General features: G+C 40.3%; 18 protein-coding genes across 57 annotated transcripts; 8 read left to right on the forward strand and 10 right to left on the reverse strand.

Moving 5' to 3' along the window:
• Positions 1-3,702: 3,702 nt before the first annotated feature.
• Positions 3,703-221,930, forward strand: DLC1 (DLC1 Rho GTPase activating protein). 3 transcript variants are annotated; one of them, XM_049794109.1, is made up of 17 exons: positions 3,703-4,758; positions 48,074-48,223; positions 50,839-50,979; positions 88,620-88,653; positions 195,491-195,562; positions 198,467-198,548; positions 205,773-205,836; positions 208,728-210,154; positions 211,328-211,504; positions 213,436-213,595; positions 213,835-214,033; positions 216,378-216,591; positions 216,998-217,112; positions 217,961-218,182; positions 218,890-219,107; positions 219,285-219,458; positions 219,981-221,930. In XM_049794109.1, the coding sequence occupies exons 1-17, from the start codon at positions 3,703-3,705 to the stop codon at positions 220,099-220,101; spliced, it is 4,626 nt and encodes a 1,541-aa protein (XP_049650066.1). In that variant the 3' UTR covers positions 220,102-221,930. The 3 variants fall into 3 exon arrangements, with proteins under 3 accessions (XP_049650066.1, XP_049650075.1, XP_049650084.1); XM_049794118.1 differs by lacking the exons at positions 3,703-4,758; positions 48,074-48,223; positions 50,839-50,979; positions 88,620-88,653 and adding an exon at positions 120,258-120,494; XM_049794127.1 differs by lacking the exons at positions 3,703-4,758; positions 48,074-48,223; positions 50,839-50,979; positions 88,620-88,653 and adding an exon at positions 182,512-182,572.
• A 22,271-nt stretch (positions 221,931-244,201) lies between these two features.
• TRMT9B (tRNA methyltransferase 9B (putative)) lies at positions 244,202-375,098 on the reverse strand. Of its 3 annotated transcripts, none has more exons than XM_049794200.1 (5): positions 374,879-375,098; positions 369,048-369,098; positions 255,551-255,705; positions 252,384-252,557; positions 244,202-249,514 (listed from the first exon to the last, which is right to left on the reverse strand). In XM_049794200.1, exons 3-5 carry the CDS (start codon positions 255,702-255,704, stop codon positions 248,478-248,480), a joined length of 1,365 nt encoding a protein of 454 aa, XP_049650157.1. In that variant the 5' UTR covers position 255,705; positions 369,048-369,098; positions 374,879-375,098; the 3' UTR covers positions 244,202-248,477. The 3 variants fall into 3 exon arrangements, with proteins under 3 accessions (XP_049650157.1, XP_049650149.1, XP_049650153.1); XM_049794192.1 differs by lacking the exons at positions 369,048-369,098; positions 374,879-375,098 and adding exons at positions 259,099-259,764; positions 270,953-271,122; XM_049794196.1 differs by lacking the exons at positions 369,048-369,098; positions 374,879-375,098 and adding an exon at positions 270,953-271,121.
• A 430-nt stretch (positions 375,099-375,528) lies between these two features.
• Positions 375,529-392,991, forward strand: LONRF1 (LON peptidase N-terminal domain and ring finger 1). 3 transcript variants are annotated; one of them, XR_007504981.1, is made up of 13 exons: positions 375,529-376,300; positions 381,551-381,669; positions 383,391-383,513; positions 384,112-384,258; positions 384,720-384,954; positions 385,040-385,130; positions 385,997-386,111; positions 386,706-386,827; positions 388,014-388,172; positions 388,291-388,453; positions 388,849-389,001; positions 389,196-389,359; positions 390,513-390,600. XR_007504981.1 is itself a non-coding variant. In XM_049794177.1 (12 exons), exons 1-12 carry the CDS (start codon positions 375,676-375,678, stop codon positions 390,669-390,671), a joined length of 2,211 nt encoding a protein of 736 aa, XP_049650134.1. In that variant the 5' UTR covers positions 375,531-375,675; the 3' UTR covers positions 390,672-392,988. The 3 variants fall into 3 exon arrangements, 2 of the variants coding, with proteins under 2 accessions (XP_049650138.1, XP_049650134.1); XM_049794177.1 differs by lacking the exon at positions 389,196-389,359 and having other exon boundaries at positions 375,531-376,300; positions 390,513-392,988; XM_049794181.1 differs by lacking the exons at positions 388,014-388,172; positions 389,196-389,359 and having other exon boundaries at positions 390,513-392,991.
• Positions 392,992-399,263: 6,272 nt separating this feature from the next.
• On the reverse strand, positions 399,264-408,987 carry LOC126035563 (multifunctional protein ADE2). The gene is made up of 9 exons (XM_049794205.1): positions 408,859-408,987; positions 407,794-407,991; positions 405,062-405,240; positions 404,174-404,353; positions 403,970-404,083; positions 402,591-402,674; positions 402,304-402,484; positions 401,178-401,336; positions 399,264-400,481 (listed from the first exon to the last, which is right to left on the reverse strand). Exons 1-9 carry the CDS (start codon positions 408,875-408,877, stop codon positions 400,315-400,317), a joined length of 1,281 nt encoding a protein of 426 aa, XP_049650162.1. The 5' UTR covers positions 408,878-408,987; the 3' UTR covers positions 399,264-400,314.
• Positions 408,988-409,474: 487 nt separating this feature from the next.
• PPAT (phosphoribosyl pyrophosphate amidotransferase) lies at positions 409,475-462,921 on the forward strand. Its single transcript, XM_049794207.1, has 11 exons — positions 409,475-409,618; positions 445,203-445,269; positions 448,769-448,975; positions 451,201-451,313; positions 451,433-451,578; positions 452,834-452,906; positions 454,763-454,914; positions 456,170-456,297; positions 456,608-456,829; positions 458,795-458,915; positions 461,492-462,921. Exons 1-11 carry the CDS (start codon positions 409,491-409,493, stop codon positions 461,665-461,667), a joined length of 1,533 nt encoding a protein of 510 aa, XP_049650164.1. The 5' UTR covers positions 409,475-409,490; the 3' UTR covers positions 461,668-462,921.
• LOC126035542 (uncharacterized) lies at positions 416,429-443,106 on the reverse strand. 3 transcript variants are annotated; one of them, XM_049794189.1, is made up of 11 exons: positions 442,390-443,106; positions 437,407-437,493; positions 432,538-432,975; positions 430,834-430,923; positions 430,022-430,093; positions 425,720-425,806; positions 422,592-422,663; positions 421,470-421,871; positions 419,951-420,010; positions 418,668-418,858; positions 416,429-416,663 (listed from the first exon to the last, which is right to left on the reverse strand). In XM_049794189.1, exons 1-11 carry the CDS (start codon positions 442,775-442,777, stop codon positions 416,580-416,582), a joined length of 1,971 nt encoding a protein of 656 aa, XP_049650146.1. In that variant the 5' UTR covers positions 442,778-443,106; the 3' UTR covers positions 416,429-416,579. The 3 variants fall into 3 exon arrangements, with proteins under 3 accessions (XP_049650146.1, XP_049650141.1, XP_049650144.1); XM_049794184.1 differs by lacking the exon at positions 416,429-416,663 and having other exon boundaries at positions 417,574-418,858; positions 432,538-433,017; XM_049794187.1 differs by lacking the exons at positions 416,429-416,663; positions 437,407-437,493 and having other exon boundaries at positions 417,574-418,858; positions 432,538-433,017.
• Positions 462,922-464,846: 1,925 nt separating the features above from the next.
• On the forward strand, positions 464,847-485,830 carry AASDH (aminoadipate-semialdehyde dehydrogenase). 3 transcript variants are annotated; one of them, XM_049794174.1, is made up of 15 exons: positions 464,847-464,918; positions 465,676-465,929; positions 467,982-468,102; positions 468,815-469,155; positions 469,909-470,101; positions 472,439-472,680; positions 475,534-475,640; positions 476,093-476,265; positions 476,806-476,998; positions 477,513-477,631; positions 478,971-479,808; positions 480,914-481,077; positions 481,677-481,802; positions 483,117-483,248; positions 484,289-485,829. In XM_049794174.1, the coding sequence occupies exons 2-15, from the start codon at positions 465,700-465,702 to the stop codon at positions 484,685-484,687; spliced, it is 3,378 nt and encodes a 1,125-aa protein (XP_049650131.1). In that variant the 5' UTR covers positions 464,847-464,918; positions 465,676-465,699; the 3' UTR covers positions 484,688-485,829. The 3 variants fall into 3 exon arrangements, with proteins under 3 accessions (XP_049650131.1, XP_049650126.1, XP_049650133.1); XM_049794169.1 differs by lacking the exon at positions 464,847-464,918 and adding an exon at positions 464,928-465,321 and having other exon boundaries at positions 484,289-485,830; XM_049794176.1 differs by lacking the exons at positions 464,847-464,918; positions 465,676-465,929; positions 467,982-468,102; ... (1 more) ...; positions 469,909-470,101; positions 475,534-475,640 and having other exon boundaries at positions 472,504-472,680.
• Positions 485,831-485,939: 109 nt separating this feature from the next.
• Positions 485,940-626,170, reverse strand: CRACD (capping protein inhibiting regulator of actin dynamics). 5 transcript variants are annotated; one of them, XM_049794157.1, is made up of 11 exons: positions 626,021-626,170; positions 562,896-563,040; positions 530,993-531,161; positions 513,758-513,893; positions 503,503-503,667; positions 500,957-501,025; positions 499,471-499,653; positions 494,612-497,795; positions 492,952-493,142; positions 491,705-491,870; positions 485,940-488,777 (listed from the first exon to the last, which is right to left on the reverse strand). In XM_049794157.1, exons 4-11 carry the CDS (start codon positions 513,875-513,877, stop codon positions 488,617-488,619), a joined length of 4,239 nt encoding a protein of 1,412 aa, XP_049650114.1. In that variant the 5' UTR covers positions 513,878-513,893; positions 530,993-531,161; positions 562,896-563,040; positions 626,021-626,170; the 3' UTR covers positions 485,940-488,616. The 5 variants fall into 5 exon arrangements, with proteins under 5 accessions (XP_049650114.1, XP_049650105.1, XP_049650120.1 ...); XM_049794148.1 differs by lacking the exon at positions 626,021-626,170 and adding an exon at positions 625,474-625,565; XM_049794163.1 differs by lacking the exon at positions 626,021-626,170 and adding an exon at positions 625,474-625,530 and having other exon boundaries at positions 562,896-563,036.
• A 5,002-nt stretch (positions 626,171-631,172) lies between these two features.
• On the reverse strand, positions 631,173-672,646 carry CEP135 (centrosomal protein 135). Of its 2 annotated transcripts, XM_049793509.1 has the most exons (27): positions 672,267-672,646; positions 667,002-667,166; positions 665,615-665,805; positions 664,941-665,108; positions 663,380-663,521; positions 660,418-660,502; positions 659,302-659,430; positions 657,359-657,574; positions 656,716-656,781; positions 655,571-655,721; positions 654,365-654,558; positions 653,738-653,881; positions 653,025-653,168; positions 651,614-651,691; positions 651,303-651,454; positions 648,533-648,648; positions 648,308-648,462; positions 647,770-647,825; positions 646,571-646,739; positions 643,260-643,370; positions 641,241-641,426; positions 640,095-640,304; positions 638,905-639,107; positions 634,682-634,786; positions 634,149-634,295; positions 633,508-633,549; positions 631,173-631,934 (listed from the first exon to the last, which is right to left on the reverse strand). In XM_049793509.1, the coding sequence occupies exons 2-27, from the start codon at positions 667,112-667,114 to the stop codon at positions 631,913-631,915; spliced, it is 3,495 nt and encodes a 1,164-aa protein (XP_049649466.1). In that variant the 5' UTR covers positions 667,115-667,166; positions 672,267-672,646; the 3' UTR covers positions 631,173-631,912. The 2 variants fall into 2 exon arrangements, with proteins under 2 accessions (XP_049649466.1, XP_049649476.1); XM_049793519.1 differs by lacking the exon at positions 633,508-633,549.
• A 1,919-nt stretch (positions 672,647-674,565) lies between these two features.
• On the reverse strand, positions 674,566-707,434 carry EXOC1 (exocyst complex component 1). Of its 9 annotated transcripts, XM_049832982.1 has the most exons (22): positions 707,046-707,434; positions 704,294-704,526; positions 702,819-702,952; positions 701,843-701,973; positions 699,624-699,783; positions 698,735-698,755; positions 697,777-697,964; positions 696,593-696,820; positions 696,219-696,351; positions 695,918-696,027; positions 695,294-695,347; positions 690,933-691,082; positions 689,350-689,455; positions 686,381-686,425; positions 685,063-685,226; positions 683,203-683,313; positions 682,657-682,733; positions 681,880-682,108; positions 680,836-681,019; positions 678,352-678,551; positions 676,002-676,196; positions 674,566-675,227 (listed from the first exon to the last, which is right to left on the reverse strand). In XM_049832982.1, the coding sequence occupies exons 3-22, from the start codon at positions 702,940-702,942 to the stop codon at positions 675,075-675,077; spliced, it is 2,763 nt and encodes a 920-aa protein (XP_049688939.1). In that variant the 5' UTR covers positions 702,943-702,952; positions 704,294-704,526; positions 707,046-707,434; the 3' UTR covers positions 674,566-675,074. The 9 variants fall into 9 exon arrangements, with proteins under 9 accessions (XP_049688939.1, XP_049688933.1, XP_049688948.1 ...); XM_049832976.1 differs by lacking the exon at positions 704,294-704,526; XM_049832991.1 differs by lacking the exons at positions 698,735-698,755; positions 704,294-704,526.
• A 3,580-nt stretch (positions 707,435-711,014) lies between these two features.
• EXOC1L (exocyst complex component 1 like) lies at positions 711,015-719,483 on the reverse strand. The gene is made up of 3 exons (XM_049793697.1): positions 719,299-719,483; positions 715,513-715,643; positions 711,015-713,696 (listed from the first exon to the last, which is right to left on the reverse strand). Exons 1-3 carry the CDS (start codon positions 719,417-719,419, stop codon positions 713,433-713,435), a joined length of 516 nt encoding a protein of 171 aa, XP_049649654.1. The 5' UTR covers positions 719,420-719,483; the 3' UTR covers positions 711,015-713,432.
• A 71,828-nt stretch (positions 719,484-791,311) lies between these two features.
• Positions 791,312-810,090, forward strand: NMU (neuromedin U). 3 transcript variants are annotated; one of them, XM_049831889.1, is made up of 10 exons: positions 791,312-791,507; positions 794,858-794,916; positions 798,716-798,763; positions 798,865-798,924; positions 799,452-799,481; positions 799,588-799,638; positions 801,678-801,752; positions 807,424-807,477; positions 808,760-808,796; positions 809,374-810,090. In XM_049831889.1, exons 1-9 carry the CDS (start codon positions 791,369-791,371, stop codon positions 808,793-808,795), a joined length of 552 nt encoding a protein of 183 aa, XP_049687846.1. In that variant the 5' UTR covers positions 791,312-791,368; the 3' UTR covers position 808,796; positions 809,374-810,090. The 3 variants fall into 3 exon arrangements, with proteins under 3 accessions (XP_049687846.1, XP_049687853.1, XP_049687862.1); XM_049831896.1 differs by having other exon boundaries at positions 808,760-810,090; XM_049831905.1 differs by lacking the exon at positions 801,678-801,752.
• A 480-nt stretch (positions 810,091-810,570) lies between these two features.
• Positions 810,571-820,437, forward strand: PDCL2 (phosducin like 2). The gene is given in 9 exon segments (XM_049796542.1): positions 810,571-810,579; positions 810,937-811,018; positions 811,021-811,114; positions 814,444-814,492; positions 814,632-814,752; positions 815,202-815,292; positions 817,881-818,024; positions 819,660-819,868; positions 820,222-820,437. Coding segments are annotated over 9 exon segments (963 nt in total). The 3' UTR covers positions 820,386-820,437.
• A 4,687-nt stretch (positions 820,438-825,124) lies between these two features.
• On the forward strand, positions 825,125-892,260 carry CLOCK (clock circadian regulator). 11 transcript variants are annotated; one of them, XM_049831495.1, is made up of 26 exons: positions 825,125-825,287; positions 836,382-836,480; positions 839,959-840,046; positions 845,379-845,438; positions 855,124-855,238; positions 856,166-856,295; positions 857,690-857,780; positions 859,518-859,577; positions 859,995-860,143; positions 864,226-864,317; positions 865,789-865,878; positions 867,375-867,495; positions 868,670-868,783; positions 871,353-871,471; positions 875,304-875,386; positions 875,610-875,716; positions 876,360-876,507; positions 876,726-876,801; positions 877,708-877,849; positions 878,264-878,364; positions 879,271-879,360; positions 880,837-880,995; positions 882,545-882,751; positions 883,994-884,214; positions 884,493-884,769; positions 886,988-892,260. In XM_049831495.1, the coding sequence occupies exons 7-26, from the start codon at positions 857,734-857,736 to the stop codon at positions 887,165-887,167; spliced, it is 2,583 nt and encodes an 860-aa protein (XP_049687452.1). In that variant the 5' UTR covers positions 825,125-825,287; positions 836,382-836,480; positions 839,959-840,046; positions 845,379-845,438; positions 855,124-855,238; positions 856,166-856,295; positions 857,690-857,733; the 3' UTR covers positions 887,168-892,260. The 11 variants fall into 11 exon arrangements, with proteins under 11 accessions (XP_049687452.1, XP_049687438.1, XP_049687511.1 ...); XM_049831481.1 differs by lacking the exon at positions 856,166-856,295; XM_049831554.1 differs by lacking the exon at positions 856,166-856,295 and having other exon boundaries at positions 880,849-880,995.
• A 95-nt stretch (positions 892,261-892,355) lies between these two features.
• Positions 892,356-909,061, reverse strand: TMEM165 (transmembrane protein 165). Of its 3 annotated transcripts, XR_007509898.1 has the most exons (8): positions 908,817-909,061; positions 907,168-907,393; positions 904,392-904,567; positions 903,346-903,528; positions 900,380-900,485; positions 896,257-896,322; positions 894,646-894,913; positions 892,356-894,438 (listed from the first exon to the last, which is right to left on the reverse strand). XR_007509898.1 is itself a non-coding variant. In XM_049831812.1 (6 exons), the coding sequence occupies exons 1-6, from the start codon at positions 909,003-909,005 to the stop codon at positions 898,824-898,826; spliced, it is 957 nt and encodes a 318-aa protein (XP_049687769.1). In that variant the 5' UTR covers positions 909,006-909,060; the 3' UTR covers positions 898,154-898,823. The 3 variants fall into 3 exon arrangements, 1 of the variants encoding a protein (XP_049687769.1); XR_007509895.1 differs by lacking the exon at positions 896,257-896,322; XM_049831812.1 differs by lacking the exons at positions 892,356-894,438; positions 894,646-894,913; positions 896,257-896,322 and adding an exon at positions 898,154-898,900 and having other exon boundaries at positions 908,817-909,060.
• An 819-nt stretch (positions 909,062-909,880) lies between these two features.
• SRD5A3 (steroid 5 alpha-reductase 3) lies at positions 909,881-917,144 on the reverse strand. 3 transcript variants are annotated; one of them, XM_049831831.1, is made up of 5 exons: positions 916,923-917,144; positions 913,890-914,041; positions 913,275-913,469; positions 911,830-911,952; positions 909,881-911,296 (listed from the first exon to the last, which is right to left on the reverse strand). In XM_049831831.1, the coding sequence occupies exons 1-5, from the start codon at positions 917,111-917,113 to the stop codon at positions 911,037-911,039; spliced, it is 921 nt and encodes a 306-aa protein (XP_049687788.1). In that variant the 5' UTR covers positions 917,114-917,144; the 3' UTR covers positions 909,881-911,036. The 3 variants fall into 3 exon arrangements, with proteins under 3 accessions (XP_049687788.1, XP_049687808.1, XP_049687797.1); XM_049831851.1 differs by lacking the exon at positions 916,923-917,144 and adding an exon at positions 916,083-916,902; XM_049831840.1 differs by lacking the exon at positions 911,830-911,952.
• A 61,586-nt stretch (positions 917,145-978,730) lies between these two features.
• Positions 978,731-1,011,382, forward strand: KDR (kinase insert domain receptor). Its single transcript, XM_049831421.1, has 30 exons — positions 978,731-978,914; positions 980,222-980,312; positions 980,818-981,014; positions 982,198-982,322; positions 982,648-982,816; positions 984,094-984,233; positions 984,428-984,596; positions 986,119-986,230; positions 986,325-986,488; positions 987,288-987,444; positions 988,540-988,660; positions 989,252-989,360; positions 990,102-990,446; positions 991,369-991,515; positions 991,669-991,800; positions 993,486-993,592; positions 993,990-994,125; positions 994,397-994,501; positions 995,728-995,841; positions 997,088-997,176; positions 998,901-999,057; positions 1,000,545-1,000,645; positions 1,001,986-1,002,108; positions 1,002,260-1,002,371; positions 1,002,779-1,002,878; positions 1,002,995-1,003,100; positions 1,004,996-1,005,147; positions 1,008,597-1,008,693; positions 1,008,802-1,008,890; positions 1,009,763-1,011,382. Exons 1-30 carry the CDS (start codon positions 978,863-978,865, stop codon positions 1,009,980-1,009,982), a joined length of 4,038 nt encoding a protein of 1,345 aa, XP_049687378.1. The 5' UTR covers positions 978,731-978,862; the 3' UTR covers positions 1,009,983-1,011,382.
• Positions 1,011,383-1,080,249: 68,867 nt separating this feature from the next.
• Positions 1,080,250-1,139,350, reverse strand: KIT (KIT proto-oncogene, receptor tyrosine kinase). Its single transcript, XM_049831467.1, has 21 exons — positions 1,139,220-1,139,350; positions 1,120,689-1,120,928; positions 1,116,222-1,116,500; positions 1,112,618-1,112,754; positions 1,109,757-1,109,916; positions 1,106,709-1,106,898; positions 1,105,880-1,105,995; positions 1,100,330-1,100,444; positions 1,098,907-1,099,100; positions 1,097,715-1,097,821; positions 1,097,496-1,097,622; positions 1,097,135-1,097,239; positions 1,096,937-1,097,047; positions 1,095,124-1,095,274; positions 1,092,624-1,092,712; positions 1,092,148-1,092,275; positions 1,088,781-1,088,903; positions 1,084,556-1,084,667; positions 1,084,359-1,084,458; positions 1,083,601-1,083,706; positions 1,080,250-1,082,471 (listed from the first exon to the last, which is right to left on the reverse strand). The coding sequence occupies exons 1-21, from the start codon at positions 1,139,284-1,139,286 to the stop codon at positions 1,082,346-1,082,348; spliced, it is 2,883 nt and encodes a 960-aa protein (XP_049687424.1). The 5' UTR covers positions 1,139,287-1,139,350; the 3' UTR covers positions 1,080,250-1,082,345.
• Positions 1,139,351-1,153,433: the final 14,083 nt, after the last annotated feature.

The following is a 1,153,433-nucleotide window of genomic DNA, read 5'->3' on the forward strand; positions in this document are numbered from 1 at the left end:
ACATCACCTCACTCTGCACTTTATCAGTTGCAAATTAACTATCTGTTCCTTGAGACTTGATACAAAACTTCCACAAATAAACAAGCATAAAAGCTTGCCCTATTTTTCATTTCCATTCTATTTTACAGTTTCTCTCCTTATCCCTTTCTTCCACTCTGGGAAAGGAGGCAGGGGGTAAGCTATTACAAAATCCATCTAAAATGGCATCTTGTTTTGTAAACACTGTGAAGCATCACAGAGGGTGCTTGAAGAGAATTCTGCTGCAGCATGATCACCCACTGCTGACTTCCATTTCCTTTGGTCAAGAATTGCCTACTGGGTCAATATTGCCTATGTGCCTTAACTCACACCCAGGATCACGAAATTTTGTCCAGGAGAAGTCTTCCTCATTTGCATTTTATTTCAAACGTTTATTCCTCAGAAAGTTAATATTACTAAGCAGTACTAAATTTAGTGCTATTGAAAAGTAAAAGCAAAATATGAATCTGAATTATGGGAGTAGCTGAGTGGACTTTATCGTACTGACAGATGCTGTGATCAGAAAAAAAGGTCTTTTCACTCTACAAAACATTTCAACAGACTGCGAGGAGTTCGTCTGCCTGTCTTAGAAATCTGGAAAAATCAGATATAAAGGTTTCTAGTTGTGGGGTGGTAATGATGGAAAGGGAGATACTTCTTCCCTTGGTGAAGAGTACCAGTGGACTTGGGCAGGGCATTTCTCAGAGGACAAAAGATGCTGCACGTCAAGAAAAAAGTGAGCAGCCACAGCAGAAAAGCAGTGATCCAGGTAGGAATGCTTTCTTCTGCAAAGTGGTAGTGCATTTTGTTCTCTGGCAGAGAAAGGAGTAAAGTTACGAATCTCAGAGGTTTGGAGTGGTGAATCCTTCAAAGCACAGCTTATGCACCTCCATGTGAGTGCAAAGGAAATAATTTATCCTGAATACAGTGGTAGAAGAGAGAAAAAAAGTTCCTTGTCAGCCCATAACTGTCAAGCAATTATAGCAGGAAAAGAATTTCTAAGCTGAATTGTGGCGGATAATGCAGACTTTGAGGAGTGGAGGGGGAGTGGAAGAAAAGGAAGCTTCCACCAAACTGTGGGCTCCTCCACGTGCCAGGGGAATGAGGGGATTTCAGGGATTGGTAGCTGAAGCTGCCTGGAGAGGGGGTGTATGTAAGGTAAATTTTTCATACTCAGTGCTAACATAAGCTCATATTTTAGAGAACAATGAAAGTGCCCTTGTCATCTATTTATTTGTCTTGCATTTCAAGCAAAGTATTTGATATTCTCCTGTTTAATCATTTTTTCTGCAGTCTGTGAGGCAGCCAAAACTAGTGATAGCACAAGTAAAACAGAAGGGTTCCTAAAGTAAAATTTATTTGTTTTTCATCCCCCATGAAATATAACTCTCCACATCCAAAAAATGAAAAACAGTAAGGGATCTGTTCTCCCCTTTCTGCACACGTGTAACTCCATTCAGCAGCAGCAAGATTAACACACACCCGTTAACTCATTGAATGCCTACCTTCTGCACGTTAAGAGCAGCCTAAATCTTAGGTAGATGGATGCATGTATGTCATTAGGAAGTTGCATTTTTAAGCTTTTTACACTTAATGTCACTGGTGTCTTTCCTTGATTTTTTTTCAGAAATTCCCCTATATGGCTGTAGCAACTGTGTTTAATTTTCTGTAAAGTAGATGGAGCTACTGTTGTAGTAGGGGAAGAAGGAGGGAAGTTGAACCCAGGTGCAACTCCAAGCAGTGCTAATGGAGGGCAGTAGAAATCATCGAGCCCGTTTTCGTAAACCTGCCCCTTTTCAGAGGTCAAAACAAAACACAGTCGTGTTGTAAAACTAATTTAAATGCTTCTGAAGAGCTTTAGGTTCCATCAGGGAAAGGTGCAGCAGAAGTTAAAACCATTATCATTATTGATTTGCACCCGGTGGTGATTTTGGACCACACACACTTAGAAATAGTAGAATATAAATACGAAATGAAGTCAGAATAAGAATGCAAATGCACTGCAAATTTATACAATAATTTGACTTTAAATTTTAATATTTAGGCCTTCTCTCATATTTGACCAGGAAAGAAAAGTGAATCTTAAAGTTGTATTAGCTTCTTACTACAAAATTTTGCCTCTGAAAGCAGATAATTGTTTTTGGCCTGGCTCTGTGTGTTATTTTCCGTTTTCCTCAGCCTCCCACACACTAATGACTTGTGCATGGAATTCTCTTACCCTATGAATATATTTTCTTTTTAAGCACAGTCTCCACAGAGGTGGAAAATGTGAATGTGAAATGATGCTTGCCATCCTCAAAGAAGGTTAAAGATCTAGGAGCGTGTACAACTCTATCCTAAAAGTCAGTTTGTCAAGATATAATTTACAGAGGTTCAGTTGCACAGGCATAATAATTCTGCATTTCTTTCAAGATGAATACTTTTATACCTTGAGGCATGTGATTTGTCAAGGCAGCTTTGTGGCCTGGTGGGCAATCAGAATTTGCCTTAGTGGACTGAAATGACCCAGAACAAACTCAGTACTTAATCTTCTTTATTGCTGAAATCAATAAGCAGATCCATGCTAAGTGCTGACAGCTCTTATGTAGGGAGTGACAAGTAGAAGCGTCTGCTCCTTGAACTTCTAATGTTTTATGGGCCAGAAGTTTTCTTTTGTTATTTGATGAAGAACTTGTTAATTTTGTTTTATAACTCATAACTTAATATGAGGTATTTTTGTTGTGCCAATTTGTACGTGCAATGTCACAAGATTAACGTATCTCAAATGCCATCTTCCAGAAGGCCCAATACAGCAGTCAGTGAAAAATACTCACCTAGATAATCGAGTGGGGACAGTGGGCTCTGGCAGAGTCCGACAGTCCAGGTGAGCGGCAGAGTTACGGCTGACCGCTCTGGCTCACAAGCTGTTCTTCTGGAGAGCCCCATCCTAATTAAGGGTTTCCTCCTTTACTTACACTAGTAGATCCCAAGAATATTCACCAAGGACTTGTAATTACAACTTGTGCTGAAGAGAGTGAAACAATAGCAATAAAAATGGGAGCCTCCAAACGGGCCAAAGCTACTCATAAGATAAGTGGTTTACAACTTTGGTAAATTCAGAATAACCCTCAAGTTCTGCTCTACCTCTTTGGGAAACAGCCAGAATTCTGCACTCCACGGGTATGTCTGGATGGGGAAGAAATACAAAATAACTTTGTGTGCAAAACAACCGTAAGACATAATGCCATTTATACCCATGGAAATTAATATCTTATGACAGACATAGTGAAAAGAGACTTATTGTCAAATTTTGGCTCTGGAGCTACTTGCCTGTCCATGCGCCCGTTTATACCATTTTTGTTTACTTGATGTTGGAGAGTAATCAGAAAAAAAGTTACACTGAATTATGAGTGCTGTCAAGTTTTGTATGAAAAGTATTAAAACTTTAACCAAAACAGTCTTCTAAATTCCTGTCCTTCTGGTCCCGCAGTCTTATCTTGCTTTTACACTTTTGTTTAAACTGTTCCTTCCCTTTCTGGTTTTTTTTATTTGGAGTTGATTCAATAACCCAGTCTTTTTTTTATTTCTTGCAGATGTTAAAATGATGAAACCCTCTCTCCCTCTGGAGCAGAGCACAGCAGCCATGACATCTCCTCTGGTCCTCCGTGGAAGGTACGTTGCAGACTGCTGCTGAACTGTTATGACATGTCTCTAGCAATCAGAAAGAAAAGCTGGGAAGAGCATGTGACCCAGTGGATGGGATTGGCTTTGGAGTCTGTGGAGTATAATACAGCATGTCGTCACGGACTCGTAGCTGATAACTTGCAGACAAGTATGGAAAAAGATGAGGTTTTGAGCGTGGACCGGAAAGAAAAATGCGCTTCGTTTCCAGAGTGCTGTTATAGCGGAGAGCTGATTGGCTTCCCTGCGAAGCAGCTGGGAAACATTTCAAAGGACGTGGATGAAAACGACAACCATGAGGATGAGGAGCATTTTCTGGAGGCCAGCACAGAAACTCTAGTCCATGTGTCTGATGACAGTGATGACTATTCAGCACTCAACCTGGATAGTGTTAATTACTGCATCACTGCTGTAGGGGGGGAACCAAAAGGTGACGAAAAGAGTTTAAATGGAGCAGGCTCCTTAACACAGATGGTACCAATAACAGAGGGTAACAAGGCAGCTGAAGCATCTGGAGTAATTGGAGATACAAGTAAGGAACCTGGCTGTGACACAGTTCCTAAAGAGGAGATGGAAGAAGACAACGTTTGTGGCAGCATTGGCCAAAGCCTGGAGCTTTGTAGTTATGAAGGCTTAAATGAAGTAGTAGATGCAGAGAAAGAAAACCATTCTAATTCTCCAAATGTGAAAGAAATTATTATGCCTGGGAAGCAGCTGCTTCATACTGCTGTAATTGCACAACAGCGCCGGAAATCTGATGCTTTTAAAGACGGGCTTGGAAAGTCTGAGTGTAATGTGGTAGAGAGTGGGATTTCTTCTGAATCATGCACCAGCAGTGATAGACAGCTATGCTCAGCAGTGGAATCCAGCGACTGCCTTATGCAATCTTCTCCCTGTTCTCACATCCCGGCAGTGGAAAATGGTCTGGATGAAAGTGGTTTCACAGAACCTCAAGTGGCCCCTGAAAACAAATGCCTTTCAAATGTCAGTTCAACAGAAGACATTCCGTGTTTACATGTAGGGAATCATTTGACCACACAAGAATATTCAGACAGTCAAGTGAAACTGCGCAAAAGAAAGGTAGGATGCTCATAAACTGCAGAGATTTTTTTCTAATGTTTTCCCCCAATTTCTTATGAAAGTGGTTCCGTGACTAATTGATTGGAGGATAAAAAGTGTTTTTCAGCTTTGTTTCATTAATTTGTCAGATTTTTTTCTTCAAACGGTTTCAAAAAAAATGTGTCCAGATAGCAACTGAGTTTCAGGAGCTCTTTTTAAGGTCTGAAAATGGCTGAGCAGTGAATTTGGAAGTTATCTCATATTTACTTTATATATATATTATTTTATATATGTTGTTCAAGGCTAAATGAATAAGTATCTTCTATGGGTTTCATTTCATTTTTGTTTTTCTGTTGCTATCAGGTATCATTATCTGTTTCTCTTAGGAAACAGATTGTGTCCAGGGGTTTGGAAGCCTTACTGAAAAAAAGAGAACAGGCAAAAAGTGCAACAAAACTTTAAAAGGGAAAAAAACGAGTGGAAACATTTTTCAGTAGTTCTTTGGTTTTCAGCTCAGCCCCATGAGCCTATGTTCTTGCAAAAAGAAGTATCGCTGAGTTTGGAACTATGTTTTGTAATTTCAAAGCAACCAGAGAAATTTCACTGTCTACACAGAGTGAGGAAGAGTATCATCACAAAATTTTAATGGACAGATTCCATGGCAATGAAACTCCCAGCGGCTTTAATGGAAGGAGATGTGCTGACTGTGGCACTGCAGAATTCAACTTAAAGTTTGGCTTTCCCAGCTAGGCTGCTTATTCTTGCTAGTAACCAATTTGTAATTGTTTATTTCTCCTGCCTTTTTTCACTTGACATCATCCACCTTCTTTTGTCTGCTTTTTTTATAAATCTGGTTTCTATTAATTGTGTGCAGCTTTTTTCTATCAGCTGTAGTGCCTCAGTAGCTATTCCATTAAAGCTCAAATTCATGTATTTAAAGTACTGTATGCCAACACAGCACCCTGAGCTGCTGGCTACTGCTTCCTTGTATAGACCCTTTGGTAATATTAATACTCAATTGATATGGGTAGAAGCTGTAAGTAACATTTGCGAAAGGTTTCAGAAGCCCTCAAAGCCAGTCTTCCTTCGGTAGTTCATGCAGTCACAGTTAATGTGGTAACTGTTCAACTGATCTTGCAGTAAGCATGGCTCTGAGTTACAATTAAGAAGTAGAAACCTGACTAGCAGTACTGGAAATGCTAAACTTACCCATCTGTAGAAAACAGATCAAGTCTAAAAAAAAATAGTAAAAAAAAAAAAAAAAAGCTGAATTAACATCATATTTGAGAACTAATTAGCTACTATAACCATATTCTCATCTCCTCTATTTTAGCATCTCATTTCCTTTTTTCTAAGCATAGTTGCTAATTTTGGTGCATATTTTTTCATATTGTTAGCAAGATGTACCATGTTATATTTTTTTAATAGCTTCGATCCTGCTAGTTTCCACGTATCTCGTTGTATCTTGTTTTGAGGTCACATACTCGTCTTTTAAATGTACATTCACGAGACTTATATTTGAGAATATATTTGTGATTTGTGTTTGTGCCATTAAATATTTAGAGAGACATAATATAAAAATTCCAGTGAGCCTAATGGTGAGAAAAACTAAGAAAGGACGTGAACACAGAAAGGAGCAAAACAAGGAGTTGCTTCAAAGAAGGTTGAGAGTTGCATGTCTGCAGCAACTGTGAAGGTCTGAGCATTGTAAAAGGGGATGGAGTCTGTAAATCTGAAGGAGTGGCCTTGTACCACTTTGCTTAAGGAAGTCTTTACCAAAAACTGTAAAAAATTTGGCAAAAGCAAAAAGATATGATCTGTTGTTGCTTGTGGTATTATTTATCTCTAAGTTCGCAGGATACTTCTACAAATAGTGTTCCTGCGTGCAGGATTTTATCACATATCTAATCATGCACTATTTTACAAAAGCCCGTCTGTGTTGGTAATAATCTGTAATGAAAAATGTGCCTATGTTTACAAACTTGCCCTGAAAGCCACTTCTGTAATTTTAACAAAACATTAGAAAAACAACAGACTTGAAACTGAATCCATCCATAAAAGCCAAGTATTTGCTTTGCAGTGACAAGAAGACTTAAGGGATTGGGAATGGTATATAAAACCTTTTCTCTCAAGGTCAGCAGTTCAAACAGTGCAGTTAAGGCCTAAAACACACCACTGTCTGATTAATGCTCAGTGTCAATTATAGTTGCACATAAATATGTGCTCATAAAGGTCGGAATATGGGAAAAAGGCACACAGAGATGAATTGCTAAAGGTGTTTGGGCACCCAAACCTTGAGGTGGCACCTTGGGGGATCACAGAAAGGTGCTGAACTTCAGATACTTCCATGACATCTAAGATCTTAGTACCCTTGAGTAGACATCACTCTGCTCTTGCTGGTACTAAATTCTTCTGAAAACCTGTTCCTCGTTAACATATTTTAAAGTGCTTTTAATTGTGGCAATAGAGCATGACCTCCCCTCTTATCTTTAGATCTACTGTCTTCAAACTGAAGCTGAGGTGAGACTGTGGATCTGTTGTGCTTGCTCTGCAGATGAATGCAGGTTTGAGGGCTTAAGGGCTTAAAGTTTAGCATCTTGGACCAGCACTAGCTCCGTGTCGGCAAATTGCTTTAGTCATGATGGATGTGCTGACACTGAAGATGCTTTTTGCAAACAGGTCCAGCTGTTACAGCATTCTTTGTTCCCTTGAGTCACTCGGGTTCAGATGGTTGATACACAGCAGCCTCTTTTCCTTTGCTTTCCAAGGAAGACTTCCTAAGGTTCGGAAATCGGAAGTGCCTGAATTTAATTGTGAGAAGCTAATGATGTTAGGTCTAATTGAAAGATCCCCCAGTAATCAAGCTTTCCTGGTTTTGTGTTGACTGAAAATCAATTCAGTTTATCCTCAACATGAAATTGATGGTTATTAATGGTTCAGAGTAGCAGAAGCATACATGGATTAACTATATGTGGCTACGCCAACTAGACCCTCCTGTATGCTTTCCTGGATTAAATAAATTTTGGATTTTAAAATAGTCACTTCACTTGAGAACTGTACATTCTGAATTTCCAAAGATTGGAATAATCTTTGGCACTCGTGAGCAAGCTGTAATGCTTGGGACATCCCAACAGCTCGCATGTATGTTCACAGGTGTAATGCAATAGAGCTTCTGGAGAACAGTATCACACAAAAACAGAAGAGTATCGATTATTAAGAGAATACCAACAAAAGGAGAATATTTAATTATTAGACACTGATTTTAAAATGGGAAAAAACAGCCATTATCTTGTAAAGGATCTTGCCAATTTTTGCATGTGCCCTGTTTTATGCATCCTCCAAGCTGCTCATCTCATCAAGCTTAGGGATAGCCAGAAAAATCCTTTCTGAGGGATATTACATAAGTGCACAAATGCACTGGAATTCTAACACATTAATTTAAATTCTTTTTCAACATGAAAAAAATACGTTGTTCAACATCAGCATAAAAAGGTGGGTTGAGGCATATAGTTTCACAATAACTTCTCACCACTCGCTTCCCAAACACAATCACGGCTGTGGTGTCACAATATATATTAATCAGTATTTTATAAATGCAATTTTTAAAACAAGGCTAAGACAGCTCTTTTACATGATGAATCAATAAAGGAGTAGAAAATTATCATTGTGGAGTCTAACTCCCAATAGTTTGAGTAAAAATCCAGGAAATTTAAAACAAAAATGAAAGGGCAATGAACTCCCCTTACAAAAGAAATTTTCATTGTTCTCACTCCGACCTTAGATTTTATGGCTAGAGATTGTTCCCTATAAACGGGAAGAAAACAGTAGAGAACCAACTGCGATTGTTCATTTCTCTCTCCTGTAGGATAATGTTATATCACCTATTATTTTTAACAAAATGCAAAGTGACTCATGACTGTGGGGAAAAAAAAAAGAAATGGCAAAACCACCATATACAACAGCAAGTAGCATTGGGCTCAATTCATGGGGGATTGTGATATCCCTGCAGTTAAGGAAAGCAGGAGACGGAGTATTGAAAAGCATTCTGCGTGCAAAAAGATAGAATTACTATTAACATGCTTTTTAATAAGGCTCTGGGAGTTGTAGTTAATATTTAAAAACAAAATTCAATCCTCAAACTAGCTTAGCAAGATAGTACCAGAAGATTGAGGGGAAAGAAAATCTGTGAAAAGATACAGATTTTTCACTGAATATACACAAACATATAAGAAGTATATTCTCATTTGATCCAGGAAACATTCCTCATATATTTGGGCTGCTTTGATACAATGTAGTTTAATATCTGAACGTCAGAAGAAAACGAATTGAATTAACATACACAAATGAACAATTACATGTCAAAATTGTTAGTTACCTGTTCAGTTGTTTTCTTAGTTTGGATAAGGTATATAAATTTGCATGCCTTTACACTTGCAGTTAAACATGGTTTACTGAAAACCTGTCATTCACTGGAGTAATGAAATAGTTTTCCATCTTTTATGTTTTATATTCCAGATTGTAACGATATAAGAAAACAAAAATTTGCTACTCTGAAAGCAGCCTTTTTCTCAGGCATCTTAAAGCAGTGTTCCTTTGCAATGCTTAACATTGTTGTTGTTTTCATTAACCTGTGGAAGAAACAGGTCCTAGAACTGCTCAGTCACTGGAGAGAGGCTATTGTCACAGTAATTTTCTGAGAAGTCCATAGAAAGAGCTTGGAGTAAATCTTCCAAAATTTAACTCTCTTGGACTCAGCAATCAAGTTCAAAATAGTTCAGACAAACCTTAGACCAGCATTTGAAGTTCCAGTTGCTTATCTAAATTAAGTATTAATTCTGAAACTGTTGGGCTTCTTTTCTAATGTGAAACTTCTGGTTTGCTATGGAGAATTTTGATTAAAATTATTAATAAATTCTATAAGATTAGAGTTTATAAAGTACTGGCAAATTCACTGCACACAGTGCAATGAAATAAGATACAGATACACAATGATTGGTTTCGGGAAACGCAACTGATGCATTGTGCCTGGTGACTTGAAGTTTGTTAGGTCACCTGTATTCCTTCCAAGAAAAGGTGTAGCTTAGAATACTGCTTCAGGAAGGGTCAATTGGGGTATCAAGCTAATTGGAGTATGTGTGATGAATTTGCATCAGTTTGCCTTCACAGGTAATCTGAGACTGCATTTCAGTCTCATTAAAACATTTTGCTTATGTGTCACTGAAAAAGGAATGAAGTAAACATTTTGGTGTACAAATTCCTCTTCTCTCTTTTATGAGACTTTTGTTTTTAATATTTACTACTTGCAATTCATCCTGGTGGCCTGCTTAGAAGCTTTCCAGTTTCAAACAGTTGATGTTATCTCAAAGTCATTCCTACAAGACTAAAGAGTATAATAGTCAGGGCTATTTCCTAATGCTCGCTATTATTGCTACTATTTTAATCCAGATTTCTAGATTAGATGCTGTGTGGCTTGCAAAGGATACTTAAGAACACAGCTAATGTCAGCATGACAGCAGCAGACAGCGTCAGTGAGATGCAAATTGATTTAAGAAAAAGATTAACAGAACGATGGCAGTAAGTGTAAAAAGAAACTTAGGTAGAAGGTTGTTACCTGGGGTGACACAGGTCTTTGTAGGCAGGGCCTTTCCTCCCCACAAAAGCTGTGAGGTTTTTAAAGCATGGTTTTGCATTTTCTGTACTGTTGCAATAAAGTTTGTTTCATTATTTCATCAATTATAATTATACTAATGTGAGAAGAAAAAAAAAATTGCTTTGTTGAATTCCGGCCTTTCCATCCGTATTTGCTACCTGAGTATTATGCTTGCCCATGAGATGTGAAGGCTGACTCACTTCCATTACAATCTGCAATAAATTCTCTTTCACAAGACTAAAACTATGCTTTTTATGGCAAGTTAGAAAGTTAGGTTCTTCCAGGAGCTTCTGCTCATATCACCCTGTAAATTGACTCCACAGGAAGCGTATGGAGCCTTGCCTGCTGGCTTAGTCCTCCCACTAAGGTACCTGGGAGAAGTAGTGGGAAAGCTTCCAAAAAAATCATAAGAGCTACCTATTTTACTGAAATGGTTTCCTCACAAATTTTTCCCTGCCATCTCTACTATTCACTTTGCATAACCCTTTTCAACTGAGCACTCAATTGTCAGCCTTAGATTCTTATTTAAAAAGTAATGTGAGCTTGTTGTGAACAATAGTATGCAACTTTTTAGATCTTTTTATTAGTTTATTGTTGTTAAAATACCAGTGACCAGACCTGTTGTAAGTATGTCTTTCTGAAGTTTTAATCTCCCTTTACCTCAATTCTGTCTTTGTTGAATGGGGATAATTTCATGATTAATTCTTTTTTCATAGCAATTTTTAATTTAGCTTTTAAGACTCTTACAGGGTGTTTTCGTTTGTTTTTTATTTATAGAAGCTGGTTTAGTAGGGATCCAGTCTAAACTATTACTGCATAAGTAGTAATATGTAGGAATACGTAGGCTTGTTAGTGATGCACACTTGTTAGGACTGCATTGTAACAACTCAGGTCAGCATGGGAAAGACAAGCATAGAAGATAAAAGTACGAATAAAAACAACAGGAATGTACAGGAAATCTTAATTAAAAATGGAATTGTGCATTTTGCTGTATCCTGCGTTTGTCATAGGGAATTGAATTTACCTTTTTCTGAGATTCAGTCTGCAAATGTGTGTCAGCCAGAAGCAGACTACATCTCTAAAAGTTGGTGGTTTTCAAAGTCAATTTAAAATTTTCATTGTTTTTCAAAATGGTTTTCAAAGTCAATTGAAAAGTTTCATTGCACTTTTGCAAAATATGATGTATAAATGCATTCATTTCCCACAGTTTGTTTCCCCATTGAGTATTTTTTTAAAGATAATAGTCTTGTGAATATTCTAGTGGAGCAATCAAAAAAAACAGGAAAAAATCTGCATTCTCAGATTATAATGATAATCAGAAATTCTGAAAATGTGGACAACAATGAATGTTGTTTGGATGGTTGTAGGAGACCAAGGCTTCACTTCTTAAATCCAGACATTAAAAAAGCATTAATGGATGTCAGTGGAACTACTGCGTTCTTAGAGTATGTTTAAGTGCCTTGCTCAACTTCAGTGTTATAACAATTTGTAACTTTAGAGACTACAGAAGCTAGTTACTGTAGAAGCACTATCACAGCAAAATTACTTTCAAATCATATGGTTCTTTAACTATATTTTCTGTACAATTCAGACCTGCTCTTATTCCAGAACAGCTTTTTTTTTTTCATATACAGAAATTAATAATATAATCTTGGCATCTAGGGAATGGTTTTTCTCAGTTTTGTGAAGGACAATGACAAATGCAAATATTGGATATCTGATAATCTCTTTTTAAAGATGATCATTCAAGCAACAGAAATCTATTTTATCATGTATGGAATTTGGATTTGCTTTTGTTCCATTTCTACATTTCTTGTAATTTTCAGACCCTACAGGTTTTTCAAAGTATTTTCAGACTTTCTAAAGGTTTTAGGAAAGACCACGGATCTGTTTTTCCAAACTCATAACGTGAATATGAACACCATCAAAAATTGATGAGGGATCTTAAGCCACAACAGCTTTTTGAAAGGTTAGTTGCTACCCACATCTCAGAGCTACAGTCTGTAGTATTAGTACAGTGGGCAACTATTACTGAGATCCACGGTTGCTTCACCACAAAGAATTTGCTGCATTTGCACATTGCTATTAAATGGTCATAATTTTGAAGGCATTGGGAAGAATCTGGCAAGAGCTGCAAGTAAAGCAAAACAAATAGTATAATTTCTTTAAAAAAATAACCTGAAACTTTCTTGGCTGTCATGAATATTTGTTTCTCTTTTCTGCATTGAAAACTTGCTTCCTAAACTTACCATTTAATAATGAAGATGTGGTTCAAAGATATAAATGGACTAAAACATTTGGATCTAAGTTTTTTAAATTATGCACATTATTTATGGCAATTAGTAGAAAGTTGGGGTCATAAAGCACTCCTATTATTGTGGTTACATGACCATGAATTTTCTCTATGCTTTCAAAAATATGTATCATAAATATTATCTCCATCTGGGAAGCTAAAGAATGCTTTCCCACAGACTTCCTTTGTGTTTGGACTGAAGTATGATGTATTTCAAACAATCTGAAAAGTATTTAAAACAAGCTTAGAACAGGATGGGATGATTGCCAGGCCATTACAGTATAACCTTTATGCAAATTTTACTTTGACACATTTTTGTGACAGTGTTCAGCAATAAATTTTAAAGGCTGCCAGCGTTGTCTAGACTGCAACAAGAGACTGTTGCACATCATGCTATGCATTAGTTGGAGCTGAGCTACCTAAAATGGTCATGAAAGTATTTGTATTTATACATGGTTCATAGTCACGCACTATCGCTTCACCAAGTGATATTACATGCTTCCAGGAACCAACGTGGAGAGCTCTAGTTTCATACAGTTTATACTCTGAAATTTCTCATTTTGTCCAGGTTTGCAATAATTGGCTGGAAGAAAACTTTTAAAACATTTTGTTTGTTTGTTCTTAAAATGAATCTTTAAAAAGTTCTGACTGGTAAGGGCCAACTATTTGCTCCTTGTAGTTTATAAAGTCTTGGTTGTAGGTCATGTTAAATGAACCAATGACCACTTCCTAATGTGACACCAGATTTGTAATTAACACCACATTTTTGAGGGAAGCTGTCTTGGAAGCAATGAATGGGCATAGTAAGCAAAAACCAAATTTAACAGTTTAGGAAATGGGAAGTGGAATTAAAACACTTGGGCAAAACCTTCTGGATTACATGACATCACTATCCACAATACACTTTTCCATTGGTTAAAGAGAAATTTTCAAAAAGAACTTTGCTTCCTACAACTGTTCATCGGGTACTTTCACGAGCATGAAGTTCACTTTGAATTAACAATCAAGTGAAAATGGAGAGATCCGAGAGGCACACAGAGCTACAGCTTCCATCAAAAAAACAGTAAACACAGCAGTAACCTGGAAAGTCAGCTATTAGAGCACCCCTGCCTATGTTAAAGAGGCTTTGAAGCCATAGCTATGGCAGAGCAGCTTTTTCAGCACAAACCTCTGCTGCAGCCATGAACTGTGTGAAAAGCAAAAGCTTTTCTGTTAGCGGTGCTGTGTCTGAGAAGGATGCATAGAAGAGCAGCCCACCCTGGCCAGCTCTGGGGGCTGAGGCTTTACGGCAGTGAGGTCTTTGCCACTGCTATCAAGGAGTATTTGGCCGTAGTAGTATGGTGGTGGGTAAGTCCACACATATCTGACCAATTCCCACGCAGTAGTTAAAGGCAAACAAGCAATGATGACCCTCCCATGGGCTGAACTGCAGCAGGGTGGGAGCCATCTGCAAAGTGTTTTCCATGGAGGTTTTTTTGTTTGTGGTGTTTTGGTTTGGGGTGTTTTTTTCTTGCTTCCCGTCATGGTAGTACATACAATTGAAACACCTGAAAATGTGTCGCTCATGCTTGTGTCCTTTTATTGCTCTCTTAATGGCAACATAGGAGGTTTGTAAAGACAAGGGGGTCTATGCCGCAGATAGGGTGTATTGAATATGGCTTTACAAAATGAAACAATACTGTTCCTGCTGCCAAAAACTATTCCAAGCTCCAGAGGATATGGCCTAAAATGGTTACGAATTCAAATTTAGAGGGATATTCCTCCTCCTATGAAAAAAATCCAGGCAGGAATACAGCTTCTCTCTATATGTATGCATGAGTGTCTGTGTGCACTGGGGTAAATGTATGGTAAATGTAAACCAGATCCTTGCTGCTCTTCATAATTGTCACAGCTGACGTCTAATGCTTTTACAACAGCAGAACATAAGGAACTTGGCTTATGCACGCTGCGTTAATGAAAAATTGGCTCACTGTAACATGAGGATGCCCTTCAATAATGTGCCATAGTACACCAATAACTTTCATATCCTAAGTTTCACATTGTTTTTGCAGTGTCACCGTACATAAGAGATAGAATAGCAAATGCAATATGTAAAATATTTATGTTAAGTGGAAGTTTATTTATCCTTTCCTGTAAGATGCCCCCTTCCCAAACATTTTTGCACACACCAGATTCAATTAAACAAAGGTTTCTATTTGGATATTCTGAGTGTCTTATTCATTTGGACAGTTTTGCTTTAACATAAAATGTATCATCTAATATACCCATTCAAAAAAAAAAAATAATTAAGGAGCTGATTCTGTTCTTGTACTGCATGTTTTAATCTCTTGGGTGGTATCTACAACCTTCTTAAAAAAGATGGTTTGCATGCACTAATAATCATTGCTATGTGATTCATGGCTGTTTGATATGAAGGCATGAAATACATGAAAAAATTCAGCGGTGCTGAAGCTTGTGGCTTGTGCTGCATGTAATTTTAGCTTCAAAATATATTAAAAGCTGACATCTTTACTGCATTGAAAATGAAAAAGCATGGCCACAAGCAAAAATTTGGGAATGTAAACTAAACTACTTTCCTACATCCAGATTCTCTGAAACACTACACTTTTCTTCTGGTAAATGCCAAACTGTATTTATCTCACACAAAGTTAGTAGTGAATGTATGTGTACATCACACCCACTACATCTGCTGAATTTATTCCGGCATGGTAAACTCACCTGTTTACAAATAATTTCTACTGCTTGAGAGATGATGACAAGATGATGTGGCAGATGAGCACTGTCCTGGTTAGGGCTTTACACTTACATAGGAAGTAAAATAGCCAGAGAGTGAACAAGACAAGAAATAGGACAAAAAAGACAGGGATAGAGAGAGACCATCTTATAGGTGGGATAAGACTGGAAAATAAGTAGCTGAAAATTAATTCATTTTCCATGTAAAGCGATCATTCAGCTCTTAATTGCAAAAAGCTTTCTCAACTCACAAAAACAACTTCCAGTTGATCAGTTTGTCTGTTTCCAGGCCTTCCTCAATACAGCTAGTAACAGAGTCAAAGATAATTTGAGGAGAAGTTCTTCCATGCCTGTACCTTGATTAGTATTCTGTGGGTAAAGATTCTGCAGGACTTGTAATTCAGCACATTTCACAAACATCTTATTAAGCTTTTAGAAGTCATATTGTAATTCTTACTGTAGGTTGTTTTGCAATGTAAGTTTTAAATGAATTGTGTTTTTGCAGACTGAAGCCTATGAATAGTTATGACTGTGGGGAAATCAGCTTTAATCAGATTCAGAAGAAATACATATGTTCCTGAATTTTGCTCTCTTGGGAATAGTAACAGAAGCCTTAGATTAGAATGTCAGTTAATTTTTTTCTAGGTCATCTACATTCTCTGACAGGCAAAAAAAATCCTTCTTCATCCTACCCATACTCTCCTACTCAGCGTGTTAAGATCACTAATTCTTCCCACTCACTCCTGCCTTTTCAGAAATGCTTTGATATTTTTTTTTTCCTTATTTCATGTACTAAGCTAAGTGTGGCAGTACTAAACTTTTTAGCCTTTTGGAGTTTATGCTTATATAAGAGAAAGCTCACTCAGTGACATGAGACTACTGTGTATTTTTCTCTTTGCAAGCATCGTCATTTCACAGGGTTTGATTTTGGGCTCAAGGCAGCAACCAAGCAGAGCCATGCAGTCACATGAACTAGAAAGGGAATATGAAGTTGTTGGAGAAAAGGGTGAGCAACTTCCATGACTCTGACCCCACTTCAGTATGAGGGGGAGAGACATCCCAAACACCCTCAAGAACTAGTTTTGCAGTAGTGATCATAGTTTGCAGTCCCCTTGCTCAGCATTCATGTCTAAAATATCTACTCAAATCCATTTATGAGACTGACAAAAACCTAACTGTTCGGTGTCTTTTTCAGAGCTTCCTTAGCAGATATAGTCTGTACTGACTTGGTCCCTGATTCTGGGCTCCCTCTCTCAGTCCTTTCCATTACATTTGGTTCATGGAGGACAAGCTCTCTTGTGTCAACAGCATTGCCTCATGAAGCATAATAATGACAGTTTAAATGTCAGCACTGTTAGTCACTGCTGATTGTCTTAGGGTTTAAATAGAAATTTCTTATTTTCTAGCCACTGTGTTCCAAGGCAGTGTTTACCAGCAGCGAACTATAATTGTGGAGCTTTGATCTTCGCTTTGAAATGTCTTTTAAAGTGTAAAGAAAACTCGTCTATGCTGAGAACGACATTAGAGGCTATTTCTGGAGTTAAACCAGGATTCTGAAGGTGAAAGGACACTTTTCCAGCTCTCCCAACAAGTCCCTGGGAAAGTTAAAAATAAGTCTTGCTGAAAAAAAAATTTGGCACTTGTTATTTGAGAAAATTTCTTTATTCCAGGAACTGTCTCATGTAGCAGAAATTTATTTACCATCTGTGTAGACTTGAAAAATTTTCCATCTTACCAGATACACAACTGAAATAGCAACAGTTTTTCCGTCCCTATGCTTTCCACCAACCTCTGTTTTAAGAGAGTGCTGTTGTAAAAACTTATGAAACTTTTGCGTTCTCCAAAGGGGGGGTAGCTCGATTATAGCCCATTTGTCAAACTGAAGTTCTGGGTTTGACCTCTAATGATGTCACCTTACCATTGCTAAAGGATGTCACTTGGGGAAGGGAAAGGAGGAGGAGTTCACAGGCCTACTAGCTGAAAATATATGCTTGTTTTAATTACTGTTACAGTACTGACTTTAATCAAAAAATAGTCACTTGAAAAATTAATTTGTTTTTCTTTGAGTACAGATGGATTGCAGGGGGAAGAAAAAAGATTAAAGAAAACCAACAAACAACCCCACTGAATTTTGAAGCAGCTGGTCCTTTAAAATACAAAGCAATCTGTCTGTAACTCTGAATATCACTTCTGAGTATTTGTATGAATACACAGGGCAGAAACCAACACAAGCAGTTCCTGGGAGACAGAAAAAGAGAAAGCAGTTCAGGAACAAATGTCAGGGTACACAAACTTTACTTTTGTTTGCAGTTCTTGGGGGCGGGGGGGGGGGGGTTGTCTTTAATACATTCTGTGGATGCATCTTACTTTTGCTTTTATCCACACCAAGGATGCTCAAGAACCATGGGGGCTGATTCTTATTTGATGCTTAGATGTCTTTTTGATCACATCTACCAAAATAATATTTGTGCTAGTAACAAGCTTGGAGTAAAAGGCAGGTGTCAAAAGTTTTCTCTTTGAAATCCAGCAGTCTGATTTACTCAAAGAATAAAAAAACCCTATCTGCCACTCTTATTATAATTGCATTTTTTTTCTGCCTTATCTATTTTTACCTGCCTCAGTGTTCATTATGTTTGGCTGAAGGGGCTTATCCTATACAGGCCTATCACAGATGCTTATGCTTTTGTAATTCTGAGTCTTTGAACTAGTAAAATTATGTAGGATGTGACATTGTTTTAACTACAAGTACTACTGAACCCTTTAATCTGGCAATTTTGATCTCTATTTTAAACTACATTCTGTCTATTTTGAGACTTGTATAACTTTTCTACTTGACTGCATATGGTAAGGTAAGCTATTTTATGTCTGAGAAAAATCATATAATTGTGAAGATGAACAGGTGTAAATTTTAAGTCATTCTATATTCTTTCTTGTTGCTGCTGAATCATCTACAATCCCAAAATGGGGATATCAGAATTTGTATTCCCAGCGCACAACTGCATATTATTCAACAACCAAAATTTTAAAATGTGAGTTGCAGTTCCCAGAGAAGCAGAAGTTTTTAGTTAGGTTTGTGCTACTGGGTTAAAGCACATATGTGCTGTAGTGTTTTAGTTTGGGCCAGGAGCATGCTTTTGAAGTGAGTTTGCTGATTGTGATATGAAGCATAATAAGTGACATTGTGAGTGATATGAACTAGCAAGATTCATTGTGGATTGCCTGATTTGATAGCTGCATGGCTGATTTGATAGATGCTAATGCAGTCCTTCACAAAGAAAAACTGTATTTTAGGATTGTAAATAACCCAGGGAGCATTTTTCACAGGTTGGGAAGACTGAGAATATCTTAGAAGGCAGCAGATTCATATCTGCATGGTGCAAGAGGTATGAATTGAAAGACTAGTTACCAGAAGTAGTCACAGTATTGTACACTCCCATCACTTGCAACATGAAGATGTCTGACCTGTCCTCTACCCTGACCAACCTGGTTGTAAGATACATAATTGTTTTGACTGGATAATATTAACTACCAACAAATCTTCTGAAGACAGATTTTTAAAAGGGATCAGTACATGACAATTTCCTTTTAGGTGAATTTGATAAATGTTCCCTGGTAGAAGAATACGGGTTTCTAACAAGGTTAAAATTTAGCCCCTAAACAGACGAGGCAGTCTCTTGAGATTTTTACAGTTTTTGTTTCAGCTGTCTGAAATATATCGGATCCAATGTAAAACTAGTGAAGAATATTTTTCTCCCTGTACTTGTGCTTTCTAGTTCTCTCACTAATTCCCAGTAGTCTTGTGGTAATGCGTTCATTCTGTTGGCCAGCTGTTCAGCTCTCCATGAATGCTCTTCCTGATGTGCATTTCCCAGCGTTTTACAAGTCAGTGTCCTATTCCAATGTAAGACTTTTTTGAAAACAAAACTAGATACCACTGGGGATCGAGACAGGGAACGTAATGCAAGCATAATCAAACTCAGTCTGAATAAGTGATGAGTGAGGAAATAACAAATATTACATAGTATAAGCACTAAACTGCTCTTAACATGTGTTTGAAATAGAAATAGAGAGAAGCTATGCCTTGTATGCTAGGGATTTTTTGTTTCTTACACAATTAGCTTTCTTTTGCTTTTCTTAATTACTGCCTGTAGTAGAAGGGAACTCTAGATCTCTTCTGTAGGCCCTTGATAGTAGGACCCTATAGTAAAGCAAATAATATCCCCCACCATTGCCATTATTATTAGCTTCAGCCTTTGGTAAGGACAGAATTGGAAGCCTCAAAGGTAAGGTTTTTCTGTACAGGGGGAATAGAAAGTGTATGAGTAGACTAAAACAGAAATAGCTGATTTGTTCCCTCTTGGAACACATTTTTCACCAAAAATAACTTGTGGGATTATTAGATACCAAGTGTTAAGGGAGGTGAAAATAGGGATGGTTTTACCCCTAGTATCAGTCCAGATTTTTCAAGACAAAAGAGAAATTCAGCAGCTAGAAATCATTGTGCTCTCCTGTTCATGCCAAGGCAGTTGCGGGGCAGGGCGGGGGCGGGGGCTAATAAAAAATGCAAAGGAAATGTTTGTCTGCTGTTTATTTTAAGATTCTTTCTTTGTTTGTGGTAAAGCCTAACATTTGATTCAGTGGTATACAGTGCTTGGATTCAATTTGAAATGTAATTCTGTACAGACAGGGGAAAAAGTCTGTTATGCATAGGATTGTGTAATAGTTAGTATAGTTTATTGGATTTCGGCCATCTACCTAATTTGGATACTCTCTCTTATTTAACATTGACTGAGATTTACACCCAGGCCACAATTCCAGCAGGTGCAGCAAATGTGGATTGTGACTTAACCCAGAAATGCATGAGGAGGCTCTGTGTCAAGAGGAATCTATGGCATCTACTTGATTACATTGTTGGTAATTCCCTGCCTGAGTGGTTCCCATTACTCCATGACAAATAGTGAGATTTGTCTTCTCTACCATGACCAAAGAATAAAATCTTCTACCTTTCTCTACGAGTCCCCATGTTGTATGCATATGTATTATGTGGCAGTGGTTTTGATCATTTTTGGCAGTGTGTGGAACAGTTGCTTTGTCATTATATCACTTCTCAAGTTCTGTAGGGAAATAAGATAAGCATTCATTTGTTCTAGTTCAGTCTGTCCTGTAGAAATTATCTCCATCTGTGTATTATTTGTGTTTTAAAAGGCAGTATGAGAATTTCTAGAAACAATCATTGTAGAAGCTTTTAGTTAAAAACAGTATAGAATATTTATTCTATAATCTCCAGTAAATACTCTACCTTTTTGAGTTGTTGTTTAGAGAATCTACCCAAAACTTAGCAGATTGGGAGAGGAGTTACTGACAATAACATCAGTGCAAGCATGAATAAATCAAAACACACAGAAGTCATCTTATTTATTCTCAAAGGCAGAGCTGGTGTTAAGAATTGGGAGTTCCTTGAATTCTAATACTTCATTAAATCTTGAGGGTATAGCATGCAGGCAAAATAAGCATTTTATTATTATGCATATTTTCAATAGCCAGTAGAATCACGTTAAATATGTAACTTATAAAAAGAATATCCCAGTTGAAATAATATAATGCACAGATACTAAGAAAAAGACAGACAGAAGAAAAAGAGTTTGGCTGTGTTCTGGAAATTTTTGCGAGCTTAAGCCTATTGACTGACCTTTGGTAGCCAGAAATTTTGAGCTATCAATGAAATCTGTTAATAAATAACCATTTAATTATGCTTTTTGGTTAAAGGTTTCCTATGGAATAAAATAGGAGTAGATCAGTTCAGACTGGGACATATGAACTTTTAGGAGTGCTCAGATTACTTCTACTTCTGCCTGATGTTTAAAGAGAGTTGTCTTGGCAGTCGCTGGAGCTTTCCACATTTCCTTGGTTTCACTGAGTGTCAGAAAAGATACTTTCTAACTAGCGATGGAGATAGTTCTGTTGGGTTGTGCCTAATGTCAAATGAACCACCTCACCTGGGACAGGATATGGCCAGTTGCATGAGGAGGCAATAGCAGCAAAAAAAGGCAAGGAGGATATAGACAGAAGAATGACAAATCTGGAACAGTGCCCACTTATCACTTACTGCTGTGCCTTCACTATCCATATCCACATAAGTCACACTCTGTCACTTGGTGGATTCGTTGAACATGACAATTGCTCTATAATCCTTTTATAAATGGTAAAAAGGCTTTGTGACTCTGAGAAAATATACCGATAGAAGGACAGAGAAAAAATTATAAAGAAGAAACAGGTCTCCATTGTTAACATTTTACTTAAATGAACTGCTTCATGTGAGCCAGAGCTCCTACAATTAGGCAGTCTTTGTTAAATTACACTGCAGAGGAATTTACTAACCGGAAAGATAACGCTTGTTCCTTGAAAGAAAAACTCAAAAGATTTGATAATTAGCTCTCAGAGGAGTCCATTGGTTATTTTACAGCTGTGGAAAAAACAGTAGAGACCTTATTTATTGACCTAGCTATCTGATAAATCAGGAAGAGATCAGTGTCATGGAATCTTTTTGAACAGACCACCTCCTGACACTGGGAAAGATCCAGATGAGGTCAAAACCCTCAGCTTCCTGTCTTAGAGAGGAAAAGGAGAAAAAAATCTGATAAACATAAAGCCACACAGAGCTGCTTTGGAAATCTCTAGAGATGAAGGGAGCAGTGGGAGAACATTAAAAAAAAATATCTTTTTGTTAAATGTAGCAAGACAGTACATGCATTCAATAAATATCAAGAAAACTGATTTACATTTTTTCCAGTTTGATTACGCTGTCAGAACTGAGCCTGAAACATAAGAACCAGTAATGAAACATCCCCTAACAGACACAATCATAGCAAACACAGTCATTACCCCACTAATCAGAGTGTTAAATACATTTCCAAATGTTACCACATTACAGGGATGGATCAGAGAAGTAGGGTTAAAAAATGGAGGGGAACTTAGCCCAGTGGCCAGCACTGTTGCTTAGGTCCTGCTTTAGCTTTGGGAAAAATGCTTATCCTGCCTGTCATTTTCACATCCTTAAAATGGAGTTGTTATAATTTTCCCTTGTCACGTGTAACGTGAGGTTAACTGTATTACAGATGCACTGAAATGTTGTATTAATAGGATCTATGCAATTGCCTGAGATGCATAGGTGGTAGTTCTTTCAGAGCTGCAATATTGCTCCTGCTTGTTACACTCCCCTCCATTCCGTATTAAAACTCAGAGTTTGTTCCCAGTGAGGACATGTCTCCCATTTTTGCAACATCCATGCTTTAAAATCAGATTTAGATTAAACAGCCCCACATGAAATAACTTGTAGGTGTGCCCTTGCTCATTTGCATGGTGCTTTCTGTCTCTGAGGTCTCCATACAGTAGTTTGAGGAAACTATGTGACACTTTTCTCAATGCCCTTTTCTGTCACTCTTCACTGTAAGCAAGTGTTCCTTTCAGCTTTCTGTTTGTCTCTCTCCTGTTCAGGAGTAGCATAAAAGCTCAGCCTTTTCCGAGGGTATATAAGTATCAATATGACTATTGAACTTAATGGCATATTTACAGATATTTGTCTTCCCAAGCATAAACATGTGCTGAGTAACTGAGCCCTGGACAAGAGAAAAATAAACTCTCAGAATGAAAAGGCTTCTCCTAGGCATGGTTGCCCTGGATGATACACATAGCAGAAGGATGCAAATCAGTTTGGTGAAATCCTAATTTTGTTGCTAGCAAACTCTCAGTTACTTCAAAGGGCCTCAGATTTTAACTGTGGTCTTCTAGTTACCTGGGCCTGATAATAAGCTCTATTGTCTCATTTTTTAAATGAAGAGGAGCCAAATGGTATTTTGCTCACGTTAATAAACACATTGACTTAGTGAAACAGATGTATTGGCATTTAGGTGTCACGTTGATATGAGTCAGAGGAAGCAGGATTTAACTCAAATAACGATGGAACTGCAGTTTATAAATATTTTATTGAAAATTCTAGAACGATTATGCATTTATCTTTCACACATAGAAGGACATGTTTGATAATAGTAACATTTATTTTAATATTAGGTTTCTATACTGTAAGAAATACTTTTAGATTCCAAATGTCCTATTCTTCAAATTGAGCAATCACCAGTCCAGCACCACTCGCTGTAAGGTGCCTTGAATGCACTTGAAGTCTGATGTGTTCTTGGTGCTGTTCTTCCCTGGGGAGGCCAGCTGGTGGTGACTATAAATTCACTACAGCTTGCCTTGGCGCTGGCTATAGACTGAGTCAGGTTCTTTCCCCAGGCGTGTATTTCTGTGTATTTCTGCTATGCATTTCTGAGACTGTAGTTTCACTCTTTTGGCTTCACGTGTGAATCGGTAGCCAGAGTGTTCATGCAGTGTTTCTTTCTTCCCCCGAGCTGATTTTGTCATGGTGTGTCTTGTGTTAAACCAATAAAAGTTGGCATACACCACAGATAAAAATCAAGCCCGATAACCTGATATTATATACACTTATATATATAATAGTGTAGGGTTGGTAATTCTTCAATTCTACTGGGATAATGCAGTCATATCTCATGAGATAATGCTTGGTTACATTAGGGAAAAAAAAAAATACTGGAGTACACTTAAATGCTCTCAAGCTAGTTATCTCAAGTTCTCTAATAGAAACATTTTGATTGTATGAGGACATAGGCTAATCTGTGCCAGCTGCTCTGTAGTTAACTATTCCAAAAGTCTCATTCTCCCTTCTCAAACAATTTTTTTTCTCTGCAGACATATTTCATGCAAAAGCTATGTCGACCTTTAAAGATGTTTTACGTTTTTGTCACAAGATGTGGTGACAGTGTTTATTTCTTTTAATATCAGAAAACTCTACATCTACAAGTGTTTTTTTAAAGTGTAGCTAAACATCTTTTTATTTCTATCTTTATGAAGGGTATATAACCGTACAGTTGTATGGTTATTATAGGAATATAGGGAAAGTTTTAAGACAGACTAATGTTACTGTATCATCATACAGAAGAGGAACTATTATTTTTAAAGAAGTTAGTAAAGTTTCAATCAAGAATGTATGCATTCCTTTAATGCCTCACCATATTTACTCATTAACTGGAGATGATGGCTATTCTTTATCTTATGGATGCACCTAGAAATAATAGGTATAGAAACAGTATTGCCCTACTGTCTTATACAACTTTCAAAGATAAAACCAATAGACATTCTTTTCCCAAAGATTATATACTCCAAAATGTATGGTGCTATTTTTGCTTAGTTTGTTTATTCAACATGCATTTGCAGGGGTAAATAAGCTAGGCTTTAGGAATTTTGTAGTTGCATTTCCAACTAACAGGTCATACTGCTCAAACTGTATTTGCATGAAAGCAAGGCAAGACTTTTAAATATGGGGTATGGGTTATACATACATATGTGTTTGAAAAAAAGATCTGTTCAAGAAATATCTCATTACCAAAAGTCACTGTGTTGCACTGGGAAAGTCTTCTAAGATTCACATTTCTCAAGTGTGAATCATAGTAAAGCCAGTCAGATTCTAATCCTGAAAAGCAAAGGATCAAGTCTAAAATGAAGAGGGGCATTTCAGCTTGTTATCAACAAAACCTTATTTTATGACAATGGAAAATTAGGTAGAAGAAATATACAAATGCTTCCATTTAGGGCAGATTTTGAAATAAGTGTTTCTATTCCACTCTGTGGTGGTTTTATACCTTTTGCTTGAGGACATGCTATTGTTACTGCAGCGTGGCTTCATGATTCATTAAACTTCTTTTCTGTATATGTAAGCAGACATACCAAAGGCTGCCTATTGCATGGTTGCAAAGGGGAATGAGTCACCTGGAAAAGCAGCCAGCCCAGCTGAAACAGAAGTGTGCAAACTTCATTTTTATTTTGCTTTAACCAAAAGCTTAATAATTAAAATGGCATGTGCTTGTACATCTTAAAAGACTGAAAAACTTAGAATGATGACATTTCCATACAAACATAAGTGCAAAATGTTATCCACGATTTGAGATTTATGAATTTATATGAGCATAACACTTTGCTTAAAGGATTTAACATTTAAAATGTACTTTACTGCAATCCAGCTAAGCTGGAATATGCAGATAGGTGGATGGGAAACAATAATGCATACTGCCTGCTTCCTACCCAATGGTAATTATTCATTATTCATTGGTAATTCAGTCTACTAACATTCACTGAATCTTAACATTTTCCTTTTTTTTCAGTTCTACAAATAGTTGTTATATATATATGATCCTGACATTGTCCCCATTGTTAATAGCTAGATTCCACCAGTCTGAATTTCATTCACTAAATCATATTCAGAGACTAGTCTCATTGATTTCAGTAACAGCAATTGTGAAGAAATGGCAAGTAAATTATTTTATTCTGTTAAGTTGAAGGGTGGAGCTACTGAAAATGCAGTTCAAACAGAACCTGAGGATTTGTGAAAATCAGGTCAAGTTAATTTCTGGGCTTTCAAATCTAACTTCACAGTTACAGGAAAAAAATTGATCATTCTTATGTTCTCCAATTTCTTAAACTTTAATCTTATAAGGTCAATTCGGGTGTCATACTCTTGACTTAAAAAATTAAGGGTCCAGGAGGCACAATCCCTAATATTATTGGGAAACCCAAGAATTACAGTAGTTTCACCAATTTCACTTAGCACCACTCTCTAAATGCGTTGAATTTCTATAGCACCAACATTGTTATTTAATGGTAACACCACATAGGCCCACTAGTGTGCTCTAACTGATTCAAAAATATAACATTATGAATTCTTGGAGCTTATATTCGGATTTCAAAGACCTGGCAGGGGCCTTCCCATGATGCTTATTAACAGTAGAGAAAATATTTTTACATCTGTTAATTGCATCAGTTCTAGCATCTACTATAAACTGTCCCATCTTTTTGTAGTCCTAGATTACAGTATCTTTTGCATTATTTGAAACTTAAGTGATTTTGCAGCAGTCTATGAGTCTCTCACTAAATATCCCAGTCACTGGCCTAACTGTACCACACTCCTTCCTATTGCTTTACTTACTGATATTCCACTCAGTCTTTACTCAGCTGAGGCTTAAATCAGACACTAGCTTTCAGATCATGAGAGCGACGACTCATTCAGTAGGTCTATCTTGTGCAGTGGACCTGGTAAGAATTTTCCCCCTGTGCCCACAATGTCCGCGTTTATACCCCTGAAAAGTCCAGTTGACTCATCTGCGCACAGTGCTGACCAGCCTGTCCTGCTCACAGTCTCCATGTTTCCCTGAGTCCTGCAATTGCCTTCACAGACTGACAGCTCTTCTCAGAACATCCCAAATGTTTCTTTCTCCTTGGCTCTTGAGACTGCAAGGCCACCTTTGATCTTTGGCTCAGTGTTATTAGACAATTATTGTCGTTGCCTAAATTATGATCTGAATGTGACTTATTCATCTCATTGTCTTAGTTTGCCTCTACTGTTTCGTTATAACTTCTTTACACCCCCTCCGCATCCTTGAATTAATCTGCAATTGAACAGGAAGACACTGTTTATTAGCCTGAGACATTAATCAGATACTTTCTCCAGGTTGTCCTACCAGCCTTCACCCAATAGTATTGAGCATGGATTACACATTATCCTACTTGCAGAACTTGATAAGCTAACCTCTGAGGACTGTTCAAGCGAAATTCAAGTGTTTCCTATTATCCAGAGACTATATTACTCCTTGTCCTCTCTGACCTGGAAATCTTGGGATGTTTGGGTTAGTTTTGTTTCCTTCTTTCACAGAAACTCTGCCTCAAAGTAGGGTGATGACATTGAAAAAGATGGCTTTATCTAGTTTAGGTAATCATTTCTGGTTATTTCACAAACTGTGTTCCATCTGCAGCCACAGATGTGTCATAGCAGAAATTGACTTCGTTCTTGCTGTGGCTTAGTGGTTATAACCAGGTGCCTGATACAACTTTGTTACTGAAGTTTTTGCAGCTTTAATAGTCATTGTTGTTTCTTTGAGTCTGATTATGCTTTTTTTGCATCAAAGCTGCAAAGCCAGGCTTAACGTGCCCCACAGCTGCTCTCTGATTCCCTTGCTTTGTCAATATATGCTCATTGATCATCGCATCTGATTTTGCTACTTATTTTTTTCTCTTAGCTCAAACATTAATAAACTGCAAACGTCAGACTCATATTTTCTATGACACAATACAGACTAACACACCATATAACTCAATGAGTCAGGGAGGGAAAGTCAAAAAAGACATAGAAACAAGATTTTCCTCCAGTACTCTTGAAAACTGTGCTCTCGAAATTTTGAGAGATAATTATGTGCTTCATGAGAAAAGTTTATTTTGTAGAAACTCGCTTTAATATTTAAAGCTGAGGAACTGAAAGGAAAGTTTATTATGCATTTCTCAGTCCTTACATCTGTGATCTCTTCCTTAGAAAGGAGAACACTGTAATGGAATTCACTTGAGGGTAGGAAGGTTGAATAGAGAGCCATGATTTGTGATCATTGCCTCTTAATCCTAGAGCTTCTTGAAATCTACATTACTCTTAGCCCAGTTGGCCCTTCAGCAAGATCATGTAGATCATTAATTATCCATTTAGTCATCCAAGGCCAATAGAATTAACAGAAGTAGTTTATGTCAGGTAGGCCCATTTCTATAGTGGTTGGTTAAGGTTTTTCCACTGGCCTTGAAGCAGGATGAATTAAGCAATGTGTAAGCTATCATTTCTGAAAATGCTTGAATAATTTATGTAATTTATTTATTTCTCTTGAACCTGAACTGTTGATATGGCTTTGATGCCATTAAGAAATGGCAATCACACCATGCTGGGTTTCCCAAACAGATACAATTAAATCCGGATGAATAAATTTAATACCTTTTCAAAATGGTAATGTTCAATATTTTTACAATATCCCTCACTATTTGCTGTTCATATCTGAACTTTTTTTACAGTTCACTGATCGCATGAATCTTCAGGCTACTTGTGAAGGATAACAGCAAACCCAAAATACTGATTTTCTTTTTTTTTTTTTTTTTCTCTTCTGTCCTGAATGCTACATTCTCCAAGGCCCTTTGCATCCTATCTTCCTGGCCTGCATGAGTTTTATTCCATCTGCTTTTTTACATGCAGCTTGTTCATTGTTAGTAACATCCTGCTTCAGTGTTTATAGTTGCCTGTTTGTCCAGCTAAAATCCACCAGAAGTACAGGGCTAAGATCATAGCAAGGTGCTGACTGACAATACTGTTGTTTTGTTCATGCTGGAGCAACTTCAAGTTTCTTATTCCTTCCTTTCATATCTTTCCCTTTTCTTACTCATAATGAGTTTTCTTTTCCTGTGTTTTTTCAATTCTCATTCTATGGCCAGAGTTTATTTTTACATTTTAATTCAAAATTAGTCTTTTCAAAATAAAATCTTACTACAAATTTAGTACATTTCCAAATGTTATATATATTTTCTTTTTTTCCTTTTTTTTTTTTTTCAGCATGTTCTGAGATTTTTTAAATATTTCTGGCCGTAATTACTGGAATTCTCTAGTTGCTGAAATATTGACTTCCAGCAAGAAATACAAATTCAGGTGGGGGAAAAAAATTGAAAATAATTAAAACCGTATTAAAATTAAATCATTAAAATATTTTCAAATTGTTTTGCAAGAATGAAATTTTATTCACCCCAATATACTGTTTTGGGGAAGAGTTTGGAATGGCATACAAGTTTGTTGAACATTAGTTAAAATATCTGATTTAATCCTGCCCTTGACCTTTTTGTCTTTTTTATTCTACCTCCACTTTGAGATAGCTCTTGAACTCAAACCTCCTATTTGGTAAAGCCACACTTGGAAGTAACATCAACTTTTGTATCCATTTTTCCCTCTTTTATACATATATAAATTATATTTATACATATATGTATCTCCTGCATCACTGTGGTCATATTTATCCAACGTAGATATGTTGAGTATAAGTCAAAACTAGGACTTGTAACCAACCCCACCTCCCATTCAAATTGCCAAGCTCCTAATTGCAGGCTACAGGGTTCTTTGTGGACAGATCCACTGACACAGACTGTCTGACTGAATTCAATTTGAGCAGCATGTTGTTTCTGAGAGACAGGCACTCCTCCCCTTCTGTTCCTGGGAGGTAGCAGCTGTGAAGGGAAGCTGTCAGTCATCAGCTCCCCGAAATGGAGGGGAGATGTGCAGGCACATAGACATGCTGCAGGCTGAGCTGGGAAGCAGGAGCTCACCTCCCAGCTGGAACCAGAGCAGAGCACAGCGCTTCTCCTTCCTCCTGATCCTGACCATCAGAGCTGAGCGCTAATGCCGTTACCTGCTGCAGCCTAGCTGAAACTCTCAGAAACAAAAAGAAAAAGGAAAATGCTGTGGCCACAGTCCAGTCTCAACTGGACTCAAGTCCAGCTAGCACATTACTAGTTACCTTCTCTCTGGTGGTAAGGTGCTCAGGTTTCAGCTCGGGCTGTCATTTACTGCTTATTTACTCCTTATTACCATCTTGACTGACAGTGTAAACATAGCCTGTGTTCTTTATCTAAATGTGTTAAGAATTCAGGTATGATACACAATAATCTGTCACATCAATATTTCTAATGTGTTTTGTTTCCTCTAATATTTTTTTCCTGACCTTGATATATTCATATGGGGTGTTTTCAGACTTTATAGTAAGAAAGACTTAGGGTTTTTTGAGCAGCTTATTGCTTCAGTGTCTGAGACTTTTACAATTCTTTCATTGTAAAAGAAAATCTGGAAGTAGAAAAATAAGCAGTCAGGAAGAATAAAATCTAAACCTGGTTTTCCATCTAATACCTGCGCGTTCAATTTGGAATAATATATTTTTGCTGTTGCTGATAGAGGCAGTGAAAATCCTCAGATACTCCTGGTATAGGTCACACAATATTCATCATGTCTGAGTTATGAAATTATGTGAAAGAAAATAATATAGTGATATCTCCAGGGAATGGTACTGGTGCTGAATGTTCTCTTACTTGCAATAAATTATGGGTGCTTTGAAAAAGAATATAGAGTACTATTCAGTTTTGAAGCTATTTCCTAGTAGAGGATTAGTTATCATATAATGCAGTATAATTCGTTTGCTGGTGGGCATGGCTCCAGGGTATGACTGGCAAGCATACCCTGTATGTGTAAGGCTGTATACAAAAGCACCACTACCTATCCAACAGCAGTACAAACACTAAGTGGAATACAGTAAAGAGGTAAATTACCAAGCACAATGCATAGCTGCATTCAGTAATATTTCTACCCAATCTGACTTTAAGTATTATCTCCAAAAATTACTGGTAGTTTCCAACCAGCAATGGAAAAATTAAGGACAGCCTTAGTAATTGGTTGGAAGGGACCTGAGGAGGTGTCTATCGAAGCAGGGTGTCGTGGTTTAACCCCAGCCAGCAACTAAGCACCGCCCAGCCCCTGCTCACTCCCACCCAGTGGGAGAATCAGAAGACTAAGAGTGAGAAAACTTGTGGGCTGAGATGAAGACAGTTTAACTGGTAAAGCAAAAACCATGCACACAAGCAAAGCAAAACAAGGAATTTGTTCACTACTTCCCGTCAGCAGGCAGGTGTTCAGCCATCTCCAGGAAAGCAGGGCTCCGTCATGCACAACGGCTACATGGGAAGACAAGTGCCATCACTCTGAATGTCCCCCTCTTCCATCTTCTTCCCTGTCGTGGTCTAAGCCCAGCCAGTAACAAAGCACCACACAGCCGCTCACTCACTCCCCCCCCCGGCCATGGTGGGATGAGGAGAAAATATGAAGGCAGGCTTGTGGGTTGAGATAAGGACTGAGAGAGATCACTCACCACTTATGGTCATGGGCAAAAGACAGGCTCAACTTGGAGAAGAGACAAAATCAGTTTCATTTACTACCAATCAAATCAAAACAGGGATACTGGGAAGTAAGCCCAAACCTCAGAACACCTTCCCCCCACCCCTCCCTCCTTCCCGGCTCAGCTCCACTCATTCCCGGTTCTCTCTCCCTCCTCCCCCCGGGGAACAGGGGGTGGGGGTTGGGGTCAGCTCCCCACACCTTGTCCCTGCCGCTCCTTCCTCCTCAGGGGCAGGAAGACTCCTCACTCGTCTCCTGCTCCACCGTGGGGTCCCTCCCACGGGAGACAGTCCTTCATCAACTTCTCCAACGTGGGTCCTTTCTGCGGGCTGCAGTTCCTCACAAACTTGTCCAGCGTGGGTCCTTCCCACGGCTGATCTTCAGTCACACACTGCTCCAGCGTGGGCTTTCCCATGGAGTCACGGCCATCTCCAGGGGAATCCACCTGCTCCGGCATGGACTCCTTCCCGGGCTGCAGGTGGGCATCTGCTCCCCCGCTCCCCTCCATAGGCTGGGGGGGGACGACAGCCTGCCGTCTCACCACGGGCTGCAGGGACATCCCCCCTCCTTCCTCACTGACCTCGGTGTCTGCAGAGGGGTTTGTCTCACATTCCACTCCCCCCACTCACTGCCGGTTCCCCTTCTTAAATCTGTTATCCCAGAGGCACTACCACCATCGCTGATGGGCTCGGCCTGGGCCAGAGGCGGGTCCAGCTTGGAGCGGGGGAACCTTCTAGCAGCTTCTCACAGGAGCCACCCTGGCAGTTCCTCCCCCGCTACAAAAAAAAAAACTAAAACGTGCCACACAAACCCATAACATTCCCCCCCTCAGCTTTGTATGCTGAGCATGACGTCATATGGTCTGGAACATCCCTTTGGTCAGTTGGGGTCAGCTGTCCCAGCTGTGTCCCCTCCCAACTTCTTGTGCCCCCCAACCTCCTCACTGGTGGGGTGGTGGGAGAAGCCCAAAAGGCCTTGTCTCTGTGTAAGCGCTGCTCAGCAGGAATGACAACATCTTGGCATTATCAACACTGTTTCCAGCACAAATCCAAAACATAGCCCCACACTAGCAACTATGAAAAGAATTAACTCTATCCCAGCCAAAGCCAGCACACAGGGCCAGATCTGAGGTCAGACCAGGTTCCTCAGGGCTTTACCTAGTTGGGTGTTGAAAACCTCCAAGGATGGACCCTGTAGAACTTCCCTGGGTGACCTGCTCCACTGTTGGACTGTCATGGGGGAAAAAAATTTTCCTGATCCTTTCTTGTTTCAACTTATTTGCCTCTCTTCTTACCCCTGTGCACCTTCGAGAAAGTGCTGGCTCCATCGTCATCTGTTCTGGGGGCTGAGGCCTTATAGCATGAGGTGTGGGCTCCTGCCCACCTGCACCCATGGAGGGCAGGGAGCATTGGTGCGGGAAAGGGTTGTGGAGTGATTGCTGCCTGACAGTCCCACAACCTGCAAGAAAAGATTAGCTGTACATGAACTGTTCCTGACAATCATTCATCTCACCTGCTTGTTGTTACCTTGCTAACTGATGGTTGCTTACTGCCTGCGGATCTCAGTCAGCTGCCAGCGGTTTTCACCTTGCACGTGCTGGGAGGTGAAGTGGCTTCAACTGACTTTTATTTGCTGTCACAACAGAAAAATTTCATAGAATCATAGAATGGTTTGGGTTGGAAGGGACCTTAAAGATCACCTAGTTCCAAACCCCCTGCCATGGACAGGGACACCTTCCAGTAGACCAGGTCGCCCAAAGCCCCATCCAACCTGGCCTTGAACACTTCCAGGGATGGGACATCCACAAATTCTCTGGGTAACCTGTTCCACTGCCTCACCACCCTCGCAGTGAAGAATTTCTTCTTTACATCTAATCTAAATCTACCCTCTTCCAGTTTAAAGCCATTAGTCCTTGTCCTATTACTACATGCCCTTGTAAAAAGTCCCTCTCTGGATTTCTCGTAGGCCCCCTTTAGCTACTTGAACATAGTGCTTTTCCATTCCTAGAGATACACTTTTTGTATCAGTTCCACCTGATGATGAGGGTTTTGCAATTTGCTCTTCAGGAGGAGAGTTCAGGAGAGACTTGAATAAATGTGAGAATGACTGGAGATGGAGGAAACGAATCCCTGTCATCGGAGTGTGGAGAAGGAATGAGCTTGAACAAGAGACTGGGGGGAACATAATACCATCTCCAAGGACAAGAAAAGTCTGCCATGCAGACTAAAAATTGGCAAAAATAACAATTAATGAGTTCAAGCTAGAGAAAGATTGTGATACCACATTAGAATTCGGGGTTTAGTGCTAAAGAAAGTAGCACTGGAATAAAACCTTCTTTGCTTGGGGCAGTTTTGAGGGTTTGTAAGAGAAGCTGGAGAACCATCCATCAAGTATGACAGCCCTGTCATTGAGAGGGAGACAGATTTTGAGACTTCTTCCAGTTGTATTTTTTATAATTCTATAACTTTCTATTGTTAGCTCATTAGTAGTGCATATAAGTGTGTGATATTTGATATTGTGTAATATTTAAAGCAGTTAGTGTTGATGGTTTCAGATGAAAATAGTCACTAGGCTTGAGAAGCTGAACTTACTGTTGAAAAAGCAGTGAATGCTTAAAAACAAGTATACAAATTGTATTCATTTAAATGTTTATGGAAAATTACTAACAGCTATGTGGTGCAACTTTGGGCCTGCTAAGGATTTAGGATAGAAATGCTAAAGGAAAATGAGTATGTAAAGTGAATGACAGAAAAATCTAAGCAGCAAACTTTTGGGGGGAGAATAAATTCAAGGACTCAAAAAGGTAGTTGCAGAAAAATGAGGCTTTCACAGTAACTTTGTCTTTTGGTTGTGTGTTACATGGGTTATGTCCTTTGATGTGAATGGATAGTCAACCCTAAAGGCTAATTTACAGGCCACTGTGTGTCTGAGCAAGCCCTCAATGCTGTGCACTGTACACAGATCAATCCCATTAAGTAACATTTAATAGCTAGAATAATTCCAGTGCACATAAACATATTTCAAAGGCATACATGAAATAGCTGAATATATTATAAAGAAAAGCAGAATTCCTTGTCTGAACCACAGACTTTTACAAAATTCCAGTCAACCACTTACCACATGGTCAGACACTTAGCTTTGATGAATTTCAGACAACAATATACAGAAGACAGCTGGTATTAAGGGGAGTCTGAGGTAAACAAGCGGGTTTTGGTAGTTTTTACCCAATTGGGGCCATTATCAGCTCTGCAGAAGTCATCTTGTAATTGGTACAGAATTTTAGAGATGACTTGACTGCAGCATCTTGGCTATTTAATCCAGGAAATATCTTAGTTATAAAATATGATGTGTGCCATATAAAGGGTGATCCAGCTTCCTTTGATTCTGTAATTTCTCAAAACCTCTGATTGCCATTTATTACTGCTTGCTAAGAATTCAAAATGAAAGAGAGAGCGTCCTCTATGAAGACTTTTCAAACCATCTAGAATCTTTCTTCATGTGGCTGAAAAAGAATAACTGTTCCCTTGATCAATATTTCCACTCCCTACATATTTGACCCCAATCCCAGATTGGGGGGCTTAATTTGCCTGTGATTAGGGTTCCATATAGTTAAACTAAGAAGTCTGATATTAACATCTAATTTTGTAACCCTTTCGTTGAAACACTTTTGCTGAGACAAGTTCTGAAAATTCAAGGGTGTTAGATGTTAACCCAATCCTGAACTCTAAGTTTGGTTCAGTCTTATTCACACATACAAATTTTATCCTCATTCAAGATCAAGATTTTTGCCACCATCTCCTCAGTCACCAATAACAATTCTCATAAATATCAATGTGCTGTGGATTGTGATACAAAACTACCCTTAGTTTAAATTTTACTCTGCAGAAGTAATTTAATAAGAAAGTAATTGTCACTGGGACAATCCAATTTTCACATGGGAAAGAATGAGCTCTTTTCCAAGAAAACAAGGTATTTAAACTCCTTGCACTGAATATAAAAAAATTAGCAATGGATTTTCTCATGCTATCATGTTCTCCTACAAAACTGTAAAAAAAAAAATAAAAAATCCCTGGCATTTCATTAGCTGCATAGATTGGCAATGCTAAAGAAGGATACATGGGTCAATTAAGGGGCAGGGGACAGCAGCTGACTGCTCTTTTTTTGACAGTATGCCTCTCTTTCAGACCCTCACCAACTAAGTTGCATACATCCAGGCTCTTGCAAAAAAAAAAAAAAAAAAAAAAAAAAAAAAAAAAAAAGAAAAATCGGTACAGGTTTTTGTCCTGCCTTTGTTAGGCTTTCCTTGGCCAGCACTGACTTTTGCATGGCTGCATAGAGAAGTAGACTAGGGAACTGACCCTGCTCAGCACTACCCCTTTCCCAGGGACCATGTTCAGCTGGATCCCCACTGGCTCACTACTGGAAACTAGTGCTGCCACTAGTGCTGGCACAAGGGGAGGTGGGGGGTGACCTGGGAGAGTAGGTGAGGGAATAGCAATTTGTAGTAGAACTGTGAATTTGGGGAAAATTAAAGTAACCATGAAACCATGACCTGTGTCAGATCATGATTTAGATATCTCTTTTTTAGAACTAAGTTTTGAGTACAACTAAAACCAAAACAAAATACAAAGTTACTAAACAATTGAGTTCTGATCACACTTGAATCTTGAAATACTAAACTGTTATTAATATCATATATACCAAAAGTATATTTTAAATCATTGACTACTGTAAGGTTTAGTAGTGGATTTACTATACAGTAGTGAACATCCATTAGAGTTTGTCTTGGTATTAAAAGGAATCTTTGCAATAAAGAAATGAGCAGTCTACACAATCCATGGAGAAGTATAGCCAAAAAGCTCAGCTCATTGCTAGAGGCAAAATCAAGTGCATTTATATAGCTAACAATCAGTGTTCAGATAGTAAACGCAGAGAAGCTATGCAGAATACTTGGATTTACAGTAAAGCACCAGTCTTGCAGCAGTGTGGTGGGCAAAACTGGGAGGCAAGCAAGTAGATCTCTGAGCTTTGGGACTTTCAAATAATGTCTGACCACAACTTTTTCTGAACATTGTCCTGAATTGTAGGAAGAGACACCGGTCTTGGTCTTAGAGAGGCATGTGCTATAAAAGTTATCACTGTTACAATGATTTGGGGCGGGGGTTACATTGATTAAGCCCTGCAGTAAAAAGGTTATTCAGTTTTACAAATGTTTTTCTCTATATACTGACAGCTAAATCAATTGTGTCGTGCAAGTCACACGCAAACATAAGTAGCGTTCTGAGAATCTGTTCCAGTGTTTTTGTTTCAGAGAACATTCTGCCTCTGAAAGAAGTAGTGCTATTTTGATGTTCACTGTTTCTAAACAAATTCAGTCTTTTTAGAGAAGAGTTTAAATTCTCAGCTTCCCTCCATTTGTCACAAAACATCTGTACAAGAAAAACATGACACTGCTATAACTTCTGGAAGTTTGCAATGGCCTTCATCATCCATTGCTACATCTGCCACAACAGTAAGCCTAAGAAAATCTTTAAACAATTCTCTCAGGTCACTTGCATGACTTTAAAAATCTTCAGTTAGTGCATTTTTTTCTGATTAAATGAACCAGAAGTAACACGAAAATATTTAAAAGAGATTTCCAAATAGCTTTGCATGGAAGGGTTGTCTATGCAGGGACAGAATACTATCAGTGCAGGAAAGTTTTGTATATTGCCAAACTTCTGCGAAGTTTGCTCTTCTACATTTGCAGAAAATAACTCTGCTTTTGCATTTTTGTTGTTTTCTGTATCACAAAAGTGTCCTATTTGGATTAACACTAGTATTTGCCACTCTGCTAGCCATTGCCTTACCTTTTTAATACCAGTTTCACCCTAGTGGTACTTATTTATTCCTTTATTTTTCTACAAGACTTATTATCTGATCTGCAGTGCTGCACTTTAGTGCTGCTGAAAAGCACAACAAAGAAAAAAAAAAAAAACAAACACAAGCCCAAATTATGTCTTCCATTTTGCGCATCTTGACAATAGGACTGTAACCAGGTCTTGTCATATCACACATAGAGCACCTCACATCACATCACATCGCCTCACCTCTTTCAATCTGTGTTCTCAATTTAACTCTTAATTTAATAGGTTAGCATTTTAACCACCTCAGATAGTCATTTCTATTTCTCAACTGGAAGAAGTTGGAGAGTGGTTTATGGGTTTTGATTCTCATGTGATGCTGTGATACTTTCCTCACTGCACAAATGATGTAGGTCCATTCTGCAGCAGAGGAGATTAACTGGTGACTCACTTAAAGTAGGTTTTATGCATCTGGTTTCACACTTTTTGTGCCTTGATCCTGGGTGTCTCTTCAGACATGAGGTTGCTTGGACTCCCTGAGATTCAGTATGGTTGTTATATACCTGTCTATATCATATAGCTTTCCACACAAGAACTTGAGCTCTTCTCTCCACACTGAAGCCCCACCTCATTCTTCCCACCGTCAGCTCTGAAGTTCCACATTTTCTTTGTTGCCTTTTTGCAGAGGTGTCCATAATCTGGTCACACTCCAGGGGACAGAGAAAGAAAATACTCTTTGCTCAATGTACCCTACCTCAGATTTCCTCAATTCTCTCTCTCTTCTAATGGCCTCCTCCAGACATGAGAGGGGTTGGAAACTGTTTGTGTTTGGCAGAAAAGCCTAGTGAATCTCTCATGTAAACTGCTAACTTGAGCAAGATTACTAAAAACAGAATGATAAATGCAGATTCTTCTGTCTCTATTTAGATATCTAAATAAATGACCAGTTTCTCAGAAGCTGTAAGAACTGGGCTGATTTCAGTGAGTTGCAGGCTATTAAAAAATGTTCCTACATTTTGTCATTCAATATATAAAACTTCTCAGGCAACTCTTGGTAATGAGCCAACCCAATCTATTTTTTTAATTAGTGTCTCCAGATAAACTTGTAATATTTACTTCTGCATTTAGAAAATGCCACATTTAAACCTATCATCAATGTACAAAGCCTCTTCGCTGCACAAATCAGAGTGCATTTGTGCATGTGTATGTGTTTATGTGACTTGTAAATACATAGAAATATAAATAACCCCACAGGACTCAAAAGAGTAATATAAAACTAAAGTAAAAGGAAGAAGCAGTTAAATATTTATATATTTTACCAAAAAACCACAGATGAATGAAAACTTGAATGTCTTCAAGTGAAGACTTCATGGCAAGATTTACAAGGTTAGGTAACCGGCTAAACCTGCTCCCCTCGTATGAGGATTTGTTATAATTTTTGTATAACAGCACATTTCTTCCATAATGCCTCTTAGCTTTGCACATAGATTTTGCTTTCAAAGAAAAGCACATATAGGAAATATTCTGCAACCTGTTAACTGGACTTGAAACGTTCAGTGGAGGCTCTCCCCTCAATGCACACAAATAATAGCCAAATTGATTAAGGTATTATTAGCAATAGGATTGTGTTGTGGTTTTTTTAATAGGCTGGCTTTTCATTTATTGACATCAGAGTCATATTAATGAACAGATAGCTTATCTAAAAAGATTGAGTTGACAGTGCAACCTGTATTCTTAAAATGCTTCATTCACTAGGGTGGCATGATAACCATTTAAGACAAGCACCTCTATTTCTCACCTGGGAGAAGTTAGTGCGTACAGTGGCTTGTGGGTTTTAATTCTCATGTCTGTCTTAGGCCTGATTCAAAGACCATTGCAATCAGGGGAAGAGTCCTATTAATTTCAGAAGGCTGCTCAGTACTACTATTGCAGTATCTTCAGGTATTGTGGGGTAGAATGTCACTAACTGACTTCATAAAGGTAGTAGCCATTACGTGGTTTCTGTGTTTTCATTGGTAAACTGGAGCACAAACTAGGTTTTATATTCATTCCTCTTCCCCCATCCTCTTTGCAGCATCTTCAGTGTGGTGTAAGACTGAAAGTATTGGGTTTACTTACCATTTGTAAACAATTCCTTATTTCCAAGTTTGAAATCCATTAGATGATCTCTTCAGAGAAAAGCTTTTTTTTCCATGAGGACAGTCAAGGATGAGAGCAGGCTGCGCAGAGAGGGTGTGCATTCTCTGTCCTTGAGTGTTTCTATAAACCGACTGAATCCAGCCCTGAACAGCTTGGTTTGATCGCACAGCTGGCCCGACTTGAGGAGAAGTATGGTCTAGAGACCTCTGAAGTCCTATCCAACCAAGTAACCTATGATAAGCCTTATTTTGTTCTGTCCATGTACCTATTCTATGTCTCTTTCAAACCTTAAGACTGACAAAGGGTGAGGAAATTGAGGCAAGGAGATCACAGGTGGAGAGAATGCTTTAAGCAGTGTCCTAAATGCCACAGTGGTTCTCACTGTAATATCGTTTGTGTCCTCTTTAAAAAGTGTATTGCAAGAAGTGTTAAAAACTATCACAGAATGGTTGAGGTTGGAAGACACTTCTTGAGATTATCTGCTCCAAGCAGAGTCCGAGCAGGTTGTCCAGGACCATGTCCAGTCAGATTTTTAATATCTCCGTGATGGAGACTCCATCTCTGGGCAACCTATCCCTTTGCTCAGCCACCCTCACAGTAAAGTGGTTTTTTTCCTTGGGTCTAAATGGAATTTCTTGTATCTTGGTTTGTTCCCATTGCCTCTTGTACTGTCTCTGGGCACCACTAAGAAGTGCCTGGCTCTATCTTCTTACTCATCAGATAGATCCCTCCTGAGCCTTCTCTTCTCTAGGCTTTCTCAGCCTCTCCTCATATGAAAGATGCTCCAAAATCTTAATCATCTTCACTGGACTTGCTCCAGTATGTCCATGTCTCTCTTGTAGTGGCAAGGCCAGGACTGAATCCAGATGGGTCTCACCAGGGCTGAAGAGAGGGGAAGGATCCCCCCCCTTGTACTTCTGGCAATGTTCTTCCTAGTGCAGTCCACATACTGTCAGTCTTTTTTTTGCCATGAGGTTGCATTGCTGGCTCATAATTATCCTCACCTGTGTGTTTCCAGGAGTGTCTCATGTCTTAAGGTAGAACAAATCACAAGTAAGTTATGAAGTATACTAATGGGCCAAATATGTGAAATCTTTTGTGTCTGTCATATATTCAGTTATATTTCCCTAAATCTGAATTTTCTTTTAAGAATGGGGTGTCCTAAGTGTCTGTGCTGCATCAGGCATCCAGACACCTATAACTCTCATTCTCAGGTACTTCCAAATTGGATGAATGTGAACAGCTGGAGTCGAAAAAACTTGTCACAGTTCAAATATTGATTTCCAAGTGGTCAGTTTTATTGCCCAGAGAAATTAATTTCTAATATTATGGAAAGTTAAGTCCTCAGAAAGTCTTTGCATTATTAACTGTGTTATACAGATAATAAAATTGTGATACAACATTTTTAAATGTTATAAAATACAAAGGATAATAATAGATAAATTCAAAGAGACTCAATGATTTGTGATCAATTTATGTTTTCTCACATGCTGTTCCTCTTAAATGATAGAATTTGGATTTTGGACTTTCCACAGTCTCACAGAAATTATTCTTAATTCATTTGATTTCAGTAGATATGAGGACCCCTGTGAGTGATCATTGGCATCAATTCTTCTCTCTTGATCTACTTTAAATATTTGGTTTGATAAATCAAAAATCCTGAAAATTAAGCTTAAACAAAATCATAAAGACCAGAATGGATCTCCTGAAGGGCAAACCCTCCCTCTGATGTAGTGGCAAAACTAAAACAAAGCAAAACAAAACAGCCCCCTTTCCATCAATCTCTAAAATAGGCATATAAAATATAAGTACATAAATAGATCCACTTATTTTCAAAACGCATGCCAACAGACACGTATCCAAGTTGAATTTCATAATGTCACTGGTGCTGATTTCATTTCTGATTATTAATATAGAGTCACTGTTTTACCTTGTTTGACTATTTGATTTATAGCATAATAGGAAAGCAATGAGAAGTTCACTGAAGTATTTTCTTGTTGATTTTGCACAGAATTACTAGATCTGAGGTAGTTTTCCAATAATATAAAAAATGCAGCATCAGTCATCTATCACTCACATTCTATTTGATCACAATTCTATTTAATCACAGTATTTTTCCAGTCAGATAATTAGTGCTCAGATTACTGTCATAACATTCTCCACAAAGCAGAAGTTTTTACCCTCATAGCAAACAGAAATGGGGTCCAGTAAAGGTAAAAACTTGTTTTTTGCTTACTTTGTAAGTCATAGCCATAGAAGTGTAGTCATAAAAGGTGACTTTTAGAATAAGTATAATGCTAATTTACAAACTATGAAGAAGAAGGAGATTGGAAAGTAATTGAATATTCCTCATTCTGGAAAAAGCATGATTAATGATTTTATGTTTAACTACTTTTTTTTCCACCCAGTGGAGACAGATTATGTTCATGTTGTGCTCTGTGCCTCTATGGGATTTGATTTTGGCAAATTTTCATAGTCATAATCCTGACATGATCCTAAATCAGGAATGATTATTGGGAGTTGGGTGTCATCAGACCGGCTGCTGTAAACAAGTGTGACTCCGAAGACAGAGAGCTGGATTTCACTCAACATCTGTAGTTTATGAAATTGTATTGTAAGTGTAAGAGAATTATCTTCTATGTTGGACAAGAGATACCATTTAGAGTTGTTAATTTTACTTTTGGTTTTGTTTCTGTTGGCTATCTGAATTAGTGCCACCAATCATTAATTGCATTAATATTGCAGGAGAATTGGTATAATATTAATGCAGCAATGACAATCTGAGAAGCCTACGTTTCCCATTAGTATCTACCTATGGTAATAAGACATCCTGATCAGCTTAGTTTCTTACTACAGAATTGTTGTGTCTCAAGAGTAACTACTTCATGAGTAACTACTGCCTGGCATCCCTACTGAGTTAACACAGCCATGTAATAATGATTCCTCAGATTATTTTGCCTCAACATTTTTGAGTGATTTTCCATTTTATCAACAGTGAATTGCTAAATTTCATTATTAAAATAACACCTCTGGTAGATAGTTTACTTGGCTGATGTGAAATATGGAAAACTACAATCAAAACTACCTGATCTAAAATAGAGCACAGCCTAGAGGTTGAGTATGTGTTCAGGCTAAAACAGCTATAGAAAGGAAGTTACTAAAGAGGAATGCTTCTGTTTAGATTAAATTAGCTTTGAACGTGAAAGATGGCAAGTTTCTGCAGTGGAAATCAGGTTAAATTCAGGAGACTGTATCTGTGAATAACACATGAGTTTGAAAAGTCTTGTGAAAAGTTAGGGAAATGGAGAAGCTTCACCTCACTTCTAGTCCTGAAATCTTCCAGTTCCTGGAACTTGCCAGCTTGGGCATATTTGGATTTTATGCGCTCTGTCATTTTCCAATGCATTTTCCTCTTTTTCCCAGAGTGCAGCACTGTATCTGCAAGCACCATGCTCCACAGAAGGAGCCGTATTTTTTGTCTGGAAGTATAAAAAGCATGTGTTTTGTTAAGAGAATATGTTATTCAGAGGTTGACTTTCTGATGTAATTGTACTTATTGCATTTCTCTTAAGGATACTGTAGTGAAAATCACAATTACAACATTATATAGCAATCAAGTGCCCCTGAAGACTTCGTTTTTGCAAACGTAACTTGTTTGTGGGTTTAACAGGAATTAAAAAGCATACATAAACCAGTACTAAGGAATACTTTATATTTGGAAAAATTGAGTCAGCTGTCTAAAGTTCTTGTAAGAAAAATTAGAAGAAGAGCTATTTTCCCAAAAACCTGCATGAGTGTGTAGGGATAGCTGCGTCCATGAGCACATCTCCTCACTTGTGCGTGTGTTCACCAGTGTGTGCTTATGTTATTTGTTCCATTTTCAGTCTATTCTAAATATTAGTTCAAATTATGATTTATAATAGCGATCTTACTGTGATTTTTGCTGTTATCTAGGCCTTGTGTCTTATGTCAAAAAAGGAATGGAGTGCTTAACTTTTTCATTTTGTTTTTATGTTCTATGCCTGCAATCCCTCTAATATAATGAAGAATAGGACTCTAATATGGTACTGTAAAGTGTAAAATTCAGAGAAAGATAAAATTCTTAGGTATTTTTCAAAGCTTGTGAACTGTACACTGCAATGTAGAAGGATGAAAATTACGCATCTGATTTATACATCTGCTAGTAAAAATCAACAGATTCATTCCAAAATAGCATATTTTGCATGATTCTTTGTTTGTTTTCAGTTCAGATTAAAACCTTCACAGTATAAAATCAGTGATTTAATAACTTTCTATTTTTCAAAAAGGATACTTTTTAGCAAGGAAAGACACGAATGAGTAATTTAATGCCATCTGCAACGCATAGCATTAATACAAGATTTTAAGCCAGTCCAGCTGGCTGCAGATCAAGAATACCAGACAAAACTCAGCCAACTCTTTCTGTAAAAGATCCCTTTCTTTTGTGGGTAATCGAGCTCGCCTTGTCAGTTGTGCAATGGGCTTGCCTCTAAAAACCAAGGTCTCCTTTTCAAAGAAATCATGAGCATCTTGACCCAGGAGTGCCAGGGAGGAGGGACACTGGTGGTGCCCCAATGGCCCTAACAGGGGGCTGCTCGGAGCGGGACATCCTCTCCCCTCCTTAACCACAGGGGAGCCCACTGGCACTAGTGGGGGTCTGCTCTGGTCTGGAAACCATCAGATGCATTGAAAGGGAGCACTTACAGGGAGGGAAAGTGGGAGTGATTCAATCCCCCTGAGGGTATGAAGAGAGAGCACAAAGTTAGTTTTGTGTACTAACTACTCTGCACAAAATTTTTGCTGTGAAAATTAAAATAGGTTTTACTCTTAACAGTACATACTTCTTTTCAGAAGGTATCCTTTGCTTCAGCTCTAGTCAGCTGAAAGAGGTATGTGGGAAAAGGGGCTACCATAGAAAGAAAAGTGTGTGAGTGATGTAAAACGGTGGCTACAGGAGAAGGGGAAAAATACACTTAGAGAAATACAGGGTTGAACAGAAGTGAAGGGAAGTTTGTTTTGCTCAATTGTTTTGCCATGCCCTGGTAAGACAAAATAGGTGTATTAAAACCAAACTTAACTAGTGTTGTACTCCTTAACTGATTTCTTTTGTTTAAGTTAAGATTATTATAATATACTGATAAGATGGATATAAAAGTGTTGCAACCTTAAAAAAAGGGGGGGGGGGGGGTGTCTACTTTTTAGAAATACTCTGATTAATGCTGCCTTTGTACAATGTTTGTTGTTTATCCATCAAACGTTCAAAATAAAAAATATAACATTACACGCAAAGAACATTATATTCAGAAATTGCCAGGTGTTCTCCATGCAGAATGCTATAGGGACATTATGTTAATGAAAAACCTCAGTTTGTAAGTGCAAGCACAAAGCAGCTTTGTAGTAAAAAAACAAACACTTGAAGACATAAGAGTACACAGGAAAAAAATAGTGTTATTCTTTTCAATAACAATATAAGCTCAAAAATTATGAAAGTGTCTAAAAAAGTGGCTGAATCTCATCTGCAGCCATGTTCTCAAAAGTGTTTTCATTTTATTAACATTATTTGCTGATGATAGCTACAAAGCTTGTGAACTGTTTTCCTTGCAAAAACGTTTGGATTTCTTTTAATATGACCTTAACTTTGGGGGTTTAATACTTAATTTAAGAGTAATTCAAGCATCCTTCATTCTGGAAACAGCTACAATGCTTTCTGTTCTAAACATATGAATATATTAAATTTTAACTAGCTCCTTTATCACACCAGTGAGGATACAAATGAAAAGAAATATTGCTTTTTCCAGTTCATGACCTAAAGTATTTCCTTTTTGTGTGGAGACATGTTAAAAATAAAATCTCCAGACAAATAACATCTCAAGTTTGACCTAGTGTATATGTTTGTGATACATTCCTGAATTGCCCAATGCAAATGCCTGAAGGCAGAAATTAAGGTTGTAAGGGCAGTCTTTGACCAGGTACCTTCTAATGTCTGAGTTTTGACTTCATAATGGTAAAGGTAGGATTTCTGTATAATTTTATAAATGTAATTTATATTTTTGCATTATAATTTGGAAGGTAACTAGCTATCAGTGGGGGAAAATGTGAAAGATTGGATGCAAAGGAAATACTGTGTTTTCCAAAGAAAACAAATGAATTGCTAGTATCTTGCTGGCTTTAGATCATATCACACTTCAGTAATAAAATCTCAGTATATACACACAAGGGAGATACAAAAAAGACAAATCAGCTATAAAGCCCTTGGAAATTTATTAGATAATATCAAGGCTAAAACTATCTAAACATAAATTAAACTTATAATAATATTTATTTAGTGTGTTGTATTGAATTTCCAATTCAAGATTAGCCTTTTTAATTTGTTTGTGTTAAATTTCTGGTATAATCCTTAGGTTTTCATGTATACAATTTAATAGTGCCCTGGCCAAACAGAAGGTGATTATTGTGTTATTCAGTAAATTGTAAAAATAGAAACTGTAGTTAAAATGTTAAAACTTCTCATGACAAGTTTGATGTCAACAGCAGTCAGAGCCACAAACCATTGCTAGGACTTCTGAACAGAATAGCTAAATTCCATACAAATAATATTATTGCCTTCTGAAAGCAGTGTTTGCTTGCAAACCCAGCCCCTTGTGTCAAGCCTGAATATCACTTTGAGCAATATTTTGCCACCTCTTCATTTCAGCAGATTCTTCTCCAGCATTCTCAATCTGCTACATGCAGAGCAAGCTTATACTTTTTTGGCAGGCTAAGTCAAACAATTTGCTTGGGGAAAATTCCAGATTTTTTTGCCTTCATATAAAATGCCTGTTACCTCTCTAGTCTGGGAAAAAAAAAAAAAAAAAAAAAAAAAAAAAAAAAACAAACAAAAAAAAAAAAAACAAACCCAACACCACCACTCATTTTGTTGTGCAGTGGCAATTAACTTTTGGGTTTTCAGTCAACTGTAAATTTTAGGTTGATTAGCTTTTCCAGTGGTATATTTTCAAGCAAAACTAATAGAAATAAATACGCAGTTAGACGACTGGGTAGGAGGCTAGTTTTGGTAGCCGCACTGGCCCTCTCTGCACGGGTAAACTGGCTACAATCTCACCCACCGTGGCAAACGTTAACCCCATGCCACAAGGGAGGTCATGTCTCCTTTGTTAGCAGATCCTTATTTGCTCAGTGGGGCCTTCTGCACCCATGCAGATTAGATGAAATAGCTGTTCTGACATCTGCAAGCTTCAGACATCAATTTAACATCAGTTAAAATGAAGATGCATGGAGTTTCAATGAATCATTTGGGACATCATGTTTTCAGTCTGAAAGAAAGTGAAACTTAACCCATTTCACTGATTGCTACTTTGTTTTGAGGTAACACTCTCTCAGGGTCATTCTAAACTCAGTTCAGGTTCATCAGGAGGTCCTGCAAATTCATCAGCTTTTTCAGCAACCCAATCCAAAATATCATGTTGTGATAAAAAATGGAATACACAATTTTCCCGCATTTGGCCTTTGCTATGAATATTGTTCATAGCTCTGCTATGGACTGACAGATTCGTATTTCTGCTTTTCTGACATTTAGTTAACTAACCTTCGTCACCTCTGTCTTCATATAAAGACCATGTAGCCCATGTTTTGTATGAGTGTTTTATCTATACAGTTCCTTTAATTCTAGCAGGAGTCATTTCATTCATGTTTTGCAACATCTTTGAAGCAGTCTGCAAAAAAACCCGGCAATAAATCCTAACTAGAGAAGTTGCTGCATAGCCTGAAAAACAGTTCAATGATTATCAAAAAGGTTGATTTGGGTATTTATATTACCTACTTCTTGGACACAATGAAGTAATTATAACATCTTTGTTTCCCTTTTTGGGGAAGGATTTATAAAAATATTATTTTAAGTGAGTTAATGGAACTTCCTATTTTCTAACTTCCTATTGTGAAAATCCATACAGGAGCCAGTGGAGGTTTTCATATTCCTGAATTTTGAGGCAGGCTACTTGGCTAACATTTGTGTTAACTCTCTATATAAAGGGGAAAGAGGGAGGAACTTCCCGAGACCATTATTTAGTCCATCTAACTGAAGACCTTGCTTCAAGTTGCTCTTTTGAGGAACTTCTCTGCCTCCATTTGCTACAAATGGAGAACAGGGAAATAAGCTCCATAAATTAGGTGTTTAAGGCTGTGATGTGAATATCTCTCATTCTTCTCTCTTTCCAGTCAGAGGATCTACAATGCTGTGTTTACTATAATGTTAACATATCTCATGTATATTAAGAATTTCAAACCAAGACAGAAATGTCTGCCAAGAATTGACAAAACGTAGTTACGCTGATGAGTTCCACAAGGAAAAGTAGTTGTGGCTATCCTCAGCTGGAAAATGGGTTCTGTGAACTTTCTCTCTCCCATTCCAATCATACAGTACCCTTCATAATTTGTATTTGCACAATCAAATTAATTAACCTGGGGTGAATATTTGGAGGAGTTTTTAGACTTAGTAGCCCTTTAAGGAGTATGTGTATCAAGAAAATGGTAATGATGCATTTGGACCAAACAATTGTGCTTTTTTTTTAAATTTAATTGCTATAATGGATGTGTATTAAACAGTAATATAAAATGTTTTCCCAGCAGTAAGTCAATGCTCAGTGAATTGATTACACAAAACAGTATTTTTCCCAAAAAAGAGACTTTTCTGCTTATTATTCAATGTACTTGCATGCCAAATTAGGAAACAGAACTTTCTTAATTTAAGCTTAGTCTTTCCAAGTAATGCCATTTCAGATTTAGCAACTGTATGTTCTGTTCCTTAGGAAATAACAGAAGATCGGGATCGATCACGACTGGATTCAATGGTGCTGTTAATTATGAAACTGGACCAGCTTGACCAGGATATTGAAAATGCTCTCAGTGCAGGCTCTTCCCCATCCAGCACCCCAACATACAAACGGAGACATATACCTGTAAGCCAGTTTGCTTAATCTTTCTTTTTAATCTAAGTAGAATCTGGTTTTACTTCACCTTTTTTTTCTTTCAGTCCTCACATTTATCAGGTCCTTGGTTTCTGAACTAAAGCTCTTTTCATAAAGAATTTGTCTTGTATTGTTGTTTGTATGTATGTTTTGAAGGAGTGATATTGTCTTCCATTATTTCCTTTTGGCATCATTTCATAAATGAGAGCTTCAGAGCTCCCAGATAAAAGAAAGGGAGATCAACAAGATTTAGAAAATGTCTGCCACTCTAATTATCACTTACTATAAATGCAGAGTCAGCACAGAGTCAGGATCACACCAGTCTCACAGCATATGTGTATGTGTCATTTGACATTAAATAGAACTGAAAGTAAGTCTGAGCTACAGGTCTTGGTTTTCTGCTAATGGGAGGGTCCATGAAACATTTGGCAGAAACACACTTAGGAAATCCTCTGTCATTCAAAATAAGATTCTGGGCAGAACTGTGCACTCTATTTATTTAAATTTCTTTAATTATTTTATTAATTTAAATGCAAGAATTCCTTGCTGAGAGTAGTCCAAAGGGAGACTGGACAGCTTGCAAACATGATTGATGCGTTCTTTTTTTCCGAAAAATGTTTACACATGTAACTATGAAGAACATGAAGTGGCTGACCCAAGGTGTTCTCATGCAGGCTTCCTACTAATTTCACCCACATGTGCTGCAGCTGGTTTTCAATTTAAGAAACCTGAGAAATACTGCCCCAAGATCTCTAGACTAACATTAAGGTCATTTGGTTTTGTTAGTGGTATTTTCTTTTAAATAATGAGGGGGTTTTCCTATTAAAGCCAGACTTCATTATTGCTATATAGTCAAGTGAGTGGTCTGTAGGTGAGAAAAGCTGTATTTAAATTTCGGTGGGTTTGGTCAGCTGAAGATTATATAACATATCATTTTTAAAGGACATAACATAATTACCCTTTTAATAGTTAAACATTTCCCCCCTGGATATCAATGTTCTCGCGGTATCTCCTTGAGCACTGGTGCCACAGGGAAGCTGAAATACAATGTTAACATCTGTTCTTTATATCTCACCAAACCGTGCCAGCATTTTACCTAATTTCTTACAGCAATAAAGGGAGTTGAGGCAGTCTGTATAAGTAAGTCTGCATGACAATCAGAAGTGGTACCTGTTTCCACGCTGCAAAGCAGCCGTCTAGAAAGATAGACAGCTGGCATCAAAGATGGTACATATGCTATTTACATACACTAATTTTCTAGGAATTTTTGAGCCTTTAAGTATTATGAATCAGAGAATCAAAAGATTTGGTTTTCAGGACATTTATGCATTGTGTTCAGTCTTGTATTGATTTTATAGTAACAAAGCATTTGAATGTAATGCAAAACCATGGGTAATAGGGTGTGGAGCATGGTTCTGCGCTGTGGCAGCATGGCTCTGTGAAGCAGACCCTTCTAAGAGCAGCTGTACCCAAGCTGACTTCTACAAAGCATTTGCACGGCTCTGCTGCATTTCCCAATGCTTCACATTGCAGAGGACTCACTGGCAGGAAATATCTGAGTCGACTGCATGGTCCTACCTACAGTGCAGCTTTATATCTAATTTCTAACCCTTTTCAGAGAACAGCACGCTTGTGTGGTTGGTGTAGAGGCACCTAATTGGCAGCTTCAGTTTGGAGACGAGAGGCTTAGCAGGAATTGATGAATCAAAGGGTTGCTGTTTCTTTCCAGTTCAGGAGCAGAACCAGAGATGTCTCTGCCCCGTATTTCACCTACTCTAGAAACTTGGTATTAGGAAACTGAGGCTTTGCCTGTACAGAGCTGACTGGGGTTAATAGTTCAGGCTTTTTTCTGCGTACTGTGTAGCTGTATTCACACAGGCTGCACCTTGGCTAGTAATCCTGACAGTATGTGGCTGGTTCTACACATAGCCAGCTCTTTGCCAGACATGTGTCACAATTTATCTGCAAGCACTATAATCCCTGCCCTTGCTCTATGCAGTAAATCAAGCATGCACTATATTTTTACTTCCTCAACAATAAAACATACTATATTTCTTCTTTTTATTCTCAAAAAAGGAATGTAATCAGTGTCATTAAAAGTAAGGGCATTTTAACCAGAAATAGCATTTGGCTGATAAGTGTCTGCTGATTCCAAAAAGCTAGGGAGCTGTACCTCTGAATTGTATAAACTGCTGGATAGTGATGTCATTTCTGCTGTGTAATGGCTTACAGATGTTCACTGAACTTGTGATGCTGCCAGAGACAGAAGGTGGGAGCACACAGGAAATACTGAACATCAGAGAAAAATGTCAGACTTCTGCAGCCCGAAACTGATTTTTCTTACCTTGCATTCTAACATTTAGGGGAATTACGGCTTTGATGTTAGTGGTGATTTATAATTTCAGAACAGCAGCTAATGCAAACCACTACATTGAAAAGGGCAGCAAGTGAATATGTAAGTAATGGAAAAGAATAAGGGGAATTACTCTTACACAGAGAATTAAGCATGTATATTTGAGCCTGTTTAATACTACCATTATTTAGAAGAACTAGATTTTTATTTCGTATTCACATTTACGAAGGAGACTTGCAACATTTTTTTACAGGATGTTGAATCTGGTTCTGAAAGTGGAGTGGATGTTGCTTCAGTAAGTCACTCACAAACAAACTTGTCTCCTAACATCCATGCTACTGACCCAGCATCTCCCTGTTCAGTAGCCAGCTCTGGAGCTAAACCAAAGGCTGGGGTGAGTACAAAGATTATATTTTCTTAACTTCATTCATGATATCAGATCAGAAGTGAAATAAAGATATTTTATACTATTCATTACATGGATTGTACAAACAGTATGTGTGTGACACTGGAAAAAAGGACTAATAGCACAGGTTGTCTCAAGGTGCCATTTGAGTGGCAAACAATCCTAGAAGTTTCACATTTAGAAACACTATTATCAGCTGATGATTATAATAAGCTTAGTTTTTATGTGAGAAAATAAATTAAAGGAGTTATTCCATATCACGTAGGAAGATAAGGGTTCCTGAAGTGGTGTCACTTGGAACATTTCCTAAATCTCATGGAGGGTGCAACCAGTGAAAAAGATAGTTGAATCATGTAGCCTGATTTATGATGCCCAAGCCCAGTCACCTAGTCCTCTTGAGAGGCTAAACTGTTGTCTACTGCAAGCAGAGGTATTACCCTACTGAAGGGAGAATGTCATTCTAAGGTCGAATTTGGCAAGTGGTTTCACACGCTGAGGATGGCAGGGAAGCCACTGAGCAGACAGACCCTTTTCTGCAGGTGCCAGTGCATGCTCGGTGGTGAGGCAGGACAGGTCTGAGAGTTCAGATATGGCAAGGAGCCTCCTTCTGTATCCATTCGTAGATGCGTATAGCTATCAGGAGCCTGGTCCTTCCTTTTGCCATTGTCCATCTACTGAAGAATCCTTCTTCATAATGCTTCAGCCATCAGCATGCCCAGAAAAGCTTGGATGTCCTAGAAACTCCTGTCATACTTTCTGTTCCCTCTTGCACTTGCTATTTCCACTCCCTCAAGAAGCACAGAAATCTAGACTCTTGTAAACTTTGCCTAGGCTGAAAAGTCTTAGCATAACTCCCGCTCCATCTGTTCACAAATTTAATTGCTGCTGGTAACCAGAACAGCAGAAAATGTGGGATAAAATATTAAAATATAAAGTGTGGATGGCATAAATATATATGTTTACAAAAAGTAAAATAGATGCCAACTGTCATTTACTGCACTGCAATAATAGTAAGTTAACTAATGCCTTCGATTGAGGCAGTAACAAAAGTTCTAATAAACATTTACATTTAAGATTGTTCACTTGTACAAAAATAAATTCACTTGTAATTCATCATCAGTGCATAGCTATAGCAAATAGAGAGCTCTGCACTCTGTCATTGTGTAAAATGCAGCACAAATTCTCATATAAGTGCATATGTTATGCTAGAAGGTGATATCTCATTTTGCAAGATCCTGAGAAGAGCACAGACACTCTCTAAGGTATTAAACAACCCTCTTAAATTTAGGTTTCTCTGCTAATATTTGGGGAGCTCTTAACACCTGGCTTTGTAGAAGTGTGGGTCACTTCCTTTGGAGTTAGATATTATGTGTTAATTCACCTTTAATAACTATTTATTTGACTTTTGCTGTGATGGATATATCACGCTGAACATACCTGTGAATATTGCTTTATTATATAATTTTTATTGTATATGATTTTGCAGAGACCTTTTTCTTTTTACTTTGTAGAGTAACTGTGAATATCCAAAAAATCTCTGCTGATGTGTGGGTTATAGGGATACAACACAGAGTCCTGTTTTAAAAAATTTTTTTATAAGTGAAGACAAATTTTCTCCAAACTCAACTCTCTTTCCTAAAGTTTTGCAGGCTGCAACTCACCACAGTCTATAGTAGGATTTGCAGATGGGCTTTTTTTTGTAACTATGTTCAGACAAAGACCATATTTTCATTTTTATCATAGTAGGTTTGATAAGTACAAAAATGTGGATCATTTTTCGTTGAGTGTAGATCTCCTTCAATTTGGGAAAAACAAAATCCTCTCAGATATTTTTTTTATTCCTATTGGCGTTGGGCTTTCAGATTGTTTTGACTGTATACCTTTCTGATCCACAAACCGAGTGCTAACGTGTGCTGTGGTTTTAACTGTTCAAAACTTCAGCTGCCTCCCTACCTTCAGTCAAACTTCATTTGAAAGCATTGGTTTTCCTGGAACACACCAGGAGAAAATAATCCTTCATTCTTACCTTCCTGTATCTCTATCCCTGTTGTTCATCTGATCTGCATGGCTGAATCGTCTGCTGCTAGGTGCTTGAATGCAATCCCATATTAGTAGAAAAGAAGTTCCCATATTCTTCTTGTCGTGTTTAGCTCTGGGCTCTACTCAGGATGAATTTTCAAAAATGGTATATTGAATGGCATGCCCAGAACAGACATCAGGGATGCCTCTGTACAGATGATTTCCATGTAGAGATCTCCTGTGAAAATACACCAAGTGTGGTGTTTGATCCGTAAGGGAGACTGTTCTCATAGTTTCTTTTTTTTTTTTTGTCAGACTAGCTGGTGTAGCAGTAAATTTATTCCGTACTGGAAACTCAGCAAGCTACATTTTAATGGTAATGGACTGTTTCAAAGATTTTACTTCCTTTTCGGTGTTTGCAACTGCAGATCTTCAATGATTGCAGATGCTTAGTCTCCAAGGACAACTTATTTTGTTGTGTTTATTGATAATATGTAAACAGGAGTACAACTGCAATTAGTTACATTATGGAATGATATGTGGTATTTTTAAACAAACTGTAGCAAACTGTTGACTGCATCAAAATCAGACTGTACAATTAAAACACAGCATCATGTGCAGACTGGGGGGGTAGCAATAATAAGGCAGGGAGATATGAGTTCAAATCTAGTCCCTGATAAAGAACTTGTAAAAGACATTAACTACACAAGTTCTTATCTTACAGATAGGAAATTTGTATATGGACAAACTATGTCCATTCATGTTAATTCAGCTTTATATGGATTTAAAACAAAAAATTTCTAACAATGTCACAATACCGGAATACCCATAAGCAGAATTTGGTTTGATAATCCTAGGGGAAATGATTCATTCATTTGTTTATGGAAAAGCAGGACATTTTAAATTTTCATGGGTAGATTTTATGAAATGTTAAACAAGGTTTCCAGTAGCAGAGGTATTCAGAATTGTATTTAAAATTCAGTATCAATTATAATTTTCTTTGCAAATTAATAGTAGATATTCTTTTAAAAAAAATTGGAGGGGGCTGTATTTACATACACAAGTTATTTAACATTTCATAAAAATTCACTTATGGGTAGTCAAATCAATTCTTGTCAGTATGAATGCCTGTGTACAGTACACATATATATATAATCATACACATGCGTGCACGCACACACAGAGTACTCCTTACCGAATACAGGCATGACAAGGAAGACCAGGATTCTCCCCACAGCACTATAGAAAGGTATTTCTATAGAAAGGTTTTTCAATTATCTTGCAGGGTGCAGCATGAAAACCTTTGATACGCAGATGTAAATGGTATTTTGGGCTTATGAGAAGTGCACAGTTGAATAATGTCCAGCCTAAATTTAGGGTGCCACCATTATATTTCACGGTCAGGGTAAAATAGCATAATATGATCAATAGAGTGTTTGGTCCACAGTCTAACAACTAATTCAAAATGTACATGTTTGGCAAGATGCACAAATGGATAATCCTTGTGAAATAAGGATTCATGTGATTGAACAAGTACATTTCCCACATTATTTAGGATTGGACAGTAAGAAATGTTTTTGGCATCTTTATGTTAATAATGTTTACAGAATAAAGAATGTTCATGCTTCTATAATTAGCACAACTCTACGTTCTGGGTTTTTATTCACCAGTCTCCAAAATAGACAATGATTTTTTAATATTAACACTTGAGGATATACACTTGGCAAGCATTAATCACATGAGAGTTGAAATCAGCTTAAAAGACATGAAATCAAAAGGCTTTTGCCCCAATGGTCATGAGAAACATTGGAAAATGGGAGTGTCTGGTCTGGATTTGGAGAGCAAGGAATGTAAATATCCTACATGTTATTACCTTCTCCAAACTAATGCCACACATCTGGACACTTATAACATTGTTCAACAATAAAGACCAGAAATTATTTATTTCTAAATTTGCCTTCATTTTTATAAAAACAATATGTGGCTACATAAATAAAAATGGATTTTAATAACAAAAGGTAAGTTACAATAGCCTTCTCCAGTGCCCAGTTAGCTAGCTAGTTAAGGGAAGCTTGAATCAATTATCATTGTCTTTTTTTTTTTCCCCCCTAAATATAAAAAAAATGGCTAAAGGACAATAGCAGCTAAGGCCTAAAGGTTGTGGCCAAATTTTTGTCCTTTAACATCTGCTCTGCAAAGCCTATCTATTTTCTGTTCAGGTGAAAAAAACCAGCCACGATTATTTTCTACTGCTTTTCTTGGCAGTCCTATCCTTTTTGCTTTAACAGTGTCCAACTTAGCCCTAATCACACTGTGCAAAGGTAATCAGAAATCTATTACCACCAGAATAGCTGGTATCTAGGAGAAGATTGTTTTTCAGGTTAGCTATAATGACTTATTTAAAATGTATTCATTTCTCAAAGTGATTTTAGGCACCAGTTATGCCTGCAAGTACAAAATGACCTAGTCTGGCTGCACACTGGAATGGGATTCAGGTACAGCTCCTGATTTCAGTGAAGCCCTGGATGAGCTCAGGAGTCCACTTTCACAAATCTTGTTACTGCATTGGGACAAAAGGCTGTATTATTTAGATGACACTTTTCAAACTGTTCATTTGTATCTATTAAAATAATTTAGCCTTCTACATATGCTTTTTATTCTTATTATATTTTAAATATTCAGCTATTTAGAGAAAGCCAAATCATTTTGTGAAGAATAATTTATAGTTTGTAGATTAAGAAATAGAGTTCAAGTTTCTTGCTACTTTACTACACTGTTTTTAAACTTATGAAAGAAGCTAAAATTTATGGTAAGTACAAGTAAACCTTGATTTCAGAATTAAATACTCGTAAAGAAGAATTATCAGCAACTGTTTGAAATGTTTACATTTCCCACTGCATTATGTTTTATAGTAAATTCAGTGGATTATGAGGTGTTCAAACACACACAGAATATGTCAATGAATTTGTGCAGACAAATTTTTCACAGTGGGTCATGCCACCTGAAAGGTAATAGATTTGGTTGCTGAATCATACCTGTATTTTATATTTACTTGTTTATTTATTAAAGTCCTCATATCACTTTTCTAAATTTTGCTGATATTATGGTGTTTCTTGAATTCTTACTTTACTCATTCAGGCAAAACTGGAAGTTATTCTGTTAAGCATTAGGGAAAAATTCTCTTATTATGCAACATTAATAAAATATTGTTTCTTTAAAACTTGAGAATTTTTACTAACAGATGAGAAAAGACTTCTCAGGATCTGATGATGTTGATTAAGTTAGTATTGCCTTTCATACCTGTGTTTTAAAAAAAAAAAAAGTGGTTTAGAAGACAGGGTGAGACTATTAATTATGAAAGTAAATTTTAACACAATCACATTTTCATTGGAATTCTAACAGCCTGTTATTTCACCCTACAAAAAAGGGTTTTTTTCAACACATAAATTACCATGAAGTTACATTTGCCAATCATGCAGTATATAACAACAGAATTATGCTGTGTTTCTTACATGAACCTCTCAAAATTTTTCTTTGACTCTGGCTTGCTCCCCAAACGAATCTGTACTCTGAGTATAACTGCCTATGTTAACCCCAAATGTATTTTATTTTTTCTTGAATGAAAGAAGCAGAAAATTGTAAATGGCAGCGGTGCTTCTTGTTCTATAAAGTCTTTTAAGCACCATAAATCTTACAGGTGAGCACTTTTTTTGCAACAAGAGTAAGCTACTCCTAGAATGTGAACCAAAACCATTGAATCCAATTATGACATCTTTGACAGTGCTGCTGTGGTCAGAGACAGTTTCTCTTTTTCCATCCCTCAATATTGATTCCTGAGTGACCAAAGTGTATAGAAATTAACAGTGCAGTAAAAGGTTTGCCATTTTATATAGCTGCAGTGTGACCCAGGAAATACATGTATTAGGCTGCCCACTTTTGTGTCCAAGTTTGATCCCAACACAGTATTGGGAATCTAAATAAATACCCAGCTTGTGAAGTGCTAAGCATGGAGACTTCTGAGTCTTTCCAATATGTCAAGTTGTACATTTACATTTTTGTCTTTTCTTTCAACTCATTTATAGCAGCTATGCTTATATACAGGTTTTTTTCTCATGTTTTCCTCCTTTCTGTAGAGTTGCTGACACTGTCTTCAACACTGTATCAGTCCGGTTATATACAATAACCAGTTTTTATAATCAGAAGCAAAAGTTTATGACTTCTTCAGCAGTAACATTGCTAATTGTACTATTTCTAATGTTAAGTACATTTTTTCACTGCATGCTGCCATCTGCTGCCTCGCTCTTGTAAATGAAGGGCACTGGGCAAGGACATCAGGCACTTACACCACATCAGGCAGTCATGCCAATTAGAACATTTCTAATTGAACATACATATTTTTTGTCTTAAAAAAAAAAAAAAAAAAAAAAAAACAAAACACACAACCAACGGAAAAAGCTTTTCTTCCTGTACAGATGTATTCTAAATATTTCTAAGATAGACTAAAGGTTGACATTTTATTGTGGGAATGAAGTTTTAATGGAAATAATAGTGGATGGGGATACTTTCAGAAATGTTAAAAAATTTCCACTTAGTCCTAAAAAGAATTGATTTTACAATAGCAGAGGAAAAATTCAGCTCTTAATGGATTTAAGATGTTTGGAAAATTTTTAGATTAATCCCTTGAACTGTAAGTTTCACATTAGGAATTCCTCATTTTATATTCACATATGCAATAATTTATTTGTACATTAAGTGCTGGTATTCATAAAAATTATATCCCATTTTCAGCCAGCTACATAATTACTGATACAACATAACATCACAACTGCATGTGTACCACCATAGGAGACACATGGGTTCGAGACAATTAAGTCTGTTATACTGGAGTGCTATGGTTCCTCTTGGCATGTTGCTTATTGCATCAAGTGGACCCAACTGGGAGAAAAAAATACTGAACATTGCACAGTCTCTCTGGAAGATAGTTTCTGTTTTGCAAAATCCAGAGTGGGTTTCATTTTTCTCATTTTATTCAAGCCTCTTGTGTTTGAGAATAGGAAACTACTTCTTCTCTGTAAGAAAAATTCACAATAAGCTAATAATCATACCTGAAGTTGCCAATATTCAAGTAGTTCAGTAGAAACGTGTGAGCAATGGTGTATTTATATTTAAAGGTATTGTGCTTAAATGTGTTACAGTCTAATGTCTTATGGTTACGTCTGCCTATAATCTAACGGGCTAAGAGGTCAAAATTCTTCAAGATCATCTCAGACCTGTGAACACATCTTGCGTCTTTTCTGCATGAGCAAAAAAAGCTGAGAGAATTATCATTTCTGGCCACTTACAGGAATGTTACTGTGGTAGGGAATCTAAAAATTGCAGTCCAGACTCTCTGACATCCTGTTTGCATTTGGGCCTGGGCAAGGCAGTTCCCAAACCCCTCAGAAGGGAGGAGCAACCCATGCTTTGCACTACTATTTCTTCACTGCAGGTCAGACTTACTGATACTTGGAATCAAATCTGTTATCTCTTGCACACCAGCATTGCATTTATAAGTACTGCCATATCTACGTTTGAGGAATGGAGACTTAAATCTATGACAGGTGGAATTTTATTCTGTTGCTCTGAGGACCAATATCCTTCTATGTAGCTTAAATTTAAATACTCAAGGCTTAATAGCAGGAAATCATCTATGTTGTTAAATGATCACAAGCAAATGCAGAGAAACAGAGCGTTCCAGGTTCTCTAAGAACAAATCATATGAATGTCAATCATATGAATCATATGAAGTCATACAATTTAAAATTTCAGCTTCAGTTTAGTATGTTTCTTTAAACCTTGTTCTACAATCAGTTAAATGCATTTTCTCACAGGAGTAAATCTGTTTAAATCAACAAGACTGTGCATGTCAGAAGTGTCACATGCATGAGTAGGTGGATATGTTTGTTGCAGAATTAAGGCCTTGTGTCACAGCTAAAAGGTATAATGATCAGAATTAATTACCACAAGGACACAGGATACTCTTCCCAATGCATGTGCCTGGTATCTTAAAAAAGTACATATAGAAAAATTACAAGTGACTTTTCCCAAGCATCAGGAAGCTTCCCTCATGCCTACTATGACTATGTTGAAAAAGTTGACTCATGCTCCGTTGCTTAGTAAGTAGTGGTTTTGAGAAACTCACCACATGGCAGCCTGAGTTTGCATTCAGGCTCATCATATAAATGAGAGTCATACACCCTCCAGTTACAAACAAAAGTGTGATACCTAGAAGGATTGCTAGTGCCCCATCTTACAAAAGTCAAGACAGTCAGTTCTATGTGTCAGTTATTTAACTGCTACAATGTACCAGTAAGATAATATTGTGACTTAAGTCCTACCAAGTACCGTGGTCTAAAAAATGTGTCAGGCTTCTGCATAAAAATGGTGATAGGCTGAATTTCAGTGAAGAAGGTGTCTGGAATACAGGAATATCATAAGAGCTGGAATGTGAAATACAAGAGTTCAGGCTGATACTCTAAATTACTGTGAAACTGGTAGAAAAAAAAGAGATATTTTCTATTTAGCTTATGAATAGAGAAGTTCTGGGAAAAAAAGTAATAAATAATTATTCAGAACATTTCTTTGGATTTCAGTACTTTTTCAAAACTAATGATTATGATAGCCAAAGAACCCCACTTCACCAACTGATGATTCTCCCCCTGATTTACTGCTATGCATCCCAGGATTTTCTAGGGAACAGCTAAGGCTTGTTCTAGGAACAAGCTAGATATTAGCAAAAACTTTTAGGAAAAATTGTGAAGTTTAAGTATTACTTTTAGGTAAATTTACCACTATTTTTAATACAAAATGTACATTTTGATGCAAAATTAAACAAATAGTATGGCTTAAGTATTGCAAAAAGCATTTGTTACCATAGGTTCTTATTCTGAATAATATAGTTCTATCCTTGCTATTTGAAAACTGGTATTAATGAAGATTCATGTGACAGTTTACTGACTTGGGTTTTGGGGGAATGACTCTATAATATCTAACAAAAAGATTGCTGTGCATAAATAAATCAGTTTTAATTAGTTATTAGTCTATTTTTCAGTTTATATTTAGGAATGACACATTATGACTTTGATAACCAGATGCTTTGACCAGAAAAAAAAGTGTAAGTGAACATTTATAAGTCACCTGTTGACTAGCATGTTGCTCCCAAAGCATTGTTTATATTGTAAAAGGAAAGAAATATGCAGACATCAATTTGCAAGTGAAAAAAAGTTGGTTTATCTACTATCCACGGATAAAATAACCTGTTTAGTTATTTGCACCCCTTTCAATCAAATAGAGGCCTCTCATGTTGACACACTTAGTGCCAGGTGCCTTGTCTTCCTTCCTCCAGGGGTTTGTGGATATGCATATGCTGTCTCATTTGCTAACACCTTCCAGGTGAAAATTATAAATAAATTGCTACTTCTGAAAGCTATTTGTAACCACTAGGTTAAAGGGTTAGTTTAAATATTACAGTGATGGAAACAGTGGGTGAACGTTGACATTCCCTTAGTTTAAGATAAAGAGCCTAAAGAACTTTCAGAACATAGCAAACAGTAAATTTTAGATGGGCTTGCATCAACGCTAAGTTGAATATTCTGTTTTATCGGCCGTAGGCTTATTTTGCACATTAGCAGTGTTGAGGACAGGGATTCAGCCTGTAAGAATTCAGCATGTAATAAGACATAAACCTGTGAAGGAAGCAAGCAAAATCACACTTTATGTAAACTTCAGTGTATTTACACTTAAAAAAAAAAAAAATAAAAATTAAAGCTTATCTAAAAATGCTGTTCTTCATAAGTAAATCTTTCTCCCATATGAAATCAGGAGGAGAAGGCTCAGTTTCTCCAGCCATTCAGAAATGGTGGGTTTGATAGAATGACAGAATATCAATGTCTTTTTTAACTTAAGTCTGATAAGAAGCTGGTTGAGTCTGAATTTTTGAGAGTTTGCTGGGTTTTGCTTTCCATGCCAATATATTCTGAATGTCAGACAATATGTGAAATGTTCCCTTTTTTTGCCTGATGAGTTTAGTGCAAGTCTCTCTTCTGTGCTCTTCCATATTGACTGAGTTGAATCCTTACCAAGTTACCCCTTTTTTTTCTTGAAGTTACTTAAATATGTTTAACTGTATGTCAGTATGACATTTTAACTTTTTCAGCACCTGCCAAGAAAATCTTACATGACATTTACATGATTGTGTTTTTTCTAAAAAAAACTTTGTGAATTTTCTCTGTCAGCATGTAATCCATATAGTGCATCTCTGCATTGAAGAACTTGAATCCCATAATCCAGCTCATTAGTTTTGGTATGAGCCAACACTTGCAAAAGAGATCACTGAAGGAGATGGTCATTGGTATAGGTGAGGTAGGTAGGCAGTAGTCACTACTTAAAAACGAAGGACGAATTTTTTTGAAGGTTAAATCTGTGGAACTTAATGATATTTTGGAAGGTAAAAGTAAATTGGTCTCTAAAAGTGCTTAGACATTTTGGGGGGCAAAAGTTTATAACTCATCAAATCAGAGGATAGAAGCTTCTGCTCATTATCATTACAGTCTTACTGTCAGTCATATGATGAAATCCTAATGCAGGATTTGGATTTGACTCAAAAGCCACAGCTCGCCAACCTCTTCTGTTGGGTCTGTTGTTTGCAGTACATGCATGCCCTATAGCTGCCATTGGGATTGCCATATTTTTATACACATCCTCTAATCTACTGCAGGTCTTGGGGAGAGGAAAATAGTCTAGATTGATCCGATACAACCATAGGCATGCTCTGAACCACAGACAGCTGGACATAGAGCCCTTATGTGCGCTATTCTCTTACATGGAAGCTATTTCTTTTGCACAGAGCTTTATCTCAATGTAACTCGTCCTACTTACACATGCCTTCTCTGTTTCATGCCTGATAGAGCATTTCAGAGCAACTAATAAATGCCAAACATTACTGGGAAATTCTGTTGAAAAGAAGGAATCTGAAATCTCCTGTTAAAATTCTAGTGAGATATATTGCATCAGTTATTAGACCTGTATATCTCACCATTTTTAGAATTTCGTCTCCTTGAAAGGAAATAATTGGAAGACATGGTGGGGGATAAATTTCACCACATGCAGAAGACTAGCATAAGGATTTTTAATGATCTAAGTCCTTAAAATAGTGTTGAAGAACATTTTGCTGTGTTGAAATGAGCGGAATATATTCTGCCTAAAAGCCTTTAATAAACACCATGGAAATAGAAATATTCATAGATTTGTGACTGTTTCCATCCTGTTCAGGAATAACAAGATATCTCAAAATCTCCAGAACAAAGGAAAGAGGGTTCCAGAGAAGGTCAGGAGGTCCCCTTGCTGGACAGTATGAAGGAGTGGAAAGGGAGAGGGCTGCTTGGAGACTGGCTGCAGAAAGCTAGATTGCAGATTTTCTGGGAAGTGGGGCTAAGGGGCTTTAAAGCTGTGAAAAAACTTGAACTTTTTGCCAGTAGACCAATAGGTGACAAAAGGCTGCAACTTTATTCAGCCCAACAATGTTGCACAAGACTTTCAGCTAGGATGAACTGTTGTTGGATGCTGAATTGTTGGCTAACTTGTCATTTGCCAAGGGCAACTTCAGTTTTTGTTTTGGATAGCTCTATGAAGAAATCCTTTGTTTCTCTATCAGACTCTGTCAGTGCTTATTACATCTTGCTAGGAATTAGATCACTGGGAGAGCAAGAGTCAAACTAAATAGCACAGATTGAAAATAATTTTGTGCCTGAGAGCCATAAGACCCTTACCTTATCCCTCAGCAATTCAAGAGAAGGGAAAGCTCAGAGTGATTTGAAGATGGAGAAAACACTGTCATTGCAAGAGTTCATTTCTAAGGTAATGCTGGTTTAGAGGTGCAGTTCTGTCCCAGGCAGTACTGTTTTCTTTCTCCTCCTTTGTATGACATTCATACAAGGAGGGGATTCAACTCAGCCAGCTGTCCCATGCTAGTACTGTCATGCAGAGCAAGTGAGATGCACTATGATTGCAAGTATAACAATCACATTTGAGCTGCTTAAAAACTACCAAGAAACCTACTGCAATGAGCATCCACTGTGCTAATATCCAAAGTGATAATAACTATTAGTGACCATTTAAACTGATATTAAAAATATTGCCCTGACAAGATTGGAATTGTTCTATTTATTATAAAGTAGTGTTGCTGTAAAACTGTTTGCAACTCATCTCCTAATATTCATATCCAAAAGTTTGGTGCTTGATAGGACTTTGGCCCATGTTGAGATGTTATGAAATTTGAATGCCTTTTGGCAGAATTGTATATATAAAAATAGGAAAGAACAGAATGATTTTAAAATGATGCTTTACTTTAGCTTAGCTATGCTCCCAAGTCCTTAAAGTGGTCTTTTTTTCTGTTTCTTCTTCTTTTTTCTTTTTTCCTGTTTTTTGTCATCTTTTTTGTTTCTTCTTTCGTTTTTCTCTTTCTTCTTTTTATTTTTTTTTAATTTTCTCCTTTTTTTCTTCTGTTTTGTTTGACTTTTCAACCTTCCTGTATTTTTATTCTGGATTTGCATCTTGCATTGAAGTCAGGACAGTTATTAACACTAAACTGTACTTCCCCTGCTCTAAAGTACACTTTGTCCTCCCCATGGTCCATGGCTGTCTTTCACCAGATCAGTCCCAGCAAGATCACTGGCATGGTTGTGCAGCCACAGCTTTGCCTACTCATATAAGCATTTGAATTACTTCCCTCCTTATATGCAGCTGGATAACATGTCTACCTGTGACTTGAATAAGGTAGAAGAAATACCAACATTTATAGCAAACATAAGTATTAGAAGTTTTCCAGGCCATGGCCTGAAGACCAGTGCCTTTGGGGGACAAGTACATCACTAATAATTTTTTATGCTGTCAGTCTTGTGAGTACTGATTTCAGCCCCCATGAATCCATGCCTCCACTTTTGCAGCTGTGGTGTGCTATCAGCTAGGTGATTTTTCTGCGATTTGTGATGTCTGAAATAATGTACATTTAGCTGAAGAGGGAATATGCAAAACCTCAAGAAAGAAAAGCTGTATTAAAGGGGAAAGAAACAATGTAATATGTAGATATGGCTTTTGGTGAGAATTTCCTGTGTTTTATCTAAGAAAAAATTTCAGGCTTGAATCCAAGACAACTAGGGGAGCGCAGAACAGGGGGACGAAGACACAGAATTTGAGTTAGAAAAGCAGCGACAACAGTTTAATCTCTCTACCAGTAGATGGAGAGCACAGGAAAGTAGAGGCATGCACATGAAGAAGGAAGAAAAGAAGTTTGCATCAGCTTCTTGAAGGGGGTGAGAGATGAAAGAAGAAAAAAGCAAGAAGGGGCAGGAGAGGGGAACAGGCTGCAAAGTAGGAAGAAATTGGAAAAAAATGAATTCTAAAGGGTAAAGAGAAAATGACAAGACTTAAAATATCAGCTTGGTGAAATCATCTTGTTGGTAGTGAATAAATTTCTAGATTGTCTTCTTTCATGCCTTGTACATGGTAGCCTTTACTCCTGGAACATGGTTTGAAAACGTGGCATGAATAGTTTGCATTACTGGAATGGAAGAAATCCATGTCTGCCTTTTCAAGCACTTTTCCAGACACAGACATGCTGTGAGTGACATCATGGAAAACCATTTCTTCTTGTCCTTTACATACGTCTCTCTCGTAAGGAATTCTCTTGCTCCTGCACTCTCTTTCTCCCTGTCTCACCCTCTCTGTCTCTCACTTTCTGCTATGTCTCACTTTGTGCTTTCTTTCTCTTCTTTCTTCCTTTTCTTTTCTTGCCTTTTTGGGTTTTTTTTTTTTTTTTTTTTTTTTTTTTGGTCTTCAAAGCCAGGGTGGGAGCAAGGGATCTGGTTAGCTCTCTGTTTAATAGTTGAAAGAGCTTGGTTTGGGGTTTTTTAATGCACAAAATTCCTCTCAGTGAGACATGCCACACATTCTGATCTCTCCCCTTCAGGCAGTTACACACTATTAAATATGGGGTTGGAAATGACACGCGTCTGGAAATACAGAAATGAAACAGCCTTCCACTTTCTGTGCTGCACTATACAATGAAGGTGTTGTAAATTGTTAATTTATTGGCATGGGCTTCTAGTTTGTTGGGATTTCTATAAATAGAAACTGTACATTCCAGTGTGTTGCCACTTTTCATTTTCTTCAGATTAACTACCATACTTTTAACCTTTCTGTGTTCTAAAATAGAGATTAGCAAAGTTTTTAGTTTGTCTGTTTTTATTCCCTAAAACATAGCTTGTGCTCTGAAATTTTGTTCTATTTACCTTCTCTTACTAAACCATCTTTATTGTATTTTTGTACTACCCCTATTTTAAAAGAAAAGTAAAATCCAAACAACCTACAATGGTACTTGAGGTATTCCCTGTATTCTACAACCCAATAAACAGTGAAATATGTTTATTTTATATTAAATAACACTGCACACATTACATAGAGATTAATAGTTAATGTATTGCCATGCAGAATACAGAAAGACAAACAGGGTACTGCTCGAGGTGGAAAGTGGGGAGATCCTTTGATCTTCCAAAGTCATTCTGAAGTTTGGGTTTCCCACTCTGAGGAGACAACATTGTCTGTACGTGAATGGCACCAGACTGGGGAGTTTATTCTTCCGTAGTAGTTTGTTAGGTGAACGAAAGCCCTACATGAGAGGCAGCCACTGAGGAGTTATAGGCCATTGAGACTGCAGAATGCAATGTGAAAACAAAGTAGGGTTTCGTTTCAGAGAAGGGAGAGGAATAGATGATGGAATTAATCTCTCAATAGTCCATGATCCTGCAGAATGTTAGCACTCTCTTTACAAAGCTGTAACTCTCAGTCCAGTATATTTTATATTGCATTAGTATAGCCTTAAGAGTGTTCAACACAGCTTATGAGTATTGATGAGTAAATGTGAGATAAGATAAATGTGGAATTAAATATACTGTTTCTTTAAAATGTGATGAGTGTCAAAGTACCTGAAATGATTGGCCAAGATACATCTCCTTGAAGGCCTGAAGGAACTTTAAGATAAAAATATTTAAAATTCAGCATTTGCTGTAATTGGCAGGTTTATCTAGAAAAAATGAAATTAAATATAGACCTTTCAGCTGAACAGGAACAATGAGTTTATTTCCACAATAAACTCACATGGTTGTATGTTGAATGAACAAAAAGTTCAGCAATTCATTGGAGAATTAGTAGTGTGATAGGCATAAGGCAGATAGCAAAAACGTGACAGAGAGTAACACAGCCAATCTTACATCCAGCTTCCAAACCGTTAAAACTGAATTATGTTGGCTCATTGTGGAGCTTTGCTACACAGTCACATGCAATTTTTCTAATTCTTCTGTTGCAGCTTTGCCAATACAAAAGCAATTCAAGAAAGATCCAGTTTTGCTGTTGCCAACGCTGAGTGATGTTTCGACATGCTTAGGGATTTCAGAGTGTTTTGAGAACTCTGTATTCTTAGGAGAGGAAAAAAATCTTTAATGGGTTTCTCACATTGTTTAGAACATCCTGTGGATAATCTCTTGGAAATACAGAAATTTTAAGAGAGGAAAATCAGAGCACTTAGTTTCTATATTAAGAAAAGAGAGAGATTTAAGATTTATTTTTAAAAATTCAGAGAATCTGGGTACCTAGAAGCCATTCTGCACTTCAGGAGGATGTGTAATTTTCCAAAATTGTTTTCTTAATTGAGCCACTAATTAATAATTTCTGTAAAATACTAGGACAGATTTTTAAAAAACTATTTAGATGTTTAAAGACAGAAGAAGACAGCTGCTGAGCTGAACAAATACAAAGGACCTACCTGCCACCAAAGTCTGTGAGTTACATCTTATGTGACCTCCAGGATTAAGATGATTTCCAGGAAGGGAAACTCTGTTGCTGTATCTACTTGTGCCACCTCTGTAGCTGAACAGTTTTCACTAAGTTTTATGCTTCTGAGTGACATCTGAAAATGTCTTAGTAATGTCTTGCATATGTATTCAGTAATCTGACTGTAGACACTGAAAACCTTAACCTGAGTTCTCTTCCAAAGCAGCTTGCTAGAATGAGAAATGCTCTAGGAATTACCCCAGCTAAGGAAGCAGGAAGGCAGAAGAACAAAACTCTTCCTTGTTTTATTACTTGGTCCTAATTACTCAGGAGAAGGGTACGGAAAGAAGGAAGGGAGGATGGATGCTAAAATACACACTATATGTAGGAACTACCTTCTTGCAGGTAAAGATCAGGGGAGAAGCACTAGGAGTATTTAGTTGAACCTGATTAAGTTTACATCTCAAAATATGCTGAAAGATGTCACAAGTCTCATTAAATATTTGAATATAGGTAGCTTTTCTCATTTGAAGTGAATTGCCTCTTTCCAAGAGATGTAGACAAGCTGCATATTTTATTTTATGACTTTTGCACTCTTTTATATTTATGTATCTACCTATGATTACCTATCACTGAAGATCTTTATTTCATTAAGTATTCCATATATGGCACTGAGGCCACCTCAGTGGCAGAAAAAACATGGCCGAGAAAAGAGTAGTCTAGGGAGTTATATGTTCTCCTCCTTGTCCTTGTCCAAGTTCTGCTTTGAAAGCAAAATTCATAGCAAAATTTTCAGAAGTCTAATTGACTTTATATTAGAAGTCCTCTTTTGTAGGAAACTTGGATATTTGGCAGTCAATGAGGTTAAACTTATAAGTACTTTTGAAAGTGGGTGCTCCTTTTCTTCTTTTTCTTTTCATGTTCGCAAGATATTTGCACTTCACTGAAGTAGTTCTTCCCTTCATCCATCTGAAAATGACACAAAGTACTAGACTCAAAACAGAGTTTTCTCAACTACGGGCTGAAGTTTGCGCACACATAGAATGCAGGTAGTTTTTCCAAACAAAGTGCTACCACAGAGAATCTCTGATAATGTTTCCCTGCCCTACATGATGCTTATACAAATATTTTTTTTTTTTTTTTTTTTTTTTTTTTTGGTGGGTCCTTTGACACACCTATCGGAAAATGTTTAGCTGATAGATGAGATTATTTGCCAAAGGAATTTTGAAGACCGAGAACATTTGAAGAGGGAGACCTTGAGTCACTGAGACAGAACTGATCTGTCTTGTAACTTTATTCAGAATTTCACAATCCTTGCTAAACTGCAAGATAAGGGCCAAAGGCAACAAACCAGCAGGAGCCAACTCAGAATGTGCCAAAGTTCATAGAACGGTTGCTTCAGGCTGAAGTTTGTTGACCCTTAATCACTCGGGGTCATCGGTGGTTCTGCTGCAGGGCCCTGCAGAACGTGAGTCCGATCAGATCTCCCGCTGCTGCTGTCCAGGCTACCGGTAGGGCAGAGTGAAAGCTGGGATACGTGAATTCCAAGGCAGCATTTCATGAGTGTCTGCCTGTCAGCGTGCTCTTTTGGACTACCATCCTTGTGTAACGCATGTGTTTTCTAATTCTAAACTTCCTTAATCTCTTGCAAATGGTGTAGTGGAGTTAATCACAGCACAGGCAAAAGATTCCTTCCAGTTAGCATACCTTTTACACTTTCAGTACTGTGTTTTGTCATTGACTGATATTAGTGTAAGCACGTACTAACACAGTTTAAGTTTTAAATCATTTTTTGTTAAGTCACAGTGATAACATTGTTGAGAAATGCCCTTTTCCTGTTAAGTCTCCTTTGACTATTCGTACTACCTTTAATAACCACGTTGCAATGAGTATGGTGGACTGCTGTAAAGTAATAGTGTGAAAGATTGTAGGGAATTAAATGGCATTTCAGACACTAATCTTGCAACAAATTCAGCGTGTAAGCATGCACTGACAAAAACATGCTTCAGTCTTGCAGTCTGTGATGTACGTAGTAGCTACTAAGGAATACCAACTAATTTAACAATAATGCCATTCATGATATAATAAAACCTTTAATGCATATTTTTATGGGCTCTAACATACATTTGGGCAGCTCACAAATTTTTACAAAAATAATCTTTGTGACAATGATAGAACTTTAGAAAATATCTAATTCCAACAAGTTAGAGGCATTTGAGTATAGTCCATCCAGCACATAACATACATAAAAATGTTTTGAAAATTCTTCCACTGTCTTCAAAAGCTCTGGAATTGTCAGTGTTTCTCATAATCCTCTTGTATATGAAAGATGCAAAAGAGAGAGGAGGCATAAGGGCATATCGGTCTCTGGAGCAGTGTGTGCCGCAGGGGCTGAGTGTTTGGGAATCTTCAGAACTGGATGATCCTCTTTGAGAGGAAACAGTTCATGTTTCACTACAAATGAAAAGATGAAACAGTTAGTGAAGAAAATACTCTGGTCATTGCTATGACTTTTAGCAATATTGAAAAAGGAAATGAACATACCTTTGGAAAGAATCTGTAAGCACTACTGTACTTTTTAAGGAGAAAATCTTCTAGATCAAAAATATTCTAAATTCTGTATATATTTAGGATTATGAGATCCTAGATGCTTCAGAAAAATACTCATAGGGTAACATTCACAATTGCAGGTAAAGCTGGAATACGGGAGATTGAATTCCTTCAGGCTTTTCCTCATAAGGACCCTCCTCACGTACATCAGCAAAGCTATCTCATTGGCTGTTCCAAGTGCTTTCTGTAGTGTACTCTTTTGCTGGGGTATCTGAAAAAGTTCGATATCAGTCAAGATCCCAGTGTTCCCAGGCTACTTAAAACATTATTTATATGACACAAATGATCATTTTCCTTGTACTCCTACATCAGTCTGCATGAGGATCCTTGCTTTATACTGGCTGCGCTCCTTCTGGTGTATGGGTAATTCTGCCCTGTTTGTACAGGATCTTGCACAATGAGGTTGTGGTCCAAGTCTGTGGCTTTTGAGTGCTTCAGCAATACAAATAATGTTGTCACCACTTAAAAATAGGTTTGTGAAGTGTAAGCATGTCTGATCTTGATGAGAATGAAAGCAAAAATACAAGCAGGCTACCAATATCACCATTATTTTTTAAATTGCTGCAAATATGCTGTTTAATTTCAGTAACAGTCCTATTTCAATAAGTTTTCAGTCTAAAACCAAGGTAAGACAGTTCACGTTAGAAGACAGACAAAAAAATAACAGAATTATTAGTGAGTAAAAGATTTTTTAAAACATTTTCTTATTATCTTCTCTTCAAATAACAGTGGGCTAGGGACAGCATTTGATGCTTATAAGTCTTTGGGAAAATAATGGTTCAAAGGAATCTGAATGATTGACTGTAGTTGGTAAACTGGGATTGAAAATTCATTCTATACCTATAGAGAAAGACATGAATAAGCCAGTGGACAAGGCATCTATGAGCGTGTTTGTCATCCAGGAAAGAAGGCATACAGGAGAAAGAAACAAATCAGTGGGGTAAAAATCTGTCAGAGTAAAGATCAGAAGCAGGGAATGAAGGAATAGCAATGAATATACTAAATTGGACTGTGTTAGGTAAAATATGGAGATGATGACTGATAATTTCCATCTGAAATTGGGGGGTGTTGACTATCTCGACAAATGAAGATGAAAAGTTTCAGACAATAAATAAAAAATAATTTGTATTTTGAAATATGGAAATTGTAGGAACACACACAATACATAAGTGTGATAGGAAGGTGTAAATGAAGAATTAAGTAGGATGTTTAAATACAAGACTATTTTTATTGATACAAAATAGACTGAAGAATTTGGGAAAAAAAAAAAAAAAAAAACCTGCACGTATTTTTGTCTGGTTTGATTTTTTTCTTTTTAAAGATTCTCTCTCTCCTAGCTATTAAAGAGTGGCTTTTTATCATTACTCTGTGTGAATAAATTATATTTTTATCTTCTTCAAAAACCACACATCATTGTCATCTACTAGCAGATAATCTTCAAGATTTACTGGAAAAAAACTGGCATGTTATTGCATTCCCTGCTGTCTTGTGGTCTGACAGTATTATTAGCCAATTCTACCCAAAAAACACAGTCAGTATCACCTTCCAAAATGAGAAAGGGACTCAGTTCTTCCAACCAGTAAATCACCATCCTGTGTGAATCCACGTGGAATATGCAACTTGTTCCATAAAACTCATGGGAAATTCTTTCCTATTTCCTGTTGAGTTCTGTGTGGTTATCTGACATTCCCACAGAAGCCATATGAGCTATTAAATCTCTCCTTATTGTTTTCACTGAAGTTCTAGTAGCTTAGCTCCTCAAACTAGTAATTACGCTGTTACTATGTATTTGTCTCACGGGCTGTGTATGTGCATGTAGGAAGTTCCCACTGTCGCATGCATCGGTGCAGGTCAGCTATAAGGTTCAGCAGTGGGAGCTCTGGTGTTTAGCAAGCATTTCTATTTCCACAACTGTATCGAACTAATCTGCTCTGACTGTCAGATTCGGGATACCCTGGAACTGACTCTCACTCAGCTGAGCAAGTGTTTTCCGAAATAGTGCAGTTGTCCTTCCGTTAAAAGGCAGTACATGAGGAAAATTATACCAGTTCTGCCTGTGACTCTTCCAAGTCTTGGCCCAATCAGCTGTTCATTACAACTGTACCGATCCCACTGTGTTAAAGAGCTGTGTTCTTCACCTACAGGATGAATTCATCTAAATGAGAGAGACTAGCAGAGTATTTCATTCTAGTATTCCCATTCTGCCGCCTATTTCATTTTGGACTAAAGTAATTTTAAAAGATTTTGGTAATTTCATTTACAGGTAATAGGTAAGTTGTTCACCACAAAGTCTGTATAACACATACAAAACAATTCCATGTAATAAGGTCTTAAATTACTTCAAGAAAATTATTTTCAAGCATTGCCGTACTGAGTCAAATAAGAAATAAGTTGGTTATCATAAGCTGCTTCGTGTTAGAAGGCATTTTAAACAGAGGTTGAAGATTCTTTTTAACATAGCTCCTCTAACTAAACACTACAGGATACATCAAAGTCTTACCCTTTTCTAATCTACTCTTGTTACTGGGGGAGGAGTGGATGATAACTGTTTTCTGACTCCTTTCTATAGCAGGCAGCAGGACATGGGCTTTGTCTTATCATTGGATTTGTGAGTTAGGTGACAGAAGGTTTTCTGAGCATGAGGCAGCTCAACAGTTCACCTCCTTCCCCCATGACATACAACGTGACACAGGCATGACATGACCCTTATTTGAAGGGGTACATTCAGTTGATTTCCAGATACCAAGTCTCTCAAACTTTATTTCAGTAGCAGTTTGTAAAACTGACTGGGTGAATAAAGCATCTAGTGAAGGTGAGGTGAGTTTGAATTGACCAAAGAAACATCAATTGCCTTAGCATTTGCAGTCAGAAAAGATCAGGGTAAAAGATAGTCTTTAGTGATCTAGGACCCAGTTCAGTGCTTGCCAAAGTTAAGGAAGGCTTCCCATTGATTTCTCTTAAGTTTAATTCCCAAAATTCCTGTGGTAGAGCTGTAATAGTGTTCAGGGTTTTACATGGGATCATGCTCAGTGATTACTCCTGGAAAAGTTCATTTATCCACAGGTAATTCAAATTAAATAAGTACTCACACATGGAATTGGGGTTAATTTTATCGCTTCAGGAGAAATGAATACTTTTATAGCATATCATATCTTCCGTTCCTGGTAAGCACTTAGGAATCAGCCCAAAGGATAAAGAGTGGTTTGATAACTGTATTTAGGAATGTAGAAAAGATATCTAAGAGTGGACAGCTTTTAAGTCTTGCCAACAAAGGCGTAAGAAGATTCATTTGCTACAGAACGCAGTTAAAGTTCAACCTTGCAATAACATTCACTTTCAATAGCAAAAGAGTTAATTGTTATATGGCTTACTAGAAAAGGTCACAGAAGGGAATCATTTTAAGTCTTTAAAATACATCAGGTTAATACCTAGGTAACAAGGGGATCCATCCTTCCTGCTTGTCTTTGGAAAGGTGTGACATGGTTGCAGAGGTCTCTCTTGTTCCAATAGTTCCCATGCACGATCATTTCTTTCCTAGATTATCGGAAGATTAAGATTTTTCCTGAATCAGTGTGCCTGCAACTTTCTTGCTTTAGTTTTTCAGCAAAATAAGAACTAAAATAGAACCTCACTCTTGATTTCATCACCTCTAGGCAACAGAACAGAATGATTATCCCTGTCTGGTATACATTTCTCTGAAGGATTCATCACAGATGGAGATAGTATACAGAGCAGAGAGGACCGGTGATGTTATGGAGACTCTCTTCTCTCCTGTTTAGCATATACTCAATACTAAAGCAATCTTTAAGAGGACTCTCCAGACAAGACTGGCAGAAATACTGATTTTTTTTTTTCCCTTCAACATAATGTCCTAATTTTTTTTTTTTTTTCAATCTGGTTTATTTAAATTAATCTACTAAATTAATTTACTGCCAAACACTTATGACCTACAGCCTGAATCTATCCTGAACATTTTATTCTCCTGAAGATTACTTATTTGAACTGAATGATAGAGAATTGCCTATAAGACACAGAGATCAGACTAGCTGTTCTGTTCTACTTTGTTACATGGAATTTCTGTGATATTGGATCCAGGCTCATAAAAGCTGAAAATACTCAGGTGGAAATTTTGATCTGTTTTATAAAAAAAAAAAAAAAAAAGAACAAGACCAAAAAAAGAAAACCTTCGAGAAAAGATAACTACATTATTGAAATTCTTGAACTTCTATAATACTCAAGTATGATAAACAACTTGCAAAAGAAATAGGAATAACAGCGAGTAACAATTTTCAGTACTTTGTAATTAGTGATGGTCTTAACAGAATTTAACTGCTATCAGAACACTGAGATTTTCAATAGCAGCCAGAAATCTGTAGCTGCCGCAGCTTTTGTATAGCATCATATGAGAGAACAGAGTTCTTGAAGATAGAAGCTATCTGTAAGTGCACTTCATAGTAATGAAGTACTAAAGCAATCTCTTGTGACATATTTTCCTTAGCCTAACCTTCCTAATAACTTATTTGTGGAATTTTTAGCATAAGAGGGAAAAAAAAAATCAGGAAACTTGCTGCAGCATATTTGTTCGTATGCCAAGCTTGTTCCTACATATACACAAACAAGTCCTAATTTTCTCTAGAACTAGATAAATAGATGCTTCTAGTGCCAGTATTTCAGGACTGCACTGGGTTAGTGTGAGTCAGTTAGGAATATTCAGGTTTCATAAGACACATACCAATCAGGAGAGCGAGTGCTGAAATATATGGTATTTTGTGTAGAGTTTATTAAGCCGAGAGTTTGGATTATTTAGCCCTGTACAAATGTAGCTTTGAAAGTATGGGCACTTGTAAATACTGTCATATTCTCACAAACATAGACTGAGTTTGCTCAGACCGCTTGGAAACCCATGAAAATTTCTTATTACTACTTATGGCAACACTATCTCCTGCTGCTGCTATTATTTGTTTTCTTGACGTCTGTGGAAAGTACTTCAAGACAATCTGTCATATATCTGCAGCATCTGTAAAGGTATGCTTTAAGCCAACATCTTTTTCCTGCTTGGATTTCAAGTTTGAATTTATGCCTTTCTTTGATGCCTTCTCAAGGCAATCTTACAATTTGTAGTTCTATAAACCAAGCTCAGGACACATAGCAGGAGCTATTTCAGCTTCCATAAGTTCCCTGTGTGTCAGCATCCCAATCCTTTGTTATTTTGGGGGCTCCCTGAAATCTCACTGATTCTAGTTTTCACAGAAATTCATCTTTTCCTCAGACTGCGTGCAGAGCTGCTTTTCTGTGTTCAGCAATGTTTGGCATTATCTTCTCAATCATTTTGTCGTGCATCTAAAAGATGCATCCAGATGCCATTAGGAGCTCAGAACAAATGAGTTCTCTTCTCATTCTAAAAACTCTAAGAGATAAGCTGGTTTTGAACTAGATACCCTAGCTGAAGATGCCAGTTTTAATGGTTTGACAGTTTTGAATGATGTCAGTCCAGCCAGCTTGCAAACCATCTTACTGTCTGCTCTTCCAGCTCATACTTTCTTAGCTTCTAAATGAGACTGCTTTGGGAGACAGTGTATAAAGTCTTACTAAAGTTAAGGTATATTAGAGTCACTGCTCTCTTCTTGTCCACGTAGCCAGTGATGAAGGCTGGTTGAGGGTGGTTTGCTCTTCGTAAATTGATGTTGATTGCTCCTGATTGCTCTCCTGTCACTCATGGCTTTGGAAATGGATTCTAAGGTGTGCTCCATGATCTTTCCCTGGACTGAAGTGAGCTGACAAGCTTAGAGATCACTGCATCTTTGCCTCTTCTGAAGATGGGTGTAAGTTTTTCTCCAGCCATCAGGAACACCCCACAGATGTCATGATTTTTCACCTATGTCAGTGGCCCTGCAATCACATCAGCCATCTCTTTCAGCATGCTTGGGTAGACTTCATTTAGCCTCACAAGTTAGAATACATCCAGCTTCTCTAAAGAGTCCCTAGCCTGTTGGGTCCTCATTTCTAGGTGTTCCTCTCTTTCTAAACCATGCTAAGCCCAGATGTCAGGGTGTAGGATTTGCCTGTGAAAAGTGAATCAGAACGGTCTAGATTTTGACTAGACTAGAAATACAAAATAAGGGGAAAATGAGCATTAAAAAGGCAGACTGAAAAATATTGATCCTGTTTATCTGTATGTTGGCTTATTTCTTTCTCTCACTCTGGTACTACTAAAGGTTTTTTTCTTTCAGCAGCTGCAAGGTGATGAGTACCCTCCACTGCTAGCAACACGTTTATTCTTAAATCAAAACACAGGCAAATATAAAATAGAACTTTCATCCTATACTTTTGTCTTGAGAGACATAGCAAGGTTTTGCAACTTGCTTCACACACAGAATATTCCTTCCTTGTCAAGTTCAGTGTGCAAACATTGAGTTTGGAAGGTCTCAAGTACATGGGTGGTCAAGGGTACTGCATTCTTCTATTCTTTCCAATGAAAAACAGGCGCTGGTAGAAGGATTGGTCCAGTGTTGTTGTTTTGTTTGTTGGTTGGGTGTTTTATTTTCACTAAGCCATATATCTTCTTACTTTGATGCCAAGACACAAGAAAGAAATTGTTTTTTTAAGAAAGCCATCCACCCTTCCTGTGGCAACAATGTATTTTAAATTTACATACAAAACTAAGGACTAATGTGGGTGGAATTAAAATTTTATATTTATCCTACTTGTGTAATTCTTTTCACAAAATCTTTTTCATATGAAATACAGCTATTTTGTCAGAAATCTGCTCTGCCAGTCTGCAGACTATCTCCTTTCAAAAAAACACCTACTCTTTTCATATGGTGAAATGGGATTTGTGGCTTTCTACAGTTCTTTGCACTATCATTAATGGTCAGGAATATTTTTAAATGCTTGTGAAATATTGGTTCTAGGAGAGTTGAGTGTGAACATAAGATATCAGTCAAAAGTGTTTCTGCAGAAAATGTTTCATACTTGTAATAGTCCCTCTTAACTAAAATATGGAATAATTCAAACTCTCCTCAGGGGACTGGTATTGGTATGAAAGCCAAGAGTGTACTTGGACTCTTGTGTGCTGTTTCCCTCTGGAAAGTTTTGAAAGCTTAGAAACTGTGAACTACATTTTTGTAATATGCCACACAAAGTTTGGGAAAGTTGGAACAATTCAGAAAGAAACTGTACTATTAGGGCATGATCCTAGGGAAATACAGAAAATGACCAGCACTTCACAGAATTGGACCCACTTACTACTCCAAGGATCTGCAGTGCATCTGTCTGCAAGCCTGAGTGAGATTTTCATGGGAATAGCGTGGGAACACAGACATTGATGAGATACTTCTTTGCTTAGTGCCTGCAGAAACCAAAAATAAAATTCAGAACAAAATAAATAAATAAAGTGATCCTGAAAGAAGACCAATTTTAGAACTTCTGGAAAAGGAAGGAACTTAAAAGGTCTGTCTTCATAGCAGATGTAGCAATTAGTAAAAAAATTTTATATAAAGCCTGGCTTTTAATAGTAGATTTTATTATCTTTTATGCATATCCATATATGCACACACAGAACTGTGCCTTTTAAAAAGGAAATGGACACAGCATAGACAGGAAGATTGTAAGTCAGGCAGCATCAACTTGAGCCTTCGCTTACTGGAGTAATTGGCAAAGTGCCTACTGACTTTAGCAGAATTGTGCTCTGTATCAGTAAGAAATTTTTTTTTCCATTAACTAGAAATATATCATCTATAGAAAATAATAATGTTTGGAACTTATGTTAGATAAATGAATGGCAATATTGAATATCTCCGACTTTTAAGTGTCCCATAAAAGGAGTATATTCAAAAAAGGTTTTTCAGACAGAGCATATCCTTCACCAGCTATGCTTAGCCATTGTTTGAATAGAAAATTATTATACCTGTTAATTAAGATTAAAAATACAGTGTCATTTTTATGATGTAAGGAGCTGTGTCTACTTTAACATCCACTGATTCTAACAATCAAAATCTTAGAAACAAGTGGGCTAAAATACAGAACTTCTTACTGGAAAATATTTTGATATCAGAATGCAAGCTACAGAAATACATAGCATGCTAGATGATTTACAGTTAAAAAACTTAGCAATTTGAAGAAAAAAGTGTGTATATGTTCAAAAGTCAAGATTGATCGATTTGTTATGTGTTGATCTTGTAACATACTACACTTTTATACATAATGCATAGAAAACTTTATCACAGAACAATCAGAAATCATTGTAGAATTTCTTTTGTAGGTGCTTGAAAGCCTCCAAACATACCATTTAATGGTAAAGCAAGATTATTTACATTTTAGAGATGACAAAAATTAGGTGTTTGTAATATTTGTAACTAGCACAAAGATTGTCCAACTAGTATTCTTGTTCTAATACCAGACCATGACTATCCCCAGTGGTCTTATTCTAAGAAAAGTAATAGCTAGCCTGTCATCTTAACCATGCAGCAAGCTCATCCTAACTTTAACCTGCAGCATATATGGCTGAGCCTTAAGGTGGTAAATGGAACGCAGAATCCCCCGCAGTCAATTGCAAAACACCCCTCCTTCCTCCCAGGGTTTTGAAATATGTCAGCAGCATGAGCAAAACTTCACCGATGTAAGAGTACTTCTATTGGTTTCTGGATATTTATGACATCAAAGATCCTAGCTTGACAGATACTACCTGGGAATAAAATGGGATTACTGCACAGAGATGGAAGATGTGTAGCGTGTGTGTTGTCTGTGCCGGTGTCTGTCCGTGTGAGTACGTACTATGAAATGTTAGCTCAGGCATTACTGAGTTATGCAAGGTGTTGAAGACCCTAAAGAAATGTAATAGGAAATAGTCATATCACAGAGCTGGAGTAGTGCTCTTGCTGGTAATACTTCCAGCTGAGGAAAGTATATGGCAGATGAAATGTGTATTTCTCTGGTTTATTAACTGTACCAGAGGAACCAAGATTTTGGTTATATGAACAAAGGAAATTTGATACTCAGTTTGACTAGAGTTTAGATATTGAAGTAGAAATGGTTATAGTTGGGGTTTTTTTCTCAAACAAAAAAGGGGCATTTAGTTACAAGCATGTTAGCATAAAAAACCTGTGCAGATTAATGTTTTGTTTTCCGGAGAGGTTTTTCGAGGGCTTGGGGTATTTTTTAGAACTTTCATTGTTGTATTTGGATTAAAAAAACTACTTTGTGTCATTTCCTTAGGCCCTTTTAGGAGTCAAACTCCTGTTTTGTTTCCCAGTGATAAAGAAACTCATCTTTACTTGTTACATATTTTCATTTCTTTTTTCTGTCTTCTGGAAAAAAAGGGAGTTGTTTTCATATAAGCAATACCTTCCCAACTTTTTTTTTTTTAAATCAATTATCTTGAAAGAAACAGAAGTTCTTGAATGAACTAAAAAGCAGGTTTTCTTACTTTTTCACCCCAAAGATATATTTTTGTTTTACTGCCTCTATCTGTCACCCACAACCTTGACAAGTGCTTAAGGGCTAGCACACTACATATGCAGAGAGCGCTCAGAAGAACTCATTTCATTTCAGCTCTCTTTCTCTTGGATGACCTAGAGAAATACTGACTTAGTAAGGTCACAGTAATGGTGTTTGGTGATTTTTAAGCTCACACTTGCTACACATGTATGTTGGAGCAGGAACAAACAGATTCCAAGAATATGGTCAATTAAGCAAATGACATTCAGGTAGCATATTTTAGTGTTTATTCCCTTCCTTTCTACCTCCTCCTGCTACCCAAGACAAAGCCACTGTCTTTTTGCGTGCTTCTACTCCTTGCCATTTGTCTTCTCCTCATAAAAGCAAATAGGGTGGTTTATGTTAATCTGTATTGCTCTGTGTTTTAGCAAACCAAGAAGAAACATGATAATTATCACATCTAGCAGACTTGGTGATAACTTACTGAAATGTATTAATTTGGCACTTACTCTCTTATGCTCACCCCTGCTACCTTCCAAAGTTAGATGCACTCTTTTCCACAAAAAAACCACCCCACTGGCTCTCCCAAACTTGTCACTGTTTCTGTCTGGCATGCTATCCCCCTCCTCTCTCCATCATCTCATGATTAGCACCACTATTATGTGACTCTTCAGCTTCCTGAGTAAAGAACTACAATGTTCTGCAAAAAGTAAAGGTTTCAGCATCATAGAAGAGATGTAGCTTTTGTGGTAATTTATTCTTTTATGCCTGGAATAAAGCCCAAGATCAAGAGCCTCCCTGAGGATCTGCTTTTGATCCTTTCCCACCTGTTCTAACAAATGTAATATCACAGTGACTGAATTCACATGAGACTGTGAGCATAAAGATTTGTGCCAAAACATACATACCATGTTTTAAAAACTAGTTTCTTGGGTTTTGCTTTTTTATTTAGCAAGAGAACTCTAAACACTTGTAGCAGCCTGCTGCAGCTAACAATGGGAAGAGTAGCCAGCTGGGGTTAGCTGCAGAGACTCAAAAGAGCAAACTCACACAGGATGGGAGTGTTAGTAGGTGTCAATAGTTGCTGCCATCTCCCAGTAGGTGTCAATAAGTTGATACAATGCTCTACACCTGATAATCTTTTTCAGAACGTAAACACAGTGAGGTCTTCCTTGACCAGCATAAATACCAGTCCTTCATATATAATATTCAAGAAACTCAAATATTCTTTTATTGCTGCTAACCTGAGTGACATCTGAATCCAGGAGACTAACATTAGTAGAATTCAAAAGTGTAGATGGCAATCAACCATTAGATTCGGACTGACCTCACAGAAAGATTATTACAATCAGATTGCTCATTTACGTATCCTGTCATTTGTATTGCTAACCTTTTCTCAGTTAGCTCATAAACACACAGCTTCTGCATTATGACCAACTCTGGCGCTTCCAACAATGAGATGACCTTCCTGATTTTCATGTCTGCACCCTTCAAAATTGGTAAGAGTGGCTTGCTTTTCTTGGGATGAAGGGTAAAGGGCTCCTTTGTTTTCTTTGAGGTAGCTAAGGAAAGACAGGAATGGTATGATTTTGTTGGTTTTAATTTCCCCTTTTATGCTGTGAGTAGGTGTTCAAAGGTATCTGGTAACTTAGAGTCATCATGTAAAAAAAACTTACTTTCTATTATCACATAATTGAAATAATTTTTTATTTACATGAAATATGGACTTATTCTAAGGTTGTAAGTATTATATATAAGGAGATGATAAAAGACTGAAATCACCTGGGATTCCTGTCAGCCATGTAGAAGTATTCCCCAGATGTAAGGGTTTTAAGGCAAAATTACGTTTGTAGACATTACATGATGTTGAAACAAATGGGAAACATGAGACTTTAATTATCTTTTACTGCTGCCTTATAGAGCTGGGTGCCCTCTGGTTCCCAAGTAGTTCAGCTTTGCCAGTGTTTCAGGGTTTATTGATGTGTTTGTTATTGTAAAAGGTTTTATAAGATAAACATTAGCTAAACAAATGACTTCTGAGCTTGGGAAAAAGCTCTCTATGTGTAAATGAACCCTAATAGAACCTCTGGTGATTGATGAAAAGCATGACCACCTTTGAGGCTGCTCCAGTTCTAAAGGTAGTGTGTCACATCTCAGCTTTGGTGTTAACATTCAAGTTATGTATCTCTTCCCTGAAGAAAACATATGTTTGGGGAAACTGGAGGAAGCATAGGTTTTGTTATTACCAAAATCTATACAAACATTCCTTAACATTGAACTAAAATTTGACCCCCCTTACAAGTACTGTATGACCACCCTAGTAATTCAAAAGCAGCTCAAGTGGAAATAGAGTTCCTTATCTGGTGAGCTCCTAGGAAGTATCAAAAATAAGTTTATTTTATGCATTTGTTTTTATTCCAAGTTAAGCCCTGATATGCAAATAAACCAAGGTCTAACAATTGTTAATTTAAAAAAAAAAAATTGTGTTTCACAAAATGCACAATGGTAACTCTCAGGATATTCAGGAACTTGCAGCTGCTGCTCTGAAGACTTCAGCATCCCTAAAGAGAAGGGACTTAATTCTATATTATGGCGAAATTCTACTTAATGGTCTGGACAAGCTGCAGACAGGCCGTTGTCTTCTCTATCGTATAAACCAGCTGTATGCGGTCCTGACAGATTTCAGAGCATTGGGAGCTTACCCTGATCTATGGAAAGTCTATAATAACACCAAATAGAGCACAAGGCAATTATCCTGCATCTTTGTTTTGCATTTCCAACCCAGCAAGAGTCACACTCTGCCAGCTGAATGACGAAGACGCAGGAAGTTACTAGACCACCCCAAGTGCAGGCTCTTGGCAAGTGCCTCATGGAAGGAGAACTGCCAGCCATCCAGCACTAACTAGAAGGGGTCTCTGTGCATGACCTCAGTGGCATAAAGAGGCTCAAGCAAACAGAAATATCTAGTCAGAAAACAAAGTAGTTGGGGAGAGGCATACAACTGGCTGGAGGAGAACATATGCAGGCAAGCATACAGCTTTGTACTTCCACTAGAACTAAATTCATAGTGTTGTCATAAACTTAGCAGACACCTCTGAATGTGACATTAATTTCTTTTTAAAATTGAGCTAATTGATGCAGCTTTATTGTTGTGGGGATTTTAATTGCCTTCTGCTCTACTTTTAGTAATTGCAATCTTTAGTAAAATGAAAGACGTCAAAGAAGAAAGACCTTGCTAAATTCCCCTTCTAAAGCTGGTCTGTTGTGAAAGTTGATGGGTTTGATTTTTCTCTTTCCTTATCCAGATGGAAAGAAAAAAAAAAAAAAAAAAAAAAATCAAAATGGTCAAAATTGTGGAGAACTGAAAACTTACTTTAAAACCTGACAAGTTTAATAAATTGATGTCTTGTAAATAATTCTGACTTATAAACTAATAATTCTTAGTTTTTCTTCTACGTTATTGCTATGATTTCAGATCAATGCTAATACCAAAAGATTACTTTACTTTAAATTTTATAGTATTTCCAAAAGGGTTTTCTACATGTTTACTCTCTTAATCTGATTCATTAACAGGAAAGGCTTTGGTTTCAAAGAACAAAAATTACTGGTAGGGATACTTATTCGATATTTTGTTGTAATGGGGATATAACTGAGGAAATTTCTCATTGTGGACTGCAATATTTCCCTAATTTCAAACCATCTGAATGATTGTGGATTTTTTTCTTCTGTAAAATAACCCAGTTAATTTTAACTACTACTTATCCAAATTAAGAAAACTGGAGCATACCTTCTAAATAAAATAAAATGTCTATTTAAAGACTCCCGATGATACAGAACATGCACTGTTTGATGAGAAATTACATAATGCTTAAAATTTGTTTTCTGTCTGAGCGTTGTGGACCTCAGTTTTCAGGTACAAGATTGCTCTTATTTACTGGAATAGAGAGTTCTCTGTCATTCGATTCATTAGTCCTTCCTTGGTAATTGTATATTGTGTTGATATTACCTCCTTTCTTTCTTTCTTGTCAGAAGTTCAGTAGATAGCTCTTCTTCAGAGGATTTTAGATTTTTGTGTGTGTTGATGGTTTGAGTAGAAAGAAGACAACAGAGATATATTTTGATCTACATAGTGGTTTCTGGTCTTAAAATCAATTACCCTAATTAAAAACTAAATATGACATTCATTTTTATGTTTGCAAGCTTTGGAGGTTGGTCTCTTCTGCTCCTAATACGAAATAAAGCTTCCAATTGTTTAGAATAGAAAGATGGATTTGGTCCTGAGGCGAATCATTTCAGTGAAAAACACAATTCTTACTAACCCTGTTTTGCATCCAAAAAGCATCCACGAAGGTGAGAATTTAGGCCATGATTTTAATTGCAGGAATAAAAGGTGATTGCCATAAAAGCACTTCCAAAAATAAAGTAGGGGATTTATAACAGCCTGAGCTCAGCAATTGAGTCACTTGGTCACAATTATGGAGGCTGGATTTTCCCTTTCCAGTCAAATCTCAGTATGCTAACATTTACCCAGGAGTTTTCCCTTCACCCTGGACAGTAGAAGATATTATCTCCACCGGCAAAATTGTAGAGAAATGCTTGCAAATCAAGATGTATCAGATCATTAGCAAGGAAATTTCCCAGCATGTCTATTCAAATGCATATCTGAAAAAGACCAAATAGCTGACAGCCTTCTATGATGGAAGAGTTTTGTAGAATATCTATCATGGTTGGACGGCAGTATTGAAAATGTGATTCACATAATGCCAAATGTACTTTATCTTCTGTAATCAAAAAAAAAAAAAAAAAAGGCAGAACCATTATTCTGGGGAAAAAAATATGCATTTATTAACTTTAAAATAAAGATGCTATAGCTTGTTTGCAAAACTGAAATATAGACTCACTCCAACTGGTTTATGAGATACTACAACAATAAATGGATGTCATTAGATCCTTATTTCAGAAATTGTATGTTACATGCTCCTCTACAGTAACTTGCCAGTTACTGTAGTTACAGACCTTTGCCATCTAGTGTGGCCCTTTGCAGACAAGTCAGTCATAATAGAGCCGTTTGTGTTATGTGAGTGCAAGGAAACAAAAAGATAGCTAGTTTAATTTTGTTCATAAAGTTTTTGTCTGCAGGTTTGGAATCAGTATTAAAAAAAAATAAAAAATATAGCTTCGCACTACAGTTAAGGGAGAGCCAATGTTCAGGTCAGACTGGATGTGCTTCAGCTTTGTACAATGGCAGTCTTGCAGCTCAGCGTACCCTCATCGCTGCTCCCAAATGCACTCTGTCTTCTTTGCAACTTTAAAGAAAAAGGTCCAATATAGCATTTTACATGCACTTTACAGTCATATTTGCAGGTATAATATATTTACAGGGAATCGGTTGCAATACAGTAAGGATGCATACAAAAGTTTTCAATATGACATTTCAAGTAAGATTTTTATAAGTTAAAAATCACATTCTCTCATTTAGAAGTAAATCCTGAGTATACTTCAGCAATGGTCCGATAGGGATTTCCCCTCTTCCCCCTCCCCCTTCCCCCCCCCTTCCCCCCTTATTATTTCTTGGTGTTGCTAAAAGCACATATCAATAAAAATATAGAGAGGAGCCTGACTTTGGGGAGTGTTTGTGAAATCTGTGAAGAGGGTGTAAGGAGGGCGTGTGCCTGCTTTTTTAAAAAACACATGTGACCCGATCATGTGGAAATTGTTAGTCCAGTTCTTCAGTTCTGTGAGGAGAGTGAGAAATAATGTGAAGTTACAGTGAACCCATCTGGCCAAGCAGGAAAATCCGGTTTAATTGCTCCATTGCCAGAAATGTTAAATCACTTCCTGGGAATGCAATTCATTTGGAACATATGGAACTTGTTGGAAGAAGGTCTCCAGTGAATTCAAAACCGTACTGGAGATGAGAGCATTTCTCATAAGTAACAATCATGTTTTCCCACTAGGCAGCATGTAAGCAGTATGGGTAGCTGCATTAATGAAAAACTAAACCAATAGTAGGACCGTCAGAGATCTTGTTGAACAAGATTTGCTGGTGGTTTACTTTATTGTAAATTTTCAAGAAATACTATGTTCATGTAGGATTTTTTTTTCTCAGCTTTTAAGCAGCAATAGAACATTCTGACAGAATTTTTAGCTCATTTTACATCTTGATTCCTCTGCTTAGGAAACGGACATATTTCAAAGTATTGTCCAAGATGTCTTTGTACTTTGTGGTTAAAGAGGGTAGTTTTGAGGAGTGTTTTTTTGTTTGGCTTGGGGTTTTTTTAATCAGGGACTTTACTATATATTTTAATAAAATAGTAAGATTTTTCACTTTTCTATAAACTAAGCAAATCTAAACCTTTGACTAAAAACATGTATGAGTTCTCTTTAAAATGTAAAGAATTAATGAGTAAGACTTACTTGCTTATATACATTATTTTAAGGAAAACCTCTTTCATAATTGCTATAATGGATTCAGAATTTATAAGTATGCTCCAGTACCCTGTTCTGAGTCAAGCATTCATGTTATTTATTGTTTTTACAGTGAGAAGAATATTGATATTCTTTGGAAATATATGCTTCTTATTCTGTTCTAAAGAAATTCTTTTATTTGAATTAACCCAATGCTACTATAAGGGGGGATTTAGAGATAATTTCTTTTTTCATTTTTTACTTGGATTCACATGAATTTAAGAAAATATTTGGTTCTTGGAAAATGCTATACTTTTTTCTTGTGTGTTTAAACAATAAGACCAAATTAGGGAAAATTAGTTGTTCTAATTTTAGAAACACATGAAGGAAATGGAATGATGTTTTGCTGAAAAAAAAGTGGGCTAAGTCTGATACCAAGAAAAGTGAGGCAATAAACAGAAATCTCTATATTTACATAATGCACTATGGGGGACCTGGAGTAGTGAAAAATGATGGCAACAGGTAGTCACCACCATGTGAGTTCCTTCTAATTATTCTAGGAAAACTTTGTGACGCTATCATTTTGAATGTATTTCTTTATCTCAGTGCTCTAGTTTTGGGGTGGGGTTTTTTTTTCCCATGCACCTGACTTGATTTTAAAATTCTTACTTTTGGTAGTTTGTGTAATCCACATTGGTCTCTCTAAGCATCAGTCTTAATGAATTGCTGCAAGATTTCTACAGGAATGTAGGGAGTACTTTTATCTCCAAACCTCATTCTACCTTTAAATTTTCTGGAACTTATAGTGCTTCTTCATCCTACTTGAGAAGTACTAATTTTGTGATTTGCACATCTGCCCTGAGGCATTATGGTTCTATGTATTTCCAGCTACAGTTTTTTTACCTGGGGCTAAACCCACTAAACAACTCTAACAACCTTTAAGACTACCATCTAACAAATTTACTAAAGTTTATGTTTGGTTGTAAATCTACATATTTTAGTGATCATCAGTTAGAAATATTGTATATTTCCAGGAAATAACTTGAAGGGACAAATAGCAAGATTAACAATGTTTTAAAATTTGATATGCTAATATGACAAAAAATCTGCACGCTGATGTGAATGATGACAGGAGCTGATTCAGAAGCTTTCATTCAGGCCAAAGGCACTACCAGTGACTCGCACTGCAGTTATTGACACCATGATTAAAGTCCATTTAAATCTGTCATAAAGCCACGAGAAAAATTATCTTCCCTGCTTGTCACTCTGTCATATCCCCATTGAGTCCTGTAGCTGCTTCCCTCCTTGTTCACTGAATCACTGCTGTTCATCTTGGCCTTGCATTTTAGACCTTACAAAGGCTGCCCCCATCAAAACGTCTCTTTTCCATGGCACAGCTTATGGTTTCAATGCTGACACTGTTTGTTGCCACAACTCCAGCCATCTCAATCTTGTCTTCTAAGCTTTTCTTAAAGGAAGCCATCATACCTTCTTTGGGGTTTTTATGGCTAACAAAACTCAACATTAAAATGTGATAATAACCTGTCCCCATCTTTCCTTCTTTTGTCCTGACCCTTCCTTTCAATTTACACTAATGTTCCCTCATTCCTTTTTCTTCTGTTTGGTTTTCTTTTCCTGTTTGTTTCTCATCTTCTCCTCTTTACAATGTTCTCTCTTTACAAAGTTCCATCTCTCACAAATTATAATAGTGAATCTGGCGGGGGGGGCGGGGGGGATGGTCATATATTCTTATTTTTCTTAGCCAGTGTAACCACTTAGGTCTGGGAAAGAGAAGAAAATTATATACTGGCTTTCAAAATTCCATCAATTATTTTTTTTTTTAAAATCTATGTATGGTACACTTTTTCTTTCTGTGCAACTGATACTTGATTCATTCTGTGATTTTATTGTTTCTTTGGCATGTTAACTTTCTTCAGACTATAGAAGTTAATGCCTTTGTTGCATTACTGGAGCAAAATGGTGCTTCTTCTGAACAAATATGTGTCTGTAAAAAGCATGGGAAATGCTTTTCAAGCAAGAGGCTGCTGTTGTTTTAATGTTAGTCTGATGGTACAACATTTTTGAATGTTGAACTCAAGCAACAGATATTTAACTAGTCAGAGTACAGGTGAAACTGAAAGAATCACAAAAGTATTCTTATGGCTATTACCACTCTGTAAGGTATTTATTAATATATATTGTCTAAGATATGTTCTATTTGAAATTTTATACAAAATATCATCCAGGAAATGCTATAAAATACTATTTTATATAGCAGGACAAATCAAATCCTGAAGCAAAATTTTTAAAGCCTATTTCAGGAACTCTATAGAAATTCTGGAACTGGTTGTTTTGTGATTTCTGTCCATCATTCTCCTCTTTCTGTGGAATCTGCAGCAGGAAAATGTGCTGAATAAAGGCTAGACTGACAAGTGAAAGGGATGTAAAATTGATACCTTAACTCACACGGCAACTCTGCCTACATTACATACACAATCTGATTTCTCATCCAGCCTTCCTTACCTTTATTGTATCTGCACATTCTTTAGTTCTGCTTATATGTATGCCATATAAATTCCATTTTACTATTCATCCAATCTAGAACCTACTTATTTTAGGAAAAATACACTCAGAAATTTCATTTGCATTATTCTGAAAGAAAAGTATAATATGAAAGATTTTTACATCCATTGTAACAAACAAACAAAAACAACGCAAACACAATTTTCCAACTACAAAAACAATTACAGCCAACATGAAAACAATTCTATTACTTGTCTCTGAAAAAATGTATGAAAAGTGAGAAATTGGTATGTTATAGAACAACATACTTGTGAGCCCGAGTCCTAACTATATGGAGTCAATGGCAGAACCCTACTTGAGTTCTGTAGAAGAAAGATTTGGCATTTTAGTCTCATCTTCAGCCACACAGTTTTTGTCTTCACTCCTTCAGAATTATTTAGCAATTTCCCAGCGGAATTTTGTGGGAGGTTATTCTAGGATGATTGTTTCAAAATGCAATCATTGGAATATCTTATTAACTCCATCTCCTCCCTTCTTTCCTAGTCCTCTTTTTTTTAAAAAAAAAAAAAAACCAAACAGTAATTAGTTTCATAATAGATTATAAGATACTCAAACAGGAACTTGTTGTTTCTCTCCAGAGTGCTTAACACACTGATGCCTCAGTTCTTTCTAGACCTTCTGGACACTCATAAAATCTATGTTAAGATTTTATAATGTTTCCCTAATAGTCTTTTTTTTTAATAGTGGTATCATTTATTTTTTTCTTTCAGGCTATGCCTGTTATTTCAGAGAAGGAGAAGGCTGGTGAGTAAATATCTACTTGTTTTCTTATTTCTTGTATTTGTTTTGTGGAATACAGTGTTACCTAAGTAAGTGATAAAAGACAGGCTTCAGCTATGGGGTTTTGAATGCGCAGGATTACAAACCATACAAATGTCTGTGTAAAGGTTATTCTTTGTTACCTGGAAAGGATATTTTCTCTTTCTGAAAAGCAGTCCAGCTTTCTGTGTGATACTAATAAAGATGTTTGAAACTATCCTACAAAGTAATGGGTTGAATTGCAGCTGCCCCCTGTATGTCAGTCTTCTTCTAGATACTAACTTGTTACTTGGTGTTAAAATCTATTTTGATTTATTTGATGTCTCGATCAACAAATGCCAATGGGTTTGTCCAAGTCAGTGGAATTTCATGACTTGGTGTGAACTTTACTCTCTGTCTAAGTATGGCAGGAAATTTCAGTTATCTGGAGTATTTCACTGGAGATAATAATTTATATTTTGCCTAAGTACTTTCAGAATATTGAAAGGTTATATACGTTCTCTGAAGACTATATACACTTTGGTGTCGGTATGTGAAATCTATTAGTGATTGTCTGCTAGACACTGTCAAATGGGTTTATTGTGACAAATACTAGGGAACGTTCCACTCTTAGCATTATAGATCTCTAGAATCTCTGTTGTTTTCTTCATCATTTATTGTACTTGAGAATTTGCTACTGTACTTCAAATATAGTTTGAAAAATACTTCAAAATATTCAAATGTCACCTAGCATTGTGATTTATGTCTGATTTTTGTTGGTGACATTTTCTTGCATTACCTTGGTTCTGATTACTTCTTTCCTTTTGCCTATGAAGGGAAAGAAATAGGTTAAAAAAAAGTTTTTGAGACACAAACCCCAGTGCTAATCAGTATTGTAAAAGCTATGGAGCTGTCTTGTCCATATGTTGTCATATGCTGTCAGGTTGTTGCTATTTTAGCTGTTGACATTCATAAATAATTCCCAAACTGTGACTCTCATTTAATAAGCATTTTCTTATAGATTTTGCAGGTGGTATTATTTGGTATTTCTTTTTCTGAGGCAGTTTGTATTTGGACACATCCTTTAAATTATGTCAAAACATGTAAACTGATTATAACTGGCCCTACTATTTGCAGCTGATCTCAAATACTTTGTCAAGCAGCTATGCAACATTATAGGGTTTTGTACATCTTTAGCAATTATGTACCATACAAGATTAAAAGCTCTCTGAAAGTCATTAAAAATCTTTAGGGCATAGCGATGTAATGACCCTAGTTTTATGCTAGAGGAATAGTGCTGCAACAAGTGTTTGCCATAGCTAATGGCTTGTAAAATCAGAAATAAAACCCAAAGCTCTAACCTTACTTCTTCAGTGTCAAAACTACTTATCATGTCAGTGTTGATGATGGTATGAAATACATTTATTTTTGACATAAATTTTATAATCCATACATATGCATATGAACCTCTCTCTCTTTTCCTTTTTCCTGCCCAGACGTCATTGTTTTGGTAGGGTTTTTTTTGTGGACAGCATTATATTTAATATTAAAAATATTAGGTAGAACTTCATGCCATGTAGAGTCAGTTTGCTGACATTATCACGTACATGAGCACAAGCTACACTGTGAATGGAAATGTGGTTGCCTTTTAATCAGTTTTGGCTTTTGTTTAACTCTGGAGCTCATGAGGTTATGTTTTTTTGGAAATATTAAGCATGCATTTGGGAGATGATTATTTAGATCAGGCCTATTGACTGAAGTCACTTGCTTCTAGGGGTAGTTAGTGCCATTTCTTTCAAATTCGATTGGATCTTGATTCAGACATCCAGGTCTCATGTTTTGCAATTTGACTAGCCTTTGTTTGATCATTGCTGCTTACACTTCACCAGATAAATGACATTGCATAAGACTCATGAATGACAAAGCCATAAGCAAGGTGTGAAAGCCCTCAAAAAAAACCTATAGCATATTTACATGTCTGCTGTAAGAGAACAAAACAAATACTAATGTTGATATTTATTAGGAAATACCAACAATCCAACTCTTCCTAGTTTATGTTCTTACAGACTAAAATATGTTACAAAATACAAAAAGGACTTTTTAATTTTACTACTGACAATGTTAATAACACAGTAGGTAAAAAGAATGGATAGCATTGTATTAAAATTAGATTTTAAAGGAACTCAAAATGTCTAGTCAAGCATCTTTTCTCATTTTGAGAATCTGAATAATTTCTTGTAGTTCCCTCTTTCCTACTTAATATTATTTCATTTCATCTGGGACTGGAGTGAGAAATACAAGAAAGTAAAAAGGCTGTTTCTGGTTCAGAAATTCTACATACATAAATAAAAACCTGTTTTTACAAGACTTTCTATTCTGTAGATTCCAGATACTTTGATACTTTCAAATGCTTTTCCTATAGGCAATGATACATTTAGATCCTTAAATGGACCAAGCTGCTTAAGCAGCTTAGAAGTTCACACATTACTGATTATGTTTATAGCAGTTGTTACTCCTTGAAATGAAATATTTTTCTCAATTTTATATATTTTCCAACATGCAGTAAATTTTGACTACATCAAATACAAACTTTCAGATGGACTACTTAAAAAAAAAAAATTTAAAAAAAATCCCACTATTTTTAGGCTTAGAGCAAAGCCAAACATAATCTGAAAACATTGCTGCTTTTGTCAACTAATAACTCAGGAGTTGCATAACCAGTTAATTTCTTTTTTTTTTTTTTTCTTTTTTCCAGTGGAAAGTGCAGTAAAGCCTACAATTGCAGAGTCCCTTTGGCAAAAATCTATAAATGATCAGTGTATTGAGCAGAACATCAGTCATGCCCAACTGTGTACACTATTGCTTAAAGTTGTGTGAATTGCGGCTTTGCAGATGATGTACTGTGGCATCAGCTATTTCTGAGAAATGCATTTTTAAGAAGTCTCAATATTGTTGACATTTCTGGCAATGGTGGAACAAAAAAAATTTCAAATGGGCTTTTTTAAGGTAGAAGATCAAGCAATATGCACAGTCAGGGAAAATGATGGCTCAAGCCAAGAGGTGACTCAGGGCTGGGAAAATTGGCACCAAAATCAGGAATGCAGGCCAGCAACCAGCTTCAAAAGACTGTTTTTTTCACATGCATCCATCTTTCTTTTCAGTAATTTATGTAGTCCCATGCCTTTACTTACCTTGCTGACTGTTGTGACTTTTATTCTCAAATTCTGTCCGTGAGCTATGAAGAAATTTGAAGGATGGAGTGTTCATCTCGCCTCTCAATAATGAAGGTGTCTGTCTCAGACTTACTTTTGTTGGCTTCATTTATAGTCTAAAAAATAATCAGCATATGAACCTCTGGTTCACCCATTGGCATTTGGTTTACTGATGTGAATCACACACGAGACTTCATGAATGGTATTGGTTGACTCTCCACTAACTGTAGGGTCAGGATGGCTTCTAACAGAGACACCAATATTCAGTACAATAAATCCACAGTGAGGTTCCCAATTCAGGGCTAACATCGGTTTCTGGAGCAGTGTTCCCAAAACAAAGGTGAAATGTAATCGTATTCAAGTATTGCCTAAATCTCTTTGTGGGCCTACTTCATGATTTCCCAATTTATCCTCAAATATTTGTAGGTAATATTGAACTCTGTTTGTGACTTAGAAACATTGCTACGACAGAGCCAGTGGGAGAGGCAGAGTGAATATGCACATCTGGTCAGGGACTAGCACAGCTTATTTCTTTTGAGGTGATGAAACTATGTGCTATCACATAAACAGGGCTGAAGGTTTAGTCTAGCCCTAAATAAATATTAAATAAATATTAACACCATTGGTCCATAATTTCCAGCATTATAATAAATAAATTTTTCCTGTGCATAAAACTGCCCTGTGGTATTTTGGTTGAACATACATTTGGAAAAGTTGCTGCTCTAAAAATAAAATAAGCAGTTTTTAAGCCATTGAGTACTACATTCAGTTTTTAAGTACAAACTTGGATCAATTACAAAGCACAGAACACATGACTTGAAATAAAAAAGCAAGTGGCACTACTCATCTGTAGCAGTAAAAATTCCCTAGCAGAAGAGCAAGTGAACATGCTTTTGAGACCTTTCATGATTCTACCAAAATATTCCCTCTTGCTTTAAAGATATGCTATGGAAAAAGTTCACAACCTCTTTGGATAAATATCAGTACTCTCTTTTTAAAGAGGTCTACTTCCGCACAAATAAAAGTGTCAGTCTTTGACATGGAGTAGAACAGATTTGATAGCCCATTTCTCATCTGTGTTTTGGCGATCAGCAAGCAAACAAGAGGATAAAGTATTAAGCACAGTCAAAGACAGCAGCCTTATTGGCTCTCTGGCCAATGTAAAGCGTTTGAAAGCTCCCCAGTGTTAGTATTACAGCATGGGCCTAGCAGTGAACAAAGTCTCATTTTTTCTGCATCTCCTCTAGATTTCTGGTAAAGATACAATTTAATAAAGTACAGGCTCAATGTCCTTTGGTGTTAATTACCCTGGCTGCCTTTGATTCACAAGGAAGACAAATACACAGACGATTAAAGGGACCTTGACGGCAGGGTATTTCCTCTCAGACTCTAACTGTTGGTGTCAGGCAGCAGAGGACACTTGGTGCTCGGCCCCATGGTGAGATGAGCTGCAGAACAGGAGGTGATGGAGTGATGACAAGGGGGGTTGGGCCCGTCTGTGAGAACTCGCAGCAGGAGGACCTTGAAAATCCAGTAGTGACAGGTTCACTGTCATTAAACAAGGCACATAAAAGACCAAATGCTTGGTGCACTAGGTAGAGCTCTTTTAATTTCATTTAATTTAACCACAGCTCCAATCAAAAAGGAAAAAAGAAAATCTTCACTAGGCTTTACCAACATGTTCTAGATCCAGAGAAATCAATTTTTTCTATGAGCGGTATCCACTGGATGCTCTGTTTTCATGGAGTCTTTAAAGGTTCATCCATACATGACTTATTTTGAACCTAGAGCAAACATTAAAAAGTTTAATCTGACTGGCTACAGGATATCAGTTTCCACATAAACTGGAGAGAAATACAAGTTAATTGGCACAGTTACTAGTTTTCTGGCTGCTTTACAATATCTCTAGACAGCATTCTAGAATAAACTGGGCAAAATGAATTATTAATTGTTCCTTTTTGTAAGTATTGCATCTGGATTTAGTAGAACAGTCTTATTAGAGTTTTTGTGAGACTGTAGTATAAAGAACCAGTTCCTAGCTAGGTAATCTTTCTTTTACTGTTGATGTTGCAACAGTTATAAAATTTGTTTTAGCTGAGTGTTTGCTTTCTAAATAAAAATGTCAGGTGAGCACTCGTACTTCAGTCTGTCATACTAATAAACAGTTACAGAAACTCTGGCAGAATATGCACGGATGTCTGCCAAGCACTAACAGATGCTAATAGATATATTTTTATTCCACTGTCATTTATTTCATTACTAGAAACACTGTTTGTGATGCCAATAGATACCGAAAGCTGACATTTCACGCTAAGATTCCCGATGATGTTTAGTCATTGGGTTCTCTTTATTTTTTCTAAATGCAGTAAAATAGCTGATGTCATGATTTTTGGTATTCGATTTTTAGTGGCTTATTAACCACACACTACCGTAGTTGTTCTTCTGAATAAATTACTTCAATTTTAAAAGTCACACTATTCACTGTATGCATGTGGATATAAACACATAAACTTTAAAATGCACGTAGCACTGTGCAAAGCCAAAGTCTCATTAATCTTAAGGTGCCATGGCCATTTTCTTTAGGTTTTGGATGAAACAATAGGTCCTGGGACTGCAGCTTTTCTCTGAAAGTCCACTTAAAACCTTGCTAAATGCACTGGAAGCAGGACGGCCCCTAAAACTCTTCATGATTGCCTGTTGTATGTTACTTTCATGAGTCTTAAAAAGTGAAGGGTAGGGCCAGGTAGCATGAGTGTTCTCTGAGGGGAAGCCAGCAGTCAAGAAGGCTGTACACCATTGAAGAAGGACACAAACGTTAGGTCCCGTGCCTGAACAGGAAAACAGGTGTTTTCTGGAAGGCTAGAACACATTCCATTAAATCACTGCATAATAATGATAATAAAGTACATCTGAAGTATCTGAGAACTAACAGAACCTCTTGTGCATCGAATTCTTAAATATTTAGCCAGCTTGTTTTCTTATTCCACCTGCATTAGTATGGGCCATCAGTATGGACTTCCTTTTACACTTCTTTGGAAGAGTTTCTTAAATCAAAATATGCTGCTGTTATCTTCAAAGGCATTTGATTTTTTTTCATTTTTTTAATACAGTCTTATCTATTTTGAACTTTAAAATACTTCGAAAAGCTTAACTGAATTATTTTAGGCCAATAGCAAGGATAGGCCATTATTTTTACAATGCATTGGTCTATGTCATGCACTTTAATGCTTTTGTAGCTATGATATTTTTCTAGATTCTTTCATGTTTGTGTTAATTGTGGAAACAACTTTTAAATTTTTCCTCAACAAACATTCAAAAGTCGGTATTCACTTTAGAGAAAACAAGCAGTGCCTCGGTGCCTTATATTCCTGTGATGAGCAATTGAATTTTGATTTGTTTGCTGTCTAATTTCTGTTATAGAATTACCTTATTCTAATCAAGATATTTCCCTGATAGGAATAAAGATGTATATAGTGCCAGCAGCTGGCCATCATGCTAAACCTTTCAGCTGTCTCTTAACCGTCCAATCTAATGTGTTTCTAAGGTAATATATACTTTCTTTGTTAAGGCAAGTTATTTTATCCCAGGAACTATGTGATTAGAAAAAAACCAAGCATTAGCATTGAAGTCTTTTAAACATATTTTGACACTAATATTATAAGTTTCATCACAGATTGATAAGTTCTAAGAATGTCTCTCATAACAGACTTCTTCACCTATTAGTGAAACACAGTTAAACAAAGGATAACTCAAGATAACTCTCTTGAAAGGGACCTTTGGAGATCGTTCTTCCAACCTCCTGCTCAAGCAGGACCAGCCCTGAGGTCAGACAAGGTTGCTCAGGGCTTCATCCAGTCTGGTCTTGAAAACCTCCAAGGACAGAGCCTGTGCAACCTCTGTAGGCGACTTGCTCCACTGCTGTACAGTCTCCATGGAGGAGACAGTTTTACTTATATCCAGTCTGACCCTTTCTGGTTTCAGTTTATGCCTGTTGTCTCTTGTCATCCTCACATGCACAATGTGAAGAGCCCGGCTCCATCTTCTTGTTGCCCCCCCATGAGGTCCTGGGGAGCTGCTGGTAGGACCCCAAAAGCCATCTCTTCAGGCTGAACAAGTCCCGCAGCCTCAGCTTACAGGCCAAGTGTTCCAGACCCTGACCTGCGTGGTGGCCCTCCCCTGGACTTGTTCCCTTTTATCGATGTCTGTCTTGCATTGGGAGAATCCTGAAACTAGACTCGGTATTGCAGATGTGGTCTAACAAGCACTGAATAGAGGGGGATAATCCCTTCCCTCCTTCTGCAGGCCATGCTTTTATTGATGCATCCCAGGATGCTGCCAGCTCTCTTTGCTGCCAGGGCACGCTGCTGGCTCATGTGCAGCTCGCTGTCTGCCAAGACCCCAGGGCCTTTTCCATAGAGCTGCTCTCCAGCCAGTTTTTTATCATTTATTTATCCACCCTTCCAGACTGTAAAATCCGAACTTGCAAACAAAAATATTGTGGGAAACAATGTTTCATGATTGAGCTCTTTATTGTCAAAGCAGAATATGCAGCAGAAGGCTGATGAATTTGTTACTTTCAGTAAATTCAGTTTAGTATTACATTATAACTAATTATAATGTGCTCAAATTTTAGAACACCACCATACAGACTATAAACTGGTAGTCAGTATATTCTGGCTAGTGTCATATATTTAATCTTAATCAAGTTGCTTTTCAGTATAAAGCTAGTTATCAGTTACACAGTGGTTCAGTAGCATTTATATTACCCAGCCCAAATTGTGGTCTCTTATTGTGTTGGACACCAGAAACATTCTAAAAGAAGTAGTCTCTGACCCAAAATAGCTTTTGAATCAAAGAAAACACGAACAAGTTGTTCTTCCTTTCCTTTTTAGGCTATAACAAGAATAACAGAGAACAGTGATAACCAATTAATCAAGTTATTTCTAGCCTAATTTTGTTCACACTGAGTTCATGGTAAAGACTTGTGTTGGTTCAGATGAAATACAAACAAGTTCACTTGGTCCTAATTGATACTGACATGTAATCATTAGGCCGTGGTTTCCAAAGTAGTGATGTGGCTGTTGATTTGGAAATCAGGTGATGAGCTTTCTTTTTCAGTGTCCAGAAATAGAGTCAGCTTCTGAAAAGCTGAGGTGCCCAGAGCCAAACTTTAAAAATAACTTTTGGCTACATTTTCACAGTTATTTAGGTACCTGAAGATGAAAAACAATCTCTCTGTTGTGATACCAGCTTATTGTACACCAATTCCCAGTAAAGGTTATGTTTGGGCAGTAAAATCTGCACATGGCCCAGAATTATGAAGGTACCTAGTCATTTCTGAAAAATTTAATATGCTCTTCTTTACTTCTTTGGGTTCCTAGACAACATTCAAAACATGTGTAAGTTTATATTATGCTTCTGTGTTCATATTTGAAAATAGGACTCATACTGCTAAGTTGTTTCAGAGTTGCTGAAGATAAACTTAAGAGCTGAACAATTTTAAATCATCCTTAATACGAAGAGCTTAGAGCACTTAAGAAAGTGTGGCGAGATAACATTTCTCTTTTTGCATCTGTTAAAACAGAAGGGTAAGAAATGGGTTCAGTCCCAGATTACCTGGGACATGGGCTTTACTCCACAAAGCCAGCACAGGGTTTTGCTGTTTATATATTTTAGGTACTTACACTCACACTTTAAACTCCTGTCTTTTTAGAATAAAAAGCTCCTTTTCACAAATCCTTAGGGAAAAGAGAGAGGTCTTTGATGTTTGATGAGAAGTCATGCTTATTTACATTCCTCTAAGGACATGCTGAAAATGCAGGTGAGAGACACCCAAAAACAAAGTTTGGATTAGGCACACCTGGAGGCAAAGTGTCTTCCTGATGTAGAACCATCCCTGGCAGCACAGTGATAGGGCTGTATGTAACTGCAGTGTCACAGGTTGCTCACACTGGGGTTTTTTTCCTTGTTAGAGTTGTTGACTTGCACTCTGAACACCTTCTGGTATAGCAAGTGATGCTTGAGAGAATTGGTGTATCTGCTTGTCCTATGTCCAGCCTGAGCAACTAGATCTTTTACTGTCTATAAACTCAAAGATACTAACCATATCTGACAGAAGGTGTTTTTCATTATCTTGAAGATTTTGAAATACCTTGTGGTATCTAGTCATCAGGTTTAGCCCTTGTCTCAGATCTCCTCTGCAAATACTCTTGTAAAATTACATTGCTTTTGCACCTATCAGGAAATGGCAATCAAATCAAACCCTGATTGTCTAGCATATGGTAGATGCCATTGGTCTTTAAAACGCACCAGTGTATGATTCTTATACACAAAGTCAGTCAGTTGCCTCATGCAATTATTTTATTGCCATCTTCAACCTACCTTTGTGTTGATTTTGGCTATTAGTGAATCTCCCCTTTGTGACATTTTAGGAAAGAATCAGATAACTGTGCGAAATTGTTGCTTAATTCATAAGTATTACAAATAATGAAAGAACTGAAAACCAAGTTTATTGAATTTGTTATCTATCAATTGACTTACATAGAGCACTGTTTACAGAACAAAGCCCATGCCTATACTAGAAAGATTTTGCTCTTGTAGTTACCATGGGAGGCTCTCAAAGCAGGGATGAAACTCCAGAATGTTCAGAGAGTGCCAAGGACTTATTTTCATGGTATAGCTTTTGCTAACACTTTGAGTGGAACAGCATTTTTTGTGTCAGCACAAGTGTGCCTTCAGCAGAGCTCTATTTCACATTCATAACTGATATACCCTCTCCTGCAAAATTTTAGTGTATTATCAGGTTAATCAATTTTATCAGGTATCATTTCATCATTATCAGAGCATTTGTGGCAGGAGAATGTTTGGAAAGTTGGAAGAGACTTATGGGATAATCTCTAGTTTTCCTAAAATTTCTTTCACCCTTTTAGAGGAGGATCTCAGACTTGTACTTTTTATACAGATCACCCTTATGACTTCAGTGTGGCTCTGTTTCGAAGCATGGATCCAGAGTAGTATTTGTAGGAAAAATGCCTTTTAGCAGCCATTCAATTAGCTATTGCAGGATCAGACAATAACAATGGGTCAAGTGGAAGACAGTGTTTCTGGCACACAAGTTAGAGTAGGATTCACTGCTAGCTTGGAAGCAGTACTGGCTTCTTCAGTCAGGGATTTTAATACCTGCCATTCCTTCCAACAGGAAAAGTTTTTGCACCTCATCTCTTTTTTTGGCTCCTAGTACAATAGTTGTCTATAGTTGATTACTCTGTGTTGATAATCATTTGACATTTATGTGCCATTGCTTGTCTGTTCCTGTAAAAGAATGACAGGACATCAAATAAAGGTGGCAGATTCAAAACAAACGGGGTGGGGGGGCACTTCTCCGTGCAGTCTAGAACTGAACTATGGGGCTCCTTGCCTCAGTATAGGGCAGATGACAAAATTTTACACAGGTTTAGAAAAAGTCTAGACAAACTAACAACAGAGAAATTGATTAGCATAACGATTTCCTGAATGAAATAAATGACGGTCTTACTACTGTTTTTCATCAGATTTACCCAAATCATAACCCTCTATGTACCAATTCAAAACTTGCCGAGGACATTGAAGTAGTTTTGCAATATTTCCAGTGGATAAGTCACTATCCAAATATTGAAGTAGTTTTTAATGTGTCAGAAATGGTATTTTGTAGTAAAAATGTATTGAATATTCAGCCCTAATATGCACACTGAATATATTTTTATTACATGAGTGTTTCTTACAATTTGTAAGAGGCATGTATTTCCTCCAGGAAAGAGTACCAACTACCCATCATCAAATTAATACTGTATAAATTATACAGCAACAGCAAAAGTCCTCCAAGTATTAGGAAACTTTCTAGCAGTAGCTAGAGGGATCTTAGAACTTGTGGAAATCAATCAATAATCAGAATACAGTAAATCAAGGCAATTCTTCAGCTGAATATAGAGCAAAGAAAAAAAAGTACGAGCATATCTCATAAGAATACAGAAACACAAAGATAACCGAAGACCATACTAGAAACTGTGGAGATATATAGAGATATGTTACAGTTGTAACCAAAACTGGGCATTATTTTGTTTTTAATGAGGAACTGGACACTGAAAAACTAACCAAGAAAGGTTCCAATCTAAGAAGTTGCTACATATATTAACTTTTGCAGTACATTTCAAAGGCATTTCCGGAGAGGCAATGTATGCCACGTTAGACAAACTAAGAGGAATAAGAAACAGGCATCTTTTCATAAAGCAAACCTAGATAAAAATCTTCAGCAAAGTAAATTGCATTTAGTTATATTAAAAGACTGAGAGATAAGAAATGAGCCATACTTTTTTTTTTTTTCCACCTAGAATAATCATTACAGCTTAAGTAAGTTAAGCTAACTCTACTGATCCATAGAAAGAATTCCACATCTGGAAAATCTTTGCTACATCTGTGTTGGGGTTTCATGCTTTTTGGTGCTTTGTTCACTGGTTCCCATGACTCTAACTTAAACCTTTCTCTTATTTTCTTAAGTGCATTCCAGTTCAACTAAAGATGTAGTGATCATTTCATTTCCTGAGACCTGTTATTTAAGCTTCCTTACCTGTTTTCCTTAAACCAAGCAAAATAAACCCTTAAAAATAAAGCAGTGTAAAAAAAAAAAAAAAAAAAAAAAAAAAGACAAAGTGTCTTTGTAATATTCAGCAGTATGGACAGTCATTTTAATGGAATGAAGTGAGATGGAGAATTGTAATTGTCAAAGATAACAGGCAAGTAAATGTGTTGTTATTATAGACTTCCAGCTGTGTTTAGCAAGTAGCAGCAAGCACAACGCTACTAGGTGAGACAAACTCCAGCACCAAAACTCCCTGTCTGCCAGGTACCATGCAGTTGCAGCACTGCTTAAAATCTGAATTGTATTGGCCAAACTAATACAGAGCAGACAACGAGAAGAGAATTGGCTCCTATATTCCCTCATAGTTGTTTCCCATATAGTGCTATACAATTTCTTGCAAGTGCTCTTTCCCTCTCTATTTAGAAATCCAGAAGATAGATTATGAAATGCAATGATGCCAAAAACAAAGTACCACAACCAAAGTACTTCCCCAAACTCAGAATTTCCTCTCTCAAAAGAGCTCTGGGCTGAGCCACATAGGTTTGTTTCATTTGTACTGTCAGAGGAAGGTATAGGCTAAATAACAAACGTGGAGTGCACACATCCAGTAGTCAGTCACCAAGGATAAAAGGGCACCAGTATGAAGAACTCGATCACACAGCATCATCTGAACAAGTAAACTAAACAGGAGAGGTGCTCAAGTACTGGCATAAAGTTATCCCACTTGTTTATTTATTATCATGCTTCCTGCTGTAGTTTTGGCCCATGCCATCTGGCACTTTTCTAGACAAGACCCATGAACACCTTGGGAGATAGCATGGACCAGGGACTGCTTGAAACCAGCAGTGGTAGGGGATTCACCCTTACTCTTCTTGCATGGTCTTGATCAAAAAGATCAGTCAGACGAATTCATTCTGACATCTTTTGTCTACCACTGACTTCTCCAGGTTTAGTCCTTGCTTAAAGGATTCAAATATGAATTTATGAGCAAATGACTTTCTCATTGGAAAGACCTTTAGTCTCTTGCTTCCCAGATAAGGTTTGGGAAGGGCAATACCTCTTGTAACGCATAGAAAATATGTTCCAGTGAGATTCTAGCACAAGGATTTAAACCATTGCTTTCACGTAACTATTCTCTCCACGTTCACTCCTTCTGACAAACTATCTTCGAGATTTTATATTTGAAGTTTTACTGAAAAGGAGATTCTGGAAATTAATTCTTTTGGTTACAGATAAATAGACCTGATGATTCTGCACTTTTGCCTTTTAGTTGTTTAGGTATCATGCAACCATAATTAGTTCAGGAGAGTAAAAAGGAAAAAAAAAAAAAAGAGTGAGCCAGAAAAGTAGCTGTCCTGCTGCTCTGTTACGCATACCTGGAAAGTGGAACGCAAATGACTTTCAGCTGCCTTTATGCTTCCTTAACTTGCAGGCAATCCCTCGGTAACTGTAGAGAAGAAGTGCGGCAGACAGTGCCCTGGCAAGCAACAGTGGCCGTCCCAGTTTACCTTCCCTCTACAGCAGCCCTTTGTACCAGAGGTTGCTCCTCCAGTGCTCCCCCTCCTCTGGGACAAGCCTATGGAATGGGCAGAGTTATGCCGAGGCGCACTTAGCACTTGCTGCTCACGTATCAGTACCAAACATGTTTTGGATAGCATGCTGAGTTATTAGTAGGGGGAAGTGGAAGTCACTGTAGCCATAATTGTAGCCTGAGCACCAAATTATTATCTGCACGAGTGCTCACTCTATCAGCAACCTAACTACAAATTGATGAAATCAGAGAAAACTTCACATCTGTGTGGCAGAGAAGAAAGAAGCCCGGGGGCAGGGCTCCACATTAATTTGGGAAAAAAACCCAGCCCTGTTTAACATCCCAGCCCTACCGGCACAGAGCAGGCATTGCCTTACCAATGTCCTCACACAGCAGGAGTCAGGATTTGCTTTTATTCCTAAAGGACCTTTGAACAGCAGATCTCACTGATAAGAACCAGCAGCTTTCATGGATTTCAGTCAAGTGAGCTCAAAGGCATAATACTTTCCTGAGCCTGCAGCAATTAGATACTTAGACATTCATAAAACAGTCCTTAAAGAAACAAGAAGTGTTCTGTGTTCTGAGCAACTCTGGTTTATGCTGTAAATAGCACAAATTTGGGGGTCCGCTTTTATCACAGAATTAGGATATCCTCTTTCTTCACAGCCTGTAGTATGACATGTTCTTGTCGTTGTGCTAAACAACCTGTTTTGTTAAATATTTGTGTCTACTACTGAATCTTTTTAATTATTGAAGCAAACAGCAGTTGTAAATCATAGTAGGAATTTAGGTGCACTGTAGTTTAATTCATGAAGGGTTAATGGCCTTCGTATTTCTTCAATCGAAAGATGAAGTTCGTTGAGCAAGAAAAAGCTAATTCATATTCCCAGACACACAAAAAAAAAATCCCTACAATAAAGTGGAGAACATGTGTCAAATGACCCTACATATCTGTAACTGAGGGATAAAATGCATGTCAGAGGAGCAGTTATCACCAAACCAAAATTTACAAGCTGCCAAAATTTAAATTAAGGGTTATTCTTAATGAGCGTCCAAATAGATTAAGGTAAGAAAACCAAAGGGGCATAATTCTGCTCTCCAGTGATGTTAGAAAATAGATGTACCATTATGATTAAACTATCATCATACCTGTAATATCTGATTATAGTTAACTGATTTTGAAGGTGCAATACATTTTTTTTTTTTTTTTTTTTTTTTTTTTGTCTTTTCTTCATTGCCTGCTCTGGATCTCTTGAGAGAAAAACAGTGCTTAACTTTCAGACCAAAGTCAGTAAAGGGCTTCACACTAACCCTGAGAGGATACACACTACTCTGTAGCTTAGACTGCAGTGCTTCATGTTGAGAGCAGTATAAAGTCATGAAGCAATGTGCCAAACCTTATTGGTCACCAATTCATTTTTAATGAGACTCAGTTAAGTTTCCTATGCACACTTCTAATTTATACTGGAAATTTTGGAGCTTTCTGGATTTAATACCCATATGAGTTTCATTAAAAATAGGGACTCCATTCCCAATTCCAATAGCATTTATGAGGACTGAGCTGCATTCCACCATGCCTTTCAACTCTTTGCTTCACTTCAAGCCCTTCCGCCTTCACTGCCCTACCTACATCTCCTGCGTGTGTTGAGGGGGCTTTCCCAAGGAAGACCTGTATAGCTTCAAACCTCCAGGACCAGAGCTGACCCCAACTACCTTGCCAGACCCCTGGCCGTGAACTCACGTCTTCATTCTAACAGGCACCTTAATTCTTCTAAAGCACCTAAAGTTTTCAAGTAAGCCAACCTGTTTTGCATAGTATGTGGGGGAGTTTTAATAATGTACTTTTTTGCTTAATTACACAGTAAATAATAGAAAAATAACAAATCCAGCATTCTTTTTCCTGCACCAGTTTCCTCACGTTTCCGGTATATACTTCTGGCTTAAGTCTGGTCTTCTCGGATAGCTTAGGATCTTACTGTAGGCCATGTTGTGTCACTTGAATGAGGGAGTCTTTCCAGCCCATTTTCCAGAGCATTTTCCTATTCACTAGCGCAAACAACAAAAAGCAATGACTTAGTCCATGACAAACTGTCGAACTAAGTTCATCTCTACCATCTACTGCTAAAGCTTTCTTGACTCCTATTCAACAACTAATTTCCTTCATTGTTCCTCTGATAAGTTTCCATTCCTTCAAGCCTTTTCCTCATGAATAGGATGGAAATCTAGTTCTCCTAGTGCTGTTTGTCACAAACTATCTACACCACAAGAGCTTACCAAAAAGCAAAGTTAGAGTCTGAACCAGAGGCTGGAATGAAACTTCCTTGTTCAGTAGTGCCTACGAGGACTCACAAGCCATGTGCACATTCCTCTTAGCATATACAGCAGACAATACAGTATACTGTTTCTTGTAAAGCGTATGTCTTGGTATGATTGCCTCTCATTTTCCTTTCTTGTATGCTTTTAAGGCATTGTTTCGGTGTTCTTTTAAATTGTTCATTCAACATGTAACCAGGTGAGCATGATTAATTATCTCATATTTCATAAAGAAGAGCTACCCAACTGCAAAACAAAGCAGACCTTCAATGGGAATTGAATACTTTCACCACGTTTTTACTGTGTCTATACTTCATTTTTCATCTCTTGGCATGACAGCAGTCAGCTGTAGTATGCTCAGCCAGCTGTATGAAATCTACCTACCTGAAATGTTGAGAGAGGGATATGAATCCCTAGAAGTTGTAGTAATTGTTTAGCTGTGGATCTCGATGTGGATTTGTGTTCAAATGCATGCTGTCAATTTTTAAACAGGATTTATAGGCTGGCTTATGGTTCAGGCAATAATTCCTGGTTTTCATTATGCATGAATCTGCTGCTCTTGCAAAATATATACCCTTCTTCATGTATTCTGTGGGCCAGCTTGTGATTCACCTTTGCACAGATAGATTGAAAGTTGTAATTGCCTGAAAGAGAGCTTTGTGTTGAAGGTGAGTCACAGTGTTGCTGCCTCAACTGTATTTCACTGCCTTCTAAGTTCAGGAATTCAAGCATTTTCTGTAAACGGGATCACAGAAATGATTCACATTAAGTCTATCTATTTTTTAACCTATGTTGTTTTAGTGAGCTGGCTTTCAGCAAGCCACGCAAACAGTTGCCCCAGTACTGAATGAGAGAACAGTTTGGTGCAATGAGGGACACAGGCAAAAAGACTATGAAGAAAGAAATGAGCTATTCCCTGTGGCAGCCTTCTGCTGCTAGTGTCTTAGGAAATAAATGCCTTAAAGAGGCTACACAAGATGTAGACAGACATGGAGAATTTGGCATAGAAAACGTACTTAAATACTAAGAAGATGCAATTCTAACTGACCTAGAATTAGGACTTAACGCAGCCATACAGCCATTAAGAAGCTACTACAACAGTCTGGTATTTAACAGCAACTATGGAGTCCCTTCAGAGATTTGAGACTGTTACAGACTGTCTGCAGACTAAACATCCCCCATTCTACCCTTGTGTTTGTTCTGCTGGCATGGTCATGAGGTACATATGTGAGCTGCATAGCCATCCTCATCTGGACTCCCCTGGTACAACACACGTGACTTGCCTCAGTCCTACTGCCTTTGGGGACTCTCCCACCTGTACAGTGTCTATTGCATTAGTCCCTTAATCTGTTCCTGCTGAACTGAATTTCTGTGGATCCTTTAGTATTTCCAAAATTATGTCACACTTTCACAATGCAAACCACGTCTTTACGTAGCTTGTTGATATATTGCCATGCTCTAGTCCTTCCTCTTCTTGCTAAGGGCTACCGTTCCTAACAGAGGTCCCCACCATTAACATCTTTTATTTCCTGCCAGGAGTATAAAGATCATGTAACCTCTGTGCGGAGAGCGCTCTGCTGGGAACTGTAAAAGCAGTGTGTGTTTACAGTAACACTAGACACCATTTCAGAACAAGTCAGCATTTTTTGCCCAACAGGAATCCAGCACGTTGGTTCTCAGGCAAGGAGAAGCAGAATGGACCTAAGGTCAGCATGTGCTTGCTGCTAATGCACAGTTCAGTTCTTTGTTTCAAGCTTCAGCCTCACACTTATCTAGCCTGTTTTGAGCTTCCTTGCTTGGTAGATGTTAGGAGTCAGCAGCTGGTCTCCCATTATTTTTCTGAGAGCTCCTTTCATGATAAACTAAACATAGTAATTGCAAAAGTTTGCGTGACCTTCTCTGTGTTCCACACATTCATTCTTGTCTTTGCACACCGTGCACAACAATGTGAAAGTCACAAGGAGAAAAAGTCCCTTCTTCCATAAAATGGTGCAGAAACATCTGAATATGAAATTTTGCAACAAGCATGAAGTTAGATGTGACAAGTGAGCAGGGCATTTGTGGAAGAACTTTAAGAAATTACAATATTCAAAAAAATGGATATAACCTAGACTTCCTTGGTAAAATAGGAATTCTTTCATTTGGGATATATTTACATTTATTTTGTATTGCCTCGTAGTGAGAAAAAAATATAACTACTGAGGATCAAAATATACAGGGGCTTTTGGTGAGATATATGTTTAATACTTCATAGGTAGGTATGAGAACTATATGCAGACCATGTTTTGGTTGGTGATCAGTAGTACTTTGTAGCAAGGGCATGTGCATAGATGTGTAAGTTGCGTATAAAGGTTTTAATCTGAAATCAGAGTGCAAACACTTTTTCTGCAGTCTTCTCACCTCCAAGGCATGGTAAGCTTTAAAAAGGGCATGATTCCCCTAGATGAAGACTAATAAAAGATCTTTAATCTTGCAAACCCAAAATCCAGGATCTGACTAATGTATCTTTGATCTAAATTAATTTTCAATATCTGCCAAAGACATATCTGAGAGCTTTTTTGAAAGCTTATTTTAAATGCTACATCATTCTTAATCCTACCTGCCAAAATGTATTGCTTAGTACTTTGATTGTCCAGATGCTGAAATCTTACAGTTCTTATGTAGGGGAGGAGGTTTTCAACATCAAATAACTAGGTTATTCAGGTTGAAATCAGGTTAATGAGTAACTGAATCTAATCCTATTAATTACAACTCAGAGCTGTCATGACTTTGTAGGGACAGAGCCTTTCAAAGCTTGTTTAATATTGAAGGACTTGCATTAAAACCTGTTTTTTAATTGTCCCTTTGTTTTTTCTTATGGATTTTCATGTACAGTATACATTTAAGTTTTGACCTTTTGAAATATATTTCTGTTTTATTTCTGACTCTCATGAGCAGTTAGCCAAGCTCAAATTTGTTATCAGTACACTGACAGCTGCTCATTCCACTGTCAACTTCAAATTTCAAACAAGCAGTATAGAATCAGTCTTTTAAGAAGAGCACCCCAAGAAAAGGAGAGTATACTTGCTTATCGTAAAAGAGTACACCGTTTTCTCCTGTAATTTATGGTGGAAGTTTTCATTGAACATAAAGAAGTATTGTATTTTGGCCCATATATGAAACCTTTTCTAGCACTTGACTAAAGGGTAGTATGTTTGGATTGAAAAAAACCTAACCAACATCCTTGTAAAAATGCCATCCTTTCATATAGTTTTCTAAAGAATTTTAATGTTTCTCTTTAACTTGTTTCCTTATGCATAAAGCGCTAAAGAGCGTCACTGACATGAAAAAAAAATCTCCTGGTTTTCCTTCAAATGTCACCTAAAGACTCATTCTATAGTAGTGTCTTTAGAAAGCTGCCAATATGGGCAAACAGGGCTGAGATGATTTAGCCCATGAAAAAGCATCCAATGGTGTCTGCTGTTTCAGTTAACCTTTCAGTTATAAGGCTGAAGTTTTAATAGGACAAATATTATGTCTGAATAGCAGGTCCTTCTTCACAGGGAAGGGGTAGCAGGTTATCAAGGGGTTGTGAAACTTTCTGAGCAAAGCAAATCTACTTTCAGGGTCAATTCTTTCTAAAGAGGGTATGAACTATGATACTGATATATGCTTCCTCTAGTATTACATTGTTCTCATTTGTCCTATTAAATCTTGCTATTTCAATTTTGATCTTGCTAACTCCTATGTTTAAATAGATGCTATATTGAGGACTTGAGCCATAGTTGATATATGCGTCTTTCTGTTTTACATTTGCACAGGTTTTTTTCCTTGATTTTGTACTCACATATTTTATTTTGTCTTTACATAAGCTCCACAGATTAATTAGTCCTAGTTTGGAGGAAAAACTCACACAAACACAACACTCTCTTCAATGTCAGGTCAGTGTTTTGAAACCTCATACCACCTTAAACACTTCCACTCTCTTCTTGGTGTGCTCACGCTTTAAATACTTGTAGCCTGTTATCATTACTCTCCTCTTGCATTATTAGCTGTCATATGGCTAAGCAGAACATGTTTTAATCTTTCCTCGTAAATCAAACTCTCCAGCCCCTTAATCATTTATGTTGCTGTTATCTGAATTCCTTCAAAACTTGTTGACATCTTCATGGTACTGGAGAGGCTAAAACTACATGCTGCATTTAAGAAGGGATTCGTTTGTGCCAAATAGAGTATATCTGGTTGTTCTTTATGGAAATACTGAGAATGTAAATAATAGTTGTTTTCTGTTATATAAAGGTAAGCAAAATAGTTAATATTATGATTTAAACATCAGGAATAGTAAAGAAGAAATGCCATACATTTTACCACACTTCTCAGTCAACCATTTGAGATATATATCTTTTCACCATTACGGCAATACTTGATTTTTAATAAAAATACCTTTAAAATATTACTTTAACCTATCAATCTCCAATGTGAGCTTTGTCTTCTTGTTTGTTTGCTTCCTCAACTTCTTTGGGGAGTGTTTTATTCCCTTCTTCTAATTGCCATATTTTTCCTAGGAATTTCTACATCATCTACTCATAAATGTGAAATAATTTCTCCATTATTTCACCAGCTCTTTAATTGTTTCCCTCACCCCTTCTTTTATGAAGTACTTAAAGAAACGCTTGTACTTACTCACTTCTAGTGTACATATAGATTTGTAAGTAGTTTTTCCATCTATGTGTTGCTGCTGCTATTCTAGATATTCACGTTTTTTTCAAGGCCTAATTTTGATTATTCCAGAGCCACTAACATCCTGCATTGAACCTGAGAGCAAGTGTCATATTTCCTATTTTCTTTAAGAACGGTATAAATTCAGTAGTGTAATGATGTCTCTGAAAACTTTAAGTTCACAGGAAATAAATAGAATTTTAGGTTCTCCTTGTAACACACCTCGTCATCTAGATATTGTTTTAACAACAAATGAGCACAGTATTTTCAGACTGAAGAAGACCAGAGCAGATAATCTTAATTTCAGACCCAGTTCATATGGGAATACCACTGTTTATCTCTTACTTTTCAAAATACTTACTTGACTTGAGAGTAAAACAATGTTAGGTCAGATACAGAGCTACAGCAAAACACAGGTCAGGGTGTCAGCCCTACAAACACAACACAAGGTTAGTTAGCTAAACACGTAATAACGAAATGCCCTCCTAAAATAATTGAGGGGAACTTGCCAGCCAATAGACTCAGGACCTAAAAGTTAGGCTAAGTACTGCCGTATCCTATCAGCCTCCTGGTCCCAAAACCACCTAGTCCAAGCTTGCTATTATTCTTCCCCAGCCAGCCCTCAATACCAGTGTAGTAACCTTGTCTCTAAGTGAAGCTTTTCCACGCACTGTAGCAATGCTCCAAAGGGCAGATAGGCCATGTCTGAAATCAGATGCCAGCAGGAACAGCAGAATGCATGCAGCAGCAATTTTGGCTGATTAGCTGTGAAGTAAATTAAGTAAAGATATGAAGAAATCCAATTCCTAGAAGAGCAAACCGGAGTGTCTCATTAAAACCTCATTTAATAGTGTTGCTAACTTCATGCAGTAAACATGAAACGTTAGCATCTAATAATAACTTTAGCTGGAGTTTTAAATTTCCTTTGTGTTTAAGGTATGCTGTGTGCATTCATTATTCACAAAGGCTTTTCTATGGATAACAGAATGTATCTTTCAGCTGATATGATGACTGCTTTAATCTTCAGGATAATTATATTTGACACTCCCCATAAAGCTTTAACTTGCGTCTGTGATGCATTAAGCTTACAAAAGGTGAAGTGAAACATTAGATTCTTTATCTCTTAAAGATTAGGCATTAGACCTTGTAATCAGGAGTTACTTTGAGACTTCAGTCAAAATAACGAACCCCAGAAGAAAGACATCCTACAAAATAGCATGCAGCGCTTAATGGAGTATCACGGTTTTTCTTTTTTATTAAAAAAAAAAAAAAGTAATATAATTGTAGCCGATACCCTGAAAAAAATTCTGCTCAGTGCAAAGACGACAATTGTTTAAAATTATGTTTATTCCATTCCAACGTTTATTCCATTTCATCAGAGCAGGACATAAGGAAAGTTCTCACTAGATATGTAATAGCTGAATTTTAATTGCCAAATGGAGGCATGCAATTAAAACTACAGTAGGTAGCAGATATACTTGCTCTCTCCTCCCCTTGCTTCTCTCCCTCTGTTCCTGCCTGTGGTTCACAAAGCTGTGTATACCAATCTCCCTCCCAACCCCAGCACAACTTTCTTGTTCTGTATTACACTTGAGGAGGGGCTGAGCATCTTCCAGCCTTTTGTGAGATGAAGCAATGGAGTCGGTAAAATCCCAGGTGAGACGGGTTCTCTCGTTCATGCAACCTGTCGCAGGGCTGACAGCAGCCCGGAGCTGTGATTGCAAAGCCTTCCCAGGCTGTACATATCCCAGGTGAGAAAATACCTTCTGAGCTGCAGGTCTCTAACATCTACCACTGCAGAACTGCTGTGAAATAGTTTCTCAGAGGCTTGCCAATGGCTACAACAAATGGACTTTCAGAAAGATGAAAAAAAGGAATATGTCTACAAAACAGAAAATTCCTGTACCAAATCATTATCAAGTATTTAAGGAAAACTTGCTAGAATTTTTCAACGTCAGAAAAATATCACATCCTTTCATTTGTTTTCCCCAAAGGACTGGATTTAAAATGAACACATAAATAAGGCACCTCAAAAAAGTTATGTCACAGACAGCCCCAGGACAAATGGTTAAAGCGTGGCAGATAGAGAAACTGAAACCCAGAGCCTGAGGAAGTTAGGCAGTGTTAAAAATAAATCCCCAATCTAACTATGCAAATAAACATTTGTACAAAAATGCAGCAAGGAAAAGTTACCATTCACAAACTGTCCAGCAGTGCTTTAATTAGTGAAATCTTGAAAGCTACTGAGGATCTGTTCTAACACCTATCCAAAAGTTTAGATTCAGTTTGGCTCCTACTTCCTATGTCATACCTTCCTACAAAAATTACAGTTTTTCTGCTGTTTTCTCTGCCACTGAGGCCACAAACCAGCAATTCGGGGCGGGGGGGGGGGGGGGGGTTACATCCTGCTTGTCTTCACCATGACAAACAAACCTGTAGAGATTGTGTTTCACAGTGCTGCAATGGCAGCAGCAGGGATGAGAAGGGAGGAGGACAGCTCAGCCTCTTTACATCACTTAATAAAACACACATTATATAGGGCAGTACTAATGAAGACAACTTACATGAGCTCACTAAATCTTCTCAGGAATGAGCTTTTTCCATCTTACCCTGCAATCACTGAGACTTTTTCTTTGGTTTAAAATTTCTTGCTGCTCTTTGATCTCTCTCTTCAGAACGATCTTGGTCCGTGCTCTGAATTATCTCCCTGCTCACCCTCTGCCTTAGATGAGTCCGGCTCACATAACACTCCCCACACTCTCATTCTGCTCACTGCTCTGTACAGAGACGCCAGCCACCACTAGATTATTTTAAACTCATTGAAACATGCTTTACAAGAAAATTGGTTTTATTCACAATCAACGTTCACGTTGGTCATTGCAGACAAGCTCAAAGACTTTGCTTTAACAACTTATTAATATTGTACTATTTAGTCCAAGGGATGTCTAAAGAGGAAGTCCTCTAATCCAAGGAACTCACCGTCTTACTATGACCGGGTAAACATGAACAGGAGAGAGGGAAAGACAGATTGGGAGAGAGAAAAAACAGAAGACAAGGAAGGAAAATTGACAATTATGAAGGGAGATTATAGAGACAGAATTTGAATAGGGAGTAACAATAGGGAGTTGTTCGTTTGGGAAGTGTTGGGCTGTTTGGGTCCTTTTCTGTTGGTGGGATCTGCAATTTGCTATTATTGCAATTTCGCATACATCCACATCTGCTTTTCCACTGGAAGGAAAGAAGTACCTTAGGCCATGTATCTCATTCTATGAAATTTTATTCATCCTGCCCTCATCCCACTGATGGGACCACTCAAGCTGTAACGTATTACTCAACTGACATATCTCAGTATGGACCATTTGCATGTCAGGTCACTGTGAATGAAGGAAGAAGAAACAATGCTGTTTAATACTATTTTGCTATGCTAAAGCATAACAGATGGCTAATGCCGAAAAGGAATCTCAGTTCACAGCCTATTGCCATCAACTATTCTGTATGAATGAGATATAACTGAGAAAGTTCTACAGCTCAAGTTAGGTATTTGGGAGTGTCTGGACACCCCTATAGATTAATAGTTCCATAAACTTCTCTAAGCAGGTGCCTCACATATGGCTAAACAGAATGAAGCTTTAACACTTCCTTTCTCATTTGAATTTTAAACTATGGCACCACTGTTCACTAATGTCCCATTTTTTTCTTATTAACACGCAGTATTTCAGAAAACAGTTGGCAGCAGGGGCAAGGCTGGATTTTCTAATAATGTAAGGATAGTTTATAACCAGTTACATTAAAAAACAGGTTAATATGGAACAATGTGCAACTGAAACTGGAAGTATATCTCCTTTCAAGTTATTTAGTTACTTCTTACTATTTTGTATTTACAGCTGTGATTAGAAATGTTTTCTGCTTTCCTGTTTTGGTTTATTTGTTATTTTTGGAGCACACAGTGATCGTGAGACAGCAGTTCAGAAACAGCCATATAAGCTTACACTTTGAAGTGCACAGAACTCCACTTAAGCTATGGGGCTATTTTCAAAGCAGGGCCATAATCACACCATGAAGTTTGATAAATATTGTGTTTATTTGGGATCATGTTTAATCTGAAACTCATAAATGTATAATAGAAGGCCACTCTACTCAGTTTACATAAACCCATCAGCATGTATTTATCAGACAATGAAAGGCAATTAAGGTAGATATTTTGACAAGGTCTTCTCAGTGTTTCACCAGAAGAAGTCTTCAATGTTTAGACATTGAAAAGTCCACAAAAGCAACAACAGTGGTGGTCTGCATTGGACTGCTGCTAGGGAAGGTGTATTTTGTGCATTTTCTTTCCAACTACTGAAACACACTTGTTCAAAAATACAGGTCTGGGCCACAGCATAAGGGTGTAAAGCCTGAACAGCTTACAAAAGCAGTGTGCACAGAGGCAATGACTGTCACCGCAAGAGAGGAAGATTATTCTTGGGGCTTCCCCACACCTCTGCTACCATGGGGAAGCAGAGAGGGCAGCAACAGCAGGCAGTGCATTCTTCCCATCCATGGAGAAAGCTCAGGAAAATTTCTCTGTCTGTTACACGGTCTACTATCTCTTCTCTAGACTGCATCCATTTAGCTCCTAGGCTGTTCAGAGGTTAACTACAGTGTGTTGACATGTGTCACAGGGCACTTTTCTGACAGCAAAATATGGTGGGACACATAGTAACATAGGGTTGAGTTGTGCACTCCCGTCGTCAGCACCTCTGCAGCAAACACCACCCAAACTTTTGTTCCTATCTTACGTGCAGCTCCTGCTGAGATCAGGATGCAGAGGAGCTCCAGTCTGTTTGACCAGTGCAGCAATACTCCCACTGGCACAAAATATTCACAAGCCCTTACCCACCCCAGCAAGGAAGAGTGAAAGGAGAAACACAGAGAAGAGCAACCAGCCATAGGAACCAGAGGTCAGATGATGGAGAAGGACGTAGTCGGGACAGGGATGAGGAGGAAACTATACAAAGCATGACGCAGCAGTCTTTAGAAGGTAGCAGAGAAAAACAGCAGCAAGGAATAACTTGTAAGAGAGTTTGGAAAGGGCTAAAAGAAATGGAGAGGCTGAAGAGGAGAGGGCATCATACACAGATCAGCAGACCAATCCAGTCTATGGGCTGGGAAGACTCCCAACCTGTTCTACACTTTTTTCTATCAATGACTAATCTTCATTTTTACTTTATTTTATCTGTATCATGCAGTGACACTTGACACAAGAAAGAATCCTAATGTTCTCCCTCAGTACCATGTAAGTGGGAGGCCAAAACATGGGATGAGAGAATAGTCTTCCTCATTATAATCCCTACCCTGCCTGCCTTCCAAGTCTGGAGGTCTGGGCTTTGTAGTGTGCCGATTTTCACTCCTAGTGCAAGAAATGAGAAAAATAATGTCATTCTGAGATTTTTATTCTTGATTTGGAACAAAAAAAGTAAAACTTGTCATGGAAGGATTTTTTCATTAAAGTGTCTCTTTGGAAATACCACAGTGTTACATACCCATCCCCTTTCCTTGCATGATGGGAAGGAGGAAATGATGATGACAGACTGTGGCTGCTGATGTAAGGTCAAGTCCTTCCACCTGCAGCCTGCTCCCCGGGCTGCTCCCTAAGGAGGCATGGGGAAAGCTGAGCACTGGAAAATGGTCCATAGGACAGAAAAATTGCCCAGCTGTTTGCACCCTTGCAAAAGGACAACCTATGCACTAAATGAAACTTCTGAATGTTTTTTACCTTATCTGATTGAAGAACAGAGACTTTTTTTTTTAAAACCAAACCAAATCAAATTGAATAAAGATGTGACTCTGTCGCATCAAGCATTTTGTTGAGATTTGTCAAGCTTCTATTGAAACTTTTCTGTTTCAACAAGTACATTTTATTTTCCTGTCTTTCCATAGGAATTTCTCTAAATCTTTGCAGTCTGCTCTGATTGGTGGCTGCTTCTTGTCTAAAGATCTGATATGTATCAGATTTCTCAGATACTGCAGATGTTGCAGTACCAGATTTTCTTTTGGAAAGCAACACATGTCAAAGTCAAAATTCAAAGGGCTCCTTTCCCAGTCTGGTCTCCTAGATAGCATTTGGAGACATCTGCTGAGAGATGAAACAATGACACGTGCTATGTGCCCAGCAGGCATTTTTAATTAGACCTAAAATTTTGATTTCAAATCATTCTTTTGTTCTGTGATACTTCTGGAGAGCTATGGCATTACCTTTCAGTTTCTGTAACAAGGGGAAAGATGGTTGCATGCATCAGATCGGGCAAGCTGCACAGACCACCCAGCGAAGATGATCTGAATTTGCCATGCCATTTGTCACAGCCCATACGGAAGTCACAGCAAAGCTCAAACTGGCAGCACATTTAAAAAATGATGTGTCTCTGACTGGCTATGCATATTTTGGATGCATACATCCTTCCAGACTCAAGGGGCCAGAGTCACATAGATGAACCAGAGATAAACATAAGAATTTGCACATTTGTAAACACTCAGAAGGGAAGTTGATGCATTTTGAGCAAGCCTGAAGAGAGTGAGGCTTGCATAACTGTTTACTTCCTAGGAGCTGGATGTTGCCAGAACTAAAAATGAGATCATCATTCCCATCCATCCTAGTACCTGATACATTCTGTCTGCTCTTTGCCTTAAAGAGGAAAAATGATCTTTAATGTTATCTTTGCAGACCAAAGTATGGACAGAACCACTAAAGGACAGAAAACAGATATGTTTGGCAAGCTTAGATCCTTCAGCTTGAACTGCTGAGGAGTGGTAAGGTTACAAGAAATTAGCCTCTGCCTTCTGCCCTCAGCTGGTTTAAGAACAATGTGTTTAAGAACGATGAGCAGCACTTCACAAGTAAGTAGATCCATCCTTGAGAGGAAGGTTGGAGAGGCACAGCTTTGCTTATATTAACAAGACATTTCTAAAAATACTTCTGAAGAGAAAAGTGGGAGAAGTCAGTGGCTGCAGCCCAGAGGCAGGCTAGGCCTGGGTAACAGGAAAGACGCTGTCCTGGGAGCAGGGGTGGTGGGGCCAGCCTTGGCTGGTGGCAGCGCTGGGAAGGCAGGGCTCAGCCCGGCTCCAAGCTGGCCGGCCGGGCGGGCAGGTAGGGATCTGGCCCCTATAAATATTTGCCTCTGGAATTCCACAAAGACTCCTCCCTGGGCGTGCGTGCTGCCCTGCACGTGTGCACAGCCGCCTCTTATCCTGAGGGTGTACTGTCACCTTTCTCCCCAAACGCTGGCTGCTGCATTCGCCTCTTGTCAGCAACAGACCCCTCTCCTTCAGATCCCCGTCATATTATTTTTAGTCCAGCACACATCTTTGTTGACCCATCCAGTTTACCTTTTGAGCGTAAGAATTTCTTTAAGTTTTTTTCATCTCAGCCATCGAGCAGAAAATACTGAATAAAGTAAAATAATTCTGGAAGATAGCTGGAGTATTGACTGCACTATGACTGTGATCACCACGAGTATTATTCAAATACAAAACCTGTGCCTACTCACGGTCTTCCTTAAGTTTCCAGACAAGAGATAGAGCTGCATCATAAAATTTACCAAGATGCTGGCTGGGGGGCTAGGACATAGCTTATTTTTGCATGCATTTTGCTGTAGTACCTGTATACAGCTAATTGAATCGTAGACGTAACATATGGAAGGGTGCCTAGGCCATTTCCCAGCTAAAGGAAGACATTTGTTTTCAGGAGATTTTCCAGTACATTTTCAAATAGAGCAGCACAACATTTTGCCATTTTCTTTGAAAACATTTTCTTTGCCAGTCCATAAATCTCACCATTAAAACGTTTTTCCTTTAATGTCATTCCCAGTGCCCCAGTTTAACTGTTTGGTTTAACACCTTTCGCCATAAATTAATCTAATACATTCACGTTGACCGACACCAGAGATTCACCCAGCTGAGGTCTGTACATGTGTACTTGGCACCGGTGGCATCCTCTCACAGTTCAGGCTGTGAGCATGAGTTTACCAGAAAAACGGAGAAAGCTTTTCCGTACAAATAATCCGGAGGTAACTGCAGGCATGTGGTTCGGGTAGATAAGGTGTCTGCTTGCAAACAGCTACACCTGCCAAGGGAGAGGGAATATGTCTGAGCTGAAAGGGAAAATATCTCTACGTGAGCAGGTAGCATTTGGGCAGTAACATTTCTCCAAACACAGAGCCGTGCCTGGGAAGGCGGGAGGAGCTTGCCTGACACGCGGTGTGGGGCTCTCAACATGAGTATCAGATAATGGCACAGCAGCCGTGGCAGCTCGGCAGCTTTGCCCTGAACGCACGGGTGTTTCCCAGCACAGAACTAAGGCGGCTGCCACCGTGGCCCTGCTGTCACCAGCTGCCAGTATCCCAGCACACTGGGTTTTGTCATGCCTTTTCAGCATCTTTTGGGTATCGAGAGGTCCAGACCAAAACTGAGTGCATTGTTCCACAAGGGGTGTTACTTAAATAACGCAAGAATAGAAGACTGAAGCACAGCTGTGCTCTGACACCTCCTTTAAACATGATTTAAAAATAATTTTATACTTTCATGTTGCATGGCAAACTCTTATCTCACTTTATGACCGTAGTGAATGTCATGCATCTCAAATTTCCTTCTCTGATTGTATATATTTGCTTTTAACTGTCCTCCCCATCAGATATCTCAGTCTATGCTTTTCCCATCCATATTTCTAGCCTACCTATACCTAATTGTTTTCCTGTCCATGGTCCGTTAAGAATTTTCTGACGTTTAATTAAATTCTTTACACAGTCTTACTTAGATTATCCGTTTATGTGTTGTAACATCAGACAAGCAGACTCCCTTAGCCATCTTCCTCTGCTTTGTAACAGTTTATCTTTACTCCTTATTTGCCCTTTGTTGGGTCATTCTGACATTTTCCAGCCCATTCCATTGAACGGGTTGCACTGACTCTTTTAAATATTTTGAGCTGTAACAAGCCTACATGTGTAACAGAACTCACAATAACTCTCAAAGAATTAAACTCTGATTAGCAATACATATATTGCCCTTTTTATTTTTAAATTTTAAAAAGTTGGTTTAGCTGCTAAAATGAACAATGGTGGGTGTGTTTTTATCAACATTTTAGCCTGGACAAGGCATATGTTTTTGAAAAGGATCTCCCAACACCGCCCTTTAGTTCATATCTCCAAGCAGTCTTAGAGCATGTGAACTGGATGGCTTTCCGATGAAACTAGGCCAGAAGATGCACCCTGGTAGCGCGCCAGTGACCTCCAGCCCCTGGTGTGGATTCGTTCAGTTCATGAGACCCAGGTAGACCTAGTTCAAAGTAAACCCACCTCGAGATGTATCAGAACCTTGGTACCATTTATTTTGCTGTATAAATCCACTCTTTCTGGGCCATGTTGTTGGTGACATAGAGATAGCCACTGGTAAGTAAAAATCTGCTAAGACTGCCTTCTTCTTTGTTGCCTTCTGTTCTCCTCTGACAGTGGTACTCAGCTGAAATACGGAGGTATACACATTCAGCTCCAGATTTAGATACTGCTTACTGCATCCTCATTTAAAAATGAACCAGTGCTCTTCTGAGCTGATGACTAATAGAAACAATGGCAGATGTCACCTGAACAGGGTGTACATGTTTCAAAGTAGGTAGACAGATAGATTACACTCTGGTCATCATGTCAGCATTTGCCTATGTAAGCATTGTCACTTGCTCTACAAGGAAGTTTTGCCAGAATAGTAATAATAATAATAAAAAAAAAAAAAAAAAAAAAAAAGAAAGTACTTCAAGAGTGTGTAATTATATTGAATTTCTCTAGAGAGTTGGCTGCTTCTTTCTCCATCCGGCCTCAAAAAGTAGGAGGAATGTAACGAGGAAAGCAACTGCAAACTGTAGAGATCCCTTGCTGCTGCTTGTTTGTTCAAAGATGTACACAGGACATTAGTGTTTGCAGATGCTCTATAAAGATAAAAGACAAAGGCCTAGATGGGAGGACATTATGATCTGCATTAAATAGATGGTGAGCCAATTCTTCCCTCAGTTACACTACTGCAAATCAGTAAATTTCTTTTAATTGTTGGAATGAGATCATGATTTGTCTTAAAGGAAATGAGGACTAGTGAAAACGAAGGGAACCAAGAAGGCACTAGGAAAAAAGTTACAACAAATAAGAAAGTGTAAAATAAGTTACCTAGTATAGAATGAAAAGAAAAACTGTTTTGTTCTTAGGAAGGAATTCAGAAGGAGTGCAAATCCACAGGCTGAAACTTGCAATTCTGTAATTTGATATGTGTGCCAACTTTGTGAGAAGTTAATCAATCGATTTTAATGATAACATAATACCTCTCAAGAACATAATGGTATCTGACTTTAACAGCTGTCGTTGCTGTAAAAATTAAGGACTCCACCTTGAATTAGCATGAAGACAACTTTTTTCAACAGTTCTTGTGGTCCCTGATAACAAAGGAGATTAAGATTTTAGGCTGGGATCTCTCACCTCCTTACACATAATATTAGGAAGAGAAAGAGAGTCTCAGCTACCCTTTACTTCTCCCTCTCTCCCTCAGGGAAGCCACAGGACACAGTAATCAATTAAAAAGGTCAAAATAAGCAAGGTCAAATGGCTTCATTTACTGTGACTATTAATCTCAGTTACATTGCATAAACTTTTTACTTATGGGAGCTTATCTTTCTACTCAGCAAAGATGTGGAGGCCTAGTTCCCTCTCCTATTTTTGGATTTCCCCTTTTCCTCTCATTTTTGTATTTCCATCCCTTCATTACTGCACTGGCATGAAGTACTACATACAGGGAACTCGGAATCAGGCCCTATTCTGTGCCACAGAGATTGTGATATGCAAGAAAAATATGGTAACGAAATAAAATATGCGAACTGCAGATACTTAAAATTACTTTATCTCTTTTCTATTTCTTACCTTTTTCATGTCAAAACATGAAAGATTACCTGAAATATCAGTTAAGCAGGGAAATATTATCCTAATAAATGAGCATGCAAGTATGTGTCTGGTAAGTTATTTGATTAAACAGGAAGCTAGAATCCTATAGATATCCACAAATAAAGCCCCAAATCTAAATGACTGTATCGTTAGCTCATTTGTAAACTGTTCCAGATGTAAGATTTTGGCAGCTTTCCAGTAGGCTGGCTGCAGTCTGAGCTTTCTGCATCCGCAGTGAGAACTGCAATGCCTGACTCTTCAAGGAAAAGCTCCACAAGGCTGATGACAAATTATATAAAGTAACAACCTGCCTGCCTGGCGAAGAGAAATTCAGACAGATCCCCAGGCAAAGAATGCCCTTTTTCCTGGGGCCAAGCTACAGCATTTGACTCTGGATGTGTGATCGATCTGCATTATGCATCACCCAGTGAAAGCCCCTCTGAGAAGATCATTTAGTGATCATATCAGGGACTCCACTGCCAGAGCCTTGGATGTTATCTGGAAAAACACGAGAGACAGACGACTGGCAGGTGAGAACAACATTACATAAGCATATTTTAAGATTCATAAGGGACCATAATCAATAATGATAATTAGTGGTATCATTTGCATAATGTCGCCTCTAAGTATTTCTCCAGCCTTTTGTTTCTGTGTCATGTTCCTTCAGTGCTACGCCTATGGTGGGACTGTATGTGCTCCTCTAACTAGATGAGATAAACATCAGTTAAAATAAAAGGAGCAGTGAGTTTTGGTCTGATGTTATGGTGCAAAGTCCTCAGACTGAAGTGTGCTGAAGCATTTTATTTTGCTGTTAGGTCAGACCCTGTGCTTTACTGCTGTGATGTGCTTCAGTGACTTGCGTTACGGAGTGTTTTGCAGCCAAGGAGTGTGTCAGTTGGAATATCTGGGCTGTGCACTGAGCGATTACTGGTATTTCCTCTGGCAAGGATTTCAGTGCTGTGAGCTCCAAGTGAGTGTCAGGTATGCCAGAGCTAGGCTTCTGAGATATAAATTAGCAGCCAACTATATGGTTACAGTTCACATTTTTATTTTGACTTGCAAATACGCGAAAACTTGAGGCAAACCATAATAGAGGGCTGGAGGAGAAGATAATTTCACTCACTTTATTTTCTTCTTCTGTTACTGTCCGTCTGTTAGATTGAATGCTTCTCATTCTCCCTACTAGGGTTGTTACTTTTATTATTGCAGCATTTAGAGGTTTCAGAAAAGGCAGCAGAAATGCACAATGGGTGTGACGTGCCAGAGGGATCACTTTGGTTTGTTTGTGTACTTACAGCGGGGATGGTTTATGGGGAAGGGGGGGGGGGGGGGGGGGGAGAGGAGAAATGTGAATAACGATAAGATCGAGGATGAGATGACCGAGAGGTAGACCGTATGGCTCACTAATATAAACTGAACTTTTACATCATTCTCCTGCAGTTATGTTTTAGAGAAATAAGAGCATCTAAGTGCGTAACAGACATTTGTGATGGCGTGCCAATTCCAAAACTGATTACATCAGGTAATCAGGCAGTGAGTGACCACGGCCTATAAAGAAAGACGGGGGGAAAAACCTGCTTTAAATTAGAGCAACTCATAAAAACCTTGTTCTGTCCACTGTGTTAGAGGCTGGATACATTCTGTGCCTGTTCCATAGATGGCAAAGGACAGTGAGTTTCCTGGGCAGAGGACCTCAGCTTTACCACTGGTTTACAGTAAAGCCTCATGGTCACAGGGACATTACATTTACTTTAGCACTCGGTAGTTAGTCACAAACATGGCAGTGTTGTGAAAGTGCTGGACATTAAGCTCTCTTCCATGGCAAACTGAACCGGGTAGACAGTCCATTTCATCTCTCAAAGGTATGTTAGAAAACTGGACTTCTTTGGTAGCTTAAAGACTGGAGGACATGGAGCAGCAGTCACAACGCAAGTCCTGATGTTTGGGACATTGCTGAAACTCCACTGGAAGGAGCTCCAAAGGGAAAGAAATTCTGAGTAAAAAGGCATGGACGTTACACAAATCTATAAAAGGGAAGCTGGTGGGGCCAAGTCAGCCTTTGTTTAATCTGCATGTTGCCTGGTCAGCTGGACGCTTGTTTACCCTGGCATTCGTTTCCATTCCACCTGCTAGAGATGTTTATGTGAGTGCTTTGAAGTAAGCTGTTTAATTTATAGTTAAGTTCAGAATGGCATTTGCATCAACAGACTCCCAAGTACCTCTGGCCTGTGTCCACATAAGACAACTACTAGCAACTGCCTTCTATAAAATTGTTTTCCTCTCATCAGTTCATATCGGAAAGCATATAATGACATGTAATTTGTACCTTGTGTATGTGACCTACATATGAAAATATGCAGGTTTTATCAGGATACAAAAAGGCCTTGATAAACGTATATATTTAACCTTGCATATGATTGTCAAATACTTGGGGGATAGACAACTGCTAATTATATTTCTTGAGACTCTGTCACATTCCTAGAAATGAGGAGTGAACGTGAACCCTTTAGCTGCTCTGATAAGGGTCGGCATGTTTTTATTCCACTTGGCAGGTGGTTATGAGCCGCCACAGTTTTTATCAATACAGGGCTTAGACGTTAGAGGACCCTTAAAAGTAGTGACAGTTCCATTTTCCAGGCTGTGCTGGTGATGTAGGCTTGTCAGTCTGCTAGTTTATTTGGGCTGCTGTCAGTCAGAAAGTCAGAAAATCATCAGGCTAAACCCACAATAAGCAGTGCAGTGTGTAACTGGAATAGACATCTGGGTGTATTCCTGAAAACACTTCATGAATAGCAGGCCTTCAGGAAGAGAAAGAAAACAGCAACAAGTTGTGTTGCTGTTCTGTTTGTTCTCCGGAATATCAGCAGTTTAAACTGCTGACTACCTAAAAATGGTAAAGAAGGGTCATGACACTGAAATAAGAAATCCACTTAGATCAGCAATTTGTGTTATCAGGACACACCTTTAAAACAGCACACGATATTTGCAAAAGAAAGAAAAAAATGTGAAATATGCATTCTTCGTGGCATATTCAAGAAAAAGTAATCAAAAAAATATTTTGCCTTTAAAAAAACCTGCTAGCCTGCACACAGAAATAGCAAATCATGCAGTACAAGCTGATATAATCATTGAACAGGCAGTACTATCTACCTCCTAGGCAGGGAAAATATTGTGGAAAATGTCTTTTCCATTAGATCACGTAGTCTTAATGACACAAAAGAAAGGTAGCATTAGTCTTAGACAAGAAGTATCAAAGAATTTAATATGCTACTAAAATTGCATGAAACTAAAAGACTGTAGCTAAAGATGCTTTGATTTTGAGTGGGTGCAATAAAGGGATGCAAATGAATATGGACTGTCCTCTCAGATCACCTCTGTGTGCCATCCTACCCTGGCCACGACAGAGTACTGCAGAACAGCATCCTCACATTGCTTTTGAACCCTAACACCAGGGCCGAGTTACTTCATGTGCTGTCTCATCACATGGCAGAGCAGCCTGTGGTTCAGCCAGCTGGGGCCAAGCACACTTGTATAAATATAGTATATTATTATACCATGTTATGGTATATTATTACTATTGTATAAATATGGTATATATTTATAAAATACCTGTCCTGAGGAGCAGTGAATTTCAGCTTGGCATAGTCACGTGATGGTCAGACTACTTTTGACGGCAGCACAGCTCATGGTTTTCCACTCAGTGTCTTTTCTCCTCTCTCTTAGTTTATGCAGACAAAGAAAATCTAGACACATGTTTGTAGTCATGGTGATCTTAAAATGTGGAAAATGAATCACTAAATAAATCACTAAACACAATGGAAGCATTTTCAATTGCTGGGACATTAAAAATGCCCAGTAGAGATGGGATACATTTTAGGGCAATGGAATGAACAGCAAAGAATAAGGGGACAGAATGAGACCCAAGTTGCCAAATTCCCTAAATTGGCAATGTGAAATTTGTAACTTTTCCTGTTACTACATTCACAAGAAACAGAAGCATTTCCTTGGGAATTCCCGGTTTATTACCCTTACTGATGTCAGGCCACATCCTCAGCTGGGAAGGGAACCATATTCTGGCTTCTTCAGTGGACAGACCTCTCAACACAGACCAGGATTTTATGCACAAGAAGGGTAGCAGCGCACAGTGAGCTTCCCCAGAGCATGCAAGCATCATTCTCAGCTCTGAAATGTACATATCCTCAAAATATTGTAGGCAGATTTCTCCTAGTGCCTCCAGTGCTGGCTGAATTATCTGCATGATAGACTGTAGATGACACAACGTAGCATTTGTCTGCATTGTACTAAGACCCATTATGTGCACCATATGACATGACTAAAAGATACTGGCTTTTTAGTTTTCACCAGCATTTTTAGAAAACATGGTCGGACACTGAGTACAACTGACTATTCATATGCCTCTCTTTTAAAATATTTTTTTTTTATGATGAAAAAACTGAATTTTCTACTGAAATATCTGGCATTATAGACCAAAAAAAGAATGTGTAGGTAGTCTGGGTTTGGTGAATTACTGCTGGTTTTGCCGCAGTGGCTTAGTCATTGAAAGTCCGGGGGAAAACATTACTTATTTGGTATTTTAAAAATAAACCTTCAACTTTTCTATTTGAAATTATATTATTTATTTACCTACTTATCATTTATCATTTTTAATTATGTCATATTTTTCTTAATTAAAGTTCACTAAAACTTCACAATATTTCATTTACCCTAGAATTAAATTCATTTTGTACCTTTTGGCCTGCTAAAAATAAAGTGGGCTTTTGCCACCCTTGTTTTTCTTGGTTTTGTTTTCTGTTAACTGTCAAAGAAATGAAAAATGACTCATTTGCAAAGATCTGTTACAGACCACTTCTCATTATGCCTACTTTGCTAGTGTTTGAATCATCTAGAAAGATTATATATGTCCTTGTAAGTTATTGCTAAAGATGTAGCCACAGAAAGAACTCTGGAACTGCAGAAAAAATAATTCCAATCAAACAATTCTTTTCCATTTAGATTCCTTTCAGAAGACTATCAGTCAGCTTTTATCTACTTTTCTTGTTTTTAATAAAGGCTGGGTCAATTTTGATTCTACTTATGAAGAGTTTCTTTGCAGACCCCTTTGAGTAGACCTTTTTTTTTTTAATTTATGATGATTCGCTAGAATTATATCATTATTTAAGTTTTTCTTACTACTGGCCATATTGATCTTTGCATGACTTGTCTAGGATCACTGGGATCATCTGCGACACACTATCTGCTTTTGCACATGGCTAATGTATTCTCCATTATCAGCATCCCTATATTTCCATTGGGTTCATAATTACTGTTTTCTCTTATACTTTCTCCTTAACTCTGATGCCTTAAAACATGCCTTTTTTTGAACTGCAAAATCTATGAGTATAGGACTTACTCATTCTTAACAATCCCCAGCAATTGCTTATACTTCCAGGCATATATATAGCTATCTATAGGAAGAAAAGGAAGTAAAGAAAGGAATTTTCATCCTTGGGAAATTTTTAAAGCCCCAGGTTAAAGTGTTTTGCATTACCTTTTACCTGTCCCTAAAATTTATACTCGTGCAGATGAGATATTACTGCTTTAAGTGTTTGCTTTGTGCTGAGCTTGGAGAAAGATTTACAGTGTGTGTAGGTGAAATAAGGTTTTAGAAAATGGATATGTTGCAGAACCTGAGATCAACTGATATATAGCTTCAGATATATCAGCGTTTGGCTATATCAGCATTTTTAGGAAATTACTGACCCCCAATCTGGAGACAATCTCCTATAGGTTTGGTGCTTTACTCAGGCTATTATAAAAATATTAAAAATAGCTACTTGCCATGAGGTAGAGAATGATCAGGCATTGATTTGATACATACTTGTAAATAGACTGTAATTTAAGGAAAAGAAACAGGAAAACAGTAAACAACAATTGCCTGGCAACAAAAGAAGCTATTTGTATAATAAAGCAGGTACAGCACAGCCAGTGCAAACATTAATAATTTATTTTGGTTGAATAGTTAAATATCTTTTTTATGTTAAAGTTTTCTCCCTTTGAGAGTGCTCAAGAGCTTTTTGTTATCCATGTAATTACTAAACAAGCCTGTGGTGTAAGCAATTTTTGGAGAAAATATCAGTTTCATTCATGTGATTTATAATTTTTTGCATCTTTCAGACATCAAATACAATGAGAAATAATACATTTCATTCACATCATATGCTTGTCTATTTTTTTTAAAATATTGCCACCCTAAATTTTGAATGAGATATATAGAGTATTATATGCCTTTTTTAGCACTGGTGTTTTTATCATGGAATGACTGGAATTCATTTAAGGCAAAATCCTTCAATCAAAATCCTCATTCAAAATGGCATTTGGAATTAAATGCATCGTTAGGTTCTTATTCCATGTTCTTTTTCTAATTTCTCACTTTCCATATGACAATGTAGAGAAGTGCCAGAAAGATCGTAGCTGCCTGTAGCATGATTCTGGTGTTGTTTATTTTCAGCTGCTGGAATGTCTTGTTTCCAACACCCTCGTGCTTCTGATTTGAAGTCTGATACCAATAGAGGTTGGAGCACTCACAGGGAAAAGAAAGTGTGCATACCCTGTCACCCTGAGCATTTGTAATGGATATTCTCATACAGTAGAGCTAAATTACACTGTTGGGGACTGTACAATTGGGAAGCTTTATTTATGACTTTCACATTTTCCTTCATTAGTGAAATTTAAAACATTTATTTCATGGAGCTCCACCATCATTTCTGTAATCAGGCTACAACAATGGCACAACTTTGTCCAAGTTTACAATAAGAGTCCACAGTACACTCAGCATATTATAAAAGTGGTTGCTACAAAATCCTCATGCATTCAAGTTATAACAGCTGGAGGGGATTATGGAAATACACCCTTTTTTTTCAGCATTCTGTTTTTCCACAGTCATCGTAGCCAATTCTAGGACTGCAGCAATCAGCCAGCAACCCCATGTCCTGTCCTGTGCCTGGGATTTTGGGGATGGGCATAAAAGAGATTCAGTCCCAGGACACTTCAGAAATTAGGAATTTTTAGAAATAACTTTGCTGCTTTCTTGGGGACTCCAAAATAATTCTTTAGAAGCATGGGCCAAGGAAGGATGGAGCACACCCAGAGCAGTCTGCAAAACATATCTGAGAAGAACTGAGCAGTTGTGTCACTCCACAAATGGAGAATGAGGACCCAAACATGAAAAACATCACCATTCCAACAGGCAGTTTGGACATGAGAGGAAGGAAAAGAACAATACACCTGGCAACCACCTGTTAGGAAACCAGCCTCATCATTTATACTTTTCAGCATGCAAGGCTTGTATGTGGTACACCTTGTCAGACGGGGATTAAAAATGAGTGAGAAAGATGAAAATTATGGTCTGCTCTCTCCAGGCCCAGCTTCATAATTCATCATTGTGGATGTTGTTAAACTCCAGTCTTAAACGCTGGATACCACAAGATAAGCAGCATTGTGTCTCTGCTAGAAGTCTCCCCTTCTGACAGACAACCAGGAGGCCTCATCTTCTCCTTCTCTTTGAACATTTGTATGTACTTCCCAAAAGCGGGGGGTCCCAATTCCCAGACCTGGCTCCCCAGACTGCATATTCTTTCGGCACCAAGCAGACATTTCGCACATCTGAAAGACCATTATATATTTGAAACATTCCTAAAAACTGCTGAAGGTGCTGAACTGCTTTGCGTCTGATTGTTTAGAAGGAGCCTTGCTCACAAAATATTTCAACTGCTACAGTTCTGCTAACATCTGGACATCTTCCTTACGTCAGAGGTGGATGATGAGATCCAGATGCTACGACTTACTGATGTTTTCATTAACTTCTTAGCAGTTTTGTCTTTGTTTTGTTTACCAACTGCAACTTCTTAACTCCAGCTCACATGAGTCTTACTGGGGAGAGAGGGGAGAAGAGCTGGAAAAGAGGGGGGCAGCCAGAGAAATGAAATTAGTGTTTGGCCTAAATCCAAAACAACTGATTTCTCTTATTACAATGTGCTGTTCCAGGATATGCAGCCTGTGGGAAGGTCAGCCCCAGATGATAGGAAACATTTCGATGAGCTGCTATTTTCAGTAAAAATGAGCTATATGATTTGCTAATTATGGTATAATTTAAGAGTAAACATGCTAAGTTACGAAGACAACAGGAAATAAGGATGTAAGATAATATTAATGGCAGCCTCCTGAACTTTGCATTTAAAATCATGCCTAAACCTAATTGCCATATAGAGAATATTTATTACTCTTAGGGAATGCCACTATTGCAGCAGGCACAGGAGGGAGCCCAGTTATGTTGTAGGCTACACGTTAGGAACTAGCTGAATACTTTTTTTAAGGAAGATGTTGGCAATAAACAGAGTATGAAAAAAAAACCACAACAGATCCAAGCAGCCATATAGTATCTCTGTGGCAATAATTCGCTAATTTTATGTGATAGAATTCTGCTTACAAGAATTTCAACCATTTCCAAAGGCTAGTTCCTTCAGCTTTTTCCCACTGAAAGTAGAATTAGTGCTGGCAGAACAGCTTCCCTTGCAATGCACATCCCATTAAGAGGCTGAAATGGGTTTTCAAAAGCTGACTAAACTTGCATTTTACATTTTACGTAGCTATGCAGTTAAATTTGGGGAGGGGGGTGAAAGAGAGAGAAACGTCAGAGCACATTGATTGATTGATACTATTTTTCACTTAATGTTGCAGCATCCTTAGCACTATGTAAGAAACTGAGATCAAGAAAGTCCTGTTTTGAAGAGATTATAACCTGTAAAAAGATCACTGTCAGTGCTCAGTGGGAGGAGATAAATTCAGAAGCCATATGAATATATTTATTACATACCCCCAAAAAACGCAGCAGTTGGTCAGACCAGCACAGGCAGGGTATTTATCAGTCCACTGAGCTTCCTCCTGCAGCGCCATGTTTACCAGCTTGCAGGGGCGCAAGGCGGGCTGGGGCTCTGTGGAGGAATAGGGGAGAGAAAAAATGGGCCAAATTCTCCCAGCTCAGGAAGTACCTCACTGCACTAGACGTTGCTCATTGGTAGCAGTATTTCCAGCACTAGAGTTTGCTCGTTGGTATCAGTATTTCCAGACTGTGAGAAGGTCAATTAGCAGTATAGTTTATTTTTGGAGTTATGGATGTGTTTGTTTGAGGGTGCTCAATGTGCACATATCCGTGTTAATCTTATACAGAGGCAGCTAATAAAAATAATAGGAGAGGAATGTTTAGGCAGATTCTACTTCCAAGGGGTAAGTCAAACATACAAAAAAAAATGAACAAAATAAGAAATGGATAGCAGTGAGCCAGTCAGTTACTTGGACAGCAGAAAAAAGTATGAGTGTAGTATAAGTGGGTAGTATGATCTGAGAAGGAATTTTCAATGTAATACATTGAAAAGTTGTGACCAGATGTGCATAGAGGTTGCAAGGTATGATTGTGTGACTTCATCCTACTTCTTCACTCCTCATCTCTCATATGATTTGACTTTAGTTGCATCTTTAATTTCTCATGTCCTCTTATGTGATAATAGAATAGAGCCCATCCATGACTGTAGCTTTTGGATTACACTTTAATATACATTAGAGTCATTTGCGTTTTGCGGTTTCTTGCGAATAGGGGTAAGAGTTTTGCACATTTCCCTGAGGGAACTTGCCCAATAGCCAATTGCTGAAAAGGCATAGGGACAAAGGAAAATCTGCATTCTGCTTTTCTCTTGTGCTTTTGCTTTTTTCAGGTCTCTGTTGTGTACCAATACAACTTCATTTGCAGAGATGTAAGACAGAACTGACACAAGACTGTTCAGCTTTAGATTAATTGTCTCTTTCTCTCTGTTGATGCTCCAAAAGGCTTTTAGCCTCTATCAGTATTCTGCGAAGCTCACGTTCAAATTTTGCAGCATCCTTTCAGAGTTTCTGCCACGTTACTCTCGCCACTTGGTGATGAAGCTCTATTTTGGCAGCTGTCCTACAGTAGTAAAGAATCTGCCACCCGACCTGAAGTAACAACTGGCCTGCCCGGGTGAGCCACAGACAAGAAGGGTTTGGCACGTGCCTTTGCCTGTCACTGCCAGTCACGGCAGAAAATCTCAAGGCATTAAACTGGCTCTGGTCTGTAAGACTGAGGAAAATGGAAATTTGTGTTGTCTGGTGTATACTTTATATAACGTTAAATGTCTTGAGATGTCCTTGTTTGCTTTTACTTGATTTATTAATCTGATATTCTTCAAGGCAGCTGAATTGTTGAAATAGATAAAAGAAATTTTCACTTTGAAAGGCTAGACAGTAAGCAGTTTTCTTCCAGCCATGATTTTTGTATAACATGTCTTCTTATCTGCACTTGTGCTTTGCAATGTCATTTGCACATCTTTGGAGTCAGTATTCAGAGTTGAGGGGACAGAGACACAGCTGTGAAGTGTTCCCAGAAGGCTGGTGCAAAAGACTTCTGGCCTCAATATTTTGTTTTCTCTCCATATCTGTCGTTTGCCAAACATCTATCTTTATTTTGCCCTCAGACAGGTACATAGCTTCCTGGTGTGTTGTGTTTGCCTTGATACGCTAGCTCTCACCATGCCTACTTCTGTTCATCCTGAACACTTTACTTTAAAGGTGGCATATTAAAGCTTCAAGCATGGGAGATTCATCTGCCATGATGTTTCTGCTGATCAGTAGTTCAGCAAATATTTCTGGGTTTTGTTGAATCCTACACAGAAATGAACTCCAGGGAGCACTGCCATACACAACCATGTACCAAAGTCATGAGAAAGCAGAAAGTTTTTCAATGCAAATGAAAACAACTTTCCTGAGCAGCCTGGTAAAGAGAGGTTTGTTTTACTCTCAATTAGGCTGTTGAGTAGTAATCAGTAATTTGAGGGAGGGGAAAAAAAAAATTTTTTTTTTTTTTTTTTTTTGGAGTGATCTTGCTGGAAGAAAGAGAGTTCAGATTAAAACAAAAGTTTGGTAGGTTTCAAAAGGCAAAGAAACCTTGGATAGAAACTTTGAGGACAATTGCATGTCAAGCAGAACACTGATTTTGTCTCCCACTGCTTTTAACTGATGATGAAGTGACAGAGATTCATGTAATGGATCTGAAGAAGAAAAACTCTAATCTTGCTCCTAACATGAGAAGGTGGTGCCTAAAAATCTCTCATTGTGCAGAACCAGGAGAAACTGGATTGTGATCAGACATTTATGTTGATGAATTTGTTTGGTTTTCTGCTGTATTTGCTGAATGGACATATTCACAATTCCATCTCTTTAATACAAAAGTGCTGACCATATTCTTCTCCACACCACATATTTTAGAAACCTAAGAACCTAATGAGACCTACACTGTTGATAAAATCCTGACATTCAATCTCGTAGCCAGAATTAGAGTTTTTTTCACAGTTGTATCAATGAAGAAAAGGAAGATAATGTTTCCATGTGATTTTTTCAGTCCAGTATATATTAGTACCTACAGTGCATACATACATAGATATATGTATGACTCGCTACGTTGATTGGCCTTTTGGATTTCTGTAATAGGGTGAAGTGAATGAGATAAGAAGCATTCTCAAGCAAAAATAACCCTGTAGTCAGAATTTTTAAGGTTCTCTACTAATGATTCTTCCTTACCTCTAGATCTAATTTTGGGGTCAGTCCAGAGTCCCCTGAGAGCTCTTTGTTGGTGGATTGTGAGTTCATCTTTTTGCTTCTCAGATCATATGGAATAGCCACGGTTCCTTTTCTAAGGCCAAAAAGACTATTATGATCAACAGCTCTAACCTTCTACATTATGAAGGCCATAAAATCTCATACAGTAACTTGCACATTATTTCAGAAAACTATGTATTTTATCTTAATTTAAAGAGTTCAGATAGCTATTTTCTGAATTTTCATGCTCTAGTAATAGCTTCTATAATTTAATTTTGAATCTTTTGTTCATTGGAAGATAAAATTATCTGGTCTGTTAGGACCCTCAAGAAAGCACTCAGATACTTCAAGCAGGAGGGAAAATGACTGCACAAATATTTATCACTGGCATCAGCACAAGTATTATAGAAACACAGACTCCTTGGCTTATTTCCCAGCCATGGCAGCTTTTAAGAGAACTTGAAGCCACTTTTCAATTTGCATCTCTTCTTTGAAAGTACTTGATAAAATCTGTTCCATTTCATATGGGCATATGTTGTCATCTGTAGGCTTTAAGGGTTTGGCCTGCAACCTGTCACAGTAAAATATTACATATGTTTGCTTTGTATCATTTCAAAAGAAACCTCCTTCTGTACCTGTTAGAAATGTAGAAGTGCAGTGAAGTATATGCACAGTTATGTTCCATGGGTTTTTAACCTTACTGAAGCTGACCAGTGTATATCTATTGTATAATCCTCCAGAGATTTTTTTCTCCAACTGGACACATATGCAGAACAGTTGAAAGAATGGACACTCAGTGAAAATTAAAAAAAATGAGAGATTAGATTAGAAATGAAACATCCCAGTTTGTTGATTGAATAGTAGATATTGCTAACTTGAACTTAGCTTGGGAAGTTTGTAAGTATCTTGTGATAGGCTACGGGAGGTGAAGCAATAAAGTTAGATGATCTCAAATGGAAATACTTTTTCATTGCAGAGAATTTAAACAGCTTATGTCTTACTAGGAGCAAGAAATTTTGCTGATGTGAAAGCAACAATAACTTCACTAAGAATGTAGTCCAACAGAAGAATATGAACAATTATGAAGATAGGTATTTTGATGAGATTTCAAAGATCAATAAAAAGATAGTCCACATTTCTCAATCTTTCCAACTACTATGAGAAGTAGAAATAATTCAGCAAGCCTACATAGAAAAGCTTGTAACTTGTACCCTTGCACTTAACTGCCATTGAAGCATTTATGGGTGACCATAAAACCTAATTCTTTCCCCAGTATCCCACTATCTGAAGTCCTATATTGTTCTATCCTCCCATCAGAATTATGTGTTTAAGAACAGAAATAACAACAATCTCCTCTCTTTAATTTTTTTCTCAGACTGCAAAAAGCAAAAATGATTGCCAAGCAACTTGTTTTATTTCTTTCACAAGTCCATATTCTTCTTCCACACTTTAATTAGTAGTATTTATAATACTTCTTTTGCTCATAAGACATCTTATATTGTAATGTCACTGGGGTTAGCATCCTCAGACAGCCCATTTGAAAGTTGAAACCAGGAGTTTCTCATCCCTGAGCCCACCACTGCTTTTAATAAGATCTACTGAAGCTGTTAGGAATTAAAGGTCATTACAGCTTTGTGTATATTTGGACTATTTGGCAAAATTAGCTTGCCATGGTGGCCTGATGGGTAATGATGAGCACATCTGGTTCCATTTCTTTGGAGCTACCACAGCAAGATGTAATTTCAAACATGAGGTTTCAGTATCCACCACCTGGGGAAATCTCCACAGGGATTTAACTCTTCTCTGCCCCCTTTATTTAAGATCATTCTCTCCAGCTCTTCCTTTGTCTTCAGCGCATCATACCATTTCATTCCCATTATTTCAGTTTTCTGCCAAGGCCCAGTTCACAATATTAGGGACAAAATTGTTCGACACAAGGATAGACAACAACCATGTGTTCACGCAATGCCTGGAACAGGTGTTGAGCACTCCCTAACTAATACATCTCTCCATAGAGTCACAGTGCTGTAGATGAAGTTTTGCTTGAGAACAGAGTTCATAGCAATGAGCAAAACTGACTTTTTATTCTGAATGGGAGAAATCTTTTATACTCTATAATGTGTTGCAAGAAAGAGATCAGAATTAGACCAGCAGGAACATTTATCTTAAAAAAATAAGAGTAGTTAAACTAATTAGCTAAATAAAAATGTTAGAAACTATGATTTTTATGTATTTTATTGCTACAAGACTGTATTTTAAAGCCAGTACAGTTAAAATGTCAACTCCAGTACCACAATAGGCATAGCAAAAAAAACCCCAACAGATTACTACAAGCATATTTTTATGAAATAGTTTCTTAGTGCTTAAAAATACATGTAATTACTTCTAGTATGAAAACAGTGTCAAATTTAAAATATTACTAAATCTACTGTTCTGTACATCTTATGCTTCTCTTATTTTGTTGTTATTTGCCCACCTGCCTGTTTTACCATTGACACTTACTAGAAAGCATGAGAAATAAAATAAAATATTATTCAGAAATATAGGAGGAAAATATAAAAAACAGGAATAGTTTCATGGGACCAAAACTAATTTATACCAGTTCTCAAAAACCAGACTCCATTTTATACCCAGCAAGTGGGGGCTTTTTACCTTTTGTTTCAATTCCTTCTAAATCACCATGAGAGCTGGGGAATGGAAACACTTTCTCCTGTACATTAAGCAACAGAACTAAAGTCGCCGCATGGATTTGTTCTGTCTCTTCTTCCTATTTGTGTGAATACTGGCATATAAGTAAATTAAAGGCAAGATCAAGACAGGCACTTGGGTGCACTTGCTCTTGAAGCAGAAAGTGAGAAGGGTCATCATCAGTCTTACAGGAAATCCCATAAACTGGATTTGCAAATTTCAGGTCGTTAATTGCCATCATCCATCTCTTATCGTACATAAAAAGCCATCTGACTCCTCCTGGGGTGTGGCAAAAACATGGTGCTCTTAGCAGAAAGGTGCCCCAACACAGCTTTTTGAAGAAAGCCAGAACAAAAGAAGACTGATAACTCTTAGGAAAAGAGGAAATGGAAATAAAAATAAAATTCCTGTACTGAGACGGAATCTCATCTGCCTGACTGAGGCATACTCTCCCATTTGCTTAAAACTTTTCAACAAATTTCTCATAAAGCATTTGCAACCTTTCTGAAAAACTACAACCTCAGAGGAATTTGTTTCTGTCATCCTGAAAACACTCCTTCTAACCAATACAAATAAAGCAGTATACCGGAACTAACTTATAACCAGAAAAGATTCACACTTCCCGCCCCCCCCTGCCACTTCAATGTTAAATTTATTTACTAGATTAATCTTTTCTACCTAAAGCCTGAAACTTTTTATAGAAATACTTATTTTATGGATACAGGATAATTAATGCTTGGAACTGGTGAATGGGGTAAGCAGGAAATAAGCTTAAAACAGCCTTGTCATTAGCAAGACACCAATTTCAATCATATTTGAATTTTCTTCAGCATTATGGAATTATTCGTGTAATTCACAGCTTAACTGAGATTGGGAACACCAAGTGTTCCAATATGTCATATCGGATATTGCAGAGAAGTCCTAGTCCAAAATATTTTTTCCTTTTCTCACAGACTCAGTCTGGAGCATGCTATACACTATACTGTGGCTGAACTGGATTTCTCATCAAAGAGAACATCATTAATTTTAATGGAGCTGCACCAAATATTCATTAGCAAAGTGATAATAACACTAGAAAAGGCCCACAATACACAAGTAAGTTTTACTTGTCTCTTGTTCAGAATTGACACAGAAAGTCCGTTCATGTTTGAAGCCCCATGTGTACTCCTGCTGCCGTTCCAGTACTCTACATGTGTACACAGAAATAACAATTCCAACTTTGAAATGCAGCTGTCCAAGGAAAGGCAAAGAAGAAAAATCTGCACATCCAGCAGTTTTGACCTTCAAAAGCTAACATAAGACTGCCCTTTCCAGAAGAGCGTTACTTGCAAACGCCATGCTGTTCACGTAGGACAGCAGGATCTCCTTTCTTAATGCTTTCCCTGCAACATGCATATGCAGTAACGTCATCCCATAAAAATTCCCCTGGCTCAATCAGCTCCCAGTGGAGGTGTGTAGGGTATGAGTACAGCCTCTGCTCCAGAGAGCTCACTGTCTCAGATGAGGGTAGAAGAAATTTTCTTAATGCTTATTTATAACTCCATCCTTTAGTTCCTGGCAGTTACACAAATTAATTCCAAAACGTTTTTGATGTAATGTACGTATTCGAGTGCACGATAGTAGAAGGCTTCAAACGTTATTCTCACTCACACTTGAGCCCTTTTAACAGTGCCTTGGTAATACTCTGCTCCTTTGAAGCGCCTTTAAATTCAATGTGATGGTACAAATAGCAATGAGACTCCATGCAGCTTTAGAAACCATCCTTCTCTTTCCCCAACGTGAGGATGAGCGCTGTACCATAGCAGTGGCATGGCTGGAGGCATGCTGCGAACCACAGCATTTTGGGCAGAGCTGCTTCTTTTAAGAAGAGGATATAACTGCTGAACCCCTGCAGCCAGTCACAGCTGTGCTCAGCTGGCAGCGAGTATGCTTCAGCTTTACCTTACTCTCCCTGTGGGGCCAGGCAAATGAAACTCTGATCTCTTGGCCTACAAGCAGGCAAGTGCGAAGGTGGAGTTTCTGGTTTTTCCCCACGACCTCAGCGTGAGCAGATGGTTTACCACTAAATTTCTCAGATGCAAGTGAGTACACCCACACTCCACTGGGTGTGAGAAATTAAAGGCGGGAAATAGTTTTGCATTAAAAAAAAAAAAAAGAGAGCAGGGCTCAAAATCAAGTTTTATGGTCAAAATGTAATTCCATTATGTGGCAACACAATAAACTTCCAGGAGAATCAGGATCTGCTTTCTGAGTTATATAACCCCTTTGCCAGTTGTAGCTTAATTTGAACTGGAGGCATGTTTTAAATGTTACTGTAGTGTTAAACAAATTGTAGTAAATTGAAATGTCACTATAGGTAAAAAAAAGAAAAGAATAAACTGTGCTGAGACATGCCTATTAAGCAGAGATGTTTGTAAATTAAGGGTAAAAAGAGAACTTGAAGAGAGAAGCTCAAAATGGCATGCTCAAGAACACAAGACACTTAAAAATGATGCAGCATTGACATTCCCTGGAGGAGAACAAAAGGACCTCACTATTTAACATTACTTTCCGTAAAATCTTGTGAAACAGCAATGAAACCAAGAATCTAAATAATCCAGTTATTTCAGCAACAGCTAGTAAAGTAGGCAAACAATAGTGTGGATGCATCTTATTTTACCTGTCTTTGCCATGACTGTTCACAGATTCTTAGCAGCTGCTACAGTAAATAGCACTCCTGGGAGAATGACCTTTAAAGCTCTGCAAGGCTCTTTAAAATTCTGAACTTTAAAATTAGCAGGTTTTAGGCACTCTCCCTTCAAAAAAGCATTTTGTATGTACGTCAGGACTGCCATGAATGTGAGACGCTGTGTGTGGTCAGTATAGGTCTCATTAAATCGTGTAACTAGGTGAGCTAACTACATGCAATATACTATACTGATAGGTGTAATAGGAGTAAATAGGACCCCCTAGACTTGTGCAAGTAAGTCAACATTAGTTTCTTCAGCCATCTGTTCTGATTTGTTTAAGTATTTCTCAGTGTGCCAGAAATTACATTTGCTTTGGTAGACTTTAGTTTTCTGTAAAAATTATTCTGAAGAATTCTGACTCATTCTGAAGAATGATTTCTTTCTTCTCTCACCTGAGTTCATTCCTTACAGATAAGCAAATATCAGCTCATCTAACAGTGCATTACCTCTGTCCTTCTCACCATTCACACTCTTTAAATATCATCAAGCAACTGTTTACAAAGATATCCCACTTATGGCCATAAGTGACATGAGTGCTTTATAGCTCTGTATTTACAAGATATCAAAGTGGTTTCTTAGAGAGTAGTGCAATTTCCCTCCTGCTCTGGGCACATGAAATCAGTGAACCTAACAAACTAGAAAAGCCCCATTAATGGAAGCAACTGTCCTTTGTGAGCGAGCAGCAGAAGCCAGCAGATCAAAGGTGCCCCACTTCCTTCAGCAGTGTCTGCACATCTGTTTTCGTTATATCAAATGTGTGGTTAAGCTTGCTGGTTGACAACAAAGCTTTTTGCTATCACTGTTTTTCTAATATATGCTGACTTCAGTTTTCAACCCATCTTTTTCTAAAAATATTTAAGCATTTTAACATGGAGTTATTGGTCTGATTGATATAAGCTGTGCCCAAGTTTAACCAGGGCGTTGAGAGATGGGATGCTCTCATCTGGCTATACTAGATGCAAATAAAAAGATTAAGACAGCACTGTGCTGGAGTTAGCTTTCCTTCAAAATAACACCAAAAGCTGGCATTTTTTGCAACTATATCCAGCTGCAAACAAGCCCAGGACTGGATCTGCCACTCTAACATTAGGTGTGCTCTCACTTTTGAAAAAGAGACAGAAATCCTATAACCTTTGTGTAGTACAAGAAAACCTAAATAAAATCCTCATTTCATAAGATCTTATTTAGCTGGGACCAAATCTGAAGAGCTAAGTATTACTTGGTAAAAATCTCACTGATTTCCATTTTGGGGAATCTGAGAGAACCAATTTATATAACAAAATGTTTTCAAAACAATGTTCTTTAACAGTAATCTCTACTTTTTATCAAATAGGAAAAACTTTACACTATCAAATTAAAACATTGCCTACCGAACAGCATTCTTACTCTTTTCTGTATATTTTTCCACAAAAGAATTTGCCGTAGGTCATTCTTATGGGTTATTACCCATATTTCATAAGCACAGATTGTCACGTGGTAGTAGACTGGTAAATAGAAAGTGTACTAGAAGCTACTTTGTGGACAAAAGTGTTAGTGCAGAAATTGGACATATACATGTGGCTGAGCAGCCCATCAAAACTGTAAGACGCTAATCTGATTGTGATGAACAGTGACAAAAAAAATGAGAGAAAGGCTGATCCAGTAATGTACTTAGCAAAATGTTGTCTGAGAGGACAATAACAGGAGTCCTTTAAATTGTTCCCTCTCTTTCCATCTGGCATGCAGAACTGAGGAAATTGATCAAATAAAATGAAAAATGCCACATATTTTTGCATAGTACTTCATGTGTGTGGAATAAAGGCAGTGCTCAGTGCCTGTTGGTGGTATGACCCAATATCCATTTGTGTCCAGTTGACTCCTTCCTCCTACTTTGGCAGATAAGGTGGAACAGTACTTATAGGATGATGAAATACTGCAAATCCCTGAGTGAAGTCCACTCCAGGACTTCATGATCAAGCTTTGCAGTGTATTTATTTCTGAGTGATGGCAGTACGTGCAAAAAAAGACTCCTATTTATTTGTGAGAATGGAGGAGAAATCTGAACAGTTTGAGAAAAATAAATCTCTCATGTAACACATGTCAAGAAACCCTTCTCTCTACTCAGGAAGGAAAACAGATAATTTTAATTCCAGTGTTTCTATTTGTAACCTAACATATTTCTTCAGCTAAAGAGGACAAGCAGTGACTTTAAATAGGTCTCCTTGTTTCCTCTTGTCCATATCACTCCCTGAAGTGCTCTCCACCCTATCCTTGTTTGAGTGATATCCTTATTCATTCTTATTTATGAAGGTTAGGTCATCCAATTCACTTACAAAGTCAACAAGACAAGTTAACCGGGGCTTTAGACCAGTAGCAAATGTTACACATCGTATGCTCTAAGTACGAAGTAGAAATAGCATAAACATTTCTAAAAATGTTCAAGGAAAATGGATGCATGGAAAATGTTTATTTGTTTGTTTATTTAGCTTTCCTTTGTTCACATGTTCACTTGTTATTTGTTTAAAAGAGAAAACTATACAGTTGTTTGATTAATTCTAACTTTAGATAGCAGAGAGAATGTGTATATATAAAGCTGAATTTTCCTCCCAAAGATGGAAATGAAAGCCAAAGACCATCCTAATGGAAAACTGTAGCTCTTGCAGGAGTTATTCTTCATAATAGGAACCAAGTATTGAAGGTAACAAGCATGTAAACTTAAATTATGCAAGTAGTGATTCTAACTGCATGTCATTTTACATGCTTGTCTCTTAATGACTCCAGAAGGGTCTGGGCTGTGTGAATTTGAATACAGAAGTTAGGTCAGTGTCTTACAAGCACAAAGCTTATCCTACAAATAAATTTCAGCATACCCTACACGTACAAGGCTGCTCACAAACAGTGCATTTAAATTTGTCAGCAGCATTAAGCCAGAACCTGAAACTATAAGATGCAGTAAACTAGTCATCTATGTCTTGAAAGCACACATTTAACAATCTGTATCACCCAATAAAATGAGTCATTTCTTTTCAGCTATATTGTGAGTATTACTTTAAATCCATAATATTTCTGTAATCGGCTTTTTCTTTTCAGAACTGATCATTCTTATTTAAACCTAAATGATGGTGCTAATGGATATTTTGTCCTTAGAGCAGACTGACAAAAAGGAAGATGTTATTTTCATGAGGCTTTTAATGTCATTTGTTTTCACCCAATTTAGGCCACTAATCCCCATGATAGATTAGCAGTCTGTCTTGGATAGCAACGTAATCATACATGAGAAAGAAAAAACGTGAAGTCTGGCTGACCTTTGGCAACTCGTAACACCTCTGTTAGATGCAGTCTGTAATCTCTAAATATTACCTTACGTCTCTTGCTGTTCCAAATAAAAAGAGGTCTCCGTGTTCATGGTAGAGTAAGACTTCACGAAGGCCAATGCCATTGAGCTGGCTTTGGTAAAGTTCCTAGACCCACACTGCTGAGCCACATGTGCAAAAAGAGGTTTGCAGCTGTTTGGGGTAGCTTTGGGGTATTGCTATAAGGTAGCTTGCATTCCGGCAGTGGTACTTAGGCCACAGCTTGGACACTTGTCTTGGAGATTTCCTTTTTTTCCTATGATCTTAAAAGAATTGAAAAACAAGAACAGAATCTGAGGGGGATCCCAAGTCATGTACTTATAAATTTGGTAATTCTGTCAAAGTGTTGAGAAGGCATCATGAAATAGTGTCAATTTTCTAGTGTATTACCTGTGGTCCTCTCTCCTCTTGATCTGGTGAACCTCTGAGTATCTATCACTTAAGATCAACTCCTACAGGCTCTTGTGGAGGACATAAGCCAAGTGGTGGTTATGGAAAAGAAGGATTCAATTATATTTCATTTAATACACTTTCAGATATTAAAGGCACTTACTCTCCACTCTGCCACACTGATGCCCAGAATCTTAATACTTTTATTGAATGGATGTGAACAGCCAGGATTTTTAAAGTGTCTCTTTAACCACAGTTACTTTTCTCAGTTAGAGAAAATTATTGCCAATATCTATGAGAGAGTGAATATATATAACTGACAAATCATTTGTTGGTGCGCACCTTTGTATTTATTTGTAAAATAGGCATGACCAAATAATGACTTTCTGAAACATAACTGTTTCTTGAAGGTCTTTGACAGAAGTATTCACCAAGTTTGTTTGTCTCATATCTTGAGAAAAAGTGTTTCGGGTTTTTTTTCTACCAAAACACGAGTGATCAGCCACTGTGTTGGCATTCCTGACAGAGTATTTGGTAGTGGGATGTGGCTGCTCCACTCTCCCAATCCTCTCTCAGCCTTCTCTGTGAAATATTATTCCAAGATAGTTTAGTTCAGGATTTAATTTTGTCTATCGGTGTGATTTAGCTACCATCCATTCTTAGCAAGGGAATCTCCATATGCCATCTTCTACTTCCGCACATGTGCCAGCCTAGATACTGCCTGACAACACTGATGTATGATGCCAAAATTTTCTGCCCCTTCTCTAATGAAACATTTCATTTGAAACCCTGTTGCACTGAAGGAAGTAGGAATTTTGCCAGTACTTCATCCTATCTGCTTTCCGAGACTACCCAAGAAAATGTGCTATGTCACGTGACGTTCCCAGCACAGTGTTGGGTAGGGTATATCCTGCAGAAAGACATCTCTTGTAAACAAGATTTAGCAATCTTGGAGGGAATTTCCTGCTGTTGGTCAGACTGTTTTGAACACCATTGACCTTGCTGCAGATTTCTATTCTAAGAGCAGCTATTCATCTGTGTCCCATCCAGTTGCTTTGATGACAGTAACTGCTGGGGAGGTGGATAAGGAAATCTAGAGACACTCGTTCCAGTTGTGAGGCCTGCTGATAACCAGCCCAGACTATGCTCTGGCTAGTCTATACCGATTTAAACACTGTTTGGAAGGAAATAGCTTCACTGAGGAAGGAAGCAAGGGAATGCGGAAAACAAACCAAAAAAATTCCAAGTATAGCATTAACCTAGACCACGTCATGTTGCCATCTCACTACCAATATTGCACAGGAAAACGCAGGGCGAGCAAGCCTCAGATTGCACCAAAAATATATTTCTAAAATACACTGGCATTCGAGGCATTCTCAGACACTCTTCAGATTGCCAGTCCCTATTAAGAAGATGAATCTGCACCATTTGTTCCTACTTTGCAAAGAATGTCACATTCCTCAACAAGAAAAAATATTTCATACAATTGGGATTGTAATGACTGATTCATGGACAGTTTCTTCTGAACACAAGGAGGAGATCTAAGCACAAAAGCCAAACCGTAGGGAGCAAAACAGACTGATTTATTCAGTTAGCCTCATGTCTTCTAACTCAAAAACTCTTCTAGCTTTTTAATCTCTCCTCTATAAAAATATATTTATGTAAGAATTATGTTTTAGTGGACTTAATTTCTGGAGAGTAATTTTTTCTTTGGTCTCTTTGGATGGTCTGACTTCACAATCCCCAAGATGTTTGTAACATAAAGTAGTTTTCATGTGTCAAATAATTCATAGCTCTCACAGGTTGAAGCCTCTCCAAAAAAAGTACCTAATCAGATCATGGAAATTTAAGGTAACACAGAGGCAATCAGAAATTGCATCTTGATCATAATGTATGAAGGGCATCTTCTTAGTAGGACTGATTTCTCCAGACAGTCTCAACATTTCACAGAAAATCTTTCCATTTTCTGTCTGTTTTACTATGTAATAAAGAACAGACTATGACTATATAATAAAGAACAGATGTAGTCTGAAATAGTCTGAAATTATTAGAAATGTTAAAAGATTTGCAAAGTCTGCATAATGAGGATCAAATGTTTAGTAAACATTCGTCATTTGATACTGAAACTATCAAGTGTATTACATCATTTTCAATACTTTAGATTCTTTTGTAAAGAATAAAACCAGATTTTTATATAATGACTTACTGAACACTTTCAAACAGCTCTAAAAGAACAGAATGGATGCTCAAGGTATCAGGTTATGTAGGTGTTTGGAACTGGAGTTCTGAGTCATATAAGCTAAACTTTAATTTAGTACCTTTTCTTTTATTATGTTTAACGAATCACTGAATGTAAATGTTTTAATACTTCCTCAGTGGAGGTTCTTGATTTCAACAAAAGTGTATTTCTTCTTATGTCTTCAACTGGTTGTGGTTTTTTAGTGATAAAACTTGCAATATCTTCAGAAGCCCTTCACCAACAGTTAACGCAATGACATCCCAGCTTTAATTTCATATCATGTAAGGTCTAGTTCAAAGGCTTACTAAAATAATTGAGCATCTTTCCACTGACCCACAATCTTAAGCTAGTGGCAAAGCTATGTCCTAAGTCTGCACACCTATGTATGCAACTTTGGCTGAAACTGAACAAGAATTTCTCACAGAACTGTGTATAGTCCCAACTGATGCTTATATCTGAAATGAAAAGTAAATTATACAAGCGAAACAGCTTAGACATATCTTGAAACTGATAGGGTACGGCATGCAAAAGGTAGAGAGAAGAGAAATTACATTTTATATTCTTCCTGAAAAGTTGTATGTTAAAGATAAGTACAAAAGGATAAGTATAAAATATTATCTGAAAGATAATTCAAAAGCAAGTATGTTGAATTTATAATCTGGACTTCTTATTCTTCTCTCACATATAAGAATATTAGAGAAAATATAAAACATAAATTCAAGATCTAAATGAGAACATGATTCAGAGGACAGTGAGGGTGAAGCTGTGATAAAGGACAGCACCAAAGCAAACTTAGCCTATTCCATTGTCCTCTTAATATTTCAGCTAAGAGTCAAACATTCAGGCTGTATAATGTTCTTCAGTTTTGATTAGAAGAGTAAGAACCAAGTTTAAACCTGTATCATGGATTTCCCAGTTGTTAAACAAACAAATTCAAGAAAAGACAAGTCTGAAGAACTCCTTTTGGATGCAATACAGATTTTCATCTTCAGTCTGCAGAATACCTGGTGACTAATGTGACCAAGGTTTCTACAGCCATGGACCACCTGTTTTAAGAAGAGTGCATAACTTCTGTCTAAACAAGTTAGTGGAAGCTAGACCTGATATAAAAATTATTGGGCAAGATTTTGTTCTGCATTTTATAAAAGCTCTGACTCCATAGTCTGGTGGGTCCCCTTATAATCCCTGACTAGTAATTCTTTTTTTTTTTTTTCTCTCACAGACAACTGCATTGTCCTATTGTAGATACGCAAGGTGGTTAGTGTATGATTTTCCTGAAATTAGTGTCTAGAAAATCTGATTATTTTCCAGCATTTTTCAGACATTTCTCTGAACACAAGCTGAGCCTGATCATAGCATATACTGGTCATGTGTTTAGCTGTCATTTTATTGCTTTCCATAGCTTAGGTTAAGGTTAATTTAATCCAAAAGAAGCGACAGTACTGTACCAAGTACAGTACTTGGATGTAACTGCATGAAGCGGGTCCCCTTCCTGACACACTCATATTTTGACCACATCTGACCCTTGCTGCATCGTCAAAGCATTTGCGAAACAGGGAATTTTCTACTTCACAAACACTGATACTAAAAATAAATGGCTTTCCAGACATATATGTTTTAAGGGACCTTCTTTATGTCCCCCAAAGTCAGGCTGCTGAACATTTAACCTGTTTTGAAATATCTTCTACTGTTAGTATGCTGCATGAGCGGGACAGAAAAAAAAACAAAAGACAGCCTGCACTTTTTTCTGTGGCATTTTCACTCCGATATAAAGCTCTCTGTTGGGCTTACATAGCAATCAGATATCACCTTTGCTTGTGTTTCTGCATTTCATCACTCAGATTCCCTCTGGTCTTGCTGACACTCCCCGGCACACCTTCCTTGCAGTCACTTGCATGTCAGTCAGCAGCTGCCTTCTCACACGTCCCAGCCCCACTGACCAGCTTGTGAAGTACTAGCAGATAGTGCTGTCTTTTTTTTTCTTTTTTTTTTTTTTTTTTTAAGGCTTTCTGCATTTTAGAAAGAAATTTAATAATACAATCAATAAAAGGTTAATCAGACATTCATACATGCATGCAATGTTCATATTGAATTGCACATAGATTAATGCCCTGTTTAAAGAATGCAAGAGGAGAAAAAGGTGAAAAATATGAAAGCTCAAAAAATTCTTTGTGATAGTACTGAGAGACATTGTTTCTGATTTTGGAGGTACCTAAAAATTACTAAGGCATAACTGTACATCTGTACTTTGACTGAGTTTAATTATTTTAATACAAACAGAAGGAATAGGAGGTCACAAGTTTCAGTCTAATATTTCTTTAGTCCTGGTAACACGTCTGAGTTACCAAATGCCTGTTCTCAGCCCTAGCTACTCTTCCCACTTTCATTTTCAAGAACTTTTCATATCAAAACTATAGCTGTCTTGCTTAAATATTTTCCTCAGTGCTGCATAATTTCTGGTCTCAAGAAAAGAACTCTTTTCTTAATATCTCCTTTTATATTCTACCATCATGCTATTATTGTCAGTTGAATTGTATCTCATAATTCTAGGAAGAATGAGAATATTTCACCCCAAAATTTACTAAAACATTCCATCAGGTTGTCAAATGTGTGCTTAAATGTAATCCAGCAGAATCAGTCTCTCACAGGGCATTTTACCCTACCTATTTATTATTTCTGCTCCTTTTGTTTTGTTTAACATAACCAGATTCTGACTTTTCCTTTAATACATTTCCTTTAATAAATACCAACTGTTTCAGCCCACTAGTCAGAATGACCAGTCTTGCCTAATGTTTCCTCAGTCTTCTCTTTCTAAAAGCTGGTCAGGGTATCTGTATACCTTCCTGCAGATTAGAAATCGTTATTTCCACTGAACAAACTGTTATGATGAGGCCAGAACTGGCAGCTGAACATGGCACACCGGTGAACATATGTTTTTGCAAAGAAAAGTCACCACCTGGCTGAAATGCAGCCAAGATCCATCCTGGCCCCATCTGCAGGTAAGAGTAGATTCCAGTGGAAGCAGCTGGTATGAAATCAGAATACTTAGTCTTGCAAGATGTTGACCTAAAACGAAGAGGCATATGTTTATGTATTACATAACACTGGCTTTCACCTTACCAGCAGACATTTATTTTATTAGAACTACAATAGTTGCTATAAATGCCATAATGGTGGGCATCCTTATAACATCTAAGATGTTTTATTCTGTGCTGTATTTGAGTATGGCTCTTTTGACAAACATAGTAGATTACAAGATTACAGGTTTTCGAGAGAACAATGATGCAGTTTAATGATGACTTCTATGGGAAGGTGTAAAAGAAACTAGGGAGTCAGAAACATACACAAATGAATTACAAATATTACTCAAGAATGTTTAAGGAAGCAAAAAGGGAGCAGAATGACATCATCTCTTGAATTGCTTCCTAATATATCCTAATGCCCAATTGCAGAAGATATGGGGACAGTTTTTGCAATAGAAAGAGAAGAGATGTTAGCTGTTCTAAGCTTGGGGAAGGACAGGACAGGAAGGAGGATCTTACACCTCTGTGGCCATCAAGGAAACTTTAATGATGGAATGAGGAAAGATATATTTCTGAAACAGCCTAAAATCCAGTCACGGAAGGATACGGAGACCACCTTGCCAGCTAACATATATGCTGAAGTGGTTAAAGAAGATTCGAAATCATAAATATAGTCCAGGGTGTTTTTACTGTCAGTGTTGCAAATTCACATGGTTTCTTGGCTAGTGTTAGCCAGAGGAGCAAGAAAGTGAAGAAATGGTCTACAACTTATGCTAGACTTGACATGCCGTGCTTCTTTAGAGCCGATTGACTTGGAAGATTAGTTAGTAACAGTGGTAAAACAAGCGCTGCATCCTTCCCATCCCACCTTTGTGCTGCTCTAAGTGTTTGTGTTGTCAGGTGCCGAGCTGGAGCAGGAAACTGAGTCAGCTGAAAAATCAGTGAGGGTTTTTGGAGGTGGGGTTGATTTTTGTTTGTTTGTTTGCTGTCAGGTTAGTTTTCAACCATGGTGATTCCCGATCCAAGCCATAGTGTGGCCTTGTGAACCTTTGTGGCAGAACAAAGGCAGGAATGGGGGTGCATAGGTGGGGATGGAAAGCAGAGGAAGAAGGCAACATTTTGGTCCCAGCTCTCATTTATATCAGCTTTAAATGACCATGAAACCACATCCACCTTTACACAGGTAAAAAAAAGTCCAGGATGTGAGCACTGCTGAGATGTTACAACATATGGTCAGAAGTGCAGATGAAGTATCCCCTCCCATCCCTGACCTCACCACTACCAAGAGACCTGCAGCAGCATTTGTACAATGAAGAATCAGGATCTCCTGTACCCCACGTCATCCTCTTCATTCCTCATGTTGTCCATATATAAGCATTACTTAGCACATCCATTACACAGGATAAAATCTGTGCCACAAGGCGATCCGCAGTTACCCTGTCTTGCAGTTAAAACATTCAAAGTAGATGTTGGTAGTTCTGTTGCAAAGATTGTCACAACGGATTTTGTGATATAATGCAATATATGTGACCTGCTGTAAGGCAGCTATGAGCCCTGTCATATGAGCCTAGGATTTTTTTTATAAGATCTACAGTTTAAAATGTTCTTAATCAAATAAACGAATCAAATAATTCCTTTCCCTTTGAGACTCCTCATAAGCCATTTTTAAGATAATTTGCCAGGCAAAAAACATGATGTAAGCAGATACAAAACAAGATACTCATCATTGAGATCCCCACCCCCCAAAAGTGGCCATTAATCCGTTGTGTGCTACACACAAGCATGCTGTGCTTACATTAGAGAAAATAATGCCAAAGTTCTTCCAACGTGCACCAAATAGTACAAGGCTCTTCAATTTTAATAAACACGCACACACAAGCACACTTGATATGCCAAGACAGGAGGCCTGGAGTATTTGAGACACGGTGGCAGCACCACGCAACAATAGTCCAGTTTGTATGGCTGGCAGTACTGGCATGCTACTGGCCAAAACTTCAAAAGTGTCCGAAAGACCAAAGGAATGGCTGCAAACAGAGAGCAACTTTAAATGCCCATAGAGTACTTTGAAGTGATTATTAACAATGCATCCCATAGCCCGAGGCATGCACAAAGTATGTCTGCACACCACACTGCTGAATGGAACAGGATTTGTTTATCAGCCCCTCCACCAAGACCACAGAGGCTCCCTCTGAAACAATTTATTCTTCTCTGCTCCTGCAGCTGTATGTGCCACAGGCATTTTCTGTGGGACGGATTCAGCTAATAAACGATCGGTTCACTGGAAGCGGTAGTAAGTCCTATTTGGAGAAAGCTGTGAGCTATCTTCCATGCCAGGGAAAAAAAGGCCCAAAGACAACCTCCTGTGTTCGTGTTCCCCTCTTGACAACACTGGTTTGAGTTTTGGTGGCCAAGTGCAACTTCTGTATAACTGCTGACTCCCTGGATGTTGTAGGTGGGCACAGAAGCACTGGGAGAGATCATCTGTACCATCACGGAGGGAACAGGAAGGGGCTTCCCCCGATTACTGTTAAGACTGGTGCAAACCATTTCCCTTCTACAGGCTTCTGTTTTCCTGCTAAACTTTGACCGGTTTACTGCTGTCATGGAAGTCCAAATCATGCCTCCATCATTTGTCTGTATGGTCGGTCTGTCTTTTCCTGGGACCCGGACAAAAGGCTTTCTGGGACATGAATGACTGCTTTGTTTCCCTGCTCTGAAGAGATCTTAGGCAAATGTAGCCAAGCTCCAACTTTGGGGGTGTGGGGGGGTGTGGGGGGGGGTGGAATTCTGGCCAGGTTTGTAGCCTTCAAAACCGTAGCTGAATACTTTGAAGTTCGGATAGAATTTGTCCCCAGATCTGTTCTCTGTGAAGAAATGACTTCAGCTGTGTGGCTAGGAAGTGATAGTCAGGCCTGAAATAAGAAAATGACTATAAAGAGAATGACTTAGGGTCTCACTCAAAGTGAATATATCCCACTTTAAAGCTCAGTGAAGAAAAGAATGAATCTAAAAACCAGGATTTATTCCAGAGGCTGAAGTATAAAAGACTCATTAATGACAATCTCTGGGTTTGTATGCCTTTTGAACATGTATTCATAACCCTGTTGCCCTATGGACAGATACTGTATCAAGATATTTTTGGCTAAAACAGAGTTGCACTGCAGATTTCAAGAGAAAGGGGACCGGTAGCATTTAGTTTGCAGCGTCCCTTTATTCTTTAAGACTTACTTAGTTGGATAGAAATAGAACCAAGACTTTTATTAGCAAACTCTAACTTCAGCTGTTGCCTATCTATTTCCATGTATTTCAAAGAGAAGTGAATAACAAATGTTTAAGATCTTTTTTTTTAATAGGAGAAGTTTAATTAAACAAATATCCTGTTTTAATCTGTGCTGCTACACTGAGTTCTGAACTACCTGAAAAGATTAGCTGAAATAAAATGTCAGCATTTGTTTTTGCACACTGGTTACTAGCTAATATTTAGGAGTATAAATTGATTTCAGATGGGAATGTCAGCTGCATGCTCTGGCTAGAAATGCAGCTCTGACTCAGAGTGGTAGAAAAGATATGGTAATCAAAATTTTCTCAAATTAATTTCTTCCAAGTAGGGGAGTGACACTGAGGTGGAATTTATCCTGTATCCATTGCAGTATTTTGTTCTACCCCCAAATAACTGCTAAGTCTTCCTAAACAGTGGCATACACCTTTGTGAAGCTTGTCTCCCCACACTGCTCTTCTCATGCCTGGCCTAAAATCATCCCACACCACGTTTTTCAGGGTTTCCCACAACCTTGCAAACTAGTAGGATTTTTAACCATCAAAGGAAAGCAGCAGGAGGATGTATTTTGTAAGAAACAACATAACAATTTGGGGAGAAATGTCTGGTGTCTGCTAAACCAGAAAGACTTTCTTCACTTTGAATCAGGAAACTGTTTCTGCTGTAGACATTTCTAACCATGCTAGTAAAAGCTTCATTTTACACATCAATCACAAGAATGAACGAAAAGAGAGGGCAGCAGTGGCATTACTCCCGAGTGCTTTCAGCCCAGCAGTTATGTTATTAATCCAAGGTAATCAAGACACACGTACAGCTTCTTGCACTGTACCACGGGGATATAGCTGCTCAGGACAGCATTGCTCACATCTCTGCACTGCTCCTCAGCTGCACTTTGTTGAACTCCCAACCCACTGAGTAGAGCACAGATGGGTGACAATATTTTGGAGCCAACAAACTCTTACATGTTTTGTGCAAGTTTCATCTTCACATGAGTCATGCGGTCTCCAGTGGGAATACCCAAGCTCACTGGTGTTGACCCTGAAAGCTACGGGTCCTAGCCCCTTCAGGTGATAGAGAGTGAACACGCGAGTAAACAGACACAATCAGGCCATCTTCATTTTAGTGCTGGAGATGGGTGCAGACGAGGACTGCTGGGTTGCATTCCCATTATTCATCTTAGTACAAAATTGATTAAATATCTCTCCTAAGATGTGGAGGACTAAAGCACAGCTAGCTATTCTTTTTCTCAAATCAGTAAGATCAGAGGGGCTATGACTTGCGTTTACAGGGAATCTGCAGCAGCTACAGCCACTGATTTTATTTGGCTATTTGGGACGATATGTAAAGAGCATGTACTTCCTCTGGCCTCTGACTGATTATTTGCCTTTTTTTTTTTTTTTTCTCCAGTGCCCGGAACAGTGTGCTATAGTATGGTTGTCATCATGGCATGCTAATGTTTAGTACCATTCACTAACCTGTAAAATTCCATGTGGGACTGACATGACTTTCCTATTTTATGTTGAGACTGATTATTTTTCCTTTGAAAATGCATATCAGACAGGTAGCAACCTCTAGGTTTGATTTGTAGCTTGAAAACAGGCAAACCTAATATCTAGCTCTAAGCAGAGATTGATCATCTACTCACTTGTTTATTCACCTTCTCCCAATCTGTTTAACGCAAGTCTCATCCCAAACTTAGCTCCTTAAAAAGCCTCTGTTCTTTTGAGTGGCACTACTTTTATTCTTGGCTTAAGAGTGGCTCTAACTCTACTAAATGATATTAATAAGCATAGGGTTTATCCATATGAACACAGTGTGTGGATCCCTTCAAAGGACTTCCAAGTCTCCTTCATTCTCCAGACAAACCCTCAAGGGCCAAGTCACCAAAAGCTGGTTTTGTCTTTCCTTCCCCACCCTTTGCCTTTTTTGCCAGTTCTAAGCAACCATAAAATATCTGCTACACACTTCTGTGATGCAGGGATAATAATAATCAGCCCTGGGCCAAGTCACGTACAGAAGCAATAGAAGAGTATTTTAACTGAGCAGGAATGTTATTTATCTCTAAACTACTTGCATTTAACTGCGCTTTAAAAAAACCCTCTTCTTTTGACCAAAACAAACCTCCAAACACAGATGTTCACTAAGTATCCAAACATGAATAAAAGATATTCAGAGAAATCTGGGGGAAAACACTCAGAACCTAAATCCCAAAATCCTTACACAGATTTTATTCAGTCAGAACTCTCTCTTAATTAATCAAGGCTAAGCAATGAGTAAAGCTTTCAGAATTTAACCATCTCCTTACATAACTGCATTTTTTTTTTTTAATTAGGCTTTGTAATCTTATACTTTCATACAGCATTGCACCAGCAAACTCACAAACTATAAATGATCTCCTAAAAGCAGTGAAATTGAAGCCAAGCGCTTTTGACTAACTTGAAATTTGCTGCTGCAAGGGATAAATGTGCCAGATCCTAGTATGTGGGTCACTAGTTTTGCCAGACCATCCAGTGTACGAACAGGCTTGTATCTCTTATCCTGAGGAGGGCAGAGAATAAATATTTTTACTGTTTTCAGCTTGGGCAAATGTACGATAATAAAAAACTGGAATAGGGAATTAATTATATTTAAATCATAGCTGTGAATTTGCTCTTTCTTAATATCCATGCTGTCAAATCCCATCCTAACAGTTTGGCATGTACATTACAACATCTACCTACTGCTAGAACAGGCACTAACTGGCTGAAGGGTATGGATCGGTAAATTGAATTACTGCCAAAGTCCATCAAAATAGGGCAAAAGACTATTTGGAGGGCATTTTGAACAAACATGCATAGCCACTGCCCCTGCTTTTCCTCTCCTGTCAACAAATACAGAAATTCAAATACCAAAGCTCTCAATAAGTTTCACAACTGATAAGAAAAAACAAAATAAATATGTTTTTAACTACTGTTCTTTCTGTGCACCACAGCCCCCCAAAAATTTCCTTAGATCACAAATCAAAGATATAATTTCTTACTCATGTGATACAGGAGCTTATCACATAACTATATGCTCTGGAAAGTGTATTCTGTGAATCTGAATCAAATAATGACTAGGCTAAAATTCTATATAGCCCAATTACAATAGATAATTTTGCTTTTTATTTCCTGTTCTCTTTAACTAATTAATTCTGAAGTTGAGCATTAAGAGTGCACCATATTAAACTCTTCCTACAGTCAGACCTTAAGAAAGCAAGAAAGGAAAAGTTGCAGAAGAATCTGTTTACTGTGATCAAAGAACAATATATGCTGTGCAAAAAAATGGATGAAATTCTATTTAGTTAAGCATATTCATGTAGCTGGTTTTCATTCTTATGCTTTGTTTGCGTGAACTTGTCCTTTATTGCCTATCATGCACAGGACAGCTGTTCAGATTAAAAGTTTTTAGGCTGTTTTATTCAGATATGCGGGGGGGGGGGGGGGGGGGGGGTTAACTGCAATGTTTCTGTGCTTTGGCTTTCCAATATGCAACATGTGATCTTTGTTAAAACCCTGCTGTGGAATGCTGACTTACACACAGGATTATTTTCCCTGCCAGGAGTTCATATAGATTTATATGAAGTTTCGAAAAATGCAGACTCAACTTTTATTTTCCATTCAGAAAGAAACACAGCTGTCATGTTGGTGACAAATAGCCTTTAATTTTAAACTTTTGGATGAGAGGAATAGGCATCTTTCCTAACCACACCGTGTCGGGATAGAACTACGTCCTATGAGCTGAGAACCACATACAGGATCTGTAGGTAACTAAACACAACATTTTACCAGCTGCTTCAGAAAAGAGCTATTCCTAAATTCAGCTTTCCTAAAAACAGACCATGGAGTTTGCTTCCTTCTACAGTGGGGATTAACTGCTGTTCTGAACCTATCTGGCATTTCCATCTATGACCACACAGCAAAAAGAAAGATACCCTTTCCCAGAAGGCTGGAGGTACAGTAAGGAAGAAAATAGAAGATTTACGCAAAGATTGGAAGTAAGACATAACTGTCTTAGTCGGAAGCCAGTAGCAATCAAATGCTTTCTTCACAAAGAAACTCCAGGCTGAGATACTGTCAGTAGGAACATTTCACTGGATAAATGTTCAAGGGAAGGAATCGCTTTCTCAGACCATGGATTTATTGCAGAACCAGTCAAGGAGCCTTGCAGAAAATGGTCTCTATAGCAGCGTATACCCTGCCTGAACTAACTGACACTGTTTCTGTAGTAATCCCCTCAAATCTTGCCCTTGCTGTAGGGTTTGCACCTGTAGAGTGCCAAATTTCCTTCTTTGTTTCTTCTTTTAAAGCCCTACCCATTTAATTTGCTGAGACAACGCAGTGGCGAGACAGCCACAATATGGCACCGGGGCATGGAAGTGAACACCATGTGTGGCCCATTTGTGGGGCGCTGGGCTCCCTGACATCTGCCGCCTGCATTCCTAGGTTATACGGCCAGATTATCTCCTGAGGTCCATGAGCAAGCTGTGCCTTGCAGAAAGAAGGGAGTGCTGCTGCCGCTGCTGCCGCTGCTGCCGCTGCCGCTGCTGCCGCTGCCGCTGCTGCTGCTGCTGCTGCCGCTGCTGCTGCTGCTGCTGGGCTTCCTCTAGCTGGGAGGCTGGATGAGAGATTTCTACCCTTCCCACCACAGGGAAACACTGTCTTTGTAGCTTGTGTCGTTTTCCTTTTTGCAGTGTAAACCCCACTTTGATGTGGTTTTAGGGTAACCGCGCCAGCAGTATCCCTGGCTGGGTGGCTCTCGGGGGCCCACAGCAAGAGGAGGCAGCTGGGCATCTGCCCCGGGACTCTGCACGGAAGAAGCCCTTGCTGGGCTCCTCTGCCCCCAGCAAATCTCTCGGTATTGCTGTAAGGAAAATTTGTCTGTTTGCCCACCTAAGCTGTCCACCCTCACCTGTACTTCAGCCTCTCTTGCCAGTGAAGGAAATCAAAGAGATTTCCTGGCTCAGAAAGTCAGTCATCATAAAATAAATGCGTTTTCTTTCACAATGCTGGCACTTTGCCAGTTCACAGCAGCTGAGACCTGTGCCTACTCCTCACGACAGATAGAAATGTTTACACTGTCTATTCCCAGGCCGAGGTTTTAAAATATAAAATGAGTCTGAATATGTTAAAAATCAGGCCTGCAAGAGGAGTCGTAGGGAGTTTTTCCCATGCTGGCTGGAAGAGATCGCTCTGTAAAAGTTGTAAATAATACTTTAGCTAGGTGGTGTTATAGATTTTTCCTGCCCGACAGATACTTGTAATGCTATTAATGAAAATGAAACTTAATTCCATTGCCACGACACCCACATTAGGGGGACCAACCGAGCACAAGACTCGGTGAAGTGAAAATGGTTTTCTTCGGTCTCTGTAGAAATGGCCTTTGCCCCTACCCCAATTTCATGTTCCAAATCAAAGCTAAAAAACCTGACTTTCCATAATATAATGCAAATCATCATAGTAGTTTGCCTACTTCAGAATAAAAGTACACTAGGCAAATTATCTACCAGAAGACAATTAAACTATCCCATTCTTCCATGAGACTAATGAATGAGTTAATAATCTGAATGACTGGATTTGGTAAACAAAGCGTTATCTATCTAATAGCACTTTTAAAGGTTTCCAATTGTCTAAAATGCCACTTGCCAGAAATTTTATTTCACTTGTAAAGTATTCTATCCGTAATGGAATAGTAGCTTCAAATCATCGTACCCTTCATGTAATAAATTTTTTTACTAGTTCTAAGAACTAAGTAGAATATCGGTAATGAGAGGAAAATATTGCTCTGAACTTACTGCATCTCTGGCTGTATATTTCTAGGTAAAAAGTCAAAGGAAAAGAGTTTGAGCTTTACCCTATCTAAACTTATCTGCAAAATATACTCAGATGTAGTTTGAAAGACAGAGACAAATAGTGTGTTTAACCTTAGAAGGTGCTTGGGTTTTCCCTAATCTCGACCTGCCACATAGCTGAAAGTGGAAGCCTTTGAAATGTTTTTACAAAAATATTTGCTTTTTATTAAAATTAGGAATGGAGAAGATTAACAAGGCTTTTCCTCTCCCTTTCTTTTTAACCTTGCAAACAGTTTAGTCATGAACCTCTCCAGGTCGGCATGTTCTGTTGTGTTTATCTGATAGTGACAGAACAAACTTCAAATATCTCAAGGGCTCAGTTTAATCTGTTGAGCATAGAACAGCCTTTTTTCTAAAGATGTCTAATTAATAGACCACTCATTCAGCAATGAGCTCTGCATCATGTTAGTTTCTGTGGGAATTTTTTCATGACAATCATGCATTAAAAAAACAGAGGGGAAGCGCACAAAATGAGTCAAGGCTGCAGAATTTAGATGTCTTGGAATCATGTGCTGTTTAAAGTCTGAATCTTTGATACACTGTCCATCTGCTTCTCTTGCTGATTTCTTGACTAGCCCTGTGAGCTTCTGACATTGAATATTGGGGTACAGATACTGGGAAAAGAAGTCAGCAGCCAATCCGGCAGTCTTAACCATATAAAACTCTCCTCAGTCCCAGCCTTGCCGTTCTGATACCCAGTGTAGATTTGCTACCAAGTCCAGTAAGGACTGGAAGAGTGAAGCCCTCAGGAGTGAAGAGGGCAGTTACCTTGGTAAAGAGTAAACTGGAGTTAGTATGCAGGCATTGTGCAACTGGATGAGGGAGTAAGGGTTTCAGCATTGGGCCACAAGTCAGTAAGGACTGTAAGACTGCTTCTTTACATGAGAAATATATACAGCTTACTGATTCTTTGTTGTGAGCATTCTTCTAGCAAAAGCTCAGCTCCTATGTAGTATACTCAACTGTTAGTGAAATCTAAAAGACCCAAAACTAAAAAGGAAAACGCAGACTGAGAAAGGGAGGAAAACATTCCTTTTTTCTTTAAAAGAAGCAAAACCTTTTGAAAGCAAAATAAAACAGAAATTTGGCATCAGTCTCTATTCATCTTTGTATGCAATAAAGACACCGCTAATTAATGACACATTGAACGTTTTTGGCTATTTCAGTTCTTTTTCACAGCCCCACTGACATTTCCATAAGCCTCTTGGCAGCAGAGTCAACTTTTCTGTGCTCCGGTTTGCCCCAATTTAAGAGTACATTTTCCTGTTTCTAATAATCTGTAATCTTCTATAACCCTCACTCATTATAGCAATCTCCCAGCTAGCATGAGCTGCTGATGACAGTGCACAATGCATGACATCTCCATGCTACTCCTAGATGCAAAATCATGTTGCATCTTAGCCAAAACAGCAGGTATTAAAATGACTGACTGAAAAACAATTGAGGAAAGGGAGGGTTTGATACCTGAGTAGATGATTGAATTTTGAAGGTGTGGAGGAGACGCTGAAATTTCTAAACAAACCCACTCAGTTTATTTTATTTAACATTTTTTTCTTTTTGAGTTAACTCCTGTTCATACATGATGATACAATTCACTGTGAAACAAGAAAACAATTGTATGTGAGGCTTGCTTTCTCACAGGAAAACTTGATTTTCTCTTCAGTGATGAACACGCAGGTGGCTTGTGAAATGATTCACTTGGAAGTGCTGTTAAGTTGGCCCACATTTCTCCTAGGACCTTGACCTGAGGACTCTCTGCTCCAGCAGTTTGAGAGGAATGCATTTTCTAATGCTGTTTTGCTAGTGTTCGTTTTGTTGATGCGGCTGTTGAATTATGGAAGACAACTTGCACTGCAACTCAGCCGTGGAAATGCTTGTCTTAAACATGTTAACTCATTCCCACAGTCTTGACAAAAGCCCAAACCAGATGCTAATCTGTATTAAATAAAGAAAAAACAGGTGGTTGGGATTTATGTTCAATTTATTTATTAGTTTATTATGTGGCTTAAAAGTCTGAGATGAAATTTTTAAAGGTTTTGTCTCAATTACATGGATTTTAATACTAAATACATTCCTTTCAACCAATAATAGCAATCATGAAATGTTTTCAAGCTTTTTCTCCATGCTACTTATACAAAATATACTCAAAAGAAACTAGTTAGTCTGGCCAAATACAGAAATGAGTATGAATTCTCCAGTATGTCATAGCAGCAACAGCAGCATTAAGATTTAATCAACCTGTCATTTGGACAGCAGGCTGTGGTTGCCAATGGAAATATTAAGAGTATACTTTTTCAACACAATTTTGTGAAGAAATGTGGCTTATGAAAAAACACTGGCCCTTCATCTGCCCATCTGTATCCATTCCTCCAACTGTAACCAAATTTGATTTGGGGGCAGATATTTCTAAGATACTAGAGGAGGCTCTTGAGCCTTGCGAAGAACAGTTTTTAGATGGAGGAGACTCCGATAGTACCCACAAATGAAAACACTGTTGCGTGAGCAGACCAGTAACCTGTCCTGTTGGCTTAGTGTCTGGCCAGTCAGCACACAGAAGGCTCAGAAGGTACCAGAACAGGTGCTGTCTTTTGCCTAGATGGTTTTGAGGAGATCTGGGAGAGAACTGAGGTAAACGGAAGAGGAGAGGAAGCAGCAGATGTCATGGGGATGTGGCAGCAGGCATGAAATACATAGTTCTCTGAAAATGCCTATTGCCATTTACTAACAATTAAGGTAGTCCAATTGCATTTGTTAAAGCAAGGACAAGTCTTCCTTGTGCCGATGTGGAGGTACCTCAGCATTGGTGTCAAGTTTGGCCAGACAGGATTGATTAAACAAGAAAAGAAAATAGCCCTTTGAAAATTAAGTTGGTGAAGCTGGTCCTGCTTTACATGCAATCCCTTCCTTCTCTCTTTCTGTATTGTAGTGTACATGCGTACAATTTCTTCACAGGTCTCTCCTTAGAGGGTTAGAAGGGCTAAAGCGGGAATTTGGCTAAATAAGCATTCTGAGCTGAATAAGGAATCCTGGACCTCTTCCTTGGCCAGTTTGGGTGCAGCATTGATGATTTTCCACTCTGAGGTTCACGTGATAACTTTGAGTTGTCTGTTTGTTTATACAACATACATTCATTCAGAGATATCCTTAGATTTAGGGTCAGCACTTGCATGAAAGGCTTCTTGGCAGTATGTGAACTACTCTGCAAGGACTAATATGGGTTTCCTGCATAGTAATGAACCAATGATGGGGCAAGGTCTTGGAGAATCGTTACCGTTAGGAAAACAAGGTTTTAAGCAAGACACAATGACAAAATCTTGACGTAATCGTTCGAAGGGTTACAACTTTGTTTTAACTGGTAGGATATTAAGCTCACAGCTTACATTCATTTTGTATATTTATTATTTTCTGTATTTAAGAAGACAATGTTTGACTCATACTCTCAGACATACCTCCTCTCTCTATGTTACCCTCCTACTCCTTGTTGTGGTCCCCAATGAAAATGATAGCCCATTTTGGCAGGTTATTTACAAACATTAAGAAATGGTTCCTCTTCCAAAGAGTTAACAGTGTGCAAGACAATGGGAAAGAGGAATAATGTGACAATGTTACTCTTTCAGAGTCATGCATTATTCCAAGGGTGAGATGGAAATAAAAGCCAAGCCTCCTGGTGCTCTGTACACTGCTCTCGCTCTCTCTCCACGCCGCCCCCCCCCCGGCAATTTTCCAATTTCTACTTTTTTTCAGTCTCCTATCTAGATTTTTCTCCCTTCCTCACTTTCCCTTTCCCTTATGCTGTGTCCACCAAGTAAGGAAGCAAAATATCTTTGGCCTCTCTCTGAACAGCACTTCTCTTCAAAGACTTTTCAACTCTCCTTGGGTGCTGAATTACTACCTAGATCATAATGCCTGAGCTCGCCAGATTAAAACTTGCCAAAGACAGCCTGCATGAGTTACAGCTACTATAGCGACTAAAATTTCAACATATCCGGAGACAGCCATTTATGCTGACGTGTTATATATTTGAATACTATTCTAGCTAGAATCATCCCTAGAGTCCCAGGATTCGATATTCCAGTATATTGAACTCAAGCCTAACTAATAAGACATTTCAGGTCTTTCACAGTACAATTTTCTGCTTTTTGTATGCTAACACATCAGATGGATAGTAGTCCTAGAGAATTAGCTGTCTTTACCACTTTGGTTGAAATGTTTCTTAGGAAATAACATGGCCAATACTGCATCTGAGGAAACTCTGTCGAAGCTGTGGTTTGTTCGTCTAGAAATCTAAAGCAAAGTTGGACTTTTATTTGTAAAGGAGCAGCATTGTATTATTTTGGATAAGTAGGGGATTTCTTTCTGCACTTGTGATATCAATGTGCTCTGTTTTTTAATTAATTCTGTTTTGCAACGTTAGATAATAGGTAACATTCACGAAGAGCTCCAAACTCTCTGTTGGCTTTGAAACATGGAGAGCTCCATCAGCATATTGGTCTAGTTCCCAGTGTGACCAATTAAGTGGGAGGATACAACAGTGGGAAGATACAGAGGTTACTTGAGCAGTTTCCTTCAGGCATTGGGCAGAGTTTATTTGGCAACCCCTCTTAGTGCACGAGGAGAAAGTTGGAAAAACTTGGCAACCGTGTGCCAATAAACAAAGAAAAGTTTAGTGGCTGCTTCTGGTCATGGTTGGCTGTGGAGGAACAGGGAACTCAGCATTTTCAAACCACTCTGCAAATGAAACTATCTGCTGGTAATAGCTAGATCTGAGCTGTGGAATGGGCTGTGCTGGTTTGCACATACATAACACTGCCCATTCCTACACACCCCAAGAAAAATGTTCTCAGTGGGGTTTACATTACCTGTATGCTAACTTTGCTGGTGTTACTGCACCATACTCTGCACTAGTATCCTTCTGTAGAGATTGGAAGCCATTTTATTTTAAGGTCAGAAAACCGACATGATTTGGTGGACATTTCAATTCTTCTTTGCTGTGGAGTTAAAATAAATTCCTCAGTTAAAATTATCTTTCTGCTTTGTGTATATTAAGAAATTATGCAAAAAAAAGCATGGGCCTAGCCCTGCAAGCCACATGAGTTACTTCCTTAACTTTATTGAATTACTTACAGGAATACATGTTTGCAGAATGCGGTCCTACTATTGATGAGAAAATGCTGCTAATTAAAAAAAAAAAATTAAAAGACTGTTTCTTGCCAAAAAAACTAAAGAGTTTATTTGTATTTTTAAAGTAACATTTATTATAGTTTTCATAAGGAAGATTAAAGTTACAGCTAAAGCAAGCAGTGGTTTTACTTTCTTATTGCACATCTTTTGGGAAAAGAAAAACTTTAGGTCATGAAACATTCCAATAGTGTCTTGTATTAAAAGCGTTAAAACCCGAATTAAAGAACATAATTCAGATGGAGTTCTGGCAACTGTGCCAAAGATGACATCGTTGGCTGCTGACTGCATCCAGATTTTTAGAGCAGGTGTGTTGACTCATTCTCTGAGAAGCATGAGGAGAAACTCTGGCCTCGCTCCAACCCCATAACACGGGGCTAACCCAGCTCCATCGCCACTTTGGGACTAACCACCCCTGTCAGACAGAGCAATCTGCATGGAAATGCAAAGTACTGCTTTAACATGATATTCCGGAGAGATTAGCAATGCTCTGTCCGAAGGCTAGGGGATGATTCTCAGCCGTACATTCCCATCCCGAGTTTAGTCGCTCCACTGCTAACGCAGCTTGTGTGTTGGGAGGTTTATTGTGATTGCAAAAGCAGCAGTCCCTCGGATGGCCATTTTTCCTGAGAAAGTGGCTGGATGCTTGGCCTGCAGCTCCTAACTGGTTTTGGAAAACACATGTCTTTTCCAACACATTTTGAACGTTGTTGCAATTTTTATTGGAAGCTTTAGTCAATGCTTGCTTTAGTATTTAACACGGCCTCATTTAGGCAGTGTATCGTAAACATCATGGTATCCGTCATCTTGCCGTAGCTTCCTGGTTACCTTTTTTTCCCCCAAATGATGTGTACTGTAGGACATTTATAGGAGTATATTCTAAAAGAACTCGCCGTATCAAGGATGAGAGATTAAGGATTTTACTTTACAATTTATTTCTGTTTAATAAATATATAACTTTTTAGAAATCTGAGAAGCGGATTGGTACACATGAGAGTGAGTTCAGAGAATATGTCTGCCTCCTGCCCCCTTCTGCCTTTCTTTCAATCTCTCACAGAAAGTTTAGAAGAACCCATAGGCCTTGCAGAGATACCTCAAAGTGAACAGTGAGCAAGGAAAAGAAGATGCCTTTACAGATAGCTCTTTTCCTACAGCTCCCACATGATTAAATGCAATGGCTATTAGTGTTGCTGCCTTAATTATTTTAGGAAGTAACAGCTGCATCTGACAGGAGTGCTCACGTTTGGGATATCCAGTGTGACCTCAATTAAAACCTCAAGAGTTCAATGAGCATGTCCAGTTGCCCAGAGAAGTACAATAGAAACCAGAGAGCCACTTTCTGGATTAGTTGAAGTTCATGGAATATCTTTCTGCCCATTTGCAAAACACAGTCAGGAAGTAATGAAACCCCATGTCACAATGTTGTTTACTTTTCTCTATAGGTGACAAATGCATTTATTTGTGTAGTCTGTTGGCAAGTGGCAGAATAAAACTGGGAACTTAATCGGCAGATCTCTTATGTTCACTGATAGCAGTAGCTGCCATTTTTGTTGCTAGTATCAAAATGCTCGAGGGAGGCCGGGTCAGCTCGATGGTTTCAGTGCAAATATGGAACACCTCTGTGAAGTCAGGTGAATGATGGCAGCCTGAAAACTAAATTTGCTTTAAATAGGAGAAGCTGTTCTAGCAGCCTCATGATAGGGACTGATTAGGATTGGGTTTTCTGGGAAGGCTTAGGCAGCCATACCACACCTGTCAGGTGAGAAAACAGGACTTCCTGCAGAGCTTGCAAGCACTCACCTTTCACAGACCCTTAATATTGATTAGAAAAAATAAAAGTATCTGGAAATATGTCACGGTAACCTCCAGTCATTCATTTTGAGAGGTTTGAATTTCATAGTGGAAACTGTCTTTTGAAATATATTTTTAACTGCTGAATACCTGTGATTATTTTATTCAAGGCGTCTATTCATTTAAGCAATGCTTTCCTGCAACATTTTGTATTATTTGTGAAGCTAGATAAATGAAAAAAAGATGTATTTATTTAACAAGCTGATTCTACTTCAGGTTCACCTTAAATGCTGGTTCTGAGTCTCCTCTCCTTTGCTCTCTTTTGCTTCCACAACTCATTTTCTAAACTCGACGGGGATATTTGAAATGGGAAATCAAGATGTGAAGGAAGATGCTTGGTGTGGTTACTGCATGGCAACCCACATTCCCACTCACAGCTAATTACAGGCAATGCTGACATCTGAGACCTGGGAACAAACTGGGATGTTAAATCTGCTTATTTGTACAGTAAAATCTTTTCCACAAAGTATTATTTTACTTCACAGAGCCAAGGGCAGTCTGCAACATCAATGTTAGTAGAAATTTAATGTTGTGTTAATAAGGGATAGTAAAAGACAATGTAGGTTTATTAACTTAGCATAGAGATAGACCATGGACCAAAACATTAATCATAAGCATTCCTCTATTGACCTCCCGAAGGGCCAGACTCCTCCAGCTAGGCTTATTAATCACCATGGGAATAATAATATCCCATTTCAACAGTGAGAACCAAACACTTGTCTTGGTTTTAGTTGATGGATGGCCTAACTATTTTTATTTTTTATTTCTTTAAGAGAAATAACATCCCTCTCCTTTTTCAAAATCAGACAGCATGGTAACAGGCAGAGTCTGAGAATCTCTGCTGGATGGGATCATCGGTGATGTACTGAGTACTCCCTCTCATAAATACCAAGTTTTCTTTCTCTGGGCAGTTTCTTTTCATGACGCTATTTCCAACATATGGAAAGCTCATTGCTTAATATAATATGGCCAATACTTCCCTCTCCTGTATGTTGTATCCAAAAGTGACCTAAACATGGTGAAATAATAACCCCACATTTAATAATATTGTAAGACTATCAGCCAGCTGCAGCAGATTTTCCAGAGGGTATATTGACAACTTGCATATGTGTTTGCAAATATACTGTTTTCAGCTTCTCTAAATTATATGCGTTCATGGCTAAAGCTCGTCAGAGAAAATACTCATGGCCTACTTATTTTTGCCAATGTATAAAAGGAGTGACTTCTTGGCTTTTCTGGAATAATTTGGATGTAAAACTAGGAGAATCAGGCTCTGCTTCCTCTAGAGCACTTACTGATATATCAGCAAGGAATGGGCTGGCACAAGTCTCCAGTAAGTCATTTTCAGTTCACTTTTTCCAGCACCTGTCTGTTTCATAAGATAAGAGAACAGAGCTGTGGAAAAAGGATACGTGCTGAAGCATTTCCCACCTCAGGTTTTCATTAAAACAGTTTCCTTGTTTGCTTTTATGGGATCTTTATTCCAGAGAAATAATTTGTTTGTTTGTTTGTCTGTCCCTGCTAAACATTTCTGTTTGCTCTTACAAAAACAGTAAAATGGAGCATACGCTACAGAATACTATTAAGGTCAAGCTTTTCTATTAGCAAGTGTATTCGGTTCTTTCCTTCTGAGGTGAGTAAAACAATATGAGCTAGATCCTCTCCCAAGCCAGTGGGACATAACAGGTACTCTAACTAAATCCCCTACTTCTGGACTTTGTTTGGATAAATTACAATTATTAGTAAGCCCACGTGCATTTTGCCGTAGCCCTCAGAAGTCCACATCACTGTGATTCAGCGACAAAAATGGCTACAGGAGATTTCTTCTCTTTCCCTGGCCTGTTACCATGCAGTTTCTAAGTTGTGGCCATCTTTTGGCCCGTGACAAGGGTTTGATGACCTTTCCCTGCACTTACAAAAATCTCCCTTTTAATGTTAATTGCATTTGGGCCTTGAGTGGAATAGACAATTCAGGCGCTGAACCCAGCATGTTGCCCTGAACAGCAGAATAATAACTGCATGTATTTTATTCACTCTGCCGTTCCCCACCCATTTATGTATATGCCCTGTGCTGCTACATCCAGTCGGAGAACAGACATACTTGCATCGATTTTCTTGCAGGAGCTGCCACACAAACCCGGCTGTGCACCAGTCCCAACAGAGTCCTTAATTTTGTTCTCTCCTTAACACAGGAGGCAACATTTTTAAAAGTATTTCGCTAGGTGCCGTGAAATGACTTCATGGAAGTTGTACGGCTTCAAATACAACCCTGAGCACATACACAGTAAGGGAGAAAGGCATTCCTCCTACAATCCAAGTTTCGGGAGGGTGGAGAGTGAAGGCTGGAGGTACAAATCCAAGGTCCAGGATCAGTAAATCAGTCTGCTGTGCAATCACTCTGCCTCCTTTCTACGCAAGTCTTCTGGCTGAAGTAGTACCCAGAGCTCTCAGCCAGTTGCGTGGGTCACAGGACCCCGTGCAATGTTACAGGCTCCTGCAAGGGCTCTAGGGGAATTGCAGGCTGTCAACAAAATCTGCTTGGAAAACAAAGCAGAGTATGATTAAGCCGCTTTCCCTCTGACAAAGGAGAAGGCCAGAAATAGAGAAGCTTTTTCCAGCAATTGGGCTGCAAGAAGACTCGACAGAGACAGCAAACATGGCTGGAAGGCAGCGCCTGGAGGGGAGGGCACTTGGCTTTGGAGCAAATTAAAAGCCAGGACCTGAAGTCCATGGTAGATCACGGAGGCGAAGGAGGCAGAGCTTGTTGTTCTCCACTTAATTTGAAGGCAAAGGGTGAAAGGCTTAGCAAAAAAAGCTCTGGTTTGTCTGAACTTCCTCTACGGTTTGTTCCGTTGGTGTTTACAGGACACATAGCAATGACACAGAAAACACACAACCCTTGTAACTGTAACCTCCCCACTGGCCTTTTCTTCTGGGTGTCTCCTAGGTGTGCTCAGTGCAGGTGTCTGACCCAAGAAAGTGTTGTGCACGCAATGTGCGTGACTGCTGTCCGGGACGACCCTCCTACAGAGTCTCTACGGGCAATGCAAGTGCCATTGACAGAAAGCCCTTTCCTCTGCTCGTGCTACAGGAAACGCTTTCAGCGTGCTTCCTTGTCTCCTTTAAACTGTCATCTAAAATGCCCTCTGTTGTTTCCGTCATTTCTTTACCCTTTCTTGCACCCTACAGAGTTTCTGCAGTATTGGCTCTGATTGCTGTATTTCTGTTCTGGTACTGCATTAAACGGCTAGTTTCATTTGTTACCCCACAGTGCTTGATGCTTTTGAGCACAAGTTCAGGTCTGAGAAAAATTAATTATTGGCATTTTCACTAAAATACATGCGATTTCTTCACTCGTTTATTCACATGAGATTGGTCCTATCAAATACTGTAACATGAAAGGAAGTAAAAGTGGTTCTGCTTGGAAATCTTACAGAAAAGTCAAGTCATACGCTGTCTCCTTGAACAAAATAACAGCTGCAAAAAGCAAATGACACAGGCTTTAAAATGTTACCATTGCAAAATCATGAGGAAATTGTAATTTAATTATGTGTAATTATCTTCCATTAGAAGAAAAAAATCTGCTACACAGCATTTCAAATGTAATTGCCTCAGTAAGGCAATCTTTTTCTGAGTGTCAAAACACCAATTACACATTGATACACCTGTGCTGAAGAACGGATTTATCTATGCTTAATCATTCAATAAAACGTACTATACTGTGTGTGCAAAGGAGATAAAATCAGTCAAAACACATGAAATTGTTTTACTGTCCCACTCTTGCAAAATGGAACGGTTCCCATTTTCCTAATATTTGATACCACTGAAGTTGTTACTAAAAAAACTACTTCTGCAGCCTGTGCTCTTCACAGTTGACGTGGGTGATTAGTATATAATAGGAAGTCTTCTCACACTTTAAAGACTTCTTCAGCCAGGCCTCAAATGAAGTCTTTTCTGTTCAGTTGCCTTCCTGAGAAATATTATGATCAAGGTAAATTTGAACTCTGTATGTCTCAGACAATCCTTTTTATATTTCCAAACAAGTCCTTCACACCGGAGTACGCATATAGGTACCATTACCCCCACTAGATAACCAGTCTGGTTTTGTAGTCTGAGAAAACTGAGCTCTAGGAATCTGAGCTCTGGATATTTAGTTTAATCTAAATGGACCTACAAACCATTTGGAGATTTACCCATCACTGAATGCCAGAAAATATGAAAGTGATCTATCTTAGAGTACTTTGTGTTCCTGACAGGGAGTTCTGGGGACTCACTGTCTTATTGCATAATGTTTGACACTAGTAACAAAACATCTGTTAGCGGAGAATGCAAGCTGCAGATAACTGTTTTATTAAAATGACTGAGAAATACATATCCTTGAATACTTAAAATTACTTCGGTAAAACGGCACAGAATTGTATAGCTACACTGGCAAGATTATGTCTTGCATCAAGGATTTCAAATAACATAACCACAAAGGTTATTCCTAGCCAACTGGACTATGAACGTTAGTGATAAGGGAAAAGTAACCTACATGGGATGTATACCTGAATACATACCATACACCAAATACAAGCCCATACCTCAAACGCAATCTGTATTTTCTCCTCCTTCTCTAAAACACAGAACTTAATTTCTTTCATGGCATCCTAGATAGAAACATTATATTTAATGACACCCTCAAGACACCGACTTACGTTAGGAGCAATGTGCAGCCACCCAGGTGAGCTCTTCTCTCTGAGATAAAGCAGATGCTCCCTTTTCTAGGCCCCGGTAGCCCTGGAAGTGTGGTAGAAGTAGTCAGATGCACGCAGAGGACAGAAACTTCCAGCAATTTTGGGTCTTGTGCTGGGACTAGTTGAGCTTTTTCCTCTTGCTACAATGGTGCAAAAGTGGGGCATAAGCCAGCTGGGTCCTGGGGGGTTATGGGATGCTGTGAGTGGTGCCTACGGGTAAAGCCCAGGAAAGGGGAAAAGACTTGCAGGGTTTGTTCACAATTTTCTCAGCCAGTTCAGAATGTAGCTGTGGAAAATGCCCATAGCCTTTCATGTGCTTCAGTCTCTCTAAGTATAAAATGAGAGCTTGTGCATTAAAATTACTTTGAGACTAAATGCATTGTTAGCAGCATGCTTTGCGAACTTCAGCTGAAAGTATCACAGTAACGCAAACAAGTGTTTTTCTTCATACAGTATTGCAGGTTCCGTAGTCCAGTAATAGCACGGACAGACATGGCCTTTTTCCTGTAAGTTCCTAATGTACAGTCAAACACAGAACTGCTTCATTTTATGAACTCAAACTATAACTATAAACCAAAAAAAGCTATTTGGTTTTTGGTTTTCTTTTCCCTAGGAAATACTTAGGTAGGCTATAGCAGTTCGGCTGTTAATGATCTCTAAGAAATTACTGGCAGTAATTAAAAATGAATGTTTTCCTGGATCATATAATCAGTAATCGGAAACTGCTAGGAAAAACAGTGGTGATGTGAAATCAATCACCATAATGTGTTTTGACAAGTCTCCTCATTAAGAAAATAATTACCCAAACCACTAAATATGTAGGAAAAATATATCTTGCAAGTCTGGCAAATGATGAGCATGTTCCTTCTAATTTTCATCAATTTTTTCTATGAAATGGAAGAATCTTCTGAAACATATCTGTAATTGCAGCTAACCCTCCAAAGGGAGGTATCCAAGACTGTTATTTCTAGTGCCAAAACAAAACAGAGAGTTGGCAGTCGAAGCGCACCCGCCCATAAAGTACATTTTGGTCAAAAGTAGGCAATTCTATTTTGACTCCAAGGCTCACATCCCATCCTTAGCTCATCACAGATGGGTGCCTCATCACTCACAGCTGTCTGAAACACCCAGATATCTCAGGCACCACAGGGAGTGAGGAGATTGCATTGTTTTCTGATCCGTATGAACTTTTTTTTTTTTTATATCTATTTTCCACCTTCACAAAACACTGACCTGGTTTCCAGCATTATTCAGGATTACCCCTTTTTAAATCTCTAGTGGAAGATAATCTCTAACTTTCACTATGGAATCAGTCTCCAAGCAAGGGAAGGAGGTCCACGTGGTTTAACATTCCTTTGTGCCACTCCTTCACCTCTTCCTTCTTCCTCTTCTCATGGGTTTTTATCTGCAGAAGGGATTCCTCACATTATTCTTCACTTCTTGGCATCAAAAAAAAATCAAAGTGGTTATAATAGACTTGGTTAATCCTGTCCTTGAATTGCCCAAGCAATCAGGAATGAATAAAATAGAGGTCAGTGTTAGCAACTTGGAGCTGCTCCTCTTCCAACTGCAGATGCAATCAGTCATCCATATCCACCCTTAGCGTGTTTCAGAAGATCTTTCACATGCACAGATGTGATGTATCACCAGGTCTGCCTCTTCTTGTTTTCTTCTGGCAACACTCAGTCATAGGAGCGCACAGCAGCCCTATCACATGAAGTCTCCCTCTGATCTCCCATTCTGAGCAACTTCATATGCTAGTAAGGAAGAGCTGAAAAACCTGCAAACCCACAAGCAAAATAAAAGAAAGTAACAAATCGGAAAGCAATAAAAACTGGTAACAAACAAACAAACAAACCAACCAAAAACCTGGGATCAGACCTTGATCAGGGAAAAAAAATGCCAACAACCGTGCCAAGGTTCTGCCTAAAAGAACAGAAAGACTCCCATCCACCAGCTTGCCACTAAACAGAGCTCCATCCTGGAAGAGTTTAGAAACTGAAAATTATTGCACTGCTGAAAAAAAAGGCTATTTCTAAGGAGATGAGATGTTCATGCCCAAGTGTGAAATAAACACCTTCCACCCAAGGCAAGGATTGATCATGGGTGGAGCAAATGCAAGACCTCAGGAAATGCATAGCATGGCCCTCTGATATGGATAGCCTCCGGCAGTCCCATGGGTATCCTGCTTGTTGCTGCTATGAGGGTCATGGTAGTACACACACATTTTTTACACTTTTTCCTGCCGTTTTGGTAGGGGAAAAGAAGAAAGTTGTAATCACAACTTGTCACTTGCCTGACTTGCATTTTAGACACTTTTCACATTGGCTATATTTAAAAGTGCTAACGGGGGACAGTTTTGCGTAAGTTAGACGGAGAAGGCCTACGACATTGTCATTTCCATTCTCCCAGCAGTGAAGGATCATCTCTCTTGCTCATTTCCTAGCGACTTAGCAGGTATCTTGTCCAAAAAGTGTTCCTTCCACTTTCTTTGTGAGTTTATTCCACACTTCAGTGACTACCATTGTCAGGAAGTCAAAGTGAACTCAAATTGAACCTACCGAAACCTTTTTCGTAGGGCTCAAAATAGTTCACTTGTTTAGGTTTTCTTTAATTTCCATGCATCTCTGACTTGCTGATATCTTCCAGAAGCAGAAGTTCCAAATTTACTTCTGAGAAGACTTTTCCTAGCCCACCAAAAGAAGAAGATACAGGAAATGATATGAGAAATGTCCATGTAGCTGTCACCATGATTTCCAGGCTGGAAAATAAGAAGAAACTCTCAGGAAATGGAGTTGTGTCTCTGAAGAGATTCTTCTCAGTCTCACGCATGAAAATGATACTCTAAGTAGTTTTGTATGCGAGTTTTGCAGTTCAATGTTACAAAGGGGTACTTTGACATTTTTACGGTCTGTTTTAATTAACTGAAGCAAAATCTGCTCTTCTGAGTGATTAATTTATCCTATCAACCTTTCTATTTTTGTAAGATTAAATCAGGAAGTTCGCATTAAGCTTCCTTTCCTGGAATTCCAGTTGAACATTATTACCCTTTGTTTAGACTGTATCACTTATTCAGCTGATAAGAGTAGACTATATTTCACTGGAGATACAAAGATTCAGCAATTTAGATCTTTTAAGGAGCATTCTGTATTTTCCAGTAAATGAGTATACCTCTACATGCTTCAGGAAGCTACTAAAAATTATTACATTTTTAAAATCTGCAGACATGAAACTGTATACTATTACAATGATATGTCTCAGCAAAGCATACATAATTTTTATTTTTGTCCTTGACAGTAGGAGGCATGTTATAGCTTTGCATCATGTAGTTCTCATTGCAATCCCACAGCTTGATCATGATCTTCAGGACACTAAAAAAGAACCTGGGTGAAAGGCTAGATGCTGATTCTAAGAGAATAAAAATTTGGAATAAAAATTTGTTCTTGAGCTAACACCTGAATTTCTTGTTACATTTGCACCAGAAGCAGGTAACGCTCCAGTTATGCTTCTGACATAGCCCAGCTGAATCCCAAATTCTTATTTCCCAGGATTTCCTTTGGTGACTGGATCCAATTTGTCTTTCAGCATTAATTAGAGCAGCAACTCTGCTTCTCTCTGCAGCCAAAGGTATCTGACATCATATTTACCTATACTCATAACTGAGGGCACTAATCTATAGCCTTATGCAGGGGACAGATTTTGCAAACCATCTAAAGTATATGGGAGCACAATGTGATAAGTATTCCTAAATTGCCCCCCCCCAAAAGAAGATGATAGATATATAATTCTCTATATATTTATACAACAGAGACGGACAGAAAATAGATCTTTATATCTTTTAACGTATTTTTATGTTCCCACATATTTGTAAAATATGAAGTGAAATTAAATCTGCAGAAAAAATACTTTTCATCTTCCCCAAATCTATCAATATCTAGTTCACCTGGGTATTAGGCAAAATCTCCACAAACAAAAGTAAATCATAAAAAGTTAATTAAGGTGGTTGTTTGCAATGGACAAATAACTCATATTCATATTAACTTACAGGGGGCTAAACCTAAAAGGGTTCATAAAATAACTTAGTGTCTAACCCTAATTATTGCAAACAAAGATCAAAAGAGGAGCTTATCAAAAGTGGAGACAGTTTATTTCCATCTTGGAACAAAGGACAAAAGACACAGTGTCTTGTCCTTTCCTTTGAGGTTTCTCTGTCTGCCTCTTTCCACTCCCTTTCCTGATAGGCTGCAATGTCTTGATGGCTGATCTGTTGACTAAAACACAATAATCAATTCTGTGGAACATGTCAGCTACTTATTTTTATAACAGGAACAATGGAAATAGCATCACATTGTTAATAGAGGTAAAAGTGATTAAAAATACCCTCTTGAGTTTTCCTTTCTAGCTCCCATTGTCACAATGCACTGGAATTGATCCAGAACAAACTATGACTGTAGAGACACACATTTTTACAGGAATCAGAGAACTTTGATTCATCTTTAGCCTATGAAGGAATGCTTCTCTTTTAAAACTGCTCTTATATGAACCAAGAATAACTAATTAGTCTTTTAATGCATACATTAATTTTTTCAGATTACTATTTCAAATCTAAAGCAAAATAGAGGTATTCATTTCTAAATCAGTCTTAGAGAGTATATTTGTTTCTTTACAGTATATGCATATGCAGTCTATGTCGAACTACTGCAAAGAAATCTAAGACCCTTTATTTGCTAACACTGCAAGTTGCAGAGCCACGTTCACAAGTTTGTGGCATTGCATAGAGTTTGCATAGTAGTATGTTCTGAAAATGGTACTGAGTGAGTAAGTAAGTATAGAATGAAAAGGACATCACACTCACAGGTAACATCTTTAACAGATATAATAAACTCATGCATAGAGAAAGCTGCATAATATTTGCCTGGCTTAAAAAAGTAGCGTAAAGTTCTCTAGAATTTTAAACAGGCACAGAAAATTTTATTCCTGTCCAACGGAGAAACATTATTGAGCACACCAATGCAAATATCCCCTAGTGTGTTTTTATTTCCTTATTAAAAAAAAAAATAAATCCCTGTGTTGATTTTGAGGTTATCATATCCAGTATAAGCTTCTTGATACAAAGATGGCTAAGACAAAGATCATTCAAATAGGTGAAACCTATTTCAGTGTTACAAAGATCAGATAAACAGTGCTTCGTGCACTCCTTTGAGACAAGCCACTCATTCAGTGCCAAGAATTATTAGAAATTCATTTTCTTAGCTGACACATGGACTTTTCATGCAGAGAGACCATTATGAAAAGCCTTGCTGTTCTGAGAATCTGTACTTTGATTTCTGGCATAATCAGCCAGATCAGAAATAGTAGGTACAAGTGGCCAGAGGATAAAGCATCAGCTTTTCATTCTTGAGAAGCTATTCTTAATGGAATGAGTATAAGAGTTTCAAATGAAGTGTGGTTGAGATCACAAAAATGGTTTGTGAAAGAGCCTGAAAATCCATCACCTAAAAACTAAGGCCATGATCCTGCAAGCGTTTATGCACTCAAATTTCAACATACCCTTCAAACCAAATAGAGTTGCATACATGAATTTGTAGGAACAAGGTTTAAATTCCTTTTTACCCTGAAATAAACAAAGCCCTTTCTAATCTAGCAAGGACATCATGCAAGATGACAAATATTATTTCCAAGACAAGCAGACCAACCCATTGTAACTATCTGATCTTTCCATTATGCTCTGCACTATGTTATAGAGTAGCTATAAAATGGTAGGTAGCTCTCAGATTTTTTTTTACATTATACTTTGTGTGCTCTGATGATTTGTGCCCTAACATAACTAATTGCTATATAAAGCAATTCTAGCAGAAATTCAGCAGGATACTTGTAGACCATTCTCTCTCTTGTCTCATTTACTATGTTTGTTCATATCCAAGGGTTCTGGGCACTGGGTATCACCTGGCTCCATGAAAGCATTAAATTAATTGCTAGATTTGCATGAGCTGTACAATTGCAGATAGGGTTTGCTCGGTCACAGTTCACTCAGACTAGCAGTGATCTTGTCTCTGTCTTCCTATATTTTTCTTTTGAGTTCTAGATTCCTAGTTCCTCCTAGAAACTAGATATATTATTCTTTTGATGTGTATGCTTTTCCCTTTTCCCTTGTTGGGGAACACTGTTCAATAGCTCTGGATCTAATATTCCACCTGCTCTTCACTTGCATTGACCAAAGGAAGAGGAGATGAGGAAAAGAACTAAGGAGGGCACTTCTACCCCTCGCAGTCGCTACTGGTAGTGGCTAGCTACGAAGAGCGAAAAGAAGAGGAAGAGAGAAATAGAAGGAAAGGAAATGGAAGAAAAGAGGTGAAGAAACTGGCAGCATGTGAAAGAAATACCCAGCATAGGTGCTACAGATGTGAAGATGAGAAACTCTAATTCCAGGCACAGAGCTCTTTACGTGGCTTAGGGGGGAAAAGGAGTTATCAGAAGGTAATACAGGAAGCTGTTCTGCCCTTTAGAAACAGATGGAGCACCCAAGAATCCTAGGTTGGCTAAAAGCTTGCCTTGGTGGGCAATAGCTGACTATCTCAGAAGCAAAGCTAAGGTTGAATTGTCCCTGTTCTCATTCTGTACGCTAGCCAGGAAGTTTCCCACATGGCCCAAATCTCATGATGAAGTCAGCTAACTTTCTGAAATGCAACAGAAATAGCAAAGGAGATAAGCTACCGATCTCTTCAGATACCTGTCTAACACAGAGGTGAACGCCAGTTTGGGGGTTTAATTCAGTTTTTACATATTGGCAATCACATAAAATTCTTGTCTTTGATATAAAACCAGAAAGTTTCTAAAATGTATGTTTGAAACTTATTACTTTCAAGACAGTCTATGATTTTGGGGTATCTGGCTCATAATTTTTTGACATGTGGGATTCTTGCACTCTAGGCCAAGTGGGATGTGGCTTTTACTTCCAAATATTTTCCAAAGAATTAATTCACTTAATCAGCTGAGAAATGCCGTATTCTGACCTGTTAGAATCAATGTTTTCAGGATGTTTTTTTGTTAGTGCTTTTTCTTAGGGCTGTCACTAATTTACATTAAGGAGCTGAGAGGCAAGCATGTGGTTTCTTAGAGCTTAGGTAATTAAGTTTGTAAGGTCAATATGACATGCATGACGGATTCTAAAGAGCTACTGGTAAATCAGATGGAAAGTTCTGCATATACACCTTTCAAGTCATTGTTTATACTTCCTGACTAAAAATCAGATGCCAAGAGCACTGTTAATCTTGAGGTTTAATAGACCTTCTGTATCTGGAAAAAATAAAGATTCCTCAGCAAAGAAAATTGAGACTATTTCTGTACCCTAATGCTGCTCATGAGAAATGTAATTCTACTGAGTGATGTAAAGGCTCTTGTTTCAAAGGAGAGAAAGTTCTGGTTTGAGCATGAAAGGTGCAGGACGTCCTATCAGTTTTAATCACTTGCCCTATTGATCCTAGCACAGGTATGTCCCTGGCTGCCTTGAACAATCTAAAGTTTTGATCAAACAAAAAAACAGGTTAGCTGAATCAGACTTTTTTCTCTTCCGTTACTTTTCTCAAAACAGATCCTTCACATTTTAGAAGTACAAGACCAGAAATGATCCATACCCTTCTTGGCACCACATCCTCTAAATAATGTTGTTCATACATTTAACTGGGGTCCATGAAGAAATAACTAGGTTCCATATCTATTTAAGGCTTATTGTTTTGTACCACACATCACATATGTTAATGAATCTTCAGGAAAACCATCAGAAAAAAAGACCCAAACAATCCAATGGCAAAAAGATTTTAAAAACATCAGAGCTATATCTCTTCCATGTACGCAATTTGTCAGATCCCCGCAGGACACATCACATTACCAGGGCAGCTGGACACTTGGTGGTGACAGAGGAAGAAAGAGGTTCTTCAGGATCCATTTGATGCTATACTAAAGGTGTTGTACAAAAACACTCATCATTTGCTATAGAATGTCTGTTATCTGGAAGCTAAAGCTGCATTACACAGGTTACATGGATAGCTCCTTAGCTCTTGCATATTACTGTGCAACTACAGGCCTCAAAAATGACCATCTACAACAGTAGAGAATCTGCTTCATTGCATTTTTTATTTAAATAATAGAAAGCGAGTGAAGGGTTTGTTCTGTTGCTTTAGTGACAGAACAGTTGTAAATAATATAACAGCCAGGTAAACTCAGTTTGTCAGGTGTACTGGACAAAGAGATTTAGGTAAAAGCATTCTCCGATCACTGCTACCTATCTTTGCATTTTGAAGTCTGATGAAGAAAAAGGCATTTCAGAATATGAAAAGACCCTGATTATTTTATTTTTTTTTTGCTTTAGTAGAAATAATGCTCTTTCATATATTCCCAGTAATAAGGAATAGTAAAAGCATCTTTTTTTTTTTTTTCTTTTTACATTCAGAATTTAGATATTTAAAACCTGCTCTGGGCTGAGGTTAGATATAAGAGATTTGCTCTCTCAAGAACAAACTAATTTAGCATTTCTCTTTGTAAAATGATATAAAGACAAAAGTAGAAGCTCAGAAACAAGCAGAGTAAAAAAGGTAGCCTTTCATAATGTGACAGTGTTGAAATATGAAAGCAAACTAACCACTTTCCATGTTTCTTTTTCTTGTGGTCGTGTAACAGAATATGTGTCTTTGTTTTTAAAACATGCAAGCTCCTATTAACCTGTCAGTCACTTCTATGTATTGTATCATGTTCACAAATAATATCATATAGTACCCTCTGTAATGTGCTGGCATAAAAAGAGAAATGTAGCATGGAGGAGGAGGAAGCATTTTTCAGCTAAACTGGCCATCCATTTAGAATTCATAATCCTAAATTTTAGAGTGACGAATGAACACTCCAACAATTCTGTTACTCCTCCTAATCCCCGTCAGGTCTCGAATCTGTTGACGAAGGCCAAACAGCCACTTCTTTCTGCCTGACCCTCTCCCCTTGCTATTGCTGGCTCTCATTCAAGTCAGGATCACATTTATCTGGGTAATATACACCTAATAAATCTTCTCCAACTCAGTTTGTTCTTGCTGGCAAGACAGCTAGCTTCCCCCTCCACTTCTCTCGTCTTTCCTCAGACATCATTATGGGTGTTGACACTCCAGCAAGTTACTTAAGGTGCCCTTAAGTAACTGTCTGCATGTACGCATCTCCCAGTAAAGCACAAGGTAATTGCGGCTGCGAGCTGTTTTTCAGTTACAATAAGCAAAAGCATGGGCATGGACAATGAAAGAAGCAAACTGGCAATCTGCAAGAGAATTTTTATTAGACTCAGTATCAGCATAATAATCTCATACAGCACTTCCCACAGTACATCTCAAGGGCTTTGCAGAAGAGGCAGGTATCATTCTTCCTATTTTATCTAGGGAAAAATGAAGTATGAGAAAGGGAATGGATAGACCAAGGCTGCCCAGTAAGCTAAAACTGGACAAGACTGCAGATAGGTATTTTGAGTCTCAGTCTAGTGCGCTGTCAAGAACAGGACCAAGCAGGATTATGAATCTATCCTGACTTATACCAGGCCTGACTTTGTTCACTGGGCTTATTAACATGTGGGTTCCTTCTTCCCTGTCTCCATAGCTTCACATTACATTAACGATAGCTACTCTCCACGCTATAGTATCAAGCTAGTACCTCCCCTGATGAATGCTGAGGTGAAATTAGCCATCACAGTGTATGTATTCCAGTTGCCATAGTTATCGTGCTTTATTGAGTCATGGGTTTAAAATGATTTCCTGAGTCCTGGAGATTCCCCAAGGCTAAAACAGCAGCAGTCTTTCACATAATGGGTCAACTGGTCCAGGTGGATGCATGTACCTATTTCCTCCAGAGGAAATAAGTTTAATGAATATAGTGTTCATTTAACTAAAAAGACTTGGACCACACAAGATGGAAGATGGAAGTAAGAAAAAATTGGTTCTTGAAAGGAAATTTTTCATTGTTCATAATTTTTTTACTTACTATAATAAAAAAAAAAAAAAAAGAAAAAACAACCACCTTTCCTTCCCTTCTACTCCTTTTAACCCCAGCCAGGCACTGCATGGCTGACATGGTCTGTCCCAGGGTATCATGCTGAAAAGCCTAGCATCTCATATGTATTAAAACAACACAGCTGCTTCATAAACCAATTTTTAACCACTATTTTGACATGTTTAAGGCACCAGTCTTTCAGTTTTCATCTACTTTAGCGGGCAACTTGCATCTTACATCTTGTTTTAATGAAGGTTACTGTTGTCTTTCTGTGAAAGCTGACCTTTTTTCTTCATCAGACTGGAGGTCATGCGTGAACACAGAATGAGGTTTAAAAAACCCCGCATCTTACCATCGGAATGCCCTGGAAACTGGTGGTTTTAAAGGTGGAAGGTAAAATCTATTTGCTTAAACATGAAGAGGGATGAGCTGGTTGATTTAGTATTGATATAGCTGCTGTCACAAGAATAGAGAGTGAAAACAAGAGCGTTGGTCCGAAAAAACCCTCTTCTTTCCCAAGCAACACAAAGCTGACATATATATCCTGCCTCCATTCTACGCCATCATCGGGTTGCTCATCTTTTGATCATTCTGTAATATATATTTTGAGTAAAAGCATCCTTTGTACTGTCTTCCTCTCCCACTTCATTGCACACCGTGACTTGTAAGCACAGAGGAAAAGAAGCAGGGGTGCGAATGACACACAAAGAGAAGAGGGGGGCCAGGGATGACTCCTGGTGCCATGGGGCTCTGCTGCCACACAGCCATCAAGGCAGTCACCACAGCTAGACCTAGGGAAGGTGCCTTGGCAGAGCCAAACCTTTGTTACGGCTTCCTCTAATGGAGTGCGTTAAGAGTCGGTCCCTTGTGACCCGTATATCCATTAGGTCTCGCCGACACAACCACTTCCACCAGATACATGCGGAGGTTTTAGTCCTGATAACTTCAGGTTCAGATTCCTTATGGTGAAGCAGCGATCGATTATGCATGCTGTCTTTATCAGTAAAAGGACAGTTATTCTGAATTTTTTAAGTATAAGGAAGCAGGACTTCTTCTATGTGCCACAAGCTATATATTTACTCTGGATCATCTCTGAGCCTTCATCACAGGTTAGAAATTCTAACTACCCTCCTATACCACTTCTTCTTAATAAGGTTTAGTTTACCCAAATCTGCTTTCCCTACTTTCTTGAAAGTTAAATTCAGTTGGTTGTTTTTCAGAACGTGGATCACTTTTTTTAATGTAAAAATATAGCTTTCAATTGAACGGAAGGCAGACCCATTAACAGCAGAAAATTCTGCAGCCTTCAAAAAGTAAATCACCACCAGTGACAGCATCTTAAACACAATATGGAAAAGATGCTCTACACCTCCACCTATTTCCATAGACCAATGGTATGCCATGTAGGCTAAGGAGGTTACCTTGGAACCCTCTGTGTTTAAAATGGAATGAAAATACTTATTTTCTCTCCTCCTCCTATTTCAGTTTATTTGTATTTGTATTTGACCAAATTATATCTTTGTCAAACTATACAATCAATTTTTATTTCTCATCCTTTTGTGCATCCATATAATAGAGCCTTTCTTAAGTACAGTGTGGACCTGGTAATTTCATTTTCAGCCTGAACTGTTGAACTTATGGTGTTTGAGGACATTCAAAAGCAGACAAAAACATAGAGCTCATTGATCCCTTCTTTTAAAATAGTCACTTATAATGCACCACGAAGAATAAGGCAAGGTTAATTTTCTTTATTGTTTACTGTTAAAAACCAAACAAACAAACCAGAAAAAAAAAAATAAATGTTGCCTGGGATCAAATACAAGCAAGAGACTCCTATACATGATGAGCTGGTAATATTTTTAACTGTTTACTTCAAAAGGAATATTTCTAGAGCAGAGAGCCCATCAATTACAAGCAGTGGAGTGGCACCTATGTTAATGCAATATAATGATTTTACTATGAATTTCATTGAAAAGCACTTTGAAAAGATGCTTTCTTTCATTTTGTGATTCTCTAGTAGGTGAAACAATAGCTTTCCTTCTCTGAAAGCAAGGCGCTCTTAATACCGCTTATCTGTGAGAAGTGATAGTGCAAACACTCTTTGTCAAGAGGCCTGAACAATTACAGACTCCTTTGAATAATGACTTTTCAGTAAAGTCAAGTGCTAGAAAATGCAAAACTTAATTATTTCACTGACAATGGTTGGAACAGGAAGGTCCTTTGGACCGTGGAAATACTGCACACAAATACCCCAGTCCACAAGGAATCCAAGCCTAGAGCCAGAGGCCTGGAAACTCGGGCTGAAACTGCTCTATAATCTATCATGCTGTTGCTAAGAGGATATTAATACTAGCGTTTAGAATTGCAATGATGTGTCTGACAATCCTGTGTTTGTACCAGCAGGTCAGTTGACTAATTACGAATTGGGACTTCTCTGTGTACTGCACTATTTAGAAGAAGAGGGATGACAAGGGTACAGTTAACCATTAAGGCATTCGGGCCTGGGAGGGAAAACAGAGGACAATCAAGTCCTTATTATTAGATGCCGTCCTGCGAATCACTCCCTTATGCAGTTACAACAGAAGGAGAATTCACCTTTTAAAGTGAATAATTGTGCCTGTCGGGCAATCCTTTACAATGACTTTACCATCCAGCAAGAGCTCATTGATTGCATTAAGGATAACAGTACTCCACTGAAACAATCCTTTTAGGCAGGCTACTTCGAAAATCCTGTGTCTCTGTCAGGCAGCTGCCTGCTCTTTGAATAGCCAGAGAGATAAAGAAATAAAAATATTAAAGGCCAAAGCTCTACCGATTTCACAATGCTCTTTAAAGCCAGATGAGTGATTAGGGGGGTTGTAGCCTGCTGAACACCCATGCCTCAGGTGGAATGCTCCTCTGAGCACGTTTTACAGCAAATGAGAGACTGGTGCCTTGCTTTTCAGCTCCAAAAATACGCCTGCTTAAGCAGCCCTATAGAATTCCAAGTTAAAATGCAAGCCAGAGAGACTGCATGTCTTCAAGGGTTGATAACAAAACTAGAATCAAAGCCTTTCTCTTTCAGATTACCAGCAAGAATCTAATCCAGGTCAGTGATAATCCTCCAACATCTATTTAGCGATGATCCCAACAGACAGACTGCTCCATCACAAAAGTCACTGGTTCTGGCATTGCTGAGGGAATACACAAAGACTGAACGAGGATGAAGATTCCTCCCTTACGGTGGGAGCTGATTAGCTTTGCAAACAGAACAGGAGAGCTGAACTAAAGCACAAACATAGTGGTTTATCATCAGCATCATCATTCATTTGCTGTTTGACAAAGTGGTGGAGGTGAGAATGACAACCCTTGGATTAACTACCGAGAGAGCTTCCCATCTTCTGTGTCTGGGCCACATTTGTTAGGTATTCACCGATCTCGTCACTCGCCCCTTTCAGAATCCTCAAACAAAACTCTCTGACTTCAAATTCTTGTTTTGCATCTATCACACAACCGTCTTGCTTTGGATTTTACTTCACTGCCACACACATCTTCTCCTCTCATGCTCAGCTTTTTGCAGTTCCCTTTCACACTGCTGAGTCCTCCAAACCCTTCCCCCCCCCCTTTTTTTTTTTACAGAGTAAAACTCCATTCTCTCCTTCTTCAAAAGCTTCCTGTGGGTCCTATACAAAAGCTTCCTATACAGAGATGCAGGCTTGGTCCAGGAAGCAGCCTAGGCAGTCCGTGTTTACAAGAATAAACCCTGCCATTTACCGAGGGTATTAACTTGACCCACGGTGGTCTTCTGGTTCCAGCGTTATTGTTGTGATGGAAACGCCCTAGTAGCAGCATGCTTTCCTACATGTACTGGATAAATATTTTTTCTTTTCTTTTTTTCCCCCTTCGTTTTGAGGATGCTTCTTGGAGAAACAATTTCTCTCTTTTTCAGACTCTGAAAATCACACACAATGCGCAACCAGCATTTTCCATCTCAACATGACTATTCTGTCATTTCCGAGTCTACCAACTGCATAAAACTATAGACAATACAGACAGAAAGCCAATTAGGCTGGGATTACCTTGTCTGTTCAACAGCTGGGGCATAGTGTGTGTCTGTCTTCCTTGTATTAGAGACGAGAATTCACATTTTACGGGCCTGGCCTACCTTGTAAACATATGTCCTGTTGCCTTACAAGAAGCATTTAAAAATGCAGGTAGATGAGGCTGTGCCAAAAAGAGCTGGAGCGAGTTTAGATATGAGGAGGTAATTGATTAAGTGGGTAACATATGTAAAGTCAAGCTTGAAGATATAGTGCAGTTCCATCCTCTTCTGGGCTATTAAAGTAAATTAATGACCTGGAGCTGTGTAGGGGTTTCCAGAAACAACACTATAATAGCCAACTGGCCACAGTTTGCAGCCTAAAGAAGGGGGAGATGTTTATCCTTCAGCAAATTGCCTGCTCAGGCACCACACTATATATACTGTATATCTGACAGATCACAGTGCAGAAACGACAAAGGAATCTTACAATAACACCAGTGGTATAACATACGATGTTGGCTTGGAGGAAAATGAACCAATCATAATCTTTGATGGGACCCAGATATTTTCAAAGTTTCACAGTACTCTTTTGCATGCTGATAGTCTGGCGGCTGCTCAAAAGTAGCTATTTTAAAGTGCCATTTTAAAGCCCTGAATGTGAGCGTCGACCAAGAAACAAGCATTCGAACAATCTCTGCAAAACATACAGGGGAATAAAGGGTGTAGGGAGTGACTCCCAGGTCCAGAGCTATGAAGCCAGGCTTTGCTTCGCTATCTGCAAGCCATGCCTATGGCCGTGCTGTGGTCCCCACAGGGAAAACACTTGTTGGTTTCCATCCAGGTCCAGACGGAGATTTTGATGGTGTGCTGGCATTAACGTTTCGCAGCCCTCTTCGACACGCTGCCCGGGGAGGGAGGCACCAGCATCCCTCGGCCACCCTGCACGGCTTGTTTCGGGCTGAAGGCTCAGCATCCCCCGTCCCTAGGGCTGCTCAGGCCTTCCCAACCCTCGCCAATTTGTAACACCAAGGAGCCACGCTGCCTTCTCTATGCGCGCTCTTCTGCACGTTTCCTAGTAAAAGTATTTAGAGCTTTGCCGGCCGCTTTTTATAAACCTCCCTATTGCCTAAAAGGCCACGGCGATAGCTGACAGCCATTGCAAATCACAAAGGAGCAAAGGGGACAGACACCATTAGATCGTCTTTGACCGCGTTACCTTTGGGTTGCCAAATTCCCCTTGAGCCCGCAGGCGTGCAAGGGGGCGGGGGTGCGTGGGGGTGTGTGTGCGTGTGTGAGAATCGCTTTCAGCTTGTCTTTATGGGTCATGACCAGGTAAGCGCTTCCGCGGGGGCTGCGCCTGCCTGCGCGCAAGTGACCTTCCCTGCGCGGCGCGGGGGCGCGGAGCGGGGCGCGGAGCGGAGCGGAGCGGGCTGGGCGGCGGGGCGGGCCCTGGGGGCGGGGGCGCATGAAGGGGCCGGGCGGCCGCGCCGCTCCTCCGCGCCGGGTGTCAGTTGCGAGCCGCCGCCGGGCAGGCAGGCAGGCAGGCAGGCAGGCAGCCCCGCGGAGGCACGGCGGCGGACCATGATCCTCACACGTAAGCTCGGGGCTCGCCCGCCCTGCCCCGCGTTGGCGGGGAGGTGCTTCGGGGGCAGCGCGGTGGGGTTTGGGGGGGACGGGGGGACGGAGGTCCCTCTCCTGTCACATCCCGCAGCGCCCTGAAAAGGCAGCGCTGGCAGGACCGCGGGAGGGCTTCCCGCGGGGGCGGCGGCGGCTGCGCTGCCCCGTCCCGTCCGGTCCCGTCCCGTCCCGTCCCGTCCCGCGGTGCGGTGCGTCCCCAGCCGCGGGTCTGGGCCCCGCCGGCCCGTCCGTGTTTGCGGGGTTGATAAGCGCCCGTCGGGGCGGGAGCAGCCCCAGGTGAGGCGGGAGGGCCGCGGGAGCCCGGAATGACTTTTGTGGCTGGACAGCGGCGGGGTCCGTTGCGGCGCTGGTCGGGAGGGGCGGGCCGAAAGGGTTAACGTCCCTGGGGCCGAAGGCGCGGAGCGGCGCGCAGGATGCGGCCTTGCTCTGTGGACGGCACACGGTGGCCCATCTCTTCTCGCTCTTTTTTGGTGGGTTTTCCTTTTTTTCTTTTTTTTTTTTTTTCTTCTTCCCTTTCCTTTTTTTTTTTTTTTTTCTTTTTTTTTTTTGGGGGGGGGGGGGGGAAGTCCTTGCGAGACGGGAACCGTCGAGTTTCTTTTGAAGTTCTTCGTAATTAGCCCGGTGGCCTCCAGGAGCCGGGTGGCTCCCCCCGTGCGGCGGTGGCCAGCCCTGATGTCACCCCCGGAGGCTTTGATCCCCGCGGAGGAGCAGCACCTCCTGCCAGTCGCCGTCACCCCCCCGCCGCCCCCTTCTCGAGGCAGACAGAAAAGCGGTGCTGTTTGTTGCCCAGCCGGGCAGTTTCACCTTCCGCATCGCCCTCCCCTTTTCTGCAAACAACCCCCAGTCACTTACTTCCACCGTAACTGTGAAGTTGTTGAGCGATGTGTTGCCATCAGCCTAATGAGCTCTAGTGCCAGTCAAGGGCACTTACTGTTGGTACAACGGTCTTTTTTTTTTTTTCTTTTTTTTTTTTCTTAAATTCCCTTGTTCTCTTTGGGAAAATTAGAGTATTGAAGAAAAGGCTACATTTGAACAATGTATTTAACTAGGTCAGAAGGTTCTGCCTGATGTATCATAGTACTTAACACATGTGAATTGAAAGACCGAGGAATGTAATTTTATCTTAGTCATCAATTGTAGATGCTTTTATTTTTTTACAGGAGTTAAGTGTGATCTGTTTGAATTGCCCTGCCCTGATCAAGAAATTCCCAGCAGCAAGTCAGTAACAATGCTCTGAGTCAGGTTATGTTTTAAGGCTGTTTGTAGTGAACTTAAGGAAGATAATAGGCAAGCAGATTTCATACGAGCCTCTGAGTATGAATCTATCAACAGCTCAGCGCCAGACTGATTCAGCATCCATCTGGCAGCCAGGCTATTGCCGGTTGACGGCACACGGAGTTGGTATTAGGCACGTCTGTCGATTGCCCAGCTGTAGCCTGCTATCTTGTCTTCCAGGTATCCTTACTGGTGTCCTGTAGGCAACCTGATCTGCGTCTCCAGCAGAAGCAACACAAAAGGGAAAGGCTGAAGTAGTCAGGAAGTGGGATGGATCTCCCTCTAGCAAATGGTTTTGGATTACTACTTCAGTTTGCCTGTGGGATCCTGATCAGGGCTAAGATTCTTTCACTATGGAATATGGTAAAGGCAAAAGAAGATGTAGATATTGTTTTGAGAAGGTTCCTTTCATCTACAAGTTCATAGAAATCAAAGGAGCTGGAGCTACCATTTGTAATCTCTAGGACTTCCTGATCTCTTTATCTTCTTTTAAAATAACTTGGGTTTGTTAATTGATTTTTTTTTTTTTTTTTTTAATCAAAAGGAAGTGCAGATACATTGTTTTAAACACCATGGAGCTATTGTTAAATTTCACTTCTAAGAGCTAGTTAAAAGCAAGAATACGTCTTGTCACGTTTTTATTTGGGGTTTAAGTCTCAGTTGTACGGATTCAGTCTAGGATTTTTAATTCTTGAGTCAGGGTCTTCCCAGCCGGTTCTGCAGCTGCCCTTGCTGGGCCAGAGAGAAAGACTGATGCTAGTCCTGGAAACTCGCAAGTACCCTGTGTATTTTGCCTCTGGTGGGAGCAGGGAAAAGGTACTGCAGTTGTCCTTATGCACTAATCTCGAATGTTTATATTAGGATTCCTAGAAGAAGGAGATGAGAGGTGACTTGGTTTTACTTCTCTGGTTCTTCTAATTCATTACATTCTAGGCAATGGTTTGTTTGAGGCATGTGAATTTATGAGTTCTGCAAATATTTAGAGTTGCAGTTTGCACAATAGAGCTTTTTCTGGTCAGAATACCACAGTATGTTATGTTTGGGCTTCTTGAGAGATTCAGACTTCTCTTCCAGTTCCCCTCTGATTGGAGTTGTGCTGTTGGCTTCAGCCTAAACACAACTGCACCCTTGCCTGGTTAAAAGCAGATGGAGGAAGAGAACTCATGTGCTTAACAGGATGGTCCTGTACTGTAAACAAGCGCTTTTCATGCTTAACTATCCTTCCTAGCAACAGGAAGAAGGAAATGAGGCTATGCAAAAGGACCCTGACACATTTCAGACAATGCCAGACCCACCCTAGCATTCATACAGTATGGCCAGAAGACTTGGGGAAATAAAAATAACTTCAGATGTTTCCCCTTCCTTCTTGTGCATATTATAGAAATACAGCAATCAAATGATCTGAAGTTCACAGAAAACTTGCTGGTTTGATTGCCACTAAGTAAAGAGATGATGCCCCTATATAATTTATATATCTTCATTGGGTGTCATATTGTTTGCTTACAGCCTGATCCTCGATGTTTCAGGGCGAATGAATTACAAAACATTGTATCCTCTCCAATGATGTAGTGAGTGTAGCTATCCAGTAATTTGGGTAATTTCAGCAATTCCAGGCATATTTCTTGCTTGTACCTATGCTATTCTGGCTGGTGCAGGGTATCAAGATTGTCTTGTGTATTTTTTGATTTCCAAAGGTTTTTTCCAAGTTTTTTTCTTTTTTCTTCTTTATTTTTTCTTCTATTTCCCCCCCCCCCCCCCCCCCCCCCACTTCTGTTTTAAGAAAGAAACAAAGTCCAGCAGTGATGAGCAAGTCTCATGAAAGGGTCAGAGGACTGGGCTGTGATTGGAGCTTTCTGGTTCTTTTCACTGGACACTTACTCTGCCATACTTGCTGACACTGAGTGCTACCCTATCCCACACAGCGTACCTTTGAAATCAGTAGGTCTGTTAGTACAGTGTACCATTGACCACAACTGGTAGAAGTAAAATAGTCAGGAATGACCTAACCAGCTAGCTTTAATTCACTGAGTTTCATTACCTGAAAGTTGCAGGTAGTGCTGCATACCTTTCTGAAGTACTTTGGTGTCTTTAGAAGAGCATGGTAAGCATTGTTATTTGTTAGGATTAATATTCTTTCAAATATTGTCTAGTATTTATTTCCCTTGGGAAATAAATGTGTGCTAGATAAGACTGGGTCAGGAAAAAATATTACCTGGTCTCCCTTCTAATGAAGACACAGTGTGATGGCTCTCTTATTGCTGGTGGGGACATTTTAATGGTGGAGAATTCCTTAGACTTGGTTTTAAACATATTTATTTTATATTTGCCTAAATCTCTCTATTCAAATGCTCATCTCAGTCTGTGCAAAGAACGCTTCCAGAGGAAAGGCATGAAAGACATTTGCTGAAGCCAGCAGTAGACACAGTTTGACCTTCCCAGACCTATTCTTGTCATTTACTGAAGATTCAGGATTAAGAAAAACATGCACACACACACACACACACACACACACACCCCGCATTCTTGCATTTTGGGGATGTTCCTTCTGTGACCCTGTGGACCCACAGAACTGGATGCTTTGCTGGCCACCTTTCCCTCTGTTCTCCATATGCGTCTCTGAGACCAGATTTCCTGTGCGTTATAAGATACAAGAAACTTTCTAGTGTAAAGCTTTATGATGTGTTTTAACTTCCCATCTTCTTTCCATACGTAGTCTCTCTCGTTTCCTTTGCAGTGCTGCACCAGCATTGCAGTGCTACCTTGGCTTTGCTGTGTCTAGACCATTCACTCAAGGTGTGACTGTTAGATCAAGTACTGAGAAAAGCATTTTCAAGCATGCGGTGCACAGACAGAATATTTTAACTATCTGTAATATCTGGAAATCAGAACTTCATAGTAATATTTCCTTTGGGAAAACCCAGGTTTGTGTCTTTAATTCCAACTTAGAGAAAGAGGCATTTGGCTGGGATGCTACCAGCTTTATGCTGGGCTGTTTCACTGCCACTGGTATTTTGTATCTAGTGTTGTATCATCCATACAGGGTGCAGTCTGGGGACTGCGTCATCAGTGAGGTAAGCACTAAATGGTTATGATGCAAAAGTAATCTTTCTTGCACGCAGTTCTTCCTACGTGTGTGTGGATGGTTTTGAGGTTGAGGCGTAACAAGCTAGAAAAAGTAACTGACTGCATAAAATCTACTTTCTTTGTATGAACCACTGAGACAGCTCAGATCAGCTCTTATACCATTGTTATTTCCTAGATCTGAACAGGTAACCCAGACTTTGGGCATTTTTAGAGGAAGTACAGGACCTACTCACTTTTGCCTCCCTCTGGAGCAAAATGAGCCTTCGATTTGAGCTTTGCATACAGCGTGCAAGTTTACTAGCTTGCAGACAGGATGCAATGGGAGAATATTAATGCTGGATTTGGGACTAGCAATGGTTAACGTTTGCCCTTCAGCATGTTCTCAAAGGTCATTCTAACCAAGTAATTTCTGAGGGAAGAGAAGGTTAAAGTCATCTTCTGTTTCCCAGTCTTTGGAGGAGGATCCATTTCTCACTCTGGAATCTGTCAACATGACCTCCTTCAGAGGATTTGACTAACTGCTTTCTCTGCCCCAAATAATCCTCCTCCAAGACCACCCTGTGTTAATCAGGCCAGATAAATAACCCACGTGCCCAATTATTTCTTGAGGTTTTTTTTAAGTCACTTGACATCTTGTTCCTCTTCATCTATGAACCTTCTTAAAAATGAATGGGAGAAGAGCATATTTAATCTTTAAAAAGAATCGTTCTTTGGCAGGAGAAGTGCCACATGAGGCTTTAGTTTTCTGTTTAAACAAAGTTAGTTTTTAACTTTTAATTAATTCTTAATTCAAAATGCAAAAAAAACTATTTAGGACTAAATTATGATCCTGATTTACAGTGTAAACCAGGAGTTGTGGTGGTTCTTTTGTGTCCTAGAACATGCTTTCCCAAAGTCTTCAACAAATTAGGAAGTAATGCACCTAACTTTGAGCAGTTAGAAGCGTATTTAATAGCGTGAAAATAAGCAGTAATTGCAATCTGTTACAGAGTGTACAGGGAAGGTGCTCAGCAGAGACATGGGGAATATAATTTATTCCAGTAGCCCTGTATTAAATCCTGAAATGGTGCTGATTTGATGCTTTTCAGAGCATAACAGTTGCTCCAGGTCCTCTTGACAGAGGGGAGGACCTCTCGCTAGCCAGGGCATGCCCTGGGGGTGGTGGTTGTGCCCCCCCTCTGCCCTCCTGCCATCAGGCACTGTCTTTCCTTGGGCTCTGATGAAAACCTGGGCTGCTCGCCATGCTTGGGATGGGGCTTGCAGCACAACTGGACTTAGAGAAAGCAGAAGTCCCATTTACAATATTTTTGGAGTAAAAATAACGTGGAGAACTGTTAAACTGACCCCCTTTATTCCTGAAAAAGAGTGCTGTTGGGTTTGAGAGACCTATGGATCCATGTTGGGAAGGGCTTAATTCCGCTGAAATTGATGGAGGCTCCCATTGATTTTGGCCACTGTTGTCTCAATCCCTAAACATTTTAAAAATTTTCAACAAGTGCGGTTTCTCTTGTTAAGTTTTGAGCTGAAAGACTTTTGAAGTGATTTCAATATGCTGAAGACTACGAAAAGGAGATTCAAGTTAATTAGGTTTTGGTTCACAAAAGTGGAATTTTGTTTCCTGTGCTAGCCAAGAGGATTGGCAGGCAATTAAAACTACTATATTGTGTAACCTGTTACAGTTGGTAGGGAGGGAAGTTGCATACAGCCAACATACACCTATGTGGATATTTTGGAAACCAGTCACTTTTTTTTTTTTTTTTTTAATATAATTTATTTAGCTTTCATCATTAAGGGAATAAACAAACTTAAAACCCCATCAGTGGAAGTAAGCCATTTGCTCTTTCCAAAAGTTCTGCTGACAAAAAAAACGGTGTTCAAGCTTCCTGATTTTTTTCAGAGAAAATATCAATATATGATCTTAAACATCTGTTTCCTTACTTCTTCTTCATCTGTTCCCACACAAATTCCAAACATACTCTGTTTCTTCTCCCAGTGTCCTGTGGTTTATACATAACATCAGCAGCATAGTTACTGTCTTGCTGCAAGGCTTCGTAACTTGAAAGAGCCAGTCCCATGTTTAACCCAAAGCCAGCAGGAACATAAGAGTGTTTCTTCAGTCATCATCATATAGTTGAGAAATATTTGAGTACCATTCCCCACCATCACCTCTTTCTAGGGTTTTTACGATTAGAAAGCAGTATATGTATTTGGTGTCATATATGATTTCTTTGAAGAACTTGCATTTTTTTCCCCCAAGAAAGTCTTTGGAGAGAAGTATTTTCTTAAAAATTATGTGTACATCCATATCAGCAGCGTTAAGTGGAGATCACAGCATATATCATTTGACTGTGGAAGGTAAATTGAAGCACAGTGAAATACAGGAGCACATCAAAAAAAGGCAGCTACTATTGCAAAATATAAGTTGCGCTTTAAAGGTGAAGGGAGAAAAGGGACCCTCTCAGGAAGGTTGTTAGCTTTCACTTCAAAACCTGCCAGCTCGTTATCAGTTCAAAAGTTATATTTCTTATTCTCTTGGACTCGCTGGTTCTTCCAGAAATAAATCCTTCATGGGCTGAATGTGTCAGGCTAATATTTTAGGACAGTTCTATAAGATTAGATAGTTCTCTTAGAATAAGAAGAGATTCAAAATGTGTTAGAAATTTGGCAAGAGCTTTTAATGGGATTGTCAGAATTCTCTAGCTTTTAGTGGTTGAGTGTTTATTGACAAACTTACCAAGTTTCAGTGTTTGAGGGCATTATCCTTATAAAATGATGTTCTTCATTAATTACATTTTTGCTTTCTTTAGTCCTTGCTACGTGCTGCTTTCTTGAAAGGTGTGGAGCACTGAGGTAATGATACTCCCTAAGGACTATTTAACTATATAGGTTTGAGAAAAAACAGATTTATGAAAAGGAATTTAATTATTTTCAAGCTACAGTCACGTATCTTGAAAGGGAAAACCATCTGAGGCCATGGACACATAGCAGGCTAACTCTTACAAAGTCATACTGTCCCAGCTTTAAAGGGCTGCAGGCATATGACGTTACACAGAACTGATTTATCATTTTCAGTGCCTGGCCTGCTCATTCATAGACAGCTGCAGTGCAGTTTTTTCCCCAGTTTATCTCAGATTTCACATGCGTGTTCATGTATCTGTGGACTGAGTGGTTGGATAGTGTGATCAAGTCTAGTGTTGGGACCACAATTCACATGTCAGGGATGTAATTCAAGCACTTGGAAAAATGATTGCTTGTATTTGGCCAGTGGAATTCTATTTAGAGAAGAATATTTCTCATATATAGCACAGCTGGTCTTAAAAAATATTATCCTGAATGATTTCAGGCTTCTTAATAGCTCAGGACAGTGTTTTGGAGTTCAACACAAACTTTGCAAAGCACAAGAAATTTCAGAGGGACACAGTATGTCAGGACAGGTAATTTCTGATACAGACAGAAAAAGAGGATGCACTTCTGAGCTTGCAAGCCCCTTGGCAGCCATTAAACTGGAGCGTCAGTCTTGCATGGGAAATAATCCTCTTTGTGCTCTGTCTGTGCCTTAGAAAACGTGCAAGTAGTTTATAGAGTTTTATGCATTAGACTAAGGGGCAAGCAGGTTCATCTCTAGCGTTGATGGTGAGAAATCACATTCTCTGCATTGCATGGGAGAGGCTTTCCTGCAAGCTAATTCAGGAAGATCATTTTGTATTCAATTTTGACTATTTTTCTTCTTTTTCTGAAAAAGTCAAATAGTGAATTTCAACTGGAATGACCTGGTCAAAATTAAGACCAAAACCAAACCAAGTTTTGGTATGGTATTGGAGTGAACCTTGAGCAACGAAGCCCATTTTTTGCTGAAATTTTATTTTAGTAGCATTGCTTTGACCAGTCTCGCCACAGATTTTTACAATCTGATCTCTTAACAGAGCCAAAAGGTGAAATGAGTTGAACTGATGTATGGAGGTGCTAATATGGCTATAAAGGTGTCTGCGTTGAGGCAAGAGGAAACCATCTGCTTGGAAGAACTGTTCATATGATGTTTAGCACTTAGGTGAAAATGGAGTCAATGCACGACTGTAGAAAGATATATCTGCTTTGCACCTTGTCCTGAAGACCCTGAAAGAGCTGGTGCTTAACTTGCCTGTTATTTCATGGAAGCAAAGAGAAAGGAAGAATAAAAGCAAGTTATCTTGCTGCTTCTAGCTAGACTGCTATGATTATTTTTTTCTGAAAGGACCTTATTGCAGCATCACACTGTGTGGGTTTTATTTTCTATAGGAAGGAAGGTATCATCCAACAAAAGACTATAGACATGTTAGAGTTCTGCCTTCTGCAATTGTGGTATTAAACAAGGTGTGAGTTGAGGTGTTTTTGCTATAAAGTTTTAAAATTGCAGGGCCATGAACCAAGATTAACTAAAGTTAAACAAAAAGGAAGCTAGACGTTTCCATTTTCACTTACCAGTTTGGGGAAGAATTGGGTCCTCCTAACCCCCCAGGAAGTGGGTAAATAAGGACTAATGGTTCCCAACCATACACAAAAGGAACTCCTACCCTTGATTTGAGCATGGAGGCCTGCTTTGTGAAACAGACTAACAAATAAAGCTGTTTCCAATAAAAATTTCCTGTTTCCTCTTTAACACATTTGCCTGCTGTTTGCTTACACGACACCAAGAATAAAGACTTCATTGTACTCCTTTTTGGTGGGTTGGGGTTTTTTGAGGGGGTTGGGGTGGATATTTTTTTGTTTTGGTTTACTTTCTAAGAGATTTTCTTGTGTATCAGGACATTTAGAAATAATAGCGCGATTTCTTTCTTGCCAGCAGTTCTTTCGTACAAGAACCTCCTGCTGCTGGGGGAGGGCACAGGACGCACATCTGAAAAGCTGCACATACATTTCTTGCTTGGAATGTATACTGAATTGTAGTTTATTGTAAAGGTTTTAACTGGCAAGGATGTTTGATTCAGAAAGGAAATGGCACCGCAGGGATGGAGCCCGGGGGTGGAGGGAGTGAGACCAGTCTCTTGCCCACAGCAACTCATACCAGCTCAGCTGCCAGGTCTTCATCAGAATTTCCCGCTGTGAGCGGGAAATTGCTTTGCATATCATGGCAGATTAATTGGGGCTGAAGTGGGGCTTCCCTAAGATGGGTTGGAAAGCAGCACAGAGTTCCTCGGCGAGCTCCCTCTCCTTCCTCCCTGTGGCTCTCAGCTGGTCCCAACCAAGCGGGTGCTGTGCTTGGCAGTGAGTTCGTAGCTCAGGTGATGATCTGTACCCTAGGTCCCCTGGGACACTGAACGAAGGCTTCTCGGTGCACTGTCCCTTCTAAAACTTTTTAGAAGTAGTGGGAAAATCTGATTTTGGAAGCTGTGGTGTTCTCTCTTTATCCCTCATTATCCTGGTTGCCATTGATCCAGATGACAAGGACTTGCACATATTCCAGTGTCCACCTGGATATGAAACTGTGGCAGCTGGCAAACCAACAGTCCCAGAGCTGATGCTGCTGAGCTGGATGAAAAGCTGGTATTTGGAAAGTGCGGGAATGAGCTTTCTCCTCTAGCGTAGTTTAAATGATTTGGCCAGAACCTCAGGTCTGTCTAATGTATTTTATTCTCAAAGGCAGATTCCGGTTAAGTTGTGGCAATGAACTTTTTACCTGTACAAGCTTTCAGCTGTTTAAGTTTGTATCTCTTATGTGAGGAAGCTTGTTCTGTGTTCTCAGCTTTCTGTGAAGCCTATTCAGCACACCCTGGGCTGGATTCTCCCTCCGGCTATATTTTGATCTGCCTGAATTTCACATACATACACAGTTTTGTTCGTACTCTGGCTCCTCAGTAAACCAGCAGGGTTGAGATGGGGGAAGCTGGGTTGGAAATGACCTTTCCATTCATCTGGTCACAGCGCATCGGTACAGTCTAGGAGCAATCCTGGGTTTGGCCAACTGGACTTGAACAAAAGGAGCTGCTTTTTTAGGTCCTGCCTCTGCTTTGTCGCCCATACCCCCGCCACGTCCCTCTCTGACGCACACTTTGAGTGGAGGGAGGTGACACGGAGAGAGCCCTGGCCACCGGGGACTCGCTGGCCCCTTCTTCAAGACAGCTCTGCAAGCCCGTCGCCCTTCCAAGGACTTGTAACAGGAGCCAGAGGCTAGAGCCGTGGCTTTCCCAAAATGTTTGAGACGGAAATGGGGCAAATATTGTTTTTAAACCCTCGGTGCTGTTCCTGTACCCAGCCCTAGGCATTTGCCTAGCCTAATTGATGAACAGGTGCACTGGTGTTTTATTATTCTCTGCAATTCTTGTGGCCAACCAGGAATAACTCAGGTGTTCATTGACTAGGTAGACTTCTTGGGGGATTCTCAAAGGTATTATTTTGAAAGCAAATATGCTCTGAAAATCCCAAAGGCACCTGACACCTGGGTGCCCATAAAATATGACTTCCGCATAACTTGCATATATATTTGCAGAAAAGATACACAAAGCTTCTATAGAGAACCTTTTCAAAAGCCTGATAAATGCATATTCATAATTTTCTAGCTCTAGAAATATTTTACAGGTCATACACCTGAGGTGCTCAGTAAAGGACCTGTGAACAAATATTAAAACACATTTGAGAGCCACTGTAGTAGTAAGGAATCTGACACTTTTTTCAATTGCACTACAAGCATCTACCTGCATTTTTTGGTAAATACTGGTTATCAAGGAATCTTTTTTTTTTTTTTTCAGTTTTAAATCAAGTAAAATTCTCATTCAATCCAGACACTTCTGCAGGATGTGACCTATAAGAGAGTGCATTTTATTTTAAGTACACTTATAAATTAATTTCAGGGGTTTTAACTTTAATTTAATTTTCATTGCTTCTGAGATAGTAATATCCTGTTGTTTGTTCTTACTTTAGCAGTACAAGTTTTAAATATATTTTAGATTCTTTGTTTTCCTTCTTTATTAACTTTCCCATGTATTTCCTTAGGATACTGAATTTAAAATACTACTTTAAGCAAAATTTTACAATCGCTTGTGATTGGAATTGAAGAATGCTTTTTCTTAATGAGTAGCTAAGTGAATATGTCTGTACGTGCTTGTTCTCATGTGGTCCCATAACCCAAAGGTGAAGCAAACACAAGTTACACAAATGCCTGCTTGTCCTGACTTCAGTGAGAGTGGATTTTTAGCTGTTTATTTATCTGGAATGTTGTGCTTTGGCTCACCTTAACCCTTTGGTTTGGGTATGTATCTTAGCAAAGTAGTCTGGCAAAGTACAAATATTTTAACCCTGTTGGAGCAATTTGGAAAATTAGAGGGGGATTGCTGTCATTTTGGAGATGCTAAAAGGTGCTTGCCATTTCATCCGATTTTAATTGTGTACCTATATTGCACTGGGAATATTTCATAACTTGCCAAAATCTTGAGATATTTTACTTATGTTATGTTTGGCTCTTCATGCCCTATATGCAGTAACTTGTATTCTGAGCAATTCTGAGCAAAACCCTTTGTGCAACGTTACTGCAGCAGGTAGCTATAGTATCCTCTCCAAGTAGGTGGCAAGATTGTTTACTGAGTTGTACATAATGAAGCTTTTCTTTTCTGGTCCATCAAGAACAGTGAATATAATCAAAGCCAGATGAACTTAAGAGTTTCTGATTGCTCACTGTCTGTTTGAGCAGTTCTAAGCAGGGAGCTAAATTCCCAGTAGCACTTTCTTGAATTTTTAGAACAGAATTAACCCAATCTGTTGCCTGAACACTCGGAGAATACCCTAAATACCTTTTATATTTTCCTAGTTTGAGATAAGATAACATATTCTTCTGCTTGTATTAGGTAACAAATGAATTTATGTATAATTTATTCATAGATTAATATAACCCATGTTCAGAGTGTTTCTTTTGGTGTCATGTATATGTATGTGAATAATTTCATTTTGCGGCATGCTGGTTTGGGCAGTGTGAGGGAAAGTTAGCTGAATTTCCTGTAATATACCAAGTAACTCATAAATGCCTTGAAGACCTCCAGTGAAACTAGGTTCTTTTTGGGTAGTAAATAACACACTTGAGTGAGCTGCAATACAGTGTGTTGGTTGTTCTTGGGCTTGGGTCTGTCAGTACTATCTACAAGATGTTGAAGTGCCCAGTATCACGAGCTCCTTTGTGCCAAGAGTATCGTAAGATTGTTGAACAAATGCTGCTCATGTTGGTTGTGGTGCTGGTTTCTCTAGTGTTAACAAAACCTGTATGGAATAATCCATAACACCTGCGGTTTTCATCTGTGCCTGTTTCTCTAACTGTTAAAATGATGAGCTGTTGATAAATCATGGGTAAACACTAGTGACTTTCCAGAATCTAAGATATGTTGGATCATGAGAAGAAAAGCAAACTGGGAGAAGCAAACCAGAAGTGTCTCAGTTCAAAGTTGCTGAATACCTTCATGCTTATTTTGTAACGGGAATAGTAGAAGTGGTGGAGAGGAACTTCTTGCTTTGCAGATCACTAATCGGAGGGTGTCTTGTTTCTGTCCTCTTCCAGAAATCGAGGCTAAGGAAGCTTGTGACTGGCTGCGGGCTGCCGGGTTCCCGCAGTACGCGCAGCTTTATGAAGGTAGGCACCTGAGCTTGCAAGTCCATCATCCCCTGCCTATTTTTGGACAGTAAGGTGTAATATTCACCAATAAATGAGGTTCAGGGGCACAACTGAAGTGCCAGTACATAAAATGACTTTCAGGCACTGGGCTGCTCTCTGCTACCCACCGCACACATAGGGGTACCCAACCCAATGAGACTCTGAAGCACTCATGGAGTTTTAAATTTGTTCCAGGTTTCTGTTTTAGTCTGAATCTTCCAAATGTCCTCACAGCACAAATGTTATGTTAGCACCATCGTACATTCCCTGTAGTTAAAACACAAATGAACTATATTTTCATGACTGTAGTCATCCACTGCTACAAGCCCAGCCTTAGAGAAACACAAAAGCTGTGTCCAGCTCCGCCGGCCAGCTCTCCTAATGGAGCAGAGGTAGGAAATTCTGTGTGTGCGTGGATATTATCTCTGCACCTCATGATTCCCAAGTCCTGTCAGAACAGTCTGGGTTGGTGTTACACGCAGGCTTACTATGAAGGGAAAAAAGAACATAAAAGCCATTGTTGCACAGGTGTGCGAGGTGTTCCTCGAAGAGACTCCTGCCTCCTGCGCTCACTCGTCCTTCTGTGGGATGGATTCACTTTGCCAGTCTGCTTTTACAAAGGTTTTGTTCGGTTAAAACTGTTGTCTTCATTGCCTCTCTGACCTACTAGGACCTTCCAGTTTTGGCATATAGTTCTTACACTCTGATGCACCGTAACCTACAGAAGTTTGTTTTAAAGTGTGACATCCTTTTTATATATGTATATTATTGTTCAGAATTTCACCACCACCACCACTTAAAATTACTTGCATTGTAGTGAAATTATTATGCACTCTTATCTGCCTCTTCTTTTTTATAAAACAAACTCCAGCTGCTGCTTGTAAGAATGAGCATAGAAAGTCCATTATTTACAGTGAATAACTGTTGGAAATTACAGCAAATGCTGAGCTGACCTTCTTGAAAAATGATCTCGTTGAGCTTTGATTTGCAGCTGCATTGGCAATATGAGATGATAATAGCACTTTCAAAGGCAGCACTTGGCAAAACTTTTCTTTGCCTGTTCAGAAATTAAATTTCCTTTTATTATTTCTCTTCCTTTTTTTTTTTTTTTTTTTTTGTGCTAATGGAGGTGCCAGGATTTTCTTGGGATGCAGAGCTGGGACTGTACTTCCAGTCTTTGTTAAAACTGGGGACGAGACTCTCGACTGAATTTGTGGGCTTGTGGCTTTCATGTTATGCTGATCTGTAAATCCCCTCATAAATTACTTGCCTTCAGAAAACATGTCCCACCTGTAGTTATCATTGCCCTACCTAGAGACTCTAAATTTATATAAAGTTTCTAACATAAGACCATGTCCTGCCTAACATCAAAAGGACCGCAGAGGTGAGAGCAAGAGGTGAGAACAAGGCCAGCCATACCCATTGAAAAGACAGCTGTCCTTATATGAAAACAATATACCATTGTCCTTTGCAAGCCCCCCTGGCAGCAGCAACAACAAAAACAGCAGCAGGGTAAATTAAGCATAAAAAAAAAAATTGGACTCATGCAGTCTATCAACTTCTTCCAAGTCATCTCTCTCACTTAAGTTCTCCCATATGTTTTCTTGTGGGCATTCGAAGGTACTAACTTTCTCAGTAGAAAAACTTAGATCCGCACTGGTGAAAAATACCGGTTGAATGTACTCACCCTCTTTACTTGCACCTTGGATTTAAAATACTGAAGGGGAGACCTATGAATCAATTGGGTATATTACAAGAGTTCTGAGAAGTCACCTGTATGGCCCCACGCAGTACACATTTAAAATGGAGGTTAATCGGTGAGCCTTTGTCAGTTGCTTTGCTAAAACTGCAGTTTTCTGTAGAAAAGACAGAATTTCTTATGTTTTGCAGAATACATAATAATTAGTTTATTCCTGAGGCAAAATAAGACAAATGGTTTATTTGAGAGGTTAACTTTTGGTATAGAAAACCCAGAATATTAACTACCTTTCCACAAATTAACACCAGTCCTACTCTTTTCATCATTTCAGATCATTCTTTCCTAGTCTCTGGAAAGTAAAATACTTTATAGACAATCACTTGGACCACGGAATGTATGCAACTGCAGCAGTATATTTGTAGTTTGCCCCTGTACTGCTGTGAACACCCGGTGGCTTTGGTGGGAGTTTTGGCTGTGCAAGGAATGCCGGATCAGGACCCGTATGACAGTCAGGAATCTGTGGAGGACAGTAAATAATATATGTATGGTTGCTGCTTCAGAGCTGTAGTAAATTTTCAGCTCTTTGCCAACATTGTTTCCTCCCCCTCGCTCTCCCAGTTGTTTACCTAAATAATGAATGTCCTAAGGAAAGGAGGCAGTATGGGCTCTGCGGAGCTTGGCTTGCTTTCATTTCAGTCCATATCTCATTAATGTTGTAACAGTGTCAAACTTTTAAGCAGCTTGATTAACAGCCAAGGAGATTTGGGGTTTCATTCTTTTCCAGCGATTTGGGGTTTACCGACCTTTTTTCTTTAATGTGAGATATTAGTACTTCAATGGAAATTGTATATTTATTTTAAACAAAGCTAGCCTGAGTCAGTTTATGCTTCTGATGTCGGGTAGGGAGCTCGCATTTGCCTCTCTCCCTCTCCTGTTGTTTCATCTCTGCTTTGCTCATTTTTCCTTCGTTTTGCATATGAACTTTCAGTTATCAAAGCTGCACGTCAAAAACTTGTACATGAAAAGGAAGCTTCTCTGGCATTTGAGGTGATAGCGTGTGTTTACCTGAGACGTGCCAATCACTGGCATCTTGGAGAGCTCAGCTGGAGGCAGCTGGTTGTTCTGAAGTAACTCACCACTGGGAATAAGAGTTATTTTGATTCCATCTGTCTCTCTTCCTGCAGATCTCCTTTTTCCAATTGACATCGCTCTAGTCAAGCGAGAGCATGACTTTCTGGACAGAGACGCTATTGAGGCCTTATGCAGGTAGGTCAAAAAAAATCACACTGCATTTTGAAACAAAACCCTTCCTGTGTAATAGAAAGTATAACCTGGGAAAAGCATAACCTCAACTGAATTATGTACCATTAAATAACCATTTGCTTGAGATCTTTTTATTGTCCACTATCAGTATGCAGTTTTCCTTAGCTTGATATATTGGTCTGAGTAATGGTTGGAGATCTTATTTAAAACAAAGTTGGGAGGAAAGTGGCCCAAGTCTTTGTGACAGGTATTTCATAGGCATATTTTTTTATTACTCTTAATTTGCTTTCATTACTAATTCCCAAATTAGTTACTCATGTGAAAGCAGAACTGTGCTGGCTAAAGCCATCTGCATGTACAACTGTAGCATCAGTTCCCACACAGGAATTGTTTTTTGGGAGCAGTATTAGCAAAGCGATACTCTTCTTTCTTATGTTGGTTAGCAGCTATGTATACAAACAAAACAAAAAGCTGTGTATACAGACTCTCATGCTGACCTCAGTGCATCACCCTGTGTGCACCATGATCACCAAAGTGAATGCAGGTATGGCTGAAATGGATAATGTGAGTGAATCTAAGAGTTTATCACCGCTGCAAAGATTGGCCTGCCCTCAGCCACATGCTCCCATTACTTGTCTTTGTTGTTTATGGGCTCCTTCTGCAAACCAGTTCAACTCACCCTGCAAAAAGAGTCTGGATAGTCCCTTTGCTGGGTTAGTAAATTAAATCAGCCTGTGGAAAGGCATCATGAAGTTCAGAGTAGGTGCAAAGGATGGGGCAGGACCCCACAGCCAGCTGCGGGGGCAGGAGAAGGGATGCATAGGGTAAAAGAGAGAGCAAGACTTGCCGGTGTGTGGCAGCATGTTTTCACAGAACTACAGCCTCAGCGTTACCGATTTTATCATAAAAGCAATTGCAGTGGCCCCATCTGACACTTACCCCTCCACCAGTTACCTCCTCTAGTGTGAGTCCACAATCTTAAATGGCAAAAAAAATGCCTTAACTTTTCATATCTCCTACTACTAAGAAATAAGTGCAGTTTTCTGCCGCTGTCCTTCAATATGGCAGCTTTCCAAATTGTCTGCAAAATGAATGCTTTTGGATACTGCATGCATGGTCTGCAACTCTAAATGTCAGTAATTCTAATGAATTACAAAACCCTTTTAAGAAAGGCTTTGAGTTTATAGTGTTCTCATGCCATCACTGCTGTACTTGGAAGGGAAAGAGCGGGACGGGAATTTAAAGTTCTTCAGAAATATTTACAAGATTTTCAAACTAAGAAAACAGATTTGTTATCCAGTTATTAGGAGGGGAAAATCTCATTAATGTTATATTCACACTCAAGATGTGCCCTGCACAAGTGTAGAGCACCTATTCCATTGATATTAAAATGTAATACATTGGTCTGCTTATTTGTGTGCTCTGGAACTTGTGAAGTCATTGAACAGAAAGTACAGCAATGTGAATAAATGCTGGTTCCCAGAAGCGTGGTCTTCCCTTGCCAGGAAAACAAAATAGAGTCAAGCCAGCATATTTTGGACCTAGTGCTTGCCTGCAAGAATACTTTTAAACTTGGGATTATTTATTTATATGGGGAAAAAAAGGTAGCAGATTGTTTCTGACTGGTGAAAATAAGAATTTGCTGCCCATATCTCTCTGAGATTTGCTGCTAGTGTGATCGATAAAAACAGTTAGCACTTTCTAAACATAGAGGACAGTAAAAAGATCTGTATCCTAAGAATGGAAGCCAGCCTATATTGTAAGCCTTCTAATAAAGGTGAGCAAACCAAAATGGTATGGATATATAGATATTTTGTGAAACTAGGAAGTCTTTAATAAGTCTGCTGATTGTAAAATAACCTCTTCACTTGCATCTTCAAATTGTTTTCTGTGTAATATGCGTAAGAATCCACCGGTCTTATTGTAGCTTGAGACAAGATTTTAAAGGCTGAACTATATCATTCTGAAGCCTGTGGCTTAGATGTCAGAGTTATCTTTTATGAAGATAACTTTAAAACTGAAGCTAAAGTTCCTCTAGAAGCATTCAGATCCCACCTCAAAATAAAACTGAAGGAAATCAGTTAATCATCTCAGATGCCTGAGTTTGTCCCTTTACCATTTGTGTTAGACAAAAGCAGTACATTGTCACAACATTTCCAGCTTTAGAATTTTTTTTTCACTTCTCCTTGTTTAATTTTGTAAACCTCATTAAAAAACATGGAGAAGGCCCATCATTTGGAATGCTGCATTTCTGCCTGAAGCCTGGGTTTGTTTTGACTCATGCCATGGTCAGTGTGTAAACAGTAAAGGGGTTTACTCAGTAAAAGACTTAGAGCTGTTTCACAGCCATAAGTCTATCACTATTTCTTGACTGAAAATCAGAATAGTTTTGGAGTTATTTGCATTTTCAGCACAGAGCTAAATGAACACTGTATGCAGTGGATAGTAACAAAATAGTAAGTCATCTGTGCTGAGAATCTGCTTTTCTGTATTAACAACCACTGTTCTGCCAGCAGGTCTAACTAATTTGTTCTAACTACTGCATATGAAGAAATTGTTTTAAAAAAGACTGTCAAAATCACAGTGACAAGGAGTTTTTTTAAGTTTGAAGCACTTTAAATGATAGTTGACATCTGAACAGTTTTGTAAATTATTGTTTAATAATCTTATTAATGTAAGCAGGAAAACTAATGTAACTTTAAAAACAGCTTATTAGTAAATGTTTTGCCAAATTCCTTTCTAAATGGAAAAGGTATCAATAGCCACCCCATTAAGGTTTTTCTGGAAAAATTTTAAGTGCAAAGTGGGTTGAGACTTGAATTACAGAGATAGCATATGGCACTTGGTAACAGTAGAAGATAGGTGGTTAAGAAACGTCATTTAGTGATCTTATCGTGAAATGTAGGGTTAAAAATGTAAAAACAATGGCTCTAATTTGCTAGGATGTAGTGACTGTCCAAAGCTCTGCTGGCCTTGGTTTTATAAGACTTTATGTAGATTAACGACTGGGAATTTATCTCCAGAGGATAACTGGCTGCACTATGCGCTGATGAAACTAAGTACTGAAACATGCTTATCCTAAAGGTTGTTGCTAAGTACAAAATACATAGCAAGTCATGATGGAAATCCTATTTAATCTCCTTATGCATAGCTAGAAAACTGCCACACTATATACGCAAGAGATTTCTTAAATCTTTTGCCGTCAGGACTTCTCATCCAAGAAATTGATTGTAATGGATTCGCATGAGCAGCATTCACTGCTCATATCATTTGGTTTGTAGGGAGCTGGCCTTCTTTGCAGGTTAGAACGTGCAGATGAACCCTGGGAGCCAGCGTAGAGGCTGTCCACTGCAGTGAGACAAGAAAGCCCTTGTATCATCAATTAGTAACAGGTATAATGGGGTTGAAATTTGCCCTATAAGAAGGAATTAAGAATTTAAATCCATCAAGAAAATATTTTAAACTTTAAAGCTAGATCATACAGTTACATCAGATTGAAAATTGTCATTTAAAATGCATAAATCTAATATTCTGCATTGCTACCACTTTTCTTGGGTGCACGGGGTGAGAATTTCTCCTGTTGAGAGATTTATCCTGACGAAAGCAGAATGATTACCTGGGGTTATAGTCAAAGTAGAACTGACTGGTATCTGTAACAAAGACTTCACATTATAAGCCCATATTTTAATTTATAAATTAGCAGAAGTTAGATGTTCACACTGCAATTTTTGATAGTGAATGTCTTGTTCAGGCTGCCTGTCTTTTAAGAAGTTCAGGCTAAACTAGTTTGGCCATTTCTGAGGAGAGGACTAGGAAAAATGCATCGTTTGCTCATTTCTGAGCGAAGCTCCAGTGCCTCATGTTTTGGGTGCCACAGGTCCAGGCTTCCAGGACTGAGAGACAGGTCCTGTTGCATTGGTCACCCTTGGGAAGAAGGGTTTTGCAGAGCCAGGGTGAAGGAGGGTGAGAGCCCAGGCAGGAGTACATGGAGGGTGAGGAAAAGTGGAGTTAGAACTCTCCACAGGAGTAAGATACCATCTGGATGTGAAGACGTATAGAGAGAGGGCTGACTCAAAGGCATTTATCTAAATGATGGGAAAGAGTATTATCTTGTCATCCAGACAGTCATCCAGAAAGCGGCTGGGGTAAGAGGCATTGTAGAAATTGCAACTGACATAGCCAGACAGTGAAAGCGGCTGTAACTGCTGTCGGCAGCAGTCCTGCCCCGTCCCTCCATCTCCCATCTTGTCCTCGCGAAGGTGTCGCCAAGACAGGTTTGGGCAGAATAAGACGGAGCTAAAGAATGAGGGAGACCTGCTGACTGTCAGTAGGGAAATGATAAGTTGAATTTATACCTGGGAATGGAATTACCAAAGGAGAAGGTCCAGAGCCAGAAGAGAAAATTGCATTTCATTAACAAGCATCGATTTGATGAGAAGATCTGTAGAAAATGAATGTGTGCTAATATGCTTAAAAAGTGTTGCAAAACGTACGTAAAGGTTAGTGATAGTTGTATAGGTAACTCTCATCCTGGCAAAGCCTAAACTTTGTAAGCTTAGCTTTGCAGACTCAATAATGTGTTTGGAAGGCAGTTGTGCATATTGTACTGTGTTTTTGGTGTCCTATGTGTGATATATATATAATGAAAGTTGCAGACCTGAGGCAATTGCTGCAGAGCATTTAGGTTTTAAAAGGGAAACTGGTTTTGTGATGAAATCATGTCAAATGTGTAACAGAGCCTTTATTTGCCTCGCTGCTATTGTATTTAACCTTGCTCATTGGGGGTTACCTTATCTTGCCTTCATACTCATTTTTGTGAGGTGTGCGCCGGGAGATCTTTTTTTCTTAAACACCCTCTGTGGAAACAGAGGTCTTTGCTCTACCCTTTTCCACCTATTTCAGGGTTTTAATTTGAGTAGGAGAAAAGTCTGGGGATGTAATCTTTGTGAAATCAGAGATCGTCTTTATTAGCGGTCAGACAGGCTGGAGCTAGATAAAGCCTGATACAGGGATTCGGTGATAACTTCTCTCTGCTTAAGTCAAAGGTTGCAACACTGTGAAATTTGTAAATTATTACACAATATAGAGCTGAAGCCAGCTTAATATTCCCTGGTCTTGAGGTCCAGGAGTTTGAGAGGAGAATGTTTTTTATAGGAGAGAGAGGGAGGCGGCTTTCTGCTGCTGTGTGGCCTCTCAAAAACCAAAATACCAGTTTTGTTGTGTAGCGCCTAGATGGGACGTTCACCCTTCGCCCACACCATAAATACAATCCCTCTGAAATTCACTGGACTTGTGCATGTACCCACCAGCTGCAGCTGACAGGACTGAGCCTTCTGCCTTTTAAAGTCAGAGCAAAGATGAAAATAGAGAGATCTGGATAACTTTTCTAACCTGCCACTGCCCTACTATTTGACCCATGGCAATTCTTCCTGTTTCTCTTCTTTTCTGCTGTGTTGTGGCTGGGTCTAATTATAGATCAAACTGCCTTTTTTTTTACTTCACGACTGCAGCAAAAGCACCAGTAGGAGCTTTTCCATTTTCTTTGATGGCCTCAGGATCAAGCCCTGTGTAAATACCATCTGCAACCAATCCTGTGCATAAAAGGCGAGGGGAAAGAGAGGAAACTAGTAATTCTTCCTGTGCACACATTTTCTAGATTCAAGTTACAAGTTTCATGAATCTGAAAAGACTCATCTGAAGCAACAGGACAAGGCAGCATTTCTTTTTTTTTCTTTTTTTTTTTTTTTAGTTTTTCAAAGCTGCTGATACAGGCTGTTCTTTACACTTTGCTCAAACGAATTATGTGAAAATTATACAACTTCCTTCAGAATGAATTAGGCTTTTTAAAGCTCAGTTTTGCTTCTGTTGAATTTGGGCTGTGGTCCGGCTGAAGGAAGGGGGCGGCTCTGCTCCTCTGCCTCCCCCTGCACACACTGCCCTTCATGCAGCTCGGGGAACTGACTTGGGAGAAATTCAGCCCAACAAAGTATTGAAAGATTAGTTTTCAGCTTGTTTAGTTTCCTCATCCAACCCACAATACAGCCCCATGCCTGCAAGTATTAACACAAGGGACCAAACCATCGCTTCCATGAAGCTGCTGCTTCAGCTTTTCTGCCTTCTGCATCACGCCCAGCCTGTTCCTGCCCTTTGCCTTGCCATAGCACCAGCAGTTCTTTAACCACGCTTTACCAGTGTAGATTTTAGCTGACCCAGGTCCCTGGAGCAGTTTCTGGGGAGGCAAGGGCTGGGAGAAGGGCAGGAGACCACAGCAGCCTGCACTTAGCCATACCTAAACTGCCATGGAGCTGTGTGTTTATTTAACAGTGCCAAATTTTGCTCTAGTTTAAGCTGTTTGTGCTCAGCCCTGCACACTGAGCTTCTGGGGAAGACAGGGGAAGACAAGTAATTTTTTTTGGTTTAGGGATACCTACCAGATCATTAGCTCCCCAGGGAATAGAGGGATGCTTACATACATTCATACGGTACTTCAAGATATGCATCCAGCCTGCTGTCACATTTCACAGGGAAGTTGGTTAACTGCTGGTGCTGCAGCATTTTATTTTTGTTTAAATTTTAGTCCTTCAGGACAACATTTTTATATATAAAAGAAACTTTCAGTTTAGAAAGGAAAAATTAGGCCTGTATTTTGTTTTGTTTTTTTTTTTAACTGGTGAGTTGTCTTGTCCCAGGACTGTACTGAAAATAATCATTGTTCACAAACAAAACAGACACCTAATAAGTGGAAAATAAGTTTTCCTCTGGGAGGTTTTAGCTTATAAAGTACAATTTTAAAGCAGCATGCTTTTTTCACACAGGCATATGTACACAGTGTCAAACAAGAAGCCTTTTCCAGTATTTTCTCCCATTATTTTTTCTCTGCCGAGATTGATTGTTTCAGGTTTGCTGTTGAAACAAACGTAATTACTACAATTCATTGGATATAATGCACTCCACAACTTAGTCTAGGTTTCCCTTCACTTCTTTTTACTTTCATTCAGGTAATTGTGACAAATAGTCATCCATCCTCCATCCCTCCCTCTGAAGTTAGAATACAGCCAAATGTAATGGGTTAATGGTTAAGTATAATTAGGGCTCTAATTGAAACTCTGCTTGTTGCTATTTGTATGCAAAGCAGTTTGGGGACAGCCTTTGCAAATCTTTTGAACTGGAGTAGCCTGTGTCAAAACACTGGAGTGTTCTCTTAATATGGTTTCCTTTGCTTTGCAGGCGCTTAAATACTTTAAACAAATGTGCAGTGATGAAGCTAGAAATTAGTCCCCACAGGAAAAGGGTAAGTTCCTTTAACATCTTCTGTTACGGCATTGTACATTAATAAAACTGAAAAAACCCCACCTAGCAGATTGCTTAGCTGCAGTCTAGGATAACACCTGAGTAGAACCTGGCAAGGACACACAGTCAAAATTCTGCTTACGTTTCATTCTGTGTTCTCACTGAGTGAAAACTGCAGGGCTTGGCCACAAGTAAAGGTTATTCGTCTACCAAACTCTTCCCCGAGCTGCTGCTCCCAGTCTGAAATCAGGCACTGAGCTTCTCTGCCTGTCAGTGAGGTTGTCCATGTTGTAGCGTATTACCTGCACTCAGGCAGGTTTGTAAAGAGTAGGCTTGATGGAGGAGATCCTGACCAGCTACGATGAGCTGCCCTGAATGTTAGAACATCGTGTTTGACATCATCTTCACAGTTTTGGTTCTTTGCCATCATGTTAGAATTGTATTATTTTATTGTGATGTAGACAGGATCAGCTAGACTGTGCTTAGCCTGCAGAGGAAAGAGCCGATCCTTTGTAGGATTGGGTACATTGTTCCTTTGTTTTTTAATTACATAGCTCAAAATTAAAGCAATATATTTACAGAATACATCAGCTACCTTTTTAGAAAGTTTTCATGTTTCTGCAAGTTCAGCAGAAAGTTTGCAGCGGGACTTAAAAGTGTTTCCTGAATTTTCAGGATCCCTGTGGAGCGTGGTGAGAAATAAGAGAGCACCTACTGTAATTTCAGTAAGGTAGTACGGGCAGAAAGCTGAGTTGCTGGAGTTTGCTAGTAAGGTGCCACTCAATAGCTGTCTTAAAACTATGTGTGTGTCCTAGGAGGGATCAGCAGTTGATACTGTCCCCTGGGATATGACAACTATAGATAAAGATGACTGAGCTGAGGCAGTACAATGCTGCCCTACCCTTAACAAGAATGCATACAAATGCTCTGAGGTTGTTTACCAGGAATTAATCCCCTCTTTCCCTATCTGTTTGTGGTATGTTGGAAACAGCATCCAAGCTCCAGAAGATAACACTCTGAGGCAGCATATGTAGGAACTCTTTAAAAGTAGGGGTAGACAGCTGGATTGCCATTTATGACCGCCAGAAGATTTCTCCTCCTTGTTCCTGAACCCTGTTAACACTGGAATGATCAGTATTGCTGTTAGAGGTCAGGACAGACCCGACTTCAGGTCCAAACCCCAGATCTTCCGGAGTCTGGACATTACCTTTTGTTTCAGTCCTTCCTTATTTTCATTCACCACCCACGTTCTGGCAGATGGACTTAGATCCTATTCCCTTTTGTTGTTAACTTTATTAAAATCAATACTTAGCCTTTAAAGCTTTTTAACACCAGGGAAAAATTGTGCTGACAGAAACATATGTTTCCTTATGTTTGCATTGACCTCTTTGCAAATTAAGATCACTTTACTGCTCCTTTTTTTTCCCCAGTCAAACCACATTCACCACCGAACCATTACTATTATCCATTGGCAGTTTCAAGTGACTCTTTTCCTCCTCGAAACGTTAAATAGGTCTTCATCTGAGTCATGGACAGAAGTAGTTTGGTAGTAGTTGGGAAACAAAGAAAATGACGCTTGCTCTGTCTCACGTGTATTCGGTTATAAAAAATAAATATGGTATTTCACTTATTTTCCTGAGCTGGTGAAATGTGCTATAAAAAAAAAAAAAAAACACCAGAAAACTAGGAGAGGATCAGGAACTAAAGTATGCATAAATAAAATTTCTGAAATATGAATAATTTACTTGTTTTTCAGAGAATACATGTTTGTGTTCCTGGCGCACAAATAGTTACAATTTGGGTCATGCATGTGTGTTTGTTTTTAAATTAAAGCAATCTGTAAACAAATGGAGTGAAACTCATGGAGCTGGGTGGCAATTCGTGTTTCCTGCTCTGAACACCAAAGGTTATTTTGTGGTTTCATGGTGTCATATTAAAATATCTTCATTGGTTTTATTCTTCCAACATGAAATTTTCCAGATATTTGGACGACCAAATATGTCAGTCCCAGGATCATTCCCTTTCAGTATTTAGATAAAAAGATTGTAGGCGTAAGTGGTGTACGCGCAATTGTGCCCTCAGGCATTACTCATACATCAAATATCATCAGCGGAGATGTTATTTACAATTTACTTACGTGCTATACTGACAGTGAGCTCTTGCTGCTCGCTATCTCCGAGTGTTAAAGTTTGCCTGAAGGGAGACTGAAGTAGAAACTTCACAGGACATTCTTAACATGTTAGCTGCTAGCCTGTGGGAGGAAGAGTGGACCAGGTAAGAGCCTGGAGGCATCGCACTCTTGCTGTGCAAGAGCTTCTTTTGCTATCTCATTAGTCACAGTGAGGAGACCCTTCAGACTTCCCGAATGGGTAAGGAATTAAGCTGCTACAATTCAGAACGTATGAGAAACATCTCATAATTGCAAAGAGGAGTATAAACACGCAGCCACTATCAACAGAGTGTAACTTTGGAGAGAGTCCAGAGGGACCCCAACCCCTGACTGACTCCAGTTTAAAATTTTATGCATGCCAGGAATTTCCATTGATCTGAGGGCTATCCACTGTGACCAATTAATTAAACGTCTGTGGATACTAGGGTTTTTAGGAAAGAGCAATTTAAAACAGATTGCATTGTTTGTTTCTTTTTATGGAGCATATCTCTTTTGTATTTAAAAACTGTTAAAATATATTGCCTGTCCCATGTTATCTTTTCCTCTGATGGGCTTTATGGCCTAATCTTCCTCTCCCTGAAGTAAAAGACTGTTTTCACTTTAAATTCAGTGAGAACAAGGTCATGCTTAAAGCAGTTTAGTGGGCATTGTATTTAAATGCAACCACCTTTGCCGTTTGGGCAGTTCGCAAGCAGTACTTTCAGGGTTCTTCCTCTTTGCAGAGCGAAGATTCGGATGAAGATGAACCTTGTGCAATAAGTGGCAAATGGACTTTTCAGAGGGACAGCAAGAGGTGGTCAAGGCTTGAAGAGTTTGATGTGTTTCCTCCGAAACCGGACTTGAATACCCCCTCCCCAGAAGCTCCTCACCTTACTAACGCAGCAAGCCATGAGAGTGTGCTAACAGACCTCAGCGAACGCCAGGAGGTGGCTTCTATTCTGAGCATCAGCAGCACCAGCAGCCACCAACCAACCCTGCAGAGCGAAGCATCTACCACCAGGACAAACTCAGTTGTGAGCGTTTGTTCATCAAACAATTTCGTAGCAAACGATGACACATTCAGCAGCCTGCCCTCGCCCAGGGAGCTGAATAGCTTCAGCTTCAACACGAAAGGCAATGAGAAGAACGCCAAGTCCAAAACAAAGAGCCTGCTCAAGAGAATGGAGAGCCTGAAAATCAAGAGCTCTCACCATGGCAAGAGCAAAGCTCCTTCAAAGCTTGGCCTTATTATTAGCGGGCCCATCCTGCAGGAGGGCATGGATGAAGATAAACTGAAACAACTTAACTGCGTGGAGATTTCTGCCCTCAACGGCAATCACATCAGCCTCCCCATGGTACGAAAGAGGAGCGTCTCCAATTCCACCCAGACCAGCAGCAGCAGTAGTCAGTCTGAGACGAGCAGTGCCGTCAGCACACCCAGTCCTGTCACGCGAACACGCAGCCTCAGCGCATACAATAAAAGGGTGGGCATGTACCTGGAAGGCTTCGACCCCTTCAACCAGTCAACGTTCAGCGACGTGATGGAGCAGAACTTCAAGAACCGGGGAAGCTTTGCAGAAGACACCGTGTTTTTTATCCCTGAAGATCATAAGCCCGGCACTTTTCCCAAAGCACTCTCCAACGGCAACTTCTCCCCAACAGAAAGCAGCGCCTCTGTGAACTGGAGGACAGGGAGTTTCCACGGACATGGCCATCTCACCCTCCGGAGGCAAAACAGTGGCGACAGCTCCAAAGAGATGGGCATGGGGAAAAGGCGCAACTCCTCCAGCTCGGTCAGCAGCCGCCTGAGTATTTACGACAACGTGCCAGGCTCAATCCTGTATTCCAGTACGAGCGACCTGGCTGACCTCGAAAATGAAGACATATTCCCAGAACTAGATGACATCCTATACCACGTCAAAGGGATGCAGAGGATAGTAAACCAGTGGTCAGAGAAGTTCTCGGACGAAGGGGACTCCGACTCGGCACTCGACTCCATCTCCCCGTGTCCTTCCTCTCCAAAGCAGATCCACCTCGATGTAGATAACGATCGAACAACACCGAGTGACCTTGACAGTACGGGAAATTCACTGAATGAAACGGAAGAGCCCGTGGGGATGCAGGACAGGAGGGACTCTGGGGTGGGCGCATCGCTGACACGGTCCAGCAGGTGAGGTTGTGAGCACTGGGACTTGGGGTGGCCCCGCGGAGGTCCCGTCGAGCCCGAGTGGCTCTATAGTAGCTGCACCACACTCAGTTAAGGTGCAAAGAGGAGTTGTGGCCATTCAGGCACACGCATGCTGTTCCCATTGCTTCCCAAAACAATTACAGGCAAGGGAAGTACCTGCGCAAGACTTTTAGACGAGCGATTCCTGCACTTTGTAGCTGTGTGTTTGTATGTTCAGACTGAGTGGTCATTGAAAAACAGCCCGCTCGGCAAGTCAGCATTAGGAGCACTGCGAAGGCAGTTTTGGGGAATGATAATTCTTCAAACTGAAATGGTGTGTGGGAGGGAGAGGGACCTCAAGTAGGATTATTCACTTTTTAAGTTGGCTAGGAGAGCCAGTATAAGTATGGTCTGGTTTGTGTCAGTGTGTAGTAAAAGCCTTGACTTTTAGACTGTTTCAAAAAGTTGCACTTTTCAGTAGCAGGCTGCTTCTTAATAGCGTGCTAGGGCATTAAATCTGCAGGGAAAATGAGGTTTGTTTACTTTCCCTTGATCGCTGTAGCACAGCAGAGGACTGGGGGAGTTCCAGTGGCCTCCCAGTTTCTGCTGGGAGTTTTACCATGGGACAGATGGTTGACCATATTTTGTATTGTGAGTAGAGCAAGGAGCTGAATTCTTTCTAGCTTTGTTTCCAGTTTTCCTTTAAAACTGGTGCAAATCATTGAGGGCCTGCTTTCTGCTGTCATTTAGTCGCCTACAGCTGCTCATTTAAACTTTATGGGACTTTTAGAAGTGTGTAGTTCCCATTTGATGTGTATTAAAAATTTGGGCCGGTTTTTCTTCATGGAGTTTTTTGATTCCCACCGCCTTAATACTGCAAGGGCTTTTTCTCAAAAAGGGTGTTGGAGCCCTCGGAGGATATCTGATAGGGCCAGACTGTGTAGTTAACACTGAGCTGTGGTCAGCTCAGAGTGCCCGTTCCCGTCTGAAGCCCGTGCAGGTCCTGCATTGCATCGGGTGAGGCGGAGACGCTGCCGGCTGATGCCTACGAAATCTCAGAAGACAGCGGCTGCCACGGGCAGGGAGCTCAGCAGTGCGTTTGCGGTAATTCCTGCACGTGTCTTGCAGAGAAGTTTCAGTGACCGCTCCTTGCTCTGTCCCCCATCTTCTCCGCAGGCACAGGCTGAGGTGGCACAGCTTTCAGAGCTCCCACCGGCCCAGCCTCAGCTCGGCGTCGCTGCAGATCAACTGCCAGTCCGTGGCGCAGATGAACCTGCTGCAGAAGTACTCTCTCCTCAAGCTGACTGCTCTCCTGGAGAAGTACACGCCTTCCAACAAGCATGGTTTCAGCTGGTAAGGGCACAGCGCCGCGTGTAGACAGGCCGACTGTACGAGCACGACAGTTGCGCTCGTCCTAAGCATCTTTTGGAGAGATGCAATGAATCCCTCCGTCCCTCTTTTTCCATATTTGCACTTCTTCCTCCAGCCTGTGCTGACAGTGATTTGTGGTTGCCTAAGATGGGGCTAAAATCACTAACCCTTTACGTAAGCGTAATCTTATTAGGCTTGAGAAGTATGTTTATAGGGGGCATGTGAGGGAACAAGAGCAGTGAAGTACAGGCCAGCTTTCTGAGCAGGAAGATGTCCGCTGTCCATAGCAAAAGAAGGACTAGTCATTTATTGAGGCAGTTAGCGAGGAGTGGCACAAACCTCAGTAGATCTTAATAGGCTTGCTTTTCTTCAGTTATTCTTAAATATTTGCATTAGTTTCTCTATATAAGTATGTAATTAAATAATTTAAATTTCCTTTCGTTCTAGTGTCTCATTAGTCAAAATCTGCCGCCTCTCTTTAAAGCACTATAAATCCAATTAGCTTGCACAAAAGGTGGCAGAGGGGAAGAAAGACTGGGAGAACCACGGAGTTTTTTGTAGGCAGCAATTTCTGCTGTGGCCAGGTGTTTGTTACCCAGTCGAATGTTTTTTGTTGGAAGAATGAAATAGAAAGCTCTTTTATTATTGTATCTGCAGTACAGCCTGTGTAACCTTCAGGATGCAAAAGACGCAATAAAATTTTTCTTCTCCCTACCACAGGCCAGCCTCCTCCCTTCCCCAGGAGTCATAGAGAGTATTTAGCTTCAGCATCAAAGTACCTCCTGTTCAAAGGCTGTTATTATGTCAGCCTTTCTAAATACAGAAGTTGTTTGTTCTGAAAGACAGAAATAAGTATTGACCAGTTATCCCTGCATGCTTCAGATTCTCGGTGGAGATCGCAATGTGTTTTTTCACATTCCATTGGCATGTTGTTTGACAAAGCAAGTATTATTCATACATATATCAATAATATGTATGGCAATACAAATTGGTTCTATTTTACTATGTAACAGATTAGTCAGCTGTAAATCTAATGCACTGTTTGTATAGCTGTACTGTATATTGAAATGTTAAATAGGTCTCCCTGTTTTCCAGTGCTGCTGTGTCCTATTAGTTGTTGCACTGGACATTAGTTTTTCTCCCTGTTTAGGAAAATGATCTCGATATTTTCACATTTTAATGGCTTTTCCCCGCCCCCCCCCCCCCCCCCCCCCCCTTTATGAAACCAATACTCTTGGGGACCTGGGAGTAAATCATTCTTTTGTGTTTAGTAACTTTTTCCTTGGAGTCATAAGCAGATGGAAAGGCCTCTCATTGAAACTGGAGTGGGAGGTGGGGGTAACAACAGTCACTGGCTGACAAGGAGGGGGGTCCCTCAAAGGGGTTGTTTATAGAGCTGAAGTTTTTAGCTGACAAACTCAAATGTATTACATCAGTTTCCTGCTGTTATGCACACTGGTGGGTGGTGGACCCAGTTTGAGGGCTTTGCAGAACAAGTAGTTGACATACAAAAGCTCATTGTTCAAATGCCCATCTTTCCCGAAACCTAAAGAAGCAGTGTTACAAGGGGTCACTGACCGCAGGATTTATTTTGACTCTTTTGCAATTCAGTCTGGCCCCTGCAGTTTTACCCTGTAGCTTTTGTCCTACTAATATTGATGGAGTAGCACCACATCAACACTTACAGGCAGCATACTGCCCCGAATGTCAAGCCTTTCTCTTAGAGAAACTCTTGTTTTCTGTCCTCTCCCCCTTCCCAGCCCTGAGTGGATTAGCTGATTTATACTGTCACTGCTTTTCATATTACTAAAGTGTTTCACTCATTTTCACTGACTTTCTGAATTACTGGAAATACAGAAGATAATGGTTGACAGAGGTTTAATTTGATTTTGTCATTCCCTTTGCTTAAATAGGGCAGTACCAAAATTTATGAAAAGGATAAAGGTGCCGGATTATAAAGACCGAAATGTGTTTGGAGTACCGCTGCAAGTCAATGTCCAGCGCACGGGGCAGCCTCTTCCACAGAGCATTCAGCAAGCCATGCGGTACCTCCGCAACCACTGCCTGGATCAGGTGGGTTTTGCTGTAGTCTCATCCCACACGCATGCAGCACCCAAAGCCCAGCCTTCCATTAATTGTTATTGTTCCTGAATCAGACTGAAAAAAGTAGACTCAAAACTGGACAAAATAGATAATTAATGCAAGGAAAGCTTTCCATGAAATTAGAACCCATAAGTAAGAAGCTAAAGAGCATGCTTACATTTCAGATCTGGACTCATTGTAAATGCATTTACCTTTCCATATTTATTTAGGTTGGACTGTTCAGGAAATCTGGAGTCAAATCAAGAATTCAGGCTTTGCGTCAGATGAATGAGAACTCAACAGACAGCGTCAACTATGAAGGCCAGTCTGCTTACGATGTAGCAGACATGTTAAAGCAATTCTTCCGTGATCTCCCTGAGCCTCTCATGACCAACAAACTCTCCGAGACCTTCTTACAGATATACCAATGTAAGTAGTGAGATTTCTATGGCAGATGGCAAATGGTCATTTGTGTAGCAAGGGTGGAACTTTCTAATACCGCTTCTCTGGGCACTGTGTGTTGCATATGTTGGTCTTTGCCTTCCTCCAGCAGCAGTTGTTTAATGATTTATAGTACAAGTTCTTTTCATTTCACCTTTCTCTGTAGTTTGGGAACATATATAAATCCTCCATCACTTGCTATAAAGTTTCCTCTCTTCCTTGAGCATACTTCATATTATGGTTTGAAAATAAGCCACATCTGATGTGGCTAGGTAGAGGAGCTGTGCAAACACTACATGAAGAGAGTTTGGGGCTTTTGAGGGGATTGAAATGCACTAAATGACTGGGATTTTTTTGTAAGAGCAAGGCTGCCAAAAAAATTCTATTTTCTTGGTAATTCATATTCTTCTATCCTTCACCACAACTTTTGAAAACAACCTTTAAGTTGAAAGCTTTTCTGTTACTGATGTGTAGCTACTTTACTGATACGTACCATAAACGGAAAGTGCTAAAAATAAACCACATCAAAAATGGAGTTTATCAATGCATGTGAAAAGAAATAGTTAATCTTTCTGAGATGGTAGGTTCAACTCCAGCAAGGGAGACATTCTCTTTTGTGAACTAGATAAATTGAGTTCTGTATAGATAGTAATTGTGTGCTGGATCTTTCCAAACAGCACCTTGTCTTTTAGAAGTTTTCTTCAACATTTTTTCATTGGGAATACTCTCACTTTATAAAATGGCCAAAGATGAATTAATATTTGCTGACCAGAACTCCAAAGCCTTTCGAAATATTCATGGTGGTCCAGACTGATTGATTGATTGATGTACTATGGGCACCTTGCTGATCCTGTGGTTTCTCTCCCTAACACCACCCCAGCTCTCTCCCCGTGTATTCTTCCCATGGCAGCACAGACACAACGGGATCTACTGCAAAAACACCTTCGTTGAGCTCTTGCTGTATTTTATACCTTCCTTATGGTGGTTACAAAAAGGTTACAGGAACTTCCTTCAGAGCTCCGTAGGTGGAGGTGATGGCTTAAAATAAAAACATACATACCGTTATTTCGGTGCACACGGGGTTTTTGTGTGTTTGGATTCCCAAGAAGGTTTATGGAGAAAATTAATCAGACTCTCCACTTCTGTGGATATTAAACAGAAACTCTTTGTGGGTTTAGTGCCAGAAGAAGTTTGACAGAGCATTGCAGAAGTATCTGTTCCTTTCCTTTTGCAGGCGGTAGGTCTGAGGAATCCCCAGAGGTGGTCGGGAAGTATTATCTCTGTGTTAAGCAAAGAGCCTTAAAGCAGCTGTAATTTTTGCTTCCCTGAAAAGGACAATATTTCCCTTTGCTTTGGTGTCATGCACCAGGCTGCGCACTGGAATTGTCCGCACGTGGCTTAAATGTGCTTTGAGCTGATTGAGGGGGAGCGTGTGGAAAACAGTGGATTTTTATTTAAAATTGCTTTCTAAACTCACCTGCTAGCCTTACAGAGTTGCTGAAGCCCAGAGCAAATACCAATTAAATATCTGGTTAGCACCACCTGTATTATGAGACATGCAGTGAGGGCGCTGTGGTGCTAATGATGATATAAATGCTCCAGGACTCAGACTATGATGTTGTCTTCAGAGATGGCTTATTGGAAATCCCTTTACGAGAAGCAGATCTGGTCTGGGTTATTTCATTTTTTGTTCCCTTCAAGTTTGGAGGAGAGGGCCTTATATAAAGACACACATCAAATTTTTCCAATGGCTGTTTGTTGTTAGTAACCAAGGAGCTGTTTAATGGTATGGGGCTTCACAGCATTGACTTTCTTTTTCCACTGCATGACTTTGAATGATCTGCTCAATAAAGCAACCCTCTGTGTTTGGTAAAGCACTTTCTGGATATTTTATGACATCATTGTTGAAAAGGTTTGCTAGCCAATTTATTTAATTAATTCACCTATTCTAAAATGCATTCATGTTTTGAATTTCTTTGAAAGCCAAAGAATTTCTAAATTGGCTGGACTGTGTTTGCTTGTTCAGTGCCTGACTCCAGGCTTCTGTCATTTTAGTGCATCTGCGGGAGCATGTAGCTGTTGAAATTAAATCTAAAATTAACTCTGGCCTAGGCACAACTTCTTCTTGCTTGCATTTCTTGTGAGGCAGGAAATAGCTGAGGGTAGTTAAACTAGTGGGTTAAAAAAAAATTCCTTCATGTTTCCTACGAATGGTATGCATCCTGAAGGAAATCACTTCAAATATTTGAAGCTGGAGTTTGCTTTGGGATGTATTCATGCTGTGTGTGTGGAAAATCAATGGGCTGATGAGAGAATTACTAATATTATGCAGATGTGCCAAAGGATCAGCGTCTCCAGGCTATCAAGGCTGCCATTATGCTTTTACCTGATGAGAACAGGGAGGTCCTCCAGATTCTTCTCTATTTCCTGAGTGATGTCACAGCTGCAGTGAAGGAAAACCAGATGACACCAACCAACCTGGCTGTCTGCTTAGCACCTTCCCTCTTCCACTTAAACACTCTCAAAAGAGAGAATTCTTCCCCAAGGTATGTCTCTGGGGAGCAGGGCTCATTGCTGCTGGTCCCGCGCCGCAGCTAGCGGCAATGCGCAACAGGCACCGTCTAGCATTGACCCTACTAGTTGTGATCACCTCGGACATCTCAGAGGGCACCGGGTGTAGAATGGTTATGGGATCCTACCTTTTGTTAGAGATTTGTTAAGATATGAGCAAGTTCATAAGAAGGAAGAAATGGGGGGGATTCCAACGAAAAAGTTTAGAGAGAGTAGTGAGAGAAGTCGGTAACACCATGCCAAGATTTGGTCCTGGGCAGCACTGCTCTAAATCACCAGCAGATTTGGGAACCCCACTGTTTTCTTACCAAGCACCTCTCTTGGTCTGCATTAAATAACTGGATTTGTGTGTGTGTGTGTGTGCTCTTTTCCCCTGTGAAGGGTGATGCAACGAAAACCAAGCCTAGGAAAACCTGACCAGAAAGACCTAAATGAAAATCTGGCTGCAACCCAAGGGCTAGCTCATATGATCGCTGAATGCAAGAAGCTCTTTCAGGTAAAACACCTATTTGCAAAACTGATGGGTGGAATATTGGCCAACGTGGCTTAGATCTGCCATATAATGGAAAGCTAGGAAAGTCTCTTTATTTTAATGAAGTTTAATATATGATAAATAGCTTTTTAAAAAACTTTGCATCCTGATCTGGGTGCATACATGAATTAGAAGTGGTGCTAGAAGAAAAGAGAGTTGTTTTGTTGGCACTGGCACTCAAAAGTCATGAGGCAGTTGTGGGGTTTGGGACATTCTTGTTACATCCAAGCTGCATTTGAAATACGTTTTCAAGCTTTTATTGTGCAGCCATGAGTGTCTGTGAACTTCAGCTGTAATTACAAAGCAAGAAGCTCTTTCCAGGAATTTCAGTGCTTGTTTTATACTTAAATTCCCACGAGTTAGCAAGACTAGGCCACAAAAGCATCCTGGAACATGACACTGTCAAACCGTAGGTTGAACGATCTGTAGGAACTAAAGCATGCTCTCTCTAGGGCCCGGGATGGAGAACAGACAAGCCTTGAGTCCTGGTTTTCCTCACTGTCATTGAATCTTTTCAGAGCCCTCAACTGAAGACATGCCTGTCTCTTTTCTTGCGGCTGACAACTGATCCCTCCTTCCTTCAGTCTGCAGGATGAACTGTGCTGTGGGAATGGATCAGACTTTGAGTTAAATCAAAGTCACAAACTTAATTTTGGCATTTCTTCACATTGAGTGCTCAACCTGATACATACACGTCCCACCACTCACAAAACTAGTGTACCCATCTTTCTGTGGCTATCAAGCTGCTAGACTAACTCTGTGATTTGGGGAGAGAGCTGCAAGAGGATGATTTCACCCTTGTCGTCCCTCAGATACCCGAAGAAATGAGCAGGGGCCGGAACTCATACACGGAGCAGGACCTGCGTCCCCTCAGCCTGGAGGAGCTCCGGGGCGGCAGCAGCACGGCCGAGCCCTCCGATTACCACTGCTACCTCCAGGACTGCGTGGATGACTTGCTCAAAGAGATGAAGGAGAAGTTTAAAGGCTGGGTCAGCTGCTCCACCTCAGAGCAAGCAGAGCTGGCCTACAAGAAGGTATGTGCTCTGTCACTCACGCCACAGCTCTGGCTTTTAGCTCATCTTCTCTCATGTACGCAGGCTTTTGACATAGGATATTACAGAAGGTTCAGTGCACACCTTTACTTTGCAGATAGATTTAAGAAGAAAACCCTTGATCTTTTGACATAGTTGCACAATGTCTAGAAACAGCATGTCTTTCAGCAGTAGTCAGCTAACATGCACTGATTTGTGTTCTTCTGTTTATCCAACCCAGGAATGTTTGCTGTGTTGCATTTACACACCTTCACTCACGTGTGCAAAGCTTTGACAGGTTGAGTGAAGCCTCCAAGCACTGTCACTATGCAGGCAATAGGAAAGAAGTTTCTCAGCTGCAATCTTGCACAGCTCAGAGCTAGCACAGGGAGCACTGCTTCAATGAGGCTTAAGATATTTGAAAATTAAACTTGGAAAACTAGGATATCTTTCTGTAGCATCATGATCTAATAGTGGCCCATACTGGAGAAGATAACTGTAACTTAAAAAATAATTTGGAAGCCAGCATGCAGATGCCTTTGGCTGTTTGTTAGGAAAAGAACCTTAGTCTGAGCTTATGACAGGCTTCGTACAAGATATGCATACATGTGTATGTATTTAATTTGCTGTATGTAGCCAACACTAAAATAGAAAGGAAAAGAAAGTGTAAGGAAGAGTAAAACTGAGGACTCTGTACTGATTTTTCCCAGGTATGTGAAGGTCCCCCACTCCGGTTATGGAAAACTACCATTGAAATCCCAGCTATACCAGAGGACGTTTTAAATCGTTTACTTAAAGAGCAGCATCTTTGGGATGAAGATCTTATAGATTCAAAAGTAATCGAACCTTTGGATAGCCAGACAGATATATACCAGTATGTCCAGAACAGCATGGCACCTCACCCAGCCAGGGACTTCGTAGTCTTAAGGTAATACTTTTATATGTGATGATGTTTATATCCTACACATACGGCAACCTTGCCTACAATTTCTGTATAATATAAGTTATTTAGGTAAATATCTATTTGTGCATAATTTGAAGTCTTATTAGATGTTTGAATTACTGTTTGTCAAAGACAAGACTTTTTTTTCTTCTTTTTTCTTAGAACATGGAGGACAAACTTCCCGAAAGGAGCTTGTGTGCTTCTTGCAACTTCAGTGGACCATGACCGTGCTCCAGTGGCAGGTGTTAGAGTCAATGTGCTCCTGTCTAGGTATCTGATTGAGCCCTGCGGGTCAGGAAAATCTAAACTCACCTACATGTGCAGAATTGATTTAAGGTATGAATTTCCACCTTGTCCTTTTGTGGTGGTAACTTTTCTTGTATCGTTTCTGCAAAATGTAGACAGTTCAACGGGCTTTAGTTTGGCCAGTAGTAGGTACTTCTGAAAGGCATAAGAATGGTCTCTGAGATGTCACAGAAAATTGGCTTCAGTGCACATCGAACAGCAGGTGTGGTTTGTTGCATTAGAAGCCTCCAGGATGTGCTCCACCACAGCTATTGGTATATAAACCTATGCCTTCCTCTGACAGATGTATTTGGATGCAAGGGCACGTTAATATTAAAATTAAGTTAGTAAAGAGGACCAAGTTCTCACAAAACTTCTCATAACTTTTCCTCACTGCAGCAAACATGGTTTTGAGCAAGTCTATACATTAGTAAGGCTGAGCTGAGCAATAAGCAGTGATAAGATTTCCTAGTCGGGCATTTAACCACCTGGATATGTATTTGATTCTGTCTAAGAAAATGCATGCAAAGTTACTGGTACCTGCTTCATCATTACTTTCTCTCCACGCATCAGGGGCCACATGCCAGACTGGTACACCAAGTCTTTTGGACACTTGTGTGCATCTGAAGTCGTTAAGATACGAGACTCTTTCAGTCATCAGAGTCTTGAGAGCAAGGAAGTAAAATCCAGGTGACTACTGAAGAGGAACAGCCATGCGCTCCACACCTCAGCAACGTAGACATTACACAAAACTGAGGCTTGTCCGCTGCAGACCGGACTATTGCACCATCTGCAAGTCACGTCATGAAGGGATGACAGCATGAGAACTTGACTGTGAGCATTACTATAGGACTGTGGCCATACCATACACTTTAAAGCTGCTTCCTGTCTGTGTAAGGTCTATAGTGTAGGCCTTGACTGGAATACATAGGAGGACTGTGCAAAGAAAAAAAAAGTATTGTACTATTAGATGGTTTGAATTGCTTCTGAGAAGCAAAATTCTTTAAATGCAAAATATATTATGAAATATGGTGAAGGCTCATCATTCCCATGTGAAATACTTAGCTTTATGTACATACCCATGTCATTTTATTTGTAGCGCGTTGAGGGACTGGTGTATCCACTGGAATAGTTGGTACTCTTCAATGTGTTCTCACTGAGATAAGCAGAGAAAGGTTTGCACAGAGATTAAAGTGTGAATGAGTGTGTTGATGGTTGAAAAGATAGCAGAAGAAGTCGAACTTGATATGTGTCTGGTACACTGGTAGGCAACCAGAATGGATTTTAGTATGCTGGATACAGTTCAACCTAGAATAGGACTCCCCTGTGGACCAGGAGTAGCCATCCCTCCCATGTGCCAGTTCTGCATTTTCCTCAGCCCTAACCTTGTTAAAAATCCTAAGCAGATGTTACAAGAGGCTTGCTCTGATTACTGTCCACTCCTTGTCCAGATGATCTTTTAGGAGTGATTAGCAGTTCTATAGCAATTTTAAGTAAATATACTTCTGAGCAACATAGCAGCTTAGAAATGAAATGTCTGTGCAACAGTGAAAAGAGCCAGTAATGTCAGTTGTTAATTTGCCAAAAAATGTTCGTTGCTTTTACTCCTACCTGCATTAACTATAAGTGTTTTAATGAGCTTTTATGTATTTTACTGTATTCTAACGGCTCAAGAGGAAAAAGTCAACACTGGAGTTGCGGTGCCAGGAGGTGGCAGGACTCCTGCAGCAGCAGGTGGGCTGACATGGGTAGGAAGAGTCGCACGAGCTCTCTCCCTTTCTCTCCCTCCTTTGCCCATTTTCCGAAAAGCTGCATGTTAACACGAACAGAACCTGGATGTGAGCAATTTGGAGGGTTATATTCGGGGGCAGAGAGGAGGGTGGGGTTTTGTGTTGGGGTTTAAACCTTTGGGATATTCCCCCCTCCTTGAGAATCAACTTGTATGAACTGTAGGAAGTTGTGAGGTCCTCTGGAAAGGTGTCTTTCTGTAGGTTTTACTGTAAAGGTAAAGATTTGCTTTCAAGGTGCAGTATTAAGTGATAAATGTATTTTGTGGCGAGGGTATGAATGAGTTGCAAGACGGAATTTTGACTGAGACTTTGTTACCATTGTCAGTATTATTTTAAGCTTTTTGATGAAGATTTTTTTATTATGGCAAATAATGTAGTACTTCCAGTAACAATGTTCCTCATGAGTAGGAAAACCTTGTATATTCTTCTACATCAAACACTTTTAAATTTGTAAAATTGTATGTTGTACATACCATTCTATTGTAAACATGTATACTTGCCCACAGTGTACTGTCAAACATAGATAAAGCATGATAAAGATTATTTAAAATATACCTGTATTTATACCTCAGATATTCTTTTCGGGTTTTTGTACCTCAAGTATGTTTTCTATTGTAAATGTGCTTTACATGACTATGATCTACGTGAGAGAAAGGAAAATGTTTAACTTGCTATAGATGTCTGTACAGAATATACTCAATAAGTGCACTATTAAATGTTTAAAATTGGAGAAGCATAATGGTTTTTATTTTATTCTGCATCCTTCCTTCCACTTTCATGCCCAGAGGAGGCAGCATTTTTCTTACCACTGGTTCTTTACATACTACTACCTTGCCCTCTCCCAGGCCAGTATTTTTAGCATTGTTAAAGGCAAGTACCAAAGCAATTTCAAAAATTTTGGAAGACAAGCCTTCATGATGGCAGACAGCTGGACAGAAATACTCCCCAGGCGATAGCTTCATACATTTAAAAGAAAAAGAAACTTCTGGTTTGCTACTGTCCTGTGGAAAGGTGCTCTTGAATTTAACCGGGAGCAAAGCAAACTCCTACTTGATAGGCAGCCGTATGCAATGCTGAAAAAAAATTCACTGCTTTTCTATTTTCTGTGGGGAAAATGAGGGCATGATGAGTTGTGGAGTCATGGGTTTGCTTTAAAAAATGCAAGTGTGAAAGTAATTGGAGAACGTTAAAGCACAGGCAGCAGTGAAATGAAGCTGAAGAGAAGGCCAGGAGGATATACAAACAACTGACTAAGGTGAAAAATGAAGCCAAAGACAGCTGTTAATTCAAGCAACTTTAAAAAGTTTTTAAAGTCTTAGCCAACAGAAATATAATTTGGGCATCTGAAAGAGGATTTTGATTTGTGAGGCTTGTCTGACAGAGTAGCTGGAAGGAGGCCTGCTGCTTTTCAGTTACCAACATCATCGTATTCTTTCTCCGCCTGAGCATCCCAAAGTCCTGATCACTATTGCTTCCCACCATGTTCCCCAGGGAGCAGTGAGGGATGCTGCTTCACAGTCTGGCAAAAGCAAACCTCTTGCTGTCATGGTGCTAGTTCTCGCACACCAAAGAGCCTTCTAGAGAACCTTTCTGATAAGGGACTGTCTTGTTTAGCTCTTATAGGATCTTTTTTCTTCCTAAGTCAATACTAAAAATAAAACAGCTACACAATTTAAAAAAAAAACCACAACAGGTTTGTTCACAGTTTTGGGCCCTTGGAACAAGCAGAGTTAGAGCTAATTTATTTTTCTCTGTAGTGATGGTTTTGTTTGTATTTTTAAACACACTAATGCACAACAGATTCCTCAGGCTCTTCAAGTATTTACTCTGCATTTTGTTTAAAGTGCACTTAGGTTAGTTTCAGATCAGCATTTTCCTAAATATTTCTAAAACATGAGTTAATTTTGACTCTTCTAAATAGCCTCAAGCTCCTGAATGTTTCTTTTTTTGGCACCTTCATTTGCAGGTGTCCATGTTGTAGCTGGACAATAGAATTCAAGTTTCCACATCTGTTTCTTGTCAGGTGTCACTCAGGGCAGCACTGGCTCTTGCTTGGACACTCTCTTGCTTTAAGGAGCGGTTGCTGCAGAGGGAGTGCAGACTAGCCCCCTGTTCAATTCTGGCAGGGTGCTGGTATGGCTAACTGCATACATGGCACCCCTGGTGCAGCATGGATCCAGCCAGCTGTGTGCTTCAGTAATGCTGAATTTCAGTACTGTTTTCTAACAAACTCAAATGGAAAAAGTCACGTTTTACTGTCATTCCTCAAGTAATGCACTCCACAATTAGCTATTTATGAAGCTGTAAATAATCGGTGACCTTCATCTTAAAGGCAATGTCACTAACACACATGGACAGTCTGGGGAAGCGAGACTGAAAAAATACAAAACAGTAGCTCTGCAGTCTGGTACAAGGCCTTGAAAAGAGCAGGACCTAGTATATATCCACAGTAGTCTGTGCCCGGAGAAAGTCGGTGTGAAAACAGTATCCATGACTTGGGCTACATAATAAAAGGTAGATGTTTCCACTTAAGACATAGGAAGATTAAATGTTATATGCAACTCTTGCTAAGCGTTGGAAGCAGTGACCTACAATCATAAGGAATGAAATCAAGATACGGTTTTAATAGAGCAATGCATTCAATTTACAAAGACAAAATGCTAATTCCTTTGCCTATGTTACACCATAACTTGTCAGTACAGCCATTGACCGCATCCATTATACAAGGAAATACTACACATTTCTGAAAAATTACTTTCAGCTATTTCTCATCTGTCAACCCAGAGCTATTTTATTTCTCTAGCAAGGAAAGGTATCAATGTCTAAAATGATGACTAGCATAGCACCGGAGGTGAAGTACTGTTCCTATTACTGATGCTAATACGCAATGTTTGCATCCGTGCTTCTTTTGCATTGTGCACTATCCCAGACACTTGAGGCTTGCTCACTTTCCCCTCCCCTCTGCACCATCCTACTATATTCTCCTGTATTGCCCTAGGCATCCAGAATGCTCGCAAGAAATTAACTTCCAAGCTGAGTCCAGGGACAGTAAAGAGCAGTCAAGGACGGGAAAGAATTCAAAGAAGAAAGAATTCCATCAAAAGAGATTATGGCACTGAAGGGGTATATTTATATAGAAAGATTCAATACACATAATCTGGCCACTAGACAAGAAGGATGTAGTAAATGTCTGCTAGCACTGGAAGGTCATAAAAACAGAGAAGAGTTCAAACTAGCTGAGTGGGTGTAGAAGTTGGGATAAAAATTCATTAATGGAAAATGTGAGGCAGAAGGAAACGAAAAGGCATTTTCCACACAGGAAGAGGTCTTTGAGGCTGTGGGACAATCTCTGTGAGAAGCAGCAAGAGCGTAAGTCATTTGAAACTGCGCAGGCTCAAGCCCTGGAATCATTCCTGCACTAGCTTCTATAAAGCATCATGAAGACATAAGAAAGGTCATCTCTTCACTATTTGACATGATTACAGGACTTACAGGCCACCAATTTTCACCTGTAAGTGTCAGGTAGCGCTGCCTTGCTGAGTAAGAAACAATATGGTGTAAAAAATAAAGTTACAATTAAGTAACAATTATTTTGGAAGTTGCTAATGAGCAAGTCTTTCTCTAAAAACTACCTTGGAGGTTGCGGAGTGCAGTTTGCTTATGTTTTACAGAAGTGGACATTCATTTAAATGAGAAAATGCAGTGCCTCCCCGCTATGGCCCAAGAGCATGAAGATCAGTGTGGGGAGGTTACCAGACAACTGGGAGAGTCTTTTTCTTTTCTACCACTTACTCAAAACTCAGAAAGATCTATAGTGGATAAGCACCATTTCCCTATCATAGCAGGAATCAAATCCATTATTCCTTAGGCTTAATATTTTTTTCTTTTTACTAGAAGGAGAAGAAAAAGCCCTATAGTAAGTGTGTTGTGTGTGCTTCTCCAGGTACCAGTCTTCTACTACTCACTTCATTAGCTCAAGTAATTAGAGGGTGATCTGGTGGGTCTGAACATCACTGTTGCTCCTGACCCACATAGATATTTCTTAAGGCTGTATAGCACTAAAAATGGAAAAGCCCCTTAGGAACAGAATTCTCAGTGAATGAAAGAATTTTACTGTTCCAAAAAGGTAGAGTGTCAAAAGCGCCAGGGCAGTTATGTATGTATTCCAGGGAGCAAAATTAAATAGCATTTTCCATGATACGACGAGCTAAGCCCATTATAAGCATAAAGACAGGATGGTATAGCTGAGAAGGCTCTGGTTTGAGACAGCTTGTGCCTCATATATTAGAGAGGTTGGGAAACTGTTAGCAAATGAAATAGGAATTACAAGAAAGGGTGGCCTCAACTAAATCACTTGAGTGTCACTTTAGAGATCTGTCATTTTTTTAAATTAGGCAGCTAGTTGCAGTAGATCATGTTCGTAACACAGCCCAGACTAAGATGGTGTGCAAGGTGTGGGTAATAGAGGAAGAGTTCTTCTAAAAGGAAGAAGAGGACATGTTTAGTGACATAGCAGTCTGAAATATCTATTCAAAACAAACATGTCATCTGGTAAGAATTCTCCTTCCTTTCAAAAACAGTTAAAAGAAAATAAATTTTGGTCAAGGCATTGTTGTGAGCTGGCTAAACATGTAATCTTCAGCTAGGCTATAATTCAAGTTTATAGAAACACTGACGATACGGTTAGCAAAGTTCCTATAGGCCACTTCTTTACCCCTGGGGAAAGTTGTACAATAGAGCATATTTTAAGTAGTCCATTTAAACATTTGAAAAGGAATGCAAAGATACCAAAATATTTGTTTTAACTCAATCATTTAGTCTCCAGCAGTCTGTACTCTTTTCATTTCTCTAAATACCTGCCAGCACCGCAGCAGCACAACAGAATGTCTGAAAAGCACACACGGGGTTTTTCACTGACCTATATATAGGAATGCTTTTTTTTGTTGTTGTTGTTGGAACATAAAAAGGGGTTAGGGAATTTTGCAATCTTTGCCCTTAACTTTTCTAAAATGTACAGTCCTTACTACTGCTGCCCACAGGATAAAAATTCTTACTGAAGCCTTTGTCACCTATATCATTCATCAACTAGGGTTTCTAAAGCATACAAGTAATAAAGCGTTCAGTAGTGATAATACAAGTAATAAGCCAAATTGATTTTGAAGATCCCACCTCAGTGACATGCCTACAAAGCTAGAACTACATTAAAATCAGTACTCAAGTAAAAGGAACAAAATGGTAAAACTTTACTACCCATGAACAGTTTCATTCACCAGAAGATAACAATGAAAATTGCTTTGTGATGCATAGAAAAGCAGCTTTGAAAGCCTTGCTAGACCTTCTTAAAAAAGAAAGGGAGGTCCATTAAGGTATTGTGTCTGGGAAACAACACCTGCCCTCCCACTACATAGACACTATACTCCATTATCTAAGACTGGGAGAAGCACATACAGAATACTGAAAGTGTGAAATACTGGTGCTGCTTCCTATAGATCCTCAGCAACAGTGACGCATCCGCCTCCCAGTGAGGGGAACAGCAGATGAAATCAGAGGATGGTCAGTCTTGCATGGTGAGAACTAACAGTGATTCTCTTCCCTCAAGGGCATCCCATCTCTGTGCCACAATCCGCATTGGATAAAATGGTACATGCAGCGTAGAAACACATACTCCTAATAATGTGGGGCAAGTATTCAACTGAAGTGCAAACAAACCACCTTTAGAAGGAGTCATAGCTACTCGTGAATTCCAGGACCGTAACGGTGCACTCAGCAGCACTAACACTACCCAGCACTTGGTCTGCAAGCTCCCTGATCTGGCTTGGGAGGCCTCCGAAAACACATTAAATTGCGTTTGGAGGCCTTTTAAGAATGACCTTGAGCAAGTAGAAAAGTAGAGATTTTCTAGCTAATGCCTGAACCAAAGCCTAAAAAAAAAAATTTAAAAAAAATCACATTTGCTTTCTTCCCCTTTCCAGCCTACAACAAGAATAAATGTTTGTGTATAAAAATAGCATATAACCTTCTAGGTAAAACACTTGCCTTGTGGCATTAGTTACAAACAAGATCAGGCAGACTAGTTCTCGAACTAGGTTCAATTCATCAGACTTATTGGACTGGGGAAGGAGGAAAGGCTATGCCCCGAGCATCCTACCAGCTAAGGCAAGATCGATGAGGGAACGAATGACCCGTCAAGAGCAGTGATGGAGTTCAGAGGCCCTGCTGCTGAGGAGCACAGAGGCTTCAGCAGGCCAGTCGTAGCTAACAGATTGTTAGGCATGTATTTGATAAAAACGTAAGCAACTGGCAGACCTTGGGGCGTTTTAAGTGTCTAAAGTTTTAGGTTTGGATAGAACCATATTGCCAACTTACTGCTAAAAACAGAGCCCAGAAGCACCGATTCAAATTTGCATGAAACTGTCTGAGGAAAGAAGGCAAAACAAGCTGATTTCTGGCACCATCAGCTCTGTTACAGGAGTCATTATTTTCAGAATATCATTAATATTTGGAATTCACTACTAGTCTTCAGAGGTGGATTTTCTGCACAGCTTGGAGACAAATATATTTACAGAAGTTGCCGTTATTTTTCTCATGCTTCAATTTCTGCACTAGCCACTTGGGCTTACCTTTGGACATATTTTTTGCAAGAGCCTGCAGGAAGTTTCTTGTGCTGTTTTCTGAACAGTCTTGCAATTGTCACTGTCAGAGAGCATTCATTTAAATTGATCAGCAGCACAATCTGGGACATGACATGATACTTACTGTGCTCCTGTTTATAATGCACCATGCAGAAAGGCAAGCCTAACACGCTTTTCTTTTTTAATTCCTTGAAAACTGCTACATATTTTTTACTGTTTAAACACTCTATCTTACTGAATTAGAGATTTTCTATGAGGCTTTATACAACTTTTTTTTTTTTTTAAAGCTTCTTTCCTGTGCCTACCCTTCCTCTCTTGTTAAATTGCTAAAACGGTTTCCAGGGCCAGCCGCTCTGTGCAGTGGTTTGCTGCTTTCTGATGAAAGAGCTGCTGCCAAATTTTATAAAGAATGTTCCCTGGGGCACAGAGGGGAGGGAAGTATTCTTCATGGCCTCTGTTTTCTTCCCATATTGTTTAACAAACAAGCAAACTGCCCTGCAGTCACTCTGACCCCTATTTAGACATATCCCTTTCAGGCAGCCACACAAATGAACTAGGAAGGAAGTGCCGTCACAGCCCTTAGAAAAGATAGAGGGAAATAAAGGCAAATATTGTGTGTCTAAACAAACAAGCTCACTCTGCTCTGCCCTTGTTTTTTGCCTAATTCTTACAGGAACTTGTTGCAGAAGTAGTAGTTGGGACAAGGGTGTTTCCCAGGTTGTGCAGGACTGGGTTCCCCACCCGCTCTGTTCCCACCGCCCTGCCAGGTTTTGCCCCAGCCTCAGAGATTACTGAATGCTCCAAAAACCTTTGGCATGAATGGGAACTCAGCCCAAGCTCTTTGAAGGGCTTACGCGTATCCCTCAGCCTGGTTTCCCACATGGACCTTGTGCCCTCAGTGCCTCAGTTTCCCTAGTCAGACTTCCCCAGAACTTCAAGGGAAAAAAAAGGCCACATTTTTTGTGCTTCAGTAATCATAAATTGAAAGTGCAAGTTTTGCAAGCAGCTGAAACAAAAATACCTAGAGGCCAAGCTTTCTTTTGAGCTGCTTCTTGCCTATACACAACTCCAAAGGCTTTCTAAATCAAATTACTTTTGATAGACAAGAGGTGAAACAGATGTGCTATTAATTAACCCCATTTTGTGCTGCGGAGCTAGAGCATAAAGAATTTTGGAACTAGAGATGCGACGAATATTCAAAAAACAACCTCAATGTTGCATGCTAATCACGGGAACAAGTTTTAACATATCAGAACTGCTAAACCTGGTTTAAAGAATGCTTAGATAAACTGGGAAAAAAAGAAAATACATTAATTGAAAAGATTATGAAGATGATTTTTAAAGTATTTCCACATTTCTCTGGTAACATTCACTCATAGTAGTCCCAGCTTGCTGGAACCACAGATGGATATTTACCCTAAAGCGGTTACTGAATCTGAAGTCAGCACTGGCTGACAAAGACGTGGCATTGCCGTAGGACCGTGACCCAGCACAAGCACCACATCACCCGCACACCCCTTGGGCTGCTGCAGGTGCCCTCAGCTCTCCAGGGTTCTTCTCAATGCAGCAAACCTTGGGGCCTCTTTTGCCCAGCCATCAGCTCTAGCCTGACCGAAAGACAAGAAATCCAATTTCAAACAAAATGCTGGACTGATTGTAAGAGTGAAGACTTACTTGCAGTCCACGCTTATGCTCTGTGGCTGACACGGATTTCTAGACTTTGTTTAAAATTTGCCAGAGGAATGCATAGGAGAGCAACCCAAACATTTGTGAAGGATTTGTCAAGAGTGTTGCTTTGCCCTTGCTTGTAGCTCTTTGTCGATAGGGCCATGAAGAACAGACAGAAAGCAGAGCTGGATCTGGTCGTCATCATACACGGACTGCGATATGTGCGTATTTGCGCCTGAGGAACTACCTATCACCGTGATGAATGGTATCACATTTAGCTATCTCCTTAAAGAGATAAGATGCTGTAAGTTTTTGTTCTCAGTTGTGCCCAGATTTGTACCATTAAACAAAAAAAATGGATTAATATTTTTAAACAAATCAGACTAATGTTTTATACCCATTATCATGCTCCAGGGGGTCATAAACTGGGATAAAAAATATACATATACTTTCCAGTTGTTTCAAGCCATGAAGTGGAGACTAGCCTACAAGAAGCCCTTTGCAAGGAAATGTTTCCTAGGGTGCTGCTCCCTAGGTCTCACCACTCTTTCCCTTGATTATTAATCAAGCATACTGTATGTGATTCAAAGATGCACACTTCATCTCACAAAAGCACCAATAATCCCCCAAAATGCTTCCCAATCACAGATAAGATGTTCCAGTTCCTCTCAGGTAGCTGAGGCTGAGCAGCAATAGCTCCTGAAATCATTCGCTGTTGTTGCAGCCCTCCTGTTTTCTGTTCTGCAAACCTCCCGTGAGAGAGCCTGCAAGCTTTCTTTTTTGAGTAGTTCTCTGCTGTTTGTGTGTTTTGTCTGGTTGTGATGGTTGCTCCATCCTGCCAGAGCCAGCACTGCAGCCAGGTCAGGCTCAGCTCTTGGTATATCATGTCTTTCTCCCTTTGCCCACACCCTGATCTGATGCAAAACCTCTCACAAGCATATGCACAGCTTAGGCTAGGTGGCCTGTTTTGCTTATAGATTGCATCATGTTTAGCAGCACTTGGAGGTAAGGGGCCTGTCATCACCCTCTTGGAGAGCTTGAGTTCTGAACAACCAGCCTTTCCCCTAAAATGCATGAGTTTATGGAAGAGGAGGGATTGTCCAGAAGTTTTCCTGGTTGGGACAAGAGGAGAACTTGATCAGAAATGATAAATAAGCCTTTCTAGTTATTTTCAAGTGTGGAGATTAAGTTAGTAAATGAGGCACCCACAAGTTCATGATCATCAAAAGGTATTTGTCTGTTCTAAGATATTTGACTATTTTTGTCTGAGCACAAGAAACCTTCAGCTTCTGATGTGCCCTATACCATGACTCAGCTGCTCCTGTGAACTGAGACTCACTCTGGTAATGAACTGGCCCAGCATAGCCTTCTGTCAGCCTGGAACAGCATCCATTACAACTTGTGTCTAAATCTGATGTCTTCAGCTAAGACAGCAGCCTCGCAGTGTAGTGCTGCTGGTGGCAAGTATTGCACCCAGTCACTTTTAATCAGGAGGGAGACCAAACTACAACGACACAGCCTCTCTCCAGAGCTGCTTTCTACTGATACTGCTTGCCCAAGTGTTTAAGAATCACACATGAACACTTACCGCTGAGGCGTCAGCCACTGTTGAACATGGTATTTCTGGACCTAGTAAAAATTAATTTGGCTTTCAGTCATCTTTTTGGCTGTCACTTTTCCCATGACATAGCTTATGATGGGGGGGGAAGTACCTACTTTCTTTCTCGGTAAGCACAAATAAAACTAGGCCTACTGCTCCATGGTTGGACATCTCTCTCGTGGGATCTCTTGCCAAATTGACTCATCCTGTGCTTTCGGTAGTCACCTATCAATTTCCTCGAGGTCATGCAGAGACCTCAGAACATGACAATACTGATCGCCTCATCAGGCTTTTTCAACAGCTAAATTTAACACTCTTCTGTGCATGTTCTAATACTGCAGCATCTTAGGATTCAATCCTGTTGCCTTTAAAATGAGAGGGAAAACATGGGAGAGGACATTCAGTGCCAGCAGCTCTCCTCTGGGGAAATACTCCGCAAGAGCCAACCTTACATTAAATTGAACTTGTTTCCTGCCAAAGCCTCACTCACCGCAGTATTTCTAACTTTCTTTAATCGGACTGATATCTACACACCCTAATTCCACATTTTTCCCCACTGCCCTGCTCTCTTCTGACATAGGAAACATACCTGCAAGTTGGGCAGATGCCTGGCTCCAGCTAAAAGCAGATCTACGACTACCAGGTCCCTCCTCCCGCTTTGCGATGGCACAGGCGGTGGCGATGGCGATCATGGGCAGCTTGACAGATTTAACTTCTAAAAAGATTTGCTATTCAAAACCAGCCACATACAATGACAAAGGAATGTAGCTATTATTTCACCTTCTGCTTCCCTGAAGACAAACACTTTGCCTCGAGAGGCCAACTGTCCTCTGGCCATTAGCTCTGGGACAGCTGTGAGGCTCGCCGGGGTATACAGAACAGCAATGGAGGAAGCTGTTCATTAAAAGATATCTCAGCCTCTGCTTTGGTCATTTTTACTCATCACTGCTCTACAGAGAATAAGAAATATGCCCCTGTGAGAGTCAAATGCAACACCTCTAAATTAATCCCAGTCCAGATAAACTAGCTGAGCTAGCTCAGAGGGTATTTATAGCTGAGACACAGCTTCCTCAGAAAATCGGTCTCCAAATCTCTCCAGTTGTTCCAAAAAAAATCTGAGAAAAGCTGCTTCTTTCTCCTTCTCCTGAAGTATAGTGAGTTCCTTTCACCACAGAATTGCAAGTATGAAATTCACTCTCAAATGCAACCAGCTGGCTGAAATAACTTCTTGTTTGTGTGGCTGCAATGCCATGTCCAGAAACCCTGACCATCACTAACTACACAGTCATATTCACATGATAAAAATATGGTGGCATTAATAACTTCTGCTGGCATGCCTTCCCAATTGTCAGGGCTTTACATAAATATAGAACTTGGTGTGTAGATCTGTTTCTGAGCCTTTTTATATCTGATTATGGCTCCAGGCAGATCATAGTCTGTACAGACACGGTAATTTAGGATCGGTAATTCTGTCCAGCAGCCAATATTTCCTACAGTAAGAGGCATATGATGGGTTTTCAGCTGCTCAGCATTTCAGAGGCTCACTGGAAGTCAGCTATTAGAAAGCTGTGCTGTACAAGGACAGAGCACCAGCCTCAAAGGAAAACAGCCAGCAAGCGTTTCCATTTCAGCATCTCGGCAGGAGAAAGCGGTTGCCCTGAAGACCTCTACAGGAAACAGTTTTACTTACACAGCTCCACAGACGCACATGGAAAGCTGTAGTTCCCATGTGTTAAACTGGGGACAGACGCTGGGAGTCAGCACTTCCCTCACGCCTCCATCTCAAACAAGTATGCAGCCACACCGTTCCTTGGGAACGAGCTGGATACACACAGAAAAACAAAGGAGGGTCCTTAAATTTCTAGAGTACATGTCATAGAAATAGCAAATAAATAAAACATTATAAATAAAAACATTTTTCTGGAATGATTTCACGGAGGTGAGAATCTCAACAGCAAAACAAAACTTGACTGCAGCAAATCCTAAGTTTTATTCCCATACTTCACAGCCAAGGTTTCTGTCAACTGGGAAGAAAACACAGCTGAGCTAGAAATTGTGGATGTTTACAAAGAGCAGGAAGAGAGCACAGTGTAATACCAGCACCAATTCCAGCACCAAAGACATCAGTCTTGAGCAGAATTGCAATTTTAACACAGTCAGCTAATTTTATTGGGGTTTGTTTCCTTGGGGTTTGGGTTAGGCCAAGTCACACACGGCAAGGCAGGTGTGAAGTCCCCCGTGGGCACTCCTGAGACCATTGGCTTCTTCCTCCGGCCCTGTACTGTCACAAACCAATAGCCTTATATAAATAAGTGCTAAGAACCTTTTGGCTGAAACATTTGTATGAGCTTGATTTGAAACACATCAGACTAAAGGAAGAAAAGTGTAAGACTTGAAGAAGTATGCAAGAGCTAAACAACTTAGTTAAATAACTGGGGGATAGAGGGAAAAGTAGGACTGAACTAGAGCCTCCAGCTCATACAGAAGAGCCTTCCCTAAGACACATGTGACATTCAGGTCCCAAACCTCCCACATTTATGATGCCAGGAAAAAAAACCTCCTATCAGCTTGCAGCCAAGCTACTCAAAGACTCACAGCTTAGTGGAAGAATGGCAGAAGCCAGTTCCTGGTGGCCTCCAAAGTATAGTCTGTATTGGATACATGACTTTAAAAATCGTTCGCATAGCTCTGCTGTTAACAGTACCTGAATATATTTTTTGGCAATCAATGAAAAACACCTTCAAAATCAGCATGTTTCTGGGAAGAGTCTCCCCATGTCTGGTGGGAGAAATGGGGAAGTTTACTACAATATCACAGGTGATATGAGACAATTTTAACATTCTTTATCAAGTCCCTGAAGTTACCCAGTGAGGCTCCTGGTGTTGGGGCTTTGAAAGCACACTTTGAAGGTACGAGCTGATTTTATTCTCATCTTCCAAGCAGGGAAGCTGAGCTGAATGAAGATGGGTGAAGAGAGCTGCTGAAGGACAGCACAGAGACGTTGAACTCCCGGCTCCCCGTTCCTCCTGCAAAGCCCTGCTGCTGCTTCCAGGAGGTGGCCCAGGTACCTCCCGCGTTCCCGGTCTGCACCGCCCTGACCCCTCTGCCAGCCCCACCGCTGACAGGCAAGAACACGGAGAGGCGGGTTTTTTTCTTCTGACTACCCCTTCTCTGGCACAACTGATTCAGTCCATCTTTTGTTCCGTAAAATGAGGTACAGCTCTGGCTATTTCAGAGGGAAGAAGAGCAAGCTAAGAAGCCTGCAGGATTTTTGTAGCTGCCATCGAGTCTGCCTGTTCTTTGTGTCTTGTAAAATTGCACAAACAGACACACAAAAAGATTCTTTCTCCATTGTACATAGCCAGGCCCAAAACCAATACTTAAACGACAAAGAAAAGCAATGCAATAACTTATATCATAACCTAGTTTTTAGATTTGGGGGGGGGGGGGATCTATGTTAAAAGACATCTTAATTCCTCTACCAGATTATTTTAATAACATTCTCATCACTGTAACAGCCACTGGGAGAAACCTAACAGCTAGGTGAATGAGATGATAGCTGCACACTGGTGAAAGGAGGCAGCCCAGCACACGAGAGTAGTAACTTGGAAAATACCACACAGATAACGTGAAGAGCAGAAGTGAAGAGCATGTGAAAGGAGGGGTTTTCTGCTACCCGGATTCTGCGGGCCTGAGAGACCTCTGTGGATTACAGAAAAAGTTGTTAGCGGCAGGCAAAAACCCCTCTCTATCTGAGGAGTAGAGCCAGGGACCACAAAGACAAGACTGATGCCGATGCCAGTGTAGAAAATACAGGCTGGACAATGAAATACCACACTGGTAGTTCCTTTTGGGTCTCTGCTTTGCCAGATCACACAGCTCAGGAGCCACAGACCCAAAGCAAAACAGAGACCCAACCAACTGGCTCTCTGGGCAGCCTGGGGAGCCAGTCCCTCTCCCCTGCCACCTTTATGGACATTGCTCACCAGTTCCTCCAGTGAGGGTTTCATCTTGCTTGAGCACAATTAGTCTGTAACCCTTTCCTTGGCGAGCACGGGATATAAACCAAATTGGTATCACAAAGCTGCTGCTCTCTTTTAACAGGTACCTCTGACTTTTGCATCACGGGCTTTTGATCAGATTTTCTCAGATCACTGTTGCCATAGGTACCCTGCCATTCTTTCCCTGGCTGGGGCGGAGAAGGACCCTGCAGCTCTCAGAGTAATGGTCTCACAGGGCCTCGGGGATTAACAGTCCTGATTTACACACGTTAATGCATCTGCCCAGGAAGCTGTAGCCCACGTGAGCGTAACCTGTTCAGAGCAGCTGCGTATGTGAAACGTTACTGTAAACAGTATACCTGGGACACAGACTCACACAAGAGATGGGCTCTTTGGTTTTTTTGAAGACAGAACTGAAAATGCTCTATTTGCTTGCCGCCTTCTTGTGCTTCCTGTAGCAACCTCTGGCTCACTTTGTCCAGTCGGCAAGCCTTGCTCTGCACCAACGTATTTATTTCCTTTCCTGTATGCCCTCCAGGTGCTGCCCTCCCCACAGCAGCTCCGGTCTGGTCAAGGCTGGCACAAGAAGTGGTCAGTCATCTTCAATTGCCATTATGGCCAGTGACGTGGGGCCAAGGCTACCGTTAGGGAGAGTCATGTCTGGCTTCCCTTTTCAAATCCCTGTTGACACACTCCTCTCTCTGCATCTGTCATTTCTTCTCTCCTCCCTTTGACAATCATTTCCCAGTTTAAGTTTCTGCACTCTTCCTGCACTCTCAAGATGGTTCCCAAGGACCTAGAACTAGATGGGTTTCCCAAGGATTAGAACTAGATGATCTTTAAGGTCCCTTCCAACCCAAACCATTCTGATTCTATGACCTTACCATGCCTTGCACTGCGAGAGGTGCTGTCTTTTTAGTGCAACGGCAGTTCAAAGGCTTGATGCTTTGGAGCTTCCTTGAAAGGTGTTGGACTCTGCTTCCCATTGCAAGGAGAGGTATCTGAGGCACTCTCCTCTCAAAAGGGTCAAACCCTGCTGGTGCTGGCTCAGAACTGACATGAAATAACCAAGCGGTGTCTCCGTAGGCAAGGCCAGCCTGCCCCTTCTCTTGCTTCCTGCTTTCCACTTTCCCCGGAATTTCTTGCTCATGAATCAGCTGTATCACACTTGGGAGTTTGTGGGGGTTTTCTTGACTGTAGTTAAATGGAAAATGTAAAGCAAACAAGAAAACATAAAATACAAAAGTCACCCACTTGGTCTTATTCTTTCAAAATACTTCTGGCTGGTACTCACAAAAAAAATACAACCATTTTTAGAGCAGCTCTGCATCTGCATTTTGTTCTCGATTCTCTTCTGCAGATAGATCCTATTTAACCAAAGGAATAGATTGACTGACACCTAGTGGAAAACTGAAGCTTTTCTGTTTCTTATTCTGTCTAGTGAAACATTTTAGGCAGTATTTAAATCGACTTTGTACATATTATCGTTATTATAGAAAACAATAATATTACCGGATTGCGTGCATTTTATCTCTATTTTATTGGTGTATACAAATAATCAGTATAATCACAGACAGGACAACCAACAACAATTCATTTTAAATACATACAGGTTCTTTGGTTAATGAAGGACTCTGGTATTAGACCACAGTACATCCCTTCCTCACATTGAGCAGATCAGTAACGCTCAGCTCTGGGAGCCCCTAAAGTGCTAATAAATAAACATAAATTTATTCTCAAAACTAACAGTCTTCTGGAGTTGTTGTTTCTACTAAACCAGAATTCTTGATTCCCTTATTAATGACTTACTTATGTGTAAATATCTAACTATTGAAAAGCATTTTTTTGCCTAAATTTTGATTTCTAATAGCCTTAGAGAATTTCATCATATGGTATCGTTTAGTCTGAGTAACGATAAGAATGCAAAGACGATTTTGCTTTGTCCTTTGGATTTGTAGATGCTTTAGACTCTTGTCTCAGTGGTCGCCTAATGTTCAGCATCTGTGAAGGGATTTTGCAATGCAAGACAAATGCCAAACATAGCTTAGCTGACTGCAGAGTTCCCACAGACTGATGTAGGTACCATTACCCATATGTGCTTGTGACTAATAGATGTGATTGGTGCAATGCTGTGCTTTACAAGCCTTGCTGAGAAATCACTTTACAAGGTCCAGCTGGAGAAGAATTAAACAGAGGGGACTCTCTTGCAGACAAAATCCTTAAATATAATTCCCTGGTAGTGAGAGGCTTTTGTATTCAATTCCTTAGGACAGCATGTCCTTTCTCCCAGTATCTCTCTCTGTACTTTCGAAAATAAGTTATCTGAACTGTCAGATCCTGACCCAGAAAATCCATATTTCTCTGCTTTGCTCCTCTGTCTGAAATGCGTGGCATGTGGGTGTTTAGAGATAATCTTATATGTATTTTTTAATGAGAACTAGATCATATAGTAAGTAGCTGAGAATAAAACTTGATACTACCAGCAGTACCATTCACACCCAAATCTCAGAGATCTGAATGTTAGGTTTGATAATGATTACACAACTTGAGCTGAAGTCACCTTGTATATCTAGGTCCCAAGAAGTTATTTAAAAGCCAAGCCTGTTTAAGGGACTGCTACCCTAAAGCTAATTTTCCTACATAAAATCCTAGACTAATGACCCTGTAAAAGCTTCTGCACTCCAGCCACACAGTGATCAGATCTTACTTCTAATTTTGCATATCAAAATAATTAAACAATCTCATTGCATTATAGAATCAGTTAGTCTTCATGTTCTCATTCTAATTTGTCAAATGCAATTTTAATAAATTCAGAGTTGGACTGAGTCAAATATTAAAAATTTAATAGTTACTTAAAGGAGCATTAAACTCTTCTAACTATTTATATTACTACAAAGAAAAGCAAGGACTTTAGATCATAACTGCAGGTCCTGTGTTTGTATTGTGTCTTTCATAACACCTAGCTATTTTCAATTGGCCTCTAGTTGGATATGGGAAAGTCATCTTTTTCTGCAAAGTTTTGGGTTTTTTTCAGTTTGGGTCATTTACCATCTCTGATTTTCTTCTGTCCCTACTTTTGGTCTCTGGGAACAGCAGAAACCACAAACTGTTTTTGATTATCCATTTAATCCCCTCTGGCAGTGTAGTGTCTTTAGTCTAGACTTCAGTGAAACTGCGTTTATTTGTTGAGCTTTTAGTTCTCAATTAAAAAAATAAAAAAGTTGAGAAACTTTCCTGTGGTCCCTTGAATAGACTCTTGGCCAGTTTATATGAGAAAAACACTGCCTTATATTTCATGTTCATATCTTTTGTTCCTTTCCCTTAATATTTTTTTTAAACTAAACTTCTTTATTTAATATTTCTTTCTTAACTGTGGCATTCTCCAGCACTGTTATGAACATTCCTAATTATCGCTTTTCCATCCTCTGTCTCTCTCTTCCATTTCCGAATCCTTCCGACTTAATCGTTCAAACCTTTGCACTTGTTCTGCGGGGAAGCTGGCACACAAATGCAGGAGACTGCTATGACGCCATTAGCAATGACCTTGGCCTAGGCAGGAAAATGTCGCTTCACGTTATTCTCTGCACACATCCAACCAGTCCAGGAATGGCCAGCTTTGGTACATACAAATTGTAGGGATCAAACAAGCTGAAACGTAGCCCCAGATCCTGTACTGGTATTTCCTTGACTATGTTATCTTTCTCTATAATCCCCTTGAATTTAAGAAAAAAACATGAGTCTATAGATTTTAGAGGCTGCAGCAATGATTTTCATACTGTCAACTCAATGTAACCAGTGTGGCCTTCAGTGAACTAACATCTCAGAGAAGTTCATCCTACCAAATACTCCTCGACAAGGATGCAGCTCAGATGTGGACCATGCTGATGGTTGAACATCACCGTCATTCATAGTTCGCTCCTCAGGATGTGCAGAGGGGACCATAAGGATCTCAGAGCTGCTCCATTCACCAAGAGTGACATCTCTCCAGTGATGTCCAGTGGGTCGAGTTTAGAAGTTTGGGAATGTGCAGTCATTTCCCCCTTGTTTGACCCTCCTTCCATTCCATGGTTTCACATACACATCCTATAGCCTGTTCCATATAGGGAACAACCCTTTTCACCCAAGCACATAAAAATTAATTTTCCCCTACTTCGGTTTCATCTGCCAACGATCTGTTTCCATGTTACCATCCCTGAAATCTCCATGTTTATTATCATCAAGTGGCTAGTACTGCACATGATTTTCTATTTCAAACTTCAGTGTAAGAATGTTGAAACTGTTTATGTAGCTGCTCTATTAAATCTCTTTTTGGTATTTATCCACTTAAACATGTTTTCTTATACTCTGTCTCCAGTGAGCTCTCATTTATGCTTCTTTACTCTCAATAAGCCAGAGCCTAATATGTTATTGCAGAGGCATGATCCAGTGCACATTGAAGGGCTCATGTGGGTAACCTGCTCAGAGACACTAATGGTTTGTTTAATATTTCATAGAAGTGTCAATTATATATTCAGTTTTGCACAGCACTAAATCACTTCACGTTTCCTGTAAGGTCTTTGTGAGAACTAAAAGACAAAGATGAATCTGAGGACATGTGGGGTTGCATACAGACAATTTCCCTATACTGGCTCCAAAAGACCTGCATCCCAATAGCAGATATGCACTCTCTGTGGCAAAATTCCCATTTAGGAGCTTGACCCAAACACCGGCAAAGTCAGTGGATGTAACTCAAAGCAAATTCAGGTACAGAATCACAGTTTTTGCACAGGTCAGTTTGAAAAGTTTCCTTTTGCTCCAGAATTTGGTGCCTCCGGCTGAGCCTTAGGTATTTTTCATAGTAGCTAAGAATATGCATGCAAGGTTTCAGTGCTTTGAATATCCAGCTCAAGGCCCAGGTGAGAACATGTCACCCTTCATGGTTGGATTTTTATTTTTATTTCCTTGTGAACCTCAGGTAGAGGCTGGAGAGAGACAAAGGGAGTTGGGTCTGCCTGTGGTTCACTCTTCAAGGGACTATGGAAACACTCCTGGGCAACTGTAGTCAAACATTTGTTCCACTAGTAAACTGACTGGTCTGCTATACATTTAAGCATAAAGTAAACCTCCCAGGGATCTTTGCTTCTCCTCTGAATCAAAGAAAGGAAAGTCCCAGGGTAAAGAGGCATTTCTGAGAACAACTGATACAAAGATCAGGGCAGTCAGTGGAAGACTTTGAATCAGATTTTGAGGTAATTACTCCCAGAATCAGGTCAGACATCACAGGCCTGAGCAGTTTTCTGTTACTCTCTTAATGTGGTTCTCCTAGCATCCTCTCCTTCTTCCCTACTGCCATCATCCAAACATGCCCTGGCTGGCAGCTCCTTTGTACTGATGGCTTGGTCCTTTCTTCCTCCTTATCAAATGGTTTGTTTACCTTTCAGAAACTGCACCAAGCACTAGTTACCATTGTACTGTAACATAAGTGAGTAAAACATTTAATACATGAAGAAAAAAAAAAAAAAGAAAACCAAATGAAAAAAGTTGCATCAACATATATACACATGTATATTTGTACCTGTTCATTATTTAAAACTATTACTCCGGAGTTAGAGTAACCTTTTTAAATGGTCCCGTGGTCAATGTTAGAACAGTCAGTCTTCATAAAGTGGAAAGGGCCAGATCCCAAGAGGCAGTGAGCACTCTTGACTGTTATTGACGTTGATAGGAGCTGCTAGTGCTTAGTACAGGCAATGACCTTCACCAGGCTATGTCATTGAATAAAACATCAATTTAAAGCAGCCTGGAGATGCTGTGTGTGACTTGCTCCCCATTAATTTCACCACCGCCTCACCTCTGGTGCTCTCTCGGACACACCGGAAAGTGGCTTTGGCCAGTGAGCCACAAAAGAGTCTGTTTTCCCTCTTTTCAAGTAGAAAGGTTTAACCTTGTATTGAACAGCTGTGCTTTCTCTGCATTAGAGCATTTGTTCTAAGTGCCTAATTCCTTCTTTCACAAGAAACACTTTATTTTACCCGGTCCAAATGTTCAGAACTAAATCTGACTGTCCTGTCAGTCCTGTCGTAAGGAAGCAGACCTATGAAGGGTCAATTTATTCTTAGTAATTCTGACATGTATCATAGTCTCTTCTATAAAGACACAGAAGAGAGACTCAGAAAAGAACATGATGTTGCCTCACCAAAAAGCCTCCCACGAATGACTCTTATTTTTGTCCTGTGCAACAGGAACATCAGCTTTCAATCTGATTGCACACAGAGACTTCTTTGTTAGCACATTGGTAAGAGGTGATATTTTCAGCCACAGGGTGAATATCTGCTTGTTTATGCCTCCCCTTCTTTATCTTTGTCTCTTTCACTCGTGACATTTTCAAAATGACTGACAGCCATACAAGCAATCCTTTCTTCATTCAGGAAAGAGAATTTTAGATGCTGTACAAACGGTAACAACAAACAGTAATATTCTGCAGAAATCAACCTACTTTGTCACAACAGAAGAGGGCAACCTAATACCATCTCACTGGTCCCTCGTCCACTGTCCCATCCACATCCCCCTCATCAAAGCAGAGTGTAGCACTTTGTCAACAGAGCTAAAGGGGATGAAGAACTTCTATCCAAGACTCTTTTCAAAGCAAGGAGCACCTCTCATAATATCCATATTTTCTTTCTTCTCCCACGTTTTCATTTCAGTTTGGATATGATCATAACTACTGAAGCATGTCCTACTCAGGGTTCTTTGGTGGTGGTGGTTTGGGTGGCTTTGGTTGGTTGCTTGCTTTTTTAAAAAATCAGATTTTTTTTTTTATTCTATTTAAGACAACTTTTCTCTGTTGGGCACTGGGAGAAGCAGCAGGCACAGGTGCTGAATTGCCACAACAGCAATAGAGGCATCTGCTGTCCCGAAGCACCCCAAGCTCTAGGAAGACGTAGACATAACTTAAACGGTTCAAAAGGTACCTAAGTGAAGACGATGAATAAATAACAGCTAAGAAAAAAGGAAGAAAGAGAATTATGTGTAGATGATACCATTACGTTTTGCACTATTTAAATTATCCGCACTATCTGCAGATTTCAAGTGCCCGTAATCCCCTAAATTGGTCACTGTAATGAGGTTTGCTATGATGCTTTTAGGTATTAAGGGTTTCTTTTTTCCACTTTTGTCTTCAGCTGTCAGAGGTAGAAGTATGAAAACAGCCTGGAAGTATCATGACAAACAGATTTAAGGGTAAAAATGAGAAGTACATACACATTTGTGGTAATTTGAGGTGCCACCTTTGTTGTTTGGCTGTATCTGGCTGAATAGAAAGCAGGGGGGATTGAGTGGAGAGTCTTTGGAAATGCTCAGAAAGAAGAAAATAAATAAAATTAGAAATAGGAAGAAACAGAAATCAAATAAATAGAAATAGTGGAGCCCTTGATTATCAGTCAAGCAAAGGGGGGGCTGTGCAATCACATTCATCTGAATGCAGAATGCTAAATATGTTTACTAGTATAGTAGCAAACAAGTATCTAGTAGTTTGCTCAAGGCAGATTTTGAAATGTGTCTAAATATCAAAGATGCAGGTACATCCCTGGTACATTCTGCTACAGCATGCACATACCTAATGTGTTAAGGGAGAGTCTCAGAGCAATCCTTTCATTACTCTGGATAATAGACTTTAGTTACCGTACAAATAATAACAGCAAGCCATTGGGATCCATTAACTGCTGCAAATATGCACATTTTTGTGCCTTAATATTTATTTAATCTATCCATACAATCCTTTCTACATGCAAAGCTTGTACCAGTGCAGCTATATTGGTAGAAGAAGTAACTAGGTAAAACAAATACAACCCCAGATTGTGGGCGTACTTGAGCAAGGTCAAATCAACCAGAGCAAACTGAAGCACTGAGCAAGAATAAAAGGAATCAAAACAGAACATGCTGCAATGAAGTGATGGAGATATAAAGGAAGGGAAAAAAAAATTATCCCTAACCAATCTTCCTCTGCATATGCCTAGAAGTGTACAGGAAAGAGTACTGAACTCCCAGTGGTAGGGAAAAGGTGCCTTCCTGCCTCTGCACATGCTTTTGAAGTAAGACAGCAGGGAGATATCAACTAGACCCTCCAGAAAGTAAGAGCAGTCAAACCAGGGACTTCTGCGTATGCTAAGAAAATCCAGCAGTGCTGACTGCCCTTTCTTTGCTGTGATTGCTCCCATCTTTGGCATTCCCCTTCCTTCCTCTGTATACTTCCTATCTTTGCTCTTTTTCCTTAGCCTTTCTCAACACTGCGTCAGATTTAATTCACTCCCTCTTCATAAAGACCATTCCATATCACCCTGAAATTACATTTGTTACCACCCTTTTGTCCAGCCTGTGCTCATACTACTTTTCCATAATCGAAATACCATTAGGTTTTTTCTAAATTCTCTGTACTACTGGGCATGTATTAATACTCATCTGGATAGTGCTTAATTACTCCTAGGTCCTTAGTCATTACTATAATAAACATATCAGTACAATAAGTGATCACTGTAATTGTACAAACACAATAAACAATCACTGCAACTGTAAAAACTGTTAACACGGTATAGCTGTAACCTCACCAGGCAATTGCATAATTCTAATTACATTTTTTTTTTCTTTTCTGATTTAAATTGGTGCAGAAAGAAGGTCGACAATCCCAAAGAAATGTTTCAATGTTATCTCATACCACAAAGCTTAGTCCTAGATGACTGTAAATAGATCAGAAGGAATGGGAAATGTAGCTCTGTAGCAGTTAATTCTGCTGACCATTCTGCTTTTCTATCATCATCAACAGGACATATACTACTGATGTGGCTAAACCCCACATTTCATCACCTTTATTTACCTAGTTCAAATGATCACATTTATGGCTAGATTGACTATGGATGTCTAAAGTAAAGACAGACTCCCTGGCTTCATAGCAAATCACTATGCTTACCTGCTCTGCATCGCGTCCATGTGGTCTAACTTACTGAGCAAATAGCACTAACAGAGTCTTCTCAAATTTAGCATTCATTAAGAACTTTCCCAGACACAGAGTTTCCAGTGGCTAATAAGTTTATTAACTAATCTGAAAGCACAGAAGTTCTGTACGAAATAATATTTTAACCAAGTAGGATTTATTTTCTGTTGAATACTAGAGAATAGGTTCCATGTATAGACAAAGAATTGATTACAGAGCATGGTTTTGACCAGCAGACTGGAAGATAAAATCACAGGTAGCTGCCAGAATTCATATACTGTAAGAATAAGAAATGCTGCACTCACAAAAGAGATATACAATTGTATATATTTAATGCTGACACACTTCATTTTCCTGGAGTACTAAAGTAGCCACAAATTCTGTAAAAGTGCTGAGCAAGAAAGTGGGTAGACCAATAGATTCAACACGATGTCAATACTAATATAGCCCAACAATGATATGAATACAGTCTGACAGAGACATGACATGGCAGAGAGGACACAGGATCAGAGCCATTATTTCTCTTCACAACCAACCCAGGTGGTTCACTAACAATATTCTGCTGGTGGAACACACACAGCTCTTCACTCAGCATTTTAAACTGTGCACATAAGTAACTTGTATACAAAAATGTACCAGAAAAAAATCTGCTAGAATATTTATAGCTCTCATTCCTCACCTGTGCTTTTAAAATTCCTACACCATAAGCTTGGAAGAAAGTAAATTAGTCACCATTAGTACCAAAAAAATGATATTTCTGCACTCCTAATATAAATATTTTCACGTATTAAAAAAAGAAAGACAAAACATCATTTATCAAAGATTGCAATTGTATTAGTCCTTCAAAAATAAGTCTGTTCAATTTTATCTTTTTTATTGCAATTGTCCATTTGGATTAGTCTGTAAGAGTAATAAGGTAGCAGCTTTTGTTTAGCCAGTTCAGACTGACAATGATACTAGTAAGTTAAACTGTAAAAAACCAGGGCATCTTTTCTCGTGTGATCAAGACTTCTCCCTGCGCCACTTAAAGCTAGATGAGCAGCTTAGGAGCAATCCTAGCCCCCTGCAGTCAGAAGCAGGTTTGTTATCGGCATAACTGAGGTGAGAATATTGCCATCTTGCCAGACAAGAAATACAAGAACACATTTGCCTTTTACCTTATAACAGTCAGATCTTACAGTCTGGACATTGCTGAGAGTTTTAGCATGCAAGGACAAGTAGGTTTTATTTATTCATTCATTCATTTACCACAGACTTTTCAATGGTATACACACTTCTCTGAGCACATTAACTATGTCTGTAAGCTATTAAAGACTGGGATCACGTGGATTCTTCTGGAAATTACATTTTGCTTAAGATGGCCCTCATCAAAAGAGAAACCAATCAAGAGAGACATTCACCATGCTCTGAGTGAGGTATTCTGGCTTGTTATGAGCCAATAAAGTTGTTACAGACCAAGGCAGCCTCCATAAATAGATGGGAGACTGAATACAGGAATACAGGCTTGCTGTACAGACCTCACACTCATGACCTCAGCTGACTGATCCCCAGTTGATAAAAATTACGTTACATGGTGATTATACATCCTTGGAGAAAAACTGAATGTTTGAAAAGAAAGCAGTTTACCAAACCTCCCCTCTTCTTCTCCCAGGAATTTGTAACAATACAATCCAAACTTCTATGTAACACAACTTAATGGTATCAGCTCAAAACAAGAGAAAATCCAATACAGAAATAAATAATCGCGAAAAGCATCCCCAGACAAGAATCTCAAACCAAACAATGCATGGAAAGTCTACAAACACAAAAGCTGTTTAAAGTAGCTCAGTGGCTTTGAGGCGACAGCTCTTATTTGTACAGCTGATCGAGCAGGAAGTTTTCACTGGAGCCTGAAACATAGATTCAGCCTCTTGCAGGGATAGTAAGTCTCTGTTGTAAAGAGAATGGAAGCCTCCCCTTTCTTCATTTATGCCAGATCCTATCAGCCTGCTTGACTACACAGTGAATATTCCACAGATAGACTGCAGAAGTGCAGATAACAAAATTATGATGTTCCTTTGCCCAGTTAACTAAACCCAGCTGTCAGTTCAGATTCATAAATTTTTATAAGTATTTTTATACATATGTAATAGAGTTTCCGCATGCTGGAGTTCAGGGATGAACTTTCAAGATTGGATATAGGATGATAATCAACTACCTCCTTCCTAAATACAGCTCAAATTCCAGGTGTGCTGAATATCCACTGGCATATCTTAACTGGAAGCAACTGAGTTTTCTTCTAAAATCCTCAAGCTCCTCCAGAAATTCCTAACAAATAAGGCAGGCCTAACCAGTCCAACATGAGCACGTTGCAGATGAGGTGTGGAGCTCAGCAGGATCCACACTGTCTCTGCAATATGCCAGCATGGGCATTGTTGCATTGTGCTTCTAAAACTGGAGCTTGAGGATGCAGCAGGAGCAGACCCTCAGCCATGAGCAGGTGGACCCAGCGATGCAGGGAATATTGCCAGTTTTCTGAACCATGGCTCAGACACAGTATCTGAGAACTGCAGCCCCAGGCTGTATTGAAAATAATATTTGGAGTGGAATAATATTTCAGAAGTCTCAGATGCATGGTTCTTTGACCACACTTTTATTTTCAAAAGGCAGTGGGCAGCACAGGTGGTACACACCCAGGAAGGATAAAGTATAAGGATCCCGAAATATGAGGAAGACAAAGATGATTGTTCTACAGGCATCACTCCAGTAAATAAATCTATAATACATTACTGTCTGGCAATTACTTCTGGGCAGCTCCATCTAAAAATACTCAGCACCATCAGGGCTTTTTACTAACCAACCCCAAATCCATCTACTTACGCAGTATAGACTGGAAAAGTTGGGTAGTTCACTCCTGTTGGTTTGTATTCAAAGTTATTTTCTCACTAATAGGGCAGACTTTAATTACATGGGTCTCTAAAACTGCTGTATCAAAAGAGTTGATCTCTGGGGTGAATCTGTGCAGCTCCATTAAAGGTCATGAAATCACACCAGCTGAAGACGTGCCCTACACTAAAACCACTGACTGTAAATAAAGCCTAAAAATGGAGTAACTTCATGCTAACAAGGCAATTAGCCCAATCCAGCTCTGCTTCAGTTGGTAACAATTACCATTTCACTACGGATCTTCAGAAGCCAGGTGGATTTCATCCACAGCACATATAACTTCACATCATAGGTCTCCCCCTGAAAGGGGTGAGATTGTGTGTAAAGAACTATGTGAGGGCAACTGCTACAATCTAGTACAACTAGATGATCCTGGGGCACCATGTTCAGCAAAACTTGTGTTTTACAGGGAATGGGAAAGTTGTTTAAGCAATCTATTATCATTTAGGTCTCAAAAGATTCATTTTAACTACAGAAGACAGAAATTTGTATTTTATATTCAAATTGGACTTGTAGCCTCTTCCTATCTACATTATTTAACGCACCATTTAATACATATTCTCATGTCAACGAATGAGGACAGCAAATATGACAGTTGACCAGATATGCACTGGATTTTTATTAATTTTATCTTAGCTTCCCAGAGTTATCAAAAAGATATCTGTATCTCAGATATTTAATATTTTGTAACCTTTACATAATACTGGTAATCTCACGACTCCCTCTGACTTCTATATACACATAACCAATGAAAAACTGCAGCAAAGGAAATTAAGGTAAATTATTTTTGAGAGCTAACACAGCTAAAACTTAACCTGCACCTGAGAAACAAATTAAATTCTTTTTAAAACAAAAGTCCAAAATACTGTTCAAAATTTGTTCTGTCACTTGTTCCCAAACACAAACCTCAAATGACAGAATATGCAGAGCTTTTTTTGTACATAGTTTTTGCCCACTAACAACTCTATTCAAACTAAGTAGTACTGGGACCATGCTTGCTTCCAGTTCTGCAGCATGCACTCTAGCAGTATACAGTCAAGTACATTTTTAAATGTGTATACATCTCTATTTATAGGACTTTGAGAACAGGTAGCAATATGACACATTTTCAGCGTTTGAAGAACAAAGCCTAAACTTTCTACTGAGAGAATATTTCTCATAAAAGATGCCCTGATCCTTGTCTTATAAAAAGGTTTTATTTCTCAATAGAAAAGTGTATTTAAAAACACAATTATTTGCTAAAAGCAATATAAAACTCTCCAGTTTTAACTTCATAAAAGTTTAACAAAACATAAATATTGTTTACCGCTTACATTCCTATATACAGACCTTGCATTAGATAGTTAAATAGATAGAGAGATAATAACTCAAAAATGAATGGCACAAGACTACATGAGATTCAAATTCCATGTCACACTGCACAGTCACAGGAACACAAGGAGCAGCTTAAAATCCTCAGTCACTGGATTCCTCTTTGTTCTCTTTACAGCTATGTTCCTCTTTTCTCTGCAATAATGCACCAGTTTCCATGGTCATAGCAGGAAGAAAGTATCTGAAGCTCAGGCACATTCTCTTCTACCAGGGCGCACAGCTCCCCTTCCCGAAAAACATGATAATAACGCATGAAGGCTTTTGTATCCAGCGTGGCATCAGTTTGGTCCCCAACAGACACTGCTGAATCCAGAGCAGAGTCAGTGGAGTCAGTTGTTGAAGTTCTTTTGAAAAACTTGCTGGCATTAGACTTTCCAGCACCATCTTTATTACAACCGCAGCTGCAGTCCCTGTTTTCCACTGGGCCGTTTCTAAATGCAGCTTCTTCACTCTTGGTCTGAGCTACACTTTGGTGTCCTCCATTTAAACTTAAATCCTTCAGTGAATCTGCGGCTGGTGACCACTGTGGTTTTTTGAGAGGCAGGCTTTCCATGAATACATCATCATCATCCAAACTTTGTTCTTTCAGCAGTGCCCCACGGTGACCTAAATCCAAACTGCAGTGTCGCGAATGCTGAATGGGTATGGTACTGCTGGCCCATTCTCCTTCGTTCTTCAGAGGCTTCGTTTTGTCCGTTTGCTTTCTCAGGGCTGATTCATCAAGGGATCTGGAGAAAAACCATGAGCGGAAAGATCTTCCTAGAGCACTGTAAAATCTGTTTTCTTCTTCAGAAATTTTCATGCAGCAGGCTCTGGATAAGCAATGCTCCATGCTGGGGGAATGTTTTGAATCAGTTTCTGGCTGCAGATTGGTTTGGTAGCTGCAGTTGGAGAAGACTAGCTGTGCAGGGTGTATGTCTTGGGTTTTTACAGCATGCACGAACTCACCCTTATCTCCAGATTGATTCGAGTCTGAAAAATGCCGTGAGCACAAGGCCTTGTTCCAAGGAACAAATACGTCTTGTTTCTCAAAGCGACGATTCTTTTGTTCCATAGCCCAAACGTAAATCATCATCTGGCCTCCGGGTATCAATACCCTCGCCATTTCCTTTATTGCTTTGATTCTTCTTTGTTTAGTTGAGAAATGATGGATCACTGTGAAGAAGGAAAGGCGTTATGTACTGCATATTACTAAGGTCACAGCATTTTCGTCTTCAACGTGTTCTACGTGTTTAGTAATCTTAGTTGCCATATCCCAAATACCACTCACTGCAAGTCAGCAAAAGTGCTGAATTTATTGGTACCACAGTGCAAGTTTACCCCAGAATACTCTCTTTTGCATTTATGTCCAATGGATAAAAATAGGAAAACCCCAAAGAAGGAAATTAATCTCATTTCAAAATAGGGATTCCAGAAAAGTCAAGCATATAAACTGGAGGTTTCTGTTTCTCTACATCACCCATAAAAGACCATAGCATGACTAGCTTTCACTTAAATGCCTGGCCTTTAGGTGAGTTAGGTACTATTAAGTTTGACTTTAGTTTTGGGAACATTTTTCAGATCTATCTTACTGAAAACAGAAATCCTTTTCACCATGTAACAAATACAGCAGAATGTAATATCAGTAAAAAGATACTCTGTATTTTTATATCAGTCCACTTTCAAAAGAGCTAGTGAGAAAATTTGGATAGAAATATTTTCCATTGCTTTAATTTTGTAGAAAAGTATTGCCTTTATAGATTGTTTTGGGGGAAAAAAAAATGAGAAGTATCTCAGTTACATTGCATATCTGATAATTATGATTTTTTGTTACATTATGTTATGCTATTAAAAAAATAAAAAGTCAAATTCAAAATAAAACTGTTGATCACTATATTTTAATTTTCTTTCCAGGATAATTTGAACATTTTCAAATTTCACTGCAATGTGAATTGAAGCTACCTTTCAAGATTTCTACACTGTTTCTATCTTCCTATTTGCTTGAAGGAATCAATTTTAACAGCCAGAGAATAGCTAAGACAGCTATTGTCTCTAAACTCTCAGAAACTTTAACTTGTACTGAGATTGGTCATGTTGTTCTACATGCCATCAGTACTATATTTGATTCAATCAATGACGTAAAGAAGACTGATTCCATAATTTGTTTCAAGTGGACCTGGAGCCAGCCACTTCTCCATGCAAAACATTCTATCTACCCATATAACAACATAGTAATAGTATATGTTCTTAGCTGAAGACATCTCCATACCTTCAGAAAAATTAGATTATCTTTATATGTGCTGCTTGACAGTACCCAATTCTACTTGTAGAAATAGTGTTATTTCAACACTGCAGTTATGAAAAGCATGTCCAACTAGCCCTGTCTTTATTCAAAACAATGATTAAATTACCAAGGGGAAAAAATGCAGCTTTTTTACCACAAGCCATGAAAAGCATTCTTGGCAGTTGATATTAACTAGGCTCTCACAAGCAGCTGAGAACACAAGATAGCAAACTCTGAGAAGAGTTCCTGAGTCTATAGGGTCAGTGTTTGTTTCCAGGTACTCCTGACTCTTGTCAATATTTTCTCAAATATTGCAAAAAAATATAAAATACTATTTCAATTTCTTGAACAAGATGGGGAGAAAGGAACTGATATTTTCTCTCATACTGGAGTTAGGCCATATATCACCACAGAACCTCCTGCAAAATATCAAAACCGACAGAGACAGCATAAGCATGAGAGTTTAGTTCCCCAGAAAGAAGTGCCAATTAACTTACAGAATATGTGCAAGCTCTATCTAAGCAATTCATTTAATGGGTCAAATATTCTTCATGATTAAAATTATATAATCACTCTGGTGGTTCTGCAGAAATGTAAATCCTATAAACAGGATTATACCAGCAAAGCCAAGAAGAGTATTTGACTATGTACATAAATACTTGCTATTGTCTGGAATGGGATGAAAAACACTTTATTTAGAATTAGATGGACACAGGCATACCATGTCTCTATTCAAGAGGGATTAAAATCCATCATTGTTAAATGTACAGAAATACCATGTGAATTTTTAATCTCCTCAGGCCTATAAATGGTATAAACATTAGATAGGTATGCTATCCTTCAGAGTCGTCTGATCTGATGGCACTGAAATTATGCTACAAGACCACGAAATGTGGAGAGGGCTCACTGGTTAACTAGCAAACATGAAAGCAAAGTACTATAGATACTGCTTGCATATTAGTCACCCTTTCTTTCACTCTGCATATGGGAAAAATAAATTTTAAAATACATTTCTGTCATATTTCAAGTAGTTTGTTGATTGCTACCCATAACAATTATCATGCTTTATATTTTTGCTGATAGAGTGAAACAGCCTGAAAGAAGTTCAAACAAGAGTAGAGCTAAAAATGTAGACCGTAACTGGGTACTCTAACTATTCCTCATCTACCCTTTTCCAGTTTATACTTCTCAAATTATGAGTAGAGGTCAGAGGAGTTAAGATGCTGAGATGCTTCACTCATTTTAGACAACGGGTGCTTGTATGTCTCTAAATTCTTATTTCATTACTATTCTAAGAGAAATTTGAATCGATAACACGTAATGGTTAACATGAGTTTCAAGTTCTGCTATAGAGAAAGCAAGTTTTCATTTCAACACATTTGCTGGTCAAAACAGATCCTAAGGAGGAACCAAGAGTTTATCTTGACCACCTAATCTGTTTAAACTGTGAGCAGCCATGTTTATATTATTTTTTACTTGTTTAAAATGCACGCTGGAAGGAAATCTTTTCTCCACAGGGTGAACAAGACCACATATAAACAATCAAATGATCCACATACTTCCCTGGTCAACAGCACCTCTGTGCTGTGGAACTAATGTGGGGTTTTTTTCATGTTTACTACATTCATTTCAGTAATATCTGCTGTGATTCTAAGGGAATCATTTCAAAACAAATTTAACTGAAATGAAGACACATGGCAAGAAAAGGATCCCCAAAAATTCTCATTTGCTGTGGGCCAGAATGCATGTATGTTGTCTTACCTCCAATGGAAATGACTGCATTGAAGCACTGGTCCCTAAAGGGAAGGTTAAGGTTGTCACATACCAGAACTTCATCCTCTTTCTTCCTGGCAATCTCTACCAATGGTCTGCAGTAATCACAGCCGAGATTATATACCTGACTGTTGACACTGAGATACTTTCCAGTTCCACAACCTAAAGAAAAGTATACTAGGTCAGAAGTCGTATGTTCCAAACATTTGCTATCCCACCCAAAGCAGTGAAAATAATTGGGAGGGCTTTCCTAATCCTAAGGTTTCCTGGAAAACAAAATGAGGGCTTGCTTCTACTAGCCTAACTGAGGCAGGGTTCATTTGGACCGTTGGAAGTTTTATGTTCACACCATTAGGAGTGTAACAGTACCAACATCACCAACAAAAATACTGTGTAATGGCAGGTTATGTGTATTTCTTCGGGGAATAAGGGTAAGCGCAGGTGGGAGGAGGAAGGAGTGGCCCTCTGCAGCCACTACTGCATTACCTCAGAGCAACAAACCAAGCATGCTGCTTCATACTGAGCCTTGATATAGCCTGCTAGCCTGTTTTCAACAATGAGCATAAACGGGTGCCCAGGAAAGAGCAAGAACAGGGTAAGCATTATGACCCTTTTCCTCAATACCCTTCCAGCTTCCAACTACTTCCTGATCAGGGGATTTCCTGAAGCCAGACTGTTTTGTCTTTTTAGGGGCCTGCAATAGATGTCTCTTCCAAGTCCTTCCCCAGTTTTGCTAAACCCCACGTAGTACCTCTCCTGTGCATCCCATTTCCCTCCAAGAAGTCCTAAACCACAGCTGTCATTGACACAAGTCAGAGAGGAAAATTTTAACTTTGGATGCAGACTTGAAAATAATGGTGAATCATAAAAATTCCTGCCATGTCACGGGCACATCCTCTTTCTGTCTTTGTGCCAATGCATCATAACGCATGTAAATGTAATGAACTCTTCCAGAATGTCTTCCACCTAAAAGTATGTCTTCTCAAGGACTGTGCTGTACTAAATTGAAATCTTTCAGAGTGTTCTTCAGTACCGTATGCATAACGGGCACTTTTCAAAATTAGATTAGGAAACATTCAGTGCAGTTATGGGTCAGTAGTGAAGAATAATTTCTGAAAGTTGACAGCCAAGCAGCGGGGTAGCAGCTTGGCAAAGAGAACCATCTCAGTATTGGTAATTCAATTTAAAGGCCTGGAGTTATCTTTAGAAACATCACCGCTTCTTGCAGCGCTGCTGCTCTCGTTGATGTTAATGTGCACCATTATCTAGAGAGACAGCACAGGAACTGATGGAGAAGAGCACAATGCTTCCGTGGTGAAAAAAGAGCATATTGCTAAAGCAAAAAGCAAGCACTATTCTTTGAAGTAACACTTGAGAGAAATGGAGAAGATTAATGTTGTTAACGCAGTTCAAGGAATATATGCAATAGAACATGAAGCTCTGCATGTTAGTTAGAAAGCGTAAGTTTTAAAATTAGTATAAAGTATTGGTTACGGTGTTTGCAGAAGGAACACATTTAGTCAAACGTACATTAATTTAGAAGATTCAGTTGCTTAATACAAGGCTTTTGGTGAAGGGGTTTTTAATCACAGTGAGGTTTTGGAAGTATAGGGTCCTCTCTGGAATGAAGCTAAATAGTGACACCAGTACTCTAAAAATCTACATTTGCAGGAGATTCACTTTTAAATGAGCCATCAGGAGGGTGGATTCCTTCATGAAGCTGTTAACAATGGCCATGCTAATGTCATTTATTTTGATGATTGAAAAACAATAAGGCAATTAGACAAAATTATATTTTAATAAAAGGTGGTATTAAACAGAAAAGGAAATTATCAATTGAAGATCTCATTTTGGAAATTTTAGTGCCACTAGGCGACCCTCCTCCCAAAATACATAACGAAAATAAACACAATAGTCAGATTCCTGCAGGTCTTATTAAACCTCGTAAAAGGAGGTACCCTGTGTGCCTTGATGGGAATATTCTTACTGGCAACTGGAAGCCTCTACCTACTCTCTGGATGTATCACATGCATTTAAATTATTTCAGCTGAAACTGTAACAAGGTGATCTTAAGCTTTCAGCAACCACTGTGATACCTGCTGATAAAGCCTCAAAGAACTTCAGCTAAGCTTCAAACAGCTTCCGTTGAAGTACAAAAAATTTTGGCTGAGAAATATCATGTTAAGCTGACTGTTGAATGAGTGTATGCCATAGGATATTTCCTGAGACTATTAGTGAAAATAGTGCAGACGTATAAAAGAAGGTACATATTCAAAATAACAGCAATCAAGTATTTTTGGGGTACTGCTCAACAGCAGCAGGAGAACTACATATTATCTTTTGATTATGGCCTACAACATCTTCAAATAATGTTTTTCTCTTATAGGATAAGGCAGATGCATAATTTATTGCATTTTGCTGTGTAAAAGCATTCTGTTAGTCTAAACAGTGAGGAAAATCCAATGGTGCAAAGAAGCATCTGGTTTGCAATTATGTGCTGTGTAGGACTGAAGTCATAACACAAACAAAGCAAACACACCAGGACCTGGAAACCCCTAAAAAGTCTGTAGGTGCAACAGAAAATCAAGGTATAAATTGAACATGTAGGGAAGACAATGCCATAGCAGGAAAATTAGGTTTTGGTGTCCGTATTCAGGATCATAGGGAGATTCTCAGATTGTAATTATTATTTTTTTTTTAATAGCAATCACATCAGAAGATTTCTCCTAAGATAAAGTCTTGATAGGAGGAGTCTTAGAACAAATGAAAAGCAATAAATTGCAGGGCACCAGTACTTAAACCAAGAGATCTAAAGAAACTGAAATATTAAATAACTGAGCTATTAACACTGTTTTTTTAAAAAGTGCTCCAGGGAAATGACAGACCCCTAAGCCTGCGGGGAAACTGATAGATTAAGGCTTAGCTCAACAAAAATAAGGCAAAAAATGTATTTACTGGCTACCTGATACACTGTCAAAGAAATAAAACAAGTGGTATATGGCATCTAATATGGGTTTAAAAAACAATTTTAAAACAATTTTAAAACAAATTTAAACAAGTTTTAAAAACACTTGCTCTCCAGGATACATGTGGTTAACATATAAACTAATAAAGCTTATAAACAATCTTTCACGCCACCTCAGAGAATGGCTTACCTATATCAGCAACAAGACTACCAGGCTTTTGCTCCAGAAGAAAGTTTCGAACACGAGGCCATGCTTTGCTCTGCAGGTCATTAAAGTAGGCAGCTGTATTTTCATATACACTATGCACGTGCTGCTTTTCTAGCTGGGTAGCCTCATGTTCCATCCTGAAAACATAATGAAGAAAGCTTATGTACAACAAACCACAAATTGTTGTAGTGTAGACTTTATATTTTATAGGGATGTGTAATTCAGGACCTTGTAAGTTTACATTCATAAAATAATTACACCCAGCTAACAGCCATCATGTTTATAGAATCATAGAGTAATTTATGTTGGAAAAGACCTTTAAGATCATTGAGTCCAACCGCAAACCTAACACTGCCAAGTCCACCACTAAACCGTGTCCCTAAGCACCACATCTACACGTCTTTTAAATACCTCCAGGGATGGTGACTCAACCACTTCCCTAGGCAGCCTGTTCCAATGCTTGACAACCCCTTCACTGAAGAAATTTTTCCTAATATCCAGTTGAAACCTCCCCTGGTGCAACTTGAGGCTGTTTCCTCTTGTCCTGTCTCCAGCCACCTGACAGAAGAGACTGACACCCACCTCGCTACCACCCCCTTTCAGGTAGTTGTAGAGAGCGATAAGGTCTCCCCTCAGCCTCCTCTTCTCCAGCCTAACCAGCCCCAGCTCCCTCAGCTGCTCCTCATAAGACTTGTGCTCCAGGCCCCTCACCAACTTGGTTGCCCTTCTCTGGACACGCACCAGCACCTCAATGTCTTTCTCGTAGTGAGGGGCCCAAAACTGAACACAGTATTTGAGGTGGAACACAGTATTCAAGGTGGATTCTGTTATAAAATGGTCTTTACTCAAAGGATCTGATTTTATTTCATGAAAAGTCAAGAAAAAATCTGAACGTATCATCTTGCCTGAGGAGCATTATACAACTGCATGTGCCTATTCAATAATATGCACAGTCCTCAGTAAGTTCACCGATGTAGTAAAAGCTTATCTGGTGCAAAGCAGAGCTTGTATTCAGAAGTGCATAATGATTAAGAACAAGAAGCTAAGAATAGACTTTCCAGTTGTAGCTAAGGTGAGTAGGTAAGCAAACTATTAGTATGTTATTTGAAATAGAGCCTGGACCCTGAAACCAAAGCCCCTAAATCACGCATAAACTATTTGTTGTTCATCTACCCTCTAGAAGTGATGGGTTGGTTGAAATTTTTCGGGAACAAAACCATGATTTCCCTGCTTCCACCCTGCTATCTTAATTTCTTAGCAAGGTTTTTTTGTTTAGTGATTAATTTGAAAAGTGGTTTCTGAGACTTTTAATTTTACACCTAAGCTCATGTAAAACATCAAGTGGATGCAGACACTGAATCCCTTTATACAGACTCTTACATCTTCCTTAAGATTTCCCCTCATCCATGCACCAGCCAGGTGAGACTTTAATATCTGATGGAGGCTGATGAGATTACATTTCAAAGTGTTAAGGCATTCTTCACACTAATTCAAACTGCCTGTTTATTCAGGAAATAATCCTTCCCATTATTAAAACAGGACATATTTAATTGTCCAAGCACTCAGCAGAGATTAAAGCCTGTTTCCAAACTTCTTCCAAGAAACTAAGCAATATATTATCAAGATGAAATTATGAAAGTCATTCCTTTGGCTGCATTCGAAAATGTCAGAAGCAAAGGCTTTAAACACACTGGTTCTTCTTTTTCTTTCCTTGATTTTAAAATAATATACATTTTGGAATCATAATAAAAAAATTTTTTTTCTGTCACTTCTACTGTTGAAACAAGTTATTATGAGAAAAGATTTAAAATAAAATATTACATATAATAACAAATAATGTGAGCTCTTCAAAACACTTGTCCTAAAAACACAATCTTTTTGATTTAGAAAATGGGGGTTAATCCCAGTGGCTGCAAAAAAAAAAAAAAAAAATTTAATGTACTTCAAGTTAAGTGTGTGTGAGTGCTTACAAGAATAGTATGTAAGACTTGATCCATTTCACTGGTTTTATGTGCTCTGCTATGTAAGAGGTTGGGCCAAATTGTTACAATTGTCACAGTCTATTCTGAATGTAGTATCTATGAATATCTCTCTTCAAAACATTTATGTTCAATGTTTTCACAATCCTTACTTTCTTTTTTTCTGGCATAATCCACAATTTTCTTTTATGATGCATTAGCTCACCTTTTACTGGCTGAAATAAAATAAAATAAAATTCAGTAAGAGTATAGTAAATGCCTAGTAGGCACATTTTCACTGTCATCTCAAAGAGTGGAAAACTGTAACAGACTGAACAACAGAAGTAGACAGTATTGAAACACAGGCTTGAAATGATATTACATGTGTCAGAAGCTACTCAATCAGAATTTTTCTCAGAATGCCATTTCAAGTTATGTTGTCAGATATGATGGGTTATTTGCAGTAATTTCAAATAATTATTTCTTAGAGTCAAAAGCCCATTCTTCTTTTCTTGTTTGACCCTTAAATAAAACAAATTAGGTGTTTCATGTCTGCAGCTATCTTTCTTCTCTGCCTCAAAACGTACTCTATCTTGTTGTTCAACTGCCTAGAAATCCTCTATTTATAAGTAGAAATTCCAAGGACTAACAATCATTTCTTTTCTTTTGTCATCTGATATGCTCTTTGCTCTAGTTTATATTTCATGTTTGGTTACTATGTGGTTCAGTGTTTCCAAGTGTTTTTATCTTTCCACTTGAAGCTCTTTGTTCAATCTTTGCAGTTCTTAAAAAAAAAAAAAAAAAAAAAGGAGAATGTTTTCAATCATTCATACCAAATTCCAAATGCTACAGAAATTCCAGTTTATGCCAACTACAGAAGTAGCTGTCTGAACTGAAGGTTAATTTGAATATTTTAACTAAACACAAAAGCCAACTTGGACTTGACTTAGAAGACGGTAAGAATTTTCCCATTGATATAATGTTATATTATACTTTTCCTAAAACATCTTTATTGGATTCCAATGTGGGCTGAAATTTGGCTTAGTTTCCTACTGAATTGCAAGACCATTAAGTTTTTCCTTTAACTTTCTCATTCACTGGGACTGGTACTGAGTCTTCTGCTTTACAGGACATGCTAGAGACTTCCACGTATTACAACACTGCATTAGAGGTTATTATTTTTAGATACACTTAATAAACATTGTCAAGATAATAATTTAGTTATAATCTTAGAATAACAGTAGTCTACTAAAATACAAATTATTTCATTTACCATTTCATTACAAGTTCCATTCCTGCTGATTGTTTATACTTTGTGATAATTAAGTCTCATGATTAAATTAGACTTGCCAGTTTGACTTTCCAGTCAAGATCCATAACACTATCAGGTTTTACTTTGCAGCACAGCAGGGAAATGTCCTAGAATAAACCTCTTCATTTCAGTGTTTACAAAGGGCAAGAAACCAGTGGAGTCTGACTGGACCTGCAGCTGGACCAGTTTCACACTAGTCTAATGTCACTGAAAACATCAGAAACTTAAAACTGTGTAACTTTACAAGCCAAACTCAATACCTCTTTTTCTCTTTATAAACAAAAGCAACCATTCCAACTTCTTTGCCTTGAAAGTACCAGACTGTGTCTCTGTTGCACATGAATTGTAGAAAATGTTCAGTTCATCCAACTTCTGGATTGTAACTTCCAGGATAATTGCAAAGTCTGTTTTGCAAAGCAGGTAATGAAAATCCAAGCTGTCCAGAAATCCCACCACTTTGGCATCTGTTCCAGTACTCATTTAAGTTACCTGGAAGCTGTCCGATAAGACCAGCAAAGAGAAGAGCAGAAGGCGGTAATTATGGACATACTTTCTCCATGCTCAATTCTTCTTTTCTTGGGCTTATGCTCCCATCAAAGGGCTCACGCAGAGACTTGGTGCAGAGTAGGGAGTGTGCAGTAAATTGGCACCCAGCTGTTCAGTCACTCTGCGGCAAGTCTTGGTAAGTCCCTGAAATCTGGATGCGGCTTAAGAAATGTCAGCCTCCCGCAAACAAGCAGTTTGGATAACAAATGAAGAGCACGATTCTCTTCCCTTTCAGTGCTTCCTGGCAATCGAAGTTCGTTCATGGGACTACAACAGACCCTTGTTGCAGCTGATCTATGAAGTGAGAAAACTGGATGAAAGTTGTAGTGTAATTTCTGCTGAACTTGCGGGGAAACGGATCACCAGTCCATCACATGTAACTGTGGTATATAAACAAAACTGCTTGAAAGTCAAGAGGTTATAGTCCATTGACTCTTTCCTACGTTGCCGTTTTCCTTCTTTGTTAAAAAAAAAGCAAAATAAAAAATAAACTAAAATATTACAGCTTTCCAGGAGGTAAAAGGAATTGTACAAACGTATGATAGCATATATTTTCATGGCTACATATCTCACTAAAAGTTCCTTGACTCCAAGGTAATCCAATTTCTTTCTTTTCCATTAATATTTTGCAGCCTTTTAGACAAAGGGTACTGCTTTAAGGAAACTCATGTTGCTTGGATATTTTCTATCACTGCTGATGTAATAAATACATTTAACCATGTGACCGTGACATGACAACAGCCAAAAATTAATAACCCTGGTTTCCAACATTTTAAAAAAATCAGGATTAAAAAAGCAATTAAAATTAAATTTTCCAAATGGAGAACTTTAGTGGTGTTTATATGAAACTTCATCTCCATCATGAATAGGAAAAATTTAATCCTGATTAATGACTGAGGGGGAGTGAGGGGTGTGTTCAGACTTTTCTTTTTTTTTTTTTAAAGTGCCTGACTTGCAATTTTGACTAACTGTATTCTTATCCTTAAGTGGACAAAACAGTTGCTGGCTCCCAGATGCAAGGGGTGCCCTGACATTGAAGCACAGGAGGTGGTATTCAGTCCAAAAACTCTGCCTCTTCCACAGCCTACCCAAAGCTTTCCACACCTTCCTGCAGTTCTTCTGAATCCCTTGCAGCCCTCCCCACCTACCTCGTTACCCCCTCCCATCCACCTAAAATTTTCACGTCTTCATCCATCTACCTTAGCATGTGCTATGTCACCACCACTATTTTAATTTGATGTATAATACTGTTAAATCTTGACCTGGATCATGTTTAGTTCTTTCTTGCATCTACTTCCAGGCCAGTCACAATATCTGGAACATTGTCCAAACTTTTTGTCAATGGCCTCTTGGAAGCACCCTGTGATTTTCATGGTAGTCGTCAAATCCTGCATTGCTCCTATTTGTCTTCAGATCAATCGCTCTTGATTAATTCGAGACACAGGCCTGCCTTTTGTCTTCTCTCTTGCAACTGCCTATTTTCTCTAACCCTTTGATGAGCAGCAGAAACTTACCCAATTCAGTTTGAGTCAGATATGCAAGATTTCAGACTATTAATGAGGGCCCCTCTTAGTTACACTCTTCACATGCTGATGGGAATTCTCAATCCCATTTTGGATTGGGAGAACTCCTACTTCAAAGATGTAGGAAATTCAGCACAGTTGTGTCTCTCTATGTTGCCACAGTAACATAAATCTTGGTTACGCATGCAATTCTAGCTATGGATGCAATAACCTAATTAATCACTGGCCCTATATTGAACAGTATAAAGCACAAGGGCCAGGTCTACATCCCACAGTACCCTGCACTCCAGCAATAACATGTGCAGCTGTAGCTGATACCAACAGCTAAGTAAAAAGTGAGGTAGTCCAATTTGCATTCTCTCCCTTTGCCTACAGAAGAGGGAGAACTACCTACACGGTGAGAAATACTTTACTTCTAGTTTGCTTCAGACTTCCCAGTCTTTTCACTCAAATATAAGTGGCCATGGAAAGCTAAGTGTACAGACCTAATGGTCACCTATAAACCATAGTCTTTTTTTCCAAGCAAATAAAAAAATCCAATTAATCTTCAACTGCAAAACCTCATTGCAGCCCTTCTCAAAAAGAGACCTTTATCAGAACTTTGCTTACCCTTAGGATTGAATTTATAAATCACAGTAACAACCTCCATTCTGATTGACAGTGCTTTCTCATTTCATTAATGAAGCCAACAAATTGGACTATGACGACATACTAAATTGCTTCCAGATATGAATCATTATGTAAAACAGCTTTATTAGTGAGTAAAGGATAATGAAACAAAAAAAGAGGAATCCTGCCATGAATAGTTAAACTAGCTGCAATGAAAGTTTAGCAAGAGGATACAGTAGGAGATTATTTGCTTACATAAGGCTAACAACTCCGGTAATTAATTTCACCCACGTATGAACTTTTATAATCCCATGAAAATGCACAGCCTAAAATCAGAGCAAGGGGAACATCGTGCACCATCTCTAAAACCTTACTGAGCTGAAGTCCTGATTCAGGACCCTTCCTGCAGTAAAATTTGGGAAATTCTGAAGTGAAAAACGAAGAGCTGAGACATTTGACAAAAATCACTGTTAGCTGAAATGCTCACTGTGAACCTAGCATTTTAAAGTAATTTCATTGACTAAAATAAAGTCACCATCATTGTATTTTTCTTACTAAAAATAGAGAGAACGTTGCTGTAATGAAAGACTCAAAGCATTGAGGCTGTTCTTTCAAGATCTTGGACTAAGTAAGTTTATGGTTCAAGCTCTAGCTACTCAAAATGACAACCATTCACTGTGGCTTTCATTTTGTTAGCTTTATTTTCCAATCCAGACAAAACCTAGTACTACTCACTGCATATTCTTGGATCAGTTAATCATTTAATATTCCCCTTGCTGTTTTGCATATAGGTTCATAGTCTATGTAGCTGAAAGGTTGCACTGTAAACAGATTTATTTCACTAAGTATATAAATTCTATTCTGTAGATAGATAACATTTTGCTAAGATAACAATGGACAAACATGGACCCTTTGCTACTAAAAAACAGGAGCACACTCATGCAGAGGTTGCACAGTCCCTTTAAGTGTCTGTTCATCTTTACTATCACATCAAAATTCATAAATCGGCTCCCAGCAAAGAGGGCCCCTTCCTACTGAGTCCCACACAGTCAAAAATCCCTGGTGCTAGATGTGTGCTGATGTGCATCTTCAGATCCTGCACAGAAACACTCTGTACAGACATTAGAAGAGAAGGGAGGACTAGGAAAAAAAATTGGTCTACTAAGCGGGAAGAAAAATTCAATAAGTGGTGCTGAGAAGAGCAAAGTGTTTAGGTTTTTCTTCTTCTCCTCCTTCTCCTTCTTCTACCTTCTTTTCTTCACTATTTGTGTTAATTGCCACTAGGCAGCTAATACATCAGTGACAAAGGGAAAAGAATTTAGGGAAAGTATAGGTTGGGGGCTTTTTAAATAAGTTCAGGGGTTTATAGAATCATAGAATCATACAATGGTTTGGGTTGGAAGTGACCTTAAAGACCATCTTGTTCCAACCCCCCTGTCACGCGCAGGGACACCTTTCACTAGACCAGGTTGGTCAAAGCCCCATCTAACCTGGCCTTGAACACTTCAGGAATGGGGCATCCACAAATTCTCTGGACAACCTGTTCCAGTGTCTCACCACCCTCACAGTAAAGAATTTTTTCCTAGTATCAAATCTAAATCTACCCTCTTTCAGTTTAAAACCACTACCCCTCGTCCTATCACTACATGTCCTGTTAAAGAGTCCCTCCCCATCGTTCCTGTAGGCCCCCTTTAAGCATTGGAAGGCCACTACAAGGTCTTCCTGGAACCTTCTCTTTTCCAGGCTAGACAACCTCATCTTTCTCAGCCTGTCCTCACAGGGGAGGTGCCCCAGCCCTCTGATCATCTTCATGGCCCTCCTCTGGACCCACTCAAGCAGGTCCATGTCTTTCTTACACTGGGGGCCCCAGAGTTGAAAGCAGTACTCCAGTTGGGGTGTCACCAGAGCAGAGTAGAGGGGGAGAATCACCTCCCTTAACATGCTATCCACACTTCCTTTGCTGCAGCCCAGAACGTGATCGGCTGTCTGGGCTGCAAGCATATATTGCTGGCTCATATTCAGTTTTTCATCCACTAATATTCCCAAGTCCTTCTCCACAGGGCTGCTCACAATCTACTCATTGCCCAGCCTCTATTTGTGCTTGGGATTGCCCCAACCCATGTGCAGGACCTTGCACTTGGCCTTGTTGAACTTCATGAGGCTCACACAGGCCCACCACTCAAGTCTGTCAAGGTCCCTCTGGATGGCATCCCTTCCCTCCAGCGTGTCGACCGCACCACACAGTTTGGTGTTGTCGGCAAACTTGCTAAGGTTGCACTCAATCCCACTGTCCATGTCACTGACAAAGATGTTAAACAGCACCGGTCCCAATACTGACCCCTGAGAAATGCCATTCATCAATGGTCTCCACTTGGACATCGAGCCGTTTACCACAAATCTTTGAGTGTGACCATCCAGTCAATTCCTTATCCACCAGGTGGTCCATCTATCAAATCCATGTCTCTCCAATTTAGAGAGAAGGTTGTCATGCGGGACAGTGTCAAACGCTTTGCACAAGTCCAGGTAGATGATGTCTGTGGCTCTTCCCTTATCCACCAACACTGTAACCCCATTGTAGAAGGCCACCAAATTTGTAGGCATGATTTGCCCTTAGTGAAGCCATGTTGGCTGTCACCAATCACCTCCTTAGTTTCCATGTACCTTAGCACAGTTTCCAGGAGTATCTGCTCCACGATCTTGCTGGACACAAAGGTGAGACTGGCCTGTAGTTCCCCAGGTCTTCCTTTTTCCCTTTTTAAAAATGGGGGTTATGTTTCCCCTTTTCCAGTCAGTGGGAACTTCCCTTGACTCTCACGACTTCCCAAATATGATAGATAGTGGTTTAGCCACTTCATCTGTCAGTTCCCTCAGGATCCGTGGATGCATCTCATCAGGTCCCATGGACTTGTGCACCTTCAGGTTCCTTAGATGGTCTCGAACCTGATACAGTGGGTGGTTCTTCATTCCTGCCTTTGCCTTCTGTGACTCGGGCAGTGTGGCTGAAACACTTGCCAGTGAAGGCTGAGACAAAAAAGTTATTGAGTACCTCAGTCTTCTCCAGGTCCCAGGTAACCAGGTCCCCTGTTTCCTTCCAGGGAGGGCCCACATTTTCCCTAGTCTTCCTTTTATCATCGACATACCGATAGAAGATTTTCTTCTTGCCCTTGACATCCCTGGCCAGATTTCTACTGGGGCTTTAACTTTCCTAACCTGATCCCTGGCTGCTTGGACAATTTCTCTGTATGCCTCCCAGGCTACCTGTCCTTGCTTCTACCCTCTGTAGGCTTTCTTTTAGTGTTTGAGTTTGTCCAGAAGCTCCTTGTTCATCCATGCAGGTCTCCTGGCGTTTTTGCCTGACTTCCTCTTTGTTGGGATGCATCGCTCCTGAGCTTGGAGGGGGTGATCCTTGAATACTAACCAGCTTTCTTGGGCCCCTCTTCCCTCCAGGGCTGTATCCCATGGTACTCGACCAAGCAGATCCCTGAAGAGGCCAAAGTCTGCTTTCCTGAAGTCCAGGGTAGTGAGCTTGCTGTGTGCCCTCCTCGCTTCCCTGAGGATCTTGAACTCCACCACTTCATGGTCACTACAGACTAGGCTGCCCTTGAGCTTCACATTCCCCACCAGCCCCTCCTTGTTGGTGAGAACAAGGTCCAGCATAGCACCTCTCCTTGTTGGCTCCTCTGTCACTTGGAGAAGGAAGTTGCCATCAACGTGTTCCAAGAATCTCCTGGATTGCTTGTGCCCTGCCGTGTTGTCCCTCCAACAGATATCGGGGTGGCTGAAGTCCGTCATGAGGACCAGGGCTTCTGAATGTGAGGCTGCTCCTATCTGTCTGTAGAGGGCCTCACCCACTCAGTCTTCCTGGTCAGGTGGCCTGTAGCGGACCCCCACTATAACATCACCTGTCGTTGCCCTCCCTTTAATCCTGATCCATAAGCTCTTGGTCAGCTCCTCATCCATCCCCAGGCAGAGCTCCATGTTCAAGACTGGCTGGTCACTGATGCCCCCTCCTCGTCTCCCCTGCCTGTGCTTCATAAAGAGCGATCTGTATCCTTCCATTCCAACACTCCAGTCATAGGAGCCATTCCACAAAACAACTAGCCTAATAAACAGTACTCTAGAGAACTGATTTCACCAGCCTCAGATTATCCAGTCTCAGAGCCACAAGAAAGTAGTTTTGAGAAACTGTGGGCAACAGGTACAGTCCCTGGTCTCATGATAATCTCATAAACAAATTAGGGACAGTTGGTTTAGAAGAAATGGCAGAAGTTGGTACCGTTTGGAAGTGAATATTTAGAGTGTACTTATCAACAATTCATTATCACACAGGAAGGATACCCTGAGCAAATCTGTTCAGGAGTCTCTTCTGGATACTTCTCAGTGATTTCTTTGCATGATGGATTAGAGAGTAGCATTACATCTGCAGGCGGATCAAACTGACAGGGGTTCAAATGCACTGGATAATGGTATTAGAATTCAAGTTGTTTAACAGATTGAAGAAGACAAAAGCAACGCATTTCATTTAGGTAAGAATAACCAATTGCACAAATAAAGGCTGAAGGAGGCAGGATGGGATGACTGGCATCAGTTCTACAGAAGTGGATCTGGGCGCTATAGCATTTCACAGATTTAACACCATACATGCTATGGTGTTACGGTGGTTTTTGCAATATACTGTTCCAAAAAAAATGAAGACCAGCACACAAAAATAGGGCAGATACTTGCAAGTTACATAAAATTGTCCTTCTCCTACAGTGAGCACTGCTGATGTATCAGTTTGATTACTATGTCTGATTTCAAGCAAGAATATTACAGAAGAGAACAACAGTGATCAGAGGTCATTGTAAATCTCTAAGAGATCAGAAATCAAGCAAACCTCTGGGAAAGACAGCTGTTTCAAATTGTTTGTCCAGGACAAGAGATGCCCATCTTCTCATACAAGAAGGGCTGTTGCAAAATGGGAGGGAATAATCTCTTTTCCAAAAAGAAAGGTAGACAAAAAATAGTGGGTTAAGCAAGGAAGATACAGGTGAGGCATTTTAAAAAGAAGGAGGAGGACAGAAAAGCACTGGAAACAATTGTGGACTGGGTAGATCATGGAGCCTCCATCAATGGGGTCTTAAAAACATAAGTTAGTTAAGGACCTGTCAGGAAATACACTGATGTAATTGATGCAGGTCTGGGGGAGGGACATGATGCCCCAACACCTAACCTTGTGACTCTGTGTGTCTATGAAGTATGAAACTTCACTTTTTCAAGTAATAAGCAAGGTTTCAGTGACCTGCTGTAGGAAAAAAAAAAAAAAAAAAAAAAAAAAAAAAAAATGAAAGGCTGAAAGGCTGCTTCACAAGGTTTATTACTTTTTAACACAGGGGTTGTTTCTACAGCTAAATTAGTACAGATAATAACCTCATTTCCTCCTGACTTTCAACAGGTTTGTTTGTTTGTTTCCTAACAGCCCTGCATCCATACCTCAAAGCCCTTGGCCATGCTACACTACTCATAAGCTTTAAATTAGCTATTTTCCCTTCTTGGTCACTGTATCTCTCAAATACTTGTAAACAGTTACCTTGTCTTCTCTCTTTATATTTACCAGCAGTTAACCAAGCCTTAAACACTTAGTACTTTTCATCCTCCCTGATAAATCAATCTAGGTGGTCTTGGTCTTTTACAAGTATTGTTGTCACACTCTGTATCCTCTCCATATGTCTGCATTCTTCATGCCAAACTATATTCATAGGAATATCTGATTCCTTAATGTCATCCTACAATTCTGGAATTATTGCTTTCTAAATTCCTTCTGTTTCCTTATACGCTGGGTTTGCATTTAGACTACTATTTCCAGACAGATTAGTTTTAATTCATGCAGTATAATTCTCCTTTTTTTCCTGCCCGTAGAGCTCATCACTGTTGGCACCTACATTGTTCTTGGTGCTATAATACAAAGCCTCCCCAATTAAAACAATTTACAAACTGACTTAAGTAAGACATTAAGTTACTTGAAAATCCACCTTCTGCTGAAACTTAATACCTTGGTGACAGAAAGATAAGCAGCACATTATCAAATAGGATCCCAAATTAAGGCTGTCAATGGTTACCTTTGATCCCAAGATTAAATATAAAATATTGCACAATTACAGTAATTATAGAACTACTACGTGGATTCTCTTGATACCTTTTATAAACTACTCTTGATTATCACACGTTTATTATAACTGAAAATATAATTTCCTATCTTAAAATACTCATATACAAATGTATTCAGTGTTCAGTATACTTGCCAAATACAGTTTCAAAAGAACAGGTCTTGTGGCAGACAGTATTAGGGATTAAGTTAACCTCAGTAGATGACCACCAGAATGAGAGCAAAGACAGTATTACATTTTCATTATCCTACAAAACGCAAAAAATCTGACTGATTAGCTTCTTTTTTTTTTTTTTTTTTTTTTGTGATTGTTAGAAATAGGAAGTCATGTATTTATATTTTCCTTCTTGAAAAAGAAAAGGTGTCTTATATGTCTTTGAGGCTAGTGCTCAAAGACAAAACTATTTCTTAAGTACTATCTAATAGTAATTGGGTGCTTATGGAGCTAACAAAGGCATCTGAAGACAACAACAGTAATCCTATCAGGATTCAGAGTTAGACTTAGACACAGAAAAATTGCATTATGTTGTTACTAAAAGGTCGAGGTGTAACCCTCCATGAAGTACCTGGCCACTGTCACAGACACAGGTTCTTCCAGTCGTAGCTGTAGTAGACTGGGCAGTGTGAAAGCTTACCGTCCCTGTAGTCAAAATCCCTAGAAAAGATCCTTCACTTCCATAAATCAGCAGAGTTTCACTGAAAGATTGTTTCATTTTAAATGCTTTATAGTATGAGTGATGCCTTTTTACATAACTTGATATTTCTAAGCCCTCTGTTTTAAGGCAAAGAAAGGTCTTTTGATATATTTTGGAAAATATTTTAATACCATGGCCTTTTTAGGTGTAAGTTTTTTTTCTTCTTAAAATCAATATTTTCCCAGAGATCATCATATGATGGGGAACAAGAGTTGATACCTACAAAAACCAGTATCTGGACCATCAATAGAAATATTTTCTTAGAAGAACTTTGGTCCACAAGTAATTCATTTTTCTGAAATGGTTACATGTAGATATGAATGTAAAGTTTTCTTCAAAATGGAATATTTTTCAACAGCAAAACACAAACCAAAATATGGTTTTGGTGTCTTTGGTCCAACTGTGTTATGTTTAAACTTTCCTGAGGAAAAAAAGTCAGGCAGGACTCTGTGTCATGTGAATTTTAGTCAATTACATAAAGCCTGGCTATGACACGCATATTTATTTTGGTTTTCAATAGTTAGACTTTTTTTCTGCCAGTAATTCAGTTGGTATTTCTACCTCTATTTATGATGGTACATACATAACTTTTGAAGAACCAGCGTCTTTACTGTCAAGCACTTTTAAACAAAAGGGGTTCATTTTTCATTTTAAAATTATTTCAAAATTACTTCATAAGTATATAAAAGTCTAAAGTATTTTTTCAATCTCTTTAATCTTTATAAATTAAAGAGACATGCAGCCCTCGAGCCGTGGCTTTCCGTTACAAAAGATTATTCTGTATCTATTATTACCTATAAACTTGCCCATATAGATCCTGGTACTGCGAAGACATGGACATCTGCTTAATTTTATGCAGTGGAAATCATCTTACTGACCTCAGGTAGTCTATTAATAATAACTAAGGACACCAATTTGTACATAACTTTTTTCAGGACAGAGCCTTATGCTGTTTGTACCGTGCCATATTCTGATTCATCCATCGAGAACGGGTGGCAGAATAACTGCCAATCTGAGTGCTTGCATGGGAAGTGTTTATCCCTTGAAGCAGGGCTGATTTCAAACTCTGAATTTGCTTTTATAACTTCAGTTGTGGATTTATGATTGTTTTACCTTAGAAAATGCAGAAAATGACGAAGAGTTACTTGCATTTCTTCTTCTCACCAAGTTCAGTTTAGCATTATATATATGTCTGAAAATGTTTTGTGCCTTTAAAGATCTCCTTGCCAGAGGCGATATTAAAATGCACAGCCACAGCTACCTACAGGTATCTAATTCGCCCAAAATGCACATCTCTCTGAGTTAAACAATAAAAGCACCACTGAAATATCTCAGTGTGCAATCCATTACAAACACACAATGTGAGAAGCAAATCAGTAAATAAAAATGCACTGGTTCAAAGACATGCTCTATAAATAGCATATATAATGGAAATAAATATATTAATATACTAGATTGAAAACAAATTACAAAAATGAAACACCACCACCCCCCCCCAGGGTCCATTACGGAGCATTAGAAAGTCCCGAGAGGACCTTTTCTATTGCTCATGGAGAGACTGCTGCATTTTTTTCTTATCTCTTTCTCAAGTTTCATGCTCAAAATCATAAACTCCAGAAGCACGCTTCACCTGAACAACTGTATCAGCAAGGAATGTCGTCCTGTGCACTATATCAACGCAGCAGTGCTGCTGAAGTAATTCTGCTCCTTCTTTCTTTGCAAAAGAAGAGGAGCGGGTGACCCGACTCCCTGAGCTCTGGCTGCTCCCACTGACATTCAGTGGGAATGAAAATCCCTTTACAAACATTCATTAAGCAGTGAACGCTCTGCAGCGCTGAGGGCTCTATGTGGATTTACAAAGGCAATACCTAGCTATTTCGAATTTTCTAGGAAAGGGGGGGGGGAAAATACGTTAACTCTTACGGCTTAGAATTGCTCCAGATCATTGCTGAGGACTGTTTCCCAATGCACAGCACGTACTTCATTTTTAATTAATCAGGCGACCACAGAGAAACTTATTATTTCTGCTGCAAATTCCCCCCACGTCTCTTAAAAACTACCCTCCCCAACTGCTACGCCAAATTCAGCGCCAGCATCCGTGCTAGCTCCTGGCTCTGCAAGCCGCGGCTCCATTCAGTTAAAATGGGGGAGGGGGGGGGGGGGGGGGGGTAGGGGGTGTAAAAAAAAAATTAGTTAAATCTCGAAATCCTTCCGTCCCGGGGTGGGTCAGCGCCCCGGGGGCGACTCCCGGCTCGGCGGGCAGCGTTTTTAGAGGATCATCTCAATTTGCCAAAAAAAAAAAAAACCAAACCAAAATCTACCGCCGCCAGCCCTCAGCGGCCGCTATTTTTTTTTTTTTTTTTTTTTTTTTTGGGGGGGGGTGTTGGGGTGGGGGTGTTTTTTTTTTTTTTTTTTTTAATAAATTTGGGGGGTTTTCACCCCTAAGGCGAGCTCGGGGCGAAAGCTCGGCGGGGGACGGGGTAGGGGGGGGCTGCCCTCTTCATCCTCCCCGCGTAGCCCGGCCACCTTCCTTACCCCCCCCCCCCACCACCACCACCACCATCACCATCCCACTCCCCCCCCCCCCGCCCCTTACCTGCACCCACGGGGCGGTGGCGGCGGCTGCATCCCGCCGCGGAGGCGGTGCTTGGCCGCGCCGTACCGCGGGGGTGGCCCCCGGCGGAGAGGCGCGGGGAGGGCTTCGCCCTCCCCGCGCCTCTCCGCCGGGGGCCACCCCCGTTCGACAGGTCCCGATCGCCCCCTTCTCCTTCCCCGCAAGCAAGAGGAGGCGGGGAAAAGAAAAGGGCCGGGTTGTCTCAATTTGCCCTGTTTAACTCTTCTCCTTGCTGCCTTGTCTCATCCCTCGGGCGTCTTCTGCGAGGAGATGAGGAGGGTGGTGCTGATGGAGGTGGTGGTGGGATGCTCCGTCGAGGGCGGGGAGGAGACCCCCCTAAACCCCTCTAAACCGAGGTCGATGGGAGCCGTGCCGGTGATAAAAGCGGCCGAGGAGGATTAGCCCTCGCTCATTTAAAGGTTAAGCTCAAAGCTAACCTTTGTGACTAGGTCCTGCCTGCAAGGCTTCCCATCCCGAGGGTGTTGAGGGTGAAGAATTTTTTCTCCCCCCTTACTCCAGTGCCCGATTCCTATTAAAGCGGTCTAAAAATGGCAGATCGTTTCTATACTTTCATGTATTGATAGGTGTTTATTAGACAAGTACACAGAACCCCAGCCAAGCGCCAGGACCCCACGACTATTAGCGCTATAAACACGCGCTAAAGAGATAGTCCCGTCCCAAGACTTTATAAATTATGTATAAGAGATTACAGATAAGAGAAGAATGCGCTGAAGCAACACGAGCCAGCACGAGAGGCGGGGAACTCGGTACAGCATCGCACAAAGTACTGAAGGTACTGAAGTATTTACTGTTGTACGTAGCCTTTTGCTCAAATCAGCTTTCAAGGTAGCTGGAGACAGGAGTATGGGGAAATAGTGGGAACACGATTGTGTATTGATGGGGTTTTCAAAACTGCCAAAATGACTCAGGAACACACATTCCTTTTATTTTGACAATCCCACCTGAACTAAAGAAAACCCAACAGTGACACAGGAAGAGTATAAGAACAAGCTGAGAAAAACTACACTGAAGACATATGAACCTAATATTCTGTTAAACATACCAAAGCCATGGAGTAACAATGAAGCTCATGGTCTTCATTATCAAGGTATTCAAGAGCCAGGGCTCTTGGCTAAATCATAATTAACCTGCTTAACTCCTTCAAAGAGCTTTGACTGATCTATAAGACGTGACTGTCCTTTACAAACATCGTGTTGACTTATCCCTGTTACTCCATAATTCCGTGTATGTCTGCTAATTTAATTCTGTAACGTAGCGTCACCTAAATTGACTGGTGCAGACAAATTAGGGTCTGCTATTCCCAGATTCTCTCAGATACCTTTTTTGCAAGATGCCATCATATTTGCCTCATTCTGTCTTCAGGTGCCAAGCTGATTTCAGCAAAAGGCTACACATAACCATTCACACAGTTCAGCACCTGCAGTAACTTCATACCCAAGTTTCCTAAAAATTCCTCAAGTACAAATACCATCTGGTCCCTGTTATTTGTTGACATAATTATTGACTTGTTCTAAAAGCTCCTCAGTTTGAAAAAACTGCCTCAAATTTAATCTTCTTAGAAAAAGATTCTGATGTAGAGTCTCTTAAAACTCTCCTGTGGTGAATTCATGCAGCCTTTCCCCTTAGAACCTAATCTTTTCTGGACATTCTTTAAAACCATGAGTATCTACTGGTCCTATAGATTCTCTGGCAGACCTCTTGCTTCTGATGCATTTGAAACAGGTGCTAGTCATGTAGCTTAATGCACTTCAGGAAAAAAACCCACAGGTATTAAGGTCTCAGCATGGTATACAAATATAGGCAGAATGAGAATAATTTTTCCTTTTAAGTACTATGCATCTACAATTACATAATAAATTGCAGTCCTTAACAACCCCTCCTCCCTAAACAATTAAAAGACCTCATCAAAATGATTTTTTTCTCTATTAAAAAGGACTTAGGTCACTAAATTAAGTGACCAAAGGTTGGGAAAGCCAGAAGACTACCCATGAAACCTTAATTTAGACCTCTTGTGCATGTGCATTGCAACTCTGTACTTAATTATGAGCTTGTCTGCAGAACACCACGCTCCATTTGGAACATTTGAAATTAGTGGCAAGCATGTGAGAGCGGCTAATTACGTCTCCTCCTGTATTCCCATCCATTTATTCCTTTACTTTCTAGGGTCTCTTTTCTGCTCATCCTTTACCATCTCTCATGTGGAAATTTCTCTTTTCCTGGTCTGTCTGAAACTCTTACCCTTAGATAACCACTTCAGTAGTGAATCAGGTAAAGGTTTTTACCATAGGGTCACAGAGATTGCTAATTATTCCTTCAAAGGTCATTTGTGATTTTTTTCCAAAGGTGAGAAAAAATGAAAGGAAAGGAAAACAAAGACAGGGAGAGTGAAAAAAAAAAAAGGAAACAAAAGTTTCCAGGTTGAAGCAGAAAGGAAATAAGGAATTGAGGTCAGTCTTTATAATATCATAGAGCTTCCTTCTTGCAAAGGATCAGGTCTCAAATTACAAGCTTCACAGAGAGAGACGGTTGTAGATGAAAGCAAAAGGAAGGCATTAAGTTGCCTGATGTCTTGGAGGGGAAGGATCATATTTTGTTTATAAATAATGCTGCTCTGTCTCAGTAGACATTCTGGAAAATTGATGATTTTTTTTTTAATTTGTGACAAAAAATCTACTTTCTATCTGCTTCTCTTGGAAGACGGCCTCACCAGTCAAAGTCATTGTTTCCTCTCCACACTAGGTATTACAAAGAATAAAAACTTTTCAGAGGCTTATTTTCTATGGAGATGCTTCAGCTAATAACTTACATCCTTGGTTGGTGAATTTGGTCTTCACATAGAATTATAACGTTACCTTCAAACTGTAAAGTTGTTTTAAAAAGTTTTCTAGCAGAACTAACAAAAACTGGAACCAGTGGTGTTTGTGACACTATCGCTAAGTTAGCATTATTACAGTGGACTAAAACCAGTATTTCTACTCCATGGGAAGTTTTAGACCTGAAACAGGCTAAAGAAATAACTATTCAATATTCTTTTTCTTCTGGAACATGAAAATTCAAAGACAATTTGAGCTAGAAAAACATACTATTTCCTAAATGAAGTGGGTTCTCTGAAGGTTTAAGTTCCCCAGTGAAATCGAGTATAAGCATATTTTGTTTGCCAGTCAATCTCAAGATCACAAAACTCACATTTTCAAAAGAAGTAGCTAAAAATGGTAGCTACTCTCCCGAGTGCTTCAGTCTTTAGAGACTTTCTGACCCTTTCTTGTACACTTTCATTGCAATAATTGGCACTAGAAACTTCTTTTCTTAAATAAAATTCAGATTCTCTGCTTCTTATTTGCTTCCAGGAGTTTTAAAGTTTCTCAAAATGGTGATAATACTGTGTGCTGAGCCATGCTGCAGGTTATAATGGATTTATCTTGAATGGGATAAAAAAGTCAAGCTAATTTATTGAAAGCAAGGCATGTCACAGTCCAGTAAAATTAAACACTCATGACTTCAGGGACATAACTGTGCAGCAGATATTTTGTCACATAGGCTTAGCATGCAGGCAAGTTCATACTTCGGGAGACTTTTAACATGTGGCCTTCATAACCTACCACGCAGAGCTGCTGTGGAGATTAACTAGTTAAGATTTGTAAAGTGCTTTGAAGATTATAAGGCATTAAGTTGCATAAGTGCTAAGCACTATTATTTAATACTTAAGTATTATAACTGAGCTTTACAGGACAACTTATGTTTACCTCACCAGTATGAGTCTTTGTGATTTCAATATAGTTGTTGCAAGAGGTAAAGCAAGCAGAACTGGCCACAGGAGAGTGAAATTCCTTTCTTGTTTCACTATCAGAGGCTAAAGTGAGATACAACTGTAATGGTGTTGCAGAAAATCTAACTGAAAATTAATTATTATGAAATGCAATAGTAGAACCAAGAAATCCACATAAAAATGCAGGGTTCCTTGAGATGCCAGTTCTGCCATCTTTACTTAATCTATGTCCTATCTTATCCAAGTAGACCCACTGACTATTCTCCAGGAAGTACAACTCCAAACCCCAAATCCATAGGCAGACCAAATACATCAATTATATCAGCGGAAAATGTTGCCAAGTGACAGTAAGGATGGGTAAAATCTGTACTCTGGTGAGTTGTACTTCATACATATTTTAGCTTTGACTTAAATCAAATAAAAATTATTTAAGTCAAAATTTTGGAAGAAAGATGAACATAGAGAGACTTTATCAATCAGATTGAGAACACCTTTTTTTTTTATACAGTTGCTTTGTTGAGTTTCATTTTGGTATCAACCTTCCTCTTCCTTGTTTTGTAATGTCAGTTTTCAGTAGCAGAAGAAGTTGCTGAGGTTTTTTGTGGTAGTGAAGGGACAGAGCACTAGTTAATAAAATAACAATGCCAAGCAGAAACAACATGACATAATTTTGTGCCTAACCATGTTGGTGACAGAGGAACACAAGTGTTTCAGGACTGCTGACATCCACATACTATAGATATTAGGGTGGTATATTGTCAGACCCTGAGCTGCATCCCAGCATCCTGAAGCCGTAAGACCCTGTTTGGCATGCAGGGAAGGAGAGTTGGATTTATTTACCTTACAAGGACTAATTATTATTCAATGGCAGTCTCTTTGCAGGACAAAGAACTCAGATAGTACTTAAATTCCTTGCATCTGCAAAAGGGCTGCAGACATTTCACAAGGACAGGCTTTTCAAGTATATGTATTTCTTCTCTGTGGCTAAGAATAAAGATTGCTTTCCTATAGTGTTTTGACATTTTGATCTAAATTGAAGCATATAATAAAAATGCACTTCACTTAATGTCTCCAGTATGAACTGAAATTCAGCTTTAGAGACAAGTAAAGGTAAAAGAGGGCAAACGGAGTGAATAGTGCACTTGCACAATAAACACAGATCCTTGTCCTTTCCTGGGTCAAGGAAGATGCAGGCCTCTAATACTCCTACTTCTCTTCGGAAAGCATAAACTTTTCTTCCTCTATGAAGTTATTAACAATCGTTGTGTCAGAGGACATCAAATTATTTGTCCCAAAAACACACGTACAATCCATGAAAAAGCCAGAGCTCACCTTAGCTTTCTAGATGCCAATCCCCATCCCAGACCGCTTTAGTCATTCAACTTAGAAACAGCTTAAAACAGACTAGAACAGCATGGTGCACATTGTTCAGAGAAAGGATTTGTCTACATATGGTGGCAAATTTGACTCTACACGGTCTGTTAACAGGGTCTTACCAGTCTTTTGACCAGCTATCCCAGGAGATGTGGGAAACTGGAGGTAGTAGACTTCATGCAGACTCAGCTCCTTACGGTCAAAAGTGTTCACACAGAGATTCAGGGCTTCTTTGTTCTCGTCAGGTTTTATAGGTTTTCCAATCCTTTATCTGAGGCTCCACTCACCTCCGCAGTTGCTCTCCCACCGCAGTGTCACAGCTAAAGCTAGAAAAGCAACTCAGCTGTAATGTTCTTTTCTTTTGTCTTTTCAGTAACCTTTTTCTTGGATTTCCTTACTGCCTTCTGTTTTGTTTAGAGAGTCTTAAATCATACAATGGCAGCCACTCATTATTCATTTTAGTTTCAAATTATGGGTTACTTATGCTGTTCCTCATATCAACAGTAAACTACTTGACCTGCATTAGTATTCTTAATGCTTATACTGGCAGAAGTGAAATTGTGTTTCTGAAAGGGCAGATATTTACGAGGTACATTACAAATCTAGTTAGAATTTGAAAAAAGTACAGCTGGGTCTTCTGATGCCTGAGTTACTGACCTTGAAAGATACAATGACTGCTATCAGTTTCACATACCATGCAGACCATGACACACGCAGTTTGGAAATAGGTGTATGTGGCTCAGTTTTCATGTGATTTTAGTATATTGAGCAAGACCAAACCACTGTAAATACAGAAACATCAACAAATGCTTTTGAATATTGCTTAAAACCGGTATCTGGTGTACAGGACAGAAAGAAATATAACAAGCAAGCACCCCATCAGTCCCTCCGTGCAATGAATCACGCGCCACTAAAAGGTTGTGCATATATGTGTCGTGCTAGCAGTAGCCACATATGGCTACACCATGGACAGTATTGAAAGATGGCATGTCCACAGCCTCCCCATATTCACAGCAGACCCAGATCCATTACAAGAAGACCACGTGCATCTTTTTCATCTTTTTCTTTCTTCAGATGTGTCGTGGTTTCAGCCCGGCTGGTAACAAAGGACCACGCAGCCGCTCGCTCACTCCTCCGCCCCCCTCCGGTGGGATGGGGAGGAGACGGAGGAGAGAAAAGGAAAAGAAACTGGAACCTCGAGGGTTGAGATAAAGGCAGTTTACTGGGATAAACACAAAAGAGATTACAACAACAACAACGGCACTAATGAAAAAAAGGTATACAAAAAGAGTGATGCACAGTGCAACTGCTCACCACCCGGGACCCGACGCTCCGCCACTTCCCCCACCGAAAAAACAGAGAGCACCCCCCGGCCCGCTCCCCATTTATATACTGGGCAGGATGTCACATGGTATGGAATAGCTCCTTGGCTAGTTCAGGTCAGCTGCCCCGGCTATGCCCCCACCTCCCAGGTTCCTGTAAAAATTAACTCTATCCCAGCTGAACCCAGGACATTATCCACCCCTTATTCTATACCATCTACATCATGCCCAGATCTTACTTTTTTTATTTTTTTCCAATCAACCACTACAACTTTCCTTGTTTTATATATAAGTATATGGACTCCACCCCTTGACCTCGCACACACACACACGGTGTTCCTTTAGCCTATGGGCTATCCCTCTAATGTGTCCATCAATTTTGGGGCTCTATCTGTTGTAACAGTTCTTCAGGATAAGAGAGAGATGGTGTGAGATGTTGGGTTGTTGTACGCTGCCTCTGGAACTTGTGGCTAGTACATTTGGTGCAACTCATGTCCCTGGTCTGCAGGTCGAAGATGTTGATCTTGAGGAAATTGGTGGGTGCCAGTTCAAGTTCTATTGCTGTTGTACTTGGCTCAGTTTCAAAAGTCCATCCTGTAGTCATTTGGATAATTCTCACAATAATACCCTTGATATGGCATATAGACACTATAGATACAATGACATGCATTGGCAGGTTATTTAGCAGTTAAATATCATACAGCCCAATTCACTGGCTATTCTCTCCCAAAATCAAATCTCCCTGAGGTACACATCGAACCTCCCCATCCTTCTGCATCACCCACCAGGTGTACCCAGGTCCTTGAGCAAAAACAACCCTTTGAATGGGTTTGCTTCTGCTTGAGGGAGGACTAACCCAGACTGTCTTTCCTAACATACTCCTCATGCGCACTACAGGGACTTTATCCCCTTCTACAGTATGTGGATCTCTTGGTTGGGCGGGGCCAGCCCGATTGGCGGATCCTCTAGTATTAACTAACCAGGTGGCTTTTGTTAAATGTGTATCCCAATGCTTGAAAGTTCCACCCCCCATCGCTCTCAATGTAGTTTTCAGCAGTCCATTGTACCGTTCAATTTTTCCGGAGGCTGGTGCGTGATAAGGGATGTGATACACCCACTCAATGCCATGTTCTTTGGCCCAGGTGTCTACGAGGTTGTTTCGGAAGTGAGTCCCGTTGTCCGACTCGATTCTTTCTGGGGTGCCGTGTTGCCATAAAATTTTCTCTTCAAGGCCCAGGATAGTGTTCTGGGCAGTGGCATGGGACACAGGGTATGTTTCCAGCCACCCAGTGGTTGCTTCCACCATTGTAAGCACATGGCACTTGCCTTGGCGTGTTCGTGGGAGTGTGATATAGTCAATCTGCCAGGCCTCCCACTGTTTATATTTCAGCCATCGTCCTCCATGCGACAGGGGTTTTTGCCGCTTGGCTTGCTTAATTGCAGCACATGTTTCACATTCATGGATGACCTGTGAGATAGTGTCCATGGTCAAGTCCACCCCTCGATCTCGAGCCCATCTATATGTTGCATCTCTTCCCTGATGGCCTGAGGTATCGTGGGCCCACTGAGCCATAAATAGCTCACCTCTACGTTGCCAGTCCAGGTCCACCTGAGACACTTCAATCTTGGCGGCCTGATCTGCCTGGTGGTTGTTTTGATGTTCTTCAGTGGCTCGACTCTTGGGTACATGAGCATCTACGTGACGTACTTTTACCACTAGCTTCTCTATCCGAACAGCGATATCTTGCCACAGTGCGGCAGCCCAGATGGGTTTACCTCTGCGCTGCCAGTTGCCCTTCTTCCATTGCTGTAGCCACCCCCATAGGGCATTTGCCACCATCCACGAGTCAGTATAGAGATAGAGCACTGGCCACTTTTCTCTTTCAGCAATGTCTAACGCTAGCTGGATGGCTTTCACCTCTGCAAACTGACTCGATTCACCTTCTCCTTCAGCAGTTTCTGCGACTAGTCGTGTAGGACTCCATACAGCAGCCTTCCACCTTCGATGTTTTCCCACAATGCGACAGGACCCATCAGTGAACAGGGCATATTGCCTCTCATTTTCTGGCAGTTTATTATACAGCGGGGCTTCTTCGGCCCGTGTCACCTCTTTCTCTGGCGACATTCCAAAATCTTTGCCTTCTGGCCAGTCCGTAATCACTTCTAACATTCCTGGGCGACCGGGGTTTCCTATGCGAGCTCGTTGTGTGATCAGTGCGATCCACTTACTCCACGTGGCGTCAGTCGCGTGATGCGTAGAGGAAACTTTCCCTTTGAACATCCAGCCCAGCACTGGCAGTCGAGGTGCTAAGAAGAGCTGTGTTTCAGTACCAACCACTTCTGAGGCGGCTCGAACTCCTTCATATGCTGCCAAGATCTCTTTTTCAGTTGGAGTATAGCGAGCCTCGGATCCTCGATATCCCCGACTCCAAAACCCCAGAGGTCGGCCACGGGTCTCCCCAGGTGCTTTCTGCCAAAGGCTCCAGGTAGGGCCATTCTCCCCAGCTGCAGTGTAGAGCATATTTTTAATATCTTGTCCTGTCCGGACTGGCCCAAGAGCTACTGCGTGAACAATCTCCTGCTTAATCTGTTCAAAGGCTTGTCGTTGCTCAGGCCCCCATTTAAAATCGTTCTTCTTCCGAGTAACTTGGTAGAGAGGGCTTACAATTTGACTGTAATTTGGAATATGCATTCTCCAAAAACCCACAACACCTAAGAAAGCCTGTGTTTCCTTTTTATTAGTCGGTGAGGACATAGCTGCTATTTTGTTGATGACGTCCACAGGGATCTGACGACGCCCATCTTGCCATTTTACTCCTAAGAACTGGATCTCCTGCGCAGGTCCCTTGACCTTACTTTCTTTTATGGCAAAACCAGCCTTCAAAAGGATTTGGATTATTTTCTTCCCTTTCTCAAAAACTTCTTCTGCCGTGTTGCCCCATACGATGATGTCATCAATATATTGCAGGTGCTCTGGAGCTTCACCTTTTTCTAGTGCAGCCTGGATCAGTCCATGACAAATGGTGGGGCTGTGTTTCCACCCCTGGGGCAGTCGATTCCAGGTGTACTGGACGCCCCTCCAAGTGAAAGCAAACTGAGGCCTGCACTCCGCTGCCAAGGGAATGGAGAAAAATGCATTAGCAATGTCAATTGTGGCATACCACTTAGCTGCTTTTGATTCCAGTTCATATTGAAGCTCTAACATATCTGGCACAGCAGCGCTTAGCGGTGGCGTGACTTCATTCAGCCCACGATAATCTACTGTTAGTCGCCATTCCCCATTGGATTTCTGCACGGGCCATATGGGACTATTAAAGGGTGAGTGAGTCTTGCTGATCACTCCTTGGCTCTCCAGTTGGCAAATCAGCTTATGGATTGGGATCAGGGAGTCTCGGTTGGTGCGATATTGTCGCCGGTGCACCGTCGTGGTAGCAATTGGCACCTGTTGTTCTTCAACCTTCAGCAACCCCACAACCGAAGGGTCTTGGGAGAGACCCGGCAGGGTAGACAGCTGTTCAATCTCCTCCGTCTCCAATGCAGCTATACCAAAGGCCCAACGGTACCCTTTTGGGTCCTTGAAATACCCCCTCCTGAGATAATCTATACCAAGGATGCACGGGGCCTCTGGGCCAGTCGCAATGGGGTGTTTATGCCACTCATTCCCGGTTAGACTCATTTCAGCTTCCAATACGGTTAGCTCTTGGGATCCCCCTGTCACACCAGAGATACAGATGGGTTCTGCCCCTTTATAACTAGATGGCATTAGGGTACATTGTGCACCAGTGTCCACTAGAGCCTTATATTCCTGTGGGTCTGATGTGCCAGGCCATCGAATCCACACTGTCCAGTAGACTCGGTTGTCCCTCTCCTCCACCTGGCTGGAGGCAGGGCCCCTCTAATCCTGGTTAGAACATCCGTTACTCACTTTCTGCACACGTGAATCGGAAGTCCCTTCAAGGGGATCAGAAATGAGATCAGCCCATCTACTGCGTCTGGGGGACTGCTCACGGGAAACTGGAGCAGCAGTTTTCCAAGAATTCTCTTTTCTGGTTGCTTTTTCTCGCAACTCCTGTACCCGTGCATCCAAGACTGAAGTGGGTTTTCCATCCCACTTCCTCATGTCCTCTCCATGGTCACGCAGGTAAAACCACAGGTTAGCCCGTCGAGTGTACTTTCTCTCTCCTCTCTCTTGGGCAGAGGAACGCTTACTCCCAATAACTGCGATGCGGGCCTGTACAGGTGAGGAGGAGGACAGATCCACTTTGAATTGCTGGAACTCTCGGGACAACTCCTCCACAGCTGAGACACAGGCCCGTAGGGAGGAAGAGAGACTCCCTTCGTATTGCCGGAGTTGGACAGCCAATTCATCCACCGTTTGTCCATAGCCTTCTCTCCAGGACATTACTGCCAATGAGTTGGCATAGGTTGGTGGTGCACTTCGTAGAAACTTCCGCCACATGGGTTGTGTGCATTGGACTTCATCTGGATCTGTGGGTGACTGCGCATTTTCTGGATCATTGTAAATCACCTCCAGCACGGCTAATTCTCTCAGGTACTGAATACCTCTCTCCATGGTGGTCCACTTGCCTTGGTGACATGTAACTTCATCCCTGAAGGGGTATCTTTCCTTTACACCTAACAAAAGTCGCCTCCAGAGGCTGAGGACTTGTGTTTTTCTCCCAATCGCCTTGTCGATGCCCCCTTCCCTAGACAGAGATCCCAGCTGCTTGGCTTCCTTACCCTCTAATTCCACACTACTAGCCCCGCTATCCCAGCATCGGAGCAGCCAGGTAACAATGTGCTCACCTGGGTGGCGGCTAAAATCTTTTCGCATGTCACGCAACTCACTCACGGATAGAGATCGGGTAATTATTTCAGGTTCTGCCTCTACCTCCTGTTCTCGCGATGACCCTGGTTCATCTTCATCTCTCGCTAAGCGAACTGATTTCTTTGTGTGTTTCTTTTTCTGTACAGGGGCGACTGATACTGGCACAGGCTGGTTCTCTGGTTCAGCTGCAGTGTCTGTCACCGGGGTAGGGGTAGTCATGGTACCTGTTGTCGTGGTAGGGGCAGCCACGGTGCTTGTTGTCGGGGTAGGGGCAGCCACGGTGTCTGTTGTCAGGGTTTGGGTAGCCACGGTGCATGTTGTCCTGTTTTCCATCTTTTCCCCCTTTTCCCCCCGAGGGTGCTGCATAATATCAAGCAGTGTTTGGTAGATATTGGCCAGAGCCCAGCACAGTGCAGCGAGTTGTATGTCTTTGGAATAGCCACAGCATTTTTCTTTCAAATATTCTGTCACTTCATAAGGGTTCTGTAGTTGTTCGGGAGTGAACTTCCAAGTCACTGGCGGTGAGAAGTTCTCTAGATACTTGCCCATATGCTCCCACATGCCGTGCCACCCATGAGTCTCCAGCTTTGGGGGAGATCTCTGAGTGGTACTCTTAAAGAGCCTTTTTGTAGCCCTAAACAAGACCTGAAACATATTCAGGAGGCATAGCACTAACAGCACACTGGCTTGCGCATCCCAAGGATATTCAAAATTCTCAAAAGCTGTTGTAATTAGTCGGAAGGAGAAGAGGGAGGTGAACGGACGGGGGGAGGTATCCCCCCCTAATTTCCCCATGGATTGGGTGTAATTACCAATAAAATCCGACAGAAGGCGCCCAAAGTATGGAAATGATATCACTGCCTCATACAGATACCAGCTTAACCTCATGACCAGTGATGTAATCATTTCATAAGTCGACATTGCCCAGTACAGCACAATGATAATCCCAATCACTCTCCCAGAGATGAGATACGCAACTACAGGCAATACATAGAGCATATAAGAGCTTACAAAACGCCACCATGTAAACAAATGAAACAACATTGTGACTAACATCTATATATCTAAGAAATGCGTTTGGCAAATTTGTTTCAACACGCTCTGGCCAGATCTGTCGTTATCTCAACCCTTCTGCCCCACGTTGGGCGCCAAAAAGGACTGTCGTGGTTTCAGCCCGGCCGGTACCAAAGGACCACGCAGCCGCTCGCTCACTCCTCCGCCCCCCTCCGGTGGGATGGGGAGGAGACGGAGGAGAGAAAAGGAAAAGAAACTGGAACCTCGAGGGTTGAGATAAAGGCAGTTTACTGGGATAAACACAAAAGAGATTACAACAACAACAACGGCACTAATGAAAAAAAGGTATACAAAAAGAGTGATGCACAGTGCAACTGCTCACCACCCGGGACCCGACGCTCCGCCACTTCCCCCACCGAAAAAACAGAGAGCACCCCCCGGCCCGCTCCCCATTTATATACTGGGCAGGATGTCACATGGTATGGAATAGCTCCTTGGCTAGTTCAGGTCAGCTGCCCCGGCTATGCCCCCACCTCCCAGGTTCCTGTAAAAATTAACTCTATCCCAGCTGAACCCAGGACAGATGGCACAAGAGTTCAGAATATGCTGGGCCTTAAATATTGTCTTTCTCTGCTGAACTATCTACTATCACAGAGGTACTATGAATATGTCAGACTTCTGGTGCCCTGAGCTCCCAGCAGAAACCATTTTCCTGGGAAAAAGCTGTTAACATCGAGAAGTCTGAATCTGAGTTCTTAATATTTCTGAACTTATTTCCACAGTATTCCTCCTGCATACTCTATCCAGTGAAATGCTGAAAGTGTTTCTTCCGCTTCTTTGTATTTAAAAAGGGATTGAAGGAAGGGAGTTTTTTTGGAAGCGGTTCTTAGAGATGATGGATAGATCCGTTGTATTCCAGGACCTTTTTTTCTATTCCTTTACCTTTGCCCATTTTTTTTAGTTAAAGCAACAGAGCAAAATGTCTTATGCTTCATAGCAAATATCAAACGGATTTTCTCTGCTTTCTTCACAAGTTTAATTTACCTTTATGAGAAGATATTTGGAAAAAAAAATTAAGAAAAAAAATGAAAAAAACCTTACTAAAAATAAATCCAAGCAAAGAGCATGTGTTGAAGAGTTGCAGAGTCCTCTCAGTCTGGAACAAGAGACTTAGTAAAAAATGTGCCTTTTTCTCACCCCCATAACAATTAACCTAAAATTAAGTAGGAGCTTCTTAAGATCTGGGAAAAACTCCTATTCAGTTATGGGTCCCCCAGCAGGGGGATGGGATGGGCAAACCTCTGTCCATATATATCACCTTCTCACCAAAAACCTCTCCCTTGACCATTTCATTCCAGAATCTACCTTTCTGCACCCTCCTATGAGCAAGAGGAAACTCAGATCCAGCAATGCAAGTGGAAATGGAACTGAGCGTTGAAGAACGATGATGTGACGTTCTGGAGAATACACCTAAAAGATCTTTCTCAAAGGCTATCTCTAACTTCAAATAATATGTTTTTCACAAAAAAAAGGGTCTCCAGCCAATGCTGTGATAGACGTCTGATTAATAGATCCAAAAGCCTAAAAAGTTTGACTTTGGGGGGTAGAAGAACAGACTGTATATCATGTTCTACCCAGAATCTACTCTCCTAAATCCCTGCCCCTCTTGCCCTGTGCCTCCTTCCCAGCCCACAGAATTGCAGGTATGCAGGTGTATGAAAGCACCTCTAGGCTGTGCTCTGGATAGGAATTAAGTACGTTATTAGGTCCTGGGAATCTTACTCTTTTTCCATATGTAAAACTTTTCAATATGCTATCCAGGAAGGAGAAAAATCTTGGCGGAAATCCTGACAAGCTGCTGAACTGCTATTCCAGCCCCTTGCAGTTTCAGGCTACTTCAGGTTTAGGCAGAAAAGAACACAGCCTCACTCAGAAATTTCTCCTCTTCATTCCAGGCAATAGCTCCCTTACAGCCTTCCTTCCCAAGAAGACCCATGCTGAACTGGGGGACTCACTGCAGTCACAGGGGCAGTAAGTACTGAGTTGCTATCCTGCTAGCTACAGCTTTCTCAGGTGGTGGTTTTAGTACTGGGAAAGGAAATTAAGGAACTAACTGGGTTTTGAAGGGCGTTGCCTGTAATTTCCAGCTAGGTCTTTACCAGAGGTTTCCACTTCCTTGTTGACAACATTTTTTTTCTCATTTTAGAACAAATCATATTTCTGAATTTCACTTCTCATCTTGAAAATGCACCTTTTTTACTTTACTAAGGCTATGGGTTGACTTTTCTTGTGTCTCTGAAGTGAGATCCTAACACTGGTAAGATCACCCAAAATGCATATCAGAACTTTAATAGACTTTGAAATGGTTAACCATTTTAGACTTACCTACTTTTCCGAGGATCTGTCAAAATTTCTCAGGAAGCATGCCAACAGCTAAACAGTTTAGACAATTGGAGCACAGTGGCTGAGCCCAAGCCCCTATTGTTTTTTTTAATCCTTGCCAGTATAGATGTAGACCTATGTCCTGTTTACTTGAAAAGAATCCTATGCCCTGCTGTCATGGGCAGTGGCTTCTCTCATATGGCTTCAGCTCAGGCATGCCCGCCCCTCACAAACAAAAGCTGTGTAAGACATGCCATAAAACAGATTTTTCTTTCCAGATCCAATAGATGCCACTGAAGCAATTGCTAATGGCCTTAACGGAGACGACAAGTTCTGAAAGCTGCTCATTCATGTAAAGCAATGGGTTAGTTGAAAACCAGGAGGAGGAAATGAAGGTGGATTAAAGCTATTCCTATGTGCCTAAACGAACAGTGTGGCAAGAAGAATGTTCCCCCTTTACTTTCCTATTTTCTACAGGCAGAAAATGTGTTTCTGCTAGTACAGTATTATGATCATGTATCATTCACGATCCTTATAGCTATCTCATTACTACCTTCATGCTGTAATGCAGCCTTTGCCTTCTCTGGATATGCTTACACAGTAAGTTGTTTTGCTTCTACCAGTTTAACCACTACCAATCCCACTCGTCACGTAGCTGTGCACTAGTTCTGCATCCACAGATTTTTAGAGCTTGATAAGCACATCCCTGCATTTACACTTGGACAACATATACAATTCCCCCTAAATCAGACAAATGGATGCTGCTGGGCCATCTGTTTGAAGATATGTTTCGTTATATAACCTGAGTTACAAGTATTTCCTCACAGATGAAGACATCTCAGTTTAGATGGCTACAGAGAGGGGCCTGCACACCTGAAATAGCCCCACAAGACTGCAAAATACAATGCAGGAACTGTGCAAGACCTGTGTCCTTCTGCCGCAGTTTGTGGAGGCCTGGCAGGATCCCCTAGGTCATCACAAATGGCATTGAAGTCTATACATAGGCCACTGAACTGAGCCCTAGTATCTTCACTTGAGTGAATATCTGAGATCCCTTTAGTGAATATGAGTTCTACTCAGACCTATTCACCTGGAGTTCAGTGAGCAGATCAGATGGCGAAATATAGGGATGTTCACATTTATGAAACCCAACCTTTCAAAAAAAAATTGTGTTCTTTTTGGCTAATTCAGAGTAAGAATCATAAGATCAGATACTGTCCCCAAATTTGCACATGCTACTAATGTGAAGTGCCCATTGAGATTATTGCACTGTTTTAATAAATGCTTGCAAGCAGCCCAACTACAAATTTGACTTGCTTTCCTCAGTGAATACATACAGATAAACTTTACATATTTGTGGAAGTATTAATACAATTTTAGCCACCTTTACTGCAGCATTAGTAGTTCACTTGTATTACTTCACAGTTTGCTTTATACCATATGTATATGTCTACCATATTATAATACTAGAAAGAAATATTCATCAGAAATTTTCAGTGCTCTTCTCCAAGAGTCATGATACTTTGCCTAGTTTCTGTTTGGTATTGTTACAAATGAAATGTTTTTGCTCTGTGTATGTGTCTCACTTGTTCATTTCACTGCATTTTTCTGTTCTAAACAGTCTCTCGACCTGTACTCATCATCTAAGCATCTGAATCACTTTTCAAGCACATGAGTAGTATGAGGGGTACAGCACCAGTCAGCAGTCCTACAATTCTGCCTTGTCTATTTAGCTCTGCCCTTGCACCCCAGCCTCATATCTGAGACTGGAGATGAGTTTAGTGGACAGCCCAGCCCAAAAGGCCCACTACCCCAGGACGTAGCAGCTGAATCCAGCACTATGGCAGGAAGGTATGGTGTGTCACAACTTTTAAGCATACCCTAAAGTCTCTAAAGCCTTTCCATGAGCATGGGTGACCTTATTCAGGAATCCTGTGAGAAAGTGGTTCTCTTGTGGAGGAAGATCATGTGAACAAAACCCTTCCAGAACTCGTGCTGGTGTGCATTCAGGACATACAGTTGTCAAGATCAAAGGATCACCCTAAAGTGGATGCAGATTGTACATTCTGCTACATACAGGCCTAGATCAAAAATGACTGACTCGTCCCAATGACGGCAGCATATATTTCTGGGGTGACTGTACACTGGGAAAAGGAAGCAGGTTCCTGTGTTACACCTCCGAGCCCCAGAAGTTACTTTTTATTTTTGTTTTACTTCTAAGGATTTTCAGGGCTCTGCAGAGAAAATGATATTTCAGCAATGTTATCTGTTTGTCTTCTCCGAGTAGGAGAGAGAGCAAGTTTTGAAGGAATTTGCTTCGCTCAGAGAAAAATTATTGGTCTGAAACACAAACCACTTGTTGGACAGCGGCAGGCATGTTCTTCATGCAACACTCTCCACTCTCCACAAGATCATCAGCCAAGAGGAGAACTGCCATTCCTGTGACAACCAGAGCACCTTCTCTCAGAACTAAGGTGCAATATCTAATACCTCCATCTACCTGCAGCTTCTTCTTACGCAAGCAGCCCCTTCATAGGAGGAGATGCCTCAAATCAGCATGCAGCTAAGGGCAAGCCATGAGCTATAAAATTATGTTACAGAACTGGGTGCATTCCTGTTTACTCACACACATACTTGTGATGATTATGCTCACTAGTACAACAAGGAGCAACTCTTTACCATCTGGAGCCAGGTAAACAATTAGCTTAAATATCTTTGAATATTTGATATTTTGTGCAAAGTCTGGCAGAGAATATTCAAAATATAAACATTTACATTACACTTATATCAGTTAATGCTTTCTCTCTGTTCTGTAAGAAGGCTTTATTTGTAAATATTTTCTTTTTCCTTTGTCCCATTTTTGTTCAGAACTATAACACCTCTACATTAGGAGACTCTCTCCCTAGAATTTCAAATCTGAATACAATGAAGACAATATAACCCTTCAAGTTTTTCTCCAACCCACACAAATTCTCAAGCCTAATGTTTAAAGAGCTGTTCCTTTTGGCAACATTGAGGCATTTCAGTTTATTAGCCTTTTCATTCCAGGAATTTCAGAGAACTGAATTTAGCAAATTAAATCTCACAAGCACACATCACAAGATATTTGATTTGCCATCTTGGTAAAAGTTTTAAATGATAAATGGAGCACTCTGTTTACTTCCATTGTCAATAACTTTGATTTCTTAAGAATTTAAGAGAACACTAGCAGACTCTTTCCTTAGCAGTTTATTTGCCAATATTTTGTTATTATACAAAAGTAGGACCTTAGAGATCCCTCAATGAAAAAAAAAAAAAAAAAAAGGATATCTCAGATGTTTTCATCTCTGTTAACTTGGTACTAAAGCTACCTGTCTGACCAGGTGTACTTACCTACCTAACAGTCCAGACTCCCATATGGATAGCAGAGAGACAGACAGGCAGCTCCACAAAGCAGTTTGTTCCATTCTTAAAAAGGTGGGATGACTTGCCTTCCAGGTATGCCTCATACTGTCTGCTAAAAGGCTAATTCAACAAACTAAATTGGAGAACATACTTAACGTTCAGATGACGATGGTCAAGTAAGAGGAATATAGCCCCAACAAAGCTATGTTATTTAACTAAAAGAGACGATCAAGGGCAAAACTACTGTTTTATACTTCTTCCAGAACCAGAAAGATAGCAAAGAGCAAATGCAGAGTTCGATTTCACTACCACCACTTGCATACAGTAGCGCTTTCTAGTTGAGTAAGTTGTTACTGGCTACCAATCCAAACCTGCCTAAAGAAATTTACCTTAAGTTAAGCAAAATCAGGCTGCTTGAGAGTGAACATATATTACTGACATATTCTGTCCTTGGATGATTAAAGGGAGAGACCAAGGAGTTTACCTAAGGACCAAATTTAGACTCTTTGTCAATGAGAGTTTGCTGCATAATACATCTGATGATCTGGACACAAGTCCCAAGTCTCCCCTGCTGTGTGTAGTGCTATATATCTGCCTGATTACAAGCCTGAAGAAGTGCTTCAGCTAGTTCAGATACTTAAATTTCAAATCTAATGTTCATATGAATTTTTAAGATGCCATGAAAACCTGGGATTCATAAATCATTTACAATTATGCATGAAGGCACTCTTTGCCATCTCTGACTGATTCGTCCCTCAGATCAGCAAAAATCCTTTCAGAACTTTGAGATAAGCTGAAATATATGCCTTTGTAAAATATGCCTCTTTAGATATCCAGAAAAGCTGGCTCTGCTTTGTAAGAAAGACTTAAGTACGCTTCAAGCCAAGAAAGAAGGGGAAGTGGTACATAAATACTTCTTAGGAAGGACTATCTCAAAAAAGAAAATGTAACAACTATAAAGGCTAGGCAGAGAAGGTTCTTTTCCTTAACCATAAGAAGGATGCTGCTGCCTGACCTAAAGAAGAGTCTTTGTTGTCATTACTGTTGATGTGGCAAGTTTAGTCTATTCTTTTGTTGGAAAGGAAAAAAAACGTGACCATCAATCTTTTCTCCTTGTGAAGAACAGAAACATGGGGAAATACCGCATTCTTTGGTCATTATTGTTCAAAGCAGTTTAATCAGAAAGATGCCACTTACAAAGCTATCTACAGATGCATGAGTAATTTCATTGCAAACAGCTATGTTCACTAAGCGTAACGGCATCAGTGACAAAGAAAGAAACAAGAGTAACAGTGTGTGACTTCTCATCTTGTAGCGAGATCCCCCATTTCTCTAGGAGTTTTCAGTAACATTTCTGGAAAGAGCAGCAACTTCTGTTGTAGCCGCAGATAAAAATGCCTATTTTTAGGGTCTGACAGAACAGTTCTGTTGTAACTTCCCCTCCCTCTGGTGGTTTCTGAGGGACAAGCTCTTGTCCTACAGTCTCAGGCTGCTTTCTTCAACCTTTCCTTCCTACCACAAATGTGCAACGTTGCCTTTTCAAGAATGGCCGTTGCTCTTGGGATCTAAGTCATTTGGTTTTGCTTTGTCTGCCTCTCAAGATATTTACAAGTCCCTAATGGCTCTGACATCAGTATCTAACCTCTTTGTTCACCATCTTGAGCAGAATTTCAACACACAGGGCTTAATTTAATTACCAAGGAGATCCACACTCATAGGTAGACTGCATTCAACACTTGAGCTAGCTCACTTAAATCCCAGTCTAGGTAACCCAGTCAGGTTTGCACTGAACCTCGGGGGACACTGTAGACATATGCACAAAACTTTCTTTTCAGCTCTCTGTGTGGGAGGAGAGCATTGAAAAACAGCTTTATTGAATCCCTGAATATGAGGCTAAATTTTTGAAATAAAGGGATTAGGCTTTTCCAGGAAATTGTAGATAAAGAGCCAAATAGTTTAAATTTGGAAATCTAACTCCTTAGGGAAATGTAGATTTTTTTCTAAAACCACACAATCCATTATTTGCATCTTCCAGAAGCTAGCTGAGGACAAGATTCACGTGCTATCTTCTACGAATGCCATCCTTAATGTGCTTAAATCTCACCATATGGATGAGCTTTGGCAGATGCCAAACTGTTAGTGCCATGAGACAGATGAATGTCTGAAAGAGCAGAGCTTTCAATGATGAGCACTATGACACCTACATCTGCCTCAAGGAAGCAACTCCTCTGTATTCTTAGCCAAAGTCCCTTTGTTCAGGGACATTGCCTTCTGTCTTGATTTCACACTGTTCTCTGCCAGCGTATTAGTCTGAATTTTCTGTCTTGCCCCATTATGTAAACTTCCTCTTAAAGCTTACTTTAGCATTTTAGGGAAAGATACATCTTTTTATAATTGATATCCAGCAATTAGAGTTTTACACTTCACTTTCATTTTATCATTTCTGCAAAAGTATCTGAAAGAGTTAATAAGATTTAAATATTTTAAATAAAATATGAGGCATTAATTATCTGCCTTATTTTGTGCTAGAAATTATGCATCTAATTACAATGGAAAATTATCTACCAGTGTATCTGAGTCATACTCCATGATGGTATCAAAGTTAGTAACAGCCTTACTGGGACTGTCCAGGGAATAAGAAATGCTAATTATATTGTCTGGCTCTGACTGGTCTGATAGTACTTTACAAAAATAAAAAGCCATTGTATGTAGCCTATTTAAATCTAACATAATTGGGCCGCATGAAGAGAATCTTAGAAAAACCCTAATGTGGGTTTTGCTATTTAAAGAATCTTGGAGGCTAATTCAAACAAGGAATAATCTTTTAAAAATGCGTGTTTGATTATTTTTCAAGCTTTTCTGATTGATTTGTCATGCAGGGGAGTAATAGAATTGTAACCACTGTGACAAAGCTATCTTGAACAGAAGCTGACATTCCTGACAAACTGTTTTGCTTTTTTTCTCTCTTAATGTCCAATAGATTTGAACATAAATATGTAATTCACTGCAGAAAAAAATGAAAGCCCTTAGACCTTTTTATGAGACTAGCCTGGAATGGATGGGTTAATGGGATTTATTTTTCCTTAAACAAAAGAAGAAATCACATCTTATACATCATCTGCCATTCAAACCAATATTTTCTTTGACCAGTCTCAACCAAAGCAGACAGAATTCCTTGATAGACTACCTGCTGCACACAGCATTTTTCATGGGAGAGAAGCAGTGAGGAAGATTTGAATTGCAATATGCTATGGTTTTGCATGTAAGCAACGAGCAGGACAGTCTTTATTTAGATGCCCAAAAACTTCTTGATAAGAAGTGTGGCAATTACTAGATATATGCAGCAGCTGTTTCTGAAACTGGGGAAAGGATCTCAACAGGTTATACACCCAAAATCCTCTGGAATTGAGACAGTTAGAAAGCAAAGAAGTAAGGAAGGTTATAAATACAGGATGTAATGAGAATGCTGTAGCAAATTGGTGGAAAACTGAACTTTACAGGGAGCTAGGTCTCAACATCTATACCATAGCTCAGGTACGAGCTATATGTTTCTGTTTCCTGGCAGCTGAGGATCTGCTGGGATCCTGCTAGTGGTAGAGAATACACAGGCTCTTTTAAACATACAGTAAAGGACAAAATTTACATGTTATATTAAATTCTTACATGAAAATATGTCATAGCAAGAAACATGACAGTTTGGCTGTGGTCTGTGTCATAAAGTTCTTGACAGTATTCCAAATGCTTTTTACAATATTTCATCCTATTCTCTGTGCACTATTTTAAGAAATCCTATGGTTCTCTCTCATTGGACATTGTCTGGGAATTAGTAATGGGTTCTTATCAATGTTTTTTATAATATATCCTAGGGATTTATTGAAAGTCCTGAAAGAAACTTTGGCAGTGCTCAAGGTAAGCAGCAAGGCAACTACCTATTACTACATATTACAGAGCCGCCGTGCTCATCTAGTGCCTTATCTGCACCTTCTCTAGTCTCCAAAAATATAAGCAAACCCAATGACAATTGTGTCTCAACAGCATCTAATGCCATTAAATATCAGTGGCTAAATCCATGAGAAGAAAAGGTCTCTCACACAACCTCTGTACAGAAGCCAACTTTGCTTTCTCAGACATAATAAATTATGCGTAAAAAGAACAAACACATTTATTCTAAAATATTTTAGTTATAAAAAACTTTATCTTCTATCCTGATCCACAACAAATATAACCAGAAAACCCCTTCCTTCAGTTGCTGTAGAATTATTGCCTCCTTAATAATCTTTTACTTCTTATCTACATAGGAAATTGCCTGCGTAGCTTCAGTTCAGGATGTAGGAGAGATGTGCATGAGTAACGCACAAAGCAGGTGCTGCAGAGTATTTCCCAGCACACTGACTGGGGCCATAGTGCTGCTTCAAGCCCATTCTGTGCATTAACACATCACTGTCTAAGCTAAAAAACAAAGTATACAAGAAATAAATTGTCATCTCCTTTCCCTCCAAGAGTACAGGGACCACTGCCACTTCGTTCTTGTCCCTCTCTGAGCTTCATGGTTGTCACTGTGGAGCACTCTGTTGCTAAGTCTACAATGGCCAGCCCTGAACTCTGGCTAATACTCCAAGTTGGAGCCAGGTTGAGCTCGTTCAAAGATATCTGTGTGTCTCTGTGCTGCACCTCCCAGTACGCCTGGCTTTGAGAAGACGTTTGACCAGGAAGGCGCCAGCTAGCATCCAGCTGGGCCTCACAGCTCAGGCTCTGCTCCAACTCAAAGCATCTGTTCTGCTCCAGATGAGCTGTCCCTCCAAGCAGAACAGCTGTACTCCTATGGCAGCCGTCTCAACTAAAGCACTTGCACAGCTACACTGCAAGCCAACCCGCCAGTGAATAACAGAGGCAACTCTAAGGCATCATTTCACCCCAGCTCCCTATTGTCCCATGTTTCTGACATACACATCCTCTAAAAAAAATTGGCCTCAGGCTACCTTATGGGATTTGGGTCCCATTTCAGGTTATGCCTAGATTCACTATACACAAATAGTAGACTCTCATGGTCTCTCTCAGAAATGTGTATGTCACAAAATGTCTGTTTCCTCCCACAGATCCGAGAAAAACCTCCCAGTCAAAGTGAGGGAACTCAGAACTTGAAATGAAATACTGTATCAGGCTTCAGAATGCCTTCATTGAAGAACTGGGCAGGAGGCAGCAGATTTCTTCCTGCTGCTTCTCCAAGACGTCACACTACGCTCCTGATAAATGTACCGCAGTTCTACAGTATAGCCACAAGGCCACATTTAGTGATCAGCGGAAAACACTATATTCCAAAGTCAAAACCCATCAGCAAATATTTTGCTGCTATTTGTATTTGAAAGCATTAAGGAAGGTGTAGAATTAAACTTTGAAATTTTAGATTTGCTCTCTGTTCCTCTTCAAAACCCCTGAAGTCATGACTACCAATGCTGGAGAAATAACCACCAAATTTAAAGGACTAAAAAGTTTCAGAGTCATGATCTTAGCTCTCTAACTGTTGAATGATAGTCACTGCTCAAGTGAAGCAGCTCACATGCATGAAGATTTTAATGTGTGTACATTTTGCAGAATCACAATTTATTGAGTGAGACATTCTAGTGAATGAGCATCTCCTGTTAAAATCCTTTTAAGCAGCTGTGTGAATGGCTGTTAGCATGATTGGAGGACAATTCCTCCATGAGTTATCTTCAGTGTTCTGCAAAATAGAAAAGCTATAACAAGAAGATAGTAAAAACATTGTGAAAATGAGTCATTAGACCTAGAGTTGCAAGTGATATGCACCGAGAAACGTTTGGATATATTTCTAGAGGGTGAATCATGATTACTGCTGCCTTCCTGGGGAAAAAGGTGATTCTTGCAGAGTAATTATAACTACAAGAATCTCAAGTTACTGGTTCTTACATTACTGTGATTCTCCCCCACAAGTTTTGAAAATACCCAGTATTCTACTCAGTTATATAAAATTCCCTTTAGATGGCAATCTTCAAGAGATTTCAAGGGAAGAGGAGGTTTTTGAAGTCTGTGCTTACAGACATGAAAAACATTTCGCCTCATAGTCCTCCCTTAGCTGTGCTGCTTAATTTCAGGGCTCAACACCGCTATTATCAACTAAATTGTGTATTGTATCTACTTTAATAAAAACAAATAAATCTTCTGGAATGGAGATATTCAAGCACCTCAAAATTGCCTAGAGTCTTTGTTCTCATTATATCAACATGATTCCCTTAGGCCCCCACACACCGAGAAGAAATAAGGCCTAATGTCTGATATTCCCGTCAGTTGATCCTGCACATACAGCACCTGTATCCCTACCTATCCCACTGTAAACCACAGAGAACCGCACTGAGAACAGTGGGGCTAGAATATGACCTTCCACTGCTTCCATTCCACCTGTGAGTTTAATTAAGAGTTTACCTTCCAACTACGTGTCTGGTCCACAGGGATTTTACCTTCGTCATAATACCCAATACAATTTACACAAATACATGCTTTGAGCTGTAGATAAATAAATGTTGCTGTTGCTGACCTGCCACCACTCTGAAAGACCTGGAGTTCCCTGACAAAAAAAATGTCAAGAGAGTTATCCTCTGCACACCAGTTTCTATGTATAGCAGCTGACAGCACATTAATTGTCTTCGGTTCCTCTACTGGCAAAATTATTCAGTTATTTTCATTGATGGATATAAGAATCTTCAACAATCATCATAAATCCTTGAAACCCTCAAGGCTTCTCTATCTTTATCTTTCATATGTGAAAATATTGGTGATGTGCATGAATACAAAAATCATCAACTAGAACCCAGAGTAAAGTATAATTTTTGCAAACAGGTTAAAGAATGAGTTCATTTTCAATAGACTTCCAAGGACACTTCACAGAAATTTAATGAACAGAATACTTCCAAACACTGCAACCATTAGCTATAAATGCCAGTTTAAACTGAGGGATCATTCACTCCTATTGTAGCTCCTCGGCTGGCATAAAACAAGTAGTTCCATGACCAGGCTGGAATCTGGGGATAACGATTTTCCCAACAGTTGTCAGGCTTACAAAATTTCTCTAAACTAGCTTACATCTTGGTCAAATTACTCTCAGACTGCACAAATCTTACACTGGGATCAACAATATTTCTAAATGTGTTTTGAATAACAACACTGGAAATTGTATTAAATATAAATAAGCATTGTAAATTATTTGAGCTTGGAAGCTTGGCATTATCTGGCAAAAGCAATCTGCGTCTTCAGTGCACATATGCACCACTGTGCACAAGGCACAGTAAGCAGATTTCTGTGGAAGCCAAAGACAAGCTGATTTGTCTCTTGAATTTTCTATCTGTACTTTGCAAAGATTAAATTCTTTTACCCAGATAAACTGTGATTGGTACAAGACTGAAGATCAGCAGGAAAAATGGCTTTACATACATTAATATGAGAAAAAATTACTCATAAATTTTATTATTGCTACTTAAAACATCAGCCATAGTAGACATACTATGTAATGCTAACAGGTCATTGCACTTCATCTATCATCTTCTTGTCTAATATGCAATTTTTATGTCATGTGGATGTAAAAAAATTAACAAGCCATGATAAACTAACATTATTTCATTCTAGCTGAGGAAGACTTGTTTTATATTTTCTTCTGACAGGCCAAGATTCAATTAATTATTTACATTCATTTAAATATCTTGGATAATACTTGAACAAAATTACTGTCAAGTGGAAATTTAAACCCGGAGAAGTCAAAGAATTAAAATCTAGCAGATCATAATGAAATAATCCCTTCTACAAGGATTCACTACTGGGAACCTTGGCTGATCAAAAATCCTTCCTGAAAATATCCTTCCCCATTGCAAAACTACTCTTATGCCGCATACTATGTTGGGGTGATTCAGATATAACTAATAAAGAAAGTTGCTTCAGATTTTTGAGATTCTGTATATTTTCTAATTATTTTACATAGCTTTTCATTAGAAATCCAAATGCTAACAGGAAGAGTCCGATTTCTTCTTTTATTTTAGACTATCATGCAGTATTTGAGTGGAGGAGAGAATGTCCTGCTTCTAAATCCTAGTACTCACAACTTGGTTTATATTCTGAGCTCATTCTGTCGTATACTTTCTATTGCAGGTTTTTGAGGGGGTCCTAGACGTCTAGGGGAAAGCTCACTTTTAAATATTTAATTTTCAGTAATTAATGAATGAGATCCTGCCTGCATTGAAGTAAAATGTAAACTTCTTTTGATTTTAAAGGAGACAGATTTTAGCCCAACATAGAGGGCATGGCAAGTAATTGCTCTCCAGTATAATTAGAAATATAATCTCCAATAATAATTAGAGAACACTTACACTCAAGAGTCAATTTGGTCTTACTAATATGCTTTTATATAGGAATTTATCATTAAAAATAATCAAACACAATAAATAATACTAGTTCTGAATGTTCAACAGTTCTTTTGGTTCTACAGCAGTCTGTAAGTGAGGGAGAAAAAGAGAGGGAACAGGCTCAAAATGACTATGGATGTAACACCCAAAAGGGAAGGGAAGACCAAATAAATCTAACACTTAGATGCTTTAAAGTGACTTCAAAGTGAAGAGGGAATTATGCCCTATTAGGTTTATTTAACATTATGAAAATGGCCTAAAATGTACTAAAAAAACCAGGGAGATTTACCTTTGGCATCACAACTACAAAACATGTTTAGCCTATAAGAACCATAACAGTTGGAAAAATAATGAAGACACAAGAGTGGAAAGGAAAGAGCTGAAAAACTGCATGGGGGAGGTTTAGCTAATATCCATTTAACATCAGAATGTCATGAGTATTTTGTTATAGCATTACAAGTCCCGGGCCTCGGTTCAAGTGTGAGAGTTGATGATAGCTGAGCTAGCCAAGAGACTGTAGCATTGGATTAGATTGTTTCAAAAAAGAGCACAATTTGTAACACCATTTACTGTGTTATTACTTTTCTCAACTTAAAAGCCCCCCACCCGAAAAGGGACAAGCTCAATTTAAAATAAAAATCTTTGCAAGTCCCCTTTAAGTCCACCATCAACTGTTTTTCTATCGTAAGAGTTTCATGTTAGCTTAGCTGCTTCTATCAGCTTTCCTAAGCAAGTTCTCTCTCTTCTGGAAGAACAAGGACAACAGATTCTTGTATGTTCAATGATGATTTGCCCTCAAGTTTCACTGTGGGGAGAGTCTGCAGTTGAAGTTAAGGAAACTCTTTTTAGTTTGATTGGGAATGTAATGGGTATTAGACTCCTTATGTCTTCTTAAAACCTCCTGGGCTTCCAGCTCTTGTATAATTGGTCACTCAAAATGTACATTCGAAATTAAAACAGAGCATCCAAGCAATGCACGTTAGTAGCATCTAATGTAACATCCAATACTGTAGCATCTAATACTGCAACACTCTCGTTGGATGGTTGCAGTAAAATAATACATCTGTCTAGGCCCAAAAGTGGTTATGCTCAGATTCTTCACACCTTAAAGAAATGCTGCATAGTAATCACATTATATTCTCTGTAGGTTGTAGTCCACCTTTGTAATTGGATTTCACACACACACCGGCCCCCCAGGGATATGGACTAGTTCAAACAGGAAATAGCTCAGGACAGTCCTACGTCCTGTTTCATCCAGCAGACCAAATGACATCATTACAGTAACTTCATTGCTATCTATCCAACTTCATGCATTCTATCAAAGCTGCCAATTTAGCTGCTGTAGCAATCTTTGTCTTGAACTGGATATTTCTAGGCTAGAAGCCTCAGCTGGAGCAAGGCATTTTAATAACAAGAATCATAAATTTATTCTTTTTCATGTAGGAATAACCACCATGGTTACACTACTCAAAAAATCACAAGTTGATGAAAAATACAAATTTAATGTTTTCTTATCTATTTTAATGTGTTTGAAACACAAGATGCACCTCAGAACAGAAGCTTAATTAACTGCATAGTACTTAATGACCAAAGTTGCCACATGGCAAAACCTGCAAAGATATGTCAAGGTATTTATGAAAATTATCATTTTTTAAGAGGGAAAATGTAGTTACTAGATTCAGACTTCAAGATTTGGAAGTTGAAATGGGTATTTTAAACTATACATTAAAATGATGATATATAGACACAACTGTACTTTCCCATTTTTAATAAAAGATATTATCTCACTATGAACTTGCAACTATGATTGCTTTTGCATCCTGTCAGGTAGTTTTCATCCTTTCTGAATGTGCGGACCATTATAATTTTTCAAGTGAAGCACAAACACCTTCAAAAATCTTTTATGACATAGTGTTCAGAGACCACCAAAAGTAATCCAATCACACCCCTCTGGACATCACAGGCTAAATAATTCTATCTGCTTTCCTAACAAGCCCTATTACTTGTGTTTCACCAAATCTCATACTTCATAAAGCATCCAGTTTGTTGCAGCATCAACATTGGTAAAAGTCTGTTTTTACATCTGATTACAGGTTTGCTTGGTTTTCATTTCCAGATATTGGGTTCTGTGGTGCTATTTTTTCGGACTGAAAGAGCATATTACTACCTGATAATATTTTCCTGGAACTTATGTGCCATAATCAAGTCACTTTTGTTATCTTACACTCTTTAATTATGCCATTATAAGATGTTTTCTCTAATTTTCAAATAATTGTTGTGGTTCTTCTCTGGGGCCTCACTATTTTTTTCTGTGTAAACACTATAATTCCATTACAGTTTACAATCATTTTACCAGTCAGGTAGACTTGTTCACTTTACTTACTTGAACTCTCTCAGGTACTGCGCGAGTCCCTGACTGCAAAACTGTCCTGAACTAATCTGAAATAGCAAAAATTTGTGGCAGAGAAACAAAATAACGTGTGCGCAGTTGATCAAGTGCAAAGGGATATTAGGAGTACACACAACTCAGCAACACTAAGGAGGTGGAAGATAGGCCAGATACAGGTGCTTCAGTATGAATGCTCTTCAGCAAGAAGCATTCATGACTAAGACTCATTATATAAAATTCAAATCCCTCTTTCTTTTGTGGGAAGTAACAAATGCTGCATACAGAAGTCATATCACCTTTCTACTCCTCCTTACTAGTTTACTACTTCAAAACTTCCACTAGTCTTTTTCACAGCATCAGAATTGGAGCATTCATTGTATTGCTCATCTACTACATCTTTTCAAGTGTTACTGTTTTTCACACTGCCATGCTCTAGAGAAGGCCTGTACTATTTGTACCTAGATATAAGATCTTGCATTTTTCGTATTAAACATTTATTTTTCTTGAATAGCACACTTGAGAAAATAATTCAGAGTGGTTTGTATCAATTATGTATATCGATTATTGTGGTATCTGCTAGTTTCATCAGCACTGATTTCTGGATCATTGATGATAATATTGAGTAGTCTATTACCTACCGTCAAGGAAACACAATAAGAAAAGATCTATTTGGTAATGATTGCTGCGAAAGGTAGCTGAATCCAGTGAGCTTCAGGATCCAGGGGACTTCTCCTATCCCAGTCCAACAGATGCGAGGATGGTGCTGGAGCTCCATGTCCCAAAGTCCAGCTGCTGGCCAGACTAAGCATGTATGCCCAGTAGGCACATACACATGCAGAAACACACTATAGGCACACAACCGATCCCATGGACCACCAGAGAGCAGTGCCCTTACCAGTACCCACATAAGCACAGAGGGTGCTCATATAGACATGAACAGCACAGGCAGCCTGATCCTGTTAGTGCCCTGTTGCTGATCAGGATTTAACTTCACTGGCACTGACATACACACACAGTGCAGGTCACTTCAGACACAATCCCTAGACACTCAGACTGTACATCTGCTGGCCTCCAGGCCCCAGTCTGCTGAGTTGTAGACGTCTGGACCTACAGACCCCAAAGGCTCCCAGTGCCAGCTCAGCAGCTGGCAGTCAGACTCCTCTTCCTACTCACCAGCTGGTCCAACTTGAAGCTCACTCGTGGTCACACACAGAGGCTCAGAAAAGAGAGTGCACACACCCAGGAGACATAAATAAGATTAATAAGAAGGTAGGACAGACTGAGTTGATGAAGTACAGGGCTCAGTCAGGTAAGTCCACCAAGCAGCCGCCCACTTGACTGGACCCTTTTATCTCATTTTCCCTCCATTTTCCTACATTTGTTCCTCTCCAGCCCACCTTGATCACTCCCTTCTCCTGCCTTCTGTCCTTCCCCTAAACAATCCTAGGAAGTCTGACACATTCCTACAATCGTCTTAAAGCATACATTTTACTTAGTCCCTAAATTCTCTCCCCCTACTTTCACAGCAAGTCCCATATACCCCTTTAGGCAATTTCTCTGTTCAGTTTGCAGGGATTTCTAGGAGGAGAGCTTTTGATTGCTTCCTCTGCATGGGCTTCAGGCTTCAGGCAAATCACTCTCCTTTGACAGTCTTTAGGAATCAGCTGATGCAGGATGCTCTCTTTCCACTGATGAGCATAGCAGGGTTCCCCCACCCATCATTGTTTCTCTCATCCTTACTGGGTTTTCCTGTTTAATGTGATTAGCCTTTAGTTAGACATCCTAAAAACTCCTACTTGTAAATGATAGCTACCACAATTATCAATGCATTTTGAGGTTTATGTCATGAAGATGCTTTTCCAGTTTACTCCCTTTTAGTCCAATGACCTCCAAGGTCAATTCTGTCAAATTGATCCTACTCCCTTCTTGTTTTTTGCCAGAAACTGTACAAAATTTCCCATCAGAAGACAGCAATGGCTGGAAGGAAAAGGAAAAAAAAAAGAAAAAAGGTGGTTTTCAGACAAATGAAATTTTATTTTAGTCTATTCTACTGACTTATGGACTTATGAACTTGTCACAGCTGATAATGTTTTGATTCACAAGTCACAATGGATCCATTTCTGCCCCACATATCAGGCTGAAAAGACAGTATGAAATTACATACTGCCAATGAATTCCAAAAACCTTTTCTTTTGAACAAAAAATGTATCAGGATAGACTAATAAGATCAGGCAAAATAGCTTTGAAAAGACATATTCTGAGAGGTATTTTTTTAAATATGCACCTTTGTCACATTGTAGAAAAGCAGGAATAGCGTGAAAGGCAGACTACAGTTTAGATTTTGTTGCCCTAGGCTTTTAGCAAACTTCAAGAAAATAGGGTAAGGCTGAATTATAAGCTATGTTTTTTGCTAAGAGCATTAATATATAAAATGGAAAATATGGAGTGCAGATACACAGGAGGAGACATTAGTGTCTGTTCTCCTACAAAGCTTGTAGGTAATTAAGGAAAATAATGTTTTTGGACTTCCATTTCAAAAGATACTTTTCCCCTGTTCCACTACTCTCCACATTCCTTGTCTCTTACTCTCTATCTTTTAAGCCCTTCTCCAGCACTCTTTTGCTTTTTTTTCTGCCACCATCTTCTTCTCCCATTATCGTCACATTCTTTTCTTCTTCCCTGTCCTTCTCCTACAATGCATAGCTAAATATAGCAGAGCAAGCAGGGACCTTCCCCTCCCATACATCTCATGATGGTGGCAAGGGTTGATTCCATGAAGTGTCATGCAATACATGGCAAGACAACTGGAAAAAATAGTAAAAAACGATCACTGATACCCATCATCCAAGTGTCTGATGACATCCTTCTTTTTCCTTTCCTGATAGACTCTTCAAAAATCATTTTCTGAAACACTTGTAATTGTCTTTGTTTGCTTAGAGTTGGGGTTTAGCAGAGCAAAATGTTTTTCAGAGTTATCCCAAATGCTGAATGGAAGCTGTATGATTCTCTACTGCTTTAGTGCAAACTGTTCTAGATTCCTTGCCTGTGTGCTATGCTCTGAGGTTTTCTTTGGGCTGGGGACATTTTTTCTTCAGAAATCCTTCTACATCTGGAGAAAATATCAAAAGGAACACTGGATTGATACTCTGGAAGGGGAGTTGCGTTACTAGGCCACTTGTGTGCTAGGTAACTTGTCAACTCATAGTAACTGGTCTGTGCCTCAGTTTCCCCATCCATAAAATCTGTATGAAAGCACTTCCTGTCTTCAGTGAACTTTCAGATGAAAAGCACCATGTTTATAAAAAAGCAGTAACTTATATCTTCTCTAGATCTCCCTTCCTCTACTACCAATTTGCATACCAGTCCAGAATGAAGCAAGAGTAGATTAAGGAAAAGAAATACATGCAGACACAATCAATTTTGTTCATTTTCAGGGCTACCATAAAATCCTGTCACTTTCCCACTCATCCTTAGAAACAGATAAGAAGGTATAGAATTGTTCTAGAAATAGATTAAGAAGTACATACATTCTATAAGATATTTTCTATGCAGCTTTTTTTAAGTAGAATATGTCAAAATCATTTAACATCAGAGCTGACCATGTGCTGACTGACCATTGCAATCCATGTGCCTGTTCACCATTTTCCCAAATTCTTCAATGATCGACAGATTTTCCGGTCAGACCAACTCCTATGATTATGTAACTCATGACCACTCAGAAAAGCTCAGACAATTTCATGAGTGATTCCTGTCTCAAACACTTGTCTTCTGTGTGTTCTCCACAACTCTGACAACTTTGAATTTGAATAGATAAGGATCCAGTTTTGCAGCTAGTCTGAAAAGAAATGCTTTCTGCATTGCCCTACTCGGCACTGGTGTCAGAGGTACAGCTTCTTGTGTTTCTTACTTTTACATTGCTCTGCTGCAATTTGCATTCTGAGGTGTCAGTACAGTTTTGTTTATAGACTTTAACAGCATCAGTAAATATTTAGTGTCCCAAAAGCCTTTAGCTACCATGTCCCATACTGTGAAATTAATGCCACACAGCTGAAGACTTGTCTTGAATTTGCCCTTGTAACATTTCAGTGGTCTCCCTCTTATTTTAAGGTCATGAAAAATAGTTCTGGCAATCTGTCATTTGACATATGTACCAGCATAGTTAGCAGATGGTCTAACCTAGATGAGCCTGCTGGAGCATTATTTTTATGCTGAGTATTTAACAGCACCCTAAGATTTTACTGTTCAGGATTTTATTCTGCCAGCAATAGACAATGCAGCAGCACACTTTGTTTATTCTCAGCAAGGTAGAGAGGTAAATCCTTTTAAAAGGCAAGCTTGTGGCTATAGAGCATTAGATTTTACTCTGATCTAGAACGATGGCATTACTTGCTCGGAGGGCATTACCTTCCAAAATTAACTTATCGTCTCCTGGCAACCAAACTGCTCTCGCTAGAGTGCCAAAGAGCCTTCTGCAGTGACCTGACAGAGTAGGTGATGCTAATTCTCTTTATTTCTATCTTGAATTAAGGCCAGTGGAAATACTGAAACTTCCCCAATTTTTTTTTTTTTTTCTCACAAAAGAAATCGCTAAAAGTGTTACACAGTTTCTACTGTATTGTAACAAAGAGGAAGATCTCTTCCCCCTCTAGCTCTGTATCAAATGATGTGATGTATTAACTCTAATTATATATATTCCTAACTGTATTAAGCTTGTCAGCACCTGCTATGACACAGGACAAGCCTTGCTGTTTTCTATTCCCCTTGCCTTCAAACTAGCATTCAATATATGTCCAGGTTTTCTTTATTCAGTACCCATACATGTTGATATGACCCAACTGATCAGAATCTCCAGTTTATTGGTAAGAAAGCACATCAGATCTTTAGTAGACCTGGAAGGCCACGTAAAGCTGAAGATGATGGCAGGCAGATGATCCCAGGAGAGAAAGAGGCAGGCAAAAAGAGAGAAGCAGCTTCCCTGCTGATCCTCTTGAGGATACTTTTGAAACATTGCTGGATTTTTGGTTGGTCATTTTGGATAACCATCCATGTTGTGTTCTCCTAACCAGTAACAGCTGTAATACTAAGTAGGCAAAGGATATTGAAGCCTTTCTGCTGCTGTACAAAGTCTTAGAGAACAAATCAAACTGATGAATATGTCAATAGTGTTCAGTTACATAATTCTGTTTCATTGCCAAGAATAAGACCTGTGGCTTTTTAATAATCTCACAGGCCTGCACCCTGAATATTTTTCCTGTGTTGGTAAAAAAGAGGGGAATTGAAAGTTTTTCTACAACGAAAATTTAAAACATGCGCACGCATACACATACACACATGCACAAAATGCACAAAAACCTAAGAAGCTAATGTATCCTGGACAAAAGCCAGAATTACCAGAACTGAGCAAGCAGTTACACAATTTTCTGAGAACAGCTCTGTAGAGCTCATACCCTGAGGCTGTGCCATATATCACAGCAGCCAGAGATAAGGTGCTATGGATCAGAATAAAATTCTCAGTATCAATATTAAACTTTTCTCTGTTTCTCTCTCATGTATAAAAATAGCAGTAGCTCCCAAGGCTGACTTAATAGCTCTGTCAAAGGACTGTTCGCACTTTCAAACAATGCTATTAATATAGAAGACATTAAATTCTATTGCTAAGTAACTGGATGTACATCAGCTGAAAACATAACGCCTCTGTGCTAGAGAAGATAAACATCAAAATACATATCAGAGTGTGATAGAACTAAGTATATGATTTAACAAATATTTTCCATAAAAGAAAACCTACTAAAAGGCCCAGGAGGATATTTGTATAACTTCTTGTCATGAGTTCATTATCAAAACCCAATCTCTATTGCTGAACTTCCTTTGCTTTCACAGTAAACAAATGAACTGACAAAACGCATGCAAATCCTGAGGATCTTTGAAAGGCCAATTCTTTTTAGAGGCCTATATACTGACTATAAACTTCAGCATATCTGAAAATATTAGTTTGCAGTGTGAGTAGGAAATTGTATTCTTGCTAACCTTGACGAATTCCCCAGAAATCCAGTTTGGAGCACTAAGGGCAGCTTCAAGGATCAGTCTGCACATAGAAAATTTGAAGCCTTAATATTATATTTACTTTAACAGTGTCATCACTAAGCACAATCAAGAACATTTATAAGGTATAGTCATTGGTACTTGATTAGTGAGTCATATGTGGATCGCCCAAATTCCAGTTTAGAGACTCCCTTCACAGCGCACAACGGCATTATCCAGGTGTGGGTGAGGCTGCACATCCACACAAGCAGGGTCAGAAACATGCACAGGCTTGGATTCTAAGTGCTGCGCTATGAGCCGGAACAGAAGAAAGCAGTCCATTGTTAGGGCAGCATCATGAAATGCCAAAATGGCCATTCCCTATCTCCTCTGAGGAAAAGGCAGCAGTTCACCAGCCAGACCATGCTGACCTAGGACAGTCAGTAAAAGAAGATTATTGAGAGAGCCACTGCTGAGTGCAATTTAAAATATGGCATACTTCTTGGTGCATTGTTCACATGACTATGCTGCAAGATATATCTTCTGCTCCACTCTTACCTGAGGTTGCCTTCTTCCACCAGAGACCCCAGCCAGCATGCCGTGAAATGTTACCACCACGCAGTATGGGGGTTGCAATGAAATACCTGACCAGGCAGGCATGGCCAGAATGCGTCCATCCCACAGAGAGAAACATATGAGCCCATCCATGCTGGTGAGCTCACCAGCAGTCTGTCTGTGTTCAGATAATACAACATAAGGTGAGTCTGGGCTCAGACACAGGCTGAGGACCTGCATTTAAAATACAGTATAGAAACAGAATGTGCTTTATTTCCCTAATACAAAGATTTTCCCACTAAGGCAGCCACAAAGTTAGATGACATCATATATAACTGTCTTTGCTATGTGCCACGTTCCCCAAATGCACTTCTATTTGCAAAATTGCCACTCACAGAAGCAGATTAATCACTTGAGCACCAAATCTTTGGAAAGCCACATGAAACCATTTAAAAGACAAGCTGTTCTAATTTTTTATTAGCAGTTAAAAGTGAATCTGGAGAGATGAACACTACAACCATCCATTACCTGCAGTTGTCAAGGTAACAGCTGCTTTAGGATTAATGCCCAAAAGATAGTTTGTCTTTCATCACAAACACTACAAATATTACGTGTTAGTCAGCTGGCTACTCACCAGTCTTTTCTTTCTTGGTGCTCTTTCCAGGATAGTTATTCTATTAGCTTTTCAAGAGCAATATAGTACTAGCCCCAAATCAGGAGGGATTTTCTAATTGCATGTTTATGCCTAATTTATTTATTTATTTATTTATCCTCCAGCAGGCATATAACTATTGCCAATTCACCTCTTAATTTCCTCATCCAGAATGTTTCATTTCTCTTCCAAAAGAAATACATCACCTCTCTAATTTAATTCTGTGAAAATGCATTGCTTCTCTCTATCTTGAGTAATTTCAATAAACTTCTGCATTCCCAAAACTTTTTTTTTTTTTTTTTTACACTGTATACCCCTAAAAGAGGGCATTAGATCTTCTCTTAAAGCAGGACAGATTTTCCCCAAGAAAGAATTTCTGGCATTAAGACATTAGACTTGCTCTTACGATTTTCCAAGCATCCTACAGGGCATAGGCCTGAAGACTGAACAGAGATTTAGAGGAAATTGCCTTGGAAACAATGAACTCATTTCTGTATAAATATTAAAAGAACTCCTCTGGTTCACAGACTTCAGTGTGCATAACAGAAAACAATTCATCAGACATATTGGCAGTTGGTGTGAACTCTACTGACAAAAAAAAGCAGTCTCTAGGGTCTTCAGTGTATTTGTTACAGGCATTTGAAAAGATACTATTTTTCTTCTCTTTGTTTTATTTCTCTCCTGTAAGGATCCTCTATTAGTCTTGAACAGCACTGTCATTTTGTGCCTTAAAAATTGTCAGTGCCAATCAATGACGCAACCCAGCATCCCTGTGACCTTGCTTGTTGTTACACTGCCTCGGAAGAACTCACTAGACTTGATCTATATACACTATCATCCAACATCAGTCCCAAAGTGAAGGAACACCATCATTTTTTTCTAAGAATACAGGCAGGAGAAATACATTAACTTCGGCAAGCCAAACCAAAAGGTGCTAAAGGAGTATTTTTGACAAGAAAATTCCGATCATGGGAAATATCAAACTTGGCACATACGGCATTTTTTTCCTCTTCTAGGCAAGTATCGCGCAGTAATTGCTCCTTTCAACACCCAGCTGAGAAAACTATGTGTTCAGGAGACTCTGGCATTTAGTCTTCTTGTCATTCCACACTTGGACCATCCTATGTAAGCTGAAATACTGCATTCGCCTGGCAGTTACTGGCTTTCTGTTTCAGAGTCAAAAATTCTATGACTAATGTCAGGCCTCTAGTGTGGAAGAGCTTCCACTGAATGCTTGAAAATATCTCACACAATCCCCCTAAATAATCACAGCAAAGGATGGGCTATCACTCATATCCTTAAGATACAAAACAGTGCTCTGAAAGTTTCTTCTGTTTTCCTTCTCTTTATGAATGAAAACAAAAGCTAAACCTGCAAGAAAATATGTATTTTTTTAAATCTAAGTGCTCAGTTGAGCTCTAATAGACTGGACAGAGCTCATTTCTCTTTCCTGCTACTCAGGCTTCACAACCATCATGTTGACATGAATCTATGTAAAAAAAGGCAACAATTACAATGTCCCTAATATGCATAAAATTAATTAATCTCTTTTATCATTACTCATATTAATGTGATGTCTGAAACATCAGCTTCAAAGGATGATGCTTATCTCTGAGGACATATACCCCTTGTTTGTAAGCAATGTTGAGTAAATCTTAGTGACATAGTGACAACTTTCTGAAAATCATGTCAGATTCTTATGAATTAAATCTGAGGATATGACATGAATACTTCTAATGGTTACAGCTATTTCTAGAAGATAATTAATGATCTCCTCTTTACATTTCTTTATATTTGATGTTAAAGAACAAATCTTGAGGAAGCTGATTAGATCAGTAAACTCACTAGATGAATTTCAGGCTACAAAAGAAAGGATGGGGAATGTTTTAGGTGTCCTAAAGGTCAATCTGCTTGGGAAGTTAACCTTCATAACCTTCACCATCCTGTTGTAACTCTTCAATGTAGATTACCTTGGAGTACACTAAAAAGAGTAAACTACCTCATGCAATGGCATTTTTAGTGACTTATTCTCAGAGTTAACACTTTCAGTTATTTAGTCTCAGAGTTAATATTGTTCCAACAGGAACACAACCTGTGAATATAAGAGCACTGCAACATCCAAGCTAGCCTGCTGTGCTGAGGTATGTGCAGGCTTATAATGTTGGGCTCCGATTTTAGCGACAAAAACTCATTTACTACCTTGTAAATATTATAAGAGGATCTTCCATTTTCAAGACAGCCTTCATTATTAAACAGATATTCAGATACTGCAGTTACGAGTTCTGCCTAAACATCTAGTTAAATATTTCTTTCCTTTTATGCTAGCTTACCATGAAGACAAATTTCTTCTTCATTTCCTGCATTAGAAATAACATCCCTATGCTCACAGCTGTTTTATCTGCAGCACTGAGGAGAAAAAAGCAGCCAATTCCTTATCATCAAATTTACATGACTTCTGAATGTGCCTCTGGGTGATGCATTTAACAAAACAAGGACAAGAAGTATAGTATTATTCTTCATAGGACATTCCTTACTAAGCTAGTTGAAATAAATCCAGTACTGAGCTAAGCTACATTGCACAAGACAGTGACCCTTTGAAACAGGAAAACAGGTGCCTAGCCATAAATTTGGTCTTCATTGTATTAGCTTGCTGTCACTGAACAGGTCTATCTGAGTCCAGAAGTTTCTTCCTGTTGAATAGGTACAGTAACTCCACAAGCTACAGCTATCACGGAAAAGCAGTTATGCTGACACTGGGCACAGTCACATATTACAGAAAGTAAAATTGGGAGTAGAGGGGAGGAAATAATGGCTGCATGATCATGTGGCATCGCATCACCCAGAAGTGCAGACAAGTAGCTGATCTTTCTCATAAATCCAGGCCTGTCTACAGTACCCCATGTTTACATTGTATTCTGCAACTAATTACATTTTCTCCTTACAAAAGAGAATAGTCAAAGGTTGGGAAAAAAAGGGAATTCTTTAAAAAAGAAACAGAATATTAGCTACTGAAAAAAAGAGAGGTCAAAGTGAGTTCTCACAACAAAGACATGATCCTTGGGCAAGTGGTGCTTCAAGGGGGATTTGATGGCAGAGAGGGAACTAGGGTTGTTTAGTCTGGAGAAAAGGAGGCTGAGGGGAGACCTTATGGCTCTCTACAACTGCCTGAAAGGAGGTGGTAGCGAGGTGGGTACTGGTCTCTTCTATCAAGTAACTAGTGATAGGACAAGAGGAAATGGCCTCAAGTTGCAGCAGGGGAGGCTTAGATTGGATATTAGGAAAAATTTCCTTACTGAAAGGGTTGTCAGGCATTGGAACAGGCTGCCCAGGGAAGTGGTGGGGTCACCATCCCTGGAGGTGTTCAAAAAACGAGTAGATGTGGCACTTCAGGACATGGTTTAGTGGGCATGGTGGTGTTGGGTTGATGGTTGGACTCGATGATCTTAAAGGTCTTTTCCTTTAAACGATTAAAGGTCTTTTCCTATAAACAATTTCCTTTAAATGAAACCTAAACGATTCTATGATTCTATGTGAGTAAAACTTGGAAAGGAAGTTGGACAAAAACTCTCTAAGGATTAAAGACAACATACCAGGAGGTACAAAACCAAGACCACTGAAAAAGAAGGTGGAATAAGCCCACCAACTATGAGGAAATTCAGCCCTACGTGACTACCCTGACTGGAGCAGGGATGATGTCTACACCACAGCGCATGCCTTCACCTGAGTCCCAGGATCTGCCTAGCCTGGTAACAGATTCCCCATTTTAAGTCCCTGCACAAGTAATTGTAACGTCACTGTTTCTGTGCTATGGGGACACCCCATGGTCTTTTGCACTGCAGTGCTCAAGTGTCTTATCTGGTAAGTTAAGTCAGCAATATGAGAACTTACCCATCTGGAAAAATGACAAGAAGGTTGCTGGAAAATTCACGGATTTTTAGGTAAGGTAAGCATGTTTTAGCCTGAGCTAACAAACTGCTTTGTATAGCCCAGCTGGAGTCTTTTAAATACTGAGAGTATTTTAATGGAGACAAGACCTGAAAAAAGGGACACAGTCATAGACTCAAGAGCTTGTGACAGTAAGGACACAGAATGACATATGCATATACAACAGTATTTGATTAACTGTTATTTATAGACAATCTTTTTACCATTATTGCTTATTTATTATCATTAGTTTTTAATTAATATATATATGCTTCCTTTTTCTGATCTTTATGAATGCTGTGCTGCCCATCTCAAATTGAATTTTCCATCACAGTGCCTATTATCTTAGAGATTTCCTGTAACTAAAGAAGAAGAAACAGAGCACACAGGATGAGATCCTAACAGCACTGCATTTGGCTGCTCATTTCAGAGGAAGGACAACATTTTGCTTTTGTCTGAATGACAGTTCCTAAAACACTAGATAACAGCCTTAAAGAGCAGAGGGTGGATGACAACTCCAACTACCTACTATCAAGCCTCCCCAGGTTGGTTGACTCCATCCTTAGCTACCAGCTGAATGCTGGACAATAGCTACAGTATGCAAGCAGGAACCTCATGCAAACTTTACAGAATCTATGTAGGTCAATCTTGGTAAGCAATCTGACAATTGCACAAATATAATATTTCCTTCCACTTTACTCTGGACATTAAAAAGGAAATTACGTGGATCAAAAGATGCTAAAAACACAGAAGCAATTTCATTGTTCTGTTTCCTGCTACATGTATCATCCTGGCCATTCTGAGCTTATGATTCTTCCTAGAAGAACTGTGATTACATACTTTTTGTTTATAGAGATTGATTTTCATATAAAGCTACATTAAATCTCTAAACTGGAAGAGGAGGTAGTAAGAAAAAATAATTCTTATTTGGAAATAATTCTTATTAAGGAAACAAAAGTTTGCTGAGTTTCTTTTCTTTATAATAAGAATCAGGCAGGCTATTACCATTCTCAACCCCATCAGAAATTTTAGCATTGACAGCAAAAGAATGCTGAAATGTCTAGGAAAGCATCATTGTGATTCCATACATCAAAAATTATTTCATTCTGAAATGTGAATCCCCTAAAGGATTATATATTTGGAGCATGCAGGTCACTGGTGATGGAAAGGATAAATAGAAGTGACATTAGACACCCACACACTTCTACCAAATTACTATCCAATGTATTATCAGAAGAATCCAGACTGTAAGCTAGTAACTTGCTGCTATGAAAATCCTACCCCACAAAAGCAGAGTACATTTTATAAGCTTAATAACATCTTGTTACTGCTGGTTTTAACTTCATAGTAATAATGGCTTTTCATATGATACATAAACATTAACTGACATTAATGACATTTTTAAATGTCCTTGCTGATACTCCTAACAGTCTTGTAGGCTATTGTTCCCTAATAGATTACATTACCATAGAAGCCAAAGGGCTTAAGTAAGATCAAGACCCCTTTTGTGCTAGGCACAGAGCGAACATATCCTGTTCTGAAGAATACATAAGCTACAAAATGACACATGCTTGATGAGTGTTGACAAAAGAAAAGTATAACCCAATGTTTACAAATTGTTACTGGTATGTTAAAAGATTGCAAAATATTCTCATCTGCTCCTTTAGCTGCCATCATTCATTAAAACAGAAACATTTGAAAACCGAATTTGTTTTTCTTCAATTTGATCAAAAAAGATAAATGGCTTAATCTCATTTTTGCCTTGGCACGATGCTATTCTGTCTAAAGCATGACAGCAGAAAAATGAGTTTATTTAAGACATTTTCATCAAAACATAATGAGCACACTGTGAAGATATTTATATACAAAAAAGTGACTACTTTGTGACATTGGTGAAAACTAAAACATGTATTTTAAGTGTTTTGCTGAATCAGGATCTTAATCATATTATACCAATAAATTAACAAATTAATCCACAAATGCCAGCTAGTTCCATATACCTTTTTCTTTCCATTAGTGCAAACTTGAGGTGAACCCACATTGCCCAAATCACTATACCAGAACAATTGTTTGTGGGCTAAGGTGACAAATCAGATCAATGAACTAATCCAGGTTTGAAGGGTTTGGGTTTCTTTTATTTGTAGGGATATTTTTCACTTTGGTCAGCTCACTTGTTTTACATAAAATAAGGGTTATGATAAATTACATTCTTCAGCAAATCTATGAATCCATATTATACACAATATACCGATGACAGTACATAAACACTTCCTCAGTGATCACTCTTGGTGGCTGCAAGATAAGAATTTGCTTCCATAACAGACTTCCAGTTCCTATATTATTTAAACATCACTTTCACTTTTTGGAGCACTTAAAAGGTGAAATGCAGCTCTTAATAATGTTTGAAGAATAAGAAAGTTCTCTAAGGAGGTCATTTCTAAACTATTTTTGTTCACTGGAATAAGCCAGAAACTTGCATTTTTCCTTGATTAGCAAACCTGCAATGATTTGATATTAAAACCATAAGATTTTCAAGATTTCATAATCTTAAAATGATTAATATGCTGTGTATTTATGTATGTGGGCTGTAATTATGTAATAATAACCCCCAGAACATTAATATTGTATAATTAATAACTTAATACTAATTAGAACATAATAATACGTAGCGATGTTACTACAATATTAATTCTCTGGGAGTGAAAAAAATGAGGCTCCTTTATATGGGATGGTGGTGGTCTGACTGGTGGTACGAGCAGCTGCCCCTGCAGGGCTCTGGAGGATGCTTCGGCAGCTGGACTGTCACGTCTATTATGATCAGTCCTAGCTCCAGCCTTGTGCAGGCCACCCACTCCCAAAGCCATGGCACAGAGGTTCAGATGCCAAATCACCGGTGCTCGGAGGTGGGGGGTGGGACGTGGTCATCCACCAGCTGAAGAATAACCACTACTGGGCCATTGATACCTGAATGCACAAGGCCACTGCGTAGTCCTGAGTGATGAGCTGGCAGTCGTTCCTGTGCCACAGCACGCTCATTTTTACATATCCATCCTGTCCCAGAAGTGGGTCAGTTTGATGCCACAAAATCTCACTATACCTCTCATCTGAATCCATGGCACAAACAGCTTTGTGTCAGTAAATCCACTGCCAGGATCATAACAGTAGAGCTGCGTGAAGTAATATAACATCTGGGTACACCCTGTCTGGGGTCTCAAACATCAGAACCTTCAGGCCAAATCATAGGCCTAAATATACCAAGGTCATCAAGAACACACATTTCCAATCCAGCATTCCCTGGAAGGGGACTTTGGTTGTCATAATCAGGGAGCGTAATACTCCCATTATTTCCCATGGCTTCACTAACCACTGCAAGTACAGTACAGGAGCCCCTTGTCCACGTGCTTCCAAAGCCGTCTTCCCAGGACATGTGTGGGCTTGCCCACAGCCCAGCACCCAACACCAGAGCACAGCCTCAGTGGTTGTGGCTCTGATCATGGAAGGTGACATCCAACACCGCACACATGTGCTTGTCCAGAGCACACATTACCATCTAGCGCTGCAGCTCTGAGCTCTATCTAGGTGTGCTTCTCTTTCACCTGAGAACTGGGGGATATGACTACACTACTAAATTAAAAGTTCTGTTCCCTGACATAAAGGACAACTGGCACCGAATGGCCCTCTATTACTAATGCCTCACACCCTCCAAAACTGTAGAAAGTAGACAAAGGGGAAAAAAAAAAGCAAAGCAGCAGTTTGGAAAGAGAAAGTGGGGAGAACAGTCAATATCCTGGAACTTACGGCTGCTTTTCAGAGGGATCTTGACAGGGTGAAGAAAGGGTCTGGCAGGACCTCGTGGGGTTCAAGAAAGACAAATGGAAAGTTCCTCACCTGGAGAGGAGTATCTCATGCAGTAATACAGCCCGGGGCCCAGCTGGCTAGAAAGCAGCTTTGCAGAAAAAGACCTGGGGATCCTGATGGACGAGATGTTGTATAGAAATGAATACCGTGCCCTTGTAGCAATGAATGCTAATAACATAACTGTGCTTTAACAGTGGGGCCAGCAAGTTAAGGGAAGTAATTATTCTCCGCTATTTGTCACTTGTGAGATTGCACCTGAAGTAATGCACCCAATTTGGGATTCCCGGTACAGTAAAGACATTGACAACCTGGAGTGAGCCCAGCCATGGGCCCAGCAAAAATAGTTAGGGGGCTAACTATACGTAACATACAAGGAGACACAAAGAGAGCAGTGTTTGTTCAGCTTCAAGAAGAGACGGCTAACGGGAGATCTCACTGCTGTACTCAACTACATAATGGGGGTTTTAGAGAAGACAGAGACGGACTTTTCTTAGAGATGCACAGTGAAAGGATAAAAGGCAGTAGGCGCAAGTTGCAGCAAGGGGAACTGTAGCTAGATATATGGGGAAAATAATTCATGTTGAGGGCAATTAAACACTTACAGATCCTTCCTTTTTCAGTTGTGCTCTGCATCCTGCCCATCAAGTACCAGGCAGATGGTAGGAAAAGGCTATCAGCGGCATGGTCTGGGATTAACTCATGAGGCTAATCATACCAAACGAAGATCCTCAGTTATGTAAAGACAGCTCGCAGACTTGGTCTGATGTCCAATGGTGATTTAGAAGTGGGAAGAAGTCAAAAGTGTGGTCAGGAAACAGGTACCTATTTGAGAGCTGGTGTCATCGGTCTAATGGTTTATCTATTGGAAGTACAGGTTCACGGCCGAGTGTCAATGCCCAGTGCATTTCCCTCACCCTTTCCAAAAATATCCTTTGCAACAGAAGCTTGCTAAGAAAGGATCCATGCCCTGGCAGGTATACCCAGGAGCAACGCATATCTGCAGCCAGAGAAAATTCCACCACAAATGGGAGCTCATGTCCTTGGCACAGCTGTAGGCCTCCCTCACCTGGCCTCTGGTGCCAGCTGGGAAGTCATTCCTCCAAACCTGCATTAGTGCACATATTCTTTAAAAAAACAAAAAAATCTTAAGTCTCCACTGTATTGGGTGTAAATGGTAAGGTTCTGGTAGTGGGATGGGGGTTATTGGGATGGCCTCTGTGGGAAAAGCTCAGTGACTGCCCTGTACCAGCCACAACTGGCTCCACAACAGACCTAATGCAGGCCACAGCTCAGCTACTCAGAGGAGATTGTGGCACCTCTATGAAAAAAGTACGTTAGAAAGGTCAGAAAACACCAGACAGAGAGAGAAGGAGAGAACAAAAGAGTAAGAAACAGCAGAGGGAATGAGGGAATAAAAAGCCCAGAGGAGAAGGAGGTGCTCCCCAGTGGAGCAGGTACACCCTGAAGGGACTGCAGTCCATGGTGGAAACACAGCAGAGCAGGTAGACCGCAAAGGGACTCCAGCTCGTGAAGGACCCATGCTGGACCATAGGAAATGAGGGAGGAAGAAGGGCCAGCAGAGGAAGCACTGCACCCTGATCCCAGCCCCTGCACCACCTGCCGCCTCACTGAAGGGACCGAGTGTAACCTGTGGCAATAAGAAGGTGCAAGGATAGGTGTCTGGAGTGCAGGAGTGAAGTGCGGACTAGAAGTGGGGAGAGAGGTGTCTGAAATGAAGCTGAGCCTAGGAAAGGAGGAGCAGTATTTTCTCCCTAAGTTTGGGGGTTTTGTTTCCTAATACCTGAATCAGAAATTACTCCTATTCTTTTTCTTTTCTCCCCCTGTCCCACTTTGAGGGGTGGGGTGGTATAAGCGAGGGGCTGTGTGGGCTCTTGGCTGCAAGCCAGAGCCAAGTCCATAAATACTCATTTATGCCACAAATGGAGGCATTTATGAATGCAGATCATCAGTACCACACATATATGGGCCCTAGGAGGCACATTAAGGACTAGATACGCCCGAAGGAATACCAGGTGGGTGCTGTCATGGAAAAACTAAAGATGTTCATGTGACTAATACATTTGGAGAGCCGGGGAACTTGGCCTTAAAAGCACTGACAAGGCTATATCCCTACAGAACAGGGTAGTTGCACACCTCATTTAACAGAAATAAATTTCATTCCAGTAAGCTTCCATCAGAGCAAGTAGTCATGAGAACCATTTTCCTAAAAAGAAATTGTATTTTCATATTGTTACTATTTCATGAAGGCCAGTCTTCCTTCATTTTCATGGATTTGCTTGTCCAGCATTCCTATTTTACTGTCAGTTAATTCCCATTTATTATACTGCCAGTTATCTCAGACAGCTGCTTTTCCCCACACTCCATGCAGTGTGTGCCAACGCTGATAAAAAGGCAGCACATGTGTGGAGGAAGGAGCAAAGGAATACTTCCAACTTCTGAGACTGCTAATGAGACTAACAAACAGTGCAGTTTATGTAGACAGCTTACTGAAGCAGACTTTTCTAAAAACATTTGGTTTGGATCCAACCTTGGCTAAGAGCAACTAGAAGTTATTGTCACCCAATGGCTCTTCTGTAAACCAGATATAGCAAGGCATTGAGTTCAGATGAGTTATTTCCAAAGTGCAGGGATCCAATTCATGCAGAATGCTGCCACACTAATCTAACTGGCCCATTTTTTACCATCTCAGAAAAGAACTAGGAAAAGCATCAGAAATGTGTTCTAAAGTCCAAGTTGAATGACACAAGAGAGCTAAGATTTGAAAAACGGGAAAATTTTTATGGGATTCTAGCTCCTGGATCTATCATTCTTTAAGGTCATTTCACTGAATTGTACATGAGCCTTAATGATCATTGTGTTATTTCATTTTGCATGTTAAATACATTTTTCTCTGAAAATTCCTGATACTTCTATTTGTACTGAGCTGACAGAAAATCTATATTCTGCACTGGTATAAAATCTGTTCATTTCTGAGAGAGTCTTATTAAACTGACAGACAGTAACAGTTCCCAATAGCTCACAGCTCAAGGCTCTCATTGCCTTATTATTTCATGTAGCCCTACTATTTCATAAATATGTAATAGCTGCTTATTTCTATAACTGATTAAAGAATGTTACATGGGTCTCAGGAAGATGGAGAAATAATATACAAGCTAATCAGGAACTTTTCTTTGGAAAAATTGTCCCATTTTATCAAAAAGTTACTTGTGGAATTTCAAAGAAATTCCACTTCAGAAACTAAAAGACTTACTCACATTTTCATTCTGGGTCAAGTCTTAAAACTTTGTAGGTTCGTCTCACTTCACAATGGCAAAATTTTGCAAAGTTGCTAAATTTGCCATAATACAGAAAATTTAAATTCTACCCAGCACCACAAATAAACATAAAACCAACTTTGCTGAATCCTTGCTCTTTTTCTTTTTCTTTTTTTTTTAAATGAAACAGCAGTCTTTGTGGGATACCAGTTACAGAAATGGGGAACTGAGGATGAGGTTAAATAAGAAGCAGATTCTTCTCACCTTTTTCATCTGAATAACTACAATAGCTAGTAAGTCTTAATTTAGAGATAAATTTCAAAGACAAAACTGTGGTATAAAAATGATGGGTGGTACTGTAGTATCCAGGCAATAGAATCCAGGCAATAACCTGGATTCAAGTAGTACAAATTAAGTTTCCTTTCTATCACCGATTTTCTTGTGTGACTGTGTGCAAGTTATTTGTGTTTCTCAGTACCTAATGTATAAAAAACAACAAAAGCACTGGGATGAGGAAAATATATTGGTGACTGTAAGACATTGAGGAAAAAGCCATACAGAAGCTGATGGCTGGGTGTCATATACCTACCACTAATATCTTTAAAAAGCTCCTTTTGCAGATGAAATTTATGCTTTGAGCACAATAAAAATGTACTACTTTAACAAATATTACTAAATCTCATTATATAAAAGAAATATACTAATGATCTGCTTACAGACAGTAGTAAACTATGTATCCACATAAGTTTGAATGACTGAAATAAGAAAAAAAAGTTTGACATTTAAACTATAGAATGATAAAACATAAATTGCCAATGAAGTGACAAAATTAGTCTCTGTTAATCTAAAATTAGAAAATATTAGTCTCTATAGAGCCGCTTTTCTGCCCTTGTGAACATGAACAGATCTGTGCAGCTTGTCTAACAATGAAACATGACAAATTCAGCCCTGTTTCCTCCTTCTGTTGATCCAATCCCTTGTTTATGGACTCCAAGCTCTGAAAAGGTGTGGATTGATTGTGGTATTATGTGTCTAATGGAAAAAAACACCCTCAGGTCTCAAGCCCTGGGTGTATTTGGGTTCTGTTGTAAAGCTACTTCTCTTTTCTTCAATTAGTATTCCTGTCACCAGTAATATATTACAAAAATAAATAAAATTTTACAATCATTTTATTCAAGATAATGATATAAAAATATGAAAGGGGCTTCTCTCATTGAATGCAGATGACAACTAAATATAAATGATCATTTGAAAAGATGGTCTTTGGGTAAGTTGTTCTGTGCTTTTTTTAAGCCTGAGGAAACTGATCTACCCTGCAGCTTGTCAGAACACCAGTGAATACAGATACAAGCATTTCTGTTCATTTAAACAGCATAAATGAATAAACATGTGAAAAGAATGAGCTGAGCTGAAGAAAATGATGCATTATTCATGCAGCTAACAACACTTACTCACGCCTAGTATAAATTGAAACCTAAAGTGCAAATCTAGGACACTGAGAAGATTTTCAATCATGCTGAGTTATATTTAAATTCAATCTATGCCAGAAATTCTGAGTTTTCACTCCAGCACAGAAGCAATTCATGCTGTAAAACTTCCTTTCACTGGCTACACTTTAGGAAACATAAATTATGAATGTAGCAGTTTTTGCGAATGAATGGTAAAAAATGCTAGATGGGTTCAACTTGAGATGTAGTAGACATGAAGTTAAGTGAAATGTATACCGCTGGTGACTAGTTTAATTCCATCTGACATGCTCCTGAAGAAAAATATTTAAATCAAAACTGAAAAAAGAGAAAGTTTTCCAAGTGAGAAAAAAATTTGTATTTGCAATTCTGTTTTCTTTAATGAGACATTTGTATAGCACCATTTCTGATATGCTCTGTTAACTCAAAACTGTGAAGGGAAGACAATAATTTCTAGAACATAATGCCTGGGTTCTTGTAATCCACGTTGTTCTAATCTCTCAGCAATTCTTATTTTCAAAATATGGAAAACATGCTGAACTCCTACACTGAGCCACTGAAAAAGCTAATTGGCATTTGCAGAATGGAAAATCTTCTTTTCTGTTTTGCATAATCAGGCCTCTATAACAATACTTTTTCAAAAAATACCTAAAAAAACTTCACCAAAACTTCACTTAGTCTTAATTACTCAAGGAACATATGGCTGGAAAAAATAAAGAGAACAGATACAGCTACTGTCTTGAAAGAAGAGTTTTATTCAGTGGGAGAATCTGGATCTACAAATCAAGGAAAGTAATTTCACCTCTGTAAATCTGCTTCTTTGTAACCCTGTTGGATTTTCTTATCTGAATGTTAAGACCATTTGGAGGTAGAGGTGAGCTATTATAACACCTATGACAGTATAGGTCCTGTTTCAGTTGGAGTCTACTGGCACAACTACAAAATAATTTATACCAAATGCAAGCAGTTCAGCCATTTCCTCTCCTCTTTCAAGCCTATGAAACACAGGACCATTAAGTAAGAAATCTGAAACAGCAATTCTTTTTCTTACTCTAAATAAATCACAGTTCGCAATCAACCTCACACGCCTTTGCTTTCTGATATTCATCCCTGGATATGTGTACATAGCACAGTGGAGCAGAGCTACCCAGCTAGCTTAGATGCACCATAAGGTACTTTAGCATACCATTGTGCCTGTACTAACTTTTTGCTGTCACATAAACTATTGCTACTTCTGTAAGAAGAGGGAGAATATGTGTCTACAGTGTGGTTTTTCCACTGAACAAGTCAATTAAGCTTTATGTAATTGCCACTAGAAAATGATCCTGCCTATGATAAATCTGCAGACAGATCCAAAAGGACTAATATCAGACTGGAAATTCTTTTTCCTTTGAGATTTTCCAGTCCTTAGAGAGGAAAGCAGTTATAGCTGAGAAGTTAGTTTATTTACTACTACATTGTCCTTCAGAGCATTGAGCAAGAACTCGGAAAGAGCATGAATGAGACTGGGGCTCCTGAGGCCAGAAAGGATTCAAACCCTGCTCTAGAGGACTTTGCACTTGGAGTTGGTTACAGTTTGTCTCCCAAAGAAGAGTGTCAGGCAAAAGATCCGAGTCAGAAAATATGTTACAGTTCCAGAACACTGAAGTAGCCAATAGCCAGATTTAAACACCTTACAGTGGATTAGAGTCAATCATGGTTTGAGTGACATGAACAGGCAATTCTGAATTGCTCTTGTACAGACAATGTATACACAACTGAGGCCCATTTTTGAATTTATATCAGATCTGAAGGGATGTGGTGAAAATATCACGCCGTGTTTTGCTTTCTAAACAACTCCTACAACAAATTTACCCTGGCCAAAGTCTGTTTGCAACAGCAAATAGAACACTAGTTGACCCAAGGTTTAAGGCTTTACAGCTTCCTCACCTCCAAAGAAAAGCACATACTGTAGTAATATGATTACAGAACTTCCAGCAGCTAGCACAGCATTCAGACAAGCACATTACTGGCAGCAGCTGCTCAAACAAGTACTGACCTCACTGTGCTCACCAATATCCCAGCAATTGAAGGAGTGAGAAATGATGTCAATGAAATCAGCCTTTTCTGAAAACTTGCACAGTGTGCTTCAATATCAATCCAACTACTCGCTGAGCAATTAAAGTTGCCAGCTTGACACGCTATTTAATGGTTACTTAAATGTATCAGGGTTATTTGATCATTGGAAAGAAAATATTTTAATAGTCTGGATATTACCAAGCTAGCACTTAAACCACTAATCTGCCAAATTACTAGGCATTTCACCAAGTTATTATCCAACCTAAAATAGGTGAAGATTACGGCTGTAAAATGCTAAGATAAAGCTTTTATGATCATTAGTCTGATACAATTTAATTATGCATATAAGTCTACTGTACATACAGTCCAACAAAACTGAAGAGAACAGTCTAACAAAGCAGAGGCTTAGTAGCTTCCCTCAGGGAGTTTTCTCTAAGGCCATTCCACTTCATTTTTCTTGACTGGGTATCTTTCTCATCTTCCTGCCTTAGAAAAGATTTAGACTTGTTGGCCTGCTGTCCCAGCATGTAAAGAATTACAGTCTAAAGCATCTCATGATTGTATAGATAAATTACACAATAAAAATTAACGTACTTGAATGGATTAGAACTTCCAGTAATAATATAAAAATTCATTTGATAGAGAACCACCTACAAGAAAAAAAAGGGGGACATAAAAATGCACCAAATTACCTGGAAGACCATGGGTTAAGTTAGTAAGGAAATAGTTTGATTGCCACAGTTTTTTAAAACAAATAGCTATATGAAAATACTCATTATGAATATACAGATTATTACATGTTAGTAAATTCTGGATACAGCACATTCATTTGCCATTTATTACATCAGCTAAGTCTAATTTACAACAGTTGACTTCCAGTCTGGGCTTTATGGATCCCTGCACAAGAGGGGAAAATATAAAATCACCGTTTGTCCTTTTTATGGCATAGGTTTCTACCACAGACATATGGTAGAAAAACAAATACTTGAAAACCCTCATATTCTTCTACTTTTGCACATTCTTATTTTGTAATCACAATGGATGTATAGCTATATAATTCCTTAATCCTGATTTTCCATTCTACCATATAAATATACTGACACATTCCAATATTATTTGAAATCCTGATCTCAGTTTTGATGCAGCTTCCTTACTAAACTAATTTTAGATCAGAAAAAGCTGTTTATCCGTTATTTCTCACAACTGTGATGGAATTTTAAAACACCATTATCCTCTGAGGTCTTCATATAGTGCCAATATAGTTCCAAGTCAACATAGCAGCTCATTAATGTAATCTGAAGATCTGGCCCTGACGTCAGTTGTGAAAATTCAGTAGATCTAAACTCACGCCTCTTCACTGTTCGTGGCCCTCACATGTCCCAGCTGCCATGATCCTACTGGACCAGCACAACAAGGTTTCATGCAAAACATTCACATATGCCATTCCTCAATCAGCTCACCACTAGAGGTGCAAGAATATTGGCCACAACGGAAAAGCAGCAATAGATTCATTGACAGTTTCAGTGTCCAGCAAGCTACATAGCTAGGTCTGTCAGATAATTTGGAAACCGCAAGCCAGTCCTGAAGGTATTTTTGATGCCAAAATGAACCCTCAAACTACAATGGGATGAAAAATCTGAGTAAAGAAAAAAAATCAAATTAGAAATCCCTCCCTCTTTCCTTTTATTCCAAGTCTCCAAAATAGGCAATTGGATTAGTTTGATCAAAATTTTAAACTGAGAATTTCATCAGGTCTTCTGAGTCTCAACCATTTTTCATTACAATCAAAACAAAAACACTTTTCAAGACAGCAATATTGTAAAGAAACTGAAAATTAAACAAGCCAAGAAAACAATGCGGCAGAACCATCCTCATTCAAAAAAAGCCTTTGGTTCTTATGAATGAGTATTATGATAAAGCATTTGCCATATAATTCTATTTGACAGGAATTTTCTGTAACACAGTTTTGCCATTGCAGATGAAAATCTGTAATGATGGGAATGCAAACAGAAAATCTTCTAAGATGCCTTGTAAGATACCATGGGGATCAGTTTCTTTCTAATTGCCAGGTGATGACATCGTACATGTTGGTTTTTTCAAATGTAGGCACATATGAATCACTTAAACATTTAGGTCTAAGATCCTCTATTTATCTAGAAAAAGAACTAGCTGCCAGTATTGTATGCTGGCTAGATATGCTGAGTGCATCCAACATTATCAACATTCTTCTGCTTCAGCAAATTACTTTATTAAATTTTCCTGGCAAGAGTTTACTCTGTATGAAAAATGGATGTACTTGACACATTTCCAAATTGTTAACTAACTGACACGTCCTTTATGTTTCTCTAAAAGACTTCAAAGGACAAAGATACAGTGTGAATCTTGAGATCGAATAACGAGCAGAATTTTTCACTGGACTGTCTTTGTTGAGTAAAACACATTACCATAGATTATTGCGGAGCCTGAACACATCGCTGGTTTGTCAGATGAAGACACAGGGTTGGCCTATGTGGCTTCGAGGACAGGAAAAGGTGTGATTCCTCTCTTGGCAAAATATGACAGTTAATGAATACTCAGTACACTGTCATTTTTTATAAAATACTGTGCAAGTATTTCCAAGTTCCAATTCCATTGGCTATATTTCACTCAGAGTCTCTTCGGGGGTTGTTATTGCTCTTTCAGTGTAATAGCAATAAAAAGATCAGTGGAGGTGTGCTGCTGAACTAATGCAAAAATGCCCACAAGACATACCTGTACTTTACTAGACTGAGGTGCTATTATCTTCTCATGCTATAGGCAAAGATAAATTATAACTTGAAATACTAGTTGGAAGTCTTGAGATTTACATTTCATTTAATCAGAATTTGAAAGCATGTAAACACAAATCTCTTAACTCATTCTGACATTGCCTATAATAAGGAAACTGCACAGTAGCAGCTTCAACAATCTTTGTCTATATAATTTTCTAAGTTGAAGCTGAAAGGTCAAACCTTGAAAATCATGTGCAGGCTAATCAGGTAAATCAGTCAGAACAGAAGATTTTAGAGGAATGATTTTCAGTTAATCATGTATATTCTTGTGCATTACACAGATACCCAAAGTAACCACAGCCTAATAGTTCAGGATTCTGACTTCTCCAAGAACCTCAGTTTTAGCACGGTTTGTCCTGTACAGATGATAGGTGGAAAAGTAATGAAGAAAGCAATGTTTGCTGTACCTATTATTTATGATTGGGGAAAAAAAGGCAATATACAAAGACAAATTTACATATGCCTACAGATGATTGCATTAAGAGTAGATTTACTACAAAGATGTACAAACTGCATCACACATACAGAAACTAATTTCAGGAACTCAAAAGTGACAGCTTCCTTTTCTGAATTTTTGAAAACAAGTTCTAGTAATTAGTCTGAGATCTAATCAGTTACAAAGTTCCACTAAAAATAGAGCTGATCAGCACTTCAAATTTCTGCTTCACAGGAAACAAAGGCATTTCAAAATCTGACCTCATTCCATTTCAGAACAAATCTGAGTACTCTCAACATTTCCTATGAAATATAATTAAAATGCTATGTTAAAATTAATTTTTTCATGCTTATATTTATTATTTTTATCTTATTCTATTACAGGTACATACTATATGTTATTGGATGTTGTCAATGCATAATACAGTTTATATTATGTCAAGCTGTCATATTACATCACAACATACCAAATAGTCCAGTATTCTGTTTCTATATTACTTTTTTACTAGTATACTACTATATTACATTTAAAAGCAAAAGCAGTTACTATATTGTTTATAATGAAATAGCTTATTTTGTAAATCAGGGGTCCCTAACATTTTAAGAACTGTCTTGGTATGAGTTTTGGGACTCCTAAAATCAAATTTATCATTTCCTGGAGATGGATAGGCTCAGCGGAACTAGATGCTCAGCATAACTGCATGAAAATTATACAGACCTGAGACAAATTCATCCTTCAGGCCAGACAGTTCACAGACCAGCAGTTCAGTAACCTTGCTGTAAATCAGATCGGGTTTTATTCATGCTTCAATGAGACAGTGTGGTACTTTGATGCAAAATTTATTGTTTTACTTTCAGTGCCTAAAAGCATTATGAAGAAAACAAGCTTTTGATCTTTCTGAATATTCCCTAGACACATTTGTCTGAATATCCTAGTCTTCATATAGTCATGTTACTTTGTCAGATGTTCTTTATTAATCAGTCCTTGCATCCACAGATAAAGAAAAGACTAGAGTTGTTTCTCACGGCTGAAATATATGCGTAACAGATAATCAGAGGTGTACATGGAGTTAATTTATATCATCAAATGATGCAAGCTCTCAGCTCTTCCCAAGACCTCAGTCCCTTGATCACTCATACTGCATGCATCTGAGTTCCGCTTAGGTTCTCACTTGGAGCAAACTGTCCAGTTCCTCTAAGACAAAGCTTAAGTGCAGTGTAGATGTACTTTTTTCCGAGGACTTCAACCTAAATGTAGTATGGACAAGATGACACCAGGGATGGCTCTTTCCTCCTTGCATAGTCCCCCAACGCTATTTCAGCAAACTCATCCTCAATAGACCAGGACTCTCAAATATGTCTCTACTACCCTCACTGTGGTCACTTGACCCTGGCTGGATGCCAGGTGCCCAGCAAAGCCCTTCTATCACTCCCCTTCTCAGCTGGACAGGGGAGAAAATACAACTAAAGGCTCATGGGTCAAGATAAAAAGGACAGGAAGATCACTCAACCAATTACCGTCATGGGCAAAACAGACTCAACTTGGGGAAATTAGCTATTACCAATCAAATCAGAGTAGGATAATGAGAAATAAAACCAGATCTTAACAACACCTTCCCCCCACGCCTCTCTTCTTCCTGGGCTTAACTTTACTCCCGATTTTCTCTACCTCCTCCCCACCAGCGGCACAGGGAGATGGGGGAATGGGGGTTGCCGTCAGTTCATCACACATTGTCTCTGCCACTCCTTCCTCCTCAGGGGCAGGACTCATCACGTTCTTCCCCTGCTCCAGCGTGGAGTCCCTCCCATGGGAGACAGTCCTCCATGAACTTCTCCAATGTGGGTCCTTCCCACGGGCTGCAGTTCTTCACGAACTGCTCCAGCATGGGTCCCTTCCATGGGCTGCAGTCCTTCAGGCACAGACTGCTCCAGCGTGGGTCCCCCGTGGGGTCACAAGTCCTGCCACAAAACCTGCTCCAGCATGGGGTCCTCTCTCCACAGGGCCACAGGTCCTGCCAGGAGCCTGCTCCAGCACGGGCTTCTCACGGGGTCACAGCCTCCTTCAGGCATCCACCCACTCTACCGTGGACCTCCCTGGGCTGCAGGGGGGCAGCCTGCCTCACCATGGTCTTCCCCACAGGCTGCAGGGGAATCTCTGCTCCGGTGCCTGGAGCATCTCCTCTCCCTCCTTCTTCACTGACCTTGGTGTCCACAGGGTTGTTTCTCTCACATATACTCACTCCTCTCTCCAGCTGCAATCGCGCAGGTTTTTTTTCCCCTTTCTTAAATCTGTTATCCCAGAGGCACTACCACCATTGCTGATGGGCTCAGCCCTGGCCAGCAGCAGGTCCATCTTGGAGCTGGCTGACATTGGCTCTGTCTGACATAGGGGAAGCTTCTAGCAGCTTCTCACAGAAGCCACCCCTGTACCCCCCCGCTACCAAAACCTTGCCACACAAATGCAATACACTCACATATCATGCTCCATGCATGCAGTAAATAACTGTGGTATCATCTTATAAAAATGTCACTCTAGCAGCCCCAACACAACCCCCATATGACTGCAGTGATTTTCAGCAGGAAAAGCACAAGCTAAAAATTTATGTCCCCAGAGGGACACCAGATGCAGCCAATGAGATCTAGGGTGAACATTCTTCTAGGTGGATGCAGATAGTCCTGTCTAATGGAAACAACCATTAAAAACATACTTCATTATTTTTGGCTTGGTGGACATGGGTTTTCTTCCAGCGATATTAATGTTTACTCACCTGTCAACATGTTACCTACTCAAAATCTGAATTTTCCTCCTCTGATATGAAGAGTTTGATTTTGCAAGTACAGTTGGAAATGAGCGATGCTCTGTTCTGGCAGATCAGAGTTTCAACAGTAGCTACTAGAAGACTGTAGTCTCTACTGGGAAATAGAGCAATGGTAATTCTAACATTAACAGAGCGGAATGGGTCTTGTATAGAAAAGTACAGGTAGGTTATGTTAAATATCATCAAAATAAGGGACATTTTTCTGGATATTGTTTCAATGAGAGGGAGATAGAAAAAGAACAAAACTCTAGAAGTATAAAGGAAAGGTAACATCAAAATGCAGTTCTAAAAGCATTCAGACTGTAATTCCATGCTAAAAGCATTCCTGCCTTGTTTCTGCTGCCCCCAGCTGCTCATTCCTATCTGCATCTTTGTTATGTACACAGCATGGCTTCAAAAATGCAACTTGAGAGGGTGGGCAATTGTAGAGAAGGTCGAGAACCTTTGAAAGAGCCTTCCCACCAAACAATGATGCTATAAAACTGTGATTTCACAGGATTACCATAAAAAATAACTTTTTTTTAGTTTAAGTGTTGACTGGAATTCTTGAAATCCTAAAAAAAATGAATTTGTCCACTTGTAAGGAAACAGCTGTGTTTTGGTTTTTGGGGTATTATTAATTCTTTGTCAATAAATGGGGGGAATGCGCTTATGACACATGATCTCATGCTTTTTCCTGACAGAGACAACATGTGTGGACCTGAATTTTGCTTCAAAATAAGGTAACAGCTGATACTGTTTGATGCATAAACTTTTTATTTTCTTGCTTTTGGACATCTGCATATACTACGCTTTTGCACATCTGTATAAGCGACTTTATCTGCCTCGCAGCATAGTGTGTTTTATGAATTAGAACCTATACATAAATGCACTTTAGCTATAAGAGATGACCATCAACATTTCATTAGTGCAAAAGCAGTTCTGCATCATCTTTAATGAATAGCTTTGTTGATTACAATTTTCAGTATATTGTGTAAAATAACTTCATGCAGAACATAATCAGTAAAGCTATACATAAAAAAAAACAAATACAAAAACCGCTGTTACTGATAATTTCAAAGAGAATAAGAGGAGCAGCTCTGTTTTTTCTAGGTATGTCCATATTACAGACATATGCTCCTGAGCTGGTTCAGTTCTATGTAACCATGCCAAAAGTAGCAGCACAGTGCAGACATCTGAACTGAACCTATATTTGCAACTCCAGAACTGGAAAAATGATATGACTCTGTTCAAAGTGCAAGACGGCCATTATTCCACAGCCACAGCATATTCATTCGCTGCAAATGAACATTCACTTGGCTGTGAGCAGCTAAGCATCTAATCAGGAGAAGGTAAATGAATGCAAAAGGTTCCTCCCTCTTTTAGTGCCCCTTGGCACAGATTCCTGAAAGGACTGGGTAAATATAATAGTAATTTTATTCCTAATGACACTAGTATTAATAGGTCTTTCTATAAATATCCCAGAAAGAGCTCAATGGAAATGAATATAATGTATATAAAAAAAGGTGTTCAACTAAAAAAGGGATTGTTCCTGTCATCATCAGAACTTGTTTTTAATTGAAACAGGAAATAAGCATGTACCAATAATATCAGTGTTCCTGTTACAAGATTTTTTGTATTTCAGTGGAAGACCAATACAATCTACAATAAACAAATATATTTGCTTTATCATATACTATTTCCCATTTGATATATTTGATTATTTGATTGGCTTAAATTCACTGTGCCCTGATCCAACATGTAGTTCCAAATAGCCTTCAAGAAGGAGAGCTACCTAGTGCCAAATTAGTTTGGGGACAACATAAGTAGTGGGTAAACAAATTAAGGTAATTACCGATGAAATATCATCCTTAATAGGAAATACATTTGCAGAAAGACAGACTGCCCCAGGACTGTTTTGGTAGTGGTTCTAATCTAGCAGAGAAAACCTTCTTTTGCTCTGACCATTCACGTAAATTTTAATCAATGTTAAAAAGGTGCTGTTGATCTTTTTGGGTTTTATGATTCTGAAGAAAAACGTTTGAGACATCGGATAACCCTTGAATATGCACACAAAGATGAGCCACCCACAGTAATTTTTAAATCCTAAAAATGGCCTGCAGCACTGAATTGCTTGCAGTCATTGAAGCTCTGAAATACTGGCTGGATTCCAAAGCAACTCAAGTGCCAAAAGACCAAGTGGAATTACTTTCAGATTATTATTAAACTCACAAAGCATTTACAGAATTGCTAGGTTTTGATCAACAGTAACTTTGCCTCCCCTGTTAATGCAACAGCTAAAAGTATAGATCTGATGCAGTATGTGACCTAATTGGCTGAAAATCTAATTTACTAAAAAATGCATTTACCTAAAAAACAAAAAGCAAGCAATAAATGACAAAAGCCCATAGCAGGTTAGATCCTTTCTGGATCTAATATGAAAAAGGTGAGGAATGGCAAAGCATGAAGCAAAATACTGTTCTCTGCGACCATCAAAGAAGCCTGACAATTCTGAAACTGCTTTAGTGGTCAAACCACTTCCAAATATTGTAGCGGCAACCAGTTAACCCGCTCCTGTTACAACAACTTTACCGAGCTCTGGAACAACAGAGAGTACAAATCAAACATTTAAAGGAGATTTAAGAAAAACAGTAGAAAGCAATAAAAATTGGCAACTATTGTTATGCAGGATTTGTGATAGCTGAGTTCTTCTGAAGTTTATGCTGAATACCAGATGCAGCTACAAGTGCAGGTTATTTTGGGCAGTAATACATTTGTCAGTGATAGGATGGAGAAGAGTCAGTATTTTCACGCTATCTTAAAGACCTGTATGTTTTCACAATTAAAAAAAAGGTATAAATCAATCAGAAAGTAATTCTGATAAACAAACAAAAAAACCCCAGAAAATCCATGGAAAATAGGTAACCTGGTAGCATTTCTGGCTTAGGCAAAGCTCCTCAATAATTTTAGACAAATAACTGTGGATAAACTACATTTGTAATTTACAATGTACTTAGACTACATTGTAATGCTACCAATAAAACTGAAATGTCTACTGGCTGAAAGATAATCAATGAGATATATCTCATAAATCAACTGAAGTTTTACCAGAAAGGCACTTCTGTTTTACAGGATCCAGTAATCATACTTGGATTGACCTCTAAATTAATTTTAATTTTCTCAGTAATATTCTTTTGGATTCCTGGAAGCAATACTCCAAGCCTACAATAAGCATGCTTTCAAATGAAAAAATCTAACCTGGATATGTACAGAGGTTTCTAGAGCCTGTTCAGAATACTGGTGTAATGCCCTGAGAATTTAATGTAAACCGAGGCAAACATTTGAGTTATGCATCAGCCAAGATCTGGAAAGTAGGTAGGAAGGGCTACAAACAAGTTATAAATCATTACATGGACTACTAGTGCTACTACTACTTCCAAGAAAATTTATGAGGTTGGATAAAGGATATTAGAAACACGGGCAGGGCAGAGAAGGGATAGAATATTGTACTACCCCACCTAACTGCCGTTGCTGTATTCTATTTTTCCATGTCTTCTGGTAAGCTTATTTTCACCCACTAAAGCAGAGAAGTTTGATTATGAAACACCAGCAGTCCAACTTCAAATTCTATTTGTTGCATGAGCTGAAGGAAAAAATATTATTCCTTACAAAGCTGCCAATAGTAGTCCCTGTCAGTGTTATCAAAATAACAAAATAAAATAAGAACAATAATAAAATAAGAATGTAAAACAGCAAACATGCATTTCAGAATGAGGGAACTGCTTACTCCCTGATTTCAACAGATTGGGCTGTATAGGTATTATCATTATGTTTGATACATTCAGGGAAATGTGAAGCTTGTCTTAAGATTCAAATTTCAGGAATCACATGTATCTGAAATTTCAGCTTCAACTTAATTTCAGCTCTCCTTCTTAAAAAAGGATCCACAAATTGAAACCCATAGTGCCCTACCTTTAACATAAAGATGTGTTAGCTTCAACACTTGTATGGCATCTTAATTAACCAATATAAATTCATGCACATTCTTACTAATTCTTTCTGTTTAGAATACAAATTATTTTCTTTATTTTTAAAGTACCACGACAACTTTCATTTTGCTCAGTTCTGTCAATAAAACAATTTGAGTACACCACCAAACAACAAACCCCCCCTGCCTAAGAGTTCATTAAATGAACTTCAGAGCGTATGCACTTGGAGAGAAAGGAAAGCACTGGGAAAATATTAGATAGAAATGACTCTCCATGTTTTCATCTATCTGCAACAGAGCTCATTCATGCTAAAAAATAAATAATTATTTAGGAAAGCAGCAAATCCATTTCAGGTACACTGGGACTGAAAGAAGGAAAAATCCATCAAATTTCATATTTCAGAAATTTATTCTTTGATGAGAGCCAACACAAAATAAATTATACAACTGATTTCTGTAGTGAGCAATTCATAAAAAATTATACATAATCTCTATTCGTATGTTTGTCTTAAGAATTGTTGCATGGTCTTCTTAATCCGAAGCTGAAGAAAACCCCTAGTTTTATGAAAAATTAATTATCAGCACCTCAACAGCTCTCATCTGGAAGCATCACAGGTGTACATCCAAAATAAAAAGTAACAATTTAGATATCTGGAAAAGGTATAACTTGAAATCTTGGTTCAACCATACTTTATCCTAACCATAGTCAATGTTATTTGGATCAAAACTGCAGAGGAGTACCTTGTTATTCACCACTCATGATAAGTACTTAATCCTGACACTACATGAATATATTTGTCATAAATCTGATTTTATAGTCATCTCTAACACAGAGTTTCAACCAGTGAAAGTTCTAATGATAACTCATTGTTCCCTAAAAACAATACTAGCGTATCAGCATTGCAGTCTCCTGTCTGCAGACACAGAAATGATTCAAATACCTAGCCCACGAGGCTTAAAAGATGGGGACAACACCACAGAGTGTCCCAGGTGGATGGCAGCTTCTGACAGTGAACAAACGTCCTTTCTTACTGTGAGCAAATTCCTGTAAAGAGCTGTAAGGTTCCTTTGCCAAAATTTGGCCTTGAACTAGAACACAATATTGTTATTGATCAAAAAAACTTTCACATGTAGGGAATATATGGGAAATATATAGGGTCATATATGGGGAATAGAAATGTCCATTTGTCTCCGACCACCAATTATCACACAATTAACCCTTCAGCCTGCTGCTGAAGTTACCATTATCTCACTTCTGCTCAATACTAATATTTGTTTCACCACTCTCTTAAAGAGACCTGTGAAATTATCCTAAATTTAAAAACAGAAGAGTAGCATAAGGTATGTAGGGTAAAATCCCCATCATAAAATGGATTTTTTTTATTACAAAGCTACAGCAGATAGAGCAATCAGGTAAACTGCTATTGTAGCAGAATAAACATTTGGGGTGGTAATTGCCAGCAAGGTGGTGATAATGCATAGTTGGGAGGGGGCCAGGGTTGGTATCTGGATCACCCACTAGTAAAATCATTTGTAAAGCTACAGTCTTAGACTGACAGAAACCAAACACACAAACAAAGACCGGTCATTGAAGAAGAGAAAACAAAAACAGAAAAACAAGAACATAAAGTGACAAAACTGTCAGAAAGACTTGGGCCAGTATCCCACAACTTTTAAAAGTCACTCCTCTGAGTCCAGATGTACTGATTTACTGCTTATACTGAAGAATATTATTAACAAGAAAAAAACAACACATCCATGTCTTGCCCTAGTTGCCACAAGTGTCCTTTTCCCAAGGATGTGTAATGTAATGGAATAATCTACTACTGAGAAGGAAAAGCTCAAGTGAAAGAATGATTGAAGAGTTAATCCATTCATCCTATTTATAGCAAATAATTTACTCGGTGTCTGATAATACAGCCTATGAATAGGCTAAAAAAAGAGAGAAAGAAAGAAAAAAGCTGCAAAGCCTCTTCTCTCCCTCTCCCAGTATATAACGGCAATAAGCATCAAACTGCACTTTCATCCGAGGGAGACGATGGTCCTGCTCTTGTAAGCCTGTTCGAGACTCAGAAGCTTGGCAGGGCTAGAAAGGACACTGCAGCCATCCCCTGGGCCGCTGCTGACTTGCAGCTCCGCTCAGCACCACCACACCGTGGGAGAAATTAAATACTGCATCTTTCCACCGGCAAACTAAAGCATGCAACTATTAGCTTGTATTTCTTTCACTCGTTCAGGTCTCTTTTCTTCTTATTTCCTTGTGAGTGGCTTCTTCCACTGATTTTTAAACAAAAAAGACTATATTTATTCAAAATATATTGATTCAAAACACCTTCCTTACCCATCTCTGCCTTCCCACCACAGCATCTGTTATCTGCACCATGGCATTTGCAAGACTCCCCATCCCCAGAAACATACCCAAACATATGGGGGGCACCTTGATTGTCTTTTTCCCCTCCACTGGCACAGCCTGGTGTGATATACGCTCCCACATCTGATAACGTGAGGACTGGGAGGCTGCCAAGCCCTCCCGTACCCCTTCCTATTGCCTCTCTACAGCAGCCAGATAAGGATGTGCTGTAAAACTGTGTAAGAAGTCCTACTGATGTCAGCAGCACTTGGTGTGGGTATAAACGATCCAATCTTTTACACTGAGATTTAACAGGTTACAACACCCAGAACCTGACCTATTTATTTTGGAGAGTAGTAAGTCAATTCCCACCTCAGTTCCATCACGAACTCTCCTACTCATATGCTAAAAAATTTTTAAACTTTCCCTGTCTAGGATGCACTGAAATGACGCCAAAAAGATCATTTTAGTAGCAACGGAAAATGTTATTTCCATTAAATGAAAAAGTCAATAATTTGTCCGCTGCCCCTCACCTCTGCTTTAGTTAGCTTCCAGAAACAAAGATAAAGAAGAATAACCTCAATCTTACAGTCAGCTCCTTAAAGAAAAAGATTCACTCACAGAGATATCTATGCTGGATTCTATTGTCATTTTAGTCTTTACTAGATCAAAGCTTCACAGAAAATAGAGTCACTCTGCAAGTAATTAGATTTCCCAGTTTTTACTTGTATGGAAATATTCCTTCCTAGGTTCCAGAAAAATCTACCGTTTGTCTTCATACCCGTCTCCTCCCATAACAACTCATATAACAAGAGAGTGTCCTGGATGCTTGTAACATAAGCCCATGTCTGGGGTAGAGGATATGACTGTGAAATTTGAGAGACACTGAGCCTGAGAAATTCGAGACAGCTGAAACTTTTAATGCAATAAAGTAGAAGATAGCTTAAGGTGGCTAATCAAGACCTGGCTATTAATAATTATGGTATCTAATACTTCATGTTTGTATAGTCTGTATCCTAACCTGGCAAATCTTTTTTTATTTTTAAAAAGCAATACCTTAAAATGGGGTAGATAACAAGCAGTAAAGAGCCGCAAAGCTCACATGCAGGCTGAGGTTAAATACACGTGCATCTTTGTATTAAACCATAGATATCCTAATAAAACATTCTAAAGTGCAATTAAGGCCTAAAATGTTTCTAAGTGACACTATGCTGCAATGAGGCCTGTGCCCAGCCAAATCTTAGTCAGTCAGCAAATAATGGGAGATCCTGGCAGCATGCTCGATACCCGTGTGCCTTGATTTTGCAATACTTTCAATGGAGAGGTTCAAAACGCGTTGACCTTCAGAACATGCTTTCAAGCTCCTCGGTTTGCTCTGGAATTTAGAGGGATTGAGACATCTGGGTAAACTGGAGGGGAGAAGGAGGTCTTGGTAACAGCTGATACAACCTTCTTGGGTCTCACTGGTATTGTTTTGCTCCACCGTGGACTTCTTGCTACTGTCTAAACAGATACTGACCGACAGTCTTTTTATACAGGCAAGTGGTATTTTATATTTATACATAACTAAAGTGGGCAGATTCCAGTAAGAAGCTTTTTGCAAATGAAACGTCACTAGCCCTAATACATACTCCTCTCAAAACCGCAGTAATGGCAACAACAAAAGGAACAAAACCATAAAAACACAAAAGAGAAAATATCAGTCTAAACACTTATTAGAGCTATATTACTGTAGCAGTTGTCAGACAAGACTGTAGATGCTAAACAGTCCCAGTGTTCTCCAGACAAAATGACACCTACTTCCTGCGGAATTCCAGAAAATACCGCTTGCACCGCCATCATTCGGCTTTGCCTCAAGTCTTGAAAACACTTATCACACACACACACACACCCACACACCCCCCATTAAGGAGAAGCTGAAACCGGACCGCCACCCTGACGAGATGTACGGGTGCGTTGCGAGCAGCTGTGCCGGCGTGGGCCCGGCCAAGCCAGTGAGATGAGATGAGGCGAGGCGAGGCGAGGCGAGGCGAGGCGAGGCGAGGCGAGGCGAGGCGGGCGGCGGGGCCGCAGGGCGGGAAGGCGGCGGGGCCGCAGGGCGGCAGCACCTTCCCGGCGAGCGGAGACGCGGCGGCGCCTGCCGCACAGCAAACGTCACTGCTGCCTCTCGGGTAACGGCCGTAATTAACACAGATCAAGGTTCGTTAGAAGTCTCCCTCCTTCCCTTCGATGGTATCCTCTCTTTGCAGTTCCGACGGGAAGTGCATAGTATGCATCAGTGTGCAGAACTGATTCATTGGACGCTTTCATTATTTTTTTCCCCCGACTAAGAAAGCTAACCTCAAAATGATCAGGCTCGTACAACCATAAAGCACTAGTACTTCGGGTACCGCTACCAAAGTCACGTTTTCCATTACAAGGCAACATCGTCCGAGAAAAAAGGACGCAGCTCCACAAAACGTCTTCTAATGGCACGAAAGCTGTCACATCGCTATCTACTCTGCAAACAAATTACAGAAGTTGGGACTTCTCCACAAGAAACAGAGCTAGATTTGCTGAGAGGGCAGGCTCCAGGTACGCTGCAGCAACATACGGATGTCCCAGGAGGTTCAGCAGATTCACTAGCCGTTATTTTTAAATTTAAATTTAAATTAGTTAAATATGTAGTGTATCTCGTTCCGGTATAGATAAAATAAAATTAAGCATTTTGTTGTTCAAATTCCAGGAAGCACCTATATAGACATAAATTCACTTTTAATTTAGACTAGTTTTGAAAGCGGCAGGAAACGTATCATTTCTACACATTTCCAATCCTTTGATCACTATCAAGCTACACCACCTTAACAGGAACGTATTTTTTTTTTTGCACTGCAAACCTGTCTTTGCCCTTCTTATAAATATCTGAATTGCTGAATCTAAAACTGATTTATTTTCAATGTGTGATTAAAGCTGTTTTCTTATATATGCACTACAAATTCATTGCAGCAGACTAAAAAATTGAGCAATTATATAAAAAACTTGAACTGTAAGTTACTTATTTGAATGTGTGCTGAAGTCACAGCCAAGACCACTAATGACAAGTTCAGCAAAACAAAAAAAGCCCAAAGGCCAAGCTCCCTCACCCACATGTGCCACATTTATCCCCACTCTGTCTTAGCTATTGATCCTCTTCTCAAACACTGTTTTGACTCATTCACCTAATTCTTAACCAAGCCTTCTCAGTCAAAAGAGGCTACAGGTAGTCCAGAAAGCAGATCTTAATCAAAGTCCTCAAAACAGAAGAGGGGCTCACCTACAAGTATAAAAGCCACAGTCCTTTAAAGGCTTACCCTGGCCACAGGGCTAACAGACAGGCAAAACAATTAGTTAGGTCCAGGCTTTTGACTTTAAACAGATAAGGTCCTGACTTCCAGTAGTGAAACACAGTGGGACTATCGGGAAGAACATAAAGATTCCACTAGATACAGCAGGGTTAGCAGACCAGGCAGGAATGTGAGAGCAGACCTAGGTGAATGCAGTGAGACAAAGCACGAATAAGGAGGATAGAAAAGTTGAGCCTAGCATGTTTCTGGGCCTTACGACACTCATCATTTGGACGAACAGACTGAGAAGAAAGAGGCAGCTACCTGCTTTGGCTACCCTTTGGACACTTTGTGTTTAAAGAAAAGTGAAGAAATACTCACCCCCCCACCTGACTGCTATGTATGTCCTGAAGTTAGTAGGTTCAGTTCCCCAGAATCCCATGCTGGGACTGCACACTTTCATCCCAGGAATCCTAACATCAGAGGCTGCAAAGAGGCTAGAGACTTGTGACATAAGAAAAGCTACTGCCTGTGATTGTGTGATCTCCTGTGGGAGACGTGCATCCCCCACCCTCTTCTCAGCTACCAGTTCTGTAGGGATGTGAAAATAGCTTCTGCCCCTAAACCTGTCTGCAGGTCTCCCTTTGCCTCCTCTACCTCTACTCCACCAAACTGTTGAGATGATAACAACCTTCTGTCCCAGTGCTTAGTGCTCAGTGATGACTGGCTTAGCCTCCAACACCATGAACAGTCTGAACAGAAACTCAGTTGCTAAAAAGAGATTATTTGTTCTCTTCAGAAGGGTTAGTTTCCCATAGGATTTCCATGATCCTCTTCACCTGAGTGAGGATAACTCATCATAAACATATCGTTGACCCTTGATACTGCTCAGCAGATTAATCAAATGCTTACTGCTTGTAGAGGTGGTCAGCCTTTCCCTACTTCCTGCAGTCAAGTTGTCTCCCTCAACCCTCGTGGCAACACTAGCTGGCTGGTAGAAGTTCCTGGGAAGATGGAGCCACTCCACCGTAACACCAGCTATGAATGAAAAACCTGCAGTGGTGCCACTTTTCCCTGAGCCGTGGGTAAGCTTGGGCTCACGCTCGTGCTCCGAGCTGGCAAGGGCTAACTGCACAGGGAGTGCTCAGAGGTAGCAGTTACAAGACAGTGGAATCTCTCCACTTGAGACATTAGGCTTTCTCTCCTCCCGTGGGAGGATGTGTTCAATCCACTGACTTGGACTCTCCCCTGATCCTTACGATTCTTCTAAGAAGTGACAACAAGCTGGGAAACTCAGACCACCATGGGCAGTGGCTACAGAAGAGCTGTCAGGCACTAGAGTGAGACTTTTTTTTCCCCAGTGGTAAAAAGGGAAAAAAATAACTGTCACAGAAAAGTGAATGGAAGAAGTATTTTGTTTGAGAGAGAGAGAAAAACTGTAATGAAGCACCAAAGGATTTCCAGTGTTTGTGACCAGCAGACAGAACTGTGGGTTCTTTCTCCTCCATGCTGATTCATTGAACCTGGCATCATTGAACCTTCGAACCTGGCATCACTGGGCTGCCAACGGACCCTTGCAACTAGGTTCTGCTGGTGGAGAACTCGTCCACATCTTCCAGAGTACCTATGCATGTGGCAGAGGGCATGGAGGGAGAGAGACCCAGGTTGTACAGAACATACATTTCAGTGGAGGAAAAACATCTCTAAAAGAGAAGCCCAGAACCATGATAAATAATGACAACCATCACTGACACAGCTTTTAATTTTGAGAAGAAATAAAGGGCTTAAAGTTTCATCAGCCTCACTAGAGCAATTCAATAAACTGATTTTATTTTTGAAGACAGACCTTTCTGTCATATGCAAAGTGTATACACATTGTTATAATTATCATTAAAATAACTTGGAATTTGTGAATATTTCATTGCTAATTTCTATGAAAAATATAATTGCTTCCATGCTGTAGAAGCTTAATCTGGCACTGATTTAATTATTTGTTTTCATTGTTTTTCAACCACATGCATAACAAGGAGCTGTCCTCTGTGATTACACCAATTTCACCAAATTTTTTGTAGACATTTTCTCCAAATCACAAACTTGTTTAACATCCATGGTTAATCATTTTCTGATTCCCCCTTGTATTCATTTCATAGTAATGAAACTGCCAAATGCTCCAGGTATCACATGTTAACAGTTCTGACTTGTGAACAGAGTATCAGTAGTGGAAAAAAAACCCTGAGACATATTTGCCTATTACACCCTGAAAAGAAATTATTCTATCTTCTCCATGCTTGTTGCCATAGTTATAATCTGCTGGTAACTCTTCAGATTTTCTGTTAACTAAGATAAACCATAAGTATTTGTTAAACTGAGAATCAATCAACTATTTAAAATAGAAAAGTAATCCACTTTATTTGGTCCTTTAGCTGTAGTACACCAAGTCTGCACAGGGCCTTAGAGGTCTACAAATATCTAATTGAACAAGTAGTAAACTAATTAAAAATTAACAATTGAAAGAGGAGGGGGAAAAGAACCAGAAATTCATGAGTGATAATAATGAGTTCCTCTAAAATGTAGGCATGATGAAAAGGATTTGGCTGGAAGTTGATCACATATTTACCCTCAAGTTTTTGACACACAAAGAAATGAAAATGCACATGCAATGGAACGGGCACTGCTTGTCCAAATATTATGCTCTTGAGCAAACCAGAGATCTTGGTCACCATTTTTTATTGTTCTTCCACAAATGCCTGAGAGATGTGACAATCTGTGCAAAAGATATCACTGAAGTTCAAACTCATTTTAATCAAAAGGAATAAAAATTATTCCAGTTTGAGTGAGCTGCAGCCTTGTTTGTGAACAAAGCACACTATTGGTAAAAAGTATTTTTGAATACTGATTTCTAATTCTTACAGTTCTAGCTTCTAAGGATAAAAATATGACTACAAACTTGTTAATCCACAAATCCGTGTACATGCTGGTACGGGCAGATGCAGTATCTTCTCGAGAAGTAATTATCAACAATGCGGGGAAAAAAGGACACAACTGTATAATTATATGATATTTAAGGATACCTAGAGAATCCTCACCTTGGCCTTTCCCATCTCACTCGCCACAAATCTAATGATGACTAGCCCTATAGCAATTTGGGACTAGATTTTGAAACCTCCAGGAGACAGGGCCACTGCTCATTTTACATACTCGTCCAATGGTTTTGAGCCACATGTTCTAGTAGATGGACATGATAAGAGAGGGATGGGAGGATATGGAGGAAGTGCAAGAGCAGAGGGAAATCATTAATTTGAAAGCCTCCTTTTTACCATGGGGCAATTTCAAGGACTGAGTATCAAGCAAAGATTTCATGGGTTTCTTTGCCAAGTTTGATGGCAGCTTGTTACAGCTACTGGGAGACTTTCATTCAAAGAAAACATTTTTAACTGGTTAACAGTAAGTAAGCATTTTAATTTTAAAATATATACTTTTTAAGAGGAAGAGTGCCTTCTCATAAGATGTAACATACCTTAAATTTCTATTGCTTTGTATTTGTGCTGTGTAGGACTTTGCTTGAGGTTCTTCTTTGGGAATCAACAAAGAACCTCAAGCAAATCTCTTGTCACAAACAATAAATACTCTTATTCCCACAGTTAGCATTTCTGTCTTGTCTTCATAAAAGGCTTGCCTTCTCAGGAGTCTCTGAAAAATTTCATGGATGCCAATCCCTTTCTTCAGGGCACAGACAGTAAACAAAGGAGAGCCCAGTCTTTTTATTTTGACTTCCACCTAAACACATGTCTGTAAATGACAGTGGTATGATAATGTAGGTTCAAAAACCAGAAAGCTCTCGTCATCCTTTCCTGAACCATATGAGAGCATCAGAGAAGTCTCTGCATCGTAAACTTGCAAACTTTTTTTTTTGCTAGTAATCATTTAAATGAAATATTTAAATGTAATTTAATGTATTTTAACAGTTTTTCTTGTTAAATACTACACCATGCATTCTTGAAAGAATATCTGCTAAACTATGACAGAGATTAAGTATGACAATGTGAGAGGATGTGGAACCTTCTAAAAAGATTTAGCAGTCCAAAAAAGTTTGTCAGTTTTGAGGGATCTTCACAATGCTTGGCACAATACAGGCTCGTAAAATCCATCTGACCTCTTCCTTATGACAAGCATTACAAAAGACAAATGTGTTTTAGGATCGATCTTGTTTGCAATATATTATGCAGTAGTATCAGATAAAGCAATGCATGACCTTAAAGCAAGCCTCATGATTCCCTTTTGCACTGTAGGAGAATATTTAACCTTTCTGTACTATTGGATGTAAATGACTGCATAATGGCGGATCATCTCTAGCAAGCTTTTTAGTTGCTAATACATACAACTTCAGATTCTGCGGACAGCTTTGGACTAACAGTTTGCAGAAAACTGCACCTGCCTAACAAATAGCTTCTTCCATATCTATCAGCAGAACTGAACTCCCAGTCACCCAAGAGTTTATTTTTCTCCTAAGCATGCCGCCACAGTGATGGACGTTCTCCGTCACATCCAGAAAGCGACCTGAACCTTTGGCAGACTTATGAACTGAGCACGGAATCAGTGCTGGAAACTGCTAAACAGGGATGAGGTTTGGACACTGCACAGAAAGGCACATCCATCACTGGAAGTGTTCTACTAGAGACACATTTATATCCCTCTGTATGGGTCCTGAGAGCATACCCCTTCCCAGAGGTCTGGCTGCCTGGGCTTGGGGCCAGCTTAGAGATAGCGCAGCTGAGGGAGGTCCCCCTCCTGCCGGCCATCTTGGACAGAGCCCTCCAGACAGCGCCGTGGGGAGGCCTCCGCCAAGGCCCGCTCCCCTTTCCCACACAAGCTGCTGTGAAGCTGAGCCACTACCGCTTGTCTCCCACATGAGCTGTGGATCCCACTGCCCTGCAGCTGTCACTGCGCCTGCCCAACAGCCCAGGCCCTGCCGTGCAGGCTGACCTTCTGGCCTGGCCTCAGCCCTGCCCTCATCACTACGGACTTGCCTGGTGATGGCTGGGCTGTGCCTCAGCCCAGGCGCCCTGACCAGACCTGCCCTGCTCGCCGTGCCTGGGCACCACGGTCCTGCACCCTGGCTAGCGAGACACTTCCCTCTGCTGCCCTCGTAACCGTGCTCGGCTTCTGGCTTACCTTCTGCTGCAGAGCAGCTGGCCCTCACCGCTCTCCGACACTTCCGTTAACGGAGGACAAACTAATCGCAAAGTTATAGAGGATGCCAACTTTATAGAGAGACCCAAGTCCAGCTACGTGGCCTGGGCTTATAGCTGGGTGGACGATACATAAAACGTCCAAGTTGCTCTTATACAGCAAAACAAATTATGAAAATAGGATGTGTGGTTTCTTGACTGAAGTGAAACCCAATGGGCAACTTTTCTGAGCTTCGAACTGCAAATAAATATTGGTGAAGCAAGATGTTTGTACAAAACCAGTGATTTAGCATTTTGTAACTTGGAACATATTTCCAACTCCACAGATGAACGCTCTTCTGAGGCTGTAACACCGTGCTCAAGAAAAATCACAATAGCAGTCCACTGTGAAACCAAAATGCTTTTTCCAATCAATCAACCTTCAAATCCTTTCCATACCTAGAAAGCCCACTTTGGCTAGCCATTTCAGGGTCGGTTTCTTTCTGAAGACTGCAAATTTGTCAACTCTTCGGCATACTGCAGGTCAGACCCCCTCCCCTTCCCCATGCTTACACACAGCAGCCTCGCTGCTCCCGTCTGAGGAGTACCTCCACCCTGAGTCACGGGACAGGGGAAGACCCCCAGCAATAGAGCATAGTCTGAGGAGTGCCATTAAGGTCATCACCATTTTCAGTCACCACCTCATTCTGTGGAAAAGAAAGTATCTACAGGATACTCAAGAGTTCTAATCTACAGAGAGTTCTAACCAGAGATTTATTTGTTCTGATCGAGTCAGTACAAGAAGGAAACCCTGTGAGGTGCCATTCTTCTCTGTCTCAGAGACTCAGTGTGCTTGGGGAGAAGCAACACATCCAGCTTCTTTAATAAACATTTCTGGGGTTATAAGAAAACAAAGAGGTTCAGAGGACCGGGCAAACAGTAAGACATTTCATTCTTACCCAGTAACAGTCAGAACCAGGTGTCCAGCCTGAGAATACCCAGAAGGTGCAGTTCCTTCACAGAGTTACACTGGCTGTCTTGGGAAACAGTTATATAAATTTTCTATGTGGAAAAGACATTGTCCAATGAACAGAGTGGGTTCAGTGGCATAGGGCAAAGCTTTTGGCAGAATGCAAGCGTACCTGGTCATGTTGCAACAGGAAACTACATCTTTTCTTTGATCAGGCCATTTTTTTAATAATTCAACCTATTTTCTGAGCTATTCTCTTGAAGTTTAATGGGACCTAAAATCGTAGGTCAAGTGAAACCATGCCCCTGATTTCCTACATAAAGCTTTTCACTTGCACCTTGGTGAGATTTTTCAAATTTGAATTATTATTAAAGAAGGAAGACCATCAAAAGTCTTCAGGGAAATTATTTTCTCTTCTGCACCTGGCAAGGAGCTGCTTAAACTCTGGTAGGAGAATTAAGCCTTCAGTTAATTTTTACTCTCAAACAGGTTCTTAAACTAAAAACTATATTATTTGCTATGCTCATATGTAAAATAGATTTCTGAACAGGTTATAGTTATGAGATTAGACAGCTAGAAGATGCATATTTAGATGCAAAATATCTATAAAACATGTCAGCATCTCGAAAGAAGATTATGCTGTTTTAAGAACCGTTTAAAGTAAATAAAGCAGAACATGAAGTAGATGTTACCAACAGATTTCCAATACATCCAAGTTTTCCTTAGTATTGAAGGGTTAATACTATGATACCTGCAAATTTACTTTCTGAAGATAAAATTTCCTCTTTTACCATATAATCTAAGCTTTATAAAATGTACAACGTCCCATTAAAAACTGATAACAAGTAATAACTAAGGCCTATTTGCGTCCTTTGAAAACATTATGAAGAAAATATGTAGAACATTAATATAATATATACAGCACAAAGCTGGTTTGAGAGTTTGACAGCAACTGTATATCTCAAAAAAAAAAAAAAACCCCAAACATTTTTATCCATTAGGTGACTATGATCCCTTTTTGTCTAGATTAAGATTTACCTGTTGTCTCAAGTAACCAAAAAGAACTGAAGGGATAACAAATGGTGATATTACTGTACAAGTTGTCTGTATAGCTTGAGTTTAGATCTTTATCTTTTTTCCCCTCTCACTTTATTCTTTGATTCTATTAGCTAGTCAACTTTTGCACTTGTTGGTGTGTGGAAAAGATTATATGCGTAAACCAATTAGAGGATTGGAAGTGCTTTGCTCCTATAAGCTAGAAAACTAGTTTACTCGTGGTGAATGAGCTAATTGAGTACTAGCAAGGTGGCAAGCTTTTTATATACCACCAGAGACAACTAGAATAGTCAGACAGAGAATCTAATCTATTACATAAGCATTACACAAGGACATTAACTGGCTCTTTCCTACAGCAACACCGAACTTAACTGAGATATGCTCTGGGTTGCATTATTTCATATCCTGTGTTAGCAGTTAATATGCAAGCCATAACTGACACAGGTTATGTGTTAAGTGCTTATGCCAAAGAAAGCATATTTCTGAAGCAGCTGTCAAGGTACTAAAAGCTAACACTGTAGTTCAGCTACACTTTGCCTGAGGTCAAAAAAGGACTATGAATACTGGACTTCCTCCATTAAATCTTTATCAGTGTTAGCATTTACTCAAACATTTCAAAAGCAATAAATACTGTTCTAGAAATTGATGAACATCAAAAGATCAAGTGATCTAGTTTAGATTGGAGCTTATTGTCAGAGATCAGCTGATGTATCAAGCCCACACTTAGCTCCTGCCCGAAGTGAATCTTCCTGTGATACGTCACTAATATATTAACAAGTAGCTCTTGTACAAATGTTCCCCCTTAACCTCTGCTAAATCCTGCTTATCCCTGGACCATGTCCCTGATGACAAGGTTGAGCAGCTGGACAAATTATGCATCTGTTTTTCCATTTAAATGGAAAGGTTTTCAAAGAAACAGTCAAACAGTAAGGCAAACTGCACTTGCTGGGCATGTTTTTGTGTAATCTATAGGATAAAATCATAACTCTATCAATGTCAAAGGCAGGGCTCCCTTGACAAAAAACAATAGCAGAGGCCATGGCAGATTGGCAGATTCAAAGGAAAGAGGGGAAGAAGAAGGCTCTGAACACGGGTGCGATATCAATGAAATAAGACACTTTTTCCACCATCTGCACAGTGACTTTGCAAGGTCCTAGTTCCTTCAGAGTTCTACTGAGTAAGTTGTGCTCTTGTGCTTTAAAAGAGACAAAAAATCCAGGATGGGAGTGGAAATGGTAACTGGGCTCTATGTTTGCCTTTCTTCCTTTCTGTCATATGTGTTTTTAATCCAAGCTGTTTACCAATCCAGCTTCCAAATTAAAATTAAATATATTCACTGTGAAGAGTGCACTGTCCAGGGTGAACATTAGAGAGCATTAATAAGGGAAAAATGCTCTTGTATTCATTCTAACTCCAGTAAATTGAGTCTCTAATCTTCATTTGCTATTAGAAATCAAATCAGATAAGGATCTAAGATCCACAAGACTTTCTAGCAAAAGGAAATGGGAGAAAAAAATAGGCAAGCCAGCGTCCCAACTTAGCTGCAATAGCCCTAGAACTTGAACTTTAATAGAAGCACAACAGACCTAAAAACACAGAAGGCTCAAAGAAAAAGCACTGTAGGGAGTCAAGGATGCAACAAGCAGTGAGCATAAGCATGTTGTTAAGGCCCAGACTCAGCAGTAGGCATCAGTCCAATTCCTTAAAGAGTGACACCACTTTGGCCAAAGGCAGCAACAACAGAAATGGCCACATTAGCTGACCTCTCTCTTGAGTGATGATCATGCTGGATAAGCAGATCCTAGGGATTACATCTGGTTTAGATCAACAACAAGAGACAAAGGAATACCCTGGTGTATCTAATGGGGTGTGCATGAGAGGGCATAATCTATTCCAGAAGGCTTACAGCTGCTTACATAAAACTATTCAATAAAAAAGTAAGTTTCATGCCACACCACAGTGTGATTTTTGAGAAGGCACAATCTCACTCACAAAGCAAAATAAACATGAATCAGCAAATAATTTCGGAACAGCCCTTTACAGTCTAATCCTGCATTGTGATTATGGGAATATGAAAAAAGTATTAATAGAAACAAGACAGCATATGGGGCTGAGGGATAAGCACTTATTAGCAAAATTCCCAAATGATCTAGTACACTAGAGGTAGTTAGGAACACGGTTCTCCAAAGTCACTATATATCTTCTGAGGATGCCCAGATACAAGAGGAAAAATACTGCAGAATGTCTAGAAACAGTATCTCCCTAAACCAGTACAAACACAAAGGGATCCAGAAAGGAGACTGTAACATGTAATGAAGAAAAGAAATGGAATAAGAACAAATTAATCTCAATAGTATTACAAACAGTGACAGCTAATGATTCTGCCCAGCAAATTACACACTGTACCAGAAATGCCTTTAAAAAAAAAAAAAAAAAAAGAGTACACCGCAGTCTGCTTATGTAAGCATCCCACAGAAGCTGCTTTTCAGGAATGGATTTCAAAATGTACATTGCATTTTCCTTCAGCCATGAGGGTTGATCAGCAAGAACTATGTCTCTTGGGAAAATATGAACTGGGTGCCAAAACAAAATTGATTGTACAACTGTAAGATCAGAATCCTTCCACAGGAAAATAAAAGCACCAGTGCTTCCAAGCCAAAGCAGATAATGAAACTGCCGACTGTATCCATTAAGTTTGAAACTACAAATCTGACTGTTCTACAGTTAGCAGAGAACATTCTATCCCAAGAGATCCATATATACTCTGCTTTACCTGGATGTCAAACAACCAAAATGCTAAGCGCTATTCCAAGGAGAGAATCAGTGGAGATAACACTTAAACCAGGAGATTGCCAAAATTACTCTTAGGTCTGTGGACAATAAAGAAAGAATTAAAGCAATACCTTTTGTCCTGTCATCACAAAACAATGATTCTTTCTTTTCTTTCTTCTACTGCTAGAATAGAAACTAGTCACATGAAACAGACATAATAAGTTTCTTAAGAGGTAAATTACATAGGGATATGCAAGCATGGTAGTAGTCACAAAAGAAAATTGTAGGATTCAGGATGGTATTAAATCAAAGATAGCTAGCCTTTCAGAAAGATCAAGCAATGCCTGCACATTATGCCAGTTCTGAACTTATAAAAAAAAAAAAAAATCCTCTAGCACAATTTTAGGTGATTCCTTGTGCTACAAACTTTGTATATTTTCTAGTTGCAGAGTGTCTAGTAGCATATGCCTTAATAACACTCTTCAAAACCAGAGCAGCACTGAGCACAAATAGAAAAAGCAGTTAAACCAGACTTGCACGTTTCAGGCATTTTCTGGTAGGCACTGAATTTCATATAGGGGTTGACCTTAAACTACCAGTCACTATTCCATATTCAAAATCCTAGGTGACTCTAACATGAGATAAACCATTTTCATACCAGATAAGCTTTCAGCTCTCAGTTGTTTATTTGTCTCAAAGAACCTCATCATGGCTGATAAGTCCTTTTGCAAGAGGTGGAATAGAAAAGAGTTTTTCACGGAAGACATGATAAATGCATTACTTACATTATTTTCATACTACAGGAAAACACTTTAAAAAAATAATTCAAAAGCAAGAGCAGATGGAATACCAGGCCAAGTCATAAAACTACTGTAAAAAGGCAGGACAAAGATAATGATCAGATTAGAATAAAGAAATTTCAGAACCAGTTCTGACAATACATAGGCTAGTCCCCTGACCAAATTCTAAACTGCAAGGAGGGACCTAAATACCTAAAAGAAAGAAATTGGAAGTTTGATGTTTTTGCTCTCAGAAGTCAGTGTAATGAATTCTTACTAGCATTCTCTCAGACAGGCCATGGTAAAAAGAAAAATTTAGTTTCTATCTATCTGGCTAGCACAGCTAACTTTCATAATTATTTTTTTTTTAATTGCTGCAGTAATCAGGTGTTCAACACTTGATAATGAGGTGCTGATAATGAAACTATTTTTTTCTCTAGTCTTCAACTTCAAGAGCAAAAAGTTTATGACAGTTGTCTTCAATTTTTCTCTTAGACCTTTGATTTTACGTCACATCCATAACACAACTTCTCTGAGTATATTCAGTAGATAAAAACAATAAAACAAAACAGGATTATTTATAAAACCTCATATTTTCATTTTGCCCCATTGTCTTTCCACCTAGATTCTTGTCTGATTTCCCCACATCTAAAAAGAGAAGGAATACTGATGTTTGAGGGAAAGACTGAAAAAAAACACCCAGCAGTGTCTGAGTAGCAGGAATGATTTTGTCCTCCTTGGTTAGCAAGCAAATGAAAATTAGCTATCAGAATATGCATTGCTTTGAGGCATCTTCAGACAGATTTCCAGTTTCTCTTTCTCTCTGTCATGATTAGCTTGGTAGGCAACATCTCATCTGCCCACACAAAACAACCAGCATGTCCTCCAGATCCAGTCCTGGTAAGGCAATATCCAACAGAAGGGAATTGCCCTCACACATTCCTGTTGGTCTATCCACGATCTTGAAAAGCCAAAATAAAAGTAAATACTTTTGAAGGACAGTCTTATGCAATCTACCCAAATCTTTGTAACACCACTGGGTTTGCATCACTTTTCAGGGTTTCATTATGCTTTCATCAAAAAAAAACCCCATATAGGCATTAACTAGGAATGTTTGACATCCCCCTTTTTTTAAATCAAGTCAATTGTGATGTAGCATTGTTCTAATAGGAGAACACTCTATGAAAACAGGGAAAACAGTCAGTCTTGCATTCACTGCAAACACCATGTTTTGTCCTCACATCCCAGACAAACTCTTCCCTCAGTCACTCTGAGTCTCACTGTCTGCAATGTTCTACAGGATTTCTACTCACTCCTCTTCCATGCCTTCTCCCATTCACTGGCTGCAAGATAAACTTCAATTTAATCTCCATGAGATAATTCAGAGACATTTTGGAAAATCCAGGATCTAGAGATTTCAGAATTTAGGTGTCCGTAAAATAAAATGAATGGAACAGCTTTCCTATCAAATCTATTACTGGAGCTTTGCAACCACAAGCAAACAACATAGCAGCAATTTAAATCCATGGGAAGGTGATGGAGAAAATCATCCTGGAAACCAGTTCCAAACACATGAAGGGAAAGAAGGTCATTGGGAGCAGTCAGCATGGGTTTGCAAAGGGGAAAATCATGCTTTACCAATCTGATAATCTTCTACAACAACGTGACTAGCCTGTTGGATGAGGGTGAAGCAGCTGATGCTGTTTACCTCAACTTTAGTAAGGCTGACCCTACAACATCCTCATAGACAAGCTGACAAATTAAAGACTAGATAATTACACAGATTGAAAATCGACTGAATGGCCAGGCTTGGAGAGTGGTGATCAGCAGCACAAAGTCCAATCGAAGGCAGGTCACAAGTGGTGTAACCCAGGGATCACTACTGGGGCTAATACTGTTTAACAGCTTCATTAATGACCTGGATGACGTGATAGAGCGCACCTCAGCAAGTTCACAGATAATACAAAACTGGGAGGAGTGCCTGAAACACCACATGGTTGTGCTACCATTCAGTGGGACCTTGACAAGCTGGAGAATTGCATCAAGAGGAACCTCACGAAGTTTAATAAGGGGAAATGCAAAGTCCTGAAGAGGACTTTGGAGAGGAATAAACTCAGGCATCATATACACTGGGGGCCAACCTGCTGGAAAGCAGCTCTGCAGAGAAGGCCCTTGGGGTCCTGGTGGACAAGCAGCTTACCATGAACCAGCAACGCACATTCACAACAAAGGTGGCCAGCACAATCCTGAGCTGTATTATGAAGAGCACTGCTCACAGGTCAAAGGAAGTGATCCTTCCCCTCTACTCAGCACTGGTGAGGCCACACTTTGGAGCACTGCATGACCGGGTCTGGGCTCCTCAGTACAAGAGAGACATGGACTTGATGGAGTGAGTCCAGTACAAAGATGATTAAGGGACTGGAGCATCTCTCATATGAGGAGAGGCTGAGAGAGCTGGCACTTTTCAGCCTGAAGAGAAGGCTCAGGAGGGATCTCATCAATAGATATAATGGGTTGGGTGGGGGTACAGCTCAGTGGCAGAGCATTGTCCATGCTCATTGCAGGGGGGGTTGAACTAGATAACATTTAAAGGTCCCTTCCAACCCAAACTATTCTATAATTCTGTAAATACTTGATGGGAGGGAACAAGGATGAAGGAGCCAGACTTTCCAGTAGTGCCCAGCAACAGATCAAGAAGCAATGGGCACAAATTAAAACACAGAAGAGTCCATCTGAACATGAGATGACACTTTTTACTGTGAGGGTGGTCAAACACTGGCACAAGTTGCCCAGAGAGGCTGTGGAATTTTACTTTTGTGGAGATAGTCAAAATCTGATGGCCGTGGTCCTGGGCAACTGATTCTAGCTGACCCTGCTTCAGCACAGAGGTTGGTCTAAATGATCTCAAGAGCTCCCTTCCGAACTAAATGATTCTGTGATTCTCTTGATATCCATTAAGACTAGAAACAGATTTTTGCATGTGCAAGGCAATGCAGTCCCTTGTACAAGGGGATCAGTTGCCAGAATAGAGACTTTTCAAACTACATATTTGACATACAGATGGGAATGAATAAGCAAAGTTGATGAGCCAAGGATATACTAAAAGCACAATTTGTTCTTCAGATGTATTCAGATGAACCCCAGGGCTATTGTCCCTGCTTATATGAAAAGGAGATTGGTAAGGACATGCTTTGGAGAGTTCTATTACAGTCCTCATAGTGGATGATTATGCAAGTTGTATACTGCACTACTGCATTTTTAATAGGGAACAGACTGTCACCACCATCTTTTTAGCAGAAGACTACAATCCCCATGCAAGATAAAATCTGCTGTTGCCACCAAGTTTCTGCAGGCATTGTGGAGCAAGCTGACTTGGAAACTGCTGCCTAATGCCTAAAGGAAGATAATTCTTACAGCTTACTTCACAGGTCTGGTAGGAAGACAGCTGAAACTTCAGAGGAGCCAGAAGCTGCTAATTTGCTGATCGGTGTTATCTTGTCCCTTTGCTTTATGCTTATGCCTTGTCAGCAAGGCAGCAGAGTTTAAAATCATACCCAACTTCTTTTCCAAGCCCTTGAGAACTATGACTTTGATACTGTGGGTTTTGGCAAGACTGAAAAAAAACAGACAAATGCTTGATATTTTAACTCTAAAATGTTATCTCTGTGTAATCTAGAGTATGAATTTATAAAAGGCCAGCACCCAGTAAGGAGATATAACCTGAGACTTACCTATACAGACAGGCTTTACAGCAGAGCAGCTAATGTACGATAAACCCATACCCTTGATTATCACTTATAATTTAAGTAAACAAATAATTACTGCCACAATATTGCAATACTTGTCTGATCATTCATCATCTGCTGGTTTATCAATGGTGATGAAAATAATAGCCAACAACCATCACTACTTGTGGATGTTTGGGAGGAGGTTAATTTCAACCAGTCAAAAGGGATTTCATAATTAATATATTTAGAGATGTGAAGGAATCATGACACTTCAAAAGTTCTAAAATTATGTGCATGGGAAAGGTAAGAGATTGTATGTACAAGTGATAAGGTGCTCTCTTCCTACATAAAAATGGAGCTAAAAAGCTGAAGATTATATAAGTGGATTAGGAAAGCTGTAGATTCCTCTCCCATCTGCTTTGTTTGCAGATTTTACAGTGCCTTGATGTTACAGCAATAAATCAGGATGACTGTATTTAGCCTACTTACCTTCTCTTGCAAGGACAAATCTTTGTTAACTGTCTCTACACAGGGCAGAACAGAGCAAAGGACCACTGCAGCAAAGTATCAACATAAGGGTTGGATGATTTAACACAAACTGTGTAGTCTGGCAGGAACTTCCAGTATTTGGAGCCGCATTTTTCACTTTCAGCATGGCAGAGAACATACTGCCCTGTTCTCAAACACTCATTTAACTTTATTATGTAATGCCAATATCAGAACAAGTTGTCAACCACAGTTTTAAAACCACAGCATTTACAAAGTGATGTAACATGAATTCCACTTTGACTTCAGATTCACAATACACAAGAAGTCATCTTATATCGTCTGCTTTTAAGGCAACAACATATTTTAGGTCATGACAGTTCTCTACATAACACATGCTAGAATAAACAGTATGGACTTTAACATACACACTGAGTGCTCTGCAACATGCTACTCCGTGCTCTGTAACATGTTACCTATTAAGAAATAGGCTATAATGGCAAAATACATGTTGTAAAATAGTGACAGAGAGAAGGTGACAAGAAACATGGAGTGAGAGATACATTTCTTCATAATTCTTTTCACTTAAAAAGGTGCAAAGATATCAACAAAGTAATATTGATTGCAGTATCACTAGTTCCCCCATGTTTTTTACTCCCAAGTCCATTCGTGTTTTACCCCCCCAACCCAAAGGAGATGATAGTAAAAAAAAAACATGAGGAGGAAATAAACAGGCCCTAAGCCCACATGGCTGGGTACTAGGGAAGAGGCACAGCGGCACAAGCCAGACAGTGACAGCTCAAGAAGTTTTAAAATACTCTATTTGAAAATATGTCATGATTTTGCTTTCCAATTATTTCTTTGCCCTTAGCTTTGCTTTCAAACTAATTTTTTTAGGTTCCTCATTAAGAAACTCTGTTCAACATGGAATTTCACAATCATAAAACCTCTGGCCTTCCACACATAGGTAAGATAAGACACTGTCATTGAGTAATCCTTCACCATATGTAACTGCCACTAAGTGCTATATATGTAATATGCAAAGGAATGTTTATGAGTTTAATAGAAACAGTGCAGCAGAGCTAGACACCAATGAGAAGATGAGACATTTAATTAGAAGCAACATTTTGAAGAAAACACAAATTTACCTGCCCATTACTGTATCACCAACTAAAAGGCATGTCTGCCATGCAGGTAAGTGATGGGAGCTGGGGGCATTATAGCCCACACAGCCACTGTCATTTATCTATAGTCAGACCGAGAACGTTAAATTATAATGCCCAAGGGTCTCTCTATACATACTAAATGTTATTTCTGGCAGGGCCAGTTAAACTTCATGAGCATCTTTGCTGCCACAGCTGGAGCACTTCAGATTACAAACTGTTTTATTTCAAGCTAATTCAGGTACTCTATACTACATTGCCTTCTGGCATAAGTTATAAAGCAGATAATAATAACAGTCATACACTCTCAGCCTATGCACAGCACTTGGTGAAAACGTCAGCAGTTAGTTACTATAGATACAGAAAGCAAACCATTTCTACATGTGAAAAGTGCTCAAGTCACAGCCCACAGCAGAAAGGTTGTAATGTGGCTCACTTACAAGAGATACTATAGTGGCATGATTAAAATGGTGAAAATCACACTCGGCATTAGCACAGGCTAATCCAACATAAACATATCCTCACAGCAGAACCACTGCATTCCATTCCGTCAGAGTGTCTGATGGATGTTAGTGTTGCATTTACACTAATAACTTATCACAACTAAACACATACCCAACATTCCTTTCTTTTCTTCTGTTGGTGACTGGTTCAAACCAAGGCCATCTACTGGAACCAAATGTTACATGATGACATAGCATTACCTTGGGTTATTTCTTTGCAAAAGGCATCTACATCCTTGGCCACTACACAAGGGAGTGCTAGAACACTGCCCTGTCAGGACTTCTGTTATGGTTCTATAGAGCCTCGGCTTCTTTTACAATGTGCTTTTACATCATGTCCACTCTGTATCACCTGAGGAAGGATTTCACAAACATTATCACAAAATACAAAGCTAATTTTACAGCTCTTTATCACCTCTTGTTGTTTTGTACCTAATTTTCCTACACTGTTCTAATAAGAAAAGGGTGTATCTTAGAAACTATGCCAAGGAACTTGTCATTAGAAAGAGCCCAAAGTAATTTACAGTGTATGCAAACTGTGCTGAATGTTTCTTATGCCCAGGCAAGAGAGCTATATTTAAAGAATGTGACAACTGCTTAACTTTGCAAGCATCGGTACAGGCCAAACTTGACTGGAAAGCAAAGACATTCTAGGTTTATAATATTTAACTCTCTAGGTATGAGCTTAGTCAGCAGACCCAGATTTGAAAATTTTAACTTAAAAAAAAAAAAAAAAAAAGGGCAAAATTTCACTGCTGAGAAGTCAGCAGGTACCACATTTAAGCAGGGCATGCAAATGAAAGCTATTATTATTCTTTACTAATTGTTAAGTTTCCAAGTGATCTCAGTATTCCACTGTAAAAGACAGGAGTAATGAATTCTCACAAGCTGAAATATAAAATAACCAGGAGTATATCAGAGTGTATTGTAATTCAGAATCTTTTTTTTCCCTAAACTACACAGTAACTCCTGATTTTCATTCATCTTTCCCTCTTTAGAGTTTTATAAAGCCTCTTCAGAGATAGTTTTGTGATTGTGTTTATTCTGTCTGTTGAAGAAATTGTCCAGTCATTAACAGATGGGTTTGTTGAGGTAACACTAACAACATGACATTTGACATTAGACAATAACTGTAAATCTGAACTACAGTATTAAACAAATAGGGGTTGCAGATATAGGACATATGGATAGGGTGGGCAAATAATTACTAATCGATTAGGATAATAAAATTACCCTAAGTGACCCAGACCATTTAACTGTCAGTGAAATTCATGGTATTTATTGTATTAACAGAGATATCACTAACAATGAAATTAGCTGATCATTTTTTATTAACCAGACATAGCACCAATAAACTACTGAAATAATGTGTAAATGGTTCTTAAAATTTATATTAAAAAGTTTTGCCAGATAAAATATGTCAGTGGCTTACTACTGAAATAATCTGTAAATAGTTCTTAAAATTGATATTAAAAAGTTATGCCAGTGCTATGCCTGCCACAATGTTCTAAGTGTTTTCTGTAGTAAGCAAGGAAATTCATAGTTTAATTTAATAGTGTAGCATGCCCTGAAGGAGAAAAAGTATTTTCAACAGAGAGAAAACATCTGCAAAGACACTTATTTATACAAGCATGTGATAAACAGACTCGTGCTCATTAAGTTAAAAAAGAATAACATTCTTTTCTGATGAATTAACAAAGCTATCATGTATCATAACTTAATTAATCAGTTTCAAGAGTTCTTATTTATGTATTTGTTCTGCTTTCCTTTACTTTTGTGTATCAACCTTCTCAGTGCTGTAACCCAATTCACTATTCTGGTTTGAAAAGTAGTCAACCACGTTTTTAATTTCCAGCACAAGTAAACTAAGCTTTGTTAACAGGTAGACTTTCTTCTGTGTAGCACTTTTCAATTAAAGGTTACAAAGGTTATCATGAAGATAATCTAGGCAGTCAGAAGACTGAAGATCAACAAATTGTTTTGGTTTTTTTTTTATTTTCTTATGTAAGTATGATGGCTGAGATCCAGTTCTGCTACTTTGAAAGCTACTCTGAGTCAACAACACGGTAGACATTTTGGAGAAGTTACAACAAACTAAAAATATGAATTCTTATTGCTGCCTTTTATGCCTTACAAAAAGTTTCTGTTTTGAAATTTTTTTTACAAAAAATTATTTCAGAAAATTACTTGTAAAACCAGAATAACCAATGAAATATGCTTTTTCCTTTGACTTTTTTTGGACATCAAATATGCTGTCAGAAGGCAACTGGCTAAGCAACAACTACCAGGGTCATACATGTTTGCAGAGGTAACATTTAGGATTGTAGGCAGGAAAATAACTAGAAGAGTTCAATAAAAATAGGGTAGATAATTCTTAAGTCTGAAGAACAGGAAAAAGTTTCTTACATGTTTGGGCTTCTGCTAGGGGACAGTTTCTCAAGTAAAACAATTGCAACTCTCATCCTGGGACATTTAAAGCTCAAAAGCTGAACTCCAACTCAACGTAGAGCACAGCCTTGCACGGCAGAGGGAGGGACTGCAGGGCCCAAAGAAGACCCATTCTGTCTTCCATGACTGTATAGCAGAGAGTTACTGGATGTAGGCTCCCACTCATCTCCCAGGTTTAATGAAGAATCAGAATTAACTGTTACAGAATCCCTAGTTCTTTTTAGACACGTTCCTCCTTCAGCCGTATTTTAGTCATATCATAGCCTTGGTGAATGCAGTTCACTTGACAGGAAAGTAAGGTAAGGTTTGTGGGACACATATTGTCTTCTACAAGAGCACCTGAAGTAGTTGGAAAAAAAGACAAGTTTGGAGGACACAATTATTTGTTCAGGTTTGAAAGGATAAATAAACTTTTGAGCAAATTGATCCCAGTTTATTTTACTTACTTCTAAAAATTGGACAATTTGGAAGAAAAATGTGATTCCCCCATGGCAAGGGAAAGTCAATGAGGTAATTAATAGGGCAAAGAATGACACAGAGAAACAGAATGGCTACCGGTAATATTAGAGGTTCTTGTGAGAGACAAACAAATAAATGATATGGAAATGATTAAAAAACTTCAAAAAAATTAAAGACATTTAAATAACCATTGTGGAATTCAAATGTCATGAGACACAAAAAATGATTACTGCTTCCAAGAAAATATCAAGAGAAATAATTTTCTCAGTAATTCCATTCCAGTTGAGAGAGTGACATAGTAACACTGAAGAACTGTGCAATAACTGAGCCCTGAAACCACTCAGTAAATCATTTAACAGAGTTTGGCAGAGAGTATCAAGAAATGCTTAAAAAAAGGCTCCCCCATCAAGACACAAATCACTGCATTACAAGTCTGAGATACTGAAAAATTCTTTGTGTTAGCTTTAGTTGTTATAAAGGTGAAATATTCCAAATTTGATTAAATTTCAAGTTGCTCAAACTTTTTGTAGATTTTAAATTTACAGCCTGTAATCTTCTTGTTTTCTTATTTATTTTTCCCAGAGTTAAACAGCTGATCACATACCCAACTAAAGGAGGCGGCATGTAAATCTAAGGTGCAGCAGGAAGTGACATAAGTAATTCATTAGGTAATCTCTGATCCTCTACTCAATCACTGCCAGAGCTTGATATTTCTACTAAAATAGTATTTCAGAAACCATCTCATCTTCAGATGAGACCAAGACTCTTGTCCTAACAACTTCTGTAAGCTTTAATGATTTTTGGGGGAGTAGAGATGTCCATTCCAATGTCAAGAGGTAAATCTCATGTAAAGGTGTATTTTTTTCTCTCAAATCTTTGCACTGCACTATCAAACAGACATTGTGCTTTACTTCTTGTCCTAACAAGTCATGTTGCTGACATACAGCAGTTTGTTCCACCCAAAACTGAGGGCAAAAAACCTCCAGTGCTCCATAAATGATTTACTAAATATATCTTGTGGTGAAAGGAACCGGCAGAATGCAAGATAAAGATACATCTTAAACAAAGGAATAATAAAAAGAAGTATAACTTTCTGTCAACAGTTTGCAGTATGTACTGTTACAAGCATAACCAAAATCCTCGCTGTGTCATCAAAGACTAAAGTCATACCAACGCAATTCCAGAAAGTCCTTTTGCACTACTGTTGAAAGCTGTATAATGAAGGTAATCTTTATGGTAAATCTTACTTTTATTGCTCTGTAATGGCAGCATTTTTCAATGCTGCGCTTACTACTGTTATGAAGAGGGAATGTGCTAACACCATTTGATATCCTCTGTTTTTGAAAGCATTTAGTACTGAACAGTGCTGTGTAAGACAGAACAAGAAACACCAAACAGCACCAAGACCAGGAAGGACACCTGTCAAACACGTCACATTGTTTCCCTTATATACTCATAATGTGAACTCTGACTGTATTTATATTCTGTTGCTGTAAGTTAGTTTCCTCGAATTCATATGAAAAGTTGAAGCTTTCCTATGGCTTTTCTCTTTCCACAGAGCTTCACTCAGGCAGCCATTGGTCCATTACTAACATTATTCCACTGAAATCACATTATCATGGCATAAACATGAGCTGCCAGAAATTGTGGATTTGCACAGAGGCTTTGGGAAATCTGTGAGCAGGCTTTATTATATGGGAAGACAGACTGCACAAAGAAACACTACTCAATGAGCCAAAATTTAAGATCTTAAAAGTTGCTACATCTGAGCTAGTGAATGCTTTTTGAGAATACAGATCTCTAGACTTTGCTAATATGAAAACCTTCTCTGAGGGATAGTTTAGGTATGGGAACTATTTTATGATGAAAAAATGTTTGGTTTATAAAGATTAGGTATTTACTAAAAAGAGTTCTTACTACAAGTATAGAATACATCTTCATATTACTTAAGGAGACAGTAAACCAATAATGCTATTTTCCTTACTGAAACCAGGTTAGATGTACTGTAAGGTTCCTGTAAAGCACTAGAGAATACCTCAACATCTTAATTCTTCTCTTTATTCTCTTCCAATTCTTCACTGAAATGCTCTTGCATCCCAACCTCCTGTTTGCCATCATTCTTTTCTTTGTTACACATTTTCAACTTGTACATCTCTCTGTAACTGAGTCAACTGGTTGCTAATATGTACTTACTCACGAATTTGGCAGTGATGGATGCAGTAGCATTTTATAAGCTCCTGGAACGCTGTGGGGTTTTGATGACCTAATCATTCATCACAGGCCTACACTTCTTTTGGCATTAGTTTTTTAACCAGAACTCGCTGGATAGGTTTCCAACTGGCAGAGTGAATTCACACTGCAAAGATCACCCTGAAATTTCTGCTTGGTAGTTCACATGTAATATGTGCTGGAGTAGACAGTATTTGTGTGGTGAAAATAGTTTACTCATTTGGCACAAAAAGATACGATAATGCCATTCATTGGAAAAACATACAGATGGCAGTTGGATTGTCTCAGCAAGGGTTCATATTCTGTATTCTCTCGCTCAAGTAAAGTTGTCTTGTTGGTTTTCATGATGATTCATCTGATGCTGCCTGGTGGGCAACTACAGTGCTAAAAGCCTAGTGGAGACAGAGAATACAGCCTGGCAGGTATTCCAGGACTTCTCAATGTCCAAATTTGCACCTTGAGTAAAAGCTAACATTTTTCCAAATACATTCTTGCTTATTCTGACTTCCTTCCCTGAGATCTCTGTGACATCTTTCATTCTGTTGTCATCTGGAAATATTTTATGCTTCTGTTTGAACATCAGTTCATAAATCTCTTTTGTAAGAAGGATCATTCTAAAGACTATTCTTGAACTCACTATATCTACTCTCTTACTTTGTGTATGTTCAGTATGTGATCAGGAAAATCTGTAACACTTACTGATTGACAGACTGACAAATTTTACCTAATTAGTACTCAACAGATTTAGCCAGTCATCTTCAGTACTTGAAGCAATGTTCTACCAATGTAAGATCCTGCTTTTCTAATTCTAAATATCTGAAGATTTGCATGAGTCAAAGAGAATTATTCAATGGTATTATGCCTCTCACCAAGTTTAAAGATATTTCAAACCTGAAGTGAAAAAGTAATGGGATATAAACTGCACAAAAACTAAGCATGAGATAAAAAAAAAAAAAGTGAATGTGCAAGAAAAATAACATTATGGAACACAATTTGCATTCTGAATGCCATCTTGGAAAAAAACAGCCTTTGAAAGATTACTACACATTAAAAAAAAATCTACCAAACAATACAAATAAATTACTTAGTTAAGATGTGTTCACTTCAGAAGCAGTTTATTACCACCTGCGCTACTAGACTAAATGGGATTAAAATTTTCAAAAAATCCCTCACTTAAAAAGATTTTCTCCCAGATAGTTCCAACTAGTTTTTCTCCATGAAAGAAAAACAATAACGAACAAAATTATTTTAATACACGTCCGTACAACAAATAGATAATGTACCTACCAACTACCACCTACACACACTCACTATATTTTTTGAATATCAGATATACACAAACAATACATGCTATGGTTAAGACAGAAATTGAGCCACAAAGATAGCTTGTCCCATACAGTACAGAAGATCTACAAGAAAGGCAGGAATAAAATTCAGTTCTTGCAAACCCCTGTTTTAACCACATCATATCCTTTAGGAATTCCCTGTAGTAAAGAAATTTCTTTTGATACAGACTTTTTTCTTCTTTTCAGAAAAAAGCTCTAACATAGGAGCAAATACTGCACTCTGATTTTTTTGAAGTGCTTTCAGATTTGTGCTGTCCTAAATGTGAACAGAAGTTGCCCTATAAGTTTTAGAAATACTTGGCTAGGCACCAAACACTGCACTTACATAAGGCCATATAATCACCTGACACTTGTAGCTGCCTCACTGATTTTCCAAGAATTTTAATCCTCTTTTCCTGAAACTATCCCTTTAGTGAGAAAATATATTTATTCTATTACTTATATGCTTGCTTTGGAGACAGTTTCATTTATCAAACAGGAAAATAGTATTTTCCACTCTCAAACATCAGAAATCAAGAGATTTCTTTGTACAGTAAAGTACAAAGTGTAGCTTGTCATATAAAAGGGCCCATTCCTCAACTGTGCACTCCCAGGATGCTTCTACACATTTAAAAGCCTTTCTACAGAATAATGAAGCTTCCCAGCTCTTCCTTCCTGCCAAACAGACAGATCATCACACCAGCAAGTAATGCACATAGCTGGTGCACAGCAATTACAAGACTGTGGAAAGAGCAGACCAGCGATAGCTGCTTGATGGTTGGAAGCAGAAGTGACTTGAACTTCCTGTTATCATAGGGTTTTGGTTTTATAGAATGTTTAAATATATAACTAACCTATTCACTTTGCTTTAGTTCATACTTTATGTCAGATATAAGATGTAATGGGTCAGATCGCTAGCCCCATGAAGTCAATGGAATTTTTAACTACAGACTTCAAAGAAACCAAAATCTGTCTCATTACTACTCAAAATGTTTCTAATTAGTGACTATACAACTGGAGCTATATATTAACAGTTATTTTGGTGTCTCTTTTTTTACATGTGTAATTTACAGTTACATCCTTTGCAATAACTAAAGGTCGCTAAAGTGACAACAGAATGTATTAAGAAGTCTCTGAACCACAAATTGTGTTACGCCAAAACAATACTCCAGGGCATTACCACTTCACTTTAAAAAGGATTACTGCATGCTTTTCTTACAACAACAGAATAACAGATTGGTTGAGACTGGAAGGGACCGCTGGAAGTCTTTGGTCTACCTTCTGCTGAAAGGAGGGTGAACCAGAGCAGGTTGTTCAGGCCATATCCACTCAGGTTTTTCGTATTTCCAAGGATGAAGACTCCACAAGGTCTCTGGGCAACCTGTTCCAGAGTTTGACCACCATCATAGTAAAAAAAATTTCTTAAGTATTTCAGTTTGTGCCCACCGCCTCTTGTTCTGTCACTTCTTTGCAGTGATGCCACCTTGTAGTTGTACATATATTGGGGGAATATTTGGAAATCTCTACTGTTGCAAAACCACCAGCGTAACTCCATTTCAGCTGTACAAAAGATCACTCAAAACATCATTCACTGTCAATCACTAGTGTGTCAAAGCAAATTTAAATTCCCACCATACTCCTACATAAGCACTTCCTACTATTGCTCCTGCAAGCAGTTTTTCCCTAAAAAACAGATCTATGTCATAACACTTCTATACCATTTGAGGTTCCAGAAAACAGAACGGACTTGTCATCCAAAGGGGTGGAGGGTGGGTGAGGAAATGAGCTGTGCCTAGAAAGTCAGAGCAAGTTCTTAGAAAACAAGTTTTACTTCTGTAGCTGCATGATCCATAAAGTAGGAGGAAAAGGAGGAGAGCATGAAGTTAATGGCTGGGAAGAGCCACCGACAACTCTGCAGCAAATACCATTCTGTGCTTTCCAACACTTCCCCCCCCCTTAACGTCAGCAAAGCAGCAAGAGGAAGGGACTACAGGCTGTACACAGTGCTGCAGCTCTGGCACAGACGGAACAGACAGCAATTGCTCCCAGCAGCCTAATGCCCTTGCCTATGCTCAAAGACAGTATTCAGTGGAAATTTCTCTAGCGCAAAACCAACTGGAGGTTTGTGGCTACACCAGGCATTTCATTGTTCTAGCACTTATGTAGATGCAACAGTTGAGGTAAAAGGAGAGCAAAAGGAACAAAACGGTGCACAGGGACTCCTATCACTACCTCATCTCATTCTGCTCCGACACAACACAACTGGAGGCCACCAAAGGATGGAGTATGTAAAGACAAAAGTCAGTTGCTTAAATGCAAGTACAACAGGAATTGCTCCACAGAAAGAATATTTTTCTGTGTGAACATAAGGGATTCCATATTGTTGCTAATGCCTGAAACGCCCACAATCTCTAATATGAACGAAGCTTTGGTGACCCACAATTCAGCTGTCTTCCGTGGGGATTATGCAGATCAAGTATGGAAACTGTCCTGCGGTACTCATGGAATTCAAACTCAGACAACAAACAAAAGGAATTAAATATAAAGTTGCAGTTATGTATTAAAATTTCTGCCTAATTGAAACAGCTACGCATAATGGAATGAAAACAGTTAAAAATTAATCTCTTGCTCCCTGTTACTAAAAAATATTTATTCTTTTTGTTTTCAGTAACTGCACTATTCCACTGAAAACTGAATATCCTCAATTAAAAATGCAGTTTTTAAAAACTTCACTATCAAACTTACCATACTAAATAATTATTTGAAATGTTGGCAACAATCTTTATTTTTGTCTTTATCTTCACTTTCCTAAAGTGCAGTTCTTTTACATTCAAACTTGTATTGCTTCTGGGATGCATTAGGTATGACAGGAAGTAATTAGAAAATTGTTTAAAATCTTAGACCATTAGTTTCGTGCAAATAGAGCTGACTTCAGTTTCTTGCTTGAAAGATTTTTTGACAAATGCAGTTGTTAACTGTCAATTTTCTAGTGGGAAAACCAAACATAATTTCAAACTATGATATTTTGTTTTCTCCATCTCATCTGAAACATTGTTCCCAACTAGTTTATTAAACACTGAATACATCTCCAACTCAGCACATTCACCAAGTTAAGCAGGAATTCAAACTTCCATTCCTTCTAAGGGCCAACCTTGCAGAAAACAACATCTGCCTGGAGATCTGCAAATTTCCTTCTGCATCATGAGAAGTACATTCTGGCCAGAGAATCTAGCTTGTACAGCAGAACAGGCACATCAAGGCCCTCTGAAATTCGTGTGTGGTGCTGACTTAAAATGGAAAATGCTGAAAGTCGAATTTACACAAAATAAAGCATGTTAGGTCAGTTGTTAAAAAATAAACAAACAAATTAAAAATAAATCCAGTTTTAGGGATATGTGTTTCTGTGTCCGTCTGTCTGTATCTCAACTGAGTGGGCAAAACCTTTTGTTCTATCTGGAATGAAAGAAAAAAAGAAATTGGACACTGCTTTAGAAAAAAAACTTCCTAATTTCATTCAGTACTACCTAGCACCTTCCATGAGTAACAAGGGAATTTCTAATAAGTATCATAAATTTGCTTCACAATTAATTTTTAATTGCTCTTGAGCATCTTCAGAGACTTTTTTCCTAGGGCCTCTCCTAACTCCAAGAGCCAAATAGTGGAACTACAAGATAGTGTCTCTGCTGCAGGAGAAATAGCAGTGGCTTCACAAAGCCATATGTACATTTTGATAGGATGGTGCTGGCCAGTTTGTAATATGGGCTAAAGCAGGAATACAGGTATGCACAGCTAATACTAATGTAACTAATGCCGATTTCTTCAGAGGAAAGCTCATACACGTTATGAACAGTTCAAAAGATCCTTTTCTTTCCTTTACTCTGCAATATGCAGTAGGGATCCTGACCAGAAGACAACTGTACATCAAGGAGCTCGTGACCTACGCAGCAGTTAACCTGAGTAGGTCCACCAGGCCTGGACTGCACACCCCGTTTGGCCTTCAGGCCTGTGTTCTGTGGCACATACCGCTCAGCTGCAGGATAAACCCAGACAGCTCATTGCAACCAGCAGGTCTTACTTGGTACCGGTGACTCCACCACCTGCGTGTCCTTCCCTTTATCTAAAAGTGCTGCAAGGAGTTCTCATGTGAACATCCTTTCTGTCTGACAGTAGAAACGAACTGAGCTGTTTACTTTTAAGAAAAGCCTTTAATAGCTCAAATAACCAAAAGGGCGTAAGCCTTTTTAAAATAGGACCTGCACAGCGTACTGCACACTGCACGCTGATCGCAGGGAAGATAAACTACTGAAATTTTTGGAATGCAGAAAAGCACGCCGTACCACTTTTACAGACAGAAGTACAAACGGGCAAAAGCAGTCATTTATTTTTTTTTTACATTTAATAGCACTTATTACTCTCTTCATTTAAAACTCTACTTAATTTTTGTTTTAGAAAACACTAAGCCTTACAGAAGCTGATGCAAACTGTTTTTAAAAAGGTTGTAAATACTTTGTTCACAGGTACATACATATATTTTCATGTATATATTAATAGGATAATGACATGGGAATTGTAGGAATGAAGTATGCAGTGGAAACAATAGTGGAATATAAGGTAAAACCCAGTATTCTGAAATCCTAAATTTAAAAAAAAAATCAACTGACTAGAACATCCAAGACAATGACATTGTACAAGTGCTTATTTAAAAACAATGATCAATCATTCTACAGACATTGTTATTTCTTACATAAATCACCTTAAAAACTATTATTTTAAAGCAAGATTTCTTAAAACAGACATTCTGGGGAGAAACTTATTTGCAGTAAGAATTTATAAAAGCATTATGGCTTTCTATTGATATCTACAGAAAGGTAGTAATTGACTCAAAATGAAGCAGTACCAAGACTGAAGACTTGTTTCAGATTTACTGGCGCATGTTATCATTCATATTCTTCTGTTTGGGGCAGGAAAGCAAGGATCAGAGGTTCCTTCCAGTTATCATTGTGCTCCCAAAACTCTGTGGACACAGGGAAATATAAGCTATGGTACGATCGGAACACAACATATATTTTGCTTTAGGTGACACTAGAAAGTAGGAAAGTAGCCACAGCCACGACTTGCCAGGTTTACACCATCTGGAAAGAGGTGATTTCAGTGAGGAGAGGGGCAGCTCAGTCTCACTAGTGTAAATATTATCAGAGATGTGCATATGACTTTGGAAAACATAAATGAACTACCTTCCCTTTTGCTTCCACCTCCTCCCCAATAATTATTTATTCTACCTAAACGTCCCTCTTAATACCTAATATTTCTCTTACAATGTAAGCCTTTTTCAATGAGAAAGCCATCCAGATAAATTAGACTACAGGCTGCGGCCGCCTTTGCTCACATTTCACCATTCTTGACATGCAGACTCTGATATGCTGTAATCTATGACCGCATAGCTTATTTGGAAACCTTTCATTCTGATGTGTTATTGTTTACTTAACCATAACAGTTTACTTAACTCAGCTACTCTGCCTAAGATATGAATCAGCCCTACAATCACTGTAACCTGCTTTTAAGCCTGTAATCAGTTGCTGGCCTGACTACTAATTTTGTTACTGATGTTGCAGAAATCAAGAATTCTGAGAGTCTGTTAGTTCTGATGCATTACTACTGTAAACATCAGAGTATTCCACTCACCATTTTTATCAAGGCAATCCAGCTACCAAAAAAGAACCTCGGAGAGGTTTGGGTTTTTTTAATAAATATTTAAATACAATAAAGAAAAATATGTTGCACCTTCTATTTCTACAATTAATAATAAATATTTATGTCTAGACTACATACTTAACTTTTGACTTAGAATTATGGCCAGGAATTGGGGTATTAAAGCAGTACCAGTGGGAGGATAAAATATTACAGGAGTGATAAAACTTGACACAGTGAGCCATACATAAATCTCCACAGCTGAGAGCCCCAGGACACAAACAAAGTACTTTGTTAAGAAGAAGGCTCTGCAATGTGTCACAAAGAAAACAATGACAACAGCTTGTCAGGTTTTCAGCTCTTCAGTGAAGGACAGGCATGAACTGGGTGTGAGGTGGGGCTTCAGGTGATCTACCAATACCGGCCCAGCAAAATGCAAACATGAAACAGATCCAGCATGCCAGCAAACGCCAGAAAAACAGCAGGATAAGCTGTTCACTTAAAATATTGTGTGTGGGGGGGTTTATTAGAGGTAGAAATATGAAGATAAATAGAATATATTATGTGATTTTAAAAATGCTCTCATATGCCTGGGCTCATCACAGTCTTTCAGCTCTTGTAAAACCCTTCCCGGACAATCAGGAGTTGAAGGACAAATCATTAAAAAAGATCCCTAAAATGTAATGCTTATATGTAGTATGACAAGGACAGAACACATAAGACAGTCCGAATCCATTTGGGATGGGCTACTTACCACAGAGCCACCTGTGAGAAAGTGTGATCAGCCTAGACTCATATGACTGAAAATCTGTACCACTGCATGAATAAATTATGTCCAATATATGTTGGAGGAAAAAAAAAGTTTTATTGTTTTTTCAGGAATGGAAATTAAATCAAATGAGGTGTTCTTTTGTCTCTACATAGATCATTTGTGGACAACAGCCAGAGACCAGATACTCATTTGTTTTGTCATATAAATACGGTGAAGGAGATAAGTAGGAGAAAGACTGAAACACTGAATGTTCTTTACACAGTCATGCTGAAATGAAGAATTTGAGAGTGCTCACTTCTCTCCTGTATGATCCCATGCTCTGTTGAAAAAACTAATGGTTTCCAAATTCAATCCTGTCATCTGCTGTCTTTGGCAGAAGTGATATAAAGGCATACATTTTCCTGCAGTATGCTTGTAGGAAAGGTTGAAAAGATGTGGCTGTGATATCCCAGCCTATAGTACTGTGTGCTGCTACTAATGTTCAAGAAACAAATAGGACATAAGTAACAGTAAATAGGTACGAGCCGAAATAGAAAGGGGATATTGAATAGGCAGAATAAACTCTAACATTCATCTTGTTGCCAAGAGGTAAATTATTGCCAATTAGGCAATTTAATTAAATGTTTTCTGCCATCTTGATTAAATTTAAAGTAATCAGTTTTTGTCCAGCTCAGATTTCTTCACATAACACCACATTTAGTAAAGTGTACTATTCATAGTCTTTGAAGAAAATTCATGTATTGTCTGTTCTCATTGATGAGAAACAGTTGCCCAGCACTCTAAAACCTCTGAAGGAAGGACGCTCATTGAGTAAGGAAAAAGCAGATATACATGCAAACTCTATGGACCTCTATGAATGAAAAATAGATAAGACAAGGAGCAGTTGCTCCTGATCCTAAAGAGTTAATCTAAGAAGAATAAGTAAATCCAGATTTTGTAACTATATTAACTCCTTTTGAATTTTTAAAGACTGGTAACGTTATCATTAATTATCTGGAAATTCAGTGACTTATCTAGTACTAGCACCACTGATGTACACTGTCTGGTTGTAGGCAAAGGTACTCAACAATCATGGTCAATAGCATTGTACCCCATTCCAGCCTGAAGTCCAGTCCAGGAGTAACAAATAATTTTTTCCCCTCACCACTATAAGTAGGCTGCAAAGTATTTTCTGATTTTTATATCCATTTCTTAAAATGTATTTTAATTGACTGAAACTCTGAATTTAATTCCACATTTATTATTGACTACCCAGAAAGGAAAGGTTTTTTTCGAGAGGCTAGATATCAAGGATAATAAGCTTTTTTCCTTCCTTCTCCCCTGGTTTAAGATTTGGGTTTACAATACAGGCATACTTTTCACGCAAATATGATGTAATGACTATAATTTTTCCCCTTTTTTTAATTGTGTAAGAATGAACAGCAATAATTATTAGCAATTAAAAGAGAACTCTCCTATTTGGCAAAATATATTTGAAATTAAATATATCTCAATATGATTTATCTTGGAGGATGATCATAAGTAGGTGCAAAACATCCAACTTGATAGCAAGGGATATATGAGAGAATATATATGTATCAAGGAACACACTAGAAAATATTAGTGAATATATAAACAGATACCAAAATAAATTGTTCTTTAAATATCAAATTAGAACACAGAACACATATCCCAATCATTGTCTTTTACTTTTGCTATACATTACTTCAAAAATAATCAGCTTGTACTTTTTCTTTAATGTGAATACATCAACACCCAGAAAAAAAAAAATTAGTATATGCAACACAACTGTTAGCCAGCAACTTTCAGCTGAAGGAAAACATCTTGATAAACTGAAAAAATGCTGACTTACTTGCTTTTTGCATACTTTCTGAGTAAGCAGTTTTTATTTTTAAAAAATCCTTTAATGAAAGTCTTTTTGTACTTCCTAAACTATTATGCTTTTTGTTCATTATTCAGTTACAGTCCTGCACTGAGCTTAACTTCAAGAATAAATGATTATTCAGAGCTCTGTACCTCTTTAAATTTAGTATTTCAAACTCTAACTCTAAGTGCATGACTATTTGAATAATTACAATGTATATTAATAGAAGCAAATATTCCACTTAAATATTTAGCTTTTAAAAATCTGTAGATTATATGCAACTCTCCTACCAGGCAACAATGGCAGAAGGAAGGAGTCCAATCAGTCCAAGGATTCTCTTCCTAAAGAAAAGACAAATATGACTCATGTCATCTGGAGCTAAATTACTTTTTTTAAACTGGAGAAATTTAAAACAAAACCTTCATCACATTTTTAAGTTTGTTGTCCTGCACACGTAGAAACATTCAGCTATCTTTTGGAATGCACAACCATGTATCATCATATATGGGAAAAGAAAAAAATACAATAAACATGAAAACAGAGAAATGAGTGACTCATTAGTGTTTCCAGGATAGTCAATGTATTTCCACAATTTCAAAGTATCATTGTCAGATTTACCAAACCCCACTCATTAATGGCAGTTGATATTAATAACCATTCAAACATATCCATATATATCCAAACATGCCAATATTAAGTATGACAACTGTGTAGCATTTTAAAAGGGGATACATTCAGTCCTGGTACAAGCAAAGGAACGAGTTAACTGGACACATAAAATTATGTGATTGCAAACTGTTTTTCAGTTTTCCGTTTTTCCTTTCCCAACAAAGAATCTAGAACTCCACATGAAATACCCACGTATGCTATACAGTATGTATGATGAAATTTGGTACCATCCTGAGGCATCACAGCTGTCTAATGCTAGTCTGCAAGAAATGCAGCAGTGTTATTGCATCTCCTTAGAAACTTAACTCAGGCCAAGACAGACACCATTGTGTGCTTACAATTCACAGCCTAGCGTCCTCTGTTAACTGTAGGATCCAATTGCCATTCTGTTAAAAAAATGGAGCAGGGCTTGCTGTATTCTGTTAAAGCACAGCCGGGATAACAGAAGGAAGTGAGAAAGCAAACGCCTCCCATATAGCAACCTATTGTTGCTGGGTATCCCCATTAAACAAAAAAGATTCAAGTCAACATATGGCAGAAAAGTGATCCTACACAGCAAGAGACAGGGCTACTGAAAACAAAGATGACTCTCTCCTGTTCCTGTTAAAGTTGCACCACTGCGAAGCAAAGAATTCCATAGTCTGTAGGAAGAGAAACGATGTGTGAGATTTATCCCAAGGAACAGGGCATTTAGCAGGGAGTGACACATCCTCATCTCTAATTCATGCTCCCAAGACAATTTAAATTCATGCCGTCACTCTCAGATAGATTACTTGGAAAGAGGAGATGGGTTTGAACACTCTCAGATAGAAACAAACTGAATCTTCCAACTCTTGTATCAATAATCCAACAGATAAATTGTTAAATAAAAGGTTATTCAAACTCCACATCCTTCCTGTTAAAAGCAACAAGTTACACCAAAAAAAAGAATCTCTGAATACGAATGTGTGCTTGACATGGCCTAAGAATACTGACAAAATAGAGCCCTTGAACACTTAAGCTGAAGATTGGAAACTGCCGAATGGGAAATAGGCGCTAAACTGCTCTAGCTGCTATACACTGAATGTGCACAGAAGTAAAATCCTAGACACTCTGGACAGACAAATTAAAATCAAGGAAGAGCCTTCTGATTTTAGGCATCTCCTGCGTTAGGCAGCAGCTGTGTGAGATTTCTCAGATCACATTTTTGGACTTAGCCACCTGAATTCTCCCTAAATCCTGCTTTAGGTACTTAAGTCCTTTATTGGATCTAGCCAATAAACTCTCTCTCTCTGTCTATACTCTACCTGGTTAAGTATTTTAGATCCTATTATGTTTTGCCTCCCTTTTTATTTTTAATGAGATCCTTATCTTTCTAACATGTAGTTAACTGTTTATCCTATGTGTAGTTGTTTGGGGTTTTTATGCTCACTAGTGCAGGCATAATTACCAAGTGTAATTAAATAATTTACTAAGGGCCTTATTTCAAAAGTACTGAGAACCCACAGCTCCAATTTTCTCAAAGGGCATTCAGATCGCTTGGAAAACCCATACTGCAGTGCTGTACAGAAATGCCAGAGACAGTGATAGCAGTCTAGCCTTGTTCAGCTCACCATAACTAACTTTTGAGAACAAGCCGCAAATGCAGCTTTGTGGCCTCTCGTACCTAAAAAAAAAAAAGTTACTCAGAGCCAACTTCTGCCCAACACTCTGTTGCACAAACAAAGGTTAGCATTTGTTTTACTGCAGTGATGCTGAGCATTTTTCCATTTAAAAGTCTGCCTGCCGGAACTATCTCACTAAAGCCCCAAAAGTCTACTAAGCAACAAAGAACAAACTGAAACAAAACAAAACCAAGTTGGTTCTGAGCATTTATTATTTCTTAGCCAGGGCTGAAGTGACTCAAACATCATCAGCTAAGGTCTTCAGAAGTCATTCAAGAATTGCTTCTTTTAGTATGGTTTGAGATTTCCTTTAATATGTTTGTTTTTTTCTAGAAGAAAAGGTGTCAATAGTTTTCTCAATAGAACGATTAGTTCTCAGGAACATTATGCTTTTTTTTTTTTTTTTTTTTTTTTTTTTAAAAGAGTGTGACTCTTATTTGGCTAATCTAACCTTTCTCCAAATCATTTTATTTTGCCTTTGCTACACTTATCTTGGCAAAAATTTACAACAGCTGGATAGCTAGCTAGCTACCTTTAAATAAATAGAGGGAAAACTGCCAGAACGCCATTACCACATTTCTCTTCGAATATAACTACCTTCTTTGGGTTAACTACTTTTTCTTGGCATATATGCCAAGAAAGACTGTAAAAACGGGGCTCGGCTCCAGGTTTCCAGTACGCAGGTATTAATTTTTAGGTCCGCTGCCTGCCACTGCCTGTTCCCTTAGCCCGAGTTGGTTTTGCTTAATTTTGTTTACACTGCTGCTGTTTTCTGAAGATCTTAAATCAGCATAATTTTGTACAACTTACCTAAAGCAGGGTCAAATACAACTGAAAACACTATTTTATTCTCATCTCATGTTTAATTGGGTTGCACACGCTACTTGCACAAGGAATTGCTTATAGAAACATCCAATCAACAGCTTAAAAAGTGTAAGAAAGCAATGTACTTCTACCTCACTGTACTGAGGGCGTATCACTTTGTAGGGACCTTTCTGAACAAGGACAACCAAGACTTACATAAGCAGTTGTAAAATACCACTCTATAGTAGGAAGAGAAAGGACAATCCCTGAAGTCTTTCTTAGAATGGCCCACATGAACTGCACAATGGCATGGTTTTGTTTTAAAGTATCGTTTATCTGACCCTACAAAAGGAAAAAAAAGACCAAAATGGATTTTTGTGCATGCACTATTTTTAATGGAGTGGTGGTGGAGCTGCGCGTGTTATCTAATCTAGTAAAAAGTTGAATGTCTTTTTTTTTTTTTCCCCTCTTACATAACTATCACATCTTGATGGTAACAGTGAAAGATTAGAAAATTTATTTTGTTCTTGTTTAGTTAAATATGCCAAAGGTGAAATAATACACCAAAACCAAAGCTTGAAGAATCAACTGTAGCTTAAAGATATAAAAATGACCACACTGGGTACTACCAAGGTCCAACTAGGCCCAGTACCCTGTTTCCAATGTTGATAAAAAGGAACGTCTAGAGGATAAGGATATACAGCCAGATTTCTCCCCAAATAATCTCCCAGATTCGAGAGACCTATGTCTCAGGGAGTTCCTGACACAAAAGTGATTTTTTTATGTAATGGATGCTTTTCTATGAACTCTATACTCTTGAACCCAGCCATAGTATGCCAGGCTCCAGAATTACTTGATCTCCAGAGGATTCCCTCTACTCTTGCAGCATACTGCTGACATGTATTTAGGAACAAATTTGAAGTCTGTATCTTTAATCTAATGAACTTTAACAACTTCCTACAACCACACAGGACAAACTTAAGGAAAAAGAAATCTTTTGTCTATCTGAACCTAGACAATTTTTTGTTTCTTGATGCATGGAAACCCTGAGTTTCCACAAGAGACCTAAGGGCAACTACCAATGTAGAGAACAGCATGCATCACAAACATTAGGAGACAGTGAGGGGCTAAGTACTACTAGCAGAAAGAGCAAGCTCTGAAGAAAAGTACTAATTAAAGATAGATTTCTGCAACTGGTGGGAGCAGTGTAAAATGTCAGGCTCCCTACCCATCTATTCATCTGTCCTACCGCAACTCCCTTCTTTCACTGTTTTTAATTGTTTTGAAGTGAAAGATGATGGGAAAAACCTCAACTCTTCTGCTCCAAGACCCCAAGGCTGGCAAAGCCACAAGTATTTTGTTCTGTACATTAGGAACTATGAAAAATAGCTGATTGTAGCTGACAATATTGCTTGAATCATCAGCATAAACCCTAACATCTTAACTTTTATAGGAAACATTAGAAGTGGCAATGGTGGAAAGAAACAGGTTTTCATTTCTATTTGTTTTTAATTGTTCCTGCAGAGGACAACCTTACTATCCCAACACCAGCTTTTTAAGGAAGTCCCAGAAGCCGTTGAACTTTGTCCTGTTTTATTTTTCTTCTCCATTTCCACAGGTAATCTAATCTGAAATGCATAATAAACCACCATTCTCTTTAATGATGGCCCACAGTACTTCTTTCACAGTTTTACTTCTGTGCAAATTCTCTGCTTACCTCCCCGATACTTTGTGAAGGGTTAACTCACACTTGATGTGTCTAAACCAGAATCCACAACCCATTAAAACCATTCATAACAACTCAAAAGATTTTACCTCATCTCACCACCATTCAAGTTCACATTACCAGCATCTCTTTTACGTCAATCTTTCCTTAGACTGTCACTTCCTAACTCACTCCATTTTTAAATGAATTAGTCTAAGAGACTATGTTTCCTAACCATTTTTAAAATATACCTGTGTTCTTTCTCATATTTCAATTACCATAACATCTTTTTTCTTTAAGAACTCGAAAGACACTGTAAAGGCAGAGGATGCAGTTTAGAGTGGCTGAGTCCAGACAGAACACCTGGATGTAAATCCAGATGTGTCTGGTTATTTCCGCTCATGGCATCTTTGCCTACAGCACTCTTAACAACCTTCGGTATCATCCTCCAGCCTGTCATACATGAAATACAGCTGAAGACAAATATAGCTTTGATCCTTTCATAAGGCCATAAATTAATTTTCCTGATGTGTAAGCCCTGCCTGGAAGGTTTTAGAGGAAGTGTTATATTTATGAGACTTCTGGATTTATGACAGCCTTCTAACTTAAAAAAAAAAAAAAAAAAAGGCACGGTAGCAACTGTAAATACATAGCACTTACGCAACAGACTTTATGGGTTCGTTAGAGGCTGACATACATCTGGAAAGCCCAAACATTTCCCCACAAAAATGCCCTGTGACTACTACTTAGTTCAGGTAAAACAGACCAGGTACTTCCCCAAAAGCGCTCGACTTGCTATTTTACACTTGTGGAAAACGTAAGGTTTACTGCACCAACTGGCTGTTACGGCACGGCACACGCACAGCATCAGACCCCAACCGATGGGCACGCTGCACCAAGTGCTGGAAACATTCAAGAGAAGAGGGGGAAATACATAAAACCTAAGGACAATGAGCTTTTTCGTGATCTTGTAACTTCTCTCTTATCGTGTCCTCCATTAAATAAGTCTAACACGGAAGGAAACGGGGCCAGCCCGAGCGGCCGGGGACCAGTGTGAGCATCAGCCGCCGGGAGGACGGCCCTGCACGGGCTGCCCGGCCGGCACCCGCCGGCTGAAGCCTCCGGGGCCACGGCAGCTACAGGCGCCCGGTCCCGCCCCGAGGCGCTCGCAGACCCGCTGGAGACCCCTCTCCCCGCCCCGGCGGCTCCGTCCTTCGGCGCCCGGCTGCTTCCCCCGCCTCCCACCCGCCACCCAGCCCCAGCAGCCCTGCTAACGCCCGAACCCCGCGCCCGCCCTCACCAGAGCAGCCGCTCCCCAGAGCGGCGCCGCTCCCCGGAGCCCGCAGGCCTGTCCCTCTTCCCCGGCAAACTACCCTCCTCCTCCTCCTCCTCCTCCTTCTCCTCCTACCACCCCCGGCCCCGCTAAGGCGCTCCCTCCCCGCCGCGCCGCACTCTCTCTCAGCCCCGGGGCGGGAGAGGCGAGGAGGGCTGCGTCCAAGGCTCCGCTCCGGGCCGGCGGGGCACTGAGGGAACGAGACACTCCCCCCCTCCCCCCGCCCCGCCGGACGGGCCTTCCCGCCGCCGCCCCTCCCTCCCTCCTCTCATGACTGACTCACTCCCTGGACCGCCCGGCGCCAACCCCGCCCCCCGCTCCGCCCCATGACGGCGCGCGCACGGAGCCGTGTTTTGTAACCTCCTTCCATCTTTGCGCCCTCCTCCTGCCCCGCCCCTCCGTGGTGTCGCCTGCCGCCAATGGCCGGCCCGCCCGGCGGTCAGCTGACGTAGCTTTTTTATGTAAGCCGGCGGGGCGAGGGCGCGCGACGCGGAGGTTTGAAAGGGGGGCAGCGCCGGGCGCGCGCTGCTGCCTCGCAGGGCGGGGGACCGTGGCCTCGGGTCGCGCGCGCAGAGGCGCGCACGTGACCCCCCCCCCCTCCTCTCTTCCCCCCCCCGCCCGCGAGGGTGCCTTGCTTCCTCCTCCTCCTCCTCTTCCTCCTCCTCCTCCTCGCGCCGCCAGTGCCTCAGCAGCGTCGTGCGCGGAGCCGAGCCCGGCGGCCGGAGCGGGAGCGCCACACCCCCCTCGCCGGAGCCGGGCAGCCGATGGCGTTCTCTCCCCTGGCCGTGGGCTCGGAGGTGTCGCCGGAGCCGGGCGGCAGCGGGAGGCCGGTCGAGGAGGCGGATGGGCAGCGGGAGCCGCCGCCGCGGCTGGGCGAGCGGCCGGTGCCCGGGAGCCGCCTGAAGGAAGTGGTGGGCGCGTCCCTGGCGTCGCTGTGCCTCGGCCCCCTCGCCGGACCCCAGCGCCTCGGGACCCTCCTGGATTGCCTGGTGCTGAACTACCGCCTGCGGCAGGGGCTGGGCTGGAGCCGGGGCCGCGGGGCCGCGGCGGAGGGCGGGGGCGCGGCCGAGGGGCCGCTGCGCTGCTGCGGCTGCGGCAGGTTCCTGGGCGAGCCGGTCACCGTCCCGTGCGGGCACACCTACTGCCGCCGCTGTCTCCGGAGGGAGCTGCGGGCCCGCTGCCGCCGCTGCCGGGACTGGCTGCTGCCGGCGGGGGGCACCAGCACGGCCGCGGCCCCGCTGCGGACCAGCGTCGTCCTCAACCAGCTGGCGGAGAAGTGGTTCCCGGGCGAGTGCGAGAGGGCCAGGACCGGCAGCCGGCTGGAGGAGCTGCTGGCCCAGGGCCGCTTCCGAGAGGCTCTGGCCGCCGCCAGCCAGGCTCTGCGAGCAGGTGAGGCTTCTGGGGAGCGGGCTCTTCCGCCGCCCGGGCCCGCGGGCCCGAGCCGCAGCCTCCCGCCCTCGCCCCGGCGGGACGGCGACGAGCTGGTGGCAAAGCGCGGGAGGCTTGGGGGGGGGGGGGGGGAGGGGGGCTGGAGGTGCGGCGGGCGGGCGCGCGCTTCCTCCCTGCCCTTCTGCCCCTCTCCCCTGCCGCTGAGGCCGTCGGTGGTCGGGACGGACCGGTAAAGAACGTCCGAAGTTTTCTCGAGTTTGCCGAGAGGATTCCAGGAGCCTCCCCAGAGTAGTCTGGTGGAGTGGAGGGACCGACGACGGGACGCGTAGCTGCTGGGACCTCAGCTGAGCGTCAAGCCTGGTAGTGGGGTACGCTTCAGAGGCATGGAGGACCGTCCAGCACTGGCTTCTTCGTGTGTTCGGGGTCCCCGTCCCGTCCCGTCCCGTCCCCCCCCCCCGCAGGTTTTCGTGGGACTTGTTTACAGAAGAGTTTGTGGGCTTTGTTTTGTTTTTTGTTTAGTACTCGCTCTGCACGGGCAAGAGAAGTTCTGTTGCTGTATTTAACCTTGTTTCCTGAGAGAGACCTATTTTCAGTCTTAAGTGTCACCAAGACAATTCCCAGCAGGCCGGGCCCAGTTGCATAAGCAGACAGGCATGGAGGGGGACAGGTTGTGTAATGGCAGTGACATCATAGGTGGGTGTGGTTGAAGTTTTATAATATAGTGTTGAGAGAGGGTGCAAAGACGGGAGGTAGAGGCACGCTTTTAGACTACCCTATATCGATCGCCAGCAGTAGATCTGGTACCATGAACACTTAAGCTGCGGCCAGTTTTTCAGTTTAGTCTTCGTAGAGGGAGTCAGATTTGTGGGATGGATGTACCTAGATGGATCCAGTGACCGATTCCTTTGTTGGTTTTGTTCGACTGTGGATTTTAACACCTGGTGACCTGTGGGGTTCCATTTTCATTTGTGCCATTTTATTTCTGTTCAGAAACTTGGGAATTAATCTTTTTACAGATTAAGTGTATTACATTTGTACAGTTGTCTGCAGCGGAGAAAAAAACCAAAAGCTTGCATAAGTCTAATCCTTAGGATCTGTTCTGGAGAGATACGTTAGATCTAGTTCCAGAATAAACTGGTGGTTTCGGTGTAGGTGGGATTACATCTCAGATATATGTCCTTTGGCAACCTAATTTAAAGAGGTTCAGTTGTGGCCTTCAATTCCACATTATTTGCCAGGGTGTTTCCAAAATGTAGGGTATAGGATAGATGCGACCTGAGAAAGTGGCTGATCTATTTTAAATCTTGGAACTGTAAGCAGCAGACTTCATGGGTTCTGAAGTACAGCATTGACTCATACAGGTCATGAAGAAATGGAGTCAAAACTCAGTGGCCTCCAGGGTACAAAATGATAAATCCGTTATTGATCAGAAATGTTTACAGGGGTTCTGTTTCATGTTTCAGGATTGCTTTGAAAGAATAAAAGAGAAAATTAATTCTACAGACTCTAGTTAATCTTTCTCTTACAGATTTAGCAATACCATTTAGATATCTATGGGAAAGGAATTTTGATTCTTTTTTTTTGTGAAGCTACATCTTAAAATTTGGCTTTCAAATGAGTTTAAAATTTGAGAATAGTTACCAGCTGTGATGCTTATCCAAAATTTTATTATTCAAATTCAGTACATGTGCTAGAATTAAGTGCTAGAAGCTCAGTTTAAGATCCTTTGTACAACTATTTCCTGTGTCTCCAGTCCTGAGAACTATTGATATTCCAAGTATTCTGGTAAAGATATTAAAGAACTTCATGAATCAGAATGCGGACGTACATTAAATGTGAATTTAGAGCTGTGGGCTCGCAACTACAAATTGAAGGTGATTTCAGGCCAATAGAGAACTAATTAATAGCTGATGGTACACTTTTTCTCTTCCTCCAGAATATGAATCTTGAGAACACGTAGCGGGGGGAAAGATGTGGCGTAAGAAATGCGTGCGTGTTTAAAATCATTCATGTTCTGTTTCAGTGTTTCCTCACTGCTAGTTCATCTCTGTTTCTTTTTAATGCAGATAGAGAGTTAAAAAATTGTGATAAACGTAAATCTGATGTCCTAACTAAGGCATCGGCACTAAACCTTTAGTCGTGGCATCTTTTGGTAACTTTCTTGCATTTCTTGAAACATCTAAAAGAGAAATATTTGCCACAGTGCAAAAGTGACTTTTGAAAAACACAAGGAATGTTAACATTCATATGGTTAATACATTTCTTGTAGGGGTTGAAATGAAGTAGTTTAGTTAAAGGAAGTCTATTGGATTAAAATACAAGTGCAGCTTGTCTTTAATCAAGTATCCTGAAACATGCAGCTAATAGGCTTGAGTTTGGTCTGAATCACGGGCTCATTCCTGCTGGAGTGGGCCTCTGAGAGGGCTGTTGACCAATCAATATCCTGTTCAAAGCAGAATAAACACTGAGTTCAGAGCAGTTTGCTTAAGGTTTTGTCCAGCTGGATCATGAAAACCTACAAGGATGAAGATTCCACAGCCTCTCTGGGCAACCTACTCAAAGGTTAATTATCGTCATAGTGAAAAATTTTCTCCTTATTTCAAGTCTGAACTGCTCTTGTTTCAGTTTAACTCTTGTCTCTTGTTTTTTCCCTGTGCACTTCAGTAAAGAGCCTTCTAGGTAGCCTCCTCTGGGATTCTGGAAGGCTGTTGGGTTTTCCCAAGGCCTTTGAGAATTGTTTTCCACTAAACAAGCCCAGTTCTCTCAGCCTCTTCTCATGGGTTGTGTGTTCTAACCCCTGATCACTGGGGTGACCCTACAGTACTGTATTAATAAATACTGTGTCCTACAGTTTTTCTGCATAGTGGTTGTGATGTGCATGTTTCTTATTTTGAAGAATTTGGTATATTATTAAGAACCACGTAAAAAGCATGCAAGATCAGACCAGAGATGGTCCATTTATTGGTATGCTTATGCTGACAGTAGCCAGGAGCAGATGCTTTGGAAGTAACATTAAAAAAAATGCATATTGAGTGGGTTTTTGTGTGTACACCTTTGTATACTTTTCTATCAATGTAATAGTCACTGGTACACACAGTTCTGCACTGAAAGTGCTTGGTGTCTTTTTTATTACAATACTTTGTCTTTGAGTATGCTAGAAGTGAGTGATTTCTGTATTTACAATATATTGGGTTATTGAAATTGAAAATTCAAGCACAAATTGTGTTTCTGCTCTGTTTAATCGATGGTCTAAGGATTTGAAATAGCTTTGCATCCTCTCTTTAGGTGGCAAACATTAAAATATATGCTAAAACATTGCCAAACAATGTTTTCACAATTACAAAGCCTAGAAATTAAATTACAGTTGTAAAATTGGATGTATAGATTTAGATCCTTTGGTCTTGCAAATATTTAGAACCAATTTGTTATGCGTATTGATCATTCATTGCCCATGTTTCTGTGTGTACAGCAGCAGAGTTGGGGTCCCATTTAAACTCCTTGGTTTAGCCCTTTATTTTGTACCAGTTCAATTGGAATCCTGCTTTTCCCTTTGAAAAATAAATTGACAAAATGTCCACCTGCTGTAGACTTGAACTCACGTATTTATCTTCAAACTACCCCTCACCCTCCCCTCCTGAAAAGAAGGCTTGGAGTTCTCAGGTCATGTTATACACTTGAAAGTCTGAAAAAGATGAGCTCCCTCTGATTATGTGCAAATAGGTACCTTATCAGAGACCAAAGACCTGCACTTACTACTACCTCTGAAGAAAAGAATTTGGTTTGATACTAACTCTGTGGGAAGCCAGAGTCAAATACAACAGAAAAAAAGGTCTGAAGAGTTTGATCTGAGCTCCTGCCTTACTAGGCTATAGCAGTCACAAAACATAAAGCCACAGGAAAGCAGGCTTCAGGGTCGTTCTGCTTGCAGAATTAGTGTTGAAGTCAGACAAAGACAGTTTCTCAGACTTCTGTTAATGCAAACATTTTATTATGTCTAAAATAAAATAAAAACTAAACAAACCAGGTTTGGGAATATTTGTATTTGAAAGGAAAGTGTCAACTTAAAAGAAAGGCAACTTAAATCAGAAAGGCCCTTTAATTTCAGCTGTGAAATGTTCTGTGAGGTTTGATTTTCTTAACCCTTTCTTTTCCATTAAGGTCTTTTCACATGTAGCATTGTGGATCTAAATACAAATCAGTGTGTTGGAGTACATGGGAACATTGACCGGTCTGGCTTATAAATGTAAAACAAGCTAATGTTGGAAACTATGAAAATTTAAACTAGACATTTAGAATAGACTAAGATAGAATATCAAATTGAAATGATCCCCTCCTAAGAAAACCCTGTTGAAACAAACTTAAAGAACTATTTGGTTTTAGTATACCAATTATAGTAGACCAATGTTTATCTCATTCAATGAGAAAGGTGTATTAAAAAAAACAAGCAAAAGCAGTATGCTGGCATTTTTTTCCAAGCAACAGCTACAATTAGTTGTGTTAGGAAAACCATAGTTTTAGTGGCATGGAGATGGGTGTGCTTCCCATTTAGAGGTTGCTTTACTTAAAGTGCAAAATGCTGTATGTTGGACATGAAAACTTGTCTTTACTGAACACATACTAATGTTTTCATATCGCAGAAGTTCCACTACGTACAGTTCCTTACAACAGGGCTGCCAGCTGGTGTTGAAGGCTTTCGGGATTGGCTGTCTCTTTTCAGACTACATATGATAAAACCTACTTCTAGTACTTACCAGATGGATACCATTGTGAAGGTGGCATCTCTATCTCTAGCCATAGTTGGAAGGGGTTGGGCATTATAAAAACAAATGACAGTCTAAAGAAAGACTTGAACGTTTGAGAGCAAACTTTGTGATGCTTTTTAATGCAAGTGCGGTGAATTCCCAGATTTCTGTCATTTTGAATGGGTGTACTGTAAAGCTAAACTCTTAGTCCTCAATTTTTGTTGTCACAGCAGTACTGAGCAATACTTTATTCTGTCAGCCTTAATGTTAGATCTTTTAAAATACATTTTTCTTGTTGCTGCAAGATACATTAGAGGGTCTAAAATTTGATCTCTAGCTTGAAAGACATGAGCCTGGAATTACACTGGGATGTGGGGGAGAATGTACTGCAGTAATTTTGAAAGTATGGTACAAAAAAGTCTAGTTATTACATATCACTGTGAAAGCATATATAATAAAATTTACAAGTTTCTGAATTATTAAAAATGTTACTTAATTTTGCTTTCAGATTCCAGTGACTTGATGCTAAGAATTTACAGAGCTGAGTCATATGTTGGCCTCCAAGAATATAAAACAGCCATAGAAGATCTAAATTTTGTTATTTCTAAAATGCCAAATTGGCCAGAGGTAAGTTGACATGAACTCTTCATTTTCCAAAATCTGTGTTTATCTATAAAGTTAATGAATTCTAGATTATACTTGCATCAAATTAAGAACCTAGGTCAGCTACCTTAAACGTTATCTTGTAAGAGATGCAAAATGCTAAAAGGTGTCTTTTAAAATACTTATACAAGACAGGCAACTGATGAGTATGGCTGGTTGATTGATCCCACTTGGAGGTGGGATAGTTTATGGTAATGTAACCTGTAACAGCCAGGGTTTGGGGTTTGTTTTGTTTATTTGTTAATTTTTATTAAGAGAAGGACACTTTGCTGTTTTAGCTTGGCAAGTTTTTCTTTGAAAAGCCCAAAGAAACTCAGTGGGAATTGAGCTTTGCAAATAGTGCAGGCAGCTGGGGAGTTACTGGCTTTCAGAACTGTAAGAAACTGCATGTTGCAGCACTGTCTAAACTCTGAGCACAGCAGGAGCAGCAAGATCTTGCCACACAAGAGGAGATGACTACTGCTGTCCTGGTATCTCCTGTGTTCAGCAGTTCCATGGCTACTGCAAATTCAGAGAGCATCCTACTTTTTGCCTCTCAGTGTTGGTAGTACTGTCTACTTTTTTTTCTATATGTTTGGAAAGAAACCTCACTTCCCTTAACTGAGCTTGGTTTGATGGATCCCTCTAACAATTCCTGTCTCTGTAGGAAAACAAGCTGTCTCTAAGAGGAAGATTAGCATACTTCCCTTCTTTAGGATACATCTTAATGAACTGCCCAAATGCATCAAACATGATGCATGCCCTAATCTGACAGTCTTGTTTAACAGATGCTACTGTTAATACTGGCAGTTGCTTCATAGAAACTGCACTCTGAGGGGTTTTTTGTTTGGTTTTTTTAAGTTCTGTTTCTGGTCCATTATCCAAAATCTCATATACAGCTAGATATTGTTGGTTTTATCTAACTTTTATTAGATAACTGTTGTTTTTCTCTAACTTGGATTTATATTACTGCAAATGCAACTTTTAAAAATTGAGATAAGTTGGATAGGGGACTTCTTAGTCCCAGCGTCATATAGTTATAGGTAGGTTCAGCAAAATTCAGTAGACTTTTCTCTCCCCTTTTTTCTCTTTCAGAGGAAATAGTATCCAGATTTTTTTTCCCTAGCTGCTGTCTAGTGTTCAAGAATAAAATAGAGTTGGAGGAAGCAGTTCCAAAAGTGCATTGTTTTGTGTTCAGAATATAGATTAAGATGTATGCAAGAAATGCATGGCTATGTGGATTGTTTTGTTTGTAGTTACCCTTCTCCTGCAGGCTGGAACCATAAGGCTTTTAATGAAACAGAGGGCAAAAAGGGTATTCTTAAAGCTGTTGTATGAGGTTATGTAATAATTTGCATTTTATGTACCTCTTCTTCCCCTCCAAAGGCTCACAGAAGGGGGAAATTAAGGCCTTTTGTGAATTCAGCACTAGTCAGGTTTTTAACTCTTCATGTAAGCCAAAACAAATTAGCTGGAAGGAGACTAACACCAGCCTATCCCATGACTCTCTTCAAATGCTGTATGAAATGTATGGTAGGCAAGGCATATATAGATCATCCACACTGTGCACAGCTGAAGTTTGTTGAAGAGCTACTTTTCTTTTTGTCGTGGAGAGTTCTAATTCTAACTTTGTTGTAATGCCTGTAAGATGAATACTGCAGTTCTACATACTCTCTAGAAATGTCTTCATGGTGTCTGTTTTTCAGGTCTACTTCCGGAAAGGAAAAGTGCTGCAAGACTCTGGCTTTGTAGGTGATGCCTTACAACTGTTTCTACAGTGCTTAGCCCTTGATGAGGACTTTCTTCCAGCCAAGCTAGAAGTAGAAAGGGTAATTTTATTTATGAAACTGGATTACTATCTCTGACTTGATTCCTTTATAAAGCTCCCATTATGGTAGACTTTGAGTATCTAAAAATTGTTAATATGAACAGAGAAGGTTCAGGTGTCAAGATATATCATACTATGTTGAAGAGGTAGTCCTAATGTACCTGTTCTAAGTACACGTTTAAAAGTACATATGCTTTTGAAATTACTAAATGAAAATCTAGAGAACAGGAAAGCAAGCAGCAAGTTAAATACTCTTAAGTTGAACTCTTTCGTGCCCAGAGCGCAACAGTTTTTCTTTGATAATAGAAATTTACATTGAAAAAGCTGCATGACATTGAATTGATAATGTCTAACTCTGTTCAGAGAGCTCACTTGCTTGTAGTAGAAAAGATTTCTAGAGAAGTTTATTTTTAATAATGTAGGTATGTAGGTTTCTGCTTGTTCTCAACTGTTCTTTCTCAGTTACTGCTTAAATAAAGTTCTGTTTATGAGGATAACTTCATATAGATTAAATTCTTATTTTTGGTATGTAATTTTATAATAAAGCTATGTCTAGATCCTTTTTCATTATTATGACCACTTAGCTGTTTGTTTTCTAGACGCTGTGTGATGTGCTGTCACCAGAGAAGTTAGGAGAGAGTCTGAAGGAATCTGCTTGGAATTCACCACATATTCGAAATAAACCTTTTATACTTGGTTCTGAGGTGACTGAGTCTTACTGCAACTTACAGCTCTGTCCTGAGCAGGTAACAAAAACTACAGGATAACTTTTCTCTTTGGCTGATATACAAACATTAGATGTTCTGATATCCTTATTTGTCATACTTATTTTCCAGCCTAAATGCTGACTTTCTGTAATTGGCTAAATTGGAAGAAAATATTTGGGATTTGGGAGTAATGTGTTTTCATTTGGAGTGTTAGACTCCTCATTCCAGTGAACTACTTATTAGAAGGTACTGAGATTTGATATTAGTGACTTCAAAATAAAGAGAAATACAATTTTTCTTCTCTTTGAAGCAGATGAAGATTTTTAAATTGTTAATGCTAAGCAAATTTCAGTACTATCTTGACTTACTGGATTTCTCTGGTTAACTAATGAACTAACTGTGGGTATCAGTTTGGCTTATATATCTTTACATGTTTGCATCTTTCATACTTAGATTTGTGTTACTCTTTAAGTACAGTTCAGTTCATCTTACTGTTACAGAGTTTAGGAGGATCAGATGTACTGGAGCCTGTCAGTGGAAGCTTAAATCGTGCACAGTCTGCCCATGCTCTTAACTCAAAAGACTGTGCCAAGGAAGATGGCTTAAAGAGAGTGTCTTCTGAACCCCTTCTCTCTGGCCAAGAAAAAGGTGCTTTGTTGAAAAGAAAGCTTTCCTTTTCAGAACAGGATACAGTTGTATGTGAAGATGGAAGAAACAAACACAAAAAGCAAGGAGGTAAACAGTCACTTACTTTAAATTTCAAAGTATTTACTGTCTTGTGCCTTTCCTTGAAGGAATATTTTGTCTTGCTTTTCCTTAGAAAGTACAAAAAGGGACATGACGCTGGCTTTTGGAACAATTCCAGGGGATTTGATTGATGTATCAGATTTTGAGTGCTCGCTATGTATGAGGTAAGGTTTTTCTCCTTGATTCAGTATTTCAGTTATAGATGCTTGGCCATGTATGTTACACATACAAACTGAGGTACTTGCAGGTTGTGATGAGTTCTGATATCAGCCAATAATTTTCAGCCTTTCTCTATCCCTGCAGTTAAATGCTTATTTAAATGTGTTGCTTGCAATAGTCCTATATAATACAGCATTATTTTAATCAAGGTGCGTTGTAAATTAAACTTGGCATTGTTAACTGGTAACCTTAAAAAGACAGGATCTAAGGATTTAACCACAAAAGTGGTTAATGTTAGGGGTTTTTTTAGTCAATAAAACTATTTAGCTTCCTATTTTGGGAAGGCTGATGCTTAGAAGTATTGCCTGTGAACCTCGTATTTGTCTAGGAGATGCAGATACTTCAGAATGTTAGTCTACTTTAAATGTAGCTGATGTATTTGAAAGCCCTTATTGAGTTGTCTTGGGTTTCAGAACAAATACCTTAAAACATATCGTGTATACTAAATTGCTCATAGTTAATGTTACTAGTATCTAATACTGCTATTAAAACAACTTGGATCCTCAAAGAACCACTGTATTTTGCATATTCTGAATCTCTATGTAGTGAGACCAAAATCTGTATGTTGGGATAAATGTTAGGTATTTAAAGTGTTGAAATGTGTCCAGATTAATCAGAAAACAAAAAATTACTGGTGTGGTGTTAAAAGGAAACAAACTGCAGTATAGGGGAAAAAACAGGAGACATGGGATTAATTTTTCTCTGCTTTGTTACGGTATAACTAGTCTTAAAAATTAAACAGGTTGATCACTGACTTTTTTAGCAACTGCACACTTGCCATGGCATCTAACTTCTAGTAACTTTGTTTCAGGCTATTCTTTGAGCCAGTGACAACCCCTTGCGGACATACTTTTTGCAAAGGTTGCTTGGAACGGTGTTTAGACCATGCTCCTCAGTGTCCGCTCTGTAAGGAGAGTTTGAAAGAGGTACTGTTTCTCAGTAGATCTCACAAACACAAATACTGTATCATCTTAAAGGCTGTTTCACTTAAACCCAACAACTTGGATTCATTTGGGTTATGGATTACTGCTAGAAAGGAAAAAACTTTAGACAAACTTTGTCTATAAAAGTTGATTAGGTTTGCCTCAGGGTCTTAGAGCTTTTATGTTTCTGTGGCCATCTACTTTGCTGGTGTAACTATATCCTGAGTGTTTGTAAGCTTTGGTAACTATTCAGTAAAACCTCTCTGATTTCTGTACACTTTCCTTATTTGTATGGCTGTATAACCTAAGAAATCAATTCTGTGTCTGGTAAGCACAGAAATACAAACTGAGTTAGACACTCGAGTTGTCAGACACTAAGAGCTAAAATAGAGAATCTCATTTTCAAATATTAGAGTAACATTAGGTGTTAAGTAGTGAAACATAAGAACTTCAGAGCTGTAAATTTTCATGGATTTAAATCTAATTTATGACCCATTTAATATATCATAGTTTTAAATAAAAGTTGCATTTTCTCAAGCCTTTTGGTAATATATATATGAAAAGAAATATTAATATATTTTTTTAAATTGCTTACAGTACCTTGCAAGCAGAAAATACAGCATCACAGAACTGCTGGAGGAATTAATAATGAAATACTTGTCTGATGAATTATATGAGAGAAAAAGAATTCATGCTGAAGAAACCGCTGAACACTCAAAGTAAGCTTGCTGTCTTTTTTCTAGAAAACTTGAGAGATTAGTATGGAAATCCTTTTTAGAAATGTTTTATTTTTGTGATTATTAATAATGACATGTTATGGATGCAAGAAGGAGTATAAAGACATTAATTTGGTGTCTTAAATGTATGTTTCAGAAAATTAACAGTTTTTTAACTACTGTGGAAATAAAAAAAAAATCACACTTTGATAGTAGCAATGCAAGGCTTTTAAGTCCTCTACAAAATACATTTGCCCTTCTGTTTTTATTTCTGCGTGCGCTGTCATGGAGCTTCAGTTTTAGCTTTGCTGCTGTTAATGGAATTGTCCTCTTGAGTTGGGTGCAGAGTCTCAGATACTTGAATTTCTCTCAAAGCATTTCATGATAGACGTTAATTGTATAAAGATAGATGTGATGAAAAGAAATTGCTGGGAATTTTTGTAATCTTGATGTTTATCTCTCGTCGAGTTCTTCAGATATGTAAAGCATCATGTATTGTAGATATGAATGTTGGAAAACTGTAGCTCATGTAACTTATGTAACAGAATCCATACATTAGAATTATGTTTTATAGTCTGAAAGGTATTAAAATTAAATACTTGGTAATGTTTTAATGCTAACTTGTTTGTATCAACTGTCAACTGTACATACTTGATAAAATAGCATGAAAAAAAATTTTGCTTTTCAATTAGCCCTGCTGAGGCATACTGCAAGGTAAAAATTGTACCCTGAGTTGCATCTTGTGATCTGGAGTCCATCATTGAAAATAATCTAAATGGTGACCTAGCTACTATGTAGTTACTGCTACATCTTTTTAGCCAGGAAATATGTGACTCTGAGGGTATAATGGCTTGTATGGCTCAAACTAAAACAAAAAGGAAAAAAATAATTAACGCCCCTGTCCCCAAAACAAAGCCCTTCATTCACTGACTAGATACTCACTAACTACATAACTTACGAGGCTTATTGTCCAGTATGTATTCAAATCAGTACGTAGGTATTCAGTCACTGTTGTTAGTAGGTGTTTTTATTGTTTATGGAAGTTATTACGATGTGCTTATTATTGAACTTTGAAAAGAGTGCTTTATGACCTCAAATGTAGCAAACATACTGAAAAAAATGTATTGTCTTGGCATAGTTCAGTGTTTAGATTTTTATGCCACATATTTCTTTTGATGTTCTCTTGAAGTTTGACCAAGAATGTTCCAATGTTTGTTTGCACTATGGCATATCCTACTGTGCCTTGCCCTCTACATGTGTTTGAGCCAAGATACCGACTAATGATTCGCAGAAGTATGGAAACTGGAACTAAACAGTTTGGGATGTGTATAAGTGATTCTCAAAATGGGTAGGTTTACATCCTAATTCTAAGCTTCTCATCTGTCTCTCTGTCTTTTTCTTTTTAATTATAGAAGGTGTCCTTTCAGAAGTGTATAATTGCATTACTGACAAGGTCTCTTCTCTAGTTTTGCAGATTATGGATGCATGCTGCAAATTAGGAATGTTCATTTTCTACCTGATGGACGGTCTGTTGTTGATACAGTTGGTGGAAAGAGATTTAGAGTTTTACAGAGAGGGATGAAGGATGGTTATTGCACTGCAGACATCGAATATTTGGAAGATGTTAAGGTATCCAGAATGCTGTCTAAATACTTAACTAGTACTAATATCTCAAGATTGTTGCTTTATTTGTTCTCGAGAGCATTCTTGCAAATTTTTAGGTCCCTAGACCACTGGAAGATTCAGTGCCAGCAGAGGGAAGAAATGGAAGCTAGCTTAATTTTTATTATTATTATTATTATAAAGCAACAAGGAAATACTGTAGTTTTTGTTTGAACAATAGTTTGAAGCCGTAAGTCTTTAAATTATCACGGGACTTCTTTCTATTCAGTCATTACCAAAGTTTAGGAGAATGCAAGAAATGTATCTAAATGTAGTTGAAATTGAATGTTTCTTGATTTTAGGTTAAACACCTTAATTGTTTCTTTATCTCTAATGATATTTTCATAACATTCCTCCTACAGGTTGCTGATGAAGAAGAACTAAAGAAACTGAGAGAACTTCACAATTTTGTTTACAATCAGGCCTGCAGTTGGTTCCAAAACTTAAGAAACAAATTTCGCACTCAAATTCTTCAGCACTTCGGGCCAATGCCTGACAGGGAGGAAAATATACAGGTGAGACATCATTTAATATCAATTATTAGGTGCTTATTTCTAAAAATAAAACCCCTGCTAACAACTACTAAACATGAAAATTTAAAAAAACAAACAACTTTTTTCCCAACTTCGATGACAATGAGGCTTGCATCTTGTTTCTCTTATGATAAGCAACAAAAGGCAATTCTGTCACTGTTCAACTGTTTTTGCAGGGAAGGATGATATGCTGCTCTGGAGATAAAACTAGTAAACTGAGAACACTTAAGTTCCAGTAGCATTTTAAACTGTTGGTTTGTGTAAAGCTGTTAGAATTGAAATGGAAAAAACCCTGTATTTTCTTCCCTGTGACGTGCAGGCAGTAATCTTTGGCAAAGAGGTAATCACAAATAACACTTTATTCCTTTCTGAGCTAGTGCCATAAACTGCTGTAGCTGCTAGGATTTGACAAATGCTTCTTAAGAAACTAGCTGCAGCAATCTATTTTAATAGTTATTATAAACAATTAATGAAGGTTGGTGAGATCCTTAGAGAGTGGAGGCTGGAGAAAACTAACATTTAAAAACACGTAAGATTTGGCTTTCAAAGTAGAATTGTATATGAAGTGGGATCTTATGAGAGCCTGTCCCTCACCCATCTGCTACATACTTTAATGAGACTATATTAACCAATCTGGGAAGACTGTAGATGCTGTGGAGGACAGTGCATGAATTCAGATGTGATTTTAGAACAATTTAATAAAAAAACAGATTTAAAACAACATCCTAGGAAAGAGGAACAAGTGTGCAAAACCAGGATAACTAGCAGGGCAGCAATACTGGAGTATACACCTGAGATTTATAATAGAACACAAATGTGTCAGCTGTGTGGTACAGATACAAGAGAGGAAATGTCATCCTGGAGTGTACCACTACTAGTAATATTTTTGCAAGTCATTTGAGGTAATTAATCTCTGCAGTGATAGGACCTCGGCTGAGGGAGGAGTATTATGTCCAGTTCTGGGCATGACATCTAAGGCTTGGTGTAGAGAACTGAATAAAGTACAGGAAAAAGTTACATAGTATGTTTTATCAACTTAGAAGAAACTGATTAAGTAGTCCTGCTTTGTCTAGGAGGTAATGGGAAGGAAGTGGAATTGGGAGGTGATAGAGGAGTCCTTCAAATACAACAAAGACAATTGTAATGAAAATGTTAGGCTTCAGGAATATTCAGGCCTCAAGAACAGCATGACAGGTAATGGATTTAGTTTTTATCAGGGAGGTTTGTTATTAGGTGACTGTCCTATACTTAGCCATCTTTTCCCAAGGAAGCTATGAACTTCCTTTGTTGTCTTAAAAATAATTGCTTTATCAAGCTTATTTGTACTTCTCAGCTGGGGAGGGATCAGAAGATCTGATATGGATCTGGAATTCTCTAGTTAGTATCAAACTTTAAACTAGTCTTTATCGCTGATGACTTTGTCTTTTGATGTCTTTGTGTTAGTCAACTATACTACATTGGTTATGGGTAACCAACTTATCCTTTATTTTTAGGCAATGCCCAATGGTCCTGCTTGGTGTTGGTGGCTTCTAGCTGTTCTCCCAGTAGACCCCAGATATCAGCTGTCGGTTCTCTCCATGATGTCTTTAAAAGACCGACTGATCAAAATCCAACATATACTCACATATTTTTCTAGAGACCAGTCCAAGTGACTAACCGCCTGGGTCTTCCTGAAAAGTTACTCTGTTCTGGTTGTAGTAGCAGCTGGAATTTTTGCTGCCTTTGCACATCTAGCACTGGTTTGAGAAGTGTAATGGAACTGCTTTTTCTCTCTCCTCCCCACCCTCCCAACTTCCTGAACCACGTGGTTCTTTGAATGCACACTTTCTTCAACTATGAGAGAAGACCACTGACAATTGCACAAAGTCAATCCAGCTAGATATGTTTTTCACGTAATCTACATTACAATTTGCACTATGTAGAAGAGAACCTTTTTGAGACTTGATAATTTTAGCCACTGACTTTTTAAAGCTGTGGGAAGTGCAGGACTTAAGGCTGACAGTCCAAGTTTACAACATTGAGGAGGTATTAAAGGTTTTGCAGATGTTTGCCTCATACAACTGTTCTTTTGCTGTTTGCACAAATATTTGAAATATAGTATTGAATGTCACTGTTGGATATTACTACTCTTGTTGAATTATCTTGACCCATGAACGTGGCACAGATTTTTGAGTTATCTTGTAAATGTATGCATCACAAAACAGGTGACATTATGAACTGTATGCTGAACTGAGAGCCAATTTTAAGGAACAAATGCAAAAAAAAAAAAAGGTACTTCTGTCTAAAAATACTTAAACTGTGAATATGGTTTACATACCTAGGCCTGTACATGTTAAAGAGGAAACTGAAACTAAATGCTAGTACCAGTTACATTTCTACTGGGCTTTTCAGGCTGGCTGTTCTTCCAGAGCACACACTTAGTATATAGAGCTTAGAAGAAGAAATCTTAGGGGGTGCGCGTGTGTGTGTATTGGGGATTGTGCATCCAGGATTTAAAAGCTTAAAGTTTTATTTGAACTTTTTAAGTTGGTGCAAATGTGAGTTCTATGCCTTATTCATATCAATATTAGAGCACACTGCAGTGGCAAGGTTAGCATCATGCTGCCAATAGGTACTTTTTGTAATTAAAGGTTTGCATATTTGTGAATATGTCTGATACTGGCTTTCTTGTATGTAAATCATTTGTAAAATATTTCTTAAATCTTGCTTTTGCTAATATATTTAATTTTCAATAAAAGCTAAAAGTTTGTAATATTTTTAACTTTATCAGAAACTAAAAATCACTTTCATTTTCCATATGCTTCTATTCTGGCATCTTAAGTAAATCCAGAAGCAGCTGTTAAACCTACACCAAGGTTGTGGGCACTTCATGATGTGATCGGTATGTACATAATCTGTTTCTGATTACAGTACCTGTCTCAGACTGATTATTGGTCAGGCAGGTTTTTTGTACCTACTGCGTTTAAATTAAGGTGGTTTCAGGTAGAAATTTTGCATTTCACAAAACTTAAAAGTTGTGGGAAACTGTTCTTGCAGAACAGTTAGTTGTTTCACAGACTTGCTAATCAGATGCTCTTGCCTTGTTCTCTTCTGGAGTTTAAGGCTTGAGATATTACAGGCAACCCAAAATCTGCTGGATCATTTTTAATGTGGGCTTCTATCTAGGGTAAATTTCACCTTTATTGTACGAATAAAGTCCTGGATTAATATTTGGAAAACTTTATTTGCATAATAAAAGAAGAGAGGGGATCCTCTATTTCTCAACTTAGTATGTTATAACTTTAGAAACTTAATCTTTGTATCACTATGCTCTTCTTAAGAATGCGGGTGACAGGATTTTTGTTTTCTTGACAGCAAAAAGTCCCTGTAGCCAGGCTTGAAATACCCAAATAATCTAGTGGTAAATTTTTTTTTCTTGCCCAGAGCTTTAGTTTTGAAATTGAGTATTCCCTAGTCTGCTGGAAGATGGGGCTTCTAGGTTTTTTTATATGTTCCCATGACTTTTTAATAAAATAAAAACTCAGATGAAGTGTCAGTTGGCTTGCATTGTTGTGTGCATATGTAAGTTCTACTTCTGGAATTGTAAACCATGTAAGAGAAGACTTCATCAAAAAGGAACAGCAACAACAAAAAAGCAAAGTTACTGTGCTTAACATGATGTGTTAAGACTGATCATAAATACTACTCTTTGGTAATTATTACACACACATGATCATTGTAGGTGCTGTTGGGAATGATATGAAATTGAGAATGGGGAGGAAAGGTTTTTAAGAGGATTTTTAAGTTGGAATTTTTTCAAGTGGTTGTTGACCAGATTTTGTCACTTTGTGCAGTTAGAATGGGGCAGAACTACAAGCTTGCCTGGATGTTAGCATAGACCTTTCAGTAAATATCTTGGAGAGATACCATGCTGTACTTTGTGCCTAGTTGTTAGCATTTTGAATTTTGTGAGTACTTCCCTACTCTTTTGATTATTTGCCCTCCCTGTCCCCGCCTCTCCCACATGTTACACAGCAAGGGTTCTTTACCTATCAAATGATAAAACGGCAACTAAGGACCAAGTTTGATCAACTTCTTATAATAAGTTGACAACTGATGTAATTAAGCCTGAAAGGAATGTGAGCAATCTAGGCATGAGCAAAAGGGAAGAGGGGAACGCTCATTTGCTGTGTTGGCAAGGTACGACACTGTTAATGATTAGTCTTACCTGATGATGAGCAACAGTCAGCGAAATTGTTAACCTCTTGTGTTCTCTATCATGACATAAGGACATCTCCTTTGCTGGGCAGCACCCCTGGACCAGCCAACAAAAGCTACCCCAAGTTAGTGTTGGGGCGCCTTATTTATGGGATTGTGCCTTGCCTGTTCAATCGTATAACTGACAAGTTGATGTAAATGTGTTCTTTATGTAAGTGTGAGAACGAAACTAGATGTGTCTCAGAAGACTGGTGATCTGTAAATAGCTATACAATAAATGGGATGCGCATATATGTTAGTATGAGAAAGGTCATAAACTTCAACATGAGGGATTGGAGTCACGGTACTGAGAAGTATCTGCCTGGAACTGATGTGTATTTTTCAAATTATTTTTCAAATCTTTCTGGCAAGGACCTCTTCCAGTTTTGCTAAATTGTGGCCAGAGATCTCGCTGAAATTCTTAGTTCATGATTAATACTTGTTTCTAATCTCTTTACCTTAAATTTCTCGTACCAAACATAATTTCTTCTAACAACTTGGTGCCCTGGCTGAGAACCAATGAACTTTAGGCTCAGAAACTTCAGTTTTCTTGGTGTGAGATGGCGACTTCGTGGTTCTCCATCTAACTTGATTTTTCTTCTGGAAATTGGCAAATATACAAACTTCATCCATCACATTCTCTATAGTAAATTGTTTCTTTGTGGGCCTTTTACTGGTCCTAAGTTTCTTTAAGGACAATATGCAAAGATGGCTGTAAGATATGTTGGTGGGGGTGGCTATGAAACTTGAAGTGATACTAGAACATTAGTAGGGAGAAATGTTTGCTCTGAACCCTGCAAAAGACCAGGCCAGATTGAAACATTGCTAAAGGCTTTACAAGACTTGGAAGGACAGTATGCTCATCCTTTTAGTTTTATAAGTCATCTAACCAATTCCTTTGAGCTCTGTCCCAGTGTGTGTGGGGTGAGGTAAATATCTGCTAAAATACTGAAATTTTACTATAGCCTCATTTGCCTTGATTACAAGTGAGACAGGGTAGAGTTGATCTGCACAGCTGAGTCTTCTGAACAACAGCACAAGGGAGACTTACAGTGCAAGGCACTGCTCACTTGACTTTATCAATTGGAGCGGGGGTAGTTCCCAGAGAGAATGGCTCAAACTTTGGCTTTGAGCAGGTCTGCAGGAGCAGTAGACAAACCATAGCTGCCTGGCCTGCACCTGACCAAGTCTGAGATGTTGCTCTTTCAGTACTGTCTTTGATTGTAGAAACTCGGCTATCTGTAACTGGATTTCTAATGGGAAGAAGGTTGTTCCAGTTAGTGAGTAGATACGAGATACAATAATCCTTAAACAGGTATCCATGCCACTTTGTATCATGCTGAAATCTGTCCATTAAGCTCTCTCTTCTGTGCTACAAATGAAAAAAAACCAAAACATAAAGCTGCAAAATGTTTAATGCTAGGATGTAAGTTATTCTAAAGCCGTTACCAAAAAGCAAAATAAAGGGTCCGTGGAGTTTTGAGCCTTGATTTTGGTGAAGTTACACTTTCTTGGATGCTTGTGACTGCTTTTACAAGCAAAGGCCAATAGGAGGATTTCACCATGGATTTAAAAACGTAATTGCACTAGTGATAGTACAAGTGATGTAGCTTCTGCAGTCAGGAGTGTCTCCGAGTATGTGGCAGGCTCTCTAGGACAAAAAGTTTTGAATACTAGAGAGAAGTTGGTAAAGAAGTCTTTGTACTTCTAGTTGAGAGGTTTTGTTTTGTCTGGTAAGCAAGATGGAAGAATGTCCTATATTGGAAATAACTTTTAAAGCAGACTGAATATGAACCTGTACTAGCTAGGAAGCTGGCCATTTACTAGATGTTTAAGTGTATTAGAAAAGGGATGTACTGGGAAGCTGGGGACAGGGAGCTGTTTTGTATTAAGACAAATACAGTCACTTTCCAATCCAAATAGAAATTCTCTGGAGCTTGCCATCTTCAACTGTTTAATTACATTATCTATTTGTGTGAGTGTTGGTTCCTTGTGTTCAAGAGCTTTCTGGTCTGTCAGCTAGGGATGTTATCAGCGTAAAGAGCTATACGAGGTGCTTGGCAAAGTGGGCTGGCTTCTCCCTGACACTGCTGTAAGGTGGTGGTGGTTGTTTGGGGGTTTTCTTTTTTTCCCTTTTCTTCCTTTTTACTTTCTTTTCTGCCCCCCCCCCCCCCCCCCCCTTTGCATCAGACCTTACTTAGTTCTGGCTGAGGGCTACCTGCTGGGGCTGCCCCAGCTCATCCCACCTCTTCCCTAAGCCCATTTATTGGATCTGTTTATTGGGTGTTTCAGCCAATTGTCCCCTGCTGGATGAAACCCCAGTGTTGTGGGAGCTCCTAGCTCCCATGAAAGACAAGCTGTTCTTTCCTGTGGAAAGCTCTGGCCTTGCAAAGACTTGAACTTGATGCTTGATAATCTCAAGCATCTGTTGAGCTTTTGGCAGCTTGTTCGCTGTGCTGTTTTTCTATCAAGATATCCTCCTTTTATCAGGAGGAGGGGAGAGAGAGAAAAGCTGTTATAGCTAATTCTTTTACCAAGTTCCATGCAAATACATCTTAATTCCTTCCTCAAGAAGTTTTGAATTTTGCCTTCCATTGGGAGCAACAAATCTGTCTTCTCCAAGTCTAAGATCTTCTTTACACTCTTGAGGAAGTAAGTCCTTCAGAAAGCTCCCAGTCTAGTTGAACTGATATTTCATAGTCATCATCATTTCCATACCAAAGAAAGACAACAGGATCTCTCTAAGGCCTGCTACAAGGCTCCCGAGGCAGAAACCCAAAGCTCTAGAGGCAGCTGCAGCATTGCTGTGCTCCAACCCCTGTTGCAGTTATTTAAGGAAACAAATTGAAGCAGTGGGGGGAAAAGGGGGGAAATTAAGATCTTCCCTTCCTACAGATCTCTGCATGTCTCTGGTGGTTGAAGTAGCAAGGGAGAAATTAAGTTTTGTCCCTTTCCCCCAGTAAAGAGGGGATTAAATTGTTTATAACCTGGCTGACTGCTCTAACCTATAGTGTGTATTATGTTTTGAGTGAATATTATGCTTTGAGATCCTAGCTGGAGCACTGACTTTGTGTATCCAGATGGGGCTTTGATGAGTAAGAGGCTGTTCTGCCCTGTCAAGATCCAAAATGCTTCTGCAAAAGCACAACAGCAGCTGCTTAAGTGGCTTTGGGTCCTTCTCACTCAGGTAGCCATGGCACAGCAACTCTGATGAGTTCTGAATGCAGATGCTTAAATCTGAAATGGAATAGGAGTTTGGGAACTGGAAACCCAATTCCAGAGGTACTTAAGCTCTGCAGGAAATTTGGGGTTTGTGTTTTGGAGTGGGTTTTTTGTGTTGTTGTTTGTTGTTTTTTTTTTTTAAAATCAACCCTCTATGTAAAGTTCTCCTCTTGTACATACCTTGAAACAAGTCTTGATTGTTCAGGCAACCTTTACACCTTATTTTTGTCTGAGCCCTGAGATTGAGCATTCTCGTGTGTAAGCTTTTGGAAGTTTTGAACAGGGAAGCATGCTCTGAAAATGCATATGACATGCCTGCTGCAATGTGATCCAACCACAGTGCAACAGGCACTTCTGATTTTATTTTAAAACATGGCTCAAGATTTCTAACGCTATTTCACAGTTAAGTTGCATTGCTTAAAAGAAATTACTGGGGCTGTGAGAAAAGGTTCAAATGCCCGCTCTAGTGAGGCAACAGTCATCATTTTTATTTGGGTATGGATTACTTTAATAGCTTTTAAAAAGAAAGGCTTCAAAAACAGGGAGTGCCTTAATGCCACCCCCAAGAAGTCTAGATAGATCACATCCTCTCTCAGGCCTTCAGTTCACTTCTTACAGCTCTCCACAGGCAGAGGATATTAAAACCATACCTTCGGTGTCCTGGATAGATGCATTAACCTTTGAACTGTGGAGGGAGGATAAATCAGTGGGAGCAATGACTAGTTTTCCCCTCATTTTTACAGAATGGGTTTTTTTGGGTTTGGGGTTGGGTTTTTTTTGGAAATGATGTTATAAAAGCTGAACACCAGGTGCCACTCACCTGTACCTGAAGCAGTGTAGGATGTAAAACAAGCCCTGCCCTCAGCACTTCCCTCTGCTAAGTCTAAACAACTCCTTGCTGGTATCTTTAAAGAACATAAACTGTTAAGCAGGTAGCTCTGCTTAGGACATGATCTAATTCAGGGTCCTATGTTCCACAGCAGGTGCTTAAAAATTAGATTTTTCATTACAGGTATTCCAGCTCAATTTAAAAAATGCAAATAAATTTCAGTAACCTCTCTATGTAGTAGTTTTTGTGAAGATAATAGCACTTTTTAAGAATTTGTTGGTTAGTTTTTAAAATTGGACAAAATAAGCAAGTGCTACAAGAACAATTTCTAGCTGAAAAAATTATCAGGTTATTGCATCAATGTAATGGTTGGAATGCTGAACCACAGGGAACTATTTTCATTTCACAGCAAAAGCTTTGTGAAGAACTTCCAGCAAAACACCTAAGCAGCCAATATGCAGCACTTCAGCCTTTACAACTATATAAAGTCCTTGCAGATATGATAGACTTTGCAGGTTTTATCTGCTGATCACAGCAACACACTGTTAATGCTAGCTGCTGTGTCTTAGTACTTATTTGCAAGGCAAGTGCTCAAGCAAGGGTTTGCTTCTGAGAGTTCAGTACAGACAGCACAAACCCCATCCAAAAGCGGAAGAATGACCATCTCCATGGCAACTAAGGCACTTAGCATGCTTGTGCCCAATGTAAATTGGCACAGTTTTACAAGTGAAGTTAGTATAATCAGGGTGCAAGTAATTTGAGAAAAGTAACTAGAGACAGTACAGGGTATTCTAGGTATAACACTCGGACCATTGTCTGTTACTAATTTTTATAGCATGGGTGAAGACTGTACAGAGAGAGCAATATAACACAGTGATGTGGGTGGAAAAAGAGACACAAATGGCTGGCTGCAGTTGTCTGTCTCACCATGGTGCTAGGGTAGTCAGGTGACTAACAAGCTTGTCAGGTTGATTACCACATCAGAGCTAACACCAACTGTAGTGTTGGGTAGGGAGGGGAAGAATAGGAAATGACACCTTCACCTCTTGTGTAACTTCACCCTCAGGTTATGCATTGTTATACAGCTGAGCTAGCAGACTGCTGCCACCAGGAGAAAGAAGTGCTGCACTCAACAGGCGTTGGCTCTGGTTCTTGTCTGATTACAAGATATGATCCAATTCACTCACCCAAGCAAACCAAGAGCATGCACTCATCTCTTTTCACCCATTAATTTTTTCCTGCTAGTTGAAGTACGTTCATACCACTATCCTGTTAGGAGAGCTAGCTGACCACAGGCTTTCAGGTGTGCTAGCATTAAGTATGCAAGTGAGTACAACCTTGGTAAATAGCTTGCTTGCTAAAAACCAGCATCTTGAGGATCTTTACTTTTAAGTCAGTGCTTCCACAGAGATGGTATGCCACCAAGGAATTTCAACCTCTTTGTCAGCACTAGCCCTCACTCTTATTGCTATTTCGTGTAGAAATTCATTAGAAAAGCAACTACCCCCCAGACTAAGTAAAGAGTTCTAGTTATTTTGCTTTAGTGTAAACTTCGACCAATTAAAAAGCCCCTGCACCTAACTCCAGAAGACAGCACTGCTGAGAGCACTTAGAGCTCTTCCATACAACTACACATAAGATGTGGTCCCTTTCTGTGAATGAGAAGGCCAGCAGCAGCATCATTTAATCTAGTTACTCACACCAAGGGGTAAGCCTGACCTACCACACAACCATAAAGCAGAACATTAGGAACAAAACAACACAGCTTCCTTCAACAGTGGGACACTTGATTAAGGAGTAGAGTATCTTCCAGAAGACTGTCACCTAATACTGTTCTATGTGGGCTTCAGTGCATAACCTTTTTACAAGATTATTACCTAACTTAAGGTCCTGAAGTTATGTACCACAGCTGATGGCTAGTTGAGTGTAATTATTCAATAAATCTCCAGGACAAAGCTTTGAATTCAATAGTTTATTTATAATCATAAAAGCATAAATGTTACATACATTGAGTAATTGCATATTTGTTAGAATCGTACCTACTTAGAAGATTGGTGTGTGCAAAGACAAGACAGCCATGCTTAGATTTCCCCCCAGTAGCTTGTTGCTTTACTATTTATTTCCCCTTCAGTTCAGTAAAATTTCCATAGAAACAGTGAGGAAATATAGATATATAATAGAGTTATTGAAGTGTATGAAGACAGTTTGACAACATCACACAGGCCCTTTAGAACTACTGAAGGTAGAGATCTGCCTAGTATTTAAAAGACTGGACTAGGCAAGAGTTACAGCAAACAGGCAATGAGCCTGGTTACAGTTCACTCAAACCATTTGTATTTATAGCTTGTTATGAACAAGAAAATTGGTGTCAACTTCTATCACGTCATTCCAGAAGATATCAGTGGGGTATGTATACACACACATATTTAAAAAAAAATTACATGTATGTATATACATTTTTTAAATAAGGCAGGTATTTATTTCAGGCTCTTAAAACATTTTTTCCAGCCCCTTTTCCTATTAACACAGCATATGTTGCCATTTTATTGCTAAAGAAAGCATACCATCATTGCAAGCAGAACAGCATCAGCACTGACTTTAGTTAGCAGTCCAGTTGAGTTAATAAGGTTCAAGACATACATCATTACTATGGAAGAATATTACTGTTACAGAAATAAAGAAGACTAGTTGAATTCTATTTATATCACACTAAATCATTCTCTTGACATAGTCTGTAGTTAACAGTATACACTAAAAAGCAGAAGAGCACCATTTTGGAGCAACAGAAAGAGATATCTAAAATACTACTTCCCCATCTTTTACTAAGTATTAAAAAAAATACACAAGGGAAGAATGAGGACACAGACCTCATCTGCTGCTCTGATAATGCTTTCTTCTGTAAAAAAGGATGCAGGACTTTTGAGCTCATCCAGATGTAAATCCCAATATGAATGAATATGCACGCCATTATCTTTGCATAACTAATAAAAGTTACGTGTTAGTACAACTTACAAGGTGCACTCTCGAAGTTTTTTGTCAGCCTGCTTCAAGGAGATCCAGGTGTTTAACATATTTGATCGCAGTTTGGCCCACACCAAATGGTTGTTTAACCCAAATATCTGGGCAGCAAACTGGGCAGCTCCTTCAGGTGACAGAGTAGTAGGACAGCCAAGACCTGCAGAGAAGAGTGTCACTTACCAAAGCATATTTTAATAGTCAAACAAAACACTGCCTCTGAGGAACAACTTAAGACAATGTTTGTCTCAGCCTCCAGGAACCACATGATCTAGTTTTAGAGCTACTGAAGTGTCATGTGTTCCTCGACTTCTAACATGACTGCTTCATGGCATTTTAAACCCAAAGCCAGCATACCAGATGACTCTCCTTATACAGAGGGAACAGACTTCTGGTTGCCAAGCATCCATTCAAGTCACTAACAAAGTTAAAAATCATACAGGTAGCAGTGCCCTGAAGTAACAGAGTTAAGCTCTTACCTACACTGATTGTGGAGAAAGGTATTTTTTGGTCTTTGATCATAAGGAAAATGCATCTCTATAACTGAACAAAATTCAGTTATTTAAATCCCCAATAATACTGACTCAGATTTCAAACTGGAATGCTTAGCAAGGATAAGCCAAGGTTTATATTCCTCTAAACATTACTCCTATGTAATCTTTGCTCTGTCTGTTGGGCTTTTTGCCATCAAGAAGTCAAAGACTGTATGCATGATATTTCCAAAGACTTTGTTCAGTACTGATCCAGCTATTTTTCCAGTTTTTTTGCCATGTGTGTTTGTACACGTATGTACACTAGAACAACAACAAAAATAGAGCTAGGTCAGAACAAGAGCATAAGTGGAAGATCATCTTACCACTGGGTAGTCTGAGAGAGGACCACACATCCTGAGTACCCCAGTCAGCTGAGAGTGGAGGACAGTTGACAACTGGGTAAGCAGTGTTACCAGACATCACTGGCCCCAAACCATTGCTTCTGCCAGCTACTGCAACAAACACTGTTGGGATTCCATCTCCTGGTGGGGAGGAAGCCACACAGAAATAAGCAATCCACCTTCACCTTGTTCTTTACCACTTGCTTTTGTGGGAACTTTATTCGAGTCCACAATTCTGTTTGCAGTTATTTTGTCAAGTCCATTACATAGTACTATTCCCTCTTTACAGAAATATCTTCTAAGTCTTGCAGCCTTAAATCCCAGCTACTGTTTAGCACAACTGAAGTTAGCATGTCTTACTCTGCCTCTGAGGAGAAGTCTCAGTATCTGAGGAATAGGTGCTGCTTAGCTTTGTAGAGAACATAACCATTAAACCTCTGGCATTTTTAAGTGTTCCTCTCCTTAAATCTTACACAGTTCACCTCAGAATAAGTGTTTCTCAACTATGGTTACCACATCTGTAGTTTCACTGAGTAGAAAGTATACTCCCACAGAACAAATAGTTCTTATCTCTCCTCTGCTAGGCTATAAGCACTTTTGAAGAGATGTCAAGTTTTCTTGGTAAAGATCAGAATTTAAATCAAGTATCTTTTTCTGCTGGCATCTAAAATAACAAGCAAGAATGTTTTTATGAAACAGGCAGGAAAGCATGATGGGAGCAACATCTTCCTTGTAAATAACACATAAGGATATTCAGAGTCAGCTAGAGAAACTATCATTCCTCCTTGTTTCAGGCAGGCCAGCATCACCAGCAAGATGCTACAATAAATGTATTAACATGATCAAGGCTTGGGCAAATTAGTTCTGGTACTGGAATAAAAGCAGAGGTTAGACTTATAGAAGCTGTGGCTGGGCAGTAGGACAACACATTACTCTGTAATTGTTTAGTGAGGTCTATAACCTGTCATTGTGTAATTAGCAAGTGTAGAACAGCTTGGTGTTCTGTTTAACAAAAAAATGGAAGAATCGCACACAAATCCTTAAGTTGCCAAGTCATTCTTGAACATGATACGGTTTGAATTCAAATCGGTAGTTCTTTGTAATTTACCTTCATATTCTGCTTTGATCCTCAGGGTTTCATCTGGCCCTTTGTGAGCAGAGGTCACTCTTAACTCACAAGGAATTCCAAAGGTAGCACATGCCTTTTTTATTTTTTCACAGTGACTGAGGTCAGAAGGAGATCCCATCAACACCACAACTCTACCTTGGCTCTTTGTTTTCAGAAGCAACTAGGGAAAAGAGTGAAGGGGCGGGGCAAGGGAAAGAAAAGCAGTCAACGGGACTGAAGATATGCAGTTACTGAAGTCTAGATAAGTTGTTCATAAAAACAGATACCTCCACTCTTTCTGCAACCCATTCGAAGTTTCTCTTAACCATTTGCAGTGCTTCAGGAGTCACTTCTTTCAGGTCCCGGTAGGACTGAAAAGAGGAAAAAAAAAAATACTGAAGTTACTGTGTTTTGGGTACCCAAAGCACTCGTTTTGCTACCATAATTGGTAAGAATATCCCAACTGAAGTATTTATGCAGTTTCTAGCAATTCCACAGGAAGGAGAACAGACATTGGTACAGCTATAGGAAAGAGTGGATATGGAAGCAAGGAAGAGCTGTTTAATGAAGAACCATCTCATAGGCGTAAACAACCTTCTCCATTATAGTTCATGGCCATTTGCAACATGAAAGGCTTTTAGCCACATGGGTATCAAGGTTTTGGAGGCTCCCCAAAGGGAAAATTTGGGAAAGACATAAAACTTCTTTAAAATTGGATTTGTAATGATGTGATTGCCTGCAGTAGCACTGCACTAGCCAACCTAGGTTCTGCATGATGTTATCATGTACCTTATTTTAAGCAGATGAGCAAAAGCACTGTCAGAGCAATTCACTCAAGCATGCTACTACATAATTCAGGTAAAATAAGCAGTAGAGCAGTTGTGCTTCCTAATTTAAAAGTAATACCCACCCACCCCACCCCCCTTTGAAATCTTCCCCTGTGGCTTACAGCCCCTTTCTCTCACAGGGTCTCCGTTACTAGTCTCAACAACTGTCACAGAAGCTCCATGACAGCAGCATTCCCAAACCAGTTCTTTCATAACTATTCATCTGGTAATTCAGAGATATTTGACAAGTGTAATTGGTACAAGTTTAAATATAGGACAAGTTTTATTTCAAACTTATGTTTGCAGCCCTCATATGTGGGCACAGTATGTTAGTAACACTTGGAGACAACTGAACACTAAATTCAAGCTTAACCAAAGTAAGTAATGAAGGAAAGCGTCCTCCCTGCAGATCCCTCTTATGTACCACCAGACCTCTGCCAGTAGAGGATACTACTGAACAAACAGAGAAACCTGGGAGGCAGACTTGGGAACCAAAACTTCTATTGTTCCCACTGATTTGTTGTCCAACTATTTTATTATCTGCACAAGTCAGAAATTCTTATTCTGGAAGCTCCACACTTCATTACAATAGCTCCAGTCAGTAGTGCTGTTGGGCTTTCCTACTGAAGATACACAGGCAGAGGATTTTTTTCTACCGTAAACCAGATACTCAACTATTTAATGAGAACAGGATTGGACATTAGGTAACCTATCAGCTACTCTGTAACAATATAAGACTATCTGGAAAAAGCTACTTCAAAAGCAGATGTTTAACTGTAGGGTTTACTTTTTTCATTCTCCTTCCCAACTGACTTAGAAGGTAAAGACTGAAACACTACCTGTTTGTCCTTCTGTTGGCTTCTGTCTCCTGATGGCCACAGTCTCCATGAATCATTATCAATAACATCGGCAAGAACAATTTCCTTTGTCAGAATATTAACACCAAATTCAATCTAAAAAGAGAACAAGAACCCTATCTTAGGAACTATACAGTGGTGTATTTCCTGTCAGAACCAGGATCGTGAGACATCAGATTCTTATACCTTCAGGTCTACCAGAGTGCAGTTTTGGGGCTGCCATGATTTTTCCAGGATCTCAAAAATAGCTTGAGTAGAACGAGCCATAATATCCACTTCAGTCTGGCCAATAGTAAGTCCAGCAAAGCAGAATTTTGCTTCAATTAGCTGCTCCTCAGACCACTGTGGATCATTATTAGCATCATCCTGTTGAGAAAACCAAAATATATACATCATGTAATTTAAGCTTGCTGTAAGAGAATAGCCATCAGAAGATAATACTAGGTTTTGTTTGCTTGTTTTTCAAAAAACCAAATACAGGCTTCAAACTAGTATTTTATGATTAGCACTAAAAAAATGCGACAGCATCACTGAGAACACTTGCTGTAACACCTGAACATCTTTAAAAGCACCTCAAGTTTGGACAGTGCCTGCCACAAGAGTGACAGGGTACACTACAAACAACACTTTAGGTCACAGTTCACAATACACTTCTTTCAGGACACATTCCCAGAGAAGTTCAGAATCCTAAATGACTAGCTAGCTGCTTACCCTCACCATGCAAGTACTGTTTAATTTCTTCAAATATATCAACATATCCATTTCAACTGATATGTTAGGCTTATACGTTTAAAGTCCTTATGCCTTATAGATAAAATATTTTCCTATTTTATGTATAGTTTGGCTTGTTACTCTTTGATGGCCCTGTAAGCCAGTGTTACATTATATGCACTTTAGACAAAACAGCTGTTGGACAAGAATGCAAGAAAACATTAGGATGGCAATAACTGCCAATCCTAAGAGGACTGGTCAGCCACTAGCACTACTTGCTTTATTTCTCAGCATTTTAAAGGAGATAATACAGAGTTCTAGCTCTGTTTAAGTTTGATTAACATCACAGGAAAGGAAACTTACCTTGTAAAACATCTCAATTTTGGGTGGGTAAAACTTATATCCTTCTTTGACACCAGGGTTTCTTTTGAGGAAGGAGCCAGTAGCAATTCTTCTGCACACCCATTCAATTGGGATCATTTCACAGTGAGCTGCTATGAATGCTGTGTCACTCTGTTTCCTGACAAAAGCTGTTTTGATTCCTAAATATAAAGATGGCAGTTAGTTCCATTATAGGCACAGTCCACAGTTGAAACAAGTCACAAACATCTTTAAGTACAACTGAATCTTGTTCTTCTCTGGACTTAAGGGACACACGGAATCTCTTCAGGGTATTGTAAGCCCATTCTAGCCTTGCAAAAGGCAATCAATGCGGTTATCTTCCACAACTCATTAGTTTTGCCATTTTTATCATAAAACGCTCACTCGTAGCTCACAACCTTATGTTCTGATCAGAAATCCTATTCTTGCAAATAATTTTTTTTCACAGAGCTTTTAAAAAATAAATAAATCTATCCCTCACAACGGGTTGTTTTTAAACAAAAGTTAGCAGCAACCAAATACCCAGCCATGCTCTCTGGTGGAAGATCCATTACATGTGGAACAGTAGTTGGAGGCTTTCAAAGGAGTTAGGGAGCACAGCAGTCTTTACTACTTTGTTTAATAAAGGAGAACGGAGCAGGAAACAGAACAACTTAGTCCTCCCTTCCATTACAAACTAACATTTAGGGCACTAGATCTTAGTGATTTGTTAGGCAAAAGACATTAAGACTCAGAGAAGCACGTGCACAGACACAAGCCTTCTGCCACAAGTCAACCTTCTCGCGTAGCTCTAACGTGATCCCGTATTAAACGGGATAGCCAACACATGCAGATAGGCACTGTAAGTGTCAAATGACTTTTTTTCAATTTCACTCTTGAGGAAAGTCCCACCTTTCTCCCCCCAGGGCAAGACAACTGCCAAGCCTAATTGGCATCTGCCAGAAACAGAAGACAAAGGAGCTGCATCCAGTCAAACCAAGAAGTAGCTCTATTCCATTCTGGTTCCAGAGCCATAATTAAAGTCTTAAAATATAGTATTGACATTGACCCTTCAGATTTTGTTGCCTTGCCCTCAAGGGCAGAATGATTTAAGTAATCAACTGCACATTAAGTCACTTCTAAATGCAGGCATTAAGGCCCCTGCATGGTTTACTACTACATTTTTCATCAGTGCAGATGTGTGCTTTCGAAGGGCTGACGTTAGCTCTATTATAAAAGGGAGAGAAACTTTAACAGAACTTTGTAAATCATCAGTTTTGAAGAAGTAGGTTAAGAAGAGTTGCGCAAAGCAAACTACTTCTATGATAAGGCATTCGCATTATCTGCAATTTACGCCAGGGAAATAAGCAAACTGGAGAAGAACGCTGAAAGTTCTTTTGTTGCTTTAAAACAGAGCTGCAGTTTACTCTGCATATTTTTCCACAGCACCTGAAGTTACTGAGTGCAAGCCATTTAAGGATCTTTGAGAGGTCTACAGCATGGCTTCTTCAAATCTAAAGTTCACATCTGTAGGATATTAAGTATTTTGATTGTTATCTTAACTATTGCCATTTAAGAATTAGGCAAAACCATCTCATTGAAACTGGTAGTTTTAGTCAACTGCAAATATAGGTTTCCCAAGCAAGCCAGTGACTGAGGATTATACTGAATGACTTCATGTATCTTTGTCTCAGCCCATATTTTAAGAACTACTTGCACAAAAATTAAGGTAGATACAACTCTACAGAAACCATCTTCCTCTTCCCCACATGTGAAGCATGCTAGGACTCTACTGTTTGACTGTCTGAGAACTATTACTACACTTTGTAACATATATTACAACTTCTAGAGTAACTCAGCTAGTACTTCAGGCAATCTTTGTGTGAATGCTTCCAAGTGCACTGAGCATGCAGCTGTAAGCGGTCTTAATGAAGTTTACTGGTGCCTGTGTTATAGTCCTGTTTGCAGACTCAAGTTAGAAACCCACCAGCACAAATTCCTCTTTGCAAGCTTCTCAGTCAAAGACACTTCAAAATGCTTTCTCAAAGCAAAGATACTGGCTCCATTTCTGGAAGTGTGGTGCAAAACTTACTTGAAGTGACTCAAGTTAGTTACGTGCTGCATGAAAGCTCGCTTCCAGCATCAGAAATGTTTTGAGTCTTTTAAAATAAACATTAAGTTCCCGATACATTCAATACAGACCAATACATGCATTTGCATTAAAGTACAAAGCATACAGAAACTTTACATTAATATAGCACACTGAGAGGGGAAAAGAAAAAAAAAAGATACTCCGATTTTATCTTTTAACATTTATACACAAATTTCACAGAGCTTAGACATAGTCTGGTAGTGCCACTAGCTAGCAGTGTCTTCTCTGCAGGCCGATGTAGTAAGAAAGACTAGATGCATCCAGTCTGGTACTACAGGCAAGTGGGCGTGGCGGTAGGGAAGAACTGACAAAAGTAGAGGGCAGGATCAGAGGTGTGTCCAAACAAGCAGCGTTATCTGCGATTAGAAGATTACTTCAGATAGTCTCATGTTCCAAATGAACAAGTCGCCCACTCAGCTCTGTAGTACCAGAGGGAAAAGTGTAACTGAAAACTAATAGAAAAGACACTCAAAAAAACCATCAGAGCTTCAAGGCAGGATAAACCAACTTATACATAAACAATACTGTTTAGCAACAGCATCTGTAACACACAGGGGATGTATTCTACCTTTGAAATACTTACCGGCTTCTTGAAGCAACTGAAACACACAGCTAGTTGTCGTATTGGAAATGGCAGCCTTCCCTTCCATTCGGTCCTTCCTGGCTGCATTTCCCGCTGTTATTTGGTCTTTTGACTGCATGAGAACACATCCTGGCATATCTGGCAGCTCGTACACTTCTTTCGTTTTACCTTCATTAACTTTTTTACCAAGTTTCAGGTCTAGAGAAATAAATTAAAAAAAAAACACCACAAACACAAAACCACAACAGTTTCACTTTGAAAGGAATTTTTTACTTCTGCACGTAAGCCCACCAGGTTCGCGCACTTTATCAGTTGGCGGCCAAGCGAGACCCAGCAGGACCCCACGAAGAGCAGGCTAATCCCCCAATCTACAGGGCAACTTGGTCAGGTTTCCCTCCGAGCAGCGAGGGCAAAAGCAGCCGCTCAAAGCTCCTGCCCACGGCGCTCCGGCCGCAGGAGGGACGCGCCCGTTCAAGGCGGGCGGGCGGGGAGCGGCGGTGCGCCCGCTCCTTCGGCGACGCTCTCCCCCCACCAGCGCGGGGTTCGGAAGTGCCCTCCGAGGCGGTGCCGGCAGGAGCCGTGCCGATTTCACCCATTTGTTGCCTTTTTTAGTTTTTTAACTTCGGGACAAACCCGAAGCTCAGAGAGCCAAGCGGCAGCCGCCCGGGGCATCCTCCCTCCGCCCGCAGCGGGTGAGGCTCGAAGCTTCGGCTCGAAGCGTTCACCTGCCCCTCGCCGCCTCTCCCGCGGGGCTGGGGGGGGGGGGGGGAAGGGAGGGGGGGGGGCAGCCGTGCCAGCCCCGGGCTGGAGCGCGGTCACCCCCACAAAAACCGAACCAAATTAAAAACTTTGCAGAAAAAGAAAGAGTTCGCTCCCAAGCACCGACACCCCGAGCCCGGCTGAGCGGGCACCGGCCCCTCGGGAGCGGCGTGTGTCGTCGTCGTACCCCCCGCCCCCCCCCGCCGTTACCGGCTCCCCACGGCGCCCAACGGCCGCGGCGCGCGGGCCGCCCCCTCGCGGCTTGCCCTGCCGGTGAGGGGGAGGGGGGGGGGGGCAGGCGGTTACCTGATGCTGCGGGGGCCATGGCTGCGGGAGCGGGAGCAGGCACCTAGGGCACAGAAGAGAGGCTTCAGCGCACGCCGCCGGGCCCCGCCGCCGGGGTAAGAAGGGGTCGGCGGAAGGGGCGGGCAGGCGGGGCAGCGGGCAGCGGCGCCGCCGCCCGCCAATCGCCGCCCAACGCGGCGGGGACGGCCCGCGCCCCTCTCCGCCCCGCCAAGCCCCCCGAGCAAACCCCGGCCGGCCGTCGTCCCTCCCTTCCCCGCCACCCCCCGTGCAAACACGGCCCCGGCCCCACTCCCCGGCCAATGCCGGCGCCGCGCCGCGCCCGGCCCCCCACCCCACGGGCAAACACCTCCCCCCCCCCGGGGGGGGAGGGGGGCAGCGGGTCCGGGGTCGCGGGCCTGACTGGCAGCGGGGGGGTGGGGGGGGCGGGGAGGGGGCGGGTGAGGCGGCGGTGTGGGGGCCGGGGGCGCCCCCCCGTATGTAAATGAGGGAGGCCGCGCCGGCAGGCTACCGGCGGCCCCGCGCGGCGCGGCGCTGTTGGCTGCGCGCGGCGCCGGCAGTGAGCGCGTGGGAGCCGCCACAGCGGGACCGGGAACGGGACCGGGACCGGGGCCGGGGCCGGGGCCGCCCGCGCCATGGAGCTGGAGGAGCTGGGCATCCGGGAGGAGTGCGGCGTGTTCGGCTGCATCGCCTCCGGCGTGTGGCCCACGGAGCTGGACGTGCCCCATGTGATCACGCTGGGGCTGGTGGGGCTGCAGCACAGGTAAAGGGGGCGGGGGGCACGCCGGTCGGGGTCGGGCTGGACGGGGCCGCCGTACGAGACCGGCCTCTCCGGGGCCGGGGCCGGGGCCGCGGCGGCTGCCCCGGCGGTGGTCGCGGCCCCGCGCCGGCACGTGCAGCCGGGAGGGCCCCGGCTCGCCGGCGGCGGCGGAGGGAGGAGCGGCCTGGGAGGGGAGGGGAGGGGAGGGGAGGGGAAGGGAAGAGGAGGGGAGCGGCGCGGCCGGGGCGGGGGGGCTGCCCGGTCCCTTTCTCCCGCTCCGCGCCGGCGGAGCATCCCGGTGGCGAAACGCAAGGAACGCCCCGCCGCCTCCCGCCCTCCCGGGCCGGTCCCGCCGAAAGAGCAGCGGTCGGACGTGCTGTGGACCTCGGCTGCATCTCCCTTAAGGCGCATCCGCCCCCGGCGCCGCCCGCCGCCGGGGATCCGCGCCGCCGGCCCCGGGCGTGCGAACGGCACCGCGCCGCCCGCCGGCCTCCGTGCGCGGAGCCGCGCAGGCGGGCGTTGGGTATGCGCCCCGCCGCCCCGTCCCGGGCACCCGGCCCCGCCGCCGCGCTGTCACACGGGCGCTGACCTCCCGGCGGCGTCGCGGCGAGGCCCGGCCGTCATTCTCGGCGTTACTCGAGATGCTGATGTTAAAGGGTAACGCGCACGCATCGGGACTGCCGAAAAGGAGCGGTCCCCAAGCGGTTTTAGGCTCCTGCTAGGCACGGCCGGTTAGATTCCCCACCACGATACAGCAAAACTTCTTTCCTACCCGACACGCCTACGGCGACGTGACACGGACTAGATTCACTGTGAAACATGTGGATGCACAGCTGCAAAATGAAGTTTGGGTTCTGCCTCCGTTTGGTACTCAAAGTTAGAATGTTATGCGCTGACGTACGCGAGTCATTTTTTTCAGTGGTGCCAGAAAGGTACATCCTCCGTGTGGGCACACACGCCCAGCCAAACACGCTAGGCTTCTGCAGTACAAACACCTATATACTGTGCCTAACTTTCCATTTGCGAAAAGTGGGCTAAATAACCACATTCCTGACAGCCTGGGGAGGCGGGCTTCTCTAAGTACACACGCGCTGAACAGATAAAAATGGCATGTTCTTTGCATATTTGAGGTCGCAGACACCTAAAGGTTGCTCTGAAATTCTTTCGGACCAGCAACAGAAAATTGTTTCCGTTGAGACTTTCTGTTTATTACAGCTGAGTTTCACATACTTTTACTCGTAAAATGCTGCATCCCTACATGACTCTCATATACTAATAATTCTCTTTCGTTTGCAGGTGTATCATTCATAAACTATATATATTTGCCAGTGTCCATCAAAAAAACGTTTTTATTGGGAGCGGCAGAGCTGCAGAATCCAAAGAACAAAGCCATGTAATCAATAGCCTCATTTTAGGTTGCACCATTTTTCTGTGGAGAGGCTGGAAAAAAATCTTACCTCATTTGTGCTTCCATAGTTACACTGGTGGACCTGGAGTTTCTTAGTTGGAAATAAAATGACTGATGTATTTTCATTACTTTGCATCTTACGATCTCAATTTTCTCTGCAGCCTTATTTTGTGATTTTTCAATACACATATTTTTCTTCTTTTTTTTCTGATGGGCACTTGACAAGTATATTTGATTTCCATGAACTCTTTAATATCAAATATCCCCTGTGGAGAGCACAACTGTAGACAGTAATACTAACGTTGTGATTGAAACTGTAAGCAAGTCACAAGCTCTACAGGAGGATACACACCTAGAGGCATACATGCACTACCTCTGATTCTGATCTTCTAACTCAATAACTGTAAAAATTTTTAAGGATGCTTTCTTAGAGACATAAACATTTTTGCATCTGTAAAGTGAAACAGTCTGTTCAGTTAGGTATACCTCTGCAAGCACTCAATAAAATTCTATTAAATAGCTGACATGTTAATGTTCCCCCTTCCTTCTAACGTTTCTCCCTAACCTCTGCATTGTTCCTACTATGAGGTGTAGGAGAGGGGGCATCCCTATCGGGAAGTAATAGCATAACAGCTATTTTTCTTCCTTGTTTTTGGAATGTCTCTTGAAAACCAGAATTAAGATTTAGCATTAACTCTATCAGTAAATTTCATGAAGCCTGTTCTTTTAAACTTAAAAATGAATAACTGTCCCTTAACCATATTCCTTTAAGAATAAGTAAATAGGAAAGTGAGGTATGGTAAATATTAATGCGTAGTCCCTATCAGGCCTAAGTGACTAACAGAAACTTGATTGGCCACTAGAAAATACAGTCCTTAGACCTCACCTTTAAATTAGTAAGGATGTTTAGGTAATGACTACTGGCCTTAGATACTCATAGGCATGGGGGTTTTATGCAAATTAGTCCTGTGCAATAAACCAAAATACCGAATTTGGCCCTTAATTCATCTTAGGTTTTAAAAATCAGAATATTCAAGCATGGCATTGTATCAAACTGCATTTTTGAGATGACCGATCCACAAAGGAGAGGCAGCTGTTGGGAACATCTTATCTGTATGCATAAAGATCCAGAGTATTTGTTACATGCCACAAAAACATGCAGCATAAATTCTTTGTGCTTTATGTTCTGATCTAGCTGGTTGCAGCATTGTGATGGACTTTGCTGTTTCTGATAAATAGCCTAAAATGAGTTGATAATTTGTACTACAGCATTAAAAAGATATTACTGCACTAGAGAGATTTACTTCAGTGAGGATGTTTGTAACTGAAATCTTAAAACTCTGTACATTACATCAAGCCACCAAAATACTTAAGCATGTATTCAATGGCATGTGTTTTGAGTGGTGCTCGTTGTTTCACTGAAACTATTCTGCATGGAAAAAAAGGTATGTATTTGTAAGCAAGGCTCTGGAGCAGGCCCACAAGAAGGCACATCATGAAAGATAAAAGATAGACTTGGAATTTCACTATCTTGACATAAGCAACAACTTTAAAAGTTTTGTTTTGTTTTGGCTTTTTTTAATGAAAAAGCAGCTGCTAGATTGTTGAGGCTTAAATTCGTGCTCCTTTGTAGCAGAAGTTAGAACATGGCTTTTTATTGGCTTTTACTTTATAATGGTGAACTGTGAATTGAAATGAAAACCAGTATATTCCTACTCACAGGCTAATCAAGGCCTTCTACACACTAAGAACATTGTACCAATTTAACTTGAGACCGCTTTAAAGTGATTTTCATCTGGTTTTAACACATTTTACAGCTATGTTAGCAGTGAATTATGTTTGAAACTTTAAAGCTGCTAAAGCTAATGCTGTTACTCTGGCATCAACATTAACAAGGCTTGAAAGTGGATGTTCTAAATCATCTTTACAATTTGTAAGCCAGGGAACAGAGTCCCTGCAAAATCCACTGACAGCATGCCAAAATAAAGTCAGAGGATATTGGTAAGGAGAGGGCTTTCTTTGGGGCAGTGAGGTAGGGAGGAGGAGTACTTTGAGTTACAAATCTATTAAACGTCATTTGAGTCCTTGACCAGGACAAATTTGCAAAGTTAATCTTGGAACAAGTGTGATTTCTGTTAACTTTTTGCAAAATTCCCTGGAAAATATTTTTGGCAGTAATACTGTGTACTGAAACCTGAGGGTATCCAGCTTTGTACTGGTTTTTAGAAAAGGTCTTTAAAAGGCCTCTTCTGTGCAGGTGGAAGTCCTATTAAGTCAGGGAATACTCCTCTTCCCAACTCAGCTGGGTCTATGTATGGAATTTGTTAATGAGAATCAAAGTAAATGGGGAGTGCAGGCCTGGCCAGCATGCTTTTTTGATACCTTCCCCGTTACTGTCCACTATTAAAACCCGCACAACAGAACCCAAATAATCACCAATGTAAATTAAGAATTTTTACTTCTCTTTCAGTGTAGTGAAATTACCAGTTGCTTCCTACTAGCCATCCTTCCAAGTATCTACACTCAACATAGTATAATTAAAGTGTTTATCTATGTTTTACATATAACCTCTTGGCTACAAGACGGATATTTTAAAAGGCTATTTAGCAAGCTACTGGTATCCTGTCTTACATCGTGAATCTTTCAAACAAAACGCTTAAAATTGCAATAGTATTTGGATGGGAATTTTCTGGGGAGCATGGATATGCTACAGGTAGTGATCCTGAAAATTTGATATGCAACATATTTACCTCTTCATCTCAAGAACCTATTATGGGTTCAGCAGATCCCCCATCCCCAGATGCAAGAAGTGCAGTGTTAAATGTTCTAATTGTCTAAATGCCAAATTTTGTAATGAACCCTATTTCTATGTAAATTTCCTATGCAATATACTGGGTAAGATGTTTGTCTAGCTAGCGATTGAGTCTGTATGCTGTCTTACCAGAACATTCATGCTGTATGTGCTGCTAAAACATTCCTGAGTACTTTCAGAGACACTTACTGAATGTGGATATAGTAACACTTTATATTTTAGTTCTCTCTTGGTTTACATTTATAGGCCATTCTGTGCTGCTAGGTGGTGACAGCCCAGTTTAATTACATGCCAAAAAGCTTACTCCTGCAGGAAGAGAGGAGGAGCGAGACCTTTTTGCTGTGGTGAGCTGTTACATCCTCTTGGTTGCTTTACGTAACTTCCAGCAGGGCTCAGGTTCCTGCATGCTTGCTTTCAGAAAGTGAAGATAAGCCAGATTTCCATTCTAAGCAAGTTCAAATCTCTAAGATGTACATGTCACAAAATGCATTTCAGTCTCAGCTCTTATCTCTGGATGTGGGGTAACCAACTGCAATGAGGTAATGTAGGAAGGAGTGGAAAAACCAGGAGGGAAGTGGTGCCAAAATGTACATACAGGAGGACATCTCAGAGACAGCCATTATGTTTATTGTGGCCAACAGATGTTCCATTACATTAACCTAGCCATAGAGTTGGGGTGAGACTGCTCGCTTTTCTTCACGTTTTCTGTAGCTAAGTCATCCATGTAGGCATGATACAGCTCTCCAGTAATTTTCAGAGGATTGCTCAGTTGGGCTCTTGCCTGCCCATACCTTAAATTTGAGACTAATGCATGGAGGGAGGGTTGTACACAGCATGGGAGGTTCATGCTGGGTAGTTCAGTTCAAATAAACCGTCCTGGCTGCTCTTTCTGCCGTGTCTTACACAACTTTCCTTGACCTTAAAAAAAGCAGGGTTGCTTGGAGGGGTTTTTTATGAGGTTAGTTTTAATTTAAATCAGTTCTGTCAGTTGGTTAACCACTTGGCCACATGAATGTTTGTGCCAACACAAAGGAGACCTTGCTGCAGGAGAAGGGACAAATGGTAAGAGTCTGGAGGGAGAGTCTTTTAAGCCGACAGTGATGCCGATAGTGCTTGTGGATCCACCAACAATGCAAGCATTTCTGCTCCCTGAAGCTCATTCTCCACCCATTTGGCCCAGATATAGTTTGGTCTACCAGGAAATAATCTAAATGGTGCATTCAGATGACTTTCCAGGGTAACAGCCCTATCAAAGAGGTGTAAAGTGACCCATTCTTCTCAGTGAATGAGTGTGCTTTAGAGAAGAATGGAACTTTTTAATATAGATCAGAGTGTCTATTGCTCCATTTGCCTGCCACACCTCAAAAGTTTCAGTATTGCCATTTGCAAACTGGGGAGAAGACAGATTTGCCCTCACAGTAACCTGAATGGCCTCCTGGTAATAGTGCAGATACTTGAGGAGGGAGATGAGCCAAGATACCTGTTTTTTATAGGATTGCTGCTCTTGCCATCATTACTTAGTGTAGGTTTTAAGCTGGATCATTTTCATGATGTGATTTATATTAAGATTCCCAGGAGCAGTTACATGGAAACAACTTGGTCTGGCCTTTCTGCTAAAAAAGAAACCATGTTGTGGATCTATGTCTAAGAAGGCCTCTCCTCCCAAACCCTTTCAGTCCTATGGTAGTGCTCTCACAGATACCCATTTAGCATGTGTCAGATGGTGTCCCAAGTTCCATTTAACTCACCCATAAGTGTGCCTAGACTAAATATTGTGTGCCTGTAATAAATGTAAAGCAGAACAACAGCACAAGCTCAAGTGGATATAAAAATACACTGTGAGGATGAGTTGGATTACCTAATGCTATTTTCGAAAGGAATATTTTTTGAGAAATCCTTCACTCCTTCATTCTCTTTACCCTATTGTCACTACCTCTGAAGATGCTGTCAAAAGGAGACAGACCTTATCTCTAGACAACTGGAATTCTAAATGTGCAGCATTCATGTTATTTTGTCTCTTAAGCAAAAAGTGATGTGGAATCATAACTACAACTTCAGTGAACAAAGGTTGTCTCAATGCCACTTTGATTTATCTATCTCGGCATTCTACATATTCAAGTAAATTAATTGTTATCTGTATAAATGGGAATAGCACATAAATATTAGATGATACCAAATGACCCATGCATTTGACATGTCTTACCATCTTTGGCCAAAAATAAAGGTGAACAGCAGGAAAGAAGGAGTTAGCTTTCTGACAAAATAATTACAAAAAGCAAGCTATGCTCTGCTGCCACAAAGCAGAATAGAAGTGGAACCCCACACAAAGGGAAGCCCACCTTCTTTGGATGTTTGTGTGTCAGGTAAATCCCACTCTCTGGAAAGTTTTCTGAGAAAAAAACCCTTTTACTTGGAAAGCCACTTGTGTTCTTTTTTTTCCCTGTCAGTTCTTGCTTCATGTCTACCCTCTAGTGTTGATATGAACAGTTTCCAAGTGGAGACTGCAAGTGTGCTCTGCAATTCTCTGCTCTGACCTACTAAGAATTTAGACAGTCCTTTGCCTCAGTGCTTTTGTGCAGTTCTCACCTGAACAACAGCATTTAAAAACAGATACATATTTCTTGAAAGATCTGCTTATTTTAATGAATAAAATAAGTATTTTCTATTTTCTGGAAGTGAAAGTATTTTGGGGGACATTGTACTGAATGACAGCAAAGTTTTTGAAAGATTAGGATTCTTGTGCATCACTCAGAATTTAAGTGCAGTGTCTTCTTTGCAGTGCTAACTGCCTCCCTCAGGTTACCCTTTCTTCTGTGAGGGCAGTCACACTGCAACAAAACAACCTTTGAGCTGCTCAAAGTTAGGCCTAGCAAAACTGAGAACTTGCTGGGCTGCTTCAGCTCTCACAGAAAACAATTTACTTTTTTTCTCCTAACTGGGTTAGTCTTGTGTCAGGTTAGTGAGCTGAATTGGTTTATAGGGGATCCAGCAAGCATCAGGTTGCTCAGAGCAGCATGGAGAAAAGGGGATCTTCTTGTTGCAATGAGTTATCAAATCAACTTCAGCCTTGCACTCATGGAACAGAGCAGGTAGAGCGGAACATGTATGTGATCCATATTATTTTCAGTACAGTTACTGTAAAAACTTAATCTAAATGGAACTAAACTGTTTAAATGTTCTAGAGTGAATTGGGGTTGGTTCACACATTTTTCTGGTTCACATGGGGAAGAAGTAACCTATGATTTTACTACTGCTAGGAATGGCAAGGTCTTCAGCTGGCTCAGCATGTCCTAAAAGGATACCCAACTGCTGTGATGGCAAGGACAGATCCCTTGTTCTAACAAAGACAGCAGTTCTGTATGCAAGTAATATGATGCAAGTTCAAGGATGTGTCTTTGAATGAACTCATTGCAAAGAGAGAAGAAAGATTTTTAAACCAACGTTGACACTAGTAATACAAGCCAAAGAAGGTTTATACTGCGAAACTAATGTAAAATGTGAAAAGTGGTAGATAAGCATACACTGGAACAACTGTATGTCCATGTCACTGTATAAATGAGTATGATCAAAAAAACTATGATTTTCTAGGGATCTTTCTCTGCCTTCTCAGAATCGTTTTTAAAATGCTAGTCAAATGGCAGATAAAATCTGTCTTGGTGGAAATTATTTTCCTTTCTAATGTCTCTGATAAAAGAATTAACAAGAAAATAATTAACTGTAGAGCAGGAAACAAAGCACTACATCCAGTAATATTTTTGTGTAAGACTTTGTGAATGGGTGGAATTTAGGCCTCTGTGTATAAAAAAAAACCTGGCAGGTGTTGATGCTGAAGTAAGGACTTGACTATTTGACTTTAGTTGTGCCCTTGTGTGTGCCCAGAACTGACCTAGCTTTGTCAGGGCTGTGTAGGTCTCTGCCTAAACATGACTGAGATCCAGAAATGAGTTGTTCTGCTTGAATACAGTGAAAGGAAAACCCTGGAAATGCATGCCTTGCAGGCAGTACAGGCTGTAGAGTACTTACACAATCACAAAATGAAGTAGCGGCTAGTAGGATTTTGCGGAGTAATAGTTACATTATGGCATGGCACTTGTCACTTTCCATGTCATTGTTACCTGCACTGTTTCTATGTTTTCTGTACTTGATTTGGTTACTGGACAAGGCAGTCCCCTTGCCCAGTACAGAACAGGGACCAGAACCCATGCCTGCCCCTTCCAGGTGGGCATCAACTTTGCATACTGTCTTTCTGGCTCATTGGATTCTCCAGTTCATGGCTTCACAGCACCATACCTTCAGCAGGCAGATGGGGATGGTCCCCCAACTCCAGCATAGGCAGGTGGTGAGGCTAGGAGGAGGGTAAATGCTGGTAAAGAAATTAAGTATTGTGTTCTCCCCACCAGCCTTGCCTAACCAAAAAGAAGTTCTCTTATGGCTTAAACTGTTTGGTTAATTGCAGAGGACTAACTTGCTAGGAAGGTTATAGAGATGGTAACTGGAAATGATGGGATGACATTTTAACTGTACATGTTTTCTTTGATCAATCAGAGTGTTATTTGCTTTCAATTAAGCCTGTTAACTGTGGCATGTAGGTGAGCCAAGGAATGTAGGCAGAGGTTATATCTTTTATTAGACTAGCTCACATCACTGCTAAAAGCTCATAGTTAAGGATTATGATGGGAACTCATACCTTGGTTTAGTTTAAATGACGTGAATATATTAAAGGGGAGCAAGCATGTACTCAAATGGCTGACCTACACTCATAAATAAGTAATTTCTTAGTATCTGAGAGAATTCTTTGCATGCTAATTTTGTAGAAAGTTCATTAAACCAACCTGTTGTATGGCTGATGGATCAGCATACAGCTGTGTTCCGTTGAGGTCTTGCATTTCTTCCTGCTTACAAAGCCTTTCTAACAGTAACTTTTTGCCTTCTGTTACTGTGTGTACTCTCTCTGTTAATAGTTTTTGGAAGTGGAGTATGGTGTTTTCAGAAGCACTTTTCTTAAGTGGAACTGGTGACACCTCTGTGGACAAAAGCGAAGTATGTAGTTAGAGTGCACAAGTCAATGAACTGCTGACGCTGAAGTTTAGCTCATGCTAGATTTTCCTAATGCTGTCCTTCTGTTAAGCTCTTTTGGCAGGCATTGCCTGGTGTTGTGTAGGGGGTCACTGTATAATGGCGAGGAGGAATGAAGCAGAACTTGTAAAAATCATTCATATTTTAAACTGTCAGCTTTCCTAGCTACTGCCTTCTGCAAGACATACTTATCTAATAGGCAATAAATGGAAGTATATTTAATCCCATAGAGTTAGTCCTATTAGTACAGTTCATGATGGTGAACTGAGCAGGCTGAATTCAGAAATGTTGTGGTGTTTGGATCTGTTTGTGTTCATCTGTGTGTAGACAAGACATCATTTTAGTATTAAAAATACGGGTGGGCCTCCTAAAAACTATGTTTGTCATCCCTCATTGTTGGACTCTGATTATTTAGGGCCTGACAACTCTGCCAGGAAGAAAAATAAGTTCCTGACCTTTCCTATAGCAGATTGCATGCTGCATATTTCTATCCCTCCCTTTGTTTTTCTCTCTCAGTGCTTCTATACCATATCTTCTCTTCAGAATAGCTGTCTTAACCTGTTTTCTCTTGTACAACATGTTAGACATTAAACGTTAGACACTACATGTTAGACATGTAGTAACCTCTCTTCTCATTTACTGACACATTATATGTAATAGGAGGAAACCACAACCATGACTGTGATACTGTCCCTATTTTCCTCTGAGCAACACGGGTAATTAAGACATTTTCTTCTTTTTAAAATCTTTATCTTTTCCTTGCACTTGATTCTTATAAATCAGAGAAGTATTTCCTGATCTTTACCTCATTTATACCAGGAATGAGGATCGAAATAAAGAAATTGCAGTTTTCTTTAGGCCGTCATTTTTATCAGGACTGTTCTTTTGCAGATTGTTGAAGGTGAGAGAAAAATGTTGGTTTGGAGCTTGGTGTTAAGTTCTAGGATTTTTTTTTAAACTGTTTGACTACTGGAAACTAGAATCTGGCATCCAATTCAACAGCAGTTTATAGATGTTTTAAAAAGTCAGGGGCTCTTACCATCATTCCATGTTTTTCTCTTGATACTCAAGGATCCTGTGTTTGCTGTAACATCTCCCACTGAAAATTAGAAGAGAAAAGCAAGCTGACTAAGTATTTTGTGGAGATTATCAAAGCACAGTCAGTCACACAGCAAAAAGATTTATATTACAAAAGCAAATGCATTGGGACAAGTGACCTGGAGCAATGAGAATCTTCTAGAAAAGTTAGGTGCTGGGTTAGCACACAAAATCAGGGTGGAGACACATTTATTTGGCAGATGCCTCAAACAGCTTAATAACTAAAGCTTCTTTTCTGAAAGGTTATTGTTTTACTCTCTCCTGCATCAGCATTCACAGCACAGATTATACAGTCCTTTTGCAGCATGCTAAAATGTGAAACAGCCAGGTTGGCAGAAATATTCTTGGTGTTGACAAATTCCATTCATGGAGAGTGGAAATGAGCAGTAATACCTTCAGTTTCTGTATTTGGAAGAAAATGTCTGTCTTAAGAATATGATCAAGCAAAAGAATGAGGCAGATGAGAAGCAGTTGTGTCATCCCATCGTTGTGTGGATGTCATTCCAGCCTCAACTGATGGCACTACCGTATGGTGCCCTTGGAACACCACGTTAGGGCTCTGATTCATGACTGAGGACAGCTGGCTTAAGGATGGCTCCAGTGGTTTCTGCTCAAGCTGTCCATCGGGCCTCTGCTGCAGAAATGGTTCAAATCCTCAACTAACATTTGTGATATTGCAAATTATTATCTAACATATTGAGAAAAATCAGAATTAGTTCTGGTTTACCATAAGTCACTGAGCTCTAAGCTGCAGTGGTTAAGTTGCTTCTACAAAAACATCTGACCTGCCTGGAGCAGGGGCAAGTGCCCCTGAAAGCTGGAGCAGCTGGCCAGTCATGAGAACCCTTACAGCAGACACAAGTTTAGCTGTGTGGTTCCTAGATCAGAGGTCTTTTGATACTAAAATAGAAGCAAGCTCTATTTAGAAAACTGATTCTGCTTTAGCAAAATTAATATAATAATTACAAGTGCTCAAATAAACATCACTGCCCTGGATTTTTCTCTCTCTTGACTGTGGTGTGAATTGAATTAATGAAGTTTGCTTTTCCGGAGTCCTTGCACTTGGCTTGTTTGTTACAGATTTCCGCAGTTCTGAATGGTATGAGCTTGCAGCTCTCTATCCATAAGACTTTACATGCCTGCTAAATCACCTCTAAAACCTGCCACATTTTTTAGCACCATTTTACTGTATTTTACTTAAGCTTCCAAAAGCACAAAGATTCTCCAGTAACACTGAACACTTCAGGGGCTTTCACTTTTTGTTAATGTTCCCACTTCTCAGCTCCTCCAAAGACCATTTTTGTCCACTGATTATTGCCTACGTGACCATGCAGATACAGGTTCTGCAGTTATTTTCCCTCCCCATTCTGGCCACGTATTTCACCCTTACAGCATGGGTCAACAGGCAACTTTTAAGTTTCATTTTAAGCACTTTATCTCATCACTGAAGTTTTTAGTACCTGATAGGAGACTTGAACTTTCACATCCCCAGCTCGAGGGACCCAGAGGCTGCCTTCTTAAGATAGAGTCAACTTCATCATAAAATCTCATTTTTCTCCTGGGATTACCAAGATGCTCATTTTCCTTCTGCAGTGCGCGGTATTCATATTTTAGGTTCTTGTACTTTGTACGACATTGCTTCCAGTCTCTGTCTATACCACGTTTCATTAACCTTCTGGCAATTTCCTCAAATATCTCTTTATTTCTCGTGGCCCCTTCAAGCATTTGTTGTATCTTTTCATCTGACCATATGTTTATCAGAGCTCTGACTTCATTATCACTCCAGTGTTTTCCTGCTCCAGTATCATTAACTGTAATAACTTTAAAGTGATTTTGTGCTTCCTCCAAGGGAATGTGATTGTCTGAAAATATGAATGAAACAACAACTGAGTATTGCTGAATATACATACATTGAAGTGTAATTGTAGCTGATGATCTGGTAACAAGCTGAAGGATTAATTAACATTTATACTAATATCTTGTTATGAAAATCTTTTAACTTTACAGTGTTAATATCCATACATGATTACATTTCTCTTAAGTATGCAAAATATGTAGCAAGTGAAATCTCTTGTTTCTCCAAGGCATCTAAAATTCCACATTTTGTGAGTGTAATTTTGTTGCTGTTGTTGTCAAATTAAAGACAGATGTATCCAAGTGCTACATGCAGGAAAGCAATAGGCCTTAAGCTTAAAAAGCAACAAGATATCAGCATTGTTAAGAAAATGGCTTTCCAGTATGGTTTCAAATTAGAATGGCAAGGCAAAATATAATGCAAATGAAAATGCTACTGGGGATTCAATAGAAGAAAAAAAATCTTATCTACATATTCAGAAGTAGGCAGATACTGCTCATCAGGTAAGTATAGAATGCAAAACTGAACTACAGCATTAATGCAAGTTTTGCTCATGACAGGGAATAGAGCTATGAAACTAATTTTTAAGTTTAGTGATAAAGCTAGACTGGAGTCAGAAGTAGAAAAGTAGAGCTGTGTTTGCAGTAGAGATCTGGTTGCTCCAGCTTTGGTACTGAAATTACAATACATTTTGTTTCAGAAAAAATGCATGGAAATTAATATTCACCTGTCCCGACCATCCGTTTTGCTACTGGAGTACAAGATCTGTCTTCTGAGGTAGTGCTTACAGAATCATCATCTATAGAAACACAGAGTTTTAAATAAAATAGTTTTGGACTTAGACAAATGAATAGCTAATATTATTGTCATCCTCTGCAGGTGACGCCTATCTTGAACTAAAAAAGCCCTAACCCATTAGTCTAACCCATTAGTTATAACAAGTGTTCTGCCACATGCCTCCATAAATCAAATTATTTATTGGCATTTCTCATAAGGCTTATCTTTCTTTCTGCCCCTGCATTCCCCAAAAGGTAGCTGTGGATGCCACACAGATTTAAAATAGGCATACGTGGATGGTTTGTATCTCACATATAACTTGATTTGCATAATATGTTTGTACACATTGAGTAGCACAGGTGTGCTACAGTTATTTTCCTAGGCGATGTGAGTAGGGCAGGCCTGGGGAGGCTTTGGTGCCATTTGTAAGGTCTGCGGATTCACTCATGCCTAACAGGGCTTGGACTGCAGCCTTTCCCTTTGTTGGGGTCATGCATGCTCCCCCACTGCTGTCATGAAATGAGGAGGGACTTGGGCCCTAGAAGACCACTGCTGTGCATGTGATTTGGATGCAGTGAGGAGGAGCGAGAGGCACATTTGAGGCATATTTGAGGCGTGCCTTTCCCTAATTCTGGGAGGGAGGGCAGGGAGGGATTTTAGGCTTTGTGGGGAAGGTTGCATACTTTTGCCTTTCTTTAGGAGACAGCCATGTTTATTTACTTTGGGGTGAAAGGCTAGTCTCTGATACAGAGCTTTTGTGATGGAGATAACATAAGCAGAAGAAAAATTGGAAGACAAACAATTCATTAATGCTTTCGTGGAAATCTTTAGCCTTAGCTTAAATTGCACTTTCTGTATGTAGGGATGGCTCTATCCAAAACTGTTCTATGTGGCTTAAATGACAAAACAGGGAAACAGAAGAACTATTTTTTATTCTACCAGCATCTGAGTTGTCTTCAAAATTCCATTATATTATTTTTCTGCATGTCTACATGCCAAGGGTTTTTCCCTCTGCAGAGATGAGGCTATAATAGCTTTGCACTCTTCCACAGCATAAAAACTATTCCCTTCAGAAGTAAAATTCAGGAGCCCTCAATTCCTGAAATCATTTATGGACATCAAAACCCAGCGCTCCTGACTCTGGGCTCATTTCCTCATGCTTCGACTTCTCCGAGGCTGAAAGTTCACTTTTGTGTGGAATTACTTTTTGGGTTGGGAGGGAGAGAACGATTAGTTCTCATTGTTTTGGTAGGGGATGTCATAGGCCAATTATCTTCAATACAGTTTTCAGTAAAGGGTAGAAGTAAATATTCCTCGTATGTTTTGAAAAAGTGAGTGCCTGGTTTAGATTCTTTTAGAAGTAAGAGATTGTTGGTAAATAAGCAGGTTCATCTGATCTGCTTTCAGTAATGGTATTTGCTAACATGCACAGAGTAGTACTTGGAATTCATATTTGCTTTATATATAACTTGCTTTCTCTTAAGTGATTTAGCAAATACTTGTTTTTCATAAGCCGTATGCAGGAATAAATTTTATACCTATCGAAAACTTAGAATCAGAAATTATGCTCTCATAAGCATGTGTGTGTGATTTACTTGGTACTAGAAAAAAAGTGGTTTTTTATAAATAGGGTACCCCATAACTCTTAGGAAAATTCTTGCATCTTCCTTTAACACTTGCAGCTATTGGAAATACAGCCTTGGGCCAAAATGGAGCAGTAGGTCTACTCCTGGTCTCTTAAAGGATTTTTTTTTTAAAACCATGACCAAAAAACCCCATGGCTTTCATTTATGTGCTCATTTTCTCAGCCATACTGGCTCTCTAATCTCTTTCTGACTTTAGCAATGGCACTTGTGTACTGCTGACTTGTGTGATTACTATCCTCAATTGGCTATTATATGACAGCAACAGGGAATTTGTGTGTATAAGGCAGTCAGTTGATTTGCATGACATTTTATTCTGTGTCATTTTTCATGAACTCTTCTCTTTGCATTAGCGTGACTTCGCTATGTCTCTGAACTTTCAGGGACACAGCTTTACTTTATCCTCAACATAACTTCTGTTTCTGTGTGTCATTGCTGCGATGGCATTGCTCTGATGTTGTCCTCAGTGTCATACTCGTTACAGTTGTCTTTCATAATCAAGATCAGCCTGTGCAAACAGTTGTAAAAGCTGTGTTGGATAGGGTGTCTCAACACCCATACTCCAGATAACGTAACTGCTGAGAAGGAAGCTCTCACCTGGATCACAGAAATACTGATGCATACAATAGAAATATTCTTATGGTAGAAACTTTCAGTGTAAAAGGCCAAAGAATTGTCATTCACAGAACCATTATAATGGAGTTTTGTATTCTTTCCATTAACTTCTGGGTACAGACAGCACTACCATAAAGTATATTTTGATCCAGGATGTCAGGTCAATAGATTTCAATGTCATTGTTTTTTCCTCTGATGCCTTCTTTCATGACCTTCCATGGTTTCTATGCTCATTTATTCCAGAAGATTAATATCCCTACTGTATTCTAATGTTAAATTTTAACATTCTTAATAAATCATATCTTCTCCTGAGTACTTGTCATTGAATGTATGACTTCTACATATTGCTGAGGCTCTGATTTCAGTTTTACTTGTAAAATAATTCAGAATATTTATGGCAGTTGTTTGATAGTGAATAGTCTGAAATTAAATGCACTGTCATGAAGTAGTTTGAAAAGACAGACAAGGTATGAAATGTTCAGTGTTTCTGAGACAACTATTTAGCTCTCCAATTTATCCTCTCTAGCAACCGTGTATGAAGAAGAACAGTATTTATGTCACAATCAAATGCAGACTTATCACATCCAGCATAATAAGGAGTATAATGTCTGGGAACGTAAGATCTTGTTATTAATTGGGGGAAGGAGAAATAAGTGTTTATACATTTTTGAACTATGCAAACAAACAAAACCCACATTTGATCATAACTTAGAAGTAGAATGATGTAACATGCGGGAATAACATATGAACCTTAGAAATCTGCAGTTCCCAGAAAAGCAGCATGTGCTGTTACAACCATCAAGACATAGTCTTGACCTACCTATATCAATCGTCTCCTTCTTTATTTGTGTAGCTTCCAGAGCTGCCGGGGTGGAGTTAGCAATGTCCCCCTCATCTTCAGGGATTTCTGTAAAAAAATTTACAGAGTTCTTATTAACTAAACAGGTCTTGAGTTATGTCTCGAGAATCACCAACTTCAGAATGCCATTAATGATTACTATTGTTAAAGATTTTGTCTCTTGATATGTTAAAGCCGCCATTTCTCTGCAATAGTGGGCTTGGGAGCAGCCTGTATGCACTTTTATATTAAAATAAATCCAGAACACCACGTAACAGCTGCATAATATGTTTACGGATTAAATATGCAAAGTCTTAAGTTATTTAAACCTGGATCACAATTTGTAGAATGGTTCACTGATCATGGTTGTAAGATATGTAGTAGCTGCTGAACCCCTACACAGCGGAACAGGCAAGACAGTGGCTTTCATAAGGGGTGCTTCAATAAGTACTAAAATGATTGAAAGACTCCCAGACGACTGATGCCAAGAGCACTGAATTAGCCCCAAAAGGGGCACGGGTCGGTCCTGGCATTGCGTCAGGGTGCTCTGCCTGGACGATTGATCTGCAAGGCTGCCTGCCTGCGTGACCAAGACAAAGTCCTCAACGCCTGTCCTGAGAGCATCCCCGGGGCTGCAGCTTGCGAGGGGTTTACATCACACAGCTGGGGCTCCGGGCAGGGTGACAGAGGTGTCCCTGGGCTCCCCTCCACGGGGAGGAGATCTCCCCTCCCCTGCCATTGGCCCTCTGGTGCTGAAGGGAGACCTCCGCCCCTCCGACCGGACCGAGGGGAGGGATGGACAGGCAGGCGGATGATGCAAGTGGTCTTTCCCATCCTCCTCCTTTCCAGGGGAGGACACTGCTGTACAGAGATTAAATGGTGAAGGCCACACCGCCGATCGATGATGGCAGTTTCTGGCTCCCAGCCTGTTCTCAGTCCATTCAAGAATATTGCCCCTAAACATTGGGCAATAAAGCATAATCTAGAGCCATTTGATTAAAAATTACCCCCCAAATCAATACGGCCTTGTTTGCATCAGATGTTCTTTATGATGTGACCAGCCGTCGTGCGCCTTTTAATTTTTTTTTCTTAGCGAGCCATGAAAGTGGCTAGGGAGCCTGGCTTTTTTTTCTAAGCCGCTGTTCAGAGTTTTTGGAAGGCAGGCATGAGGAGAGCAAGGCTGAGCCAAACAGAACAAACTGTCGACAGTTTCTGGCATGGATAAAACACAGTGGCTCCGTCCGCATTGTTTAGTGAAGCTATAGACAGCTGCCAGCAAATATGCTTAATCTCTACTTTGTTTTTGAAGCATTGCTCACAAGGCCACCAGAGCAATGCTGTCACAGTCTTTCCTTTTACCCGCTTAGACCGATACAAGCTCTGTTCTCTTCTGGCACTCTGTCACTATCACTGTTTATCCTGTTTTCTGGCTCAGGAGGCAAGATTAGTAATTTGACTCCTAATCCTTACTCTCATGTGTGTCTCGTAGAGTATAAAACGGGAGCGGGAAATGTCAAAGCTAGGAAAATTTTTCAGTGTGTGGCCTATGTTTACTCCCCAACAGCTTGCAAAGTTGCTGCCATCTCTGTCATGCAGATCTATGAGACTGGATACAGACAATTTGGATTCACTGTTAGGAGTTTGTGTCTGCAGCCCAAGCATGCCTTGGGCTAAGCCAATGAATAATCAAGAACTTCCAGGTTTGCACTTCTCTGAAAGACTCTACTTCACGCCAGCCTGCGGCATATGTATTAAAACATTTTCTTTTGACTTTATATCTGTATATCATTTTAAAATTCCAAGCACACAGCAGCAAGTGTTCAAGCCAACATAAGTGCCTGAGTATGTACCAACTTAAGATCTTAAACAACAGATTTTTAAAAAGCCCTTGCTTATGAATGTATCTTGGCAGTGTCATGACTTATTCCAAATTTGTTTGAAAGGGACATGTAGTAAAGTATGTAGGGCACCAAAAATCCTAAAAAATAATAACAAGAAAAGTCATTTGTTTGAAGCAAAACACTTGCTGTAGGTATTTTTTAAGAACATCAGGCTACTGGCATTCCTTAGAATCTTGTTTTCATCTCCACTGTTGTTCCCTGGCACTTCAGATTTAATCAAACACCTATACACAGTCTCTGGTTGTACTGGAGAGTCTGACACATGTGGAATGTACATGAGCGTGGAGTTTGAATTGACTGACTACTGCCTGTGCAAACTGAAGCAATTGGCTCTTCTGAATAGATTTCTGGAATTAACTGCCCTTAAAAGTGATCCCATAAAATAGAAGACATCACTCAAAATGACTAAATAAGGTTTTATTTCCAGATTGATTTAATGTGGGTATCTCTTACCAGAAAAGAGAAAAAATTACAGTGGGGCCAGCCTTTCCTAGGCTGCTTTTACTAAAAACTAAATGGGTTTGTGATTGCTGTGATACTCTTGCACCCTCTGCTGGCCCGTCTGTTGGGAAAGCCACTCCGGGGCAGTGCTGCCAGAGAAATTTCAGTAAACTCTTACAGTCTGTAGAAGAACATGTAAGGATTTATTTACCTCCACCTTTTCTTTGTCAGGTGGGCATTTGCTGCTCTTTGAGAGGAGAAAAACAATACCATGAAACAACAAATAACTAGGTATTTTCCTGAAACTGGTGTATTTGTCTTTTGACTAACACCATCTTAATTTTTTCCTTACTAGAGTACGACAAAGCTGATTGGACTGTTTATAAAGACTGGCAGTGGTGGCAATGTTACTGTGGCTAATAACTCATGAGCAGCACGTGCACTTCTGAGGCAGCTTGTGCACCTCTGTGCATTTACACAGCTGCAGTTGCCAGAAAACAGATGTCTGCCCAGGCTAGCTAGTATATATCGAGGCAAGTGTATGTATAACTCTGACTGCAGAGTACATTAACTCCATGTACTAATTAGGAAGATGCCCTGATACAAGGTTAACAGAATTTCTAAATTCTTATTTATGTCAAATTGGGTTTTTTTACCAATTTTTTTTAAAGGCATATGAGTATATATTAATTATAATTACATGCTTGTTGAGAAACAGTTTTCTACAGAAGTTCTGTTGAATATGGAGTAGTCCTTAAGAAGTCACATCCTAAAGGCTATCAATTGTCAGACATATACTGATATCAAAGAACCAATGTGACGTATCACTGCCCGATTGCCTTTTTCACTATTTATCAGCAAGTAAATTTACAAATACAGAGGTATATAAAATCTCTTTACTTACCAGTTTCTCACTTTAAATTTATTTGAAATGTCTAGGAAAGGCATGTACCACAATTAGAGAATAAAGGATTTCCATGATATTGTAACTTAAAAAGCACACATCTTTTCTCTGCTTTATGTAATAACTGATTATGTGACCATTAATAACATTAAAGTCTAGGTGTTTTTTACCACCTGTGATAAAATTATTTGAGTCTGTATTCTTCATTTGGGAATGAGGAAAAGAATTTTGGAAGCTGAAACTGCATCTCTTCATGATGAGTTGCTGTGGTTTTGCCTTGTTTTCCCCACAGAAGTTTGAACAGTAGTCTTTAGAGTGGATAGGCTGAGCCAGAAACACTTCTGAACCACTTGCTATTTTAATCTTCCCCACAAAATCAGATTGCAATTACAGTTACCCAGAAACAAACAAAATAGGCAGTTAAAATACATATATTTGTGAAGGGAAATGGTAACTAAGGTAAGCTATAGATGTCTTAACACCTACACTTATCCCAAAGGCATGTTAAAGTGTCAAAAATGAGTACTCGGAATTTTACTAGAAGTATTCAGTTAACTTTATCTTAAATAACTCGTTTGGAAGACTGCAGTCCAAAAAGCTACAATATTATGTAGCTGCAGGCAGTTGAAAACTGTGTCAGATGACAGTTTAGTGGCACTGCTGAATCTATGTATTATTACCATGTCTTACTACTGTTCACGTGTATGTAGTAATTTTACTTGTTGATGGGGAGAAATGGAATTTGATGCATTTTACAAGTAGTCTTAACTGGATCCTACAAATTACTGTTTATGATTTCTTATATATTTTGTCTCTCTCAAAATGAGGTCCCTATAGGCAATGCACTTTTCGTAACAACCTATTTTTCTACAATGAATGCCTCAAGTGCCCATGGTTATTTGGTAAAAGGCCAGTTATATATTTCTTTGTTAGTAAATTTAAATTAATAAATGTAATTGCTCTTAAATGGTAAAACAAAAATACTACTGTCTGGTATAGCTCAAATTACCTCTCATGATCAACCATGTCTTTACTTACTTGTCATAGCTGTTTCTTTCGTTATATGCAGAGCTGCCCGATTCTCTGGAGTAGTATTTACAGTAACATCATCTGTCAGAAGATTTTTAATTTGACATTAAAATCTTTAAAGTTCTTGTTAGACCATTTTAAATTCTGTAAGACTACTCCTTAATGCCTAATTTAGACCATAATCTGCCTCATGCTACTGAAAGAGATCATGAGGTCCTGTTGTGGAAAGTCAAGTCTGTCAGTCTTCGAGACTTTCATGTGTCTCTGTCTGAATGTTAAACTCCCACTTCCCCTGAAAGTTATGCTTTCAGATGTAAGCCATAATATTTCTTTGTAAAGAGCATATGCCTGCATATTCAGTGCTAGCAGTGATACTCTTAAATGAAGTTTTCATCCCCTGACATGAGCATTTACACATTTATATTAAATACCGATCACATTATATTGTGAAAAAGAGAATGCCATATTAGTTCATGCACAGGAGACTGAACAATTCTAATCCTTGGGAAGACATAGTTTAAGTAAAAGTAAATGCAGTAATACATTGCACTCAACTTGCTTAAACCAATAGTCTCTTCTTCCTGACATCTTGTGTCATGAATCTTTGATAGACTATTTTTAGCAAATTCAACAGAGCACTGTAGATGTGCACATATGCCTCTATTGAAAGTATGGTTATCACTATGATGTTATCTTCTGCTTATAAATTTTTTAGGCCTCTTCATTTTCTAACCATAATTACAATGTGGGCTTATTTTAGAAATCCATCTTAATTTAGTAAATTTAGGGATTTATATAAAATAGAAGACTTTTCAGTTTACCTGAGTCAGAAACTTTCTTTATATCTGCAACCTGTAGGTCTTCCGACATATTACTAACAGAGTCCTCTTCACCTGTGTCTCCAGGCATTTCTGTGTAAATAATGCTATGTTAATTAGGGCACCACATTTGTGTACTACATAAGAACAGCTGTACTGTGTCAAATCAAAAGATCTGTCCAACCTAGGATGCTCTTTATGCCAGCAGACAGTAGTAGTAGATGCATTAGCAAAAGCCTAGAAACGGCAACTGAAGAGTGAATCTTCCCCCAAAATGCTCTTGTAGTTTTCAGCCAGACACTGTGTTATATTTTTCTTGACTTCTTCCATTATTTTACTAACTTCTAGTCTTACATTTGGCCACCGTAATATCACACTGTCATGGTTTAACCCCAGCCAGCAACTAAGCACCACGCAGCCGCTCACTCCCTTCCCCCCCACCCACTGGGATGGGGGAGGGAATCCGGAAAAGAAGTAAAACTCGCGGGTTGAGATAAGAACGGTTTAATAGAACAGAAAAGAAAAAACTAATAATGATAATGGTAACATTAATAAAATGACAATAATAAAAGGATTGGAATATATGCACAATGCAATTGCTCACCACTCGCCGATCGATGCCCCGTTAGTCCCCAAGTGGCAATCCTCCCGCCCCCACTCCCCCCAGTTCCTATACTAGACGTGACGTCCCATGGTATGGAATACCTCGTTGGCCACTTTGGGTCAGCTGCCCTGGCTGTGTCCCCTCCCAACTTCTTGTGCCCCTCCAGCCTTCCTGCTGGCTGGGCATCAGAAGCTGAAAAATCCTTGACTTTAGACTAAACACTACTTAGCAACAACTGAAAACATCAGTGTGTTATCAACATTCTTCTCATACCTAACTCAAAAACATAGCACTGTACCAGCTACTAGGAGGACAACTCTATCTCGGCTGAAACCAGGACACAAGCCCTGTGCAGGAGTCTTACTGTGTAATAGTGAGTTTTATGTTTAATTCTGTTCTTAAACAACAGGCATGTTTCTGGTTGTACATACAATAAAAAATGTTTTAACTCCTGGGTAGTGTAGGTTCATCAGTCTACTCTAATTCTGCATTAATCCATCTATTACCAAGTTATTCATCAATAACCACACAAAAATAAAGGCAAGCTCTGCCAGCCTTCTTGGTGCTATTCCTTTTGCTATTTTCACAATAGTTATCCCACTAGTTCGGGAGTCTTACTCCAAAGGCCAATAAAACTGGGTTACTGGGGACCATAAAAGAAAGGCAGTTTAAATGTTAATTTTTTTAACCAATGTCTGAAGTTACAGATTTTTGCTCAATGTCTTCATTTTTCTGGTAACACAGTCTGACCCTCTCTCTGATCCAATTTTTTATCTAAGCTGGAAACAGTCTCTTCTGCCATGATTTTTACTGGAATAGTCTCTCTGTATCACTTTATCTTATCTTACGTCTTCATCATTTTCCCCTCCTTTTGTTTCTCAGTTCTATTAAAAAAAAACTTGGGGCAATCACTCAGTCTGAAAGATTACCTTATAATGTAAGACAAAACTACTAGACAAAACAGTAAATTTCCATTCAGTGTTTTTTTCCCCCCAGCAAATCAGTTAATCTAGCTGGCTGCTTTTTGGGGGGTTCTTTTAAGGTCTCTCTAGCGCTGGGAAACTAAAAGTTTTAAATGATAGATGGGTAGCTGAAGTACTTACCTATGGAGTCCTTTTCTGATTTTGCTTCTGTCCATTCTGGAGGCCTCTCACTTTCATCATTATCTGATTTACTTCCTTGTTCCATGGTGCTGTGCCCCAGAATAGCATCCAGTTCATTAAAAAATTTCATACTTTTACTTGTACTCCCTGAGTCTTGGGCACCTTTTACACTCTTGTATTCATGTTTCAAATTTTTATATTTTGTCCTGCACTGCTTCCAGTCCCTGTCAATTCCGAACTTTTGAAGTCTAGCAGCAACCTGTTCAAATATTCTTTTATTTCTCACTGTGCCCTCCAGTTGTTGCTGGATATTTTTGTCTGACCATATGCGTATCAAAGCTCTGACTTCATTAACAGTCCAGTGTTTTCCTCCTTCATTTGCTACTGTTGGAATAAAAGCCGGTGTTTTGGAAGCCTCTATTGCTGACGTTGGATTACCTGCATCGTGTGGGGTAGGGGAGAGACACAGATACGGGTTACCTGCATTGGGTGGTTGGGGTCGGGAAAGGACAGAGAGAATGAGAATGAAGTATGCTGTTTCCTCACGGCTTGTCTCTCCAGAGAAAGACGGAGCAGAAGTGACATTAAAATCAAACTATTGGTTATTAATGTCAGCATTTTTGTTAATTCTGACATCATTTTTGCTTTCTCTTGAAAACCAATATTAAGATAGCGCATGTACAGTTAATTAATCTAAGAAGAACATTTCTTTCTTCTGTGCCCTAATACACTGAACTTTTACTTGTAACACCTTTGAGAATAACCGATGAGCTGTTTTGTTGTTCAGACATTAGAGAGGAGAAAAGTGCTGTTTGGAAGATACCAAGTGCTGTGTTAGCACAATAATAAATTGGGCCCCAAGTCACTGACACTAGCATCAAGACTTAACTTTTTGCATTCACGCCATACTTTTGGTTTTACACACATAGAGAGATTTGAACTGGGTAAGGATCTGAAGAATCTGATCCTTAACTCTTAACAAAGCATGCTGGGAGCTGAGGAATGGAGACTTTTTTTTGCCTTCAGTCACACAAGAACATTTGTGTGAAAACAAACCCAGTTCTCATGGTATAGAACCTCCACCTTTCTCAGTGCAGGTCAATCAAAAATATTGGGGTTTTTTTAGTAAAATTAAAGTTTGAGTTATCTTACTCTGCAGAATTAATATATTTTTTAATTTTCTCCACTCTTCAACTTTATTTTTTAGTATTAGGAGGTAAAGGATGCCATGCAATTGCTTAAAACACTGAAATATGATCTCTTGCAGTTTTTTAAAGTTTCCTTGTTTCTAATTATGAATTTGCTTTAAGACTTCTTTTTGATTATCAAATTAGTTTGGAAAGTGGTTTCTCTGCATTTTGTAAATCTTTGCAAAAATAACTAAATTAAAAAAAAAAACAATTCCAGTGCTTCATCAAAGACAGCAAACATTGAAAGTGCACAGTAACCGACAGTTTTTTGCAATCATACTGAAGTAATAAATGCCTTTGCCAGTGTCTTATTCTAAAAGGGCAAGCCAGGTTATGGGGGTTGGACACTTCAGTCACTGAGCTTTGTGTGATGGCAAAAATATCAGACCTTTGCTTGTAGACACAGCTTCAGTAGAGCAGACTTGTGTATAACAACCTGTCTGGGGACAAACTAGTCCTAGAGGCATTCTTTGCTAGTCTCCGTAATTCATTCTAGTTGTGAAAAAGCTGTACTAACAGATACCAGTTTTTTCGCTATGAGTCCTGTGTTAATCGGGACTCTGCAGCAGCCGGCTCACTGATATGTTGTTGAGGAAGGTGGTTTTCAGGTAATATATCAATTATGCTTGCTTCATTTCTTTTGAGAGGAAGTGAAAGAAAATGCTTGTTTACAGGTGGATGCAACCATAGGAATTGCCATGGTTGGCAACTGCCAACACCAGATAGGCTTGATGTAGTCACAGCTCAGTGTTACTGGGAGTACTTCAAGTATCTCTATTTCCAGAATGGTTTATTCGTCACTACCAGAGAGTGCCACGGAGAACAGAGAGAAAAGGCACAGGGGAAGAAAAGAGGAAGAAGAATGCAGAAGGTGCTCCCTGCACTTCCCAGTCAAAGCCATAGATTATGGGGCAATCTGGGAGGGATAAGGTTTTTTCAGTCCTCACGTAGACCAGTATTTCTCACTAGTAAGTTCATTTGCAACTGAGCTCACTTTTGGTTGTGGATATTAGTGCAAATGAGTTCTAGTTGACTCGGTGCATTGCTCATTCTTTCTGCTGTATGCAGAGTGGAAAAAGGTGCCTTTGTTCCTCATTCCCTTTAAAAACATTGTGATTCAAAATATCTTGCCCGTAAGCAGTGCTTTGAAACAAAGTTGTTATGGTCACTGTGAAAATCTTCCTTATGTCTCAAATGTATTTTAGCTCTCATATGTTTTGAAAAAAAATTTAAGACATTATTGGGTTTGTGTGGCAAGGTTTTGGTAGCAGGGGGGTTACAGGGGTGGCTTCTGTGAGAAGCTGCTGGAAGCTTCCCCCATGTCTGACAGAGCCAATGCCAGCCGGCTCCAAGACAGGCCCGCTGCTGGCCAAGGCAGAGCCCATCAGCGACAGTGGTAGTGCCTCTGGGATAACAGATTTAAAAGGGGGGAAAAGTTGTGGGGCAACTTTGCAAAAAATGGCAGCCAGAGAGATGAGTGAGAACATGTAAGAGAAACAACCCTGCAGACCCCAAGGTCAGTGAAGCAGGAGGGCGAGGAGGTGCTCCACAGAGCAGAGATTCCCCTGCAGCCTGTGGTGAAGACCCTGGTGAGGCAGGCTGTCCTCCCAGCCCAGGGAGGTCCACAGTAGAGTGGGTGGATGCCTGAAGGAGGCTGTGACCCCGTGAGAAGCCCGTGCTGGAGCAGGCTCCTGGCAGGACCTGTGGCCCCGTGGAGAGAGGACCCCATGCTGGAGCAGGTTTTCTGGCAGGACTTGTGACCCCGTGGGGGACCCACGCTGGAGCAGTCTGTGCCTGAAGGACTGCAGCCCATGGAAGGGACCCACGCTGGAGCAGTTCGTGAAGAACTGCAGCCCGTGGGAAGGACCCACATTGGAGAAGTTCACGGAGGACTGTCTCCTGTGGGAGGGACCCCACGCTGGAGCAGGGGAAGAGCGTGAGGAGTCCTGCCCCTGAGGAGGAAGGAGTGGCAGAGACAACGTGTGATGAACTGACTGCAACCCCCATTCCCTGTCCCCCTGCGCCACTGGGGGGGTAGGTAGAGAATATGGGAGTGAAGTTGTGCCCCGGAAGAAGGGAGGGGTGGGGGGAAGGTGTTTTGAGATTTGGTTTTATTTCTCATTACCCTGCTCTGGTTGACTGGCAATAAATTAAGTTAATTTTCCCCAAGTTGAGTCTGTTTTGCCCGTCACGGTAATTGGTTGAGTGATCTCTCCCTGTCCTTATCGACCCACGAGCCCTTTTGTTATTTCTCTCCCCTGTCCAGCTGAGGAGGGGAGTAATAGGTGAACGAGCCAGGGTGAACCCACCACAATATACATTATTTTTTTTACCTGAAAGATGTGTTTATGCCGTATTTGATATTTTTCTAAGCTTCCTCAAAATGAGAAATCTGCTGAAATGAAACCAAAGTATTAAGCACTATAGATACAAAGGGCTCAACATTTTTCTTTCAGTGGTGTCTGAAAAAGTACCTGAAATCTAGTCTCAAGAGAAGCACTAGAGAAGACATTTTACTATAGTACACACTTGAGACCCCATGCAATGGAATTTATTTTGCTGGCTTTGTAGAAAGCAGCTTTCTCAGAATTGAAGATTTTTTAGCAGGCCAAATGAACCTGCTTGGCAGTGTGTTGCAAGAGCACTGAGTAACACAGACATATTCCTGTAAAATTTGATTCAGATACTTACTGTAAGAAAAGTTTTGTTTAAATATATGTGCATATAATTCCATGTGAGATTCTTGTCTCTTCCTTAATTTCTTGTTATGCCGGGCAAGAGGGGCGTAGTGTGTAACGCAAAAGTTGTAGGTTTAGCTGGGGTCTTGTTTTCTCCCTGAATATGGCACCTTGGAGATTGTGCAGTGAAAGTAACTGGACAGGGATGTATGCTAGGGCCTAGAGGGTATGTAAAAAATGGAGAGAACACGTAGGAAATTCAGGACAGTGCTGCTGTTCGTCCAGGCAAGGAATCAGCTCATTGGCTGCCTAATTCTGCCTAAAATGTGTTCAGGTTTCTCCCTTCCCTTTAGCAGCCCTTGAAGGGGCTCACACCTAGGATCTTCTCCCTCTTTCTGGCTTGCCAGATCTGTGCCTTTGCTCTGTAATGACTTTTCTGAGGAAAACTACTATAGTGGGATGGTTTCCAGATGAGTTGTTGTATGGTTGGTTGGACTAAAGTGTTTCTGACTACCCCCTGCTTGGAGAAAGGATACAGTTGCTTTGAAGACCACTGCAAATCTGGATTGCTCAGTGGGACAGGTCTGACCTCTGCCTATCTCTCCTGGCTCAGGCCATCACTCATGCTGCTTTAAGTGGAAATTAATATGAGTTGGAGAAAATCCGCAAGTTGACAGGGGTATCACACACTACCATTTGGCATACTTTCTACTAGCGTTTAACAAAATTAATGTGGTTAATATGATTAAGTTACAGCATGGGATGTGTTTTGAATGTGAACGGTGGTCATGCAGGAGTTAGTTACATCATATACAGCAGCGAGTATCTAGCGATGCATGAGACTGCTGAGTGCTAAAACCGGGAAGGAGATGGTGCAAAAGTGTGGCTATTTTAAGGCTGTATTGATTAGAAACAGAATGACGGCGTATTCAAGCTATCAGAAAGTGCTCTGTCAGCCATGCTGCTTTTTAGGTTTTGATCTCTGCACCATCATACTATACCTAGTTGAACTGGTCTGACATGTGACATAAAAAGTAGTGGATCTCCTGGAGCATCCTCATCATCTTCTAAAGAAATTGATATTTCACCTGGGAAGGAAAAAGGTTTTAGATGAAAAATAGGTATGGACTAAATTAGCTCAAACTAGTCTAAGTGAAAACGTCCATACAGAATGAGAAGATTATTAACTTTGTAATCTCTATACTTTATTTATATTTAAATTAAATTTAAAAATCATTTGGCCTGTCCCCATAAGGGGACACAAGTTTTAGGAGGCAAATTAAATTATTTTACATCTTGCTTATGAAGCCTGTTTGAAATGTATTTTAAAATTCTTGTGGAAACTGACTTGATTCTAGTGACTCGTATGCTTTTCTGACTCTCAGTGTTTGGGGTGGACAGCACATTAAAAGTACAGTTTGAAAGTAGATAATGAAAATACGGGACATACAAATAAAAGTGGACTTTGCACACGGATTCAGATTACCATAAATCCATTTATATAACAAAAAAAAAAAAGAAATTCCAAGAAGAGTATTTAGAGAAGAGTATGAAGAAAACAAGAGTGTTCTGCAAAGAGTCCTGGAAATCAGTGGAATTCATTAATGGCACAGGGAAGGCGGGAAGATGTTGTGACTAGAGAACAGAGGTATTTGTAGCCAAAAGGGCTCAGTCTAGCTTTTTGCAGTATAGCATTCCTACATTTGCTTAAAAAGCAACACTATAGCAATTGCTATGTGAGTTTGGAAAGCAGCAGATGTAAGTCAGGTTCTGAGCCAGCTTAATTTTCACAGAGGACAGACTTCTCAGTTGTTCTATGGTAATATGCTGCTGTATTCAACGTAGGATGTTGACAGGAGGTTTGAAACGTTGCTTCACTGTATGGGGAGCTTAGCTACTGTCAGCTCCAGCCAGGCAGGTCAAGCAGATCAAAGCTACCTGTTCAAAGGTACTGCGGTAGGTACTTCGTCACAAGGAACAGTAACGAGGTGCGGTTAGGATGCAACCTGGTATCCCTGACGCAAGTGAAACTGAAAACTGCATTTGGATTAATTTGGAAACATTATCCTAAATCCTCCTGACTTTCAGCAAGGCTCAGAGTGACTCATAGATACAGTGGCCTGATCTCCGACTGCTCCCAGCTGTCCGCCTTGCTGCTCTGGCAGGAGCTGCTACCCCTGTGGCCGGGCTGAGGGAGGGAGAGGTGTGCTCACGCCTCCACCTCTAGCACCAGGGCTGGCGTTTTCTCCGCTTAAAGAGCTGCAAAGCGAACTACAGGGAGGGGACATAAATTCCCTCTTGGAAGGCTGCTGGGTGTGCCATGGGTACTAGGGTGAGCAAGTTTAATTACACTGTAGTATTAAAAAGAAGCAATTTATTACTTTAAGTAAACAAGAACAGATAACACAAAAAGATGTTAGAGTATTTGATGGGGGGAAAAAAGCATCTGATGAGCAAAAAAGTTACTCAATAAGAGTAACTCTTATTTTTTTTTTTTTTTTGAATAATATATATATATACACACAATACTTGTCAATGACATGTTTAATGTTAAAGTCCAGACATGGAAAACTATGTATGAGTGGCATTTTCAAGTCGGCATTTCCGAAAGATCTTTTTGCATTTCTAGGAGCTGTCTGAGTTTTATACATATGATAATATTCTCATTGCTGATGCATTTCTGCTCAAAGTTGATAATTTTTCTGCATTTGCTGTGGTAAAGCGAAGGGCAAGGAAAACGGCCAGTGCATTTATATTTAAACATAGAGAGAAATATAAAAGAGCGTAAGCAACTTAACATGAATTACTAGGTGGGCTTTACTTTTGTAAATCAAGTACTCAATTTATTAATACTTAACTTGAGACAATCAAAACTAGTTAATAAAATGGGAAGGTCAGTCATCTGAACTCTGATGAACGATACCATTTTTCATAGTGCACCGTCAATGACTACATGGATTTTCTTGGTTGTTGATTACTGGGATAACATACAAACTAAATTTTAAGAGAAGTGAACATGCTGAGTTGTGTCTTTTTTTAATGATTATTTAAGCTACGGCTCTGTGTTTGCCTCTGAAAACTTGTATTTTGGGAGAACAGCATGAACATTGCTGGCTTGCACTGCTGTATGTGCTTATGCAAAAAGTTTCATCTTTCCGCAAACGAGCTGGGAATTGGGGGGGGGGGGGTGGGGGTGGGGGGTGTATTGCTACCAAGTTTGTACAGACACCTCTCTCTCAGATTTGATTGTGATTTTTAGTATTCATTTCTTCAATTACGCTTTCAAAAGAAAACTGATTTTACAAGATATGAAAAAAGCCTCAGGGAAACACCATACAAATACCATCCAGTCCAATAAAAGCAGGCTCTTTTTTTCTTCCCTTCCGTTCCTCCCCCTCCCCAGCACTCTCCTAGTAGTTGAGATAATCAAGCAAATCAAACACAAAGACATGCTCTGTAGCTTTACATTAAGGATGGGTATGAATATTTAGGCTGAGGCTAAGCAGAATGGTAAAAATACAGTAATTTCTTTGGGAGCCTGCCCTGTCCCTCACCACAAATTAGTATAGCTGCTAGGTTCTTAAGACAAAGTAAGACGTGCATGGTGGACAGTATTATTTGGGACAGGTTTTAGTTTGCTGATAGCATTTTGTCCTTGCTACCCAAGTCACAAGCCTAGACATCCTTCATTCCTCCAGCTCGGTCAAAATAAGGCTTCTCGGCCTCTTTCTAAAGAGGGCAGGGACCATTTTCCCCTCTTCTCCCGTTACGCTCTGGGTTGAAGGGGAGAATCCCAGGAGGTGACCTGCAGGGACGCAAATGTACTTTGGCCAGTTTATTTTACAGAGGGCGATACCCCCATTAAAGCAGTGTCCTTCTCCCGATACCCCAATAAAGCAGTCCCCTTCCTTCTCCCGCAGGCCACCAGTCCGTGTCACTGCTGGGGCCGGGGCAGCAGCCTGCCTTCGCCTCTGCGGCAGGGGGGGAATCGCATCTCCTTCTGTGGGAGTAACACAGCCAGCTCTGCCCCCACAAAAGAAACTTGGGAGCATCAGCTGCAGAGCCACAGATGCCATTTACGCCTTACAAGCGCCCTTGAAAGTACTGAGCTGGGCAGACGTGGCAACTCTGACGGCAGCTGGAAAAGGACAGGGCCTCTAGTACAGCGTTACTTCCTTGACTTGTATTCTTAAGTGACGAAAGTTGATGTTCTCACAGCTGTTTTCTCTGCCCCTCGTTAAGGATGTATGCATTCTGCATAGCTGCAGGACACACTTCTATCTCAGTGTGTTTTCTTTGTGGCTGAATTATGGTTGTTGTGAAAATCTTCACATTTAAATCCTTACCATTAGTGTTGCATTATTACAGTTAGTTGCATTTAATTTTTGCTTATCCATAAAAATTGTTTGTTTGTTTGTTTTTAAGGGAGTAACAGAAATGCTTGTGCATTTAAGGGATACATTTCTCACCTTTAAAACCAGACTGTCCTCCTGCTCCGAAATGAGGTGTGTCTCACACAGGGGTAGTTTTTAAAATATATATTATAGTTCAGGATTCACAACCGAAATTAACCTTTTCTGATTTAAACTTGCTAGAGGTGTAAGGCAGATGAGAATTAGGATTAACGGTGCAAACCACATCAAAACACAGAGGGCAATCTAAGGGCGGATCCTCAGATGAAGGACACTATCTTATTTTCATGTGGTCCTCAGAAGTGTAACAGCTTGTTATTAGCTTCAGTTCTGCAAGTTTAAAAATAAAAATGGATTGCAATACACAGTGCAGAGAGCACATGTTAAAATGTTATAAAATTGCCATTTTAATTTAAAGGGACTTTGACAGATTAGAGGCTTTCTGTTAGGCATGACAAATTAAGGTCAAGCTTTTCGTTAAGGTAAACAGTGACAAGAAAAATGGCTATTTCTTTTCCTCAGACCTGTAAAACAGCATTGTAGAGGGAGACGTGGAAGGGTACAAGAGCAAGCTAGATGTCCAGCTCCTTTCTGTGCCTTTGGCAATCTCATCTGATACTCATGTCGAGTTTTTTGTTTTCTTAAAAAAGATTCACAATCGTAATTAATGTAAATGGCCACATTCTGTGGGAACAAACGGCTAAACTTTGCACTTCTTTTTTTAGCCACCTCGTTTTGGTACTTGTAACTATTATTGGGGCTTATGCTTCAGTGACATTTAGGATGTGACAAGGAGATTTGAGTGATGTCAAATAGCAGATTGACCCTAATGAAATGTTAAGCACAGCTTAAATGCAGATGTAGAGAGGGTTGAATAAAACAAAAGATGCAAATAATTTGGTAAAAAACCCTCCAGAATAAAAGCAGTTGTGTTCATTTGGTTTGCCTCAAAATAGTCTGGTAAACATGCTGATTTTTACTTTCCTCAATACATTACAATTTTAAATGAGAAGTTATTAAATATTTGAGATATTTAAGTTGAATCACTTACAAAATAACTTCATTTACCTTTAGTCATCATACCCAAATTTTCAGTTGCAGAGAAATAAGAACAAAAATCCTAAAATGGACTTGTATCACAACTAACGACTTTTTAAAAATCATGACCGTTTCAACCTTTACTTTCGTCTTCCTTTAAGTTTACATCTGAACTGGAGCTTTACAAAACCTCCTTCCAAAGTACTGCAAATGAATGTCAAAGGGAAAGAAAACAGCTCTTCTCAATTTAACATTTCAACCCTGCGCAGGAGCCTTGACACCAGCGAGTACTCACCGCGGCTGCAATACAAGCCGTTAGCATAATTTTGCTAGAATTACGCTGTATTTACAGACTTCGACACTGGTGGGTGCTAACATTTTATTCCCCTGCGCGAGGAGTGCATCAAGTCAGTTCTAACAGTGCTGTGGGGGCTGCGCCACCGCCGCTTCGGCTCGAGCAAACTCAGGCTTCGGTTTTGTCCGCTTTGGGTTTTAAGCAAAGAGAGAAGAATAGAAGCAAAAACAGGTTTTTACCTTGCGTGCTGTCTGTTGTGGGGCTTGTGCTCAGCTGCGTCTCAGTCGCAGAACACCTGCCGTTCTCTTCTGCCGCTAATTGTGTGACAGGTTCATATCGCAATATGGCATCCAGATCATGGAAAAACTTCATGGTTTTAGTGACATCCCCAGAGTTGTGGGCATATTTAACCGTTCTGTATTCATACTTCAGATTTTTATACTTTGCACGGCACTGTTTCCAGTCCCTGCAAACTCCTAACTCCTGCAACCTCTTAGCAATGTAGATAAATATTCCTTTATTCCTCAGGGTGCCGTGGAGTTGCTTTCTGATATTTTTTTCCGACCAGACGCTTAACAAGGCTTTAACCTCCTCCTCAGTCCAATGCTTCCCTGCTCCACTCTCCATGTTGAAAGTGACCTGGAAATGATTCACTATTTCTAGCCAAGATTTTGTTTCCTAGGAAACCAGACGGCTGGTTGTCAGTAAGCTCCGCCGAGATGAAAGGATCTAGTTTTACTGGCTCAAGCTGCCTGAGGGGAGTAACTTGAGAAACTGCCAAATAAGCAGGCTCCGCATTAGAGGCCGGCGAATAAAGCAGCTGGGGCGGGGGGGGCGGGCGAGCAGCCCCTGGACGTGCTTGGCTTTAACCCTTCTTGGCAAGGAGGGCGTCGGTACGAGCTCTGCGGGGTAAGGAGAGGGGAAAAACAAGAGTCTCGCACCGTCTCGTTGCTTTAAAAAAACCCCAAACCACAAAACAACACCACTCCCACCTCCCCCCCCCCCCCCCAAAAAAAAAAAAAAAAAAAAAAAAACAACCCAAACCAAAAACCCAAACCCAAAAAACCCACCCCAACCTTGGGGCAGCTCCTGCCTGCCGGGGGGGTCCCAGCCGGGAGCCCTGGGGCTGAGCCTCCCCAGCAAGTTGCAAGTCGGCAGGGGTCGGTGCGACGGGAGCGCGCACAGGATCATCCTGCTGTACGGTTGCTTGTTTGGGTTTGACCTCGTGGTCGCCTGTACACATTTTTAACGCTAACATGCCTTGGTTATTGGTGATGTTTTGATAAGAAGCTTGCATCCTTAAAAATCTGACTAAATTCGTAACGTTGTGTAAGCTCTGGGGTTGTGAAATCGAGCTTCCTTTTCTTCCATTAGTGCTACATGAAAGATGGACTCCCAACAACTTGACAAGGGCCTTTTCGTTCAGGATGTGGGCTTCCCTCTTTCTCGCTATTGATTTTGATGATGTTTAAAGGGAGAGTGTCAGTGTTTAAATGGAAATTGCCTGTAAATATTAGGATTGGAATTAAAAGTTGCTGAATGCACTGTATCAGCCCTTAAGTTTTACTACCAGGCTTTGTGTTTATAGAGGGGACATCTTACTGAGTCAAAATAAATGCGCTTAAGAATGTCCTCATCTCTGATTTTTCTCTTTGAGATCTGTGTCAATAACAGGCTTAAATTCATTCAGGTATGGGTGAAGCTTGTCTGGTTTCATTTTCTGTAAGCGAATGTTCTTGAAAATTTTGCTCTACGTACAACTGGGGCTAGTGACCAATAAAGGGGATTTTAGGAATTGGAGAAAATTTGTAATGAGCATGGGCGGTTGTAGTTTAGAATCCATTCTGTAGATTTTTTTGTGCCCAATTTTATTGTTGCTTATACTAAATAATTCCAGTGACTTCAGTTGAGTTAATCCAGTCTAATCACCCTAGCATCTTCATCTAATATTCTAAAAATATTATAAGTGTTTCCTTTTTTTAAGAAAAAGATTTTGCTTTTCAGTCATTATTATATATGAGAGTGGAACGGGAGTTTACCAGTCCACCAAAGTCCCTATGAGTGTTTCAGGCATGGTGGGCATATGGCAGCAGGTTTTTTAGAGGTAACACTCTGCCTTATTCCAGGAAGCCTTTTAAAGGAAGATCAAGCAGCCTGCACTATTACCCACAAAAAAAGCCGGTCTGCAAAACATACCTTTTCAATGGATAAGGACTGAATTACAAACCTTGGGCAGCTGTGCAGTATTCTGCCCGCGTTGCCTGCCCGTGGGCTGGACGTGCACCCAGGGACCGAGCCTGGGGGGGGCCACCAGGCTGGGTAGAGCAGGGAGCAGGCTAGGGAAAACTCCGTCATTTCAGCTGATACAGCTCTTCTGCTTAACAAAGCACAACTGCCAGCCTGAGGCTGATCTGCTGGAAGAGAAGTATTTCCATTTGCAGTGACGCTGTACACCAGGCTTGTTTTGCTTGAGTTCAGAAGCTGTGATGCCTGATACTAGTTTTATGTGCTCAAACACTTTTATCAGAGGGCCCATATACCTTTTAGAGGTGTAAATGCTAGCTTGACTGCTTAAGTGCAAGAATGCAAAAGCTTCTGCGTAGGTGATCAGTGCTCGGAAGAGACAAGGTATTCCCTTAAGCAAAACCATCAGTTTCTTAACAGCCCTCCCCAAACCAAAGCAGAAATAGAGTAGTGCTATAGGGCCTACTACTCGAGCCTAGTCTATCACTGCAAAGTGGCTTTTCAGATTAAGCATCTGCTGTTATTTTATGCCCACACTGAAATAGGACTGAGCCAGTGCTTATTAGTGGAAAGATTCCCACTGAATTCAGTGGGCTTAGGCACAAACCTTATGTGAGTGTTTTGAAATAAAGCATAACATGGGCAAGAAGCCAGTTTTGATTACAAGCCTGTAAAATAAAACAACAAATAACCCTACATTAAAATTTCATGTGGTAAAGAACAGATGAAAAACCACCAATCCATTGTATGTTAAAGCATTTCATTCCAAGCATTTCAGTGCTTTATGTTCATTATATTTTGTCCATAGGGGCCAGGAGAGTGCTGGAATTGTGACAAGTGATGGAGAGTCATCCCAGGCATTCAAAGTGCACAAGGTAAAATGTTAATGAATGTTTTGTAGATGCCTAACTGAGATGCATGAAAGTTTGTTTCAGCTAGGAAACAGAATAATGAGAGAGAAAGTAACACGTTTTGGCAGACTGTTTTGGTTTTGTCAGTGATAGCATCTAATTCTGTCATTTGTGCAATTTCTGTCTTAAGTGCATGTTTAAAGCAAATACGCCGATGTTACCCTGCTGGGTGTATCCATGCACACAGTGGCAGACACACAGAAGTATCCAGATCAGGCTATTGATGTCACAAAAACTACTTACCAAAGTCAGCCCACACCTAAGGTGTTAACTCTGGAGTACCCATGCAACTTGAGATCAAAAGAAAAGAAATACAGTTACAGGCTATGCACAAGCAAATGGATGACTAATTATTGCATTAGTGAGACTCAAGGAAGTGGCAGCTGCTTTACCCATAGGTAAAAATAAACAGAATAAAAGATTGAATGGAGGCCTGAGAAGGTCACACAGTCTTTCTCGAGCTCAGAGAATCCCAGGGGATGTTAAAAGACATAAAATGGCCATACCCTCAAAAGTATTATGCCAGGAGAATACCTGCATGCTCTGGGGATATTTCTGCTCATTCTGTATTGAATAGTGATCAGGAAAAAAAATAATCATCAGCCTATTCCATCCTGGAAGAGCAGAAAAATGAAGAAGAGCAGGAAGGAAGGAAATAAGCAAAATACTACATCAGCAAAATAACAATGGGGCAATTCTTGATGTGTGTTCTCTGACTGCAATCAGAAAGCAGTTTGTCTTCATGTTCAGAGGTCTCTGAGGAAGATTAATTAAACTGTTCAAATGAGTCCAAGAGCAAGAACTGCTTTGCTGCAGCAGCATGTATATCTATGCATGACTGCCCAATGCCTCATGCAAAATCTCATCTCATCAAGCATCATGTTTGTCACTTCTTCAGGCATTTCCCCCCTCCTATCTGATTCGCTCACACACACACACACACACACACACACACAGACACACTCTTAAATGCAGCTTTTCTCAACTTCAGCACCGTGTTACCTGTTCTTCATTCCTGCTCCTACTCAGGTTTCAGCTTTCCTTAAAGTATACAGGAATTCCAGCTTCCTTTAAAGTGGGCTGCTGTAAATATCCCATAGTAAAAAGAGTTTCTCAGAATGAACTTCCAGGAGCTGATATCATAATTTGCAGTGTTTCCATGTTACTGAGCTGCAATACTTAGCTGTCATGCTAAGAATTTAATTGGCCATCTCATCATACCAGCTTTGATATTTTAAGAGTTGCAGAGCATGTGATGGTTTCTTTTATCCTTGGAATATGTTTCTCAGCTACAGCACTTTTAAAATCTGTAATAACCACAGTGTAATAAAGAGCCTGTGGAGTACAGTTTAAATGTCTTGTTTAATCTTGGAAGTGGTGCTAATGTAACAAACATTTGGGTCTCTTACACTCGTGAAAATATATTTAGGACTCTGACTGGTAAACTAGTCCATAAAAATGTCAGCAGCTAAGATGCTACTGATTCCATTTGTCCTCCAAACTGCTGCTGACTCTTCTTCATAGCAGAGACAACAGGATGGAAAAGGTGCCCATTCTCACCACATTGCTTTACTACCCAATGCTTCCTTGCAAACTCACTTTTGTCAACAGTTTAAGGCAATACATACATTAAGAGTACGAACTGGAACACCTAAGGCATGGGTATGTGTTCCCTTCTGATTGTTGCCAGCCTTTGACCATGGATTAATAGCCCTTGACAAAGGCTATTAATCCTTTGTTTTAAACTCTCCTAGAAAGACTTGGTCCAGATTGGTCTGTCGGAGCCTTTCAGCTAGATTTGTATAACAAAACATTACTGTCTAGCTCTAATAGCTCAGGATGTGGAAAAACTTGAATCTATTGTATAGACATAGCGATAGCAGTAGCAGAAAGACTTTGCTGATTGTTTCACACTTGGATATGCAGAAAAATATATTAAAGTAGCTATTCATCAGACCCACGTTCTGGCATGTACCAGGCCTTGTATAATACAGAAATAAGATTGTCTTCATTGGGAGCTTTTCATACTGATGTAATTCACATTTGCCACCCCATACCAGCACAATCTAAATCAGAGGAATATTTCAAACTGCAATTAAAATATTAGGTACTTGTATAACCAAATCTGGTTTAAAACAACATTGCTTGTTTAAGCTATTGCAATGCTTAACGTGGCCACATCCATTAATACTGGACCTGTGAACTGCCCAATCTCCTGTTAGGATAAAGATGGCCTAAGTAAAGTAAGAGTGCATGGTTGCATTTCTGTACATATATGAGCACATGACATAGACTCTAGACGACCTTTATGCCATCCGTGAGACAACAGATGATAATTATCTGGCATAAAGTTTGCTAAACAATTAAAGCAAATTTATACCAGTTTGACAGTTTGAGGCAGTAACTTTTTAACATGATAGTAAGTATCCTAAAACCACATGTGCAACCACAGCCTCTTGGTGTTCTGACTCCATAGCAGTCACAGCAGAACATATCCTAAAGCTGAGCTTTCTTTAAGCTCTTTTAGTTGAGCTCTGAAAACAGTTCACCCAATTTCCATCCTTCCTGTCCCATCCCACTCTTTTGTTGTACCTACAGCACAGGTTATGAACTACTCACAGCTTCAGACCTCTCCTGTGTATCTTTGAAGGTGCTAGAGGAGTGTTATCATGTGTGCTATCATGTATATCACAATTACCACGTGTGATAGGGAAACCGAGCAGAGAAGGATGTAAATATTTTCCACAGGCAGCAGCAGAAGCAGGAGTTTGTAGGAGGGCCTGGAATACAGTCTTAATTTCTACTCTGTGCAGTTTTTTCAGACTATTCTTGCTGCTCAACTGTCTCCACATAGTGCTTGTTGCCAAAAGCAGCTCCTGAGAGCTGACTAAAAAGTTTTGATGCATTTCTGCTTTAGACAGAAGGCAACCTGGCTATACGAAAAGTTTGATTTAAGTAAACAATGAAACCCCTTGAAAAAAAGCTTTGCTTCTGACATTGGCAAGAATGACAATGAAATCTAATAAATCTTAACATGGACCCAGTATAAAAGTAAATACAACATACTGCCAACTTGTGAAAGGTATTCTCTACGTAGAATTTCCTTCTCACAACGTTCTTCTTTGCCTGTCTTCTGGCAGTCTTTTTTCTGGTGTTTTTAAACAACACAACAGTTCAGTAGTGTTTTTCAGAGTATATATTTTTAGTCAGGGAATAGATTGTTCCATGAAAATCCTCAGCACAGAAATGTATATTGCTTTATTTAAAAACAGGAGTAATGGGATCTGATATATCACCGTGACACCTATTCAGATTCTTTCTTTCCCATGTCTTTCAGGTACTTGCCTTTCTCTTTTAAAGTTGCTTGTATTAATGCTGTACTGAAAACAAACACAAGGAGAAATGAGGAAGTTGCCAGGAAAACAAAACCAAACAGAACTTTTTTTTTCTTTTTCTCTCAAAGGGAATGGGTCTTATAAATCATGTCTTCAATGCAGACAGCCTGAAGAAGCTGTACGTTTCAAACCTCGGTATTGGGCACACGAGGTACTCCACGTCGGGAATTTCTGAGCTGCAGAACTGCCAGCCTTTTGTCGTAGAGACTCTTCATGGGAAGATCGCTGTGGCACACAATGGAGAGCTAACAAATGCTGTACGACTCAGGAGGAAGGTCAGCATCTCCTTTGGGAGGCTCTGGCATTGTTTCCGAGTATGAGGCAGCAATGAGCATTAAGTTTGCTATGACTTTTCCTTAATACCAAACTGCTCTCCTTTGGGAGGCTCTGGCATTGTTTCCGAGTATGAGGCAGCAATGAGCAATAAGTTTGCTATGACTTTTCCTTAATACCAAACTGCTTGGGGTAGCAAAAGAGCCCCCAAATCAAAATAGATCATTCTGGGGGGAAAAAATCCCGGGGAGGGGGGAGGCATTTGTAACTGTCACAGGGGGTAATTCACCGGTCCTCTAGAATGGAAAGCCGCTGCCTGAGCATGCACACAGCAATCAAGGAGTCGCCCACACACCACCTGAGACCTGAGCTGCTGGGAGCAGAGTCCCTTCGCAGCAGGGGGGTGCCCTTCCGACTCCTCACACACCCTCACCCTCGGGCCCTGCCTCTGCCCGCAGGCTCGACCCCAGGTGCCCTGAAGCAGAATCCCCAATCAAGGCCTTCAACATAAAAAGCGTCATTTATTCTACCTATGGTGCACAAATTTAGACAGTTCGAGCTGGGTGCCTCCGAAGAGGGACACCAAACACTAAACTCCCTGGGCAATTATACCCTTACAATCTAAGTTCCTGCCCCTCACACCATAGTCTTGTCCAACAGTAATATTCGGGTCTGGGGTTGCCTTCTCTCTCGTTGGGGCCTTTTTCTCATCGCTAGGCGGGTTCTTTCTCTTTCCTGCTTTTTATGCTAGTTGTTACTGTCTCCTGGCTCAAACTGGCTCTGGGGCTTTGTGAACCTTCTTTCTCCTCCCACCAGAGAAGAGGTCATTGTTAAGCAGAAGCATTATACAAGCTACAAGTTCTGCTGTATCATGAACAACTACTTTTAAGCAGCTAAACAAAGTCCTTAAAGCCCTCCAAAACACATTAACAGCCTCTATAATTTGTATACATTCCTGTGCCATTATAGCCTCACAAACTTCTCCCACTATTGCCGGGTGCTCTTCACCTCTCGTTCAGGTGTGGTCCGCATGCTCATGTAGCTCAGCTTTGCCACCTTCCGCAACAGATGGTCACATTCCTGTTAATCAAGTGAGACCATAACAAAAGACAACTTGGCTTGAAGCTCTCCGCTCCTTTGTGGGTGCTGATAGAAGGAGCAAATCATATGCTTAGAGTTAGGAGAGGCATAATAAGGTGAGGTAATTGTAATATGAAATGTCTAGTTTGGAATATTATCTTTATTTGTATTTCTGGCTGCAAAATTCATCAGGAGCACTGTCAGGACATAAACCAACAAATGCCAGATTTTATAGTGTGTTTGGCTGGAAGGGTATGTGTTAAAGAACCAAATTAAATTTCAGCAGATGTTCATTGTGAAATCTCTTCTATGATATGTTCCATCTAAAAGTAAGACTATATAATCTTGCATTGAAGCGAGGCAAGTGTATGGCATGCCCAAAGGAACCTAGCCCGTCTTTAATCAGAGCCACAAGTGTATGAATGGATGGGAGAAAAGAACAGTGGTGAGGAAATGTAGATGGAGAGTGGAGAATCAGAGTTACATGAGATCTGAAATTATTTCTAAAGATAAAAATTAGGAACTGTAATGCATACAGTGTTGAATGAGTTGTAATAGTTGGCTAGATACGCTGCAGATTCTCTGTTCCCTTACAAGCATAAGTACACCAAGACAGAACAATTTGACTGACCGTGTCTAACAAACTTTTAAGTTGTGGGATTTCAGTTTTTTAATCCCACTCTGCTTCCCTTCACACCTCTTTTTTTTTTTTCTGTTCTTGCTTTGTGCCCAAACCACCATTCTGCCTTGATATCTCTTTCTGTATCTACTATAGGTAGTTTCATATTTTTCCTTCTATATTTTGCATGTCTTCCCAGAGCAAGCAGAAGCACAAAGCTGATTAAATGGCCCAGATATGAATTTATGCCCTGAATATTGGTCATATTAATTTTGGTTGCATGTGGAGCAAAGGAATGAGATGCAAAGGGAGACATGTAGTACCAGGCATAGATGACCATACCAGCTCTTTTTATGTAGTTGGTTTGTTGGAAGAAATCCAACATTCTTACTATCTGATCACCTGAAGGACTGATACATTTTAAAACATTTGTTCATTGCACAAAGGTGTTGTTAGATTAAAATCTAAGCAGTGTTATGTGGGATTTTTTTTTAATGTTGGTAACACTTTTGTTTTGTGTCCTAAAAGCTTATGCGGCATGGTGTAGGACTGTCAACCAGTTCTGACAGTGAACTGATCACCCAGCTGCTGGCTTTCACACCTCCTCTAGAAAATGACGATACAGCTGACTGGGTAGCAAGGTAAGGAGGATGGGTTTCAGAATCAAGAACAGCAATCTAATCTCAGCATGATATGCAGCTGTAAATGCACAAAGCTGTTTGTGTGACACACGATTATGTTCACCTATGTCTCATTTCAGAATAAAAAATTTAATGAATGAAACTCCAACTTCATATTCATTGCTAATTATGCATAAAGACATAATCTATGCAGTACGTGATCCATATGGGAATCGCCCACTCTGCATTGGTCGCCTTATTCCAGTAGGGGACATGAATGGAAAAGGTAAACCATATATATATATTCATATACATATACATATATATATGCATATATATAGCTTGTGCCTGAAATCACTGATATAAGTAATTAAAGCTACACTTATTGAGGTGTAAGTAGGAATATGTGATGCAAAAGTCAGATTTGAAAACTAAAAACAAAAAAAAATGTTGGTAAGGAAAAAATAATTTGTAGGAAGTCTGCAAACATCTTTTCTGTTCTCAGCAAAAGGGAATCCTAGTCACCTGATGACAGTGTCAGAATTAGGCAGCCCAACTGTAATAGAATATTTGTGAAAATGTAATTAACATCTCATCACCTAAACAGGAAAGCAGGGATGAACAGAATCACAGAAGGGTTGAGGTTGGAAGGGACCTTTGGAGATCGTCTGGTCCAAATTGCCTGCTCAAGCAGGGCCACCTAGAGCTGGTTGTTCAGGACTATATCCAGTCCAGAAACAAGTCTGGTTTCTTCCTTTCACCAGTAGTAAGGTGGCCAAAGAGTGCTGGATTACTGACAATGTATTCCTAAATGCCAAGCACTCCCAGTCACATGTAGTATAGTAATGGAACATTATACAGTCAATTTATGGGAAAAATTCATTGTGTTCCTGTTTAGCCTGCATTTTCCTTGAAGTGAGATTAAAATCTGTTCATTCATATAAAAATAAAATAATTCAAAGGCAAAGTAGTAAATGTTTCCGTATCTTCACAAGACTTGGTAATTTTAACCACAAGGAAAATTATCAGGAGTTTTTTAAAGCATACAAACTTTCCTACCTTATGTTACACAATTCGCTCTTTCCTGTGCCCATCTCTGAAAACTCTCCTTACTGGAGTGCAATCCAGCATCCATTGTAATCAAAAGGATCTATCTATCAACACGTTTAACATAGGGAAAGTAAGGAGTTTCTTGTGTGAACAAAAGTAATTATGTATATCTAAAGTCTAGAATTGGAAAAGTTTGAAAGAGTGCTGAGATAACAAAGGTAGTTATCTGAATTGTCTGTCTTCATGAACTGTTACTTCCACTTCTGCCTAGAACATGTTTATGATGTTTAAGTTTGTTGTTGTTGTTGTTTTTAAATAATATTACATAAACTTTGGAATGCTATACCTTTTAGTTAGAAATTACAACAGTCTTTAATTGTGCACTCGGCAACCTAAACCATAGCAAGCCAGATACTGCAGTAGAAATGCAATTGTGTGGGGGTGTAATGGTAACACAAATTGTGGACTCTAACTGAAATCTTTCATTTCAGGAAAAGATAACAGTGAAACAGAAGGATGGGTAGTCTCTTCTGAATCCTGTAGTTTTTTGTCTATCGGTGCAGAGTAAGTGCCCCAATTCTCACTTCATCTGAAAGCTCTCCTCAGGCAGCGATTAAATATTAAACCTCAAATTGCCAAATATCATAACATATAACAACGTGAAAGACACCAAGGATTAGTTTGTTGGGCTGGGGGGGGCGGGGGGGCAGTCCTGTTTTTTGCCAGTTTATTTTCTTGAACAGGTTAATGTAAAAGAATTATATGTTCAGAAAGTAGCAGTAAAGACAACTTTACTATTGTAAAGTAAGTGCCTCTTACTTGTTGCATTAAACCTGGTTATCCATATAACTTTTTAATTTTAGCCTTGTTTGCAGCAGAATCATTGTATTGAAAAATAATTATTGAACTACAGAAAGGTTACACTGGTAGCTCACAGGCTGGACTAACCTGAGCTGTAGCATATGCTCTGACAAGCCAACGTCCTTGTTTGAAAAAAATTATGGGCGCCCGAAACTATTTCCATGCGTGCAAAAACCCATCAGAGCCAAAATATGAGATGACATTCATGTTACCTCTCTAGCTAAGATTGTCTGAAAAGGAAGGTGTGATACTTTCTCTGGACAAAAAGAGAAGGGCAAGAGGCTTTTCAGGAGAATGCAAATTGATCTTTAGAAGTTTGGAGTGGAAGGCAATTGTGAACTAGAACATATCTAAAGTAAGAAAGATTATGAGGAAGCATATTTAATTTCCTAATCAGACATTATAAAAATGTGCATTTGGGGACTAGACTAATAAGTAAAGTTGGTTCCTCTTCAAATAAAAAACTGTGAAAAATTGCATTAAGAACACAACTACCAAATAAAAAGAAATGTAAAGCAAAATCAGGAAGCAACATGACTGTACTTTCAGAGGTCTTTTATTCCATTCTGCAATGTTTTGTTGTAGGTGTGGTGTTTTGTGTTATTTTGCTGTAACTTCTGCCCTGTCTCTGTAGGAACTATTAGCTGTTGGTAACAGGGGTTTTCCTGAGACAATTTATTATACATGTGCATAAGAATAACTGTTTTCTGAAACTTCTTCAAAATATCTGTTAAGAGAAGCTTACCATGTAGACCATCAGCTGAAGCCTGTGGGTTTTTAAAAAGGCAATTTTGTCTAAACTACTGCTGTCACCAGTGCTGCTGCCTGCTAATGCTAGTATCTGACCAGTGAATAATCAGATTTGCTCACCTCTGATTTATATCTCCAGATTATTTCAATATTTTTGGATAGATTTAGATTGGAACTGCTAGAATAGCCACCTGAGGACTCATTAAAGGATCTAGAAAAATGTTTAATAAGGTTAAATATTGTCACATAATAAACCTAATATTATTCCATATTTCTTCAGGTATGAGAATTGGAATGTACATTTCCAGTCAGCTTTATGCCATTCAGGGGTAGCTGCCTGTCACCACTAGACAGATAGTTCTCTAGATACTGGCTTGCAGGGCAGGATTTTTTTGGCTACCATCTTTATTCTTGATTATGTTTTTTGTATTGCATTATAATGTTTATTAGCTTTCATAGAAAAGTCCTCTAGTATTGATCCAGGACTAAATTATTAAAATACATTTGATCTCAATTAAGGCTGTACTAGACTGAGTACTGTACATCACACATATAGAAAGAATACCATAACTCTCTGGTACTAAATATTAATTTACTGCTTTTGGGTATTAATTCAGACTGTTTTAGTAAGGGTCACTTGTCTTAGTATGTTGGTCTTAAAACACTGCAGGTCAAATCCTAAGATAGAAGCAAACTGTCGTGTTAGGATGTTCAAAAGCATTTTTTCCTGTCAGTTGAACCTTGTTTGTGTTTCAAAATTATCATCCAGGTTCAGGACATTTCTAAATGCTATGTATTCTTCTTTCAAGGTACTATCGTGAGGTCCTTCCTGGAGAGATTGTGAAAATATCCAGATATGATGTCCAGACACTGGATGTTGTACCAAGACCTGAAGGAGATCCGTCAGCATTCTGCATCTTTGAATATGTTTATTTTGCAAGACCAGACAGTATTTTTGAAGGTAAGATGACATAACGTACAAAGCTCTTCCCTAAATAGTGGGAGACGTTATCCTCGAGAACAATGACTCTGGAGAGGATCTGGGATCATAGTAGCTACCACTGAATGTGAGCTTGCAGAGCAGGGCTGGGACAGAATGGGTTGGCACAGTTCTTGAGGAGATAAAACTCATCAGGAGGAGCATGTAATATCACCTTCCTGTTCCTGGCTCTGCATATGGCCTCAGTCAGGCTGCCTGCGTACTCCTATGGATGGGATGAAAAGAGCCACAAACATAATTAAGGTAGAGGAAATATCCCTTAAACATGAGAGACTTAGAAAGGAACTTTACTGGTTCTTGGAAAACTTTCTAAAAATTAGACTTACGAAATAGGATCTGCAAAACAACTTCATTGTGGCGTTTTCTTTGCAAGAAAGGGTTATTTCAGGAAGATGCCTTTAATATAACTTGTAAATCTATGCATTATCTAAGTACTTGGGGTTGTCAGTCTAATGTTTTTATTGCTATTTCAGTAGAAGCCCTCAAAAATTGCCTCAATGACAAGATATTAGCCAGAACTCTCATATATAACAAACAAGCTCTTCTTTGTTTTCTATGGCCATGCCATCTGTTGATCCTATACAGTTCCCCACCTTTATAAAGCCAGTTTTACCCCACATCCCCTTTTTTCATTATCCTCTTACCCTTCAATATCCTCACTTCTTGCATTCCTTAGTACTGCTGCTGTACCCTTTGCTGTGCTTCATCTCATCACGATACCTTCAGTTCCCTCCCATGTTGCAAATTTTTTAGGACCTTAAAAGCTTCTGGGGCCCCTTATCCCCTTAGTAAATTTGGGATCAATTTTGCGAACTGATTCAAAGTTAATAAGCGGGCAGAGGCAGACAGACTGAAGGATTGCACAAACTTTGCTGGAGAAATGACCCTACAAATAGAATTTGCACATTATGAACAGGCAGGCATAATTTCTACTTCTTTCTTCCTGTAAATAGCTTTTGTAACATACAGAGGACCTTTAGTTAACCCATTAGGGCAAACTGGATTTTAATTCTCTGTGTAGTGACACGAATGTGAATGTTAACATAGGACATTATGGAAGGAAATAAAAAATCACCTTATGTGAGTGACTGTTTATTAGTTCTAGAGCTTTTCTCACTGACTTCTATGCCTGCAACTTGCCACAGAAATTTGTACAGCAAACTGAGAGGAAATCTGTATTATGTATACCAGGAAAAACACTTCTTGCTGTTCTTAGGTCAGATGGTGTATTCAGTCAGGAGAAGATGCGGGCAGCAGCTTGCTATTGAAGCACCCGTGGAAGCAGACCTAGTCAGCACTGTTCCAGAGTCTGCAACCCCCGCAGCTCTTGGTTATGCTCAAAAGGTATATGTTAACTTGCCTTTTTTTTTTCTCCCAAGCATATTTACACATATCTCTTTTTCTAGTGGAATATAATGGTATGGGCCATTAGAGTTTTGTTTTGATAAAGCTTTATATCTTCAGTACACTGGGAACTCCTGTTGAGTCATCTGCACTTGTTTTTTCTGCCATTATTCCACTATATTAAGGTATTTCAAAGTTTTTTTGGTTACTGTGAAGTCATACTAAATCCCAAGGTTGCTTTAAAAAAACAGTAACTGAGAAAAACCAGTTCTTTAGATGCTAATTCTGTTTTACTGTCTCCTGTTTACAGTGCGGACTACCATATGTTGAAGTACTCTGTAAAAACCGATACGTAGGAAGAACATTTATCCAGCCAAATATGAGGTTACGGCAACTTGGTGTTGCAAAGAAGTTTGGCGTTCTGTCTGATAATTTTAAAGGCAAGCGAGTTGTTATCATTGATGATTCAATTGTGAGGGGCAATACCATTTCACCCATAATAAAACTACTGAGAGAATCAGGAGCCAAAGAGGTAAGTTTATTTTCAGTCAGTACAATTGTGATGGGTTGACCCTGACTGGACGCCAGGTGCCCACCAAAGCCGTTCTATCACTCCCCCATCCTCAGCTAGACAGGGGAGAGAAAATATAACAAAGAGCTCGTGGGTCAAGATAAGGACAGGAGAGATCACTCACCAATTACCATCACAGGCAAAACAGACTCAACTGGGGGAAAATTAACTCAATTTATTACAAATAAACAAGAGTAGGGTAATGAGAAATAAACCCAAATTGCAGAACACCTTCCCTCCACCCCTCCCTTCTTCCCGGGCACAACTTCAGTCCTGGATTCTCTACCAAGCTCCCCCAGCGGCACAGGGGGACGGGGAATGGGGTTTATGGTCATTTCATCACACGTTGTCTTTGCTGCTTCATCCTCCTCAGGGGCAGGACTCCTCGCACTCTTCCCCCGCTCCAGCATGGGGTCCCTCCCATGGGAGACAGACCTCCGTGAACTTCTCCTATGTGGGTCCTTCCCACAGGCTGCAGTTCTTCATGAACTGCTCCAGCATAGGTCCTTTTCACGGTGTGTAGTCCTTCAGGAGCACACTGCTCCAGCGTGGGTCCCCCACAGGGTCACAAGTCCTGCCACAAGACCTGCTCCAGCGTGGGCTCCTCTCTCCACGGGGCCACAGGTCCTGCCAGGAGCCTGCTCCAGTGCGGGCTTCCCACGAGGTCACAGCCTCCTTCAGGCACCCACCTGCTCCGGCGTGGGGTCCTCCCCGGGCTGCAGGTGGATATCTGCTCCACTGTGGACCTCCCTGGGCTGCAGGGGGACAGCCTGCCTCACCAGGGTCTTCCCCACCACGGGCTGCAGGGGAATCTCTGCTCCGGTGCCTGGAGCATCTCCTCCCCCTCCTTCTGCACTGACCTTGGTGTCTGCAGGCTTGTTTCTCTTACATGTTCTCAATCCTCTCTCCGGCTGCTGTTTTCCCTCTGTCCTAACTTTTTTTCCTTCTTAAAAATGTTATCTCAGAGGCGTTACCACTATCGCTGATGGGCTCAGCCTTGGCCGGCGGCGGGTCCATCTTAGAGCCGGCTGGTATGGGCTCGCTCTCTCTCGAACACAGGGGAAGCTTCCAGCAGCTTCTCACAAAAGACACCCCTGAAATCCCCCCCCCCCCGCTACCAAACCTTGCCACACAAAACCAATACAACAATACAGATGTAAATAGAAGATTGATGGGAGGGTAAAGCACAGGGTTTGTCTTCATTTGTACTACACTTTTTTTCCTTATTTAAAAGAGCAAATGCACAAAAAACCCAATGGCTAGTGCATGTTTATCATGAAGATAGGTTGAAAAGTTTCTTTTGTATGACTGTGATTTTGGGGACATTAAGGGAGGAGGAACAGCTCTCCATTTATAAAGCACTATCTGGCAAGTAGAGAATGGAAAACAGATTAGGTAAGATCAGAAAATCAAGTATTTTGGTGTAGTATTCCTGACCTGTGGGTGACTTGTGTTACTGCATTAAGTACAACCACATACTGCAGTAAACAGCCATATGCCTTAAGTCACCAGAGCATAAAATTTTTAATTGATTAAGATTTTTCAATTGAAACAGAATGTGCAAGTCTGTCACTGAAGAAAAAATGTTCTGTAGAATATTTGACTTTGTAACTGAAATGTGCAGCAAGGATTGAACACCACAGAAGAAAAGCAAAATCAGGATGGATTAATATTATTAATAATAAATAAATAATGTTATTAATAACATTAGGAAATACTGTAAAAATAAATTCTAAAACTGTCTTTCTCCTGATGTGTTGACATCTGAAAAAAACTTTATCTTACTTTCAACCCATTCATGACTTCTGTGTAGTGCTGTGTTCTGCTCTTCATAATTATTTTACAGAACTAGAACTTTGCTATTGTGTTATGATCTGCTGACCTTTACCTTATAGTTGTCTGTTTTGAAACACTGTTTTTATTCAGGTGCACATCCGTGTGGCTTCACCTCCCATAAGATTTCCTTGTTACATGGGAATAAACATTCCAACTAAAGAAGAACTCATTGCCAACAGACCTGAATTTCATGACCTTGCAAACTATATAGGTAAATGCTACTTTTTCTTCTTTTTCTTTTTTTTTTTGAGAGAGATATTTTAGCTGTAGATGTTTTGTTGTCTACATCAACATAAAGGACAACACATTAAGGCAACAGTGGCAAAACTGACTAAAAAATCATAAGGTTGATACACTAAATATCTGCATTGTGAGTACCCTACCGATCAAGCCAATTTAGTTACATACGTTTTTTTAACACAGCTAGTGAATTATATTTCTCCAAACAATAGAAGGCATTAGAATAATTATATAATCATAAGTTACAAATAAGGTGTGACAACACAACTTTCCAATACTTAGAGCTCCTTCTGGGAAAGTGCGGTGGGTTGACCCTGGCTTGATGCCAGGTGCCCACTAAAGCTGTTCTATCGCTCCTCCTCAGCTGGACAGGGGAGAGAAATAACAAAAGGGCTCGTGGGTCGATAAGGACAGGGAGAGATCACTCAACCAATTACCGTGACGGGCAAAACAGACTCAACTTGGGGAAAATTAACTTAATTTATTGCCAGTCAACCAGAGTAGGGTAATGAGAAATAAAACCAAATCTCAAAACACCTTCCCCCCACCCCTCCCTTCTTCCGGGGCACAACTTCACTCCCATATTCTCTCCCTACCCCCCCAGTGGCGCAGGGGGACAGGGAATGGGGGTTGCAGTCAGTTCATCACACGTTGTCTCTGCCACTCCTTCCTCCTCAGGGGCAGGACTCCTCACGCTCTTCCCCTGCTCCAGCGTGGGGTCCCTCCCACAGGAGACAGTCCTCCGTGAACTTCTCCAATGTGGGTCCTTCCCACGGGCTGCAGTTCTTCACGAACTGCTCCAGCGTGGGTCCCTTCCATGGGCTGCAGTCCTTCAGGCACAGACTGCTCCAGCGTGGGTCCCCCACGGGGTCACAAGTCCTGCCAGAAAACCTGCTCCAGCATGGGCTCCTCTCTCCATGGGGCCACAGGTTCTGCCAGCAGCCTGCTCCAGCACGGGCTTCCCACGAGGTCACAGCCTGCTTCAGGCATCCACCTGCTCCAGCGTGGGGTCCTCCATGGGCCGCAGGTGGAGATCTGTGGAGCTCCCTGGGCTGGGAGGACAGCCTGCCTCACCAGGGTCTTCACCACAGGCTGCAAGGGAATCTCTGCTCTGTGGAGCACCTTCTCGCCCTCCTGCTTCACTGACCTTGGGGTCTGCGGGGTTGTTTCTCTTACATGTTCTCACTCCTCTCTCCAGCTGCTGTTTCTGTGTGTCCTGCAACTTTTTTTCCTTCTTAAACCTGTTATCCCAGAGGCACTACCACTATTGCTGATGAGCTCGGCCTTGGCCGGCAGCAGGTCTGTCTTGGAGCCGGCTGGTATGGGCTCTGTTGGACATGGGGGAAGCTTCCAGCAGCTTCTCACAGAAGCCACCCCTGTAACCCCCCCCACTACCAAAACCTTGCCATGCAAACCAATTACAGAAAGTCTTTACAACAATGAACAACTTTAGGCAAAATACCAGGAAGAAAATAGGCGGTGAAAATTTGACCTGTAATGAAAAGCGAATGTAGTTTCACTTTCATGAGGTATTCATAAAAATATGTTCGGAATTTGTAAACACCCACTGATTTTTCCACAAATTTAAATTTATGTAAATAATTTTAACTGCATTCTATATTTCACTTTGAAAGACATGACATTTGAAACTAATCAAAGAATGTTAAATACATCCTCAAATCTCTAGAATGAGTCATGTTTGCAGCAGAACAAAAGAACCAACAGCTTATGTTGATTGTTATGTGGTAAATAACGTGCTTTTCACAGGGTTATCAGCAACAGAGTCATGTGAAGGTTTGTGAGTGAGGAGATCTACATATATGGCCTATTGTTCTGCGAAATATTTTTCAAATATGGTTTAAGAACATAGCTGTGGTTACAGTTAGGAAACTGTAAACTTGGATTTCCTGTGTTTAAATACTTACTCTCACTGTCTTAATATTGCAATGAATTCTTTTCCCCAAAATTATTGTGAAGTCATGTTGAAATATTTCGAGTTTGTAGGATCTCATTTTTACGTATTACTCAGAAAATGATGAGTGCAAATGATAGAAAACTAATGATGTGAAAAGGCTATCAAACTCCTACTGCTAGAACATTTGCATGAACTGCATACTGATTATTTTTTTTTTAACATGATGGTCTTCCCCTCCTTCAAGTCCCAGTAAGGGTTTGTACTCCTAAGTGCTCAGTTTGGGAAGCACCAGCCACACACATCTGCTTCCAGACACAAACTACAGGGTAACTCTGGGAAACTATAGGGAGTCTTAATACACACTCTGGACTTTGCTTCTATTTTTGCAGTCTGTGTGACATATTGGTTCCCAACTTAGAACCTTCTGTCTAGATTTCAGTGAGTCTGCTCCCTGCACAAAGAATTTGAGAAGGGCAAGGCTTATGGTCTGATAATTTCTTATATCCATTCTCTTTAGGTAAGGTGATCCACCTGGCATCATAATCCTTACAATAATGCGACTGCATTTCTGAAGAGCATTGCATTTGGTACAATACTGCAGCTTTAACTGATGAATTCTGTATTTCCTCTAGGAGCAGACAGTGTTGTCTATCTTTCTGTGGAAGGGCTGGTATCGTCCGTGCAAGAAAGCATCAAAGCAAGACAAGAGAATGAGAACAGCCTTAAAACCCAGAAATCACGTGTTGGAAAGATTGGTCACTGCACAGCATGTCTCACTGGAGAGTACCCCGTAGAGCTAGAATGGTGAATTTTTAGTGGATGGACATCAGTTCATCTGTTGTTGAATGTACCTTTTTAAAAGATGCTGTCTTGCTAAGTCTTCTTACATTTAGGTAATACAGGAAGCTTATTACAGCCAACTAATTTACGGTTACTAAAACACATCTTTACAGTAGAGACTTACAGAAAGTCTGATGTGCTGATGAAAACAATGTAAGCAGATTAAAATACAAAATCGTATAGTTTTGATGCACAGCTATGCCTTCTATTTTCTCATGAAATATTATAAAAACCAAAGTTTTTTTAATTATGTAGCAGCCCCAGAGTTTTTTGTTTCCATCTCGCCCCAAAAGATATCTCCTAAGTCATGAATTGTGTGGTGTAATTTCAAATTATTGAAGTCTTAATGCAAAAGTATGTGAAGTTTGCTTTTCTCCTTAGGAAAAATACCAGATTCTGAAGAATCAAATTGCTTACTCGGCAGTTCTTGCTTAGACTTTTAAGACTAGAAGTACCTAACTTTTCCATATATAGCTAAACAGCCTTTATTAATCAAGGCCTTTGTAACAGATTCTATGAACATAATGTCTAGCATATGATTTTAAATAATGAAGACTCAGGGAAATGCTCAGCCAAAAGCTCTCTAGTTTTGTAACTTTAAAATTCTTTTTTTGAAGTCCAGTGTAATTATATTATCTTCGTGTGCTTTTATCAGTTCCAAATAGGATATGGAAGGAGAAAAATACTTGGCTCTGCCATTTTTTTTGTTTTACATCTTGTTTTCTCCAGGATAAATCCTGACAATTTCTGAAGTCTGAGCTAATGCTCAGTGTGCTCTTCATATGTCAACATCCAAAGTAAACTGAAAAATAAAGTCACTTTACATTTTTAACAGTAAAAATGATATATCAACTGGAGATTGAGTTGTTTTGGGTATAGTCTTATTTTACTACATTACTGCTGTTACAATAAATGTAATGTTTTAAAAAAAAAAGTTCTATAGAACCATTAGCTATTGAATGCATTGTATTTTTTAATTGGTCACAATTACATGGTTACTTGTATACATGAAGATCACTTGGACAATGAACCACTAGCTGAAAATGCAAAAGCACCTTTTGAAAACTATTGCAAATTTACGCACAATTGTAAAAATATTTTGTATACCTCAGGTTTTTTCACTGAATACCAGTAGCTTAATTTTAGATTTTCTATTTAATATTGTGTATTTTGGCCTTATAATTGTTTGTGACACTGTTAAAAAAAAAAAAAAGAAAGAAAAGTGTAAGAGCGTCTTCCTTCCCCATCATCTTCCAATTACAGCACTGGTGATTAAATTCAAAAGGGAGCTTTCTTACATGGGATTTGTAGCAATTGCACCCAATAGACAATCACAACACAAAAGTCCCAATTCAAGAAAGCATGTAAATACATATAATGAGGTCAAGACTGTGCCTTGTGTAGTGGAATCAGAAACTACTTGCAGTCAAGCCTATGGGAGAATTTAGATTTTCATGAGCATTGGGCTCTTACTGTGTGTTCTTCACCAAAGCCCAGAACTGCATATTGGAGGGTGTATGTGGATCTCTTCTAATTACCAAGTTTGGTTTTTTTAACAGAACTGTAACAGTTCATCTGGACAGTAAATTGAGCAAAAAAAGAACAGGATGGAGTCACTCTGACCACCCTCTCTTCCAGATTAACCAGGGAGTAGTGTGAGAAAAGACAAAAACTGTCATTAATGTTTTTCACCTTTCTTCTTTCCTGCCCTCAAAAAGCAATCATTTTTAAAAGAAGGGATGAGTCGAGCTCTTAGTTTATAGATATTGTGGGGAGCCCTTTTTACTTGAGATAAAAACTTTGGTGCACAGTTTTATAACAAGGTTGCAAGCAGAAGTCTATTGATTTATCTGAAATTGTCTATAGAAGACTGTAAATGAAGCTTGTGCAATAACATGTTTTCAACAAAACTGGTGTTTTTGAAGTCTGGTTAATAATCGCTTAAATGTGATTTGAGCATTAAGTGGCATTAATTCTCATTTCAATAAAGCGAGACCTAATGCCTTTTTTCCTTTCCGTTGTGCATGTAAAATTACAAGGTCTGCTACTGTAAGCACTGTTAATTTTTAGATACACTACATGCCTCATCTTTAGTACGTATTTTTCAAAACCTTAAGTTAAAGGGGAGCTACCTTTCAAGTGTCATTTTAGGATTTCTGCTTCAGGCTACCAGGCCTTTTTTAACCCGTACAGCGGACACACACACACACGCAATGAGTACATTGAGGGAGAAAACTCCTCTGGTTTTAGGTGTCGCTATTTGTATTATTTTAATGTTTTACTGTGAAACCGTTTCTGCTGTATCACCAATGTGCAATTGCGCCAAATGATCATTTTAAAAATGTGACAAAACGGTAGAAAAGCTGCTCTCTCACTTCTCCCATGCGTAACATTAAATATGGTTATGAACTGGTCTTCTCGTTCTCTCTCCATTCCGCTCGCCGCCAGTACGCATCGAAGCTTTCTCTGTCATGAAGTCACCCCGAAAGCCCCTCGAAGCTGCAGCAAATTACGTCGCGCCTAACATCACATCACCCTCTCTCCCTCACGCAGCCCGCGCTGCCTTACTGCTGCCCCCCCCCCCCCGCACCGCCCACTCCCCGCTGGCGCCCGCACAGCCCAGCTCCGGGGGAAGTTCCCCACGCCGGGATCCGGCCGGGGCTGCCCCGGGCCCTGCTCCCTGCTCCCCGCTCCCCGCTGCCGCAGCCCGGCCAAGGAGCGAAGCACTATCGCCTGCCACCACCCGTCCCCCCCTGAAATGGCGTCCTCGCCCCGGCCCGACGGCGAGAGCAACGGCCGGAAGGCCCGTACCACCTCCTGGGGGGGGAGGGGGCGGGGACGGCACACGGGGACAGACGAGTGAACTGTGAGTGTGACCTTGCCCTTCGCCCCGGCCCCCTACGTTGGTTTTTGCCTCCTTCTCATGCCTGAAGCAGAGCTGCCGGGTAGCTGGGGAGGGCTGGGACGGCTCTGGCGCATTGCCTGTTCCTCTCACCCTCAGGGAAATAATGGCGCCGCCCCACGCAGGCCGCCGGCGGACCGGGCGCAGCTTGTGGATGCCCAAAGCCCGCGACGGCCGTCGGCCAATGAGAGCATGGCGTTACTGCCGAGTCGGGCAGGACTGACGCTGCCCCGCCAATCAGAAGCGTCGACCTTCCGTTGCTAGGTGGCGGCGGAGGGCAGGAGGGCGCCGGCGGGTGCTGCTGGGCGCTCCCTCAGGTGGGGACGGGCGCGGCGCGGTTGCTGTCTCGATCCCCTTGGGGTCAGCAGCGGCGGCCGGCGGGGCCGCGGTGATGGCGTCTGTCCCGGAGTGGTCCCGCGGTGCCCGTGGGGCAGCCACCTTCCCCGGGAGCGGCCCGGCCGTCTGTGGAAACGGGGGGTTTGAGCCTGGCCGGGGTGTGGAGACGCCGCCTGTCCTCGCTCGGGACCGCCGCGGAGTCCCTGGCCTTGGCGGGGCGGAGCGGAGAGGGGGGGGCCTTAGCCCGGAGCCTTCGGGTCCGTGGCTCGGCCACCTGGTGCGGTGGTACCCGGTACGGTGGTGGGGAGGGCCCGCGGGGTAGAGGCGTGCAGCAGCACCCTAAAGGCCTTGGCCATCGACGCGTTGGGCTTTCTGCTTGCAAAGGCAAGATTCGTATTTCACAGTTCCGTTAAAGAGAAAATTACGAATTAAGTTGGGTGAATGAAGTTATGAATTCAGTTGTGCCTAGCTTTAAAAATAAAGGTGTAGCGGTGGGGGCTGAACTACCTCTGTGCAATGAAATCTTGTTGAATTACTGTCTCCTGGTCCTTAGGATAAGACCCATGGGAAATGATAAAAGTATTAAGCTTCACGCTTGTGCAATGTAAGGTGTGGTGAAACTGCGTTTTCTGCCAGGGATTTTTTTTGTTCTTGGTAGCGTTCTGTGTGCTTATATAATTTGACCACAGTATTAAAAGTTAGGAGGTGACAATGCAGTCTGGTTTGTTAATCTTTCAGGGGGATTGAAGAGATGCAGCTGAGATGACTCTTCAGGAACTGGTGAATCGTGCAGCTAGCCTGTACTCTGATAGAAAAGCGGTTTGGTTTGATGAATGCAATGACAAACCGCCAACATTCTACACGTACGCGACGGTGGTTAAGCTTGCCGTGGAATTAACAGCGTTCCTTCAAAAGCACTGTGATCCGCAAGGAAAATGTGAAATAGGCCTTTATTGCTATCCAGGAATAAACTTACCGTCTTGGATCTTAGGGTAATGGTTTGAATGCTTGCAATCTGTGTTGGTTTTTTTAAGGGTCATCTCTACTAAAGCATATTTTCAGTTTGTTTATATTTTTAATAACAACAAAAATGCAGTAATACCGTAGTAATACAGTCAAGAGGCACTGGAGTCTTGCATTCTTTAAGAAAAAAGATGGCAGTATTACAATCTTTTGAAAAGCCACTGCTAAAGTTTTTTGAATCTTAAGTTCATTGATCTAAAGTGCATGTAACTATCTTTTTTTTTTTTAAAGTGATTAAGCATATTTATAGAAATATAAAAATCAATGACTAGCGTCTTTGTTGTGCTTGTTGAGAAATGGAGGTAATCTAAGAGAATAAATGTATATGTACAAAAGAAGGATGCAGGGTTTTTAATGTATTCTTGTCTTGCTAGCAAAAAAAAGATGCATTGGAAACAAATTTCATGCTTTAAGCTAAATGAGTATACATTTAAAGTTCCATTTAAAATATTGTAGAAAAAAGTAGTGAGCAATGCAGCACTAAAGTCACATTGATTACTTAATGGCTAGGAAATTGAAATGTTTGTGATCTCAACACTCATGTTAATTCAGCAATTTTTAAAATCCTACTTCTGCTGATGAATTCTAATGTTTATATCCTTTATATATGTAACTTTTATATCCATTGCATTTATGATGTAGTAGGGAATCGCATCACAAGGATATTTTCTTCAGCTGATGTATACACCAGCAGTTGTGCTTTCTAGGGGGATGATGTGCGTCATTATTTTCCTATTGTCACACTGCACGTAAAATACACAGTAGCGCAAGAAGATGTATCATAGTTGAGTATAAAGATTTCAGTGAAGTGAGAGAGCGAGTGCTGTAATCATAAACCTCCCAGAAGTAGTGAGGAACTTTCTCAGTGTTCGGGAAACACTTTTCCCCTAGTCCAGCAGTGGAGCAGGTGCACAGAGATGTTGTGCCGGCACCATCCCTGGAGGTTTTCAAGACCTGACTGGATCAAGTTCTGAACAACCTGGTCTGGTGTCACAGCTGGCCCTGCTTGAGCAGGCGGTTGGACTAGGCATCCTGAGGTCCCTTGCAATCTGATTTATCCTATATCCCAATCAACTGAGCAGCAACACAGGTTTCTTTTGCTGTGTGACTGGGAACTGCTGGGGCGTTTTGATTCTTAGAGCTATCGTTGCTGAGCAGTTAACTGTCACGTATGATGCAAGGCAGGCTTGGTTGCTTACTGGTACCAGTGGCTATTGGGAGTACACAGAATGCTGTGGCTTCTAAGTCTTCGTTCTGGATCTTGTCATTACTGCAGTGATAAATCACTTGCACAAAGAGGAGGTATAACTAATTGTATGTGGGAACCCAGCCCTGGAAGAAATGGAAGATTTATGGGAACCGTTCATATTTTAGTTGCCACTTACTCATATTTGGCTTTTTGTGGTGTTAATTCAAGTGCTTGTCTTTATCAAATGGAGCCACTAGAGGGAGGGATTGTAGTGAGCAACTGTTGAGGAAACACTACAACGTAAAGGGCAGCGAATGACAACAGAATGATATTTGGTGTTTCTCTGCTTCTTTATTAAGGAAGAAATTCCAGTAGGTGCTCAGATTTTCTTATGCTGGATTCTTTAGTCTAGTGAGAAGAGAAAGTGTTTTCGGTGTGCAGACTTTTTTGTGTTGGGTTTTTTTTTTTAAATATGTTTATATATGTTGCATATGTATAAATTAAAAGCTTATATTTCTGCTCCTAGTCAATAGCAGAAGGTTTTAAAATGTGGTGCTGTTGATGTCAGTGATACCTTTGTCATCACCAACCTGCTTGGCCAGAAATAAAGTTGAATGTTTTCATCTAGCTTTAATCTTTTTCCTTGCTGTAAGATACCAAAAGGCAACACTGATTATTCTTCCTCCTTTATTTCCAACAAAATCTTTAAGTCATGTTATGACTACGTTTTCTAGCGCTGGGAACTGTAAAAGTATAAAAGAAACAGTTGAGAAATCTAAGAGGGTTTTCTTAATTCTTTTAAAATAAGTTTAAAACATTTGTGTCTTGTTAGAATCCTTCAAGTTCCAGCTGCTTATTCTCCTATTGATCCAGATGCACCACCAGTGTTATCCTCTTACTTCATGAAGAAAAGCAATCTTCAGTATATTCTCGTTGAGAATGACAAAATAAATGTAAGTGTTCAGGCTTCTACAGGAAGCATTAAAGGGCACTTTAGAACTGTGTAGCTATTCAGATTGTGTTCTGTTTTAATAAGCTTGGATGGGCTTGTTTTGTTTCTTCATGTCAAGAGGTCTTTCTCATTCAGAAAACAACATCTTTAAAATTAGAAGTACCAAGTGCTTCTCCTCTTCAAAAAAATTGCCTACTTTCCTGTTAGAGTGTTGTCTGGGCAAGCTTGTTGGGCACTGGCATTGGAAGACTTTTCCAGACTTGTTTCTCCATATGTAAAGGTTGAAAGTTGGAAATCTTTGCAATAGTTGAAAAAAAAAAACCCACCTCCTGCGTTTAATTCTTTGCTTTTCTTTTGTCCAACTCCTCCCAAATCGTATGCCCTCACTCATTGCAAAGGGAATAGACAAGATTGGACCATCTAGTTATAATTCAGAGTTCTTTGTCTTCTGCAGAATTCTTTTGTATATGTTCCCTTTCTTTTCCTTATTTGCTCAGAGAATTGTTTATTTCGCATTTATAAAGTCCATGTTCACTCATATTTAATACATAAAAATCCATGAGCTTAAAACTGACGTGTATCCTCCAAAAGTAGAGGCATGAAAAATCACAGCTTATTTGTATGAAATGCTGTTTCATATTTCATTGCATATTTTAGAACAGTAAGAGTGCGTCCTGAGTTCTGCTGTTTAAATTGTTTATTTTCTCTTGCAGAAATTCCGGATGTCCCATGTTGGTGGTTTTTACCACAATTCTTCCACAATAGAACATATTGGTTTAACTCTCTTCCAAATGAGCTCGAGCAACACTGATTTAAATTCACAAGTAGACAATGTGAAAAGTAAATATGAACCTTTCAAAGCTATGGGTAACTTGCGGCCAGGATCTACTGTTTGCCCAGATCAAACCGAAGTAAAAACATCAGAAGAAGGGTACATGGACATTGGCCAGAAATACTCTTTAGCGTACATCTTGCATACATCAGGAACTACAGGGATCCCGAAAATAGTCAGAGTGCCTCATAAATGTATAGTGCCAAATATTCAGCATCTTAAGTAAGTGTGTTTTCCGGTTTTCGTTTTAAATGCTTTTACAGATTTGACACTTAGGGACTCTTTTTTTTTAATACTTCAGAGAAGTGTAGATGGGGTTTTTGCTAACACTGCTTCGCTTCATCTTCTTTCCCTGCTGTATCAGATTTATTTGTGTTTGTTTCTTTTGTTTCTAAATAGTATCATATAAAACTTTTTTTCTCTAACTGGTATTTTTAATGTTTAAATGGTGCTTTACATGAATTTTCAACAGGTGTACTTCAAATAATATGCTGTTGCTGTAACTATTGTATTCTGGCTTGCAACTTAAAAGAGGTAGATAAAAAAAATTAATTATTTGTTCACAGTTGTATTTACTGTTTTCTGTAGTTTTTAAGTCCTAATTCCTTTTTAGGCTGCCTAGGTTTCTTTCTGCTTCATTTAATGCCTTCTAAAAAAATCTATTCTGGAAAATAGCATATTTTTTCTTTTTTTTAATGAGCATCAGTTAGTTGAAATATGCCCTTCAACATACTGTATTGGTGTGTAATGTGGTGGATATCTTTGTAAAGGACCTCATTAGCTTAATCAATAGTTACAGTCTTGATGCAGGAGCTCTTGCTCAAATTGTCTGGTCTGCATATACCTATGTATTCAGAGCAGCCCTTAAGACCTTAGCTTTGCTAAGAGTGCATTTCTTTCATGCTGCTCTTCTAGTATGGAAATGTTTTTTAACAACATGCATCGGATTTGTAATTCCTAGCTTTCTTATTTTAGATCCATATTTGAGATCACACAGGATGATATGCTGTTCCTGGCTTCTCCTCTAACATTTGACCCATCTGTGGTTGAATTGTTTGTTGCTCTGACAAGCGGAGCCTCTATTCTTGTAGTACCAAACACTATTAAAATGATGCCTGTGGAGCTGTCTGCTGCCCTATTTCAGCATCACCATGTGACAGTGTTGCAGGTAGGCAACGCCTAAAATAAGTGTCTTCAGTGTCTTGCTTCTCACCTTTGCTAATGTGTACTGCTTTTTCATCAGTCTAGACACTGATGATAATAGAACAGGAGCTTTCTTCCTTGAAGGCGCAGCTCATGCTATCCTTTTTTGCTGTAGAGTGTTAGCTGTTTAAAATATTACCATTTGATTGAAGCCTCAAACATTTTGTGACAGAAAACAATTAACTAAAGATAAAACCAACATTCATGTTAAGAAACCATTAGTTCTTAAGAATTAATTAAATTATTCTGTTAATTGAGCGGTTAGTTCCAAAGAATCTTGTAATGGAGTAACCTGTTACAGACATTTTTAGCAGTTTTTAATGATCTTAGAGCCTTTCCTCATAAACAACTTTTCATTTTTAATGGTAGTCTCTATGCCAAAAATACAACTAAACCAGTGCCATTTATAGGGTGATAAAATGTTTGTAATTTTTTTACAATAATGAGAGCAAGAGAATAATTGATTCCACAGCAACACTTACTGTTTTCAGGTTACATGTTTATATGAGGCTTCATGTGCCCCTTATGCCTTGGAATAGATCATCTCCTATATGTTCTCAATTTTAATAGTTTTAAAATTCAGGTTTGGAAAATTTGCTTGAAGTTATGAGCATCCAGCATGGCTGAATAAGCCTAGTCCTTGCCTTGTAGTGTAACAAGGCATTTCATAAAACTATTTGAGTATAGAAACTTAAAGGGTGTGGTGGCTAGAGTCACTAGAAAGGGATCTCACTTGTAACTGACTTTGAACAAAATGAGCATGGTCTGGTTAGTCTTTTAATTGTGATAAATCAACCCTTAAGCCTTGCTTGTCATTAATGTTGTAATTCTGAAGTATTTGCACTGCTAGAAATGCTAAGGTTTCCTTTTCTTTTGGAGGAATGGTGGTAGTTGAGGTTGTAGCAGAAAAAATCCACCGAGATCCACAAAATCTAAATTTTGTAACTTTATTCCTTGCTGTAAATCTCAGTGGTGTAGATTTTGCTGTCACATACAAGTTTCTTGATCAGTTTAGCTCACTTGCCTTTAGGAAAAAAAAATCCCACTATTAGCAATATTTTTTAACGTATTTTTTAAGACTTTTTAAGATTTTTTTTTTAAAGATGTTAAGCATTAACAGAGAAAGGTGGAATTTGGTGCAATGAAGATATTTGAAATGTCTTCCTAAGGAAAGGTTGATTTTGTGATTATTTTTTGTTGTTGTTGTTATCATTGTCTTAATCAGTGAAGGAAGGGCTTCTTAGTTGAATTGATGACAAAAATGTTCTCCTTATAGCTTAACTGATGATGAATAATTTTGTGATGTTTCTTAAATTATAGCAAGGCATTACATTCCCCTCTTGACTTGCTCAAGGAGACTTGAGAAATCTGAAAAGTGATTATGAGGGAGGGGAAGAGTAATTTTTACCCCTTTTTTTCTTCACTATAATTTACTAAAGTTAAAATGATCAGTTGAAAAGTGATGGTCGTCATCCATTACTGGAAGAAAATAACCTGGTAAGAAATAATTAAATTAATTTTCCAGTCCTCTTACTAGAAAAAATGGTTAAGAATAAGAGTGAAGTGTAAGTGTCTGTTAAAATGATGTGCTGTTTTTCCTCTTAGTGAAAGGGCTCTACATCACTGGTAGCTTTACAGAAGTAGCTGTATTTAAGGAAGCTGTTTTGTTCGGATTCCACCCCTCCACCCCCCTTTTTTTTTTAAACTCTGCTCAGTTTAGAGAGTGAGATGAAACTTTCAGAAAGACTAATCCTTGTAAATTGGTATATTTACAGAAATCAGTAACAACCCGAAGTCTGGCATCCTACAAATTTTTAGTGTTATGGAAAGGTCTCTAAATTTTCTATAAGAAGGTTAATCAGATGCATAGGTTATATTTTTAGCTGTAACATGCTGGAATGAAGGGGAAAAAAGCACAAACAGTAACATCAAGAGAAGACTGTTTGCTGCTTTCTATTTCAAAGTAATTAACCAAAGAACTAATGTGCACACACTTTAGATAATAGCTGAGGTGCAACATGGAACCCATAACATCCAAATAAACTAGAAACTCTGCAGAAGAACCTAGATTGGTGCTGATAGTGCTTATTAAGGGATAAGCAAAATCTTGGAAAAACCAGCACAATCTATATTGGTATCTGATGGTTGATGCCATCTACTATATGTAGATGATTAAGTACATCCACAATATAGTTGTGCAGTGGATATGATAAAGCAGGAAGAGGTTTACACATACACTGAAAAAATGTAACAGGTTTTACTCTTTTTTTCAATTTTTTTTTCTTTAATATGTATCATTCAGGCAACACCAACACTTCTCAGAAGGTTTGGAGCTCGCATTATTAAATCAACAGTGTTGTCTGCAAATACTTCACTCCGTGTGTTAGCCCTTGGTGGTGAAGCATTTCCTGTACTGAATCTCTTGAAAAGTTGGAAGCACAAGGAGAACAAAACAAGTATTTTTAATCTATATGGTATTACTGAAGTGTCAAGTTGGGCCACTTGCTACAAGATTCCTGAAGAGGTTTTTAGTTCTGATTTTAGGTAGGAAATTTCACTGTTTTCATGGCTTGGCATGGGAACAATGAAAATCACTAGAAATAGAACATCGGTCTGCTGTTTCCAGGACTACTAAGTCCTTATGAATGTTTATGCTGGTAGAAGTTACATATTTTTTTTTATGTACAAATAGACTAATCCATCCTCTCATGCTCTAACACAGCCCCCTGAAGTAAAAGTTCTTGATGAGTGATTCTTGAACCACAGAACTGTAGTCTGTAATCCTGTGTACTTGTAGACCTGTTAAGTTTCACATAATGCATCATGATGGTCTCTGGTTTAGTCATCTCTGTATCTAGACCTCTTCCTCATTCCAGCCTGTGATTCCACATGCTGAACCTGAACTAGCCTAGTCCAGGGTGTGCTGTCTCTGACTGTGTGGCAGTATTGAATCAGTGTTGCACTTCTGCAGGCAAATGGCTCCTACCCATTTGCTAGTAACTTCAGTTAGCCATACTGTTGCTCATCATTAGGCTTTTCCATTGAGAACTTGCATGTTCAAAGAGAAGACGCCCAATACAGTTCTCGGTGAGAGTAAAGAACTGGGGATCTGTAACTCTTAATCATAGCCTCGGAACAAAGATACACTCATAGCTTCGCTCTATCAAGTTCAGAATGTTACTTCTGAGATTTACTTATTTTAAGCAAAAATGCTTAAAGGTTACTTTCAAATGTAATCAGTAGATACACGTGTATCTCTTACTGCTACCATGCTTTTGCCTACAGTTTTTCAAACTCCACAAATAATCAATTAAGTGGAGACTAGGTACTGTGTTTTTTCTAATATTGGATAATACTCTATTCAGCAAATGATCCCACCAATGTTACTTGAGTAGTGTGGATGACAGAAATTTGTCCAAAGTGGCTCACACAATGTCTCACAGTAATTTTACTTGGACTTGCAGAAGTACTTTCTTCTCATCATTTAGCACTCTGCCATTTTCACTCAATTACTGCCTTTTTTTTTCTTTTTTTTTTTTTTTTTTGTTCATTGTATTTTATAAAGAGAGTTGCAGGAGTGTCAGGGTCATGAAAGGTACTTCCAGTTATCTCAGTGTTTCATTTGCTCTCTGAAATCTCTAATTATTCCCTGGAATGATAATCATACATGTGACTTGAGTTAGACTTGTTTTGTGGAATGAGATGTTTTGGACAAAAGATGTGATATATTAACCTGGTACTTAAACCGTTGAAGAGTGAAAATGGTGGATTGTCATAAAGTGTTACTAAACTATCATGCAAAACTCATATTCATTCTGGTTTCTCTGACTTCAAACATTACCTTCTCCTCAGTGAAACTGTTTTTTCTACTCAAAGTTTCTGTGCTCCAGAGGTAATGTGTTGTTCTTCAGTCCTAACTGATGTGCAGTTAGAATGATGGAAGTTTTTATAGTCTCTGACTGTTGTTTCCCACCCTTCACCTCAGAGCCAGTTCCCTCTAAGCATCATTGCAAAGGGAATTAGCGTTCCTTTGCAGTAGTAGATCCAGATACAGGAAAACGAGTACAGACCATTTTGTGTCTTCTTCATTTCTTAGTATTGGTAGGACAGTTGGAGTACAGTGGGCTTTTATTTTTGCTAGCTGAACGATGACAACTGGCACAGTTTCTAGAGAACACTAGAAAATGAAAAAAAATCAGCACAAAATTAGTGCCTTAGTGGTCTGCATCCCTCAGTTTTTTTAGATAAGTTTGGCAAAATTAAATGTCTAATCCCAACTCTCTTGATACAATGGCCAAATGAGGTGGTGTTTGTCTTTTATTTTTGCTGTTCTATGGTATATGTAGGAATCTTGACATTTTGTTTGGCGAATTTAAATTCTACTCTTCTTTGTGTTGGGACTTCCCTATAGTATGGGGCAGACACATTGAATATCTGGGATGCTTTCTCATACCTGTTTGTCAAGTAATTATATTTTGAAGCTGACCAGAGAAAGGAAAAGGAGGAGAAGATTCTCACTTGGCAGAAATACACATTTTAGAAAATTTGACTGCTTTTTCATCAACTTGAGATAAATAATTCATTGACTGATCAGAGAAAAGGAGAAGCTTCAACAGCCTAAATAACAGGAGTTGAACATGAACTGTTAGGTTAAAAATATGAGACTTTTTGACAGAAGTTGAACTGGAACCCATGCCTAACTTCATATATTACCAAAGTTATTTAAAGTTACTTTGCTTTTTAAATTTTCCTTTACTGAAGAAAATGTATTATTCTCTACTCCCACTCAGAAATAGTGTCTATATTCAATAAATTAGGTTCTGCAAGTGTTTGAGGAGGCTAGAGAATGAAGAGAAAGGAAGGAGTTGGTCTGCAGCTCAACAGAAGAAGTCTGTAATAGATACATGACATTGAAATTACAGTTTCTTTTATTTCAGTCTTTTCTGAAAGAGTCAACTGTACTTGTTGCCACAACACCAGTAATAAAATAGAATAAAAGCTCAAACTAGGTAGGACAGGGAAAGAATAAATTAGAAAGCAGTTACACGTGTTTAAATTGGTTGACTTGATGGAATTTTCAACCTGGGGGACGTACAAACTGGCTGAAATTCTCGGGGTACTCTCAGGGTATTTCAGGGTCCATTCAAGCCTTATTTTCTATTATTCTGTGTTTTTTCATGTATGATAATGAAACCTATGCACACTGATGAGGTTTTTAATTTTGAACAAATTGAGATGTTTTTAAAGAAGAAACATTTTAGTAGAAAGAAGCCCCAAGCATCTACTTTTGCTCTAATACCAACCCTTTAAGAGACTGTATGCTAACTCATTTCTGGAACAGTTGTTTTGTGTTCAGAAGAGAAAGATTTTTGCCATTTCTCTCTTTAATATATTTAGAACTGATTTCCCTATACCCTTGGGATCACCGCTCCTTGGAACAAAAGTTGAGGTCAGAGATACCAACGGTTCTGCTGTTCTAGAAGGCGAGGGACAAATATTTATAGGTTATTTTTTATATTTCTTACTCTTCTAAGATTCTAAGATACTTAATTAATGGAGTTTTAATAATAACATTGATTGTTTTACTTGGTATCTGCCTCTGATGTACAGATTAATACAGCATTTTAAGTTCCCATTGGGCTGGGAACCTTCTGATGGTATTTTAGGTTGTTGGAATGATGAACAGGAAATTACCATAATTTTATCTGCAGTCTGTGCTTTCATTATATTGACTTTTTTTCCTGCTTGCATTTTGACATTCTCAGTTGAAGTAATTTCTCTGAATTAACTGCTTAGCCCAGTTTGTACATTGCAGAAGTTTAGACGCTGATACTAATCTTTTAGTACTTGCTTATAATGCTTGTTATAGTTTAGGAGAATTTGATAAAATACTTTTTATAATTTTCATTTACAGTTAGTCATTTGATATATGTGACCACGATCTGTTCTTGTGTAGGTGGTGAAGAACGAATCTGCTTCCTTGATGATGAAATAATTGTACCCCTGGGCACAATGAGAGAAACAGGGGATTTTGTAAGAGTGCAGAACGCAAAGTTGTTCTTCTTGGGTCGGAAGGACAATCAGATTAAACGTCACGGCAAACGTTTTAATATTGAATGTTTGCAGCAGGTAATAAAACACCTAGTAAGTAGAGTATGCCATTATAAGAACAGGAATAAGGAACAGATAATTATCATCAGAAATGTGGATTTACTCATCTTCACATGACTTTTAGGAGTCTTAAAGAAATTGGGAGGGTGTATTATCAAAAATCTAGTCACATAATTTAGGGAGGAGTTTGGTGAGGAGTCCTTGGAAATATGTTTCATTGCATGGTTTCTGCCAGCAGAACTGAGAACTGTATAAACACCTGAAAAATACTGAGCATTGCACTCTTATATAGTGATTGTTCTACAAGACTGAATGTCAGACTCAGGGATTGTATCTCATTCATGGCATTTAGGCAAATAATGCATCTATCTATGAGTTTGTTTTTCTGTGAAGTAGTACAAACTTTTGCTACAAGAGAAGGTATTTCATATGATGTTATATAGGAATGTGAGACAAATACAAATTTTAAATGTGTACTTTTTAAAATTGTGGGTTTTACTCCTTTTACTGTATTGATGAACTGCCTTTCAAAGCAAGACTAATACTTTTTAATTACAGGCTGCTGAAGATCTTTGTCAGGTAGAAGCTTGTGCAGTGACCTGGTATCAGCAGGAAAAACTTATCCTGTTTGTTGTACCCAAAGATGATTTAGAAAAGAGAGAAACACTTAAAGAACTCCAGAAACGTCTACCAGCTCATGCAGTCCCTGATGAGCTTGTACTGATTAAAGCTTTGCCTTTAACATCACATGGTAAATGAAACTGTTAAGTACCCTTGCCACTTATTTTAATGGTCTCTATTCCTTTTTTTAAAAAATTGATCAAAATCCAGTACCCGATTTGAGCTTTTTAAATACCTAGATTAGATAACTAACTCCTAGTAAGAAATGATGACCATGTATTATATTTTCTTGATTATGTTTTGTTTGAGAGTCAAATCAATTTAGTAAAATCAGTTTGATATTAACACTGCACGTTTCTTTGCTGTTGTTCATGTTGCTGTCTGCAACAGAACCCTGACTCCAGCTGGGGAAAGATCAGGCCCTGAAGGTGGGGTTATGTGGGAGGCTAGGGTAAATTTTCCAAAGCCTTGTTGTGTTCTGTTAAGTGTAGTTGATTGACTGGGTAAAAAAAAAATACAGGTGCAGCTGACTATGAATAAGGAAATGTGTACAAGAATAGAGTGACTATTTGGGCAGAGCAGGTTTTGGAAGTGTAAATGCTAAAAGAGCAATGAAAAAAAAATGTACTTTATTTTCTACAAAGGCAAAGTTGATATATCTGAACTGAACAAGATTTACCAGAACCATCTAAACTCCAGAAGGCGTGACAGTAAGCTGAGTGGCGCAGAGGAATTGTGGGAAAGATTGCAGTATTTATGGAAGGTAGTATTTTGAGCTGCCTTTTTATCTTTGCAAGTGGATCATTATACATGTGTCAGGAATTAAACAGTTTTAAGAAGTATGACTAATGCAACCAGAACATTCTAGCTGCCTATAGATTGAAGCAGTACAGCTCTTTGTGTTCAGTTAATACTTAAATATAGTCACTCTGCAGTGGCCAAGAGGGCGTCATTTATATTTCTCTTATCAGATAAAGCTGCAGGCTCTGAGGTATAAGCAATTAGCATAGGAAGGATGTAACCTGTCAGTAGCTTTTTGAATACTGCTTTACATGCCAAAGAAGGTATCCCTAAGGGAAACAAGGAACTGGGACATGGAAACTTTGTACAAAATAGCTACTGTGTTAGTAGAGTTTCTTATTTCTCAAGATAATTATGAATTGAAGAGTCTTTTTAAAATAGATGGCACAGTCGTGTAATTGTCTCTTGGACTGTCTGTATTGTTTCTGAATTTCTGTACTGAAGACTTGTTTTTCAAAGTATTGAAATGTGATGCCAAACAGTATTACTTTTTTTTTTTTCCCCAAAGGTAGTCTTCCAAGTTTCACCTGAAAGTGGGATTTGCTGTGGCTAGGACTTGAACAAGCAAACATAGTGAAATTAGTAACACAATTTGCCTGTGCTGATACTTACCGTATTGGTGGCTATAAAAATGATAGCCCAAAGGGATAGGATGTGCCCTAGACCCATTATGGACAGCAGAAGGTGGCTTCCAAAACCAGAGGATTTGAACTTCACATTCAGACTTAACAAGCAGGGAGCGCAGTGAGAGGAGACGTTGTAATTGCTGTTTGTTGTAGTTGCAATGCCAAATCCAAAATCCTTCATGAATTGAAGGGGTTATAGCTTCAAAAGTGGGTAGATAAGTAGGTTACTTAAATAATTCTAAAGTAAAAGATAGAAGTTTATATAAGTTTCATTAATAAAATAAAGCACATAAACCCATTTTATCAAAAGGCATCAATGTTTTATCTGCAAAGTTGTCATTGAGAAATGGTATCGAGATTGAAAACGGCCAACAAAAATGCAGCACAATTTGCTTTAATTTCTTAGACTGCAGAATTGGAATTGAGCAAAATATTTTGTAGTACAGAATTAGTATCTCCCTGTTTCTCTGTTCCTCCCCAACTCTTGTTCCATCACTACCTCTGTTGGCACTAGTATGTTTCATATGATTTTCTGCAGAGTAGTAAGTTTCCTCAGTTGTTGATTTAGTGGGACTTCTGGGTATTCAGGTGGATTTTAACCAACTTGAGTTTTTATTGGTGCGACATGGTATAACACCTATGGACTGTTACCTCTTTCCTTCTTCTTTTCTCTAGTCTGTTCTGGGTCTCCTAGGTGATTCCACTGGAATTTCTAAAGATGCAGTATTTCTGTACAGTGGTGGAGACTCCTTAAAGGCTCTGCGGTTTTACGATGAAGTTGAGATGCTAGTAGGCAAAGCTGTGCCTGGACTCCTTGAAGTTATTCTCAGCCGCTCGATTGAAGAAGTTTATAGACATATTCTTAAAATGCTGTTTTCAGATGAAGACCAATTAATGAATTATGACAATGCTGTGAAAAGAAAATTAAGTGGGAACAGTGGAGAGGAACTCCATGGAAAATACATTAAACTGAAATCTGAAAGAGGTCTTGAGGTTGCTTCAGGGTTAACTTCATTTATTGCACTAAGCAGAGGAAATTATTTTTTTTCTATGAATTTCACCAAGTCTTTTATGCAACCCACTAATACAGTACAGGTAGGAGTGGAACTGCTACAGCAGCCATCTTTTCAGCATTTAGTCACTCCAAGTATAATGAAAAGCCATGCACAAGGGTATGAAATGGAGAACAGAATTTTAACAGTTACGAACAAGGCAAATAAAACCGACTGTTGCTCTGTACAGCAAATCCCTGCAGAATGTAGTCATGTAACAACAGCAGAGTTGGCATTATGCATAAGATGGAAGTCAAATACAAGAAAATGTGTTGATGCATCACCACTAGTTGTAATACCATCTAAAGAAGAAGTATCTGCATCTGTATATGTTGGCTCTCACTCTCATGCAATGCAGGCAATTGATCTAGATTTGGGAGAAATAAAATGGGAGCAGAACCTTGGAGATCGTATTGAATCTTCTGCCTGCGTATCCAAATGTGGAAATTTCATTGTTGTTGGTATGTCTTCTGTTTTAGCCTTCATTATAAATTATTTTTTGTGCTAAATATGAGATGAATTACAGAGAATCTTATTTTTTACCTCTGAATGTCCTCTATCTACACTTACCCATAGAATTCCATATCTGCTTCAGAACTAATTTACTGTAAAATAGAAACAGAAGGAAGAAGTAATTTAAGTTTCATGATAACCAGTGATGGAGCTTATTTAACATATACACTTATGGTTTATTATATGCCAGTTTATTAATAAGGCCTTATTAAGGAATAGTCTATGGGTATGGTTTCTTTTTAGTGGTTGATGAAGGTATGACCTTTAATCTGTTTTTTAAAAAAGTATAGAAAGGTGATATAGTCTTTAAATGTTTTTAAAAATTGATAGAGGTAGAAATTAGTACATGGTGCCTCACATTATTTTTCACAGAGTTTAATTATCTGGTTTGACTCTTTTTGGAAATGTAAAGAACATGTTAGGATAGGTTTTTTGGTTTTGTCATATCCATTGTCAATGGAGTTGCTGTTATTCATCTTAGTTTTATCTTTTTTAGCTAATATGTTCACTGGTTAGCACAGATGTCCAGGTGGTGAGGTTTTTTTATACAAAGCTAATGTTACCATCTTTTTGCTAGTATTTTGATTGCTATTTACTCTGATAACAAAATTGAATATTTCATTAAAACTGAAGGAGTTTCTAGAAATACAGTTCAGTTTTCATTATAAAACATACAGACTTTATTCTTTCAGCATCTTTGTTTTTAGAAAGGAAAATTAGGGAGAGAGATAATTAAAAAAACATTCTCCCTTTTCAGCAACTCTGCATGTCTTCTAATATTATTACTGTAAAACTTGATAGAAAAGCAGTGAAATAAGTGTATTCTAAATGTAACCTGGAAAGAACACACAGAACAATCAACTCTGAATGTGTGAACTATCACCAAAGACTTTGAGCTAAAAGAAGAGGAGCAGCTTTGGAAAATGTTTTGAAACTGTGCCTCATGAGTCATCTTACTTTTTTCCAGCAGTGATGCAGCTAGCAGCATAAATCACACCATAAATACAAGTAATCATTATTGGTTTTTCCCCCGTTGTGTTTTATTTCACACAGGTTGTTATGATGGCTTAGTGTATGTGCTTCAAAGCAGTGATGGAGAAATACACTGGACTTTTGTCACAGAAGATACTGTGAAAAGCTCTGCAGTTGTAGACCCTTCCAGTGGACTAGTCTACATAGGATCGCATGACCAACATGTGTATACTTTGGATATTTACGTAAGACCACCCCCTAACTTTTATGTATAGAGGAATAAATATCCATCTTAGACTCTAGTAGACTCTATCTGTACACCAGATGAAGCTCCACTGGTGTTAGTATTCTCAGGAGTCCACAACTACACTTCTGAAATAGTTGGGCCTGCTTGAAGTGGGGTTAGGATTATGTGGTAGTAAATAGTTTTAGTGCGGTTCTCAGCTGTGGTTCTTGTGCTACTAGTCCTGGTTGAAACTAAATCTTAAGCTTCTTCGTTATTAAATTCTCTGTGGGTGTTTCAGCTGGGTGCCCAGCTAGAAATAAAACTGTGGCTTAATGGTGGGACAGAATCTTACATTCTAAAAGCGCACTTGAAGGGAGATGGAGAACAGGAGGGGCAGATACTGCCTCTTCATTAGCTGAATTTTTTTCATTTGGTGGAAGAGAAAGTAGCCAACGGCATATGTGTTGCTATAATAGCATGTAGATTATATCTTCTCTTCTTAACTAGTGTTTGCTGAGTAAATGCGGTGTGTGATAAGTCTTGACATTCAAAGGTCTTTGTAAACATGATGAGCTTTAACTCCAGTTGAAAATTTTTTTATCTTTCTTGTGCTTACAGAAAAAGGCATGTATATGGAAGTTACATTGCGAAGGTGGAGCTGTGTTTTCATCTCCTTGTCTAAGTTCTTCTCCACATCATCTTTATGTTGCTACACTAGGAGGACTATTGTTGGCTGTAAACCCAGTATGTACCTTTGCTTACTTGTCCTTGATCCCAATCTCAAATTTAAATGAAACCAAAATGCATTTCTGAAGTTAAGATTGCTTTTCTGATGAAAGGAACTAGATGATCATGTTACCATAAGATATTTTTCACTTGAGGGCATTATTATTATTATACATTAGGTTACCGTAATAATTCCTGTATTTCAGAAAGCTATCTGGTGATAAGAGAACTGAAGTGACTAGCTTGAATTTACATGCTGACTGTAGGCCAAAGCTGGAATCGGTGTCTTCTCATTCCCATATACTATCTTATCAGTTAAAATAGTGAGAGCATGTCTGTAGATTCTTTTTTTCCCTCCTTCCCTTTGACAGTAGGATTAGAAAAAAAAATATACAGAACTTACTGAAATCAGAACAGAGAAAGATGCCCCTTCATTCCTCTTACTGTTCCCCTCCCCATAGTCATTTAAAGAGCTGTGCCCCTTAATCTTGGACTGCTATTCTGTTCTCTGCACTAGGGAAATGGCATTCTTGATAAATGTGGAGCAATTTCATGGTTTTCTGAGGCATTGTTGGCTTACAGCTGGTCCTGACTGATAAAAGGAACGGTCCCTTGGAGCAGCTGTTCATGTTTTTGTACTCACGCAACCCAGAGCATCAATCCTAACAATCTTTACCTCCCACCCACTACAAGTTTCCTTAGTAATACCCAACCTAGTGTTAGAAAACCAGCGTATGATTTTGCGACTCTAGTGGGTTGTGGTTAAGAAAAAACAGGTTTGGGGTTTTTTTTTCCATAATCCTGAGTAACAGGTAGTTGAGAAACTCAGCGGTAACTCCAAGTGATTATTTATAAAAACAGGAATGCGCAGGCTATGTTAGGAGCTTATTGTGACAATTGTAGGTTGTGGGTTGTAGCATTTCCTACAGTATTTACAGTTTAGGACATAATCACTATGACTTGCTTTCAAGATATCCTCTCCTTCATTGGTCCTCATAACATACTGAGGAGCTGGGAATGGAATAAAAAATGAATCTGTCATTTATTAGAACTACTATGCTATACTGTTATCATTTTGCCTAGGGGGAGGGAAGAGAAGGATGAAAACAGGGGTATTGAGTGTCCCATGGAAGCCACTAAGCATTTTGTTGGAATGAGATTTGAAGAGTAATTTTGCTTCTGGTATGCATTCTGGATGGGAGAAGCCTGCTTTTCTTTGTGCCTCCCCCTTGCCAATTCTTAAGGGCTGGGTCAAGCTGCGAAGGAAGGGTTGTTTTGTGAAGCTTCTTACCATTGTGTTAAGCATCAGATATTCCGTGCTGCCATTTACAGGTGATGGGGAATAAGATTTGGAAAAGTTTCCTGGGAAAACCACTCTTCTCCTCTCCCCACTGCAACGAGAAGTACATTTGTGTTGGGTGTGTGGATGGAAACTTATATTGTTACACTCATTCTGGAGAAAAGGTAAAAGTGGTGTTGCTGGGTTTTTCATGTTCATCACAAAACCCTGAATAAGATGCTTTATTAATATTGTTTCCTGAGGTTTAATGATTAACATATACCTTTTTGTGAAACAGATAGAGGTGTCTATTGTTACAGAGAGGAGAAAGTAGAAAAACTGTTTGCCTGCAGTCGTCCATGCAGTTCATGGCAAAACCACAAACTCTCAAGTTGGTTGATACAGTAATTTCTAGTTCAGAGCTTACACCCAAAGTCCAGAGTAGTGCTAGCAAATTAAATGGCATAGGTTTGGTTTTGGACTTTTTCAAGCATGTTTAAAGTCATCTATTCTGTAAGATGGTGGCTGTTTGGAAGTAAAGGTTTCTTAGAATGTTTATGCATTTATCAAAAAATGCCAGATCATAATTCCGGCAAAATATGTGTCAGTCTTCACATTGAATTAAATGAGAAGATTTTTTTAGTTCCTCAGAGATGAATGTGGTTTCTATCTGGCGTTAAAGCAACTGACACTGTTTCTGTTTGTTTGCATGAGATGCAGCATACATGGCAATTCCTAAGACTTTTCCGATTATAAAATATGTGTTAGCCCATGCCCTGCTCTGTCTGCTTGCAGCAGTGCTGCAGAACTGATACTCTGTTGAGGAGGGATCTGCACATTGTTAGTGTGAGCAGAGGAAATCTATATTACAAAAGGAACATTTGCCTTTTTGGCAAAGAACAGCATGTTAACAGAATTCTCAAAGTTCATTACTAATTATGGTACAACAGCCCAAGAATATTCTCTTCCCAAGTTGGCCATCTTTACGTGGGCCTTAGAAGGTAGTAGCTCTTGCACATCTATTTTATGAGTCTCTTATCACTTACTCTATGTGTAAAACTTAACTTTAATTTGACAAGTATTTACCAGCCCTCATTGAAATCTAGTGTGCTCTTGAAATAAAATGCTCTCCTGTCAACAACTAGTCTATTAAAAAATTACAGTTGCTGTCAAACTGATGTCACCAACCTTTGATAATGGGTGGTTATGTTCTTTCTGTGTGTAGGTTTGGCAGTTTTCCACTAACGGACCAGTGTTTTCATCTCCATGCATCTCAAGTTTAACTAAGCAAGAAATATTTTTTGGCTCCCATGATTGCTTTATCTACTGTTGTAACATGGAGGGTAATTTACTGTGGAAATTTGAAGCCACTTCAAGTGTATATGGAACACCATTTGTTTTCCAAAGTGGTGCCTTAAAGAACAAAATTCTTTTGGCAGCAGTATCTACAGATGGCAAAGTGTGGATCCTGAATGCCAAGAGTGGAACAGCAGAAGGAGTAGATAAGCTTCCAGGAGAGGTTTTCTCTTCCCCTGTAGTATGGGGAACAAAGCTTGTTGTTGGCTGTAGAAATGATTACATTTATTGCCTAGATTTGTATATAACAGGGAAAAAAGACAGCTAAGATGTTAGGCTGCTTCCTTTTTATTGTTTACATTTGTAAATTAAGAACTCACTGGTGCCTGTTTTACTGTAGGCAAGAGGTGTTCTTTGCAGACTTCTCAGGTAGCATTTTGCACCAGGCAGTGTCCAGAGTAGGTAAAGTGATGTTTGCTGTACTGATGGAAGGAGATGGTGGCTCAGCAGCCAGCCAGAAGTTTCAATGTCTCTCCCTCATTTCCTAGCTCCAATTCATGAAAGAACATGTTTCAGATGGTTTGGATTTGAATGTTGTGCTTTTACCTGTGTGACAGGAAAATCAAAGCCAGTAGTTTGGCTTCAAACACTTGCAGGATTGGGAGAAACTGTGGTAAGGTGCCGTACTCTGCAGCTTGGGATAAGATGCTTGTCTCTCTGCGGGAAGAATGTTTTCCTCTCTCTGAGTCCAGCCTAGCCTGTGCCTGGCTCTTCCAAGCATCAGACAGGTATTTGTCTAGTCTGACAAGGTTTCTGTGCTATGTCAAGGTAACCGAAGTCCTTTTTTTTAATCCAACTTTTAACTTGATTTCTGAAGGCACAGCCTGCATTGCATATACCTGGTAGTAGTGGCCTGTTTACTATAGTTTTTATAAACCGAATAGTTCATCATTGTGAGCCTAGGGCCTCCTCAGCTTCAATTCAGTCGAGCATATACTTAAACTCCGTTGAAGTCAGTAGGAGTTAGTTCTATTCTAAAGTGGAGAATATACTTACGTGTGTATACTTAATAAATTTCAATGACAGGTACAGTGTGAGTTCCAAGATGAATTGTGCACTGCTCAAATCAGCCATTGTTAAATCATTTTTTAAGAGATTTGAATGAATGCTTTATACAGTGTCTTTACAGAGAACTATTAATAAAGGGTGGTGCAAACTGGTTTGGATTGTCTTTAATGTCTTACAAGGAATTACCAGTGGTCTTAGTAATGCCAATCAAGTATTGGCAGTGACAGAAGTATGCTTAACTGAGAGCCTCTTCCTGCTTATGAGTCTTCTAAAAGAACTATAGTAGAAACTATTATCTATCTCTGATGAGTGATCTACTTTGAATTCTAACATCCTCAATTAAAAAGTAAAGTAGAAGTTGCACTGTCTATGTTGCTTCATCACATCTGGTTCCTCTGCTTTATTGTTAGCAGAAACACATAGGCAAGACACTTGTAGCACTGTAAAATGCAAACCTGAACTACACGATTAGCAAAAGGAGACACAGAACACACATCATTGATTAGATAACTTTGACTGGGTTATAGTTTAATAAGAATTAAAATGACATTAGTATAATAAACAATTGCACTTTAAAACATTTGAAAAATTAAAAAAGTACACAACAAATACCCCACAATTATACATCTTATAGTTTTTATACATTACTATATGAACATAGAGGTTATTCATATATAACCTTTGTCAGAAGAAATGGTATTTTGTGTGTATAAGTTACAAAAAATTGAGACAATATACTACATAGTGGTTTGTTCGGTTCTTAAAACATTTTTGCTGTTTTAAACTCAGTAGTACTGTTTTGGTTTTATTTTTACAGATTTCTAACACTTTATCAGAAATGGTTGCAACAAAGCTAAAGCAAAGTAACACTTCACTTCATTGGTATTTAGTGCAAATTTTTGTTAATTTAACATGAAATGTCACCGTTGAACATGTACACTTTAGAAATGTTTCCATCAAGTACTGTACGTAATACAGTTTCCATTATTACACTAGATACCTTTATGGTTTAAAAAAAATCTCTGCTTTGAAGCTTTAGATTAAGACCATCCTTAATGAAAGCTCTATTCTATGTGCTATAACTGTTTTGTATTGGAAAATTGCATCCTTACGTCATGCACAGTAGCACCTAACTTTGCTATGCATTTCAGAATACCAGCATCTTTAATTCTTTAATCCTGATTTACTTCACCGTCTCCATATTTCTGCCTGGCTCCTTCTCCCAAGAAATAATCATAAAGATGGATTTCAGGCAGTTTACTTCTTGTAATTACAAATACATACTGCAGGCTTATAAACTCAGAAAAAGTGTAAATTTAATTTAAGATGCACTAATTCATGGTGCTAGCAGAGCAAAAATACTTATGGGCCAAATTCTTTCTTCAGATAAGCTTGCAGAGATTTTCTTTGAAGGTGTGAAGTATTTTTTCTTCCCCAAGCATTTGAGACCAGCATTGCCCCATCTCTGTATAAAACATTTTAAATACTTATATTAAGGGTAAAAAGTTACTTTAGAGATTCTGGTTTTAGATAGGAAACTGAGCAAAACTGATGCTTAAGCGACCCAAGAAAACCCATCTTGCTGCTGCACATCTACTCAACACATCCATTGTTTTTGTGCTATTGTAACCACGAAACTGAACTGTTGTTTTCTGTTTGGTGGGAAATAAGAGTATTCCATAATTACTTTTGCTGACAAGCCCTTTTTTACTCTTGGAATGGGAGGATACGGCAGGTTTCATTCTGTTTTCTGCATAATTAAAGTGCTACTTCTCATGCTGCATACAGCAGTTTGGCTAAGATACTGTCATGAAACATATGTGGTATCATTCTATAATGCAATTTCTTCTCATGAAAATGTCTCCCTTTATGATGTAGGCTTAAAGGTTACTTTGAGCCTTATGGTTTTAAGAAGGAAATGTTCAAATTTGTTAAAAGACTTCCTTGTAAAACAAACTCAGATGTGTTACAGATTTATTTACTAGGGTGACTTTTTAAAAAGTCACCCTAGGTATTTCTGTGGGATGTTGAGGATAGTAAGATTTTTATTACACTATGGACTTTATCCTTTTTTGTAAGAGGGAGGGGGCAAACATTTCTATTTTAGTTACAAGAAGCAATGAAGTGTTCAATTGCCACAGCAGATACCTGAGATGGGGTAAGTAAACTTCTTTCTGAAGTGTTCTGGGTGTATTGGTCAAGGTACAGGGAGTCATCTGAACTACCTGAAGTTGCACGTGGAGTAAAATCAGGAAGAACACAGAGTTAAAACTCCTGAGACTCTCACTGACTTAATGTTCAGTTCTGCAAGTCTTACTCCTGTAGGAACTTACTGAGACAAATTCTACAGCTACGTGAGCACAGGAATAGTTTCACTTACTTTAGTTCCAGTTGCTTGATTTAAAGTTGTAATCTGCAATCACTGTCTCTATGCATCTTAAATATGGCCAAGCACAAACAGTGATGCACTTAAACACTTGACTTCCTGGCTTCTTTCTGAAAACTTTCTGATTTTTGTTTAAATAATGGGGTTTTTGTTATGTAGGATGAATTGCATTCTTTCTAGGAGTGAGGGAATATAGGCATAGTGTATTAATCCTATGATGAAAGAAATTACCTCAGCATTTGGATGGTACTGTCTTTCTACTTATCATTTGCAGGTAGAAAAATATCTCCCCAAGTTCTTTGTTAGGGAAGAAGCTTTCAAATAGCAGGTAGAACTGACAGTTCATACAGTTTAACACTTAAAAAAAATTTCAGGAATAAGAGAAGGGAACATGCATCTTGCCTTAATTTTCAACAATGGAGTGTTGAAAAAAAATTCTGAGATCTCCACTTAAGTGTAGAGATCTAAAATTCCAGAACCGAATACCCGCAGAATGTAAGGAGCTTCTGAACTGAAGTTCTGGCCCCTATTATGATACTCGCTAAAATTTACATCCAGTATCTGAGCATTCTTAAGTTTTTGAGAGTCTGGTTCTGAAATTTTTGCTGTGACCTCATTTAGCTATTTGTCAAAGCAATGGAATATATGACTTCAGTAGACTTTACAGTGAGCTAGAGCAAAATGGTAATCAGTTCAGTTTTCAGTCCTTCAGTACATGCATTTTCAGTTTTGTCATGTGTAAAAAGCTGAATAAATAAAAAGAAAGCAATTAATAGTCAGCAATAGAGATGTAATTTTACAGTTTACTTTATGATCTGAGGACAGTCACTCCAGGCTTTTGCTTTCCTCTTGGCTAATGCAAGCCAGGCTGGTTCTGTTGACACAGGGTTAGCATCAGGCGTAGAGAATCTCTTGGCCACCTCCTTTGCAAGTGGGGTTGATGGAATGGAATCTGAAATTTCCACTGGTTTTGATGGGGTGGGGAGGGGAAGAGAAAAAAACATTAGTTGAACCCTGTGCTTTGCTGCAGGATTCTAGAAATTTTGCTTCTTTTCTGTGAAGATGGTCTGATCTAATTCTTCATATTTATTCCAACCCTTTTAATTAATTCTTACTTCTTATTGTATTTGCAAAATAATGAAGTTAGGAGGAGCTGAGTTTCCTTTTTCAGAGGTGACACCAACTAACGTAACTCACAAAACAGGGACAAAATTTTCAGTCTCTGTGAGATCCAAAGAAATCATTTCCAATTTGTCACTCCTCTTCTTTACATGAACTATTTTAATTACATCTGCAATGTAGCAAACAATGGGAAAACAAGCTGGTTTGGGTTTTTTTCTCTTTGGTAATGCAGCCACTGAACACGTGTAACCCAACTGTATTCAATAAGATTTAGATTCCCTCTTCAGATTAGAGTTCTTAAATACGCACAGAGAAGAAAGCGGTCCTATAGTTTTTCTGCCTCAGTTAACCACTCCCATGAGACTGTCCTGAAGAAGAGATGAGCCAGCTTTCTCCAATAGCTGTTTGTCACATTTTCTTTAATATGGTATATTTAAGGCAAACAGCTGTCTCAGCAAGAAAATGTGTTGAATAAGCAAATGATTCCTAACAAACAGCTTTACAGAGCAGAACTGTAGAAACGTCAGGTGGGAAGACTGTTTAATTCTGAGACAGTGAATGCCACTGAAGGCATAGAAATGAGTTCTATCTGAAAACTATGGAGTAACTCTAAAAAAATCTTAATTACAAAATAACTCCTCACTAATCCCCCTTTACATGTTTTATTTTTATGAGCCAAAACCCCTTTTTTGTTAAATGTTCAGATACAGTCCAAATTACTTCCTAGTTGCATTTCATTTTCAGGTTTTGAATGTTTTGAAAAGCTTTAAAATTGCATTGATGACAAAATTTGTTTGGCTTTCTTTTTAGTACATCTTTAATCATGTATTTTTAGCTATAAGTAAATGAACAGTAGCAGCAGCTATTGCTGTAGACAGACACTTTGAAAAGCTAATTATTTTAAAGGTTATGGTAGTTTTTGCTATTTTAAAGGTTATACCCGCTTATCAGTTCCTGTTGTACAAGACTCAAGTGCAAGTCTGAAATACACCAAGTTCTTCAAGTTTTGGGTGTTTCTTTAACGTCCTTAGCAAAGGACTTGGCAAACTTTTATTTTAAACATGTTCTAGGCTGGTCTTATGCCTTAAATGCTCTCCTAATTGTGGGATACCCAAATCACTGTCATCATCCATAATAAACCAATACTTGTGTACCATATGTTTGTGCAATTGATAATGGCTACCTGGCTCCAAACGTAGCCAGTAATCACACAGAAATCCAGTCACTCTTTCCTTTAGGGCAAACACAGTTCCTATGCTTTCACTTCCGGTAACTCAAAATTGGTAATTCCTCATGAATTTCCTCCTGAAGTTTTCATTCTAATGCAGACAGACCAAGGATAATTGGGTTTTGGCCCTTCTTTGATCTAGTTTGACATCATCTGTTGTGCTAGAGATTGACTTCTGCTAGAATTAACTATGTACAGCATAACATGACACTACCCAATCTTTCCTGGTAGGGCTGCAGTAGAGCCCTGTTAAAGCTGCTCCAGCTGCTTACCTCCAAAGCCAGTTTGGGCACTGGAAGCAGGCTAACGGGGAGCAGGAAAGTTTTGGGCAATCTATGCGAGATCTTAGAATGGTTTGGGTTGGAAGGGACCTTTAAAGATCATCTAGTCCAATCCAAGATGCTGCAAGTAAAACAAGTTCTCAGGGCTATCTGCATTGGCCTGCAGCTGCAGTGTGGACGTACGGCTGCTGAACCAACGGAATATAGGCATGCGTACGGGTTGTTTGGCTTGGAGCAATCTGTAATGTAGGAATAGCACTGGTTTAGCCTTTACTATCAGATAAATTAATTACCTCATAGCTTTCAACAGTTGCATTCCATAGTTCTTGGTTTGGAGTGCTACTGAATACATTCAGCCGATATGTGTATTTACTTTCCAAGAAGCCCACGCTATTTACTCTGCAACTTGTAAAAAGGTTTCTTCAACACCTATCTGTACTCTTCTCCAAAACCTTTTGCCTAGGACTAATGTTGGCTAGAGAAATATTAGGCAAGTCTCTATTTCAGCCATCACCACCCCAAATAGTATGCCCTTTGGGGAAATACTTAAACCTGCCTGCTTTTTGAATATGGAATTGTTTCAGCTTGACTGAGGTGACAGATAAAGTAGTAGGTTCTGGTTCCAACCTTCCATACCAAATATGAGACTGGGAAGGAGAAGGCCTAAATTCAAAGTGACAGGCTACCTTCAACTAAATTGATCAGTTTTTACATTTTTGAATGAAATGAGAATACTCATTCCAAATATTCTGGGGTGAGGATTTCTCCTTGGCCAACTAAGAGATGCAGGAACACCATATGCTTTATTTCTTACACAAGTATACTTTGTAGAAGTTAAGTATCATTCCCCCTTTGTGCTAACACTCAACCTAAAGACAAAACAGTACTGCAATTGCAATTCACAGTAAGCCAAATCCCTCTAATGTGTATTAGTCATGTTCCAAAAATACTGTTGGATATAGCCTGGGGAGACAGCTTAATTTTTTAAGCTTGAACTGGGGCAGTTCTAAGGAAATGCAGTAGTGCAGCCTTAATAACCTGGGAAACCTGATAAAAACCTGTTGAAATTCTGTACTTTCAGCATAATGGCCAGCAGGTGAGACTGGGACAAATTGTGTTGTTCCATGCTGAAAGTAAATGCATTTGTAATTCTAGGGGTAATATATGAGGAAAAAACAAATTCATTCACTTTCTCAAAAACATGCAATACCATTCCTGAAGTGCATTATTCCTCGAGTAAATCTGAATCTCTCACTGTACCTGTCACAGAAGTTGGAAGGGTGTTTGACTTTTTTAGCTGCTCCCTTCTTTCTAATCTTGACACAGCAGTCTCAATTTTCTTCTCGTCCTCTTGAGTTGTAGACTTCTGCAGTGTGCTTGTTTTGCTGCTGCTACTTTTATTTTCTGACTGATTACTTACAGCAGCCTAGAACAGAGATGGAAAACTGCTGAATGATAAACAGTCTGTCAGGTAATGGCTACAAGTAAGAGATGTCACACTTGATGCTTTCATTCATCGCCTGTCCTTTCCTTAACCTTCCTTTTCGGCAAAGGATCGAAACACGCTAATACTTCTAAAACTAACAGTTATTAGAGACTGTAAAAAAAGACCCACAAAGTTAAATTTGTCATGTTGTCATTTCAGTCAAAATACCGAACAGTTTGAGCCAGCCCTACCTGTTAAATACAGCACTGAAACACAGCGTGTGCATCTGTGGGCAACTTCACACCCACTGCTGTTTTCTTCCACCAATTATCTACGTCTGTAATTATGCATGCGTCCATCAGAAATTTGGGTCTTGTAACAAACAGCAAAATATACTTAGTTACCCCCATCATCTCCCTTTTTACTATCTGTGGTATCTATATACAGCATCACTGGTTTTGTAGCATCACATTGTACTATAAGTAGAAGTGTTTTTTCTTACTAACAGAAAACCATGGATAGTAAGTAGCTATTTAGAGAACAGGAAAGAAGTGATACTTGAATTCTGTGCCTGCTTTAGGCATTTGGATGTTCCACATGACAGTTCATTTCTTTCATTCATCTGCATTTTATCCAAATAATACATTACAATAAAAAGAAATTCAAACTTACTAATATTCACCTATATTCACTTATAAATGAGTTTTCCAGCTGTTATTCCCCAAGCATTAAGGCTTAACATCAAGCTTTGAAAGAACCATGCTGCGTACAATTCTTCTGTTCAATCAACTGTGCAGTGGTCGTGCTTATGATCGCCATTAACTACCACCTGATATAAAGGCATCAGAGTTTACAATAAAATTGTCACACTATTGCACAGTATTTTCTCCTGGAGGTCTCAGTTTTGCAAAAAGGGAACTCCAAATTTTCAAACTACTTTTTACTCGCTGTCATTTTAGCTTTTATGAAATCTTATAAACCAAACATAAAGAAAAAAAACCCTTTCACATAATAAAACTAGCTAACAGTTATAATTATGGTCTCATTATTTCTAATGGGCAGGTTTCTAAAGATTATTTACATTTTCTTTAGCCAGCTTCTCTGCTTGCTTTGCCTCTCTGGCTTGTCTCCTCTCTTCCCTTGTAGCTTGCTGCTCACGAAACCCCTTTTGCTTTTGCAGTGCTAATGTAATCCAAAGTGGTTGTGAAGTTTCAACTTTCTCCATCAATTTAGAGCCATCTAAAGAGTGCCTGCTCTGGAGGACTGGCTTTTCTGAAAGAAAACATGAGAAGAATTGGTTAAGTAATGCACATCTCAAGCAAACCAGTACCATTTCTCTACCTTGTGAAAGCTCTGGAGCTCAGCCCATTGAATGCCTTGCCATTCACAGACCTTTGTGGTCTGTATGTCAAATCCTGAAACAGTTTTTATGCCTCAAGAATGAGACCTAATTCAACACACTCATACAGCTGTCCAAATTTATCCTTTTTTTGTGAAAAAGCCCACCCCAGACACTTAGACTTCCAGCCTAATTTACTACAAGTACTCGCACTGTGTGAGATATTTAGGTGAAAGTGATACATATGCATTGATTGTTTATAACTCTAATGAAAGGGATCCAGCCACTATGTACTGCAGTTCCCTGGTTTTCCAGCTGTAATTAAGCAAAGTGTCCGAATTTTGGCCAGAAGAAGGGGGCTGAAATGATGTATTCTCTAAATGCAGCCCCTCTTAAAAAATTTTTTTTTTTTTCAAATCGTCACTTGAGCATTTGACTTCCCTGTAGCATGCATGAAACTGGGGCTAGCACCCAGTATAGAGCCGTGAGTGGTAGGGAGCAGCACTAGGGTGCAAAAGTCCTCCTGCAGAGCTCAGTGAGCATGGAAACGTTCAACTGGCCCAGGCCCTGCGCTCCCAGGCCAGCAGCTATGCCTCTTAACTAGTTCCCATAAATCCTCATTGAAAAAGGGAGTTAAAGGAAAAGGCATAAAAACTTGTAAAAATAAGCAGCAGTTCCACTGAGATATGGTTTTAGAAGTGTCTTGATGCTTGCAAAATTCAAGAACGGAAAAAATTGGGATTTCCCGATTAAATGCTGAATTCCTGCCTTGCTCTTTTCAGTGTGCTTGCACTCAAAGGGTGATTTTCACTTTTGTACAGAATACTATTTCAAGCCACAGGGGCTTTCAACCTTCCTCTGAAGAGCCACTATGGCTACTGTAATTTACTGAAGAATGCCTCTGAAATGCAGACTCCTGCCTCCAGCTGTATTGGGTTAGATAGATAGAGAATTTGCCGGTGGTAGGCACTATAAGGGGACCTAGATCTTAGTACTTTTTAAGTTACATAATATTCCCCTAAAAAATAGATACAATGCAATGTACATTATAAAAATTACTTCCTTTGCTCCAATGACACCATTACACATGGAACAGAGTCCATCATCTGACTAACTAGGTAATATCTCTGTCAAGGAAAAAACACACACGCTTCAGCTACCTCCTTGAAATTAACTTCCGTAAGCAGGTCGCACTGGTCACACTGAGTTTGTGTGTATCTGAATTAAACTGTGGGGATGGGACGTCCCATTCATTCAGACAACGCAAAGCAAAGTAGTGGTACTCCACAAATAATGTGCCAAGTAAAAATTATATCTTAAGACCAAGTTTCTTCCTCTGGACCTCCAGTATCTCATTTTGAAAATGCAGACAATATCTAAATGACCTTTGAAAAATACGTACCTTTCTTCAGTGGCTCAGGCTTTTTGTCATTTTTTTCTCTCCATGGAATACTTATAGATGGGAAAAATGACTTCTTTTCTCTGATTTCTTCCTCTTCATTTTTGTACTCATTGGATGGTGTGGGGTGCACTGCATTTGCTCTGTCTTCTTTTCTCCAGCCACCGTCTGATTCAGCTTTAACCAGCTTTTGCCCTAGTGTATCAGCTAGGTTCGATCTGTTCATTTTAGAGAGAGGAGACGATGGTGGCGTCTGGCTGGTGGGCTTTGGAGCTAAAGCAGGTTTCTGTGGGACCAGTGACTTGCATGCTGGTTTCTCATGAGGGGGTAAAGTGCTCTGGCCAGTGGCTGGTAGGACCACTGGTGTGCCTGCTGGTTGTGAAATCTCCACCACAGTAATTGAAGAGTCTTTTGAGTCTTTCACGTTACCAAGGACGTTCACTCTCCCTATGCCAGAGGATGTACTCTCTTGCGGAGCAAAAACAGCGGATTCTTTCTCACCTTCTGTTGTAACTAGTGGGTCAGGCAAACCATCAAAACTATCTCCTGCACTGTATCTTTTCTTTTTCCTTTGCTCAGCCTGTTGATCATAATGGAAACGTAAAGAGTAGTTTGTCCTTCGTAACTTTATCCCAAAAGGAGAAACATTTTCTTCTCCGTTTGGTGCTGGTTTATCTGCTTTTTTTGTGCTGTTATTCTGCTGATTTTCCTGAGCACCAGGAAGTTCTGCCTGGGGTGATTCTTTACCTGGAGAATGAGGAAAACTTGGAACAAGGAAAGATGGAAGATCTTTTGCAAATTTACAGCCTTCTGTGTTGTCTGTCATTTCACTATGTGTTTCCATTTTCTCCTTAGCCTTTTCAGCTAAGTTATCCTTAAAAGTGGAAGCCACATCCTCCTTTGAGTCAGCGATTCTTCCCACTGGTTCATTGCCTCTTGCCACACTTATATTCTCAGCGTCTGAATTGGTTTTTGAAGCTTCTGAAAATTTCTGCCATGCTGGTGTTATTGAGAACTTCGCATTGGCAGAGAGAGTCTTCCTCAAGTTGCCATGTGGAGCACCCCGTCCTCGGGGTGTCCAGTCGTCACTGTGTCTGCAGACACTTACTCGGTCTCTCTCATATTTGCTGTTTTCTGCATTCTTCAGGATTCTGGAGCGGATAGAGGCCCACTCAGCTAGTACAGCCTGGTTGTTCGATGTCTCTTGTGCATATTTCATTTTACTGCTGCTAGGCTTGGGATCCTGGGTTTTTTTCTGGGCCTTCTCTGGTGAAGGAATGTCCACATTTTTTCTCTCTTCTGTTAAGCCAAGTAACGATTTACAAGCCGTGTCCTTTATCTGGTTCAAGTTAACTGCTGTGCCACACAGCTGTGCTCCGGTAACCAAAATAGCTGTATGGGGTACACATACAGATGACGGGAGTGTATGGGAGCCCTTGCTGGCAGTGTGCATCCTGCAGTCTTTGATGGATGGAGAAGAGAGTCCTGCTCCTTTGACGGGCATGACTGGACTCAGATTTACTTTCTGAAATATGATCTGTTTATCTCCAGAAGACACTTGAAATGTGAAGGGTCTGGATGCAGTTTGTCTTTCATCTACCTCTTGCCACCGAAGCTCTTCTCCTATTCGCTTTTGCTCCTGCGCCTCAACTTCTCTCTTCAGTTTCTGGGCTAGGACTTCTTCTGCTGTTTTATTCCCTTTTTCTGGCTGTTTGAGTTTTTGGGATCTTGATCCTTCTTGGAGCTTCTCCTCTACCAGATGCCTATCAGCCCCTCCAGAACACAATTGATCCTTGTCCTGTTGCTGTTCCAAGGACTTTTCTTGGTTTTGCTGAAGATTTTGTCCTTCTGTGTCTACCCTCTGCTCTTCCAGCTTGTTCCATTCTTGTTCATGTTGTTCCTTTTGCTGCTTCAGTTCATCTAGTTGCACACTTTCTGTACTTTGCAAGTGCATTTGTTTTGTGAGCTTGTGTTTTCTCTGCTCTTCCCATTTCTTTTTCTTATCCATTACATGCTGGGGTTGTTCCTTCTCTGTCTTTTCTTCTTTCTCCTTCAAATGCTGCCTTTGTTCCTCCTGTTTTTTCTGTTGTTTGAGGCTCTCAGCTTCTTTCTCCTGCTTCAGTTTTATTTCAGCTTCTTGAAGCTCTTTCTCTTCTAGCTCTTGTCTCTGGTTTTCTGCCTTATTTTTTCCCTTGAGTTCTTTTTGTCCCTCCAGCCAACTCCTTTCTTCTTCCTCTTGACACTGTTTTTCAATCGCATGTTGTCTTAATTCTTCCAGCTCTAGCCGCTTCTGCTCCTCCAGCTCTCGTCTCTGTTTCTCCTCAAGCTCCTTGCACCTCTGCTCTTCCCATTCCTGATGCCTCTGCTCCTCCAACTTCTGACATCTCTGCTCTTCCCATTCCTGGTATTTCTGCTCCTCCAGCTCTCGTCTCTGTTGGTCCTCCCGTTCCTGGTGTTTCAGTTCCTCCAGCTCTTGTCTCTGTTGCTCCTTCCATTCCTGGTGCTTCTGTTCCTCCAGCTCTTGTCTCTGTTGCTCCTTCCATTCCTGGTGCTTCTGTTCCTCCAGCTCTTGTCTCTGTTGCTCCTTCCATTCCTGGTGCTTCTGTTCCTCCAGCTCTTGTCTCTGTTGCTCCTTCTGTTCCTGGTGCTTCTGTTCCTCCAGCTCTTGTCTCTGTTGCTCCTCTTTTTCCTGGCACTTCTGCTCCTCCAGTTCTCGTCCCTGTGGCTCCTCCAACTCCTTCTGTATCTGCTTCTCCAGTTCCTGCCAACTCTGCTCCTCCAGCTCTTGCCTCTTTTCAGCCTCCAGCAGTCTTCTCTCCTCTTTATGGCAAGTTTGCTCTTCTGTTTTCGAAGATGTCTCTCCTTCAAGGAGATAGTGCCTCCTCTCTTCTTCACAACACCTTCTCTCCTGCTCCTTCTGCACCTGCTCAAGTTCTTGGCACCTTTGTTCTTCCATTTCTCTTTGTTCTTCCATTTCTACAATCTGCCTTATTCTTTCAGCCTCAAAGATCCCCCAGTGATCTTCAATTCTTTTCTCCTCTGCCAGCTGAAGCTGCTTCTGCTCATCTCTGTTCTGGATTAGCTTGTCTGCTATGATGTGTCCATTATAACCTGGGTATCTGTCACCATACAGCTGAGTTTCTAGGTCCTCTGGCTCAAATTCTGTTATCGTTAAACTTTGTGATCCCTAAAATTGGGAGACAAGTTTGGGGTTACTGAATATTGCCTAATGGCTTGTTATTCTTTACAGTGAACGTCCAATCTGTTGCAAATGAAAAACAACTTTTTTTTACTTTTTTTTTAAACAATGATTTAGATCCAGAGCCAACACACCCATGCCAATTTATGGATCACATCATCATAGATCCCATGCCTCTCACCTATTTGGGTGATAGCCTTTAAAAGAAAGAAAACATCCCAACAGTGATATCAGTATAACGCTAAATATTGAATCACCATTTGGTGTACACGAGCTAATCCAGACTGAGATCTGCCATTTCAAATTTACAGAAACTCAAGGAATAGAGCACAGGTTTCATATGCCTGTTCTACTACTTGGAACTCCATCCTTTAATCCTGAAATAATTAGCACCTACTTAAGGGCATTGTTTTGCCAGTTCTTTCATGGCAAATCTAGCTGTTACTTGCAGACACGGAAGCTGTTGCCTGCAGAAAAGAGCTCTCCAATGCTAGCTGGGAAAGAACACTGCTCAGGGAAACACAACTTGGTTACTTTTCACAAATTCTGAGCCAGTGTATCTACCTCATTAGCTGTGCTGAGACTCCCGTTCTATTGCAGGAACTGTGGGACCACACACGGACAGAGAACCTAGAGCTCCCCAGCAATACTGTACTGTACTGAGACGTGGTAACTGCTGACTGGTTCTCTGTGTTTGCCCCACAGCCCTGGCATGTGGTGCAATACCTGCAATAAACTAAATGCAGATCTTCACAGCTTCCTCCTTGTCTCTGTGGCGACATGGTCTGAAGGTGAGCTGCACCAGAAGAGTGCTTCCCAGCACCTTCCTTGAGGAAAACAGCTCAGCTAATGCCCTGTCTATCTATCATTTGTTGAGCCATCATTTGGCTCCAGTTAAACGTTCTGTATAAACAAGAGGTTTAAATTTAAAATTTCTTCATTGCAAGAGTGATAAATGCAAGTACAATGGTGCGGAAGAAAGGACAGTGGCCTCTCCTGAACCCTGTATTAGTTGAATAGTCTTGTCCCATTTACAAGCGCTAGTAAGATGTCAGCATAAAACCCAAAATAGCCATGCAGTTAGTGTACAAAGCTAGGATTTGATAATTCACTCTGTAGCTGTAGCAAAAGCTGCATTACTTCAGTCTTATTCTTTGTTATAAGACAATGATACTATCACTGTCAGAACTCGTGGCACTTTTAGAGAATCAAATTTTTTTCCCAACCAAATTTTGCACTATACCAGAGCAGCATTAACAGTGGCAGATATCCTGCAGACCTTTATAGCCTAAGTTTTTTACTAGAAAAGCTAGACTCAGAAAGCTCTCCCAGTGTAAAATTCTAGTGGAAGTACTTCAGGTGCAAGTATATTTGTCTCAGCTGGCTATGTTAAAACTTCTTTGCAACTTCTGTCAAGCTAGGGTTTCATCTTTAGGTCTCTATCTTGATTTCAAGACAAAATGAAAGCAGCATGCATTTTGTTTTGCCTTGAAGACATGAGATTTGTTGAAGAAGCTTTCAATACCTGTCTCTAACAGTGTTAATCACATTTTAAGACAGTCCTCCGCCTATAGCTACTTCTGGTGCACTCAGTTAGGGTTATTTTGTACCCAGCTTCAAAAGCAACACCCCTCCTCTCACTGTTTGACCAGTGATTCAATACCTTTGTCAATCTCTTGTGCTTTCTTGACATCCTCTGTTTTTTTGGCTTCACTGACAGCTTGTGTTTAGCTGCACTGTTGTCTAGACGAGCAACAGCCTGGGGAACTGCATCCAAATTGATTGTTTCAATTGTGCCAGAACAGGAAAATTGTCTTTTTGGCCGCGATGATTTGACTGGAGTGACCTGTTTGTGTTACAAACACAAGAAGATGTTATTAAGCTATTTGTTCCATTTAAATAAATAAACAAACAAATATCCCACCCCCAAAGCCTTTTCAGTTTTGAATTCAAAGGAGTTATTAGCAGAAAAGACTTTAAATCCTGTTTTTCCATTATACAAATCATGAAGTTTGGACATCAAAGTTACAGCTGTAATATTTTCCCTATTTCCAGTACTACACATTTTTATACTTTTCACTTAAAAACTACTTAGACCATTCTAACTAAGTTTTTTCACAGTTTAGCTCCACTCTGAAGTAGTTAGGATTGGGAAGGACAGGGGTGGAGTTTTAAGCAACATCAAACACTGGGACATTTTAATGTTTGCTTACCGTGGAAAAAAATATCTACATCTTTAAATAATTTAGATTGTACACTTTAGGCAAGACCAAATCAGATTGACTTATCTAAGCATTATAATACAACAGCTACAAAGCTGTACTCTCTGCATGGGAGATGATCACAGTATTGGATCTCAGACTGGCACAGTGCCTGCAGAAAACCTTCCCTCCAAAGTCATGTGGAGTTGTCCAAGCTGGCACCAAAGAACAGCAAAAAATAAAATAAGACAATACTGGCTTCGATTGGCGCTTTTTTCTCTTGCGCTTCAAGTATTTGGGTTCAGAAAGTGCAAATACAAGCAAAGTGATTTACTGAGACTCCTCTCATGAATAAATACAGTGGAACTGTATGTCTAGACATGTAAGAGTGAGCCTGTCATCAGTCTCTCCTGTAAGTCACCGAGGTATCATCCTGAGACTTTTATTTGGCACAATCCAAGTGGAAAAAGAAGACAGGAAAAAAAAAAAAAAAAGAAGGGAGAAAGCATCTTCTGTAAGGAAAGAAAATCACATACATTGTTTTCAAGACAGCTCTGTAATCTTCAGAAGCTTAAACATATGCTAATCAGGGAACCAATTACTTAAAAGCTGATGGAACATTTTGCATATGTTTATTGAATTACATGTAAGCATAACAAAGTAGTAGAGGTACTTATGAAAATTATGGCTCTATGATTAATACATCAAATGCAGGAATGCTACAAGACTGGCAGAGAGCAAGTTCTGCTGTCTCCTGCAATCAACTCTTACAGATTTCTCAATCTTAGTTATTGCTTATTTACTAGCCCCAAAACTGTGCAATGTTCACAAAATCTTGGGTGATGAATGAAACAAGGAAATATGTATTAAAGCAAAAACTGACCGTTAGGTTTCTAATGACTAATATTGGAAAGTAACTCAGTGCAAACCAAGTGTAAGTTTTTTTACCTTTTCTTCCACTTCATGTCCTGTTCCAGGCAAATTCATTGTTCTCAACAAATCTGGAGTGTCAGTGGACTAGAAAACAAGCAGATTACCACAACTAGATATTAAAAAGCAAAGGACCTAATAAATATGGTTCAAAGGACTTGTGAAATCATGCATGTTAGGGAAGATTTTTACCCCATCTCCTGTCACTGCAGGATTGAAGGATAAACAATTCTTGTTCCTAAATGATACGAGTTTCTCTTTGCTGCTCCTTGAATCACTGCTGTCTATACAGAAGCAGTTGTTGCTACAAGACACTGCAAAAGGCAGAACACTCACACTTCCTTAACAAGATAACCAGATTCCAAATCCAAAGAAAGAGCACACCTTTGTAGGATCTCAATCAGCTCTTAATAACTATTTTCTCCCGACCTACTCCTAAGGAAAAAAATATAGGAACCTGATCAGGCGTTACGTCTGCTGCAGGGAGTTTCAACTCCAGGGTGTCGATGACTCTGCTTCCTATAACGCAAACCAGCCTGCCCCAGAGCAATCAAAGCCTGTCAGTCACTAGGACTCCTTAGCTACTGTCCCTCTCCAAGCCATCTCACAGGAAGGGATTTTGAAGGCACAGGGGTTGAAGTAGCATTCGTGACACCCAGAAACTCTGGTTTTAAGCATTATATCATAGTATTACTTCGTAAGCTAATGAACGTTGGGATCACCAGTGCACGAGGTGCAAGCAATTTGTAGTATAAAGCCTAAAAAATCAGAACTCCTGCCATCAATCCAAGTTACTCAGGAAAATCAGAAGTCACAAAGCAACGCAGGAAACCTATTTGAAGTAGAGCAGCGCTGTGTGGTCCTGGCCACCAGCTCCTGACAGAAGCCACCCCATCCCTCCAGGACCTATGCAGATAAACATGCAGAGGAGTTACAAGGCCACCAGCAGAGACAGGAGCAGAAACAAGGCAAGCTGCCGTGCACCAGAAATCTCTGATAAAGCCGGTAATGAGTAGCGCACAGTAAGAGAAAAGGAAAGTACCAAGTGTTCTGGCTGACCCTATGCATGTAGCATTGGTTTGTTTGTGTCTACAATCTCCTCTGAGTAGGGATGTTTGTTCCTTTAGTATTTGGAAAAAGATTTATGCAAAGGGGCATTCATTTGGTTTACAAAACATAATATTTAAAAGAGATGGTGGTGAAGACTGAATCGCTCCCTTCTTATTACACAAAGATACTTTAGTGGTTTTTTAGTGCTGGAATTATCTTCCCCTTTGAGCTGGAGGTCTCTAGGTGACATTCAGGTCTCCTGCAGGACAGAGCAAGAAGGCTTTCTGCAGAGAATCTGTGTTGGTCTCAAACACAGAGTCTCACCTAGTACCAGGGTACAGAGCCAAAACCTGGCCACAGTGCCAGTGCACTCTTTGTGCCCTGAGGCACGCAGGATGCTCTTGATTCACCTTAACTGATTGCTTCAGAAGGGAGTGTTTGTGAAGCGGAAAAAAATATACCTTACTTTGGCTTCATTTTTATCCTTCCAGCCTGCAGAGGAAGAGGCGTGAGTGTGCGGGACCTACCGAAACGCCTGGCTCCCTGACAGATCCGACCACAGCCACAAAGGAGGTGGTCACAGAGGAGACCCTTGAAGGCTGATAAAGACTTTGGGCCACCTCAGCCATAAATCTCCCTTCTGTGTGTTTGGCTGAATATAGGCATAAGCTGCAGAGGACACTTAACTGCCTTTGCCTTTCACGTGAGCGGAGGCTCACCTCCACAAACTTAAGGGCTGCATGTGCATGGTGGGCTGCTGCTTGCCTTCCCCAAGGGCTCGCGGGCACAAAATCAGCCTCCCCTGGGCAGGGAAGGATGTCCCTCTATCCCCCACGCTCTCTTCAGCCATTACAGTGAACACAGAACCGGTCTCGCCTCAGAGGATTTCCAGAGAGCTTCCGTCACTCACTGTTTCCTCACTGTCTGAACGAGACCTTTCTGGACACTTGAATGCCCACAGTCCCTGGTATCAAAATCTTCATGGATAATGTGAATAATTATTTGAATTATACTGGAGATCTGGATTTAGGGAGAATTCTCAAAATGTTTCTCCCCCTTTTTTGCCTTCGGTACCCATCCATGAGAAACATGGATATTTACCCCAAGACCCAGGATTTTACAGATTTAAGCTCCAGACCCCTCTCGTTTTGGAATTATTTTCCTTTTTACCATTTGATGCTGTGTACAACCTTCCATGCTGGGAAGTCCATATTTCAAGACGTTTTCTGTCTCAGAAAAATTCCCTGTCTTCTAGCTATACTGCCGAGTGATGTCTGCACTGGTGGAAGTTCAGAGCAAATGTTCAAACCAGTAATTCTGTGGGACCTGGCTCAGGATGCCAAGAGCACACGCTTCTCACCAGTCCAAGAAACACAAGCTGAGAGATCCCACCCACATAAAACAGCCTGCTGAGCTCAGCTACGCCTCACTGGAGACATCTGCTATGCCCCAGTGGACTGTACTGTTTTAGTACTGCTATAAATGCCATGAATATGTCAATTTAAAGTGCTTACTTTATTACCACTGTCTGAGATCACAGTGTCCTGCTGAGTCTCAATCTCCATGGGGCTACTGAGCAACACATCCTCTTCTATACTAGTGTTTGCCTCCCCCATCGTCCTCACAGAAATTGTCATTTGTGGAGGCTGCCCAAATTTTATATTCTTGGCCAACTGTTGCTGAAAAACAAGGAAAGAAAATACAAAAAAAAAAAAAAAAAAAGGTATTTATATTATCAGCAAAACAAGCCAAGTCTAGCACGTGCCCCTTCTCCACCTGCAAGCTGCACAGAAACATTCAAGGCAACTTCTGACTCTGGACAAAAAAAATCAACTTGAGGCTCACATTGCTGCAACATGAAGGACACCCCCTCTTCTTTCTCCCCACAAAGTGACCAAGGTCAGGAATTTACTGCATGATTTCTGATTTTGGATGATCAACTTGAGTTCTTGTCAATGTTGCCCAGTTTTGCAAACTTACTGTGAATTTTGAAACATTCCTTCTCTTTTTTTAATCTATGTCCTAGGTTAAGACTTTGTTTATAAAAACTAATTATGAAGACTTAATATTGCAAAGAAATAAGATTATGAGCCAAGCGTACACTGAGAAACTAAAACTGCCCCAAAAGGCAACCTTTTTCTTCTCCAGCCCCCAAACCCTGCATCTCATGCATCAGTAGTTCTTAAAGATGCCCTTATTGTAATGTTTAGTGACAAGTTTTAAATGTTAAGGGTTTGGCATAACCCTGCCTTAGAGGAGGCAAATTCTCCAAGGAGGAGAAACCCAGCTTCTTTTAGATGCTTGATCTTATAGTAACAATACACAAACTCATGTCTGCTCATGCTCACATGCACTACCACATCACTGCTTTTGCACAAAGAAGTTTATGCAGGGGACATGCAGTAAATGAATGGATAAAAGAGCTTTCCCACCATTTATTTTCCTTGTTGAAGTAGTTTTCTCTCAAGGATTACAAGAAAGTACTCTTGAATTATATTAAGCATAAGAAGAGTAAAATAAGTAGCGTATAATCTGGTAGGGTGAATTAGAGAAATTACAGCCCTGACTAGTGCAGAGACACATACCATACAGTCTTTGAAAGTGAACTTTTTGCAAAAGAGTTAGAAGAAATTCTCTAAAAGGAGCAAATGGAGTAAGGAACATTTATTGATAGATTTTTCTTCCTGAAATATTTCAGGGAATTATTCTCAGTTGGGAAGGAAAGGACTGTGGAGTTACTTTCCTCCTTTACTCTTCTTCAAGCACAGAAAATTCTCCAAAGGACATCTCCCATTTCTGTCTTTTATTACTATGAACATCTACAGCTCAGTAATATTCGATTTATTGTGCAGCTTCTATTCAGTGGAAATGTCAGGTACATACATGGACCTCTCACATGAGTTTGCCACTGAGAACTGCAGAAAATTGGAGTAGGTAGCATGCAAAACAAAGACTTTTTTTTTTTTCCTATAGCACAGAATCAGTAGCATGGCTTAGGTGAGCAGTTGGCAAGGGAAGATATGCTTTAGTATGGATGGATTTCTAAAATGATTCAGGTCAGATCAGTCTCACTCGCCACTGTTGCCCAGCGGACTAGACTCTTGTATGAAGTTTATCCATATTACCCCAAAGCATTACTAGATTTCTGTATTGAACTATTAAGACAAAAGGTACATCCACAGACTCCTCATAATCAGGTTATTAAATTAGAAGAGTTTTTCTCAGTCTCCTCATTTTGGTACGCATTGTTTATGCCCACTTGGATTTTGGCAGAAAGTAACGCAATTCATCTAAGTACATCATTTTGGCATATTGGGCAGTTCTGAATGGCACAGTTTTATTCCCATCTAGATTACTGGCAGTGCACCCACAGTCTAAAGGCAAGGATTTCACCAAGTCTTCCCAGGCTTTCATGTCAGCAGTGCAACTCTGACTTGAAATCTTTTGTTTCCATTGCATAAATGGGAGCTGGAGAGAGCAAATGGGTCTGTATTAGATAGTGTGAAGGCTGTAATTCTGCTCTATTCCTGGAGGTCCTCTGATGCTAGTAGAAAATAATTTCAGAACAGCTTCCTAACTTGATAACATGTTTTCTAAGTTGAGGCTGCTCCCTTCTTCTTCCTGAAGTCATATTCCTAGACAAATAGTTCTCCCAGGCTGGAACCATCAGCATTACCTGAGCAAACTACCCAAGAAACTAAGAACTTGTGCATCTTTTCCATGGTGAGAATGTGCATGCACATACATATTGCTTGCAATGTGTTTTGGAGGAAAGGATGGTGTGTTATTCTCTCGATCTTCTGATCAAGTTCTTGATTCTAGTGTGTGTGCAGTGCATGGTGGGAGTTGTGTGGTGATGGAGCGATTGTGGACAATGGTCTGTGCTTGAAAAAGAATGGCCTTTTTAATTGTCATCAAGGATGCTTGAAGGCTGTGCTGTAAAAATGTGTATTTCTGTATATAGAAGTTAAAAATGTTATTTTCCTGACATTTCCAGGAAATAGACTACCCTCAATATTTATGGAGTGTACACAGGTTTGTTTGGTTTAATTACTTCAAAGTTTTAAAAGTTTATTTGCTCAGACTTGCATAAATTAGTTTGAAGATTGAAGAAGAAGCTCTAGTAGCCCTCACATTCCTTCCAGGACAGAAGGCTCTTCTCTGTATTATTTATTTATTGGCTTTTTTAAAAATAAATTTCGCTTAAAAAAGCCTCCACTAATAGTTCTCCACTGGCCAATTTCTTTCAGTGCATTCTAATCTCCAAAGCTGATGCTGAATACCAAATGTCAAAATCTCAAATAGCTTGTTACCCCTGACCAAATTTATTCTTATTGCTTTCAAAGAGCAATGTTAAACCTGCTCCCTGTCCCTTTTCAAAATGTGCTTATACTGTAACTACAACACAATTATCCTCTCAGAAATATTCATACAGATACATTCTCTACCTGGCCAATCATAAAAACCCTAAAAATGCATCATCCCTGAAAGAAAAGAAAAACCCCACAACTTTTACTTGGAAGAATGTACACAGATAGTCCAACCCAGAAATGGAGAGAGACATCAATTTAAGCTGCAAGGCCATTGAGAAAAGGCCATATTCCTTGAAAAGGACCATCTTTTTCAGTTAGACATATATTTCTGAACAAAAACCTATAAATCCTCTGTACTTGCGAATTCCCTGTGCTGACAGCATGTGGATGATGGTTGCCTAAGGAGGATTATTTGCAACGCCAGTCATTAGAAGTTGCAGGCATGCCATTTTGTTCCTCTACCATTGCGCAGTCATGTGTTTAAATACCCTTTTGGAAATCCCCATAGATGCATATCGGTCTCAGTTAAATGACCCTGGTCTCCTTTGCTTTGTGCAAGACGACTTGTAATTTAGCAGCCAGAAATCACCATCCTGCTCTGAAATCTAGCTGTCAGCTAGAAGGAGAAGGAAAGAGATGAATGTCTCCTGCCTGCACCTTCCACTTCCAGCATTATCAATGCCTGTGGGCTTTCCCAGTCCCTCACTTTGCAGCCAGTGGACAGGTATTTCCACTTGCAAACCATTCTCAGCACCAAAACAGCACGGCTACCACATATGACAATGACCATGAAACAGTGGCTGGAGGCACCACCCACACAGGGGAGCTTCAGAATGGGATCATCAAGTTGTGCTCCACATCAGGTTTACCTCATCCCTGAATTTTTTTCTATGAGATTCAAGAGGTGCATGAGAGTTTGTCTATTCACACCCAACCCAGGTGGCTATCGGTGCAGTGCCATTCAGTGTGAGGTGGGGGGCAGCACATCTAATAAAGGCAAAGAAATACTGGGAATTTAGAAGAGAAATTAAAAGCCTGCACTCATCCAGTTTTTAAAATCTTCCTCAGTAACCGGACCATGACACAGACCCACTTTTATCTAATGCAAAATAATTTGCTAAAATACGATATTATTTAACGGACCTCTTTACACCAGCTTACCATTAATAACTTCAGCAATAAAACTCCTAAGTTAAATTGGTCTGCATTGGTTGGCACCTGCAGCAAATTAAAAAGCTTAGACTTTCAAAGCACTCTTTGTGTTTGCATAGGAAATGCCACAGCACAAACTTTCCATATTAACCGGCAGAGAGCCCAGATCGGGCCGTACATCTCCTCTTTCACTCCAATTTGGCTCCTCTTCTGTGTACATGCCTGCTTGCATGCATGTTGGATTCAGCCCCCTGAAACCACGTCATTCTTATGACTCTGTGCCTGGAGTGAATCCAAAACTGGATCCGCTGGGCTTCTTAGTCTGTTCAGTTAAAAATCATTACAACAGAGTGTACTATTTCAGCTGATTCCATTCAAACAAGTCTTACAAGAAATGCTGGTTATATTTTGCCTTCAACTCAAATACTTATTTTTCACGTCTGTTTGGAATACCCAGATATATAAATAAATGAAATTATGTTTTCTAGTTATCTATAATTGTGAAATAATCACTTAATAATACTTGTCCTAAGAAGAGCTATACTGTTGAAATTCTACATTGTCCTGTACAGTCTCTCAGAGTGACCCAAAAATCAAATGCCTTGGGAATATATAAGAACAGGGTGAGCCCGGACTGAGATTTTCCCTGTAAACGCTCCAATGATTTGTGGCATCTGAGGACTTTTGGAGTCAATAGTCAGTTGGGAACTTTTCTTTTATGAATTTGTTTCATTGCTTTTTGAACTTTTATAAACATTCCATGAATAACAGTGCTGTATGACAATGAGTTCTACAGTCCAACTATGCATAGAGAAATATTTGTTTTTGTTTTGGTTTGAAAGAGTTACTAGTTTCAACTGATGCTCATGTGTTCTCATGCCGTGAAAGACTGAATAATTCTCCTATATTCATTTCCTCAATTCCATTCATGATTTCATGCATCTCTATCATATTGTCTCTCTTATAATTTCTTTTCTAGGCTGAAAAGACAGTTTACCTAATTGTTCTTTCTATGAAGTGAGTAGGCTTCTTTATCCAAACAGGAAAATCTGCAGCATATCTAAACAAGCAAAACACCTCACATAAGCAAATTATTTTTTTTTTAATCAAAGAGAGAGAATAACCTGGAAAGCATCGTGTGAGAAGTTATACTGGTATAGCTGGAGGCTTTACAAAGTAAACTAGATGTAAAATTAACATGTAAACCTACTGAAAAGAAGGAAAATAAGAAGTATTACCACAGGTGGTTTGTATATAAGATGCAGGGAGGGAACTATTCCACTCTCCATTGCTGGAGCAGCATGTGCTTTGGGGCATTACACCTCAAGAAAGATTTTGGGAGAGTCCAAAATAGAAGAATGGTGAAGAAGCAAACTGTATATGGATCTCTAGAGATATGTATTTGCAGAAAATCCAGATGCAAAATAAAGATTTTGGTGTACAGTGGCAATGGACCACTTACAGATGCTCACGTGTTAAGAGCAAGACTTTCTGGAGAAACTTGAAGATACTTACAGGATCTATGCCATTTGTCACCTGAGTCTCCCCTTGCAGAGTACCAAAAGCAAAGCTGATGTAAGGAAAATGGAAGCTCATTTCCAGGGCTTAATATGATTACAGGAAAAAGGGGGTCTGCCCCAGAAATGCTAGAATGACTAAGAATGATAAATTTAGTTTATAAAGTGAAAACAATTGTAAAATATGAAGAAAACAATTAGGCTGCAGCAGCACTAGAAAATATTGGCAACAAAGAAATTAATTGTAAGAAATACAAAGCTGGGCAGTCGTGCAGTGAAAATTCACTCCCAATTCTATAAAATGCAGAGCATCAGGTTAAAAGATAATAGCTTAGAGGTTTAGCAAACAACTTTGTAGCCTTGTTGAGATCTGGGCAATATCAAACAGAAACAAAAATGGGAATGGCTGGTAGAATACAGATGTGCCACGTACAGTAGGGGAAGCACCAGTTTGATCATTAGCTAAGATATGTTAATGACTAAAAGAAATGGGATCCAAAACTGAACAGTCATTAAGAAGAAGATTACTGGGGACATTCATCATTACAAAGCCAGGGAAATGTGAATTTAGAATTGGTCTTTTAGAGGTTGACCAAGAAGTCTAGATTCCCAAGACACATTTTATCATAATTAATATCTATGTAATAAATGGATGTTTTACAAATTTAGAGAGCAGAGCGTTTGTTTGTTTTAAACCACATGGCCGCATAAAACAGAAAAGATGTAGCCCAGTAGTTCCTAAATGCAATAAGCCATATACCATAGTCAACCTTTAATATTTCTTGCAGCTGACTGCCACAGCCTTATGGATGCCAGATGATGCAAGATACTTTCAGCGAAGGCAAGAGGTGGAGAACAAGCTGTCCTTTTGCCTCCAGAGGCAGCAGCAGTGCCACACCACGGTACTGTCACAAGCAAAAAGGGGATAATGGCTTAGACGCATCAATATACTAATTCTCAAAACAAGTTTCCATTTTACTTGGTACAGTTTTTGTGGGTCTGAAACAAAAAATGTCTTCTGTTCATTTGCTGACCATGTCTGGCAAATATCAGTAGTAGGAAGAAGAGTCACGGTGGTAAAATGCAAGGAAATGGATCTAATGCACTCTGATGCAGCACAAAAAAACCCCACTAACCTCTGAAAGGGAAGGATGTAAAAACAAGCTCCTAGAGCTTCTTTTACATTTGTTCTGACACACTGCTAAATTTAGATTTTAAACATCCCTTTTGTGTCATTCACAGTCCTATATGAGAAGTAAAGCACCAGATCCCAAGAAACTAAATGAGTTCAGCATCAAGAGTACCAGTGCCTGGGTACCACCTCCTTGTGGGAGCAGGTTCAGGCTGGCTTTCTACACTGGATCTTAAAAACTGGGTAATGATAAATCTCAGCAGATCCAAAGGACAAGGAAAAGACTGCTTTTACAACAGCAGATGGCTTAAGCCAACACAAAATAACTTCAGGATACACAAAGGCTCTTGGAGGTTAACAGGATGTCAGGCTTTTATCAGCTCGACTTCTAGCACACACTAAAACCTTTGAACATGACCAAATCCATTTACAGAAAGCCTGATAAGATGAATGCTGCCAATCTGAAAATCAATAAAAAGAAATGAGAGCTATTCCAGAAAGGTTGTAGTGAGGTGGGTGCTGGTCTCTTCTATCAAGTGACTAGTGATAGGACAAGACGAAATGGCCTCAAGTTGCGGCAGGGGAGGTTTAGGTTGGACATTAGGAAAAATTTCTTTACTGAGAGGGTTGTCAGACATTGGAACAGGCTGCCCAGGGAAGTGGTTGAGTCACCATCCCTGGAGGTATTCAAAAAGCGTGTAGACGGGGTACTTCGGGACACGGTTTAGTGGGCATGGTTAATGGTTGGACTCGATGATCTTGAAGGTCTTTTCCAACCTAAATGATTCTGTGATTCTATGAACTAATATACCTTGCACACATAATCAGAGAGAATTCCTACAATAAGAAGCTGAACTAGTGCATACACTGGCCAGCTGCCCAGACTGCTACAGAGTTTTGCACCATTACACAACATTTTTTGTGGGTTCATGAACACTCCAAAGTCAGCAGAAACGCAAGGCAAGAAGGGGAAAACATTTGGGGGGTCAGCAGAATGAGATTAAGCACCATCGGTATTAAATGGCTTGCATTTCTATTCTGATTTCAAAACCCTTTTCACCATGCTATCAGTTGGGCTTGTAAGCATGGTGCCTCTTCCAAAAAGATTTAAGTTTTCCAGGAATCTTCACTGTACCAGCCCCCAAAAATATCCTAGAAAAGGTTACAATCTGCAGAGCTTTTGATCTCCATTTGGAATACAGCGAGTTCAGAGCGAGCACAGGGCACTGAATCCTGGCAACACTTCTTTACTGAGGAGCATCTTGCCAGGCAATTGGAAACTGGAAATACTGTGCTTCCACTGTGACATACGAGCCTGGGCAAAACCAAAGTAATGTTGGTGGCATAGCAATGATTTGGGACCAGGTGTTGGCCACAGAATTGGTTTTAAGGGGTGGAGCGTTCTTCAGAGGAGATGATTGTCTCCTCTTGTTCCACCACTTGAAGAAATACAGACATTTCCAGTGGGAGCAAGCTTGCAGAAAGGGACTTTCAAGTAGATACAAGCTTCTGATAACTGGAGACCGAGTATCAGTGTTTTCTGTGACTACAAAAATCACACAGCAAACACAGTCTGCTTTTAGAATACTAGAGAAGAAAAAAAAAGATGGGGTATGGATTGCATAAAACCTTCACACAGGAATGATAGTCCAAATAACTGGTCAGACCTTGGACTCAATTCTAAGGTCAGCCTAAAAATGCGCAATGGGATTTTGGCATGACCATGTCCTAAACCTCAGGGAACAGTTTAGGGCATGGCTAGGGAAATGGGGACAGTTATGTGCTGGGCAGCAGGTTTTGCAGATTCAAGAGGTGGCCCCTGGGCTTGTTATAAGGAGCCTTTCCATGGGGATATGAAAAAAATTCATGAACATTTAGATTAATATATAACTTCTGTGTAAACATGTAAATAGTTAAAAGTGTCATTTACAATCTATTATGCATTTTCTTTCTGATTGATTGAGTTGCTCTGGATACCACCATCTTCAGTAGAGTGGGAAAAAAATGAATTAGGGATGTTGTTACAGGCTGGGTTGCAGCTATATTAAAATGATAAAAATGAACTACTGTCCTTCAAGTTTAAAAAAAAACCAAAAGGTAACCACACTTTGACAATAAGCAGCTGAAACAACACTCCCCCTTCAAATACATGCAAGTAACCACACCAAAAGAAGACTTATGCAAAGTTCACACAAGCAAGAGCGTTATCACTGGCTATTTATTTCACTTTCAGGGGTGACTATTTTTGCTTTAATTTTCCCGAGTTATTATTTGCTTAGTGAAGATGGTCATTAGTAACTGCAGTAACTGTACTTTTTATCATGTCTCTGAGTTTAGTGAAGGCAATAATTTCCATTGGGAATTTTAAGGTGAGTTTGGAAATGGAAGCCACTCCTACAAAGTGAAAAGTTATTCTGAGAAAAGCTAACGTACTGAAGCCAAGACAACAGATCCAACAGATAGGGAGGGCATAGCTCCCTGCGGAAGTCAGTGGGCTTTGTATCCAAAGGACATTCAAGCATTCTTCAAGACAGGTCCAGCTACCTTGCGACTTTGCCCAGAGTCAGCAGTCGATTTAAAATATAATGGTTTCTAGCCTGGAAAGTAGCATGCATTGAATCTACCTGACCCAGGGAAATTTAAGTTGAAAAACCAGCACAGAGAAATTGGAGCTGTCCTGGTGTGGTTTCTACTTCAAAATTCACCCACAGTCAGCACAGCCAATGCTGTTCAGGTGCTCTGTCTGCTGGCAGCACTGGGCAGGAAGAAAGAACAATTTCATCCTGAAGGTCAGATCTGTCTACCGTGCGTGATCTCTCACGCACCAGAAAAGATGGACGGTGGCTATAGACTTTGGAGGTAAAAGAAACCAGTGGTATTTTACTAGTCAGCTACAGGCTAATGGCATTTGCACAGCATTAGAAATTTATCAGCATTCTGACAGGACTTGTCAGCATCCTGAGCAATAAACTGAAATGTGCTTCTGAAGGACAGCTCTTTCAAGGTCTAAAAAGGCATAGAGCTGGGAATCTTACAGATGTACGAGAAGTAAAACAAAAAATTAGAGCACTAGTAGGACAGAGTTCTGGAAAAGAAAGGAAAGCAGGTCATGTAAAGCTCTTTAGAAGCAAATACCCAAATGTGTTGTTTATGTAGTTACTTATGTGCTGTTTGCTTTGGAGAGATAAACGTACCCACCTTTCATGAGAACCATTGAAAGGACAGGGAGAAAAAGGAGAAAAAAAAATGCAATACATAGGATAATTAAATCAGCTTTGCAAAGAAGTCTCACTCTGTATGCCGTTCCCTGCCACCAACACCACCCTCATTTTTTCACTTAGTACCAAATCTGTAGGTCTCAGGCATACAGATCAGGACATGCCAAAACCATGAGTTCAATTCAAGTGAGTTCCACAAGATACAGACATTTCTGCAGGTTTGCTTGCAGCATCACTGCCATACCTTTCCCTTTCAAGACCAAAACCTAGGTCAGGTTATACGAATTATTTACATGGCTTTTGGTTAGACAACTCACATGGCTGAGAAACTGCCCCAAGGCTATTGAAAAAGCAACCCACCTTCAACCACATTTAACACACTCTGGAGACCATTTCCCACCACATTTTAAATAATTTTCCCACTTACAATTTCTTACCTGAAGAGTTTTGACTTTTCCTAAAACATTCTCCTGTGACATTGCTTGGATGGCCTGTTCACTCTCTGTTCTCCCATCAGGTATAAAAATACTGTCATGGGAAAAAGCTCGACTGCCCATAGAATAATGGGAGGACCTGGAAAAAAAGCAGTTAAAAAGTAAATAAGCACAGCAATTAATTTATGAGAGCGACCCTTCATATCATAGCTGCCCTGCTGTATAGATTTTCCTTCCCTCTTGCCTTCTACATAAAAGCTTTGAATATTCTTAGAAGAGTAGTATCCAAACATGTTCTGTTATCAAAAGTTTAACAGAGGTACACGATTCCCTCACACACAGTTTTCCTTCTTGGAAGGACAGAGAGTGGGGTGTTTTTCACAGGCATGTTGAGAAGTTCAATCAATTTTCCTTAGAAATCTCAAATCTAAATGTTACTTTTAGGATACGGAGTAGATGATGATGACGCATACATTACAGACTGCATATTTAAGAAAGCCTGCATTCGTGCGTAGTCCCAATGCTTGGGACCTGCTGCCATTCTTAGCCAACGACAGACAGCAGCTCCCAAGCAAAGGTAGCTCTATGACACAAAGTGAAATCATACACTCTAGTAACCTACTTCTAAAGAGTTACCTCATTTAGCTGATTACTTAGCTGTTCCTATCACCACAAGTATGACCACATTGACAATAAAATGTTATCATCAACCCCCTGAACTGCTAAGAAGCCTATTACACCAACTCATGTGGGTTTGATTAGCAACAAAGAGCGAGAGATGCCCGTGTGTTACCGTTAAACTAGATTACCAACGCCAAGGAGGAGTGCGTCATGAACGACCTAGTTATATGGCTCCGCCCTAAATCCACGGGTAAAGGGATTAAACAAAAAGTGGTTTCAGTTACCAGAAATTTTAAAGAGTCATCAAGAAAACTGAGAATAAAAAAAAAAAAAGGTTTGTGGGTTGTTACTTTGGGGTTTTGGGGGCATTCTGGGGGAAAAAAAGTTTGAGTTTGAAAGCCATGTTTTGTCTCGCCTAGAATGTTTCATGGTGAGTGGAAAGCCAGTAAAATACAAACATGATAAAAGCCACAGTAGAAGAAAATGGAGAGGTCTTAGATCTCTCCTCTTAATAACTATTGGCAACCTATGGTACCCATTTATAGCTTCAGTAAACAAACAATCTGGAGAAAAAAATTAGATACTTTTTATACCAGTCTAACAAACACAACCTTCTACATGTGAGAAAAACATTATAAACAAATACTTCAGCAGAAGCAAGGAAGATAATACTTCCAGAGAGAGGGGTAAGTAAAACAAGAAAAATTAAAGCCTCACGTATTTAAGAAAATCAGTGTATTATCTTTTTGTCCCCTTTAAACTATGCTAATTGTTTATAAAGCATTCAAGATACTTCTATTCATACTTTGGGGGAAAAAAAGTTTGGAATGTATTTATTACATTTTCATCTCATTTTTTTGCTCAGGTATGAACACAATCTTTTTAAGTAAAAACAGTAACATTTTCTTACCAAGGAAGAATGTTATATAGGGTTACATTAACCTTTTATAACTGATCAAATGATAGGCTATTCTTGACTTTTATAACAAGATTTCTTACAGGTAACCTGAAAATGGTAAGAAAATAGCCCCCCACAACCTCTCCATTTCTCTAGTTTATATATAAAATACATGTGCACTCACAAAATAATCAATCCAAGCTTTTGGGGAGAACACACACAGCTCTCTATATCATTTCACTCTCCCTGCAATCATGGACTAGCTGAAAAACTATTTTTTATCCAGAATTAGTATTTGAACAACATGCTTCATTTGAAACAAACCAGCACACAATCAAGCAAAGAGCTGGTCAGTACTTCACAGCATTTTTAGCCATGAAAGAGAAGGAACATTTAACTGAAGCTATATTCTATTTTAGAATTTTTTTTTTTTTTTTTTTTTTTTTTAAATAAAAACCACAACTTGATTGCCTTTGGCTGCTAAAGGTAATACACCTTCTTTTAGAAACCTTTTATTAGAGAAACCATAAAAGTATATTTTTAAACCCTCTTCTAAAAAGGTTTCTATACCAAAGTGTCATGACTCAGCCTGTACACAGAGCTGTGGTAAAATTGCATGGCACTGGAATATATCTACCATCCTTGGCTGTCCAGGAGTCAGCCCATGAGCCACAGTTTTGAGAAATGCCCCTTAAACAGAGACAAATTCCTAGCAGGCCTGGCTTGCAAAATGAGTGGTTTGACATGAAGCTGAGTGAAAGCTGGCTGTTTTCATATAACCATGTAGGTCTGTTTGAACTGAAAGCCCCAGCACTGCATTCAACAAGGCAGGGAATAAAGTCTGTATTCACAACCAAGACTGAGGGAAACGTGCAAAATTTGACAAACCAGCCCATGCCAACCTGTCCTGCATTCACATCGTTCAATATGTGAAACTGCTGCAGGTGCAGAAGGCAAGGCCAGTGGGAACTTATCGTTTACTATTTACCTTTGAGCCAAGAGATCTGCTGAGGATGCATAATCCAGGTAATACATCCAGAGAGGATGCTCTCAAAGATTTTTCCAGCAATACTGTGGCTCAGATAGTTGTGGCTTTGTCTCACAGCTATTCACCATGCATATGACACCATCCTCCCCTTTTACTGTCCAGTGGGTTGGCGTTCTCATACTTAAAATTAGACAGCTCATGTTTATTCCTATAGTTTGTTACAACTAATTAGTAGGCGAGGGTTGCGATTCAGGCACCAAAGAGTTCAGTGACTTGTTTGCAAGTCATTCTTGACCTTACTAATGAATCTGTTGATACTTAAGTCGGGAACAGCCAGCCTGCAGCTTTTGAACTGAAGAGCGTTTGGTAGCAGTTCAAATCCCAAAACTTCAGCTGACCAGCAGCAGGGATGCTCTGGCAGTAGGAACTGCCTGTTAATCTGAGTCCCTGAAATGGAAGAAAAGATCAACTGCTGAGGTCAGTGCTGGTGGACTGCCTAGGACATGGCTGCAGATGAAGAACTTTCCCATCCTGCTACAGAGCTGAAGATACCTTCAGTGACCTAGTCTCACCTCCTGCCTGTGAACTAACCCAATGAATCTCGTGACTGTTTGAGATACACAGTACACCAGCTTTTGGCTATGTGCAGATCTGGGTTTATGGCTAGTGTGATCAGACTTGTTAAAACATCATTTAAAGCTTCCGTTGGGACACTGGGTCGTAAGCAGCAGTTTGGAAGCTTCACGTGACCTGCAATCGTAAGTACATCACCACTGAAAGTCCAACCCTATCTACCTTTGACAAGTGCCCACAACGGTACTGCTGGCAGGTTAGGACCATGACAAGCACATACAGCACCTCTCTCTGACATTCTCCCATACGCCAACTGCTTTCAGTTAGGCACTTCCTCATTACATGGCATCACACATTTTTCTTTCATAGAGCTGAGGCCAAATGTATTTGAAAGCTTTTGCCCGTTTCTGTTTTCTTATTAACTTGCTACCAAAACAAGCATACTCCAAATTGTCAGAACACATGAAACATTCACAAGAAACCCCACAGTGAATTAACCCAAGACTTCTCTCTACTGTATCCCTTCAAAATGCTTTGCAGATATACTGGATATTTCAGAACTGGGTGACTGAGCAATTTTGCTAGCCACACATCCAATAACTGGTAAAAATGTTTTAAGAATTTTGCTTAAATGTCTATGTAGATTAAAGTACATTGGAAAAACATATTCACACATTGTAGTAACCTACTTTCTTTTACAGGTGAGTTTAAATAGCATTTAAGGTGGCTTCCAGGCTACTTGAACTTTCTGGAAGGTCTCCTATTTTACTCACTTGGAGCCCACAATCCTTTCAAATCTTCCCAGCTGTGAGTTTGACATATTATATCACAAAGGTCCTTTTTCTACCTCTTTTTTCACTCTCCTCATGTTCTACTTTTGGAAAGACTGAATTTCTTTTAAGTCATAATACAGTATGAATAATTGAGTTTCCTTCACTGCTACCACCATTCCCATTGCTCGAGTTTTTCTCAGAAGCCTTTATACAATAACATCCCTAAAATCCGTATCTACAGACTGTGCTTCTTAGCCTTCCCCTCAATTAAAAGGCATGTTGACATCAGGAATGGCTTTTGATAGATTCATGGTATGTCAGAGACCTGGGCTACAGTCATAGCCATGGTTGAAGGTGTTACAGTTTCAAACTGCCATATCATTTCCAAGAGATGTGGGAAAATAGCGGCATCAGTTTATGAACACTTCTGTTGATAATAACGACGATGACACTTCAGAGGCTGTTTGTGCTGAAAATAATTGAATCATCATCTGACTCACTTCCAGAAACCTGACTAAATTAAATGAATTATGGATGTGCTATACCAAAATACAAAGCACTTTCAGCAAATCCTTAAAGATGTTCTCTCTGAAGATGTGTTGCAACCTAAGTATCATGTTCCAGTTTCAGTTCCAAGACACAGATTTTCAAAATTAATTTTCTCATACTTGAAGCAAAGTTAAATTCCAATCATTCACAGAGTTTTCTTTGCCACACCTGTGTCCCTCTTCAGAGTCCTGAAGACAGATTGGAATACTTGGTTTCTCAGCAAAACTAAGAAAATACTTTTCACCTTCTTTTATTAGGATGCAATTCTTAAGAACTACTGTATTTTTGAGAATGTATGAGGAGTTCTTTGATACACATAGGTTTTGGCACAAAGAGTGCACCAGGATATGTCTTTATCTTGAGGGTACCCCAAGATCATAAAAGTACAGCAGAGCCAACCATCCCACAGGATTTTTAACAATACTGAAGCCAGCAGTGTCAAATGGGTGGGAAATAGAGCAAGACGTGGAGTACAAGGACCACACCACATCTTGACCAAGGACATGACATGGACTCCTAGCCCAAGTTTACTGTATTTAGCTGTAAAAAGAGTTGCCTCAAACACATCTCAACCCTAACTAGCTTTCTTCTGCACAAAACGAACACTTCTCAGACTCGTTGTTTAACTTAGTGCTGATAAATTCATTCCTCTGGAAAGGGAGAATACTTTCTGTTGTATTTCAGACTTCTGGAAGAATCCCAGAAAACCTCAGGTAAAACAGATTACATACACATTGGAAGTATCATAGCTCTAATGTATATGTGTATGAATTTGGCTTGCAAAAACCTCTCTGCAGTAACCCCTCTTTCCATTATACTCACTCTTGCTGAGGTGTCTGCGTGTGCTAAGAAACTAGGAAATGTGAAACAAATACCTCATAGCAGAATGGGACCACCCTGAGCCTACAAGAAAAGTCTTACTCCTCTCCCATGAAGGGCAGCAAACAGAGAGATTGCTCTCTGGACCCCCATCAGCCATCTCCAGCTATGCATCATTATCTGTTTAGGATGCAATTTTCTCTCAGCTCTAGATACTCCAAGTCAGAACTGGGTGAGGTATCACCCTTTCTCCCTTTCTCCTCCTCCCTGCATGTTCCCATCACCTCTTTTGGGCCTGGGTAGTGCTCATGGTTCACATGAAACAATTCAGAGAGCTGTTCTGATTGAATAACTAACTACAAAAAAACCCCAAACCAAACCAAACAAACCTCAAAACCCCACACAATTTCCTGGTTTGGCTGAGCAAATACTGACACAAGCTTCCATGCTAGCTGCATGTCCAGAGAGCTGCTGGAAACAGTCAGACAACTGCAGTCCGGACTTCAATCAGCATATACTGCTGTGGGACTGCACCCTTAAGTACATCAGAGCATGTACAGGGGTAACACTGCACAGAATACAAGGCTAAATTTACTTTGGTACTGGTGGCTATTATGTTTTAGACCCCATTTTTCTCCAGCGCTATTTATCCTCTCAAAGACAAATGTGGGGACCTTAAAAAAAGGGAAGTTTTGCCAGCAGGGAACACTGAGGTCTCAGCTCTTGCATAATCCCATATTGGTGCGTTACTGTAGTACAAAAAGCTTGCACCACCAATTGCCTTTTTCGGTGTGTCATAAATGTTCCTCCCACTCTGATATTAAAGAGTTAGAAATAGAAACTGGAAAATAAAGGGAAAGAATGAGCTGTTCTGTTCTTTCATGTTTGTAGAGACTGGCTCAAAAAAAATCCCAGCCTCATGACTTTCACTCTTTTAGATTTCCATTAGAAACTGATTCTGTAATGATTAGAGATGAGAGCAACTTTTTAACATAAAGCCATTTTTAACACTAAAAAATTCATAAAGCATTCAAACCAAGAATGAATTTGTTTTAGCCAGGTATTGACCCTTAGTATAATCCCTTCAAAGACATCTGAGGGTCACCTCCCAGAATAGTGCCCCAGGGAAATGACAAGTGCAGTGATAGGTTGCCTTTACTTAAAGTTTTGTTTTAAAAAAGAAATCTGATTCCAACTCTTTGCATCTCCCATGAATGTCCCCAGGGCAACTAGAGATGAAAAACATAAATTGCATTTCCTAGTCATTCCAGAGATGCATTAGTACTGTAATAGAGGAAAATGGATTGTAATTCTGAGCTGTATTTTTAGTGTCTTCTCTTTCATCTGTCATGCTGGAATGTGAGTTTTGGTTCTAACTCATGCCTGGATAGGGAATATTGTCCATGCTGCAACATAACTCTGAGTTACAACTGTGCTCAGACAGCATGTTGCTTCATTGCATTCACAAACCCGTAAATATAGACCTAACAACCTGAACAAGCAAAAGGGAGATTTTCTCAGCAAGGCAGTTGAAGGACTCTTTTTCATAAAGTCAACTTAGAGATCATTTCTGTGTTCAATCTAAAGATGTATCTGTATCACCTTCAGGAACTGCCAAACTTCAGAGCGCTAACTCTGGGAAAACTGCACGGATTCATTGTTATGACCCACCAGAGTCCCACTGATGCCAATGACCTGTTTTGCAGCCTCTGTGTTAGTACCCTGGCTCATTTCAAAGACATCATGCAACATTATCTTATACAAAGCTCCAGTCTGGTGTGATCAGGGGATCTGTAACCTATGAATTTACCATAAATTTATTTTTTTAAAAGTAGACATCAAGCTTAGCTTTAAGTAGCTGATGGATCTTTAATACATGCTAATAATCTAACTAAAATAATGATAATTAAGGGCATAAAGTGATCATGGGAAGTATCAAGGCCCTGAGTGCACTCATAAGCTTTAATATCCCTGACCAGCCTCATCCGGGACCTCCACCCACACACATGGATCCAGGAGCTCTATTTAAGATCACAGTTGAGCTGTTGGTCCCTGCTTGAGGTATGCTGGAGGAGTGCTGGTCTCCAGCTCAGCCACAACTGTGCCTGGTGATGAAGCCCCTTGATCCAGACCTCAATTTGCAGACTGATTTCCTGGCTTGCCTTCAGCCCTGCCTTCTCAGCTGTGGACCTGTGGCTTGATTAATGGATCTGATCCTGCCCTACAGACTGAATTCTTGTCTCAGCCTCAAACCTGCCTTATCATCCTGCTATTGCCTTATCTGTACTCCCGGTTAGACCTGGCCACCATCCCAGCATCCGTCCTTCTTGCCTTGCTTAGATACTGTGGGACTGGGCCCTGGGCAACAAAGCCAGTACCCTGCTGTGGGATCCCCCTTGGTGCCCTGCTCCCCTTCCCTGAGGGAGCAGCCCTGCCCTTGCTGCTGTCTGACAGGAAGATAGTGAGGTGGGACTAGATAGTTCTTGACACATGCATTTTATGTAATTATTCACCAAACCGTCTAATCTCAGAAAGTCTCAGTATGCGGAACAAAGAAAGGCATCACTCTGGTTTCCAGTAATTCTGCAATCCCTTGAGCACTGTGGACAATTCACCAGTTATCATAGAAATACGCAGAGTAGTGGAAGGAACCAGGCTCTAGATGGCCCAACTTTCACACTTGATCTGGCAATCCATTGCATGTGACACTATTCGATCAAATAGCAGCATATGTGTATGCAAAATTTGCTCTAAAATATGGAAAAATGTACAGAAAAGGAAGTGAAAAGACTGCAGGAGTAAGTGCCATACAGAGATTGCATTTAGCTCAAGGAACAAAAGTAAGAGGAAATAAGACAGTACGTTATACTGCTGGTGACAACTCTGCTTGGTTTGGGACCCCAGCCCTAGACCTTACCAGCTGCTGAAAAGACACTTGCCATGCAGAATCTGAAAGAAAATAAAGTATATGAGGATTAGGAGCGGGAATGCCATAAAAACATCTGAGAGGGAGGCAAGGGAGAGGACAAGTGGACAGTAAGGCAGCCTAACCTTTCAGGGAGACTAAAGCAAGATACAGTAATTGATGGAAGAAGTGAAGAACAGAGTAAAAAGAGTTCTGGGATTACTGAGGTGAAAATGAAGCTAGTCATGATCAGGGCTGATGACGAAAGACAAGTTAAAAAGGAGACACAGGTGGGACCTGGTATAAAACATTGAGGACTGTTGCAGAGAGAAAGCCTACTGAAGAGTTCTCAGGATCATATACAAACTACAGTGTACATAAAGAGACATCTTTGCACTCAAGTAGCAGCTGAAAAAAAAATAAAATGGCAAGCTGATGGCATTTAGTGCATATTTCTAGTAAGTGATAAAATTGCAAGAAGTAGTGAGAAGTCCTAGCCCACATACCTGAGAAGAAAGCTTCTGGAGCACAAGGAATTAAGTTGATAATGGGAGGGAGGAAGGCAAGAGTTGAGGTGTTGTATTGGGTCTTCATAGCAAGGTTTTGGTAGTGGAGGGGGCTACAGGGGTGGCTTCTGTGAGAAGCTGCTGGAAGCTTCCCCCGTGTCCAACAGAGCCAATGCCAGCCGGCTCCAAGACAGGCCCGCTGCTGGCCAAGGCTGAGCCCATCAGCGATGGTGGTAGTGCCTCTGGGATAACAGATTTAAGAAGGGGAAAAAGAAACCCTGCACAATTGCAGCCAGAGAGAGGAGTGAGAATATGTGAGAGAAACCACCCTGTGGACACCAAGGTCAGTGAAGAAGGAGGGGGAGGAGATGCTCCAGGCACCGGAGCAGAGATTCCCCTGCAGCCTGTGGTGAAGACCCTGGTGAGGCAGGCTGTCCCCCTGCAGCCCAGGGAGGTCCACGGTGGAGCAGATATCCACCTGCAGCCCGGGGAGGACCAAGGAAGCTGTGACCCTGTGGGAAGACCACGCTGGAGCAGGCTCCTGGCAGGACTTGTGACCCCATGGGGGACCCATGCTGGAGCAGTCTGTGCCTGAAGAACTGCAGCCCATGGAAGGGACCCACGCTGGAGCAGTTCGTGAAGAACTGAAGCCTGTGGGAAGGACCCACATTGGAAAATTTTGTGGAGGTCTGTCTCCCATGGGAGGGACCCCGCACTGGAGCAGGGGAAGAGTGTGATGAGTCCTGCCCCTGAGGAGGAAGGAGTGGCAGAGACAACGTGTGATGAACTGACCGCAACCCCCATTCCCTGTCCCCCTGCACTGCTGGGGGGAAGAAGTAGAGAAAATCAGAAGTGGAGTTGAGCCGGGGAAGAAGGGAGGGGTGGGGGGAAGGTGTTTTAAGATCTGGTTTTATTTCTCATTATCCTACTCTGATTTTGATAGGTAATGAATTAAGTTAATTTTCCCCAAATCGAGTCTGTTTTGCCTGTGATGGTAATTGCTGAGTGATCTCCCCGTCCTTATCTTGACCCATGAGCCTTTTGTTATATTCTCTCTCTCCCCTGTCCAGCTGAGGAGGGGAGCGATAGAGCAGCTTTGGTGGGCACCTGGTGTCCAGCCAAGGTCAACCCACCGCAGGTGTCAAGAAAGGGTAAGATCAACAAAAATGCTGAGCATGATATTAGTCTTATGTCTTATGTTCTGCCAAGACACCTGGGACCATTTCAGGAAAGTTTGCCCCACTCATCTGCCCTGACTACATGCCACTCAGTACACATCAGAAATGGCCACTCCTAAGGTGGTTGTGGCTCCTACTCCTGTGCTGCTCAGCTGCAACATAAATTACAGAAAAGGTGAAAGAACTCTAATTTCACCAAAACCTGTAATGAATCCTTGAAAAAGATCCATGCAAACAAGGAACTGGACAGAGCAAAGCTGCTCTTTTCCACAACCTTTTCTGTCCTGGAACACCCTTTTGTTCCCACAATACACCTTGTAACCCAGAAACAAGGAACTTGTTCTACATGGATCTGTGTCAGCTGACACAAGTGAAGAAAATCAAAACATGCTTTGTTTCTAAAAGCCTTACAATGTCCGTATGTTGCTTTGCTCTTCTTGGGCTTGAAGAGATACTTATCGGAATGAGATTGCTGCTAAGATGAAGTCTCCAGGAGAAGGTGGACACCAAGCACCGCTGCACCAAGGCACTCCCACTGGAGCCAGGAAGGCAGTCAAAATGAGACACTTCCAAAGGAAATTAGGAGACTGATAAAAGCCAATTGCAGAAATCAGGCTAATAAGCAGAAGAAAAAAAAATTGCCTAGAGCATGAAAATTGGATGTGACAGAGAGAAGATATCTCGGGAGCTCTCTGAAGCTGCAAGAGGGTAGGACAGATCACTTTTTAACTGTTAAGTCTAGATCGCTTCATACAGAACTGCCCAATGCTGCATCCCCACGGAAATGTGTCGAAGTAGTGACTGAAATTGTCCAAGAAGGAATTAAGACATTCCCCTAGACCCAAACCACAAAAGTTTGTGATTCTCTAGGTCTGGTTGTTCTCAAGTTTAGGTAGTACCTTTAATTCACAGGGATTTATGAATGTATAAGTATACTACCAGCTAATAAACAAATACATCAAAGTTTTCTTATTCTTCCTATTGTCACAAAGCAGATTCTTGCTAGTTATCTTTTATAGGTTGTTGGGTTTCCCTCCTCCCCACTCTAAAATTTAGAAACCAAACAGCTGATCTGTTGATGAATCATTTTCATGCGATCAAATGCTCTAATAGTCATGCAGAAAAAACAATACACAGATCTTAAAAGTTTATACATTAGGCTTACAAGTTTCAGTTGGAGGTTAAAAGCAAGACTTCGCTTTATGAAGATTTGAAAATATCATGAGCTGCTTTTGGAAATTTTGGGACAGATTGTATGCCAACAACTACCTTGATATGTCCACTTTATAAGAGTCCATGTAAATGAGATGCTGAAAATAGACTGTACCTTGGGATCAAGCCCTTAGTGGAATCCCTGAGGTGGCCTGGAGCCGGAACGTGAATCTTCATGTCCTGCTGCTGATTTTCATCTGTACCAAATTTGATGTTTACAGGTAGTACAGGACTATGCTAAGAAAAGACCATAACATCCATCCCACTCTTTTCACTATCTCCCCCAAAGTAACATGGGAGACACTCTTCACGCAAAGTGCATTACCCATTGAAATGACATGGAAATCTGAGCTGCAAGGTGAACATGCCATCAGAGCAGGGGCTGGGACTGCTCAAGAGGCAATGTGAAGTCCAGAAAGAAAGAGACTGAGCAATTTCTCCTGATTGTTATTTTTTTTGCCTTACTTAATAACCACATATTCTTTCAAGGTACATGTCAGGTAATTACCTGAGTAATAATAAAAGAGTCACTTGGGAGCTGAGGAAAATACAATTACATTCATTTTTCAGGCCAGTCTCTATGACAACGACAGTGAATGCCATTGATCAGCAGTTAGTAACCAAGGCCACATTTGACACAGATGAGTTGTCCTCATTCACATGAAATGCAAAATGAAAATTAAATATTCAGAAACTAAAATGGAGATACAAGAGATGAGTAATAATGAATAAACTGTATCACCTCCTAGACCCGACTTATATAGTATGCTGTTATTGGGGGGGTAGAAGACTACAAATACCTGCAGAAATTCCCAAGATGAGTGTGCTGTTTAGAAAATCAGATGAATAATTTTGTTTTCCTGAGGTAAATGCTCAGCTGAGAACACTCACCAAAGGAGTGGTTGAGCACTGAACAAGCCTCTCCTACCTCTAACTTCTGTTAAACCAACCACAAGAATACAGGTCCCAATCTGCACCCTCCAGAAGAACCTGCATTTTATTTGGCATATGTATTCTCTCAAAGCTGTGATATTCCTGCTATCCATGTATGCACAAACCCAATATAAACTGCACTTACAGTAACAAAGTTCACACAGGCTAAAACCAGATGTAATGTAAAAAGTACACCTAGTGCTGCTTCCCCCCCGTCCCGCCCCAATTTTTCCCCTTTTTTTCATGTGAAGATGAAAGTTAAAAAGGGACTGAAACACTGTGGCTTTCTTGACATTATTTGTTGCCATCATTCCCTCCATGCTTACAGAGGACCAACTCTTCGCTTAGTCCTCCTCCTATCAGTAAACAATTAATAAAATTACTCCCCCTTATCCTTCATAACCCTGTGCGATTCATCATTTGTTTCCACTTTCTGTAGGCTTCTTTCTCAAATTTCAATCCATTAAAGCGACTGTGATTTAGACATGTTGATAGCTATGCTTTCTATCCTTCCTCTGGCTGAAAATTTTTGCCTGTGCCCTTTGTGGCCATTCAGGCCCAGAATTCAAAATTAATGTAAAATTAAAATTTATACTTTACAGGTCAATTATCTCTTAGATAAACAACAACAGCTGTCTGGAATTTATTGCTGATACCACAACTCAACTGACTGATCAAGTCTTGATCTCATTATTTCCTCTCTAAAAAATACTTTTAGGATGGCCACTAGCAGCCAAGTATCTACCAAGAAACATGCTGTGTAGGCACCCTTTCCCATGAAAGCCCCATCCATTCATCACTGACGCTCTTTCCATAATTGCCATTGGCCTCTCTTAAGCAGAGAGAAGCCACATTTGCACTATAAAAAGCTGATGGCTGGTATGAAACCACCGTCTCGTTTCCACCTTCAGACTGTCTGTGGCATTTGGACTCCGGCATAAACCGCCAGTGAGACAGCCCAACCCACCCAGCCTCTGACAAAAATTAACTTTAGCATATTACTAAATGAAGGCCTCTTAAGATGACAATGAAATGCATTTTTTTTTCCCCTCCCCTGTCCTTATTCTGCTCCTTTCAAATGGAAAGAGTCACTCTTGGCACTGGCAGACAGACTGCCCGGAGAAATTCAGGAGACTTCAGTTCTTACCAGGAGACAGCCGCTCACACAATGTGCAGCTCCATACAGATGCATGACCTGACTTGTGCTGCATCTTTGGCACTGCCACCCTGGGGCATCCCCGCTGGGAACTTGCCGTCACAAGCGATAAAACTCCTGACACAGCTTGGGAACACACCATGCTCCTTGCTCCACCTTTGGTCCATAAACAGTTTATTGCTTATTTTGCTTATCTATATAGCCTAGTGATGAGAACTGAGCAAAATACTTGCCTTAAACTCACGTGAAGCCCGTCTTTGAGTGGACAAATATTGCAAAAAGTACTGAAAGATTTTCCTTCAGCTCTGCATATGGCCAGTTTACATTTCTAGAATTGAAGTTTTCTGGCAAGGCGTCAGGACAATTGTCAAGGAAAGATAATTTTGAAGTTCTGACTTGTCAGAAATCAAATTTCGTATTTTCAAGGGAATGCTTTGGGCTTCCACAATCATGGAAGTGACACAATGCAATTATATGATCTCTCTGAATTATCTGATCAAGTGCAACAAAGTTACAGCTTGAATAGCAAATACCAACTTTGCTTGCCAAAATGAGGCATTTTCAAAGAACTAATACATTTGGAGAAATCACAGTGCTTATGCAGGCGGTTCCCACAAGCAGAAAAGCAGCGAAATTCATTAGCTGAGTAGTAACTGCTGTACCGTTTAGCACAGCTCTACCAGGCAAAGAGCTGGGTGATTCTCAGTCCAGACCCAATAGCAATTCATGCTGACAAAGGTTCAGCAAATACTGGGAAAAGTCGTTTATGAGGCAGGAAATATCTCACTTTTCTTCTTCCAGTAGGCAGTCTTCCCCAGCACATAGAGACAATTAAGATCTTTAGGTGATTTCTTTGTAATGAGGATGACTTTATGTAGGTGACCTGAGAACAGTTTCACTGGGATTATGCAGAATTTCCTAGGGATTTACAAATAAAGGGGTCCCATTTCATGGACAGGCACATTCAAGAGACTGAAGTTTGCTGAGAGACTTTTCCCTGGAAGATGATCAATGTTGCCACACCTGAGTCTTAAAGACCTGACAGGTCTAATTCCAGGTCCTTTGAAGTATTGCATTCAGCCCAAGTAAAGGCACTCTCTGTAAGAAAAAATTTAATTCCCTGCTGCCTCTGCACATCAACCCAGAATGACAAACTTTTTGTAGGGCACTGCACAGGTGCCCTTTCAGGTATGTCCTCACAATGCTTGCTCAGTGCTAACTGTGACAAATAAGACAAATATAAAATCTTATAAAGTGCCAAATAATAGCCTCAGAACAGAAGCTCCACAAACACAACTTAACTTATCTTGTAATAAACACTTCTGTCTCCCAGCTCATACAGTTAGGACAGAAAGTTAATGAATACAGTTTGAACTTTGTAAAAGCAAGAAGGGCAATATGAAAGTGGGAAAAGGAATTCCAGTCTTTCACAAGGCAGGGCAAGACAAATTGCAGTCAGAAACCTCCCACTTGGGAACTGCAAAACAACATGGATGAATAAACAGGTTGAAGTGTACATATATCAGGATACCAAGCAAGTTATTTGCATCTGATGAGTCCAGTAAGTATCTGTAAGAAAGGATGGACAGGCAGATCTCTCAGGCTGCTTCCAACTCAGCTAGTCAATCTACACCGTATGCAGATTACCTAAATTGCTCCTGGTATGTCTGCATCACCCAGTCGGCACAGTCTCCATTAGAGATTCAGGCATTAGCTCTGAGCTGGCTTGTAAGTCAATACAGCACACAGTGAAATACTAGCTTAGGTCTTGGAAGCAATACAGATGTCTTATTTAGCCTATACTCATTTATTTGCTTGTCTCTGCCTTCCTGAAGCAGCTTCCTCCCTTAATATCTTTTCAAAATAACAACATCCTCTCCCCAAAACAAAACAAAAAGTCCACATGAAACATCTGCAGATAACAAATTAACATACTTTACAGGTTGATGAAGAAATACAGCTCTATTAAGGGAATGGGAGCATCCCTGAACTTTTGTTGCAAATTTGGAACTTTTATTAAGCTTTTGTAAATATATGGTCACTGTACATTCTTAAAGAGTTTGAAGCAAATGGTTTTATAAAACTGCTCAGGATTTTGGTTATATAAATATACTACTAGTTATTTATATTTGCTCTGGTCCATTTCTATATGAAGAGTGGAAGGTATGGCAATGTATTTACTGTTAGACAACTTGTAAACAGCTACATATATTATTTTACTTAGCCTATCTCTGCATTCAATTAATAAACATTTGAAATTATATTAAAGGCAAAATATATAATGGATGGAAGCCACGGTGCTGAAAACAGAAAGGGGTGGCAAAACTGAGCTGCCCAAAGCAATCTAATGCACTCCACTGAACATCTATGCTTGTTGTAAGATGAGTAACGTGGCAAACACTACCTGCAAACTGAAAATTATTATCAAATCCCACCCACATTTGCACCACGAAGCCTGACAGGGAAAACAGTTTTGACTGAGTATTTCTAGCAGGCTACAACAGAAGAATGTCTCACGAATCACAGGCGCAGAAAGAAATGTTCCACTTGAGATGAGACGTGGAACCCTTCACATTTGCTAATCCCCTGTGATTTAAATTGTGCAGCCTGATTTATTCCACCAGAGGTTTATATTTAATGCCTCTAATTAGAAAAATTAATATGTTTTAAAATGCAAGCATTTAACAGTCTTACAAGGGTTTGCCACACCTTCACTTCACTGTTGAGGAACGGGACAAGTTCCCATATCAGTTTGTTTCTGGGTGCAGCACTGCATTTTCAGTTATACTGGATATGAAATCCCTAATAGTGAGATTATAACCTTTGTTTTGCTCTTGTTCACTAGTTTGCTCTAGAGGCAAAAGGTACTGTAACTTCCTAGAGTTGCTTGGCATCATGCACACAGGTAATGCAACACAATAGCAGTCAGTGACATCTCCATCTATGATGTGGCTACGCTCAGTCCTGATTTTCGGAAAAGTTGGGACAGGCAAAAGAGGTGTACAAGACTGCACTGTGGAAACCGAAGGGGAAACCTAGAACTTACAGAATTTCACAGAATGGAACAAAAAATCCAGAAGCTTAAAAAAATATCACATTTTCACAACTATGATTTTGCACCATTGAAAATACTTTGCAGGGGGATGTTTCTGATACACTTTTCTCTCTTGAGCAGAAGAATTTGGTATGGTTTTTGATCCTCTCGGAGTTTTTGTTACTTTCAGATACTCACACTGCCAGTACAAACAGTTCCCTTTATTCCAAAGAAGAAGCAGGCTTTGACCAGGAGTCAACTAACTTCTCTGAGACTTCCAGTTGGAAAAATGAAATAAGTATTACTGACCCAATTAGTTTGCACATCTGGTTTTGTTTTTTTGTTTTTGTTGGGGTGTGGGGTTTTGTTTTCATTTGGGTTGGGTTGGTTGGTTTGTTTTCTGTTCTGTTCGAATAGTGAGAGACTGCTGACTAGTTAACTCTCTATGGTTTCTTTCTCCCACCATTTCCACAGCAAATTCTCATGCTGTCCTTCTGTCATCCTCTCTTGTCACTGGAATATGATCTGATTTCTAGGTGTCTCTCTCCCCTTTCTTCCTTCTTCTACTCTACATTCAAATTGGATCAGAATAAAAGCAGCCCGTTTGTTGACTCCAATTACAATGCAAAAACTGTACGGGATAGACTGAAAGAGGATGATGTGTCTGTCCTGACCCAGAGATGCCACCTTGCAGGGAAAAGTACGCAATAAAGTATCTGTAGCAGCCAGTTCATGTTTCCCTTTTCCCCGTTTTAAAAACACAGATGCCATTAATACCCCTGCTCAGGTGTTTGTCGTGGAGTTCTGTTGAATCACGGAACCGGATTCAAATTCATTTCTGCTTCACCCTGGGATTTCTTTTTTGCAGACTGGCACATCTACCCATTAAGTAACACACGCAAGAAGCAAGACCTCGGAGTCTACAGCAGTGGGCGTCACGTTCAGAGAAGGGACAGAGACGCACATGCTTCGTAAGAGCAGCGTACAACTTGCTACCACTCAGCAGAGGCAGAATTTAAATTCCACACCATTAAAAGCAGGGAGAACAAGCCTTGCGTTTGCACAGGCTGGCAGCAGACCCGTGCGCGCTTACCTCAGACCGCCGTTTGGCTCTTCATCGGAGGAGAAGGTGCCGTTGCAGACGTTGCCAAAGGAGTGGCTGGGCTTCAGTTTGGCTTCCTCGCAATCTGATGCGGGCTCTCTTTTCTTCCTCTTGCCGAAGAGCTTCTTAAAAGGCTGGAATTTGCCTGCTTTTTTCTTGTCTGCGGATTACAAGACAAACAGGCGCAGGGCTGAGGGACGCAGCTGGCGAGCACGCACCACGGCAGCAGGTTCAAAGGAAGAATGAGGTCAAAGAGCAAGTCACCAGCCCGAAGCAGCCTGGCGCTTGCAATGTAAATGCAGGGCTGCAACTTGCTGTTGACACGTCATATTGACAAAGCAAAGGTAAGAGCATTAAAACGTCTGCTCTTGGGTTTAAGGATCTGCTCGGAGGTGTCAGTGCAGCCAAACGTTTGGATGAAGAGAAAGAATAATTTTGCAGAGCCAGAATATAAGACTGAGGCTCGTTTTTAGGCTTTACACCACACTTTTGACCTTTTCACCAAAAGACAAGCACTGCTTTGGTCACCCCACTTCGGCAGGTGCTGGATCCTCTGCCTTGAGTTAAAAACAATTGAGAACAACCAGCTGTGTTTTACTTAAGTAACCTCATAACTAGACAAGTCAATTTACAAATGAGCAAAGAGAACAGAATAAAGTTCTGTTAGTTTGCTGGTAGGTTACTTCAATAAGCATCCAGCTTTATCTCAGCAAAGTCAATACATTTTTCTGACTTTTTTCCCAAGTAACTGAGGACAGAATCTGACCAAGCATTTCTTCCTTGAGATGCTTAAATTTTAAAAGCTCCACCAAAAAAGCACAGCAAAAAGACAAAACAAACATGAAGACAGGAACAAGAAATAAAAAGGTTAACCAGGAAAAAAAAAAAAGTAACTTTTTTTCCACCAAAGACTAAAGAAAATAAAGGCAGCTTCGAACTACTTTCCCCATATCTATTAAAAAGAATTACCAAGAGTTTCTTGTTAACCATTGAAAAGAAAGGGTTAATTTATCAGGGTTTGGATGCACCAAAGAACTTCTCAAACATCGTAACTGCCAAAGAGCTTCCATTTCTTTTCTGCCTCTACTTAATATTTTGCATTGACTCTACTTAAAACAAGCTAGGTTTGTTTTTTTTTAAAAAACTCCAACTTTTAACCTCCTGTCATAATCCAGTTTGTGAAGCATCATAGTGTATTGGTGACAAATATTTTCATAAGCTATTTAAATCCTGGTACATGCTTTTCTCCCAGGCTGCGTGCATATGCACTGCCTCAGCACGCTCTACTCTTCCTATGAGCTGTTGCTCAGCAGAAAGCAGCAGTTTGGTTGCAAAGTACATAGAGGTCCCTGTAGGAACATTTGACTAGGAAATGTGAAAAATGTTCTGTAGTGCAATAGTAGTCTTCAATACCACATCAGGTTTTACACTCCGCTCTGCTATACCTGTGTATGGCAAAGCCACATCTGGGTTACAACCATTTGTAGTTGCTGGAGGCATAACTACAGGGTATTTAGAGAGAGAAAATGTGCCCAAGCACATTGTGATCCATCTACTTCCAGTGACAAGTGCTTTCCAAACCAGCACGGTACCAGCGAGCCAGAGTCAAACCTGGGGGTGGGATCAAACTTACACAAAGACCCAGAAAGCTACTCTTTGTGAATCTATCTGTACTTGATAATGGATGAAATAGGAAACCTAGACTGAAATTACAAAGTCAAAGACACAACAGATAGTAATTCTGCATTTCCTTTACAGATCTGTAAGAAGGTATCATTCTCATTGGGCAGTCAAAGTACACAGCATTTGTGCAACTTCATTAAGACAACAAGGCATCCCAGTAGCAGCATAAAGATAAAAAGCTGAATTATAAGCCTCAAATACAGGCCCATAATTAGAAATTTTTGATCCAGAATCACTGACCCACAACGAGCAGATGAGAAAAACAACAATCACTGAAGCAGCAGTTTTACCAGCGTAGAAGAAAAAAGGGTACAGAACTTCATTCTCCCTGTCCTCTAGCTCTGCTTTCCATAAGCTGACCAACTTACATCTCCAGCCAGACCAATTGCTTGCTGCTCAATTCTGACTTTAGGGAAATATATTCTTATATGAAACCCCTAACAGACAGGCAGGCAGTCATGCAGAAAAAAGAGAGAAATTATTGCTCTAGGCCACAGCTGCCCCAACCCTTCGCATGCTTCAGAGGCTGCCTGCAAAAACTCATAAATCAAATGGTAAAGCATACAGGAAAGAAAGCATCAGTACCAGACACAAGGCTGGATGAAAGAGCTGGTATTCCACAGTTCCCACCTCGCCTGCTTCCTCAGCCTTCTTTGAAAGGGAAGGCTGTATGATGCCATTTCTGCTGCTTAATGTAATTTACTGCATAAGTCAATTCAACTACAGCATTTTTAAAAAAAGGTTCTCACTGTGTCATTCATCCACATTACCCTTGTCCCCTCCTCTTTCGGAGGTCTAAAGATATAACTGTGAATTACCTCATCAACTCTAAATCTACTGTACTGATTCACCAAATATGAATCTAGGTGTTAAACAAGCAAGACAGGTCAACACAGCTTTCATTTCATCAAAATGGGTGAAAGCCAACATGGTTATCTCCAGCCAAGATCTACTTTTCTCCATGTGATTTAACATGTCCCCTAGCTGTTCCCCCGCACCGTACGCCATCATCACAGCTGTCACATTACTACACGTGAATTCTTTAAATTAGGCTTTGTGACTCATTGCAAAACCAATCAGCACCCTTCCCTGCACAGGCTGCACACACTATTCCCCATCTTGCCAGTGCAGAGATAAGGAGCAGCCAGCCCTTCCAGGTTTCTAAGGAGGCAATGCCTGACCGCTAAGGCAAAGTCTATTTATGTAAATTTTTCACAAGATCTTATGGAGGATGATGTGGGATGATATCACCTACAGGGTAAAACGCTTTCTATAACAGTGAAACAAGTACAAAAAGGAATCCAAACATTTGCAATGCAACAGACAACACCCTGCCCAAACGCCTTTCGAGTCTCTAATGCTAGAACTTAAACATGACTCATCCCTCCTGTCTACCTATACTGCTGAAAGAAAAAAAATGGGATAAGAAAGGCTGAAGGCTGGGACATCCAATGCTGTCAGCTTGTGTCAAGGACAATTGCTGAAACAGCCAGGAAACAAGTCTGCTTACACGGGCCATTTGCTTCTCTCCTTAATCACTCGAATGGGAATCCTACAGATCCAGCCCCAGGAGAACATGGGAAATCAGCAATTAAACCTTCTTTCCTGTCTGTTTGACAAGCCTCTCTTGTTCAAATCACTGTAAATAGCTAACAGTAAATCAGTTTTGAATCACAGAAAAACACGAGGTGTGAAGGCGACGGATAAATAAGGTTGGTTATGCTAGCTAGAATAACACAGCACATATGGTAAACGCTCCCTTCTCAGCTTATTCCAGAAGAGTAGCAGAGCAGATTAGAATAATCTTTAACCTGTCATATAATTTGTCAGCTGCCTAAAGACATGCAGTGCCTAACACAGAGCCAGTTAAAGTGGAGAGCATTGGCATCATGAACGCAGCACATAGTCCATCCACTCCCAACAACAGAGGGGAGACTGGTAGGAGCAGCTACTCCTCTTGCACTCTCTTTCACTCTAGGGTGCTCTCCGTGAAAGATGAAGGCCAGTGCAATGGGCTTTATAGCCTGTAAATCAGGCACAACCTTTGGACTCCAGCTGACAAAGTCTTAGCAATGCAGCTGCTGACAAATCCCCATAAGATACCTTGTAGTTAAACTGTTCAAATGTCACCCAAATCCATTGGGATTCCTAGGATGTGAAGCCTTTCAAAAACTGCACAGAGCCCTCAACAGAAGCATAGGTCAAATAAAGACTTAACTACAACTCTTACAGAGGGAAGAGATTTAAACGATTGGAAAGAGAGCCAGTGATGTATCCCAAACAACAGGCACAATGCAGGGGTGATGGGACACCACTGGATGGGACAGAGGAGATGTCAACGCCACTGGCAACACCTAAAAAATAATTTTCAAGAAAAGCAAGCTTCACATGAGAAACAGAAAGTCTCACATAATCAGAGAACATAGCAAGGTGTTGGCTCCTTACAGCTTTTCCTCCTTGCTGTGGTGCTGAGGGAGCTCACAGTAGCGTGGGTGAGAAAACCTGCGGGGAGAGACCTCTCCGAGCAGAGCTGACCAAGCAAATGCATCAACCGGTGGGTAGAAAGATGATCATTGAGGGGAAAAATAAGTAAAAGCAGAATTTATAGTGACTTTATAAAGTTGAAGTTATCGTGGCCAAGATTTTTCAAACCTCAGTTTTGCAATGGGATTTGTGGAGATTTTACAGACATTTGTTCATTATGTGAAATGCAGCACCTGTCTGTAATACCTGTCTATAGTATGAGATACTGCACAGGAGCTGTCTCCAAAATAACGTGTTCCTTGTTAGCAAATTTAATGGCCATAAAATATGGTGCAATAGGCTAGATTAATGAATATATGAATTATTAAATTGAATAGGAATGTCTATAAAGAATTTAGAGAATAGAAATCCACACGCATACCGCATTAAGAACTGCACGGCAGGGAGAGGGCAGGTGGGTTAGTGGGCTGCGGGCACAATACAGCAGCCAAGGTGAAAAAGGGAACTAAAAAATACTGTGAAGAGGGCAAGTTGACTGACATCTCTAATCACATCTCTACAGCAGAAAAAGGCTGTTACGAAGTACACTGCCAGTATCAGTAATAAAAAACCCCACCTTGATTTTAAGCTAATGGTATGCTTATTCATGCTCTTTTTAAAATAACTCTGGATAGCCACTACACTGCCCTGTTGAGCCCTGGGCCAGCCATGCGTCTGCACAATCTTCTTTGCTGTTCAGTTCCCCACCCAAAAAGCCGCCCTGCCCCCCCCCCCCCCCCCCGCCCGGTCTACTCTCATAGGGCACAAACCTTCCCCGTGCAAAACGGCAACGGCATCGGCACTTGCCTGCAGCTTTCCCACCCACTCCACGTCTCAGTACATCCATTTCTGTGAGTCCCCAGAGCTGCTGGTTATTACTGATACATTTGCGTGCAGAGCTGGGAGCAGCGCTCTGTGGAAAGACATCCCCACTCCTGCAGGAAAGGGAAACAAAGTGTTTGGGAGCAAGGAGGAGGAGGGCAGGCTCTGCTCTGCTTAGCCATGTTCCCATGTTTTAAAATGGGTGTGAGCTCCTGTACCTACTGTAGTTCACAGGGCAAGTTGGATTCCGGACATATTGTGCCTCTGTGACCTGCCCTCAGTCCATTGCCCTCTCTTCCATAGGTAGCTAAAAAGAAAGCTGGGGCTGATAAACGGACACAGTCCAGATATACAAGGCACACACAAACACGAAAGAGCCCGAGGAAACATTTAAGATAACACAAAGGGAATAAAGATTGACATAAAAAAAGACTGATGCTCAGAGTCAGTAACGTCACTTCCCGGCAATGAGTTCAACTATGTGAGACGTTAGCACATAACACAGTATGCAGTAGTCCCATGCCGACAGGGATAAAATGAGATAATATGATCAGAGATTAAATCAATACCTGAGAAACATTAAATGAAAACAAGATCGAGAGGGATCAAAGGTGACAAATTGGTGCAGCCACAACAGTCTCATGGAACACCTAGGCAAAGCAAAGGAAAAATATCGTGCTAATGCTTGCCTGTTTTTCAAGAGTATCAAGTGATCTTATAAGAGATACTATTTCTTGCAAACCTTGTCCCACAGAGAAGATCAGGTATTCTTGGATTACCTGATATAAACTAGTAATACTACCTAAAGTATCCATAACACAGCAAGAACCAATCTTACTTTCTGGATCCAGAAATGTCTGTTTTCCCTTGCCACCTGCAGAAGCAAAAACATTTCTATAAACAGCCCATTTTATGATTTTTCTTCCTCCCAAACACTGTATCTTCCAAGGAAAGCACATGTAGCTGAGATTGTCAGCTGTTAGTAAACACGTATGAATCAGCATAATAGAGTCTATTAATGTTCAAACGCCATATAATATACTTTATCATCCACAGCAAGGAAAGAGCTATTTCAACACTTCTCTTGACACAATGAGGAAATAACAGGGAAAGCAAAATCTTATTTTACTCACTTCAAGGCAAAAGGATTTAACCTCTGCTGCATGAGGATTGGCACAGTGGTCTTTAGCGGCAAGGAAGAGATATTAATGGAGAGGAGGAGTAAAGAGCAGTTTTAAAGCATTCAAGTGACATTAAACAGAAGAACCAGAGCCAAGTAAATACTGCTCCTATATCCACTTCTTCAGTCTCATTTACTCCAGCAAGAGTCTCACCTCCCTTCCTTCTTAAGCTCCTGTTTTCCTCTCTTTTTCTCACCTATAAATTAAAGCCTTCCCAGCCAGTCTTTGTATTTCTGTGCCTGGTACTTTTAGTGAGTAATCACAATGAGTGGTCCTAGAGGTCAGAAAGCCTCATGTTCCTCCTCACCCAACCCTTTGTTTCAACACCGGCATCCTGCCTCCCTAATCCATCCCACTGCCAGCCCTGGGCAGCACCTTTGGGATGGGGAAGACACCGGTCTCTAAAAAACACAGCCAAACCTAAAGCAGGGAGGTCACTTTGGGAACGTGTGGGATAGCCTGGGGATAGGGGGGACTCTCGGCAGGGAAGGCAGTACAAGAAAGTTGGTACAAACCTCAGCAGCAAACCTTACTGCAGCCAGGGAGTTTCCTCCTTCTTTCCCAGCTGCCGGGGGTGGGGGGGGGAGCCCCATAGAAAGGTTACACAGTGACTAGTCAGGGGGTTTAAAACAACTTGGGATATGCATCTTGAGCACAGTGAGAGCAGCTACTGGAGCTCATACATATCAGGACATTTGCAAAAGGGTTAAGTAAACGTGATCGATCTTACTGAGATGCTGGGCTGCATTGCAGAACATATGGGATAAGATAAATCCTGCTTATAATAGCTCTGGGCTCAGTGATGCATGTGAGACTTTTAGAAAGGAAGAGACTGCAATAGCTTCTGATTCACCAACAAAACATTCATCCATTATGTAACAGAAGGGAGAAAGTTTTATTTTACCAGGGCAAGACTTATTAACTCAAGTTATTCACGATGGAAGACCCTTTTGGTATGCCGCGTTTTTTCTGAGGTTTCCAGATCCGCATTAAACACTTGAAGGTCAATGCAGTGAAGAAATGTTGGCTCATTATTTCCTTCTCAGAGGAAAAAAATTGTAAAATATGGGATTCCCTCAGCAGATTCATTTCCTACACGAGACAATCCAATGCAATTGAAAGCATTTAAAACCTGAACTACTGGCCAAGCTGCAGATGGAAGGATAAACCTCCCAAAGGCAAAGCGACTTGCCTGAGGCCCGGCTGCAGAGCGGTCCGAAGTCCAAGGAATACAACCCGAACCGGCCAAACACCTCCCCGCTGCCCCTCCCCGGAGGCTGCAGGTCATTTGTACCTCCTCAAGGCTGGCACAAGCTGCTGACAGATGAGGATCCCACATTCAAATCACTAATACTACGGTCATTCTTGCAGGGCATTGTGTTACACAAACTGCTTTTTCTGCCCCTCCAGCCCCTAAAACAAGTCCTGTATTACAGGACAGGTCAACACTTTTGGATCATACCACTTCCCAGTGTTTCACCAGTGAGCGAAGGAGCATTTCATTTCATCCTCACAGAAACTACTGGCTTACCATAGAAAACGTTAATTTTCACAAAGGGAGCATGAAACTCATAGACCAAACCTCTTCTGCGATAAGGCACAAGCACTAACGGCATGCACTGGCATCCGTCGATAAGGCGAAGTTGAGAACTATCCTGAACTCAGAGGAGAGTCAGAGTGCCATGCCAGGGAGACGGGATGGCTGGAGGACTGGGATAACAGAAATGAGGGGCAGTGTTGGAAGTATTATGTACAAAGTCATTTGTTTAGGGCATATTGCTGAGACATTCTTCTAATAACTTGGCCTCGATCAGCTAGAAATGGGCAAGAAGACAGACCTGACCACACCAGCCGATCGCAGGATAATTATAAGCCAGCACTGCGGTGCAGCTTCAAAAAAGGAAATGTTATCCTATGGAAAGGGCGTGGAACTGATAGGGGTTACTACCTGAGCAAGGGGGTGGAGAGCCAACTGGCTAATAAATCACTAGGTGCTAATAAATCAAGGCTGAAAGCAAGCAGGTACTTCCAATATATTTTGGATTGGGATTTGTCATTTTTTCCTTCTTTTATAAAGAAAAGGATGAATTAATACATTGCTGAGGCGTTTTGACACAAAACACGTTCTTTTCTGAATGTCACGTAAGGACGATCTTATTGGATAAAAATTTCTTGTCACGGTGCAAAATCAGATAGAGTATTTCTGCTTTTGCTGCCTAACACAAACTGAAACCAGTAAAGACATACTATGACATACAGCAGCTGCAAGCACCAAAACTAGCAATTTACAGAGCACTTTCAAAGCAGTGTCACTACTCAGAACAGTACTAACCAATTAATGAAGAAAAACAGCAGATAAAAATGTGGTTTTTTGATTGACTGTGACTGGCAAACATCAAAGAATGGCTTCAAGGGGTTTTTTTCGTTTTTGCACAGTTTCAGTTTAATATACTTTTACAATGACAAACATATATGTGAATTTTTACCCTTACAATTCAGATGAACTGATAAAATATTTTAAATAGGTCAGAGAAAATGAAGAGTCAAATTTTCATTTTATGAACTTACTTAATCCCCCACTCATAAGGGATGTCTGAGTGTTAGGGTTTTCTTCCTGGAAACTATCAATATACCTGTTGAGTTACAGCAGCTCTGTGGATCACGAGGAAAATTACCACATATGTTCTATGAAGTAAAAATACATTTAAAAAAAGTTCATGCATAGTTCCACACGTAACTCTAACGGGGAGGTAGGGGGTGGGGGGAACGACACACACAACACGACACAACAATTACTTTATGCTTGCGTGTTGTCTTTCAAAGTTCTGAGAATTATAAAGTGATATAGAAAAGCCAAGAGTAAAGGGGCTTTTCCAAGCAAATTACCAACTGCTGCAGTGGAACCATTATTTTAATAAATTTCTTCATTAAATTTGATAAAGGTAAAACTGAACAGGAGGCAATAAATCCATCTCCCCTCCCTAAATTTAGGGACTTGAAGTCTTAGAACCATCTCTAAATTTTGCACTGAGTCACAAAAAACCCCATACTTGAGTGACCTGGAAGCCAAGTCAAATCTGAACTCAGGCTGAATGTGTCTAAAACAACTAAAACACTTGTGACCATCTCTGATTTCACAGAATTAAAATCATGCTGCTGTGGTTTACAGCTGGGTAGCAAAGTAAAGAAAATAAACTATCTCTTCTTAAGAAAAGAGTTGTGTGAACCATGGCATTGAGAAATTCTCCAGGCATTCTAGCAAAAAAGCAAAGACCAAAGTGAATGCTTGCATGGTGAAAGCCACAGCGAAGAGAAGTAGGGAGCTGGGAAGGTTTCTGTTTTGTTTAGGTTTTTTTCCCCTGAAGAAAGCCAAACCTCAACCACCGTATCCTGTTGGGCAAGGTGGTCAGAAGGAATCGTGGCACTCATTTCCCAGACTGGCGTATCACCAAAACATCATGGGAAATAACATTAGTCAGCGGCACAGGGGGTGAAGAACCTGCTCTGTGTTCCCCTTCAAAGCCTGGAAACGCCGTGCTCCTGCAAGGAGCCGCCTCTTCTGGACCTCTGCAGAGCCAGGGCAGGAGAGGACACCTTCACCTCCTCGCTCCTCCTCCTCCACCTTTCTGCTGCACGCTCTCCTTTCCCAAGCACTCCTCCAGGCTCACTTACTCCTTCTGATAAACAAATCCTCTTTGCACAAATTGACATTAATTGAGGCCAGATTAAGACTCAGGACAGCTGGCCTGAGTCTGTGAGTCTGCCTATATATCCAACATCTGTTTTTTCACTGTCTGAGCAGCCTTCACTATGTACACTGGCCCAGATTATGCCCCTCCTCAGAAACAGCAGGCACTACACCGAGACAGTCTCTATTCTGTTCAGGGACAAGATTTGCCTCCTGGGCATGCAAGCAGGAAACTCAGCCACAGATCCTCAGAATATCAAAATATGCCAGACCTGGGTAGGTCTTCGCTGCAAGTCAGAAAGGCTTTTCCTCTGCTTGTGCACAGCTCCTCCTGCTCCTCTGCATCTTGAGCATCACAGCCTCACCGCCGTGCTGTGCAGAGAACGGTACCGTACTGCGCTTTTACCTCCCCTGCTGACACGCTGTTATTCCGGTCCGCAGTGGATCTATCTCCCTTCTGAGTGCCAAGGATAGATGGCCATTTCCACCTTTTTCCAAAATTGCCAATTTTTGTAACACAGACTTAAGGATGAAATTGGTATCTCCGTATTGACTTGAACACTATCAAGAGAAAAGCTCCATCCAAGCTGGCACTTAACCAACACTGTTGCCAGCAAGTTCCGTAACAAGACTTTTAGCGGTTAAAGAGACCATTAAGATAAAAACGCAAAACTGATCATGAGTATTAATCACTAGTTATACTAGTATCATATTTCAAACTTCAAAGCATTTTACAAGCCTAAACTAGTCTCTCCTTATTCATCACCTGTCCCTACATGGCAAGCAGGCAACAGGCAAATCTCAAACAACTTTTTCACACACCAGAGTCAAAGACAGGACAGAGAACTCACAGCTGCTTTTCCACATCCACACTGGAGCCCTCAGCCTGGGTTGCCTTCACCACCCAGGCCAAGCACTGACACAAGATGTGCATTAAGACATTTTTATTATGGGACGAGGCCTGTATGTCTTCAGGTTGAAGTTCTGGCAACTTTCTCAAACACTATATCTGCTTAAAATTGACCCAACTCCTCATCTTGTCATCAACATGATAAAATATACAGAATGACACTATTTCCCTGTTGCTATTTATTAAGAAAGAAAGAAAAAGTCAGAACACACACCAAAATTAATACAATTTGTATATTTTCAGTGGAGTTCTTGCTATTTGGAAGCAACTGAAGACTTGAGGCACTCATGGTTTGCCTTTGTTTTCCAGAAGTAAAACAGAGAAACAGGACATCACTTGAAACACTTACTGACTGGAAAACTCAGAGAAATCTGATGAAATTTTACAGCTTAGACTTCCCTATAAATAGCTAAGAAATAAAAACCTCTTGAATATTTTTCTTCTGTTCTTTGCAAAACTAACAATATTCACTTCATAAAATACTTCAATAGATGTATTTTGTCACCCAATTTATTTGGCTAACACTGAGCATATTTATTAACATAAAACACTAATAAGCAGAAGTAGTGTTATTTTAAATGTCAACCAAGTAAGATACCTGCATGAACCCTACAAATAGAAATACAAGAAAGGGTTCCTTATAAGATCTGTACCATAAAAACGGAAAAATCCAAGCTACTACTGCGATGCTAAGTGAAATCTGCCCCTATCCATTCTATTTTATGATGAGAGAAGAAAATTAATTACTCATGAAGAGGCAAATTTAAAGAGAAGAGAAGCAGCCATAAAGAGATGGCACTCAAGAATTTATAAAACTAAACATTTTAAAAATATCTAAAATAATTCAAATATAAAAAGGCCTTTGCACAAATGAACAACTCTTTCTATCCCTGAACTAGGACAACCAGAAATTTCCTTTTAAAGCATCTTTGTTCACACTGCCTAAAGGAAAGAAAAGAAAAAAAAAAAAAAAGATTTCCTATTTTCACGCTGTTTCAGTTCCAGGCAAGGATTTTCCAGGCCAGGGTGTGACCGATCGCACTAATCACACACCATCTCACTGTGCTGAGATTACAAAGCATTATTGCCACTAAACTGGTGAAATACATCAAATTTAGCCACACAAGTTGGACACGATTAAACTTCACTGAGAAAGGAGATGGAGCTCTCTCCAACATCGCCTGCCCACACTGGCACTTATTTATCATTTATTATCTCCCAGATAGAAACAGAATGGAGGGGACCCAGGTGGCCAGGCAAAGCACAAGATTTCCTGCGCTAGTGAGGATGGTTAAACATAACTACCACCAAGGGAAATTAATGTATTGTAGATTCTAGGATATGACATCAACGTGGACCCTAGAATGAGAAATATTCAAGCGTGCAGTTTCTAAGCCTTGGAAGGACATTGGGAGCGCAGTTTGTGCCTGTCGTACTCTGAAGGGCTAGAGCAGCCATAAAAGCCCGGGGGACCAGGCAAGCGCAACGTCTCCTGATGCAGCATCGTTCCAGAAAAAGTCGCTTGTACGGGGTGCCTTCTGGCAGACCAGGTACCCTCCAGCTGTTCCAGTACAGTGACAAGAGCAAGCAAGAAACAGAAATTCTGCTCCCAGTACTGATCAATGCCAGGGTCTGACTGTCAAGCACAGATGGAAGCAGGAGTCCATTTCAGTAGCTCTGAACACTTGTTTCCCACGTGCTGAAGCGCATTTTGGATCCCTGCAAGCAGCTTGGTACAGGAACTGGTACCCTGCCTGTCCAGCTACGGGAAGTTCACAATGAGATTCAGGGGAAGCCCATGCTGACCACACGGCATTTAGCTCCCTTCCCTAACTGCTTCTCTGAGACACCGTAGGCCTCCTGCCACCCTGCATAAAACACACTTTCACCTGATACCTCTGGTCCACTTGTAAAACTCAAGGCTCAAGAACAATCACTGTAAAAGAAACTGCAAGGAGCAAATGTGGGAAAAGGGTGGGGGCAGAGGAGAGAGGCGAGTACTCATCTAGTTCTAACCTTTTTTACTTGCCTCGTACCTATTCTTAATTCATCTAGGCTACAAGCGTTCAGTAGCTGAAACAGTATTTTTCTGGTTCTGCAAAGCACCACCCAGAGTTACAGCAGCACATGCAAGTCTGAAAGAATTGTAACAGTACACAAATAATAAGCTGAAAGAACAGTTTATGAAAATAATCAGTTTCCGTTATGTGACCAACTAGCCTCAGGAGATGCCCACATCTCTCTCCTTGATGCATTTTAAGCTGAGATACTGCAAAGCATCTCAAAGCAAATCCAGGTTGTGCTTCTTGAAGCCTTCCTCACACGACTGTTTCCGAGAGATTTTTCAAGAGCGAGTGTGGAAACAACAGTAGTTGTTGCTTTACGTTGCGGGCAGTCTTTTAATCGTGGCATACAGAAAGGGAAAACTAACATTCACAGCCAAAAGTCCTATGTGAAGAGAATAGTTATTCCAGTGCTCTGTGTTAGCCCTCTGTCAGACCCCCATACCAGGTTTCCTACTGCATTTTCAGAAAAATCCTGTTGCTCTAAATGACTGTGCTAATCTTGATACTTCTTTAAACAGCAGAGCTAAAGCCCAAAAGCCATATGCGCAGTAACACCCACCCAGGACAGTCAGAGGAAAGAACCATTTAATTTAGGTATATGAAATGACAGAACTGTCAGTTATACGAAGGTAACTTTGCACAATGTAGAAGTTAAGCTTAGACTTCTCCCACTCCTTCGTCCCCTCTTCTTCACTTTTTAAGACTGAGTCTTACATATTACATGGAAGAAAGAAAAACACCCCTCATCAGTTGCGGGGCAGGAATACATTGCAATGCCAACGCAGAGCAACATTTTCTCCAGGTTGTTTCCACAAGAGGGTATGTCTCAATTGCAAGAGAAACACCACTCCCTCCTTTTCCTTTTCCTGCTTTTCTGCTGTAAGTTATCTGGAGCCAAACCATAAAATGCACAACCGCACTGCATCAAAACAAAATAGGAGACTCTCCACAACTTCTGGTTTTAAGCCTGGCTTGATTTATCAGGTATGTCTCTACCTGATGGTAGAGAGATGACATATATGCCAGGATATAGATTGTTCATGATTTGTTTGCAGAAAATATTACTCTGAGCAAATGCAATTTATCTGTTTCAGTCACAGTTAATGCTACATATATCTGTTCTCTGGCTGGCTGACTCGCGCAAATAGGTTTAAGTATTTCAGACTGTAAACTGAAAATTAACTAATGACAACTAACCTGCTGTACTGCCAGAGAATTCACTGTTTTATTAATATTCCAACAAATGCTAAATGAAGGTAAGCGTAGACACTTACGTTTCTCTACATGAAATTTATCATGTACTTGCATATTGCAGATCACTGACAAATCTAGGAGAAAAAAAAAACCTGGAAAAAATACATACAGCTACCTGGCACTATATAACCATATTCATTAATTGGAGGGCAGCTGCTACTTACTTCAAAGGTGCCAGTTTGGAAACGACAGTCAAACATTTGACTAAAAGGTGTTCAAATACATGTATTTGACTTTGGTAAACAGACTCCTATAAGGGCATCACCCACATTGTATCCTAAAGCTCCAGTAATGGTAAGGCAATGCAGATAGCATCTGGATAACCACTTAAACAACAGCAAAAAAAGAGTGCAGTGAGATTTCACTACTTTGTAGCAAAAATTATTTGAACAGCTTTTAAAAATACAATACTATTTTTACTAAGTTCTTCCAAAAGCAGAGGGAAGTATTTTTCCCAGTTTTACTCAAGTACTATAGTACTGTGCTGTACTGCCAGAGAATTCACTGTTTTATTAACATTCCAACAAATGCTAAATGAAGGTAAGCTGAAACAGGTTATCTACCTGAAACTGTTCCTCTTCAAGATGCCTTGTCAATGTGTACATCCATGCAACTGGTACCTAACTGCAAGTCTTGCTGGCTGGCAAGTGTTTCAGCATGGCAACACTTATATGGCAGCCCACTGCTGCATGGACACCACATGCACTGCACATCGCTATAAAGAAGGCCAAAAACCTTTAACCAAAGGATCCGAAATTTAACCAGCACCAAGGAAGAGGGCAGAAAGGATGGCTGTGAAAACGCATGCAAGACCTCACATCTCAGAGAAGGGTAAGAAGTAGGCAAAACACATTACTTCCTTGTAACTTCAAATGTTCATTTACTTACACCGTCTGCCACATAAACTGCCCATCAAAGAGTCTTCAGAAGCCCCAGTGAAACAAACTCTCGCAAAAGACAGCATCACCCTTTGCAGCCGCAGTGGAAACACAGTGCTTACTCACAGCATGACAGGAACCCAAGCAGCAGCTCTGGAAACCTCAGTCCTGGGTAATTTATGCAGTCATCACCAGCATTACTTGGCCTCTAGCAGAAGCAGCCCAAATTGAAGGGGGAAGGGGGTTTATTTTGCTTTGGTTTGTTTGGGTTTTTTGTTTTGTTTTTTTTTTTTTTTTTACTGGAAACATCTTAATTTTTGTTCCAAGATCCACAGTGGGGGAAAGCAAAGTGAATATAAGTGCCTCAAGGTGCTGATGGGCAAGGGCACAGCCACCGAGGCAGCCTTGTGGGACTCTGCTCTCTTCTGCTGGAAGAGGCTCCATACCAGAGCTAGTAACTTTTGAGTCTGACCTCACTGTGAATAGCTGTGCTTCTCTGCTCTGCCCTGCCCTGCTGGACCATGCCATCAGACTGGTAAGGTTTGCTTTGCTCATACCTGTTCTTCAGGATACCCCAAGCACCCTTCTGCAGAGTCAGCCTCTTATTATCCTCCAGCACCTGAGTAGTCAGCTGGGGCAAACACAGAGCAGCTGGTCATCCCTGCTTTAGGCTATATTGTGAAATGGGACAAGTGCTCTGCTCTATAGGCTAAAGAGGACATTTAGGGAAACAGCATTCCAGAATAAGAATTAAATGTAGTCTGCCAAGGGAGAAGAAGAACATGAAGAGATTACATCTTTGGAGTACGGCGACAAGATTCTAATCTCACTATTTAATAAGAAACCCGTAAACTAGAGGACAGAAGTCTTCCAACTATACTGGGTTGAGATCTCTAATTAGTTCATGAAGCACTTTACTGAAGTATAATTTTATATGTGTAGCAAAGCAAAAGGTACTGATTAATTGCAACTCATTAAGTGTAAGTTGTTTAGTAATTAGGAAAAATAAATGCAGGCATGGCAAGGTTGGTGCAGACAAGAATTCCACCTAGCTGAGTGTCTCATTTCCAATAGCAGCCAGTCTGCTCAAGCAGCAGAGGAGTAATTTGAAATTCAGTCCTGACCCATGGGACAGGCAGCCAGACCACACATTCCAACTTTCTTTAAAGAAATCTTATAAAACAAAGATAATGAATGCCTTCGCTACAAATGACCGGGTTAGACAGTTAGTGGCTGTCTCCACCCATGAGCTATTAAAACTTCACATTCCATGTATAAAAGGCTTTGCTATCCTATCGAGAGTACTTGTGGATGTGTATATCACCTGTGTTCATGTTACCATTTTTTAGCGTTGTGCTAATATTTATGCAGAAGTAAGGTAAGTCATACCTATCTCTTACATAAATTGTACACTTAAGGAATCAGAAACAAACAAATATCTCAAGGAAGGTATTACCAACAAGATTTTAATAGCATAATATTTTCAAAATTTGTTTTTACCCATTTTGGGAGAGAAAGTTTGCTGTGGGTGAGAAGTTCAGAAACCATTGCACATACTAGGATTCTTAGAAAAGGGACTGAAAACAAAGGCAAAACAAAGCCCTAGCACAGAAGCATGTTCTGTGAACAAGACCACCAAGGCATGCAAAATTGTTATCACTCACCTCAGCTAACTGGCTGGCAAACTGTAGATATTCTCTACCTTTCTACTTTTAATCCTATCCATGAAACACAAGTACCCTCAGAGAAACCAAATATATTTTAGCCACTCCTTTTTCTATTAAAGGAGGTAGTGGCCATGGACACAGGTTTCCTAGAACAGCAACTTTCAGAGAAGACTCACATGACATTGAATCACACTTGTTTCCCACAGCTGGTTGCCAGGGATTTTAAGTCTTCACAGTAGTACTATACAGTGATCAACCACAAACCCCAGTATAAGACAAGACAGTGATGCACCATTTTATTTGGTGGTAATTGTAGAGCAAATGGTTTTCTACAAAAGCAGGCACCAAATTCTGGGAAAGTCTGGGTCTGGAATTTGCAGCTCAGTTATGACTTAACTAATAATAGCTAACACAAGTGTCAAAGCCACATGAAAAGCACAGCTTCCTTCCCACAATGCCACTGGTGAAGTTGCCTACAAAAAGAAAACTAAAAAAGTCTGAAAACTTCACAAAAGTAAATTCTTTTCTTTGTCCTGAATAGACACGCTGTACTCCCACTCCTTCACAAAGGAAGTTAAGAGCTTCTTTATATTTCAAGCCTACTCTGTTTTCTTCAACAAAATACAAATGAAAGGGCCGTGTGAATTATTAACAGATGACAACAGAGAGCTAGCCAGGTATTTCAAACACTTGTGTCTCTTCTTCCTACATGAATTCCTCAATAGTGCACGCAAAGTAAGTCTTCTTACACTTCCATTCTTTAAATCCATAATTAGAGCCAATTAAATAATTTGTTGAGAAGTAAAGGCTTTTTTACAGTCCTTCCTCTCCTTCTTTTCCCCGAGAGCACATTTGACTTGACCGACAGTGACAGAGAGACTCCACACCTTGTTCTGAAGGGCAGTTAGTGAATCAAGTGAGAGCCTTTTCCCCTCTTAATACCTTTTCAGTAGCGCAAGCTCATGCGGAACACCATGCAGTCCAGTTGAAACAGAGATACTATTTACTTCTGAACTGGAATAGACATATAATCAGGAAGCCTAAAAACAGACTAAAGCTTTTGCCATGTTAAGATGTTAACCACCATCTCATGTTGAAAGCAAGTCCTGTTTATTATGAACACTTTCACCAACCCCTCCTCCCCCATCCCCATTCCCCCCCAAAACCACACCAACAAAGAGGTGAACAGAAGGACACCACATGAACCCAGCGCCACTGCTTGATAGCATGCTTGGTATTTACACATAGGGACAAGCTTAATACTGCTTCAGTCCATTTGCATCATTTAACTCAAATTCTGAATTTGTCAAATAATCTCTGCAAATCCAATGCAAGAAATAAAAATGAAATAAGTTAGCATCAGTGCAACTGAGAGATAATATTTGACAACTAACATAGGAAAACCTATTGAAATTAGAACTACAGTAGTAAGTTTTAAAAATAGCAAACTTTTTGACAACTTTGAAAAATAATCCAGATGATCCTAAACGAGCATATACTTTTCTATTTACTTCAAAATTTAAATCCATAAATTCTATACTGTCATCTCTTAAAAGGACCGTTTCAAAAGGTACAGCAAAGCACAGCATCTGATGTAACACAAACTGGGGGAGATGAGTTTCCCACAGTGCTGCAGATAGCTCCCAGTGATGCCACAGGGAATTACCTACAAAAACATAAACCACAATAACCTCTTTGGTTTGGATTTGACTCGGCTTTACACATAACGCTGTTTATTATGAGTGCCATAAAAATGGACAAAAGCAGCACATACATTAGCAGCAGCTCCTGCTTAAAAACAATAAGCACAGCACATTCCCCCCTCAGCCAGCTCCCCACTGACAGTATTCCAGACTAAGCCACAAAAACTCAACAGTGAGCTTTCAAATGACAGGACATCATGTGCTCCATAATCTACAGAATCAGTCAAATACTTACAAGGTTTCTTAAACAAATTGATCATGCCTACAATTTCAGACGAAGTCAGAGAAACTCCAGACTTGATCTTCTCTGAGGAAGAAACAAAAGCCATGAAATCACCAAAGAGAAGGATTTGTTTGGCTTTTTTTGTTGTTGTTTTTAAGAGAACTCTGAAGGACATACTGTAACATGATAGGAAGCTTGTAGGAACAGCCTCAAAAATCAAGCTAGGCGTGTATTTCAGCACTCCGTTTTTATTTAGCACTCCCCCTGTGGAAAATGCCAAGGGAGATTTTTAACTAGCAAGAGCCAAGGTGATTTCAGATTGATAGCTAAGACCTCCTGACTGATCTTTCATGCGATATTAATTTGGTACATTGGTTTATGTAACTGCTTTTTGCTCAGTATTCCCCAGCTACAAAGCCGAAAATAGCTTACCTTTTCCACAAGGGCAATAAGGTATACCTGGAATACTAGGCAACTCTTTGTAGGTGCTATGAATAACAGCAGCGGTTTTTAAAAAGTCAGAAAAATCCTGTCATTATATTATCATCCATGTTTTTACCTTTACAAGAACAGTTTAATGTCAATAACTACCATGAAATCTGGAGGCTGCATTTTCCAAGAAAAATTGTGCCAGGCACTAATATTTTCTGAAGCATCCTATAGTACCATGAAATGGAGACAAGCATTAAGCAGTCTGTATTATCGTCATAAAAGAAGCAACAATGATGCAAATCCCTCTTAGAAAGCAATAATGTTTTTAATATAAAACCTAAAAAAGACTTCATTATGCAGTCCTCAGTCAACACAGGCTGAGCCAAAGCCTACTACAGTACTTCCCTGTGCTCTGAATAAAACTTCCCATGGCTCCAGTAGCTCCTTTCGCAGAGGTGCCAGTCTTCCACGAATGGATCTTTGCAGCCAGGATTTAAGGGAAAATATACCCAGTACAGCTAGGCTCCCAGATCATAGTTTGGCATACAAATATGTGGTCTAATTTTCAAGTCTCCCAGGAACCAGGTAGCTTACAGTGCAATAAAATCCTCTACAGGAAATTCATGTTTTAATGCTGTCTTTTCAATTCCTGCACTGTGTTTGTTCAAAATCATATCTTAGAAGTTTGACCCAAAGTCCAGCAACAAGTGGCTAAGTTTAGGCCTTCATATCCCAAAGGTGTTTAGACCAAAAAGTGCTTCTCATAAGACTCAAGATCTAGAGAAAGACTGTACTTTCTTAATGTGAAACCAAAGAAGTTTATGGTTATCATCTGGTTTAAACAGAGGTCCTTAGCACTTGCATATCAATCACAGAGACTTTTGAAATCAGTAAGTTAAAGCCTTTAGAGAAGAAAACTTTAATTAATCAATTGTACATAGTGCATTCAATAATATCTGATTTCTTAAATCTCCCTCTGTCAAGTCAATTAAAACCACAGTTTATTTGAGAAACATTGAAGAATTGCAGGCTGCTTAGCGGCCTCATTTTCCTAAGCACTGGAAATACAGACATACAGAATCATTTCCCCAAAACATAAGCAAATGGGATCGAACTGAAAATGACAGAATGATAAAATAAAAAGCTTGAGAGTAATAGCCTCCTGTCGCTCTCTCCTCTGAGGTATCTTACACTGATTTCTTTGGTAGATACATCAAGACTTATGTGTAATTACGACTTTAGCAACTTCTTTCTTTAGGGACACATTTTATTTCATTAATGAAACATTCTCAGGAGCCAAGAGAATGACTTTCACCCAATTTCATTTTTAATTAAAAAGAGAAAAAAAAAAATAAAAAATGGAAGAATAGAAAGATGAAACTACTCTGGTCTGACAAAATGCGTAGCTTTTTGACCCATCTGAAAGTGCTGCTTCCTCCACTCCAGCAGCTCACAGACCAAGATTCCCTGCAGCAAATAACTCACTTCACCCAGCTCCCTCAAGCCTTCCTCCCACAGCACTACACTAGATCTAGCACCCCTCCTAATAGCCAGCAAGCCGGGATTAATTCAGACCATGAGAGTTTACAATAGGGCTCAGGACCATCAGAAAGGCTGCACAGCTACCCAAGCAAGCACTCTGCAGATCACAGCTGTGGTCACTCCCCTGGGCACATTCTGCAGCTGTTCAAGTCCTTTGCAGTTTTATCACTTCAAACCTCATGATGGAGATTCACCTTGGAGACCAACAGATGAACATTACAACACTGAAAAGCATTCGTGTCAAGAGGTAACTCTTAGAGGGACTACCTAATCTAGCATCAAAGTTGGAGATGCATGAATGACCCAGAAACAATCTCCTACCCAAGGACAATTAGCAGTGTTTAATCACCACACAAGGTTATCAGAGGACTTTTTGTAACAGCAGCTGAGGAACAGCATCACTGGGACAACAGGCATGAAGACAACTAGTGGACAATCCTGTGATGAAGAGGTAGAAACCACTCCCTATAACTTCCTAATACCAGCTTTATCTCAGTCACACCCAAACTGCCTGCCACCAGTGCCACAGCCTTCCACTGTTTAAGCAGGGATGAAAATTGAAACACAAGCTTTTCTTACATGTCAAAACATTAAGTGAAAGAGGATTAAAAGGTGAAGTGACAAAACTAAATGTGCAAAGTTTAAAAAGAAAAATAAAGGTTTTGACTTACATGAAAGTAGGTTTTGATAGCTGAAGAGTGTAATGCAGTAGACATTTAAAAGGCTCTAGTTATTCCCCAGACAACTCCAGTTCATGTAAAATCAAAAAAATATTTAGGCACATGGGGTGTTTTGCTTTTACATTTTCTTCAGCAGAGTAATTAAATAATTCACATCACTGAATTGGCAGCGATGCCATCTGCTGATGCCAAACTAAAATTTTTGCCCCCTCTTGCCAGCTTAGCTGACTTCATATTTCATCTTGACCTATTTTGGATGAGACAGGAAATCGAGACAGTGGGATTACTAAAACCTTGTCATGTAATTGTACATATTGGAGGCTATTGTAGATATTGGAGCACTAGACTCCAATAATTTAACTCAGGAAACATGCTTGGTCAGAAAACTTACCTGCTGGTTAAAAAACCCACAGATTACCAACTCACGCAAGTGCTCCAGGCTACAGGCAACCAGTGGAGAATATTGAAGCTAGTAAGAGAAATCAAGTAAAAGAGCGTGGCAGACAATGAACCAGGCAAAAACTGCTTCACTGGAAGCCAGGAAGTTTCTGAAGGGTGGTTAATGATACAAAAGATGAGATGCATTATTTAGACAAAACACATCTCATGGGAACTGCTCGGGAGGCAATAAAGAGAGCGCTCCAGCAACATAGTTGGACTCTTGTGTCTCATTTGTCTCTTAAATCCTGGAGGTCCAAATGGAAAAACCCTCAAGTTAGCACAAGAAATTCGACAATATATGGCATTTGCAATGGTATATACAGTCATCCACCTCTAATCTGCTTCTTCAAACTCTACTTGGTAATGACCAGCAAGGCTGCCCGGTGCCCACTGGGTGAACATTGAGAAATAATTTTTTCATTTCCTTGTGAGTGGAGAGGTGCCCCATTTCCAGATAAACAGTCCCAACAGCACGGTCCTCAGCAGCAGCAAAAACACAAAGGGTCGAAGGGAGCAGCGTCTCCCCAGAGATGTGCATCTCTGTCCTGGAGCGAGCACTGATTGCAGAGTGCCTACCAGCGCTCCCCACAACATGCTCTTCTGAAGGCAGACGGGGAACACCAATTTAGCAGAGTTTTCAACACAACACCTCTCTGAAGCCCTGACTTTGTGCAAGCAAAGACAAAATGATGATTTTTTTCACACCTTTACCAGAGCTCTTGGTTGGAAAGAAGCATCTCTTGTATTAATCAACATCCTTGCACTGAAGTAAAGCCTGGCAAGTGTTGCTCCTTATTATTAAGCCACGAACCCTGTTTAATCTTGCTCTGTTATTGTCTTATCTATGAGCAGCTAAATTTCTACCAGGTTGGCTCAACTAACCAACTTATGTTGCTGTGGTTCTGACATTTCAAAAAAATTCTATTACATAACCAGAGCAGAAATAAAAACACTCAAGCAGCTGAAAGATTAGAGCTGAATAAGAAGTGCTACAAAACAGGAACAGATTTAGGAATAATGAGGTCACCTCACACCTCAACACACAAGAAGTTATTCTGTTCACTCAAATAACTTCACGTTCAGTAGTAGTCACAGCACAAAATACCACACCGTTTTAAAGAGACAGAAGCATTTTCAATACTGTGCTTGGAAAAAATGAACACAGAACAATACCATCATGTGTTACCCTTCCAGCTTTCTCCTAGCTTTACAGATGAAGAGAGAATTAAAGAGGGAGAAAAACGTTCCCTCCTTCCTCACTCCCTTCAAGTGAGAGACACCTAATCTGTGTGGGTGGCTGCAGCTCCAGAGCATGGAGCAATTGTGGCATTTATGGTGCTTCAGAGGCATCTTGCACCTGCTCGAGCACTCAGGTGCTGCTGTGGCGACAGCACAGAAGATCTCTCTCTCGCCAGGTATTTTGGCTTTTCAGCCTTTCTTATTCCAGATACATACAGCCTCTTCTTTATTTAGCAAGGCAGAGATACGGTATTAGCTTCGCACCAAACTGTCAAGTCACACAAAAGCAAAATTCAGTGCCACATGGTCTGGCAGTGCCGGTGTTAGGGGTTCCCTGCGAGCGTGGAGGAGGAGAGGACTGGTTGGAGGCAGGAAGGCAAAGAGATAGATGTTCAGCTGACTGAAGATGCATGAACAATTGATGAGTGGACAAGAGGGGAAAGTGAGGGATCAACACAAGATTAAACCAGTCTGAATCTTCATCACATTGCTAATATCTGTGCAGCCAAGAGCTGGGTTTTTTGTTCCTTTTTTTTTTTCTTTTTTTAAAGAGACCCCAGAGACCACCCTTTTCTGAAAAAGAGAGGAGTGCAGCAGTCAGTATCTAATAAAAGAAAGTTCTAGATGTCAAAATCGCTCGAAAAGCATGACTGCCTACTGAGGTAAAGCATGATACTGCTATCCCTAAAAGGGAGTTGGTATCTAAGCAGATACAGATTGGAATCACTGACTCATCCACCCTGGGCCTTTAAAGCAAACTGATGAAGAATAAAGGGCTGACAGCAGGAAAAGAGGGGGGAGGAAAATAAGGAGGCAGAGGGGATTTAAACAAGATCAGCTACAAGTGAATCCTAAATAAAGATTAAAATCACTGCCTCGTGGATTTGGGGATTTCTGAAGTCAAGGCCATGAAATTAGCAGAAAACTGGCAGTTCATGAGCTTGAATTATGACTTTTCAGGGGACAACTTTCAGCAGTATTTTAACTCTGAAGAGTTACCATTGCACAGTTCTTCCAAGCTTCTTAAAACTGTAAGGAGAAATAGGCATTTAGTGCAGGGATTTAAAAATCCCCACTCCCATTCCATAATTAGCTCAACCATCTATTTTAATACAAGCAACAAAGTCTTTCCCCAAAAAGTCTATCTACTTTTTATACACCCTGCTGCCACCAACAGAGTCAAGCACTTATAAGAAAGATGAATAGCCTGGGTCTGTTCTGTTGCACTAATATGATAAACACTATTGCTGGAATGATCTTGGATGATCTTGCTCATCTAACTTTTAGTTAGTTGATACAGATTAGAAATCTTTAAAGCCAGAGAAAGCACTGTTAACTTCTGCTTCTGTAATTAATGCTCAACATAGGCCAGATTTCTTTGCAGGTTAAGAGGCATTTCAGTCTTTGGAAATGTTTTATGCTTTTCAGAATTAAGATTTCCGTAAGAATATCTCCTCATTCCTACATATTCATACTCTCTTTCAACTGACTGAATTGTAGGCTTGTCCATTTACAACTTTGTATAGACATCACAAAGGCTATATAAACTTCCCTTATGTACTTAATATGAATTACAAGTTATTAAGCTATAGGTGATGATAAGTGCCTTTCATTTTCATGTGGCAGTCTTTTAAAATGTATTATCTGGTCTGTTAATTCTCAAATTGTTGGGCCAGTTTCCTTGGAAGGGTGCTAGTTTCCATGAGAGCAGCTGGGAATATGACGAGGGGAAATAAGTAAGACGTCTTCAGCCTATTTAAAAACACTTCAACAGAAGTAAAATATACAGATGGTATTGTTTTCACTAATGATGTATGCAACTACGACTCCAAAACCCCAACTGAGGAATTCAGTTTAATTTATCCTCAAGCAACTTCCTGAACTGGAACATAAAAGAATTGTTTTCTTTATGATCTAGTTTTCCATAATTCCTTCCTATGTTTCCACCACTGGAGATTTCCTTATGGCAGCTTTCTTTTTATAGCTTAAGAGAGGAAATACCATAAGTTTGGGAATAGAAAAGATTATATTTTGAATCCTTGAAGATAGTTTCATCTTTCAGCACTAAACTTTGATTTTTGCTGTGAGACTATCAAAGAATGAAAGGAGTAGGATTGTTTAGGAGTCTCTAAGTGTCTTCTAGGACAAAATGTTGCCAGAGAAAGTTTAGATTCAGTATCAGGAGAAGTTTCTCAACAAAGTATATTAAACAAGTGGACACGTACAGGAAGTGCAAGAACATTCACCTTGATAAGGTACTCAGAAATATAATGAAATTAACAGTCCTACACTTAGAAGAGGAAGGACAAAATAAACTGAATACAGTATTGCTTCTCAGAGCCAGTTTCTAGGATTCTTTTGTTCACAGAATACTAGAATTAAGGTGAACATTGCTACAGCTTGAAATAATGGGGAAAAAGAAGAAAAGAAAGGGAAGCAAGGAAGAAAATACTAAATCAAATCCTGCTGTAAAAACCTGTAACCTAGACTCCCTATACAAATACTTGGATCTTGCTAGCCCAAGTGATCAAATATACTCCAGACCATGTAAGAAAGACACTGGGAGACCCATCTGCAGTAAGAAGGAACTGCAAGACCAGCCTGGTCAACTCTACAATTTTCAGACACAGGCATAAGCAGATTCCTCGCAGTAACTTATGAGGAAGGAAGAAGCTTCCTCTATAAATAAAATGAAAATGTGTTCTGTCTCTTTAATTTACAACCAAAAAACCAGTTTATTTTTACAGTACCTGAATCATCAGTACCCAGTACCTCAGAGTGAACATTTTGGTTAGTATCGCTTTCAGCTGCAGCCATGTTTTTTTGTGGGTGTTTTTGTTTGGGTTTTTTTTTTTTCAAATGTTACTGAAACAAGAAGTATAGCACAACACATTTATATAACCACTGAGATTTTGAAGTCAAACATGAGGTTAAGCTTCCCTTATTTTTAAATCATCTTTCATGCAGTAAAATGTCTTACATTTTAGGCTGCTTTGGAACTATGCAGTAGCAGTATTGTGAGGGTACAACAGTCATTACATTATGAAATCTTTAATACGTGAAAATTATAGCTGTGCTTCATAACAAAATGCAGCAGCACCAGTAAGTCACCCCTGCAAGGAATCACAGAGCCCTGTAATAAGAAGGTCATATTGTGCAGAGCATGTTTTCCATCTTACTGTCTGTATTTCTTCCTCTGATCACTAATGGAAACAACTAATAGTATTATGTATTTATATAATAAATACTTTAAATGATATTTGCAGTATTTCTATTTAACACAATAAGCAAATAGTGCCATACATGAACGCTATATTAAACAGTTTAAACAATATTACGGTATAAAGCACTGTATTAGCTACCTGAATGCTGTAGAATTACAAGGAAATCTTTTTAAAGAAAGTTATTCTCTTCAAATTACATTATCTAGTTGCATGATTTCCATACTTTAAGATTCACCAAGGAGTAAACAACTACATTAATGGGCTCAATAAAAGATACTTTTACTGCCTATGTTACATAGGAGTATTATAATGGCACATTATATCTTCCAGATCTAAAGAGATGATAGTCATTAAAAATTGCAGCATTTGTCCTTCTGTAAAACATGTAGTCAGATTAAAATAACAATTTAAAAGGCCTTGAAGAGTTTTTCTAGTAAAACTTGCCTGTGGGTTATAAATCTTTCATAATCTTGCTTTATCACCAGAACCATTTTTATTTTTTTTTTTGAGAAATCTTACTTTTACACAATAACATATGCAATATGGAAAAAGAGTAAGGTACAAAACAGCACTATTGACATTGTTTTATCCTGAGTTATATCAACAAAAATTACCAACCTCAGCAGGACCCTGCAGTGGGAAACATTATCCAACCATGACAGGAGAGTTCAGCTTCCCTTCCTACTTAATGATAAAGATGATGGAGCTGAAGAAGGACCTTGTCTTGAAGACACCTCTGCCTACTGCCAGTTCAGGACATCACAGATCCCCAAGAAGATCAAGCAGTGTGGTGAAACATGAAATAAAAATAAGAAAGTATGCACAGGCAGCATTTAAAAAGCTGCCTAGGTCTCCGAGCTGCACTTCAGCTGAGAGATTCATTCAGATGGAGGGGAAGAAGGCCACAGGGCATTTTAGATCTCTGAATACAGACCAGATAGTCAGTCCATTGCCAGTACTGAATTTAACATGCTGTATCATAATTAGGTCTGATATCTACATGGGTGTCTTTTTCTTTCAGAACTTCCCGAAGAGCTTTACCTTTCTCCATCCTAGTCAGCCACTAAAGCCCAGAGCTATAGTGAGCTTTCAGCACTAAATCATGTTAAAATTAACCACATGATTCTCTTTTCCTGAGTTAAGGCTTCTAAGATTATTTAGCCACTGCTGGACACTTAAGGCAGGACATCACAAACACAAATACCGCTTCAGCAAAGTCAAATCAGGATTTGTGTCAGTTTTTGACTGTCCCAAACCTACAAACCTGAATTCCTGAGTACTCTTAATATCCAGATTTGAACTTTAAAACTCTAATGTAGGGGCAGCCAAACAAAAAATAACCATAGGGAATCCTTTAATTGACTGAGTTCTAAAAGTACTAGAGGAAGCATAAATCACCTATTGCCCTCAGATAATTTCGCCCTACAGTACTCTTCACTGATACTCTCTCAGAATTCAGCATAGAAGAAATCAAAAGAACATAACCTACAGATTAACTAAACCTGGATTAACTGCATAAGCTCCTGTCATCCGCAGGACCACAAAAATAAAAATCCAAACAGAAACTGATCTAGATTTTGCAAACATGGCTCCTGGCCTTGTGAAAAAAATTGACTTGACACAAGATATTTTGAGCACATTGAAAAAACTCAGGAACCAGTCAAGCTTCACAGTTTGGGCCCCATTTTGAGATATAAGCTGCTCCAAAATACTTCTGGTGAGCATGGAACTCTTGCTTGGAACTATTGAATCTAACTAGGAAAAAAGCCCGCAATTCCACTTACAACTTGGTAATTAAAATAAAGAAACTGATTTAATTAGAACCAAGCAATACTATGGCAATCAAATAATTTCACAAAAATTAGCTCTGCCTTAGAAGCTATTATATTCATGTTTCTAAAATTCTTGCTTTATATAGAACACAAAGACTCAAAAACGCATAGGCATCTAGAGGCTGAATATAAACACTGCTCTGATATTAACATAGATATACCGTCCATCTTATCCGAGGGAAGTAAAACCAGAAAAACATATTCTTGCAAAATTATCAAAACAAGTTTATTGTATACTGGGTAGCTTCCTGGGGAAACAGAGCAGATGCAAAAGTTAACTAGTTAAGTTATATATCAAGAGGTTTAAGGAACATGAAAAATGTGACATGGCAACTTCTTTTGTTCATCTGTTGTTTTATTTACACTTGTCTTACAATTATTTCAAAGCAAGTTGATCAAGGATAAGACTGTTCTTCAGCATGATAGTATTACCTTTCAAAGGAAATTTCTGTAGAGAAGCTTGTGCCATTTGCTTGGAGCCACTCTCTCCAGGCTCTCTTGGAGATCCCAAAATTGTCAGGTGTAGCTTCCACATTACAACAGATGTCCCTACTGCCCTCAACTTCCCTGCCAGAAATAATTAAAAAACTCCAACCCTCTCAACTTCCAAAAGCTTACATGTTGCCAACCTGGTAAATATTAGGTAAAGATCTCACAACTCTTAGAAAGAGAAGGACTAAATACCTAGGCTCAGAAGCTGGTAGCCTCCAATTCCCTATAAGTTGGCCACATAGAGAAATACATACAACTAGGAGATTCCTCAAATGATATATGAAACAAGTACTTGATATTTACAGCATAGTTTTCAGAGCATCAAAATCTTTAGAATTTTTACTGTAATTATTGCCCTACAACAAACAGCACATGGATTTAACTATCCGACTTTTCAACTCCTGCTGCAAAGTTCTGTGTGGTTCTGCAGACAGTGTGATATTCTGAACTAATTAGTCAGTTGCGTATCAGAAAAAACTTTCCATGGAACTGTGAACATCATTTCAGATTGCTGCAACTCTCAGGTCATCTTCTTGGTTGTTCTTCTTCAGTCATGGAGGAGACAAAGAAGTTTGTTCTTTGTGAGTAGGACGCTCATTGGAGAGAGCCGCACAGTGGGCAGATGTGGATGTAGTAAGCACAGATGAGTTTTTTAAGAGTTTTCCACATGGTGCAAGCATGGAGCTACCCAGCTGAGCTCTACAGCTCACCACCCCAGGTCCCAGACCCGCATGGCCAGAGGCACCAGGTGAGCAAACCATGGATTAAATGAGCTGCTTTCTCTTGTGCGTAGGGTCACTCCTGCACTGGGCTAGAATGAGGACATGACATTGTTCGGCACGAAAGCAAGCTAAGGCTGAATTGCAGAAGAGCATGAAATCAGAGTCTGTTTACAATGAAAGACTTCCTGGCTGGTTTTGTGCTATTAAATTTGAGAAGACAACCAATTCATTCACATTAAGAATATGTAGAGGGTTCACAAATCAAGGGACTTTTCACATTAAGGTTTATTCTAATTATCACTAAAATTTATTGGAAGTGTATCACAAAAAAAAGTCTAGGATTCTCAAAGATCAATCATGAACAAATGCTACAACAAAATGTTGATTAAATCAAGGTCTCTGTCTTCTTGACATGACCTCTTCATTAAAATAAGGAAATAGATTATTTGCATAGCTAGTTATTGCACAGTGACTCATTTAATAAAATCCTTGTTGTTTGTACCTTCTCTAATGTGACTGAAAGAACACAATCAAATGTATCCATAGTCATCAGTTACTGTAAGAAAGAAATCTGAATCAGGTAAACATATAGAACAAGAGAGGCAAAAGAAGGAGAACAAGAAATTAATGGAATAAAGGGGAAAAAACAGCTTTGGATGATACAAATGACATCACTAATAGAACATAGAAGAACAGAGGCTTTCCTATTGTTCCCCTTTTTTTGAAGAATGAAAACTAAAAGTGTGCCTTTAAAGGAAAACTGAAGCCTCTGGAGAAGCAGGATAGGCTCACCAATAAATATCAGTCTGAAGCTGTAAGCATCTTAACCTAGAAAATGTGAAATGGCAGAATGAGCTAGAAAAAAATGTATGTATTAAAAAAAATAAAATACTAGACTTCAGTAAACTTGTTCAAAAATTGACTAACACAACATTTACAATGATTTACAACAAAGAGGATCTTATGAATAAAGCAAAAATCTCTACTCAAAGTACAAATTATTTCCTGTTAAAGTTTTGGCCCTATCTTCTGAAGTAAAAAGCAGAATATTATAACAACAAGGTATGGGAGTGGTACAGTCAGAAAAAAAAAAATTGCTTTAAATCTCTAAGAAAAAAAATTATATGCAAATTCTATACAGAAATATATGTCTGGCATGCTTTATTTATGTAATTTGTTTTAGCCAAGCTGGAGATTATAATGCAACTGACCACTCTCATAGACTGCTCTTTGAATATTTGTGTTTTAAGCCAATGGGTATTGTATTTTACTTGGCAAACTATAAAATGCGCTATTTGAAAACAGCCCTTTTGCTTGCAAAGATGAAATCTATTAAAAGGAAACAGAAGATAGCTCAGAATCTGTAACTCTTACACACATGTGGCATGGAAATATGAGGTTACAGAGAGCACGTAGAAAGCATCCTGCATTCACAGGGCACTTTCCATTGATGGTGGCACAAATCGTATCTTCCTGCTTTGAAAAAATAGGAACACATCCTACCCATAATACATTAACAGACAACATCTCACAAATTGGTATTTCGAAAACACCTGTGTACCTTCAGCTGAGGTGTAGTAGGTTTTTATGGTAGAAAAATGTCCTCATGACTATGACCATCTCAAGAAAACAAAATCTTTTTTTCTTAACAAGCCAGTGTATTCCAGCTGATCATTTCAGAAGAGTTGTCAATGATACCCGATTATCATTCATTCTCTTGCCACATAACACACCAGTCAAACATACATTTTGGCAAGACAGTCACAAGTAAGGCAGGACTTCTAGTTAACTAATAGTCTGTTAATTTACAGGGTGTTACTGGTTAGACAGGACAGATTCTCCAAACCACATAAATAACTTTGAATAACAGAACCATAATGTTTTGTGCAAAAGCAAAGTCAGCATTTTTACATTAGATAGACACTGAACCCAGTTTTATAGAAATGCAGTGTAGAGTAGGGTGTTCACAGATGAAGTCATTGATGAACACATTTGCCCTGGGACTGCATTCTACAATGTCTGCTCTAGAAAGAAATTATAACCTATAATTCACAATTCCAATGTTCTTCCCAGGCCAAAAAAAGAAAGACAGAAAAATACCCCGACAGTATGTTTTAACTGTTTTCAGCTTCTTCCAATACTTTTCAGAACTGAAGCGTCTAAGGAAGTAGAGTTGTAAATAATTTACAAATAACCAATCAATCCAAAACCTGGCAGAAAGGAAAACAGTGCAGATCTGTTCAGATAAAAGCCTAAATGGTGGACTATTTCTTAGCTCTAATCCCCAGTGTCAGCATTCTACAAACACACTGTGTATCTGTATTGGCAAAATAAGAGTTGCTTGGTAGACCAGAGACTACATGAATCTTTGTATGTCTAAGAATAACTTCAGTGGTTGAAATGAAAGAAAGTATTTACTGTTGTGGGCAATACTTGTTTTCTTTTTTTCCAAAATATACAAAAAAGCTATGCAAAAAATAGTTTTAAGTACAGTAACACATGCATTACATTCTTCCTTTAATATGAAAAAGCTCTTTTTTTCTAAATTTCTGTTTATAACATGCAGGTTAAAATAAGTACTTCAGTATTCAATTACTATCTAAATCTTTCACTTCTGCCTTCAACTTAATGAAATGTTAAATGAAGACATCGCTTACAGTGTTAAAGGATCAGCAGAAAAACATTTCCTTACCTTTTTTTAAAATGGGTTGTGGTTATTCTCTACTTTCACGCGGTCTTGCACTCCCTCTGAAATGGGGATTTTTCTTTAATATAAGTGATCAGAAATCAGAATACACTGCTAGGGACCAGTGGTTAACATTCTTCTCCCAGACTGCCTAGGCATAAAGGAAAAAGAATTTTAGTTCACCTTTTCTAGGCTAGCCTAAGAGCATTTTTTTGTTTTCCCTCTTTTGAGGCGTGCTTATAAGTCAAGCAATTCCTGTCTGCCACACCTCTTGTAAATGGTTTGAGACGTTTGCATTATAAAAAAAAAAAAAGGAAAGAAAAAAAAAAAGTTATTGCAACCCGAGAAATTTTCATTAGCTTCGGATTTCCCTCTGAGACTTTCATACAAAATGGTCTTTCTTTACTCTTTCTAACTAGTCAAATAGCAACACTTGCTTATTTTTCCTTCCAAACAGTCACATCCTGCAGTTCTAAATCAATTATATCTCAAGAAAAATGTCACTGTTTTTACTGTAGTTTTTGCTGAAATAAAAATGCAGTATTTGACTCTAGTTTCTCAAGAGGAAAAACTAATAACTTCCAAAAATTAAAACGAGAGCTTATCATAACTTTGATTTTCCTTCTACTAGAGTACATAAAAATGAGTTTTAATTATTTTTCTGTCAAAAAGTATGAAATGCCTTTTTTTAATAGAAAAATTATCTTATTACAAAAACCACAAACTATAGTAATCAGTTTGAATACACTGCAAAATAGAAAAAATTTAAGCAGCTGGAAACAACTTGTAAAATTGCACAGAGCAACTGAGCTACTTCTTTAACAGATGTTTTCCTTCTAGTTTCATTAGTTTTTAGTTTTACATTGAAAAATTTGAAACCAATTTTGCAATTTTGAACAAAAGCATGATGTAAAATTTTCCTCAAAAGTTTTTGACCCTTATTACGGATGTTATGCTTCACTTTACATATAACTAAAGGTAAGTATCAGGTAGGGATTTTGTGGCAACTGTCCTATTCCCACACTCTTAACAGTAGTATTTCCTATATTCGTTCATCCTTATATCCTCGGGCAGCTACAAATAAGAGTATTTTGTCAGAACAATGTAATTAGGGTAGCGGCTAAATCATGTTCCATTTGACAAGACAAGGATACGTGCATTGGCAATCAAACAGAACAGCTTGCAGGCATTAAATTGTGGGGTTATTAGCCCCAATATTCAACTACTGCTGAAGTTCATGGGCTAAGTGTTGGTGGGCACTCTCAGGCTGCCAGGACAGATTACCCGGATCCATGCTGATCCTAGCAAAGGCATCTGGAAAAAGGTAAAGTTCATTTAAGCTGAGAAATGAGAAATTAGCACCTCGTTGACTCTGCACTACTCATAACATTCAGGATGTCTTCCAAGGTGTGAACGAGATCTCAAAAAGCAGTATGAAAACATCCTTAGTTTGTCAGGCCAAATTTAAAAAAAAAAAAAAGAAAAAAAAAAGAAAGGTACTTCTAACGCATATGACAAACTGTGAAGGTTTCGAACAACTGGTATTTGTGTGTAACTGGGAACTCCAGCTGTTAAAATCTCGTATACGCACATCAACCTCAAATCTAATTTTCACACGTAGACTCAGCACTACCCTCTTGTTTATGGGCACAAGATGCAGTACTGAAAATAGCATGTGCAATGGGTTGAGCATGGAAAGACTGTGGCCTGCAACAAGATATCAGGTCAATGTTGTTCTAGCAGAACAGGCAGGTATGTATTTGCTTTTTCACAAAGAGCCCTCCCAGTAATCAATTGTCAGTGCAAAGATTTTTATTAGTTCATAGGTGTAAATCTTGCATGCAGCCAACTAAGACACAGGTTGTTTTACTAACAAGTTATAGTACACTTTGATACCATGGTTTAGTTTTTAAATTAAAACCAAAACCAAAAGAACCCTCATGCACTTCTTTGGTGGCCACTAAAACATTCATTTCTCTGTACCAGACACTGAGATGGTTCTGTGGTGCACATCGTACAATTCCGTTACTTTGCATTATCCTCTCTGACAATTCCAGCACAACCTCTCTGACAGCCCCTACCCTGCAGACGTCGTGTTGTTAACTGGCAGAGCAGAGAACATCTATCAGTGGGACTGTCTGCTAATTTCACATGTTTCCCTGCCCCTCCTGCACCTGACTGACTTATGCTAATGGTTGTGGCACAGCAGACGCTGGGAGTTCAGTGCACCTGCAATAAAGAGCCTGCTGTAACTGAGACTTCAGGTCTATCACCTTGTGTGCATCCCAAGGGGAGCAGTAAATCTACCAGTGGCTGCCATTATGGAGTGTCAATTTTCATGCTGGTGGTTAAGGTTTTGAAGCATGCGAGCAACGGACCAACCTCTGAATTAGTTCATTGTTCTTGAAAATCAGAATCTAAAGGACTTTGAACTCCTAGGTATAATACAGATGCCCATTGTTCAAGGTGCAAGAAAAAGAAAGCATAGCCAGTGTTGAACACTAAGCTCAAGAAGCGCACAAGGAGATGCTTTGGCAGTAATAAACAAAAAAGGTCTTCTTTCTATTTAATAACACTTTTTATTCTCAGGCGAAAAAGGGGAGACAGGTGGATAGGGAAACATTTTAAAGAAAAGGAAATTCTTGCAGACAGGCCAGCATGGAAGATTTGGACCTTCAAAGATTATTTCAGGAAACTATTCTACATTGTCCCTTTCCAATGCAGCCATAAAATTCAATGCAGAGTTAGAAATATATATTTCCAGCATGGAAAGCTAAGCAGACGCATACTCTGCATACACTTAGGGAAAATTACTATATTCCACAGTAATAAGTAGCAGACAGAAGCAATGATACCGGGCCCCAGAGCCCATGAAAATCCAACCAGAGTGGAAATCAGGAAATAAAAAGTTGCTTCAGTTTCTCAAGATTTTGTTGGAGGACACAGAGCTCTCTATTCTGCGTTTTACCTTTTTACAATCTACGCTTTACCTCAAGACATAATAATAGTACAAAACTTTAGAACAGAAATAGGCCATTATAAAAGCAGCTCCCTGAAAATACCTACCCTAATGCTAGAGTTACAAGTGGTAAATTGATCAACTGGTCTATTTTCAGCATTTCAGAACAACAATAGTTGTTCTTGTATGTAGTCCACATGGTTGTTATTTCACCACACAACACAAGACTAGAAGGCAATTAAGCATGGCAAACCATCAAATATTTGTCCACTAAAGGACCCTGCTATTTCTTTTCCTGCTGTCTGTTAAGTCCCTGTTTTTCTAAGAGCATGTTTCAACTTCTCAGGATAGCTGAGTAACACTCCAAAAGGAAAATATTATGTTTAGTACTCCACAGGTAAATATAGCCAACATTACTCACAGAATAATTTTTTTCATATGCAAAGAAAACTTCTGATTTAAAGAAAAAAAAAAAAATTCTCATCAGGCAGAGAAAGCCAGCACCAACAACTTCTGAAAGAGCAATAGTGTAGAGATATCTTTCAGTTAAAATACTGAAAGCTGTGACTCAGTGTTTTGTATCATAAGCAAGAAGATGATCCCTCTACGAATTGCAAGGTTTCTTTAGAACCTGGTAGATCATTCTGCACTAGAAACAGTGTTAGCACATTTAAAAAACATGATGCTCAAATTAATTTTAATAACACCTCTAATTTAAAGTATTTGGTACACATATATGGAATAGCAATAAAGATGACCTTTTTTTCCCAGACTACTTACTGATAAAAATTTGCAATGAGTTGTTAGCTATGAAAAGTAGTACAATTCAGAAAAGCACTTTTGGCATTATCAGGCTTAGGAAACAAATTAGTACTAAGACACAAGTTGTTTTACTAACAAGTTATAGTACATTTTGATACCAAGGTTTAGTTTTTAACCAAAACCAAAAGAACCCTCATGCACTTCTTTGGTGGCCACTGAAACATTCATTTCTCTGTACCAAACACTGAGATGGTTTTGTGTTGCACATCGTACAATTCCATTACTTTGGATTATCCTCTCTGTCAATGTATCGCTTAGTGTCCACTGCTTGAAGCTAAGAAAATAAACAATCTCCAGAGATCATACTAGATCATATCAACATTTTATCATGGCGCCAAACTTGAGTTTGACTCTCTAGCCCCTGCAGGGAGCACAATCCACAAACATTCATGTGTGTATAAGTTCACGCGCATGTGCGCGCACACACACACACACAGAGCCATGGAATGGCAGGTAAAGTCTATCGAGCACTACTTACTTCCCAAAGTCAGACATTTGGACTGTTCAAGGGGAATGAATCCCCTCACTGCAATTACCAGGACTCATTAAGAGAAAAAGAACATGCCAGCAGACATGACCTGCCCTGCCCTTTCCTAGTTTCTGCAAGTTACAGTTTTTAACAAAATGTGTAGGAAAAGTATGAGACAGAATTTTATTTCAAAAGGGGCTACCACCATACTAGTAAGTGCACCTCTTCTATCCATCCAAATACAGTGAGCAAATCATGTTCTTGCTCCATATGCAGAAAATAATACCCAAAGGTGGTGGGCAAAGTGTGTTCTCAGTCCTCAACCAAAATTAAATCCCTTATATGCTTTCCTGAGAGACAAATAACAAGCTAAACATTCAGTACTAGTATTAGAAGAACTACAAATAACAGAAAATGTAAAAATCACTGTTAATAAATAATATCTCAAAAAGGAGTGCATGAATCCTGGGTTAAGAAAAACTTTGGTAACTTAGCTCATCTATTATCATTGACATGTATTGTGTCCTGGAACTCTAGGATATCACAAAAAGTCATTTCATTCATACAGCTCCTTCGTGCTTGAAGGAAAAACAAGCAATAAAAATGTTCAGCTCTCAGTTTTCAATAGTGGTAGAGGTAGGAGTGGAGACTTCTCCCAGAACTCTTTACACTGTTATTTTCAGCCACGCCTTGCAAGGAATACTCTTCTGAGGTGCAAACCCAAGTAAGAAAATTAGGACCAAAAAAAAGACCAAAAAACCCCAAAAAGATCTGAGCTGACTATCAGCAGTATTCCACAAGCCTGTACTTCTGAATGATACCTGCAAGGGCAAGTAACAAGCTAGAAAGATGGAAAGCGTGTGAAGAGGACTGCACCAAGCTCTTCCCAGTGATACCCTGTGCCAGGACAAGGAGCAATGGGTGCAAACTGAAACACAGGAGGTTCTGTCTGAACATCAGAAAGCACTTTTTTACTGTGAGGGTGACCGAGCACTGGCACAGGTTGCCCAGTGAGGTTGCGGAGTCTCCATCCTTGGAGATATTCAAAACCCAACTGGACAGAGTCCTGGGCAAACAGCTCTAGATGACCCTGCTTGAGCAGGGAGGTTGGACCAGATGACTTCCAGCAGTGTCTCCCAACCTCAGCCAGTCTGTGATTCTGTGAAAACGGAAAAGAAACCAGGAAAGCAATTTCCATATGTAGGGAACAAAAATAGGAAAACTTTTGTATTTTTTTAAAAAGTACAACCCTGTTTATCACAAGCCAAACAATGACATGAGTAAATAGGATAAAATTGGATTAACCTTGTCAGACCTGCAGAATGACTGCTGTTGACATTGTAATTTTCCTGGGTCAGGCTGACACCATTAAAAAGTCATCTCTCCAGTCAAGGTTGTACAGATAAAATTCAAATGCATGCAAAAGACTGAGTAAGAAGGAAGCTTTGATCTCCCAAACTGAAAGGCAGAAACAGTCTTCTCAGAAAAGCCTGCCAGGTCTTCGTATGAAAAACATAGATTTTGCAGGGCCAACCACTCCCCTGCACACGCACACACGCATTGCAGCTCTGTGCCCTGCTCACCTCCGCAGTCCCTCACTTCCCTCCAGCACAGCTAGGGGCGGTGAAGGTTAATTATATTTGCAGAGGTGAGCAGCAAAGCTGCATCAAAAGACACTGGGGGACATACAGATGGGTAAATGAGACTGACCTGCAGAATATTATTGCTGATGAGGTATGGAGAAGGGAAAACTCACCTGGGTTTAGGGAAGCTTGATGGCACTGCAGTAGGAAAATGGGTGCATTTTTGCAATGCACTAACACACAGCAGTGCTGTAGCATAGCCAGAGCATGCTGTAGTTTTACCTTCACTGATGTTGAACAGCAACTAAATCAAAATAACACTTTACTTTTCCCTGTGTTGTAGGGTGTTAGAGAGAACTTCGCTATCAGACTACCCGATCATGCTTGGCTAACCTCAACCTGCCCTAGCCACAGGGAGCTTGCTCAAGCGTGAATCAAAGTACACTTTATTGCAGTGTTTAGTTATACTTACACTGGCAGAATTTAAGTGTAAAGTGGCAAGGAATAAATGAGAACCCAACCTCTCCCTGGGCTTAGGCTTCTCTTCTGCACAGTTTACATGTAACAGTGCCTTCAGAAGAGGTAAGGGGTTTTTCTTCTTTTAAAACAAGATATCATGTTCTTTCTCAGGGACCACAAACATCTTCAATTAGAAATGCTTCTAATACAGTCTGAAAGAGAAATATGTGAAATATTACCATTTCTTGATGTCACTGCCAAGATCTAAATTTTTGCTTCTCTGTTTACTGTGCCAATTATAACCTCTAATGCCCAGAAAAAAATAGGTTACTGCTTCCCCAGCAGTACCTTAAATGATAAGGCGGGTCTTCAACTGTTGCAAGATTCTTTTATGATGGTAAAAATCCTCCAGTTATTTTCTTTCCATTTAAAGTGCAATTAAAACCACTGTTCTATGGTTACAAGTGTCATTCCTGACTATATACCCACACTATTTCCAAACACAGCTAGAAAAATTATTTGCAATATTATGTGACCAGCTTCTCTTCCGTTTGATCTAAATTGAATTCTGTGCTACAGGCTGACTTAGATGAGGCTGCAAAGTTGCTTGTGGAGTAGGATCCTGCTCTATAAGAGTAAAAGTAAAAAAACCTGTCAAAAGAAAAAACTTGTAAGAAAAAGGAAAAAGGGACAGAAAAGCCTGAGAAATTCCTTCTTGAGGAATGTCATATCACAAAGTGCACAGACAGCACAAGCCTCATGGAGTAATGATGCCTAACCCTAGTGTATATCCAAGAATAGAGGGGAAAGGGAGTTTCTTGTAACTATCTCCTTAGTCTATGAAGAAATCACTAACAATTTGCTTCAGTTACTTGCTCATGAAGAAATAAATTTGCCCACTGCCTTGGAAGCTGTCTGAAGAAAAGCACTATATAAACATAAATCATAAATGAACCAAGCGACTTCATCCTTGGGTAACTAGAGAAGCATAAAAACAAGATGCTGTATAGGTAGAAAGTCTTCTAGTCAGCAGTGCCACGCACCAGCAGGCAGCAAACACAAAAGCGTCCATCCTGATGGCATAGCAGATTCCTTTTGACAGGCTTCGTGTTTTTATCTCAGCCACCACAGGTCATTAGTGGCAAAAAGCAGAAGCTTCTGAGGACAAACGAGAGCACAGTTCAATAATTAAGAGGGGGATCCCCGTCTCATCTCTCGGTTTCACCCAAGGCTTGCCTGAACTGAATGAAGCATTTGACAGAAGTAAGATACATTTTGCTACTTTTAAGAACACAAAAATAGTCATTGGCCTAAGCTGGTAAATGATGCAAAGCTGTTAACACAGACCACCATGGTCCAATCTGTGGCTTGCAGCAACGTCCTGGGGACGATGGGGACCAAACGTGCGAACGGACACTCCGCTTAAGGAACCAGCCAGCTCCTCCAGCCTCACAGAGTGACGTGAACTACCCCCACATGCAATGCGGCGGGAGCAGTCCAGCTTTTGGGGGCTCTGTCCTTGCTTTTCAGCCCCGCTCCCTCACCTTACGATGCCTATGGCTGCAGCTGCTCCAGCCCACCTCGCTCCCTGGCCCATTCACATGGTGGTAGCATGAAAGACACAGGAGGCAAAGGCTGCCACGAAAAGGCAGGAGGGAGGGCAGCCGCTGGCACAAAGCCAGACGAGGAAAATGCCTCTTGCACGGGGGTAAAGCTGCTGCTACGTGGAATAAGAAGTGATCGTAGGTCCAAAGTACCCAGATCCAGGTCTGTGAGTTCAAGGTGGTGACGTTAGACAGACACTTTTGCAGTCCCTGGTACAAAAAATTCTTTTACTCTGAACTGTCCTGATAATTACAGGTTGCTTAATGGCATCATGAGGACAGCAGTTCTTTAAAGGGAATGTAAATGAGACAGAATGGTAACTTTGCAAGACCTTCCAATGAGGTTGTTCAACACCCAAGCATCATCATTGAGGGAAAACAAAGGCAATGATTTCGCGGGGGGGGGGGGAGACACAACACAAAAAAAAAAAAAAGAGAGAGAGGTTTGTCTGGCTGTCTCCCCTGGCAAAGCAGAAGAGATGCTGTCTGCAGTAAAATTAGTCAAACGAGCCAATGCTTCGCTGGACCATTCTTTGGGGCCACCAGCTCTGTGACTGACAGGCTGAGGTTTTTTCTTCTCTGTAGAGAGAAGTGACAGAGGGAGCACTTCACTGGCAGTCTTCATCCTGCTAACACGGGGAGGAAACTCAGCTGAGCCATGCCAGCTGCATGCACTGATTTTAGCTGACAACTGGTCTAAGCTGCCTTTGCTGTACATGTAAGAACTTGTTTTTCAACTAGGTATACAAGGAACTTAAACATTGTATTTTTCCGGCTTGTTCCAGACAGTTTTTCAGCCTGTTCTAATATGACAATTTAACCTTGAAACTGTGGTCGATAGTTACTGGCAGCCCAGTATCTTCATCCTGATAGGTGTTTTTGCTTGCTGTCACATTGCGCTTTACATCTACCTCTCTCATACTGATGTGTATCGTTGCTTAGGTGGTAGCAAATGGCACAGAAAGGTTTGTGCTTTTTCCCTCTCTTGTACTTCTGTTATCTGGAAACTAAGAAGTAGGATTGCACAGATTGGCACTCTTTCCCGGCAAGAAATCTATATGCAAAAGCTACGTTGTCCAGACACGATTAATATTACTTAGTGATAATCAATAGTTCCATCCCTGAAGAGTCTGTAACCTTCTAATTTTTCTCTCTCACATGTAAAAAGAGAGAAGGCATAAAATGGAGTGGTGAGGGACAATAGTTTCCCTATTTGATTCTGGTTATCCTAAGGATATAAAAGATAAGATGTGCAAACCTCAAGAGATAGGAAAGGGTGAGGGAAGGAAATAATTTGCTGTACAAAGATTTGACAGCATTCTATCGAATACAAGGATATATTGTTTCTTGCTTAGGACTTTCAATGTTTGTTGTGTTTATTTAATAAAGCGCCACATGCAGTGAAAGACAGAAGTTGCATGAGTGTTTATGAAAAAACAGTTCTGTAAAACTATAATAAAATCAAAAGGCTCAAAGGAAGTAAGAAAAATCACTTAAAAGGACTTGAGACCATTAATTGTATTAAAGCTCTTATTTTTGCATATCATGACTCTCTAGTTTCCCCTCCTCTTGAAATGACCCACACTGAGTACCATGGAACAATTTTTCTTTCAATTCCATGACACTTCCATGAACAAAATACAGAACTTTTCCAGAAAGCACATTAATATCTGTCCATTTCACAGGTAGAACTACCCCTTACCAGCAGCAAAGCTCCCGAGCCTTTTACCAGCGGTGACAAGTAATACTGAATGTAAAATATATATATATATATATATATATATGTGCATAAAAATATATATATATACACCTACTCAGGCACACACACATCATCAGTCTTCAAGTTTTTTTGCAACACATTAAAGAAACCTTCAAAATTAAAAGAATTTTTACTTGCCTTTCACAACTTGATCTAATGTGAAAATAAATACAAAGTCCTCAGCACGAACCAGCAGAATTAAATAAAACAGTTAATAAGGCAAGAGACCCTTTACACAGCTTAAAATGAATTAATATCTATTTAAATATTAAATCATGACCTAAAAGCAATAACAGCTGTTAGAAATTCTGTCTTTTTTCCCCCTTCATCTAAGTAGGGAGCATATCTTGGAACATACTTGGAAAATGCCAATTTGTCATTCACGGTGTTGTTGAATTAAACAACAGAATAACTAAAAAATAATTTAAAAAGCTTCTTCTCCCTCCCCCCCAAACTGTAAGGCCTTCCTGATAGGTCTTTTTTCATCTGAAGGAAACACATGCTGAATTTTATATAGTTATTGAAAAAGTCATCTTTTGATAATTGCAGTGGGCTACAGCTCCAGTTCCTAGAAAAGATGAATGTGTGCTGCTTATTATTCAGTGTCGTGCTTTTTCTTCACTTAAATAGCTCTGTCTCGCAGCAAAGTGAAGCAATAGATTAATATCTTTACTGTGTTTATTTTTCAAATTGGAAAATGCATCTTCTGCAGAAGCTATTCTTACAAAAAGAAATATATATTAGATGTAAAAGCTAGTTGTAAAATGAGTTATTCTTTATTTTAATAGGAATTTATTAATACAATCTATATCGTAGCATTTAATGGATCCTTATTGGATGCTTTTTCTAATCATAAATTGTCAGAAAAAAAATCCTCTGGATGAAGGTTGTTGCGAACACCACACATTCTATCAAGCCAGTGACATTTTAAAGCAGTTCAGATACTCCTTTTCAGGTATGGCTGGTTGTGCAACCCATCACCATCTGCAGTGTGACAGACAGAAAATATATGTAGAGTGAAAGAAATGTAGCTGTGAAAGTAGAGCATAGCAACAGCAGTACATATTTGTCTTTGCTTTTTGCATTTTGGTACACTGAGTAAGTTTTCACCCTGGCAGTTACTTTCACTCACCTGAAAACCTTCATGTTTTCTCTCTCCACATGAAAAGAAGTATGGATTAGGAAGTCTTTCTATGTAATTTTTTAATTTCCTAGGCTATGATCACTCTAATTATATGGTTTGCGTGTTCTTCTGGATAAGCAGAAAGTCTTTTTGTAAGTTTGAGAAGCATCCGACATGTTTTTGGAACTGCTGCTATCCCAGCAATAAGAAGTTGCGACAATCCTATTGATCAGCGCCATATTTCTCGTACTTTTCCACAACAACCTTACAAGGCCAATGAGACAGTAGAAGGTAAATAAGTCAACTGTCAGTAGCAGAGGCACTTCAATCCACTCTGTTTCTCTCAGTGAGAGAAAGTGTGATTATTTCCGTGAACACTTGACTTGTCCCCTACCTGGCACTTCCAGCAACACAACAAACCAAGACCACAGCTTCTCTGGAGGAGCAGGTTCTCCTGGTAGAGCTTAGAGACCTCAGTAAAACCCAGCATCAGCTCAGTCAGAGGCTCCACTGTTACAAAGCCAGGCCACATCTTGTGGAGTGTGACGTGTAACACAAAGCAGGATGCTTTTTTAACATTTGGGCCCTCATTTAGTTGTTGTGTCAGGATGCTTTTCCTGTAATTAAGCAGCAAGATAAATTTGTGCCTAACAACCAAAATCTTGAGAGCTTTCAAATGTTTATTGGATGTCTGTCTATTGGATGATCCTGGGAAGAAGGGGCTGGGAGGAAGGTGATTTAGTTTTTGCCTTTTTTTCTCACCACCCAACTTTATTTTTAATTGGCAATAAATTAAATTAATCTTCCCCAAGTCAAGACTATTTTGCTTGGGACAGTAATTGGTAGGGGATCTCTCTGTCTTTATTTTGACCCACAAGCTTTTTTTTCACCTTATTTTCTTCCCCCGTCCTGTTGAGGAGGGGGAGTAAGAGAGTGGCTGGGTGGGCAGCTGGCTGAGGTGAACCCACCGCAGTTTCTTATTGAAGGGCAAAAGGTTCTTCACTGCCAAGGAAGTATTCCGAGTGTAGATTCGTTTTTAGTTGTGTCCTTTTAAACCCAGAGATGCCAACTCTCTCTCATAAGACTGTCAGTGCACTGATCTAGTATTTGGTTGTATCTTGGTTTTCCCCCTTTTCTGAGAGCAACGCAGGGATTATTCAGTGCTATCTTTTCTCTAGGTAAGTATAGCAAAATGAAAGTGATATAGGGCACCAAAAAGGACACAATTATAAAGCATTTTTCCAGATGTTTAGAAATAGTTCAACAGTTTGGTATTTGTGACACTGGTATGTTGTCGCATGAAAAAATAAAAATTATTGCAATTACTTCCTGCATTATTTCACTTAAGTATTTAAGTCTATTGCCCAATGGTAAAAAAATCATTTCTTGGTGGTGTTGGAATGACCTAATGCTCACTATACTACTAGGAATTAAGAAATCCAGCTGATGTAAGTAGTTAGATTTGAGGGAACTCCATAGGAAATAAAATGTTAGAGTTGTTCTAACGAATGAGCAGGGATGCAAAACTAGGGAGACCTGAATGCCAGCTGCAGAAGCTGCATGTATATACACCAACAACAGGAAACACGGGGGGTCTGCTACGGAAACAAAAGCAGATGAGCAGATAGAGTACCAGTGCTGATACCCCACTGCAAGCAGATGAATCATTTGGCTAAAATTGGGAATGTTCTTTTCCACATCTATTTTTAAATAAAATGTCTAAGAAGCTTTCACAAGATTTTTGTATTCTCTATTTCAGTTTCCAAAAAGTACCAAAATACTACCAGAAATTTTGGTCCCAGAATATTGCTGTCAGGATCTCAGAATAGAATTCCCAAAACATTTTACATGAAAACATAGAGTGAGTGTTTCCAGCTTGTTCCATCTTTGTTGTAGGTTCAATGAGCCTAAATAACCAGTCTACCATGCATGCCTAAGGCAAATGCAACTTCAAATCTTTGGTAAGTCCATCTGCCCTTGATACTAAAAAAAAAATTATTCCCTACACTGAGAAGAATCAATGTTGGAAAATACTCAAAATGTCATCAAATGACAGCTTGAGAGGGAGAAAAATTAATTTGTTTTAAACAAAAGAACCCATCTGAGAACTCCTAAATTTCAATAGCAACACAGTTTAAAGAAAATATATCCTGACAAATGAAAAAAATATGGTCTTCCCTAACTGTCAGTGTTGCTGTTTTCCACTTAGGCATAAAAGCCTAAGAACTTGTCCACAGCTTACTGTACACTAAACCAGATGATATTGTTTGACATAACAGGAAAAAACAGTCAAATTCTTAGTTTATGTAAGAAGCTCTATATATTCCTATTGACAAATGCTACAGCCTGTGTCATACTAAAAAAAGGTTATAGAATTGCACACATCCAGCCTAATTTACTACATTAATTTTCTTTGGAGTCATATTACATCACATTAAATTGTGTTGCATGGTGTAAAATTGCAGTAACGTTTCCATGTTTGGTTTGAATGGAACCAGTGGACTTGCTCTGTGGTAGTCATGGGCAGGAAAGGCACACTTTGCTTGCTTGGTCTAACCAAAGTCATCACCCAACATGACAGTACTAATCTCCATTTTTTACCATTCTTCCCTGGCATCATTTTTCCCCCATATTATTAGGGACTTGCTGTTCAGTCAGTGATGCCAGTATTTGTGATTAGTGGGCATAAAAATTATGGATCTAGAAGGCTGAAAGTCTCCCCCCCCCAAATGGACATGACACAGGTGGCAGCAGGACCCGCCCGACACTTAAGACATCTGGGACTTCTCCACTTATTATAGCAATTAATTTCACAGTTCTTCTGTAACCTTCCTTCCTTCTGGACACTTATGAGGAGTGCTGACTCCACACTGTAAAGAACGATATGCCAACACTTGTCTTCCAAGATCTGAACAAAACCAGCAACTGACTGAATATACTATTGTATCAAAAACACTGGGATACAACTCCTCCAGGTAAGTGCCAGTGTATTCCCTGTAGAGTTCTTAGACTTTTCTCTTGCCCTTTAATAAGTAATCTTCTAGAAAATAAGCAATTGGAGAGGGTGCCAGACTCTCTTAAATTTAACAGGTCTTAAGAGTACCTTGTACAGAAGCTTAATAAATTTCTACAGCACTCTGTTTCATGCTATGAAATGAATAGATTTTTTCCTAGAAAAGGAGGAAACTTCACTCAATCACATTTTGATCAGGAAAACAAGAGATTTCTCAGTTATGTTACAAAGGCAAAACTTTTTTGCCAGGTTTCCACTTGTATCTACAAAAAGATTCTCTGCTGATTTTATGCGTGAAATTTCTTCCTACAGAGGTCAAGCATTTCATTTTAGTCAAAGCCAATCAGCACTGAATGACCACACTGCTCTAAATTAATCTTTAGTGCTTGATTAAGGTGTTAATTTCCTCACAGACAGCGAGCCTGGCGTGCTTTAAGTATACCCGTGAAAACAGAGATTTATTCATAGAATACAAAGGTGAAAACCAACAAATATATGTGGAACCTGGAGCATGTTAAGACTTCTGATTTGAAGAAAAACAGTAAAATGTCATGAGTTCTAGGGACAGACACATCCTCAGGTGACAAATCTCAACCTCTGCCCTGCAAAACTGAGAGCTGGGATTCAATGGCTAGACCTTCAGCCTTGATTGCTAATTATAATGGGACAAAAAAAAATCCCCTCTGATATGCATAGGGTCTATACACAAGTTACAAGGCTTTAAGATTTTTCACTAATAACTCGACTAGAATCAAAAAAGAAGGGGAAGAAATGCAAGGACGCACGCACTGGTGCTAATATGCACATAGAGTTCTGGTAGCGGCTGGGTTGAGCAAGTCCATTGCAGTAGTCTGATTTGGAGCTAATTATGTGAAAGCATATGTTTATGCCTTAATAGCATGAGTGCTCAGTTTTAGCCTTTTGTTGGTTAAAAAAAAAACCTAAAAAAAAATCCCTCGTGCTTTCTGAAATTGATATATAAAATAGAAAGCGTTCAAAGTGTTCATATATGTAAGGTACACAGCTGCACCTTTTAACTGAACGAGAAGTTACTCCCTGAGGTGTCTTTAATATATAAACTGTGCCCTCCTGGTTGTATGGAATATCTTCTCTTGGCGTGAAGTTATTAATGGAGACAGAACTTTGAAGAAGTGCATTAGAAAGCTTCCTTGCCCTGGGAGACTGGTCCCAAGGGATTACACCAATCAAATGCATTAAGGAAGCAGTCAAGTACTCTCCAAATGTAACCTGCATCTTTCTGAAGAATTTAGCTGCAGCCAGATTATTTTAGTTTGAGTTCCTTGTGCCAGAAAAGCTTCGTCTCCTTGTCAGAATTAGCCACCTAATTTTGGAAAGTTCACCACAAAAACAAAAGAAACGTGTGAAACTGCAAAGGAGGCGTTATCACCTCTATTCAACAATAACAGGCTGCGATAGATCCTTTCTTGCCAAATTATTGTAGCCTCGCACAGAATTTTAATTTGGAAGCAGCTATTTGGATCCTATGGGCAAGTAGGATTTAGAATTGTAAATGCATGAAACTCTGCACAAGTCTCAAATGTTAGCAGGCTACAAGGAAACAACTTCTCTTTGCTAAGGCTGGTCTTGTTAGACATTTTTTACTGTTTTATCTTGTTAAAATACAAATTATAGATGCCTTATAGAGGGCCATGAAATAATTCTGAACAAGGCTAGTAATACGAGGGCAAATAGTTTCAACTCCCAAATCTAGGTTGTTACAGTGTAGGTCAATTATTACCTATTTTGACAAATATAGAATCCACTCTGGTAAAAACTACTCATTTTTCCAGATTCACTCATTCTGCATATTTGCTTGCCTGCAGTGCTGTCCTCACAAAAAAAATTATTCTTGAGCAGTTAACATGAAAATGACTTTTTAACTATGGCCTTGATAATATAACACCATTCAAATATTTTGTATATTGACTACAGTCTGAATAAGAGAAGGAGAAAAAAGGTCTGGAAGATGTAGGAAGTGCACTTGAAGGCCAGAGCATAAAGCCATATTGGGATAAAGCCCTGCTGAGACCTCTCTGCTCCAGTGTAGCCCATGCACAGCTCCACTTGCACATCATGAGAGATTTGAGAAACCGACCGTGGATGTTCTCTCTGCCGACTGTCACACGCACTATCTAGTAAATCCTCACTGAACATGCACAAACTGTGATCTCCAGATTTGGAGAGCCTCTTGCTAGGTTTTTTTGTGAAGGCAGCAGAAAAAGCCACAACACTACATCAGGCCTCTTCCTACGTTTGAAATCCTGACTCCAGAGCATGCAAACTTCAGCTTAAATCATGAAGCATTTAAAGCATTTTAAAAATGGAGAAACTCCCTTCTTCCCCCTCCAATTTAATTCCCCAAAAGTGAAACGTCAATTTCTTCTGAAACATTTCAAAAATTTCAGAATAATCCTCAGGACTGAACGGGTTGGGTGGAAACAAACACAATTGCGTGAAACTTCCTTGTCATGACAGTTTATGCAAAATCAACTGCGTACCTGTCAGGACAGAAACAGCCAGAATATTCCAGACTTCCAGGAGGAAAAGAAACCTGTTTGAGACTTGCACCTGATGTTCAGACATAGTTTGGTTGTATTAACTAAGTTCTGCAGTGATCCCTCTGGATTTTGAAATGGAGAAGAGCCAACATTAGGATAGGTTTTTATTCTGTATGCTTTTTTTGAAAACACCCAAAATTAGATCTATATTCCATTTTACTTAACCCTTGGAGACTGGTGGGGAGGGAAGGTCAAGGGAAAGGAAGAGGACACTAGAGGTAAAAATTTCTGTATCTGCCCGTATTAGATGAACCTTTCTCTGCTTTCTGAGCCAAATCTTTTCCAAAACATTTACTGTTGCTAAAATACTTACCACTCAACTATTTTCCTAAGTGCTTTAAGTTTTAATTTTTTTCAGTTCTGAGTAATTAAATTTTTCATACCAAACATTGCCCAAGAGTTTCCACTGCCTTCAGCTCCAGAGGTTACAAGCTCACCTTGGCAAGCAGGAGATATTATCAACAGTCCTTATTTAGGCCAGTAGCAAGGTACTTCCGTCACCTCATCTTGAATTAATTTTAGCAATTGTGATAGCAGTGCCTGGAAACAGCTCTCCAGGCAGAAATCCCCAAATGTACTCACAATGGTAAGGACTTAGCACAAGCACATTAATCTTCTTTACTAGAAACGTAATAGGAACTGCAGCACTTAAAGACAATATGTAAGGGTATTTAAACAAGAATAGCTCCTGAGTGCAATAAATACTTCATGTTCACATGAGCTGCGTGCCTACAAATCAGATGTGGCCCACTGAACCATCTGCTTTCACAACAGCTTCCAGTCTCTCTTTCTCACTGCGGTGCAGTGTGGGTTGCGCTGTTCCCCAAAAGGATTTGGATTGAGCCAGATCAGATAAAGAGAGCCCTCAGCGGCTGGTGCATTTAAAAGCGTTTCTAAATTTTGTGTCAAATACTTGTCAAATTACTGTGTCCTGTAATTGAAATTACCTAAGCGGAAAATATACGAAGTAAAAGGTTAAGGTAGTATTTGCAGGCTCCTCTAAAGATTACTTCTGATGAGAAAGTCAGTTCTTCCTGCAACTGAAATAAATTGTCCTCCTATCTTCATTCCTGATGTGATCTTGCACAGCTCAGACAAGAACAGGGCTCTTATTCTATCACCTCTGAGATGACACTGCAGGAAATGTGACACAGAAACATCTTCGTGCTGAGATGACTCCTGTGCTGTCAGATGTAGGGAGCAGCTTCCGCGGAGCCTAGCAGAGGGTTAACGAAACTTCGTGAAGCTACTTGTATGCTTTCCCTAAGCGGGTCATGGCCAAGAATTGTCCCCAAATCCCAAGCTGTGACATTGGCAACTGCTGCAAAAGGCTGTTTAAAAGGTGATGACATCACCTGGAAAGTTGTCTGCGAGAAGAGAGCCTAACCTTACATACCTCTGAGCAGCTCTGCTGGATGAGAGGTTCATCACTCTGGTGTAACATGGCTAGTATGAGATGCTGAATGGTAACGGCAGGGTATCAAGGACCTGAGAGGACCAGGGTGTGTATCGTGACAGAGGCAGGAAGGCAGGACAGCAGTCACAGCAGCACAAAAAGCAAAACATGGGGATGATAGTCTTCTAGTTCCCAATATTCAGCTAAGTATTATGAGAACTTAGGTACTGTCCCAAAACTTCCTTGCGGTCAGAAAAACTTGGGGAAATTTGTCTCGAGCTTATCTGAATGTCTAAATAATATCTAAAATATCACAAATAACTGTTCAAACATAATTACAACTCAGATATAATTACAAGCTAGGTATGGGCCTCCACTAGATGCTGAGCTACCTTGTAGTAAAGTTGCTGGACTTCTGACGGGTATAGACTTCAGCCTGCTATTTCTCCTCTCAATACTCCAGACACCCTCTGGTGTCTGAAAGATCTGTTAACAAGACAGAATTAGCAAGACCAACTTTTACCCTTTAACATTAAATATTAAAAGGGTACTAGAATGTCACCTTAGATGCCTTCAGTGCTATAAATAGATTAATAATTATTTTGTGCAAGAAAGCTTAGACATTGCAGCAATAAGCCATTTCTAGAGGCATCTATATTTTCTTCTGCCATATTAACTATCACTGAAGATTGAGGACTTCCTCCTAGGTGAAATCAAATCCCTTTTATGAGCCAGCAAGCAGCAATTCTACAAGAGCATGATACAAATAAAACCAGAACAGGTACCATTAATGGCCCCATTACAGTGCACAAAAGAGAAAGTAATATTTTTCATCTAGGTGCTGCATTTTGGATTACATCTATGCTATGAAGTTGGCCAGTTCTAAGAAAAAAGAATAACATCTACGACCCAAGGCTGTAAAACCATACAGCTAAAGCCTTGCCTCACTGTAGTATTGCCACTAATTTTTGAGGGGGAGGGCAACAAAAACCGTATTTCCCCATAGTTTCACCCAGTATTTTCCAACCGCCTACATATAGTTTGATGTTAGGAAAAGAAATGCAAAAGATCCATTACTCTCAAAGAGGACTCTTAACTACCCTGGTGGCTAGCAACGTGAAAACAGGCAATTTGAAGATCAGGAAAATAAGATTTCAAAATGGGAAGGTCTTTTCAGAATACTGAACAGGTTCTTAAGCACTTGCTCAAAAGACATCAAAAGAAACTTTACACCCAGATCTCCACATCTTAGAATGATGATCAGGTTTTCTGCTTTTTGGCAACCAATTTGGTTGACTCATCAAATTTGAAAACTAGCACACCATCTTCTGCCAACGGTAAGAAGAATACTACATTTTAGGTGTCAAAATTTTTTTTATACATTACACTGCTTATTTACCAACACCTAACAAATGTCTGCACTCGCATACATATCTTAAGTCACTTATTAATATCTCCTTTCTTAAGATAGAACAGTGTTCCCAAACTGTGGTCCCTGAGCAATAGCCTTCTGATGGTGTCAGTGGCCAAAGAAAGTTTTCAACAGCAAGTAAGGGAATGTAAAGCATGTTTAGCAATACTGAGCTGCTTTGCTCACAAGCCAGTGAACTGCAGAGGCTTTTTGTCTGTGTCAACACTTCAGACTTTCAACCAAACAGTTTTTGTTTGACAATATTATGAATTTTCCCCTGCACAAACAATTTGAAAAGCAAAATGTCCCAAACTCTCCTGCTTACATGCCTCATCACAACCTGCTGGACACAAGGACATATTACTTAGCGTTCAGTGACAGTACCTTAAAATACAGCAGCTCTGTCATTTTCTAAAATTCTTTAAAAAAAATTTGCAATAGTATTTCTGAGTATAACAGCATGTAACTCTGATGTGACAGATCTGTGGTTTCCTCCATAAAGCAATCCAGTTACGTTGCTGAGAAAAAACTAATCGGACTTTTCTGGGCTACCCAAGCCTTTTGAGATCTGAGGGCTTGCTATACCACGGTTGGGCAAATGGCAACAGGGGAAATTGAAATTCAGAAAAAAACCCCTAAGTAACTTTTCAAGCAGAGAGATGGTTATGCAGGAGCTCTATTTGTTTTTCATGCATCCAATTCCATTCTCCTTTGCTCTCTTGAGCAAATAGATTTTGCACACTCCCTGTGATATGTGTAAAGTCTCTGAGCAAATGAAGCTGAACAAATGTCTGGTACAGTGAACAACTCTTCACAAGAATAATGCATTTTCATATAATCTTGGGATTCTAAATAGTGTGAGGTTAGAGTATCTTAAGTATTTCTACTGCCCAAATGAATGAACTCCAGGAAATTTCCAGCTATTCAGCTACACCTCTTACAGGCAGAGGCTGAACACCCCAGGCTGGGGGAGGCTTGAGAGTCTGGGATTTGCTCATTAGAGGCATCAAAGACTGTGATCCAGAAATTGGGGATGAACCAAAACCTTGGATCAAACTTCACCTCTCTCTTAAGCGGGCCCCCCCAGTTGAGAGAGTTTCATTTGCTAATTTGTGTTGAAACAGGCATTGACAGGGCACCTTCACAAGTGGCAGACTCTATATTTTAAAAGAGAAAGAAGAAAAAAACAAACGCTAGAGGAACAGATTCCTAGCTGAGTGGGTGGCAGCACACATGCAGCACAAGCCTCTGCTTTGGAACAGAACACAGCGATCTTGTGGTAGCTAAAGATGTTCTGCTTATATACGTTGTCTTGAGTAGCGAGAACACATAGGATTTGATCTGCAAATTTTGGTGCTGCTTGCCTATATGTGAGCTTTAACTGCCATGTGCTCCCAGCTCTAAGCACCACTTAGTGCATCACCCAGGATAGCGGCAGCCCAGAGTCAGTTATGAAACTCCAATCTGGCCACACCACTAATCCTTAAACTGCAGGGAAGGATTACTAACCACGATGTATCTAAGTATTTAAAAGGTGATGTAGCAAGAAAGGAAGCAAACCTAATCCTCATATTAGCAGCCTAATTATTTTCAGGAGATCACATCCTCACGCTGCTGCTGTGCCTCCTGCATGGAGACACCACCTCACATCCTAGAAGAAGTGAAGTTACATTAGCATGACCATGTGATTTGAGGAAGGCTTGTCGGCTGAGGCACAGAACTGCTGCTTTGGGTTCTGGAGCAGGATAACTCTGTGGCAGCCAAAATCTTTGTGTATGTGTCTGTTCTGCACCACACAGTGGGACAACAGCACCGAAACCCCAGATTCTATAGTGCGGTAAAGCTAAAGCAAAATAGGGAAGGGTGGGGAGGTTATCTAGAAATACATCAGAGAGGTAAATGCCATAAGGGAAAAGTTAATTTAAGATAATGGCCAGCTTGAATGAGAACCACTGTGTATCCAGGTCATGGGAGAAAAAAACCCACATAACTTCCCCCCTCCTCCCTCCCACATACAAAACTGTAAGAATCTGGAAAAAAAACAGAGTATCTGGAAGCAAAGAACTTGTGACCAGTTTTAAAGATGGAGTGGGAAAAATTCATGAAAGCAATGCATGGCATAATTGCCCATCACGGGAATGGACTACAATTCAAAGGCTAAGGAAAGCAAAATGCCACATATATTGAAACGCAAATTATTTCTACATCGTACCATCCAAGTTGTGTATTGAAAACATATGAAAATTGAAACCAAAACCCAACAAACCAACCAGAAAATATGAAAACATTCTTTAGCAAAAGTTGGAATTTGAGCAGCCTCCTAAAGGAACCACTGGTAATCCCTATTATATTGAATAAACACATGCCATTTTCTTGGCAAACACTCCAAGACTGGCAAAGTGGTGGCTCATGATGCCAATACTATAGTAAGGCAAAAGGCTGAAACTTCTCTGTACGTGGCAGCCAAACGCCTTCCTGAGCAGCAAGAGAAACCCTTCTGCAGTTGACTACTCTGCCTTTATACTTTTACCATTAATTGCCTAACACTAAACCGATTGATATTCTGCACGTACTTACTACATTGTAGAATATTTAAGGCTTAATCTTGCTCGACAATTATTTTGGGCCTCAAAGTAACTTAGTTTTTCTGTTCTTCTGTTACCAACTAGGCTAAGCAGCAAGTGTCTTGGCTCCTCCTGTAGAACCTGCTCAGGCAAAAGGAGACTCTTCCCATCTCCTGGAGCTCTGTATCAAGCCAGTATACCATTCCCTATAACATTCTGTTATTTGCTGTAATAACATGAAAGAGAGTAAATGCATGCAGGGGAAAAAAATTCAGAGCATAGTCATCATGCACAAATTCTACATTCTTCTCTATTTGTTTGAAGGCTAGAAAGTCAAGCTATTTTAGAGTGATAATTGACTTCTATTTCAGCACCATAAAGAAAAGAAATGTCATCCACTGTGGGTAATTAATTGCATTACATATTCACACACACCCACATTCATTTGGAGCAGGAAAATACAACTCTCTAACAGCTACACTCTCCTAAAAAATAAAAACCCAACAGATATATTTAGAGATTCCAGATTTTCCAAAAGAAACCAGATCCTAATTTTATGTTACTGTGTAGTGCTGGAGGCAGTAACCTTTAACTAACAGTTTTCTTTATGGAAATCTGTTGATGGGCACAAACCAGTTTTTGTTTCCTCAATTCATAGAGCTCAGCCCTTCAATGTCATTGAGGTCCCTGCACTTCAGTTCAAGAAGAATATGGCCTGTTCTCTGTTTGGGGGGATCGCTCTCTCCAGTTCATTTGAAAGAACTGCTCAGGAGCAGAATAAAACAGAATTTTTCACATCCAGAGTGAAGCAGCTTAGAAAAGAAAGCTTGGAAATAGAAATGTCAGTTAAAACATAAGCAAATAAACAACGGTGTCAACTGTTGTTACAAAGCTAAACCGTCATGCCACGTCTGCTTCATCTTTCTTATTTTTTTGGAAGGGGGTCAGGTTTGTTTGGTATGCAAATTCTAAGAGAGCAGAATTGGTAATGTACCTGCAGCTTGGATTTCTTACAAGACTTTCTGCATTATTGTACTAGACTCTGAGACTCCTGGCCATTAACCTCCATTCCCATTAGCACTAATATTAACCATGGTTCTCCCCTGTCCCTGCAACAGCTACCACAGAAGTAGGTTAACTCCAGCTGCAAATGAAGAGCAGAGGCCCTGCCTGCTGCCTCTGCAATCTCTCCAGCCTCAGCGTAACCTTCTGCAATCTCCACAGCACACTGAGCTACTGTCCCGTCATGCACAGGCTAAACCTGTGCCTGTAGAGCCAACGCTCTCAACAGCATCTTAGCTGCTAAGGGGCAAGGAGTTTTAACACTATTAGTTTATCATTAAAAATAAGGCAAAACATCATGACACCAAGTTCCACTTTTTAACAGCACAGATGGTTGCTTATTTTTAAAATTCCCAGCCTTCATCAGTTCTCCACTACCTGCAAAGACACTGGTGCGTAAAGGCTAACCCTTACCTCTGCTAAGGAGCAGATGTTACCAGCAGGAGCACCTTTTCCCAGGCCCTTAATTTACTAAGTCCAACTACTTCCTTTTGAACCATGAGACATTCAGAAAGACACCCTGTCTAAACAATAACATCTAAAGGGCCAGTAAATTTGTCACATCGAATTATAAGTAAAAATCTGGTTCTTGAGGCAGCCCAAGGAAAATACATGATCTTGCACAGCTTCTTCTATCCTGCCTTTGCTACACTATGTTATCCAGTGGAGCCAGCTCCGAAGGGGACGACTTGGAAAGGCCACAGCCCTGGAAGCAGGCACACGTGGCAGTCCCTGTCCTCCTCGTTGCTTCCCACTCCCTTCAAGAGCCTCAGGTTCCTGGAGGTGCAAGGAGAAGCTAATCTGGCTATTGAATAGAAGGAGAGAAGAGGGCATTAAAGCCTCGAGCTTGCCTCTGTCCACTTTGTGCACAGACACAGTCCAAGCGTTCTCTTCCTTCTGTGGAGTCAATAGCAAACGGCTGCAGGTTCCCCCTGGACACCGTTGTAGGCACCCAAAGCACGCTGTAAGATTTATATGGACAAGTGGTAGCATCCAAATCTTCCTAACACCACTACTTTAGAATTCTTTCTTTCTGTAAATCAAGAAAGTCTGGGGTTTTTTATTTGAAGGAAAACACTAAAGCCAAAAATCATGCTAAAATTTCATACACCAAATCAATCTTTCCTTCAAGGAAAGCCATCTAGTCTTTAATCTCATCACTACTGCAGCCGGACCTCAGAGGGCATCACGGATCCAGACGGCACTCCTCAGCACGGCAGAGCCGGACAACGTTCCGGGCGATACCAACACACACATCACTGTTTGCTGCCCAACTTCTCTTTCACTGAAGCTCTGTGCTGCGCTTCCCGAGTCTGTTACAGCACAGATCACGCTTTGTTTGCCTGCCTAAAGAAACCTTTCATGCCCGCTGACATATACAGAGCCTCTTCTCTAATTCCTGGAAGCACATTTGATGAGAATGAAGTGGAACGTTAAGGATAAGAAAGGCAGCAAAATCCTGTGTCCTAATATGAGGATGAGGCCCACAGAATTACGTTCCCAAGTAAGACATGCACATCTATTCTGCTGCTCAGAGAGATCAGTGTTTTGGGGAAAATCAGAACACACTGAAGGGGCTCAGTGTTCAACATAGGGAATACAGTTTGGAACAACTACCTCGAGAAGCTGGAAAGCAACCTGTCACCAAGATAGATGCATTTATAAAATGCGTATCAGGAGACAGATTCATGTAGATTGAAAGTGTCAGATTTGAATCAAAAGTGTCAGACCTGAACAGAAGCCCAACAGAAGAGTTAAAGGGATACTTGTTCACTCACCTATTTATTATTTTATATTTGTTGCTACTGAAATTAATTGCAGAGCTTCCACGACAGCAGAACTGGGTGAAAGCTCAAAGGCATTTTAAGACATAGTAACCAGGATCAAAGCATCACATTTAGAGAGACGTAATGATTGTGGCTTGCCTAAAACCATCTGCGGGTGTAGCCTTGTGAGCAAATGAACACTGGCCAGGAAAGCAGAGGGGAAATGGAGAATGTTTAGGATTCATTTAATTGCTGGCCACGATTGGTTTACAACGACTTTTATATAAGCCCAGGAATTTTAAGGACACAGCTACAGGAAGGCATAATCTTTGTCTATTTCTGTATTTAAGAAAAAGAGCCCTACATTTCATACCTATTTAAATACCCAGTTAATTATTGCTACACAATGTCCCTAGCCAAATGCACCCCTATTTAGATGACTTTTTTTGTTCATAATGTTCCATTTAAGCAGCAGTGGTTTCCATTCAGTCTCAAGTCTAAACAGTTTCTCTGGAAGATAGCCCAATTAAACAGATTTTCTTATTAAGCATGCCTCAGTTAAGTGATGTACATTACTATCAGCTCAGTTTCTATGTGATTTTTGTATACTAGGCAGAGTACAGGGAACATTTTACATTGTTTTTAAGATGGATGGTCCTTGCACAAAGAAAGCATATTTTTACATTAATTTTAACAAAACAACATCAAAGGTATGAAATATAACCTAAATAGGAAGACTTCTACTGTAGTCCTCTGTGGAGTTTTGATAAGGAAACACCCCATCTTCCTTTTAAGCATTTTATTGAAGCAAGTCTCCAAAGAGAAACTGACTTCTGGCATCCCAGCACTCTCAGCAGTGCATCTCCATGGAGGCGGGGGCTCTGCTTTCCCTAGGCAACTGGAAATCAAGTTTACAACTCACTCTGTACTCTAGTACTACGTAATACTTCTTTATAGTAAATTTAGTTAATCTTAATTAAATTAAATTAATTCATTCATTTTTTTCCTGTGGGGAAAAGAGATTCAATGACAGCCCCATAGTCATTTCTTAAGGCTAAATTTCTGGCACTTGGCAAGGAATCTGAAAAAAGTATCGGATATGTGTCTTATTTTTACAAGATGATTACACTTAAAATCAACAACCCTTGTGCATTTTATTAGATTAAATACTAGTTCATCTGCGGTAATAAAATTAAAAATAAGTACTGAAAAGATAAATTAATTAAAAGCTGTCACATGCGTTAAAGAGTGTTTAGGTGTGTGCTGAACATTACTCAATACAGACGTTAAGCCCTTACGTGTTGTTTCAGTACCAAACATTACTTTCTAAATCCATTGCAGTCAAACAACTGGCATAATTTTGCAATCCATGTATTTTATTTTTTAAAAAACAGATATTGGAAATGCTAAATCAGTTTCCCCATAAAACAATCTTCTGACCTGATTTTTCTGTCAACTGCAAGTAACGTGGTGCTGGGGAGGAAACCTGACTCTCACTGTGAATTGTCATTGTTTTCTGAAGTGGGTAATAGTTTCCAATTTAACATCATTATGTTGCTATATTAGTCCACTTTTCCCATTTTCTTTTAATAGTTCAAGCTTTAACTCCAAACATTACTTCCCAGTTTGAAAAGACGCAGGCCTTGTGCCAAAAAGTTAAATCAATTACTTTTGTACCATCAGAGGTTGAAACACAACCATCTGGTCCACCAAAATTGCTCCGAATATTTCAGTATTCTTTAAATGGCACATGCTGAGAAAAATCCGGGTCCAACTGAAGTAAGTGGCACAACTCCCACTAATTTATATGAAGCCAAGGATTCATCCAACATGTCCTAGTGAGAACATTTTGCATTTCTGGGCTATGCACAGATTTTGTACTGGCTGTAACTGCGTTGGTTGGGCAAGAGGTATTTTTCTTTCTATAGAAACAAGAAAATCAGCATTGCAATTTGTGAAGAAATATTCAAGGTGGACAGAAGCAAACATTGGCAAGCAGCACGCTTTTTTACTGGTGTTTGCATAGCAGGAGATGGAGAATTATTCCCTAAAGGTGAAAGGAATACACATTTTTTATTTTTGTCAAGTCCAAAGTATTGACAAATCACTGAGAAAAATCTTTTCTTGGTGTAATATAATATCTCATTGACTGTCAGCAATGAATGGACTTATGGTTTCCTGAACAGGACAACTAGTATACTGCCCTTCTGGTTATATATTTCTTTTAAAATGTACACACAGACACCACATGTCACTAAAGGATCACAGTCTATGAAAGCAAATTAAATATTCTCGAGTAGAACAGTGAAATTTTCACAAGAAATACTCTGATAAAGAGTAATGCTTGCAGTTGTTTCAGGTAATTTAATTTGGCTTTACTTTATTTACAGAGAAAATGCTCTAGCTCAGATATCAAAAAGGTTACATGAGCAATGGTTTCACATGCAGTGCTACCATTTACAGAGACTTTATCCTGTGCTTCACAGTGAAGTAACAAAGTCAGGCAGCCAAGCTGGCACGAAATTCTTTTTGTGATATCACAATAAACAGATGAAGACAGAAACCTGTGCATTCCAAGGTCAGTTGTGGTTTATTGGCTAAATATATAGGCTATTTAAAGATTATTTATTTTACTGTTTGTACTAGAAATAAGGTAGCAGCTGCTTAAATGTATACAAGCATGCTCACACGCATTTAAAAGTGTATTTACACTGGTGTGATTGCTTTGTAAATAAGGTTACTCTGAATATTTTTAGATGCAAATCAATCCTACTTTCCACTCTACTGGTAGGATTAAATTTCTGACATTGGTGAAATCCAAAGACGATAAGTTTAACTTGGTGATTTGAGAATGATTCATAATGAAACCCCTCTTTTTCATAGCAGTGGGATGCCACCTATTTTGTTCTGTTTTATTCTGAAGATAGACATTAGCGTGCACCCATGATGAGTAGTAATAACAACCATCGGGTTTTACTAAGCCTACCAGATAATGATGCTTCAACATGCTCTGGGGGAGGTGGAGAGGCTAAAACTTGTGGCCACAGAATTCCACATCTATTGCAGAAGTACAATGTGAAAAAGCTTATTTTTACACGCATACCTTTTTGACATTGCCAGTTTCTATAGGAAGAGATCAGTGAATTTTTCAGAGAAGAGAAAAATAATTATCAGTTTTTCATACATCAAAGAACTAATGAGTAATAATTTCCCTCAAGGAAAAGAAAAATGTATATGCTGAGTTTTGAGGAGTAACCTGACTTTTTTTCACAGTAACTTTTTGTTTTTAAATAAAGATTTCTAGTTCCTGTTGTAGGTCAAAAATTCTAAACATGCATTCAACATAGTGTTATGGGTCCATAGCCATTGGTGGAGTGTCTTGTAATGAATATGCCTACTGTTGCCTAGCAAGTATAAAAATGTGGAACATCTGTATGTCATCAAGAAACACATAAAGCTGGTCATTATATTAATTTTCTGTTATCACATTTGAATATTTTTTATTTAGGGCTTTTATGCACTAGGATTAAACATTTACTGAAATTTTTACTTCATTGCTAAAGATTAAAAACATGAATTTTCCTCAACAAGCCAGCTAAAGCTTGGTTCAAGCTGTTTTCCTTGAGGGAAAAAGTTAAAACCAAGTTAAACAGAGATACTTCCGTAAACTTGTTTAACTAAAATAGCCAACAGTTCTTCTTCCTGCTAGTTTTACATTTTAGCAGCATCATATTTGCAATTAGTTGTCTTCACATAGCTTAGGTGATGTTTATGGTACCAGAAAATTCAGCGTGTAATCATGGAAACTAAGGGTTTCCAGTCTTCCCCCCCTCAATAATTCCTTCACGTAAATAAACTTTATATTTATTTATAACATATATAAATGTGTGTATATATATGATTATATATATATCTCACCACGCTCCTTTTTTACAATCTGAAGTTCTACAAATTAATGCATACTATATTAGACCAGTTTCCTTAATCAAGATACACAAGAATATCTTCTCATGTAAAATATATGGCAGTCCTGAATAATTTAAAAAGGCTCAAATGCTCTGCTCTCTTTGATATCTAGGTATTCCCTGTCAGAAGAAAATACAAAGAATGCCTCTTTGCCTCTTTGAAATAAATAAAAAAAAAAAAAAAAATAAAAATTGTGGAACCTGAATTTTATTTAGACCACGTACAAGCAATTTGAGGGGGAGAGGAAGGGGAACTGTTCAGGCACATTGTGATTATTCCCGAAGCAAACACTGCGTTTCCAGAATTCTAAAATAGGAGAGACCTTTAGTAATGGTCCAGCCACATTAGGACAAAGATAGAGATAACTCTACCCTGAAATGACACAGTAACAGGAAAATTAAGATGTATGTAAATTACTGCTTGATTTAAAAGAGTATGTATTTTCCTTTTTACAGTATTCTATTCATTTCACAGTTTCACTTAAATCTCAATTTCTAGATTTTCTTCCATCTACTGCTACAATTTTTTGTAACTGAAGATTATTAGTATTTTAAAGGAGTTCATCATTTGGGATGTGTGTATTAGACTTGTAAGAATAATTTGCAAAATCATTTATGGTTTATTGAAAGTTAATAACCCATCATCCTCCCACACAAGAAACTTCAGACCCTAAAGAGACAAGAACAATTTTAAGGAAGGGATTTAAGCAATTTTGTAATACTGTTGCCTTCAAGCCCATTTTCCTCTCTTACTCTTCATTTTATTTGCAAATTAAAATGGCAAAACAAGATTGAAGCCGATTTGGTTCCACTTAGTTCTTTACCAAGATGAAGCAAAGGGAATCTAGTCAAGAGTCATTATGAGCCCAAAACAGAAGTGGAAGTGATCAGCGCTGTTGTGCCATGAGATGCCACACACTGTTTCATTTGAGTTTTTTCATGTAGATGGGGAACTGTTTGAAGCATTATGCCAACAAGATCAATTAATTTGTACTCATATTTAAAAGTAATGTTTCTGAGGCACCAGTGTAACAGATTCATTTGTAGTATTCATTTTTCTAACTGGGAGATTGTTTTTAGTAATTCAGTATTTATATCAGTCTCTTGCCCTTCATACACTGTTCTAAAAAGAGCTGCAATGGCCATATAACATTCAGAAATGTGAGATAATAAACTAGAATAAGCATGAATAAATGGCTATTAAATTAAACTTTTCATTACAGCTTAAAAGGGCAGAAGACAAAAATATTGTTACTGGCTTAAAAAAAAAAAAAAAAAAAGCCAGATTTATTCTTAGAAGTACTGACAGAGTACTTTGAATTATGGGTGTTTTGTTTTGAAACAGAAACTCTTAGAAGAATCAGGATCTGACATCGAAGCAACGTTAAAATTCAGTTTAAGAAAAGAAACTGTATAAGCATTGGTTGGTGACAAGGCGGGTCCAGAAAACCTTCAAAACCAACTACAGCGTTATCTGCATAAGCCTTTACATCACTGAATCATAGTATCTCTTGGAGAAAAAAAGCAACAAAACCCTTGATACACATCTGTTGACAGCCAATGGAGACTTAAGAAAAAGAAAACATTCATAAAAGGAGAAACGCACAGAAAGGAAAAATCACACACACCCCATAGGTCTGAATCTTCCTGCAACACGCTCTAGTGTTGGTAGGCTGTCCACATCCATTTCATTGTGAGTTTTAGGACTGGAGGGTACCTGAAAACCAGAACGTATCTACTTCATTACAATAAATCTCTATGAGGGAGTCTGGTGCCATGCAAGTCAGAACAGCACCCAGCATCAACAGCATCTGTATGTAAGGGTGATTTCAGCGGTAAAGGGACACACGCATCTTGTCCATTCAGGTCACTAACAGAACTGGCCAAAGTCAGAGCTGCTGTTGCAACAGCCGTTCCAGAACTGCAAGAAAAATCCTATGGACAAGCAGAAGCAAAGGTCATTTATTTGTAAGTATTTCCAAGCTAAATATTTTTAAGCATTTCAGCACTGAATATGCCCAAGCAAACACAGCCTGGATTACCACACCATTCAAATCTTGTCTCTGAGTGGCAGTCTTACACATCCTGCCGATCTCAGAGCTCCTTCCCCACCTTCCCCAACGTCAGCCAGCTGATGGAGTGCAGGCGGGCAGCTGGGCCCTATCACAGGGGTTCCCACTGACTCCAAGCTCTGCAGGCACTGACCCCATCATCCAGCAAGGCGGAAGTCAAGATTTTCCAAGAACAGGGATAATAATCCAAGGGGAGCCGTAAGGGGCAGCACCTCCCGGGCTAGCCTGCTCCAGCTGGGTTGGCTCTCAACAGGTTCCCACAGGCCTTTGGAAATTTGCCCTTTCTCCCGGAAAAAAATGAGGGTGTTAATTCTTAAAAACCCTACAAGATGCTGTCCCACCTAGAGGGAGCACCAATGTCCTCCTCTCTGCCTTCCAGGCAAAACAGGAAAACTTGCTATAAAGACACATCCTGTATTTCTAGTAGAGTTTGTAAAAGTTTTAAGAATATCCTGAGAAACAGATGTGGTAAGGATTCCACAAGTGGTTTAAATTAAAACATACTGAGATCCTAAAAGATTAGAAAAGCCTTTGCTGGAGGGAAAAATATTAAATAAATGCTTCCTACATCTTAACAGTTACCATGTGCAAATACTAACTTGTTATCTATTAAATTATGTTAAGCAGATGTAATTGGAGAGGGAACCTGCAGCATTAAAAGATAAACCTTCTATCATTAATGCAGGAATTATTTCACATTTATTGCCTAGAAGCCAGATGCATTCTCATGTTTATTACAAATTCCAGTCAAAAAGATCTTATTTAGCTAGTTGAGTTGGTTACATTTACCTGTTCCAAGCTTTAATAAAATTTATCAGTCCTGCTGAAAATCCAAGACCAAAACTTTGTCAGATCTGCGCAAGTAATAAAGAAGTAAATTTAAAACGTATCTGACTCCAGTCTGTCATTTTCACCTTCCAGCTCTATCCAATGCCAAATCTATTACCTGCATGGCTGCACTCTCAGGGAACAGGACCTAGGTATTTCTTCTCCACATTTCGTCTGGTTCTAACTTTTTCTTTACAAAAACCATAAAACCTCCACAGCTGTTTATGTCTGAAAGACATGGGTTTAAGTAAGTCAAAAATCTTACTAACCATTCTGCCTGGCACAGCGGAGCCGGAACTTCATTGACTTCAACTGCTAATACCCTTCATGCACAGTCTTAACAGAAATTAATTCCATGTCCAGTTCAAGTCTGTTTGGACACTTTCAATTTATCTTCCGTATTCTTCAAAACTTACACAGCCTTTTATTTAAGAGTCAATCTTAGGAATATCCTAAAAACTTATAAATTTTGGAATTTTGCAAAGCAAGTCCTTAATGGTCTGTCTTATTCTCCCAGAATGGCATGGCAGATAGAGACAGTCTCTCCACAGATGCTCAAAGGTATGACAGGTCTCTGAAGCAATCCTCCAACATAAGAAATCTTCCCTCAAAAAACCTATGGCTGGGGAAGTCCAGGAGAGGCGATACCCATGGTATACCACCTCCTGGTTAGTCTTCCAGCTTTTAATGACCAAGGATCTACTGAACCAGAGACAGTGTCTTTGTATTTAAGAGCTCGTGACAAATTTATCCTCCACAAGTTTGTCTAACTAGTGGTTGAAACTATAGAAAATCTTAACATTTTTTTCATATTCTGTGTAGCAAACCATCACATAGGAAGCAGGTAGAATTGCAATAGTTCAGTGGCATACTAACAGCAAGGTGGGTCACAGGAGTTGACACAATATAGTCACCTTCTTCTGAAAGCCAGTACCCCATCTAAAACCCTCTCTAGTAATTCTGAGTATGTAAGACAAAACTGTAATTGGAGCCAGACATAGTATTTCAGACTTAATGCAGTGCGTAAGCTTAAAAATGTGTTAATGCCAAAATAAAGTCCAGTTTTGCACTGCCCTCAGAAATACAGCCATTTCCAAAGCAGCCTGGAGTTTGCGTGCCTGGTGAAGAATGCCACAAACCTAGGTTGGGGTCTACACCCATATTGTACGCTGGCTATCATGTGTTCCTCTAAAACAATATTCAATGTTTGTATTGGGTCTGGCTGAGGTGGAGTTAATTTTCCCCATAGCAGCCCTCATAGTGCTGTGCTCTGCATTGGTAGCTAGAAAGGTGTTTGATAGCACACCACTGTTTTGGCTACTGCTGAGCAGTGCTGGCACAGCATCAAGGCTGTCTCTCCAACATTGCCCCCTCATCAGTAGGCTGGGGGTGGGCAAGATCTTGGGAGGGAACACAGCCAGGACAGCTGACCCAAACTGACCAAAGGGATATTTCATACCATATGACGTCTTCTCAGCAATAAAAGCTAAGAGAAGTGTGGGGGGGGCATTTGTTATGATGACGTTTGTCTTCTGGAGCAACCGCCATGCATACTGAAGCCCTGCTTCCCGAGAAGTGGCTGGACATCACCTGCTGATGGGAAGTAGAGAATAAATCTTTAGCTTTCCTTTGCTTCTGCGCACAGCCTTTGCTTTTGCTTTATTAAACTGCCCTTATCTTGACCCACGAGTTTTTTTCCGTCTTGTTTCTTTCCCCACACCAGTCCTGCTAAGGAGGGGAGTAATACAGAGGCTTGGTGGGCACCTGGTGTCCAGCCAAGGTCAACCCATGGCAGCCTTTTTTGGTGCCCACCGTGGTGTATGAGGAATTTGAGATAAGGAAACTAATTAGGAGAGGTAATGGGCAAAACATGGACTGAACACAGCTAGAGAGTGAAAAGTGGAATGATTACAGGGAATTTCTGTTATTGTAATTGTGGTGAAGGGACGAGGGGTGGATTGTGTGTAGTGTGTGGACTGTGTGTGGATTGTGTTCATTTAGTGTTGTGATTATGCTATCTTGATTTTGGTATGGGGAATACTTTTTTGTTGATGTGAGTGAAGTTTGTGAAGATTGTGACGATTGTGTGAAAAATGGGTATTTTAATGATAATTCTTAAATATGTGATTCACAGAGGAGAAAGGTGGAACGTATTGGGTTTGTGTGGCAAGATTTTGGTGGGGGTGGTGGTGGTGGTGGTGGTGGTGGTGGTGTTACAGGGGTGGCTTCTGTGAGAAGCTGCTGGAAGCTTCCCCTGTGTCCAACAGAGCCAATGCCAGCCGGCTCTAAGATGGACCCGCCGCTGGCCAAGGCCGAGCCCATCAGCGATGGTGGTAGTGCCTCTGGGATAACAGATTTAAGAAGGGAAACCTTGCAGCAGGGGAGGAGATTGGAATGTGAGAGGAACACCTCTGCAGATACCAAGGTCAGTGAAGCAGGATGGGGAGGAGATGCTCCAGGCACCAGAGCAGAGATTCCCCTGCAGCCCGTGGGGAAGACCCTGGTGAGGCAGGCTGTCCCCCTGCAGTCCAGGGAGGTCCACGGTGGAGCAGATATCCACCTGCAGCCCGTGGAAGACCCCACAGTGGAGCAGGTGGATGCCCAAAGGAGGCTGTGACCTCGTGGGAAGCCCACGCTGGAGCAGGCTCCTGGCAGGACCTGTGGCCCCGTGGAGAGAGGAGCCCACGCTGGAGCAGTCTGTGTCTGAAGGACTGCAGCCCACGGAAGGGGCCCACGCTGGAGCAGTTCATGAAGAACTGAAGCCTGTGGGAAGGACTCATGTTGGAGAATTTTGTGGAGGACTGTCTCCTGTGAGAGGGACCCCGCGCTGGAGCAGGGGAAGAGCGTGAGGAGTCCTCCCCCTGAGGAGGAAGGAGCGGCAGAGACGTGTGATGAACTGACAGCACCTCCCGTTCCCCGTCCCCCTGTGCCACTGGTGAGGAGGAGGTAGAGAAAATTGGGAATGGAGTTGAGCCCAGGAAGGAGGGTGGGTTGGGGGGAACGTGTTTTTAAGATTTAGTTTTTGTTTTCTCATTATCCTACTCTGATTTTGATTGGTAATAAATGAAACTAATTTCCCCAAGTCAGGTCTGTTGTACTGTGATGGTAATTGATGAGTGATCTCCCTGTCCTTATCTCAACGCATGAGCAAACATTACAGCAGTTGCAGCACATCTGAACCACTGAGCTAAGGAAGAGGGTGTTCATTCCTGCAGCACTGGTAACATGGCGTTCAGCTCTAGAAGAGCACATGGCAGGCATTTTACACGGAAGGTGAGGTACAGCTCTTGGGAGGGAAGTTCAGTGGGGAAAAAACCCGCTTTTTTGCTTGCTTTTTTTGATTGGTATTCCAAACAGAATACATGCTTTGTGCAAGAGCCATGGAGGGTTGTGAAGGCACCTGGACATAGAATAGACTCTTACACTTGGATGGAAAATCTGCTTCAATTTATAGGACAGGCTTGGATGATCCAAGCCTCATGTTTTTCGTGAAGAGCTAAATTCTCGGCGTGCTGCTTCCTTGCCCAGCATGCAAGGCAGTGCACCAAGCTGAGAAACCGTGAACCAGAATACAGTGGTCTGCCCTGGAAACACAGTGATTAGAAAGGCAACCTGCAGATATTAATGGTACATTTTGTTGTCTGTTAGCAATGCCCAGCTGCAGGTCAAAATCAACAAGGATGAGCATTTGACAGCTCACTTTGTCCAGAGCCAAGGGTAAATGCAAAATGGATCCACCACTTTGGTCTGCCTCCTTGGCTGCCAGGAAAGAGGAGGCCTTCACATATTAAATATGACAGATATCCAACAGCAAAAACAGTCACATTAAGCCTGACATTATGATCCCAAGATCAGGTTTGTCATGGCAGAGTGTGTAAAGACCTTGTGCTGCTTCCAACAGGAAGATGCTTTATAGAAGTGACAGCTATTCAAGCTATAATGAATAAAGTATTTTATATATATTACAAAAAGGCTAACTAGTAGATGGGGGGGACACATTGATAGAATAATAAAATTTGACCAAAGCTAACTCAATGAGAGCCAGACAAACTCATTGAAGGATCTATGTGGAATGTCAGATCTGAAGAAAAATCCTGAGTGGGTTTACTGGCCCCTGACACACAGCAAGTAAATGCAACCACACCAGTCTGTTCTGCTCTGCAGGATTCCAGCAAAGGATTTCCCCCTTGCTTGTCAGAGAAATCGCTAAGGCAAGCATTGCATTTTGCCTCTGCATTTTCAAGTTACTGAGATCTTAAGACTTTTTCCTTTCACGAAGCGTTCCAAACCAGCAGACAAATTCCTGAAACCAGAGCCTGTTCACCCTACCAACAAAGAGACTGGGAGACCACATAGTACAGAAATCTTAAAACCTGTGAGATCTTGTTATCACCAGAGCACAGACATTCCTGGGACTGGACTGTCAGTAGGTGTTGGAACCGCTAACTCCAAATAAAACCCACTGAAGCTCTCCAGTCTCCAGAGCACACCCTGGCAACTGGCTGGCTATAAGGAGCTCAGTCCTCCAGAGCTGTGTTTGCAGACTTGTGAAGGACCTAGTGGCTTACAACTGCGGTGTTACCCAGCTCTTCCAGTAGTGGGAAAGCTTATGGGCTGAACCTATCCCTCCCTAGTTGCAATAAGAGCCAGGGGCAGGTGGGGTTTCATACTGCTCCGGGATGGGCAAGGAAAAAAGAGGAACATGGAAAGAATAGCACCCTGGGCACAACTTTCCAGAGAAGTTTGTAACTTGGATCCTGCAAGCAGGAATACGAGACCATTCAAAGACTGTCACCAAGTAGGATCTGCAGATGGGCTTTGCTAGCGCCTCCAATTAGTCTCCCAACAACTTATCGTAATTAGATTATAAAAGCTGCTAACTTAGATAGCCCAACTGCACAACTTGCTTGGCTACATGAACTGCATCTCCCTTTTGAGTCATCATTCTTTAACTGAAGAAGACATTTGGGGGAAAGAAAAAGCAATGTTAACTGTTCGTGAGCATATAAACAACCTTCAAATCAGGACTTTGGAATATGGTCCGATAGGCTGTTTTGTTTATATTCTGCATTTTCTACAAATAAAGGGTAGTTTCTTTAAGCTGAACAGATTTCTGGGCAGTTAACAGATCTTCCTGTAATCATTACTGTTAGAAGTTTCTGCTTTCAGAAAAGGGAACAACATAGCAACTCTAAAGCGTTTCAAAGTATAAACAGATATATTCCCATGCATTCAGTCTAATAGCACTTCTGAATTGCTTAACCTGTGAACTTCCAGATTTGTTCTGTATCCTACACAGTGTAGACATAAATGATGACTGCTGTTGCAGGTAATTGAAACTAACAGCATGATACCACCGGGTAGCATAGCACCCTGTACATATATTTATTATCTTGGTGAGGACCCGTCACTAATAAATACATTTCACATTTGGGTACAAAATCAGATATGACTTCAGACAAGATGACAATGACTTCATAAATCTTCCAAAGACAAACTTCCCCAGTGAATAGAAAATAATCTGCTTTTTCTAATCCAAAAGACAAAAATACACCACGGCACTTGTTTAAATAAAGGATTTCCTACTTGGGACTGTGTGTGCACAAGGATGTAGTGCAATAATCAAAGGCGAAGAAGAAGCAAGAAGAATGATCAGCACAGAACAAGACACAAACTACATAATTCTGCTGCATGTTTGTATTCTTTAAGCAGGTTTTAAAGCTTTCATAAATTTTCAGTAGTTTATTATGCTGGAAGAGCATCATTCTGGCACTTTGATTAACAAAATAATAAAAAAAATACTCCTCTAAGGATTTGTTGTGGTTGTTTTACCATGCATTCAAAAAGGCTTCTATATGCACAGATGGTGTTACCTGAAGTTAGTACTTCCTAGCATCCTTCAAGCATAAGAAAAAGCAAGAAGTTGTTTCAAGAACAGTTCCAGGTTTGGAACTAGGCATAATCTAAGTGCTGACATTGTCTCTTAATTATTAAACTTACTGAGCACTTTATTGAAATCTCTCCCACAGCAGACATGTGAACTCTGATGAAAACAACTCACTGCTTATGGAAAGGGAAGCACAGCAACGTGCAGCAAGATTCAGCAAGATGATCTGAAAGTATATGAAGCCTGTGGTCTGGACAAGGATTTTCACATCCCAGTTGTACCACTGACTGCCTAAGGACATTAGGCAAGTCTTATTTTTCCGTTATTCCCTCTCATTTTTACTGATGGTTATGTGGATAAAAGTATTTGTGATGAAATACTCCTACCCATGATAATATACTAAGGACGTATTACTTATCACTTATATAACACCAGGATTATTTTTTTTTTAAAGAGGATTGTGTAATATAACGGATTAACATTCTTCAAAACAGAAAGTATATGCAGCATAACAGTAGTTAGAGGCAGACTGGTGGACTGATCAAACGCTTCTTCTGGCTAAAGTGCCATTATAAATCACATTAACACAGTTAGCACTGAGTAAGCTGGGACTAAAGGGATATGCACAAGGCAATTGCTATGAAGGACTGAAAATCCACTTGCACTGCTAAAATAAATGTTTAAATAATAACAATAATAACGATAATAATAAATCGATGAAACGTTTAAACTGGTTTTTCTGAACTGCCACTCATGCCACTAAATATTCTGCTGTGGAAACGGGGTTTGATTAATAAAACATAATAAATTGACTTCTCTCCTTACGTTGTGTGTGGCTATTTCAACATCCTTCCTCTCTGCTGGGGCAGCTGGCAGCTCTTGTGCCCGGGCCTTGCTGGAACTTCAGGAATTTCAGCTGACAGAGAGCATTATAGTGAACAAGGCTTTATAACCTCTCTGAATTCTTCCACTTTCTAGCAAAAGCTTTGCACTCGCCCACCTTTATTTTTGTTGCCGTTGCTAGGATGCCTTGGTCACAGACGCTAGAAATACCTATGAATTGGCGACAAAGCTGGAGGCAGGTGTAATGCATGCCAGCCGAAAAGGCGGGCAGGAGGCTCGTGCCACCAATCTCTGCACCAGTGCAGATCCCTTGCAGCGGCACAAGTGCTACCCGGGACAGAGCAAATCTGCTTGCTGCCAGCTCAGCCTCTTTGCGTCTTACCTGCTTCCTCAGCTGTACGCAAAGAACAGATCTCAGCCTTCCACCACTGGGGACGGAGGAAAAGAGCCTCTCTTAATTTGGGCACCCACCCCAGCCATGTGTGAGGAACGCTGGATCTGCCCCGTAGTGAATTTCCCTCCTCACTGGGGGTCAATGTACCGAAGCAGTAAAAATGGATACTACACCTTTACTGCTCAGGACTGTGCTTGCTTCGACTGCAAGATCTGCCTCCTGCACGGGCTGTTGCGACCAGACACCACAAGTCTTTACAGAGGAGCAGAGGTGGCCAAAATCGGCCTCCGAACACCACAGTGGTGCTTCCTTGGTGAAGCTCATGCAGATGCTGGCAGAGACTGTGCTAAAAACAAAGCACAAACCATGTACGCACTTGTTTAAAAAGCACATACAAAGAGGGCTTTTTCTTTTAAATGTTGCTCATAGACTTCCACATTTTAAAAGGCAATCACAGCAAGGCAACTATTTAGAATAAAATATTTTTCAGGGTGATAAATGAAAATAGTTTCATTAAGTATTAAACATCTGTTCTGAAGGAACTGCCCCTTATTTACATAAAATCTGTGTGTCATTCTGCAAAATGAATGCTTTCTGTGCTAACAGTGTTGTGGAGGAAGAGCTTTGTCACATTGGATTCATACAAACAACCTTACTTGCCTTACTTTCCTACTGAAAAAGTTCCATTGCCAGACTGACTGTAGTAGGAAAATTACAATGTAGTGCTACACCATAGTTAAAAATCCTTTTGGCCTCTGATGTTTGATGGAAAAATTGTTCTGAGCATAAAAGAACAGATGCTGACAGCCATCGCAATTCTCAGTGTTCATGCCAGTGAGCCATATTTACTTGAAAAGGCTATTCATAATATGAATAGTGCTTCATCTGAAGAGAACTCTATTATACAAACCGGTATATATTTGCAGCAAAAGGGACCCCCCCACACACACCCATTGATTATTTTTTTTCCTTTATCCAGCTTTACTTGTTTTACAACCTCTTTTTGTTACATTAGCTGCTTCACTGCTCTGAACACTTCTTGTTTACACATGTTGCCTAAAACAACAAACACTAAGCAATTCTTAATATAAATGGGGAAATGTATTAGCAGACTAGTATAAAAATCCACAAAACATAAATTTTTAGAAGATAAAGTTCTAAGAAATCTGATCTGTGTATCTTTTTAGATTTAGTTTTCTCCCTAAAAGCACCCGCAGCTGGCTGTCCCCCCATGCCCAGCAACGGGAGCATCAGTTGTAGAACTAGTGTAGACAGACCACTGGAGCCTTGTGACACAGTGTTTTCAGTCACGGTGTTCAGCTAGACTAGACAGCAATGACAAAAATATCAGGTTTGCCTACCCTACAAAGAAAAACATTTCCAAGTACTTCTCATTAGACAGTGTATCCTGCACGCTGTGCGAAGTAGGACCTTACTCTATTACCAAGCTATGTCAGCCACATCTTAAGCCACAGAAAGCATTCCTCCTGCCCATGTCTGTGCTGTCTATGCTCCTGGCAGCAGGAGCAGTCATTCAAAACTTCTGGCACCATCCAGGCCCTGACAACAGCATGGTACAGCTCAGAGACTGCACAGGTAGCAGTCCAGCTGAGCTCCCCACCCGGGCCGCAGAAGAAGGTTCACCCCCTCACTGAAAGGAAGAGGGAACATCCCTGTTACATGAACAGTGAAAATGTCCTGCAACCCTATATTCCCATCGGCTGGAAGTCTGCATAGGTGGCCATGGAGCAAACCAGCTGGGCTTGGTCATCATTGCCATGCGCACAATGGTTTATAGAACTTCCAGTGGTTTAGGAGGGTAGCTCCAAGCCTCGTCTGCTCCAGCATCCCTTCCCCAGTCAAAGCAGAAGGAACCTCCTTGTTTCCCATGGTCAAACAGCAGAGCAAAAGGTCCCTTTTTCCTGCGCAGCCCTTGGAGCTGCATCTGCAAGCTTCTACTCATGAGTTAGAGTGCTGCACAAGACTCGCGGCTAAAATAATTGCTGAAAAAGGGCTCCTGGGTGTAAAGTACAACCAACTTCATAAGGGCTGACTAATGACAGCTGAGACAGGATTAAAATGCCTATTTAAAAGAAAGCGGTGTCATGTTAAGGTGTCATTTTCAAAGAGAATCACATATATGAACTGGGCTGAAATGATAACAATATTAAAAATTCACACATAGTCTTCCTCTCTTTTATCTTCTCCAGTAACTCTACATTTCCTTCTTTACTTCCACATGTAACTTTTATTAGCAGTTGCTACAAACCTTTTGACATGTATAACATAAATTATAGAATTAGATTTTACGTCACAGTATCCAGAAAAGAAAAAAACTCACCTTTAAAATTAAAGTTTAGAACTCATGTTCTAAATAACTATCAGTTAACAGGCTCCTGAATTAACTAAAAGTGGATTGCCAGGCTGGGTTCAGTTCTTCTGCTTCCTGTGTTTAACAATCATCACAAAATCTGAAATGCACAGAATAACCTAATTAAATCTTTGTTTCTCTGCACCTGTTAAAGATTTCTATCCCACTTCTTATGTAAGGACACAGGAAGGCTTATTAGATATTTTCTTGCATTTTTATGTCTGTTTCACTGCATGTAAAAGGTGCAACATCAGTGTTTTGGTTTTAAGAAGATTAGGTTAGAAATTGGTCTTAAAATTTGACTAACAGCAACATGTCACGGGTCTAGTCCATTCCATCACATGTGTAACAGTATGATGAAAGAAGGAACTAAGAGGTGGATTACAGTATCAGCCCTAAAATACCGCCATAACACTATGTGACTCTATTAGACAACTTTTAAATAGCTAGGAACTTTCACATGTGCTGAAGCATGTTACTGCTAGAATAATACTTAACAGATATTTGATTTGCAAAATAGGTATTGCTTTACTGTGTCCCTACTGAGGATTGGTAGCTTGTGAATCAAGGACACAAAAGCAATTTTCTTTTCCTACTCCCATCCTCATCCTACGCTTAAAAAGTAAGTACCATTACTCAAACTAACCATACTGCAATTGAGGCTGCAAAAAGCCCAGTTTGATTTATCTGTGAAGTACCTGGCTCATGATAACTTACTTCAGTTACATACATGGTGAAAAGTATGCAAATATCAACTCTAACATGAGGACAGTTCCTTTTCTCTATCACATAAGCATGCGTTTTCAACTGCACTCTGAGATACCATATCCACTGCAAAATAGACAGCATGCTTCCTTTTTTTTGAAAGTTCTTTTATGGAAGAATAGCCATTTCAGCCTATTAATCTGCACCTGCATGTAATATTTTAAAAAGAAGTGATGAAAATTGTCTCGCATTTATCTGGATAGAAAACTGACGACATTGGTAAGTGGCTGAAGTAAGGCTGAACTCCTTTCAAAAAGCTTAGACAAATACAATATTTGAACAACCTAATTGCCCACCAAGAGCAAAACAATAATTTTTATATTGTACCTGTTTCATGCCTGTACTGATATCCTACTCAAGTCTGCAGTCTGTATAAATGGCATAGTGACTTTTTCCTTGGGATGACAGAACACATTTATTTAGATTCCAGCTTGTCATACAGCGCAGAATCTCGTGCCCCAGAGCGACTTGACTTATTCTGTTGTCTAGCGTAGCACAACAGCCGCTTTCAACACCGACACTGGTTTCTGACATTATATATTGTCGACTCCATTTGCAAACAGCCAACTTGAAACGATCACTGTGGATGGAAAGCAAACACAGCAAACTAGAGCTGCTTGACAGCAAGCCTACCTTTGAGACCTGGGTCACACATTCACTGCCAAATTTTGTAGTTTGTCGCATCTAATCTGTAATACGCATAGCAAATCACGTAAGCACAAAAAAGGTCATATAAACCCAGTAATGGCTTATATTGCAAATTACAAAGTCTGCTGATGCTCCGCACCATTTTGAAAGCTCTTCATTTGCAATGGGCAGCTGAGCTTCTGTGACTCTGCTTGTTTGTTGTCTTGCACCATTTTCTTTTCATACCTTTGTCTTATTCATTACATACATTAGACGGTTGTCTCAGGCATTAAAAAGCAAAAAGGAATGTTTCACTAGCCCAGCAACGCTAGATGCATCATACCTATGAAAATATTCTCTTTATATAGACAGCAATGCTCCTCCACTGAAGTCCTGGGGAGCATTGCAAACCATTTCAGAGCAGAAAGAGGTCTTCAGAGATCAAGCTAAAGCACAAATGTTTCAATTAATCTTCCAATGACTGGAAATTCTTGAGCTAAAAATAAATAAATCACTGTTATTACTGTTAAGAATCCATGGCAAAGACTCACTGACCCTTAAAGTATGACAGAACATTGTATAGGCAGGAAAATATATCAGGCTTGTTATGAAGATAGGAAGAGGGGATGCCTGTTCCCACACAGAAATTAGTAAGTGAGCTAGGGATTAGTTTTCACAAATTCTAATGCTCTTCTGAGTTTAAGGCCCAAAGCCGGTGCTCCAAGTTTTCTGACTTAATCTAGATTTGTTTACTCAGCTCATGAATCCTTCAGCAGGACAAGAGACTAGCTTCTACTGAGTTGGCTCTTTTTTCTGTTTCCTCTTCATAGAAAGTCAGCTTGAGGTCAGCATAACCAAAAGTGTCTTCTTGCTCCCAGGCATATTGCTGTGACTTCTTATTTATTTTGGACAGCAAATTTAACATCTATTTTGGACTGTCATAACTAAGTCATCACTTCTTGCAAGTCCTAGCAAGGATCAGATCCCTCTTCACCTACAAACCCAGAATTCTTATCTGAGTCAAGCCTTGTTATCTTCCATACTGAGCAGAGAAACCTTTGTTTTTCTGGCCTAGCACAATGTGGCTCCAGCCTCATTGCTGTTAGTGGCTGTGTTGGTAGTTTTGGACATTACCAGAACAAGTTTGTCATATATATTGAACACGTGCATGCACAGGCATATACAAACGTATAACCCAAGATGCAAGAACATCTTCAGAATCCTCCCTGCTTTTACGTGTGTCTTCACAAGAAATTTATTCCTGTGGACTCCAGTTATACACCACCAACATATCGCTCTGTTTGGTCTAGAAGCACAAAGGCATTAAACAACCTAATCAAACTGTTGAGTTACCAGATGAAGTAGTACAGATGTTGCTGCATGTATTTTCACAGATAATCAAGCAGAAGAACACAGTGGTTAACTGCTTAGCCTGAAGTTACACAAGCGTGTGAAAGCCAAAACCACAAAAAAGGCACTTGACTCTAACCCACAGTTCTGCATTTGTCAGTCTTCGGTCATGACCAATCTGGTATTTCTCATTTGTCAATTTAATGTCTCGAGTCATTTGCCATCCTCCACTGGGCATTAAGTCACTTACATTGCTTTTCTTGAATCTACACATAGATAAGTTTTGCCTGCATGAAAAGGAAAAATGTAATGAACACTGTATGGACTTTAATTTTGGTGTAACCTAGATCAGTTACAAAACAACTTCAATAAGTTGAGCTAAAACAGAAATAAAAAAAAAAATCATGATACCTTTCAATTAAATCAGCTTAAAATACCTTCTCAGATCAAACTGTCACTGACTTCTGAAAGCCTTTTTCTAAAGCAGGAGAAGATAGATCTGGGTGAGTATTATTCTTCAGGGTGCTTCAGCAACTGGTTGCAGAAAAAAATACAACCCTTGCCTGAGACAGCAGACCTATTGCATGCGATAACCATTTCACTTTTCCATTTCTTAATGAGAATTTATCTTTTTCAAGAAGGCCACAGCTATTAGGAGATCTACATCGCACTATTAAAAAACTAAATATTCTTCCTGGTTATGTTAATAGTAAGAAAGAAAAAGGGTAATGCTTAGAAAACAGCTCTTTATGCACACACACACAAGCACAGAAGGACTCCCAGACTTCTGTTAATAGTATAGAATAGAATTTTACACCATATTGTACTTTCTAATGCACTGCAAAATTCTCTCCTTGACTCCAGATGTCAACAACCTCCACGATTACTCTTCCTTACTCCAGTACCCGAATCACCAGCTCTTGCCAACGGGAGATCTGCCAGTTCAGCGAGAGCCGAGTACTGCCTTACAAATGTGCAACCTGAAGAAGCAGCGGCATACGCTTTTCAGTAATGATGTACGCTGTAGTTCAGGCACACAGCGTGACCAGATCCCCCGTGCCAATGAAATGCAGACTTTCAGTCCGGAGGAGGTTAGTTACAAAAAGGACGTACGTGCTTACGCGCCTGAAAGTAAATGGCTGTTCCTGGGGTAAACTTTCCACACCAGGGGACAGACTGCCAATTTTGCAATGGCTATCAGCCTGCATACAAACGTCAAAGCCACCTCCAATGACTCAGAGAGGTTGTGCAAAGGAGAGAGGGATTGTGACCAGGAGGCTGGAGAGCCTGGCCGCGGGGCACCTGGCAGCCCTCATACCGCCTCAGCTGACCTGCCCGGCCATCAGATAAGCAAAGAAAGGTTCTCTTTTTTCGGCTAGATCAGGACAGCCCATTGTATTTGCTGTATTTGCTCTGCAGAACAAAGGCCTTTGATCAAAAGTGTTTTAATCAGGCAGTGTGTGAATGACACAGGTCCAAATTCCTCCACCTCCTGATGTAGTTTTTAAATGGATCCAAAACTTCAGACAGTTACCAGAGTGCCACCCCAAAAAAGTCTGCGTAGCCTTTAAGATCAGTCACCCGTAATCGGGGATGGCACAATGCCAGCCAGCTGTGAACCGAGAAATGCGTACCCCCCCCCTTAGCACAGCACCCGCAGCCTGAAGCCGTAAGCCCAGACCCTCAGGAAAACTCTACAACAGCCACCCAATTTTTGGACTGGAGCTTCTTTTTGGCGTCCTGCCAAGCTGGAGACCAGCTAGAGTTCACATTTACCTACAGGAAACTGCAAATAATCTGAAAGGTTTAATTACCATCTCCCCTTCACTAGCAATGAAAACATAGTTTATATTGCTGGGGAAAATATTCCTGTATTGTTTCTTATTTTGCATGATGACAATAACTGACATGACACTAATGCTATATTCAACTATTCAAAGTTAAAAACAGACACAGACGTAGGAAGAATAAGCACAGAGCAAAAAAACATTTGTTACTTTTGGGAAATAGGGGGGAGAATCTGTATAGGCGCAGTCTAGTTGATTTTTTGAATGAAGCGTATGAACCTTGGCAGAAAAGGTACATACATTACAGAATAAATGACAAACAGAAGCACCTAAACAGATGTAAATATACATTTATTTATTTATTTATTTAATAAGACACAGTAGTATTTTAGGTGATCCGGAAACTATTCCCAGAAAGCCATGCTGCCTAGTGCCTTTGGTGGACAGGTCTATTATACATTATCCTGACAATTATCTGAGACTACTAAAGCCAGTCCTGTGTCTTAGCCTATGCTGGCCAGAGAATACCCCTCATGTCCTTCAGATATGAAAACAGTGTGTCAAGGACTCATTGTAAATGGCTTTATGAATAGGAGATCTGTCACACTATGTGAAATATTAAAATGTAAAGTTAGTATCCCCTTAACAGACATTAGAATTTATACAGAAAAATTATTTTTCCTAAAGCAGAATAGTCTTCTCTACTAAACTGTTATCTGATACAATGCACTATTGTATATGCACTATAGTTAGAAACATCAAATCACTGTAGCATGTATTAACCTACAAACCATGTCTTGTTATAATATTTAAAAGCCATGGTACCAGTGTATTAAGTATAGTATTAATGCATTAAGTAATAGTTGAGCAAAAATACAGGCACTAGACAGATAATCAATGAGAGTTAGATTTGCCTTAGGCATTAATTATACTTTATTACACCGTCTTCCAGTGTTTTCATATGAAGAAAAAGAACAAATAACATATATAGTGAAAACATTTCACTTCATATCACAAACCAGTTTTGCATTTCCCCTTTAGATGTGTTTTTTGCAAAAAAGAAAGAAAAAGTATCCACTTTGTAAGCAGATCTGTATTTTTATTGGCCTTGATCCTTGCTGTGAAGTCTGCTGTGAGGCACAGTGCTTATTTACACTCTAAAGCACTGGAAATAACCTGAATTTCCCAGAGTCAGTCCCAGTGTTTCTTCCATTAGAAAAATGATTTGGTTTTAAATCAACCCATCTCCCTAGGCATAGAACAGATGTACATATCGACAATACAAAACACTAATGAACAAGTTTGTATGGCAGAATTAATGACTGTTGCTGAACATTAGTTCTTTAAATATTTAGAAAATAAAGAATATTTTGCAAGGCAAATGAGGGACTGTTATTTGTCTGTTGCTAAATAAAAAAATATTAATAATTTTGAACATTATGACACTGGAATCCCAGGGAAGATGCAAAGTATTATTGCGGCTTGTAGAAGATAAAATAAAAACATGAATACCAATTATTTTTTGAGAAAACTCCATGCCAAATAAGGTTAGATTGTATGAAATCTGAAAGAATGAGACAGTATGTATTGCACATTAGCAAAACCGTAGGTGTTCCCTCATCAGAACAAGGGGGAAAAAAGAAATTAGGCGCAAGTTACGAGAATAGCAGGAAATCAGAGAAAGAATGAAACTACCACAGTCAGCCAGGTGGAGACAACATATGTGGCTGACATGAAAGCAAATATATGTGCAGCACAGTGCTGCTTCTCCTTTTAATCTTTCATAAACTTAACAGAGCATTTTACAGGGAGGATAAAACACGCTGACCGCTGGAGCCGTCCCAGCAGTGACATTCCCTCACGCTTGGCAGGGTTTTATTGCCTTTTTATCAGAGAGCGTATCGGGCAACTGGGCCAGCAGCTGCCTGTGCCAGGACCAGGGGATCGACGCAAGGACAGAAATGTATCCCATACTTTATATTTACATCAGAATTTTTGCCATTTAAGTGAGAAAGTTATCATGTCATTTATTGCTAACTGCATGCATTTTGCCCGTGTGTAAAATAAAGATACATTTATCAGCGGGATCCAGGTTCAGCAGCACAGACCGAGAGGTTACCTTGAGAACCACCTAAAGTGGCAAACTGCTATTTTAAAAGCCCAGTCTCTGTGCCTGCACACTGCTTTCTCCCCAGCCTGACCATACACATCAAATTCACATGGCTATCAACTGCTCGAGAAGCCCACGTACTTCTACCTCCATGGGAGGGATGAAGGAGCAGACAGAATATCCAGAATTTATAGCCTCTTTCTTGTACATCACCATGCACAGTGAGGTTGTCCTCCCTGTTTTTTAAACCTACTAACCAGCTGCAAGTCCATTTATTTACTTTTGGCATTATTTGAACGTAACTGACCGAGCAGACTTCCAGATCTTGGTGAAGGATAAAAAAGCCCAACAAGGAGCCAGACCTCTACCCAAATGCAAAATGCCTCTCTAACCAGGTTCACGAGGGACCTGACAAGGAGTTAAACTAAAGGTCACAGTTGCTGCCACCACCACCCATGTCTAGGATCTGTAGATGCAAGCTGTCATACTTGACACCAGTATCAGCTCTGATAGGTCATTTATGCAAAAGTAACTAAGAAATAACAAAACACTAGCAGAAGTAATTACAGGGAAAACAATCATTGCACAGCTTATGAGACATTCAATCTTCATTAGAAAAGGATGAAAGGGTTAAAATGGAAGCTGGAAAGTGATGCTAAAATAAGTAAGGAACTGGCTAGTCTGAGTCTTCTTATATTCTTAAATTTAGTGGTATTCTGCAAAATTCATATGACTTGAACATCCTTCCTGCCTATGTCCCTGACAGTGTGTGACAGTCGCGTTTTGCTTTTCTGAAGCTCAGAGTTGCCATAAGACATTACTTCCTCTACTAAAATCCAAAACCTCACAAAGCCAGAAAATGCAGCCACATAACCTATGGATTCACCACAAAGCTATTTCAATGTATTGGTGAGACTCTGTTACAGATGCAGGACTAACCAAATCCAACAGGTGTTAAAACTCAGATTTATTCTTCAGTAAAAGTTAGTTAGAAGTCCGGTTACATTTTATAAAACCATTCTTGCTCTGAAAACCTTCATCAGAACTCAAGAGCAGACTACTAGATACCTGCAGTTGTCTGCAGCCATCTGTATCTGCTCCCCACTTCACAGGGGATCTCCAGTGGTGTTTAACAGAAATATCAAAGGCAAATGTCACTGGAATATTTTTGGAGGGCAACCTTTGAACAGTAAAAGAAAAAGAGAGCTCACTTTCTCCAGTTACCCTCTCCAGAAGATTACAAGTTGCCAGCACACAGTGTAATCAGTCTGTATTTTTCTGATTTACATTACCCAATGAAAAGCCTGAAAACAGCCATTGAGCTTTTTATTCCTCATTTTTTATTGAAACAGAAGACTGCTTCCCATCCCCATATACTGAGAGGTTAAAAAATAAAATATATTGATATAAGTTTCTCAAAGAAACAAGTAGTACCTTCAGCTTCTTACCTTCCTAGGAAAAGTCTGACATCAGTTATTTGCTTACCCATCTCATGTTAACCACTACATAATACTAATCGATGCAGCTTATCACTTGCCACACACCACCACTAACTACTTGTTATAATATTATTAATATTATAAATTATTGGAATTTCATACCTTAATTATTGACATTTGATAGCTTATCATTAAAACAAGGAGTTTTTTCTGCAACTTTAGAAGATGGTTTGGAAAAAAGCCCAAGCTGCCTCTTTTCTGCTGACCAAGACCAACAATGGACGGTCCTACAAACATAATTAACAGGGCTTAAAAAAATCACACTTGCAGTCAGGAAAGGGCATAAAACGGAAATCCAAGTGGCCTCTTTGTTCGGCAGACTGACAGGTTAACAAAAACTTCTGGGCTTAAAATGACAGGAGAGAGGTGAAACTCTTAAGTGATAAGAGAACAATGGGTAATTGCAATTAATTGCGGAGAAGTGCAAAGCTGGCACCGCAGTCCCGGAAGGCGTGAAGAGCGGAGGCAGAATTCAGCACGAGCTCCATCCATAGAGCACTGAGACCAAAAGCAAACGCGCCCAAAGCGGCACACGTGAAGGTCACCAGATAACAGTTCGCATGATTAAACACTGCTAGAGACCTTCCCGGCGCCAGTCCCGAAGCGCGCTTGGCTTGCCACCATTTGCAGGTCTACTTGTGATGGTACAGCTAGGTATTTCTTTAAATTCGGGCATCAGCAACCTTCCCCGCTGGACCAAACCTCTCAGACGGGAGGCCGCTGACACTCTTCAAGAAGCAGCAATGAAAACTTACATAGAAAAGTAACTCATGGTTGCCCAGGCGCCGAGCTGATCCCCCCACCTCCCAGCAGACCTCACTTTCGAAGTATGTAATAGAAACATACCGTCCTTTTGCCTCTTTCCTCAAGCAAATCTGGCACAGCTCCTGCAAGCACCAACGACCCTGTAGCGAAACTTTGCGTGTGCTGCCTCTGCTCCCACACCAGTGCGTATCTCTCGCTGCCGAAATCCCCTTTCCCAGCACTAGCAGTTTGGGATGGCAGTGCAGTGAGGTGGCTTTTTAAGCGGGTGCTGTAAGGCTGATATTTGCACAGGGAATGCAGAACTAAGATTAGGCAGGCTAGTGCTGGTCCATGAAATCGTGGTCCATGAAGTGATTTCCCTAACACGTTATTCGGGATAATCATTAATTATATTATTTATTACATTATATTTAACAACACACTTGTGTATTTATATATACACGCACCTTTACTGTGTTGTAGTATTTTAATAAATACATTATTATATAATTTAATAGGTCCTAATAATTAGAACCAGAGATGTAGACTCCACATTTGGAAAAATACTATGAGTGCTAGAATTCTTTCTTGAATCTTTGTATTTGTATCTTTCTTGAAGATAAAAAGAACTAAAGGGAAAAAAAAAAAGAGAAAAAAGGCAGGATTCTTTGGGGAGTTTGGGTTTGTTCATTTGGAAGAGAGAATAAAAGGGAATTAAACTGATTTACTAAATGACAAAAGTCAAAGCCAAGCCAAAGAGTTTCCTAGGGTGTTTCCCCTATTATCCTCATTTTTCTTCTGTTTCATTGTGGACGAAGCAACTTCATAGTCTGAAAGTGCTGAACTTACAATGTTCTAAAGCTTTAAATTATGAACTCGGTATTGTATCCTAAACCATACAGCACTGCCAAGCTGGAGTGAATATTAAAAACAGCCTTGTCAATAGTTTTCTTGGATTTTTTTTTTTCTTTGCCTACTAGAAAACAAAGCTGAGATTTGGGGGTTGTTTTAAGAAATACTTTTTCTTTAGGAATCTAGTCCAATTTCCTTCAAATTCAGTTAGGGCTATCTAAATTTTTTAGAAAAGGTTCTTCTAAAATGAAGTTTTAAAAAAATCCTAAACGTGTCAATTTAGGTATTTAGAACATTCGGTGTCTCTCAAAAATAAAAACGTTCATATTTTGGCTAACTCATTCTGAGGTTTGAGGCCTTCATGGCCCAAGTAAAGAAAATGCGTAAGATGAAGGGTAAAGTGAATTATAGACAGCAGCTATAAAGAACAGGAGACATCTACTTGACAGCCTCAGATTGACCAAGAAAAGCAAAACACTGCACAAATTTAGCCAACGATACACAAACACACATGATATTGCACCCTAAACATTACTTAAAATCATTATTATTCATGAGATAAGTACTAACAGGTTAGAGAGCAGAAAAACTGAAGCTGACTTAATGGACAGTTATGCAACATTTTTCTTCTTGTTTAGAAACAAAGGCTTGATTTGCCACACAGTAGTCATGCTCTCCTCTGAAGACCAAATGATTCATTTCCTCACAAACCTTTCCAGTGCAGTCAGTATTGTATCATCAGTATGCTTCATGTAGGGTGTAGCCCTGCAGATATAGATGCAGACCTACAGTATGTAAATATTCATAATTTATAGAACATACATTTCTCTATATAGAAAATACATAAAATTATGTTATTATAATTATTATAGCTGTGCAGCCGAAGTTGGGGCAAGCTTAAGAATGACACCTTCTAGCAGCTATGTAACATGAAAAGACTTAACAGTACTACTCGTGCGGAACTTGCATTATGGCAAAAGTAATGAATTGACATTTCTAAGAGCTACACAATAAAAGACCATCATCAAAAGCAGAGTCCATGATACAATCTATAAAGAACTGATTGCATATACGTAACGAAGAGTCATTGCTTGGGCTTTTGTGGGTTTACTGCTGGACACTTGGACTCCATTGTGCATTGTAGGATACTGTTAGGCTTGGCACATGCAATAAAGTTCTGCAAAAAGAAATGTTAATGATAAATTCAATATGCAACTCAGTTGTGTGGCTGGGCAAAACTGAGCGAGTCTGGTCCCTGGGAGAAGCGGCATTAGACACCCGCAGTCAGTCGTGTCCGGTGCCACGAGAGAGTAGCAACACCAAAGTATGAACCTCAGAGTGCCAAAAGTTCCCAAAGATCAAAAGTGGCCAGTGAGACAGACTGGTCACTGGGACAAACAAATCTTGATGAGAAAAGTCAACACTGCAGAGCACCCTGGAAGCAAGAAGGATGTTTTCATCCTCTTTGGCAGAAGTAGAGCCACACATAAAATTATGGTAAAAACATAGTCACTAATTTTGCCTGTCCAACTTAAAATATCTATGCTTGCTTTTTTGAGGCTACTTAATGCTATGTGGTTATTGACACATTTAAAACACAACTGTCAACTGCAGTCAGTTATGATGTTAAGCAATTCTATTAATTGGATTTAATTAACTAAAAATGAGTTAAAACTCCTAACTGAGGCACCTGCAAACTGAAGAACACAGAATTTAGGACCCCACGTGAACAGGTTAGTTTAAGCAATGTAGAGGTACGCAGAAAATCCATGGAGATGCAAAGTCACTTACCGACCACTGGAGTTTCTTCAAGGTATATAGTCTTATATGCACATTCACATGCTCAGCGTACATATGTAAACAAACCCTTCAGTAAAAAAAACCCCGTGACTCCAGCATTACCCAGGGGCAGGACACTCTTTATCCCTCTGTGTCTCCATGGAAAACAAGACTGATTTTAAAATCTCAGTTCCAAAAATCAGTTCTTAAAATGCTGTCCTACTCATGGTCCGTTGCCTTGCAGTGATTCAGATCATCTGCTGGACCACACAGGGCCTGTGAGACAAAAATTATTGTTTGATGATCTGGTGCTGGGTGAACAGATACAAAGTCTCAATAATTTCTTGACAAAAGGAGAGATGAGGGTGAGGGGTAAAGAGGCATTCCCACCAAAATATTGGACGGGACTTCCCATAAACAAAAAAGAGTTCAAATCTGACCACGAAATTGTGATCAGCTTGCCGCCAGGAGTCTTTCTGAGTCAGGACAGTACAAAGTCAAATATAACACTTGCAGATTTGTGTATATTGCAAGGTTCACCTCAGTGTGCAGTCATGCTCACATAAGCATAGATTCCTGTCTTGTCCGGTGCTGACAAAACATGAAGTATAAGCAGAGTATGTCCTCCAGTCCTCAGCAGACCCATCTCCAGGTCAGCTGCCAATCATCAAATCTAGGACAACACTTGCAAAGCCCAGCTTGCAGCGCGCCATTAGATGAGATGTTTCTTATGTTCAGTGTGACAGCCAAACAACCAAAGCTACAGAGCGCGACCTGCAGAAGCTCTATTCCTGCCCAGAAAAACTGCCCTTCACTAATCCGTCACTGCTGTGAGAGCAATGCCACGCACCTGAAAATGGATGAACGTTGTCACAAATACCCTGGAAGAGGCTCTGAGAGCCACCTAGAGCTGAAATGGCCTTACCCTGTACTGGTTTTGGATCCAGACTGCAGCAAATTGAAGGTTATTTCTCAGAAGAGTTGAGCTGCAATTTCTAAATAAGCACACTGTAGATAGAACGGTGCAAAATGTAGTCTAGCAGCTAAAGCCACTGTCACCATTCTGTCTGACAAACAAAAGCACTCAGTCCTGTCAGAGTCATAAATGGGTCTTCATCTTCTCTTTTGCTCTGACAACGTAGAATAAATAGTTCCACAAAAACACCCGGGCTGAGAAAAAATTACTTCAGTGACCCTTTTGGTTTACAGAGCAGCTGCCTCTTATTGACGCAGCCTCTGGTTGAAAGGTGTTTTGGGTTTGTGTGGTGGGGTTTTGGTAGCAGGGGAGGGGCTGCAGAGGTGGCTCCTGTGAGAAGCTGCTGGAAGCTTCCCCGGCTCCAAGTTGGGCCCGCCTCTGGCCCAGGCCGAGCCCATCAGCGATGGTGGTAGCGCCTCTGGGAGAACAGATTTAAGAAGGGGAACCGGCAGTGAGTGGGGGGAGTGGGATGTGAGAGGAACCCCTCTGCAGACACCGAGGTCAGTGTGGAAGGAGGGGAGGAGGAGTGCCGGAGGAGGGGATGTCCCTGCAGCCCGTGGTGAGGCGGCAGGCTGTCCCCCACAGCCCGTGGAGGGGAGCAGGGGAGCAGATGCCCACCTGCAGCCGAGAGAGAGGAGCCCACGCCGGAGCAGGTGAATACCCCCCAAGATGGCCGTGACTCCATGGGAAAGCCCACGCTGGAGCAGTCTGCGCCTGAGGGACTGCAGCCCATGGAAGGGACCCACGCTGGAGCAGTTTGTGGAGGACTGTCTCCCGTGGGAGGGACCCCAGGGTGGAGCAGGAGACGAGTGAGGAGTCCTCCTGCCCCTGAGGAGGAAGGGGCGGCAGGGACAAGGTGTGGGGAGCTGACCCCAACCCCCACCCCCTGTTCCCCGGGGGGAGGAGGGAGAGAGAACCGGGAATGAGTGGAGCTGAGCCGGGAAGGAGGGAGGGGTGGGGGGAAGGTGTTCTGAGGTTTGGGCTTACTTCCCAATATCCCTGTTTTGATTTGATTGGTAGTAAATGAAATTGATTTTGTTTCTTCTCCAAGTTGAGCCTGTCTTTTGCCCATGACCGTAAGTGGTGAGTGATCCCTCCCAGTCCTTGTCTCGACCAACGAGCTTTTCTTTATATTTTCTCCTCATCCCACCATGGCTGGGGTACGGGAGTGAGCGAGCGGCTGCATGGTGCTTTGTTACCAGCTGGGCTGAAACCATGGCAGACAGGCTCCTGCAGAGTGCCTGGGAAGGTGAGCTTTATGGCAGCAGGAATCCATCCTTCAGCTGCTGGAAATGGGTGTTCCACCAGGCAGGTGCCCAAGGGGATGTAATCACAGGCCAAACGGAGCCTTTGCTTCACATCTGAAGAAACATTTGTGTGCTCCAAAGCTTACCTACTTTTTTCGTTCCCATCATACCTGAAGGAACACAATCATCTGAAGCATGCAGTTTGTCAAATATCAGGTGTTGGTATGAGGATACCAGACCCCAGTAACTCATGACAGTGTTCAGCAGGCTGTGGGGGTGGCTGAAAGATTAATCTACTTGCCAGAAAAAACATAGCAGTGTTGTTTAGTACAACCCACCCTTGTGCTGTCAACAGGGGATGTTGGAACAGAGTGGTTGGGAAGAACATCAACACCCACATGTACGAGCTGAGGGTGCCTGTCCTTCCTCTAAGCATGAGCAGCGGATGAAGCAATGACTGCCAAAGCTTCTGGGCTGAGAGCAGTACGGCACCGTTCATCATTATAGCCCCCAGATGGGCCAGCGTAGGCTACTGCAAAATATCTACCAAGCTTGGAACAGGATTCTGAAAGAACAAGAAGAATCAGCCTCATTTTTTTTCTTAGCAGCTTATGTACTCTGACAGCTCTGTGAAGTCCAAGTACAAGATTTCTCCTCAAGAAAGGTATGAAAAAGTGCCTTATTATGAAAAAGTTCCTTATTTGCCACTAGAGGCAGAAATGGGAAGCAAAAGCTCTTATCTTTTGATCTTCTTGCTGTAAGAGGCAGCTCCTTTTCATGTCATTTGCAAGGGTTGGGGAGGTACTAATGCTTCACACTGGGCTAGGTGGGAACTAAGACCTGATCTTTTAGGTACTTCACTATTACCCACTGAAGCAAAAACCCAAATATTTCAAAAAGTCAGAATTGCAGTAGCAAGCCTTAATTAGTTTTTTGGTGCCTTTAGCTAAGCTTTTCATTTGAGTGAGTGAAAAATTTTTTAATTAAGCTACCTTCTGCCTCAATTTCTCCAGATATCTTCCTGCTTCCATGAAAAATACCACAGATGCCAGAGACCACAGCTTCCTTCAGTACACAGCTGTGATTCACACTGAGGGCAAAGCCACTCTGTGCACTCAGGAAAGCTTGGGTTATGTGAGCAAAAGAAAATTCAGTAATATCATTAAAGGTTGAATTAAAAGAAATGCATGCAAAGAGGCTAAATCCTTACAAGGGAACTTTAGTTCTGGCACTTCATTTCTTTCACTTGCAAACTTGGCAATCCCCTTTGTCAAAAAAAAAAGAAAAAAAAATGAAAAGTGTTTCTTTTGCATCTTTTATTTTGCACACCCAACCAGAAGCAGTATGGTGCAGTATGGCCTTTACATCCCCTGAGCTGATCTCTGTTAATCTGAGGTAACAGAACAGCTAATTGCAGTAACAGGTGGTCATTCTCCACTTGAAAAGACCAAGAAATCACTTATGATGGATCTCCCAAAGAGCAAATGCTGACATAACTGTGGGCTCTCCGTTAAGGTTTAGAAGACTGTGTAATCTTCAGAAGAAAGACTCTTTGCCATTTTCCTCCAACCTTTAATTACTTCTGTCCCATAGTCTCCAACGTGACTTTCCCAGTTGTGTGATTTCATCTCCCTTGGCTGTTTGTCATCTCCTTACTTTCGCAATCCCAGTTTGCACTTATCAAGGCTTCTGGTATATTGGGAGTCTCTGCCAGCAACCTGACTTTCTGCCTACTAGCTCGCTTTATATCCTGATCCTTACCAAGTCCCAGTCATCTGCCCCAAAGTCTTAGCTTCCCTTCACATTCTTTGTGTACCATGTTCATGTACTATCCTGCTCATCACATAGTTCAGTTTCTTGTGAAATCTGTACCCATGATCTCCAGTCCTCCTCTTCCTTATGTCACTTGGATCTCAGGTTCCTCCCAAAACCACCTGGCCCTTCGATCCCCGACACTTGCTGCACAAGCACCAGTAGACGAACTACTACGAAAGAAGAGAGGAGCGGATGTCAGATTTGATCCTAAACAAAAGATTACAGGGCAAGTTCTGAACCTCTCCGCTCACACACCTCTTCACTTTGGAGACGTCACATACAGGCAATCCTGCCAGCCACAGCATTCGTGAGTGGACAAGGTACAATCTTGTCAACACCAGGGAGCATAGGTGTTGAGGATTCATAAGGCTAGAAGAGACCTCAAAGAGTAATCTGTTCCACCACGCTGCTCCAGAAAGAATTCAACTATATTTATGCTGTTCCTGACTATTATTCAAACAACTTTTGATGATGTTAAAATCCTGAAAATCCCAATTCAATGATCTGTTCCATTGCTTCAGTTTCATTGATGCCAAACCCATCATGTATCATGTGGTTGAGCAAAGGCATGGAGCACGTTGCTTCACAACACCTTTCTGACATTTGAAAGTTACCATGTCTTGTTCACCCTGCCACTCTTCTTTCATTGGAGCTGAAACAACTCCAGACCTTTCAACCTTCCTTCATAGGCCATATTTTCTAAATCTTTAATTATTTTCATTCCTCTCCTCTGGATTCCCTCCAAGTCGTCTACATCTTTCTGGAAGCATGCACCCCAACTGGATGTGGTGTTAGAGCTGAGGAGGACTATTGCATGGAGTGGAAGTATCACTTCTTGTGTCTTCCATGCTGGTGTCCTATCGGTTTATCACAATACGATGTTTGTCTTTATTGCAGCAACTTCTCAAGTAATCTACCATAAACCAGAGCTCTTCTAAAGAATTACCACCCAATCCCTTCCTTATACAGTTGATAGCTACAATATCTTTGTCCCGTTGAATAACTTAATTTTAATTCTGTCTCCAGTATATTCACAGTCCATCTCCGATTAGATGTCAACTGCAGATGTAGCAAGCACCTGTTGAAAATACTCTGTAGTACTGGGCATTGAATAAACATGTAATCTCTCATTTTACTTGCTAAAGTTTTCACAGGTGAATGTGTAAAAACTACAATATTCTGAAGACATAAGACAGAAAATTTGGGCAGGCTTTCATGAAGACATTAAAAATGCAGGTCCTTTGACAACAGGACACTGCTTTAGCAGGATCTGGAGCCTAGATACAAATCAGAATGGCAATACCATGTTTCCAAAGGGTCTTAGGATTTTTATTGGGTTTTTTTTTGGTTTGGGTTTTTTGGTTTTGTTTTGTTTGGTTTTTTTTTTTTTTTTTTTTTACAAGGCAAAAGAATTAGTCTAATTCTCAATTAATCATTTGGCTGAATTAAAACAAAAATTAGCCTGAGTCATAAGGACATGTGATGAACTACAGCCCACATGGTTAAAACTTGGCAAAGTTATAAGCAACAGAAAAGAGGTTTTACAATGGGGAAGACAGTTCAATTTTGTTGGCAGATGGTACCACTCCACCCAACTATATCATGTGTGTGCCAACAGATACCCACAGATACTATGGATTCACATGGTTTTCTATCACTGTTTTTCTCTTCTGGGCCAAACTGTTCCACAGATCACTGTAATTGTACTTTTTTTTTTTTTTTTTTTTCTCCGCTAAAGACTTTCAAACATGACTTTATTAAAGGCCACAGACAGCACGTTACTTTGAAGAAAATCAACTTTCTTTGAAGAGCAACATGAAAGTCAGTATCTTGTATGGTTCAGTTCACTTTAATTCTTTTCATCACACTCTCTCCACATTTCAACTTAGCAATAAATGTAATCTCTTACGTGCAGCATCCTCCTACAGAAGCCTCAACAAAAATCACTAGATTGAGCTGCTTTATGAAGCTGCCCAAATCTGACTGCTGACTTTCAAAACATGCTGAGTAATGAAAGAGATGTTCAAGCAGGTCAGCATCGTGCACAGCATTTTGCACACCCGAACATTAAAGTGTGAGGAAAGCTTTTACTTATTTGGATCACTGTCACGTCGTTTTTCTTAAGGCAATAAACACAAAGAAAATAAAGCTTGCCTATGTATTATCATTGAAATTATAAGCTCAACCGTTTCAAAGCTTCGTTGGGATCTGAAGTATTTGACTTAACTGATTTGACTATATGTGTTGGTTTTCACAAATGAAGGTAATCAACAGAAAAGTCATAACTACCTTTACTTAGCTACATCAATCAGTCCCATGAACTAAGATCAGCTGAATATGACAGTATTTTCTTAAATGGCCTTGTTAGGGGCATGAAACTTGTATTTCTGTAATTCAGCATACAGCATGCGTATACAAAGGAGAAAGTGAACTATGTTTCAGAATGTATTGATGTACTTCATACATTTATAGTAGCATCTGAATCATCTTCACTTAATGTGTTGCGCAACTGCAGCATAAGCCACTTACCCAGGATAACATGGAGCAAGATCTTTACATTTTTCTCCCCACCAAACTTAATCACTGGTGATTCAGCCCATTTGACACACTGGCTCTCAAACAGTATTAAATAAAAATTATTTGTTACAAGCCGATTTTATTTCTTTGTAAGACTTCATTGGTGTAAGTGTAAATGCTGAATGTAAAGTAAGGGTAAATGCTGTATGCTTCTGACAAAATATAATTTAAACAAGGAAATCGTGTGATATGCAATGCAGAGAATCAAAAACAGTGGAAGTCCCTTCAGGAAGTGATGGGAAACAATAAGCATAAGAGCTATACAACAATTCATTGTCTCCTAAAGACAGAACTCAGAGTCTCCATGGAAACAAACACACTTTTTATCCATCACTAATTGATTTAAATAATAGATAAAAATATTGAATTTGGCCCCTCCAGTGGAAGCACAAATGTAATTAAAGTTAACAATGTAACTTTAGGTTGCCTTCTATCACATGATTCAAAACCAATGAATTCTACTCTAATGTGCACTTCATACAACTTTATTAAATCTTATTCGAATACATGGGATCAATGAAAATATATAGGTGTTTAGAACATCTCAACATCAAGCTGATAGAAGCTATTATGCAGCTACATTGCCCTGAGTCTGTTGACTCTGAAGAAATCAACTGTACTTTTCTAACATGCCAGCTTATCCATATCTGCTATAATTCTCTTATCTGGGCCTTTACGAAATAAAGACTGTGCATTGGTTTTGGGGGGGGAGGGGGGGGGGGGGGACACACGACACCCAACCTCCTAACAATCAGTCAGTGATTTTCAAATATGAATAATTCAGAATATGAAAAAAATAATATCTTGGCTTGTGAGGGGAAAAAAGTCAAAACACAGTTATTTTAGCTTATGCTGTCTATATAAAAATTCTGTTTATGCTAGACTTCATTGTAAAACAACAACCAAATATATTCATATTCATAAACTCATCATCACATTTCAGACAATACTTATTATGCCATGTATTTCTTATTTAAAAACTGCTTACCTGACACATCTACAGTAGGAATATATTGAAGTAACCCTAAGCTGCATTACTCACACAGATATATCAATCTTCAGTGACTGACATACCTGGCAAAATAGTATTCAGAGTGACTAAGAGGGAAAGCAGAAGAAACCGCATAAGTTATTGCTATAATCAGAACTGTGAACCTAAAAAGGCTGCTTTTTAGTATCTGCAGTTAAAATGAAATATTATCGCCAAAGTAACAGTTCCTTTTAAAAGTAAATATATTTCCTTTTAAGTTTTCAGGAGCTGGATGTTATAAGAAAAAGACTTTACCTAATGCATTACCATTTCACCACTGCAACTACCTGCATAACCTCACAAGACAACAGACCAAAATAAGACCTATAAGGAACAACCTTGGACAAAAAAGAAAGAAAAAAAAGTCAATGTCTTAGCACAGAACACAGCAAGACATTCATACTTTACACCAACTGTGTTTGCCACCGGTGCACTTTTAAAAATCCCATTATACAGCATATAGGAAAAAAAAAAATCATTGCTCGTAAGGGTGAAGCAATTCTCTCTAAAATGCAGGACTGCCCAAATGGATATTTGGAAAGGATCCTTCATTTTAGCACAGGATGCTCTGGGATACATTTTCCTATTGGAGAAAAAAGACCCAATAACAACGAGCAGCAATCTCTTTGCTGCGTGCCATATCTATTAATAAAGATTTCAAGGTAATTCTTGTAATTCTCATCAAACTGGGACATATATAAATATACAAATCACTTTCATATAAAGTTTCGATACGCTTCACAGTGCTAAATTCAAGCTCATTGTTGCAATGAAATATTCAAAACCAAACACAACCTCTAATCTGATAAATTGATAGCACCCAAGGAAGACTTGGATTTGTCAATTTGATGAATTCCTGACGTGGATTCAAACCAAGTAAGTTATATGCAGAACTGCTAACTACTGCCTATATTAAAAAATATCAATGGCTTTGTTGAAGAAACTCACAGTGCCATTTATGCCCACCGATTAACATTTTGATATAGTTAAAAGACTTAATTGTCTATGCAAGGTGCGATCAGAATTATTTCAGTGAGGGGAGCTTCCTGAGCGTGCGTTACTAAATACCAAATAAAAGTCAGTTCTGACTCCAATTTATCACCTTTAATCCGTTAAAATATAGGACCCGCTACATGTTACTGCTGTCGGGTAGCTTCAATAGCTCGGATTCTAAGAGAAGAGCTCTTCTCCTAACAATTGCCGTACGCCGTTTAAGGTACGTACGGGCAATCTGTTTGGGAATATAACGAATTATATTATCCATATATCTATTATCGACAGAGTGTCTGTTATGAGGCCTGTGGTTGCAAATTACTCTTTCCTTTCTCCGTGTCCCCATCCCCCACCCCCCCCAACAGCAGATCACTTTCAGTGCCATTATTGTCAGGCGTATTAAAATTTCAGGACGCCCGGTTGTGGTTTCCAGGTCTCTATTTACCCCTTGAACCGTGTTTTTAACGGGGCATTTTTACACTTAAAAGGACAGAGCGGAGCCATACCGCTGTTTTGCTTACTACAACTGGAGAGAAGCAGCTTTGGAACTGACTCACGGCCACACCAGCGAAATTAATTAAACAACCCCGAGCCCTCATTCATCAGAAATCGCTGAATGACATAGAAAAGATCCGCGCTGCACGCGCTTCCGTCTCTAAAAATCGACATTTTCTACCTGAAGAGACTGTGCGAGACAACAGTTCCCCGCGGAAGACAGCATCACCTCCGGCTTACCTGCTCCGCTCCTCAAGGCAAGGGGCGAGAAACAGAACCGACGTGCCCACCGCTGCCTTTCAGCCGTGAAAAGCAGCGGATTTCAGAGCTCGTTAAAAGGCGATGGCCGCGACACGACAAACGGCTTACGGGCGCTTGAACAAAGCGATGCCGCTCTGGAGAAACAAAGTCATCTCTCTGACAGCTCCTGCTTTCCAGCAGAGCCGCAGGAATGCCGGACTCGCTGGGAAAACGCTAACAAAGGAAAACCCGGAGGAATCCGAAGGAACCAGCCCAGCCGCTGAATTCCCCGGCAGCACTCGAGAAGCGCCTTCCCTCGGACAAGCCACCCGCACGCCTCCTTCCACCTTCGGCCCAACAAAGGCAGCCCGACCCCCCCCCCCCACGCCGGTAGGTAACTACTTACGGGGGGGGGGGGGGGGTCGGGGTGCGGCCGCCCCGCGCACCCGCGTCCCGCACCGCCGCCGCCGCCGCCGCCAGCAAGCGAAACGCCCCACGCAGCCACAAACCGGCTCGGCCGGGCGACACAAAGCGGCGGGGACGCGGGCGCACGCCCACGCCCACCCGCGCCTTCGGCACAATGGCAGGCGGCCCCGCGCGGCCGACGCTCCCGAGGCGCGGAGCAAAGGCAAAGCGCTGCTGCCGGGCTGCCCAGCGCCGCGGGTGGGGCGGGGCGGGGCGGCTGCGGCCCCCCCGGGCTGCGGCGGGGCTCCCTCCCGCTGCCGGCACCGCCGCGGCGGGGCCGCGGGGACGGCAGGGTGCCTCCTACCTGCTCTCCCTCCCTCTCCGCGCTGCCAGAAGGGAAGAGCCGCCGGCTCCTGCCGCAGCCCGTCGGATGCCCGCCCCACTGGAGGGCGGCCGCCGCCGCCGCCGCCGCTCACGGGCGCCCCGCAGCGCCCCCGCCCCGGTGCCTGCCTTCGCCCTCGGGCGAGGCGCGGCCGGCTCCTCTGGGTGGGAAGGAAGGGGGCAAGGCCGGGTTTATCCCGCTTCGGCGGCGCCCCGCTGGCGTTGGCGCCCTTCGGCGCCCCCGCCGCCCACTGCGCTCCCCCAGCAGGAGAGAGCCGCGGCTCCGGCTGCGCCCCGGCTCCGAAGCCCGATTTGTTCCCGTCTCACCGCAGGACCGAAGTCTCACTCTAGTGCTACGGCCAGACAAATGTTTAGCCCCTTCATTCACTACAAAAAACCGGGAGGCACTACGAGAAACAAACCAAACACCGGCTGTTCCCCGGCACAGCAGCGCAGGAAACAGCCTCCCCTCTTTCCCACGTCCTTAAATCCGGTATTTGCAATTCAGCTTTCTAACGCCAAGCTTTTACCGGGGCTGGACACCGGTCTCCCGAGTTGCCCAAGGAGAACGCAGTAAAACCAGATGCTGCGCTCCGTTCCATCCAGACCCTGCCACTTCGTGAACCAAAACTGATTATGTGATTCGCAAGCTGCCACCGCTGAGAAAGAAGGTGTGTTTTGCTAGCCAGCTTTCCGGGTTCAGATGCTCCCTGGAGAAAAAGGCCATACAGCTTTGGATCCTGCCTGCTCCCTGACTTTTTGGCCCAGTCAGAAGTGGTCCTTCTGATCCGTTTAAAAGGAACTGGGTCTTACAGAAAAATAACACGCATGCTGGGTTGGACCAGAGAGCCACCTCACACATATCTTTTTGTCTCTGACTGTGCCCCACACTGGATATTTTAAAGGAAGAATGTAAGCGTAGGCAAGCATTTACCGATACTCTCCCGATCACTCCTTAGTGATTTGCAGCTCAGTGAATTCCTGAGCCAGAGGTGGTATTTGTGCAAAAAAGCCTAGCTATATGACTCTGGAATAAATATTAATTGCTAGAAATCACTTTTTCACCTGCAGTGTTCTAGAGATGACCAGTCACACAAGCCACGAGAGGTGCAGTCCGTTCCCTTTTCAGTCCCCTCGCGACTGAAGCCATAGTATACGGGGCACAGAAAACTTGGAGATGAAGCTCATGCACCAGATCCAGTACTTAGGTGGCTGTTAAGTCCATTGGCTCCTATCTTTACCTTAGCAGTTACATATATGTATATTTGTACCCAAAATACGTGGATACAAACCACCTCAATTACCAGAGCTGAATTTTGCAGCACTCCTTCGAAAGATTATGGGGGTTTGCTGTGTTTTGCTTTGCTGCTATCGCAGCACTGAACACGGTTTTAGGCAGTAGAATTGGGTGGTACAGGTAGAAAACTTCAAAAGTAGCCACCAGGAAAGAGGTGAATCTAGCCTTTGCCAATTCCTTCAGATCGGTCAATCGCTCAGTTACATCAGACCTTTCTTGAAAAAGGTCAATCTTTTCACTTTCCTGGAGGAGAAAACAAGCTAAAATGAGTTGGGTGTTGTTTTGTTTTGTTTTTCCTCAAGAACCGACAATTTCTGGCAAGTGATGCAGTCACAAACCTCAGTAGGAAAGTGATGGATGGGCTTCAGGAACACGTGGCTCTATTAGCAATTCTTTCACTTGGAGTTTATTAGATGTATCCGGAATTTCCCTGGAGAAACCCGAACCTGCCAGGTACGTGCCATGATCGCTAGAAAAGACGTGGGTCCACTAGGTGGCACAAATACACCACTTAAAGGCAAGGAGCAAGACCTCCTATGCAACGTTTTATTTACGCATTGATGCAAGGCAAACGGCTACAGGTAAAGCTTGCACACACAGCTATAGTCCAGTAACCCACACGTCGCTTATCAAGTAAAACCAAACTCAGACGTCAACGTGCTCCTTTGGACTTAGAGGCTCAATGAAAAATCTCCCCGAAGAGCAATATCTGCTCCTGCAGACCTTGACTTACTCACGGCTGACTAACCATGCTGCAACTCATTTCTGTGTTTGCATTCAGGAAAATATGGATGTCCCTACTCAGCGGTATTAAAACTGAGAAGAAGCCGCCGACATTCTCATTTTTCCCCACTTTCTTCCATTTGCCATCGTGCTGTTCTAGTTTGTTTAAGCAAATGGTCTAATTCCTGCACCATCACCTTAAAATGGTAAAGGACACACCACTAACGAACCTGGTAGAGCAATTCTGCTCAGATGCTGAGCGAGCAGCACACACAGGTGGGACAGGCAACTATCATGTGATAAATGCCAAAACTCACCATCTACCTGAGCTCTAATGTAGATAAATCTAATATTGAGACAAAACAATAGCAATACAATTATTTTTATACTCATTTTTAAAAAGTCAAAGATCATAATATAGGTAATAAGGGACAATTTCACTGCAGCAGGATAGGCACTTAAACTAATCACACTGCTGTTTGCAAAAATTCCCAGAGTCACAGAATTGTTGCCCCTCTGGAGGCCGTCTAGTCCAAGCTGCTGCTCAAAGCAGGGTCACCTACAGCAGGCTGTCCAGGACTGTGTCCCATCGGGTTTCGACTAGCTCTGCAGACAGGGACTCTGCAACCTCTCTGGACAGCCTGTTCCACTCTTTGACCACCCTCAAGGGGGAAAAAAAAAAAAGGCACTTTTTCTTATATTTAAATGGAATTCCCTGTATTTCAATTTGTGCCTGTTGTCTGTTGCACCTTCCCTGGATACCACTGAGAAGGGACGGTCTCAATCTTTTTACTCCCGCCCATCAGGTATTTATGTACATGGAAATGTGTCGTGTGTCCCCCCCCCCGAGCCTTCTCTTCTCAAGGCTGAACACCCCCAGCTCACCCAGCCTCCCCTCACGTGAGAGACGCTCCAATCCCTTAATCATCTTTGAGGTCGTTTGCTGGACTTGCCAAGAATGTCCATGTTGTACCGGGAGTGTTACAGAAGACATTGTGTCTGGGGAGTTAGTCGTCTTGGGCAAACAGTGTGCTCTACAGGTCGCGAGCAGCCCATAGGTGCTGGTGGATGTCACGACACAGAGAAGGTTGTAGCCTGCCAGAAGATACATGGGGTTTTTGCCTTTGTGGCTGGAACAGTGCTGACAACACACCAGTGTTTCAGCTACTGCTGAACCGTGCTTGCACAGCATCGAGGCTTTCTTTCTTCCCCTATTTGGCTGACAAGGTAATTATACTGGAGGACGAACGGTAAGACTTTAGGTCTGGGAATTAATAGTGCTGCAGCTATTATGATCTTTACGTTCCCCAAGAAGGGTCAGAGGATGAAATGAAACCGGAATAGCTGTATACATAAAGCTAAAAGACTAGGGTACTAAAACTGCGCACAACTGGTTTCTTACACTGTTAGCAGAGAGAAAGAGGAAGTATAAAATTCTGTCCCAAAGAATGGTTTAAAAAACTCAAAAAGCCTGTGGTCATATGGTTTCATTTAGGAATAACAGCATTTGAATAGGTCAGGCTTGCCACACATGCACCAGTTCCTGTATAAAATATTTTAAATTAAAAGATCGAAGCCCTAATCTTAACCTTTTTTAATTAGCATCACATAGGAATCTCCATCTTTCTCAGATTTAGGGTGCAAAAAAAGAACAAATTGTGTTTTCCAATTGAACTCCAGAATTACTTATTTAACTTTAGCTTATCTAAATTTTAGGGACATACTGTAAGACGGGGGAAAAAAAAAAATCAATTCTAAGACTTTCTTAAAAACACATTATGGTAAGTTTAATTGAGCAATTTAGGTTTTAGGAAATTGATAAAAACTGTCCTTTTATTCTCTCCAGATTCTTCTGCTTCTGACAACACACTTTCTTGTTTTGTAGAGAAACAGGCCCAATGGTTATTGCTTCTCCTTTATTATTTTTCTAATGTTATTTTTCCCCCCAACTGCAGATCACGACAGAAGACAGACAACATGGGTGTTCGGACTTTTCCCATGATTTACTGTGCGCCCCCGCTGTGCTTTCAACTCACCCCAGCTGAGGACTAAAACAGGGCATGAGGCTTCCACGATCTTTTGATCTTCCAGAAGGGGAGGACAGCACAGAAGCTTCTTGGAGCAGGGTCCAGGAGAGTCACGTAATATCCTGACTCACGTAAGCCTTGTTTCATATGTGATGCATAGGATAGTCCCCAGATTTAAATCTTCCACATATTTGTGCTTATTTTGTACCTCATGAAATGGAATACTTGATTTTAAAGCAAAGTTGTAAAAATATTACTTTTCTTTTATTCTAGTTGCTTACAAAATTGTATGTAAAATAATAGTAACAGAAGGTAAAATAACAGCTTTACTGTAGTCTGAACAGTAGTAATGTTTTCGTTTTAGAAAGCTGCACAGGCTTTGGTCACCGAAATACCGGTTTTATTATACCACCTGTGCTCAACTAATTCTTCACAATTAATATTCATGTAAGAATTACTATTAATTGAAGTGTTATGGTTTCAATTGTAATGTCAAAATATACATTTTTTGGTAAGATGAAATACAGTTTTTCAGTAAAATGGAACACTTGCTCTTTTTTTAAAAAATTCAGATTCCAATTTAAAAGGGCTTATATGCAAAATAAGATATTTAAAAGTCACCACCAAAGGCATCAAGAGCAGAACATGAGTTCTTTTCTCATTTTTACTGAACTGCTTCATCCTGAATAATTAATGTCAATTAGCATCAGTGGAAACGACTGACTTAATTACAAACAGTATTAATACATAAGTAACATTCAGAGATGACGATCTCCCCATTCCTGTCACTGGCAAATAGAGACCTAAAAAGTAAAAGTATGAGATGTACTCACTTTAAATAACCAATTCCTTCCAATGGCTCAGAAGCCTTATGTGGTACAAGTATTTTCAGGTACTTCTGAATGGGTGTTCCAAGTTGTTTCTTATTAGCAAAATTTAATACATATAGACACATATTAAATAACAAAACTGACAAAATACAAGATATGAAAAATAAATATATCTATACAGCTTGTAACAGCAATTATTTATCTATGAATGAGACTATTTCCAGTTAACACAATATTCTTCGTAATTTCTAACTGTAACAATCTTAGACAAAATCTAAAAGAAATTTTTTTTTCCCCCATGTCTTTTAAGATGTTGTTTACACCTTAGAGATGCTTGTAATGTTAGCTGGTAATCACAGTTTTTTATTCAACATTAGGCAAGCAGAACACTACCTGTTCACCACTGCAAGGATGTACAACAATAAATCCTCCCACTTCCAGTCCTCTGCATGATACCTACGAATACATATCATGTCAACCTGAATGGTGTGTAATCATTAGAAAACAGTATGTTCTTGAATAGAATAATGATTTGATATACAATTATCTGCACAGAGGGACTTTAAGATCATAAGATTGTGATTGCTAATCACATCTTACTTCATAGCCTAAATTTTAAATGCTCATCTGCTAAATACACGAGATATTTTAAAGATTAGTTCTCACTGCATTTATCTGTGTGTCACAGCATAAAGGCCTGTGTCACCTCTCCAACAGCTGGAGCTTAACATTGTGAAGGATTCCAGGTTTGTTCTAATCTTTTAAAACCAAAATTTGAAGAATATCTCGATACAATTAAAAATTTGAATATAAAATACTTTAGAATTAATTTTATATTTAAAGGATTTCAATACATCTTTAAAGATATCATTTTTCTCTTCACTTTTTATTTAATATTGGGATAATATTAAAATGCAATTTCCACACAAAGATTAAACAAAGGGAGATGAGTAGTTGTTACATGACAAGAACATTAATAAAGAATAACTGATTTTTTTTTTATTAAGAGAAGGTACAGTAAACAAAATGCATTCACAAAATAGATAATCAATACTTTTAAATGACCTGTAAACAGAAAACACTTGTTAAAAGCCCAAACATAGGAAATCGTCACAAGTATAAAACACACACTGGCTCAGCATTTTTAAAACAATCATGTATGTTACTGTATGTTAGCTCACACTAAGAGGAACAAACTTCTGTAACCACGTGAGATAAGCAAACAGAAATAAAATAGTAAAATGAAAACAAGAGATTGTCATATCAAATATTCATTTCCTTCTTATAATAATTATGTTTGCAAAATAGTAACAAAACTTAGCCAGCCTTGATACAAAACCCGTCAAACAGTCAGCAAAACCCAGTCATCCCAGCCAGTTGGGAAAGCAGAATTTTGGAAAGCTGACTACTTCACCAGTTCTCAGAAATTTCAAAGGTAATCACTGATTTGATGAAAACAGAGGTAGAATACAAGTCAGCCTTCATAATTAAAAAAAAAAAAAAGTCCATGTAACAAGGTAATGCTTCAGTCACTCAAGTACTTGGTTATTCCTTGAAGCTCACATTTCTGGTGGAGAAAGAAAAAACTTCAAAATAAAGCTATCATATTTTACTAATGAGTATTAGGATTAAAAGTAATAATTAGATTTAGCCTCCTCATATTCTGTTCTGTTATTTCTGAATATCAATTATTAGCATGCATACTATCTGAAACTACATTCAGTTCATTGACTCATTGCTCAAATGCTTAACAAAGTAAATGTGAGACAAGGAAGAAGAAATTTCTTGAAAAGATTAAATCAGATTAGAGAAAAAGACAGTTGTAACTCTACAGAACAGTAATTACAGTGTACGCTTTACTGTGGCAAGCTCCCAGGAAGGAATAAATAACTAGGGTGAACGATGGTGATTGCACTACTGAGATAATTCTAATGTAATAATCCATTGATAGGGTTAAAAGGCAAGATAGTAAAAAATTAAACTGCATATGAATTCAGTTGTTAAAACCCACTTTCTTTAAACAGACATCATGAAAATGGGGTATTTTCTGATAAGATATGGTACAGAGCTGCCATTGTTAAAACCAAGTACACAAATAGTAGGACAAAAACAGTTCACTATGTGGTATTCAAGTATAGCAACTGGACTATTTTTATTGCTCTCGGGACTCACTGTAAAGCAAGGAAGACTAAAGACCATTCTCTACTGATGACCCGCATTCTCAGAAGTGTATTATCTATCATTATCTCAGTCAAAATGTTGATTTGCAATGTAACAGGGTTTGCCTAATGGCTCACCAGTAAAGCAAAAGTCACAACTGCTGTTTCATCCCCACTATCAATATCTCATTTGCTACAGTTTCCTTTTTTTGCTTTGTCCAGAAACTCGCAGAAAAAAAGAAAAATTGCTGACAATGTGGATCATGCCATGCCAACCTCAGTTCTCAGGAAGCCTGTGTTTTTGTTAACAAAAGTAAGCTGAAGAACAAGCCATATGTATTCACCAACAAAAATAAAGTTTAAAATCGTACCAGTTTGGAATTATGTTTCTTGGAGTTTAGCAGTCAGATAGTTAGATTCATGAGTTGTTATAGTGCACTATATAGCTGTTATAGCACACATTTTTCCTAAAACAATTGGTTTGTCTATCTCTCTCTGTCCTTCCACTCTTCACTGCAATTTATTATGCAGTATAGGACAGACAGGTTATAAAGTTAATAATCAGGCCTGTAACACATAGCTGACAACATCTAGACCAACAATGTCCTCTAAAAGAACAAAAACGTCAGTGAAAATGAACAGGTGAGAGGTTGATTTTGATTTCTTTATTATGGACTCTAGTGACCACAATCTTAGACATTTATAGCATTCAAGCACTATCAATGAAAAATGCATTAATTATTTTTATGCACTTGTTTTGGAGGCAGTTTAATCTAATGTGTAGGGTTCAAATGCGTATTAGCTGGACTCTCTCCTATGGAGTGTCTTTCCTTCATTGCTGTACTTGAGAGGATTTCATGGCATTTCTCTTAATATGAGCCATTCGTTGTTTGGAGATAACTATTAACAATAATAAATTGGCAATATGTATTTCTGGAGAAAAGGAGGCTGAGGGGAGACCTTATGGCTTTCTACAACTACCTGAAAGGAGGTTGCAGTGAGGTGGGTGCTGGTGTCAGATGGCTGGAGATAGGACGAGAAGAAATGGCCTCAAGTTGCGGCAGGGGAGGTTTAGGTCGGATATTAGGAAAAATTTCTTTACTGAAAGGGTTGTCAGGTATTGGAACAGGCTGCCCAGGGAAGCGGTTGAGTCACCATCCCTGGAGGTATTCAAAAAGCACATAGACAAGGCGCTCCAGAAGATAGTGGGCATGGATCATGGTTGGACTCGATCTTGAAGGTCTTTTCCAACCTGAATGATTCTATGATTTGCATATAATTAATAGTAATAATAAGCAGGTGATATATATTTGGAAGCTGTCAGCTAGTGCAAGACCATTAACAAAACCAGGAATGGGAAGCCATTACATTATATGGTCTTATGTATCTATTGTTTCCAATCAATATTTTATAGTAGAAGATCAACAAAAGAAGAACTCAGAACCACCTAAAGTGTGTAAGAATTTCATATAATTAAAAAATTATTACTTAGAAACAGTTTAAACCTAACTCAGAACCACCTAAAGTGTGTAAGAATTTCATATAATTAAAAAATTATTACTTAGAAACAGTTTAAACCTAACTCTTAAACAGAAACAATCTGCTAAAATCAAATTGCTTACTTTTCAGCTGTTGCTTGATCAGTTGTCCTTACAGTGGTACGTTCTGGAGAATGCGAAGGAGACCTTAATGTTGAACTGAGAGGAGGCGAAGCACGTAATGACGATGTAGAGAGACCATGTCGACGCATCTCTTGAATTGCACGCTCTCTACCAACAGATAGCAATTTCAGTTACATAACACTTTGGTACTGCAGGATGTTAAAGGACGAAAACGTAACTTTTTTTCCCCATATTTTTACTTGGTGATTTTCATGATACTTTGAAAAGAGCCTTTTTTTTCCTCATAATGTCACTCAACTTTCTTCTTGTTTTCATGAGAAGGGATTTTTTTTTTTTTTTTTAATAGATTCAATGGTAAACTCAAACTTTTTTTGGGTGTTTTTTTTGCAGTTTTCAAGATGAGAATATTACATTTTGTACGACAATAGGAGCACAATTTTCCATGAAAGTTCCTCATTATTGAAAAAAGCAAGTTTTAAAAGTGAGAAAGAAGAAACAAGAAGAGTCACCTCACTGAAGAAACAGCATCTTACCGTTCAAATCGTTCAGTTGTCAGTTGCCTTTTTAAAACATCAGAGTCAGTCTGCAGCTGTGCAACTTTACTTCGAAGCATGGAAACCTCTCTATTATAGCTGCTTCTAAAAAAAAAAAATCACGAGAAGCAACAAAGTTTCTTTTGAACACTGTCAACTAGGAGCTTAGATGAATTAGAGCAAGATAAAACAAAAATAGATACCGAACATGTTGTTTCACATAGACCAAATCAAAGACAAATTAGAAGCAGCGAGAACCAAGTGAATGCAACCGAACGTTTCTGGCAGAACCTAAGGTGAGAAAGACGTGAGAAGCTGGCAAGCCTCTTACTACATTTTTACTGCAATACGTCATGTTCTTTTTCAGACAAAGGTAAACAAACATGTTTTATAAGAACAGACAAAACAATTAAATCATTAATTTATTGATTTACTATCCTCTGTTGCAATGCGAGGTGGTCTTTATGTACACACTTAAAGGAAGAAGAAAAAAGAAGTAAGCATCCACAACAAATCAAACATAACAGATACGGCTTCAGTAAAAATTAAGTAGGCAGAACTATCTGGCTAGCAGCTGAATGAAATCTTAGCAAAAGCTGTATTAATGCAAGCTCAGACCAGCAAAACCCAGAGTCCGAAAGCTTGTCAACTACACTTGGGGTTTGGGCCCAACTGTTTCAACTGCAAGAATCAAAATGAAAAGCAGCCTTGAAAATCCTAAGTAACATTATTAAGTATACTTGTTAGCAAATCATCAGCTTGGAGGACTCAATGCTTTGTTGCAAAACACCATTAATTGCATTATAAAGCAAGCAAAAAAAAAAAATCATTGAGTGTAAAATAAGTTGTCTAAAGCAGAATCTAGACAGCTATGTATTCCACAGTGTCTTCAAAGCCAATATGAGGTGGAGTGCTCAAGTCACGTCTGGAGAAGCAAAGATGTACTAGTTTATTGCTAAAGCACTGGACTTGGAATTTTGAAAAATGAGTTCCACTTCTAGCTCAGTCACAGACTTCCTGGCTGGCACCCACTGGTCTCTGACTCCAGGAAGATGCAAATTACTCAAGAGATTTGATCCAAAAAGAACCGCATAGTATTTATTTCCTGGGTTCCCTAGTCATCAGTAAGATGTCACCACCTAGAATGGTATCTTGATCCAGTATGTTGAGAACAGACGCAGAAGACAAAAGGTCTCGATGATATCTTATTCTAAGTCCTTCAGAGACAGGCATATGCTTTCAGGTCGGAGGTAAGAATTCAGGGCCCAATATCATTATTGTAAAATAAAGAAAGAAAGCAAACAGTTTTGTGAGTTCTGAGGTTATTCCACATCAATGACATTTAAACAAAACTAAGGTTGTGAAGTAAATCACTCAATAATTAAGATATATTTTAATTTGGAACCTTATGCACAGTAATCATCATATAATAAGAGTCCATGATGATATATTATTTTTTTCACAGGACATCTGTCTCTTTCACAGTAGATACAGATAGCTCTCAACAAGTATTTAGCTATTCAATATTCTGTTTATTTAATACTTAATCACTGTAGAGCCTCGAGATCTCATTTACACTACTATCCCCCAAATAGCACTCTGAGTCACACAACTACTCACTCTTCGCAGAGCTCAAAATTACAGCACTGGAGAACTCCACAAGTTAAACTTAATTTTGAGAATCCTTCTAAAGTCAGAGGTTGTATCAGTACCATTTTATAAATAGGGTGGAAGCACAGGCATAGTAAGACCAAAACTGTAAGCAACGTTCAAATATATTGACACACGATCTTTGTCAGTTAGAATGGAAATTTTGCCAAGTCAAATGAATTTTTGTATTTCACAAGATACAAACATGATTGTCACATACTTCAGTCACAGCTGTGACCATTTAAAGTACCTGTTCTTTAGACTGCAACTACTACAAACCAAATAGTAGAAAATCAGGTATACGCAACTAATTCTCACACCCAAACATTTGCCTACCAACATGCAGAACCTTTGAGATAAAGAGGAAAATGATTCAGTAAAATAGCCACTACTCCTCCAAGAGAACATTTATCATTCTTCCTGCAATATCCCATCCTATTAACAATGCAAGTACTGACATTTACAACAAACGAGAAAGGAACTCTACAACGCGTGCAGAACAAAAATTGCGAAAATATTAATATGAAGTTACTTAAACAGAGTTTTATACTGTTTGTACAAAAAAGAAATTAAATTAAAGTGAAATGAAAATTACCTTCTTTCCCTTTTTTTTTTTTCTTTTGGTAACTTTCACATTTAATTTTATAGTCGGGACATTCCATTAGTTTATGGTCTTTGTATGCAATTAACTTTTTTCCCCCCAAGTAAACAAAACTCCGCAATTCTAAAATATGAAGCAATGAGTTGCATAGGAGCGATTAATAATGTCATCATCTACAGATTCACTGCGATCACTGCTACTTGAGGTGGACCATTGTCAGTGGTAAGTTGTAGCTTTTATGTAAATCAACCAAAAGCATTTTACTTGCACATTTGCATCACCAAGTTACAGATAGCTTTTAACTGTTCAGGTATGCTATATTCTGTATCTCATAAGGAAGCATGATCTGACCTTTTACCTTCTATATGCTTCCTTTCTCTCCCTACCTCAGCATTTACTAAGTGGGTGTATCTGTTCTGAAATTCTACTTTGACTTTACTCTTCATCAACATCTACATTCAGCTGCTACTCTGCCTTCTTGCTATTTAATGCAGAGATACCACACTGGCTAATGTATGCCCAGGAGAATTATCATGTCATGATGACACATATCATGGAAACTTCCAATTCCCTGCTCCATATCATGAAGAAAATTTTTTAAATTCCCTGCTTCTCTTGTACACGAGTGTCATATACACAAAATATCATCGCCTTAACTTCATTGTTCCAAACAGATTAGTCTTTCTTTTATAAAAGTGTTAAAGTTTTCTACTCTAGGCAGATGCACAGTGTAAGAAGTTGCAGTTAGCTATAATGGAAACTGTTGGCCACAGTTAGCGTAGGTGTCAGGTTAATTTCCATTTATATTTCAAAGGAACAATAAATGATACAGGACTTTTTCCTTAACAGTAAATATTAATAGCAGCAAAAGTACTTTTGCTTTTTGAAAGCACTATGACTTCACTATTATGTGATTCTTACTTTAATCAAAGTAAGGGCAACAGGCATCTTCTGTAGGTACGCAATTCACATTTACCATTGATTTAATCTACTTGGTATTTTTTTGTGAGCAGTACACATGTTAAAATTTTACTTTCAATTTGCTTCGAGATGCTTGATGAATCCACATTGCTCTAAAGGAGTTAGGACTTCAGAATAGTCTCCAATGTAAGAACATAAAACATAGTTCAAGACTAAGAAAGTTTGTGTTCTCTTAATTATTAAGCTCATAGTTAAACTCTTCAAAGCCAAATAAAAATACGACGTTTTGCTTAAAAAGCAGAGTTGAATTAGATTGCTTCCTGAAGCTAAGAAGAAAATCAGAACCTGTGAAAGAGGTGGTTATCTATTTTGAGAATTGTTAACTCTGATGCAAAGGTTAAATATCCAAATCATACTGCAATGCATACATACATTTATAGATGTACTCAACAGCTAAAAAAATTTACAGATTATCATGGGTTGGTTGGTTCTGTAGTGGAAATAATGCCTGCAACAGGTCAGCTACCTTGCCATAAGGTAGTTATGTCCACTAAGAAGCTCAGAAGGAAAGGATTTTAATGATCACACTAAAAAGATGGCAGAGTTATATCAGACAAGTGAGCTTCAGGAAAGGTATCACATCCTGTGCCTGACTGATGTGAGAAAGAGTCATGACCAGAAGAGAATGTGAAGCAAACTTTCTAGAGTCAGACTGGGGACAAATCCAAACAGAAACTGAGTACTTGTTCTCAGGACTGAAAACTCAGCAGGGTGTTCCTTCCTTTTATAGTAGGTTTCCTTTGGAACTCCTGTTTAAGTTTACTGCTTGTACTAAACTGATGTCCACCAGAGTGCTGATTAATGAAAACAATATGAAGATCTGTAAAGAAACGTTAAGTAAACGATGCCATGAAAGGCCAGAAGACACTGCTGCAAAAAACTGCTCAGCCATACTGAACATCAAGAATTTGACTTTGTGAGTAAGTGTTGTCACACAGAAAAAGTTTCTTTGTAAACCACATAACACATACAAACACTTGTTAAAACTTACAGTTTGCTCTCGGCGAGTGTTAGCTTGTCTTTCAATAACTGAATTTCGGAATCTTTCTCATGGGATGTTAAATGATTCTGAAATTCTTTGTCTCTACTAGTAGCCAGCAATGTTTCAAGATTCTGAACTGTAAGTCTCTCACTTGATAACTGCTTTTTCAGCAACTCTGCTTCTGATTTTATATCTTCTAATTCACCTAGAACCTAGGGCACAATACATTATTAATACACTGGTTTACAAATACAGAGTTCTCTTCCGGGAACAATTGTTACAAAAACTGAAATGATTGAAAGTTTCATAAAACTGAAAAGGAAACTGAGCTCACAAAACAAATTAAAGCCTACAATTATTTAAAACTATACTTAGTTAAAAACTATTCAAGCTGTAGATCTCTTAAATGTTTTACTGGGAGCTGGATTACTGAGTGCTGGAAATGCTTAGGTAATTACCCAGAACACTAATTGGCTTTTAACAGCAGCAGGCTTTTGCACAAGTAGAAAACCAGTATTTACTATACTTCATTCTATTCAACTAGGTTAGCTCACAATTAGCTTCTCAGCTTTTACTGAAAATGTAGGAATGCTTGTTTTCCTCATCAGTTCTATGAATACAAACAAATTCTGTGGGGATGAGAACTGTTGTTCTCAATGTCTTGAATATTACAGTAACAGGAAGCCTGACCAAGTCACTAAGTAAAGATACCACAATTGGCTGTAAAGAAAAAAGTTTAGAAATTATGGATATTTAGAACTGTTTAAGCTATTTTAAAATATTACTGAAGCTGAGCTTCAGCTGAATCTAAATTTCAATTTAATTGAAAAAATCCATTAGGGAAAAGTCTTTAATATCTAAAAAAGAAGTGCACTATTCACTTTTTATGAAATTTGAAAATTTGAGTAAATTAAAAACCAGTACATAAAATCAAATAAATACAATTTGTCTTTGTGGTATAGCAAAAACTACTGCTGCCACGTTTTGTAGTGATAATGAATAAAAGAAACTTCTTTTTGTACAGAAAACAACTATAGAGCTGTATACTGCAAAATTTATAATTTATATATAAATGTAAAACTAATGATGTAAATTAACTTATCTTGCTCTCAGAAGTAATTTATTCTTTTCTCCAAAAACCATTAAAAGCAAAGGAAGATATTTTATTATAGCAAATAAAATCTGTCCTTGCTGCTTACCCTTTCATAATCCATGCTTTTGGATGTCAACTGTCGAGATAAAAGATCTTTGCTAGACTCAAGTTTCACACAGAGTTCCCTCACAGAAGCCAGGTCTGCCAACACAGAAGACTTATCCTGATTTTCACGTTTAATATCCTCTTCCAATTTGGACATATTTTTTGTAATGGAGGAGATCTGAGATTCATAGGCTTGATGTGCAACGATATGCTAAACAAAGACAAATATGGATACCCCATCAGTGTTAAATGTTAACAGTTCTCTCCTGGATAACAGGGGTTTTTTAATACTTCCTTTTCCCTTCAAAATTAACTTTCCCTATAAAATTAACTTTATATTACATTCCTTTCCTCTCCCTAAATCACAGCTAACAACAACTAAAAATTGCGGAGATGGTTTACTAATCACCATCTTGAAGAATTATACAAGCACAATACAAGAGTGGAATGAGGCTGGATTCCAGCTTCAGAAGAGAAATTAAAAGTCATGTGTCATCCCCCCCAATACTAATATTAAAGTCTCTAACTCTTTCTGGCTAATTAAAAGCATGCGACAGAATATGGTCAATCCACAAATATTATACTCTCAAACTTCCTTGATCTCCCTGAAATTATTGCTTCTAAAATAAAAACCTCATTATTTTCTATGCTAGTGATCTATGTTTTGGTATTATGGAATCCCGATTCTGGATTTGGACTACTACTACCAGATTTTTACCTTTTCCCCAGCCACCAATGCTTCAAATACTTCATTCAAAGCTTCAAGGAAATGCAAGAACTAAGCTTACAAAATACTGATAAAGCTAGCTGACAAAGCGCTCATAAAGCTGTATGCAAATATTTTGAAGCAACTAAACAAAAGGTTCTTACAGAGACAATAACATAATAGCAATGATCACCCAACAGAAGAGATCTAAAGCATTAAAATATATGTTGTGATTCTAATTTTGGGAAAGAAGGAAGGGAGAAGGAAAGCACATCTAACCAAACTCAGTTACTGTTTCAAAAACCCAGTGTCCACATTTGAAACATTCATGCATAGGAATTATTTTCCATTAAAGCATTAAAAATAGTATGTTGACTTTATTAAAAAACACTTGAATGTATCCCACTTTCCTTGACAGAATTTCATTGCACAAGTTATTACCCCTTGAATCTCTTTTTCCAGAAGTTCTACTTTCTCTCGAAGATGTCTCCGATCTGTATCTACAGAAAGGAGTTCAAGTCGTATTGAGCTACTCTCTCCTTCAGCTTGATGAGCCTTCATTTCCCAGTCTTCAGCTTGCATATGGAGCATTCGGAACTTCTCTAACAATTCTTGGTTTTCTTTTTCCTAGATAAAACAGTAAATCACTCCATAATGAACAACATACCTTCAAGTTGCTTGATCTTACTTCATACCTACTCCCTACAATATATATTTTATTTTTTTTTCCCCCACAAGAAGAAAGTTGATCTTTCTCCATTTTCTTAATACCACCATCTGGCAATTACTAAACAACATCATCCCTTTTGCAAGTCCAAATAAATACAGTGATGGCATTCAGTTTTATTAAATGGAAGTATTTACATTTAGCAGTTATTAATAAGTTTCAAGGCTCCCAGGGGAGGGTGTATTTTGGATCTCTCTGCTTTATCAAGGGTCACGTTACTGAGGTGTACTGATCTTAGTGCTGCCCGTTACCGAGAAATTCCAACAGAAATCCATTTTCAGCTCTTTCACTTACTGCGGTCTTACAAATACCTATATTACAGCAGTGCCTGAAAGACTGATAACTATTTGGGCATATACACCTAAGCAGTCTATCATAAAAGTGCAAAACTGCAAGCTTTAGTGCTTACAAATTATGCAGTGATAGAACAAATGTTGCTTGTGAATTTTAATTTGGCCCAACTACAAGTGCATATTATAAGGCAGTGATTAATTTTTCTTCTTTATTTAGCTCCATTCCCCTTCTTCCCCTGTTCATGTAATACACAAAGGTATAAGCATGCTGCTGTTATGAATCAGATTTATCTAATGAGGAAGGCTACTGTTTTTGAAATTCCTTCTCATTCCTGCAGAACATGGAAGGTGCAGACAGAATGAGGCAGGGCATTAGGAAACAGAAACTCATGATTAAGCAAGTGAACACTGTACAGCAAAGCAAGTCCTTGCCTCCACAGGCAACACCCTGATGTAATACTAGACAAATCCTTGAAACCAACCTTTCATAACTGGTCACTGGCTGCATATTGGTACCCGACTTGAATAACTGGATTCTCATTTGCCAAAGATGTAGCCACATCTGTAGCTGAAGTGCTTTGGACATATGGTATATTATAAAATTCTTAAAAACTAAACTTCAAGTGTTTTAAATTGAGAGGTCTAAACTAACATACTACTGATGTTTTTTTCTCTATGCTTCAGTTTCTACTTGTAAAGAGTGTTTGAATTTATATGCATTCATCTAGACATGCAAGTCAAAGTCATCAAAACTCATTCTTTCCAATTCAAAGTCACATAATAAATTTGCCAGTTCATGTTGTCTTGACATAAATTCTATTTGTTTTAAATGATTATAAGTTTTAATTCACACTATCACACTTGTGTATCCAAGTATCAGGACAAAATACATTTAACTAGAGCACCATTTTGTCAGTACAGCAAAAACTCTGAACTCTTATTATTCATTGAGAAAACATTCCAATGTGCTATTTTTACACTTTCCTGCAAAACTACATATAAAATTTCTCTTTCTAAAAACTGTAAAATATTAACAACGATCATATAAGCTGCTTATTGCCTACAATCATGAAAACAGGACCAGATATTTTACTAGTTGCCTTGTCAAAACTCAAAAAGCAAAACATTCAAACATGATTTGTTTGTCATTCTCCAGTGTTATGGCCAACTGAAACATAATCAATGAAATTGTGATGTGCCAGAATTTATCAGTGCTTCAGGTCTAATAAGGTTTTATAAGAATCCACTAGTAGCTTGAAACAGTGCAGAGGAAAGAAGGAAAAAAAAACATAAAAAAAGGAAATGGGACACACAGGGAGAATGGGATCCAAACTATACATTTCTTAATTTGTTTATTGTATCCTAGTGAGAATGTGTTATACTCTAAAACCAATGGAATTATTGAAAACAGTAATGACTGCCTACAGATTATACTTTTACCTTCGAAGCCATCAAGGTCTCAAATCTGGAAACTTCAGTTATATAATTATGAATCCTGGTTTTCATTTCTTCTTTTTCATGTATTGCATCTTCAAGCTCAGTGCTGATAGCCTAAAGAGATAACATAAAGGCAAAACAGTGCATTTAAGTAAATTAATCAATATCTATTACCACATCAGACTAAATCAAAGCAACTACATATGCCCTAGATTTTATTCTATTCTACTTCTAAGTAATTTAGTCAAAGCCCTTTGGGATTTGTAGGGTTCAGAAATATCCCCTATTACCTTAGATACACCAAAGAGTCTTCCAGGCAAGAATAATCACAAAAGAACAATGAATATCATACTAGTTCATAAAATCTGCAGCTTCCCTGGCAACACACCCTACTGATCTTTGGAAAATTCAACACAGTTGTTGGAGAGCTGGGATTTTTCTAGCTTTAAGATTCACTATCCCTGAGTGAAGGCAAGTTTTGTGTCATTAGAAAGTCAACTTTATAACAAAAGAAGATTTATTTTAAAGTAGAATTGCAAGATAAAGTAACTAAATGCATTATTAAGATCATATTTAGACATCAAAAATGGAATGGAATTTGTTTGAGATGTTGGGACTGCTAACTCTGGGCCTCTCAGGTTCAGCTCTCACCTTTCTCTGAGTCCTCTAATCCAGACAGCCAAAAAGACAAGTATCTTCTTCTAACCCCACTATCAAATGTGGGGGAAATAAAAGATATTGCCTTATTTCTTTCCTGTCTTCTTTTTGTGGTATATTAATATTCATTAATGGCACCCTTTTTACTGTGTGCCTTATTTAGCATATGCTGAAATCGGTCTACCTGTCTCTGTGGTAGCCTTCCCAAGTACACTGGGAAAGCTTTAGTCATCACGTTATGATAATATTTAATATTTCACCTTACGAGACACCTGTGAATGGCATGTCTAATTTCAATAATACACCCACATATCTATGTATTGTACTGTAGGCTTTGCAAGAACTATTCAGGGTACTACATCATTTACTTAAAACATCTTGCTGTATTGTACTTTCTAGCTTCAGACTCAGCTGGGTTGACTGAGGGGAACTGAAATAAATGGTTTAGCTAATAAAGGGCTGATTATTTTTAGCGTTGGCATTTACAGTGAATTGAAACAAACAGCATCAAAATTGTACAAGGTATTTGAGTCTCATGATGAGCTGCAATAGTTCTATTTGCCATACAAATTGAATGTAATGAGTCACAACAAAATTCTGGGCTAGCTCTTTAAATCACGTTCATGTATTCTGTATGTAGTCTTTCTAATGTTTAGTCCAATAAAAAATGTTACATAGCCTATAAAACACTGGACATTTTTGTTATATATTGTCCATGTACACACTCTATTGTACAGGGCCATCCATGTCATGCACTTGGAGCTGAGAGGCTTTTTGTCAGCAGTAACCAGCTGGTGCACAAAAACAACTCATTATTCCTCGAACTATGTGAGAGATTAACAAGACTGAATGCACTTCAGGCTCTCCAAGTCACGGATCCCAGACACACAGAATTTCAAGGAAGAAGAGATGGAGCAACGATGATTGGTAAGAGTGCAAAGGGACATATACTATATAAGCCCCCTATGCTCTTGAAAGAATGAGCCTTACACACCAGTGGTTGGTTTAACTTGCAGACCCCTGGAGAACATCAAGATGAAGATGCCACAAGAATAACAATGATGATAACCAAACAGCTTAATTCACTGAATCTCTCAATTATTTCTGTCTTGCGAAATTTTTATTTAACCTACACCATCAACTTGAGGTAGCTCATCTTTAAATAAAAAATTCAATTATACCCTACAGAAATAGGTAATTCCTCAAGGCATTAAAGATTTTATTTCAACTTTGATTCTCTAACTGACATAAGTTTAAGTTGTGCTTTTATAGCATGCACTTTACAAGGAAATGTAGTTAGCCATCAGCAGCTGAGAGGGACTGCATACGTCCCAATGGGAAAGCTGACCATGAATACACATGAACCAACTCAGAGTCCACTGGGCAATCCTACCTGCTTTTTTGCCTAAAGCTACTGCCTGGCTAGCTGTTAGCAAGGAGGTACAGTATGACTCTAAACTACTAGGGAGCTAAGGAAACATGAAATCATATAAAACTAATACAAATGAAAATACATAACATAAAACTCTGCAAGCAGTCAAAAAAAGTACCTGAACAGAATCTCCACAAAAACCAACATCTTCCCGCCCCCCCCCCCCAAAAAAAAAAGCTGCAATATACAGCTGAACTCTAAGATACCACCGCACCATGACACCTACCTTACCAAGACAATCCAATAAGAACATTTCTCCAGGGAAGTAGGTGGCACCTTTGAATTCACCATCTAAGAACCCCACACAACCTTGACACAATGGAAGGGGAACCCCTCCTGTTCCCATTAACTGTGCACCCTTATCCATTGCTGAAATCAGGAAACAAATTCAGACTAATCAGGACTATCATACCTTAAAAATAAGTTTTCTTCAATCCCTCTGTCTTGCAGCTTTTAAGCCCTGTTATATTTTCTCACCTAACACTAACCCTTCCCAAGTCATCAGTGAAGGCAAACTTCCTGCAGAGCAACACAAGTGAACAACAACTAACCTTGCTAGAACGGGAAATTAAAAACCTGCCAATACCTCTTTACAGCCACCATTACCAAGGCTCACAGAACACAAACATTAAAATCTGCATTCCAAAACATTCTAACCTCAAAACATGGCATACCTCATTCAATACATCCAATGCTTCACAGAAACTAGATGGATGAAACTAGTGAATCACTATGCACCAGAACGAATTAAGATGTGCTAGCAATCTCCTCCCCCTCCCTCTCCCTCTCACCTGACTAATAACCTGGTATCTGGCTTTTGTGGTTTCTTGCTGTGTCTCAATAATTCCTGTTCCACAGATAATAAAACCCAATTTTTACTAATTAAATACCAACTACCAAGTGATATAACCAATTAACATAATTTCATTCTAGTATTAACAATTATGTCCTACATTTATTTTATTTAGATCTCTTTTAAACTGGGGAAGTGTGACTAAACTGAAAGTTTGTCTGTTTCTCCCCCACTGTACTGATTACGCTTAAGTATCTAAAGCAATTGCTTTTAAAATTTCTGCCCAGTCCTTTTTAATATCCCAGTGTTCAAGAAATACCAATAATTAAACATCCCAAATCAAATTTGAGGGTATAGTGGTTTTGATGTACCACAATATGTAAGCAAGCAATAAATAGTTTAATACTTCAGTATTACATACAGCCTTCATACCTGGTTTTCTCTGGCCACTGTAGCTAGGTCATCTTGCAATCGTCTGTTTTCTTTCAGAGCCATTTCCTTTACTCTTTCTGTTTCTGCAAGCTCTATGTGGGACATATCAAGCTGGCGATGTAAGCTAGATATCTCATGGTCTCTGTTGCTCAGCATGTCCTTCATCTGGCTAGCAAGTGGAAATCTTATTTAAGTTGTCTATTCTTATACTATACCACATACCACTGGAAATGATCAGTCATGGAATTTGGATATACAAACTTTTTTTTTTTTTAAAAAAAAGGTAAAATTCTTGCTCTGAAGGCTGACAAACTGAGTCTGAACATAAACATAACCTACAGATGTAAAACGTCAATATGCACAAATAAAATGGAATTAATCTTCAACTTTGAAGATATATCTGCTAAGATGTATCTTATTATGCAAACACAGATTACAGATACTTATGTTTATCTGTGTTTGGTAGTGGTTACAGTATGCTAGCCATTGCATATTTTATAAACCATAAAGGAAGACCACAAGCTTACACTTGAAAGACAACAATCAAAAGAGTAAGGAAGAAATTAAACAAAAAAGTAGAAATATAAATATGTGTGAATTTAAGTAAACTTTTGCATTAGTTTTTTTTACCACAGATACTTCGTGCATCAATGTACTAAATATTCAGTTACACTGGTCTTCAGATGTTTAAATATTGGTGTTTAAATATTTTCTTTTAAAAGGTATAGTTTTAAAAGTCATGCTTAAAAAGAAGCAAGAAGGAAAGATCAGATGAGCCCAGCTAAAAACTACATAATTGTATTCTAATTAAGACCGTACCGGTAGCTTAAGCTAGATGAATTAACTTGCCAATAATTAAGAGTTCAGCTCCGAGTTTTACCTGGGTCAATCTAACAATATCTAGTGGAGCTGTTAGAATACTAAAAACTACTTCTTAACTGAGAATTAAGAAACGTTACCAAGTTATGAAAATAAATATAGACAAACAACTGTTAATGGCTGTCTTAACAGTATCTTGGCAGCCTGCAATACAATTGCAGGGGAAGCCTCTTCAAAAGTTGTGGACATCTTTCTGAACACACTACACTCCTTTACTTGACTTAAACAGAATTAACTCCATTTCACCAAAATAACTAAATTAGACATCTACTTTCACTTAAAATAAAACCACTGAAGAAGGCATCCGAGTCTTTACTTACTCTGCTGAGGACTCCAGCTCAGAGAGAGTTAGACGTAAATGAGTAATTGTTTTTTCCTACAAAAATAAAAGCAAAAATTGTAATAGGTATTATTCTATTGCAACATAACAGGATACTTCAAGTTAAAGAACTTTAAATTTAAACCTTTATTTAAATCTTTCACCAATAAGTAACTGCATCTTTGCACATTCAAATTTCCAAGCTTCTTTTCTTTACTGGGAAAGGATTGTCTTGTCATCAAAAAAAGATGGAAGACAGCTATAGATTGTCACGTCAGGCTAGAGCCTTATTATATCTCAATAAATACCTCCAAGTGCAAAATGCAAAAAATACTTATTTTCTTGGAGTGTCATAACAATCATAAAATGCCATTGAGCTGGCAAATGACTCTTTGTATTGGCTAGGTCCAAACATAGTTTTTATGGGATGCCTAAAGCTCTGCACAGGCTTTGTCATCAAGGAAAAAATGTCTCCCTAAAATGTAACTGCTTTAAAAATCCCCAGATGCACTCTGAAGTAGTACTTTTACTGCACATACCTTGTTAGCTAAGTTGTCATCTAAGCATGCAATTCTTTCTGTTTTTTCATCTACCGTTTCTTGAAGACTGTCCTTTTCTTTGTCCAAAACAGTAATAGTACTTCTAAGCACATTGACTGCTTCATCCTGTGAAGTGCTCCTCTGATTTAACCTATCTATAAATAAAAGAATAAGTACCTTCTATTTTAAAAACAGGAAATAACCATAAAAATAACTAGCGATTACCTATTTTCTCCTCTAGCTTTACAATTTCTTCTTGAGCTGACTGCAGTTCATCCTTTTTAAGGGACAATCGGTGCTGTAAATCTTCAACAGACCTCTGGAGTTGGTCATTTAAGAGCCTGGAAAATCAGTATACAGTTGAAAAAAGTTTGGGACTTATTCAGGGTCATCAACTTATTGGCTCTTCACAGTTGCTCCAAATGATGGAACAGTTTCACCATAACCTCATTATAGGGTTGTGTCATGCCAACCAGCAGCACAAGGTTGTGTCATACTAACCAGTCCCCTCTCTCCCTCTGGGAGAGAGAGGGCTGTTAAGGATTGCTGAGGCCAACACCATGTCGTGGTTTAACCCCAGCCAGCAACCAAGCACCACGCAGCCACTCACTCACTCCCTCCCCACCCAGTGGGATGGGGGAGAAAATCGGGAAAAGAAGTAAAACTCATGGGTTGAGATAAGAATGGTTTAATAGAACAGAAAAGAAGAAACTAATAATGATAATGATAACACTAATAAAATGACAACAGTAGTAATAAAAGGATTGGAATGTACAAATGATGAGCAGGGCAATTGCTCACCACCCACCGACCGACACCTAGCTAGTCCCCAAGCGGCGATTCCCTGCCCCCACTCCCAGTTCCTATACTGGATGTGACGTCCCATGGTATGGAATACCCCGTTGGCCAGTTTGGGTCAGGTGCCCTGGCTGTGTCCTGTGCCAACTTCTTGTGCCCCTCCAGCTTTCTCGCTGGCTGGGCATGAGGAGCTGAAAAATCCTTGACTTTAGACTAAACACTACTTAGCAACAACTGAAAACATCAGTGCGTTATCAACATTCTTCGCATACTGAACTCAAAACATAGCACCGTGCCAGCTACTAGGAAGACAATTAACTCTATCCCAGCTGAAACCAGGACACACCACTTGGTTGCTCTGGACCCCTGCAGCAAGTCCACCTCAACAGCATTCCAAAATGGAGCAATGGAATCTCAGTGGAATCACCATGACAATCTGAAACATTAAATTCCTCAGATTTTCATCATGTAACTCTTGTTACTCACGTCTTTTGACTCTTCGGTTTATCAAGATTTTGATATGTAGCTCACAGCAGTGATTATCAGCCACACCACATTTTAAGAAGCAACCAAACTGACAGCTACAGTTCTGATCCTACTTTAAGAAATACAGAGGCTGAAAGATTTATGAAACCATCTACCTACATAGTTGGTTTGCTTAGCAAGAAATACCAAAGTGACCTAAGAAAAAAAAGACTGCAAAATGAAACTCCAAAGTAATTAAATGGATTATTTACAAAACAGGTCAGGAAATAAACATCCCTCTGAAGTGGGATCCCACAAAAGCTAGAGAAGCTTTTTATTTAAAAAAAACCACAACAACAATGTGGAATACAGCATGTCTGCAGATAAAGATTACTCTCACTCAGTTTAGAGTGAAGCTTTAGAGGGGGAAAAAAAAACAAATGGGAGCAGGTCCCAAACAAAGCTATAACAAATTGCCACCATGCACAAAATGGAACCAAATGCTGAAATGACTGTAACCCTACTCCTTTTCTCCTCCTTTTTATAATACCAATGCTTTCCACTAAAATTATAAGGAACCTAACAAGATATTTCATTTTTATGAATGTTGTCACAATTTGACGAACAAATATACTGATCATTTTACTAACAGCCTTCTCTGCTCAATTGTGAGCATTAGATGAACTCCAAGGCCTGCTTCTCAGCTTCAGTTCTTCCTAATTATCCACCCTGCTATTGTACTGTTCTACAGTGCAGTATAGTACTGTTCAGGTGTGGGCGGGGTTGCAGGGTGTGAGCCACAGACCCTGGTTTCCCATGTAAAACATCCAAAAGTTCTCACCTACAGCATTACCTATCCTGTAGTGATCTCTTACATCAAAGGCTGTAATTTCCACCTAAACCAATTACCAGATTTCCAAATTTCTGCCCAGATTTATTCAAGTTTCCACTTTCTCTAAGCTGCCTTTCTATTCCATCACATCCAGATAGCTGACGGAACCTCTTTTCTAAAAGAACTTTTAAAAGAGTGCAGCAATGATCCTGCAAGTTTAAATAGGCCTTAAAAATACATGAGTATACTTGATCCTCCAGTTCTGAGCAAGTTGGTCAAGTCCCCACAGACTGTGTCTATGGATCGCAAGATGTCAACTGTCAACACTGTAGTATGTATGTGATCGTACTAGCATATAACAGAGTGATACAAGAAAAGTAGCTCAAGTAAAATGCCATTACGGAATGACTCTCCATGAACCACTCAATTGTGGAGTATCAATGCCTAATGCTTGGCAAAAATTTTCAGTATTACTGACAACTCTGTAAAATCGACACAATTTGGTCCTACTGCTGCAGTTGCAAAGGCATCCATCTTCCTTTTAACAAACAGCAATTGGAAATGCTTTTAGAGATTTTCTGTTCTGCTACATTCACAAGCAGAGAACACGGTTGTTAGATGAAGCAATTCTAAAAGGAGGAGAAAATTTTCATTTGCAATTAGCCATAAAAATTATCACTATATCTGATCTTCAAATAAGTCCAGGAGAAGCTTGCTGTGAAAAGCCACCACAGCACTTTCCTTACTCATATTTACTTTTCCTTAAGACAAAAACAGTACCAAGTGGTTTGGAAATATTTTATGGTCTTTCGCAGGAACTCAACTCTGCTATACAGTCACAGAACAAATAACATTATGTTAGCATCTGTGAAAGACCACCACATTCTCTATTAGACTTACTGAAGTGAGCAAATCTCAGCTTTAAATTGAGAAGAATCATCAGATGTCTGGGCAAGTTTACTGGACTTCAATTTTAATTCATTTTCCAAAGAGTTTATTCTTTCTTTCAGGATAGAGACTGTAGTCTTTAGTTCACACCTTTCCATCTCAAACTGCAATTTGAAAAAAATAACCAAACATGTTATTGTTGTAGAAAGCTATCACAACTTGGGTTTTAAATTTAAGTTGAAAACAGCTAACAAAATTAATTGCTTGAAAAGTCGATCTGATTTTAGAAGTAATAAAATCTTTATTCCTAAAAACGCACTTACTCCTTGAATATTATTCTCCAGTTCTGAAATATCATGCTGCATCTTTGATTTTTCAAGGTTAGCTGCTTCTTGCTGAATCTGAAATAGAAATGTAGAATTACATGTAATAAGATACACATTTTTAGATTTAACCATAGAAATTTAAGCTTACTGTTTAAGAACACATTGCTCTACATTCTTAGATGAATGACCAAATGCAAAGTTCTCTCTATAAAACTACAGCACATTAGCTGAAAAATACACCACTGCCGCTCAATATAACATCACTGAGTATGGTTTTGGTTTTTGTTTTTTAAAGAAAAAGTATATTTATATTTAGTCCCAACCAAATTAGTATTTGTGAGTTGTAAAAATATTACTGAGCTGAGGGCCATATGAAAGGCTGCAAGCATGTATAGCCTAGTGTCCTAAGCTGTTTTAAATTAATTTATGAAATTATCATTAATATTAAATTTAAAACAGATTACAAAGCTAACTGGTCTTTCTCCAAGTCTATGAAAATTTTTTTAAAAAATTATTTGTCTGTTGTCTGATTTCTGTGCATAAAAGCAGTGAAATTATTAAACGAATTCTCAAACTTCCTAGAAATGCCCGAGATGAGTGTTTTTGCACAGATATTTCAAAGTGGCACACATACAAAACATTGGTAGTCACCTACACGAAGAAAGGATGGAGCTGGAAGCACATCTCTTCCACTGCATGCACATGCTTCAATCAAAGAGGTCAGAGTTCCTGCTACTGCATACAGGTACACTACAGTTCTCTGGTTTTGCAGTAGTAAATCAAACTATGGAAATATTCATTGTACAGTCAATCTTGATATGTGTCGTCTTTGGATCGGTCCATTACTATATTTTAAATTTCTGAATTTTCAGGATGTTTTAAAAAACCTGTACACATTATATTAGTGACCCAATAAAGAAGTCAGGGAACCACCCCCCCTGCCCCCAAATCATCATATGCTCTTGACTACAACCAAATAAGACGTTAATGGACATTAATACCAGACATCAAAAGGTCAGAGTAACAGGAAAATTATTGCATTAACAAGTATTTTTTTAAAGGTTAAAAATAATGAAACTTGGATTGCTATGAATTTAGCAACTCATATATTCACACAAATATTCTGTGGTTGGGGCTTCATATCTAGGTTCTTCACACAAGGTGATGCCATGCTTGCCCTCAGATACCTAAAGCTTATGTTCCTCTCCCTCTATCCCCACCTAGGAACTGAATTTACAAGGATAATTCAGATAATTCATCACGCTTTCTAAAGTGAGTTTGAAATCAGAGAAGTTCAAAAGTGACTGAAGAGGGCAACTGACAGCCAGCCAGACATAAATACAGCATTATTGTATAAGCCTTCCCTATATGCCACCTCACTGTAAGCAATGAAGCTATAAAAGCTCACCTTTAATTTTTCTCTGAGGCTTTCTTTTTCCGCTGTTAGTCTTCTAAAGTCAGTCAGTGCAACGTCTCTTTCTTCTTCCACACGACTTTGAGAAACTAAACTATGTTTTGCTTCTCTTCTCATCCTGTTCAATTCACCCTGAGACTTTAAAAGATTATTGTTTGTTAGTACACATAGATTGCAATTAATACAGTGTATACACTAACAAAAAAGAAAGTTTCAATGCTGTTATTACAATAGAAGTGGTATTATAGTCTTATTTTTCCCTAGATAACTAGAATATATTCCCTAAATCACGCAGTGGCATGACAACTTATGCTGCCAACATACTCCTCATCCTTTTACTGTTCCAAGTGTAGCCTAACTTCACTGTTTTCTTATCAGTTAACCACTACTTCTTCCTTGCTTTCTAGCCTGTATCCTTACCCAACTTTTTCATGAATTCTATTGATTTTTTTCCCCGGATCTTTCTCATTTCTGAATGCCAGTACAGAAAGTTATAATAGCTTTGAAATTAATATGCTAACTTTGGAATACATAATTTTATTGACAAGTAATAAAAATAGGTATATATTTTATTATTCTAGGTTGTACTCTAGTAGGTCTATACTCCTCAAGTTCTATTATAGAGACAAGCTTTTTCATTTTAAATAAGCAACAGTACAAGTGTTACTTGGTTATTTCAACGCCAATTATAAACAATCTCTTCTTACCTGCTCATAAAGAACATTTAATCTATCTCTTTCTGCAGTCAATAACTTGACATTGGATTGAATTTCTATCATGTGTTTTTCAAATCTGTCTAACATGGACCGTAGCTCATCTCTTTCTCTGGCGATCAATCGAAGATCTTCACTCTGCAAAATTATTAATAAAATTTATGTTAAAATATACTAATTAAAATATTTGGATAATTAATACAAAAAAAGAAAGAACTCACACTATTAGTAAGACATGAAAAAATATATACATAATAAATCTTAATTGCAAGAAAAAGCCTGGCATTGGTGTTATAATTTAAACAATAAGAACTAACTATTAAGGAGAAAGAGTGAAACAGCTAACAATTAGATTTCAAGCTTTTACTGTTTATCATCTAGTTCTATTTATTTCAAACTGATCAATAATTAATCAATATGTTACTGTAAAATGTGAGTAGGAAAATAAAATGCAAGTTTACTGGAGTTTCTCTCAGTTAATTTTTTATGTTAAGAAGATAATTTTAAAAATACTACAGTCCTTTACTGTTACTGAATTCAAAAATATATTTGATAACTCCTTAAATGGTTCTACAGTATTTCCATTATTTTTTCAGCCTGTCTTGACAGCAGGAACTTTACCTTCTCTGGAGTCCTACGGCTTGGGCTAGGCCTTCGTTTTATCATTTTCTGAAGATATTCTAATTCTCGCTTATAATAATCTCTGTCATCTTCTAAAGTCTTTACAAATGCATCTAGACGAGATGGAGATTTGTCTCCTAGGGCTATACCATATTCTAATCTCATCCGTTCTATTTCTAGGACAAGTTCTCGTTCTGCAGAAAAAGAAATAAAAATAACTGTATAGGACCTTCATGAATTTCCAAAAGACATTTGCATTTGGGATGGACTAAGTCCCAGCAACCATGTGGGCAGCAAGTCTGCTGAAAAGGAGGTAGGAATCCTGGTTGACGGTAGGCTAAACATGAGTGAGTAGTGTGCTTTGGAACCCACAGAGGCCTAACAGTATATTGGGCTGTATCAGTGGAGACACAAACTGAGGGATGCAATTATTCCCCTTTACTTAGAACTCATTAGATTGCATTTACAATATTGGGATCAGTTTTGTCCCTCTAGTACAAGAAAGATGTTGATAAACTTGAGTGAGCCCAGGAGAGGCCCTCCAAGCTGGCCAAGGAGCAGAATATTTGCCCTATGGGGGATGGTTGAGGAAACTGGGCTTGTTCAGCCTGGAGAAGAGCTGGGGACACAAGAGAAAACTGACAATAAATACCAAGAGAGGGTTATAGTGAACACGGAGCCAGTTTCTTCACAGAGGTACGCAGTAGGTAAACAAGGAACAATGGTGATTAATTGCTACAGGCAATTACAAGCAATACAGGGGAAAAAAATTTTACCCTACGAATAAACAAACATTGGAATGGGCTGCTTAGAGATATTGTGGAATCGCCACCCCTGGAGGTTTTCAAGATCCAATTGGATAAAGCTCTCAAGAAACACAGTCTGAATTCACTCCCTCAGAAAGACAGAGAATAAAAACAGTTTTGGACAAGAGAAATTATTTTGTATGAAACTGCCATAGCATTAGTATTAGGATGTCCTGTGGGATCACAGTAAAAGCTCAGCTTTCAGTTCTCACGTACAGAATGAAAACATGTTTCCGTGACAAAAGTTTTCACTTCAATTCCGACTGAAGACCTACAGTCTTCTTTTAATTTACATATATCAAGCCTTTTAGTATTCTTAACTGTATCTTAACTAGGTAAGGTTTTTTATTTCAAAAATTATAGGAACATAATTTACAGGAATCTACATTTCATGCTCTACCTTTTATTTCCAAGTTCTCTGTTTTTTCCGTCAGCCTCTGTTTCTCTTGTTCAAGCTGGTTTAACAACAGTTCAAGATTCTTTTTATCATCTGCTTTTCCAAAGAGTTCTTCATTCAGTCTCTCATTCTCCCTACGACATGAGCACAACTCCTGAAGTAACAAGTATTATTACAAAAATTAGAAGTGCCAATAGAGTCATGAAAAATTATTTAACATTTGGTTAAACTTTTAATATTTTAACTTTTAATATTCAACACTGTTTACTTCTGTTTAACCTGTTTCATGCTTCAACATTTGTTAAAGGCTATAATTGTTTTTATACTACATTTTATTACCTCAGAGTAAGCATTACTTTTGACGCTGTTTGCAATCAGTAACAAAACAAGCAAGATTAACCCTTGTTTAATTCAAGAAACCAACCAGAAGGATAGTGGAATACAAACATGGAAAAAAGATATAACTAAAGCAAGAAATAGTTTTTAATGGCATTTAGTAACACTGCTGGTGTTAAAGTACATCACAATACAGCATCTCAGTCAACCCAATCCTGCAGCTCATCAAATACTATTTGGCACGTCTTATATCTGGTGCCCTGAAAATGAAAGATTTTTGTATTCACTAGAAATACTAAAACAAAACGCTGTACTCAAGTAACACAAAACTTGCTATACGCTGGAAATAGTTTAGTCTTCAAGGAATTAGTAATACTGATGTTTTTCATCTGGGCTACTATGCTTGCTTTCTGAGTGAGCCAGGTATTGCATAATTATTCACATGCTGATTAAGAGACAAAGTAGTTTCTAAAGGAAGAAAATCCACTAGGCTGTCATAACCCATTTGTGGTAACAATGGTTATGTTATGGAAATTACAACTTCAGACAGCAGAAATAAGGAAATATACAATAAGGACATAGTCAACCATACTGTCTACAGAGGTTTCTTTCTGTTTACTTTTGCAACAATATGATGTAGCTTCTTTAGCTCTTTCATTTATTAATTAGTAATTTATTACAATAGAGTTCTGGGTACTATAAAAGTTCTTGTTAATTGTTAAATTGTTAATTTTTTTAACAAATGAAAGAACCATGTGGAAGACAGTATGATAAAAATGCTACTAAAAAGAAACTAAAGTATTTTTACTTACTGATTTAAGCCTTGTTATCGTTTCTTCAAGATCCTGTATTTCACTGTGTTTTCTTTCAATTTCTTTCTATCAACCAAAATTAACCTATATGTTAGAAGTTACATATTCAAAATTACAATTCCTTAGTTACAAAAAAATTAAGGAAACGGACTATTTTGTAAGAAATAAAGTATAATTAGTTCCTTGTAGTCTGCCAAATTTCAAGTAGCAAAGCTCCTATGAACTGAAAGCACAAAAAATTTGTGGTATACACACCCATGCTCTTTTGGAGGACAACAAATAAATAAATCATTGCATGACTCTTTATAGAAAAAACTCCTCCAAACACAGGCATCACTGTTGCAAATATCTATTACCTATCAATATTTTAAATACTTCAGAATTTTATTTCACACTAAGCTAACAGGAGGAGGAAGACAGGTTGCCTCTCAAATAAACTCTTTTCACCTAATACAGTAAAGAGACAAAATTGCTGTGATTAATCATCTTTCAATGAGAAATTATGTATAATATTAAAGTAAACTGTAAAAAATATCTTTTTAATCTTCCTTTACAAGCTGATAGGTCATTTGTTGCAATTAAAAGATATAAAGCCACCTAAGAGCTGAGCAGATCCTTCACACTGTAACACATTAGTGATTACCTTTGCTTCTCCTATTTCCTTATCTGCAGTCTCAAGCACAATTTCCTTATGTCTTTCCAACTGCTGTGCCAAGTGGTCTATTTCATTCAGCTCTTGACATAGTTCTTCATTTTTATTGCTTAAATGCACTACCTCACTAGTCACATTTTGTTTAGTGTCCAAGAGGTCTTGAATGCGATTTTCAAGTTCTTTGTTCGTTTGCTGAAGATACTCAACCTGAAAGGTATTTTTCATTAAAACATTAATATGTATTGTTAAACTAGGTAGCAAAATTTCCTCCCCATCTTCTGAAATATAGTACCTCTGTATCTATAGTAATAAAGGGACATCCTGTTAAAAATGGCAAGATTTTCTATTTTTAGAACTTAATGTTTATCAACATAAAAAAAATACGATTTTACAAAGGTGAAGGGATTAATATCTACACTGTTCTTTACCTAGTCTCCAAAACCTGAGGTTTATTTTAAAAACAAAGTACTGAAAAGCAGAGATCTGTACAGAAAGCTGTCTTGAGCATCAGTCTGATAGACCCAGTGTACTCAAGAGTTTCCCTAAATTTCACAAGATACGAGGACACATTCTTCTCTCCACCTTTGTAGTATATTTGCTAGGCTTAGTCTCACTGTTACTCCTTCATAAAAGTGAAGTTTTACAGATCAGATTCCTAAAACCTATCTTTCCCCCAACATATCTCGGCACCTTAAACACAACATCCTCAGAAATCCTGCTCATACAGACATTGTTTTTCCCAGTATACTTTCCCTGAGAGTAAAGGGAAGGCAGGCAGGGATGTAGGGTAGAAATAAAAAATATACACAGTAAGTTACACTACCCAGGAAAATGGGAGCCTGAAGCATCTTGAAAGATTCAAGATAAGAGTTGCTCCACTTCCATCTCCACACAACTTTCCTCAAACTCCAGAAAGAAGCATTACTGTAGACACAGAAGAAAGTCTGAGCCCTGTCATAGTCACGAATACTACTACATAGGGATATCCATCCATTTATTGTCAAGAAAGAAAAGTGGTATATTGGCATTGAGCCTGAGCAAATAGTCTTGATGGCCCAAAACCAGCTTTATGCAGCTCTGGTCTCACTCTCCGTACAATCAATTTATGTTGAGCATGACTTACTAATTCAGGATCACTGAGCACAGCTGTACTCCTTCCAAGTCATAGCTCATTCCGTATTTTTGCAGCACTGAACCTAAGCTAAAACTCTGCAATGTGGCTCTCATGCCACTGTAAATCATGCACAATCAGTATACAAAACATATAACTCAGTTGGAAAAAACAAAGAATTGATAGTATAAATCAAGATGGGCTTCACTTGATCTGTATTCCAGCCTGTCCTGGTGGGTTTTTTTTTGGTTTGGTTGTTCTTGGTTTTTTTTTACATCCTCATTCTGAGACCAATATTGAATGCATGCTAATACGCACAGTAAACACCTTTATCCTAAACTCATCCTTTCCTTGCGAGTCTATGTTGGAGTAAAGGTGGGGACCATTTGAATTCAGTGAGGAAGATTCCACACTATCTGATGAGATTATCTGCAGGACAATTCCTTATTGTAAGTACATATATCATTGTTAGTTCCTAAAAAATAAATTGTATGTACAGGGAAAAAATAAATAAAAGAAAATAACTATTTTCAAACTTGGTGAAAACAGTGTATTGTACAGAAACTTTCTGAATACTCAGATTAACATTACTATGTACAGATGTGAGTTCATAGAATTCTTTACCAAAACCATTCCAATAGACTTTTAGAACAAGAAATGACATTTCCTTAGACAAGAAATACTGCCACCTGAAAAGCAAAGCAAGTTAAATTGATTGATTTTATATCCAATAGTGATTTATTTTTTTAGAGCTAGAAGTTTTGTGGGTTTATTTATATTGCTAGTATTTTTAGTTTTGACTAAACAGTAATAAATTCATTACCTGCAAATTCAAATGGGCGATAAGCTTCTCATTACTTTTACTTCTCGATTCCAGAGAGATAACCTCATGAGAACGCCCACCATCCAATGCTAACACTAGGCGCTCTATTTCTTTGTCTCTTAGCTCAACCTTTGAGGAAAAAAAAAAAAAAAGGAAAAAAAGTTCTTTGGTATCTTCTATACCATTGAATAGAACCTTTGTTCAAATAAACACCTATATAACATTCAGTAAGAAGATATGCACCTGCCAATGCAATTTTTATCTTTGATATCCTTTTTTTAAAAATTTTGGATTTTCCTAAAAAAGTTATTTCTTTGAAAGAAAAATAAATGAGTCAAATAGAATTTGTGGAAAAAAAAACCCTGACACAATTCCGACCAGATTATTTTCTTGAAGAGAAACCAACAATTTTTATTTAAAGTGAAGTTAATGAATGTTGGAAATTAACCATCTGAGACTAGCATTTAAATTTAGGGAAAAAGCTTTTAAATCAGCTAATTCAACGACTATTTCAGTCACTGAAAAAGACAGGGAATACTGGAATAGGAAAATAAAGATGTGAACAAAAAAAGAGGACCGTGTCCACTCATTCCCAGATAGGGAAAGATATAACAACATACGAACAATCGATGCAATTCCCTCACTTAAAGGTTATACATATCTTATCAATCCACTCTAATTAAAATATTGTAAAAATCTGTTGTTTATAAATTAACTTTCAGAAAAATTCAAAAAATACAACCAGTCCAAACAGTGAAAAAAATTATCCTAAGATATCTAGATCAAGTTACTATTTTGGACCAGTTAATGCTTCTGCACTAAAAAGCCCTAGACATACACATATTCTACTTACGATCATCAAATTTAGCTTATTTAATGTAATTTTAATTCAGAAAATATATCAGCAAAAGCACCGGACAAGTATTTTATCATTGCTGCTGTCTCCAAAAGCAGAGGACAGAAATAGGTCAATGTAGGCAAGTCAGAATAATTTTATTTCACCAGCCCTACAATGCATTCCCAGTGAGAATAAAACACAAATTACAATCAAGGCCACTGCAATGGCTACTGCAGCCAAATAATAATAATAAAAAGAAAATAAATCTGTAAACATACCTGTTTGCTATAATTTTTCATTCCACGTTCAGATATCTCCAGTTTTTCCTGCAGCTCTGTTACTTCTGACTGAAGTTCATGAATTCTGAAATGTAGCAATATCCTGTTTATGTGGATTCATGGCAAAATCATATGTACACAACAATTCAATATTAGTATTTTCTCTTTGCTCCTGAATGAAAATATTTCATAAAAAAATAGTTGTCTTCATACAAAATATTAATGTAGAAGCCATTATTTGAGATATTGTAGCAGGTTGACCTTGGCTGGCTGCCAGAACCCCCACCCAGCTGCTCTCTTCACTCCCCCTCCTCAACAGGATGGGGGAGAAAATAAGATGAAAAAGCTCATGAGTCAAGATAAAGACAGGGAGACATTTACCAATTACTGTCACAAGCAACATATGACTTGACTTTGGGAAGCTTAATTTAATTTATTGTCAACTAAAAATAGAGTAGAATGGTGAGAAACAAAGTCAAACTAAAAACACCTCTGCTTTTTTTCCAAGCTCAATTTCACTGCTTCATTTGCAACTCTTATACCTCCCCTCTACCCCAAGTAGTGCAGCAGGGGTGGGGAAGGGGAGCTGCAGTCAGTTCATAACACTTTGTAACACTTCAGCTTTGCTGCTCCTTCCTCCTCACCTTGTTCCCCTGTTCCAGCATGGAGTCCCTCCCACGGGATACAGTCCTCCGTGAACTGCTCCAGCATGCGTCATCTCCTCATGGTACAGTCCTTCAGGAGCAGACTGCTCCAGTGTGGGTCCCTCATGGGCCACAGCTCCTGCCAGGAAACCTACTCCTACATGGGCTCCTCTCCACAAGCTGCAGTTCCAGCCAGGAGCCAGGTCCATGGGCTGCAGCTTCCTTCAGGGCATATCCACTGTATTGGCTTTGTGTGGCAAGGTTTTGGTAGCAGGGGGGGTTACAGGGGTGGCTTCTGTAAGAAGCTGCTGGAAGCTTCCCCTGTGTTCGAGAGAGAGAGAGCCCATACCAGCCGGCTCTAAGACAGACCCGCCGCCGGCCAAGGCTGAGGCAATTAACGCCTCTGTGATAACATTTTTAAGGAAAAAAAAAAGTTGGGACAGGGAGAAACAGCCACCGGAGTGAGGAGTGAGAACATGTAAGAGAAACAAGCCTGCGGACACCAAGGTCAGTGAAAAAGGAGGGGGAGGAGATGCTCCAGGCGCCAGAGCGAAGATTCCCCTGCAGCCTGTGGTGAAGACCCTGGTGAGGCAGGCTGTCCCCCTGCAGCCCAGGGAGGTCCAGGGTGGAGCAGATATCCACCTCCAGCCTGTGGAGGACCCCATGCTGGAGCAGGTGGGTGCCTGAAGGAGGCTGTGACCCCATGGGAACCCTGCGCTGGAGCAGGTTCCTGGCAGGACCTGTGGATCTGTGGAGAGAGGAGCCCACGGAGCAGGTTTTCTGGCAGGACTTGTGACCCTGTGGGGGACCCACGCTGGAGCAGTGTGCTCCTGAAGGACTGCACACCGTGGAAAGGACCCATGCTGGAGCAGTTCGTGAAGAACTGCAGCCCGTGGGAATGGCCCATGTTGGAGGAGTTCGTGGAGGACTGTCTCCTGTGGGTGGGACCCCACACTGGAGCAGGGGAAGAGTGTGATGAGCCCTTGCCCTGAGGAGGTGAAGCGGCAGAAAATAACGTGTGATGACCATAAACCCCATCCCTGTCCCCCTGTGCCGCTCGGGGGGCTTGGTGGGGAAATCCGGGAGTGAAGTTGTACCCAGGAAGAAGGAAGGGGTGGTGGGAAGGTGTTCTGAGATTTCGTTTTATTTCTTATTACCTTGCTCTGGTTGATTTGTAATAAATTGAGTTAATTTTCCCAAATTGAGTCTGTTTTGCCCATGATGGTAATTAGTGAATGATCTCTCCTGTCCTTATCTCGACCCGCAAGCTTTTTTGTTATATTTTTCTCTCCCCCGTCCAGCTGAGGATGGGGGAGTGATAGAACGGCTTTAGTGGGCACCTGGTGTTCAGCCAGGGTCAACCCATCACATCCACTTGCTCCAGCATGGGGTCCTCCATGGGCTGCAGTGTGGATATCTGCTCTGACACAGTCCTCCATGGGCTGCAGGTAGATATCTCATCTGATGTGGTGCTCTCCACAGGCCGCATGGACAACCTGCATCACCATGGTCTCCTCCATGGGCTGCGAGGGAATCTCTGCTCCGGTGCCTGGAAGCACCTCCTCCCTCTCCTCCTTCACTGACCTTGGTGTCCCCAGGGTTGTTTCTCTCATATTTTTCCTACTCCTCCCTCTCACTGCTGCTGCGCAGCATTGTTTTTCACCCTTTCTTAAATACGTTTTCACAGGGGACCCACCAGCTTGGCTGATGGCCTCAACTGTGACCTATGGTGGGTCCATTTTGAAGCCAGGTGGAACTGGCTGTGTCCAGCACAGGTTAGCTGCTGGTCTTTTCTCAGAGAAAAGCCACTCCTGCAGTCCCCCCACTGCTAACACCTTGCCATGTAAACTCTCTACAAATATATTCTAAATAAGAAAGAGAATTGACTTGAATCTTTCATAATACAGGTTCCCAAGCCAAAAATGGTATTTAAACAAACAAAAAACCAACCAAACAAAAATCAAGACTATTTTAGTTTTCCAAAATAAGAAAAATCAGTTTACTCCTATGCAAAACACTATACCTGGCTTTTTTCCAGAATACCGAATCTAAAATTAGGGATAACAGTAAAACCACTATAGAAATCTTAAATCTTTTAAGGAAATACGCAGCTTATTAAATATCCATTTAAACTTTGTCGCAGGCAGCACTGTCAATCACTAAGCAAAATCCTATTTAAGAACTACAGTGCTCTTAAAACATCATGAAATACCATTTTATCTGAGGCAAATTTGAAAGGCAGGAGGAGGGCAGGGACTGGAAAAATCACTGCAAATATTTAACACCTGTACTTCAAAGTTTAAAGTTCTTTAGATTACCGATTATCAGCCACCTGAAGAAGGTCTGCGATATAAGGGTCCTCTGGCTGAGGAACTGGATAGGCACTTACACCCGATGGAGGGACAGGCTGGTCTATCTGCATGCGTTGACGCCTGAAGGGAATGCTTCTTTTCCTGCCACCTAAAAGCCCAAACCCAAAGGCCTATTAGTTGGAGTTAAAGCAAGGCAGTTGTCGTCTTTAATACAAAATGAAATCTCCTATTATTCCACTGCTGCTGAAGTGGCACATTTCACCATTTTAATCTTACTGTAATAAGTTGATAAAATTTGTACGTTCTAGACAACACCATTCTCGCAGGTTAGTATTAGCTTTGTCAAAGTTCAGTTTTGTAATAAGGAAACATGCAAGTTCAGTATAAGTAATTTTCTCCAGTGCTTAAGACCCTAAATATTCTACAGTTCAAATTTGTTGAATCTGTTAGTGATTTACCTTACTAAAAAAGCTAAATTAAAATAACACAAAAGACTTTTTTTTTCACATTCATGAACTATTTTATGACTGAACCCCTGCATTGTTTAGTAATGTTTTTTTCTTTATATCCTATTGTCATTTCAGTGAATGACTATCATAAGCATATCAAACAGAGTAAGTTATTTGCTTGCATGGTAACATTATACTAAAACCAAAGCAAAACATAGCATTATTTCCAGAGAGAACAATTACTCTTCATCACACGATTAAATAAGAACATAAAATATTTGATGACATGGTATAGAAAAATCTCAGAAGACTGATGACCAAGGGGCAAGTATGCAGAAAGACAGACCAAAGTGTAACATGGCATCTTTGAAGTGAAGGACATGAAATGCAGAAAGGTGTGGAAAAATAGAGAGGAATTTTAATTTCACCTAACTACTTATTAATTTCCCTCAAATGCCAAAAATACATAGGAAATTCAATGACTTGGAAAGAAAAGACAGTTTCAGAATTTCACAAAATACTTCTTACTATTTCCCTTTAGCCTGAAAAATATAAAGAAAAAGGAAGCCCTAGAGAAAGAAATTCACCTGAAAGTAACATCCAGAACATTTTAAGTTATCAAAAGACTCTTTAAAAACTGTAAGCTTTCAGAGGGTTGGAATATTTGTTTGTAGACATATTTTGCATCTTGCTGCTTTTAGATCTTGGTTAAGAAACCTGAATTAGTCACTTACACTTCATCAATTAGCTGTCAAAAGATTCAAGTGTCAAACAACCTGCCTCTGACTAAATTAGGTGCAGCATTAAAAAATAAAAATAGCTGTTGATTAACAGTGCTTTCTAGTCACATTTTAACTTAAATTGTCTTCCATTGCGTCTAATTTTGTATTCCAATTTGTCTATAACACAAGAGATGTGCTAATGAAACTTCTTCCATACAGAGAAAAAGACTGAATACAGAGACAATACTTTCAAAAGATAATGTTATTCTATTGGATAGTTACTTTACTGTAGTAACTTCTCTTCCTAGAAGGAAAAAAAAAAAAAAAAATTATGTTCTGAGTAGCCAAAAAAAAGTCCAGAGAAAAGTTAAAATATCTGTGATTATTTACACTCACCAGGTGTTTGCACCACTGCTTGCAGATTCTTCTCCTGAAGCTGCTGAATTTTTTCAGTCTTGGCTCTGTTCTCTTTTTCCAGCATTTTAATTTTATGTATGTATTGGTTATTCAGAAATTTCAAGTCAGCAGTTTCATGTTCAACCCTCCTTAAGGAGGCTTTCAAATCTTCAAGGGAGAGAAAAAGCAATGTTACTTTCTTATTCATTATTATTTTTCCTAGTAGCACCAGAATAGGCATAAAGAGAATCCTATATTATTTTTCCATAACATGAAATTTTCAAATACACATACATATCTGTATATATATATACACACAAACATATATATTTATAAATGTTATACAGATAAACCCTTTGTAGAATAAAGGCATATTTAACAGCAGTATTCAATTTTAAGTTAAAAAGTAGCATTTCAAGGTATGAAAATATATGTTAAAAAGTTCTAACATTTTCATGTTTGATTAAAACAATGATTTGTAGGACCTCAGAAGCTTTTTAACTACAAAAGAAATGTCTGTGCATAAGCCTTAATTCATTAAAGGCACCGAAGTCAATGACCACTCACACTCACTTATAAGTACAGATAAATTAATTTGTGGATCAAGGATTTAGCTGCAATTTATCTCTTTGGCACAGAAGGATTAAAAAGAAGTATCATAATTTTTATATTACCTTTAACATGACGATCAGATTGCTCTTTCAGTTTTAATATTTCTAAATGTAGTTCATTATTTTCCCTGGTAAGTTTAGCATTCTCTGTTTTATAAGGTTCCAAAATAGCATCATAATTGCTGCATTCTTTTTCAGTTTTTCCAGCAGATAACTTTGCACTGCGCAAGCTCTCAGTTGTATGAACTAGGTCACTAGAATAAAGGAGCACCAGACACATTATAAATGTTAGCAGCCTTTACACTGCAGATGCAGATATTTATTATGACCTGAGAAACAAAACCCTTTCCCTGAGACCATGTTAACTGTAGAACAAATGTGTTCAAAGAAAGGCAAAGAAAACATTCATGTAAGAAAAACTGAAAGACAGGAATCAATCTCTTAAAGTAGGAAAGGACAGGGCAAATATAAAAAATTAAGATATTTAGAAAGCGTATCAGGAGTTTACATCTGATTAGTCAATAAAGTCTCTTCTCTACATAAAGTGAGCTATTCAAAATTGGCAAGATGATTTTTTCCTCCAAGCACTACGCATGTTGTAGCACTACTTATCACAGAAGAAACTTGAAGAATTAAAAAACCCAGAAGGTTACTAGTATTTATATGGAGATCAGAAGCTCCATAAAAGAGATCAGTGGTAAGTAGCTATAAATATTTTTGTGAAAATAATATCAAAGTCAGTGATTAAGAGATTAAACACCAGAGTTAGATTGAGAGATTAGACACCAGAGTGAGACTTAATGTTGATGGCAGGTTACTCCACATCTGCCTACCTATGGTTCTTCCATATGTATTACATGATAGAGAGCAACAGAATCAGAATACCTACCTACATTTGGCATGTTTAGCCAAATATAACTGGATTACTATGGAAATTACTATGTTTGCATCAAAGCCATGAAATGGCAGATATATTAAGAGGGCCACCTGAAAAAATATTCTTCTTCTGTTATGTGTCCTGTAACAACTGCAGAGATAGCAAATTTAAACTTCTCCAAATGAGATCATAAAAAATGGAGCTGTGAATGTTTTATTTTAAGTCATGATACAGACAACAGGGATTACTTTTCATACAACCAGTTATAAGAGTGTGTCCTTTAAGCACATATCAATAGTGACTATTCTTGGATCTCTTATGAGAAAGAAATTGAATTTTCCTAGACCATAGATCCTTAGAAATAATTCTACTGAATTAAATGAAATCTTAAGATATTCTCATCACTTAAGCAAACACATTTGACTTCATCATACACAGGAATTGAATGTTAGCTCTGAAGTAACATTGCTTGAAAATAATCTCCAGACTAAGCATTCTCCCTTAGATGTCAGAAATCAAACAATATACCTACTATGTGATTACTATGTTATTAATGAATCTCCTTTTGTATACCTAAAAAGCTTTTCCACCAAAGGTAAAGTCTCCACTCCCAACGGTTGTCGATAGCCCAGCTGATCTAGACGTTTCCTGAGATTTATGAACCTTCGCTCTGCAGTTGTAGTCATTGTAAACACACCTCCAAAGCAGCTTTTGTCACAGTCAAGAAAAATAGGACACCTGCAAAAGATTCTGTTACAGCATTTGTCCTTTAAAGAAGGAATAATACAGAAAAAAGTAATGGAAAAAACATTTTTTGTGTAGGAAATACAGTGCATAAGCATGTCCTTAAATAAGCCAAAAGAGAATCCGAGAGCAACTAAAAAGTTTTAAACAGATTTACATATTTCTTAAAAAAAAAAAAATATTTCCCTTGGCAATTAGTTTTCTTTCCTAACATCTTAGAGTATGAACATAGATGATTTTTCTTTCTAGTATGTAAGAACTGAACTCTGAAAAGATCGTTCTGTGGGAAGACTGAGAAGTAGATTCTGATTTTTTCGAATCATGCTATCTTCCGCAATGCAAATTGACAGATTATTCTCAAAAACCCCATAAACTTTTTTCTTTCATATATAAATCTTACTTTCAAAGTTTACAAGGCAGTACTTAACTTTCACCAACCATTTGTAAAATTGCATTAAGTGTGTAAAATTTTAAAGACAGATTAACTTTGAACATTTCTTTTCTATGAGGGAAAACAGGAATGAAAAAACCCCAGTGGTGTACTGTAGTCCTACCTGCATCGTTTTCTGGAAAATACAGTTCAAGGATCAGAGGGGTTTTTTTTCTTTTGACCGATTAGTTATCTTTTTATTACTAACCTGATCTAAAGTGGGCTGGATCAGCACCACTGTGTCTGACTCCAGGTGAGAATTTTGGTTTTGCCATGTACATTTGAGGGCGGAAGAATTTTTACATCATTATGTCCTTATGGATTTAGAGATAGAATGAGAAAAGAAAAGGAATCCTAAAGTTGATGCTCCTCAATATGTGAAAACATCTCTTCAATAGTTAGAAATATTTTTGAAAAAGTTATTTCTGTAAAATATTTTCCCTCACTTTTCTTCAGAAGTTTCAGTATTAACCTACTGGCTGCAAAGACCTCAGCAGCCAAACTATCAATCTGAGGAAGCATTGTTTGCATCTCATATAAAGGGGATAGAATATAGGTATTATTTAAACCATGCTGTTTCACAATCCCCCAGATTTTAAAAAGATAGTAAATAAATATTTGCAGGTATTTGAAAATAAAATTATTTATGAACAATGAAATGAGAAAACATGCAAGTTTCTCTCATGTCTGAGGCTGGAAATTAAGATTTCATCTCATTGTCTCAAAACACTACAAATAATTCTAGCAACAGGATTGTGCTTGCCAGGTACTGCTCCATGGATGAGAGAAAATCACCGGTCTTATGAGCACAGCATCTGTTCCAGGTACTGCCAAAATTCTTGTTTGAAGAGTCTCAGGATATTGAGATATTAACTAAGCAATGGCATGGAGAACAATCCCTTACATACTGTACTGGGATGGTTGAAGGAGAAGGCAGAACACTTCCTTCCACTAAATGGTAACTGTTAATGTACTAAGTGGAAGTCAATGTACTCCTGTGTGCTAAATGCTCTTTGTTCTCCTTTGGCAGCCAAAGATAAAAGCTAGAAGTGAGGAAACCTTGGTATTTCTGCATTAATGTTGAGGATTCTGTGTTGAGTTCAGGAAAACAGTGATTCCGTTACTGTGGTTAGATCTAGTCTCAGGAATACATCTTATACTAATACAGAACTAAGCTGACAACTCTTGAGCCCATCTTCTCCTTAACAAGAACTAGATCAGTTAAAAAGATTAGTCTAAAATCATTCATCAGACCTGATTTATTAGCTCATATTTTGGAAAGAGAAAGGATTTTTCTACTAATCACATCGAGAAGGTTTTACAGAAGAAACATCAAGAACAAAAGCGTGTCACAGCTTGTAAGGGAATAAAGTTTTGCTACAGTAACTGTGGAGAAAATATATGGACAGATGTTGGCACTCCAGTAACTGTGGCTAGGGAGTAGATACAGGATCTTACTAAATCACTGCAATGGATGTTGAAGTGAGGTGTAGTTACCTAAACATACCCTAATATTGAGATGTACCAACAGCTTTCTGGTTGAATCACTCTCCTTCCTAAAGGCTGGGAATTTTTAATTCAAGACATTATTGCCATCAGAATCAAACAAGAAAGGGTATTATCTTATATTCCCTAGAGCCACATCTGATCCAAAATTAGTCCAGGAAATGACCAGCTGCAGTATAGGTCCAAAAGATGTCCAGGAATGAAAGTAAGAAGAATTGGGGGTCGTTATTTCAGAGAGCTTAACATAGATATCAAAGTCTTCAAAGACAATAATCGTCATACACTCTTTGTTGGAAGGAAATTATGTGTCAGTAATTCCAGACCTCTGTTATTACGGCCAAACATAGCATAAATCTCATATCCTAAACTTAAAGTCCATCACTAGTCTTACCATGACATCAAAAAGTATCTAGAAACTTCTCCATCAGGAAAATTTGGTTTTCTGGAAATATAAAATGAATATGTGCAGTTGAATCCAAGAGCAGTCTGACCCAATGTGCCTCTGGCAGTTGTCACAGCAAGAGTATATAAAAACAAAAAATATGAGCCAATCTTACTCCTACATACCTTCTCTTTCTATAAGCCTACAGTGCAGGGACTTGATGGGCCTAAAGTTGAACTTAAATCATTATAATAGTACCTGATAGACCTTTCTTAGACATGTCTAATTGTTTTCTTGAATCTTTTGCACTTTTATATTGAAATAGCCTGTGGCAATGAATTTGCGATTTTAACTGTATGTCTGGAAAAGCATACCATAAATTCATGGGGGTATGCATGTCCATCCCACCCCCCTTTTTTCTTTTTATTGTAAGCCATACTAAATAATCGTTCCTTTATTCATGCTTTCAGTCATTCATGATGGCACCTTTAACAAATCTGTTTTTCCAAAATTTTCTAGTAGCTTCTCCCGCTTGTCCCTTTTCCATGCTCTTTCTGAGATTGAGATCACTCTGAGCAGCCATACAGCAGCCATAAATATTCTTTGTTGTAGTTGTCACTATTCATAATGATTCCTAACTTATCATTTGCCTTTGATTGCTCTAAAGCATCAGCTAGATGGTTTCTTAGTGACACTAACATTTCTTTTTCTGAGCAGTAACTGCCACTTCAGAGCCCATGATGTGTATTACTTTGCCTTTATTGACACTGTTCCTTAATTCCCACTTCATTACTCAGTCCAGCAATACTCTTCCACAACCCTTGGACTGCTCTTAAGACATCCATATAATGAGCAAATTTTGCCCATTGCTGTTTAACCCATCCTTTCAGAACACCAATCAGTGTTAAACAGCAGAAAATCCTCTGCACATTCACCGTAAGGTAGTACTTTCCAGCCTTTCTTTTAACCACTTAGTGAACTATTAGATGATCTTTTCTCCATTTCTGAAAGATATCTGCTTTCTTAAAAACTTAGCTAAAGAACCTTCTTAAAAGCTTTTTGGAAATCCAAGTTTTCTTCATCATTCTTAGCCAGTCAACTCAATCCCGAATATCCTTTTCTTTAAGGAAACTTAATAGCCTTGTGAATCATGACTGAGTCATGGTGAAAGGTATGTTGAACTTAGTAGATTTGTCTGTAAATTTGCAAAGTACTGGAAAGCACTCTTAACTTCGATATTTCCCATAAGATAGGCTACGTTAGCTGCAAAAATAGTTGACATCGTTCATTATCTAAATATTTTATGCAATTTAGCGCCACTAGGAAGAAAATATAATTTCCATTTTAGATGAAAAACAGAAAATCAGATAAACAAACAAAAAGGGAAAAATCAAGTGGTACTTTAAATTTCCAGAGCATTTATCAAGATGTCTAAATGAGTGCGTCTTTCAGTTACTCACAGAAGAGATGTTAATAATCTCCTTTTCTGTTCCTCCTTTGTTCACGAAGGCTGCTAAAGATGACAACTCTCATGTGCTTCATTTTGTGACATGCCTGGATGGTTGTGAGCAGTCTTTTGAAGACAGAGGTGTTTATGAAATGGACATGTTTAGCAGGTATGAACTGTTCCCTATTGTTCTAAGTCACCAATGAATGAAATTGAACATTGACATGAAAGATGGACAATAATGAAACTTCAAATCCAGTTCCTTTAGGCTATGAGTATAAAATCAATTTGCATAAAATTGTGCGAAAGAAGCAATGTTAAAAGGTATTAGACTAACCATTACAGGCAGAATACAAAACAGAAAAGCTTTCACACATTGAAGCCCTCCTTTCAGTCTGAAAACAATGCAGCAAAATTCATGGCGAGTATAAGTTAAGAACTGTTCAAGATGTGATACTTGTGTTATCAATAAGAAAATGTAATAATAAAAAAGCAGAGCAAAGGTGTATCTTGGCCATAGAAGGTATAATACAGTCATTGAGCCATGTGGAAGAAAGAGAAGACTACACAGCTGACAATAGAACACAAAGAAACTAGCACAGACAAATTTATATGCTATGAAATCAGTTTTTTACTGAGTCTAACACCACAGACAATTATGAACTGGAGTTTCCAGTCTCAATTCTGGGAAATACCAAAATGCATTTTTCATTCACCAGAACTGATACGCTAAAGGCTTTTTTTTTTTTTGATGCATGTGAAATATGTTTACAAAACATCTGTTCCTGTCCTGTAATTACTGGTCACATAGCTCGTTCTGCTACAAAGAGCTAGTTTTGTTTTCACCCAGGTGAAAAGGCATGTAGCAGACCAACCATTTGACTATAGCAACGCTCTAATACGTGCCTCTATACAGTCCATGGGCACCAAAGGCTGCGTTGTGAAATGCTGTTACTGCAACATCACTTTCAAGATACACTGCAGTAGCGTGCGCTTGTTTTGGCAAATCCCTTCCCAAGTTGAATTACTGGGATTTCACTTCCGACTAGATATTCATGCACCAAGTTTGCTATGAAGTGTCGCCACGTTACCAATAGAAAGACAACTCTTGCTCTAGAAAAACAGATTCCTTCTTCAAAGAGCCACCACAACCTTTAAGAAAACCCTATCAATTATGAGCCGGCTTGTGACCTGTCTGCCCCAACCGGAAGCTTTACGGACCTTTCAGCAACTCCAACCTACACCCGCAGAGGGGCAGTCAGTCCCTTTTTAAACAGGTTTATTTTTACTCTTTCCACCCTCCCTCCGGGCCGGTCTTACCAGACATACCGTTAAAAGCAAATTCTCGCAGGGCGAGCCGCTAAGGAGTAGCCGAGATGTTTCAGCGAGGCTTCGGCAGAGACGCAGCTCCGGCGGGGAAGGGGAGGCTCTCTGCAGAGAGCCCCGAGACAACGAGAGACCGACGTGTAGGCCAGAGGCTGGGGCGGGCCGCCCAGGCTAATCTGCGCTCCCCAGGGGCAGAAGGGACGGAAGCGGCCCAGCCCCACGCTGTCCTCAGGGCTGCTGCAACGGCCGCTGCCGGGGCCGCGGGGGCCCAAGCTAGCCGCCGAGAGCGTCCGCCCGCCTGCGAGGGGCCCCGGTCCCGCCGGCAGCACCCTCCTCCTTCCTCTACAGGGCACCCCGCCCCGGCGGACGCGAGCCCTGCCCGCCCGCCGGACCCCCGCAGCGCTCCCCGGGGCCGGCGCTCCCGCTCCGCAGACCCCGCACGGCCACCTAGGCCGCACCGGCCGTTTGAAAACGGCGCGCGGAGCGGCGGCCGCTTCCGCCCCGTCACCTCAGCAACGGGCCACGCGCCCGCGGCCGCGGCCGGCCCAGCCAACCGCCGCCTGCGGCGGCCGCCCCGCCCCTTCCCGCGCGACCGGCAGCCCCCGCGCTGAGGGGCGGGGGAGGCTGACGTAGCGCCCGTCCGCCGGCGGCCGCCTGAGGGCTGAACGCAGGAACGGCCCGAGGCTGAAAGAGGCGGCGGCTGGGCCGAGGGCGGCGGGCCGCAGCCGAGCCCCGGTGCTGGTACTGCACCGCGGGCCGAGGGCGGAGCTGGCCCCGTTGAGGACAGCTTCGCTCCTGTTGCGGCCGAAGCGGGGAGACGGACGTGCCGGCTGCTGGTGATCCTTTTCCAGAGGGGCCGAGGCGCGTTTGCTGCCTCTGGTAGAGTTGCCTGTTGCGTCGGGGATTGCAGCGTCCAGTGTAAAAGTGACAGGCAGCCCTCTCGTATAAGCTGTCTATAACCAGTTTGAGGGAATTTCTGCTCAGCGTAACCCTTAACCTCCCCGCGGTGGTGCTCTGGCTACCTTTTGTCACGTGCGCAGACACTGTGAGCAGGTTATACGCTACTTGGATCAAGTATTTCATTAGTAAAGGCAAGGCAACTAGGATTTAGCGAGCCACAAGATGCAAGTGGTTGTATGCTCACCCAAATCCAGGTGCCTCAATGTTGCCGAGTTGCCATCCAGCAGGCTGGGTTTTCCTTCAGAGCTCTATAACCTTCTCATTCATGTTACTGTTGTGAAATGTGTTCATCCAATTCGTGTCTACAATATAAACAACGCTAGGGCCGCATAATAAAATGTGACCCTCACTGTATATGTAATCTTTAACCATTTTGTTGGTCCTCGTATAACAGCAGGCCAGGAGGACACAGATGATAAGTATATAGTTGTTTTTTGCCAGCCCAAAACCGGTTTTGTTGTTAACTGCACAATGTTAAACAAGAGATCCTAGGGGAGCACTGAGGCAGTTAAATGTATATGTAGCCTCAGAGATTGCAGTACTTAGGGTCTTGATGGGCAATTTGTTGTATGCAGTTGTTGAGGGGGAGGTGGCTGTTGTGAACTTGTTTGGGTTCTGGTGAGCGCAGCTGGTGTTGTGCAGTGTGGCGGCTGTTGCACAGGATGGCTGCTGTCTGGCTGAAGTAGTAGGGAGCCTGGTTGGAGATACATTGTATAGAAGACCCCTCAGCCAATGAGGAGACTTCAAGAAGTTTCTAGAACTACTGCACCCACACAACCACGAGGCAGAGAGGCTTTCAGAAGAACACACCTAGTATGAATATGTAACTAATGTTAGACTATAAAAGAAGCTGGGTTATCTTTCACAGCGTGCGTCGTGGTAGAGCAGAAGCTCCTGGCATGTCCAGCGCTGTTTGCTTGCCTTTATTCATTTAATAAATTGTAAACTTTGATTGGAATCCTGTTTGAGACTAAATTCATTTATCACACTGTTTTTTAGTCTTGCATCTGCATCTCAAAAAACAAAATCTTACCTCTGTCTGCATGTTACCCTTATTGTACCTGTTTCTGTTCTATACATGTCCCAGCTCTATCCAACAACTTATCATTTCCTCAAGCTGTACAGAAAAACTAGGTCCTGAATCACAGGCACCTGAAGCTCCAGGAGGAAGGGGTTACATGAGGTAGGAGTCTACTGATGCTACATTGTACTTACTAAAATGAAGAAAAAAAAATAACAGGTTGAGAAATAGAGCAATTCTACTTCAACGCGCAGAGACAAAACAATGGAAATAACTCTGCATTTTAACCTTTTTGAAATAACACTCCATAGAAATAAAGAATATGATGAACACAGTTTAATTGCCACAGTCACATCTCAGAACATGAATTCAGTATTCCCACTGCATGAAGTTCCAGATCCATACTTTCTGGAACAAGGAAGGGAAAAGATCTGATAAGTCTTTAATGCTTACATAATGTCCAAGATGCAAAATATTAGTGAAAACAGTAGTATCCTTTTTGCGTAGTACAAAGGTAGTGCTTACTGCTTTTAGCAAGAGAAGGGATGATAAATAAAAGTAAACATGAGGGGAAGGCAAAAACTATATCCAAAGTGTTTCACAGAATTAATCCTTTCAAACAGTACTTCAACCCAGTAGAAGAGCAACAAATCTCAGAAGGTTTCATTCTGCCCTGAAAGACATTTGAAGTAGGAGTGTAACTTGACATACATGGCAGTTAACTACACATACACATGGAAATCCACCTTTTAAAAACAAATAGCATTTATAGTGTTTGATTCCCTTATACACAGGCACAAACTTTGCTAGCTTCTTTCCCTTTCTAGAACTTAATGAGACTGTGCAATACTGGAGCAGTAGTCTAAAATATCCTGTATAGTGAATTCCATAGTAATTCCTGATCCAGGATAGCAGCGAGCTATCAGCCCTTCAAAGTGCTTGTACTGTCGTATAAACTCATCTTGCATGGAATGCCACACAACCTGCCAAAGAAAGCAAACTTTAAGAAATGTCAACTGGCACAATACACTATATGTGAACTACAAAACACTGGCTCGTTAACTGATTCTCAGTTCAGGTGTCATTTTAAAACTAAAGCTCACTAATAACAAAATTCAGTAGACTGAGTTGCTGCAAGTTTTTTAACCATTAAGATCTTTAGTGTTTACATGAATCCTACCAAATATGCAAAGCAGAAAGTAGTAAAGAAGATGAGGAAGTTGCCCTAAAAAGAGGTACTGCTTTTGTCTTTAAACACCCTGAACCAGAACAGTGCTAATTCATGTTTCAGACTTTAAAAAGCTGTTAATACCTGCTTAACTCTTAAATCTACTTATCATTTACTCCAGTGAGAACGTTTACAGAGTATAAGAAAAAACTTAGATAATAAAACTATCAGAAAAGATGTAAGTATATTCTGCTATAGTGCACCAGCTAAATTTCCTATCAGGTTAACAGTTCATTTAAACCTAGTTCTCTGCTTCCAGTGTATTTTGCAGAACAGAGATCACCCATTAATGGTCAGCTAGGGAATCGTAAAGGAAGTTTCTTTCTGAACTCTCTCTCTACCACCACAGTTCAAACCAATGTTACAACAAATAAAATCAAAGTGGGATTATAAAAAACTTCTCTCAAAATTCATGGTTTTTCAGAGTTATGCTGAAGCTAGGCACTTCTCACAGAATACATATGCAAAAGCAGTAATTAAAAGCCTTTGTGTAAACATTACAAGGTTTTTAAGCCATGATTTAGTTTACCTGAAGTAAGTTTTCTTCTTCACAGAGATGTTTATCTACCTTCTTGTAGAGATTATCCAATCCCTTCTTCACTTCCTTACCAGGATATTCCTTTATAACTTTACGAAGCTCTTGTTTATTAAAAGCCAGTTGATAGCTTACTTCCTCTTCTCGTATACCCTGTGCCACACGAGCTTCAACGCCTTCAAAAAAATGCTAACGAACAATAATGGCATTAATGATTATCACAAATCTAAACTAATTAACTTAATTTCACAAGCATATGTATAGTTAAGTCTTGAGTCTGCTTGACAACCGCTGTGTGTTCCCTCCATTTTTGTTTTTTTAATTGGGCATGAAGTAGTGCTCAGCTATAAACATCAAAGCACAGCCCAACAATACAGCACTCTGAGTACTAACATAGAACTGAAATCAGTCATTTCTAGAAGCAATCAAGCTTTTCTTTGCAACCTCATAACTAATACTAGATCAGTCTCAAAATCTTCAATTAATGAGGCCATAGCCTGGGAAAATACCGGATCTTTTGGATAAACTGAGTAAGCACCTGAATAGGCATTTCTCTACTTAAACCATAATTACACAACAGCAATATTTGTTCATAATTGCCCTCTCTTCTCACTGCCCCACAACAGTTGGCTCAACATAATAAAAATGGAGGGAAGTATGCCTATGAACATGCAAGCAGAGCCACAACATGATTTGAAACAGTGCACTGCATCTGGCTGGGATGGAGTTAACTTTCTTCATAGCAGCCCATATGGTGCTGTGGTTTGGATTTGTGGCTAAAACAGGGCTGATAACACACCAGTGTTTTGGTTATTGCTGAACAGGTCAATCCTGGCCAAAGGGTATTCCATAGCACATAACATCATGCTCAGCTATAAAAATTAGCATTAGACGGGGGGGGGGGGGGGTGGGTGGGGGGGGGTGGTTGTCTTCAAGGTGGCTGTTGCTCAGAAACTGGCTGGGCATCAGTCTGCTTGTGGGAGGTAGTGCGTGACTGCCTTTGCATCATGGGGTTTTTTTTCCTCTCTCTCTCCCCTTCACTGATTAAACCATCTTTATCTCCACCCCCAAGTTTTCTCACTTTTGCTTTCCCTATTCTCTCCCCTGTCCTGCTTGGGGGAGTGAGCAAGCAGTTATGTGGCAGCTTAGGTGCTGGCCAGAGTCAACCCACAACAAGTGGGAAGCAGTAATAAAAGCACTTTTATTTTCAAAAAGAGAATACATCTTAGACTTCTCAGAAAATGAATGGCTGAAATGCTTATAGAAAAAGCAATGAACAGCGGGAAATACTCAGTGGGCAGAACTGAGTCTGAACCTAAGTCAGCATTCAGTTTAATACTTAGTTCAACTTCAGACATACAGAATGTTCCTAAAAACTTTTTTTATTCTTGAACAGTTCAGAAACTACAATAATTTTCTCTGCAGTTGAGGTGTGGTGTCTTTCTTTAACTCCAGCCAGCAACTAAGCAGCCACTCACTCACTCCCCCCCCCCACCCAGTAGGATGGGGGAGAGAATCCAGGATAAAAGAAAAAAAAAAAAGTAAAACTCGTGGGTTGAGATAAGAACAGTTTAATAGGACAGAAAGGAAGAAAATAATAATGATAACAATAACAATAATAAAATGGCAATAATAATAATAATAAAAGAATTGGAATATACAGACCAAATGATGCATAATGCAATTGCTCACCACTTGCTGGCCCAGTTAGTTCCTAAGCAGTGATCCACCTGCCCTGCCCTGGCCAACTCCCCCCCAGTGTATATACTGGGCATGACATCCCATGGTATGGAATAGCCCTCTGGCCAGTTTGGGTCAGCTATCCTGGCTGTGTCCCCTCACAATTACTTGTGCCCCTCCAGCCTTCTTGCTGGCTGGGCACGAGAAGCTGAAAAATCCTTGACTTTAGTCTAAACACTACTTCCGCAACAACTGAAAACATCAGTGTGTTATCAACATTCTTCTCATACTGAATCCAAAACATAACACTATACCAGCTACTAGAAAGAAAATTAACTCTATCCCAGCTGAAAGCAGGACAGGTGGGAAAAATTATCCCAAAGCTCCTGATTACTTTTCCCCTCACTTTTTCCTTCCTTAAAACCATTTGCTTAATACAACTGATGTTTAGTCAGTACTATTAATTGCCATGAAAAATTTGGTTATTTGCATCCAAGACTGTTACCCTCATGAGTAGAGTACTCTTGCCAGGCATGCTCAAGTTTAAAATAATAAAATAAAGATTATGATAGATGCAGTGATAAAGAGATCAGATAGTGCAAACTGAACACTTGAAAAAAGATTACTGTGTACTATTTAAATGTATAAACTCAAATATACTTACATTTAATTTCTCAAGAGGCTGTCCGAGTGAGTAGATTACATAAGACTGAAGATGTTCAGTGTATTTCTGTTTGGCTTCTTTTTTCTCAGCCTCAAGACAAGAAATTTTCAAGCGAGAAAGTGTTGCAAAAATATGATGGAAGTTCTCCATCATGACCACATCTCTGGGTGTTTTCTGGCTTTCATTAGCTACTTTCTCAACTGAAAAAGGAAGCAAAATACGTAAAATACCAGAAGGACAACCAAATTCAGAAAAACATAACCAATAACTATAATACTGTCAGAAAAGGAATTTTGAATTTATGTCAATGATAACCACTTGTATGGGTGATTGTCATAATTGCCACTAAATAAATCAATATCTGAGCGCCTTCAAAAGAATTAACAGATATGTGTAGGCTCTAAGACCATGAAATTTGTATGCCAAAAAGAGCCAGGTATAAAAAGATACAAAATAATGACTATATATGGTCTCATTTACAGAAGTGAGAAACAACACACATTCTATGGAAGCTTACAAGCATGCTTTTATTATCCCTAATAAATTTCACATGATAGAACTATTTAAGAAAAGTCTATTTCTTAAACTATTTAAGAAAAATCAAAGAAAATTGATTCCCCTCTTTGGTAGAACAAAAAATCTACAATAAGGTGGTGTTTATTTTTAAAATGTACTTCTCAGTCTCTCAATTTTTGTTTATTAGTTTTATGGTCAAAATTATTGTCAATCCCCAAATTTAATGATACGAATGGATAATCCTGCACATAGGTCTCTTCCTTTCATCCCCCCCCCCCCCCCCCCCCCCCCCCAAAAAACCCAAACAACAACCCAAACCCCCAAAACAGGGCAAGCAAAAGAAATTCTACCTATCACTCCCTTACTGCACCTAAAAGCTGGCTGAAAGAGGATGGCTTCAACCAAGGGGGCAATTAAATATCTACACCTGTTCATCCATTAATCATTTTGCTGAGTCTACCAGGATGCCTACCATGAAAGTGATCCCACACACCAAGAGTATCAATAAAGATCACAAATTCATTTCAGTTGCAACACTGAACTGCCAACTAGGAAAAGTCTGTTACTGCCAATTTTGTTCTTCCCATATAATTTCCTACCCCCCCTCCTCCCCAGTTCTACCTGAAGTACTGCATCTTCCTGACCCATTTCAAACATTACTTGTAAATTACATGTCCTACTGCATTAAACATGTTGCTTGCACTGATTTTGTACATAATTTTAACTTTGTTTCATCTTCATTCTTTACTTCTATCCCTTATCCTCCCCCATCATAATTCTTTGTTCTTTATGTTTGCTCTGTACTTTTCTGAAACAGATTTTGTTACTTCTTCTGTGTTTGGCATAATTTTGAACCGCTTTTAAAACATGCTTTTCTAAATTCTTCCTACACTGATTATTTTATCATTGTATGGTTTTGCCTGTCTATTGGTGTTGGCTTAGTTTTATCACTTGAACAATAAATTCTTAAGGACAGAAAAGTTGGGTGCAATCAAATAGAAAACATTTTCAAAATTGACTGTCCTATCACCTGGGATGCTCCTGCTGACTACATATGGACTCTAGTCTACTTTACTATGAAGTAGTGTCTCTTCACAATTTCGTAGTATATTCAGAACTACTATGCTATAATTTCCTCAAAGTAGCTTTATTGTTTCTACTATCTCCTCTTACCCAATCTTCCCCTAAAAAAAGAGGTAAGTCTCAGTGTTTGGGAATTACTATACATGGAGTTGTTTGAAAATTTGCAGGTAAATCAGCACAGAGAGGTCCATCCACCTGTGTCCCAGCTCCATTTTAAAAGGGAAGGACAATTTTTCCAGAGTTCATTGGCTTGCATATCCCCCTCCTTTTTTTAAAATCTTAATTAAAACCAGTAGAACGAGGGTGTTCCTGCTGTCTTTCCAGACTATAGCTGGGAAAATAGGGAGGACTGGAAAGACATTCTGCTGTGTCAGGCTACAACACAAAGGACCTAATCTGCCAAGAAAGGGTCAAATTCATAGCCAGAACTCAAGTGATTTATTTTAGACAGGGCTGTGAAGATGAACAGTATTAGGGCCAAATGCCAGGGATCCCATCCAGATTCATTTCCTCGTTTAAGCTAACCTGGGGGAGAAAAGACAGGAAACCACTTCAGATGGAGCGTGTTGTGTTGCTGCCATCTCCACTCTCTCTCCAGAGTCTTAACCACTTCCCTCTATCATAACTGAAAATTACTTTACAGGTATGTACAAAGGCAAATACCCACAGTTTGCTCTTAAAAAGTATATTACAATCAAAAGGTTTACACTGGCTCTCCTACCGATAACAGAGATGACCAAACTTTCAGCACAATATCAGTCATATGGCTTGCAACAGAGTCTTAAAAAAAAAAAAAATTAAAAATCATCTGTTAATTGGAGCAAATTATATATACATAGGAGGAAACAATCATTTTAGTAACTATGACAACCTCAAAAGACCTACCACTGACAAAAACAGCTCTAATAAGTTTTATGTAGGCTTTATCTAGATCTCCTCGTCGTTCTGCATTTTTGAAAATTGATTCAGCAAGGGCTGCAAACTCTTCAAATTCAGCAACAAATGGAAGGATCCCAACTTTACTCTTCTTTGATATTTTTACTTCATCCATCTGTTTCATTTGATTACTCTTAAATTTAAAACAAGAACAGATGTTAGCCTCTAATATATAACTCCAGACCACATAACAACTAGTAAAAGAAAAGAAAATGCAGACACACTGAAAAACTGACATTTATTCAAGCATGGAAATAATTTTATCTTTCAATTATTGTATCTAATTGCATAAGATATACTTTATATTAGATACACTATATCTAGTATGTATATTACATATACTATAGGCAGTATATTGCATTCGTGACAATACAAAAAAGTTATACCAGCAACTGTGTTTTCACTAAACTTGCCATATTTCAGATAATAGTAATATAGTATTAGCAAAAGGATGTTTCTGACAGTAGAAGCTGCCTCTGCTACTGCTGAAAGATTTGCCATTGTATCTAAACCAAATTTCTGTTAGATATAAGATAGAAATAACTGAACACATGGAAGACCTGTCTAGTTGGCACATTATGCTCAAAGGGGAAAAGCAAAATCCTCATAGTCACTGAGTTTTTGTTTTGGTAAGTAAAAAAGCCAGAGAGCTATAGGTTACTTGACTGACTTCAGTAATCTTAGTAAGAGTACAAGTTTAAACAAACAAACAACTAAACAAGTCAATTAGCTCACAGCAGTGAATGAGTGCTCATATTTGTTACAAATAGCTAATTATTGAAGAAAACTGAAATAGAGAGGAAAAAGAAACACAACCACCAATTAGTTTCTCTTTTTTGAAGGTTTGGCCAGTAGAAGAGCAATAAAGTTACTCATTTTCACTTCAAATTAAAAGCAAAAATTTAACTATAAAGAAGGGCAAAATCAAACTGGGTAGGAGTGGGCTTCCTATAATATTATAGTTAGCTTAACCAGAATAACTGAAGAACTTACAATGCATTTATCAAAGTTCCTTTTGACAGTCACCAAAACATTTCCAAGTGTTGTGCTGAGAAAGGAAGCTGGGTCCACATTTTGTGCTGTCCATACATGATGACTCATCTTAACTAACATATAAAGGGAATTAAAGCTATCAATCTTGTCCCCCAGCGCTATAAGATTATTCAGCTCAGGTTCAGTACAACGAAATATTTTTGTCATCATTTGTCGGATCATGTCCTTCCTATTAAAAATGCATAAGATAAAAATATTACTCTGACAGTTCACTAGGCTATTTTACACAGTCTTTGATAACAGTTTTAGGATAAATTTATTGGCTATAGTAGTCTTATCTGCATTCAACAAGTCTTATGATTTTCAGAATGCTGCTAACAGAGGAAATGCCAATGCCACACAGTAAAAATCAATAGTCACAGGTATAAAAATATTCCAAGTAGTATTTTCTGTGTGGAAGCTGCCACACACTCAAATTCAGAATTTTGCAAAGCATATTTTCCAAAGCATTTTTTACATATTACAGTGCCTAGTTTCACTTTGCAAACTATTAAGAAAATTAAGCATCTTTTTTACAGTACTATAGACAGTGCATCCATCCTATAAACAAAAAATTTTGTATTTACTGACACATACAGTGTCTAGGTACAAATTAAGAGTAAACTATTCACTTTCACTAAAAGGAAACAATTTCTGATTATAGAGAAAAAAGTTTTATATGCCAAATAAATTCACATGTAGGCTTAAGAATTAATAATAAACAACAGTGGCACATACTCAGATGATATTGTTTGTGGAACACCAGAACTGTATAAACGAGATGAAGTTACTCCATCCATTTCCTCCGCTTCGTTCTATAAGAACAAGGAATACATATAAAGGAAGCTGAAAGCTTGTCTCCAATTCTATATTTATGTGATAAGTATACCTGACAAAATCAACATAATTATCAGCCCCGCTGCCTCTCCCAAAGTAGCAAATAAGTGGTATGCAAGGTTCTGGTAGTCTTCTAGTCATGTTCCACCAAATACAACACTATCCACAATTACTCCCCATTGCCTTCCTACATAGCATGATGAAGTGTTTATTATGATCTTATGAGGAAACAAAGCCATGGCAGAAGAAACACATCAGTCGTCCTTTAACAGATTTTGTATTGGTCAGCCAAAAATAAAGATTCTGCCAGCTAATGGAGAAAAAACCAAAATACTGATCACCTGGATCACATAATTGCCAAATAAATTCAAAAGTTATCTTTTACAAAGGTCTCCTAAGAGGCCTGTTCAATATTTTTTACTTCAGCGACAGAATGAAGAGTCATACCGTTGTTGTTCCCGAGATGCTCTGATGTTGCTGTAGTTTGAAAAATTTACTAATGAAGTCCTGTTCTGCCAGACACAGAGGCTCTAGTTCACTTAATACTTGCTCGAAAATCTAAAGAAAGCCAAATATTTTATCAACACACCAAATACTATCAACAGTTAGTAATACTAGTTTTAATTTTGTTGCATAGGATTTTATACTTTCTATCTTCAGTAAGCTTTAGAAGGCTTATTTCTACTTAGTAGAAATGGAAACAGCTTGTACTTTATCTTTAAAAGCGCTGTCTGCATCTTCAGCATAGTGCCTTCTCATCCATATAACACTGGGAAGAAAAGAACAATCTGTTTTTCCACAATTAGAGTTTTTCTAGTCACAGCCTGAGGAAGGACTTTTGTGCTATAATGGAAAGAGTCGCATTTTAATAGTAAGTCATGGGCTCTGACACCCTCTTTTCTGCCTGGGTTGCTGAGAGGAAGACAACAAAATTAAAAGCCTCAGGGAAGAAAAACAGATAAACTGTGTATGTGGAAGATAACTGCTCTGTAGAAAAAGTTTCTACATAGCTGCTACAGAAACCAACAGCAGGTTTTGCACTGAAATATAAGTATTAATCATGATTTTTAGATTTAATCTGAAATAAAAGACTATTTTGACAATAACTAACTAATGTAATTTAATTAATACGAACTACTGAAATTGTAAGTCAGGTGTTAGACATACTTCTAATCTGTCATCTTTACACAACACAGCATTTTCTCAGCAAGTATTTAAGGATTAAGACATGGAATAATTCATATGAATGAAACCAATCTAGCCACACAGTAAATCCACACTACTGAAAATTCCCCTAAAAAAAATAATTGAAAAAATCTACTAGGTCAGCTTAGGAGCTTACAACTCTGTATACATTAGTCACACTCATATGTCCCCAATGGGTGTGAGATAGAAGCAGCTGAAAAAATTAGCACAATACTTGTACTTGTATAAAATTGTTTTTAAAAGCTATCATTTTAATTCTAGACAAGTTGCTGCTACAGGTGCGTAATAACTTAACAGTTAAAATTGTTTCAGGCATATAATATTTCCTCCCAGAACAAGACTGAACAGGATTTGAAGAAATCAGAAGAAAAATACTCATGTTCATCAAACAATTCAATAGAGAACAAGAAAATTATTTTTCTCCCTCACTCTGATAACAGCTCCTTTTCCCTTCACAGTACTGAGGAGTTAATTCCACAAGAAGTAAGGAGTACTGTCACTTTTAAAGGGGGGGGGGGGGGGGGGGGCGGGGACACGACACGGACCACAACAGCCCTCCCTCCCCCAAAAACCCACAGATGCTGGAGTACTCTCCAATAATAACTTAGTGCAATTGGTTAAAGCTGAAAACTGATGATAACTTTGATGTGAAACCAGTATAAATAACATTTTAGGGCCATGCTGAGGCCCTGGCTAAAAGAAGATAATGCTTCCTTCTCTTTCACTTTTGCTTACATACTGGCAAAGTGCAACAGAACACATGAACGTTTGTATTGAGAAAAATGAAATCAGTTGAATTCCTATTTGCTTAAAAATGCATATTGAGCTTCAACTTAATAGACCATTTTTTATGCTCTATATTCGTTCAAGATCACATGCAGCATATAAAGGAACTAAATGGAATCTTATAATCAGAGAATAATACTCTGTTTTACATATTTCTTAGAAACTACCTTTACTAGATGTGTGGTGCATACAGAATTTGAAATTGGCATGGTTTAAGATTTAAACAGCACAGATTTTCAAACTATACAAGAAGGATATGCAAGACACTCCTAATACAAAACTAAGCAGGAATCCTATGCAACATTTTGGCTTTACCTTATCAAATTTTGTTCTATCAGCCACATCAAGGTCAGAGGCAGACATGTTTCCCATATCCAACAGTGAGGATGACTGAGACCTACGGTTTCCTGAACTCTGAACAGAGAGTTTATTTAGGCTAGAAGTAGACCCAGTCAATTTTCCAGAACTTCCATGAAGACCTGTGAAATAAAGACATTATGAAGGAGGGAAGCAAAGGCAGAATAAAATACTCAAGAAGAACAGGTTCATTACAGAATGTATGAGATCAAGAGTTACTAGTAGTCCTACATTAAAATAAAACAACCCAATTTTTGTCTAAGCTGCAAGAGCTTTTGCTGTAAACACATTCTTTTCTCATTACAAAGTAACTGAAACACTTCAAGTATCAAAGTAGATAGCTATATAAGCCCTCATTGTAAAGTATGGAAAAAGGTGTAAAAGGAACAAAACTGTGAAATACAGGAACACTGGGATAGATATTGCCCTTGAAAGCTTGGAAGCAAAGTCCAGTTGTGATCTTTGTGAATGTACTTTGGGCAAAGGCTGCCATAAGCAGAAGAATTAATCCACAAGAGGGGAAAAAAAATTAAAGAGTTTTATATACACACAGGCAGTTTTTCATCTTGAACCTGATCTTTCTGCTGTTAACAGCCCTTTATCTACATAGTTTACTCCAGCTGTTTTGCTGGATCTACAATCCCATAGTAACTCTACTGTTAATCCTCCCCCCTCCTTTTGATCATAATTAACAATCAGACATTTCTTCCTGATATTGTGAGGCCTTCTCCCAGATGAAGAGCATATCTTTGCCCCCCCCCCCCAATTTTCAGAAATGTTGGAACAGGATGGAGAAAGCTAGTAACAAAAAAAGACCAAGAAATCGTCAATATTTGACCCCCAAGTAAACTTCTCACATCTCAACCACAAAGAAACTTAAAAGCAATCCTGCAAGTTTCATTTAACTGCTATGTTGGTATCTAGTCTAGGGACACAAGACAAAGTCTATAGATCTAATAAAAGTTGTTACCTCAACCTACCGGAAGAGTTGGAAAACTACAACAAGCTCTCAGGCACAAACATATTTTTTAGATCAACTAGTAGCATGGGAAAACCAAAAGATGTTGCCTTTATCTGCAAACCTTCTCAACTTTTACGTTCGGCCATTTTAGCCATGCTTCATTTTTGCCTTGCAAAAACAATGATTCTGCTAATGCTTATTTAATTCTGAACGGAGTGCTTCAGTGTTAGGTAGATTTTCCACGATGCAGCACTACATCTTTACATTGACACACATGCATTGACAATACCAACTAATGCAACTAGTTATACTCACTCTCAGTTTCCTGTTTGACAGCACTTTCTTTTCGAGGCAGTGTAGCTGGGATGGATTAGGTTGCAAGCATCAAAGACAAAGACAAGTTAAAATGCAGTTTGCACAAACCATGCACAAGATGCAAGTTAAGCTCTAACTGGAAAGAAACATGCGGAGAACTATAAGCAGCAAGTAACTACATTGCAAACACATTTAGTTGGAGAGGTACTATTCTAGAAATTCAGTATCTAAACTACATGGAAAACAGAGTAAGTTTCTAGGTATTAAACTTCTCTTTTTCTTATATAGAGTGTCCAAAGAACATTTTTGGTAACATGTATTTAAGTTCTCCCAAATTAAGAAGTCCATTAAATTAGGGTTTTATTTGTCAGAGTAAATATTGCAAAAGACTCAGTTTCCAAGATCAATCATCATATCAATAACAGACAAGGAATTAAAATGTACTTAGGTAATTTTGTACTGAGTCAGAAATATTGTCCTCCTCTTCAATTTAAAAAACACACACCAATACTGCAAAATCATTCAAATCAACAGTAAGACTGGTTAACCTTTTCTGTTGTTCACAAATCAGGATGTTTACATAGAGAATACATCTTTTGTATTCATGCTGCACCAAAAATTGATGGCTGCCAAATCAGAGAGGATGAAAACAAATAATATATAGTAAAAAAATTTACAAGGTGTTTTTTTATTTTTCATGGTTTTTGCAGAACAAAACCGTTTTCTCAAGTGGACTTCAATATGAAATTTAGAGTAAATGGGCATTTGCAGGAAATAGAGAATCCCTAACCAGTAAAAGGCATTTGCATACATACACTAAAAGCAATATGTAGTATTAAGAAGATCTTGATGAGGATGGATGCTACAAGCCCCCAAAATGGAGCAGGCAAGCAGAACCTACTGTAATAGAATGAGTAAATACTTCTAAATGCCACAAACATGTCTTAAATACCAGATGTTCTCAAGTAGGCAACACTACTGACAATTATAATGTCAAACTCAAAATTAATTCCAGCCTAGTTTTTAGATCTTGGGGGTTTTGGCAGTTTTTGAATAAAAACATTTAGGCCTGATATATTTGGTTTATATATCTGTCATGCATTGGTCCCACTTCTTCATTGTCCTCAATTTCCAAACACACGGGACTATATTACAGAATGTGAAAAACTACAGGCCCTGGACAATCAAGGGAGCCATAGTGGCTTTTGAGAAGCCACATCATATAAACATATGACAGCAGTAGCACTCTCTCCCACATTGATTTTATGGTATTTAAGTATCAAAGTCTTGGCTTCATCAGAAAAGAAGAAAAAAAAAAAAAAAAGAAAAAAGACTACTTAAGACAAGTGTGAATGCTCACGACCCATAATTTTTTTGCCATAAAAATGCAGACAAAGAACCTTGCACTAGCACAGAATGCCAGAATTCTCCCAGCATCCCCTCTGCGTTTGAGGCATTCAAATAGCAGTGCTATTCCCAAAGCACAAAAAAAAGGCAAGAACACACACCAACACAGCTTGGAAACAGGTCATCTTTAGTGTCCGAGTACAACTGGAGCATTATGCACCTACACTATTCCTTAAATAATTGTACTATTAGGAAGTGATGTATTTTGAATTAATGTGCAACTAGTAATAGTACAACCACTACCTTCAACATAGAAGCCTTTCAGATTTCACACCCTTACAAGCAGTTACAAAATAAATACATTTGCACAAATACAGGACAGAAGCCTTCTCAAGGTGAAGCTCTTACATTGGGGAACTGAAGGCCCTCTTTCTCCAAAATGCCTGATCACTCCATAACATTTACAGAAATTAGGAAGTTGCTACAAAAACTGTCTCCTCACAAATGCAAATCACAAAATAACTGCCAAGATAGAGTGTTTAGGATGTTTTAGAAATCAATTTATATTACAATAAAGTGGTTTTTTTTTCTTGCAGTAAGATAGCTTTTCAAGATTTATGAATTTAACTGTTCTGACAACACCACATTATGGCACCACTTGTTCTCTATGTCCATCAGCTTGCCAAGACTTATCTTTCCAGCTTCCCACTCCCTCAGCCAAGCCTCACCATTCTCCTGCTTTCTTCCTTTCATTACTTTTTTGTGTTCTCTACCATCAAACTTCAAAGCAGAAGTCCAGGACCCAAAAAAGACTTGACAAAATTTACTAGTTAAAGCTGCACATAATTTCTGAATCTAGAAATTGGAAACTGGTCAACTGTGACAAATATAAATATTTTAAACAAGTTTTGAAACAGTGAATTTTAAAATACAGAAGAACCAATATATAAATACACCTATATCACTGTTTCTTGCTAAGTATTCTGGTTAGTTTTTTTAAAAGCTTCACTTCCATACTCACACTAGACTATTTAATCCTAGCAGGAATAAATACTCCCTTAAACAGAAAGACCTATGAGTTAACAAAGTATGATTTCTAGTCTCAGACTACATAGGTAAATCCCACTGAAAATGCAATGAAATACACAAGTTTCCTTGGGCAGAATTAGCATTAAAACTAGCTTCTTCAAAATCCACCCAAAACTTATTAAAAGCAGAAATAATAGCAGAAGGAACACACACACGTGCTGCCCAAGCTTTCTTTAATTACAAGAGCTGATTTTTCAAATTCGTTCCAGTAATAAAGTAGGATAATTCAAGTAACAAAATATGGTTGGTAGGTCGCCAAAGAGTGAGTGTAGATTTGAAAACCTGACAAATCTTAGAAATATCATATTTTATCCTTCCTTCTCTTTTGACCAATTTCACAAGATTTCAGCTGTGCTACTTTGGCCTTGTGGAAGTCAGAAGTTTTACCAATTTTATTTTTCATCGAACTTCTTCTACCTTGTCAGAAGTAAACAAATTTACACCATTATAAAATTGGCCCTAGGTGTTGTAATGAGTATTTTATAAGCAAAAAATAAGATTCAAAGCAAGATATGCGCCTCCTGGAAGCTTACCAAACTTTTTTCCTTCTCTGGTTGTGCCCGTCATCTTGATCTTGGCAACTTCAAAGAAATCTTTTATTTCCCTTTCATATAGTCGTGATAAATAATCCATATAATTCTTAAAACAAAAATGTAAAGTTAGTTAACAGGTATATATATTGACTTTGTTTTATTACAGTTAAATAGTTCTTAAACAGCAAGTATGTAAGTTCTACTAAATAACAAACTGTTTTGGACTATATGTGTGTGTATACATATATGTATTTATGTAGCATGCACAAAAATATATTAATGATATTTAAGCAGGTTATATTCATTTTCCTAGTGAGTTCATTGAGCATCCATCAGACACTGCTACTTCTGCTCCATAAGGAAAGATAAGCAGTGTGGTACAAAGAGGACTACTAGTGGTGGAGTATCACATAATTGAATTCAATAGTAGAATGGAGAGAATTCAGCACCATTCTCTGTAGCCTCTTTTACTAGACTTTTACTATGCCCCCCAAAAAGCAAATAGCACGCCATTCCTACACATCTTCCTGAGTACGTGACCTCCTTTATTACCATTCTCAGAAGGAAAACAAAAGACCAGAAAACTTTGGAAGGCACAGACTCTATGGGCCTATTTACTATAAGATTCAATCAATCCCAAAATAATTTCTTTGCAACGCTGCCAACAATAAGCTCAAATTTTAAAGACAAGAGGCACAACAACTGAAATAAGTTTGAAGATTATCTGGTTTGTTTAGATTTTTAGTACAAAGGTTATAATAATATTTTATTTATTGACAAAGATATTGCAATAATTTTTTCCCCCATGTTCTTCAAAATTTTGTACTTAGCACACATAATACATAAATATGTAAGTATCTCCATTTTTTTATTAGAACATCACAAAGATGTCAACCATTCATTGACCATTTGCCTTACACAAGGCAAAAGAACAACTATTTCAAAGCCTTTTTAAGGGTCTAATTTGCATCTTCTACAGTTGAGTTAAGAATGACAGAACTTTAATAAAAGATGACTTGTTCTGTAAGGACTAACTTTCCCTTGACTTCTATCTAAACATTTTCTATACTTCTGTAATAATTTTTTCACACCATATCAGTTTTAAATGAGGTAGTTTAAAGTTACACATATACAAAGCCAAAATGTTTCTATTCAATCTGTTTTACAGGAGACCTCTGAAGTTTTTTATATTCCTAAGAGAAGTGAAGGTCTGTTGAAATAAAGATGTCACACAGGCAGTAAGCACATCAACTTGAAAATATCTTAATTATTTTTCTTACTAGACTGTAAAATGGCAAACTTGTTTTACATAAATATTAATATCTTAGGATACTTCAGAACAGAGACATAGAAACTTGGCGGGGGGGACAGGGGACAAACAAAACCAAAAAAACAGGATACAACAAAATACCAAAAAAATGAAATTTCCTATTTCAAAGAGGAACAAGAAAAGAGGACCAGTGAATTAAATTTAATATAAAGGAATATTAAAAGAGCATGCACATACACACAGGCAATTCTTTTGACTCTCAAACCCCATATATTATACGCATTCTCTAGCATCATTTGAGCACTTCACATACCTTTGTTAGCCCTTCGTATTTTCCATAATCTGTGTTCTTGAGCCACTCCATCAATTTAGCATATCGAAGTAAATCTCTGTGAAATGGATGGTGATTGGGTAATGTCAATTCAACAGAGTGCTGGGCAAGAGTAGAACTCTGATCATGACCCTTGATAAGAGAAAGCATTAAAGTAAGTCTCGAAGCATTATACAGATGTACTAGAAATTTCCGGAAAAACTTAAAATGAAGACAGCATCCCATTCAGACAAACAGAAAAGCATCAAAATACCTTGCATAGAAACAAAGTCTAGAGACGCAGACTGAAAAGGCACCTAACATAATATGGACATCAAGATACTATAGTTGTGGCAGGTAATGCATCTTAGTAAGCTTGTTCATTGTAAGGCTCTTGTTTACCACTGCCTTCAGGGTGAGTCAACTTGGCATTTTTTGCACCAGAATGCAAGGTACACCTGAGTGAAGATTTAATGACAGGTGTTTAATTGTTTCTGAAAAATGCTAAGAGATTACTACATTATTTCTCGAAACCAAAAAAAAAAAAAAAACAACAAAAAACACCCAAACCATAGCTGCTGCTTTTAAAAGATGTTGTTCCCATATACCATAAGACATTTTAAGTCCTCGATCAGTGGGTGGCCTAGGTGTTAATGATGACCTTTATGCTACACCTGTGAAAGTCTGCTCCAATTCAACCTATTTTAGTCCACTTTGGCCAAGCCTTGGTCAAGTCTTAAAAACACTAGTTCACACACATTCTCTCTCTCTCTCCACGCAAATGTAGACACACACACACTTTCAGTAAACATTTACTAGAGTTAAACAGTTTACAACATGCAGCATAAACCAATCGATTTAACAGCAAGCTACTAATTTCACACTCCTTTTCTCTGGCTTATCTCTTGAAAAAACACACTATCCTTTAAGTGAAGACCACATCATATAGCTTGAACAACATATAATTTAGCTTTTTTAAGCTTTCACTTGCTTGAACTCACAAGCTCCCTGGGCAATTCAGGAAGAAAGCAAGTTAACACCACAGTTCAGCCATGTAGCAGAACATGCAACCATTAGCCTTGGGTTAATAGAGGATGGGACTTAATTTCAAAACGGCTTTAATATTTTCTGTAAAGTCTTTTTTACCAGGTTTGCAATAAATACAGCAACAGAACTTGTTCCTAAGTATAGTTTGTGCCATGGCAGCACAAAAAGATCGTCCTAATTGGTCTCAACTTCCTGTAGCGTAACATGTGGGTGGTTTATGCAGGTCAGTCAGTGTCAGTCCCTGACAGAGGAGCATTCCACCTTGGATATGACAAGTTGGCAGAATATAAGCTATACAGTTTAAGAACTGTCTTTGCATGTCTTTAAGTTGGAACAGAAGCCAGTTTGGATCACCGAGCCAAAACTAAAGCAACTTTAACTGACCCTTCTTTACTGTATTGGGTACTAATCAGTTCAAGCCTTTGGTAAAAAAAGCCCTAAAAGCTTCCACAATACATTCACAGATTTGTTTTTAAAAAATGAAGATACGAGTCTTGATACTATTTGTAAAAGACTAACCTTTACTAAGTAATGCAAAGCAAACATGCTGGCTTCTGAATAAAGCTGGACTACTTTTTTTGTATCCAACATGAACATGCACTTACTTTGAGTCCTGTTCTCTTAACTACATAAACTGAGACACAAATGGACCCAAAGAAACAAGTTCTAGACAAATTCATTCATTTATTCTCAGACAATGGAGAAGGGTCACACTATAAATCTCCCTTCTAAAAACAATCTTGTAGTCTGACTCCCAACAAAAAGCTAACTTTTTAAAGTGTAGTTATTGCAACATATAATTTGGAACTGGAATCTAGCCAGTATTAGCCACACAGCTGCTGATGTGATTACCAAGGTCATACTCAATACTGTGTGTAGCTCTAGGCATGCATATAGCAAATATTTTCAACAGATCTTTGATATGCTTTTATACGACCTAGATATAGAAAGCCATTTATGGTTCTCTCCTATTCCCTGGTGTGCAATGTTCCTACAACATGCATTTTAACGTTCATTATAGTTTAAGATAATTTATCTGGTGGCTTTCACAGCTTTCTTCAACTGAGTCCAAAGGCTAGTTCATATTACTGCTAGGAAATACTCAGCTCTCCACATTTTTATTGCTTCTTTCATCTAACAATTTTATTCATGTCCCTTTATTACATACAACTTTTTATTTTTGCTTAGTAGTTGCATTCTTCATAAGGCTAGATGATAAATCCCCTCCAAAGATAAATTTCTCTCTCCAAGCCAACTTTTCCACAGGACTAATCGTTCTGGTTTTCCTACATTATATCCTGTTCAAGTCTGCTCCAAAACACTATGAAGCTTCTAGGTGTACTTTCTCCATCTAATTAACAGGCTTCCTCCCACTACAGATGGATTTATACTAACTGTTACCAAATGATACTGCAAGTTTGTTATTCAACTCTTTTATAGTTTCAAAGCTTCAAACTATTTCATATTTCAAAGACAGAAAGCTCAGAGTTACCTTCTAATTGAATGCTGATCCTGTTTTTAAAAATAATAATAATAATAAAAGAATCTTTAAAGTTATAGACACACAGTAAGGTTAATCAAATATTAATACGACACAATAAAGACAACTACATTAACTGTTAGTAACTGTTAATGCAAACAGTTTTTAACACTGCAGTGAACGGCAATCCAAAGTTGCATTTCTGTTTAAAACTTTTAAGATTTGTTCTCATTTTTATGTAGAGAATATGTAGCACCTTAATATCTTAAAACAGTAGTTTGAATCACAGCATTGGGTTTGTTTGCTTTTAAAAAAACAAAACGAAAAACTGAACAATTTCACACTTCCAAGATAATACATTTCGGCCAAAACGTCAATGCAACTTTGGTTTTCCATCTAATGAGTTCCAAATCAGAATATGCCTTGCTTGTATTAGCAGCTGCCTAGACATCATAGTGTTTTCATTTGCCATTTTAATTTATAAATCTTTATCTGCCTTAGTTTTTCTGAAGTGCTTTATTTTTTTTAAAGAAACATTCTAAACAAATAATGCAAATCTTCAGATGTTAAAGGTAACAAAGTATTCCAGTTAGACTTTTCAAAAACATGGGAATGAGAAATTGCTATTCAATTCATCAGACTAACAAAATAAGGTCATTTTAGTAAGATAACACAAAAATCTGTTATACCTCCAACACTTGCATCCGTACCTCAAAATGAAGTGCACAAACTTTTTTCTTTTACAACAAGCAAAAAGGCTTTGCAGAGGCTCATCTCTTGCAGTTAACAAGCTCTTCCTGCTTAATCTTATGGTGAGGTCATATTTTTTATCTGCTGATTAATACCTCACAGTTAACAGCAGGTCAAAACTTTTCAGAGGGCAAGTTTATATGAAAGACAATGTGAGGCCACTATTAGTACCAGAATTATGAAAAATTAAAAAAAAATAATTGTAAATTGGTAATAGCATTCTCAATAGCATTGAAAAGTCTCTGTAGAAGTATTCCATCTAACACAAGTAGTATTAACACAGTAATAATAATCTCCTACCACTTCTAAAAAGTAAAATCCTCCGAACAGAACATCAGAAAAGGCATTCTGTTAAACAGCCACTTTCATACACAAGTCCAATATTCAAGCTTTGTGAATGCATTTACACAGGACTTGCACAACATAGCTTCTACTTGCTTATTTAGAAGGCCAGGACACATAGCCTGTGCTCAGTTTTTCAAAATATGAAAAGTAACAGGAGAACCATACCTTATTAACAACAGAAGCTAAAGGCAAAAACTTTAACATGCTGTAGAACTGGAATTCTTCTGCAAGGTGAAGAAAATGCAGGAAGCACTTATCTTTGCCATAAAAAGCCAGGCTTGTACTCTCAAATGCAATTTGCTATACAATTATCCAGCATAACTCTATTTCATTTTCCGTGCACAGTCCAATACATAAAAACTAAAACTTCTAAAACTTTGATTACACTAATGTGTATAAAAACAGAATTATTTTTTTATTTACAAATATTAGTTTCACACAATTGCAGTATCTGTACAGTCATACATGTATTACAGTTTCCTGAAAATATTCTTCCTCCATACATCTCAATCTGTCTCTTAGCAGTTTCTGGAGATCAGATCAGAGGAATGTTAGCTCAAACAGATAAACAAATCTTGAGGGCTAATAAAAATAATGGAATTGAGAAGGGGCATAAGTCTGATGCTCTGCAGTTGGGAAGGACAAATTTCTTTTTGTAAAGCCAAAGATGCAGCTGCTAGTTAGGTAAGTCAAGCTCAGAAGAATTAGTTACAAAAGCTTGTATCAAACCTGATGTACTCACTGGAACTGAAAGATAGTAGGACCTGTTATAGAGTTGAAGGAGGGTCTGAGTAAACTGATTGGAGATAAAAAAATACAGAAATTAAAAAACTGATGCTAAAAAACACATCCAGCCTTTAGGAAACAAGTCTCAGGACAGTGATTTCTGAGTATTTCAAGATAATGCTCAAAAATCAACATTTAGACATTTTACTTTGTCTTAACAGCAAAGTCTTGTAAAAAGTCTTTGTCTGTTTTTGTGTGGTTTGGTTTTTTAATGGCCCTTGAAGTTCAGACAGCAAAAACTCCAGTGTTCTCAGCCTCTGGAACCTTTAATAAAAACAGTCAATGCTTTTTCTCTTCAATTAATCAAGCTTTACAATCAAAATAAATCCTTACATATCACACAATGTGTTTAATTCAGATAGCAAACCCATAAAAAGAGGTGGATTTTTTTAAATGTAAGAGACTTTGGTAGGCAACTACAGTTTGGTATGCTTAGTAATATCTCTGCCTGAAGTGCCTCTAGCAGTCCATTCATTTACTGATTACATCACAGAACACATCCATGTTTTAGGTGGACTGTTTTTCTTCTCAGGAAAAGTTTGTGACTGAAAATTTCGTATAAAATAGTAAGAAATAATACCTGCTGAACAAATACGCTGTTCAAGTGACTGGCAAGTCTCCGGGCAAATTGCTCACGCAAGTCACTAAACCGCTGCTGTTGCTGTTTCACTGCATGAAGCATATCATGTCCTAAAAACAAAAAGAATTTCACAGAGTACAAAATGTATAGTAATATATTGTATGTGGAAACCAAGAGGACCAGAGGTCAGAATTCCCTCAATCTACAGAAACAAAATCTGAGACTAGTTGGAAAGGCATACAATTAAGGCACTACCGTAATAAATTTTATATGTTAGACTGTAGTGTAACAAAAACATTACCTGGACGAAGAGCTACATTCATACACTGCAGAAGGGCATCTGCTGCATTAGTGCAGGCCTCGATACCTCGAGAAGATGTCAGATCTCCCTCCTGAAGGGCCTTTATGTGACCTTTAGCCAAATCCATGTGATTCTACAAAATAATAGATAGTATTATCCATAAGCCAGAAGCGGGTTAGTTTGCTAGGCTGCTGAACCAAGAATGATAAATACAATTCCATCACTATAAAAAACTTATTGAAGTTACTGCAATAATAAAACAGAAAAATAAACTCATTTTTTTAAACGAGCTTCATATATGGTTGCTAAACAGGGTAGTAACCTAGAAGAATTTTATACCTGATGTGACCACTGTAAACAATAAAAATGCTTACCACTAAGAACTCTATCTCTGACAGTAGCTTCACATTATTTGTGTTGCTGAGATGGATTAGGTGGTTGCTTTCTGAAATTTGATCCATTTGCTCTTTTACACTCTGAAGCATTTCTTCATAACTGCTCAGCTTTAGCTCAATTTGGTCAACCTCCTTTAGAGCTTCATCCAGCAACTTCATCAAGATATTCACCTGTTTCTCCGAGGCCATAATTGACTGGATATTTGCCTGTAGAGAAAATTAAGCCACAACATTTTAAGAGACATTTTTATCTCAAAAGCTTTCTGGTATCTCCTTCTGTCTCTATTACTGTCAGAAAAACGTTTTCCAAAACTCTCAATGAGAGCGACAAAACAATATAAGCTTGTAGTACTTCTCATTTAAAGTGTTATTGAGCACAGCAGTTCCTCAGTCTATGACACTTCTTCATTTCATAAAGAAAAGATATAAACCCAAAACTTTGCTCAAGTTCTTAGAATTGAGTATTGATCTGCACAAAAATAAAAACCAAACAGTAATCCCTACTATACTAGAACATTTTTAGTTCCAGAAAAACAGCTTAGGTGATAAGGTCACATTTTCTGTTGCAAGATCAGCTATCTCTATGGTAACAGCCATTTTCAAAATATAAGAGAAACATACAGCTCGACAATTTGAGGAGGTTGTTAACTGTTCCCTCAAGACTGCATCCCCTGCATCTCCTTAAGTTTTCTAAGTGACCTCTAGAACGTTGGGCTGTTTAAAAAGCAAAATAGCAAACAATATGTACTGTTACAGACGGCCAAATACTGCAATGTAATTAGACTAAACCAGTTTCCTAATTACACTGAGAGTAGTATCTTAGGCCTAAGCGTTCACATCCATGGACATGAACATCTATGCTCCCTCTCCCTGCACCTCTGCCTTCAAGAAAGGTATATGCAGAATGCCTCCCTTTTTTCTTCTCAACTCCTCATTTGAAAGCCTGCAACTCACCCTAAATGGTCTGGAAGGTAAAGAGCAAAGTTGAAGATCTTTAAAACCTGATAATAGACAGGATGTAGCTCTGCTTAGGAGCAGATATATATTTACATTTAAATATGCTGCGGAACAAGTTACCTACCTTTTCAAAGAATACTACGTAGTCAGTATCAATGAAAACAGTTCAACATGCTAACACACTGTACATTAGAAGAAATGTTTACCCCATCTAGCACTTGTAGCTCTCTCGACAACTTCTCTGCAAAGGCTTCAGCATTAGAAATAGCATATTCACACCCTTCCATCATTATTTCAATATCCTGTTCCTCTCTTGCATTTAACTCCTGGTATTCATCCACAGCTTCTTCATCACCTCCTGCTACACTTTGATTCTCTCCACTTGGAACAGATTCTTATGTAGAGAAGGGAAATAAAACACACTATCAAGTGCAGAAAGTCACAAGCATTTTAAGAGTACTTAAGTATGTTCAACTATCTTCAAGTAAATGAATCCATTACACAACTTTCATAACAAGCAACTGCTACCTATAAACACTTTTTTCAAGTCTCAGTCTTCATGGGTTTCATTAAGATTTCCAGAACTGGTTCTCAACAGTGATGTTTTCCAAATTATGCAACGTTAAGCAAAATAAAATAGCCACCTTCCTTTACTGCACGTACAAAGGGACATACCGTCTCAGTTCATTCGCCTCTCATGCTGGTAATCAACATCAGAATATATTACAGTATTATGCTAGACTTGTTAGCAGAAGATCAGTAGAAGTTAGATTCTCTCTTTTGGTAGACAGAGCATAAAGGAAACATACTAAAGCTGATTAAGAAATGTATCTCCGAATAAATAAAAATCATCTTGATGCTCAAGATAAGTTTCACAGCAGAAAAATCAGTACTGAGGTAAGTGAAAATTACATGCCAATGTTATCATGAACTATGATTTCTCACAGCAGTGCTTACTTAATTCAACAAGACATTCAAACGCTGACAAATGATCTACAGAACATTAACGCAGTCCAGCCAGAAAGCATTTAGGACATTTGAAACATCTCTCTTATCTCTAGCAACTTGATAAGCTATCCAAAGCACTATTTAAGAAAAAGAAAAAGCATATTATTTAAGAAAAATTGCTTACAAAGCAAAATAAAGGAAAAAGGTGTTACGCACCTTCTGCAACTTTAGGCAGTTCTGAAGAATTAAAAGGTATGGAAAAGCAGAGGAAAGGAAGCAGAGAATGTTAGCTAGACAAAGCATGAACAGTGTGTGTATTTTTAAGTGGTAATAAGTTTGAATGTTTTCATATTGCACAAACTTGAAAAGTTAGAGGTTGGTTAAAAACAAATTTCCATCAACACCAAAATACAGAAATGCTATCCTCCCTAATTCAAGTTCTTCTGTAGAAGCCAGTCTAGTATTTAATATCAACAGTTTAATCGCTTCTGACAGACTAAACGCAAGATATGCTTACTCACTAGGCTTTACTAAAAAAAAATTTAACTATTAAAAGACAGCATGACTGTAAAAATATTTAATACAGCATGAGCAAGTGAGATACAAAGCCTTCTTAGCAACCAGGCAGTTACATAAACTGTAACAGGGTCCAGCAAAATTTAACGCATGCTTCACAGTTTATAAACTAGAAATCTTATAAAAAACCCTCATATAACCTTTAGCATGCTACTGAAGCATCGCTTCTTAAAGCATTTTTCTAATTCAGGGGAAATGAAAACAGGAACAAAAGCACATTCATTACACATTTAGACCTACCAGATCTTGCAGATAGATTTTATTTTGTTGAAGAAACAGAATATCTTAGAAATACAACAACCTTATCGGTATTTAGAACTTCATTAATGAAGTATTTTGTTTTGGTTCTCAGTTTACAACAGAAAATCTGTTATCTACTCACCTTGTTTATCATAAGACTTAGAAAATATAAAAGAATAAAATTGAATAGGAAAAAACATCAGGATTAGGATTTTTTTTTTTCAGTATATCTGGTTTACATAAAAAAATTACTAAACTTTATACTTAACATAGAATTGTAGAAATTTACCTTCCAAAAGCTGTGAACTAACATTAATAAAGTCAATTTTCTTTCTAAGATATCTCTGATTGAGTTTCCAGATACATGAAATGAAGGTGTTCTTTTCCACTGTGCTGCTTGCAACCCATTTATACACTTTGTCAAAATGCAAGTCAAATTCAGGATTCTCCTGCAAAAGATGAGATATGTTACAGGCTCAACAGCCAAATGATTCTCTGAGCAGCAGATTGTTTATGCATTTAATTATTAAGATGACAAGATTAAAATGAAATTACACAGATGCCAACCTTAAAAGCCAATACACCAACTCTGACACCCTGATGCACCTTAATGAAGGTGCTAAAACACTGAAAGTGAAAAAACAGAATCCACGCTATGAAGACAGTATTTTGTCAAGCCAGATAAGGCAACAGTAACACATAATACAGAGATACGTTAAGAGTTTCAACAAACATTTGACAGCACTGTCTGCCCTGAAACACTGTCCTCAGAATGACTAATACCTTGTGTTGGCCCTCTGAAACTAAAAACAGTAGCTGGAATTACTGACAACATATATAACACGATTCAAGGAGACTTAGGGGAATAGGCAAGGGAAAAAGTTATGAGCACTTTATATTTACAGATATGATAGTATTTGATAACACTGAACAGGATAGAAAAGACCATTTGGTATTTTAACAGTAAAAAAACCTACTATAGAAGTATTTTCAACTAGATTTATTACCCAAGGAGAACATTACTTTGATAACAATTGAATAAAGTACTTTCCTTTCCACAGCCACTTATGAACTCAGTATGAACTGTAACTGTTAATAGTCTGTTTTAAGGATCATATTACAAGCCTTTTACAAGGGCCAGCCTCGTTCTGATGAAAAATGTTATTGCCTCAGACACATGTTAATCCTTACTTATATATAGTTTGTAAAAACTACTATTGCTGCTACTTATTACTTATATTGTCACTACTATCTGTAGCAGCAGGCTGCACATGAAACCACATGTGATGGGAAATCGTATTTCCTGTACAGTGCAATAAAAGCAGTTCTGTTTTTTTCTGTAGCTTATATTGATAAATAAAATTACCACACATTTCTAAACAAACGGTCTCATTACATAAAAAATTTGAGTTGTCTCACAACTAGTGCAGGAAAGGCCTGTGTCAAAAGAGTTGCATTGGATCACGTTTGGAAACCAAAACATGATACACCTATCAACTTTAATTCTGATGTTTTTTAATATAAGAGAGTGTGGCATTCAACATTTGTTTTTTGAAAGAAAATTTCAAAATCACTCATTAGAGTGGTATCTACATTACAGAATATTCCTGAAAACCATTACTGAATTCATTTTGCAAGAAAAAGCCCTGAAAGCTGGTATAATTTTAAATGGAACTTTAACCCAAAAGAAGCAATTCTCCAACACGGTATTTAGAAACAGCAAGGAAAATCTAAAATCTAGCCAACAAGTATGTAGATAACTGAAATAAAACATATTTAACCTACACTTGGGGAGGGGGAAATCAAAGAATTTTCAACTTTGTGGTTTTCTGCACTATTCTTCCAAATCACCAGTTAACAGAACATAAAACCAGACATCACGGGATGAAGAATTTTCACTTCTGCCTGTTTTTCATCTTAGTTTATGACAACAGATGAGTTTAAATGGTCAAAAATAGGTGGCTCTTGTTCTATGGAAAAGAACACCACCTTAGGACTGTATGCTTTCCAACAAGTGGCCAATGTCATGATTTAGAGAACAGATTATAAGAGCTCACTTTCAAGCTTACATACTACTCATTAAGAATGTTTTAAGGGTCCTAGCAACAAACATAGCTCAATGTCATTAGTAAGATGGTCAATAAATTTTTTTAAGGGGAAACTAAGTTTGGAGTACAAATTTACGTAAGACTTGAAACAAACAAAAAAGTACTGGTCCTTAGCACAAGCACTCTACAGTCACTGAGCGATCACTACAATAAACAGGGCAGATATTCAAAATATTGCTATTCAAGCATATTTAGACTACTCAGTTTACCGGGTTACATTCTTGGAAAGGCTGGAAGAAAATACAGGCATAAGCAGCACAGGAATGTATCATCCTATTTCCTAATGAATGTGTTACCAATCTAAGCTTTAAAGCAGTCAGTATCAAGGAAGTTAACTCTAACTTGGAACCAAAAGGATGTTCTGAACAGAGCACTAAACCAAAAAACAAATTACACATACTTTAACAGCATCTTTGGCATCAACAACAGCAAGATCTCGAAGTGCCCATGCAGTCTGCCTTTTGTAGAAATCTCCTTTGTCAGATTTTTTCACTTTTACCACATTTACTTGTACTGGTCGTTCCGTTGTCACTGTTAAATGAAGTAAAAGAATAATTTCAAAATGCACAAATTACTTAAACATCTGTTTCTGTTGTACTTCAACCTCTGAAATGAGTTATTTGTGGAGGAATTTTTGTAATACCTATTCGATGAAAAGAGACCCTTTGAAACATTTTCATCCACAATATCAACAGCTCAGTTTAAGTGTCAGTCAACCAGATACACATCTCTCTACACCTTGTGAAGTAATAAATCCAATTTACAGATATTTCTTTGATACAGCAGACCTCAAACCATGGCCACATAACTGACAAAGCAACGAGGTAATTAGAGATTACAGTCAGAATAAAAATGTTTTGGGAGGTTTCTCAGTCACAAAAATATTCTAGCAAGCTAGTTTATTGACAGATCGACCCAAAGCACCTAATTTTTTTGAAGAGATGTAATATAATACACATACACTCAAAGGAACATAGAACTCAGGTCAGTTACTATGCCTTTCCAGAGCCCTCTGCCTTGGACTCTAACCAGTACTCTTTATTGCATTTTATTTAGGCTGATCAGTCTAGATGCTTACTAAATCCCCTTTTAAGTACTGTATAAAGCCTGCTTCAAAAGCTCACCAGTCCCACACAAATAATTTTGATTCTTTCATTTCAAATTACAATGAGATCTGGGAATAGAAGTACAGGGGTTTGTTTCTTTTTTAGTAGAAGCAACAATGGAAGTATAAGCTACAACTGATTTTCTCCATTAGAAATAGAAATCTGTTTTATATGGGGCAAGAGTAAACATTGTAAGTAAAGCTAAGACAAATGCAACTAAATAAAAACCAAAAGTGAAGAAAAGAAATATGATGCAGTATTATTATGTACCTGTAGCACACAAAAAGCAGTTTCTCTTCTTTTTGCCTGCTTTGCACACATTCACAATGCTCAACAAGCGTTCATCATTGGGAGTGAAAATATCCCTCTGTAAAGCATGCTTGATTGCAGTCATTTTCTCTCAGCTGAAAGATTTTAAGAAGTCATAATACATTCAAGCACATTTAACACAAAAAAAGAACCAATCATTTACTTATAGCAACTACACTTTTTTGAAATTAAATTTTACAGGTAACTTAATGAATCATAATCTAGACAAGCATGATTTAGGTAGAAGACCAGCCCACTTTAGAAAAAAGTCCAAGATAAAGCATGCTATCTTATTTCAGTTAGACAACTGTAATTTATCAACACTAGGACGATCCTTCTGCTTAATTTAATGGAGAACAAAAAGCTTCTTAGTAGTAAAGTGGAATGTGAGGCATTAAAAAAAAAAAAAAGCTGAAATGAGAATCAAGACTCCCTCACTAAGTAGTAGAATTTTAGAATGGGTATGAATGCGGTGGATCCAGTAGAAATCTGTATGAAGACAGGTGAACAAAAAAAGTCACAAAATTTGACAGGATGGAGAATGTTAAACTAAAGTCACTACAGTGATGACCTTAAATGAAACTTACTCCAGAATCCTTCAAATATTCCTAAAATGTTCAATTAAATTTTCAGGACTCTTTCACCAAATCAACGTTATATGTTGGGCAGACCAAATTGAAAATAATGTTCCATTTAGAGGGAGAAAAAGCGTCTCTGGCTCCTTGCTCTGCAGGAGGATTTCTGGAATATAGCCTAGATATGGTATGTCATAGCAGTCATTCAATCCACCACTCAAATGCCACAATTTCAAGTCTAACAAATTACTACTTTTGAGTCTTGGTGTACCACATACACATCCTAATTCTCTTCTGGTAGAGGGAGAAATCATTCTGATTCAGGATCAGTGGCCCTGCATGCTTCCTCACTCCCTCCTCCCTTGGTATCAGAAGATAAATTCTAAATTAGTACTCAATCCCATGTTACGAGAGCATTCTCAGGTATGCTGCTCAGACAGCTTTCTTAAAGCAGAATACGTACACCACATTCTATCTGGTGGCAAAAAACCCCACACCAGCCAAACAAAAAAACCAGTGTACTAGAGTTTTCCCAGCTTTGACACCTCTTCTGAAGAACATTTGTGGTGGTTGTCCATTGTCAAATTCACCATTGCCAATTGCTGGAGAGTTACTAAAAACTTATTATTAACATATGAGTGGCACCACATTTGTAACTTAACTTTACCCAGCAAGCAGGCATTACCTTTTTTTTTTTTTAATTAATAAAAACAGAAGACATTACAGAGGGCCCACGTAATAGAATTTAATAATTTTTTCTTAAGTCAGATTTATCTTCTGGATATTGCAGTCTCTTTCATAAAAGCTTCCTTATAACAGAACAGCTCCTAGAAGACACAAACTGTGGGGACAGGTACATACCTAAGGCAACAAATCTCTGAGCCTCTAGAAATACAGCACTGCGTTTCTTTGTGTTTCAATGTTTTGCAAAGTCCTGTTTCACTGCTCTTGCCAGTTACCACATACTATTACATGTAACAGGCTGTTCTTCCTCTTTATTCTCATATGAGGGGCTGGCAATTGTTACAGTATTGCAGAATAAAGGAATGCATCTTTGTAGCTGGTAGAAAGTTTGACTTGGAGGCCACCTAGATCTGAAAAGCCCACAACACAATTTTGTAAAGTCCATTAGGTTTGACTAGTTTGCTGCCTTTTCTTGGATGCACAGATTGGAGCTCAGAAATGGAACACTTCTTTAATTACAGAGTTTCTTATTTAGCAAGCGAGTAACATGATATTTCAAAAAGAGAAAGAATGTAAGCATGTACACTTAGTAATAAACCCAGAGATTTCTTCCAGGAAACAAATGCTGACCTTGAACCCTGTACTCTAACCAAATGCTAAAAAAGAGACTTCTGCTGAAAGATAGTAAACAGACATTACTTACTCTCACAGCCTGTAACAGCAAACACAGGAGATTGTACAAGGCCATCAAGGATTGCCCTTTACACTTTCTGGTACACTGGCAGATATAGTTTAATGTGAATGACAGTCACATACTAAATCAGACCACTGGGTTGCAGAAATGAGGTGCATCCCCCATTAACAGCAAAAGTACTTTCCTAACAGCACCCAGAAGTTTGCTTTCTAGTTTTTCTCCTCATTAAGAATAGTGTTTTCAGATGATTTGCAGGAGGTAGAGGAGCAGAAAAGGAGGTAGAGAGAGATTGGGGGGTGGATCTGTTCACAAGGTTCCCCCTTCAAGTGATTCACCTCTGCAGTAACAGCAGCCAGCACTGGGAGAAAGTAAAGGGTTAGAAGAAGGGCCTGTAAGAAGAGAAAGCTGTTCAGATTTGTGGGATGCATTAACAACTGGTTTGTTTAAAAACATTCACCGAGAGTTCTGATTTTCTTTGGCAATGCCTTCAAGTAGGTATGCAACACGCTTGGCAGAAAGCATTTGTACTTCTAGCACGTTCAATTATGACGAAGAATTTGCAGAGGTAAAGTAAGACCAACATTAAATTAACCATGCATGAAACAAGAATAAAATCCCAAGGAAGTCACAAAATTCTGAAAGAGACTTCCAAGACAGACTTCAGTACAATCACCTGATTCCCCAACAAACCATGGCCTAGACCCCACCAGATTCTAGAAATCCAGGAGGGCAGAGGGGCCAGACACATGACATCAACCAATACTCAAGCTTGCAGAGATCAATCATGTAAGAAAAAAACCAAAACAAACCGCCCATCAAGCTCCAGAAAATTAAGGAAGTAGCAATATTCACCTGATTCAGAACAGTTCCTCACACTACAGAGAGATTCTAAGTAGACTAAAAAGAGCAACACTTGGACATCACATTTCAATGTTTTGATTTAAATACAGAAGCTCCAATATTACTCTGAACTTGTGCCTTAAAATTCTACAGAGCGTTAAAAACATGATTAATATACATCACATGCTACACTGCCTGATGCCGAGACAATACGTGGAGTTAAATTTTAGGCTGGATTTAGGCTGGTTGCTTTCTCTGACAAACACACAGCAAAGACAAAAAGGTTCCCTTGGCACTTCAAACAGAAAAGGCACTGACTTTTCTTGCAGTCTTTTATGTCCCACTGTGCCTCAGCTCAGCAGGTCACCCCCACATCTCTCATCTTTGGCAGTTTTAAAGATTAGCAACACAAGGGCTTTGGGAAAACAAGGGCCAACATACCAAGCTGGAATCAGTATTGTCAAGTGTACAGCACTCAGAGCATCCAAAGAAACGCTGTTTATATAACACCCCTATGGCAATGTAACACTCCGTATCTGCCAAGAATTTTCCTCCCTTTAATCAAATGCTGGGCCTGTCTTTTGTTTCCCACACTGCATCAGGTTGTAATTCCTGTTACTCTTCAACAGGTGCATAAGATGAGCACACAAAGTACTGACAACCTGCTGCATTTCAGAAATATCCCCTTTCCTTCCTGATTTAGGATTTTACTTTCTGCCCTAAGTCACGTTCAGACTGCTGCAACTTGCTAACTTTCCAATTTCAGTGCTAACACAAGTTGTCCAGGTTATGCAGGATACACCTTTCCCATAAAGCAGAAGACGTTAAACCCAAGATCAAGGACTTGCTCTGACATACAGTCTAACTTCTGTTATAAACTCAGCCCCCTTAGTCACAGCCAGCAAAACCTTCACAATGTGCTAGGCCAAGCACATCATTAAGCTCTTCACACATGAATCCTGCTGTCCCAAAGAAACACAGTATTAAGCACAAGGAGCTGGAGATAAAGCTGCTTCCTCAGAAAAATGCTCAGAAAAACGTGAGCTGAGACCACACCAGTCTCTAACAAATCCATTTAGACATTGCTGCGTTGTTTTTTCACCAGTAATGTTACAGACAAAGCCTCGGCTACATGAAATCTGTCAAAAGACATCTCATCACAGACATAGACCATCCGGGACATAGATGGGAAGGATGCAACAGAGCAACTTGGTAAGGCTACTCAGTGCGCACTGCTGAGCCTCTCTGAAGCGTGTAAACAGGAAAACATACTACTTCTGCACCCTCGCGGGTTAAAACATAACTTGAGAGCACAGCCTAACTGTAACGTGCCCGGGAACGCCGTCCGTAGCCGAAAGTCGATCAAGAGATCAATCAGTTAACAGGAAAACTCACAAGAGTTACTTACGGCAGCGGCGGCCTCCCGAGGGCCCGTCTGGCACCAGCTTCACCGCCTCCCACCTGCGAGTCCTGCAGAAGCCGCCCCGGAGACGGCGGCCCGCTCCCGCCACCGCTACACCCCGAGCCCGGCGGCCCAGACACGGCCAAGCCGCCCCGGGGCCACCGGTAGGGCCCGGCCCGCGGAGGAAAGAACGGCAGGTCCCCACACCCGGGGCGGAGGAAGGGCCGGAGGATGCCGAGGCCGCCTCGCTCTCACTGCGGAGCCAGGGCCGGCCGGGCCGGGCCGGGCCGGGCCGGGCCGGGACCGGACAGGAAAGGGGCAGGGACGGGAAGAGAAGGGAAGGGAGCGCCTCGGCCTCTGGCCGCAAGCCCCCGCCGCTGCCCGCGGCCCGCGGCCGCCCCTTCCGCTCACGTGACACCGGCAGCGAGTCGGCAGGCTAGGCAGCCCGCGCAGCGCCCCCTGCCGGAGGAGATGGGCGTAACGCCTGTGACGGCCATAACGGCCACCCACCCGCGGAGCGAGGTGGAGCGGGGTGGGGTGGGCCGAGCCGAGCCAATAGGAGCGCGGGAGGGGCGGGGTCAGGGCCGCCCTCTCCTCTTCTCTCCTCTCCTCTCCCCTGCCCTCCCCTCCCTCAGGGGCCAGGGGAGGCCAGGCCCTCAGGGCCACAGCGCCGTGCCGGCCCGGGCGATAGAAGCTGGAGCCAGTAACCGTGCGGTGGTCTCTTGTGGGCGGCCGGGCCCCGTTTGAGCCGGGCCTCGCCGGTAGGGGAGGCGGTCGGTAGCGCCCCGCGAGGCCCCGGCGGCTCTCGGGTGGCGAAGCGCCCCCCGAGGTGGCCTGGCCGTGCCGTGGTGAAGGGCGATCCCGCTGCTCTCCGCTGTGCCTTCCTGAGGCGGCTCCTGCCCGGCTCTGAGGTGGGTCGGTGCAGGTAGGGGTTGAAAAAGAGGGGCCTGGAAAACCTCGCCGAGCTGTAAAGAGCTGGGGGGAAGAAGGTCCCTCCAGTAGCTGTGAGCGGTTAGGTCCGTTCAGCTGTTTGGTGAAACCCTGCTGTGGAATTACAAGGCATAAACCAGCAAGAAAAGTAACGCAAGTAAGATCTCTCTATATTGCAACCCGCAAGAGGTGTCCTACGTGCTGGTGCGATGGGAGAGCTCTTTCCATCAAAGAGCTTGTAAGAGAACAGCGAAATGCCACGGGAGAAGTAACGTGAGTTGCGCCAGAAGCAAAACCGACGTCATGTCAAGCTTGCTTCTGATGCCTGTGTCCTCAGCTGACCTCACGACAGAGTTATTAAGAAGTTTTATGTCTTTTTAGGAGGCAAGCGTATTCACAAAAGAAACACAGGTATATCCGAGGTTGAAAGATACAACACACTACAGTACGACAGCATCTTAGAATTTCAAATGACAAATCTATCTCCAACCGCAACTGCAAGGGAACAACTGTAATACAATATGGCCACAGCTTCAGGATTAGTATGACTGCAGTGAAAAGCGTTCAGATTTTGGCTTTACCCCTAAGCAGAAGCACCCTTAATAACTGACAGTCTTTGATGCCAGCGATGATTCAGAGGGAAGTGTTACTCTGTGACTAGTGATTCTGACACTTAGGATTTGGAATCTGACCATGAGAAACTATGTCCAAATCTGGCCATAGCTATTTGTAGCCACTGCTGAATTCAGTGAGAACTGGAACTACCTTCCAGGTCAAGCTTTGGTGTGACAGAGGTTCTCCATGTGATCGATATACTTCATTCATTTTTAGCATTATTCATGTAAATTAATATAGGATTTCTTCAAGACTTGCATGCAGAGTTAAGGGAAGGCTGAAATCATTACAGATTACTTGAACCGTATGATTTTTTCACATTAATACATCAGTATGCCTTTAAGGTATGGTTGATAATATTTATTAGCCAGGCCATGACCAATTAAGAACACTAGAAAACATCTTTTCCAAGTTATTGTTATAAATAGCCAAAACATGGACTTTTAACATGTGAAACTGATTTCATCATTCCTGTATCACTTTTCCACTTGACTGAAAGCATTAAACATTACTGACCAATAGAGTCTTGCTGAATGTACTTCTATTTTCTGACTTACAAAACAACATGCTGTATACTTCTATAATATATCATTCATGAGGGCCAAGGTTAAAAGAGAAGTTACAGTTTGGTAATTTCTCAATTCAGCCACAAAATGTAACTGTCTGTGGCTAGATCTATAAAGACAGGACAAGGCAGCCATAAAAGATTGGACAAGGTTTCATAAAGCTGCTGTTGTTATTAGTCAAGACCCTTCTAGTTTCCTGTCTTTAGCTGTTGATTCTGCTAAAGGGCAAAAAAACCCACAAACCCAGCAAACCAAAACTTAGTTTGTCAATGCTAAAATGTGGTTACATGTGTTAAAACTGCCATGAGATCATCCTACAGGATGCACAGTGCCATTCTGTCCCCTCCTATTTCAGCTTCTCACGGATGCTCTTTAGAAAGGGGCTTTGATCTTCCAATGCTGACTTTAACTCGTGACAAAATATTCATAAATTACATATTACAAATTATGTAATACAATCCCCTCTTTTACTGGAAGAAGATAGACTTATATGCTGAAAGTATTGGGGAATAGGTAGATGACAGGGAAAGAAGCAGTATAGGCTTTTGCTGGGAAGATGTGGGTTACTACATGCATGACTCTAAAATACAAAGGAGAAGAAGAATGAGAAATAACCCAGAAGGCATAGTCCAGAACAGGCTTCCCTCTCTGCTTTGTTTCACTTTCAAAATTATTTTTTAAATTCTGCATTGATGTATATTTGCTTCATTTAAGATGCAGGAAAAGATTAGTTATCCATTAAAGATAATCACACAGGAAAAGGGTCCTTCTGTTTTAAATACAAGGTCATGAGTCTTAGATGGTGAAAATTAGCTTACAACCATGAACTCCAGTGGAACTTCATCAGTGTATTTTTTGTTGATATGGAACTATCTTATCGGAGTGATGAATGTTAAATGCTTTTTTTATAGCATGGAGCTGCAGGAAACTGGTGTGTTTTTTTATGTATAGCATAAGACAAATACGGTATTGATAAATGCTACATAAAAAATATTCTCAAATTCTTTTGTCATAGGTTTCCCTGTATTCTTACTTCTGATATTGGTTAAAGAGTTTAAAAAAAAATACACTTAGGAAAAAAACATCAGCTGTCTTTTATGACAGCTTCTATTCTCTCTCTGCCTTTTAAACAAGTGAGCGCGAAGTTCTGTTTACTCATTATCATTCTTCTTCATTTTCAGGCTGCCACATTTTTTCTTTTCTCTAGTACAGATGTGGCTGATAAAAATTCCTGTCTTCTGAAGAAAATCCACATTATATCCACAATCTCAAGTATTAATTCACTCCATCATTTAGTTGAAACCTTTTACAAGAATGCTACAAATGCATTTGTGATATCCTTTACTCCTGCAAGTTTCTTCCTATTCAATTTTGGAGAAGTCTTCCAAGAGAAGCAAACAAATCCCCAGGTACTGTATTTCAAGCTACCTTCTGTAGACGCAATGTCAGGATGTGCGATGTAGGAAACAATTCTGCATTAATTGAAAGATGGGCTAGCTAGCCTGTCAGGTCTTTTCCATTTGTAATTTCGGCTGTTCTCTGTCTCCTGTGGTGCAGCTGTGCTATACTAACTGCAAAGTGACGGTCTCCCACACCTCAGGACAAAGACTTTCCAAAGTGCGATCAGGTCAGTCTAGCAATTACACAGCATCTTGGTATTTGACATCTTATAAAGGACTGTGTAAATGTAAAAAGTCCCTAGATTAGGTCTGCAAAGATCTCTTAAAGTATTTTTCCTTTTGATAATAACTGAAAAAATTTACATGGACAATGTCCCTTTTTCTCCTTTCCTTTTGTTTAGTCTGATTGCTTAGTGAAGAATGTCTGAAATATTACGTTACGAGACAGAAGAAATGCCAAACAGATTTTAATTTTGTATTATTTCACATAAAATGCAGGCTTATTTGTCTTCTAATACAGTCAGTTTAATGTTGATACAGTACAAGAATAGAAAGATATAAACTACTGATGCAAGTCCATTAAATATGGTTGAACATTATAGTTATTTTTAGCTTATCAGTTCCTAACACAATACAGACAATTATTGGTCAGGAATTCACTATACCTGTACTTTATTTCAAAAGAATGCCCTGAAGTGCTTCTTATTAGAGGTTCCTTGTTTTTATGACAGTTACAAGATGAATGATGGGAACTTTTTCACCCAGAAGATATTTCCTTGTGCCTATTAAGCAAAGAGATTGTAAACATTATAGAAAACATTGTGACCTCTGCAATTAATACATAGCCCAAACAAGACAATGTTATCATAGATAACAGTAGTCTGAATTATATTTGCTACTGAAGATGGTTTTGCGGAACCTGGATGTTGGGCAAATACTTCTTGTGGCTATGGATCAAATGTTACAACACAGGTAGTTGCACTGGATTATCCCAAACATTCTGAAAAGAACAACTGCATTTCATAACAATTACTATAAATACAGTCCTTCTCTCTACCAGTATTTAGGGGGCAAACATAAGACTTAAGTCCTTACAAATTTGACAAGATTTGTGTTACCCCCATAAAACTGCCTTCACAACTGTCAAGATACACATAATTACTAAGATTTGGGTTAGAATGAATGTAATTTACAACATATGCCTAGAATAATAAATATATATCTTCTGAAGATTAGCTAATCAAAGATATGGCCTTTCTTACATACAAGCAATAGGATAACATTTAAAAACTAAAGTAGAAAGCTGTACATTTTATACAGTTTTTCAAATATATTCTCACTTATTTGATGTTATTTCAATTTTGAATTCAAAGTACATTTATACAAATGTTTTCAAAGGTGGGAGTTCATGTGAAAGACAACAGTGAAGCACAAATCACAGTACCTTTGCACAACTATCCCATTTTACAGATGGCAGGTACTGAGAGAGGGCAGTAACCAGCTTGTATTTCCTAGGAGCTATTTACATCGGTCAGCTTTAGGTATGTAGCTGGTTCAGTCCACAGCTAGTCTCCCTGTACTCTCTTGGCTGCCAAAAGGGAAAGCAAATTTTCTCCTGCAGGACGTTCTGACCAGAAGCTTCTCTGAATCACCTTTTGGGTTGGCATTTCTTTCTCTATTGACTATGGGAAGAGCAGCCAGCCAGCTCAGCTGGCTGACATTGGGCAGTATCACTATGCTTCTTATTTTCAACATTGTTCCTCTTCAGCTCTTGGTCAATACAGCTTTAATTCATTCTCTGTTTCCACTGTAATATAATGCTGTCACAAGTCCAGCTGTTATTTTTTGTTAAGGGTGAGATCTTCCAAACCACTCAGTAGACTCCACACCATGTTAAATGTAACTCTGAGTACTAATATGCATTTACATAGCGTACTGAATATGCTAACACGTAGCTAGAAACTGGTGAAAATTATTCTCATAATTCTATGAATTTTGAAAAGTATATCACTTGTTTACAAAGTAATTGTAATAGTCAACAACTACTGTTTACATAGGATTTTGTTAACTCTTGGTCCAGAGGTAGAGAAGAGACATAAACAAACAGTTTTTGTTCCCTAACTGGGCCTGTTCATATACATAAACAGTGAAGTGCATGAAAGAAGATATTAATGATATAAAAGGAAAAAAGTTCTGAAAGGTCTGATAAATAAAGCGATTCTGCTTAAGAACATTCATTTTCTGTTTCTAAAATAGTACCACAAATAATGGAAAGGCCAAAGGGAGTACTAGGTGTTCTGAGGGAAAAATAATTATAACTGCATAGGTGAAAAGTTGGTCCCACGGTACCTGAATACAAAACTCCAATTCATCAGGATGAGGGTTTGATTCTTGTATTGATGTAGGTGTGATCTCTTTAACAGTATTAAAATGGAAATGTGCATCATTCTCATACAGAACTCATTTCGTTGCTTTCTTTTTTCTACTTCCAGAGTATAAAAATTAACTGCTAATGCTCCTAATGCTTTAAAAATATTTCCAGCTATTAATGAAAGATAATTTATACGTCCGCGAACATATAAGCAAATGCAAATGCTGAGCTCTACTTACTTAAGCAATCACCAGTGACCATGAAAATTACTGGTCCTATGTTGAAAGTCCCATATATTTGTAAGTATTTGCTGGAGTGAGGCCCTCACATATATATAAATGAATGGTCAATTGTTTATGTAAAAAGTATGTTCCATTTTTTACTTATATGTAAAATTAAAAAGCAGATACTGCATATCACTATCTTTTTGATCAGATTATTTATGAAATGCTGGTCAGTGAAAGTCAACCAGTCACCTTAATGTTAGAAAATACATTTTTAGGACAAAGGACACAGGGAGAGACATAAAAGGTTGGAAGCATAGAAGCATATCCTCATAAGTACTAAGCAATCCCTATTGTTGGACGACCAGATTGAATCATCATTTAGGTAGGTCTCATCAAAGTTCACAATCTTCAAGTCCTTCTTAAGGTACGTTTCATTCAGTTTGTTTAGCGTTCGAGCAAAGGTATATTTAGATGCACAGCTATAAGCTTCCAGATTGTAGACTTTGTGGAAGTGCATATCAAAATATGGATTATCCTAAAAAACAGAGAGAATGAAATTATTACATGCATTATGGATGTTAGAACAGCAATCTGTTGTTCTCTGCCCAGCTACCTTCAGGGCTTTTTCTCAGTTTGATGGACTTGAAAGGACTTTGCATATTTCTATTCATACCAAAGGGTCTTTTAAGACTTTACAAAGTTGCAGCTTGTAATTAGCTGCTATTCTTTGCTATTAGGAGTTTTGTCTGAGTTTTCAGTTTGCCCTAGCAATATGCTGCACTTTATTGGGATTATACAAGCTTGTTTTGAAATGAACCAATTTGTCATGTTGCCTAAAACACACTATGTGAAAAGCACTTGCCTTGGACTATAACTATATATGCCTGTCAGAAGAATATTGATTGCCCTTCCTGCCTAAATTGTAATCTGTGTGCTTTCTGGCTCTTTGGCATAATTAATCCTAGCAGCAGCTAAATTCTGTTAAATTCTATGGATATGAATAGCTATTAGGAATATTTATAGCAGTGTTAATTACCCTATAATTATGAGTTTGAGGTTCATTTAGGCTTTTAACCAAAAATGAGACAGATTTTGGTCATCTCAGTTGTGGAAGGCTGATTCATCCCTGAAGGATATTTTAGCACAATACTTCAGAAAAAAACCTAAAGTAAATTCATGCATGCAAGTGATAAGGAAATCCTCTGGCTGCCTTGGCTGGGGAAGGGACAGGAACAGCTCCAGAAGCAAGATAACTTGCAGACGGGACGTAAAGTATTATTCGTTTTGGCTCTTTTTCCCCTCTGGCCTAAAGAGCTTACAGGGTGCAGGGATACTCTGAACCTGAGCTTACCTCCTCCATCTCCCGGGTTTCTAGTTTTAGACTTGAGGGCACTGTGCACAGGACAGGAGAACAACCACATTTTGTCATTTTCCTTGGAGCAAGGCTCTGAAACCTTTCTAATGGGCTCTTGATTTCTCTTTCACTAGGATAATGTAATCTGAATTCTATTTCATATTCATTTGAAAGCACTTTCAAAGGGAAAAAAAAATCATATTTTCCTGGACTACATTTATTATGCACGGACAACAAATGTCTTCTTATACATGCAGTAAGATATTCTTCTCAGTATGTTCTTCTAGCTTTTGTAAAATAGGATTTAATTCTGCTTTTGGTGTTCTGTATTGTGCTACCACAGCTTCATTTTACCCTTCTGAAGTTGTATCTGAGAGATTAGGGCTTTTTTAGCAGCAAGTCAGCCAGATCTAGCCAAAGCTGTTCCATATTTGCACACACAAATACACAAATATTTAATTGATCCAAGTAATGTGAGTTTAAGCTATGTGAAAGAAGTTGAACGTTGTGCACTGGTACACTAGACAATGCACTTGCAAGATGTTGTCACACAGAGAACAGGTTCATACATTCAAATGAGTCACATTCTCCATAAAAGTATTTAATGAAATTTTGTTTTCAAATACACATTAAAATCTATGGGATTAATGGCAGTTTACACTGGGAGCTGCAGGTAGAGAACTTTTATTCCCAGCCATGATGAACAAATTAGAAAACATCCAGCTTGTCCCCCAGATCTCAACCAGAGTGATGAAGATAACAACAACAAAGAAGAAAATCTCTCCTCCCTCCCACCCCTGCAACAGTGCAAATGCAATACGGAGCCTCTCACATGCAATAAAACCAAAATTCCTTGCAGGTTTGATTTATTTTGGTTTTTTACATAGCTTTCTTTTTCAGATAATGCATTTTAATTGCATTTTAATACTTGTATCCCAAATTGCAACAGAAGAGAAGGATACTCTAATATATGTATTTAATAATACATAACACTTACAGTATCTGCTTCTTTTCCATCAATCATCTCCAGATCTTTCAAAAACCACTTTTCAACTATTTCATATTTCTCCTCTCGATCCACTCGCAAGTGTTTAACCATACATATTTCTACTTCTTCACTTTTAGTCACTGCAAGAAAAACATAGTTTAGATATGCAAGGAAGTACTTCCCAAAACTTCCAATAATAAAAGACTTAACCAAACTACATTTTAGATGATAACCTAAATGATGATGGGCAGGGCTGTATAGAACTGTACGGGACTTAATAGTTTTATTTCGCCCTGGTAGTAGGAATAGCACCATGTTCTCAGTGTATGGAAACTTGTCAGCTTTTGGTAGATTTGGGCTTCACCTTACCTGTCCTGTGAAAAGAGAACCTTGTCTGTGCAAAAGCCTTTCATCTGAATTCACTAGCAGTGCAATGAAAGCCTAATTCTGGATCTGTATGGATAATCCACTTATCCTACTCACTTTGAGGGGGAATCTTTTGGGGTGCTGGAGTCAGAAAATTGCAAAACTGCTACCAAGGCTCTGTATTTACATGACTTGTGCTATACTTTTCATTCTGTGGATGAAGTTCTCTTATGAAGCCATCATTTTTTTAAAGCAAAACTCTTATTTCCCTCTAAAATATGTAAGTAGGCCACTTCACAAAAATAATATCAAAAATATTTCTTAAAGCTTCACGTTGCCCAGGGCTATCTTTGTAGAAATTACTATTTTCCGACTTAGGCAGGAAATGAGAGTAAAAAGAGTACAAAGACACTCTTTGCAATAACTACCGTTATTAATTGATTACATTGAGTGCTGCATAGGAGACTAGATTTCTGTAACACACAATGAGTGTGAAAAACACCCGAGCCTGAGCAATCTCCTGCACATCCAGCATGACAGCTGCAGGGCAGGCCACTTCCCCGAGCCATCCGGTAGCCTAAGGTAAGGGCAAGATGTCACCCAGCTCCTGGCAGGAGCATTTTGACTTCATAGCACAAGGCTACAGATGCAGGAGCAAAATTCTTTTGTTTCTAAACACTGCCTGAATTTTTGAAAACTCATTTTGAAACTCGACTAATTTTATCTTATTCCTGATAAAACATCTCTTATGTCTCACCTGTTTATAAGAAAATGGTTATTAAATAAAGACAAACAAAGGATGTATGTTGGAGATACGCCTTCTTCCCATTGCAAAGAAAAACAGTGGAGAATATATAAATCGATTATAATTTCTCTCAGCCTATAGCTTCCCTGCCTGGGGAATACAAATCACTTTTGCTTTCTTTTCTGGTCCTATCAGTCATAGTCGCTCAATGATTTTTAACCAAAGGACCACCACTGTATTATCTTCCGTAGAGAAGTTACAATGGTTTTCATTTGCAAGCAAATCTAGTAGGCTAATCTTCGAAAGTTCTCTTCATACTTTCAGTTTCTCCCATTTTGTTTGTTTGCTTGCCTGCTCGTGAGGGGATATGTTGCCTCTCTCAGAGTTCAAACAAAAGGAAACAAGCTCAAGCCCCTAGTCCTGTCAGAAATACAACGGGATGTCCCACACTGCCACTTCTCTACCCCTCATGCAGGAGTAGAAATCTTATGATGTAAGGACAGAGCACAAATGTGTTAGGAATAACAAAACCAGGAGCGTGTCCTGCCCAGTGGTGAAACTTGGACGGACTATTTTCAACTAAAAAAACCCAAACAACTTTATTTTCCTGCATTTTAGATAATGCTTGTTCTTGCACTCAGTTAACAGAGTTAAAATTTAATTTCTTACATAGAACGTGAACTCAGATCTACCATGTCATCCTATTAAGCTCTAAAAGCTTTTCTCGGGGAAGGCACTGCTGTGGCAATGCCTTCACAGAGCACAAACTATTTCTTAAGGTCTTCCATGGACTGAACACCTTTTTTAGAGTCTCTGTTGGATAATGCGATGTTATCCTTACTGTTCTTCTCAGGCATACCAATACAGGGTTGTGAAAATCCCTGAATGTGGTTACATTTCAGCTGTGTGTTCTTCCAGGGTTTATAAAGCATTTAGTGAAAGGACACTATTGCCTTCACCTAAGAAGTGGGACTCGTTATTGTGAAAAGGAGGGAAAATAATGTTGGATGTATGGCACAAAAATAAGATTGTTCAGTTACCCACACCAAGATTTTCTTGTAATATAGATTTCAAAAGGCATAGACCTCTAAAGTTTTGCCTATAGTTTGACTGATTTTTTTATTTTTTTTTTCTGTTATGGTAATTTGAAATCAGCAGGAATGTACTGAGGTTGCATTGCAGGGATAAGATTTTAGATAACGTGTTTTGCTCCTACAGAATCACAGCAGATGACAGTAGCTGCTGGCAGCTGGATGCAACCCATCTTTCAGAATCAGATTTCCACTCTACTCACCACTTACTTGACTATGCCTGAATGTATTACGAGAGTTTAATACTGGGTACCGAAGAGATCCCACTCTTAGTACTCTACATAAATTTTCTTTTATGTCCTCAGAGACTTCCAATCAGTTAATCCGATTAGAGGCTTTCTTTAATGGCTTGTTCTCCTCTACCTTAAAAAGAAATTTTTAGTAAAGATTTTAAATGTTATTTTTCCTCTTTGGATGTTTCACAACAGCGAACTGTTTAGATCTACCACATGCAAGTAAAGATACTCCTACTGGATAGTTTTGTAAACTATGAATCAGGTTGGAATTTCCGTACGTTTAGAAGCTCTGTGATGTTCAGGAATCCATTTCTTAAAACTATTTTTACGGTTCTAAAATACAAAGCCTGTTCTACTAAAACTACACGGGTGCAGGGAACATAGCTTGCTCAGTATTTCCAGTAATCTGTAAAACAACTTGAATATTCTAGAGACTTCAGATGTTTAGAAAGATAATGGTCACAGAATACGGTTGACATCATCCCTTGTTGGGTGTTAACCCAATCTACGTCTCAAGTGTATACATTATTTCTACCTGTTATATGTATTTTGAACCCGAAGAGGAAACAGAGTGGAGGAAGCATTCCCTCCTACCCAACTGCTTACCGACGAGAGCATTTCTCTGTTTGAGTATCTTTCAGTGTCGTAAAATAAACAAGCGAGCTTTTCTGAAGCTCTGTTCTAAACCCGTTATGAAACAGTTACACCTGAAATCAGGTTTAGTAAAGAGCCAGATAATTACGTTTACCCCTGCCAGCAACCTTGTTTTACTCCCAGTTCGTGCCGATTACTAGCTCAAACGCGTGTTTACTTAAACCACAAGTCTAGCTTATTGTTCCCAAAGTAATCGGGACAGTATGTAGGACATCGGGCCGCGCGAGAGCTCTAAAAATCGCCAGCGGTTCCTGCAATGTTAAGGAACTGTTACGCTCTCCTGTGGAAACGCCGGTCCGAGCCCCGGTGAGGCAGCGAGCGCTCTTTTAAAAGCGGCTGAGGCGCCCGCAGCGCTGCCGCGTCCCGAACGCTTGCCGCGGTCGCCTTGGAAGCGCGGCGGGTCTCCCCTGGGAGCAGAGCTCAAGCCCGTATGAACGGCAGAGGGGCGATCGCGCCGTTTTCCGAAGGCTGCTGGCAGCGCGGGGACAGCGAGCTGGGCTGCGGGCCGTGCTGGGGCGCTGCCGGAGCTGCGGGCGGCACCGGGGCTGCAGCCGCTCCGCTCCGCTGCCCGCTCCGCTGCCCGCTCCCTTGCGCGCCCTCGCCGCCCCACGCACCCACCCGCGCCCAGGCCCACCGCCCCTCGCACACCCACTCGCGCACGCCCAGGCGCCGACCCGGCCCGCCGGGCGGGCAGCCCCGGTACCTGCGGCGCAAAGGTAGCAGCGCTCGGCGCCCGAGCCCTCCACCTCGATGAACTCGCGCAGGCTCTGCCGCCGCGGGCCGAACAGCCTCTTCGCCAGGTCCTCCTTCACCAGCGAGGACATGGCCCCCCGCCCCGCGGGGCTGAGCTCAGCGGCGGGTACCGGCCCCCCGCGCCCCGCAGCCGCCGCGCCGCGCCGGGCGCCCGCCGGGCACCGCGGCGGAGGCTGCCCCCGGGCGGCGCGGCTGGCCCCGGCCGCGGGGGACGCATCGCCAGCAGCGGCCCCCGGCGGGGCCCCGCTCCCTCCCGGCCGGCCCCCTGCGCCGCCGGGGCCGGCCGCCCTTAAGGCTCGGGCCGCGGGCGCGGGGAGAGGCCGGGCCGCCGAGCTCCCCGCCCCACGCGTGCCCGCCCTCTCTCCGCCGGCCGCGGCCGGGGCCTCCCCCCGCGGGACGCTCCGGTGGCGGAGGGCCGGCGCTGGCTCCGCTGCCCCGCCGCTGCCGCTGCCGCTGCCGCTGCCGGGACCGGGCGGGGCCCGACCGGGGTGCCGGCGGCCGTGGCGGGGCGGAGGTGCCGTCGGGGCGCCCGCCCGGGCTGCCTCCCCGCCGGAGGAGGAGGGAACGGGCCAGGAAAGACGCACAGTGGTCGCACTAAAGGCAGGTTACCGAAAAAAAAGAAGCTGTCGATCAGTGCAACCCCTTCTAGCGGTGGGGAAAAAGAGTCGGTAGAATTTAGGAAAGGAATTGGATAGCCTCGTGGCTGTTAGTTCTCCTACTACACCAGCAGCTTTATGGCTGTTGCTAGGGGTAAGGGGAAAATCACCTCTGTGCCGCTCCCTGTAAACAGAAGGTGAACTCGCCTCCGTGCAACAGGAGTCCTCAGAGGGCAGGTGCAGCCCGGGGACCCGAGGAAACTGCCGTCCTCGGTACGTGCATGTTTGTCAGGGCCCTTTTACATCAGGCGGGAGTGTGTATGTGCAGAAATGGTGGTTGTTCCCACCACTCGGCAGGTGTGCGGGTAACGTTCCTGGGGGCAAGTACTCCTCTAGTTTCAGTATCTGCAGCGGCCTGTGTTAGAGTTTTCCCTTTGGACTCATTTCTGGCTGCTTGTAGAAAGAAGTCGGGTGTTCTCTTCCAATTGTTGTGCTCAGGCTTATTATGTCTAAATACCTCACTGGGTTTTTCATTCTTACACTCTCAATGTAGCTAAGAAAGGAATCTAACCTTAGAATAAAACTGAGTGCTAAAGTGAAGATTTAGAAGGTGAGGTAAAAAAAATCTGAGGATTCAAAAAAATAATAATTTTTTGACAATATTATTAGAACAACTTAGTGCCATAGGTCTACATGGTGCTTTGCTGATGTGAAGCAAAATGGAATCAAGTAAAATGATGCTGACGTAAAATTAGAGAGAATCATCCTCTGCTACAGGCAATAAGCGTATTGGCTAGATGAGTGGGAAATGGATTGAAAAGAAACTATACGTTTTTGATTTATTCTCCCTCCTTTTGGTCCTGTGTTTTTGGAAACACAGTCGTGGTTCCTAAATCTATAGATTAATTTTCATCCCTCCTTTAGGAGAGTAAAGTTACTCTAAGCTTCAGGGTTTGGATATATTTTATTAGTACAGGGCTTAGGGACAAGTTTCTTCGCTGACCTTTAACGGTTTAGTTTAGGAAAAGAGCACGATGCTCACTTCCAAACCGAGGCAGCTGCACGTTAGGAAGGTGCCTTGGTATGGAGACCTTCTGCCGGGCAGCTGACGCTCAGGGATGCCCAGATGCCCACCCACAACCTTGAGGACCTGGCCATGCCTTGAATATGGGACTGATGTACAAACTGGCTTGCAGTTCGCCGTCCCTCTTTTTCTGCCAGCCTGGGGCAGAATTGTCAAGGCCCAAGCCCCAGACTTCAGTTCCTCACCACCAGTGTTAATAGTGTCGTGGCTGGAGGCTTCCGTGTTGTCCACATTAGGAAGCTGGTTCTGACTCAGCCAGTCCGTAGCTCCCGTTGCATCTCCGATGCTTGAATATTTTCTTGCAGTTGCGAAGCAACAAATGTACAGACCAAAATACCCTCAGAAAAATACCTTCAGCTCTGGAAGAATTTTCCATCAGTTTTTCCCTTGTGAAATATTCAGCTGGTACTGGAGAAACTGCCTAGATGGTGAGTGAAGCATCACTGGCATCTTGGAAGTGAGGGAGCTGAGACAAGAGCAGTGCGTCGCTGTGGTCTTTCTTGAGTTAGATTTTTATTTTTCACAATTTGATCAAACTGTGAGTCATTCTGCCTCAGTTTTCACAAGAGTGTGTTGAGGTTTGATATATTAATACTCTTAAACTTTTTGAATTTTCATATATTCTTGCACATTAATATTGTGCCACTCTGGTCAGTAGTACATAGCTAGTAGAAATTTGTACATTATCAGAGCTTTACATTCAAAGCCATGACTGGGCTTTAGGTGGGGCTTTAGGGTCGTGTAGCTGCTACCGGAGCACTACTAATGAACGTTCAGCTGCTTCTCTACCTCCTACCTTCTTCTCTCCATGCCTACTTAGATTTCACTGTATGGAAAGAGCATTGCCTGCGTACTGACTTGAGCAGCTGTTGTACATGCTGGGTAAGTGTGAGGCTCATGGCAAACACATTCATAAATATCTGCATATTATGTCCCAAACCATGTACTCTTAAAGCACAGGCACAGATAAATTAACATTTTTATATTTAGAAATCTTTTGGAAAAGGAGCAAAAGTTTTTGACAACATATAATAATTTAAGCACGTCTACCCATTAGATGCAGCTGTCTGAAAAAAAATAATACAGTCTTTGGTAAAAGATTCCTCTGCTCTGGATTTATTTCTGAGCTGTGTGTATGCAGATAGTGCTCAGAAGATCCTGTCCTGTGATGTAACTATTTTCTTCATTCCTCCTCTTAAATCAAATTATATTTCAAAAAGTATTATAGAGATTAAATTACTTCTGCAATATCCTTTAATGCATTCTCAAATGCTACATTAAACAATGCCTTTGAGTGTAGAGGTAGAAAGGTAGAATGGTGACTTTAATGCTGAATGTTGTAATAAGAAACAGAAAAATTCATAATTCACTATTGCTCTTTTGCAAGAAAGAATCTTTTGATTCTTTATTCACCCATCCTCTGTTAGAATGTAGCAGGACAGTTTTGGTGCAGCTGGTATCAGGACTACCTGTAGGATTCTGGATAATGCCCAGAAAAAATTTTTTTGATATCTACCCTATTCTTCATAGTCTTTTCTCCCTTACTAGAGTACAGTGGGGAGAAATTACCATTCCATTTTGGAGATGATTCACAAAGTGCTTTCTTCTAGAAAGAAAATTAAGTGAACAGTTGGGCAGTAATTTACCCAGCCAGCAAGGACACACTAACCATGGACCAGGATCGACTTCCCATTCTGGCAGCCAACACCCCGGACAGCCATCCCTACCTCAGCTAATCCTGCCCATGAATGTGGGTCATATGGACATAAACCAGAATAAAATAAACTCCTTGTTAACTGGGCCACGAACAAATTCAAATCCAAATTTAACTGGGATTTCCCTGTAACTGCCCAGATAGATGAATTACAGATGACTGTGAAAGCTGCATAACCCCCAACCCAGGCTCACAGTGGTCTACAAAGGAAGACCAAAGGTCTCCATCATGAAGTAGTCACCAGGGGAGTGTCCTAAACCTTTCTGCTAGATATTAATTACTTCTGTTCGTTTTTGTGCCCCGTCTTTTCCCTGCAAATTTTCCCATGTCCAAATACAGTTTTCCTTACTGTACCCAGGACATTAACTTTAACAGATGTAGTAGCAGGTCCTAAAAGGATAAATGTCTCTAGCTTTATCATTTCTCAGTCACACTGGTGAAAAAACAATTCGCCAGCTTTAGAAACAATATTTATGATGGATCCCTATACTTCTTTGGATATACTAATGTGCATTTGTATATACACGAACTGATTGCTTCGGGCTTGATCCGAAACCTATTAAGTCAGTAACAAAATTTCCTTTGATTTTGGTGGGCTTCAGAGTCGTCATCACTGGCACAGCAGAACAGTCACCATGTTTAGGTGAGACTTCACTGTGTTCTGCATGCTGAAGCCTTCCAGAGGATGTACCTTCAATCTCTTTCTCAAATTCTGGGCAAGAAGCACGTTCTTACAAAGCAGTGTTTGCTGGAAGCATCTTTCCCGTTGCTCCTTGCTTGACAATGTTACGAAATAAAAGGAAGGAAAATGGAACATTCAGAATAATCCCTTGGAGCCACAAAGGATCCCTGTAGGCTGAAAAACATAATTTATTAATTTATTTAAATTAAGCTTTACTGTTCTATAGCTGTTGTTTCTGTTTGAATTTTCAGCCAGGCATGGTTTTTCTCTGTTAACACTTAATTTATTGTCTGTAAGTATTCTTCACAGCTTTAGGGCTCCAGACCACTTTTTTAACTTCATAGATGAGATTTTAGAGTATAAACTGGAAATCATGAAAAACATTCTACAATGATCTGGCTATGTAGAGAGGTTTCCAAAGCTGACTTCAGAAAACTAATTCTGAATGCTCAGCACCTGTTTTTCTCCCTCTTGTTACTAATGATTTACTTTTCTCGGGTCTCTTTTCCCACTGACATTTATAGATGATCTGGCTCCTAGTTATGGCTAGTTACTCACAAGTTTTGATAGCTATGCCAATAAAATTGGATCCCTGTGCAGTGAAGCGTAAACCTAGTTGAGTTGTACTGACAAATGTTTGAACCACCAGAGACAACAGTGTTTCATACAGAAGTGCTATTCAGTGAGATATGGCTTGAGTCACTCAGTTTTAAAATAGTCACATAGAAATACATGCTGGAGAAGACATCAGTTGGTTAAAATGTTTTTGTAGATCTCGTCAGTTCTGGTGAAGAACACTAAAACCCAAATATGATTGATTTCTCTAATGGTATGATGTAATTACTCAGTTTAAAAAGGTAGTACTGTTCTCTTTTCTTGGAAGGAAGGAGATAAAAGAGTTTATCTGAGATTTTATCTAACTGAAGCTCACATTTGTCAAGTTTATATTGAAGTTATTCTGGTTTATCATCCTCAAAATGTAATCATGACCATCATTGGGATAAATGATGCCACACCATGGCAACATCCCATCCAAAGTTTTCCTTTCAACAGAAAATACATTTTCATTGAATAGTAACCATATGCTGTTTTATGGACAAAATTTAGAAGCATATTTTGAAACATAACACTAAGTTGGAAGTATCCGATTCTTCTATGAAGAATTTACATGTGTTGAATTTTACACATGTATGACCCAAAAATTAGGGCTTGTCAAGTTTTAACCCCAGCTGGCAACTAAGCACCACCCAGCCGCTCGCTCCCTCCCCCCCACCGCAGTGGGATGGGGGAGAGAATTGGAAGGGTAAAAGTGAGAAAACTCGTGGGTTGAGATAAAAGACAGTTTAATAGATAAAGCAAAAGCCATGCATGCAAGCAAAGCAAACCAAGGAATTCATTCAGCACTTCCCATGGGCAGGCAGGTGTTCAGCCATCTCCAGGAAAGGAGGGCTCCATCACGCCTAATGGTGACTTGGGAAGGCAAACGCCATCACCCTCAATGTCCCCCTTTCCTTCTCCTTCCCCCGGATTTATATGCTGAGCATGACATCCTATGGTCTGGAACATCCCTTTGGTCAGTTGGGGTCAGCTGTCCCAGCTGTGTCCCCTCCCGACTTCTTGTGCCCCCCCCAACCTCCTCACTGGTGGGGTGGTGGAGGAAGCCCAAAAGGCCTTGGCTCTGTGTGAGCACTGCTCAGCAGTAACAAAAACATCCCTGTGTTATCAACACTGTTTTCAGCACAAATCCTAAACATATCCCCATACTAGCTACTGTGAAGAAAATTAACTCTGTCCCTGCCAAAACCAGAATAGGGCCTTAAGTAAGTTAACTCATATAATAAGAGTTTAGATTCCCGTTCAGCAAAGCACATAATAACGCATTGATGAATTGGAGCCACATTTAATTAACAGCATAAAATCCTGGCATGATGGATTCAGCACTTCATTATTCAAATACAACCCATTCAATGTTACACAGTTTTCTTTGTGGAGGTAAAACCCTAAAGATAGCAGTAAAGTAAAAAATAGTAGTAAAAAATGTTTAAAAAAATCCTGTGAGTTTCTAGGCATACAAATGACTGCTAATCTTCTGACAGCTGGAAGCTTTAGAAAGCTTAGCTCAGGATTTTGACAGCTGTGTTTAAAACAGTAACTCTCAGTGGTGTGCTTTTTAAAAATACAGGGGAGAAAGCGCAGTAGAGAGTTATGTTAACCAAAAAGTATCTTGATAATTACATTTGAAGTAAATTTGGTTGTGATGCCAACCAAACTCCCCTTTTATGTTCTCACTTGCTTGTAAATTTTTTTAATAAACCCAGTTTTTCTTCAAGAGTTACCAAGAGCAACTTTAACAGATACTCTGTCAAAAGCCTCTTCACACTTTTTAGCAATGATTTTCATCTCTGCCTCTGTAGTCTCTAGTAATAAATTTCATTTGTCTTGGCACAAGAACCACTCTCTTCCCTCATGAAAATTGAACATTATTATTAATGTAGATAGTCAATTACTTCAGATTAATGTGGATTTATATTTAAAATCAATACATCAACATGATGCAAAGCACTCTTAAAACACTATAAACTTCTGCTGGATATCTAATCCATTTTTAAAAAATTCATAAAGAGTCGGGAATCTATACAACTGCATAATTTGTATGGATATTGTATTTAGGGGATGAGCACATAGTTGACAGTTGTGTGGCTTAAAATATGTTTTATTCTATATAGATCTTTGTAAGTTCTTACTCTGTCAGTTACTCAAAAAGGTTAATGTCAAATACATTTAGAGAAGAAATAAAATACAAAAATGTTGAGAGTAAATTTAATTCATCATGGGAAAAAGCTAGTAAGGGAATGGTGGACACATCTCCAAATGCTTTCAAAGGTGGCTGGCACTGTCAAAGTGTAACTTCAGTCAATTATAAAGTACAGGGTTCAGTATAAGGATAATTAAACTGAAATGTAATGACCCAGCATTTGCAGATTATGTGATCTGATCTTAAACTAGTTTCTAGGTTCCTCTTCATGGAACCTGAAGGATTTGTTCTAATGAAGGCAAATGGCTGTTCTGCATTGTCCAGTTTTAGCTGGAGTCCTGGACATGGAAGAAACTACCCAAAGCTGAAACTACTCACAAGACTAGTAGCTCATTTGCCTTTCTCAAGGCAGGATTAACCCAGTCTAGCTCATTTGTCTGGTCTGCTCCTAATCAGAGCCACAACTTCCATAGTGGTCATAAAGTCTTGTATCTTGCATACCAAACTGCAGCACTTAAAGAACTGCAATGCCTTCCTGTTTGCCTTACCCACCTGACATCCTTAGGGCTCTCCGAGTGCATAAAATGAGCATGATTTGATGTCGGGCATTTGAAAGAAAGAGGAGGTGTCCAGGGCAAACTTCTGCTTTTTTGGCTTGGGAACTCCCTAACATTTGATGATGAAAACTTGGATCCATTATGTTTTTTTCCTGGTCTTTATTAAATTCTTACATTTTGCCCCATAACTGGAAAAAAAAAATATTACATATTAGTGTAAGTTTAACAAAATAAAACTACAGGATGCTTCATCTTTTTTCTTGTCTGAATTTTGAGTTAGAACTGGAGAATATTGCACAAAGATGGGAAAATTGTGGGTCAACTTCTTTTTGTCTCTGCCAGGCCTCAGTTCATAACCTGGATTACACTTGCATCATCGGTTCCCCATTGCCTTCGCAAGGTAGTGAAAGGTCTTGACTGTCTGAGCAATGCTCTTCAGCTGGCTAATGTTACTTACACGTATGGTTGACATTCTCCTACAATTATATTTCATAGTGTGGTGGGTTGACCCTGACTGGACACCAGGTGCCCACCAAAGCCGTTCTATCACTCCCCCTCCTCAGCTGGACAGGGGAGAGAAAATATAACAAAGAGCTCGTGGGTTGAGATAAGGACAGGAGAAATCACTCACCAATTACCATCACGGGCAAAACAGACTCAGCTTGGGGAAAATTAACTCAATTTATTACCAATCAACCAGAGTAAGGTAATGAGAAATAAACCCAAATCTCAGAACACCTTCCCTCCACCCCTCCCTTCTTCCCAGGCACAACTTCACTCCCTGATTCTCTACCACCCCGCCGCAGTGGCACAGGGGGATGGGGAATGGCGTTTACACTCAGTTCATTACATGTTATTTTCTGCCGCTTCATCCTCCTCAGGGGGAGGGCTCCTCACACTCTTCCCCTGCTCCAGCGTGGGGTCCCTCCCATGGGAGACAGACCTCCATGAACTTCTCCAATGTGGGTCCTTCCCACGGGCTGCAGTTCTTCACAAACTGCTCCAGCATGGGTCCTTTTCCATGGTGTGCAGTCCTTCAGGAACAGACTGCTCCAGCGTGGGTCCCCCACAGGGTCACAAGTCCTGCCAGAAAACCTGCTCCGTGGGCTCCTCTCTCCACAGATCCACAGGTCCTGCCAGGAGCCTGCTCCAGTGCGGGGTTCCCACGGGGTCACAGCCTCCTTCGGGAACCCACCTGCTCCGGCGTGGGGTCCTCCACGGGCTACAGGTGGAGATCTGCTCCACCGCGGACCTCCCTGGACTGCAGGGGGGACAGCCTGCCTCACCAGGGTCTTCACCACGGGCTGCAGGGGAATCTCTGCTCCGGCACCTGGAGCATCTCCTCCCCCTCCTTCTTCACTGACCTTGGGGTCTGCAGGGTTGTTTCTCTTACATGTTCTCAATCCTCTCTCCGGCTGCCATTTTCCCTCTGTCCTAACTTTTTTTCCTTCTTAAAAATGTTATCACAGAAGCGATACCACTATCGCTGATGGGCTCTGCCTTGGCCAGCGGTGGGTCTGTCTTGGAGCCGGCTGGTATGGGCTCTGTTGGACATGGGGGAAGCTTCCAGCAGCTTCTTACAGAAACCACCTCTGTAACCCCCCCCCCCCACCCCCCACCCCCCCCCCCCGCTACCAAAACCTTGCCACGCAAAGCCAATACACACAGTCTCCCTTTCTCTTCTTCCGTAGACACACATATAGTACATTAATTGTTTTTCTTCCCATTAGCATCTTGGTGAAGAACTACGTGATGACAAAGAAAGATCCTTGCTCTGTGTAGACCAGGACCCTGCACCTGGTTTGGCACGGCTGGTATCTGCCCACGCGTGGACACTGCTGATGGCACTGAACCAAATCAGTGATCCACTGATGGCCTGGGACTGTGCAATCAGAAAATCACAAGTCCTGTCCCCCGGAAGGTCTGTTCCGCCTGCAGCTTTTACTGTGTGAAGTAGCTATATCTGTAAAATCATTATTAAGGGGAAATTCTTTGCTCCAAACATATTTTATACTGCTGTTGGAAAAGTTGCTGCGATCGATGAGATACAGAACTTCAGAGAGATCTGCCCTTCAGGAACCACACCAAAGAGCTCCAGCCACAGCTCTGAATTCTTTGGCAAAGACCTTTGAATCCTTTTTTTGCTAAGAGATGTCTTAAAAAAAAACCCCAACCAGCTAGTTTCATATAGCAATGACATGGAAGTTGTTAATTACTATATGATCTTTAAGGTCCTTTCCAACCCAAACCATTCTGTGATTCTAATTATGCTATAATTACTTTGCTTCCATTGAAACACCTATATTAATTAAAATTAGAAAATACTCACAGACAAGACCTTCTTTTCCTGTAAGAAGCCTTAAATTCCAATTTGGTCATTAAATAATTACCTCAGTTCTCTAGTATTTATTTCAAATATGTTCAAGTTCTTATAGATAAATACAGACTTGTCGGCCTTATTAGTTTGAGCAACTGGGTCAAGTTTTCTAGCTTTTTTCTCTAGTGTGTGCAAGTCTCATTTGATGCTGTATGTTAACATTCAAATTAAAATCTTTAATAATTTTGCTAATGTCTCTCTCATTTGTTGCCTAAAGCCAGTCATGCAGAATAACACCTGAAAAATCCTCCTTGTGTTGCAGACTTTCCATGTTTGGTGAACTCAGGTGCTCCCTGTTCAGCTACTGGAAAATGAAAGCTTGAAGAGGTTCTGTGCTTTTCCACTTACTCATTTATACACTAAATCGTGGAATAAGCATAGGCTTATTTTGATTACACTGGTAGTGGGAAATTCAGGTGCTGTACTACTACAGGGCAATGGCACCTCTACTTCTATCACAAGCAGTACATGCTGAAAGTCAAGTAGCTGGGTTTATGGGAAAATCTTTACTAAGCACTGGTTTATATGGACTTTTTGAATTAGTTGTTACGTAAATGAAATTTTAGAGAAAATTACTATGGGTCTTTGAAGTTGAAAATATGCTGTGGAAAGTGACACTGGAAAATATTATATGAAAATTATAAATAAATGGCTAATATTTTATTGTATAAAAAGCCACGATTAAATCATGAGGCAGTAGTGTGAAGTCTACACACTGTCACCATGTGAGTGAGGGATACAGAAGCCTGGCAAAACTTATATCCACAATGCATTAAGCATATTAATAATTTTTTTCTGCTACTTTGCCTCTTGAGACTCAAAACTGTTCAAATTTGTCACCTTTAAAAATGTTTTCACCAAAGAATAACTGAATAAAAAGAGCAAACAGTATCTTTCATTCCAGCACAGTACTTACGGTTTTTGCAATCTTGAAAAGACAGAAGCAGTCTTAATGAAAAAAAACACAACATCGCTTACATTGGTCATAAAGTATAAAATAACCACAAATTTGTCATTTTGATGAGAAAGTTCATTGAATTTCACTGTTTAGTCAATCCAAGCTAGAGACTGTGAAGTTTTTTTCATTTTGTGGTAAATTTTTCCAATAGCCTGGAAACAATGCTGGATAAAGTTAACAAATATATCCTCCCCTTAATGATTTAAGCATATTGAAACAAGATAGTGAAGCTTCATTGTGTCTGCCAAACATAAAAACATTTCAGAATCAAGCCCGTCTGTTGAACTAATTAAATAATTAATTTCTTCTGGAACTAATTAAACTTGGTTTCCAAAGAAGATCTGCCTGGTGGCTGGTTGATTTTGTAGCAGAGTTGCACTCCGGCTGTGTGGGAGCTATTCTCTGCTTAAACATCAGACCAAGCTGGTGAGAGCTGCTGTGAATGTCCTAACCACAGGAAAAGTTTTGATCGTAATTAGTGTCTTACTGGAGAAGAGAATCCACATCACTTCAGTTTCAGTTTCTGCTGGTGTGGGCACTGTGATAGATCATGGAAACACTTGTTGGTCTGGATGTGCTCTCTCTTGCGTCGGTTTTCAAATGTCTATCAATAATATTAAGCAAGAGATGGAATAATTGAGTATGGGACAATAGTGATTGCATGCACTTGCACGTGTGCATTTTGTACAATTGCAGATGCCATGTTTTCTATGCTAGAATGTTGCAGAGGATTATGATGGCTTAAATTATAAATGTACATTTTAAATAATGTACACATAGCAACACATGTGCTACTGTTTCCTTGGTGTATACTATTTTTTCATTGCTTTGCTTTGCTACTCTCCAGCTGCTTACCCTTGAAGCAAATGAATAATCTCATTGGATTAACTGTTCTCATTTAAAACAAAGCACATACATAAATGTTTAAGCTGTTTTGAAATATTCTTCTTTTATTCAAGTAATAACTTTTTATACACCTTTTTTTTTCTAGCTACATTGGCAGGAGTCCAGCAGCGCAGTGGGCAATGTTCATCTTAGGCTGTCTCATGTTGAAAGAGATCTGTTATTCAAAACCAGTGACTATTTAACAGATAACCTGGTTGATATTTTTCCTGTCTATGTATTCCCTTTCGTAAGAGTACGCAGGAAGACTAGCTCTGATACCAAGATAAACCAGCCATATTAGGCCAAAAGGGAGATTTCCCCTGCTTCTCAGTATCCTGCCTTGACTCTGACGTGGAGTATTGGTACAGAAAGAATCCAAGTTGGGCCCATGCAGAGTGGTCTTTCCTAAACTCAGCTGGGTCCTGGAAGTCAATGTCTTAGGAACTTTCTAAGCCTGAGGTTGTGTTCAGTCCATTAGGTTTAGTAGCCATCGGTAGACCTATCTTCTATGACATTATCTAATTTCATTTTTAAATGATTTATACTTTTGTCCTCCTTAGCATCCTGTGGCAGTGAGTTCCATATTCAGTTAATAAAAAAGTATTCACTTTTGTTCATTTTAAACCTGCTACCTTATAATATCCTTGGACATTTCCTAGTGCTTGTGTTGTAAGAAATAGCGAATGGTTATTGTCCATTTCCAAACTGTTTGTGATTTTATAGGCTTTTCTCATATCCTTTCCCTTAATAATTTAATTTGAAAATGGAAGGACCCTAACCTGCTTACACTCTCCTTATATATCTGATCAGTCTTGCTACATTTGCCTCAAATTTTTTCTTGTTCTGCTTTTGGAGAGGATCTCTCAGCTGAATATAGCAGCCCATCAAAATGCCACCTATTTGTCACTCACTGTCAGCTCTAGATTTGACCAACCTGAAAAATATTGTATTCTCAATAGATTTTGTTACCTCAGTATTCCCTTTTTTCGAGTTTGCTTGTTCATATATTAGACAGTTGAGGTCCCAATGCAGATCCCTGATGGACCTAAAGTAACTGTTTTCATTAAGAAAACTGACCACTTGTTTCTGCCTTTTGTTCCCTCTCTTTTACCTTCTCGTGGGTTTATGGGAGGAATTTCCTTTTTACCCTGTGTCAGCCTTAGCTATGTCAGTCTCTCTTTCTAGTTCCCTTCAGAGACTTTCATGAGAGCTTATAGAATCTCTTGGAAAACTGTGCATACTCCATCAGTTGGACAATGTGTCAATATGATTGTCAGCACTTTTGGACGGTTTAATACATGTACAACCACGACTTATCTCTGCAAAGCATATGGTTTCTTCCCTACTCGGTTGTTTCACCTGTGTTAATTTTTATCCTTTTAAACACTACAATTCCTACCAATTTTTGTCAGATGCAATGTCAGACAGAAAATGTTGTCAGGATGTTGTCTGCTTGAGGAGACTTACTCTTCATTTTACCCATTCAGTCCTCAACTTTGTTGTAGTCTGCCTACGTGTGTTGACCCTGTGTGTATGTACAGCCTTCTTCACTTACAGGAGATTTGACCAGATGTAATGATCTGCCTGGACAGATCACAACACATTCTTTCTACCTTTTTCCATATTCTTGACGCAGCAGTAAGAAAATAAATCAGACCAGAAAGCTCAACACCTTTCAGACTTGGACTCTGTAGTGGACCAAGCAGGTAGCAAATTAGCTACTGTACAAAGCTGAAACCCAAAACAGATGGTTGTAGCTGTTGGCTGAGTTTTTATTTGTGTAGTAGAAAGCATTCAAATAAAACTATTTTCTGTTGTTTCAGAACCTGTACATTATTGTATTTTATAAAGAATCTGTTGTATAGATTAAGATGTACTTCAGTACTTTTTCTGAAGAAAAAGAAATTCATATCTCAGATGTTTCCCCATGGCCACTATAGAAACTTTTATAATTAAAATATGTTAAGTGTCCATGGGGAAAAGTGGGATACAATCAACATAATTGCAGAGACTAATATTTTCATATTCCCCTCGTTTCAGAACAAAGATTTTGAAAAGCTTATGTATTTACTGAATAGTTGCTGCAAGCAAAGAAGCCAGCAAGACTGCAGGCAGGTAAGTAAAATAGATTTCTGCTGATAAATAATTAATCCAGTAATACTGGTGCCCCATATACATAACCATTGCATTTATGCAAATATCATTTAGAAGGAGAAAGAGCATTTGCTTGGAGTGCGCAATTTTATTGATGGTTCTGGCATTTTAGACTATTTCACTTGAAGCTGTCATTCCTGCCTTGAGTGTAAGAGTGCTAATCTAGCTGATATCAGTTTCCCGATCTTGAGGGACTTGCACTTGGCAGTCTTTGCTGTGGTATGAAAGAAGAGCAGATGACAGTATCGAACACTGGCAATGTGTATACTCTGGGGAAACTTGGCCCTTCAGTATATATTGTTAGGCATAAATACTGGAGCACTAAAATATGCTGGTACATTGAGAGAACTGTGACTACTTCTCATATAGAAGCAGCAATCTGGGTTGAGTCTTTGCTGTTATTTTACTGGGGAAAACATTCTGCAGAGGGGAAAGAGAAAGAACAAGGGTGAAATGAGATAATTAAGGATGCATGAAAACAGTTCTTTGATACCAGGGCAATGAATATTCAAGATGGAAGACTTATTTCTAAATACATCAGGTTTTTTTAGACTTCCAAACTAGTTCAAAGACAATTCTATAGGCTTGTTGAGTTTTTTCTCACAATTCAGCAGGACAAGAAGGACATAGAGGGACAAGATGTTTTTCTGCACTTTAAGTTTTAATATTCTTACGTAAATAGAGTAATCCTCTTATATACACTAATGACCAAAGAAATTTAGATTCCATTTTTTTAGTGGATACAAAATAAACAGGCTTTTTAGAGTTAACAGGTTTTTGTTTAGTTGCACTAATAGGATAAACCTTTTCTGTAAGCAAGAGGCTTGGTCTATAGCATTTGGCAAATATTGACAAATATTACTTCCTTTAAGAGACTGCAGCATCAGCTGCCTTGTTCATCAGGAAGGTGACTGATAAAGTAGATAACACTTCTATAATGCTTCCAGTTTAAAATTTTTGCAAGCCATTTTTTTGTCAGTTCATGGAATTGACAGTATAATCAGTGTTCCATGCTACCAAATATTTCTTAATTTGGCAAATGTGTTGATGAGGCGAAGTCTCGTGGCTCACACTCGTGAGGTTATTTCCAGCTGAGCTCTTGCAGTGTTAGTGGTAAGTTGCTTTAGAGACTATTTAGGCTTTTGGACCCACAAACACTATTCTGACTTCTTCACTATCAGTGTCCATCACCAGTAACCTGTACTGACAAATGTCTTCACTCCCGTAGTAGCAGCCCACCAGTTTCTTCCTCAGACCTTAGAAAGGCTGTGCCTTACTCCACTTTTCTTCTTCCAAGAGGCAGACGTGGCTGGTGTCACGTATTGTTCCTCTATTTGGCAAACGTGAAGGTTGCAACCCTCTCCCCTCTCTTTTTGTAGGCCAGATGGCAGTGAAGTGGGCATGGCAACAGCCAGTACAACTTGTTCCCCTGTCCCCTTCCACTTCAGATGTGAGAGAAGCCCTCCCATGGGCCCCTGAATCGAGGATGGTCAAACGTGAGTAATTTCACTGGAAGACCTAGAGGAATAGGACATATAGGGGGTAGTATGCATCCTATTCAAGGAAGGTGAAGGAATATCTGGCAAAAGAGACTTTCAAGCAAGGAGTGCGGTTTATTTTTTTTAATGCAGTGGCTGGCCTAACAAGAAAAACCAAGAAGATGTGGAATGACAGAACTGGACAAACTGAACTAGCACTAACTTCGCAATGGAAGTCAAGTACTGCTGTGACTAAGCCAGCAAAAGCATTGTTTGCAAACTTTTTTTGCCAGTGAGTAATTTCCAGCAGGGTTCAACTTCACTGTCATCACAGTACTCTTTCAGGTGGCTCTTGTGTGTTCTGACAGCTTCCACGAGCCCTTTATTAATAAAAAATTGTGGGTTTTTTCTTTTTTTTTTTTTTAAGGCACAAATAATTCTGAAGAACAGAACATTTCAGTATTTATCTAGTAAAACACACCTCCAACTTTTCCAAGCTGTAGTTTATCGAAAGTTAGAGGAAAGAACATTGTACCATTCTTCAAACAAGCAGTATTTTCAAATAAAACCAAAACCAAATTCTCATCAAAAAATGTTAATCATACCTCAAACTCTTAACCTTGCAAAATAAAACATTGACGAGTATCTTTCTGACATTTTGCAATTTCAGCCACAGTCCCATCAAATTGTGTCCAAAGTACTTAAGAAGTAAATGTCCACTGTAGCGAAACCAACGTTATGCAAAATAGCAAAACCAGCATGTTATATAGAAGGATACTCTTTAAAATGTTAAAGATGATTATTTGAATTCTCAATTCTTCAAAATGTTCAAGAAATTTCTGAGCCTCAAGTAGGTTATCCTACTATCTCCCACTTCCCTCCAACACTTTCTCTAACTTTCAGGGGGTTGCCTTCTTCAAGGCTTATGATGTGGACAAAAGGGGCATGAATATGGGGCAAAAGCAGGTCTTGCAGTGCAAAGCTCTTAATAAGCACTGGGAACATGCTAACAAGTCTTCAGATCTCTTTTGTGCTCCTTTCTCCTGCATTGTGGGATAATGGAACACATTTATGCCTAAGCTGTGATGAGGATTGATGAAGGCTGTATGAGACTGGGCTGGTAGTGTCAGACCGCTAGACTCATAATCCCTTTGGACCTAGTAAGTTATTTAACATTTGACATTTTGAATAGCGTTCGTGATCCAAGGCATTGTAGGGAAAGAGGTGGGGAACACATGCCTGCTCTTGCTGCAGACATGTCACTTCGTATTTCCACTCTATTCTGCAGTCAGATGGATCCCAGCTGGATTGCTGAGCAACCCCCACTCCAGCAGCTATTAACAAATGACTGATGTTAGTATTTCTTGTATCGTAAGCACATACAATCATGTAATTAAGGTTAGTGAATCAACCTATATCTACCATTCCAGGATTTATTATGAAAATAAATATATAGGCATACATTTTTAAAGGGCGCATGTATACCTGTCTACTGATGAGGTCAAAGGGAAGTGAGGTGCTCAACCTCTTTGGAAAACTGCAGTGCTTCTGTGGTTTTGGGGACCTACTACACTGGAAATTTGTTCCTTTGTAAACATTTCTGAAAGGATGACCTGCATGTGCGACATGTCTCAAGACAGCATAAGTGAATTTTGCAATTACTTTGCCATTTCCTTTTTTAGTCTTTGAAAGACCTTGCAGATCAATACCATAGGACAAAAAAATCAGACTTTTAGAATGCTGTGCGCAAAGGTTTTGTGCGATAATTGGTATTTATGTGTCTATTGTATAAGCATGATTGATGTGTTGGAGAACTGCTGAAGTAAACATACATGCAAGTTACTAATCAGGTGTTTTGGTGTTGTTTTGATAGTAATTGTACAGGAGAGATGCGTATGTCAGTCATTTTGTGGGTCGTTCTGACCCTAGTATGACAGAAAAATAGTCTCGCTAGCCATATAACACATCATAAAGTGCCAGTGAAGGGATCTTCTGCTTGATTTTCTAAGAAATGTTCTGATGTCTACATTTTGCTGCCAACATTTTATAATTATTTACTGATGACATTGCATCATGTTTAGTTTTTTGCTTTTATATGTGTCTTTTAGGTGTGAAGTTGGAACCATTATTATAAGGCAAGGACATACACCAGGTGAATGCTATTTAATACTGTTAGGAAAATTCAGAGACAGTGAAAATTTCAAAGCTCAGGCTTTGCCTCTGAAATATTATCTGAAGCTGAAGCAGGAGACTTCATAGCTCTAGGTGTGTACACTCAAATTAAAAAAAATAAATTAAAAAGCCCTTAAAATATTTAAGGTTGTATTTTCAAAGGCAAAAAAGGAAGGTCAGTGCTTTGACAATTATTTGCTATTCTTTTTATTAAGACTTGAATGGTATTTATAGTGTCAGAATAGTGAAATTGACATTTTTGTACATGAGTGTATATTGATGATGAATGGTGATGAGTGCTGTCTGATGATTTTGGTGTGCATAGCTTATACTACATTGATAAATGGGAAAAATCATGGAGATGACATTACTCCCCCTGGGACAGCAAAATTTGTTCTACACCTGCAGAAGGAATGTCTGTACAAGAAGAAATGGCAAGCTGGGGTAGACTTTATATGTGGAGAAAAAGTTTTGAGTTCTTCCCATGACAGGATGAGGTAGTACACAACTAGCTGATTTATAGAAGACAAGATCTAATTTGTATGCTATCTGCACTACAATTTGATGTAGAAGTATTTTTAGAGATAAAGCTGAAGATTTAAGTTTTTTTTTTTAAGCTTATGAATAAGGAACAATTTTTATTGCCCATTCCAGGATTCTTTTTATATTTCTAAACTATGTACTGGAGGCACTTTTAAGTGACCTAGTCTTCATTCAAAGGATGAGTCCCTGAGGCTAGAAGTCTCTCTAAGTAGTTTTCCAATGCTATTTACCCAGTGTATTCCTGTTATAATGAAAGCAGTACGTTTTATATCATGATGTGCCAGGCACTGGAGTTAATTGATTATGTTCTCTGTAGGGAACTTTGAAGTAAGAAACTTGATTTGCCTCTGGTGAGAATGGAGAAATGGGGGAACTTACTGACCCTATTAGAACATTGCCATGTATCTGTAGGATACTTTGTGGTCTTCAGTGATAGCCCAGAAGTGCTTTTGGTTGTTGGTGTGTTTAATGACATACACGGGAAAGCAAGGAGAGACTTACAGAATTATTTAATGGAATCAAATAATGGTTCTAGATGGGTATAAAAGGTTAAGTATTTTTAATCAGACTCTTTTGTCATTACTAAGCAAATAAAAGTCAATATTTAATATTCGCAGAGATAAATCAGGCTCTGAATAATGGCCAAGCTACATTACAATAATGCAACTCAATTTGAAAATGTCAAAGGAAACATTCTGTGTTTTAGCAAAGTGTATTGGTTCATGATGGCCATAGTTTTGTAGATTTTTTTTAAAAAAAAACTTAGCCAAAACATCAAAATCTAGTTTCTTGTTCTTCCAAAAACTGTGAAAGTAGTAAATGTGATATAATAATCTCCTATGCTGCAGAATACCCTGTTAAAGAAATTATGTGTAAGAGGTATTGTTCTCTATGTAAATATTGTAGAGAGGAATGGAGAGAGGGAGCACAATTAACCCACTGACTTTTCTTTACTGAGAAGGATAATCAACTACAAGTGGAGACAATGAATGAAATGGTGCTGATGTGGACTGTGCGTGTGATTTCCCAGAGAGTGTTATTACTTGGCCTTAACAAGAGATTTTCACTGAGTTTGAATAGGCATTTATAGGCAGAGAGAGAGAGTTAGTATCCCATATAAGGAATTTTTTTTTTTAAGATTGGGAGACTTTATAGTATTCCTAGTAAGTAACGGTTCATATAGCCTCTCAATATATCAGTGTTTCTTCTGTTTTCACTCTTCATCTTACTCAGCAGTAGAATTCTCATTTTTCAGTGCTGTTAGTTTGCATGTGTATGTGAATATGTATGGGAAGGAAAGAAACAAGTCGATGCGGAAACAGGAAACTAAGCTGCATTCAGGGAGTGGAAGAGCTTGCAGAAAATCCAAAAGAGATCATGGAAATTTTGTGAAGACCTTGAGGCACAAAGCAAGCAAACTGTCTTTTTGCTTCCCTCTCTTCTTTTAAAAAGATTGCATTTTGGGGAATATCATACTTACTAAACCAGAAGAAATTTTTCAGTGTTTTGCTCTAAGATTCAAAGTTGTGGGATTAATTTCTGATTTGAGAGGGCTGTTTGAGGCAGGGCTGCTCAAAAGACCAAAGGATGAGAATTGTCCCATTTCATCATATGGTAGGGATGAGCATGGGAAAGCATCCTGTGTCCTGAGACAAAGGATCATATTTTTATTAATTCACTCCCTTAGTATTAGCTGTTTCAAAGGCAGATAACATTTCTGATTCTATGACCTGAATGTCAAAATCTTTGCGTGATCAGCCATGGAAAGAAATACCTCATAAACCTTGGAAAACTGGGTAGTGAGGGAGAAGATAACTCAGAAGACAGCAGTACTTGTACAGCTTTCCTTTGCAGATGAAGAGGGTGGGTAAACATCTTGTCTCAAGTAGTGCAACCGCAGTTAACACTGAAAATGCCTAGTGGCTCTTCTCCTCCAGGCCAACACAATCCTTCACCTGTCTTTTCATATTGTAGCTCCTAGAGGGAAGCTGCCTTGGTTAGTTTGAGAGCCAGGTAATAGCTCAAAAGCCAGATATTGGCCCACATATAACTGTAAATCACTTTCTACAAAGGACAAACTAGGTCTGTGTATTTGAAAGATAGGTATGATTTCATGGCTGCAGAGTTCTGTTTCGCACTAAATATATCCAGGAGAAAACCCATCTCCTCAACCCATCTCCTCCATCAAACCTCAATCTACTACCCGCCCAGTTATTTTGGCTGGGTCTACAAGGCATCTGTGTTTTGAGTGGTCCATTTAGGGACAGTGACCATCTTCCAGAACCGCTAAGCCCTCTGTCTTCTTTGGAAGTCCCATTATAATGACAGATACATTTTAAACTTTTAAGTAGCCTTGAGAAAAACATAACTTTTTACAATAACTTTTTTGTTACATTTGCAAATGTCCATAGTTAGACAGCAGTAGTCTAACAATTTTAAAGGGATGTTTCTTCTGCTTTTCTTTTCTCCTTTTGAATTTCATTATACATATTTTGGTGGTGGAAATGCCCTCCAAAACAGGGACAGTATCTCCTACTCACATGGTGGATGTCCATCTATATTTTTATGCATAATTAATATCACAGAGTCAGCAGGCTTGTCGTTCTTTGTTTTATAAAGAAAGATTGAAGTTTAAACTGTAAGAGTTTGTCTACTTAAGGTGAACTACGTAATGGAATACAGAAAAAAAGTTTTAAAGCCTTCTCAGCTCTTTGGCTTTGGAGGTCCGGTATGGGGGTAGCTCTTGTAAATGTTTTCTTTTTTTCACCTCTTGCATTAATAAACAGTGGCACAGAAATAAAAAACATGGACAAACTTCTTCAGTATTTTAGCAATGGCAATTATGGTCAACACATATATTGTAGAGATCTCAAAGCAGTGGCATTTGCTGTAAACTCCTCCTTTTGAAATATTTTCCTACATAATGGTCAGCACTGTCCAGTAACAGCTGATACCAATTGCAATGAAGATTCTGTAATATTGAGGCAAAGATCAAATTTGGTTTCTTTTATACTAAGTCTCTGTGAAACAAAATTTATATAAACATTGTTACCACAGAATCACAGAACAGTTGAGGTTGGAAGGTGCCTCCGGAGGTCAGCTTGTCCAACTCCTCTGTTCAAGCAGGGCCACTGATAGCCGGGTGCCCAGGACCATGTCCAGATGGCTTTTGGATATCTCCATGGATGGAGACTCCACAACCCCCTTGGGCAGCCTGTGCCAGTGTTCAGTCACCCTCACAGCGAAGAAGTGTTTCCTGATGTTCAGAGGGAACCTCCCGTGTTTCAGTTTGTGCCCGCTGCCTCTGGTCCTGTCACTGGGCACTGCTGAGAAGTCTGGCTCTATCTTCATTACGCCCTCCCTTCAGATATTTATATATATTAGTAAGATCCCCCCAGCACCTTCTCTTCTCCAGGCTAAACAGTCCCAGCTCTCTCAGCCTCTCCTCATAGGAGAGATGCTCCAGTCCCTTAATCATCTTCATGGCCCTTTGGTGGACTCTCCCCAGTATGTCCAGGTCTCTGTTGTAGTAAGGATCCCAGAATTGGACACAGTACTCCAGGTGTGACCTTACCAGTGCTGAGCAGATGGGAAGGATCACCTCCCTTGACCTGCTGGCAGTACTTTGTCTAACGCAGACCAGCATACCATTTGCCGCCCTTGCAGCAAGGGCATATTGCTGGCTCGTGTTCAACTGTAAGCACTGCAAGAACACCCTTTCCTCAGCTGTGATACACGAACTCTGAAGGGATTCCTGGAGATTACAGGTGCCTGGAGCAACCATCTAGTTTGGGATCCACATTTAAATAATAGGAAGGAGGAATCCCAAGGATCTGCAAAACTATCGTTAGAGATTTGGAAAATCAGATTGTTGAGAAGAAAAGTTGCTTCACCCTCTCATTGTTTTTCCTCCATAGACCAATAGAACTGTCAGTGTATAGAAGGTTTCTGTGAAGAGGAGGGTGATGAAATTGTTGTTCATGTCATACCTACAAGGGACAAAACAAACTGTGCAGCAAGAAGACTTTCATTAGATCTGAAAAACTCATTATAAAGATAGTGAAGCATAAGAACTTGATCCTAGGAAGGATTTTAGAACCACTTTCACTGGACTTTTTTGCATAAGGGATAAGAGAAAACCGTCAGGATAGGCAACTAATTTGGTGTCAGTGTTGTGGTACTGACCACATCGTGATAGTGCGACAATTTTCTGCCCTCTGGGCTGATACCTAGAAGAGCTGTATCTTTTGTGATTCTAGGTACCGAAGTACTGATCCCTCAACCCCCTTGCCCTCCCCCAACCCCAGAGGCAGCCCTTTTCCTCCTGGCCAAAGCACTCACCCAGGGTGTAGGACAGTCCTCTAAAGGGATTTCAAGGTACATACGAAATCCCTTTGGGGTCGAAATAGGATATTTCTTAATCCTATTTTGACTCCAAATGTTCTCTAAAGAAATTATGTGCTTAGCTTGGGCTCTGGATTCTCCTATAGTTAGTCACATGAAGGTCAGACAGTGTCTGCCTCTAACGCTAAATGCCAATCTTCTGTAGCTTTAATTGGCTTACCATTCTTATTGCTATTAAATGCAGTAAGATGTACAGTTTAATTAGATTGAATTATCAGTTAGTTACTGCAGTAAATGTTGCAACAGTTTATTAATCAGCTGTGTAGATTGCTGATGTGAATTCTTCAGGAATTAAGTGAAAAAAATTCATTTAAGTCTTATGAGATTCATCAAAATAAAACTCTAACATGCTGAATTAAAATGTAGTTCTGTTTTAAAGACATATTATGAACATGGAATTTGTAACTCACGTTTTTAATGTCAGTTGTAAAGCCATTTCTGGGCTGCGCGGTTACCTTTTCATGCAGTGGGTGTTACCTGTCTACTGACTAGATTAGTAACTACATAACAGACTATGGAAGTAATGGTAGCTGTTCAGTTTTGGTATTGATAAGAAACCTCAGCATTTAGCTTAGTTTCTGGATAAAAATGTATTATTTTTTACTGTCAGTCTGGAAAGTTGGCATGGAAACCTGCGTAAAAAATTACTTTTTTTTTTCTTCCTGGGGTAACTGTCCCTAATTAAGTTATGTCAGTTATAACTATGATAAATACCTCTTACAGACATACATACCTTATGGTAAAAAAATATGTGTTTGGAATTTATTTTAAAATATGAACAGGTTGACTCAAAAAAGAATCTTTAATATTCTTCTATAACTGGTTTCATTCCATAGTATTAGAAGTAGTCAAAACACAGTGCCTTTGCATTTTTAATGATAAGATACAACTGCGTTGTAGCAGCTTACACCAGTATGTAAGATCAGTATGGTGTGATATGAAGGTATCATTGCTACATAGTCACTTTTGTGGCCATAACCACACTTCATGCAGTTCCCCACTTGCTGGAAGTGCTGCAGTAATGTGCTTTCGTCAAGGGGCTTTGAGTCAGACAGCATATTGCTACATTTGCCTTTGTCAAAATTAACTCCGATGCGAGATTCTTGCTGCTGTTACCAGAAGAAGTGAATTGTTAAGTCATTATAGGAAGCCTTTTGGTTATATTCTCAGCTGCCTGTTTTGTGGAGAAGAAATTCCCCCTGCGCTGCTTTCTGGGCCTGACTCTGTGAGGGTGGGATGTGCTCGGTGTTTTTCAACCATTGTTAATTTCAGTGGGAACTGAGAGTTCAGTGCTTTACAGAGCTGGCAAAGCTTTTATCAAACTATCACAGGATTCAACCCCGTAATTTTGCAGAGAAGGATGTAAATGGGATTTAAAAATCCAACCCATTGTACGCATACTTGAAAAAAATATATTTACTGCAGTATAGTGGCAGTGATTGATTCATGGATGTACTAAGGGATAACAAAAAGATGGTATAGCATTTAGCTGGTAAGATAATGGCCAATGGCAAACAATGGTCATGTCTGCACTTGAGACACTTGAGATATGGGTGGTCCATAAAACCTAGGACAACAGCAGTGGTATGTGAGCTGAAGAACTACATATTTTTGAAACTTGGTAGCAGTATTTAAACACCGTAATGATTTTTAAAAAGTGAAATTTTCACTATAAGCCTTCTAAGTCAACACATTTATTTCCTGTAAAGTCCAGATTTCTCCTTCTAGCTTGGATTAAGTAATATAATACACCTGTAACTACCACAGTTACTTACTACCCAGATGCCAAGTAATCTGTTTCTTTTTTTTTTAAAGATTACCTTTTGGGGAAGGAATGACAGGTAGCTTGCAATTTCTGGATATTTGGCTGCAGAGCCAGAAACAGCAAGGTTCAAGCTCTCTTTCTTTAAAACATCTGGCTCTTCTTCATCTGCAAAATGCTACTGAGTCCGCTTGCTCTGCAAAGAAAAGTTCAAGTGCAGAAGGAAGTGGAGAGTTATTCCTGACAATCTGTGAATCTGTGAATTTATAAACTCCAGCCAAACCCTACCGCGGAGGAAAAAAACCCACCGAAAATAACTCATCAATGAGGAATCTTGAGATAAATCACCCTAAACCCAAATTTAAGCAAAATATGGAAATGAATACAATCTAGAAACTTAAACCCAAAAATCACAGAACAAAAAGAGTTTTCACTCTGTGCCATGGGAAGTGCCTACATCCCCATAAAGTTGTTTTTATTTGTTACTGCTGTTGATTTAATGTGGAAGATGCTTGAGTGCTACCACCTCTGACCAAAAGATATACTGTGCCACTGCTTTACTGTGTCTACCTGCTTTACCTTGGTGAGGTCTGGAGACACAAAATGGGGTCTCTCCTGTAGTTTTTAGGCTGCTTTTACTTCATTTTGCCAAGCCCAGAAGTGAATTTAGCAAATGGCCTATCTACCTCAAAATACTTATATTTAAGATTATAAACTTTGCTGTGAAATCTAACATTTTGTAATGAGTGTGAAGAGAGTATGCCAGAAAGCATTTTCTCTCTTACAAAGTAGGAACCTTCAATAATACATTTTTAAGAGAGTAATTTGTTTAATCCTGAGAGACAGCTACAATAATCTAAGGTCATTTAAGTGAAAAGAAGCTGCAGAGAAAGTCAGAGCAGCGCCACCTCGCTCAGAACAAACAGTGAGAGAAGTAGCGTGTTAATACTTAAAGAATTTATTCATGCATTTTTTATAACTTCTAGCCTTTGTAGTTGAATGTAATGAATGGATCTCCAAGAGGTTGAGTCATTATGCCCGTAGCTGATGCCAGTTTCCAGGCATTAACTTTAATTATTGATGCTTTCCCTAATAGATCTGATGGCACATTTTTAAAGTAAAGGTTCTGTCTTACTAAAGGCATGCCCTGCTGCCGGGCACACGGGCTGTCCCTGGCAGGGGTAAAAGTGGAGCTTCCACTTGCACTTTAAATTAAGGCCTGCTTTCTTAGTTTTCGTTCTTTAATTACTTGGTGCAGTGCTTTCACCTCTAGGCTAGGTTGTCTTTGAAGAAGTTCGTAACTGGAGAAGCAAACCAAGTGTGAAGGGCTCGAGGGGTCTTCCAAAACCTGTGAAGCTGCTTCAGAAGGCAACATGATGCTCTATTTACGCTTTCATGAGATTATTGAGTGGCAGCTTCCAGACTGACATATGTGCCCCAAGAGTTTTCAGTGACAATGTTTTGTGCTTCATAGTACCTCGCATCTTCAGTATATGTTTCAGCACTTTTTTAAACAGTAGCTTTTTAGGCAGGTAGCTAGGTGTTCCTTTCACTAGATGAAAAAAATGGGCAGTGAAAGGTGAAATGACTCGGATATCAGATTTAGAGGTAAATTTTGGGTTAAAGAATTCCTGGCACAAGTTGAAACCAAAGTTATATCTTAATTTACAATTTTACTTAAATCAGTGTAAACTCGCCTGTACATTCTCTGTTCTTCAGAGGATTCACCAGCAGCAGGGGTGGGGAGGTGAGAAAGAGACGGTGCAGTGTCCTTTCTGGGTCTCAGTAAGACATGCCTGACAACAAAGACTTAATAAAATAGCTCTTTAATAAGACATAATAAAAAGAGGAATATAGATACTGAGAAAATTCCCTTCAGAGGCTGGGCACCCCGCATTTGTGCAGCATCAGACAGACCCTGGGTGGCTTTTCCCATGGTACGCCGTGTAGATCCCCTCCACGGAGAGAGGTTTCTTCTTTCTAGACATTCGAGCTCTTACATACTTTTCTTACAAGAACACAACTCTATTCATAAAGGATATTCATGTGAGAACTTCTCTGTGTACTTTTAGGATGGATACGCCCTCCTGTCTGGAATAGGTCCTCTTTCAATCTGAGTGAATGACTGCACGCAAGCTTTCACCAGCAAGGTTCAAGCTGAGTCATGTGTTTTCATTGCAGCATCCTTGCGAACAAAACCTAAACCTTGTGTGTAAGCCGTCTCTCTCACTTAGGTGTGTTTTTGTAACACCTGTGAAGGCAAATGGAGTTACATGTATGTTTTGCTGCGTGAGATCAGTCAGAGCTCAGTGTAGTTTTGTTCTAAAGGTAAAAGCATATAGATCATGAATGAACTAAGGCAGAAAATCAGCAAAATGGACTGAAAAGGGACTGGCCGTTCAGGAACTTCCAAATTTTAATCCTGGTATTATACTGTCATCTTGAACAAGCCTTTTAATACTGTACATCTCTTTCAACTTTTGTAAAATGGAGTAATTATGGTTTTTCCTTCTGAAAATTGTTGATTTTCAAACCCTTCCTGGGTACACCTAGTCTGCAGGTGGTGGCTACCCAGTGCTTGGTCTCCACGATATCATATCGCCCAGAGTGCAAGTGACACACTGAGAAGAGCTGCCACTTTGTCCCCACTGGTGTGTCTAGAGACGCTTGAGCAGAAGGAGCTCGGTTTATGGCATGGATGGCTGCACAACAGATCCCCAATCTTTCTCATCCTTCTCATCCAGGGGGGGTATTGCCATCACACAATTTAATTCACTTACATATAAGAATGGTATGTTATATTGTTTCTTATGTCATCAAAAACATTTGAGTCTTTCTGGATGTTTTTTAATCCACTAGAAATTAAAAACCAGAAAATTAGCTTAAAGGAGATATGCAGTGATTTCTCATGCTATATTATTTGTATTTGTTACTTGTTAAGCACTGACTGTTGTGTAAGAGACAAATACTGACCTGATGAACTTACAGTCTACATTAGCTTATAATATAAAATGAGTAACACATTACAGAAGTCAATACATATGTGTAGAATATGTAGAAATCCTAAGAATACAGGATTTTTTTAAAGAAACTCTAAGGGCAATGGATAGATTAATGGATAAATATGATACAGTGGAGAAGAACCAGTGTGGCTTTTGTAAAGGTAAGTCCTGCCCCCCCCCCGGAAATCTTGAGGCTCCATGGAGGGGTCAGTAGGCACATGGATAAACATGATCTAGCTGAGGTAATCTTGGCTTTCTAAATGCTTTTGACACACAAACCTAGGAGTAAAGTTTGTGAAAGTACTTCAGGTTTAAATATGCATTTTTAATGTACTGCTAGGTACCCATTTACATCTTCAGGTGCCTAAATACTGTCAAAGAACTGGCCTTATGATTTTACAGTATCATTGTATTTGAACAGTCAACATTAAAACTAATTAACACGTACCAGGAACCTGACACCAGCTTTTCTATCATCAAATTTACTGATACTTGGTTTCTTACACTGCACTTTTCTCCAGGGCTATAGCTTTAATTTTTTTCTTGCAGGTTTTCAATCATATTCTTGCAGATTTGTTATATGAAAAATACCGTGCAATATGCAACTTTCTAAGGTAAAGTTTTCTTTAAATAGCTGGTTTAAATTGGACAATCAGACCCAGCTATAATACTACTAGGTATTATAGGTAAGATCATCTATTCGTCTTTGTTAATTTTCTTTGGACTTTATTTAGCTTCATTGACAATCAGGTCTAAACCCTACTGATATTAATTGCAATCCTCCAGCTGACTTTTGGGTTTTGCATCCGGTTGTAATGAACAGACAACTGCAGAGTGCTGATAAATATTCTTTTATAGTGAGCCAAATTCATCTTTAATTTCACCATGTCCCTTCCATAGAGATGCTGTGAATAAATTCACGTGTGATATTGATTTCATAAGAAATGTCTTGATTTGGAAAATGGAGATAAAAGGCAAGGTAGTGAAACATGCATCAATTAAATGATAAATATAATAACAGAAACATGAAAGGGAAGTATAACAGGGAAAACAACAGAGGTTTTTTTAAAGTATCTTAATTTTATGTTATGCTTGTCTATTATACCTGCTTCTTGTATCAATCAGGGTTTTTATAAGTTTCTTTGTGTCAATATCATGGTAATTGTCTTTCGGATGTAAATGAGATCACACAACAGCCATGATCTGAGGCTTAATGCATGACACCCAGGGGCATGTTCATTAGTAACTTAAACTGCACTGCTGGCTGGTTGCAAATAAATGAAAATGGATATATTAGGTCCAATTCACAAATATCAGCCACATTGAACGGAATTAAAATTTGGTTTAATTGCACTTTGGTTAAACTGGTACAAACAATTGGAGGAGAAAATGTTCTTGGTTTTAAAATGTTCTTATGCCTCCAAAGTTACCAAAAGAAGAGAACCCAGTTTTAAACTGAGTGAAGGTTGTCAAGACAACACTTTTCATATTTTTTTATCAGATAAAAATCCCAATTTTAGTTTTCCTTAGAGCACAAAGTGTATGTAAGAAAGCAGTCTGTTCTGCACTGATCTACATTCAGAAGTCTTCAAAACAGGATGTATTAATATTAAGCCTGTCATTTTCTGATTTCTGACTTCTGCCATCACTTAAGTCTCTACTTTCTTTTGCTGGTTGTGTGAGGGACTCTTAGTAACAGGATGTCTTATTCTTATAATAATTTATGGAAAAAATAATTTTTTCCTGTTGTCTGGATACAGTCCACCACATGCCCCCTGTTCCTCTGACTGGGTCTGTGTGGTCTTTTTTACCATAACATCTCAACCACATCAAAACATTATAAGCAGAGCAGTACTTAAGACCTCCCACTCTCCATGTCCTTGGGTGTATCACAAAGGATGGTGCCATCAGCCAGAGATGCCCACAAAAATTTGGTACTAAGGAGCACAGGTTTTAAACTACAAGAAATAATTAAAAAAATGGACTCCAAATCTATATAGGAAAAGCAATGCATCTCAAAAAAGTATGTGGCTACCCTAGGGTTAATAATTATTCTTTCTGTTTGCTCATGTATTTCATTATATGCTTTTACATTTTTTTTCCAGCTCTTTGATTTTTTTGTTCTATATCCCCATGGATTTCCTTGGTTTGTGTAGTAGCTGCCACAGGTAGCTAAGGGTCTGGTCCCAAGCCAGACTTTCCCTGTTGCGAGGGCCTTGAACAGTGAGTCTGATGGTGAGATCTCTAAAGCCAGATCAGCAACAAGGAACCAAGTTAGCGAAACTGAGGGGAAGGTATTTCCTGAACAACATCCATGGCCCAACTTCTCTCTCCAGCCTTCAGCTCTTACAGGTAGTTGCTGCTCCTCTTTGGTCCCTAAGTACCTCCTTTCCCCTAGGGAACTGCACCTGCAAGTTCTTAGGATGCTTTTATATCTTCTAGCATATGCTATAAATCAAAAAGAGTTGTGTAATCTCTGAAGGTGTGAGACCATTTGGAACATTGTTCAAGAACTGGTTCCTGACAATTTTCCTTTTTCTGAATCTGCCTTCTCTTTTTTATATGACTGATTTTCTTTCAGCCTTCTTGAAGCCCAAAATATGTTCTAGGGCTTCTTTTGGCAACCTCAGATGGAAACATGGCTGCTGAGGAGCATAAATCATGTACATCCATAATCTTTAATGTTCCATGACCACATTTGCTGTTTAGTTTTGCTTTTAGATTTAAGTACATTATTAATGTATACTTGTAGTTAGAGCCCCAATGTGATGTGGCCTCCCTTTTTACAGCGACTCAGTCAACCTTGGCTGGGGGAAAAGGATTTGTTCCCAGCATTATTTTTAGAAATGTAAAGTGTCAAAATCTATCTTTAGAATCTTTCTGTTTTAAGTTTTTTTCTGAAATATTTCCCCTTTTCTTAAGAAGATGGGGGTATGCCAGGCGTTTTTGGCAGCAATTTGTGACTGAACTTGTTTATGTAATTTTTTTCCAAGGCAAATTAATTGATCAAATAATACTTTTGTTTCATGCAAATAATATAATAAAAATGCACATCGTGTATCAGAACTAAAATTTTGTAGTAGAAGCTTTAAACATTCATTCTTGGAATAGGTTTGGGTTTGTTGGTGTAAGTGATGAATGTGACTAGGAGAGACCAGAGAGAAAGATGCTCAGGTGCTCCCGTTACTGATCCATGTCATCCTGTCCAAATTTCTTACACTGACCTGTGTGTTACCAGTTTATTATCCATGTGTAGGGAATTGCTTGTCCTGTCTCTGCAAGCTCTCTTGTGCCAGCACGAGTTTGTGTTGGCTGTGCGGGAAACTGAAGCGGGGACTTAATCCAAGTTGAAAATGGTCCAGCCGCAGCAGGAAGCAATAAGCTCCCCAGACCAGTTTGGCCTCGTAATTGCTTTTGCCAGCAGAAGGAGAGGTTGATGTAGCTGCAGGAACGAGCGGCAGCAGAGGGAGGTGAAATAATTTCTGGCTTAATTGATCTTAAAGTAATACTCCGGTGAGCAATCGAGCCCCTAGAAATGCGGGACTGGGGGACAAGACTTTCCTTGTCTGTTTGCATAGTACCCCAAACAGAATAATCCTGACACTTTTAGTCCCTTCTCATTAATGCAAATAGATTGTATCTTCTGCTGGCTTACTATTTCTAAGCACTTTTCCAGCATGTTGCCAAGTCTTCCATCCTATTCCCTTCTAGACTACATTAGGTTTATTCTCCTTAATATTGTTGAAAGATTAAAGGGTTTGTAAAGGGATTTGGTGCACACTGAATATATTCCTTTGTGAGTAGCAAAACAACATTTAGTAGGGGTCAGGCTCTTCACTGTGTCTAAACATGTGTGGCATTCCCAACAGTTGAGTGGTTTCTCTCTGCAAAGTTGCAGTTTTTGATTAGGCAGCTGGTGACATCTGGTGCCAAGATTACAGAAAGGATTTCCTGTGGCAGATGAAAGCTGGTATCTGTTTCGTAACGAATGGGTGGTGGAAAAAGGCTCATGACTGGGATTATGCTTACATGTTCTAGAATATACGCATGCCCTGTTGGAAAGTTCTTTGCTAATTTTTTTATTCATGTCGCATATGTGACTAACTTTGACAGGCAATGTCTTGTAAACTGTAAAAGGAAATATTCCTCCCCCTCTCCTCCCAATAGGAATAAATATTTAAATACTACTCTGCATGCTTGTACCTCTTTGTAGAAAGCAGGGCAGATCCTACTATTTTAAATCAACTTAACTATTTTGAAATAATGCTGTGAAACTAAACAAAAAATTAGCTTTTACCTAATTAATCTTAAACATGTAAATTGAGGCAAAGAAGGTAAGTAACTTTCCAAGAGACATATTGGGATCTAGTACTGGCCCAGATTAGAGCCCATGAGAACCCTGGATCTCACCCAGCCCTCAGCAAATTCTGCTCTGCCTTCACCTGGGAGTCAAATTATTTCGGGGGGGGGGGGGGGGGGGGGAAGGCAATCCGGTATCACAGGGAGGAAAAAAATGTCCACCAGATGGTGCTGCACGATAGCTACGGGCCGCAGACAGGGAAGGAAAAATACAACCACTTGGTGAGGTCTTCTTGAAAGGATTACTGATGAGAAAATGATCATGTAAATTGGAGCAGAATCTGAAATAATTGCTGAAATGACAACTTTTTTCTTAGAATTGGTATGGTATTTTATAAGCAAATAATTCAATCGTCTTCTGTGTTTTTTCTCTATTGTCACGAGTCTGCTGAAAGTAGATGTAAAGAAAAATGGGAACTCTAGAAAATAATATGAAGATATTTACACATTACATAAGCACACAAAAATCTATATTCACGATTACATCTCACATCTCATAACTGTAGTTATGTACTCATACCTCAGCAGCAACCAGTTTCTTTTGAAAAAATTTGGCTCATACATGTTTGTGTGAATTTCTCACATGATTTAGCCATTAGACATTTCAGTATGACAATTTGGCCTTTTAAAATCCTAATGCTTTTGTCCTTAAATACAGATATTTATGTCGATAGCAGAAAGCACTGTTGTTGCTGCAAGAAATCTGGTGTAATATATGATCTCGGCATGAAGCTTTTAGTGTTGCATTTCGTACCTGCCTCGGCTCTTGATAGATGAAGGATGCTGACTCATATGGCATGTGCTACAATAACCTGAAAGGACATGAATCAAAAAAGAAAGGCTTGTGGCTTCATAGCTTGATGAAAATGAGAGGACGCTGTCCAGATGGCTACTGGCAAGTAACCATTCGGCAGTAAATACAACCTGCCTCCAGAGTTTTAAGTGGAGGTAACCCCGAACACTCATTAAGACACACGTCCAACCTCATCTTCTGCTTGTACTTCCTAGCCCACCAAGCTTCCTTACGTTGGACAGATTTTGTTGTGGATTGTGAAGGACTTTAGCTGAGGCACTCTTACTGACCTGTGTGAGACCAAGACCTCTTCCGATTCAGCCAGTGCCACGTTCCCTGCCGGAGAGGTGAGCACCCTTCGGAGGGCAGCTGCCACTCAGGCTTCACCCACGGCAATGCTGGAGGGGGCAGGAAGACCCTTCCCTGGGTGAGCTTGTTTAATGTCTCAGTGTCTTATAATGAAGCTTGGACAGCCTCCGGTGAGAAATACAGTCATTTTTCCTGAAGGAAGTGAGAAGAAAGTTGTCTGAGGGGATTTTCTATACATTTGTCCTTTCAGATTTCCACTCACACTTATCCATGTCCTGGTGCTTCAGATAAATAGTGATTTCATGGTTTTGCAAAGCCTCGATTTGAAAAGCCAGGCTTTGGTAGCCCTATACATCCCACTAAAAGCCAGGTTGTTGAATTTTTCCCTGTTTCATTCTTAGTATGTAAGGGTCTCATGAAGGAATAGTAAGACCTTGAATGTTTTGTGATCTCTTGTCAGTAAGAAGACTAGAAATTTGTAGGCTTGTGGATGCTTTTTTGCTGTTGTTCCAAAGAAGTTGGGAATAACCTTGTCAGCCTTAGACTTGAACATTTTAAAATTGATTTTGCAAAATTTTATCCTTTTTCTGGTAGAAATCCACCATTCCATGGTGAATTCCTTCATATTTTTTTTGGATTCCCAAATAATTTCTCTTGCTGAAAGTCATACGTATTTGTATATCTTTTTTGTCACTGATTTTTCAAGTCATCTGCTTGTCACTAGTTTTTCTTATGATGAGACAGATTTTCATTTCGTGATGACACTCTTTGGCCTTTTCTCAAATCCTATTGCTACACAGTCAGACTTTCTTTGTATCCTTGTCTACTTTCACCAGCATTTTTCTGCCAATTGAGATTTTCCATTTTTTTCAACACACACAAAGAGGAGAGATTTTGACAGTAAGAACCTTTGGATTAATTCACCAATTACCTCTTTCCTACCTTAACTAAACAAAAAGGCTGCGAAGTTTATTAATCATCTAGTATATCTATGTTTGAGTGCTGATGCCTCCAAGGGCTTAATTTTCTCTTGTCCAAAACTTGATCTTCACTTAATAATGTGAGAAAATACTGTCATAAATTAAGCATTTGTTTCATTTAAGTCCCAAGACATATCACTGTAGCTGTCCTTTCTCCAACCCAAACCTGAGGTTGTTAATTTTTCAAATATTGTAAAATAAAGAATTAAGGAGGAAATCTCACAAAGCTGAATTTATTTTTGAAGGAAATCTGTTGGCTTTAAATAAGTTGAAATAAAAGATTCAGTTTAGTTTAATTTTATTTCTCTGAGATGTTGTCCTACTTGTCCAGTCACCACAGGAACATAGTGATTCACACTCTTTGCTATATCTTTCTGCTTTTAGTGCTCTTACATTCCCTCCACTTTCTTTTTTACAATGCATCTTTGGCTTCCTCTTCATGATCCTGTGACTATTTAATTCTTTACCACTAGGCATCAGCGTTGCTCTCACTATTTTTAGACGTATTTCCTAGCTAAGAAAAGCTGCCGTTTAACTCCAGCCCCAGCAAGTAAATGATTCACTGGTGGACTGTAAGGCTTCAGTCTGCTTTTCTGTAGGAAATTATCTTGAACAGTCTTAGACCAAAGTTTTAAAGAAAACTCAAGATGCATAATTAGCTGGTGTCTACTATACATGTGCATTATATTCATATGGTCTGTGTAATGAACATACCAAAGAACAGTCATACTTGGTGGTTTACAGGGAAGTTTCCAAAAGCTCAAAACCCAAATGTAAGCAAATTCAGGTGGAGAGAGGATTTGAACAGAACAATGAAAATAACAATTAGGAGCCATTTAAGTGCATTTTACAGGATGCCAAACCCCCAATCCAGTGATTAAAAAAAAGGCAAAAAAAAAAAAAAAAAAAAAAAAAGCAGCATTCTCTGTAAGTATTGTGGAAGATCATAAAGTAAGAATTAAGAAACAATCGGAAAAATAAGGGAACCTTTCTGGAATGGCAAAAGGCAAACGGAACAAATCTGGAAAGACCAGGAGTTCTAGTTATCTGAATTGTCTGACAATGGTACTGGACTACTTTAGGTGCAATGGGTTGAATAGTTAATTTTACTCTGGAAAAGACAGAATTGCTTATTGCATGTTTCTGTTCTCTTTTGAGGAGGAGTTCAGCTAATGGAGATCATATTCTCTGTGATGATGCAGATTTTTTTTTCGTTCTTGGAGTAACTAGGAGGAATTTTAATAAGAATATGGTCTTGTATCCTCCCATTAGAGGTCTTTGGACAACTAGTGTTGACTGAGCAAATGTTAGGGTACCAACCAAGTCTAAAGATGCTGGAAAAAAGCAAAGAGTAACTGAATTCTTTGGTGATTTGGATGCAACTTTTTGTATTTTTGTTACAGTTACACAAATGGATATGGAGAGCAGGTGGGGCATTTTTACAGGTCGTTGCATAGCATCTCAGGAAATAGGAAACCTGGAAGTGCTGCAGCTTTATGATGGAAAGCCAACTGACCGTAATATCCCACTGCAACCTACTGGGCAAGTAGCCACAAGAGCTAATATTAATCTGCGAATGTATAAAAAGGAGGAATATCAAGTAAGACCTGAATTAAAAAAAATAATATTGACAGTTTGGGAAGATTGAAAGAAGAGCTGCAGGAATGGTTAAAGAATAGAAAAACCTAGTCTGCCTGCTCTCGTCTGAAATAACGGGAGAGCAGGATTCCTCAGAGACATGGAGAAATGAGATGATCCCTTGAAGCAGTGGTCTGAGCCGGCGGTCTGGCTCAAGCTGGCTTCCTGCAGAGCCGGGTTTGGTCCCTCGGCGTCCACGTCGCAGCTAATCTGCGCCTAGGCAAACCAGTGACAGGCAGGTGTGAGCTGCCCGCATGAAGCATCCCAGTGACCAGAAACTGAAACTGGTCAAATTCAAGTAAAAATAAGATGTGTTTCTAAAAATCAAGTGCTGTTAACCATTGAAACTACCCCCTTGAGCTCACTTCTCTGCCAGTGAAAACACTTGTAGCAGGGGTAGACTTTTTTTCTTCTTAAAGTGTTAACTGAGGCAGGAATTAATTTCTCCTGGTTTCTCTGTGTGGGCGTTTTTCTACTGCAGCTTTTGTCCATTTTGAAAAACAATAAAAGCACTTCAAGTAATTATTTGAAAATTTTAAATACTTGCTCTGTAATGCGTTTCTAAATGAAAAAGGCTTTGTTGACAAAAAATTAGTATGATCATTGTTTTACTAGATATAACCAATGAGTAAAAAAAGTAGACAGTTATATTCTCAGCATGATATCTGTTTATCATTTAATTTATTCTACTCTGTTTATGCTAAGATTTTTATATTAATTCCACTGCATTATTTATAGATAAAAGTGTAAGGCTTCATATAATAGCATATTGAACAACTTCAAGAGATATTTTACTAAGAAACCAATATCTCATATGTTTGTACTATTCTGTCATGTCGATTCATTTTTAGCAATTTAGACAAGATAATTTATCATTTAAAGCGGTGGGATAACTTTAAGTGTAGAAATGCTTGAAATCCTTGACTATGCATAGGCAGAAATCTACCTGTGCATTAAAACTGACCAAGGCCAAGCATCGTTCCCTGGTAAATATACAGCCACCCACTACATTTTTTCTGGAAAGAACCTCAATACTTGAATGCACTGTGGAGCACTTTGAAGTGTTCATGGTAACCATATTGATGAAAAAATTGTGACTTGCGGCACATTTAGCCTTAGTGAATAATGAGCTTGCCGAGAGGAACCAACATAGGAACTTCTACTTTCAAGCCAACACACCCTCCACGTTGCTCTAACATGTTCCTCCTCTGAAGGACGGGAGCCGTTGGTGACTGCACAGCCCTGGGCTTGAGTCCCTACCTCCCTTGCAGGCACAGTCAGCGCTGATGTAGTTACGCGGCTTCTGGACTGCAGCTTGCACGCAGCTGGCTCGAAGCGTGGGCCAAGCGAACGCGCGGTTGCATCCGTCTACGCAGATTTGCCCTGTGGTACTGAGAAGGGAGGCACCAGAACAGCCTTCCAGCAGCAGGTGTGGCCAAGCGTCCCCAGACGTCTGACTTTGCTCTGATTCATATGAAGCTTGTTGAGCTGATGATTGGCATTACACCATATCGCTTCCTGATCTTGAAAATGGAAGATGTCCCCTATCTTTTGTCCTACAGAATATGTTCCTATGACTTAGCCAAAGTCGATGGTTGCAAATACAGTGAGAAGAAAGCCTTGGTGGTTTTGGTGGCACCAGCGCACATCACAGACTCCCTGCTGCGTGATCAAATGCAGCTTTGAGCGTGATGTTGTCTCGCTGGAAGTTAGGAAGCTCTTTCAGGGTAACCTCACAGTGGCTTATCAAGGATGTGCAAACCTCCAAATAGATGCAATTATGCACCTAATTGAATAAAGCGGATGTTATTTCATTTCTGTGTTACAGAAGAAACTGTGGGTAAGTGTGTGTATGAGTACGTGTGTGAGAAAGAAAATGAATTTTGCAGCAAAGGTATGCCTCGAGCTATTCTTTCACAGCAGGGACTTTAAATTCGCCTGGTCCATATACTGCCAAACTGGCCGTGAAAGTCAAAACACAAAATTACTTCGGTTCAGAAATCTTGCGGACATTATGGCCTCCTCCAGGGTTGGTTCTGCATCCCATTTCCATGGCCCACAAAGGGTGCCTCGGGTCACCCTCTCTCTGCATGCTATTTGAAAATCCTTCTCCGTTCTTCATGCCAAAACAAGAAGCTTCCCTGTTGTCCTTTCCCACTCTCCCCCGGATTTTATCTTGCTTTTGGGAGAAAAGTGATTGACTGGAAGGGGTGGGAGCTTTTCTCGCCCATCATTTCTGAGCTTCTGATGGTGACACCTTAAAAAAAGTCATAGGCTCGCTTCTCTTTCCCTCCAGATGCCACTGTCACCCCAAGAGTCTCCCTTTTTACCCTACATATGGGGGAGGGATTGCCATGGCATCAACCTTTGCTGATTCCCTTTTGTTTTAAAAGCCCTTACAGACTGCTACAAGGATAAAGTAATTTGTGAGGAATGACACCAGGAAAATTATCAGATTGAGTTGTAATCGCTTTGCAATGTAATACAGTTTTGTTTAGTTAAGCAGCAGATGTATCATGAAATTAGACTTCATAAAGCATTTATCAAGTAATTTCTAATGTTATTCCATATTTGTCTAATCTTTACAGGGAGATTTTCTTCCTTTCCCTGGGTCCAATTTAATTTAGAACAAAAATAGTCTGGATTTTGCAGGACAGAAGCCCTAAAAAATTAAATTTTTTATGGCTTCTGGATATTAAAAAAAAATTGAATCAGGCACCCTATGAGTACATTGGTCCTTCCTCTGCAGATCTCCTTAAATTTGCCATATGACAGTAAAATTTCCAGGCTGGTTTCAGGAGCAGGGGCGGTGGCAGGGAGCCATCGGCATCCCGAGTCCTGTGGAGAGAGGGGTATGTCGGTGGTGGTTTCTTCCTTCTCACTTTAGGATCTGGTTGGCGTCCTTGCTTACGTGCTGTACACCTTGCTCTTTCTTCATCAGTTCACAAGGCTAATTCACATCTGAATGAGCTATATACGGTGTGTCTTGCAAGTTGGGTGCTTGGTCTCCTGTACCTGCACCCCTCCAGGCTGCATTTTTACCCCACAGTCAGAGACAGTTCACTCTGCACAGAATAGCCTCTTGTTGTCACCGTCTGTTAGTCACAGACATATGTACGTGTTGCACCACACGCTCATATAAAGCTAAGCAAAAGCTAAAATGAAGTAGGTTATACTTACCTGGTCGTTAGATAATTGCAGCTACAGCTGGACAAGTTAAAACAGAGCCCCAGGCGGGCTGAGAGGGGTCTGGAGGTCTCTGCAAATGCCTCTTACATCTCTGAGCAAAAGCTAACTGAAGGTGTGGTGAGAGGCATGGTTCTGCCTCTGTATTTCAAGCTCAGTTTTCATTGTTATTTGCTTTATGTAATACAGAAAGACCCAAAGATCCCAATTAAAAAGAGTAATTCACTTCTATTTCAGTAAAAATATAATCTCATCCGAATGCTTCAGAGCAGAGTAGGAGGCTTATTAACAAACATAAAACCCCGTTTCCTTTTTCAACAGGAGATTTGCAGTGCCCTTTTCAGAAAAAAAGAGAGGCTATCTTGTTCACTGCTCCCTGTGGAGATATTACAGACTCTTGCCAGTAAAATGTAACATAACCAAATATTAAAAAAAGAATACTTTTTCTTGAAACAGTAGGGAGAATTTGTTAATAACTAGGTACAAACGTAGCCAGTTCTAATAGCTCAGAAAATCATTGCTTTGTAGCATTATTGCTGTATTTATCTGCCTTGATCTGCCACCATTATATTGCTAGCATTCTCCTGGATTTATACTGCAGGTTCTGGCTTTCCAAGTGGAGTGAAGCTGCTCCTGATTTACATTGCTCCAAGTCACTGGAGAAGAGGCTCTTAAAAACTCCACCTATAACTAAAATGCGTATCACATGGCTTCTAACACTGCTACACAAGTAAGCAATGGTATGGTTCTACTCATAAGGCTTCACGTTTCTCCACGAACTGAAAAATATGTTAAAAAAAATTTTCTCAAGTCAGCTTTTTGCAGTTTGCAAAGCACACCTTCCTTCCACTTCTATGGCATGAAATTGCCCTAAGAAACTTTGGAGATTACTTTGCTTCCAAGAATTTGTACTTTTTCTGCTTTCTTTAGGACAGGAACAAGAATTATCCCAGAAAGCTCAAACAGTCACTGTAATATCAGTAAGTATATTAAAGATACCTGATTTACAGAAGGTACATTTAAGCCGTTATAAGACATGGTCTTGAGCGTTACTGTGAGGATGCTGATGGAAAGCCAAACAGCCATGAAACTGAAGAGGATAGGATGTGAATACGGCAAGCAGCAGAATTGTTGCGTATTTCAAATGACGCTGTGGTCCTCATTGAAGAGCTTTGCCTCTGCTTGGAAAGTGGTCATAAAACACTGTATTCTTGTTCTGGAGTTTGGGCTCTGAACAGGGGCTGCGAGTTGGAGCTTTTCATGTTCTGAACACGAGGTGGGGATTTTCAGGGCAACATATTGTCTTGGTATCAAAGTGGTGCTAGGCGCCCATTTACCTAACATTTGGGTGCCTTCTGCCAAGCCCAGCCCCAGGGTGGGATCCTGACCTCCTCCACAAACCAACCTGTCAGTTAAGGACCTAAACATGACTAGAGGGCTCCAGACTGAGAACAGGGCAGGAGAGAACGGGGAAAAGAGAAGTGTGGTGAGTTTGCTAGTCACCTTTCAGGCCCGATAATGAATCGCCCGCTATTTTAAGGCACCTCAGACTCGGCAAAGCCTGAGCTCACCTGTTCTGTTCCTGGGTGGAATTCTTAAGTTGTGGCTTTTGTTCTACAGTTGACCTAAAGCTCCTGCAGGTATGGGGGATATTTATGCCGTGGTGCATGTATCCGCGGTGATCAGATATTCCCCTTGCCCCCGTCTCTCCCTCCTCCCCTGCACAATTAACTGTTGCATTGTTGTTATTGCGGGAACCAAAATCTAGGTGAGCCCTCCATTTATATGATGTAGACTGCCCTATGAACTGTGATTTGGATGCTCTCCTAGACAGCAGGAGATACAGGCTTAAAGTTTCTTAGGCTGAAAGGATCTCCCCCCTTTCCATGTTAGGGCTTTCAAATAAAACAGCCTCTGCATAGCTTTGTGTAATCAGGATGCAAGTTTTTGCGCATCTGAGCAAAAGCAAAACCACAGGTACTCAGGAGAAGTGTCAGCACATGGCTACATCTTGCTACTTAGACTTGAAGCACTCACTGAAAACTGGAAGTAGATTTAACATCTCAGTAATCAATCGTCAGAGGTTTGTTAACTGTGAAGAGTCTTTCAAGGCTGGAAAGATGGTTGATGCTACCTCAAGAGCCATTGGGGAAGCACTGTAGATTTCTAGAGCCAAGATTTATGGCTAAGATTTCATATTTTGATTAAAGGCTGATTAAAGAGCCCGGAGCATATGCAAGGGAGAGCATCTTCTACAAACATAAATCAGATCAACCTCAGAATATATTATTGGTATTTGCATGCTGATACTGTAACCAATACTGTACCTTTATCTTCTTCTTCATTTAATTTGTTGGGCAAAAAAATTATCTAAATTCCTTAAAGCAAAACTGTATGGACACCAGCAGTTTCAGGTGAATTCCTGCACCTCACAGAGCAGACTGTCTCATGCAGTTTTTTAGACTGGAGACTCAAACACAAATCAGAAAGTTTTGTGGGTTTAAAATTACTAGTAGAGCGCTAGCTCGACCTTCTCACATGTTGCTGCATAAATACTGATAAAAGGCATAATTACAATATTTTACTAAGCTCTAGCCTGGTACTGGTGCTGGTGAGTGGTTTGATTGATTTGGACAGGAAGCTGGTCCAGTCAGGTATTGCTGAAATAATGCCTCTTTATTATGAAGATTGCTTTTTGTTTGTTTGTTTCTTTATTCATGTAGTGCTGATGTTGTGTATATGGCCAGATAGTGAAAGTGTCTAAGAAATAATATTAATCAAGCAGTACTTAAGCATATTTTAGGTTGGTACGGAAGAATTGTAAGTATGCTAAGGTTGCTAATAAATCCTTAGCCAAAACAGAGCAAACACAAATTTTTGGAAAAGAAAAACTTGACTTCAGAAGTCACACAATTATTTGGAATTAATCACACTAATTTTTTTCTCAAATGTACTAATCGTATCCTGGTGTTCAAGCTGCAATATTACACCATGCGAAATAAGGACATCATGCCTAATTGAAAAGCTCATGCTAGAATTTATTTTATTAGAAGGGAATTAAAAAAGTCAGAGAAAATGAATCATTTCCTAAATTAATTAATGTATCACTTACTAACTGTGATTAAAACCTTGTTAATTTGATCCAGTGACAAAGCTAATTAAGAAGATATATGTCGTTCTAAACCCTAATGAATATTTTAAGCACTTTGTTCCTTTAACATCTTCCTCAATTGGTTTAATAGACAATGGCAGCATCGTGTCATTCTCCGCTGGCCAGAGGAGCCTTCAGTGACCCGGCTTGGAGCGGTAATGAGGTGCTGCAGGCAGATCTAATAGCAGGCAGTCCTTCTTGGAAGCGACGGCTCTGTTGGAAAGCTGAAGGGTGAAGGCAGAACTTCTGAGTGAGGGCAGACCTTCCTCATCAGCAGCACATGGCTGAAGCCAGACACTGGTAATAAGTCTACTAACTTAAATGCAATTATGAAACTATGGAAATAGTAAAAGTCTCCTCTCCCCGCTTGCTGATTTAAAATGTTCTTGTTAGAGGACTTGTTCTGTTGCCAGCAACAATTTCAACAGCCATGTTTTCTTATGGAAAACAGGTTCCTCTCCTGTGCCCAGCCTTATGCTCTTGGATTGCATTATAAAATATTTCTTTTACCTGTCAAACTGTACAGTCGCTTGAGATGTTTTGTCAGCAGTGTAGGTGGACATTTTATTCTGATAGTCTTTCCATGTGATTATTTTCACAAGAATTTAAACTTTTTTGTAAACACAAAAATACATGTGACTAGCAAGATCTCGTACCCAGTTTTGTAGTTTAGCCATGTAGAAATAATGCAACCATTAAAACAAGCAGAATCCCCTTTTATTACATTTCTACAATAATTTAAAAGCACATTCAACTGTTATTCCCTTCTTCTATGTCTTTGCTTACTCTTTCTCCCCTCCCGTCAAATGCATGCATTCAACCCCTCTCTCCTCAGTCTTACAGGTATTACTTATTGCTTCCTGAACCATTTTTTAAAAAGATTGGATATTATTGTGGGCATGATGGTCAAATTGCAGATGTTCTTCACAATATTTTATGTACCTAGAATAGCTGAGAGATTATTTCTATACCATATGCCTTCCATCTTGCTGACATCTTCAGGCTTTTAGTCCAAATGTTTTCATCGACACTGGCTGTAATGCTTTTTAGATGGTGGAGATCTCACCATAAAATTTTGTACATGTGTGTGAATGTATAGTGAAGTGGACATTTAAGAGAACAGCCTCATACTAAACAGAATTGTATAGGCTGTTCATTATCAAGATAATAATGACAAATTAATATGACAGTTCCTCATTGAAAACCAGAAAATTTGGCCATTACCTTATAAAGAAAGTCTTGGAGGAAGAAGGTGAATGGTACGACAGGGAGGATATCCTCATGATATAAATAAAATGCAGTAGGAGCGACTGGGATCTGAAGCCGCTTTGTTGTTTGTGCCATATGGCTGGGACATGGAAATGTCTGGCAAATTCAAGTGACTTGACACTTTTTCATGTGTCTCACCAGATAAACCTAGAAGACACACTCAGAGATGTAGCTGGTCTCCTTGTGCTCTAAATCAAGAAGTCAAGACAATGGCTTACAAAGCCAAGAGTAACACCCAGCCAGACTTTGATCTGACAGCGGTCCTACTCCTTTTGTGTCTCCTGAGAGCCTTCTGGTGCTCTGCGCCCGTGTGGAGGCAAAGACAGCTCATGAGTAACCTTGCAGAATTAGGGCTTGAACTGTAGAAGCATTCGAGGTCTGCTCCTGCTGCAGTTTGAACTACAAAGTGGATCACAGGCTATTTCTGCACTTAGCCATTGGTTTCTGAAAGCAGTGGCTTCTAGCCCAGTACCTTTCTGTATTCCACTGTGCAGCATTTTATAAGCCTCCAGAATGTTACCAAGATTTCTGTAAGCCAGAGTTTGTGACATTTTTAGGTTGAAAGCAATTTTGTTTTATTGAGGAGTAAAATAATAAAATGTTTTTCCCTGTGAAGCTTGTCAACATGCATTTAGGCAAATTAGTTTGGAAACTTCTTTGCTCATTAATGGAATGGAAAATTTTTTAAGTGCTCAGCCTTTCACTAATCTGCGGAATGTTTTGTTTTCATGTCATCATGACTGCTTTCATGAAAACAAATACAGGCTTGATGGACAGGATTTTTAGAGATGTTGTCTATGTACAGTCCCCTGTGGCTTTAAATGGAAATCTGGCTGTTTGGTATAGCTGAGACTCTGGCCACTTCATCCTGCTTCAGAGACTGATATTTCTGTGGGGAAGTAAAGAGACTGGGGTCTTACTATTTACTAGTGAAAAACTGTAGGCTCTTCATAGCATTTGTACACACACACAAGCACACGCACAAATATGCTCAATGTACGAAGACTGAAGTAAAAGCTAATAATATACTCCTTCTTTTAATAAGTACAAAATAGTGGAGAACTAGTACTTTAACTAGAGGCAAAAATTGTAAACAAAATTAATATTCATTATATTATTCACATTGCATGTATAGAAGTCTAAAACCCAGCTTGGTGCCAGGCTTATATTATGTGATTGCCATGTCAACCAGTATTATATCTTAGCTTTGTTGTTCTCCCCGAGTCTTTTTTTGTTTTCTTTTTTTTTTTGCGATTTTTCAACTTTCAAAGTGGAAGTGTTTCGCTTGCAACAAATTAGCCCTTTCCAACCAAAATAAATATTCCAGGAAAAAAAAAAAATTGCTTCAATTGTAAACATTTCAACTATGGATCTTGTTTGTTTGGTACCAGGTCTTAGACAATTGCTCCCTCATCAACAAAAATTACTGTAGGACTGAAAATAATAACAGCGCATTGAGATGCTTTCCTAGGTCCTCCTGCATAGGCTGTGGAGTGAATCCTTCGGCTGTTCACCGTGGCTTCTGCTACCAGTTTTATCAGCAGGTGATGCTTTGTGTTGTATCGTTCAGGATGTGAGTTAGTCTTCACAGTCTCTGGCCCCTGGCTGGCAAACACCACAGACAGCTTGCTTAGGGCCACACAAAATTCAGTGAGATTAGCCTTTTTGTCTCACTTAAAGAGGAGATTTCCCTACACTTCTACCCTACAAAGCCATGCTCCTAAAATCTGAAATGTGAGGATATGCCGCATTGTAGCCAGAGGTGCAGCGAGCACTGGCACCTTTCCACATGTGCTGCACTCACTGCTCCCGAGTGCAGGGTTTCTTAAAGTGTCGTGGAGATATTTGAGAAATGCCATGCTACTACGTGCGCTAAATCAGATTCTAGTTTTGGAAGACTGGTAATTCTCCTTTGCAATTAACTGCAGTTGAAGCTACAGCAGCTTCTCTTTAAACCTTGTGTAAGCTTGGCTAGCAAAATTGATGTGGGCTAAAATCCGACAGCTCAGGAGAATAATTTTGCTATCATTTCAAACCAAAGCAATTGCCCTAATTGTATCAGCAAAATGTCTGTGCAGAATGTGGATGATAATCTAATTTGATTTTACTTTAACCTGTCTCTAAATGCATACTTGTTCCTTGCAGATTTCATTAAGGTCAAAATGAACCCACCATTTTCCTAACAGAAGAAAGTATTATTCTGAATGGTAGTGTACTTCACCTTTCCTATCTCTTGCCTAGAGATACGTAATGCAAAAGTGTCAGTTCTTGCACCTTGTCAATTCTCTGATTGGATTTAGTTACAGTTCTGGATCTGATATTTGTGGTAAATACAGATCACATAGTGGTAAATGCACATGCAAGTTTGAGCAGTATTTGACAACAACAATGCATGGGAACATCTAGGAAAATTTTTTTGTATTGCTTAGAAACCATTCTTGTTTAGTTGTTTTTTGGGGTTTTTTTGGTGGTTTTTTTTTTTTAACTTTTAAGTCTTCCACACACTGGCGAGGCAGCTGAGTGCATTTTTATTCCTACAAAACAGAATCCCTGGAAAAGCACTATCAAATCCAGATGAGTGGCACTTGCCATGGTAAACAGCCACCCAACAGAGAGTACGATTAGTGAATAGTATGCTAGTCTGAAGGTTGGGAGCATGTTAAAGACCAAACTCATCACTGAACAGCGAGAGATCCACAAGGCCTTTTTCACCTCAATTTTCTTTTTGGGAGCCCTGGATGGTGATTACTTACTTGGTAAATAGATGTTTTCACTTTCAGTGAGTGAAAGGGTGATGATGCTCTGGTGTGCACTCATGGGAAATCATTTACTTGTAGGTACGTGTACAGGACCACAGAGATGTACGACATGCATGTGAATACAGATGATTCTGTAGATTATGGTCCCATTCCACCAAATACCACGGGGAGTTATTGATGGCTGATCTTCGAACATCAGGGCCTGGCTGTTCAAGTAAGATCAAATAAATCTGAATTAGCGCTTGCTACTTTTGCTAGGTTTAATGTTGAAATCCCATAGATTACTTTATAGGAACTTAGATTCTTCATCTTATTATTTTTTTTCCTAATATTTGTTATTGCTAAAATTTAAGTTGTTTTAAGTTCATTCATGCTAGCAGAGCACTAGCAAAATGAGGATGGTATGGTGTTCAGAAATACCACTTGGGGAAACGTTCCCAACTGTTTGTGTATCTTTAAAAGTAATTTATCTGCTTTACACATTTTCTATACATTTACTGACTCTGCTGATTAATACTTTTGTGAGTCTGATTCTTATTGACCACATAAATCACCGACATCAAAGTTGCATTGCTACATGTCTCAGTTCAATGTATCATTATGACAACTTTTGCTAAATTGCCAAAACCAAGCTTTACAAACAATCCACATGCTCTAATCTAACAAAAATATCATGTCTTTTATTTTTGGTTCTAGCTAACAAATTTGATCAGTATACCTTCCTGGAAAATAAAATAGTTGCAGTATTTTCAACATTCTCACAGTTCAAAAATAAGGCAGGCATTAGCAAATTAGCGCATGACAACTTTAAAATACAAGTTTAATAGAAGTTTAAATACAGATTTTGTCTAGATAGTTAGCTGTTAAATTAACAACCAATTTTTTATAAGTGTGATTATTACTGAATTACTTTACGTTAATAATACAAAGACTTTATGGGCAGTAAAACAAAGGAGAAAGATGATTGACCATAGACGTGCTTCTTACTGGTGATGGCTGGTAGCTGTGCATACATGTCACAAGGCAGGAGCAGACCATCTCAGGCAGATCCTGTGTTTCTCTGAGATTGCAGCATGGCAGAAGTACAAGGTAGGGCCTGAACAGCAGGGATTTTTTTCTTGAAAAGTCGCTTGAATTCTCTTTTTTTCCATTAAGAATGATTCCATTTACTTGCCTCAGCAGTTCGCCCAGGTTGGAAGGTTATCCAGCTCACCTGTGGGTTCAAGCCCTGGTGCTACTGCCCTCCTTTGAAGTTGTAAGGTGTGATGCGTATGTTGAGTGGTGCTGACACCTGCATGGTTAGTATACGGAACATAAATAATTAATGTAGCATCAGACACCCACTGAACAGCAGAGGGCAAAGGGGTTAATTATCTGGTGGCTGTCATCCTCCGAGACACAGCCGGTCAGCGTGTGCTAGTGGTTCCCTGGGATTCACAACTGGAACAAGTGAAAGAATAAGCAGGAAGCTGATTTCCGAAACCAGCAATTCCCGGCACGATATGACTATTTTAATCCTCCCACCCTTGCAGCTGAAAGAGGTTGCAGGGTGAACTAGACGGCTGCTGGATGGCTGTCTGTAAGTGTCCAAGTGAGTCTGTCAGGAGGCTCGCGCAGCCCAGCAACCACAAACCAGGCGTGAATCGTGACTACTGGATTCCTGTTGTACCAGTCTACGTATCTTTATGTACCTTCGAGGCTCCTTTTTCCTCTGCACTGTGGAAAAATAACTGTTTGTCCAATTAATGTGGGAAGGGAAATGAGGAACCATCCTACTTCAAAACAACACTTCTTTGTTTCCACTCCATCTACCCTTAGCTTAGCCTACCTCTGTAGGGAGCCGTAATACCTTCCTAACTACAACGCTTACTTAAGTACCTTGCAGTGCTGGTTTAACATCTCAGGTGTTCCACCTGCACTTTGAGATTTCTGTAGTGCCATGTGCTGGATTTCTGAGTTACTTGCACCTTGGCAAGTAGAAACTCTTTTGCAGTCATATCCTGCTTATTATTTTATATTGTCAGATGTAAAACATCATTTAAGTGTATTGTAGCCTCTGTCTTCACTGATGCTGGCTTCCTCAGACTGTATCTTTAGGTTCAGACTCTGTATGTTATGACTTATTTCAAAGCAGTACTGTGAGAGTCTGCTTCAGGCAATCACTGGGCTATTCTGCCAGAGCAAATTGTCACCATAATTGGGGGTGAATCTGACTCGCTGAGGTCAGCAGCGTTTGAGGTGGATCAGCATTTGACTAGAAGTAGTTTGCTGAAGTTGCTGTAAATGAACCTGTGGAAGCATAGAAGTTGTAAACTGTGATGTTTATATATGAACTACATGAAAAATAGTGGATTTTGTCCCAGAAGATCTGTGCTATGTGAAAATACTCATAAAATATCAGTAACTGGAAACAGAAACAATTTCTTCCAATGGAAGAAGTGAGTATTTCTAAAAAAAAAAGACTTGTGTGGTTTTCTGGGAGAACACAAAGAAAACTGAAGAGGCTTGGAGAAGAGTTTGATGTTACTAATACTGGCAGTCCCAATAATAATACATTGAAAATGGAAATTGTAACGAAATACACGTAAAGGTTGCCATTTGTGAGGAAACATTTTCAGAGCTGGCAAGCTCTACCAAGCCATCCTGCATCTTGCAGGTCGGGCAGGAGACATTGCAATATATGAGCAGAAATCCCTCTGTGTCTGAGCCTGGCAACAAAGGCAGAACAAGAACGTACCCACCAGTGTTTGCATGCTGGACTGGACTGTCGTGGAGAGACTGCGTGGGACTTGTTAGGGCCTTGTAATAAAGGAATGCCAGACTCGGTGGAGAGTTGGCTGTTGCTGTGCATGCTTTAGCCATCTTTTTCCTCGAGTACAGACACTGACTTTTCTTGTGCTAGGTGGAAAAGTGCTTTGATTCATTTTGTTTGTGCACTTTGGCTGTATTAAGCACTAGAAACTTCATGTTGAAAGATATGAGAGCTGACCAAGGAGTTCATGCACCACTCTGCAGAGATGCCCTTTTCCTTCTCATATTGAGCCTATGGTCAGCCCGCTCCAGCTCTTGCCTGTATTAATACCCTCGATTAGGCTTTAAGGATTATCAGGAATGAAGAAAAAAGTATTTCATAAACTTACGAAGATTTTCAAAACCTTTAGGACAAGGACAGGAATCCTTGTTCCCCACAGCTGTGGCAATCCTGTAATTGGAGGGAATGTGCTCTTGTCTCCTGTAAGCCAAGGACCTACAAAATGGGAGCCTGTGAAGCAAGTCCTGGCTCCTACAGGTTGCTTTCCCTTGGGCTCCTCCATGGGATTGATCACTGTAAAGCCAACTGATACATAATTCAAGAAAAGGTCAGGGGTGATTTTTTAAAAGAAAACAACCCACACCAAAACACTATAGCAGTTCCCACATGTCATGTAATTGTCATGTATCCCAAGAGCTGGCCGGTATAATTGGCTCGAAGAATGATAGAACAAAACACTGAACAACCACCTTCTGATGGCTACAGCGCTGGGCTTCTGGCATACTGCCCCACAACCCAACAGAGCCTAGAGCTCCTTGCGGGTAATCCTGGAAACAAAATGCAATCTAGCGCTGTTGGCTCATTTGTGAGCCAGGCCTGGCCCTGCTTTCCCCTTTGTTTGAAATGTGTAACGTGCACGTGGGACTTGTTCTGAATGGTCAAGCAAAGGTGTCTTTCCATTGCCTGGCGCCTTCTTGCGCTACATGGGCTTCTAGTTTTGCCACACTCTGTAGGTTAAAGTTGTGTTTGCGAGTTTGTCTCTAAGTAAGGACAATGCATCTTCCAGCTCAGGGTGGCAGAGGTTTCTGGTCCATCATGGTGAATGTGAGTGCCTACCTTAGATCAGGTATGGAGGAGGGCTGAATCCTTTACCGCAGCTGTCCAAACTCTGCTCCAAGCCATAGTTTATAGAAGTACTGATCTGCTGAGGAATTATATAGCAAGCATAGCTCTCAAAATTATATTTGCCTTCCAAAAGAGTCTCGGAAAAACCTACCTATCTGTTTAAATTGCTGGAAAATATTTTTTGTGTCTCTCAGGATATAGGACTGCAGATGCAAAAAATTAAGGTACTAGATAAATTAAATTGTTTGTTTTCCTGTTCATGTACTGCCAGTCAGAGGTTGCACTAAGTTTTTATTTTGGAGGAAATTTCTGTTCTTATTTACACCTCCATTTCTGCTAAGGCCAGAAGTGCATGTTTTTAAACACATTATATCTGGAAAGAATGTAACAAAACAGGTTGAATTTGCAGGAGAGGAAAAGAACAGAAGTCAAATATGTGCTCTAGTTGTGAAGGGGAAGGACTTGGTAGACCACTGTTTAGTCTCAGGCAGAGATTTCCAGGGTGCTATTATTATTTTAATTATGTTTCAAAGGACAAACAAATATTCAGGTTTTTTTAGATTTGAAGGACATGGGGGAGGTGGAAATGCAATGAATCAAAGGTATCTCTGCTTTTCTCAAAACAGGAAATCAGAGCTTTGTATTAAAATCTGTTGTCATACAAATGAAGTAATACTGTAATTAGAATTTGTTGTATAATCTAGATACACTAGGAATTTGCGCATACTCCTGTTTTATTGTCTGTTTATGCTATTTTCATGGAATATATATGTTTGTGGGTTTGGTTGTTTTTTTTTTGCTTTACTGTCTTCTTCGAGCAAACCATCTGCAGCTTGTTTTTGCTATTATCAGCAGCTTGAATTGGACTATAAAACTTCCCATGCTTGGCAGTTGTCTACACATATATATTCAATGCAATATGTAGATTATGTTTATAGTCAGGTGAAAATATATCCTCATGAATCAACAGCAAAGAAGCTGTGTGGGGTTCTTCTAATATGTTTTGCATAAGCTGTTATTTTATAAAATTTGTATGTATGCTCTCTATACACTGCCCAAATACCATAGGCCTTTTTCAAAATAATCTTAATTTTTCAGATCTAGTGAACTCCTATGGGTACATGGGTATGAAATACAATTTATGCTAAACCATAGTTAATAGATATAGTTAATAGACCATCATATTTAACTTAAAGCATGGCATGCTTAAACCTGAAAAGCCTCTTTTCAGAGCTAAAGATAATACTTTTTTTTCAGTTATTAATTTTAAGCCAACACATGATTTGGAAGCCTGTGCTGCCATAGTGTTTGCAGGTTGTCTGCACAATCACACCCTTTCTAAACCACACTTTTAATAAAATATGGCCTCCAGTGCTATGGCTTGAGTCTCAAAGGCATGTACATAAAGATCCTTCCAGGGCTAGGAAGGTACACACAACTTCCAGTTTTCTAATAGCCTCAGAAAGAGTGAGATAAACTGCTACCCCAGAGATAGGAATCATGTGAAGCCGAGGCTTTTTTGTGAGAGGCAGGACAGACCCTGGAAAAGAAAAATTCAGTTTTCTTCGCTGTGAATCAGTCTCTAAAGGCTATTACCCCTTGAGGAAGGTGAGTGAACCTCTTAGCAACATGTTGCAATTAACAGCTACTTTATTTTCATCTCTCGTTTCGTGAAATGAGGACTACAGAGGCTGGAAATGCAGATTCCCTTCCCTCATGATTCCCACTCAAAGAATACTGAGCTGCAGTTTCAGTTTTTTTTAGGCAAATCCACTATCAGAGCCAGGGCAAGAGAAAAGTTACATTCAAGATCCATTAACATGCTCCCCAAGATAATAGTACTGCTGAAAAAGAGAGAACTGAATGAAGCCAAATCATTTTTTTTCTGATGAGGCCTTTAAAGAGGTACTTGAAGAAATAGATTTAAGGAGTCTAATTCTTTTACAGTGTGCTTCTAGAAATAGAAGGTGCCTCTTGAGACTTGTAAATTTAAAAAATTATTCTTACTATTAAAATATCCCACAGGATCATGCCTGGAATAAGAATCAGGAGAGACCGATTGATTAGTGCTATAGCTACTATACTTGCTATGTATGTGTAACATCCACAGGTGTCTATAGAGAAGATGACCCTAGAGAAAACTATATTAACAAATCCAGCCTGCCTGATGGTTTTGTGGTGTATTTGTATCTTGTGTGCATGTGTGTTTTGGGAAGATATGAGCTGTCTCTTTTGTTAGTGTTGCCGTTGAAGTCGTTCCACTGCCTGCTTCTGTTGCACTACATTCTCCTGTAGTCACCCTCCTGTAGTCCTCCCCTATGTCAGCAGTTCAGCCACAATGTGCGCCAGTGGCTTGTCCTCCTGTTCAGGTGGGGACTAGCGCTACCATACCTAGGGAGATGCAAAAGCTGTGATCGTGCTTGCTGCACCGTGGCATACAACAGGAGGAGAATTTGCAAGGGTACCTCCCCATTCTTCCATTTTTCCACCTTCGGCACGCTCGGCTCCTGGAACAGGTGTGGTTTTCAGGGACATCATAACCAGTTACCTACCACGTGTCCTCAGATAGTCCTGTTTGTGCTTTTAATGCAGACCTTTCAGTTAACCGTCTTCAGCGAGGGAACATTAACAGAAGATGATCTTTAAACAAGATGCAGCGCAAGGTACTGTGAGAGAGGCTTACCTATTACACATAGTACTTGTTACTGTGCTGTGGTTACTGTACCACCTTGGTAGCATGAGGGGAATTATATTTTAAGTTCCTGACTTTAGTCCTTCCCAGCTCCCCAAATTAGACATGTGCCTCAGCTCTGTCTTGAACCCACAAGGAAAGCTAAACCTGCACCGAAAATTCATTTCTGCTGCCTGAGAGCTGTGACCTGAGTGAAGCCTGGCCAGGGAGACTGCTGCAGACTCAGGGTCCTGTAGCCAGGACCGGGACTCCAGTGTTCAGTGAGATAAAGACAGCCTTACACAGTTCAGATGTCAAAATCCCAAGATCTACCTGGAGAAACTCTCCCAACAGCTGGCTGCACCTTTTTACTCAACCAATGTTAATAAGAGCTCTAGGATTTGGCCTTAGGGTAGTGATTACATAGCAGTTAATTTAAAAAAAAAAGTATTAAAAAACCCTGCTGAAGTAAAGCTAACGGCTCCATGGCCGTGCTTGAGTGCGTTCATTATGCAAAACCAATTTTACCCAGGGCCAGAAGGACACTGAGCAGGCAGGCACGGCAGCTGTGCTACAGTGAGCTGCTGTGATGAGGCTTTTGGAGCTCCAGGGCAAAGCTGGAGAAGTGGGGAAGCATTACAGGAACTTCAATTATTTTGCATGTAATGCTGTAATTAGTATTCGTGTAATTAGCAAAAGCTCATGCCAGCAGCAGAGCTGTTGAAGCGTGGGACGTGATGAGGGGTGAGCAGTGACAGCAGTGACAGAGGTTTGTTCCCACATGAAGACTTCGTGCTGCTGGGGCACCTCACCCTGGTTCTGGGCTCCTGCCACTAAGGGCTCCGTGGGTTGCTCTTCTGGCATCCCCCAGAGGTGCTCCCACCAGGCAAAACGTTCCCAGTGCAGGCATAGCCTAAGGGAAAGCACGGAAACAGCTCTCCCAGGCTGGGCAAATGGAAAGGCAGTGGTGAAACAGGTCTCCTCGGGGACCTCTGAACAACAGGCAGGCAACTGGGTAGTACTGAAACACAGACTTTGGGAGAGAGCTTTTTGAACTTGAATACTTCACTGCTGGTGTCACGGAGTGTAGCTCTTTTATGTTTTACTTGTTTCTGGAGGCAAGTTTATTAGAAGTGACACAGTGTGAACATGGGAGTGCAACAACAACAGTGAAGGAAAAGCTGCAAGGGCAAATAGTTCAGGACAGCCTTCATACTCTGGTATGAACCAAGCTCTGTTTTGTCCCTTGTCATCTTTCTGATTTTATTATTCAGCAGGCTGAGGGCCATGTTCTGCTCTTAGCTGTAGCAAGAAAAAAAAGTCTCTGAACTAAGAGTGGGCTGAACTGAAGACAGGTGACTTGCTTGGGACTCTCCGTGCTGTGGTTAGACTCAGGGTTCAGGCGTAATTCAGCAGAAACTGTCTCTCGGTATTCTGTCATTCAAGGCACTTTGTTTCACACAAGAAGGCACTTTTTCAGGGGGAGATTCCTTGCTTTGATAAAAACAAAAGGAGCACCATTTGTGGCATGTTAACTATATGGGGCATGTGTGTGGGGACACTCGCAGGAGGAAAATCCTAGGACACCCCAGGATTATCCTCCAACCTGCAGCCCTGGTCAGGTCCTTATATCACTGATTTCTATCCTAATTGTACTATAGCTTTTGCTAAATTCTCCAAATCCAGGGAGACCCTGACCCAGGATCTTTGGGCCCTCTCTGAGAGACAGCAGCTCAACAGACATCTCTAGCGGTGCACCATGAACGGCGATCTCTCCCAGTTTAACAGGGCTCTTGTGCCCCTCACAGCACATTGGCTGCACCCCATCTCCAGTTGCGAGCGCTATGCTCTCTGCCTCCGGGGTCCCAGCAGCTCCTCTCCCTCCCACAGGCATCTTTTTCAGGCTGTCTGATAAGGTATAGGGGCAACTTCAGGATTTACCGTCGCAGTTTTAGGATTACTTTTGCAGTCTGACAGTGACCTCGCAACAAAGCCTGAAATTTGAGTGGGAATTCGTATCCATTGCAGGCTGCCATTGATGGACTTCATCAAGCATAGAATTGATGAAGCCTTATAAAGCATCTCAGGATGTTCAATGGACAATTTGCCTCCGAAACACCCTCTCACATAGTATAACAAATTGTCCCTGGGCCTGCAGGGGAATGAGACTTTATTGTACTTTCCTCTCTATGTAAATCTGGAGTTCATTTCATCATCTATAATTTAGAAGATCCTTATCGTCATTAAAAACATGTCTGAATATGGCATAATTTATTTACAAGTTTCAGTGTAGGATTATATTTGTAGGATGGAAAATTTCTTATGTTCCTCTCATAACTTAAGTAGTGCCCAGTTTCTATTCCTTCTTAACTCTTTGCCATCTCCAGGGCAAATGGGAAGAGGTGTGGAAGAGAAGCCCGTCAGAAGCAGTTGAGGAGCATCACACCTCCAGGTATGCCAGAGCCTTTTGTCGCCTTGGGATCAAATGGCTTGTTGCTTGTACCCAGCTGCATAATACTGTGTATGATTTGTTGGGTGAGTGCATTTAATTTGTTCTCTTACTTGGAAAGAGGAGTATGAAGTCAAATGATACGTGCTAGACGTTGAGCTACACCAGAGTTGGTCCAAAAAGTCTACTTTTTCTAAAAGGATCTGGGGGATACTTCAGGTATTAGGCATCATTTGTAGTGTCACTGCTTCGTATGTATCATAGTTAGACTGCTTGAAGTAATTTATTAGTAAACTCCAACACTTGCACCAGTCAGTTTAGGAGAGGCAAAATATAATTACTGGCTAATCTTAAAAACCTGTGTGTGAGATGTTTGTGTTACAGTGAATTGCAAGAAGATTTTTTATAATAGTCTAGTTATCTTTGAAGCCAAATTGTACTTAACTAGCTGGGAAAAAAAAATCATCACAAAGAAAATTCAGAAAATAACAGTTCTTAAGCCAACCTGACATCTGTTGTCCTCCATTTGGGAAAACTACCTGAAAGAAACTTGGCCTTTAGACCTGTATGAAAACAGGTTATTGGAGGAACATGCAGATGAGCTTGTTAGCTGCTGTTCTTGTTAATGATACACAGCGGCTACCGCCACATGCACAGGATAACAAAAAAGCCATCTTAGCCAAGTGAAGAGAAATTAAATTGACAACTGACCCATTCTATACTCCTAGTCATTATACTGTTAAATATTTAGCAGTTTGGTTAGGTGTCATAAAAGGGGAGAACATTAGTCTGGGGAATCGTAATGATAGTTTTGAGCTGTTCTTTAGTGTCCTGCAGTTCCAGCTCCAACAACTTAAATCATTAAAAATGTAAATGGGTTAGTGTTAAAATTGAAATGTGTTGTTGATATTATCAACTAAAGGAATTCAAAGCAGGCTGAAAATGGTTATTACTTCTATTCAGAGCCATTAGTAGTACTACTAAATCCTACAAAGAGCCATATTGACAGTCACTTCAGTGTTAGTGCTGCCATACCTGCTTTGTAAATCTTCTCCTAACTAAGCAGGTAAAGCACAAGTACATTTCCTTTCCTTCAAAGTTAACTGAAAGCCAACATGAAGCCTTGTAGTGGATAATTCTTGCTTGTAGCATATCATTTTGTGACATTTGGTTAGAAAAGAGAGGGAAAGCAAGGTTTGCTGGAGAACAAGGAAAGCTGTCCTAGCAAGACGGAGTTACTCACCTTTAAAGTGTCTTCTGTCAGCACAGTGTAAGCGGTGTAGGTTGATGCTCTTCAGTGTCCTCCGCTTACAGGCTGATTAACATGAAGTAACGACAGCAGTACTAAGATACCAGAAAAACAGTGCGGTAGCCTAGTCTCTACTGCATAGTCAGAGCTGATGCACATTGGTCTTGTACTGGTGACCAGTATAAGCATTTCATTTCTTAGCAGAGAGAGGGAGAGGGGCTCACCTTGCAACTTCATCTGCCTCGGTTTTCTTATTCTGAAAGCAACCCCTGAATGCATGATTTTGAACTCAAATGGTTAACAACAAATTTACTCTAATCACAGAGATGCTGCATCTTTCACTATGTCTAATTTCTACTGCCGCTGTAAAAACCAGATTGCAAGTACCTATGCTGTTCAGTTCCAGTTTGTTTTATTTGACCTTCCACAGTCCAGAACATTGGCCCCTATTGCTGGCATCACACCCTCTGCTGTCCTTGGAAACAATCTGGTGTGAAAGTGCAAGAATACAGGGCAGTATTAATAATAATTAATAATAATTGCTTTGGCAATGAAGTACATTTGGATCTGGTATAACGGTGTAAAAACAAATATTGGGGTATCCATACTTTCTCCATGCATAAATTTAGGCCAATGGCTCAAGTTTTTTCTTATAACCTTTTTATTTTCAGTAATATTTTTTCTTTTCAATAATAATGCAGCTTCCTTGAAGTTGGAGACTTTCACACCCTGCTGTTGTAAACATTGTTACCTAAAACCTGTTTTCTTAGCGTCTTAAACATTTATCAGTTATTTCAACATATGTAACTCAATAAAGATGGGCAAAGTGCTGAGGTTTTTCCAAAATCCACCTGATTTTGGAAGGAGCAGCAGGGAAACCTGTAAAATTAGTTAAAGTTCACAAACTTTTGCGAAAAACAAGGATGTTTTCCCTCATTTTCTTCCCCAAAGTGATTCATATTTCTTAGAATTAATTTGTTTTTTAGCAAAAAGAAAATCTTGTTTTTATGGTATTAGCAATAAAAGCCCTAATTGGGCGTATTATTTTTTGAAAGCTCACTGAACTGTTTCCTTAGGACTATATTGAGAATGCAAAAGAAAACAGCTTTCTGTTTGTAATAGGTGTGTGGGGTGATTCTCTAGACTGAAATGAAGAGATTACACTTCTTTAACAAGAAGTATCAGAGCGCATCATCATAACCCCAATTTGCAACTTTTTCTCCCCACAGGTATTACTCACATATCTGAAAATACAACAAAAGTTGAAAAGCTCAATTTAGATCCCTAGTGCACAACACAAGCCTACAGATCTCGCTTTTTAAATGGTTTGAACACAACATTATGCTCCGTTTCCTTGGGTTTGAACTGTTAATGTCCCACTCTCTCCTTGATGACACGAGGAGTGTTAGGCAGTGTCGTGCATTCAGAAGGGAGAGCTGCAATGACAGAAGTTGCAGCTCTTATAAAAGGCATTTCAAAGACTTAGAACTGCCCAGATAAGTGATGTCAACTCATGCTTGACTTTTAGGATCAGCTGAGTTCAGGGACATTATATTTTAGACCTTTTTTTTTTTTTTCTGGGATGGAGATGCTGCACAAGTAACCTGATCACTCCACATGTCTGCAGTAGCAAAAGAAAGATGTGTTTTTAAATCGTTACTGCAAGATCAAGAAATGCTTATGAGTAATTAGAGATGGTAAAAAAGCAATAGACTTGTTAGAAGACCTAACTTAATTTTTCAGATTCCTGGGTACACTTATTTCTAAGACTGTTCTTTTTTTAAACAAAGTTTGTCTTTGGATAGTGAAAATCTTTATGTAATGCTTGTTGTAGGATGTGTTGTAATTTGGAGCGAATCAGGATCAGTAAACTGAAACAGATAAAGGGGTTGTACAAATCTCTTAAAGCTACTACCTACGATGCATGGGAGATGGTTTGCAGCTCCAGAAGACTGTAGCTGGGGACTTATGAAGCAATCTTACATAGCCAGGGACATATCAAGGAATCCCCAAGAGACTGCAGAAAGGTATGGTGCCAAGATAGGGGAGAAGGTGGGAATAAATAAAAAAGCTAGGTAAGGAATCTTTATTCTCAAACAATGAAGGTATCATAAAACAGTATTCCTAGTTATAGGTACTCTACCCGTTGCACAGGTATAACACAAATATTGCAGTCGCTTTATGACAGTCATCAATACAGAGATTTTAAAAAAGGAAAAAAGAGTGAGAGTTGGAGTCATCCATAGTATATGGAATTAAGCCCATTTGAGCATTAAGGCTTTCTGAGTGTCCTTCAGCTAGGAAAGGTTGTAAATCTGTCCAACACACAGAAGCACTTACAATTTTTCAGAACTTTAATCTGGAAATGTGCAATATGATATAAATCAATTCAAAATGACTGGAATGTGTCAATTTTTGTGGAAGATAATATCCCAAATGCCACTTCTGAATCAAACTTAAAAAATACAGCAAAAGTAGCACTTCAATTCCGAAAGAGATCAGAAGATTAAGACTGACAGTCATGAAATCATGCCCTCCGAAAGGGGAAAATTGCAACTGACACTGATCAGTCGTTCTGCAGAAGCAGCCAGGGCATATTAATCACTTGATGTTACCAGGAGTTTCTCACAAGTGCTGCCTGCCCTTCAAACCCTCTTGGAAGCAGCAAAGAGAGGGGTCCACTCCACCTTCCCGCGTAGGAGCCTCCTGACATTGTACAGAGCCTTGTACCAGTGGAAGGAAGGAGCTTTTCATCCCTTGTCTCTTTTTTGCCTGCCTGTTAGCTACAGCAAACTAGGGCAGAAAGAACATCGTGGTTTGTGTCTTCTCTTTTTATCACCTGTGGGAAGGGTATATGCTTGCACATTTTGAAACAAGAACCAGAGAATTCAAATCTGACATGGGTGTCCCTGTTAGCCTCTGATGAATAATTTCTAGCTTCGTTTTCCATATTCGAGAAAAGTAGGTAATATGTATTCTGTTAACCTTCCTTCTTGGGGGACACCAGGAGTAATTAATCTTTCTAAGTATCTGTTGCTGTAAAAGTGCTATCCTGTACAAACATGTTTGTCCATGGGACTGGAAAACACACACAAAGTTTCAGAAAAACGTAGTCCAGAAAAGGAAGCAGAGCATGGCAATGTGTCCTTACTCTTTCTTTGAATGTGTTTGGGTTAAAACAGCACTGCTACTTCAGTAATATATTGTCAATAAAGCTTATAAAACCACCAAATGTGTAAACAGGATTCCTTTACAAAGGGCTGCTCTTAGTCTTCCCTCAGATACCCATCATCATCTTCACCTGAAGCCTGCTCCCCACACTTGACCGCTCTTTGTCGGCTGATCCCAACTTTCTTCTGTTTCAGGTGGAGTTTATGGAATTACATCTCTGTTGGAAAGAGAGAAGGAATTAACCTGCAACCTCGTGCCAGGGCCCACTTGTAGGGTGGAGGAAAAGCAGAGCCTTGCCACCATGTTACGGGTGAGTGGGTAGAAGTTTGCAAATGTTTGAGGTGTATGGCCCCATACTGCAACAGTGCGTGGGATGAGCACACAGGAGGCGGGGGACCAGTTGACTTTCTGCTGTGCACCCTCCTTTGGGGCCTGAACACCAGCCTATGAGCAGACAGCCCTGTAAATATCATTTCTTGAGCTGCTTCAGCCAGTGCATTAGTATTATTTGAGTCTAAACCGTATTTGTAATCTTCTAATTAAAAGATTAGATTTACAAATGAGCAAGAATTTAATGACAACAGATAGTTGCCCGGGCAATTAGACTAGGCGATATTTCCATGCAGCTTCTATGGCATTTCACTAATACTTTTGTCAGTGAAAAATAATAACTTTTAATTTCAGCTTCGCAAGTTGGGTTGTTATCATGTTATATCATTCTGCACACGGTGATGACTGCGTAACTAAAGGCTGGTTTCATAATACAGGGCAGTTCACCCTGTGGCTGTGTTTGCCCTCAGTTATCTGCCCAAAACCTTGGTCAGCTTGGAGTTGCCTCCTGCAAATTCCAGCCCGAGACATCAGAGCTGGTGCTGGCCACCAAGAAAAGTCAGCGCTGGTGCTCCTTTGCCTTGCTGCGTCAGCTCAAAAATTTCTGTGGCTATTTGGGAGGAAGATGGAGAAAACCTCTATATGCAGCATAGAATATTGTATATGCAATATCCTATGTACAAAATTCTACAAAACCCCCGTTGTACAAAAAAAAAGTATTGTAAATGCATATAGAGGAAAACTCTACATAGATTATTGTATATAGAGCTCAGCCCTGAGCCACCAGGCATTAAGATTGTCTGGAGCAAGACCAGCTAGTGTAAGTTCAGATAACTCCACTGATACTTCTCCTCAGCATAAATGTGTTGTTCATGCCAACAGAGCACCTGAAAAATTTTTCTCATTTAAATATTTTCAAAAGTCAGAAGCTGTCTCTAGATTCAGAGAGTTTATCACAAGGGACTAACGTCAGGAGCTGTCAGGTCATATATGTCTAGTGAAATGTTAGCTCTCCAACCCTGACATACACTGAAGTGGTAGCTTTAAAACAAAAATTTCCAGAACAGCATATGTTATGACTGATTTGGCCTCATCATCTGTTATATCAATTTAAAGTTAGTGTAGCTCCATTATTTCACCGCTTCACCTGCGTCAAACCAGAGTAACAGAGCAATAGATGCTCTTTCACCAGGGACTGACCGACTGAGAAACCGGTACACATATTCTATGTCTGTCTTCTTAGAAATTCAACTATTCAAGTGGAAATTGTATTTCCATTAAAAAGTCCATTACTATATTATAGTGCAATAAATACATTTTCATTAATTGTGATCCTCAGTCTCTTTCTTTCACTCTTATTGCCTTTCCTTTGGTGACATTTTTTCTTGTCATGGAAAGGTCATGGCATTTCAAGGTGTTCACTTCCTGAAGCATGACTCCTCAAAATAATGAGATTCAACTGATCTGTCAGTAAAAATCTGCCACGAGTGAAAACAAGCCCAGCAAAAGCAAAGCTCAGAAGTGTCGACTCATGGTCACTCCCAATGGGGTTGATGGCTGCCCATGTTCCCTGTGTTACTACAAGATTGCCCAGAAAGGACAAAAGAAACATGATTATATGTCACCGAGTGCTGTTATTATTTGAACCTCTGTTTTCAAGCATTCTGTCAATTTTCATAGTGATTCAAATGCAGACGAACTTTGCTTTGTTTTAACCTTAAACAATGCTGCGTCAAAAATTATGGCAAAGAGATTTTTGGGTCCTTAGCGAGTATCAATAGATTTCAAACTGCCTATGTTAGTTTGAACTTTCCTGACTGAAATTTTTAGGCCTTTTTATGGGTGATTGTTACTCAGGAGAGCAACACTGAGGACTTTCATCTCAACGGTAGGTCATTTTAATGCTGGTATCTCCAAATGTAAAACCGTAGCATGGTAATTTAAAAGTAGATTTGGGCCTGATTCAAAAAGTTGGTGGTTTTCTGTCCCAATTTTCCTACTGCAGAAAAATTGCACAGGGTTTCCATTTAGATTTAGCAGTGCTTTGCATTCACTTCTCACCTGGGAAAGACTATATCACTTGATTCTGCAAAACCATGCTCAGCCCAGGGCAAGTCTGAAAAAAACCTTTACATCTTCCCCTTGTGCCAATGTATGCAGAAGTGGTAAGCCACATTCTGTAGAGAGAAGTGCGCTCTAACCCTTTTAACCCCTACACAGCTGCTATCTAGTAATATTGGTTAAATAATCCTTGCTGAGACTTCACTGTGTCTTCTCAAGAAGAGGCACAATTCAACCTAGTATATATTATAGCCCATTATAAAGTATTATATATTGTAGCCTGCTTCCCTTTTAGCTGGTGTGCTTTAGGCTGATTATTTTTCTTTTGATAAGTTCCTGTCAGTTTGCAGCCCATTTGAAAAGAAACAAATCTGTATTTTTAAGCATGCACTGCTTGAATTAATTTGTTATTTTGTCTTGGAGCTCGCAATGTCATAGTTTGATGGGAGTTGTTCTGACATCCTGGCTTTCTGCAGTCTTTATTTCTGATATTCACTAAAAGAAACAAATAATAACTTTTAACAAATCTCATGTCACCGGTAAAACTGGTTTTTTACATAGATGGTATGTGTATTTGAGGAGTTCTTTTGTCTGAGAAGACAGCAGTATAAAATCAGAAGTCAAAGAATTTAGGAAGGAAAATCTCATTAGTGGAGATTAGATTGATTTTTTCCTTGAAGGGTATGACACTGTCATGCCATGCTCTTCCTGACAGCTAGAACATTTTTGTCCTAAATTTCTAAGTGTATTTTTTAAAAAAAAAACAGAGAAAAGCATGCCTTTCTCCTGGCTGTCATTTTTGTAATTTTTAACCTATTAAAATATGTTTATCTGCTTTATGCTGCTCTGTTCCTTAGCTTTGCCAGAGAGCAGGTCTTTATTTTTAGGTAATAGCATGGTGCTCTTTATAACCTCAAATCCAGTCCTCTACTTGGACCGAGCTTCAGCTGGAAGACCACTGCCTGCAGCCTAGATTAACCTGCCATGAGTCTTTCCTACTGCTTCTGCCCAGCCGGGCTTCAGCTTCCAATAAACTAAGCAGCAGCAGCTTCTCCCATTTATTTAAATAGAAAGGAGAGTGACTTAAGTACAGAATGCGTGCAACATCCACCGGTGGAGCACAGACAGATGTGATTTTCGTGAGCTGGTTACCTATCTGAGAAGTAAAGGCGGTGGCAGACAGCATCTCCCTAAATCGGACTCAGCCTGGCAAGCTGAGAGAGCTGGCTGAAAAAGCTGGAACCTGATGCATTACATCACTCTTACTTGGCTGAACACATCCTTTCTGACGCTGTTTCACTGTGACACACCTGCACAGCAACCAGAAGGCATAAGTGCAAACTGGATTGTACATTACTGAGGATGCTCCTCTTCTATAGCGTAACTCTTGCGAGTACGTGGATGTTCTCTGCCAGAAATGTATGCACAACTCACATTTTATTTGATGTGATGAAAAGGAATGATGAAATAATTATCAATTTTTCCACTGACTTTATAAGATATATTTAAACTGGCTTGGCTTCTCCTAACCTAATTAAATGAAAAGAAAATAATGGAAGCTATGAGAGTATGAAAGGTCTATTAAAGGATTTCCTTCTCTGTATGTGCGTATAATATACACATACATAGAGCTGCATTGTGTTCACATAAAACAAACCACTAAGCTATTTTTTGATACTTTTGCTCTCAGCTGTTCATATAAAATGTCTCTAAAAGTCTGAAAATAAAAATTCTCTCCAAACTTTTTTTGTCTTTTTCCATCTGCCTGTTATTGATTTTGGTTCGTGTTGGCAAGGTACAAAGTTAACAATATCCACTTTTCTTTTGATTTTCTTAGCACTTGTGTCAAAATATATTTGTTTCTGTACCAGGATAATTGATTTTGCCATAGCTTTAAGAACAGGAAGTTTTAACTATTATTCCAAATCCAGCCAACAGTCTTCAGTGCAAGTATGTTCCACTAATACATTGCTTATCTAAAGTAATGATCTCAATAAAACGGTTTATTAAAAAGAAAACCGCTCATCTGACTACACATTCCTGCAAAAACATAGTTCTGTGCTCCTAATTCAAACTGCTTTGTAAAATCTTCTAGGAAAGAACTAATTTTTTTAAACTGAGTATTAGTGTGAAAACGGATACCTTTAAGTTTGTGTCCTTTTTATAGCCCTTACGGGCTCACTTCCATAATAAGTATAACAAATAATAATCCAGGGCTGTCACTTGAGATGTAGAGTGCAACAGTGGTGCACACAGTTTACTTTTATTTGCTGTTATGGGGAGAACTGTCACCTGTGGTAGTAGCAATAGCATGTATTATTCAGCATTCGTAAATGTTTCTTCCTGCTAAGTAGCGGTTTTCATAAGGAAAGTCACCTTTTGTTTTTCCATGAGGAACCCATGTGACCCACCACATACTATGAGCAGACGGATTTTTAACGAGAGGATTTTTAACATGCGGTTCCTGTAGCTTTCATTTGGACATTTGCTCTGTGGAGTCATTCTCGCGACTCATACACTGTAACTAGTTACGTGTATATCTGCATGTATATTCACACAGATGCCAAAGTATAAGCTAATTATACAGAGACGGTGTTACTTTTGTCTTCCAAAATGTAAGAACATCCGTAAGGAGTTAATCTAGCAGCTCTGCTAGTCCAGCCAGTCACAGTGGTCGGATGCTATTGAGCAGAGCCAGAAATGCGGCTACAGCTTCTCAATGTCAACAAGTAAGGGTGTCTCGAGAGCTGGTTGGGATTTCGTTCTCCAGAATGAAAGAAGAATGAATTGATTTAAAGTTTATTACTACATCTTCCCAATCTGTGCCATGGGTAACACATAACATAAAGAAATACTAAAAATTTATATTGTGGTACAGCAATGAAAGAAATAACTAAGGATGGGGTTGCTACTATGCTGTACTTGACAGACATATATATATATATATATATATATAATGAAAGAATGATACCTGACTCAAGAATCTTGCCATAAATTAAAGCAGTTTGAAGTCAAGTGCCTCAAATGCTAAGTCCAGGGCACACTGTTAGTGAACAAATCGGCTCAGAGGGCTGCCTCAGACTACTCCATGTAAGCTTCTCTTTCTATTCAAAGACTACTCCTAAATTTTTGACTCCTTGTAAATTCATGGCTTCCCAGTGCACCACAGTTCTGGATAAAGCTGAGGTCTGAGAACTAAGCTCACAAGGCATTCAATGCGGATTGGGTTCACAAGTCTCGAGTCTTTAAAGACAACTGTATGTTCCTGGCAGGTGGACGCCAGAATCATAGAGGACTGGAAGGAGTTGCAGGGATCGGCATGTTCAATTTACGAACATTTTGCAGAATTTAAGCAGATCTGAATGTGAAGTTGGTGACAGCCTGAAGGTCAAAATCTGAAAAGGGTGGGCAAGGGATGCTAAGCTGATCATCAGCGATGTATTTGAGCAGTTTCTACAGAAAACTACTCTGGTTTTACAATAATAAAAAATATGATGTGTATAAAGGTTTTAGTCATTTCTAAGTTGCAGGTTGTTATTGTAAAGACATTGAAAAGTTCATGTGGCTGATCATGCCGTCTGGGATTAGACAGGTAAGACACGTTACAAAACACTCCTTATTGATACTTAAGTTTCAAGACTTTGCCATGTAGGCTTACGACTGCAAGTGCAGTTAATCTTAAGAGAAGTGAATAGAAGAACTGGCCTTCCAAAATCCAACTTCGCACAGAAAACTGTATTATCTAATAAAATTCAGGGTTAGAGCTAGCAATATCATAGACTCCCAAAATTTAAAACTAAGGAAAGAGAAATTTCTTAAGTTTTGAGATTTGGAGGGCAAAGACTCTACTGATGGGTTTTGGCATTCTTCTGCATTCAGTGGTTGGTATAATAAAAAACGGGTTGCAGGCTCTGTCCAGAAACAATACCCTATCAGGTAAGCTGCCTCACGGATTAATCCACAGTAAGAGCAGCTTTTTGGTGCTGGGAGAAAAATGAAGGGATTACTAGAATTGATTTTTGTTTACCATTATTTTGACATAGCAAATCTATTAGTTATTCTTCTGTTGACTGCTCTCTTAATAAATATGATTTCTAAGTAAAACTGGCAGGTACTGAATGCTTTGGCCTTAGGAGGACAGTGAACAGATAAACAGGCTGTGCAGCAGACCACTGGGATCCCAGTGCTTAACACTTTAGACAGAGAATCTCTGAACGATTCAAGCTGGAAGACACTCAGGGGGATTTAGTCCATTTTTCCAAATTATTTCTGTATGGTCTTTTCCTTCAGCCTTCCAAGCAAATGCTTACACGTTGCATGTATGCAAAGAAATTCCCTGCAGTCAGTGTTAGTTGTACCTCACTAGCAAGCTGGGAGGAAACCTGTGGTGAAATGTCAGTGTTTAGACAATATATCAAGTTCAGCCTTGGATTATATTTTTTTCTGAAGCCAATGGGAGTTCAAAACTTTCAGCAAAATATATTGGAGTTTTATAAGAAAAATTTTCAGGATACCTTCCTTCCTGCTGGATTTATGTAGATATTGTGAATAAATTAGACTAAACCATTGCAAGGTCACGACATTAGTTTGTCTCTCTTTAAATGAGTAATGATCCCAATGTAAAACCAAGTCATCTTACAGCCATGTAGAAGGCAAGATGACATCTTCTAAGTGTCAGTACTCATCCACCTTCACTTCTTTTCCTTCCTGCTTAAGGTCTTTTTAGTTATAAAACCTGTAGATTCTGAAAGCGATATTGAGGTTTTCTTATTTTATTAATTATGTGTGAATAATTGTCAGGGTGCTTAAAATCTTGTTTCCCCAGTTAAATCTAATCATCACAGCCATTGATGTGTTTTGGTGTGTATTAGAGAAAAGCGAGATGGAAGTATCTTGAAGATTAGCCTTTTTTCAAACAATTTATGCAACCATACTTCCTACATAGTAATGATAGTAGATGATTATTGCTTTCCTTTGAACAGAAATTTACATTTTTTGTAAAATCATCAGGACTTCATAAAACAAATAAACCCTTCTGTTTCCAGTCCCATGTTTTGTATAGAATTAATGAGGAATGTTGGTGAAAAATTTGGAAAATGGTGTGAACGTGGTGGGAAAGATTTATCATCTGTGACCAGTTCCACTTCTAAACCAAATGCAAGTCCATAACAATTACACATTTCTGCTGGGTATATTTCTTATGAAATCTGCTTATTCCAAAGATGAAGATTAAACACCATAGACTAGGCAAGCGTTGTCTAATGGAACGCAGAGCTTTTTATTTCCATGGGACTGATTCAGGAACATCTCAGGATATAATAAATGAGTTAGAGTCATGGCTTCCAGGTCTTATTGTAGAAATTAGTTAAAAGTCACTCTTCAACTTTTTTCACATTATTCATATCTACATATATGTTTATAGACTTATATTGTATCCCTCTCTATGTTTCAGTTTTCCATGCTGAAGAGTCCCAGTCTTGTCAGTTTTCATCTGGAAGGAACGACGGGATCATAATTGCAGTAATCCACATATTGAAATACTAGGGGCTTGTGCAAAGGCTGAGTAGTGGGTTTTCCCTTGAGGTTTTCCTCTCCCCGCCCCCCCCCCCCCCCCCCAATGTCTTTATGATTATAATAGTAGTAATTGTATTTCTTTCCTAGTGATTCATAACATCCTATTTCACTTTTTTTAACTTCACTGAGAAGTGAGCTGATGTCCATGTAGAACCATCCATGGTGATTCTGGTATCTCCTTTCTATATGATACAGTATACTGCCTATTGCTGCATAGGTACAATAAGGGTTATTTTTCTCCACATGCATTACTTTTCACATAGGAACATGGATCTTTTGGCTGAGAGTACAAACAATGCAGAGACGAAATTCAGAGATCTCCTATTCTAAGGGTTCCTTGCAAGCTGAAGAAATGAGGAATTACGCAGTTTGTGCCCATGCTGTGTGTCTGTGACCAGGAGACTTCAGTCTCACTGTACAGAGTGAGGAAAATTCAGCCCTAATTTAAAAAGGTACCCATCATTTTGGAAAGATTATTATGTTTTTGCTCAATTTGGCCATTGTCATCTGTTGAGCAAATTTTCTTTGGTCATTAAAGGGCTCAACCATGTCTCTTTTATGCAAGGACTTTTTATACAAAACTTTCTGGGTCTTTTGAAGAGAGCCCTGAACATTTGCTGCAGCCAGTCCCATCGCTGCTCCCTAGGGGAGTGTCTTTTAGCCCAGGGGTGGGGGTTTCTGTGCTCCTTTCCAGTAGTTCAGACAAGTTCCCCTCGCTAGTTCGTTAGAGAGTCCTAAGGTCATTTAAATTGTATTATTCATAAAGGAAGATCTGAGGCATTATCTTGGACAGAATAAAAAAAGAGTATTCTGAGAAAAAACAGGGCCTATCATGCCTTATATAGCTTGGGCTTTGTTGTTTGCTTCCTACTTGTAGGGAGATATCCCTAAAGACTTCTACTGAGTGAGTATCTTTTTGTGTTAAGTCAACACTGTAATAAAAGCCCATTCAGAAATGCTGATTCTTGAATTGAGACTCCAGTGACTTTCTTTTGTGGATCTTTCTCTGTTCTGGTACAAGCTTTCTATGCATTAATAGTCAGTAACATATGGAGAGAATACCTTGAAGAAGTGCAATAACTGAGCAGGCATTAATTTATTATTGAGACTTGCCTCCACAAAGTTTAATTTCCTAGAGCATAAACAAGTAAGAAGAAAATCCATGTATGCAAGTTGTTCATTGCACAGAAGAAGGAAAGATATTAATGGACCCATCTGAAGTCGTGAGAGACATCAGCATGCTTGCACACGCTGACCCATTTCAAGCACTCTCCAGTAAGTTTGGAATATATTGGTGAGCAAAGTGCAGTACAGATGAAAGCTCTCTTCGTGCTTATGTTCAGATGTAGGTGGAATGATTTCTCATAATTTTTATTAAATTGAAGTAATAGAAAAACCAGTATGTATCGACCTCTTCACAGGCTGTGTGTGCATGTACGCAGCGAGTGGATTCAGTGACGTACCTCCTGACCTTGCCTTCGCTGAAGACGGAGAAGATGATGTTTTCACATATTCAGCTGTTTGATTTCCTTTCCACTAGCCATAATTAACATTTATTCAAGCAACATTAGGAAGAACATAAATATTTCAAAGAAGCTAATTACAGCATCCAAAACATCCTCCAAGCTATTCGTTTAATGAGGATGTGCTTTGTTCCTGCAATAGTGTAACATTAATTTCATCAAGCAATTAAACAAAACAAAAACAGATACAATAGAGAAAGATGTATTTTTTCCTCCTGTTTACAGGAATGCTCACTTGCACTTCAGTGAATTTCTTGTGTAAAGGTGACCTGCGTAATCTATGTAAACCTACAAACTGAGGTTCAAGCTCAGAGAACTTGCTCTGTCAAAATTTGCACAGATTTCAGTAGAAATATTGTCTTGGTATAAACTTTAGTTTGGTCTTAAGGCAAAAATATATGTTTTCGTTAAAAGTGATACTGTTTTTTCTAGCGTATGACTAGGAGGATTACAGTTATGCTCAAATCAGTTTGCCTTACTCATATATCAGGAAATGCAAAACTACACTGATGCTCTTAGTAAAAAAAGCATAGTCTAAAATGAAATGCGGTTCATACTGGGCTGGAAGTATTGGAAGACTGTAGACTGCTAGGATTCAGATAATGTGACTCGTGGCACATATAAGATTGCATGTGTAATGGCTACTGCTTTTGCCCATTAACAGGAATCTGCTGAAAACAAAATTCAGGTTTCAAATGAAAGATTATGGAGCAATACAAATCCAAGCATAGAGAGAAGTATTAAATGTTTTGGGGTTTTTTTTTCTGCTAAATGGAAGACCAGAATTTTTCTAACTGGAAATTTTTCTCATCATCTTCAAAATCTTTTAATATGTTTTTGTGCAAGCAGACTCAGCAAAATTTTTCAGCCTGCAGTATTAAAACACATTGCACAAAAATGCAATTTCTGGGCTAATCAGAACTCTTTCAACGGAAAATAAAGTTTAATTCAGGACGTATCTTTTTCTTCACTATTCCTAAAACACTCTGCACCATTCAACGGGTACAGAATGTTTACAGGTATCTCACTCTCAGATTATAAAAGACTGTAATTTACTTCATTTCACAATCTATTAAATATTTAACAAGAAGGTAATAATTAAAATGCATAAAAAATTAATTCCTTCCTTAGGCCAAGGCTCAGGACACTGATTCATGCATTTGAATCAAGATAGATTAGGGACATACCGTTCAGTGCTGATGACTTCCCATTTATGATAATGTCTTCTAAATAAATGTCTTCTGTTTTTATTAACAGAAACCAGAACCAAATGTAATTCCTCATTCAGATTGTTTTAAAACAACTCTTTTAATTAGGTAGATATAAATACAATAATACATACAAAGTACAGGCTTTAATTTATGTACTGGTCTGATAACTGGCTTTCCGTTGACACAAGGATTAGCTCTGTCCCCAGTCATGTTAAGGAAAGCTTTGCTACTGAACCTGATAGAGAAGATACTTCTATTACTAGGAGAATTTTATAGCATCTTGGCATGCCGGTTGGCAAATCTTTCAAAATTTTGATGGCCTGTCAGAGTGTTCAGGATGGCAGAGCACAATCTGTAACACATACAACTGATAAGGGTAAAGGCAAAGAGCAGACAGCAATGCTACGCTTATAAATCAAAGCTATCTTCTGTTTCACAGCAACAGCCACCCCTCTTGTCAGGCAGCTTTACACCACCACCCACCATTCATCCCTGGGCAAAACCCACTGAAATGGTCAAAAGGAACTGCACATTGTTTTGGAAAATAACAGTCTCTAATATTGTCTCATTGCTGGACCAAGATGTAGTAATTCCTTTGAAAGTCAGAAAAAAGCAACCAAGCAAAAACATAGGAGTGAATGGAAAAAGAAGGGGAAACAAATCGTAAAGACAGACTGTAAATTGGGAGATGCTGCCCTGAAACGCTCTCCATGGCACCTCAGCGTTGGAGCAGCACCTCAGCTGGGCAGGGTCTTCCTGGAGCAAACAGTGAGGATGCAGACAGTCAGACACGCGCCTTCGGAGGAAGCCAGACCCTGCTGCTGGGCTGGCTGTGAGGAGCGGGTCAGCACCAGCCTGAGCATCCTGCTGGGATCTGTTGGCTCAGGCGGTGGGAGGCACTGGCAGACTGGGTAGCGGGTCTGGTGAGCCAGGGCGTGCTGTGTTCAGGGGTGGCTGGGACCAAGCTGTCCAAGTGTCTTTACAGGTTTGGGGTCTGTGTGCTTTTGAATATCTCATAAAGTAGTTGCCTTGGCTACCTACAGGCATAAATAGCACCTGGGAACAAGGTCTGCAGCTGTTTTTTTAAGTGGAACGCCTTGCTAAGCACGGTATTAGGATTTTAGTCACCAGATATCACCATAGGACAGAGTTCTGTTTCATATTGCGGCATTTTGTGTGTGTGTAGTTAAGAACTAAAGAATGCTTATATGTCCAGATAAACACCGAAAAATCAGCTGAAACTGACAACTTTTGTAACAATCTGAGACCAAATGATTGATGGGCCAACTCGTGACCCTGTGTGCAAAGGAGGAACCCAGAGTTCTCGGGAAGGACGCGAAGAGGCATCCTTTTCACAGCCACTGGGGACCACCAGAGACCACTAAAGACCCCCAGGGACGCCCCTCGGAGCCCCAGGCCGCCTGCATAATGACTATGAAACATGATAATTAGTTCCAGGTAATAGGCTGAATATGTATAATCATTCTGGGAAGTTTAATGCATACGTATGTAACGGGGTAATATAAGCTTTGACTGATGCAACGTACGGTATGCACGATAGGGGGAACAGCCCCCCGTACATCGGGCACCGCAATCAAGAATGCCTTCTTCTTAATGCTACGTTGGCGTCAAGGAGTTCGCGTCCCCACTTCGGTGACCCCTGCAGCGGGGGGGTCCTTCGGAAAAGTCAGCCATCGGCGGCTCCCAGGGCAGACGGGTGCACATCCTCAGGGCCCCACATCCAGCCGCCGCCGTCTTCTCCCACACGCAAGCTCAGTATGTTCTAACCCCCAGGTTCAGCTAGCTGGGGGCCAAATCCGCGTGAGATTTCCCCGTTTAAAACCCTGCCTCTTCTCCCCTCCGCAGCGGGCTGGCACCGTGTCTGAACGCTCCCCTTTGCCACCCCCATTTCATCACTCAGCCCGGCGAGGGAGCAGCAGCAGCTTTCGCTCCAGCCATCCCGGCTGCTAGCGGGGCTCGGGGCGGCTCTGAAAACACGGGTTTTTCCTAAAGCGGGGGTTTACTAAGGGCCCTGGAGCCCGCCCAGCCCCTCGCCTCCCCGCCAAGCAGGGGCGCCCACCGCCCCAGCAAGGCCCACGGGGGGGATCTGCCCCCCGGGGCCGAGTGGCCAGCTGCCCGGTCTGGGCAGGGTCTGGCCCGGGGGGGTGGGGGGGAGCGGGCAGGGCGGGCAGGGTGGGCAGGGCGGCCGCCGCGCCCTCCCCCAGGCGAGCTGATGCTCGTCCACGTGTCCGGGAGATTTAAAAAGTTTGGGCAGGGAGCGGGGCCGTGCCCAGAAGAGCGGCTGGCAGGGAGGCAAGCGCAGGGGACGCCGCCGGCATGGGAAACCTCTGCCACCAGCAGCCCCCCGCAGCCCCCCGCCAGCGCGGCCGGAGGAGGGCAGGGCACGGCGCGGCTCTGCCGGGGTCCCCGCTCCTCCTCCTCCTCCTCCTCGCCTCCTCGGTGTCTGCTTCCAAAGGTGAGGAGCGTCCCCCTCGCAACCCCTTCCTGCACTGCCAGCTCTGCGATTTTTGGTGTTGTTTGGTTGTGGTTTTTTTTTGGGGGGGGGGGGTGTGGGTGTCGCCCCGGCAGCCTGCCAGCCTCGCGGGGAGGGGGCGGCAAAGCGGGCCTCGCCGCCGCGCTGGGCCGGGGTCGGCGGCGGGGCTGGGGTCAGGGAGGCAGGGATGCGCTGGAGGTTGCAGCTGCTGGGCACGGCTTCGGGGCTCCGTTCTGGGGGGGGCTGCTTCGTGTATCCCGGCAGGATTACCCTGTCCTGGCAAAACTACGCTCCAGCAACTTGGGGAAGTGGCTTTTGTTAAAAGCGATTTCGTTTTAAACATGATTTACTCGGATTTAAAAGCTAAGAAAAGAGGAACGAGGTGTATCGCAGAATTGAAGGAAAAATTAGGACCCTCTGGAAGCCACTTAGTCCAACCTGAAGCGATATTTATTGCATGAGGAATCCCTGGGGGTGGTGTTAAGTGGGCTGCTTTAGGCGTAGAGCTTGATTACCTTGGTTTAATTTGAAATGTTGTCTTACACCTGAAAAGTGCTATTTTTGTAGCAGGGCGTGCTTGTGAAACAAGCACAGCTAATGGGCTTTTTAACAAAACATACTCTTTTTCTGTTCTAGTTTCCCACTCCAGATAGGTTAACTACTTATACCTTGTGAAGCCACATTACAAAATAAGTTGCTGTGCAAGGAGGATTTCTGTTTTGTTTGTATTATGTGTGTGTGAGTTGCTTTCATCAAGAGTTTTTTTCTGATTTGTTGTGGGTTTTTTAATATCAAGAATCAAAGAAATGTAAGCACAGTACACCTAGCATTCTGTTAAAAATAAATTCTGGCGATGTGGAAGAGGGGAGGGAAGGAAAAGGGGAGCAAGGAAGGGCAATGGCACACAGTATAGTTCATTATTGTTCCTGTAGAAATGATTGCCAGGAGCTTGTGCAGGGAGAGCAGTGGAGGGAAGAGAAGATGTAAGAAGTGAATCCCAGGTTGGAAAGTGACTGAAACTGCATCTGGCATCCTACTGCCTTGGAAGAAGTTTTTAGAAACTGGCAGAATTGAAGGACAAGAGAACAAATGTGTCACAGAACGTGTCAATTTTGTAGGAGGATTTTCTCCTCCATGTTCCTTTTCACCAGGATTGCTTTCCTCAACAGCACTCTTTTTTTTTTTTTTTTTTTTTTTTTGTGTGTCTTTCCCCTCCCTGGTTATTTTGTATATATTGCAATCGAACTCATTGTTTCCCTGTGTGTGCTGTTGTGTATGTGTGTAAATGAATGAAGTCCTGTAGGGACTGCAGCACTGTTCTGGATGGGGTATGGAGGGACACCCCTAGGTCCTGGGAGGAACATAGTCCTAGGTGTGAGCACAAAACGGATGGGACTGCACATGAAATAAGGTTTTTGTGAATAAGTGGAGAAGGGTTAAGGAAACTTAGCAGGTGGTGAAATACTTGCATCTCCTCTGTCCAAAAGTTTATGCTCCAGGCGGAAAAAAAAAAAAAAAAGAAAAAAAAAAAAGGCAGCAAGCTGTAATATTCAGGCTTTCTTGCCTGCTGCCCTAACCTCTAGTGGCTATTGCTCCCCCTGGAAAGCCTTGGCAACAGCAGAAGCAGCATTCAGAGACAGGCAGGCAAAGGTTTAATGGGGAAGGTGTGTTAATTTGAAATGTTGCCCAGTTTCACTCTTTGCAACCAGGACACCAGTCGCAGGCAATACTCCAATTTGAATACAGTAATTTAAGAATAGAAAACAAAGTAAGAGAAGGGTAGCAGCTTTAATTTATTTGGTGTTTTTCCTTGAACTAAACAAACATCCAAAAAACCAACTTTTTCTTTGGAAAGCTGAGAAATTTAAAAAATATCCCACTTTTACACAGTGTGAAATTGAGACCCCCTCTAATTCTTTTTTTGGGGAAAACAAGTATCCGGAATGATTAGGCACCCTAAGTCTGTGCCACTAATATGATTTTGAAATTCACCCCTTAATGTCTGGAACTAACTACTGTTGTAATTATTGTTATTAATGGTTCATGTAAAACAAATGGAGATGATGGGCATTCATACCCTGCTCACCTGGTCATTCTAGCTAAGTCTACCTTCACCTCTTTTTTTGCTTAATTTGGTTCAATTCTTTGGAAAAATGTGACCACAGGTAACTATAGACTGCCTGGGAGGGTATAAAAATCTCTATTAATCTGAGGTCTTTAAGCACAGTATATAAACTGGTTAGGCATGCCTCATGGACAGCAACTTTGGGTAGGGGGATAAATTAGATGACTTTGTAGGGTTTCCTGCAGCGCTAGGACTGTAAAGATAAACCACCACCCTCTCCAGCACCAATCTCCCTCCCAGGTGAGTTACAACACATCCCCTCACTGATACACTTGCGTGGTGTCTAGTGTACTCACAATTCAGCGATGCTCACATTTCTATTATTTACAGAGACTCCAATAGCACATTGCTATTAGAAGTATACTGCCAGATAAAATAACAATGTGGAAAGGTGGATACTCGGGGCACTGAGTTCAGAGGGATCCAGAGACAGTGACTTCCACATCTGCAGCCTGGGTGGGAAGAGATGGAGAAAGGAGCTGCCCCCAAGCCAAGCATGGCATCACTGTGGCATTATGCAATTAGTAACACATTTAATCTTCTAAGGGATTCAGATTTTCCACATCACGTATACCAAACAGAGGAAACAAAGCCAGTTGCACATATACTGTCTATCACCTTCTCAAAAACACCGTGTTCATATCACGGGCATTATTCATATGCAAGCATACATTATGTAGCATGTTTAATTCTTGAATTGTAACATACAGGAAAGCAAGAGGTAGGATCCAAATTCTCAGCTTGGAATGAGTGCGCTGGAGGTGACCCGAGTTCCCAGAAAGCTCGAGGCTGTAGGCGCTGGAATATGTTTTCCTGAACAGGTCTTAGTATTAAAGAGCTGCTGTGCAAATTTTCTTGCCTGCTACTTATCGCTGAGAACAGACTAATGCTAGCCTGACCCTCAGTGAAACCTGAGTAACTTCCACACTGCTTATTGCTAAGAGATGTGAGGGTCTGTGTCTGCTGTGAACTGGGGAAGAAGCCTCCTGCTGTGTTGCTAACACAGAACAGGCAGAAACTACTGGACAAACCCCGCAACGCCCAGGGCAGCAGACTTCCTTGGACCATCCACCTCTCAGACTTTGCAGTTAGTAAGTGTGCTAGGTATCATATCATGTTCAGAGTTTTTATTTAAATCACTGACACAAGATACTTATACAAATGACCTTTGCTGTACAGCATTGCTAAGCGTGGTTTGTGCTTCCAGGTGCACTGGTGCCGTCCCAAGCGCTCGAGGCAGATGAGGATTTGCAGCTGTGGAAAGAGGTAAGCACCACCTGCCGTATGGTATACTCCCATTCCTTCTGTGCCCATCTTTGCCACAGTCACACCTGGCTCTCCAGTAGTTCTCTTGCATGGAGTTCAGGTTCTTCTTCTTCCAGTCCTGCTTCTCCTGTACATCTCCTATCCTGACATCAGCAAAGAGGTGAAACATCTTATTTTTCAGAATTTCTGAACAGTATTTCCAGGACGATGTTGAGGCTGGGTGTTAAGATGTCTTTCTGGGAAGACTGTCTTGGCTCAGTGGTGAGCTACGTTTGATAACAGTTGTCATTCAACTGCCAATGACCAGGCAGTCACTGTCCCTGGAAGCAACACAGTGTCCTGTCTGGTAGTTTTATAGTCTGTACATGATACACAGGAATTGCTTCAACTCAGCCAGTCTTACCCCTTGCTTCTTCTGTTCTGTACACAGGGCTGGGACACTGTATTTAATCCCATCCTAGCCTCTCAGTTTACTAGGTAAAGGATAATGTACTGCGTCAGTTGGTCCCTCTAAGGTTTTGCTACTGATCGCTATCATAACTTCCACTCTCATCTTTGAAACGAACATTTGTTTTGACTCTAGAATGTGACACGTGTTAACACGGGCTCTTCCTTGCCCTTTTGGAACAGATGGAGCGGCAGGGCATAACACGCAGAGAGTTTAGCCTGTAACTTGCCTGCCCTGGTGTTGCTGTAACCTTCAAGTATTCTTCTGACATTTAATTTTGTAGCTTCTGATAACATCAGAAAACAAGTGACTCACCAGGGGTACAGATGCAAAGACAGTAACTTTCTTCCTGCTGTGGCCATTACAGGAGACACTTCCCTTACTGTCTGTCAGCTCCCCTCAGTTCATATCAGAAGTGTTGACTCAAACACCAACATATTTCTAGGCTGGCACTTAAACACGCGCTGGTGATACTTATCTCCTGGGGGAAAAGTGGTCTTTGAGGACGTAAGGTCCTGACAGCTTTAAGAAGTTATTTACATTCTGGATTGAAAAGTGCTATTTTATACATTTCTGCATTTATTGCTAAGATTTGCTAGTTATAACACAGGATTTGTCTCTACACCAACTATAGGCAAAGGCAAAGTTTCTGTTGATTTCAGTGAACAAAAAAGTATGCATAAGATACTAAATTCCATGTAAAATTATGTAACATAAGCAATATAAAACTTACTGTTATTACAAGAATAATGCAGGACTGGAGATGGTCTAAGGAAAGCAAATTAGATGCGTAGGTACATAACCTAAATCAACCTGGTTACAGAATCATACTAGTCCACCAGAGTTTCTAAGAGTGAAAAGAATCGGTTCTTCTCTGTTTGGTACTTTATTAGCAGATCATTCAGGAGAAGCTCTGCCTCTAAATTAACCTAGTATTTTCTAGGAATGATTCTGAGTTTATAAATATGGGAGACTGTAACTAAGTATTGTGTTTCTTTACTTGTCTCTCACATCCTTTTGTTTCTTTATGTTGTTTAACCAAGCACAAACAACTCATAAGCTCCCACTCTCAGGCCACATTTCTGAGATTGGAGAGAAAATTACTGAGAAGATGCATGAAGGATGACAGAAACTATTAAATTTTTATTTTTTAAAAAACAAATTAACAGAAACTGTGGCTTTTCCTCAGCCCTTGCTTTGTCCATGCAGGTTTTAGCTGAGAGAACTTGCCTTGCATTGCATCCAACACAAAGCAGTCTCTGGCTTGTCCTGCTACCGAATTATGGTAGTTTTCTAAGAGTGACCTCCAACTACAAAACAAGCAAATAAACAAACAAACAAAACCCAACCTAAAAAAACTTGAGAAGAAACAGCAAAGTTTTAATTTAGGCTACTGAGATGACTTCAGCTTATTTTATGTTATTCACTGCTGATTTCTCCCCTTGCTCTGAAAGTAGTGAAGCTGAACTAATATACCCAGAGACAAACTGCAAGGTGAAGGGAAAAGAGAATGGGGAAGATGTATTACCAACAAAAACTATTTGAAAGGGGAATTCTATGAGCTATTAGCTTTCCCACTATCTCTGCTAATGCTTTCTCATAGATTGTCTCTAGAGAAATGAATCATCTCTTGTTTTGAAGAGCTCAGATATGCATTATTTGTTTATTGCTTTTTTCATTTAATGTTTTCATTGCTAAGGAGTGTTGTTTAGGGCTTTTTACCTATAATAAAATCGTAAGACTCATTGCATTGCCTACTCTTTATTTAAAAATCACATTTTTTAATGCAGTCTATGAACTAAAGGGTTGGCAAAGCTTTTTGGCATCTAGACAAACAGTATCAAAGATTCAGTGGAAGAAATGGTGCGTACCAATGCAGGTTGCTATTGATATGATTTTAAAGTTATATATGAAAAGTTAAGCCTCTTTTTTCATTATTATTAAACTGGGCATCTTCAGCTGGAGTACTGGCAGTCTTTTCTTATCCTTACAGTATCCTTTGAGCTTTCAGCACTGGTAATATTACCTCCACGAATTCAAATACCCCTTATTCCATTTCTTCTCCCTCCATGATTAATAACTCCACTAAAAAAAGATTCAGTATTATGGGATTCTTTCATCCTGGAAAAGAGACAACAGAAGGAGGATGTGATTAATTGTCTACACAAGGTCAGGAACAGTAGGGAGACAACGGGTGGGAATCACTCGTTTATTACTTCTTCCAAGACAAGATTGTGATATCACTGAATGAAGCTAGCTTTGAAAAGACTGAACAAGACAAACAGAAGTGGTATTTCAAACAGTGTTTAGGAAACTCTTACCATAGGACATTGTGGATGCTAAAAGTTTACAATGGTTCAGAGAGAGATTGGTCAAATTCACAGCACAGAAATCCACTCTGGTTGGAGAGCATGGGTTTTATTAGACCACTGGTCTCTTCTTAGGCTCTTCCCTGGGTGCTAGTGTATGGCCATTTTTGGAGACAAGATGCAGAGCCGAACGGACATTTATTTTGATCCAGAAGAAATGGCTGATGGGTGTTGGGGCTTCTTTGTTTGGTTTGCAGATTTATTTTCGTTTGTTTGTTTTGTGTCTACATGTATAACATTCCATTCTGTGCTGACTTGTTTAAGTTCAACAGCAATGACTTCTCCCACAGTCCTCTTTGAGTTTAGAACCCTTGAAATATATAGAATAGATGTCTTACTAGCACTGTGATTTGGGAACTACCTCCTTTAAACAAGATCCTGTAAGGTTCTTCATTTGCCAAAGAAATCAGTGCAAACCTCGGATACTGGCTGCTTGGTGACTCACGGACAGTAACTGGCATACATAAGATGTGCTGGCACATATCGGAATCACTCATGAGATGCATGTGACATACACCTGCAGGGGTGCTGGAATCCAATTGGAGGGGTTGTATTTGAGGACTGCTCACTGAATCACTTGCTTTGGTTTTGTCATTTTCTTTGCAGTTTTGTATAATCCCGAGATATCACAGGAGAGATTTAAGTTCATAGTCTGTACCCTAGATGCTTAAAATCATAATTTAAAATATGACTTAGTCTGAAAAGGTTACAAATAGGAGGGGCATGAGGCAGCTAAGAGAATAAAGGACACAGATATGCATGTGTTTGTTCAGATCAAGCAAGTATAATTTTTTTTTTTTAATATGGTTAAGGGCTTTTTTCCCCCCCTTGAATGCAAAATATTTCATGAATGTACCTAAAAAGATTCCGTATGTTGGGCAAGCTTGCCATGCCTTTAGCTGCACTGAACTGTTTCTGAAAATATACATATTTCATTTTATTAATCTGACTTCTTAAAAAAGGACTGTGTGAACTTTTACAGATAGACGATGCATGTTCTGCCTACCTGTCCAGAGATTCTCAGCCTCAGGTGAGTCAGACAGGTTACTTTAATTTATTATTTTGATACTATTTGTTATATGTAGTAGGATTGGAAGTGTGATACCTGAGTTCATGTCTTCTTTGCATTAGGCATCCAGTGCACTGGAAGAACTTTGTTTTTTGGTCATGGGATTTCTCCAGAAACCACAGGTAACACACACAAAAGACTACTTAGCTTGATCTCTCAGTGTGCCAGTGTCTACAATGAATTCTGAGGACCCAGTATGTGAAGTGTCACTTGGTGCTGGAACTAATACTATCAGTTCTTACGCTGAAATGCTATGTGTCCTAATCCAACACCTATTAAAGATAACGGGGAGACGCCAATGTTTGGACAATAATCTCCAGGCCGAATACAAGGTTTCGGGTGTTTTTATTGCTCTAGATTAAAAAAATTATAAGCTCTCAATCGAGAAAGAAATTTACTAAGGAGACAGACCCTAGGGATATGCAAAGGAACATCTGCTAAACCCATTGACTCTTCTACTGGAGAGTAATCAATACTCTCTACAGAATTTGAAAAGAGCAGTTACATTGATAAGCAAAGACATGTAATAGAACTGTCAAGGAGGGATGATATTCTAATCCAGTACTGAAAAGTTTATAATGTAATCAAAATTGCCCATTGCTCTTTTTTTAACAAATAAAAGCTTCTCTACCAATTATTATTCCTACAGGGTTTAGATGAAAAAGACAACACCAAAAGGGTAAGATTTCTATGTATGTTTTATGATCACACTAAAATTGTCAAGAAAATCATAACACCCTTGCCCTGTTTTGTAGTAAAACCCCACTTTTAATTTTTTTGAACAGTTCTTATTTCATTATTCTAAGACTCATGACTCAGGCAACTCAGACATCGTGGTAAGTGGCATAGCACCTCCTTGTGAGTACCTGTGTGCCTATACATAAAACCAAGGTAATCCTGTTTGCAGTAGTCTCTCCAGCTATACAGCAAGCTCAGAACTGGGAGTTTCATGTTTAAGGTATAGAATGTGTTTTAATAACATGGGAGACCATCAATACTGTACGGGTGTGAAAAAACCCAACCAAACATTCATGAAATCCCAACTGCATCTTAATCTTGTTGTTTCAACATTTAAGAATAAATTCAAATGCTTTTTTTCTAGTACTGGAACATAACATATGCAGTGAAACAATGCAGATTTATAGAAGCTCAGAATATGACCATAAATATTAAGAACTCTTAAAGAATTTTTATTAATTATTAATTAAATTGTATGTATTTATTTCTCTGTGTGTCATAAATATGTATCAGGCAAAATAGTACTTAAGTCTCACTCAGTCTTTGGATTATATTTTAAATGAATAGTATTATTTAAAAAATAGCCTAGTATTGTTGCTATAAAATTATTTTCATAAACCGACAAATAAACTACATGTGATCCATTCTTGCTTTTAAAGTGCAAACATAATCTGTTATTTCTGTGCATCTATGTGGTTTTTATGTGCACCATAGGATTTTGAGAAAGTTAAAAATATTCATGTTTTCTCATTTCTTAACAATCATTCTTATACGTTAATGTCCATTTTTTCCTTGTTCTTTATATTTCTTCAGAACTATGTGGTGTATTTCTTAGAAAGTGATACTGCTGATGTTGGGGTCAGTATTTTCATGATAGAGCTGCTCTGGAGCTTTAATGGTAACAAGGGCACAGTGAAATGAGCTATTTCTGCTGCTGTTCCTGCTTAGGAGGGTACTGCATCCCCCTTCACCCCCATCCTGAATACCTCTGCCACTCCCTGCCCACAGGGATTACTGCTTTCTCACTTCTGGTTTAGCTGTTCAGGTGACTGTTTTATAGCCCAGTTCTCAGAGATACTAACTTAGGTGAGATCCATCATTCTTTGGCTTTATTAACCTCTCTCCACCGACTGCAAGGCAGAGCCCAAGTGGCCAGCTGGGATGCCCTTTAACTCCTCTGCTACACATCAGACCTCTACATTTTTAGCTATTGTGATGCCTACCTTAGGCAGACAGTGAAAAGTTGACTCCAAGTAGGCAAGTTCATTTTACCTTTTAAATACATTATCAGTTTGGTAACTCTAGTTATTTCATAAATTATATTTCTCTTTGTTGTATCACTTTTCTAAGAAGTATTGTATAAAAAATGCATTCTTTTTAAAATTATGTTTACATGAGGTGAAGGTTGAAATTGGCTGACGGAACATGGGTTTTCTACTTTTTCTCACTATGGACCTCTTTCCACAAGCCCACATGGTTGTGGTTTGCCATGGGGCCACCTATGCTGCGCAGTATGCCACTGTGCTTATCCAGGCTGTCTGCAAGCATAAAGTCTTGTTGAACACAAGGAATTTCAGGATTTGAACTTCTCTTTTAGTTAGAGTGACCACTGCCATGGTTACAAATGTTGCTTGAGAACGGATCCCTCCTGCAAACTGCTTTCTACTAAAAAAATATCATTTTTCTTGCTGCAATTTAAGTTATTTTGAAATAAAAGTATTAACTTAGTACAACAGAGATTGAAGCTGCTAACTTCCATAGTAGATAATCATAGAAACGTTAGTAGGAGTAGTGTATTTCTCTGTACCACTCACAGAGGCAGACCAAAGTCGGAATAACTGCCATTGTCCAGGCAAGAGGTCTGTAAACAGTTCTGAACTTTCAATGAGTAAAGGTGAGGACACATAGCTTTTCCCTCCATCACTCTGTGAGTCACATTCATAGTGTAAATATAAATGTTGGTACCTGTTTGTTGTCAAGTCAGAATGTTCAAAAAATTAGTTTATCAATTAACAACTTCAGTTCTTTTTTTGGTGTATGTTTGGTCCATAAGCCAATACTGTGGGAAGAGACTTTTTTTGCATCATAAGACCTGAATATCATTGTTGCTCATGTGTCTGTGTTCGTGTCCTCTCAGTCGTCTGTCCTGCATCCTTTGCTGCAACTCGTTCCCCAGCTTAATGAGAGAAGACTGAAGAGATACAGAGTGGACGTATGTAATCTTAAACTTTGCATCCTTGCATTCTCACACTTTGTGATTCATTAGCTCTTCTAAAAATGTCCTTGTAGACCTTTGTGCTCATAACATTTTTTATTTTCATGATTTAATATCACACTAGTGTATTTGCATTAGAAACGTGAGGTTTTTCCGTTCTTTAATTAGTGAAAAATAATCCTGATTATATTTAACATTTAAAACAAAAAATGCTGAAGTAATATATGCTTAACACAGAACAGATGTAGAACACAGAGCTTATGTATCAAAATGGATCTGTTAGTTCTTTTATAAAAAAACCCCAAACAAACCAACTTTCAAATTTATCTGTACCCTTATATTGCAGTTGAGTTATATTTTCTATGGGAGTTCTTTTTTTTCCCCCTGTTTGGGATTCAAACCATGTCTACTCCTTAAATATGTATTATTTATGACTTACAGCACTAAGAATTTCCACATAATTTGTAGGCAATTTTACTGTTTAACTTAAGGCGCAGATAAGAAAGTTCCCTATGGAATAGAATAGTAGTGTGTTTTCGAACAAAAGTTTCACATAGAAAGAAATAGCCCCATTGTTTCCAAGATGTCATAAAATTTGGGTATATTTGCTGCAAATGCAATTTCAAATTTCAAAAATCGAAAAGCAGATGGCTATTAATGTCAATCTTTTTAATGCAGCTATGGAAAGAAGAGAAAAATGCAGTCAGATATATAAGAATTTTTCTCTATAAGAATATTGAAGATTCCTATATAATAAAATATACCAAAATCCAACACCTAGATTCTTCCTGTTTTACATTGAATTCAGCTTGTTATTCCTTGTGTTCATTGATATGATTCCTTATATTCACTGATACACAAATTAAATTAGGTGTATGAATGTGATATTTAGAACTCAGATAGTGACATCCTCATAAGTAGGACTTTTCCTTTATTAATCCAGGTAAAGGCTGAGTTGCTAACTCCGAAATTTTCAGTGAACTCTTAATCCTGTGATTATGTATGTCAGCTTTCATCTAGTCATGGCTGTGGTTGGTAATACTATCTACCCCTCTCTTTGGATCACTGCATAATCCCAACTATATGCCCTAAATCATATTTTTCTTATCTGGCAACAGAACCTAGCCACATATAAGAATTTAAAGAGTTGATACGTCTTCTCATGGACTAAAATTGTTATGAAAATTTTAACGCGCTAGACATCTGAAAGGAAAATACAGGGTAAAATATACCTTCTGTGATGACATTGATGTGAACTGTATTTATGCTATTGGACCTATATACTGGCAAAGAATATGCTTGGAATTGCTCGTTGTGCTTTTAAATGAACGTACATGTCATCTAAGACAAAGAATGGGAAGGAAAGCATAAACACAAGAACACAAAACTGCTGTAAGTGAAAAAACCCTGCCTTTTAGAGCCAATAAATTCCTTTTGTTAAATACTTTATTATCCTGAACTTACTTCCATTGAGGTTGATGGCATAATTAATGGAAATAGAATACATTAATTAACAAATAATAACCTAAAATTTGTAGTATGTGTGGCATATTCCAACATATTTCAACTGTTTCATGGCCGTTTTATTTTTAGTGGGCTCAAAAAAGAAACTACTACAAGGATATTTTTCCAAGTAATAATAACACTAATCTCTACAGAGTATATCAGTCAGATCATGTGTCTTTATATATATATTTAGGGAGTCACTATACTTATAAGAATGTATGTAATAAATGAAATGTAATAAATTGTTTCTCTTTAAGAGCTGTCAAGCCATCATGTGACAAAGACTTACTTTTTACATCAAAGAAACATCAAAGTCCATACTCTACAATTCCTTAGAAAAAAATGAACAATTATACTAGCTATCTGATATAAAAAGTCCTTTTTAAAGGATATTTCTTCCAAAATAGAAATATTTCTTCCAAAAGGAATTAAAAAAAAAACAAACAAAAAAACAGACAAAAAAATGCTATAGTGTTTGGGAATAAGCCCAGAGCAGGCAGATATAACTTTGTGGCAAAAGGCAAACATTTTATCAAGCTTCTTTTTGTAAGACACCTGATTGTACTCAAAACTAGTAGTACATGGAAATAGCAACAGTTAGAATTCCAACCATTCTGCACTGATAACTAACAGTCTTTAATTTGCAATCATGATGTTACACTTATGCTTTTATGTTAACCCAGCTAAATATATAAGCACATGCATAACTAAGGTCATTATTTCAGTGGGACTGTTCACATGCTCAGTGCTAGGCTCTTTGCTACGAAAGAACTGTAGTTCCAGCTAAAAGTTTGAATGCAGAGTTTGTGCCACTTTCAACTCCTGTGTTGAGTAACAGTAACCCATATTTTGTGAACTACCGGTACAGGAATCTTCTAGATTAGTCAGTGCTATCATGGATAATTGGATTAGCTTGAAGGAGGTGGTGCAATAACTTCATCAATCCTTAAACAGAACAAGAATGGTAGTCTAACTAGGGTTTGTTCGAAGAGGAATGGAATATAGAATGGTGACAGTTATATCATAGTAACAATTTTTGAGAAAGAAGGAGTATTAACAAAAGCCACACTAGTTCAGACTATATTTTCATCAGTCCTGTACCCTGTGTTTAACAGTGTCTTGTTGTGCGTAGACACAAAAGAGGTGGAAAGACCAGGGGAAGTGTGGAGCGATCACTCCTCTGGTATATACTCTCCAGCTTCTGGCAAGCACATCCTTGAGACCTTCAGAGCTGAAGGCTTCATAAAATAGTCATTAATGGATTTAAGCAGCTTTGATTTTTCCCTATATGTTCTAAATAAATGATTATTTATTTTGGAATATTTTATCATTTGGCATTTAGGCCTACAAAGTGAAGAGCTCATTAAATCCCAAGTAAAATGTCTAATATTAAATATGCACTTGAATACATTTTCTTCTGTAAGGCTGAAGCCAAGAGAAGTAACGACATGGCCAACACTTACAGAATATAGCCATTTAAAAATATTCATAAACCCAGTACAAAATCTAAGGAAACAATGAAAACAGCTCTAAATTGAATTGCATTTTATATAAAGCAACTTTTTTTATTTCCTTTTGTCAATTCCTGCTGTGAATACCAGTCACCTTTTTAAAGGTGTTGTTTACCGGTATGCAGTACATAAACACCAGACATTTACAAAATGCTGGCATCTTCTGGAATAAATTTTGTCTGCATACTCTTTTGGTTTTGGTATTTTTGTATGCACCTTATCTATTTTAATGTCATAACAAATCTTTGAAATTCATCCATATTACGCCTATCATATTTATTTACATGGCAGGTTTTGGTGTCTTTTAGTATAAGAGTTTAAAATCCTCTCTAAATATTATTGCTGAGGGTCATAGCAGTTTATAAGAAAATACTGAAATAATCTGCCATCAATAATAAAAGGATTGCAATTATTCCCTGACTGTGAGAAAGCTATAAACCTATCTTTCCCAGAGACCCTACCAGATGGGCCGATGGGGAAATGGCATAGGTAAGCTTTAAAGCCAGTAGAGGATGGGAGCAACCCTGCCTGAGATGTGCAGAGGACTCTGGTCCCCCATGGAGCAGGAAGCCCCAGTGTTCCTGTGCACTGCCCACCTTCAGCTCCTGGACTACCTGACTCTGCTGTCACCAACTGTGCTCCAGGAAGGGTTAGCTTGCTGCTGATTTTTTTCGTCCTCATACTGGGAAGAAATAGAGAACCTGCTATACCTAAACACACCCACTTCTCTCCCCGACCAGAGGAGGAATTGAAAAGGTGGATGGGTGAAGGAGGAAACACGCTATATTAAATTTATTCTTTCTTCCCAGTTTGGACTGACACCAGATTTTGTCATGAATTTGATTCCTCTTGAGCTCCATCTTGACTGATATAATATGATCTAAGACAGAAGACACAGTCAGTCAAAGAGATTGAACAAGGTAACTTTTAGAGGGCAGGCATTAAACTCTAAATAAACAGAGAGAAAATACTTCTTCAGGAATACATGTGTTTCTGTATACATATATACATGTAGGTTTGTGAATATACATGCATGTACACTACAGAACATATCAGGGTTTTTTTTTACATCTCCAAAGCCTTGGAAGTTACAAGGCAAGTGTTAAAATGAAGACAGATTTTAGCTTCAGTTGTTTTCTAGTATCAGCTTCCTGACATGAAATCAAACCAGGAAACTATGTAATCTTCTTTAAGAGGTGTCTGGTTCTAAGTAGAGAATGACGTATTAATATGTTAAAAGTCCATAAAATAAATCATAATTCCATATTAGTAACTGTACTCTTGACTCCTTTAATGTTCTAGGTCAATGTCCTTAACTTGCAACAGCTGCCTAGTTTGTTTCTGTTACGTTTGTTCACACATTGAATAGATAAAACCAGAAAAATAATGAAATATAAATAGTGTTAAACAGTCCAATGGCAATGTACAAAATTCTACTAATGGGCAAATTTTTAGCCTTTTCAAATTAAAAAACCCTATAGTATTGAATGGATGGAAGATCTGAGATGGGTATTTCAAACCCAGGTAATGCTAGAATCAGGTGGACAGTAGGAATAAAAATCATACACGTTTTACCTACAGCAAAGAAACTGGGTATCATGGTATACCTGATGAACTGAAGTCAGAATTAAAAGCAAGACTCGAAAGCTTCCTTGGATTGAAGCTACTCCTGTGTTTGGAAATTATGGGAGCCATCCTGTTTTATACAACTCTTACAGCATTAGAATAGAGCATGGAATGATTGTTTTCTCTGACAACTCTGGTTATGATCATAGCGCAAGAGAACACATGACCTCAGTTTTTAATTGAGAAATACCATCACTGCTAAATAAATTCCATCTAAATTTTATGTTCTGCTAAACACAAGTTTTAAACTATTTTGTTTCTGAACTGGCCTGTCTCTACAACTGTAGGACAGACACTTCATATATCTGCCATCAACAAAAGCAATGAAAATACTGTCATTAAATTTATGTGTTCTCCAATCATAAAGGTCTCATTAAAGCAGCTGGATACTTCAAGCATTGTACTTGTTACATTTAAATGGAATTTCTATTTTCTTCATCGTTAGTTTCCCCTCCCTTGCTGTACAGATTAGTAGAAAGTTGTTTCTCAGTGTGTGCAGCATGGACAGGATAGACTATCATAGGCACTGGTCTTTGGGAGTTAATCTGAGAGGGGTGATTATGATAAACCTCTGTGAACAGTCTGAGATCTCATTCCTGGGCTGGAGCCCAAGTATTTGTGGTTTTTCAGCTTGGCATTGTTGTCCTTCTGCAAGGTGCAAAGAACTTTGTCTGTAGAGGCTCTGCTACTGTGAAGACACTCTGGTTGTGTCTGGGAAATGAAACCTGGAAGCTCGAAGGCAAAGGCTGCTCATCATTACTAGTACGATCGTAATAAAAGAAAAAAGCAATCTGAACTGAGTCAAAACTTGAGGTGGAATTTGGCCCTCATTCGTGTGTTTTCTGCTATTTCTACATGACAACATGAACTTCTTGTCACTGACATGGAGAAATATACATAAAGTGTGCCTTAAGGGGCAAGACTGTATAGCAGTACTGAAGAAATACTTTTAATATGTATATAAACAACCTCTCTATAAGGATTCACTTAAAAGAGTAGATATGATTTAAAATACTTTTTTTCAGGAAGAACTTCAAGGACCTGGAGGGATTCAAAGCAGAGGCTACTTTTTCTACAGGGTATGGTTTGTTTGACTTTTTTCATTTTGTGATGAGTGTTACAAAACAAAAAGTAGAAAAAAACAGTAAATTACAGTAAGAAGTACGGTGACTGAGGAAACCTGTTTCAATGAGAGCATCCTACCATATAGGACTACTCAAGATCTGCTCCAGACATTTTCTTGGACTAAAATAAAAGCGTAGTAGGAAGTCTTTGTACGCATCTTAATATTTGTGTATACATGATACCATGCTGTGTCTTAATAAGTAGTTGGTTATTATGTATATAATTCTCAGAGAAAGTTCTAGAAAATATGCCATCTTGGACAATCTTTTCAAAGCATTGCTCAATATGGTACATTTGCATGTGATGTAAATACAATGCAATGCTTACACACTGTATCAAAACAGCTGCTGGGCCTGACCTTCCTATTTTCCTTGTGTTTTGACCAGTAAGATTAGAAACTAGATACAGAAATTCTCATGTGAATGAAACTCCTCTGTTAATCTTTGATGCCATAGAGTTTTTACTTCATTTTTGCAAAATTGAGCAAGTTAAAGATGGCACATCGAACTTAATAATAATTCTCTTGATTTTGGTTAATCTGTTTTTCTATTTAAATAAGAAAGTGGCTAATGAAAAGAAGTCGTATTTGTACAGTTGTATTTCTTGTGTATCGGGATTGCATCTTTACAGTTCTTATGACAGGCCAGTTATGGGTAATATTAACATCCATGCATTCATGATGCCAGAGTGAAAAGCAAATTCTTATTAAGCTCAGCAAAAGATTTTTCATCAGCTTTACTAGACATTGTATCAAGTTCCTTTGTAGTACAAAATATTTCTGAAATGACCATGGTGAAAAGGGAGAAACTCTTTGCCTGTGTTAAAGAACACAGTCTAAAAATAAAATCATTAAGTGACGTATATTTCTTTGTTACTTACAACAGACACTTATAATGCAATAATAACAATAATCTGGAAGAACATCTTAAGAAAATGCAAAAAGAATGAAGGATAATGGTCTCTTAGAGTGACTTCTTGTGGCTTTCTCCCCCTTATAAAATCGCACAAGATGCGCATAATTCATTCTTCAATCTCTATACAGCAATTTTTACTGTATAATTCTCCTCCAGAGGTGGGTATTCATTAAAAAATAACTAGTCTCAGGTTTATCTTTAATGACGATCACATTGACAGAACTGAGAAATTTCCCACTTTCTATACATACCAAGTTGAGTGGGGCTTTGTTAATAAAACCAGTCAGTTTTATGGAGCGCTTATTGGATATTTGTCTTTCAGCCACGCAATGGAAGGAGATCAGTGGATTTTCGCTGAGGTATTTATTTAATGCTTTTAATCACAATCTATACTTACATTAGTTCATTTTTATACAAACTGGGCACAATATTGATGTTGAGGAGTAGTCTCAGAAAGCCTTTAACTGTTTTTGCAACTTTAGATTTCTGCAGACAAGCTTCTCCCAGATGTGCTAAATTCAGGTATCTTCAGGTGAAGTGAATAAAAGCTGCAGGTAGTCATTTCCTAGAACAGAGAACACAGAGCTGTTTCATGCAGCAAGAAATGGAAAATATCCCAGCTCTGTAAACCTTTTGGAAAGTTAACAATGATGATAATTGTATGTCAGGAAGAACTGATTCAAATACCTATCAAATACACATTGACATCCTGGGGGTAATACCCCTATTCTTACACAGAAAAAAACCTCACACTGAAACTAATTACAGACTTCAGGATTTAATTTTAAATCATTTAACTCTTTAGAGAGACATAAAAATGTTTCCTTATGCCAATATTATAATGCTCTGTTTTCCAATATATCTTACATCTCTATCATATTTTAAGTATTTAGTGTTATATCATAGCAACGGCTGAAGCTTTTTCTTATTTTTCAGGATTTCAGATTCCTGACCTAGAACTAATTCTGGAGGAATGCTGTGTACATGGACATACTGTTTTCTTTACAAAAATTATTCTTTACTAATGTACAATTAAAAATCACTAGAATGTAAAAGTTCTTAAATTCAATTCCATTAAGAATTCAAATGTTTCTTTACTTTGTTGATTATATTAAAAGCATATTAAAGTTATGTTTCCTGGTGTTATGATGTTTACAACTGTGTGTAAAAAAGTCACAGTGTACGCATGCAACAGACATTGTCTCTAACAACATTGCTATGTGCATTTATTTTCCCTCATAAATAAAGGCACTCTGTTGTTTTAACGAGAATGTTTGCAATGTAGACTATTGCATTTCTTCAGAATATATTGCAAGTGATTTGTGCAGTCTTTAAAATCGCAGCTTATCTAGGCAGGCCAAACAAAAGGGGTGGTTTGCTTTTCAAGATGTTGTTCTCTACCCCTGTACTTGCTTCACTGTAGCCTGTGGACTTCTGACAATCTGCAGGGTCAAGATAAGTGGTCTGCAGGTGGTCTACAGAACCATATTGACGATAAAGGAGTTGGCAGTCCTCAATAAGCCTTAAGGTTAATAGTGTTTCATTGGCTGCAAACACCGAGAACCTTTATTCCCCTAACTAAAGGAAATTGAATAAGCTGCATGTTTTGAAGAAATATCTTTACTTAATTCAACTAAAATACAATGACATCATTTTTTTAGCTATTAAGAACACAGATGCAGTATGGTTCTCATACAGAAGACTTAATTGTGTTATTTACATTCTTCCAGAATTAGGATCTATTTGAAAACTCAAGTGCTTTTGATGTAGAATTGAAGAAATTCCACTCAAAAGAACGAGTTAGCCCCACAATCTTGCTAGCTTCTCTCCCTGAGTTTTCCTCCACACCAGAGTTGTGTTAAAATATGGTCAAGGTTGTAATTATGTTGAAAGTAACTAATCATTCAGTGTAGAAGCGGATTATTGTTTTTAACATTGTATTGGCCGGTCATGGTTTGAACTGATCTCAGCATTACTACTCCTGCTTCTGCAAGTTTGGACGAGCAGCTGAACTTCAGGAGGTAGCTGGGAAAACAGGTGGCCTCGGAGGTGGAAACCAGCTTAAGAAGGAAGTCCTTTTCCTCTTCTTACCCACCTGTTTTGACTCTGCAGTTTTCTGTGTCTTCAGTCGAAATGGTGCAAGTATTTGTGAACTGAGGATCCAGTTTTATAGGACCCCTGGTCGGAACTAACGTGGTCTTCTGCCACAAAACACTTACGGTGTTGTATTGTATTAAATTAGGTTATTTGTTTAAGTTTTTCCCCCCACTGCCTCACTAGCGACCGACAGCTTCCACTCAAGCAGGCAGTGGGATGAGCAGGCCATGGCTGCAGGGCAAGGCAGGGAAGCAGGGCTCTCTCCTTCAGTCACACCCAGCACCAAACCACAGCCTGAAGTGGCCCAGACGGAAAGTGATGTTTTGTTTGTTTGGGTTTTGTTTATTTGTTTTGTTTCCTGGTTTTTTTTTTTCCCTTTTCTTCTGAAGTGTTTTTAAACAGATCAGTTTTGCCAGCAGTAACCAATGGCCGACAGGGCAATCGGCCGGGGCCTGCCGCCACCGTTAGAACCGGTGAGGGTGGGTGGCCCTGCCCCAACAGCCACCACAGTCCTGCCACCATCGGATAAGAGCAGCGGCCACCCTGAGGAGAGGCAGTGCCCCGGGGGGAAGCCATGCAGGTGGGCGCAGAGGGTCACCCCGGCCCCAAGCTGTCCTGGTGGGGCAGCAGCTGAGCCTGAGGGCGGTGAGGGAGCTGGGGTGGGGATGTCAAGGAAATGGCGGAGGCAGCAGTTGGACTCGAGAGAGGTGCTGGGTGCTTTGAGAGCCATGTCCTGCTGCCTGAGGCAACCGCCAAGCCTGCCGGGCAGGGAGAGAAGAAAGGCAAGGTGGCGAGGAGGGCAGGAGCAAAGCCAGCCCCCAGAAGGGCTCTCTTGGCATGGCCAAGCCCGCCGCAGGGCCCTGCAGGGCAGAGAGAGCTGGCATTGCTGCCCCGGTCCTGCGTGGCCTTCCCAGTCCCTGCGGGGGTCCCGAGAAATGGCAGATGGGAGGGCAGGTTACGTGGGTTTTCTTGTGAGAATACATCAGGAAACTCTGAGTTTCTAACGGTTAAGAATTAACCACCATTACTGTCCTGTATGAGTAATAAAATACTACACTTTGATAGCTGGACAATAATAGGCATAGCATGTTTTAAAAACATAACTGAGCATTTGCTTCATGTCATTCACCAAAAAAACCCACTGCAAATTAAATCTACCAGAAGTGTTATTTACACTTAAGGATTGAAGTTATCCAGCCTGCCAGTTCCCAAACTTGATACGTGCATCAACTCTGGCAAAGCTGATGGTAACTAACATTATCATTGGCAGCAGTAAGATGTGTCATGAGGAGTTTTTTTGCTTGGGATTATGGCCTGCTAGTAGAGTAATACTGCTTCAGTAGTCTAGCTTCATACTCTGAAACCAATTTACTTTGGATCACTTTTGTCACTTCTTGGCTCCTTTGCACTCTTACCATCAGATATATTCTGACGTTTTTGACGCACAGTTTCATTCATTTCATCTGTTCCCATTACTGCAACCTTGAACTAGTCACTTAGCACCAACTTTTTAAAGATTGATTTAACCCAATTTGTTAAAAAATTCTTAAAGGTTTGCTAGCTTCTGATCTTCTCTTCCTTGAGACTGGAGTTCAGATTGATCAGACACACCTGTTTCTGTTATGTTTACTGTGATCTAGGATTCTTGATCCAATTTTTTTTTGCTTTTACATGTTGTAGATGTAACAGCATCTAGAAAATGTCCAGTGTACAACTGGTTACACAAACCTATTGAATGTTACAAACATTAAATAGAAATAGTATAAAATACACCATTTAAGTAAAATACTATGGAAACATTTTATGTAGGACCTAAATTTACAGAAAACCACAAAATGTCAAAATCTTTCCTGGCAAAAACTGGCCAAAGCTTATCTTCTAAGTTACCTACATTCCAATTCTGTTTCAGTAGTCCTTTTTGTTGTGTGGTTTTGAAATTATTTGTCCAGCTATGATGATGATTTTTATTACGTTTTTTAAATGCTTCATGATTCTCCATAATCCTTCTGCTACAGAGAAGGATTTTCATTCTGTGAAGTGGGGAAATCTGATCCTGACTTAATTAAAAGCACAGTAAAGCACTTCTGTGCAGGCCAAACCAAAGTGCATGTGTATCGCTCGTATTTCTTCAGGGGTTCCCTTGGAGGAGTAGTCCTCTTAGTTCTGTGGATTTTTTGATACCCTGGCTGTATCTAGGTCAAAATTCTGCTTTGGTGAAGGGTTGGAAACTTGCAGTAAGACTAAGTGTAAGACTTTTTAACGTAAGTAAATCCTGAGGAATTACACTGTAGCAAAATCTTCATTTGGGTTTTTCCTATTCCAGACCCATTAGTGACCATCTAATTCATTAGATTATATATGGAGCTTCTCTTTTATTTTTTTCCAAGGGATTATATCAATTACTTTTCAATACATGAAGGAGAAAACATCACTTATTTTTAATTCTTTATGTATGCTTTCATATGTGGATAAAGTAAGTTTGCTAGTAGATTTGACTTGATGATGAAATAACCATGTTCTTAGAGGCATAATGTTAAAGAAAATAATTTTCCAAATATTATAACTATTTACAATGGAGTTGCCATCTCTAGTCCAAAACCCGAATATTGGAGCTTTGCAGAAGGAATCAATTAAGGTACTGAGGTATGAAATCTCTTCTTTATCTTAGCAATAAGGCACTGGATGTTTGCAAAGCCAGAGTGCTCTGCTAGTAGTGAATATTGGTAGCACTACCCTTGCCTGCAGTCTGCTGAGCCCATGCAATAGGAGCGTTGGAGGAACTGTCATGAACTACTGCCACTTCCCTTTCATTTCAAACCCTGCCAAGCCTCGCTTTGTTACTCATGCCAGAGAAACTGGCAGAGTTAAGAGTCTTCTTGCAAACCCACTGTACTCAACTTCCTTGTGAGCGATAGTGTGATTCTATTTAGTCTCTTTGTGGATTTTCCAAGTACATTTTCATCTAAACTGCAAAGCAACTCTTTTACCTTTGTGAAATTCCTTGAGGCATGTGTAGCATTTGATCCTCATTAGAATTTGTTTCATTATACTCATGCTAAATTCTCTACAAGAGCCTTGTTAAATAAAATGAGGCAGCTGGCAGCTGGAAAGGCCAGTGTAGTACTCATGGGCATGGTAGTAATCCGATGGAAATCCTGGATATTTCCTCAGGTAAAATTTTTGTAATGTACTTTTTGTTCATTTGATGCTGCATTATTATGGAGTTATGAATATCACTAAATATTTCTGATATACATGTATTTATACAGATATTTCTTTATGGAGGTTTTCAAAAAAGTTGTTATTTCAGGGCTAAAAATACCACACTTTTTGATTAACAACCTGTTTTAAAATCTGCTTTACTACTTCTAATCCGTATTTGAGGCCTCCTAATGTGTTGCTATTCTACCATTCCAACAACAGTCCAGTTATAATAAACCAAGGTGATAATTTCAGTAGAAATGCAGTCTTGTAAATAGGATGCAGTTCCTTTATCTTAATCATTTAATTAAAATTACCACAAATGTAGATTTAACACCTACAGAAGTCCTGTGTTATAAAACATAGTGTATGAAGTAGCTTATGTTGACACATTAATATTAATCATTCATTTAAAATAAAAAGGTCTTTTTCTTCTGACTCTAGGCATGCTTTTACATGATAATTCACTGTGTCAATACCTTATTCTTAAGAGTAACATAAAAATACTGATACAAAAATCTCGTCTGTATAAAGCTGTATTTCTTTAAGTGTGATTAAGTAAGCAGCATACAGTTTGGCCTTTCTGAAGTAGGTTTCCATATATCTTTTAGACAATTTTTTAGCTGATATTTTGGAGACTGATTATTTTATCTATGCTTACATTTTGAGTTTTCTTTCTCTCTTATTTTCTTGCTGTTTTCTGTTCAGAAGTGAAAAATGACAAATGAAAATTCATGATAGAGAATGGTCCATGAAGGTATTGCAGCCTCTAAGTAATGGCCTCCTTTTCTTACATCCTTAATATATGCCAAAGTGAAAAAGGGCTCAGTTTGGTTTAAAAAAGGGCACACATGACTGATTTGTTGATTTAGTTTTGTTTCATAATATTAAAACAGGATCCAAATGAAGATACTGAATGGAATGACATACTGAGACATTTTGGAATTCTACCTCCAAAAGAAAAACCGAAAGATGAAATTGAAGAAATGGTTTTACACTTGCAGAAAGAAGAAGAAGGCAAGTAAAACTAAAAATACATGCCATCACTATAACAAAATTTGAAAAGTGGAGGTATTTTCAATAACATTTTTTGTAACTTAAACATCATACAATAATTATATTTTTATTTTAATTATTTTCACTTGGTTATTTTAAAAAGGATTCTGAATTAAACATACAACCCAGTTAGTGACAAACATTATGGCATGTGACATGTATGGATAACTGATTTTCATAATTCCATAAAGGAACCAGTCAATATAAGGAAGATTCACATTCTGAACAATTGGTAGTAATCCACTTTGGTATTTCTGTATTTTCCTATATAGTAGTTGACTCATTTCTGAAATTTGTACATCTTTTTCTTTCATTAGCTCCATGTGTGCGTAACACTTTTTGTACATTTAAAATGTTTGCAAACACTTTGGAGAACAAAAGGTGACTAATTTTTCATTTGTTGTTTCTAGTGAAACCGTATAAAAGAATGACTCTTGAAGAATTGAAGGAAGCTGAAGATGACTTTGATGAGACTGATAGGAAAGCTATTGAAAAATACAGGTATAGTAAGATACTTCTACCCAGATTAACAGTGCATGTATCACTATTGTACATGTACGTGCTCCTGAAAAATAAACTCAGAATCTTTTGCGCAGTAATGTCTGCTGACTGGCACAATTACCTTTTTTCACCTTCTGCTCCTTTGCCAGCAGATAGACAGCACTCACATTACTGTCCTACTTCTTCCTGATTGCCAGTGGCAAAGAGAAGCACTTTACACCATATTTTACTTTGACATTTTGTTAGAACAAAATTATTCCCCTTTTAAAGTACCTAATTTAGTCTCAAAGCTGGATATTTAAAAGAAAAAGAATGGAAGGGGCCACGGTGGAAACCACTGTTATATATCCTCAGTTCAGCTGAAGATATATTGTGCTACTGTATTTTTAGAGGCGTTGTATGTTTGAAGTGCTGTATATTCCACATTTATCTAAGTTACACAAGTAGGGTTCATTCACTCTTTGCCTGATTAAACTGTACCCCTCAGTCTGCCACTCTGAAGATACTGTCTGCCAGTCTTTAGGAGTTGAAGCAATGATGACAAATATTCAAAGAAAGGAGAAGTTCTGTATCCCATTTTCTCTCTTGTTGATAGCATTTTCAAGCCAGGAGGAAATGGACAGTTGGTTGCAGGTATCCCTTTTCTATCATGTTGCACAAGAACATTAGGAAAAACAGCGTCCCAATACATACGTGACCCCAGCTTTGTGAAAGATACTGGGTTTGTGCATATAGAGTACGTGCCACCTATGTCAGGATGGCATGCCATTAAAGGCGAAAACTGTATTTCAGTGCTGGAATCAAACTGTTCAGTATTTTTAATTGATAATTAAATAATTAATCTGAATATTATGAGCAAAATACATCTGCCTTTTGGATAGCACTCATTTGTGGTATAATATGCTTTCTAAAGATATAATTGAAATAAAAATGCAATGTAAAATTTATTATGAATTACAGTTTCACTGTATCATACACTGCAGTTTCTATGCTGGAATGGTGGTAGTTGATAAACTTGCGTGTTTTTGAAAGATGTTTATCAAGTCAGCTGTGTGTGGACCTCTAATACACAACTATTGTGTTTATTTTGCTTCTTATCCAAGATTAATTTTAATGGCTTCTCTGTTTCTTACTTCATGAAAATACTCATTCAAAGTTTATATGGAAGGAAGGCTCAGGGGAGGTCTAATCAATGTCTATAAATACCTGAATGGAGGGTATAAAGCAGACAGCCAGGGTGTTTTCAGTGGTGCCTGATGACAGGACAAGAGTCAGTGGGCACAAACTGAAACACAGGAGGTTCCCTCTGAACATCAGGAAAGACTTTTTTACTGTGAGGGTGACCAAGCACTGGCACAGATTGCCCAGAGACACTGTGGGGTCTCCATCCTTGGAGATGTTCAGAACCCATCTGGACATGGTCCTGGGCAGCCTGCTCAAGGCTGACGTTGCTTGAGCGGGGGCGGTTGAATCAGATGACCTCCAGATGTCCCTTTCAACCTCAGCCATGCTGTGATTGTGTAATTCTGTGATACACCATATACTGATACCATATACTGTTCTTAGGCAACTGTGGCACAACCTTATTCAACTATTTAATAGGAGGAGTACACCAATCATTTCACTTACAATACCATGCAGAGTCAATATGTTTTATGAACTCCGGTTCAGAAAACTTTGGCACCTTGTATGGAGACTTAGTAATTTTAGCTGTACTGGACACTTGCATGTATATTTTTGTAGGTATTTTACAAAGTACTCTGCTGAGTTCTGCAATGTTTTGTACTGTAACTAAGAAAAATGAAACATGCAGTTTACACAGAATAAAAAAGCTAATGTGATCAAAACATTTCCTCTGTCTAGATTCTACCCGTACTTACTGCTTTTGCATTCTTAAAATGACTAATAATTCTAATGCTAACACTGTGTATCTAGCGCTGTATTCTCATAGGAAGATAATACTTCACAAAATTATGTGGGATTGTGAACCTAAATTATCATACAATGTTGCTACAGTATAATAACATTGCACATATATTATTTAATCTTTTTTGGAAAAGCCACTTCTATAGTGGCTGACAGTTAGTAAAATTAACAGCTACTTTTAGTTCAACAAATCTCAATAAGGCATTTTCCTTTTCTACCTTTTAAGTATTTTTATAGATGAAGACTGCCATCTACTGTTTTTACATTCCAATTTTCATGAATGATTTTAAAATTGTCTGGTAAATAGTATAAGTACTGGTAGTTCTTCCTCAGATTAATCTCATTTTCAGAATCTTAAAACAATTAGTAGCTGCTTTAATTTTTTCTTGCTTTATCTCAAATGATAAACCCTTCTGCAACATGTTTGTTACTCAAGTTTCCCAGATCTGATACTAATGAACTAAGAAAATGTATTTTATTATCTTATGCATAAAGATTAGAACAGAAGCCTTTCTAGCTCTGAAATTACATTAGAAGACCTTGAGCTAAAGGGTTACTCAAAGCATTTTTTAAATTAATTGAGATAAATGCACTAGATATTATTTTAAAATGCATTTAAAATGTTCTGAAGATGCTTATTGTTATTATTACTTTTTCATTAGGCAGCAACGTTTGCAAGAATGGAAATGTCTTCAGAGGCGGCAAAAGTATGGGGAGCTAAGAGAAATTTGTGGAGAGCAGTATGTAAAGGAAGTTACAAATGCTCCAGAGAATGTTTGGGTTATAATTCATCTTTATCGGTCAAGGTAACTACATTCTTGTTTAAGATATTGAATACTTCAATACAGAGAATTGAACTGATAATTAAAAAGCAATTCCAAGAAAAATGAAATACAATAGACTAATGAAATAGCAATTGTTTGGAGGCAATGGAATCATAGAGCATGGGACCTCCTTGACTTGTTAATTCACTTTGTGAGAGTTAAATCACTTCATTTTTGATCAATTATATGAAAGATTTCTTTTGCTGTGTATGCTTATCACCATGTACTTAGCCTCACTGACATTTCTCAATTTCACTGAGAAAGTGGTGTCCACTGTCTGTGTTAAAGGAAGTTCATTTGCAGATTCTTTTCTCAGCAGGAATGCTCTTAACTGGATTATTCTACCTTTATTTCCCCTTTGACATGAACAAATCAAAAGCCCAATAGGAAAAGTCTCAATTATGAAAATTGAGGAAAGCTAGGGAATTTGTTAGCTTATTAGTTCCCCAATAAATTCTCTAATGGTAGCAGAAGTTGTGACAGGATCGAGCAGAAATGTCAAAGGTCTCCCATGATTAGTTTAGCATATGTTAGCAACTCTATTAGATGTTTTTCAAAAGCACTGAGAATGAGTATGGAATGTTTAATGCATTTTTTAGATTCAGACCAGCATTCTCTTTTCCTTCTTTTTAAGTGTGTTGGGAGGAAGCTTCTTTGATTCTTCTCAATTGTCAGAAATTCAGTATTATTTGCAGGAGCAATAGGAAGAGGTCAATCGTATGAATTGTTCAGATTACAGTAATTTAAATTTACAGATCTGCAGAAAGAAAATATCACCTTTTCTTGATTTTTTTATTGTTTTTGTTCACTGGAGAACCAATTCGATACTTTACCATTGCATAAATACGAGTCTGAGGAAACTCCCAATTCCTTAGGAATGGATACGAGACCGCCGAAGTCTCTTGTGGCTAGTAATAAGACTGCCTCACCTGCCTTTGGCCACGAGAGGGTGCTGCTGGAACCCGTCGACGGTCCATAGGCTAAATGGGCTTCTTGAACTTCAGTCACAACAAAGATCCTAACTTCTACAAGGTTAACGGGCTGGAGGGGAACAAAAACAACCCCCACTGGGTATTTTTGTGGGTTTTTTTAGTGAGGTTTATATAGTGATTGTATTGCAAACAGTAGCTATGAAAGTAATGAACAGGCCTCTGGTGGTAATAGGGCTATGCAAAGGTTTCCCCGACATTACTCAGATTTTTACTAAACAAATGAAGAAGCAATTAAATGTTCAACTGAAAGCCAGTTCAAATAAATTAGAGTAAAATGTATATTACAGATTAAAAAAATCTCATTTAAACTCTACAATAAATGGACAAAATGAGCTTTAAAAATCTTAGTGGAGAACAAATTTCAGGCACAATGCTTGAAGCATCTTGTAGCTTTCCTGACATTTTATAGACTGTGCCTATTACATGTTTTTACTTGGACAGCTCTTTAAATCACAGTAATCTTAGAGGAAGCTAAATAAAATTTGTGGTGCAATTCTTATAACAAATTAAAAGTAGAGGCATACTAAATGAAAAGGTACATTTAGTCTTCAAAGTATTTTTAACAACTTCAGTTATTTTACAAGTCATTTACATGGGAAGTGTCATCATACTTTTTCTTTTCTAGCATGCCAATGTGTTTACTGGTTAATGAACATCTCAGCCTGCTAGCCAGAAAATTTCCAGAAGTCAAGTTTCTCAAAGCCATTGTAAACAGCTGCATTCAGAATTACGACGACAGATGTTTACCCACAATACTTGTATATAAAACTGGTGAAATAAAAGGCAGGTTCATTGGAGTAGCTGAATGTGGGGGAATATATGTTAAAGTGGAAGGTATGAAATATTCTAAAATAATTCATATTATAGAAAATTTTATGTTGTTTGTAATCATTCCATCTAAAGATCACTGCTTAAAGGTGGAAAAGGTTTTCGATTATTTTTGTAGAAAAAAGCGTACAAAAAGCAAAGAATTAATTTATGTAATTCTGTGGTACAAATATTGGATAAGCATGGATATTTTGCAATTTCACAGTTAGATATTTTACTGAGATAAAGCTGGGTTGTCACAAGGATTGCTCTATTTTTTGTTGTTGTCGAGACTGAGCTTGGTCTTTATTAAAAGTTCTTTTCCTCTTAAGGGAGAATTTATTGCAATTATCAGAATTAATTGTAATGTGTTTTTACAGAGCTTGAATGGAAACTAGCAGAAGTGGGAGCAATAGAAACTGACTTAGAAGAAAACCCCAAAAAGGACATTATTAATATGATGACACTGTCAGTGCAAAATCTTTCTGCTCATGAAGACACCAACACAAAAAGCAGTGATGTGATGAAACCCCGTATTACTTGAGAAAATTTTAATGCAGATGATCTGTTCTGACAAAAATTAGCTCAAATACAGCTTTTTACTCCTTTGGTTAGCCTGAAACAATTGAAAAAAAAAAAAAAAAAGAAAGAGCAAGAGATTTTGTTTCACTTGTACATTTTTTCGTTTTGATTTGTAGAAGAAAATTGATGCAGTAAATGAAAGCCACACTTACTTACCTTTAGATACATAAAGATAGCTGTCATTGACACCAAGAGTCTGGATTCTCCATTTCATACAAAGTCTGTTTAAATGGAATGGGGAGGTATTAGCCAGCAGGCTTTAATACATACTTTCTTCCTCCTTTTATCCAGCATGGGTGCAAAATACTCCTTTAATTCTTAGTGAAATGACAGTAGTGGAACTCTCCTCTGCTAAGTACCTTCTCAGTTCCCTCCCCTGAAAAGGTGACCCAAATACAACGATGTGTATAGTGATATAAAATCAGGATTTGGCCTGAATCCATTGACTAACAGTTCCATGTTTGACAGATGTTCAAGAATTTTCTCAAGTGTCAAGGATAATCTTCCCGCTATTTCAAACACTGACAGATCAGTTGTTCCTTCCTAACAAAAATAAGTATATCCTTAACAAAATAGTTTGCAGTACAACTGCAGATAAGCAAAACTACATGAGTGAATGAAAAGACCACGCTCCTGATTCAGCATCTTTATTATGAGTAGTGAATCAAATTGTAGAGTATTAATGTTGTTTTTCCAGTGACTCATCATAAAAAGAAAAAAATCTCAATGTGCTAATGAAGATTTAGTTACATACAGTTGACATGGTTTATAGCATCAGGATGCAGAAAGAAAAATTAAACAGAAACAGTTCACTTAACACTTGGCACACAGATACCCAAGAAGAACAAGAAAATTAACATTAGCCATTTTTTTTCACCCAGTAGGATACAGCTGTGCTATTGGTAGCTACCACTTCTAGAAACTTTTATTTTGCAGATTCAAAGAGATAACTAGTAGATGCATTTCAGAGATAATGGCTTATCTGCCACTTCAAACTAGAAAGCTAACTAGTAGTTTTAAATGTAAATAGGTCATCAGTGACTTTAGATATGATTCTACAGTCTCATCAGATGAATATCAGTATTGGCTGCTATAAAAGGAGTACTACCACCCGCTTCCTCTTAGCAGTGAGCCTCCCTCCTGCTGCTGTGGCTGCCCTGAGGTACCACAGGCACAATACACAAGTGTACAAGCGCTAGTGTTGTCACATTGAAAGTAATAGGAATATGTTGCTAGATATGACTGGGAAGGGCCAAACCTCCTCCTCCTTGGTGACCCTTACTTCATCCAAGTGAAGTGACTATACAATCATGATTACAGCCATCAGATGTGACAAAGCAGCAGCAAAATCCAAGGGAATCTGCAGGTTAAGAGCAGATGTTTCTGGTTCTTGGTCAGTTACACCATTTGTAGGAAAAGGGTCTAGGAATGAATGTTAGTCAAGCTTGCTTTACAACGATTATGTAGATTGTGACAGGCTTTCAAGTTAAATCCACTGATTTTAGTATTCTGGAGTGATATGAAATTTAGTTTCAAAATTGGCTTCCTCAAACCAATCCTCTTTTGAACATGCCAGTGAGGATCAAAAAGGAACATTCTGAGTAGATGTTTGTTCTATGGCTCTTAAGTATATCAGGCACAAGATGGCAATGACAGTTCTGTAGGAAACATGGCTATAGTTAACGGAAGTGCACTAGAAATTTCTGCATTTCTGGCCCAATCTAGTCCCATCATTCAATAATTCACAAAAGATTTGCTGCTCATAATTTGGCAATGTCTGAAAATTACGTTGGCTCTCATGTAACCTTTGTGAATGAAACAAAACTATCATTAGACACCAGAGCAAACTCACATTGACAATAAGAGCCAAAAAAATAGTACTTCTACTTGGAGAATAGTTTCATAAAATCACCATATCATTTCTAAGCTTTCTGCCCTGTTTCTTCAGGAGCCTTTAAAATACTTTCAAAAGAGAAGCAGCATTACGAAAACTGACCTTGGTTAGGCCATAACTTCAGCAGAAAATGCAAATGCGTGTCATCTCCACAGCTGTGTTGCCTGTTTTGATCTTGTCAAATCCCAAAAGGTAAGATGTGCAAGCCACAAAGAGGAATTTGCTACCGCAACACTGCAGTAGGTAGGTGTTATGCTCCCATATATTCAAGGTGTGAAGAGAGACAGTACAGCATCTCTAGTTTGTTTCTCTGAAGAATTACTACTGGTTACTAAAGATCTTGTGGCAAATTTGATACATACAGTTTGATGCTATTTTTAGCTTCTTGGTTTCTTGGCCATATTCTAGTTCTGGTAATTACGCATTTTTGTTGAGAATTTTCCTGCATTTTCTCCTGGATTTTCCATTCCTGCTGTATCCTATCATCTTTACTACATTTCATCACAGGAGCATGAGTATTCATCCATCATCAAAGAATTTCATCCTTTGCACAATTAATGAAAAGATTAGTTTTGTTTGTATCACATTTTCCTCAACTGAAAGCTAGAAACAGAGTATTCTGAATCAGTAAGTAACAAAAATAAGTGGTTTTACTAATGCTTTTTAGATTTCTTCAGTGGAAAAACTGAGCTCGTGGTTAGCTCTTTAGCAGCATCCTGTCCTTACAATACCTTTGCATAAGACTTTGGTCACAAGGTGAATCCAATGGGGAAACTGATCTACCTGAAAAGTAATCCAGAAAGAAAAATCCATGAGATTTTACAGCCAAGTCAAGTTCCTTACTTCATTCCATACACAAACACTAATTAAGCTTCTATAGATATACATTTGTAATTACGCTTTTAGATATATTGCTGTTTAGGAGACCACCTGAAAAATAAACATCCTTGTAACCGAGAAAGAAAACTGGGAATATTTACACACTATTACCACGGAACAATGTTTTATTTTACAGAAATCAGTTCTCTGCTATGTTCTGCTGCATGCAGAACAGGTTTATGCTAACATAATCACTGCATGTTTAAGCATATTCCAGCGCTGCAGTAGACAGTATGGCTGGAATCCATTACATGATTCAGTTGTACATGAAGACTGTGCAGTATCAGTTGGCCATCTCTCTGATCAACTTTGATACCTGATGCTGATCATATTTATTAGCTGGGCTGTTCCACAACTTTCTCTGCAAAGTCAATAATACAGGCGCATCTTAGTTTTTATAGGCTTTACCAACACACAAACACAAGAATGCTAACTTTTATTGTCAGAGAAACTCCTGCAAAACTCCTACGACAGCTGTGCCTTCCTGTGCTGAAATGATGCGTCTTCATCACTGCGGTTTGCCTAACAAAAATACTTCGACCCCATACAGGGCAGTTTATCAGTTTATCAAGTTCACAATTACTCTTTTAACTTGCAGCACACCCGCCTCCCCGCCCCAAACTGTAAGGATTAGCAAATGAGAAGAATGGACTTAAATTGCTGCTTTTCAGTCAGAAAGCAGGAAATTTACTTGCTGTGAGCCTTCCATCAGTTTGGCGGTCCAGAAATCTCCCAGACCTCAATAACCAATATTAGCACAGTACAATGCAAATTGCACAAACCGTGCAATTTCAGTACAGTATTTTAAAACGTATAGGATTTCATTAGGTGCTGAGATTTTAAACTCAGCTAGGGTCATTTCTTATTTTTAACGTTAGGTAAGACTACTTTATAAAACTGGTATTAAAAGCATTGTGCACAGACGGAAGGACTGAGACGGTCAGGCCTGTTCTCTGCCGCTCCGTTGAGCTTTAGCAGTTTACTGACTCTAAAAGAAAAAGAAACCACCCACGACCGCCAGGTCGGGTTGCTTGTACCCCTAAATAACTAACTTGTGGCTCTGTTCCCAGAGAGCATCCGAGATGCTGCTCGCTCCCCTCTGGGAAGGAACGAACGTATGCCCGGGTACCGTGTCACACGTTCCGGCGCTGCCCAGAACGGCGGTTTGTGCCAGGTGTACTGTTTCAGCAGGGAAGCGCCTCCGTTCAGCGGAACCCTCCCCGAGGGCTCGGCTCCGGGCTCCGCGCCCGCCTGCAAAACAAGCCCCGGAGCATCGCGCCTAGCAGCGGCGGCAGCCGCTCCGGCCGCCGGGCCATCCCGGCTGTGCCGCAAGGCGGCACCGCTCGCGGCCTCCCACGGCGCCGCCGCCCGGAGGCGGAGCGCGGCCGGGCACCGTCCCCGCTCCCCGGCTCCCCACCGCGCAGCCCGAGTACCGTCAGCCCGCCGAGCCCCGACGCTCCGGCCCGGAGACGCGGCACGCCGCTGGGTCTCGCCGTAGTCGGGCTTCCGCGGTCCCGAGGCGCCCGCACACGGCCCCGCGGGAGCGCCGCGGCCGAAGGCCCGCGCCCCGCTCGGTAGCGCGGCCGCCGCCATTTCCTCCTCGAGCGGAGCGGAGCCTGACCGCGATCATGATCGGAGCGGGGTGAGGTGAGGCGAGTTGAGCCGAGGTCAGGGAGGCCCGGCGGCCACTGCGCCTGCGCAGGCTCCCCCGCGCCCAGCCCCTCCGAGCCCGGCCGGCCCCCAGGCGGGCGGCCGCGCACGCGTAGAGAGGCGGTGGGAGAGCGGGGGATCACCTCCCCGGCCGCCGGCGCCGCTCTGCGCATGCGCGGCGCCGGCGGCGGCCCCCGGCCCCCGCGCGAGGGGCCGGAGTGCTGCGGCTTGCAGTGCGCCCCGGCGCACGCGCGGTGGCGCGAGGCGCCGCGGCCGCCGGCGGTGGGCTCGGCGGCGCAGGCGCGGTGGCGGGGGACTCCCGGGCCCGGCTGCTGGTGCTGCCGCTGGAGGAGGCTCTGTGCCGGCGGCGGGCTCGGGGCTGCGCGCAGGGAGCGGCTTTCGCCGGGAGAGGTCGGGCGGGCAGCGGCCGTGCGGGGCCGGGTAAGGAGCGCGCTGCGCGGTGGGGCGGGGCGGGCGGCTGCGCCGGGCCCGGCTGCGGCGGGAGGGTGGTGGTGGTGTGTGTGTGTGGGGGGGGGGGGGTGTAGGGGTAAGGCGGGGGACGCCGCGGAGGGGAAGCCGTTAAAGTTTGACAGCGGCGGCGGGTCTCCCGCCGCCAGGGCGGCGGCGGCGGCGCGCGGGGAGGGCAGCGGCTGCCCTTGGGCAGGGCGCGGGCGGGGGCGGCCGCCGCCGGGGGCGGGGGGCGCTCGCGGGGCACCCGCTAGGCCCGGTGACCCACTTTGCTCCTGTCACAACTCCCGGGCACGTTTGGAGCCCTGCCCGCCTGGCCCGCCGCCCGCCCGGGCCGCTCCCGCCGCTCCCCCCCCCCCGCCGCCCGGGCTGCGCGCAGGCAAGGGCGGGCGCGGGACTCCCCGGCATCCCCCGGCCGCCGGACCGGGCCGGGCCGTTGCCGAACCGCGCCGAGGACCGCCGCCGGCCCCTCGGCGGTGGGGCGGGCAGAGCCGCGGGCGGCGCCTGCCCCCGGGGCGCGTCCGCCGCCGCTCCCCTCGGTGGGGCGGCTCGTCTCGCCGGTGCCGGAGAGGCCGGCCCGCCCGCCCGCGCCGCCCCACGCGTGGGGGAGCTTTTCCGTGGCGGCGGTGAGCGTGTTTACGCGGCGGGCAGGCGGCTGCGCGGGGGCCGCGGCGGTAGGTGTCCGCTGGGCGGCTGGGCCGTGGCGGGCCCCCGGGCCCTCCCGGCGGCGGCGGCGGCGGCGGCGGGACGGCTTCGCGGGGTCTCGGGCACCGGGCGGTTGGAGGGTGCCCGGCGCTGCTGCGGCGCGAAGCCTCCCTGCGGCAGGTGAGCTGGAGCTGCGGGCTACAGGGCTGAGTGCGCACTTTGTGGGCTGCTTTTTTTTTTTTTTTTTTTTTTCCTCCCTCTCCTGTGGTAACTTTTATCGTGGTGCCTACAACGTGTTCGTGCTCTTAAATGTGAGGAGTTCTCGGTAGTTTCCCCCATCCGCTCCCGACTTACGTGCGTCCTTAAAATCAGTGTGTCAAATGCTCTGTGCGTGCGTGTGTGAAATATGACCAGCAAGGGACTGGAAATCCGTGGTACTTCTTTCTTGTGTTTCTGTTAAGGTAGGTGTGGATTTTTGGTTGGCTTCACTTTCAAATTCTGGGTACTTTAGGCCTGGATATAAATTTGAAATGTTTGGGGGTTTTTGTTTGGTGGTGGGTTTTTTTTCCACGAGGAGGAGTGCTTGTAAACTGATCAAACGTATTGGTGGTCGGATTTTTATAAGGCTGTTGTTTTCGTGTACATGTTAAAAGTTGACCCACTAAGAAGCACAAGGACAGTCAGCTGTAGTTCTAGCTGGGATATGAAGTGGCATGTAGAGGTGGAGTGGCTGGTCATAGATCCTGATCCGCTAAAGGATTCTTCAAGCAAGTATTTTTTTTGATGACATTGTTTGACAAGCAGTGCTTTTAGTGGCAATGTTGACTTAAACAGGCCTGTTCCATTCCTTGCTCCCAGCTCGCACCTCTTTGCTGCCCCCCTCAGCTGTACCAGCACAGCGGTTCATGGAACCCTGTCCGGTAACTGGGCTGGGGAAATGATCCAGGTTAACATTAACTACCTTTGGTTTTGGGTTTTTTTTTTTTTTCTTCTTTTTTTAATGTGGTTATATTTAACCTACATAATTTCTCCGGGTGACAGGTGTGCCAGAAGGCAGGAGGATTGTTTAAGCAGATACTGTAGTGAAAGAAGTACTTGAGGAATACACCTCAACTGCGGTAGTCCTAGTAAAAATCAATTTGAGCAGTTGCAGTTGTTTCACACTGTTCAATCTTACAGGAATAAAATTGATTTTATTCTGTGAATAGAAGTCTATGAATATCTGTGGGTTTGGGCCTGTTATTTGAAATTAGAAAGCATTTGATTGTTATAATAAAGGAATTCTACTTGACAGGACGAGTAACTGCAATATTTTTTTCAAATAAACTATTGATTTTCATATATTCATTTAAGATACTTTCTCAAAAGTGTTACAGGCACTGCTTTCGGGTTACCAAACATTACGTGTTTGGGTTAGGGTTTTTTGGTTGAATGTGGGTGCTAGCATTTTTAAGGTCATTGGTAAGGCAAGAGTTACCTCTTCATAAGAAGCAGTCCAAACAGTAAAAAAAAAAAATAACTCCCAGGTTGATATTTAATAGTTTAAGATGTCGTTCAGCCATGTCTTGTTTTTTATTTCTTCCGCTTCATGTTCTTACATAGAAAAGTTTAACACACGTAGATAAAATAAAAGGATGTGAGGAAAGCGGAGAGTGTTTTCTTTATTAATGCTATAAGGACCACGTAAACGCTCTGTTGTAGCTAATTTTACTCTCTCTGTACTCAGCAATTTAAAAACTGAGTGGTAATTACTTTAAATTTAATTTGTAGTGTTGGTTAATTATCTTGTTAGTATAGAATTTCACTGAAGTCATGAATCTTCATGGATGGCTTGGTCTTGCCAAGGAAATTGCTGCTTTCAAGAGCTTTTTTTTGGGGGGGGGGGAGGGGGGGCTATTCTAAATTTGTGCAAAAAGTTGAAGATATAAATTAGTAGTAGAGACATTGACCTCTACCCTCCCCACGTGTTCTTTATAGGACGTGTTTTTATCAACCTGAAAAGTTGTGAAATTTTTACTGAAAATAATAGACTTGTGTTGAAAATAGTTGTGAATCAAAAATGCATTTTTCTTCTCTAGGTAATTTCATCATTTGAAAACGGCTCCTTTTTTAGCTATGCACCCCTTCAGAAGATATGTGTATAATTTGCTGTCTAAAGCCTCACAGCTTCAGCCTAATTTTGTAGATTGAGGAATATGGATAGTTCTCCTCTTAGAATAGAAAATTAGTACCGTAATACAGTTTCTAACACAAAATACACAATATAATTATGAAGAGGAGGAATTGCAGCTAGGGTGCCTTCCTTTTCACCACATTGTGATGAGTTAGTTTTTCTTGAGGAAAATACTGTGGTAGGTGTTTGAAGTAAAGAAAAGTGCATTTTAGTGTTTCAGCCTTTTTAAAGTACTAGTTTCCATATGAACGCTGGAAATTGTAAAGGCCAGATGATAAAGCAGACCTAGAAATGTTTCTGAAGATAGATGGTATTAGTAGATAGTTGTGTAGCAAAGACAGTAAGTAGTAGTTGTTCCTGCCATTCTTACCTTCTATTTATTTTGCAAAGTATTAACCTTTATGTTAATTGAGCTGGTTCACCCTGTAGAAAGCTGTACTGGCACCACTGAAGGGGTGGCACAAGAACAGGAGAGAGTCGCCAGGCTGCTGGAAGAGCAGTAGCTGTTTTAAGGTAGTTTTATCTCTGGAGGGGAAAAAAAAATATCGGTGAGACTACAGACAGACAGAGGCCAAACCATTCAAGTGTCTCTCTCATCTTCTACTAATACTGAATTACTATTAGTAGTATTGGTATTATTATTTTGAATTTAGTTGTCTTTCAGAATAAAAAGGGGTGTAGGAAGCGCACCTTCAGTCACGTAGTAGAGTCTGAAGTGAAAGATTTCAGTGTTTCAGTGTGACTCTGGCACAAGCAAAGTTGGCTATATCCATTGGGAAGGTATCTCATTCACATCTGTGGGTGGTCCACCTGGGGAAAACAACTTACTATTGCAGTTTGTTATTTTGTTAACTCAGTTAATGGGTGTCTGTAATAATTTGAAACCATTGGTGGGACATTCCCCTGTTGATTTGTTGCAGGAGTTAAAGATGTGAAATGCAAAATCACGGAAGAGGAAGGAGACTCACTGTTAATGCAGCTGTGTGCTGCCCTGAAGGATTGAATTCTCAACCCCTACTGCTGCCACAAAATTCCTTTGTAATGCAAAAGCCACTTTAATTTTGGCATACCTCATGCCTGAGTGTTTAATTTTATAGTCCTAATATTCTCTTACCATACTTTTTGTGTATAATATAAATTCTTAATTATAGCCGCTTTCAGAATATATAATCATACATGTAAAAAGTTTTATATTTAGTATTATGTGGAAGCAACAAGGCTTCTTGGATTCTTTCAGCAGTTTAGCGTTGCACACTTTGGACTCTTTCCAACTGTTACATTTTGTCATTAAAATCACTGAATTAGTTTTCTTATTCTGCACTGATGTTCTGAGGAGCATTGCTGAGTCTTATAAAATCATCATTAGTAGTATTAATATTTTATTAAATATAGATCCTTAGAAATTAGATATACCCATGAGATTCAAGACCGATAAAGACGTATTTAGAGAATGAAGCTTATGAAGCTTAATAGATACTATGGGCATTCCTCATCTTCATGATAAAAATGTAGCCAAATTAGGCATAAATGTGGGTACTTAAATGCTTTGTCCTTAAAACTATGTGTTTAATAATCTCGGAGTATGTGAGAAAGCTTCAGTTTTGAAGCTAATATTATTTTACTCATAATGACAGCCTGGTACCACAAGATAAATGGTGCTAGACTATTATGCTTATGTTAAAACAGAAGAAAACAGTTCCTGGAGTATGACAGATCCATTTAAAGTGGATTTTAAAATAAAAATAGGTGGCCTTGTTCTTCTATAGAGGTCCTTTTAGAGTTCCATTAAAAAGGATATTTGCGGGTATCTCCAAGAAGATTTTTGATGTATGTTATTTTGGTATATGATGAGATCCATAAAATAATATAGAGGAGTCAAAACTGTGATTTAAATGGATTTTGGCTGTCTAGCCCCAAGTAAAATTGTAGCCATGTGTTGGCTGAATTTTACAGGTCTCTAGGTTTTCACTAGTAAAGTTTTCCAAACACCTTGAAGTTTTATTCTCACTCAGATCTTCCATAATCTTGTCACAACTGAGCATCTTGGCATCTAAATCTGTTTACTATTCATAAATTAGGCAATCTGTAAATTAGGTATTCACTTGTCCAAAGGCATGTTCAAACCACACCTCAGGCACACCTATAGGATTGGACTCAGACCAAAACCCTGTGGTGACTCTACCTTTTGTTCAGAAACACAAAGGAGTGAGGAGGGAGAAGATTTGTTGATGTCTCCTTTAAGAAACCCCAAACAACAAACCAACAAAACCCCAAACCCTAAAAATCCATGTTTCCTTGTGTACAAGATGATTAAAGTCTAATTGCGCCAAAGAGAGATACTAGGCCAGTTATTTTCTTTGGAGAAAGAGGAGGTGAGTACTTGTGTTCTGGCCTGTGTTCCAAAAACTATTTTATATTTTCCTCCATTTAAAATTTTAAATGCTATTAGGAACTGGAAAACAGGACTCCTCTCTCTCATTTGGGTGCCCTTCTCCTTAGAGAAGCTTGCACGCTGCTGGTTCTGCTCTGTGCAGCAAAGCTTTACTTTTTATTTTTTCTTCCATGTTCTGAAGATTGCCACTGAAATGAGAAGTTATGAGTTGATCCACCTTCCCAGTGCAATGTGGAGCCTGCTGAGAGATTACAGTTTGAACCACTCCTGGCAGGGTAGAGACTGGCTTTCAGATTTCTCTGTTCTGGGTTACTGTGCTGTAACCCTGTGCTGCTGGACAAAATGAGAGCACATCTTTTTTTTCTCCTACTGGCACGTTAAAAGAATATATTACTCCTGTTTGGATAGGAAAAGCTTAGCTATGTACATCAAGGACAGGGACCAGGATCATGAGTACTAACCTTACCTGTGTCCTAGGCATTCAGAAATAGGTGAAGGCAAAGGCATAATATTGTGTTCACTGGTTACCTTTATGGTTCGCATCTCTGCTAACTTTTTCAAAAGTCTTGCCGAGTGATGCAACTTTCCCTGGCTTTGGTACTTTAGAATTGTGGATCCTGTTGCATGAAATCTCCTTTTTGTGTCCTGCTGATAATATCTTTTAGTGAAGACTGTACTTTAGGGTAGTATTGCCTATTACAGCCAGAGCAGACAGCAGAACTCAATTACTAACTCATTGCGTGGTAGTGGTGTTGCTGTGGGACACTTAGAAGAGAAGGAGTACCTGGGAATGGGCCGATCATCCAGCATGATGTCTGAATTTTAAGTGCTTTGTAGTAGGGTATAGTAGTGCTAACAACATCATCTACAAGAGATTTTAGCTTGCAGCTCCACAGGTTTGTGAGAATATCTCAATTGCTTGCAGAAGGATGATCTCAGATCCCAATAGCATCTCATTATCTGCTGAACTGGTAGATATCTAGGAAGTTGCAGCATTTGCTTTTAAATACCATCAGGTCAAGTGTTTGTGAACATAGAGGAGGCAGGCACTGTAACAAGTGGCTCTTGTAGGAGGGAGGAAAGTTAATGTGTGAATTTCCTAACGTGTACATTAGGAATCTTGAGGAAATATATACTTTTACGTATTAAATTATGATCTTAAAGAATGAGATACTAAGCTGCCTAATAAAAAAAGGATACTTCAAAATAAATTGTATTAATATAGCTAATTTCATATTTCCAATTCTGAGAAAGCTGCTGCTGTTGTAAATAGAACAAAAGGTAAGTTGCCATTTTTACGTTTGGCTAAAGTTTTTAATGACATACTAAATATTAGTTTCTGGCATTTAAGAGCATTTGATGTGTTTGGTGACTATTTCATTGCATGTTTAATGTAATGTCAAAGACTGGCTTTTGCCTTTTCATTTGTGGCTATTACTGACATGCAGCCTGACAGAATAATATTCTATCAGTTTGGTGGCTGCTGGCGAGAAGGTGGTTGTGAATTTGGAGAGGGTAGACTCCTGCTGGTGTAGTAAGGTAGCAGTTTTGTAGTATTTCTGATTAATCTTGTTAGAGAAAAGCCAAAGGTTTGGATTTTCATCAATCATCCAAAAGCTTCAAGATGTATTAGGGGAAAAACTGTCTTGTTACACAGAGTAACTTTCCTAGGCCTTAGTCCCCTAAAGGTATATTTGAAACGTAAATATGAAGTTGTAAAAAGTGAGAGAAATTGAAAAATGTTTCACCAAAATCTGCTTACTTCCCATGGCCCAGTAAACAACCAAGAAATTTTCTCCATTAAAAACTGTAGGGAGTTGCCTTTTTTAAAGCCTGATTTCCTAGGAAAATGTGATTTATGCTTTTTCCTTGTTTTCTCTCATTCTTTCCTTACACATTTGCCAATAGTTTTTGAAATCATTGACCGATTACAGCCATGTTTGTAGGAGGGATAGTAATCTCAAAGACCGTAATGTTCCTAAAGGTTTTGGGATAATGGGCAAACTGGGTAGAGGGAAACGTGTCACTACCCTCTCTTGAGAGAGAGATAATGCAATGTGACTTTGGCACTGACCTGTTTTTTTCAGCATTCGCTGGGCCTGTGTTGGATAGGAGAACAGGAGATGGTTGTATGTGCCAACAGTGCTTGATGGGGCGGTCAGAACGTTGGGCTGTTTTGGAAAGGGATGGGGACTGAGAATATAGGGACTCCTGTGTCAGAGGGATGACGGGAGGGGAAGCTGGCTTCTCATGGTGGGGGAGAGGAGAATAGAGCTATCAGAACTGTGCTTTACTGCCTGCTGAAGAACTCAATGATAAGCTGGTAAAATATATTTTGACCATTAACCAGGGAATTATTGTCCTGATGAAAATTAGATGATGCTATGTTTCACTGACTGCAGGGTTGCCTGACCCTTAGTTTGGTTTAGTATGTAAAATAAATCCTTCTGAAAGTAAAAAGAGGAGCTTTAAGCTGTGATTAAATTCATATTTTCCCATTGTTTCAGGCAAAAAAAAAGATTTTTGGTGTATTTCTTTGGAAAGACTAGAACTTAGACCCTGCTTTCAGTAGTAAAGAGGAAAAGAAAGTGTAACTTGAACTTAAGAAATAGGACATTTCCATTTAAAGGCCATAGAGAGTAAGTGCTTTTAATAGTGTAGAGAGAAAGCTGAAAGGGTGCCATCCAAAGATTTCTTTTTATACCAGTTACTGAATGAAATATGTCCATTAATAGCCAAAGAATAAGATTTTTCTCTCAGCATAAGAACAAAAGTTAGTACCTCCCAAATGGGATTTGTTGTAAGCCCACTCCCCCATCTTGTAACATTGACTTATTAGTTGAAAAGCAGAAGGAGCTGGACTTCTGTCTAGAATGATGCTTCTCTGGTTCTTTCCTGTCTTGCCTATATTTGCATTACCTATTAACTATTATAAAGAGCAGACTGAAATTTACCTCATTATGTTCAACTTGTAAGATTTTTATCAAGACTTAGTGGAGAATTGTAGTGTGTCCTGCTGATAGGTTTAGAGAAACTTCTCATAGACTTAATAATGGTGAAAGTGAAGAAAACATTATTAGCTTACTACTTAAATTTCTACAGAATTCCCTGCTCAATAATGTCAAATATACTTCAAGCCTTCAGTAACTGAGATAGTATTCACAAATTTTATAGTGTTCACAAATCTTAATTCATTAATTTATAGTATTAAAATATTTCAGTTTTAAAATATCATAATGGACTGCAAATAGTTAGGTGACTTTGACTTGTGCTTATTTTAAGGTAGTTTTCATAGCAACAACAAATATCCTAAAGGAAACCGGATTTTCCTCTGACTGTGAGTAGAAAAGCAAGTAGCAGCATGAATCACAGCTTCCAAGAACTGTATGGATAGGAATGCAGATTCTTTCTCTCTCTCTCTCTCTCTCTGCTTGCTGTCAATTTTAATGTAGTAATGTGATTTAATAAAGTTTTTCTTGCCATCCACAGCAGCAACATTCATTATATGTTAATCAAGCTACTGCTGGCAGTTGCATGGCTGAGGATGAAACTAGAGTTTGGAACTAGTATGGTAGTTCCAATGATAACTCTCTAACATCTCAGCACTTCTTGCTTAAAATATGTTTTCTGAAAATGTTTTTGTTGTTAAAATACTGTACGTCAGTTTTTTCCAGCTCAGAAGCATTAGTTAAACATTTTGTGCTGCACTAAAGCTTTGCATGATGTTTTATAGGTAATAAGATATAGTTCCAGCCTTGAAGAGTTTGTGATCTGAATTTCACTGACATAGAAAGTGAGGAGAATGACCTCAGAAAGGGGGACAAGGATTCAAATGAATAAGTGAGTCATAGTGAGTGAATTAAACAAGTTGGTGTTTCTAAGAACAGAATAAGGTAGATCAGCAAGGAGGAAGATGAGAATACAGAAGCAAAAGACAGCATAAACCAAGTCCAAATAGTATAGGGATTTGAAGGAAAAGAGGGAAAATGTGTTATTTTGCAGGATCTGGAAAGCATAATAAATTCAGAAGGGTAGTCTGAATCAGGATGAAGAGGAACAAGAAGGTGTTCGGAAATGGAACAGGAAAAAGATGTGTAGAAACTTATAAATTATGTTGATGGATTTGGCTTTTATGAAGAAAAAAAAAGATGACGGGGAAAAAACTTGAGAACATGCTGGTTTGATCAGTTTGGCAGGAAAGTCAGTACACAAATTCTAGTACTAAGGGGTTTTTTAACCCCTTAAGAAATTGAGCTGTCAATTTAATTTGCTTTTAAAGTGAGTGGCAAAACAACAGGCCACTGTGCCTGAAAATTCAATCTCAGGCATTCATGTTGCTCTGTCAGTACTTCCTATTACACCTGTTTTTTGTATAAGCTGGAGTACTTACGAGTTTCAGCGCAACTGATGTGGGGCTGTAGAAGCTTCTAACATCAAAGGTAATTGCCGCACTACCATGTCATCTAAGTCAAACGGATCACAAACTTTTTTTCATTAAAATAACTTAAACTGGTTTTCAAAATTATTTTAGTTAAACTGGTACTACCTTTATATGGACAATTAAATTTATAGTTTGTTTATATTGAGTTGTGTTAATCTTTGTATTGTTGGCATAAGAAATGAAAAATAATCTCCCATAAACTTGTATAGATTTTTTTTTAAAAAATGGCACCTAGGCACTTTTCCTGCCCCATAGAGTATAGTTTGTCATTTCTTATCTATATACTGGTATTTGATTAAAAATGCTGATTTCTAACATTAGAATATTTCATTTTACTGTATGGAAAAGTGGATAAGTAGGTGATAATGGTCTACCTTTCTTATCCCATTAGGTTTGTCCAGTAGACCTTCTTCAAACATTGGCATTCTTCTTCCCCAGCTTGACAGCTGCTTCTTTCTATGTTGTATGTACTGGGGGACAAAGTGTTAAAGAACAGAGATTTTGAAGTTCCTGGTTTTTTGTTATCTTATGTCAAAGGAAATCTGCCTGTCCTTGCATAGGATGGAAGGAAATAGTTTTATGTATACCTTAAAGGATCTACTTTGTCACGTGGGATTACTGAATAGAAAGTATCAATAGTGATAACTAGCAGTGGTTTTGCCAGCAGGATTGTCAGCAGTGCGATTATATTACCAAATCGGTGCATGAGTATTTAAAACACAGCACTGTATGTAGCAATATAGAATTTGTGATCTGTAGTAGACAGGGAGCTATTTGTGCAGTAAGTAGCATGTTTGTGTATAGAAATCTCTATTGTATAGTTAGCTTCTGCTCCGTACAGTTTACTGAAATTAGTTTTTCATTAGTGAGGGGCAGATGTTTGAGTCTTCCTTATGCTGTTGTGTGCCATGTTCTCCGAGAGTTTTAAACTGTGTTCTGAGGTAGGTTGCATGTCCTGTTTGAACCATATTACACACACAGTTAAGATTGTATTGATGTATTTTCTTTCCAGAAATTTGCTTCGTGTATTATTGATGTTCTGCAAGGTCATAATATAGCCCAAAGCAATTGTAATATAATAATTGTAATATTAATGTTTCGTTAGGCAGTGTTAGAACTATAACTTTAATGTTACCATTAGGCTGTTGCATTTGTCTCACAGATTTGGATTTCAGGCAGTGCCAGAGCTACGTAAAAGGTGGTATGCATTTTTGAAGTACTCCTTTGTGTGTATTTACTTCATTATGTTGATAGAGGAATTGGAAAGTGAAATTGTGGACAGTTTAGGGATGGAAATAAAGTGACTGAAATGGCAGGGGAGAAAACAGAGCAGCAATCGAGGGCTCACCTCTAAAAGTTGTTTTGAATGGATTCATTTTTATAGAACTGTGGGATTTTTTTTTTGTTGTTTTTCAGAAGACTGTGCCAAAGACTTTTGCTCAGATGACATCACATTTGGACTACTAATGCCATCTACCCACTCGACACGGCACAATGCATTTCTAGGTAATTTAAGTAAGTATGTAGATATTACTGCTACTAAAACAGTAATGCTTTAACCAGAAGCATCTCATTTTCACCCTCAGGCAAGGCAGACATTCCACTTCAATCTGAGATTGAAATTAATGTTGTGAGGGGCAAGAATAAACTTCAAATAAACTTTTAATAAGCTTTCATCCTGTACACTGGAGCATGGAATGAAACAATTGAACTAACTGTACCTGAGCTGCCTGGGAAACTAGAAGGAAAAAAACCCCAACGTCGTGATGGCACTGTCCCCAGCAATGAAGTCTGCTAATGTGGCCCTGTGGTTTCTGGAGACTGAATTAATATCTCTCCCAGTGATGTCTTACAGTGAATGAGCATATGTGTTGCCGTGCTCACAGCTTTTTTGAGTGGTTTATGTTTGGTGGTTTTTTGGGGTTTTTTTGGTAGGTGCTCTTGTTAAAGTGGAGATGGGCTTAATACCCTATTAATGTAAGAATGTATAGAAAGCAGAAGAATGCGGCTTAATAGGTTCAAGTAGCAATATTTCTGTTCATATATCATCTCACTTGCGAAAGGGTTGCATTTCCCCACTTCCTTGATTGAACACTACATACTATCCAGCTGAAGATGGGCTAGGAAGTACAGATTTTCATCTTTGCAAGATTTGTCTTATATTGCAGCAAGGTTACCGATTGCTTTGTACATCTGTAGTCATGCAAAGAGAAACACATGACAGACAGGGTAGTTTGTTTAAGGTTCATCTTAGGAGTGACAAAGGGGTTTTGATTTGATGTATCATGAGGATCACGGCCATGGCCCCCTGTAGCCTCCATGTATGTGTTTATATGCTTTTTCATTGTAAGTAGATACTACTGTTAAACTTTCAGATGTTCCATTGTTTTTTTGACTGGATCAAAAAACCCTCAAGAAACAGATCTATTTAGGTAGATCAGACATTGTGGCAATCTTGCTGAAACTGGATTATTTTGTCTTGCTGGCAGAAAGCCTTCCTATAGTCCTAATGGCTTATCATGCATTGGAGATGTTTGATTGTGCATGAAGCTTGATCATGAATGGAGTTACAGGTAGCAGTGCTTGTAGTTAGTAATGCTTGACGCTTTCTATTCTAAGACCCTGGTTTTAGTTGCTTATAATTTGGCAAGACTTGAACCGTTGAGCAGTAATTCTTTGCATTATATATCTGCTTCAGCTAAAACTTTACCAAAAGTCAGCTTGTGCCTGAGAATGAGATGAGGGTGAGGAATGTACCTTTTTCTTGATTCAAAATGCGCTGAAGATCTTACCACTGGAAAGATAAAGCATCTGCATATGTTAGAGCAAGCACTTAAGGTTTTAGGAGAAAACTTAAACTGTTAAACTGCAGTATCAGGGGTTTTTTTGGTTTTTTTTTTTTGTGCCATCCCAAACTCTTACATTAGGCGGCATGATAGATTTCTGAAAATACTGTTTGTACCAGTTCAATGATTTGCCTAAATCCATTTCATCTGTCCAAATCAGATGAGGTAGATATATTCCAAATCCTTTTAGTCATAACCAGACGGAGCTACTGAGCATGTTCTAGCTGGACTGTGAGAGGTAAACAGGCCTAATCTCCACTCCATTGTAATGCTGGGTGCAAACACTGAGTAAGGAGACTTTCTTCTGCACTCCTTGTGCTTTTCCTTAACCGCATTCCTCATCTAATTTTGATGCTGTCTTTCAAGTGCTGCTTCAATAGTATATTCCCATAACTGTTGTGCATTTTTGTTTCAACTTTTCTATATTCTCTGGTTTTCTTTATTGGTGCTCTTGTGTTCAGAACAGATCATAATAAAATAGATTGTTTTGAACAATGCATACTGTGTGTGGTTAAAAGTTACAAAAAACTTCTTTTTGAGCATCCTGGAAACTTATGTGTGCTGTGCATCTTTGATGTTACTTTTAAAGTAACCTTTTTAGACCATGAGGACCTGCTTTGTTTTATTAAGAATTTGTGTTTTCCAGGGCACACTTCAACTTCATTTACTGCTTGTCTCTCCATGGGCTGTTTTCCTTCACCTTTACATTTTCATTAGTCCTTTTACTTGTGTTTCTTCCTCAGCTTTTTTTAAAGTTGTGCTGAAAATCCTCAGTTTAAAACTGTTCTTAAGTTACAGAACTTTTGTATTTACTTATATAAAAACATAATCTTAATGTTTTTCATAGAAGTATGAAAAGCAAATAACTAAATAGAGAGAAAATACTTTTGACACTAATTTGTGGAAATAGAAGAGAGATTTGAAAATTGTTGTACTCTTTCTCAATGATTTGTGTGCATGTGTGAGTGCTTGCAGTAGTGCCTCTGTGCCTCTCTGGAAACGTGCCTGTGTCACTACTTGTGCAAAACCATGTTTACTCAGGAGAAGAGTGAAATCAAACCACTCTCTCGTTCGGATTTGTTCTTATACACCTGCTGTAGCAGTGCGATGAATAAGGAGTAGCAGCAGGACAATCACAGCCCATCCACAAGGAGTGGGAAATACGGTATCATACAGCAGTTAGTTATCTTGGTTGTAATTATTGGGGCTGCTCTGCCTATCACAGTAAAGAAAAATTGCAACTCATTAAATCAAAATTTGTTTAATAGGTTATAGAAAGCTAATGATCTCTAAATGGTCTCTTGGTTCCTAACTGAGATTTAAGGGAAAAAAAGAGATTGTTTCTGAGCAAGCTAAGAGATTATTCTAGGTTTTATAGTTGGATCAGAGGAGTTGACTTAATGAAATAAAGTAGTGGAGTTGCTGACCAAAGCAAAGGTATGCCCTGGGCCAGGCAGAGAGGAGGGAGAGGTGCTATGTGGGTGAAGTCACCACCCTGTTTATCTAAAGATTCAAATTATGAAACAGATGAAGATAGACTTACAAGACAGGCTGGAGACTTCTAGTTCCACTTTGTTTTGCTGAAACTAGAATTTATAGTGTAGAGGATGATCTTAACATTTCCACCCCTCCCTTTTGCTTATTATAGGATGGCACTGAACTTCGTTTTCAAATATTTTGGGTTTTTTGTGTTGAAGTGACCAAGAACATCTAGTGTTCATGAGTTACAGGAAGATGGAATCTGTGTTCAGTATAGGAGTAAATGGAACGATTTATTGCTTCTTAGATTTTTATGGATTAAAAATGTAGCATTGAATTCATATTAAAATTCTGTGATTGCTTAATAGGGTTTAAAAAAATCAATGGAATAAGTTGTATTTAATGTTGATGAAAATTTCTGCTGATTTTTTTGTTATTAAAACCAGAATTACTTACAGACTCTGGTTTTTGCTTTGAAGCCCAGGTCCACACAGGAGGAAGCTTATGAAATGAAAAGGATTGTCATTATACTTAAAATTTTCAACTTATGTACACGTGAAAGTTTGTATAGTGTTGTTTTGTGGTTTGTGTTTTGTTTTCCTTAAAAGACAATTTTTCTTTAGGAATTGCTTTAAAGAGATCTGATTTTCTTTTCATCTAAATTTTAGCAAATGCAGAGTGAAGCCCATTCTTTCATTTGCAAAAATCTTCTGGAAAATTACTTGGATGTTGTATATTGAATGTCAGTGAAACTAGGTGAGTCTGAATATTTTGATTATTCTAAGCAGCTAATGAGTTACTTGTGTGTGACAAAATCCTGTTTATAACTTACAATGCTAAGAGAAACTCTGGCATTTAACCTAAAATCTAGAAGATTAAATTATTATATAAACAGATGACATCACTCAGAAGGGAAAAAAAAGGCAAAGATTAAGCAATATATTCCTGGCTTTACTCCTAAGGTAAAAAGCTGTGTGTACGCCCAGATATGTTTTTATCTAGTGTTTCTGCAATGAAGTTCTTCCACAACATAAATTGCTTGATTAGTTTCCCTTAGCATTTCTGTATGTGGTGTTCCTGTGGCTGTTCTCTGAGGTGATGTTTAGAACCAGGCTAATTTCAGTGTTACAGTAGACTAATATTGCTGTGTCACTAATCTGATTTTTCTCAATTCACGTAGTTGCTTAGCACTGGATTTGGAGATCAATTTGAATGATTAAAGCAAACACATGTTCACCTTTAGCCCTTTTCGATTTTGTTTGAGTTAGGGCAAGTTAAATCACAGTGGTAGTGCTTACATGCCTGTCTGTCTACACCATCTGAATTTCCGAATAAAAACCAACCTTGACAGTTCTATCTGAAAGTTCACAGGTGCCAGAATCTTTAGTTTTTTCTTGCTATATATAATAGCACAGGTAATAGGAGGAAATAAATAAATGAGAAAAAAATCTGAAAGAAACAAGGGGGAAACAAGAAAAGAAGTAAAATATTTAAAGGGGAAAAAAAAGACATAAAAGATGGAGTGAAGAAATTAAGAACAGAGAAATGAAGCCAGGGTGACAGGCGTATCCAGTTTTATGTCTTCTGCTGAATTCTGGAATAGGGGAAATAAATTCTTTTTGTGGTAGCCAGTAGATTGCTATGTACCGTGATCTCTTTCTTTTTATTTTTTTTTCTTTTTTTTTGTGGTGAGGCGTTACGAAGAAAAGCTTAGAGAATTGTTCTAGAGTCTTTCAGTGCCCTCAAGTATTCTCTTTTGTGAGATGACACCTGCTTTGGTTAGTCTGGTCTGGAAAGGTAGAATACAATTCGAGTGCATGCATTACCATTTTGATTTGGATCATTAATGCTGTTTTGGAGAAAATCTTTTGATTATCTCCCCTTACCACATACTTGCTCAGGGTGTTCGAACTACATTCCTTTTCCAGAAAACTAGTTTGTAAGTTCTGCTGCAGGTGCAAATTGCTCTTCTGTCACTACTGGGGACATATAGGTCTGAATCAATTATTAAATCCCTAGAAAACTTTGAATGGCCTGTGTGACGGTGATGTTCGCTTCTGGAGAGCAGGTGAAATCTAATCCAAAATAAACCCTCTTGAACAGCTAGCATAAGAGTGTCAGCACCAGCTGCTTTGATCTACTGATCTAATTCTACTGTTCCAGATTACTTGCTAATGGAGACATAGCCAAAATTGTTCACTTTGGTTATAGGTTAGTAGATGAGGGCAACGAACATCTGTGATATGTATCTATTTTACAAATCAAGTTATATGTTTCAGTGCTAATATTTACAACTTTCAAAGTGCCATGAATGTTCTTTGCAACTTTTGTTGATACCAACTGTCAAGGAAACAAATAAATACTACAAGTGACAGTGAATCAGATGACTAAATAGTAACTACCTTTTGAAATTTTTATCATTTAGTTTGCTTTTCTTGCCTGCTTATATTCTTAAATTGTTAAAAATAGGAGTCTTCTGATTTCTTTCATTTCATGATTTTCATGTAGAATTCTAAAATTTGTATACTTCCCACCCCAAGTGTTTTGCTTGGGCTGCTCATCTGCATTGAAAAAAACCCCTAGTCCAGTGTTTTATTGCAGTCATTAAGTAGGAGCAGGACAAAAAATGAAAAAGAGATGGTCTTCACAGGGGTTTGCAGTTATTACCATCTTTCTGTGCATTGAGCTGTCATGAATCCAGACAGACTTATTTTTTCCCTGGACTAAATTCCTCAATTTGAGATTGTAGATGGCACTTGTTAACGTTTTGAAAATTTAAGTAATATTTAGTTGCCAATGTTAAATCATTTCATCTTGAAGTAACAGTTATAAGAGTTCTCCCCATCTGCCCCATGGAATTTTAAGTTCAGAGATTCCCAATAATTTTTCACACTTACTGCTGGTGTAATATCCCACATGTCTAAGCCAATGATTAGGACTAAACTCAGTTACATTTCTTATTTATTACATCTTTGCAGAATCTAGGCCTTAGCTTTCAGCACTTCAGAAGATTTCCAAGATTCAAGTAAGATTTCTCTTGATAGGGACGTTTAAAACAATAGCCTTTTAATATAATCATTTAAAAAATATATATAAGGCTGTAGCAGCACAAGTATCAGCAGCATTTTGGATAACTTTTTTTTTTTAATTGAAGCCAGTGATTTTTTTCAAACCAAATTATTTGCAGTGTTATTTAAGTTGTTTTTATTCAGTTTATTCCCTCATGTTGTAACTAGCATAAACATATTATAAAAGTTAGCATATTTTATTCTCCTAGGCTTAAGCATCTCTCCAATTTGTATAATCCTTTCTAAAAGAGCAATTACTACTGACAGGTGTGTGTAGCACTTTAGCCCAGGGAAGTTGTTGAGTCACCATCCCTGGAGGTATTGTGTAGATGTGGTGCTTAGGGACATGGTTTAGTGGTGGACTTGGCAGTGTTAGGTTAACAGTTGGACTTGATGATATTATAGGTCTTTTCCAACCTAAATGATTCTATTCTATTCTAAAAAACAAATGCATTAAGTAAAAGTCAAAATTTAGTACTTAACTGCTTCATATAGTAGCTTCTGGAGACAGCCTCATTGTGGCAGGTACAAGCCTCAATTTAAAATGAAGAAAAATGTTGAGACTCAAAACGTGAGAATTGTAAGCCAGCAAGTTATGACGAGTCCTCATTATTTTAAGTAATCTTGTCTTAGGAATGTTGCACTGTTACATTGAAGTGTATAATTCATCTTCACTGTATTTGCATGTTTGTTAATGTGTTGGGCATAACTAAACTGTTCCAAGCCTTAATGTATGCTTACATACAACAGAGCTGTTTTCATTAGCCTGTTAGCATGTGGCCTCAACATATAAATTATATTAGTTTCAGGATTTCCTGTGAATATTGATAGCTTTTAGAATCCCATTCCTTGATACCAGTGTTAAATAGGCTACTAGCAAGATCCTAGGTGAAACCATATTCACAATGTTCTGAGCAGAAGAGAATTGCCACTGAAAATAAAACCTGATTATAGTTTTACTTTTTGATAACTGATATTTTAATTGAAAAATTGAATACCTATAATGCCTTTATAAATACTTTCTTAATGTTACTTTTCAGGACTTAAGTGCTGGATAACCTAAGTCAGGTTCTGTTAATAAAGTGGGGTAAGAGCATATAAGAGGGTGGATTACCACATTTGCTTTGATTTAAAATATTAATTGTAAAATACATCTAGTGCAACTTGATTTTTAACTAGGTCCTACTTGCTAGTTAAGATGGCAGTCTTTTAAGCAGTGCTAATTTTAGCATCTTCAGTAATGACCTGGAAGGGAAGGTTGTAAATATTTGCAAATAAAATATGGTGATACTAATCTGGGAGGTGTTGAGAATTTGAGAGTGCAGAGAAGGCTTTGAGGGGCAAGCAGTAAGCATACAGAGATGTGTTTTGGTAGATAGAGATAGTATGGTCTGATCATTTTGTGAAAGAAAAACTTGAGAAGTGGTAAAAGAGAAAAAAAAAAAAAAAAGCAGAGGAAAAGAGTTTAAAGTCATGCAAATGTAGTGAGTGTGGTCCCAAGTAGTTGATATGATTTTGTGTTGAGTATTGTAGATGGTAAAAAGGAGTAATAGTTCTCACATAAATAACTCTGAGGACTCATTTGAAACTTTTTAAAGTTTATGTGGAAGTATCAGGACAGAATCTGAATTCCCAAAAATACAAAAAGGAGCTGAATTTGTGACCTTTTCCCCAGAAACCTAATCTTGAAAATTCTTACCTCAAATATGGTAGCAGCAAAGCTTAAAAAAAGCTTGGCTTAGAAGTTCCGCGGTTATATTATGTTTTATGTCTTTCAGTCAATAACATGATCTTAAAATATTTTTTAGAGCTGGAGGGGATGGGAAATAATTGACAGAATTTTTGCTATGGGTGTTGAATTGTTGAATTAGTCTGCAAGGTCCTGAAAGACTTCATTAAAAAAATTCCCAATGCTTGGAGAGTAATATTGTCATCATAATTAATCAACTTAATTTACAATTAAATTGACTGGGCCCAACGTTTTGAAGATCATACTGATCTATGGGAACAAGGCATTTTTTGATGGTCTTTTGCTGCTTCTCTGGTGACCCTCAGAAGGTGAATTAAGTAGGTTTTCTGGACTTGCTTAGTCAGCACAAACTTTGAAAGTTTCTGCTCATGTCAGTAGCAAGCCACAAAGGAGGACTGCATGCTGCTGCTGCTGCTCAGGAGAATGAAGAAAGAATTTGAGCAAATTTGATATCTGTATAAATTGATCATGTTTTAGAAACAAAGAATGCTAAAAACCCAGCTGGTTAAATGTTACAGTGCTACTTCAAACTATAATTTTCCTTTGAACGGTGTTTACTGAACATTCAGAAATTCTGTTCTGTTCAGTGCTCTAATGTTTGAATACTTAAGTAAAGATGTTTTTCCTTCTTTATTTCCACATATATGAGAATATATATGCAGAATGATTCCAGTAAAATTACTTTAGAGTTGACTTTGTATGCTTTTTTTCTATTGCTGCATTGCTGTTTCTGCTTAGTTCATGCAGTACTATTCCTTTTGTCAAAATAATGCACCATCTTTCTTGCCTGAGCAAGTCCAATTATTGACTAAATGTTGGCTGATGTTACATTTCCTTTTGATTCTTGCTTATAGCAGGGTGGTGAAAGGATACCTAACACCTATCCCCAAAGTGGTTACAAAGTCTTTTGCAAAGTTTCCAGGGACAAGAAAAGTAAAGTTTTTCTGCCTTTGTTTTGTCCATTTTTTTTCTAAGACATTTTCTCTCTGTACCAATTGCAAAACTTTTAAATTTTGTTTTAGTTTGGGTTTTTTTCCTGTTAAGGCACTTCTTGCCTATGTAATATGAAGGACTTATCCTTTATCTCATGTTTTGCAATCACTGTAATTCGAGTTGAGGCTGGATTGTTATATTGAAAGTTCTGACAAAAGAGTAAGTCTAGTGTTTTGTTTAATGAAATTAAGGAGTAGTGCAATGCAGGGGTTTGGAATTCTGTAACTATAGTATTGATTTTTTTATTTAACATATAAACTTGCTCTTTCTATAACAGGTAGTTCTACTGGGGGGAAAAACTGAAGGATCCACTGGTACGCACCAGAATTTTAGAAAAGTAAGTCTTTACTTTTGTTAAATCTTGTTAATCTTATGAACGTAACAGGAAGCATGCTAATACAGAAGTGTATTTTGCCACATCTTTTTTGAATACACTGAAGTTAGCATCCCCTAGCATTTCCCTTGTTTAGTTTTGTTCTAGTTTTCTACTACCTCATTCTTTTTTCTTTTGTTATCGCTTTCGGGTCTCCAGGATCATGTGCAGGACTTCTAGGGGAAAGGGTTGGGGGAGGCAGGGAGGAGGAGCTGCTTTTTGGTAATTTTTGACATGGACTGTGCTTCAGTGTTGGAGCTTAAAATGTTCCTACCCTCTCATTTTATGGAAATGTGAATGTGAAGTCTCACTTCTTTCTTTCTGAATACGCTTTCCAGTGAAGTTCACTGCCTACTCCATTCTTTGGGCAGTCAAAACAGTCCACTCCTCACAAAAGCTTTACAGAATAATTTAGCTGTGCATGAGTCACCCGCAGTGGGAAATCTAAGTATCAGAAACACTTCCACAGCTGCACAAATCGAGGATTGTGCAATCAACTTGGAAAAAAAAATGATGCCTATCACTAAATATTTTTAAAGTGTTTTATTTACATGTTTGTATTTCTACATGAGATGGATAATTAAGTTTCAGATTAAATATTAGCTTTCTGAAACACCTGTCACTTGTTCTTGGGTGTTGCTGTTAGCAACTGTCCTAATCTTTTTTTATATATGTCCATTTGGTATACTTTTACAATTCTAAGAGTTACAAATAGATGCTGTTGGTATAAATCATTCTTTCTTTAAATTTTCTTAGTTTCATATTATTCATTTAGGTCAATACTCTTGTATACGTATCTATACTGAGGATCATCTTAAAACAGTCACAGTTCATGCTAATTAACATGTTATTCGATAGATAGGTCAGTAACTACTTAGCAACATGTCAGGTATATATATTCCTGTACTTTACATTTTGCTTGAGTTTCCCATTGACTCTAAGGCTGAGTTCTGGATTTATTTTCATATCCAGAAGCTGATCCATGAGTCTGGACCAGTGTATATGAACAAAACTCATTCTGTCCAGAAATTTCACTTGTCATGGGTTGCCACATGAGATGCAGCAATGCATGGGAGAGTACAGATGTTTCATTTAAATATGGAGCAGACTTATCAAGTAGTAGCTACAATGCTCGTTCCTTTGAGCACAAATTTGAATCTCATTTTTCCTAATTTTGTTCTCTGGTTGTAATTTAACACATGGTGTAGGTCAGCATGAAATGGCATTGTTGCCAGAAGATGTCTAACCTGGTGATTCACTGCTTCCCCTTCCCCTGTGCCAACACAGTTTTTGAGCAGCCATATGGTGAAACAAATGTAGTTGATTTAGCTGAATGAAACAGTATTTGGATTAGTTTTAGGCTGGGCCACTTTTAGGCTGTGTTGACTGTGTGATCACAGATACTAATGGTAGCAGAAGAGAGGGAGTTTAATATAGGTGTGGAAATGAGTGGTCAAAGTAATGATCAAAGGAGTTTGGTAAAAGTGCCTACAAATATAAATTAATTGTTAGGGTGTGAAGTGCCTAGTTATCTGTAGCCATGTAGTTACGTGCATGGTCTATGTATACATTGGTCTTGCTATCTTACATGTGGTAATTCTTCATCTGCAGACTGATTGGGGGGAAATACTTCAGTCTGTTTCTCCCACGTTCTAGGCGAGTATCCTGTCCATGAGTTAGGAATGCCTTTGTCTCCTGTTTAGAAAAAAACAAAACCAAAACCAACAAAAATTGAGTTCATTTCATTGAGTTGCCTGGCATGGCATGCTGCTTTCCCTCTGCCTGTCCACCTGGTTTTAGTGTGCGCATAACTAAGAAGCGCTAAGATGTTTCTGGACCTGCTAGATAATGGTGTCTTAAAGGAATAACTTGTTGATATGAAATAGTTGGTTGTCCCTTAAAAAGTAAGGTGAAGTATAAATCAAGCAAGACTGGTTTTAAGACTCATAGCTATATGCTTAAAATTTCTCCTAAATAGACTGTAAAGGCATTGGGTGCAGAAATAACTTGCATAACTTCTTACTGACCCTCTTGCCCATCTGTTGTCTTGGATTTCTGAAGATTTTTATAATGCAATAGTGAGAACAGAACAAGAAATTTTGACTGAAGGTGTTTAAAGATTAGTTAGTACTCTTTATGTAAGAAGTATAAGTGTTTGTTTAGATATAAAAGCTAATAAATCTTCATTGGGTAGATTTTCTGGTCTAGGATAGGATTCTGGAAAGATTCCTTTGTGTGAATTTCAAAAACTGCTTTTTAGCTACCTTTCCCACTTTACAACACACACATGCATACTGAAATTCTGACAGATAAGGTGCTCACCTAACATGTATGTTCATGTTTTTCTGCAAGATTAATTGTAGTGGATAGCTGAGTGTTGCTGCAGTAATGATAAAGTCTCATTTTCTAAATTTAAACGTGAGTTTATATCAACACCAAACAGAAATTTTGTATGCAATGGAAGAAGAATTTTCTTGGCGTTATCTTGCTTTGAATGTGTACTAATTATGTCTGTTGAATTTGACAATTTTTTCCAGGACAGTTTTCAAAAATTAGTGTACTTTCTATATCTATACATTCTTCCCTCTTACTACTGGGGTGGAGGAAAAACAATGTTTAACTCTTCGATCTGTCTCATTTCTTGGTAAATTTTCTTGTGTAGGAATAAAGTGTTTGATAAATTTTTCCCCTTTGGTTAGATTTATTAGTATTCTTGGTATTATTTATCCTCTCAGGAAAATAATGACAAACCATTTTAGACAAATTGTTGTTTAAACTAACATCTGTACATGATACAAAACTTTTAAAATTGCTAATCCTCGGTTTGATAAATGTGCCCATTTGTAATCGGATGAATCGTTTCAAAGTGTTGTTAACTCCGGGATAGGTATCTTGGTACCCTATTTTAAAGTTTTTCCTTAAATTTCTGTTAATACTGAGAAATTGTCAAGTGGGCAACTTTTTTCTGGTAACTTTATTCTGTAGAAAATCATTGTTTTGTATGTAGCAGATAATTTTCTGGGATAATTAGTAATATTCAGTGGGAATTTAAATTTTTGAGCATGTGTATGTGGTATTTTTTCCCCTTTGAACTTCTGAAAAAAACCCTGTCAATTGCCTACCCTCTCAGTTCCATTTAAGAGGCTGAAAGGAAGAAGCTGGGATTTTATTTGTTCATGGTAAAATATAGCAAGTTTAGATGCCTCCTGAAAGAGAATATCAGACTCTCCAGATTTTACACTATCTACAACACTTATTCCGCAGCATGGTGAGTGTTAATTTAGAATCTGTTCTTGAGCTGGCTGGCAGCAGGTTGTTTCTGCCCAGAATCCTATTAAAGGAAATGGAGATTACAGAGATGTGAAGATTTTCAGTTTTGAATTGTAACACTAACCGGTTAGCTTCTCTTGATTAAAACTCCTGTTGTGAAGTACTGGGTTTTTGTTAAGCACTATTTCAGGAGGCAGTAGCTGTGTTTTTCAGCCAGGCTTGATCATGAGCTAAATTGTATTTTAGATGTGCAAACACAATGCATGCTCTTAAGTCTAACCCACGGTTCACTGTTCCAGATCCAGCAGTGGCAGATGTACTTAAGAGGTTCCTGCTCCTTTTTGTAGAGGGGTACTGTTTCTCAGCTGTGCCAATTTTCAAAGGTGCTTGAAGCACTTGAAGATAATAAAGATTGTATTTAAAACTGTGTGATATGTGGGTTATTTTAGACACATTTCACCAATCTGCTTCAGTGTGTGGCCAGAGCTAAAGGGGTGCGGACCTCCAGTGAGAGCCAATGAAGGGTGGCAAGAAGCAGGGTGGAGGCTTATAAAAATGGGTGCAAATGGAATCTTAATGTGTAGCCACAGTCTTTCTCTTGTACAACTAGTTGCACAGGATTTACAAGCGTTATTTCTGCCACACTTACGGCTTTGTTATTGAAGGAAGGGGATCTCCAGTAAGGAACTGTAAATACAAAGGACTGAGAAAATATTTTAAATGAGAATACAGAAGAATAGCAATTGTTTCTGATGGCCAGGTCATTAAACACTGCCTTTCAAATTTAACTTATAAACTTAGTTAGTCTGTACTATTTTTTGATTATCCTTTGTGATTTTCTGGGACAGGGACTGTGTTCACTGAAAAGCTCTGAAAATCAGTATTATAATAACTTTCTTTTAATATATTTGTTAATAATTTGAAGGGGGCACATAAACAACACTTCAGGTATCTCTAAATGTAGTTAATTTGGATCCTATAAGGCAAAGAAAATACAGGCAGCCTGGAAAGGGATGGATGGGAAAAAAGCCTGGTTAGTGCTTCAGCACCCCACAGCCAAGGACCAGTTGTTACAAGCCTGACAACCTGCTGAGTGCTTTCCTGGTCACTCCCAGGGAGCTGGAGGGGCAGGCTGCTCCCGGGGGAGGGCAGCCAGGCTCAGGCAAGAGCTCAGATCACCAGCAAGTTCCTGGTGAGGAGGCAGGCCTGAGGATGAGTTGAGAAGTCAAATCAGCCAGATTAGTGGGGTACGTGGCCAGGCATGGGCCAGGCTTGAATGTAGCCCAGGCGAAGAGACTGAGCTTCTTGCACATACCTTCACTGCAGTCTAAACCAAGATTAGAGAGCTGCACTGTATTGGGGAGGGAGCTGTGGGCCCATTTCTATGGTGAGGAAGGGGAAGGAGATGGAGATGCAGACTCCAGAGAAGAGTGGAAGAGTGGCAGCAGAACAGCTGGTCAAGCAGAGGTGAGCCCAAATGATCTGGAACAGAGGAGTGGTGGGCAGGGGTGTTTTCTTTAACCATGAGCTAGAGAGATGGAAATTGCAAACTGGATTCAGTCCCAAGTTAGGGAGCAAAGTTCTCTCCCAATGGCAGGACAGTCTAGTGAAGAAGAATGATGAAGAACTGATGAAGAATGCAGGAGAGAATTGCTTTTTCCTCTAATCCTCATCATCCATGTTTCTATGAGGATATCGTTTACAGTGACATTTAGCCAGACTTGTCAGAGCAGCTTGCTTGGGTCCATTACCTTTGTAGGGAGTAGACAAGGACACATCTGTGTGACAAACCATTTCTAAAAATTTAACTTCTTTTTACCTCCGTGGTTGCTATATTGTCTCCTACTCATGGTGACCTGTAGGCTCTTCTAGCTGCTGCTGTTTGTTTGGACTTGTACAAATAGGTCTGTGGGCAAATAGTATGCACTCTTTCAAGTGCCACTAAATCTGTGATATCTCCGACCACTACCAACAACAGGCCTCCTACTAGGCAGTTCATCTCTCCTAAAGACTGCTTGGACTTATCTTCTTTCCTAAAAGTCCCTCAGGAACAGACTTGAGACTGGATGAGTTACTTTGATAGTGGCAACCCACACTACCTGTCATCTGTCCTACTGCCCTTTCTTCATTATATTGCACGCAGATGTGTCCTTGTCCACTCCCTGCAAAGGTAATGGATCTAAGCAAGCCACTCTGTCAGAGCAGGCTACTCGTGTCCACTCACAAATTTTCCTATTAAAAGCCCATCTGGGATCAAGTTGTGTGGATGTCTGTGCTAGAAGCAGCCCTCTCCTACTCTGTTTTCCTGTGAAGCAGGTGAAGATACACACCTGCTGTTATAGCATGTTGATCTACAGAAAATGACATTTCTGGGATGTGTCAGCTCTTCTGCACAAGTACAGACCAAGATTACAGTTGATTTGTTGACATGGTGGAGAGAAGTTTGCAATATATGACTATTCCTAGCTGCTAGAATAACCTTTTCAGCTGCAAAGTTTGGACAGCATTTCTTGAAATTCCCTTCAGCCCTATCTTGTGATGGTTTTGTTTTGATTATTTTTTTTATTTATTTTGAGGTAGAAAATGAGAGACACATGTCAGTTTTAAAAGCATAGTATTTTAACAGATAGCCCTTGATTAATGAGGAGGGACCAATCAGTCAATACCCTAATTTGCTTTCTCTTGGTGTGTATACCATTGCAAGCAAAGGAGCAAGTATCTCGAATCCTGGTAGCTTGTTCTATTAGGCCAAACTATTATCTGATTAGAGAGCAGGTTATGGTCTAAAGATCTCTTGCTCTCCACAAAAGTCTGTGGTTACTAGGGAGGAGGTGAACCAAGCAAATTCTTCCCCTTCTCTTCCCCTCTACCCCACCTCTGAAAAAGAAAAAGCTAAAGAGAAAAATGGTTAGGCTGGAAGTAAACTGATGAAGCAAAGAGTGAAATGGAAAACATGAGTGATAGTGATGCGCTGTTCTGGGCATGAGACAATGGATGGATCTCTGTTTGCCCATTATGGTGTAATGTCCCAGTAGAATAAAACCCCAGAAGTTCATAATTCAAGTTACCATAAGCAAATGTTTCTTTGCTTCTGGAAAAGAATATCAGAAGGTTTATAATTATCCTCAGAATCTGTATAATGAATAGGGCTTTTGGTGCTGTGCTTACATTGGGAGTCAGGTTCTGGCTCAGCTGTTTGCTCACAGTGTGATTTTTCTGCTCCTTGGCTTGCTTACCCTGGTATGTAACTAGTGTTAGAGCTCTGCTGGGGCATCAGGTGCCATGGAAGCGCGGACTGGTGAGCTGCGATTTTGATTCTTTAAGCAAGATCTTCCCTAAAGCTTATCATCAGTGATTATAATAACTAGTTTGTTCCTCTGACAAAATAGGATTATGGCACAGAGATCGGGTTGTATTAAAGAAGTTAATCTATTTCTGTTTGAAGAAACTGTAGTGTTGGAAAACTGTATTGTTTCCTATATTTTTCTTGTGGTATTTCCTGGGTGAAATTATTTGTCTGAATAATACATGTTACCTCACATCAATTCTGTCTGAGGACTGTAATCTGTAAGGTCATGAAAATATTACTTATAAAATCAAGACATTTATATAAAAATCTGTTTTACAATATAAGGGCAATAGTGGTTCTTCCTCAAAAATATTTAGCAATGTTACTGTTAAGGTGAGGTGCTAAAGACAGAGAGGTTTCAGTCACTGACTATATACAAAATTAAATACAGGCAATGTATTGACTATTGTCCCATCCATTTTTCAGTCCAATCCTGACAGAATGTCTGTCATGAGCAAGACTGTAGTGTAATTTCACAGTTTGTTCAATCTTTGAATGTGTCTCTAAGATTTAGTATTGCCAATGTGCATACCAGTATTGGCGATAAAATTGGACTGAAGTTACTTAAATTCTTTCAGTCTAAAACATGGAATGTTTTATCAGACGATGTGAACTTTTCACTATTACCTTAGGTTGGAATGTGGCTTTTTACCCTATGACTTATTCAGAACCTTGTTTCTTTGGCTAAGTGATAACTTGGCACCCAATAAATTAGTGCCTCTCCATGACTGATAAGTCAGTATAGTGCAGAAGTTGCAGTGATGCTAGTTTTGGTGATTTTTGCTACAGATTGAGCAATGTTGTGTATTAATAGTTTGTATATCTGTGGCAGCAGCTAAGGTTTTTGATTGAGGACCTCAGCTTTCTTAAAGATAGTAACTTTCTAGCCTTCTTGGTTGCAGAAGAGTTTGGGAACATGCACTGAATGTGTACAAAGGATGTAGTATTTGGAGACAGATACGCATAATTCATTGTATTTAAAAAATCCTCATGAATTGTAGAGACTTTGAACGCTTGTGGCTGACAATGCTAGTGTGTAGGCATCTTAACCTTTCTGCTGGCTTTCACACGCATGCCATTTCTACTGAGTTAAGAGATCTATGTGGTTTTGGTTACAAAAGCTTTCCCAGTGTGATTAGCTTTCCTTTTGGTCTGGTTTAAGCTTGCTTATGTTCATTTATGACATAAACATACTCCTTTTCTCCTCATCTTAAAATTTCTTTTTGAAATATCCTCAAAAACGTCTTTTTTTTTTAAATTCTGTTCTAGACATTATCAAATATGGTTCTGTGCTTAAGGCCTGTGGTGTTTGTCTTAAGTGTTTAATTGTGATTTTAAAAAAAATACACCTTTACATACTGCAGAGCTCATCAGAACTCTGTTAGGAGCTGGGTGAGAGTTGGCAGAGTTGTTTGACTCCCAAGCGGTTTAAAAACACAGGTTTCATGTTGCAGTCTCTGTAACCTAGACTTCCATGGGACTCTTTGTCACTATTAATGTTTGCACTTGTCAAGTGGAACAAAACAGAATAGGAGAGGAGGCTGTAAGCACCTAAAAAAGTAGGTCAATGGGCCAGCAGGTTATTTGGCCAGAAAAGAACAAGTGGCTTCATTGAATCATGCTGTAATTATTTTTCTCCTCTTGGCAGATTGTTCTGCTGTGCTTTAATTTGCTATGTTAATATTTGCATCTCTATTTTAACCACTTAAGAGCCTCTGTTAGGTACAGGGGAAGGAGAAACTTAAGTTTTCTAATCAAATAAGAGATAATTCTGGTGTCTTCCATATAATCCATTAATGAATTTAAGAGCAGCATAAGCTTAGTTTTTAGATCCTAGCTTCCTTTTTAGAATTTAATATGCCTTAAAATAAAATTTTTCGGAAGTGGTACAAGTACGTTGTAGAGTGAATACATTTTATTTTAAGAACATGTCGTGATTTAACCCCAGCCAGCAACTAAGCACCACGCAGCTGCTTGCTCACTCCCTCCCCCTCCCCCTGCCCAGTGGGATGGGGGAGAAAATAGGGAAAAGAAGTAAAACTTGTGAGTTGAGATAAGAACGGTTTAATAGAACAGAAAAGAAGAAACTAATAATGACAATGATAACACTAATAAAATGACAACAGCAATAATAAAAGGATTGGAATGTACAAATGATGCGCAGTGCAATTGCTCGCCACCCGCAAAAACAACTCAAAACATAGCACTGTACCATCTACTAGGAAGACGGTTAACTCTATCCCAGCTGAAACCAGGACAGAACAGTAAGCAAGGCAGATAGAAACAGGATAAAGATGAGAGAAAAAACTGATTTCATGTAACTTAAAAATGTGGAAAGTAGCATGGACAAGGGAAGAAACTGTATAAATGAAATGTAATGGTGTAAAGAGGCTGGAAGTTGGTGATCACTTCTGCTGGTGCTGAGGTTTTTTATGAAAGAAGAGCATTTGTGAGGTAAGTTTGGAATACATTCTTGAAAGTGTTTTTGAAGTGGGTTTTGAAAGAAGGGGTCTGTCTGAGGCAGTAGCAATAGTGCAGCTGGGCAACTTTGCTAGTTGTCAGCAGCAGCATTCTACACATTCTGGAGTCCTGAGAGTGGCAATGTCGGAGACTCGACGAGGAGAAGACATAACTGAGAAAGCCAGGAGAGGCCCAAGTAAGAGTTTCAGCAGAGAAGGTGTTTAAATAGTGGTATAAAGATGTACTTTGTAGGTAGCAAGTGGAAGTGAAGATGTAGATGATGTGGTTAATACGGAATTCAAAAATAAAAATGACAGCAAGATTAAAGATAGGCATAAAGTGATAGCTTAAAGCAGAGATGAAATTGTGTCAGAATATCCTGCTTATCAAGGAGAAGAGCTTTGAACCAAGGTGAATTTGGATAGTGAAATACTTGGGATATTTTTAATAAGCAGAATACGGCATTTATAAATTATTCTTGTTGGAATGATTACTTCTCTTTTATTTTTTTTAAAAAAGTGATCATTTCAAAACTCATTTTAAAACTCTCCTTTTTCATTTTTTCTACAGTTCAAAATTTAATGCTTTTCTGCAGAGGAGGATACATCTAACTCGACATTGTTCTTCAAAGGAACCAGGTTTCACCCTTAAACCTCACACTTTAGCAAGTCCTGAAGTGTAAAAGGTAAAATTATATTCTTATAATTAATAAGGTTCCTATGGCTTTTAATCATCAACACTGAAGGGCTGAGTAGCAGTGTTAAGTAGTGTCTTTTGTTCTCCAGAACACAATTGAATTTGATTCTTAGAAACAGACATAGTCCTTGATTTCTGTAGTTTGCTTTAAACTTCACTGGTTTCATTGGAATTATTTCTGCAGTCTTATCCATTGGCACGTAGGAGCGCTGAGAATGTTCAGCCTCTTGCGAATTTGGATGCAAAGACAGAAGGGTCAGACCTTGAAAAGTGAGAAGCAAATGTGCTACAGGTGCATTTCCTGTAGCCTTTATGTTCTTTTAAGTATTTGTTTTGGATACCAAAACTAAGTTGCCAGTTCTGGTGTAGGATCTCTCTACTGTAACAAGTGAATGATTTTGCTGAATTCTAGAAATTGAGTGCTTTGTTAAAGTGAAATAATGACTTTTAAAATCTGAGTCTGCATAACGAAGATGTCATTTATGTCACAGGTGAGAGTTTTCTGTATTTATCTGTACATATCTCTTTCTTCTGCAGATTAGGGGAATAATATATAATTTGTCCTACAGAATTTTGTATTACTCTTGATCCCTATAATCTTAGGTTCCAAATTTGTTTAAAAACTAACACAGGGCTAAAAGTGTAATTAGTGCATACCTGTGTTAGTGCATACTATGCAAGCTAAATGAAATCAAATTTCTAATTAGTGTCTTTATTTTAAACTTAATTCCATGCCAGCGATGGTAGTTTGCTTTTACTGCTGAGCAACTTGTCTGTTGTTGCATGCTTTTGACCAAAAGTCAAACATTTCTTCATAATTTACTTTCCTTGTGCCGTTTCTGGCTGATTTTCGAATAGTGCAACTCCATTATTTTATAAAACTTGGCCAACTAATTTGAGGAATTTAATTTGTCAGTATGGCCAGTGCAATTTTTATTTTGAAGAATTGGAGTGAAGGAATGGTTTGCTTCCAGTGTGTCTTCAGAGCACTAGATTTTGGAGAATAAAGGCAAGACGAAGTTGGGCTGTATTAACTGAAGAAGTAGGTAAGAGGACTCATGGGATATTTGGGCAAAACCACATGCACACCTTGTGATGTACCTTGAAAGAGATTGTGCTGCAGCACAGCTCTCCCACTTACTTTCCTCTTGCACTCAAGTTATGAAACTTTGTGGGGAAAAATACTAGTCTTGTGAAGCAAACCTGCATAGTATGTGGCTGTTGTAGACTCTGAGGCAGTTTGGTTGAAATATAAGCTTTGTTCCTCAGTTTCCCCATATATTAAAAAACTGGGATAAGATTTTCCTGGAACATTTTGCAGACTGTTTGGATGATGGAGTTGCTGCCATATTTCTTGTGGTATTAACACTGCAAGTTCCACTGGATTTGGCACTCTCAGAAACAAACAAATCCTTCCTTCCCAGAAACTATGAGTCACTGAAGTGACTAAAACCAGCTCCTTTGAAATAAATGTAATGCGTTTTTACTATGAAGTTTGTAACATAGTAAAAATTCCCAAAGATATGCAAGTTTAATATAAAACTTCTTGGTGCATGCAGTTGTTCCTTGATCACTGACAATGTTACAATTTTGCTGCTCCATTTGAGCAGCCTCTGACAACTGACTTTTCTGTATCAAAGAAAAAGGTTTAATTGTATCAGTTTATGTTTGACTTTCACTAACCCCTGTAATTTTGTTATTTTGGGGTACCCAAAAGTAGGTACTTGTTGAATTATATACTTATTTTAATTTTATATTCCTTCTTTCACTATTAATATTTCATTCACTTTCTTTATTCAAAATCATGTGTGCAGCTGGAAGACCAAGAACTTCCTGCTGAAACTTTGTAATGAATAAGTGACTGCTTTAGGAAATGGCCAGGTTAACTAACTTTCTCACAGTATGGAGAGCATATTCTAATGGGTATCTTATTGTAATAATTTCACGTGTCTATTATAACAATGTGCTCAAGAAAAAAATAGAGTAAGAAATAACCTATAGCTGTAAAATACTATATCACAAATGCTTTCTCTTTGCACAGTTTCTAAATAGAATATATTACTACTGAGGAGTGTATTTTACATCTGTTCAACCTTCAAAATTATGAGTGTCTTTTAGGTAAACATTACAATAAAAATGAAAAGCTATATCTGAATTCCAAGTCAGAAAAAGGTCTGTATTGGTTTAGTCCGGACTTACTGTGGCATTTAATAAAACAATGTTCTTTTGAACTCACTGTCATGTAAAATGAGATATTAAAGTCCAGGTTGTGATGGCAGTGGAGACTGCATTAGAGAAGGTAGGAGGGTAGAGCAGAAGGTTGGAAGAGAGAGGAAGTTAAATAGCAGCTTATAGAGCAAATTAGAACTTCAGTATGCTCTGATGAAGATCATGTTTGTTCCTCCAGAATCACATTTTGATATTTCTTCTTCTCTTATAGGCAAACGTACAAATGTCTACCACAAGACTAAAGTGTGATAGGTTATGTTTTTTACCATAAGCACCCATAAAATGAGCTCCATTGCAGACAGGTATGTTAATAGATACTGAGAGTTTTGGGACAACTACTATTCAATGCTTTCTTTAATAATCTTTCTCTTATGGTAAATATATAGAGAATATTAATTTATGCAAAAAATAAAAGGAGTGAGTTTGGGGCTAATTTTGACAGCTATTTTGGTAGTTGTTAGATGTGTTGTTTTATAGTCATTGGAAATAGCAATTTTTATTCTTTGAGATTAATCTTAAAATGTATTACTTGTTTTCAGCCATGGAACAGCACGTGTGCAAGTTGAGCTGATTTTTAATGTTTACTTGAATATTATTTTTTTTTAGTACTTCAGTATTTGATTGAGGAAAACAAATACATTTAAATGATTAGTGATGCTGCAGATGATAGTAAAGTGACCTGCTAACCTATTTCAAGGCAAAAGTAATAGCTGAGACATGTTTTCTACTTCAGGCCTTGAGCTGGACTTTCTTAGCAGCTTAGGTGAACATCTGTCCTTAATATTCTTTGTATTACCATTTTTGAGACTTCAGGAAATGAAACTTGCATCAAATTTACCGAAAGTTAAACCTGATTGAAATAAATACCAATAAAAGCAAGGGTAAAACTTCTAAAATGCTTGTTTGACTTGTCAGTTCTTTTAGTAAAATTTTGTGGCATTTCACTGACACTTAAGCATTTTGAATATGTGAATTCCATTTAAAAGCTTTATGTTTATGTAGTAGCATACAAAATAATTACTTCCTAACATCACTGCTTATCGTAATGTACAATTGCTTGATCATTTATCAGTTATAAGTCAGAGAGATGAGGTAAGCTTTTTAGAAAGACAGTTACTTGCTCTAAGGGAAGGAAACATGAGGATAAAAAAATTAAGGGTGGAGACACAGAGGTCAGCGTGGACAGCACTAGATAGACTGAAAGCAGACAGAAGAAGTTAGTGAAATAAAATGTGAAAGTCCATTATACAGCAGTTTTGGAAAACAGAAGAACAGTTTTGACTTGATTCTTTTAAAAAAGGAAATGAAAGAGGTGTTGTATAAAGTATACTGAGGCATCTTCAAAGGAAAACATGCCCTTATTTTGATATTTTAACACCTCTTTAGCAGTATATGGACAGTTGTCAAGCTGAGGAGAAGTTACGTGATATTTGGTGAGAAAGCAAATATAATGAATAATTACTGTTACCGTTTGATGTTGATATTAATGCGTATCTATAAAATTACGTATGTGGATAAAGTATAGCATATTCCTTAGCTCTCTTCCATTAATAGTGCTTCAGTATTTAAGAAAAATGTGCTTTGTTACTATGTACTTTCTTACTAAATGTTTCCAATAATTGGAATAGAAGTTGCCAATAAGTAACAATAAATTATATATGCCCTCTCCCATGTTTTCAAAAGGATAAGGTAATGCAAATAATCAAGAAGACAGAAAACCAAAATTAAGTAGTGTTCAATTAAGTGTTTGCATAGGGTTGTAGGTTCTTACTAGAAATAGTCTGAAAATCCTTTGAGTTATGTCAGAAATTTAAGGTTTTTTGCTTTCTCTTTAGTAACCATCCTACAAGGAGAACTTATAGCAGACTTAGTTTCAGGTTATTGATGATGGTCCTTGTGAGACATCACAGTAAAACGGTGCTTTGGTTTCTTGATGTAACAGAGATGATAAATAATGAACTCCCACCCCGCCCCATTGTGATTGGACTCCACGAGATAAATTTTGCACTCCAACATTTATTTCTGTTTGTCTCTTTCAGAAATGATGGAAGCATTTTTGATGGGCTGGTGGAAGAAGATGACAAAGATAAAGCAAAAAGGTAAGTTTTTAAGTTATTTAAAGCTAAGAAATGTCCTATACTTGTACACGTAAACTTACTAGGGTCATTTCTAAACAATAAAAATGTGATTCTTTTATAAATAACCATATTACTCAGCAGCATTTCTTTTACTGTTATTTTTCAGATATGTTGTGTATTTATAACTGTGGTTCAGTTATTTGTATTTTTGTAAAAGGGTGCTTTATTCCAAAGGCTTTGCTTCACACCTCTGTGAGAAGGAGGAAGCCACTCTTCAAAAATGCTGTCTGAGATATACAGTAGGTGTTTTTGTGACAGTTCTCACAGCAGAAATTCTTAAGGGGCTGTTTGCATCAGGAACCTGCCAGTAGTATGCAGCTTATTATAAGAAAGTTTATATAAAAGTTGTTATATAACATTTTCTACTTTGTTTTTCAGAGTGTCTAGAAACAAGTCTGAAAAGAAACGTCGAGATCAGTTTAATGTACTTATCAAAGAGCTGGGTTCCATGCTTCCAGGTAATGCTCGGAAGATGGATAAATCCACTGTACTGCAGAAGAGCATTGACTTTTTACGGAAGCACAAAGGTAATTATTTGTAACAATAAAAAAAAATTGTGAATTCTTAATTTTTTAAACAATATTCACTTAGTACATAAAACATTAACAATTTTGCAGGTCCTTTAAGGAAATTGTCAAAAAAATGTAAAGAGCTCCTGAGGAAAGACATTCTTACAATAATAATTTAGGTAGCAGAGGTATAACTATGTTTTTGCTAATATTTTGCAAAAGCCAGTACTAATTTTTTTTTTGTCCCATAGTTGTCAAAGAAGTCTGTTTCATAAAGAGAAGCATTTATTTGTTAAATAACCTTGAAGTTTTTAGTTCTGGACCAATGGAGACCTTTAGAATATAGTTGCTTCATAAGGCACAAGTTGTCAAAGTTTTGCTTCAGAGGAAAACTGCCAATTCATTTCAGTGGAAGTACTTGCTGGAAGTACCTATTTTGATATTTAGATGAGACTGGTTTGTCTCTCCAAGGTCCACATAAAGCAACATAAATCACTGAAAAAGCTAGTCCAAGGGAACTTAATGCTCCTGCTCTTCGTGTTGGGTATCTACACAACTGGCTGCTTTAACGAAGATGATAAAGACAATGGGGCATTGTGGTTTCTAGCCAGTGTTAATGGGTGACATGCAGTGGGCATACAGACCAGCATGGGCATCTTCTTTTTTCCTTTTAGCTGGAAAAAAAACCCAGAAAATCTACAAATACTTTTAGCTGAACTTTCTAATTTTCAAGACCTACCCACTGATGTATAAGCCAATGAGTGTGTGTTTGTCATTTTATAAACCGTCATGTGAAATGTCAAAACAATGAATGTCTTTGAACATCCTTGCTATGTTTTGTTTCTCTGGTTGTTTGCATCAGCTGATGGTGGGATATACCCAGATATGTTGTACTGAAGTTCATTACAGATAGTTATTTCTGTCACAAAAAAATTCTTCCACCAAGCGTACACTTATTTATGGCTGTTTGATATTTATGTACATAGAAAAATCCCTGTTCCTGCTCCTACACTTGTTCTTAATATGGCACCTTGCGGTTCATGCTGCCAAAAACAAGATTAAAATTCAGGAAAATGAACTCTTTTGCTAGTTAACCCAGTTCCCCGAGTAATTTCTGGGCATGCATACTAACTAGAAAGCAGTAGGGACAAAAGAAGCCGCTATAAGGTTATAAAATAAAATAAGTAAAGTTGTGGAGTGGATGAATAGGTATGTTTTTATAAACAGTATGTGTGTCAATTTAAGATATTTTAAGGTCTGATAAATATTTTTCCATGCCCTAGCGTGTCTCTTCTGTTAGTGTTATGGTTCAAGTGCACTAGATGTGTACTGAATAGTGCCATTAAAAGGGTAAACATAACAATTAAAATGGAAAGGGAGAGGGGAATAATTTGTGTCAGAATTCATAGATTTGGGGTTTTTTTGCCAATTAAATATTTATTATGCTGTTTTAATTCTCTGAGACACATTTGTCTCAAAAAGAAAAGCGGTATGAAGGCTCCTTTTCTGTAAAAGTTCTGCAGATTCTGAGGCCTTTGTGAAAATTGGTTCTGTTCCAAAATCGCTTTATCTTCTATTGATGATTCTTATCATAAAATATAGAGTGTACAATGAACACGTGTCAGCCAGTCAGCACCACCAGTCATACTTTTTTCTTCAAAGTGCTTTCTGAGATTATTTTTTTTATTTTTTTAATTTTTTTTAGGATAAGGGGGGGAAAAGCAGCTCTGGAGATGGATGCTTTTTAGGGCATGGTGCTTTTTTCCTTCAGCTGGTGGGACAGAGTGCAGCTTTGTGTGACTGCACATATCATATTAAGGTCTCTAAAGCTCTGGCTGCCAGCGCTTACTAGCACTGCTCTGCACTGGTTTTGGACAAAACATTGGCAAAGGTCAGAAGCATATTTTGTCTCCTAAGGTGCTTGGATCTGTTACAATAAAGCAGAGTGATCCTAGCAATAAATGAATTGTTCAGCACTGATTAGCTGCTTTATTGTTGAAAATCCTACTGTGTTCAGCCACCAGGTTTGGATTAACTGCATTGCTTCTGGTTCTTTCTGGACCATTTCCACATTGGCCAGGCTTGGTACTCTGGCAGCAGCTCCAGATGAATTATCTGAGCTGGTTATTGGCCAGTGTAGATTCTGTTTCTCATTGGGAAAAAGCAGCAAGCTAAACACACTGAAATTATATTACTGAGGGCTTCTCCTTGGCTACCTAATACTGCCTACCATCTTCCTTTGAATTTGTAAATAAGAAATTTTTGAAAATGGTGAAATACTGAAGAATTTTGCTGCTTATAATTACAACCAGCAGACTGATAGTCATACAACCCACAGATAAATGCTACAGATCTTGGCCCAGCTGGCAGTTTGTTTGAGGATGCTCAGTGCTGATGCAGAGTTGCTTCAGATCCAGGATTTGAAGACTGGAGTTTAATGTGCAAGTTTGGTTATGCTTCTCTGTCTGGTATTTAGCTCAGGAACGTGACCTTAGTGCCATTTATCTTTGAATACAACCTTCTGCCAAAATTTTTAGGCATTTCTCTGAAGTTACCAAGTGAAACAAGTTCTTTCCATGTTACTTTGGCTCTGTTTTCCAATATCATACTTGTTGTTCTAATTACGGGAAATGTAAAAGAACACCTGTGTTTGTGATAAGACAATTCAGAATGGTTTGTTAAAGGCGTGAACTTCAGCTTTTATTTAGTATAAATCCTTTCTACTGCAGAAGCCAGAGTGACTTATTTCTGTGTCCCTTGACTTACCCCTCAGTGTTCAATACATTTGTTCTGACTGAAAAGTTGGATTTGGGGTTATACTTAGGTTACCCTTATTCTCCAGCCCACTCGTGCTGCTTTGTGATGCCATTTCAAAACAGATAGCAAAAGCCTGATCAATTTATGTCTTTTGTGAGATCTGATCATTGGAAATTCTGGTCCATCTTATTTGTTGATTTTTTTTTTTTATTATTTTTTTTTTTTCCCATGCCCTTGCAGCTCTCCACTTCTTTCCAGTTTCTTGCATGACATTGCTGTTGTTTACTCTTCTTTTAGTTAAGTCTAAATCTCTTTTGTAAAGTTTTCCCCCTTCAGTCTGGGAACCAAAATTCTGAACTGTTCGGCCCTTTGCCACATTTAACTCAATTCCGGGTTTTCTGTGCTCTTTGAGCCATCTGAACTAACAAACTAGCTTACGGCCTTTGTACAGACTTGTTCTTTAGAAAGCAAAAGCCTTAAAGACACGGTTTCGTTCTTTCGATTTGTCTAAAATACTTGATTCACAATTACTTGTTCAAGGTTGTTCTTACAACCAGTACTTCTGTAATGCCTTTGTTACTCATGAAAACTGAAGTACTACACTGTCTTGCTTCTTGTTGTTTCAGTTATCAGTTGATAAGGAAGCATCAGCTTTCAGAACCTGGGGTCTGGTTTTGCTTAGCTGTTGTTTCTCTCACCTCTGTATTGGAAGTTAATCTGTGTATTTCTCTTAAGTCCTACAGGAATCTCTGTTCGGAATTTGTCTCTCTGTACAAATTAGACAGTAATTTTGCAGTGGAGTCTGTCATATAGCTCTTAACAGTCTTTGTTGAAAAACTACTCTTCTTTTAATATAACCTTATTTCTCTACAGAAAAGAGTGGGAAGAAGAGACAGTGACAATTTTTAGTGCAAAGCTTAGAATGACCAGGATTGGCCAAGATACTTGAGGATCAGGTGTTTTAATGACCTAAACTGATTAGGAATTTTGGCTTTCTAAATCTTTGAAAACAACACTCTCAATAAAACATTTTATTATAATTTCAGAGGAAAGAGTATTTTTCCATTGTCAAAATCTATTACTTATTGTCATTAACTTCAGCATTACCTTGAAGTCCGGCAGGACTGTAGCACAAACTGGTAGAAGGAAGGAGAAGACAAATCTAATTATGAAATAGGGGAGAAGACATTTTCTTTTTAAGGAACAACATCTATATGTAATGAGTGAAAAACAGAGGAGACTAGAGAACCTTCTGCTATTTCCTACTGTGTATATGTAGCTTAGTGGGAAAATAACGGCTTTTGGAAGTATAATCCTTATATTGTATATATGTTTGATTGTAGAAATTACTGCACAATCAGATGCCAGTGAGATTCGACAGGACTGGAAACCGACATTCCTTAGTAATGAAGAGTTCACACAGTTAATGCTGGAGGTATACTATTTCTCTTTTTTCTGGGAGTTGAATATTTCTTCAGTGGGAGTCATTCCATGAAGAAGTTTTTCAGTTTGATGACGTAACTTTTTATTTTCATATTTTAATTGTAACGATACGTTTTCATTAAGATAAACAGCCAAAATTCCTATGTATGCAGTGTAATGCAAACCAGTTTTTTCTTCTAACTGCATTTTCAATTACGTAAAACATTACAATAGAGCAAGTCCACAAATTAACATATTTACTGTCAAAGTAAAATGGATATTTTAAATTATCAATGTAAGGAAGGTACTAGTTAAATAAAGTTATGCATAAATTAAAATCTTAATTATAAAAAAGGCTCAACACATCCATGTAATGTGAGCAATAAAGTGTTTCATTTCTCTGCTTAATACACTTTACGAAAATGGTGTGTAAGCGTTACTTTGCTAAAGAAGATTATGTGAATAGTTGGATTACTACTAGAAATAAGCTTTCAGTATAAGCTATCATTTCCTTGGAAATCAGGATAAGTCATTTGTATCTTGTTAGTGAAACAATTTCTAATATTAGTTAAATGAAAAATATTAAAGTAAATGAACAAGCACTTTTTATTTTCATTCCATACTTAAACCTTTTCTTTGAGGCACGGATTTAAAAAGTTCTGATTTTCTGTATTTAAAAAAATAATTAAAAAAAAATCTTCTGGGGTGAATTTGCATATTTTTTCCAACAAGTTAGTGAAGTAGTTGCTTCTGTTTTTCAAGCTTTTTTGTAGCTGTTTTTGGTGTTTCTCAAGTTCTCTTACAAAATATGCCTGCAATTAGTGACTGTAAACCTAGAACAATATGATATAACAATTTTTTTCAAAGATGTGAGCCTTAAAATTTCCTATTTAGAAATACAGTTCTGTCATGCTTTTATGTTTGGTAGCGTTCAACTGAAAGATAGTTGTGTTATGTTCAGTGGAAATAAGTTTGAGTTAAGTAGAAGATAAGGCAATCAGAACTATCTCACAGTTTTAAAGTCTGAATAAAATCTTGCTACAAGTTTTCTATATTGAGATTGGGAATATTGAGATTTTAAATACCAAAATTTATTGATTTCAGAACCTCTTTTATTTGTTCTTAGTTTTTCCGTGTCTTCTTGCTTTTGTGTCTAGCTCATTTTTCTGAGTTTTCTGATGTTTAAAATTATGATGGAATTAAAAATAACAGGCAGGCAGAGTGTGAGATGGGCGGAAACAGTGGCTAGCTGTATATGGACTTGCTTCTGAAACCACAGATTATTTAAGAACAGAACAGTATGGGAATTGTAATGCTTGTAGTGTAAGAGCAACACTAAGAAGTTTTAGTAGCGAAAGGCATTCTCATTTTTATAATAAACTAAACTAAAATTGGTCTAAATTATTTTCCATGTTGAATATAGCTTAACATTTTTAATATTCTCTGTTTCTTTTTATTTAACTGCCCATTATGTTTAATTTCAGGCTCTTGATGGTTTTTTTTTAGCAATTATGACAGATGGAAATATAATATATGTGTCTGAAAGTATAACTCCCTTACTTGAACATTTGCCAGTAAGTACAAATTGCTTTCAGTAACAGATCAGTTTGTCTATGGATGGTGTTCTGCTATGAGTACTAATTAATCATTAGCCTTTTCAGCATTATAGAACAGATATATTCTTTGTTTTAATACTTCTGCTTTTTCTTTAGCACAACTCCTTCCTACTGGTCTGTCTCCTATATTAAACATTTCCTTTGGAAATACAGAATGCAGTCGGCACTCTGATAAGGAGGATTATGAAGTGTCAGACTAGCATCAGTTTCTCTTCAACACAACTGAAATAACACAGTTGACTGCAGGAGACCCTTTTGAGTTCACACCTATTACAGCCTCTACATGAGTCACAAGAGTATTGCTAAGGAGCTATATCCTTGTAATTTTTTTAAACTACTTTTTTACTCTTTTCTTGCCAAAGAACTCTTATAAGAAATACATTACTGCTGGTTCTGCTTTCTAAGCTAGGTATATACTTTGGAGTTTACCACATTCATTCATCCTTAATCTTGGTGGTATTGCTCACTGGTAAATTTTAACATTCTAGTTTTTAAAGTTACTTGTGAATAATGTTATTCTGAAATGAGGCACATTAGTACTCAAAAATGCAAACAATTGATGAGTGAAATAGTTTTTTTTCTGGAAGAGAAGGACAAGTTATTGTTGAAGGCTAGTCATCTTACTGTGATAAGAGTATTTTGTAAAACTTGGAGTGGCATATTTAAAAATTGATTCTGCAAAACACAAATTCCCCTAAGGTATGCATGGTGTCGGCCTGAGAATTTTGAAAAATGTACAGGTAATTGTGATTATTTTATATTTTTTTTAAAGAGTAGAATTTCCCAAGTTTTCAGAGGCACATTTGTTCTTTGCTTTTAGGTGTGTTTATATATTCTAAACATACATTCTATGATCCCTCTTTTCTGAATACTTAATCAAATGCATTTATGCATATAATCAGTTGTTCAGTTGTTCAATTTTATTGCATTTATCTCTGTTGTTCCCAGTTTTGTTTACATAGTTGCAGAACTAATAATATGTATTCATAAAATCAACTGCAACTGGATATATTTATTGGTAACATAATAAACTATATGCTGTAGGGAGGGGCTGTCTTTTGTTCCAAGGTATCATTTCAATGTATTGGATGCCACCGACAGGTTACAGTGCCATAGAACAACACCCTATAATTTCTAATTAAAATGCTCTAATATAATTTCTAATTAAATTGTTGCATTCCAGGGAGGTTAATACAAGCTCCATTGTACCTCAACGTGTATGTATATCTGCTGCATTCATGGTGTTTTTCATTAAATGGTTTGCAGTGTCAAAATTAAGACAGATCAAAGTGAGATTTTTTCCTTGCAAAATATTCATGTGTATTCCAGCAGGTGGCTTTGTTGAGTCGGTAATGTTCTTCTGAAGTGTGAAATTGTTTTACATTAGAGTAGCAGGCTTTGTGACATTGTATGTCTTGCATCAGTTTAATGCTTATTAAATCTTTTTCTTTCAGTCTGATCTTGTGGATCAGAGTGTATTTAATTTTATCCCGGAGGGGGAACATTCAGAAATTTATAAAATATTGTCTTCTCATCTGCTGGAAAGTGATTCATTGACACCAGAATACTTAAAATGTAAGTAGTTATTGCGGGTTAACCCTGGTAGGCAACTAAGCACCACACAGCTGCTTGCTCACTCCCCTCGGTGGGATGGGGAAGAATCAGAAGGGTAAAAGTGAGAAAACTTGTGGGTTGAGATAAAGACGGTTTAATAGATAAAGCAAAACCCATGTGCACAAGCAAAGTGAAATAAGGAATTAATTTGCTATTTCCTATTGGCAGGCAGGTGTTTAGCCATTTAAAGGAAAGCAGGGCTTCATCATGTGTAATGGTTACTTGGGAAGACAAATGCCATAAGCACAAATGTCTCCCCCTTCCTCCTCCTTTCCCCAGCTTTTATTGCTGAGCACAATGTTGTATGGAATGGGATGTGCCTTAGGTCAACTGTCCCAGCTGTGTCCCCTCCCAGCTTCTTGTGCACCACCAACCTACTCACTGGTGGGGCAGTGTGAGAAGCAGAAAAGGCTTTGCACTATGTAAGCACTGCTCACCAATAGCTAAAACATAGAATCATAGAATCGTTTAGGTTGGACTGTGTTATCAATGCTGTTCCAAATCCAAAACACAGCACCATATGAGCTGCTATGAAGAAAATTAAGTCTATCCCAGGTGAAACCAGTACAGCAGTTGTGTTAAAAATAATCTGCTTTGTATCAAATGTAATCAGTTCCTTTCTTCCAGTGTTATTTAAGCAGAAACATATGGGTGATCTGTGAAGATCAGAAGCACTTTTTTGTGTTCCCCCCCCGCCTGAAGAGTAAAATTTTCAGCGTTGCATTGCATTTCGCTCTATGACTTACCCATGTATTACAAATGTTCATCTTGTTTATACAGCTTCCATTTAGATAGTTGTAGCAGTTGGCAAGAATAAAACCGTAGCAGCCTAATGGGTTTTGGAAGTGCACACTTTAGTAAGCTTAGAGCAGCTGCTTCTTTAAAATAGCTCTAGTTTTCAGGGGTTTTCTATGTCATTAGCATTCAGGCCCTTCATGCATGAATTCTAAAGGAGTTCTTTTCTTTAGGTTAGTTAATATTGCGCTGGTTAAAAGCAGAGGCTGTAGCCATTTGCAATCACAACACTTACAGTATCTCAATAAGTATGCAGCTTAATTATTCCTGCTTTCCATTTCATGTTGCCTGTGCGCTTCATCAAGCATGTAGGCTATTAATTTGTTTATTCTTTTCTCAGCAAAAAATCAACTAGAATTCTGTTGCCATATGCTGCGAGGAACAATAGATCCAAAAGAGCAACCTACATACGAATATGTAAAGTTTATAGGAAATTTCAAGTGTTTGAATAACGGTAAGTAATTTCAGCAGTGTTAGAGTGGAATACTTAGGCAGCTTCACAGCTAAACAGGCTTGAGACCATTGTGCAGCACTTGATGGTAGACTAAAATCACTCTTTCAAAAGAAGACCTTGAAGCAGATTTATATTACTTCTATATTGCTTTAATGAAAAAGAATTAAAACTGCCTATCAGGTACTACAGCTCCATGTGTTTGAATTCAAAATGTAGTAATTCGGCTTAATGCTTTCAATTAAACTAGTATGTTGTAAAATATTTTTAAAAGAATCTAAGAGAAATTTAAGCAAACACTTTAAAGAGCCTGAATTTAGTTAAGCATAATCCATACTTTAGCAGGTGACTAAGTAACTTGCAGATCAGTGGTACTGAGTACCTGCAGTTCTCATTATGTGGTAAACTGGGAAGTAAAATGTTGGTTTCTCCGTCATTTCAATTCTGTGCTTTCACTGACAGGAGCTACCACTCAGATATGTGGATCGGCCAGTACAGTTTTCTGCACTGAGTTCCTTCTCCCTTCCATTGAAGTTATTTTTATTAGTTATGTACTAATATTATTCCTCTGTACCACATCTCTAATCTGTTTGGCCAGCCTGTGCTGACTAATTACTTGAGAGGCATGTTTATTTGGTCAGCCAAATAAATGGGTTGTGCAGTGTGGTCAGTAGTAGATCTTCATAAAGGTCACCCCCCAAAATATTATCAAAAACATATTTTGCAAATAAACCTATGGGGTTTTGTGTGATACCAGTATTTTTCTCACAAAATGGGGAGAGGTTGAGTCTTAGTGCCAAATGCAGGTATGTACTATTATAGGAAAGACAAGAAACAAGCCTGAAAAGGCCAAATATGGTGCCAGTCTTGGAAAGAGGAGGAGTTGGGAAACTGCAGACCTATTGGTTGCAATTCAATATTGAGAAATATTCCAGAACAAATAACTAAACTATATTTGAGCTTCAGGAAGCTAGCAAGGAATTGAATAGCAACCGTTGTGGATTTTTCAGGTAGAAATAGCATCAAATCAATTCAGTTTCCTCTACCAAAGAGTAATACACTGTGTGGATAAGAGGACGAAGCGCAAATAAATGATGGACTTTATTAATATGCATTTGACAGTTATCATGTTCTGTTCTCACAAACATGTAAGGCTAGCACATGTTAATTGAAATTGCTGGAGAGTAGCTGCAGAAACTAGTTGGAAAGGTTACTAATGTTCACCATCAAAATGAAGTTTTAATGGACTTCTGGATTTGATCAGTACTATCATTAATGTTATCAATAATGGAACGTAGTTTACAGTCATGAAATGATGAGAGAACACTAAAAACAAGAATTCAGCCCCAAATTTAGAAAATAAATTATTTTGGGGGGAAAAAAGCATACAAATTGACTAAGAACAAAACAAACTGTATTAACAGAGGAAAAGGTTACAGTCAGCTAGATAGCAGTCCTTTAGAAAAAGGAGTTACTGTGGAATGTAAACTGAACATGACCAAACCACCATGATCAATCACCAAATTGTGAAAATACAAAAGCCTTTCTAAAATATAGTCTAAGCCACATGAAATAATCCCATTGCAATTCTTAGCACCCATATGTCTTCATCCAGTTTTTGACACTATTTGTCGGGAATAAGTAAAGCAGCCGGAGAGAGTTCAGACTTGAGCAATGAAAGCAATCAGAAATTCAAAAATATAACTTACAAGGCAAGATAAACTCTGAAGATCAAAGGAGAAGGGATAAGATAAAGAGGAAGGAAATTACCCATTTTCTTTCTGATGGGAAGAGCAAGGAGCTGTAAGCTTAAATTATATGAAGAAACTTCAGTAGAAGTTCTAATCTAGAGCTGAACTAAAACCAGTTAGGCTTGGAAGAGCCTGACAGCATTTTGGAGTCACCATCATTAGAGCTTAGTAAAGATAAACTAAATTGCTGTCTGCTGGAAATGAAAGATAAGGTTAATCTGTTTTGAGGTATAGTCTATCCTTTGCCCCCTTATGATTCCATCCATCTCTGTGATTCAGTAAGTGGAATTTGTTTGTTCTCAGCTTGGTGTCCTGATTCTTTCACATATATAATTGTTGTGCCTTTGATTGTTCTGTTACTCAGTGTGTCTTCAGCTTGTGTTGTTTGAATGTGATGGAAGGCTAGAAAAGAAATACTTACCTCAGAGTTCAAAAGAAAAAGTTAGCAAAACCTGATACAAAAGAGAACTTTTAAAGATTTTTTTGAAGAAGGTGTATTCCAGTCATTTTTAGTAGTTACCAAGAAGGATTAGAATTGTTATTAGTTTCTTAAAAGTGCTTTGTTAAATAATATCATATTAAGTGTAATTTTAGTTCTTTGAGAAAGTTACTTCATGGTTGTTTTCCCATTACTACTGTACAACTACTATTCCTGTGCATAATGTGTATATAATATATGTAGCATTTTTGTAATACATGTTAAAGTGTAAGCAAACCACATTAGATAAATATTGGGCCATTTGTCTTGTGCCTTTACTCTCATTTTTCTCCATGCTTATATTGTAATCTGTGTTGACCTCTTCTCCTTGACCTTCCCTCAGTTCCCAACTCAGCGCACAATGGGTTTGAAGGAACTATTCAGCGATCACACCGACCTTCATATGAAGACAAAGTTTGCTTTGTAGCCACAGTTAGATTAGCTACACCTCAGTTTATCAAGGTATGTACAAATGAAATCGCTTTTGTATCATTTTAAAATGTACTCTGAACAGGAAAACTTCAGAGAGAATGCACACAGCATTTCAAATATTATTAATGAAAACCGTAAGGAATTTTATTATATGAAACTGAAAGTGTCTGTTTTTCTTACTTCACACAGAAATAAATTAAATGTCATGCAGAGCATCAAATGAAGTTGTTACAGTGAATGCCATTTCTAAATAGTCATATAAAATAGTAATATGCAAGAAATTAATTTAGAAGAAGTCCACAGGAATATAATTTAGCAAGTTTAGCTTAAACAAAATGAAAGATAACATCAAGAATCCACTTTCACTGGAGAAATTAATAGTTTTAGTTGAAACTTGGATGTGAATTTCATGTTGCTGATGGTTTTGCTGTAGTTTGATACAGAAGCAAATCTGGTGGGGCTTAATGAAAGCTAACATTACTTGTCAGTAACTGAGTGTTGGGTTTGCTGTAATAGAACTCTTGTTTTGTTTCAGTACTGTTACTGAGTAACTCGGTTGTTTAAAGAGAACATTTTGCTTAACTGCTAATGTACAATGAAGCTATCTTTCCAAGTTTAGAACTGATTTGTATGAACTTTGTGGTTTACCAAGTATAATCCTGTTCCTCACCAAAATCAGTCAAAATAAATACTCAGGATATAGTACAGGAAAGTCTGTGATTGTGATTCAGATTATATGTTTTATACAAATATATTAAACAAAGTACAGGATAGTCTACTAGCTAACATTTGTTCTTGCAATTCAGTTGTAAAGAAATGCCATGAAACGTATATGGTACACGGTTAAGCTGCTGTCTGTCATGCAGAACTCTTTGAATATTTAAATATTCTGTCTGTAAGTTGAATGCACTGGTGTCTTAAGGTGAATATTGTTGGTGGTAGCCTCTGAGGACATGGTCTATATACTTGGCACTTTCAAAGTGTAGTAGGGAGCCTGTGGACAAATGGTATAAACTGTCAGTTCTGTCAGGTTGAATAGGAATTGGATCTCTCCAGACTGCATGCCAGAGAGAGTTTGTTGTTTATTTCTCCTGAAACATGGAAATCATTCATCTGATACTTTTCTTCCCATGTGGGTCTAAATAATGTTCTTGCTGTTATGCCGGTGGTTGGTAGAGATGTTAAATGTGTGATTTTTGCTTCATGAAATACTTGGGGAAAAAAGACCAACCCAGCAGGATTTGCAAATATTTTTGTCTTTTAAAGTCTGACAGGTTAGAATGTACTATAGTAAAACTTCTGTGTTTCCTAATTCTGGAACAGGACATTTGGAAGTTGAGGAACATCCATTTATGATCATTCAGGTCTCAGTCTCCTGAGGGCAAAAGCCTTACAGGTTATACTCTGGCCACAGTTTCATTTCTCTACCTGAACTTGAGCCCCTAGTGCCTAAGTAAGCTTTCATGTTACAGAGGTTTTAACATCCTCTCAAGGGTTTTGACTAGTGCTGTTCGTCTGGGAGCTCTTCTTGTGAAGACTTTTAACCTGACAATACTTGTTTATATTCTTTTGATAACTTCTGTTATTACTGAGGCTAGCATTGACTAGAGTCTAGCAAATAAGTGTTATATCAGGAACTTTACCATCCCAGTAACTTTACTAACAGATGTGTGATGCAGCCAGTAATAAGATGTATATTTTAGTACTGGATTGCCTTATTTAAGGTAGGACCTGCCTGCTCATCTGCCACTTTTTCTCTTTATTTCAGATGGTATAAGGTTCTGGATATTTTTTTTTTAACCTAGAATGTAATTTCTCAAGGATATACAGTGCTTTTGAAGAAAGCCATAGTATTTATGAGAATAACCTCTGAAAGTTCACGGTTTTATTTTCTGCATATGACCCAACACTTTTGTAACAAAATATGCCACAAATTTTGCCCCCCAGTGAAGGATTTGACTCTACGCATTCTTTAAAACATGTGTCTTACATTTTGACTGGTAAATGATTGACTCCTATCAAGGTGGCAAGATTAATCCACCCAAATGGATTCTACCAGAATACTTTTTGTTACAAATTAAAGTCCTTTCTTTTCTAGATGCCTTGTTGACAACTTCAACAAGATGCCTTGTTGAACAAGATAGCTTCTATCCAGGGGTATTTTACAGTGGAATATCTGCAAATAGTAATATAAATGCATTAAGTAATCAGATACTAACCTGCTGTATGCTCCTCTCTAACAATGATGTTTTTCCTGTGATTTTTACTGCTTGCACTTGAAGTTATTTTTACTTTTGTTTTGACTTGTGCCGAAATAATTACATTAAAAGAAACAACAAATCAAAAGTATAGCTCAGGGCTATACACTTACTCTGTCATTTCTTTTATTTTGCTATGAGTGGTGCTTTATTAAATGCTGTAATCTTAGGAAATTAAGATGAGCTTTGGGTTTTAAGGGTAGTTTTCAGTTTTGAAGGTTAAGTCTTGCTAACTGGAAGTCACACCAAGAGTCATAAATTTGTGCCCAGAGTGATTTTGTTCATTACCTTTGTCATGTAACTCACTTTCTAGTCACTGTCTTTAGATTTTACACTGATGCAGGTGAGGAAAGAACATTGCCTAGATATGTTCACTTTTTTCTTTCATAGAAAGAAAACTTAGAAATATCTATCTAAAGAACTGCAAAATATCCACTTAAAGTCTCTGTATTATAACCTGAAAGAATGAAAGAAGGTGGTCGCTTTGTAGGAACAACAGTTAGTCTTCTACAGTATTTTTCCACAGGATTATTTTAGTTACAGATGTTTGCAGAGCAGCAGTGTGCTCATCTGTCCACGTCTGTCATGAACACAATGTCAGTGCAGCAGCGGCTTCCATATTGTAGTCTTTAGGAAAGTGTTGTGGTATCCAATCATCAATAGATTCTACTGTGTTCCTGGCAATGGGAATACTATTGCAAGCTCCTACAAGTGTGACAAATGTGCAGGTGTCCAAAAAAGAAAGATTTACTGATCTCTAATTTTACTGTAATTCTTTGAGGGGTGTATTTGTATGTATGCATGTATTCCATCATCCATCTTCCTTCTTGTAAGGCAGTACTAGAGGAGTTTGCAAAAGAAATAACTGGCTTGGGGTACTTAGCTCCGTCACTGTCTCAGCGTGAGGCACAGTACTTGGCAGGGCATCTTTACCTCTCTGGAAGGGGATAATAGAAATTGACTGACATGCACTGATTGCACATATGTCTGAGTGGAATACATTTAAAACGATGTACAGAATACCTTGAGGATTTGTTGTAATAGTGGAAATAAAATCATTCTCTTACTTTTCATGAGTTCTAAACATAAGAACTGTGTGTTATTTGTAGTACATGTTTGTGCCCTCAAGCCAAAGTGATTTAGAGTACTCTGTATTCACTAAAAGGAAGAATCGTGCTCCTAAACTCAAAATAATGTGACCATCTTGCTAATGTTGGTTTTTACCCATTATAAGCATATACTGTAATCAGAGTGTCTGGTGGGAGTGTTTCCTCTCTTCTTTTGCTTGTTGCAAGTTAAAAGCGTAACTGCAGGAACTATTGATTTCTGCTTATACTACTGTGTTTGTAGATACTGAGCTTGAGTTTAATCTCATGCCAGGGTTGTTCCATTTAAATGAACTGAGTGTCAGTCTGGCACAGCTGAGATTAGATTCTACCTCAGTACTATGCATCTAAACAAGCAAAAACAATGAAGCTGTCTAAAAATAACATTATAACTATTGTGGAGTTATCTACTAACTTTAGGTAAGTCTGAATTTCAGAAGAGCTTATGAATTAGAATAGAGCAGTTTTGAGAGAGATTTTTATTTTTTTACTTTTTAGGAAATGTGCACTGTTGAAGAACCCAATGAAGAGTTCACATCTAGACATAGCTTAGAATGGAAGTTCCTATTCTTGGATCACAGGTGCAATTCCTTCTATGTATAGCAGCAATAGTAGCTGAATCACAGTGGTGGCTACAATATTTAGAGTCCACCAATCAGCATTAACTACTCATAGCTTGTGTTGGGTTTAATTTTTAATTTTTTTCAGAGCACATACTTTAAACAAGAAAATGTATATAATGAAATAATTTTGTTTGGGATTTTTGTGTGAAAATAAAATGACATTAATTTTTTTATTAATTAGGGCACCTCCGATAATAGGTTATCTTCCTTTTGAAGTTTTGGGAACATCAGGCTATGATTATTATCATGTGGATGATCTAGATAATCTGGCAAAATGTCACGAGCATTGTGAGTACAACTAAGTTGCTAAAATGAGCAAGTTTGCTTTATAGATGTTCAGTTTAAAGTTCGTTAAAATGTACAATTGTTGTAGTGAAATTTTGTGCTATATTTGACTGAAGTGTATTTGCTCCCATTCATTTGACATAATTGCATTGCTGATCTTAATCTTTTTTCTTTTGATACAGACCTACAAAACAGATTTAACTTTGTCTTATAATTTAGAGTTTTCATTGTGGTAAATTGGAGTGCACAGCACTATGACTAATACTTCTTGTTCTTCCAATAGCATTTAAAAGGCTCTGTGATGTTTAATAAATGCAAAAATTGTTTAAACATGTAATTGAATAAGCTTTCTGTTCAACTGTGGTTTTCTTTATAAAGCTGTATTTAAATTTTTTGCACATAAATTTTTCACAGTATGTAAAAAAAACTCACAAAAATGGAAGTTTGAGTTCTGCAGTTCTCTGAAAAATGCAGTGTAAAATGTTTTTGGTAGAAAGCTACAGTTGTAAACCTGTTCTTAGTCATTGTCATAATACTGAATTTAGACATGATTTGGGGCCATATGAAGCTGGGAAATAATGTTTATTATGTAATTGCAATATTTACAGACTGGAAAGACAGTCAACTTTATTCTTCACTTTTATAGTAATGCAATATGGGAAAGGGAAGTCATGTTACTACAGATTCCTTACAAAGGGACAACAATGGATTTGGCTGCAAACACATTACTATATCACATATCACCAGTGGAATTCCAGGCCAGAGTTTATTGTCTGTACGCACACTGTTGTAAGGTAAGTTATTTTTTAAAAATCTATATTAGAGAAAATCTATTGTCATGGGAGCTGTACTGCTGGTCTTTTTGGAGGTGGAGAAATCATAGCAGTTTAAAGAGTCATTGGAAAACTTTCTGAGATATTTGTAAGCAAGGTATCTCTGAGAAGTTTGGGTTTTGAGGTATGTTTTTAAATCATCCAAGAACATAGCAGTCACATTTGGTTTGTTCTTCTAGTTATGCAGAAGTTAGAGCAGAAAGACGACGAGAACTTGGTATTGAGGAGTCTCTTCCAGAGATAACAGCAGATAAAGTGAGTGTCTTCTATAATTTTATTTTACGTCTTCTTTCTTTCATACTAAAAATAATATGTAAGCAAATACACAGCAGCAAGAAGTGTTTTGTCCTGTTACAGATAAAGTAATTATTTTGATCTCTAAATAGTATGACTGTTTAAAATGATAAAGTAGTCTAGGAAGGGTGTTTAACTGTATTCTGCCGTGAACGCTTACCTTCCTCTTTTCAGGAGTTCATGTGCATGTAGTTATAACATGGCAACATCCATAAGTCCTTATTAAGACCTGATTCCTGCAGAGTTTGATTCATAAATAAATTTTCTTCCGTACTGGAAGCACCCATAATCTGAAAAACCAAGGTCAACACACTAAGATGGCTTAAAGGAATTCACAAGAGGAAAGCAGGAGCTATTTCATTGTGTGACTCTGTCCCACTTCCTAGAAGTATACAAAATTCATTTTGAATTAATGTTCTTGGAAGCTCAGTGAGTTTTAGATAAGCCAGTTTGTGCAGATGCTCGGTCGTGTTTTGCCTTGGCAGTTCAGTAAGTTTCATCTGACAGTGCTCCTTCTAGTGGAATTAACTCATCCTTTCTCAAAAGAATAAGCAGTTCACTCATTGCACTGGTGTTCAGAGTGAATTGAGTAGCTAGAGAAGGAGGTCAGCTCAGCAGTCAGTTTGTGGCCTATGTCTTCATGCATTTTGGTTTCTAGGTGTATATGGCTTTGGTTTGGTTTCTTTTCCAAGGATAAAAGCCACAAGTGGAAACTGAGCTTACAGATACCAAACAGGCCACTACTTCTGCAGTCACCTGTGTAAGGGGGTTAATTAGACACAGCATGGTCTTAGATATTTGCTAACAGAAATGTACATTGTGTGCTGAATCAGATAAAATAATTGTTGTTTGTGTATGTCCCTTCAGAGTCAGGACTCTGGGTCTGACAATCACATAAACACAGTGAGTCTCAAAGAAGCACTGGAAAGGTTTGATACCAGCCCCACACCTTCTGCTTCCTCCAGGAGTTCACGAAAATCTTCACATACTGCAGTATCAGATCATTCATGTAAGCACCAACTGTTAAAAATATAATTGCCTTCCTAGTGAAGGCTTTCTCTTCTTTACTTACTTGAACTAAATGCATAACTAGCCGTTAATCACCATTTTATGAAAGGTGTGCAAATGAAAATGTCCTTTTTGATGGTTCAGAGATCTGCTGACCACTCAAATTTTCAGAGGTTATATAGTGATGTTAAACCATGACAGGTGACTTCTTCTAAAAGTACAATAGCAGACCCTAGAACACTCTGTTTCAGTCCCTCAGATTGCATTAGTGTTGGATAGTCAGGGTAAAAAAAAGAGTCCAAGCCTTAAGCTTTCTTTTTATTCATGAAAAGCTTCCTGTGATTTGTTTATTGCAATGCAGAACTGAGATAACTATTAACATGTCTCTTTCTGTTGTAACTCTGAACATTGTCAGCAACACCGACTAAAATGACACTGGACACTAGCACTCCTCCAAGGCAAAGCTTATCTGGTCATGAAAAGACTACACAAAGAAGATCGTCTCTGAGTAGTCAGGTAACTCTTCAGAGAAAAATTTTGTACTTAATCGGTGTAATTCACCTTTAAAGTGTATTATTAAATCCATATAAACTTTGCTTTATTTCTTCTGAAAACACATAATTTAAACTGTAACAGTTTCACTTGGAATACGTGACTATCAGAATTGTATCATCAATATGCAACTTCAGTATACTACATTTTAAGGGAGTAGAATAATTAAGCATATAAGTATTTTTTGGCATTAGGGTTTGCAAGCTTGAGTATGAATCTCTGCTTTCACTCACACATAACTTTCTACAATTCTGCATTTTTAGTGTAGATAAGTATATAAGCAATTATATACATATATATATATAAAATTGCCAACATAATGCTATGTGTGTCCTTATAGAGAAATCATATAAATTTACGACTTTTAAGAATATTAGTGAATACTTTCATATAGTTTCTGAAATCTTAGTAACATGAGAAAACGTCATGCTTTGTGTACTTTGTGCTCATGTTCCAGTTGAATTAATACATTCACTTCAAAAATAGAATGCTTATTAAAATATGTATTTTTAAAAATTATCAGTGTAATAATAAATCAAAGGTGTCAACTTCCAAACTTGTTGAAAAAGTTTTTCCCTTACTACAAATCAGACTTTTGAAACAGTTGTCATTGTAATTTCTGTTTTTCCTGGTTTATACCTACTGCTTTTATATATTTTTAGCAGTGGAAAAACGATATATATGTTATGTATATAATCAATTGCTCTCATGTTTTTAATTCTCTAATATTTAAGGTTAGATATTTCAGGAAACATTTACTTTTTTTTTTTTTATGATGCTATTTTGGAATTGACACTTTATGTAAAGAAATATTTCATGTCAAGTACAAATTTCACTTTTCCACTTATGGAATGATTTTTTAAATCCTAGTCTTTAAGCTCCCAGTCTCTGGGACAACCAGTAGCACAGCCAACAATGTCTCAGCCTGCAACTTTACAGCTCCAGTCTGGCATGTCGCAGGTATGGATTAAATTGATTTATTGTTTATTATTTTTAAACAGTCTTGTTCTGAATATAAGGTTAATTTCTCTTTCAGAAGTTGAGTTCTTTGGTGCCAAAGTCACCTTTAGCATTATTCTCTTGAAAAGAGCAAATTTCCCAATTTGACAGTTTTCCTTTATTTTTTTCTTCCTGTTATTTGTGTGGGTATAGTTTTCAGAATTGGCCATTAGAAACATAGATACAAACACAATTTAAGATAAAATATTGTAGGACATGAATTTAAAAATCCATCAGTTATGCTGGTAACTTTCTACACATATGCTTGTAACACAAGGCAACTTAGTCTATGAAACACTTTTGTGAAATAAGGATAGTGGTATGAGGTCCAACCAAAGATCTATGTCCTGTAGATAGGACATAAGTATCAAAAGGTTATATTGACTTGTGGCCCATAGCAGATGTCTAGGAAAGAATAGAAATGGCAAATATAGTTTCTCTGTGGGCTCAGCCTTCAACAGTTTGTGACTGAGGGTATTCCCAAGTTACTTGCATATGTTTTAGCTCTGGGTGATTTTTTTTTGGTAAAGAGGTACAATTCTAGTTTTTAACCTGAGAGAGCTTTAACATCCGCAGTACCATGTAAATTACTAAGGCTTTTTATAGAGTCTTGGTGACTTGGACATGTCCTGGTTTCAGCTGGGATAGAGTTAACTGTCTTCCTAGTAGCTGGTACGGTGCTATGTTTTGAGTTCAGTATGCGAAGAATGTTGATAACACACTGATGTTTTCAGTTGTTGCTCAGTAGTGTTTAGACAAAAGTCAGGGATTTTTCAGCTTCTCATCCCCAGCCAGTGAGAAAGCTGGAGGGGCACAAGAAGCTGGCACAGGACACAGCCAGGGCAGCTGACCCAAACTGGCCAACGGGGTATTCCATACCACGGGACATCACGTCTAGTATAGGAACTGGGGAGTGGGGGCAGGGAATCGCCGCTCAGGGACTGGCAGGGTGTCGATTGGCAGGTGGTGAGCAATTGCCCTGCGCATCATTTGTACATTCCAATCCTTTTATTACTACTGTTGTCATTTTATTAATGTTATCATTATCATTATTAGTTTCTTCTTTTCTGTTCTATTACACCGTTCTTATCTCAACCCACGAGTTTTACTACTTTTTCCTGATTTTCTCCCCCATCCCACTGAATGGGGGGGAGTGAGTGAGCGGCTGTGTGGTGCTTAGTTGCTGGCTGGGGTTAAACCATGACAGGACACCAGTCAATTTCTTCTGCTATGGATGTTTTTGTTTAGTTCACCAAATCTGATGCATCAATTAAATATGAGTTCTGTGACATTTTCATACTAATGAATTTGTCCTCAGATTATGGCTATTAGCAGTTTAAAAAGCAGTGCTTTGCTACTGTGGAGGAATGTATTTACTGCTTATAAATTACATGTCATTAATTTTGCTCATCTTTTAATTTATTCATTGCACTACAGCCTGTGTTTCAGTTTTCAGCTCAATTAGGAGCTATGCAGCATCTAAAGGACCAGCTAGAGCAAAGAACACGCATGATAGAGGCAAATATTCATCGGCAGCAGGAGGAGTTGCGTAAGATTCAAGAGCAGCTTCAAATTGTCCATGGTCAAGGACTCCAGGTGAGTTAGTGTAACTGTTACAGGTTTGATACAGAGAATTTAGGCATCTAAAATGAGACTTGGGTACTTAATTCCACAAGGTGATCCTCCCTACCCCCTGTCAGCTGCCATCTAGACCTAATGTGCCTAAAATCCATAGCATCTGAAGCTACTGTTCCTGAGGTACCTGCCATTTTGCTTCTGAATGTATCTGGAAGTGCCCCAGTGTGTTTTCAATGTTGAGTAGCTCAAGCCTAGTTTATGCCTAAACCTAAATGTAAAAGGATGCAGTGGTTGTTACTTCTTGCAAAGTTTTGCAGCCATTAGAATATTTATCCAAAATGTGCAAGATAAGCATTTATTTCCTTTTTTAGATCGAGGGTGTCAGATTGATAATTTTTGTTTCTAAACTGTCCTAACTTATCAGGCTGTGGTCCTGCTATGCCTAGTGAAGAGGTTCTACTTTGCATGGTATACTGAAGTAGTTACTGAGCCAGAAAGACAAGAAGTCGAAAGGATGTATTACTCAGTCTAGCAGCTGATTACCTGATTTCTGTATTTTAACTGGTATATTTTTTTTCTAATTTTGTCATTCTCTTTTCAGCAGCCATCTTTGGAAGAAAAGAATGACCCTGTTGGGTTTTTCTAGTTAAAAAAACCACCAAACCAAACCAACCAAACAAAAACCTACCCAAAACTAAAATACACCCTAAGGAAATAATCTAAATATTTTCAGTGTGGATTGTGAATAAAGAGTAGGAAAAAATACTTCCTGGAAGTACTGAGTATGTTGCATGAATTCTGTTGCAGAGTAGGAGTTTCTGGCATGTAGCATTTTCAGTGTTTTATCCTGTCTAGCATAAGCCTGCCAGCAGTATGGTGTCTTGTAGATGCCTCAAAAGGAGAGATTCACAGCGCTCTTCCCATGCTCTGTGGAGGGACCTTATTCAGGACTGTGGAAACTAGGGCCAATAGATCTAAGTGCTGCACATTCTACCTTATTACCCTGTCTTCTTGTAGTCTTGGGCCTAACTTTTTGTAAAGACTCAAATATTTTTGTGCCAAATTCAGTTTATTACAACAATGTTGGAAAGCTCAGTATAATCATTATCATTTCTTGATTGCCAAGGAAGATTACGTTCTTGGTGCTATGCCTGGATTCTAAGATTTTCTTCATTTGAATTAGTTTCACTGCTGGTGGAGATCCTACAAATAGAAATGTGATCTCAAATATGTTTTTATCTTTAGACAGTTGTAGACTACATCACCAGTTAGTCTCTAAATAGTACTTTTTCTTTAAGAACAAATAGTAAACCTTAATGTTTAGAGCTCTAGGAATCAGGATTTTGATTCTTATCTTACCAGTTACAGTACAGTCTCTGAATACTGACCCTATATGGCAGTTGGGCCTTTTGCTCTAGGTGGTTGCAATGCAGTTTCAACACTTCTAATAACTAAGATAAAACTTTATCTTATATTGATATAAAATAATTAAGTTTAGATTCTCTAAAACATCTTGAACAATTAACAGATTTTTCTTAAAAGCTAACTTGGGGATTTTTTTTTTAAGATGTTCTTGCAGCAGTCAACTTCTGGACTCAACTTTGGTTCTGTGCAGCTTGCTTCTGGAAATTCTTCAAATGTTCAGCAGCTTACGCCAATAAACATGCAAGGTCAAGTTGTTCAGACTAATCAGACTCAAAGTGGGATGAACACAGGCCATATAAGTACCCCACACATGATACAGCAACAGCCTTTGCAGAGTACTGCAACACAGGTAAAATTCTCATTGATTTTGCTGGATAGAATATGTGCTCAAAACCATAGCTGAAACACAACAATTTTTTTTTTAAACGTCTTTTGAGTCATATTAATTTCTTCATGTTCCAAGTTTTACAATTGAAATGCATTTATGTTCTTGGTAATGCAATTTCAGATCTTATTTTTATGTTAACACTTAGGCATGTAAATAATTAATAACAAGTAGCTTTCTTGAAAGACCAGTATCACGAAAACTTTTAGCTTGCCTTTTTTTGAATGTCTATGATTTTTCTGTTGACAGAACATATAACTTGAGATTTGTACTAGGTGAGCTTGAAACCTGGTGTCCAGACAGCAAATAACCAGAAAAAGCATAGGAACAGGACAAGCATATATTGGTGGTTCTGCAGTTGACTTCTGTACTCTTCAGCAATTTGTCAGATGCTATAGGTGTATGACATCTGTAATGTAATAGCCTTTTTCTTCTATGAGTTTATTTAGTTTCTTTCAATTCCATGTAAACTTTTGAAATTCACAGTATCTCGTAGTGAGTTCTACAGCTTTACTCTCTGTAAAATATGATTATGTTTGTTTTTTAAACTTGCCACTCAGCTTATATACTGGGAAACACATTGAGCAGCTATTCGCTTTTCACCTTTTCAGTCATATGTGATTTCAGAGTTCTCTGACACATGTATCTCCGTAGAAGCCTGTCCTTCGAGCTGAACACTTTTAATTGGTTTGACCATTTTGTGTATGGAGGCTCCTTATACCTCCAATCTCTGTGGTCACCCTCCTCTGTACCTTTATCCAAATTCCATACTTTCTTTTTGAGATTTGTGAAGAGGCAGACTAGTGGTGGACAGTGTTACAATCTCAGCAGTAAGCTAGTTCCAAACTTTCAAATAAGAAATCAATTGATGTGATGTGCACATTTTAGTCTAAATCTGGCACAGAGATGCTAAAGGAGTGGAAAATAGGATTTTCAACGAACAGTATGCAAGTAGCTGAAAAATTCAGGAAAAAAAATAACCTGAACAGGAGAAGAGGGTAATCTAAGACATTTTCAGATGTCTGAGGGCCAGTCCCACCTCCAAATCCTCAGTCAGTAGAAATACCAGGGTACTTTAAATTAAGAATTCATTTCTAATAGAAAAACATTGGCAGCTGTGAAGTATGGGAAATGACAATGAGGAGAACAGCTGTAGTACCTGACTATTTTCAATTTACTATCTCATAAAATATTTTTTCTTTTCAGCATAATCAACAAAATGTGCTTAGTGGACACAATCAACAGTCTTCTCTTGCCAGTCAGTCTGCCAGTCAGTCACAGAACACAGTCTCGGCACCTTTGTATAACACTATGGTGATTTCTCAGCCAACAACAGGAAATGTGGTCCAGGTTCCTTCTAGCTTACCACAGAACAATAACCAGAATGCTGCTGCAGTAACCACTTTTACACAGGATAGACAAATCAGGTAAATATTCAACATTCAGATGACTTGCTATAATGATATGCTTACATAGTTCCATCATATACAAAAGGAACTAAAGTAGCATTAAAAAATCACGATTTATTAATTTAACAATATATGAATACAATTGTTAAACTAAACTTTGCCCAAAATAACATGTTCACAGGCTTATCAAGACCCATGCTGTTTATAGCAAAGTACGAACCTGACAAATCTCAAGTGCACGTGATGCTTGATTTATTTTTCCTAAAGAGACTCCAAATGTCTTTTTCTATTAACAGATTTTCTCAAGGTCAGCAACTTGTAACAAAACTTGTCACGGCCCCAGTAGCATGTGGAGCGGTAATGGTACCAAGTACTATGTTTATGGGACAGGTGGTGACAGCTTATCCCACTTTTGCTGCCCAACAGCAGCAGCCACAGACTTTGTCAATAACGCAACAACAGCAGCAGCAGCAGCAGCAGCAGCAAAGTCAGCAAGACCATCAGCAGCAGCTCACCACAGTTCAGCAACCAGCTCAGTCACAGCTGACCCAGCACCCCCAACAGTTCCTACAGGTAATGCAGCCTTCTCTACAAATTTTTCGAAGTCCTGACACTTTCAGCATTGCTAGTTTATCCTAGGGGTGCTTTATCTGAAAACAGAGCACTTAAAATAGCAACCTATGAACAAGCCTGATGCATGAAATAAGTTTGTTCTGTAGCCATTCTCTAAAACCTTACTACTTAAAGGAGAGGTAGACTTTCCTGTAATTTGACTCTATGCTTTGTCCTATTTTATGTCTTCTTCCCTTTGAATTGCTGCTCTTTCTTGAGCATGGGATGAAGAAACAGATGTTTCCCTTTAAAACAGTTTGCATTTTCTTTGCATTCACATATTAATGCAAGAAGGTTTGAGAGATGATCTCAAACAGAATTGCTTGGTCTGGAAAGCAGCATGCAACCCAAAGCAAGACATGACCCCTTAACATGAGGCATGAACATCTGTCTAGGCTACAGGGGAGGCTGAGCAGCAAGTAACCTTGTAAGCAGAGAGTAGAGAAGAACCTTGTTTTAGTGGAGAAAGAAGAGACATTGGATCAAAAGAGAAGGAGGCAAAACCCAAGGAGTTTAGAGACAGGAAATCTCGAAAAGAAAAGAACCAGAAGGTAGAAAAAATTGATGGGGAAAATCTGTTGCCATTTGTTGATTCCAATTAATTGCTGGCACGTGGCTCACCCAGCAGGTGATGCTGGTGAGGGAGATGTAGTTGTAGCTGGAACACAGAGAGGAAGTGCCTCCAAGAAGGCATGCATTAAAAAAATCTTTATTTGGCCTCTGATGTTGCCTTCTCCAAAGAAGGATAAAGTCCATGTAACTATCACGATGTAGTTTGTGCATATTCTTAACATTCGTTAACTACTCTGGGAATGTCAATTTTCCTTTTTTTAATCTTTAAGAGTATACATAATTAAAAAATCCTTATTTTAAAAATATTTACTATATGTGGTCTCCCATTTGCACTAAATTTGGGATCCTGTATGCAGGTGGAATATATACAAATGCAGTAAGTAATTGGAGGCTTAACCTACATTTATATGCACAAGGAATGGTTACAGTTCTGTTAAGGGCTGAGTAAAATTTTCTTTCACTAGGTCATTGACAGAAAATATTGACTTGTTGAAAAGATCTTTCATGGGAACATACCAATTTCAGTCATGCATCAGGCAAAGGCTTTTCAGCTGCAAGTTGACTTTCAAAAAGAAAGCTGAAGAATACCTAGTGATTTGAATTTCAGCATTCATTTATGTAGTGGGAGACTCTTGAACTGAATCAAACCAGGGCGCAGATTTGAATATGTTCTCTGGCAAGTCAGATAAATACTGTAACAACAGTGCTGTTTAGCAGGTTGGTAGCGTCTGTACCTCTGTTTCCAAATTTAAAAGTTGGTACAAATTTGACTTAATTCTGGTGAAACAGAAGATTTGTGAAAGATTAAGAGCTCCAAAGGTCTGTTCCTGTCCTAGAATTTCTTTCTAGGCAATAGTTTAGTATTTTTAATACAAACTATTAAAGTGCTAGACTTTGAAATGAAGCAAATGCTTTTTAAAAAGGGAGAAAAGTGTTTTTCCTGCCTCTGCTCCCTGGGGCAGTCTGATTCTGTAGGAGCAGCAGTCGATGTAGTTTACTTTCTGCTGCAAGAATGTGTTTCAGGATTGAGACATCCAAGTGCATTTGTACCCATCCTTCATTGCTTTTCTTCAGTAACCATAATCTTTTGGTTCTAAGAAGATTAATATTAAAACTAAGTACTATTTCCAATAGTAATACATCTCCTTCAAAGGGGATGTTTGGGTCTGCAAATGCGGCAGTTTCTTTGTGCATTTTGGCTGGGGGGGGATGAATGTGATCTATGCCAAATCATGCACTGTTTTTTCATTTGACTGCAATGACAGCCACCTGCACTTGTTAAAGTAGATTCCTTAAGCCCTGTTATGCTCTTGTGGTTTGAAATGAAGACAAATTGCCATGTGTTCCTACTCATTGTCACGGGACATTACAAAGACCAGTTACAGCTGCTTCATTAATTGGTCAGATGCGCTAATTAACTTTATTAGTATGAACTAACCTTTGCAATGTTTGCTAGTATGAATTAATCTTTGCATTGTTTGCTTAGCTTAAATGACCAAATCAGAAGTTGATTTTGATTCAACCCTTATGACAAGTTAAAAAGCAGCTAGGCCTGTATTTCTCAGTGCAGCAGGAAAAATAATCTTTTTCTGTTTCCGTGTTTTAGACATCCAGGTTACTTCATGGAAATCAGTCAGCTCAGCTTATCCTCTCTGCTGCTTTCCCACTACAACAAAGCACTTTTACTCAGTCCCACCACCAGCAGCATCAGTCCCAGCAGCAGCAGCAACTTTCGCGACACAGAACTGAGAAGATGACTGATCCTTCCAAAGTTCAGCCACAATAGTGTGGGGCTCTGCCTCTTCTTGAAGCAAACTACCAGGAGGGGGCTGCTCCACAAACAGTTGCACTGAGGCTACAGAGGTAGCAGTACGAAGGCTTTCTAACACCACAGTGTTGAGATCTACTTCTAACTTCTGGAATCTGTTAAGAAAAGCCACAAGATGATGATGGGGACATGGCCAACTTTGATAGTTGCCCCAGTTTCTGTGTTCTGAAGGATTTGCTGCCATGTGTTAATATGTCCAGGTGAGATATCAAAATGTGACTGAAATGAGAGGGATGCTGAAAATATTGGTATTTTTATCAATCCTGTACATTTTTAAAGTATTGAAATGGACATGGAGCAATTGTTTGAATTAGCAGAAAAAAACGCCAGGAATATAGTCCAAAAACCATCTAATTTTTTTCAGATGATTACGGGACAGTAAATATTTTGAAAATGTTGTGTGAAATCCAGTTCTCTGTTGTACAGATGCTGTAAAATATTGTGTATATGTCTGCATAAAAGGAGAAAGAGCAAAATATTTTATATGATGCATGAAAATGTAATCTGTTATTTGTAGGTTTGAATATGTTTCCCTAAATTCTCACGCCATACTCAGACTAATGTTTTCCTCTGTTCTACCCTTTTGTTTACAACATGATGCATCATTATTTTCACCCTTAATGTGGGCACAAGTCTCTTGTTTGTGCTTTGTCTGTGATGTCAGGGTTTGTTTGGTGAGGTGTATAGTGTGTTGGTTAGTTGACTTCTTGAGGTTAAATTATTGATGAAGCTGTTTGAACTGTTGATCATGCATCAGGGTTCAGGACATTCAGATTCATGAATATCATCCATCATTTCATATATAATTCATAGTTTTATTTGAAAAATAGGAATTTGCACTGCTTTCTTGCGGATGGTTTGGAATTTTATTCCCCAAAGCTATCTTTTGATATAGTTCATAGTTGGAAATATTTATGTAAAAGGTTTAACAAAAATGACAGTAATTTTCAAGAATGTTTCAGTTATAGGAGTAATTTGCACAAAAATATATTTACATTTAATAACCTTTTGGGCACTTTTTAACCACTTTCTCTGTGGTGAGAATTGTAACTTGTTAAAATATGTTGGAATCTTTTTATTCTCCTTCAAAAATTAGTCAGAACTAATTCAGGGTCATTTTAACAACAACAACAAAACCCATAGTGCCTTGATTTTAATTCAGGTGATAATGTTGAACATCTTGAATTACAATGTCTTGAATCTGTAACCATTTTCAATTTTGAAGTCTTAGTACATTGTCAACCAAACTTGTGTAACTACTTCATAGATATTTCTGTATTGTGTTGATTTTAATAATGGTCTGAGTTGAGACCATGAGCATTTTTGAGTGGTACTCCCCTTCAAACACTAGCCAGAAACAGAGGAGTCTCTAAAATCTCCGACCTTGAAGGTAATACTCTTAAAAGATAAAAAAACCTGAAAGTGTAGAACTCCTTTTGCAGGAGGAGGAATAGTAAGCTGATTTTTTTGTTGTGGTTTTTTTTTTTTTCCCCCCAATCATTTTCATAGCATTTAAAGTGTGTTTTGGGGGAGATCACGATTGCATTTAACACTACCAGGCTATTGATTTAAGAGATATCACTGGACTAAGACTTCAGAAGGCGACTTCACTTTATAAAGAAAATAAAAAGTTCCAACAGATATGATGTGCTATTTTAAGTAAATGTTCAGTAGGTTTTTATGGTACTAGTTTGTGGAAACCAGAACTTCAGAGGAAAATGAATAAATGCTGATAGATCTGATAATTAAAAACAAAAACAGTAAAAGCAGTTAAAATTAGTATTAGGGAGAGAAAGCTGGATTAATCTTGAATACTGAGGAAGAGTTGAATGAATGTAACCAAATGGTGAGGGACTATGTACTATGTACTATGAAACAGTTTGATTGTATTATTGGATGAACCAAACCCGCACGAAGGTAATACCAGTTTAGCCAAGTATTTGGTACAGTTGGTTACGTTTTGAGGCTAGCCTTTGCCTTTGCACGTGTCCCACCATTAGATCTTTGTTATTCCCCAGTTATAAAGCAAGAGTTTGGCACCAAAAAGCACAGCAGTGAACAAGGAAGGAGAGTGTGAGAAACACAGTACCAAAGAAAATCAGATTGCTTTCTGCTCCAAGAAGCCTCTTGCAACCTGGAGCAAGGAACCGATGCCAATACCAAACATAGCAAGGAACACTTCCCCTTCTTTAAAGGGATTTCTGGCATCCTCTGGGCTGTAATAATTGTCAGAAACCTGTTTCTCTAAAGTTCTATGTAAAGAAATCCTGCCTTGCTCTACTATCCCTACCACACCATTCCACCTGTTTCTAAATTAAGCTGCGTTGACTAGAGGTCTGTGCAATCAGTACTTTTGCTTAATGGAAAATAGGTTAGATAAAAATGTTTTTAACCAATTACAATAATAATGTAGCACTAAAAAAAACCTGGGAGAGCTTTAATAGTGCTGTTAGAACTATTGAATTGAATAGTGGTGAAATAGGTTTATTAAGCTATTACACTGAGAATTACAGAAAATAGAGATACCAGCCAGACGGTTAACGACGCAGCTTTTTATATAAAGCTTCGTTTAAACTTCTCTTCCCATTTCCCCTTCCCAAATACTCTGGTGTGCTGCTATAGGTCTGTTGGTAAAAAGGCTAAACTAGGTGAGAGAGAAATTAGATGATGACAATAGCATGACTGCTGAAAGAGAACTATGGAAATGTATGCTTTGATCCAGAAGCTTTTCGTAACCTCAGAGAGAGGTCATTCAATTACAGAACTACCAGCTAGTAGAGAAAGTATAGAAGATGGGGAGATTCAAAGAAACTGGAAAAACTTAGCACGCATTTTAAAAATTCCTGCCATGAATCAGGCAAATTTTTTACAGAAGTGAGTATGTAGAACTCGGTCTAGATTCTGTGCAAGTATGCAGATGCTCTATTTCACAGCTGGTGACTAAAAAGTGTATATTTAAAAGGTGTGCAGCTCCCCCTGTTGCTAATCAGTTGCTGAACTGTCCTTGATTTGTAGCGGGAAGAGGACCAGGCTATTGCCTCTTTCTTAATCAGCCTTTTGCTTCTGCCCGACTCATTTAGTACAGTCATAGACTTATTTGCAACATCCTGATCAGTAGGACAATAATGAATGCTGTGATGCTGCAGGTTCTGGAGCATAAACATTACAGAATGACTCTGACAGAAGGAAAGGAGTCTGTTAAGGAGAGGATTGTATTTATGAAGAAATAGGCTGGTGCTACCTGATGGAGTGAAAAAGATGGCATAGTTGCATGGAGTTTAGGAGACAGACATTGTTTGCCTGCGATGGGTGAGGATTTGAAAAAAAGCTTCTAGGATAACTTCAGAGAAAAAAAAAATATATAGCTATTTTTATATTATATTTAATATATATTATATTTGTATATAAATATGAAAGGATTCTAGTAGGAGCTCTCCATATGCCTTCCATTTCATCTAGAAGGTTTACCTTCTGCACTACGGTTCCAGTGTGTCACCACCTTCTGTGGGCATCTTGCCTACTGCCAAACACCAAAATTAGTAACCCAGTATCCTTACAAGAGATAGGTTTCATTTCAGCTTTATGTAAAAATGAATAAAATAAAGCTATATCAGGCAGTTTTTCACAGAAAAAGAAATTCTCTTAAGATTCAAATAGCACTTTCTTTTTTTTTTTTGAGTAATAACAAGCACTTTACTGAAAAGACTATTTGAAAAGCAGTTTATTTCTTTAGTCAGTGAAACTGTTAAAAAGAGGGGGGGCATCGAGGAATAACATGCATAACTGTCAAGAGACATTTCTGGAAAATGTTTCTTTAATATGGTGATCCTTTGAGGCTCAAAGTGCAAGATTAAAAAGGCTTCTAAAACTGGTTGGCTTTGTGTTTTATGTGGCCGGGGAAGGGATTAATAATGATAGCTTCCTTGGAAGGAGACTTTTTAAGTTGCACAGTTGCCTATGAGAGAGAATCATCTGGAGGCTCATTTGCCTGTTCAATAATTCTGAGTGTCCCTTAGGATTATAACTTGTGTGAAAATGTTCTGAAGGTTTAAAGATGTGGCCTTTTTCAAATGTTGAAGTCGATTTGAGAACCATTTATATTTTCAGAGATTTAACCCAGGTATTGTTATGAGTGTTTTAAATGTTGTGGCATCGGGAGATGTCAAACATGTCAGATTCATAAGTTTCTCTATTTGAAATCATTATTAAAATTAGATGTACAGTCAGAGGGCCGGAAAAATGGTTATTTTGATTAAAAGGGAGAAGAGACTAGTTTTAATAATTAACCTTTTATTTTTTTACTTATCCCAGGTGGAAAAAGTTGAAGAAAATTAAGTGAATTTGGATTAAAAAAGACATATTTAAACAAATCATAGTAGATGAGACAACTGTGAGAGAACATTTGAAATTGTCTTGGTTGTCCATGAGACTGGATAGTTGCTTTTTCACTATCATGATTTTTAACACTACATTCCTTGTCTTTTTTTTTTTTTAAAGGTGATTTTAAGCTCTGCTATGCTTCATGCTATGTCATCTGCATGAATTTTGCCAGCATGATATGCTATATTCAAAGAAATTGTACCTAAATAAAACGGGGGGGAGGGGGGAACACAAAACACTGTGTCTGAACAAAATACTGTATGGCCTAATATAGACACCCCAGCTAAGACTGAGAGATGCTGCATTAATAGACAATCAAAATGGGCAATTATTTATGAAAAACTTTTGGGAATGGTCTTAAAGTTGTTCCTGCTTTGAAAGCAGTTGGTGAGTTGTCTTTTTTTAATAAGAAAGGTAAAATATTTATTTTCAAATATATCAGATTTGAATTTTGAGTTTTTAAGCAGTGTTGATTTCACAGTGTCTTGGGTTTCAGTTTTGTTTTGTATTTTTTTAACTGGCATTAGATTTGTATACGTCAAAGAAAACAAACAGAAAAACCCTAGTGCCGCTCATATTGACGTCAGGAAATGTAGATACAGTTCCCTGGTGTTCATGTGACCATTACTAACTGTCAATTTTTTAACTGAATAAATGTAACTCATTTAAAATTTTGCTTTTTGTAGCTTCTACGGTTCCAGAAGTTCCCCCCCCCCTCCCCCCCCGAGTTGATGTCAATTTTATCCAAGTTTCACAGTGAAGCACTCTCTTACCCTTCTTCCCACGACTGTCACAAAGGCACTCTCTCTCCCCCACCTACAGAACCAACTTGTGAGAAGTTGCTTGATGTCGATTTTATCTTCTCTCCCCTACCCAGACAAATTACTTGTGAGATTTCAGTAAAAAACGCATACTGTATTTTTTTTCTTGTCTTCTCTCTGTATCTCTTTATAAATTGATGCCCCACTCTAAAGGCTAGAGACCTTTGATTTGTGTATTTATATTACTGGCTTGGAATTTACTTACACAGCACTTGTTGGAACATGCAGAACTTAAAACTACTTTTGTATCTTCATGTGTACAGTTGCTGTTCTCTTTAAATGATGGAGCAGCACTGCAGAGCGTTTGCATGTGCACGGGAGGGTTTATCAAGCACAGCCCTTCCCTCAGTTTATGGCATGGGCAAAACACCCTTCTTTAATTCTTTCAACTCCCCTCCCTGGGTATTTCTTCTGCTGGTGAATTGTCAAAGAATAATATTTTCAAAGGAGTAGAGATGATCTGAAATGTCAGCTATGCCACCAAAAAAGGAAGCAGAGACTTGAATTTAGCTGGGAGCTCAACTCGTTCAGAGCACGCAGCTCTTGCTTTGAAAAGCTGTGTGATAACATGCAACCTGTCAGGGTGGTCTAATACTTTCTCCCTGATCCTTTTGCACTGATCAAAATGTAAACATTAATGATTTGAAATTAATTAAATGTTCAAGGAAGGGTGGGAGGAAAGGATATCCTGTAATTGAAGCAGAATGCCTAGAGAAAATGGTAAATATGCTTAGCCATTTTTACAGTCTGCAGTTCTTTTTGTACTATCACACTAGATGCCCATGTGAAGATACTCATCTTTTGCCTTTGGGAATTAAATAATACTTGTGCAAGTTGTATATTACTTCTACATGCGATAAGCCCCCTGTGCCCCAGGTGTCAAAACAAAATTAGCTATAGAAGTGCTGCAGTTGTAGTTAAAAACTGTCAACACCCACCAGCGATATGACCAATAGCAGGTAGCAAGAAAGATTATCAGTTTTCTTAAAACTGAACTTTGGAAATATCAATATATTTTTCCATAAACCTATCAAGAAGAAGAGCTGTAATTGCAACTGCTGCCACACCTGAAGCAATGCTTTTCAATGGCAGTTTGCTGTCTTGCAAGCTTAGAAACAAAAAACATGCTTATATGAGAATGCAGCTGTTAAGTACTTGTAAAGATTAGCAATCCAAAGGTTAGTTGCACTTTACTTCTGAGCCTCAGGCATTAGTGATATAAATTCCAGAAGATTTCAGCTATTTGAGGGTAACACGTAATAAGAACAAAAATGTCCACAGTCTTACGAGCATTCTTTGTAGCACAGGGTGTCTGTCGCTGTCAAGACTCTTTGGCAACTATATTTTCACTTTGGAACTAAATTTAAATAATCCAGAAGAAATACACATCTATAGTATGTGCCACATGTAGATGGAGAATCTTAGGGGTTAAACATCACCCGTGTCTACATTAGCAAAAGCCTGTCGCTGTAACTTGCCAAGGGTGCTGACTTCAGGGGCTGTACGAGGTCATCTGTGGAAAAATGCTATGTCAGTACGGCAAGGGCCATTACGTCATTATTTCCCCGTCTCTGGAAATTAAGGATAACTCGGGTTACATTAGGATGAAACTGCCTGATCCTCTTAATTCAAGATCAGAGACTTTTTTGTTTAATATACAGTATCTGGGACTAAGACGTAAGTAGGCTCAACCACCAACCCCTTTCTAGAAATGTGTTGTAAAACTGCTCACATGAATACGGTGGCAGCGTTCCAGCTGCTGCGCAGCCTGCCCTGAGCTGGAGGTGCAGCTGAGGTGAGGGAAGCCTGCGTGGCAGCAGGCTGCCTCCTACAGCACTTGCTGGATACAGTCCCTCTGTAACTTTCCAAGTTTCCAGGCTTGGTATCTGACTAGTGTATCTCAAAACAGCAAGCCCAAGCAGCAGCCCAGCATATACATACCTGGTTGCATGGCCCTAGGAAGAGCAGGCTTGCTTGTGAACCGGACCTGTACTTTGGTTCAATAGGTTTCCTTCGAAAAACTTTGTCCTGGCACAATGGAAGATTAGAAGTTTGCTGTAATCTTTGCTTATTGCACTTTGCCACATACAGTGTAATGAGGCTTTACCTAAGGATTGGGAATAGGCACCTTTGAAAATAACAAGCACAAGCTTTTCTCATTTTAAGCATCTCAATTGATGTGAGATTTTCTCATCCCAGTAGACTTGACCATCATCTCCGTTTTGTTTCTCTCACCTGGAAACGAGTAGTTGCAGGCAGTGTGCACTTTTTTTAAACCTCTGCTGTGTGCACATGCAGTCAGAGATGCAAACTCCTGCTTTAGTGGCTGCTTTGGAGGTTCCTTTGGCCGTGACTGAAATCAGCTGCATCCCACCTCAGCAGGGAGAGCTGCAGGGCAGATGGGAAACCTGTGGTGGACAGTTGCCTATTTATTTCCCATGCTGCAGATGCAAGAATTTGCAGAGCCTTCCCTTAAACACTCGCTGTATTTCACGTTCTCCAGCTACAAAAGAACAAAAAATTGCATAGCACTGTGGCAATTTAAACCTTAGCTAGTTAAGTGTTTCTTTCATGTTCTAAAATGCAAGGCAACCCCCAGACTTACCTCAATTTAAAAACGAAAGAGCAGTATTATTTAAACTTTTTCTGTATTTTCTTCCTGAAAAGCCAGGCCTTGGCTGGCTAATACACCAACCAGCTCCTTCCCCAAAAGTACCACCATCTAGGTCATGGCCATGCATAATGCCTCAGGACAGAAGCATTTATAAAGCCGTGTGTGACACGCTGCCCCACCAGTACAGCATCAAACCTGCTCTGTCATCTTGAACCTTGAGATCTTGTAATTCCCAGCCTGCAAATGGCTTCTCCAACCTACCTGAGAGCAGCTCAAACACTGCCACTGCAGGACTGAACTACAGGTGCAGTTGTATTTCTTCCACGTGAGCAAGCTGATGCAGCCAAAAAGCACTGAATTACCCTCCCCAATGCCTTGGCTACAATTTCATGGCTTGAGCATCTCTATAAACATCACATCATCTCCCCACCCCCCCACCCGATCATGCACAGGTTCTCCTCAGCCTCAGTGCTTTAACACACAGGCTTAATGCTCCTGCAAGCTGGTAAATAACTTGGCAGGACAGCATCTCAGAAGAGAGGAAGCCCGAGCTACAGCAGGCTGCTGAAAAGACAAAATAATCTGTTCCCACATGCCCAGCTGTGCTGCTAAACACATTGCAGCTCACCAAGGAGGAAGAAGTTTGATGAAGGTGCAATACATGAGCCTACTGAACTGCGCAGCTCACAGTCAGATAGACATGCCCCATGGTTCCCACTTTATCTCTTGGTATAAGAAGTAGAGGGACAGTTTCTTTTACTAAGAGATCAGTAACTTCCACTTCAGGTACAGGGTGGAGAAAGGAGGGGCAGGGAATGAATTATTGCTGACATGCATCAGCATCTCAATTCTCAAAAGCCTAGCTTTCAAATCCCCACCCGCTGAATTCAGAGGGCATCACAAGTGACTGCAGCATCAGTCCAGATCTTCCCATGTTCTGCCCTCAGCACCTCCTGCACAGGGTGTTCCAGCCCAGGGGCCAGCGACCCAGCGCGTATTCTCCCAAAATGTTTTAGCTCTAGTAAGAAGGCTTGCTTCATCTTACCAACAACATACCTACCTCTTCAATTAAGACCCACTACTTTAAGGAAAGTATGGGCAAAGGAAAGGCTTTAACAAAATCTGGAAGTTTTTGATGCAAACTCACCCTAAAGGGCAAAACACTTTTTTATTTTTATGTACATATATATATATATATATATACACACCCACACACACAGTCAAGATATTGCCTGTATCTCAAGTATCCAGGTATTTTGAGACAGAACAGCACCACACACCTCTCCGATGACAATGCACTAGAAATACAAGACAGAAGTATGACAAAAGCTGCTAAAATCCCAACCCCTGAACCAGCCGACAGGCAAGAGAGATGGCCAGGGTGCGAGCGCTCTGAGACGCTGTGGAAGGACACCATTTATGCTAGAGACAGCGCAGCAGGCACAGTGCTGCTAAAAATACATTAGTGGAGTCCTCCATCACCCTCAACAGGCTTCGGTTACATCCCGACTAGATGCTTTAAATTGTGAGAAATTCCAACAGGCACTTGACAACATTAAATCACTGTAACTAGCAGCAACTACTAAAGCACCTTTCAAAGCTTTTACTATAATTTCATGAGCTGTATAATTTCATAATAGATTTCCAAGCATAAGTCAATGTTTGTGCTTAAAAGAAGGAAAAAAAAAAAAAAAAGAGAGAGAGACCACTATTCAAACTCACTCCTACCTGCCTAGCTAGCATTAGAGAACAGCCAAATACATTGCTGTGACTGGTCAGAAGCAGTGCTTAGCATCATGTATAAGGTTGTAATAGTAAAATATAGATGTGGAAGATGCAGAGATTTGTTCTGCAACTTCACACTTACCTCTACCGACAACACGTTAAATAGCTTCATTTTTCTGTTGATACTAATTGTTTTCATATCAAAACAGCTTTAAGCAGCGCATATGAAGTTTGTATGGCTTCTACTAGAATATGGCCAATCAGTCTGGCTTTCTGGATTTTAAGCAAGAATTTTCAGCAGGAGGAACTGCAGCACCACAGTTCCTTTACCCAGGACACATCTGTATAAACATACTGTAGCCCAGCGGCTCCACTTCTGATTAATACAACAAGCAGTTGTCCAGCAAACAGTTAAAAGTTTAGGCTCTTCCCTATTTTCAGTTCCCTGTTCCTGCCCTGTTTTAACATGACCTCTGCCACAAATCCCCTCTGAGCAGGAGTTGAAACATGCCAGGGACAGAGTGTGTGTTTCCAGGCTGTGAGAAAGAAGAGGCTGCAGCTTTTGGCTATGTTTGGTTCAACAAGAAAACAAAACACAACAAAAACCCAAAGAAACCAAAAAACCGCAAAACCAAACCAAGGCAGTGCCTCACCTAGTAATTAGCGATGGTACTGCCAGCAGCACCCTTCCATCAGGCCAAGACATGACAATTTAGACCTGGAGCCTGAAATTAGCCTGTTTTCATACCATTGTGCATGACAGGCATTGCGCTGCTGCAGTCTTAAAGAGTTTGAGAAATGTGGCATTAAGGGGTTTTTGTGGCAGAGAAACCTAAGAGAAGGATTAGGGACTGCTCTGTTTGTGAGCTACAAATGGAATGGTCAAATTTGTAATGCTCCGTATTACTTCAGCTTCAATAAAAGGCAGATTCATAATATTAGAAACCATATTTTCTGTTTTACAAGACTGTCACTGAGTAGATCTTAGTGGGTTATCTAAGTCATTAGCTCAGAATCCAAATCATCACTGAAGAGCAGAGAAAAGCAGGTATTTCTGCAAGCCATGGATCTTCAGCCATCAACATTTTCAAAGTCTTTATAACACTGGCATTTATCAGTATCCAAAATAAATTTAGTAAAATTTCCTCACCTTAAGTACATAATCACTAGGTAAACATTTATGGCAGGAATTACGCGAATCATCAAAAACAATACTGAAAATAACTCAAATGAAGACACTATGTTTTATTAATACTCTTCCAGATTACATTTCTATTCCTAGAAAGAAAAACCGGAACACATCTAAATCTAAGAATTCCATTATTGTTCAATCCTGGGAACGGAACATTGTTAAGTTGGACCATGTTATTACTTTCCATATACTTTAGTATTTCAAAATAAAAAAAAAAAGGTCAAATAATACCACCTCCAGACATTGCATATTGAATATGGGGTAGGTTGTTAATCACCACACATCAATTTCCTGATAAAAATCCCTGATTAAGAAGTTTTCCCTCTAAATTAAGTTTATAAAATTCTCTGTTGGTGGCTCAGCCACTCAATGGTATAGGAACTGCTCCCAGGTTTCTTGTTGCTTAGATCCAACTCGGGCGCACCCTGGAACTGAAGTCTTTGGAGGTGGGAGCTAGCAGTTTCCTTCTTTACACCTTCTGTTGAGCAACATGGAACAAGACAAAGTCTGCTTCAAGAAGCCTTAAGAATCAACTCTTGAAGAAACAGGAAAGTTGGCCATGTGTAACAGAGGAAGAAAAGAGGAAGCCTCGATACTTATGAGTAGATCCTCAAAACTCAGCTGAGCCAGGTCCCGCAAGCAAGAAAACCACACTAGTCCCACCAAGGGAGCAGGCACCACAGAATAAACAAACCAGGCAATAAGCAGATCTCCACTGCAGAAACTGTCCAGAAATCTGTCAGTCCCATGAATCATTCGCTATAAAAAGTTCAGTGTCTCATCTTCAGTGCTTAACTATAATTCTGTACATTATATACAAAAATGCACAAGGATAGCTGCTTGATGCTTCCAATCCTTGTTCTTTTGCAGCGATGAAAATTTTTAAAAACCAGAGTCTGGACTTATAAATAGTGCAGAAAATGCAAATGCTAAGAAGACAATGCCTCCTATGATTGTCACTGAAAAGAAAATAGAAACCAAAAAGAAATTAGATACTGAAAGTTAAGTATCTCCCATGACACATTACAAATCTTATTTTTTTTAAATGTCTGATTCCCAAATAACATTACTTTAAAATTTATGCTGCAAACAGTGGACATTATTTCTAGCTCAGTGTCAGGACACCCATATGTCTAACCAATATGCCATCCCACTGTCTAACTCCATCTACAAGAATATATTCCAGTCCTTAGAAGGAAGCTTGGTTTTACTCTTACTTCTTGACCTAGTATAAAACTGAGGTTGACACCTGCTGTTGCGTATTTGGCTGTATGGGGGGAAATAAAATACAATATTCTCATGCTGGAGCAGGCCATGAGTTAAGAGCGACATACTAATTAGCATTTTTTGCACAGTTTAGGTAACTATATTGAAAGAGACAGTATCAAAAATATTAACTGCTTGCAATGGCCACAGTCTGCTAGAGGCTGGGACAGTATTCCAGGAAAGCACCACTGTATATGTTCTCCTATTCTCCTCTGAACAAACTAATGGGCTAGATGGATCTTTCCTCTAATCTAATAAGGCTATTCCTGTGGCCAAAGATCCACAATGAGATTATTAGGAGCATATTAAATCATTGTTATATTAGCATTTCATCACCAATTTCCTTGGCAAACAAACACAACAGAATGCATGTTTCACTTTTTGCAGTGAAGTTGTTTTTTTTACAACCTCTGCAACTACAGAACAAATATTTATAGGAAGACGCTTCACAGAATCCTTGCCAGGAGCAAGAAATCTCACTACATCACAGGATTGACAGTTGAAGCAAGCTGCAACCTAATCTAAAGAAAAAAAAAAAACCAAACCAAAAACCCAAAACCCAATGTAACCTTACTGTTCCTTCCTGTTACAGATAGCAGGTATGAGAAAAAAAAAACCATTTCTGCCACACACAGAGTAGCTTTTAAAGCTTTTATATGGCTGGCATAACTTGTAAGTATGCAGTTCTCTTGCTCACTTGGAAGGTCTGCACTCAGAATTGCGACGGAATTTCCATTATCCACTGTCAAACAACACATACCGACTATTCAAAATACTGTATTTCCTTCCTCTGGTCTCCTACAAGCTAGCTAACAGTGAAGCAAAATGTGTTTCACCTGTGTCCATCTTTAAACAGCTACAATACCCATTTTGATTCCTTAAATCAGAGTCAGTAAACAGTTAAGTTCAATTAAGGCCAGACCCCTTACAAGCACACTCAGACTCTGCCTGGCAGGAGGAATGAGCTGCGCAAGGGGGAGCTGACTATGCAAGAGGGGCGGAAGGGGGTGGGGGTGACAATGGAAGACACAGACAAAAAACAAACAAACAAACAAAACTTTTTGGGTTTTCCAAAAGTTTTGAGAAACACTGTTCCCAAGCATGTAGTTATTTAGACCACAAACATTACCAGCATTAATGCATTTTTTCGGTCAGAGTGAGTTTTCACTTACCAGTCCTAACAGAAATTTTTTGTGCTATCATTCTCCCTCCGATAACTGCTAAACCAGTGCATAGGCAATGTCCCACTGTTCCTCCTACCGCCACACCATAGGGGTCCTGAGGAAAAAACACAGAAGGGAAACATCAGCACAATTGAAAACCCACTAGTCCTACAACTACCTCCTGCCATAGAGGAGCAATGCCTCGATTCCCTGGGTGCACACGGTCAAGCATGGAGGATACTCTCCGGTGTTTGCTCTGCTATCCATCACTGCCTTAAAGACCAGTAACAGTGTACATCAGCTAGCAAGACAGACAAATCTAAACCTAACTAATATAGTAGCACGTGGCATGTTTCAACCGAGAAGCATCTTCGAGTTGTTAAATATAGATCTAGAAATCACTCTGCTGTACTTAAACAATTAAGAAACCTCTAGAGGGAAGGTGGCAGCTGTTGAGAAACACAATATGCATCAGCTGGAAGAACACCAACCTAATTACAAAGAAAGAGAAAAATAAATCCATGAACTGCAAATGAAAGCTTTCAGCAGCTAAAACATTCCGACTCCTTTGTCCAGCTTCCCAAGCTTGTGCTCTACACTCTGACCTCCCCTGATCATCCAAAGAGGGAAGTATGAAAGAATTTAAGTCCGGAGGATAATAAACTGTTCTCAAAGTTTATTGTCAATGACAGCTTTCAAACACTGTGTAACAAACAGCTACTCAATATGTGAACGACTTTACTATGCAAAGAGGTTTCTCAGATCTACTTACAATTTGCACAGTTAAGGGCAGCATATGTTTTGAACACCTCATAAAACAGAAGACTTCAGCATTAAAAACAGAAATCAATCTTTTAATGACCAATAACAAAGGCAAGGTAGGAGCATGACTTTCTGCTGTACAAAGATGAATGAGGGAAAGTGGAGTTGAGTCTCCTGAACATCTCTGTGAGACTTTTAGCTCCAAGAGGAAAAAAAAAGCTGCTGCTGTCACATGAGGAATGCATGAAATCTCTAATAGGCAAATAGCAAAACTGCCTAAGAAATGCTATGGTATGAAGATAACACCAACTAGCTAAAAGTACCAAAACTACAAGCCAGTGAGAAAAGGTGACAAGCACCAAGCAGAGGACAGGTGGGAAACCACCAAGAAGTGCAGGTCAGAAGCAGGGCTGTGCCAGCAGAACACACTTGCCTCCAGGATCAGGACCCAAAGTTTCCTGGACATCCCTGTTTCCCTGTGGTCAGCAGTTACCTGTACAGCTCCCACTGGCAGAGGGTGTATCTCGCCCCGCACCCCATTCCCTAGAACTGTCCCTGGAAGGCAACAAGTTACAATGGCTTCCCTCAGCATAGTGTCTCCAGGAGCAGAAGTGCTCAGATGCAGCAGCTGCGGCAAAGCCAGTCTAGTAGGACACGGCAGAGTTCCTTTTCTGTTTCCTTAAACAGATGAACAATTCTTATACACAGTAAACTATTAAGGTGTAAAATCAAGTTCTTAAGGACTGTTGTCAGGACTAGGTTCATGCAGACAAACTTAACTGATTCTGCTGGTGTATGCACCAAGACTGACAAATTATCACACTTTTTTTCCTCCAAAGGAGCCCTATTTGTTTGTTATGACAGGATGGACACTACTTTCTTAATGAACAGTCACGTAGTATTTTGTTTTCTTTTCACTGAAGAATGTATGGTCACAGCCAACTTACCACACTGTTCAAATCTCCATATAAAGATAATTTCTTTCCTCATAAGCATTTCTGTAATTCTTCTTTTATGTATCTTAGTACTTCACAGACACAGATTTATCTGAATGTATTATGAAACAAAGGGGTATAAAACAATCCCACAGATAAAATGAAAAAAGATACAGATCATAATCATTCACTGATTTGGTAAGCCAAGATGAAGGTATCTTCAACTCATTTTTTGTAGTATTTGTTTTTGTAGCACTTACACAAATACTTCATATGCTAAAGGCACAACATCCCAGAGTCTTTAGTTGCAATGCTGAGCACTTCACAAACCAGACCAGTGTCTGATGGACACTTCCTAATGGGACACTCAGAAAACACAAACCAGAAGTCAACAACAAAGATGGGCTTCAGCAACTTGCCTAGCACCATATAAAAACTTGGGAAAAGGGAGTTAACGGTTCCTTGTTTTCCAAGATGGCGTGTAACTGCCTGAACAATGAGATCATCCTGCTGTTCCCTGCCTTGTTAGCTCTAAGCACCTTCCCTACACTGTAATAGAGACAAGAGATTCCTACAGATTACAGTCTTCTTCATTACAGGGCCCTGATTTATTCCTAGGGAAGGTCTGAAAGTGCACTGAAAGAAGCATGAGTCCTAGGGAAAAAATGTAAATGATCTCAATGCATGAAAGAGCACAGGCAAGCTACTTTTGTTTATTACAAGGTTGACTGTAAGTTTTAATTTTCCTTTAAATATAATACAGTTATACACATTCCAATCATCATGCTTAATATAATTTCATTTACAGTATTACTTACTGCACAGCAGTTTAGAGTTTATTTTAGTTCTATACACTGTACCATATTCACTTTGATTTTTAAAAGGAGGTAACTTTTTAACAGCTTTAAGTTTGCTGGGATGAAGGCCTCTCTTTAAAGCTACTGTGTTAAAACTGTATGACTGCACAGATCACAGAAACATCTGTTCTGTAACATCCCTCAGCACTGTAACAAAAAAACAATTGTATTCAGCTGCATGGTATAAACCAACTATTTCCAGAAACGCCTGTGCAGTCCCAATCACGTAACAATAGTTTTAATACTACACAGAGCCTCAGTGCATTTATCTCCAGGTCCCAGCACAGCTGTAACACTAAGTAAGGCACAGCAAGGCAGCAGGTACAAATCTGATACCTCCTGCAAAAGTATTTTGGCTCTTCACTTCTCTACAGGCAACCCAAAGAGGGCAAAAGAACAGCGAGCATTCTGCAACACTCACCTCTCTGGCAGCCAAGACTATGGTTGTTAATTGGGAACGATCACCCCATTCTGCTAAAAATGTTAAAGTAAAAGCTTGAACAAAGATTGGAGAAATAAAGTGTAGCCACTTCTTCTGAGGTATAGTGGTGCCTGGCCCTGATTCCACATCTCCTGGCCCATTTAACAGTTTAGTTCTCTGAAGCTGTGGAAGACAAGGGAAAAAACAAAACAAAACAAACCGAACAACTGTAAGATTAGAAATGTCATCTAAACAACCCAAATGAAATACTTACACAGTAAAGCTAGCCATTTAGTATCTGGAATTTTATTAGCCTGTGACTGCTGCATTATCAGTGTATTACTTGTATTAGATACCATTTTAAAAAACTAGCTACATACATGCACACACGAGTGTACATATACACACACTTGTAATCACCTCTAACCTCCAGTTATTGTCCATCTTGTACTGCCTGCACTAAGACAGCAGTTTCAGTAGGAATGACACCTGATTTTTAACCACAGATTTCCTACTATTTTTAAAGCAGGGATCCCCCTCTTCCCAAGTGGTGGCTCTCTTATTAGGATTTGAATAAATAAATAAATAAATAAGAAATAAGATTAATACTCTGCACTATTCCTTAGAAGTGGACCAGTGTATTTAGAAAGTTATTATAACAGAGACTTTTGCTGCAACATTACAAACCTCAGCATTAATCTGCCTGGCCATAAGAAGAAATAAAAGTAGAGGCAAGAGTAAACTGTTAATGTCCTCTTTGCTAGCAATGCATTTAAACAAACAAACAAAAAAAACCCCAACCAAACAAAAAAACCCCACACTCTATGGCCAAAGCCTCTTTTCCCCTGAGAAGCCAGGCTTGCCACAGAACAGGAATCACCTGTTGAAACAGCCTCCAGGGGCCACTTCTGTCCCATTTACCACACGTTTTCTGTGTCATATTATCAATCACAGACACAACTGAACACCCCAAACAGGACAGTGCTATTCTGCAGCGTCATGGCTCTATTTCATCAACCACAATTCACAGAAAGTTGATGACTTACTTCCTCATCTTTTTTTTTAATTTCTGCTTGAACTTCCTCCAGCTCTTCCTGACCCTCATCTGGACTCATTTTCAAGCCTTCCCGAAGCATTCGGATGCCAAAAATTGCAAACAGTGCCGTTGATACATAGTATGTGTACACACGAGGAATAACTGTGGTGGCATAGCCAAACAAAACTGAAAAGAAAACAAATGCGTCATTTAAAAAAATAAGCATGAGGATCAGAATTGTTTTTCCCACATCTAAGAAATGCTTGCTAGCAAAGTCTGCAATTCAAATACCCACCAGTAGATAAATATTGTGTCTTTTATTAGTTTTATATATTTTTCTTCTTTTTTTTTCATGATAACAACACTCTAGAAACTCCAACCATTACCAATCATGCCAGCAACTGAAGTCCATTAACACGCAGACAAGGCATACCAGGCAAAGTTAATGTGCTGCTATTCCCAAGAGCCAGTCCAAGCAACTTTATCTTTCCCATCAAGGACTATGCAAGTCCTGCCTTTCTCCAAGCATGCCATGAAACTATCATCTATAATCATGTTAGATTAGTCACAGTGTATACCAGTTAATTCCGTTTTTATATATGACTACATGTTGGATAGCATATCTTTCCAATAACTTTATTTATCAGATAAAGTTAGAATGAGATTTTCTACAAGTTAAATCTACCAGACATACCCACAAATCATCCAGCTGCGTGGATCCACGCCTGTCTTCTTTTGCCAAGTGCAAATACCTGCATGCTACTACTATTCCCTTCTCCCCCACACTCCCCACAAATACACAACATGACAACTTTGATCTTCCTTTAATTTAAAAGCACTGATCCCACCCAAAGACCAAAAAGCTACCTCCACAGTGCATCTACTTTTATGGGTATCGAAGGTGATCAAACTAAGCCAAAACTAGTTCTCAAATAAGAAGAAATATGTATCCAGGACAAAGTACTTCTTCACAAAGTAACACTAGTTAGCATTTTTGGACAAAAACGGCCTGTATAAATGAAAGGAAATTAAAACTCCACACCTAACGTTCAAGGCTGCTTGGACCATGCACTCACAACTGTCCCTGTTGATTTACTCCACATGCAATTAGCTAAAAGAAAGGATACTACCATGTGTGTTTTCTTGAACACTTTCTTAGTTGAAAAATGCACTTGGAAGTTATTACATAATCTGGAAATTGATCTGGACTGCCACTACCAAAAGTAAGACTATGATACCAAAATTAATCAGGCTGTACTATCAGCAAACACAGTACATACATACATGAATAACAGTATTGGTTAAACAGCTAATTAAACCAGAAGGAGTTAAACTAAACTTCTTTTTAAAGACTGAAAATACTAAAGCAAAGCAACGCAAGAAACTATACAAAAATATATTTAATAATTTTTTTTAGCATTACTTGCATATACAACCATAGATATAATGAAATCATCAGAATGCTAAGGCAGCTTATTTTGTCAGGCACAGCTTGAAAAAAACACCCCAAGTAGTGATTACTTGGAGCTATTAAGTTTAAGTGAGCGTGTTTTCATGAAATCAAGGTGGGCAAACCCCCCAGGAATTTCCAGACATAGCTTGTATAAAACAAGGGCAGTGGAGAGAGGGGAGACGGGTGGGGGAAAAAAAAAAAAAAAAAAAAAAAAAAAGGCTCCTTTCTGAAATGGAAGAAATAGTTGGGAACCTCTAAACTGGGGGATAAAACAGAAAAGAAAGCTTTTATGAAACAGCATCAAGAAGATGTGAAGAAAGACTTAGTATAGAAAAAGAAAGAGCCGTAACAGGCAGGTGAAAAGAGATTGCAAGATTTAAAGAATAGCACATCACCTATGATACTAAACAACATTAAATGAAGCAAGCAGTGCAGAAGTGGAAGAAGAGTCAAAGACTGTTAGATTAAGTAGAGTAATAGAAGAAACTCATACAGTGCTATCATTACACACAGTGCAAATGGAAACTGCTCTAAGACTGCAATAATAATTGCAGCAGTATATATAGCAACAGCTACACACCCAAAACCCATTCATAGAAACACTTGCTGAGAACCCTGAAGCCAGTTAATCGGCTGTCTCCAGTGGATAGAAACCAACGAACACTATTTCAATTATTTCTGAAATGGGCATGGTTAGAAATGAGCGTGCATACAACAAAATTCATGCTGCATCTGATACACCTGAAGGCTGCTCCATTTTACGATCACAGCTACGCAAGCACCCACAGCTACAGGTTCAAATGCCTCCTGACAGCTCGCTTCCCACCCAGCTCTTGGCTTTGTCAGTACCGCCCATCCCAAAGGATCGTGGCAGAATGTCATCTTCCACTTATGCAGCTCCCAGCACAAATCCAAACAGCTACACATATGGGGATACAAGTCAGACGAGGCAAATTTGTCATCATATTAAGAATCTGTCGCCTTAGGAGGAAAAACAGAAGTCACTCCCACATTCCCTTTAGGCACTCTAATTTAACAGGAGCTAAACATAAAAAGGAAACCAGCAGCCCCAAAATCAAGGAAGTGCTTAGGCTCCCAATTCCATTCCTCTTCCTTAAATTCATATTGAGGTCTAAGGACCACAAACACCTCATTAGAGGTAAGAGCCTAAATATTCAATCTGAGCCATGGTCCCCAGGAAAATCTTCACATTCTCCTCAAAACAGAAGACTGCACATACCTACTACCTTCATTTTAATTTCAATTAAGATTTATTGATAAATACGTACCCAGCACGTTTTAAGTGATGAAGCAAAAAAAAATGAGTGCTAACCTGATAAACACGTCATCAGTCCCAAGGCAAGCATAGCACCAGCAAGTACAGTCAAACGGTTGTACCGCATTGCCATGATGGCTGCAATGAAGAAGGTCTTATCCCCCAGTTCTGATACGATGATGACCGATATAGCAGCCACAAATGCATGAATAAAGCCCAAATTAGTCTTGTCAGCTGACTCTTCATTGACAATGTGAACTGGAGCAACTGGCGAGGACCCCTTCTGTAAGAGCCGGGGGGGGGGGGGGGGGGGGGGGGGGGGAAACAACAAAAAACAACAAAAACCCCACTAGTTAATTAGGCTTCAATAGCTAGTTTGCAGACATACTGAGCCTTGTGTTTCTCCTGTCATACCATACTGCATAGTGTGACATTTTAAGTATACACCTCTCAGGCAGCATTAATGATCATTAACTAGTTACTGGCTGCCACCTACCTCAAATCACTAGTTAGGCACTTGGCAAGATCAGACTGTGCACCGATTATTAAAGCAGTACTTCACTGCACACACTATTATCAGAACATGAGAACCACTATTACAACAGAATATGGGGAAAGCTGCTTTAGTTCAGCTCTAATATCGCTGTCTTTACAATCACTGGCTATTTATTTTATGACCTTGACAAAAAAACCCATTTTCTGATATAAAGAACTAAACTCTTCAAACCAAAATTGGGTGACTAAAATAGATTAGGAGAAATACAAAGTCCTTTCTAAAACTGTCATAATCACTTTCTTCCCTTGCAGAATCTTTGCATCTCAGACACATTAACAATTTGCGCATGTTTTCATCAGCTTTTTTTTTTTTTGCACATACCCTATGTTTGTTGAAAACTAGCTTTAAGACTTTCCAATGGTCAAACTGGACCAGCACACTCCAGATCTCACCTACTCAAGTGTAGTGTTGACTTTTACAGAGATTAAGATATCTACAATCAAAAGCAAGACCCAAAACAAGGAAGTCGATGTTCACATACTTGACCAGAAACGGCTAAGAAAACTTGTTTCAGCACATCTACCAGCAGAGACAGACTGCAACGTGTTCTAACATCGTGGCTTCCCAGCATTCCACTTCTAGCAGTGCTGTAAGGTTTTGGTTTTGAAATTCGAAAGTTTCCATGCTCTATATGATACACGGTAATTTCGCAGAGCTCCTTCACCTTTAGCAGTGCTGTAAATTTTTGGTTTTGCCATTTAAAACTTGGTATGCTTCTACATGCTACGTCAAACCATACACGTTAGTAATTTCTTCATCCCTCTGTATGATCCCCCGGCACTAGAATCCCCTAACCAACACCACCGTTTAAATAGTTTTAACGCAAAGCAATTAAACGTCGAGGAAAAAAAACTGGCGGGTTTCGAGTCGTAATAAAGCCTGCTTCTGTGAGGAAGACGACCTGGAGAGGTCGGTTCCTCCCCTCAGCATGCAAGCAAGCAGGGCACAAAAATGTTTATGTGGTGGGGGGGAAAAAAAAAAAAGCATTAGCCCATTGTTCACGCCGGAACAATGCTTTTTCTGCTAAAAGCGGGGAATTTGGGAGTCCGATGGCCTCCGAAAGGCGAGGCGTCCTGCAGGCCGGGGCCCGGCTGAGGGAACGGAGGTTCGCGCAGGCAGCCGGCGCTGCCCCCCCCCGTCCCCGCCTCACCTCAGCCCTGGGTTCGGCTCCCTGCGCCGCCGCCACCGCCGGCGGTGGCGGCGGTTCCTTCTTCCTGCCGGGTTCTTCCTCCGGAGCGGCTCGCAGCCCCGGCGGGGCCGCCAACAACAACGAGACAGCGAACAGCAGCGCGGCGGCCCACGGGAGCGGCGGCGGGGACGGCGGCGGCGGCGAGCCCATGGCGGCCGAGCGCGGCGGTGAGGGGAAGGGGAGAGCGGGGGGGGGCAGTACGGCACGAGGCCCCTCTTAAAGGCGCCGCGTCACCGCGCGGCCCCGCAACCGTCCCCCAAGCCCTTCCTGCAAACGGCCCGGCCTGGCGGGGCGGGGCCGCGCTCACGCCGATTGGCTGCGGCGGCCGCTGATGGACGCCTAGCCCCGCCCTCCGCTTCGCTCCGCTGGAACGGGCTGTAGCGGGGAGGGTCCCGCTGCGACCGGCCGCCCTCGGGATGAGATCCCGGGCGTTGTGTTTCTGCCCGTTTTTCCGGCTCCCGGCGTCCAGAGGGGAGGCGCAGGGCGGCCGTGCGGCTTTCCCGGGGGAGCGGGCGAGCCGAAGCCCGTCCCTCCTCCGTTCGGAGTCACCTACGGGCAAGGAAAGGGCGCCGAGGGACGGAAAGCAAAACGGCTGCGTAAGAAGGGGGTGGAATGCACGGAAAGGGCCTGGGCACATCCAGGTTTCTAAAAACCCAGCGTTTTGGGTATGTGTGACCCGAGGAGGGCCGTGCACCCCGGCGCTGTCCCTAGGCCGAGGACAGGAATGTGCTCCCCGAGGAGCAGTTAACAGCCTAGTAAACAGGACCCCGAACGCCAGTAAAACGGGAGATGCTTGGAGGCAGGCTCAAGGAGGCACCCGAGAATCACTAAGGAAAAAAATAATATGAGGAAAGATGCGGTCCCAAGTCAGGGCTGTTTACGTTGCACGGTGAACTGAAGCTATGGAAGTGTCGGCGGAGAGAGGGTTGCGAGAGCCAGGAGGAGGACGATACTCTGTGCGAAGTAATTGCTCGTGTTTTGCAGATACACAGCTCAATTTTGAAAAATTATACAAAGTGGAAATAGAAGGTGTAATAAACTGTTTTAATTCGGTATTCATAAGATACACTTTAGTATATAAAAATTCTTCTCGTATACAAAATAACATACGCATGTGAGTAGAAAACATGCTGAAACACCAGCATCCATATGCTACATCACGGAAACTGATCATTCACTCCAGTACCATGAAAATGACCAAAATATTCAATGGTTAAGTGCAAATAAACCTCTGTGCTGAGTGACATCATCTCCCCAGTGAAGAATTTCTTTGCAACACTTGTCAGGTACTGGTTTCCATGTGTTCTCTGCCTTGGCAGTTTGTTACATCTGCTCTCACAGGCTGTTTAAAAACCCGCGTAGTCGTGGTTGTGGTCATCCTGCATAACTGCCCCCTCTAACACACAAGGGATTCCAATAACCCACTATAAGGACGACAGAACCGTAACCAAGAACATTAATTTTTTGCAAATTCTCTTCTACTGTCACTCTAGACAGATTGCCTTCCATGATCTTCCCAGTTTAGGGATAAACAAGGAGTTTTCATCAATGAATGAAAACACTTTGGTGCAGAAGAGAGAATGCAGAGAATGGGCCTGTTTATCCCCACTGCTGAGCATGAGTCATTCCTCCACCGGAGCTTTCTCCACCGGTTTTTTGTGCTTGCAGTTATAAAGCAGTGGCTCGTTTTAATTATCAACAGGGAAGCACAGAAAGACAATACACAATTTGCCTCCCTCTGAAGTGATTCAAAGAAAAAAGACTAGGAAAAAAATATGCTTAAATATTAGACAAGGCATGAAATACAGTAGTTCAAATGATTCCCTGCACCCTCCTTTCACTACACAGTTTTCACGTACATGTATTTGGGCTCACTGCAAAACAGCAAGTGTTTTATGCCTAAGATATAATTATAAAACAGAAAAGAGCCAATTAGCATCTCTTCAGTTTGCATTAAGGTCTTCAGTAAACCTTTTTTTAGCTTGTATGATATGCAGAGACTTTACATTTCCCCACATAAATCAGTAACACGGATGAGATTATCATTAAGATTATGAGCTTTTAAGCTAGAATTAAAGCAAGTGTGTGGTCTTACCTTGGCTTTAATACACTGTAAATCTCTTATTCCCTTATAGAAAACCGTTTCCTCGTTTGCACTAAAGATAATTTAAAAGAAATATTCTAAAAAACAAATGGTATAAATGCTTTTCGATGCTTTGGGTAGGAGCTAAAGTTTTTCTGATAGAACTCATGACACAAAACAGCAGCCAGTGCCTGGTTAAAAAGAACATACATCACTACACACCACCACGTCACGTTGTGAAATCCAAGCGTGATGGCCATAGATACATATATGAGGAGCTCTGCAAAATAATGAGGGCATGAAACTCTCTCAAACCAGTCTCCAAAAGGCACACTGTGGCTCAGACTTACGACCTTCCCTGCAAGCAAAGAGGAAGAAATTAGTTGAGAACAACAGGCATTAAACAAACTTTTCTCTTCTACGCACTACAGAACAACTTGCTCCTTAAAGTTATCATCATCATTCACCTCCATCTGATCTGGCAGCTTTGCACTTCTTAATGAAATAAGATGCCAACTCTGGCTGTTTGCGCAAATACAGAGTAAGGAAACCTATTTTTAGCCCACATGGAGACAGAAATGAGGTCCCCGAGGAGTACCACAAGTCCTAAGCATTAGCATCTGCCTGTCCTTAGGATACTAGCAGCTAGACCTTCATTTTAAGTTCTGTAAAACTATATATACAGACACAGACACACACACACCCCCTATTCAGCCACCAGATCTCTTTTCCAAACAGCCTCATTTAATCTACTGAAAGTCTCATAGAGAGCGCCATACTACAGGAACTGAAAAATATTCATGTTTTAAGGTATTAGAAGCTACAGAGCCTATTGAAACAACCAGGAAAAAATTACCTAAGGAAATGGTTGGCAGAAATGAAACATCTTACCTGATTTACTTTTTCTAAGATTAGCTAGAATGACAAGACATCTGTGTTGGTGAAGAGAGGCCCAAATGTACATCGTAACTCCTACAATGTGATACCAGCAGATATGCACAGAAAGCTCCTTACCTGAATGAAATATGTTTCATTAATGTATGGCCAGGAAATACCTTCCCAAGCATCTTCCCAAAACATTGTATACCTTTTTAAATGTTACTGTCTTACAAAATTCTAGTAGTGAGCCTCTAATCCCTTGAAAGATGCTTTTAAATCCTGCATCATTTAAATGCTTGGCTGGTAGTTCATTTCCCTTAACCACTCTCTACTAAAAATATCTAGTTTTTAATCCAGTAGCTTGAGGTACAGCATCATGTACAACTGATACATAATTGATAGTCTAAGACCTCAATATTCAACATTGTTTGTAATTCTTATCATCCTAATTAAAGATGTTGTCATGGCTCAAGTCAACATACAAGTACATCGTTGTTTGTCTTCTTCACAGTGAGTGAGATACATACACCTACAAACATACCTACACCCCCAACAGTGCGAACCATTTAGGCCTTCAAAAGAAATGTTAACTGTATTAAGGATGATTTCCAATGTACAAGCCAATACACCATCTCCAAGAATCTACAAGATGTGAAAAGTAGAAGACAGGTTCAGAAAGAAAAAGGCCTTGTCTACATGTAGGAGATCTGAAGGTTCTTTTAAAAAACCACTGGATTAAACTAGAGCTGATGTGGTTGGAAGTGGTTAAAAACTTCACTGAAGTTACATACTTGGTAATGACCACCTTACAAAAATTAGTCATGGGGGAAGTGCTACAATCAGCTCATGGCTCATCCGTGCAGGGGAACAGCAGCTCAGTTGTGAGACTCAGTGGAATGTGTTGGCAGAAAGAAGTCATATAATTCAAATTTCTGCTGTATTAATGGAGACATTACAGTACCGAGGGAAAGAAAAGACTGACAGACGGAAAGCAGGGCAGTGGTGAGTTCCTAATGGAAAACAAAGGAGGTGGCCAAGACAGCCTTGCAGACTTGCCTTACAGGAAAGCTTACAACAACAACAAAAAAAAACAAACTCCAGTTTGAGAACTGAAGTTGCATAGTGGCATTTGAGAACTGCTACCTATTACTGTCCTTCATAAAGCATATCTCAATGCAAAACTGATTGGTAACAATCCTGAAAGCATCTATGTGAGATGTCTTTCAGGAGGTAACAGTGATGGTTAACATGAAACTGCGTGTGTCTGTGTGTGTGTATAATGCTGGCTGATTATGTGATATACGGAAACATAGTTACTTTGAACTATGCCAGTAAGTATTTTTACGTCTCATCAATTAACACACTTCTCATACAAGCAGCCCTCTGAAACCATTTGCCATGATGGAAACAAATGGGAGCAAAACTGCATCTTTGGTAATAACTAAGCAGGCACTTACCATTCCTGACCTTAGTAGGCACTTGACATAGCACAGTTGAGCCAACAGCGACGTAGTAACCAAGTCCAAAGCAGTACTGCACGATGTGGATGACACCATTGGAAAACACACTGGTCCACAGGCATTCTGCAAGTCTTCGACAGCTATGCAACCAAAGCAGCAGGAGAACCAGGAGTACAGAAAAGTGCTCACTATCTGCTTGCAGATAAAAAAATAGCAGCTTTGAGACAGAGGGGAACAGTTTAACCCCAACAGTGCTTCAAAAAGGCTATTTTTCCCCTCCCCACAGCAAAATTTTACCTTCATTTTAAATTAACTGAGCACTAGGGAGAGTATTTGTACATGTGAGACACTGCTGACCTCAGCAAGATTACTTCTGGAAGGTGCTAACAGCCCCTTCTGCTAAAAGCACTGCTGAAAGCCATCACATCCATAAATTAGAATGATTTCTACCTTGAATAATGACAAAGGGACTTGGTATTCCAGGAAAGTCACTTGAAGCCTAGTTTAAAAGCAGCTGATGAAGTAGCACTTGAAGCATACAAATTCAGCACAGGATGGTAGTGCAGCTTTCTAATATTTGTATGGCTGCATCATAATATCTGGAATACTTGCCCGTGTCCTCACTCTGAGAATCTCTGCCAAGAGAGTGGTGCACATGCCGAATCCATGATGGGAGCGATCCTCCAAGGAACTCGGCTTGGAAAAGCCTGATCAGCAGAAAGCCGTTCCAGAGCACAGAAACCACATAAAAGTGAGTAAACCACCTGTGGGAACAAAAAGGGGTCTTAGTTAATGTTCTCATCATTCCTTAATTGGAAATGTACCTGCAGTACGTGCTTGCCTGATGGTGAGTACATTCCCTTTTGGTCCCCACATCAATAAGTGGTACCAAGCAGGAATAACCCTAACACCTTCTTCCCCCAGCAAAATGCTGCCTGGAATAACCTCTAACTGAGCTTATCTCACTAACCATAGCTGCACTAAAGAGAAGAAAGCGTGAACTACACACCGCAAAGGTATTCCTCAATGCTCACAACTAATCATGATGTGCACAACTTCTTCTTCATAATTTACACCACTGAAAGCACATCCAAATTAATTTTCTGGGCATTTCCAGGCTGTTGCGCCTAGCAGCGCTCCCACTTTCCTCAGTTCTAGTGGATGCATTACATGATGTATTAAAGTTCATAAATGACAAATGCAGATGGTAAAAGGCACCCAGAAGTAATTACTTAGCAGTACACTAAAACATCTTGTCCCTCTGCAAATTCAAGGCCTGCAACAATCATATAGGAAAAAACACAGGAGAGTCCACCAATACCACTGGGTGATTACAAGGCAAAACCACACGGGTTTTTTGAAGAAAACAAAGAAACCCCCAACCCCATAATGCACTTACAAAAGCATATTATGTATTACTGAAATGCAAGACATTACAGTCAAGACGGATAACTGCATAGAGTTAAACAGCCTATGATATCCAGCTCCAACTAAGTGATCCAGTATTTCCATTTGCTTTTAAAACTGAAAGTCCCTCTGGCTAGGAATAAAAATCAGGACCTCTGGAAACACCTGCAAAGAGATGAAATATGTACCTCCAGAATATGCTGCTGGCTTCATCTTGACAATGTGACTATTGGTACAAAACTAGAATACAACTGTATAGTCAGAGAAGACTGTATTTCTCTGGAACATGCAAACTTTTCTTTTGGGGGAGTGTAGGGGTACAACACCCTTACTTAGTGAAACCAAATAAAGTGACTCCTTCCCAAAGCAGCTCAGGTATCTCTCAACAGGAATACAGAGGCCAAGTCAGAATCACAGAGGTAGCAAGCATCCCTGCACACTCCATAGCACCTTGCCCATTAGCAGTTGGTAGCCACTTCAGATAACTTCTCCTCCTTGGTTCCATCTCCTACCAGAGGCAGCAACATTCACTCTGCTGATTTGCAACAGCAGAAACAAAATTTATTCCCTCTTCCTCATTTTCTGCTTAGAAGACAAACAGAACTTGTATATTGATAAAAACTCAATGCCACCTCCAAGTTTCAAGTTCTTTCCCTGCTGTCCTGTTACTCAGTGGACTGCTGTCTCATCACTCGCTAGAGAACTTTCTCCACACGTGTTGCTTTTTGCTACTGGCACACAAACAAGCCCTGCCAGCTTAGCACAGACATGTCCTGCGAGCCTTCAGCAATCCCAGTTACGCTGGGGATGTGTCTGACCTACAGAGCGATCCAGCACTGCAGTAAGTACATGTGTCATCCCTCAAGGAGAGGAGTGTTCACTATTTGTCAAACCAACCCAAAATGAATCATAACATTTGACAAGATGGAATGGCAAAGTTAAAAACTAAGCCCAGGCTAGTGAAAGTACAATAACTGTTTGGAAACAAGACACAGATGAATGGAAACACAAAATGCCTCAACAGCTACCTTCGGGATGTTCTCTATTCTTTCAGCTAGCAGCGTTATGGGTTCCCTACTCAAGCAACAGAATTGCTCTGTAGACGTTGAGGGCTTGAGACCAATTTTCTGAAAAAGCCACATCTTCAGACACCATCTTCCCTAAGAAAGGGTGGTGGGAAACTTCTGTTGGAGAAAGGTCAACTCAGACGAGAAACTACCTTAAGAATGTGGCACTTTGCAGTACGCTGCAATGAAGATAAAGCCTTTACGAGCCCTTATTTTTGCTGAGGGTAGTGCAGAGCTTAAACACATCCCTGGGTATTTTCTGTAACCAGAAGCCTAATAACCAAGTCACTACATTACAGCCTTTCCATGAATAACATGCTGAGTCACAAACCTTTTTTTTAACATTTGGTTTGAAAGCTATGTATATAAAATGTGTCAGTGATAACAAGATCACTGCATTAGGGGCGATCGGATCTTTGGGTTAAGTAGCCTCCCAGTCTTGTCCTGCCGGCCTTGCAAGATGCTGTGGCGCCTACGTTCATGTCAAAGGCTAGTTCTAGTTGTGAATCTCAGCCAGTCAAAAACGATGAAATCCCAGTAACGTATAGACAGCTGTAAATGGCGGGGGTTTTCCCCTTTCATCCTATTAAACATCCATTAAGAGACGTGTTTGGATAACCCAGCGGTTCCTTTGCCTTATTAGCGACTGCTCGTGCAGGGTCCGGACTGTTACGTTAACATGCTGCTAGTAGTATCCTAAGTCCCATTTTAAAGAAGGAGGAAGGCGATGACTCGGCATCGGTTTAAGACAGTAAACCCGCAGCATATTTGCACAGTCACAGTTACCCTCAGGAATCCATATTCCCAGGTCCCCGACCCGAGCCTTGCAGGAAGGTTTGTTTCGCTGATACCGCACGGGACTGGGATTCAAGGGATTCGGCTTTTGCTCCCATTTGGAACACACGGACTCCGCACGATCGCCGCCTCTGTGCTCCTCGGTTCCCCACCCGTGAGAAGAGAGCAACGCTTCCGCAGAAAGCCCGAGCCCGACTCCATCAAAACACGCGACGCCACTTGCGCTGGCCGTTGGTTTTCCCACATCTGCCCCTGAGGTAACGGCAACGCGTCCACAGCTCCTTCCTGCCGTGCCGCCGGGCCCTAAGGCGGCCAGCAGTGGCGGCAGGCGCCCGCCCCGCAGCGGGGAGCGCAGCCCTCCAAGCCGCCCCCTCACCTCTTGGGCACCTGGAGGAGGCGCAGCCAGCCCGGGCGCTGCCCGCAGCCGCGCTTCGTCTTCCCGTAGCGAACGAGATCCTGGAGGAGGCCGGAGACGACGCCGGCCCGCCGCAGCCGCGGCACCAGCGCCAGCGCCGCCAGGAAGGCGGCGGCCAGCAGGGACCAGGCGGCGGCCAGCACCGCCGGCATGGCCCCGGGCACGGCCCCGCTCCCGGGCACGGCCCCGCTCCCTGCACCGGCCCCGGGCACGGCCCCGGCCGCCCTCCGCGGCGCTGGGCGGAGCGGGCCGCGGCCGGGGCCTGGCGGCGGCGGCGGCGGCGCTTCCGCTTCCTCTGCCCGCTCTCGGGAAAAGCGGGGCTCGGCCGAGGCGGTGGGCGGGTGGGTCCTGGCGGGTCCCGGAGCCGCCGTGGCTGCGCTCTGCCCCTGCAGCTGGCGCCCGAAATAGCGGGGTGGGGGAAATCTCGATTTATAACCTTACCTCGTGCCGCCTGGGGCGTTTGCTCTGAGCTCCGTCATCTCTTTTCGCTTAGATTCGGGGGCGGGGGGGAAGCTGCCGCAGGTTTAACGAGGCTGGGGAGCAACGAACCCGCTCGTTAGGCCGTGGTCTCCTCCAGTAACCGGGAACAACCTCCCTGCAGCTGCCTGCCGTCGCGCCGAGTTCCCCTTTCGGGGCTCATCTCCAGGGCATGCTTACCCGTCACAGCCACCTCCTCCGTGTTCCCTGCATGTGGGGTCCCGTAGTCAGAATCTTATTCTAGTAATACCGGGTTTGCCATTACACGAGAGGAGAGGCTTTCTTTGCCTTTCTTCTGCCCTGGGAAATCAAGAAGCCACACCGGCTTGGCATCAAAGGCAGAGGGTTCCCTCTGACCCCCAGTGAAAAACGTCCTGCTGCATCCCTCTTGCGTGCATGCAGGGATGCGGGTCGAGCCTTCCCCTCGTAAGAGAAACCGGGATGTTTCTTGGCAAGGGTTCAGGTGTTGGTTTATCTGACCAAATATCTCTTGAGTCGATTATCTGACTCGCTGCCTCCAAGGAGATAGTGAAAGATACTTCAAACTCTTCATAGTATCTATAAGAAAAGTAATGATGTTTAGTGTGGGCGTACTTATGCTAGTACTTATCAATGCTTTAGAGTAAAATAAGATTTTATGTCGGGATCCCCAGGAAAAAATAGTTGGACTGTATTTCCGAGTCTTTAAATACAGAACAACCTACTTTTGTTAGTCTTTAGTGCTACTTCAAACCATCGTGAAATCAACACATTAAGAGAATAAGGCAATGGCTACCACCTTGCAGCTCACTGAGATTCAGGCCTGAAGCACCCACAGGGTTTTGACTTCAGGAGGAAATTCTGTTGATACCTATGCGCTTCTGGTGTGGCTGCCTTTATAGTGCTGCCTCCCGAGGTATCTTTAAAGGTATTGATGACCTTTTCCCATATGGGATTGAATTATGTCATAAGCACTTTAATTGCATCCCTACCAGCTACCAAACCCATATAGTATGGGTGTAGATCAGGCTTGACTGAAAGAAAATTTTTAAATTTTACCAATGTGCTTTCCTAAACAGAGGTATAAACCCTCCCTAAATTATTTCAACATGTATGACTGTGTCAATCCATCCTATTGGTGAATCCTGCAAAGCAGCACATGCTCAGCTGAAGTACTCATGACATCAATAATATTGCTTTGGGAAAAAATCATTGGAGTTCACATTTCCTGCTAAAACGTGTTGGTAGCTCTCCAGTAATATATATATTATATCTGGGTTATAATAGATATTTTAAAAGTCACTGTAATTTATGTCAAGGTTCAGAGCTCAGTCTAATTCTCTTGTCAATTCAGTATAATCGAATCCTAAATGTGGTTCGGGGATTTGCTGGCTAATTGTTTGGGGTAATCAGCAGGAGACAAAGATATCCAGCAGGTGGGTAGACATTTTGGGGAGCGGGAGGGAGAAGCAGGTGATGTGCAGGTAATCCCACAGCCGGTGAGGGCAGGGGGAAGGCGAGCATGCCTGGGCAGCGCTGGGGAGGAGGGAGGGATGCTGCTATCGCTGCTCCCCAGCCTCACACCCCGGGGAGCTCAGGCAGCAGCCGCTCTGCCGTGGCTGCCCTTGTCCCGGGGAGCGCGCGGGCAGGTGCTTATTTCTGCATCCCACGCGGCCACGTTTCGAAAGTGCTGCTGTGGTGACTGGTTTAGGCAGAGCAGGCTGTGAGTAAGCAGGGAGCAGCCACGTCTGCTTTGCAAGCAGCGATGGCACGGGAACCCTCTGTGAGAGCCTGCGGGTCACGGCAGCGATACGCTTCTGCAGGTCCTGACTCGAGGCACCGTGTCCTCTTGTGCTGAACATTCCCTACAGCTGGAGGTTGTCCATTCTTGCAGCATGTCTCTGAAGCACAGCAGACGTACCTCTTTTCAGCCTCAGCTGAAAAAGAGAGTCTGAAACACGAAGAAGACGCACTGCAGCCTTATCTCTGCAAGGTGTGTCCTTCTTTGGCTTTCACAAGATAGATAAGGCAAGGGGGAGCAACTGTCTGGCCCATAAAGAGGGTCCTTGCTTTGTCTGAACAGCAAACTTTTAAAACTTAAAATAGCGTTGCTCAGCAATTTTGGTGGGCAGTTGTCCTGGGATAGGGTTAATTTTCGCAAGAGACTGGGAGGGGGCACAGCCAGGATAGCTGACCTGAACTAGCCAAGGGGATATTCAATACCGTATCACATCATGCTCAGTGTATAAACTGGGGAGCTGGCCAGGGGGAAGACGGATTGTAGCTCACGAATGGGCTGAGCATGGGGTTCCAGGTGGTGAGCAACTGCGCTGTGCATCACTCGCTTTATCTATTTTTAGTATTATTGTTGTTATTATTTCTTCTCTCCTTGAGTTGTTGCTCCTGTTAAACTGTCCTTATCTCAACCCATGAAGTTTTACCTTTTTCTTCCGATTCTCTTCCACCAGGGTGGGGAGGAGTAAGGAAGCAACTGCGTGGTGCTTTGTTGCTGGCTGGGCTTAAACCATGACAGTGCAGATGCCATTTTCATGAAATCATGGTCTGAAGACTCCTGGCTGGGTGTATGGCATGGCCCTGCAGCATGCCAAGCAGGTCCTTGGCTTCCACTGCACCCAAGTTATATTTTTCTGTGCAGTTTGAGCTTTGTGGGGTGTTTGTAAAGGGAAGGATAAGGAATGTGGCCGTTATGGTGCCCATGAGACAGTGGAGGCCAGAGGACCTACAGGCGTGCTGCTGCGGGATGGAGCTGATGAACGACAGCAGGACTCCAGCACGACAGTCACACGCACCCAGACAGACACAGCGCATTGTGCCATGGTCCTCTTTAGGGTGACAGGTACCCAACTTTTTGGCACTTCAGTCATCTCCTAAATTTAACTAACCTGGAGCTCTCATGGAGGTCAGTGAACTAGCAAATGTTTAATATCAAATACTCTTCCATCAATTAACCTTTATTTAAGGAATAGAGAACAGGAATCCTCTATGTGTGGGTCTGTAGTGCACGGTAGGATCGAGGCACTAATTCTACGTGGCACCCTGTGTCACCAGCCATGACGTATTGACTGCAATGTTACTAGCAGCAAAGCCAGGCAAAGAGGGATTAGTGGGCATGAGCCAAGACTTGCTCTGCACTCTACCAAGATATATAGGTGGGCAGGGAGAGAAATTAGTCTGAGGAAAACTACAGCTGTAACAGACAGAACAGGTCCCTTTTAATATCTTATTCCTTGGCTCCAGCACTACTACTACGTGGGGTTTCCTGTGGGGCAAGTAAGAGCCACAGCACGAATGCCGTGCCTGCAGATCTACCCATGGCAGCGACCGACCACGTGCAGCAGCTTAAGCATGAGGAAAGCACTGTGGTCCGCAATGTTTTGGTGAACGCTTGCTCAAAAATTGCTTCAACCCACTATGAAAGAGCTGCAGTCTACCCATCAGCAACATCCCCCCAAGGTTCATAGTGTCCCTGCAAGTTATCATCACTGCTGTAGTTACCACAGTGAACCGTAGGTTACAGGTGGCAGATTTAATGGTGAGAGAAAGACAATGACTTGTATTTAGGCACCAATCCTTCCTTTGCTTGTGGATGCTGGTTCTTTTCCCGCTATAACGCAGAACAGTTTTAAGTTACACGGGCAGATGCTAGACTTCGGGGGGGTCATTCGGAAAAGCTGGTGATCAGCAGAGGGCTATGAAATTGCATCCCCGAGGCTTTCTTGGCCGCACAGTTGGTGCTTCCTGGAGGCCCAAGGCACCCCTCACCCCCTGCCAGCTGGCTCCAGCCACGGCCGGTGCTACAGCAGCGCAGGGAAGCAGGATCCGACCTCCAGATGTGGTCAGTTTGTCAGCTGTTTCCTCAGAGTTCAGATAATTGGAGGAAGAAGGGAAGGAATACAGCTGTGAGGCTGGGAAATGGAGAGGAATTAGCAGTTGGTCATCTTAAATATACCTTCTGTATTTATATGTGCAAGTTGTATTGAGGAGAAGATGTAAGTTGTATGCTGCTACTTCTCATAATTGTGTATATTTTTGCACAGCAGTAAGAGCCCTTCTCTCTAGGAATTTTTTTCCCCAGCGCCGTACATCCGTGGCACATTCTATCACCCATGTGCGGTAATGGTTTTCCCACTTTTTAGGCGAATAGGTCCCTCTAGGTGGCACCCGCACTCTTCGGTTCACCCGAAGCCCGCCCGCCTGCCCTACGCCGGGCTCCGGCTCCTGCTGCTCGGGAGGGCCCCGGAGGTCCCCGGGCATCCTTCGGGCATCCTTCGGGCATCCTTCGGGCATCCTTATGGCATCCTTCGGGCATCCTTCGGGCATCCTTATGGCATCCTTCGGGTATCCTTCGGGTATCCTTCCACCAGCAGCGCTGCGGGGCTCTCGCCTCACAGTCCCTCCTGGCCTTAGCTGTTTGAAACAGTTGATATACCCATAGCATTTTTAGGCTTTGTAATTTGACAATTGCAAACGTTTGCGGTTGCGTGTTAGCTCTTCCTGGCAAATATTTGCACTTCAGCTCTGTGACGCTTATTCTAGTTCAACTTACCTAACTTTACCCATCTGAAAATTAGATATCTAGCTGAAACTAGTTAAGTGGGTTTCTAATATAATGGATAGAGACAGGTACTTCTGGAGTGCCAGTTTTTTTCTTCCTAAACACACACATCTCAACTGTTGAGCTGAATTGTCCTCCCTGGTGAAGATCCTCCTGACGGAAAGACAATCTTAAAGTATCCAGAATAAAAATGGGTATAGTTATTTCCGCTCCTGAGTCTAGAGTTTGTTCGATGAGTGTCATGCAAAGATGCTTTCAATGAGAGAAAAAAAGCAAATTTTCACAAAGCCATGGGCCATGCAAGAGAGTTATCTGTAAATGTAACTGCTTCATGTTTCCTGCCTGTCACAGGAGACCTGCCTGGACAGTTTGTAGGCTGCTGTGAAACACCACTCATAACAAAACTTGTTCTCCAAGGAGAATGGAGAGAGAGCCTAAAAAGATGCTGTGCAAAATGTGGGAAGGAAGGTCAAGGCTTCGCTGAACCATATAGAAAATGCTGGGGAGAACAGACAAGTGCTCAGATTTATGTATCACAAAGCTGGACTTGTGTGGGACACTGTGGACCATAATGACTGATAGTGCTTTGTGAAAAGCCTGTAGGGGTGGGAGAGCAAAGGTCCGCTTCAGAGATTTCCAACTCAGACCATCATATTATTCAAAGGAATTTGTCTGCATGAGGGACAAAAATCAGCGTCATTCACTGGCCAGCCCACAGCAGATTTCACTGCAACTCCAGATTTAATAGACTTACCCACTGATTTTATGTAGTGATTTCGGTTTATTTTTTTAATTTATAAGGGAGAATAGGGAAATTATTCAGTTACTCAGATACCTTTTTCTGGTTGCTTTGTTCAGATTTGGTTTTCCAACAAAGATTTTAATTTCCTAACGAAGGCCCCAAAGCTTTGTGAGTAAATGGCTACAGGTGGGTATCTTGGTAGTATGTGTGAGACAGGATTCAATGTGAATTTAGCACAGGGACAACCTTGAAAGTACAAATAGAGGCCACGGTCCTTCAGACCTTTATGAACGTGCTTAAAGCCAATATTGGTGAAGACCCTAGAAATCTAGATACTCAGTTATGGGACATGATAATCTATGTTAATTAAGTCAGTTGGTACCAGCAGGTCTAGAGACTTTAATTATTAAAACATTCTTTGAGTTGGCTAATTAGCATAATGGGGTAACGTCACACACTTCTGTGATTTATGGGAAAATAAACCAAGAAAGCCAACAGATTGCTTCATTTTGAAGGTTAAAACACTCGCCTGTGCTCTACTGGTTTTAATCATTGGAAGATAATACCGAGATATTGGGGCCAAGAAAACATAAATCACAGAGCACAAAAAAAGAATGCTTAGAGATGTGAGAAACTTGCACTGAAACGCACTTCCCACCATTCAAGGATCAGTCTGTGCCCTTGGCTTTCAAAGTAGAAACTGTGAGTGTTTCCACTAGCTGACAGAAAGCAGGAATTACGCTCTGATAAGATGAGAGCTCCTGTGTAGGATTGGTGCCATGCTCCTAGGATAAACGCTGTTGTTTGCATAGCTCGTAATGCATAATTCATACACATGAATCCATAGACTTCAAGGTGTTAATTCTATGTCTCTTAGAGCTATGATACTAAGATACATGATTTATTCATTATTCAGCTATATTATTTGCTGAGTTTTCACTGATCACAGCTAGCAAGTATCTTGCCAACATGGTTGACTTGGAATCTGAGACAGTTTGGAGTTTCACCCTGGGAATAAAAGTGGCTTTATTCCAGCTTGTATTGATTATGGGCTGGTCATGTGCTGTGAAGGCTAAGTCTGGGCAAGTTGTTGTTTGCTGTATGAACCTGCATTTGGATTTTTAAAAACTATCTTTATCTAAGGAATTTTGTAAGGGAGAAAACTAACTAAAGCTCATAATTATCACTTCAATCATTTTGATTTGCAGAATAGTTTAATGAAAAATAAATACGCCTTTACTTAAGATTATAGGTAAGTTATGGTTAAAATGAGAGCAGGGAGGATGGCTTAAAATTCTCAGGGATGAATCATCAATACTTTCTTTGTCAAAGGGCACCAATCCATGATACAACCCCAGGGCTTGGCAGGAGCAGAATTCAGACCCTTAATAGTAGCAAATAATTGTCTGACTGTACCAAAATCCTCAAAGGACATACTCACCTGTCTCTGTCTTCTGTATATTGTTTTATGTTATTTTAGAAATATGCGAGAACATATTTGCTTGCAAAAATGGTCAAGGGTTTCTTGGGACAGACAGACAGACTGCATTCAGACACAGGTTCAAAAGTAAAGGTTTCTCCTTGAGACTCCTGTTGAAACTTTCAGTATCAAATTCCAGGGTTGAGAGCTTAGGGGCACCGACTGCCTACCAGAGGAGAAAGACCAATGCGGATAAAAGCCATGGAGGGCAGTTAGTTTTAACAGAGCTATCAGCTGAGGAGGGAAAGCTCTAAGTAGACTTGGTAGACAATGAGAAAGGTAATAGCAACACTCACAGCTCACAGTTGGGAAGGGTCAAAATTTCCTCGAGGAAACAAAGACTGTTTGTACGCTGCTTTATGCACTTGATGGAAATGGATGGCATTAGTGGCCCTTTCCTACACCCTCCGGGACTGTGAACAGAAAGTATTTTAAGGCTGGTACCTGTTTCATAAGAATCAGCTGGGAAAGAAGGGCGTTTGGGACACAGCTGCAGTTCTCTGGGGCTGTAGAAGTTGTTCCAGGAGGATGAAAGTTGCTTCAAAGCTATTTGAAGAGAAATACTTCGTCTATACCACATCTTGTGGGCCACTCTGTGGCTCCTTTCCATTTTGAGGTTGCTTTTCATTCAGAGGGCCAGCCTGAAAGCATGGCCTGTGTGTGGTCAAACTCTAGAGCAGCCGAGCTGTAATGTGCGTGAGCACAACCAGCAGCTTATTTGACTTATACAGCCTGGAGAAGCTCTACAGTGGCTGTTGTAAGGAGCCTACAGATGGTCTGTAGAGGTCATGGACAGCACAGTTTGGGCAGTTGCTCTTCTACTGCTCATTAGCTGAGGGAGTCATTCACAGCACCAAGGACTGAAAACTACATTTTATTTTTTTTTCTAAAATGTGTTATAGAATAATCTTGGCTATGAAGTTGCTCTTTGTTATGTAGAACTTGTGTTCTAACTCTGAGATTTCATCTACCATGCAGAAAAAAGGGGAAAAAAAGGCCTCATGCTTTGGTGTTCCTAGAGGCAGGTTCAAGATGTGACTGTGGATCTGGTCACATCTCAGCTATCTATATGGGCCCGCTGGGAAAGAAGAGACTCCCCGTTTTGTACAACAATGTTGTGAACATAGAGAATTGTGAATGCAAATGAGTTTGTTTTAGATACCCAATCTATACATGAAATCCTGTATTTGAAGAACACTGCCCACATTTATCGTGGGCTATGAGAATGCTATTACTGAGTAGCAGAAGCACCTTCTCAACTAGGCATCATCCAGAGTGGGTACCTCTCCCTTGGTATGGGAGGCTAAAGAAAGTGCCTGTGTTCCAGAGATACTTCCTGCTTCAACAAGGCAAATGCTAGGTTTGAAGATGCTGGGATATTGCCCTGTTCCAGAATGCAGATGTGTATTTTTTTCCGTATGTTATCAGTGTTCTGCTGAGTTGTGCCGTAACATGAAGACATAGGCTTAATTCATGTATCTGCTTATACTTACCGGTGATCCTGCCTTGGGAAAGATACAGCAGCTCAATGAACCCTTATTGTCCATGACCTGTGACTAGAAAGAAATTCAGGTTTTCAACTACTAAGTACAGTTAACAGCTGTAAAAACAGCTGTAGAAAATCATTTGTGTTGCTAAACTTAAACATGTCACAGGGGAAATGAAGTCTATTTATGAATATTCAAATTTTTTTCCATTTATCCTTATGGTATAAATATCATTCTGGCAAATTAACTCTTCCTGATTAACTCAGCGCAGTAGCAGAAAGATAATTTGACATATTTATTTTCTTATTAATACAAGTATTCACACATTGCTATAAAGGGCAGAAAAGGTGATAGCACAGATAGCATGTAAGGTCTGTGCTAATAGGATATGGTTTCTGCTTCAAACTGCTAAGTTCTCTTAGCAGGACTTGTTCCTAAATATGTCTGAGCTCAAGCTTTCAGTCTGATGTTGGAAATTAGACAAACTAGTGCTGGCTTTGCAGTATTTCCAAGTGTGATTTTATTCAAAGGAAATTAATTTTATTGGTAGCTTTTGGTTACAAATCCCAGTCTAGTTCTGAATGAAACCGTGAGTGCGAAGGGAGTCAGCTCCACTTTAGCTCACACATCTTCTTTTATTCTGGCAAACCCTTACTTTGCTGTGTACTTCTTCCCTTGCTGGCATACGCTTAATTTTGTATACTTCTTTTTGCCAGCTGTTTCATTAATTTTTATCTTGGCTTGCTTTTCTAATTGATTTTTTGTAGTAACAGATTTTTAAAGGAAATTTTTTTCCCCGGTGTGCTTCCTGACAGAAAATCTCTGGTAAATATTTATCAAGAAAGTGTTATATTAATAATTTTCTCAATAAATATTTATTAGAGGCTTAACACTACAAACCCCAGTAGAATTGTGATAAATATTGACTATGGCCGAGAAAGCAGCAGTCCCTGAAGAGCACTGCATGCTGCAAGCATGCTCAGATGCAGCTAATCAGTGATAAATACCTGGTGATTTTTAGGTAGGACAGCTGAGCTTTCCTTACCTACAAGATCTGTCATATGCATGGTGGTGCAGGATTATCTCCTGAGCTGGGGACACAGAATTAAGACACAAATCTTTTAAAATGGCAGCAGCCAAACCAGGGGAGTTGGGGGCTTACAGTGGTTTTAAAGCACTTTTAAAAATACACTGCACCTTCTCCCAGTGGAAATAGTCTTCTCGATTTGATAGACACGTGAGAAGCCAGAAAGGCTTCTTGTGATACAGCTAGGTGAGTGTGCTAGTACCCACTTCATTCGCATCTGTGTGCACGGCTGGGTAAAATAATTATTAAAAAAAAAAAAAGTCTGGAAGTGATAAAAGCAAATAAAAGGTCATTGGAGAGTTAATTACTTGTAGTGCCTTACCTACAGATTTGCACTGACATAGGCTGCTCTGTTTCTTTCTGAACTAGAGGCTAGAAAAATAAACGGTTATGAGCGGGGAGATATGATCGAGGCGTGTGGGGTCTCTGACGATAAATAACCTCAGCCCTTGTGTTCAGATACTGTAAGCAGCTTTGGCTAACGTCACGACTTACTTGCCAGATTCATTGTGTGCCATTCAGCAACTGAGACAGCAGTTAATAAATATTCTTATTGTCTGGACTCAAAACAAAGCTGAGGTCACACAGGGCTGGCACTGTTACCTAGGAGGAGACGCAGGCTGCGCTCTCCAGACTGCTGATTTCTGGGCTGTTTTAATGAAATCTTACTCTGACAGGCTTCAGAACCCTTGGAACGAGAGCAACAAGATGACTGTCAGAGCAATAAGGATGTACTGCTTGCATATGCCTCTGCCTTTTGTGCCGGGAGCATAGAGCAATGCGCTGGCTCTGCTGTACCCATAGCTCTGCTGTGCCTTACATACAGAGTACTATTCCTACCGAAATCGCTCTCAGTCCTGAAGTAGTTAAAGGAAGAAAAAAGGGGAGATGAAAATGGCAGCAATTTGAACCAGTGTGTAAGCAATTTAGGTTTTTCTTTCCAACCATGCAGCCCATAGGTGCAAGGAGAAATACAGCCAGGGTAGGATCACTAAACCTTCTAGGCTGGCTTGTCTGAGCCAGCGCTCAGGGTAGACAGGGCACAGGGCAATAAGTGATAAAGACCTCTCCTGCACTGCCAGTCATTTACACCTTCTCAGAAGGGTGTAAGCGCTTCTGTCTCCTGCACTCATTGACAGGGATGTAGGGACAGAAGCACTGGGCATCCTGCAGGATGGGTCTGTGCCTGGTGGGCTGACCTGGCAAGGTGCACGAATGTCGCTGGTCAAGAGGACAGACCATGGCATGTCACAGCTCTAATCGGGCAGGAGTCACTCTCCCTGATCCTTCCAATTCAGTTATCTTGTGGCTGACTTACGTAGGTGTTATTTCAGAAGCCTCCCCCTGTTCAGCAAAGGATTAAACCCAAGCTTAAATGGCTTTGCTGAAGAGGGATGGAGTTAATCTCAGGACCTTCCTTATATTTATTAGCATGATAGTCAGAGGTCTGGCTGTCATGAGCAGTGTACGTAAGAACAGTGAATGACCACTGAATGGCCAGCCTGCTGCTTGTCACTCCTGCATTTTGATGGGACCATCTGGGCAACAACACTCATGCTGCGTCCCTCTGCTTGCCTTCAGCCCCTGCCTGACCTGGTGTCCAGGGGACAACGGCACTTGCTTCCTCCCCACCCCTGCAAAAATCTGTTTTAACACTATCTCCTCTGCCTATCAGTTGTGAGTGATCAGAGGGTCTGGTGGAAACCTTTGGATTTGTCATTTCCTAGTGAGGCTACCCCTTTGGTTAAATTCAACTCCCGACCTGCTCAGTGAGGTCCTATGAAAATCCATCCTGGCTGAGGAAAACTAAACATGCATCTACCATCTAGTTTTTCATTTCATCCTGATCCAGACAGTTTTAGGTCACTGTCCTGCCTAATTCACCTCCTAATGGAATCAACAGCTTCCAACTTGTTTGGGGGCTTCAGGAAAAGCATAGTCTAATGCCCAGGGACCTGTGCTGGAGTGATGTCCCTGATGGAGAGGCAGCTTCAGTGTTCGTCCCAACTAAAAATGCAATGACAGTGGATGTTTTTCTCTGCTCGGTTCCTTCTTTTTGTCTGTGTTCAGCATTTGTTTCCACTTACCTCTAGAGAGACTTGGAAAGCGATCTGATGAATTAGAAGAGGCTATTTAGGAGGAAATGAAAATAAGTCTACGCAGCTCTCTGTTACTTCTTCAAGTCTTTCTGTGACTAGTACTAAGCTGTTATGATACAGGATTTTTGAGATGCCAGGGAGGGAAAAACAACGGGGTTTCTGTGTAGCACTAAGTTTTCCACCCTGGGGTTTCGGATTCCTGTTTGCGGGACTGACATGGCGCTATCCCACTGCTGCCCAGCAGCCCTTGCACGGATGGGGCTGGCTCCTCACACCTCACCTTGCAGGAGCTCCAGTCTGGTCTGTACTGAAACCCCTGTATGCTCCCAGAGAAACAAAAGGGCATTATTTCTTAATTTCTTGTTGGAAATGAAGAACACGCATAAATCTCAGTAAGAAATACCACTTCTTCTTCCTTACCTCCATTCTTTCTGCTTTGGAAATAAAATGTAGTTGGTGGGTCCTGACAGTGGGGCTTATCTGAACATGCCACTGCTGAGGAGCCAATAAGTTCAGCTATTAGAGCTTTTTAAAAACATTGAACTGTATTTTATGTCTTTCCTGTGCAAAAATCTCTCTCTCTCTCTCTCTCTCTCTTTTTAAAAACCATGCAGGAAATGTTTTGGAAGGGAGAGTCAAGAGACTTAAGTCTGGAATTTTTATGTACACCAGAAACTTAAATGTGTGGTTCAAGCTGATAAACTTACCACACCTCTTTCTGTTTTCTTTATAGACTTATTACAAATATCTGGCTTAGAACCTAGATTTATGGTGTGAACAAAAGAAACATAGACCATAGAGACATGAAAAGATAAATCTCAGGAGAAGACATAAAAGGGTTTGTTCAACTTTTAAACTGTTTCTTAATGAAACAAAATAACAAAAAAGATCAGAACACTCATTTTTTAAAATGTTTGTGTTTAAAGAAACTGTTGAACATTAGTGATGCCACATATGAAATATCGCCTCTATTGTTTTATGCCTGAGTTGAAATTGCCTATAGAGTCCAGTCTTGAGTTTCTTGTAGCATCACAATTAGCACTGCTCTCAACTGGAGGTTTGTACAGAAAAAGGAACAGCAAGCACAGAGCTCTCAAGCTATATTTTGAAACTAGAGATGCCCAAAATTTCCCAGTGGTGCATTTAGGAGCACTTTTTTGGATTCATTTCAGGTGGAATGTTTTGTGAAAATGTGTACGCTTCCATGATATACAATTGAGAAAAGAATAAATAGATAATTTCTGTTTCTGTTTTTACTTTTTCCTTATATAGTATTTTAAATAATTCTAATTAAAATGAGTCCTTGTAACTTCAGTTTTGACAGTGCCATAGACTCTGAAGCCACTGTGAGCATACAGACCCCCTTCTTCCCCATCGAAGATGTGGGACTTCCCTGAAACTTTGACCTGGAACATCTTTTAGGAAAAAAAAAGGACATTTACTCTTGACTGGCAAATTTTCAGTGGTGGAAAATTCCCACAACCTTTGGTAAGTTGTTCCAGTGATTCATTAGCCTCACAGGCAAAGAGCTTGCACTTTATTTCTAATCTGAATTTGTGTGGCTTCAGCTTCTCACTCTATGGGCTTATTATAACTTGGTCTCCTATAGATTTAAAAATCCAGCTTGTAGACTCAACACAAGTGCATGCACCTATGATCAAATCAAATAATCCCTGTTCTTATTTGTTAATTTAGATGAGAACCACTACTTGTGTCTGTCCGTGAAAGACATACTTCCTTTATGGTTGTTCTTTGAATCTCTTTCAGTTGAGCAGAGTTGCTCGTTGACTGCAAGCACCAGAATGAATCCCACTGTTCCGGCAGCAGTTTCATCCATGCCCAATAAAGAAGAAATCTAACCTTCCTACTCAGTTTATATTGTACGACCAAGAATTACACAAGCCATCCTATCGCAATAGGAGTTCATGTTTAAATGATTATCAACCAGTACCCCATCAATACCTGAATACAGTTTAGTTTGAATAAGACAGTGTGTTCATTTGGTCTACCTACTTATCTGATAGTTGAATTGAAACCTTAAAAATTTTGCACGTCAACATCATATGTCACTAAGAATCTCTGAGGATAATTTTGTGAAGTCAGGGGGTTTCTACTGTGTTCACCAATAACTGGATTATGTCCTAGGTCCTTATAGGTTTTTATTGAGGGTGTCTTTGCCTAGAGTGGAGCTCTTTTGCCTTTGGAAAAGGGGATTTTAGGAAGTAAAGATTCATATAAGGCATAGACTCAAGCTAACATTTTTTGAAAAAAATGTGTGCTCTAAGTCTATGCAATTCAGTCATCTAATTGCCCAGATAAATAAATAAGGATTTATGTTTCACTGGGAAACTAGAAGATCTTGGATGAGGAACTTAATTGTAGCTTTAATCTGTCCCCATATCACTGGAAAGTGAGAATTATTGACCTTTAGTGGTTACTTGGTGTCCCTGTATCCAAGGGAATTACTGAGTCTTATAATGACGGGTAGCCACACCATGGTACTGCTGCCATGGCTGTTCTTAGCAGGCACGTTTCCCAAAGGCTAGGTAGATGTTCCAAGGCCAAAATGACTATCGAGACAGACCTACCCATTCAGCCCCATCAGGATGCCTCTCAGAAAAGGAAATGAGGCACCTCAATACGAACAGGTGAGGAATTCATGCTGCTTCTACCTGAGCTGTCATTTCCCTGTGGCTAAATAAGAGATTTGGTCCTGACTCTTTCAAGAACACCACATTAACTTAAAAGAAAATCAGGTCTGAATCCAAATGTAAACAGATTATCTCTGGGCCCTAACAAACGAGATTGCTATGAAGAATTATGTAATTCTCAAATTTGACCTCTAGTCAGCGCAAACTTTCAAGAGCAGCCGCATCTTTATGGGGATCTACTCCAAGCTTCAAAGCATCTATGGCTCTGTGGTTTTGTCATGAGCACATAGTAAATGTGTCTAAACATAGCTACTGTAAATATCTGGAAGTTAACAGCTAAGACAGAAGCAGCTAACTGAATACAGCATCAGCAGGCACAATAAATGTGCGTTGATTTTAATGTTATATGGGAGACATAATATTCAAGTGACTAGGTTACTATTAATTGCATTGCTTATTCTAAAAATGCAAAAGATAAGTAATTACTAAAATTTATACATTAATTCAGCTCAAACAAAGTGATTAAAAGTAGAAGGAAAAAATGAAAACAAAGCATTACCAAATTCTTTTACTCACTTGTTGGGGGTAAACAAGATCTTTCTGTGATACAACCACTGTTCAACTAAAAAGAAACATTGATAATTATAATGTATTATAAGCCAACCAAGTATTTTCCATTTGAACAATGATTTTCACTTAGCACGTTAATGTTGACAGAAAAAGACCAAAGGCACCCTTGTGACTTTACCAGCATGTCATAACAAAATGAAGGCTTAACCTGTTTCTGAAGGATTGACTTTCAAGCAGGAAACTGGGCTATTTTGGAAACTTAGCTAATGACACTGTTATTTTTTCTCCTGAGTGATAAGGTTGATGGATACATACCACTTGTATTTTGCTTAATCCTTTTTCTCCCATGCTCAGGACTATCACTTACACCATAGTGTTGATGAATCAATGTATATTAGTATCTAGCTCTACTGACAAATGCTCTTGCTCTGTCGCTTGCAGCTGTAAATTTATTTTGACAGAATTATCTGACACACACAGTATCTTTTTTTTCTTTGGAGAACTGTAAAGACTAAAATTTTCAGAGGGACCTAGAATTTGGTGAATTCACCTCTTAGTGAAATCCCAGGGGCACCAAGTGCCCGTGTGCCCCAGGAGTCCTGAAAAACCCAGTCAAAGACTGACTGGAATCTTCCTTATGCTCCAGAATAATGTCACAGTACATCTGACGTGATAGAATAAGCTTCTATAAAATGTGGAGACGTAAAGAGCAATAAATATACAGACCTAAAAGATTTAGAAGCAGCACCAGTAACAGCGGCTACCACAGGTGTTCAAACTGTTAATTATTTTCACTGAGGTGAACATTTCCAAGCTAGCTCCCCAAAATAAATTCTTAGAACGAGCAGACAGTAAAGGATATAATTGGGTTACAGAGCTCTGCAGTATCAGTGCTTGGCTTCCTTACAGAATTTAAAATACATTTTAACTGATGGGGAAGAATTTCCAGTTGAAGAGAAGAGGTGCTTAATAAAAACATGATTTTACCATCGCCCGACACTTCTGCAAGGTCACGAGGGCAGATAAACAACTTCCTGCAGCTGTGGCTACATCTGGCACACGACTGAGGCAGAGAGCGTGCTTCGCAAAGATAAACATATCAGGTTGTATCTCCATAGTCTCCTACACTTCTGGATAAAGCTTGGGGAACTGAACTTGGCCCTGCAGTGCCAGCGGTAATTAATATCTGAAACTGCATTGCCACTAATGAATCAAAGCAGCCCTGCAGTGGGTTTAAAACCACCCCACTCCAATAGCGTGTGGTGGCCATGGGTAGCTTGGTGCCACTGCCATGCCCCTGAAGCCCCCGGTGGTTTTTCTCACCTGGAGACTATAGCTATCGTCAATCTGCCGCTGAGATGCTTCAGGGGTGCACAGCTGAAAGAGGAGAAGTGAACCGTGGGTCTGCATGGTCGGTGGGTGGACGGTGCGTGGTGAGAGCCGGGCAGCAGACCTGCTCCCAAAAGTGTCACATGAGCTATACCTGGGCTGGGGAATGCGTTCCCTGTGGCCTGGGGTTAGGGGCTGCCTCTGTGTTCCTAAGACACATTTTATTAGCCATTTTAGAAGACAGTGTCTCTTTGGATAGCTTAAATTCAGCAGACTTGGTTGGTGGGTATTTCTGGCATATTGTCACACAGGTGGTTGGCTTTTTCCTCAAAGGCTGTCACGGTGCTTTTGGGTGTAGGGTGGGATAGTTTTTGTTCGCTAACTTAACAAACTGAAATTATTAAATGATTTTCAGCTGATCCCAGGTTGAAACTTTTTGGCATATGCCACGAAACAAGCCAAGTTAGCTTTAACCTGAATGTGAATAGCAAAAAGGAATTAATTACATTTTGCATCATTTTTGTATTCGGACAGTAGGATAGCGTTGCACAGCTGGAGAGGCATTTCCCTTGTAGCCCCTTGGGTGAATTGTATGTGGGTGCCTTTGCAGGTTTCTGGAGGGAGATACAGTCCTGAAAAGGTGCCTTTCTCTCTCCCTGGACTATCCCAGGAACCCAGTTGTCCACAGAGGGCAATCCAGACCCTCCTCTGAGGCTGGACAGGAGCAGACCACCCACTCCTCTGCTGAGGCTGGGCATGCTATGGAGCAGGGAAGGGCATCTGCAAGTGAAGGGCAGGTAGTGCCCAGCATTTGGATAATCTTATATTATGTTATATATGATCATATTTTGGATATTGGTTCAATGGGCGTCGTGTTGATATGGTCAGAGCACTTGCCCACGACTGGGAGCTGCAACCCTCTGAGCTTGAGGGAGCACCTGAGAAGTGCCCCACAAGCTCTGTGCGAGAAGTCCTCGGAGAGCCTGCATGCCAGGTGATGCCTGGACAAGTCTATCCGTAACACACCACAGAGGCAGCCCTCGGTGGGTGCGACACAGTGGAGGTGCTGGGCAGACACAGAGCTCCCAAGGCAGCCTTTGGCCACCCTCTGTTCCAAGGACCGCTTGGACAGCAGCTGGTGATGGAAGGATCATGTTTATACCTCTTGTACCAGCCAGATCCCCATCACAGGGCACTTTGCCCCTCAAGAGGAGAAGCAAAATTCCTCCTCTGTGGTTAGCTTGACAGTTTGCACTGAGGAATAGCTGTTTGGCTGCATAGCTGTATTGGTAGGAGCACTGCTTCCTTGCTTGCTAATGTATTGGGAAATTGCTGGCCCTGTCGCCTGTAGATCCTCACGATATCTTCCAGGACAAAACTAAAGTTGCTAGGACCTTGGCCCCAAGTTTATCCTATCTGGAAACGGCACAGGTTTTGGCTGAATTTAATTCAGTTTAGCAAACAAAGAAACAAAATTCCTGAGTTATAAAACATCTCTTTTCTTTGCAAAAGCCTCAGTTCTGTAACAAGCCATGTCAGGTAAGTGTTTGTCCACGCTTCGACACATCACAGGGAGAACCGTAGGATCTGACAATATACAAGCCATTTGATGTTGTGTTTCTACCCTGCTTCCTGGCAGACACCTCTCGAAGATGACAAGGGAGTATCATTTTTACATGACGGTGTTTCTACCAAACTGCTGATAGAGCCCTTCACAAGATCACAGAAGGGTCCGTATCATCTGATTAGCATTTAGAGAAGCTGGTTGTCCGGGAGGGAACCGCAGGAGACCAGAGACTGCCACCCTTGAGGGCTGAGAGAGGAAAGACTCAATCAGTGGTTGATAAGGCTTAGCAATGATAAATCACAAACAAAACTCCAGGCTTAGGAATTCACAGCACAATCTGTCATGAATTTCCTTCCCTTCCCTCCCTCCTCAATATCTGATGAGAATTTGCCTTTTAAAATGGTCTCTGGCAGCACAAGAAACCAAGTCAGCGAGAATTGCTGAGCTGTGCCTGGCTTTTGTTAGTTTTCTTAGTGCTCTATTATTTTTTTTCATAACTGTACCTTTGTGTGTATGTGCGTCTCTGGGTATATTTATGCAACTTCGGCTGCTAGTAGGTGATAGCAGGAGGAATTTTAAATTTCAAGGGCTTTTTTGTTATGTTAAAATGCAAAAATCTCATGTCAAAAACACTTGGTACCAGACTATCAACACTTTAAAAGAGGGAGATTTGAAACCTGCCTAGGTTCCCCACTGAAGCAATCTGCAAAATCCTTTTAAAAAAGCATTTTAGAATTGACTTAAAATAAAAAGACCTTCTCTACAGGAGGTACTTCTGCCAGGAAAAGTGCTCTCTGCATCAGATTTCCCACCAGTTCCGAGAGGCTGTAACACCTTAGTCTGCTAGCTGCATGTATATACAGTATACAGGTATGACGGTGTAGGCCAATGCATGGGTGGAAGGTACAGCTTCCCACGGTGTGGCTATGGAGGCGAAGGAGCACCGTGGTGTCAGTGTGATGGGACAACACATTTACTGAACGTGCATCCCGGCACTCAGCTGTTGTGCGTGATGACATTGCTATAGGTCTGCCCAGGACACTTCTGCTTCATCCCCTCTTCCCCTTGTTAACCAGTTAATTGATGCAAAGGGAAGACGCAGAGATTTTTAGGTCTGCCTTTGCCTAAGAATGGTATAAATAGGACTTGGCAGAGTATTTCCACTGATTATAGCACTTACAGTCACACGTGTACATTCTCCCTCTCACTTTTAGGGTACCGTGATCTGGGCTGGAAGCAGGTCCTTGTTTCACCTCTGTTTCTGGGCACAGGAGCACCCCTGTGGACTGTGAATCCCCTTCCCAGCACCTTTTCCGTGCTGCCCCTTAAATGAAGGATGGAGACAGATGAGTGCTACTTGCCATCCTTCATTCGAACCAGTTCCCTCCATTCTTCTGAGAGAAGCCAGATGAGCAAAGCACGCATCAACGACATGCCTCCCAGCTGCACGTCTGCTGACCCTCACTTCTCAGATACATGTACACGTGGGCTCAGAAGAGGGGTCAAATTATCCACGTCTACCCAGTTAAGAAGCTAAAAACAAGGAAGAAAAATACTGTTAGAAAGGACTAACTGTGCATGAAAAAAATACGGATTTGAGGGGGAACAATGGCAAAAAAAATGCCAGAGGCCACAAAAAAGCAGGAAAGAAGAAAAGGCAGCACATGGAGAAAAGTCCACTGCACTGATCATATAGAAATTGCATATACACTGCTCCCTAGATTGAGGGGTGGATGGTAGGAGCTGCATTGAGCTTCTTGCAGAACTGTGCTTTAAAAATACAGCAAAATGTTGGCTAGTGCACTTGCAATGAAACCTGTGGGTTTTAACCTAAAGATCACCATGATCCTCCTTCTCTTCCATGACGGGGATATTCTGGGGCAGTGTTGCACTGGTTTGCTATAGCAGCTGATAAGCTGAACTGCAAAAAGCATAAATGTTCTTTCCAAACTGATGTGAGAGAAAAAACTGTTACGGGAGGGGATCACTGAGGATCTATTTTTAATTTTTACCTTGTTAAAAATCATTGTATGACAGTGATAGCCTGCTTTTACATCTGTAACAATTTCTGCCCTCTAAGAGCAGCAGGATTCCTCTAAGGGATGCCCAAGAATGCAGAAACGCTGACGCTAGCCTGATGCTGGTGCTAACAGTGTGCACTGCTTACTCTTATTAGACAATAACACATACCCTGGGGTGTCTTCTGGCTTTTGATTAAGCTCCCTGGGATTCCGGCTTTGTAGATTGGCCATTGTAAATGCAGAGGCAGAAGAAAGATGCGATCGCCTCTGCTCCAAGGGTGGTACAACCACCTCTCCCGGCAGGAAGTGCTCAGATGCCCTTGATGACAATGGGCAAACAGACAGTGTTTTTGTTTATTTTCTCATAAAGTGCTGATGAACAAATGAGGCAGAGGCATTAAGAAGCTCACACTGTGAGGAGAGATTTGAGTTTATCAGCTGCTTCTTGGCAGGGTAAATTTTACATACAGTGAGAATTTTAAGCGATCCCTCCCTGAGGGGTGAAACTCTAGAGTTTTATTTCATAAATAAAAGGGGAGGAGTGCTTTCCTTAGAGATTTGCTCTTTTCTTGAGTCAAGTTTGAATAATACCATTTGTTTTCTCTGACCTTCTTTGCTGTAACATGATCATGGAACACATCACAGCTAGCTAGTCTATAGTTGAGGGACAGTAGAGGATGAGAGGAAGCACCTATGGATAAAACACAGCCTGGGAAATGCTGAGGAAGAGCTTCTCTGACTACCAAGCTAAACTCTGCTATTAAACTTTTTTCATTTGATGATCTAAGCCCTACGATGAAAGGTGCTATTCAAAACTCGGGCTGGTATCTGCTTTCACTGAAGTCGTCACAAATGGCTCAAAATACTATGTACGGAACCTTGCCCAGCGAAAAGAGGCAATAATGACCCCGCACGATCACACAGATCACATGCAAAGCTCCGCCCTGCCAAGTGGTGAGGGCTGAAGATACTGAACCTCACCGCTAGCACACACGAGTCTTCTCTTTCCTCGTACCCTTACCTAGGAGGTCTTTATATATTTCAGCAGAGAAGTACATGGCAGGTTTGGAAAACATTTTGGAATTTACATTGTGAAGCAAAGTGGGATCTTCCCTCCAAAGTATCTAGAGGCCAGTGGCAAAGTCCACATGATCTCTTCTAAAAAGGTGATGCCATATGGCAGGAAGCCATTTATCTGGCTTCATTGCTGTAGGGAGTGAAAATTGACAGGACAATGCTATCTGCAGGGCTCACGGGCCTGGGTCAAATCCTGCTTACCTTACTTATGTAAATAGTTCCCCGCATCTCAATAGCTCTGTGTTGTTACAAACTGTCCTGATTTGCACTTTGCAAACTGAGAGCAGAAATTGCTTCCAAACCTTCCAAATGGAGCTTTTCCCTCAAACAGAAAAAAGCTTTGTCCTGCCCAACCGAGTCGTCCGCATGACTGCAGAAACCCAGTAGCGTTTCACAGGGAGTTTTCTTTTGAAGTTTGGTTGTGTAAGACAGGAGGAAAACCTTCCCTCCCAAGCATAATCCTGTAGTGTAAAATCAGCTTTATATTTATTTATTTTGACATTCAAACTGCTCTTTTTAATGCATATGTATAAGCTCTTAGGGATTTAGGTCTTCATCACTTGGTGATTTGCCTAGTATTTCTCATAGTCCCCTATACAAGAGAACTATTTTTAAGAAATTCTGCAGTTTCAGCTTTGCTATCCCTTCACAATGGTTAGAGAGGGAATGCTGGGGCCAGGGGTGTGTGTGGGGGGGGGTGTTAAAAAAAATGTTCAAGGGTGGTTTTAGAGAGTCAGTGGACTCCACAACTGGGAACTCAAACCTCTTGAATTACTGCCAAGTCTTCCTCTCAGATCCATCCGAAATGACTTAGAGCTGGTGCGGGTCAGGTCTGAGCTTCGGCAAGAGCCGTCCTGTGTTACCCCTAGGGAGACCCCACCATACTGCACCTGCCTTTGAAAAATAGAAGATCTGCATGGTGAAGAAGCACTAAAAACAATAAAGGAGGGTGCAATGGTTAGGAAATTATCCTTGAGCACAGGCTCTGCATGTGCAATAACCTTCTGTGCTGCAGGGCTTCCTGTGCAGCTGCGGCCGAGCCCCCGGGACTGCAGTCCGTAAATGATGGGGAGCCCTATGACTTAATGGGATCACCAGCCCCAAGGCCCAGGAGTGCGGTCCTCAGCCCCTCCCGGCACCCCAGCTTTCATCACCGCACTTCCACTGGTGCCCACGGCTGGAAGTGGCTGGAAGGGTCCCAGTCCTGGCAGCGCCATGATGCCCACATCTCACCCATAAGTGACCTGCGGTCGCTTTCTTCCATTACCTGACACTGTTGGAGCCTGATTCCTTAATTCCCCCTCGCACCAGGTGACACTGACTGGGGAGAGAGGGGGAGGTACTCATGCATAGTCTTGGATTCAGGAACAGAGATGTGAGCTAGAAATTGATTTGGAAATGTTTTGCTTAGTTTTTTAAGTATGCAAGCATTTCTTCTGAATAAAATGCAAAATATTATCATAAGATGGAGCAATTCAGATGTGCTCATCTGGAATTAAATGCAGTCTTGATTTGTTAATTTTGGCATTTGTGAAGCTGGAAGAAGAGGGATTCCTGCAGATCTGTGTATTGGCCTGGCAGGAGACTAAAGAAATCAAAATAACATAAAACCTGGGATAGGATTTGGTCTGTCTAAATCCCACACTGATCCTACTTTCTCGGACTGGCTAATCTCTCTACTGAAGCCAGAAATCATAAGCAAAGTGTTAGCAACCCACACCCACACTTTTAGGCCTGTCTCCCTTTCTGCAGTAATCAAATTGCTAGAGAACCCCCCAAAAATGGGGTCTATGTCTGCCCCAGTCTGAAGGAGACCCTCTGCCTGCATCCGACCAGGACGTGCAGCCATCCATCCACCTGCTGAGCAGCTGGGATGAGCACAGCCTGCGGCAGTCCTTCAAGGCCAGGTCCTCCTCCTCCGGGCAGGGGGATCCCCCAGCTCGTGCGTCCCCTCTTGGGGGCACCCCGGCAGAGGGATGGACACCCAACCTGGCCTGAGCAGATCGCCCTTTGGGCAGGCATGCTCTCCCCATACAGGTGAGAGGTCCGGTTCTCCGGACGGGATCTGCTTCTGGGGTTGTCAGAGACACCTTCGTCTTGCCATGACCTTTATAGCGAATTTAAGAGCTTACTTTCAGAGGACTAAGTCACCCCCTCCTTCATACATCCAATTTAAGTGAAGTAACTACCCACATTTGGGGGACTTGATTTTACTTGATGTCGGTAAGTTAGGCACCTAAATCAGGCAATGAATAAGCTAAAACATGGCAATGACTCCATCTTTTCCACCAGGTGAAGATGTGCTACACAGAGTGTAGCACGTTGACCTCGGTACATCTCCCCTTTGTCTGACACACGGCATAGGAATGGGTTAGAGCAACTACACCGCTCCATCTCCTATCTACCTAAATGAAGAAAGTTAGCACAAGTTTGTTCCACACATCAATTTACCTGCATGGATGGGGCTCAGGATTATATTTTTGCGGTCAATTTGTTATTGACATACATTTCCAAGTATCCATCAATCCACGCTTACATACAGGATGAATATTACCATTGTACTTTGGCACCAGTTTCCACATCACTTTAATCTTCTGTATTCGTAGCGATAAAGTCTTAACATTTTTCAGGTCTTGAAAATTACGCTCCAGCTTAAAACATATTCCTTCTCTATGGCTTTGTCTGCATAATATAATGCTCTTAAAGTGGACACTAAGGGCTTGACTGAGTTTCCTATGCTCAGGTATAAGGTGCCATTTGAAATGCCCTGGGGTACCCTGGGGTACCCAGGGCATTCCCATGGGTGGACAGCTATGACAGATGGTCTTCAAAAGACTCACCCCTTCCTGGAGGAGACTAGTGGGATACCCCAGGGCATCTCCAGAGGTACTAAATGCGATTTATGGATACCTGAGTCAAGCCTGTGCCAACTTAATCTGTGTCCTTTCTGCCACAGTTTTAATTGGTTGCTGTAAAGACTTGGAAAGCTTTGGCTCCCGAGTCATTCAGCTCCCTAACTGCTTGTTCTATAAAAAGCAATTTAAAATAGAAATACAGAATAGCAGTAATTGAGGGAGCCCACTTCTACTGCTAATATTTTGGCTTAATTAGGTTAGTCTGTGGAAACATCTATCATGGCTTGTTTTTCTAGAAAAATTGCTATGAATAATGAAGGAAAAATGTATTCAAAGGGATGAAATTTCTAAATGATAATTTATGTCATTTTCATTATGCTTTCTAATTCTTTGGAAAAAAGTTCCATTGTTTGGTGTTATCAGGAATTTCAGTGGGAACTCCCTAGAGAAAGGTGCAGTTGGCTCACTAAAAAGCTTTTCATTTAAAACATTACTGTAGATGGGCCCGTACATGAGATAAGAAGGAGGGGGCAGTTAAGAGGAAACAATAAAATATGCCAAAATGTTCTGAAATGATGGTGCTGAGTTGATATTATTTTTTCGTTTCCCTTTTTTTTCCTCCTGCATTGTCATATGAAGAACATGGCTCATATTTTCATCAAGTCGACAATACAGCTTCAAAGGTCTGGGAGGAAGGGGAAGTCTTTCTTCCAAACTTTTCAAAACCAATGATCAGTCAGTAAAAGCAAATATGTTTATAGCAGCATAATTAGTTGAAATTTTATTTACTGCAGAGACTTGCACTTCAGTTAGTTGTAGGTAATTCCTTCTTTGGAGTCTGTACCCTGTGGAGCAACAAGAGTTTTCTGGTTGGCAGAGGATGTTCCTTACTTCAGGGAAAAATAATATGTACAATTAGCAATACTTCTTCTGACCCAACCTGTTGGTCTGTGTTGTGGTGGTTTTCGTCATTCCCTCCTTTCTATCACATTTTTTAGACACCCATTTAGACATGAGAAGCCCATCCCCACTGCCCCAAACAAAACAAAACAGAACAAAAAAAATTCAGCATTTTCCTGCTCCATTTTCATCTCTCAGTCAGACCCTGTAAGCATGCAGCTCAATCCCAGTCCTTGCAGGTAACTGATATTTTAAGAGATGGTTTCTCCTTTTAACCCATCCTGTTTCTTTAAGAGCCTAAATATTTTGTGCATTTACCCTGCATAAAGGAGAATGGTTCTTATGCCCCCATCTTCAGTTTGATTTCACCCAAGTCTCAGCATATCTGTGTGCTACAGAGCTGAAGGGATAAAAAGAGCTTGTGTTATAAATTCCCTGTTTAATGTATTCTTCAATGTATTAATCTTTTGCAATGAAATTTTCAATTCTTGGTTTCTGTTCAAGAGAGACTGTTCTTCCCCCTTGCTGCCTGAAAGATTGAAGCTTAAATGCAGTGATACTAAGATCAATGTCACTTATGCTGATAACTCAGAGAAAAAAATCCTGTGGAGTTTTCAAATTATGGCACGCTCTGTTTAGCTTTACAGAAAAAAATGCACGCAAACTACTAGTCTTTGTATTTCTGCAATGAGAGAGGCATTTCAGGATTCCCTGCCGTACTTGCTCCCAGACTTTTACAAGTTAGAGCAATGCAGTTTTATTTGCTTGGTACTACCAGCTATTATTAAGTTACTTGCTATTTCTTGTTGCATATGTCAGCCCTTTGAATTGATATTGCTCATGCTGGTTGTCCGCTTCAGGGTACTTCTAAAAAAAATGGCGTGGCTAGAAACGGTTTAGTTGTTTTCAAGGCTAAGAAATAAGAATATCCTGCTTTCCAATCTTAAAATGGTGGGGTTTGTTTGAAAAACCATCGCTCCTAACTTAAAGAATTAAATTTAAGATATGTATTGTTCTTGAACAAAATCTGTACATTTTTTTCAAATTCTAAATCTTTTGAAAAGTAGCCATGATCTGAAAATTTGATCTAGGATTTATTGCCAACCTCTCAGAAGAGTCTTTCCTCTCTGAACTACCTCTGCTTCAGCTCTTGCCATACACCACCTCCACTCAGCACCCGTGTCACTTGACAGCAGGAAGCCAGGGCAGAGACTGCGCCCGCTATATTGACTGTCAGCTCCTGAGTTTTAGGAAGTAAGACCGCAGTCTGAAGAAGTGGAAAACCGCTGTTCCCCATTAAGGCCAAGATTATCTTTTCTTGCCCGTGGGATCCATCCTTCTGAATAAGAAAAGGAATTTAATACTGACATCGTGTGTCATTACTCACACGGATTGAGTAGCGCTTAGGGGTGTCACCAAATCAGACAGCGGGAATTAATATTTGTTCATCACAAGATCCTCTGGTAGAGAAGAGAATTTCATTCCTCAGCTTTGCATTAAGATGAATATTCACTGTACAGGTTATGCTATTCCTGAGTAAAGCAAGTCTTCCCTCCCCAGAGGTTAATATTCTCAGGGCTTTACTTTTTCAGTATTGGTAACACTGCTTCCTTCTTAAACACAAGAAGGTAAATATAAATGGGAAGGTCAAAGATCATTGGAAAATGCAAACTGAAAAAGCATGCTTTTCTTTCCCAAATTGTCATTTTTTAATCTGATTTCTCAGTGTTTCTTTTCCCCAGCTGTTTCTTGAAACAGCCCTCATCTGCACCAAAGACACCTTCCTTGGGAGTTGCTCCCAAGAAAAGTAAAACTATTTCTTTTGCAATTTCTTTTAGTTAAAATCAGTGAGAGATATAGAAAATGCCGAGTGGCAGGAAGAAAACGGGCATTCAACCAGCGTACATGCCACAGTCTAACAACAGTCAAATAGTAGGGGTAAGTAGGAAAAACAGGAAGGGAAACAAATTCACTTTCATTAGGAGAACTGCAGGATTTCACCTGTAATACTATCTTCTTTCTCTGTGTTTGTGTAACTAACAGGCTCCATGTGAGCAAACAGCCCAGTTGATACCTCTCCTGTCGGGTGTTCACAGCAAGGCTTTTTCTCCCTAAGTACACATCTTACAGGATAATTGATTCCACCTTCCAAGAACGGCAGGATTTTAAGACGCAGCATGTCTTCAGCGCGTGTCTGCGGCACGATGCGGGGACCTGCAAATAGCAGGGAGGAATTTTTAGAGTGCATCTAAAGGCCTTTGCTTGTCATTAAGCTGATAAATGTAAAAATCACTCTCCAGACTACTTGTGACACTTAATGTTTTTCACAGGGTGCTTCTGTAACATAATGATCCCTGCATCATCTCCCTGCAGACGCAGCCTGGATGTCTAAGCTACATGGCAGATCCTCTGCTCGATGGACCTCTGTGGCTTTATGTCAGCTGAAGGGTTTTGTGGTGCTAGAGGGTAATGCTCTGTCTGACCGTATTTGTGTGCTTGTATTCCATAAAATATTTTCTAAAAATATTAAATGGTGACATCCGGAACACTGAATTTCATGTAGGACTAAAGGAATGAGCAAAGCTACTGCTTATGATAAAGGTGCACCTCAAATGCCTTGATTTCATGGGGCATTGAGTATATCTTTTACCAGGATTAAGAGAGATCCCTCATGTCCTTCTTCTGATTGAATTAAAATGCCAGTACACCAGCTCTCCTATACTGGAATCTGCTTTATGGCTTGGTTGCAGTAATGCTAAGACAAACTATCTCTGTCTCCATTTGGCAGTGAATACCGTACCAAAAAAGGAGCGTAGAGCTGGGTGTTCAAAGGCTAGGACACTCCTAGCACTCTGTGGCGAGAGCACTGGAGATCCAAGCAACTTAAGTTGCATGGGTCCAAAGGAAAAGCTAATTTGGGAGTCAGCAGTACTGACCTTGGGATCTGTCCAGTTGCCTCTTTAAAATGAGAAAGAGAAAAGTAGATGGAGCACAAGATCTGGACAGAAGTAGCAGGCTGATAGGAAAACGAAACAAATGTATTGCCATTTACTTGAACTTTCATTCTCTAGTTTTATTGCACCACTGAGGCTTTTTTCTCAAGACGTGACATCACTTACAAGACCGGTGGAGTTGTACTGGCCATACCTGCAGTGACTTGTCTCTAGGAGATGCCCCAAGCAGCTCTAGTTCAGGCAGAGGGACGTGCCAGCATGTGGGCATGACCTGAGGAGAAAGGGCAGTCCTGCGGAGCCTGGGGAGTCAGCGGGGTGAGGAGTGAGATAGGGCTGAGCAAGGAGCGAGCAGGGAGTGAGCAAGGAGCAAGCTCCCCCACCGTGCTCTCAGGGCTGGGTGCTCCTGGGCTTCTTCCTTCTTCACCCGCTGCACAGGCAGGTGTCTCCTGAAAAATACTTTGGGATTTTTCCTTCTCTTGTCACACCTTTCTGCAGTAGTATCTAAGAGTTTAGCAGAGGAAAAAATTAATTGTACTATCTTTGTTCTGAAATAAAATCCCTGCCTCCAATCTTTTTTTGAATTACTTAAATGCCATGCTGTGTGCCACTCTTTCTTGCAGTACCTGTTCTCCCTGGACTGTCGGTCGGTCATACCATAACCTGATATGATTTTTGGTCCTTTTTAAGTGATGCCAGGAGTCTAAATTATAAACTGCTCCTTTACATTTTGCTCGCCAGTACTTTTCTCTTAAGTGCCAGCTTCCAGATTTCTCACAAAATTCAGCTAGTACCAAATACTGCTTCCCTGCTTATTAACCTAGAAGAGATGGCCAAGTCTCAGCTGTAAATGATAGTGTTATTGGCAATGCACTGCTCAAGGTGGTGAACTCAGGAGAGGGATTCTCTTTCTGTTTCTTTGTTTGTAGAGTACCTAGCTGAAGGAGGATTTAATCCCTGCTTGGACCCTTTATATACTATCACGTTAGAAGCAGTAGTTTAACTGCTTACTCAGCCTGGACTTGTTGTTATCTGTGCAAATTGTCAGACATTGTTCAGTGTCTTATTAACTACGCCCATTAAGTCTGTATTTAATTAGCATGTGTGCTTTCTGACATAATTGCTAAGATCAACTGCTTCTCCATCCAGCAGCGTATACCACGCCAAGCCCAAAGCACGGAGCTGAGGGTTCACTTCTGATAGCTGTAGGCAACGTGCGATTGCCTGCAGTTGCCAGTGCCCCATACACCACGTACGTCTGTGTACTGATCAGGCGTTTGCTTCTGAAATCTTGAAACTTTAGAAAGAAGTCAGAACGGACCTTGTGTGAATGGTGCTGCTGGTCTATCAGCAGTCTTCAACCCGTGTCTGCTACATAAGGATTTTTCTTTCCTCAGCGATAGGATAATCCAATTGCTCTTCATGGCACTTTTTCTTCTTAAAGCATTTATTTTTATATTTGTGAATTGGTAGACTAGGGGTCTGCTCTGCTTACAGAAGAGCTTATTTTCTTTGCAGCTAGTGACAGTTTATTTTTCCCCCAAAATGGAGATAAGATTCTGCGATCCTTTTCAGGTGTACCATGCTCCACATCTTCTTGCAAAGGACAGAGCTAATTCTTTTCTAGAAATCTCCAAAAATTTTAAGCAGCCTGAAGGTCAAACTTGTGGCCTGGTATATGAAAACCAGAGTGCTAGGATCATGCAAGTAAAAATAGCTTAGAAACGGTGATAGAGGACTGGTTAAATTACAAGATCATGTGAAAGATGATATTTAACTTCTCAATGAGGTCACCTTGAAGTAGATGTGACCTCATCTGTTCCATCATCTCCATATGAGATTGCTTGAGTTTCTAAATGAGACTACTTATGAACCATCTAAAGATAAGTGTGTGATTATGTTTTTACCTCCAAATTTCACATACTCATATCTTCGATGCTGTTTGACCATCTTACTCTATGCTTGACTGATTTTGAAGGGCTTGTGGAAGTCTGAAATAAGTACATCTAAAGATTACGTTTATTCTGCTGTGTCTTACTGTTTGTTGCACAAGCAGGTATATTTTTTATTATTCATCACAGCACTGAGAAATCATGTATAATAAATACAAGGAAAATCCATCTGGAAAACTACAATCACAAAGACTAGAATGAAAATCAGAAGTTAAAATCAAACTGATTTCAGTTAAGCAAAAATTGAACTGTTTTGTTTTTCTGGAATATCACACCCTAAAGCTCTTTTCTGTTAAAGAGGAGAGGAAGATATGTGCTTTTGGTCTTTAAATTAGTATTACTGGAGACTGTAAATTTCATTGTCTACAACTATTTGACTGGATCAAAAGAAAAAGCAGTCAAGAAGAACAGAAACATGAGTATGTGTTGAATTAACCTTTTTTAAAAAAAATTATAAAAGTTACAGCTCTGTGCTGCTGACAACACTAAATTTCCCACTTGAGGCCTTTGGCATTGATACGTTCTTAAGGAGGTAAAAACTTCTTATTTTTCATATAGCACCAAATGGTTTATTTATATTTAAATCAGTCCTTCTTTGTTATACTTAGGTCAAGCAATTTTTCAGTTTTTTACTACATGGCTAAGCAGGCACTTGAACAAGTTGGTCAGAAAGGCCATATAATCTGTGTCCTCAAAGTTATTAAAAACTGGACTAGACAAAGCCCTGAGCAACCTGATCTAATTTTTATGTTAGATCCAACTTGGGAGCTGACCCTGCTTTGAATGGGGCACTTGATGATCTCGAAAGGTCCCTTCTAACTTAAATTATTCAATGTTTTTGTGCTTCTATGGGCTAGCTTTAACGCTCATAACAAAATATTGAAAGTAGATCAACAACTGTGCTGTCAAACAAAGTATATTTGGGTTTAGAGGAAGGAAGAGACTTCTTCCTAAGTTTTGTGATCATTGGAGCTAATTATTCTTTTCTTGCCTTCCTTCTGCCTTTGGAATGACTTTCAAGGTGGGATATGTTTTGCAAGTTGTCCACAGCATGACGGACACTCAAGGGATCTGGAAATACACTCAGCTGTACACAAAAGGAAAATATTCTAAATATAGCCTCTTCCATAGTTAAGCTCTTCCTGCTGGACTTAAATTAATCTTGTTTTAAAAAGAGAAGGATCCTGTACACTTCCCACCATCAGATCCAAGCCTAAGTGCAGTTTACGTAAAATGAAAAAGAGCAGAATTCCCAATGGAGATTGGAGCATTTTCTTGAGAAAACATTGACAGTTTCTAATCCAAATTGAGTATGACACAGAGATGAAACTATATTGTTAAGCAGCCAGCACCGCTTAACAGCGACCTTGATGCTTGCCAATGTAAGTACCTGGGTAGAAAAAAATTAGCATTTCTGAGGGTAGATTTGACATCAAACTATATGTTGGGGTGTATGTTTTCTGCCATAGGCAGCAAGCTGCAAAATGCTGGCAGGCAAACACCCTCTCCTTGGAGCCTCGTGAGGTAGCAGCCAGCACATGGAGCAGGAAGATGGGTTGCAGATACCAGGGGATACAAAAGTTCTCCTTACTTTTAACTCCCCTGATCGCCTAATTTTTATTTTTTTTTTAATTTTTTTGTTGTTGTTGTTATTCATCCTGTGGAACTGTCTAAAGCTCAATGTTTCTAGATCCTGCTCTGAGCTGAGGAGTCTGGCTCAGCCTCAGCTGCTGTGGTGGTCTCCGTGGTCCTCATGGGATATCCCCACATCACCGTGCTCTGACACTTAGTGGCCATGAAACAAAAAATACGGGGTTCTTTTGAGCTCTATGGCATGTATCGAACCAGCCAGTTATGTCAGTAAATTGTTCCCCTAAGAAAAATGGCATAAAGCCTTCATTTCATGAGCTGCAGAGTGTTGCTGGCCAGATTTCAAGCACATGAACATTTCCCCTGAGCACAACATGTCATCAGGTATTTTTAAAGATAAATTCCCTGTTCAATGGGAAATATTGTCCCTGTGGAAAATGGTTAGGGAACATGAGGAAGGTACACAAAAAGAAAAAATCCCTGAGTAAAGTTCATTCCATGTTGTGCTGTGCCACTTGAATTTTGGGACCAGCTGCTGTCTGGGGTTGAAGACAGAACAAAGCCATGTGAGAAAACCCTGTTTCCTTTGCACTTTCCAAGACAAAAGTCTATACCTCTGCTGGGTAAACACAAGATTTGAGTCATAGCTCTCTGCAGAATTGCCTGGTGAAAAAAAAAGAGTCACTACAGGGGTGCAAGTAAAGAGCTTGAACTCCCAACCCTTGAAACTAACGCTCACCATCCACTACAGATTATCACAGTGAGCTGTGACCTTTTCTATGTGCCAAAAAGACACTGACTTATATGCTATGGACTCTTCATTTTGCCAGATCCACGATGAATGAATCCAACTGAGGAAAGCCTCCTGCTAACTCTGTCTTCTCCCACCCAATGCCATGCTATGGCTTAAATGCTTAAATCTGAGGCACAGTTAACACACACAGAGGCTTTGTGCTATGAACGTGTGAATTGGAACAACCCTTTCTAGCTCTGCTGCCATCCCATCTCAATTTTGCAGGAGCTAGGTAAGAAAAGCCTCAGTTGTCTTTTTGTATTCCCAGATATTCTGCAAGTGAAGGCACTTTTTCAAGTATAGCTTGATGTAAGTCAGTCTCTTCTACTTACTAGGTTGGAAAGGAATCTACTTCTGTATTATAAGGCTGAAAAAAATTCATGTTTAGCATACACATGTGTATTTTCTATGAAGAAAGCAGGTAATCCAGGGATGCATCCCAAAGAACTGTAAACCCCCAATCCTTTACTGGCTGTGTGCAGAATGAGGAGGTAATAAGGAACTTTATTACTGGGCAGGAACCGATTAAATAGGGGGTTGCTAAGAATGGTTTCACAGGATCACATTCTGATGGCTTTAGACCAGCTTTCATCTGGATGCTTTCTCCTACTCCTCTCCCTGAGCAACTGCTGGGTTGATGAGTGATACAGGTTTTTTTTCATTTTCTGAAAGTCCCCATTGTTGCTGTCAGTCAAATCATCAATCATTTCTTCAATCCATTGGAAAAAAAAGAAACAACAGATGCAGCTTAACTTAAGTTCATGTTGTATTGAGTTTGTAAATTAATTTATTATGTTTTAAAACTGATGTGCCTATTTTTTTCCTTCTTTCCTCTTCTGTTTCCTACGTGAGAGAGTATAAAAAAGTAATGTTTGCCCTTTTGCATTCATTGTGATTCATGAGTCTTTTGTTGGGCCGGATTTCATCTTCACCTTGTGATCGCCACACATAATCCCTTCCCTACAGTTCCTCCTTTCGCTTCTGCCCTGATAAAGTTAGGCTTTTATCATCTTCTGAGCTAACACCTAATTCTCCTAAAGCGTCCTGCTGATTCTGTCTTCTCCCACCAAATGCTATCCAAAGTATTCTTTGGAGATGCTTCTGTAGTGCCACCAACCTTTCCTCTGCCAAGTGTATCATCCAGGTTTCATTTCAGATGTTGTTGGAGGGGAGGGATCTTTGTGATTTCTCTCACCAGCCTCTGTACTCACTCAGCAGTTATTTTCTTGAAAAATCTCATCTCGAAGAAAGAAAGGTTAAAATGATCCAACAGCTCATAGTTTTGCTGCTGCCATTCAGGTGCGTAGATCTTAAAGGTCATTTTTCACAGGGCTGGGTGTGCACCGCTGCTCCTGTTTTGCAGCCAGGGAGCAGAGTTGTGTGTCTGAGCACGCGTGGAGGTGAGAGCCCTGAGCTGCAGCCCTGTGCCCTGACTGCTCCTGGTGCCCCAGCCTGCCCCGAGCTAGCTTGCCCTGCTTCTGGGGAAATGAAAAGAAAAAAGAGAAGCTGGGCAAACTATTCTCCTCGAACCCTCTCCCTCCGGTTTAAGATGAGTGAGGGCCAACCATGGGCAAGTTATCTCAATGACAGCAGCATACCAGCTGCTCTGCAGGAGCTGCTGATGTTCGTGCTATGCCTCTGCAATAACCAGGAGTAACTTGCTCCATTTTGGAGTTGCCACAGGGAGAGAGCATGATCCTATGGTCAGGTAGGTTGATACCCTCCCTTGGCAGTGTTTTAGAGTTAAATTTGCTTTCTCTATGCCACACCTTGCTTGGGAGTGCGTGCATACCATCAGCATGGTGCTGGCAATAGTCAGGATGTCTAGAAACTTTTCTGTGTCAGGGAAATCTACTGGTAATAATGATATGCTTAAAAAAATACTGGACTTGCCCTTTACGAAAAATACCAATGGTGATTTAAGATTGGGGCCAAATGACAATGAACGTGAAGGGAATGTCGAGTCCAGCTACCTGGCAGAGCTGCAATATCTGCAACAGCTCCTCCTTGTGAAAGCAGCTGAAATGGTTTATCTAGGACAACTTCTCTTCCTCGCAACAGCTGATCGTAGGGACTATAATCCCTTACTGGATGTGCAAAAGATTTGCATGCCTGACTAGTTCAAGGTCGGTGGATGTTAAAGCTCATTGAGAGGGTGAGGGAGAAGCTTTGTGTAGTTTTATCTTTCCCACTATCTTGCTGCTCTTTCTTCATTTATCTCCCTTCTGCGAGGCAGCACCTCTCAGCCCCTTCCAGGGAGCTGAGACCTCAGGGAGCTGATCCAAGGTCTGTGCCTAAGCTGTCTCCTCTGTAATCCTGGTGGCCCACTGGATTCAGTTGGATAATGGGAGTAATGTTAACTCACCTTCAGCTGGGAGACCAATGCAATTCATTTTTTGTGATAGTCTCCGCAAAGATGATATAGAAACATCTGAAGTAAATCAGAGTTGCACAATGCACAGAGTTAATGCATATAGAATCATGACTGTGGTTTTCCAAAGTTATCCCATTCACCTGGAATAAACATTTACATCTGAGCAAATAGAGTGTATAATGATGCTACTAATAAATAAATAAAAGGCAGCAGGGTTCTGGGCTCTTTAACTTCTATTACAAAGGCTCATTTGAAGTGTATCTCCAAATCAAGATCAACGCACCTAACAAAATCACATTCAGAATCTAAAAGCTGATTATGTGTCTGGTTTCAGTGAAGAACCCCCCCCACCCCCCCCCCCCCACCCCCACTAAGCCTTTGCAGAAGCTGCATCCACAAAAACAGCTGATTTGAGTGCACTTTGCATCAGTTCATACTGAGAGACATTTGCTGCAAGCTGCTCCCAGTTAATCTTCAAGTCACTTCTTTCCATTGCTGAGACATCTTCAGAAAGGTTTGTTAGGTAATAATGCCACTTTCTTGCTCATCTTCAGTTGTAACAGTCCTGTTACAGTGCTTGTGGACTCCATACGGTCTGACACTGATTATGATTTTCAAGTCTTTCAAAGATTTGTAGTGGTTAAAGGCAAAAGATGCTGATGACTTCTAAGCTCTGCTCTGCTTTACACAATGCAGCCATGCATCTGGCTATAGTAACAGGGTTAGAAAGCCCTAAAAATTATAATTCTAGCACCTTGTGTCTTTACTGAGCACTCCCTCACCCACTTCAACCTGACATTTATGAAGACAGAAGTATTATCTTATTCAGCAGCTAGGCATGTATTTTATCACCCAAAACCACAGATGATGCTTTCATTTTAAAGAAATTAAACCTGTATGTTACCTTTCCAAGTCGCCATTACCATGTGTAATAGAGCATTAGCAATTTGGAGCTGTAAGAAATTTACTGTCATATCACTGTTCTGCCGTACAAATTAGACACCTAACGAGCAGTTAGTTCTTCCTGTTGCCACAAATATATTTATCTGGTTGTATCTTTACAGTTAGCCATGTTTAACAGGCATTTCTAATTGAATAATAACAAGATTATTAAAGGAAATCCTTTACAAATTCAAGGTGGTAAATAATGCCACTTTCCACGAACATAAAATATTAAACGTTAATTGGTTTTTAGTGCAGCAGAAGCTCTTTCCAACTGCACCGACTCTAGGTCTTTTCAAACCCGAAGCCTGTGGCTCTACACATCTCTGGCACTGTCCTACAAACTTGTCTGGTGTTTCTACCAAACTGCTCCAGGGGTGCCTTTTTTTCAAAGCCAGCTGGTTCAATCCCTCCTGATTTAGCATCATTCTGTGTGCAAAGTCAGCAGTGACTCCCGGGGCCCATGTAGTCTATTTTGCGTTTGCATGCATGTTTGTGTGTGCGTGTACGTATACTGTGCATGGACTATCAGTTAAATATGTATTGACATACAGTGTAGGCAATAAAAACTAAGGCCAGAGCTTAAATCTTGTCCCTGAATTTCTTTTTCCCCTCCTGTGTTCTGGTCCCTGCTGGTAGTTTACTGCAGGAAGCTATACACTAATCAGCCTGTAAAATGCTGCTCTGGGAGAGACAGTGATCCCAGCCGCAGGCTGGGGCAGATAATAGACTTGCCTCACTTGACAGAAAGATAAGAGTGCATTTTGTTTCTCATTATTTCACTGTTTTGGGGAGGTGGGTTCTTTCCCTCTCTTGTTTAAGCAACATAAACAACACGAAGTGTCATTACAGGAGTGGGAGCCTGTCGATGCAGCCCTATAATTAGAAAATTTCCATGCATGAGGCAAAAGGGGTGTCTTCAGGCCACTTCCTGACCCACTCATCCATAGATCAAAACCCCAAGTAAGATACAGATAAGAAAATGCATAGGAAATGAAACATGCTCCATACTGCTAATTTAGACAGCCTTATTTGTGCTGCGGCCAGGGGCTGCCTGGTGCGGCACGTCTGCCCAGGCACCTTGTTGTATCATCAGTGAATTTGAAAGGGTAGCAAGGCAAAAGGCTGCTGTCCTGTTGGGGCCAAGCACTTTGTCTTCCTTCCTTTGGTCTTCTTTCTTAACCAGAGCATAACTCTACAGACGCAGTGTAACACCGTGGGAGACATCAGACTTGTACTCATATTGCAAAGTCCAGAGTGTGCCTTACTCTCCTCTCCTCTCCTCTCCTCTCCTCTCCTCTCCTCTCCTCTCCTCTCCTCTCCTCTCCTCTCCTCTCCTCTCCAGACTACTCTGCCCAAATTAATAGCAGCAGAAAAATCTGCCCACCAGCCCAACAAAATATCCCTGTTTAACTTTTCTACGCCACTACTTGCTTGCTGGCGCAATCCCACCAGATAAGCACCTTGTCTTTTGCAAATGCCTCTGCTGTGCTCTCCAACTTGTCTCCGTATGCTACAAATGCAGAACATGCAAACTCAAATAGCAGCCAGCAACATCAATCATGTGGCCACTTTTCAGTATTAAAGGCAAATTAATGCCAGACTGTTTTAAAGTCCAGCTGCTTGGGGCTGGGGTGAGGCAGACTGGCTCACTGCAGCTGTTGATAGGTACCCAGGGAGAATAGGGCAGGAGGGTTTTGCTGGCATTGGCATCTGATCTGATCTGACTGATGAGCCTGACATCTTAATTGTCATGAAAAGCACCATGGGCTCTTCAGCAAGAACGTGAGGCCAAGACCTTGGTCCTGCAGCTTGGTGGAGCGTGTGTACAAACTTCTCACAAGCGAGAGTTAAGATCGTCTGTCAACAGCTCTGTCCCATAATGTGCTGAGAAGTCTGGCCCAGCTCCAGGGCTAATTTTAAGCATATGAGTAGCTTCTTTCAAGTCAGTGAGAGTGGCAGAGTGAGCTGCTGGCTCTGGGAGAGGGATGCTTGGGCACTGGTACGGCTGGACCCTGAGGAGGCAGGGACAGTGCCATCCCAAAGTATGAGCTCACGGGTTGGCAACCCAGGCTCAGCCATCCCCCTCCCTACACACACAGTCCCAAGGCCTGTTAGCTAGTGCCAGGGTTGCTGGGCTCCTTATATTGCATAGGATTTCCTGTACTACGTGGTCAAATCCCGTGCACCATATGACAAGCATACGGGATATGTCTTTTCCTGTATTTTTTCAGTAACCGGCCACTCTTCCGGATGCTTCGGAGTCCAGGCTGGCAGCTGATGGGAAAAACAGCTATTGCACACCTACAGATAAATCGCACTGTATGTACCAGACTTACTGTGACCGTGCTCTGCTGTTAATCTGGGTGTGCACTTGGCTGTACAGATGCAAGTGTGTTTTTCTGAGAGGAAAATACAGTCAGAACCATGACCAGGGTCTCAAAAACATTAATGTAATGAACCTGGGCAATAGTAACATCTTCACTTCTGCATTTTACCAATGAAAATACCCAAAGCAATGCCAAAATGTTTTACAACATTATTGCCTCTTTTTGCTTGGTGTGAATGGTATGAGTCTGTAATTTTATGTAGATGTCATACAGATCACATTTTTGGCAGCCAAAGAGGTTAACAGCTTTCAGCTGTTGCCGTTGCACTTACCTATTGAAATGATCCTGGAGATGTGTGCTTATTAGAAGAGTAATTTAGTTTCAGTTTGCAGGATTTCCTAATGAAGACTCTATCCTCAAAGTCGATACAGTATGTCCGTCTTTTATCCAAATCACTCCTTATCTCAGGGAAGGGCAAGTCTATTAGAGAGCAGCACTCACATGCAAAACTCTTGTTATCTGAGCACATTTAACTAGTTAAATTCCACGTCTCCAATGTCAGCCAGATAAAGAAGGCTACTGTATGTTTAGCACAAAGCCTGCAGAAAAATTCTTACCAAAATACAGTATCATATGGGACGCTGCTTTATTAAAAATTACTAGTCCTTACCCAGCTTTTTCAGATTCCCATCTAACCTAGTGATTTTTCCGAGTTTTAGTGCTGCCTCCCCAGCTTTCTATCTATGCTTTGTTTCTCTTCTTCCTAACTCATTTCCAGAAGATTGCTTTTACCTAACTGCCAAGTGTAGAAGGAGCACAAGTCATTAGCCTTTTTCCCTTCCTAGCTGAACAGTAATACTAATATTGTAAACCAGTCAACAGTACCAGAAAGGTATTGGCAAATGACTGCATGATTTTTGCCCCATATTATGCTGAACCAGGCAACTATTGTGCTTACCAACTTGATTAATTAAAATGATCCAGTTTTGCTCATGTTCCTTTGCTGTGAACTAACCTGATAAATATGTTGGATATCTTGAAAATACCCGCTGAGAAGCACCTTGCTCTCTTCTTCCAAACACCTATGCAGGGCTGAGCATCTTTCAAAACAGAAAGGTCCTCCAGGCAGTTGCATGGGTTTGCTGGTTGCTTTTGTTTTGGTGTTTTTCTTCTTGCGAGTTGCAACATAATCTTGCCTGAAGAGGTTCGCTTAAATTCCTCTTGCTGCTTCAGAGGTTATGAATTGAAAAATCAAACCAATCCTTACAGATTACAGTCAGAAATTATTGACAGTTACGAATCAGAACCAAATGCTTTCCTCAGAGGTGTTTTCTTTAATTTACAACAAGTAGAAATTCAGGAACTTCTGTTATCAACGAGGAAGCCCAGGAACAATAGTTCTTTCCTGTAAGTATCAGTAAAGTGATGACTAAACATGTACTCAATAGCCAGACAGTAAGCAAGGCTACCTCCAGTGGGCACGCACTGAAGCTAAGAATGGCTGCTGAGAAAGATGGTGGAATTAGACCCTGTTCATCAAAATTTATTGCCATATTCCAAGAAGGGGAAAGTGACTACAAAGCCAACAACAAACAGTAATTGCTGGTAGAGTACAGCAAGGTTATTTGGTAATAAAATATGCCCCACACAGTCCGAGCCTCCCCTGCAGCTGTATCACAGATGCCTTTCAAATTATGGTTAGGAAAAACAACTGTCGTCTTCTGCACCGGTCTTGTGGACTGCTGGAGACACCAGTTTTCTGGTTCACCCAGCCCCTTCCTTGGCCCATCAGTTCATGTTGTCCCATCAGCCATCTCCTCATCCCAGGCTTCAGGGACCCCGTGCTGGTCGCCCTACCAGCGGTGACCCACGCCACCACTGGTGCAAGCATCGGTTGCTTTCACTTAGTAAAATGAATGCAAGATTACGAGGACTACGCCTGGAGAATATCATCTTGCTAAGTGCGTAATGGGCCCATGCTGACTCTTGAAGGCCTCTTTCTCTCCAGGCGGGAGCAGATATGGGCTGTTACCGTGGGATGGAGACAGCAGCATCCTGTCTTTTGTGAGGAAAGCAAGTCTCAAGGCCGCAGGAACTGCTCAGCGGGGATCCAGCTAGCGTGAGGAGGAAAGCAGGAGCTCCGGGCTGCGGAGTGGGTGGTGTTTCTCAGGAGCAACGTGAGGTGAATTTGGGCAAGCCTGTGCTCGTGCACTACTGGGGAGGATTTTAGTACAATATGTGTTAGAGTAAAAGCCTAATTAGAATAACTACAGTTAGTTCAGTCAAGCTCAATTGAATAAAATACTCTTTTGGTGTGTCACAAAGGATGGGGTAGTTAAAATAAGAAAACCCAAATTTATTTCATCCGTTTGAGTCTTGCCTTCTTATCATGACTTTTCTCAGTTCTTGATGATTTTAATGATGATTAAATCTTCCCTCAGATTCTGAGGATCTCCTTCTGGCCCAGCCCATGCTTCTGGTTATACCCAATCCTGCATGCACACGTGCGCACCCGCTCCAGGCAGTGCTCTGACGTTCCCAGCATGACAGCAAGCAGCTTTTGTTCGGAAACAAAGCTACATGAATTCATTTGAAAGACTTGTTGAACTTGGCCCATTATTTCCCAGAGAAATGACTGGTAAACAGATTTATTCGTCATAAATTTTTAGCTGAGTGATTTCTGCAGATAACTTTTGGCTGCAGACCATTTGCAAATGGTTTGCAATTAATATTGGAGATTTGAGATGATTTTCTGTAGGTTGCCTAAGAAATTTCTGCTCTCTTGGCTGGATGAATGTGTATCCTAGAATCAGGTTTCTTGTGGAAATTCTTGTGTGTATAAAATCCGTATTTACTTTCTGCAGATTCTTTGTAGCGTATGGTTGATTCTGCCAGGGGCTTAGCGCACTGTCTCTGCTCCAAAAAAAACTTTATACCTGTGCTTAACTTTAGGGACAAGATTAGTCCCCCAGAAGTCAAGCCAAAGTTAATTTGAGCATGCGTAAGAGAAAAAGCAGTAAAGGCGGTTTAGGATTATATGATTGTGAAAAAATTGTGTGTCCCTTCTTTGTCCCGAAAATGATGCCACAGCGCTAGTCTTGTCCTGACCTGGCCCTGTGCTTGTGGCACCTCTGCTCCTGCCCAGCCACCCCCTGCCCCAGTGCTGCCTGCCCCACTCTGTGTGCCACCTCCAACCCCAGTCAGCACAAAACAAGAATCCTCCTGGTTGGGTCCAAGCAGAGTAGTTTTGAGATGTTTGAGACACAACTTTGTTCTTGCACCAAGTTAAGGAAAGGGCACACCATGGTGACAAATCTCCTCTATTTGTAATAGTCTTTTCCAGAGTCTTTTTTTCTCTTCGTGCAGGATCACATCACACAGCAGCTATTTTTTCAGTGTGGAATATGACTTTAGTTTTCTGGAGCTGGTAGAAAAAAATTACCAAAGCAACAACCTGTTCTGAAGGGGGCTGTGGTTTGTCTTAAGGACAGTGACATTATGAAGAGCCTAAGGTCCGAAGCACTCAAAGAGCCAAGGTTATCAATTTGAAATGCCAAATATTTACAAAACCTCAATGAGAGCTTCTGCAACTCTCTAGAATGAATAAGTCATGCCTTTCAGAAATGCTTCTTGCTTTACAAAAGTCCTGTAGCAGAAAGGATCCTGTGTAGACTGGGCAGAGCTCTCCAGGGACTTGCTTTGCATCGCAAACACCAGCCGTTGCTTCTCCTCTCTGCGTTACAGCATAGCTAGGGCCAAGGATAATGCTTGCCAACACTGTCACCTCATGATGTGTTTGTCGTTAATGTTTGAGCATTGTTGGGAGACTTTCATAAAGAAAGACCATGCCACAAACAGCTAAGTATTCTGCTTTCCACTTGTCACCTCTTCTAAATGAGCTGCTCACTGCCTAACCTCTTCTCTCATCCCTCATAGGCCAAATCAACTGCTATAAATGGAGATGATTTCAGTGACTTTGAAGAAATTACACCAGTTTATACCAGCTCCAGCTTTCTCCCACACGCTTCCTTCAGTATAAGTGAAAACTTGCCCCTTTCTAAAACTGATTACTTCAGGAAGGCATCTGATGATGGACCCTGTAAAACCATATAGGAGCCCACTGTGCTCTGGAGCCCGGTACAGAAATACCTAGGCGAGGTGTGACCAACCTGGGAATGAAGATGCCTCTGGAATCTGGCTAGAAGCCCTATCCTGTGGCAGTGCATGTAGACCTGCTCATTAGGAGGTAGTTTGGAGCATTTTGCATCCTACTTCATCCGTTGTGCCCCAAGATGCTGAGTCCTCCCTAACTGCCACCTGTGGCTCCTAATTCCAGAGCCGTAGGCTAAACACTTGCACAATTTTCCAGCAATTTAACTTTCTACTCCTGGGCAAAACTCATTGCTCCAGTGAATCATCCTCCAGCGATTCTGTGTGGGAATGGCAGTCCCACATGGTGATGCCATGCATTCATGGATCTGCTTCCCGTTACAGCAGGATAGATGGCCACAAATCCTGCTATGATAGCTGGTGTAGCAAGAGACCATGTTGGCCCATTTTGTCTAAGCCTGGGAGACCAGGCATCCTGTGTTGGTGTAGATAGTCCTGATGTGCAGGAACTTTCTCAACCCTTCAACAAAAGGCTTTGCACTCCTGTCTTGTCTTCGTGATTCACAGGGATGCAGGATGTTCCTGGTCTCTCCTTTTTGAGCGGGAGCCCTGGGAACTCATCATTCAGCATGCTGCCGCAGGGAGGTGGGGAACAGTGGTCCCCTGCTCCTGCCTGGTGCGGTGGGGTGGAACGACCCAGCAGGAGCATGGCTTCATGCAGGAGAGATCCCTCTTTCCTGTTTGACCCCTTTTCAAAAGAAACCTAATCCAACAGCAAATAAAAACTCTCTTGCTGAGACTTTTAGCCTTAGGACTGACTTAACAGTGAAGCAGAACTTAGCTTCCCTTTCCAAACGTGGTCTCCTGGATGACGACTGAAAATGCTGGTGTTGCAATAGAGAAAGGCTGCCCTTGTCTTTTCTCTGTTAGCAGTCAGAGGGCTTCGGACTTCAAACATCAAGAGTGTCAGCCTATCCCCTTCTGCAAAAGCTATTTCTATTAATAAATACATAAAATGAAGGGAGAGCTTGGGGTCCCATCATTCCACCTTGGCGCGCAGCAACAGTTGTGGGTAAGCCCCATGTGAGAAATAAGTCCTCACAGCTGCTATCCTGTTAACTTTAGCTATTTTGTTATTTTGGCTAAGTTGTCAAAACGTTCATTTCCTGATGTCTGGGAAACAGGCTGAACAGCATCTACAGCACTGGGCTCTGCTGTTTGCTCCTGAGATAGAGGGAGGCTGGATACGTGAGACTGCAGGCCTTCAGCAAGCAGTAATGCAAAGAAAGGACTGCTCTTAGTTCCTCAGCAGCAATTTTATCTTATCTGCGCACATTGCTCTTTCCAAATCAAGACCTGCCTTTTCATTATTATAAACAACTGGAGAGTGGGAAAATATTCCCTGAGGCAAGAAGCAGCACTTGAAGTAAAGCGCTGTAATGGAAGCTGCAGCAGGCAGCAAAATTAATCCCTCCTTAGGACATATTCCTGCTCTCAGTGCAAAAGTCACTCTTGCCACAAACGATACACAGCCTAGTGTCAACTCCCTGAGTCCGATGAGATCGCATTAGAAGAACAACATGTTGAGTCATAGCTTTTAATCACGAAAGGCTCAATCTCACAAGGTTCTGCAGCTGAGTGTCCAAGCTGCAGTCCCATAGTGTGTGTCAGCATAGTGCATGTCAGCCTCAAAGCATTCTCCCCATTCGTGGAAGGCACGAGAGACACATATATGCTTGAAATTGAGCACACATGCTCAAACCTCTTCAGGAGCAGCGAGGGCAGGACCCTGCAAGACTGAGCTGAAACAAACCATTAGTAACTGGACCTGCGTGGGGTCAGAGCGCAGCTCTTGAGGTGATGTCCAAAGTCAATTGCCTTCTTTAGGGAAGAAAGTTGCTTATTGAAAAAAACAAAGGTTTTTGTCAATGAACACTATTAAAATTTATGACCTCTCCCACCTCTTCTTCCTGCACTGTGGTGCTGCTGCTTTTATTAGTTGTTACGAACATCCTCATTGCTATTATTCTTACTGTGGATCTGCTCGTTGCTAACAGTTATATGAAGAGTGCCTGGGTGTTTTGCAGTGCTGGTGTATCATTTCACCCAGTATTTTCTCCAGTGAAGTGACTGAGCCTGCCTGTAATCGGAAGACAGTGTTTGTGAGAGTGTGGTCAAAGTGCACCACACAGCACAGGATGACAGCCTCAAAGTCAGCCCTGCAGCTGTATGCTTCTTTGAAAAAGGTCTCAGTCAGCTCTTACAAATTTGCTGATGTTATTTCATTTCCATTAAACAGGCCAGGAGCCCCAGAGCTGCCTCTTTCCCCATCTGCTCTTGCCTTCCCTGCACACCTTGCCGAGAGCTTGCTGAAAAGCTTTCCTCTTTGTTTCAAAGCTTGCTGGCACTCTGAACCAGGTCACTGTAACGAGGTGCTTGCAAGCAGTCAAAACTTGACACAGTCTTGAAATGTGATTGCATCAGATCAGGACTTTGCTTTTTTAGTGATGTATTAACTTATTTTGATCAACAGCTTGCAGAAGGGAGAAAGAAAAGCAAAACTTGAATGAAGTCAATGTTGGTAAAAGCTGTTTGCAGAGCAGTCCTCCAGACTCTGCGCCCTCAGGAAGGGAAAGGAGAGTACGAAGAGGGAATCGTGAATGTGATGCAGTCTGCAAAGACAAGAAGCACTGCTGCTTATGCCAGTTTTGGAGATAATTTTTTGGAAAACGGGAAGCTTTGCAGGGAACATGAGCCACTAGACTCAGTTGAGAGAGCAGCATTATGGTGCAATTACGTGATTTATCAAATCTGACCTGACTGATCATTGCCAACAAGGGGTGATCTCTGCTTCCCAGTTTTTATCATGCATTCCCTACCCTCTGGCAATTGCATGAGTATGTGTTGCATTGGTCTGCTGAGCTGATCTGATGGAAAACTGTTTCTTGGAAGTGGGTTTGTTTTCTGTCAGATGAGCTCAATGGACCAACTCACTGCAACTATGTGATTATGGCTGTAAAGAGAAGCAGTGACAACTTAACTTATGCCTAGGTGTGTGGGATGGGATTCATCCCTTTCAGTGCAGCCTGGATCATGCTGGAATAGGTGAAATACTCGGCTTCATTTTCAGAGGCCGTGTCTGAGCCATCAGCTGGACCAGTAGTGGTCAGATTGGCCCTAAAACCAGGACTGGGGATACCAGTGTCGGGGGTCGAGGGAGCTGTGTTTCCTCTAGGGCTGTAACACTAATGCTGGCCTTAAGAAAGCTACAGGGATGCATGGCTGAGGCTGGGGGACAGGCTGAGATCATCATTCTCACAAGTCTCAGTTATCCCCATTTGTGAAACCACAACATCAGGGCCTGAGCCTGCCGCTGTTTGTAGGTAATGTAGGTGAAAGCTTCTGTGTCCAGTTGAGATGAATACTACTACTAAATCACAAGTCCTAGACCAAAGTTGTTCCATTAATGTCAGTACATGTATGTCATGGTGAATGATTCAAGCACAAGATTTCGAAAGCTGACCATGTAGGAGATTTGGCTATTACTACAGCTGTGTTGTCAAAAATCTGTTTAGCTGCCAAAAGACATAATTTCATACTCATGTGCAGTTCTCTTCCCTTGGCAGGGAGAACAGTGGCACTTATTACATATGAGGAAGATGAGGGACCAAGCCATGGCATCAACAGCACACCTCTGAGTGAATGCAGAGGTCTTGTGCCCATGTTGGCAGTGACTGATTGTTGACTACTTTTGTTAGCAAATGGTGAGCATGACCTGGTATCAGCAGCATGTAAGAAACTGGAAGGGGAAGCTCCAAACCCACTTCTGTGTTCAGTGGTGCTTCATCTTCCTTTAGAGGTGTTTATCTGGATGTGAGTATCACGTGGCTGGAAGGTCTCTGGCTAAGTCCGTGTTGTGAAAGACCTCAGGAGCAGGATACATACCTAGTAAGATGTGATGGATTTAGGTGTCCAGGTCCCTCTCTGTTCAGTCTTCTTCTTTCCCAAATGGCCTTGCCCTTACTGAACCACTGCAGTTTATAACCTTTTTACAAAATAGGCACTCATTCTGAGATATTTTATTTTGCTGGATTGTAAACCGCAAGGATTCAAGTGCTGTCACGGGAGCTGGTGAGATATCCTACAGCAAAAGCAGCAGCTTCTGAGAAACAGGTAACAGAAATCAGAATTTTTCCAGCCCATGAATCAGACCTTCTTTCAAAGGAAAACCACCGCTTCCCTGTTTTCTTAACCATTCACATTTCTTTTAAAACAAAATACTATGCACAAAATTTTGGATATTTGTGGACTTATTTCTGCCAAGAAAAGGTACAGAAAGAAATTTGTTAAAAGGGAATTAGATGTTTAGACATATACAGCTTCGTCTAATGTTTTTTTTTTTTTCTCAGATAGCAAGTGCTTGGGCAGTAGGCAAAATAAAGGAAGCAATAACTTCAAAATGCGGGAAAAAATACCAAAGCTTTGTGCATAATTTCTGCCTGGCTGAGCATTAAGAATGTATCAGAACCATTGAAATGAAAGGCAAGATTTCAGCTTGTTTCACCATCAAAAGAATTGAGCCCCAAATGGGTGTAACTGGTCCATGAAGTTTAGCAGGTACAGTTGTGCAATGTACTGGATTATCTGTGAAAAGCCTGATATTTTCTGTAAGTCTAGTGCCACTTTAAAGCCTTGAGATGCTTTAACTTACACGATGCCTTACTAATTAATTGCTCTCTGATGGCTAGAAATGTAATACACCGGCAACTCTTAATGAAAATCCAGCTGAGGGAAAATTATACGAGCCTTCCTGGATTTCTCTTTCTTTACTTTTACTCAGAGTTGATAAGTTCAGAAATTTCACTGTAAATTGTGTTTTCACTTTCCCCTTACTTAATCTTTAATCTTGAAAGCACAGTGTGCTTTAGATAATAATGGAAAAACGTATAGTAATCTTCACTGGGCTGGGATAGAAAGCAGCTCCTTCTTTAAAATGCACTGTAGGAAGTGGGGTGGGGTGGAACTGCATACAAAATAAGAGCCCTGCTTCCTGGCAGTTTATTTTCTATCATTTTATTTTGTCTAGGTCTGGGTGTGCTTGCCACTTTCACTAGAAATCCATGTTCAGCTCTGAGTTTTAAGAAAGGATTCAAGAAGTAAAATTCAGATGGAAATATCCCCCATAATGAAGGGGGCTATCAGAGCCTTTTGCTACAAGATTCCTTTTGTGTGTGAAATATTTATTAGTCCTTGCCTGTTCATTATTTGAAGGGATATCTGAACTGGTGTATCCTTAGGGAATCATGAGGGGAGCAGAGGGAATGTTTACAATGAAAATGGTGCTTAATCTCTATGAATGACAGGAAAAGATTAAGCAAACTGCAGATAAACCATCTTATCATTCAAAAGTATACAGGCTGAATGCGTTGTAAAATAAATACACAGCTGCTCTTTAAATCCTTTGTGCATCAAAGGACCAGAAGCACAAAAACAACTTATTCACCTCAAACAGGATTTACATGGACTCTTCATCCAAAGATTTAAAAGAACTTCCACTGATCAACCACCTCAGTCTAGCATCTGAGCTGGTTTGGAGGTCCCTGTTGGACCTGGAAATCAGACCTGCTTGTTGTGCTGCCTCCATAGCCAAGGTGATGCTGCCTTCAGCAGCTCCGTACCCCTCCCCTCCACTGAGATTCAGAAACTAGGCAAAGTGGCCTCTGCTCCTGTGCTGGCTTCACTGGGCTATTATATGACTATAGAGCCTTTATTTTAGGAAAGGCTGCCCATGGTAGCCCATTTTATATATAACACCTTAGTCAACTCACATATCCAAGAAGTGGGTGGCTTGGGTTTTTATGCCCTTTCTGGTTAATGGCAATTCAAAACTGTAGTTGCTAACACTGGATTATGACCGTCAGGCTCTGACTGAACCTAATAAAAACCTAAATATTTAGAGAACATGACCTCTTGATTGAGAAATGGCATTCTGAGAAGAGTTTCATAGAAGGAAAAATTTCTGTGCCTGTAAGACTTTTATCAATAAGGTGAGAGCTCATGAGATATTTTTCTCACTAACATGTTCAGAAGGTTGTCTAACTGTTCAGGTACTGTGTTATTTTCCCACTATAACATTCTCTCTCACAACTAGAGCATTTTTCTAGCACTAAAGTTAATGTACTAAACCCAGAGATTTCCAGCAGTTCATTTTGCAGAGCCTTTCCTGGCGTCTGACACAGAGATGAAAGCTCTTCCTCACACAGTCCATTACAACTCCTCCAAGGCTTAAAGGTTGCATTTCCAAAGTGCCATATGGCTACAACTAAAGATGATCACAGTGACTGAGCTAAAGATAGGGGCAGTTTCATCTGCCCCTGGAAGGACAGTGTACAAAACCTTCAGTAGGATGGGTAAAGTGTGGAGCTGCTGGTTTTGCTGTTGTGCTGTGTCACCTCTCAAAGTAAATCTCTTCCAGGTTAAGACTGTCCCCAGATATCATCTCCAAAATTAGAGACAAGGATTATCCTCTAACAGAAACTCACCTGTCTATCACTGGGTGTTGATGTTCACTTGGAATAAAATGATCTCTCTGTACCGACTGCATAAAAAGCCCTACCACACTAACGGTGGAGGATTAAACCTTTCTCTACTCCAGTTGATAAAAGTAACGACGTCAGGTAGATATTTGATGCAAGTCAACCATTAAGAATGAAATCTAACCTGTTCATACTGAACAAATCTAGATTGACTCCACTGGTGGAAATAACCTTACCATATATTCAAACCAATTTTAGCTGAATTCCCAGTATGTGTTCCTGCCCCGAGAACACAACTTTTTAAGTTGTGGTTCTTTTTTTTTATAAACCCAACAGATTTCTACAGGCTGTGTAAACACTTCATGATGGATGAAAGTCAGTGTCCTTCTTTGCCTAGGTCCTTTCTCACATGTAACAATGACCGTTGTTTTTAAGAAAATAGATCTGACATCAGCTCAAGGGTGAAATTCTTTTTACTAGTTGGTGGAAGTGTCTGTGCGAGGACTCTAGACACTTCAACCAGAAGATCGTATTTCAGATGAAGAATTACTTGGCATTTCTTCTTTCATCACACTGAGCCAACTTCATTCTCGACTTCAAAGAAATTAAGGGATACTGAATCTGGGTTACTGTCAAAAGGATTATACAGCAGAATAAGTGTATCACAAATGTTGGGGATTTTTTCTGCATCTTTTGGCACTCTCAGGGGGAGTTAGTTTTAAGTGGCATTTTAGACATGCTTACGTTAACCAGTGAAGGATGTTCATGCAGAGTTTTCCAGTCTGCATCAGTGCAAAGGAGGTCAGAACCGGACTGACAGTTCCTTTGGAAGCACTGTGGTTTCTTTTTGGAAGGCACTGGCCTTTCATTTGGCTACGATGTGCAATAAATAAATCCAAGGCACTTTGGCATTTGGCACCTGAAGTACATCTGAACATAGTAACGCATTAACACATCGGGGTTTTGAGCAGCAGAACTAGCAGAGCTTAGTTTCCCATGGACTTATGTCCTCTCAGCAGTCCCTGCAGCGTGACCCCAGCTCCCACGCCTACTTCCATGCCCACTGGGCCGAAGCTGTACCTGTGCTGTGGGCAGTCAGGAGCTAGGAACAAGTTGACTGGCAGGCTAGTATGTGTATGCCCTTTAGCTATCTGGATGCTGTCAAAGAGATTACCTGTTCCCTAGAGGGATAGTGAACTGAGTCTTTCTCCTCTGTCTAGCCGCCAGTTTCCACAAACATAATTATCTGTGCTATTTCTAACCCCCTTTCAACTTTAACAGAAATTGGCCAATGAATTCAAAAGCTCGTAAGGAGAGTGGGACTTACAGATGGACAATGTGATGGCACAGTTTATATTTCCTTAGGACAACATGCTAAAGCTCCATAAGTGTGTAAATCTCTCCCAAGAGGTTAAGCTGTTTTGTTTGTTTCTCAGTTTGAACTGGGCACAGAAGAAACAGCAAGTCAACACATATTAGACCACTTCCAGTCCTGCCTAGGGGAGAGATCCAGCTGTGAGCAGTAGGATTTCTCAGAGCGATGAGGTTTGGTTAGAAGTTCCCCATTCCCATCTGGCCCCAAAGAGACACAGAATGATCTTTGATTTGAAGATATGCTTGATGCTCAATTTGGATTCCTTCTGAGTTCATTTGCTTCATTTATGAAACTCATTTTGTCCACATGTAGCCACAAGTACACAGAAGATGATCTCAGCATCAAAAGAGATGCATCCTAGTCCTAGTGCCTTGGTGATAGGGTTGGAGGGACTGAAGTTAGTAACTATTTCTAGACAAAGGAGCATTTTGTGGTGAAGCCCTCATTAATATGTTCCGGGCTTCCGTGGCTTTCCAAAGTCACCGTGCAGCCAGAGGGTGTTGTGCTACTCCTTGGCCTGCCTTGTCCTCTTGGGGAACACAGCACTGGGGACTCATCTGGGAGGACCCGTCTCCACTGCTCGGTCACTGTCCTTCAATGGTGCAGCCTGAACAACAGCAAATGGGCAGTAATTTCATTTGCTGTAGCACCAGGATAGCAGCCATCCCCTGAGTTGAATCAATAAAGGTAAGAAAAAGATCATATTGAACTCTAATGGAACCAAAGACACTTTGTTTTTTTTTCCCCGGCCTGAACATTTGGGGACAGATACATTTCTCTTCCTGGCTCTGCCTTTTTAGGCTGGTTTATTTCTCTGTTAAACTAACTCCTTGATGATTTCTCCTGCTCACCCTCCAGCTGCGGCTATTCTCTTCTGTTTTCTCAGAAGCAGCATCTCATAAGGAGAGATGCTTATCTTGGAAAAAGTGCCAGAGAAAAAAATTTGGGGCAAAAAGTGAAATTGGGAATATTGGAGAAGGTGCAAGTGACTGTTTTTTCTAGCACTTATGGCAGCATCTCCCTTGGAAGAGGAGGACAGAAGCATTTGGAGAAATGGAGCTCTGCTTTTTCATGTACTGCCACTGCTGTCTGCCACTTTGCAAAGGCCAAGGCTCCTACCCCACAAGGCATTCATCATCCTTCCCAAAGAGGCAGCAAGCAAATGCTACGTGGCTTTCGGTTCCTTTTTTGCTGTTCAGGTATCCCTGCTGCACATTGCAGTGGGAACACCGCTTTGTTTTCCAATCGCGAGGATGGACCCGCATACATTCCCATCACCCAGCTATCGTATGGGCTGATGAAAATAATGAACCCTGGACACGGGGAAGGTACAGGATGTGGTTGTGCTAGCAGAGGCGGCGTGCAGGTGGCAAGCCCTCTCTGCAGAGGAGCCAAGGGTCAGGAAACATGTGGAGCTAAAGGGGCGGAAGAGAAAGTAGTGAGCCCAGACTCAGTTTTCCTGATGACATGCATATCCAAGAGGAAGGCTAGAGGCTACAGAAAGTGACTTTCGCTGACTGCACCAGGCGAGTGTGGTAAACCTGCCTACTTATCTGTGCTCTCCTGGCTGGCTGGAGCCATGCTTAATAGGTCAAATGGATTAAGGATGGGAAGCAGAATGCAAAGTTCCTTAAGAGCTTTTAATCAGGACCTGTCATTTTTTTTCCCCTACTAGTTAGAAACCATATACCTATATTTTCCCACTTGCTTCCTTTAATAACTGCGTAATGTTATTACATATCAGTAGGTGTGTTATTCTCCTAGCACATTTTGACATCCATACTTTGGCTTTGCCTGAAATATTTTTGCACCAGTTCAGTCAAAATATTTTCACAGGTTCACACACAAAAAAAATCTAGTGACTGAAACGATGACAAGAGGGTAGCAAATCTGCAGTTAAACTGTGTGAATAAAGTAAATGGCATTACGGATGAGTCAGAGGGGAAGGAATGAGGAGACAGAGAGGATTATCCAACTAAGTGACTGTTCATACATCTGTGGATGTTAGAGAGATTCAGTCTTCACTGACTCCAGTTGCTACATTTTCTGGGTTAAAAAAAACCCCCACACCTGCAATTTTTAAGAATTCAGAAATGGCAATTCTATGCTTAGAAAGATTCATTCTTCACTGACTCCAGTTGCTACATTTTCTGGGTTAAAAAGAAAAACAACACACCTGCGATTTTTAAGAATTTATAAATGGCAATTCTATGCTTAGATTCTCACTCTTTATAAAACAAATGTTCCTGTATTTCTAACCCATCTAAAATGAAATAAGTCTTGCTGGCAGGTATCAGTGACCCTGAGCTCAATGTCTTCCTTCCTTGAACTGCTCAGTTACCTTTTTCTTGGCACACAACAGTCATCAGATGTCAGAGAATAAGGAGGTGTATGGTGCCAGCATTTCAGTGCTGGCATAGTATTTCCTGCAATAAAGGGTCTAATTTCAGGCTTATGGAGAATTCCTGCTGACTCTTATCCTGTGGCATTTTATGGACAAAAGTCCAAACCCAGATAATCTGAGGTCCATGACAATCGTATAAGGTTTTCACTCTAAACGGTCGCTTGCACCACTCCTTTCTAATGGCGATAGTTGTGGCTTCAGGAGAAAGTCCTTCCTACCAATTTAAGCCTGGAGATTTGGCATCCTTGTCTACTTTTGCACCTGTGTATGTTTGCACCATGTCATTCTTGGACTCACAATTGCCATCTCATCTCTCCTCCGTTGCCCAGCATTACTCTGGTAGTCTCAGCTGGAAATGCTGCCACTGAAGCATAACCTCTGCGGAGAAAGCAGCACCCCAGAGGACAGCCTGGCAGTGCTCCACCCCATGGCCTCCTGTGTATCAGTTTTCCCAGTCTGTGGTGTTTTGTAGCCAGGGTTCGCCTGGAAAATGTGATCCCGAGGATGGAAAGGAACAGAGCTGGGCGCTCTCCCAGGCTGCGCTCAGCTGCAGGATGGGTCTCTAGGAAACCCTCCAGCCGCTCCCAAGGGTCTGGGCTTTCCTTACAGCTTCCTTGGCCTTGTTAGCCTTAATCAGCTCCCTCGAAGTCTGGGCAGGAGGAAAGGAGTGTCGTCATTGCTTGCTATGAGTGTTACAGGGAAGGGTCACCTTGTTTACTCCCACAACTGAAAGGATGGGAATGGTAATGCATTTCTTACAAGCACTGAATCAGCAATTCAGTGAAATGAAATAATTTCAAAATGCTTATCAGCTATGTTTACTGTGTAGTTAATAAATGCTATACTAGTAGAATTCCAGAAATATTCCTGACCTCCCACCAAGTACAGATGTATGTGTCTATTATAGCCCCCGTATATATGAGTGTACAGTTATCGTCTGTCTTTGTAGAATAATCTCAACACAGCGCTAAGGCTGCTATTATATATGATCCTATATATTATATATCCTCCTGAATAACGTACAGGCTCTGAATCCTTCACCAGCTATTCACCAACTGGCTCTAACTTCAGCCAGGCTCAAGCTGCTAGTAAATATTCCTCTTCCCTTCTAGTAGAATTTGCGCTTAAATAATGAAGAATTGTGTCCCAGTTGGGCTCCCTGTGTTGCCTGCAGTTTTCAAAGGTCAGACTACATGTCCTAATATTTCCTTTTGGCCATAATGATGATTCTATGAATTTTGTGCACGGCTTGTTCGGGCATCCCCTCCAGAAAACAAAGTGGAATGTATTTTTTAACCTTTGGTTGGTGACAACCTTTGGTGAGACAAACTCAGTGGGGAATACAGCCAATGCCTGGTCAGTTCCTTTCCTTTCCTGTTGATGCTTTTCTTCTGGGAGCCCCACTGCCGCACATCAGCTACTAAATGTTCAGAGGATTCATTTAGCTACAGCCACAGCAGAAAACAGTGAGAAGGTGGTATGATTTTTGCTATGAAGCTTCTGCTTGCAGGAGAGGTGTGAGAAAATAGTCAGATGATAAAAAAAAGTGTAATCAATCAGTCAACTTGTTCACAAAGGCAAAATATGTAGAAAACAGACTTTCGGGTTAGGGTTTCTGGTTTTGGGGTGAAGAATCTGGTTGCAAGCACTGAGGTAGTCTGCTTCCCCAAACTGTTGAAAGGTAATTTGCACACCTGTAAAAAGAGGAATTTTCTCAGCAATTAAGGTGAGACATTCTCCCTGTTCCTTTTCAAACCTGATTGATTTCTGTCCTGGAATGGATGTCTGGACAGAAGCTGAACTTGCCACTAGTGGAACGGTTCTTTTATTTGGGACGAATGATGGCCAATATCTCATAAAAGTGGGTATGGAGTAAAACAAGTAAAAAGATTAACAGGCACATAAACAATTTGTTGTGATGAACTTTTATACTGTGTAAGAAAAAGGCTTTTGGGACATAGGTGTTAAAAATCAACTTGTGAATTACAACTTCAAAGTGATTAATCACATTGAAGATATCTGCTGTGCAAATAAATTTTGACCGTAGCATACTTGAAAGAAGGATTCCTCACTGCTGAGATAAAAGTAATTCTTCAGAGGGACTGGGAAAGCTAGATGTGCTAGTACCCCAGAAAGTCTTTAGAAGAGTGGTAGAGTGATGGATATCCCTCCTGCGTCTGTAGCAGCCCTTGCTGTGCCCTTTTCTGGATCTCACGGTCCTTTATAGTCTTACATACCTACATTGTGGGGACCCTACCTTATGTCCCATAAGACTCTTCAATTACCACCCTGTTATCCTGGCTGTGAAAATGTTTGCAAAGAAAATTAATTACTCGGAAGGAACGAGTTTGGACATTTCCCCAAATGCTGTTTAAATGGACTGGCGAGCATTAGTTGAGAAAGAAGTCACGCGCTGTCAAAACATGCCTGTAAACTGCCACTGGCACTGATTTGGGAAAGTCGTTTGACATCATTTCGAACCATCACTATAAAGCGCTGCTTGTACTTTGGCAACTATAGACACATTTCAGAAGTCCCCATCAACTTGTGCCCTGAGGTCTCTCCCAGGAGTTCCTAGCTGGAACTAGGGTTGTGTGAATAATGGTTTGGAGCTTGGGTGGGTTTTTTTCAGTTTTGTGGCTGAACGCAAAAAAATGACAACAAATCCACTCACTCCAAGATACCTTCCAAAAAAAGAAGTAGAAGAGGTATCAGCTCAGATTGATCATGTTAGTTCTCCCAGCTGAAAAGAAATACTGAAATGTTGTAGGCTGGATGAAATGATACACTTGACCCAATAAAGAAGTGCTTCATTTTGGGGCTGTTTTATTAAAGAACAGGAAACCACAAATTGTATTCCCATCAATCATGAATATGTGGGACTTGAATAAACCTGAGAAGAGTATCTAATAGCTACTGCTATTGTAAACCAGAATTAAATTTCACCCATGACAGAGATCTGTCAGACCCGATCTTAAACACCTCAATTGATGCCAGTCCCAGACTCCCCAGACAACCTTATTCAGTGCTTAGTTGCCCTGAAAGTCAGAAAATGTTCCACTTTATCTGAGATAAATCTCCTGTCCAGAAAATTAGACTGATTATTTCCTCTCTTACCCTTGGTGGCTATAAGGATAATTGATCAGGGACCTCCAGTCTTTCCCCACTGGAAGGCTGTTATCACACCCGTCTGTCTGATCTTCTCTTCCTCTAGATTGAACAGTCTCAAATCTATCAGCTTTTCCTTGTAGGCTTGGTTTTCACAATTTCTGACAGTGCTTTGCTCTCCTTTGAGTTGCCTCCAGTTTCTAATCCTGTCCTACAAAGTGCTGGCAGTTTTTTCCAGTTGGTGTGACCTGTAAATTTTAGGCTGGTTTCCTAGGGAAATAGGACTTACCTAATCACGTTCTATGTCTGTCTCTTTATTTTTTTCTATCTACTTGCCTCAAACGCGACAGTGGTCAAATATCTCTAAGATACTAAGTCCATATATATTTCATTTAAAAAGTGGTAGGATGCAGGAGAGACATCTCAGTACAGCCCTCACCAGTGAAAGGCTGAAACATGATAAAATCCTTAGCAGGCACCAAGACACCTCCATGTCAGAAAGGTGCTACAAACAACCCCAAAACCTTCAGGTGGCGATTGTTCCTTATGCGATATGGGGGTCACAAACCCCCTGGGAGTTGGGGTGCATTGCTTCTGCTCCTAATGCAATGACTTCTTATAAGAATATGTTGGACAGGCTGGCTCCCCATCAGATACATTTATAACTTTTCTTTATTTCATAACAAACCAGTAACATATATTTTTGGCAGACTGTTTCCTGAGCAGTTAGGCTTCCACCACCATGGAAATTCGATTGTGGGAGGCCTGGCTTCAGGTCAGTAGAAAGCCTTAGGCACCACACTATAGCCGATGAGCATTTGAGCCTTCCTGATGGCACTTTACCATATCGAACAAAATCCTTCAATATTTGGAAGTGCGAGGGCCAGAATCCAGGTGTCTTCTCCAGGACCCTCTTTGTGAATAGCGTGATGCTTTCTCCGTTGTTCTCCTTCTCCTTCAGTGAATATTAAGGGAATTGGCATAAAAACACAGCTGTGTGAAGGTGAGGGTACTCTTGTGAGATGCAAATCTCTTTACGGGAGGGGATGCAGTGAGAGCATGCTGCACCAGTGAACTACTGAAAAAAAAAAAGATTTTTTCGTTCTCTGGCAGTTTTGTCAACCTAGGCTTTGCGACTTTTTTCACATACTATCAACTTTGAGCACCCTCCAAAAAAAAAAAAAAAAAGGCAAAAAGAAAAAAAAAAAGAAAAAGAAAAAAAAAATAGAAAAAAAATTTGCATGTCACTTACTTCTGGGCAAGAATCTGTAGCTTGTCCCTGTCACCAGTTGCCCATCCATTAGCCTGATTGACCACACGGCCAGAAGCCCAGCCACTGAATTACTTTCTGTTTCCTGCCCAGAAAGTGATGCTTCAGAGCTGCTTCCTGCTGCAAGCAGGAAAGAAATTTCCAGAGAGTTCAGCCACATAAACAAGTAAAGGCATTTGTCTCTTCCCCAAAAAGTCCTTGCCCCACAAAGGGTTTGGTGGGGAAAACCAGGTTGGTGGGGCAAAACTGAACAGCAGTTCCTTGAATGGAGGGTGCGTAGGACCCTCTTGTCCTGGCATGAGCAGTTATACAGGGTTTTAGGACATGATGGAGGCAAGCAAATAAACAGTGAAAGATACTGAATTTTTCAAAGGTGTGTCCCTAAAATTCCACATGCCTGCAACCACAATTAGGTGCCTAGGAGTGGAGAGACATATCCAAGGCAAGTTAGACTAGTCTGGGTCTTGACAGCAATGAACCTGCTCCTCCAGTTTTGTTACCAACAGCATCCAGCCAAGCTAGAATAAAGCCGCTTTGGGGATGTCCACACATGCCGAACTCACACTACCTGTTTATAGCTGGACATAGCCAAATACAAGTGACGTGTTAGGATTCCAGCAAGGGTCTCAACATTTTTGGCATACTCTGAAAATAGGGTAATTCAAATCTCTACCCTTAGGCAACTCTGAAAATGTATGTTTATGTTTTCTCATTCCTACTTCCATGCCTGTTCTCACCTGGGACAGTTATTATTTCATTTCTAGCTGGAAGGATAGATTTTGTCCTTTGCAATGCCACTTGCAAACCAAGACATTTTCCAGGGTCTACACATGGAGTATGCATCATGCTAAATGTATTTCTGATTTTGCATGTGGTTTATATGAAAAGTGATGGCGTTCAATGTTAGATGAATGCCTTCTCATTTTCTTCTTGTAGCAGCATCTTGAATGTGCTTCCATGTCTGCCTTAGCAATGTTTATCAGTGTACTAGTGAAGCATGCCTGATGAAAGCCACACTAAGACCATACTGCCTGGCTCCAGTGGTTGTTGCAAGGGTGCAGGCCATTGCAATGGTGCAATGTGCAATGTAGACAGAGCTGGGGGTAGCTTCCACCCTTGCATTAGATGCTGAGGTGCTTGCAGCCAGCCCCAGCTGTGGCCCAGAAGTGTGACCGCGAGCCTGTCTGGCCGCTGGCTGCTGCATCCCAGATGTATTCTGCACGGGACGTTGACCACTTGCAGACTTATTGAGCTACGTGAGCAAGAAAGCACATAATCGGTGTTCCCAGTGCCAGCCCTTATCTCCCCCCAGGTTGTTATTTGAATAATTAAGCAAACAAAAGGCAGCCTGGCTGCTCCTGAGGACGCAGTTACTCTGGCCGGACTCCTCGTCCGGGCTGCCCGGGAGGTGCTGACAGAGCCAGCGAGCCTGGGGGAGTCGTGACAGGTCAGGGAGGAGAGGGGAGGGGGGTTGTCCGGTTCCTCTGCTGCTTCTTTCTGTCTTGTTTTTAAAGAGCTTTTGGTGACCAGAGGAGCAGATGCATAAACAAAAGCTTGCTGGCCCTGTTTGGCCAAGGTGAGACTTCGTGCCCCCGTCCCATCACACAGATCGTTCCCACAGACTGTCCGTGGACTCAGAGTTTCCCCTGCATGGGGGCTGCGGCAGAAAGAGGCTGCAGGGAAGGAGGAAAATAACCCCAAGACTGGGAACACACTGATTTCAGGATGGGGCCTCCTTCTCCAAGGGGCTCAGGGAGATGCTGTGTGAGCAGGGAATCAATCTGATGAAACACAGAGGGATGCACATAGCCTGATTGCCTCCCGTCTGTCAGCTACCAGGTCTCCTGCAAATCTCCGGGTCTGGTCCCACTGAGAACTGCTCAGTGTGGCAGGAGGGCTGAACATTCGTGGAGCTCCTTCCTGCCTCCGGTTTCTTTACTGGAATTGTCTGGCCAAGGCAGGAGCAGGCTTTTCTGAACTAAGCCAGATTTGAAATGTCTTGGGAGGATTGCCTGTCATTTAAGGCAGGTGAGGGTGCTGAGACAGAGAGTGGGGTAGCTTTAGAAGCCATTACATGTTGTTTTCGGGATCCCAGGAAGTTTCCCAGATTGAAACTGTCTCTGGGGAGGAAGGAAATCCCACCCTGTACTTCACTCAATAACATTAATATATTTGGCTTCTCTCACTACCTCCCCATGGTTCAGCACCGATAGTCTCCGCTGGAAGCTGGGCTATGGCAGATACTCCACAAGTCTCAAGGATGACACAAAGGCTGTGCAGAGTTTACAGCCTAAAAGGCTGGATAAGAAAGCTGCCATCACTTGAATCACTGGGGGTTTGGTTTTGTAACCAGACATCTGTTGTCCCATAGCTATCACAGTAGCAGTGTATTTAGATGAATCTGTCACTTGAACTTTAGATGACCGTCTTTCTTCTGTGCTCAGGTTGATTTTTTTTCTCAGAGGTTCCCCATGGCAACTTCCAGTGACAATCCACTTGAGAAAGCCCCATCAAAGCTCAAAATAGAAAAAATCATATGATACCATACATCCTGTGTCGGGAAAGTCACCTCACATCTTTTCTAGCTCTCACTTTCCCCAGACACCTACCATTTCCAATGATTTTTGGCTATAGTTTTTACTTTATCTTACTAGATGATTAATCCCACCAACACCACGTATATATGTAATTTGATTCAGATGCAAAGCCCTGCATCTGTAGAATGACTCTCCAGAGGAAAGTTATTCTTGTGCTAAAATGTTTACAGGGTCAGGGCCCCATTCAAGTGTCTGGTGTGTAAAGAAGTTATCTTCTACTTTGCTCATTGGTATCACAAATGTCCCTGGTACTATAGGGATGGCAATTCATACAGTGAAGCAGCAGGTCCTGAAGCATTACCCTAGTTAACAAGATTATACTGACAGCCAGGCAAAGTACTGAAGGATTGTGTTCCATTTAGGAAGCACAGTGTAAAGACTGAGATCTCACTGGGATCACTCAGGGAGATAAAAACACTTTGTGCTTTTGAAATGTGCACTTCCCTGTGGATGCCCAACATTCACAATGAGCAAGTTCCTCGCTGCTGGCTGTGCAGTTCGATGTGTGCACTGACCGGCCAGGAGGTTTGTGTGTTTGAAAGGTCAGCTCCCCTCCTTTCCTTCCCTTCCCTTCCCTTCCTCAGGACACTGCAGGGGAGAAGGAGGCAGGAGATATGGCAAACACCAAAGGGCTTGGGGAGGGCTAGCATTCATCTATCTTTGCTTAGATATGCTTAGGGCAAACAGTGGGTATTTGTTCCCGTAAAGCTCAGGCACCAAAATAATTTTCAACAATGAAACCAACCAGCCCCCTCCAAACCACGCACTTAATAGCGATGACTGTGCATGAAAAGAGAGCCTAAGTGGTATTGCAGGAAGCCCTAGTTGCACATCATCTGACTAAATTTCAGAAAAGACCCCTGTTAAAATCAATATTGTGGCATATTTTCTTCAGATTGCATTTTTGGAACCTCGTGTAGGAACGCAGAAAGCACTAAGGTGATCTGCCAGTGATTTTACTGTGTTCTATGGATCCTGTAATAATTTCATGTGAATATTTTTCAACTTACCCCTATAATTTCATTTGCTTTGTTGGCTAGCTAAACTGCTTTGGAGACAAACAGTTCTTGCAGATCATCCATCCCCTATCAAAATTTTTCTCTTTGTAGTCAAACCCAACAAAACCAGCATCACCAAAAACTGGCTCTTTAGCAGTAGGTACCCTTGGTTCTCACTAGGCGTTTATCACTACCACATAAACCCTATGTGCAGCCTAGTCTCAGCGAGGATCAGTTGTTTAGTAATAATCACTGCCAGAGTTCCCAAAATCACTTAGAAATACCAATGACCTGGCCTGCAGTATGATGGAGGTGGGAATATTAATGAGGGCTACCGATTTTCTGGTTTAAGAGCTCATAAAAATAGCGAGAACACATTTTATTTGCACGGTGCTGGCTTGGTCCCTCTTGAACCACGTGAGCCTTCTTTGACTTCTCATGGATTTTATTGGATCTCTGGGAAAAATCAGTATAGAAATCTGGCTTCTCCCACTCCCTGTATCTTTCTGTGAGCAACAGGGGTGTAATTTCAAAGGAAATTACACTCATCCCCCGGTACAGTAAAACAGCTGGAATTGCATAGCATGCAAAATAAAATCACTGCTTCATTAACTTAGTCATTTGTGGACAAGCTCACATGCAGGTTTGCAGGGAAAGAGAAAAATGTAGCATGTAGAAATACATACATGTATATGCATGCATAGTTATGTACGTAGCTGTGTGTTTCCATCTACCTGATTATCTACTTATTTATCTATGTATCTATCTACACTGATGTATTTATTTCCCCCAGAGGCTTTATGGTTATGTGTATGGGTAAAGCATTAATAACCATGTGTTTATTTTTCCCAAACTGCTACTTCACAAACTTCTCTTTCAACAGTCACTGGTTAATAATTTTGATTAAAAGGTATAGTTCCAGTTGAGGGGGGGGTGTCATTTGTGGAAAAAAATCAAACCTTTGGTGTAAGAGGGGAACGATTACTACCACTGGGGAGCATCCAGCAGAGGGTGGGCACCTGTGGGATCCCATTAGACGTGATATGGCCAGTTAGGCTGGGGCCGGGGGGGGGGGGGGGGGGCGGGTACACGCTACATGATTCGGGGACTCCCATGTTGTGAACTCATCACTGATACCGCCAGACACTTCAAACCCGGTTGGATGAAGTGGCTGCCAGCGGGAAGATGGCTGCGTCTCACTGCGTGTGCCCCATAGGGTTGGTCTTTGGGGTCACTTCTGTTGAGGGGATTTTAAGAAACCCCAGACACGCACGATGAAGGGCCAGGCGACGCTGAATTGCTCTGCCTGAGGCCCTCCTGCCACCGAGCAGGGAGGAGAGCCCCCGGGGACCCCCTCCAAACCAGAGCATCCCCGGCGGGCTCCACCGCGGGGACCTGGGGCGGGGCCGGGGGGCGGGGCCACGGCGGCGGGGGGCGGGGTCGCGGCCACAAGCACCGCCCCCGGGCACAAGAGGGGCGGTGCTGCTCGCCGGGGTCCCGCATCCCCGCCGTGCGGCTCGGCTCGGCGCGGCGCGGCTCGGCTCGGCTCGGCTCGGCTCGGCTCGGCTCGGCTCGGCCCTGCCCTGCCCGGCTCGGCTCGGCTCGGCTGCCGGCCCGACGGCGCCGTCGGGCAGAGGGCTCGCTTCGCGCCCCGCAGCGCCCGGCGGCCGCGGGATGGAGGTCGGTGCGGCGCGGCTGCTGGCGGTCCTGCTGTGCCTGGCTCCCGGTAAGCCCTCGGGGAGCCCCGGGTGCCCCGGGTCCGGCCTGTCGGGGAGCCGCCGGGGTCCGGCAGCCCCGCGGGGCCCCGAGGAGAGGGGGCGCGGGGACGATCGGGTGCCGGGAGCGGCGCGGGTGCGGGTTTCCCTTGGGGTGGCCAGGGCTGGTAGAGAGGGTGAGGCAGTGCGAGCCCTGGGGGGGACGGGGCGCCCAGCGCTGAGGGCTTGCTCTCCTCTCCTCTCTTCTCCTGCCCTCTCCTCTCCTCTCCTCTCTTCTCCTGCCCTCTCCTCTCCCGTCCTCCTGTCCTCTCCGGCCCAGGAGCTGGCCCGTCGGAGAGGGCTGCCTGCCATGGCATAGTGTCCTGCTCGCTTGGCTCTAGCATCAGCCGTTGTTTCCGAGAGCAAAATGTCCCGGGAGCCAAATGCGGGAAACCCGTCATCAGCGAAGAACCTGCTGGGGATGCCAGGGATCAAAGCGTGGGGAAATACTAGGGAAATAGGGAAGGTCCCGGTCTGGCCGCACTTTCTTGTCGCCCGTCGTAGCTGGCCGAGCTGTCCTGGTTGGGGCTGCTGGCTCACCCCGGTGAGGCGGGATTCCTGACAGTGATGGGAGCAGCCAGGGTGGACGGAAAATCTCTCCCTGCGGTACTGGCGAATGTTGCGCAAAGCTGGGCTGTTGCCTCAGAGCGAGCACTGGCACCCAGATCGCAGCCCTCGTGGGCGCGGGTGGCTCGGGATGGGCGTGATGAAAGCCCATGCACGAATACGATCTGGTAGGAATAGATTTTTGCCTAACTGCTTAGAACGCAAGAGGCAATCTTAGAAAATCATGGGCTAAAATAAACTCGTGGGGTCTCAAATTTGTGACAAACTGTGAAATAGTTTCTTCACATAAGTCATTGATCAGCGGTCTCGAAGAACGTAAGTATACTCAATTTATTATAAGAAAAGTTAGTAATCCCTTTCCCCAGGGAGTGAGATCATCAGATGAAGGTTCACTTCGTTTCAATGTCCCACATCCTCTTGTTAGACCTTGAAGTTGGCAATGCAAGAAAACAGGAACTCCACCCTGGCTGCCTGAATTGTAGTGCTCTGCAGCTAGCTCCTGACCATCTGCCTTTGCTTCCTGTTATGACAGAGTATTTGAACTTTCTGGGATGTGTGAAAAGTCATTATTTACCCTTCACTGCTGAGTAGGTGATGTGAAAGTGTCCGCTTAAAACATGCTGCACATTCCTATATATAATGCTTTTCTGACTGAGTAGCATTTACTTTGTTTATTGGGTCGATCTGTAGGTTTTTATACATGTTTTCGCAGGTTTATTTCATTCTCTGGATCAGCCAACCCTTAGCATCCAAAAAGATGTCCTCACAATAACTGCAAATGACACTCTAAATATTACCTGCAGGTAAGGGCAAATCTGTCCAGCATGATTTTGATGGGGGTAATTTATGTAGTGAGTTTTTGTACAGAATCAGAGGTGATTTGGTCTCTCTCCCATCATCACTCCCGTTACTCTCCACTCCCTTTGTGCCTCCCACCTCTCTTTTCCCTGACAGACTTTAGAAATGATCTTAGAGGGTTGCAGCAAGGGAGAGCTGGGGAGCGCAGGGTGGCTGGGAGGAGGAAGCATCAGCTGGGTCCTCATGGAGCCCGCCGGTGAGCCATGCTCTTGACGCTCGCTCCCTCCTGGGCACTGTGTCACTTAGATTCAGCAGAACGTAAATCTCAAGTAGCTTCCTTATAGGTATTAACAACATGAATTTATCCTACGTGGCTTGATGCTCCGTGAGACGGGATGAAGCCCGTTCCTCTCCACAGCTGTAGAGACTAGCAGGGCTGGGGTTTGTGACATTAGCATCAGTACTGGCACTCGTCACATGCTCAAGCTCCTCTAACTTTTGCTTTCCCAGCGGTCAGAGACCTCTGGAGTGGTCCTGGCCAAGCAACCAGAGCAGTGCTGAGAAGCGTATCTCTGTGACAGACTGCAGCGATGGCCCCTACTGCAAGACACTTACTCTCCTCAAAGTCATCGGCAATGACACAGGGGATTACAGGTGCCTTTACAGGGACAACCAGGCAGCTACAACCATTTATGTCTACGTTCAAGGTAAGTGCTCACACAGCCCTTAGGTGGCTCTTCCCCTAGCCTCAAGAGAAAAAAATGGATATCAAGTATCTCAAAATGATTTTGACATTAAAATTTATTAATCCTAGAATTTTTGATCCTGTGAAACTGTTATTTTTCTTGTTTTCATGTTGAGTAATTACCTGCCAGTATGCTAGTTGCCATCAACAGAAAAGCCTTTGTACCTGTAATTTTGAACTGACCTGCCGTATGTAGTACTTGGTCTGGTATTCGCCTCCACCCAGAACTTAGCATACATATCTCCACTGCACTCTGATCCTGTTGTCATGAATGCAGAGCTATTAATGACCTCAGCAGGAGTTTCGTACAAGGGAAGATTACAGAGATGTATATTTATTAAAAATGACAAATCCAATCCCTTTTACAATTTGTACTATCTGATACCATTCAAAAAAACCCAACCCCAAAATGTAAACTTCCATACACTTGCTGACTGTGATGGTAAAATCTGTTTAGGCTGTAAAAACTAAGCTTTCAAACTCAGGCTGTCACTTGTGTTGGTAGCAGCACAGCTGAGCATCACAGACACTGCAAAGCCTCTAGTTATACACTCAGCTTAAGTAAGCGCATTCTTTGAGGTATCTGCCTTTTTGCACCGGTGGCATCATACTCGTTTTCTTATGCGCCCTTTTTCCTTTTTATTGTTAACTTATAGTTACCGTCTTGAAAAATGAGATGTTATTATGTACATGGGTTAGCTTGTTTTATAAGATCATGAACTTCCTTTTTTTTTTTTTTTTTTTTTTTTGGTCTGGCTTTGAAAGGGATGCTGCCACTGGGGGAAGCCAATGTAGCATGTCACTACCTTTAACTGATATTTCCAGTAATACTTATGCAGGGAAAGTCACACTAGGGTAAATCAGATTTTTGTCTGCACAAAGACTGCAGTGGCAGGAAGTTATTCTCCAAAGTGCGCACTGCTGCTGGTAACTGTTTTGAGAATATTGATATTGTAAAGCTGGGGGGGGGATGTCTGTCAAAATATGTACCCCCTGTTTAGTCTCATTGCTTTAAGTGTTTCGCCACATAGAAAAGAAGAAAACTGGTTTGAGAAGAAATAGACAGGGAAAGAACAAAATTGGAAAAGTTTCCTCCATAATCACATGACAAATAATATCCATTTACCAACTGAATATTCTTCTAGATTACAGATCTCCATTTGTGACTTCAGTTAGTGATCAGCTTGGCATTGTATACATCACTAAGAATAAAACTGTGGTAGTGCCGTGCCTTGGAACCGTATCAAATCTCAATGTATCTCTACATGCGGTAAGGAAAAAGCCCGTTATTTTTTTAAGAGTTAGTTGAAATCACTCTGACATAAATACATTGCTTGAAGTATAAATACATTTCTTAAAAACTTCTTTCCATCCTTGGAAATTTTACAGCCTGTGATTACAAGGTGAGTGCTGTAACTGTATTTGTCCATGATTGTGCGCTCTCAAAGTGTGGAGTGATTGCCTATGAAAGGGAGATTGCTTGAGCTAGGATGTTAAAACTGGGACCCTGCGGTTATGGAAAATGTTGGACTTGAAAATTCAGGGTTGTTTGATTTTTTAAATCTGACTATGTATTTTATCAATATTTCAAACAGAAATATCCAGAAAAGATATTTGTTCCTGATGGTAAATCAATTTCGTGGAATAATAAAAAAGGCTTCACTATACCCAGTCATTTAATCAACTATGCGGGCATGGTCTTCTGTGAAGCTAAAATAGATGATGAAAGCTACCAGTCTGTGATATACATAGTTGCAGTTGTAGGTAAGCCAAAGGTTTGGGGTTTTTTGTTGTTTTTTTTTTCTTTTTTTTTTTCTCTATAGCCAATGTTATTTTGCTCACTGCAACATACTGAACCAATTACATTTGGTTGGACTCTAGGTTATTCAATACTGACAATGCAGCTAATGCAAAATGGATGTTGTGATATATATTACTTTTCTTTTAAATGCAATGTATTGTGTTCTTACTGGTTCATCATTGGGATAAGTGCTTCTATTTTTAGTGTTTTACATAGATGCCAGGAATTTTATTTTTTTTCCCTGACAATGCAAGCCTTTTTCCTAAAATCACTCTATTCTGTACTTTATTCACTTATCCAGGATCCAATTCATAGCTGAAGGGAACTAGAGGCAGGCATCCATCAGCAGCAGATGGAAAGGAATTGCTCTGAGGGGTTACCAAGGGAATGGGGGATCCGAAGGTCGCACTAGGAGCTAGGTTGTCTTGTCTCCTTTAGACGTATGTCCTGACTCTCACAGGGGTTTATGCTCTCCTAGTATATTTTGTCAGCTGTTCATCAAAACCCAGAAATAACATGGTGATTCTGTGGAGGCTCAAGCCTGAGCTGAAACTGCAGCTATTTTTCTTTTGGCTGAGGACACAGTGACCACTTCAAGTGGCCAGACGGCACCAGGGCAGTCTCTCCTTGCTCGGCAGGAAGGGGTAGCAGCCCTCCACCCTTTTCTCTGCACAGCAGGCTCTTGCTTCTCCACCAAATTCATGAGTCCTCACTCTGATTTGGAGCAAATTCAGAATTTCTGCAGAGTTTCTGCATTCAAAATATTCCATTTTGGAATATTTTAAATATTTTATTGCACAAAGTAAACTTTGGATAATTTTGCCAATGCCAGGCTGTTATTCTTAATAAAATTCCTGCTTACTGCTGGGGAGGGGGATATACCTTCTTTAGTTTCAGGTCTCACAAGGATAAGAAGAAAGTGTCTAAGGCAGAGGAACTGTGTGGGTCACCATCTTCTGCCTGCTCCCCCTGCCGGGGGGGCTTTGATAAATGCATATATGCTGCCACGCTGCTGTCTGATGCAGCTCTCAAATGGGAAGTGCTCAGGGCAGGCATATCCCTTCCCTCCAGGCTCCTTTGTACGTCCATCATCGTGCTGCGCTGGGGCATCGAGGGGCCTCTTTGTAGCCAGGATTTTGGTGGAAGTTTTGGTGAATTCACCTGGGAAATTTGGTGCTGAGTGCTGTAAAGAAACCTCTCCTTACCCCCATGTTTTTTGTGTGCCTTTGTCTTTCTCTAGGATACCGAATTTATGACCTCACGATGAACCCGCACTACCAAGTAGAGCTGGCAGTGGGAGAAAAGCTTGTTCTCAATTGCACTGTAAGGACGGAACTGAATGTAGGAATTGATTTTAAATGGGACTACCCTTCCATCAAGGTAAATCCGTAATAACTTAAAGGTGCCAACATCACAGCGAAATTTGATGTAGGTGTAACGTCACTCCCCCTTTATAATATCGACAAAGCAGATGATAATGCACAAAGAAATTGCTAGTGTATACAGGTGTGCAGAGGATGACAAGAGAAATAGCGATACAATTCCCAAATACCTCTGTCTTTTATCTATTACAGGAAAAACGTGCCACCATAAGGGATTTAAAAACTACTGCAGGAGAAGTAAAGAAGTTTGTAAGCACTCTTACCATTGACAGTGTGTCCTTAAGTGACAGAGGTCGATATACTTGTGCAGCATCCAGTGGTCGTATGAACATGAAAAACAGCAGTTACTTCATTATCCATGGTACGGCATCTTCTACTTCAGTTTTGTTGGTTGCTTCAGATTTGGGATTGATTACTGGGATGCAGAAGGTATCTTGGCGATGAATCAAATGACAGAAATGAACCAAACTGCAGCTACAGTATTTCTCTTGCACCTACTATAGGATTATTTTTATACAACAAGTTTAGCTAATGATAAGATTTTAAAGGATGTTGTATGTTACTGAAAGCTGTAGAATCCCATAGGAAAATGGGCAGTAAAATAAACTGAGGTGAGCCTGTGGTCCTCTTCTGTGATGACCTCCTTGAGGTCCTGTAAAGCTGAATTTGTGTAAATGACTTTGTATAAGGGTTGCCTGTTCTCACTCCAGGTGAACTTAGGCTAGATTCTGGTGGCTCTGCAGGACAAGAGTCATGGATCAGCATGAATGAAGCTAGGAAAATAGAACCTTCGGCTTTTACATTATGAATAGATTAATCAAATGGAGTTTGGGTTATACAGAAATGATGCAAAAGAAACAACTATGGCTAAGTGCATAGATAAGTACAAGGCCATGTCCTACAGCCTTTTCTTAAGACCCTCTTGGGCACAGACCCAGCAGCTCCTCTAGCTTACTTCTAGAAAAGAATTACCTGCATAAGACTGGCCCATTTTTGAAAACCAAGTCAGACAAAGGGGTTTATATTTTGAAGGAGACTGGTTTTCCTGAGGTGTGATTTCATGGGCCAGAATATTAATGGCTTTTTTTTTTTTTTTTTTTTTTTAACATTCAAACTTATTATGTGGCAGTGATTCAAGATAGACTCAATTTTCTCCTGGGTTTTTTCTATTTCTCTTCAGAAGCCAAAACAAGATCATGTGCCCTACTAGGTGTACCAGATATTAAGTCCATACCATCCTGAATCTTAGTCAAAAGGCTAATTGCTATCTTAGTCTGAATGCAAGTTTATAACTTAAAAAAAGTAATGTAAATTATTTCAAGGTATTCTGTGACTGCAATGGTTCGAATACATACTTGAGAAGAGGCTGAAAGTATTTAACTTTATCAAATTGTAGTTTTGAATGCTATTGTTTCCTGGAATGAGTAGATTGAGCCAGTTTTATGATATGCATATATCATATGTATATCAAATATATATATGATATATGTATATCTCTCTATATAATATGCATGTACCATATGCATATCATATATATATGATATATGTATATCATATATATACATATACACACACAGGTCTCACACTAGGTTGGCAGTTGGCACACTGTCCTGAGAGCTGAGTCTTGTCTCTGCTTTCCAGACCTCCTTGGTGGGGGAACTGGTCTGTTCCTCTGTGCAAGGGAAAGGACTGGGTTTTCACGGTGGGTCCATCTCTCCAGAGCCCAGTTTGGAGCCAACTGTGCTTTACCAGCGGCATCCTGTCACTGGCCCCTACTTGTCATGTGCTGTTAAGTGCGAACCCAAATCAAGAGCACTTACACTTTTGTGCATGTGGAAAGACCATTTAGTTTAATTTTTTATTTTTTAATTTTTTTTTTTCAGAAAGTCCTTTTATTCATCTGGAGAGAATGGAGAATGTGGTTGAGACAAGGCTAGGTGACACAGTCAAAATTCCCATCAAGTTTAAAGGATATCCTCCACCAGAGGTGAAATGGTGAGAATCGGGACATAACGTGTTTGAAAAACGGAGCTATTCTTAGTCAAGTTAAATCTCTAAAGTATTCAAAGTGCTCTATTATTTTCTTCAGGTATAAAAATGGAAGAGCCATCAATGCAAATCATACAGTTAAGCTTGGCTACACATTAGTGATCGCTGAAGCAACTGAAAAGGATGCCGGGAATTACACTGTTGTCCTTACAAACCCTACCAACAAGATGCAGAAGAGACATACGTTTACCCTGCTTGTGAATGGTAAGTGGCACACCAAAAGGGTACCTTTCTTTCACGTGTGGATGTGGTGCATTACCATTCTTAGGATTAAATTCATCCCAGAGCTATGAAGATTTAAGCAGGGGTGGTGGCTGGGGGGAGAGCACTTGAAACTGAGCCCTGGGAGGGCCGATGTCCCCAGGCTTGAGAGGCTGCAGGCTCCTGGTGGTGTTGTTGTGATGCTACTTTGTGTGGGGTTTTTTGTTGTTGTTGTTTTCTGTATATTATTTCTTTGCCTCTGCGTCCTGCTCTTTTCCTGCCCTCCTTGCTGGCCGTGCTGCCGGAGTCCTCCCCCACCCCACTCCATCCTGGCCCCGTCCCACCTCGCCCATCCTTCCTGCCCCACGCAGGCTGTCCCTCCTCTTCTGCCCTGCCCTGTGCAACCCTCCTCCTCCTCCTCCTCCTCTCTGCTCCCCAGGAAACAGCCTAGCCTCCATGCTTTGAAGACAGCAGGTCTCACAAAGGGCAGCTAGGCTACATGCAGTGGGATCAGGGCTGGGGAATAATATGCATTTAATTGTTGGGCACAGTGGTGGGAGCCTGAGGGCTGCATTTTAAACTGGGGGATAATGAAGGGAGATTTTATAGGAGATCCTAAGCATTGCATCTTGAGGGCTTGATCCTCAAGGTGTTGGGCAGGTTCACCTCTTCCCAACGTGTCCTTGGAGACGCTCTGCGTTGCACTTGGACGTGTGGGGCAGTGAATTAGTTGCCGCGGGTCTAACGCGTGCACGTGGTGGAGCCATTAGCAGGAGGCGTAACCTGGTCCTCTCTCCTCCAGTCCCCCCCCAGATCGGTGAGAACGCACTGCTGGCGCCCGTCGACTCCTACAAGTATGGCTCGACGCAGGTGCTCACCTGCACCGTCTACGCCGTCCCGCCGCCCACCGCCGTCCTCTGGCACTGGCAGCTGGAGGAGGAGTGCACTTTCAGCCCTCAGTGAGTGCTCAGCCCTTTGCCATCTTCTGCAGCTTACGTAGCTCTTGAGGGATGTTTTTGGGTTGGGTTGAGGTTTTTTTGGGTGCATCCCTTGTCTAGGCTTGTTACCGAGTGCGAAGCCAATGGCCAAAGAAGAAAAGACTGTTGTACTTAATAGGCAGATTGTTGCAGGCAGGTTCTCCCAACGTCATCGTTGTCGGCAGAGGCAAGGGCCACCCGCAGCGAGGAGCTGCCTGTTGCTGTCATGCTTTCTTGAAGGGCATCTTGACTTGTGCAGGGTTTCAAATGCAGCTATCTATGTGCCCTCCCCTCAGATCTCCCTATGGGCTGCATGCTCAAAACTCCGTCCCAAACAGAGGAAATTTGCTGTTTATGCTAATTACAGATCCTTGTGGTGTGGTTTTTTTTCTTACGCTCAAGTGCCGAGTGTGACGGTGCTCTTTATCTGTGTGAAAGTGTATCTCAGAGGAAGTGCAGTGATTGATGTTGGGGAATGATAGAGAGAGTGCCTGACTGAGATTCACGCAGCTTCCCTTATCTGGGCCTGCCATAAGCCCAGATTTCCTTTAAAACAAAAAAAAAAAGCCATAAAAAACCCCAGCATTCTTCTTTCCTGTTGTTGTTTTTAAAATGATTTCCACTAGTTTCTTCCTTTGGTGCCTGGTTGCTTCCTACACAATGGCTACTGTCCTCAAGAAATTCTTGTAGGGAGTTCAGTGATTTCTATGTCTCTCTGTCTTCCTTTGAACTAAATTAACTTGAATCATCCATTTATGAATGGAGGTTTGTTCCCAGAATAGCTGCTTCCCTCCAAGCATCCTGATTGAGCTGACACAGGCAGATTAATTAGGAAATTCACCTTTAAGCTTGGGGGTTCCTTATTTTACGAAGCACAAAGGTCTCAGAAGGTTATAGGGCGCGGTTTAACAGAAATGTTTCCAGAATCATACTCTTCCCTCCCAGATGCAGGCTGTGGCCGGTGATGCATCTGATTTACAGACAAATTTCTGCATATTATAAAGAGAACACAAAACCACTCTCTTGAAGGGCGAATATTCGTCTTATCTAATGCGTGTGTCTCTACTTATATCTCAGGAAAGTTCGCTCAGGAGCTAATCCGTATGCATGCAGGAAATGGAAAGTGATCTCAGAGAGAAAGGGTGGGAATCAGGTTGAAATTAAGCACCGAGTTGTTACTATTGCCGGGAAAACAAAGGTGAGCAGATTTTCTTTTCTGTTGGTTCTGCAGTCCACGTGTCTGGAAATATATCACTAGAGATGAGACTCTTTTCACCTACTATTAAACTTGGGGATCTACTCTCAGCTAGTCATGCAAGCTCCTACTGAAGCCAATAGGCAGACATACACACTTTGAAGTCCTTTAGACACTGACCTAAAGTGAGTCTGCATTGAGGAACATAACTTACTTAGATTTCAATGCTTACCTTGTAGCAGTCTGAAGTTAGGTGAGTTAATCTTGCCAATTAACTGTAATAGGGAGAAGCTGAAGAGACTGAAGAGCAGAAAAAGTTGTGGGTGCAGCATTGATTAACACATGTACTAAAGTGTGCCTTCTGGCAGGCTGCTTTTTCTTGTTTTCTTTTGCCTGATTGTTGCAGACTTAAGGACAAAAATTTAAATGTCAGGAGGGGACTGTGCTCCCACTGTGCCATGGATTTGTGCTTGGGAGGGATTTTTCGTTGTGCAGATATCTGCAGAGCACTTTGCTGAGCTGTTGGGGTGGTCAGGCTCACATATGTACTTTAGCACTGACACGGTATGAAATTGCTTGTTTGTTCTTTTGTAGACTGTGAGCACCCTTGTGATTCAAGCAGCGAATGTATCTGCTTTGTATAGATGTATGGCTACAAACAGAGCTGGGTCAAGTGAGAGGGTTATCTCCTTTCATGTGACCAGTAAGTATACCCTGTGGAGGACAGTCATGTTAACATTATTTCATCTGTTTTGCTGATGATAGGTGCTTCAACGCCGTTGTCCAATTCCTGTCCTTTATAAAATCCTTTAATCCTTTAGGATTTTAGATTTACCTTAAGGCAGCCTTGAAAGTCGCCACCTAACTTCAGCCAAGGGCTTAGTTCTGCTGGCGTTAGTGGAGTGTCAGTCCTGTGAACACAATGCAAAATGGGCACTGTTGTCCTGAGAGTGATTGCTGTTGGGCTTTTGCAGTCACTTAAAAGACCTGCAGAGAAATTATGGTAGCGTCACAAAATGAGTAAAGATGTACTGTAAAAGCCAAGATGAACGCTTTCAAAACCAGTGGCAAACAGCTTCTGTCTTCTTGAAAATCAGTCCCCATATTCACATGCTGAAATATTATTTGAATCCAAATCTAAAAATGGACTATAAGATAATGCTAAGAATCATCTTAGGTGGCTGTAAGTTTCTGCAAGAAGAGGAACTGTATTCATTACATTCCTGTATACATTCCTTTGATCCATTTTAAATGTATTGCTTTTAATGAGATTGTACTCTTTAGATGATTGATTGGTCGATTGATTTTTTTCAGTGTTCTGTGTCCTTATTTACAACTGGGTAAGATGAGGATAAGCTATATTTGTAAAATGGCTTTTTCAAGTTAATGTTGGCAACAAAATGTGCAACCTAATAGGAATTTATTTTATTTTTTTAACTTGCAGGGGGTCTTGAAATTAACCTCCAGCCTCGGAATCAACTCACAGAGAAGGATAACATGTCCTTGCAATGCACGGCAGACAAATTCACCTTTGAGAAGCTGTCATGGTACAAACTCAGTGCTCATGCTTCACAGACTCCCTTTGGAGGGCTGCCCATGCCTGTTTGCAAGAACCTCAATGCTCTCCAGAAGCTGAATGCAACAGTTTCAAATACCAATGGTGAAAATGTCACCCTAGAGCTCATCCTCCGTAATATCTCCCTCCACGATGGAGGGGACTATGTTTGCATTGCTCAGGACAAAAAGGCTAAAACACAGCACTGCCTGGTGAAGCATCTCACTGTTCAAGGTACAGATCTCTTACTGTGAACCAAAATGTGTGGTTGTGTATGAAAAATAACTGCAGTAGTGTCAGTTTTCAGTATCTTCAGGCCCTTCATCTGTTGGCTTAATGGTGCACTCAGTTTGTTAAATAGATTTAGACCGTTTGTTGTAACATGCAGGTCTGGGGCTTGTCTGGGCAGCAGGGATTTACTATTTCATCAGTACCAGTGAGGAAACACTGACCAAGCCACTGTACTGTGCAAGGAGATGAGTTTGGCTTTTGCACAAATAATGGCGTATGTTTAGCTCAATAACTTCTCAGTTTTACTTTTCAAAACACATTTTTCCCTCTAGCTGTATAAGCATGTGCGTACTCATAGCATTAATGCTACTGGTTTGTGTCACTGACTCTTGAGTTTGAAGTCCTGTCTATAATTTAAAACTGTTATGCTGGTATTCAGGCACAAGCAATGCAAGCTGATAATCAATCAGCTTTTTCACACAAATAGTGATGACTTTGCTTTGGGACCTAGATGTCTAGGCTGATTAGGCAGATTCAGGATAATACCTATGCATGTTCATGGGCTATCCTGAATGGATGGACCAGCACTATCAAACTTCTTGTAATGACCCTGGAAATAGAAATGTAAGGGAAACAATTTCTCACCTATTCTCTCTTCCCTCAGCAGTCTAAACAGTTACAAATTAAACCACCTAAAGCAGATTACATCAATGGTGTTAAAATTTTCTTGGCTATTGTCATTTTTTCATGTCATGTGGAAGTTTTAACTATGATCTTTACATGAACACTGTGGCTGTTGGTGTTATAAAAGGATTTGAGAAGTTGCTACTGGGCCAAGCGTATAGAGTTTCATCAAGTGGTATTACTGCAAAAATGGATGTTTTCTCTAATGGTCAGTAATTTTGCTGTATTTTCAAACGAACAGAGCCCATGGCACCCACACTCATAGGAAATCTGGAAAATCAAACAACAAACATTGGTGAAACCATAGAAGTGTCATGCACAGCGAATGGCATTCCGCCTCCAAACATCATGTGGTTTAAAAATAACGAAACCCTTGTTGAAGATTCAGGTGAGGATTGCTCCTTTGCTATGAAATTTCTATCAATTAAGTGCTTTCTTTTACGGGACTCACTGCGGATTTTCACTATGAAAAGTTTCATTTTGAATTTCTAACACAAAGCGGCATAAAAGTAGTAGGACTAAGAATCACGATTTTTTCCAGGTATTGTTTTGAAAGATGGAAACAAAACACTCACCATACGTCGAGTGAGGAAAGAAGATGGAGGGCTATACACCTGCCTTGCTTGCAACGTCCTTGGATGCAGAAAAGCAGTGGCTTTTTTTTCAGTGGAAGGTTAGTGTTAGCTTCTTTCCAGATTGTGCATGAAATCTTTATAAACACTAAAAGGAAAATCTACTGGCTATCCTGATTGGAGAGCTGAAAATACCCTGTGAGATTTGTGAAAAGTCGTGACCATTCCTATGAAGCTCAAATTGGGTGCTGTCATAGCCATCGTAATCCCAGCTGTTGAGGCTGACGCTTTCTTCTCCACAATGTTGTTTAGTGCTTTTCAAGAAAAGCTGAATTTATCTTACTTACAGTCGCAAAGAAAATTCTGCCAGTCTATATTACATGCAAACCTATACAACAGAGCCTACCTAAACCTGCAGAAATCCTGGGGCATCTCTATTGTCTTGGTAATATAATTGTCATACTATGTTTTTTAGCAGTTTTAACTTTTTAAACTATGTCATTGCTGTCACAGCATCTAAGAAAAAAACAGAGTGAAGACTTTGTGCAGTCTGTTGTGATTGCTGTCCCATTTCAGTGATAGGAACGGTAGCGGGTTTGGGTTAGGGGACCCCAGCCTTAGTCCACCAAGCTTTGAACGAGCATTTCCGAGACCCATCTCTCACTTGTTGCAGTCCTATTGTGGCACACTGAAATGAAACTCACAATGATAAACAATAAATCCTAATAAGAGGTTAGTCGACAGTCTAAGTAGCTGGAACCATGATGGACTTTCCACCAAGAGCTGCAAGGAGAAGCCTCGAACTAAAAGCTTATTACCCTTGATATTAGTACATTTGCAAAATTTAGTCACCGAATCCATCACAGACCTCTGTCTTATAAGTCAGGGTGATTGTCCATTCCGTTGTTCTGTTAAGGTAATTAAAGCAGTATCCTGTTATTCTTATAGGTCCCATTAGGATATTAAGATGCTGGGCAATATGTTTACATGGGGTGGAAATTGTCTGCAGCTGACATCAATGTAGATTTCAGCTGATGTGGTAAATATGGCTGGGGCATGTCTGTAGAAGTTGAAAATCTGTGTAGGACATACTGTTTCGCTCCAAGAAATTTATAGTGCAGCTCATTGGGGTCATGCAATGGAGTGTGCTACTGTGTAGGAAAATCTGTATGGTGCAAAGGATGAAATAGAGGAGCATGATGTGGCAAATGGGGGCTGAAGAAAATGGCTGCTCCTGCGCATTAGTAGATATTCAAGTGGTAGGTATCTGCTGGAGACTATTTTACTGGAAAAGGGATGTTGTAAATAAGACCTTATTTTCATGTGTTCTTGTAGAAGCATGGGGGTTTGTGCCCCAGCTGAAGCATTTAAAGAGACAAGAGAGAGATTGTTCTCTGGGTCATTCTTACAGCACTTTATTTACTATATGATGGGGTTTTTTTCAGTTTCTGGAGAAAGAGTCATTCATTTTGAGTATTTTAAAACAATGATTTCTTTTTAAAATGTGAGATTTTACTTTTTTTATATTTGCCAAAGGTCCAGATACTGTCCTTGGAACAAAGCTGATGCTAAGAAATGGGGTGGTGTGTAAAGCAGCATGAAACTAAACGTAATATTCCAACATAAAACCCCAAGCTTTTTGTTTTGTTTTGCTTTCGTTTCTTTGCTCCATGTTGCACTTTTAAAACGAACCTTCAGAACAAGGACCTCCATTATGTACTTTAATGAATGAACAAAACCAATACGCTTCCAACTATCACTCAGATATTCATTTATTTCTTCCCAGGCGCTGAAGAGAAAACAAATCTGGAGCTCATTATCCTTGTTGGCACTGCAGTGATTGCCATGTTCTTCTGGTTGCTTCTTGTAATCATCCTCCGGACTGTTAAGCGGGTAATGAAAAATTCTTGTACTGTCCTATCAGCACTGGTCTTGCATGACAAATGAGAGCTGACTTGAGGCCTTTTGTGTTGTTTCTTCCCATTGTTCTTAAATCAACAGACACATTTTTTCTCTCCATGCCGTAACATTCTTGCCTGGAACTAGGGGCACAGAAATTTGTTTTTAATTGAACAGGCCCTTGCAAGAGAAAAAAATGTTTCAGCCGGTTTTGTTTATTAAAAAAAGTGCAAGTAATTAACGATGATCACACTCATGATGACATGGTGTAGGGAAATGGTAGCCTGGTATTTCTGGGAACTAGTGAAACACTACAAAGTGAGAAATGGCACTTTGCCTGCACTTTGCCAGAAAAAAAATCTGTGCAACTACAACTAATACCATTTTCCAGGCCAGCGGAGGGGACATGAAGACTGGCTACTTGTCTATCATCATGGATCCTGATGAAGTCCCTATAGACGAGCACTGTGAACGGCTCCCGTATGATGCCAGCAAGTGGGAGTTTCCCAGAGACCGGCTAAAGCTAGGTGCGTCTTCATTGCACAAGCCGTTTAGTGATACTGCAGCCAGCCCTGTGCTGGGGGATGTTTCAGGTCCTGGCTTGCCATGGGGCTGCCCTGATGCTGGACCCCCAGGCGGGCTCTGTGGTCCCATAGAGTATAATGCATCCTCTCCCCGTTATCAGCCCTCTGTTAATTTCTGATACACAAACTCCATTTAGAGTTGCTGTTTATTCTGCATCTTTTGCCCACTGTGCCAGGCAAATAAATTGGAGTATGTTCATCTTCTCACTTCAAGGTAAACCTCTTGGGCGTGGAGCTTTTGGCCAGGTCATAGAAGCAGATGCATTTGGGATCGACAAAACCGCTACCTGCAAAACAGTGGCAGTCAAAATGCTTAAAGGTAAAAATGATGACTAAAACTTCACCTTGAATACACAATATAGGGATAATCGCCAGTACTATAACCAGTAGATAGAAAAAATCAAAATGTTCATACCAATGGTGTATACAAGTTTAGCTTAACAGTTGGTGTTATGAAGCAATGCTTAGGGAAAGTACGTGCCTTTCCCTCATTGATAACTGGAGCAATTCAACTATGGTTTCTTAGCCCTGGCTTTATAGATCTACTCAGGTTCAGAATACAAACTTGCTCCTGCAAGCAATTTGCACTTGTCCATTTTTGCCTTATGCAGCCTACTGAGGAGCTTTCTGCAAGTCTCAGACAATGGCTTAGACACGCTCCAAAATGAGTTTTAATTCTGAACAGCTTTCTCCTCGCTTTAAATCATATTATAGTGCCTTGCATTCACCACAGAAAAGTTGAAAGCTGCGGTTCCCAGACACGTTGTTCCAGAAGAGGACATAGCTGGGCAGCAAAATGGGGCGGCCAGCAGCCGGGGGCTGTATCCCACCCTGTGCTGTACTGGAGGAAGTGTGGGAAAACCAAGGGATTTCTGACAGTACAGTGTGAGCAGTCGCAGGCGTAGGCAAGACCTGTTGCCGATTCGTTGCAGTGGGATGAGCATGCAGTAATGGCAATAAAAATTGGAAAGCCCTGTCCTTCCAGCTTCCCAGTGCTCAGGCAGCCTGCAGAGAGCTGCCTCCTCTGCCCCTCTCTCCCCATTGCTTCAGCTGTTTCCTCTTGCCCTTCTGTCCCTGCGGGATGAGGAGACCAGCCACGTCTCCAGGCTTTTGGTGAGGCTGCAGGGTCAGGCACGTTCGGCCCAGTCCCCCAGTCCGTGGACCCATTGGACCCTTAGCATGGACCACAGCAATGGCTATGGGACAATGTTTCTAGCTCCTCTTGGCTGGGAGGGTCAAACGGCAGAGTACAAACTGCTCAGAAGGTCTGTAGGAAAAAAGATGTTTGCTAATCTGGATTGTTTCTGTCCCTCTTCTGATGTACTGCCCTTGGCAAACTTCAGAAAATGTTTAAAAGCAGAGCAAAACCAACGCTGTCATGCACACGCCTAGCTTTCATCAGTGTCCTGCAGCATAACCGACCCAGGCTACCAACCAACAAGACTTCACACTAGATGGGCTGGAAAAATAACAGAAGAGAACACAAAGGAGGGGGAAAACTTACTGTCTGTGATGCTCCTGATCTGTGTTGTTTTACCTCTGCAGAGGGTGCAACCCACAGTGAGCACAGAGCACTTATGTCAGAGCTGAAGATCCTCATTCATATTGGCCATCATCTCAATGTTGTCAATTTACTTGGAGCCTGCACAAAGCCAGGAGGTGAGTAACTTCTCAGTGGGCAGGAAGGTCCTAATGAAAACCCTATTTCTCCCATTTCTTCTGTATAGAAAATTGAGTTTCAAAATTAAGGGTTGGAAGACATAGTCTTCTTTTAAAAAAAAAAATAATTCTGATAAGAATGAGCAGGTCCAGAGGTGGAATAAGGGCTCAGAAGCCCTGAGTTCCATATCCACCTCCATCTGTTAGTTGTTCTATCACTTTGCTTTTCTGTCCGTCAGATCCACTTTTATAGTGGACACACCATATGTAACAGACTTTGGGTCTGAGCCTAGTACCAGATTTTAAAAGTTGGTCTTCTTGTCACAGGCCACAGTGCAACTGCAAGTTGTGACTTTTCTCCCTGGCTTTGGATGGACTGTGGGTACCTCTGTGTGTGTGTAGGAGGGGAGATTGCAATTTGGAGTCCAGCTCTGGGTGGATGAACTTATTTTATTTTATAATAGGGGGCAGATGTTTCATTTAACAAATGAAACTGCACGCTAATTTAGAAGAAATTCAGTGTAAAGTAACTCAGTAATAATTTTTCAGGGAAGCTGACTTGTTGGCTTACTGTGGGATCAGAATTTAATTTGTAAAGTTCCATGACAGAAGTGCAGTAGTTGAGAGAAACATAATCCATAAATATTTCTTTCCTTGTTTATTCCATAATAAAATAGAGATGGCCAGTATTTGGAACCTAGGATGGAAATTTATCATTGTAGCATATGCCTATATGAAGCAATTTGAGCATGAAATACCACATTTGGACTGTACATTAAAGCATCTATGTCTGAAACCAAGATTCCTGTTTTAAGTTTTTTAGGGCTTGAACTGCCTGCACAAAAATGCATGGATAATCATGTGTATTGCAGATGAGTAGTTAATTGCACTGAAGTTCATTCAAATGTGTATGTTGCGTCCTTACAATGTCATTAGCATCGGCAGTTATTGGCACTTTAAGTATAAGCACACCACTATACATTTTCACATATGAAATTAGGCCTGTGATTTTCAAAAGTATGTGCTTTCTTTTCCTTCCTTATACAGCAGAAAAGGAATCATTTCCCTGCTTTGATTAGATTTTTTATTATTATTATTATTATTATTATTATTACTGGTATTTTTAAAAACTTCTGGGTAGTAGAATGCTTTTTGAAATGTACGTATTTCTAGACACAAACTGTTGCTGTGAGATAAGGTGGGATATAAATGGTCTTTCTAAAGAATTGCTTTACGTGTTGTACAGGCCCACTCATGGTGATCGTGGAATATTGCAAGTTTGGAAATCTGTCAGCTTACCTTCGGAGCAAGAGGAGTGAATTTGTCCCATACAAGGTAAGGAGTCAAGGTTAACAGTATAATGTTTGATTTGGTGGGGTTTTTCCACACACGATGTTTCTGTTTCTAGTGCAGACTGAAGTGGCAATCCTTGGGGACGCTGAATATCTAGGACTTCTCATGGGAATGAGAGATGGCAAAGACATCAGAGGTCATCTAGTCTTTCCCCTGGCCCCTGCAATGTACTTATTTTGTTATTGTTAGCTTAAAATGTGCAAAGGAACTGGGCTTCCACTATTTCCCTTGGCAGATTGTTCTATACTTGGCCATATCTGTCAGGAAGTTTTTTTCTGATTATCAGCCTGAATTTTTTCCTTTCTTAGTTAAGATCCAGACCACCTTAAATAACTGCACTCCCTGCTTAGTGTGTCTATCCATCAGATGTCCGTAGGTATCTTCTATCATGTGATGATCTGTTCCACTATCCCCTTGGCTCATTGCTGAACCAGGTTATACATTTTCTTTCTGTTAATCATTTTTTATAATTGATGTATCTCATGAATTTATGTTCAGCTTTTCACCTCCCAAGTCCTTTGCCAAGGGGGGCTCTGTCACAGCACCCCCTGTTTGCACCGCAGTTTGAAAGGAGGAGAATGGAGGCTGGCATTTCAAACTCGTTTCTGGATGCCTCTGAGAGGAGGTCTGATTTCTGGAGAGGGTTGGGAGGATCCATCCCTTCCGAGGGTCAGATTGCTGGACGAAGAGCATGATTGCATGTACCCAGTGCTGAACATCATGCTCAGGACCCTACCCTTTTTCACCCACGCCGAGAGAGAGGCCCCTGGGCTCTGCTCTGGCACACTGGTAGACCTGAGTCTTCCTGCAGCTGCTGTGTTTAGATCAGAGCTTCTTCAAACTGCTTGTTGGTTCTCCAGGGGGTTATTTTTCTTTATCCTTGGAGTCATTGTTTACTATTTTATATTGGCAAAGGCAACTCGCTGCATCCTCTTGTGAGGTAAAAAGGATAAACAAATATCTGAGAGGCCTTGAAGGAAGAGGCAGGCTGTCACGAGGGTGCTGACCCTTGCTTACACAAGCGGAGGGGATGGGAATTGGCAATGGAAAAAACCAGCCCTGCCAGGGGAGAAAAGTCACCAAACCAAACCAGAAGAAAATGGAAACGTGGTGGAGGAAGCCTTTGGGGCTGGCATCTTCCCTAAATGCACTTGGTGGCTTAGGGGAAGAAGGAAATAAATCAGATTTTGAGGGCTGCCAGGGTTTTGGCCAAGGTAGAGGTTTAGCAGAAGGGCCTTTGCAGCAGCGGGAGGTAAAGCTGTAGCAGCGCGGAGAGGCTCAAGTGTATGAGAGGGGGTTTGGCAGCATCCGCGCATGCTTCACAAGCAGTGGGCACCAGGGGCTGAGAAGGCCAGCCCATCAGCGTGCACTTTTTTATTCCCCAGCACGTGGAGATGTTCCTGGGGGGCAGCTGGGAGGATGCAGGAGCAGGCTAAAGCCGTGCTGTGGAGCAGCAGAGGGTGCTCGAGCTGGTGAGCCGGCGTAGCCATGGGTTGGGGTTTGCCAGCGCTGCCAGCGCGCCAGCCTGATGCCCCAACCAGAGCCAGGTTGGAGCAGAGCGGCCGATCATGCCAGTGCTGGGCTGCCCTCCCTGCCTTCAGTGGTGCCTGCGGCACAGACCATGGGGACCATCATCGCCTCTCCCGAGGAAGCTTCTGGCATGCTTTCTGCTTCTGATTTCTCCCATCTTCCCCTCACATTTCTAGACCAAAAGTGCCAGGTTTCGGCAGGGGAAGGAGAACTATATTGGTGACGTCTCCGCAGACCTGAAGCGACGGTTGGACAGCATCACGAGCAGCCAGAGCTCAGCAAGCTCTGGCTTTGTGGAGGAGCGGTCCCTAAGTGATGTGGAAGAGGAGGACGGTAGGATATATCTTCTGGTGTTGGAACAGCTGTCATGGGTGGGGGCTGATGCGGGGCACTGGGGACGGTGTGATTTCCAAAGCTCCCTCAAAGCTGTGTGCGGGGTATTTCCTGGATCACCAAAGTTCCCGAGCTATGGATTATCTAGTCCAGCATCCCAAACCCCTCAGACCAATCCCAGGTACTGTCCTGTCTGCAAAGGATGGATTTTTAGTGCACTGCCTTTTGGGGATCCATCTCTTTAACATCCTAGTGCCTTCAGGGAAAATCGCAGAGCACCAATTCCGAAGGCAGTGCAAAGAGGGATGTGCCAGGATGCTAACTGAATTTCCTCAATGTTTACTCAGAAGTTAAAGATCATGAAATGCCATCTGCTTCACTGCTTATTAGCAGAGAGGTTGATTTGCCTTCCCACTGCGCAGGTGGTCTGTCAGGAACAGGAAACCTGAACTATCCACTCATTTAAAGCCTCCCTTGGATATACATACTCTCTGCAGCAGTTTCACTGATACATTCACCATGTTCTCCTTTGGCAGAGACAGCACAAAGTGCTCAGCGCTGCCAGCATATTTCAAAACCCACTAATTTCAGCAAGCGGTAGGATCAGACTGGTCACAAGGGAGGCTGTAGCAAAACTGCCTGTACCTCAGCTTCTACTGAAAATCATTTAATGCAAAGAAAAACATCAGTATGTTAACAGGGGGGATTATCTTGTGGTTTCAATGCAATCCTAATAGGTAATGTCAGGGATGCACTTTATGCATTTCCACACCATTTTGGTCCTTTTCAGACCTCCCTGGTATAACCACTGACCCTCTGAGCTGGGATGTTGTAAGAAGTATGTAGACCTAAAGCAGGCCTTGAGATGAGGGTTTTAGCCACCAGTGTTGTAGTTCTTCAACTTTGTCTTAAAATCAAGAGCTGGGCAAAGTCGTCGAGTTGTTTATTTCAGCAGGAACTAAATGCCTCTGTATCTTTGTTGGATACTTGAATACATTATTCCTCCAGGTCACTAGAGAATGAGGTTAGGCTTCTTCTACCCTAAATTAGCAGGGCTTTTTGCCAAATTGAAGTCTTTATCCCCATGGCATATTCTTCCCCCGTAAGGACTAGGTGGGGCCTCCCTTTCTTCAGTTTCCAAATTCATCTGCTGAAACCACAGCAAGCCTTTCCTGTCCTAGGAACTTGTGAGCTGAGTTTTGGTTGTTTTTCTTTTGGAATTGTTTTGCAAATCTTTCCACTGGTGGGAACTCTGGAAATAAGCAAGGATGCCTGGGGTATAACCCATCATCTCAAAATTTATTTTACACAGGACTAGTTTGGTGTAGAATGGGTTGTTACTGATAATTATACAGGCCAAAAAAGGGCTCGGTTTTCTCTTCTGGTTCAAATGTGGCATAAGGTTAAGATGGACTTTTACCTAAGAAGCAGTTATGGGTGAAATCCATGACAAAGGGCATGTTTGACTGTCATCTGATTCTTTGCAGCTGGTCCTGAAGACCTTTGCAAGAACCCTTTGACCATGGAGGACCTCATCTGTTATAGCTTCCAGGTGGCGAGGGGAATGGAGTTCTTGGCTTCACGCAAAGTAAGGAACTTCTCAGGAAGAGTGGCATGTTATTTATTTGACTGTAGGAAATAGTGCTGTAGGTCTATAGAAGGAAACAGCATGTTCATCTTTGGACTAGCAGTCATCCGCAACATTTTCTTTTTGCCCTAAGACATACCCGAATCATTAATACTACAGAGTGAAACAGCCCCTGCATTTATTGACACAAATGTTAGTGATCTGTATAAGGTTTATGGGTCACTGATTCATAGAAGAGTGATTAAGTAGTTGGAGGAGGGGAGCTGACTCACAAGGACAATTAAAGGAGTTAGGGACAAATCCCTGGTAACTGGGCCTAAACTAAAGGAGTTTGCTCTGAGGAGGTTGCCTGTAACTTGTGCAGTGGGATTGGAGGGGCAGTGTGAGGAGAGACAATGCTCACCTGTGAAACTTCATGGATGACTCCTTGGAGAGTCTCCTGCCAAAGACACCCTGGCAGTCAATAGCACCTCACCTGCATTCTTGCCTTCTAGAAGTGCTCTTCTGTGGGTTGATCCTAAATACGTATAGTACACGTTTCAAAGGATGTAAATTCCAGCACGAGCAAGGAAGTGCCTGCAGTTTTATAGGAGCAAAAAGTACTTAAAAATGGGAAAAGGAAAAAGAAGCAGGGAATACAACACAGCTCTAGAGTGCAGGCTAGGTGTTCAAGAGCAGACTTCAGAGTCTTTTCTAAAAACATGCATTTGTCTACATTTCATACATCCTGGTTGATGTGTCTATGTAAAAATGTCTTTCCAGGATCTGCAGTTCTAGTCCATACTAGAAGCAAATTTGCAGCCACTTTCAGAGCCTGGCTTTTTTACTTCAAGCTATTGAGGCTTGAGTTTTGACATCTTTGGGTTGTTGGCTAAGCTGTTGTTCTGCATAGGTAAAGACATGGACTTTTCTCTCTGTAGTCAAGATTAGTTTGTGTTGGAATCAAATCGGCGTTTTAGTGTGGTATATTTTTCAAAGAGAAAGTGGAGTACACAGATTTGAGTGAACCTAAGTAAATCTAAAGGTAATCAGATCTCAAACTGTTTTGTGTCAGCTTCTTAAGGTAATTAATTAGCTAACTTCAAAGGCCCTTTCTGTATAGTGGATAAACAGATGTATGTTTGGACTTGGGAGCACAAGTCTCCCTGAGCCAAATCAGTTGTGACCATCAAAAAAGCACTTAAAATCAGTAAATGTTGATGCTGAGGTTCTTTTTCTTAAAAGGTTTTAGGAATTATCTGGCCTTTGAGGGTAGGAGAGCACATATGTGAAAGAGATCAGCCCTGTGGACAGAGCTGTGACAACAGGCAGCATGTGAAGTTGTTTACTTCTCTTTGCAGTGCATCCACAGGGACCTGGCTGCTCGTAATATCCTCTTGTCAGACAATAACGTGGTCAAAATCTGTGATTTTGGCTTGGCTCGAGACATCTACAAAGACCCAGATTACGTCAGAAAAGGAGATGTAAGTTTCAGATTCTCAATTTGAGAGAGAATTAATATGAAGTCGGGACTCCTTTTTTTTTTTTTTTTTTTTTTTTCACCTTAAATGGGTTTGTGGGAACTCAATGTTTTGCTAAACTGTGATAACTTTTTTTTTATGGAAATACTTTCAGGCCAGACTACCCCTAAAATGGATGGCACCAGAAACCATTTTTGATAGAGTATATACCATTCAGAGTGATGTATGGTCCTTTGGAGTTCTGCTATGGGAAATATTTTCATTAGGTGAGTCACTTTAATTTTACTGAGCCATCTTAAATTTTAAACAACAAAGTCTGAAAAAAACCAGTCAAAGTATTCTTGGATCCTCTTTAGCTTTTTTTTTTTTTTTTTTTTTTTACTTCTTGAAAATTTCCTGTTTATTTTCTCCACCAAAATAAAATACTCAAATTTCCTTAAAAATGCAAATGTAGGAACATGGACTTGAAACGCTTCTTCATACAATTTCAGTATGTGATGAGGCACCTCATTTACTCAATCAGTTGCTGTTTCCGTCATAAATATAAATTGTTTGTACATCCAAATATACTGAATTACCTTATTAACTCAGGCCATAGCAAATTATTTGTTTGAAAATTAATCCTAGAATTTAAGAGTCTAATGCATTAAAATTACCGTTGCTCTCATTTTAGGCGCGTCGCCATACCCTGGAGTGAAAATTGATGAGGAATTTTGCAGAAGACTGAAAGAAGGAACAAGAATGAGAGCACCAGACTATACAACACCAGAAATGTGAGAAAATGTTCTTCCAGCTGCCCACATTTACCCCACAATAATAGCAGGTGCTGGAGGAAGCAATAGGTGCTGTTTTCTTTATGCTGATATTTTAATGGTCTTTGTCCTTCTAGGTACCAAACAATGCTGGATTGCTGGCACGGAGATCCTAAGCAGAGACCGACTTTTTCAGAGCTGGTGGAGCACCTGGGGAATTTACTGCAAGCCAACGTCCGTCAGGTACGTGAAATGTGTCGTCTGGTTCCTAAAACCACCAGCTGAACCTCTCCTGCCCTCCCAGCCACCACGAAATCCTGTAGTTGGGTACTGTCCACTGGAGCCATTGGGCAGCCTGGGCTTCTTCCACTGCTCACGTTACTGACCAGCAGTTGGAGCAACTTGCAGAGAAGAATGACTTTGCGGGGGGAATATTGCAGAGGTCGGTTGTGGTAACCAAAAGCCGCCTTGCCCTGCCAGCGAGGCATTCGCATGACACCACCGCTGTGGTTACTTAGCTGTCTTGGCATAGGGCTCAATTCCCTGCTCTGCCGATGATTTCTCTGCATACTGCAGAGGCATTTCGGCAGGTAGCTCCTGTTGATCTTACTGTGCCAAAGATGGATATCTTAGCATATGTGAGGATGTGGGCTGCAATGCTTTTAATGACTCTTCTGGAAAACGAGGATACAGGCGTTTCGCTGCCTGTCAGCAGCTCCATGCAGATAAGTTTAGTAAGACTTGTCCTGTGTGCAGACATTGTGGTAAGAGAGCCCACTGCATCCAGGTGGGGTACATGGGCCTCCCTCCCACGTTCTCCATCTTGTGGCTCCCTCTTCCTGTACTGCGGAAATGGACAAGGCCAGGGCAATAAATATGAGCACACTGGATGAAGGAGGCTGGATTTGGCCACATGCTTTCCTACTAGACGAGTTCTGCCTTTCTGACCTATTGATAATGATGGGAATTACCTGCCCTTCCAAACTATCGTGTCTTCTGTGCATACAAAACTCAGAAAGGATAGAGTTTCTTCACTTTCCTAAAGAGCAGCTGGAATCTTATGTATCACAGAAGCACAGTCTGGCTGAGGTTGGAAGGGACTTCTGGAGGTCTTCTGGTCCAACGCCCCCCTGCACAGGCAGGGCCACCTAGAGCCTGTTGCCCAGGACCATGTCAAGACAGCTTTTGAATATCTCTGAGTATGGAGGCTCCACAACCTCTATGGGTAACTTGTGCCCGTGCTCAGTCACCCTCACAGTAAAAAAAGTGTTTCCTTGTATGTTCAGAACATACTTTGTGTATATTTGCCCATAACATAATATGGTTGGATTGCTAGTGATTTAGACCCTCTTGTCGTGAACTGTAGTGTTCTGCAACACTACAAAATAAAATAAAAGACAAACATGATTTACTGTCTGATAACTAATAGCTAATTATGCATTTGTCGTATTGCAATCCAAAAGGGATAGATGCCAAAAAAATTAGAGAAAAGATGGAATCTACTAAAGGATTTCTTATGGGACTATAAATAGGTATGCAGTACTGAAGGATGCATAATCCATTTTTTCTCTTTATACTTTAAAGCAGAAATGTTAACAAGTGGAATAAATTTTTAAAAGTGCTATCCTTGTTATTCACATCAAATTAGATGCCAAAGTATTGATAGAAAATTTCCTTTTTTGCTATGTCCATTTCCTTCTTTTTTTCATTTACTTCTTATGCTTCATTTAGTCTTTCTGATTAATACACTGTAGTCTAATTCAGTCTCAATTTCAGTTTAAGGTAATTTTTTTCTTCAGATCCATGTTCTTTGTGTCATTGGGATTCAAACATTACTAAAAACTACATTTTTTATTTCAAAGATATCAATAAAAAGTTCAGTTTATACATGATGTTACAGGATGTCATATAAAAATCTCAATTTTTTTATCTAAAACTACTTGGCAGTGGTTCTTATTAAGTTTCCTTCTTTTAATGTAGCTGCTCCTGCAAAGGTGGTATAGTGTTCATAGTTTAATAAAACAATCAAGGTAGCGCTGTTGGACAGATGCATTCTTCATGTACGTGTGTGTAGTTGTTTATGTCTGTGTATCTCTGTAGCCTATTTAATTTTTGTATTTTTTCACTGCATTCTACAGGATGGTAAAGACTACGTTGTCCTTCCTTTGTCAGTATCGCTGAATATGGAAGAGGATTCAGGTCTCTCTCTCCCAACTTCACCTGCTTCCTGTAGGGAGGAAGAGGAAGTCTGTGATCCCAAATTCCATTATGACAACACAGCAGGAATTAGGTATTTTATATGGTGGACATCCTACTGGGGCCTCTGGGCAGGTTTTGTTCAAGCTGTGGGGGCAGGGGAAATGAAAGGAAGAGACTTCAGCTGCCTGGTCCATATTTAACCTCCTCTATAAGGATAAGAAGGAATCTGTAGAGGTTTTGCAGGCAAAAAGTAGTTTCTTATCTCTCAAAATGCTAGTGAGTTTTGTAAAAATTTTTTTTTGCTACCTGTTCAAGATTTTGTATTCTCTCAAAAAAAACCCACAAGAGTATTTGTTATAAGAACAAGAATGAATACAAAGTTTTACTGATCCAAATCAGTTGTGTTCACGCTCTTGTATTGCAGCTCCCTAAGATATTAATGGTAATAGATCTATCATTAATGACCTCTCTGCCACTTCACCTCCTAGAGTGAAATGTTGGTAAATAGGTCATGGATTGATAGCAAGGGGAATGCAACCTAAATAGTGTTGTCACTGTTTTTTGTCCACTGCTTGCTTCTGGTGGGCTGCCGGGCCATCTACGATGGACCAATAGTGGTAGATGCTGTTGGGTGTTGTGGCAGAGGTGACTTCCCCGGTAAGGAGTTTGTACTATTGTACATATGCAGGACTTTTATGTTGGACCTTGTGAGGACCTCAAGCATGGGGCGTAAAGGGAGAAAGGTATTTTCTCACCTAGTGCTGCCTAAGATCAAATTCAGCCACTTAGATGCTGGGAGCCCTGTGTCGCTTGCTGTAATCTCAGAAGAAGGAGAAAGATAGAAGGAGATGGATCCAACCATCAGGGCAGAGATGGACTCTATTGGCAGATTTCACATGGTTTCCACAAAGTGGAGCCCTCTCCCTCGCTGCTTGTATTATATCCACCAAAGACAAAATTTCCAGTGATTTTGGGTACTGCAGGATGACATTTTTCTGTGGTCCTGGGAAAGACTAGGTAGGCACAGTGCATTTCACACTTTAGTTGAACTTATGGTCCTAGAGCGGAACTCTCAACCCCATGTTTTAGTAGTGGGGCAGTCCAAAGTACAAATTTAAAAGACAAAAAAGCATGATTTAAACCTGAAAACATCACACTTATTTTCCACTTGTAATACTTCCTATATGGCTTTTCCCGGTCCCCACTTCCTATTATGAACAGAAGTAAAATCTGTCAACCTTTTAAAGAGACTTTGAACCTCTTCTCTTGTCTTACAGTGTGGCAGGGTTGCTCAGAGAGGCAAAGTGGGGAGCTTAAGACATGCTTAGGGGCTTTATTCTTCTGTTCTGGTAGCTGAAAATTATTTTGTAGGCATGGATCTTGCTGTACACATAGTGGAAAAGATTGATCTGTTCCGTAATGTCTTTTTCAATCTTCACAAAAGTACTAATGATGAGGAGAGGCTGATAAATAGAATCTCTAAATCAAAGCTGGAGGATGAAAAGCAAGCACAGGGAAAACACAGAGAATATTAAAAAATATTTAGGTTACTGAAGTAAATTAAAATCAGCAGGACCTCCTAACATCTGCTGTATTTGGCTTAGAAAATAGATAAGCAATTTCTGAACCTTGAAAGATTGTCATTAAGAGCAGTCAGGTGAGGTAAAGAAGATTTAAGGAAGTGTAAAGGTAATGCCTGTTTTTAGAAAGAACAGAAAAGCACTAGCTCTTAAATCAAGTTAACTTGAATCCTAGGAACAATCCTGGAATAAAAAGTCAGATAAATAATGGTGAATGCCTGCAGGAAAATAAAGCAACTAAAAATAGCCAGCATGGATTTGTCAAGAGCAAATCAAATCAAACCAATCTAAGTTTCATTTTTAGGGGGAATAATTGTTCTGGTGGATAGCAGGGAAGATGGATTTTGATTTTCTGTAGGGCATTTTTTGGCCCTTTTTTAATGGGACAGTCTATTACAAAATGCAAACACGTGTCAGGAAATACCGTCAGGACGTCAGCTGAGCCCTCACTGCCACCGGGCAGGAGTCAGACTCCACGTGTGGCCTCTCTCTGCCTGCACACTATTTCTGGTCCTGTTTGCACAGTAGCTTGGCTTAACCGGGAGGCTCTCATTCATTGTAGCCCATGTAGGCTGACTTTTGTTTGGGCTGAGCAGAGGCAAGACTCCCATACCTGGGAGGTTGTTCAGCAGATCAAGAGGCTGGGATTCCCAGTCCTCACCACCCTGGTAACTGTAGTCCTGGCCATGCAGTTCTGTGCCTGTGTGGACAATTAAATGCAAGCACACAGGGAGCTTTCAGACTGAGGCGGCAAGTTGTAGAACGAACTTCTCAGCATTCAAGGTCAGGTTGTCCAGGAGGGTAAGTGGACTAGATTGTCCATTACATGTTCTTGGTCCTGGCGGTGTTGGGTGGGAAGTGGATTAGTTACCATCGCAGAGTAACAGGAGCAGAAGACATGGTCAGTGCAGGGATCTTGAAAGAACTGTTTTTGTTAAGTCTAGGAAGAGAAAATAGAGAGGGAACTTAGTAACAGTTTTCAGTATATGAAAAGTTGCTCAAAAGAGGATGCTAATTGATTATTCTGTGTCCCCAGCAACAGGACAAATTTGTTTGCAGCAAATACTTGGGTTTAATATTTGAAAAACATTCAAAAGTGTGACTAAGCCCCTGAGCAGGCTACACAGGGAACTTGTAAAATCCCCACCAGTTTAAATAAATGTCTGTTGGAGATAGGCAGGACTCAGCATAGCTAGACTCAAAGCTGGGAAATAGGATGAAAGATGCTCTTAATTGTCTCCAGCTTTGTGCTTCAAGTGGATGCAGGTTTCTCTTCTCACTCCATGGCTTTTTCTTCATTAGCTCTTAGGAACACAAATTTGTCCTGTTTAACTGGGGCAACATCCATTTTACTCCATATCCACTTAGACAGACAGCTGAGGGTGGCTGTTTTGTTTGCTGTGTTAGTACCTCCATGAAAGTCAATTTTATTTTTTTGTCCAATATTTTTTATGGATGTCATCCTGACCAGAGGACTTCTTTTGGAGAAGAGCCTTCAAGAGAGATGTAGCACTCCCTGTCCTGATCCCCACGGTTTAAGGGCGGCAGTCTGCTGAGTCTGCTTTTGTTGTCCTCGGTCCAGCCAGGGGTCTCAGAAGTGCAGTCCAAAGGAAGAGACACATGTCTGTGCTCCAGGCTCCTCTGTTTATTATACTTCTAAGTGAAGCTTGCAGGAAGTGAAGCCCTCCAGTGTAACTGAGGAAAGGAGCTGTTTTCTCAAAGCCATTTCTTAGGATTTGCTCAGAGATCAAGATTGTCAGGAGCAGAAGGTCAGAAACATGCCACTTTCTAGGCTGTTCCTCCTTTTCAATAAATGGATATTTTGAGGTTTGCATAATATGTTTTGACAAAAGGATTAACTTCTCTGTAGAGAGATAAAAGGATTCTTATATCATTGTGCTGATTGCAGCCAAGTTGTGGATAGCGGACACAAAACTTTTTTGGTTTGCTTTCTTTTCAGTCAATACCGACAAGGTAGCAAAAGAAAAAGCCGCCCTGTAAGTGTGAAAACGTTTGAAGATGTCCCATTGGTAACCGCTGTAAAAGTTGTTCAGGAGGTGAGTTTGTCTGTTGTTTGTATGTCTTTTCCTTCTGTTGATGTCTTTTTTCATGTTTGTTTGTTTTTTAATCCCCTTCCATTTAATGCATTTCTAATAACTTTGCAGGAAAACCAGACAGATAGTGGGATGGTTCTTGCGTCTGAAGAGCTGAAGACATTGGAAGAGAGTGATAAACAAGTAAAAATACCCTTTAGGTAAGGCTCAGGCTGCACATAGGATTGAATATGACCTTTTGTCTGCAGTATGTCGGAAGACTGATTGGTTTGTAAAATTTTTTTAGAAGACAAAATATTTTCTTACTCTATTTTTAAAAACACAAAGAAAAATTGTGCACTGTGTGCCTGGTTATCTACATTTGGTACCAGGAGAGGAGAGGTAATGCAGCTGTTCGGAAGCATCAGCCAGCACCACAGAAAGGGCTTGTATTTATCAGCTGCAAAAGCATCAACCACTCCTCGAAGGAACTGAGCCGGCACACACAATTGAACGTATTTGTGAGGGTCTGTCTGCAATGACAAAGAGCTCTTTTTTTTTTTTTCTTTTTCTTTCTTTTTTTCTAAAGCTGACTCTTGAGTTTTCAGGATGTACCTGGGTGTATTTTCAGAGCATTGTGCAGGGGTTTCATTGTGCAGTTCACAGGAAGCACAGTGGTGTTCATGGAGCTGAAACCTCACGTATGCTCTCTGAGAGCTTCTCAGGAATTATTTTTTCCAGGACAACTTCAGTGCGAACAAAGGTATATTGCAGTTGCGACTGCACCACAGCTGAAATGTGTGAAGCCTCTCAAGGTTTTCTCCGTTTCATCTGCGGTTGCAATCTAACTGCTTGTATCGTCATAAAATTAAATATCTTTTTCACGTGTTAGTGAGGTTAGGGCACATAAAAAGGTCTCTCCTTACAATCAAATGCACGTTTAAAAAGGCTTGAAGCCAGCTTTGTGAAGTGCACCATTTTGCTTTGGTCGCTGCTGTGATAGAAAGCAGCTGCCGGCAGGAGTCGCCCGCCTGCCCTCCAGAAGACGGTCTCCACAGCTCGCTCAGTCCTGTTTCTGCTTGTTTTTCCGCAGCACGCTGGTGCCCAGCAAGAGTAACGAGTCCGTCATGTCGGAAGCCTCCAACCAGACGAGCGGGTACCAGTCAGGGTACCACTCGGACGACATGGACGCCACCGTCTACTCCAGCGAGGAGACTGAACTCTTGTGCGCCCGGGAGGCTTCGCCCCCGCTCTGCCGCGCTCACGGGCTGCCCTACGACGGCGCCGTGCCGCTCGCCTCCCCGCCGCTCTAGGCCGAAGCCGGCAGCGCCGGGTCCCCCCGGAATGTGCCTTCCTCGCCTGGGCCGGTGGTATTCGGGTTTGATGTATAGAAAGACGGCGCCCGTGAGGCTAAGAAAAGACGTTGATTTTTCCTCAAGAGGATGCATGCAGGAGCATCTGGCAGCAAAACCGCCCCATGCCAGGCTGCGAGGCGCTTTCCTTGAGGGGTGCCGGTGGCTAAGGGTGCAAAGCCCCGGCTGCCGTGCGTGGGCTGTGCTGACCCAGTGGCAGAGGCAGTGTGGTGGCCTTTGGGACCCCGGTGACATGCCGAGCGTGTGCCTGACGCAGGCAGCAGCACGACATTCAACTTAACTGTTTCTAGTTGTACGAAATAACGGCACAGCCCTGCTCTCTTTTTTTCTTTTTTTTTTTTTTTTTTTTGTCGTCGTTTTCCCATTTGCGGCTGGACTCCAGGAAGGAAAGAGCATGGCGCTGGCTTCTTGTTTCTCGGAGTTACCCCTTGCTTGCACCTCCACAAACAAAAAAAGAAACCTCCAGCTCAAGGCCCTGGCACTCGCTAACGGCCTGAGACTAAACATAGGCTGGGCTAAATATAGGTGGGGGCGATGGTCTCTGTTCTTGGCAGAGAAAAAAAGTTGCTGTGCCAGACCTCATGAGCTGCGTTTGCTTGCAAGGCTTGCACGGTGGGGTTGGTTAGTCGGGAGAAGGCAGAGCGCCGAGCCAAGCGATGGGACGCAGGTGCCTAGGGCATGCCGCACTGCTGGGGATGGCTCTGCTCCCCATCCTCCCTGGCACCCTTGACCTATGCCAGGGGCCTACCGGCTTCTGAGCTAGCCTGAAAAATCTGCGGAAATTACCCCTGCTCTGAATCACCACTGGGGCAGCCTCTACACCAGGTAGAAAAGGCATCGTAATCTACCTTGTGGGGCATCCTAAGGGCACCCTGCCTTCTCATCTCATCCCCTCTCCCTCAGATGTAGGTCTGACTCTTTCACTTTGCAAACTCAAAGTCCGTTTGCAGTGGCAGAGATCTCGGTTTATGTAGTCTTGGGAATCCGTGACTGGTTTCATGGCAGCTCCGATCTTCTCTGAGTGGTGAGATTGTGCCTAAACGTTGGACAATTTCTTACCTGTGCTCTTGTAGTCCCAGAGCTCTATTGATAGACACGATGCAGGCTACAAGATTTTAAAATGGAAAGCTATTTCTACTGAGTTCTTTTTTGTATTTTTATAATTATTTTTTTGTTTGTACTTACTATAATGTCAAATGCTGGGAACCATGAATATAAGGCATATACAGTATTTATAGCCTCTCTATGTAGAAATAAATGTAATATATTAAAATATAAATATATATATTATATAACGGATATTGTACTATTCACATTTTGTATCGGTGTTCTGTAGCATTACAAGGGTCACAAAATTTTTAATAGCTAGAATTTTTCACTTTATTAAAAGGGACTGGAAATTTAGAGGTGGGGGCTACGAGTAGATTTGTTTGCTTTTCTTGCATGTATTTTCTTATATCCTTTCTATTGACAGGGAATTTTATCAAGTGCAATTTATTTCAAGTTCTGTTGAATGAATCTATTTATTTATACCATTGTACAGATTTATGAACATTTCTGTGAGTACCTATAGTACAGAAACTTCAGTGATTTTTACCAGTTGGCAATAAGTGCCTTTAGAGAAATGGTCAGAGGAACAGACTGCTTGTACAGACTGAATCTCCTCTGAAAGAGTTTATTATGTTCAGTTAGAGAATGGTTGATCTAATTGTATTGTGGCTTTTGTCTAGAGAGTAGCAGTTTCCCTTAAAGCCTTATTCATCTTTTCCCACTTGTATTTCTTCCATCTCACTTCTTCTTGCTGAAATGTTGTCCCTGCTTTCGTGTAGCAACATCTTCCTTTATTTTAAATGTATACTTAAAGCTCCCACCTTTTCTGCTTTTTGTTGTCCACTTTTTGACTTTCTCTTCTGCACTGTGTAGGCCTTCGTTCTCAGTTCAAGGCTGGCCACTGGTGGGGTATCAGGACTCAAAGAATCATAACAGCTTATCCTCAAAAATGTGCAAGGGGGAGTAAACTACCAACTGCAGACTTTTAATTCAACTTGTCTTTATTGCAGTTTGAACTGGGATCTTTGTAGGCTACTGCATAGCGAGAGTACTTGTCTACGAAGTGGGAGATCTCACCAATAAACTCTGCTCAGGCTGCACTAATACCCTCTACACACTACATGCATGCCCCAGCTACAAGGCTGTGGGCAAGTTTCAAATGTTTCTCCTTTCCTTGCCCTGAATCTAAAGCATTTTACAGACAGGAAAGCAGGAGCTGCGAGGTCAGGTAGAAAGATAAGGGAGAGGCTTCCTAGATCTGCTGTAAGGGCTTCTAGGAAGGACTTGTATTTTCATGTATATGTTTGGCATTTTTCTTCCTTCCCAGGCAAGAGTCTAGCCAGTTGAGTATGCTTAACAGACAATGCCACATTCTTTAACATCTCCCCTTCCCAATATTGTTCAACATCTTTAATGGAAGTGTTCTTCTATGTATTACTATACGATGGACATAAAATACTGACACTGGCGGAAGCTTGATGGGTACCCTGTTGAGCCACATGTTGGAGAGTCCTGACAGAGAGGTGGAGATGGAGATCTGTCATTGATGTCCATCTGCCCTACTTATATCTGGAGCTCCCCAAGGTTTGGGATGTTCAATTTAGACATGTCATTTGGTAGTTTTGTTTCCTTTCCAGCTTGGTGTAACACAAGATATGTGCCACATACATGTAGTCAGACGCTTCCCTGTGTGTTTGTAGTACCTCTAAAACAGTCATCCATCATAATGCAGCCTGATGAAGTTGCAATATAGCCATTTCAGCTAATGAGTTCTCACTTATAATCCTTGTCAGCCGATGAAACTCTCTTGTGGGTCCAAATCGTTTTAAATATGCCTGGAAAATGTGGGAACTAGCACACACCTGCTTTAGGAAAGGAAGTCAGCTTCTTTAAAAAAAAACCAAACCAAAACAAAAAAAAACCCAAAACCCCAAAAGCAAAAAACTATATATTCAGTTTCAGGAGCAAGCAAAGCTTCTATAAATTGTTCATATATTTGGCATCCAGCAACACAATTCTTTTCTTAGACCATGGCAGTTACATCCTTTAAAACACCTGGACTTTTTGTTGTGTTCTGAATACAGCACGTTCAGCTAAACCCCAGTCAGGCTACATCTGTCCTGGTAGATGCTTTAAATCCCAAAAAGAATATTTTCAATGAAACAACAGACATATACTGCACAGATTTGCAAATGCCTCGCAAACCAGTCCTGGCTTTATCTCCATTCTGCAGCCATGCAGCAAAGTGTCAGCGTTTGGATCAGCATCCTTATCCACAAAATGCATGGGAGATTCCAGCCTGGATCTGAGCCCAGTGAGCTGCAAACAGAAGGGACACTCGTGAGATTAGGGATCCAAACATATTACTGTGAGCAGCTGGGTAGGAGTGGGGAGAAGCAGTGATGGGGTTGACCCCTTTTCTTCAGAAGAACTGCCAGAATGAACTGTAATTGCTAGTGGGTTTGGATGTGGGGAATCAAGCAGAGCCATGCCTGAAATAGGCAGTTTGGGGGCTTGAAGATGGCTTGTGTCAGCTCTTATCAGAGTAAACACAGCTCATCTGAAGAATGCAAAGGCATTCAAGTGTGGTAGCTAGGTCCTTCTTCCTGCCAAAGACACTGTAAAAAGTTTCTCATTCTTTGCATGGAAATGTCTTGGCAAATTCAGTCCTTGCCTAAGCTGTTCTTATTAACGCATCTCCAATCACAAGCAACTGTATTTCACACAAGCCTAAAAAGTGTTGCAATGATCCTCCATGTCTTCCGATGTGATCGTCCCCAAGCACCATGCCTTTGGACTTTTGGGATGGAGGGCTTGTTAATTGTAAAAGTAGCATGTGACTAAAAAAGACTACAATCACAGAGCTGTTTAAATTGGGGACAAAAACTTCCTGCTAATTGCATCTCTTTTTGATGGTTTTGAGGCTGGAAAACTTAGTTGGGTAGCATGGTTAGCCTCCAGATATAAAGCTGGAATTTGCTATTTTTATGTGAAACATTCCCAAATCGTGAATCATCTGAGGTTTCCCCTCATCACTGATACTTGAGTACACACCCTGTGTTACCTCACAGTGTGGGACCTCACAAAGCAACAGCAAGGGCAAGGAAAACAAAGTTAACGTTTGTTCTTCCTAATTGACAAATTTATTAGGGACAGAAGTTAACCAATAGACCTTTTCTTTGGACTTCAGCCCTGGATTTTCATTCTGCCTGGCTGAGCGTTGCATTCTGTGTCATAATATATGTCCTCAGCTCCTCAACCCCTGACATTTGGGCTGATTAAATCCCAGAAGGTCATTGGGAAACATAGCAGGAGCTCCTAACATATGGTGCTGATAAACATCTCGGCATCAGAGATAAGGAGCTGGTCAATGTAATCTTAGGAAGCTCAGGTTTTGTTACCATAAAACTATACAATGTAAAGCCTAATCCCTACACAGATTTAATTAGCTGTTAAAGGTATCAGGTTCATGATGAAGGGTGTTCTGGTGACCTAGATGTTATTCACTGACTGCCACCAGTTGGTTCAAATGTGAAGTATCTCTGCCTTGCAGCTTGTTAGGATGGCACGCTATGGTGAATGATGGTTGCTCTGTAAGTTTTGGGGGGGGAATAAATGGATTCAATTTCCAGGTCCAGCTCTAGCATCAGACACAGACTCTGGTGCCAGGAAAAATGGCAGTGCAGTGTGGTTTCCTGAGTCTTGGTCAAAAAAGGCTTTCTTAGAAGGTGGAATATATGAACTGAGGTTTTATTCTGTTTTCCAGGGGGAGCTGAGGCTGTTCAGCATCCCACAGAGCTGTTTGCCTGGGCTCCGTGCTGCTCTCTCTTTTGGTATAATCATGCTAAGCTGCATGATTACTCTAGCAATGGTTTCGCAGAAGCGAGTGGGAATGTAGCTACTTTTAGTTTTATTTCTCTTGGTCTGTTTTCACACCACAGTCAGAAGCATGATTGCAACACGTTGTAGATAGACGTAAGACAGTTTTCATCCTGCCAGGCTAAGCAGCAGTACCAGCAAGGGTTCAGCAGCCTGGGCAGTGGGGCATGCGCCAAAGCCCATGCCACTGGCACCAAGCTCGCTAGCAGAAAGCTGGCTGCAGGGTACACCTCTGTACATGGCAAAGTCACACCTTCAACTGCAAGTGCATCCATGTTTAGGAATTACCTCAGGGGTGCAAGTCAGACTTGGTTACTGGAGTTTCTTGCACTTCTGGGTGTATTGCACCAACCCGTGATTATACCTGTGTCATGCACCGCAAAGATTATCTGTGATGTTTCATCTCTTTGGTTTCAGAATATCATTTCCACAATCGCTTCCCAGACTCGGCTGAGACTGTAGACTGCAGTTTGTTTTCTGCCGCTCATTCCTGGTATACTAGACCCTTGTTCAACCCTGCAGCTGATGGGTACCAGCGGGCAGCAGCAGCCTTGGGTTTGGGATGGACACTCTGCCTGGACTCAGCAGTGCTGCATCGGCACGGAGCAAGAGACAGGAGCTGAAGGAAAGTTTTAATAACTGTATATGTCCTTTTCAAATATGCATATTTCCTCATACTAGAGCTGTACTTCAGCACCGGGAACCCAGGAAGAGGAAAGGGGTTTTGCTCATTAGAGACCATCAGGTTGCACTGTAGGACTGGAAGATCGGCATTGCTTACTGCTCGTCGTCTGGAAGCTGCTTTGCAGTGCGTATTTCAGGCAGGAACAGGGCCCCTTTACCCCCAACGTTTGCTAGCGATTCATTTGCGGTCTTGCAGAGTGCACTGGTTATAACTCTGTTCACCAATTTGAGGCTATAGTTTGAGAGCTGAGGGCAAGGCATCTGAAGCAGCAACGGGCCCTTGTGGTTAATGTCCTCCGATGGATTTTCCACTTGCTTTTTGAACCCATGTGAAACCCTTGGCATGTGCGACATCCTGCAGCAAGGCCTTCTTGCATAGAGATTTTCACTTGATGGCCCCAGCTATTTTCCAGTACACCAACCAAGTATTCCCTACTCATTTTTCCATGTTATTTAGCATTTTATGGACAGCTATCCCCTCAGCCATTCCCTTTCAAGCCAGACTATTCCCAGTCCATAGTAAAATCTGCTTGCATCTCCCCAAACCTGTAAATAGGATCCCTTGGCGAGAAGGTGACATCTGCTTGGCACGACTCCCGAGGAGGTCTCCGCAAGATACCCGGCTTCCGTCAGGAGGAAGGAGGGTGTGGGACAGCCAGCAGAGGACGGCGTTATGTCAACCGATTCGCGTGACAGAGGTACGGCAGCGTCGGCAAACATCAGTCAATGTCAAGATCCGACTTTGCTGGCATCTTCTCGGCGCTGCTATTTTTGGCCGGTGAACTGTTTCCGAGGGTTGGGCTGGGCTTGTCTCCTGTGTGTGCAGTCGCCCCGTTCCCAGGCTGTTTGCGCTGGCTCCTGCCTGGCTGCGGGGAGGGATAAGACGCGGAAAGCAGAGGCTGTACGGCTCAAACGCGGCACAAACAGGGGCACCATTTACCACCGCAAACTAGCGGGACAGAGTGAAAGCAGGGCCTATCTTATCAGTTAGTTACCGAGTTAAGACTCGGGGTTATAAAAACTGTCTTTAAACTCTGGGTAATAGCTATAAACGGAGCCCTTAGGAGATAACTTCACAAGTGGAACTTTTTGGGTGCACTTATGTGTAGTTTTAAATTACAATCACAAAGACATCTTTATATTGTCTGACAAACTTCTTAAACTGGCAACAACTATTTAACATTTCAGTTTAGTTAAGTACTAAAGCAGCAGGGAGTGTGCAGCTAAAGTGATACAATTATTAACGTATGGTTCGGTAATGCTATCAAAACAATGGATTTAGGCATTTCAAGCCTGCTCTCAGGCGAATGTCGCTAATTTTTCAGGAGGATTATTAAGTTTTATTAGCAATTTGCATCTCAGTATAATTATATGGATATTAGAGAAATCAACATTGTATAATGTAGAGTCCCTTAATGGTTATACAGTTTGTTGAGTCTGTTATGGGACCAGCTTTGAAATCAATTTAAGGAGGAATCTTTACAATTCTGCTGGAATTGGTCTTTGCATGAGATCAATGCCTCAGACACTGAAGAGAGGATTGCAAAATCTGTCCCCAGTCTTGAATCTTTGCATTCAAGTGACAGTTTTACAAGTAGACAAGTAGAAAATCATTGCTGTATGTTTAAGCATCTTTCCCCCATTCTGACTCTTAAACTTCATTAAAGTTCCAGACCACTAGATAGCTTTCAAGCAAATCGATATATTCATGTAAATATGTATATTCAAATCACCATGGCATAAACATGTTTGTCACCTATTGCAAAAATTCACCGATCTAAGGTGATCTAAGGTGGAGAACTGTCTGCCACAGAAGTGTTTGTGACAGATTTCTCATCTGAAATGATGAAGTGCTTTTCATTTTTCATTACATAGTGTTTTTTCTTTTCTAAGAGCATTTCCTTAGGTCTGGGCATATGACAGTTAATCAGAGCTTACATATCATGACTTTCTTTTGTGTAAAAATCCCAAGGTGCATCTCAGGCTGCTTTTGTTTCATGAGCTATACTTGCAGTATATATACATTCAGTATAGCTCAGCCCAGTGTTTCTCTGACACTTTGACACCAAGGTGGCAACGTCACCAGAAGAAACTGCCGTACCTTTCCTCAGGACCCTCAGGCTTAACCCTTACCCCATGCTGCATGTTTTTTTGTGCCAGCAAAGCAGCTGCCTGACCACAGAGTGAATCCAGTCAAAGGACAGAGCTGGCTGAAAACAAATTGGGGTTTTTTTGGTTGTTGGTCGGTTTCTCAGGTTACTTTGAACTCAGATAAGTCCCAGGACACAGTTTGCTAAGCACCACAGCTACAAAGGGATGTGGCAGCTGCAGGAGGGAAAGTGGTGAGTGCTGACACTGGTGGAGAGGCACAGTTTTGTTAGCTCCAGCTTTCCTGCTTGTGAAACTAAAGCTGTAGTGGCCTTTTCCAGATGCAGCATGGTGTGTCTGTGCGGCTGTAAGTGGGTACCAGCAGAGCTGCCAAGGCGGAGAGTGACGTGCTGCTTCATCAGGGGTATTTTTCTAAATGGCAAGAAAGGCATCTTTCCCTGTCCACTGTGTACTGGTTTCATCTTCACTAACTGAAAGGATTTCAAGTAAACTTGGAGATATTCCTGCAGAAAGTTAAAGCCCTCAGCAAAACAGTTCTCTGCATTTCTTTTATTTGTGTTACAGAGAAGAACAATAATAGTTTGCTAGCCCCTCACATAAATTGTAAATATCTCACAGAAGAGTTGTAGGGAGAAGCTGTTTTCTGTCTCCTCCAACACAAGAACTAGTGAGCATCAGCTGAGAGTAACAGCGGACAAGTTCAAAACAAATACAAGAATAGTTTTCACCTATGCTCAGTGAACATGTGAAATTCTTTTCCACAGGTTGCTAATATTTACATCAGTTCAGAAAACTGTGGAGCAAATCAATGGAAGAAGAAAGCATTCAGATGGATCCTAAATATAAGGATGCCATCACAAGTTCAAGAAATCTCTGCGCGGCAAATTGTGGGAAACTGAGGTAGGATACTTGGGAAAAGTTTTCTATGTGCTTATCCTGCTCTTCTACTCTTCCTTAGGCTTCCACTGTCGACTGCTAAAGCTCCTAGAAGGGTGCTTTGGTATACTGTGTTATGACCCCCCAACGTTTTTATAAGTTAACTTGTAAGCTCTTACAGTTAACTGAAACATTGGCTCGACACATTAATTCTCTGCAAGAGTTGCACTTTTCAGGGTGCACGTAAAAGATGGTAAGTGTGTGTTTTGCAATACACACTTAAATTGCTCTTGTACCGAGCACCGTGTAGATTAGTAAACTGAATTCTGCTAAAATTGCTCTAAGTGGTCCTGAGCCCTTGGAAATTGAGCATGTCTCCAAGAAGAGAATGAGGGGGCAGTGAGATGGACACCTCACCGTGTGGCTGCAGCCTGCAGTCTGATTTCAGTGATGCTTCAGCACCACCGTGTACCAGCCGCACAGCTTGTACCTCTTGTCAGCAGCTTGTTGAAGAGTCGTGCAACCTCAGGGTGAGAGACTTTAGGCCCCGATTTTCAGCCTTTTGGCTCCAAATAAACAACGCATTCCTGACATTTCAAGTACACAGTCAGAATATCCTCAGCTCCAGCAGGCTGCTGACAAGTTGTGCAGAGGAAATCTACTACAGCCTCAGGAACTGATGGGTTTCCTACTCATTCTCAACAGATTGACTAGTGCTAAATATATATATCCTGTATTTCCACACAATCCTGGTAAAAAAGTCAACCTGTTTACTCTTTTTTTAAGACAGAGAAAAACATAAGGGGAATGTAAAGCGGTAATTAATAAAGGAACAACTAAATCACATTTTTCTTACCACTCCATACTTCTAGCTCAAAGTTCGCTAAACACTACATCAGACTGTGCTCAGCAATGCACAGAGAGGGAAAACTCATTGCCGTCATTGGGAAGCATGTGTAGTTAGTAATTTTACAAGGAAAAATTTCCTGGAGACTAAAGCATGGAAGCACTGAACAACTGCTGAAAGTCCATCAGATGTAAGTGCTATTTACTTCAGTGTCTTTGGATGTTGCCTTGCCATATTAACCTTTAAGAGATACTCAGATATTCTGGCCTTGGGAAAATCTCCAGCAACAAAAATGTAGCTAGATACAGTGAGCTCAGTCCTGAAGCTGCTGGGACGCGCACATCCACAGCTTCCCTGCAGACAAATAACTACCCTGAATATGAACCTGAGCAGAAAAGCCCCATCAGATTTGAAGCTTGGTATTTGGTGCAGTTGGGCACCAAATGCCTGGCAGTATTGCTACTGTTCTGTCCTTCCGTGCACAGCACATAAGTGAGAGATCTGGATCCAGGGATTGTACATTGGGTGCGATGCATATGGGTAAGAGACTTTCACAGGGGTAAGAGACTTTCACAGGACTGTAACACAGCAGTTAATCTGTCTGACTTCTTCCAAGCCTTTCCCATTAGGGTGAAGAAACCAAGCAGACAGCCTGGTAAAGCTGCACTCTGGGAAATCCAGCTCCCTTTTTCAGCTTACACCTCGCTATCTGTGTGCTTTTCCAGCAAGCTACTGTCTCACTTGAAGTCTTCTCCCATGTGAGAGATACGATACGAACTTGTAAACAAGCTGCTTCTGCAAATATTGCTGTAAGTCTGGGGTGGGGCCCCAGGAAATTTCAGAAACAACTTACTTTGCTCGTCCTTTAAAAAGACTCTACCTTAAAAGTTTAAGATTAGCCCTCAGGTATTAAGTATTCAAATAGTTTTTTCTTGCTTACTCCCTTGCTTCACATGCACACTGACACCTTAACATTTCAGTCATCCTCCCCACTATCTTCAGAGCAAGTCTGTATAGACTTGGTCTAGCTTTCCTTAATTATTGCTGGAGATAGATGGAGATGCACATAAGGCTGTGATTGGCATTGTCAAAGCAGGAGCAAATCAACCCCTGGGCACAAATGTTTACTGTTCTGCTAGGAAAGCAGTAGGAAAAACTCAAGTTACAGCTGTATTTCTCTAAACTCAGCCCTCCCCAGATAAGGGCGGTTTAAAATAAAACTCCTTAGAGGAAAAATATGTTCATATTACCTGAGATTGGAATAAAAGGGGAAAGCAGACAGGTTTGCCTTCTGAGCCTGGAACCACAAAAGCTGAACTACCTGTGGCTCCCGCTCTCTCCGTCAGATTTGTTAGTGCGTAATAAGTTAGAAACTCCATTTGAAGCCTTTCTCCAGCACTGGAGTATATATCACAACCATCGAATACCTTTTTTTAGAGAGTCCAGAGAAAACTTAACAGTTTTCTCTGAAGTTCACTGGATTTTTGCCCTCATACAAACCTCCTCTCTGTAAGGAACATCATCCTGCAAAAGGAACTGGGTGAAACTCTGACCTCATTGAAATCCAGGAGTGTTTCACCTTTGTTTTTAAGCTAGCCAAGATTTTACTTGTTGCTTTCTGCAAGATCTCACAATCTGTGCATAGAAAAATCACCTATCACTGGTCTCACAGTTTCTGAAGCCCATGGGACAGTATCTGTGGAAAAAACCAACAAGGCTTATTAGACAACAATAACCCAGGCTTCTCCCTACAAAACAGCAGTCCCCTCCCAGAGCAGCTAAAGGAAGCAACAAGCCAGATGAGGAAGGTAAACTTGGGATCTGAAAGGAAAGAGTCTCTGGTATTTATAAAAGTCAGAGGTTCACACGGAAACTTAGTTAACAGCAGTGATCCTCTCCAGTCTATTTCAGGACACGCAGCCCTTTTTCAGCTATAGTATTTGACTCATTAGTGCTGGAATATTTCTCCTCTTTTTAACTCTTTGAGTGGAAAACCTTGTACTGGTTTGAAACCATATTGACAGCTAGAATATATGAAGTGAGAGCTGAGCACTGAAATTCACTGCCTGAGTAAGAACAGAGAAAAAACTAAATTACAGCTTCAGCATGGGATTTGTAAGCAATGGAGCCATTTGTCCCATCATGGTCTTCTGTGACTAACAAACCCATGGCATGGAAAAAGAGAAGGGGAAACTGCCTGCAGCAGGCACCATGATGAAGTGCAAAGAATGTTGATGCATACTGCCTTTCAAATGTTAATATACTCTGAAGGAACAGCATGGGCTGCATTTATTGCCTTCTAACAGGATCATTGGGTAACTCAGGTTGGAGAGAACTGCAGAAGGTCTCCAGTCCAGCCTCCTGCTGAAGCAACGCCATCTCTGAGATCAGATGAAAGTGCACTTCACCAACCCCTTCACGTCATTCGATAAAGGTGTTAAACACAAGAGGTTCCAAGATAGAGCCCTGTGGTACCCCACTCCTTACCAGCCTCTAGGTGGAAGATGACCCACTAACCCTCTAAGCCTGATTACCCAACCAACTTCTTAGCCATCTACTTATCCACCCATCCAGACCGTATCGTCCTAACTTGAGATTCAAGAACATTGTGAACAACCGCCTCAAAAGCCTCACTAAAGTCAAGGTAAATGACATCCACTGCTCTCCCCTCACTCACAAAGCCAGTTATTTTATCACAGAAGACAATCAAGTTGGTCAGTATCGAGTTACCATTGGTAAATCCATGCTAACTGTTCCCGACAACCTTCATTCCCTTATGTATGCCCAGAAACATCTTCCAAGAGGACTGACTTCAAGATTTTCCCAGGGATCAAAGTGAGACTGACTAGTCTGCAGTTCCCTGGATTGTCCTTTTGGCCTTTTTTGAAGATGCGTGTAGCATTTGCTTTTCTCCAATCATTAGAGAGAGGCATCTCCCAATTTCCATGACTTCTCAAAGATGATAGAGAGGGACTTTGCAAAGACAGCAGTGAGTTCTCTCAGCACCTTCAGATGTGGTCCATCTGGTCTCTTGCTGTGACGATCTTTTATTTGGCAAACATTTAGGTTCTCTATATATTGATTGTTAGTACTAGCAACCTGCAGTAGCAGTAATAGTACCAAGAAACTGCTAAATAGGATGCTAGAATGGGAAAAACATACACAAAAGGATTTTCATTGTGACAGCAAGTGAGCGAGGATAGCTTGCTTTATCATCAGAGAAGTCAAACTAAAGCAAAGGTTGATCTCATCATCTGTTCTTTCAAATTAAGAATGATTCCACTGCCAAGGCTTCACAATGGTGTAAATGTGTAGTGGCTCCACATTTTAACGAAAAGCTTTTTCACATGTTTTCATCTCATTTAATGGTAACACTAAAGTGCTCATCTCTATGAAATATAGTTGAGGTTGTGAAATTGTCCCTTAGTATTTCATAAAATCCATCTTCCTGACACCAGTTGAGGACATCGCCTATGCAGATTCTTTTACCTGAGTCAGCTGCTTTTGACATTTATCTTGGTGGACTGTGGCTACAACTTCTGGAGGGACCAGAGTCACTCTAATCCTTTAACCCTAGAAAGGAAAGAAAGTATTTAGAGGTAGCTGGTCCTCAGCCTTACAAGCTCCTCTGGAGGCTACCACAAGTGTCTAATCTCTTACATTTTCTATTCAATATGTCTATATCATACTATATGGGAAAATAAAGGCTCTACCTGTGGTGATATATAGATGTCAAACTGCAAGGTTAAAGGATCAAGCTATAGATGATACCTGACTTTAAGTTTCTGTTGTTCCTGTCCAGGTGATAAAGTGACTCAAAGGAGTCAGTACTTTCATTTACAAAGGACTCAATACTAAAACCTGGAAAAGAGCTAGGTGTTTCAAACCATAGAACAGGAAATGTGCCTTGGTCTGCAGCGGGGATAATTGGGAAGCAAGTGAGATACCGTAATGAATGCACATGGCCATTTATAACCCAAGTGTAAAACGCCTCTAGTTTCTGAATGATTCAGGTAGCAGCTCAGGACAAAACTGCTCTTTCCATCCATAGATGACTGTAACAATTAATTCTGGATTATTCATTACTCGCTTGCACTAATGATGATTCATGCTTGGCTGAACTGAAACGTTGGACTCTGCACTCTTATCACCCTGGCTCTTGTGAGCTTTCTGCTGCAGTTAGTGCAAAAAGCAGCAGCCAGCCCAGCCAGAGGCCACTGGTACATCCTTACGTACATTACACTATTACATAGACCCTACTGCCTTTCAGGTACTAGGAGGACACCAGCATGTGCAATTTCATATTTAGGTCCTTAGAAAGCTCAGAACAAGTGCCTGGATCCTCAGAAACACTAAGGCTTCCACGTCCAGTTGAGACCCATAGAAGAGACATGTCTGGTTTTGATTTGGCCCCAGACGATTTCTGAGAGCCTTTTTCCAGTCATGTCAGATATCTTCCTGGGAAGGACAGGCACTCTAGCTGAAACTCTGCTGTGTGGAGGATACCCTCCCATGCAAATGCTGGTTAGGCATAAAAAAAGATACAGGCTCAAATTTCATCTGTTGGAAGGTGGGCCTTTCATCATCCTGGAGAATATTTCTTGGCTTTTTGCCATTGTACCTGGGCGATTTCATGCAAGTAAGTACTCTTGGTTGTGTCGACCAACAGAAATTGCCTATAAGGCTATGTCTACGTTACATCAGCGCAGCTCTGTAGGGTGAATCAGGTGGTGCCGAGGACTCAGTGACCACATTGTATGCGGAGAGAGGAGGTCGCTTTGAACTGTTTCTAGTCTCATCTCATAGTCTGAGTGCCCATTAGTGGCTGGTACACATCAGTTGTGTTTCTAGAGCTCACCTTTCTGTCTGGTGTCATCTGAAGGGACCCCAGTTTGCACACCCTGCGATAATGCTGCAACATAACCAAGTGTTCACCTACGGGAGGAGTGTAAGATATGCTTCCAAAATGTTCCTTCAAAAAGGAACAAAAATGCTAATGTCAGTGCAGATTCAGTTACCCACCATGAATATTGTTCTTGACTGTAGGAGTTTCCATATCACTGTTAGTCCAAGCCCCTCTCCTTGCCCAGACCCTTCCTGTGATTTGTTAATATAAGCCTTTAGCTTTTCTCAACAAATTGGTTTGAACTTTCTAACCTCAAAGGTTAAGCCTGCTGCTCAGTGAGTATCTTATATTATCTGCCTTTATAAACTGGAAGAGGGCCTGTGTCATCCCAGCTGTAGATGTTTGCTCCACTCCTGGCAGGATTTTAAAATTGCAGGTTACACCTGTTTATCATCTGGAATGAGAAAAGTAACGTGACTCTCTCTGTAGCAGCACTGTGTTTATCTGAGAGCTCAAGCTCAGGATCGCGAGATCCTCAGGAGACCACATTTCAACTTGGTATCCTGATCTGTGGCCTCTGATTGTTTGTTTTGAAAGCAGAACTGTCACCAGCATCCCTTGAAAACAGAGCTCTGGGCTTTAGCTATGTTGTAGCAGTCACTTGATATTACTGCTAAAATGAGAGTGCGTGTCAGTGTTAATTGAGGTCAGCATCAGATGTGTTTTATTGGCTTCTGATTGCTACCATTACAACCGTTATTACTACTGCTTACCTTTCTATAACCTCCTTGCTCATCCATTAGCTAGTGTATCAGTTAAGTGGGTTTCTTCCCATCGTAATAAACAGCAAATGAGTGATTATAAGTAAGTCAGCTTCTGCTCCTTGAGATTAATGGAAGTGTCATCATTTCACTAGCATAATATCAAGCTAATAGTGCTAAAAGAGATATTATAGCATTTCCATCATTTAAAAAAAAAAAAATGGGAAAAGAAAAAATACAGGATTGTGCACTTAAATCAGTTCTAAAACTTAAAAGCCAAAATTCCAAAAAGGAATAAAGGAGAGGGGGGCACCTGTCAGCACCATCACTTTGAGCAGTCCTGGCTTCTGGTCTAATGATAAGCACTTTTCTCTGCTTTGACACAAATCCTAGTTTCTAGATACCTGAAAATAGTTACAGGGCACATACAATCACAAGTACACTCAGGTATGGTTGCATTGTAGGGAATTTGATATATAAGTAGCATGCATTGTACAGAAATGCTGGGGACTGTCATACCATTCCAGAGCATTCCAGGCCATCTCAGGCAAGATCCTGAGATGGTGGAGGAACGAGGTAACATGGGCTAACAGGAACCTCAAAAATTCAACAAAGACCTGCAAAGAACTGAGATGTCCTGCATCCTGGTGCCATAACCCCACACAGCAGCACAGGCTGGGACCAGTGTTATGGGAAAAGGGGGACCTGCTGGACGAGAAGTTGGACACAAGCCAGCAGTGAGGAGATGCTGAGGTAGCTGGGTTTGTTTATCCTGTGGAAGCAAAGGCTCAGGGAGTCCTAACTGTTGCCTTCAGCTACCTGTTGTGGCATAGAAAGAAGTTAGAGCCAGGTTCCTCCTGGAGGTACAGTGTGAAAGGTGAAGAGGCAACGGCCACGGGTAAGAGCAAGGGAAATTTCAGATGGGTATAAAGAAAAGCTCTTCACCATGAGCACTGGAGGAGGTTGCCCAGAGAAGCAACCTTGCAGATTTTAGAGATTTGGTCTGATCTAACTTTGAAGTTAGCCCTGGTTTAGGCAGAAGGATGGACTAGGTGACCCACAGAGCTCTCTCCAACCCTGTTACTCTATGACTTAAAGTGTTAGGTTGTACTGGGAAAATATTTCAGCAGAAAGCTTTCCATGTAACAATTCTGCTCTAGCAAAAAGGAAACTATTTCATAGGACTACGTGTATCTTGATATGAAACTTTTCAAAAATCTCAAAAACACTTTTGAACAAATCCAAACTGAAATAGGACATATTATTTCAGTTGTTACATTGTCTGTACACATTTTTTACAAATCTTACTATAAATATGTATGTATATTTTCTACTGTAACACTGAACTACTGTGAAAAGGAACAAATCCTACATTATCAAATGACTGTGATAAGGTCTGGCTGATGTTTCCAAATTCAGACCATTTGGAATACTTTCTGCAAAAATTTACACACTTCTAGTTATTTTCTGAGAAAAAAAAGTCAGACTTACCTGAAAAGGGGCAGACAGATAGAAATTCTACTATCTATAAATCATATACTCACAGAAGTGACAAAATGTATCACACCAAATGCGTCCTACTTGTATGTTGCCTCACACAGAAGCCACCCATGGTTTTGTTCCAGAAAGAAAATCTGCTATGTTATCACCAGTTGCTTTCAATTCTGTTCTCTGTATCATCTGAGTGACAAAAGGGATGTACCACCAGACTGAAGCAAAAAGTCTTTTCTGCTTCATGATTCAGAAGCTATGCCATATTCCCTTTTCGAAGCATTTGCTGAATTTCTCCAAAGAAACAGGATCTTCTTTTGCATCAGCTGTTGAAGTCGCAGGAATCTGTCCTTAAAGGGGGTGATGAACGTGGCCCTTTGTAAGCAGGGCAGTTTGAACGGCTCCAGGTTTTGTGCATGGCATTGGCACTCTAGCAGTTGAAAGTAGTTCCCTACACTGCGTTCCTCATTTGGTAAAACAGATGATTTCTTCTCTTTCTGCTCCTTCTAGCTTGCATTTATCTGATCATCTGGTTTTGCTTCCATTTTTTTAAGTCAAGTTCCTGTTGTATTTTTACTCTTAGGGGTAATTTTGACTTAGTTTTCAAGATTTTGTAAGGGAGCATAAGAGGAGACAAGTTTTGCAATAACCCAATATTCACATTTGCAGAGACTTGATAGAGTTTGAAATCATACTTGAACATTCACTTCTCTGGTAAGTAAGGCTGAGAAATCACCAACCATGGGCTCGGTGATTGAGACAACTGGCCTGGGAAAATTATGTCTTTCACCTCCTGGATGAAGTGAGGACACATAAAGATGAGTAGGCAGGGTAGCAGATATGTTTCTGCCCGGCTGGCCCTACTACCCAGAGAGACTGGAGGAGTGCTGTGAAAATGAGACAAAATAACAGTGGGATGAAGGCTGTCTTGTTGTGTTGGCCAACCTGAATGTTATAGTTAGGGCAATCTCTTCAAAAGGCTTGGGAAGAGATAAGAAAGTGTAAGGGATAGCCCTCTCACTCCCTTTCCTCCAGCCAATTTGGGTAGTTGGAAACCGCATTTTCTTTTGCCTTTCCTGTCTTTTCCCACACAGCACTAGTAGCAAATTAACTGAGAAGCATGACCAGGATGGAGTTCGCTCTGGCTGGTCAGGGCTTTATGTCCTAACCAGCAGGGACGAGTCCCAGGGGCTGAGGGGTGTGAAATAAGAAGTGCTTGGAGGGACGAGGTTTTAACACCAAGCCATGTCCAAGCACTTAAAGGATATGTGTTCGTAGGCTTGCACATGGACGAACTGATTTTACCATCACCATTTGGATGTCATTAGCACTCACCTCATTTGTCCTGGAATAAAGCTGCATGCTTTTAAAATAAAACATTGTGTCTACCTTGTTAACAAAATGACTGCCAATGGCCTAATCTTGACGTGTAATATTTTCACAGGAAAAAAAAAAGTTTGACTAATAAAAACTTGTAATTAATGGCAAGAAACATAGAACAACTGAACATAACTGAAGAATGGCACCTTAAACTGATCTGTTGAAAGACCCTTGGAAGAAGAAAATCATCATTCATCTTGGCATGTCTTTTGTTTGAAGTTACTTTAGGGATCATCTTTCAGAAGGAAAACAACCTTAGCATATAAACCACTTTGGCCAATGTTTATCCAAGGCAAAGCATGAGGACACAACGTAGGTGTGTATAAACAGTTAATTTCATGGGGAATTAGTCTGAATTTCAGGGATCAACAGGGCAGCAAGGTACAATGTGCTTCAAGCTGCTGTTGAAACTCAAAAATGTCTATGGCAAGAGTTTTAGTAGAATATGTAATGTTATTCAGAATATTTATCTTTGTAGTCATTTTTCCACTATGATATAAGTTTCTACCTGCAATGACACCCAACAACAGATGAGGTAACAGCAAAAATGAAAAAAAAAAAACTGAAAGAAGGTGTACTTGTGCAGGCTCCTGTGAAGCTGTTCATGTGAAGGTTTGAAAACATCCTATCCCACTTTTACAGGTTGGAAAATGAAGTGCAGAGATTAGAAATGACAGGCTGAGTGCACGGCTTTTCTGGCAGCCAAGCCCCACACTCATTTTAGTGCCACTTCTGGAGCTAGATGTACCTTAGTGACTGAGTGAAAAGACTCCCACGCACCAAAATTCACAGCATCTTCAGTGACATTTGCAGACTGTCAGGTTTTGTAGGCTGGAATGTACTAGGAACTACCACTGTCCTCAGCGGTGACAAAAATCTGCACTGCAGAAAAAGCTGCATGAGAAATGTCTTCCTGCTTCTTCATGGGTCTTCTACACAGGGATCCTACTGGGAGCAGGAGAACATACAGCTGCCCAGCAGCCAGAGAAGAACTCAGAAAACTCACTTTCCTTGCCTTGAAAAACCTGAGAGAAGGACTTGAGTAGAAACTGAAAGAGGAAAAACGTTTAAGTAATACTAGAATAATTTTTTAAAATGAAATTTTAAAGAAAACCTGTGTGTCTCAGCGAAAAAATATCCCTCATGTTAATCTTTCCCAGGTAGAAAACTACAACAGCATTAATAACATTTATACTGATTTTTTGGCAAAAAAAAGTGTATTTAAGGTATAATCAATAGACAAGATTATGTCTGAAGGGACATACATTTTAAAAGTGTATTTTCTATCTCTACCTTTTCAGAGTAACAGAAGAAGTTGATGAGAGTTAAAATCAAAAGCCACCTCCAGGTTTTGCCTCTTAGCTACTCTTTTTTCACCTGTAGGTTTGGGAATTTGGGAAGACAAAAATCAGAAGAAAGAGTATGCAATGCAATTGGGAGCGTGACTTTTCTCTGCCTGGTCTCTGCATTTGGGTGACTGTTACTCACTGGGCATTTACCTGCTAGCATCTAAGTCCTCATATAGTCCCGATTGCCCCATTTTATTTTGATGTGTCTATACAATAGTAATGGACTACTGATGGGCTACTGGGACAAAGAAGTGGATTTTCTGCTTCAGCCGATGCCGAGACTTAAGTTTTACCTGCTGGAGTCTGCAAGTGAGCTTCACAGCTGCAGAGAGAGAACTGCCCTCCCCAACTCTGAAGGTGGCCTTTTCCTTCAAGAAAACTCTGCCAACAGCTCACAATTACCCAGCGAGGGGGCTGTTCCTTGCATTTGAGCTGCAGGGCTTTGACATGAAACTGCATGTGTAAAACCTGCCTTTTACTGGCTGGGAAACTGGTGACGACAGTGGAATGTGAGGCTGCTGTGGTCTCAACAGGTTCTGCTAGCTGGGGTGCCATGCTGTAAAGTCATAATGACAAATGAGGTGACTGTATATATTCGGATACATAGCCCTGATTCGTATTTTAAGTTGGAGCGTAGCCTGTAGGTATATTTAATGTTTTTTTCCTTTTTGGAAATCTCTATCATTTCCAGCAATATTCCTTGTGGGGAATTCCCCTGGAAACACCCAGCTTTTCAGAATGACACTTATTTTCCTGCATATTAATTATCCAGGGGAATATTTATCTTGTTCCTACTTACTTACAACTTTTAAGGGTAAGATACTTCTCTGGGGGCTCAGAAGTCAGTCTTTCACATCACAGCCTATAACGGTATCTTCTACATAGAAATGTATTACATAAAAATAAATATTAAAGCATCAAACCAAAGTATAGAATTTACCATACAAATTTTGTATTTCAGGCAAATTTCAAATAAAATCAGGACCTGACTGGCTGTGCTTCTATATGATACGGCATTTAACATGAAAAAAAACAAGTCAACAAGACCATCAGGGTTCTTACTTCCAGGAAGCAATCTATTTTTAATATTACGAATGCTTTCCTGTTTTCTTTTCTCCAAGATTTCTCCAGTGCATATGAAATTAAAGGGTTTAAACATTTGTTTTTTTCCTTGGCAATGGTATGCAATCAGGGAGAGAGATCAACACTTGTTATTTATTTTAAGAAAGTCTCTGCACTGTATCAACTGAGCAGGATAACATTGATAGGCTTTATGGTTCAAAAATGTCACCCTTGTTCTAGGTGAAAAGCTACTGCTGCTAGAAAGCTCATGCACTGCATGTGCATCTAGTGTACGTGGGATACATGTTCCGAGACTGAGAGTGGTCAGGATATCTACTGATCTGCAATTAGATTATCCATGCTATTATTTTTAGTTCTTATTGAATTGGAAGCAAAGTGAGCTCAGAAAGAAACCATCAAATGGCTCCAACCGAGATCAGTGATAAACAATTTTTTTTTCACACAGCAAAAAGCAGCGTAAACAGAGCCTGGGTTTGCTCTGGTAGCAATGCTTGTAATACAGCAAGAACATCCTTTTTAAGTTCCTGTCTGGACTGCTGCAACAGGCAGAGAGCAGGGTGCATTTAGAGAGACTTCTCCAGGCTTTACACAATCTCCATGGAGCTGCAGCACGGTCTGGGTGTGCCAGGGGAGAAAAGTATGGATATGCATGGCTGCATGTACAGCAGATACTCTTCTCAGATAGATGGTTGGCCAACGTGTCGGGTCCTGCAGATTAGGAGGAAAATCCAGTGATGGAGCTGATTGCCTTTGTTGGCTAATGAATATCTACAAGAAAATCACCTTCCTTGTTTCAGCTCCACAAGAACTTCAGCCGGTAAAGCCAGCCAAGATGCTCGTGACGGGATGCAGCTTGAACATTCCCTGGTTTTGCTTTGCAAGGTACCTTTCCCAGTGAGCAGATGCTATAACAGTTTCTGAAAGCAGGTTAACTGGTTTTGCTGAAAATTGCCCAAACATCACACAAACCACTTTTTAAAAATAATCTTACTGTTTGGATTTGCCAGTGTATTATACTACTCCTGGACTTTATTGCAAATCCAGAAGCTATAAATCTGTCCAAATGGATTTGTGAGTTCACCTCTTCACTGAGTAATGAGATGTCTGGTTTTCAGCCCCAGTTTTTGCCAGAATCCCTCAGTCTCCAGAAGATCTTGCATATCTTGTCTTATGACTACAGTGTTTGCTACTCTTATGCATTGTGTACTCAGAAGTGAAAAGCCTACAGTTGTCATTTACGCATCCAGACTTAACCATAAAGCTGATTTTCATACCCTCAGATGCTTCCCCTTCTGCTCAGTGTCCACTTCAGAGAGATTTGTATTTGTGATGCTCCATCCTCTTCTGCCTTGTGACCACTTCTTTATTTTTGAAGCTGAATGATTGCCCATTACAAACTGACTTTAATTGTTTTCTAGTTCTTCATGCTTTGTCATGAGTCATACCAGAACTGCTGATTCTCAGCAAGACACAGAGCTGGAGTTACTAGGCTCGTAATGATCTGGACCCATCTTCCTTGCTAGCACCTGCTTCCTTTTCTGGTGCACTACTACAACAAAAAATGTAAGTAATATGGCAAATTCCAGAGCCATTCGGAGTCATCTGGCATCCATCCACTGACCTTGGTCCACAAGCTGAAGGCCAGCTGAAAGCCTGTGAGTTGGTTCATTGCCAGTTTATCCTGGAAATTCTTGGTAGCTTTCTTATCCGCTATGAATACGTGACTTTAGTGGTCCTCCAGCAGCTCAGGTAGAGTCATCCGTTTCCCTCCCAGCCGTAAGCCCCCATACCTTTGTCTTCACTCTCAGCTGTTTCCCTGGTTGCTCATATTGCTGGCTGCCTCCAAGCCATACACTGATGGTCTGTACCCGATCCAGGTGATTCAATTTGTCTTCCAGGGCACTGTTCTGCGGCACCATGAGAGATGCACTGTTCATGCAAGGACATTGACAGGCTCTCCTATCTCTGTTAATCTTCCATTGGATTACAGTGAACAAAGACTAGCAGACTTGACATCTTCTGGAATGACCTAGATGATGGGACAGAGCACACGCTCAGCAAGTTTGCAGGCAGTACAAAATCAGGAGGGGTGGCTGATACACCAGATCATTGTGCTGCCATGCAGAGGGACCTGGACAGGAACTTTATGAAGTTCAACAAGAGGAAATGCAGAGTCCTGCACCTGGGGAAGAATAACCCCAGACACCAGTACAGGCTGGGGACCAAAGGGCTGGAAAGCAGTTCTGCAGACATGGCCTTGAGGGTCCTGGTGGACACCAAGTTGAACATCAGCTAGGAATGTGCCCTTGCAGCCAGGAAGTTCAACAGCCTCCTGGACTGCACTGGAAAGAGTGTCTCCAGCAGTTTAATGGGGGGATCTTTCCCCTCTACTCATCACTGGTAAGGCAGATCTGGAGTGCTAGGTCTAGTTCTGGGCTCCCCAACACAAGAAGGACATGGACATGCTGGAGGGACTGTGGCAAAGAGCCATGAAGATGATTAAGGTACTGGAGCATCTCTCATATGAGGAAAGGCTGAGAGAGCTGAGACTTTTCATTCAGCCTTGAGAAGAGAAGTCTCAGGGGGATCTTAGCTTTGTGTATACATACCTGATGGGAAAGAGCAAAGAAGAGGGAGTCAGGCTTTTCTCCGTGGTGCCCAGTGACAGGACCAGAGGCAATGAACACAAACCGAAACACAGGAGGCTCCCTCTGAACATCAGGAAACACTTTTTTGCTGTGAGGGTGACCGAACACTGGCACAGGTTGCCCAGAGAGGCTGTGGAGTCTCCATCTTTGGAGATATTAAAAACCTGACTGGGCATGGCTGTGAGCAACCTACCCTGAGCAGGAAGGTTAGACTGGATGACCTCCAGAGGTCCCTGCCAGCCTCACCCATTCTGTGATTCTGTGATCTTTGCAGTATCTGAAGTGGGATGATTCAGTCTCTCCCCTTTCCATGGTTAGAAACAGACTGGAAAACAGTCACAATAATCATAAAACTGATCTGATCCTTTATTCTTGTGGGTGACTTCTACAACAGCCTGCAAGACTTCTGGTGTCCTTTGGGAAATATTTCTGTTTGTTTCTTAAGTCCTTGTAGGAGCTCATTTCTGCTAGCAAGAGCCAAGTTGGGCAGAGGTTTCCTGGTGCCTTTGTATTTCGAGTCCATATCAGCCAGGCTGCTGTCCTTGCCTTTCCAAACTGGGAGTGTTGCAACTGGGCTTCCCATTTCTCCAAGAGTTTGTTGATTTTATCCATGCTTAAGAAAAGCATTCCATGCAAAATACCTTTTCTGTGCTATTTTTGTGAAGCCTTCAGATTGTCTTTGAAACTCTTTTGCCAAACAGTTCCGTCTTTAAATTCATACATAATGGACTCATTTTAAGCTATATGAGAACCTCTACTAATTGTTCATTCTTGGTTCAAGAGGACCACAAAGTCCCATTATCCTTCCACAAGAAGCGAGTCACAGTTCTTGACACTAGCTAATATTAGCTGAAGCTCAAGGCTCCCCAGGAAGAGAAAATCAGGGGATGGAGTGAGGTATCATATATAATCTTGGTTTCTCTCAAGAAACTCATTGCCCCTTTTTCCTGAATTTTCCTGAATTCAAATAGGAAAGAGATTAGATCTTTTACCCAGAAGTCCTTCTGTCGTGGTTTAACCCCAGCCAGCAACTAAGCACCATGCAGCTGCTCACTCACTCCCCCCCATCCAGTGGGATGGGGGAGGAAATCAGAAAAAAAGTAAAACTCCTGGGTTGAGATAAGAACAGTTTAATAGAACAGAAGAGAAGAAACTAATAATGATAATGATAACACCAATAAAATGACAACAGTAGTAATAACAGGATTGGAATGTACAAATGATGCGCAGGGCAATTGCTCACCACCTGCCGACTGACACCCAGCCAGTCCCTGAGTGGCGATTCCCTGACCCCCCACCCCCCACTTCCCGGTTCCTAAACCAGATGGGACGTCCCATGGTATGGAATACACCGTTGGCCAGTTTGGGTCAGGTGCCTTGGTTGTGTCCTGTGCCAACTTCTTGTGCCCTGGCTGGGCATGAGAAGCTGAAAAATCCTTGACTTTAGCCTAAACACTACTGAGCAACAACTGAAAACATCAGTGTGTTATCAACATTCTTCACATGCTGAACTCAAAACATAGCACTGTACCAGCTACTAGGAAGACAGTTAACTCTATCCCAGCTGAAACCAGGACACCTTCCTCAAACATATGACTCCTCCAGTCAACTGCTTCTGAGGGCAGTGGTATGCAACTTCAGTGTCTACTGCTCCTGTACCTTTATTATTAGTACCTCTTGCATTTCTGCTATTTTCTCCCAATACCAGTTCAAACAAGCAATGCCTGGCCTTTGGCATTGCTAGGTGACTTCCTAGGATATTGTTGTGATTTAATCCCAGCCAGTAACTAAGCACCATGCAGCTGCTCACTCACTCATCCAGTGGGATGGAGGAGACAATCAAGAAAAAAAAAGTAAAACTCATGGGTTGAGATAAGAACAGTTTAATAGGACAGAAAGGAAGAAAATCATAATGATAATAATAATAAAATGAAAATAATAATAATAGTAATAATAAAAGAATTGGAATATACAAAACAAGTGATACACAAAGTAATTACTCACCACTCACTGATCGATGCCCAGTTAGTTCCTGAGCAGTGATCTGCTCCACCCCCCGGCCAACGCCCCCCAGTTTATATACTGGGCATGATGTTACATGGTACTTTGGCCATTTTGGGTCAGCTGTCCTGGCTGTGTCCCCTCCCAACTTCTCGTGCCCCTCCAGCCTTCTTTCTGGCTGGGCATGCGAGGCTGAAAAATCCTTGATTTAGTCTAAACACTACTGAGCAACAACTGAAAACATCAGTGTGTTATAAACATTCTTCTCATACTGAATCCAAAACATAACACTGTAGCAGTTACTAGAAACAAAATTCACTTTATCCCAGCCAAAACCAGGACAGACAGACAAACATACGAGGTGAGCCATAGAAATAGGTGAACAGTTTGGTTAAAGCCTTCTGTGGCCTCCTGTTCCACTAGTGACTGCTTTGACCTGACTGCCTAGAAGAGTTCCATGGTTTCTTTATGTTTTTATCCAGTAAAAATAGACCAGATTTAGGGAAGTTATTCAACACACAAAAGGTGTACTTTACTATCACAGACCTAGGTTTGACAGACAGTGGACTTGGTAAGACCCAGACGTCACAAGCAATGCTCTGTTCCCCAGACCTCACCTACTTGTGTAGCATGACAGTCTCCAGAGGGACTGCACTTTCAAAGAAGAAATCACTAATGAGTAGATATACAATACATTATTGATTAGCACAGATTCATTCCAAACCAAAATACACTGAAATTTCAATTATTAAGTAATAATATAGACTTTTTTCCTTTTCACTGCTCAGGAACTTACACTGTAGAAGTAACCCATGGCTCTAGCTGATTTTAAATTACTGACCCCCTTACTGCAAAGATGTGCGCACTGACCACGGCTATTTAATACAAAATACTGCTCTGCACTGGCATTTGCAAGCAGGTTTCTGTGGCTGACAGTCTCTGCTGTATGCATTAATTTTTAATTCCTTCACTTTCATTATCTGCAAGTAGTGATTTTCCCATTATATTTGTAAAGGTGCAGCCAAAAAAAAAGTATGAAACAACAAATGGCCACTGGGCAGGAAATGAATCACTCTGGCTTTGAGCGTGCTAACTACAGATACTGCAAATATACAGAAACACTTTGAAAACTTTCCAAGGACAATGCTCTGTTAAAACTACAACATGTATTCTGGGGATCTGGATGTGTTATTACACAACTCTTTGAAAACAAAAAAAATAAATGAAGCACGCAGTAAAAAAAACCTGGCGGTGTGTTTTTTATGGGAACTTTAGTTACAAATGGGCTAACATCTACTACTCTCAAACAACACTCTATAGCCAGATCGCCATTCTCCTTTCTAGGAAGGACTCAGCAGATTACTGAATGAGAATCAAGTTAAGTCTTGCCAGAGAACTGTCTTTTTTTCTGCACATTAGTATCATCCCCAAAGGATGCTGCAGTAACATGTTGCTGGACAGAGATCTGTTTTGTCAGAGAATATGTAAAAATTTTTTTCCAAAAGGGAAAGTAAGGGGTTTCTCCATGCCCTGCTGTGACATTTGGCATTTTTCAGAGCTTGCCTCTGGTCATTTGCCATCACATTGACAGTTTACATAATGTCTCCGGCTTGATTTTCTTGATGGGAGCCCACTTGCTCAAGAGGGCTGAAGATACATAGTTAAGATCAAAGGTTGTCTGAGAAAGTTTTCAGTCTCCTCTACTCCTACATTGTAACCAGAGCAGAATATTTAAAGAAAAGCTGCAAGCTGTGGGCAAAACTCAATCCTAACTCATCCTCATTGATTCGATTTAAGTGATGGGGAACACAAGGAGTTTGGATAGGATCCATTACTACCCAATATTTTACACCATGTCATTAGTAGAGATTGTGTTTACTTCATTATCTTTTTAGGTATGTGCAGAGGATGATCTAAAAATCAAATAAACTATTGACCTTCTTTTGGAGAATTCTTCGTTATGACTCCTGTTTGAGCTGCCCAGATCTGGCCTGGATAATAGGTGACTCAACCAAGGGATAAAAAAAACCAACAAAGTAAAACATCTGTGGTTCATTTTGAAAACATCATAACAAACAATATAAAGTGTGAAAGTTCATGCAGCTTTATTTGAACAGCCTAACTCAGACCAAGCTTGCTGTGTTTCTTTTCCCTCAAATCACAGCACAGAATGAGGTTTGTCATAGCCATTTGGCCTTCAGTTGGGCTGCAGCTGGATCAGCTCTCACAAGCAGAGTCGCTGGAGAGTTTGTTATTTAAAAAAAGCCCAAGGGGAGAAAAAACCAGTAAGTAACAGCTGTTACTTACTCAAAAGAAAATTTTAAAATAAGATATTTTGGCCATGTTTCAGATACAAGCATGGCAGCAAGAGTAAGGAGCGTGCAGGTCTGGTTGCTGGTCCAGGATATGGGACAGTCTCCCTTCCCCACTTGACTGCATGCTCCTCCATGGAGTGAGGAGTGCTGTGTGCTGAGCAGCCTCGGTGGAGATGGCCAACCAACCATCGCAGAAGCTAGCTCAGGTTCTTGGGCGGATATGGCAACATTACTGTAACCTCTATCCAGCTAGCACTCCTGGCTGCTCTGCAGGATGCAATGACTATGATGGCTCAGGGACCTTTGATGACTGCTTTGTAACCAGCCTGGCTCTACTAGTGAGCTAGAGAGGATCATTACTTCACTATAATGATTTGATACATGTATGAGAACCTCAAGTTTCACTGAGCTGTATTTACATGGAATCTGATACTCGGTGTACGGCCAACGCAAGTTCTGATACGCTCACGCAGGTGGGAAGTGGGTTGCCATCTGGCTCTGGGCGCTGCTGGGGTGCTCCCTCTCACCCACAGCATCCCTCAACACAATCCGGGCAAGCAGGGATCTCTCATGCAGCACGTCCACCTCCACTCTTGCTGCATGGCCATTTCTTCTCCCGAGAGTGCTCCTGCCTCAGCAGTTCCCAGAAGGGGTCCAGCGCTCATCTGAAATCAGCAAGAGGTGGATAATTCACCACTTCCCAGCAGTCTGCTGTTCACTGATAATTGCCCTTGATCAAACACTGTGATCAGATATATAGGGCTTTGGCTTCTAGCTGCCAGTTCTTGCTATGCCTCTGGGCCCTAGATTTTTCTCCCCGTGAAGGTAAATTCACCATAATCAAACCACCTTTCATTTTTCCATTCACCCTCTTTCACTGCAACCCGCTTCTGTGCTTTCTCCTAAACTGCAAGGTCCCTCCAAAAAAGCTGATCACAGACCTGTATTCCATTACCTCTGTTTTATACAGAAAAATATGCTCCTCTGCTTCTTCTCCCTTGCAATGCCTTCAAAGTTTATACTGAACTTCTGTGGCTGCTACAGATCAGCATTATTGCTTGTGCACAATAATTCCTATGGCATCCCAGAGTACTGAACCATCTGAGCCCAAGGCAGTAAAGCAAGGACTTTTCTTCATCTTAGCTGTTAGGTTGCTTTCAGCATATGGAAAAAAGGCACTAGCTTCAATCTGATGATACCAATAGGAAAACAGGCTGATGTAAAGCTTTTAGATGTAGGGATTGTGTCTCGCTTCCCATTTTGCACAGTGCTTGCTTTGTGCTGTGGGATCTTGTCCTGCTTCTGTGCTCCAGCATTAGCACATACACAAAATAATAAAGTTGAGGCTAATTAATGGGACCAAGAACTCTCCATCAGCTGCTTTATGCTTTTCTTCCACAAATGACAAATGACAAAACTGCAGTTTCACAGGAGAGCTCAAGAAGCTAACTAAAACCCTCCAAGAAATGTAAACCTAAATATTATTTCTTGAAATATAGAAATCTTGCCTGCCCCAGGAAGAAGTACTTAGTGCTATATATAAGACTGCAATTGGGATTTTAGGAGGAAAACACTGGCTATTTACTAACTGATACACTGGATATTTACTAACTGATGAAGTCTTTGAGTAACAAAAAAAGGGGAGGCTATTAGTTCAAATCTCATCTCGCAGCAGAGCATGCCCTATAGGCACGTTGGGGTCTGGTACTCTCAGCAGGCATTTCCCTGCTTGTAATGCAAAAGGAGGAGATGGGAGGTGGATAGAAGGTGACAAGTGTGAGCAAGTAGCTACTAAAGGGGAAACATCTGACATGAAGAGAGGGGACTAAATAAAGTTATATCTCAGCTGCGCTTAAATCCATGTATATGATGCTGAACACTCATATACATGGATTTAAGTATGTATACTCACATAGGCATAGTCATACATGAAGGAGACTCCGGAGGAGTCGTTAACGGTCTCATACCATTGCACACACTGATCTCCTGCCTAGCTTTGTGCAACCTCCAGCGCCTTCTGCCCTCTCAGAAACCCCTTCTTCACTTGGATTGCTCCTGTATTTTATTACACATTTCTTCACTCTGATGCACAGCATCAAACTTCTTTTTAATTAAGCCATCACTAACAGATTATTGCAGAATGCAACATAATAGGCACAAAAATAAGATAAACTTTACCTGGATGTGGTAATCATAGAGATTTTAAACTTCACAGTGTGAAGAAATGTTTCTCTCAACCAGATGTCTAAGGAGTGCAATAAGAAAACTTTTATTTGTAAATTACAATGTAAATAACAAATTCAGATATCACTCAAGCATATAGTTCATGTTATTGTCAAATACTTGCATTAGGAGCTTTAATGAGCTTCTAAAAAATAAGCCTTTTATGCAAGCCTGTGTAATTCCTTTTCATAAAATACAGAACCTGGATACATACAGATAATAGTAGATAAGCCCCTGAAAATGAGAAAATAGAGATTTGATGTGATGCACCAAGAGACAGGAAGCCAGTGACAGCTTTCGGAGTGAGGTGAAAAAGGAACAACAGCAGAAAAGGCAGATGACCTCCCCTAGCAGCAGTGGTTTGGTTGAATCGATGAAGGTGTAGTACCCTACCAGGAGACCAACAAAAATACACAAAGATAACTGGGAAGTGACAAAAATCTGAGGAAGTTTTTAGTGGCTTAATATAACATGCTAAAATAAAAAGGGCAGTCTCTGTGCCAAGTGAATCCAAATTCCTCCAAAACCAAATTACCTTCATGCTAATGATTTTCTGAGCACTGATGTTTTACAACAGAAACTAGAAAGCTCTGACTTCAGTGGATCTCCTTCTACCTCTCTGAGATAAGTAAAAGCACTTAAATTAAAAAATAAAAAGCATATGAATTTTTGGCAATGAACACATTTATTTATGGAGTTGTATTGCTTGTTGTTTAAAAATTTTGTATCATAGCCAGGTTCTTAAAGTACCCCAAATCGAAGCTGCATTTAGTTCTTCTGGTGTTCTTGTACCACACCAGCTCACTGCTTGATCACTCTCCTTCTGTAAAACTGGTCATACCTGATATTATATTAGAGTTTCTTACTAAAATGCTTCATTCTGCCAGTACTGTATGGACTGTGCTATAAGATCTAAGTCATCAGTGTGCCTCAACTGTATTAAAACTAAGCAAGAGAAGAAAGAAAAGAAAAGAAAAGAAAAGAAAAGAAAAGAAAAGAAAAGAAAAGAAAAGAAAAGAAAAGAAAAGAAAAAAGAAAAGAAAAGAAAAGAAAAGAAAAGAAAAGAAAAGAAAAGAAAAGAAAAGAAAAGAGAAAAAAGATAAGTTGACAATGCTTATTGTTCAAATTATCTATGGCATATTAAGTCAGTAGTTAAAACTCATTTTCTCATGTATTTTAACTAGTCCAAGTTTATATTACATACATAGCAATGCAATGTATACTTTCATGCAGTACATCCAATAACTTTTAATAAAATATTTTAAAGGCTGTTACGAAGCATGAAGCATATGCAGTCAAAGTACATTAACATAACTAAACTCCTTACTCTAGAAGAGCAGATCTGCAGTTGCAGCGTTGCCCCTGTTTATTAAAGACAGACTGGGTGCGTTGTCTCCACCATTGTGTCCCTTTGCCACTTTTATTTTCCCAAGGAAAAGGAAGGATGACCAGCAAGGCAAGCTTTCCTCGGGGTTGCAGAGCCATCTAGTGTCGAAGGGCAGGATTCCCGCATACATAATTTCTTCCCATTTACTCTTAATTCTCCAAACCTTTCCCCATTCCATACCTCAAAGATTTTATCAGCGTTTCTCAGGCTACTTTTTGTTCTCTTCAATACCTTCTTTTTTCTTCCTTTTCTTTTCAGTCTTTAGAAATCTTCAGGCATGAAAGGACTGCCTGACAACACTGACTGCCCCATATCTATACACAAATGATGGTAGGTCCAAATTTCTGTATTTGTTTCTTCCTTAGGATGGAAAATACAAGGATGGAGCTAAGCAAAGATTCTTTTATTTATCCAGCCCTCTGCAACACCTAAGGGTCCAATTATACCTAAGCTAGCCCTAGTAGATGTTGGTCTATCCGGTCCCTAAATACATCCAGAACATCCCCATTCCAAAGGTAGGAATATCCTATTCTCTCTGGCCAGCCTTTCCCCTGTGGTTACTCATTTTCACTTGGGCAGTTTGCTCTCAAGTCTAGCTTCGGTCTGTTTCTTTCAAATTTAGGTGGCTTCTTCTCATCCTGCCTTGGAAAAAAGCAGAGGCATTTGACCAGTACCGTCTTCGGTGTACCATTTGTCTATTGGTGGATGTGCCTCCTCCGCTGCTTTTTCGCTATACAAAGCAAGTGCAAACCTTACAGTCTTTGCTGGCCAGTGGGGTTTGCGGGACCTCTTTGCCATGCTTTCTGCTCTCCCCTGAGCTGTCTCTTTGTCTACCCTTTTCTCCAAGAGCCATGGCACTGCTGGACCCTGCTTCAGCCAAGTCTTCACTAGTGCCACATCGGGGCAGCACAAGGGCTGCCTGTGCCTTACAGGTGATAGATCTGGTGCTGAGCTTAAGTGGCCACCTCAGGTGGGGTAGAAACAGTCTGAAGGGCTGCAGAAAACCCAGAATACAGCAAGAGAAGTCTGAGTGCAGGGTGCTCAGAGAAACAGGACTACGGGGTCAAATAGGAAATATTATGAGTAGTTCCAGGGAGCTCATGAACACTGGTGGCCCTCCGGGTAGGAGGAGTTCTATATGTAACGTGTATATGCACGTGCATATTTCCTACAGAATGTTTCAGCTCACTGTGTACAAGATAATGCTTACTCTAGAGGTGGAATAAAATGTGTGTCATTTGACAGACTATCTGGAGAACAGGTTAGCTAAATGTAGGTATGGTTTTATTTTGTGACCAAAGTACTTGTTTCAGGCAACAGAAAGGGTTATGTAGATGACTGTCCTAGGTCTATTAATCAACAACTAAAAAAAGAATTAAAAGTTTGGAGCTAGAAAGCTTCCCTATTTCAAAACTGGGTTTGACTGCATGACATTTGGCTACTGGTGATGTGTTTGAATTTTATGTGTGGTGGTATATGTTATCCAATATGACCTCCAAAGCCAGGCAGCTCTATCCTAAACAAGACAGGACCTCAGAGGCATGCCTTTTATACTCAACTCCAGCTAGAGCAGATTTCAGTGATCCACTTTGGAAATGATGAAGAAATAAAGGACAGACAAGCTGCCACCCAAGAAGAGGGGAACCATAAATACAGAGCTGAAATGGTCTGATCATGGGAGGGGTATAGTTACCTAAGTTATATGAATATCCATGTTAGATAAAGAGAGGCATTTATCACCCATGCCTCTGTTTAGGCATCTGTAAATAAAAAGTCCAATAGGATTTTGAAAGCAATCTGGGAGAAGGTGGGTAACCTCAGATTTCCACTGAGATGGTTTATTTTTGGGCTGGTTTCCTAAGAAACAAAGTGGGTGTGATCACACTGTCTGTCTCCCACTAATAACTTCTGAACCTGCTGGCTGGGTTTGATGGAAGGCTAGCAATCTCAAGGATATGAAATTTCTGTATGTTCCCTGAAAATCAGTCACTAGGTGGAGGAAAGAGGCCCAAATGAGTATCTCCATGGGGAGACAAGTCATAGAATGAAATCAGCTGTTCTTGGTCTGGTTTGGTCTACCAGCTGGGCAATAAGTAGGTATTGGGCAAGCAATAAATAAACGCGTGAACATTGCAGACCCAGGCACAGCACAGCACTGGCTGCTGCCTTTTGGGGCTGTATTGTGTCCAGCTGCTGGGCAGAAATGGGGTGTCCCAGGGGGAAAGGAGGAATATGAAACAGATGGTGGCCCTGGAAAGGGGAGCCCTTACTCATAGGAGTATGAACTACTATAAATGTTGTTCGTGAGTGGAAGATGCTGGACCCTCTGCAGTGATGCAAATAAGAGGTCTGCTTCCTCCACTGCTATTCTACCAAAAGGCATAATTTGTTTAAATAAAATATCTTAATTTGTCTTAGCTTTTGTTTGTGTTAGCTACCCAGCAATCAACAATTTTATTAATTGGAAATTAGTGGTTTGGAAGAAAAAAATCACTCCTTTGCCTCATCTTAAAATAAAAGGTGTTTGTAAAAACCTCTGGCTCACAATAGTTTTTAGGACATTTTAGTACCATGGGAATGGATGCGCTTTCAGAAAGACAACTGCCTTGCAGACAGAATACGTTAGCAGGTCACGAAAATGAGAAAAATAAGGTGGTTGTTTGCGCATCTGCCCACTGGAGGCCTTGTCTCCCTCTGCACCAGCTGCCGCAGGCCACTCCTTGGGAGAAAGGAGGTGCCAATGACCTTGATAATATAATGCTGTGCCAGTAATTGCCTGACAGCATCCACCGGTACATGAAAGTACCCATTTACTCCAGGCCTTTCTTTAGAGGCTGCAGTTTCATCGGGTTATTGGGACATAAGAAGTCTCTGCCTTACAGCTTTTTTTTGTGGATTCCTGATGTTTCTGGCTAGAGTGAGGTAGAGAAGGTATTGCTATATCCTCCCATGCTTTTTCCTTCACCTAAGCTTAATCTGTTGCTGAAGAAAGACAAGAAAGCAAAGTTTAAGACCAGAAAACAAGGTTAAACCACAGGCTATTATCTGTAAAACCCTGATACAGAGCTGCTTGCAATTCCTGGACAACAGGTGTATGGATTATTACAAGAATATAAGCAAAACCAATGTGTTTTCCCCATTACTCTTTCCTATCCTTGCTGCTGTGACATAACTGAGGGGAAATGTAATTATCAATGTAAAATCTACATTTCTGCACATTGTGTATAGCACACACACATGGAAACCCATTGGACCTTCTTTGGAGGCAAGTTCTCTGTATAATGTGATCGTGTGCCGTGGTTTAACCCCAGCCAGCAACTAAGCACCACGCAGCCGCTCACTCCCTTCCCCCCCACCCACTGGGATGGGGGAGGGAATCCGGAAAAGAAGTAAAACTCGTGAGTTGAGATAAGAATGCTTTAATAGAACAGAAAAGAAGAAACTAATAATGATAATGATAACACCAATAAAATGACAACAGTAGTAATAAAAGGATTGGAATGTACAAATGATGCGCAGGGCAATTGCTCACCACCCGCCGACCGACACCCAGCCAGTCCCCGAGCGGCGATTCCCCGCCCCCACTCCCCAGTTCCTATACTAGATGGGACGTCCCATGGTATGGAATACACCGTTGGCCAGTTTGGGTCAGCTGCCCTGGCTGTGTCCTGTGCCAGCTTCTTGTGCCCCTCCAGCTTTCTCACTGGCTGGGGATGAGAAGCTGAAAAATCCCTGACTATAGTCTAAACACTACTGAGCAACAACTGAAAACATCAGTGTGTTATCAACATTCTTCGCATACTGAACTCAAAACATAGCACGGTGCCAGCTACTAGGAAGACAATTAACTCTATCCCAGCTGAAACCAGGACACCATGTAATGCCAGATATGTCACCTGAACTCTCCCAACTTTCAAAAAAGATGACAGCAGGTCCTACTCCATCTTCCTAGACACACCTGCTGGGCAAGCCAGCGGCCAGGAGACCTCCACAGCCAGCAGCACCATCAGCTCTTGGCTTGCTGGTATTCCCCCCATGCTGGTGAAGGGGGAAGCTCTTGTGGCATCCAAAGTGGAAGAGGTATTCAGATCAGCATATGAAATGTCTGCAATGGTCTGACAGTGTGGATTATGTTCACTGTATTCTCTGCCCAGCATGGGTGGTGCAGGAACCAGTGGCACAGCAGGCACCTTGGTGAACCCATTGCTGGTCAGTCCCAAATCCCTCCCTACCTCCCATCTTACCAGAGCCCAGTCCTGAGCTCTCGATGGCACTGGCAGTGGCCTTCCAACACTGCCGGAATCTGCAGCTACTAATTAAAGACCAATCCTTGATGAACCCTTCTAGTGACTGCCCCGTGGCCTCGTGCTTCCTCCATCTCAGCAGCCTGTGTTTCATCTCCCCTTTAGCAAGCTTCTTAGGCAGGTCACAGTTCTGGTATAGCTCCTCTCTTAATTGATATTACTTGTATGGCACCATGTCAGATGCTTCACTGAAATCAAAACAGAGCAAATCTGCTGGGAAAAGTCAGCTGTCTTGTCAAGGGAAGATGCTGGGTTAGTGTGGCACTACCTGCCTTTCAATGAACCCACACTGCTTTTTGCCCTGTTTATAGCTTACCTTCATGTCTTGAATTACAGTCTCCTCCCTACCAGGTGACAGCTCTTGGGAGGGAAGAGCCCTGTGCTCAGACCATGCCAGCACCGGTCATCATCCTTCTTTTAAAGAATAGGGTCCTTGAGCTGGAATAAATTGTGACTGTTCCTCAGTAATTACTAGCACCTTTGGTCATAAACAGGAATTAATTCACCATGAAAAATCTACATCAGTATCATAGCCTGAAATACTAGCACTGTTTTTCTTTAAAACAGAGGCAGGTAGCACCTAGGAGTCTTACTGCCACTGCTGGCTGGACAAGTCCATCAATTTACATGCTGGAAAGAAGTGTGTGTAAACATTTTCCTTTCCAGCAACAGTGGTCAGATGAAGAGATGAATGAAATTTCTTTTATTCAGAAATGATTAGTAAAGTTATCAGTCAAAACATGAGCAGTATCTGGAACGAGCCATTGAGATGATAGTGGTAATAAAACCACCGTTCATATTATCTGGTACCAAATTCCTCTCCCTACAAAGTGGCAGGGTGTGTTTGACCTGCCTGCTGTCACTACCAGGCACTAAGAGCCTGGTCTTACTGCAGTGGGTGCCAGAGTTTCCCAGGAATCACATTCGGTTTGCAAGCAAAGTCTGTTTGGCCCATTTGAGATCCTTACAGACCCACCAGCTGCAGTGAGTCAGCTCTCTTCCCCTTTCTCACCGAGGCACAATTTTCATTCCCAGCGTCACGCATCTCTGTGCAGAGACGTGAGCCGGTGTAGCCAGGATGGCAATTCACTCCTCTGGATGTGTCCCCGAGGTAGGGGATTGTTCTCTTTTCTCTGCACCTGAAGGTTGGGTCATGGCCACGTGGTGCAAGGAAGTCTGGTTAAGTCATATGAGATGTTCAAATGCTGTTTGGCCGACGGACAAGTCTTGTTTCCCATAAAAAGGAAACAATGACTGGACTATGCAGGCTATAGTCTCATGCCCTTGTTCTCCGCAGGGTATGGGATAGGTAGCGGGAGGGAGGATATGGTAGCAGATCACTGCTCATTTTTAATAAAAAGCCCAGCACATTGGAAACGATGTCTTTTGTCTTTCAGACAATGTCAACAGCTAATGCAGGAGAATTACTGCAATACTGCAGCCCCATGCAGCGGATGCTCCCTTCTCCCAATACACTGGAGTGAAGCAATTCTGAATAAGCATTTGTAACCAGAGCCCTGAGTCTTTCTGAGTTAATAAAGAAGTATTGGCAGCGAGTTTCCCTGCCATTCTTCTGGAGCTTTTCAGCTGCCACTCTGCAGCAAGGAGATAAACACAAGCCCTAGGAGCCTTTCGCAACTTTCCCACATACTGTAACATATTTTGGAGATATAGAATACCACAATGGAGTCCAGTGGAACCGAGCAGCACCGCAGAACTGCCAAAAGTAGGAAATTGGTGTGAGGGACTGCCACTGCTTCTCCTACATTGCAAGCTTCAGTTACTTGGTGAGTTTTGCACTGCACTTGCGCATTTTTAAGCAAACAAATGATTCTCAAACATTTAAACAAAATTCAGTAAATATAGCGGGCTAGAAGCTCTGATTTTAAAATGTTTGGGTCAGCAATCAGTTAACTGTTATACAGAGCACAGTAATAAAAGAGAGATGACTCTTACCTGACTTTAGGTGCCTCTGAGGCACATTTATATTCCAGCTTGGCAACTAAGCACCCTTTAGAGTCAGCAGAGTTAATGAAATACAGAGCGCAATTACTCTTGCCTAAAGTAGTCTACTAGATTTGGCCAGATGGATTACGAGGTCTCAGCTGATGAAATCTCCTCTGGCAGAATGGGCACCTAGACACCAAGTTCAGATGCAGGCAGCTACCGCTGCAGTCAATGTCTAATTTTAGGCAAAATGAACATGGTCCAGATATCTAGGCCCTCCTCAAGGTGACCAGGTACAACTCCTACAAGAATAATGCAGAAGGTACTATTAGCAACAACCAATACAGTGCCCAAAAGCTTTTCAGAAAGAGCAGATTTGTCCACTGCTTACTGGCAGGAATAGGAATCAGAGACCCCGAGAACAAGAACAAAACTCCCAGAAGGCTTAAATAGAGGAAACTAAAGGACTTGCCTGAATATCGGAATTCAAATATTTATAACCCACTGAGAAAGCGTGTCTCTCCAGCAGCACTCATGGCATGCCTTCACTTCAGAGCTAGCACAGGGTCATTGACAAGTTATTGGCATCTCCCCAAAGCAAAGCCCACTCTGAATTGTAGTTCCACCCTGGTGAGGCCCATGCTGGGCTGGGGCCATATTCCCCAGCTCCCCGGGCTTCCCCTGGTCTGCCCCTGGGGGAGGAGGTGAGCAGGGGAAGGCAGATGGCATTTGGGCAGCAGCACCTGCAACCTCAATGCAGGGATATGGCTCTCGGGGTGAGATGAAGAAGATGCTGCCCACTGACCATACCCAACCCCAGGGAGGTTCCCCAGCATTAGATGCTCCCCAAAAGACCTGTGTGGTTCCCAGGGGCAGCTGTACCAATGTGCAGAATGCTCATTAACGGTAAAGAGCAATCAGGTTTTCTCTTCATGGGACTGTACTTTTTCTTAGTTGCTTACTAACTGAAGCACACCTTTCCTTTGCTTTGCACCTTCCTTTCACAGGGCCTTCGGGCGTAAGCAAGAATCCTTGCTGCCCTTTCTCAAGAATCCCCCTCTTTTTCTTTCTGTCTCTGTTAACGGTGGGTCCTGCACGAGACCTGAAGTAGAGATGCTCCATGGTCACAGGCTGACGACAAAGCTTCTTCTTTGTGAAAGAACTGCATTTTTTTCTTAGATATTTATAATTTGTGCCCTGATTTAAAGAAGAAAAAAACCCCAACCAACCAAACAAACAAAAAAACAAACAAAAAACTTTCATAGGTGAGCTAAATTAACCTAGGACCACAAGTTACATCTGTGCATGTATGTGTGTGTGAGTATTCTGAATCGGGAAACATTCTTCCTTCATTTCTTCTCCTGAGCTTTTTACATCCTCATAGTGAATAATTTAATCATTATTAAACTGTCCATGATCATGGTATTACAATGTAATCACTACTGGCCTGCACAGAATGCAGATATTTACATACATCACTTCTTTTTGTATATGACATACATTAAGAAGTATACCTAAAACGATTTTCAGTTCTGACCAAATTTTAAGAAACAAGTGGAATCAGACAGACAGTATTAGCCTATTTAGGCCATTGTTTTAAACAATATCAGGAGATTTAACTAAAGAAAATCACCCCATATTGCGAGTAACACTGCGTGACTGTAGCACAAACAAAACTAAGCAATTTTTTGATGAAAGCTGCGTCATTGGTTACTAATGTCAGATGAATAACCAATGCTATCTCGTGCTCCTGAAGCCTTGTTTCTCAGCAAGGAGCCTCCCTAAGTGAGATGCTAAAGAGAGCAGTCCAAAGATTTACATAGGTCAGGATGTAAATCTCAGGGGAAGGAACAGATTTCTTCAAGCAGAGAAGCAGGAAAGGGAAAAACAGCAGCTTTCCTTCTTCTGAGAGGGGAAAACAGATAAAGGGTCCTGGTGGCTCCTGCCAAGTCCTCATGCCCGCTGTGCTGCAGACAGTCCTGCCTTTCATAGATGGCGGAGCAGCAGCTATTCATTATTGGCAGAGAATTAACTGCTATTCCCATTTATTTTTTCCTTTTGAAATTATAAAAACTGGCTCGTGGGAGAAGCTAACACTTCAGTTTGCTGTATTCTGCCAATAATGATCAACCAAGAGCATTAAAAAGCAGCAGGCAGTGATACACTTTGTTTGACTGGGACTTCTTTCTCAATCTCCTGATATTTATCAGCCTCTGTAGTTTGATAATCGAAGTTAGCATGCTAGAGACAGAGATCATCACCTGCCCAGGAGCCATGGGTACCGTGGTTTAACCCTAGCCAGCAACTAAGTACCATCCAGCCACTCGCTCACTCCCTCCCACCATGGGTTGGGGTAGAGAATCGGAAGGGTAAAAGTGAGAAAACTTATGGGCTGAGATAAGAACAATTTAATAATTGAAATAAAATAAAATAAATTTAATAATAATAATAATAATTTGTAATGAAAAGGAAATTAACAAAAAGAGAGAGAAATAAAACCCAGGAAAAAGAAGTGATGCGCATGAAAAACAATTGCTCGCCACCAACTGACCAATGCCCAGACTGTTCCTGAGCAGTGGCCCCCCCAGGCAGATTTCCCCCTGGTTTATATACTGAGCATGGTGTCATATGGTCTGGGATATCCCTTTGGTCAGTTGGGGTCAGCTGCCCCGGCTGTGTCCCCTCCCAGCTTCTTGTGCCCCCCCAGCCTTCTTGCTGGCAGAGCAAGTATGAGAAGCTGAAAAGTCCTTGACTTAGTGAAAGCACTGCTCAGCAACAATTAAAACATCAGTGTGTTATCAACATTCTTCTCATCCTAAATCCAAAACACAGCACCACAGCAGCTACTAGGAAGAAAAAGAACTCTATCCCAGCCGAAAGCAGGACAGCCTGAATGCCCCAGAAGCCCCTGAGGCCAGTGGGCAAGAAGTGGTGCGGCACTGACAAAGTGAGATCTCAGAACGGTCATGTTCCCTAAGAAGCCCTTCCGTCTTGATTTCTGGGCACTTTTCCATGCCAGACACTTCAGTGGAAAGTTGATTTGTATCTGTTTACAGCCAAACTTATCCCTGAAAAGCAGATGTACGTTAAAAGCCAAAAAAGCTTTGGTTGGTGGGAAGGGTTTCTACTGCAATAGTGAAATGTTGTCCCTTTGCTGGTGTAGTTGCTCTGAAATTTTCTACTAGTGAAATGTACTGCAGCAGGTGGAGAAAGGAGGCGCCATCCCTCCCCAGAACATCAATGTTTTTGTGATCTCAGGCTGCTGAAAAACTTTTTATCAGTTTTATAACCCCAGAGAGGTTCAGGGCTACAGCTCAAAGCAAAGCTTGGTGGGACTTCAATTGCCAGAATGGAAGTTAATCTCCCAAACTTTGCTCCCCAATCTGTGTACAGTTGGGTTTGGATTGCCCTTCTAAGGCACCTCACCTTCTCCCTACACAAGATGGGAGGGTAGGTGCCTAGGTCTCGACTTTGCATTTCTACTCTGGAGGTCGGAGTCCGCAGCCCAACGTTTGCCCCAAAGGGGAGTCACTGCTGCTTCGTTCCTGGAGCAGGCTTGGCTGGTGGCCGTGCAGTGCTCCTGCCTCCTTCTCCAGCCTGCAGGTAGCCATTCCTCTGCTCTCGCCCAAAGTCACACAGAGCCTGAACTCTGACTTCCAGCTCAACTCTCTTACGTTTGCATTTGATCCCACACGTGTCTCGATCCCTCTTGACAATTGTAAAGCCCATGCATACTGTGTCTTTGTGGCAAACACAACGTGGGGCGGTCCTCCTCGGTTAATAACCAGCCGATGCGCAAGCCCTCAGCTCCTCAAAGCACAATGGGGAGTTTCTTAGGTGCTTTCCAATGTTTTGTTGCAAGTTCATGAAAACTGTCCCACGAGCATACCGATGCCCTTTGCACGTTTCAGAGGCTGCAGGCAGGGGGATTTTGCAGAACCTCCTTGCATTCAAGCTCTTGCCACAGAGAGGCAGCCTCTGCCAGTAAGACAGAAAGAGAAAAAAAACCCAAAACAGTGAATGGGAAAGAGGAGCTTTGTAGGAAGCATCAGTAAATGGAAAAATAGGGACAGTGTGGTCGGGATGTGAGGCTGTGCCTGACCTGCTCCTGAAGTGCCCTTGTGCTGTGTACTGTGGATGGAGGCTGCACTTCAGCGAGGTCTTTTACATACAGTAACAAGGTTAAGTTTCCCTGACCTATGAAAGCAAAAAAGAAGTTTTTTTCTGGTGTGAAATGACAGTGGTGTCTTTGCAGCAGCTCGTTCTCAGGACTGGAGCAGCAGTCGTACCTATCCTGATGGTTTCTGTGCCCTCGCTGAAGAGCTTGGGGGATTCCTGAGCCCAACTTCGGCAACCAAGGGACTTTGCTGGTGGAGACCACTCCATTCTAGCATGGTGGGCAGTCTAAAAAGAGTGTGAGCAATAATTTACAGCAGGTAGGGATTTACTAAAACCATGAAAACCATATATAAATTTTGCCCCTTATATTAAAAGACCAAGTTGAGGACTTGCTGGGGTTTTTTCTAACTGAATATATGGACCTTTGTTCCTTTTTTTTTCAACTGGGAACTCTGTGATATCAACATTCCTGAGGACAAAAGTCCTTAGCTTTCCACCTGCAAGTCAAGGATGTTTTTCTATTAAAATCCTAATTGTATCAATGAGGTTTATGCATTGTTTCAAAGCTACTAGTAACAATTAGCATGCTGATGTTCACTGATTAAGAGAAGAAGGGAAAAAAAAGTCTAAGGTAAATAAATCAACTTAAAAATTATCCCTTTCTGCAAACAACAGCTGCACAGGAAAAGGAAGACTGTTAGCCATCTTTCACTGATGTACTAGGCTGATCCAGTAGATGCGTTTCAAGTACTCTGCGGCTGCAAGTTAATATATCCTACACTCCACAGGAAAGAACCATGCAGGAAAACAAAAAAAAAGGCAGAACAATTGTGTGAACCAAACGCCCCATCTTATTCTGAAAACATCTGGGCCTCCGAATGTTTCATTCATTCATTTGGTTTATTTGGTGCAAAAGCTGCCCAAGCATTAGCAGCCTCTTGGTTAATAATAGACAAAGCAAATGTTGGTGTAGAGATCCTTTGCCTTTTATTTGGTAGGACATGGACTCAGAAAACAGGAACCGCTCAGGGACTGAGGCTATACGAAGTATGACGAGATTCAGTATGGGGGAGGACAGCTGGGATGTGTGATGCTGGGATTATGGAGGGGATAAGGAATGCCAGTGGTTTTGGAAATACTGGTTTATCGAGAGCCTCAGCTCAGCACAAAGTACAGTAGTGTTGGAGAAAAAGACTACAGGGGTGAAAGAAATAAATGGAGGATGAAATGCAGACTCAAAAAGTCTGGGATGATTTTGGCAGAAAGCTTCCAAAAAGCCAGGATTTTATCAGTCAGGATATCACAGTTTCTGACAACTTCTACCAAGCTCAGCCATGGGACTCTGCTTCAGTGCTGAAGAGTGTCCTGTGAAGGGTTAAGTGGTGAAAGAGTAACTGCTTCATTTTACGTAGATAACACAACAAAGCCTGGAAATGCAAATGCATTCAGAAAAAGCCTTTGAACAATATTTTTTTTTTTCCTCTCAAAGTTTTTACGTTATAGAGGTTTAAGAAAAGTCCCCACTGTTTATTGTCGAGTGTTTATTACTGCGGACATCAGGATCGGCTGACAAGTTTACATAAAAAATTCCGGATCTTAACATTTTCCCAGTTGTTACTTTTCCTTTTCTACTGCTTCATCTTTACAGAAGAAAGGGATTAAAGTGATGTATTTTGTCACACATTTTCCTGCAGTGAATTAACCCTTGGCCAACAATGACAAGGAAGACAGTGCAGCTATATGGAAATTAACTTGATAGCCAATAAACATGAGAGCCTGTTGTTCACTGGATTTCATTTTAATAGGCATTAACAAGGCTTTTGGGTTAAGTAAGCAAACGGAACTAGCCCTGAGACTATAATTTCATTTCATAGCCCTTTTCATAGGGATTAGCTATCAGTCTGAAAGGCCTGTGAGGCTTCATCTGGCTTTTTAACTCAAATCGTACTGAATCCATCGCAATTCCCTTTTGCTCCTAAAATGCTACAAACAAGTAAACAATATCCATTGTGGATCCTTATATTTCTTGGTACGTGTCAGATTTTTAATGAGGAATCTGAGGTTGGAATGGCACAAATCTGCACTGCAGGTAGAGCCTGCCTATTCCCAGAGCTTCAGTTAGTGAGAATCTTTATTCTACAATGATAATTTTGCTTTAAAAAATGTCAAAGGTACCTGCATGAGCTTAAGGAACAGCTAAGCCTGTTTCCCCTCCTCTCAAATCTTAGGCACAGTTTGTGCCTGGGCTGAACTTGATTTGGCTACAAGCTCTCCGGGCTGGGGTACCAAGCTTGTGTCGCTCTGCAAGTTAATCAAAATTGAAGTGATATCTCACTACAGACCTTGATGCTATCGTTCTGCTCATCCTCCTTATCAACTATCTTCCTCTCCAGAAGTAATACAACAATTAACAGCTGGGTAAGAACAGAGCATACTGTGCACGCTTTATTTGGGGGTAAAAGGGCACAGAGTAGCCACAGCACCAAAGAATCAAGATGAGTGGTTTTAATAATCACTTCTGACTGAGAGCAGCGTATGGGAAATTAAAATAATGCTTTTATACATGCTTTGGTTGAGCGAGCCTTCCAGTCAAGAGAAACCACAGAGCTTCCTAACGGGACAGTCAGGAGCTCGCTGCAGGAGTTCCCATCGGGCCCACGGCCGGTGACGGTGGTACCATGCTGGATGGCCCCAGCTCTGCACAGAGGCACCAAAGCTTGAACACTTTGGTGATTCTGAGCAGCTTAATGGAGTTGTACCACACGGCGCCTGGCATACCAGAGAGCAGTCCATTATTTCAAGCCAGCCCTGTAAAGCTGAGGACCACGCTGTAAGTGGCACAGGGACTGCATCCACCTGTGACCAGGAAACAACGGAGACTGAACGGTTCTGGGCAGAAGTCGGTGCTGATGCCTGGTGTAGGACCACACCAGTGGTTGCTCATCGTGTGCTGCAGAGATACTGCTAAACTGGGGCTGAAGAACGGTGGTCAGAGGGTGCTGACGTTAGAGCGTGTGACAGGAGGATAAGTCGTGTAGAGCTACCGTGTCCACTGATACTGTGTCTGCTTCTCAGAGTACTGAGCGGATGGAGTTGGGTGATTGATGGAAAATTGTTTTCCCATGGATTCGCAATTCAATCTGCCACACTTGCATCCTTTTCACCTGCCTTCATGCGATTGTTTGTTTGTATAGATATTTGTGGAGAGTCTTTTATTTACATGAGTAAGTATTATTCACACACAAGTGAATGTATTGACACGTGAACAAATGGGTTCCCAGAAACAAAAGCGCACTCTCTCTGGAAGTGATTACCCTGCCACCCTATACATACAAATTTACTTGATGAGAATGTGACTAGAGAAACCAAATGTAAAACATGCAGGACAGCCAATAAATGTCGTTTATGTGTCCCAGTCAGGAAGGAAACCAGCTATTTTTAAAACAGGGATTTATAAATATAGCCAAATGTAAGGCATGGTCTAAAGAGGACAAGCAGGAATCAAAGATGCTCAGTAGCTTTCCTGGAGCACAGAGCTTATTCACCCTCCCTGTTACTGGCCCAGACCCAAGTAGAGCAGAGCCCTTCTAACGTCCTGTTAATGTGAGTGTCTTCTGCTCTTTTGGCTAATAGCATCAGCACGTTAGAAAAAGTCTGTAGAAATATGCAGGACCGGGCTTAACACTTCTGCGTGGCTCTGTTGCAGATTCATGACTTACAAGCAGTGGAGGGCTTGAGAGTGGAGTTTTCTGTGTATCATCTGCCTCATGCTTTCATGCATAGAAGCTCACCCTGTCCTGTGGCACACATGAACCTGAGTGTATTTCTTCACATGTTGGGCCAAGACAGCACCTATCCACTTTCTTTCCTCTTCTCAAGAATTCAAAAAGTCCTGAATGACTTAAATTGCCCTAGCAAAATCCCAACACAAGCACCTACGCGTTATGGCTCATTCAACGCTCTCGAGTCTCCATCAATACCTCAACCAGAGGATCCTGTTGTGCATCTCCTGTAAGAAAGATGTCCTCAAGTGAGGTACATGTGCCTGGAAAAGTCTGTATTTCTGTGCTAAAGAACGGGAATGTAAATATTGTATTAAGATCTTGTATTTAACATCTGTGATCTCAGCAAAGGGGAGGAGAAGAAAAAGGAGGTTGTTGTCATGAAGAAAACAGCAATGCTTACTACCCAAAGGTTTCTATTTCAAAGATTTTCAAAAATATTTCATGTGTTATTTGCAAAGTTGTATACTAATTAAAACATGTACTGAAATATTTATTAAGATTCTGCATCTCTCTTGGCTCCCTCTCTAAAGCTCACTTGGAACTATTATATTAGTTACTTTGGGGGTTTATGTACAACAAACAGCCCGGAGGCTTAATTTTGTGCAGCACTTTTTGAAAAGCTATGACTGCAAGCTGTGCTTCAGCGGAGTGTAAGGTTGAAATGTAGCAGGATATTGCTGTTTTAATGTTCCTATCACATGGGTATGTAAGGAATGGGAGGTAATCAGTAGCTGGTTATTAAAAATCAATTTACTCCAGTGTGCTACAGTGCAGACATCTACCATCATAAGTAATATAAAAAAATTCAATTTTATTGCGAATCTCCTGATACATGGATTTTTTTAAATTTTTTTTTTTTTCATGGAGCTGCATTTAGACTTGGAAAGGTGATGTGATAGCATTAAAACATTTCTGGACTGATAAAAATGACAAAGATATTGCCTTCTTAATTTCCTGCTTTGAAACCATTCTTATGATTTCACAGCCTTTACTAGTGAGTTCACTTACTAGTGAATTTTTGGGTTTCCCAGTCCCACCAGCATTGCCTACATGCAATAATTAGCAATTAACATGATACTTATGTTTTAAGGTGTTTTTTTTCCACTATTCCTAACTTTGAAGACTTGATTTTGTTCTCTAAATTACAGTTATAGTCCATAGCATGACCTTTTACTGGGGCTGTTCAAGAACTGTATTTTTAATATCTGTTTTCAGTAGCTTAAAAGACTGTCAAATTTCAGTCAGTTTGAGGATGTTATTTTCCAGGGTGGCAGTCCACCTTCTCCAAATGAATTTGGAGAGGCTGGAGGAAGAGAGGAAATGCTTGGCCTTCTTTCTGAAAAGAGATGGTGGCCCTCAAGAAAACTTATTGCCTTCATGCTTTGAAATGATGGCTTACGTTCACACACACAACCCTGCCACGTTTCAATGGCATTATTACGATGGCAAAAACTCATGCATTCAAAAGCTCAGAAATGCCAGAATTATAACAACTTATTTTCTGGGGGGAGTTCTTTCTGTGTCGTAATGTTGACCCTATGGATAGGATCATGTGCTATTTCTCTGTAGATGCTAAGTCTTGCCGAGTGCCTTGCTTTCACATGGCTCAAATACATCTGATTTAGTTATAAATACTGGAATAGAGGAGGCAAAGCTTCTCTCTTTTGTTCTACAGTGCAGCAGATGTCCCTTTTCATTATCATTACAAATATCCAGTGGTATTATTCCTTCATGTCTCTCCTACAAGCCCACACAGCGCTGTGGAGGAACCATTTATTGTGGAATTACAAGTATCTATTTAACACCAAGAAGGATATTTGGTATTTTAAGAGCTGTATTATACCAAGGTAAGTGAAATTTCTTTCAAAGCTGTTCTAGATTCACACCAGTGACAGTCTGGGGAGAGGCGAGCCTCAGCTGCAGGTTCCTTTAAGGCATTTCTGTAGCCTCAGGGCTCCTTGGACTCATGTGCTCTCTGCAACTGTCTCCTTTAGGCAAGGAGCCGGCACTGTAGCCAGTGGCAAGATCTTCTCCCCCTTCCCCTGTGCTCCCCACACATGATCAACCCGGCAGGTGAGTGAGTGACTGCTGCTGCACAGAGGGGGGTTCAGTGGTCACATACCTTTTTTTTCCCCCAAAAGCAGCCTCAGACTGATCACCAGTCTGAAGAGCAAACCCGAAGCAGACAAGATAATGCAGGAATGGCAGGAACCTCCTTCAGAGCCAGTTTCAACTGAAATACAGTGAGCCCACTGCCTGCAGATTGTGCAGACTGTGCTACTGCATGTGCACGCTGGTTCTTAACTGTAGATCTTTACAGAGGAGTTTTTGCCTAGCTTAGTTAAATGCCAAACAAATGCCAAATGAAAGATCATTGCAAAAGGTACCATAATAAAACTACTTTCCAAATGCCTCATGATTAGGACAAGAAATATCAGCAAAGGAAACTGAGGTTAAACTGTATTCCTTACTTTCTACCCACCCAGTGAAGTACTGCAGTACTAATGTGGGAGGCTGCTGAAACGCCATCCTGGAGGGCTTTAAGGACAGGTTAGCAGCAAATGTCTCCCAGAAACGAATTAGGAATCACAGATTCTGCATGGGGGTAGAAGACCAGACTGGATGAGCTCTCAGTGTTTTTTTCTAGCATTCATTTCTATAACCCATCGCACACCAGAAATGGGGCCGCTATCCCAGTTTAACAGGGATTCCCAGAGAAACCCATACTGTTCATTGGCACTGTGATGGGTCTTCCAAATCCCACGTCGAGCAGCCTGTCCTGTGCGGTCCCCAGCAATTGCTGCTGTTTCACACCATCACTGAGCCATCAGAGAGACGAGCCCGGCCATCACCACCGGGGAGAGCAGCTGTGTTGGCGTGGCAGCCTGGCTCCAGAAAAGCCTTTGGGTGCAGTCCCACAGGCAGTCATTCCAGCAGAGACATCTTTAGGGGAAGGTGCGTCCTCAGCCCCTCAGTGGCTGCAGACACCTCTCCCTTGTGAAACCACAGCTTAGACCCAGCTACACTGTGCTCTCATGTGATCAAGTTTATCCAGCACCCACTGCTCTGCACTGACTTGACTGTGTCACCGCCGTTGGAAACCCATACTTTGGAAGAGCAAGAGAAGCCCGTCTCACTTTGCCTGCAGACTGGATTGATTGTCTTCCTACAAGGAAGAACAAACAAAAGTGTCTTTCACACTCCATCACACTCCACGTGTCCATCACACTCCATCATCGCTACTTCCATTGCAATAGTCAGTGGGGTAAGGAGGCATAAAAGATTTAGCTCAACTACTGCACCATGCTAACAGTAGACACTAGTGAAAAAGAATAGCTGATTTTTTTATTTTGCCTCTTTTAAAATCTCATTTTAAAATTTTAAATCTCAACAGAAAAAAACAGTGTAAGTGTGGCTCACACCGTCTTGAGGGGACAAATGAGCTTAGACAACTCGTCAGCAAATGAGCAGAAGATGGGGAGCTACCGAGCAGGACAGCTCGATGCCAAGAGTGAGCAGGGAGCTGATGTGCCACCAGCTTCATCTGAATATTCAGGAAAGTTAGTTAAACGGTGACACCTTGTCCTGGCACATGTCCCTATCCTCTCCTGTAAAACAAACCCTGGCACACAGCACATGTCGTGTCACTTGCCTTTTTTCTTTCAGAGGAAGAGAGAAAAAATTCTGCATATTTGTGAGACATCTGCATTTAAAGCCACAATAGCAGGGAATGTAGATGTCTGTGCCCTTCAAAAAATAAATGCCAGGGCATACTTTCACAGAATGCTTTGTGCCCTGCCCTCGCTAGACCAGGGAGTCTTAAGACCACAGTCCCATGGATTAAGGCAGAAGCATTGCACAGACTGAAGATATCTGCCACACTAGGCAAAGATTTCTGGATTAAGATGCGTAAATGCTAGCAGTAACTGAAATGGCAGAGGTTTAATAATGCTTCTAAAATTGCCTATGTGATTGTCCTGGCTGTTCATGGCCTGGAGGAAATGCTTTCTAGGACCAGGGCGGTGCATGTGAACCAGCAGTTCACACCTGCCAGAGAATTCGTGGGGGAAGCTGTATGAAAGTGGGATGCGTTTGGGAAGCCGAGGGGAGATGTGGCAGGCAGGGTAAGTACCACAAGAGTAGACGGAGGAGTGGGCTGTGCCAGGCTGAGCTGGACACAGGGAGGCTGGCAAAGGAGACAGGCTCCTTTTTGGAAATAACTCTGAGGTGCGGGTCTTGGTGGGGCAAAACAACCTCTTTGTTACTGCAAAGCAAGAGCTGTGGGAAGGGTGGCAGCTTTAGAGGAGCTCCCCCAGAGCAGAGATTCCTTTCCCTCCTGTCCACTGCTTTCGCTTGCAGACCTGGAAAGTGCTTGGCAGGGATGTGTTCCTCCTTGGCCAGCTCACCTGGGAGGAGCCCAGGCAGCAGCCACCAAAACGCCTCCCGTAAATCCTCCCTACTACCCTCCATGCCCATGCACGCCCCTCGGCACTGCTCAGGCCGCCTGGGTGCCTTGCATGGTGGCTGGACCCTGCACGGGACGGTCGGTCTCGGAGCAGCGACTGGAGCCTGCCAGCTCCGCAACAGCACCTGCTGAGCCAGTGTGGCCGCCGTTGGCAAAGAGGGCTGAACTCAGGAGCAAAGAGTGTGTTTTCCAAGGAGATTATCTGGCACTTAGTGCTTTGTCTCCCAGATGACAGTGTCAGTCATCGTAGCAGGGACTATGCGTTAGCTGGCTTCAAACACAAGTTGAAACACAAATCAACTTCTGAATTACAGATGAAACCAGAAAAGGTGATCAGAAAGAAAGACTCTTCAAAACTCAAAGGTCATGCCTCTGCCTTGATGGAGAAGCAGGTTTTTCTCTAGTAGTAGGTAATTATTCTTCTGTGGAGTATAGATTTTGTGAAATATCACGAAACACTACCATAAATCAGAGAAAGCTAAGCCCTGAAACCTCACATCAGAGACACTGGGTTCAGGCTTCCCCTAGAAACTTACCCCTCTGGCTCTTTACACAGGCCAAATCCAGGCTGAGGAAGTGCCCATGTTAATCCATTTAAGAGGGAGGATCACAGCAAACATCTCATGACAGCAGCTGACCTTACAAGAATGCCTCCCTCATGATGGCAGAGACTTGACATAGATGCCTGAACTTGCAAAGCATTTGTCATTTCGAACTGCCACCCTGGGACAAGAGTTCATAACCTCCTTGGGATCCCCAAGCCTTGTTCTCTAATTGCCCTTCAACCTGGAACCCAAGTCTTTTCAGAAGAATTCAAGTAAAAGTTCTGGAGTATTTATTTTCAAATATCTGAGCTGACTTGGAGAAAGGAGACTCTTTTTATTTCCACAGTAGCCATTTCTCAATGGAAATAGAAGGGAATTACTTTTAAGGTAAAGAAGTAATTGTTTTCATCTGGTTAATAGTGAAAAGAAATTGCATGCAAGAGTTTGTATTGTCAAATCCTTCTCTTAAACATAGAGAGAGAAGGGTTGCAGAGCATGGCTCCAGGCTGGAACACTGATATAGCATTATCCCTGTTCCCCCTCTATTACAGCTTTAAAAGTGATCTGCAGACTGCAGACTGCACCTCAAGACAGCTCAAGACAAAGGGTCTCAGGGAGCCAGAGCTAAGCACCATGTTTTATCATTGCACATTCTTTCCATCTCCTGCCTGACTCAAACAGATGCAATCTAGACTGGAGGCCTAATGTTCATGTACCTTTTGATATCTTTCTGACTGTGTAAAGGGACCGCAAATGGGACATAAGTATAATTTATACGTACTATAACCTCACTTTTCATTACCCCAGTGGAGACTTTCTAACTATGAGACTCAGGCCAGAAATTTCACATTAATTCAGGCATTTGTTATTTCTTCAAAGTATAAAATGGCAGTTGTACAGCTGAAAATCCCAGTGGCAGCCCCATAGCTTCACAGGAGGAGACAAATAAAGCATTCAGTGTTTCAGAAAATACCACAAGGGCCAGTCTCGGTGAATCTGCTGATCTCCCCAGCATCCGTCAAGCAAAGTCTCGTCAGAGAAAAAGCATCTGTGTTTGAGACTTCTCATACATCTGACAGCTCAGGAGGTGACTCACAGACTGGGGGGCTGGTGTAGAGTCAAGCTGGCCAACTTTGGTCAAAACGAGCTCTGAGAGCGGGAAGAAAGAGAAATGGCCCCATTGTTACAGCCACGCCGCATGACCAGGGCCCAGGCTGGGGCCAAGGCAGCGGAGAGGCTGTCGCCACTTTCTTTGTCTCTACCCAGAAAATCTGGGCTTCCAGACGTGTTGATTTTCTCGATCGCGGAGCAACCATTGCCATTGGGCCACAGGAGCATCTGAGTCCGTACAACCAAGGGAACAGTGGCAGGCAAAGGCAGGAGGGGACTGCTTACACCCCACAACTGCTCTGCCAGGCGGTGCCCCAGGGATCATGGCACTTGACGACTCGATGTCAGTAGAGCTAGGATCCTGTTTGCATTTGCTGTATCCCAACCCGCATTAACTGAAGTGGGGAGGAGGAGGAGGTCTGTGAGGAAGGGAGACCTAAGCAGTCAGCACAGAGCGAGGAGCCTTCTGGGATCTGATACTGCTCCCCTTAGAGCATCCATCTCACCCTCCTTAGTCCTCTGCACCAAAAATGTTGTTCACAGTTAAAAGTGGTTCTTAAAGGCATGCAGGCTAACTCTGCTGTTTAACAATAGATAGTAGCAATGCATAGATAACTTCTATTTAATTCCTTAATCTTACATTAAGCCAGGAATGTGTGTTTACATTTAGTATTTCTAAGTATCATGCTTCTCATGTGTGCCTGATTTTTAATGATCTCCTGAATAATTCATTCTAAAAGCCTCTTTATTTTCTTCTCTCCAGTTTAATTAACCTCTTGGTGCAGTCAGTGGGATTTTACCATAAAAGCATAATGCATTTTGCACTAGTGTGTAACTCATGCTGGAAGAATCTGAGTACAGCCACTAAAGAGTTAATAGCAGCTTCTGACTTAGTGCCATTTTATTATGGATGATGAATAATAACAGAACATTTTCTTATTGTGCTGAGCACTACCTTAGGATACCCAGGAAGGAGTATTCATCCTGCCCAACACCACTGGCCAGACCTCAGCGCACGGCTCCTTCCTCGCACTGAGGCAAGGGCAGCATCCTGCGTTAGTTTTCTATGGAGTTCTCTCTGCCCTTCCCAAAAGGCTGAAGAAGGCTCCCAAATGTATGCTGGTCCTCTGCCAGAACCTTGGGCGACAAAAATTATGGGGGATGCAATTGCGACATCAGGAGACTCTTGACTGATATGCGCATTTGGGTTCCCAGTTAGAGCCTTTTTGGGCTCCTACCGATGGACCCCATTGACCATCCCATCCGAAGACTTGGACTTCGTCAGCAGAAAAGAGCATTTCTCCTTTGTGCTGCAAGTTGGCAGCAATTATCAATAACTGTATGACTAAATCTCCTTGTTCGATGAGCTAGACTGCTTTCTACAATGAGAAATATTTTTTGCTTTGCAAACGGAAGTTGCTGTAACATGGTAGTGGACAAGTCTTTATGAATGCCCATGTACGAGGTATCTTCTCATTTCCAACATGTCTTCTGTTCCAGGGTTTCTAACTACCCTATGAGTGTCTGCAAACTCACCTGACTAATTTCACAAAGTTTGGGGATATTATTCTTTCTCTTACAGAGGTTAGGAAATGGTGATACAGAGAAATTAATAAAATTGTCCCCAGTGCTGTCACCTGGGTAAGGACACCAAAGGGAACCTTTGCATGCTGACCCCACTGTGGTGCTTTAACTGGAAAGCCAGTTTTGCTGCAACATGTCCCCTGTGCTCATCCACACTCTCAGCAGGTGCAGAGGCCGTTCACATCTACAGCTACCTACCAAGCTGGTGAGGGGCCTGGAGCACAAGTCACATGAGGAGCGGCTGAGGGAGCTGGGGCTGCTTAGTCTGGAGAAGAGGAGGCTGAGGGGAGACCTTATCGCTTGCTACAACTACCTGAAAGAGGGTTGTAGTGAGGTGGGTGTTGGCCTCTTCTGTCAGGCGGCTGGTGATAGGACAAGAGGAAATGGCCTCAAGTTGCACCAGGGGAGGTTTAGGTTGGACATTAGGAAAAATTTCTTTACTGAGAGGGTTGTCAGGCATTGGAATAGGCTGCCCAGTGAAGTGGTTGAGTCACCATCCCTGGAGGTATTCAAAAAGCATGTAGATGGGGTACTCCATAACATGGTTTACTGGGCATGGATGATGGTTGGACTCGATGATCTTGAAAGTCTTTTCCAACCTAAATGATCCTATGATTCTGTGATTCTGCTTCAGAGGCAGGAGACCCTCCTCATGCCTTCTGCAATTTATCCTGTCTCTGGGCAAGTTTTGGTATCTCTTAACCTGGTACAGAGTCGTACTTGACCAAGTCATGCTTGGGTCACCTTAGTGCAATACCTTTGCAGTGGACCAGCCGAGCACCACTTGGTCCTGTGGTGAGGGATGGCACAGGGCCACATCAGGCTGCCCTGGGCCAGGACCCAGAAGATGTGCAAGAGGTCACAACAGCAAGGAGCCGTGTTTTATCCTGGGCTTGTGAAAGATAACCCATCATTAGATAAAAGCCCATCCCTGAAGATTAGAGAACTACTCCTAAAATAGGCAAATGATTAAGCTTCAGCTGGTTTGGTCTGGACTAATTAAGGCTGAGTCTTTGGCTGGGAAAAGTGATATGGGATTTAAATCAGCCCTGCACCGTTTCAGGAAACAGATTCTCTCATGCTGGGGTTTTTTTTTCCCCCCCATAACTATTCTCCTGGTTCAGATTGTCAAAACACGCAGTGGCGGTTATTCGCTGTTAATTATTTGATGCTTTCTTAAGATCCTCTTATGCAACTGCTTCGTTATGCAATTAAACAGGGGCAGGTTGCCACACGCCAGGCGGGGTACGAGGAAGCCGGTCATACCTTAGATAAGCGGCAGGGGTTGGCACGGCGGCAGGGGCTGGGGGCCGGGGGCTGTGGGTCGGGGCGAGGGGGCACGCCGGGAGGGACCGCGCTTCCTATGCACAAGCCGCACCAGCGCCTCGGCTTCCTGAGCATCTGCGGCTGGCGCGACCGGCAGCCTCGCGCCTTTCCCAGTCTTTGTCGTTGCGGACGGCAAAGCGTCCCCCGCACCACCGCGGGGGCTCAGAAAGGGACAGAAATGGCACTCGAGCGGCTCCGTTCCCCATGGTTTGAGGGAGCTCGGAGAGGGGATCATAGAAGCCGGACCTGGGCTGCTTTTTGATGCTCAGGCTCTCGACGTGGGGGTCTTTCACCTCGCCCAGGGCAGCAGCTGGCAGTGGTACCCAGGCTGGAGATGGGGAAGGCCTCACTGCTTTCCAGCAGGTGCTGTCTCCTGGCACGTAAAGCCTGGTTTGCAGCTTATTTAAGGAGAAATTTGTGGGATGGGTTTTATCTGTGAAGCCTTAAGTGATGTGGTCCTCGGGCACCAGCGCCTGCCTCGCTCCTCGCAGGACACGGCGGCCAGCCCAGGCACTCCTGCTGGGAGCCTCGTGTTTCACGAGGAAGGTGCTGGCAGGTGGCATCTCCAGAAGTCCCTGACACTTGCCCATCATGCTAAGCTGCACCAGCCTGAATTTGCGGGTCTCAGCCCCTGCCCCTCTGGGGAGAGAGGAGAGCCTAGCGGGCAGAGGGGGTGGTGATTTTAGGCATGGGCATTTGTCCAAGTGTATGATGCCAGGGTTTAGTTTATTAGATACCTGCGTCTATAAAAAAGCATTTTATTTTAATGTATTTCAATACATACCTAAAAGCTTCCAGCTCCTAAGATTTCTCCGAAGACTAATTTAAAAATTTTTTTTGCATTGTACATGAAGACCCTCATACTGATCCACAGAAGGGAACGTACTCATGAGGACGTTATGATAAGCTGTCTTTTGGTGTGCCTCTTTATTAATTTTTGGGAAGACCTTTTCTAATAACACCCATTAGTTCAAAAAACTAGTATCCCGTATCTGGAGCTTCAAAATTAAGAAAGACTATTTGCCTGTGAGGGCTTCAGAATTGTCCCAAGCAACAGTTCTCAGAGAAAAGAAATCAGCAGTTTGGGTTTTTTAGATTTTAAGTAATTTTAAAATTTAAGGAAATTCAAAATGTAAGGGATAAACTCTTTGACTCAGATCCATTAAAAGCTGAACTCTGTGTGTGTAGAAAATATATCTTTTTTAATTCTTTTTTTTTTTCCTGTGTAATCAAATAAAGATCCTGCAGCCATAATTCAGGCTGTTTGTGTTTTTGTCTTGTAATAAGATGTTATTTTTTCCACAACATCCTAGCATTAGAAATATATACCAAAAACATTTCTTAAATTCCAGCCAATTTAGATTGTTCAATCTCGTTTGTTCCCAAGCTTCATTCTCAGTCAAGAAAGTTAGATTTCTGTGTCTTAGAAGATTATTATTATCGCCTAAAATTATTGGCACTGAATGAAAACATATAGGAAATGCAGATAGGTTGTGGTCTTTACAGATGACTACAGAGGAAATTCCTTGAACATACAATCTGTCTGTCCAGCTGTAACTTGCTATGTGTTGAAACCTTTATATGCTAAACATATTGTATATGGTTTAAGTCTTCTCATGCTATGAGTAGCATATCTTTGAAAGCATGACTTTAAAATGCTCCTTTGCTTGGGAGACCTACCAATGATTGCACAGCAGCACTCTTTCATTGGGCACATTGAGACGACGGTCGCTGAGTGTCCGTCTTTACCAGAAAACAAACTGGGGAGGGAGACAGGCTCAAGCCCTGCGTTAGCATGATTTGCACGCTGCAGGGAAGGCCCCTATAGCCCAGGCAGGGACCGTTTAATAGAAAACCTCAAATGCTGAGCAGAGCTGGTGTTTATACACCAAAAGTGTGACTTTTCAAAGGAAAAAAGACACTCAGAAAGTTTCTGTTGCTGAAGAGCAGGTTTCCCTTACCAAGGCATTTGTACCAGCACATACACACTCCCATGTTGTGTACTTAAAGGTTTTCCAGCTCAGCCCAACACGAACATGCTTGCTGAATTTTCTAGCTGGTGATCAGCTTTCCAACATCTCTAATTACTCCATGCATCTCTTTATGGGATAGTGTTGTGATATTACAAGAAATCTCATCTGAAGAGGATAGCGTAATCTTCCACCATAAATTATGTTAGTCAGTCTTCTGGAAAGCTGAATTGCCAAGGGCAAAACACCACCTCTCTGTGTCTGTCAAACTGGGGTAATAATAATACTTACCTGTATCACAAGGGTGCATTTAGGATTAATTACCCCTCCTCATGCCAAGGATGAATTTATCCCATGGTGTTTGGTACTGTCACCCATTAGTGGTAATTTGTATAACTAATTATTGTGAGGCCTGCCTGCCAATGTTTTCACACACACACACATGCACATAGTCTACATTAACTTCTTTCTAGTAGACTTTCTGGCACTAGCAGAAGTTTTGGGCAGATCTTTCCCAGCTAGGTCTTGCTCATGTTTTCCTTTGAAGGAATTTATCTGTAAAGAAGTCTCGAATGATGAGTCCCCAAGCAGCCTGGGCTATTTGCACATAAGGTGCAAGTGTTTCCTGCTGACGTTTTAGGATACGCTTTCAAGCACCTTTTAGAAAAGGAAGTAGAATAGGACCCAGAGAGATCCTGCCCCCAAAACCGGGCTGCAAATCTCTCTTCCAGCTGGTGGCATTAGATTATGGCATGCAGCTCAACACGGAGATTGTACAGCTCAGTCACAACAGGGCTGAGGTAACACTCACTTCCCCAAATTAATTGGAAACCTAGTTTCTATTTCCAGAAGTCATTTACAAACTGACTGAAACTGCTAATGATTAAAGGATTCACCTCCCATAGCTTCAGCAGTATAAATGCCAGCTTTGTAGTCTTGAGTGATTCATCCCATCACAGGGTAAGCATCCAAGACAGGTGAAACAGTCTCGCTGTCAGCTGCAGAAATAAACTGGGGAGGGGGGGGGGAGCTTGGCCAGAGTGCCTAAATTTCAGACAGACAAAATTAACTGAAATTAATCCACTTTAAGATGCTTTTGAAGATGGGAATTAGTTTGTAAAGTCACAACAGCCCAGAACATCAAAGGTCGGTGAGCACCTCACTTGGGCTCTTTTCCCAGTTCTGAAAACATTCTCTCTGTACCACACGAAACTCTGGTTCTCGGTGAAAAATGCCTGCCTGGTTGTGTATCTGAACTTGTGAGTACGATGTCCTGTATAAAGCACAGTGCACTATACTGTTTGCATTCATTAAATCCTCTTCCACTGGAAAATTGGCTCTCTGGCTTGGGATATGCATGACACACGGGAAGGATGTCTGTAATCGCTTACACAAATGTCCATATCCTTCTGTTGTTCCTGCTCCCTCCTTACTGTCTCTCATGCTCAACCCAACTGCATCTTGAACTGGGAAATGACAAGCTGTGAAGTATTTTCGATCAGTTAGAATTACATTTGGGTCTTGAGTATCATAAAAGCCAGAAAAAAACTGCATTTACTAAAACCCTTTTCTCCGAAAATGTATTAATAATGTATGATCATACTTTGCAGATAATGCAATAATTGCTTGCTTGATCATGTAGCCAAAATAATCATTTTCAGAGATGTTTGTTTTTTGCCTGGTGACTACATTTTGTATCATTTTCAGGGCAACAGATGCTCATCTATTTGTTCTGGTTCAAAAACCAGCTCTAAATTGAAAGTGAATTACTGTAAACCTTCCACAGGCATCTAATTTTACTTTAAAAATACATGCAGCCTAAATGTTCTTATACTCAGGAGGGGAAAATCCACACACAAAGACCATGTTCAGGGAACTCAGTGCACTACAATTAGCTTCACACCCTGCCAAAACGGGCAAATTATGCACCCAGAAAATACACATTCGCACACACCCGCAAAAACATGTGCTGTCTTTCAAATCTGGTTTTTAAATGTTGATTTTGCTTCTTTGCTCCGGCATGACAGTATTGGATGTAAGTTTTTTAAGTACGTGCCAATTTCACTAAATAAATATAAGTAATTAAATAAATAAAGTGAATAAATAAATAAATTGATAAACAAACAAAGGTAGATAAATAAATATAAGTAAATAAAGTTATAAATATAAGTAAATAAATAAAAGTTAATAAATAAAATTTGTGATCTTGGCTAGGCTGAAATGTACTTGAAGACCTGTTTGGGTAATGATTTGGAAAGTAATAGACTATAAAAAACCTGATGTCCAAAATGGGACCAATCCAAAAATACATCTAGGGATAAAGAAGTACTAAAAAAAAAAAAAAAAAAAATTAAAAATAAAAGAAGGGAAAAATTTATTATTTTTCCCTAAAGAAAATGAAAAAATCCAACAGTAGAATGCAGGACAAAGCTGCAGCTAGTTAGCTTATCTGCTTCACTTTTTGGGTTGTTATAAAATACTCTGCCTAAGGTTTTCGAAAGTCATCACCTTTCAACTGACTGTTTCCACCTGCTTCAGTACCAACACGACCACGGCTTGGTGAAGGCCCCAGTTTACAACCTTGTCCAGACCAGCTTTCTTTTTAAGTGCTTAGGTGTGCTTTCCCTGCTCAAATCCAAGGGCGAAGCTCTCTGCAGAAGAGGCTTTACCCCCCGGGTCTGATGTCGTACAGCAAGGACCTCAAGGAGAGGACGATGCCGGTGAGCAAAGCCCACCTGAGAGGATGTCCACCCTCATGCCGACGGCCAGCACAGCCGGTGCATCATCCCACTACAAACATTTCTGCCCCAGGGAGGATGCTGTCTGGAAATCAGGTTGCACCATGGACTGTTGGTTTTTTACCAAATTCTGACAACTCCTGCTTGGTTTTGCCACCTACTTTTTTTCAAACAATGGACAAAGTACTTTATTTTTTGTGGAGACATGGGTACGTTATTTTCTAGTTGTCTTCTCCCTTATTCAAGTGTATTTTAACCATGGCCAGGCCTGAGGTAGGAGGCAATTTAGGGTTTGGAAAGCGAGTTGTGACCAGATGTAGTCACTAGTGTAAATAGGCTCCCTTCTACTCAACCCCACTTACTACATCCTCGTTCAGGGTGTTGCAATTAGATGAAGTAATGTCTGAGACTAAAAGAGGGAGAATGACCGTGTTCTAGGATATTTTTTTTTTAAATAAGACATTGAAATGAAAACAAGGCAATGTTGCACTGGAGAGGAAAATGCAGGAAAGAAGTGGCCAATCTGGTTAGCGAGAGGCCACTTAAAATCTGTTTCTAAACAGGAACTTGGGGTGGAAAAGGAGAAGGAAACACCCCAAAAGGTATGGCTGGTCATGGCATGCAGACTAAAGATAAAAGCATCAAAAAGAGAATCTGCGCGTGGCAGGTGGCAGAGGTTGGTGCTCAGAAGTGACCCTGTACTTTTTGGGTGGGAGGTGAGGACGACCCACTTTCACCCCTGCTCCTGCAGGCATCTTTCCCAGCCTGGCTGCGTGCAGCGCCTCCTCCTTGTGCTGCGCCTGCCCAGTCCCCTGAGACCATGGGAAAGATTTCAATAAAAATGCTAAATCCTGGGAGACAAGCTTAAAAAAAAAAAAAAAGAAAAAATAGAGGCAATTTATGCAGTTATTAACCACCCAATTTAAGAGGTGATTTTTGCAGTCATTTTCTATCTGATTTCAAATCTTAGAATATAATTAAATATGGTTAAAAAAAATCCTTAAATGATCTGCCTCTAGTCACAGCCACAGGTTCCTGTTCCCTGAACAACAGGTAAATGTAGGTTAGGAAACAAAGTGGGAGGCAAGAGCTATGTTACTTCTTGATTTCAACTGGTTCTTCGTACCATGCAGCACAAAATCCTACCTGCTAAAGGACCAGATGCTAGTTTGTGTTGTGTCTAAAAGTGAATTGAAACATTCTTTAAACAAAATGTAATAGGAACTACCTCTGTTTCAATAAGGCCCTTAATGGAATAGCACAGGCATCAGTATTAGGTCTGTTTTTATTTAATATATTTCATTATTCATGATCTAGAATTTTACAAAGGAGTCAATTAATTACAGTTGCAGAAAAAAAAAACAAAACTGGAAGGTACATTACTATGCTGCTGCCAGTAGTTAAAGTCAACTATTTCTTTGCCAGGAAGATTTTTTTCCTTCCAGCCAAAATCAGCAGTGCGATTACCCCAAATTGCTCTGTCTCCTTGTCCCCGAAGCAACTCCTTCAGGTGGTGGAGCTGGGTGCCATCAAACCCACAGGGTGTCTGCCAAGGGGGTTTTATGTCTGACGGCGATGCCTGCGCCAGGTTGTCTCAGGAGCTGTGTGACTATGCTTCGAGCTTCCTTGTTCAGATTGCACAGACAAAATAGTGTAGAGTCAGTACCTTCTGAGCCCTCAGCACATCTAGTCTACCTACTTTTATCCTTTCTGTACACTTCTTCCCATATACTTCTGCAGCAGGCATGGAGGAGAAGGGGAACAGATGCGCAAGGGCTACAGGTGGGTGCTGGAAACACTGGTGGGGTTGTAATGAAGAAGGTGCCTTGGCAGGAGCCATCCTAGTAACAGCGAGCATCCTCAGAGGCAACCAGTTAGTTTAGCAAGTTGCGTCTGCAGGCAGTTGGTAAAACAGTTCTCTTGAAGGACTTCTCAAAAATAATCACATCTTTTTTCATGACAAAAGGCCTCTGGACAGCAGGATGAAAAATGCCGCACGCAGGTTAGGTGGAAGAATAATGCAAATTCTGAAGTATTTCTTCTTGTAAAGTCTCCGCGGTAAGTCTGTCATGCATAGTCATGTCATAATATGCATAATATGCATAAGTCATAACACATAGACTTATAGCTGGCTGTCATAGCAGCCCTGTACAGCCCTCTTTCTACACTTGGGTTAAAATGCTAAAATCTATTGCAAAAGGATTATATTGAGTGTGCCTGCTTGGAAGTGATAGACTTCCTGAAGCTGTACTGATGTTCAGGAATGGTCTTTTCAAGTACAGCATATACTTAGCCAGGAGGGAGGATTTGGACATTATTAGACAAAATGAACCATATTCATATGGTGTTTATGAAATACATTTGGTTGTTATTTCCCACTGCAGCAGATGGTACCCAAAATAAGAAATGACCTGGGACCTCATTACCAACTGCATAAAGTCTGCACAAAACTGCTCAGGGAAGTAGGAAAATATTTGACTTGTTTTCTTTTGAAGAAGGTTTTGCTTACTTTTGGTCTCTTAGAAAAGAAAGTTCATAGAAGATATTCATCACAAATACCCACCGTGACACTGGGCAGGACAGAAATTTAGAAGAACTATCCCGCCTCATGCTGCAGGGTACCAACCATCAGTCACTGCCTTGAGTTAAGACGACACATCCCCACCATGAGGCAGCTATTCCCAAGGTGCCTGTGATGGGCAACTTGTTTCCAACCTTCCCTGAAGCAGCTGATGGGGCCATTGCCCAGGACTGCAACGCTAAATGCCAGCATTCATTTTCCAGGGAAATGGCTGGAGTCTCAGATGTTGCTAGATAAGTATCCTGGTGTCATATGATGGGACCATCCCTCCTCCCTAGCCAACAAGGGCTCTCGAAGGATGCAAATAAGGGTAATTATCCAAAGAACCAACACTCAAGAGGGTGCCCATCTCTAGCACTTCCCTGGTTTTGGTATCGCATGCCGTAGATTGCTGGAGTTAGCAGCTAAACGCGCAATCTCCTGTTTCCATTAGTTTCTGCCACTATCATGAGTTACGAAGGACAAGGACGAGCACAAAGCACAGGACTGATGTGGTGCCAAGCCCAGTGCAAAGAGCAGTAGGATGCAGCCAGGGAAGGAACCTGAGCCCTTGCAGCAGCTCTTGAATCTGGAGCTCCTAGTGACCATCTGCAGCTGCGTTTGCCCATGTAAACGTCAAATGCAGCCTTGTCTGGTCTTGCTTCATTTGCTCTTGCTGGTTGACCCTTCACGGTGACTGCCCTGAAAGATGGTGGCTGCTGACAGCAGGGGCTGAGCCAGCAGCACCCACGGCGCAGGAGTCCTAACTTTCTCCCAGATGCTGAGAAAGCCTTTTCCCATCCTTCTGAGTTTTGTCCCCTTTCTGTGATCACTGTAACCTGTCTATACAGACAATAAGCTTTAAGGCTGGATCTCCCCATGTTTTGGGTCTTTGTTGTGTTGTCACACTCTTCTTCCCACTTCTTGATGCACTGCACAATTTCATATTTTGATACGAATTTGAGCCTAGACAAATGTGTGCCAGTGGGTAATTCAAGTTTAATCTGCCACCAGAAAAGTTACTCTTTTTAATTTAAAATAACCATCTACCTGAGAGTCGAGCTTTTTACTAGTTGTAACAGGAGAAAGAGCCACGCCAGAGAATAGTAATGCTTCAGTGTAGGAAAGCTGTTTTTTTGCCTGTTTTCTAAAACTTCCACTGAGACCCAGAGGCCGTTTTTTTGTCATGGAGGAGAAACAAAACAGTTTTTGTTCAAGTTCCTTGTGCAAAGGAGCAGAGACGTTTCCTTCTCCAGCTGATATGTTGTAGATCAGCTTTAACCATATTTGCAGGTATCATTGTGGTCAGGCTTGTACTTAACCACAGATTACAATTCGGGTGCCAAACAATCTAGATAGCTCGTCATATGACTGTAACGATCTCACAGCGCAGCGCAAGTGGGGTCCATGGTTTTCTGTGCCATCTTCTTCGCTTTCACACTGGCTGCACGCAAATGTAAAACTGCAACCTTTTCATATCCATTCTGCCATTGGAAGCAGAAGGCTTGGGTGGGCAAGCAAGGTGTGCTGATACTCATCCACAGTCCTAATTTGCGCACATCTGTGTGCTCCGGTGCAAAATTAGGCTCTGCTCCAAAGAGGCTTTCGGTATCAGAAGAAGAAATCTTGAAAAGATGACGAATCCGCACGCGCTCTCTGGGCTGGTGACGCCGGCTGCGTGTTGCACTACGAGACTTGCAGGCATCAGGCCAGAAAATATCCTTGGTGATACTGTGGTGTTATTTCTGAAGATATTTCTCATGTAATAGAAACAGCTCTTTGGACTGTCCAGATACTAGATGGTAAATGAGGGGATTGAAATTCTTACTTTCCAACCGGTTAACAGTCATTTTCTTCATCATTTATAATTAAATTTCTAACAGCCCTGCACTGTACAATGCAAAATACTTTGACCTTCTATCAGGACCCTCATTTTTCTCCCCCTGACCTGAGGCTAATGTGTGAGAAAGCAGGTGTGAAGTATCTAGTCCTAAATAATTTTCTGCTTTGACAAATGTGACAAAACATGGTTCTCCTTCAGCCTCCCCCCTCACTCCCCCCGCCTTCCCTTCAGGAACTGATGTTTTAAATGCAGAGCCGGCAGCGATGGTCGGGTCCCGAGGAGGTAGATCCGTCTATTTATTACTTGTGATCAGAAAAGTGCCAGGGTGGTGATCGGCACACATGACCATCACACGGCCTGGGCAACGTAATTGCAACAATAGCTTACGAAGATGATTAAAAGGAGATTTGTTCCTAAAGACATTTAAAGAGGAGGCCAGAGGGGCTTGTGTTTGCAGCAGCGTGTTTGCCTGCAGGACAGTGCGTTCTGCAGCTGCCCTGCGCTAACAAATACGCACACATACACATTGCCCAAGGAAGGGAGCTGGAGCCTCCCCGCTGCTAGGGAGAGGCCTTGAGCAGTTTGCCTAAAAAGAGGATCTTCCCCAATGTTGTACTGATCGGCTGCCATAGAAAAATAAAAAATACTAAACGCAGCAAAAGCTGAGGTTGGTGAGGCAACTGTAATAAGGAGCAATAAAAAAAAAATTAAGAAAGCAAAGAATCATTAAAGATCATAAAATTTTTTTTTTCTTCCCAGCTCTTTGGGACAGAGGCTGTTAAGGAAGCAGGTAATATGCTTCCTGCTGGGATGAACTGGCAGAGTGACAGAGGCCACCTGGGAGGCAAATCCTCTGGGTTAACTCCTACCACTCCTAGAGAAATTCCTGTCCCCTGTCAAGTGCTGGTGGCTTCTCTGCAAGGGGCCGGCGGGATATAGTGCAGATGTTCTCCTTGACCCTTGAAGTGCCATACGTGGCCCCCAAGAAAAGCTGGCTGGTGAGCCCAGGGCCAGCGCTGCTGGGGATGCTCGTGCCTGTGCTGGGATCCCAGTACTCCTGTCGCCCTGGGTCCTGCTGAGGCATCCCTGCAGGGGCCGTGCAGCAGAGTGCAGGCAGCACAGTGTGACGTGCAGTCGCTGGAGGGATCTTGCAAAAATATTTTTATGACAAAAATATTGGTTTGTTTTCGTTTTCCACTTAAGTTGCCGTGCTGGTTTTGGCTGGGACAGAGTTAATTTTCTTCATAGTAGCTAGCATGGGGCTATGCTTTGGATTTGTGCTGGAAACAGTGTTGATAACACAGGGAAGTTTTCGTTACTGCTAAGCAGTGCTCACACAGAGCCAAGGCCCTTTCTGCTTCTCACCCCACCCCACCAGGAGGCTGGGGGGGCACAAGAAGTCGGGGGGAGACACAGCCGGGGCAGCTGACCCCAACTGACCAAAGGGATATTCTAGACCATATGACGTCATGCTCAGCATATAAATATGGGGGAAGGAGAAGGAAAGGGGGACATTGAGGGTGATGCCATTTGCCTTCCCAAGTCACCATTACACGTGATGGAGCCCTGCTTTCCTGGAGATGGCTGAACACCTGCCTGCCCATGGGAAGTGGTGAATGAATTCCTTGTTTTGCTTTGCTTGCATGCATGGCTTTTGCTTTATCTATTAAACTGTCTTTTATCTCAACCCACGAGTTTTCTCACTTTTACCCTTCCGATTCTCTCCCCCATCCCACTGCAGGGGGGGAGTGAGCCAGCGGCTGGGTGGTGCTTAGTTGCCAGCTGCAGATAAACCACGACAGTGGCCAAAATCAGCTTGGCTCTTTTTGCTCCAAGTTTGTAAGTGAAACCCAAACAACTGCTGCCATTCAGAGGAGCCTGAGAAATCCTAGGAAGTCTCTAATGAGCTGCCAGTCGATGACCAGAGGGGATACAGAAAGGTGCCAGTCAGCCGTGGCCTCTGGGCTGCTGCTGGAGCTACCTCCGTGTAACCCAGGGCTATACTTCTGCCCCATCGCCAGGCTCAGACACTCCCCAGTAATGCCCCAGGCCTCTGAAATCTCCAGTGGCTTAACCACGAGCTTCTGAAAAGTAATATAATCCTGGGATTCTATTAATTTCCTTGTGGGATTTTTGCAGGTACTGCTCATATTTGTATACTTTCTGCATGCCCCCAAATGCCAGAACCTCTAAAAGAAAAGAATAAAACTTCCAAAATGAGTTATATAACTAATTGTAGTGAAGCGATTTGATTTTATCCTACTTAATTAGTCTCATCACGACAGTTCAAAGGATGCTGACAAACATGCTCTACAAACATTTATTTCTATTATTAAAAAGGAAGGTGTCATGGTTTTACCCCAGCCAGCAACTAAGCATCACGCAGCCACTCACTCACTTCCCTCCCCCCCTGCAGTGGGGTGGGGGGAGACAATTGGAAGGAAAAAAGGTAAAAATCCTGGGTTGAGATAAGAACAGTTTAATAGGACAGAAAGGAAGAAAATAATAATGATAAAAGTAATAATAATAAAATGACATTAATAATAATAAAATTACAATAATAAAAAAAGGATTGCAGTATACAAAACAAGTGATGCACAATGCAATTTCTCGTCACTCGCCGACCAATGCCCAGTTAGTTCCCAAGCAGTGATCCACCCCAGGCCAACTCCCCCCCATTCATGTACTAGGCGTGACGTCGCGTGGTATGGAATAGCCCTTTGGCCAGTTTGGGTCAGCTGCCCTGGCTGTGTCCCCTCCCAGCTTCTTGTGCCCCTCCAGCCTTCTCACTGGCTGGGCATGCGAGGCTGAAAAATCCTTGACTTAGTCTAAACACGACTTAGCAACAACTGAAAACATCAGTGTGTTACCAAAATTCTTCTCATACTGAATCCAAAGCATAACACTATACCAGCTACTAGGAAGACCGTTAACTCTATCCCAGCCAAAACCAGGACAGAAGGTGTTCTAAAACATACTTAATTTTTTCCCTTCTTTTAGTGTTAGTTCTCTCAGATGGAATAGCTAAAATGTATTACACCAGTAAGTTTCCTCCCCTCCCTCAGAACGAAGCCACTTGCAAACACTGGGATGAGCGAGGACACCTTTGAAGGCCTGAGTTACAAAGGGCTAAAGCCAAAGTTTCTTCCTCCACTGCTGCCGGGCTCGGCCACGTGCTGGTACCCAGCACAAGAGGCACATCGTGCTTCTGCTGCTCTTACCAGTGCAGCAACTCAAGGCTATCCTCAAGCAGGCAAGGGCCTGTGCAACTACTTACTGCTTTTGATGGAACAACTGTCATTTTTGATCTGTTGTTTCTAGTCCAGGAGAAGTCTTTCCTTTGGTGCTTAGGTCCAGAGACATCCTGTCTACCAGAGTGAGTTGAAACCCAAAACAGGTTGCACAAGAACTCTGGAAATTTCCAAATAATACTAATTTCTGGGACCACATGACTAGCTAATGTTTTGTCCTATCAAAGGAAGAAAAATGCAAACAGCTTTTGAATGAAAAATGACTGAAGGGGAAAATACAAAAATGTTTTCGTCTCATAAATGAGTTTGAATTGTTTTGCTATTTTAACTCAGAAGAGGAAATGCCAAAAACAGCATTTGGGAGGTTGCTATTGCCCTGTTAAAATTTTCTTTTAATGTACTGAATAGGCTGGAGGCACGAGGAATGCCTTTCACTCCTTTCATCCCCAGCCCACCAGGCAGCTAGACCCAGGTCTGCTGCCCTGCTCAGCAGCCCTCTTCCCACCTTGAGCAGGCAAGTCAAATGTCACTTGTTATTTCAGTCACCAAACTTGTGTGCTCAGATGTGCCACTAAACCAACTTCTTTTCTGATGACCACACCAAAACCCCCCTACAACCACATATTAAGAGCAAGGCCCCCTGCCTGGTAACGATATTTAGACCAGCCAAAAGCACGTGCAGTGTAATTCACAGAAGTGCAGCCAACCACTGGTGCTGATGCTTCTTAAAATGTACATATTTGGGGGAAGACAAAAATTATTTTGCACTTCCTGCAGCTAGAGAAAATACTGGGGTCACTTGCACTACACACTGATGTGTATTGATCTATAGGGGAAGCTACACACTGCGCCTTCCCGTGTGGGGACCTGATGGTTGGATGGTGTTAAACATGCCACACGAACCCCTGATCGGCTGCTGCTGACATTGCTTATTGAGGAGTGCAGTCTCGAAGCCCAACAGGCCCTTTAGGGTCAGCTGGTTTCTACTGCCTGTCACAACTTAGCTAAAATGATTTCCAGGCCACAGACAGAAAAATCAAGTCACTAGAGCTATTGCTGCTAGTAAATAACCTCTGCTGCCTGGTTGGCAGCTGACAGATAATAGTTATTACCAAAAAGAGTGACTGATAATCAATTTATGAAATATGGACAATCTTTCAGAAAACATAGCCTCAGAGCAATTTTTGGACATAAACTTATTAGTTACGGAGTAATCTTTCAAGAAATTAGTGCTCAGGAAACATGGCAATTGAAGGTCGTCTGTAACCATTATTCATAGTTACAGAAGTTTCTGGAAACCACAAGAACTGCAGAGTAGGTTTTCAAATTTTTATAGCTTCAGTTCTAAACCAGGAGCTAAAAGGTCTATGCAACTGCTCCTTGTCTTCTGTTGAGACTCAGACCTCCCCACAGGACAAGTAGGAAGTTTCCTAATCCACATACAGGAAGAGGGAAACGTTTCACTCTTTCGGTTTCAGCCTACAACACAGTAGAATTAAGGATGCTATTGGCCAAACTCTTCAGTGATCGCTGTGAACATTTCGGCCCAGGGTATGACTGGTCGTTCCCTGCTGATGTGGCCAGGCACCTCATGTCTCTATTTACAGACAACTTCCCCAAAGACCCATACAGCAACAGATGTGAAAGAGAACCAGAAACAAAAAAAATCTGGTGGTGGTGATGCATACAATACAGGTCACTAATTCTATGTATACTGTTGTGTTTCCATGATCTTTCTTCTCTCTCACAGAGCCTACAAGTATTTTCTTCTCTAGCTAGCAAAGAGAATGGAGGAAGAATCATTCTATAGCATTCAGTACAAGGGTGGGATTTTTCTTTTCTACTTCTGGCCAAGTCAATGCTACAGCTGAGATTCTCCAAAGTGCCATAACTGATTGCAGAATCACAGAATGGCTGAGGTTGGAAGGCACCTCTGGACGTCATCTGGTCCAACCCCCCTGCTCAAGCAGGGACACCTAGAGCCAGTTCCCGGGACTGTCTCCAGATGGCTTTTGAAACTCCCAAAGGATGGAGACTCCACAACCTCCCCGGGCAACCTGTGCCAGTGCTCGGATACCCTCACAGTAAAAAAAAAATAAATCATTTTCTGATGTTCAGATGGAACCTCCTGTGTTTCAATTTGTGCCCATTGGCTCTGGTCCTGTCACTGGGCACCACTGAAAAGAACCTGGCTCTGTCCTCTTTGCACCCTCCCTTCAGATATTTGAGTCCATGATGGTCCATGGTCCCAAGGCTCCATGCTGGTATCATGGTGCTGGTTTCTCTTTATATCTGGGTACAATAATACTTTGAAGGACAGCTAAAATACATATTAAATGCCTTCCTGATGTGCTTTTCCATGTAAGCTGTTGTTTAGAACTGGCACAAGAAAATAATTCGGGGGAAATTGTCCGTGTGACCATGAACGGGAACGGAGGCGGTAATCCCTGCAGGCCTTGTAAGAAGAAAATAGGAAAAAGCTCTGCTTTTTTTCAGAACGCAGAGATGCTGTATTCTAGGTTGCTTCAGAAGGGGAAACATTTCAGGAAAATAAAATCAATGATGTGGTAACTGAATAAATATATAAAATAGCTCCTTTGGCTATGCTAAATGAGAACCCACGAATTATTTGTACCAGTTCAGATACTGGAATGCCTCAGTATGAAGTCTACTTTGCCTGAATGGGGGGGGGTGGATAAGACAGGAGAAAAAATGGTCCAAAATCAGCCACAAACTCAGTATCTTCTGAAGCATTATTAGAAAACGGTAACAGTGCTAATTGTGGCAAAACTTGCACCTCTTGGATCCTGACAAAATTAGTTTTTAATTTCCTTAATTAGTTTTAACAAACAGAGCCAAGACCTGGGTGGAAGCAAAAAAGAAAAAAAAAAAAGGAAGCTGTTTTAAAAAGGAAACTCTGAAGGAGGGGAGTTCTTCAGGGATGTCTGTTGACAGAACAGAAATGCTTAAGGACCAAAACAGTCGACGTTTGTCTCTCATATGAGCTAGTAGGGAGTTTTGGTAGGGTAATTCTAGAAACTTTTGCTTATATGCTCTGTACCTACTATCAAACCATGCACCAACCATGCTGATGCAAAGCCTTACGCAGCAGAGGAAAACATGTTAGCAGGTGAGTCACAGATTTCAAACCTGGAATAATTAAAGCGGAGGGTCTCCCACTAAGATGAGGGGTACCTGCTCAGCAAGGGAAGCATTACGTATTCTCTTTATGACCTCGCCAACCAAAGCAGTGCTAGGTATCTCACGCTGCCTCCCCTGCAGTGCTGCATTCAGCCAGCCCAGCACAAGCTCTAGTGCCAGCAGGCAGGAGGAGACATACCCTCAATAACACCGAGATATTTTTGTTCAATTTTAAATACTATTCATGACATGCAGAATGCATCAAGAGTCTACAGGATGAATCTTCTCGTTGCAGTTTTTTCCAGAATGAAGCTGCATCCTAGTTTCCAAGTATTTGTCCTGTCGATTCACAGGTAAAGAACTTTCATAACAAATAAACATTAAGGTTTTCTGGCATACATTTGCAAAAATGTTTCAGAATGCCAAACCTGACCTCTGTGTGGCCAGACACTGAGATTTTGCTTCAACCCAAGAATTTATTAAGACTTACATGAAAATATTCATCTTAACATAGTACACGTGAGTAGCATTTGGATACATATTTACAGATTTATTTGAACTTTTCTGAACTGCAATTCTACAACCGAGCAACATATCCATTAAGTGTTTCATAAACTTTCAAACACTTACATATTTATACATATAGTTTTTGCATATATATATATATAAAAAAATATTTTTGAGACTCAAGGACTGAGAATAGTCAAAAGGACATTATTGCTACATTTCCATATTTACAAAAACAATGCATAAACCTATTCAAAACACCAAGCCATTGCAAAATAAGTTTCAAAAATCCCCAAATTATAAAAATATAAATTTCAAGAACGAAAAAAACCCAAACCTCTTTCAGCTAAGTGTCCGTAAAGTACCGAGACATCTATAATTATAACAACTAGTTTGTCTACAGTTGCTCTGAAAGCCAACACGTTACATAAGAGCTTTTATAGCATTAAACTGAAAATGCTCAACAACAAGTATGCATAAGAGTGCCTCCAAACAACTGGCTAACTTTGGAAAGGTGCAACAGCCTAAGTAAGTTCAGTGCAAATGGCTAATTTTTTACTTAACTCTGAAAGACAGATTCCTGTAACATTAAACCAAATGCACAGTCATAGAAGGAGCGTGGTATTCAACATAACTCAAAATATACTACCAGTGTGTGTATTTACAATTACCTTGCATTTGGGCAGTTAGTTACACATTTAAATTGCATGTAAACTCAACCAAAATCCTGGTATAGTATAAGTTACAGAGTGCTTAAGTGCATTGTAAATAAATAGGTACTCAACTAGTACTCTGCCTCTGACAAATGCTTCTCTCAATGCCTTTACTAATTTCTAGGGGACAGAAACAAAGGAAGAAAAGAACTAGCAGTGTTTCCTATGGGAAGGGGTGAGAAGATACTTGAGCACAACCCTAGGCTCAACAGATACTGACCCCAAAGACTCACGTCTGTCAAACAAGACCAAAGGGATTCTTTTTTTTATCCCATTTATAAATTCAGCACTTCCCAGTTAGGCTCTTCTTCATTACGATCTCTGGACTACTACAGAAAGATGAAAAGACTCAGGGTGGGGGGAAAGTAACCCTTTCCAGTTAGCACTATCCAAGCCTGCCTGTGGGAAAGATTCACCTGGGTAGGACAAGATAAAGAAAGGGCCCCCAGGAGAGAATTTTTTGCCTCTGCTCTTGCCTAGATAAGATGACTCGTTAAACGGCCTCTCCTCCAGACACACAGTTTACTGGAAGCAGCCCTCCTCCCCTATTTTGACTAATTGGCAGGGCCCACCGATCTTTGGTGAACACTTTTGGACGTAACTATTAGCGAAACAAGCATCGAAGCCCTCGGGTTCCCAAGGCGGGGGTGGGGGGTGGGGGGTGGGAGCAGTTCAGGCTCCATGGTGGGGTGAGACCCAGCGATGGGCAGCTCCGTCCCTGGCGGGCAAGGGGCCAGTGGGGAGTAGTGCATACACCCACAGAAACCTTCGACCCATCTGCGAGGCTGACAGCGTGGGTGGGAAATAAAGATGAAGATTCACACTCTTCTTCCCTCCTCTGGTTCAAACCCCAGGGCTCCTAGGAGGGTTTGCTGCTGTGCAGACCAACTTTGGAAAGGTTTCAGTCCTTTCACCTCTCTCGCCCAGGTACATCCAGCACCCTCGCTGGCCTCCAACCTACGATACCTACCTGGGAAAGCTTCTCAGGCTTGGCGGGACATGGAAAGGGGTTTGCAAAGCCATTAGCTTCATATTTGTTTATTTCTTAAATTCAGCAAAACAAGATTAACCAGAAAATGACTGTACGCCTTCCAGGCACAGATCCACAGAAGGATCACTGCAGATTTGGTTTGATCTGCAGTCATCTTGTTCCACACCCTGGCTCAGGATTTCTTTTGTTGGTTGTTTTTTTTTTTTTCTTCAGATCTGGCTCTCTACTGCAAATACACACAATACAGCAAAATATATACAGCTTCAGTTAACATTGCAATGATGCCTGTAACCGTGCTCAGCAGATTAAGTTTATGTGTAACAGTGTGTGGTGAAGGACAGTATTACAACAACGTTTCAGCTACACAGTGGTAGTAGTGAGTAAAGTAAGAGAAATTATTGAAGTCGTCCGTCTCTCACCCCCTGCACAATACAAACAGCTAATACATCTGGCCTCCTCTTCTTCCAGATGCCACTCAAACGTCTTCGCGTACCAGGAGAGGCTGAGTAGATGAAGCACTGCTACCCACCGAGTTAATCCTCACCGAGTGATCTGGAGCATTTCCTTGACTGGAAGGTGGAGTTGAGAAGTTTGCATAAACCTGAAGAAGCCAAAGACCACTGTCAATACTCTGCAGACCACTCCCTTCGCACATACTTGGAGAACTCTCCTTTCATAGCCTTTTCCCACTGTGTACTACACACCACCGTGGAAGGGTTCCAGCTCAGGTGTTTCTTTGCAAATGTAAGGAGAGTTTCAAAAGGTCTTGAGCTTAACTGCTCTTGTAAAGAATCAAGAACCTCAATCACAGTTATTAACACCACAGCTTCCAACTGCATACCAAATTTCAACTGAGCTTGAAAAAATGCAGATCAGGTTATTACTAAACGCCCCCAGAAAACTCACTAATACTTCCTTCACATTCTTGCTTTTGTTTTAGTAATTCCTCCACCTGCCAAAACCACGTTACAGGATGCAATCGAACACCAGCAGCTTTCAGTTTCCTCTTTTCTAAAATTGTCAGGAAGCCATGTACTCTGTGCTCAAACAAGGCATCCAGAAGGTAAATGGAAGCTTTGTTTTTAAACCAGGTTTTAAACTTACTTTTTTAAACCCCAGTAACACATAATGTTGTGAAAGAAAACCCAAGTTTCTGATGTGCCTCCAATTTTTCTTTGGACTGTTTTGTCCAGTTACCCTCTCAGAAAAAGCTTTTGCTAGGAAATGGTCGAAAGAGCAGCGAATACAGTTTGTCATGACATACCTCCAAGCTTATATAAATAGAGCTACAGGAAGCAAGTGAGCAGAGGCAGAAGAACACCAAAAGCTCAACCTCTTTGTCCAGAAAGCTTTTTTAATAAAAGCTAAATATACTTCACTTCTGAGATGTTTCCCAGATGAATAAAATATTTCATAGTTTAATATAAGATGAATTTATGCAGTACCATTGCATTTTGTAACATCAGAATTATAGTGTCAGGTTGAGTAAGAAACATCAATCATGCAAAGAATCTTCTCCAGCTGGTATGTTTTGGGTATGGGCTTAGACAGCTACTGTCTAATGGCACAACCAAGAAGTGAGAGGCCCAGACATCATTCCTACCACCCAAACTGATAGTGCAAAGCTACATAAATAATACTGGAAAAATGATGAGGTGCCCGGGCTCTTTGCTCCTCACAGCTCTAGTCTAACGTCTTGCTTGAAACAGCATTGACTCCAAAAAACTTACCCGAGGGGCATTATCTGAAAGCTGCTGTTCTATCAGCTGTACTATTTGTTTAAATGTGGGTCTCTGTAAAGGATCAGCATCCCAGCAACTCTTCATTATGTCATACCTGCAAAGATACTGAAATTAAGTACCACTCACGAGGAAATCCTTAAAGCTCTTATCTTGCCTCCATTATTATTTGAAAGAAAAGTGTGACCCAGTTCCACAGTTCACCTTCTTTAAATGACTTTTAAGAACAGAAATAGTACTGCTAAGACCTGTGCTTGTGACAACAAAGGACTCAATACTAATAGGAGTCTCTGGACATAGTTTTCTTTGACAGCTTGCTAAGTGCCAATCCCTTCACAAAACAGTGAATTAGGGATGGCTCATAACGAAGATCAGTAGCCAGTCCTCTTGCTCTCAGGAAGTACAGCACAAATGCAGATGCTGTACAGTCTGGTGATACATCTCACTGACTGCTCTATCTGAATTAAAAATGTTTAATTATGTTCTGTGATCCGTCAATAATTTATTGATATGGAGCAGATGCCACGACAAAGTGATCAGATGGTACAAGGCATGAGTGTATTTCATTGCTTGTAACAACACAGGCATGTATTCTGCTAGTTAGAGTATATGAATTATGTAAAACATGAAAAGAACTTAAAAAAAAGACAATGGGGCAGTGCAATAAGCCCTAATGCAAGAATGGAAGCTTCCCTTCCTTTGCATCATTGCTGGTGTTCGGTGATTAGAGGTGCTAGTTGCTCGCTTACATTTCAGGCGGTGCACATTCAGGGCTGAACATCCTGTATCCCTCCTTGATCATTTTATAGAACTTGGAGTCCACGGGCATCCCTGGATATGGGCTGCTTCCTGTTGAAAGAGCATGCGAGCAACATGATTTCTGCATCTGCAGTAAAACCAAGATGAAACAGAAATCCTCTGAAGTACAGATCTTGAAGAAGCTTACCTAAAGAAAAGAGCTCCCAAAGCAGTATCCCGTAAGACCAGACATCACTCTCAAAGGTGTAGACGCAATTGAAAATACTTTCAGGTGCCATCCACTTCACAGGAAGACGAGCCTTTCCAGGGAAAAGGGAATAAATTAAGACAATGGACGTAAGGCACACAAAATTTACAAGATAAAATTAACCTTTTCTACTTCTTATGTGCTTTAAATATTTGTTAAAACAAGAAATAGAAGTATCCAACCAAAAATGGAAATCTCAGCATTTTAGAGTCTCCAAGTGCTGCATGGTTACTGATCCATCTTTCTGTGGGTCTACCAAACTTGTGCAGTGCCTTGTACTCCGATTTTCTGTATACTGTGTGATTCCTTCTGTCTTGTTTATAAGGGATGGCAGGAAGTCAGAGCAAAATAATGTGTATGACCATGGCATGGTTCCTTACATAAACATGCAAGCCTACTTCTGTGGACTTGCTACCATAGGCACACAGATGAGATTCACATAGTCAAGATGGTTCAATGCTTTAATCAACAGTTAAGACATCTGCTTTAGCTTCTCAGTGTACCAGGAAAAAAAAAGAAAATTCACAGGAAAGAAATACATATTGACATACATATTTTGGGCAGGAGTGTTGATCTGCCTAAGGGTAGGAAGGCTCTACAGAGGGATCCAGACAGGCTGCATTGATGGGCCAAGGGCAAGGTTCAATGAGGCCAAGTGCTGGGTCCTGCACTTCTGTCACAACAACCCCATGCAGTGCTACAGGCTTGGGGAAGAGTGGCTGGAAAGCTGCCTGGTGGAAAAGGACCTGGGGGTATTGGTCAACAGCCGGTTGAATACGAGCCAACAGTGTGCCCAGGTGGCCAAGAAGGCCAAAGGCTTCCTGGCCTGTATCAGAAATAGTGTGGCCAGCAGGAGCAGGGAGGTGGTTGTTCCCCTGTACTGGGCACTGGTGAGGCCGCACCTCGAGTCCTGTGTTCAGTTTTGGGCCCCTCACTACAGGAAAGACATTGAGGTGCTGGAGCGTGTCCAGAGAAGGGCAACCAAGTTGGTGAGGGGCCTGGAGCACAAGTCTTATGAGGAGCGGCTGAGGGAGCTGGGGCTGGTTAGGCTGGAGAAGAGGAGGCTGAGGGGAGACCTTATCGCTCTCTACAACTACCTGAAAGGGGGTGGTAGTGAGGTGGGTGTCAGTCTCTTCTCCCAAGTAACAAGCGATAGGATGAGAGGAAACGGCCTGAGGTTGTGCCAGGGGAGGTTTAGATTAGATATTAGGAAAAATTTCTTCACCAAAAGGGTTGTCAAGCATTGGAACAGATTGCCCAGGTCTCGTGGTTAAACCCCAGCCAGCAACTAAGCACCACGCAGCCACTCACTCACTTCCCCCCCACCCAGTGGGATGGGGGAGAAAACCGGGAAAAGAAGTAAAACTCGCAGATTGAGATAAGAATGGTTTAATAGAACAGAAAAGAAGAAAATAATAACGATAATGATAACACTAATAAAATGACAACAGTAATAAAAGTATTAGAATATACCAATGACGCACAATGCAATTGCTCACCGCCCACCGACTGATGCTCAGTTAGTCCCTGAGCGGCGATCCCTCCTGCCCCCACTGCCCCAGTTTGTATACTAGATGTGATGTCCCATGGTATGGAATACCCCTTTGGCCAGTTTGGGTCAGCTGTCCAGGCTGTGTCCCCTCCTGACTTCTTGTGCCCCTCCAGCCTTCTTGCTGGCTGGGCACAAGAAGCTGAAAAATCCTTGCCTTAGTCTAAACATGACTTAGCAACAACTGAAAACATCAGTGTGTTATCAACATTTTTCTCATACCTAACTGAAAAACATAGCACTGCACCAGCTACTAGGAAGACAATTACCTCTATCCCAGATGAAACCAGGACACCAGGGAAGTGGTTGAGTCACCATCCCTGGAGGTATTTAAAAGATGTGTAGATGTGGTGCTTAGGGACATGGTTTAGTGGTGGACGTGGACTTGGCAGTGTTAGGTTAACGGTTGGACTTGATGATATTAAAGGTCTTTTCCAACCTAAACAATTCTATGACTACGATTTTTCATAAGTTTGTGTGGGGACAGACATCCCTTCGGAATGCTAACTGGAGCAGAGGAAAGGGCTTCTGTCCTAAGCATTTGTCCTGCTGTGGGGGAAAGCAGGCCTCTTCCTTTTAAGTGGTCTTGCGATGATATGGCCAAAGATATATTTCAACCATACTATAGAGAAGACCCTTGATGTCTTCTAAGGAAAGGAGACCCAACAGAAAAGGAGGTAAATGGAAAGGAAATGAGGTGTAGGAAAGGCAGCATTTGCCATGGGCTGGCTCACCAGAGAGGCAACCAGAGTTGTTTATTTCCTGAACCACACAGACAGCACTCTTCTTGGCCAAGCCCCCAGGTGCTGTCAGCAGCACTGCCTCCCAGCAGCATCCACGGCTAGTGATGCCCCAGCGCTCCTGATCTGCTTTAAGATCAGGCCAGACGCAACTAAACGCCTCCTGCAGCCACCGCTTCCTCTCTCCCCAGGCAGCTGCACCCTATCCTCCTCTGACCCTTTCAGGCTACATAAAATCCTATCTCAGGCAACTCAGGAAACTTAAAGGGTAGCCTAGACAAGTAAAACTCAATTACTTATTGCCCACTTCCCTCCTAAGCTGCTGGTCTGCACTTCCCACTCCGAGGAGCCTTGAATGATCAAGCAGCTCCTGACCTGACCTGGAGCCTGAAAGCAGCTTTCTTACACTAAACGGCACTCGATATCTTGCCAGGACAGCCATTCCTGAATTGTTTCAGCTCCTGTTGTTCTCTAACCTCAACTTCTAGGCACCCAGTGGCTGGTACCAACGTTGTTTTTAAAGACAACCAACAAACCCATCTCTCCCGTAGCCTAAAATAGGGATGCTGTAGGTACCTGGGACATCAGAGGCTGCTGGGTGACAGCAGAGCAACAGAGATATCTCAGATACATGAGGTGCCATGGACTGACTGAGGTTAACTGAGTGTGGCAAACCACTTTGGTGAGAAGTGATCAGTTGTGGGATCTTCTCTCTTAGCCAGGTTTGCCCAAAGCGAGGATGGGCAAGCTTCAGTTCATGTGTTGTCAAGTCCCTAACTACCAACCAGCCCCCGACCATGGAGCACTCAGCTGGGCTGGGGAGGAGGGCTGCCTTGTTCAACATGATCTTCTCTCCTTTGAAAAATGGTGCAAGTGAAAGCATGTGTACTCTGAAGGCAGTGGCTTGCTGCATGTTACCGACACGGATTTAAAACACCAATCCAGGCAGCGCAAATCAGTTTGAGATGCAAAATACCTATACTTCGTGGCACACTTCTCCAGCTTAACCACAGACAAGCTCGATTTTCTTTTGTAGTAGGGCTCCTTTTACTGTACTAGCACTTTAAAGGGGACTTCGAGTGCTGCCAAGGTAATCTGCATCACTTCAAAGTGTCTTTGTACCCGTCCAGAGGTCTAGTAGGTACTAGTGTGATTGATACTCTTCTACATGGGAGGTTTTAAACTCTTCTCATCAAAATATAGTGTCTTGTTCCAACCCTGTTACAGGGTTTGAACTATAGCTGCAAGTTAAGGCTGTATTTGTTACATATACAAGGTTAAAATCTGTATATGGAATCAGAGAAAACCAGGGGGTTTTGCCTCCCACTATGGCCCGATCAATAAATTTACACTTCAGGATCCAGTTTCCATTGTCTGAGTGATGCTTTATAGCAAAGAACAGGATGCAAACCCCTGATTATGTAGATATTTTTAAAATAAACTATTTCAGTAATGGACAAATATAGCAGTTCCCAGAGAAAAAGTTTCAAAATAATTATACTTAGGATAGGGCTACCAGAATATTCCAATGGCAAGACTTGCAACTACTCAGAGAGCTGTAACTTTTAATATGTTCAGATAGAACAGAAAGACTGGGAGTTACATTGGTGCAGCAAAACCATCTCTTCCACTACAACATACATTCAGATACTAGCACATTTTTTCCAGTGTAACAACATGTATATACCAAGGGTTTTTATCAGCATACACATCTACATCAGGAATCGCTCCTCCTAATGTTCCTGACCAGCATGCATATATATCAGAATTGGGAAACCTAGGTTTCTGCCTAACTACGAAAAAATTTTCTTTCCAAGTCAAGACAACAGGAATTCCCCTAACTTAAAACAGGTGGATAAAATTCATATATACTTACATTTCCTTTGACCACATAATTTGAGTCATTCCTTATATCTCTTGCCAGGCCAAAGTCACAGATTTTTGTTATTCGACCATGAGTGAGAAGAATATTTCTTGCGGCCAGATCCCTATGAATGCACTAAATAACAAACAGACAAACAAACAAAGCTATTTTATAATATCCTGAACAGGCTGTTGCTTGGTTACATGTTTACTTAGCTATATAACTTACTGCATTATGCATTTTATGGAAAGCTGAAAGTCATAATGAAGCCACATGTTGATAAGCTTACTCAGATGATTAAACATTCTGGTGTAGTATCTTTGCTATCATGACTTTGATTCACACAGTTAAGCTTGTCTATGTATTTATTTTAGAAAAGACCACTTGTAGTCACATTGAATTTTCTAGTGTTTCACGTTTGCAGCTAAAGTAAATGCAGCTAAATGTACTTTTTCTCTGACTTTTTATCAAAAAACCACTGGCTTGTTTCCTAACACAGGACACATAAGAAGAAAATGTGGTTTGTTTCTAAAATAATTCCAACCTTTTATGAAGTAGCTATTGTGTTTGAGGGGAAAGTGTTGAAAAGCTGAAAATAGGGAAAATTACAGTAACAACTTCAAAGCACAGAAGTCAGGAAACTGAATCCTATTTCAAAAATACTCCTCTGGAAGACTTGAATTATTAAGTACCTAGGAGAGTTTTATAAGTAGGCTTAAGTATTTGAAGATCGTGGAAATCTTCACGTGCCAGTATCTTTCAATGAATAGTCGAGCATTTAGTGACCTAGCTAGCTTATACTGCAGTTTTCACTTCAGAAGTGTGTATGTCTTTGTAACTGCAGCTCCAGAAGGGTGCCCGAGTTTCCCAGCAGTTGCATTTTCTTTGTATGCAACTGTGGAGCCCCATGTGCATTTGTTAGAGAATGGAGGTAGTTCTCTAACAAAATGATCTCTTTTTCCATCTGGAAAGGAGAGCATAAGGCTCCCACTTTACTGATGGTATATAGTATGCAGGCCTCAGCCTTCCAAAAAATAGCTGAAGACAGTTCAAATTTTCTCTTCATTTTTTTTCCTTGAAATACAAAACTTTATGAGTTCCCTTCAAAAAATGACTTAAAATATCAAGAATTATGCAAATCAAACTCAGGAAATGATAACTGCAAGTTGCATAAGCAACCTAATCTTTGTCCCTTTTGCATGCTTACACAAGGAACTATTTTTAATGACAACTACTGTCTCAGAGGACTCTCCTTCACCTCCCAATCCAACACATTCTTCACTTTGCGTATGAAAATTACTGTACTGAAGCAGTAGAGTGAAGGAATGGCCAAGCATTCAGCATGTCTCTGCCTTGTTCCTCCAGAATCAGTGCAGTTTGCATTGAATAAAGACTTTGTCCATTGGAGGAAGTCCTGTCTTGTGATTAAGGCACCGTGTGCTTAATAAGGGAATTATCCCCCCAGGACAGGCTCCTATCCTGACTCCTACACAGAGGCACTTTTATGCTTCTGAGCCTTGATACACAAGTTGCAGAAGAGCAGCTGGGTACTCTGCACTGCTGGTCTGTGTGGACCCTCCCTCCCTGAGGGTATGAGGCAATGTGAAGCATCTTACCCATCAGCCCACACTACTCTGCATTTACTAGTTGGACCGAAAAGCACGTATGTATGCAATGACCAAAGGGGACCAAGCACAGTAATGTGTTAGTGCAGTGCAACTTAACTCTGTGACAAAGCCATTAATTCTGCACTGCCAAGGTGATACCGCACATTACTTCCCAATCTCACAGTGAGGTGGTGTTACATTTGTTATTGCCTTTGGTACTCAATGCCACCGTGTCTGTTTTTATCAATGGAAAGGCTATAAAGAAAACAGTCACTGGGACCAATGCATAGTGAATCCTGGGGCTACTCTATAGGAAAATAAGAAGAAATAAAGAATATGTGTGCTAAGCACTGGATGTCCTCAATAGTGAAGGATGCAGGAGCCTGGTGAAAACCATTACAATCTGTAATATAATGTGTTTGCCTGTCAGGCCTGTTTTAAAGCTGTTGATAGATGAAAAATAAACTAAGGGCTTTAGAAGGAGGAACAGTGGGGGAAAAAAACAAGGGCAAGTTTTAATGTGGACTTCCTTTGGAGCCGAATTAGAGCCACATTTCCCAATACTAACACAGGATCCCAGGATTACCTTATTTTTCTAAAATTGCCTAAGTTTGGTTTTGAGCTTTATCCAAGGTGCACCTGTACTATCCTGTGTCTATATTAGTTACAATGGTTACATGTTAAATGGCATTTTTCAAATAAAATGGAAGAACAACCATAGGAAGATCATAATTACACTGTGCTTAAGACTTCTGCTCTTTATAGATCCCTTTCTGTTATGCAATACCTCTCCTATGAAACGCAGAGAAATGTCTATTATGGTCAGGGTAGCCAACAAAGATTCTTTGTGGGTCTCTAGGTTGATTTTATCTTTCCAGAAAATTAAAAACCAAGACATATCCTGTGCATTAAGCCATACTGCTAAAAAAAAAAGCATGCAATGTGAAAGCTCCCCTGTTTAAGGCAGTATTCTGCATGAGAGAAGTAGCAAGTGCAGCGTTGTTTAAAACTCATGCAAATAGGTAGATTTGCAGCAGTCTTCATACTGTTCTTTAGTTTGTAAACTCTCCAGCAGTGCCACAGAGAATATATCCTAAACTCTTGAGATTTAATTGTTTTTGAAGGTGTCCACATGTTGGGTTTCCAGTTCTTTCCTGAATTCCATTTAATTCCTATACACCAGAGAAGACTGAAGAAATAACTCCTTGGGGTTTCTATGGGTTTTACTGCCTCCAAAGCCATCAGGAGTTCTGACAAAACTACCTGTGTGCTCCAGGAAACAAAGGAATGGCTGGAGATCAAACCCATAAAAGCCACCACCCAAGCTAGGCAGGGTTCAACTGCACTTGTTGTCTCCCAACATATGACGTTATGAATCAGTGGAGCCTCAGGGTGCAGCAAACATACTTCGCTGCAATTCCTCTCCTCTGTCTCTTCTCTTGACCTTTCTATGACTAGTTTCTGTTCATGAGCACGGCCACTGATTCTATTAGCCTGAACTGTGGATATGCAATAGCACTGCTTCACACTGACTACTTTGCACCCTACATTCTCTTTTATGGGATATAAAATGCCACTTTTGGCCAATGAGCACAGTACAGAACTCCAACACTAGCCAAAGCTTCAGGTACAAGAAGGAGCATACAAGTTTGCAGTGCTTGTTGAAAAGAACACAGAAAGAACATGTGGATCACATTAAAACACTGAAAGTGATGCTAAAGTAAATCAGAAATCTACCGATTCTGTCCAGCTCTGAAAAATTCTTAACTTACATTTTTGGAGGCAAGGAAGCTCATGCCCTTTGCCACCTGGTAAGAAAAGCTTAGGAGATCTTCAACATCTAGAGCAAGTTCATCATCTTCTGACATAGAAAGGGTAACATCCTGATCAGTATAGGATCCTGCACAATACAAACAACAACAGCCTTTGAGTGGAGCAAGCGTAATCATTTAGAAAGAGAGCTATCTTAACATTAAACAAAACAGTGATCTGGGTAAGTACCAGATGAGAGTCATGTAAATAGCCATCACCAAAAAGCAAAAAATAATCCTGATACTCCATTTAAGTGTGGAGAAATACAAGACACTGTAATTTAACATATTGTTATTTCTCAAGCCTTCCCATATCTAGTAATGAGTTTTAATTGTCCCCATCCATGAGACAAAAGTGTGATAAAACTGAAAAAATCCATGAAGCCACTCTCTTTGCACTCCCACCAGCAAACAGAATTCCTTGTCACTGTACTCACCAGACTTCACTGGTCGTTTTTTATCAGCTTTTGGAGGGACTGCATACGACACTCCTGGTTTCATGTCCATGTACTCATTGGCAACATCACTGTAGAGGCAGCAGATGAAATGAAACATAGTTTAATGAAAAAGATCTCAAAAGCCATCCAAACAAAAAGCCAAGGTTACACCAACCTCCTGAATATAACGCTTTACAAGTGATCAGTAGATTGGAAACTTACGGGTGTGTAAAAAAGATGAGGAAAGGCCTGTGCAGAAAGAGAGGTTTGTCAGTACAGCTGATGATACGTCTCAAAGTTTGGACTTTGGCTCAGGTAAGCAAACAAAACCGTTCATACATATACTGTTTATACAGACTTCACTCTCTATAAATTAACATCCAGATGTCTCACAGGATCTGCTAGTGCTTCCTTCTGCTTAGGCCAACTTCCACCAGAATATTTCAGCAACTCAAGTGGCAATTGAAATGCAGAAGACAAATGGTAACAAATGTTAAATTCAGAGATTCCCAAGTTCCACAGGGGATTTGTATGTATTTTGAAGAATCAGCCAAGGCTTGGGACAGGCATCTGCTACATTTTTTAAGGTTAAGTTTTCTTATTGCTATATATAATTCAGATGTACAGATTTTCATACTATATGGTTTATAAATATACAGTTAGGCACCTTTAGAAATCATGGATATACTCTGGCATTGTTCATGTTATTGTCATTAGAACTCAAATACATAGCCCTTCCTTAACCCGAAATATCTGTTTAGCTTATGAACAATAAATACAGCCACACAGCTAACATGGAAAGGAGTAATGAGATCACCAATAGCTTTAGTCACCACCAGAAACACATCTGACGCATTGTCCTGGTTTCAGCTGGGACAGGGTTAATTGTCTTCCTAGTAGCTGGTATAGTGTTATGTTTTGGATTCAGTATGAGAAGAGTGTTGATAACACACTGATGTTTTCAGTTGTTGCTAAGTAGTGTTTAGTCTAAAGTCAAGGATTTTTCAGCTTCTCATGCCCAGCCAGCGAGAAAGCTGGAGGGGCACAAGAAGCTGGCACAGGACACAGCCAGGGCAGCTGACCCAAACTGGCCAAAGGGGTATTCCATACCATGGGACGTCATGTCTACTATATAAACTGGGGAGAGTTGGCCAGGGGGGGTGGATCTCTGCTTGGGAACTAACTGCGCATCAGTCAGCAAGTGGCGAGCAATTGCATTGTGCATCACTTGTTTTGTATATTCCAATTCTTTTATTATTATTATTACTGTCATTCTATTATTACTATTATTATAATTATTATTTTCTTCTTTTCTGTCCCATTAAACTGACTTTGTTTCAACCCATGAGGTTTTGTTGTTTTTTTTCCCCTGATTCTGTCTCCCATCCCACTGGGTGGGGGGAAAGTGAGGGAGCAGCTGCAGGGTGCTTAGTTGATGGCGGGGGTTTAACCACGACACACATTTAGCAGCTGCAACTTTACACTAAATACCAATATGAGAATTTGGTAAATACTCCGTCATTAATACCTCAATTTACAAAATGTGCTCAAACATTGAGATTCCTTCACTGAAAAGAGGGCACACCTCCGATGGCAAATCATAGCTCTGTGTTCATCACCTCAGTGGTCCCAACCTCTCTGGGGCGTCACCAGCTATCCGTATATTACCACGGCACAAACAGTTTCACCAGTACTATGTCCTGCTGGGACATAGGACTTTACCACCTCCTAAGTAGGCCTGCCTGGTTCTTTTGTGTCTGCTAACACAAAGTAACGGGCCCACTGGGGCAATAAACAGACTACTAATAAAAACGGGCAGATATTGTAACAGGCCCTACGTTTTGGTAAGCTATGTCTCCCTCACTTTGCAAAGGGAAGGAGCGAGTAGGAAATCTGCTTGGAAACGTACTTGGAAAGAGCTCTGGGCTGGTATCTAAAACAGAGTGGTTAAATATATACAGATGAAGTAACTGAAAAAAAACCTAAGTACAAGAGCAATCTCAGAATCGTGACATGGGTCGTGTCATCACAAAATTTAGCGAGCTATCGGTGGCAGCTTGCCTCTGATATTGTAAGGTGCTGGACTGATTTTGTAAGAAGTCATTTCTGAAGGCAGGAACTCAGAGGAGCTCAGAGTATTAACACCCCAACACTGGGGGAATTGTCATTCAAGCTGCTAAATGAGCACTGCCAATGTTTAACAGGAACGATAAACACAAATACGTACAAAGACTGGAGCCAAGGAGTTGCATGAAATAACTACAGGAAATTTGATAAAGAAGTAAAACAGAGAGTGTATACAATCAAGTGCGCTCTGTTAGAATAAACCACCCACTGTACAAATCGTCTCTTTAATTAAATTGTTTCCTTGCACAGCAAAGAATCTTCAAAGCCTGCTGCATGAAAGGTTTCTCCACATCGCTTATCACTAATAAACTTTGATATCTCCTCCTTCCCGATCTTCTAAAAACACAAGTAGATTTCAGCAGGTCATACTTACGCCGCAGGCTCTGCCTGATGCAAAAGGTTCTCGTAAACTGCTGTTTCTGCATGTTCTTCGTGTTTTGGACAAATAAATGAATCTCGTTTCCGTCTCAGAAAATTTAAAAGATCACCATAGCAGCAATATTCTGTAATCACCAGAGTGGGACCTGTAGTTGTATGTGAGGTTTAGAAAGCAGGTGAGTATTGTTTTTAAAGCAGAAAACCTTACATAAAGACAGCACTCGGCCAAGCACACAGGCTGGGCTATTAAAAATCATACTGCCTATCACTGTCTAGACTTGAAAAGTTACAGAAAAGTAACCCAGCATCTTCCCTTTCACAGATCAGCAACTATGGTCCAGCTAAAGCTGTGTCACTCCCAATTAATTTTCCCCGCCTCAATAGCATTGCATTGTGCAAAAATTAAACAAATAAGTCTTTTTCTCTTTCTTCACGTGATAATGTTTCTGGCCAGACACTTCTGTTTGATTTTGCTCACTTCCTGAAGGAAGTTATTTGTTCCAAATGTTAGAGTAATTCAAGCTTCAAACATTAATCCTTTTGATTCACTTCTGTTTACAGTAGAGCTTCACACTCCTTCAGTAATGTTTTGGAAATGATGTAGAGTGTTATATTCTGCAGTATAATAGGAAAAATCATTCAAACAGAACAGCCTGCTGCGACAGAAAACTACATTGCACAAGGTCTTTAGAATATTAAAATGAAATCGGAAAGGAGAATCAAGTCATCTCCAGCACGGATGTTTATAGATCAAATATATGTTTTCTGAGTGAATGACTCCAGCTATGGCCCTTGAATATGTAATTGCACTGCGTGTTATTTCATCTGTAAGGTTATTCTGTACCACCGTTTCCTAACCTCAATAGTTTATTTCCATTTTTCTGCAGTTAAAAATTATAGCTTTCGTAATAGCAAAAGCTGTGTTTGTGGTGGGATTTTCTTACAGATGCCACATTTTTTCAGCTGTGACACAGTCATGCATTCAGGCCAGTAAGTCTACTTTGTTGACTGCTTAAACAAAACTGTTTCATTCTATTTTTAAATCATCAAATGTGAAAGCCAGAAATGTTTTGCCTCTGTCTAAAACTATGAATTTTTACAAGCTCCTTTTCTTTGAAAAATGAAGCAAAAACTTAAAGAGCAAATATTTGTGTAAGAAGCAACACCATCTTTCATATTAAAATGCACATAAATTAAAAATACAGGTCTGTATCTTTCTGCATTGACGCTTCAGCTGTTTTGTAGCTTTTACTATGTATGAAAACAAACTTATTAAGTTAATATTAAATGTCAAACATCTGGGTTGTGCAATAGTTTATTTGGAAAATCCTTTTTCTCAACTTTCTGCTGCTTAGAATTTGTAACTTCAGTGGTGCCTTACCAGATACATTTACAGTTTAAACAGAAGGCTGAAAGACTATACAAAAAAGGCCTGTTGACTTCACCTTGGATACCAACAAGGAGCCAGTTCATGTATCTTTTCTCATTCGCGAGAAAGTGTGGTTGAGGAAAAAACTCATTTATTGTCATCTCTCGAGAAGAAAGTGCACAATGGCTCACATGAAAGAGAACGACAGCAACCTTCCTGTTTAGCTGCAGCTACAGGGGTCTCCTTACTGCTTTTAGGATAAGCCTAAAATCTAGTTTCAGTAATTCACAGCTGATATTCATGATGATCTGCAACCTGCATAAGCAAGAAATGTATTTAAGATTTCTATTTTTAGCAGCACTGGATACTTCTTCACAAGGTTCCTCCTTCTGGCAATACAAAAGGAACAGAATAATCAATAATCTATTGATAAGCCCACCTCCAATAGTGCAAGCTCCAAGCAGATTCACGATATTAATGTGGTTTCCAAGGTAACTCAGCACTTTAAGCTCTGACATCAAGGCTTCTCTTTCTGTTAAATGGGCACTTGCTGCAAGGCAAAGCACAATGTTCAGTACGTAACACACCGACCAGAAGGAAGTAAGAAAAAATTGTACAGTATATTAGAACAACTTACTTTTCAACATCTTTACTGCTACTGTCATAGCAGCATCAGATTTAAACAGACCGTAAGCAGTGGCTTCAACAACTTTTCCAAAAGCTCCAGCACCAAGGGTTTTACCTAGTAAAGCAAAACAAAATAGTCTGTAACAACTTGGAGCACTTCTTCCTGAAGAGTTCAGAATTTTATTTTATGATATCAAGGAAGCTATTGTAGATATGCCTGCTTGCTTTTTGTCCCAAGGTAAGTATGAGCAATTATCACTATTTGCATTATTGCACATGTTTTTGACAAAATGCTGCTGTGTTTGACCAAAGTCTCATCTGAGACCTGAAGGTTTCACCTTGCAGATGAAGTTAAATAAATCTAAACTAACCAAAACTCAACCGGTTTCTAGGAAATTCCCATTTGTGATCATAAGGAAGTTGCGTCGGGTCTATGTAAACATAGTTGTTTCCATTTATTTCTTCAACAACTTTCCATTGAACTTCATATTTGGGTTTCTGGAAAAGAAAAGGAATGGCTGTCACTACTGAAGCCTCCACAGGCAGCTCACACGCTGTCCTAACTCAGGCAAAGGGGCTTCTGATTTTACCTGCAAATGTATGTACACGAGGATCATGACTATGATGCACAACAGTCCTGCAGCGACTCCAAACGCAATTAGTAAAGGAGTGAAAAGGGTATGGGTACGGATTTGTTCTGGAAAGAAACAAAGAAAATTCTGCTTAAATACTGAACAAGCAAAACTATCTTAAAACAATGTAGGTGAAAACCTTTCCTTGGTTCTTCCTTGTGAAACACAGTTTGGGGGTTTGACTTTCCCAGATGTGTTCCAGGTACATCAGAATGGCTTTTCTGAATGAGCTGTGGGGGACAGAGCTGGCACAGAAACCATCCAGATTGTTGCCTTGGGAGTCTCAGTTTCATCAATCCTGGAGGCGTGACGCCAAGATCAATTAATGCAAGGGGTTTGCATGATCTCAGTCAACTTAGGTTAAGGAAAGAAGCCTTTTTCTGAAGTCCTAACTTCTTTTCTCCTCCCTTCCCCCCAAGTATGATCTCTACAGCACAGTCTTTACAAGAAGAGGTTATGCTGCGTAGCAAAGGAATACCATACCAGTAAAACCCATCTGCCCCAAATCTGGCTTATTTGTTTATGTGTTATATCCGGGTGTAACAGAGAAAAAAGCAGCTGCAGAACATTTGATTTTGCAAAGAAGGGCACAGATTTACAAACACATTTCGAGGCATCTATGTTCTAGTGCTTTTTTTCCCCCCACAAACCCACAAATACTGCTATAAAACTCGTAAGCCCTTTTACAGTATGTTGTTGTTACTTCTTTTACAACAGCAGGGCCCTTAGGCTCTAGGCACGTTCGGGACCACATATTTCCCGAGACATTGTAAAAAAAATTTTAAAAATGCAGTCTTTCCTTGAAAAAAAAGAAGTGATGGCCTAAATAGTCAAAACAGACAACAGCAGGAAAAGAAAAGGGAGGGAGAGAGGGAAAGCCAGTGTAATGCTGTAGGTGGTTTGCCCCTGTGCTGCACAGACAGAAAAAAAACTAGCTACCTGCTGCACTGCAGATCTGGAGCTGTAAAAAGACCATACCACAGTATTCAGTGAAAAATTGGAAGCAATGCTTTGACAGGCAGAACATGTAGCGCAATACATTATACAGTACCGTAAACTTTCTTATGGCAAAGGTAAACCGCTTAAAATCCTCTTACAGAAAGAGCTGAATGGCACCCACATTTTATGGTCTCATTCACTCCAGCGTTACCTTTAATAGCAAAGTTGAGGAAAGCAGAGCTCCTGTCCCCATTGCTGGAGGCCTCGCAGCACACGGTGCCAGTGCTCCTCAACATGCTGGCGTTAATGGTGCTTTCAACCAGGATTCGTTCAAATGACGGCACTGATGAATTTGTGTAACTGACTTTGACATCCATGGGGGATATTGTCGGTGAATCAAAACACCTGGGAGAAACAATACCGACAATTACCTGCCATGGATTGCTACCTGGAATGAATGACAGGTCCTGCTGCTGAGGCAGACAGTCACTGCCAGACCATCAGATAACTAAATAACACCGCTCTACAAAGGGGTTCAGCTGAAGATCTTATCCTCGAAAACTAGCCTGCTCACAATGTCTCATTGTCTTCTGTGTAGTGGGTGAAATGAATACATACACCAAGCCTGACCCAGCTGGACACGATGAGGTCTTTGCGTTTGCCTTTGGCTGGAGATACCTATGGGCCTCTCAGTCCACTACGGGTTTTGTACCATTCAACCCGCATCTCCAACTTCAACTTTGAGCAGTTGTGGTCTATTACCTGCTCTTGAAAACTTCGCCTAAGCAGCGCTTTATTACAGCACACAAAAAAATCCATGATGTACACACAACACCATCAAGTTTATATACAGCCAGAAAAGAGCCAGTTCTGTTCTCTCGAGATGCTGCCTCTCCTTCATATGTCACAACATTACTATATGAACATGCAATTAAGATTAAAAAAAAAGTGCTATTGAAAAACATTAATGAAATAACAATTATTGTAGGCATAAAACAAATTACGCGGGTGGGAGACCCATGACTTGCTAGTATGAGATCTACAATCACGGTGGAAGTCAAAAAAACCCTGTAAAATGTGCTTCACAAATGCTTACTTTACAGTGAAACTCTACAGTCTTTTTAGAAATGTGGTAACTAGATATCAGGTTTTATTCATAGTAACTCCGGACTTGTTTACTTGTGATACGCTTCATGTGAATAGAAATCTTAATTACTTTATGCCTTGAAAAATTATATCATTACACAATAAAACAAAAGTTAACAGCCATATTCACAAGTGATGCTGTGACTGTCATTCTGTGAAACTGCATACAGAACATATGTCATTTGCGGCCAAACTGATACAAACCTTAGCCTAGCTTGCAGCAGAGAGAAAGTTTGGCTTTTACTTTTCCACAGCAGAAAATGTTGGTTATTTCCCTTGCAAGGACAGAATGCAAAGGGGAATAATGAAACATACCTCTGCCTTCCCTCAAACCACTGCAAATAATGCAATGCCGAAAATTATGAAAACAGTGATGCAACATCTGAACATAACTGTTACCGAGTCATTTTATGTTCTTAATTTTTAATTATAAATTGAGTGTGTTGCATCTAGAATAACCTTTGGGAACTCTGGCTTACTTAACTCACCTCTGCTCAGTTCCTGGGCAAAAATACCAGTATATGGTAGGGGCTGGGAATCCAGCTGCTACGCACTGGAGAATACCATTGCTAAGTATATCCAGAGTGAGAATCTCCGGTTTTGCTGCAATAAACAAAAATGAGAGTAACACATTAGGGGAACACAGAATTTGCATTGCCATTTGCTCTTCACCCCAGCAACTCGTGTGCATTGTCGTCCGTGGAATTATTCAGGTGAACACAGCTTCACACGTTCAAGGGTGTCCAGGACTGAATTGGTGTCCTGCAAGCACTGACCGTCTGTAAAAATATCAGTTCTTACACTGAATGCTTGGGCTGCATTTCAGAAGAATACCTTACCTCCACTGAGTATTTGGTTTGATGAAAGATCCTAAACCAGCAAAGCCCAGAGCTTAAACAACCCCAAGAAGCATGTGCTTAGAACAACAGTGCGGTTCCTGTTCCTGCACAGCATGACCTTACCCGCCTGTAAAAACGACAGTTTCTTCACAGTTATAAGCGTACTAAATCTGTCAAACCACATCTCTCTTATATCTGCCCTGTGTATTAAATATTACCACCGCAGCCAGAAAAGGAACTACAGTGCAAGGCAACCAGCGCAAACCTCCCCGACCCCACAGAGGACGTACGTCCCTCTAAGATACCGCTACTGAAATATCTGACTGACTGACTCTTTGAAACATTGCACGCAGAGAAAACTAATATTTGGCTGAACGTATTAGCTTTCCAAATGATAATTCGTGACTGCTGTGGTACTTTAGAAACCAATTTAGACAGCCAATGCCTCCTGCCATGACCTGCACTGGAGCTAGTCCTGCAGTTGGTTCAGGAGCTGCTGTTTCAAGTATGGCAGAAACCCGAGCGCTCAGACAGATTTTACAGTCATTAGTCTAATGTCTTTCCAACCACCACCGACATAGCGAGATGTTTTTTCTTGGCGAAACTTGAATTTGAGGCCCTATTCCCCATAACTACCTTAGATTCCTTGCAAAATCACCCAAAAAGAAGTTAATGGAAAAAACAGACTATACTGCAATGATGCTGCTCACCTGACAGGTACAAGTTAAGAGTCCATTATCAGTTAATACAACTTTACAGAAATGTAAGATGAACTAATATTCTAGAAAGTAGTGAAGCTGTATAGACTACAGTGGGAAACACAGATTTATTTCAGATAAAATCCACGTACAAAGACTGCACGCTGTTAGTTTTTAATGAATATTCTACTTGCTGATTTAATTAGAGCCAATAAAGCACACGTATATTCTCAATCACATAGCATCTCCTCATGACTCATGTTACAGGAACTGAATGTTCTTTCATTTCTAAATCCGCATGTTGTGTTTTATGCAAACCACCAAGAACCAAACATTGTTGCAAAATGTTGAGACGGATTTTCAGCATTACTCATTTGGTGAAGAACTTTTTGACAGTGCGCAGCATTTCACCCAGCGTCAGTCTCATGGAATACACATAATTCACATTTCTGAAACTCCTATCAAAATGGCTGGATTGTGTAATTGTAATTAGCTAATCTACTACCCATGTGCCATTTGTTTAGGTATACGCTGTGTTTTAGGCAACGTTACAACACAACGTAACTCAAGAAATGAAAGAAATGAAAAATCAAATATAAAAGGGATATGAACATTAAGCCCTGAAAAAAATATTGTGCCAGAGTTGGGCTGCATCTACCATCTTCCAATTTTGAGCGAGGGAAACAAAAATGCCCACGTAGTCAGGCTTTTTCTGCTGTAAAACCCTAGCGCGATAAAAGCCTGCCTACATGGCCACGAGTCCACGGGGACTCATCCTGCAGCAGCAGAGGGAGACGAGATGCCGCGCAGGGTTAATGCCTCCAGCAGCCCAGGCAGAGTGGTCCAGCCCTGGTGCCATGGGAAGCTGAGCATGCCATCAGCAGCCTCCGAAACGCCGACCCGAGAGCAGCTCTACCCATGACGTGCCTGGCAAAGAGCTTTGATGTGGCCGTCAGTGCGATCAGCATCTCCCCACCAGCACGGAGGGCGCCCGAGCCTCTCCGGCTCAGAGAAACTAAAGGGATGCATTTCACTTGTGGCTGCAAAGAGTCCCCCGCAGGCGGTACCCAAGGGGACGGAGGCGGCTGCTACTGCCGTCCCCCTGGGCTGTCCCCCTGGGCCGTGCCGTTTGCCGGCTCGGGCCACGCGCGTGTCTCGGCACCTGCACCCCTTTCTGGCAGCCAGAGCATCTCCCTCACCCACCAGCCTAGGTGCTCCAGGGGATGCTGGAGCAAAGACGGACTGGCTTTCGCAAACAGATGCCAAGCTGTCACCGAGCATCTTCTTTTTAAAAGAGATTTTACTGTGCTAGATTTTATGACTTTCACTGCCTAATTACCCCTCGCATCAGACAGGCTCTTAATGATTAGACTTTGCTTACTGTTTTGGCTTTAACCCTTTAAATATTTAATGTTTCATTACACCGCTCGTCATATATGCATATTGCCTTCCATAATCAGTCATTAGATGTCTTCAACTTCTAATTTCACTAAGTCTATTAACTGCTTTTCAGCTTTTATTAATGTTGATTCTGAATGTATCAAAGACGATTTATAAGAGGTCATTCCTATTTTAATTCAATACTCTGTATAATAACATTATGCATTTAATTGCTTTCTATTACTGATTTCCTTTTCTTCATCGTTAACAAAGTAAATGTCTAAAAAGTAACACTTAATAGGTGTTGTCTGCCATTGCAGTCAAAGAGAGAGGGCTTTCCTCCTGCAGCTACATTTTCTGGATTGGAACAAATCTTTTTATGATATCATGGTGACTCCTCATTTGTTCACTGCATAGTCCAATGACAGGAGAACCGCTGAGCTTGGCTTCACATGATCGATCTATAATACCGTGACCAGTTTTCTCTTTGCAGCATAAGCCCCAACTGCACAGATAATATTTTGTTGACTATAATTATGCCCAGATATTATTTTTCACTAAAATCAGATACTAGTTGGAAGATTCCTCTACTAATTGCTAGACATGCTGTACCTTGCCACTCTGGAGATTTCTACAATTTCTTAATTGTAACTTAGTTCAGCATGCTGCTTGTCAAGTTGTAATTTTCTTTTTGGCTCCTAATTTCAGAGCTCCTTCCTTCCTTACTTTATGTCACATTTACTATGAATTACTACTTCTTCTTTTTTTTAAAGCAATTTAGTATTGTTTCAGATTAGCATATGCAATTGCTAAATGTGCTTAAATCCAAGGTAAGTATTTCTACACTGCATTTTTCACTCCTTTCAGCAAATGCTTCAGCATCGGATTTTTGTTTATGTGAAGACATTCTCTTGATTATGAATCCTGTTTTACCTGTTTGATTACTTTCTGCTGATTACTTGCCCAAGCTAGATGTGTAAACATCACGAGCTACATCTCAGCAATTTATGTGAAATCCCCACTGACAACAATGCCAGGTCAGGATGCACCATTAGATCAGGATCTGACCCACCCACACAACTCACCTTTGGCAGTTACTCCGCTATGTCAAATAATTTGGTACGTTGTTGTGCACTTTGTGTTTCATACCTAAATGATGACCATTTTACAAGCCACTGAAAACAGGTCAGTTTTCCTAAAACCAAACCCCTAGAAGGATCAATCTATTTCACCTCCTCTTTTCCAAACAAAAAAATACTTGCAGGGGCTTAGTCTAAATGCCAAAAGAAACTCTTTTTGAGTCAAGTGTGCCAAATCCATCTGCTTCGGCAATGGCTGCAGTCCACCCAGGGCCAGAGCACACGGTAACGTGAGCTCTTGAGACCGCTTAAATGTCCTCATTGCATCCCAAGACTGATCTTACTACTTACAAGACCAGTAGTTGAAGCAAGAGGGAAGAAGACTTGTATACTGCTGGTTGTATGGACAAGCCATTCAGAAAAACTAAACTGTATGCTCTCTCTTGCCTTGGCCATCCTGCTTCACCATGCTCTTCCTAGTCTGATTTCCTAACCATGATCTACAGGGATTTTCAGCTTTAATCAAACAGCACGTTCCTCAAAAGCGGCAACATGGAACTCTGCACCAAGAACTGACACCTGATGATGAAAAAACTGTGGGTTTGTGTTTTTTTTTTTTAGTTCTTGTGCCCAGACTGCTCCCAAGCAGCCTGCAGAGCTTGGGAGAGCTGGGAGGACCATGAACAGCCCCTCGCTCCAAGCACACATACGATGCTGCAAGTCAAAAACACCATCCAGCCTCGTGTGAACTGACGGTTCCACAGGCAGCCTACAATTTCTCCCATTCCTTCCCAGAAATTAAACTTCTGGCTCAACAATTTGCTCTGCTAATCTGTAAAATAGTAGAATTATCCCTTGTGACTGCAACCCACACTCATCCACGGAGGCAAAGGACATCTGAGGTTGCCAGTGCCCTCATCTCAGAAATCACAGCTAGGAAATGGAAAAGGCACAAGAATACAAATGACAACATTCACAGATGAAGGAAGCTGAAAAGGAGACCAAGTGACATTTCCAGACCCGAACTATGGCATTGCCAATAGTGACACTACAAATGTTGATGTTCAGTGATAAATACGAAGAATTCAGAAATTAACATCTAGGATTTGGGGCATTTGTGGAAGTCTCAACAGTCCTCTGCATAAACCTATGCCTGGAGAAGCAGAGCAGCAACACAGAACTGTATTTGCCACACATTCACTCACTTTCTATACAGTTCCTCCTGCTGGGCTTGAAGGCATCATTGTCTACCTCACCTTAGCTTCTCCAGTTTGCCTGCAGTTCCCTCCTGGTTTAATTTTCCTTAAGCTTGGCCTTTAACAGCTGCCAATATTTGTCTGCTGAGAGCATGAAACGCTCTAACAGGATGGCTCTGCTAAGAAGGACAGGGTTTCCTGAAGGTTTCATTGAATTCATTTCAAAGTTTAGCTTTTGTCTTGAAGAACACTGTTTGGAACTGAGACTGATGCTCTTTTTTAACAAGCACGCCCCAAAGATGACAGCACACGCGTCTGTAAAGCTATGCAGTTTCTCTAAAACAATGGTGATCTATATTATTATACAGAAGTATTTAGATGCCAAAAGCCACAAGTGAGTAATTCTCCTGACAAGCTTTCAAACTCTGCATCCAACTCAAACAAATTAAAGACAATTAATAGCTTAACTTGGCTGCCAAAAATGCAAATTATAATCCCTGTATATCCTGCTCCACCTTAAATTATCAAAGGTTTACGGTAGATGCTTATTTTTGAGATCGTGCTTCCAGGTGCTACAGCTTTTTTCCTGTATAAGCTATCTAGCTGCTCTCTGGTAACCTCTGGAATACATTCGCTAGAATGTAAGGTCACGCTGGATAGTAGGTGGATTTGTGTAAGTACTCTGCACTTTTATATCTTGACATTTAAATACTTTTCCAGCATGTGCTTCACTTCAGAAAGCCTCTCATATGCTGAACCACACTGTGACATCTTGTGCATACATTATGTTGTATAAAATACAATGACTGTGATAATGAAATATTTCAGACTGTTCACTTTACTTACTTTTCACATAGACATTAAATGTTACAGAGGAGCTGGCATCAGAATTGGACACAAAAAATGTGTAAATGCCTCCTTCTGTTCCTTTTAATCGGGTAAGGTGAAGTTCACTTGTATAACTGTAAAGAAAAAAATTAAGCATTACTGATCCTCGCAACTTGCGGTGAACAGGCAATTGGTGCGTGTTAAGCTAAGGAGTGAATTATTAGCGTGCTGTTGTCTTCTGCAGACGTTGTCCATGCAGACACTCTTATCTTGCATTATGACTGCCCTTGGACTACAGCATCCAAAAGTTTTGCCACTTCTAACACCAGGGTGTTAGAATGTGTGCCCGGGTGACAGCTCAGCACCAGGCTCAGACCCCTGCTCCTTTTCTCGCTGAGGAAGGAACCCAGATACACAACCCAGGCCACACACGCTAGGTGCTTCACTGGATTTTTGGAGGACCAGGGCTCAGGAAAGAACAGTGCACAGCAGAAGAAAAAGCATAAGCTTTTGTCCAGAGCATTGGGCTCTGCTGTGGTGGTAGAGAGAGTCTCCGCACACAGACAACTTTAAATTCGTATTTTTGCTTATTGGGCAGGAATAGCATCTTGTAGGTGAGTCGTGAGTATGTGGCACACTGGTCCTTGGATGGTGTGGTTAGCTCAACACTATTCCAAATCTAGGTTAGCAGACTTTGCACCAGTTACTTGTGGTAAGCTACGCGTACTACAAGATCTTTTATCATCACAATTTTCTCACCATCTCCACTTTCCTCTCTCTTTCCAGAGCAGACTCTAGTTTTCTGTTCCAAAGTGAAATTGATAGCACTTACAGTCACTCTTATTACCTGTTATTGCCCACAGTCTTGAACTTGACGTAATGGTCTGATGAATTCTGTAATGTTTCGTTCATGTACGTCCAGACTTCTTCCTTCGGTTTTGGATATGCCTCATATTCAACTGTCAAATTTCCATTTTGTCCTGCATTTATATCTATTGTGGTATTCATTGATGCAAACAAACGGACAAATCCTTTAGCTGACAGCCATAAGAGGAGAAGAAAAACAATTTCAGGGCCATTTAGAAGATTGTCAGGGCTCTAACCACACTTAAGACTACTTCAAGATCAGTGATCAAACATCCAACTGTGAAACAGGAAACCTTATCTACAAAGCAGAACTTGAACCCTCACCTGCCAAAACCAAGGCCACTAGCTATATATAGCAATGAGGCACAGGACTTAAAGGAGCCCCCAGTGCCTTAACAGAAATAATTCCGTCTTCTGGTGATAAATACACCCTATTTGCTTTTGGAAAAATGCAAGCATGTCTTTGATTCTACTCAAGTATTTATATTTTTCCAAAAATCGGAGTTGCTAACTGTCTGGTACAAAAGAAACACTAAGAAAAAAGCAAGATCAATTGATAATTTATGACAATATACTAGAGTATTTAAGGTTTCTTTGTCAAGTGTAATTAAGAACAACATTACAAATGAAGCTATTGAAAACTTTAATTAGAGAAAAATGTGCTAAGTCCACAGGCCTGGATACCAATTGTCTTAAACTAAGGCATTTCTGTGCATTCACTGCTGGGTCTTAATCTTTTATTTGGCAGATACCATTTATCATTGTGCAGTTCCGCTCCAAAATATCATGTGGAGCAGCATCCTTACCGCAGTGATTTCAATTTCATTAATAAACTCATCAGCTTCAGGATTATTCACTTTGAAAAGGCAAATTTTTCAGTCCTATTACACAAATTCATACGGGAATTATCAGTTTGACAGGCAGATTGCAATTACAAGGAAACACATTTACTGAGAGAGCTTGAATTTAGACCAAAAGTCAATCTCTGATCCCTGCTTCTTCTCACTTTCTAGTAATCAAACTGCTGTGGCCAGCTGGGCACCTGAGCTCTGGAAAACCAGAGCCAGCGGGGCTTGGTGAAAGCATATGGAGCTGCCAGAGCACTTGACAGATGCTTTGGAGAAGAAAGGATGAAGTAAACTCGCAGCAGGCAGGTATGCTCTAAAATGCTCTCCATCGCTAGAAAAGAGAAAAAGGTTTTAAATCTGGAAACTAAAGATTTTTAGTTCCTTCGCAGAGCTTTGTTCTATTTTCTGCATAAATACAGGATCCCTTATGCAACTTAAGATTCAAAATCGGACCCAAGAGCCTGCAAATAAAATTTTATGATTGCACTATCAGTCCCCCAAATGCAGTTTTAGAAACTGTTTACATTTAGATAAATTAACTGTTAAAAAAAAAAGTAATTGGGAAAATTACAAAAAATACCCATTATTTATTGTAACCTTTTTGGCTAATGTTAAAGCCACAGCTATTTAGTATCTGATCCAATCCCAGGATCTCTGCAGTACACACCATACATCACTTCCCAGGACCCTGGGAGCTGGCACAATTCAGGTAAATGTAGTCAGTTTGACAATGAATGGTGGAAGGCATCCAGAAGCCAGAGTTTATTTTAAGTCAAATTTGGGCGGAGGGGGGAGTATCTCGAAAAGGAAGGATTCCAGCTTTTCTCTGGCATTTTTTATTAAATACAAACTTTGCATTTTACTAAATACAAACTTGTTACTTTATTACCTACTTTTTATAATGTCATGCTCTATTTTAGCCCCCAGACCTTCCAAAGTCAATTCTTTTTAAAGCCACATTTGCATACATAGTAGTCCTAAGAATTTCTGTAGTTAAGAACTTCCCTCCTCTTACAATAAAAGCTTTCATATTGCTCCTCTTGGGGAAAAGATTTTCTTTCATACTTCACACTGTTTCACTCTTTTACATATGAATTTAGTCTCTCCTGTAAAAAAAAAGAGGAAAACATCCCTGTCCTTATGAACCCTACCCCCTCGAATGGCAGAGCAAGATTAAGGGCATTCAAACCTCTGCCACTCTGCTGAAGATCTGACCCACACAGGTCAAACACTTCTGTTTTCTTTAAGTTACCAAAGAAAGCAAAACAAGGAATGTTGCAGGAGTATCTGTGCAACAGAAAAACAGATTTGAAAAGGAAAAAGGATCCAAGGCTACACTTCTCTCAGTTACTACACCCTTGAATGGTAAGGAACTGAAACAGTTGAAGCCAACTACGCAGACTTCTTCAGAATTATCTTATTAACTATACCAACATGTCCTTAATTGTCCTTAATTTATTTAATTAGCAGGTTTCAGCAGCTTTAAAATTCAAAAGGCACTGTCTGTCACCCAAGTTAATATACAGTAGACTCTAAACAAGTCTGTTATTAAACAAGAGGAGGGAGACAGTTTGCTCACTGTTAAGGGACACAATCCAAAACCTGTGGAAGTGATGGATAGTGGGTTTACCACGGGGGTGAGCCCCGGAACGATTTCATGCTGCCTATGCACACTGGAATATTCCTTGCAGCATTATTCTAAATAGAGGTACATGTATAGCTTCTATGTAAAAAACATTGACATGCCGATGTCAGCAAAATTTCCCATGCTTGGAAGGCAGGTATTAAAGATACGCTTTGTGCTTCTGCTGCCAAATTACTTAAGCATAGGGATAGTACCAGGCAAAGGTAAATTAATTGCTTTGTTAAGACCGGATTAAATTTAAAATTAAACCTGGAAGGATGAGACAAACCAGCGAGATGGAAACACGGTTGGGTGGTTGTTCTAATATCACATTCCAACAACATGCAAAGGGTTATAGAAATTAAAGTAGTCACACACACCACAACACTTCCTGAGCCATCCCATATGGTACCAGTCAGCAATAACCTTTTCATAAAGCAACTTTGCTTATTGAAGTTTGGGGGAAAGGAAAGAGATGAAAGAGAAGGCTCCCCAGTGTTCTCACTTTCCACCTCCCACTCTTAGAGATGTTAAGATTTCTACAGGAACTATTTACCTAGTGCTTTCAAGGTTACTGTGGCATTGGTTTTTCCAAAAGGGTTTTCTGCTTGGCATGTGAATTCTCCAGAATCATTAACTCCCACTGAACGGATGTTCAATGTTAATTTCCTTTCGTATCCATAATCACCCAAATTTCTGCTTTTGCTTGTAACAATCTGTCGGTAGAAAACAATTAACATCTAAAACACTGTGTATGCAGCATCTTTCCTAGATAAATTAAAAATAGAAGTAATTATAACTTTGCTATATTAATATTCATAACTTTAAACCGGAATAATAAGCCAGCACGACAAACCTGTCACTAGAATCTCTCCATGCAAAACAAGTGTATGATCAGCTGTCTTTGGGAGATAAGGTCCTCTCCTAAGTCCCTTATTCTTTATTTTTGTCCTCCTCAAGCTCCACTGAAGTGTGTGTGTGTGTGTGTGTGTGCATGCATGCATGCGTATGTGTGTGTTCACCTCCCCCGAGAGCGCCAACCGGGGAGACCACCCCAAGCAAGCCACAAAGCTCAAACTCTAATTTCTTCAAATGTTTCAATCATATGAAGAAAACAGTATTGTGCCCAAGGTCATACCCACCTCACTTGGGCTACATTTCTAATGCTGATGAAGGTGAGGAACCAACAGAAGGTTTTATTTGCGCTAACAACCCTTCTAGCTGTAGGGCTTGATGCAAAGTGACCACTGGGTCTTGACTTTCCTAATGCTCAGAAGCTGCAGCTATTGTAAAAAGTCATTGCAACTCTGATGTGTGGTTCACTACTCAAGTGGTGCCTAAAAATCACCGAAGTCTCTAATGGTTGCAATGCTTCCCATTGAACAACAAGAGAGAATTTAAGGTGCCGGAACTTCATTTTAAATTGGGTTGCTCTATGCCCTGAGTCCGCAGCATCTCCTGATTACAGCCATACTGCAGAAAGACCTGCTGGCAGCAGGCTTTACACAGCATCCTTCCTCTGGTACCCACTCTGATTCTTGGTCCATAGCAATCTAGATTTATTAATCTTAAAGGCAACTGGAAACTTCATTCTTTTTTCAAAGCGTTAAGTATATCATGACTCTAAGCCTCCGTATGCATAGAAAAAATAAATGCTTTGAGGTGTTGACTTCAGTTTCTGTAAGAATGCTCAGTGTGGTTGGAAAGACAGATAAATTTACATTGATTAATCCAAATGCAGACCTGGACTTTTAATGATTTTCTAGTGCAAAGATTTCAATTCTTGGAGGTTCCAAGAGCTTCTAGGTAAGTTTAATCTTCTCAATGCAATTTTGCTTCCTCCTGAACTATAATAAACACAGACAGAAGTTTGTTCTGTATGGATGTGCTTGCTTATAACAAGTCTCCTAATTTTCAAAAGCGGTGATAACTTCAGTCATACAAGGAAAAACTGGTTTGGTTTTTTTCCCTCCCACCTATTCAGGACAAAACATAATTCTGCATCTATCTAAACATGAATTCTATGTATTCTGTTTCAGGACAAAATTTAATTTGATAGTCAATATTTAAAAGATAGCATACGCTGCTATTTACCAGAAAGGACAGAAAGGTCAAACTTATTTGGTCAAAAATATTTTCCTCGTAGCTTTTACTCATAAAATGAAAAATGATAAAGCACAAAAACTTAAGGGAATGCCCTGATTTCATCACACTGTAACAAAGAGAAGGGAGGAGAATAAGAGAAGAAATGAAGTTCTCAGATGAAGGACCTGCAGTTGACCTTGGCACAGGACCAAAAGCCCCATCTGCATGCCCCACGCTGCCTTCACGTCATTTAGACCTCCTCAACCTTCGGAGCTGCGAGGTGGGATTTCTGAAGCGGCAAGAACTTAGCGAGAGCAGCTCTGCCACAGCCAGCGGATTAGCTAAGCATGGCATGCCTGGCCCCAGGGAACGGGCCTCCCATTCACTATCTGTCTGAGGAGATGTGATTTAGCCAAACACCACAACATCACAGAAGCCTTTTTTCCACACATACATGGACTGCGAATTATGTATTCTGGTCACTACCATTAGCAGTAAAAGACCAGCCAATTAGCATAGGAGCATATACAGCAGGAGTTACTAACAGGTCTTCCCAAGGGCTTTTAATTAATTTAAATTTCAGGGTATACCCAGAAGACTAAGAAGCATCCTTAAAAACAACCCAGTGCCTGCTGCTCATTTCGAAGGCAGAGCTGGCAGTACGTTGGCTGACCAGGGGAGGGGATCTCTCTGCCCCTTGTCTGCAAAATAACTGTGCCGCCAGTAACAAACTCTCCTGGAGCACTTAGCAGGCCAATAATTTAATTTGGTGATGCCAGGCAGAACCTTCATCTATTACTACAGACAGAAGCCAGTTCACTGGTTCATCTTTCAGAACTTTGCCAGTTAGTAAGGCACACCATGTAATTTAAATGAATTAATCATTCCTGTGAATGCTCACTACTATTCCTGTCACACACAATCCCATGCTAATTAGCAGGTATTTTACTGTTAATGATAACGACTAGAATATGTAATTTGCAGTCCATGTGTTGATATTTGCAGCTCCCATTGATTGCAATGTGATGTGTAGGCACTCTGTGCTTCCGTATTTAGGCAGCCCAACAGAGGTCACCTAAACTTCACACTGAAAAGCGTAATTTTAATTTCTGTTTGGGAAGAGAAGCCCATGCAGATGCTTTTCCTCCCAGCCATCCGCATGGGCATGGGACAGTTGTTGCTGGCCCCTCACCAGTCTCTGAGATGCAGGACCTTTGGAAATGCAACAATTCCAAACTGATGTAGCATCAGGTATCCAAGTCAAGCACGTGAATGTCTACGGAGTTTGTGTACTGTGCTGAGGCATACAATGATACAATTAAAGGAACTCACCCCGCTTTTGTGAGAAATCCAACTAGCTTGTACACTGCTATCCACATCCGTGATTATGCATGTAACTTCAAATTCTTCCCCTTCTTTGAGAAGCTCGTAGCTTTTGGATAAGGTGATGACGGGAAGAGTTTTGTGAACTGGAAAACAATTTAGAAGTGCGTTACTTTTCATGAGTTGCAGAGCTTCCAAAGGGGGATAAAAAGCAACAGTCATAAACTTTCCAATAAAATTTCAGGCCTCCAAGAAGTATTAAAATTTCTTTAACATACTACACAGTTGTTCCTTTTCAACAAGCACATTACTGCTTCAATCTCCCTTCAAATTACACTTAAAGTGAGATAATACTTGTTAGAGCATAGCAACTTGCATGAAGAAACTTGAACGATGTTGAACCATCAATGAGACGACTCATTCCATGACAGCGATTAAAAAGTTGCACTCTGGAACTGAAAACACAGTGAGGATCAGCCACTGAAGAACCGCAGCCTAGCATTAACTGCAACTTTTAATTACAAAATACTACAGCAGACACGAAGTACTGTCTGATACGTCCCTGAAAAGCCCCTGATGGACAGTCTAGGAAGGACAGGTTACAGCTCAAGGACTTCAGCACAACTGCCCCTGAAAGTACCACAACTTCGGCTCACAGTAATGGTTCACAGAGGTGGCTGGAGTCAAGACCGTGGGCAAATTTGTCACCCAAGAGGTAGGTGGTTACAAGCAGCTGTGGGTTAGCTGTATCCCTGTTCTTCCTCACGGTGTCTGTTGTCAACGGTCAAGTACATCTGAGGACTATCTGTCTCTTATCTCCGCAAAGCTCTTCCTCTGTTCCCTCCACAGATTTTTCTCTGTTTTCTTCATCCTTTCTTCAAATTTTCCTCATTATGAGACTCCAGTGAACTTCCCACTAGGGCTTTTACGCAGGAAGACTGACTTTCAAACTGTGAATGCAACATATATCAGATAAGGTCTTCCAGACTCTCTTCCTGCCTCTGACACAGGCTTTGTAGTTGTCTTAGGTAAATTATATGAAACTTAGGAAAACGCAATGCTTTTCAGCCATTCATACTTTAACAATAATGTTTTCCTCATGGTGCTGTAAGCGGCTATGAAAGAGAACAAAGAAACATGTTTGCTCTCTTCAGATATAAAGGCTCACATAAAAATCCCCACCCCTGGCATTCAGCAGTACCCAAGAGACAGGAGGAAGCCAGTGCAGAAGGCGTGCTGTGTTCTCACCCACCAAAAAGATCTATGGACAACAAAAAAAAAAGCCGTAAGGCCATAAAGCGCCTCATTGTTTTGAGAAGGGCTGGACATAAGCACTCCCTGTGCTATCGTAGCAGGGCTGGGTTATGTCTGAGTACGCCTGCAGAGCTTGCTGTTTCATGGATGCCTCTTTCTGTCCTTCTGCACTAGAAGCTCAGGCCTGGGGGTCTGAGTGCCACAGTTATGATTACAAAAACACTGCCCACCAAAGGGTCTCGCACTTAGACCTTCAGCCAAGGAGAAAGTGGGAGTTTTACCTGGTGCACTTAGTAACGACCAAACACTACAGCACGGTAATTACAACGCTGAGGATGACAATGCTGCTTTGCTGCTGATGGCCTTCAGCAGATGCTTCCACTTACTCCACGCTTCCCCCCAGATGGAGAATGTGGGCAGAGCACCCAGGTCCCATCGCTCACCTACGGCTGCCCACCATAAGTGGGCCACTTGTGACGGATGCCAGGTCAGCACCCTCCCATCTGAAGTCACCACTCTATCAAGCAAGTGCAGACTTTTACCCCATAAAAAAAATGAAATAGTCCAATATTACAACTTGCACTCTCCTATGTCAGAGAAATGTCAGCTGTCAATCAACTGCTTTCTTTCTTTGGCCATCACTGAAAAAACAGTTGAAAAAAAAACTTGTTACAGAACAAACAAGAGAGACAGCAAGAATGGACTTGATTTTTGTCATTAAAAGAGAATGCCAGATTAAACCTTTGTTCTCTTCTCATTAATTGAAATGTATTATTCATTAAAATTCACTGTATCAGAGTGTCCAAAACACCAGGAAAAAGACTGCTTCAATTGGCTACAGCACTTGAGATGGCCCCCGCTGCCCACCCCCTGCCCCACCACCGAGGAGCACGGCACCGGGCAGGTCACACAGCCCCAGCCGTGGAGCAAACACCAACGCGTCCCCTCCTCACGCCACGGGGCAGCCCTCCTTCACCAGCACGAGGGGGGCTGATGGCAGCAGCCTGTCCTCGGCTCCTAACGCCCGGCACAAAACAGGCGGCGGGGGGGACGGCCGCACGCCGCCCCGAGCCGTGAACCCCCTTCTCCGGCACCGCCGCCATGGCACTGCTGGCGGCTGGCTGCCTCCGAAAGCACAAAGCCAAACCACGCAGCCCCTACCCACCGCTCTCCCTTCGACAACAAAATCCCCACGGGACACCTCGGCCGCGCGGACAGAAGCGCCGCGGCAGCCAGCGGAAACGCTGGGCGCGCGGTCCAACGCGTGCGCACGGACAGGGGATGCTCCCTCGGCAGACCGTACCGCAGCCTTCGCGCTGCGCGCACGCCGGAGCGGAGACACGCTCCCAGCTGCGGCCAGGGGTTACCTCGTTCAAAGAGCCCAACAGCCACGTGGAGAACAAAGTCACTTCCTCGCCCCTCGGGAAACGCTGAGACAGCCTGGCTTGCTGAGCCGCTCCCTCCGCTTCTTTCCTGGGTAATTACGCAGCGGATGAACGACACGCGGGGTAACTCCAGGTTCCGAACCGCCCAGACAGAATCAGACCGTAAGGTCCTGCATGGCCAGCCGTCGGGCTTCTCCTCCTTCCCAAACCCACTTAACCGCCCAACCCTAGGGCACAAGGGCGCAGGAAGGTCAAAGATAGGGCGTCATCAACAGGTTTGCAGAGCTAAGCGTTGCATCTGGCAGCTCAGCCACAACACGCTCCTCATCATGATCTGGGCACGTTGTTGCTGTTGTGACCATCCTCACTCATGATGACGGAGACAAACGAGGGCTCTGTGCTCCCCCAAGCTCTGCCCCTCCACTGAATCCCTCTTCTTTAATGTCATCAATCAGTTTCTCCTGCTGTCACTTGCAGGCAACAGACATGTAAGTAAGGCATCCAAATCTCCACCTTTCCTGCACAAACCTGTTCAAACCTCATGGCGCTGGTTTGTCCTCAAAGTTTAACTGCACAACCCACATTTCTTGAAATAGTGAAAAAAACACCTGGAAATCACCAGGAACAGAAAATAAAAGTGATCATGGCCAAACCTGCTCAGCACAGCCACAAGCCGAGTGCCACGAGATCAACCTGTGCCCTGACACAACTTGCCCAGAACAAGTTTTCTAAGTCCACCACCTTCCGTTGGACAACCTGCAGCGGCCACGGGCACCCCAGAGCAATCGCCTGGTGCGCAAGCACCTCTGGCTTTGAGTAGAAGACTCCAAAAGCCTCCAGAGGAGACCGCCACCTCCAGCCTCCCCATGACAAGGTCAGGACACAAGGTGAGGCTTCACAGCACTTCCCACCAGTTCCTGGGAGGTGAAGGGTAAAATCTGGTGCTCTACAAGAAAGCAAAAATCCTGTGTTACCTGGCCTCACATTCAGGAAAATGTGCTCCGATATTTTCTCAACTCCATTGTGCTTGGCCAAGCACTGGTAGCAGCCCTTAAACGACCTCTGTACGTTCTTTATAGTGATGCCTTTCTGGGGATTGGGAATGAACGTCATATTTTTGGGGAGACGTTTTCCATCACATTTTCTCAGCGTGAAATTCGAAACATCTGGATCTGTTAGGGGGCACACCAGCAGGATGTCACTGTCTTCTTTTCCATAGATCAGAGAATCAACAAGGAAGAGCACGTTTGGATCTGTGAAGAAATGCAAAGACCTGTCAGAGAAGCTGACATTGCACAGGGAACTTCTGATGACCCCAACTCTGCAATTGGGCACTTACACCAAAGAAAGTTTTACATTCAGCCAGTAAAACCCAGTATTACCCAATTCATGTTTACCAAGAGACATTAAATTTTGTCCTAAAAGAGGAGGACAACAGGAGATGTGCAGTAGCATTCAATACCAGACACACTACAGAATCATGTGCACTAAAAATAATCCTACTGCATTTTTATTTGGAGATGGGGATATTTTTTTGCCTTGTTTAGCTCCAAAACCTCCACCTTCCACCCCCAACAACAGTAAACAGATTTTCACAGACCATTAAAAGTAATTTGCTTTTAGCTAGTGGCAGGGCTGTAAGGTTTCATGCCCACAGGAGGATTTTGAAGAAATTTATGAGCAAATGGAAGTTGAAAAGCACCTAAATTATGGTTTTCACTTCTGTAAAATACATAATCTAAATGAACACACATTGCTACCAGAGGAAGCACCAAACAACTTCTCTCTCTCTCTCTCTCCTCCCTGAAAGCAGAGGTTATTTTTAGCCTCCTTAGAAAAAAACTGGGCATACAAACAGCATATCTGATTGAAAAATCATCATGTAATCTTTCACAAGGTACCTTTTCTAAAGCATTTCATCTCGGCCACCACAGCACACAAACATACAAAAACTTTTAATGTTCAAAGTACTTAAAACATTTTTACAACAAAAGTCGAAGCCCATGATAGGTGATGATCTTGAAATGCTAAGAACCCGGCCATTAATAGCAAATACAAAAATAAAGGATGGTGTGGTGACAAACACTCCGTAGAAGTTTATTTCAGCTCCCATCTGCCCTCCCTACAGAGTAGCATGAATTAGAAATGTAGAAACAGAAGGAAAAGTTTTCTTTCTTTTTTTTGCAAACTGCCTTCGTACAACTTGAATGATTAGAGATCAACAAACCATGATTTAACAAAAAAAACTGAGAGAATTTGGTTTAAGACAAGAAGTACTAGGCTGAAAATGAAGCATGGGACATTTATGTAAGCAATTAGGAAATGCTAAGTCAAAGGGTGCTCATCACTGAACACAAGTTACTGGCTGGTTTCTAGCTTAGAGTGAGGGTACAGTTCTAACCTCATTTGATACTGCCACCCAAGAAGCCCCACAAACTAAAAGCTTTGAAGCATCAGTCTAGACCTAGTGGATGGAGACTACTAACAAATGAAAAAGTAAAGCATGCCTGAACAGAACCAAAGTGTGATGTTTTGCACATGGAGATACTTAGACAAACACTATGAGTTGCTGTCACTCCTGAGCTGGAGGAGCATGGACTGGAAGAGCTCATCTAAATGTCCCTGCTGACAGAGACTTAACTGATTGGTTTCCTCTCAGTCCACTTTTTCTCCAATATGGACAGAGCCAAGATATCTTTACTATGCAGAAAGTATGGCTCCCCGGGAAAAAAAAAAAAGACATTTTTGAAAACAGAAGAAAGGAACAAAGACCTGTTTCACTAACAGCTGAAACTGCAAGGAAGGCCTTGGCTGGGGTAAGCGGAATAGCTGAGGTGTTCCCCTCCCATCTTCCATCCCCCTCTGGAAGGGAGACCTCAGGGTGAGAATACATGAAAGGATTTGCTGTAGTGAATCCTGGCAGAAACAAGGCTGCTCATGGTCATCTTCTTCCCGTCACGGCTTTCCACCCCAGGTACGTCTTGGGTAGCACTTGCTTTCTGGGCATACCTCAGGTTTCCAGCACAAGATGTGTGCTTGCGTCAGGAAAGACATGAGATTAAAATCGAGATTTTTCCCTCTTATGCAGATGTCTGAACTAGCTTGATCTTCACTAAACTTGCGTGGATAGGGACACAAACTGCTTCTATAGACAAAACACAGGCACTTTCTGCCAAAGCAGAAAGGTGAAAGAGGTAAGCGCCTGCAGTCTGCCAACACTGTGTCATCCTTGGTCACAGAAGCATAGAAAATTTGTTTAGTAGATCCAGATGGACGTAAGAGATAAACAGCTGCCACCATTTTATGTGCCACTTGGGACTGTGCAGGATCAAGGTTCTTGGTCCTGTTCTCTCTTCATTCCCAGCTTTACAAGCAGAAAGCATGTGGGCTGCTTGTGGCAACCCCACAAGCAGATGAGCTCATGGTAGCATCTTCAGTGTGATGTAAGATGTCATTAAGCCATAGGCTATTGCAAAATGATGGCCCACCTCACAAACATACTTATTTTATTTCCAGGAACTTGTCAAAGTGAAGCTTGCACATTTTTCACACAATTAAGACAAAGAAATTAATATCTGTTGCATGAGGGCCACACAACTTCTCTGATGCTTTGGTAATCATGCTCAGTGGAAGTGTTCCCTGCTACCTGAGGTGAAGGAGTCACTCACGTAATGGAAGGCACAAACATCTCTGTGATCACAGCTGTCTGGGATAAGTACCATGACCTTCAGGAAAACAGTCATGGTAGATAAAGTCAACAATGTTTGTCACACACAGGTAAAATACATGCCAGACTTCCTTTAGTCATAGTCTCGGAGGAACACAGAAGGTCAAGAAAACTCATCCCTGGTAGCTGCATGGCTATCTGCACAACTCAGCAGTGGTTAAAGGAGCACTCTTTAAATTGTGTGGCCACTATGTAAGATATCTTCCCTTGGGAAAATACTCTTTGCTGTGCTGGTTCCTCCCTGTCTTGGAGAACAACCTTGCAGTAATTCTCAAAGGACTGGCAGGGTTTACAGGAGGCTCTTTGAAACAACCCCTGTTGGACAAGGAATGCTGTCTCCAAGAAAGCAGATGTTGTAGGACTTTTTTCCATCAACAGGGAAGAAAGGCCACCAGAGCTATGTGAAGAAGCAGCAAAATAACTGTGTCCTGTTTTCAGCTGGTATAGAGTTAATTGTCTTCCTAGTAGCTGGTATAGTGTTATGTTTTGGGTTCAGTATGAGAAGAATGTTGGTAACACACTGATGTTTTCAGTTGTTGCTAAGCAGTGTTTATACTAAGTCAAGGATTTTTCAGGTTCTCATGCCCAGACAGCGAGAAGGCTGGAGGGGCACAAGAAGCTGGGAGGGGACACAGCCAGGGCAGCTGAACCAAACTGGCCAAAGGGATATTCCACACCATGTGACGTCATGTCTAGTATATAAACTGGGGGGAGTGGGGCTGGGAGGGATTGCTGCTTGGGGAACTAACTGGGCGTTGGTCGGTGGGTGGTGAGCAATTGCATTGTGCATCACTTGTATATTCCAATCCTTTTATTATTATTATTGTCATTTTATTATTGTTATTATTATAATTATTATTTTCTTCCCTTCTGTTCTATTAAACTGTTCTTATCTCAACCCAAGAGTTTTACTTTTTTTCAATTCTTGCCCTCATCCCACTGGGTGGGGGGGAGTGAGTGAGCAGCTGCGTGGTGCTTAGCTGCTGGCTGGGGTTAAACCACGACAAACTGTCTTCCTTGGAAAGGAAAAGGGAAAGCCAGGCATGGTAAACTGTCAGCTTGAGGGCAGCTGATGAACCCATAGATCAGGAACCAACAAAAGAGAAGAAATCTGCACAGAGAAGAAGGGTAATAAAGGACTGTGAAGATGTGTCAGAGCAGAGGCATTTTTTTTCCCATCTGAGACATTTCTGATCAGTCACAGGTAGATCAGGAACTGGAGGCATAGGAATCATTGCTGCCTGCTGGCTTAAGCTTGAGAGTGCAGCCTCAAATAGCCAAATCCTTTAGCTAACTGCCTCAATAAATCAAGAGCTTGGGGCCAAACCCTACATGACTCTATACTGATGGATGGCATGGAATTAAAACGACATTTCTACATACTGCTTGCTTCCTCACATTACAACTGACTCATACAACTGATTCGGGTCACTTGGCTAGCTTCTAGAAAGAGAGCTCAGGTATATTTCACCACAAAACAACAGGGATGTAAAGAGAAACTCATCCAGAACTTTGCTCTGGTGACAAAGGCCATTGCAAGCAAAGCTGGGAGCGAGTTTTCTTTCTAATGGACAGGGAAGAAGATTTCTTCTATCAGACTGTGTTCTCCCTCTGTACCTCAAGTACATTCCCTCCTCCACCATTTACTGTCCTATTATTTTGGGTGTGGGAAACTGGGGGGGAAAGCAAAAATAATGCCTTCATTGATATTTACCTTTAACAAAAACATAAAAAGAGGTGACAGTACTCCCGTTGCTTTTGCATATGTATCTGCCTATGTCTCTGACCGTTGCATTTTTGGTGTACCACTCTTTCTCATTGGAACTCCTTGCTTTTGCTGATGGGTTTGAGTTCTGGAAATTCCAAGTCACAGGTCCATCCTCATCGCACCTCAGCCTTAATTCGTCCCCTTTATTCACAACCAGTGAAGATTCTTCACGGGGCAGTGAACCACCTGGGGGAAAAAAAAAAGCACAAAATAAAATGCCTGTCAATAGAACTCTCTTTTTTCCTGCAGCAAAATTGTTATTTATAGTTGTATATATGCAGTCAATATTTTGGGAGTTATTTCTTAAAAATACAAAGCTGCAATGGCACTGTGCAATTCTACAGACACCTTTTGGCCTGTAAGACCTGCAGCACACAGAGCAAATAACCACAGCAGATGGAAACTGGTCCTTAAAAAACCATTTGAAACTAGTTTCACATGCACCAGTTTCTGCAATGGTTTGGCTTTTGAATGGGAACAGACCCAAGCTATTTAAAAATTAAATTCAAGAACATATGAGCCTGATTCTACATGGCAGCACTTTTAATCATTCTTTGTCATTTACTCAGTATGTTGCCAAGAACTAAAGTTTCCTTGCTCAACAGTTATCTTTTTTTAACTGCTCCCTCATGTATTCAGAAGCTCCACTCACACTCTTAGATTAGAAATGTCCAGTTTAATGAAGGCATCAGCACATGCTTTCCGTACTTGCTTATTTCTTTAGTTGAAGTGCTAATTTGTCATTTCTTACCTCCCAAAAATTTCATAGAAAATATTCTTCAAGCTTCCATCCCAACGCTACCTAATTAGTTTCACTGAGGCACCAATCTCCCAGTCACCAAAGGTGCTCTAAATGACCTCTTAGCTTCTTTTTCACTGAACATGCTATAACACAACTTTTAAAAAGTTTTCGGAAACTAAAGGCGTGTAAAATTAGCAGCTTCAAATCACAATTCCCAACCACTTCCCAGCTTACACTGCATACTTGGAGAAAGAAGCACATTCAGGCTTCTCTGGCTCCACTGTTAAGGTAAGTCAAGCAGGGGGTTGCTGAGTTAGCATACCCCTGATGTGAACATCTTAGCGAACCTACAAAATGGAGTTCATAGCCGAAAAAGCAGATAAATTCTTACTACTATGGACCTACTTGAACATCAAAAGAACATACACAAATATTGAGGTCATCTTGCAGGAATAAACCCCTCCCCTTTCAGAGTAGCTCTTTAGTCCTGCAAGCAAGCCTTAGCTTACAATAGCTATGCTGTTAGCTAATGTCCCTCTCATGTGAAGCACAGTTGTACAAGATTGTACAACATCCATATGTAGTAGCAGAGTCATGCCACTGAAAATACTACTTGCATTCAAAAACACACTCTGCAGCTCCGCTCAGAGGCTGAATTTCCCTACCCACACAGATAACAACAGACGTTCAAGCAAAACAATCGGATAATTAGTTGGGATGTGGTTATATAGTCCAGACTTAATTCACTCATCTCACAGCTTTAGTTGTTCTTAAGGTATATACCGGATTAAGACCAGGTCAGGTAACTGCTCCTCTTCCTGACAAATCCACCACAGAGCAGGAAGCAAAGGACGGTCAGACCACCTGCAGAGTCTAATTACTTGGTTTGTGGTCTAGGTTTTGGAGGGAGCCCTCATTCTCGCCCCATCTCCCTCGGATTAAAATTTATCAGTGCTAACCCCACAGGCGGTCATTTTTCCGGCACCACCAGAAATTTTCCACATGAGGTCCACTAACCCTGCATATATGCTTCCATAACTGAACCATAAACAACCATCCTAGAAATAATAATTGCCAGAAAAAGGCAGAAAAAAACCCCAGGTTTAATTTCAAATCTGCTACCTCCAAGTGCAGGTGTAAGCCTGAGCTGTGATACAGCAGCTCGAAGAAGGAGAGTGAAAGTCCAAGGTCTGAGGAGCGCAGGTCCCAGCCAGCAGTGGCTCAGCAGGTAGGAGAGCTGGAAAAACCCTTTGCCCCGGACACAGAGGCACCTAAGAGCAGGGTAGAGGCAAGGAGACCTCTGATTTGCAAACCCCTCAGATCAGAGCCAGCAACTTTTGGCACTTGAGAAGGCAGAGGGCAAAGACCTCTGAGAAGGTCTCGTGAAAGACCATGCAGGTCCTTCATGGGATGTCTTTGGAGGACTCCTCTGCTGCTTCCCACAGACCACAGGGTACTTTGAACAACAAATGACACGAGCTGCATAAATAGCAAAAGTGCAATGTGGTATACCCACGCCGGCCCTAGGTCCTCAGATGAGTCAGGAAGGCTGGGAAAGGAGAAGATCAGGACATCGTTCGCTGGCATCACTCCCTGCCTTCAGCCAGCAAGGTCTCAGCCCGGGCCCTGCTAGAGGAAGCGTGCGCGTGGCCGGGCTGGGACAGCCCCCGCTGCCCACCCCCTGCCCCACCACCGAGGAGCACGGCACCGGGCAGGTCACACAGCCCCAGCCGTGGAGCAAACACCAACGCGTCCCCTCCTCACGCCACGGGGCAGCCCTCCTTCACCAGCACTCCCTCCGCTTCTCTCCCGGGTATTTGTGCAGCGGCTGAACGACACACGGGGTAACTCCAGGCTCCGAACCGCCCAGACAGAATCAGACCGTAAGGTCCTGCATGGCCAGCCATTGGGCTTCTCCTCCTTCCCAAACCCACTTAACCGCCCAACCCTAGGGCACAAGGGTGCGGGAAGGTCAAAGGTAGGGTGTCATCAACAGGTTTGCAGAGGAAAGGGACACATTGGAGGTAGCAGTGCATAGATTAATGTCATAACTGACCTACTACATGAGCGCGGGTCTGTCAAACCATACACATTGCTGTGATGTGTGCAAATGCTGACAGGTTCTGCAGCAACAAACCCTTCCCCTTCCGAAGGCTGGCTCTTTAGTCCTACAAATAACCATCGCCCCATGCCCCTCTAATGCACAGCACAGTACCACACAGTTGGACTAGATGTATAGTAGCCATGCCTGAGCCAGGGAGGAACATTTCTCAAAAATGAATACCACTTGCATTCAAAAACACACTCTGCTGCTCCGCTCAGAGGCTGAATTTCCCTACCCACACAGATAACAACAGACGTTCAAGCAAAACAATCGGATAATTAGTTGGGATGAGGTCATATAGTCCAGACTTAATTCACTCATCTCACAGCTTTAGTTGTTCTTAAGGTATATACTGGATTAAGACCGGGTCAGGTAACTGCTCCTCTTCCTGACAAGTCTACCACAGAGTAGGAAGCAAAGGACAGTCAGACCACCTGCGAAGTTTAATTACTTGGTTTGTGGTCTGGGTTTTGGAGGGAGCCCTCGTTCTCTACCCATCTCCCTCGGATGAAGATTTATTTATCAATGCTAACCCCAACAGACAGTTCACCAGCACCTGTTTTTCCAGCACCACCAGGAATTTTCCACGAGGTCCACTAATCCTCTAAACAAGCTCACATGACTGAACATATAAACAAGCATCCCAGAAATAACTGCCAGAAAGATTAAGAAAAACAGAATTTCATATTTTTATGCAACGTTTTTGACTTCTACCTACTCTTTCCCCTAGCACTCATCCTACCCATTCAGGCTAGGAGTTCAAAATTTTTCAACACCTGTTATCGGGATTATCTAGCAAGTTGTTGGAAAGTTTTTAAAGGTGGTAAACAACAGAGCAGAGCATGACTCCATCCAGAGGTACAAGAAATACATTATGTACCAGAGGTGGGGAAAGAAAGGCAAAGAGAGAACAACACTGTGGCAGTCCACGATATTCCAGTTGAAGCCATCACTCATATCTCAAGACAATGTTGCTACGGTCCCTTTTACGCAGCCTACAAATTCTCAGCCACACAATGTACAAGTTGAATTAATGCCTCGTGCAAAGGATCCCCACAATGTAAAAGGGTTTTTTGTTGCCTTCTGAAAATAATGTATCTTCAAGGAAAGTATTGCAGTGTAAGGACAACAGGTTGTAAACGCAAGCACTATCAGATAAGCTTGGTATTATGTACCTAAATATCACCTGTCTTTAAAAAAGAAGAATTAAAATGGTGCTTAGAAAGATGGGAATGACTTTGTATCTTCTTTTTGGAGGAATAATTAAGTAACAGAAATCTGAGCGTTTAACCAACAACTTGTAATCCAGTGTACTAATCCCCACAGCACGTGTCCATCTGCTATCTCTTGATCTTTCCTCAGACTGCTAAAGCCCCACATCCGAGACTGCTCCATTTGTGCCGCTCCTGAGGCACGAGAGGGTTCTTCCAGGCCCGCTGTTGCTCTTGCGCACTCCAGTAACACCAATCATAAGCATGTAACCATAACCACGACACTGACACTAATAATTCAGGAATTAGTTGTGCTGGCAGAATATACTCCAGGGATCGTAAGAGATCTCCAAGTGCCAAACCCCAGGGGATCCCACAGCGTCTGCTGTCTCCTCCCAGGGCTCCATGTTCACCCCAGGCAGGACCATGACTGTACCATTCACCAGGGAGACTGTAAACTCTCTGAGCAACAGGATGGAGGAACCCGTCGTTATGTCTCCACTGAAGATTTCCAGGTGGGGGTGTGCATCCTTATTCTATTATCTGACCCACACCTGGGCATGCCTCCCGCCTCTCTCTACCTCCTTCCACCTTGGAAAAGGAGGTGGACCACTACTTCAATATCAGGTTGAGCGTCCCCACCTCGGTGAAGCCCACCTGACCACAGGGACCCCACAGGAGAAGGGGGAGAGAGGAAACCCATCCTCTGTCCCTGTGGCTCCTGCGGGCAAGCGGGGCAGATGCTCCCACTGTCGGTCACAGACTGTGGATCCCACTGCGAAACACCCAACACTCCCCATACACTGCATAGCCAGAGTACCACAATGGGGTTCTGGATGACCCTCTACAGTTGTCCTCAGGGGCAACTAGCAGGTAGTTATTACATGCTAACAAAATATGTTGATAATGGCAAATATTTAATGAATAACAATGAAAATAAAAAATTAAAATAAATTGCAAAGCTCAGAGTTGGACAGCCCAAGATCCATTTTGGATGTTCTAAATTTGTATCCCATAGCTGAAAAGACTCACTTCCACTACCCTAGCATCTCCTTGTAATATAACAAATTTGAGTTAAAAACTACAATGCCGGGATCATTTGTGAACAAGGCTGTGTAACTGAAAAAAGAAGCAGAATATATGAATATATTACAAGCAGCTTCCTAAGACCTAAAAATGAAGGGAGAGGGAGGAAAGAGGGGGAGTACAGCAGTTGTGACTTCTGCATGCAGAAGGAACATCTGGAAAACAGGGCTGGAGGAATTAGAAAATAAAACAGCTCTAGATAATACTGATAGGAAATGCAGGTCAAATTGCAGGGATATGATTAAGGACAGCAGAATGTTCCTGTAACAATTAAGGGATGTGCAAACAAAAAAAGCTTTGGCTAAGGAGTGCACCATCCTGGGAAAAAAAAAAAAAATACGGTTTATGCCGGAGCTTTTCAGCCTCAGCCACAACACTGCTGTAGCACGGAAAAGCACATCAGGTGCAAGTCCACATCACGCTCACAAGCAACTGGAAATCATCTCCAGCTGCCAAGCAAACAAAGGACGTGGGACTGCTATGGAACAAGATGAAGAGTCAAGCGCTGTGGATCTTATTCCCAGTTCTGCCACAGATTTCCTGCAGAACCTTAGGCCAACAGGTTAGTCCCTCTGTGGCCATTTCCTCTTTCAACAATTATCTAAACATTAAAAGGAACAAGAAGTTTGTGGCAGCTCTATAACACAACAGATTGCTTTCAGAGAAAACAAAACGAAACAAAACAAAACAAATCAACCCTGTGCCTTATTCCACCCCTTTCCACGTTAAACTTATCTCAAAACATCTCCCAAGACAGGGGCACAGCGCAGCTTCACAGTACAGCCACAACCTGCTCATATCCAGTACCAGCCTTTCTGCCAAGCCCAAGGGACTGGCAGCGACCTGCCAGCAGGTTCACTGCTACCCAGCAAGAGCAAATCCCTATCCCTGCCTGTCCCAGGGCTGGGACACACTTGTAGGAGCACGGCAGGCTCTTCTGAGCATCTGCCTCTTCCCCCTGTCGTTGTCCATAACCTTCATAGTCAGCAGCAGTCCCCACGTAAGCTGTACACGCGCTGCGCAACGAAAACAATGACCTGACCATGACCTGATCCTGACCACGATTTCTAAACCAGTTAACGTTTTTTCTATGACAAATGCACCGAGGAGCTAAACTTCAAGGGTCAAAATGTCCGTGACTTTCATGTAAGATTGTGGTGATTGGATACAATTAGAGAGACTGCTTTCTTTTCAGTGCCTATTCATTCTGGGCACTGGGTTCATGTCAAGGGCTGTCACACGGACCTCACTCACCACATTTTTCAGTTTCTCATCTACACCAATGTAAGAGAGCAGAAACAAGAGATAGCTTTATCAGTTAAAGTAGTGGCACTGCTGTAGACGCAATGGTCCAGGGATATCAGCAAGACATGGCCTGCAGGGAGGTAATATCCTCTTTCAGTGTACCAGCACTGCTGGAAAAATGAGTATGTTTTCAGACACTCAGGTCTCCTGCAGATCTGAAAGAAAAGCAGAAGCAAAAACGTCTCTTTTACACAAATGCGTAAGTCCTAGCCAGAAGCCTGCCCGGTCTTCTTTACAGTATTAGTTGGTCTAACTGAAGAGTATCACCTTTCCAAGTCTGTCTCTTGTTTATTAAAGCCACTATGACACTTGACATATGCTATGATGGAGATTAATTTAAGACCTTTTCAATTATATTTTCTTTGGCCTACCATTTCATGGCCCAAGGCAACAAATACAGTGTCAAATTCGCATGTTAATCACACTGAAACAACTTTAATTTACTGATGTACCAAATCTCCCAGATTTTTCAAACGAAAGATGCTATCATATGCTTACTTGCTTTGTTCCACTTCACTAAACAGACACTCTCCCTTATGCTAGATGAAAAGTTTAGCAATGGCAAATGTCAATTTTAAATGATTTGATCTGAAAGCTACATCAGATCCCATTTCAGCTAGGCTGCAGGGGGAAAAGAAGGCTAGCAGTATAGCCTCCTACTTCACGAAAGAAACCATCCACGCCAACACCCATGCTAGTGTCTTCCTCAAAGACACAGACCAAAAAAGGCCAAAGACGTGATTGTTCCCTGCAAGTGTCATGGGACTCTCAGCATATTTGAATGCCGCAAATCCTTGCTGATAGAAACGTTGACTGGCTCCTCTGCCCCAGCTCCACCTTGGGCGCTGAAAAATAACTGTCACTGGGCATGTATTACAGGGTCTAGACTGATTAGGCTTCCCTGCAGAACAAAGTGGTTTGTTTCTAACCCATCTAACAGAGTCAGCGCTATCTGCTGACCAACAGACTCTTCAACGCCGTGTGTTTCCCAAGCAGAAATGCAGAGCTCCTGTGCTTGCACTTGCTCTGAAGTTTTGGATCCTCAGAGGCTGTACGTTAGTAAGCAGAAAACCAGAGGAGAGGATTAGTGGGGGCTTTGACATTTACCCAGCTGCATGAGGGCAACTACGGTCTTGTCACCCAGCCTTCCCCCGCAGGGTAGACCCTTCAGCCTGAACGGGAAGGGGGCAGAGGAAGGGCACTGTGGAGGGCAGAAGGTGGGCGCTCACCAGCCCAGCACTCAAAGGCACAGCCAAACCAACTCCATCTGCAGGCACCATAAAGGAGAAACGGGTATCCCCCAACACAAAGAGCAAGCCTAGAGCCAGCCAGCCGATTCCCACCCACGGCAAACCCAAGAGAGGAAGCAGAAGGAGGCTGGAACAAAGGTTGTCTTTATCACCTGTGGAGGCATGAGCGTGGGGAACCACAGAGGCAGCTGGGCCTTGACTGTGGCTGTGAGACACCCCCCTCTGCAGTGATGCCCCACGGGAAGCTTTCAGCTCCACGGTTTGGGATTGCTCCTACATGGACCTGCCCCACTAAACACCTCAGGTCCTGGGAGGGCACTCCACGTGACAAGTAAAAGGCACCTGGTGCTTACCCCTTGCAGAGAAAACAGCTCAGGTGACTGAGGAGACACCCAGCTACACCTGAAGAGAGGTTACACACCCCTCTGAATGAGATGAGGTTAATCAGAAACAGCCAGCATCAGAGGCAGGTGGCAAGAAGACAAATCCAGCCAGCTCTCCAGCCCCCGCACATCCCACTCTCCAAGAGAGACAGTCACAGATCTTCAGGCAGGACAAATGTGAGCACCTGGGCTGAACCCCTGCTTGTGGGTGGAAGCCAGCAGATGCTCCTGCAGAGGGTCTTGTCGCAGCAATTAGCAATGTCGCTCATCGTACTTTGCTTCCTTATTTCAGAAGCAGGCTTAGCAGAGCAGATTCTGCGCACGCCCTCCGAAACAAACATGCGAGAGCTGCCCCACACATGCAAGCGCAACACTCCCTCAAGGCAGGGGGCTGGGGGAAGTAACTGCACCTTCCAGAGACAGAGGGACACCTTCCCCTTCCCCCAGCCGCTTTGTTTTCCTTTGCTGGGGTGAGGGAACTCCAGCCATGTGAACAGGCCGCTTTTCCTGCCCACCAAGCCGCTTGCCCCTTCTGACTGGCATGCCTCACCCTGCTAAGACAGCTGGAACGGGCATTGTCAAAGGCAGACATGTAGCTGAATAGAATTCTTCTTTAGCACACATGCTAAATGGCCACAGCAGGACCAAATGCCATGCCTCTTTCCACGGCTGGGGATGATACCTTTCTGAATCCTCCTCTTCTGGGAAATCACGGCTTTGGGACTTTTTCTGTTGTTTTGGGGGTTTGTCTTTTGAAGGAGCACCACCATATGTACTACAGCAGTCCAGACACTCATCTTGAAGCACTATAAGCAACAACCTACTCTAGGTGATTAATTTGTTTTATTACAGCACATTGATGCGCTATGGTCTCTTACACCTAAACTTCCCACCACAGAAGGAATCTACAGGCAACGTACTAATGAACAAAACCAAACCCGAAGCACGACTGACCTATCAGGTTTCTTTAAACTAGAATGGCCTAAGCTTAAAACAACTACTGGCTAATTCTTATTCAAAGAAAAATACAGAGGACAAATAAATATGTAAGTATGTACACACACATAAGTAGGATTTGCAAAAAAAGAGCAACTGTTTGCCACAACACTTGTCAGCGTTGAGATTTATACATTTAGACTGATCCTTACTCCTACTGAATTATTGCCGCCTTCCCTCTAATTTCCAAAATTACTTATTAACCAGCTGTTCTCACAGTTAGTTTTATCAGCTGTTAGACACATAAATAAACAAATTATAAAGTAAGTACAGAGAATGATTAGAAGGAATGAAAAAGCACACTAATGCATAGTGTATTCAAATTCAGCTGTCATTCATCCAGTCTATTCCTTTAATGGCTTTTTCTTCTCACTTCTCTTTGCTGACATTTACATTAAAAGGTGCAATATCTTTCAGCTTCCATTTTGAACGAATGTTCCTTGTAATAAGCAACATGGGCTTGAAAGCGTGTTTTCTGAAATGCAGTGAAAAGGTAGTTTTAATGAAGAGAAACGAGAAAACTGGAGAACAGTGAATCATTTTGCAATCTGAATTAATGTCTGTTTGGAAAAGGCTCAACTGAGGAAGGCAATGTAAGACTTTTGGCATTGCGAATTCTAATTATTTCAAGTCTTGGCAGTAATTTCATCAAATAGTAGCAATTTCATTAAAAGGTGCACTGGTAATCATCTACGTAAGGCCTCCAGAGGGGAATATATACCAATAATTGCATAATTACGTTATCATTGCTCTTACGATGGACCACATTAAATACCACAAAGAGCAGCACGGCTTTTTACTTTCTCTAGATATTTAGTTCAGTACTTTCTCCTAGAAGATTACAGCAATAAACAAGACTTTCAGATTAATAAATATGTTCATCAAATTTTGCAGAAAAGACACAGCTACCTGTATATGTCTGTATTACTTTGTATTCTCTTTTCCTTCACTGAAAGAACTGACAGATTCATGAGAAAAATCCTGGTTTTAGTAATAAGATAGCTAAAGTATTTATATAGCTCAGTTACCAAAATACAAGTCACTGCATCGCATGTCACGCGACCACATGGCACACATCCATTTAAGAAGGAGGTTTTGGAGTATTTCCCTATTTGTCCATATAAATTAACTTCATCTATTCAGTGATTTTCAATCGGCCTGCAGTAAGCTGGATTTCCCTTGTCTAACTAGCGCACAAACTTTGCTACTAACTAAGACATTGGTGAAAAATTCTTGTAAAAGCATTGTTTTACAGACAATACCAAATCTAATAAACATGTTTTTAATGGCAGACCCAGTATTAGAGAAGTATCTTTGCACATGCCTTATGAAACTGTGATGAGGATAACTTCTGGAGGATTCATCGGCATGTTCTTCAGGACCTCCTTGCGTGAACAAATCTCGCCTCAGGTAATAACGCTAACACCCAGCAAGCTCTGTCACCGATGTTGTCTTGGAAGCGCCTTGAATACAGAGACTTGGATATCTTTCTGACAATCCAGTTTCATTTCCCCAGTCTTCTGGCAAGGAGATACATAACTCGGCTCTTGAACTTCATCTCCAACGTCAGCAGAAGTCCCACTTGTAATTTTTGCTTGCAAAATGTACTTTATTTCCTAGTTTATTAATAAGCCCTATCACAAGTTGCATATACGTGGCATATATATAGATAGCTGTTTATTGAGAAAGTGGTCCTCCTTCCCACCCCAGGAACGACACAGAAGAAGGCATCACGCTGTGAGCGCGGTCTGAGTACCTGCCTAAGCAGGGAATCCCATTTCAGCATTGCTTCTGATGGTATCTAGTTTGTGGGAGGAGACCAGAAATACAGGGTTTACTTCTGCTCCTTCCATTTGACCTCTTTTATTGTGCTGCGTATCTCAAATCCTAGGTATGATGATATTAGCGTTACTGCAAAGTCAGCAATTTTATGTATAATACCTGGAAGTCAGACGTGCTATGGAATAGGAAACTTCAACAGCTTGTGTTACAATGAACACTACTGGGAGGAAGCTTTTATTTTGTTGAAGATCACATAATTTCTTTTCAAAGTTAAAAAGTTACGCTCATCCAGGCACAGAAAGCACTTCCATGCCATGCAAAACAGCAAACAAAGAGGCAGCAAAAGTAGAGAAAAGAATCGGGCACTGAGCAGCAGAAAATGAATGCCTCAGTACCAGGTCCTAGTGCAGAAGAGCATCTAAGGCACACGAACAGAACCACTTCAGGTAAAAATACCCTATTGAACTGCATATTTAATTTAGTATTACATTAAAAGTAAAAAGGTAGGATTTTTATAATGAATATTTTCCTTTTTAAAAGTAAAACTATTCAACAGTAGTTTTGAAAATACAACAACATAAATGTAAACTTACAACTCCTCTAAACATTAAAAAAAAATTAAAGGCAAAAAAATTATTCAAGCCGTACATTTGCTGCCAACATTTTAAAGGCAATCAAACTACTGAATTCATGGAAGTCGGTCACTGAGCACCTCTAGGCAGGTTGTGCCGCAGTGATAAACCAGCCTTCGCATCTGGAGTTCCCTAGCAGGTGCAGGGAAAATATTTTCTTTATTTCAGTTCATTCAGTACAACTCAATTAAGCAACTAGTCCATTCAAAGAGAAGCTACTGATCAGGAGTTGGAAAAAAACATGTTATCTTTTTTCCATTGCCATTCTAAGAATACAAAGAGGTTGAGATGGACTAGTTCTGAAATTTTTACAGCATAGTGATTAGAAACCACAGTTTTGACTACAGATAGGCCTTTCAGACATTAATTCTTTATTTCAAAACATTTCTCAATGAGTTTTTTCTTCTGAATTGGCTGGCTTCTATGTGGTGTTATTTGTCTAACTGAAGACCATTCCAGAATTCCCATTTCCTTCACTGTAATCGATGCAAATCATTAGTAAAAGATCAATTATCTAATGCAAGAGATGTCAACACTTTCTCTTTTCATATTAAAACATACACACAAAGAATCAGAATAAGTGTACATATAACAACCTACATAATTGCTTAAATACAGGCACAGTGATTAATCAAAGTAAGTATAACATTAAGTGTAAAGGCTATATTTAATTAAAACTCTATCTCAATGGTAATAAAGGAGGTTAAACCTTTCTTTACAAAATGATTAAGTAGAAATGCAAAACAGTTAAAATGAGGCTTACTGTTGGCTGATTTAAATCATGATTAAGATCAGATTTACAATGCTTTGAGTCAAATTGAAGCACATAGTACATGGGGAGGTAACTATTTTGTTAAACCTGGGAGCACTACGTTTCTTATCTGGAGTCAGACGTCAATTTTACACATCCTATCTGGAGGAAATGCAAACAAGTTGGAGAGGGCTGAGAAGAATAAGAGGAGGAGGAGTTACAAAAGATGCACCAAAAGAAAAGGCTGGAAAAGGTCTATCATAGAAAGGAGTAGTCAAAGATGTTCTATTAATTGTCAATGTGTAAAATGTTATTAAAAAGAGGATGGTGATCAGCAGTTCAGTGTAGCCAGCAGAGCAGGGAAAAAAGAAAAGGATGGAATTAAGCAACCAGTGAGGGAGATTAGGTCAGGTATCAGGAGAAGCTTTTGACCTTTTAACTGCTAGTTATGTACTAGGCGGTAGACTCTTCAGTCTGCCTTAGAGCAGGTTAGTTGAAAGTCTGCCTGGCAAGATCTGCTCCGTCTGAGCCCAGGGGAGAGCAGGGGACAGACCAGATGACCTCTGCAAGTCTCCTCCAGCCTTACTCCTACAGTTCTGTGGGAGCTCCCTAAGACTTGCCGCGTCTCTTAGAAACCCAGCTGCAGGAGGCAGGTGAATGCATGAGAAAGCCAGATTGCATTCAGCAAAGAATGAAGTTTCCAGTCTTGCGGGCTGCAGACAAAACCTTCAACACGTGACTTCGGTGCAGCCATTAACTCCTGAACAAAAAACAGATTAAGAGAGCCAGGGGCAAGTTTTTAATCTCATGATACCCTTCAGCAGGAACCTAGTTAGTTATGAATGGCCTAGGTATGTGAACACCCAAACCACTTCTATTACACAGCTCATTGGGACCTTTTCTCCCCCCAAAAAACATGCAGGCTCTGAAGGACAGGTTATAACCAACAAGTTTGATTTCTTTTTCCTGTGTGGCTTTTGCACAAAGCCTTTCTTTAAAAGAAGTCCACTCCATGTCACAAGGAGCATGTTCACCCAGCATGAGCAGAAGAGCGCTACCTAGCTTACGACAACTGCTGATGGGAAAAGAAAGGAGATGTAGGACTAACCTGGCATTTGCCAGGCTTCCAAAGAACCTGCGAGAGATGTATCTCTCTGACTTTCAAATTTCCCTGGCACAGTTTTCATCTCTTCTTAACTTAAATCAGCCCATGCATCCTCTTTATCACTTAGATTTCCAACCGCCAGTGCCTAGTTGACCAGCGGATTCTTCTCCATATCAGATATTTAATGATTATGTTACATGATTAAGGATTCAGCTGTCAAGATGACATTTAAAATCATAGATGTTTAATGCTGTCAGCCTCCCAGTGACAAAACCCCCTGTAGCTGACAATGTTACTAAATGATGCTTCATCTGAGTTACAATTTCCAGGAATGATCTGTATGGAGCAGCCTGGGAGTTGCATAGCATGGTAGCAACATTAGAAACTTTTCTGTTATTTGCATGCCTGTTCGCTGTTAAAGATAATGTAGCCAAGAGCCTTACATGCTGTAAAAAAAGATCTGCTGCGACACGAAAAAGATCATTAAAAATCCATTTAAAGGTATATCTGAAAACCTATGTTTTCAGAATAAATCAACATAATCCCCAAGAGTAAATCCACTGAGAGATTAACATTTACTGTGCTTTCTAATTGGTATACCCTAGAAAATAGGAGTCGCATTCTCCCTTCAAACACAGATGTTTACACTCCCCTTACGCTTTTATCACTAACGGCAGCAATCTTGGCCGGTGGACAAACAATACACTTCAGTTGCCATTAGGTTTGGCAACCAGCCAAGGAGACTGCTCACACGCGTAAAATTACGTTCATTTATGACTTTTTGCAGGATTCATTGTCAAAGAGAGTCCTTTCAGAAAAAGCCCTTCTGGTTTCCTAAAAGTCACTGAAAAAGCCAAGCACAATACTCCTGCAGTAAAATAACACAGAGGAGTGATAATAATTTTAAAATTCCTTTTATGCCAAATCCTAGTAATCTGTATGTGCATTCTCTTCAGACTTTTTAATAAATGTCCAGAAGACTAACACACTGAAGTCTGGATCACCACTTTCATTAGATGCCTTTAGCATCAGCTCTCCTCTTTTGCCTAAGGTTACAATGAATAACTTAAGCTCTGTTAAGGCTGAAGAGCCTTAACCAGGGAAGCTGAGTTTCTGAAGAACAGAAGCTGTTTCTTGTGCAGAGGAATATTCAGAAGGCCGTTCAGAAATTACAAAAAGGCAAAAGTTTTGTACTTAAAGTGAGAAGGTACTTACAGTAAATGCAATGCATTAGGATATTAGATCTCATTTCCTCAAGCCATTCTCTGAACAGCTGAAAGAGACTTAAGGAAATGAGTCAAAATCCTGGAAGATGTTTGTACTAGATGAAAAAGAAAACAACATCTGTAAAAACATGTGTCACATACATAGAGCAAGACAATGTGCAACGCTTGATCTCTGCAATGGCATTCATCTTCACGGACACGAGAAAAAGCTGAAAAGTGGCTTAACCTTGAGCAATTACTGCCTCTCTTCTACGAGATTGATATGAGATAAGATCAGTTGTCATGTATTGTAGATAAACATATATGTTGTTGAAACTCTTTGATGCCGTGTGGTTCTTGTTTCATCCAGAATTTGTTATTCCTTACCTTCCGATTACACCAGAGTGTTTACTGAAAGTTCAGGCTAGGAAGCAGCTTTCCTTCAAACTACAAATACGTAGTATTTGGTATTTAGTTTGACAGCTCCAGATATGCCTTAAAAATCTTTTGAACAGCTTGCACTAACAACGAATTATAGTTCAGACAGAAATCCAAAGAATATAGAGGTATCATTACAGCCTCTCACAACAGACCAGAGAGAGAAAAGGACAAGTTTCACTGCGAGAAACTCCTACCGACTGGAACATGACTCAGATGTTCCTGCTAAGACCTATCCTAGCTCGTGTTTACATGTGCTAAAGACATATCCTTTCCAATTCCACCTGTGTCCTGGTGCAGCGTGTCCCTTCTGGAGGTGACTCAGGATCCTTTGATCGATCCAGGCACCTGCAAAGAAGCGGTACTGTTTGGACAATCAACGACAGGTTTCTGGGAGGGCTGAAGCGAGCTGGAAAGTCCACAGAGAGCCAGTATAACCCAACAGTACTACAGCCGCAGTCATCTGTCAACGAGAGGCTCTCTCTTGCAAAATGAGCGCATGGAAATGCCTCCAGTCTCTATGAACGATACTTAAACGGGATGCAAATGGGAGTCTCGCTTCTTGCCAAATTTATCACCATCTTTGTTACAAAGCCTGAAGAAAAATCACTTAGGCACTCGCTGGGAGAGGGTTCCCAGTTGTAACGGAAGGAAAAAGAGTCGAGTATTGAGCAATCTTTGACATTTCCATTCTGTTCCTGGCAGTGGCCTTGGGCCACGTTTCTGCGCAGGAGAATCTGCACTGCCACAGGGCAGGGAGGAAAAGGAGGAGGAGAGAGCAGAGATAGAAACGGGGGGGAGTAGGGAGGGCAGGATACTCAGATGGTTTGAGGGGGTCAAGGCAGCGACTGAGTGACAGCAATCACGATCCTCATCAAGTTCAATCTTCCTCCTTCAAGCCTCCTCCCTCGGGGCTGACAGGTAGCAGGAAGCATTATGAAAACAGACATTCTTCCCTCTGGGCACAGGGAGAGCCTCCTATTACTCTGCAGCTGACTGTACTGATGGATGCTGAAAGGAACCATGTCCAGTCTTCCATGACCACAGGATGGAAATGCCCCAGCGACTCTGCCAGAGTACTGGGGGGGGGACGGGACAGGGCGAGCCTTGGGGGAGGACAGGAGAGGCACAGAGAAGAGATCGTTCCAGAATATTGCATAAAATGAGGACTAGGCAACCCCCAAATGGAAGGAAAAGTGGTGGCGTATGTTAGGAAAACAAAAAGTAGGAAGGGGCTGTGGACAGAGGAGATTAATGGTTTATCCTCCAAGAAGCTGCATTGAGCTCTGTTTTCTACATCCTCCTTCCCTACTTGCAACCAAAGGAAGGAGCTCTTGACTAAAGGCCAAAGAAGGATACTTAATATAAATTTGTATACCCATAAATGACAGGATAGGAGAGATCTCAATAGGGACTGTGGGAGATCATCCAGTCCAAGCGTCTGCACTGAGGCAAACCCAGAAATAACCCAGGGTCATGCTAGCTCCAGAGCAATCCAGCACAGCAGAGCAGCTCTGTCCTGCCTGCCTGTCAATTCTGATGTCCCCCGCGCCCCTGCCAGGACACGAGCCATCACTGATACCTCCTCCAGCACAAAACTAGCCCTGACTATTCCTACATCTGCGTGATACACAGATGGTGCGCATGCATACCCACGACAGTTGTCTTTTGCAACAGCAAGTCATTTATGCCTACTACACAGTGTATTTTTGTCTACACAAGTTTGTCTGATGTGCCCGAGCTGAAAAGTCTCCCACAAGTAAGCGTTTGAACCCAGAACCAGAGGAAGGATCACGAGAAGGGTTCCCTCCTTGCCTCTCCAGTAGTGTGGAGCCTGCATTTCATGTCTTCCAGGAGATGCGGCCAGTCTGACCCGTTTCTCAAGCTTTCATTAAGGACAGTCTAACCATATGATGAAGGATAACCTTCAAGTGCAGGCAAGACATACATGAAGTAAAGAAAGTTGGTGCGTACTAATAATTTCAGCTTTTTTTTTTTAGTTATTTATTTATTTCGAGGAATAACACACTGGCAGGAGACTTTCCCATCCCTGCGGCCACAGCACTAGCATTTTGCAGACGGATGTGGGTATTTCTAAATAGCAAAGTCCAACTTGTCAGATATCACGCTCCAGATTACCAATAAACAAAAGGCAGCAAACCCAGAAAGTTACCCCAACAAAGCTATTAACAAAAACGTTCATCAATCAACTACTGCGCCCCCTCACATCCCAAAGTAAAGTGCTCGCAATGAAGAAGCGTAAAGCGTCGCTACTGTTAGCTCCCGGTATTTTAGTTTTACTCGCTCCCAGCAGCACGGGCAGAGACTGGCAGAGCCCTCCCCGGCTGCTCTCACACAGGGTGCTCTGCAAGGCTCCTCTCTGTTGGTGGCAGCAGACGGTAAACATCTAGCACCGTGCGTCGCTTCCCTGGATCCTCAGCTTGCTCTTAGATAAGTAGCAAAATAACCTTTCACGTTACCCGCTTTCAGACTCCGCTGCACAGGGCCCAATTCCTCCCTGGGTGCGACTCCTCGAACGCTAGCAGCGACCTCCTTACAGCACCTTCCTCCGTAGGCCTCCAGACGCCCCTCAAGCCTACGAACCGTGCAACACGGCGACTCTGACAGCCATGTGCGAAGTTGCCCGGCGCTGCAGCCGGATTTGCTGTCTTTAAAATCACTACCCCCGCGCGCCAGGGCTGTGAGGTCGGGCAAGGAAACCCCCCTTTTCGCGGAGCGGTTTGGGTTGGAAGGCACCTTCGCCACGCAGCGGGAGGGAACCTCAGAATTTACACCCGACGCACCGAAGTTTGAGCACCGACAGACCTCCCGAAGGCCCGAGCGGCAACCGCTCGCCCTCCTCTTCGCCGCCGAGGGCCGGCAGCGCCAGAGCAGACCGGCTCCGATGCCTTCTCCCTCCCGCGGCCACCCGCCTGCCCGGCCGCTCGGGACCGCGTGGCACCGACCCCCCGGCGGGGCGCCGAGCCGACCACCCCTCCGCCGGCGGGGCGGCACCTCTGCTGGGGAGCGCCGGACACCTGACGGCGGCGGCTCGTTCCCTGCCCATTGTTCAGCGAGCACTTACCCGCGGGGACATTTTGTACCGATTACCGGAGAGTTTATTGTCAAAACAGCCCGGCCCGCGGAGATGGGGAGGGGGGGTGGGGGGGTGGGGGCTCCCTGCCGGCCCCTCTCCCAGCCCCGGATAACCGCGCACTGCAAACAAAGGACTTTTTTTTTTTTTTTTCCACCCACCCCCCTCACCCCCCGGCGGGGCGTCCCGCAAAGGCGGCGCGGGGCGATGCCAGGGCAGACCGCGGGCTGCCGCCGCGACCCCCGCCACGGCGCTGCCCCCCCCCGCCCCCCCCCCCCCCCCCCCCCGCCGAAGGGGCCGCCGGCGGCCGAAGTTTTCCCCGCACCCCCCCGCGCCTGCCCCGGCCCCGCCGCCCCGCGGGGCTCCGCGCCCGCCCGCGCCCGCGGCTCCCACCTGCGGGGAAGAGGCTCAGCAGCAGCACGGCGTGCGCCAGCTCCCAGGCCAGGTACGCGCCCTCCATGCCGCCGCCACCCCCCGAGCCCGGCGCGGCGCGGCTGCCGCTCCCACCGCCCGGCGCGCAGAGATGCCCGAGCCCCCGCGGGAGGGCTGCGGAGTGTACGGCTCGGCCCCGCCGCGCCGCCGCCGGCTCCGCCTCCGCCGCCCGCCCCGCGCCGCGCTGCGCGGCCCCCCGCGGCGCCCTCCGCGCCCCCGCCCCGCCCCGCCCCGCCGCCGCGGGGATGGGCGCAGGTGAGAGGGTGTCCGTCCCCCCCGCCAACCCCCGGGGGCACGGCGAGCGTCCTCGGTGGCCGCGGTGAGGCTCGCCGTAAAAGACCCCGAACACCCCCCCCCCGCCCCCCAAATAAAATGGTTTAAAAAAGAAAAAAAACCCGGTGGCCGAACGTGCACACGGCGCCGTCACGGGGGAGAGAGATCGCCCTCCCCGCGGGGTAGCTGGGCACCGGCGAGCGCTGCGCGCAGGGCTCGGGGCGGTGGGGCTGGGTAAGCCCGGGGGGCGGCGGGGCCCGGGGCGGCTGGCTGGCGGGGCGGCCAGGCTGGGCGCGGGGCCACGGAACAGAGGGAGCGTCCCTCCCAGGGCAGGTGCAAAGGCGTTTGGCCAGCTCTGGCATCCCCAGCGGCAGCTCCTGGAGGTGTCACAGCAGGTTCTAGGTGCACCAACGGTAACGCCTCTGCCCCGGCTCGCACCCCCGAGGCCGCAAACCGTGCCCGCTGTCTGGGCTGCCACCTATTAAGGGTCAGTCAGAGCACCAGAAGTGAGGCTTAGAAGTGTGACACAAAAGGAAGGATTGAAAGAACTGGCGGGCTCGGTATGGAAAGGAGAAAGCTGACAGGGAGCTTAAACATGGACAACGTTCTCACAAAGAGGATTGTGAGCAATTGTTTTTCATGTCCCTCAAGGGCGAGATAAAAAGTAATCCATTTAGTTCTCAGCAAAAAAAAAAAAAAAAAAAAAAAAAAAAAAAAAAAAGAAATAGCTTAAATGTTCGCAAAGCACTTGCAAAGAGTAAGGAGAATTTAGTCTACAAATGCATTGCGGAGAAGAGATTGTGGAATCCCACAGAGGGAGTTTTCTAAGCACCGATGAGACAATTGACAAGGAGGATCCTGGAGCGCTCCCTTCTGTAGCTGCAGAGCCGGAGTGGAGCTGCTCTTTGGGCAGAAATAATACAAACTACAGATCTTCGGGCAGAAATAATACAAACTACAGAAATGTCTGTCTTTAACACTGCTTTGTCAGTCAGCCTCACGCTGCTGAGGCGAAAGAAAGGTGCGTGGGTGACCCAGGCAAAGGCGTCATCCGCGCCTTCACCAGCTGCGCTCTGCCCAGGTATCCACAGGCAGCGCCCTAGCTGGCAGGTGGGGGAAGGACACACAGACTGTCAGAAAACCCGTCCCAACACTTCTGGATGGACAGAAAGATCTAGGGGACACGTGGCAAAACCTTCACCCGTGGAAAAGCATAGATGTAGACTTTGTGAAACGTGTCGGTACAGATCAGAAAAGTTATTGAAGGTAAATTATTCCTTTTTTTTTTTTTCCTTCATCTTCTTTTCTTTTTCATTCCTGTCAGGTTTTTTCCAAGGTTAATAGCACTGTCCCATATGGTCCAGCATGAGATGAAAGTCTTGTCTTATATGTTTAAAATGGCTCTCTCCATTTCTTTACTCTCTTTCATCTCTGACAGCCAGTCTCTTTTGATGGGTGAATCCTTCCTCTGCTGCGAAATGGAATACATTTTTGTTAGCACACCAACAATTTCAAAATCAAACATCGTTTTTAAATCGTATTTCTCACTAGGTGCTAGCCTCATCAAATTAATTCTAGGTAGGGGAAGAAAATAGCTGAAATACTTAATGTTTTAGTGCACTCCAGATTTTCCAGGTGTCTTTGGGTTTTGTTTTTGTAGGAGAAAAAAGGGAGTTGGAAATTTTTTCTGTAAACACTTGGAGCATTCACAGTTCAATTTCTTAAAGATGCAAAGGTTGTGCACAATATGCTATGAAAAATTTCCACCGAAACATTATCAAGGAACATGTGACGTTGTTATTGTGACAGGTTTCTCTCTGTTCTTCTTGATTAGTGCTCTTTCAGTTAGTGGCCTGCCTTTATGTCCTGCACATCCCTGATCACATGAAGCCAAACTCCGCATGGCCCTGCATCATGTGCCTCATTTTCACAAGCATTAGCTGAATGTTAGACATCTCAAAATCAGAGTGGCAACAATATTCTCCGGGTACTTTGCCTGGCTATAAATAGCTACCGTAAGTGGGAAACAAAGGTGAATTGGTTTTAACCTTGCCACTTCATTTATTTTTAATCATCATAATGATAAATGCAGTTGCCCCTTCCACCTCTGTCCAATGTATTGCACTGAATGCTCTAAGTTCTCTCGTCCATATTCTGTTTGCATTATAGAAGAAAAAGGAAGGTTCTTAAGCAGTGGAGGATTCTCTTAGGTCTTTTTTCTACCTTTGTCCAAAATATGTGAGCTTAAGCCAGAAAGGGTCTGCTCTGCATGTGCAGCCAGCCTCACATGTTCCTCTCTTCAGTCATCACTGCGGTACTGTGGCAGTGTGTTAGGACGGGTAATGCCATCTCTCCTCACCGTCTGCTGGAACCAACTCGCAGTAGGTTGACGTTGTAGGCAGAGGGAACAAAAAGAGAGAGGATCTGCAGCCTTTGGAGGCAATGGATACGGATTTGGAGATAAGAATGGTAGGCTTGGAGAAATATGTGAAACCCTGGATTTGGAAAGCTCACTTCAGCTTGAAATCCTTGAAGTGATTTAACATTTATGGACCAGCTCCTTTGAACAGTCAATTCAAAAGATTGCTTTTACGCATCCATGGGACTGCTTACTGGAGTAAACATTGAATACATCAATAATATTGGTAAGATTAAGGTAATGTCACTGAACAACGGGTGCCCTAACGAAGGACTTCGGTTATTTCTGTATCTGAATGAAAATGCCGTTGGAAATTAGCTAGTTTGATGGTTTCAAGCAGTTTATTTGTCAGAGCTATGAAAACCTTCTTATTTTAAATCTTTACATCATAGATAATCCGTGGGATCTATTTTATCTATGGCACGACATATCTAATGAGAAGAGAGGAAACTACCCTTCTGATACAGCCAATCAATGCCAGCTAGAATGCCTCCCGATAACACTGTGGTAACAACTTCTTCTATAAGGTTATACTTTCCTTTTTCTAAATTGCAGATTGATAGATCTTAGTCTGGGGCATTGCTGTTCCATGTAAACTGGCAGCCCCAGCAAGCCAGACAGCTCCAGAATTAACTCCTCTGTGATTCCCGAGGGCTTTGAGAAATTATGAGAGTTTGAAACACGTATCGATTTACTGTTGTTGTTGTAGTAAAAGCTATCTAATCATTGGCATAAAAGTTTGTTAAGCTTTTTAAAGTGAAAAGTGGTTAAATTTCTGCCTTGTGCATTCATCTAAAGCAGCCTTTCTGAAGAGTGGCTGTCAGGAATCTCATATGACCACCGTGCAAAAAATATATACTCAGCACTCTGCTGTATCTGAATTTTAATCGACAAAACCGTAGCTGTGAATTTTCTGAGCTTCTTGTTTATTAATAAAAAAAATACATGTGAAATCTGCTGGTCTAAACTGTTCGTATGCCAAGGTGTAATCCAGCTGGACCTGTTTTCTAGAAGCCTTGAGATTTCAGGACGTCCCATTGCATTTAGTTTTATTAATTTCCAATCTTCTACATCCTCACACTGTCATGTAGGGGTGGGTAAGTGGAGAAAACTGGTAGTATTTGATAGGCATATGTCTTAAGATTTGATCTGTAGGTGGTAGGATTATAACGTCTTCCATGCAGTTTAACTGAAGACACTTCCAGTATTTTTAGCAGGGATGACACTAAAATAAATGCAGGTAAAGTGGACACCTTTATCTCATTCCTCCTGGAATATGAGCCTTCAAACTGAATCCATTCAGTCTTACTAAAGTGGGAGGTATCTCTTATTCCCTTTTAATCCAATTTTGTAAAATAGTCACTAAATCCCATTGTGCCCATGATCTTCAATCAGCATTGCCATCCTAGTTAATTAAAGAGTCTTCCAGCATCGGATGTCAAGAGCCTAGATATAATCGTCATTGAAGCTTGAAATATATGCTGTTTTTAAAGACATCTTGTATTATCACATGCACAGCACACTATTGTAAAAACTGTCTTATCAGTATAAGCTTAAGTGGAAAATAAAGGCTCTAATCTTCTTGATAGCATTTTTTGTTAGCTTATAGCCTGCAATCTTACTAAGAAAAGAGATTTGTCTTTATGAACTGCCAAGTACGGTTGTTGCCTTTATCGCTTGCAGCTTTATTTGCACAGGCCACTGTTGAGAGCTGACTCCATGCAGCAACTTAGGTCTTTTCAAGTGTTGTTTTGTCTTATTTCATTTTGTTGCTGGGGGCTTTGTTTGAAAGAGTTTAACAGATCAAAATAATTGTGGAGAAACAGCTGATGTGGCTTCCTCAAAAGCGTTCTCCTTTCCCACCTTGCTGCCCTTCCCACTTTTCCCTGGCCTTCCCACGCATGGCAGCTTTGGGCTGCAGACCTGGAGAGCCTCGTCCTTGCCCCCTCTGCCTGCTCCCCACAGGATAATAATGTCGCGGTTACTGAAAACATATCCAGGCTCTGCATCTCATGACAAGAGCTAACTTTGCTTTACAGTGCATAAAGAGTCCTTCTGTGTTTTCTTACAGTGCTTTGCCGAATCTGAAATCTAAAGAAATGGCTAGAGAGGGGGTTTTGTCAGGCGTTTTTCTTCTGAGGTGATTAAAACCACATGAGACCCAGTTGACTCTGTTGGCATTTTTGTTCAACTGTGCTATTTTGCATATGAATTTGAGGATCAAATAGGAAGAAAACTAACAAAAGCAAAAGAACCCTCTTGACTGAGATGACATATGTCAAAAGTGTGATGTGGAGAGCAGGGTGCTTGTCTTGCCTGTGTTCCCTGAGTAGATAAACTGAAAAGCGTGTTTGTTTTATCATGTCTTGTTTGTCACATCGCTTCTCAAAGTATCTTTCTTTAACCTATTTTAATTTTTCGTTACTTAGGTGTGTCAGAAATTGCTTGGATCCTTTTTAGCCTTGCAAGGCATCTTCAACGTTCTTTAGGTCCCATTTTGTTTACATCTTTGTGTAGTTTGCGGAAATGTGTCGGTTCCCCTTCCTTCAGCTTTAAAACTTGTTGCTAACCTGGGTTGTGCCTCATGGGCGAGCGGCCTCTCTTGACTCCTCCTGCCAGTGCTTCTCTCACATGTCTGGCCTGGAGCACTCAGCCTTTGTCAGGGGAGCATCATATGAGTCTCCAGCTCTCTCCCGGTCCCATCCTCAGTGCCTGCTCTGCCCATCTCCTTGTACAGTGCAAGGCGGATTTGTCACAACCCTGCCACCTCGTCTGGAACAAGGATATCAGTGTCTGGCCTTAAAAGCAACTGTTATTTATTGGAGTCAAAGCACTTCAGAGAAGACAGTTCTTAAAATAGTAAACAGGCTGCACATGTGACCCATTTACTATTCTTCAGAGAAAGACCAAGAAGCCTGGTCTCCCTAGCTGCTTGTCCGCAAAGCTTATCTCAGTTTCTGCTCAGTTTTGTTCAATTCCCAGGGTGGCTGTGGGCAACTGAACTTCTTAGAGAGCAGGGCACTTTTTAGTTAGCATCTCCGTCTTTGAGTGGGTAACTCCCAACTTTGGTAAACCAAGGCTTGCACTTTGCAGCAGATGGATGAAGTATCCACAGAGCTAACAGCTTTTGCATTGCCTCTCCTTTCTGGCCCGGCAACTTTTTGACTAACCCCTACTAAATTAAAATGCTGTAGACGTTGTTGCCCTTCTGTATGGGGTAGGTAACCCTTACCGAGGCAATGCTGCGGTGTTTTAGGGGACCGCACAGCAGGTATGTACGTATTTACGTTTTTATTACAATCTGTCTTCACAGTTCTTGGTAACCAAGAAGTCACTAAGAGATTATTTTCCTATCAGTCTTATTCCATTTTCATACAGCTATCTCGTACTGCCAGAGGCCTTTGGGGCTTTTTTTTCAGCTATGTATGTTTGCGAATGCAGTATATATTATAATCCCCGAGCCCACAGTGCTGACAGACGGCAGGAAAAACATACACACCGCTGGGAGAGTAAGGGGCAGTGAAAGGTGCCTCCCCATTAGGAAGGTCATACCCATCGCATTTATCATCCGATCCTCTATTTTTTTCACCTGTAGATGTTTTTTCAGTCTTTTTGATAAGAGTTTTCAAACTGGGGTAGTGCAGTCACCTTTGGAAATTTCCGTAGGTAGCCTGTTACATAGCATAAGTGAGCTTTTGCAGATGCTTTCAACCACCTCCCCAATGGATGCTGGCTGCCCAGCATCCTGTGAAGGCCTGGGATTGCACCTTGTTGAATTTACATTTTGATGACTTCTTAGTTTGTCCAGGCTGGATAACCAGAAAGAAAAAATCAGTTCGTGAAGATGTCCGGGAGTAAAAATGGTATTTGTCCCTGTGAGACAGGTGTTGTAAAGCCTGCTGATATTCATGAAATCGGGTAGCTTTAGCAGGCTTGCGAATTTGGACCTGAAGAGGCAATATTCTGTTAAATAGGATGGCTACTTCTCCTTTTTTCTCCTCCTGTTCTGAGTTTAAGCAGATTTAGTAGGGCCATATCAGTTCAGTATGCTCAAATTCAGTCAAATGAATTTCAGTGTATGGTTTCTGGGACCCTCTTCCTATTTTATCTCAGTTCTTTTAGGGAGTTGATATTGAAATGATGCATTTCTCAGGTGTGCAATGTTTACCTAGATGTTTGTGTACATTTTTCTGTACATAGCTGTCTGATATGCAATATAAACATCTGCATCGGTGTAGAAAAGTATATTCTAAAGTCCGTATCTGTTTTTATCCTGGTGTGTTCATCTAGTTCCCTCTTGTGCGTTGTTTCTGCTTCCGAATTCAAGAGCACTGCTGGCAAACCCCTAATCCCAGTTGCCGACCCTGCATAAAGCCAGGCTCTGGCTTGTGTACATGTTCCCATGCTCAGAGGACTCTGCTATTAGGAGGTGACCTCCAGCAGCTGCACCAAGGTGCATTCTCGGAGCTCACCAGCTCTTTGTGCCTGCAGTGGAAAAGCCCTGCCTTCAATTCTGCCTGTTTTAAATCTTACAGACGTTTATATCTCAAAACCTCTCTTCCCTGTCCCAGGTTCCTTAATTAACTGCCTACAGAGCCATCCCCCACTGACAGAGAGCTGCCTTTGGGGAGGGAGGCTTTGTCACCTGACAGCACACAGGACTGGTTTGGGACAGGAAAGTGTCCAACGAAAACGGAGATTTGGGATTCTTTGGGGTTCACATAAGAAATTACGGTGCGTCCCTTTGCCATCTGCTCCTTGTTGGAAATAATACAAATGTAAATGTCAGTTTTGCAGCTTACGAGCCCGTTAGCCCTCTAGGCATACGGCCTTTCTTGCTGAGGGGATGTGCTTCCACTGGGACTCGGCTTTCACAGCTGATAGTGTGGTTTCTGTGTCTGCCTCCATCCTGAACTACTCCTGTGTCATTCAGGCCTGCGTTTGTCACATCGGTTTGCAAGAGACTGGCCGTGAAATAGGCTTAGGAAGGTCCTGACCCTTCTCTCCCTAATTCTGTTCCCTGCTGTGGCACTTTAACTTGCTCGCTCTTTGTTTTGCTGCCACAGCTATTTTGAGGAACCGCAGAAAAGGTTATTTTTCACCCCTAATCTAGTCCATGATCTGGTTTACTATGTGGCTTTGCAAACAGGTCTACTGCCCAACTGAAGGAAGAAAAGCGATGAGAACGAGCAGTGAGAAGGAACTTACGCTGGCTTGCTGCCAAAGCCAGCACCTCACAAAAGCAAACCCTCTTATTCTACAGGAGCCGGCCTTTAAATACCGAAGTAAATGCCCCGATGCCTCTATCTGAAGCCAAGCGTGAAGGTACTTACAGGTGATTGCCCCATTGTAGATGGACACCTAAATAGCCAGGGCAGTTTAAACAATGCAAGGCAGCAGACTTGGAGTGGATATCTTGGTTATCTCGGAGCTATTTCCCTTGCCTCACATCAGCTGGCCGATTTTTCTGTGCCCAGTCCGGGCTGCTGCCGCCGCCGCCTTTATTTATCCGTATATTAAATGTTATACAAGATGTCAGTTATAGGTACAATCTGTTAAATGCATGATCTCTGATGTGTTACCAGCCCTCTCTGTACAGCCCACATATGGCCCATTGTTAACACAGATGTCAGCCCAGGAACAGCTTGCTTATCTCGCTACACCTCAGAGAGCGGGCAGCTCTTCCCTCCCAGCTTTTGCTTGAGTTCATGTGTCAGAAGCGGATCATTTGTTTGGGGCTTTGGGGATGAAATTAGTACAGCAATTAGGATGTGGCTGTGGCAAACGTCCGCTCATTAGTCTATGACAATGTGCACTGGATTTATGACAGTGACAAGAAGTCAAAATAACACGGTAGGGTAGCTCCTTTCAAAGGCAAATTTAACAGGTGGTGTTTGCTGAATCTGAGTCAGAGTCTCAACCTGGGGTTAAATCTTGGGGCATTATTATCTGTAGAACCTTGATGCCATGTTAATAATTCTCACTGCACAACCACTGTACAGCTGATAAGCAGAAATATGCAGCAAGTGTAAACAATGTTTAGAATTCTTCTTTCATCTTCTTTCACAGTTTCTCTAACATGATCATATGATGAAACATGTGTCATTTTGACCCTTGAAAGCCTGGAAGAACATTAGCATCTCAAGTTCCTTTCCAAACACTTCAGAAATCCTTCTGCAAACAAACACTGGAGATATCCAGAACTAGCAACACATCACAGCCTTTGGGTTAACGTTTGGCCAATACTGTCAGCCACCGATAAAATAGAAAACGGCAGCCTATGTTCAAAGCGGTAACAGTGTCCTGGATCAGCATGTCGAATGTCCGTACATTTTGTATTCATGTCATACCGCCGTGTGGTCAGCTACATTGGATAAAATGTTACTGATTGACAGCTCATGGAGTTTTGCTTCTCTTAGTTCTTTAATGACAATAGGATCCCTATTGAAATGAGCCATCTGAGGCTAAGATTCGTCTGGGTCTAAGCTAGGTCACTAGCTGCTGTCTATACCCAGTGCAGAAATGCAGGCACCTCTGGAGTGAGAGTCGCCCAACCTGATGCAGGTGGGATGAATCATCCCCTGGAGGTGTCTTTCTCATCCTTAGAGGGAATCTAGACAACTATGTGAAAGTTGCATATGCTGTTTAGTCTCAAAGGTTAACAGTCATTTCCTTTAGATGCCTAAAACACAATAAGGTGGACAAACACAATCAATTAGGAGTTTCCTCTGTAAATAAAGTTCTAACAAAATATTTAGACAGGGAGAGTCGGTCACGATCATAGATCTGTCTAGATCTTGCATCACTACCAGCTACAATTTTAGCTGTGAATGGCACAGCCTTAAACACGTCTGCAGGTCTCCTTGCTCAGCGGGAAAAACACGTCTTCAGCTGCCGCATGGCACTGGGATTTGGGATCCTCCTTGCGCTGGCCCATTGGAGAACTTCACTGAAGTTTCTCTGTGCCCCAGCGTCTCCAGCTATAAAGCGCACTGACCTCCTTTGCAAAATACTTTGTGCTCTGCGGCTAATGAGGGCACTGTAAGAGCTAGGTATTGGCCTCCCGAAACAGTTACTGAGCATCTCCAGTGCGTGCCACATTCATTTCCAGTATGCCTTTGGGTCTCGTTAGCTGCCTGGTATGTATGCCTCCCTGAAGTTCCGCTCCTTTCTTTGCATCAAAACCAACATAGCACGAAGGTTGCGGGTCGCAGATGCCCTGCCACTCGGTTTCCCACTAATACCTTGCCTGAACGGTCATCCTTCCATTAACGGTGGTGTGGAGCGAAGAGTATTTCCTGATGGAGTCAGCAAGCCCAGCAACTGTATTTGTAGGTGGATTCCTCTACTGGTGCACACTGCCATGCTTTATCCTCCAGGAGTACTTGTCACCCAGTGAGGCGGGGCGTAGCTGGGTGTTTATAAGCTGGACCAGCAGCAGTGGTAGGTACCAGAGCCTTCTGCATGCCTGCGTTACTGTGATGGCCCAATACCACATATTCTCAAAGTGGTTGTGCTGCCATGTCTGTGACTTACTCATGCTTGGCTCTTGCCCCACCATTGTGCTAGGCAAAGATGTGTGTGGCCACATCGTGGATCCAGGCAGGGAACTAGCCTAGCTGAAGTATTGCTATAATACAAAAAAGGGAGGTGGAGAATAGGGTTGCTGTCAGCGAGGTGCATCATGGACTGCAGCCCATGCAGTTGTTTCTAGGTCTTCGTAGTCTCCTAGAGCTGACAACTTCTGTCCACTGCCGCTGATAAAGTTTTCAGTTCCATCAGCTAGACTGTGGTTCCACATAGATTTTTTAATTTCCTTCTACCAAAGATGTTCGAGATAAATTGCAGCTCCGTTTTGACAGACATACTAATGGAGACACAAGGAATGCTCTTCTCAGCTCATCTGCACTGCATCTACTGCCAGCAGGTGCAGAGCATCCCCAGGCAGGCTGCGCTTTGGGACAGGAGAAGGGGAAGGGGGTGGAGATGGCTCCCCAAACAGCCAAAAATACTATGGGATTACCTTTCCTACAGCTGCAGCAAGGGTCTGGCCTCAGGAAGCTCTGCACAACAGACAGGCAGCATTACGTGTTTCAGAAAGGGATTTCCTCCTGGCACTAGCTCTTGAGTGCTCTCCAACGTACGCCCAAAGCTCTCGCATCTGGATCAGCTCACCGAGGGCTACTTGTGCCTTTGCAGGGGATATTAGCAGAAAGCTGTTACCCTGGGTTGTATGACCTATTTATGCTGATGTCACTACATTAAATAGCATCATCAGAGTAAACCTGTCTTGGAGGGACCATGGAAATGAACCATTTGTGCACAAATTGCTGGTAGACTTCAGTACAGTCTCAGGTATGATGTTTCTGAAAAGGCTCAACTTGTACATTGTGTTTTCCACAGACAACTTCAATTCATATTCATTCATAGCCTTCTCGCACTATTTGATTGACTGCAGCTGGATAAAAAAGAAAATGTTTGCTAACTCCTTTTTAGCCAAGTATGCAACAGTATCTCAATTTTAACAGCAAGCATATCTTTAGAGGGCATCTTTTTGTTAAGCAAATTATTATAGATTTTTGCCCAATCTATAAAAGAGCAGTTTCACTGTTCTTCTGAGTCTCTTTTACTTTTATGATAAGCTGAACACTTACAAGACAAGATATCGTTTAGATGTTCAAAATAGAATCATATTTTTGGACCGTGACATCAGTTTTTATGCCATTTCACTCTATTTTGAGCTACAATTAAAAGTTCTTTTTTAAACAAACTGTATCTAATTTCTGTGCTAAATCAAACCAGGCAGCAGGGAATGTTTTTACTTTTAACTAGAATGTCATTAGAGGCAAGACATGCAAGTACAATGCAGAATTGTAAGACATCTCTGCAAAAAAAATGAATTGACTGCAAAGTCTTTGTCTACACTAGAAGTGGAAGTTTTCTGGTAAAGAAATTCTGGCAAACCCTCATGAAGAACCACTGCTTGCACCAAAATAAAGTGATTTCCCACTAGAGCTTGTTACAGTTTTCTGAACAGAAGCAGCAATACCAAGAACAATTTTGCCAGCCCAGCAGCGTTTACGAGCATGACTGTTTTGCTGAGAGCTGTGTATTACTGACTCCTCCTTGACATCATATTCCAGCAAAAATTTTGGACCCAGCTAATGCTGCGATTAGGAGCTTAAACCAACAGAATTAGCGCAGAAGTGACATTCAGTTTTACATCTGGAAATAGTATGCAGAAAATATGCAACAAATATTTTTTCCTTGTAGAATATTAAGTTTGTAAATAGACCAATGCTCCAGTTACTTTTACAAAACTACATGCTGGGCCTAAATTCCATTACAGTATGCCTTTAAAGGGCCACATATTGCATATATATGTAAGTTATACATAACTTTGCTATTTCTTCAAACATATCATTGTTCTCTGAGAATAAAGCCTATAGCAAAATACAAAGTTTTGAAAAGCAACTTGCTTTTGGGGTTTGCTAGACAAAGAAACAGCATATGACCAGTGTCTCTTGCTGTAATCAGCACTGCAGTTTTCACACTCGGCTAGCACAGAAAGGTTAAACTGCATTTTGCTAAAATCCTCCAAAAATTGTGTGGATTTCTCAGCCATTGATCCATTGATGACCCAGGTCAAAAATTCAGCCCCTGTGGAAGTATTGTCTTCAGCATAATGCTTAGACATAAGAGCCCCCCCCAAAAAAAACTTAAGTAAGTGTTGAATTCCTCCCCCGGATGGTATTAAAGAACTGGAGCATTACCTGTGACCCAGGGGAAGGGTGCAGTATCTGGGACTTTGATGTCTCTGGCACTAGTCAGTGTTGATTAAAGACTGGATATGAGCTAAATGAGAGGCACATGACTGTGCTTGGTTAGCTGTAGAAAGAGTCAAATATTCAAAGCCTAAAATTATAGTCTTAGATCTCTACCTTTAATACTACCCATGACTCATGGGGAGGCTTACAGGGTCATTCAGCTCTCTCTTGCATTAATCTGCATGTCCACAGCTCCTGCTGCAGGAAGATGTCTCTTCCCAGGTCTGTCCTGGAGAGCCGTGCTCTGTGGTGGGGCAAGACCTGAGCTCAGTCTTTTGCGTTACTGATGGCTAAGACCTACCCATTCCTCTCCTCTACCTGCTGCTTCACTTTATTCTGATTTTTTTTCTTTTCCAGCCTCTCCTTTCTCATTTCCAGCCTCCCACCTGCCTCTCCAGCCCTTTCTCTCTTCACACCGCTTCACTGACAATAGTAACTTTCAAAAGCTGGAAGTGATGAGGACTTTTCCCAGGTTATTTCAGCTCCTGATAAATACGAACATCTCTGCAGGCATTCAGGGTGGGATGCTGCTGTGAGCTGAATGTGAGAGACTGCTCCCCATCCTGACTTGGAGTATACATCCAAGTAGGAGAAAGTAAATCCCTCTATTCCCAGTATGCCTAGCAAATCTGCATCTCTGCTAACCCCAGGAAATCTCTCCCAGACACACATGAATTGCCTTCTTTGTTTGACCTGTCTCCTATCTATTAAGCAGAGGGGACTTCCCCCAGTTTCTTTTTGGTCTCTTTCATCTTTGTTCTTTTTTTCTTTTTTTTCCCTATACTCCATTATAAATAAGAATTTCCTAATTATTTCTGATCTAACCCTTTAAAAGTTTCACGTGATGATGACACAGTAAGGAAATGAAAGAAGGAAGATATATTTGTGAATTGATCTGGTCACCCTCAGGCTTTGAAGTGGGAAAAATGTAGGTCTAGGAAATCCATTGCTGATGTAAATGTTTCAGTCATATATCTGGAGCCCCCATTAGCGAAGGGGCAATCTGTCATAGGCTGTCCCTATATGAGATGCTTTGTGCCCTTGTTCTGTGAAGAAAGAGTGGTAAACACAGGAGCTGACTATTAAATTGAGGGACGGAAAACACCATTAATAGTGTTCATTAACAGCAAGAGAATTACTTTCTTTTTTTTTTTTTTAAATGTAAAAGGGAAACAGAGAGAGTTGGTTTTATTGATATCTGCAAGATAAAAAAAAAAAAAAAAACAGCTATTAAGTCTCCAGATAAATATATTTCCTTGCAACACAAGATGTGTAATTCCATGGAAACAAACACACAGACAAACTGCAAAATGCTTGGGGGCATTTTTAACTTATCAGCATAGGAAAAAGGGAAAGTAAATATAAATGTCACAGAAGCTATAACCAAAATTAAGAGAGCATGCATTGTGTTTAAATCTTACGGATAATGTGCTAAAGATTAAGTTGCATACTAATAACACACAGCACACATTTTAAAGTGGTAACACACAAATCCAGTGGAAATAACAAAAACTAATTTAGTAACATTATATATATTATGATCATATTAATATAGATCTGTATCTGGTGCAATTCCTGCTTGCATTTTTAGGAGGCTGTTAATTAAGAAACTATGACATTAGTCCCATTTTTCTAAATTGCAAGCAAAACCCGAGG

Source organism: Accipiter gentilis, chromosome 3 (genome assembly GCF_929443795.1).
Source record: "Accipiter gentilis chromosome 3, bAccGen1.1, whole genome shotgun sequence".
Classification (NCBI taxonomy): domain Eukaryota; kingdom Metazoa; phylum Chordata; class Aves; order Accipitriformes; family Accipitridae; genus Astur; species Astur gentilis.

Bases quoted from the DNA above. Each gene is read 5' to 3' on its own strand.
- PPAT (XM_049794207.1), top strand. From the start codon at position 409,491: ATGGAGCTGGAGGAGCTGGGCATCCGGGAGGAGTGCGGCGTGTTCGGC. The intron at 409,619-445,202 runs GTAAAGGGGGCG...TTTTGTCCATAG, and splicing joins CTGGTGGGGCTGCAGCACAG to GGGCCAGGAGAGTGCTGGAA. The intron at 451,579-452,833 runs GTAAACCATATA...CTTTCATTTCAG, and splicing joins AGGGGACATGAATGGAAAAG to GAAAAGATAACAGTGAAACA.
- EXOC1 (XM_049832976.1), bottom strand. From the start codon at position 702,942: ATGACTGCAATCAAGCATGCTTTACAGAGGGATATTTTCACTCCCAAT. The intron at 696,821-697,776 runs GTAAACATTTCT...TTTTCTCTACAG, and splicing joins AGCTACAAGTGCTAGATGGG to GCAAATATCCAGTCAATTAT. The intron at 696,352-696,592 runs GTAAGCATTTTT...ATTATTTTGTAG, and splicing joins CAGAGATAGAGTTCTTAGTG to AATCACATGGATTTGGCTAA.
- NMU (XM_049831896.1), top strand. From the start codon at position 791,369: ATGGGAAACCTCTGCCACCAGCAGCCCCCCGCAGCCCCCCGCCAGCGC. The intron at 791,508-794,857 runs GTGAGGAGCGTC...TTGTGCTTCCAG, and splicing joins CTCGGTGTCTGCTTCCAAAG to GTGCACTGGTGCCGTCCCAA. The intron at 801,753-807,423 runs GTATGTAATCTT...ACTTTTTTTCAG, and splicing joins TGAAGAGATACAGAGTGGAC to GAAGAACTTCAAGGACCTGG.
- EXOC1L (XM_049793697.1), bottom strand. From the start codon at position 719,419: ATGTCCTCGCTGGTGAAGGAGGACCTGGCGAAGAGGCTGTTCGGCCCG. The intron at 715,644-719,298 runs GTACCGGGGCTG...TTTTTCTTGCAG, and splicing joins CTGCTACCTTTGCGCCGCAG to TGACTAAAAGTGAAGAAGTA. The intron at 713,697-715,512 runs GTAAGTGTTATG...TCTGTTTTTTAG, and splicing joins ATGGAAAAGAAGCAGATACT to GATAATCCATATTTTGATAT.
- KDR (XM_049831421.1), top strand. From the start codon at position 978,863: ATGGAGGTCGGTGCGGCGCGGCTGCTGGCGGTCCTGCTGTGCCTGGCT. The intron at 984,234-984,427 runs GTAAATCCGTAA...TATCTATTACAG, and splicing joins GGGACTACCCTTCCATCAAG to GAAAAACGTGCCACCATAAG. The intron at 1,000,646-1,001,985 runs GTAAGGAACTTC...TTCTCTTTGCAG, and splicing joins AGTTCTTGGCTTCACGCAAA to TGCATCCACAGGGACCTGGC.
- CEP135 (XM_049793509.1), bottom strand. From the start codon at position 667,114: ATGACTACAACTGCAGAGCGAAGGTTCATAAATCTCAGGAAACGTCTA. The intron at 663,522-664,940 runs GTGAGTGTAAAT...TTGGGCTTTTAG, and splicing joins AGCAGTGGTGCAAACACCTG to GTGGCAGGAAAAGAAGCATT. The intron at 660,503-663,379 runs GTAATCTAAAGA...GCTACATTTCAG, and splicing joins CTTCAGGTGGCTGATAATCG to AATTCATGAACTTCAGTCAG.
- SRD5A3 (XM_049831831.1), bottom strand. From the start codon at position 917,113: ATGCCGGCGGTGCTGGCCGCCGCCTGGTCCCTGCTGGCCGCCGCCTTC. The intron at 913,470-913,889 runs GCAAGTATTCCA...ATCTGCAAGCAG, and splicing joins TTCTCAGAGTGAGGACACGG to ATAGTGAGCACTTTTCTGTA. The intron at 911,297-911,829 runs GTAAGATGTTTC...CTTTGCTTGCAG, and splicing joins TCTTAGAAAAAGTAAATCAG to GGAAGGTCGTAAGTCTGAGC.
- LONRF1 (XM_049794177.1), top strand. From the start codon at position 375,676: ATGGCGTTCTCTCCCCTGGCCGTGGGCTCGGAGGTGTCGCCGGAGCCG. The intron at 381,670-383,390 runs GTAAGTTGACAT...TCTGTTTTTCAG, and splicing joins AAATGCCAAATTGGCCAGAG to GTCTACTTCCGGAAAGGAAA. The intron at 388,173-388,290 runs GTAGGTTTACAT...TCTCTTCTCTAG, and splicing joins ATAAGTGATTCTCAAAATGG to TTTTGCAGATTATGGATGCA.
- LOC126035563 (XM_049794205.1), bottom strand. The intron at 405,241-407,793 runs GTAAGTATTTCA...CTTTATATTTAG, and splicing joins TCAGTTGCTTCAAGAAGCCG to GAATCAAAACAGCTTTTGTC. The intron at 401,337-402,303 runs GTAAATTACAAA...CCTCCCCACCAG, and splicing joins GATCAAAGCAGAATATGAAG to GAGATGGAATCCCAACAGTG.
- KIT (XM_049831467.1), bottom strand. From the start codon at position 1,139,286: ATGGAGGGCGCGTACCTGGCCTGGGAGCTGGCGCACGCCGTGCTGCTG. The intron at 1,095,275-1,096,936 runs GTGGGCTTATCA...ATACAACTACAG, and splicing joins TGGAGCTTGCACTATTGGAG to GTCCCACTCTGGTGATTACA. The intron at 1,092,276-1,092,623 runs GTGAGTACAGTG...TGTATTGTGCAG, and splicing joins AAAACGACCAGTGAAGTCTG to GATCCTATACTGATCAGGAT.
- LOC126035542 (XM_049794189.1), bottom strand. From the start codon at position 442,777: ATGGAGAGTGGAGCAGGGAAGCATTGGACTGAGGAGGAGGTTAAAGCC. The intron at 430,924-432,537 runs GTAAGTACTTCA...TTATTTACACAG, and splicing joins ATCAGAAAAGGACTCCATAG to AAATGCCTGGAGACACAGGT. The intron at 421,872-422,591 runs GTGAATATTAAT...TCATATTTTCAG, and splicing joins AAAACGGATGGTCGGGACAG to ACAATCACATTCCCTTGGAG.
- AASDH (XM_049794174.1), top strand. From the start codon at position 465,700: ATGACTCTTCAGGAACTGGTGAATCGTGCAGCTAGCCTGTACTCTGAT. The intron at 470,102-472,438 runs GTAGGCAACGCC...TGTATCATTCAG, and splicing joins ACCATGTGACAGTGTTGCAG to GCAACACCAACACTTCTCAG. The intron at 476,266-476,805 runs GTAATAAAACAC...TTTTAATTACAG, and splicing joins ATATTGAATGTTTGCAGCAG to GCTGCTGAAGATCTTTGTCA.
- CLOCK (XM_049831495.1), top strand. From the start codon at position 857,734: ATGTTTTTTACCATAAGCACCCATAAAATGAGCTCCATTGCAGACAG. The intron at 876,802-877,707 runs GTGAGTGTCTTC...ATGTCCCTTCAG, and splicing joins CAGAGATAACAGCAGATAAA to AGTCAGGACTCTGGGTCTGA. The intron at 877,850-878,263 runs GTAAGCACCAAC...GAACATTGTCAG, and splicing joins TGCAGTATCAGATCATTCAT to CAACACCGACTAAAATGACA.
- TRMT9B (XM_049794192.1), bottom strand. From the start codon at position 259,178: ATGTGCAACAGAGACACAGTCTGGTACTTTCAAGGCAAAGAAGTTGGA. The intron at 252,558-255,550 runs GTAAGCCATTCT...ACTTTTCTTTAG, and splicing joins TAGTCTTGTTGCTGATATAG to GTTGTGGAACTGGAAAGTAT. The intron at 249,515-252,383 runs GTAAGACAACAT...CCTTCTTCACAG, and splicing joins TGCAGTCATTTCCATTGGAG to TGATCCATCATTTCTCAACT.
- DLC1 (XM_049794109.1), top strand. From the start codon at position 3,703: ATGTCTCTAGCAATCAGAAAGAAAAGCTGGGAAGAGCATGTGACCCAG. The intron at 195,563-198,466 runs GTAGGCACCTGA...CTCTTCCTGCAG, and splicing joins GTACGCGCAGCTTTATGAAG to ATCTCCTTTTTCCAATTGAC. The intron at 219,459-219,980 runs GTATGAATTTCC...TCCACGCATCAG, and splicing joins ATGTGCAGAATTGATTTAAG to GGGCCACATGCCAGACTGGT.
- TMEM165 (XM_049831812.1), bottom strand. From the start codon at position 909,005: ATGGGCTCGCCGCCGCCGCCGTCCCCGCCGCCGCTCCCGTGGGCCGCC. The intron at 907,394-908,816 runs GTGAGGCGGGGA...CGGCTCTTACAG, and splicing joins GAGCCGAACCCAGGGCTGAG to AAGGGGTCCTCGCCAGTTGC. The intron at 898,901-900,379 runs GTAAGTGAAAAC...TTTTCTTTTCAG, and splicing joins AAAAATTTCTGTTAGGACTG to TGACAATCATAGGAGGCATT.
- CRACD (XM_049794132.1), bottom strand. From the start codon at position 549,636: ATGATCAATTTGTTTAAGAAACCTT. The intron at 513,894-530,992 runs GTAAGCGCGCAC...CTTTTTTTCCAG, and splicing joins GAGCCAAACGGCGGTCTGAG to GTCCTCCCATTATTCTATGG. The intron at 497,796-499,470 runs GTATTGAATCAC...TCCCAATTTTAG, and splicing joins AGCACAAGAGATTGACAAAG to GGATCACAAAGTTTAACGAT.